The following is a 1,153,433-nucleotide window of genomic DNA, read 5'->3' as shown; positions in this document are numbered from 1 at the left end:
AGGCAATGGCAAACCACCTGTTTATCCTTTGCCATGAAAGTCCCTTGCTCAGTTGTCAAAAATAGGCTGCAACTTGATAGCACTAATGTACATAAAACAGAGTCATGGGTTTCCTCTATTCGGAAAGAATAAAGCCCTGAAGGTTATCAATCTTTCTTTTTTCTAGTAGTGGTCCCATACCATTGATGGCTGGTTGCCTTACAAGCAGAAATTCAATAGGTAAAGTTTTTGTCCTAGCTTGAGAGAGAATGAACCCCTTGAAGTGTTGCTGGTGAGGCAACTGATTAAAGACACAGAACATCTGTCAGAGAAGAACTGGCAATACCAAGCCATTCTGAGAGCAGCCCTTTAACATAACAGCACCGGAGACTTAACACACCTGGATGCTGTAGAACAGGTGAGCTTGCTTTTAAGAAGGGAAGAGGAGGAAAAGAAGGGGAAGTCTGGGTATAAAAGAAGGGGAGGTTCTACTGTAGGGCCTTATAAGGCACAGAAAAGAATTTTAGGGAGGGTGTTTTTGTTTTGATAAGCTCATTTCCAGCAAACTCTAGGTTTCTATTATATATCCCACAGCATTTTGCTGATGAAAACAGGGATTATGTTGTAAAACCCTAATTTATATACTCAGGATTACTGCCCAAAACAACTGCTATCATACATCGCTAAAGGTTCTGTTTATTCCACTGTATTAACTTACTTGGCTCTACTTTTCAACACTGCACTTAAAAATCAAGGTGTTTAGGGAAAGTGTGCTAGAGAAGAAACATAGTATATGATTATCAATAGCTCAAGCTACACTGGATAGCTAAAATGGCAGGCCGTGCGCTGGTTGTCCATGGACAGGTATTTATGTGCATTAAAATTAAAATGCATTCCTTCACTCCTTTGGCATGAATTTCTGGAGCTACTGGGAGAAGCAGCTAAAGAAGGATAGTTAGTAAATTATACTAGCAGTTGTAACAAGGCATCTCCAAAGGAGAGGGGAAGGGGAAACAGTTTGCCAGAGGCAATCTCCAGCCTGGAAAGACTGTCCCTGGCAATTTGGGATAGGTTGAGGCTATAAAGCTATATCCTACAGACTATTGGAACTTATATAGCTTGATCCTATGCAGTACTCTGTGAACATTTGTGAAGAAACTGACACGGAAAACAGCAACCTTTGCAGGTCTGTCCTGCCTACAAGTCTGCACAGGAACAAGTTGAAGAGAGCCTCTTTCTTCCTTGGTAATTCCCCACAGAGCTTTTCCCAGCAGTACAGTCTTTAGTGAGGTTTCCAAACCATGCCATTGGAGGGAAGTGAGAGGAGTTTTGCAAGAGCTGAACTATTAAACCAAGCTAGCGTTTTGGAGGCGAGTGTCCTCTGCAAGGACAAGCCATTTCGATGTGACATGAGTTCAGGAGCAAGGTGATTCAAACAAGAAAAAGAGCTTAGGGATGCCAGAGAAGACAAAATCCAACATTGGCAATGGCTCAGTCAGAATTTGAAGTCCTTTTTCTTGGAGGAGTCCTAAGCTCTACTCATGACCTGAATTCAATCCCCAGCAGAAGCTGGGTTTTCAGGTAGCCAGCTCGAGGTTGACTCAGCCTTCCATCCTTCCGAGGTCAGTAAAATGAGTACCCAGCTTGAATACTCATGAGTAAAATCCAGCACAAAGCTGGTAGGCAGTGGCTCAGCTATGTATGGCTTTGCTCACTGTGCTGGATTCCTCGTCTGATGAAGTATGCTTAAGAGCACATGAAAGCTTACGTTCTAAATAAAAATTGGTTGGTCTTAAAGGTGAAACTTGACTCCTGCTTTGTTCAACTGCTTCAGACCAACATGGCTGCCCGCTTGGATCTATCTGGGAGGAAAGTGTAGATGACTGGGGAAGGCAATGGCAAACCACTCCATAAAAAGTCTGCCGTGAAAATGTTGCGAAAGCAATGCCACCCCAGAGTCGGAAATGACTGGTGCTTGCACAGGGGACCTTTCCTTTCCTTCTTGGAAGAGGGGTCCTATGAGTGTTTCTTTGGATCATCGATTGAGGGATGCCGGTATGAAAATGCCTGCTGCTGATTGGCTGTGATCACATTATGAGAATTAGGGTAAGCATATATAAATGGCAAGAGGATTCCTGTGTCTTTAATAGCAGAGCTAAGAAAATTTGCCTTGTCAAAACTACTAAGGTGTAAGAGCCTTTAGACCAGAGGTCCCCAATGAGATGCCTGTGGGCACCATGGCACATGCTGGTACCTTTTGGGGCACCTGCCAGGTTTTTTTAGGAAGTGGGTGGGCCAGGGAGAGCTTTTGCCCAGGTTCTGATAGACTATTTGACATTTAATTGACTATGTAGATTTTTTTTTTAAATGTTGTTTTGGTAGCAGCTGCCAGCACAGCCCAAGGATCTACCCAGGGGGGTCGAACTCATTTGTTATGAGGGCCAGATCTGATATAAATGAGGCCTGGTTGGGACGGGCCATGTCAGGTCAGGCCATGTGTATACCTATTTAAGATGAGGGAGCAGATATATAAACTTTATAACGGACACAGAAAAACACATTTTTTAAAAAAAAAAAAACTTAAAACATGCTTAAAACATTAGCACTTGTTGGTCTTAAAGGTGCTTTCTTCATATTTCTCCCATGGGATCCAGGGAATTGGGCAAAGGAAGCTCTGGCTCTTTCCTTCCTTCCCCAGGAGGGGCAGAAGCCTCAGTCAATAGAAGGAAGAGACTAGGCTCAGTAGCTCTGCTGTGAGACTGAGCAAACCTTGCAAAGCAAGCTGTTATGAAGAAGGAAGCAAGAGAGAGGGAGAAGGAAGCAGACGACAGCCAAATGTTCGAGGGCGTGATAGGAGCCCTCCAGGGGCCTGATTTGGCCCCCGGGCCGCATGTTTGACACCCCTGATCTACACTGTGGCTACACTGAACAAGTGACTAGATTAGATTTCATTTTGTGGCTTACTCCGCCTCCTGCGGCAGCCATTTTGTGACAGCCATTTTGCTAGTGTGCCCACCGCACTGCATCAGAATTCCAAATGTGCTCACAAGCTCAACAAGTTTGGGGACTCCAGCTGTAGCTTCAAGACAAGTCATTTTTGCATCTCACCAGCTACATGGTTTATTTATCCTTTATATTCTGGCAACAATGTAGGCTTCCCAATCCCCAGGTCCCAGCGGGGGATCCCCCAGTTTTACAGGCTTCCCCCCGCCCCCACAGCCACCATGCAGCTCTAGATCTTGGGCAGGTTTAGAAACCTACAAACACATCCGTTTCAAAATGTGTGTGTGTGCCTTTAAAGCTGAGCAGGAAGTACTTCATGGGAAGGGTCAGCAACACAGTCCCTTGGTTTGTGTTGCTTTCATTTCAGAGCAACTAAGTGTGTGTGTGTGAGAGAGAGACAGAGAGAGCAGCGTAGCCCCTGTTCTTTTCAGAAGTTGTTGTGGAGGAACCAGACACAGTAAGTGTGTGTGTGTGTGTGTTTGTGTGTGTGTGTGAGAGAGAGGGTTGCCAATCCCCAGGTTTGGAGGTCCTCCCCCCCTTTAGGGTCATCAGAAAGTGGCGGGGGGGGGAGGGAAATGTCTTCTGGGCAATTATTCCCTATGGAGAATGATTCCCATAGGGAATAATGGGGAATTGATCCGCTGGTATCAGGGGCTCTGGGGGGGCTGTTTTTTGAGGTAGAGGGACCGAATTTTCAGCATAGCATCTGATGCCTCTCCCCAAAATAGCCCCCAGGTTTCAAAATGATTGGACCACGGGGTCCAATTCTATGAGCCCCAAAAGAAGGTGCCCCTATCCTTCATTATTTCCTAAGGAAGGAATGTATTTTAAAAGGTGTGTGGTCCCTTTAAATGTGATCGCCAGAACTCCTTTGGAGTTCAATTATGCCTGTCACACCCTGGCTTCTGGCTCCACCCCCAATGTCTCCTGGCTCCACTCCCAAAGTCTCCTGGGTCCACCCCCAAAGTCTCCAGATATTTCTTGAATTGGACTTGGCAACCCTACAACAATGGTTCACGTGTAGCGTATGAAAATCTGATTAAGACTAGAGATCTTTTGGCAATAGTGCCTGTTAAGACAACTGAATATTTAATAAAGAATAGCAAGCCAGGAAAAGCACCAGGTATGGGTGGAGTTCTAGTAGACCCACTACAATCAAATCCAAAATTGGTGCCCTGAGATGTTGGCCCCATTATTCTCTATGATAAATGGAAGAAAGCTTTGAAGGTTCTTATTTTTAAGAAGAGAATAGACGGGATCCACAGAATTATCATCCCATTACCCTTCTATCTGTCATTGGAAAATTATACAAAGCCTATTTAAGTTTAAAACTGAAAAAATGGATGGAAGAATTTGAAATCTTGAAGGAGGGACAAGGAGAGTTTGGTCAAGATGCTCTGCAGTTGACTACTGTCTGGTTTTATCTCACTTGATAGATAAATACACTTCTTGTATAGATATGTAGCCTTTATGGACTTGTGCCTGACCTCTGACAGTATTTCTAGAACTAGGCTACGGCAGAAACTGAAGGGAATGATCACAGAATCATAGAGTGGGATCTCCAGGTCATCTAATCTAACCCCCTGCACAATGCAGGAATTTCAGAAATACCTCCTCCCCCTGCAAAAAAAAAAAAAAACCATCCCCAGTGACCCCTGCTCAGAAGATGACAAAAACTCCAGGATCCCTTCCCAACCTGACCTGGAGAAAAATTGCTGACTGACTCCAAAGTGATAATCAGTATTCCCTGGGCATGTAAGAAAGTAACCATGATTAGTAGGTGTTTGTTATGGTTACTGATTACACTATATCAAGGTCCCAAAGATACATAAAACACAAGAGAAGCCATGCTGGATTTGGCCAATGGCTCATCCAGTCCAACACTCTGTCACACTCTGTCACACAGTGGCCAAACCCCAGGCCATCAGGAGGTCCACCAGCAGGGCCAGAACTCCAGAAGCCCTCCACTGTTACCCCCCCCCCCCCCCCAAGCATCAAGAATACAGAGCATCACTGCCCCAGACACAGCGTTCCATCTATACCTTGTGGCTAATAATCACCAATGGACCTCTGCTCCACATGTTTATCCAATCCCTTCTTGAAGCTGTCTATGCTTATAGCTGCCACCACTTCCTGTGAATTCCACAGGCTAATTACACTTTGGGTGAAGAAGTAAAATTAGATGCAGTTTGGAAGGCAAGACCATGGACTTGATTTCCTACCTTTCAAGACAGGGATGCCAGCTGCAAGTTGAAAAATTCGGTGGTGGACACTGGGAAGGCAGAGAGGGAAGGGACTTCAGTGAGGTATAATGCTAGAGTCCACTTTCCAAAGCAGCCATTTTCTCCAGGTGAACTGATTTCTGTCACCTGGAAATCAGTTGTAATCCCAGGAGATCTCCAGACACCACCTGGAGGTTGGCAACACTTTTTCAAGCAAGTATTAAGATTGAACAGGTGATTAGATTTAGACAGGCCTCAGATTCAGTGGGAGCTCACAGGAGCACAGCTCCTGAACCTTTCTGAGAGTTCCACTTCCTCCTCCTGAGAGCTCCACCTCCTGAGAGTTCCAACCTATTTTTCTACAAAACGACCCCTGGATTTAGATATTTAGGACTGCTATTCTCCCTGGATTTTGTCTTGGGAAGACCAATTTCAGTTTATTTCTCAAAGGATATTGCCATATTCAAATACTTTATTGTGTTTTTTCACACAGTAGAAGGAAGCTATTATCTGGCAGCCATCAGGACTTCTTGGGGGGAAATTAACCAAATGATACTTGACAATACTGGAGTTTGGGTAGAAGGTGTTTCATGTGTTTCAGGGGACATCAGATTCCTTCCTGTTAAAATTCTTGAGAAAAATAACTAGGTTGCCTAAGTGTGTACTGAGTGTAGCTATTTGGCAAGAATTTGCAATTCCTTCCTCAGAATCAACAGGTTGGCTAGATGCACTCAGCCTCAGGATCAAGATTCCATTTAATTACAGGTTAATTACAGACTCCTCTATAGACTACAAGGAGACTCCTTTCAGAGCAACTGGAAGAGATCGCCTGAGCAATGATTGCAACACCTAGGCTTTACTTCAGCTTTTTTATTATCAATGGGGAATGATAGACCGTTTTCGCACACAGCTTACCACGGGGTCACATTCCTGTTCTCTCCACGGCGTCCGTCGGATTTCCCATTATCTGCGCCAAAGTTACAGGAAGTGTCACGGCTTTTGCATAGCAAACGTAAACCACTAAAACCCAGTTTACGTTTGCTACGCAAAAGCCGCGGCACTTCCTGTAACTCCGGCGCAGATAATGGGAAATCCAACAGCCGCTGCGGAGAGAACAGGAACGTGAACGCGTGGTAAGCTGTGTGCGAAAACGGTCCTAGAGTAAGCAGCATCTGTTTTAAAGCAGTTATTAGAGTTAGGTTTTAGAAGTACGAATCTGCAAGCAAGAAGGGTGTATTCTCTTTCCTAGAATGAATTAAAAGGGGTGTCGAACTCATTTGTTATGATGGTCAGATATGACATAAATGAGCTATTATCAGGCCGGGCCATGTTAGGCCAGGCCATGTGTGTACCTATTTAAGACTAGATAGCAGAGATATAACTTCATAAGGGACACAGACAAATACAATTGAAGATTTAAAAAAAAAAACTTAAAACATTAGCACTCATTGGTCTTAAAGGTGCTTTCTTTGATTTCTCCCATGGGATCCAGATAACTTTCCTGTCTTCCCCAGGGGATACGGAGGGGGAGGAGCCTCAGCCAATAGAAGGAAGAGAGGCTTGGCTCAGTAGCTCTGCTGTGCAATTGAGAGAGCCTGGCAAAGCAAGCTCTTCCTCCTCCCTTCCTTCCTAAGGGAGGACCCTCAGCCAATGGAGAAAATAGAGGATTTGTTCTGTAACTCCTGTGCAATTGAGCAAGCCTCAGAAAGCAAGCTGTTATGCAGAAGAAAGCAAGAGAGAGGGAGAAGGAAGCAGATGACAGTCAGTTACTCAGGGGCCTGATAGGAGCCCTCCGGGAGCCTGATTCAGCCACCGGGCCAGATGTTTGACACCCCTGAATTAAAATCTTTGGAAATGCTCTCAGTAATATTTCAAATTTCTGACTATGACCAGACACTGCAATGGTTTTTTGGCTGCCAGATTAAATGTCAGATCATCGTCTGAAAAGGCTGATTTGCTGGAGTCCCTTTTTAGAATGTTGGTGCTTTTGTAAATTCAGAGACGGTGCCTTCACTCAGTCCTTGAATGCCCTTTATTTGGTGAAGACAGAGAGAGATGGATAGCCCTGCTGTTAGAGAAGGATGAGTTTATGAGCAGTGGATGTTATCCTTTTCTACTGATGGGTAAGGATCTGAATGGTACTAAATCCTTGGCCTCTAATCTGTTACTAATTCAGCATCAAATAAAAAAAAAACTTTTATCATTAGGGTGGACTTAGAAGGGGGAAAGGAGATTTTAAAAATATATTAGTGCTGTTAAGCTTAAGGCTATGACCAATAAAGTTGTGTCATTGAAGAAAATACTGAAGACAACAGACAGATTCATAATTCCTAATTGTATACTTGTGATTCCAAAAAAAACCCCACCCTGGGAATAATAATTCACAAACACTGCGGTACACAAAAGCTAACAGAACAGCACTCACTGACTTTCAGGGATGCCTGATGAAGAGCCTTGTGTAACTCGAAAAGCTCATACCACCAAATGGAGCCCAATTAAACCCATCACTTCTTTTTCCTTCATTTCTCCATCCTTCTACAGAGATGCTGGGAAAAGGCAGCCAGGGACTTTTGCGCAGCCCTGCACTGCCGACATGTGGCAGAAGAATGAAATACGGGGAGGGGGAAGACTGCAGAGGAATTCGGCCCTACTGGACGCTAACTGGGAATAGGATGCAATAAGGCAGCAATCCTCAGGCTGAACTAAAATGAGAGTGGGAGGTTTGGAAGGACTATCCTACCATTAACCCATTCATGGAAACCTGGCAGCCAGGTAGCACAAGCATGACCTGCAGATAAGTGTCAGGTGATTTTTTTTTTAGTTTCTGAAAGTATCCTGCATATCATACCAAATTCCTGAATATTGTATGAATGTTAACAGTTCAGGGCTGAACCAGGCTTGCTTCTTTGCTGATAGTCAGCAACCCTAGATTTAAGCTCTGTAATTCTATAGCCTAGGGTTGCCAGCTCTGGGTTGGAAAATACCTGCAGATTTTGGGGGTGGAGCCTGGGGAGGGTGGAGTCTGGGGAGGGGAGGGACTTCAGCAGGGTAAAAAAAAAAGTACAAAGTCATCGACATTTCCCTCCCAGCAAGCTAGGTACTCGTTTTACCGACCTCAGAAGGATGGAAGGCTGAGTCAACTTTGAGCCGGCTACTTGAACCCAGCTTCCTCCAGGATCAATCTCAGGTCAAGAGCAGAGCTTAGACTGCAGGACTGCAGTTTTACCACTCTGCGCCATGGGCTACTTCAGCAGAGTATAATGCCATAAAGACTAATTTCCAAAGCAGCCCTTTGTCCAGGGGAACTGATATCTGGAGATCAGTTCTAATTCCAGGAGCTCTCCAGCCACCACCTGGAGGTTGGCAACACTATTTATGTTGGGGGGGGTTTAAACTGACTCCCCACCAAAGTCTCCCATCACAGACTCTTCCTCACCTAGTTCCTTATTTAGATATTTATTCCCCACTGTTCTCTCCAGCAGGGACTCAAAGCGAGTTATTTCATTCTCCTGTCCTCCATTTTCTCCTCACAGCAACAACCCTGTGAGGTAGATTAGGGTGAGACCGTGTGTGCCTGGCCCAAGATCACTTAGTGAACTTTCATGGCAGAATCCCATGAGGGATCCAAACCTTGGTCTCCTAGATCCTAATCTGACCCTTATCCAGTCCCCCATGCCATCTGGTCCAGTTTGGTGCAGTGGTTAAGTGCACAGTCTCTCATCTGGAAAAACCAGGTTTGATTCCCTACTCCTCCACATGCACCTGCTGATGTGACCTTGAGTCAGAGCTGTTCCTCTCAAGAGCAGTTTCTGTTAGAGCTCTCTCAGCTCCACCTACCTCACAGCTGAGTTAGCATGACCTAGCTCACAGTTTTTTCGTCTGTGGCTCACACATCTTTGTCTTAGCTCAGGAAAAACGACCCCAGAGCAAACTAACTTAAGAAGACATTGGATTTATATTCCACCCTCCAGTCTGAGTCTCTGAGTGGCTCACAATCTTCTTTATCTTCCTCTCCCACAACAAACACCCTGTGAGGTAGGTGGGTCTGGGAGAGCACTCCCAGAAGCTGTCCTTTCAAGGATAACCTCTGCCAGAGCTATGGCTAACCCAAGGCCATTCCAGCAGCTGCAAGTGAAGGAGTGGGGAATCAAACCCGGTTCTCCCACACATTTAACCACTATACCAAACTGGCTCTCTATACAGTAGCTCACAACTTTAATGCCAGTAGCTCAGGAAGTAGAATTTTTGCTCACAAGACTCCATAGCTTAGACTTAGGATTGGTCACAGGGTATCTGTTGTGGGGAGGGGAAGGAAAAGGAGATTATAAACTGCTCCGAGACTCCTTTGGGTAGTGAAGGGCAGGGCATAAATCCAATTTCTTCTCCTCCTCCTCATATAAGGTTTCCAGCTGGCTTGGGGAAAATGTTCTGTGTGCGGTTAATAGACGCTTAATTTGTGGAAATGGACCCTTGAAGCTTTTCACGGCATGGAAGTAAATAACATCACCTAATAACTGCTGCAGATCCAGGTGGTTTTAAAGGGACAACTAGAGTGCCAGTTTAAAAGCTGGCAACCTTAGAGAATTCTCAACATTTCACAGAAGAAACATTTAGGAAGGTTGAGAAGCACAACAGTGGGGGAAAGGCACTTTTAACAGCTGACTGAGAATCTGAAGTTAAACAGATAAAGATCCCAGTATAAATATAGGGGACTTCGCTTTTACTCTTCCCATTCAGAACTGACTGTACTACATTAGGTTGCGGGGTGGGGGGAACTCCTTTAACAGATAAGCATCAAACTCCAAATCCCTACAAATTATGCCCTTTGTCTACTTCCAGGTATTTCTGATTTATTTACTGACATCTTTGAAATGTAGTCTGACGTATATAGGCCATTTCCGCCACTTCAAAGCACTACTTTTAAAAGCTGGCAACCTTAGAGAATTCTCAACATTTCACAGTAGAAACATTTAGGATCTTAAAGCTAAGAAAAAGCAAAACATTTAGGATCTTAAAGCTAAGAAAAAGCAAAACTTCTGGTGTGCAGCTGTTAAAGGAACAGGAGCCATGCCAAGAAAGAAGCAAATGGGGCTGAGAAAGCAAATCCCGGGAGAAAGCAAATCACTGGGAGAATCACGGGAACTTGTTCAGATCAGGCCTTGGGTCAAGTCCAGATGATCACCAACACTGACATCCATACTCTATGTGCATGCTCCTAAAAGAGTTTTAACTTAATCACCAAACAATGGAGCCACAATGGGCAACCAGGGCAAAATTGCACTAGAAACAAGCAGGGAACATTGTGTTTGCAAGAGAAGCAGGCTGTGGCGTGAACAGTGCCACCTACAGGCCACGATGCATAACAGCAACAGCGCAAAGAAGTTTGCCTGATTATAAAATCTCTGATGGCCCCTCATTTCATAGGGTTACCAACCTCCAGGTGAGGTCTAGAGTTATCTCACAGTTACAATTCATCACCAGACCACAAATATGAGCTCCCCTGGAGGAAATGGGAGCTTTGCAGGGTAAGTTATATGGCATTACACCCCTGCTGAGCTTTCTCCCCTTTCTAGAAGCAAATGTCTCCAGGCAATGCGCCCCCAAATCTCCAGGAATTTCCCAACCTAGAGTTGGCAACCCTACCAGGGAAAGCCCCACACTTCTGGCCTCTGGCAAACCACACTACTTGTATTGCTTTTGGGGACTTTCTGGTTTGTTTGTTTGTTTTAAAAAGTGCAAATGCTACTTGTACAGCCCAAATTATCCTCTAAATGGTGTTATAGATGGGACGTGGGATTCCCAGAAACTATTTGAGGTGCACTCTGGAGATCAACAGAGAGAGGGGAAGGGAAAACATAAAACAACCCACCCACCCCGTTTTCATTACTGGAAATTTTCCACCGGATTCAACTACTGTTTCTAAACTACAGATTATACTATAACATGGTAGAATTATAAGCAGAGCTGTGTCAGAAGGAGGGAAGAATGCATTTATCTCCTATTGAATCTTAAGAAAACACAGGCCTCAGCTGTTTAATTTTTATATATATCCAAAGAGGATACTATTAAACTGGAAAGTCTATATGTTACATCTCTGTAGTAAACACCTGGGCATTGGAGTTTAAAATCCAGTTTGTAAAATCGCTGTACCTAATTGCCTTAGCACGCTCCCAAAGATTCTCATTCAGAAGTTGGCTGGGCTTCAAAGGAAGGAAGAATACTTCCTAAATAAGCAACCAAATACGGAAAGTGATTACACTGGAAATGTACTGCAAACATGTAGCATCTGTTCTTCCAGCAGGTATGGGTCAAACGTACAAAGCTTACTTGCACTAAGTCAGACCTGTGGCTCATGTAAAACGCCTAGCTGTGTGAACACGCAGACAATGGCATCAAGGTTTCTTTTATGCAGTCTTTTCTCTGGAAACTCACCTCTATTGGTAGCAAAGAAAGTGCACATGAACAAGGAATGGAACACTTGGCAAATGCCATATGTTCCAGTTTCTAGCATTAATTTTAGAAATGCTCCCAGTAAAGCTTGGAGGAGTGGGATTTGGAGCAGAAAAAAAAATCCTCAAACAATAGAGGAACATATAATGGAAAAATTGTGCTAATCCCAGATCTGGAGTCCTAAACAAACGCTGCAGGACAGATTATACCCATGCTTCTTTTTTTTCCTTTTGGCACTGAAATATCTCCAGATTGCACCTTATTTCACAAGAACCTTCTCAGAGTTACTCCCAGACAGCTTGGAGTTGTCAGCCGCTCTCCCATCTCTCAGCCAACGTTAAGTCGGGGCTTTTGCGGAGATGGAGGGAACCATCACTTTTCCCCTCCGCCGGAGCTGATCCGTCTGGAAACTGTCATCAGCCCAGAGGCCCCTTCTAAAATATTTAATTTTGCAGTGATGAATTGACAGATTGTTTGGAAAAGACAACAAGGAAACAAAGGGAAGAGAACCAGCTATTTGCAATCTGCCATATTGCCCCCCCCCCCCCCCCCGTGCCAGGTTTTGAGCATCTTCAGTTAAGAAACGAGGAAAAGATTGTGGACTGCCTCTTCACTCAGCTGGAAATGGGGATTTTTTTTTTTCATAATGGCTGCAAATGCAATGGAACAGCATGGAATTGAAAGGAACAAAAGCCCAGTTTGAAAGTTACAGTGAATATGTGTACAATTCATGTATAATGTACAGTCAAGCCCTGTTATAAGATTCAGTGAACACATGTACAATCCATGTACAGGGTGAATGTATTTATTAGATTTCTATTTGCCCTTTACCAAGGGCTCAGGGTGGATTGCAACAATAAAATAATTGTACATGTAAAAACACATAACATATAAGATAACAAAATCAGATGCTGGCCACTCATAAGTAATCAGTAAAATGCAGAGAAATGAATGGGTAGATGAGCTTCAAGAGGGCCAACAGAACAAGATCAGAAGGAGACCCTCAACAAATAATTTTTCTTAACATGTTGAATAATTTTCATGTTACATTCAATGCATATAGAGCCCAACCCCATATTATCCAGGTACTGGTACCTGGTTTCATTTGTAATGCAACTCCATGTGGGTTCTTTCTTACAAACAAAATCTGCACCTACATGCAGGCTATATTCACCGTCACATTGAAAGCAGCTTTTAAAATGGCATGGAATCAAATAGCACAGGATTTTGTATTATTTTAGGTTCTTAATGGTGGTGGGAATTGCCATTAAGTTGCAGCCGATGGAGAGCCAGTTTTGTGTAGTGGTTAAGAGCAGTGGACTAATCTGGAGAACCAGGTATGATTCCCCACTCCTCCACATGCAGCCAGATGAATGACCTTAGGCCAGTCACAATTATCTCAGAGCTGTTCTCTCAAGAACAGTTCTCTCAGAGCTCTTTCAGACTCACCTGCCTCACAGGGTGTCTGTTGTGGGGAGAGGTAGGGAAGGAGATTTTAAAATTCTCTGAGATGAGTAAAGGGTGGGGTATAAATCCAATCTCCCACTCCTCTTCTTCTTCTTTATGGTGACCCTGTAGGACTTTCAAGGCAAGAGACAGGCAGAGTTGGTTTGCAACCCTAGGCTTCCTTGGTGGTCTCCCATCGAAATACTAACCAGGACCAACCCTTCTTAACTTCCAGGATCTGGCAAAATCCAGTTAGCCTGGGCTGTCCAGGTCAGAAAGTTTTAATTACTGCCTTTAAAGGGGGAAACTCAAATTATTTGGTATTAGGAGCACCATCATTTGTCAAGATTACAGTTTCCATCTGCTTGAAGAAAGCAGGCAATCTCTAACCGCTGGGCTCCAGGATCAGCTGGGCCTTTTTGCTCTAGCGAGAGCAAGCGCTCAGAATGGCACTGCAAGATGATCCATGCCATCATGACAGCATTTCCAATTTGTACCTGGAAATGATGACATGACACTCTAGTAGGGAAACAGAGACGACTCGCAGGGCTTTTTTGGTAGAGATAGCCCAGCAGGAACTCATTTGCATATTAGGCCACATCCCCTGCTGTCACCATTGTTTTGCACAGGGCTTTTTGTGGGGAAAGCCCATCAAGAACTTATTTGCATATTAGGCCACACCCTCTGGCACCAAGCCAGCTGGAACTGCGTTCCTGCTCAAAAAATGCCCTGGAGATGAGTGAATTCCAAGAACAATATGACACCATTTCCAGGTACAAACCAGAAGTGACATCACCCCCTTTCCCACAAAGAGCCAATCCTAGCCAAGGTAGCTAAATGGAAATAATCCTCTAAATACCAGTTATTGGGTGGGGGTAGGCAACAGCAGGATGAGGTCGTACCCTCTGTGCCCCTTTTGTAAGCCTTCCAGGGGCCTCACATCTGGTTGGTCACTCTGAAACAGGAGGCTGGGCTTGGTGAACCAATGGGCTGATCCAGATGGGCTGCTCTGACATTCATGCTGAAGGCCCCACACTCAGTCCATGTAATTGGCTGTCATGCAGAATGGCATAAATGAGGCTGCTGCTTGACACTTCAGGGAGAGGCTGCCATTCACTGTAGACCGTCCTAGACTAGATGGATCAGTGATCTGACTTGACATCCAACATCTGGACACATTCCTAAAGTAATAGCTGGGTTATGTGCTGTTCATTTAGGTTAAATATAACTTTTCTGCAATCCAAGGCGATCTTCAAAATACAGTAAAATTCAATAAGAAGTTAACAAGAACAGAACAGTTCTGCTAGATGGGACCCAAAATCCAGCTGGTCCAGCATTGGATACCCAAATGGGATCTGCCAGATGCGTCAGGAAAAACTTACAAGCAAAGCTGGCCAGGTGTAGTGGTTAAAGTGTTGGACTAGGACCTGGGGTGTCCAGGTTCAAATCACCATTGTAAAATGGGAGCTCACTAGGCAGCATTGGGCTCTGGGCAAACTCTCAGCCTGTCCTCCTGCTACGAATATGGTTGCCCACCTCCATGTGAAGCTGTGAGATCTCCCACTATTACAATGGATCTCTAGGTGTCAGATATCAGTTCCCATGTAGAAAATGGCTGTTTTGGAGGGTGAACTTGATGGCATTATATCCTGGTGAGCTCTCTCCCCTCCCAAAACCCCGCCCTCCCTAGACTCCACCCTCAAAACTTCCAGGAATTTTCCAATCCAGACTTGACATCCCTTGAGCAAGGATAGAGTGAGGAAGGGGAGAGTGATGTGATAAACTCTTTTCTGGTAGGGTTGCCAGCTCCATGTTGGGAAATACCTGGACATTTTGGGGATGGAGGGCCTTGAGGAGCAGAGGGCCTTCAATGTGGTATAATGCCATAAAGTCCATCTTCCAAAGCAGGCATTTTCTTAGGGTTGCCAGGTCAGACTCAAGAAATATCTGGGGACTTTGGGGGTGAAGCCAGGCACAAGGTTGTGTGACAAGAATGACAGAACTCTGAAGGGAGTTCTGGCCATCAAATTTAAAGAGACCACGTGGCTTTTAAATGTCTTCCTTCCTTTGGAAATAATGGATAATAGGGGCACCTTTTTTGAGGCTCGTGGAATTGGACCCCCTGGTCCAAACTTTTTGAAACTTGGGGGAGGGGCAATTGGTCTCAGTATGAACATATGAAGCTGCCTTATACTGAATCAGACCCTTGGTCCATCAAGGTCAGTATTGTCTACTCAAACTGGCAGCAACTCTCCAGGGTCTCAAGCTAAGGTTTTTCATGCCTATTTGTCTGGACCCTTTTTTAGTTGGAGATGCCAGGGATTGAATTGGGGACCTTCTGCTCACCAAGCAGATGCTCTACCACTGAGCCAACATCCCTCCCCAATAGGGAATAATGGACTGCCCAGAAGACATTTCCCCACCCCCGGCTTTCTGATAACCCTGAAGTAGGGGGAGGGTCTCCAAACCAGGTGAACCCCTGCCCAAACTGAGGACTGGCAACCCTACAAAACTGATCTCTGTCCCCTGGAGATCAATTGTAACAGTGGGAGAGCTCCAGCCACTACCTGGAGGTTGGCAGCCCTACCTTCTGTGTCCCCATTAGGTTGCAGATTCAGTTGAACAACCAGTTAGGTAGAGCCCTTTCTTTCGTCAGCCTTGAAAACTACCCCCCTTATGGGGGCAGGGGTCCTCCACTCCAAGGCCCCACCTCTCCACCATTGGTGTGGTGGGGAGCTTACTGCAAACAAAAGGGGTGGAATACCCAATGTTTTAGTGATGTGCCTTAGTGATTTCAATGTGACCCAGAAGCCAGATCTTGGAAGCTAAGAAGAGTTGGCCCAGGACGACACTCTGTTTTTTTTGGGGGGGAATTCTATGGTAGAAGCTAATTCTACCATAGAGTTTTTGCCCCAAAACCAGAGCATTGCCCTGACATGCCTAGGTAACTTCTGGGTCACATTGAAAGTCATGCAGGCATGTCAGTTAAACATTGGTTCAGTCCAGTTCGGCTTTGTTACGGTCAAAGACCAGAACTTAAATACCCATGGATAAAATGCCACATAGGGCAATAAACATATACAAACCATCAGGGTACAATAAAAAAAGATTTTACGTGCATATTAAAGGAACAAAATGTTAAAATTCCACTACTTGAGCTCATAAAGATTTTCTTATCCCTACAGCACGCCACCCAAATCTAGCTACCTGATCAGTAACATCAGGATGCCTGTCTGAAAGAAGTCTTCTCAAAAGGCACAGCCTTTGTCTGCCAGCATGGGGTAATGTTGTGGGCAAGGGAAGGGATTCACAAAGCTTGTTAGAGGCCTTACAGTCAATGAAAACATGCTCTAAAGAGCCTATGCCTTCCCTGCAACATGGGCAAAGCCTTTCCTCATAGGGGATTTTTTTATACCTTCCTTCAAGAACCACTGTGGGAAGTACATCACAGCGCGTTAGCGTGAACATTCTCCTATGTCCTTGGTTAGATAGGAGGGAAGGGTAAGGCATGGGAGTTGCCCTGATGGTGGGTTCTATAAGGATTCCCCTTTTCCCACTTAAGCATTGGATGAAACTCCCTGCTCCCAGTAAGCCCATTCCCCATCCCTCATCGGCTGCCTATTACCCATCTTGAAACCTTAGGCCCAGACACACAAAAAGATGGATGAGGGGTGCGTTCTCTGCATTGGTGGAAAGGAGCTTTACTACGTGGCAAAGTCCCTGCAATTGGCGAAGGCGACAAGAGAATTAACCTGATGAATATTTGATACGATTTGGATCGTAAGAATACATTTTTTGTCCCCTGGCCCACAATTTCCATAGAGGAGCAAAGAGCGAGAGAAAAGCCGAAGAGAAGACTGATGTGCGTGCCCTTCCCCCTTTCTTTTTTGCATGAATTTTAAGGGTTTTTTTCTCCTGTGATGGATCAGTGTTCCTGCGAGTAGTATATTAGCACTGTGGGCAATGGAGCTCTTCTCAAATCTTTTCTGCTTAACCATGCAAGGACATAACGAATTTGAATGAGATGAGACACCCTGACAGACAGAAGCGAGAGAAGGCGGCCCATAGATCAACAGAGCAACTGCTTTGCATGCAGAAGGTCTCTGGTTCAATTCCTGGCATCTCCAGTTAAAAGACTTTGTGTAGCAGGTGCTGGAAAAGACCTTCCTTTGCCTGAGACTCCAGAGAGCCCCCGCCAGTCAGAGTAGACAAAAATGAGACAATCTGACATGGTATAAAGCAATTGCATCTGTTCATAGTACAATTTAAATTATATAAGAGACTAAAAGTTGTAGACTAAATATTGGGGAGGGGCTGCAGCTCAGGGCTACAGGTCTTGCTTTGCACGTTACGCAGAGGGTTCCCGGCCTCCATATGGCAACTGGAGATCTGCCACTATTACAATTGATATATAGCCAAGCAAGATCAATTTTGCCAGAGAAAATGGCTACTTTGGAGGGTGAACTCTATATTATTACATCTTGCTGAGCTCCCTCCCCTCACGAAACCCCACCCTCCCCAGGCCCCACCCCCCAAATCTCCAGGTATTTCCCAACATACAGCTGGCAACCCTAATTACAGGTCATGGGTTCACATGTTGACATTTGTCGTTTCAGGTATCTCAGGTAGCAGGTATGGAGAAAGGTATGGAGGGCCAGTTTGGTGTAGTGGTTAAGTGTACCGGGTTCGTTACAAGGTGCTGGTTATCACCTATAAAGCCCTATATGGCCAAGGACCTGCCTACTTCAGGGACCGCCTCTCTCCATATGTTCCCCAGAGGGCACTGCGTTCCAGTTCACAAAATCTTTTGGAAATCCCTGGGCCTAAGGAGGCCAAACTTAAAACAACTAGGGAGCTGGCCTTCTCCATAAAAACGCCCCAATGGTGGAATCAGCTACCGGAGGAGGTGCGGGCCCTGCGGGACCTCAACCAGTTCGGCGGGGCCTGCAAAACCGTCCTCTTCCAAGAAGCCTTCAAGACGTGACCAGACTGAATATTACGCTGCCTGTATAAATAGAGGCTGTAGCACCACCATATAGTTTTTAGCTTTTTTAACATTAATTTATATTTGTATCTGTATTTGTATTTACATTGTGAATTGATTTTACCTGTATTGTCATATCATGATACTATATCATGACAGATTGTAAGCCGCCCTGAGCCTGCCCTGGCGGGGAGGGCAGGGTATAAATAAAACTTATTATTATTATTATTATTATTATTATTATTATTATTATTATTATTATTATTATTATTATTATTATTATTATGTGCGCGGACTCTTATCTGGGAGAACCGGGTTTGATTCCCCACTCCTCCACTTGCACCTGCTAGCATGGCCTTGGGTCAGCCATAGCTCTGGCAGAGGTTGTCCTTGAAAGGGCAGCTGCTGTGAGTGTCTTCTCAGCCCCACCCACCTCACAGGGTGTCTGTTGTGGGGGAGGAAGGGAAAGGAGATTGTGAGCCGCTCTGAGATTCAGAGTGGAAGGCGGGATATAAATCCAATATCATCTTCTTCTTCTCTGCCTGACTCCTTGGAAGGGCAGCTGCCAATCACATTTGAACACACAGACATGCAAAACTGCTTTATACTGAATCAGATCATTGGTCTGTCAAGGTCAATATTGTCCACTCTGACTAGGGTTGCCAGCCACCAGCAGGGCTGGATTAGCAATTAGGCAAACTAGGCACTTGCCTATGGGCCCCCACGCCTTTAGGGGCCCCAGGCTGGCTTTCCCCCCTAGTTTCCCCCTTGCTTGCAGACCTCCCAGCCTGCACATGCAGCCAGTAACTGAGCTGCTCTTTGCCCCACTTGCCTATTGTGCCTGCTGCTGGCATTGTCACCAAGTTTGCCTCTCTCTACTTCTCCCCCACAGCTTTGTCAAAGGGGCTTTTGAGAAGGTGCCTGCAGGCTGCAGCAGGGGGCCACGGGTGGTGAAGTGGGCACGCCAACTCTGAGATAATTTGCAAGGGCCCCCCCCCAAATTTTTTTGACTGCCTAGGGGCCTCCACAGGGTTTAATCCAGCACTGGCCACCAGGTGGCATCTCAGCATTTCCAGGAATTACAACTTATCTCCAAACTATAGAGATCAGTTCCCCTGGAGCAAAATGGATACTTTGGAGGGTGGACTCTGAGGCATTGTACCCCATTGAGGTTCCTGTCCTCCCCAGACTCCACCCCCAAATCTCCAGAAATTCCCCAACTGGAATAGGCAACCCTAACCCACTTACCCTCCAGTAGCAACCAGGGGGGATCTGGCCACCTTAATTCTGACAGGCAGCAGCTCTCCAGGATTTCAGGCAGAGGTCTTTCATAGGGATGGGCACAAATTGGCTCATGAACTAAAGCTTGTGACAAATTTTGGCTGGTTTGTGGTTCACAAAGTGAAGTTCATCCCAGGTCAACTGGCATAACCTTTCCATGAACTTTCAAGTTGTTTGTAAAGGTTCGCACCAGTTCATGAGTGGATACATTTCCAAACAGACTGATTCTACAGTTGCTGTTGTCCCCCCCCCTCCCAGGCTTCCGCTTTCATCAGATCAAGCAATTGATTTCCCACCAGTTGCTGCATAGCCACATTTTGACCCGTGGCTCCCTCCGATATCCTTTGCATCTACTTGATCTTGTTTTTTAGTAATCAAATAGACGCAATGGACATTGGAGGAATCGATTGCTTGATCTAATGAAAGCAGAAGCCTTGGTGCGGAACAACAACGACTGTAGAATCGATCATTGTCTCCATTCAATCTAAATGTTTACCCAACTTCAAAGCAATGGGGAGGGCAGAACTTGGAGGACATGTAGAACTGTGACAGTTCGTGGTTCTCAAACTGGGTATGCCATGAACCAAACTGAACTGCATTTTGCTGGTTTGTGCCCATCCCTAGTCTTTCACATCAACTACTACCTGATGCTTTTGATCAGGGCTTATTTTGTAGAAAAAGCCCAGCAGGAACTCATTTGCCTATAAGGCCACACCCTCGGCACCAAACCAGTCAGAACTGCATTCCTGTGAGTTCCTGATCAAAAAAGGGCTCACTTTTGATGCTGGGGTATGGACCTGCGTCCTGCATGCAAAACACATAGACACTAAGCCAAGGTCCCTCATCAGTAGTGTTGCCAATTCTGACTAGAATTCAGTAGCCTGGAGATGAACTGCAATTCCAGGAGATCCATCCCAGGTCTTATCTGGAGGCCAGCATTCCTATCCACATAAAGGTAGTCTCCTGAGCAAGCACCAGTAGTTTTCGACTCCGGGGTGACATTGCTTTTACAACGTTTTCACAGCAGACTTTTACGGGGTGGTTTGCCATTGCCTTCCCCAGTCATCTACGCTTTCCCCCCAGCAAGCTGGGTACTCATTTTACCTACCATGGAAGGCTGAGTCAACCTGGAGGCAGCTACCTGAACCAGCTTCTGCTGGGATCGAACTCAGGTTGTGAGCAGAGGGCTCCGGCTGCAGTACTGCAGCTTTACCACTCTGCGCCATAGGGCTCTTATCCACATACCTTTTGAAAAAACCCTGCTTCAGCAAAGCCTTTCTTATGGCCCAAGCATATCCATATGAATGGGGTGTAAGGATAGCATGCTGCTGTGCTTAACAAGAAACTATTTATTTAATGAAGTATTTGGAAAATCCAGACAAGCCATAGATTGGTGCAATTTATAAACCCAAAACTTTTAAAAACCTGATTCCATTTTGGGGCTAACGTCTTCTGTGTCCTTTACGTGTGAAAGCATCAACAAGGCTTCTTTTAAGAGAAACCTATATCTTATAGATCAGTGTTTCCCATTTCCAGGGTCATGACCCGGTACCAGGCCACAAAAGCCTCACTACCGGGTCACAAGAAAAGTCAAAGCTAGCCCCGCCCCCAGCAAAGCATGAGCTCTGCTCTGCTTCCTTCCTTTCCCATCTCTCTGTTGTGCAGAGAAAAGCTAGGCTTGAAGACTGACACAGGCTGCAAAGCCTGGGCTCCATTTTCCTTCCTTCCATCCCCCAGCTTTTCTGTGTTGTGCAGATAGAAGTTAGGGTTGAAGACTGACACAAGCTGCAAAGCCTGAACTCTGTTTTCCTTCCTTCCATCCCCCAACATCTGTGTTGTGCAAATAAAAGTTAGGCTTGAAGACTGTGTTGTGCAGAGAGAGTTCCATTTTCCTTTTTTCCATCCGCCATCTGCTCTGCTTCCTTCCTTTCCCATCTCTCTGTTGTGCAAGTAAAAGCTAGGCTTGAAGACTGACACAGGCTGCAAGCCTGAGCTCCATTTTCCTTCCTTCCCCCAACATCTCTGTGTTGTGCAGAGAAAAGTTAGGCTTGAAGACTGACACAGGCTGCAAAGCCTAAGCCCCAGGCTGCAAAGCCTAAGCCCCAGGCTGCAAAACCTGAGTTCCATTTTCCTTTTTTCCATCCACCAACGTCTCTGTGTTGTGCAGGTAAAAGCTAGGCTTGAAGACTGACACAGGCTGCAAGCCTGAGCTCCATTTTCCTTCCTTCCCCCAACATCTCTGTGTTGTGCAGAGAAAAGCTAGGCTTGAAGACTGACACAGGCTGCAAAGCCTAAGCCCCATTTTCCTTCCTTCCATCCCCCATCTTCTCTGTGTTGTGCAGAGAGGAGTTGGGCTGTTTTTAAAGGCATGGAAAACACAGCCAGTAAAAAGCTGCAAGCCCCTCATAAATATCCTTTTTGGGATAACTGCAGAAAAGCTTGTATGAACTTCATACAACTTGAAATTAATTCATTAATTGCAGTACAATTCTCTGCTACCTTTCACAGCAATTTCCCAGCGTTTCAGCCAAAGAAAAGTATGAAAAATAGCTGTCCAAAGATTTTCTTGAAACCAAGCAAGCTTGGTTGTAGCTTGAGGCAAGGCTCCAGTAGTAGCAGCTGAAGGAAGAGCCTACTAAATGTGTCAGCATATTTTGAGGTAAAGCAGCTGCCAGGGCTCAGTGTGGGTGGTACACAGTGCTGGCATTCCTGATGGCAATGGCAACAGTACTCCCAACTGCATACAGTGGCCAGTGCTGTTGAGGAAGGGGTGTGTAGGTGGTGCAGGCGTCAGAACATGGGCATTAGGAGTGCTTGCAAGCTGGAGAAGAACACACAAACAGATAGGTGCATGCAGGTGTGCGTGTGGAAAGAGCGGACCCTGGAAATATATGAAAAAGTTGTAGACTGCCCACTTTCCACCCCCATTTTGGCTCAGCATGAGTTTCAGAGAGATTTTTCTGAAAATGAAGGTACTTCAGAAAAATAGGCAGGTTTGGGGGAGTGCCCCAGAAGGGACATCAGTTGACCCTTTATCTGAAAGTGATACCACAGAAAATGACATAATTCCTGTCTCCCAGCTCCCCCACCCCCCGCAAAGTCTCCTGGCTCCATCCCCAACTTTTAGTGGGCCATGAAGGAGAAGTGTAAAAATAACCGGGCCATGGGGAAAAAAAGATCTACAGACCTGAAAATGTCCATAAACAGCTTTATTTACAAGACATTTTCTTTAGAAATGGGGGTATAAATTCTATTGTATTGTATTTTTTATTTTTATTTTTTTCATTTTTGGAATTGACAGGTAAGATCTAAATATTTTAATAAATAAAAAGGTAAAGGCAATCCCCTGTGCAAGCATCAGTCATTTCCGATTCTGGGGTGACATTGCTTTCACAATGTTTTCATTGCAAACATTTTACGGTGTGGTTTGCCATTGCCTTCCCCAGTCATTTACACCTTACCCCCAGCAAGCTGGGTACTCATTTTACCAACCTCGGAAGGACGGAAGGCTGAGTCAACCTTGACAGGCTACCTGAACCCAGTTTCGCCAGGATCGAACTTAGGTATTCACCAGAGCTTGGCATGCAGTAATGCAGCTTACCACTCTGCACCATGGGGCTCTATTTTAATAAATACATAACAATAAAACCTACCTGATTCAATAAAGCCCACTGCAAGACTAGAGGTGCCAGAGTCCTGCTTTGGTGGAAGACCACCCACTCAGCAACCCTGGGGTCCCTCAGCTGGTCCATGGAGCTGAAGCACCAAAAGGGGGGGATCAGCCTTGCACCCACTCCACAGCATCACTTCCAGTGTAAATGCACAAGTGACATCACTGTGTCAGGGCCACACTCTAGGACTCACCCAAAACTCTGTGCTAAAACTGCAACGCAGGTTCCATTGCCCACACACTGCCAGTTGGCAGGTGACCCTAAATAAAATTCCAACTAACTGCTGCTCCAGAATCTCCCGATTCTCCCCTCTCTCTCCTTCACCAATGCAAAAAGAAACCTCTCTTTCCTCTCCATCCAGTCTGTCTAATGTAGAAGTGTCAAATTCAAATGGAAGGTCAAAGAATCCTTCCAACAGTAATTCAGGGGCCACAACCATAATTACTCACTCCCTTCTTGTCATATCAATTCCGGCTTCATCTGACACCAAACCATCAATTCTACCTCAATTAGAAACTAAAATTAGAAACCGCGACTACATCTCTGGGAAGCTGTAGCTTCCGCCGGCCCATCAAGCCCCCAGGCGTTGCCTCCTATGACTGGTAACGAGGCTTCGAGGTCTCTCTCAGAGGTGGAAACTTGCCCTGCTGAACTGTGATCTTTTGACTGGAATCTGAATCCATGGCCTCTAAACCTCACATTACTTGAAAAATGAGATCCACGTAGCCCAGTTCTGCCTACCGTGCTATGCAGTGACTCTCTAGAGCAAGGGTCCCCAATCCCCGGGCCATGGACCAGTACAGGTCCATGGCCTGTTAGCAACCGGGCCGTGAGTTGTATAATTATTTCATTATATATTACAATGTAGTAAAAAGAAGAAGACATTGGATTTATATCCTGCCCTCCACTCAGAGTGGCTCACAATCTCTTTTATCTTCCTCCCCCACAACAGACACCCTGTGAGGTGGATGGGGCTGAGAGGGTTCTTCTCACAGCAGTTGCCCTTTCAAGGACAACTCCTGCAATATCTATGGCTGACCCAAGGCCATTCCAGCAGCTGCAAGTGGAGGGGTGGGGAATCAAAACTGGTTTCCCTAGATAAGAGTCCGCACACTTAACCACCGCACCAAAATAAAGTGCACTGTTGTATCATCCCAAAACCATCCCCCCACGGGTCTGTGGAAAAATTGTCTTCCACAAAATCAGTCCCTGGTGTCAAAAAGGTTGGGGACTGCTGCTCTAGAGCAATGATACTCACCCTTCCCCAGCCCTGCTATGTCTAGGAGTGACCGAGTTTTCCCAGAACTACAGATAGAATCGCCAGGTCTCTCTGTTGCTCCAGCAGGGGGGTTGGGGGGCATTCTGGGGGTGGTCGGGGATGTTGTGTGATGTCCCTATGCAATGACATCACCCAGAAGTGACATCATCATGTTGGGGATGTCACATTTGGATGCTCTGGTTTCAGGACAAACACTATGGTAAAATTGGGCTTAAACCATAGAGTTCTGTTTAGGGGCATGGCTTCTCCCATCAACCTGCTGGTCCATGATGGGGAGAAGCCCTCAAAACCAAGGGATCCCCTGTTAGGACCCAGGGGCTGGTAAGTCTCATTACAGCTGATCTCCAGACTACAGAGATCAATCCCCCAGGAGGGAATGGCAGCTTTGGAGGGTGGGCTCCATGGCATCGCATCCCTGCTGAGCTCGTTCCTCTCCCCCAGGCTATCTATCTAACCCTTTAGCTATCATCTATCACATTTTTATCTCACCCTTCCTCCAAGCAATGCAAGGCACATATATTGTTTTCTCTTCCCCGCTGTATATTCACAACATCCCTGCAAGGTAGGTTAGGCTGAGGATATGTGACTTGCCAAGGCTATCCAGGAAGCCTCCATGGCAAAGGGGAGATTTGAACTTTGGCTTTCCAGATTCTAGTTCAACATCCAGACTTCCACACCACGCCAGCTGTCCTTCTCATGGGTGTCAGAATATTAACAGTACTTTATCAGAAGATGCTGTCCTTCAAAATGTACTGAGTTCAGGTTTCTTTTTCATCTCTTCTTGTCCAGTAGTATTCCGGGGGGAGCAGCTGTGTTCTTAACAGCACTCAACCATCAGCTCTGTTTTTAAAGGCAATGATAACGATGGCTTGATATCATGGGGTTGCCAAGCTCCAGGTGAGACCTGGAGATCGGTGTTCTCTCTAAGCTGAGTTAGTGTGAGCGAACTCACAATTTTTTAGCCTCCAGCTCAGGAAAAATGGCACTAGAGCAAATTAATTTATGCAGTAGCTTACAACTTTAATGCCAGTTGCTCACAAAGTAAAATATCTGCTCACAAGACTCCACAGCTTAGAGGGAACATTGCTGGAGATCTCTGAGAGTTACAACTTATCACCAGACTACAGAGATCAATTCACCTGGGGGGAAATGGCTGCTCTGAAAGATGGACGGTATGGCATTATACCCTGCTAAGATCTCTCCCGTCCCCAGGATCCACCCCCTGCCCCAAATCACCAGGAATTTCCCAAACCCAGAGTTGGCAAGGCAACCCTAGATATGTATTATGAAAAACAATATTGAAATCATAACAGATATATTTTAGAAGTATTGTTTTGATTCAGGCTAAGGAACTCTGCTTCCCTCCTCACACACACACCCCTGTCAGGAGATGAGGCGCTGGGGTGGTCAGTCCCACCGAGTGATTGGGGTTAACTTCTCTTTGAGCAGCCATCTTCTGAAGAAGGATGAGTCTAATTTTAAGGGCTGGATTCTAGACAAGGGAGAAAAAGTACCCAGAGCATAGACTGCTGGGAGAAAAAGACAGATTTCGGGAAACAAAGGCCATCCCCCAGCGATGGATTTCTTCAAATCCGCCGCGCCGGAGTCTATTGAAAAAAATCCAATAAAAACCCTCTTGATCTTTTTCTCCACATAGAGTTGTCACCTGATGCCTTAATTAGATATTGTTATTAACAAGAATGTAGCACACAAATTAAACCAACCCTGCACTTAATCTTTTGTGGCCAGAGAGCCAATTTTACCAAAATAAGCTCACAGCGGGGGGGGGGGGTGTGAGAGACAGGTTCTTTTTTAAGTCTCCGTTAACACACACACACACCTCCCTTTTGGAACACAGTCAGCACAAAGAAGTTTTATCTTCTGAGAGCTGCTCTTTGCACTTCAGACTCCGACACCAATCTGTGCTGCCGCTTGCTGAGACAGGGACAGACGATGCAAAAAAAAAAAAACCCACCTATTGTTAGAACACATCCAGCACTACACAAGGGTTGCCAACCTCCAGGTGGGGTCTGGAGGTCTTCCAGAATTCCATCTGATCCTCAGGCTATAGAGACCAGTTCCCCTGGAGAAAATGGCAGCTTCTAGGAGCAATCCCTGCACAGATTCTCCTTTCCACAGGCTCCGCTCTCAAATTTCCAGGAATTTTCCTGGCCAGGCTTTGCAGTCCCCTTAAGAGTGGCAGACTCTAATCTGGAGGACCAGGTCTGATTCCCCCCTCCTCCACATGCAGCAGCTGGGTGACCTTGGGTCAGTCACAGTTCTCGCAGAGCTGTTCTCTCAAGAGCAGTTTCTCCAAAAAGCTCTGTCTGTTGTGAGGAGAGGGTGGGAAGGTGATTGTAAGCCCCCTGAGACTCTGTCAGGTAGTGAAGGGCATGGTATAAAACCTCCTCTTCTTCTTCTTCCTCCCCTCCTCCTCTTCTGCACCCAACTGGCCTGACTGAGTCAGGGAGGTGTCCAGGATGAGTCTTTTAAACAATGGTCAAGTGAAGTATATTTATTTTAAATGCACGCTTATATTCAAACAGTTTGTACCCTGCCTCTTACTGCATTGCTCTCAAGATGACTTCCAGCCCCTGTTAAAACACAACATAAGCCTTGAACACCAAGAACCTGCAATTAAATCACAGTTAACTATGTATAATCATAAACTGACATAACATGTTCAAGGGTTAGAGTTTCGGAGGTATAATCTTCTAAGCCTTTTGACAGCTCTGAAAGGAAGGCCAATTGCTGTGCATCTATGTGAGGTCGACCAAATGTTTTGCCTGCAGCCAGATGGAAGGGGCAATGAGCTACCATTCCATGATCTGGCTACCTCTGTTGTCGTGCCACTGGCGGGACTGAGACCACTGATCCCATTTTGTTATTTCATGATCAATGGTCCTCACAACGAGAACTCTGGATCTCTCCCATTTGAAGCAAGCACCAACTTGCCATGGAACCAGCTCAGTTAGTTTCCTTTCTTGTTGGTGGCTGTGAGACCTCCTACAGTCATGCAATCTGTGGCCAAATTCATATCTAATATAATCAATGTTCCCTCTAAACTGCAGAGTCTTGTGGGCACAAATTTTACTTTGTGAGCTCCTGGCATTAAAGTTGTGAGCTCCTGCATAAATTAGTGTGCTCTGGGGTCAAAGGCAAAAATGTGTGAGCTGAAGGCTAAACATCTGTGAGCTAGATCATGCCAACTCAGCTTAGAGGAAACGCTGATTATATCTTTGAGACCCTCTCCTGCTACATATTAACATGACAATCTTTATTTATTTTATTCAATTTTAGCCCACCCTTCCCGTAGAACAGGCTCAGGGCAGGTTGCATCATAAAAACAATCAACAACAACAAAACAATAAAAGACCAATTTAAAATATATAAAATCTAAAACTACAGAGTGACAATAGAGACTAAAATGGCAGGTTCTGCCTCACAGACATGGCCTATCTTGCAGTGTTATTTTACTAGTAGCAAAATGTTTCCTTTTGTCATTTGCTTTGTAATTGTTCTTGTTATACGAACTGTGATTTTCTTGTAGGGCTCAAAGCTTCCAGTCAAAGGAGCTTATTGTTAATATAGGAAAGGTGAAGTAGGCCAGTGTATATTTCCTACATTTTTTTTTCCCACCCTTTTTCTGAGGAGGCGTACATCGGTCTCTCCTCTGCTATTTTATCTTCACAACAACCCTGTGAGATAGGTTAGGCTGAGAGAATGGGATAGGCCCAGCAAGCTTCATGGCAGGAAAAGGCTTTGAACCTGACAAATCAAGTCAAGTCAAGTCAAATTTATTTTTATATCCCGCCCTCCCCCGCCAAAGGCGGGCTCAGGGCGGCTCACAGACATGACTCTCCCTGATCCTAGCCCAATTCTTTATCCCCGCATGTGAGAGGGGTGCGCTGAGAGAGACCAGCTAGGGAGGGGCTGCGGTATCTCCCTTCAATGCAGAAGGTCCCAGGTTCAATCCCTAGCATCTCCAGTTAAAGGGACCAGGCAGCAAGCCCTCAGCCTGAGACCCGGGAGAGCTGCTGCTAGTCTAAGCGGACAATATTGACCTTGATGGACCAAGGATCTGATTCAGGATAAGGCAGTTTCATTTGAAACCAACTAAAAACAAGTAGCAGAACCTAAAATAGGGCCTTGCGGGACCTCACCCAGACTTGCAAGACAACACTATTCCGGTTAGCCTTCAATTGATTCTGAAGTACCGATATAATAGTAGGGAATGATATCTAACAACTCTAGAACGCCATCGGAAATGAAATGACATCAAATGATATTAGCACCTGATGGTTTTAATGTTTTAATGTTTATCTTAACTATGATGTAATTAAAGAGGCTGAACAGTTTTATTGTGAGTTATTGGTTGTGAGTCGCCCTGAGCCTGTTTCGGCGAGGAGGGCAGGATATAAATTTAATAAACCATAACTCAATATGGAAGGGGGGGGAATCAACAGAAAGCCCGTTAGGGTCACCAACTCCAGCTCAGAAGGCCGACTCCAAGTGAAGCAACATCACGGATCCAGGCTAAACTTTTCTTCAGCTGCAAGGCTGTCTGCCCACATGGCACAATGATATCCCCAACTATTACTAGATAGCAAAAGCAGGACTCGCAGAAAACCAAGTGCAAGATAAGCAAATACAACAGGAAGCGACAGTGATATTGCTGAATTAACGGACACCTCTAAGGGATGAAATATGCAATCTACAAACGGCCACAGTGAGTGAGAAATCCCAGATCCCTCTTAATACGGGGGGGGGGGGCAGGGAGGGCTGGTAAATAATGATGACGCTAACGACCCACAAAAGGTTTATTCTGTAATAAACACTGTAAGTCTTTAAGGTGCCACTGGACTCCTGTTTTCTATTGCTGCTTACCACTGAATTACCACTTTTCTCTGAAGTGGTGAAACAAAGGAGCAACCACACAGAAGGGCTCTCTTTCCTCCAGCTCTCATGGAAATACATCATCCCCTAATTCAGAGCAAGAAAATGCTTTGCCTGCATCAGGGAAGGATACCTGGTATCTCCAGCTTGTGCATTTTGCTTGCAGAAGATTCCAGCTTCAGCTCCTGGTGCCCGTAGCAGAAGAATGTCATGAACAAGCTGGAAGACCCTTTTCTCTGCCTCTTGGAAAGCCACTGCCAGTTGCAGTCAACCAAGGGTCCTTGGCCTTTTTGAGCCTGTAGGCACCTTTGGGATTTTGAGAGGAGATGGTAAAATGGCTGCTGCAGGAGGTGGAGTCAAATCCAAAATGGCCACCACAGGGGGCAGAGCCAAACATAATACCTCCCTCCTTGCTTTGCAAAAGGGGAAGGGAGGGAAACTGAGAAGGGGGAATAAAATGAACACGAGCCTGAAGGTGGAATGGAACCCACACCCTGACTAAGGAAAGCCTGGATCACCAGTCCTCCTAATTCTGCAGTGGCTGCAACTGCTATTGCAGCCACAGAAAACTTTTATTTGAATGAGGACAGATAATAACAAGCCCCACCTTACAACAGCCTGGACCACTTTCTGAAAAGCGAAGTGGGTACTAGGGAAAGCACTGCCATGCACCACATTGGAGAGCTCTGGAGTAGTCCGTACTGAGCTAGATGAACCATCACGCTTGGCCCAAGGTAGTGTCCTAATTGGTAGAGCTGCAACCCAGTAGCAAAGTACATGCTTTGCACACAGAAAAGCTTATATCTGAGATAGAGCACGTGTTTTGTAGATCCAGTGAAGTGCCTGGGTCCTTCTGCCAATGTTCCAGGTTCAGGACCTCTGACACTTTAAAAGGTCAAACACGAGCGGCATCATAAAGGCCTGAGGAGGAACTCAAAATCCAATTGCTTCAGAAGGAACCAAACACAGTTCTCTGCACTTGGTTCTCCGTACAGTTTCTTGTCTGTGACATTACCTGTGTCCTGACAGCAACAAAACAATTTTCTTCATTTGTGCAGAGTGCACAGACTAGATCAGAGCCAATATATACACATACACACACACCCTTCCTGGGGGAGCAGAGCTCTGACAGGTTTCCTCTACGCTCCAGACTGTCAGAATTTACCTCCTGCAGAAAAGGTCAGGACCTTAGCATGACTGGTCCCTGACACCGTGACCTTTTCAAAATGTGGACAGATGGAAAGGCCTCGGCTGAGAAAGGCCAGGTGGTCAAGAGGGCAGCACTTTGTTTTGTTGTGACACCCGAATCAGGGAATAAAATTGACAGAGCTGCAGAATGGAGACAGTGCTACCAGAGCCATTCTTGGCCCATAGAAAACAGGGCTGGCCCTTCCACTAGGCAAATTAGGCAATGGCCTAGAGCACTAGCCTTCTTGGGCCGCATAACTGAGCGCCCCATGTGACTTGGAGATGTTATCAGTGCAGGGGAGTGTGCCAGAAGTTAGCCTTGCCTAGGGTGCTAGACATTCTAGGGCCGGCCCTGATAGAAAATCACTAACTGTCTCCTTGGTCATGATTCTCTTTTTGGCCTTCAGGAGATGGCTGGTGGCAGAAACCAGGGCTTTTTTTGAGCAGGAATGCAGTTCCAGCTGGCTTGGTATCAGGGGATGTGGCCTAATATGCAAATAGGTTCTTGCTGGGCTTTTTCTAGGGAAAAAAAACCCTGTGCAAAACAATTGCGGTGTCAGGGGGTGTGGCCTGATATGCAAATGAGGGGGGAAGAAAGGAAGAGCACAATAAAATTTAGAGGTTCCAGAGCTCTGCTCCTGTGAGCTCCTGCCCAAAATGAGGCCTTGGGAGGAGCCCTGATGGAGACTTTGGTGTACCGTTTCCCAGTAGACAACACTGGACTCAAAGGAGGCTTATAGCAGGGGTGGCCAAACTGCGGCTCGGGGGCCACGTGCAGCTCTTTCAAACATATTGTGGGCTCCCAGAGGTCAAGGAGGAACTTAAGACAGGCTTATTCTCAAGTAAATGTGCTTAGCATTGGGACCTCAGTCAGCCTCTGCGAGTTAACCCATAGGAAGGTGGCTATTTCCACCGTGTGTGAAGTGGGGAAGGAGGGGAAAATAGGCAGGCTTGCAAGCTCTTCGCCTCAACGACAGAGATCACCTGGAGGCCTAGAGCAGGGAAAGAGAGTGCAAGAGCCAAGGGAGCCACTGGAAGGAGGGACAGAACTAAAGAGGACTGCACAGGGCTCCCCTTTTGTTTCATAGCTCTCGTAGGAGCTGGATTTACTAACCTTGACATCAAGGCAAAGAGAGATGCATAATAGTGCAAATGGTGGTCAGTGAGTTACATGTGTGGTTCCTTTTCCAACTGGTGCCAAAAAATAATTCCCTAACCTTTCCCATGCTGGTTTTATGAGGATTGTTATTCCCAGCTTTTGTTTTTTAAAAAAGTCTCCTCCTAGCATGGTTGTGCTGTGAAGTCCATACATATGTATTTTATCTTTCTGTGCAAAGAAAGGATTAAGAGTTTTAATAAAGACATTGCGGCTCTCAAACATCTGGTGTTTATTCTGTGTGGCTCTTAAGTGAAGCAAGTTTGGCCGCCCCCGAGCTACAGAGTGGGGGGCCATAAGCTGGCTGCAACTAGACAGCACTTTCCACTGCCATCAGCTATACTAGAGGTAGTCATTGTTGAGTTTTTATGCCTGTTTTAATATCTTGCATGGGTCTCTAGACAACAGTGGAGCAAACTTATACTGATGTTTATTTTATCAATGCTTATGAACACACGAGTGGCAGCCCGGTCCATGACTGGATGCGTAGTTTGCAAATAGAAGGTTTTCTGTTTGGTTCTTAGCATCACCAGTGAAACAATCTGAGGTCAGTAGGAGAGGGCGGAACCTTGGCAAGCAGCTGCCAACCAGAAGAGGCAATCCTGAGCTAGCTGTACCAATCCAACACAGCCAAAAGCATCTTCCTGTGTTCGCCTCACCTAACAGTGATCACCGCCAGCTGCAGCTATGTTATCCCTCAAACAGCTGGATAACCATCTGAATTTACTTGGGAGTGTTCTATGCACACGTCAGCGCTCGCTGTAAACTTTGGGATGTCACGACTCTTTGATAAACACGCCGCTATTACACTTGCTGCATCCTTTGCTGAGGACGGACCACGAGCTCAGCCTCAGAGCCATTCTCCTGAAACTGGTGGTGACTCATTGCAAAGGGAAGTGATTTGCTGGACATCAGAGGGGGAAGCAAAGAGAGGACCATCATTTAGTACCAGAAACGGAGCTTAGGCAGCTTGCCACCCTGCCCTCCAGACATCATCGGACAAGCACAAGGTCTCTGACCCACTGGAGCGCCTTGATGTTGTGCAGAGCTTGACGCATGAATCTGTGCCTGGAACTGGGAATAAGAGGTTGCTCCGGAGACATTTGTCTCTGCAGACTGCCTCCTCCCTGCCTACAGTTAATGAAATATGGTTACAGAGCATCATATTTCTGAACCTTTGGGGTTTCAGAACGGAAAAGTGAATGGCTTCTAGGGCTGCTTTCTGAGAAATTGTTCAGGAGTCACGCAGGGGCTGCTTAAAATAGGTGGCGACTACCATTCCCCTCGGGAGATGGTCTTTTGTAAGGTGCCTGTAATTAAGCCCATTATTCCTTAACTCAGACATTGCAGACGTCTAACTGCCTTGCACAGACTCCATCTGGAACTAAAACGGTGCAAGAAGAGACCCGAAGGGTTGGACAAGATCCCTCTAGTCCTTCATCCTGTTTTTCACAGTGGCCAGCCAAATGCTTCCGAGATCATGGATATAATAGCTCCTTCGTCCTGTGTGCCACTCAGAAATTGGTATGGCCCTGACTTGGACAGCCCAAGCAAGCCCGATCTCATCAAATCTCAGAAGTTAAGACTCTGGCAAGTACTTGGAATACTGGCAGTTAGGAGGCCGGGGCAGGCTTTATTTAGCCACCTCCAGGCCCCCAGAAGGGGTAGCCATGACTTCCAGCTGCGCTCTCTCTCTCTCTCACACACACACACACACACACACAAAATACAAAAAGAAAAATAAAAAGATACTAGTATGAAATGGTACACTGCTCTTACACATGGGAGTGGCATACTGCTGTAGCCAACCAAACCAACTCCATTGGTTGTCTCCAGCAATCTCATGTTCTGAGGTCTACTGCCTCTGAATCTGGATGTTCCGTTTGGCTCCCATGATCAATAGCCGCGGACCTACCTTAAATGAATTTGTCTGATCTCCTTTCAAAACCACTTAAGCCCACAGTTGACACCACTGAATTCCAGATATGATAATCATGCATGTGAAAAAGTACTTTTCTTTTGTTGGCCTGTCTGAATCTGCTTTCCTAATAGGGTGACTTTTGAGGGGGAGAAGAAATTCTCTCGATTTCCCCCCCTTCTCCAACCCATCCATCATCCAGCAACTTCACAACGGGAATTGTGAATTCCAGCGTTATCAGAGAGGGAGGAAAAGTTCTGTCCCTTTTCTTCACATTGTGCATCATTTTCTAAACCTCTACCATACCTTCCTTTGCTTTGTTTACTAAACTGAGAAGTCCCAAAACAGTTTTGGAAGACAGAAAAGGAAGCAGGGCATAGAGATTTTCTAGAGTTGGACTCACTGAGATTCAGGCTATGTTGTTTCCTGAGTCTGCCCAATGTCAGACCAGAGATATGCTGAACTCTCACGTGTATGAGGACTAGGGTTGCCATCCTCCAGGTAGCACCTGGAGATCACCCACTATTACAATGGATCTCCAGACGACCAAGATCAGTTTCCCTGGAGAAAATGGCTGCTTTAGAGGATGGACTCTATGGCATTACATAAGAACATAAGAGAAGCCATGTTGGATCAGGCCAATGGCCCATCCAGTCAAACACTCTGTGTCACACAGTGGCCAAAAAAAAAAAATTATATATATATATATACACACACACACACACACACAAACACACAAACTGTGGCTAATAGCCACTGATGGACCTCTGCCCCATATTTTTATCTAACCCCCTCTAGAAACTGGCTATGCTTGTAGCTGCTACCACCTCCCGTGGCAGTGAATTACACATGTTAATCACCCTTTGGGTGAAGAAGTACCTCCTTTTATCCGTTCTAACCTGACTGCTCAGCTATTTCATTGAATGCCCACGAGTTCTTGTATTGTGAGAAAGGGAGAAAAGTACTTCTTTCTCTGCCTTCTCCATCCCATGCATAATCTTGTAAACCTCTATCATGTCACCCCGCAGTCGACGTTTCTCCAAGCTAAAGAGCTCCAAGCGTTTTAACCTTTCTTCATAGGGAAAGTGTTCCAAACCTTTAATCATTCTAGTTGCCCTTTTCTGCATTCCACCCTACTGAGGTCCCTCCCCTCCCCAAACCCTGCCCCCTCCAGGTTCCACCCCCAAAATCCCCTGTTATTTCCAAACCCAGAGCTGGTAACCCTATGAGGACTCAATTTAGAAAGGGGCTGTGTGGGGCAGAGTGGTAAAGCAGCAGTACTGCAGTACTGTGGTCTGAACTCTCTGCTCACGACCTGAGTTCGATTCCCGCGGAAGCTGGATTCAGGTAGCCGGCCCAAGGTTGACTCAGCCTTCCATCCTTCCGAGGTCGGTAAAATGAGTACCCAGCTTGCTGGGGGGAAAGCGTAGATGACTGGGGAAGGCAATGGCAAACCACCCTGTAAAAAGTCTGCTGTGAAGACGTTGTGAAAGCAACATCATCCCAGAGTCGGAAACGACTGGTGCTTGCACAGGGGACCTTTCCTTTCCTGTGTGGGGCACACACAAGGAGAGGAGGCCAAAGCATCCACCTGTGCCTTTTTCTCAACTTGAAGTGGACCTCAAGAGCTATTATTTGCCCTGACTGGGGAAACTGGGATGTATTGATGGGCTCCGGGCAAGTTTCCTTCCCCAAGAAACTTAAGACAGCAAAGTTGGAAAGGAAAAGGGAGGGGGCAGCCTGTCTGGCCCTGTTGCTTGGGGAAGCAAGAAGCACTCGACCTCATGATGAGGCACATCCGTCCTGTTTTGTTTTGCGAGCGGCTTTTAAATGTTAAGGCTCATTAGCGGCTGTTGTCAAATTGCCGCTCTCCCAGGGCCCCATCAACACCGAGCACCTTAATGTTAATTGGACACATTGTCTCCGGTTTTGAAAAGAGAGCCTTGATTAGCTTCAACAGCTCTCAACCAGACTGGAGGGAAGCCCCACCCCCCTCCCGCCGCCTCATGCCCCCCTGGGATCGGGAGCAATGTACACTGGAGTTTTCCTGTTGACTTCAGCTCTTCAAATATGGCACGTCCAGGGCCGACTCCGCCACTAGACAAACTAGGTGATTGCCTAGGGCGCTGGCCTTCTGAGGGCGCTAGCCTTCTGGGGTCGCCAGCCTTCTGGGGTCGCCAAGCCGAATTGGGTGCCCCCATGTGGCTCAGTGACGTTATCAGTGTGGGGGGGGGGAGGGAGCACCAGACGTTAGCCTTGCTGAGGGGTGCCGGACAGTCTAGGGCCAGCCCTGGGCATGTTGGGGTGTCCCTTGAGTAGCCCGACCATGAGGCATGAATGCTCCCAGAATGCCTCACAAAGTCAGAACTCCTGTGGTCTCTTATTCAGCGGCTATCGCTGAAATATTCTTTCATTTGTTCAACGTTCACTTTAAAATATCATAACCAAGTTTGAGCCCGGCGGCACTTTTAAGACCAACAAAGTTTTATTCGGGGTACGCACACGAAAGCTTATACCCGGAATAAAACTGGGTTGGTCTCAAAGGTGCCATTGGATTCAAACTTGGCTCTGCTGCGCTAGACGAACCCACCTGCACTTAAAATGCCATGCACATCCCAAGCACTTGGGTTCACTCTCTTTTTAAGATAACCAACGGAACCTCCATGTTCCAGAGCAGCCTACCAAGTTAGGAATACCACGATGGGAAAGGCAAGGACAAAGGGGGGCCTTTGGCCCTCTGTTCTCTGCTTGTCGAACTTCTAAGAGCCTTTAGTAGGCCACCGTGGGAAACAAGATGCTGGAGATGGGTTTTCCTTAATTATTACTATTCTGAGTGTGGATAGATGGGGGCATCATTTGATATTTAACTGGGGGGGGGGGGAGAGAGCTCTAAAAACACACCAAGCAGCCTTATACCAAGGCAGACCTTGGGTCTATTGAGGTCAGCACTGTCTACTAAGACTAGTAGCAGCTCTCAGCAGGCCTTAGATGGAGGCGTTTCACATCACCACTCAAGTAATCCTTTTTAAACTGGAGATGACAGAGACTAGAAGCCAGGACCTTCCGCATGCTGAGCAGATGCTCTAGCATTGAGCCACAGTCCCTCCCCTCCCCCAGTCATACAGTGGGTGCTCCGTGGCACACAGCTGCACCCAGCTCCTCAGTGCTGACAGCTTTGGTTGCCAGCCTCCAGGTAGGGCCTGGAGATTTCACAGAATTACAACTGGTGTTCAGCTGATAGAGATCAGCTCCCCGGGAGAAAAAATGGCTGTTCTGGAGGGTGTCCTCTAAGGCATTAGACCAGGGGTGGCCAAACTGTGGCTCGGGAGCCACATGTAGCCCTTTCACACATTTTGTGTGGCTCTCAAAGCCCCCGCAGCCCCGTTGGCCGGCTTGGGGAAAGCATTTGTCTCTTTAACTCACTTCACCAAGCCAGCCAGCAGCTTGAAGAATGCATTTAAAGTTAAAGTTGCTTTCTTTCCACCTCCCCCATCTATTTCCTTCCTTCCCTCCGGCTCTCAAACATCTGACGTTCACGTCTTGCAGCTCTCAGACATCTGATGTTTATTCAATGTGTCTCTTACCTTAACGCACGTTTGGCCAACCCCTGCATTAGACCCTGTTGGGGTCGCTCCCCTACCGAAACCCCACCCTCCCCAGAGTCGACCCCCAAATCTCTAGAAATTTCTCAACCCAGAGGTGGCAAGCAACCCTCGAAGACATGCCTCCGGTCACAACGTTACTCTGAGTGTCTTAGGGAGAAGTCCTCCCTTTCATTAGATAGAGGCGCTAAGGCACACCTCCTTATCCTGCCGGCAAATCCTTTTCACTGGAGATGCTGGGGATTGAACCTGCAACCGTGTGCCAAGCAGGGGCTCTTCCAATGAGCCACAACCCATCCTCAACATCGATGGGAAACTCTGACTCTTTTAAGACCCCGGTGAGGCCACAACAAACCCTCCGGAGAGAGAGGGCTAAATTGTGATCCATGTTCCCTCTAAGCTGCGGAGTCTTGTGAGCAAAAATTCTACTTTGTGAGTTACTGGCATTAAAGCTGTGAGCGACCGGCATTAGAGTTGTTGAGTTACTGCATCAGTTAGTTTAATCAAGGGCAAGAGTGACCAGACTTGCTTAATGTAAGAGCCACATAGAATAAAAAAAAAAATCAGATGTTTGAGAGCCACAAGACATGAACATCTGATGTTTGAGAGCTCCAAGGCAGGCAGGCAAATAAATGGGGGAGAAGGAGGAGGGAAGAAAGCAACTTTAAATGCCTTTTCCAAGCCACTGGCTGGCTCAGAGAAGTGATTTAGAGAGACGAATACCATTAAGCCAGCCAATGGGCTGGTGGGGGCTTTGAGAGCCACACAAGATGTGTAAAAGAGCCATATGTGGCTCCCGAGCTGCAGTGTGGTCACCCCTGATCTAGGGCCATTTTTCCTGAGCTGAGACAAAAACGTGTGAGCTGGAGGCTAAAAACATGTGAGCTAGCTCACACTCGCTCAGCTTAGCGGGAACACTGGTTGTGATGCACCTTCTCCGAAATCCACCCTTCTCTCCCCCGCGATGCGTTCTTCCCCTCGGAGGACTCCGGTCATTATTCTCTCCACTCCCTCATTACCCGAACGCGCCATTATACTCGCGCTCACTTTAAAATGATCTCTTATTATCTCTCCATGGAAATTGCCCTAGCAACAAGCGCCTTCCTTCAATATCTATCAAGCCGAAGAAAGCCATAAAAGAAATTGCGGCGCGCAGCACGGCCACCCACCCAGCCAGCCTTCCCTCTCCCCACCAGCGCCGTAGGTCGAAACGAGGTGATTTGCAACGCCGCTCCAGCGCCATCTACAGGCCGTCGGCGGAAGGCTCGGCAGGCGCCGGACTCCTCGTTGCCAAAGCGAGACCCGACGTCGCGCGGTGGAGAAGCTACTCCGTCGACGGCGCCACCGCTCCGGCTGCGGCCGCCTCTTCTTCTGCCCTCTTGCCGCGTCACCTTCCATCAGGAGGCTGGCATGGAAGGAGGAGGAGGAGGAGAAGAAATTGGATTTGTACTCTGACTCTCAGAGTGGTTACAATCTCCTTTACCTTCCCCCTCCATACACAACAGACACCCTGTGAGGTAGGTGGGACTGAGAGAGCTCTTACAGCAGCTGCCCTTTCAAGGACAACTCCCAAGAGAACTATGACTCACCCAAGGCCATTCCAGCAGGTGCAAGTGGAGGAGTGGGGAATCAAACCGGGTTCTCCCAGATAAGAGTCCACACACTTAACCACTACACCGGAATGGCTCACTGGAGGGAGAAACGTAGAGCAGGGCTGCATCAAGCCTTCAGGAGCAAGCGGACCTCTCCAGCGTTTAGCATTCATACAGGATTCTGGAAGGAAGTTGAAAGTTACTTTGAGCAGCGGACAAACGTTCCGTCTTTGGTTTCTCTGACGCTGGCCGGAGAGGCATCTGCTGGTGTTCCCAATTAGTTTGCTTCTTTGGGGGACTTATTACGCTATTTGAATGTAACCTGCCATTCTGGGGGTGTGGATATAATGAAAAAAATGCATCATTTATGAGAAGGTACTGGGTTCGACATGGAAGCTTAAAGTCATTAAAGTCAGACATTTCTTGCAGTAGAAGAGATGGAGTGGGAGGAGTCAGGAGAGAGCAAGGGATAAGGAACAGATAGCTAAGCTGCCCCAGTCCAAACCAGTTTAAAGAAAAGTAAATGGAAACAATGACCGTTTTCTCACGCAGCTTACCACACAGTCACGTTCCTGTTCTCTCCGCAGCCTCCGTCGGATTCCCCACTATCTGCGTCGGAGTTACAGGAAATGCCACGGCTTTTGCGTAGCAAACATAAACCGCTAAAACCCAGTTTACATTTGCTGCGCAAAAGCCACGGCACTTCCTGTAACTCCAGCACAGATGGTGGGAAATCTGACGGACACTGCGGAGAGAACAGGAACGTGACTGCGTGGTAAGCTGTGTGCGAAAACGGTAAATCAATACTGTGAAAACAAAGTGAAACAAAAAGTTAATAAATGCTGCACACTTCTTTGCTCTTTGGTGCTAGGTGAATAGGTAAATGTAATTCTATAACATACCCGACTTCTCTGATCCCCATATGGTTGCCAACTCTGGGTTGGGAAATCCCTGGAGTTTGGAGGTTGGGGAGGGCAGAGTTTGGGGTGGGACCTCAGCAGCCATAAAGCCCTCCCTCCAGAGCTTCCATGACTTCCAAAGGGAATGATCTCTGTAACCTGGATATCAGTTGTCATTCCGGGAGATCTCCAGGCCCCACCTTGAGGCTGGCAACCCTTTCCCCCAGGCTCCCTTCCCCAAATTTATCTAAACCTCTGGCCTTGTGCAAGTCCATCCGTGCATCTCCCTTAGCCAAGCCACTGAAATAAAGATCCCTGAGTTGAGAACAAGGTGAAAACCATAAGACTCCAGTGGGGTCACTAACTCGGGGTTGGGGAATTCCCGGAGATTTACAGGTGAAGGCTGGGGAGGGCAGGGCTTGAAAGGGGAGAGACCCAGGGCTATTTTTGGAGGGAAAGCCCAGCAGGAACTCATTTGCATATCAGCCCACACACCCCCAGACATCACCATTGTTTTGTGCAGGTCTTTTTGTGGGAAAAGTCTAACTGGAACTCATTTGCATATTAGGCCACACACCCCTGACATCAACATTGTTTCGCGCAGGGCTTTTTGTGGGTAAAGTCCAGCAGGAACTTGTTTGTATATTAGGCCACACCCCCTGACATCACTGTTGTTTCGCACAAAGCTTTTTGTAGGCAAAGTCCAGAAAGAACTCGTGTGCATATGAAGTCAGCCGGAACTGTGTTCCTGCTCAAAAAAAGCCCTGGAGAGACCTCACCCTCCAAACCTGCCATTTTCTCCAGGGAAAGTGATCTCTGTAATTTTGACGTTCTGGGAGGCTGACAACCCTAGGCTGCCAATGATTATCTCAGAGAGGGGCAGGTGGATATGCAGAATTCACGGGAGGGGGTTCGTGCAAGGCGATTCCCTCCTTCTCCACACTGCTCTGAACGAAGGGGGACCTTTTTCCTTCGATTAATAGCCAGACGAAAGTGAAGGCAAGCTAAAAGCAATGAACTCAGCCTTGTAATTCACTGCCGTGGGAGACGGAGGTGTGATCAACTTCAGCTGGGGTAAGGAAGGTGCTCTATAATTTTTCAGCCATTACGTGCATGTCATTAAGCCTCACGGAGGACTGAGGACCTGTAGTTTCCCATTTCACCGTCCTCAACAGGCCTATTGCTGTAGTGTTGGGGGGGGAGGGTGAAGGCTTGTCCTCCCCCCCCCATTCATCCCGTTTATGGGCTGCTTGGCTGGAGAGTTGCCGCCCCACCCCAAGGTCTGCATATGGGCAAACAGTGGCTCAGAGCGGCAGACGATGCACATTACGAGCCTAATGGGCATAATTGGAAAGGAGATTTGAAAGATGAGATGCTGAGAGAATGCCAGATCAGATCCTCTCCTGGCTTCTGAGTCCATACAGAGGAGGGGATTCAGATGAGCACTGCTCCCGTGCCATTTTCCAACTAAAACTGTCCCCCCACCATTGCTTGCTACAGAAGATACAGCCATTTTTGGCACCACTTCTCTTTGAAAAGAAAAAAAGAGCAGGAAGCCGGAAGAAAAAGAGCCAGAAAGCCCAGTTCAAATCCACACTCGTGCCGTAGATCCAGGTGGGCAGCTGTGTCCGCCTGAAGCAGCAGAACAAAGGTTGAGTCCAGGGGCACCTTAAGACCAACAGTGTCTTATTCTGGACATCAGCTTTTGTGTATCTGAAGAAGTACATGAAAGCTTCTACCTTGAATAAAACATTGTTGGTCTTAAAGGAGGCACTGGACTCAGACCTCTCACTCAATGCTCAGGGCTTCTTTTTTTTTTTGTAGCAGGAGCTCCTTTGCATATTGGGCCACACACCTCTGATGTAGCCGGTCCTCCTGGAGCTTACAGTAGGCCCTGTACAAAGAGCCCTATAGGCCAAGGGTGTCAAACATGCAGCTCAGGGGCCAAATCAGGCCCCTGGAAGGCTCCTATCAGGCCTCCGAGCAACTGGCTCTTGTCTGCTTCCTTCTCCCTCTCTCTTGCTTCCTTCTGCATCTCAGCCTGCTTTACAAAGCTTGCTCAATTGCTCAGGAGCTACAGAGCAAAACCTCAATTTTCTCCATCGGTTGAGGCTCCTCCCCCTCCTGGTCCCCTGGGGAAGGAAGGAAAGAGCCAGAGCTTCCTTTGTCCAGTTCCCTGGATCCTGTGGGAGAAATACAAAGACCAACAAATGCTAATGTTTTAAGTTTTGGGGGTTTTTTAAAAAAATATTTAGTTGTGTTTGTCTGTGTCCTTCTAAATGTTTATCCCTGCTACCTAAACTTAAATAGGGACACCCATGGCCCAGCCCGGCTTGACAAGGTCTTGTTTACGTCAGATCCGGCCCTCGTAACAAATGAGTTTGACACCCCTGCTATAAGCTCTTGAAGGATAGGCTACTTCAGGGGTGTGTGGCCTAATATGCAAAAGAGTTCCTGCTACAAAAAAAACAGCCCTGCTCATGCCCATGAAGGCTTGCTGGGTGACCTACAGTTGGTTACACACTGCAGCCTATCCTGCCTCGCAGGGCTGTTGTGAGGATAAAATGGAAGAGAGAAGAATGACGCCTTGGGTCCCCACTGGGGTGAAAGGCAAGATATAAATAATTTAAAAAAAAATGTGTCCAGTGCAGTTGTATAGCAATTCTAGACCCATTTATCTTTTGCGAGTGGCAGGGTAGCCAGCTTCTAGGTGGGGCCGGGGAGCTCCCAGAATTACAACTGCAGAGCTCAGTCACCCAGCAGAAAACGGTAGCTTTGAAGGATGGGCTTTTGGATATCACGTCCCTGCAGAGTTCCATCCATGCGGTCTACTATCTGTAGGCGCCACCCGACAGTTTGGTGTAAAGGTTAAGTGTGCAGACTCTTATCGGGGAGAACCGGGATTGATTCCCTACTCTTCCACATGCATCTGCTGGAAAGGCCTTGGGTCAGTCACAAGTTCTCTCAAGAACAGTTCGCAAAAGAGCTCTCTCAGCCCCACCTACCTCACAGGGTGTCTGTTGTGGGGAAGGGGAAGGAAATTGTAAGCCACTCTGAGACTCCTTCAGGTAGTGAAGGGTGGGGTATAAATCCAGCTCAGAGATGGCAACCCTGCCAGTGCCAGAGCACTTGTTTTGCATGCAGAAGAGCCCAGTTTCCATCCCTGTGGTGAATACAGAGGGGCAGTTTAAGCCGCCCTGGGGATGGGAGGCAGGCAAACCAAAAAAGTGAGTCCACACAGGCATATCTGCCTCCCATCCCCATCCTAACCGCAGCCCACCACTGGGTTGAAGCCGCTTCAGAAAGACACCACTTACAAAGTGGTGCTTAAATTTTGAGGTGACTTCAAAATTTCTGGCCATCTGGATGGCTAGGAAGTGCCTGGGGAGCAGCTGGGAGGTGTACAAGTGCTCTGAAAGGTCCCTGTTCCAGGGGTGGACTGAGTGCTTTCTGAAGACCTCCAGTCTGTCCCTTTTCCCGCCAGCTCTCTTTGAGGTGGCTTCATGCTGCCCCAAGCCGGCAGTCTGTAATCACCCATGGTGTGATTACACCAGGGGGAATTCATGTCTTTACTAGAGAACTGGGCATTATTGGCAGAATTTTGCTAGATGGGCTGTTGCTGTAAATGTACTTTACTTCATTTATAACTTATTTTCTCCACTCCTTAATGCTAACCAGGGCTTTTTTTTTTTAGAAAAAGCCCAGCAGGGACTCATTTGCATACTAGGCCCCACCCTATGACATCACCATTGTTTTGCACAGGGCTTTTTGTAGTGGCCACATGGCGCAGAGTGGTAAAGCAGCAGTACTGCAGTACTGTGGTCTGAACTCTCTGCTCACGACCTGAGTTCGATTCCAGCGGAAGCTGGATTGAGGTAGCCAGCCCAAGGTTGACTCATCCTTCCAAGGTCGGTAAAATGAATACCCAGCTTGCTGGGGGGGAAGTGTAAAAGACTGGGGAAGGCAATGGCAAACTACCCCGTAAAAAGTCTGCCGTGAAAACGTTGTGAAAGCAACGTCACCCCGGAAACAACTGGTGCTTTTACAGGGGACCTTTCCTTTCCTTTTGTAGAAAAGGTTCAGCAGGAACTCTTCTGCATATTAGGCCACACCTCCTGACACAAAGTCAGCTGGAACTGCATTCTTGCACATTCCTGAGAGGATGTGACTTGTCCAAGGTCACCCAGCAAGTTTCTGTGACAGGGGAGGGACTGGAACCCAAGTTTCCCAGATCCTAATCCAGCTAGATTTGAATACAGGAGCACACTGGAATCCAACAAGATTTTCAGAGTATGCACTTTCAAGAATCAGTGCCCTTTGTCAGGGCTCTTACCTTGATTTTTGTTCACAGTCGAGTCCAACTCTTTGCGACCCCATGGACCAAGTCACGTCAGGCCCTCCTGTCTTCCACCATCCTCTGAAGTCTGCTCAAATTCGTGTTTGTTACATCAGTAGCACTGTCCATCCATCTCATCTTTTGCCATCCCCTTCTTCTTTTGCCTTGTCTTTCCTAGCATCAGGATCTTCTCCAGTGAGTGCTCCCTTCTCATTTGGTGGCCAAAGTATTTGAGCTTCAGCTTCAGCGTCTGACCTTCCAGGGAAGAGTCTGGGTTGATTTCCCTTAGGACTGACTGATTTGATCTTCTTGCAGTCCAAGGGACTCCCAAGATTCTTCTCCAGCACCACAGCTCAAAAACATCTATTCTTCAGCGCTCGGATTTCCTTATGGTCCAGCTCCCACAGCCATGCATTACTATTGGAAATACCATACCTTGATACTGGCTCTCAAAGCAGTTCCCTGTGTTCCTAGATACAAATCTGGGCAAACAAATTAAAACTGAACTCATGTGTTTTAATTTGGGGTTAATCAGGGCTTCCGGATCTGCAAAAATGAGCTTCACAGGGCTAAATCTAGGGCAGAACACAAGTGGACCCACTCTAGGAATGTAATACATTTTCATTCAGATCTGGTAAATGCATTTAAACTCCCCCAGCTCTGCAAAGGATGATTATGCTAGGCCCTACTCCAGAGAAAGCGACACGGTTTTTATCCCTCATCACAACTTTATGAATTTGACATTGCACGAAAAAGGTAACGAGTTTTGCACATAAGAGCACCACTTTGAGAGCATGACGTGAGAAACAAATGAATCTGGGTGCCTCCATTCCTGCTTTGTTCTCCCTCACTCCCCCCCCCACCTCCTTTTCTCGTGTATTCTGGTTTCTCAACACCCTGGGCGAGAAACACCCTGAGAAAACAGCTTCTCGGAGCTGTTTGCTTTGCTGCTGGCACGCTGGATGGCACGACCAGCCTTCTGTCAACAGCTCTCGTGCCCAGCCTTCCAAATGGCCTTCCTCCAGCTTGCCTGATCTGCCACTGCCAAAACGATTGACTGGCAAAGGATGAGGACCCAAGAGCCAGAGGAAAGGAAAACCAACAGCTCCAGCATGTATAATGAATGAGCTTCAGAAGAAGGGGAAAGTCCACACAGGATGTAGCTTGCAACTGATGTCTGTGGATGGGCTCCCTGGGTGTCTATACCTGAACAAGCAGGGGCAGACAGGTTTCCTGAGTGGCAGAAACCACCCCATGTGCCACCCTTTTGCAGCTGGCATTGTGGCAGTCGGAGGTGAGAAGCAACAAAAGTTTTTTTTTTCTTCCTCTTCTCTCCTTGGACGGTCAATACAGCCTGCTTTTCCCTGTCAGGGTTTTTTTAAAGGATAGTCAACTGCCAACACTGGAACAGTGGTTTGTTTGGTTGGTTGGTCCATAAGTTTCTTCAAAGCATCTTGCCTATATGAAAAGCAAAGCATGTGCTAATTGCTAGGACCACACAGAATTTTTGTTACTGAAAACTTCAGAGGGGGGCAAAAAGTTTCACAGAAACTCCCTATCGTTACCAGTTTTGCACACTGCTTACTACCTATTTGTACCTGTCACTTTCCACTGTCAGGTGTTTCAACACCATTTTTAAAACCATGGCATTTTCCTGTATCGTTCCTAGCCAACCAGGGATCCCTCATGCAATCTCATTGCATCATTAACGATGACATCGTTTGGCTATAGAATGTTATCACCTAGTCAAATGAGAGCGTCACTCTCGCTGTGAATCGGTCAAATATCACAAAAATCAGCTTGGAGCGAGAGCAGGCCTTCCTGCTATTACTCCAAATATGTGGCATTCCCTGTCCCCTTAGGCATTTGCAACCCAGTTTTGCTTTAAAAAAAAAGAAGTCAAGGTAGTCCCCTGTGCAAGCATCAGTCATTTCCAACCAGGGCCGGATTAACAATTAGGCCAACTAGGCACTGGCTTATGGGCTCTCACACCTTTAGGGGCCCTGGGCCAGCATCCCCCCCCCCAGTTTCCCCCCTGTCTGCAGCCCTCCCAGCCTGCATGCACTGCCAGCAGTTGAGCCGCTCTTTGCCTGACTGGCCTGGTCCGGCTGCTGCTGGAGTCATTGCCAAGTTTGCCTCTCTCTACCTCTCCCCCACAGTTTTGTCAAAAAGGCTTTTGAGAAGGTGCCTGCAGGTTGCTGGGGGGGGGGGGGCACGGGCAGTGGGGTGGGTGCTCCGACTCAGAGATAATTTGCAAGGGGCTCCCGAAAATTTTGACTGCCTAGGGGCCTCCACAGGGTTTAATCCAGCAGTTTCCAACTCTGGTGTGACATTGCATCACAATGTTTTCACAGCAGACTTTTTACAGGGTGGTTTGCCGTTGCCTTCCCCAGTCATTTACACTTTACCCCCATCAAACTGGGCACTCATTTTACCAACCTCGAGAGGTTGGAAGACTGAGTTCACCTTGAGCCAGCTACCTGAATGCAGCTTCCACCGGGATCGAACTCAGGTCGTGAGCAGAACTTGGACTGCAGTACTGCAGCTTACCACTCTGCTCCAGTTTTGCTAGATCCCCCTTTAAAAAATCCCCAAATCAGGAGGGATGATAATGCGGGTTATGTTTTTCACCTTCTCCATCTCCTCTCTACTCTGCTAATTACTGAAAACAGGCCAAAGTCACCATAAGGGGTTTATCCATCGATCCTTCTGAAGGCTCTGCTGCAAGAAGTATCAATAGCCTTAAATAAATAAATCAGAAAGTTGTGAGGTCATTCAAGATCGTACGCTGCTATGGAGAAGTTTTAAAAATAAACAAGTTCAAGATGTTGTGTTGCACACCTTCCCCCTTTCTCCCATGTAACACAACCTCTTTTGGCACTGGGGAGGGCTAGAAAAGATGAAATGGCTTTCCATATTGTGCAAAGGAAGGGTGCATTTTCTTCACTCTGATTTGACTTTGTGGCATCTTTGTGATATATTTAACCTACCTATCTTTCATCAAATGGCAGACAAGATTTCCTTCTCCCCATTTCTCTCTCAGAGAGAGGAATAGCCAGTCCAAGTGTCAGCTTCTTGTCACTAAGGGGTTTTGAACCCTGCTCTCCACGGTCCAAAAGACTTTCTGCAGTGTGACACACACTAAACTGTGTATCGATTGCACTAGTATGCAGTCATTGGAACCACCACAACACCGACGAAAGCCTGGAACAGGGGTGGCCAAACTGTGGCTCTTTCACATGTGGCTCTTTCACACATAGGTCATTTTCGCACTCACCTTAATCAGTAGCGACAACCCTCTTCACCGCGCAGGATCTGCGCGGATTTCGCACTAATTGCCGCGGAGCACCCAGAAGAGCCGGAAAGTCCCGGTGCTTTTGCGGCGCAAACGGAAACTGGTTTTTGGCGGTTTCCATTTGTGCCGCAAAAGCGCCGGGACTTTCCGGCTCTTCTGGGTGCTCCGCGGCAATTAGTGCGAAATCCGCGCAGATCCTGCGCGGTGAAGAGGGTCGTCGCTGCTGATTAAGGTGAGTGCGAAAACGACCATACTTTCACAGAGCCAGTTAAGTACGCAGACTCTTATCTGGGAGAACCGGGTTTGATTCCCCATTCCTCCACTTGCACCTGCTGGAATGGCCTTGGGTCAGCCATAGTTCTGGCAGAGGTTGTCCTTGAAAGAGCAGCTGCTGCGAGAGCCCTCTCAGCCCCACCCACCTCACAGGGTGTCTGTTGTGAGGGGAGAAGATATAGGGGATTGTAAGCAGCTCTGAGTCTCTGATTCAGAGAGAAGGGCGGGGTATAAATCTGCAATTATTCTTCTTCTTAAATACTGTGTGACTCTTTAAGCCTCCACTACCCCATCAGCCAGCATGGAGAAATGCATTAGTGTCTTTAAATCACTTCTCCAAGCCAAGCCAGTCGGTGGCTTGGAGAATGCACTTAAAGTTAAAGTGGCTTTCTTTCCACCTCTCCCTCCCTCATCTATTTTCCTTCTTCCTGCCTGCCTGCTCTCAAACACCTGATGCTCATGTCTTGTGGCTGTCAAACATCTGACGTTCATGTCTTGTGGCTCTCAAACACCTGATGTTTATTTTATATGACTCTTCGTTAAAGCAAGTTTGGCCACCTCTGGCCTGGAAGATGGCTGCCATTTGGAAAACACCCAAATTGCACTTTTAACCAGCTTTCAATGTATTTTGGCAATTGTTTGCAAGTGATTTTTCCTGTTTCATGCCATAAAACCCAGTTGCATTGAAACTTGAAAGTGAACATAAGAACATAAGAGAAGCCATGTTAGATCAGGCCAATGGCCCATCCAGTCCAACATTCTGTGTCACACAGCGGCCAAATATATATATATATATATATATATATATATATATATATATATATATATACACACACACACACACACACACACACACACACACACACACACTCTGTGGCTAATAGCAACTGATGGACCTCTGCTCCATATTTTTATCTAACCCCTTCTTGAAGGTGGCTATGCTTGTGGACGCCACCACCTCCTGTGGCAGTGAATTCCACATGTTAATCACCCTTTGGGTGAAGAAGTACTTCCTTTTATCCGTTTTAACCTGTCTGCTCAGCAATTTCATCGAATGCCCACGAGTTCTTGTATTGTGAGAAAGGGAGAAAAGTACTTCTTTCTCTACTTTCTCCATCCCATGCATTATCTTGTAAACTTCTATCATGTCACCCCTCAGTCGACGTTTCTCCAAGCTAAAGAGCCCTAAGCGTTTCAACCTTTCTTCATAGGGAAGGTGTTCCAGCCCTTTAATCATTTTAGTTGCCCTTTTCTGAACTTTCTCCAATGCTATAATATCCTTTTTGAGGTGCGGCGACCAGAACTGCACACAGTACTCCAAATGAGACCGCACCATCGATTTATACAGAGGCATTATGATACTGGCTGATTTGTTTTCAATTCCCTTCCTAATAATTCCCAGCATGGCGTTGGCCTTTTTTATTGCAAACGCACACTGTCTTGACATTTTCAGTGAATTATCTACCATGACCCCAAGATCTCTCTCTTGGTCTGTCTCTGCCAGTTCACACCCCATCAACTTGTATTTGTAGCTGGGATTCTTGGCCCCAATGTGCATTACTTTGCACTTGGCCACATTGAACCGCATCTGCCACGTTGACGCCCACTCACCCAGCCTCAACAGATCCCTTTGGAGTTCCTCACAATCCTCTCTGGTTCTCACCACCCTGAACAATTTAGTGTCATCCGCAAATTTGGCCACTTCACTGCTCACTCCCAACTCTAAATCATTTATGAACAAGTTAAAGAGGATGGGACCCAGTACCGAGCCCTGTGGCACCCCACTGCTTACCGTCCTCCACTGCGAAGACTGCCCATTTATACTCACTCTCTGCTTCCTATTACTCAGCCAGTTTTTGATCCACAAGAGGACCTGTCCTTTTACTCCATGACTCTCAAGCTTTCTAAGGAGCCTTTGATGAGGAACTTTATCAAAAGCTTTCTGGAAGTCAAGGTAAACAACATCTATCAGGTCTCCTTTGTCCACATGTTTGTTCACCCCCTCAAAGAAATGTAACAGGTTAGTGAGGCAAGATCTGAAGTGGAGTGCATTTTTCTTCATGCGTGAAAGCGACAGTCTGGCTCTTCAAGGCCCTTCTAGTGGAATTCTCAAGTCTTTCAGTTGTGTGAAGAAATGCAAAGGCTAAATATAGTCCTTGTAGCATTCACACTGCTTTGATCTGGCCAGTGACTGCTCTGACCAAAAGAAAGGTTTCGCCTCTATGCTGGAATGTTCTGAGTGAATAGTATGCCCTGACCCTATGAAGAAAGGTTAAAATGCTTGGGGCTCTTTAGCTTGGAGAAACGTCGACTGCGGGGTGACATGATAGATTATGCATGGGATGGAAAAGTAGAGAAAGAAGTCCTTTTCTCCCTTTCTCACAATACAAGAACTCATGGGCATTCGATGAAATTGCTGAGCAGTCAGGATTGTGAGGCACTCCAAAGGGTTCTGTTGAGGTTGTGTGAGTCAACATGGCAGATGAGGTTCAGTGTGACCAAGTGCAAAGTAATGCACATTGGGGACAAGAATCCCAGCTACAAATACAAGTTGATGGGGTGTGAACTGGCAGAGACTGACCAAGAGAGAGATCTTGGGGTCGTGGTAGAGACGGACCAAGACAGAGATCTTGGGTTCGTGGTGGATAAGTCACTGAAAATGTCAAGACAGTGTGCGATTGCAATAAAAAAGGCCAACGCCATGCTGGGAATTATTAGGAAGGGAATTGAAAACAAATCAGCCAGTATCATAATGCCCCTGTATAAATCAATGGTGCAGTCTCATTTGGAATACTGTGTACAATTCTGGTCACCGCACCTCAAAAGAATATTATAGCATTAGAAAAAGTCCAGAAAAGGGCAACTAGAATGATTAAAGGTTTGGAACACTTTCCCTATGAAGAAAGGTTAAAACACTTGGGGCTCTTTAGCTTGGAGAAATGTCGACTGCGGGGTGACATGAGAGAGGTTTACAAGATTATGCATGGGATGGAGAAAGTAGAGAAAGAAGTCCTTTTCTCCCTTTCTCACAATACAAGAACTCGTGGGCATTCAATGAAATTGCTGAGCAGTCAGGTTAAAACGGAAAAAAGGAAGTACTTCTTCACCCAAAGGGTGATGAACATGTGGAATTCACTACCATAGGAGGTGGTGGTGGCTACAAGCATAGCCAGCTTCAAGAGGGGATTGGATAAAAATATGGAGCAGAGGTCCATCATTGGCTATTAGCCACAGTGTATGTGTGTGTATTTTGGCCACTGTGTGATACAGAGTGTTGGACTGGATGGGCCATTGGCCTGATCCAACATGGCTTCTCTTATGTTCTTGCTTTGTCTTAATTTGGTAAGAAATATATTCCTTTCACCAGACCTCTGAAGCCAATGGAGTGCTGATCTCTGTTGCTTGCGAGCAACGGATAGTGATAGTTTGCTCTGATTCTTTACTGCCATCAAGCTATATAAAGGAAGCAGATCATAAACATGCCTAGTAGGTGTTGCCATCAGTTATTCAGATGGATTAGTGATCGCTTAGTTATCCTGCTTCTGTTGGGTCCATAAGTAATCTTTTTATGTGTGTTAGACTGAGGAAAAAATATGAAAAAATGCTCTTTTTTGTTTGTTTATGGGCAGCAGCAAAAATATGTGTTGCTAAATACTGGAAACAAATACCTTTGCGCACACCCTCAATACATTTCCAGCCTGAGAGCAAATAAGACATTGCTGAAAACTGCAAAGTTGGCACACCTAATCATATTTATGGACAAATTAATAGACAGGAGGAGTATTTCAGTTTTTTTCTGCAATCTTGAATTTTGTTGTTTTGCTTAAATGAGTTGTTCAGTTTTGGGAGGATTATTAATAGGAATAAAACAACCAAGGGGGGCAATTAAAGCTACACAATTATATTCCATCAAAGCCCAATATTTATCTAAGCCCTTTATAAGTCACGTTTCTCTGAACATGTTTGAGGCAGCATAAAGCATAAAACAATAAAAAAAAACCCTAATTAAACAAAACTAAAGCACCAGCAAGTAAACAGCAGGTGAAAGCAGCAGGTAACACTGACCAATTTCTCACTAGACCTTTAATTTTGGTTTAGCCCTGTCCTCAAGCTGACATTCTACAATAAAATCATAAAATCATAGAGTCATAGAGTTGGTTTCTCTGATTCTATTATTCTTCTGCAGAATGTCAGTTTGGGGACAAGGCTAAACCAGGATTAAAAGGTCTAGTGCGAAATTGGTCACAGTTTAAAACTGCAGATAAAAACAGACTAGCTAATAAACACCCACTCTAGCAAAATGCTTGGAATAGATTTTAACCTGGCACCTACACCAACCACTGTGGAGAGGGTATTCCAGCAATGAGGGGCCACCACAGAAAAGCCCTGTCCCTGGTTGTCACCCACCATACGTTGAAAGGTGAGTGGGGCATACAGCAGGGCCTCTGATGCCAATCCTAATTGATGGGCCGGTTGTCATGGAAACAGACACCTTTTCTGTTACCCTGCTTAGTACTTGAAATGGAAGAACCCACTTTCCGAATTTTGCCCAGAAAACCAAGCTGTAACCGATGCAAGCCGCAGCCTGGATGACCTATGCTAGCCTGCTCTCTTCAGATCTCGGAAGCTAAGCAGGGTCAGCCCCTGTTAGTACCCAGAAAGGAGACCACCAAGGAAGTCCAGGGTTGCTATGCAGAGGCAGGCAATAACAAAAACCTCTGTTGGTGGTCTCTTGCCTTGAAAACCCCACCAGGGGCCTCCATAAATCAGCCGTGACTTGACAGCACTTTCCAACAACAACAGCCAACTCAAAAGTTTGTAAAATTGGCAGGTTGTGTTCTGTCTAAAGATGATGCATCAGTCTGCACCAAGTCACCAAGCCGTATTCCCAGGCACTGCAGCACCAGAACACAAGGCTGGTGTTTCCTTTCTACTGCTGGAAACTAATTATGCTAACTAGCTACAATGGAGACTGCCAGGACTTTTTTTGCAGAAAAAGCCCAGCATGAACTCATTTGCATATTAGGCCATACCCCCTGACATCACCATTGTTTTGCACAGGGCTTTTTTTGTAGAAAAAGCCCTTTAGGAACTCATTTGCATATTAGGCCACACCCCTGGTGCCAAGCCAGCCAGAACTGCATTCCTGTGCAATCCTGCTCAAAAAAAAAAAAAAGCCCTGGAGATTGCAAACAGAGGCCTGCCTTGGCCACTGATGGATCAGGCTTCTACTGGTGGAAGCTGTAAGTCAGGGATGGCCAACGGTAGCTGTCCAGATGTTTTTTCCCTACAACTCCCATCAGCCCCAGCCAGCATGGCCATTGGCTGGGGCTGAGGGGAGTTGCAGGCAAAAAACATCTGGAGAGCTACCATTGGCCACCCCTGCTGTATGTCATGTAGTTTTATTCCTTCCCCCCTTTCTTGGGCACCATGAGCTGCTTTCTCGATCAACTTGGCAATCCCAAGAATTCTTTGGTGCTTTGAATGTGACTCATGCAATTTGGGGACATCTGGTTGTGCATAAACCAAGCGCTCCCTGCAGAACATCTGCAGTGGTCTTGCTAAATAAAGTATCTGCCAGTACTTAATTATCAGATTCCTCCCCCCCCCCTCCCCAAACACAACAACGTGCTCAAGGAGTGCAAACAGGAGAGATGGCTCAGTTAGTGCTATGAGATGGATAATCGCAAAGATCTGAAATCTGGAGTGTGAGATTGCTCACAGCATCCACAAAATGAGTGGATGTGAAAGAGATTTGCAATTTGGTTGTCAGCATGTTAACTCAGAAGTAGGTGCAGCTGTATTCACTGGGAGGGGGGGCATGGCTCAGCAGCAGAGGTCTACTCCCTTGCATCACTGTTTCAAAGGATCAGTATCAGTGTTCCCTCTAAGCTGAGTTAGCGTGCGCTAGCTCACAGATTCTCAGCCTCCAGCTCAGACATTTTTGTCTTAGCTCAGGAAGGATGACCCCAGAGCACAATAATTTGTGCAGTAGCTCACAACTTTAAGAAGATGATTTTGGATTTATATCCCGCCCTATACTCTGAATCTCAGAGTCTCAGAACGGTAACAATCTCCTCTACCTTCCCCCCCGCCCCACAACAAACACACTATAAAGTAGGTGGGGCTGAGAGTGCTTTTACAGCAGCTGCCCTTTCAAGGATAGCTTCTATGAAAGCTATGGCTGACCCAAGGCCATCTCAGCAGGTGCAAGTGGAGGAGTGGGGAATCAAACTCGGTTCTCCCAGATAAGAGTCCGCACACTTAACCACTACACCAAACTGGCTCTCTTAATGCCAGTAGCTCACAATATAGAATTTTTGCTCACAAGACTCTGCAGCTTAGAGGGAAACATTGATCAATACAAGGTGATGTGAAAAACATTGACCTGATATCCTGGAGATCTGCTGCCATTCTGAGTAGACAATACTGACCTTGATGGACCAAGGCTCTGATTCAGTATGCAGCAGCTTCAGATGTCACATCACCATGTCTGCACACTAAGTATGATTTGGAGTTGGGAGTAAGCAGTGAAGTGGCCAAGTTTGCAGATGACATTAAATTGTTCAGGGTGGTAAGAACCAGAGAGGATTGTGAGGAACTCCAAAGGGATCTGTTGAGGCTGGGTGAGTGGGCGTCAACATGGCAGATGAGGTTCAATGTGGCCAAGTGCAAAGTAATGCACATTGGGGCCAAGAATCCCAGCTACAAATACAAGTCGATGGGGTGTGAACTGGCAGAGACTGACCAAGAGAGAGATCTTGGGGTCGTGGTAGATAACTCACTGAAAATGTCAAGACAGTGTGCGATTGCAATAAAAAAGGCCAACGCCATGCTGGGTATTATTAGGAAGGGAATTGAAAACAAATCAGCCAGTATCATAATGCCCCTGTATAAATCGATGGTGCAGTCTCATTTGGAATACTGTGTGCAATTCTGGTCACCGCACCTCAAAAGGATATTATAGCATTGGGAAAAGTCCAGAAAATGGCAACTAGAATGATTACAGGCTTGGAACACTTTCCCTATGAAGAAAGGTTAAAACGCTTGGGGCTCTTTAGCTTGGAGAAACGTCGCCTGCGGGGTGACATGATAGAGGTTTACAAGATTATGCATGGGATGGAGAAGGTAGAGAAAGAAGTCCTTTTCTCCCTTTCTCACAATACAAGAACTCGTGGGCATTCAATGAAACTGCAGAGCAGTCGGGTTAGAACGGATAAAAGGAGGTACTTCTTCACCCAAAGGGTGATTAACATGTGGAATTCACTGCCACAGGAGGTGATGGCGGCTACAGGCATAGCCAGCTTCAAGAGGGGGTTAGATAAAAATATGGAGCAGAGGTCCATCAGTGGCTATTAGCCACAGTGTGTGTATATATATATATGTACTTTTTGTTATGGGGTGGTTTGCCATTGCCTTCCCCAGTCATCTACACTTTCCCCTCAGCAAGCTGGGTACTCATTTGACCGACCTCGGAAGGATGGAAGGCTGAGTCAACCTTGAGCTGGCTACCTGAACCCAGCTTCCACCGGGATCGAACTCAGGTCATGGACAGAGAGCTCGGACGGCAGTACTGCAGTTTTACCACTCTGCACCATGGGGCCCCTGCTCGTAGAGGGTAGAAGGGCATAATTCTATGTTGCAGGAAGCTTTGTTGTCCTTTTTCCCCCAAGGCACCAAGACATCAGTGCAGAGGCTATTAGCCATGATGGGTGAATGAAGCCTCCACATTCAGAAGCACTTCTGGATGTACTTCTGGATGCCAGTAGCTGTGGGGCTTCCAAGGCATCTGGTTGACCACTCTGGGAAACAAAATATGGGATAGGGAAACTAGATGGACCTTTGATTCCTCCCTTAGCAAGTAGTCAGCAGCAATGCAACTCTTCTGTTGGAAAACGTGCCCTGAAGACATCAAGCCAGCAAAAATTATCTTTCTCTTGCATCGCTATATGGTATAGTCACAAACAGCACTTTCTGGCCAGCTGCTTGTGTGGTGGTGAATGCTGCCGACTGTGCAAACAGAACTGCGCCTGGAATGCTGCTCATTTCAAATTCTGAGCAAGGCAAACAGTTTGGGAGCAGGAGATGCTTAACTCACAGAAACATGCACGTGGGGTCCATTCAAAATGTTTGAGCATGCTATTCGTGAGGACTGACATCGCTTGCCTGATTGCTGTAGCACTTCATGTGTTGGATTAGGACCCAAGTTCAAATCCCCACTTGCCCATGGGAGATTGCAGAGACCCAGGTTCGAGTCCTTAATTTGCCATGCAACTTGCTGAATGACCTTGGACCAGTGTTGCTTTCTCAGCCTAACTCACTTCACAAGGTTGTTGTCTGGATAAGTGGAAGAGAAGAGACTGACATATGCCACCCTGAGGTCCTTGAATGAAGGGCAGGATAAAAATGCAATAGATAAATAATGAACAATCAGTGTTGTTAGGGCTTTTTTGTAGAAGGAACTCGTTTGCATATTAGGCCACACACCCCTGATGCAGCCAATCCTCCTGGAGCTTACAGGGCCCCTCTTACGAGACCTACTGTAAACTCTTGGAGGATTGGCTACATCAGGGCTGTGTGGCCTAACTGACAATCTCACTGAATTAACATAACTGAAACAAGAAACATCAGAATAACTAGAACATTAACGTGCATCTTGGACTTTTAATGACTATATAATGGAAATGATTTTATTGTGTATTTGTTTTTAATATTTGGTGTTATTTTTATTTGTTGTTAGCCGCCCTGACACCGTCAGGGGAGGGCGGAATATAACCTTGATTAAATAAAATAAATAAATAATATGCAAAGGAGTTCCTGCTCCAAAAAAAGCTTAAGTATTGTTCGCTTCTGTGGTAAAAATGCATGATGCTGCATTCTAGAAGCTGAACCTCAGGTGGGCACAGATGGAGTTGCCAGTCTCCAGGTGGTGGCTGGAGATCTCATGGGATTACAACCAATTTCCAGCCAGGAGGCAGAGATCAGTTCACCTGGAGAAAATGGCCGCTTTGGAAGGTGGACTCTATGGCATTGGTTTGCAGCAGGAACTCCTTTGCATATTAGGCCACGCACCTCTGATGTAGCCAATCCTCCTGGAGCTTACAGTAGGTTCTGTACGAAGAGCCCTGTAAGCTCTTGGAGGATTGGCTACATCAGGGGGGGGGGGGGTGGTCTAATATGCAAAGGAGTTCCTGCTACAAAAAAAGCCCTGATTATACCCCACTGAAGTCTTTCCCCTCCCTGAACCCTGCCATCCTCAGACTCCACCCCCACCCCTTATTTCCAGGTATTTCCCAACCCAGATCTGGCAACCGTAGCACTGGGCGTTTGTGCCCTCCCAATGCAGTGTATACACTCTGGCTCAGCCTCTCTCCCGAATGAGCCTTTTGCTATTAGAAGACCCGCCAAGGGGAAGTCAGTGGTATGAATAGTCCCACAACAACTATTTTACAATATCCTGAGATCGGATAGAGAGACAAAGATGTGTCAGAAATTAGAGAACATCAGGAGCAGGGAGCAAGGGAGACAGAGAGGCAGGCCAGCGGTTTTACTTAAAATTGATGGAACAATCAGTCTGCAGCTCAGGCAATTTTGAGATTAGGGCTCCTTTCGGGTAGGCGGTGATCTTCCTTTGATGAAAAAGCCATCCCTCGCCCATCCTTCTCTGCAATCTCTCCTCCGCCAGTGCGGCTACCCCCGTTCTTCACTCCTGACCCACTTCCTTCATCCGCTCGCCTCCTTTTCTTCAAGCGCAGTTTTAGCTCCAAACCACATAAACACCTTGTTTAAATTGCTTTAATCTCCAAGCGCTCCTTCTATTGATCCCAAACAGTTAAGCTGTCAATCAGACGTTTTCTCTTCATGCTCTGGAGGACGAGGCCAGAAAGATTAAAACAACAAGTGAATGAGATGGGGGGACAGTGGAGGGGGGGGGGGCAAGGAAGAGCTCATAGGAATTTCCAAAGATTGCTGTCTCTTTACAGACATGAGATCAGGATCCCTTAATGCAGATGAAAAGCACAAGTCACTTTGTTAAGCCATTAGAAAAACTGCTGGGCAGGACATGAAAAGAATGCCTTAATGAGAGCCAAACCCAAATGACAAAAGGTGGGTGCAAGCTTTCAGATTCATCAGAACTCTTCTTCGGGGTGGATGCTAACAAACAAAGAAAAAAACCACTGGGTGATGCAGAGTGAAATTGCTGGGAATGATGGGGAGGTGCTGGAGCTCAGTAGTGGAGCATCTGCAGAAGGTCCCAGGTTCAATTCCAGGCATCTCGATTCAAAAGGATCAGGCAGCTGCTGATGTATAGAGGAATGACATTTGAGGCAGTGTGGGTTTGTAATTACATTCTAACAGGGCTTTTTTTTGTAGCAGGAACTCCTTTGCATATTAGACCATACACCCTCGATGTAGCCAATCCTCCAAGAGCTTACAGGAGGCCCTTTAAGAAGAACCCTGTAAGCTCTTGGAGGGTTGGCTATATCAGGGATGCATGGCCTAACATGCAAAGGAGCTCCTGCTACAAAATAAGCCCTGCATTCTAGGGATTTGGCATTAGTGGAAGACGAAACGTGTTGTAAGAAATGGGTAGAATTTAAGTTAGTGCACAGAGTGAGAGCATTATCAGAAAAGATGAAACAAAGTTTGAGTCCAGTGGCACCTTCCAGAGCAACAAGGTTTTATTCAAGGTATAAGCTTTCAAGCGCACGTACACTTCCTCAGATACAGTGAAACAGAATTTGACAGTTACATATAAGGGGTGGGAAGGGGTTGGTTGTCTGGAAGGGCCAATCAGAGTCAAGATGCATAGGAACTGGGTGATTCTAGCTGAGATTGGATTAAGGCAAGATCTGTGAATGACAGTAAATCAGCATACAAATCCAAAAGTTAACAAGCAGATGTGAGAATGAAGTCCAGTGAGACCTTCAAGAATATATGGGCAATACTTGAGAGGCTTCTGCTTGGTATGCAGAAGGTCCCAGGGCTAATCCCCAGCATCTCTGGTTATAGGACCAGGCAGTTGGTGATGTGAAAGACCTCAGGCTGAGACCCTGGAGATCTGATTCAGTATAATGCAGCATCTTGTGTTCATGCGATGGAAGCTCCTGTTTACAGTTTGTAAGACGTGTTTTATAGACCAAGAGTCCTGAACCTGCTTATGTTGAAAAGACCCTCTCCATGGTTAGCGATCCCACATCATTGTGTTGCTGAGCCTGACAGTGAGGGGAGAAGGAGAGGCAGAAGGCATTGATAAACAATCTGTTCTACTTAAAACAGAGAATCCACTCATTGCATTTGAAGAAGTGGGCTCCAGCCCACAAAAGCACCTGTTGGAATAAATGGTGGTGGTCTTTAAGAGGCCACCAGTCTCCTGTTTACTTCTGCTGCTTGCAAAAGGGCAGCCGAGTTAGCCTGTGGTAACACAATTTTTTTTTAAATGTAGTGCTACACTTAAGATACCCAACATTTATTTCCGTGTTCGGTCTAACAAGGCTATCTGTTTGGAGCCGATTATGCTGGAGCTGGGTTCTCCCATAGGATTTTCGAGGCAAGAGACCGACAGAGATGCTTTTCCATTTCTGCCTCTACTTAATAAACTATCCAAAATACTAGGTGAGCAGCTGTGTTGGTCTGAAGCAGTTGAACAAAGCAGGAGTAAATTTTGCACCTTTAAGACCCACCAAGTTTTATTTAGAACGTACGCTTTCGTGTGCTCTCTAAGCACACTTCACCAGACAAGGGGATCAGGTATTGTGGCTGGAATACATGCAGTTTGTTGATTAAGAGGGCAAACTTTTCTGATTTACCTAGACTTGCAGTAACACCATTTGGCAGGAAATTTTATTACCTTTTATGGCTATCCAGACCAAATGGCCAAGCCACACTGTTTTATGTGACCATATGATCAGTTAGTTTGCCCTCTTAATCAACAAACTGCATGTATTCCAGCCACAATACCTGATCCCCTCGTCTGATGAAGTGTGTTTAGAGAGCACCCGAAAGCTTACGTTCTAAATAAAACTTGGTTGGTCTTAAAGGTGTGACCATGTTTTATGTGACCATGTGATCAGTTAGTTTGCCCTCTTAATCAACAAACTGCATGTATTCCAGCCACAATACCTGATCCCCTCGTCTGATGAAGTGTGTTTAGAGAGCACCCGAAAGCTTACGTTCTAAATAAAACTTGGTTGGTCTTAAAGGTGTGACCATGTTTTATGTGACCATGTGATCAGTTAGTTTGCCCTCTTAATCAACAAACTGCATGTATTCCAGCCACAATACCTGATCCCCTCGTCTGATGAAGTGTGTTTAGAGAGCACCCGAAAGCTTACGTTCTAAATAAAACTTGGTTGGTCTTAAAGGTGTGACCATGTTTTATGTGACCATGTGATCAGTTAGTTTGCCCTCTTAATCAACAAACTGCATGTATTCCAGCCACAATACCTGATCCCCTCGTCTGATGAAGTGTGTTTAGAGAGCACCTGAAAGCTTACGTTCTAAATAAAACTTGGTTGGTCTTAAAGGTGCAACTTGACTCCTGCTTTATCCAAATACTAACCAGAGCCAACCCTGCTTAGCAGCTAAGATCTGACAAGATCTGGTTAGTCAGCACTATTTAGATCTGGTCAGGGCATCCATGATTACCTTCCCGTATTTGTACCTTTTCAATTCAATTAGAAATGTTATTGCTTTACGAATCTTCTATGGTTTATGGTTTTGATTGCTCAATGACAGTTATTTATAGCCCTAAGCAGGTGAAGCAAATGGAGGTGGAAGAGAGATCAGAGCAATTACATCCATCCCCAGAATTGTGGCATTGGGCAGCTCTTCTGCACAGAGCATATGAATATAGAAGCTATTTGAGGAGATCTCGTACCTTTCAGTTTTGCAGGGTAAGACTGGATCCTGCCAGGTGAACACACGCATGTAAGACCTACATAGAAGGTTACATGACACCTAGAGGTTAAGAATAGGGCTCCGTCTGTGAAGCACTGGAGAATATGCACAAAGTTCGTCTTACCTCTGAGACACCTCTGTGCATAGTTTGGTGTAGTGAGCCAGTTTGGTGTAGTGGTTAAGTGCATGGACTCTTATCTGGGAGAACCAGGTTTGATTCCCCACTCCTCCACTTGCACCTGCTGGAATGGCCTTGGGTTAGCCATAGCTATCACAGAGGTTGTCCTTGAAAGGGCAGCTGCTGAGAGAGCCCTCTCAGCCCCACCCACCTCGCAGGTTGTGTGTTGTGGGGGGAGAAGATAAAGGAGATTGTAAGCCTCCCTGAATCTCTGATTCAGAGAGAAGGGCGGGGTATAAATCTGCAATTCTTCTTCTTCTAGTGAGGAATTATTCATTTACGAGACCTATCAGGAAGACCTTTGGAAAACTTGAACTCTTGCAATGAAAACAAAAAGATGAGTTTATTTCAGCTTGTTGTTGCATTTTGCTCACTCCTGAGTCCTTGAGATGACTTTATGTCACAAACTACTGCCCCAAAGCTGTGTGCATCTTGCTGATCTGAATGCTGCAAAACTGCTGTAAAGTTGCTCGTAAATAAAGGTGGCCTGATGCAGCCTGACATAAATCACACTGCTGGAAAAAATGCAAGAAGACCACACTTACATCAAGGCCATGACTGGCCTCACTGAATCTGGGCTGCCTCCTGAGGTGCTGCATCTCTTCAGAAAGCTATAGAACTTTCTCTGGGCCAAGTTTTGAGATGCCATCTCATTTTGCAGGCTTTCAAACATTCTCATTTTGATTCTATTCCCCTCTTGGATTAATTGAACCCATGAATCTTTACTTTGGAGACATTTTCTTTTCCATTGCACATTATTTCCTCTTTAAAGTATATGCGACATTCAGGGTGGGGTTTTTATTTATTTATTTATTTTGGTGGATCAAGAAATTGTAGCATATTGTATCAGGGAGGGGCTGTCGTTCTGTAGAGGGCACCTGCTTTCCATGCAGAAGGTTCCAAGTAAGGGCTTTTTTCGTAGAAAAAGTCCAGCAAGCACTCATTTGCATATTAGGCCACACCCCCTGACTAGGGTTGCCAAGTCCAAATCAAGAAATATCTGGGGACTTTGGGGGTGAAGCCAGGAAACTTTGGGGGTGGAGCCAGGAGAACGGTTGTGACAAGCATAAGTGAACTCCAAAGGGAGTTCTGGGCATCACATTTAAAGGGACCGCACATCTTTTAAATGCCTTCCTTGGAAATAATGAAGGATAGGGGCACCTTCTTTGGGGGCTCATAGAATTGGACCCCTCAGTCCAATCTTTTTGAAACTTAGAGAGTCTTTTGAGGAGAGGTGTTGGATGCTATGCTGCAAATTTGGTGCCACTATCTAAAAAAACCAGCCCCCCAGGGCCCCACATACCTGCAGATCAATTCTCCATTGTTCCCTATGGAAATCAGTCTCCATAGGGAATAATGGAGTGCCCAGCAGACATTTCCCTCTCCTCCCCCCTCTTTCTGATGACCCTGAAGCGGGGGGAGGGCCTCCAAACCGGGGGATCCCCTGCCCCCACCTGGCAATTGGAAACCTTACCCCGACATCGCCATTGTTTTGTTTCCACAAAAAAGCCCAACACATAAGGCCACACCCCCAGATGCTAAGCCAGTCAGGACTACACTCCTGTGCATTCCTGCTCAAAAAAAGCCCCGTTCCAAGTACAGTCCCCGGCATCAACGTGCAAAACCCTGGTATTTAATTTAATAATGAAGAAGGAGAAGAAGATATTGGATTTATAGCCCGCCCTCCACTCCAAATTTCAGAATCTCACAGCAGCTCACAATCTCCTTTATCTTCCTCCCTCACAAGAGGCACCCTCTGAGGTGGGTGGGGCTGAGAGGGCTCTCACAGCAACTGCCATTTTAAGGACAGCCTCTGCGATAGCTATGGCTGACCCAAGGCCATTCCAGCAGGTGCAAGTGGAGGAGTGGGGAATCAAACCTGGTTCTCCCAGATAAGAGTCCATGCACTTAACCACTACACCAAACTGGCTCACTACACCAAACTACACACAGAGGTGTCTCAGAGGTAAGACGAACTTTGTGCATATTCTCCAGTGCTTCACAGACGGAGCCCCATCCTTAACCTCTATGTGTCATGTAACCTTCTATGTAGGTTCTCCCAGATAAGAGTCCGCGCACTTAACCACTACACCAAACTGGCTCTATAATGCATACAGAAATGCTAAAATATGATTAAAAGCAACAGTCATGTGGTTCAGCATATAAGTACCTCATCCCAGTAATAAGACAAATCCCAATTTACAAAAATACAGGTTTAAAATCACACATTGTCTACATATGCAAGAACCAGTACCATAAGCATTTGGTAGGAAAAGCCCAGCAGGAACTTATTTGCATATTAGGCCACACACCCTTGGTGTAACCATTGTTTCACACAGGGCTTTTTGTAGAAAAAGCCCAGTAGGAACTTATTTGTATATTAGGCCATACCCCCTAACACCAAGCCAGCTGGAACTGTATTCCGGCTCAAAAAAACCCAAACCCTGATAGTAACCCATCTCCTCCATTTTTCAAAGTGGGGAGGGGGGAATGCAACAGAAATCAGAAATCAGCAACACCTGAGAGAGGAATATTATATCCGCCTGCTTGCAAACACCAACCCTAAACAGCAGCCAGTCAATTTCTTCATTCAAAACCTCTTGGCACTAAAGTATCCAATGTGAGGATCCTGAAGGACTCCCTTTTTTTTTTCAAAAGCCGAAATTGTTGTGAAGAGCACACTTGCAGTTTTTCTGTGACCCAGAACTTAAGATCCTTATCTGTGTGTCCCAAAGTCATGTTGTGCTTCAGAAGCGGAGCTGGCAATTTTTGCTGTCAGTTGCGGCTTCTTTGTTCATATATTCTCACTTTAACCTGCTGCGTTGTCATTCCCACACACAACAAATCACACGGGCACTGTGTACAATAAAAGAAACCTTTCAAGTTACAGTTAACAAAAGATCTAATATAGTAACTTCTGGTCCTTGAAGAATCATGAAGTGCGTTGCTTTTAAGGCCAAGGCAACAAGCAGAACAAGTGCCGCATGGAAAATAGGCTTTTGGACCGTGCCCTGCTTTAAGTGCACTCCTAACCAACATATCTTTAAGTTTTTTAAGCCCTCTTAAAATCTGAGGAATATTAGATAAACAGTACCAGTGTTTTCACCAGTAACGGTGCCATCATAAGTTAACAGGATAATCATTCTCTCGGTGTTGTTATTACTCTTACATGTCAACAAGGATTTCCTGGCTGTATTCTTAGCTTTATAGGAGGCTTGTTTGAGAATGCCGGAAGAATACCCTCTGTCCTTCAATTGTCTAATAAGAATGTTGGCTAACCTATAAAATTCTATATTCTGGGTACAGTTTCTTCTAATTCTCTCCTCTTTTTTTGAGCATGCACGTGTGCACCTGGAAGTCATGGCAACCTCTAGTGACTGACCCCTACTGGAGGCCTGGAGGATATTCAGGAAGGTGGCTGAATAAACCCTGCCTCTGCCTGCTGGCTCTGGTATTCCAAGGAGGTCTCCCATCCAGGTCCTTGCCGGAGTTGGCCCCGCTTAGCTTCCAGCAGCGGAGGATGGGACTTGCAGCCATAGGTTTAAATTAAGGGCAGGAAGGTGCCAGCTGGATATTAGGGGAAACTTTTTTACAGTAAGAGTTGATCAACAGCGGAATCAGCTAACTAGGGAGGTGGTAAGCACCCCTTCACTGGCAATCTTTAAGTTGGACAAAACACTTGCCAGCGATGCTCTAGGCTGATCTTGCATTGAGCAGAGGGTCGGACTAGATGGCCCACATGACCCCTTCCAACTCTGTGATTCTATGATTCTAATAATAGAAGAAAGGTTTTCTGTGATCCTTTTATAGCAATTGGACTGTATGACCCTTCAGATTAGGGCTGAGATGACCAAATGCTCCTCCGTTCCAAAATCAGCCTATCACATTTTGTCCCTGCCCTCAACTTGGTTTGTTGTTAACCTTTTTCGTTTGCCCAGAAATCTAACCTGAGGTTCTACTGCACTGGTTCTGCATTCAGAAAATTAGCATCTTGGAAAGAAGACTAGGCCAGAATTCTTCTCCCTAACTTTATCCCCATGTTCAGAGGCTTTAAAAAAAAAATGTTGGTATATTCAGCTATGGAGACTAACAACCTAAAATTGAAGCCCTGGATATAGTAATCTAGCAAGGTAAGATAGAAAGAAGGGAGCAAAGCCATATCAAACATTCCCAGACCCTCTTATCCAGGAGACTAAATCTCAGGAGCTTCCATTGTCTGGATATATAAAGAGCCATCTGCACAACAGGCAAGAAAGATGAGCCGGCAAGTCATCATTTTATCATTAGCACGGAGGGTAATGACACTGCCAATGTGACACCTTGAATTGGATGTGATCAGTGAAGGGAAAAGGAAGGTGAGGGGTAGAACTCATGCCCCGCAGTTGAAACAGCAGTCATAACAACTTCATTGTGGGAAAAGATCAGAGCTAGTTTATTGCACTGATGCCCCACCTCTCTTCAGTCATGGAATTCAAGGGGGCATGCATGGGGGTCCCATTCAACCATCCCACATGGTGGACCATGCCATGTTTTTGTCTATAAACCATATTCTCTAAATGTACGGGTGATAATTTTACATGGCCCACCTCCCCAAGCCACCCCTAAAGGTAAGCTTTATAGGTAAAACACACATTTAGTACACAGAAGGGCCCACATTAAACCTGTGACGCTCTCTCAGGGTGGATGGAAAGACCATTGAGCTAGAACTTGGAGAACCAGGGTAGGCAACAGAGGGATATATTGCAATGGGTGGAGAATATACTTTGCATATAGAAGGTCTACTGTTCAGTCCCCAACGTTTCGAGCGCAATGATTTCAGATGGCAAGTGTTGGAAAAGACCTTTCGCTACTGAAGAACAGCTACCAGTTGAAGAAAACTGCTTTTTGGGATAAGACTAATGCCCCAAGCCAGTGTTGTGTGCTTGATTACGTATTTCCTGCTATTCTAGGTCATCCTCCTGCCCAAATTTACCTTGTCCCTGAACTGCCCACATTGCAGCCTGTCCTCCGGCAACATTGAAAACTCCAAGTATTAATGGTGCATTCCTAAAACAAATTTCCTTGGTGTGTTAAACCCCAGGTTAACCTAATCTCATCAGATTTCAGAAGCTAAGCAAGGTCAGCCCTGATGAGTTCTTAAATGAGAGACCACTGAGACAGTCCAGCATCGCTGTGCAGAAGCAAGCAACAGCAAACCACCAATGAATGTCTCTTACCTTGAAAATCCCACGGGGTCATCGTTAAGTCAGCTGAGATTTGATGGGCACAAATAAAAGCCCCATTGAATAGAGATTAGTAGAATTCTGAATACGTTTGCTTTGGATTCCTGTCTAAAAATCCTTTTTGTAGAGCAGAGATTTGAAAATATGATCCCCAGAAGTCAAAAGCAAAACATGGTTCCAAAAACAGAAGTGGCTATTCCAGCCTACATTAAGTCCCCTCCTTCCTCGTCTATATGTAGAAACTACAGAGAAAGTAAGATAAATTGACAGGACTGAGATGTCTGTCTTCAGTTGATGATGTTGATGTTGGATTTATATTCCACCCTCCACTCCAAATCTCAGAGTCTCAGAGCACTTCACAATCTCCTTTATCTTCCTCCCCCACAACAGACACCCTGTGAGGTGGGTGGGGCTGGAGAGGGCTCTCACAGCAGCTGCCCTTTCAAGGACAACTTCTTCCAGAGCTATGGCTGACCCAAGGCCATTCCAGCAGCTGCAAGTGGAGGAGTGGGGAATCAAACCTGGTTCTCCTAGATAAGAGTCACACACTTAACCACCACCCCAAACTGGCTCTCAAAATAAGAAGAGGCTTTCCTGCTAGATCAGATTAAATGCCCATGTTGTCCAGCATCCTATTTCCCATAATGGCCAACTTAGATGGTCCTCAGGTCTATCAGCAGGACATGGAGACCAAAGCCTTCTCAAAGTTGTTGGGCAGGGAAAGGTTTACATACCTCCAAAGATGAAAGACATGCTAATAGCTTTTGATCTGAGAATGAAACCTGGATATTATCTTACAATCCCTGCAAGGAGCTCAGATTTGCCATGCAACGTGTTCTGTTCCAAATCTCCCTGCTCGTTTATGTTTTAACTCTGACGGAAGGTGGGGGGAAAAGACATCTTTTTAGCAACAGAATATAGCCAAAAGGTGACATTTAACACATGTTTGATTTGAGAACTGTTTGTAATCCTTGCACATCAAATGGCACAGAGAGAGGGAGAGACAGAATATAGGCTGTTTGCATTGATGTTCAGCGTCACCTAAATCATAGCTCGGCGCTATGAGCCATTGGGAGTGATACAGAGGAGAATGTGCAATTGCCTTTGCAAGAATGCAGCGCAGCAGCTTGTGGGGTTTCATGGCCATCGCAAACTCTGTTGCCTCCCCAAACACCTGGGGTCATTCATTCATTGATTGAAGGGAATTTACAAGCCATTTTTCAACAAGATGCATTCTCAAAGTGAGCTGTAGCCATAATAAAGACAATAGGCTCTAAAACAATAAAATGATTTCAAAGTAATATCAAACCCAAGCAAAATCCACAGGGCTGATTTCCATGTGCTTGAAAAGCACTAAGGTTGCCAACTCCATGCTGGGAAATTCCTGGAGATTTGAGCAGGGAACCTGAGGGGTGACATGATAGAGGTTTACAAGATTATGCATGGGATAGAGAATGTGAGAAAGAAGTACTTTTCTCCCTTTCTCACAATATGAGAACACATGGACATTCAATGAAATTGCTGAGTAGTCGGGTTAGAACTGATAAAAGGAAGTACTTCTTCACCCAAAGGGTGATTAACTCATGGAGGTGGTGGTGGCTACAAGCATAGACAGCTTCAAGAGGAGATTGGAAAAGTATATTGAGCAGAGGTCCATCAGTGGCTCTTAGCCACAGTGTATTGTTGGAACTCTCTGTCTGGGGCAGTGCTGCTCTGTATTCTTGGTGCTTGGGGGAGGGGCACAGTGGGAGGGCTTCTAGTAATCCTGGCCCCACTAATGGACCTCCTGATGGCACTTGGGTTTTTTGGCCACTGTGTGACACAGTGTGTTGGACTGGATGGGCCATTGGCCTGATCCAACATGACTTTTCTTATGTAGGGAGGGTGGGGCATAATGCTAGAGACTCCATCCTCCAAAGCAGCCATTTCTTCCAAGGGAACTGATCTCTATAGTCTGGAAAACAGTTGTAATTCCAGGAGATCTCCAGGTCCCACCTGGAAGTTGGCAATCTTAAATGGCTCCTTCTACAAGGCCAGGCTGATGGGAGCACCAAAAACTGACTTTTCGTTTGAGAGATGATTGCTTCTATTTAAAGAATTTATTCAGAGGATTTTGGCCTTGCTGTTCTGAACTTTAAGGCGTTCAGCATAACATACATTGTACGTGTGCATCCATTTTACACTCACAACAACCCTGGGAGGAAGGCTAGGCTGAAAGGTGTCAAGGCAGAGAAATTAACCCTGGTTTTCCAAGTTTGAGTCTAATGCTCTAAGCACAGCAGACAAAAGTGATCTTTTCAGCTCTGCATGTACCATATTCCTCCATGCAGACAGATTTTTCAAGATCATGATTGCCTATCTCATATTTATATAACTATGAAAAAATCTTGGCCTGTGAGCCTGACAAGGTGTTTTAAACAGTAACTCAAGAAGCCATTGTGCATTTCAAGAATGTGTTTGCCATCAGTCAGTTTGAAAACTAGAGCATTTAAACAAAAGTCTACTCATCTTTGACATGGACATTTCTCAAGCTTCTAATATTCAGCATGAAGGTTCTCGAAGTTGAGTCTCCCTCAAATCACTGCTTAATTCAATCATTTCTTGGAAGCCCTAAAAGGAAACATGGAAGCCCTGCCTAGTGAAACTACATCCATTGGATACCATAAATGCCTACAAAGTCAACAAAAGTTCATTAAAGGCAGGGCTTTTTTTGTAGAAAAAGCCCAGCAGGAGCTCATTTGCATATTAGGCCACACCCCCTGATACTGAGCCAGCCAGAACGGCATTCCTGCTCAAAAAAAAGCCCTGATTAAAGGGCTTTCATGTGCATGCACACTTCTTCAGATACATAGAAATGGAAGCAAAATCTGTTCTACTGCTTCAGACCAACACAGCTGCCCACCTGGATCTGCCTGCAAAGTCAGTTAACTTTACTTAGGGAACCTTAGAAGATCCCTTCCCAGGAAAAAGGAGATATAAGTTCACACCAGAGAATCTTAAGAGACTTGAGTATTTAGCCAGGCATAGAATTTCAACCAATATTTTCTTGCTTCTTCCTTAGATTTCCCAGCCAACAGATTTCCCAGCCAATACATTTCCTATATTCTGTATTATAAGATTGCTTTTATTGGAAGTGTCAAATTCAATAGATATTTTAACAAAAAGATTTATAACAGAGAATATCAAAATGTTGATGATGCAAAGTTTAGAGATAACAATATGTGACAATCCACGTATTTTAAGAAAGTATAGCAGATGTAGACTTGTATTTTTTGAAAGTACTCTCTATGCAGATTAAGACTGATGTGTAATCTTTATTTCTTATCCCTTCTTATCCCCTATTCCTAATTCTTTGAAACTAATAAAAACTTTTAGAACAGAAGATCCCTTCCCAAATCCCACCCTTCCATAAAAACCAACCCCAAATCTCCAGGAATTTCCCAGGACAGTTGGCGAACAGAGAACGTTCAGAGAGCAGCTACTAGGCACCCCCGTGCTATGGCATGAAACATCTTGGAAAGGGTGGGAAATGAGGAATTCCGAAGCTGCAGTACAATCAGGTGCTCCAAGCAGCAGTTTCAAGTGACGGAGGCTGAAATGCATAATGGGAGTCATGAAGACAAGCAGTGGGTCAGAGAGAGATGATCAAGGCAAGATGAAGTGGGGCAGGGATGGGCTCGGGCAAAAGGAAAGTGTGGGTTTGAATCCCTCTTTTTGCCCTGAGTTCTTTGCATAGGTTTTGACAATAGTGTCTTCCCCCTCATTCATATACCAGGGCTGTCACTCAGTTTAAGGAATCTTAGCTGTCTAATTGTAGAAGACTGAATCATCACTGATTGATTGGCAGACATTGGCATGCAATTAAAAACAAAACTTTCTTTGCTTCAGGCACATACGTTACAGCAGGCAGCATTTGAGAAGAGGCCTTCCCTGCCTATGTGTGTGAGTGAGATACCTCTTTTCAGGTGGTATTGGAAGAGGCATTCCCTCTTAGGTGTAAGAAGGGAATACCACTTTTCAGTTGGTATGGGGGGCAGTCCCTCTTTTGCGCATGAGAGATAAGGGAGATACCGTCTTTAAGATGATGTATAAAACATGCTTAAAACTTTAGCAGTCATTGGTCTTAAAAGTGCTTTCTTTGCAACTTTAGCACTCATTGGTCTTAAAGGTGCTTTCTTTGCACTTCTCCCATGGGATCTAGGGAACTGGGCAAAAGAAGCTGTGGCTCTTTCCTTCCTACCCCCAAGGTTGGGGGGGGGCGCTCAGCCAATAGAAGGAAGACAGGCTTGACTCAGTAGCTCTGCAATTGAGAGAGCCTGGAAAAACAAGTTCTGCCTCCCCCCATTCCTCCCCAAGGGAGGAGCCTTAGCCAATGGAGAAAATAGAGGTTTTGCTCTGTAGTTCCTGTTCAGTTGAGCAAGCCTTGCAAAGCAAGCTGTTATGCAGAAGGAAGCAAGATATAGGGAGAAGGAAGCAGATGACAGTTGCTTGGGAGCCTGATGGGAGCCCTCTGGGGGCCTGATTTAGCCCCCAGACTGCATGTTTGACATATCTGCTCTAATGCATATACTATCGATATGCCCCTTTTCTGAGATTCATAGATCGTGTTGCATTACTCCTCTTTTAATTGATTGGCCTGGATTATCTGTGTCTGAAGTAATACACTTTTTATTGAATGATAGGGATACTCAGGTTACAGTGGTAACTGCAAAATTTATTTCAGCCCTTATAGTCCCTTAAAGCAACACATTTAAACAATTCTGCTGTTGCAGCTCGATGTACTAAGGAGCTTCTAAGGAATAAAGGAAAGGACAGATGGTATTGGAAGAGGCATTTCTACTGTATTTGAGAAAGATGCTAAGATCAGTAGAGACCACTCACTTTTTTAAAAAGTTCTTCCATTAAAAATCTGTGATTCTCCTCATCCCCTCCAAAAACTGGTCAAAAAGTTAGTTGATCAAACATTGCTCCCTTATTACAAAGTTAAATGCAAACAGAAGATGTAGAATTTGCTGCCAGAGGATGTGGTGATAGCCCCAGGCATAGACAGCTTTAAAAGGAGATTAAGAACATAAACCATGTTGGATCAGGCCAATTGCCCATCTAGTTCAACACTCTGCGTCACACAGTGGCCAAAAAAAACCTCAAAGTGCCATCAGGAGGTCCATCAGTAGGGCCAGGACACTAGAAGCCCTCCTACTATGCCCCCCACCCCAAGCACCAAGAATACAGAGGTCGTTTTCGCACTCACCTCCAGCCGGCGCGACCCCCCTCTTCACCGCGCAGGATCTGCGCGGATTTCGCACTAAATGCCGTGGAGCAACCTTTTGCGCTGGAAACTCCCATCGCAAAAGCCGCTCAAATGTAAATCGCCAAAAAGCAGTTTGGCGTTTGCGCGGCGTTTGCGACGGGAGTTTCTGGCGCAAAAGGCTGCTCCGCGGTATTTAGTGCGAAATTCGCGCAGATCCTGCGCAGTGAAGAGGGGGGTCGCGCCGGCTGGAGGTGAGTGCGAAAACGACCAGAGCATCACTGCCCCAGACAGAGAGTTCCATCTATACCTTGTGGCTAATAGCCACTGATGGACCTCTGCTCCATATGTTTATCCAATCCCCTCTTGAAGCTGGCTATGCTTGTAGCCACCACCACCTCCTGTGGCAGTGAATTCCATGTGTTAATCACCCTTTGGGTGAAGAAGTACTTCTTTTTATCAGTTTTAACCCAACTGCTCAGCAATTGTCCACAAGGTCTTGCATTGCGAGAAAGGGAGAAAAGTACTTCTTTCTCTACCTTCTCTATCCCATGCATAATCTTGTAAACCTCTGTCATGTCACCCCATAGTCGACGTTTCTCCAAGCTAAGGAACCCCAAATGTTTTAACTTTTTTTCATAGGGAAAATGTTTCAAACCTTTAATCATTCTAGTTGCCCTTTTCTGCACTTTTTCTAATGTTATAATATCCTTTTTGAGGTACGGTAACCAGAATTGTATACAGTATTCCAAATGAGGCCGCACCATCAATTTATACAGGGCATTATGATACTGGCTGATTTGCTTTCAATTCCCTTCCTAATAATTCCCAGCATAGCATTGGCCTTTTTTATTGCAGTCACACACTGTCTTGACATTTTCAGTGAATTATCTACCATAACCCCAAGATCTCTCTCTTGGTCAGTCTCTGCCAGTTCACACCCCATCAACTTGTATTTATAGTTAGGATTTTTGGCCCCAATGTGCATTACTTTGGCCACATTGAACCTCATTGGCCATGCTGACGCCCACTCGCCCAGCCGTGATTAGATAAGAGTCATGGAGGATAGAGTTATCAGTGGCTACTAGCCATGGTGACTGAAGGGAACCTCCTCACTCAGAGGCATTATACATCTGAATCTCTAGAGCCAGGAGGCAACAACATCAAGGGAAGGCCTTGGCTGTCGGCCGTCCAGAGGAACCGGTTGGCCAGTGTGTGAGACAGGATGCTGGACTAGATGATGGGCCACTGGTCTGATGCAGAAGGGCTCTTCTTATGTTCTTGAGAGTAACACTCTGTCTCAGTTGGGATGCACATAGTAACGAAGCGTGGGTACATTATGATGCTATATCAGGAATAATAATCATAGCGTGCTCTAAATGTTGTTAAACTCACTTTGAGCCTTTCTGAGTTTATTTTCACTTCCCACGTTAGCACACCTGGAGCACCAAAAGGTACTTTGGAATCCACCCCCCCCCCCCCCGTCCCTCGCCGCCCATCAGTGAGCACAAAAACTGCAACTTGTTTTAACAGGATGGAAAGCAGACAAAGGAAAGGAAGTGACCGACAGAAAGAAACAGAAAGGTGATTTTCATCCATTCTCTGCTTTATTACCTTTCTCTCTCTCTCTCTCTCTCATATTTATTTCTAACAAATAAAAAAAGGTAAAGTTAGTCCCCTGTGCAAGCAACAGTTGTTTCCGACTCTGGGGTGATGTTGCTGCCACAGCGTTTTCACGGCAGACTTTTTACAGGGTGGTTTGCCATTGCCTTCCCTGGTCATCTACACTTCCCCACCCACAGCAAGCTGGGTACTCATTTTACCGACCTCGGAAGAATGGAAGGCTGAGTCAACCTCGAGCCAGCTACCTGACAAATAACAAATCTAACAAATAAGCTTGTCTTTTTACCAGTAGTCCCCATAGACCAAAATGGTGTTCCCTATGGTACACAAAATGGGTACAGCCAGGGCCCGCCCTAGACTGTCTGATGCCCTAGGCAAGGCTAAATTCTGGCACCCCCACTGCATTGATAACATCACTAAGTCACATGGCGGGGCACCCAAATCAGGCCCCCAGAAGGCCAGCACCCTAGGCAATCACCTAGTTCGCCTAGTGGCAGGGCCGGCCCTGGGTACAGCAGCATGTCAGAAAGAATAAACTGCTATAAAATCTACGTCTTGCTGTTGTGTTCTTTTAATTACCGTTTTGCCTTCCCCACCACCCAGCAGGTTTCCCACGAAGAGCTTCCTCATTCATTCCACACACACACACACACACCCCGCACCCATTTCCTCTCTCCTTCCCCTCCCGATTGTTTTGCTCCATAATTAAATCTGGAGCAGCGGGATCATGAAAGGCGCGACGGCTGAGTTGTGGCGTCTCCCAGCCCTGGAAGGTTAAACATCCCGGCCAACAGCATGAAATACAGAACAGCAAAGAGCAAAGAAATCAATAGTCCCGAGCAGAACTCATTTCCAAATGTGAATGTGGCTGGTGATTAGCAAGGAGCTCCGCACACAAAAAGCCATTCTTTCCGGCCTCTGCCTCTGGGCCTGAAATGTCAACCTGATGCAGCAGATTCCGCAAAACGGCTCCCAACTGGAAGGAACTGGAAGTCGCTCCTGGAAAGGCCTTCCTGACTCAGCAAGGGTGAGAAACCTTCTTCACCTTAGCAGGTGTACTCTGAGGTCGTAGTAAGGGTGCCAGGCTCCAGGTGGGACCCGAGGATCTCCCGGAATTACAACTCAGCTCCAGACTACAGAGAACAGGTCACCTGGAGAAAATGGATGCTTTGGAGGGTGGACTACAGGGGTTGAATTCTAGCAGGAGCTCTTTTGCATATTAGGCCCACTCCCTGATGTAGCCAATCCTCCAAGAGCTTACAAAAAAGCCTTGTAAGCTCTTGTAGGATTGGCTACATCAGAGGTGTGTGGCCTAATATGCAAAGGTCAGCAGGGAAGAACAAGCTGACTATCCCTGGGCCAAAGGAGGCAAAATTACAGAGCACCCGAGCACGGGCCTTCTCTGTTACAGCCCCGTGCCTCTGGAACCAGCTCCCGGCGGAGGTGCGGGCTCTGCGGAATCTGGACCAATTCCGCAGGGCCTGTAAGACCATTCTTTTCAGGCAGGCCTTTGTAGACCGCTGACAAAGATGGCTGTTCAATCCACCAAATGATTCCATCTAGTGATCTCTGCCATTATATAAATGGACAGAATAACATCAGGAACATCACCGCTGCTGTTAAATTATGGAATGGCTTAGACAACCGGAACTGGTTTTAGATATTGTTGTTTTAAATTATTGTATAATTTAAATGCTGTTTTAAACTTATTATATATTGCATAATTTTATCAAACTTGTTGTTAGCCGCCCTGAGCCTGCCTAGGCGGGGAGGGCGGGATATAAATAAAATTTATTATTATTATTATTATTATTATTAAGAAGTTCCTGCTGGAATTCCACCCCTGGCGGGCTCTATGGCATCATACTCCACTGAGGTCCCTCCGCCGGTTCCATCCTCAAATGTCCAAGAGTTTTCCCACCTGGATCTGGCAACCCTAGCCCCCTCCCATTCCTGACGGGTGGCCAGGGGAGACCTGACATCCCTGTCATATAGGATGCATGAGATGGTCTGTCGGAGACTGCAGAGGTTAAAATTGTTTCTCAGCCGTGATGTTTCCTGGGCGCCTTTGGGTCCATCGGGCTGTCTCTCATCTGGACCTACTTCCAAAGGGGATTGTGCAGATTAAAATGAGAAGGGGAGACACCTGCTGGCCTTGGGGATAGAAGAATTAGCAAAGTGTGTCCAACAGCCTTTTGAAATCATTGCTCATATAGTAAAGCTGTGTAGTGTATGTGGACTCTGTGTTTCATGTTTGGAGTTAGTTCCCGCCTGGCTCATTGGAGCCTCTAGGACTGAGCTTGGGGACTTGGAAACAATGGGAAGCAGGATCCAAATCCTTGCTGCCCTGCTCCAATCATGAACTCAGAGGCAGTCCAACTCCCCATGGCGCCCTAGGCAGACTCACTGCCTGGCGCCCCCACAAACGTGCTCCCATGTCCCCCCTTGACTCCGTGCTCCCCCCATGCCTCCCCACCACACCGCCTCCTCCTCCTCCCTCCCGACCCTTCTCCACACCATGTGGATTTCAATGCCGCGTTCCAGCTCTCTAAAGCCCCCCTCCTCCCGCCTGATCACTGGGTCACCGGGCAAAACCGAACCTGGAGCTGGGCCGCGCTCAGTCTGTCATGAGCAGCACTCTGAAATGGCACCTCAGCTGCCGCTGACTCCTTTCCCAGCCAGGAAGTGGGGAGGGGAGGAGTTAGCGGCAGCCGAGGTGCCCTTTCAGGACGCTGCTTATGACAGACTGAGCGCGGTCCAGCCCCGCGGCGCGACCCAGTGATCGGGCAGGAAGAGGGGGGCTTTAGAGAGCTGGAATGTGGCAGTAGAGCTGGTTCCGGCGTTGAAAACCAGGTGGCGTGGGGAAGGGTCAGGAGGGAGGGGGGGAGGCAGAGGGGCACGGAACTGCGGGGGGGAGAAACGGAGGGCCGGGCGGTGGTGGCAGTCTGTGGTAGCAGCCGGCGGGGGAGAAGGCAGGCAAACTAGGTGCTTGCCAGGGGCACTGGGAGGGGGTGGGGAGCCCAATTTGCCGCCCCCACCCTCCTGGCGCCCTAGGCAACCGCCTAGCTTGCCTAGCGGGTGAACCGGCCCTGCACGGACCCCCTGCTGGTTCAAATGACCCAATGGTGTTCTAGCACAGGAACTCTTGAATGTATATAATTGGCCCAGTTAAGCAGTCTTAGTCTAACCGTTACCATGCTGTAACCTGAATAAAGCACTTGACCACTGCAACCCTCGCCTCTTCATGTATTGAGCCCACTTAACAAGCTGCAAACAAAATGGATAACTAATAGCAGAGAATTAGCATATAGACTTACAGATGCTATTCTGATGATTTTTGAAGATTTTATGGTGTTATGATTTGTAAGCAGCCTGGAGCAGGACTCTGGAGAGGCGGCAGAAAAAGTTTCCCCAGAAATGCCAGTGTCCATTTGAAAAACTTCATATTCTGTCACTGGACACATGAAGCTATTTTCTATGGAGTCAGACCATTGTTCTATTCAAGTACATATTGCCTATGCCAGGGTGGCCAAACTGCGGTTCAGGAGCCACAAGTGGCTTTTTCACACACATTGTGTATCTCTTGAAGCCCTCACCACCCTGTTGGCCAGCTTGGATAAGGCAGAGAGCAAGAAGCTTGGCCTCTGTCCAGGAATGGAGCAGGCGACAGCATCTGGCCACTCAGTTCTTCTGCAGACAAGAAGATTGCAGGCATCCTTGTTAATAGTCAGTAAGTCTGGATGGAGACTGTAGCCGGATGGAAGAACCTTCTGCGTCCTCCTATGCAAGCCAAATTGAATAATGTGATGGAAAAGAGGTGGTTTAGAAATAGGGTTGACAGCCTGGAGACCTCCCACTATTACATCTCATCTCCAGACAAAAGAGATCACTTCCCCAGGAGAAAATGGCTGCTTTGGAAGGTGGAGTCTATGGCATTGTACACTCCCGAGGTCCCTCCTCTTCCCAAACTCTGCTTTCCCCAGTCTGCCCACCCAAAATTTCCAGGTATTTCCCAACCCAGAGCTGGCAACCATATCCCCCCCCCCTCCCCACACCAGATTTTAAAGACCAGAGAAGGAGACAAAAGACTGAAAGACTACTCATAGGGAGTAAGTTCTAAACAGGTCTACTCAGAACTTATTTTTTTCCTGGGCTTGTTCCCAGGAAAGTGCCTTTCAGCTTGTAGCCTTGGTGCATTTTAATAAGGCATTTCCAGACAGCGAAGAAATGGGGACAATTGCGTTATGCCCCGCTGAAGTCCCTCCCCTCCCCAAACTCCACCCTCTGCAGACTCCACCCCCAGAGCTGGCAACCCTAAAGACAGTAAATAAACAGCTCCTCTGTTTCTCTTCTGAAACCTACAAACCAGCCATTTCATTAGGCGATTGTGAGTTCTAGTATCATGTGGGACGAGAATAAAATCAAGTCTAACTGCGTTCTCCATCCTATCTTATCAGCTTCTGAAAACGGCTCTCCAGAAGTTGGGGGATATCAAGATTTGCAACATGTTTGACAGGCAGGGGAGAATTCAGAAGGGGGGGAAAAAACCAGGGGTCTAAATGAAACCAGTTGCTATACCAGATGTTATGTGATGCTGTCCTAAGCAGAAATACAACTTTCCAGGGCAACTCTAGTCAATTTGGATCACTTTGCTTTGGATGGGACGGTGAGTCACTCTTTTTGTTAAAATCATTTTAAGCAATCCCATCCTCATTCGGGTAGTCTTATCTGCAGACCCTGGATATTAAACTGAGAGGGATCCTTGTCGCTTCCTTCTCTGTGTGTAGCTCATAGCGTTGTGCACTGCAAACTTGAAACACCTGAGAAGTTGAGATGTAGCGGATGTAGTGTCACACTAGTATCTGTGAGGCCTGGGTTCGAATCCCTACTTCTGCTGTGGAAGTTCACTTAGTGACCTTGGACCGATCACATTCTCTCAGCCAGTGGTGGGGTGCCTGAATCAGTGCCAGACCCCCACACACACCGCTGTCCACCAGAACCAAAGAAGGGTTGGCCCTTGGTTTAAAGTGGATGGGAGCCACTGAAATCCAACTGTTCCAGCCCCAGACAGGACAGATGCAAGTTGGGGCTGGAGCCTGTTTACTTATTTGTGGGGAGGGGCTGTAGGCAGTCAGGGCCCCACCAAGCATGGAACTTATGGCAGCTGCCCCCGTCACCCATTGGCTAAGGCCGCCCCTGCTTTCAGCCTAAGTTGCTCCATCCACACAGGTTCGTTTTCAACGGGTTTTCAAGAAGATGGTTTGCAAAGGCCTGCTGAACTGGAGGTTGGACTAGATGACCCTGGGGATCCCTTCCAACTCTATGATTCTACCTCTCAGGGTTGTCGTGAGAAAATGGAGGAAGCGAGGGCCAAGTTCTAAGTTGTTTTGGATCCCCATTGGGGGAAAGAGTGGGACATCAGTAAATGAATGCAAAACAAATGCAAAAAAGCACACTCGTTCCTCTCGTCACTTCATGCCAGGACAGCCATCAGTTCCAGAAGCATTCAGCTCAAGTGGTAGGCCTTTCTCTCGGCTGTCATGACAACTGGAGAACGCAGAATTAGCTCTGTCTTCAGCGAGGAAGATTTCCCCCCATGGAGCAGCCCGTCCCCTTGAAGTCTTTCCGCTGATTGCTTTCCTTTCTTCTCCAAACCGGCACATTCCTGGGTGCCTCTGAAGCGTCGCTCCGAGCATCCCTGATTGAACGCCCGAGTTCTTGCCAGCGGCGAAGAGAAGAGCTCGCAGGGAGGGCGACGGGCCCACTCTTGTGCCGGGCTTCTCCCCTTCGCTGCATCCAGAGCAATTTTCTAAAACTGGCATCGTGTTGAGAACTGCCTGGAAATGGCAGCTTCTGTCAATACTTAAATGGTCCCAGCAGAGGGAGGATTGGAAGCCGAGGAAGAAAGTAGCTCCAGCTGCACAGGTTTTGTTTTCAAAGGGTTTTTCGAAAAGATGGTTTAGAGAGGCCTGCTGAACTGGGGGGGGGGGGGGGGGTTCGATTCCACAAAGTGAGTCCCAAGGCTGTTACCACCGCGAGAGCAACAGGCTCACCATTCCAAGATGCCTCAGTGGCCACTATGCTTTTTCTTTTCAAGAACCGTGAGGAGGATCTAGGGCAAAACTTCGAACATTGCAATAAAATAGCAAAATGCTTACTTTGTTCCGACCTCTCTGGAGGGCCCAGCTCTTCCTGTTATCATTTGGAGAACAGCAACTACAGCTTCAGTGTGTGTGTATCACCCTGACCTAAATCACCTGGATAGCCCGATTTCAGAAGCTGAGCAGGGTCGAACCTGGCTAGTATTTGGATGGGTGACCTCCAAGGAATACCAGAAGAAGAATTGCAGATTTATACCCCGCCCTTCTCTCTGAATCAGAGACTCAAAGCGGCTTACAATCTCCTATATCTTCTCCCCCCACAACAGACACCCTGTGAGGTGGGTGGGGCTGAGAGGGCTCTCACAGCAGCTGCCCTTTCAAGGACAACTCCTGCGAGAGCTACAGCTAACCCAAGGCCATTCCAGCAGCTGCAAGTGGAGGAGTGGGGAATCAAACCCGGTTCTCCCAGATAAGAGTCCATGAACTTAACCCCTGCACCAAACTGACTCCCAGATAAGAGTCCACGCACCTAACCACTGCACCAGGTTTGATTCCACCCTCCTCCACTTGAAGCCAAGCTGGGTGACCTTGGGACAGTCACAGCTCTTCCAGCCCCCCAAAAATAAGCCTAGCTTGCTGAACAATGCAATAATCCTAGGATCTCCTGGCTATACCACACATGCCATGTGAGAATTTAATTTAATTGAGTACTTGGACGGGAGACCTGCAAGAAAGACTGCAGAGGAAGACAATGACAGACCACTTCTGCTTCTTACTTTCCTTGCTGGGTTGCTGTAACCTGCCTGCGACTTGATGGCACTTTGCACACAGTGGCTGATAGCCCACCCATCAACTCAGCAAAGTTTGAAGCCCTCCTTCAGTCCGAGGGGCCTTCCTCCGATGGGAGTGGCTCTTCCTCTAGGGAAAGGGCCGCTTAAGTTGCAAGACGGCTCCCGAGGCTGGAAGGAAGCTCCCGACTTGCCTGAGCAGAATAGTGGAATGCAAACTAATACATAATGCCCTTTTATTGATGCACGAGTAAAGTTGAAAAATGCGTACATTTTGCAGGAAATATTCAGTGCACTGAGACGGAAAATTATGTGAAAATAAAGACGCACCAGTTTATTTGCACAAGGGAGAAGCAGAATTGAAACCGGGACGGGGGGAGCATGAAACGGCAGAGATGAGAGATGTGGAATTATCCCTAGTAGAACGCCAAAGGGGAACACTTGCTGCCTTCTCTAGGATTGGAACTTCCCATTATGTCCTTCCAAGAAGCAAAGAGAAGAACCTCTGACTAGGTAGATGGGCAGCTTCTCTCTTTGTTAGATGATAATTACCTTGGCAGCAATTATGATTCCGCTGTTCCTATCTGGCTGGCAAAAGATCGACATGTGTCTCCCTCTTCCTCACACCTCTCGTCTCCCTCACCTCTCTAAATGCTGAATTATTTTACAGTTGATCATCCACTGGATTCTCTGACCTTTAGAAGCTGAACACTCCATGCCTGTTGAATTTTAATCAATTTATATCTTTTTTTTCCCCCTCTCAGATGGAAATGTCAGACTTCTGGTATGGAATTACTCGGCGCTGGATGATGTGACAAAGACTCAAAAGTTCAGTGTCTGAAGTCATTGAAGAGCAGGGCGCTGCTTGCCTGAACAGGGGTAATTTGCGGGATGTGAAAATGAGACAGCACACAGGAGGGAAAGCATATATTTTTCATTAGCTTTCGTTTAGAAGGTGCTGAGACCTCATGCTTATTTCATCCAGGGACCTTCGGCCTCATTAAAATCTTGTCCAGGGTTGGTAATGACTGGCAAGAAGGCAATTGTGTGTGGGCCATCAAAGGGCCAGAGGTAACTAAATGTGCTGGAGAAGGAAGGAGTAAATGGCCCTGATATCCTGAGAGCAGAGACTGGCCCATTGATGGGACCACCTTGGAACGAGGTTGAGCTGTGAAGAAAGCATGAAAACCTCCTCTTCTGAGTTCCACCACACACACCCCCATCGATACAACAAAGGGCCTTTGCATTAGTAGGTATAATTACATTTACATTTTAATTCTTCTCTGTGAAGAGCCAGATTGTGCAAGACTCGAAGGAGAACTTGAAAAGACAGAGCCCAGGTGTGTCATCCACCTTTCTGCAGGAAAGAACAAAATGTCACAGCAGCTAGATACATTTTGCTGAGATCCCTGGATTCCGGTGATAGGATTAACCCCGTTCAAAAAGGATCACTGAGTTTGTTCAGAATATGTCACAAACCTTTTGGGACTGGCCAGAACGCTAATGGCATCTCTGTGGAAATCTACAATATATCCACTACCAGCAAGGTGAAAGTTGGGTCCCTCTCCTCCTGGACCAAATATTGTATCAGAAAAACCAAGGGAAAGCCCTGGCCTAGATAACCCAGGCAAGCCCGATCTTGTCAGGTCTTAGAAGCTAAGCAGGGTTGACTCTGACAAGTATTTGAAGTGGAGACCTCCTTGAAATACGAGGAGTTGTGAGGCAGGGGCAGGCTTTATTCAGCCACCTCCCTGAATATCCTTCAGGCCCCTAGTAGATGGTCAATCACCAGAGCTCACCATGGATTCCAGGTGCACACACATACACACACACAGAAAAAGGAAAAGCAAGGAAAAGGAGAAGCAAAGCTGGACTTTTGAAAAAAAACAAAACAATGTTTGGTATCCATTCCTGTCTTTTTCCCAGTGCACATGTTATTTTATTAAGTACATTTGGAGAAATTTATAATTGACACTGGTAGAGGTGGAATTCTAGCAGGAGCTCCTTTGCATATTAGGCCGCGCACCCCTGATATAGCTAATCCTCAAAGAGCTTACAAAAAAGAGCCAATCTTGAAGGATTGGCTACATCAGGGGCGTAATATGGTCTAATATGCAAAGGAGCTTCTGCTAGAATTCCACCCCGGCACACCAGGACACCATGGAAATACAGGGAAACAGTCTGAATGTCGTTTTTAGAATTATGGATGTTGCAATATTTTAGTGGATTTTATTATTTGTAACCAATGCTGTACCCACTCTGAGCCCGCTCGCAGGAAGGGTGAGTTAGACATCAAACCAAACAAATAAATAGATAAATGTTTATGATCTCATCCTTCCTCCAGGGAGCTCAACACCTCTTAGATCAGGGCCCCCCAGCATAGTGCCCACTGACACCTTTCCTGTCACCCACCAAGTGTTTTTAGGAAGTAGGTGGGGCTTATGTCCAGCAATTCTTCTAATTGGCCATTGGAGATTTGATTAGCTGTGCAGATTTTTTAAAAATGCTTTGGCAACAGCTGCTGCTATAGCAGAAGGCTCTTCACTATGTGGCTGAAGATAAACTGCAGCAGCAGTTTTGGGGATGGCTCTCCACCTGTGGCAGCCATTTTGTGGCAGCCATTTTGTGGCTGTGCTTACCTTGCTGTGTCAGAATTCCAAACATGCCCTCAGGCTCAAAAGGGTTGGGAACCCCTGTCCTAGGTATTCTGCAGTGAGCATGAGTTTGGACTTCCAAGTGAAGCTCTACTCTTCTAAGCCTGCTGTGTTCAACCGCAGTATTCAACAGCACTATAAAGAACAAAAATAGGGACACCATTAAGATCATTTCAGCGGGTGGCCATGCTGCTCTGCAATAGAACAGTTACATCCAAGTCCATCAGCACCTTAAAGACCTACAAGAGTTTCAGGGTATGAGCTTTCAGGAATCAAAGCTCCGTTCATCTGACACAAGTAGGAATGGTGGTCTCTGAGTCACTGGTCTAATCCTCAACACCTGCAGTTAAAATATCTCAATAGCAGTCATAGGGAAAGACTTTTCTCTCTCCAGGATCCTGGAGAACCACAGGCAATACTGATGATCCATAGATGATACTGTCATAGACAATACTGATAATCAAATAAGCAGGAAAGCCCCAAACAAAGAAAGTGAAAAACAACTGAGTCTGGAGATATTTGTGCAATAAATTAGAATTTATACTTTGCAGCAGGGCTTTTTTGTAGCAGGAACTCCTTTGCATATTAGGCCACACCCCCTGATGTAGCCAATCCTCCAAGAACCTGGAAGGCTCTTACAGGATGTACTGTTAATAGCCCTGCTCAGATCTTGTAAACTGTGACTTCTTTGATGGAGTCCATCCGTCTTCCTTTTTCTCCTGCTGCCTTCAACTTTTCCTAGCATTGGTGTCTTTTCCAGTAACTCTTGTCTTCTCAGAATGTGACCAAAATACAATAGCCTCAGTTTAGTGATTTTAGCTTCATGAGACAATTCAGGCTTGATTCGATCAGGAACCCACTTATTTGTGTTTTTGGCAGTCCAGGGTATCCCTAAAACTCTCCTCTAACACTACATTTCAGATGAATCAGCTTTCTTCATTGTCGAACCTTCACACGCTTACCTAGTAATGGGGCATAATATGGCATTAATTATTTTGCTCTTGGTTGCCAGTGATACATCCTTACCACTGTTCCCTCTAAGCTGAGTTAGCTTGAGCTAGCTCACAGATTTTTAGCCTCCAGCTCACACATATTAGCTCAGGAAGAATGACCCCAGGGCACAATAATTTATGCAGTAGCTCACAACTTTAATGCCAGTAGCTCACAACTTTAATACTAATAGCTCACAAAGTAGAATATTTGCTCGCAAGACTCTGCAGCTTAGAGGGAACATTGATCCTTACACTTAAGAATCTTTTCCATCTCCTTCATGGCTGCCCTTCCCAGTCTCAGTCTCCTTCTGATTCCGTGGTTGCAGCGTTACCTCTTTGAACTGGCCACAATTCTCTGGAATCGCAACTGGAAGAAGGTCTCTCCCATCATCTGCTGCTCAAGACCCTGTTAAGCGAATATGCGAGGGACTGAACCTGAGGTCTTCTGCCTTCCATATGTTTGCTCTCCCACTGAGTTACAGCCTCTCTGAGATATTTGTATAAACCCCTGGCCAGATTATCATCAAGCTGCCCTGCACTAAGCCAAACAACTGGTTCCATTTGGAAGCAGTGGCTCTCTAGGGTTTTAGATGACAATCTGGCCCATCTGGGACCTTTTATTTGCAAAGCATGGAGCTATGATCCCTCTCGTCCAGTAGTTACTGACCATCTGGCAACACCTCTACAAGCAATGGTTTCTCCCTGGTAGTCTATCACCAAGCTACAAACAGTGTTACTATTACATGCAAGCCTCTTCAAAGCCTTCAGCCCAGAAATCATTGCTTGCTTTGGCAGGAAGCACACTACGTAATTCTTGAATTTCCTATTCCTAGGATGCAAGGGGAGACTGTTGTGTGCAAGCCAGTTTTGAATTGGACGTCAGGAAGGGATTGCAGAAAATAAAGGATTGTAAAGGTGAAAGAGAAAGAGAGCACTTCTCATAGCTCCTCACGAAGCTGGTTTTGGCTGCTACAAGACCGTGCCTGATGTGTTCCATGATTCATTATCTCCTGCAAGTTCAGCATGTCCAGTTCTCTCAGTCACGCTAGAGCAAGCCCATTGACTTCAGTGGAGGAGAGAGCCGCTATGATTGAAGGACACGGCTGGCACTGAACGTTCTTTTTAGAACACCTGCCTCTCTATAGGCCTGCAAAGATTCAAGGAAGAGGCAGCTGTTGGGGAGTGCAAAGGCTATATAACTACTCTCCAACCAATGCAGGAAAGTATCTTCAGGTTCATGGGGCAATAACACCAAGAGATGAATTGACACATGAAGTTTTAAATCAACTTTGGCTGAAATCAGTTTGTCGCCTTGATGCAAAGCTGCCTCCACTGACTACATGAAATACATGAAGTTGTAGTCTATTGAACAAGAACCACTGTCTATCAAGGCCTATATTATCTGTTATGACTGGTAGGGGTATTCCAGAGTCTTTCAGGTCTTTCATACCATCTACTAGTAGATTGTTCAAACTGGAGATGCCAGGGACTGAACTTGGGACTCTCTGCTGTCTTCTCTTTCTCCATAACAACATTTGTGCTTTGACATAAGTGGTTTCAGAGAGACTCAGAAGTGGATTTAGGTCTTAAAGAATAGAGCACTGCTGGATTTGACCGAAGACAAGATTATGCATGGGATAGAGAAGGTAGAGAAAGAAATACTTTTCTCCCTTTCTCACAACACGAGAACTTGTGGACATTCAATGAAATTGCTGAGCCAGTTGGGTTAGAATGGATAAAAGGAAGTACTTCTTCACCCAAAGGGTGATTAACACATGGAATTCACTGCCACAGGAGGTGGTGGCTGCTACAAGCATAGACAAATTCAAGAGGGGATTGGATAAACATATGGAGCAGAGATCCATCAGTGGCTATTAGCCACAATGTATGGTTGGAACTCTCTGCCTGGGGCAGTGATGCTCTATAGGTGCTTGGGAGGGCACAGTGGGAGGGCTTCTAGTGTCCTGGCCCCACTGATGGACCTCCTGATGGCGTCTAGTTTTTGGTTTTTTGGGAGGGCACTATGTGACACAGAGTGTTGGACTAGATGGGCCATTGGCCTGATCCAACATGGCTTCTCTTATGTTCTTATGACCTATCTAATCCTGTGTTTGGTTTCCTGTGGTGGCCAATCAGATGTCTCTGGAGGGCCCACATGGGAAGCATGGAGGCTGGAGTCACTGCTTGCTGTTGCCCCTACTTATGCTTAGGGATGCCCTGCCTCTGTGCATGCAGATTCCATGTACCCATTGTGGTTAATAATCATCCTCACACTGGAATCCATGAGCCTTATCTAAATGTATCTAAAGTCTTACACTGTCAGTTTCTTCACTGAGAAGAGTGAAAATAGGCAATTTTGTCAGGTTTCTGCAGGTAAATGGTGGCTTCTGACAATCAGAGGTGCATTGCCTCTAAACATGAAGGTCTAATTTCTGCCCATCCTGGCTAATAGCCATTGATGGACTTTTCATTCACCACCAGTTAGGCATTTCACAGTACAATCTATGCGGAGTTACATCCTTCTAAGACTCTTCGTGAGTTTGCACTGTTGAATAGCAAACAGTGCTTTAAGATTGGCTGGCGACCCAGAAATTGGAAGCCATAGTTTAAAGTGGGCTTACAAGCCATGATTTATGGTAACTGTAGTTTGGCCTGAAGCTAGAACTGATCAGCTATAGTTACTATACTTCCCCCTCACCACCTCCTCTATTTCTCCATCCTCTCCTGGTTGAGATTCTTTCCATGGATGGAATATGGATTGTATGCCAGTCACTCCAGATATCTTCGCGATGGATGTGTGATGCCATCTAACAGTAGATCAAATTGCTGAATAGTATTATAGTGTAATTGTACTGTATGTATTTTATTATGTATTGATGTATATTTTATGCACTTTATTTGCATTGATTCATAGACACGTTGCATGACAGCCTGAGTTCTCCTTGCAAAAAATGGAGTGGGATAGAAATTAAATAAATACTTCACTTCCAGAATCCTCTGCAGGCAGAGAATCAAGCAGACAAGCAGATTTGAAATGTGGGTTAGATCCTACTAGTTTCTCTGCTTGATCTCGCCAGATTTTTCTCACTACAGCTTTACACACAGACACACCCCATCCCATGTGGCATTTGTTTATATGGGGTCCCATGAATACTGACATAGCAAAGCTGATAGGATCCAACCCTATGTCTGAAAGCTCAAGTCAGGATTCAGTTGCAAATGACAGTTAGCAAAACAAACCATGATGGCTGAACTGAGTCATTGAGTCTCACTGCCTGATAATGAACCCAGACCCTGAGAGAGAAGCTGTATGGAACAGAATGTCTCAGGTTTGAGCTCCAGATAAAGATCTCAGCAGACGTTAGGAAAGAGCTTTCTTGGCCTGAGATCCTCAAGAGCTTCTGACATTCCAAGTAGACAGTACAGAACTAGAAGGACCAATAAACCGACTCAGTATATGCTTCAATATGATTGTAATCAAATGGTAAGAAGCGTGCAAGTATCATCAAAGTGTTCGGCATTTTTCTTTTTTGCCCGCATGTTGCAACTGACTTACAACAACTCATAGCTTTTTCAAGGCAAGAGACATTTAGAGGTGGTTGCCATTACCAGACCTCTGAGTAGCAAACCTGATGTGTAGTACACTTGGTGGTCGCTCATTCAAAAACTGGCCAGGGCTGACCCTGTTTAACTTATGAGATTGGGCTAGCCTGGTCTATCCAGGTCAAGTTTCGGTTGCATACCACCTGCTTTTTCACAAAGGAGGTCCCAGTTCAATCAATGACATCTCCAATTAAAGGATCTCAAGCCACAGCAATGAGAAACACCTATATATGTCTTGAGAACCCTTGCAGTTCATGTACATCTAAGTGGCCTAGTGGTCTGACTCACTTCGGAGGTAACTTCAGCAATTTGTATTCAGATAGAGAGTATCACAGTTTAAAAAAAACATGAATTGTCTCAGCTGTGAAGAGTGAATCTGCATGTTACCCAGGCCCGTAGCTACAATGGGGCCTGGGAGGGGCCAGGCCCATCCTTTCAACTCCCCCTTCCAACTATATGGCCCCTCCATTGGAGGGCCCCCAATCTGTCCCCTTTGCTCGCTGCCATTCTGAACAAGTAGCAGCCTTGCTGCTGGTCTTTTTGCTTTTTCTCTCCCTTTCCCTGACACACCTTGCAGTGCAAAGGGGGAGAGAGAGTCAAGAGGTCTCTGTCTCTCTGAGAGAAGGGCACATAAGAAAGGGGTGGAGGAGTGAAGCTGCTGTGACTGCCCAGGCAAAGGGAGGTTAGCTTGTGGGACTCAAGGCAGCTTACAGTGCTGAGAGCCTTGGGCTGCCAAACTGGGTGCCCCCCAAAACAATAAATCCTGCTGTGGGCCCCACCAAACATACTGAAGTAGTAGCCAGAAAAGAATCTAGCCACTCCACATCAGTGAATTTGAAAAAAGCAAGGCACAATTGAGTGCAGCTATCACCACCAGGGTGTTTCATGTGCGTTCAGGTATCTTTATCTGAGTCCAAGTTGATGTCAGAGAATCCATCCTGAACAAAGCATGCCAACTAGATTGCCAAATCAAACTTTATTCCAACTAGATAGGCATGCGAAAAGGTTATGGAGTGAATGACAAACTGTGCTCAAGATGAGACTTGTGAGCAGCAAAGAGAACAATGAAAATAAAGGATTACAAGCATTCAGCTTCAGTAGCTGCACTATTTTTAGGTCTCGGAAACCTTTTTAACTCTTTTGGCGAGCGCATGGATTTTTGTTTTTAGGGTAACACCAAAGGTTCCTTTCTTTTAGAAGGGCTAAAAGAATTTTTTTTTTCGCTTTTATTTATAGATCATTCCTTAGTCATTTCTCAAAAACAAAAAAAAACCCCTCAACACCTGTTCAAGGTGACCTACAGCAGCTCAGAGCAAATTAACACTATTAAGACAATCCAATTGCAAAATAGAAACAATTGCCAAGAGCATAAACAAATTCAAGATGAAAAATAGCAGATATTGATAAAAGCATACCTAAAACAATGTCAATTAACCACTAAATCTATGCAGAGAGAAGTTAAAACACAGCATAAAATCCAATGAGTGGGGCCACTCTGAGGGGTGTCTCCAGATAAAGTTACAAATAGGGCAGACTGAAAGTAGAATTTTCTGGAATTTTCTGAACAACCCTCCCACTAAGAATGTTCCTCTTTTAATAGGTTTGTTCAGAGTCACTGTTGCCTCCAACCTGGTCTTGCTTTCATGCCATTTCCTCCTCCTCCCCCACCCCCGCCCTTGCACAGAGCTTATTTCTCCTTCACTATAGGATCCCAGGCAATCAGGGATCAAATAGGGAACATCATAGCATCACAGTGCTGCGTAACCAATTAGTTTGGGCTACATGCCAATGTCATTGATGTCATTGGCTGATGTTGATGTGGTTTAAAATGTGTGCCGTGCTTCTGAGACAGCTCACATGGATGTTTTCAGCCAATTAAGAAGGAGAAGGCAAGCAAAACCCAGGCAGTGCTTATGGAACAGGTGAACGTTTTAATTTTTTTAGATTTCTTTCACTGTGATAATCAAAGCAGCTGCTTTCGCTGCTGACAAGTGTAAAAATCACACACACACACACACATTTTGACACTAATTATTTTGGAAGGAATATTTCATTCGTTGGGCACAACTGATTCCTCCCTTCCATGCTGAAGCCAATTACATGTGCTGTAACTGAACCCTAAACTGAATCCACACTCATCTTCTGAGAATCTGTGTGGCTGATGGAAGTCCTGAGGCCCTGTTGACCCTGCACCCTAAAACACAACCGTAGCGTCTAACGTTTTGTGCATGCTTCTTTAACGGCATCTCTTTACAGGTTGAGTGTGCTTAATCCTAAAAGGGAAAGAAGAAGGAAGGGGAGAACAGCAAGGGAGAAGAACAAGATGTTGCCACAAGGCAAACCCAACATCCCCACACTCAGATCAAGGTCATTTCTGTAACTGAGATGTCTGTGTTCTCTTATTGCCTGCTGTTGCTGATTATGATATTGGATTTATATCCCACCCTATTCTCTGAATCTCAGAGTGGTCACAATCTCCTCTATCATCCCCCCCACACACACACACACAACAGACACCCTGTGAGGGGGGTGGGGCTGAGAAAGCTCTCACAGCAGCTGCCCTTTCAAGGACAACCTGTGTGAGAGCTATGGCTGACCCAAGGCCATTCCAGCAGGTGCAAGTGGAGGAGTGAGGAATCAAACCTGGTTCTCCCAGATAAGAGTCCGCACACTTAACCACTACACCAAGCTGCTGCATGAATTCTCATAATAAAAATGGAACTTAATGGGATTTGGCAGATTTCCAGAATTGGAATGCTGCCTTCTTCCTTGGTCATGCTGATGGCAGTTGAAAACACTCCCGCCCAGGTATGTTGTACTTTCAATGGATGGCTCTCCAAGAAGATCAAGGGGATTAAGCAAGGCTGTCTATTGGCACCTTTGCCTTTTAATTTATATTTAAAAGATCTACTGAGTGGTTTCAAGAAACACCAATGCTGTCCTCCCATCTTGGCTAAGCAACTCGTTTTGATTTTGTTATACGCAGATAAACCTCTTTTGCTTTCTAGAACTGGAGTTGGCTTTAGGAACTTAATTAAAATATTATTGCTTTATTGCAATCACCAATCCTTAGAGGTAAATTATTCTAAATCCAAGGTCTTGGTCTTTACGAAGAGTCCATCTAATACCAGCACTCTCTGGATACTAAATAATCATAAAATGGATCAGGTAAAAATCTACAAGTATCTGAGCATTTGGTTCCACTTTAAATTGGGACAGACATATACAAAATGCCCATTTAAAAGTTTTAAGAGTGATAACAGCGGTAATTCATGAATGAATTCTTTAGGCTGTGTTGGAGTGCTTGGTTGATACCGGGCAGTGCAGCAGAGACGGCAAAGCAGCTGATCTCCCCACAGGATCAGCTGGGGTTTTGAGGGGAGGCAGTTTAAACTGCCTCCCCTTGGCTTTCTCAGACATCCTGCAGTCGCTTGGTGCCTGGGGAAGCCAAGTGGGTAGGAACTGTCCCTTAACCTTCTGAACCTCCCATGGAGGTTTGGGAAATTCGGGGACAGTTCACGGGAACCATGGTCACAAACCATTGGTTCATGAACCACAAACCAACCTGATCCATGCATGAATCACAGTTCGTGGTTTGGTTCGTGCCCATCCCTTCCTCAGAGCATCAAGCATTTATGTTAAATATGTTTAAATGCCCTCCCTTCTGTAAGTTTTTATGACAGGTTTTTTTTGTTTCCCTTTTTCAGGTAGATTTTGACATTGTAATTTTGGCACTGCCCATCTCACATATAATAGTGGACTGCTTCATGCTAAAGAGAGAGAGAGAGGTTGTCTGTAGGTGGATTTTTGTACATGATAACATCTCACCATATTCTGTTTCCTGAACCCTACTTTTGGGTGTAAACTATGACTGTACAGCAACTGTTGCAAAGTTTTTGGCAGCAGTTGTTTCTTCTGGGCATAAAGGGTTAAAGTCAAATTTTAAAATTCTTTAGAAATATCATTATTCTGTTGTTTTGGGTTGCTGAAGACCTTGTGTCCATAAACAGGAAGGAAGGAAGGAAGGAAGGAAGGAAGGAAGGAAGGAAGGAAGGAAGGAAGGAAGGAAGGAAGGAAGGAAGGAAGGAAGGAAGGAAGGAAGGAAGGAAGGAAGTTGAGAGACAGGGAATGCTCTGCTGGAGCCAGATCCAGGCATGACAGAAGGATGCCCAGTTGATGTGTTCTTCTTCACTCTTGAGGGAAGTGTTCTGCTGGTGGTAAATCCAGGAATGATGGAAGTATGACTGGCTGCTGCCTTCTTCTTCTGCCTTGCTGATGACAGTTAGAAGGAAGCGAGTGCTTTGTTGGCGCTGCATCCAAGCATGATGGACGGATGCCTGGCTGGTGCAGTATGCATAAATGCATGCATGAAGCTGCCTTATACTGAATCAGACTATCTGTTCATCAAGGTCAGTGGAACCAGCTGTCAGATGCTACATGGGCCCTCTGGGACTCGTCTTGAGTTCCACAGGGCCTGCAACGCAGAACTCTTCTGCTTCGCTTTTCATTAGTCAGGTCTGTTTACGTGAGCTGCCTTTTAGGGGTTTTTTGTATTATGTTTTTAATCGATGTCTGTTAATATTTTAGTTGTTATTAGCCACCTCGAGACACTTGGTGGTGAAAGGCAGCATATAAATGTAGTAGTAGAAGTAGTACTAGTAGTAGTGTCCACTCAGAGTGTCACCAGCTCTCCTTGGTCTCAGTCGGAGGCCTTTCACATCACTTGCTCCCTGGTCCTTTTAATTGGAGATGACAAGGATTGAACCTGGGACCCTCTGTGCACTGAGTCAATGTTCTGCCACTTCACCGTGTGACCCTCTCCACTCTTCTTCTGCCTTGAGGGGTGCTCTGCTGGAGCTGGATAAAAGCCCGACTGGTGTGTTCTTCTCCTGCCTTGAGAGATTTTTAAGGGCAGTGGCTGGCCCAGCTATAGACAATGTAATTTGGAGGCAATTGTTGCTGTGTAAATTTGTAGCATGAAAGTGCAATCTGTTCCACATGAGAGAGAGGAAATCATTCCAGAGAACAGTTAATGCCTTTATATACTCTCCCTAGAACTAATATAGATGAGGGAAGATGAGCTGCTTGCCCAGAACCAGCCTTGGGATCTCCACAGCTTTGTTGTACGCCCTGCTAAGTCTGAACTCTGGTTCTTGAATAAGGCCATGCTCATGGAAGAAGAGCGCATTTACTTCAGAAGATTTATTGCAGCCCAGTCATAGGGACTCCTTATTGTCTTTTAAGAAAGAGCTTCCAGCATATCTGGAAATCATCCACATCAGAAGAGCAGGAGGCAGTGACTTGGGAATATTAACAATCTTCAGGGGTGGAATTCTAGCAGAAGCTCCTTTGCATATTAGGTCACACACCCTGATGTAGCCAGTCCTCCAAGAGCTTACAAAGAAGAGCCTTGTAAGCTCTTGAAGGCCTGGCTACATTAGGGGTGTGTGGCCTAATATGCAAAGGAGTTCCTGCTAGAATTCTACCCCTGACAATCTTTATAAGAAAACTAACTTGCAACAAGAATGCTACTCTGGAAACAGCTCCCGTTTCATCAAAGCATGTAGCATAAGCACAGCCAATGCAGACTCAATGCAAAGGCCCAGCGTGCTATGATGGTCACAATGTTGGACTGGACCTGAAAGACCTGAGTTCAAATCTTTGCTTAGCCATGAAACTTATTGAATGATCTTGGGCCAGTTGCTCTCTTTCCATATAAGCTACCTCACTGAGTCGTCATGAGGACAACATGGCATAAGAGAATCCTGAGTTCCTTGAAAAAAGGCTGGGATGAGAATGTATAGACAGATGTATCTGTACATAGACTAGTACAATTTTACCAAAAATTCTGCATAGAGATGAGTATGTGAGCTCTCCATGATGTGTTTGGTGCCTTAGAGGCCTCAATGTGCATATCTTCAAGAATATAAGAGAAGCCACGTTGGATCAGGCCAATGGTCCACTCTGTGTCACACAGCAGCCAAAAAAAAAAAAAAACCAGGTGCCATCAGGAGGTCCATCAGTGGGGCCAGGACACTAGAAGCCCTCCCACTGTTGCCCCCCCCCCAAGCACCAAGAATACAGAACATCACTGCCCCAGACAGAGAGTTCCATCAGTACACTGTGACTAATAGCCACTGATGGACCTCTGCTGCATATGTTTATCCAATCCCCTCTTGAAGCTGTCTATGCTTGTAGTCGCCACCACCTCCTGTGGCAGTGAATTCCATGTGTTAATCATTCTTTGGGTGATTAAGTACTTCCTTTTATCCATTCTAATCTGACTGCTCAGCAATTTCATTGAAGCACCTAGGTAGTCTTAGTTGCTGCAAACCCATAGTCTTTTAATTGTTGCAAAAAAAAAAACCCAACAACATGCTATTACCCTTCTGACACACGTTCCCACAAAAGCCATGCAGTTGTGCATTGCACCGTGCCACACAGTATCTCTGTTGCTGCCTTCCAGGTGGTTCTTAAAACTCCACAACAGCTTCATCAGCTCAGGAGTGATGCCACCTTTGCCTCTCCTCTTTAATCGTCACCACCAAAGAACAGCCAAAATAGACTGCGTTGATTGTGCAAGAGTGGCTTCTTAGCAGCTTTAATCATCTGATAATCCAATAACCTTCTCTGCTGAAATGTACTCCCATTTCCTGGTTGCTGAGAGAGCATGTACTATTCTTGAAGGTTGCTGATTATCTCCTAAAAGCTTAGAGAGCAGAGCATCTTGGGAAAATATTCCCCACTCTGCTCTCTCCAGTGTGGAATAAGACCTAGCTGCCCCTTTTTACTTAAGACAGTCCTGGTTTTCTGGTAAATCTTTTTCTCTCTTTGGCCCTTCATGGATATCCTATTAAAATATTATGAGTGTGAATAGTTGTCATTCTCTGGGATTCAGCTGCTTCTCACAAATCTCTAGAAGCTACATTTCTGATGGGTGATGGATGCATCTTATCTCTGGGGGAAATGCATATGCATGAATGCTAAGGCATCACACATCTTGCCATTTCACACACTGCAGCTTCTACGGAATACTTTGATAAGCTGATGGCATAGTAGGATAACACATTTTCTTTAAGACAGATTCAGGTGGGTGCCCATGTTGGTCTGAAGCAACAGAACAAAGGTCGAGACCAGTGGCACTTTCAAGACCTACAAAGTTTTATTCAAGGTGTAAGTTTTTGTGTTCACACACACTTCTTCAGATCTAAAGAAGTGTACATGCACACAAAAGGTAATACTTTGAATAAAACTTTGATGATCTTAAAGGTGTCACTCAAACTCAAACTTTGTTCTGCATTTTCTTTAAATATCCAGAACAACACTGGATGCCGAAAAGTGATCAGCCGGGATTCCATTTCTGTTAAAGCAATATAAAATGTACAGGCATTAGGAAGGAAGGAAGGAAGGAAGGAAGGAAGGAAGGAAGGAAGGAAGGAAGGAAGGAAGGAAGGAGTTGTGAACAGACACAAAGTGATTTAGGTTTGAGATACTATATTATAATAATCAGCTGCTCCAGCCATACTTCTCAGCCACTAGATTTCAAATTAGGCCAACATCAGGCTCAGGATTTTGGTGGTCCTCAGCATCCTCAGTAAGTCCCCTTAATCCAGAAGGTCTGAAGGTTCAAACTAAGCATTATCCTATGTTGCCTCTAACTTTCTTGGGTGATCTATGCAAATTGACAATGAAGTCCCCTTGTTTCCCACTGTTGGAGACGCAACCCAGTGCCCAAAGGCATCATCATCACCCACTGGACTTGACCATGGCTGGGGGAGAGATATATGATCTTGCAAAGACTAAACTTTTCTTTGCATGCTTTGAGCAAAGTCTTTGGAAGGAAGAATTCTTGGTTCAGCAAAAGCATGAGACAAATTCAGAACAGAAAGAGAGACATAGGTCCAACCCTGGACTATGGATTCATTCAAGAGCAAGAATCTGTTTACAAATGAGGACCTGCTTAGAAGAAGTAAGAAAGAGGAAGTAAATTGGCACAATTTGGACAGTTTCCTCTAAGAGGCTGAAATATGGAGTGACTAAGGAGGGAGGACATATTTAGCTGCTCTGAGAGTAAGCTTTATACGAACAGAAGCAGAACGAGTGTTAGTCAACTCATTCCTCCTCCTGAAGTTTTGGACAACTAGTTGGGCTCAGCCTGCAGCAACGTCTCATTTGGGTGGTTTCCTCTGTTCTGCTCACCCTTTAATACGGCATTCCAAAGAGGGATCTCTTCACAGCGCAATCCTAAATAGAGTTACATCCTTCTAAAGCCTGTTGACTTCAATGGATTTGGAAGGGTATATAGCCCAGGTGAGTCTTATCTTGACACATCTTGGCTGGTAAGCAAGGTCAGCTCTGGTTAGTACTTGGATGGGAGACCATCAAGCAAGTCCAGGGTTGCTATGTGCAGGAAGGCCATGGTATATCTCTTGCTTGAAAACGATGTAGGGCTGTCATAAGTCAACTGCAACTTGAAGGGAGAAAAAACCCCTCTGCTTAGGGTCACACTGTAAATACCTTATCCCCAGCCTGCCTAATTTGTTATCTATCTATCTATCTATCTATCTATCTATCTATCTATCTATCTATCTATCTATCTATCTATCTATCTATCTATCATCTATCTATCTATCATTTTTGTAGGCTTATATTCTGCCCTTTCCCATAGAAGGGCTCAAGGCGTGCCTATCTTTTCTGCATGCAGCTGATCAGCCATTTCCTGTCTGCTATATCCCTCTCTTTCTGCAGTCCCAGATAATCATCCATGGGTGGCAGTATGCATTCAGTTTGCTGCCTGCATTTACCTTTGATAGCGGGCATTTGATGGTGTCTTACACTGAATCAAACAAGTAATCTTGCTATCTCTGCATTGTTTGCTGAAGCTGGTGGCAGCTCTTCAAGGCAGAGAAAGGTCTTCCTCAACACCTACTGGGCAAGATCTTTTAACTGGAGATGCCTGGAATTGAACCTGGGCCCTTGTGCATCCAAAGCAAGCACTCCTTTCACAAAGCCAAGGGACATTTCTTATTCCTGCCAGCAGTGCCAGAGCTGATAATCCAAGAATCTCATTCGCCATCTTTGTGACTCCCTCACATTGGTTGCTCCAAGCACAATCCTCTTAATTGTGTTTGATTGATTTTCAGCGAGCTGTTTAGAATGCAGAATTTTACAACATGGTAAAGTGAAATGGCAGGCAGAGATGGCTGACCAAATGATTCCTCGCTGAAAATACAGATCTAGAGGGATGCTAATGAAAAACAAAACGAGATGCCAAGCGATTAGATGTTTTTGACCCTGTGGTGAAAGAGGAGACGAAAGAGCTTGTTCTGACTCGGAGAGATATTGTTACGGGAAGAGCTGGAATGCTTGCTGACATGCAATTTTGCAGAATGCAGTAGATAAAAATATGCAGTTTGAGCAAATCGGGGAAACTCTTTTGAGATCAACAGAGCTGTGTCCACAATTGGTACCATTTTCAGAATCAAACATACAAAATGGGAAGAGGCTCCTTGTCTGCCAATAGGAGGCAGATGTTTACGCTGCTTGTAGTCCCCAAACAGTTTGCAAGGTTAAGGAAAGGACTTCTTCAAGGAATGTATAGAGCAGGGGTGTCAAATTCATGTATTATGAAGGCCAGATCTGACATAAATGAGACCTTGTTGGGCTGGGCCGTGTCGGGTTGGGCTGGGCTATGTCAGGCCAGGGCATATGTGTACCTATTTAATATTAGGTAGCAGAGATATAAAAGACACAAACACAATTAAATGTGGGGGGGGGGGTTACTTTAAACATGCTTAAAACGTTAGCACTTGTTGGTCTTAAAGGTGCTTTCTTTGTAGTTTTCCCATGAGACTCAGGGAACTGGACAAAGGAAGCTCTGGATTTTTCCTTCCTTCTCCAGGGAACTGGTGGGGGAGGAGCCTCAGCCAACAAAAAGGAGAGAGGCTTGGCTCAGTAGCTCTGCTGTGTGATTGAGAAAGCCTGGAAAAAACAAGCTCTGTCTTCCTCCCCAAGGGAAGAGCCTCAGCCAATGGAGAAAATAGAGGTTTTGCTCTTTAGCTCCTGTGTGATTGAGCAAGCCTTGCAAAGCAAGATGTGATACAGAAGGAAGCAAGAGATAGGGAGAAGGAAGCAGATGAAAACCAGTTGCTTGGGGGCCTGATAGGAGCCCTTTGGGGGCTTGATTCGGCCCTTGGGTCGCAAGTTTGACACCCCTGATATAGAGCTCCTCTTAATGGTCCCTATGCAGGTTTCCTAGGAGAGCAACAACATGGACAACAATAGACAACCTGAGCAGTAGTTCCCAACTGGGATTTTCTGAAGAGGAACCTCAATATTGGATGCAATTAATTGTTCCACTTTCTTCTCCTATGATGGTGGTAAGATGCCAGGGCTGAGTGAGAGGTTTATCTTTCAATCACTGGCAAATCCAGTTAAAGGATTTCAAACAGCCATACTAGAAAAGATCTCTGTATGAGACCCTGGCAAATCAAGACACTTGGGACAAACAGTAATGAGCCTCATTTGGTGACATGAGAGATGTCAGAGCTCCAACCATCCAGGCAATCAGAGATCATGTTCTCCACCCTTGTTTGTAGAAGAGTACCCTGGTGGCTGGTTGGTCACAATTACACAGTGAGGAGGTAAATGCCTTGATTTTTCTGTGTAGACCCCAGGGTTGAATACCAGCATGCAGGCTCGGAGCTGAGGTCCAGTGAATTCTGGATCAGATAATGCCCCAATGGTAAGAAGTAGTGAACTAGTTGTGTCTGATCCATCCCAGGTGGAGAGAAATGATCTGACAAGAATTACGAGGCCAGGATCTTCTCTTATCATGAAGGCGTCAGTCTTTCTTATTTGGAAGGGAGGGGCTTTCTGGAGAAGCCAGTTCAAAGAATTCTCATGAGCCAGCTTTGTTTACGCTTCTGGCTTTCCCAGCTGGTGTAAAAATTTCACTTGCTGGTACAATTTGCTGGTTGGGTTACCATAGCAATGCTGCTGGCTTGACAGTCACAAAACCAGGGAAGCAAAGTCTTCCTCACCCATGGCCACTCTTCCACTGAAGCATCCTCTCCGAGCAAGGCCGTTCACAGCAAGGGTGAAAACCTAGCTGAGGGCCTCCCTGGCTGCCAGGTAACTAACCATATAGTGGCAGATAACCAATACGAGGTGCTGAAAACCCATTACACTTCACTGCTGGCCCAGCAAAGGGTTTATTCAGAAAGGTTTGCCAACCCCTGCTTTTGAAGTACCTGGAGATTTGGGGATGGAGCCTGGGAATGGTAGGGATTGGGGAGGAAGGGGACCTCGGTGGGGTATAATATTATACAATCCACCTTCCAAAGCAGCCAAAGATGACTCCTCTGTGGGATGATCTGATCCCTTTTTAAAGCCAGTGGACAACACCACGTAGGATTGCCAACCTCCAGGGAAGCCAGCCTATGGAGATGAGTTCCCCGTGGGAAAATGGCTGCTTTGGAGGGTGGAATCAATGCCATTCTACTACACTGAGACCCCTCCCCTTCCCAAACCCTGGCCTCCTTATGCTCTATCTCCAGGTCTCCAGGAATTTTCCTAGCCAGAGTTGACAGCCTTGTAATTATAACATTAAGTTCCACAGGTTAATTATGCATTATGTGAAGAAGCACTCTCTTCCTCTCTCTGCTGTCTCTGTCTCTGTCTCTGTCTCTCTCTCATCAACTTGACTGGATGCTCCCAAGCATTGGCAGAGGCCAGATTCTCTGCTTCCTCCATGGTGCTGAATATTGCAATGAACCAATAACATAATGAAAACAAATTAATCATCAACTCATCACCCCATGCAAATTCCTAACATTTGCAACTGTTAAACTCCTAAACAAAACTTAAGCCTTAAGGTTTTCCATTAAAATTTCAAAATTATCTGAAAGCAGCAACAATAAAAAGAAATTGAAAAGGGACAGGTAAGCTGAAATGTGCCATCGAAGTAGTCTTTTAATGTCAGCCACTTTTAATAACAGGGTAATATTTATGTACAGCAGGAAGAAAAGAATAATACAGTCAGTCAATTAGAGTTAGGTAGAACAGCCTGCAGTCCTCTCAGAAGAACAACTGAGCTCTGGACTATGGAGATGAGTTCCCCTGGAGAGATTTGGAAGGTGTCCTCAATGACTAAGGTTGCCAATCTCCAGGTGGTCAAGTAGGTGATCAACCCCCTGCACAATGCAGGAAACTCGCAAAAATATGTAACTATTATAGATCTATAAGACCTTTCATTCAAAAAAATTTTGAGGTTATATGATTTGTATATGAATTGTGGCTTTAACTCGCATTAGTAATTTTTCACGGATCATTTTCACGGATCATTCTCCCTGATTCTCTCTTCTTCTTGCCAACCTCCAGATGGTGGCTGAAGTTCTCCTGGAATTACAACTGGACTCCATGCCACATACGTCAATTCCCCTGGAGAAAATGGCTGCTTTGGAAGGTGGACTCTATGGCATTCTACTCTGCTGAGCTCCTTCCCCAAACCCCACTCTCCCCAAGCTCTCCCCACAAAATCTCCAGGTATTTCCCAACCCAGAGCTGACCATCATAGATCTTAGGTGAAATCCCTCCCCAAACTCCCTGCATTACAAGCACAACCCTCAGATCTCTGGTCAAATAACAGCCACAGCAGGATGTTCTAGAACAGACCATCAGAGCAAATCAGCCACCAAGAGCAAAAAGAATTTGCCTGTGATTTTAAAAGTGGCACATGGAGGGGAGAGCTTGGATTGTTCAAGGGGACACATCCTTTTGGCTGGTGTCACTGATGTAGTGTCTGAAGCACCAGGATGGAGAGGTTTGGTGTGCATGGAAAATTAGTTTTGTTACAACAAACTGTTACAGTAAAATGATTTTTATTATGTAATGGATGAGATAGGACAAAAAATGAAAATGTATTATGAGAAAATAGTTGGATATTTCATGTAGGTTGTTATCGCGGCTTCCCCAGCTACCACGTCATACATTTTTAAATGCTTTTAAATCAAGGATTGTCCTTAATATCTGCAATAATCGCCCTCTGTATTGTGCTCGAGTCGAACGCGACTGAATGGTAAAACGACGACAACTGTATGCTTATGACTTTATTTTTCTTTCTTTTCCCTTGCCCTCTTCCTTTATTCTGTATTTCTATAAAAAGTTTTAAAATGTTTTTGTTAAAAAGGAAAGGCAATTAGTTCTTAATAAGAAAACAAGACAATTAGTTCTTAATTTCCTGACATAAAATGCTTGGTTTGTTCCACAAAATATCCAATAGTGGACATGACACAACGATATCCAGTGGTCAGCAGGGAGTAGGGTTGCCAAGTCCAATTCAAGAAATATCTGGGGACTCTGGGGGTGGAGCCAGGAGACTTTGGGGGTGGAGCCAAGATCAAGGCTGTGACAAGTATAATTGAACTCCAAAGGGAGTTCTGGCCATCACATTTAAAGGGACAGCACACCTTTTCAATTTCTTCCTTCCATAGGAAATAATGAAGGATAGGGGCACCTTCTTTGGGGGCTCATAGAATTGGACCCCCTGGTCCAATCTTTTTGAAACTTGAGGGGTATTTGGAGGAGAGGCACTAGATGCTATACTGAGAATTTGGTGCATCTACCCCAAAAAACAGCCCATCCAGAGCCCCAGATACCCGCAGATCAATTCTCCATGAATTTCTATGGGAATAAATCTCCATAGGGAATAACAGAGTTCCCAGCAGACATTTCCCTCCCCTCCCCCCGCTTTCTGAGGACCCTGAAGCGGGGGGAAGGTCTCCAAACCGGGGGATCCCCTGACCCCACCTGGGGATTGGCAACCCTAGCAGGGAGGTCAGTTCCTGTTCCATGGTTGGGAATTCTTGTTTGGCCCTGCCCCTCTTTGGAAAGAAGACATGAGACTACGGGGCCAGCTAAATGGCCTTGAGCTGCCCAGCCAATCAACCAGACTACAGAGGTGGGCTATTTAAAGTCTCTGTATTTGGTTTCCTGGTGCCAACCTCTCCACTGTCAGAGTTTCCTGCCCCCACCACCCTTATAGGTAAGCTGGCTGATTGGGTTGTAGAGGGGTCTGACTCAAATTGTGGAGGAGTCTGACTCAAATTGGCTATGAGAAAGTTCTTCTGTTTTCACTTGCTTTGTTCAGTGAGGGAAGAGTGGAGTAGTTCTCAAATAGGCCCAGCCAGAAGGGCCCCTTGGACTTTGGTCAGTCTGCCCAAAGGGGTTGGTTTCGCAACTTCATCTCACTCTCAGTGTGCTTGCCAGTCTAATTCAATTAAATGAATTGACAAATCCTGCTGCCTGTTTAGGGCCTCACCTGTTTACTCCAGGGTTGCCAACTGCAGGTGGGAGAATGCCTGGAGATTTGGGGGAATGGAGGCTGGAAGGATAGAGTTTGGGGAGAGGAAGGGTCTCAGCAATGGAGCGATGCCATCGTCTGCTCACAGAAGCTGCCCTTACCTCCTGAGAAACACGTCTCTGTAGTCTGGCAATCCAGGAGATCTCCAGAACTCAGCTGGGGGGATGGCAAGCCTGTGCTATTTCAGCATGAGAGAATGGCCGGGGGCGGGGGGAGGCAGGAGCCCTTCCTATCCCTGTAGTAGTGTTCTGAGCCCAAACAGGCTCACCTTTTTAAAAAGTCATTCTCCAGGGCTGTGGCATGGCTTTGGGAGACCCACAATGGGTCCAGGACCCAACTCTTTAAAAACCTGCACTTGTCTAACTTGGCCCTGTGTCTAGCACAGTTTAATCTAAAAGGCAGCTGGGCAATTTTTGTGCAGCAGAGGAAAAACTGCAGTAGGATGTAAGTTTGGGTATTTGTTTCTTGAAAAGAAATGGATGAGATGAAAGAAGTTGGTAAGGAAACGAAGCACGAATGAGAGCTTATATCTTTTTATTTCATTTCCCTTCCTTCTTTCTTCCTTTGTGGTTTCCCCCTTCTCTGGTCCTATCCTAAGATTTTTCCTACCTTTGAGACTGTTAGAAAAAAAATCCACTGTTACCTAGAATCATAGAGTTGGACAGAACTTCCAAGGTCATCTAGTCCAACCCCCTACACAATGCAGGAAGCTCACAAATACCTCCCCACACATACCCCCAGTGCGTGCTCCACACCTAGAAGATGGCAAAAAAAAAATACCACCTCCAGGATCCCTGGTCAGACTGGATTCCTGGCCATACTTCTGGGTTTGCAATGGCTGCTTGAGTGGTTTGGGGATAAAATAACCCTGAAGTCCAGCTTCTGCTACTCTCAGAGGGAAGTTATGGTGCCAGGATAGCAGTCCCTCTGGCTCTTCACCCAGCTAGTCCTCTGGGCCTTGTGGCATCTCTCTTTGTTAATAGTTATGAGGCTTCACATATGAGTTCCAAAAGAATGTCTGGTTGCAAGTCATCCATCCTCCCTGAGTTATTATTGCTGAGGCTCTCCTTCGTCACCCTTACTTGACAGGAGTTTCCTTCTGATGTATTACCTGTGGAAATGCGTTCATGTGGGTGGCTCAGTGCATCCTCTGCAACAAATACAATCCCAGACCTTTTGTTTAGTTTTCTTCTGCAGTTGTCCCCCCTTTGTTTATTTCCATTCATTCCGTCTCCATTCCTTGGCCCTCGCCTTCGCAGATTCCCCATGGACAGGCTGGGTCGGCCACTTGTATTATCTCGCACTTATTCACAAACAGAGGCTGACTGCAAATGTCACCTGGTGGCATTTCACTGGTCGCACTCTTGCTGAGGACGCGCTAAGAAAACACAAGAAGAGGCTGGTCAGCCACAGATCTGCAGAGAGAGAAGCTGAGGGCCAGCGTAGCCTAGTAACAACAAGCCAAACTGGACATGAGAGACACGGGAGCCTGACCCAACTCACTGTCACACACAAGGCTTTTTTTAAGGGGGAAAAACCCTAGCAGGAACTCATTTGCATATTAGGTTACACCTCCTGACATCACCATTGTTTCACACAGGGCCTTTTTTGTAGGAAAAAAACAGCAGGAACTCATTTTCATATTAGGCCACACCCCTTGATACCAAGCCAGCTGGAACAGCATTCCTGTGCGTTCCTGCTCAAAAAAAGCCCTGGTCACATATATGAATAGTGAAACTACCTTGAAAGTGCTCTGTCACCCTGTTCAGCTCTGGAGCACTGCAAAGAGGAAAGCAAGGCTTCCAGGTTCCCTAGCATACTGTTTTCAGCAGTGGAAAAAGCCACAGGCCGGAGAAAGGGGGAAACAGGCCCCACTGCAGCCATTTTCAGTGGCAAAAATGGCACAGTAGGGAAGTCGGAAGCAGCTGCGCCCCCTTTGCAGCACTTCAGAGCCGAACACAGTGACATGGGACTTTCAAAGTTAGTCCCCCAGTTCATCCATGTGGTGGCAAGTTGAGTCAGGCACCCCTATTCCAACTTGTGTCACATGCAACATCCGATTTGGCTCTAAGACTGGATTTCTCTCAGTGTAATTAACTTGTGAACATATATGAATATATGAAACTGCCTTATATTGAATCAGACCATCAAAGTCAGTATTGTATAGAATTATAGAATCATAAGAGCTGGAAGGGACCTCTAGGGTCATCTTGTCTACTCAGACTGGCAGCGGCTCTCCAGGGTCTCAAGCTGAGGTTTTTCATGCCTATTTGCCTGGACCCTTTTTAGTTGGATGCCGGGGATTGAACCTGGGACCTTCTGTTTACCGAGAAGATGCTCTACCATGAGCCACCATCCCTCCCCAAATACAAAAATACAAATACACTGAACTTGTGAAACTCACTGCCACAAGGAGTACTAAAGGTCATGAGTTTATCTTTTCTTTTTTTACAAAGGGGATTGGAAGGAAATGACCAGTTAATTATAATAGCTAAACGGAACCTCCAGGTTCTAAGGTAGTGTATCTTCAGACATAAGTTGCTAAAAGGGACAAGAAAGGGGATACTGTGACCTTTGTGACCTGCCTGGGGCTTTCTAAAGGGATTTAGTTAACCACTGTGGAAAACAGGATTCTAAACTATATGGATATTTGATCTGACCCAGCAGGCTCCCCCAAGCATTCACTAGCTGACTGTCAAGAAGTTTTTCTTGCCAGTGGTTTTGTGTAATTTTATAGCAATGGCTTCTCTTATATACTTGCAATATATGATTTGAGTTAACATGGCTTGGCAGAGAGATTATTTAACACAGGCAATGTTAAGACTGAAACAAATGCTGTGCAAGAGAGGACCTGCATCCCTTTATTTGACCTTGAAGGCCAGACAGTTATCAGGACTGCTGGAGAGACCATTCTAACTTTCATTTTCAGGAGAAGGATACCTAGCAGCTGAGGAGGGTGGGGGCGTACGGTTATGGGAATATGCTTAAAATGCTTTTGCTGCTTTTTCTTGCACACCTAGAATTGCTTATGTGTGCTAACGGCTATGCCTAGTGTGTAAGTATCTAACCCTACCTTAGAAGGGCAGTTCTAACAAGGATGTCTTTTACTGTGTATGGGTATCTCTTTCAATAAATACCTTATTTGATAAATATCAGAGGCTGAGTTGATGAGAGCTGCACAGACACTGACCTTGATATTTGGATCTCCCAGCATTTTTATCCTCACTGATTAATTCTAAAACAACTGCCCCTTAATACTTTTATATAGCATTTTCAGTATTCAATGTAAAGCCATATAGATTGTTTTGCTCTAATTCTCTCAATATTCCTGCAAAGTAGCGTTATTATTTCCTTTTGACAGATGTGGGTAGGTAAGGGAGTGTGACTACTCAATTTATGGAAGATGCAAGGTTTGAATGAGGGGCCTTTCAGATCCTGTGCCACCACACTGTGCCGCTTGCCAACTTTTGTTTTTCTGCTCTGTCCTCATTGAATGACAAACTAGATCAGGCATCTTAAAAGCTAATAGATGTTTTGAACAAGATTTCAATTTAATATTTGCCTGAAAGAGATGCTTGATTTAGGAGGACAACAATGGGGTGATCTCATTTTCTTTCAAGTGTAGTCTGCTAAATGGCCTCCTGGGCACGCGTGCACAAAAAAAGGCCTTTGTTGAAAGGCTGGCTAGTGTAGCCAGCGATTGAGGCTTGCCTGTGAAATGTATGCTGGCTATTATGCTTAGATAATGATATATTGAAGTTTGGACTAACGTGGTGGTTCTCAAAAGGTGGGTCACAACCCAAAAGTGAGTCACAGCTCCCCCACAGTTGGGTCATGAGAATCGAACATCCAGGAGTGGCAAAGAGGCTGAGGGTGGGCATCCTCCCTGGGGTGGGAAGAGAAGCAGACTACACCCCAGACTCCTTCCTCCTCTCCTCCTTCAGTCTGCTCCCCCATTAACCCCCAAGAGTTCAGTTCCTTCCTAGCTAATAGTAGTGCAAGAGAGTGCACCCAGCACCCCAATCAGCCTCCCTGATCTGCAAAGCCAGTTGCCTGCAGCCACTGTAGTGGTGAGTCCCAAAAGGTGAAGGAAGATATTGAATTTATACCCCACCCTTCACTCTGAATCTCAGAGCAGCTTACAATCTCCTTGACCTTCCTCCCCCAGAACAGACACCCTGTGAGGTAGGTGGGGCTGAGAGAGCTCTCCCAGAAGCTGCCCTTTCGAGGACCGCTCTGCAAGAGCTATGGCTGACCCAAGGCCATTCTATCAGCTGCAAGTGGAAGAGTGGGGAATCAAACCTAGTTCTCTCAGATAAGAGTTCGCACACTTAACCACTACACCAAACTGGCTCTTAGAAGAAAGACTGTAAATTGTAGGTTTCATAGGTTGTATTCTTGGGTGTTTTCCAGTATTTTCTTGGAGAATGTCATGCACGGGTAAACCGATAGGGAGAAAATGACCCAGGAAAAAATGGCCTGCGTTGCCTCTACCCCTAGGCCTGCAACCCCAAAGTGCACGCCCCACAAGCCCTGCACAGCTTAGAAGGGGCCACACAGCTCTGTCCCTGCCTGGCATGAGATGGGTGCTGCCAGCTTGCAGCAGTGGTGGCTGTAGGGTTGCCAATTCTGAGTTGGGAAATTCCTGAAAGTTCAAGGGCAGAGCTTGGAGAAGATGGGAGGATTGCAGTTTAGAAGTGAGATCCAGATGGGCAGCGATTGTTGGTCTGAAGCAATATGTTGTGTAAGAGCCAGTTTGGTGTAGTGGTGAAGTGTGTGGACTCTTATCTGGGAGAACCGGGTTTGATTCCCCACTCCTCCACTTGCACCTGCTGGAATGGCCTTGGGTCAGCCATAGCTCTAGCAGAGGTTGTCCTTGAAAGGGCAGCTGCTGTGAGAGCCCTCTCCAGCCCCACCCACCTCACAGGGTGTTTGTTGTGGGGGAGGAAGGTAAAGGAGATTGTGAGCCGCTCTGAGACTCTTCGCAGTGGAGGGCGGGATATAAATCCAATATCTCTCAAAAATATCTACACTGACCAATAGTATGTATTAATAGGTTCCTGCCTGGCTCATTGGAGCCTGTAGGACTGAGCTTGGGGACTCAGGAACAATGGGCAGTAGGATCCAAATCCCTGCTGCCCTGCTCCAATCACGGGCCCCCAGCTGGTTTGAATGATCCAATGGCGTCCTTGCGCGGGAACCTTGAAGTGTATATAGCTGACCCCATTGGCCCAGTTCCTCAGTCTTGAGTTCAACTACTGCCATGCTGTACTTAATAAAAGAGCTTTGCTTGGATCACTGCTGCCTCATCTCTTCCATGCGTTGAACCCACTATATTATACAACAGAACAACGTTGGAGTCCAGTAGCACTTTTAGCTTTAGGCTTATTAGGTTTATATCCCGCCCTCCCCGCCGAAGCAGACTCAGGGTGGCTCACAACCCATAAAATCACAATACACATGAATTAACACATAATTACATCATAATTAAAATTACAAGTAAACATTAAAACAGTCAAGTGCTAATATCATTTGATGTTATTTTATTTCCGATGACGTACAGTATTTATTAATCAGCTGAAGGCTATCCGGAAGACCAACAAAGTTTTATTCACGATGTAAGCTTTTGTGCACTATAAGCACACTTCGTCAGACAACAGTATGGAATGGAATTAGCAGTTCTACATATAGAAGAAAAAGAAGAAGATATTGGATTTATATCCCGCCCTCCACTCCAAAGAGTCTCAGAGTGGCTCACAATCTCCTTTACCTCCCTCCCCCACAACAGACACCCTGTGAGGTGGGTGGGGCTGAGAGAGCTCTCCCAGAAGCTGTCCTTCCAAGGACAACCTCTGCCAGAGCTATGGCTGACCCAAGGCCATTCCAGCAGCTGCAAGTGGAGGAGTGGGGAATCTAACCCAGTTCTCCCAGATAAGAGTCCGCACACTTAACCACTACACTATATAGGGAGAGTGGGCAGTGAACTAGTATGCAAAATAGTGGAAATTGTTTTAGCAGATTAAAAAAAAATAGCAAGCTGGAGTCTGGCAATCGTCACCCTGGGTTGACTGGGCAAAAAAAAAAAAACCCAGCAAAGGCAATAAACGTCAGAATTGAAGATTGATGTCCACGTCACCAAGCCTCTTAAGTAGGAAAAGTTCCATTGGTCTCCTCTAAAGCAAGGGTTAAAATAACATTTTTCTGAAGAATGAAGCTGTAGTCTACTTTGCTATCCTCAAATGCTAATACAAGAATGCATTAGAATACAGTGGATATACACCTCTCAAGTGTGGGTTAAACTAACAACATCCTTTTTAAAGAATAGTTCTGTCAGAGAGATTTCTATTGTGTTATATTGTATAATCTTGCAGACATGATTCTGATGCACTATTTTAAAAGAGAAATACATTGGAATACAGTGGATGTATATCTCTATTGGTGAGAATGGGTTTAGCATATCACGTAGGGTTGCCAGGTCCATTTCAAGAAATAACTGGGGACTTTGGGGGTGGAGCCAGGAGCCTTTGGGGTGGAGCCAGGAGCCTTTGGGGGTGGAGCCAGGAGCCTTTGGGGGTGGAGCCAGGAGCAAGGTTGTGACAAGTATAACTGAACTCCAAAGGGAGTTCTGGCCATCACATCTAAAAGGACTGCAAACCTTTTAAATGCCTTCCCTCCACTGGAAATAATGAAGGATAGGAGCACCTTCTTTTGGGACTCATAGAATTGGGGAACCTGGTCCAATTTTTTTGAAACTTGGAGGGTCTTTTGAGGAGAGGCATTGGATGCTATGCTGCAAATTTGGTGTATCTACCTCAAAAAATAGGGGGGGGCAGAGCCCCAGATACCCACAGATCAATTCTCCATTATAACCTATGGAAATTAGTCTCCTTAGGGAATAATGGAGTGCCCAGCAGACATTTCCCTCCCCACCCCCATTCCTCACTGCCGCTTTCTGATGACCTGAAGTGGGGGGAGGGCCTCCAAACCGGGGGATTCCCTGCCCCCACTTGGGGATTGGCAACCCTAAGCATATGTAATGAGATAAGAAGCCAATATCCCTGTTCAGTCCCAGAGAGGTGTTCAGTCCCAAGTTTCATAATAACTGGTAATTCCGCAATTCTCCTTTCCATTCTGTTCTTGAAGTTCCTTTGCAGCTACTTTGAGGTTATCCATTGAATGCCCAGGACAGTCGAAGTGTTCTCCTACCGGTTTCTCAGTTTTGTAATTTATGATGTCAGATTTGTGTCCATTTTTCCTTTGGCACAGGATTTGTCCTGTTTGTCCTATGTAGAGACATACTGATTCCATTCCACACTGTTGTCTGATGAAGCGTGCTTTTAGCACACAAAAGCTTACATTGTGAATAAAACTTTGTTGGTCTTAAAGGTGTTACTGGGCTCCAACTTTGTTCGGTTTAGAAGTGAGCAAGTTTGCAAATTGTGGGTACCATAGGTTGTATTCCAGGGTGTTTCCCAGTCTGTTCTTGGAGAATGTCATGCAGGGGTAAACTGATAAGGGGGAAACGGCCCAGAAAGTTGCAGGCAGGAAGGGCCTCAGCCGTGTATAATGCCATAGAGTCCTCCCTCCAAAGCAGCCATTTTCTCCAGGAGATCTGATCTCTGTATTCTGGAGATCAGTTGTAATTCCAAGAGTTCTCGAGTCGTCACCAAGAAGTTGCTAAGCCTAAGCAGCAGCTGCCTACTCACCTGCCCACCCCATGGGGCCAGGGCTGCCTTTCACATGGGTCATCAATCCAGTTTGGTGTAGTGATTAAGTGCGCAGACTCTTATCAGGGAGAATCGGGTTTGATTCCTCACTCCTCCACTTGCACCTGCTGGAATGGCCTTAGGTCAGCCATAGCTCTTGCAGGAGTTGTCCTTGAAAGGGCAGCTGCTGTGAGAGCCTCTCAGCCCCACCCACCTCACAGGGTGTCTGTTGTGGGGGAGGAAGATAAAGAAGATTGTGAGCCGCTCTAAGAATCGGAGAGGAGAGTGGGATATAAATCCAATATCATCATCATCATCATCAATCCAAGAGGACTTTTCCCAGCAGCCTTTATGCCCAATCAGCCACTGCTGTTTTAGATAAGTTAGAAAGAGAATGCACCAGACCTGTGGAGGCCAGTTGTAGAGAAGACGATGATATTGGATTTATATCCCGTCCTATATTCTGAATCTCAGAGTCTCAAAGCGGTCACAATCTCCTCTACCTTTAACCCCCACACACAACAGACACTCTGTGAGGTAGGTGGGGATGAGCTTTTTACAGCAACTGCCCTTTCAAGGACAACTCCTGTGAAAGCTATGGCTGACCTAAGGCCATTCCAGCAGGTACAAGTGGAGGAGTGGGGAATCAAACCCAGTTCTCCCAGATAAGATTCCGCACACTTAACCACTACACCAAACTGGCTCTCAGAAAGAATGGGTAACTGCATGAGATCAATGGAAACCAACAAGTCGGACACAGGCAGATGATCCGCACAGCCAAGATTAATCCAGTTCCTCTTCCAGATCAGGTCTTTCTTGCTCGTTCTCTCTTGGGCATTGTTCAGTGCCTCCTCCCCTTTGCCATACTTTCTCAGTGGATCCGTGCAATCCACACGCAAGCTAAACGTGGCCTGGCTGTCCCCCCGCCACTCTGCCCCCTCCCCTCTCTGTCATTCCATGACATAATGGAATCAAATTAAACCCCGATTTAGCAGTTTTATGGCCTATTATTTATAATACTTCAGCTCCAAAGTGCTGTTTTATAGAGTGCTTAAGCTGCCATCGTCTGGATAGACTTTGCCATAAACATCTCGGAGTGCGCAGAGCGTAATGTCCCGATGTCGCGAAGCAAAAGGCAAAAGATTACTCTCAATTATTTCATAGAGTCTGTTTTATTGTCTTATTGTAATAAACTGTCATTCCCTTACAACACTTTAAAATCAATAGTTTGCATTAAAAGTAATGAAAAGTAGTTATTAATCCCACTTAGTGCTTCCTCTCGTATGCTCCCTAAGACGGCCTTGGAGGCTAAGAAGGGGGGCAATTATTCATTCCCGATCAATAGGAACTTTTCCAAAATGGTCCTGTGTGTCTCACCATTAGCGCTGCTGCGTGAGTTAATGATGAGAGAGAAATACGTCCTGGAACTTTGGCACAACAGGATGAGTTTCTTTTACTTTTTTCCCCCATGCAAGCACCTCACAGGGTAGCCAGGTTTTTCCTTTGAGCAAAAGCCAATATATATTTTAAAGAAGATTGCAAAAATAATCCGGAAGAATGTTTCCCCAACACCACCACCAAGAGTGCTAAAATGGCCTTGCATTGAGGTTACCAGACCCAGGTTGGGAAATTCCTGAAGATCTGGAGGTGGAGCCTGGGAAGGTTTGAGGAGGGGAGAGACCCTAGCCAGGTAGAGTCCCCTGATGCCATTTGCCAAAGCAGCCGTTTTCTGCAGGGGAACTGATCTCTGTCATCTGGACATCAGTTGTAATCCCAGGAGACCTCCAGTCACCACCTGGAGACTGGCAATCCTACTTTGCGTATTCTTCCATGAAGTTGGGCAATAAGCAGTAAGATGACAGAAGGTCTCCTGTTGTAGCAGAAGCCATGGCATCCCTAAGGAGGAAAGGTAGAAAATCTCCAGATGCTCCAGATGAACAGTTTGTGGTCCACCACGCACAAAGCTTAGTACTTCTTCAGTTCTGTAAGGCCCGGAGGCTGGGAACCCTATGGCGTGCCCTTGATCCGTATTCCACCACCTAGGGTTGCCAATCCCCAGGTGGGAGCAGTGGATCCCCCGGTTTTGAGACCCTCCCCCCACTTCAGGGTCATCAGAAAGCAAGGGGAGGGGAGGGAAATGTCTGCTGGGAACTCTATTATACCCTATGAAAATTTATTCCCATAGAAAATCATGGAGAATTGATCCCCGGGGGGGGCTCTGTTTTTTGGGTATCTGGGGCTCTGGGGGGGCCTGTTTTTTGGGTAGAGGCACCAAGTTTTCAATATTGCATCTAGTGCCTCTCCCCAAAATACCCCCAAGTTTCAAAAATATTGGACGAGGGGGCCCAATTCTATGAGCCCCAAAAGAAGGTGTCCCTATCCTTCATTATTTCCTATGGAAGGAAGGAATTGAAAGGGTGTGCCGTCCCTTTAAATGTGATGGCCAGAACTCCCTTTGGAGTTCCATTATGCTTGTCACAGCCTTGATCTTGGCTCCACCCCTAATGTCTCCTGGCTCCACCCTTAAAGTCCCCAGATATTTCTTGAATTGGACTTGGCAACCCTACCACCACCACAGCCATCACTATTGACTACTTTTTTCAGCCTAATGGCACAGAATTCCAGTAGCCCGTGTTGTTGGGCTCTTCAGGTTTTCTGATTTTAGAGATTCAGCGGGGCTGGGGGGTGGGGCAAAGAAGTGCTCCATTTCCAGGCCTGGCTATCTGTGGCAACCAGATCGCTTGCAAAGCAATGTGGCTTTTCCTTCTCCTTTAAAGTTATTTTAATCAAATTTCAGAAGTTTTATCAGTGCCCAGCTGGTTGGATGGATTTACTCCGCCTTTGATACAATGTCACTGTAATGAAAAAGAACTCGGCAGCACATTAATTCTGAGCCATGATAAACATCAATGAATTTGCGCGCTTGCCGAATAGGCAGAGACGTTGCAACAATACCAGTGGGGGGAGGTAAGGGGTGGGGGCGCCTTGCTGTATACTGGGTTCCACAGGGGGAGTGTAATACAACTTCATAATAACAAGACATGGAGCAAAATAATTGTGTAGGATTACAGATCAAGGGAGGGTTTGTTTTAATAAACTCTGCTGTCGTCTTGTTTGCTGGAAATGTCTAGGGTTAGAAACACGAGGTAGGAGCTGTGATCATGGAAAATGAATGTCATTCTAGTTGTGACGTGGATTCAAAAGTGTGCTTTTAAAAAAAAAAGGCTGTTTCAATATGAAAACTGCTGGAGCATTGTGGCAAAGAGGACTAAGAAGTCCCTGATTTATAGGTCTTCCATTGTTGTAGTCTCAGAGGGTGATAGGTGGGGGCTGGATTTCTCCAAGAATTACAAATTATCTCCCATCTATAGGGATCAGTTTCACCAGGGCTTTTTTTGAAGAAAAAGCTGAGCAGGAACTCATTTGCGTATAAGGCCACATATACCATGGCTTCTGAGCGGTTTCTCCCCGAAAGACACTGAAATAGTAGCCAAGTTCATTTTTCCGGCCACCATGATACACCAAAGGATTTTGTAACCATAGTTTTAATTGGTAGCAATGTTTCTAAATTTTAACTGTATCTTTTGTATTTTATGGGTAATTTTTATTCTGTATAAAGTAATCCTCTTACTTTATATAAATGATTTGCCTTCCTGCTAAAAAAAAAAAAAACTGAGTTCCTCTGTTGAAAATGGCAGCTTTAGATGGTGGACTCTATGGCGTTACATCTCTGTTGAGCTTTAGATGGTGGACTCTATGGCATTACATCTCTGTTGAGCTTTAGATGGTGGACTCTATGGCGTTACATCTCTGTTGAGCTTTAGATGGTGGACTCTATGGCGTTGCATCTCTGTTGAGCTTTAGATGGTGGACTCTATGGCGTTATATCTCTGTTGAGCTTTAGATGGTGGACTCTATGGCGTTACATCTCTGTTGAGCTTTAGATGGTGGACTCTATGGCGTTACATCTCTGTTGAGCTTTAGATGGTGGACTCTATGGCATTACATCTCTGTTGAGCTTTAGATGGTGGACTCTATGGCGTTATATCTCTGTTGAGCTTTAGATGGTGGACTCTATGGCGTTACATCTCTGTTGAGCTTTAGATGGTGGACTCTATGGCATTACATCTCTGTTGAGCTTTAGATGGTGGACTCTATGGCATTACATCTCTGTTGAGCTTTAGATGGTGGACTCTATGGCGTTATATCTCTGTTGAGCTTTAGATGGTGGACTCTATGGCGTTACATCTCTGTTGAGCTCCCCCCCCCTTCCTTTAACTACTCTCCCAGGCTCCTCCCCCCAATCTCCGAAGAATTTCCCAACTTTGAGTTGGCAACTCTGCAGGTGACCTTTGATAAGTCTATCCCTGCTACATGCAATGTTTTCTAGGCAGCTGCCCTTGCAGAGAAGTCAGAAACTTCAGCTCAGATTGCCTTGCCACCACTTAAGGAATTTCACTGTTTATTTTCTGCCTGGTTCTTGCCTTTACAACTATCTGGAAGATTAGTTGCATGCATATGGCCATGCTTGAGTGTGCAATTGGATTCTTGACCCCTGTTCTCAGTGCCCCTGCCTTCAGGGTAGCCATGAAGGACAGGGCCTTTTCTGCTGTGGCATCTCAGTACGAAATGCTCTTCTTATAAGTCTGCCTGCTATCAAACCCATTGACTTACAGACACCAGGTCAAAATATTATTCCTCCAAATATATGTAAACTGCGATTTGTTGAAGGTGTTAGGTCATTTGGGGGGCATTTTGCTGGTGTTCGTTTTAACTTTAGGATGCTTTTGCTTGTGTCTTTCTCTGTTTTCTGTGTTGGTTATGTTTCTATCCTGATGTATTAACATTTTTATCCAACCCATGCTCCAGTGAGATCAGGGTGACGTACATGAGATTGGATCCAACTGTATGCGCAGCAGCCCTTGTAAAAGTGTAAAAATACAAAAAATTACTCTTCGCTGTCAGCTTGCCATACCTTAAAGTGATGATATTCTCACTATCTTTCCATGTGTGCAAGGCACGGCACACGGTATTCCTTCTGATACAATTTCAAAACTAAATTAAATGAAATCATGCAAGCCGGCTGTTGTACATTCCATTGCTCCAGATACAGGTTATTTTGTTTAAAAATACATTAAAGTGCTACATGGCACTGTCGCCATTACACTATTGCTTGCGCAAGTGGAAATGCGCTAAGTACATTTTTCTTTCTGCTCATGCATCGCTGGACCCAACCCATGCTTCTCCTCTACTCCATTTCATCCTCACAACTGCTTCTCCCACTATCATCCAGTTATGAGGCAAGCTTGTCCTGGATGGCAATACTTTGGTTGGAGGCATTTTCTGCTGCAGGTCCATCCATCCACCTGGAATAGCCTGCTGGAGTGAACATGGAGGGTGCCTTCACTTGCTTCCTTACAGAAGGCATGCAGAGGACAACTTGTTTACAGCCATGTCCATCCAAAGGCAGAAGCTCCAAAGCCAAGAATAGGAATGGGCAGGGCTTTTTTGTAGCAGGAACTCCTTTGCACATTAGGCCACACACCCCTGATGTAGCCAATCCTCCAAGAGCTTACAGGGCTCTTAGTGCAGGGCCTACTGTAAGCTCTTGGAGAATTGGCTACATCAGGGGTGTGTGGCCTAATATGCAAAGGAGTTCCTCCTACAAAAAAAGGCCTACGAATGGGCGTGAACCACATTGTTGTGGTTCTATTAGGACCCACCCTGTGTCACATAGCAGTTTGCAGGGTATCTGGTGAAGGGAGTGTCACGACTCAGGGGGGTCTCACCAATTGCTGCTAACACTCTGGGTTAAGGGTTCCCCTTGAGAAGGCCCAGAATACACTCCCAAGCCCTTCAGGCCTCCCTTAGCTAGGCCAAATAATGGGTGTGAGGACCAGGCAGAGGCAACAACAACAAAAAGGTTTATTCCAGTGCAATATAAATTAACAACATGCATTAACCAGTAAAAGGGTGAAGGGGGAAAAAACAAATGCCCTAACACATCTGTCTTACAGTCCCTATTCTTACCAGCACCTACCACCCACCCCCCTTGGGTAAGGGTCTTCCCCTGCTTCATGCTCTTTAGGCACTACCTGCCTACAGCTCAGCCTTCCAGAGAAAGAATACTCACTTCCTGGGCTTGGCCTTTATACTCTTCCCAGGCCCCACTCCTCTCTGGGCCTGTTTCCCTCCAACCCTCGCTACCCAATCAGAGGGACAGAGGGGATCCTGGGAGATGTAGGCTTTTCCCAGTAACTCCTAAGCAGGCCTCCCTGGGGTCTGCAGGCCTCGCTAGGCCCAGGATCATGACACCCCCTGCTAGATCACATCATGGGGTCTGGCAATCTAGAGCCCCATCGATGAGGTCTACCCAAAATGGGGTTGCCTTGGAAAACCAACCATAAAACATTAATACACTCAAATAGCAATAGAAACCAATTATACACAATACAAGCACAGTCTCTATCTCAGGAGCTTAGGGTTGGTGAGTTTGGCTGCTTGTAGCCACCTCCCTCCAGTTTCCAGAACCCATGAACTGGCCTGAACTGCATCCAGGATTTCTTTGCAGTGGCAGTTTATATCGTCTCCTTCCTGTCAAGAAATAACAGCAGGGTACCTTTCGATCTCCTGTCCGCAGCTTCACAGCAGCACCTGTAGAACTTGGAGGCTGTTGCTGGGACAGTTCTTCCTTCACTTCAGACTGCTCCTTGGCCACAGGGTCAGGAGGGAGCTTTGGCCTTTCCTTTGAGTGCCAATCATGACTGGTGCTGGGTCTCCACCCCCCATATGCCTCAGCCATGTGGTCTGCCCAATGTCCAGCTTCTTTGATGGTGGAAGGACTCTTGTCAATCAGCGGGCATCTAATGTGCTCAGAAATGAGAATCAAGAACTGGTCAGTGCACATTAAGGCCTTTACATCATCTAGAGTCTTAGCATCGGCTACTTCAATCCATAGGTCATAGGCCTACCCCAGCCTATACATTAATTGTGGGTAGGACTCCTTGGGTTCAGGTTTCACTTCCTTGAACCTCTTGCGGGCTCCTTCTTTGGAGAACCCCACCCTCTCACCCACTCTCTGTTTAAACAGCTTGTAGTCTGACCTCTCTTCACCTTCTATCTGCCCAGACACTGAAGCCAGAACTCCATTTAGCTGGGGTCTCAACTTCTCCATATACACTTCTGGGGGAAGCTTGTAGTCCATGCAAACTTGCTCAAAGTTCTGCAGGAATGCCTCAGTGACCTCCCCTTCCTTGTATAAAGGGTATATTCATCTATCTCCCTGCATAGCAACATCTGGAGGAAGCAGCCCCCTTTCCATTTTTGCCAGTTCAAGCTCATGAGCTGTGTTATTAGCGAAAACCCAACGGAAAACACATGCAGCTAGCCGCAACTAGGTACGCAGAAACTCCACTCAAAACACATCTCCATCAATAGACAACCCAATAGAAAAACAGGTGCTCAGAACCCTCATTTGCATGGGCTTCATTCAAATGGATATCACCTGATTGGCTGGCACAGCAAGGGCAGCCAATCTGAACGCAGCTGCAAGGAGCCTCTCCAACAAAGAATCTTCATTTGAAGCTCCCAGTTCACTACACTCTTTAAGGGGCTGCTGGGCTTAAATATAGCAGCATGCAAGCTTTGGAGTTCCCCAGAACTCTTTACCAGCCCAGATGTTACAAAATACAAAAGAAAGAAAGATTTTCAGGTCATAATTCGAAGGACTCGTCGTGCCAGTGTATGCTGGACCTTCCAACGAGCAAAGAAGAATCAAACTGTTGCAGACCAGGGTCCTTAAAAGCAAGAGGTCATGCATCGATTACTCTCCATAGCAACAAGTTCATCCCACAGTCCCTAATCCTTCTCTTTATTTATATTTATTTCTATATCTATTTTAGAGGACATTTGCTGTAGGTTAACTGCTGTGACAGATCTGGCTGCCTTTTTAATTGTTGTCTTCCCTATTGTTGTTACCTTTGAATTGTGTGTTGTTTTGAATCTTGTTGTTGGAAACTTTTGTTTGCTTGTTCGTTGTTTGTGACCTTGCAGCTATTTGCCATTTTGTCAGCTGCCATGAGTTGGAAGAGATACAAGTATATAAAAGAATAAGCAACTCTGTCATTATTTTTTCCCGTCACCTTCTGGCAGGAGTGTAAGTGTATCCAAGTCTTGCGAATGGCTGGTGATTACTTCCTCAGAGAAAGCTGACCTGTGGCTGGAACTTTCGGAAACTTGCCAATGTCACACACCAAAAACCATTCCAAAGAGGAGTCTTGCTCCACTTTGTGAATGGTGTCATAGGTTTCACCAGCTTGATGTGTGCTTTCTGTCTCTGTCTGTCTGTCTCTCTCCCCTGAAGCTCTATGCTAGGTCTGCGCCTGAGCCAAGGAACAGAAGTGATCTCTTTCCCAGAGGTGTTCAGCACCCACCGAGCACAACAGAAACCAGGTCACTCTAATTTGGGTGCGTAAATATGGATTTCAGCAGCCTGCCTTTCAGGCAACCCGCTGGTCTGACTTTTTCGGGTAGAGCCAGGAATAGAATGCCGATCAATAGACTTTTGTCTTATTCTCAGGACTCCAGGACCAGGCAGCCGCTAAGTGGGACAGATCAAGCCATCCAAAGAGGGGCGAAACAGGGCGAGACAAAAGAGAAACACTCATCAAGCTGCGCTCTTCACACGCTTTCTGCTGGATGCTTCTCCAACAAACCCAAGCAACACAGAGAGCAGAGAGGGCTGAAAGGACTGGGAACAGCATGAGAGGAAAACAAGGGGCCTGTCTCGTGCACAGACATGCTCAGCAAGCCTCATTTGCACCCAAACACCTGCCTTGGGTCAGGCTCCCAGGCTGGCTTTCATCAGGCAATCAGCATATACCAAGAAGCTGGTAAATCAAAGAGCGGCTCCAACTTTTCCAGACTTCTCTGTGTCCCAACTTTTCCAGCCTGCTCCAACCATACATCTTCAGAGCCCCCTGGTGCTCCCTGGCCCAGAGAAACCCAGGCAGGAACTGCACCTTCTGTGATTATTTTTAAAAGATTATTGGGGGACAGGAGGGTTTTAAACTCCTCTTAATAAGTAAATAAGTAAATTTCAAGAAGGAAAAAAGCAAGGGAAGGGTTAACCTCCCCCTGGCTCTAATTGGTGCCTTGAAACTGTACTCCTGGGGTGCGGTCACACCTCACATTAAAAGCGTGTGTGTAGCGCTCAAATCTGAACAGCTGAATATTGATTCGACGCAGGGCCATTCAGACGAGCATCCAAGAATGCGACTCATTTTGTTGTTGAGCGTTCAGACATCCAATACTATCACGCTCTTTTCTTGGAGCATGCGTGATCAGGTGGTGATTTCTGGGGGGGGGGGGGATCCATTGAACATGCGCCCAACTGTTTGGAGGTGGGAAATCAAACATTACTTCAGAGGGGGGGGGGAGTTTCCAGAAATCCTCCACATTGAAAAAAAGAGACTTTTTCCTGTTCTAAATAGTGGGATAACGTTCCGCCCCCCCTCCGATCCTGTGTTGATTGGAGAAGCAGAAGCGTCACCTCAGATTCCCGGATGATCTGGCAATGCGCATGTCTGCTGGGGCTTTTTTTTAAAAAAAAAAGGTGAGAGGCAGTATCGCGCATGAGCTGTCCAAACAGGAAAAAGCCGATCTTGTGCAGCTTTTTTTCAAAAAGGACCGGACTTTATGTGCTGTCAAATTAATGCGCCATAGATGCGTAGCAAGCCAGGATGACACTGGAATACACTCGATTGCCAGATGTGGATGTCTGAACGAACACATTTAATCCGTTAGCGAGACAGAACTGTATCGCTACTAATGGTACGTCTGGCTACACCCTTGGAGGCTGCAATTGGAAACATCTTTCAGAAGGATCACAGAATGACACATAACGTGCAATTCATCCTCTGAGTTTCTGCTTGCTTTCAGTGTGGGCATCTGGGCCGCAGCCATGCAGAAATGCAAGCTTCTCTCTGGCATTTATCCAAGTCTTGCCTGTAATTTGGGAGGGGGCATGGCTCAGTGGTAGAGCATCTGCCAGGTATGCAGAAAGTCCCAAGATGAATCCCTGGCACCTCTGGGTAAAAGGGTCAGGTAACAGGTGATATGAAAGCCTTAGACCCTGGAAACTTTCTGCCATTTTAAGTAGACAATACTGACCTTGATGGACCCAACAGTCTGATTCATTTTAAGGCAGCTTCATGTGTGTCTGCTCCAAACTCTAAATGGGATCTTCAGCTTGGTGTAGTGGTTAAGTGCAAGGACTCTTTATCTGTGGGAACCAGGTTAGATTCCCTACTCCACATTAGGGTTGCCAATCCCCAGGTGGGGGCAGGGGATCCCCCGGTTTGGAGGCCCTCCCCCCGCTTCAGGGTTGTCAGAAAGCGGGGGGAGGGGAGGGAAATGTCTGCTGGGAACTCTATTATTCCCTGTGGAGATTTATTCCCATAGAAAATTATGGAGAATTGATCTGCAGGTATCTGGGGCTCTGGGGGGGGCTGTTTTGGGGGGTAGAGGCACGAAATTTTCAGTATAGCATCCAGTGCCTTTCCCCAAAATACCCTCCAAGTTTCAAAAAAATTGGACCAGGGGGTCCAATTCTATGAGCCTCAAAATAAGGTGCCCCTATCCTTCATTATTTCCTATGGAAGGAAGGAATTGAAAAGGTGTGCTGTCCCTTTAAATGTGATGGCCAGAACTCCCTTTGGAGTTCAATTATGCTCGTCACAGCTTTGATCTTGGCTCCACCCCTAATGTCTCCTGGCTCCACCCCCAAAGTTTTCTGGCTCCACCCCCAAAGTCCCCAGATATTTCTTGAATTGGACTTGGCAACCCTACTCCACATGCATCTGCTGATATGACCTTAGGTCAGCCACAAGTTCTCGCAGAGCTGTTCTGCTCAAGGGCAGTTCTGGGAGAGCTCTCTCAGCTTCACCTAACCCACAAAGTGTCATTTGTGCAGCTGGGAAGGGAAAGGAGATTGCAAGCCACTCAGAGACTCCTCCAGGTAGTGAAGGGCAGGGTATAAATCCAAGCGCTTGTTGTTGTTTAGAGACACTGTACCCCCGATGAACAGTTGCTGGACAGCAATATCTGTGAAGGCTTTGGCCTCTAGACTCCTGCTTTAGTAGCCATGGCATTCTAACTGGTATAAAATGGACTAGATGGACCTTTGTTCTGATCCAGATTTTTTTTTCTTTTGGATTTTGTGGGTGTGGGTTTGTGCGTGCTCATGCATGCCTCCGGAAGTCATGGCAACCTCTGGTGACTGACCCCTACTGGGGACCTGAAGGATATTCAGACAAGTAGCTCCATAAATGTTTATGTTTATGTTTAATTTGATTTATACCCTGCCCTCCCCGCCAAGGGTGGCTTACATCAGATCATAGAACAAGGATCACAATTATAAAATCAATAAAATCATTAAACAATATAAATTAAAAACAGTATACAGTTGGTGCTAGATTAGATAAAGCCTGCCTTTGCCTCCCAACTATGGTATTTCAAGGACTTCTGCCATCCAAGTACTCACCAGAGTTGACCCTGCTTAGCTTCTGAGATCTGATGAGAATGGGCTTGCCTGGGTTATCCAGGTCAAGGCTTAATCCAGATATTCTGTATCGTTCCTGTATTGTTAGGAGGCTTTGCTAGAGCCAAGGAAAGCTACGATTCCCTCCCCAAAATATGTAAGTAATAAAACAGCAAATCTTTATCTATTTTCATATTTATGCCATTCTTTACTCCCCAGTAGGAACCCCAGTTTGACTTACAACATCGTTCTCCCCTCTGCAGTTTTATTCTTACCACGACAACTCTGTTTAGTAGGTCCAGCCTAGAGAGAGACTGTCCCAAAGTGACACAGCAAACGTCCATGGCAGAGCAGGGATTCAGATTCAGGTCTCCCAGGTCCTTCTCTGACTCTGTAAGCACTACACTAGGGGTGGCCAAACTGCTGATTGGGAGTCACATGTGGCTCTTTCACACATATTGTGTGGCTCTTGAAGCCCCATCAGCCAGCTTGGAAAAGGCATTTCTCTCTTTAAATCACTTTTCCAAGCCAAGCCAACCAGTGGCTTGGAGAATACATTTAAAGTTAAAGTTGCTTTCTTTCCACCTCCTTCCTCTGTCTATTTGCCTTCCTTCCTTCCTTCCTTCCTTCCTTCCTTCCTTCCTTCCTTCCTTCCTTCCTTCCTTCCTGGCTTGTGGCTCTCAAACATCTGCAAGCGTTGAGAGCTTCAAAAGTGGATTAGATAAACCTATGGAGCAGAGGTCCATCAGTGGCTATTAGCCACAGCATATTGTTGGAACTCTCTGTCTGGGACAACGATGCTCTGTATTCTTAGTGCTTGGGGGGGCACAGTGGGAGGGCTTCTAGTGTCTGACTCCTGACCCCACTGATGGACCTTCTGATGGCACCTGGGTTTTTTTGGCCACTGTGTGACACAGAGTGTTGGACTGGATGGGCCACTGACCTGACCCAACATGGCTTCTCTTATGTTATATGTTCTTATTTTTATTCTATGTGGCTCTTACATTAAGCAAGTTTGGCCACTCCTGTACTGCACCCTGCTTGATCTCATTGTAACACCACGGCCACTGCCTTTCCGTATGAAATGCAAAACCACCAACAAGTTGCCAAACATCTAGCATTTATTTACTTCCTTTATACTCTGCCTTCCTACCCAGCCAGGACCCAAAGTGGCTTACAATTACATCACTCTCCTTTCCTCCATTTGATTCTCACAACAACCCCATCAAGTAGATTTATGCTGAGAGATACAGAGAGAAAGTTTGGTCCAAGGTGACCCAGCAGTCTTCCATTGCAGAGGGAGATACAGATCTGGATCTTCTTCCAGACCCTAAACCGACACTCTTAACAATTACATCACTCTGGCTCTGAGTCTGTTAAGTGGCCAGGCTTCCTATATTATTTTCTGAAGTGCATCTTGCTTAAGAAATGGGTCATAGACAAGCTACAAAGACAGCATATGATGCCTTGCTTGCTGCTGGGGATGTCACCATGGTGGATGGACCTCTCCCACTCAGATGAGTCAAAGGGTGCAAGAAAAGGAACAGAGACACCCATTTCCCTGACAGTTCATTGCAACCGCAAGGCAGGGAATGGGTTTTTCTTTGCAGATGATAGCTCTCTAATCGGGCTGCGACATTATCTGAAATTAAAATCAAACCTGACATATGGACAGCGGCAGGAATGAATTATCCCTTGGCTGAGGCTGGAGGATCCCTGGCTAATTTTCTGATTTATTCAGACAAGGAGTGGTTTGAGAAAAGGAGGGAGGGAGGGGATGTTTTCCCAAGACCTCCCCCTGCAGGCAAAACAGCGGCCCTGGGATGAAATGAGAGCTCTGACCCCACTATGCAAAAAGAAAGTGAAGGAAGACAAATAAGTCCCATGACATCATTTGAGCATTCACAGCCTTTCACTTGCACTGCAGATCTTGAAGGTGAGGCCAAAATCACATGTGCATTTAATGATTGCTCAGGAATCTGTCTTTGCTTCAGCTCAATTGCATTGTTGCTTTTCCATGCTTAAATAATGCCCTACCACTTCCAGCCCATGGTGGAGAAGATTTTTTTTTTAACTTCAAGCTGCCACAAGCAAGACTACGAAGAGAAGGCACAGAAATTCTCCTAATTAATCAGTTAATTAGTCAGGGCTTTTTTTTTGTAAGCAAGAACTCCTTTGCATATTAGGCCACAACCTCTGATGTAACCAATCCTCCAAGAGCTTACAGCAGGCCCTGTACAAAGAGCCCTGTAAGCCAGGGGTGGCCAACGATAGCTCTCCAGATGTTTTTTCCCTACAACTCCCATCAGCCCCAGCCATTGGCCATGCTGACTGGGGCTGATGGGAGTCATAGGCAAAAAACATCTGTAGAGCTACCGTTGGCCACCCCTGCTGCAAGCTCTTGGAGGATCGCCTACATCTGCTGTGTGTGGCCTAATACTCAAAGGAGTTCCCTACAAAAAAAGCCCTGTAATTAGTTAAATAGTCATGTGTATCTGCTTGCCCTCATGCAGCCCTGTGAGCAGACTCAGATGTCATCCCTTCAAGACACAGTGGAATCTGAGGGTGTTCTGGGTTTTGCCCCACTGAGATTTCCTTTCCCCCACCATCCTTTTTGGTTTCTGATGAAACTGGTAAGGATGGTAGGCTTCACCCCTCTCCTGTATCTTTCATTGCTGATGAAATTGACAAGATCAGGAAAACAAAACAGGAGTTCAGGGGCACCTAAAGATCAATAGGTTTTATTCCAGTGGAAACTTTAGAGCTGGGGTGTCGAACTCATTTGTTATGAGGGCTGGATCTGACATACTACTGCCATTTCATAGGGCCTGCTGTAAGCTCTTGGAGGATTGGTTACATCAGAGGTTGTTCCGCCAGGCCTATGGTTGAGGCAGCGGGCGTCCTATTATTCCATCATTTTGCCTCCCTTGTGGTGACATCATGCTTTATTACAGTGCTATCTTATTGTTATTGCTGTCGTTTAAGGTGGGCCTACAACTGGTTACTGATATGCTGTGCCCTGTCCACCGGTGGTGCGCTTTATTTATTGTTTTTACTGTTTAATTTTAATATGGTGTTTTTATTGTTGTTTTTATTGTTGTTTTTATTGTTGTTATTATTTGTTGTGATCTGCCTTGAGCTCGTTTACGCAAAAAGGTGGAACATAAGCCTACTAAATAAATAAATAAATATTAAATAAAATAAGTGAGACCTTGTTGGGCTGGGCCATGTTGGGTTGGGCCGGGCCGTGTCGGGCCAGGCTATGTGAGGACCTATTTAAGATTAGGTAGCAGAGATATAAACTTTATAAAGGACATGGACAAACACAATTAAATACTTTTTTAAAAAACTTGAAATATACTTAAAATGTTAGCGCTTGTTGGTCTTAAATGTGCTTTCTTTGTATTTCTCCCATGGGATCCAGGGAACTGGGCAAACAAAGCTATGGCCCCTTCCTTCCACTGGGGACAGGGGAGGGAAGAGCCTCAGCCAATAGGAAGGAGAGAGGCTTGGCTCAGTAGCTCCGCCTGTAAGCCGAAATGCCCTCAAAACGAGGTTGGGGAATTAGTTAGGTGGGCACCTGGCTTATTAGGAATCTTTTTACCAAATGTATACCAGGCTCAACCATCCAGAGAGTAAATGCTCAATAAAGGACTCTAATTTAATAAAACCAATTGTAATTTATTTAGAATAATATAGGTCTCTCACACAAGATAAAAATACAAAACAATCACACATTCACACAGGTCTAAGAAATACAGATAGATTGATAGGGGAACATATAAGGGTAGACAGACAGGGTAATATTTACCTCTCGCAGACTCCAAGGAAGCTCCGATGGCGACAGTTGAGGGAATGGGGGAGGACCCGAAACTGATCAGGGATCGGGGATGGATCTACACAGCGGGAAGTGGGTTGCTGAATAGAAGCACACCTGTGGATAGCTAGTCCACAGGTTATAAAGAGGGGATGGGAGGTGACGGGGAGGAGAGATGGGAGGTTCTGTGATGACCACGAAGGCTGGACATCAGCAGAACCAATGGTGAGTTCTTTGGGGCACCCGATTGGGTGTTTGCTTTGACCAATGAACTTCACCTTCATCCTGGGCATCCTGGAAACTTCCAGGTTGCGACAGGGCCTGAGGCGGCTCCAAAGATATCAGTATGGAAATGGCTGGGTTCTTGGGATGAGATGGGATTATCTGGGAAGGTGACAATAGGGAATCAAATATTGACCTAGGTATCCCCGGTGTGGACAAAAGACTTGGATGTGACAGGAGATGTCCTTCCTCTTCTCTCATCATCTTCTGGGCAAGAGTTATTGTTCAGGGTATTGCTAAGCCATTAGGACTAACAGTTGAGCTGTTAATCCATTCATGGGACGAATGGGTTACTTGTGGGCTAGGAGTGACTCAGGGTGTGTACGTGAGATTTCCACTATGAAGGAATGAAGTTCAACCTGGCGGGAAGATGGCTACGAGTGGTGTTAGTGAAACACAGTGGATTCCATGCTTAGCGCTTCAACACCGGTTGCCTGGACAGCTCCGCGGCGGCGCAGCTTCTTCCCCACCATGGCGGGCCCGCGCAGTGACAGGGAAACGTCCGTGCATGTTGGCAAGCACTCTGTATCTGTTTAGAATGCCTGCACACTTAGGTTGCTTGTACACATGAGTCCCTTTTAGTTCCTGGATGGCTTTACTCGCACTCTCTGGCCAGACGGGTGCAAGCTCACTTCTCCAGGCGCCCTGGCAACCATGCTTGTGACTATAATATTGGGGAAAGAGGGGTCTTTTCCTCACACGCCGTGCAATTGAGAGAGCCTGGAAAAACAAGCTCTGCCTCCCCCCCCCTTCCCCCACAATAGAGGAACCTCAGCCAGTGGAGAAAATAGAGGTTTTGCACTGTAGTTCCTGTGTGATTGAGCAAGCCTGGCAAAGCAAGTTGTGATGCAGAAGTAAGCAAGAGATAGGGAGACAGAAGCAGATGGCTGCCAGTTGCTCAAGGGCCTGATAGGAGCCCTCTGGGGGCCTAATTCAGCCCCCCAGGACACATGTTTAACACCCTTGTTTTAGAGAGTCACAGCTCACTCCATCACCAAAGTTCATAATAATAAACATTGATGGTTTTTAAGGACTTCAGTTTTGTTTTGATGCAATTGACAAATCTTAAGGATCCTTTCCTACATATAAGCCCCACTGGTTAATTCACTTCTGAATAGATCCAGGTGGGTAGTCATGTTGGTCTGAAGCCACAGAACAACGTCGGAGTCCAGTGGCAACTTTAAGACCAACAAAGTTTAATTCTGGACATAAGCTTTCGTGTTCAAGCACACTTCTTCAGATATCTTCAGATGTTTTCCTTCTGAATAGACTTGCTTAAAATGTGTTCCGAAGACTGCTACCCATCTGGGATCCCCAAGACCAGGACAGTCTGGTTGATTTCATTGAACCTTTTGTAAAAAGCATTAATATTATGTACCAATTTTGACAGTCTTGGATGCACTTTTGAAGTTCAGAAGGAGAGGAATCAGGCCAGAATCCTGGACAAGTTTTCCCCTTGCCCTTATCAGTATGCCCAGAGTGGAAGGAACAATGTAGAAGACAGCTGTGCTTCAGATGCCCACAGGGGTCCTGGCTCAATGGCAGAACACCTATTTTTTCAGGCAGAAGGTCCCAGGTTCAGTCCCTGGAACTACCAGCTAAAAGGGCATTGAGGGAAAGACCTTTCTCTGAGATCTTGAAACCATGGTGCTAGTGGGTGGGGGAAAGACCTTACTCTGAGATCTTGAAACCATGGTCCTAGTGGGTGGGGAAAAGACCTTTGTCTGAGATCTTGAAACCATGGTCCTAGTGGATGGGGGAAAGACCTTTCTCTGAGATCTTGAAACTATGGTCCCATTGGCTGGGGGAAAGACTTTTCTCTGAGATCTTGAAACCATGGTCCTAGTGGGTGGGGGAAAGACCTTTCTCTGAGATCTTGAAACCATGGTCCTAGTGGGTGGGGGAAAGACCTTTCTCTGAGATCTTGAAACCATGGTCCTAGTGGGTGGGGGAAAGACTTTTTTCTGAGATCTTAAAACCATGGTCCTAGTGGGTGGGGGAAAGACTTTTCTCTGAGATCTTGAAACCATGGTCCTAGTGGATGGGGGAAAGACCTTTTTCTGAGATCTTGAAACCATGGTCCTAGTGGGTGGGGGAAAGATTTTTCTCTGAGATCTTGAAACCATGGTCCTAGTGGGTGGAGGAAAGACTTTTCTCTGAGATCTTGAAACCATGGTCCTAGTGGGTGGGGGAAAGACTTTTCTCTGAGATCTTGAAACCATGGTCCTAGTGGGTGGGGGAAAGATTTTTCTCTGAGATCTTGAAACCATGGTCCTAGTGGGTGGGGGAAAGACTTTTCTCTGAGATCTTGAAACCATGGTCCTAGTGGGTGGGGGAAAGACTTTTCTCTGAGATCTTGAAACCATGGTCCTAGTGGGTGGGGGAAAGACTTTTCTCTGAGATCTTGAAACCATGGTCCTAGTGGGTGGGGGAAAGACTTTTCTCTGAGATCTTGAAACCATGGTCCTAGTGGGTGGGGAAAAAACTTTTCTCTGAGATCTTGAAACCATGGTCCTAGTGGGTGGAGGAAAGACTTTTCTCTGAGAACTTGAAACCATTGCCCTACTGAGTGATCGTGAGATGTGGCGATGTCCTGACTCAGTGTCAAACAACTTCCTGTGTTTATTTCAGGTGTGTGTGCATAAGTTCAAAGAATAGGAAGAGGAATCTAGCAAGGAAGCTGTTCTTGTTAAGAGACACTTTCTTATAGGGAATAAAAGAGAAGTCTGTAGCAGCTTAAAGACTAACAAAAGGAACTACCAGCTGTTTGTGTTATTTTGCTGCAATGGACCGGCAACACCTGAGGAATTCCTTAGAGGGAGGAAGTAATTGGAAAGAGCCATTTCCAAATGTGTACAACAATGGTGGGATAGGAGACTAAAGGATCAAAAGACAGCTTGGTGTAATGGTTAGAGTGCTGGACTAAGACAAGGGTTTTCAACATGGTGCTCGTGGGCACCATGGCACTTGCCAACATCTTTCTGGGCAACCACCAAGTGTTTCTAGAACACTTCTTGCCCAGCAGGTCTTCTGACTTGCCACTGAAGATCCAATTGGCAGTGCAGATTGAAATAATGTTTTTTTCAGTGGCAGATGTAGGGTTGCCAGGTCTATGTTGGAAAATACCTGAAGACTTTGGGGGCGGAGCCAGGTGAGGGCAGGGTTTGGGGAGGGGAGAGGCATCAGCATGTTACAATGCTATGAAGTCCATCCTTCAAAGAAGCCATTTTCTCCAGGGGAGCTGATCTCTGCCAGCTGGAAATCAGTTGTGAAAGTGGGAGATCTCTGGGCCCCACCTGGAGACTGGCAACCCTAGGCAGCTGCCAATACAGTGTTTGTTTTATTTTCTCTCACTCCACATTCCCAGAGTGTTTTTTAAAACTACACCTTTCTCCCCTGCCCTTGGGCTCACTCCCTGTGTTGGCTTCACCTCCTGGGGCAACCATTTTGTGTCAGAATTCCAAAGATGCCCACAGGCTCAAAAAGGACTGGAGACCCCCTAGATGCGAATGTGGAGCAGCCAGGTTCAAATTGCTGCTTTGCCACGGAAGCTCACTGGGTGATCTTAGGCCAGTCACCCACTCTCAGCTTAACCTCCCTCACAGGCTTGTGGTTGTTGTTAGGGTCAAATGAAGCAGTAAGCTCCATTGTAAGCTCCAGTAAGTTCCAAGGTAAACTTTGGGTCTCCATGAGGGAGAATTGTGGGGGAGACAGCTGGTCAGGGCTAGCTATCGGGCTCATGAGACCCCAATACTACAGTAATTACATTGGCTACCAATCTACTCCTGAGGCCAATTCAAGGTGTTGTTTTTGACCTACACAACTTGGGACCAGAGTATCTGAAGGACCATCTTCTCCTTTTAGTTCCTGCTCTGGAATTAAGACAGGCCCTTCCAATTGTCCCACCAATCAAAGAAGGATGTTTGATGGGTATATGAGAAAGGGCCTTTTCGGTGGCAGCCCCTCAATAATAGAACAATCTTCCCAGGGAGGTGTGGCTGACCCCCCCCCCCCCCCAATTTTGAATCTTTAGGAGGCAGTTGAAGACAGTTTTATTTTGGATCACATTGGATTCATTTACTAGCAGTCCTACGCTACACTTTTACATCTTGTGGGAGGGGTATGGATTTTATGTATTTTGCTATATGTATTTTATCAATATAACAGGCTGCCTTGAGCTCTGATGGAAGAAAGGTGGCTAATAAATCTTTTGAATAAATAAATTAAATGCGCTTTAAATAGAACATACATGAAGCTGCCCTGACACTGAATCAGACTATTGATCCATCAAAGTCAGTAATGTCTATTCAGACTGGCAGCAGCTCTCCAGAGTCTCAGGCAGAGGTCCTTCCTATCACCTCCTGCCAGTTCCTTTAACTGGAGATGCTGAAGGTTGAACCTGGGACCTTCTGCATGCAAAGCAGATGCTCTGCCACTGAGCTACAGCCTAAGTAATTTCCCCCCCTCCAAAAAAAGTCGATGGAGACTAAATCCATCTTCTCTGACTTTTAGGACAAGACAACTGCCTCTCACAGATGCCAACAACCACAAGAGAGAGGCTAAACAATTCTTTAAGCGAGCTGAGGGTGAAGTTCACATCATGTCTGCTCCTAGGCTGCTGCCTTCGTTCAGAGCTTGGTGCCTGCAAAACCTCCTAATTGTTTAATATTTCCCCAGCTGCACAGAAACTTAAAATGCCAGGAGACTGAGGAAGAGACAGAGAAACTCCCTTGTCTCAGCCCGAATCCATTTGCATGGGAACGCTCATCTGCGTGCCTGGATGCTGACAAACGAGAGGAGTGGCAATTAACATTCCACATAGCCTCAACCCATCCCACATCTCATGAAGGAAAGCTAGAATCCTGCCTATGGTCCTAACTTTGCAAACTTAAATCAACCTGATGAATTAGGCGTCTATTGCCAACCCAACGTTATCCTTCATATCTGGGAAGGGACTGTAGACATAGTGATGGAGAGCATACATGCTTTGCATGCAGAAGGAACAAGATTCAGTCTCCTGCACCCTACATTTAGAAGAATCTCAGGTAGCTGAGCTAGGAAAGGCCTTTCTTTGCCCGAGTTGAGACTTTGGAGAGCTGCTGCCGCCAGTCAGAATAGATTGTGTTAGATGGACTGGTGAGCTGAGTCCATCTAAGGTAACTTCCTATGAAAGCCACATCAGGGGAGCAGTTTTAACCTATTACCAACCGCATGTGTCCAATTTGCAATGGCATTTGCAGAAATGTCACTTCCAAGATGGGAAGGGCAGCCATTTCTTTCAGCTAGAAATGCTCCAACCAGAAAGGCATGCTTAATTCTAAAAAGGATACTGGATAGGGCTTGGTACATGCACCTCGTTGCGTAGCGAAATAGGAAGGAACAGCACCACCTTGGAAAATGAGCATGCGAAGCCATCAGTCAAAGTGGCTGAAAAAGCAGGTCTTCACCCCACCCCACTTCTTTGCATAACCATCTTGAGACACAGAACGCCCCCCCCCCCCACCAGTCCTGTCTCCCATCCTCTGCCTCCCTCCACAGAACATTTTTAGTCATCCTGATTCCTGTGGATGGAACTGGGGAGGGAGGAAGGAAGGGGGGGGCCAAAAAATGCAGTTCAGCTCAAACAAAACAGTGACGCCAAGACTGCCTGCAACACAATTCAATTTCAGAGCTGTTCCAGCCAATAATGGAATGACTCTAAACGGAACATAATGAGTAATTCTCATCGTAATGCTATCCTAATTACTGTAGAGAGGGGAGTTGAAATGGGTTTTGGAATGGGTTCCGTTACCGTCTTCTGCACTGCATTTGCTGAGGTCACCAAACCATGGGACATCCGCGTTCAAAAGGAACATAAATCAAATCCTGGCTCTATTCCGTCTCCCCCCGTTGCAAACAGTAAGGAAATTTCCATGAGCCTCCTCAGCTTGGCGATGAACAGCAAATCAATAAAATGCCAGTTGATTGGTTGTATTAATCAATTGATGTGTTACATGTTTTATTTTTATTTATTTTTGTTTACTTCATTTATACCCCTCCTTTCTCCTCAATGGGGACTTCTCCTCTTCTCCATTTTATCTTCCCAACTACAGTCCTCTGGGATAGATGAAGCTGAGTCTGCGTGACTGGCCCAAGGTCATGCAACAAGGTTCCACTGCAGACTGGGGATTCAAACCTGGCTCTTCCAGATCCTAGTTTGACACTCTAACCACTACCCCATACTGGCTCATATATGCATATGAATAAAAGCAGGGCTTTTTAAAAGCAGGAATGCACAGGAACATAGTTCCAGCTGGCTTGGCCAGGGCACCTGCTCAAAAAAGGGTATCCAGCAGAGGGAAGGCACTAGGCAGCCACGTTCTCCCAGACCCTGAACTCCATCCTCTCTGCCACCTCCAGCCTTCAACAGGCTTGCAAAGAGAGTGAGGGATGCAGAGTCACCCACGAGCACCCGCTCCCAGGAGAAGCTGGGCCTGCTGCTGCCCACTCCACTGCATGTGGCTCTCTCTCTCTCTCTTTAGCCATGTTTGGGGGGGGGGAGGCAAAACAAGGTCTCTCATAGGGCTGTGTGAGAACACGCATCCATGAAAGGCAGCTGATGGCACTGTTTGGTGTAGTGGTTAAGTGCATGGACTCCTATCTGGAAGAACCGGGTTTGATTCCCCCAGAGGTCATTTTGTAGAAAAACAGGTGGTGGAGCTCATCCAGGGATTGTTATGCAGCTGCACCTACTATTCAATGGACAAGGAGGTGGAACTCTCAGAAGGAGGAGGTGGAACTCTCCGAAAGGTTCAGGAGCTGTGCTCCTGTGAGCTCCCACTGAATCTGAGGCATGGATTCCCCACTTCTCCACTTGCAGTTGCTGGAATGGCCTTGAGTCAGCCATAGCTCTCACAGAGCTGTCTTTGAAAAGGCAGCTTCTGGGAGAGCTCTCTCAGCCCCACCCACCGCACAGGGTGTTTGTTGGGGTGGAGGAAGATAAAGGAGGTTGTGAGCTGCTGTAAGACTCTGAGATTCAGAGTGGAGGACGGGATATAAATCCAATATCATCTTCACCTTCTTCTTCTGCATTGTTCTGTGTCAATATGCAGAAAGTAACCTACTGAACAGATGGTGTCACTTCCGGTGATGACAGGGGGTGTGGCCTAATATGCAAATGAGTTCCTGCTGAGCTTTTTCTACAAAAAAAGCCCTGAGTAAAGCCACTACTACTGAAGCAAAATTCCTGCATTCTTTTTTGAGATGATTCATATACATATTGTGTCAGAGACCCACAGAAGAGGCCTGCCTTCCTGTATGAGGATGAACGTAATAACTTAAGAAGAGGCTTGCTGGATCAGACCAATGATCCATCTAGTGCAGCATCCTGTCTCACACAGTGTCCCACTAGTTCCACTGGAGAGCCAACAGCAGGGCATAAAGGCCAAGGCTTTCCCCTGATGATGCCTCCTGGCTCTAGAATTCCAAGGTTTAGTGCCTCTGAATGTGGAGATTCCCTTCAGTCACCATGGCTCATGTGTATGCCATAAGGATCTGGAGACTTACTGGTTTTTCATTTCCCCGATAGGTCTCACCTAAATTTGGCTCAGTTCTTCAGACTCCCTTCCTGAAAATAGGGCCTGTGGCAAGGGTACACGCTCCACAATTTCCACAGTGCACGCAGAAGCAAAAAAAGTCATTGAGCTTCTCTGCTATCTACTCATCTTCCTTTAGCAATCCCTTTATTCCTTTGTCATCCAAAAGCCCCAGTGTTTCTCTGGCTAGTTTCCTACTCCAGGTATATTTTTTAAAAGTTTATTGCTTGACTTGGCACTTTTACCAACCTGCTACCCATAATCTTTTATTGCATGCCTAATTATTGGTTGAAATTACTTTTGCCAGATCCTGTGGTCCCTCCCATTCAATTCATTATGGAAGACTTTCCACTCTTTAAAAGAAGCCTCTTTACATTTTATAGCTTCCTTGACTTGTGTTGTTAACCATACAAACCTTCTTTCAGACTTGGCAGTGCCTTTCCTAACTTGTGGAATGCATTCTATTTGGACTTCAATTAGTGTGGCTTTAAATAGCTTTCAAGCATCCTCTAGGGATTTGACTCTCCTGAGTTTCACCTCCAGCTTTCTTTTTATTATCCCCCTCATTTTTGTAAAGTTCCCTCTTTTGAAATCTCATGTTACAGTTTTGGACTTTAGGGGTAGCTTTCTGTTGACCTGAACACTGAATTTAATAGCATTATGGTCACTGCTCCCAGTTAGTTTAACAACCTCTAAATCTCTCGCCAAATCTTAAGACCAAGAACCAAGTCCAAGATTACTATCCCTTTGGTTGGCTCTATGTACAACTGTTCCAGTGCACAGTCATTTATGATGTCTAGGAATCTCATTCATATGGCATGACTCAAGCATATGTTTTTCCAATCAATGTGACGATAGTTGAAGTCTCCCAGCATCAGGGCTTTTTTTTTGAGCAGGAATGCACAGAAACGCAGTTCTGGCTGGCTTGGTGTCAGGGGGTGTGGCCTAAAATGCAAATGAGTTCCTGCTGGGCTTCTTCTAAAAACCCTGTAACGCAGGGGGTGTGGCCTAATATGCAAATGGGTTCCTGCTGGTTTTTTCCCTACCAAAAAAGCCCTGCCTAGCATAATAACACTATCTGCTTTAGTCATTTCCTTATTGTCTTCTCCGTCTCAAGATCAGCTGAAAGGGCTTGATCAAGGGGAACTTTTAAGTAATGACCCAGTATTTCCATGCATATTGCTTCTGATGGAAAGTTAATTCCCCTGATGTTTTCTGTCTTATTTGATTCTATGCTCCCTTTGATGTACAACGCAATACCTCCCCCAACCCATCTTCCTTGTTCTGCCCATATAGCTTATGCCCAGGAATGACTGTTCCCATGGATGTTGCCCATTCCACCATGTTTCTGAGATACCTACCATATCTAGATTGTCGTTGAACACCAAGCACTCCAGCTTCCCCATCTTGGCTTGGAGACTTCTAGCATTGGCATACAGGCACCTGTAATGTGTTTCTCTCTCCAGTAGCCCTCGCCTCCCTCCACCCCATAGTCACTACACATGGACCTCATTCTCCATCCTACCCTCACTCCCAAGTTCTATTACACTCCTGTCAATGTTATCCTGAGTGTTAGGCGCTCATCATTTGAACCGACCTGTCTTGAACTGGAGGCTCCCTGGCTCCTGTTTGCTTCCCCCCCAGGATTAGCCTTGCCACATTTTCAGTATTAATCTCCAGCAGCCTAGTTCCCTTTTGGTTCAGGTGAAGCCCATCTCTTTTGTACAGGTTCGGCTTGTCCCAGGAAGGTCTCCAGTGCCTATCAAATCTAAACCCTTTCTCCTAGCACCACTTTCTCACCACTTTCGCATTGAAACCCCTGACCTGTGCCTAACTGGCCCTGCGCATGGAGCAGCAATGTGTGTTCTAAGTGGTGCTGAAAGTGACATTCACTCCTGCATGTGAGAAAAGGGGGGATGCCTCTTTTCTCTCTCACAGATGGACTGCCTCTTCCACTGCAATGTGAAAAAGAAGCATTCCTGCTTTCCTCATGAAACCAAGGAAAGCCTCTTTTAGAGCTTTGTGAATAATCTTAAAAAGAAAGGTTCTTTGTTTCAGCAAAGTGGCTTTATGCATACTTATCAGATTAATCAATTAACTGTTACTAATCACTTGCACTACCACCTGAGAAGAGGCATTCCCCCCACTCTCTTTCACATAGGAAGGAATGCCTCTTCTAAAGCAGCAGAGAAAGTCATATTATCTCCTTGAAGTCAGAGAAGGAATTGGAAAAGGCATTTCCCGCTGTGTGCAAGAGAAAGGGGACATCTGTTTTAAAATGTTTCTGCATATGCAGCACTTCTACACTGTCTTCCTACTGGAATTTGGCATCTAAGGAATCAACCTTTAATTTTTCCTGTCACTGGTACGGATTGGTAAGCATTGGTTCTTAGAAAAAAATAATTAATTGCAAAGCAATTCCCATTGTTACCCCTTGGAGGGCACCTATTTAATGGATCATGATGAAATTGACAATCTGGCAGTCTAAACATTGAAGCTCTGTTCACTAACGCGGGTACCTTTGGCTATTGAATAGCTTTTAAGAGGCCACTGTGGCAGTTTCCCCAAGCTCCCTGTCAGGAGAACAGCGTCCGAGTTAGGTATGCAAATCATACTGAATTCAGGAAGAAGTCCTATGTGCAGACCTGATTCCAAAAGCAAAAGCCCCAAATCTCTTGAACATATTCAGCATGTAAAGCTCTTAAGACCGTATTGAGTGTCTGAGCTGGGGGCTCATGTGGGCTTTGTCTCTCTCTCAGATCTTAATGTCTCACCTAGTAAAGCAGACTTAGGGGAGCATAAAAGTAAACAGGAATCTTCTGGAACACTTGAGATGAACTAGCGCATGTGCTGCTATGGACTAGAGCCCACTACATCAGATGCATGGGCTGGATCCTTCATTGACAGACCCGTATCTACGAGATGTTGGAGCAACACGTTAGCAGCAGGGTTAAGGGCTGTGAAAGGGTGAGATGCAGTTCTGTAAAATTCAACTGTAGTCAAGAAAAATATGACTATCGACAATCGCAGTAACTGGTCATAACGTGGTTCCTTTATTTTTGCTAAGGTAATCAATAGACCAGGGGGGGCCAACGGTAGCTCTCCAGATGTTTTTTGCCTACAACTCCCATCAGCCCCAGCCATCACCAGTCATAGCCTGAAATGTCTCAGGGTAGTATTTCCTCTCTTTTCCCACACCCCACACATACACACACACCCATCTCATGTGAAGTCAAAAACCGATTCCTCAATAGCAGTTGCTCTGCCCCAGGACTTCTGCTTTCCCAAGTTCAAGCAATCAATTCCCCACCAGTTGCTGCACAGAAACATTTTGACCTGCAGCTCCCTTCAGTTTCCCTCACAGCTTTGGGATCTCCAAAAAACAAGAGCAAGAAACTGCGAGGGAAATTGGAAGGAGCTGTGAATCAAAATGCACCCACACAGCAACTGGTGGGGAATTGATCACATGAGCCGAGAAAAGCAGAAGCTTGGGGGCAGAGCAATTGCTAGCAAGGAACTGGTCAAGACGTACCAAGTCAGATCATTGGTTCATCTAGCTCAATACTGTCTACACTGCTAGCAGCTCTATGGGTTTTGGAGCAGAGAAGGGTATTTCAAACATGTGCTGCCTGAGATCCTTTAAGTGGAGATACCCGAGAATGAACCTGGCATCTTTTCCAATTAAAGCATGTGCTCTACCACTGCACCATAGTGCCTTCTGTGAGGACCATGGCCACCCTGGGAAAGTGCTGGTGCAGCATTACACAGCCAATCTCATGCTCTAAAACTAGATACCAGCATGGAGAAGAACTCAGGTGCCAACATCTGGATTAACAGATAGATACCAAAAGAAGGTAAACCACCCCGTCAAAAAAAGTCTGCCATGAAAATGCTGTGATGCGACATCACTCCAGAGTCAAAAACAACTGGTGCTTGCACAGGCGACCACCTTTATCTTTACCAAAAGATAGCCCAATCTTGTCAGATTTTGGAAGCTAGACAGAGATGGCCCTGGTTCATATTTGGATGTGAGACCACCAAGGAAGTCGAGGGGTTGCTACGCAAAGGTAGGCAATGAATGTCCAGCCACCTCTGAACATCTTTTGTCTTGAAAACCCCATGACAGCTCGCCATAAGTCAGCCACAACTTGGTGGCGCTTTCCACTACCATCACCCAAACATCCATCTCCCCAGAGAAGCAACTCAGGGTGGGGATGACTGATGGCTTCTTTAACCCTCTTATTAATCTGCAGGCAACAACAATGCCTGCCTTCATTGCCCGGCTCTTTCAGCTGTTGGCCCATATGCTACAGTGTCGTGAGCTTACCGGTTAATCTTTGCTTTCCTTTCTAGCCACACAAAACAACATTAACCTTGGGAGACGGATGACCTTGAAAGCCTGCGAATGGATTGCCTGTCCTTCCTTTCCGAGCTGCCACTGGTCCAGAGCTCCTCTGTGCGTTGACTTAGCTAAGTGCAGGCCTTGGGAATTCCACCGAGCAACAACACGGACTCATTATCGGGCACACCGAGGATAGGCACGTTCGGTGGCGAGGCAGAGAATCTCTGCAGCACAACAACTCGAGGAGACCTCCTTTTGGTGGGGGGGGGGGAATCGCTGCATTTCTTGGAGATTTAAAAGGTCGCCGGGAGCTAATGAACCTCAGATAGTGAAGCTGTCTGCTGTTTGTTTGTCATTTTGAGTTTTTCTGCTTGATTAGGATCCAACCTGGCAGCAAGGTATGAAATAACAAGCGCCTGGGAGTAGAGAGGTCACACTCCATTCCCTGGGAAATAAAAATGCTGACTTGACTGGGGAGGGGAATAGCTTGTCCAGAGTTGGGGAGGGGGTTGCTCAGACACAGAAATCCATGTGGCTTCCTGGCCTCCCCTACCCCTCATTCAATAGTTCTCCCCCCCCCTCCCGCCTCAACATTCAGTTTTCCTGCAGGGTTCCGCCTCTCTGTTTTTTCTTCTGACCTTTTGAAACAATAGGCCTCAATTCCTGTGTCACCTGAACAGGGGGGAGAAAGAGTATTGGAAAGTTTGTATTGTGGTATTTCAGCACCATGCCATGCCTGAGAGAGCCGGAGTCTGGTGAAATGTCGAGCACAGAGAGGGGGGGAGCCCAGGTTCTGTTCTAGCAGGTGGCCAATATTATTTCTGGCTGGCCAGGCTGGCCTGAGCAATAGGCAAACCTGAACAATTGGCTGGGGCACCAAATTTTGAGGGGCCAAAAGAGAGACTGCTGAGTTGCAACTAATAATGAAGCTCAATGAGAGCCAGTTTGGTGTAGCGGTTAAGTGTGTGGACTCCTATCTTGGAGAACCGGTTTTGATTCCCCATTCCTCCATTTACAGCTGCTGGAATGGCCTTGGGTTAGCCATAGCTACCGCTGGAGTTGTCCTTGAAAGGGTAGCTGCTGTGAGAGCCCTCTTCGCTCCACCCACCTCGCAGGGTGTCTGTTGTGGGGGGGGGGGCGGGGGAGAAGATATAGGAGACTGTAAACTGCTCTGAATCTCTGATTCAGATAGAAGGGTAGGGTATAAATCTGCTTCTTCTTCTTCTTCAAGGCAATGTATCCGCCTGGACTGAATCGAGACCTAAGTTTCCTGTCTCTCTACCAATGCTTATTTCTCCACACCTACTACCCCTCCGCATAGCACACCTAATCCAAGCACGCCTTCCATTGTCATGTGCCTGCTAATGTCATTTGGCACCTGAGTCACTCCACTTTTCAATATATATGGAGTCCCATTTGAACTGTATCTGAAGAAATGAGCAGTGACTCATGAAAGTTCCTAAATTTTGTTAGTCTTTAAGGTGCTTCTGGACTCTTTTCTACCACAACAGACTCACTAACACAGCTACCCATCAGATAGTTAGAAGCCTTTGTCTCTCCTATCTAATCTGGGGTACTCTTGCAATAAAGAATTTCTATTTCACTTCTAAGAGCAAGTGTATGTGTCAACTTATTCCTCAAGCAGCCAGACTATAGAATTCTGCTGTGCAGAGACTCAGTTTTGCTTTCATCGACTCCATGAAGAAAGCCCCATGAGCCGTGCTCAGAAAAGTAGGACATTGTGTGGAAGCTTCCAAAAAATGCAAGGACATCCATCTTTCTACATGTAAAAATCCTCACATGGCAGCAAACCAGAAGGGAAGGAAGAAAAGAGGAAGGAAGTAAAAAGTGCAGAGAGGGGTGTGTGGTTTAAATCCAGACACTAAGTTTTCCAATAGCAGGGGGTGGAATTCCTGCCTCCCCTCTTTCACTGCAACCCACTAATCTGCAAGGTCTGGCCCAACTGTGGGACACGGGACCCCAAAGAAAATGACACAAGGGAGATCTGCTATAGGAAGGGAACTGGTGGAAACTGCCAATTTAGTCTGGATGTTTTAATTTTCATCGTGTTTTAATTTTCTCTGTATTTCTCTTTCCTATCTCTGTATTTTTGTTCCTTATTAAACCCCACAACCAAATGCCCCAAAAAACTTAGTGCTTGCTGTCCACATTTTTCTTACCACACCAAATGTTTCCAGCCATATGTGAGGATAAACTCTATAAATGAATCCAATTTGACCAGCACAAAGTTTAAGACATATGTCAGAATGTAATAGCAGTCTCTGTTTTACTTACTGGAGAAGAAGCAGCCTTTTTCTCTGTGGCACCCATGGGAAATGGCACAGTATCCCAAGCAATTTATTCCTGCTAAGCAAGAAATAGCATGTTCTCTGTAGGTTCTTGAACAGCCCACTAATTAATGGTGAACTTAATTTCGACTAATGGCCCATTACACCACTATTCCTCTTTAAAAAAAAAAAGTCATGCAAAGCTCCACTCTTGCTAACAGAACAGGAGCTTTTTTAAAAAAAATAACAATTTCTAAAATTTGAGCTTGGGAGAGAAAGAAAAGCTTTTGGCATTTTGGAGCACTTGCCAGATTTGGTGTTGCTGAACAGAGCTGTGCTGGAGAAGACCAAAGGTCCATCTAGTCCAGCATCCCATTTTCCTATCAGATTCCTCTGGGAAACCAGCTTCTAGGACATGAGGGTGACAGTCCGCCCACACTGCTGCCACCCAGACAGCAACTGGTAATGTGAGCACAGAGGTTTCCCTGTGCCATTATAAAGAATCCACAGACCTACTCTCCAAGCATCCCCATTTAAAGCCATTGGAGCTAGATGGCCCAAGCTAACCTGATCTTGTCAGATCTGGGAAACTAAGCAGGGTTTGCCGTATTTAGTATTTGGATGGGAGGCCACCAAGGAAGTCCAGCATTGCAATCCGGAAGCAGGCAATGGCAAACCACCTATGAGCATCTCTTGCCTTGGAAACCCTACAGGGTTGCCATAAGTCAGCTGTGAGTTTTTCTTTTTGGTATTTTTGTATTTGTGTGTGTTGTGTGCGCATGCACATGTGTGAGCGCACCTGGAAGGCAAGGAAACCTCCGGTGAATGACTTCTACTGGGGACATGGAAGATATTCTGGTATTCCAGGAGGTCTCCCACCCAAATACTTGCCAGGATTTTGACCTTGCTTAGCTTCCGAGATCTGACGAGATTGGGCTTGCCTGGACTATCCAGGTCAGAGCTAGTCAGCTGTGACTTGATGACACTTTACACACACACACACACAAGCTGGTGGCCAACACACCCATTAATAAATTTCATGAAGTAATTGTGCATAGAAGCAGTTTGGTCTGTCCTGAATTTACTGCCTACCAACTATACTGGATGACCCATCCTGGAGTGCTAATATTATGGGAGAGGGTCAGGGCTTTTTTTGTAACAGTAGCTCCTTTGCATATTAGGCCACCCACCCCTGATGTAGCCAATCCTCCAAGAGCTTACAGAAGGCCCTGTAAGAAGGGCCCTGTAAGCTCTTGGAGGATTGGCTACATCAGGGGTGTGTAGCCTAATATGCAAAGGAGTTCTTGCTACAAAAAAAAATCCCTGGAGAGGTTTCTCCTACCACTTTCTGCCATGCTTATATAACTGTTCCCATTTTTTTTTTCCATGAGCCCAAGAATTAAAGGATATTGTGGATTTGTTGACGGAAAGCTGGAAAGGGAAAAAAGCACAAAGGAAATGTCTACGGAACCTAGAGGGATGCTGCTAGGATCATCGTACCTATTTGATTTTGCAAATAAAAGAAATATTGTAGTGTTTCACCTGACACTGAAAAAAACCCTGCCCCAACCCTGTCACAAGATTTGGGAGGTATTAATATATCTGTTGTAAAAACCAGACAGCAGCCATTAGCATATGTTTTAATTATGATGTCATATTTCATAATGCAAAATAAATGCAGCCCTCTCTCCCCGCCCCAACGCACACACGTTTTTATTATCTTGTTTGGAGGCTGAAAATCATTATTTGTTAATCCCGATCTCTGCCTTTCCTGCTTACCCAGCTTTTCTGCAAGCTAAGGTCTTGCAAGGGCCGCTCACAAGACCTTCGATCTCACCCCTCTAGCAGCTCAGGTTAGTCAAGAGTTTATTAATTAATGCCAAATGAGGCAAGGTTGTGTGGGTAACTGGACTGTTGCACATTTTAATTACCTTGCCACAGAGCTGCCTTTTCACTTCCTCCAGCGAGCCCAACTTCCTCCAGCAAGAAAAGCTTATCTTAATTCCCAACCAGATGTTTTGTTTGGAAATTATATGCAGCTGAAACTGACCAGAATAAGGCCAGATCTGGAGAACAGTGGGAATGGGGAGACGTCTGGCATGGATACTTCCTTCAAATTAGTCTTTGTTTGTTTCCCTCGACCTTTCCATAGGAAGCAAACCTGCTGGTCTGAGACCTGTTTTTATTGTGGGCTGATGTTAAATGAAATGTTATCGCTCTTTCCCGCTGTCTGTTGTAGTGTCGGTCCACCAAAAACATAAATAATTGGTACCAAAAAACATAAATATTTGGTGACCTAAAGATGAAAGAAGAATTAGAGAAAATTGTTGAAGTTCAGTTAATACGGTAAAATGGCAAAACCCTTAGAAGTGCAGCACCTAAATTTTGGGGCTAGCTCCTGGAGCCGAAGAAAACTTGTCAAGGCCTGTTATCATTTCTTTTAGATTTCAGCTAAAGATCCCACATTAAACGACATCCTAATCTTTACCATTGGGTAACTCTGTCCCTGGGAATGGTAATTTGTGTCAGTCCACAGCCCTGTTCTCGTCGCATTGAATACATGTAAAATCCATGTACAGCATACACTTATGGACTGAGTAATTTTCACGTAACAGTCAGTGCATGTACAGCTGAATGTATGATTTAAACCTCTCCTTTATCCATGTACCAGACCTCAGTTTCATTTGTAAAGTAACTCATAGTGGCTTGTACACAAGTACATGCAAGACATCCATTTATGTATTTATTTATTTAATTTATATCCCACCCTCCCCACCAAAGGCAGGCTCAGGGCAGCTCGCAAGGGTCGACACTAACACATCAGTGTGATCGATACAATAAACAATAAAAACATAGAACATAAAAACAATTTAAAACATTTTCATGTGCTACTATCATAATTTCAGGCAGCAATTTAAATTCTGGTGGTTAGCTATACTCAGAGATCTCAGCATCGCCATAACGTAGTGCAGTAGGTCATTGGTGGTGTTCTTATGGGCCAGTCCCATTGCTGCAGATGTTACCATTAAGTAAATGCCTGGTGGAAGACTGCCGTTTTGCAGGCGGAACTGTAAAAGCTCTTGCAAGGCCCTAACCTCCTCTGGCAATTCGTTCCACCAGCTAGGGGCAGCAACGGAAAAGGCCCTGGCTCTCGTTGTTTTGAGCTTCGCTTCTCTGATACTGGGGACTGTCAACCGGTTTTGAGACCCGGACCGAAGTGCTTGCTGGGATATGTGCAGGGAAAGGCGATCCCTAAGGTATGCAGGACCCTGGCCATATAGGGCTTTAAAGGTAATGACCAGCACCTTGAAGCGAATCCGGTACCCTATCGGTAGCCAGTGCAGCGCTTTCAAGCACAGGCTGGATGTATTTGCTGTAACATGTGAACAGGGCATAGAACTGCAGACTTGGGTTTGAATTCCAGTTCAGCCATTAAACTCATTGAGCCAATCACTCTCTCAGCATAATGTACCTCACAGAGTCACTGTGAGGATAAAATTGGGGTGGGGGGGAGGGGACAACGTGAATGGCTTCTGAATTTCTCACAGGAAGGACAGGGTTTTTAAAAATGTAATGGACAAGAACCTAATTCTTGGATTAGAGTGAGACTCTATCTAGTCAAGCATCCTGTTTCTAACTGTGGTCAGAGCACAATGTGAGGCAATAGCTCTGCCCCACAGTTTGCCTCCAGCAATTGTTCTGGGGTGGAATGTATCCTGCCCCTGAATCTGGAGGTTCCAATTATGCATCATAGCTAAAAGCCCTTGATAAGCCTTCAATGGAATCTTAGGCAGAGATATGTCCATCTAAGCCCACTGATTTCAATAGACTTAGAAGGAGAAAACTGCCTAGGATTGCCCTGTGAATCCCATTTCTTTTTCTTTCTTTCTTTCTTTCTTTCTTTCTTTCTTTCTTTCTTTCTTTCTTTCTTTCTTTCTTTCTTTCTTTCTTTCTTTCTTTCTTTCTGGAATTCATGGCTGACTGGTGACTCCTAGTGGGGCTGGGAGTCAAGGACATTCAGAGAGGTGGCTTGCTGCCGGCTTCTGCATCAGATCCCTTGTATTCCTTAGAGATCTCTCATCCAAGTACTTGCCAGGGTCAGCCCTGCTTAGCTTCTGAGATCTGATGAGATCAGGCTTGCCTGGGCTATCCAGAGCAGGGCATCCTGTGAATCCCATTTCAAAGCCATCTCTGCCAGACAACATCAGTGTACCTTGTGGTAGCAAAGACTATACATTAATTGTGCACTGTGTGAAGAAGATGTATAACCACGTTGCATGTTTGGGATGGAGCTGTGGCTCAGTGGTAGAGCATCTGCTTTTCATGGAGAAGGTCCCAGATTCACTTCTTGGCATCTCCAGGCAGCAGGTAATGCAAACAACCTCAAAACTGAGAGCCACCACCAGTCGTAATAGACAATATTGAGTTTGATAGACTAAAGGTCTCGCTCAGTATCAGGCAGCATCATGCATTTATTTCATGTTCTGGTCCTTCTTCATCCTAGACTAAACCATAAGAAACATTCCCACCTTCAATAAAGGCAAGAGAGTTGGTTGAGTCAGGCAGTTCTACATAGAAGAAAGTAGGTAGCAAACATCTCCCTGTTCCGTAATATTAGGACTGTGGAACTCCCAATTAATTCAGTGGGTGATAGATTAAAAACAAATTACTTTTTCACACAATTTATAGTTACGGACTTCTCTGCAGCAGGACACAGTGAAGACTGTTGGCTTTAAAAGGGATTACAGAAATTTACCCAGGAGCATAAATCCATTTACAGACACTAGCCCTAATGGTTATATGGAGCCTCCATGTGCAAAGGCAGTGCACCTTTGAATATCATTTGCTGGATGGCCCAGGCTAGCCCAGCCTCGTCAGATCTTGGAAGCTTAGCAGGATTGGCCTTGGTCAGTATTTGCTTGGGAGATCATCAAGGAATACCAGGGTCACAATGCAGGAGCAGGCAATGGCAAACCATTTCTGCCTATCTCTTGCCTTGAAAACCCCATCAAGGGCCATCATAAGTCAGCTGTGACTTATATGCCCTCTGTGCCCTCCTTGTAGGCATCTGGTTGGCCACTATGGAACAACAGGATGCTGGACTTGATAGGTCATCCATCTAACCCAGCAGGGCTCGTCTTGTTTTCTTTATGTTCTTCCTTCTCCTTTTGAAAGCTAGTCGCTGCCATTTTCCCACCTGATATTATAACCCACCCTTGGAGCGCTGCCATCCGCAGCAAGAAAAGGCCTGATTTTATAACCGTGTGTTGATTGCATTGCTACCCAACAACAGAGGCCCAGGCTTGATGAAGAATACGGTATTCAACTGTACCCACAAGAGGCGATTTAGGCAGACTGAATGCAATTACCCAAATGACAATTTAGCCAGGGCATAAATCTTCCAGCGGCAACAATAACACTTATCATGGCCATTGCGCTTTTCATGTTCAAAGCAAAAGCAGTAATTCTCTCCTTTTTTAATGCATCGGTGTCTGAAAATTATTAACCATCAAGCGAGTAGCTCATGCTGGGGCCACCTCTAGTTCCAATTGGCAGACATAGTTTGGGAATCTTTTTATTGAGGTTTCCATCTCTGATTGGCCTTCCACAAATATGTCGCTGAGAGAGGACTGTAGGATAGAAAAACAGCTGAACTGAGAATTGCTAACCATCAGGTGCTTTATTCAGGGACAGGGACACCTCGCTAGGGTGATAGTTGAGCTCTGTCTCAATCATCTTTCTTCTGATCTGTGCATGCTAAGAAATATACAGTGCTTGCTGACCTCGTCTCCATCTTGGGACATATGGCTTCCTACAATGCCAGTGAAAGTTCTGCAGCTGTTATCTTTTACTCAAAAAAAAAAAAAAAGAGATGCATGCAAAATGTATATCTTTTTCCGGGCATTTAACCTACTCCTACTGGATCAGCATTTGTGGGTCAGTATGTTTTCTAAATGTATCTGGAAGGTTTTGGTGGTGGGAGAAGACAACGAGAAAATTCTGTCATTCCTTATTTGCATGCATGAACATATGAAGCTGCCTTATACTGAATCAGACCCTTGGTCCATCCAAGTCAGTATTGTCTTCTCAGACTGGCAGCGGCTTTCCAGGGTCTCAAGCTGAGGTTTTTCACACCTATTTGCCTGGACCCTTTTTTGGAGATGCCCGGGATTGAACCTGGGACCTTCTGCTTCCCAAGCAGATGCTCTACCACAGACAGACATTGGTGCAAATCTGCATCCTTGTAATTTGTCAGTGCATTTCTCAATAAACTGTCAACAGCTGAAGACAAGATTAAAGCAGATGATGATGATGATATTGGATTTATATCCCGCCCTCCACTCTGAATCTCAGAGACTCAGAGCGGCTCACAATCTCCTTTATCTTCCTCCCCCACAACAGACACCCCGTGAGGTGGGTGGGGCTAAGAGACCTCTCCCAGAAGCTGTCCTTTCAAGGCCAATTTCTAGAGCTATGGATGACCCAAGGCCATTCCAGCAGGTGCAAGTGGAGGAGTGGGGAATCAAACCTGGTTCTCCCGGATAAGAGTCCGCATACTTAACCACTACGCCAAACTACAGCAACCACTACACCAAATCAACCCCAAGTTGGATATTCATGCACTAGGAAGAAATGCTTATTGTGACAAATACCTTTGGACTTCTGTTATTTACTACTAATTATTATGTCCCCTTAGCCAGCATTTCTTTCACGTACATCATACAGTGCTCTGACATGCACTCAGCATATGTGTATTGTTGGCAGGAGACCATAGGAACATTCTGATTGACAGTTGGCTGTTCCATGTATCTGCAATTTGGGTCGCATCTGTTGGAATGAGAGACATTGGGGAGGCTACATCACTCTAAGTATGTATAGGTGTTATCTCCTTGAACGGGATGCCTCTCTTTGCCTTAACCTGGGAGCTGCCCTCTGACCCTTCCTCTCTTATTTTGTCTTCTCACTCTCTTCACATGGCCTTCCTTGGAGATACAATGCTCTCATAGCCCCACACATATGGTGCAGGACAAGCTGGTCATTTGTGATAGGGAAAGTACTCTTTACATTAGACTTCTTTTGACTGCAACTTGAATGTGAATTTGAATCCATGTAAATTTATCTTTTTTGCAATATACTTCTTTGGAGATTTATTTTCTGCACTCAGTATCATGCTTCTATGACTGGGCAAAACTCTGCTTTATTAACCAACTATCCCGATAGCATCCACCTCCCAAATTGAGTCCAAAAGCAGGTTTGTCTGATTTGTATCTGAAAAACTGCATTCTGGTTTCAGCAAAAGAGTTTGATTTAGGGTGTGTGAAAATATTTCTGATGCATATAGACCTGCACAGATCTCCATCTTTGACCAGCTTTCCATAAATCCAGAAAATCCACCATGAATCGTAGGACAAGAAGACAACTGAGTTGAAGAATTACAGCAATGCTAATTCTCTGAAGTTAAGGCACTCAAAGAGGGTGTAACATAATTGGAGCAGTGAGAGCACTGAGGTACTACATCACCATTTCACTACATTGCCTTCAAGATCTATGAAAACATGAATCATATGTTCTGATGGCCCACTCTCCAGTAGAGTTGTCAGCTGTGCACTGGCAAATGCTGGGACATTTGGTTGTAGCAGGACCTTTTTTAATAGAAAAGGCCCAACAGGAACTCATTTGCATATTAGGCCACACCCCTGACATTGCCATTTGTTTCGCAGAGGGCTTTTTGTAGAAAAAGCCCAGCAGGAACTTATTTGCATATTAGGCCACACACCCCTGATGCCAAGCCGATCAGAACTGCATTCCTGTGTGTTCCTGCTCAAAAAAAGCCTTGAGTTGTGGGAGTATGAGGGAGAGTGGAGTTTTAGGTGAATAGGAGGTCACTTCCAGGTGATGCTGTAGGAATTCTCCCAATCTCTGCCATCTTTAACACAGGAAATTTTGAGAAGGGCACATAAGATGTGATATCACTTTCATGTAGAGGGCTGATGACAAATTTTTTGGATGATACCCTAGGTATCCCCCCTCCATCTCTTTAGTTTTTGCTGTAGAGATTTGGGAGTTCCCAGAGTATCATCATTGATGCCATCTCCCTTCAGTGCATTTCTTTCTTCCAATCCTGAAAAGTTTGAGGGTGGGGCAGGAAACTGAGGCCAGGGGTGGTGGTGAGAGATTGTCTGCTGCTACCAGGCAAAGGATAAGCCTATTCTCCAGTAAGTAGAGAATGAAGTATGTGGAGCCTATACTGATTACCCTTGAGCACCATTCCATGAAGATAGTAGATCCAGGTGGGTAGCCATGTTGGTCTGAAGGAACAGAATAAAGTTAAGAGTCCAGTGGCACCTTAAAGACCAACAAAGGTCTATTCATGGTGTAAGCTTTCATGTGCAAGCACGCTTCTTCAGATAAAATGAGATGGAAGAAAACCATTCAGACTTAGAGACAGGATTGAAAAGCAAATTTAGCATATAACAATGTAGACATTTTGAGACAAAGAAGGGACAACAAGCCAAGTGTACGGGGTCAACCCCTGTATGGCTCCAAGTAAAGGGGACCAATTGTTGAAGCAATAAATATGTCAAAATAGGAGATAATAATATAGAGGCAAGGTGGTAGTGATCATAGCTCTTTATTAGGTACAGCATAGGATAGGGCTGCACTCTAAAACTAAAGAACTGGGCCAACGAGGCCAACTATATACAACTCAGGGTTCCCGCACAAGCACGTTATTGGATCATTCAAACAGGTCAGGGGCTCGTGATTGGATAAGGGCAAAAGGTATTTGTACCCTGCTGTCCATTGTTCCTGTGCCCCCAAGCTCAGTCCTTATGGCTTCAATGAGCCCGGCAGGAACACACACACACACGAGAGTCTTCTTTTAGGTCCGCATACACAACGGCGTGTGAGAGAATCTTTTTTAATTGTGAGAAAGTTCACCGAGATTCCTTTATTACCACCTCATGTACAAAAATGTACAAATAATAGCTGTGTTACCTTCAAGCACATTTCCAAATGCAAAACAGGTGCACTTATTGCTTACTGTCACCACAGCATTTTTTTTTAAAAAAGCATAGATCCCAGTGGGCAGCCGTGTTGGTCTGAAGCAATCGCACAAAGCAGTAGACAAGTTGACCAACTAAGTTTTATTCAGAATGTAAACTTTCGTGTGCTCTTTCGTATGCTTAGTTTTAAAACGCATGTACGACTCATCTGTGTTGCCCGAGAGCACCTTTGCTTCCTTTACCAACTCTAGTTTAGTGTTATGTTGGGGAAACAGAGAGTAATTCACCCAAGATCTCTAGGGCTTCAATAATTTTCCTAGGCACAGTTAAGTGGAACAGGAAGCTCAAATTTACCCTTCAGCAGGATCCCAATGGAGGTGACGCATTCTGAACTTACAACACCTAAGCTTCCTTTAGCTCACTCTTTCTCTCTCTCTCTTTTGCTCCAAGCTAAAAGGAAAAGACTGAATCATTTGGTTAAAAAAAAAAAAAAAAAAGCCCACTGCTATCTGAACTTTAATGGCTTTGTTTCTCGTAGCTGCAGGCGGCAGTTCATATGCATTCCAAACAGCGCTTTGAAAGCAAATGTACCATTTTGGAAGCTATTCCACCTGAAAACAATATCTTTCATCTCCTTTTCCCCTGCATCCTCGCAAGGCCAAGAGGACTCATCAATCCAGAGGCCCACAGATTGCAAGCAAGACAACTGGGTGGCGAGAGCGAAGAAGGCTGATCAATCACAGACTCAACCCTGCATATACCCCACAGCAGGTGTCAGTAGAGAACCCAGAAAGTCAGGGTTGCAAATGGCCGCAGGATAGATAGTGATTCATGAGAATACCGACTGCAAAGTTCTTCTGAGAATTTCTTGGGCCTCCTTTTTCAGACTCTTTACCGTACACCTGTATGTGTCTATGTGTACACTACCAACGTATTATCTGTTTCATCCCAGTTTAATTGCTATGGTTTTCACTGACAAATTTTAAGAACTGCAATTGGGTGACTGGCAAAGGAGTGTGTTATAGCCCCAACTCTTATCCATCTATCCAGCTTTAGTGAGTGATGGGTGGGGGGGGGGGTCCCCAACCCTTTTGAGCCTGTGGGCACCTTTAGAATTCTAACACAGGATGGTGGGGTGGGTGCAACCACAAAATAGCTACCATAGGAGACACGGCTGACCACAAAATGACTGCCAAAGGAGGCAGGAAAGGTCCCCTGTGCAAGCACCAGTCGTTTCCGACTCTGGGGTGACGTTGCTTTCACAACGTTTTCATGGCAGACTTTTTTACGGGGTGGTTTGCCATTGCCTTCCCCAGTCATCTACACTTTCCCCCCAGCAAGCTGGGTATTCATTTGACCAACCTCTGAAGGACGGAACGCTGAGTCAACCTTGAGCCGGCTACCTGAAAACCCAGCTTCTGCCGGGGATCGAACTCAGGTCGTGAGCAGAGCTTAGGACTGCAGTACTGCAGCTTTAACACTCTGTGCCACGGGGATCTTAAAAGGAGGCAGAGCTAACCATAAAATGGAGAATGCTATACCCAGTTTGAAACACATCACTGATACATTGTGAATCAGGAGGCAGATGCAATCCATCGTGAATATATCCCGTAATTACTGGAAACTGACCACTTGAATAGGGATGCCAGGTCCTTTGGAGTTCCCAGTGGGGGACTTTTGAGGGGTGTTCCAGGAGGGGGCGGGGACAGCTCCAATGTGATAACATCATGCAGAAGAGATGTCATGTTGGGGACCAGCGCCTGTGCTCCAAGCCATGAAGTCGCATCTTGGGGTGAAGATGCATGGAGAGGTGTGGGTAGGGACAGTGGCTCAGTGGTAGAGCATCTGCTTGGTAAGCAGGAGGTCCCAGATTCAATCCCCGGCATCTCCAACTAAAAAGGGTCCAGGCAAGTAGGCGTGAAAAACCTTAGCTTGAGACCCTGGAGAGCCGCTGCCAGTCTGAGTAGACAATACTGACTTTGATGGTCTGATTCAATGTAAGGCAGCTTCATATGTTCGTAAGTTCATATGTGTGCCACCCCCACTTCTTCCCCAAAACAAAGGATCCTTTTCAATGCTTTGGGGGAGAAACGGGGGGGGGGGGGGAGGCATACAAGTGTGCACTCCAAGCCACGAATTCGTGGAATGGAATGCATGTGCACACACTCCCAGCTTTTTCTCAAAAGGCTTTAAAGCAGGCCCATAGGTAACCAGGGGCCCACAGGGCCTGGTCCCCTGACAGTTTTGGAGGGCACCTCATCCCCAGACTGCCCCCTCTTTCCTGCACGATTTTAAGCACATGGGAGGGACACACAGGAGCAGCTGCTGCCCCTCCCATGCCATTCGAAGGGTCCACAAATCAGCTGATTGGTGGGGCCCAGATCATGCAGGAGGGGAGGCAGGGACAGTCACCAGCCTCCTGCATGATTGAAAGGGCCACCTCCAGAGAGCCAGTTTGGTGTAGTGGTTAAGTGTGCGGACTCTTATCTGGGAGAACCGGGTTTGATTCCCCACTCCTCCACTTGCAGCTGCTAGCATGGCCTTGGGTCAGCTGTAGCTCTGGCAGAGGTTGTCCTTGAAAGGGTAGCTGCTGTGAGAGCCCTCTCAGCCCCACCCACCTCACAGGGTATCTGTTGTGGGGGGAGAAGATATAGGAGATTGTAAGCTGCTCTGAGTCTCTGATTTATAGAGAAGGGCAGGGTATAAATCTGCAATTCTTATTCTTATTCCCCCCCATGGCCCCCCATGGCTCCCTCCCCCCCCCTTGGCCCCTAGCTATGGGGCTGATTTAAAGGGATCCTTTAAATGCTTTTGAGAATAAGTGGGGGAAATGGCACTCACCCCTCTCCCTCCCTCCTGCAAGTTTTAAAGGGCCCTCCAGTTGACGGGCAGGCCACATGCTCCCCGCTGAGCAGCTGAAGGGCCCTTTAAACCTTTTAGGAGAGGTTTACGGTTTATTGGATTTATATCCCACCCTCCCCACCGAAGCAGGCTCATGGCAGCTCACAACCAGTAAATTCATAACAATTGAACAATTAAATAGTAAAACAATTAAAGCAAATCAAACAGCTAAAAACAGTTTGGAACAATCAAAACAGTCTGGTGCCGATCGTATTTGATGTCTTCTTGCTTCAGATGGCGTTCAGTATATATTAGATGTATATTGGTCATATCGTATCAGTCCTTCCATGTTAATTAAAGGCCTGCCAGAATAGAGTTGTCGGAATAGAGAAGAGGGGGAGGGATGGTCACCAACTGTCTGGCTTGGGGGCAGCTAGCCTTGACCCAGGGGAAGGCAACCCTACACTCGAAGGAAAGGATCATCAGCTCTTGCCAAAGGAGTCTCAAAACAGATGGTATCAAAAATTTCTTGATTTTTTTTATTTTGCTGATGCTTTGGGATTCTGAAGATTATTAGATGTCCTCTTACAGTGAGTTACAAGAGCCCCGTGGCGCAGTACTGCAGTCCTAAACTCTGCTCACGACCTGAGTTTGATCCCTGGCGTAGCTGGGTTTTCAGGTAGCCGGCTCCAGGCTGACTCAGCCTTCCATCCTTCCAAGGTCGGTAAAATGAGTACCCAGCTTGCTGGGGGGAAAGTATAGATGACTGGGGAAGGCAATGGCAAACCACCCTGTAAAAAGTCTGCTGTGAAAACGTTGTGAAAGCAACGTCACCCCAGAGTCGGAAACGACTGATGCTTGCACAGGGGACCTTTCCTTTTTCCTTACAGTGAGTTAATTTCAGGAGGATTCTACACAGACTCTATAACATTGCATTATGTCCTCCTTTGGATAGCCATACAAATCATAGGGGACTTTACAATTAAATTTTTTTGAGATGGATTTATTTCTATGCTGGATTATGTATGTGATGTATTAGAGTGATATTTTTTTTTAATATTGACATTGAAGAATTGGAGATATGGCAATATTTCAGCACTTTCTTACCTACATTTGTAAAATATTTATTTGAATTTGGTTGTCATTTTACACATGATAATTTTTGAAAAAAATTTTTTATCAGGGAGCGAAGTTAGGCATAACTCTAAAAGTGGCTCTTCAACATTTTAGGCAGAAGCTCCTGAGCAAAAGACACTCCTAGGGCCCTCCCATTTCTGGAGAGCCAGTTTGGTGTAGTGGTTAAGTGTGCGGACTCTTATCTGGGAGAACCGGGTTTGATTCCCCACTCCTCCACTTGCACCTGCTAGCATGGCCTTGGGTCGGCCATAGCTCTGGCAGAGGTTGTCCTTGAAAGGGCAGCTGCTGTGAGAGCCCTCTCCAGCCCCACCCACCTCACAGGGTGTCTGTTGTGGGGGAGGAAGGTAAAGGAGATTGTGAGCCGCTCTGAGACTCTTTGGAGTGGAGGGCGGGATATAAATCCAATATCTTCTTCTTCTTCTTAAAACCAGGGCTTTTTTGTAGCAGGAACTCCATTGCATACTAGGCCACCCCCCTGTGATGTAACCAATCCTCCAAGAGCTTACAGGGCTCTTAGTACAGGGCCTGCTGTAAGCTCCAGGAGGATTGGCTACATCAGGGGTGTGTGGCCTAGTATGTAAAGGAGTTCCTGCTACAAAAAAGGAAGGGAAGATCCCCTGTGCAAGCAACAGTCGTTTCCGACACTGGGGTGACGTTGCTTCACAGCGTTTTCATGGCAGATCTTTTGCAGGGTGGTTTGCCATTGCCTTCCCCAGTCATCTATACTTTCCCCTCAGCAAGCTGGGTACTCATTTTACTGACCTCGTAAGGATGGAAGGCTGAGTCAACCTCAAGCCAGCTACCTGAAAACCCAGCTTCCGCCGGGGATCGAACTCAAGTCGTGAGCAGAGCTTAGGACTGCAGTACTGCAGCTTTAATACTCTTCTGCTACAAAAAAAGCCCTGCCTAAAACCAGTTAGTAGGCACTGGAAAAGGTGCTGATGGACACCATGATGCCCATGAGTGCTATGCTGAAGACCCCTAATCTGGGGCTTCACTCAATGGACTGCCTACATCAAAACAGCTGATGTTGTTGTTTTAAATGTTGGTCTCTCATTACCCTGTGACATGAGGGTGGAAAAGGAACATGCAGTTACTGTGAATATATGAAGCTGTCCTATTCCAAGTCAGACCATGGGTGTGTCTTAGTGCAGAGCCTCTTTTCTTTTCTTGAAAACATGGTGGTATGGAGGGATGGCGGTTCACAGGCAGCAAGAATTCTTGCCCTGAAAAAAAAAGGATACAGGTGGAAGTACCTTTGGGGGAGTGCCAGGGGTAAGGCAGTGTAGTGATTATAGTGTCAAGCTAGGATCTACGAGACCCTGCTTTGAATCCCCATTCTGCCAAAGAAACTTGCTGGGTGAGCTTGGGTCAGTCCCGTACTCTCAGACTAACATATCTCATAGAGTTGGTGTGAGCATAACACAGAGGAGAGGTGACCAAAGTAAGCTGTTTTGGATTCCCACTGGGAGTAAGGCAGGGTGAAAATGACACAAATAAAAGTGCATATTAGCAGGATCAGCTCCTATACGGCACGAGTCGGGTTGCCAGGAGCCTGGCATGGTACAGGAAGTGACATCATCATGCCAGTGACTTCCAGGTGACACTCTGGTTTAGAGGCAAAAACTATGGCAAAACCAGCTTCTACCAGAGAGTTCTTGCCCAAATACCAGAGCATTGTTGGGAAGTAGCCAGGATGACGATGCCACTTTCTGACACGGCCTAGGCCGCCTTCTTTCTGCTGGAAAGTCCCCCTACTGGCTAGCTGATCAGCCACTGGGGAACAGGGTCTGAGAGTGGGGGACCCTCACCTCCGCCAGGGAGTCTGATAAACCTACATACAAGCTTCAGTGGGCACCCACAAACACTTGACTTGGCGTCTCCCAAAATTTTGTGATTGACCTAGTGCTCATGTCAAGTATTTTATGATGGTGACTGCTTTCTCAAAATTCCAACTGCACTCACAAGCTGAACAACTGGACACTAGAGTTGCCAGCTCTGGGTTGGGAAATACCTGGAGACATTGGGGGTGAAGCCTGGGGAAGGTGGTGTTTGGGGAAGCCTGGGGAAGGTGGGAGGGACCTTATTGGTATACGACATGGTACTACTATATTAAAAAGATAAAGGTAGTCCCCTGTGCAAGCACCAGGTCTCTACTCTGGGGTGACGTTGCTTTCACAATGGGCATTTTCACACAGAGCTTACCCCGGAGCGACATCCCTCTTCACCGCGCAGCGTCTGCGCGGATTTCGCACCAACTGCTCCGCAGAACCAGGAAGAGCCTTTTGCATCGCAAATGTAAACTGGCTAAAAACCAGTTTACGTTAACGACGCAAAAGCCGCGGCTCTTCGTGGCTCTTCCTGGTTCTGCGGAGCAGTTGGTGTGAAATCTGCGCAGACGCTGCGCGGTGAAGAGGGACGTCGCTCCGGGGTAAGCTTTGTGCGAAAACGCCCAATGTTTTCACGGCAGACTTTTTACGGGGTGGTTTGCCATCGCCTTCCCCAGTCATCTACACTTTCCCCCCAGCAAGCTGGGGACTCATTTTACCAACCTCGGAAGGATGGAAGGCTGAGTCAACCATGAGCCGGCTACCTGAACCAGCTTCTGCTGGGATCGAACTCAGGTCGTGAGCAGAAGGCTCTGACTGCAGTACTGCAGCTTTACGACTCTGTGCCACAGGGTCTACACTACTATATTATGGTACTACTATACTATTACTGTATGGTATACTATACTATTGCAGTATGGTAGTATAGTAGTACCATAAGATAGTAATATTACTACATCTTCCATCAGGCAGTGATACCGCTGTGTTGTTTATGTCAGCCCTTCCAGTATATCCAAGAACACTACAGTAACTTTTGCCCTGTTTTTCCAGGAGTCTCAAGCCCAGCCTTCTGTATACCAAGGCAGCCAAAAGCTTTTCCTTGGAACTTGCACCAGCCTATTCAGTGGGCTTGCCCTGTCTCCAAAAAGAGCTCTAAAGAAATAAATCGGGGGCGGGGAGGGGAGGCTGGGGGAATTAATGCCTTTCCTCCCAGCAGAATTTTCTCCAACCCAATTGCAAAATACACCAGCCCAGGAGTAAGATATTGTCTATGAATCAACTGCTGCTTAAGGGCAAGGCCTTTTCTTCTTCTATGACTTTTAGGAGAGCCGGTTTGGTGTAGTGGTTAAGTGTGCGGACTCTTATCTGGGAGAACCGGGTTTGATTCCCCACTCCTCCACTTGCACCTGCTGGAATGGCCTCGGGTCAGCCAGAGCTCTGGCAGAGGTTGTCCTTGAAAGGGCAGCTGCTGTGAGAGTAGGGTTGCCAAGTCCAATTCAAGAAATATCTGGGGACTTTGGGGGTGGAGCCAGGAGACTTTTGGGGTGGAGCCAGGAGACATTGGGGGCGGAGCCAGGAGCAAGGGTGTGACAAGCATAATTGAACTCCAAGGGAGTTCTGGACATCACATTTAAAGGGACAGCACACCTTTTAGAATGCCTTCCTTCCATAGAAAATAATGAAGGATAGGGGCACCTTCTTTTGGGGCTCATAGAATTGGACCCCCTAGTCCAATCCTTTTGAAACTTGGGAGGTATTTTGGGGAGAGGCACTAGATGCTATACAGAAAATTTGGCACCTCTAACTCAAAAAACAGCCCCTCCAGAGCCCCTGACACCCGCGGATCAATTTCCAATAATTCCCTATGGGAATCGTTCCTGGAGGTGCATAATGGCTGTGGGGGTGGAGCTTTCCCCGCCGGCCAGCTGGCTGGGGGAGGGGGAAAGCCTGTAAAACCAGGGGATCCCCCGCTGGGACCTGGGGATTGGGAAGCCTATGTGAGAGCCCTCTCCAGCCCCCACCCACCTCACAGGGTGCCTGTTGTGGGGGAGGAAGGGAAAGGAGATTGTGAGCCACTCTGAGACTCTTTGGAGTGGAGGGCGGGATATAAATCCAATATCTTCATCTACCTCACAGGGTGCCTGTTGTGGGGGAGGAAGGGAAAGGAGATTGTGAGCCGCTCTGAGACTCTTTGGAGTGAAGGGCGGGATATAAATCCAATATCTTCTTCTTCTTCTTCTACCCCTTATAATTAACACCTTCCTTAAATAAACAAGAACTTCCTTAATTTTTTTTAAAATCTCCTTTAAGTACCTTGCCATGCAAATAAGGGTGTTTACCCTGAGCCAGATGGCCCAGGCCAGCTCAATCTTGACAGATCTCAGAAGCAAAACAAAGTTGGCCTGTTTTTTTTCTTGGATGGGAGGCCACCAACGGTTGCAATGCAGAGTCAGGCAATGGCAAACCACCACTGAACACCTCTTGTCTTGAAAACCCTATGGCATTGCTGTAAGTTGGCTGCTTTCCACCACCAAAGGGAGATTATTTTAGGATGAGGGATATTGGAGAACAACTGAGTAAGTCAGGTGGATGGAGTTTGAACAACTGAGCAAGTCAGGTGGGTGGAGCTTTTTAATTTCCAAAATTATATCCCCTGTGTTTTGCAAATTCATCAGGGCAGTTGCGATGCTGATTACAATGTACCATGAAGCCAACACTGGCACTAAAAATATAGAATCATCACAAAGACTAACTCAGGCCTAACATAAATAATCCAAACTCATCCATCCTCCTGAAAAAAAAACCTTCTGAAACCAAATTATTTTTGCATGCCATAGGTTACCACACCTTGAAGGGTTGGGAAATTCCTAGATATTTGAGAGTGGATCCTGGGGAGAAAAGGGTTTGGGGAGGGAAGGGACATCAACAGAGTATAATGCCACACAGTAGACCCTTCAAAGCAGCCATTTTCTCCAGGGGAACTGATCTCTGTAGTCTGGAGATCAGTTGAGATTCTGGAAACTCTCCTGGAAGTTGGCAACTCTGACAGCTCATCTTGCAGATTGCTCTTTGGGAAGAACCCCTTTCTGTGTCTTTGTTGAAACCACAATTTGTCCCATGTGCTTGTTCTTTAAAAGCAAGTTAATAAGTTCAAAAAATGGCGAGGCAAATCAGTCCGTTGGGTTGGCCGGTTCACCCAAGAGGCAAGTAGCCTCTAAGTACAAGCCCAAAGGTATCACCTGAGCAGCAACAGGAAGTGGGTGTGAGAAAGGGCTGGGCAGTCAAAGATCCTGTCCCTCGAGAGGGTGAATCATCCTTTGCATAAACAGAACGGCTCTGTGGTGTTACCCTGGCAACCAGAGCTTCCAAGAGGATGCAATCAAATTTGGGTAAGAACGTGATGAGAAATGACAGAGAGAACGGGAAGTCGCCGGGCCGCAAAACGGATCCAGGCTGCAAGACATTATTCCGAGCAATTACACTAAACATCATTTTCTATTTGTCAGCTAATTACTGGATATCATTTGGAGACCACTGTCTGTCCGCTCCAGTCAGCCCTCATTCCCTGGGCTTTGTCAAGGCCCCAGGAAAGACACCCTCATTAACCTGGGCTGTGTTTGATCTGTTCCTACCATCTCCACTTGGCACCAGCCCAGCCCAGCCCAGCCTGAGCTGACCTTTTGTCACTCAGCCTCTTCTTGAACTGATCCTCCCGCCAGGCCCGCCCCCTTCCCAGGGTGTCTTTGTACATGGCAAAGTGGCCAGGGCCTTGGCATTCTCAGGAAACCAAACCTTTTGGACTCACAAGTTCTTCCTTTAAAATAAAAGCAGTGTGGGAGCTAGCTACGGTGACCCAATGGTGTGACACTTTGCTAAGAATGCTAGCTTCTAGGTGGGACCTGGAGATAGGGATGCCAGTCTCCAAGTGGGATCTGAGGACCCTCCAAAATTATAGCTCATATCCAGACTACAGAGATCAGTTCTGTTACTTGGACTGCTTTCTTTCAATTACATCCAGCTTGTAAACTGGCAACACTGATCCATGTTACCGTAACCTCCAGATTGTACTACGGTGCATTTCTCTACATAGGACTGCCTTTGAAGATACCTCGGAAGCTCCAGTTGCAGCAGAATGCTGCCACAAGGCCTCTCTTTGGGGTCAGCTCCTTGGAACACTGAACACCAGTTAGGGTTGCCAAGTCCAATTCAAGAAATATCTGGGGACTTTGGGGGTGGAGCCAGGAGACTTTGGGGGTGGACCAGGAGACATTGGGGCGGAGCCAGGAACAAGAGTGTGACAAGCATAACTGAACTCCAAGAGAGTTCTGGCCATCACATTTAAAGGGACAGCACACCTTTTTAAATGTCTTCCTTCCATAGGAAATAATGAAGGATAAGGGCACCTTCTTTTGGGGCTCATAGAATTGGACCCCCTGGTCCAATCGTTTTGAAATTTGGGGGATACTTTGGGGAGAGGCACCACATACTATATTGAAAATTTGGTGCCTCTACCTCAAAAAATAGCTCCCCCAGAGCCCCCGAAACCTCCAGATCAATTCCCCATTATACCCTATGAGAAGACGTTTCCCTCTCCACCCCCTCCCCCCCCCCCCCCCCGTTTCTGGGAAATCTGATGCAGGGGACTCTGTACTCAGGAGTTGCTGCCAGCTTCTCACAGCAACACAGGCACACCAGCTGGGCACTTTATGGCATGGAATAGGAAGCCGGGAGAACTCACTCACCTCCGGAGGTGCAAAGGCACATGGTCCTTTGGGGGCGTGGCTGGGCTCCCCTCCCTTCACCGGCCAGCTGACTGGGGGCGGGAAGCAGCCTGAGAAAACGGAAGAGCTCTGGCTGCCGTTCTCCTCCCTCCCCTCCCCCCGCTTTCCCTTTTATGGCCAGCGGGGGGAGGAGGCTCCAAATCTGGAGTCTCCAGGCCTAGCGGGGGATTTGGGAACCCTAACACCAGTGCTGTGTGAACTGCTTTGGCTACCTATTTGGTTTCAGGCTCAATTCAAAGTACTGGTTATTACCTTTAAAGCCCCTCACAGCCTAGGATGCTCATTCATGTCAAATCACACCATCCACTCTACTCTCCTGGACCATTTACACTCTTCAGACAGACTCCTCCATATTGTGCCCTTCAGTGAGATTTCAGGCCTTCTCTTTGGTGGGCCCAGTCCTTTGGATTTACATTGTCCAACATCCCCCCTGGATGTCCATGGAACAAATGCATTTCCTGACCACCACCCACTCCATGGAGGGTTTTTTTTTTGTAGCAGGAACTCCTTTGCATATTAGGCCACTCACCCCTGATGTAGCCAATCCTATGAGAGATTAAAGGGCTCTTAGTACAGGGCCTACTGTAAGAGAGCCAATTTGGTGTAGTGGTTAAGTGCGCGGACTCTTATCTGAGAGAACCAGGTTTGATTCCCCACTCCTCCACTTGCACCTGCCGGAATGGCCTTGGGTTAGCCACAGCTCTGGCAGAGGTTGTCCTTGAAAGGCCAGCTGCTGTGAGAACCCTCTCAGCCCCACCCACCTCACAGAGTGTCTGTTGTGGGGGGAGAAGATATAGGAGATTGTAAGTCACTCTGAGTCTCTGATTCAGAGAGAAGGGCGGGGTATAAATCTGCAATTCTTCTTCTCTTGGAGGATTGGCGACATCAGGGGGTGTGGCCTAATATGCAAATGAATCCCTGCTACAAAAAGAAGCCCTGGGGGAATCCAACTCCTAAAATTTGAGTAAAGGCTAACAGATCTTTCCAACCTTTTTAATCCTTTTAAGGCAGAAAGACTCTTCCCCAGTGGAGATTTTGGGAACTCACCCCCAAGTGGAAAGGTGAAGGCCAATCTCCCAATTAACCCAGAGTGCACATCCCACGCAAAATACCAAAATCATGTTTTACTACAGCTATCCATCTTGTGCCTCCTGACAATCAGAGAAAATGATTTTCACTGCAGAAATGCATCTCAGCTATCTGACCTCTTGGTGCATTTCTTTAGTCTCTTTCCTGGGGAGATAAGCAACTCTGGAGGTGCCAGGAACTCCCTGGTGCACTTCAAAACACCTTACATCTCCATGGCATGACAGTTATCCCAAATGATAGGGTGGCAGGGCATTTGAGCATTGGGTTCAATACCTTGACTGTGTGTGTGTGTGTTCTCCAGTGGTGGGAAGCACTATCAAGTTGCATCTGACTTTGGTGACCCTATAGGGTTTTCAAGGCAAGAGACTAACAGAAGTGGTTTGCCATTGTGGGCCTATGCATAGCAACCCTGGACTTCTTTGGTCATCTCCCATCCAAATACTAACCAGTGACAATCTGCTCAGATCTGACTAGATTAGATTAGCCGGGGCCTTCCACATCGTGTGTGTGTTTCGCTACAGTAAATTAAACCCTTTTCTTTCTAAAAAAAAATTGATAGCATACTCCAGGTAAGTGACCTTCTCTCACAACAGGCTGCAGTTTAATTCTCCTTTCTTCAAAGCTTTTTTCAAGGTGTGTCTTGCCCCAGCAAGTAAGTTCATGCCCTGAAATGGATGGAAGCCCACAAAGCCAGCCATGAACTTGCTGGTGGGAGAAAAGTATACAGAGGCTTAAAACACAGCGTGAGCTGCTGCAGACGATGTACAGGGAAAACTCTGCTCTGTCTATAAAGATATTTGAGAAGGGGCCATGGTTCAGTGGTAGAGCATATGCCGGTTTCAATCCCTGGTAGTTAAAGGATCATAGGTAGCAGATGCTGGGGAAAACACTCTGGAGAGCTAGAGCTAGGCAGACTAGCAACTGTTGCTGAATGCATTCTTTGCACACAGAATGTCCCAGGTTTACCCTCCAGCTGAAGGATCTCAGGGCTAAAGTGTTATGTCCTTTGTGAGGATGAGCTTGAAGCATGCTTCTGTTCTTTCCTTGGATCCTGATGCCTTCGTGCTGATTGGCTGCTCTGTGGAAAATGGCCAATCAGAATGAAGGGCTCTCTTATTGGCTATGCAAATAAAGGATCCTAGGGGAACCAATGGGTTTGTTTGGCGCCTAAAAAAGGGGGGGTGTTATGGGTTACTGAAGAGTATATATGGAGCAATGGAATGTTAGTTGTTCTTGCGTTCAGTCTGCAATAAAGAGATGTTGGTCATTCAGGCTGTGTGAACTCACTATTCTTCATAAAGAACAACAAATGTCCCTACATCCCCCTGGAAATGTGGTGCTATTTCTTAGCAGTGTGTTCTCAGTGGCCACAAGACACCAATTTTGGTGAGAACCAGGGCACTTTTTTTGGTAGAAAAAGCCCAGCAGGAACTCATTTGCATATTAAGCCACACACCCTTATGCCAAGCCAGCCGGAACTGTGTTCCTGTGCATTCCTGCTTTTTTTAAAAAAAGCTCTGGTCACAACCACCATGACAAAAGTGGATGAAGAGTTCCTGCCTCTCCCTGTGAAATTTTTTGAACCCCAAACAGCCCCCAGGTGTCATTTGGGGCCAGAAAAATAGCATGGAGGGAGGCAGGAGCCTCTCCTTCACCTGTGGTGGTCCCAACCAATGTTCCAGTTTGGTGTAGTAATTAAGTGTGCGGACTCTTATCTGGGAGAACTGGGTTTGATTCCCCACTCCTCTCCTTACAGCTGCTGGAATGGCCTTGGCTATCACAGGAGTTGCCCTTGAAAGGGCAGCTGTTGTGAGAGTCCTCTCAGCCCCACCCACCTCACAGGGTGTCTGTTGTGAGGGGAGAAGACATAGGAGATTGTAAGCTGCTCTGAGTCTCTGATTCAGAGAAGGGCGGGATATAAATCTGCAGTCTTCTTCTTCCTCTTCCCTCCAAACTGCAGAATCTTGTGAGCAAAAAATCTACTTTGTGAGCTACTGATATTAAATTTGTGAGCTACTGGCATTAAAGTTGTGAGCTACTGCACAAATTAGTGTGCTCTGGAGCTATTTTTCATGAGCTAAGACAAAAATGTGTGAGCTGGAGACTAAAAGTCTGTGAGCTAGCTCACGCTAACTCAGCTTAGAGGGAATGCTAGTCCCAACTTGCAGCAGGCCTTTGTGGCACCGTTAAAAGAAGTTCCGTGATGGGAACTCGCTGCTGCAACATGGCGGTGAGTCCCCAGGGCAGTGTTGGGGATATCCTTTCCCTGCTGAGGAATCTGGAGAGCCACTGTGGTTACATCAGGCTCCAGTGATGGTGTCATGAGCCCTGAGGAGGAGGAGCTGGATGGATTAATGGACCTGGAAGAGTTGTCAGCCAGTTCCTCAGCTGAACAAACAGCAGCTGGCCCATCAGTCACTCTCCAGGCACCAGTGTCAGCTGTTGACGATCAAGCTCTCCTCCTCCAAGCTCTCCTCCTCCCATCTCAAGAGTTCGAAGCAGGCTCCGGAAAGTACTTTCAGAGTGAAGACATGAGGCACTCCGATGCTTCAGATCTCTCAGCCCTGACTTCTAGCAGAGTCACAGGGAGCAGGCTGATTGAGACTCCCATATAGCTCCCACCCAGGTCCTGGTAACCTTGTGGAAGCAACAAGTCTATTCTCTGGCTTGCATCCGCACTCCTTCCTGATCCTAACCTGCTTGATTTCCTTGGCACCTTGACCTTGTGGCTTTTGGACATTGACTTCTGATTCTGGTTTGTGATTCTGCATTGGTGACTTGGCTCCTGCTTGACTTCCTGGACTTTGACCTTGGACTGGCTTTGGACTCCTGCCTGCCTGCACCCTGAGAACGTGACAGACACCAGACTGGGCAGCAGCTGAAGACATTTCAGTTGACGCTCCTGATGAGAGGGCACATTGATGCTTCTGCTCCTGGCTTGCAGGAATTGATTCCTCATGTGCATGGGTCAAAGATTAATCAAGTCTCCCATGGCCTTTAGGTATAAATTCACTTCTCTAGCCTTCTTGATAGTTTCTCAGCTAAAGGTGGCGTTCTTGACATCAACTGGTGTCTGTTCCTTCTCTGTAGTGGCTTCTACTCTGTTGAACAGGACTCCTGAGGAACTGCAGGGGTACCACCTCTAGAAAGGGTTGCCAACATGGACTTGAGAAATTCCTGGAGATTTAGAGGCAGAACCTAGAGAGGGAGAACAGTTGAGATGGCTCTGTGGTCTACCATTGAGACCATCCTCAATTCCTTCAATTCCTTCAGGAATCCTCCAGGGGAACTGATCTCCATCATCTAGATACCAGTTGTAACTCTAGGACAGGGGTGGCCAAACTGCAGCAGAGGAGCCACATGTGACTCTCTCACATATATTTTGTGGCTCTCAAAGCCCCCACTGCCGCATTGGTTGGCTTGGAGAAGGCATTTCTCTCTTTAAATCACTTCTCCAAGCTAAGCCACCCAGCAGCTTGGAAAATGCAACATCTGGCATTAATGTCTTCTGGCTCTCAAACATCTTATATTTATTCTGTGTGGCTCTTAAAGTTAAAGTTGTTTTCTTTCCACCACTCCCTCCCTCCCCTCCATCTATTTGTCTCCTTCCTTCCTTCCTTCCTTCCTTCCTTCCTTCCTTCCTTCCTTCCTTCCTTCCTTCCTTCCTTCCTTCCAACATCTGACATTAATGTCTTCTGGCTCTCAAACATCTTATATTTATTCTGTGTGGCTCTTACACTAAGCAAGTTTGGCCACCCCTGCTCTAGGAGGACTCCAGGCCCTCCTGGGAGGTTGGCAGCCCTATCTGTGCAAGTTTCCAGGTGGTGCTCTAGGGCAGTTTTATTTGAGTGCCTTTAATGGGGAGGGGGTTAAGCAGCAGCCATATCCTTGCGGAAGGAGAGTGGCAATGGACCTTGATTGCGTTTTGTATCTTTTTCATCTTGGAATTGTAAGTTGCCTTGAACCACAAGAAAGAGGCCCAGCATAAGGACTGTAATAAAAGAAAGAATTCCTATATTCTTGTAGCATTCTGATTTTTTAAAGTTTAAGCCTTGACAAAAGACAAGCAAGCAGGCTGGCTCTTGGCTGGCTCACTCCCTTGTCAATTACAGGCCAAAGGAACTGTGGGGGCCTTTAACTGCCCCAAACAGATGGCTCAGAATAGGCTTTTAAACTGTAGTGCCGTCTCCGTTACTTTACTGCGACTCTGGTGCTTGCTCCCAGGCCTCTAGCAGTAATTCCATCAACCTACTGCAGTTTCTGTATCATTTTTCATCATGCCAACTTCTCTCAAATACAAATTCCTTCCCTCTTGCTGCTCATTGTAACCCAGAAAGCATAGCAAGCAAACAGACTGGCCCGGAATGGAATTAAACCCCGGCAGGTGTGCAGGAGATCCCTCCCTTCAGGAGCCTTCGGCGCTTGGACTGATACAGAGACCCCGAGGGTGCCAGTAACGGGAAGCAAGACAGAGGAGGTATCTGCGCTTGCCAGCTGGGGCACAGGGAGGTGATCTTAATTTGAATCGCTCACAGGCGTAGCAGCCCGGCAGAAGGAAATCATCGAAAAATCCATCTAATGCAAAAGTAATTCTAGTCATTAGAAAGCAGAATAGACTGCCACCGTCTGCAGCACGGCAGAGCTGGTGGAAGCAGGAAGGTTTGCGAGCAGGTGACATTGCCAAAGGAAAACGTTGCCTGTAATGCACCTCTTGTACTCCTCTTTCTTTCACGTGTGTGTGTGTTTTGCCATTTGTGAAGCTTACAGTTGGGAGAAATTGCCCCGTGTGGAATTCTCCCTTCTGTGTTCTCATTAGGAGCACGGCAGGCCTGCCTTCATATCGGACCTGGCTGCTCTAACAGCCTGTAATGGATTTTGCACCGACTGTGCACTAAGCAATGTCAGGGACTTAGAGGAGCCTGCAAGAAAAGGAGGGAAGGCAGACTCCTCTTCAGTTCAGGGTTGCCAATCCCCAGGTGGGGGCAGGGAATCTCCTGGTTTGGAGGCCTTTCCTCTGCTTCAGGGTCATCAGAAAGCGGGGTAGGGGAGGAGGGAATATCTGCTGGGCACTCCATTATTCCCTATGCAGACCAATTCCCATAGAGTATAATGGAGAATTGATCTGTGGGTATCTGGGGCTCTGGGGGACTTTTTTGAGGTAGAGGCACCCTATTTTCAGCATAGTATCCAGTGCCTCTCCTCAAAACAGCCTCCAAGTTTCAAAAGGATTGGACCAGGATGTCCAATTCTATGAGCCCCCAAAGAAGGTGTCTCTATCCTTCATTATTTCCAATTGGAGGGAAGGCATTTAAAAGGTGTGCGGTTCCTTTAAACATGATGACCTAAACTCCCTTTAGAATTCAATTATGCTTGTCACACCCTTGCTCCTGGCTCCACCCCCAAAGTCCCCAGATATTTCTTGAATTGGACTTGGCAACCTTACTTCAGTTAGCTACACACACCGTGGTATGGTGAACAATTTTCCTCAAAGCAGAGTGTGAATATGAACCAGCTCAAGGTTTTGAGGAGCCTTTATAGGGTTACCATTCACTAGGTGAATCCTGGAGTCAGGGCTGGTCCTGCCACTTGGCAAACTAAGCGATTGCCTTGGGCACCTGCCTTCTGGGGGAGCCGAATTGGGTGCCCCCATGTGACTCGGTGATGTTATCAGTTCAGGGGAGTGCCAGAAGTTAGCCTTGCCAAGGGTGCCAGAAAGTCTAGGGCTGGCCCTGCCTGGAGTTCTTCCAACATGACAACTGACCTCAGATTACCAGTGAGTTCAGTTTCCCTGGAGGAAATGGCAACTTTAGAGCATAGGCTCTATGGCAGGGGTGTCAAACTCATTTGTTATGAGGGCCAGATCTGACATAAATGAGACCTTGTTGAGCCGGACCATGTCAGGTTGGGCCAAGCCGTGTCAGACTGGGCCATGTGTGTACCTATTTAAGGTTCGGTAGCAGAGATATAAATTTTATAAAGAACACAGACAAACACAAATGGTGTTTTTTTTTTTTAACTTAAAACATGCTTAAAACGTTAGCACTCATTGGTCTTAAAGATGCTTTCTTTGTATTTCTCCCATGGGATCCAGGGAAGTGGGCAAAGGAAGCTCTGGCTCTTTCCTTCCTTCCCCAGGGGACTGGGGCGGGGGGGGGGGCAAGGAGCCTCAGCCAATAGAAGGAAGAGAGGCTTTGCTCAGTGGCTCTGCTGTGTGATTGAAGGAGCCTGGCAAAGCAAGCTCTGCCTTCCCCCCCTCTTCCTCCCCAAGGAAGGAGCCTCAGCTAATGGAGAAAACAGAGGTTTTGCTCTGTAGCTCCTGTGCAATTGAGCAAGCTTTGCAAAGCAAGCTGTTATGCAGAAGGAAGCAAGATATAGGGAGAAGGAAGCAGATGACAGACAGTTGCTTGGGGGCCTGATAAGGAGCCCTCCCGGGGCCTGATTTGGCCCCTGAACTGCATGTTTGACATCCCTGCTCTATGGCATCATATCCCTGCTGAGCTCACTTCTCTCTCTGAACTCTGCCTTCTCCAGCATCACCTCCGAACCTCCAGGAATTTCCCAAGCCAGCATGGACAACCTTAGGGACCTGAGCAAAATGTGCTCCATTTAGGGTCACCAAGTCCCCTCACCCATCCAATGGTGGGATTTGGGGGGCATTCCAGGGCTGGGCGGTGACATCATAATGCTGGGACGCTCTGGTATTTGGGCAAACTCTATGGTTTTAAGGGTGAAAAAAGTGTCCAGATGCAACGATGTCATTTCTGGGTGACATCATCACATCAGGAACATCACACAACAATGTCCCTGTTTGGGGGTGGGGCTCCTCCACTGGCCAGCTGGCTGGTAGTGGATCAAAGCCCCAAAAAAGCTGGGGACTGGTAACCCTAATTCCACTGTCCCCCATTAAGTGCACCTCCAGGGTCTATTCTTCTCTGTGAAGAATTCACACATTCCCCTGAAGCAGGGCTTTTTTGAGCAGGAACACACAGGAACCAGTTCCAGCTGACTTGGCATCAGGGGGTGTGGCCTAATATGCAAATGAATTCCTGCAGGGCTTTTGCTACAAAAAAAAGCCCTGTGCAAAATAATGGTGCCATCAGGGGGTGTGGCCTAATATGCAAATGAGTCCCTGCTGGCTTTTTCTACCAAAAAAGCCCTGCCCAGAAGGACATGGTGACAGAGCAGCTGGGAAAAGGTACCCTGAGCCCTGTTTGGTGGGGAAAGGAATGGGGTAAGGTGACAAAATTCTGGGAGCCCAAGCCAAGCTGTGTCATGATTTTGTGGTATGCTTGTATCATGGCTGGTGGAGGCGGGGCTAAGGATACACATGGCGAAACATGGTAAGTCAATGCAATATAATAAAAATTAAATACAAGTCATTGTCTAAAGTGAAGCTGTTTAGTTATTGAAGTGATACATCAAATAGTGATTTGATACAATTTCTAAAAATTGTCAAGTGCCTAGTGGTGCAATCCTACGCAAACTTGCTCCCATCTTAAGCCTAATGATTTCAACAGCCTTAGAATGGAAGAACTCTGCGTAGGATTGCATCATACATGCTTGTTGATCCTTGCAACAGCTCTGCATTTATTGGTCTGAAGTCCGTCTTGCTCAGCAGTTAGGTAGAATATTTCCTGAACATCTTTCTTTATAACCCCGCATGTTAGAGGACTGGAGTCTTGATTTATTTTAAAATGAAAGCTGAAAGTTCCAGGAAGGGGCCTGGAATACCTCATGGGAGTACCTTTTAGCGGCTACAGCTCTGGCACTCATCCCATGATGGCTGCTTGAAAACGCCTTACCTGAGGTTTTCAAATCACTGTAGTTTTGTTTGGATTTTTTTGTGATAATCTACCAACCATCTTGAGCCAGAGCAAAATTTCTTTCCAATCCTAACAATAACCACCAGTGAAACCTTTGGTACGAACAAATATCCTGCATTTTCCAGCCAAGATGTGGCAAAAGGTGGAGAAAGGAACTCACTGTGTTGTTTCTGGTTATTCTTTTCACCAATTTATACCTCGCTATCTATCCAACGTATACTGAAACGTACAAATTGCATGGGGAACCTTCCAGCGCTCATCCTCCAACTTACGTTCAGACATTCAAAGAGGGTGGAATAAATGCACATGGGGCAGGAATGAAATTGTAGCAGCAAGCTCCGCCCCCTTCCGAACCCTAGCAACCATTGTGTTCAATCTGTGTGTGTACATGGGAACACTAATACAGCATTCTCTGCACCTTTGGGAACTTTTGAAAATACACTTGCTCCCACGGGCTGTTTTCAGACATTCAAATAGACGAGCATGGGTCAAGGGTGGAGATGGCAACACTTTATTCTACCGCCTTTGAACATCTGCCAGGAGTTCAGATCCTTGATTCCTTGCTGGCTGTAACTGGCGGCAGCAACTCTCCAGAGTCTCTATTTGAGCAACTTCTTCCAACTCTGCTGCTTTTATCTGGAGAGATCAAAAACTTAAGCAGGGAGGCGGGGTTTTGCCCATTCAGTGCGATGGCCCCTCCCCTAAAATGACAGAGGCTTCTCATCCACTTTCAGAGCTTGTCCGCCATTTGAACCGAGGCCCTGTAGCGCCATGCCTCTGTAGACCAACCCGTCTTAGCAGGAATCAGAGTCAACAGCAATTGTTCAGCCTCTGCCGTCCCACACATCACAATATTCCCAAAGCAGCCTTTTAAAAACAGCCACATCCTTTTGGGTGGCACTTCCACAAAATAAATCAATAACTCCATCCAGACAGAGGCCCCGCGCACCATTTCTTTTAACCCTTCTGTCCACTAATGGGGGGAAAAAGAAGATGGATCCGAGGAGATACTGCTAGGTTTTTAAAAAATCGCCCGGGAATCCCACAATTGCTTTTGCCAATAGCATCTTCCATTCATCATCCCAAGCAGAAAATCCAATGTCTGGACACCATTTTTATTGCTTTCTTGGGATATTTTGTTTTTTTGTTCCAGCTGTCATATTTATTTAAATAATAGATACCATCTTGTTTCCTCCTGTTTCCGTGATGCTTCGAAGGTGCTGGTGGTTCATTTGTGAGGAGTTAGATGTCAGAAGATAAGCAAGGTTGGCCCTGATTAGCATTTGAACTGGAGACCAGGGCCTTTTTTTTTTTTTTAGCAGGAACTCCTTTTTATATTAGGCCACACATCCCTGATGTAGCCAATCCTCCAAGAGCTTACAGAAGGCCCTGTAATAACAGCCCTGTAAGCTCTTGGAGGATTGGCTACAAAAGAGGGGTGTGGCCTAATATTCAGTAGGTGAGCACATGTGTTTTCTGCATCACAGGACCTTCAAGCAATCCAGAGAATGCAAAAAAAGGAAGTACTTCTTCACCCAAAGGGTGATTAACATGTGGAATTCACTGCCACAGGACATGGTGGTGGCTACAACCATAGTCAGCTTCAAGAGGAGTTTAGATAAAAATATGGAGCAGAGGTTCATCAGTGGCTATTAGCCACACAGCATATTATTGGAATTGTCTGGGACAGTGGTGCTCTGTATTTTTGGTGCTTGGGGGAGGCGCAAAATGGAAGGGCTTCTAGCCCCACTTGTGAACCTCCTGATGGCACTTGGGTGTTTTTTGGGGGGCGGGGGGCGGTTTGGCCACTGTGTGACACAGAGTGATGGACTGGATGGGCCATTGGCTTGATCCAACATGGCTTCTCTTATGTTCTTATGTAATGTGGGTCCATCTATCTGACAATATGCTTGCTACAAGTCTGCATGGTAGCCTAGCCAGGCTACAAGGTGTCCTGCCCCACCTAGAACAAAGTAGGAGTCAAGCAAACCATCAGACAAAATCCCTTTCTTGCCTGATGACGTGTGCTTCTAGCACACAAAAGCTTACATTCTGAATAAAACTTCCTTGGGGTGCGGTCAGACGGAACATTAACCGCAACTCACCCACGCCTCCAATGTGGAGTTAAAGCGGACGTTCAGACATTCACATCTGTCAAACGATGTGGAGTCGTTATCATCCCGACTTGCTGCGCATGTATATCGGGTTAATTTGACTGTAGAAAAAGTCCGGTCCTTTTTCAAAACAGCAGCACAGGATCGACTTTTTGTTGTTTGGACAGCTCACGCGCGATACTGCCTCTCACCTCACAGACATGCGCATTGCCAGATCATCCGGGAATCTGAGGTGATGCTTCTGCTTCTCCAATCAACACAGGATCGGAGGGGGGGGGGACGTTATCCCACTATTCAGAACAGGAAAAAATTCTTTTTTTTCAATGTGGTGGATTTCAAGATATCATTGTCACTGCCAATTTCTAGGAAAATAATTCCTGGCAGTTCCGTGGTTTGGATCGGCAACATTAATTCTGGAAACTTTCCCCCTTCCCCCCTGCTGCTGAAGCAAGGTTTGATTTCCCAGCTCCAAACAGTTGGGCGCATGTTCAATGGACCCCACCCTCCCAGAAATCACCATCACCGTGTGATCGATCAACTGCTCTTCACTAACGGGACCAAACCTTTATACCACCGTTCATGTGAACGCCGCCACGTCAGATTTTTCTGCCCCGGTCCAGAAAAAGGCTCTTCCATCTCGCTTTAAGTGGTAGGTCTGGCCGCACCCTTGGTCTTAAAGGTGCAACTTGACTCCTACTTTGTTCTATTGCTTCAGACCAAGCCGGCTGCCCACTTGGCTCTATCCACCTAGAACACTGCAGGGACATCCTAACAAGTCTATTCAGAAAGAAGTCTCATTTTATTTTCTCCCAGGGAAGTGTCCTTGGGATTGCAGTCAGCTTTACCCATCTTAAGCAAATCTCTCCAAAATGCTTTTTTTGAAACTGTCGTTCGCATTGAAAGATTTTTAAATATGAAAAAATAAATAAGCTTAAAGAATTGGCAGCATTAGATGCCTCCTAGAAGCCCTCAAGCTCAGAATCTGAATATTTGTCCACTTAGGTCAGTACCTATCTACAGCTGTCCAAGTTCTCCAGCACATAAAAAAAATTCCCCACCTATGCAGTAGAGCAAAATCTCTTAAGTAGAGATGGCAGGGATGGAATCTCAGAGACTTTCAGCATGGAGCACCAGTATTGTAGCACTGAACCACGACCCCATTTCTGTTCCAGAACTGGAGTTGAGCCCCTCTTGTTTGTTACAGTTTTCCTTCCTCTTTTCCCAGTGCCCTTTCTTACACACAAACACACACACACACACACGTCTTAAAAACACTTTGTAGTTGAATAACCCTCCCTTCCCCTCCCTGGAATGTCTGCGAAGTTCCCACTGGGTTGAAAAGCAATAAAAAGTCAGGAAGAAGTATGGCCTCCCCTCTTCTCTTTGTCATGTGGATGAATAGCGCAGCACACAGCTCTGAATGCTATCGGTTCAAAGGAACTTGCTGCTTTTTGCCAATACGTTTTGCAGGGTTCTGCTGCTTGCAACCTGGTTGAAGAAAGAGGGAGGGGGTCAGGGGCAAAATACCCTGGAGAAAAGGACACTTCAGCAGGTTCAAAGTCCCCCCCCTTTTTGGGGGGCCTGATAGCAACAGTTTGGATATTCCCTTTTCAAGCATTTTGACTTGAGGTGTGTTTGTTTTTTTAAATGTCAGCGATATAAATATCTTGGAAATGGTAACTTGAAACAGGGATATCTGTGGAATATCTCAAAGAAGCTGTCACTAAGGTCTCAGAGAGGAGATCCAGGGTGTAAAAAAGCCCCACCCTCCTTTATCTAGCTTCTTGGGTCTTGCCTGGCTATTTGTCTGCCTCTTTAATCTTCTTTCCTCTCTTGGGTCCTTTGTAGATGGTTCCACCAATCAGGCTGCTTGTCTGTGCTTCAAGGAGGGGGTGGATATCCTGGCATAAACAGATGACAAATCCTTGTGGTAGTCCACCCACCCACCTGAAACATACTCCGGTCCGGAATTCTAATGTCTAATATCGGGGGAAAGTTGCCAGAGAATTTCCTATTAAGATTGGATGATTTCCTGTTGTCAGACAGACCCAAAAGCAAGAGAAAGTTTACATATGGAGTAGTAGAGTCTGGAGGTGGTAGAGAGAACTGTGCAATTTTAGAACACTGGCAAAGAATGACATTTTGATATTATTATTTTTTTAAAAAAAACATCCTCTCTGCAAACAAAAAACTAGCGCAGTAAATAGAGGGCTGGGCCAGAATGCTTATCTCTGATGTGCTTATCTTCTATTGAGAGCCAGTTTGGTTTAGTGGTTAAATGTGCAGACTCTTATCTGGGAGAACCAGGTTTGATTGCCCAATCCGCCACATGCACCTGCTAGAGTGACCGTGGGTCAATCTAACTCTTTCAGGGCTACTCGTCTCAACAGCAGTCTTCTCAGAACTCTCAGCCCCACTGTTGTGTATGTGGACCTTAGGGAAGACTTGTTGGGTGTTCCTGCAAGGCTCATTGGAGCCATACGAACGGAGCTTGGGGACTCGGGAACAATGGGCAGCAGGATCAAATCCCTGCTGGCCTGCTCCAATCACAAGCCCCCACCTGTTTGAATGATCCAATAACATGCTTGTGCAGGAACCCTGAGTTGTACATAGTTGGCCCCTTTGGCTCAGTTTGGCAGTCTTTGAGTGGTGGCAATGTCGGTTGCGCAGCGGCGCTGGAGCTTCGGTGCACTGGACAATGCCGGTTGGTCCTGGGCTTCACTCATCCAGATCCCACCTTTGTTGCCACTGTAACATAGTGGGTTCCACGCAATGAAGAGGCGAAGGGGTAGTGATCCTCAGCTCTTTATTAGGTACAGCAGAGTATAGGCTGCCAAACTGAGCCAACGGGGCCAACTATATACAACTCAGGGTTCCGACACAAGGACATTATTGGATCATTCAAACCAGCAGGGGGCCCGTGATTGGAGCAGGGCAGCAGAGATTTGGATCCTGTTGCCCATTGTTCCCGAGTTCCCAAGCTCAGCCCTTGTGGCTCCAATGAGTCTTGCAGGAACACACAATAAGTCTTCACTAAGGTCCACGTACACAACATCGAGAAAAGAAGAAGATGATATTGGATTTATATCCCGCCATCCACTCCGAAGAGTCTCAGAGCGGCTCACAATCTCCTTTCCCTTCCTCCCCCACAACAGACACCCTGTGAGGTAGATGAAGATATTGGATTTATATCCCGCCCTCCACTCCGAAGAGTCTCAGAGTGGCTCACAATCTCCTTTACCTTCCTCCCCCACAACAGACACCCTGTGAGGTGGGTGGGGCTGGAGAGGGCTCTCACAGCAGCTGCCCTTTCAAGGACAACCTCTGCCAGAGCTATGGCTGACCCAAGGCCATGCCAGCAGGTGCAAGTGGAGGAGTGGGGAATCAAACCCGGTTCTCCCAGATAAGAGTCCACACACTTAACCACAACACCAAACTGGCTCTCCTTTTTTGCGCTGATTTAGCCCTCCTGGTTCCTTTTATGCTCCTGTGTTATTTTCATTTGAGAGCCTCTGATTGCAACAGGGGAGCTTGCTCCTTTCCCACCCCCTATCCCTGTTCTTTCATGTAGCAGTGGGAAAGCACAATGAAATGCCTCCCCTGCCCCAAGAGAGGAACAGATGTAAAGAGGAGAGGCCTGGTCTTCCCTCCCCTCGGTCGCAGTGCCAGGGTTTGGCAGGCATCCGAGGACACAGACAATGGAAGCCTGACTGTCTGCAAGATCCTCCTTTCAGAGTGCCTTGGCTAGCGCAGTCTTCTGCTTCCCGGCTCCTGGAGAAATCTAGCTGGTCTGGGGGTAGGGGGTGAGGAGTGGCGAGGAGGCATCAGTCACTGAAGACCCAGGGGAACAACAGCCTCTGAAACCCACAAGCAGCCTTGCAAAGCACATGTCATTTCCAGCCTCTCCTGTTCCATAGAATTTTGCAGGGCTTCCTTTGTAGAAAAAGCCCAGCAGGAACTCATTTGTATATTAGGACACACCCCCGGACACCATCATTGTTTCGCAAGTGGCTTTTTGTGAGAAAAGCCCAGCAGAAACTCGTTTACATATTAGGCCACACACCCCTGACACCGAGCCAGCCGGAACTGCGTTCCTGTGCATTCCTGCTCAAAAAAAAGTCTTGGAATGTTATCCTCTCTTTTCCCAGAGCAAGGGAGAAGTTTTGAGCAACCTTTATAGGATTGGTTGTCTTTGGAAGCGCATAAGCAAGCACACACACCAGCTGCACCAGATTAGCAGCAATATCAGTCCAGGACCCTGGAACTGCTGCTCCTGTTTCCATCCAGATTAAGGTTGCCAAACTCCTGATGGTGGTAGGAGATCTCCTGGAATTGCAACTGGTCCCCAGACAACAGAGAGCAGTTTCACTGGAGAAATAGGCTGCTTTGGAAGGTGGGTTATAGGACGTTATAGCTTCTGAGGCCCCTCCTATTCCCTAAATCCACCCTCCCAGGCTCCTCCACCGCCACAAATCACCAAGTATTTCCCAGCCCAGAGCTGGCAACACTAGCAACAGAAGGCTGTCCTACAGAGCACTGAGCCACATCAAATCCAAGAGCATGATTCTTGATGATATGGTGTGGTTGGACTAGTATCTGGGAGACCTAGGTTAAAATCCTCAATCTCCCAAGGAAGCTTGCTGGGTGAACTTGGGCCAGTTGCACACTCTCCACTGACTCTAACATGCAAATGGATTCCTGCTGGAGTTGTCCTTGAAAGGGCAGCTTCTAGGAGAGCTCTCTCAGCCCCGCCTACCTCAATGGGTGTTTGTTGTGGGGGAAGAAGATAAATGGAGATTGTAAGCCTCTCTGAGACTCTGATTCAGGGATAAGGGTGGGGTATAAATCTATGATCTTCTTCTTCTAACACCACAGGACAGCATTGAACTATATTTTGCATTTGCGGCTCACAAGCCATTGAGAACCTCCCCCATTGTATTCTATCTTGCCCATTGTACAACACATCCAGAGATAAATTTTTGGCTGGAATTTTATTTACTATAAATGTGTATTCTGAAAATGAGAAGATTGTGTAATTTTTGTCAGATATAGATGAATTTGTATCCTATAGAGTTGCTCTTTTTGCTTTTTCTGCTAAGAAGATCAGAGCCAGGGCAGTCTCATAAGGGTTAACCTGTAGACCAGTTTATCTTATTCCTATTTTATTGTCTAATTTTATCATTTTATTCATGCGATTGCAGTTTTAGCTTTATAGTATTTCTGTTTCATTGACTATGCTAAAGCCTTTAATTGTGTGGATCACAACAAACTGTGGCAAGTCCTTAAAGAGATGGGAGTATCAGATCACCTCACATGTCTCCTGAGAAATCTGTATAAGGGACAAGAAGCAACTGTCAGAATGGGATATGGAACAACTGATTGGTTTAGAATAGGAAAAGGAGTTCAACAAGGATGTATATTGTCACCCTGCTTATTTAATTTATATCCAGAGTACATCATGCGGAACAATGGCCTGGATGAAGCACAAACTGGAATTAAGATTGCCGGGAAGAACATCAACAATCTCAGATATGCAGATGACACTACTCTAATGGCAGAAAGTGAGGAGGACCTAAAGAACCTCTTGTTGAGGGTGAAAGAGGAGAGCACAAAAGTAGTCTTGAAACTCAACATCAAAAAAACTAAGATCATGGCATATGGCCCCATCACACCTTGGCAAATAGAAGGGGAAGACATGGCAGTATTGACAGACTTCACATTTCTGGAATCCAAGATCACTGCAGATGGTGACTGTAGCCATGACATTAAAAGATGCTTGCTCCTTGGGAGGACAGCTATGGTGAATCTGGGCAGTATAATAAAAAGTAGAGACATCACCCTGCCAACAAATGTCTGTATAGTCAAAGCGATGGCATTTCCAGTAGTAATGTATGGCTGTGAGAGCTGGACCATAAGGAATGCCAAGCGCAGAAGAATAGATGCTTTTGAGCTGTGGTGCTGGAGAAGAATCTTGAGAGTCCCTTGGACTGCAAGAAGATCAAATCAGTCAGTCCTAAGGGAAATCAACCCAGACTGTTCCCTGGAAGGTCAGTTGCTGAAGCTGAAGTTCAAATACTTCGGCCACCAAATGAGAAGGGAGCACTCACTGGAGAAGATCCTGATGCTGGGAAAGACAGAAGGCAAAAGAAGGGGATGGCAAAAGATGAGATGGCTGGACAGTGTTACTGATGTAACAAACATGAATTTGAGCAGACTTCAGAGGATGGTGGAAGACAGAAGGGCCTGGCGTGACTTTGTCCATGGGGTCGCAAAGAGTTGGACTCGACTGTGCGACTGAACAACATTTTACTAAAAAAAAATGTTTTGTAGTACTTGAAAGTTTTGCAATCTTGTTATGGCCAATGGCTAATACAATAAAATTTGACTTGACTATATTATTTTAGCCGTTAAGTTGCCAGTCACTTCTGGAGAGCCCTTGGGGTTTTCAAGGCAAGAGACCTTCAGTTTGCCTCTGCATCATGACCCTCGTATTCCTTGGTGGTCTCCCTAGGGTTGCACAGTCCAGTTCAAGAAATATCTGGGGACTTTGAGGGTGGAGCTTAGAGACATTGAGGGTGGAGCCAAGAGACATTGGGGGTGGAACCAAGAGCAAGGTTGTGACAAGCATAATTGAACTCCAAAGGGAGTTCTGGCCATCACATTTGAAGAGACCGCACACCTTTTAAATGCCTTCCCTCCATTTGGAAATAATGGATAGGGGCACCTTCTTTGGGAGCTCATAGAATTGGACCCCCTAGCCCAATCTTTTTGAAACATGGAGGATGTTTTAAGGAGAGACACTGGGTGTTATGCTGCAAATTTGGTGCATCTACCTCAAAAAACAGGGGGGGCCCCCAGAGCCCCAGATACCTGCAGATCAATTCTCCATCATACCCTATGGGAATCGGTCTGCATAGGGAATAATGAAGTGCCCAGCAGACATTTCCTTCCCCCGCCCTGCTTTTGGATGACCCTGAAGCAGGGGGAGGGCCTCCAAGCTGGGGGATCCCCTGCTCCCACCTGGGGATTGTGTAACCAAAAAAGGGAATCACGGCAAAAAGGGGAAAAAAACAAAAGCACCCACTACGGTGAAATCCAGTCTCACAATGTCAATAAATCACAAAATTAAGCAATAATCAAAAAAGTCTTATATATTAAATATCCAAAGAACATGAATTCTTGTGAAGTATAAGGAACGGTTGCACCAGGGTATCAATCCCGTCTTCTTCCATCCATAGAGGTTGTAACTCCTTTGGGAAAGTTCCGGTGAGATTGACAATAGTTCAACACGTTGAATAATTTTACAACTGCGCAGCCTACAATTCATAAGGCTATACAGCCAGCAGTCCAGAACAGGTTTGTATTATTTTCCTGTTTGGCATGTGGCTTCTTCAAGCTGCATAAAATTTGAACAGTAGAAAAGATAAAATCAATACAAAATTGTACAAAATCAACACCATGGATATAATGGCGAGAAGGAACATAACTCTGTACTGAAAATTTTAAGCACTGGGTAAGAATGCCATCAACTTTACTCTAAGAGTGACCATCAAGATAGTAAAAGCCACCCTAACTTCAGCCATTATATACGCAGGTGTGAGCAATTAAGCGTTCCTTAAAGGTACAAAACTAGTAGGTTACAGAAATATCTAATACGTTACCAACCTTTTTACAAAAAATTTTTACAGACATCAAGGACAAACTCAGAGTGTACAGCAATATAACTCATAACAAAACTCCAAATCAAAGAAAGAAAGCCAAATCCCAATCATTATTCAGTCCCCGAGGACTCAAAGTATTTAACCTAAAGATCATGTTAAAGCATTTCCTGTTGTGAGAGCCACCTATGGCAATCTAATCTAGATGGAAATTTTGTCCTGTAATCTAGATGGAAATTTTGAAATAACACAAAATCGCATCGATTCAGGCTGGTGCCCTAGGGCAATAAAGTGTTCAACCAATGGAGCATCAACCACGTTGTTTTTCACCCTAGATTTGTGTTCCAACCTGGGGGTTGGCAACCCTAGGTCTCCCACCCAAATACAGACCAGAGCCAACCCTGCTGAGCTGCCGAGATCTGACATGATCGGCCTAGCCTGGGCTCTCCAGATCAGGTCAACCTAATTCGAAAGAGAGAAAACGAATAGGCTATTGGGAAACTGTATCGCATCCCTCCCAGGAAGAACCTCGCAGCAAGGAGAAGACCCAGGCTAATCCCAGCCGTTGCCTAGCGAATGCACCGATGTGAACAGGTGCCAACAGCAGCCGCTGGCCTCAGCTGCTTAGAGCAAGGAACGCCAGCTTCCCAGGCTGAAAAGCAGCAGATAAGCTTGAAATATATCCCGTTTATAATTGCAAACACAGGAATCATTTGGAGGTAAGGAGGTCGTGACATGTAATGAGCATTACAAGGAGGGGAAATTATGAGCCCATTAGTAGATCATAGGGATCAAATCACGTCAGTCTTGGCTTATCTAAAGTAGCTCTTGATTTGTCTCTGGACACAATCCAAGGTGCCGGGGCTAACCATTACAGCTCTAGACAGCATGGGATCTGCATACACGAAGGACAGCCTACTCCTGTATGAAGCTACGAGATCAATATGGTCATTTTCTAAGGACCTGCATTGGGTGCCCCACCTTCTGAAGCAGGTAGCAACCTGAGGGAGGGCCTTCTCAGTCATGGCACCAAAATTATAGAACTCCCTCCTCAGCAATCTGTCCCCCCTCTATCCCTGCCTTGTGCCAATAGGTGAAACCGTTTTGTTTCACTCCCTGAATGATCCCTCCTTCCTCCCATCTGTTTTAATTGTTCCCTTTTTTTGTATTTTTCATGTGTGTGCATGTGTGTGCGCACCTGGAAGTCATGTCAACCTCTGGTGACTGACCCCAACTGGGTGCTTGGAGGTGGCTGAATAACCTGCCAACGCCTCCCGAATGGGTATTTCAAGGACAGTCTCCCATCCAAGTACTAACCACAAGTCAACCCTGCTTAGCTTCTGAGATCTGATGAGATCAGGCTTGCCTGGGCTCTCCAGGTCAGGGTGGTTCTTTTTGTTTTAACATGTGCATTTTAGTTTTGCTTTTACTTGGTTTTATTACACTGTTTTTAGAATGTTTGGTTCCTTAATTGATAGTCACCTTGGTGGCCCTGGTTGGGCAGAAAAGCAGGATATAAAGTTTGCCGCTAAATAAATAAATAAGTTTCCGTTTTCAGGGCATTGCTAACCAACAGCGGTTTCTGGACTCTCTGCATCTTCAACACACCCACATAAGTAGCATCATGTGAGGGTAGGGCGACCCCTTCATATTATTATCTCACCTCTCAGCACCATTGGCAGCTTTGAAAGATGGGCATAGCTTGAAATTCCTGCACTGGTAGGCAGGGGTCATTTTGTAGAAAAAGAGCTGCCAGAGCTCATTAGCACAACTCATTTGCATATGCCACACACCCCCTGACATCACCTGAAGGTGTACTAAATTATATCAGCTCAGCATCTACCTTAAAATGACAGCCAGTTTGGTGTAGTGGTTAAGTGTGTGGACTCTTATCTGAGAGAACTGGGTTTGATTCTCCACTCCTCTACTTACAGCTGCTGGAATGGCCTTGGGTCAGCCATAACTATCACAGGAGTTGTCCTTGAAAGGGCAGCTGCTGTGAGAGCCCTCTCAGTCCCACCCACCTCACAGGGTGTCTGTTGTGGGGGGAGAAGATATAGGAGATTGTAAGCCGCTTTGAGTCTCTGATTCAAAGAGAAGGGCGGGGTATAAATCTGCAGTCTTCTTCTTGAGTTATAATTGTCGTAATAAAATCTTACTCCCATCATACTTTTTAAATTACTTTCTCCTATGTGGCCACAGTGGCATGATGAAGATTTCCATCCATCTGCTTTATATGTTTGGGTTATTTTCCCCTTTTTTGGGGGCGAGGAGGAGAGGAAATATTAGAACGTTTGTCAAATCTTAGAGTTCAGCAAAATTCTCATGGGGGGGTTAAATAATTTCATTTTCATTTCATTTCATTTTATTCGATTTATATCCCGCCCTCCCCACCGAGGTGGCTCAGGGCGGCTCACAACATAAAATTCTAACAATAAGATTAATTAATATTAAAATACATTAAATAGCGGTTAAAACAAGACAATGATCTATCAATGTGCTATCCTGCAACCTTCCTTTGGGGTTTTTCAGGTACCGGTCAGTTATATGCCAACCGGAAGAGGACTGTCTTACAGGCCCTGCGGAACTTCCCAAGGTCCCGCAGGGCCCTCACCTCTTCCGGTAGCTGGTTCCACCAGGAAGGGGCTGTAATCGAAAAGGCCCTGTCCCTGGTTGACTTCAGATGGGCCTCCTTCGGCCTGGTGATTGTTAGTAGATTTTGAGAACCAGATCTAAGCACTCTCTGAGGAACATGTGGGGAGAGACGGTCCCTAAGGTAGGCCATATAGGGCTTTAAAGGTAATAACCAGCACCTTGTACCGAACTCGGTATATTATTGGCAGCCAGTGCAGTCCCCGGAGTCCCGGCTGAATGTGCTCCCACCTGGAGCCCAGAAGCAAATATTGGGGGGGGGGGGGTGTAAGAAAGAAAGAACACAATAAAATTTAGAGGTTCTGTAGCTCTGCTCCTGTGAGCTCCTGCCCAAAATGAGGCCTGCTGGTAGGTCGTTTCTAGTTTTTAATCCATGCATGCAATACCCAGTTTGCCCCTTTGAAATCTGTCTCCTTTGCTGCTGCCCCTGCCTCAGAAACTTGAGAAATATTTCATCTGGCTGAAGACCAAGCCCAAAGGAGGAGAAGGAAGCGTGCTTTTTGGAAGCACCACAAAATACTAGAGACCTTGAAGAGCTGTATTGTGGCAATACCTGGATCTCGGGGGCAGGGGGGTGGGGTTGCATTGGAAGGAGTTAATTCTAGGGCACTGTGCTTCCCGGACGAGGAGGACAAATCACCTGAAATAACTTTGTGTATACAGGAAGCCCTTTGGGCAAGGACTGCATTGCTTCGGCACTTTTTCTTTTTCCAGCCGTGCCTCACGAACTGTTGACACTCAATAAATGTTAAACAAAGAGAAAAGAAAAGCAGCTGAATGGTTGCTCCAAATCTCCCAGCGGCTGAGTGATGCGGAGTCATCCAGAAATCAAGCACTCCAGACTGCACCTGAGCAGTCTGGAATTAGGGGAGGGGGGGGCAACTGATGCCCACCTCCCCCGCTTCCAGATGGCAGCTGATTGTTTCCCTAACTCAACATATCTCCCCCACTGCTTTGTTTGAGGAGTCGTGACATTCAATACAATGAAATGTTTATGAGTTCAGTGCTTCATCACAACAATTGTCTTAACAAGTCTCTCCATCCCCGTTTCCCTGGAATGGAATACAGGAGCCATTTGAGAGAAGGGCTTGACATTCTCTTTCTGCAGTGATTCAGAGGTACACGAAGAGGGTACACAGAGAGGGGAGTCAGCAGACCAGCTCTTCCAGACCAACCCCCCTCCAATGACACTGAAGTAGGGATCATATCAGCCTCCAGGTGACCTGATTGGGACTGAGTGACCTGGCTGGGACTGGGAGCTCAGTGGAGTACAATGTCCAACCTCCAAAGCTGAACTTCAGGAACTTCTCCAGGGGACTTTCTCCAAGGGAACTGATCTCTGTAGTCTGGAGATGACCTGTAATTCTGGGACATCCCCAGGACCACCTGGATGCTGGCATCCCTAATTGTTGAATTAAATCCTATTTGCATTGTAAATTCTACTTGAGAATGGTTATAAGTGATTGCTTGGAGGGTCTAGGGGTTGTTTCTGATTTGTTTCCTTTTTGCCAAACACACACACATCCATAAGAAGTGAAGAACAGTGGCGTGGAACCTTGGCTTTCTTTCTTTTTCTTCCTTCCTTCCTTCCTTTCTTTCCTTCCTTCTTTCTTTCTTTCTCTCTCTCTCTCTCTCTCCAATAACCAACCCAGAAGGATCCATAATTTCTTCCCTCAACTGGGGTGGGTGGGATTAACTGGGATAACACAACTGAAGCCCAGGAGAACTTCCTTGTATCTCTGTGAGAGAAACCAAGAGCAGAGCAAGAGAAGGAAGTTCAGGAGTAACTGGAACCACCTCTCCACTGGAGCTGAGATTTGGGAAAGGAACAGAGCAGCCTTGGGCTGATTCTAGGATCAGTAGAATGAACAGGCTAGTAAATTTAGGCTCGCTTCAGCAAAAGCAATAAAACAGCTGTGCTTGAAAACCAAGTTATCAAATATATTCTTACCAAAAGGAAATACCTAGAGGCTACTGCAGATCTAAAGCATTTGGCCAATGTATAAAAGCAATCAAAGGGTGCGGTCAGACGTCCAAAAAACCCCGCTACGGGCATGAGTTGAGCCCGCAAGCATGTCGGATTTTACCCGGACGTTCACACGTCCGCATCTGTCAAGCGTGCTTAGCCCGTGCCCGTCCCACGCTGATGCGCCTTGCTCGCGGATTAATTTGCTACTGCTTTTAATCCGGAACAAGACGCTTCCTGAGCGCTTCCTGAGCGCTCTGGAGCATCTGAATGGGCAATCGTTGCTGAGTCGCAACAGCGCTTCCCGCTTCCAGCTTCCCGCCACAAACAAAATGCATATCACTGCGCCATCGAAGGAAGGAACTCGAAAAAATTGCTTATTAGCGTGCGTGGCCGGCCTTTTTTTTTTTTTAATATTTTAGTTTATTGCGTAATAGCGATATATCGAAATTTCGATATGTGAGTATCGAGATTTCCAGTATGTGAGGCGATCTTTTCCGAAAAGTAGTGCAAACGGAGAAACACATCTGCAACACATCTGTGTGAATCGGTACATTTAAAAGCGATACGTGCATCGCGATCCTCAGCAACGAGAGGACGCATGACATGTCAGGTCGCCGGTCGCCATCTCCCTGCCTGGAGGGGTAGCTGAAAAGGGGAAATGTCCGTGTTAGCGAGCAGTCTACCGAGTTAGAATGCCTGCAGACATGTGAGAACGGGGCTGCTTATACAGATAACTGCTTTTCGGTTCCTGGATAGACGTGTGCGAGCTCACTCCTCCACGCGCCCTGTCAACCATGCAACAGAGATGTTATGCGCTCTTGCCCTGCACAGTTTGTGCCCTCTCGACCTGCCTTTTGTTTTGCCGCCTGATTGGATAATTCAAAAGAAGGGTGGGCGCGCACGCTAATGTGACAAGGCCATCAGATTCCATTTCGACACAACGATATATCGATATATCGATAGAGCTGCCGGGGAAACAAAAAAAAAAGGTTTAAACAGCCGGAAACCCCGCTACTGCAAACGCGCATGCGTTCAGCAGAAACACACCCTCTGCAGCACGCAGCAGTGCGCCTGCGCAAACAGGTAAACACACACGCGCATGCGGCCAGAAAGAAACATAGAACGCAGCACCGCACCTGCGCTACTTTGGATTGGCACCATTTTAAATTAGGCCAGCCAGCGCAAACACAACTGCGCCTGCGCTAATGCGGATTGCCGCCATCTGAAAGAAATTCCGGAGGGCGCTGTGTGATCGAGCAGGGGACGGGATCCACACGGCATGCCATCGGAGCAGCATCTGTCTGATCGGGAAACAGGATGCGGCGGATTATCTGACATACGAAATGACAGCGCTTTAAAGATGGGTTGCTGATGGATTTTTTGGACGTCTGACCGCACCCAAAGAGACATCAACAATGGGGGAAAGTAAACCCAATAAAACCCATAACACTGAAATGCTTGGCTAAACTGATCAGATCAGCCTGCATCTAAAAGATGGTAAAGATAATGATTGATAAAAAAGCAATGCCTGGTGAAATCCTCATCAAGCAGTCCATAAACAGGGCGCAACCACAGAAAAGACCCTGTCCTTGGTAGACAGCCTAAGTTTTGAAGGCAGGAATACACCAAGGAAAGTCCCCAACAATTATTTCACAGATGGGCAAGTTAATATGGGAAATGTCTATGACATGGAGTGAAATGGATAAGTTAACGAGAACTTTAAGAGACTATGATTTAGAAGTATTTAAGATGGAGTGGAAAAAGTTCAGAAGATATGTAGAAAAAGAATGGAAAGTAAAAGGACATTGGACAATCTTTGATGATGATTAAGTACAAGTGGGAGAAGGATATGAACTTTGGTTCTTATTAATTAGGGGTAACTTTTATAATGATGTTTTGAATTTAGTACATGGCGGGGGTCAAGTAATGGGGGTAGGGGTAGGTAGAAAGTAATATATGGGGGGGAGTAGTTATTAATGATATAAGAAATTGAATATATTGCCATATATTACTAATAAAAATGTTTGAAACAGAAATATGGGAAATGTCTATTAGCCGTGATGGCTAAATGGAACTTGCATGGGCAATATACCTTTGACAATATATCTTTGAGTTTCAGATGCTGAGGCAACAGTAGTAGAAGAAGACGACTGCAGATTTATACCCCGCCTTTCTCTCTGAATCAAAGACTCAGAGTGGCTTACAATCTTCTATATCTTCTCCCCACACAACAGACACCCTGTGAGGTGTGTGGGGCTGAGAGCGTTCACACGGCAGCTGCCCTTTCAAGGACAACCTCTGCGAGAGCTATGGCTAACCCAAGGCCATTCCAGCAGGTGCAAGTGGAGGAGTAGGGAATCAAACCTGGTTCTCCCAGACAAGAGTCCACACAATTAACCACAACACCAAACTGGCTCTCTGGCACCAAACAGTAGGGAAATGCTTTGGCCTAAGGTTGCCAACAAACCTGGAGGAAAAAATTCTCTGCCCTTTTAATAGAGGCATTATTCACCAGGTGATGTTATACTTATCTCCATTGGCATAAAAACCTTCAACTGCACTCATTCAACCTCTGTTAGATATAGCATTTTTTCCTTTTGTCCTGTTGGGGAAGGACGATGGCTCAGTTGGCGAAGGATGATGGCTCAATGTTAGGGCATCTGCTTGGTGAGCAGAAGGGCCCAGGTTCAACCTGCGGCATCTCCAACTAAAAACGGTCCAGGCAAGTAGGTGTGAAAAACCTCAGCTTGAGACCCTGGAGAGCCGCTGCCAGTCTGAGAAGACAATACTGACTTGGATGGACCAAAGGTCTGATTCAGTATAAGGCAGCTTCATATGTTCATACGATGGTGCCCTGCTCTGGTCACGGAGCCCTTTCTGTGCCATTGTAAGAAACTGGATGCTGGACTAGATGGGTCATTGTTCTGATCCAGCAAGAATCTTATTTTAAGTTCTTGAGATGGTCCTTCAGACAGATTGTTTTCAGATCCGTCACTTTCCGGGTGGTGGTGGAAAGTAGTGTTGTCAAGTTCCAGCCAACTTACAGCAACCCCCATAGGCTTTTTAGGGCAAGAAATCTTCAGAGGTGGTTTGCCATTGCCTGCCTCTGCGTAGCGACCCTAGACTTCCTTGGTGGTCTCCTGTGCCAAATTCTAATCAGGACTGATACTGCAGAAAATCAGCTAGTAAAGCTTTATCCCCACCACAACTCACGGAAGACTCCACCTTTTTACATTTCTACCTGTTGTGTATCATTTAAGAGTATGAGAGCTCTACCCAGGAACAAAGATTCTTTTGAAGCATGTCAGGACCCAGATGGATGAGGTAATAACTGAATACTGTTAGTAATTTGCTAACGGAAAGAGGATGCTTCCATTGGGGGGAAAATAGCAACAGGGTGCTAGCTATGCAGGTTGAACAGTCTGTTTGTTTCAAATGCATTTGGAACAAACTGTAAGGTAGTTAGATCTGCTCACCCCATTCAACAGATGTTGTTCTTCCAGAGGAATCCTAAGCAGAATTCCAGCTTTCTAAAGCCTCAATAGAATTAGGGGGGGGGGGGCAACTTTGCTTAAGATTGCCTATGTCTACAGCCTTTTGGAGCATCTTCTTCCAAGGAGGAGGAGTTGGATTTATACCCCACCCTTCACTCAGAGGTGCTTTCCACACAAGTTGGATAATGCACTTTAGCAATCATTTGCAAATGGATTTTCCTGTTTCACACTGAAACATCCAGCTGCAAACTACTGTTAAGGTGAATTGAAAGTACATTATCCAACATGTGTGAAAGCAGCCAGAGTCTCAGAGCAGTTTACAATCTCCTTTGCTTCCTCTCCCTGCAACAGACACCTTGTGGGGGAGGTGGGGCAGAGAGAGCTCTGAGAGAACTGCTCTTGAGAGAACAGCTCTGAGAGAACTGTGACTGTCCCAGGGTCACCATCTGCTGCATGTGGAGAAGTGGGGAATCAAACCCAGTTCTCCAGATTAGAGACTGCCCCTCTTAACCACTACACCAAACTGGCTCTCAAGCGATTTAATGAACTATTCTTGAGGTAGTATGAGTACCCATGCGACATGTCTATCTGTGCAGACATCATCATCAACTGACGTTTTGAGCACCGCTGCACTTCTGCAGGTTTTGAAGCATCTCGTTTCTCACTTGCGCATTTTGCCTGTGCACGCGGTGTTTTATTCATCAGCAGTAATGTGCACATCTGTCCATGCATGCATCATGACAATTAGTCCCCCAAAGCAGTCACGCTCGGATTGCACAGCAGTGTCATCCCATCATTCTGCAGCCTTCTCTGTGGCTTCCCACCCCATCCTTGACAGACCTGCTGTTTTTGAGAGGCAGCCCTGTAATTTGTATGAAGAGATCCTGCTCTAAACCACACCCACATTCCATAAATGATTGACACCAGGAAAGGGCGGGGGAGCAATCAAATCAATGTCATCTCACAAACAACCTTATCACAAAAAGAGAATGCATGAGCAGCTCCTACAAAATTAACAGCATGTTTACCAGATGGGAATACCTGGATGAAATATATATATATATATATATATACACATCGGTTCATGTGAAATGAATCTTCAAGTAGAAGATGCTTTCTTTCTGCTGAGGGATGAACTCAGCTTCTTCCTTTGCTCTTCTAATGGGAAAAAAAAAGCATACAGCAAATCCGGCATTGTCCTGCCTTTCCCCATCGTTCTGGCACACTGTCCTCTACAGTTCTGTTTTTTTGTATTCATGCACTAAAGCAGTGACATTTTAATTTTAACATCTTCTTGACAACCTTTTAAAACGATTCTGAGAAAAGAGGGAAGTAATTTCATGACTGACTTACGGGTCAGCCAATCCATGTTTTTAAAACTACTCTGAGAAAAAAGAAAGGTAGTTTCATGACTGAATTATGAGCCGGCTAATCCATGCAAGAAGAAGAAGAAGAAAGTTGCAGGACTGACTCGCAGGTCAGATTCTGTGCTAACCAGATTGGGAAAGCCACTTGAAGCCTGACCACCAGAGCTGAGCAAATCCACCTCCTGCAGAAAAACAAAGCAAGCTTCTGCTAAACTGGATGTGGAGGAAAAGATTCATTTATTTCATTTAAAACACTTTTATGCAACCTTTCCACCAAAGAAAGTCCCCAAGGCAGCAAACATTAAAACAACATTCAAAATAATATATAAAATAACCCAGCGCAACATATAAGCACATAAACACACAATACGAAAACCAGGGAGGAGAGTCGATGACATTTATGGGTGTTATGCCAAACCAAACCAAAAAAAGTCTTCATCCACTGGCAAATTAGGTTGCCAGTTCCCACTGGGGAAATGCCTGAAGATTTGGCGATGGACTCTGGAGCAGGTGAGGTTTGGGAAGGGGAAAGACCTCAGCAGGGTGTAATTTCATGAAGCCCACCCTCCAAAGCAGTCATTTTCTTCAGGGGAACTGATCCCTGCCATCTGGAGATCAGCTGGGATTCCAGGAGATCTCCAGCCCCAACCTGTACGGAGGCAACCCTAGGCAGTTGGTAGGTTCCTGTTCCGAAATACGGAGAAATAACAAATACAAATCTCCGCAGCAGACTCACTGCTAAAATTGTGTGCATCTGCACATACCACAAGAAAATTATACTCCACCGGATCAGCAAGCAGATCCAACTATCTTATTTATTTGTAAATCAGTTTCTCTCCCCCCCCCCCCCCCCAAAAAAAACCTAGCGTATGGCAAGCAATGGGAATTTTTAAAAAATGTTTTGGACGATACAGCTGGTGCCACTGCTGGTTTCCCCCCCCCCCCCCCATTTTCCTCACAACTGTTGAATTCCTTTTATAATTTTTTAGTAGGCCCATCATCGTCACACCCCTTTCCAGAGCTGGTGGATGCTCTCTATACAGCTCCCCTTTGCCCAGCAATGGCTGTGGAGAAAGCAGCCCTTCAAAACCAGCCTTTTCTTTTGTGCACAGACAAACATGATTCTCTGATTCTATGAGAGGCGAGAAGCAACACACAGACAAGGATTCCCTTCCCCAGAAGAACAGAGGAGGGCTGGATTTGTTTGTGGAACTGCATCTGACTCAAGCTTGAGACCGTTTTGAGGCAAGACTTTGAAGCACAGCTTTGTCGGGGACAAAAAAGCATGGCGGGGTTCCTTGCGCAGTGCTTGGATGCAACTTTCAGATGGGCTTTTGAAAAAAACAGAGGGAATGAATCCAAAGCCTTACAGTATCCTTAAGGGAGAAGACAACTCAATGTTTTTCCCCCGCCTACTAGATTGTAGATTTGTGTGTGTTTTGGTATGGCCCCTTATGATGCATTTTTAGCTTGGCTTGACTTTATGGCCACCTGCACTTAGAGCATCTAATACTGTCTAAGCAAATGATGGGAGATTTGGAGGATTGGTGCTTGGGGAAAGTGGAGTTTGGGAAGGATGCGATGTCACTTCCAGGTGACATTCTAGGAATTTCCCCTAATCGTTACAGGGGGGATTCCTAGAGCATCACTATGAAATATATTTGTTTATTCGAATATTTATACTCCATCTTTCCTTGTGGTTCAAAGAGGAAGCCATTTTTGTTTCCTCAGTCCTCAACTTCTTTTGACTGGGATATTGTGGGTGGGGAAATCCCTGCAGAACCTGGGCAGTTGGGGAACCTCCCTGCACCCAGTTCGGTCATCTAAGTCAGGCTTAGCGGCTAAATGATGCTGACTTCCTAGAGCAGAGAAGCGCAAAAGTTACAGATCTGATTTCTTTGGAAGCAGGAGCAGGGAATAGTGATGATGTCTTTGTTTTATTTGCAAATATATAAGAAGAGGATAAGTGGAAGCAAATACACTCCTTTGAAGGTGGCACAGCTGCTAATGTATGCCAATGTCAGAAACTGCCTTTAATGCTGATACAGAGTATTGGTCCATCTAGTTCCAGGGGTCTTCAGTCTTCCCAGACCAAGGACCCATCCTCAACCCCTGGACAGCAACATGGAAATCACTAAACAGGAATTGTATTTTATTGGTTTTATACTGTAATTATAGATGTCTGAACTGACTGTTAGCTGCCCTGAGTCTGCTTGCAGAGAGGGCAGGATAGAAATCTAAATAAATAAATATCCCATCCCATACTCTGAATTTCAGAGTCTCAGAGCAGTCACAATAATCTCCTTTACCTCCCCCGCCACAACAGACACCCTGTGAGGTAGATGGGGCTGAGAGAGCTCTCAAAGAAGCTGCCCTTTCAAGGACAACCTTTGTGAGAGCTATGGCTGATCCAGGGCCATTCCACCAGCAGCTGCAAGTGGAGGAGTGGGGAATCAAACCCGGTTCTCCCAGATAAGAGTCCATGCACTTAACCACTACACCAAACTGACTCTCTGAAAAGAACTCTCTGAAAAACTGAAAAGAGGGAGTCAGCCGTTTCGCCAGTTTCAAGGCCAAAACAGGAAGCAGCAGCCCCCCCCTCCAAAAAGTATTTGGAACAAGTCAAGAGCCAGAATCTAGGAGAAACCTTCTTCCCTCCCAAGTGGTCTCAACTTGTTCTTCTGGCATTCCTCTCTACTTGCATGTTAAGAAAGGCAAGAACTATGAATGGGGTCCTTCCAAAAAGCAGCAAAAAATACTGGACTCTGAGACTCATGGGTTGAAGACCACCAGTCTGCTACAGCTGGCAGTGGCGCTCCAAACTATTAAGCAAAGTCATTTCCCAACCTTCCTGAGATCCATCGATTGGAGGCTGTGTGCTCTGCCAACAAGCCGTAGCATCCAATTCCCAGACAGTAACTTTCCAGCTCCCCTCCTCCAGTGTTCCATCTAACCCCATGTAGAACCTTCCTACTTGATTCAAACTGAATTTCTGGTTCCAGTCTGCTCCTGGTTTTAGCCGCATGGTGTCACCTACCTCTTTATTATCTATCTTGCCCTTCTTCACAGGAGCATCTGGCTTCATACAGCAGCTCAAGATTCCTCTGTTTTTATCCACGTAACAATGCTGAGGGAGAGTGACTGGATCATAGGCACAGAGGTAGCTTAATGGATGGATCTCCCCAATCCTAGTTCAATGCTGTATTCAGAGACATATCTAGGAAGCTTAAAGCCCTGGGCAAGGCAGAGTGTGGCCTCCTCCCAGCATCTCCACCTTTTATGTCCATAAAAAATAAATGCATTATTTCAAAAGCATGTCCATAATAAAGTGCTTCCCTTCCCTGCTCTCCTTCCATCCCTCCCTCCTTCCTTCCTCTCTCAGTAGGTTTGCCAGGTCTGTCTTGGAAAATACCTGGAGACATTGGGGATGGAACCAGAAGAAGATGAGGTTTGGGGAAGGGAAGGGCCTCAGCATGATACAATGCCACAGTCCATCCCTTGCAGCTGCTGGAATGGCCTTGGGTTAGCCATAGCTATCACAGAGGTTGTCCTTGAAAGGGCAGCTGCTGTGAGAGCCCTCTCGGCCCCACCCACCTCACAGGGTGTCTGTTGTAGGGGAGAAGATATAGGAGATTGTAAGATGCTCTCTCTGATTCAGAGAGAAGGGCGGGGTATAAATCTGCAATTCTTCTTCTTCAAAGCAGCCATATTCTCCAGGGGAGCTGATCTCTGCCAGCTGGAGATCAGTTGTGAAAGCAGATCTCCAGGCCCCACCTGGAGGCTAGCAATCTAATCTCTCAGGTTCTCATGTTTTCTTTGAATAACACCAGGCAATATGTAAACTATAAAAAAAAAACACCCTGCTAACATCTGGTTATACTAGAGCCTTTGCTACTTGCTTTATTATACCAATGCAACTAAATGCATCCACAGTACATTCCATACTATTAACAAATGGAACAGCAAACGAGTCCTTTTGATGGGCCATTAATTCCCTGATTAATTTTTAGTAGCATGGCCTGGCATTAGGCTCCTGAACGGTGCCACAGGACTGTGTTGCCACAAGTTGGCTGAATCAGCTCACCAGGCCTAGCTGCCACTCTTCTGAGGTTGCTGCAATCAGTGCTGCCTGTCATGGCTCTGAATTTTTTAAAGGTTATCATTGCATGTGCTGTGACATCAGTTCCAGGGTTTACCATAGAAGTCCTGGTGATTCCTAGAGGTACCTGATATCACATCCTGGTTTTCCTGGAAGTGACATCATAGCACAAGCCATGATGTGCCTCCTCCATGTTCTTCCCTATCCTAGGAAGAAGGTTAGGGAAAACATGGTGTAAGTAAAGAAATAAAATTCTTGAGCTTCATTACAGGAATTCCTGAGGCAAAACAGGTCATAACAGCCACATTCACACTAAGCAAAATATCCCAGACCCCAAATAAATTGTTCAGACTGGGGTTTCTAGCACATAGTCGCAAGCTAGGTCTGAGCCTGCAAGCGTTTCTTAGTGTTAGATTATGCCCTTGTGATGCATATCAGTGTGCCACCAACACCCACCCCACTGCCTGTCTGAGCTGGTTCATGAGGATAGTGCAAGAAGCACCACTCAGCTGCTGAAACACCTCCAAAGTCCCATGTCCTCTAATGACAGAGACGCTCACATATGTTGAACTCTTCCTTAGAGATCTGCGGGATTTCAGTGCCTTCCTCTGAGGCTGCATCATGCCCAATGTGTGAAACAAAAGGGCTTAATTAAGAGAACATCTGAGCCAACCCACACATTAAACACAGCCCTTTAGCAGACGGCAGGCAGGACTGGCAACCTGGCCTGAACACAAGATCAAGTCTGAAGCTCTGTCCATAGACCATGGTGATTCCCTGTGTCTGTTTGGGGTTTATCTGTACAAAAAGCTTTCAAAAGCTGGCTGCAGCTCCGAATTCTCTGTTCTAAGCACTCACAACAGGTGCGGCTGCCTGCTTATTACGGGAATGGCAGGCATGCTTTCCCAAATGTCGCCAACAGAGGGAGTTGGCATCAAGCTGAGTTGCTCCTGTGCAAAGAGAATCATGAAAATGTTTGTAATGATACAACCCCCTTTAGATCCAGGTCCTCCCCCGCCCTTTTATCTTTTAACCCTTGCACATCACTTTGAAGTTCATCCTTCGTCCTTCCTCTTCCCCTTCATCTTGCATTTTAGTGGAAATTATATTTCCCAGAGAAAATGCACCCAGGAGGAAGAGAAGAGGCAGCGGGGATGAGGTGCTGCTGAAACCCTTTTTGCCAAGGCAGGCCTTTGATGCATGCTGCCTAGCAGAGACAGCGAGCCAGGCAGCTGGGCTGAAAGCCAAGGACCCATCTCTGATCCATGCTCTTGTCAACAAAAATCAAAAGTGCCGCCAGACTGGACCAGAGCGAAAGAAAAGAGCCGTTTTCAAGAATGCAGGCATGACTCAGATCCTCTGTGGTATTGATAAGTGACTTTTCTTGTCATTTCATCATGTTCCTCTGTCTCTCTGGGTGGCTGTCAGAAAAGGGGAGACACAATAACAAGACATCTAAAGTAAACACATCTCTTGTGTTTGGCTAATGCATCAGAACAGGGGTGGAACAGGTGGTGTCGGTTCCTCTGGCCCAAGCTACTTAAAGCGCTTTTCAGCCTTTTAAGTTTTTAAAGGTTATTTCGAATGCACAGGTAGCCAGTTTCTACATCACCATGGAGGAGGCTCATTTATATTTGTATTCCAACCTCCCTGCTCTTTGCAATACATGTTTGAGTTTTGTCTTTGATGGAAACAAGTTAAGGGCCCACAAAAAATAATGGGAAGGGGGAACCATTTGGAAATGGCTCCTGCTTGGGATGTCAGTCTCCAGGTGGGACCTGGGGAACTCCTGGAATTGCAGCTTATCTCCAGACTAGAGATCAAAATGGATGGTTTGGAGGGTGGACTCTATTGTTTTGTAAACCAATGAGATCCCTCCCCAGACCCCACCCTCAAATCTCCAGGAGTTTTCCAACCTGAAAGTGGCAACCCTAACCCCCCACTGGTGGCCAGAGAAGACCTGACAACCCTACCTATGCCCCCCAGTCTGCACATACAGGATTCCTAGATACATGTGCAGCCCGTTTTCCCAAATTCTTCTGTTTCCCTCTCCCCACCCCACCCCATATGAACACATGAAACGGGGGGGGGGGGTGTTTGAGCAGATACTCACAGGAACGCAGTTGCAGCTGGCTTGGTGTCGGAGATGTGGCCTAATAGGCAAATGAACACATGTTGGGCTTTTCCTACAAAAAAAGCCCTGCATGAAACTGTCTTATACTGAATTACTCCATCCCTTGGTCCATCTAAGTCCTGACCTTCCTGATCCAGTTTGGTGTAGTAGTTAAGTGTGCGGATTCTTATCTGGGAGAACCAGGTTTGCTTCCCCACTCCTCCACTTGTGGCTGCTAGAATGGCCTTGGGTTAGCCATGGCTATCACAGGAGTTGTCCTTGAAAGGGCAGCTGCTATCAGAGCCCTCTCAACCCCACCCACCTCACAGGGTATCTGTTGTGGGGGGAGAAGATATAGGAGATTGTAAGCCACCCTGAGTCTCTGAATCAGAGAGAAGGGCGGGGTATAAATCTGCAGTCTTAGTCGTCTTTTTTTTCTCCTCAGGCAGACTGTTCCACAAGACAAGGCCCACAATGGAGAAGGCCAGTGTACAAGCAGTTGTTGATTTTGCCCATTTGCAGATTGGCAACTGCAGAAGACCCTGCCCCAACAAGGGAAGTTTAGGGTTGTTCTCTTTTCCATTTTATCCTTCCCAAGTAGGTTAGGTTGAGACGAAGACCATTTTCGCACACAGCTTACCTTGCAGTCAGAATCCTGTTCCCTCCGCAGTGTCTGGACGGATTTCCCACCATCTGCGCCGAAGTTACAGGAAGTGCCGCAGCTTTTGCTAGCAAACATAATCCCCAGTCTGCTATGGATGACCTTTACCGTTTTCGCACAGTTTACCTCTCAGTCACAATCCTGTTCCCTCCGCAGTGTCTGGACGGATTTCCCACCATCTGCGCCAAAGTTACAGGAAGTGCCGCAGCTTTTGCGTAGCAAACATAAACCACTAAAACCCAGTTTACATTTGCTACGCAAAAGCCGCGGCACTTCCTGTAACTCCGGCGCAGATGGTGGGAAATCTGACAGATGCTGCGGAGGGAACAGGATTGTGACTGCGAGGTAAGCTGTGTGCGAAAACGGTAAAGGTCATCCATAGCAGACTGGGGATTTGAACTTGAGTCTCCCAGATCACTCTAACCATTAAATGGCATTGACTCTCCCACTCTGTGCTTCACCAGGGGATAAGGGGGTAGAGTGGCAAGATCCAGGTTAGAAAACTCATGGAGACTTGAGGATGGAATCTGGGGAGGACAGAGACCTCAGTGGAGTACAAGGCCATAGAATTTATCCTCCAAAAAATCCATTTTCTCCAGGGGAACTAATTTCTATAGCCTGGAGATGAGCTATAATTCTGGGGATCTCCAAGTTGGCATCTCTACCCAGCCCCTGAGGCACTATATTAGCACATTCTGCTATTGTCTCCGCTGCAGCTGCTTGCCTTGGGGGGCAGGGTGCTATGGGTTTTCCAAAAGAAATTGGAGCCAAACTGCAAAGCCCTAACTTCTTCCAAATTCCAATGCAGCAACTTGCTGTTTCCCCAGTAGATCTTGCCCATGAATATGTAATATCCTCTAAAAGGACGAAAGGAAACCATTTATCAGGGGAGCACATGTGAAATGAAAACAGACTTGAGAGTCTCTCTTGTCATTAAAAAAATTGGATTGTGCCGATCTCTGTCTTCTCACAATTAGCTGCACAAAGGGAGTTTATGGCTCACCAGAGTATAAGACTTGCAGTACTAGTTCAGACAAATGGTCCTTGCACTTCAGTTTGATATGTATGTATTTATTATATTTTTATCCCGCTGTTTAGCCAAATAGTAGCTCCCAAAGTGGTTCAGAAGGTAACACAAAGCAATCAAAATGTTTCTTGGGGAGGAGATTCATTGCCAATTGCTTCCTGCCCTCTGTCTGATGAGATTTAGAAATTAAACAGATGGGGGGCTCTCAGCTGGAGCCGAACCCAGTTGAGATGGAAAGGATCACAGCTAGAATGCAAACTTACATTTCCTTCTATCTTGTGCTATTTACTAGTACATCAGACCTGTAATTTTTTTTTAACCATCATGACATTACAGTGTGGCCTTTTAGCAAGCAGTCCTCTTAGGTTTCATATTTCTCTTGATCATTTGGATCCCAAGCATCTTTGTATACTTCTTCACTTGTGGGTGCAGCATTGCAGCTTTGTAAGCATTTCCCATATGCTCCATCAACATAAATGCATAGGTAATCTGCTCATTAAGCGCAGGGTAGGTGTTACTCAATAGGCCTGTTCTATTTTAGCAACGGAATATGTATTTGGGGCACGCTTTACATGCAGAAGCAGCGTCCTATGGAGGATTCTTCTCAGTGTATTCTTATGCTTCTGAGTGGACTAATATCCTGCATTTGTCTACGATAAGACAGAGGGAAAGAAATGAAGAGCGCTTGCTTCACATCCACTTCCACCATCCACTTCCACTCCCCCATGACCTTTCGAAAAATCCTGTGCTATCATTATCAGTCCAGGAAATGACTGGAAAACTCCCCTTGACTTAGAGTTGACTACTAATTGCAAGCTTTCTCTGTGAGAGTTTGGAATAAAATTCTCCTAGAGTTCTTGCCAAGCTTATAATGGTGTATGTAGGGGTCATTTTGTAGAAAAATAGGTGGTGCTCATCCAGGGATTGTTATGCAGCTGCACCTACTTTTCAATGGACAATGTGGGAAGGAGGAGGTGGAACTCTCAGAAAGGTTCAGGAGCTGTGCTCCTGTGAGCTCCCACTGAATCCAAGGCCTGGGTGTACGCATCTAACAGAGTGGTGGATATGTACATTGGCATCCTACACTGTCATCTGCAAACTGTGGCTCAGTCTGAAAACTCATTTGCCCCTGTATCCCACCCCCAACAAGCATACCTAGGTGGGGCATGGAGATCTGGACCTACAGTTGATCTCCAAGTGACAGGGATCAGTTTCCCTAGATAAAATGGCCGGTTTGGAGGATGGAGTGTATGCATTATCCCCTGCTGATGTCCCTCCCCAAGCCCCACCCACCCCAGGTTTCACCACCAAAATCTCCATGAATTTTCCAACCTGGAGTTGGCATCCCTACCCAGGAACAACATGGGGTTTTCAGTCTAGATGCAAGAGAATAACCACATAAAGCATTTGGAAGAAACAGGAAATATATTCAGTGGACCAAAAGGCTACTTAGGCAGATGGCCTTGCAGTCACACAGTTAATCGCAATCAATGAAAGTTTTGCTGGGATTAAAGGACTTCAGAATTAAATAATTTCTGTGCATGTTCCTGGAAAGCCGCCGGCTTAGAAATTGACATACTTCCTTTATCATTCTTATTCATTCCTGAAGCATTCTGGTAGATCATCTCATGCTGACCTGGATGGTCCAGGCTAGCTGGATGTTGTCAGATGTTGGAAGATAAGCAGCGTCTGTTCAGATCAGTACTTGGGAGTTCAGGGTTACTATGCAGAAGCAGGCCATGGCAAACCCCTCCATAAATCAGCTGTGACTTGAGGGCACTTTACACTCACAGAATGGTCTCTGAAATTTAACCTCACACATTTATAACACACTTGGAAATTCCTCTAGTCATGGTTAAGAGCGTGGGGTGAAAAGCAGTAAACACATGCTATTACCGAGGGCCAGTTCACACGTTACAAAGTGCTCATGACCCCACATGGCTGCCATAGAGGTTCACCAGTGTCCCCAGGTACATGTGGACTCAATTCACATTGGGGCTGTGATGTGTAGGGAGAGGGAGTTTAAAGGCTATGCCATTCCCCTTGCCAGAAATTGCTGCTATTTGGAAAAGTTCATGTACTGATGGCCAGGGATTTTTTTGAGCAGGAACACAGTTCCAGCTGGCTTGGCATCAGGGGGTGTGGCCTAACATGCAAATAAGCTCCTGCTGGGCTTTTTCTACAAAAAAAGTCCTCTGTGGAATAATGATGGTGTTGGGGTGTGGCCTGATATGTAAATGAGTTCCTGCTGGGCTTTTTCTAAAAAAAAACCCCAACTGATGCAAACATTGACATCTTGAGGCTTTCGGATCAAGAAAATGATGGTGAGGAACAGTGTTCCCTCTAAGCTGAGTTAGCATGAGCTAGCTCACAGATTTTTAGCCTCCAGCTCACACATTTTTGTCTTAGCTCAGGAAGGATGACCCCAGAGCACACTAATTTATGCAGTAGCTCACAACTTTAATGCAGTAGCTCACAAAGTAGATTTTTTGCTCACAAGAATCTGCAGCTTAGAGGAAGCTTAAGGTCCTGCTGTCCACATGTCACAGTGCCAATATGAGCTGGGTTCACACACACCTGAGAATTAAGTTCCAGGCATGGTATTTCTGGAATACATCTGTCAACTGGACACGTGGGGGGGCGTGTGAATCCCAAAAAAGGGCTGTTTCTCCTCCCCAAAAGAGGGCTCAAGATGGCTTACAAAGTATAATGGTAGTGTTGATTTAATGATCACTGTACTGTGTATGTATTTAACCTGCCTCTTCTCTGTGTTATCCATTTTAATACTGTCACGACCAATTGGCTGATAAAAATCTGTGTCATTAAGATATGTTGTGCTGCCTGCTTTTATTACAGTTGTTGCTGCTGCCAGATAATGCTGAGTTTTTAACTTGAAAACGCAACATACTTTCCCAGAAGTCTGTTGGTTGTAAATTTCTTTAGAATTTGAGGGAGCATTTTTCTATTACCTTGTTTTCTTGCTAATTTATTTTTCAGCGTTTTGATGTTTTTTTCCAGTGACTTTTTAATGGTATTAGTAACTCAGGTTGAGGTTGGCTCTTTCGTACATTTTTTTCATGTTTGTAAGCCACCATGAAAACAGTAGCTGATTGAGAGTGTGTGTGAGCTGAGCCCATACTTATACATAAGTATGCCGGTTGTTCACGAACACTGGATTTACCTGGGCTGCCTCCAAAAGATGCCCCCTACCAGGGCTTTTTTTTTTTTTTGAGCCAGAGTGCACTGGAGTGTAGCTCTGCCTTGGGTGGCCATGGCTCTTACCCTCCTCCCAAAGCTGTTGGATAGCTTCCTGGAGCTCAGCTCACTGGCCAGGCTCATGGGGCTGAACCATGTGATCAGACAGCTTCCAGGAGCCTAGATTGTCAGCTAGGCTCACAGGGCCAGTATGCGCTGCTTAGTGGCTTGAGCAACCCAATTTCCTCCCTCCTTTATATTTTCCTCCTTCCCTCCCTTCAGAATTCTATGCCTCCTTGAGCATGCTCAGTCCTCATTAGGAATTTTTTTTTTCCTGCACGGGACATCTTTTTCTAACTCACAGAGTAATATTTTTTTTCTGCATAGCCAGAGAGTTCTCGCACATGTGTGGGGACCCTGAGATTATCTGTGAGTGGTCATCACTTGACCATCAAGTTGGCTATTAGATGGAATGAGGTCCCACTCCAACATCGCATGTTCTGACTGGGTTGCTGGCTATGCCAGTCGCAAAGTTCATGAGCTGCTATTCAGCTTTTATTAAGCTTGACCTAGATGTGACTGATTCACCTATTAGCAGAAAATCCTGCCGTTTTAATATTATTTCTCTCCAGTCCTGCCATCCCAAACAAACTTATTAATTTAAAAAAAAAAAAGCCTGTTCCCTACGCCAAGAACGTGTCTGTCAGATATAAGCCTAGAGCAAATTTTTACATCCGTGTTGTAAAAATCCCTCAAATTAGAGATTTATAATTGAGATTCTGACTGGAATGGAGAGAACAGAGATGCTCTAATTAAATTCGGTGTGGTGGATATAATTAACCCATTTATTCATTTATTACCCTCCATATAGATAATGCAGGCAACATTAATATTGCTCATTTATTAAAATCCTGTTGCTGCTGTGTTTGGCAGGGACCGTACATGAAGGGCTGGGTCCCTTGGGTAGCCTTTGGAGGGAAATACAGGATGTTGATACAACAAAGGACTCTTCTCATCATTTTCAAGAAGCTAGTTTATTGCTTGGAAGTTAATAAGGGCAAAAGAGGAGATGGTGACAGAGTTCAGAAACCTCAAAAGCCCATGATTTGTTTCTCTCTTCTGCAAACTTACTGGCAGCCCTAAACAAAGTGGCCCCTCCCCCAGATCGACTACATGTATGGCTGATCTTAATACTGACTTTTGTTCTCGCTTTTTTCCAGGGCTTGTTTTGTAGAAAAAAGCCCAACAGGAACTCATTTGCATATTAGGCCACACCCCTGGCAGCACCATTATTTGGCACAGGGCTTTTTGTCAAAAAAGCACAGCAGGAACTCATTTGAATATTAGGCCACACCCCGACACCAAGCCAGCCGGAACTGCATTCCTGTGTGTTCCTGCTCAAAAAAAGCCCTGCTCTTTGCAGTTTTAACCGCTTTTTCTGATTTGCAAGGGGGGGTTATGTTCTTACCAATAAGAGATTTTCAAAGTTTTTTTTTTAAATATAACAAATGTCTTCCATTTTCAATGCTATAATGCAAGCCACCTTGAGTGCAGTTTTGAACAGGAAGGATATACATCTCCCAATCAATAGATGAATGAATGAACTTTCTAAAATGTGATGATCCTATGCTCTTTTGGTAAGGCAGCATAACAGGGCCATCCTCAGACAGCAAATGAGGGGCCTACATGCTTGGGAGATATTTCTGATATGCAGGGCCCCCCCTTTGTAAATTAAAGAAAAACAATTCTGAAAGTCCTGATGACAGTACATTACTCTGTAGGAGGATAGCAAACCAAAACAGAAGGGGGGAAACCCCAACTTTAAGAAGCAGCAAAGCCTGTATCCAAAGGTTGGGTGAGAGAAAAAAACATATTCTTAATGGAGCACAATAGAACACCATTGCCCACGGCCCACAATACCTTTAATTGACAGAGTTATCTGGAATGCCTTATAATCAACCTGCCTTGACACTATCACATTTGGTCCTGTTTTAATGTGGTTCAAGGTTACAAACTTAGATATAGTGAATTATTGGTTCTGTTTTATTGGATCAAGGTTTTTAATCTAGAAATAATTAAATTTATCAGGTCATATAGATTCAGGGCTTTTTAGTTCACGTATTCACCACTTCAACCCTCATCTACGGCTCTGAATCGTGGGTTTTATACCATCATCACCTGCGACTCCTCGAGCGCTTTCATCAGCGCTGCCTTCGCACCATCCTCAACATCCACTGGAGTGACTTTGTGACCAACACTGAAGTCCTCAAGCGGGCGGAGGTTACCAATATCGAGGCACTGTTGCTGAAGACGCAGCTGCACTGGGCAGGGCATATTTCTAGGGTGGAAAACCACCGCCTTCCCAAGATTGCCCTGTATGGCGAACTCTCCACCGGCCATTGAAATAGAGGGGCACCAAAGAAGAGGTACAAGGACTCCTTGAAGAAATCCCTTGGCACCTGTCACATCAACCATCACCAGTGGTCTGACCTAGCCTCAGATCGCAAAGCATGGAGACACACCATCCACCAGGCTGTCTCTTCCTTTGAGAACGCACGCATAGCTGGTCTTGAGGACAAAAGGAGATTGAGGAAGAATCGCACTGCTACAGAACCGACCCTAAATCAGACTTTTCCCTGCAGCCACTGTGGCCGGACCTGCCTGTCCCGCATTGGTCTTGTCAGCCACCAGCGAGCCTGCAGCAGACGTGGACTATTGCACCCTTCTTAAATCTTCGTTCGCGAAGCCAAGCCGAGAGAGAGAGATTCACCACTTCAGGTGCAGCTTGTGGCAATGCTGGGCGATGGTGTTCTGTTGTGCTCCATGAAGAGCTAAGTTTTCTTTTCTATCCGCTATCTGTTCTTTTAAACTTGCTGGTTTGAATTCTGCTTTTGCTGTTTTGTTTTGCTTCAAGGCAGCTGTTTTGGCAGGCTAAAACTTTTTTACTTTTACCTCCAGGATGTTTTCTCCATGCCCATTGATGGATAAGATTGTGCCAATGTTTTTAAGGTATAGTTTTAGTGCACTTTGTAATAAATGCATATGTTTTGGTTAAATTTATTTCTAAAAAAACCAAATTTCACTCATCCAGTTTTTGGATACCCAACTTTGTGGCTTCTTAAGGTAGTATGCATGTCAAAGGATGCAGGGGGAAGACTCAGTCCTTTCGCAGGGGTCCAATGTCACCAATACCACCCTCTAGAGCAGGGGTGGCCAACGGTAGCTCTCCAGATGTTTTTTGCCTACAACTCCCATCAGCCCCAGCCAGCATGGCCAATGGCTGGGGCTGATGGGAGTTGTAGGCAAAAAACATCTGGAGAGCTACCGTTGGCCACTCCTGCTGTAGAGAAAGGGAAGGGTCTACGGTTACTGTTACTACACCATGGCAGGCTGTTTTAAGGTCCTAAAGCCTCAATGTTGTCCAACATTGCCTTTCTTGCTGGCAAAATGTTTGCATAGTAAACATGGTTGGTTAAAGAGTCTTTAGCTCTTGGTCGTCCAACACAATTTTTCCTTCCTTTCAAGCTTTTTTAAAGCTATCCTCCAGCTGTAAGCCAGCATCAAGTTGCCAGAAATAGTTTTTTTCTTTTATACCCAAAAAAACTTCTGTTCTGTTTCGCAGTCTCAGCCCAGCCCTACCATAAAGCATGAGATATCCCCAATATTCCTTTCCTGTGAAAATTTTTAATTGTGATCCTCCACCCTGTCCTGCCCTCTTGGGGGGTTTTGTGTGATTTGTCCAATGAGCAACAATTGGCTTTCTTGGTGTGATCCAAAAGGATTTGATGCGTGTATGACAAACACACTTTGGCATCTGCCTATCCATCTGCACAGTCTGTCCTGCTTAAAAGATAGAGTGTCTGCAGCCTCACCAGTCATTCCTTCCAGCCATCTATCTTAGCTGCCGAGTGGTATTAATAATAACAATCCCCACCTCTTCCTCCGACTCTCTTTCCCCTACTTTCAGGGCCTGAATATTTAATGCTTCAAAGAAGTTTAAGCTTCTAATGCAAATGTTGATTAATAACAAAGTGATCCAGGACTTATGCATACTGCAAGTTCCTTTTATCTCTGGAAGGAGAGGAGTTTTTGGCAGAAATATGCTCTTATCTCTCCAGCTAAAGGGCTTCGAAGGGCAGACTTTAAGAAACTGGCTAGCTGGATCCTTTTTTGTTGTGGGCAGCAAGGACGGTACAGCATGTTTAATGTGAAGTCAAGCAAATAGTCTAGGGCACAGGAAGCTATTTGTTGTTAAAGCAAAGCAGTTCTTAGCCAGGTCAATAACTGGATGGGTGATTACATGGGAGTCCCACATAGGGTTGCCTGCAGCTGTCATAAGGGAGTTCAATACAGGGGTGAACATATGAACATATGAAGCTGCCTTATACTGAATCAGACCCTCGGTACATCAAAGTCAGTATTGTCTACTCAGACTGGCAGCGTCTCACCAGGGTCTCAAGCTGAGGTTTTTCACACCTACTTGCCTGGACCCTTTTTAGTCGGAGATGCCAGGGGTAGAACCTGGGAGCCAGTTTGGTGTAGTGGTTAAGTGTGCGGACTTTTATCTGGGAGAACCAGGTTTGATTCCCCACTCCTCCACTTACAGCTGCTGGAATGGCCTTGGGTTAGCTATAGCTCTTGCAAGAGTTGTCCTTAAAAGGGCAGCTGCTGTGAGAGCACTCTCAGCCCCACCCACCTCACAGGGTGTCTGTTGTGGGGGGAGAAGTTAAAGGAGATTGTAAGCCGCTTTGAGTCTCTGATTCAGAGAGGAGGGCGGGGTATAAATCTGCAATTCTTCTTCTTCTGCTGCTTACCAAGCAGATGCTCTACCACTGAGCACCATCCACCGTGCTGCATTGCCCAGCCTTGCTCCAGTAAGCAGCATAAGGAGAATGTGTGGTGGTGGTGATTGCTGATGATTTGAGATCACCTCCAGGCAACAACTCAGAAGTGATGTCACTGCCATGCCTCCAGCAATGTTCTTGGAAGATTCCAAATCTTTGCATTGGGCATCACTTCCAGCTTTTTGCCCAGAAAAGAAGTCAAAACATCAACAACATTTCCTCCCCCCCCAAGCCCCAACTCCAAAGAGCTCATGGGGAGTGTTGGTGCAGGTCTGGTATCTTTAGATTCCCATAAAGCCAAGCAGCATGAAGGGAGGGCATAGGGTGGGATACATAATTTGCATGCAGAAGTTCTCAGGTACAGTCCTTGGCTTCTTTATTTCAAAGCTCCCCAGGCAACAGGTGCTAGGAAAGACCCTTGTTTGTTAGAGGCCCTAGAAAGCCGCAGACAGCATGAGCATGACTGAGTTAGAAGGACCAAAGACCTACTTGCTATAAAACACCTTCCAGTGATGTTGGGAAGAACCCATAGATCAGTGGTGCAGCACATGCCATGCATGCAGAAGGACCCAGGTTCAATTCCCAACACCTCCAAAGTAGGCGCTAGGAAAAACCTTGCTCAGTTGTAGAACCTGTAAAGTTACTGTCAGAGTGGGCAGCATTGTAGTTAAAGGGGGCTATGGTCCAACTCAGTTTAAGTCAGCTATGGATGTTCATAGCACCAACCAACCAGTGTTTAAGCCAGAAAAGACCAACTTCTGTATTGTCACAGATCATTCTATTCTCCAGACACCAGCTTGAAATTTCTGCTGGTGACGACAGGGCTCTTGAGTAAGCAGAAATGCAAGAAATAAACCACAGTAGTCGCTTGAGCTAAAACTCATTGTATCCCCACTGGCATTTCTGCTTGTTCAAGATATTTTGCAACCAATTTCTGGGCCTCGTAATAGATAGAGAGGAAAGTGCTAGATGTTGCACAAGATTGTGCTGAGTCTGCTTAGGTGTCCTCTTGTGCAGCACTGGATCCAAGCCATTGGTTCCAAGGCTAAGAGTGGAGATCCACTCCATAATAAAACTGATCTTGCATCAAGAACTTTTCAGTTACAGGCCAAGCTGTGGCATCAGATGCAAGTAGTAGATTTGCACATTACATTATATGTAAATATGTGTATTTACAATTTACGCATAAAATGCAAATGAGAGATGTACTATCAGATGGTAAAATTTATTGCACTTTAGAAATTTTTAGCTGACCATCAGGGGCCAGTTAAAATTATACCGGGGTATTCCCCAGTGGGACATCCTATTAGCTGGTTATTCTCCAACCTTTTCCCCTGGAAAAATAGGAGGAGGCTAAACCACAATGCATGGGCCATATGTGGTTCTTCGGTAAAACGCTGCTCAACAACCAGCCCATCTTGCAATTCCCATGACAGCAAAGTGACTTTTCTCTCCTCGCCCCCCATTGTTTGTCATTTTCCTGTCCTTATGCATTACCTCTTGTAAAACCCTCTCTATTTACTGCTGCTGCTCATAATTACCTGATTATCTTCAGACCCATCTCATGCACCATATTGTGATTTTTATTATCATTGTTGTGAGCTAAAGTAGGAAGATACAAACAGAGAAACCAGATAATGTGTCTTAGTTACTTGCACGCCTAGCCCTTCCCCTTTCGTTCATTCCGCAGAGCCTCCAATTTTGCCCTGAGTAAAAAGCAGTGCAGAGCAGCCTGCTGGTCTGTTTCCTTCTCCCATATGGTCGAGGACTTGCCTGCCTTAGGGACCATCTCTCCCCACATGTTTCTCAGAGAGTACTCAGATCTGGAACACAAAATCTACTATCGATCCCTGAGCCGAGGGAGGCAAGATCAGGGGCGGTGCTAGGCTTTCTGGCACCCTAGGCCAATCACCCACTAGCGCCCCCACCCCATTACTCAAAATATAGGGTAATTGAAGAGCGCCAAACTTGAAACTTTTCACATTTTCAATGTACTGATTTTTAATTTTTTTAAAAAATGTTATGTTATAAAAAAAAATTGTGAGAAGAAGCGCTTGCCGGCCACACCGGGAAGGAGGGTGGCAGGATAGGATGAGGTGGGAGGCCAAGTCACGCAGCGGGCAGAGGGGGGTGACTTGGCTTTGTCGAGGGCAGCTTGGTGATGGGAGAGGACAAGGTGACAGTGGTCAAGAGCCGGAGTCATGCGTCTGGGAGGGGGCACCCAGTGGTGCCCCCTAGGCCAGGTGGCACCCTAGGCAACTGCCTACTTTGCCTACTCCCACGCACCGGTCCTGGGCAAGATTAAAAATCACCAGGGAGACAGCCTTTTCGATCGCTGCCCCCTATTGGTGGAACCAACTACCAGAGGAGGTTAGAGTCTTGCGGGATCTTGCCCAGTTCTGCAGGTCTTGCAAGGCAGTATTATTCCGGCTAGCCTTTGACTGAATTCCTGCCATTGTAATACAAAGGATACCTAAGAGCACTGAAAGCCATCCGAAACTAATAATCTTAGCGCCAAACTGTTTTTAACTGCTATATTATTGAATATCGTATTATTTTAAAATGCTTAATTAATGTTTATTGTGATTTTATTCTTGTGAGCTGCCCTGAGCCTGGTTCGGCGGCAAGGGCGGGATATAAATCTAATAAATCAAATCAAATCAATTTCCATTTGGTTCATGTCCCTGCCAAAATGTGAATAGAAAGGGCACGTGCCTTGTGGCTCTTGAGCTTCTGAAGTTGATTTCATGAGGTCATTCTTGAATTATCACCAAAGGTTAAACTCTCAGCAAGGTACCTACCTTGTTTAGAAATGTGCTTCATCTTCTGTGGTCAATTCTATCATGTATGTCACCGAGATGGCATTTTGTTAATTTGAGAAAGGCTTTGGAAGAAAGGAGTACCGTCTTGTATTGTCAGCTTTGTGTATGCATATTTATTTTCAAAGCTCAATAGTATTTTTAAACTTTAAAAAACGCACGAGACTCAATGGGATTAGTACTTGACTTTGTTGAGTTTTATTTTTATTTTAATGCATTGCGTTAACCGCACATTGGTCAAGCATTTCTAAAACCACTTTTAATTACAGCCGCTTAATGTGTTGGTTTAATTTATTAGAAAAGCAACACAAAGGCTTTCATCTTCCTATGTATTACACACTCACAGTAATTCCAGAAAGAAAGCGAGGGAACGGCTACTGCGAGACGTGAAGTTTCATTCCAAACAAATTGTAATGCATTGTTATGATTCAAGGCAATTTTCAATAGAAGTGTAGATGATGTACAAGCAGTGGAGGAGTTCTTCTCCAGGTCTTTCATCTCTGAATGCCAGGATGAGCCAAACGCAGACAAAATTTGCAAAGCATTACAACAAACAGAAACCAGGCATAGCAAACAGTGGAGGTCAGTTTCTGAACGCAGTGAAACTAATTAGACAGCTGGGCAGTTAGTCTAGCATTTACTTTTGCGTCGGATCAGCCACATACCCTCCTACGTGGTGCTGATGAAAACAGGGATGTGCTGGAAACACCTATATTCTCATACCAAGAATATAGACACCCGGACTGTTGTATTTGTTAAGACACTTACCCTGACTGCTGATTTTGTTAAGTCTCTTGTTACCTGCTCTGCATGTTTCAAAAGCCAAGATTGTGTTTGCTTGTTGGGTTAAAGATGCAGCAGACAGCCCATCATCAATAGTTTCAGAAGGTAGAAATGTCGGTCTGCAGTAGATTCAAGTCCAGTTGCACTGTAGAGACCAAAAAGATTTGAGGCAGGGGGATAAACTTTCAAGAACTTTTGTCAATGAAGGGAGTTTTGACTCGCAAAAGATTATACCCCCAATATCTTGTTAGTCTCTAGAGTGATACTGGACTCGAATCTAACCCATCATCCATAGTTAGCAGTAGTACAGCTCTATTATTGCAACGTGTGAAATGGCATTCTGCGCACTGCATGACATCTGCACAGTCATGCACATGCATTGGCAATGGAATGCATGGGCACTAGAATCGAAATGTATATGTCTCTCCATTCAGGAGACTCTGAAGAAGAGGAGAAATGGCCACCCTAACGATGCATTGCAAAGAATTTTCTCCAAAGAATCTTCCAAAAGGTTAAAAGAAGATAAACATGTCCGGCCGTCAAAATGACTTTATAATGTGCAAACTACCACTTTGTTGCTAAGGCATGCAGAAGGTATATCTATCCAATTTTTTTTCTTTATATATATTTGTGTGCGTGTGTGTGTGTGTGAGAGAGAGAGAGAGAGAACACCTGGAAGTCATGGCAACTTTTGTTGACTGAGCCCTACTAGAGGCCTGGAGAATATTCAGAGAGGTGGCTGAATAAAGCCTGCCCCTGTCCTCCCAGCTGCTGGTATTCCAAGGAGGTCTCCCATCCAAGCACTTGCCAGAGTTGACCCTGCTTAGTTCCAAGTTCTGATGAGATCAGGCTTGCCTCGGCTATCCAGGTCAGCGTGTCTATCTGGTTTTCTCAATTTGCATTCCTTTCAGTTTCAGAGAGAGGATGTGACTCGGTGGTACAAAAACACGCAAAAAGCCCCAGGTTTAACCTTTGACTTCTTGTGGTAAAAGATCTGAGGCTCCAGAGAGCCACTGCCCATTGGAAGAAACCGTACACTGCAATGCAGTTTGATATGAAGTTCTAGAGCTGAAAGGAACCATCTAGTCCAACCCTCACTTCAATGCAGAAAATCCAAAGCTAGAGAATTCCCAACAGATGGCTTTATCTGTGCTTATGATTCTGTACCTTTGTGCTCATGATTATTTTTTGCCTCAGACTTTGCATTGGTTGAATGGTGTTTTGTTAATTTCATTCCAGCTGTGCAAACTATCAAAGCCAATTGGAATTTTCTTTCTGTCTTCTAAGGCATTAACCGTCTCTCTCCCCCTGCCCCGCCCCAGTTTTGTGTCAACGGTTCATATATGAGCCACAGAAGACCGTTAGGCATGCCCAGTTTCAAAATGCTGAATAGTTTTTTTTTGTTTATGATATACTGACTTTTAAACAATGTATTTATACTCTCTCCCTTGGGAACCATCTGTAGCATCCCAGAGCCCCATAAAACCGCATGCTGGCTCAGAGCTTAAACCAGATGAAAGTATCCTGCCTATTGAATCGTAAATGTCACTTCCGGCATTGCTTAAGGAGCCTTTCTCCCCCCCACCCCACACATTTTGAAAGTCTTTTCACTGAATTGCTGACCTAAGCTTATCTTAGCTTTAAAGCCTGTGAAAGCTGACGGCACCACAGGTTGTATTGGTGTAGCTCTAGACCACAGCAGAATAATATATAGGCGTAGCACAGAGTTTAATACACCACAGTTTAAGGGGCAAAATTAATTCTGTGGTATTTTCTTTGGAGTATGAAAACCTCTCTCTGTTCTTCTGTAGCAGAGTTATTGATGCTGGTGTGGATCTTGAAAGGTGAAATATAAGCCTCAGATTACATCACAGCAGAGCAATATGACTCATTTTTTTTTTATATTTTCCTTCCGCAAGCTCGGCCCTGGAATTTGTCAGCTCCATTACAGACGGTATAAATCGTTCCATATATTGCAAATTCGTATATAGTGCATCTTAATGATCAGTGCTGTATATACCTATCGTGGGTAATCGGGCCAATTGAAAACCACTTCAGAAAGCAAATTCCAAGCCGCTATTGATATTTTTGCAATAACTCCCTCATCCTCTGCAACGCCTGATGAAAGATGCATTAGCCAGGGGCTGTCCAAAACCGAAGCTTTACAAGATTGTAAGTCAAGGCAAACGCTCCACCTGCTACCACTTAGACCAAAGTGGCTATTTTCTCCTCCTCCTTTTAAACTTGGAGAGTGTATTGACACTTTAAGTATTTTCCCAGTTAAGATGTCTGCATACAGATGCCTGCAGAGGCAGTAACCCCAGGCAAGCTGCAAATGCAAATAAGGAACGTCTACCGGAGCAGAGCAACTGATGGCATTTGAAACAAACGTCGCTGGACTTTCATTTAACGAACAGCACCGGAAGAAGGAGAAGAGCGATATGCAAAAGGTTCTGAATTTTTCATCATTGCAAGCTTCCCCGTATCAAGAAACAAAAGCTGGGAAAGGTGTAGGAAAGGTCAGGCAAAATGATCAAGAGATTAGAGCACCTTCCAAAGACAAGCTAAATCATGCAAAGCTCTTATTTTAAACCAAGGGGGGAAAGACTTCTATGGGAAGACATGATAGTTGTTTTTAAAATCATGGCTAGTATGGACAAAAAGGACAGAGAGAACTTTGTCTCCCTCTCCCATAGTGCCCAAACCAGGGGCACTAAAATTTGTGGGCAGAAAAGAGACAGGCAATAACCTGCAGAATCCATAGTTCAATCCTAAGTACAGTTATCCCCAAGGCTTTTTTTGAACAGGAACACACAGGAATGCAGTCCCAGCAGGCTTGCTGTCAGGGGTGTGGCCTAATATGCAAATGAGTTCTGGCTGGGCTTTTTCCACAAAAAGGCCCTGCGCAGCACAATGATGATGTCAGGGGGTGTGTCCTAATATGCAAATTAGTTCCTGCTGGGCTTTTTAAATGCTTTTTTATCCCCCTACTCCCATCTAAGTCTAGTGAAGTCAAAGGCACTGCTACTATTATAGGATATTGTGACTGTCACTAGCTTAGATTTAATTTAATTTTAATTTAATTTGTGATTTATACGCCGTCCTATTCTGCAAAGTGGGCTCAGGGCAGCTTACAACATTAAAACATTGCAATAACAATAAACAAAACATATCAATTTAAACAACAAATTTAAGATATTTCATAATCATAATACATTCAGATTAAAATAAGAAGACCATAACTCCAACAATAATACAGCCTGAAGTCATAGTTCAGCAGTTGGTACAACTGACTTTGAAAGAGGATTAGAAAAATTAATGGAAGATAAGTCTACCAAGATTTATTAGCAATGAAGATTCAATGAAACCTTCATGTTCAGAGGCACCAGGCTGCTAGGAAGAGAAGCCTATTGCCTTCATGTCCATTTGGTCATGAACCCACCTGGGATGGGCTCAGGAGCAGATTCCTCAGCAGTGACCAGGAGGAGCCAGAGACCACTCTGAGGAAAGACCGGAGGCTCAGGGAACCTCCAGCACCAGTGGACCCCCTTCAGACCCCAAGCTGCAAACATGACAGAATCCAGAGCAGCCAGTCCCCCATCTTGTAGGGCCAGAGTCTGGACTACCAATCCCTCAAATTCTCCCGCACCCATCCATCAAGGACAATAGGAATGGTGGCTGCAAGAGGAGACAATTCAGTGACAGAGAAGCACCACCGCAGCAGCCCATGTTCAATCTACTGATCCAGATTGCTGCCTAAATCCCTTAGCAGGATTGAGGCTCTATCAGGCCTTGGCCAGATGAAGCCCCAAAACAGGTGGGACCCCTTGCCTTCCAGGATAGTTAAGCTCTGGTCTATGTAGACAACCCTACTGGTTCAACCAGTTTGTATGGTTAGCTTGTTTCCACTCTTCCTGTGATATTGGGCCTAGCTTCTGAATCTGCTTTAAGCCCTTGCTACTGGAATGAGAACACATTTTGGGGCTTCTCAGAACTTCATGCAATGAATTATGAAGTTATGAGACTCACTGCCACAGGCCTTAGTGATAGTTGCTAGCTTACTATACAAAGGCAAGGTTAGGGTAAAGCACTGGCCTCTTTTCCCTCCATTTGGGTCATGCATGGCATTGGATTGGCCATTGTGAGAAACAGGAAGTGAACTAGATGGACCACTGGTCTGATTCAACGGGGCTTTTTTGTGTGTACATGCATCAAAATGATAACTTAGTAGATAACAGCCTGGAAGTAAAACAGATCTGCCCAAAGTATGTCATATGTCACATTTAACTCACATATAAATCCTTGCTCTGTTAGACATTGAATTAGACTTCGTTACAGGTGTCGAATAGAGGAACATTTTTCCCCCTCGGTAATCTTCAATTTTAATTTGCAGTCACTAAAAAAGAGGGGAGGGCCTCCCTCTGGTTCTAGATAGACCAGTAGAAAATAGGTTGAATATGACATGTTTCTGATCCATCGAGATGAGTATAGTCCATCAATAATTTATGACAACCTGAAAGGGAAGCGAAACAGTTATTGGTTTGGCTGCCTGTCTGGACTGGTCCAGAGTTGCACCTAATGGTACAGAGGTAGTGGACATGGGAGCAAGCATATCATGAACTTCAGGGCAAATATGATTGGTAGGCAAAATGATCTTTTTCAAATTCCCTTCATTACCTGCAAGGCCAAGTTCCTCATTAGATTGCCTATATACTCATAAATGTTCATTATGAGCAGCTATATTTGCCAGGCTGTTGCAACTTGCAGTTGCTTTTGCTCAGTCTGCAGACTAAATCATCTCATTTGGAAGATAAGTGGCATGTATCCCCCAGGGTCACAGCTGGGTCATAAAAGTGACTTGTAAAGTGTAGCACTACTTCCTTTCATTCACTCTCTGCCCCTGTGCAATTGAATGCATTCTTCAAGTGAGCAATATTGTCTCTGTTTCATTACCTGCCTTGTCTTATGCAGTCTTATGGATACCAGTCAAGAAGATATTGCACAATCTGATCTGGGTTCATGGTCAGACAGTAAAAGCACACAGAGATGTCCAAGAAGTAAGTCTCAACTAAAAAAAAATCAATTGGGGTAGGAGCCTTGCTATAGTTTATGGATTCAGATTTCACAACAAACCACAATGAGTACAAACCATGCTTAACAAATTAACTACAAGCCCTTATCTAAAATCCTGGTTTAACTTCATCCAGCATACACTAATTGATTGAATCAACTGCATTTGGACATCACGTTTCACAGCAGTTTGATCAAACTCGGTTCATAAACCACAATTTGTTATGAAGCTTGAATGCAGCCAATGTGTTTGTTAAGTACCCCTTGAAGATCCAATCAGGAGAATAAACAATCCAATCAGAGTGAGGGAGGGATACTGCCAGCTGTTGCTGAATTAGCAAAGCAGAATGAATCTGAATAGTGAACCACATGAACCTGTATAGAGCCAACAATCACTTTTTTGCAGCTAGTTCCTATTGGGTTCAAATATGATAATACAAAATCTGCATTTGAATTCCAACTCCATAATCTCTTCCTGAAGTCTCCCTTTGAAACTTTCCTGCTGAAGTACTGCAACTTTTAAGTCTGTAATTTAATTCCAGGGAGGTTGAAATGCCCACTCACTGGATTCTGAGTGCTTCTATTTTTAAAGTCAATTTATTCTCATCCATGGAGCCTGAAACCTGGCCAACGTAAATGGCAGAAGAGCATTGTTAGCCCTGTAGCGTATTGGTTAGCATGCCTGACTAGGATCTGGAAAACCCAGGTCTGAATTCCAACTCTGCTATGGAAGCTTGCTGGGGTGATTGAATCTGTCCCTCTCTCTCTCTTAGCCTAACCTACTTCGCAGGGCTATTGTGGAGATAAAACGGAAGACAAGCAGGACTTTTTTTTGAGCAAGAATGCACAGGAATACAGTTCTGGCTGGCTTGGCCAGGGTTCAAAGGGTGTGATGTTTATCCATGCTAATTGTCACATTGACATTCCTGCTTGGCTTGAGGGTAATGGCATGGCACAGTATCTGTCCCAAAGGGCCATCAAACACTACACTTTGATGATAAAAAAAAATCAGAAGCTTCTCCTGGGGGGGGGAGGGATTTTATAAAAATCCTTGTTTACATGGTTTTTTTAAAAAAGCAGGAACACACAGGAATGCAGTTCCAGCTGGCTTGGCGTGAGGGGTGTGTGTCCTAACATGCAAATGAGTTCCTGCTGGGCTTTTTCTACAAAAAAGGCCCTGAAGATGAGAGAAGGATATTGTAAGCCACTTTGATTCCCCAATGCGGAGAAAGGTTGGGTATAAATAATTAAATAAATACACTACAAAATCCTGCTGCAGGAATTTCCGCATAGAAAACTACTGTGTCAGATGGAAGGCTAGATTGGTCTTTTGCCTGACATGCTAATTTTCAATATGCAGGGAATTTATTTTTGCAAAAGTGCATACAAGCTTGTGATCCTCCGTCTGCAGTCTGATGGAGTATAACCTAGACAGAAGTTTAATGCCTTAAGAGAACAGGGGTTTGGTTTGGAGAATCCCAGCTAGTAGATCCCTGTGACTCTTGAAAACAAGTCCTAAACTGGATTTTGAATTGTTCCACTGAATATCTAGGATTTTTATATCCAAGTGTCTTGTGACGGAACCGGCCCGATTCTGCCTTCAGACCCGGTCCCGTCTGCTCCCTATGGAGTCGCCAACTCCTGGAGGGAGCTATTTCTCCTCCTGCCCCTTGGGCTCGCTGCCACCACCTGCTCAGTCTAGGGGTTCCGATTGAGAGGAACAGGACTCCCAATCCCCCTCTCCAGCTATGAGGCCAGGCCTCAAGGTCCTCTGCCACCCTGTACTTGGGTTTTACGGAGACCTCAGCACTTCTTTGGGGCACCCCTGGAGGATTGGCACCTTATCCAACTGCATGCCTTCCTCCTTCCCCGGGGCCCCCTTCTTAACACAGCGTGGTCTAAAGCGGTCTGGGGATCTATGTGGTACAGAGATTGACTGCCAGCATTTAAACAGTAAAAATATATTTATTTAAAAGAGAAAAAGAGAAGAAAAGAAGAACAAAACAAAAGCAGTTGCATTTAAAAAGTTAGCACAGCACCCGCACAGCACACAGCATAACAAAGAAAAGTTGATTATAAACGCATCCTGCTGGCCCTGATCTAAACATGCCCTGCCCTTTTGGATGACTTACTTTGTCTTACTGCCTGGAGGCCTCATTTTCCTGAGCAGGCCTCCCCCACAGGCAGGAGCCTACAGGCAAGCAACCTCTCTTCCAGTGCGCCAGCTGCAAACTGAGAACTCTTCCTGCTTAACTCACATGCAAAGAACAAAAGCACTTCCTGCCTCTCTAGGAGACTTTCCCCCTAGCGTTGTTGGTTTGGCTCTGGAAGGGAGGGGGGGTTGGAGGGAGGCTACAAAGCCTGCTGAGGGGTTTACTGACCCCTCACAATGAAGCACCAACATTGAATAAAATGGCGTTTCTCCACATGTCTGACAAAAGAAGTATTGATGCTTTATACCCTGAGGACCTTGCTAGTCTCTAAATTTCTACTGGACTCTAATCTAGCTCTTGCCCAAGTAAGCAGATTTAGGATTGTAACCTTATTTTGATAACTTAGCTCCCACTATCCCTTAGGGGCAAGTAACAGCATTTCCTTGTTCACTTTGTCCTCATAAGACCTCTGAGGGGTATGCCACTATAAATCCCATTTTCAGATGGATAGTTTGCTGGGGTGGGTATTGGTTCCGGAAGGTCCAGGTTATTTAGTTAGCAGAGCACATAAAGCTGCTTGCATTGAGTCTCAACGGACCATGTAGTTGCGTGTGATTGCAAAGTTACAAAGTTACACTGACCTACCATTTTTAGTTGAAACTACCCAATAACTACTTTATTATAGAACTGCATGTCTGATAGTGCAGACTGAAAGAAAGAGACAAATCCTGGGCCATGCTCCCTCTAAGCTGTGGAGGCTTGTGAGCAAGAATTCTACTTTGTGAGCTACTAACATTAAAGTTGTGAGCGAGCGATTTGGCCACTGCATAAATTAGTTTGCTCTGGGACCATTCTTCCTGAGCTAAGACAAAAATGTGTGAACTGGCAGCTGAAAAACTGTGAGCCAGCTCACACTCACTCAGCTTAGAGGGAACACTGATCCTGAGCTATCTATCTGTCAGATGAAGACGGATGCAGAGAGGAGCATCCTGATTCCGTCTTGTGTGCATGGAAGCAGGAAGAGAGATAGAGATAGACAGACAGGAAGGAAGTTGCTTTTCCCTCGGAGTGCTCATCTGCCTCTCAAAGGGAAACTGTGACAATAGACAATAAGCAGGAAGGAGCTTAGTGTGTGCCTGCCTGCCCCTGCCTACTTTGTGGTCACTTGCTTCTGGAGGACTGAGGCACAGGGATATCACATCGGGTACTCCCAACATGATTGTCAACCAATGAGGGTCCACGTTCAAAAACCTCTGGAGAGACTTGATCTCAAGATGCAATTCAATGCGTCCATACTTGAGATTTTATTAACAAATTCATTGGGGCTTTCTTCCAGATAGATACAGATAGAACTGGGCTGCGTGTTCTTATTCTGGTGTAGTGGAGAATTATTTGAGACAAATTTCAGTGTTAATCTCCTGCAGCAGCATAATATTTGTAGAACACAAAGTCGTAGCCAAAACCGTGTAGGCTCTGTGTGGATATTGACACCGTTGTGCAAGAAAGATATTTTGCAGTGCCTTTTGATGGATGACCCAGCTCTGCTACCTCATGGCAGTCTGAAATTCACCCTTTGCTTGATACCCTTGATCTCACTTACATCAGTGGGAATATCGTCTGATTTCTCTACACACAACCTTAACATGGTCCTTTGGGGATTAGGAAAAGTTCTTAACATTCTCTCACCCTGCCCCAGGTTCTCTTGGGTTTTCATATTTTCCTTTGGGGAATCACAGACTGCAACAATAGAGACAGAAACTCACTGAAATGTCATGAGCTTTCAAAAGGAGAACAGAAAACAGGCATTTGGAAAGTGTCGACAACCTTTCATTGATTTTGGGAAATGTAGATGCAATTTTGACTTGAATATGTAGAACCCTTGATCAATGTTGTAAAACAATGTTTAGTCTCATTTCATCTTCTGGTTCTCTCTTGTTCCTGCTTGTTTGCATTTGTGTTTAATGATAAACATTAATAAAATAAAAGGTTTATACAAAACGACTAGACACAGGATATGGGGTGGCATGATGTTGTACCCAATTAAGTTTTCTTTCTTATGGGGGGGGGGGTATTCTGTATATTTGTGTGTGTATTTGCACCTGGAAAGCATGTCCACCTCTGATGACTGACCCCTACTTGGGGCCTGGAGGATATTCAGAGAGGGCTGAATAGAGCCTGCCTCTGTCCTCTTGACTGGGAATTTCAAGAAAGTCTCCTACCCAAACGCTAACCACAGTCAGTGCTGCTTAGCTTCTGAGATCTGACAAGATCGGGCTTGCCTGGGCTATCCAGGTCAGGGCTAATTAAGTTTTCTTGAGGTGGTTCAGCGGATGAGATTTGTTCTGGTCTGACTGATTTCTATTGTTTGAACCAAGAGAGTGGACTTAACATAGTCAAAATCATCCTTCTGAATCCATAGTTAAACTATATCGCAAGAAACGACATTCTCCATTTAAGGGGGATGTAATCCTGAGCTCTTTTAAGGAAGGGCTAGAAATGGACTAAATAGATAGTGGAGAGTTTCTGTTTATCACAATTCACCTTCCTTTCTGAAATCATGGTGTCACCAGCAGTGTTCCCTCTAAGCTGAGTTAGCGTGAGCTAGCTCACAGATTTTTAGCCTCCAGCTCATACATTTTTTGTCTTAGCTCAGGAAGGATGACCCCAGAGTGCAGTAATTTATGCAGTAGCTCACAACTTTCATGCCAGTAGCTCACAAAGTAGAATTTTTGGTTGCAAGACTTTGCAGCTTAGAGGGAACGTTGGTCACCAGTATTTCTGTTAATACAGAAGAGAATACATAATTATTAATTTCAGTTCAATTTTTAAATTTTATGTATTTTACTTGGAAATAAAATCAATAAGTAAATGGTGAATTTCAGACTGCCATGAGGTAGCAGAGCTTTGGGAATACATAAGAAAATGAGAGAATACACGCCTATTAATTTCAGTTTATTTTTAAATTTTATTTACTTTATAGTCTTCCTTTGTCACTGCGACTCCAGGCAGATTACAGAGTGTAAATCAATGTGATTAAATAGCATGAGACATCTAATAAGCAATGCAATAGGACTATGAATACAAGAATTAGAGACAATGTCCCCCCCTCCCAAAAGTACTAGATATTATATGTCAAATGAAGCAGAAAATGGAATGACAACAATAGAAAATGATGAACTAACAGAACATAGAGAAGCCATGTTGGATCAGGTCAATGGCCCATCCAGTCTCAACACTCTGTGTCACACAGTGGCCAAAAAAAACCAGGTGCCATCAGGAGGTCCATCAGTGGGGCCAGGACACAAGATGTCCTCCCACTGCCCCCCCCCCCCTTCACCATCACCAAGAATACAGAGCATCACTGCCCCAGAGTTCCATCAATATGCTGTGGATGATAAATACAGGAAACAGATTAATGCATACTATACATGGTGGCATATAGACTACAGTCTTGTACCCTTTATAAAAGTGCCTTCCTGAACCATTCTGTTTTAAATAGCTTTTGAAACAATGGTAGTATGGGAGCTTTCTGACCCTCCTCAGGTGGGCTATTGCATCAGGTGTGTGGGGGGCAAAACAGATAATGTATGCATATGTTCAATTATCGATCTTACCTATTTGCAGGGTGGCGCCTTCAGAAGGCTTTGTTCGTATATGTCTTTCATCTGACTCTCCCAAGACACTTCTCTAGTGTGCTGTGGCCCTCATCACAAGAGCTAATTGAATTACATCTGACAATGTTATGGGGATTTCATTTTTTAAAATGATTTAATTAGTTGGAACTATTTCTAAACTGATAAAAAGAAAACCTGCAGCTTGTAAAAGAGGGACAAATTCTGTTCAAGAGTGTTCTTCTACAAGCAAATTTAGGATTGCTCTAAAAAGAACACTCCTATGAAGCAAAGCCAAGAGAATGTCATCAGCCATATGGTCTTGGAGTACTACTGCCAGATCCTTCAGTAAATATGTAATGCAACGTGAAGACGTCTTGCAAGCCTGACACAGTTAAGCAGACATTACTAAATCACTGACAGTCCAGTTCTTCACATGCTTTCTTAAAAGGGTCCACTAAATGCAACAGAATTTATTCCTTATGTTTAGGATTAGAGTTTAATGGTAGGGAATAAAAAGGGTCAACAGTGGGGAAGTCTGAGGCAGTCCTTTTTGTGCAATAACAGGAGACTATTTAACTTTGGCCCTGACCTTGGATGGCCCAGGCTAGCTCAACCTCATCAGATCTCAGAAGCTAAGCAGGGTCAACCTTGATAAGTATTTGGAGGAGTGCAGGGGTCATTTAGTAGAAAAAGAGGTGCCAGAGCTCATTAGCACAACTCATTAGCATAACTCATTTGCATATGCCACACACCCAACATCACTGCAAGGTGTACTGAATTACATCAGCTCAGCATCTACCTTAAAATGCTTCTTGAATTATAATTGTCATAAGAAAACCTTACTTCCGTCATACTTTTAAAATTACTTTCTCCTATGTGGTCACAGCGGCATGATGAAGAGACTTTAATTAGGGCTGCTTACCATGTTTTGAGGTTGATGATCCTCAGGTAGTCCCCCATCCATGTGCAAATAAATGCTTTTGTATGAACAGCTGGGCTTCTTCTAATACCTATTTTGCCCAAATGACTACTCGAATACTAGAATGACCTAGGAAAAACAGGGTTCCAGCATCTGTTCAGATCTCTCTTATATACTAACTCTGAAGTAAGTCCTACTGAATTCAAGAGGCTTTACTCCCATAAGATTGTGCATTAGATTAAAGCCTTAGTAGTCATGCTGAAAAGGTCATTTTTAGTAGCTTCAGATTTTTCCATCACTCTGCCTGACAAGAGGTCTTTTTCATTAAAGGTACAGGAGTTCTGTTCTCTTTTTTGATTCTCATCATCCTAGTCCCTTTGCAGCTCCCAGTGCTATAAAATGGACTTAAAGTGGCTTGTGGCTGCAATCCAAAACTAATTTACGTAAGAAAAAAAAGGCTGAAATGAAGTCAAAATTTACAGTTGTTAAATCAGTGCAAGTTGCTCAGACATAAATGTATATAAGATGGGTTGGTAGACATGCAGAGGCTTACATAAGTGCATAGCCTCCAACATTAAACAGATGGAAATCAGGATGTGTGTTTATCAGCCATACCCTCAAATGCAGAAATCATTGTAGAAGTCCTTCAGCTAGGCATTTGTATGTGGCATAAGGCTTTACTGTACCTGATGGTTTGATTTTTCCTGTATGAGTTTAAAAACAAAGGTATTATTTGTTCTTTTGATTATATACTTATGTGCCACCAAGTTGCAATCAACTTATGGCAGCTTCAGCAAGGGGTTTTCAGAGCAAATAAGAGTTTGTTTGCCCTCTTCTGCAGAGTCTTCTTCATGGACACCTCTAGTGATTGACCCCTATTGGGGGACTGAAGGCTATTCAGGGAGGTGGCTGAATAAAGTCTGCTTTGCCTCCCAACTTTTTATTTCCCAAGGAGGTCTCCCATGCAAGTACTTACCAGAGTCAACCCTGCTTAGCTTACAAGATCTGATGAGACTGGGCTTGCCCCTGGGCTACCCAGGTCAGGACACCTACTGCCAGATTATTTCACTGGAGATGCCAAGGAGTGAACCTGGGACCCTCTGGAGACCAAGCAAATGCTCTACCACTGAGCCATGGCCCCTCCTGTTGTTTGATTAGAAACCATAACTTCCTACACCACTATCAAAGATTCAGAGTATACCTAGGATGCAATGTGGAGAATGGTTGTGGTACAAGTTGCCTTAGAGCAGGGGTGGCCAAACTTGCTTAACTAAGAGCCACATAGAATAGACGTCAGAGTTTGAGAGCCGCAAAACACGAACATCAGATGTTTGAGAGCCACAAGGGAGGTAGAGAGGAAAAATTGAAAGAAAGGTGGGAAAAAAGCAAATATATGAGGGAAGCAGAAGGGAAGGAGAGGTGAAAAGAAAGGAACTTTAACTTTAAATGCCTTCTCCAAGCCACCAGCTGGCTTGGCTTGGAGAAGTGATTTAAAGAGATAAATGATTTCTCCAAGCCGGCCAATGGGGCAGTGGGGAGCTTCAAGAGCCACAGAATATATGTGAAAGAGCCACATGAGGCTTCCGAGCCACAGTTTGGCCACCCCCGTCTTGAGTAAACATATGTGAATTTGCATATGTGTGCACTCAGAGGCAAGATACATCACCTCCACCGCCCCCCCCCCCGCGCCCGATTCATCTTTAGAGATTTGGAGGAAGTGGCTGAAGAACAAATGGTTCAAATATGGTCCTGAACAGAGTCTGTATCCACGCATCCTAACAATACTAATAACGGTCATATTACCCACTGCCCTCCCTCCAAGCACAGCCTCTCTTGTTTATGTGTGTGCATAACACCTTCCTGCACTGCAGTACAACTCTTTCACACTCTTTTAAGCACTGTTGGCATTAACGAGTTTAAAAAAGAGTGTGAAGGAGACTTGCTATGCTATCTCCAGGCACCACTCCCAGTAAGAAATGAGAGGCCACTGTAGAATTCCCTTGCAGGGGCCTTGTGGGAAAATCTCCCATACCTGGAGGTGGCAGGTAGGCCAGATGGCTCTAGGCTATGGACCTCACTAGATGCCTTATTCTACTGATCTTTGACCTCTGCCCTGAAAGATATCACAAAAAAAAAATAAAGTCTGTTTTATTTTTAATTGCAGTTTGCCAACTCATCCCTATGCTTGTATCCCCCCCCCACTCCGATCTAGGTGCTAAAAGCCCCTCTCCCCGCATTACAAAAAGCGGACAAATGCAAAAAGAGAGGGAAGAGGTGCTAAACTGAGAGTGAGCTGAACCACCATTTGGGCATGTATTGAACAATACCCAGTTGTTTATTTATTTGTTTTATTTTATTTACATTATATTTATATCCCGCCCATTCTGTACAGAATCAAGGCGGCTAACAGCATAAAACAAACAGTAAACAGAAACAATATTAAAACAATAAAACAATCCGATAAACGACGATGGTGCTACTTCAGGCAGATCATGTAATATTGTCTTTCTGACGCGCACAGATCCTAGGCAGTTAGTAATAAAAGCGCTAGGGATCCAGATGTGGTGGCAGCCCTCTCCCATTAGATGTTATATGCCATCCGAAACAGTTCAGTCTTGCAGGCCCTGCGGAACTGCGATAAATCCTGCGGGGCCCTGATGGCTTCTGGAAGGGTGTTCCAAAGTTGCCCATACCGTAGGTTGCTAAATGCCATCCAGGAAAGAATCCATCTCTGCCGTGAACTTTTGGTTTGCTCAGTGAAACAGAAGGAAATGTGCCTTGAACTGGGTGTTGAGGACATCCAGCTGTGATTTTAGCAACTACCAGCATCTCTCACATGTGTTGCTAAACAGACTATCAAGTAGTAACAGCTCTTTAGCTGCTATTGATCTGAGCTGGATTTGAACTCCAAGGTACGAATCCCCAGAGCCGGTCAACCTATCTGACAGCTGATATTTGAAAGGGCAATGAAAGGTTCAGCGAAAAGTTCTCTCCTCTCCACTCCAAAGGCCTTCTGTTGTCTCATGTTCGCCTGAATAAGGCTGTTGAGTGCAAGAGAGCCGGCTGCCTCTGGAAACTGTGCGTGCATCTTGAAGCCATCTACCTATAAAACGGTAATAACCAGCTTTAAAACCTTGCCTAAAGCACATCTGTGTGTTGTTATTAGAGAGTCAATCGTCTAACAGGAATGCATAGCCTATAGGTAAACCTAGCAATGAGCCAGGTAGTGTTTCCGGAGGGAAAGAGAAAGAGAGCAAGCGTGAATAGAAGACAACAAGAGAAATTATGCAAAGGGCAATAGGGACATAGGAAGAATTAATAGCAGGAGAGAAAGAGAGGGCTCAGGAAATAGAATGAAAGAAAGGGAGCAAAAAAAAAAGGCAAGGAGGGAAAGGAGATAGGATGGAAGATTAAATAAGTGAGGCTGAAGACAGAGCTGATGAGAAAGATATTAATGTGTTGGAAGGCAAGGCGTTTGTTAAAGGGGGTATAACAAAAGGACAGACCTGAGTAAGGAAGAGGCAGAGATGGGTTAAGTGACAGAATGATGAAACAAAGAAAAGATAGTAAGAGAAGATTGTGGGGGAAAAGAAGTGCTCTTCACCCAAGATGGCATTGTTCTTAAGATTTATTATTATTATTTTTTTTAAAAAGAGATGTGTATATGAGATTCTGCTAAGGGCCAAGGGGATCACGGGCTTCAAATGAAATTAGCAGAAGCAAAAGACAGTCAGCAGAGGAAAAGAGGAGAGATGAAGCTGTCTCAAACAATCTTTAGGAAGGACTCGGGGTGGGGAAGATTAGCCGAATGTGAGAAAGTATAGGTGAAAGGCTAAATAAGACAGCAAATTGAATAACCACTTTGATTGAGTGGAAGGAAAAAGGAGAGATAGCTTGCAAGTGTGCACAAGGGAGAAGGAGAAGATGGGGGGAGAAGAGTGTTCCCCATGCTACAGCAGCTTCATTTTTGTGATTTCCATCATTGCTAGAGCATCATCCCTCTGGGTCTAGTATAAAGCTGTAATATTTCCTCCCCAACAATGCCATTCCATACTGATAGGATGTAGATTTCGTGAAGCATGAAATATTTTTTTTTTAAATTCACTTTTGAAATAACCTGAAAACCCCACATACACGGCAATGAGACTGCATCATAGGTTCCCTATAGCTGAGGCATGGTGAAATATATGTTTTTACCTTCCAGTGCTTGGACTCTCATCCTTCGGGTGAACTATGGTTTGTTACCTATTGCCAGTACTAGAAGTGGTGAGCTGGTATAGAACAACAAGAGACTGGACTAGGATTTGGGAGGTCCCTGGTTCAAATTCCGCTTCTGCCACAAACTTTCTAGGTGGCTTTTGGTAAGGCACTGTCCCTGCTTCACATCTGTAATATGGTGATAATATAACTGACCTTGCAGGGGTGTTATAAGAATTACAACAAAGTAACATACATGAGTGGTTTGAACCAGGGCTTTTTGGGTAGAAAAAGCCCAGCAGGAATGCATTTGCATATTAGGCCACTCCCCCTGATGTCACCATGGTTTCACATAGGGCTTTTTTGTAGAAAAAGCCCAGCAGGGATTCATTTACATATTAGGCCTCTCTCTCTCTCTCTCGGCTTGGCTTCGCGAACGAAGATTTAAGAAGGGTGCAATAGTCCACGTCTGCTGCAGGCTCGCTGGTGGCTGACAAGACCAATGCGGGACAGGCAGGTCCGGCCACAGTGGCTGCAGGGAAAAGTCTGATTTAGGATTAGGCCACACCCCCTGATAACTTGCCAGTCAGATCTACGTTCCTGCTCAAAAAAAGCCCTGGTTTGAACACTGAAACTACTATATGCATGCTATATAGTGGGCACAGAGGAAAGCTTTTTAAAGGAAAAAATGTGAAAAGAGAACGTTTTGAAATAACCTGAAAAAAAGAAAATTCCAAAGAGACTTGAAAACAGTGTCTGAAAGTACAATTTATACTAGGATAGATGGATTTGAAGGAAATGAGCATGGAGATATAAAAATGTTGCGTTAGGCTCCCTTACTGTTATGGGAAAATGCTAAAGTGTCTTCAGTATCAACACAATACAAAGAAATTTTGTCAGTTTAGATTCTCATATTTCCTGACCTGGATGGCCCAGACTAGTCCACTCTGGTCAGACCTTGGAAACTAAACAGAATTGGCTCTGGTTAGTACTTGGTGCGATACCACCAAGGAAGTCCAGGGTTTCTAAACAGAAGCAGGCAATGACAAACCACCTCTGAATGTCTTTTTTTTTTGCTTTGAAAGTCCATAAGTTGGCTGTGATTTGACGTTTTCCACCACCAAGCTCTCCTATTTATTAGGCACTCTTTTTCTGAGGGCCTTGATAATGATTATTATACTAGCCATTAAATGGAAAGTAAAGAGGACATTTCTCTTTTTCCATGCTAGATGTTTATTAAATTTCTATCCCACCTTTCTTCCTTTGAATGCAAGGAGGGTTCCAAGTTGTCCTCCATCCAGGCATGAAACAGATCCAGATGTGATCAATTTCAGCAAGGTCTCTGCATCATATGCAAGATAGTTCACTGATCTTGCCACGAGGGGTTGTGTAAATTCTGACTGGGAAAGAATTTATTAGTGCAGTGGTACCCTTTTAAGTCCATTGGCTTCAATGGATGTAGAAACGCATATATTATATGTTTGGAAAGAACAGGGATGGTTGACAGTGAGAATGGATGGAGAATTGCAGGTCTGGAAAGGGAAAACTTTAGGAAGAGAATGACATGTTTTTAAAATGTCTGCTTGGTTCTAAGACTGAGGGCTGCTATTTCACTCCATATTTATGTATTTAAAATATTTCCATTTTGTGAGCTCTGTTGTAATATGCTCACGATAACTTACATGTATCCAGATTAACAATCAAATGTAATGTTAAATACATACCAGGGGAACAAAGCTGTATAAAAATGTGCATTATGGCTGCAGCATTTTCTGTGCACAAATTTCCATCCTCCTTGTATATTAACTATATTTATTTATTTTCCTTTACATGGGCCCCACTTCCCCAGAGGATGCTTCCACTGTCTGTGAAAACTTCACACAAATTTCTCAAGAATGTGTCTCTTGGGGTTCTTTGGCTAAACTTTCTCCTCACAAATCTCCTATTCCAAGGGATAGGTGGGTATATATTCTATTCTTAACATTTCACTGTTACAGGGTTGGTGTATTTTTATTTTATCCTCATGGGTAAAATAAAAAATATTTTCCCCTCCACACACACACTCAAATCTGCAGTAAGGCTTTTTAAAGAGTTGTTTTTAAAGATTTTGTCTTGTTTTCCCTTGTAAATTTCTATCCAAGGTGGCATTTTAAAATGTTATTTACATGCATTTCTCTCAGATTTCTCTGATGCAAAAAGGAGACGAGATATTTTTATGTCTTCGTTTCACAGATCTCCTTTCTCCACCCTTCTGGAAATAGTGTCCTGGCTCATCTACCTTTCACAGCAGCCTAGATGGCAGACATTTCATTAAAAGAAGCTTTTTCTTGTTATGGAGGTGAAATGATGGTGGGGGAGGCTTGTTTTTCAACTGGGGAGGGCCTTCTTATCTATGACAGGGCAAACATAGGAAACCTTAAAAGCATGCCTGCGTGAAACCATATTTTGCCTTGAAAACCCCATGAGGAAGGTCACTATAAGTCGTTTGTGATTTAATGGTGTATTATTACTACTACTAGGATTAGTATCAGGAAATGAACCGGGGGGGGGGGGAAGGTGGAAACCCTTAGGAACGTGTGTGAAACTTGTTTCTTAATTATTATTTATGAGAGGAAATAAGCCACTAAATCAAAGTCAGAAACCTTTAAAACTGTGCAGGAAATGTGTGTGCTGTTTGTCAAGTGACACCTTTTTGTATTTGTGGGGGAAAGTGAGTCACTCAAGCTGGAAATTCAAAGTACATGCAATGGCTTACATTACACTGGCCACTGCACACTTGAAAGTACCATATAAATGCTAATTTCTAGTAGAAATAACACTATGTTAATGAGAGGGTAGGCGAGCCAGTATCAATGTTCCCTCTAAGTTGCAGAGTTTTGTGTGCGAAAATTCCACTTTGTGAGCTACTGCATAAATTAGTATGCTCTGGGGTCATCCTTCCTGAGCTAAGACAAAAATGTATGAGCTGGAGGCTAAAAATCTGTGAGCTAGCTCAGCTAACTCAGTTTCGAGGGAACGCTGGTCAGTATCAGTGTTCCCTCTAAGGTGAGTTAGCCTGAGCTAACTCACATTTTTTTTTTGGCTTAGCACAGGGAAAATGAGCGCAGAGCACAATAATTGACGCAGCAGCGCACAACTTGAATGGCACAACTTGAATTTCTGCTCACAAGACTCTGCAGCTTAGAGGGAACATTGCTCAGTATCCCCCCCCCCCCCACGACCACTGACAACTTTTTAAAAAGGCGTGCAGATTCCTTTGGAAGTTCTTTCGCCCCCATCTCCGGGGGGGGGGAGCCGAATTTCGAAAGGGCGCGAGCTTTCCAGGCCTGCGCGTGACCAGCGCGGCGCTTCGAATCCCTCCAAGCGCGCTATAAAGCCTGAGGCGGCCGCGCGACGCCTCATTCCCCGGGCGGGGGTGGGGAAGCCGAGCCGGTCCCTGAACTCAGTGGGGACCCCCCACAAAGTGTCTAAGCCAACGGCCACGGCTCGCAGGAGCCCTTCTTGCTTTGGTGTCTCTTCACTCCTCCCCCCCGCCCCGCATCGCCTCTTGGTTGGAAGGGAGGGGAAAAGAAAGAACAGCAAAATAACAGCCCCGCCTCCCCCCCCCCCCAACCGCCGTAGCCGCCGACACCACGCGGCCCCCAAAAGCGCGCGCATTTCGTGCCTCACGTGGCGTGGATTTCTCTCTCTTTTTTTTGCGCCGCCCGGCCCAGTTTCGCTGAGGGGGATTCGCTCGGCCGGCGTGAGGAAGGAGGGAGGGAGGGAGGGAAGGAGGCGGCGGGAAGGTGGAGCCGAGGCGGGGGCGGAGCCAAGGCGAGGCAAGGCAGAGCGGAGCGGGGTTGGTGCCTGTGTCTGGCAGGCGGCGGAGTCGGCGGCGGGGTCCCGCTCTCCTCTCGCCGCTTTCCTCCCCTCAGCTTCTCTCTGGCGCGCGCCTTCTTCACAGCCCCGGCATGGCAGCGGCCCGTCCTTCGCTCCTCCGCCGCCGCCGCCTCCTTCTCCTCCTGCCGGCCGCTTGCCCGTCCCCTTCGGCCAGCGCCGCTTCTCCGCCGCCGCCGCTCCTGCCGCTGCTGCTCCTGCTGGCCAGCGGGCCCGGCTCCTCGGCGGCGCGGGGAGAGCCGGTGGGCGGCGGAGGAGGCGGCGCAGGGGGCGGCGGTGGCGGCGGCGGCAGCCCGTGCCGGGAGAAGACGGTGACGGTCTCGACCCTGCCGGTGTTGCGGGAGAGCGACATCGCTTGGAGCGGCGGCGGCAGCAGCAGCAGTCCCCCGGGCTCCTCCTCCGCCTCTTCGGCCGCCGCTGCTGCTGCCCCGGGCTGGGTCCCCGGCGACTCCCGCTTGCTGCTCTTCGTGCGGAGCGAGCTGCCCGGGCGGGTGGCCGTGCAGGATGACCTGGACAACACCGAGCTGCCCTTTTTCACGCTGGGTGAGGAGGAGCGGGACCGGGGGGAGGACGGGAATGCGGAGTAGGAAGCCCGGGGGGAAGGCTCCCTCTAAGCCAGGGGTGACTCGGGAGCCACATGGGGCTCTTTCGCACATATCGTGTGGCTCTTGAAGCCCCCACCGCCCCATTGGCTGGCTTGGAGAAGGCATTTCTCTCTTGAAATCGCTTCTCCAAGCCAGTCAGAGGCTTGGGGAATGCATTGAAAGTTAAAGTTGCTTTCTTTCCACCTTTCTCTCGCCATCTATTTTCCTTCCTGTTTTGTGACTCTCAGACATCTGATATTCATGGCGTGTGGCTCTCAAACATCTGGCGTTTATTCTGGGTGGCTCTTAGGTTAAGGAGGTTTGGCCACCCCTGCTCTAAACTGAGTTTAGGGTGAGCTAGCTCACGGGATTTTTTTGTTTTTTTTTAGCTTTGAGCGCACACACCGTTTTGTCTTCGCTCCGGAAAAATGACCCCGGAGCAAGCGGATGGATGCAGTGGCTCGCAACTTTAATGCCAGGAGCTCACAAAGTAGAATTTTTTTTGCCCACAAGATTGCACCGCTTAGAGGGAGTATTGGTAAGGAGCAAAGCCAGCGGATTGGGGAGGGGGTGTATTTGGAGGGGGAGTAGACTGGGCTGCCCCCTTTGTGCCCCTGTGGGGAGGCAAAAAGTAGAAGTGCCCTCCTCACACTCTTGGGCAAAGGTAGTCTGGAGCTCCCTCCCTGGTGGGCATCCCTTGCACTCCTTTCTGTTCTGGGGGGGGCTACAAAAGTACATGCACCTGCTTGCATGTGGGGGCGGGGAGGGAGGGGATGGTGGGGTAACCTGGGGGAGAAAGGTCTTGCTTGGCTGACTGGCTGAGGTTAGAAAGGAATGCTCCCCTTGGATGCATTGAGGGGAAGACACCTTTCTTCTTTTCCTGGGATGATGGGTAGACCCCCTTGTAGCGGGGGAGAAGTTGAAAAATCTTCCTTTCTCTCTGTCCGGGATAGAAAATGAGGAGGCAGTGACAGTGGGGTTCCTTCCGGGAAGTAGAAGAGGATGCCCAGCTTGTGAACAAAGGGGGCAGCTATGGAGGTGCTGCACCTAGTGGGACAGGACTGTTGGCCATGGCATAGGGTGGAATGACAGGCAGATGACGCCCTTTCCTTGTGCCAGGGTAGAAAGAACTATCTGCCTGCGGGCATTGGAGGGTTTCAGAATATATGCCTGTTTTGTTTTTCAGTGGCAAAAGCAGGAGGTCTGTGAAAGTAGATTTGTCTTGTCTTGCAATCGCCTCTGTCCTAAGGCAGTGTGGAAGGCTATACAATGAATGTGACCCCTTTGTCATGAAAGGGGGGAGGTGATGAGTGTGTGTTTGAATATCCTGAGTGTGTGTATTTGAATGTCTTGGAAAGGTAAACTGAAATGGGGTAACAAACACAGTGTGTGATTATACATTTATGTTTAATGTTGTGCTGGGTGTTGTGCAACTTAAAAACAAGCCCCTGCCAATTGCTTACTGTTTAGTGCACCGGGATATAGTTCCTCACTTAATGTGCAGGAGCAGTATAAGATTTGACCCATGGAAATGCAACGGATATTCATTTTTCCCAAGCTGTCAGTGCAATGGATACATAGTCTACCATCTCCCACCCCCCACAAGCGAATGGCTTGGTGATGCAGTGTCGTACAAATAGTGGTGGTGGTTTAGGAACAGTATTAAATGTTTTGTAATGATGGATGACTAGGAATACACAAGGGGAAATAGTATGCCTTTCCGGGTAAGTTTTGGGGAGGATGATTATAACAAGGGGGAAGGCAGTGTCTGACATGACGTACTGCCAATAGAAGCTCTGGTACAAAGCTGGAGGGAAGGCTTTTTTTTCACTGGAAAGATCGAATAGGGGTTGAATGGTGGGGGTCATGAGGAACTCTGTATGTCCCAGAAGTATTGGATATAGAGGATGGGTTGTGAAAAGGTTTTGAAAGAGGACTGACCGTATACTAACGGCATGGCTTGGAGAGATAGATAGACATTTTGTGCGAGGAATAGAAGAAAAGACCTTTGGGGATGTTGAAGGAACAGTTTCATGTGGTCTTAAAAAACAGAGATATCCTTAAATAAAATGAGATATGGTGACAGGAAAAACCTATGGCTTTGGAGGACATGATCCAGTATTTGGTCGGGGTGTGTGTGGCTACTCTTGAAAGAGGCTCTAGTCCGTAGTCCATGGAATAAAATTTTGCTAGTCTTCAAAGTGCCACTAGACTCCTGGGTAGGGATGTGCACTTTGGAGGAATGCACTACAAAATGTAATTTCCAGGAGACTGAGTCAGAGAGAGAATTCTGAAGTGGTGTAGGTGAAAAACCACTTGCTGCTGTCCCTAGGCAAAGTGAGAGATTAACAGGGACAAGTAGGATTTGGGAGCTTGAGTGAATAGCTGGCTGTAGTGATTTCCCTAGTGGGTAAGGAAGAGAGACTTGCTTGGATCCAATACATAATGTACCAGTTAAAAGAGAAAATTCTGGGATACCACAGAAGGATAGCACTGTGTGCAGAAAGGTACCAGTTACAACAATCCTAAATAATAATAGAAAGGGACCAAGAGAGGGGGAATGCAGTTGTTTTGTCTGTGTAAGATGTCAAGCAGGGCACAGAAATAGGCAAGGCACCGTGGCAAGCCAGCCAGCCAGCTTAATGCAGGGCAAACTAGCATCTTGTTGAATGCTGCTGGAGAAAGGAGAGAGAACGTACAGACACAGAGCAGGTGGGGGGGGGGAGGCAAACTGTGCAGAATTAACTGAATGGGAAATGGCAGAGAGGTGAGAAGCACAGTTGGGGGTTGTGGGGAATGGTGGTTAAATGATCTGCCAGGAAAACTTGTGGAAAAGATGCTGCAGCTGTACAAATGTTCTTCTGTGTTTTGGGAAGCCTTACTGGGGGTAATCTAAGGAGTGTAGCTGTTATCTTGTTAGTTTAAGATTATGGGTGATTACTTAGCTGCCATTCCTTGTCTGAGAGAATTTGTCTTCCCCAGTCTTGGTATGTGTGTATGTGGGGCAGAATGATGGGTTTTGATTCTTTTGATTCTACTGTGGACAAAAGGGGAACAGACCAGGTGGTTCAGGATTAAGGGGTGAAGGGTGTGTTGGAATGGAGGATGAAAGTAGTTTTTGGGCTGTGCTTGAGTGGGCCATAGGAGCAGGGAATGGCATGAAGAGGAGAAAGGCAGGCTAAGCTGTGGAGCGCATCAGCATATTGGCAATGAAGTTATGGAGTTGTTGAGTGCCAAATAAGAGAACCCTTAATGAGAAGTGTGATTGTCATTTCCTATTTTAGGTCTGGAAGTGGGGAGGTGAAGTGCTCATTTGACATATAGACATGTCTCGGTGAGTAATAGGAAGAAGGTAACATGGGGCAACTGTGCAAACCTGAAGGACAGTTCGTTCTTCAATCTATTTTTTCCCATGCCCTTTCTCAGTTTCTACTGCTCTCTGGTGCCTAGATACTCAGAAGCCTTTGCTGCTGTTGATTGACACTTCCACTGTTAATGATAGGGTTCATGCCTTATTTCTGTTAATCAGAGACAGTGAGTGTTAGGCAGACACAGTGCTTTTCTGTGTGTGATTTGTGTTGTTGTTCTTGTTTGTTTCCAAGCCCTTGCAATGCACCCATGTAGAGAAGCTAGGCAGTTTTGTTTCCTTACTGTCTCCTTATCTCCTTTTACACTCCATTGCAGGCATGCAATGGACCTACCGGATTATTGTCTCTTCCATCCCTGAAGGATTGGCACCTTTGTGACAAGCTCCCGTCTCTGCAGATGTTTAAATTTAGGCCACATCTTAAAATGGAAAGTGTCCCTTCTCTTCCCCCCTTTCTCCAGCTGCCAAACAGTGGGATTTTTTTTAGACATTCTTTATGCTGATGCAGGAGACTCTTTAGTATGGCTGTCACTTTGCTGTGGGTTGATTTCCTTCTCCTGCAATTGATAGCTTAATTATCTTTTAGCACTTTGTAATGTCTCCCCACCACATATACACTCCTGGAGCTTTTCCTGTTTTTTCTTTTGTTCTGTTCCTTTCCTTATGGGTAACATGGAAGGGATTTAACGGTCTTCAAGTCTTTCCTGGATCTACTTTGGAGCATGCTGTGCTCATCCGAGAGAATGGCAGGTGCCACCCTAAAGAGGTTTGAAGTGCCCTCAGCTCCACTTTTGGATCTGAATGGCAGAATCTTAAGAAATTGCTGTGAGGAAAGGTTTTGTTCTAGTAAGTAAATGTTTTGTCTAGCCCTGTTCTGATTAATCCATGTTTTAGCTGTCAGGGTTTGTTGCTTGAATATCTGCATGTTTGCTCCAAGCTTCTAAGGTTCTCTCTAACGGGAAGAAGAGAGAGGAACAACCATCTGTCACTGTGTGTACCTTGTTGGTCTTTTGCTCTTACATGGGGTGTTCTTGCCATGTCTTGTCAAGGTTGTCGTGTGTATCACAGCTGACTTGTTATCCTTGCAAAAAAGTGAACTGTTTAGAATTCTGCATCCAGAAGCAGGCTCTGTCTGCTCTGGCAAAACAGCAAAGACTGTCTGTTGATGTGCACACAGCTCCTCTTTTATCCAGCAGTGACTTCCCTTCACTGACATCTCGAAACCTTGCTGTAATTTGTGAATCTTCTTGGCTTTGCACTCTTTCTGATTGGGACTGAACTATGGCTGTGATTTTTGTTCTCCCTGCATTATATTGTCTTTGTATGAACTTGTGATGTTTATACCAGCCTATATATTACCAGTAAAAAGGAGAAAACTCAGTCATGATACTAGCTTGTCCTTGAAACACCTGATTTTATTTACAAAGCAACTTCTTTGTCAGGGAATGTATAATATGACTGACAAGAACAGGTTGTATATATACTGTAATCCTCAACACTTTTCAGGTGATATTGACACTATTATAAATGTTTAAAAAAACATGAACCACTAAATAGAACTTTCTGTTTGGTGTATATGCTTTTCTAAGAGCCTAACAGTTTTTTTAGTCCCTGGTTTTCTCCTACTGTTTTGGGTCGCTAGAGATGGCAAACATCTCTGTGTTTATTCAGGCATGCAAAGGTTGGAAACATTTATGACAGTTTGGTTTAGCGCAAGGGGAAAGGATTGTTTTTGGGGTGCTGTTAATATATGAGTTTGATGTATGAATTTGTTGAACTTGTTAGTAGACTTGGGTGCGAGGAAGTGTGACAATTGTCCCTTCTATGGAGTTTTTTGCCCAACAGCATGGAGGCTTGATGAGTGGCAACCCAAGAAAGAGCATTCTCTGTCACAAGGGCACCAAAACGTTGGATCTCCCTTCCTAGGGAGATTTGTCTGTTTTCTTCTGTGGGTGTCTTCTGCCAGCAGGTGAAGACTTGTTTTGTTTGGCATACACCTGATAATGGTTACTGGCCCTCCAGAGCCAGTTTGGTGTAGTGGTTAAGAGTGATGGACTCTAACCTAGAGAACTAAGTTTGATTCCCCACTCTTCCTCCACATGATGCCTTCTGGGTGATCTTGGGTCAGTCACAGTTCTCTCAGAGCTGTTCTCTCAAGGGCAGTTCTCTCAGAGCCCTCTCAGCCCCACCTACCTCACAGGGTATCTGTTGTGGGAAGAAGGGATGGAGATTGTAAGCTGCTCTGAGACTTTGAGTGAAAAGTGGGGTATAAATCCAATCTCCTTTTCTTCCTCCTCCTACTCTTCCTCTTGTTGCTTTTTGTGTGTTTTATTGAACTGTTTTAAAAAATTCAAAATAATTTTAGTTGTTCGGATGTTTTAATTTTTTTTATGTTTACCACCTTGGGGACCCTGATTGGGTGAGATAGGCAGCATAAAAATGCTCTAAATAAATCAATATTGGATAATCAACCCAAACATTCTCCTCCTCCTCCTCCTTCCTCATCTTTAAGGAAGGAGATCCAGTTTGGTGTAGTGGTTAAGTGTGCGGACTCTTATCTGGGAGAACCGGGTTTGATTCCCCACTCCTCCACTTGCACCTGCTAGCATGGCCTTGGGTCAGCCATAGCTCTGGCAGAGGTTGTCCTTGAAAGGGCAGCTGCTGTGAGAGCCCTCTCAGTCCCACCCACCTCACAGGGTGTCTGTTGTGGGGGAAGAAGGTAAAGGAGATTGTGAGCCGCTCTGAGACTCTTTGGAGTGGAGGGCGGGATAAAATTCCAATATCTTCTTCTTCTAAAAAAATATACCCTTGCTTTCAGGAACTATGGGTGAAAATTGAATGTGCATGTGTGCGTGCACCCAGATGTAGATTATGTTGGTGGCTTTCAGTTCCATATACAGATTCACATCCCTATTCTTAATCCCTTGGCTACTTTGCACACAAGTTTCTGCATTCAGCCATTTTGTCCTTGCCCCCACCCCTGGGAAAGTACATTGGTTAGAATTCGTAGGAAAGCAGGTTTGGAATAATTGTCTGCCCCACTGGAACTGCAATATCCACTTCACAATCTAACCTGCTGTTGTGTTGTTCTGGCATCTGTGATGGTGGGTGAAATTCACAGTTTTCTGGGGCAAATCACCACCCACCTACAGTCTTTCATACATTTCTTCTTGCAGCAAGTATACTGAATTTTTATGAAGTGTCCAAATGTATTAGACTGTTCTGAAGTAGCTATCGTGATGTGGAAAGATGCTATAGTTTCTGTTTCCAGGGTAGAAAGAAATCCCAGGTGTCTAAACTGTGTTTAGTCATTCCTTTGCAACTAGCCATTTTAAAACATTGATCTTGGTGCCTAGAAATTGGAAGTGGTGCCCCAGTTTTGGTTTGGCTTCTGCTGTAGCTTAAAGTGGTAATAAGTGAATTTCTTGCCTGTTCTCTGTATTGTACATCCTGTGTGTCTCTGTGTGCCCCACAAGCATGTGCACATACATACATGCATGTTCAGAAGAAATAACACTTTGAGCCCTTTTTCTATACTACTCTGGCAAGTAAGTCTTCTCTCTCCTGACTTGCCTGGGAATGCCATCATTAATTTGAAGGTAGACTTTAAACTCTTTTTCTCTAACTATTTCCACTTGGGCCAGGAAAGGGCTTCTGAGTGCAGTGGTGGTTCTGAGCACCCAGTACATGCTCAGTATTTTGATCAGAAAATGTGGGGAATGTGTGTTGCTTGAAGGATTGTGCTTGATCGTTGATCAGTCATTTGTCTGGTGGCATAGAATTCAGTGACTTGTTAGGAGCATCCCAGAAGCTGCACTGGCGCTCTCCTTCTTTTTGGACATGTACCAAAGTACGTAGTTGCTTTACTCCATTAAGTTCTTAATCCCTGGATAACAAAATAAATGTTGAGGTTGGCTATCTACACCTACCCAGAAGAATGGAAATAGCCCAAGGATTAAGGATGTTTTGCATTTATTGTAGATAACTTTGGATGACATTACTTTTTCTTTGATCACATGTGAAGTCATTTTCAGAGAAATCTTAAAGCAAGATGCACCATTTTGAGCTCATTGACTTCAACTGACTTAGAAAGCTATAAGTCCACTGTTTGTTACTTGACCTTTTGGCAGTTTTGAATGGGTCAGTGGCTAGGAAGTAGTGAAGATGCATTTCCCCCCCTTTGGTTGTGTGAGAGAACTCAAGTGTTCCAGGGCTTGTTTCTCCACAAGGCAATTGAGACCTTCTTTGGATTTTGCATGTCTTGTGAATTTTTCATGTCTTGGGTGTGACCTTCTTGATGTTACAAAAGTTTGCTTTCTTTGCAGCTTATTCAGACAGCAAAGAGAATAATGAGAAGAAAGCCCTGGAGGCTGCCTCACAACTATGGAACACCTTTTCCTTGGGAGTTTGCCAAAAGCCTGAGCTGTTGAGGAAGCGTTACAAAATAATATCTAGTTTGGCTTCTAAGTGGCAGCCAGGGTTGTAATGGTAGTGGTGATGGTGCTTTATAAGGGTGATTTATTCATTTATTGTTCTTGATTAACTTTTTATACATACACACACAAGTAGGAGTCCAGTAGCATCTTTAAGACCAACCAAGTTTTATTCAGAATGCAAGCTTTGTATGCATGCATACTTCATCAGACAATGGAATGGGGTACAGTGAGCAGAGCTACTTACAGCTGGTAGGCAGTGGTTTAGAATGCAAAGTGGTATAAAGTTAGAATCCAATGGCAAAATAGTGAAATTAATAAATTGAAAGAACATTTGGTTTGGATAGCTTTTGTGGGAAACCAATAAAACAGTAACATGTCAGAATGGGAGAATGAGTTAATAAATGTTTGTTAACTACTCTATTGCTAGCAAGTCTGGGTTAAAAAAGCATGTGTGTGTATGCGTGCACACTTATACATGCAGTGCAGAAACAAAGAAAAGCAAGAAAGTGGTCCCTGACTTGTTTCTTGGGTATGGGCAAACCAGAAATTGAGATATTTCTATACCTTTTTTCTCTTCATCCTAAGAAAGTGATGTACAGAAATATATTTCCAAACTTATGGCAGCGACAGGTATGCTATTTTAGGTTGTACTTACAAATAAAAGCACAGAGGCATGGCATCCTATTGTAGAACCAGAAACATACTATTCTTAATGATGTAGCCACTTAGTAATGAATCTTCTTCAGTGTGATATTATATAGTCTGCTGGACATATCAGAGGAAGACAAGGGATGTGTCCTTTATGCAATCTTAGACTCACCTGATTTATATGTGCTGCAGAATGTGGTGATAAAATGCTGAAATGCACTGTTTCTGAATGCAGGGAAGGGGATTATGGAGGACCACATTTTGGCATGTTTTTCTATATTGCAGATAGAAGAACTAGAAGATCAAACAAAAAAGGGTAATAGAGCCATTTTCCCTTTGGAGTAGGGTTGCTGTTCGCATTAAGCTGGGTTTTTTTAATGTGCAGGAAATTCTGGCATTCAAGTCTGGGCCAAATAGTTAGTAGCATTAGGATTGATTCATAAGAACGTTTGTGTAAAATATTTTATGTTGCACTCATTTCTGCTTAGTGACATGAAGTGGTTGTTTTCCCCCGCCATGCTTAAACATGGTGTGTAGATGACAAATGTATCCTGACTCGCCAATATTTATAATTTGCATTGCATATGACATGAGATGAATAAATGTGTTTAATTTCCTCACCCATTATAGGTAGAAGTTGGATGGATGTTAAATGCTTACTTATGCAGTTTGCCCCACAGTCTGAACAAGTAGGAAAATACTTTGGACTTATTGGGCAACTTTGGATGAAGTGGTGAAGCCTGAACATTTTGTTTGATTTTAGTGTCTACTTGAGTACTGATTACAGCATCACTTGCAATGGTGTTGGTATTATATGAGCTCTGGATCTACTTCCAAAGCAGCTTGATCCTAGACTTGTCATGTGTAAGGGTTATAAACAGGTGTGTGTTATTGAAATATCTTGGGATTGCTTTGCCGCCACTCTAAAAGTAATCAGTGCCCTTATTCTGTTGAAGGTAAAACCTTGTCCTCTTCCAAGGTTGCCTCATGAATTGCTTTAGGTGTTTGGTATGGATAATTCAAACTCATTGCAATTTTTTATCACCAGAAGAAAAACGAGGCTTACTGATACATAGAATGTTTTAACTCCTTCCTAGGCAGCCGTGTTTGAGTGTGTGTGTGTGTGCGTACATGTCTGATTTTGTTTAGTGCATGATGCACCAAATCTAAGACTCTGTTCAAATCCTTGCTTAGCTATGAACTTGTTTGACTTATCCATGTGCCAGAGATACAATTGTAAAATTCTGGAAATTTTCAAGTCATGGGGAAAAAATTCTGTTTCCCCTCAATGAAAAAAAGCCCAGACATTTTCAGAAAAACTGAAATATATGCAGTATTGATTTTTCTTTCATACCTTCACTGATTTAACACAAGAAAACATGTAGCATTTCCCAAAATTTCCTTCAGACTTAAAAGTGAAGATAACCTTTCAGTCATTTCAAAGCACAAAATATTTCAGAGGTTTTTTCCCAGTGCTTCTTCAAATTTTGCAGGTTTTTTTTAAATTAAAAAAATTAGAAACTTATCAAACTTTTCATGTTACGCATTTGGAATGAGAGAGAGAGAAAAAATATTTCTTAGGAGTTTTTATGTGTCCTGAATTTTCAAGTTTCCTTTCTCCCCCTTGAGCTCTCACATTTCTAGCCAAATACCCTCAGAAAGCTGAGGGGACTAGGGATGTGCATTCAGCTGTATCCAAGCAAAAAAAAAAAAAAACCACCCTAAAAATATAACAGTATTTTGGGGTATTTTTAAAGCAGAATACAGATCAGAGAATCTGACCGGCTGTCAGTATAGCTGATGCTGAATAAAGCCAATTCTTTAAAAGTATATCCAGCTATACCTAATAGCTGCTGGTGGAGAGATTTAAAGGATGATAAAGTTAACTTTCAGTTCTCCTCTAGGGCTTTTCCCCACTTTTTGCTCTGTTTTCCAGGGCAACTAGAAGGGAGGGGGAAGAGGCATCTCTGCAGCCCAGTGACATAAGCACCTTAGGGGGAGCTGTAGTGCCTTAGAGCCAATCATTGCAGTGTTTTGCCATGACATTGTATTGCAGGTTTGCAACTTGCAAGGTTTAATTTTTCTTTAAATTGCATAAGTATATAGGAAGGGAGTGGGGATGGGAAAAAGAAAAAGGGGGAAGGAAGGATAAGAGCTTATATTGCGTTTCTTTAAACGCAATATAATTGCGTTTAAAGAAACACAATATAATTGTCTTCATTCTCTTTTAACCCAAAAGTAATTGTCTTCATTCTTTTTTAACCCATAAGCAGTAGACTTCGAAATTACATAAAAAACATATTTTAACTTACAATTCAATATTACTTTTTAACTGGTATCAGTGTCGTATCAAAGTTCTAAAAAGTTCCATATTCATCTCTTCTTTATCCATTCATAAAAAGGAGCCCATCTCTCCAACACTTGTTTGGATTTATCCTTTAAAATGTCTGTCAAAATATCCATTACAGCTGTTTCTAATATCTTCTGAACAAGTTCTTCTATAGTTGATATTTCCTGCTTTTTCCAGTGCTTGGCAAAAATTATTCTAGTGCAACTTGCAAACTTGTTGGCTTCACATGTGAAACCCAACATAGTAACTACCTTGCTTTCCCCACCCATTTCCCAGGGAACAGGAGAGAGAAGGGAAGGAGCAGTGGCAATCTGGCAAATAAGATTTCAGGTTAGGGGGAACGCTGCTTGTTAGCCAATCACAGAAGTTTGTTTCTCTTTTTGAAATTAGTAAAATCAAGGGTGTGGCCAAGCTAGCCTCTGTTGCTGAGAGATGTTTGGAGAGTATGCACTGGCTTTGGCTTCTGCTGTTGATTTTGGATTGGATCCTGCCTGCCTGGAGAAGAGTGAAGACAGCGATTGATTTGACTGACAACATTTTAAAAAGAATTTTCTTATTTTAGTGTCAGTTGTTCTTTGATCTTTGTGAGTGGTAGGTTGTATGTGTGTGGGGGGGGTGGAGTGAGGGCAGGGACCTCAGGCCTTTGGTTTTATTCTTAGGTTTTAGTTCCTTCTGGTGGTGTGGTTTGCAGTTTGGAGTTTTTTGTTACTTGTTATTTGGGCTTGGTGGTTGTTTGTGTGGGGTGAGACCAAGGGTCTCAGGCCTTTTTTTGTTTGTTTCCCTTTGGTTTTATTCTTACGTTTTAGTTCCTTCTAGTTTAGTGACTTGCAGGGGGTTTTTTGTGTGTGAAGTTTTATTGTTGTTTGGGCCTTGTGGTTGCTTGTAGGGGTGGGGAGGCCAAGGGTTCCTTTCTTCCTTCTGTTTTGGTTCTTGGCTTTGGTCCTTTGGTTTAAAACTTGGTTAACATTCATTTTTGGTTCTTTTTTAGGGGGGAGGGGGGTTTGTGTGTGTGTGGATTCTGCTTGGTTCCTTGCAGAATCAGATTGTGATTCTGTGCTTGACATCAGTCCTGTTGAGCTGGCATTTGTCACAATATCACTGGATTCTGCTGCTGGGCACGAGTACATTGCACTGGTTCTGCTGTCCTTACAGAAATGCTGTCCCTCAGTTTTTACTACAGAGGTTCTCAGATTTGATCTTAGTCCTGTTGTGATTTGACCCTGGTTTTACACTTATTCTGCTGCTGGCTTTGAAAAAAAAATGCCCCTCCTTCACTTTCTACTGCAGAGATTCTCTGGGACATTCTGCTGGGCTTATATTGTTTTGCAAGTTTCCCCCATTGGAAACAATGGTGGATGGGGCACCTTCTTTGGGTGCCCAAAGAATTGGACTCCCTGGTCCAATCTTTTTGAAACTTGGGGATTCCTTTGAGGAGAAGCTCCAGCAGCTACACTGCAAATTTGGTGCTTCTACCTCAACCCAGACCACTGAATATACTCTGGGATAGATTTGCCAGTGACTTTAATGGTCCCCATAAGGTATAATAGACCCCCCAAAAACTGGGATTCCCAAATATTACTGAATCCTCATACCATACCGGTATTGGGATTCAAAAATATTGGAAAATACCAATTTTTGGGTCCAATTTTTTTTTAATCCAGAAAAAAAACCCTGATTTTTTTCTTGCACACTTTAGGGGGGACCAACAAGAGGCTGGCCTTATGATTTGATTATCAGTATAAATTCCAGACTCTCTAAATGAACTGAGTTTCAAGCTTCATTTCAGAGCCAGCCCTATCCTAGTCTTTTATTTGGGGTGGTAGGTGACTGGGTGGGAAGAGAACAGGAAACACCATCACCATGCTCAGGTGTGCAAAAGCTATGTGATTATGCGGTAGGGAGCTGGGGACCATTGCAGTTGCCTAGCACTTGCAACTGATGGAAAAAATGAGAACACAGTGAGTGTCTTGCGTACTACAGGTTACATACAGTGTACCTGTTGATGCTGTAATGTGTGACTTGGCCTGATTTCACATAAGGTTGTTTGTTTGTTCCCAGGGAGGTTGAAATGGAAGACCAGGGGTGGCAGTCTTGAAACCAAAAGCTCACAAGTGTGTGACATTAAACTAATAAGACTTGAATCTGTAGAGGTAGAGTTGCTTGGAATGATACTAAGCTGATTTCTTGGGATGAACGTTAACATCTCTTGCATCAGCTTCTGCTGCAATGGAAGGAAATTCGTGTGTCAGGATTTACAGTCAGTTTCCTCTAATGCATATGACTTAGTGGGATATAATTGGGCCAGCCTTCCTCACTGGCTTGAAAAACCATCATAATTAAGAGTGTGTTTTCTTTTGCAGCTGCTATTAAATATTTTGGTGCCCTCACTGCACAGTAATCTCTACAAGCTCAGGGGAAAATAGAAAAGGCCAAACCTAGCTATTTTGTTTAGGTGCAGTTCCTTGGGGAGGGAGGGAAGAAAGTAGTAAGGCTGCACTGAGACATTGCAACAAGCTGCAGTTAATTTCCAGCTGTGCATAAGCATAGCATAGCACCCTGTGCTCTTCCCAATCCTATAGAGTTGTGTGCAAATGTCTAAACTAGAGTTAAACCAAAGTACAGAATCTTGGTTTGCACGTAGGGAATAAACTCTGTTTCCTGGAGGTGATGATGAATTGGTAGGAGGAATGAGGGGTTTGAGCAGTCAAAGTAGAAAGCTGTGTTTAAGTACATTCAGAGTTTAATTGCAAATTGATGACTTCAGAATGCAGCCCAAGTCTCAGCAGGGTGTTCCTCCCCAAACACTGTGGCAGTGCTGGCTTCGGGCTTCATTTTAAGTAAGGTTGTACCTTGCTGTTCAGGTACCTCTGTGCCTAGTTGCTGCTACTCTCTTGCTGTTGTGGTCTGAACTGTGAGATGGTTGATGTGGCCCCAGATCAGTGATGTCTTTCAAATGTATCGTAAGTTGAAGGACTGACCTTTGCATTTTGCTCTCATGTAAGATGGCTGTATTGTAAGCCTGGCATATGTCAGACAGGGTAAAGTTGTTACTGTGAAGCAGCAAAATAAAGCAGGAGTCCAGTGGCATTTGTGAGGTGAACACAGTTTACTCTCATTTTCCCCTTGGAATTATTATGAAGTAGGTATTTAGAAGCAAAAAAGTCATTGAAAAAAATCTTGATTTATGTGCACTTTAGACGGGGGTGGACTGGCCAATTTACAGGGCTGCAAGATGCCAGGAGCAAACTGAGCCAAGCCCCAGCAGCTCTTTAGCTCTGTGGGTGCCGCTTAGTCTTGTTTGCTCCTGGGCTATTTTGACTTCTCTGTAGGGTTGCCAGCTCTGGGTTGGGAAATACCTGGAGATTTTGAGGCTGGAGCCTGAGGAAGGGAGGGTTTGGGTAGGGGAGGAACCTCAGCAAGGTACAATACCATAGAATCTAACCTTCAAAGAAGTCATTTTATCCAGGAAAACTCTCTGTAGTCTAGAGTCAGTTGTAATACTGGGAGATCTCCAGGTTCCACCTGGAGGTTTGCAACCCTATTCTGTGCCTGGTTTTAGAAGATGGAAAACAGTGATTAGGGCTTTTTCTTGTGGCAGAAATCTGATTTCTGATTATCCAGTTCATGCTGTAGTATTTGCTCCCAGTATTCCCAATCCTAAGAATTACAAACTTTTCTTTTTAATTAAAGCTGTGATCTTCTCAGAAAGGGTCACAAAAGTGTGTAAATGGGCATAGGACTTGCTTTTGTAGGTGTTTCTGTTGTGTACAGTTAATGTGTGCTGTGAGAAACACCAATGTGTATACTTTCTTAGTGGGAATAGAATGGAAGTGCCCCAGCATAGAAATAATACAAGCTTTCCCCTCTTTTTTTGGAGGTTGGCGGGGGGGGGGGCGGAGTAGAATGTAGTTGACTTCCTTTCTGCTGAGAGGGTAGTTAGGGTTGCCTCCCTTTTGTTGGATGACAGAAGTGGGTTAAAAGTAGATTACGCTTTGTCCCTTCAGTACATGTGATTTTTCTTTTATCTAAACTAAGATTTGTCAGGCACATTTTATAGGTGTGGTGTGTCTTGGTTAGACATAGCTTTGTGCTGATACTTGATGAAGAGTCAGTGTTTGGTGATGTTAAGATGCTCGTGGCAACCAATATTTTCAGTGACTAGGAAATCACCTCTGCCATCCACAATAAAACAGAGCCTTAGAAACAGAATTTTATATATTTGTTGCCGTTTAAAAATAAGAACAGTTTTAGTGATTTGTACTCCTTGCTGCCTAACAATGTGTGTTTCAGATGCACCAGCCACACTATACCTGGCAGGTGTAAATGCTGAAAAGCTGACTTTTTTTTTTTACTCATCATGTCAGAAGAGAATTTTAGCCCACTAGGGGGTGTTGGTGACTGAGTGGTGAGGCATGTGCATGGAGTTCGTAGCGATGGATTTGACTCTATGAGCATATTTTGAAAGTACCTTTTGAGAAAGTGATAAATAGTTCCAACTCCCCTTTCACAGCTCAAAAATGGTTTTGCATTCTTCATTGTATTATTGCTACAAGTTATCCCTGTCAGGAAGCATTGTTCTTGACTTTATTCTCTTGTTCCTGGAAGATGTGTTTGTACAGATGTGCTCCACTTTTTTTCTCATAAGTAGCATCACTAGTTGTCTCTGTTCATAAATAGGTTCTCAGTCATAAGTTATGGTGTATTATGCATTGATGCCAGAGTGTATACTTGTGCTAACACAGAGGCATTTTCCCCCAGATAAATAATCATTGGTATTCTTTGTAGCCTGGGGCACCTCATAATACCTTGTAATATTTTTTCATTCTTCTGTCATTTTAATCACTGTAAAAGACTGCCAGCTTTATTGATTACTAGACCTTTTATATGAGAAGGTCTCTACTCTCTCAAGTATATATCTTAATTTTGTCAGTAGCTATAATCCTTCTCCAGTGTTGTTGTATGTCTGCTGCATGTTCTGCCTCATTTTTTTTGAAATGGCAAAATACTTGGCTAATCCAGCCGAGTAGAATATGAATATATATGTGGTCAGGGTACAAATATGCCTAGTAGTATAGGGTTTTTTTTTAACCTGCTTAAACAAGCATACATACTATATGAACTCTCAACATGATTCTTAATTGTGTTGAGAGTTCATATAGTATGTGTGTGTGTATATATACTCTCAACATGATTCTTAATTGTGTAAAGATCCATAAAATCCCAAGCTCATTTTTTGGTTCATGGATCTGTCCTTGAAATCTGTGTTATATTTTTCGAATGTCTTGTTTTATCTTAGTGTATGCACACACTCAAATTACTTGGCCAGCTTAAGGCAGTGTGATGCATAAATTTTAAGTGGTAGGAAGAGCAGGAGTGAAAGTGTTTTCAGAAAAGCAGAATTAGATAACATTAAAGCTGTGATATTGCTGTATTCAGTGTAACACTAAAACAAAACTAAATGCAAAAGCAGATCTTTGACATGTGCTGTGAAACAAACTTTGACTTTTTGTTGCAAGAATGTGGTGCAGGTATGAAATTTGCATTAAATATTTTTTTCTTTCCTAGTACGTCCATCAGTGGACTCAGACAGTCATCCAAAGAAGCATGAGGAAGTTGACAATTCATAGCCAACTAATGTATGCTCTGCTTGGCATAACATAATTGTTCCTGTGTCCAAAATAGCCTTGTCAGGTGGAGTAGCAAGCTTCCAAAATGAACAGTACTTACCTCCTGCGGAATAGACTGAGGCCTGCTGTTCAGAACCACTGAAGGGAAAATGTGATAGAAATAAGATGTAGCCTGAGAGCTCCCTGTGGTGGGAACAGAGCAGATGTCTCCTGAGTCACAGGATAAGGGGCACTCCTGTTTGAGGTTGCCTGTTTGCAAGAGTGCAGCCGTTCAGCCAGAATGTTTCCTTCTGTTCTCTCCAGGAATACTATAAACAGGAGCACCAAGACTATTTATTCCTTGCACTGTTAGCAAGAATAAATTAACACTGTAACATTCTGAATCTGATGGCTTACTATGGCATGTTGCTATTGTCCCCTATTACTGTATCTAACAATACATTGGCTGGGCCCTGCATGGATAACAAAAAATAAAGATGTGAAGGGCCAGTAATTAAAACAAACAGACCCTGCCCCCCTATTTCTCTAAGACCTCCCTCCCATTTTTCCAATGGAAAAACTGGAAGTTGTGGAGAGTACTGAAATTTGACATTCAAATAAAATTTCCTTGAACAAAAATGCCTTCCCAGATCTTCTTCGTGGTCTCTGTGCAGTCCCACACATGGGTTTTCCTATCAGGACGAACCCTACCTCGGAGATTTTAAATAGCTAGCCTAGGCGTTATTTTTGGCGCGCACTCCCTCCCGCCCTGGGGAGCAGGCATCCACTGCGCATGCCTGTAGCGCGAGGGAGGCGCCCAACCCACTCAGTTTCTTTCCAACCGCCGCCCGGGATAGTCCTACCTCGTTGCGCTCCTCACTTACCTCAGATATCTAGCCTTCGTTTTCCTCAAGTTTCCTCTTCTTTCATCCTTCGCTATTTCTTCATATTCTTATCTTCAAAAAAAAAAAAAAAAAAAAAAGATTTAGATAAATATCTTCCCCGCTTTTTCCTCAGACCTCCCTTCCCCCACCCCCACCCCCCCCCCCGGGCGTATGGAAGGAAGGGACAGTAAAATAACTTTCAAAAGGTGCTCGCGCTGTAGGGCGAAAATCCCTACATCGGACGGGCATTCGCTTTGCTTGTTCTGTTTGGGAGAATCCCATAAAGTGGACGCCTGTGCGCACTGCCTTCAATTTTGCAAACAGGCGCGAAAAAACAGAGCCGCTAGACTCAGAAGCCACTTAATGGAGTCTGTGCTCCAGCCTGATATGTCGCAATCTTCGTCAGCAAGTAAGTCGCCTCCCCTACTGACTCCCCAAGGGGACGGCGCAAGGTCGGCAGCTTCAGTGGCCATTGCTCCCAGCAAGCATAAGTCCGGCGATGCCGCGAAAGCCGGCGACGGCGCGAGAACGTCAGAACAAACGGCCGCGGCGACTAAACCAAAGGGCGGGAAGCACACTAAGAAACATAAGCATTCCGACCCGAAGGGCCAGAAGGATTCGAGAAAACCGTCCGATCCGAAGGCTCCGCGGAAACCGACAGACCCGAAGGACCCGAAGATTCCGAAGGACTCGAGAAAATCCTCCGAACAACAGAATGAGCCTGAGACGCAATGCGAGCCTTCCACTCCCGGATCCGACACCCAGGAAGTGACCACCCCGGCTACGGAGTCGCCGCACCAGCAGACGGAAGAAGTTATTCCCATTCCGTCCCGATCCCCTTCCCCGCATGGATCCATGCTAGACCCTGCGCTGGAGCCGATTCGAGACCCGCAACAGTGGACTCGACACCACATCAATCCTAGATCGTTCCGCGATATGTCGAATCCCATCCAGCACAAACATGATGCTTACAGGTACTTCGATGCGCATCGGTTCCCAGCCAGGTCTCCCAGCATGGAGAGATATAGGTACCATCATGCGCGTTTCCCGGAGAGATCCCCTAGTAGAGGGAGGGACCGCCATCGCTACAACCCGAGATCTCGGTCCCCATCCATGTCCCCGAGGCGACGCCATTATGCTTCAAGGTCTCCTTCCATCGAATCCCATGCATGCTGCGGATACCATCATTCTCGGTACCGAACCGATTATCACATGAACCCATCCAAGGAAGCGACTCCTGTCCAACGGAGCAAGCAACCACCGAGACAGCCGTCTCCGACTCCTTCCACTTCGACTTCTAAACCTAGGGGTGCGATTCCAGTGGAACCCAAAAGCACGACTCCAACCAGACCGGACCTACCTGAACCCGAACCTGACTCTGATGCTGAATCCGAAGCTCAATCATCGGATTCGATACAGTCCATGTCCCCTGGGTCCCCTGCTTCAGATATCGCCAAGCCCGCGGATTTGTCACCTTCCGAAGGGGCAAAGACATACCTGGACTTGATTGCCAATATGGCCTCTGCACTTAACGTAACTCTGACTTCGGATGCACCCAAGGTGACAGACGTGGTACACGACCTGGTGCACTCAGATTTACCTGCTGGTTCCTTTCTGCCGATGCTGCCGGTACACCTAGAAGCCATCAAAGAAGCTTGGGACAACCCAGCCTCCATTCCCCCGACTTCAAAACGAATCGAATCCCTTTATAGGATCCAAGCACCGGATTCGAAATTTTTATTTAGCCATCCAGCACCGAATTCTCTGATAGTGCATTCATCTTCTAAAACCAAACAGACCCGCCACCCGGTACCCCCTGAGAAGGAAGGCAGGAAGTTAGATACTCTTGGAAGGAAAATGTATTCAATCTCGACGGCAACTGCCAAGATCAACAATTACCTAGCATACTTCGCCGCGTATTCCCACAATATCTCCTCCCAACTGAATACGCTAGTCTCTGCCCTGCCTGAGCCCTCCCAGAAACAAGCCTGCAAGCTACTTCAGGAGCTCAACAGGATTTCAAAGCAACAGATAAACACCATCCGTCACTCGGTGGGGTGCACTTCCAAGGCGATGGCCGCCTCCATTGCCCTAAGGCGACATGCTTGGCTTCGATCCTCTTCGTTGCAGCCTGATCTAAAATTCAAGATAGAAGACCTTCCCTTCGATGGCCAAGGTCTCTTTAATGCCACAACGGACGATATACTGTCCACCGTGGATGACAGCCGCAAACGAGCGAAAAGATTGGGGGTAGCCCAACAGCAACAACAACAACAGAGCTATAAGCCCAGATCATGGAAACCAACCCCCTTCAAACGTTCCAGATCCCCTCGACAATCTGAATACTGGAAACGTAAAGCTCCTCCTCCAAAGCAATCCTTTAACCAGAGACAGCAGAGACCACAACCACCTAAAAAGGCTGCATCTTCATCGAAGCAGTCTCTTTGACTTTCTACCTCTACCACTTCAGCACGTCTCCAGGCTTCTTCCATTTCTCGACAATTGGCAACAAATAACCACAGACAAATGGGTTCTGAACATTATTTTGAGGGGCTACTCCATAGAGTTCCAAGCACCACCAAAAAGACATCATTTTGTTTCCACTCCCCCATCACCTTCCCTTCAGGAAGAAATAGACACCTTAACAGCCAAAGCGGCTATAGAGCCTGTCCCAGTCCAGTATCATCGGACAGGTTTTTATTCCAGGTACTTTCTAGTCCCGAAAAGGGATGGGGGACAGCGCCCGATTCTGGATCTAAGAGCCCTAAACAAATTCATCCGCCACAGAAAATTCAGAATGATCACCTTACAATCGATTCTGCCATTAATCCCCAGAAACTCCTGGATGGCACTGGTAGATTTACAGGACGCATACTTCCACCTGACAATACACCAATGCCACAGGAAGTTTCTGCGTTTCGCCGTTGGCAACAACCACTACCAGTTCCGAGCTCTGCCCTTCGGACTTTCCACGGCACCACGGACATTCACAAAATGTATGGCGGTTATTGCAGCGTACCTCAGGCAACGCGGCGTTGCAACCTACCCATACATAGACGATTGGCTCCTTGTGGGAGCTTCAAGGACACAGTTGATGAAGGACATTTCCATCACACTTGCGCTCCTAGCAAACCTGGGCCTCCAGGTCAATCATCAAAAGTCACACCTTACCCCAACTCAAGACATTCAGTTTATTGGGGCTCGTTTGTGCACCACGGACCACAAGGCGTATCTTCCTGTGGACAGGATATCCTCCATTCAGACGCTGGCCACACAAATAATGCAACAACCCAAACAAGCGGCCTTCAACATTCAGCGCATGTTAGGACTTATGGCAGCCACAACGGCAGTTCTGACACACGCAAGACTACGCATGCGAACCCTACAAATCTGGTTCGTCCGCGCGTTTCGACCCCAACACCAATCTCAAGGAACGGTCCTCACTGTTCCGAGCCACATCCTCCCTTCGCTCGAATGGTGGACAGTTCGAGCTCACCTGCTTGCGGGAATGCCCTTTTTACGGCCAAGTCCATCAGCAGTGGTTACAACAGACGCCTCGAGATGGGGCTGGGGAGCTCATCTCGACGTACTCACGGTCCAGGGGCAATGGACACCGTACGAACAGTCGCTCCACATCAATTGCTTAGAGCTTCTAGCTGTTCACAGAGCGTTAAAATCGTTCCTTCCATCTCTTCAAGGCCTACACGTACAGATCGCCTCAGACAATGTGGCGACGGTTTTTTATATAAACAGGCAAGGAGGGACAGCATCCACCCGCCTTTGCAAAAGAGCAATGCACCTGTGGCATTGGAGTATTGCCCATCAGATTCACCTCACTGCGGTACATCTTCCTGGCATACAGAATGTTCAAGCGGACAGACTGAGCAGATATTCCATCAACGACCACGAGTGGTCACTCCACCGGTCATACCTTCTGCCAGTATTCCGGAAATTCGGAACTCCGTCAATAGATGCGTTTGCTGCACCAGACAATGCACAGTGTGCGATCTTTTTTATGAGAGGTCCGCCCTCACAACAGTCTGCAGGGGATGCCTTCATACAGACGTGGACCGGTCCACTACACTTCCTCTTCCCTCCCTTTCCGTTAATAACACGGTGCATACAGAAAATTCAACTGGACAACACAGATTGCATTCTCGTGACGCCATGGTGGCCACGTCAGCCATGGTTCACAACCCTTCTCCTCCTGTCAGAAAGCACTTACCATCACTTCCCTCTGGCACACAACCTCCTGTCCCAACAGAACGGCAGGGTTCTGCACCACGACCCGAACAGACTTCGCCTGACGGCCTGGAGGATATGTTCTCAGACTTTCCTGAAGGAGTAAGACACGTTCTCCTTAATGCAAGGAAACCGTCAACAAGGAAGTCATATTCCATGAAATGGAAAAGGTTTTCCATCTACGCTACCAAGCATAATTTCAGACCCTCCTCGGCTTCCATGCCTCAAATCTTAGCATATACACTGCATTTGTCAGAAAAGGGCCTTACGTACTCCTCTCTGAAGGTGCACCTGGCAGCAATCTCAGCTTTTCACCCGCATGTACAGGGTCGAACTGTCTTCTCACACCCTGCTGCGAAATCCTTCTTAAAGGGAATCTTACATTTGCACCCACCACTACGGCAAATGTATCCTAGCTGGAGTTTGTCACTAGTGCTTAGCCAACTAGTAAAACCACCTTTTGAACCTATGGCTACGATACCACTTCACCTCCTCTCATGGAAAACGGCTCTTTTAGTTGCACTCACCTCTGCTAAAAGAGCAAGTGATCTCTGCGCGTTCAGAGCGGACTCGCCTTACACCATGTTTCACCATGATAAGGTGGTGTTACGGCCAGATCCCGCTTTCTTACCGAAGGTGGTCTCCGCATTCCATCTGCATAGAACCACTACCTTACCTGCCTTTTTCCAACGGCCTACGGATAAGGGCCAAGAAGCTCTACACTGTCTAGACGTGAGAAGAGCACTCGCCTACTATATAGATCGAACTGCATCGTTCCGCACAGACTCCAGACTTTTCGTGGCCTACGGCCGCCGTCATAAGGGAAAAAAGATATCTACGCAGAGACTATCAAAGTGGTTGGTTGCTGCTATAGAGCTGTGCTACAAGCTCGCGAAGCAACCAGTTCCATCTGCCATAAGAGCTCATTCTACAAGAGCTTTGTCAACGTCATCTGCCCTTGCCAGGGGTGTATCCATGGAGGACATTTGCGCTGCTGCCGCTTGGTCTTCCTCCTCGACCTTCGCCACGCACTACGCTTTGGACGTTCGTGCTAGGCGGGATGCATCCTTTGGACAGGCAGTTCTTCGCTCCATCTTTGACTAAGAAGCTGGTCCGGGCTTGGTGAGTAGTTACTTACCTTATAGCCTATAATGTGCTGCCTATGTTGCACTAACCTTTGCACTATTTTTTCCTCCAACTCTAGTGCCAGCACCCACCGCCTTGCAGATCAGCTTATCAGTCACCCATGTGTGGGACTGCACAGAGACCACGAAGAAGATAAACAGGTTACTCACCTGTAATTGATGATCTTCGAGTGGTCATCTGTGCAGTCACACACGCCCGCCCAGCCGTCCCCGCTGCTGGCTACTTGTCTTATATATCCGCGCTCCTATTATGTCAGCGGCGGGGAAAGAAACTGAGTGGGTTGGGCGCCTCCCTCGCGCTACAGGCATGCGCAGTGGATGCCTGCTCCCCAGGGCGGGAGGGAGTGCGCGCCAAAAATAACGCCTAGGCTAGCTATTTAAAATCTCCGAGGTAGGGTTCGTCCTGATAGGAAAACCCATGTGTGTGACTGCACAGATGACCACTCGAAGATCATCAATTACAGGTGAGTAACCTGTTTATTTTACTGGCGCACATAGTGCTTGATTGTTGATTCTTCTGGGGAAATCAAGAATTTGTCTCTTTAGGCAGTGTATCTGTTATTGGGTAAGTGCATCTTTCCAGCACTTACGGTTCAGTATTTTTTTCCTGGGAAGGTGCAGGTTAACCTTCCACAAATACATGTGTTGCCCTTTGTGATTGCTGTATATATAGCATATGACTGTATAAATCTTACAAGTCCGTTTCAAGGCAGTGTTCATGATGCCACTAGTCATGATACAACTGCCTCCCTGCTTAAGACATATGCCTTTTAGTGAGCTTATAAAGGGCTGCCCTCCTCTTCCTCCCACAGCAATTCCTGCTATATTATAAATGATGAATTCATAGTTTTAAAATTAAACTATGCTCTTCATCTCCACCTCTGAACTATTAATCCCCCTCTCTTTTAAAAAGAGTGAACAGAACAAAGCTATTTCACCACATGACGGTTTCCTCTCACCTTTTATGTGGGGACATTGATATGCCAGTGGGGAAAATGCAGGGTTTTTGTGTTGTGAATCCTTTGGAAAGATTGATACTTGGCTTTTGAGAACACCCCTTCAACTCCTGCACTGCCCAGGCTGAACTCTTCCTGATTTGGCTTAGCTACCTGGCTTTCCAGGTGGCTTTTCTGGTTGAATAGTGAACTTGTATATGTTGGAAGTGGATATTTTCCTTGAGGATATTGACTATTGTAGAGATGTTCAAAAAACCCCCACCAACTTCTGTGTGCTGGTTTTTCATTTTATTCTTTAAAAGTTCCTGCTGGTTGAGGGGATTCATACATAAAGGTTAGTGCAAGGTTCGCTGAGCCAAAGGATCTTTGACTTTAATTCTGACTTTGCTGACTTGCGGTGTAATCCTGAGCAAAACGCCTAAGTATTATTATGGACTGGAAAAGTAAGGCACATTGATTGGATGAATTCTACCTATGCCTTGTTTTTCCTGATCATAGATTATGGTGAGTCTTCTGTCACTCTTTGGAAGGTCTTTGGTTGGAATGTGTCCAGGTCTCAGGTTTTTACTCAAGCTTCAGATGGTATGATAGATTTTCCTTTACTGAGTACATGCCTTGCTAGGTATAGAGGATTCAGAGAACTGCAAGGGGATTAAGGATTTGAAACATACGGGAGAAGGTTGAAAGAAATAGGCATGTTCACTTTAGAGAAAAGATTAAGACTGGGTTGGAATGATAGAAAATTACAAATATTGAGGAGAAGGTGCATTTACCAAAGGAAAGATTGCAGTAGGAAAAAAAATGCTGGCCCCTGCCAGTGGATAGGGTTTTAAGGATCAAAGTGCACCCCTGCACTGGAAGAATACCTTAGGAATGGGGTGGGGAACCAAGTAGGGCCTAGCCATTAGAGAATGCATAGTTGTAGGGAGCTCACCCACTGGCCTCAGCCAGAAAGAACAGTGGTCTCTGTCATCAGTCAAGTTATCTACTATATATTATGGGACTGGGACTCATGTGTGCTGGAAAAAAATGCTGAGAGGTGCTGTTTAGTTCTTGCATTGTTCTTAATATATAGTAGATAACTTGATAAGCAGATTCTAAACTTTGATTCTAAACTTTTAAACAGTAAACTTAATTTTGAGCAAAGCAGTTTTAACTTAAAAACAGCCAAACTGTTGTTCCATTGTTTGGAGTATTAGCTTGTGAAGGACAGTATGTACCAATGTACTGAATATTGCTCATAAGTTTTAAGTTCCAGAAGGACAGCTGTGTTTGCCTGTTATTAAGTTGGTACACTACAATGCCAAGAGAAGAAAGAAAAGGCTATGCTTTATCTTATCGTTTCCGGGACCCACGAGGCTGCTGTGATCTGTACCAATCGTTTGGAGACAACGGAAACCTGCTGCTTCTGTGACCTCTTCTGCTATCCCAGCCGACTTTTAAAATGTTTGGAATCACACAGTATATATTGACATTAAGTGATCCTGGAGTCACCCATTGCAGTGTAGAGGAATATACTTTATTTAGGAGATTTTGCTGTGCAGGGGTCTTGTATTTGAAGGCTGAAGTGCTGGTAAGTTGTTGGGGGTGGTCGGTTGAGCTAGGCAGAACCATATAGGTTATTGGTAATCTTTCTCCTTGTCAAGTCTTTTAAGGAACTTGAAATGTACTGCTGCAGGAAGTTACTAGGTGGAAGAATAAACTGTAGTACCTAGCTGCAACCTGATGTGGTCCAAGTATAGTGAAATACGGACTAGGTGCCCCTGTGCGATTGCAGTGTTGCATTCCACAGATCTCCGAGCAAAAGAACCACTTTCCAACCTCTGTTTCTGTATATGACGTTAGGAAGAGAGGATAGGGAAAGGTATTACTTTGTTCTTGCTTCTGGTGAGAATGCTCCTATTTATCAGCTTTGAGGCTGTTAGATGAGCTTTCTGTTCTAGCAGCAGCAAAGACCAAAATCACATGAGCTTTGCAAAGCTAAGAAAAGTCAAAATGCAGTTGTAAATCATCTTTCCTGCATTGCTATCAATTGAATCAGAAACTTGTCATGAACCTGTTAAAAATTGGTTTTTATATGTGCACAGCAGCAATTGGAAGGGAGGAGAGCTGAAAATCATGTGTGTGAATTTAGCAGTTGTGGTTGAAAATGGGTACTGTTAAGCCTGGCAGGTATGATGGCCTTTATATAATCCTGCATTTTTCATCATAAAGTTTATTGAGAAGCTTTGAGAGCTGTCATTGTAGCTTATCTTATGCAATGTGACCAGTATTAGTTAATACCACAAATAATTTAATTTATTTTAAAAATATTTATATCCTGCATTTCCAGTGCTGAAAGTGGTTTACAAACGATAAAAATACACAAATAAAACATGCATATTGACATGCATCAAGTTAAAATTTACAGGGTTGTTTCTGTTTTTTGGAGTTGTCTTTCCCCAGACTTTCTGTACCAATTCCTGTGGCACACTGGCATGTAAATCTCTTGACATCAAATTCAGCTTTTCCATCTTTGTGAGAATGCAGTAAAATATTTCTCCCCATGTAGCTGCAGCACAAGGTGGAATTATTAGTGTTTGTTTTCCCACCATCTCCAAAAGCAGGATTGAGAAATTGAGTAGTAAAGTTTGCAGGCTTGAAAAATTGCTGGTTGGTATAGAGATGGCGGTGATGTCCAGGTAGGATGGCTTCTGCAGAAAGCTGTTTTCAGGTGCAAGGTAGTAAACATCTTGCCAATAGAATTAGTTGCAGAAATCGCTGAGTTTTGAAAGCTCTTTGTTTTTGTTGCCTATCACACTCTGTCCTTGAAGAGAACAGTTGTCAGACAGATGCATGGAGGCAAAGAGAATTTTTTTACTGCACAGTTCACCCAGGATATCTTTCTGTGAGAGTCCTATTGAAATGAATGGGAGCAGGGTAAGATCTCAGAGGTACTCTAGTGCTGCTCTCATCAATCTCATTGGGGCTTATGAAGTCCATGCTATTGGTGGATTGTGTTCTTGGGGCTTTCCTCCACCCCTTTCCATTTCTGGTAGTTTTCTCCATAGAGCTTCCTCATCCACAAACTTGCAGAGGAAGTAAATATCCTTGTCCTCATCTGACAGATTGAAAGCCTGAAACATGGAAGGGACATTATCAGTCTCTGGCTGCTTCTTTAGAGTGCAAACTGCAAAGTCTTGTTTTATTCTTCTGTAACATTTTCCAAGTATTTCTAAAACACAGAAGTAAAACTTAATGCACAGTATAGCTGGGTGGTGGTCTTTTCTTTTTAATGGATGTGAGTATCTTCTTGTTTGCTTAGGATTTTTAAAACACTATAATTCCAACTTTGGGCTGGTTATCTCCCCCCCCCCCCCCATTTCTGTGGAGCTTGTTAAAACTTTGCCATGAAAAAGAAATTGAAAAACTAAATTTCCCCCTTGTCTTTCATTTGCTCTCCATGTCTCAGCTTTTGAATGTGAATAGAAGTACTTTGTATTTCTGAAGCTGTGCCTCATAAAACCTAGAAACTTTAAGGTGGAGATGGGAAAATTATATATGCAGAGAGGCAGCTAATTTTGTATTTACTGTTGGCGCTAAATTCAAGGCATAGCTGGAGCAGTTACTGGAGATGGTAAAAGAGAATTAAGGCAAAACTGCATGTTAAATTTACTTATGAGATTCTTTTCCTCTAGAGGTGCCAACTAAAGCAGCTGTGGGTAGCTTCACATTGAGTAGAGTCTTGGGGGTATGTCCCATCCCCCCTCGGTTTGTCTATTCTCTCTGACCTGGAAAGCCTATGCTAGCCTGATCTGGGAAGCTAAGTAGGGCCAGCCCTGGGTAGTACTTATGTGGGAGACCACCAAGGAAGTCCAGGGTTGCTATGCAGGGGCAGGCCATGGTTAATCCCCTCTGAATGTCTCTTGGCTTGAAAACCCTGTGGCATTGCTATAAATTGGCTGTGACTTGACAGCCAAAACAAATAAATTTCAATCTCTGACCTACCCTAGCTAACTTTTCTGCCCATGAGGTAGAAGATACAGGTCTTTGTATATTTTATTTCCCGGGAAGAAAAGCATCTGGAGGGATTTGGGGCAAACAACTGGAAAGGAAATGATTAAAAGCCTTCCTCCCTTCTCCTGCTTAACCTGAAGTTCCACACAACTACGTCTTTATAAAAGAGAGCTTTGTGGTATGTGTGTGTATTTTTTGGGGGGGGGAGGGGGAGAAGATAATCAAACTACAAAAAAAGATGGTTTCACTCTTTGTTTGCACTGGATAGTTTACTCTGCATTTGAATATTTGACCATTACATCAAGATTGATGTGTTCTGTCTTTTCCTGGAAACAAATAAATGCTTCTGAGTCTGGTTGAATTTTTGCTGAGCTGTGGCATTATTTACTGTAGATACATATAGCTGGGTATGATGTTGAATTACGTTCAGCTTGTTGATGTTCCACTTAATCTCAGCACTAGCTCTCTGTCACTCCTCTCATCATTTTCAAGAATCTAGCCCTCTCTTGTCTTGACTGTACTACCTCCCTCATCTGATTTCCCCATCTTATTCTGTCTGCCAATCATCTACTATGGCCCAGTTTGTTGAATGTTGCTGTCATCTCTGTAGAAGCCATTTTTCTGTACTTTTTGAGACCCACTTTGTCAACAACAATAACAAAAAACTTTCCTGGATCACTTTAATCTGTTGGCTTGTATCTCCATTTTGGCATCATTCTTCTTTCACTTCACTCTTGTCTTGCACTTCCAGTGTAAATGGGCAGGAAACTGAACATGTTTCCTTCCTTTGACTTGGATCAATGCCCAGCACACACCCTGGTGCTTTCAGTGATAAGTAGGCTAAAGATTAGGGCAGTTTCAGAGAGTAGTCTTGTTGGTCTGCACTGCAGTAGGTCAGTTAGATTTAAATCTGGTAGCACCTTGGAGACAATAATATTTTCAGGGTATAACCTATTGAAAATCAAAGCTCCTTTCATCAGATGGGAGTAGGAATGGAGATCTGTGTATCTTTATCCCAGTCAGGGGTAAGTGTTGTAAAGAATGCTTACAGCAGATGCAAAGGTACAGTACATCTTTTACAAGCATTCAGTTATGAGTCAGCCAGGGCTCAGCAATAGTGAGGACTCTGGGAGAAGAGGAGCTTCTTGTAGCCCAACTTGAGTCAACAGAAGCTGACCAGCAGGAAATGGAGCTGCAGGCATTTGAGAATGCACAATGTCAGGATTCACAGCCAACAGCTGGTGCAGAGCCACAGACACCCACCAGCCCCTGGTTCAGCAGGTGAACTTCAGTTGGACATTTCCAACCCAGCAGTATCACCTACACCCAGAGCATCGCAAGCAAAGGCTGAGAACAGAGCTACAGACAAGACTAGGGATGGCATGAACTGGGAAAATGGAGTTGACTCACACCACTGATCATCATGAACCTTCTCATTTACTGAACTGGTTTATAATGTGAGGTTTGTGATGCAGTAAAATGCCCCCCTCCCCTGCAGGCTAAAGATGCCAAACTTGCAGCTAGTCTCCAGTTGCCTTTTCTCTACATGCTCTCCAAGTTTGTTGAGGATTGAATATTGAGAGGCTGAGTTACAGCCCCCCCCCCCCCGAAAGCAGGTGCCCCCAGGAAAAGTGCTCTCTAGGGAAATCACAGCCACAGGTTCGGGAGTGTGTCAAGCTAGATCAGGGGTGACCAAGCTTGCTTAATGTAAGAGCCACATAGAATTAACATCAGATGTTTGAGAGGCACAAGGAAGGAAGGAATGGAAAGAAAGCAACTTTGAATACATTTTCTAAGCTGGCCGATGGGGTGGAGGGAGCTTTGAAAGCCACACGATTTGTGTGAAAGAGCCACATGTGGTTCCCGAACCGACAGTTTGGCCACCCCTGAGCTAGAGACATTAAACTCACAGATGACCTCTCCTGGATACCCCTCTACCTGCACTGTCCACCTCCTCCTCATAGACATTGTTGCTGCAGATGGGCAGTTCTCCTCAGGCTTGGGAGGCATTCACCCACCTGCCTACTCTTGGAAGATCCTAAGGTTCAAAGTGCAGAAGTGGAGGGGGGGGCTCAATGGGAGGTCTGGCACAGGAGGGTGGTGGCAAACCGTAAAACCATGACAAGCGGCAAGCACAGCAAAGGCAGGTGATGATGCTAAATCAAGTGGGGAGTGCCCAGAGGCATGAATGTCAAGGATTTGAGGGCCCAAAGGACAAAAAGGGGGGGAGGGAATCGAAGGTTCAAAAATTGTGTGTGAGTCCTCAGCCAAGGAATTCACTGGCTTGAACCCCTCTGCTCAGCTTGAGCACAAGGACAGGTGCCTCAGAATCCTGAGTAAGCATCAGACATCCCCAACACCACTATTTTCACATTGAGGAATGACTTCCAGTTCCCTTTCCTCTCTGCCTCTAGCTCTTTCTGCCTGCTGCAAAGTAAAAACAGTTACATGTGAGCTTGGAGTATTCTGCTCCCATAGAACCACGAACCAGGCTCACGAACCATGAATGGGGTGATTTTTGGGACAGATTTAGGCTAGTGATGAGATTTGTGCCCAATCCCTGGACAAGACAGCAAAGGGCATCTTGACCAGATGCCAGGTGCTTGCTGATAACAAAGATGAGTAGTTGCAGGATTGCTTCTGAGTAGCTAGCTGCATGCCTGACCCTTAGATGGGTGGCTATAAAACCAGCCAAGAGAGGTAGTTAGATATGGGTGCAACACATATGATAGATGTTAAGCCACTGTCCTTGCCTGAATCTTGGAACCTGACCTTGAACTGAAAAACCCTGCCTTGCTTGACTTCTGGAACCCTGACCATGGACTGAATAACTCTACTCTAGCGGTCTTCTGGACCCCTGACCTTGGACTGAATGACCCTACCTTGCCTGACCCCTGGCACTTGACACTCAGAGCCTGCAACTCAGTACACATTCTTTACATCATCTCTTTCACCTGCTGACTCTGAACTCCAATTTAACTTTATTAGGGCAAGCCATTCTCCATCTTGGTGCTCCTGTGAGAGAGGACTTCCAGAAGGCCCAGTGCTTTCCTCTGGCACAGAACCCCAGTTCCTATTGTGAAATTTCATTTGTACTTCAAGAAAGAAAGACACCCTCTTAAGCTTAAAAGAAATATGTACTTGGTTTATGCTTAGTCCTGAATAATGGGTACCTTTCTTGTAATTTGATGGGGAGAGGAAGGAGAGAGGCTAATATGGATTGTTGCATTGAATGTCGTGTTATAACAGAAATATGGTTTGTGCTACTTGGCAAAAAATAACAAAGGTAAGAATGTTTAGTAAATGTCTCAGAGGGAGACTGCAAGTTAGTGTGGTGGTGTGAAACACCAGGGCTGATTTGGGGGGTTTCAAGGCTGTTGCCATACTGCTTTTTAATATTGGTCTCTCCATCCCCACCCCCTTCAACATATCTAATTTTTGAGTAGTAGTAATTTGTTGCAATAATTTGTTGTTATAGCCTTGGGTAGAATTGAGAATACATAAAATGCAGAGGCTGATAGGAAATGACAATAAAAACAAATCAGATAAAAATTGATTAAGAAAAATGACGATAAAATCTACTAGCCTGAATTCTTGTGTAACAGCATTATTTCATTATGGTCAAAGTTATCAATTCATGGGTACATTTGAACCCTAGATTGGAGATTTTTGCACTTTAAGCCACAGCATCTCTTTGAAAAACTGCAGACCTGCTATGGCCTAAGTAGCTTTCCTGGCTCCTTGCGTTTCTGTGTTCACCTCTTTGAAAAACTGCAGACCTGCTATGGCCTAAGTAGCTTTCCTGGCTCCTTGCATTTCTGTGTCCACCTCCCTGTTGATAGACTTCTGTGCAACAAAGTTCTTCTTTGCTTTCCTGCCATCAGTTCCTGGTTTGCTCCCAATGCCTGCTTCACTCTTTGCATCTGTTTCATCTCTTTGGACTCTCTTTTTCTGCTCTTCTGATTCACCTAAAGCAGGGCTGTCAAACTCATCTGTTATGAGGATTGGATCTGACATAAATGAGACCTTGTTGGGCTGGACCATCTTTGTCATAAAATGTAATGCCAGGTAGCGGAGATATAAACTTTATAAAGGACACAAACACAAAGATTTTTTAAAAGCTTAAAATAAAACATGCTTAAAACATTAGCACTTGGTCCTAAAGGTGCTTTTTTTGCATCTCTCCCATGGGATCCAGGGAACTGGGCAAAGGAAGCTCTAGCTTTTCCCTTCCTTCTCCAGGGAACGAGGAGGAGAAGCCTCAGCCAATCGAAGGAAGAGTGACTTGACTCGGTAGCTCTGCTGTGTGATTGAGAGAGCCTGGCAAAGCAAGCTATTCCTTTCCTCTTCCTCCCTAAGGCCTCAGCCAATGGAGAAAATAGAGGCTTTGCTCTGTAGCTCCTGTGCAATTGAGCAAGCCTGGTAAAACAAGCTGTGATGCAGAAGGAAGCAAGAGAGAGAGAGAAGGAAGCAGATGACAGCCAGTTGCTTGGAGGCCTGATATGAGCCCTCCGGGGGCCTGATTTGGCCCCTGGGCCGCATGTTCAACACCCCTGACCTAAAGTATTTGCCTCACCTGTTAGACATTTGGTCTAGCCCTACCATCTGATTGACTGTTTTTAAAGACCTGAGCTTTTAAAGACCTGAGTTGGGCCTGACTCCACTTGTGTTCCCTGCAGCTACAAAAGGATAGCCTGAATGGAATGGAAATGGCTTTGGGTGGGGGGAAGACAGGATCGATTCCGCCTCCTGTGGTGCCATTCTGAGCTGATTTGGGCGTTTCTTTTTTAAAACAACTGTTCCCTGCAGCTGCAGCATAGCTGCAGGCAAAATTAGTTGGATCCAGGGAACAGTAATGTGAGGTTTGGCCCAAAGTTAAGACATGCCCCAGTAAGGATTCCTTCCTTCCTTTCTCCCATGAGGGATCCTAACCTTGCAGTGGGACTGTGAACCCTTCAGGACATCATCATTAAGATAGAAGAAAGAAGGCTAAGTGCCATTTTATCTGCAAGATTCCACCTTGAGCTTGGTGTGTCTACTGTTCTGACTGATTCTCATTCCAGTTTGTGAGAGCTCCTTGAAACCAGCAGACCTCTTTGCTTAAAGGAGCAGTGTTGCACTTGTGGGACAACTTGATACTGAAAGAGATTCTGTCTCCGCTTTCATTCTGGCCTCCCCCCCCCTCCCGAAGCCATGGGTTGCTTTTGATGTTACTTTGTGTGCTTGCTTGTTGGTGTGTAATACAGTTTATTATAGTCTACTCCTTTAAGAGTTCAGGGTGCGGTGAGGAGCAAAGCTGCCCTGATATTTTTTTAAACACAGTACTCAGCTTTTGAAGTCATTAGGCATCCTGCTTTCTGTGATCCCACTTGGTAGTTTTTATGCCGACAGGAAAGAAATTAGATATGTGAAGCTGCCTTGTGCTGAATCAGACTATTGGCCCATCAAAGTCAGTATTATCTTATCCAGACCGGCTACAGCTCTCCAGGGTCTCAGACAGAGGTCTTTCACATCACCTATTGCCTGGTCCATTTAACTGGAGATGCCAGGGATTGAATCTGGAGTCACCTAATACTTGAAGAATGGTAGTGCTTTAGTCATGAGCTTGGAGGTGAAGACAGCCAATACAGTACATGTGAGTGTAGCTTTAAAAGGACATTTGATAGGGTTGGTTGTGTGTGTTTGGGGTAGACTGTAGTTCAGCTGCTCAAATATGCAAGTTTTGCTGCAGGATTTTGTAGAAAGGCCTTGCAAACAAGAGAATGTTTTTGTAGGACTGTTATTTCTAGCTCTCAGTGTGTGAAGTGGGCCTTCCTAGAAATGCACTGACAATTGCTGGAGAAAATGGACATTTTCCTGTGGTTCTTCCACAAGACTTCATTGGGCTTCAGGGAAAGAATAAAGAATTACCAACCCACTATGTTCAAGTATGATGCCCATGTATGTTGTGTTGATTACTAATGGTTTTTGAAAGTTGAAGGGGTGAGTGGGGCAGCCTTCCTTTTGTTATGTTTTCAAGATCCCATCTATATCTGGAAAGTTTCTTGGGCATTCAGCACCCTGAAACCAGATGAGTCCTGTTCAACCTGTGCTAAACCAGCATGTAGAAACCAGAATCTGACCCCAAACTATCTGACCCCAGACTATTGATCCTAAGTACTGTTTCCACCTTCATATAGGGTAATTACCTTTTGTTGATTAACACATGGAATTATTAACATATGGAATTCACTGTCACAGGGAGTGGTGGCAGCTACAAGCATAGACAGCTTCAAGAGGGAATTGGATAAAAATATGGAGCAGAGGTCCATCAGTGGTTATTAGCCGCAGGGTACTAATGGAACTCTCTGTCTGGGGTAGTGATGCTCTGTATTCTTGGTGCTTGGGGAGCGGGGGAAACAGTGGGAGGGCTTCTAGTGTCCTGGCCCCACTGATGGACCTCCTGATGGCACCTGGTTTTTTTGGCCACTTTGTGACACAGAGTTTTGGGACTGCATGGACCATTGGCCTGATCCAACATGATTTCTCTTATGTTCTTACCTTTTAAACATTTGAATCAGTATACTCCATTCCTCTCCTACTTTTGTTCCCCCCTTTCTTTGTGTTCAACAGAACCACTGATGCCTTACCTTATCTACAGCTGTGGTGACAGACACACTATGATACATAGCCTTAGGGATTTGCTACTCTTCTCCCTCCTTCCCTAATCAGGTGTGCCCTGAGTGAAGGATAAGAAAAAGATTTGACAGGCGGACATGTCATGTATCAGTGTGGTAACAGTCTGGCCATTTTACTTTTGACTTCAGAGTTCACACTGACAAAGTTTTAAGAGCCCGTGTTCTAGAGTCTTGGTAATTCATTGCAGTAGTGATCTTAACACCAACCTTCTGTTTTTCATAACACTGACTGTGCAGTGTGACACATGCTCATGTATTGGCTGGTATCTCAACTGACATGTATTTGTGTTGGAGAGAGAGTGGCCATAGTTCAGCGGTTGAGCACATTCTTTGCAAGTAAGAAGTCTAAAGTGGTAGTGCTTGGCATCTTCTCTAAATATATCTGATTTTAAATGTAGTGTGGTGGTTCATTTCTCCCATCCCACTGGCTTGATAACTGGGCAGTTTGCTGTTTGATAGCCATCGTGTGAAATATCTCACTCTTGGTGCTTATATAAGGTTTGATTGAAGTAAATTATTTTTGACATAGTCTGTGTCTCTCTGTTCCCATCTCCCTTGATCACAGCCTAACAAAATGCTTTGCCCTTTAGGGGCTCCTACTTAGAAGAAAAAGATATTGGATTTATATCCCGCCCTATACTTAGAGTGGCTTACAATCTCCTTTACCTTCCTCCCCCACAGCAGACACCATGTGAAGTAGGTGGGGCTGAGAGAGCTCTCCCAGAAGCTGTCCTTTCAAGGACAACTCCTACAAGAGCTATGACTGACCCAAGGCCATTCTAGCAGTTGCAAGTGGAGGAGTGGAGAATCAACCCCGGTTCTCCCAGATAAGAGTCCGCGCACTTAACCACTACACCAAACTGACTCTCATTAACACAGTTCCATTCAATAATGCCATGTTCTGTGGTTAGACTGCCCTCTGAGGTTTCCGTTATACTTCCAAAGGCCGCAAAGAACTCTTCCAACTTGTTAGACAGGGTATGTGAGTGTCTGACTAGCACCTGCTACTCTGGCAGTTTTCCCTGCTAGCTTTATGGTGTGCAAAGAATCATTCAAAACAAATTTTTAGGATGTCTCGGCCCATAAAGTCTTTCTTCAGCAGGAACGGCTGAAAATTTGTTTTCAAATTACCTGGCACGAGCTTTCTAAATTGTTTTACTCCCTCTTCCCAACCTCCCTTGAGGATGTCTAGGATTGATCGATTGCTCGATGTAGCAAGACCTTGAGTTGGATGGTTGGGATGGGGCACCTCCCAGACCTTTGCTAATTGGGAATGGCTGACAAGAGGAAAGATGCTTGTGCACTGAATGTTGAGTTGTATTAAAGTAAAGAGGGTTATCATTTAATGTGGGGCTGCCTGTTTTTACTGCTTTTATAAAATACATCTAAAGAAGTCTAGAGGGAGATAAAAGAAGGCATGTTTTTACACCATTCTGCTAGCTTCCTTGAGGGAAAAAAAGGAAATTGGATCGATTCAAGAAAGCCTGTTTTCTCCAGGAAGGGAATCCTTGCACTGTCCCAGAGGACATGTGAGAGGCATTTGATAGCAAAAGCTGTCTGTTTTATAGAAAACTCTTTGGGTAGCTTATTCTGGAAGTTGTGACTGAAATAGTGTGACCCCTAATGATTACGTGGTTTTTGAAAAAGGAAAACTGACTTGTTCGTGGGTGAAGAGGTTTTTAAATTTAAGACAACAGGGATATGATGGGACAATGTAATATCTAAGAGGAACAGTGGGTGGGCGTGAGAGAAGGAGAATAGGTGCGCATTTTGCAATATTTTGACTTTAAATCACCCCAAAAGGAGTTCCTTCCTATTCAGAAAGTATACCTGGCTGAATAATTTGATGCAGTTCTCTGCATCAGTCTGGGCAGGTGCTGCTGCTGTAGATGTAAATCACGTCTAGTGCATTGATGAATTTCACTATTACTTGGATAAAACATCCAATCGTTCTTATAGACTTGGCTGAGAGTAACTTCTATTCTGCCACCTATTCAAAAAACCTTGGCTGCAATAGTAATGTGTTGGCTCAGTGCTGACCACTCTGCTTTTTGTAGCAAACGTTTCAGGTGTAGAAACAATACATGTGTGTACTTGCACCTTTAAACACCTTTGTTTGGGTGTCTAGGAAATCTAGTTGAGCTAGATTTCTCTTAGGGAACATGTGCATGGGGTTTTTAAAGATTTGTGTATATGTGCTGCAGAAAATCCTTATGTAACCTTTGCAGTAGTCATAACTTTGAAGTGCTCTCCTAATCATAGATCTGTAAGACCTCCAGTTTGCAGAAATTCATACAACTATACAAAATATTAACTGAAGAAAGGTACTTGAGATGCAAGGACAAAACTCGGAGGAGTCCAAGAGATGGTTAATGACTGATGTAATACCCGGCTAAGCAGATTTCTCTGCAGTGTAGCATTGGGTGGAAACAAGCCTTGAAAAGAGGCATGCACTGTATCTTGTATGAATGTTACATTCTTAACATTTGTTACTGTGTCATCAGTGTGTGCACAGCACACTAATATTTGTCCATATGTGCATACAAGTTGACAAGTCCCTGTCCCAAGGAGCTTACAATCTAAAACCGAAACAAGAGAAATTACAAAGGGGAGTAGGGATAAAATGGGGAAGAACAGGCTTTCATATAATAATTAGACTTTGTTTCAACAGATGATGGGAATTCTTGTTTCACTAGCAGTGTCTTGTGTTTCTTTTTCTTACTTTCCCAGACTGCTGACGTTATGGCTTTCTGTGCTATATTTCAACTGATTTCAAACTCATTTGCTTGTGCTGATGGCTTTGAGTTTTCTTTTCACTTTGCTAGATGCCTAGAGGCCTTTGACTGTGTCGTATAATTAAAAACAAACTATTACTGTGTCTGAAGGGCTGTAGTAATGGTGCTTCGTGTCCAGGGGTGTGCTGCCTTCCACTTTAGTTGCTGCAGAAGAATTGTTAGGCAGCTTTCCCCTCTCTGTGCCTTTCATGTTGCAGAGCCTGTGTAATTTACATATATGACAGTGCTATTCTCTTGGCAGGAAGTGCCCATTGTAATGCAAGTTCCTATTTCTTTTACTAGATACTGGGTCTTGCTATTTCATTTACATTTTTAACACATCTCGTCCTGAGTGTTGGGTGATAATGTTTTGAAGCAACTAATACTTCCACCCCCAGCCTTGGGCTCCGCAAGAAGCCCCACAGCTAGAGTAACCACCAGGAACTCAGCTGCATGCATATTGTTAATAAGGATGCTTTTGTTTCTTTTGTTATGGTGACTCCATAAGGATTTCAAGGGAGAAAAACAATGGAGGTGGTTTGCCATTTCCTGCGTAGCAACCCTGGACTTCCTAGATAGTCTTCCATCCAAGTAGTAATCATGGGCTGACCCTGCTTAGGTTCTGAGGTCTGATGAGACTGGGCTAGCCATTTAGATCAGCCTTTCTGCTTTTCACATGTGCCCACCAACAGAATGGGAAGAAGGCATGAAAAGTACTCGTGGCATGTTTTAATTCAGCCTACAGATGGCAATTCTAGAGTTCTAGAATTTTAAACGCATTAATGGAGTTCCTCTGAAGGAAAAAGGGGCAAGGATTTATCAGACAGATAATGAACTCTGGTACTGTTGTAAGTAAATATGTACTGTTAGAATGTATGCTTTTATCAGGACCAACTAAAACACCAGCTTTTAAGTTCTCCAGAACTTTGTCAATCTGGATGTTCAGTACAGGGGGAAAGTGTGTGCGCGCGGGGGGTTGGGGGGAGAAGTAAAAAGAGGGCTCATGACATAATGAGGGAAAGCCACATATTTGCAGATAAACTGTGTCTTAAAAGGAGAACAGAAGATGTAAACTTAATCGAACAGTTTTGGATGCAAGACAGATTTCAAGTCATATGGGAGGATACAGTGACAGAGAAGCAAAAAAAAAAAAAAGGCCATTTGCTCTTTGAAACTATATAAAAGCCAAAAGTTAATCAAGATTTTTCTCCAGCACTGATCTCTTGTAAAGCAGAAAGCCAAAGTGAAGATATTAGTAGTCCTTATACTAACAAACCTGGAGACTAATTTTAAGCTGATGTACTAGATATACGGTCTGCAGAAGCCAAACTGGGTAGCATTTATTGATGCTTGGAAGGCATCAAACCCATCTACTAAGTTTATTTCTAGCCCACCTTTCTTCCAAAGGACTCACACATTTTAGAAAAATAGTTCCCATAGAAGCCACCAAAACAGCAAATGGGAGCCCCTCTCCACTGCTAGTTAGTTATGTGCTTAGAAATGCAGCATGGTGCATTGGTTACAAGAACTGTCCGTTGTCTATTCTAATTTTGTCTAACGTTGGATGACTCAGTTGATCTTTTATTCCCCCCTCCCCGCCAAGTGGGATAATGTCTAATAATCTTCACAGAAGGTTTTACACTCTAGTCGGAAAGCACTTTGGCTATTTTAATAAAACATGCTTCATAAAAATTCTTACCCCTGGAATGCTGGGGGTGACATCGGGTCTGTTTATTGCACTGAAATAATTAAAAAATGGAGGTCTGGAAGAAGAGCAAGGAGAGCAAGCAGTAACTCTAAACATGAGGCGATATAGTTGTGGGAGAGCTGGCCTTAGGTAAAGGAAGATGTGCTGCTTGCACTGGACAACTAATTTGTGCTTTTATTGGTTGGTATCCCTGTAAAGTTGTCATTATTCCCAAGGAGGAACCTCATTGTTAGATATCAGTATTTTTAAAGGAAGATTTACATTGATTTCTCTTTGTAATCTTTGCCAGAGAGTGACAGCTTCTCTAATTAGGCAAAAGCAAGGTAACCTTAGCAACTCTTTGCAGGCAGCTGGGACTTGTCTTCTGCTGCCCTTCAAGCAGTGTGTCTGGCATGAAGTGGCCTTGTTTGCTCAGGAGGGCTCACATAGACCTTGCTGCTTGCTCTGAGGGCTGTTCTCCATTTCATGGGTGTTAATTCTGCCCGTGGCATCTGCTTGGTTGATGGCAAATACCCTCAGTGACAAGATAGTCATTGCTTTCCTGAGCCTTCGGATGCAAGATTGACAGGTGTTTGCATGACAGAGGAGTGGGGAAGCATCTTATGTCACTAGGAGATGTATAGAAATAGAATTGTGTGTAGGAGGGGAGGCAGGCTGCAACCCCATATTTTGAGAAGATGCATATTTTTGGCTTGAGAGTTCATGATGAACTCTTTCTACAGTGATTTCGCTTCTCTGATTGTCTTTATGTTGGATTCATTGAGACTCACTGAGTGGTTTTGGGCAAATCATTCTCTCCTTGTTTAACCTGTTTCATGAAGTGGGTAGGTTCAAAATGGTTAAGAGCAGAGTTTCCCATTTGCAGGGTCGTGACCTGGTACCGGGCCATGGAAGCCTCACTACTGGGTCACAAGAAAAGCCAAAGCTAGTCCTGCCCCCAGCAAAGCTTGACCTCTGCTCTGCTTCCTTCCTTCCCCCGTCTCTCTGTTGTGCAGAGAAAAGCTAGCCTTGAAGACTGATACAGGCTGTAAAGCCTGAGTTCTGTTTGGCTTCCTTCCTTCCCCTGTCTCTGTGTTGTGCAGACAGGAGCTGGGCTGCCTCTCCTTCCTTCTCCCCCCCCTCCCAGTGTTTAAGAGAAAAGCTGGTGTCCACTGGCACTTTTGGCCCATGAAGTGTTCTTCAAGGTATGAGCTTTTATGTGCCTTGCAGTATGCTCTTTTGGGTAGATTTCCTCGGGAGACCTGGGCGGTAAAGAAGGGTGTGTGTGTTTTTTTCAGCTGGGAGGGGCGGGGAGTGGGCATTCCAGTAGCCCACTCATTACAAAACGATCATCTGATGGTGAGAAAGGCTTTTTTTCCTCTCCCCCCCCTTCTTTCTTTTTTTCTCTGCAAGTGATGCTGTGTCTGTATTCTTGGTGCTGGGAGGGGGGGAAGCAATAGTGGGAGGGCTTCTAGTGCCCTGGCCCCCTGGTGGACATTCTGGTGCTTTGTGGGCATTGTATGAGAGAATTTTGAACCGAGTAGTCCACTGGCCTGATCCAACATAGCTCTTCTTATGTTCTTTCTTTCCATGTCTTCTTTTCCTCTCCTTCCATTTCATTCTTTCCCTTTCTCTTTCTTTCTTTCTTTCTTTCTTTCTTTCTTTCTTTCTTTCTTTCTTTCTTTCTTTCTTTCTTTCTTTCTTTCTTTCTTTCTTTCTTTCTTTCTTTCTTTCTTTCTTTCTTTCTTTCTTTCTTTCTTTCTTTCTTTCCATTTTTACTGGATGGAACTTTTCTGTTCATCATACTGTTGTTGCAGACATAGCTCTGCCAATGAAAAGTTGGCACCCCAGTTGTAGCCAGCTGGCCTTTCTATGAGATTTCTGTGTGAGTGAGTGTGAGAGGTGTGGGGCAGAAAGAGATTATTGGAGATTACTGCAATATATCTCAACAGCACTGGAAGTGATATTTTTATTAAACTCCTCCTGTAGCTATTAAAAAGAATGAAAGAAGTTCACTGGCTAAATATCTGCAAAACAGGTTGCTTTTAAAGGCATGGGAAACACAGCCAGTAAAAAGTCGCAGGCCTTTCATAAATATCCTCTTTGGGATAACTGCAGAAAAGCTTGTATGAACTTCATATAACTGGAAATTAATTAATTGCAGTACAATTCTTTGCTACCTTTCACAGCAATTTCCCAGTGTTTTAGCAAAAGAAAAGTATGAAAAATAGCTGTCGAAAGATTTTCTTGAAACCAAGCAAGCTTGGTTATAGCTTGAGTCAGGGTTCCACTAGTAGCAGCTGAAGGAAGGACCTACTAAATATTTCAGCATATTTTGAGGTAGAGCAGCTGCCAGGGCCCAGTGTGGGTGATACACAGTGCTGTCATTCTTGATGGCAATGGCAATAGCACTCCCAACTGCATACAATGGCCAGTGCTGTTGAGGAAGGGGTGTGTAGGTGGTGCAGACAATTGAACATGTGCTTGCAAGCTGAAGGAGTGCTTGCAAGCTGAAGAAGAACACACAAACAGATAGGTGCATGCAGGTGTGGGAGTGGAAAGAGAGGACCTCCAACTTTCTACCCCCATTTTGGCTCAACATGAGTTTCAGATAGATTTTTCTGAAAATGAAGTTACTTCAGAAGAAGAGGCAGGTTTGGGGGGAGTGCCCTGGAAGTGACATCACAGGAAAAGGTGGAGTTTTGGTTCAGTGTGCCCCGGAAGTGACGTCACTTGACATCACAGGAAATGACATGATTCCTGTCTTCTGGCTCCACCCCCAAAGTCTCTTGGCTCCACCCCCAAATTTTAGTGGGCCACGAAGGAGAAGTGTAAAAATAACTAGGCCACAGGAAAGAAAAGTTTGGGAAATCCTAGTTAAGAGGTTACTGCCACCTTCCCTGTGCCCTTAGGAATAATGTAGTAAGACAAATGATTTATTCTTGCTGCAGCTTTTTGCGTTAGAAATTCAGGAAAAGTTTTACACTTGTGGACCATTTGCAGATCAGCCCAAGCCTCAGTGTTGAACTAATTTGTTATAATTAGTTGGAGGGGTTGGATCTGACATAAATGAGACCTGAGCTGTGCATGTCATAAAATGTAGTGCCAGGTAGTGGAGATATAAACTTTATTAAGAACACAGACAAACACAATGACTTTGTAAAACTTAAAATATGCTTAAAAGATTAGCACTCTTGCAATATTTTATTTAACAGTCCCTGAAAACTGACACCTCTTGCTCTGAATTATTGCATCAAAAATTGGAGGCAGTGTTTTTGCTCTAGCAATCTTGAGTATGTTGTCCAGGTGTTTTATCTGTAAGTTGCAAACCTACTTTTGATTTATTGACATTCATTACCGAAATCTCATTGTCAGTGCTTTGAGCCTAAAACCCAGAGGACAACATGAAATGACTGGGCATTGCTAGCTTTTTGTACATAAATTTCTTCTTGTGCTGGTCAAGAACACCTGAGGGCACCATGACACAGAGTGAGGGCTATGTGTCTGTCTACAAAACTATCGTCTTCCTCATAGAAATAACTACAACTCCTGTGTGGCAGTTCAAGAATAGAACACAGCAGTGTTTAGTGGTCAGTATCAGCCTACGATCTGGGAAGTCTAAGTCCCCAGTCTGCAAAGGAAATGTGCTGGGTGAACTTGGTCTTGACACACACTGCCAGCCTAATCCACCTCAGTGGCTTGTTGTTATTCCTCATTTTTCTCCCTTTCTCACAATACAAGAACTTGTGGGCATTCGATGAAATTGCTGAGCAGACAGGTTAAAACGGATAAAAGGAAGTACTTCTTCACCCAAAGGGTGATTAACATGTGGAATTCACTGCCACAGGAGGTGGTGGCGGCCACAAGTATAGCCACCTTCAAGAAGGGTTTAGATAAAAATATGGAGCACAGGTCCATCAGTGGCTATTAGCCACAGTGTATGTGTGTATATAAAATTTTTTGCCACTGTGTGACACAGAGTGTTGGACTTGATGAGCTGTTGGCCTGATCCAACATGGCTTCTCTTATGTTCTTATGTTCTCATTTAAATAGTTCACATTTGCTTTCCTTCTGAGAAAGACTAGTTCATGAGGGCATGAATACAGTGAAAAAGAGGAGGGGAACCCTGACTTAACAAGCCCAACATAAGACACACATTCTGTCTCTCTCGGGGCAGAAAGCTAATACCTTGAATAAATACCTTGGTCTTAAAGGTGGTTTGTATCTCTTCTGTGTAACTGAGGGCACCATGACACAGAGTTCGTTCTTTCTAACTCTCCCCCTCTCTTTGTCCCCAGGGGATTAGGTTTAGTTTAGTTTATTAAATTTATACCCCACCCTCCCTGCTGAGGCAGGCTCAGGGTGCCCTCCCCGCCGAGACAGGCTTAGGGGATGTAGAAGGGAAGGAGACCTCAGCCAATGTAGGGAAGAGAGGCTTGGCTCAGTTGCTCTGCTGTGTGATTGAGAAAGCCTGGCAAAACAAGCTCTTGCTTTTTTCCCTCCCTCCCCCTTCTCTTCCTTCCCAAGGGAGGAGCCTCAGCCAAACAAAAGCTTTGCTCTGTGGCTGTTGTATGATTAACAGAGCTTGGCAAAGCAAACTTGTGATGCAAAAAGAAGTGACAGAGAGGGAGAAGGAAGCAGACAACAGCCAGTTGCTCATGGGACACCTAATAGCTGGATCAGGCTTGTGCTGCTCATGTTTGACACTTTAGGCCTAAGCTAAATGCAAAAGAATACACTATTGAGAGAATACATGACCCCACAAGATATTTTACATTCATAAACTGATTTTAACTAAGAGCTAATCCAGAACCGATGAGCTTTGTGGTTCTGCAAGGAGTTTAACCTGGTAATGAGTTTGGTGCTGGATTCACAAACTTACTTAGACAATTCTAGGAGAGAAAAAAACTTGTCTTTTTGCAGGCGCCCCCCCACCCCCATGGTGCCTAATGTTTGGTGCATGTTCACGAGGGCCTTATTGTTTTCAATTGCTGTTCAGAGTGTCATGTATTTTCTTTCTAAGTCTTGAACGCTAATCATGGCTTGGGATTGTGGAAAAGCAGCTGAGGATTCCAGAGTGGGCTATTGGTCTTGAGCTCTGGGGCCAGAGTAATCTCTGAGCTTTCTGATCAAGCTTGAGAGGCTCCTCTGTTTGACCGAGTTAAAGCTTGATTCTCTTTATATCAAAGATTTCAGGTTTTCACGGCTGGTAACATCATTAGGGTTTGTAGAATCTTTCGGGCTCAAGTGCCGTGTTCTACTGGAGAAAGTTTTCCTTCCAGACGTTTCGTTCTCAGCTGCGGAGAACATCCTCAGTGGCGTTGCAGCCGGAGCAGGCGCTCTGACCTTCTTGGCTGCTGTGCATTGAGTGCATTTATATCATCTATATAATTGGTCCCCTTAGCTCTAACTATGGTTTAACATCACTGAACATCTGTAAACTTGGCTTCTACCTCAGTGGTCAGTCTGATGTCAGGCTAACTTGCAGGCTTCCTTGTATTCACCCAGTTCAGATATCCCCTTTAGATCTGAAGAAGAGTTGTTTACTTTTTTGGCCGTATGGCTGGGGTTATAAAACCTGGTGGTGTCTGAGGCCTTTTGGAAGAATTCCTGCACAACTGGAGATCTAAAACACTAGTGACACATAGGCACAAAGATGCACCCCTGCCCTCTGGTCAGGCCTTTGGACTAGCTAACTTCTACTGTGAATGATGGTGGGTCTTTAGAGTTTCAGGAAGCAAAGCACCTTTTCAAGTACCTGGTTTCTAACATCCTTTTGACTAGAGATGCCAGGTCTTCTGCATGAAGAGTATACGCAGTCTCAATGAGCTGTGGCCCTCCCCAACTGTTCTTTTGTCCTTATATTCTGGAGGTCTTTTGATTGCAGAACATTAAAAAAAACAAACCTGGATACCACCTGTGTGGGCATTACCAAGGGAGTTATTCCTGTGTAATGTGACTTCTAGCTTCAATATCTGTCTCTCCCCTCCTCTATATTTGTGGTTGCTGATGAGTGTGGGGCTGTGTCACTCCATAAACAGTACTCCCAGACTCTGGTGTTTTTTTAAAAAATAGAAATTGGGAGTGAGCCAGGGTGAAAATGAGTTGAGGCCGCTTGAAGGGAGATAAGCTTAGACGTAAACTGTGATTTTCTGCCCTGTGAGCCCTATGCATGGATTTCATCTTTTAATGGAAGTGCAGTAAATAAAAGCCGTTTTCACAATAAGCTGAGCAACAGGTCATAAGCGCCTGAGCCACCGAAATTGATAGAAGTGAGCTAAGCGTAACAAATCTCCCAAAATTGCACCAGGCTCTACATCTCCAGTGCCTTTCCTGCATCTCGCCAATTATAGCCAGTGACAATTATTTCTGAGCCAGAGCTTTCTCTGGTTAAAACTGCACGTAGCAAGGAGATGCTTTATCTTTACTTCTCTCTCCAAATAGATTTGTACTGCAGGGGGGAAAGCCCAGTAGGTAGAAATCCCATTTGATGGGGCTTTCCTCCTTGCAGCTGAGGAGCAGCAGCTGTTAGTTATAGTGAAGAAGTGTCAGTGGTGTTTTTCAGGCTGTAGCTGCCTTTCGGGTTTTCTTGGGTGTTGTGGCTGTTTTGATGATTGTGCTATCAAGGCAATCAGTCCACACTTGCATGGAGGATTTTAGTTTGTTTTTTGCCTGTCATGGTTCTGTCTGTTCACACTCAAAAGGGATTGATTTTTTGGGGTTTGTTTTGCAAAGGGGGGGGGGGTTGCGCATGTGCTGAACCAATCACACTGCAACTGAGGTGTACATCTCACCCCTTATTGGGTGCCTCTTTTCCAATTTTTAAGGTCTCTCTGATTGGCTCCCCCCAATTTTTTGAATTCCTTTACCTGACTTGCATCAGATGCACAGCTCTAATAACATACCTAGTGTATTTGACACCCAGAGCTCCTCTATGCACCATAATTGTCAAGGTCAGGGCTCAAGTGGGCTTACTCCCAATGAACTCCACTGAGTTTATGATTGAGTAAGCATGTGTGGAGAGAGGTGCTTCCAGAATGAACCTGCCCCGGTCTCCAGCATCTGTCCCCTTTCTTGGGGGAGAGGCTCCATGAAAGCCCCCTTCTTGCTTCACTCTGCAGAACCGCCAACTTCACATGGAGTGGTGGCTGATCTCTCAAGAGAAGCTGTGAATTTATGCACACAAACACCCACCCCTCTGGATGAATCTTTGACCAAACAGTATTTTTCCATACTTTCATGAGGGCTAAGGGCTCCAGGCTTTTGACACAAGATAGTCCCACTGAACATCTTGACATTTGCTTTTGCCATTGCATGCATAAGATAAATCAGGTTGCAGGAAAAATAAATAGGCATTGATTGGCTGCTGGTGTTGGGCCTCCCAGTGGGTCTGACTGTTCATCATCAGCACCCTTCAGCTTTGAAACATTTAAGCTCAGGCTTGCAAATGTATAATCAAAAGTTTGCCTTTTTTGGGTAGGATTTGGGTGGCAATCCACAAGGTGGAAAAAAATGTTCAGATTCCAAGTGACAGGTTATCTAGTGAATTCATTCTGCAATGGAAAAAAAACCAGGTATTGGAAAAACTAGGGAAGAACGGGGGTGGGGGGACAAGGAAAGACCAGGACAGCATGGGGATGTTAACAAAGTTGTCTGGGAGCTGCATAAAAAAGGGGGGGAATGAAAACAGAACAGAGGCAATCTGGAAAACACCATTGTTAGTGCAATGGGAAGACCTTCATTTTATTTAATAGGAGGGCCACCTTTGTCATGCTACCACATCCCATAGAGACAGTGTTAATGTAGGCAGTAGTCTCTCTCTCCTTTAAGATGTGTAGTACACATTGTGTACGCTTTAACTAACAGGGTTCATCAGTGACCTCTGATTTGCTTTGTATGTCTTGTGTTCACCTATCTGCATACATCAGCATTGATAAAAAGCCCTTGTCAAAAATATTTGAACCAATACAAAAGCACTGCTGCCAATACTAAATTGTTTATATTATTTTATGTATGCTAAAAACTCAATTTACACTCTTAGAAACACTACCCAAATTGCATAACATCTCAAAAACAATTAAAACATCCAGTAAACTAGCCAGATCCACTCTTTAATAGGAGCTATCGACACAAAGAATCTTTTAAAATCCTCAATAGAAAATGTCATCCCTGACTGGCTGTCTCTGAAGGTTCTCTATAGAAATTCCGTACACATTTTCACTGGAGGTAATCTACTCTACAACCAACCCTTGTTGGACATGTCTTGTTGAACACGTCAAGGAAGAACAATGCAGCATTGTAGCCAAAATGTTCTAGCAAGATGTTGGACAGCCAAATGGAAGTATTGAATCATGGATCTAGTCTGCAATCGGCATCAGCAGAAAGCATTAGCAGCAATTAGTGTTGGCAACCAAGCCTCTAGATTCAGCTGGTTTTCGAAACTTCCTCTTCAAAGCCAACAGGCCAGTGTATCTGTTGTCATTATGCTGGAATGAACAAAGAACATCACAGTCACATCATATATACATAAAATATAAAGTATGAATAAAAAAAGTTGCAGAAACTCACCCATGCCTTCAATATATTTCCTCACAGTTGCATTCAAAACAGTGGCAGCCTAGGGTTTTTACAGTGTGGGGTGGAAGGGGGGGGGTAAAAGGTCAATCAAGAGTGACTGTTTACTCTCTAAATAATTAAAAATGGTTCTCTGTTCCTTGTCCTGACTTGAATGGCCTAGGCTAGCCTGATATTGTAGGATCTTGGAAGCTAAGCAGGCTTGGCCCTTAATGGTATTGGATGGGAGGCCATCGCAAGTAAGTACACGGTTACAACACAGAAGCAGGGAATGGCAAACCACCTTTGAACATATCTTTTCTTTCATCTCTTTTCAGTATCAGGTAGCCATAAATCAGATGTGACTTGAAGGCAATTTCCACCACTACTTTGTCCCTTCTCCGGTGCTGCTGCAAACACTTTCTTATCCATCCCTTTAAAGATCCTTAACAGTTTTTCTAGTATTTCTCTTTAATGTGAAAGGAGGCACACACATGCATGTATGTACCTTTGCTCTGGGTAGGAAATGGATAGCAGCAGCAACTTTTTTCGTTTTTGTCTTGTCTCCTTGATATGCACAAATATGTTTCCCTTTCTAGTGATGAAAAAGGAGTATGGTATTCATTCTGTCTCCAAGCATTAAAGCTGATATGTGCCTCTTCTGGGGAAAGCATTATGGTAATTCAGTATTTCCCCACTCCTGTAGGGCAGTTTTATAAATTTGGTTAGTGTTGGTGCTGGCTTGCTGGGAAAAACAGCAGAGGAACGATTTCCCCACCCAAGTATTTCAGACCTGCTCTGAATTGCTGTACTTTTTGTACATGCTATTTTGTGACTGGCTGCACCCACTGAGCTAACATTTGGGATTGGTAGCTCTCAAGGCTTTTTGGGGGGAAATGAACTAGCTTCCAGAAAAAAAACCCATGTCTGTCCTGTGCTGCTGTAACAGACTTATGCCTGAATAGTCTGGTGCTTCTAGCCGATTGAAAAAGGAAATGTTCCAGGCATCTCTATCACTTGCTTCTTCCTTCACTGTTTCATTTCCTGTTAATAGCTGAATGGATTTTGAACAGCTCGATTTGATCTACTGAAAGTTTTGACTCCCCCTCCCCTTGCAGCATATGTACTCTGGTCTGCTGCGTCAGTTGGCCATACTGTTTTGAACTGGGGTACAGAATGATTCATATCCCACTATTCCAGTAGCCAGTCTTTCATGCAGAACACTTGGTTAACAGCCATTTCCCCTGTTCATAAGCCTTCAAAGAAACAGACAAACTTTCAGTGAAACATCAACAAAGTCTGTTTAAAAAACTCTCACCTTCGTTATTTTGGTTCAAGTCTCCATGTGGAAATTCAGAATCTATTTTTTGCTTTATACTCATTATATAATCTTAAAGAGATTTAGGTTTAGATTGAAATAGAGCACTGAACAAAATGGTGGACTTGCTTGTGAATATGGTGAAACTTGATTCTGTTGGGCTTGGCAGTAGACAAAGTGAAATGCACAGCAGCCAAGAAGGTCAGAGTGCCTGCTCCGGCTGCAACGCCACTGAGGATGTTCTCTGCAGCTGAGAACGAAACGTCTGGAAGGAAAACTTTCTCCAGTAGAACATGGCACTTGAGCCCGAAAGATTCTACAAACCCTAATGAAATATTGTGAGTGGACATTCTGTTGTCTGGTTTTGGTCAATATTCCTTGTAGCCAAGAATGCACTGTGGAGGTGACAGCTCATATTTTTATTTCATTATCATGCCATTTGTCAGCAACAGCAGAAATGGAAGACCCCAAGCCCCTATCCAGGAGAAGACAGAGCCGCTTAGCTTCTGTTGCCTACCTGTCTTGGGTGTGACATCTCCAACAGGAAGAATGAATCGGCTTTGTTTCTTTAAAAAGTGACCTTTGTTATTAACAAGGCCTGTTACTTTGATTTATTTCTGTGTTAATTTCTTTTCCTAAAAAATGGTAACTGACTGACCCGGGGAATTCAGGGTAAAAACCAATAGAGGAACAGCTGAGTAATTCATCTTTATAGCGACCATACTTAACACCATTAACAGGTTTTTAAAACTATATTTTTATCCCGCCCTTCTTCCAAGAGGCTCAGAGTAACATACATCATTCTCTCCTCCTTTATTTCCTTCTCACAACGACTCTGTGAGGTAGATTAGCTTGACAGAGAAAGAGAGCGACTGCTCCAGGATCACCCCATGCAGTTCATGTTGAGTGTGAATTTGAACTTCCATCTCCTAGTCTTGTGCTGTAACCGCTATGCTATGCTGTAGTTTAATAATTATTAACTTTTTAAAAAAAAAGTAATTTCATGCTTGAGGGAAGGTGGCATGGTACAGTCCAGTCTCGTCGGATCTGAGAAGCTGAGCAGGATCGGTGGGAGACAGCCAGCAAAGACTCTGCAGAGGAAAGCCATGGCAAACTACCTCTCTTCTCACTTGCCTTGAAAGCCCACTGCTGGAGTTGCCTTGATGGCGCTTGTGTACATAATGTTTTCACAATAATAGTCACTTTGTTCAAATATAATTAATGTTTTAGAAATACGTGACCAGTATTTGACCTGCCAAATGACCAACACTGCAATCAGTGCTTTTCTTTGAGGTGGATGGCAGAATTACTATAGGACAATTGCAAGTCCTCTAACTCTTCCCCCCCCCCCATCTTATTTTTTCCCCATAGGGGTTACCTAAAATTAGGAAATAGCTGTATTTTCCACTCTACGTGAAGTATAGACTGTTATGGGAATGTAGGAGCAGCTAATGATGAGTAGCAAATCTATAGCTGCATGAGTAATTTGTCAGCCCTTGAAAAAAATCTTGACTTTGAGATCCTGGGAGGAGAGAAACACTTGGGAGCCTTTTACTTGTCATATCATTCTTGATTTTTTTTATTTTTATCACAATTTTTAAGTTTATGTGGGGTAGAAGTATTTTTGAAAAGCAAACATAAGAGTTATTGTGGGAGCTCAGAAGTATAAAAAGGGTGACATGCTACTTAGATGTTACCCCTCCCTAGCCTAACAGCCACTTCTAATGCTAAATCTACTCAAGATGTTCAAGGACACATTGTTCTTAATTCCTACAAAATCCAAGCTGCAATTCTGCAGCCAGTAAAATCACTTGAGAACTTTGTGCTAAAAACATCCTTATGTAAAGTCAGCTGATCAGAAATTATGCAGATCAAATGCATATGTATGAATGTCCCCTTTTGCATAATATATTTTTAGCAAATATATATATTCCCCTCCACTGCCGCATCCCAGACCCCCAAATTTAGCTATATATATATATAAGTTTGGGAAGTAGCAGTGGAGGAGAATAAGAAAGAAAGGGATAGTAGTTTTAGTTGCAGCATTTTCCTTGCATGAGTGTAGGAATTGACTGCATGAATGGCGCATACTGTGGTTTGCAATGCAAAGTCATTGTGCATCCTTAAGGAATTGCTTTTGCTCCTATGACGAACATGTCTCTTGATCAAAAAGTATATCCCTACTGTCAAAAGTGATATGGGTGGTTATGAAGAGGAAAACATTTCCTGTAGTAGCATCTGTGTTGTAGAACTTCCTTTCTATCCCAAATGTTTGCCTTGCACCTAGCTTGCTAAATTTTATGTGCCCGGTTAATTTTTTTTTTTAATCACTCAGGCTTTTGGTTGATCTGTTTACTTTGTTGTGCATAGGAGTGTGTGTTTGTAATCTGGTTTTGATTTGATTAGTTGTGAGTCTTTCCTTCCTCTCCTGCACCTGAATTAATTTGGTTTTTATTTACTTTAGCGGTCTGTTGTTTGGATGTTTTTAATTGATGTTTTATTGATTACCCCAAACACTGGAATTCTGCTCTGTATTTTCTTAGCGTGGTTAATGAAAAGCACTGAACCAACTTTGCTTAAATTAAATTTGCTTGCATGAGTTGTAAGGGTCAAAAATCTATATATTGCTACAAGTTTGGGTTCTCATTACAGTGGATGAGTCTGTCCTGCAGAAGGCATGGTAATATGTCTTAGCTGTGTTGGATAGCTTCTCAATGAGCCCTTAAGTGTTAGGAAATGACTTTGGCCAAGTGCCCATGTGGGCTTGAAAGAGGTGATCCCCTCTCCTAGCTGAAAAGAAGGAGCAGTGTGTGTGTGTGCGCATTTGACAAGAAAAAACAGCTTAGAGGCTCAAAGAGACCAAGTAAGAAGTACACACAAACTGATGTGAGTTGAGTGAGGCACCTGGAGGTGTGGAATTTCAATCACTCTCAGGGATCTGATATGGGAGTGTGGATCTGCTGCCCCGTAGAAGTGCCTGTTTGCCTTCTGTTTTTTGCTCAACTTGTACAAAAATGCCTTAAGCCTTCAGCTTCCTTTCCTTCAAAGGGAAGCCATCCAGAGAAGCCTTATGTCTGGAACTTCTCTGATTGGGAAAGTGGGATATGTGTAGCAGTACAGAATATTTGTCCAGTCCTTAGGGAACGTGAGAGGAAGACTTATATACCACCTTCAACATCTGACTATCAATATAGTGCTAAATCAGTAATTTGGAGCTGCATAGAAATGAAGAAAGCATTGGATGCTATGTGCATACCTCTTTTAATACTGCGGTTATATGCCTGAGAGCAGAGTGCTACATGAAGCATCTCTGTAAGAGGCACTGATAACAATGGTTATCGAATATATTCACAGAATTGCCATTTTTTCCGTACAAATGATATCACCTGGTGACCATTAGACTCCTGTGCTGGTGTATCCAAGAAAGGTTGTCCAGGTTGCCTCTCAAATTGAGGCTTTCCCACAGGAAAGTCACATCTCCCTCAATTCTGTAGCTCTTACTGAGGCTCTGTTCCTTCAGGAAATTTTAATTTTGTAAAAGAATCAAAACTAAGAGACATAGAAAACTTAAAACCATAGAACATGAAAGAACAGAAAACATGCAAAAAAGAAAGAGAGGGAAAATATAAAAATAAAAAAGGAGTAAAAAAGGAAGGGGAACATAAAAGCCTTCAGTTTTTCTCTGGGAGCCAGTTTAGTGTAGTAGTTAAGTGTGCAGACTGTTATCTGGGAGAACCAGGTTTGATTCCCTACTCCTCCACATGCACCTTATGATGTGACCTTGAGTCAGTCACAAGCTCTCACAGAGCTGTTCATCTCAAGAGCAGTTTCTGTTAGAGCTGTCTCAGCTCCACCTACCCACAGGTTGTCTGTTTTGGGGAAGGTAAGAGAAAGGAGATTGTAAACTGCTTTGAGGCTCCTTTAGGCAGTGAAGGGCGAGGGTGTAAATCCAATCTCTTCTTCTTTATCATCTACAACAAATATAATTTTTATTACATTTTCCTAGTTTTTATGTAAAAACAAGAATTTTCTTTATTTCTTATTTAGAACATTCTCTTTTTCATGCAAAAAGCCAATGAGGGGGGTTTCTAATCTCTATTAAATGAAGTTCTAACTAATACTGTAAATTTAACACTGAGCTCTGGCTGAACCATGACACCTGGTCATGTTTACTTTTGTCTGGGCCAGCCATGCCATGGAGCTGCCATTCAGCTCTTATCCCTACATTGTATTTTTTTTTTAAATTACTCCCAGAATAAAGAGTGTAATAATGAAACAGCTTTATACAAAACAGCTTTAGAAGAAGTATTGCTGTATATGCAACCGCTCTTTCTGTTCACAGTGCATGTGATATGTTTGCAAAAATTATGAACTAATTAGCTGGCAGCGGCAAGAAGCAAAACATTCTTAAAGCCCTTTTGCCATTCCTGAACCTCCCCTATCTATCTAGGAGCCATATATGCAGACAGAACAGTTCCTGCCCATGTATCCAAAGTTGCAAAGAGATGTAATTTCTTCAGCACCATGCAGGAATCAGAACTGCCCATGAGTTATTGCTCAGTAATTAGTGATCACTTGTATTAGCCGTCCAACAGCTGATTGGCATAATTGATGCTTATCTCAGGGGGCTACATGTGCATAGGCTTGGTTCCTGCAAGTATGCATAGCTGGACTGGGATCTTGAACAGAGATCTGCCTTCAGCAGGGTCTTGACATGAGGGAGCCGCTTATGTCCTTTCCCCTCATGTGCTGTGGTCCTATTCCAGATTGGGTTTATGTGTTTCAGGAGTTAAGTTGCAACGTACAGAGCAGTAATCTAAGAGGTATCTAGTTCTAGTTCCATGTTTTTAGAGGGTGACAAGGCAACATCCAGGCATCCTTCTGTTGTCCCTAGATCGAGACCTCATTCAGAACTTTTAAATTATATTTTAACTTGCATTTATATTGGTTTTAATGCCTGCAAGATGCCTTAGGAGCCAGTTTTTGTTTGAAAGGTAAGTTAGCTGAGTAATAACATATAGCTGAGTGCTGCACAATATTTGCAAGCAGATGCTTAAAGCTCTAATGCCTCATCTGTTCTTGTGGAGTTTTGAGGCTGTTGGGAAAACAGTTAGTTTACATGGACATTATAACCCTATGATAATTATCTGGTTGGATGGGAAATAGCTGAACTCTGTAAATAATGTTCTGACACCTAGTTTGTTGTCTTCTCATGTTTGGGAAATACAATGGATGTTTGCTCATTTTGCTTAGGCCACCTTGTTAAAGGATACTACAGTAAAAACTTTGTCATCTGGCACACACGGGCTGTGATCTGATGGGCACTAGTTTGGACTGATGCAGTTGCTTTACCCTAATGGATTAAATGGGTTTGTTCACACACCCACATCTGGCATCTGTTCCCCAGTTGTACTCAACCCATAATATGATGAGTTGGAGCTGGAATAAAAAGACAGCAGATGAATTCTGGTGCTTTTGGATCCCTGCACATTCATCCTGCATTGCCAGATGTCTGAATTTCCCCAGTGTGCACTTACACCAGTTTGGAAGTGAGACTCTTTAGTTTCAGTTTTGCTATTCTGTTTCTTTAAATGGTAGCACATATGCACAAGGAATGTTTTTTTTCCCAACAAAGTCAATTTTTTTTTAAAAAAAAATTAAGAGCAGACTGCATTCTGTGGTTGTGACACACAGCACTAATCTGAATGGTCAACCATGGACGAAGCACATGGTGCAGTTGGATCAGGATGGGAGTCTGAAAATCTCCGTCACAAAATGTGACTAATCGGGGCATGCCCAAATCACGCCAGTCTGACTACGACCATGTAGAATGTGGGTTGCCATTTAATCAAATGTGATGCATATTCATGCTTATTCCTCTGCCCTGCCTCCTACTCAGAGGCATCTGCAGCTGCCGAATCCCAGCCCATCCAAAGCACCGTGATGACAGCCCTCATGCCTGCCAGGACCCCTCTCTTTGAGCTATGGAGCCATCCAGAGCAGCAGACAGACAAGTGGGCCTACTGTCTAGGACTCTCTGGCAGATGTGTCTTCTGACAGCTCAAGGTGGGCTGAGGAGGAAAGAGGCACTCAAGGATGATATCAGCTCACAGTGTTGGCTTTCAGAAGCCCAGTAACAGCCAGATGTAGTAAGCTGACTGACTAGAGAGGGAAGGGTACCTGAAGACACTGCAGTATGGTAGTTGAGGAGGTGGATCTTAGCCTTTAGGTGGTGCTGGTTTAACTAAATGTCCTGGATAATAAAGTGCTAAGTAACAGAGCTTTTACTATGATAAAAAAAAAGCCTGAAGACTTGAAAAAAGGAGCTACATTGCCCTTATCCAGATAGTCCAGCAAGCGCAATTTTGTCAGATCTTGGAAGCGAAGCAGGGTTGACTCTGGTAAGTACTTGAATGGGAGACCTGCTTGGGATACCAGCAGTTGGGAGGACATGGGCAGGCTTTATTCAGCCACCTCCCTGAATATCCTTCAGGACCCTGGAGAATAGGGGTCAGTCATCAGAGGTCACAATAATTCCCAGGGGTAGGTGGGTGCGCACACACACTCACACATGTGTGTACAGACACACATATAAAATACAAAAATACAAAAACAGAAAAAGGACCTACATCAATCAATACCTAATTCTGAAAAGAAGGGGTCTTGTTGATTTCATTTCCCAATGAAACTGTGCACCTTGGGGTAATTGAACAGATTTGTTCTTGAACTACCGGAATAATTGAGAAAGGTCTTGTTATCACTGAAACAGATGTGAAATGTTTAAATTAACAAGCAGAGAACACATTATGTTTATTCAATCTTTGGTCTATTGCCCTGGTTTTGCCACATAAATCCATCTGCATAATATTTCCCAATAGTTATATTACACATTATGAGTTTGGAGTCTTAAAGCATAAGATGTGGTAAAACATCCCCCCACCACTTTGTTGTAAGCTTAGAGTACAAAAACATGCTGAAATTCTCTAGCACATGGTATAGCTAGCTAGAGTGTTAAGAGAGTTGCCTGCTATTTGACAAACTGTGTAGCATTTAGTAGGATGGACTTTTGTGGCAGTCCACTATAGCTTTCTGATTCATGGGCTGTTTCTGCTTTACATCAGGGTGCAAAATTAATAGTGTAGTGCCTTTTAATTCAGTTGCTATTTATTTTTCTTTAATCTTTTAGACAGCATTTTATCATAAGCTGTCTGCAGAATCCACCTGAGTTATAACTAGGTCACCTTTCTTTGCTCCTTTCATTAACTATTTCTTCCAAATAACGAACACATTAGTGGCCAGAATGCTTTTCCCTTACAGAATTTCCTGTTGATTTAACTTAATCAGATTATGTTTATCAAAATTGTTTGCCAGTTTGACCCTTAATCTGAGATTATAGCAGTCTGTAATGACTGGTGTACAGTTCTCATATGTTTTTAAAGGGGTAGAGGATTTCATAGTCTTCATGTCTCTGTGGCTTTGGTAAAGGTGGTTTCTCTTCTGTCCTGACGTCACCATAATTACCCATTTTAGCAAAGGAGTGTGTTAGTTCTCTATGTTGGAAGTATTATCTTAGGTTTTGTGCTTTCCTGAATAGTAGTATGGAGTTTCTGTTCATTCCATGGAGTTGAGTAGTTTCTTTTATCTGTTTAAATAGAAATATTTGCTTGGCTTGACTTTATCCAACATGTTTGTCACACTGCATTGGGGGTATCTGTTTCCAGTCTGAAGAAGAAATGCTAATCTCAAATAACTGGTGCTAATCTCTAATAACTGGTACTGGGAAGAGTTATGGTATATGGATGCAAACAAAGCCAGGTAGTAAAAATTAAAGAAGGATCTATTGTAGATTACTTTGGAAGAGGCACAAATGTTTATATAGAAGGAGGATAATAGGGAAAACTGGACGTAAAATGGGACCCTGCTTTGACCAGTTTTCCATCTAAGGCTGTAAGCACATGTTTGCTATGAAATATTAGTCTAAAACAGGGATGTCAAACATGCAGTCCGGGGGCCGAATCAGGCCCCCGAACAACTGGTTATCGTCTGCTTCCTTCTGCATCACAGCTTGCTTTGCCAGCCTTGCTCAATCGCGCAGGAGCTACAGATCAAAACCTGTTTTCTACATTGGCTAAGGCTCCTCCCTTGGGGAGAAGTGGGGGAAGGAGAGTTTGCTTTGCCAGGCTCTCTCAATCGCAGAGCTACTGAGCCAAGCCTTTCTTTCTTCTATTGGCTGAGGCTCCTCCCCCCTCCAGTCCCCTGGGGAAGGAATGAAAGAGCCAGAGCTTCCTTTGCCCAGTTCCCTGGATCCTATGGGAGAAATACAAAGAAAGCATCTTTAAGACCAATGAGTGCTAACATTTTAAGCATGTTTTAATTTTTTTTTAAATTTTTGTTTGTGTTCTTTATAAAATGTATATCTCTGCTACCTAATCTTAAATAGGTCCACACATGGCCCAGCCTGACATGGCTTGGCCCAACCTGACATGACCTGGCCCAACAAGGTCTCATTTATGTCAGATCTGGCCCTCATAACAAATGAGTTCGACACCCCTGGTCTAAAGTATATTACAATTCTCATAGAGGCTGTAAGGTGCTAACAGATTGCATGGAAAATATCTGTTGCTGACCTCACATTTGCAGGCTGCGGACATTCTTTATTCTTTTATAATATTTGTATACCTGTTTCTCCTCCCAGGCATCCCAGGACTAAAGGTGTGTAATGACAATGTAAAAAAAACAAAAACAAAATATCAAAATAAAGTTTGCTGTATCAAATGAACACATTAAAAGCAAAATGAAAAACAATTTATACCCTAACTAAGAGGGTCTTCCTGCCCAGGTTTGGGGTTCCCCAAAAGCTCTCTGAAACAGTTCTGTTTTGCATACAAGCGGTCCCGTGGCGCAGTGGTAAAGCAGCAGTACTGCAGTACAGTGGTGGTCTGAACTCTGCTCACAACCTGAGTTCGATTCCAGCAGAAGCTGGATTCAGGTAGCTGGCCCAAGGTTGACTCAGCCTTCCATCCTTTCAAGGTCGGTAAAATGAGTACTCAGCTTGCTGGGGGGAAAGTGTAGATGGCTGGGGAAGGCAATGGCAAACCACCCCATAAAAGTCTGCCGTGAAAACGTTGCGAAAGCAACGTCACCTCAGAGTCAGAAACGACTGGTACTTGCACAGGGGACCTTTCCTTTCCTTTTCCAGAAACCCAAGTGGATGGGAACCTGCCTGACCTCTTCCAGAGGGGAGCTTTATAGGCATGGAGTGGCCACTGAAAACTTGAACCTGGATTGTGACAGCGCTGATTGAACCTGAATTGTGACGGCTTCGATAGTGGGAAGAACAGAACTGCTGCACAAGATCTTGTGTGGAGGGGTGATGCTTCAGATGTGTGGGCCCTGGACCATGTAGGGTTTTAAAGGTGAGCACTACCTTTAATCAGACCCAGAAACGAATTAGCTGCTAGTGAAGGGGCCTCTGAATAGAAGTGGTCCCATTGGCTAACCTAGTTGATTATTTTCTGTGCCCGCCAACTGCAAATATCTTGTGGCTACTGCACACATTAGGTTTTTCAGTGTTTTAGTAAGATATTTCATGTGTGCACTGGATATGTAAGTTATACTTGCAATTCACAGGGATACAGTGATCTGTCTAGTGTACATTTAGTGATAAACCCCAGTGTTTTCTTTGTGTAATGAGTTAAAAGAGTAGGAGCTAAGCAGTCCATTGAATACTTTTCAAGATGGGTTGTTTTGTTACAGTGGTAAATATGAATTAATGTGTATTATAGACTTTAATGTGTTATTGCTGGGTTAATATACTTTTAGCTGCCTCAGAAACTTCTGTCTGAAAGGTGTTATTAAAGAAAAGATAATCTCCTGACTTGACTACTGCAACACATTTCATGTGAGGCTGCCTTTGACTTGGAAGATTCAGCTAGTGCAAAATATGGCTGCACGTCTCCTTTTGGATACTGGGAGACGTTAGTGTGTCCATCTTGTGTCAAAATTGTTGCAATGGTTTGCAGTTAAAACTATGGGCCTAAATCAAGGAGGAAGTAGTATCATTTAAAACTGATCCTGGTGTGTGGACATCATGTAACTAGGGTCTTCCTGTCCTTATATCAGCACTCAGACCAGTTTCATTCCTCTAGGTGCTTGGTGGTGCAGTGTTACATAACCTTTTTCAGCAGTTTTCTCAAGGCCGTGGAATGATTTGCTGCCAGAAGTGCAAAAGATGAAGTGCCACAGCGAAGCTTTCAGACTCTAGAGTGTAGTTCTTCTCCTAGTCTTATTGGAAGAGCTGTGCAGTTTATTTCTTTTGCTTTGGTTTCATTGTATGCCTGTCCAGTTCGTTTTTTAAAAAAATGCAGGTAGTTTTCTTAATGTTTATACTGTATTTTATTTTTGAACTATGGTCTTGAACTTTGGGGAACGTAGCATGGGAATGTTTTAAATAGATGATTAATTTGCTTTCTTTCGGGGTTTTTTTTTAACAAAAGGTTTGGACTGTTTTGCTTTGGACAACTGGCTTATGTTTTCAGCCACCTTTTAAGAAGGGTGTGAGATGCTACTTTCAATGTGGTGAAATTAAATGTCAGACGATATCTAAGATATTCAAGATGCACCCTTGTGTTGAATCACTACTGTTGAGTTGCAGCAAGCTTTACACTTCTCAAAGTCTTTGGGCAGGCATTTCTTCCAAAGAGGTTCTTGACCAATTAAAAGGTATCATCCAAATGGCAGAACCATTTTTGATGTTACTACTCATTTTTGATGTTACTGCTAGTCAACTGAATGAACTGTTTGGGGAATAAGCCTGACCAGCTTGGAGAATGCTTTCATGCTTGAGTCTGAAAGTTTCATTGCATCATTTGCACCTTTGTAATATCCGTCCATCCATCCGACTTAGAAAAACCTACAATAGAAATTTAAAACAATACAGTAAAAGACCAAAACGATAGAACAATACAACAAAATAAGGTGCATCACAGGCGGGAAGGGCACATTTCACAAAATACAGCAGTTTTTGGCCCAAAAAGAAGTGATGGTGTTAATAATAAGATTCAGCTCCACAACAAGGCTATAAAGCATGATGTCACAACAAGGGAGGCCAACTGATGGAATAATTACTGGAATAGGACACCCACTGCATTTCTGGGTCTAGAAACATATTCAGGATATCATTCCTACTAAAGTTTTACCGTGATTTTTGAATTGAAGGCCACCATTTTATTTAATTTGTATGCTGCTTTTTCTGTTTTTCTGGAAATGCTCAAGGGGACTAATGTTTGACACACACCTCCCAATAAAATAATGCAACAGGATAGAATAGAGTAAAAGCTAACATAGTCAATACCTGATCCTCTCGTCTGATGAAGTGTGCTTAGAGAGCACACGAAAGCTTACGTTCTGAATAAAACTTTGTTGGTCTTAAAGATGCAACTTGACTCCTGCTTTGTTCAATAGACATACAATAGCAACAAAAACTGCAAACACCCTTGTCATAGAAAACCCTTCCAGAAGTTATAAAATTCAACTATCTGTTATGGAAAATCTGTAAAGGTGGTGCCAGTTGCATCTCTTGGAGGGGAAGGACTCCTGTAATTTATGGATGGCAGTTAGAATGAGGAATAAATAAATGAAGTCCTATTTGGCTGAACACAGGGATATGAAGCATAAGCAAATGGGAGCAGGGGGATATCCATCATAACCGCTGTTTCATTTTGGACTGTACTGACTGTATATCAGTTGGACAATAAAAAACTGAAGTTACTGCCTCTGAGCAGAGCTATAAAACATAACATGGAGCAAATAATCTGAAGCAAGCTCTGCAATTCCAGGGTAAACCTCTGGAGGAAAAGGCAAAATGAAGAGCAGGTTAGAAGACCTCCTGTTATTCCAGTTCTTACCTCATATTGCCATCCTGTTTTCTAATGGTGTGGTGGATGGTGTTACTTTAAAAATATGAATAAAAACCTTGTCTTAAACTCACTATTTTTAAATGAGATACTATTTCATAGGAGGTTTTTTCAGTATTCCACCCTCCCCCCCCCCCCAGTCATTGGGGGGAAAACCCATGTATTTTTCTGAACGTTTCTGTTCCTTTTCCTGGGCCTTCATATCACTAGCTGTTTATCAGCAAAGTTATGTCAAATATTTTGGAATCTCATGAAACACTCAGCTTTGATGGTGTGTAACTACTTGCTTTTACATATGGTCCTTTTTGCTTTGTTTACAAACTACTTCTTTTTCTAGGCGTTTATTTTGGAGATATCGTGTACTACTCCAGACAGTTTATTCTTTGGGAAGGGCTTTGGAGCCCTCACCCTTTTTAAAGCTACCACACAGAACCAGGCCCCACAAATGAGTGCTGCCCCAGCAGAATTTTTTTTAAAGCCATTTTTTTAATGTTTCCAAAATGACTTCCAGCACAATCAAGAACCTTCAGTCTCATTTTTTCTTTCCCAGCCAAAAAATAAATGGTTAATAAAATAAAATAAAATGATAAAATGCAAAAGAGAGAGTTGGAGATTCCCCCCTCCCCACCCAACTCATGTAGACAAGGAGGTCAGTAGAGTAATGAGGGTGAGTGGGAGTGGGGGTAGGATCATTTTAAGTTTTTGCTAGAATAAAAGTACATATGCTTGCAAGTAGTTGGGGATGACAGACCAGATCTTCCCAAGATGCATGGATTATGATGTGCTCTGCCATAGGAAAAGCCTTTCTTTTTACACAGGAAACTTTCAGTACAGGATTTTCTTTAAAGACTCTTGGCTAGTTGCTCCTTTGTACAGGGGTGGAATTCTAGCAGGAGCTCCTTTGCATATTAGGCCACACACCCTGTTTGTAGCAAATCCTCCAAGAGCTTACAAAAAAGAGCCTTGTCAGCTCTTGGAGGATTGGCTACATCAGGAGTGTGTGGCCTAATATGCAAAGGAGCTCCTGCTAGAATGCCACCCCTACCTTTGTGAGATTTAGCTGTTACCATTTATAGGAAAAGAACAAAGTTTGAATCCAGTAGCACCTTTGAGACCAGCAAAGCATGCATGCACACAAAAGCTTATACCCTGGCTATTCACCTGAATTTATAGGAATAGCCAGTGAGCAGTTAATTTTGAACCAGTCCTCCTGGTTACGGGCATTAATTTCTGAATCAACACAAATAAAATGGGAGTCTTGTGACACTTTGAAACCATAACTTAGTTTTATTCCAGAATTTGCAGGCTAGAGCCCACTTCTTCAAATTTATTACATGGTTATTTGATGCATAGGTAAAGACAACAGATGGTAGGGCCAAAACCTGTGGAAATTCAGGATGTTTGATGTGAAATGTAAATATCAAAAATTCCATATGTGGGCTTTGCTCTGGTTCGGCATTCAACCTAGAACAGGATTTTTTTTAGAACATCCATAGGCACTTTCCCCAGGCGGATTAGAAAGTCAAGGTCAGACGGGCACAGCTGCCACCCATTCCGCTCTTGCACTCACCCTGTCCTCCGATGTTTCTGAGACTGATCAAATAACTACCAGTAGGGAAGTGGCAGCGAAATCTTCTGCTGCATTCCTCCCATGCTTCCTGGCGTCTGAGTGTTGGAGTGCACAAACAAGATGGATTGGTGGTGTAAATCCACCAATGCATCCTAGGCATTCATTGGTATTTTTTTTTAAAAAAGAATCACTGCCAAGGAGTGCATGAGCACATGGCTGCTAAAAATGTAAGGGAAAAAAAGAACCCAAACTGCAGTTAAAGGGATGGCACACAACAACCATGTAAATCTGCCAAAACACCTCCCATGTGATATACAGATGCCTTATGTGAGAGTGTGTGAGCAGTATTTGTCCACTCCATTTTGGGGTGGTGTGATTTGAGGTGCCTTCCGTGCGCATGAACGAGCTGCCTGTCTGTACCCAGCCTATACATCGTAATTCCCTAATTATCCTTCAGGTTTTCCTGTGCTTTATTGAGACCTGATTGGATATCTTTGCTCACCATGTAAATAGGACAGTGTACATTTTTTAAAAGTTTCTCCACTGCTACTGTTTTCCATGCCATACTGTTCTCCACTGCTACTGTTTTCCATGATAGCATTGGTTGAGGAAGGGCACATTCAGAGACCCGCCCCCTCTGTGAAGTAATTGTTTTCCTTTTTTTCAAAACTTGCAAAATGCATACTGCATTCAAGTGGAGAAAGCCAACTTCATTACTTAATGATCGACTGAGATGGGTAGCCATGTTAGTCCTTCTGTAGAAGTAGAAAAGGGCAAGAATCCAGTAGCACCTTAAAGACGAATAAAATTTGTGACAGGGGAGGGAGGAGCTTTCGTGAGTCACGAAATGAGCAGTGACTCACAAAAGCTCATACCCTGACACAAATGTTGTTTGTCTTTTAAGCCGCAACTGGATTTTTACCTTTTTCGATTAATCCTTTATGGTAGTGAGTTATTTGAGAAAGCAAACATCTGCTAATCTCTTTTTGTTAACAGCAAAGCAGTGGACATCAACGATATATATTTTTTAATCTTCTGCTTGTCACAGACACAACAGGAAAAGGTCCTGAAAACATCATGTTAGACAGCATGGCAGAAATGTATGGATTTTTGTTGTCTTAATATTTGTGGTTATTTTTATGACAATGGCACCAAAGGAGTGCAAGTTATTGTTTTAGGAAAAACCATCTTCACGCATTCTTTGTACTTTTCTCTGTATATAACTGGAGTCGTGTGTTGGTGGATGCTGCAGACAGTTCTAGCTGGACAAAGGCCAGATACTAATTTTATCAAATAGCACTACAAAGAAAATAAAATCACGGAAGGCATATTTTGTCCTCTCATACAAAATGATAAAAGGTAACCAAGAAAGCACAATGTTGTATGGTTTGACTTCAGCAGAATAACCAAACTGAAATGGACAAGAGAGAGGTTGGGCCCCACTGCTCTAATCAGGACATTACACTGACTCGTAGGTAGTGTGAAATCTCTTAACTGATCCAGAAGCAGGAGGAGGAGATTGGATTTATATTCCACTCTTCACTACCCAAAAGAGTCTCAGAGCAGTTTACAATCTCTCCTTTCCTTTCGCCTCCCCACAACAAACATCCTGTGAGGTAGGTGGAGCTGAGAGATCTCTGGCAGGAACTGCTCTTGAAAGGAACAGCTCTGTGAGAACTTGTGACTGACTCAAGGCCACATCAGCAGGTCCTGATGTGGAGATTGAGGAATCAAATCCAGTTCTCCCAGATAAGAGCCCATACATTTAACCACTACACCAAACTAGAATGAGCAGTGCATGGACAACAGAGGAAAAACAGAGGCAACAGAGGCCAACACTGGTGTAATGGCTGGCCCAGGACCTGGAAGACAAAGGCTAAAATCTCCACTGTTCCATGAAGCTCACTGGGTTGATCTTGAGCAGTTCTCAGCTTAACCTACCAAGCAAGGTTGTTGTAAGGCTAAAATGGAAGGCGAACAACAGATGCAATTTTCTGTATCAACAGAAGTATAGTGTCCAGATCATGTGAAATGATGGTATTGCTTTGCTCTAGTAAGACCTCACCTGGAGTATTGTGTTCAGTTTTAGGCACCACATTTTAAAAAGGATATAGACAAGCTGAAACGGGTCCAGAGGAGGGCGACAAAGATGGTGAGGGGTCTGGAGACCAAGTCCAATGAAGAAAGGTTGAAGGAGCTGGGCATGTTTAGTCTGCAGAGGAGGTGGCTCAATCAATTTTTATTTGTATCCCGCCCTCCCCGCCGAAGCAGGTTCAGGGCGGCTAACAACATAATCAATACATTAGTTTTACAAGGTATTTGAACGTAACTAATTAACACATTAATTAAAATTCTACTAAAACTCTAAAATCAATAAAATCATTAAAATTAATATACTGGTGCTATTGTATAGGTTTCACTAGCAGTTTCCCTTAATCAGTGAAGGCCAATCGGAACAGGGTGGTCTTGCAGGCCCTGCGGAACTGTTCAAATTCCCGCAGGGCCCGCAGATCCTCTGGAAGCTGGTTCCATAGGCATGGATCCATAACAGAGAAAGCCCGATCACAGGTACTCTGAAGCTTTACCTCTCTCGGCCCGGGGATAGTTAGCAAGTTCTTCCCAGCTGACCTCAACGCTCTCTGGGGTTTGTATGGGGAAATACGGTCCCTAAGGTAGGCAGGTCCTCGGCCTTATAGGGCTTTAAAGGTAATAACCAGCACTTTGTAATGAATCCGGTATATAACTGGCAGCCAGTGCAGTTCACGCAGCCCCGGCTGTATGTGCTCCCACTTTGGGAGCCCCAACAGTAGTCTAGCAGCCGCGTTCTGCACCAGCTGCAGCTTCCGGGTTCGGCACAGAGGCAGCCCCATGTAGAGGGCATTACAGTAATCCAGTCTTGAGGTGACCGTTGCATGAATCACTGTTGCCAGATCCTGACGCTCTAGGAAGGGAGCCAACTGCCTTGCCCGCCTCAGATGAAAAAAGGCTGACTTGGCAGTGGCTGCTATCTGGGCCTCCATTGAAAATGAAGGCTCCAGTAAAACTCCCAGGCTCCTGACCCGGCACGCCGCTTTCAGCGGCACCCCGTCGAAGACCGGGAGAGGTATTTCCCCTCCCAGAGCGCCCCGACCCAGGCAAATGACATCTGTCTTCGCTGGATTCAATTTCAGCCCGCTCAGCCTTAACCAGGTTGCCACAGCCTGCAGAGCCAGGTCTAAGTTCTTTGGGACGCAGTCAGGTCGGCCATCCATTAATAGATAGAGCTGGGTGTCATCCGCATACTGGTGACACCCAAGCCCATACCTCCTGGCGATCTGGGCAAGGGGGCGCATATAGATATTAAATAGCATTTGTGAGAGAACTGCTCCCTGGGGCACCCCACAATTTAGTGTGTGCCTCTGGGACAGCTCGCCCCCGATTGCCACCCTTTGTCCCCGATCCTCGAGGAAGGAGGAGAGCCATTGTAGGGCTGACCCTTTAACCCCAACATCGGCGAGGCGGCGGGTCAGTAACCGATGGTTGACCATGTCGAACGCGGCCGACAGGTCTAACAACATCAGCACCGCCACACTGCCCCGATCCAGATGCCGCTGGAGGTCATCTGTCAAGGCGACCACCACTGTCTCCGTTCCATGACCCGGATGAAAGCCAGACTGGCAAGGGTCTAGGACGGAAACGTCATCCAGAAAACCCTGCAACTGCAACGCCACTGCCCTCTCTATAATTTTACCTAAAAACGGTAAATTAGAGACCGGTCGGTAATTTGCCAATTCGGCCAGGTCTGCTGTACTTTTTTTCAGGAGGGGGCGGACCAAAGCCTCTTTTAAGGGCATTGGAAAATGCCCCTCCAAGAGGGATCTATTTATGATGTCCCGTAAAGGACATCTAAACTCCCTCGGGCAGGATTTAATTAGCCAGGAGGGGCATGGGTCCAAATCACAAGTTGTTGGGCGCGCAGAGGAGAGGATTCCATCAACTTCCTCCAGGCTGAGTGGGTCGAAATGATCCAGGACTAAACCAGAAGACAGGCACGGAGCCTCCAGTTCGTATACTGTATCCAATGTAATGGGCAGGTCCTGGTGGAGCGACGTGATTTTGTCTGCAAAGGCTGAGAGGTGATATGATCACCATCTTCAAGTATTTGAAGGGCTGTCATCTAGAGGATGGTGTGGAATTGTTTTCTGTGGCCCCAGAAGGTAGGACCAGAACCAATGGGTTGAAATTAAATCGAAAGAGTTTCCGGCTCAACATTAGGAAGAACTTCCTGATCATTAGAACAGTTCCTCAGTGGAACAGGCTTCCTCGGGAGATGGTGGGCTCTCCTTCCGTGGCGTTTTTTAAACAGGCTAGATGGCCATCTGACAGCCATGAAGATCCTGTGAATTTAGGGGGAAGTGTTTGTGAGTTTCCTGCATTGTGCAGGGGGTTGGACTAGATGACCCTGGAGGTCCCAACTCTATGATTCTATGTAGGCCACCTTGAGCTCCTTGGAGGAAGGATGGGATGAAAACTTAATGAATAAAATACTTCTACAGATATATTTATTAACATAACATTTATCAGCTAGGTAGGGTGTATAGGGAAACATAGTAGACATGAGTCTTCGTTGCTGTGGCCTGAGATGTGCCTCTTCAGCCTGCCGTCAGGTTGCCTTGGGGTCACTGTTGCATTTATAGAAAGCTTGATTATTAAGATATACCCAAAGTGGGATTTCTTCATCACATTGAGGCCCTGAAGCTCCTGGATATTTGTGAAGCAGATGTGGGAGGACTCTTGTTGCCAACAGTCAGAAAAGCACCTGGCATGTCACAACACTTTTCTTTAGTTTTATTTCATTGTGCCTTTCATTGACTGTATACTCCTTTTAGCAGCTTCTTTTCTCCTGAAATAAACACTTTGTTTCAATTTGGCAGTTCAGCTAGCGCGCATGTTGGCAAAGTTGCCCGTGCTCAAACCATACTCCGACTTGGCCTGGTCACACTTCATATGGTGTGCACGCCGCTTGAACAGCTACAATTTATGTAGCTAGGATGACTCCACTTGCAAAGGGTCCAGCCGCTTCAAAAAGAGAGCATTATTCTCTTTCTCCTCTGTGACTGTGTGTCGTGTCCTCTTTGTTGTCTGCTCCATAGTGGAAGATGATGTTATCTCATTAGTTCTTTTGTGTGTGTGGGGGGGGGGGGGAGTATTGGGACAGTGCTTACAGATTTAGAAGTCTACTTTAGAAGAGAAAAGGTAGGTTCAGACAAACTGGGTGCTTTTATGAGAAGGGGTAATGGGATGCACTTGGTTGCAAACCCCTGTTCAGAAAATAACTGATGCCCTTTTCATTCAAGGGCATCTGTTGTCAAGCCTGGCTACAAAATCAGCAGCCTGCGGGGTGCTGGGTTATTTGAGTCCTTGTTGATTTCTGCTGGATTCTCTAAATGAAGCTTTTTTGGAGTAGGGACAGAATTTTCTGCGTGCTTCTGACATCCCCCGTGCTTCTAACTGACTGCACTGATGCCAACTGATGAGGGCAGAGCTGGCCAGCCGCAAGCTCCTGCTGCTGCACTTGGACAAAATCTGTCACTGTTGCAACTGCTATCCATGACTAGAAGCTATTTCAGTTGTTTGTGTCCTACAAGGAGATCCTGCTGACTCTTCTCCGCCCCCCTCCAAAAACAAAATAATTTCCCTTTGCATTAAACAGTGAGCAGTTCTCCCAAACTGAGAGCCATTCTTGCTCTGATACAGATGGTGTTTTATGAGATTGGAGATTTAAACTGAGAATGTGTCATTTTTCTGCTTCTGAGCAGCAGAAATAAAGGACATTCATGCCTAGTACTAGACCAAACTCTGATGGTGCTAAGAGGTTGCAGACCTTGAACTGTTCTTCTTTGTTAACAAAGCAAAGGTTGCCAATGTTATGCTATGCAGAGATCTTTTACTAAGAAAAAATTACTGCTACAGTGGGGCAGCAGCTCAGAAGATCTGGCGTTATTCCAGATCTTTTTGTCTGGGCTTGAACCAAGATACCCCAATGTGCATGGGAGGGGTGTGTGTGTGTGTGTGGCTCATGGAAAAGATATGTTTGGCCACAGAGGGCTAACAACATTGGGTACAAAAAGATGGTTGAAATATCTGTTTTCTGCTCTGGAGGAACCTACTAGGATTCACTGTAGTAAATTGCATTTTAGCTCATTTCAGTAGCAAATAAAGGTAGTTCAGTAGCAAATAAAGGTAGTACAGTGGTACACACTCCGTGGCTCATAGAGAGCCGCATTCATTGTTGCCATCAACCAAAAGAGCCACATTTACTTCCACACTGGCAAGGAGCTTACTCCTTAAAAATTCACAGCTTACTTGTTTCTCTGATTGCAGCTGATTCAAGGTGAGAACCAGCCACATGCTCCACTGGGCAAGGGCCTTGCCCACTTCCCTAAAACATGGGACAGGTGCCACTTCAGAAAATAGTGCTCAGAAGAGGTGGAGGTACTTCCTGAGCCACTAGCGTCACTGTGGTAGAACACGAGAAGAGCCTACTGGATCAGATCAGTGGTCCATCTACTCCAGCAACCTGTTTCACACAATAGGCAAACAGCTACCCCTGTGGGCTGCCAAACAGGCTATAGGGACCAAGGCCTTTGCCTGATAATATGTTGTGGCACTGGTATTCAGTAGTTTGCTGCCTCGGACTATGGAGGTTCCTTTTAGTCACCATAGCTAATAGCCTTGGATGGAATTCTCTTTTGTGAATCATCCTTTGAAACCTGCTTGCACTCTTGGCTGTCACTACGCATCCACTGGCAGTGAATGTTTTCATTTAATTTACTTATGGAGTGAAGTAGTACTTCATTTTGTCGCTCCTAGATATATTGTCATTCCACTATATGAATCCCCCCCCCCCCCCAGTTCTAATACTTTGGAAGAGGGAGAAAATGTTCTCTTTGTTTTGCTACTCTTGCATAATTTTATAAGCCTCTGTTGTGTCCCCCTCAACTGTATTTTTGTAACGAAAAAGGAAAGATGTTCTGACACCTTAATCATCTCGGTTGCCCTTTTTTGTACTTTTTGTAGCTCTTCAGTATTGTTTCTGAGATGTGGCAACCAGAACTGTACACAGTACTCCAAATGAGGCCATACTAGATCTATACAATAGTGATACAGTATTGGCTGCTTTACTTGCAGTTCCTGATAATCTGTTGTGGAATTCCATCAGACGTCCAAGCAGTCTATCACTTGTCCTACTTAATAGCAAAAAATGCTAATATGCATTCAAGAAGTGATACCTTTTAAAAACAGAGCTCTATTTCATAAGTTCACCTGAAGGCAGTGCTGAGAGCATGCCAGAGGAGTGATAAAAACAAACCTTTCCTTTCCACTACATAGTAATTCCAATCACACCAATGCTACAACTATTCAAATCCATAAAAGGCAGCAGAATAAAATCAAAATTAAATATATCCAAGTAGGCAGCCGTGTTGGTCTGAAGTAGTAGAACAAACTAGGAGTCAATTGCACCTTTAAGACCAACTTAGTTTTATTCAGAACGTAAACTTTTGTGTGAATAATTAACAGGCATTCTCACATTCTGACATGTTACTGTTTTATGGCTTCCCACCCTAATGCAACCCAGATTAAAGGTTTTCTGCATTTGTTAATTTTACTACTCTGCTATTGGACTTTAACTTTGTACCACTATTCCAAACCCCACCAGCTATATGTGGCTCTGCTTACTGTACCACATTCCTCATTTGAAGAAGTGTGCATGCACACTAAAGCTTACGTTCTGAATAAAGCTAAGTTGGTCTTAAAGGTGCAATCGACTCCTATCAAAATTAAAGCCACTGATTGGTAGTAAAATTAGGGGGGGGGGGAAGACACTGACAGGGTGTATTGTGGGTTCAGCCTCCACCAAAATCCCTCTGGCAAATTGTTTTCATAGATCTCTGGCAGGTCAGGAATGAGGCAGGCAGGCTTTCCGGGGCAGAACTGTCAGAGCCTGGGGATCACTGCAGAAAGATTCCTTTCCCACATGTTTCCTAATCTCATCTCATTCAACGCAGGCAAATGAAGCAGGGCTGCAACAATTGATCATTAATTGCACATTAATCATGTGCAGAGGCTATTCAGAGTTCTGCAGAATGCACAGTTGTATCCAACTGTGCCAAACAGTTGCACTTAAATGTGCAAATGTAGCTTTCACATTCTGTGCAGATGGGATGCTCTTCACATGAATTCCTGCTTTTCAGTAATATAAACCTTTCTGGGTCTCCCCTCCCCTCCTGCTGGCCAAATTACTGAAAGCATCACTAAGCTTGTCATGTGGCCTCTTTTCCTCACTGATAATACATATTCAGGGGGTCTCCTACCCTAGTTATAAGTACTCTACTTAACAAACAACAGCAATTAATACCATATCATCAAAAGCTGCAATGAATAAAACAGGCTTAAATATAGAGCAAAAGAGTCGAATGCTAACTAGAAAACTAACACTGGAAGGACTAGCACCATGCAAGCACAGGGAAGGATAATGGAGGAGAAAACCCTCCACAGAACCCATGAGAAGACAAATACTTTGTGACATCTAAAACTTAAGAAGTTTGGCACCAGTCCTGTGCGGGAAGAGGAAAAACCCTGTTTTGGTCTCCCTCTCACCTTGCCTCTATGTGTGTATGTGTGTTTGCCCCTTGAATAAGAGCCAAAGTAGTTCTCTCAAATGGCTGGTTGTGTTCTGTCTCTCTTCCATCAGCAGTCATTATTACAGTCCTGAAGTTTCAGAATAGTTTTCAAAGGCAGACCTGTTTGAGCAGATTTCCAACTAAAATCCACAATGTGACTGGAGTGTGGATTTTAGTTGGATTTCATTCTTCAAGGAAAGTCTGTTGCTGGTGTGCCTATCACAATTGATTGAAGGTGTAATATACCATAGATCAGGGGTGTCAAACATGGCCCCCAGAGAGCTCCTGTCAGGCCCCTGAAGCAACTGCTTTCTTCTCCCTCTTCCTTCCTTCTTCATAACAGCTTGCTTTACAAGGTGTGCTCAATGGCACAGGAGCTACAGAGCAAAACCTCTATTTTCTCCATTGGCTGAGGCTCCTTTCTTGAGGCAGGAGGAGAGGCAGAGCTTGCTTTGCCAGGCTCTCTCAATTGCACAGCAGAGCTACAGAGATAAGCCTCTCTTCCTTCTATTGGCTGAGGCTCTTCCCCTCCTGGTCACCTGGGGAAGGAAGGAAAGAGCCAGAGCTTCCTTTGCCCAGTTCCCTGGATCCTATGGGAGAGATACAAAGAAAGCACCTTTGAGATCAATGAATGCTAATGTTTTAAGTTTTTTTTTTAAAAAAATCTTTAATTGTGTTTGTTTCTGTCCTTTATAACGTTTATATCTCTGCTACCTAATCTTAAATAGGTACATACAGGGCCGGCACATGGGAGTAGGCCAAGTTGGTGGCCGCTTAGGGTGCCACCTGGCCTAGGGGTGCCATGAGGTGCCCCCTCTCCTCATGTGCCATGCCCTGAAGTCGCCCTGTTGCCTTCCAGACCTCGCCAAGGTTTCTCGAGGTTTGGGAAGACTGTGAATTCGGGAGGCATGGCACTGAGTGCACTTAGAGTCCTGGTCTGAGCGCGCCTGCTGTCTTCCAGACCTTGGTGAAGTGGGGGGGGGGCATGGCAGTGTGTCCACAGCCCCTCCTCAGCTTCCTTCAATGCTCCCTCCAAAGCCCTGCTCAGCTCCAGCGCGTCCACAACCCCCGCTCAGCTCCCTCCAAAGCAGAAGAGGGTGGCTGGGCAGGGGCCATGTGGGGCATTGTTTCTTCATTCTAAGCAACTGAAGCAAAGGAACAATGTGCCCCCTGCCCGGCTGCCCTCTTCCACTTTGTAGGAAGCTCAGCAGGGGCTGGGGAGGGGTTGTTGTTTCTTTGCTCCGAGCAATTTGACTAACACGTATCCAAGCAAATGCCCCTATACATTGTTCTTATGGTATTCTGAGGCAGAACATAAAAATCAACAACAGCCAGGTTGGAATGGCTACAAGGAATTATTAAAAATCCTTCCATTTTAATATTTTACATCTGCCATCATTTCACTTCACACAGAGATTCCTTTTTGTTACATGAAAGAAGATTAGAATCAGTTTCCTTTTTTGAATCAATTCATTGAATTCAGTACTTGAGTCCATTCTACCTTATATCTACTCTTTGGCCACATATCATTTGATGTTCTGCTACCACAACTTGGTTGCAGTTCTTTTAAGCTCTTTTAGCACAGTTTATCCTTTATCGCGTCAGCTTTCGTATTCCTTCCTGATTGTGGAGACTTGATTTCCCTACTATAGATGATGCCTGGCAAATGAATGCCTTTAGTGCATCTAGCCATTCCCCAAGGCTGATTCCCTTCATCCCCCTGTGTCCAATATGCTCTTTTGATCTTCACCTCGGATGATTGAGAGTGGCAGAAAGGCTTGATTGCAAACAGGCTGTGAAGTTTATGGTGCGGTTGAATCAGTTTCTTTTCAGCACGTTGAATCTGTTCAAAATTGTAATCACAAGGCCATTATTTGCCTCTGGATTGTCTTCCTCAGACAGCTGCAACTATGATGCTCTTTGCTTCCAACTTTGGAGTCTGCAGGATGCCAACTGGCAGGCTGCCCCTCAAGAGCCTGCATTTAATCCTCGGAGCTTGAGTTTTTATCATGGTATTAACAGAATTTGAACAGTTGGCATTAACCTGTGATTATCATCGTGGTTGACACTGTCAGTGTGGTATTCTTTGGGGAAAATAGACATTGAGGGATTGGAACTGTAAGCCCCTAGGCTTTGAACAACTGTAAGTAAAGGCAGGGCCACCAAGATAGGGGGGAAGGCAAGAGTAACCTTCACTTAGTGCTTCTTTTGAATGAAGGAGAAACAGCCACATGAGAATACAAGCAAATACCGTGAGTGAACATTATGTGTTATTTTTATTAGCTGTATGCAGTTTTAATATCTAGTACTTTTATTACCTGTTTTTCTTTTTAGTGCAGTATCATTGAATACTATGATAGGAAAGTGTTTTATGCATTTTAATAATGTTAGTATATTCTCCGTAGATTTTAGGAAAATACAGTACATGTAACTTAGCTTATCTGTATCACTTGCTATTGTAGATCTGGGATTTTTAATACAGGTGCCGGATTTCACCATGATAATATAGTGCTGAGTGCAGTGGAGAATGCACGTCTTAAGCATATGTGTGATATGAAAACACACAATGCCTGCCCTCCACTTGTATGTACTCATGGAGAAAACTGCACAAATATACACAGTCTGCATGTTCACATACACACATGTGAATTTGTTTACTGCATGCTCACATGTACACAAGTGTAAATTTATTTATTTCGCTGATACCTCAGTTTATCTCTAAAGGGGACCCAAAGTGGCTTACAACACTTTCCCCTTCTCCATTTTGTCCTCAAAAGAACCCCATGAAGTAACTTAGGGTGAGAGTGTGGGACTGTCCCAGAGTAGGGATTTGAACCTGGGTCTCCCATATCTTAGTCTATAATGGGGGTGCAGCACCCAATGATAATTTTATATTATGTCATTCAAGGTTTTGAAATTTGAAATTTTGATAACCTTACCTGGTGTTTGCCAAGTGTTTTTAGAGAGTGGGTGGGGTCACTTTGGACTGGCCATTGGAGAGCTAATTGGCTGCACAAATGACAATAATGTTGCTTCAGCAGCTACTGCTACAGCGTTCATTTTATTCTGTCTCATTCCTCTTTCCCAGTTTATTTTTTAAAAATTACCCCTCTTTTTCCCTCTGGTTCTACCTCCTGTGGTAGCCACGTTGTGGTTGTACCTTCCTCCTTGTGTCAAAATTTGAAAGGTACTTTCAGAATGAAAAAGTTGGGGATTCCTGGTCTATACCATATATAGCTTTTTCAAGAAAGAATACATTGGCAACAACTTATAATGCCTGCAGCTTAGTTCCTCTGTCTTTGTCAAGATGCATTTGTTGGAGAATAACATTCTCCAAAACCAAGCATAGCTCTCTGCAAGTATTGTGAAGAGCCTAGCATTGTATTTCCACCTACTACCCTAATGAGTCTATTCCAGAGTTTCAGAGTGGAAGTGGATACACACAACATCTTTTGTTGATATGCAATAAAGCTAATAGCCTTTATTTTCTGCAGGAGTAAATGGAAACAACAGCTCGGGGCATGCTGTGTAGGGAGATATAAACACCTTGCATATTAAAGCTTTTTAAAACAAGATTTTGGTATGAAATCATATGAATTTCTGCTTTTCTACTTTTCTCATAAAAAAAGGATTCTCTCAAAGCAAGTTTTGTGAAAATGAACCTCTTAACTCCTCCCTTTTCACTTAGTCTACTTCCCCTTTTGTATACAGCTTCCAGTATTGACCCTTATGTGAGGAATTCTTAAATATTCATTTATGACTTACAACCAAGGCTTTTTGTTTTTTGAGCCAGAATGCACAGGAACAGAGTTCCAGCTGGCTTGGAGAGAAGACAGGGAAAGACAGAAAGAAAAAGAAGAAGGGAACGGCAAAAGATGAGATGGCTTGACAGCGTTACTAATGTAACAAACACAAATTTGAGCAGACTTCGGAGGATGGTGAAAGATAAGAAGGCCTGGCATGACTTTGTCCATGGGGTCGCAGAGTCGGACTTGACTGTGCGACTGACAAAGAGTAGGCTAGGACCTTTTGTTTCCCTATGCTAGTCTGAAGAACTTGGTTGAAACTTGGTTACAATTCAACAACTCTCTTGAGAAAATTGCCAAAGTGAGACCACAAAAGTGTGTGCTGTGTTTATTTTGTCTGCTCTGTGTGTGTGTCTTAATTCCTTGAGTTATCCTCAGACGTTTCTTATATATTATTTCTTCTTTATGTTATTAGTTAGTATTATTATTGTCTTCCCTCTTCAGAGTTCTTTTCACATACCTTTGTGTCACTTTGCTGTAACTTCCACCTTTGTCACAGTCTTAATATGTTGTAAGCTGCCTTGTGGGACATATGTTGGAAAAATGTGATTCATAAATGTATTTCTGCTATTAAAGCTATATTCCTTGGTGTTGGTTCATACTGATTGACAATGTATTAACAGTAGTTGGAACATTCCTGAGAGAGGCTCATTGTTCAGCTGTAAAGTTCAACTGCTAAACAGGAAATGCTTAATGCTGCATTTATCTCTTATAACTGTTTTACCTCCTTGTAGCATAGGCTGTCTCAGTTTTATTTTGTGTTTTATCTCTAGTATAAAGTTTTTCTGCTGGATATTTTTTGCTTCCATTATGCTATACTACAGTAGTTAGAATGTAGATGATACTCTTAAGCTAAGTGTTGTTTCTGTATGGTTTTGATATTGTTGATCAGGGCTTTTTTGAGCAGGAATGCAGTTACAGCTGGCTTGACATCAGGGTGTATGGCCTGATATGCAAATGAGTTCCTGCTGGGCTTTTTCTACAAACACCACCTCCCCCCCAGTTTACAACTACATCTTTTAATTAATCTACATTGTGACTGTTTGGACAAAGTAATTGAAAGAAAGAAAGAGAGAGAGAGAGAAAGAAAGAAAGAAAGAAAGAAAGAAAGAAAGAAAGAAAGAAAGAAAGAAAGAAAGAAAGAAAGAGAGAAAGAAGCAGCTAAACATGATTTTATCCCACCTTTCCAACTGACTTTTTTTCTTCTCATAACCATATTTTAAAAAAGAAACTAAATTCTGTGCCCCAGATCCTTAGACTTCTAGCCTTATGTTTTTCAAGAAGCTTCACTTTCTTAGCCTCTCTTTCCAATTGCTTTTAGTCTGTAGTTTCACCAGAAACCACCCCCCCACAGCTGTGTTTTGGTTGAGTTTCCAATTGCTTAATAAATTTTGCAGAATAACCCATGAAATGTCTCCTTTTAAACCAGATATCCCGATCTTCCTTGTAGGAGAGTGTAGCTCCAGAGGAATTGCGTTTTACAGATTTTTTTTTTTTAGGAAAGAAGAAAGAAATGCCACCACTTTTCTTGTGCTGCTCTTTGATAAGTTTCAGAAGCTCTCTATCAAAGCTGATGGAAAGCATCTGTGAACTAGAGGCAAAGCTGCCTTGGTAGGTTTGCTTCATTTGGCATTGGGAGAAGCTGGAAGTTCTTACTCAGGGACAATGAAATGACTGACTCTCAAATGTTGCAAATATAACAATAATGGTAACTGACACTAGGCAACAATTAATAAACACTCATTTCCACACAGAAGTTCTGTTAGCCCATGAAGTCCAGACGAAGGAGGAAGTTCTTACTTAGGGGAATGAAATGATTGACTCTCAAATGGTGTAACCAGGCTTCTTTGCAAATATGTTATTTCTTTCTAACAAGGACTCTGGCATTCTGCTTGAGTCCTAAGGATGCCAGTTGCTGTGTTTATATGTGCTGCACATGCATTCCAACCCTTTATCTCCTCCCAGTCCTCTCATATCATAGTCATCTTGATGCTGCTGATATTGTTAGGATTGCTCCATATAGAGAACTTTCATAAGGCATCATAGTTTATAGCTCCAAAGTGTAATGAACTACATTACATTATACTCATTGCACGTAGTCTTGCGGGGTAATCTTATGGGTCAGCAGTAGCAGGCTCCTGTACTTAACTATTAATGGAAAATTCCACAATTTGGAGGGGAAAAATGTCTCCAGCTGTTTCTCTTATGCAGTAGCATAGAGATGCCAAAATATAACCTCATTAAAGACTGCCTCTTCCCAAGTGAGTCCGTATGCCAATTATGATAGTTTCTAGGCCCTGGTGGCTGTGACCTCTGTCCACCAAGTCAGGTGATGCAAAGAGCCTATACCTTCTCAGATGTTTCTGTTCTGTGGAACCAACAGCCAGAGAAGAGACATAAGTAGGGGTTAGGCACAAACCGTGGAGATTGGTTTTCCTTTAAACAACATTTGAAGGTGATGCACATGTTCCTCTCCAGTCATCTGTGCTGCTTGAAACACCGTTTTAAGGGAACATGGTAGTTCGTGCCCATACCTAAACATAAGGCTCTTGGGACTTATTTTGTTGAACTTTATAAATGTTTACTTTTTGATTTTGGCTCCGATCTAGGAACAGGTTCTGTGCTTGCTAGATAAGGTCTGTTGAGGAGTGTGCTGCATACACTGAAATTTATGCTAACGCTTTCATTTGAGCAAGGGCCCATTGAAAACCATTGGCTTTGCACAAATGAAAGTTTTAGTGGAACAAGAAGCATGCTCTGTGGCAGAAACTGTAGCACATGGAGCTATTTAATAGGAACTGAACCTTTTTTTATTTTATGTTCTATTTGAGCTTGTTGAGCTTTTGCTCGTTTGCTGCTTTAAGACTGCTGTTTAAGAGGGCACTTCGTATTTTATTGTATATGATGCTTTTATGTATTATTGTAATTTTGAGGATTGTAAGCCACCTTGGACATTGGAAAAACTGAAATATGGATTTTTAAATAAATGAAGTGTGAAGGGCCAAGTGCCTTTTTAAAATTTGGTGTTACTCCTTTTACAATATACAAAAGTTGGCCTGGATTATCTTCCTTCCTCATCTTCTCAGTACTTAGCCACTTCTGAATAAGATTTGTATCCTCAAATAGAAGTACTTTGTTAGTTTCAGCTTACCTATTAAGTGTGAGAAAGTTTTACTTTGAAGAAACGCAAGGCCAACAATGAAAAATCCCTGAACTACTTTGTTTTTCAAAGTAGTTGCAGCCATTGAGATACACATTTCCCCCCCCTGTGACCAAGATAATATGCTTCAGCAGCTGAATCAGACATCAGTGCAGGATTTAATACAGGATTTAATAATCAAGGTGAGGAGTTGCATGAACTGTACAGCAGTTGAAAGTTTGATGAGTGCAAAGAACGTTTTGTTGTTGGATAATACATGTAATTGCTCTTGCAGCATATTCCCTGTAGAAACTCAGTGACAGTCCTGAAAGCAACACATGTTCTTGCCATATATGTTCAGAGTGCTTTGAAACTCTTTCCAATTGGGTGCGCTCAAGAGCTGCTGTTCAGGAGGCTTCATTGCTGGACAGCTCCAGTTCCTGCCTGCACTTTAAAGTGGGGATACCTTTTTGGTTCATTTTTCTTTTTATCATTGTCTCCTATAGATACTACAGTCTGGTATATATAGGTCAGAAGCTGGTGTTACCCTGCCTTCTTCATTTTTCTCCCCACCTGTGCATGCTTTTCCAGTATTTATGGGTCTTGCACCACGAGATGTTGACTTGCTCTTACTCCAGTATTCTGCTATATGGTATCAGTCACTTCCCAGAGTTTGTTTTGCTGCCCTTCAAGTACCTGATCTCATTATATTTTCCAGGACCTGGAGTGTAGAGATAAAAGATTCCTTTAAGGCTTAGACATGAAATAGAAGGGACTGAAAAGTCAGGCCCTTTACTGAAGATTCCTGAAACATATGCTTGATGTGTGTTTCCCCTGAATGGATGAGTTACTGATCTTTTTGAGATGCAAATGAAAGATTAGGGAATCCATGCTGTGAACTTCCCAGAAACCTCACGTATTTCTGAGCACAGGGCAGTAATGGCCGACCTTCTCTCCACCTTAAAGCCTAGCCAGTAAACAAATGGCCCTCGCTCTGGCTTAAAATGTGTGTCCTCACGTCTTCTTGGGTAGAAAAGCTCATCTATTCTTGTTTCCCTAAATGAAGGATGCACTCAAGCAATTGAAAACAACTTCTGGAACAATCTTGTTCCATTATGTCTAATGGAATTGAGTCTATGTGGTGTGTAGTGTGTGCTGATATCTTAGAGAAACAAAGAGGGATTTCCCCATTATTCAGAGAATGGATGAGACGTGAAATGAACTCCTCAGAGGCGTTTCAGTTTGTCACAGGAGAGCAAAGTGAGTCACGTTCAGGGGGCCAGGAACAAAATGTGTTTCCCCCCTCCCATTCTCTTTCTGTTCATCTGTATTTTCCCTCCTTTTCCTTGCTAATAAATTTGGCAGCAAAAGCCAAAACTGAAGAAGGCTCATGTGTCTTAAAGAGTTGTTACTGCTGTTTGGAATACAAAAAGCCTCATTTGAGCATTGCATTGTCTTTCTACTGATTGCAAGGGATTGTTTGGAGAAGCTGCATTCTTTGGGTAAATGGAATGAAAAGTTGCTGTCTAGAGTCCTTGTGCTTTCTCACACAGAAGTGTTTTGGCAGCTGGTTCATTTGGCTGTGAATAAACTCTCTCCCCATTATGCTTGGGTAGGCTGCTCTGCAGGAGAGAAGTTTCACAGATCTGAGTTTTCTAATCCCTCCTGACTGGCACATTTGAAGATGGAGACATTGCTTCCTTTTGGCTTGCTTTTCTGTCTTAAAATACTTGGATTGGCCCCAAACTGTGCAGTGAATTAGGCTAACTTGCCCTTAGCACTGATGTAATGGATGCTTTGAGTATGCCCAGAGGGAGGTTTCAGCTCCCTCTCTCTTTTTTTTAAATGATTTTTTGCAAGTATAGTGGATATTGGCAACCAAATTATTTGATTTTTGACTGTTGATGCCAGTGTACTGTATTTTAGAAGAGGAAGAAATGATGACTTCTTAAAATTGTATTCAGAAGTATGTTTGAGTTTTGTTGTCCCTTGTGGCTTGTGATTGCCACTCGTATGAGTTATCTGGAATTGTCTGATTTGCAGCAACTTGGTTTATTCCTGAAGCAACTTGGTTTATTCCTCTCTATCTGTAACATGCTTTGATGATCTGTACATACTAAGATGTTATGATTGTATGGCTTCTCTTCAGTAGTCTGAAAGATTGTATGAGTAGGCACAGCCATACATACTGTGGAAGCAAAAAGAAGAGCTCCCATTTTTCCCTGAAGTCATGCAGTTTGGAAAGTGCTTCATGGTTTGGACACTGGTTGGATTACGTATCTAATTATTTTACTGTGGTCAAATTTCCATCAAGTCAAAATGACTTCCATAAAACAGTATGTTTTCATCTGATAACAGTGGCAGAATACATACTGTGGAAGCAAAAAGAAGAGCTCCCATTTTTCCCTGAAGTCATGCAGTTTGGAAAGTGCTTCATGGTTTGGACACTGGTTGGATTACGTATCTAATTATTTTACTGTGGTCAAATTTCCATCAAGTCAAAATGACTTCCATAAAACTGTATGTTTTCATCTGATAACAGTGGCAGAAATGAGGGTCCTTCCTTGCCTTGTGTGAGTTGGGATGAACCACTAGGTTATCATCATTTAGAAAGGATGCAACCTTTCAACTCCTAAATGAGAAGTGTGATAGCACTGCAATGAATCCATCAGAGGAAAGAAAAGAAGCTGCTCACTCACCCTACGGCATGAGCCAAATTACATGTTTCATGAACATTTCCTCCTGTATCCAATCTTTTCCTCATCCCTTTATGAAATGTTATGGAACTATTAGCAAGGGTGAAGATTTTGGGGAGGAGGGAGAGAAGGAGCATGTCCAGGTTGCCAGGGCAACCTGTGAGCTTCTCTCTTCTGATAGTCCTTTACCACAAGCCAGTTGTGACTAGTTGACACATTGCAGCAGAATGCAGATGAGCATTCAAATACAGAAGTTGATACTGGTATGCTGCATTATTTTCATTTGGATGTGACACTTGATGCACATCCTCATTTGCATACTACCACAACTAGCAGTGCATAACTATGTGAACTCAGGGTCACTATTGGCATGGTAAAATCAGAAAGCATTAGACTGTTGCCTTGGAAACAGTGATGCATGTTTTTCCTCCTTCCCCTCCAAGGAGGAAATGTAATGTTAGTGTCTGCCGTGTAGCCAAATCTGGCCATGTGTCACCATGATGTCATTATGCTCCCTGTGTGATTTCTGATTGGCTTTTGATTGCATGGTGAGGCCCTTCCAAATGTTTAAAAGGGGAGCTGACAGACTAGCAGATGGGAAGAATGACAGGTAATGGGCGTGAAAAAAAATACACAGAGGAAGGTAGACAAAAGAATACATGGAGCTAACTTTTCTCAACCCCCAAATGGCATTTTTCCATTGCAAATTGAACACTACAAAATATCTATGGTGGTACTTATGCCCTTTTTTTCACCCAACATTGGCTACCAAACCAGCTCACAGGAATCACAGCCCAATAAAAATGTTCCTTGGGAAGTGATGATGGTTTGGGGATATGGTCAGGCTTGCTGTAGGGAGCTTGGCAACTCCCCTCCTTTTTTCTGATGGATTCATTGGATACTGTTGTGCTTCTCATCTAAGAGTTGAAAGGTCAGATTCTTCCTAAATGATGGGCACAATAGTACTGTGAAACTGGAGGTTGGGAAGCTCCTGTATGAAGATAGATCCAGGCAAAATGGATATACTCCTCATTTAAGAGCTGGCACATCTCTTCAGAAAATATCTTTCTGCTCCTCTCCAAATTAAAATCCCTAGCTTTGCTTCTTTTCATTGGCCATTAGTTATAATCAATCAATCAATCAATCAATTTTTATTTGTATCCCGCCCTCCCCGCCGAAGCAGACTCAGGGCGGCTAACAACATAATCAGTACATTAGTTTTACAAGATATTTGAACATAACTAATTAACACATTAATTAAAATTCTACTAAAACTCTAAAATCAATAAAATCTTTAAAATTAATATACTGGTGCTATTGTATAGGATTCACTAGCATCTCTGAATAAGGGCACAAGGTTGTTGAAGTGTACACACTCATACACACAAGTGATCGTGGCAGTTGCACAGGTCTAGTTTCCATAATTGGAGGAAATGTACCATCTTTGGGATTGTAAATACCAGGGTACTTGTAAATGAAAGCTGGCACAAGCGATAGTGGTCTAGGAAGGAGTCAAGACTATCCCTGAGCCATTACATTTGTTGTGTAGAGGAGTGGCTTCCATATATTCCATGGGCTCTATATGGGGCTCTGCAAATCTTCTAGGAGGGCAGGGTCAGCTCCAGCATTTGGCATGGTCCCAAGGTTGTCAGAGGGTTTACCACTATAACAGTAATGCCAGTCAGATGTGGGAATTCTTTGTATGCACACAAAGCCATTTATAGGTTAAGGGGCACTACAGGGTGCCTTGTTCAGCATCTGGAAAATCCTGTGGTTGATAATGTAGAAGGGCTGGGATGCTTCTAGTAAACTATAGATGTTATAAGTAGCATTTTACTTCTTTATTGTTCTAGTGACAGATGTTTTAAATAGTTGACTGGGATTTGGCTGGCCAGTTCTCAATGTTTATATCAGTCAGTCATTGCCAGCTTTGCCTTGGGTAACTTGTCTGGCTAATTGGAGACTGGTTTCTGGGTGGTTTTTTTTCAGTGCCACTGAAGTTTGTTCTTTATAATCCTGTAGAGTTGCATGTGCCTGTCCCGTATCTTTTGTTTTTGTGAATGTGTGTGTTCTAAACTTTTGTAATCCTGTCTGTTCTGTACATGATACTGAGCCAGTGTGGTGTTAGTGGTTAGAGTGTTTGACTAGGAACTGGGAGACTCAGGTTCATATCTTGGGGGGGTAACCTTGGGTCAGTCCCACACGCTCACTCTGGGTGATCTTGGGCCAGTCCCACATTCTCAGCCTAACCTGCATCACAGAGTTCTCCCAGATGAGATCTGGGCCCCGTGGGACCTGAAACAGTTCCGTAGGACATGCAAAATGGAAATCTAGGAGGGTGCAGAGAGGGCACTTGCCCCGGGCACTGCTGGAGGGGGGCACCAAATTGGGTATGGAATCCATTATGTTCTGTGGACCCATAAGATAGAATGGGCCTGCAAGAGGGCATCATTTTATAATTTTGCCCCCTCCCCTCAAAAACATGTAGATCCGGTCCTGTCTTCCACCACGCTTACGGCAGAGGTCTGTGGAAAATTCCATCTAATTTAGCCCTCCCCTTTTCTCCTCCCCCTTTCTTCTCCCCTCCTCCCTGTGTTTGGTATGGTATGATTTGTAATAATCTAGAGAGGTAAAATGGTCTTGCACCATCAGGTTAGTTTAATGCTGTATTGTTTTAATATTTTAACTGTTCAATCCTAAAATGTTTAATTATCTGATTGTATTATTGATTATAATATGATGTTACCCACTCTGAGCCCCATGTTAGTGGGGGACAGTGGGATATAACCTGAATAAACAAACGGAAGAAACAAATAAATGGAGGAGAAACTGCTTTGTGTTCCCACTGAGGTGAAAATCTGGGTATAAATAAAATATATACTAAGTAAATAAAATAATACTTTTGTTGCATTGATTAGTGCAGTTTTTTCCACATGTGATTTCTTCCCAAGCTAAGGCCAAGGAAAACTTGTTATTCTATGAGGGTTTTTTAAAAAAGTTTGTAGTTCCAAGCTGAGTACTTTTTATCTTTAATTCTCTATGTGATCCCTTTGTCTGATTTAGAAGGTTCTGTTCCCACACCCCCACTAAATCCATGTTCTCTCCAAACTTGTCATAATACCTCAACTATTTCAGCCATTAGGCAACCTTGATAAGAGGGCGGTAATCTTCAATGGCTTATATTAAAGTGGTGCTTACACAGAAAAACTGAAAATAGTCTTATCATGGCAAGAGGGTCTTGAAAGTGCTCTGGAAGAAAGGAACAAAAGGAACAGTAGCAGCACTACAGCTATGGGGGCATTGTTTTATTGCCCAAGTGAAATACTGTAGTTTTATTTCCCATTAAACAGTGCATTCAATTTTCTTCCAATAAAAGAACCTCTGAAAAAATAAATCTATTGTGTGAGTATTAAATTGAGAAACCATGCATGTGTGCATTTAAATTTATTCAATAGCCTTACAAGTCCACCTCTCTTGGTGATCTAGGGCATTATGGTGAAGGGTTAGGACATCCTTTTTTCCAATGCTTTTGCTGTAATGTAGTAAAAAGTTGCGGAGACTTTGTATGTCTCATTGTGGTTTCATTTTCATATGCTTACTATAGCAAAGCTTACTGTAAGCAAAGCTTACAGCGAAGCTACAGTAAGGCTGGGTCCAGACCGGCAGCTTGGGGTGGCAGCCTCCCATCCTGAAGTAATCCAGCAGAGGGGAAAGTGCCCTGGGGGGCGGTCAGACTGTACACAGCCTGCTGCCGGGACAGGGACGGGTTGCACACACTCTGGAGGAGCGGTCAGAAAGCCAGTTTGGTGTAGTGGTTAAGTGCACGGACTCTTATCCGGGAGAAGCAGGTTTGATTCCCCACTCCTCCACTTGCACCTGCTGGAATGGCCTTGGGTCAGCCGTAGCTTTCATAGGAGTTGTCCTTGAAAGGGCAGCTGCTGTAAGAACTCTCTTAGCCCCACTTACCTCACAGGCTGTTTGTTGTGTGTGTGTGGGGGAAGGTAAAGGAAATTGTGACCGCTCTGAGATTCAGAGTATAGGGCGGGATATAAATCCAATATCATCATCTTCTTCTTCTTCAAGTGCTTGAGCGGTGCTTCCCAGATGTTCCCTGGCTGTCCAGACAGCTTGGAAAAGGCATCAGGGAAGCACTGTGGTGATTTGCTATCACTTTGGAAGTGGTAGCTTTTTTCAGTGCCCTAACAGTGCTGGAGGACAAGGTGAGTATGGGAATGGGATGGTCTCCATATGTTCACATCTGGACTTGGTTTTTTAATCCATCTGGGGGCTGTCCCTGTGTCACCTCTAACTGTCAGTCTGGACCCAGCCTAAAAGTAACTTTGTAGTATAGTATTGATTGGAGTGGGTTGTAGGGATCATATCATTCCAATCTCGCTCTGTCTCCTCATCCCATACAAAACTATGGTATGAAGCTTGTTCAGATGCCCTAGACTCAGACTCTACAGGGCAGATGAAGCTGAAGCTGGGGGAAGGGGAGAGGTCTCTTCTCATTTTCAACAGAATTGTGCTGACCGCTGCTTGGCTGGCTCTCATGTCAATCATGAACTCATTGCCCTCTTTCCTTGGGACAGTCTTTCAAGCTTGATGAAAACTGTCAGGCTGATGCAAAGGTCCTGAACACATTTGATAAAACATGAAAGGCTTTTGAGGAAAAAAAACAAAGAAACCCCAAAGAAGGCAGCTTGCCTTCAGCATAGAAGGGGTGGATGATGAGGAAAAGAATGTGAGTCAAACAACATATTCATGTCCATTCAAGGAACAAAGGCGATAAGCAGAGCTTATCCTGCAGCAGAGAAATTCACATTTGTTCCTGTTTGCTAGTAAATCTGTTCAATAGCTTAAGTGCTTCTCTGTGTGTTCCTTTAAAACAAGTTTGAGGGGAAACTCTGTTTTTTCAAGTGGTTCCTGTTTGCCTCCTTGGCAAGAGATGATGAGTCCCTTTGCAGACAACTTGATTTCCTTTTTAAAAAGGCTTGTCTCTCCAGCTTTAATAGGACAGTGTATTAAAAACCATGAAGATTTAATAATATGTTTCCCTTGGAGAGCCTTCAGCAGTTATGCCAGGCCCTTGTATGTGTTTTGTTTTCTTCTACCTCAGAAGTATTTGTTTAATCTTTTTGCTAATGAATTTGATAGTCATGTTGTGTTCATTTTTCTCAGTAGTTGTCAAGTTCCATTAGAAAACTGAAAGACAGCTGATGTTTAGAAAGGATGGGAAGACTATTAATTATGATGCAGGAAGGGTAAAAGCCATGTCTGTCCTGGTCCTCTTCCCTGTACATAGGAACTCATGAAGCTGTCTTATACTGAGTCAGGCCTTTGGCCTATCCAAGTCAGTACTGTCTACTGTCACTGCCAGTGGCTCTCCAGGGTCTTGGGTGGAGGTCTTTTTCGTCACCTAATGGATTATTTTAACTGGAGATGCTGGGGGCTGAGCAGAGCATATGGAACAGATGCTCCAGTACTCAGGTTGCCAAATCTGCCTTAGGAAATTCCTGGTGCCTTGGGATGGTGAAGTTTGGGGACATGGGGGTACTCCATGGGGATGTGATGCTATAGATCAGGGGTGGCCAACGGTAGCTCTCCAGATGTTTTTTGCCTACAACTCCCATCAGCCCCAGTCAGCATGGCCAGTGGCTGGGGCTGATGGGAGTTGTAGGCAAAAAACATCTGGAGAGCTACCGTTGGCCACCCCCGCTATAGATTCTGCCCTTTCAAGCTGACATTTTCCCATCAGCACCAATCCCTGTAGACTGGGAACCAGTTGTGATTCTGCAGGTGTTCTAGGCTCCCACTTTGATGCTGATAACCCAGTCTACCATTGAACCACAGCCCTTCCCCATAGATTGGCCTCGGTAAATTACCAAATGAATGCCTATGTGGCCTGGCTTTCTTGTGGCCTTGTTCTGTTTGCTTTTGGCTATTACATTCTTGTTGTCTTCATTGACATTGTTGTTGTCTTCATTTATAGCCTGACTTTCTCACTGAGACTCATGAAATTGTGAAAAGCAATTCAGTCAGCTAGCAAAAGGACTTCATAAAGAATACAGTAGGACGAGGAACTGGAAAACAATGCAAACAAATTCTCTAAGGCAACAAAAACTGCATGACATACCATGATGAAGGAAAGGGGATACAAAAGTAGAGGAAATGACAGTAAAAAGGGAGAGGTGATACGGGCAGTCATCCTTGAAGTAAACCACAATACTGTTCTTTATAGAGGAAGGAAAGTAGGTTTTTATCCTGCTTTTCTCTACCTTAAGGAGTTTTAGAGTGGGTTACAATCACATTCTCTTCCTGTTGTCACAACTGTCAATTTGTGAGGTAGGGTGGGGCTGAGAGATTTTTGAGAGAACTGTGACTGGTCCAAGGTCAGCCAGCAGGCTTCATGTGGGAGAGTGGGGAATCAAACCCAGTTCTCCAGAGTCTGCTACTCTTTACACCTATGCTATGCTGGTAACCATTGATCTATTAACCTAGTAAGAACCTTCTTTCTGTGCCTTCAAAGTATTAGTGGGTAATCACATATGATGGGGTATTTTCCGTGTGCACCAAGGCTGTGGCATTCTTTCTTCTGGGAAGCATGTCCCAGAAGCATGTCTCCATATTTTAAGAATCAGGGCTTTTTTTTTTGTAGCAGGAATTCCTTTGCATATTAGGCCACACACCCCTGATGTAGCCAAACCTCCAAGAACTTACAGGGCTCTTAGTACAGGGCTCCAGGAGGATTGGCTAATCAGGGGTGTGTGTGTATCCTAAATGGAAAGGAGTTCCTGCTACAAAAAAAAAAAAGCCCTGTTGAGGATGTTAGTTTCATAGTAGGGAAAAATCTTTAGTTTAGTGAACTTTTTTTAAATAAAAAAACTGGGATAGTTGTGGGTGTGGTTGGTTTTATAACTTTCTGGTTCTCGTAAAACTATAGTTACCATTTCCTCAGTTTTTCTCTTTTCTCTTCCCAGTAGCTGCGTGATGGTGATTGATGTTGTTTTACTGATGCCTCTTCTGTATTGTAATAGAAGCTTTTATTATGATGCAAGTAGCCTTGGATGTTCCTATACCAAAACCTGGGACATTAATATTTTAATATGTGAAAATACATTTAAAAATCTGTGTAGTAGGGTAGTGTGAATTTGGATCTCTGTTGCATTTTTGTTGAGAGGATCAGGCAGGTCTCTTTTGCCCATGTCTTTAACTCTGATTCATATTTTGTGTCAAGAAGGGATTTTCCCCCTGGGTTACAAGAATGAGAGACCCTTAAATGGTTTGCCTTTTTCTGCAGAGTGTGGATTCTGTTTACTTAATCATGCACAAGCATTGGGATTTGGTATTATGTCATATTAGTCTTTCCATTCTGAGTCCATGATCCTGTTGAACTTTGAGCTCTCTGAAATACTTTCTGCAGGCACCTGGGGAGCATTATACAGGCCTGTGGGAAAGCTATGCAAATAAGTTGTCAGTTGTGATAACCTCCCAGCCACAACAAAATTTCTTTACACCCTTCCATCCATGCCTCTCTCAGTGGAACTCAAGCAGTTTACATTCTCTGCAATTGATTCCATAAGCAACCATTCTCTTTAATCTGCTTTTACATTCTTTTTTTTCGCTGCATTGTTAGATGTTCGTAATTTACAAAAATTACTGGAATTATTGTAGAAGGCATGTGTGGGTTGTAAGTAAACTTTGCAGTGAAAATAGTAACACTTTTTTGTTTTGTAGGTGCATTTAAAAGGCAACTCTTTTGTGAGTGTAGTTCTACAGTTTAATTCTGTAACCTCACCTTGTCAAAAGAAGTCATTGAACAAACAAGACAATTGGAAACTGTCAGGGATTGTTCTCTATTTGTGAATGCCTGCAACTGGGATCTTAGATAAAATTGCATACAGTCATGTCCTAAAACCGCCAAATCTACGCACTTAATTCTGGCTTCAGAAATTTTTGATCCTGACACCTATGAATTTGAAGCACTTTTGCAGCTCTGGAGATTACATGATTGGCTTTTACAGCTAAGCTATCAAAACTGGGGGCCGGGGAGGGGGCAGGGTTTTGTTTTTTTCCTCTTGATCTGGGATTATTTTAATAACATGCAGAATTTCCAGTCAGGTTCAGGGCTTTTTGTAGAGTGCTGTGCACACTATTGCAAAAAAGAGAGATCCAGAGGGCTTTCATTGCAAATAGAAAATTGTTTTAAATGGTTTAATTTTTTTTATATCTTCATATGTGTTTTAGTTCTGATTTTAAATGTAATAGGTTTTTTTAAAAGCATTTTACTATGATTTTTGCTTTTGGTTTTACTATGCATGTTTTAATTTGTTAGTGACTTTGATGGCCTTTATGAGTTCCCTTATGAGGACATTGTAAAATAAATAAAGCAGCATTGATGAAAAATTAGTAGTTTGTGTTGTACAGCAAGATATCAATGATACTTTCTTCTGTTGCAGTGTCTTTTGTGGAAGTGTGGGGAAGATGGAGTGGAGGGGAGAACCCACTGAAATAAAACAGCATTCACTTCCTTCCTGAAGGAAGAACAGCCATTCTGGATCAGACCAATGATCTATCTAGTGCAGTCCAGCATCCTGTTTTATACAGTGGCCAACTAGACGCTCCTGGAAAGCTTTCAAGCAGAGCATAAAGCCTCTATATATTGCCCCCCCCTCCAGTAGTCACCTGAACAGATGTTAGGCTAAATGGCTTGTAATTTCCTGGATCTCCGTTGGATCAATTTTTTAAAAATGGTATAACATTGGATACCTTCCAGTCATCTGCAAGAAAGGTTGATTTTAGAATCAGTATAAGTTGCGTATTTTTGTTATAAGATCAATATCTGCACATTTGAATTCTTTAAGACGCCTCAGGTATGTACCATCCAGACATGGTGGCTTGGTAGTTTTGCATTTGTCCATCAGCCCTAGAACTTCATCTCTAGTCCCTTTTGCTTGACTCAGTGCTTCCAGTACCCTTCCTCAAAATAGCAGCTGTGTAGTGGGTAATGGACCACATTCTCCAAGAATGGACCACATTCTCTTTCTTTTCAGTCCTTTCAAACCTTGGTCATCCTGACATACTCTTGCTGTAAAACTCATTCCCATGTAGATGACCTGGACCAGTTAACTCAACATCCTCCAGGTTGAGTCATCCTGAACTGGATGCTGTCCTGATCCTATGACTTTTCCTGCAGAAGTTAAATTAATAGCTCCTCTATCATATTGAAATTTAGCACCAGCAGCTTGATTCCATTTTGATCCAAGTGGGTGCCATCCCTTTACTACAGTGTCAGTTTGTTCAAAAAGCTTCCCGGCTTCAAAGAAATCTTAACTCTATTTTTTTGGCACCACTGTCTAATCCGTTTCTAATCTGCTCCGTTTCCCATTGTGTTGCTGGCCCTGCTCATGAAAGTAACACCTGCACCCATTTTTTATTTCCCACACTTGCCGTCATTGATGGTGCCAACGTGCATCAAAACCACAGGCTTCTCCTCCACTCTTCCTACAAACATATCTCGACAACTGAATAATATCAGTGTGGTAGCCGTAGCAGCCTCTTCCAGGAGGGAATTCCGTAACTGTTGAGAAGGCCCTATTTTGTTCCTTTGCTTTACCAAATTTCATGTGGTGGGAACATACAAAGTGAGACCTTGGATGATTCTGTTAGTTTTGCCGAGACACATGGGGGAGAAGGTAGTTCTCAAACTTTTAGCTATGGAGCTTTGTGGAATTTTAGGACTTGCATCCAGTTTCAGTGATCCATAACTTGGCCAAATAAATGGCTATCATTCATTCTGAATTTTCCTATCTTATGGAGAAGAGGTGAGGGGGTGGGGAAGGAACGAATTTCCATGCAATTTATGCTTTCCCAAGACTGAATCCTTGAGTCTCTCAGCCCAAGCCATACATAGTGCAGGAGGTACCCTACTTTGTTGTACTGTAGAATGCACTGGGACCTCCTCTGGATTATAAGGACCATTACCAGTGGGAATGGGCAGGTTATAGCAGAAATATATCTGAAAAAAGATGCATTTGTGTCAGTGATGGGAATGAAACGTTCCCTGAGCTTGTTCTGGGTTTCTTTTGTTGCCTGCAGAATGACTTATCATTTCTTATGCCACACACACTTGGTGTTTGTATTTTTGTGTTTGTTATGAAGATTTCTGGGACTGTTTGCCTGAGTTATGGAAACAGACAGGCCTTGGAACAGCTGTGTTGGTAATAATAATAGGGGTTTGGCTAAGCCGGGAACAGTCTGTTTCTTTCACTAGCTCACTGGGTGGCTGTAATTTCTGCCGTATCTCATTCACTTTATTTTCTCTGTAACATTTCTATGTTTTATTGCCCTGCCTTTCCAGTGCTTCTGTTCACCTTTAGATTCTCCTAGCTTTGTTTTTCCTCTGCACAAATGAGGCTAAGGCTTCTGGAAAATCACAGAATGATCTAGTTCTAAGGGAAATTCTTGCATTGAGTATTCCCTTGATAGGAAACTCTTCAGTGTAGGAGATGTGTGGGGAAGAAAAAAACCCTCAATGCAGTGCTTACAATGTTTTGCCTTTCATTTCCTGGGTTTGTTATTCCACCAGGTTCCCCTAGGATTTGTGCATTTCTTGTTTTCAAGCCATCCTATTGCCTCAAATGACTCCACCATTTCTCCCTTGTTGCTTCTTATGCCTGGGAACTGCCTCCTAGAGCACCTGTGTAATTCTCTTCTTCCTCACTCAAAATACAGCCTTTCCTCTAAAGCAGAGGGTTCCCAACCTTCTGGTATGGTGACTGGCAAGTCAAAAATTATTTTAAAAAAACCAGAACCTACACTAAGCAATAACATTGCAAAAGCTGCTTTCACAGGCTTTGTGACCCACTTTTTGAGTCCAGACCCAGAGGTTAGGAAGTGTATAACCTGGGGTGTCAAACATGCAGCCCATGTGCCAAATCAGGCCCTCAGAGGGCTCCTATTAGGCCTGCGAGCAACTCACTATTATCTGCTTCCTTCTCCCTCTCTTGCTTCCTTCTTCATCACAGCTTGCTTTGCCGGGTTTGCTCAATCAAGCTATGAACAAAAGATGAGTAAGGAACTTATCTACAAAAGCTTGCAGTGCCCATCCATTTCATATTTTCTTCTTGATCTTAGGCTCAAAGCATTGACCATGAGATTTCTGTAATGAATGTCAGTAAATCAAAAGTGGGAGGCACGGTGGCTCAGTGGTAGAGCATCTGCTTGGGAAGCAGAAGGTCCCAGGTTCAATCCCTGGCATCTCCAAAAAAGGGTCCAGGCAAATAGGTGTGAAAAACCTCAGCTTGAGACCCTGGAGAGCCGCTGCCGTCTGAGAAGACAATACTGACTTTGATGGACCAAGTGTCTGATTCAGTATAAGGCAGCTTCATATGTTCACAGGTTTGCAGCTTACAGATACACACCTGAACAACACCTGAACACCATACTCAAAATTGCTATAGCCCAGAAATTGTCTCCAAATTTTGATGCAATAATTCAGAACAAGAGGTATTAGTTATCAGAGACTATTGCAAGAGTGCTAATCTTTTAAGCATATTTTAAGTCTCAAATTGGGCACACTATTATTTCATCCTCCCTCCCCCAACATTTCCCCTGTGTTGACTTTTTGACTGTGAACACCTTTCCCCACTTTGTGATCTCTAAAAGTCCCTAAGATGGCGACATAAGTCTCAACTTTCTTTTGAAGGCCCTCTGCTCCTTCTTTTTGGCAAGCTTAGAACAACCTGCACTATCTCTGAAGGTTCCATTGCTTAAGAGGCAGTGTGTTTGCTTGAAGGATCAGTCAGCAAAGGTTAAGTCTGAGCAATGGCTCTTGAGAGGCTCGAGCAGCTTCATTCACTTAACTCCATGGGACACTTTGCATTCCTTGTTTTTGTCATGTATGCTTACATAAATAGAGTTCATGAATGTAACAAAAGCCTATATGAATATTAGCAGGCCTGGATCAGCCTTAGCATGTGTATGTGCACAGTGGCAAAATGAATTTGTTGCTGTGTAGTGTGTAAGTGACTCCCTAAATAACAGGACAGGAGATGGACTAGTTAATTAGAAAATGGGGAATGAACATACCATTTGCTGAACTCCCATTTTGTGGAAGCCTATGGAGTGGATTGCTGATTACCTCTGTTTTTATTCTGGTGTCTGAAAATGGATCATTTTGTAAAATATGCTCAGAAATTCTGGGTTATGTTTGAAAATGGATCTGAAAAAAAACCGCTTCTGAAAACATTTTTTTTTTTTGTCTCTGATGCAGTGTTCAAACTTTGTCCATGTGGAACTTTATTCTCCCTCAAACCACTATTGTTGCCCTGGCACACTGAAAATTGCATCTCTCTGCAGTGTAATGATTCAGACAGAAGGAAGTGGACCAGGGTAGTGATTTAAAACGTGGATTATAACAGAAACTGTCTTCCACTATTAAAGTTATGGAACAGCTACTGTAGCTCCATAATTACCAAAGTGGATCTTTACAGCACGGATTGATATTAAGGGACTTGCAAAATTGGCTCCACTTGCTTTAGTTGGTATCTATTTGGTCTGAGAGGAAATTGCACGAGTTTAGGAGGATGGAGAGGCATCTTTGCCGTTGTAATTCCTTTTGATTGTTTGTGCTGCTGGAGAGAGACTGGACTGATGCACAAGTTCATTCTGTGTGTGGTCGCTTCTTTTCTAGCCTGGACTGTACCAATGACATGACAAATGGGCAATCTAAACTGTTCATCCCAACCACAAACAGCTGCTTGACATGCTATTGCATTTATTCAGCGTGTGCTGTGATAAAAGCTTGAATTTTTGAATAAACTTAATTAGTCAAGCTCAAAAGCTCCTTTTATTAGGGCCAGCCAAAATAATGCATGCACGTGCACACACACATGCAAAAACCAAAACCTGGCAAGCTTTTGTTTAGTTAAATACTATATTTCTGTGGTAAGAGTTCTGAAATACCATCCTGATTTTTCTTCTCAAAATGTTTCTGCAAAACTTTACCCACAATTGCCAGCCACTAGAACAGACAAAACTTTCTAGACACATCCAATGTCAGTTAAGTGGCCTTTACCCCTCCAGTAACTACCCTTAATTCAACAGAGATTGCTGGTAGCCACATTGGTTTGAAGGGAAATTTAAATCCATGTAATAATTTTGTTTTAAGACCAATGAAAATAACACTGACATGCAAGAGTTCGAGCTCTCCAGAACTCTTTGTGTCAGGCCACATGTTCTTATTACACAAGCTACCTTATTTGCCTGTCTAGCTGAGCTAAGAAACTTGCCTGGAATTAATTAAAAATTTCTACTATCAGACCTTGTTCTCCCTGGTTTTATGTTCTTCTGCTTGAGTTCAGCCATTTTCCCCCTGAGAGGACATCTTGATGAGTGTTTGCCATCCTACTTGGGAGGGACGGTGGCTCAGTGGTAGAGCATCTGCTTGGGAAGCAGAAGGTCCCAGGTTCAATCCCTGGCATCTCCAAAAAAGGGTCCAGGCAAATAGGTGTGAAAAATCTCAGCTTGAGACCCTGGAGAGCCACTGACAGTTTGAGAAGACAATACTGACTTTGATGGACCAAGGATCTGATTCAGTATAAGGCAGCTTCATATGTACTTGTAGGGAGACAGGAACTATACTATTGCATATACAAGCTATAGAACTGGTAACCATCCCTGAAAGGGAACAGGAAGTTTACTCGATATTCTTTACTGTCCCAAGAGAAATGGAAGTTGGAGTGCCATCTAAGACACTTAAACCATTTCATAAAGCTACATCATTTCTGGATGTAGACTTTGCATTCCATAGCAGAAGCTCTTCAGCCAAGAGATTTCCTGACCTCCATCAACCTAACAGAAGCATACCTGCTTGTTCCCAATGCCAGTCTCACTGACAGTTCAGGGCCCTTCCCTGTCATCAAACTACAGGAGCAAGGTATTCATGTCTGTCCCTATTTCAGTTACCTTCTGATTCATTCCAGCTTTGATTCCAAAGCTCAGTCAGACACAAATTCAACCACTTCATGCCTGCAATTGCATGGTGGTGAATACTTAGAAAAGTTGCCTGACTCCATCGCAATCAATAGAGTATCTGGATGTCATTCTGGACACCACAGTCACATGTTTCTCCCAGAACCCAAGGCCTCAAGAATAAAATCTCTATCCCAACAGATCATCAAGGGCAGACAGACTCCTTTGTTGATGCTAGCCACTCTAATGGGTCTCTTAATCTCCTGCATCAACTTTGTGCAATGGACTTGCTTGCATGCAAGGCCACTCCAACAACTCTTGAGACCCTTTCAACTTGAGATCATGAGGAAGGAGGACATGTTGATGAAGGTTATCCTGAAGGTGAAACTCAGTCTTTCTTGGTGGACCAAAACTTTGAACTTTAGATGGGGAAGGCCTTACTACATCACATAATGGATACAGATGGTCACAGACCTCAATCTCCTCGGCTGGGGAGCAGGCTGTCAGAATACATCTATGCAGGGAACATGGTCTGAAGCAGAGAAGAAGCTATCAATAAACTTGTTGGCGCTCAGAGCCATTCACCTAGCCCTTCAGTGCTTCAACTCACAAATATCTGGTCATCATGTCTTGATCAGGACAGACAATATCTTGGTAAAGACCTCCATAAACCAACAGGGTGGCTCCAAGTCCTCGGTGCTACACAAGGAGGCTTACAAAATCCTATGGTGGGGCAGGGAGGAATGTAGCCTCACTCAAAACAGAACGTATAAAAGGCTCCCTCAATGTCCAAGTGGACTGGCTTATCAGAGAGACCTTGCTAAAAGGGTAATGATCTCTGAAGAGAAACCTGTTCAGATTCATCACATTACACTTCAGCATCCTAGCAGTGGACTTATTTGCTTCACCACTCAATCACCAGGTGGAAAGGTTCTTCATTCAATTCCATCATCACAAAACTGAGGCAATAGATGCTCTAGTACAGTGATTCCCAACCAGGGTCCCATGGTACTCTGGGGTACCCTGAACACTTCCTAGTGGATGTAGACGCCATTCAACCCCTCCCCCACCACCTCCCTTCGACCAGGCTGGCCAGGTGCAGGGTGACTCCAAAAAATTCACACACAAACGGCTGGCTGTATGTCCGCGCAAGGAGCTCTGCCTGGCCCCATCTCTTTGGCATCCTCCTTTTTGCACATGTTGTGCTGATCAGCAGGCAGTGTGCAGAGCAGCACATGTCACCTGCTGCCGATGCCGAACACTTCTGCCCCTTTTTTGCCAAGCCACCAGGCAGATCACCCAGCTGCTTTCCTCCTCCTCCATCCCTCGGACTGACGGCTGGATGCCACAGCCAGCCCTAGTATTGAGTTGAAGGCAGACGATGATTTCATCTTCCAGTGTCTCCGGACATGTTAGTGCAAGGACCAATCTGGCAACCCTGATCCAGAATGGCTGCACTTGACTGCCTGGCAGTTGAGTGGGAGAAACTATCCAGGTTAGGCTATTCCAACAGAGTAACAGACACCCTATTGGCATCTAGACGTCCATCTACTAGTAGGATATACAATGTCTTCTGGAAATCTTTTGTCAGATGGAGCTTGAGAAAGAGCCTCAACCCCTTGAAGCCAGCAATCAGGAACATCCTGCCATTTCTTCAGGATGGTCATGACAGTGGACTAAAGGCTACCACTACTGCTAATGGGTTGTTCCAGAACTGAGAGATGGGCATATCCCACAGTGGACTAAAGGCTACCACTGCTGCTTCTGGGTTGCTTCAGAACTGAGAGAGGTGAGCGTATCCCACTGAGAGGATAGGAAGTGAAGAAGTCTAGTTCCTGCCTCCCTAAAAGTAGGTTGGGAAACACCCAACAAAATGTCCTCAGAGGAGAAGGACCCCTAATGGTAAGTACCCAGTGGTCTGTACCCATTCATGAACAATGTGATTGTTCTTGTTCACAAGATTCTGGTGGAAGAACCCTGTAACTCGGGCACAGGCAACAAGCACAAACAATTTCAGTTTCCAGTGAAGTGTGCATTTGTGTGTTTGTGTACACTGCACATATATACCTAAAGGCTGACCCCGCTCGACTCCCCCTCCCCCCAAGTTGACTGGATGAGCAGCACATTCCTGGGACTGGCAAGGTGAATGGTATTTTAAGGCTGTTCCAGAATTTCCCCATGAGAGCCATCCTTCATCAACCAACTGTGACTGCTGTCCCTACAAGTAAGTTTGTGCTCTTATTTTGGTTCACCAGAAGTCCAAACAACTGAATAAGTGCTGCTGGTGTCAGGCTGCCATGGCTGCTGCTTGTTTTGTTTGTAAAATATTCTTCTTAAATTGAAAAATATTATGGCAAGCTGTATGGTCATATTCAGTGATATTAGGAGATACTAAGCCAAGGCTGAGAAACAGCAAGGTCATAGGCTGATGTTTGCCTACAAGGAAAGTCTCCCAGTCATAGCATTCTCTTTCCCCCAGATTACAGCTATTCTCATAACTGTTCTATAGACAATACACAGTGATTATGAACCTTGACCTTGAATATTTGATCTGGCAACCTTAAATAATTTCTTAAAAAAAGAGTTAAGTCTTCCGAAAGCCATAGTGTCAGAGAGCTGCAGATAATCTGATCTGTTCTTAAACTTCACAGCAGGTTTCTGTAGCTATCTTAATGTTTTGTCTTAATGAAAGTTTTCAAACAGAGCCTCATTGCGGTCTCCATCCTTTGTTGCTGATTCTTTGACTTGTGTTGGTCAGAGTCATATCATCACGGGACATGGAAATTACACTTAAGGCTATTATGGTGAGTAGATTCAGACTTCTGCCTTAAGGCTGTGGAAAGCAACCACCAGTCAAGTTTGGTACATATTTTATTTATTTGTTTTATAGCCTGCCTTTTTCACTGAGATACAAAGTAGATTGCATCATATAAAACAATGCAGTCATACTACACATGATCTTAGCCAAAAGTCCAAGAAACAATGCAATGCAGTCAAATAGTATGGTAATGCAAGACATCTAATAAACAGTGCAACAGGACTAGGGTTACAAAAACAAGAAACAGTGCAGAAAGTATCAACTGTGATATGCTGCATGATGAGTCAACCTGTAATCTGGCTTCTTATCCTTAAGGTACTCTGGTAGCTGTATGTTTCAAGGACAGTAAAACATTTCGGATTATCCCTCAACCTGTAGGGACTCTTTGTAGAAGTCTTGCGTTCAAGCCATTAACCTATTATGAGATGTGCCCATTGTAGGCTGCATTTCCTCGCAGGTTGTGAAGCACAGAGCAATGGAACAGGAGGAGGGAACATCCTAGGCTTGCTTGTATTTCAGATACAGTTCAGCAGCCCCTATTGTTTGTTTTGAAAGGCATCTTCTTGGTGAATGGTAGCCCGTGCTGGTTAATTTCATGCCCGCTGTGCGGAGATCAATGGCTCTTTTCTTTCTGAGGCCCAGTTAAATGCTCTTGAATTACTAAAACTAACCACAGTCTACCCAATATATACACACACACACACACACACACACACACACACACCCCTTTCTCTCTCTTTTGGAACTTAAAAAAAAAAAGATGTTGCATTCTGTTTAGCTGTCCTTCTTTTGACCATCTCTTCCCCTGTCCTGGGCTGCATTTCTTGATGTATATTAATGACTTAGTTTGGATTTGTTCTTGGGCATCAGAATGATTGAGACTGCGAAGACTTAAGTGTTTTGAAAATGAGCAGTTATCCATGTCCACCTTTGGCAGAGGCCATAAGAGCTATTAGCCTCTGAAATTTCTTTTTCACCTCCTGTGAATTGAAATCAATTCTCGCGTCAGTAAGCTTCCCATTTTGAAGGGCGGATGGTGCTCATGGCAGCAAGGATAAGGTGGTGGCAAGACATTTCAAAATATTGTTCAGGGAAGTGGGGTGTTTCCCCTTTCCTGTCCTTCAGATCTTTCCTGTCCTTCAGGTTGAAGCCTTCCTTACAGTTCAGTATTGGGACAAAAGTATTTAAATGTCACATATGAAGATGGAATCTTTTCTCCACATCCTGGAACAAAGACAGGTTTGAGGGTGGTAGACAGCTTTCTGAAAATAGCTTAGTGTGCTAAAGCTGTTAAAAAAGTCACATGGGAATTGTTAGGAAATGGTTTGAAAGGTGAATACCTTATTCCCATTTATATAAATCTGTAGTATAGCTAATACCTATTCCTGGTCAGATATCTCTCAAATGTGGTTGCCAGCAGTGAACATTACTCACCATTTCTGGTGACTGCCCCACATAGAGGCCCAACATAAAGATCCCCTTTGCTCCCTTAAGTTCCCTGTGAGCTGAACAAATTGGAGGTTATCTTTCTGTTAGGCACAATGGGCTAGTCCTTCCTCCCTCCTCCCTCATATCCTGTCATGCACAGGAGAAGGTTGATTTTACTTTCACTTTTCACTGGTATTGGCTGTATGCAAAAGCAGCAAGAGAGACTTGTGGAGCTTGAACCTGCTCTGCAATCCAGCACAAAGTCAAGCAAAATAGCTCCTCAGAGGATTCATAAGTCCTGTTCGTTCTCTTTGCATTGTGTCACTTCTTTACATTTCCTAGACCATTTATTTCCATCTCAGCAAAATGAGTATATTATCAGACCATATTTGGCAGAAGCATTCACTTGAAATATTTGTATCCTGCCTCTTCAGACACCTGGCTAGCAATAAATATATATATATGTTGAATAACAGGTAAGATTCCCCTTTCCTTTTCTTATTGTAAAGCCCATGGTCTTCCAATTATACCTGCTCAGGATACACTAGTTTAAACGATATATAATTAACTTGTAGATACTTGTAACCATAAACTGTAATCATGAACATTTGCCTCAAGAACTTTGTTTAGGTAGTAGGACGACGACGACGATGATTTAATTTTTGTCCCATTTCCTGAGATTGGGTTCAGGGCAGTGCACGACATATCTCATTGGTACAGTGTAAAACATACAATAAATATAAGTAAAATAATATGTACATACAACATGTTCAAATTCCAGCATCATTACATGGTGTTGCATATTTCTTGTGCAAGCATCTGGGGTGACTAGTATGGCAGCATATTTTACCATTGGTAAAGTTCTTAGTCAGGAGGTACGGGAATAAAAAGAGGAAAAGAAACTCTGGATGCCACTGATCTTATTTGCCAATGCTGTCCTCAACCATATGCCTGGTGGAATAGCTCAGTCTTACAGGCACTGCAGAATGGAGTCAAGTTCCTCAGGGCTTAGATCTCACTAGGAAAAGGATAAGTAATTAATTGTGGTTGCCCTTTGGAGCTTATGGATAGGATCCTCTGGTGGAGGATGGGATGCAGACCCACACTTTTGCCTCCCCCTTTGTTCTTGAGGGCCCTCTGACCCTCAGTACAACAATTTTGCAGGAGGGCACTGAGGACTGCAGGGGAAAAGGGAAGGTGGATTTCATCTGCTGCAACTCTGCTCTTGCTACAGAAGATTTAGGTCTCCATGATCAGCAGCTGTTTTCCTTTGGGATGCTAGATGCAGCTAAAGACATCAGATTGATGATTGTTGGAGGTGTGGCAAATATGTAATTGTTTGGTAATAAGGGCTGGATTGGTTGAAGGAACATAATAGAAACTAAGGAGTAGCACCATGACTTAGATAGCTCAGGGTAGCCCTCTTTTACCATATCTTGGAAGCTAAGCAGGGTTGGTTCTGGTTGGAACTTGGGGTGGCAGACTTTTGAGGAAGTCTGGGATTGCCATTCATATGCGGTCAATGGCAAACTACCCCTGTTCGTCTTTCTCCTTGAAAACGCTATGGGGCCAGGATTTTAAAAGCCAGGGGGCACCCTTTCCCATCCACTGCAGGGCTTGCCGCTTCTTAGAAGCTTTATGGGGTAGGGGCAAAAGCTGGAGGCTCTGAAAGTGGCTGAGTCAAGGCAGCCAACCCTAAAATTTTGGAGTCAAGAAGGACTGCCCATTGCATGCAAGCAGGGGGGAGAATCTTCCACCTCCTTCTCCCCCACCCTGGCACTTTGCAGCCAGCAATTCCATCTGTCCCTTCCCCATGGCCCATTCCACATGGTTTCCTCCATCTGCCTCATCTCCGCCTGCTGCTTTTGCTGCTGCAGTGCACTGTGCCCTGCTCAGCTCTCCTGGATCTAGCTGCCACTGATGATGCTTCACTGGCTTATCCATGGCAAAAAGAAAAGAAAAAAGCAGTCTGCATCCCAGCAGGACTTCTGGGGGTCAGGGGGCCCTGCCTGGAAATCAGGGGGCAGTTCCCCCACAGGCCCCCCTCTGGCTACAGGCCTTTATGGGTCTGAGGTAAGTCAGGTGTGACTTGACAGCACTGTCCACCATCAAGAAACAGATAGAAAATAAAGGAGGTTTAGATTCCCTGTTGCTGGAACTGCAGATGATCCCTTGTGTGCTGATCAACGAGACAGATGCCATATTTCACAGAATTTATTCTTCCTTCACTGAATTTGCAGCATTCAGCATGCCTTGTGGCAAAATGTTGGGTTTCAGCTGGCAGAGAGCAAGCTTATGTGTCTTTCCTCTGCTCGATCAGTGAAGGCAGCACAGTAAGCAGCTTTTCTGCATTTGATCTTGGGCATTTGCAGGCTGTGCTTGGAACACTAGAGGTCATGATCAAGGAGGGCGAGAGAGTCTTGCAAATTTTGTCCAGGTGTGCAGAAGTGCAGCAGCACCTTTGTCCAGGCAAGCGGTTCCCTCCTAATGTGCTGCTTAGTAAGCGGATTATTTTTCTGTGTAAGTGCTTTCAAGGACTTGATTGCTTGACATTGAGGCAAAACCTTTAGTGTCTGATGGGTCAGGGCAAATTAGGCGTGTGCATGAGAGAAAAAAGTGGCTGCAGTGCACTGATACAAAAGGATTAGGTGCATCAATGACTAATCTAAAATGGAACAATATTATTAGCGCCCAGAAGTAATTATTTATTTGGTTGATTTATATTCTGCCCTTTCCCATACGGGCTCAGGGCGGATCACAGTCATGCTAAAACGGTTAAAATACAACAATAAATTAATAATATATGAATAAAACATAACTCAAAAACTCAGAAATATACACAAGCAGGTAGGCAGGCAGATATTTCAGGTGCAAGCATAATTTTTTGGCTCATTGTAGCTTTTCAGCCCATTGTGGGGGAGGGCAATAGATGGTACAGACAGTAGAATGAGAGGACGTCTGTTTTCCTCAACCAGAGGCCCAGTGAAACAGCTCCGTCTTGCAGGCCCTATGGAATGGAAGCAAATTGGGTAGGGTCCAGATCTCCACAGGGAGCTGATTCCACCAGGCTGGGGCCAGGGTTATAAAAGCCCTGGCCCTGGAAGAGGCAAGCTGGACATCCCTAGGGCCGGGGATGGCCAGAAGGTGCTGATTGGCCTATCACAGCAGTCTTTGGAGCTCGTATGGGGAGAGGCGGTCTCGCAAGTATGTCGGTCCCAAGCCGCGTAAGGCTTTAAATGTCAGTACTAAAACCTTGAAGCGGATTTAGTACTGAATTGGTAACCAGTGCAATTTGCACAGCGTCGGCTGACTGCTTACCTGTAGAGGCAATCCAGTTAACAGCCGTGCTGCTACATTTTGCACCAGTTGGAGTTTCTGAATCAGCCCCAAAGGCAAGCCTGCGTAGAGCGAGTTACAGTAGTCCAACCTGGAAGTGAGCGTTGCAAGGATCACTGTAGCTAAGTCATGGGGGATCAGATAGGGTGCTAGCTGTTTGATCTGCCAAAGATGATGAAATGCAGATCGCACAACTGCTGTGACCTGGGCCTCCATAGAAAGGGAGACATCCAGTGTCATGCCCAGGCTCCTCACCTTCTGGGATGGCACAAGAGGAGCACCATCCAGGGTGGGGAGGCGGATGTCCGATCTTAGCCCCCTTCCACTCAGGTACAGGACCTCAGTCTTAGTTGGATTAAGCTTCAGCCAGCTTAACTGCAACCATCCAGCCACAGCTTCTAGCGCCCTGGTCAGATGGTCCGGGGCGGCGTCTGCATGGCCGTCCATCAATAGATAGAGCTGGGTGTCATCTGCATACTAGTGACAACCCAGCCCAAAACCTCGGGCAATCTGGGCTAGGGGACGCATGTAGATGTTAAACATTGGCTAGAGAATAGCTTCCTGCGGCACATCACATTCAAGTGAGTGTTGCAGGGAGATCTGCTCACCAATCGCCACCCTTTGTCCCTGATCACGAAGAAAGGAGGAGAACCACTGTAAGGCTACCCCCTGGACTCCAATATCGTAATAGAGGGAAGAGTGAAGCTAGAGATCACATTGTTACAGAAACCCAGATGTCTGTGGCAGCTGTGATTGTTATGACTCTTATTTCCTGCATCCAGTGCCTGTAAGACTATCGAAGTAAAATCTCCATATTGTTCCTTCCTCTTTGCTTCCATCACTGAATGGATTTGCAAGAGAGACAGTTGTGTTAGCCTGTTCCAACCCCCCGCCCCCTGCCCAACAACAACAAAAACACAAGTCTTTTAAGCACCTTGAAGAATAATAAATTCAGTGTGGCATGTATGGGGTACAGTCTGTGGGAGCTGATACCACAAGAAATTTGTTATTCTTTAATGTGCCACAAGAGTCATCTTTGTTACTTGAAGTTATTCAGAAAGCTGAACTCAGGGAAGTATGTTAAACCAGTGCATGAAATGGTTGGCATGCTCAGTTTGTGTTTTCATAGTGCAGAATTTGTGGGCTAGATTGATTGTGCTTTGCACATGTAAAGTCAAAGACATGAAGTCAGTCTCATAGAATTGCTTCTTGGGCCATGCGGATTTGTTGTGGTCTGAGAGAGCAGCCCTTGTTGATTTTTTCTTTTTCATCCTAATTACCCCAGTATGAGCAAAATGCCATTTTCTTTTCCCAGCCTGCCTTCATTTCAGTAAGCGGCTGGCAATTGCCAGCCTCCTCAGATTTCCCCCCAAGATGTGAGCTGAGAGGCAGCCAATAAATGACCTTGGAACGACTTTTGTGCACAGCCACAGCCATTTAAAATTAACTGGGCTGATTTGACTGGCCTTGAAGGTAAGATGGGAACAGTCATAAATAAATATAGTTTAAAGTCTGCCAGTTTATTCAAGGAAGTGCTTATCCGTGCAAGCTGGCTGAAAAACTAACGTAATGAGTGCTGGTATATAAATGCTGCAGCCTGGATCGCATGGAATTTTTCATAGTGAAAGGAATAATTGATAGTGTGTTGTTTGTATAGAATATGCATGCACTCTGGATATATTATTAATGCAGCTCTTCTTGACCTGTGATGCACACAGGGGCACGCTCCCACCATCTCTTAGAAACCTAGAGATGTTATGTGTTCAGGCTACCCTGTAGTGAATAGCAATAATTCCAGACCCCAATAAATAAACGTGACATTGCTTGGCCTTTGTTCCCCTTCCCACCATTTAACATCAAAATGAGCAATACAAATAATGACATGATGTGTATGTATGTTTGTGGAGGGTGGGGAATATGACATTTCCATCCCTGCAGCTATCAAGAAAAGTACTTCCTGGATAAAGAACTCAGAAGAGAGGATCTCTATGTGACACTGTGAATCTGTGAGGGAGAGGGAGAATTTGGGAAGAGTGTTTCAATTTAAGAATGTTCGTATTTTCTTTGTGAATATTGTCAATACACTCTGTGAATGCTCAGAGGTTAAGTTTGAACTGCCAGTTTAAGCAGCCCAGTTAAAAACAGAAAGCTGGCTTGCAAGCCAAAGGAGGCCATAAAATCTTCTGCGGGGTGATTAATGGAACTCCAGAAAACAAATAAATGGCGGAACCCTAGTCTGGTTAGCAAAGAATTTTAAGCTCCTCCTTTTTGACCTTGGCATCTTTTTTTCACAAGGATGCTGGTGGGAAGAAGTCCCTTTAAGACGGGGGTGGCCAGCCATCCTTAGAGAGGCCAGTTGGGGGAGATTATTCTTGGAGATGCAGACATTCTAAGAAGCTTTAGTGGAAGACATACATGGGAAGTGACATACCTTGTAGAGAAAAAGATAAATCTGAGATGAACAGAGTCTGACAACAAACACGGAACCAGTAAGAAGTGCCTGCCTATTTCTTTAGCATCACAGAGATTTATTTTGATTTATAGAAAGAGGATTGCATGTTTTCACTTACTTGGTTTTTCTTTGCTCCGATGATATAGTTGCTATTCAGCTGTATTCTTCTACTTTTGTATCTATGGATTGCTTATAGATATTTTTTTTTTCTGAAGTGAGAGGCGTTTGGTCTCTGCAACCATAAAAAAAAGCCTCATGCTTGGCTCATGCTTACCAAATTAAAGTAACCAAAGAATACTGGCTAAGTTGAGAATATGTTAGTGAGAGTTTCAAAATTTTTCCTCCTGCTTCCATGTTGGCTGAATGAGGAGTGGTTTTTCTTTTTGTTGAGCGCTTGATAGGTGGCTGTCAGTAGGGATGGGCATGAACTAGCTCATGAGCCAAAGTCTGTCATGAATTTGGTCCGGTTCAGGGCTCCCGAACTGATGTTCGAGGAAGGCATCTTCCTTTTTTTTTTTTTTTTTAACTTTAAACATTTTATTAAAGCATAAAAGTAGCTTACAATCCATAGCGCAAGAAGTTTACCGTCAAGATTAACAGAAATAACATCGTAAGCTTAATAGACAGAATACAGAGCAAAAATAACCTTTAAAAACAAAATACAAACTGAAGGTAATAGTAATTATAATTATAATAACACAGTATTTGAAAATAAAATAAGATCAGGGAAAGGAAAAAGGAAGATATAATACACTTTAAATAACTTGAAATTAACTTGTTAAGAGAATTTTATAGCAAAAGGAAATCCTTATACATTTTATTTTTAGAATAAGAGTTAGCATAAAATGGATCAGTGTCAAGCTTTTCTAGAATGGGAAGCCAAGTTGCCAGATATTTAGCGTAGGCTTGGTATGGGTCTTTGTGGTCTATGGCCGCCTGAATTTTATCCATTACAATGTGTTCCCAGACTTTAAGTAGCCAGTTGTCAAGTGTCAAATTCAATGAGTTTTTCCAGGATTGCGCGATCGTGGTTTTAGCAGCTGTCAGGAGTTTAACTATCAAGGATTTTTTAGAAGATGAGAGACGGGTATCAGACCAATGATTGAGAAGTATCCTTGTTGGGTCATCTGGAATCAAGACCCCAGTTAGGGAGGAGAGATGGGCACAAATTGAGGTCCAGAATGGTCTGATTTTGGGGCAGTCCCACCAGCAGTGAAAATAAGAGGCTTTGAGCCCACAGTTTCTCCAGCAGTCTGAAGAGCCTAACTGGGTCATATGGGAGAACTGGTTAGGAGTAAGGTACCAACGTGCTATCAATTTAAAGTTTTGTTGAGATATATTTATAATGGTAGATTGTAGGGCATCACTAGCCCATATAGAGTCCCATTGGTCGGGAGAAAGGATGATGCCACAGTCTTTATGCCATTGGGTGGTGTAAGAGGGTAAGGTTGCTTCGAGTTTAGACAATAGGATTCGATACAGCTGTGAAATGAGACTTTTAGGCGTTCTCTCTTTGTGAAAATGAAGAACCAGATGTTCGTAGTCAGATGAAGGGCGAGAAAATGAAGAGATCACTTTAGGGTCCTGAAGAAAGTGCCTGATTTGAAAGTATTCAAACCAAGGTGCTGGCTTAGTCAAAACTTGGTCTAGATCATTTTTAGGTAGAAGTTGTTTAGAAGATGAAGGAAGATTAAAGAAAAAAACTTTTGAGGAGTCTCTCCAGACCTTGAAAGAAAAGGGTAGTTGGGCAGGAAGGAAATATTTTTGTCCTATAAAAGATGAGATAGTAGGGAGTCCTGGAGCCAGAAAATGACGCTCCGAATCCCATACTGACAAGAGTGCCCTGAGGAATGGGTTCATGAATTGCCACGGTGGGCGTTCATTTTTCTTGAGCCATAATAGTTCGTAGTATTTCAGTGGGGTAAAGTGAGCTTCCTCTATGGGCGTCCACGGCGGCGGGGGATGTTGGTACAATATTTTGGTCATCTGGGATAAAATAGTAGCTTTATAATACTTTGCAATGTCGGGAACTGCTAGGCCACCTTTTTGTCTTGATAGACATAAAGTTGAAACTTTGATTCTAGGCTTTTTATATTTCCAGATAAAGGAGGTCAGTATTTGTTGCCAGGATTTTAAAGTAGGCTGAGAGATCTCAATAGGAAGAGCCCGAAAAAGATATAAAAACTTGGGAAAAATAAAGGATTTAATTACATGGATTCTTTCCATCCAGGATAGTTGCAACTTATCCCATTGCTTGAGTGTGGTAGTAATCTCAGAAGCCGTGGCCGTGTAGTTAGTTTTTAATAGGCCAGCTATATTTAAGGGGATTTTCAGCCCCAAATAGGACCAGGAATCAGAGACCCAATGAAAGGGGTAGTTTGCAACTATGTCTTTTTTATTTTTTATTTTTTTTCCTTAGTGTATCAGCTATTTTTGACAATTGATAATTTTATTGCATAATAAAAGAAAAGTACACACAAAAAAGAAGCAATCAACAAACACAACATACTAACAGACTGACAACATATTAACATCATACTAACTCCTCATTCATACGAGGAGTGGTTGAGGTTATCAAATTATAAGTTCTATTATTCCAAACCAACACCTTTTCCTTTAACCCATTGATATACTGGATTCCACGTGTCATTACATCTCTGGATATTCCCCTCTCTTAATCTAGTAGTTAGAATATCCATTTCTGCGGCCTCTAATAGCTTAATAATAAACTCTTCTCTGTTAGGTATTATAGTTGTATTCCAGTATTTGGCATAGAGAATTCTTGCTATAGTTACAATATGTAGTAACAGTTTCATAATGGGTTTAGAGAGATTACTTGTACAAATACTTAACAGATATAGTTCTGGTACGTGGGGTAAGTCAATTTTCAAAAGGGGTAGTTTGCAACTATGTCTTTTTTAGAAGTATCGGAAATTTTAATCGGGTAGAGAATTGATTTCGAGTGGTTAATTGAAAGACCTGAAAGTTTACTATAATCAGACAGAAGAGAGGAAACGGCTTTAATAGACTGTAGTGGATTTGTAATATATAAGACTATATCGTCGGCAAATAAACTTATTTTAAAAGTAGAATTTTAAACTGAGATACCAGAGATCTCTGAAGAAAGCCATATCAAATTTGCAAAGGGCTCTATGACAATGGTGAATAGCAGTGGTGATAGGGGGCACCCTTGACGAGTCCCTCTTTCTAGGATAAGTGAAGGGGACTGTTGACCATTGATTTGTATAAACACGGATGGACAGGAATACAAAGAATCTATAACCGTTCTGAACCTAGGTCCGAAACCCATGTGATGTAAGACTTTTTTAAGGAAGAGAGGTTCTACACTATCGAAGGCCTTCTCTATATCTAAGGCAAGAATGCAGGAGTCGTATGGCTGAAAAGTGCAATATTGAATTAAGCTAATTGTTTGTCTAGTATTGTCCGTGATATCGCGATTCGGAATAAATCCTGATTGGTTGGTGTGAATATAGAGCCCTATGATTGTGTTCAATCTAGCAGTCAAAATGGAAGTAAATATTTTATAATCGTTATTTAGTAAAGAAATGGGGCGGTAAGATTTAACATTTAATGGGTCTTTGTCTTTTTTGGGAATCATAACTATTTTCACCTGGGACCAGGAGGGAGGCATACAGCCGGAGTCCAGAACAAGATTGCAAACAGTGGTAAGGTGAGGTACCAGGGAAAGATTGAATTTTTTATAAAATTCTGAAGGTAGTCCATCTCTACCTGGGGTTTTATTGATTTTGGAGGCCTTAATGGCATCAACGACTTCAAGGGAAGAAATCGGAGAATCTAAAAAGGCTTGGTGTTCGTGGGAGAGTTGGGTAAGGATCTTCTGGTTTTGAAAAAAGTGGTCTATTAGGTGAGAAGGAGGATTGGATGAGGTATATAGCTGTTGGAAAAACTGATGGAAGGTGTCCAAGATTTTTTTATTTGATGAGTGTATTTTGCCAGAGTTGCCTCTAAGACATTTAATCTGTCTCTCACCTAGCTCTTTCTTGAGTTTCCACGAGAGTAGCTTCAACGAACGGGGGTGGTTATACCAGTATTTTTGTTTCACGAATAGTAGATTTTTTCGAATATTAGATGTTTCCAATAAGTCTAGTTTCTGTCTTTCGAGAACAAGTTTTTGGTAAATTTTATTAGAGCAGGTTTGTTTGTGTTTTTGTTCCAAGTGTTTAATATTGTCTAAAATAAGTTGTTTCAGTTCTAATTTTCTTTTTTTGTAGGCCGAATGCAGGGAGATACACTTGCCTCGCAGAACAGCTTTCATTGCGTCCCACACAATTTCTTTGGAAACCCCACAATCCAAATTGTTTTTGAAATAAAGATTAATCTTTTGCTCTAATTGTGTACAAAATTCTTGGTTCAGAAGGAGTGATTTATTTAATGTCCAATTAAATGAAGGCCTGTCCTGAGAACCAACATGCAGTGTGCACTCCAACCAGGCGTGGTCGGAAAGTGTCCTGAGGCCAATATTGGTGTAAGAAACCTGGTTCAATAAGGAGGGAGAAATAAGAAAATAATCAATCCTTGTAAAGGTATTGTGTAATGCCGAGAAGTAGGTGTAGTCCTTAACCCCCGGGTTATGCAGTCTCCAAACATCACATAGGTTAAAATTATGAAGGACAGATTGCGTAGGTGCTGGGGAAGAAGTCGGGGGAGAGTGTCGCTTAAAGGATCTGTCCCACCTGGGGTCTATGATTTGGTTAAAGTCCCCCCCTATAATGACTGCCCCTTCTTGGAAAAGGGCAAGTTTAGAAAGCGTGTCTTTTATAAAGGTAATTTGTGAGGAGTTGGGAGCATATAGAGAAACCAGAGTGAAAGGAGAGTCATTAAGTGTACCTTTTATAAAGATATAACGTCCTTGGGGATCGACTTCTTGAGCCGACAAACAAACCGGGTATTTTTTGAAAGTAGAATGGCGACTCCGCGTGATTTAGAAGAACCGGGAGCTACGTACTGTGTATGGAACCACTTAGATCGAAGTATGGTGGAGCTTGCCGACTTAATGTGGGTTTCTTGTAGGAAAAGAAGATCAGGTTGTAATTTGGTCAAAGCGGAAGAAAGCCGCTTGGCTTTAATAATGTTGTTAAGGCCTCTGCAGTTGAGAGAAATTAACTTTAAGTCAGACATAATTTAGATACATTAAAGTAAAAAAAAACATTGTTAAGATCCATATAACGCCTGTAGAACCCGGACTGGGGCTCTGTATAACAATGATGAGAAGAAGTAGAAAAAACAAGTAGCAGTGACCAGATTTCCCTTGTTCTCACAACACAGAATAAACAAAGAGAGAACATTGGGGTGGGAGTACCAGGATTGGTGACCTGACTGCAAAAATCTAGGTTCCCAACGACAACCATATTTGTCCGAACCAAATTGAACAAACACAAACCACTTTTCAGTATAAATGTAAAAATTTCCAAAAACCCAAACACCGCTAAAGGGATCCACTGAGTTCGTGGGTCATGGCCAGAGTATACCAGAACATACCAGTGCTGGTCAAAAAGCACCGTCTGAAAAGGGCCATAAATAAACACCAGTAAAAGGTACCTTTTCCCCTTAAAAAAACAAATCAACACTATTAACAACATAAATCTTACTAAACTGTTCATTGTTTCCAACCAGGAAACAATGCAACTTTAATTAGTATATAAGAAATATACAATCTAATATGGAGGGAGCAAAAAGAAGGAACATCCCGGCTTTCCCTTAGGAAAGAAAGACCCCGCTCCCTTAAACCAGAACAAGATGGCATGGGTAGTGCAAATACAACTGTTCAGAAGCAGGAGATGGAAGTAGCAGGAGGTGAACTGAACGTCCGTGGAGAAGTCAGTGTCGTCTTCTTGGCTTGAAAGAAAACGGTGGGTTGGTTGAACGAGATGAAGTAGCCCTACTTGAGTCAGGAGATGAAGGAGAGTCAATGTTTAGTTGTTTAAGAAGATCACAGCTGGAGGTGAAATCAGAAGCTGTTAGCCGAAGGCCCTGGTGAACAACCAGTATCTGGATAGGAGAAGCCCAGCGGAAGCGTATTTTGTGTTCAAATAGTGAGTTTAGAATCGGCTTCATTTCTTTTCTATGCTGCAGGGTTTCCGGTGAAAGATCAGCTAGAACCAGGATCTTTTTTCCCTTGTAGAGTAGACCCTCTTCAGATCGGGCTCTCTGTAAAATCAGGGTTCTGGTCCTGGAGTCTGGAACCGTGGCGAGTATGTCTCTTGAAAAGTCTTTTGACTTGGGCTGTAATGCCCCCAGACGGTAGGCAGAATCAATAAGAGGGGCGACTCCATCTTGGAGGTGGAGGGCTGAAGCAAGCCATGAGGCAATGAAGATTTTTACCTCCTGGTTCTCTTCCGCCTGTTCTGGCAGGCCTCTAAATTTCAGGTTAGCAGCCCTTAATCTGTTATCCAGGTAAAGCACCTTCTCATGGAGCCATAGGTCTGAGCTTTGCAGGGCTTGTACAGCCTCGTGGGCCACCGTAGCCATTTCCAGCGCTGAGTGTGCAGTTTGAGTGACTGCTGAAAGCGTTTCATTAATTTTTTTTAGTTCTAATTGTAAGGAGGTAATAGCTTTGCTGATCTTCTCCCCCATTGTGACCCCTATTGAGTCCTCCAAGCGTGAAATCACCGCTTGAAATGTTTGAGTTGTTAATAAAGAGCCCTCTTCCTGAGCAGGGCCGGGGGAAGGGCTGGACTCCATTTCAGAGAGAGGTAAGGGCCCGGGGCTCGTTGGAAGAAAGTTTAGTACCTGCTGCGTCGGTGTGGCTTTCACAGGAGTTTTCTTGGCTGCCTTGGTGTTCCCTGCAGTTCGTTTGCCCATGCCAGGTGAAAGAAATAGTTGGGAATGGGAGCAGGAGAAGCGGGAAGGGACTGTGAGCCGGGAGCTGCCGCTTCAAGCGTCCGCCATCTTCCGCGTCGCCCTCTGCCCCGAAGGCATCTTCCTTGAACATTTACCAAACTTCTTCACAGTTCTGTGTGGCTGTTTGGGCCATTTATACTTAACAGTTGATGTCTGCAAGCCATTTCAATGATCCGTTTCGCTCCTCCCACTTGGAAGCAGGAGGGAGTGAACCAGATCACTGATTAGGCTTTCAGCCATTTAAACCTAACAGTGAGGTTTGTGTTGCTTAACAGCTTGATTTAAGAGTGCCATCACCTCAAACTGAGAGAGGAAATATGTTGAGTTAAGAAGGCTCTAGAGTCAATCCTCAGCATCTCCTCTTTAAAAGGTCTTTGTTTAGCAGAGCCTGGAAATACTAGTTCGGAGAGCTACCACTAATGAATAGTAGAGAGTATCCTTTCTGCCATTTGGCAGGTGACTATACCAATGAGATAAGTGAAATTCCAGCTGATTAGTCATTTTCCTTTGGGCCAGTTTTTGCTGCTCACTATTTGAGCTTACCCTATGGCTCAGTGGTTTACTTTCCTGGATTGATCAAGCTGGTCTCCGCCTTAGTGCTGGAATTCCTCAGACTGTTGGAGGACTTCACCTTCTAGGCCATGATTTTGCTATCAGGGCCCTGCAGGATTTATTTCAATTCCCCTGAGCCTGCAAAATGGAGCTGTTCTGCCAGGCCTTTGGTTGAGACTGCATTGGTCTCCCTGCTCAAGCGACCAGCCATGGCTTTATTTACATCTTGGTTGCCTGGACTGGGTAATCTGTTTATGCAGAATGCATCCCGCCCTCCCTGGCATGAACGCAGCAGATATGAAAGAAGAAATTATTCACTGTGCTGCCGGCAGATACTGAAACTAGTTGACTAAATTTTAATTGTTTGAGTTGATGTTTTAATGAACTGTTTAATTAATGTATGACTTTATTGTTGGATTATATGTTGTATATATGTTGTAAGCCACTCTGAGCCTGCCTGTAGGGCAGGAAAGTCTCAAAAATAATTGATACTGCGTATGACAGATATAGCAAATCATTCCCTGGATTTGGTGTTCTGGACAGTTCAGGATGAAGAAGGAGGAGGAGGATTCTCTGTGACTCCAATACTATGGACAGATCATAATCAGTCTGGGTTTAGGCTTAGGGTACCACAGAGCCCCAGCAGGGGTTGAATAATTCAGAATGATCCTTGCTTAGAGAAAGATGGGACTAGATGGTTTCCTGATAGAAAGATTTTTCATCAGATATGATTGGTTATTGGGTGTGGGGGGGTACATTTGGATACACCCCGGCCAAAAATATACCCGGAAAATACTTTATTAGTGTTTTTGTGTATATTTGAGATATATATCAGGGATTTTTATTTGAAAACCAAAAAATAGTCCTGAGAAAAAATCCCAGAAAAAATTGGGAATTACCAAAAAGATTGGGAGCCAGTATATTCAGAGTCCCAAGGATTGTTTTTGCCCCCCCTTTATTTCTCTGTATTATGGGTTTTCTTCCCTGCCATTTTTGTCAATTTCAAATGAGTCTTGTCAGTTTCAGGTGGTGTGTGTTGGTGTTCGCATTCCATGTTTTTGCACAGAACTTGCAAATCCCCTCTCCTCCTTGTTCTGATTCCATGTTTTGAGGCTTCGTATCACTCCTGTTAAACTTGAACAGCTGTAATGGTTCTAGGTTCTGTTGGGCATTCTGTAAATTGCAACTGGTTGTTCTGGGCTTGCAACCCCCCCCCACTTGTTTGGCACTGGATTCTGCTGGTCATTCTGTACATTGCAACTGGTTGTGCTTGACTTGAAAACATGCCCCGTCCCCTTCATTCTCCACTGCAGAGTTTCTCTGATTTGATTCTGATTCTGTTTTGCTTGGCACATTGGCTTGTGGTTCTGCTCAGATTACTGAGCTCTGCAGTGTTCTGTTGGACTTACTGTTTGTTCTCCATGATTGCTTCTTGCAAAGACAAGTAGCACTTCACCCTGGAAACAGCTTGCAGGCTTGTCCCTCCCATAAGAAATAATGGAGAATGGCTGGGTGCACCCTGTTCAGGGGCCCATAAAATTGGACCCCTCAGTCCAATCAACTTGAAACTTGGGGGGCTATTTAAAGGATAGCTCTGCTGCAATTTTGGTGATTTCTGTACCACTAAAAACAGCTCCCCCAGCCACCTGGAAACATTTTAAAACAACTGTGCCTTTAAAAATAAAAACTCACCCAACCATTCTCCATAGAAAAGAATGGACTCAAAAAATTGGGAAATCTGAAAAGAGAAAAAAAGAAAAAAAACACACACCCAAATCTAAATACTATTACTGGGATTTGAAATTCAGGAATATTGAGAATACTGATTTTTTTTTTTATCCAATATATATGAACATGGGGGAATATGACTTTTTTCACACCCCTCCTGGCTAGCATGCCACAGATCTAGCAGCTGGAAGCATTTGCAAGCAATAGATATGTTTGCTCCTATGCAGACTTTTCCATATACTTGGGATCAACAAGTGCCCTGGTTCTCAGTGGGGCTAAGTGCTATGAAGCCATGATGACTAGAGTGATAACAGAAGCAAATTGAATCTGATGAAAAAGAGGGAAAAGCTCATTTTAGGTTCTGTTCTAGTCAATGATAGTGAAGAAAGCTTTCCTTTCCGCCTCTGATCTTCCTCATGGTCTCTGTGCTTCACACTCATGGGATAGAGTGCCTGCGCCAATCCCCGAATCGGTACCTAAAAAACCCGGCACCAACGGGCATGCGCAGGCGTCCCAGTGCGCATGCTCGCCGGTGCCAGCGCGAGGATCCTGCCAGTTCCTTTCTGACTGCTGCGCTGAGAGGATCTCCTTTCGTGTCCCCGGTCGGTAAAGTAATCTTAGGATTGCCTTTCTTGTTGTATATAGCCCATTTGTTATTTTCTTAGTGTAGTTAGTTGTTAGATAGTGTTGTAAATTTTTTTTTTTTGTTGAACTTGCCTTTTGGGGTCCAGTTTTCCCCTCAGAGACTTTCTTGGGTGGATTTTTTCCTTGGCGTCTATGGAAAGACGTTGGGGTTTTTTTAAGAGGGAAGAAGATTGCCCCCCCCCCCCCCGACGGCCATTCCCTCTGTCTCCTTTGTTTGGGCGAGGGACATCGTGTGGATTCTTGCTCTCACTGCCTGAGTTTTTCCAAATAAACTTGCAAGAATCGAGCGGCGAGACTTTTGGCTGCGTTGGTTGAGTCGGCACTTCATCCTCAAAAGATGGCATCGGGCCCATTGGTACCGATGAGAGAGGCCGCGGCCCCGACGGTCACATCGGCCGATATATCGCTGATCAGGACCGAGATGCCAGTCGAGTGCGGGCGTTCCACAAAGCGACCTTCTGAAGGGTCAGTGGACACCCCAGCTAAGAAGCGTCGGGATGACTCGGAGACCCGATCATCCGCACCGAAGGTGAAATCTGAGAAGTGGAAGAAGAGATCGTCCCGCACGTCTTCCCCTTCACATGACGCTTCGACATCGATGTCGACCCCTCCACTGAGGAAGATCTTGGTGTCTCCTCATCGTAGCTCTTCGGTGTCGAGAGGCAGTGCTTCGCAGCAGTTGCATCTATTGGCATCGGAGCAAGAGATCAACCTCACTCAGCGCTCCCATTCTTCGGGGTTGAGGGGTTGCAGTGAGAGCGACTCTGTCTCGGAGGTGGAGGTGTCAGCACCGATGGAGCCGTTGGCACCACTGAATCAGGCAAGAGGTCGGAGAGAGCTGGAACCGACCACCGTAGCTCGCTGCTTCCCACCGCTTCCACCATGGGAGCAGCACCAGTGGCCTCCCTACGCCTATCCATACCCACCGTACCAGTGGTACCCCCCTTGGGAGTTTGCAGACTGGGACCAGCAATCTGAGGCATCCCATATGTTGAGGCTTTCCCAGCATTCTAGGCGGCGTCCCTCGGCATCGATGTCCGTCCCGCCCAAAAGACGTGGCGTGGTGGTGAAGGAAGTCCAGCCTAGGTCGTCGGTGTCGATCCGGTCACCCGTCAGAGTCAACACCGGTGCTCTCGGAACATTCTTTGAGGAGAGAATCTTCATCGTCGGACTCCGAGGTAGGTACTGACGATCCAGACAGGGCTTTGGAACCTTCGCCAGTGTCTCATACCGCTGAGGATCTTCCCATTTCACCATCGGAGGATCTAAAGTCATATGGGGACCTGGTGAAGAGGATGGCACTCTCCCTCTCTCTCCCGGTGACACAACTGCAACCCGTTGTAGACGACACCGTATTCGACATCATGCAGTGGGATACAGCTACAGCAGTTGCCCTGCCTGTTACGAAGGTCATCTTACAGGCAGTGAAGGAGCCCTGGGCGAAGCCTGTTTCTACACCTGTGTCATCAAGAAGGTTGGACCACATGTACCGCTTCCAAGAGGCTGGTGCTGAATTTCTCTTCACGCATCCAAAGCCCAATTCGGTGGTTATATCCTCCTCGTCAAAGACTCGCAAGACGCACTCCTCTCCACCAGACAAGGAGGGAAAGAAGCTGGACAAAGTTGGGAGGAAGTTTTACTCTGCTGGGGCGCTGGGTGTAAAGGTATCTAACTATGCTGTGTGCATGGCTAGATACCAATACTCAGTGTGGGAACAACTTACCCCTCTCTTGTCTTCCCTGAGTGAGGAGAAGAGGTCTGCTGCAAAGAAGTTGCAGAAGGAAGGCTTTGCTGTAGCCAAACAACAACTGGGTGCAGCAAAGCATATGGTAGACGTCTCAGCAACAACCATCACTTCTGCTGTCTGCCTCCGCCGCCACTCCTGGCTCAGGTCAACGGAACTCCAGCAAGACACCAGGGCCTTCGTTGAAGATCTGCCCTTCGAGGGCGAAGGCCTCGTCAGCTCGACCACCGACAATGCACTCCAGGAGATGGATAAAAGCATAAAAACTTCCAAGAACCTGGGTGTCCCGACGTCTTCCAGAGCTACGAAATCAAAACAGTGGAACAAACCTTGGTCAACGAAGCCATATCAAAAGTTCTCCCCGGAACAGCAGTGGAGACCTCGCTCTGCCCAACCTGAGAATAAGTCCCCATACTGGGGGAACAATAGAAACCACTACGCTTCTGCACAGACCACTGGCAAGTCCAAGGGCGCTCGCCCTCAAAAGCAGAGCCTTTGACTTTCTGGTAGCACACGTCACTGTCCCCACTTCTTCGTCTGTCCGCCTCCACCCATTCCTGTCGGCCTGGGAGTCCATCTCTTCGGACAGGTGGGCGCTTTCCATCGTCGCGGAAGGCTACAAAATAGATTTTGCTCAGATTCTGAACCAATCTGTGGTAATCACCACACCCCCTTCCCCACCTCTGCTGGCGGAGGTGAGCAACCTCCTACAGAAACACGCCATAGAATGGGTCCCGGTGGAGGCCAGGACGGGAGGCTTCTACTCTCGTTACTTCCTGGTTCCCAAGCGGAATGGGGGTTTGAGACCAATCATGGACCTTCGGAATCTGAACAAGTTTATTTTGTACCTGAAGTTCAGAATGTCCACTCTGCAAACAATTCTGCCCCTTATCAACCAAGGGGACTGGATGGCAATGCTGGACCTCAAGGATGCCTACTTCCACGTCAGCATCCATCCTGCGTTCAGATGTTTCCTTCGGTTTGCAGTAGGTTCTCAACACTTCCAGTTCAAGGCCCTTCCGTTTGGCCTGTCCACTGCACCTCGGGTGTTCATGAAGATGATGAGCGTTGTGGCTGCCCACCTCCGGCTTCAAGGGATAGTCGCCTTTCCATACATCGACGATTTGCTCCTTGTGGCGGAGTCGAAGGAAAGTTTGTCAAACCATATTGCCACCACTCTTCGTCTTTTTCACACCTTTGGTCTCCAGGTCAATTTGGAGAAATCACACCTTACTCCATCACGGACAGTTCAGTTCATAGGGGCTTTGCTGGATACAAACCTTCATCGCGCTTTTCTGCCTCAGCAGAGAGCGATGGACATTATCAACCTTGTCGAACTTCTGCAGAGTCGAAAGTGGGACACGGCACAGCAGCTGCAGCGGATGCTGGGGCTGATGACGGCGACTACAAGCGTGCTGATTTTTGTGAAGCTGAGGATGAGAGGCCTACAACTTTGGTTTCTTCATCAGTTTCGACCATTAAGGGACTCACCTCAAAAGAGGTTTGTAATTCCACCTGTGACACTTCAAACACTGCAGTGGTGGAAATCATTTGTCAGGGAGCCTCCCTTCCACCTACCTGTACCAACAGTGACAATCACAACAGATGTGTCTTTATGGGGTTGGGGGGCCCACATGGACGCTCTGTGTGTGGGGGGCCCCTGGCCTTTGAAATTGACTCACTGCCATATAAATTACCTGGAACTGCTGGCAGTTCATTTTGCTCTTCGATCCTTCCGCCACATAGTAGCGGGGAAGGTTGTTGCTCTGCTTACGGACAATACCACTGCCCTGTGTTACATCAACAGACAGGGAGGGACAGTTTCTCGACGGCTCTGTGCGCTGGCACTGGAACTGTGGTCGGAGTGCCTGGACCACGACATCTTTGTGAAGGCTGCACATCTCCCAGGGGTGCTCAACCTGCAAGCAGACTCCCTCAGCAGGGGTGCCGGCTTCCCAGCACGAGTGGGAGATACAGTGGTGCTTCCTTCAACCCGTGTTTCAGCTCTGGGGGTATCCTCAGGTGGACATCTTTGCCACAGCCCAGAACTGGAAGTGTCCTCTGTTCTGCTCCAGAGGGGGCTCGGATCCAGAGTCGTTGGGAGACAGTCTGCTGTTCCTGTGGGAAGGTCGGTTCCTATATCTGTTCCCACCTCTGCCACTATTGACAAGGGTGGTTAACAAGATCGCAAGCGTGAGACCATGCTGCATCCGGGTGACTCCATGGTGGCCTTGGCAGAACTGGTTCCCAATCTTGCTCCAACTGGCGAGGGGGGTCTTCTACCAGTTTCTGGCGGAACTGGATCTTCTGTCAGCTCAGGACGATCATGTATTCCATCACAACGTGCCCCACCTGAAGCTGACAGTGTGGTTCATTGACCCTGTGAGTTCTCCAGCAGAGTCCAACATGTTTTCCTGAATATCAGGAAGCTGTCTACCCGCGCTTCTTATGATAGGAAGTGGTGGACGTTTCTTCAGTTTTTAGTTGATCCTACAGTTTCTCCCCAGAGGGTGGGACTGCCGGTTATTTTTGAGTTTTTGTTATCTCTGGTGGATGCTGGCCTTGTTTTTTCCTCCATTAAAGTTTATCTGACGGCAATATCTGCATTCCATGAACCAGTGGAGGGGCATTCAGTTTTTGCACACCCTCATTCTAAGGGATTTTTGAAGGGTTTGCTTAGGCTTCATCCTCCTTCAAGATCACCCCCACAGTTGTGGGATTTGACTCTAGTGTTGGACAGGTTGACTCGGTGTCCTTTTGAGCTGATGGCCACATGCTCGTTACAGCTCCTATCTTGGAAGACTGCTTTTTTGGTAGCCATCACATCAGCACGCCACGCAGGGGAGCTCATGGCTATGTGTTGTGACTACCCATATTTAGCTTTTCAGGAGTCTGGAGTGTCCTTGGCTCCTGATATTTCCTTTCTCCCCAAGGTGGTTTCTCAGTTCCACCTTAACTTAGAAGTTTGGTTGCCCACGTTTTATCCTACACCTTCTTTGGATGAGGAACGTAGGTTGCATGCTTTAGATGTTAAGCGTGCCTTATTGTTTTATTTGAGTTGCTCCAAGAGTTTTCATAAGGACCAGCATCTTTTTGTTTCTTATGCTGCTCCTAAGTTAGGTTCCAGAATCTTGTCTCAGCGGCTTTCAAAATGGCTCACTGAGACTATTAAACTGTGTTATTTGTTGGCTAAGAAGCCGTTACCTGGGCCTATTTGTGGACACTGTACAAGAGCGATGATGATGTTGGTGGCGTTCCTGAAAGGCGTTTCCCTGACGGACGTTTGCAAGGCTGTCACCTGGTCCTCTCCGCATGCCTTTATGAAGCACTACAGAAGACTCGTCTGGGAGCTGTGGTGCTGCAAACTGTTTCTTCTGGTTGACCGTCTTCCTGCCTCCAGGTATGTCTTGCTTGCTAATCTCCCATGAGTGTGAAGCACAGAGACCACGAAGAAGATAGACAGGTTGCTTACCTGTAACTGTAGATCTTTGAGTGGTCATCTGTGCATTCACACTACCCGCCCTCCTTCCCCACTGCTGAAGGTCTCCCTCCAGTAGAGGCTTCCAGCGGTCAGGAAGGAACTGGCGGGATCCCCGCGTTGGCACCGGTGAGCATGCGTACTGGGACGCCTGTGCATGCCCATTGGCGCCAAGCACGGAAAATTCCCGGGCTTTTTAGGTACCGATTCGGGGATTGGCGCAGGCGCTCTATCCCATGACTATGAATGCACAGATAACCACTCGAAGATCTACAGTTACAGGTAAGCAACCTGTATTTCCATTTTATATGGTGTTGGCCAACAGTGCTATTCTGAATTATGACTTCCTGCATCAGAGTCCCCCGGTAAAAAAAAAATCCGATATTTTGGAAACATCCTGTGAGATCAATTTGGTAAACCATTTGTGGACGAAATTACTGACATCTGATCCGAACTGAGTTCCATATTTGCAATATTATCCAAGGACGTAAATGTTTCTGAGGATTCTTTTCAGTTGATACAACCTGAGGATGTGGACTGAATGCTTGCAGTGTTAAGCCCCTCCCATTTGTGTAATGGACTTCTTTCTCAGATGCTTAGCTACATTTATTAGAGGAGAGCTATCCCTGTGTATAACAAATATAATCAAATGCATCTTTATTGGGAAAAATAAAACCTGGATCAGTCTACTTGAATAACTTTTGGCCAGTAGTAAATTTACCCTTTTTGTACATGGTCAAGGTTTTTGTTGGCTTCTCTATGATTAACTGTTCTGCATGGTTTTTGTGTTGTAAGGCAACGTGAACATTTCTTCCTAAATATTATAGTATTTCTGAATATTCTAATAAATGGATACATAATATGGGGCGTTGAAGCGGTCTTGTTGCTTTGGCTTGGAAATTTGATTCTGACTCAAAATTGAAATGTAGGGGAAATAGGTTTCAAGTCAAACTTTAGAGGAGAAGGTATAGCTCAGTGGTATAGTACAATTTCCCCATCCCCTGCCATCGTCATATAAAGGATCTCAGGTAATGGGAGTTGGGAAAGGCCTTTTTACTGCCTGGCCCTCTGAAGAACTGTTACCAATAAGAATAGAAAATACTCAGCTTGATGATCTGACTCGACATAAGGCAGCTTCATTTGTTCATTATGTATTTTCATTTTGTGTCTTTCTTTTGTCCAGTTGCTAAATTGTTGAGTTCATAAGTTTTGTAGGCTGTCTTGGAGGGCTAGTATGGTGGAAACTTGGGATACAAAGAGAGCCCAGAAATTCCAACTGACATAGAATAGCATTTGATTATTATGAGGTGATTATAATGAGGTGGTGCAGAATAGTAAAGCTGCAGTACTGCAGTCGGAACTCAGAGCTCAGGACCTGAGTTCGATCCCAGCGAAAGCTGGTTCAGGTAGCTGGCTCCAGGTTGACTCAGCCTTCCATCCTTCCGAGTTTGGTAAAATGAGTACCCAGCTTCCTGGGGGGAAAGTGTAGATGACTGGGGAAGGCAATGGCAACCCACCCTGTAAAAAGTCTGCTGTGAAAGCAACGTCACCCCAAAATAAAAAACGACTGGTGGTTGCACCTTTACCTTTTTATAATGAGATGGAAGTATGTGTATTACACTGTGCAGTTGCTCCACTGGTTATTGATTAGTTCCTGGGTTCAAGGTATTGACTATCACCTAGGTAGTCCTTGGTTGCCTAGGATACCCATTTTTAAAGGAGTGCTTCTGCTGATAACTCTCACTGTGACAACTGTGCTCATCTGAGCAAAATCTGCTAAAGGTCCCATACTGCAAATCATCAGCTGCTCATATCTTAGTGATCTCTTTTGTGGCTCCCACTTTGTGAAACAGCTTGCCTGAGGAAGTCAGGAAGGCTCCTACACTTTTATCATTCTACAGAATGTCTTAAAAGGAATTGTTGAGGTGGGCATTTCTACAAAGGGAATAGGACTGTAGTAAAATTGGAATTGTTCAGGAGGGTGGTTTAATAAAAGTATGAGGGCTGTATTATTTATTATATGCATTTCTTATTTTTATTGTATTGATTGCCTTGATTTCTGTAATCCTGTTTTGTTTTGCATTTCTTATGCATTACACTGTTTCTGTTGCATTGTCTTCTGACTTTGTAGTCCAGTCCTTATTACAGTATAGATAATATGCCCTGTACTGGGTTGCTAAATGTTGTAATATGTCTTCAGGCTCACAAAGAAAGATGGGATATCAATAAAGAAAATAAATAATATGCCGTATTCAGTGGACCCCAGTTCCCCCCCACACTTGTGGTACTTGGCTGGCTACTGATCACCTTAGCTACAGGTGTGGGTAAAATCATTTACATTACCCAGGCCAGGGCTTTTTTTGTAACAGGAATGCCTTTGCAAATTAGACCATACACCCCTGATGTAGCCAATCCTCCAAGAGCTTACAGTAGGCCTTGTAATAAGAGCCCTGTAAGCTCTTATGGGCTACATTGGGGGTATGGCCTAATATGCAAAGGAGTTCCTGCTGCAAAAAAAAGCCCTGACCCAGGCAATGGATTGATTCCCCTTCCTTTGTCCCCCACATGCTTTTCTTTGTTCTCTACATAGGCAGTGGATTTATAATATTGTTTTCTACTTCTGCTTTTATCTGTGAGTTCTATTCTACTAGGCTGATCTAATTTACCTGTTCTTCAACCTAAGGATCTCAGGGTTGAGATATAAATCCATAAAATACACACACAAAATGGGGCACAAATTGTTTTAGGGCTCATAGGGTCAGACACTGAAGAACTAGTCAAAGTTGGCACAGTCCAGAGGGGTAGCCCTGTTCAGCTTTGTTGCAGCAAGAACAGCAGCATCTTGGAAGATCTTTAAAAACCAACAGATTTAATGTAGCTCAAGCTTTCATGGACAAGAGACCACTCCATCAGCTGCTTTTGAGATGTGTGCTCAGCTGGCCTTTACCTATACATATTTTTAAAAAAATAATTGTAAACAGGTGATGAAAAGATCACGCAGCCCAAGAGGTCCAACCTGTGACATTTCTTTGTAAAGCTTACTGAATAAGCATGGTGACCATTCACAACATTGCAGATGGAGGAATTCTGACTGTATGGCAATATCGGTCTCTTTTCTCGTCCTTCTTTGCTTATGTTGACAGACCCTGAAGTCAAGGAAGGCACACTAGATTTCCTTGCAGGTGAAGAAAAGGCTACTGAGGCCTGAGAAGAGTTTAATGCCCCACATAATAGGGAGAGATTGTTGTTTTCAGGAAGTAGCCTGTTTTCAGAAAGCTCAGCCAGGGTGGTCTGGATTTGGCATAACAGACAAGCTGAAAAAAATGGGTCTACCCCATGATCCAGAAATCAATTAAGGGCTCAGCAATTGTGCCATGGCAGATGTTTTGCTACTAGCAGCAACCCATGGGAAGTGATTGGTACATGTGTGAACAGTTGTCTTGTGGGGTACATTTGTTTGGGGTCCTGTGCAAGTAACATACGTAGGCTACCAGATGGCTTTCATAAATGGGCTCTGTTTTCTCTCTCCCTGAAATTTGGTGTTTTTGGATGACTTTCTGTATTGCCTGTAGCACCTTTCTGTATTGTGGACTGTAGAATGGACTGCCTGCCAGAGTCTTGAGGTGGCAGGAGGAAGGTGGCGGGTCTAGCTTTCCTGGGAAATTATAGATGTTTGTACACAAATTGTAGAAGTCTTCAAAGTAAAATTAGTGAGTTGGAATGTTTAGTGTTGGGAGAAAACATAGACGTGGGAATTTCAGAAACTTGGTGGAATGAGGAGAATCAGTGGGACACGGTGATTCCTGGATATAAGTTATATCGGAAGGATAGGGAGGGAAGGGTCGGAGGTGGGGTGGCTCTGTATGTCAGAGAGGGCATACCATCCAGTAAGACTGAGGTCAGAGAATTAGATTCCCTTCTGGAAATGCTTTGGGTTGAAATAGAGGGCCCAAAAGGAAATTTAACTATGGGAGTTTGTTATCGCCCACCAAATCAAAAGATAGAGGACAACTATAATATGATGGAAGGCTTAAACATAGTGGCTAGACGTAAAAATTGTGTCATCATAGGTGATTTTAACTACCCGCAGATTGATTGGGTCATATGTGTTCTGGTCAAGAGAAAGAGATTAAGTTTCTAGATGCTCTCACTGACTGTACTGTGGAGCAGATGGTCTTTGAACCTACCAGGGGTGGGGCGATGCTGGATTTGGTAATAAGTAATGCCCAAGACTTGGTGAGTGATGTAAAAGTGATCGCACCGCTTGGGAACAGTGACCATAACGTTATTGATTTCACCATTTGTATAAATAGAGAGTTGCTCCAAAAGACCAGCACAGCCACGTTTAACTTTAAAAGGGGTAAATTCTCTGTGATGAGGCATGTGAACAGGAAACTGAAACCAAAGGTAAATACAGTCAAAACCCTTGGGGAAGCTTGGAAGCTATTTAAAACTACAATCTTAGAAGCTCCGATAAAATATATACCACAAGTTAGGAAAGGTACAAACAGGTATAAGAGAAGGCCTGAATGGTTAACAAACAAAGTAATGGAAGCTGTAAAAGGTAAGAAGGACTCCTTTAAGTGGAGGAAAGCTAGTCCAAGTGAGATTAATAAAGGGGAACACAAGCAGTGGCAAATCAAATGCAGTGGCAAATCAAATGATCAGGTAGGCAAAAAGGGACTATGAGGAGCATATTGCAAAAAACATAAAGACCAACAATAAAAATTTCTTCAAATATATTAGAAGCAGGAAACCAGCCAGGGAGGCAGTGGGGCCCTTGGATGACCAAGGGGTCAAAGGATTACTGAGGGAGGATAGGGCAATGGCTGAGAAGCTGAATGCATTTTTTGCCTCCATCTTCACTGTGGAAGATGAGAAGTGTTTGCCCGCTTCAGAAGGGGTGTTGAAGGACCTGAGTCAAATTGAGGTGACAAGAGAGGAGGTCCTATAACTGACTGACAAATTAAAAACTAATAAGTCACCAGGTCTGGATGGCATACATCCAAGAGTTCTGAAAGAACTCCAAGTTGAAGTTGTGGATCTTCTAACAAAAATCTGTAATCTTTCTTTGAAATCTGCCTCCGTTCCTGAGGACTGGAAGGTAGCAAATGTCACCCCCATCTTTAAAAAGGGTTCCAAAGGAGATCCGGGAAACTATCGGCCAGTCAGTCTGACTTCAATACCAGGAAAGTTGGTAGAAACCATTATCAAGGACAGAATGAGTAGGCACATTGATGAACACGAGTTATTGAGGAAGACTCAGCATGGGTTCTGTAAGGGAAGATCTTGCCTCACTAACCAGTTACATTTCTTTGAGAGGGTGAACAAACATGTGGACAAAGGAGACCCGATAGATATTGTTTACCTTGACTTCCAGAAAGCTTTTGATAAAGTTCCTCATCAAAGGCTCCTTAGTAAGCTCGAGAGTCATGGAGTAAAAGGATGGGTCCTCTTGTGGATCAAAAACTGGCTAATAGGAAGCAGAGAGTGAATATAAATGGGCAGTCTTCACAGTGGAGGACTGTAAGCAGTGGAGTGCTGCAGGGCTCAGTACTGGGTCCCATGCTCTTTAGCTTGTTCATAAATGATTTGGAGTTGAGAGTAAGCAGTGAAGTGGCCAAGTTTGCAGATGACACTAAATTGTTCAGGGTGGTGAGAACCAGAGAGTAAGGCACTCCAAAGGGATCTGCTGAGGCTGGGTGAGTGGGCATCAATGTGGCAGATGAGGTTCAATGTGGCCAAGTGCAAAGTAATGCACTTTGGGGTCAAGAATCCCAGCTACAAATACAAGTTGATGGGGTGTGAACTGGCAGAGACTGACCAAGAGAGAGATCTTGGGGTTGTGGTAGATAACTCACTGAAAATGTCAAGACAGTGTGCAATTGCAAGAAAAAAGGCCAACGCCATGCTGGGAATTATTAGGAAGGGAATTGAAAACAAATCAGCCAGTATCATTATGCCCCTGTATAAATCGATGGTGCGGTCTCATTTGGAATACTGTGTGCAATTCTGGTCACCGCACCTCAAAAAGGATATTATAGCATTGGAAAAGGTGCAAAAAAGGGCAACTAGAATGATTAAAGGTTTGGAACACTTTCCCTATGAAGAAAGGTTAAAATGCTTGGGGCTCTTTAGCTTGGAGAAACATGGACTGCGGGGTGACATGATAGAGGTTTACAAGATTATGCATGGGATGGAGAAGGCAGAGAAAGAAGTACTTTTCTCCCTTTCTCACAATACAAGAACTCGTGGGCATTCAATGAAATTGCTGAGCAGTCAGGTTAGAACAGATAAAAGGAAATACTTCTTCACCCAAAGGGTGATTAACATGTGGAATTCACTGCCACAGGAGGTGGTGGTGGCTACAAGCATAGTCAGCTTCAAGAGGGGATTAGATAAAAATACAGAGCAGAGGTCCATCAGTGGCTATTAGCCACAGTGTGTGTGTGTGTGTGTGTGTATATATATATGTGTGTGTGTGTGTGTGTGTGTGTGTATAATTTTTTTTTTGCCACTGTGTGACACAGAGTGTTGGACTGGATGGGCCTTTGGCCTGATCCAACATGGCTTCTCTTATGTTCTTATTGTCTGTAACATGCTATTCTGTGGAGAAAATGAGATTTTTTTTTACTCTGCTTGGACATTTGGCTTTTTTTTTTTTGATGGGGGGTGGGTGGGGAAACCTTAAGCATAACAGAGAGGAGGGGCTCACACTCCCTGTAATAAATTCCTGATTTTTCTATCTAGCCTGGCTCAAGGATAAAAGAAGGGAAAAAATGTAGTTTTTATTAAAAGCCCCATGGGCTTATTTTAATGAGTCTGGCTTTAAATCTGCAATAACACCTTTTGCAAGAGGTGTGCAGTGAGACTGTTCAAGTATTTTATCTCTGGCTTGCTTGGCTGGGTGGCCTGCTCCACTTAGCGTTCTTGTAAAAATGGGAGTAGAGTTGAGTTCCAGAGCTCCAAGGGGATTGTTTGCACAATTTTGGCAAACATGGGTAATGGCAACAAGACCTAAAGAAGAAACACGCCATGTTTGTTGAGTGTAGGGCATCTGGGCATGATTGTGGTATTCTGTACTCTAGCTAGTATTGCATGGGCAGTAAAACAGAATTAGTAAAACTGAAAATCAGCTAAAAAGGTGGCCCCAAAGAATTTTAAAATCTTGTTAATTATTTTTAACTAGGAGTAAAGCCTGTTGTGAAGAAAAATACAGTGGGCTCTAGATGGAGACTCAGGGCAAGTGCCTGCCAACCTTGCTGTCTTCCCACCCACCCAAGTGAAGGCATTGACTCCCTCCCCCACCTCAAGGAGAACTGATCTCTGCCAGCTAGAGAGCAATTGTAAATCTGAGTGATCTCCAGTGGTTCCCCAGGAGGAAATGGCATTGTACCTGTCTGAGGTTCTATCCCTCCTCAAACCCCACTCTCTCCAGGCCCCACCCCTTAAATCTCCAGGGATTTCCTGGTCTGATGTTGGCAACCCTATCTCCTTCCCTTTATCTGACTTCAGGTTTCCATCGCCTTCCCCCTCCATGCAGCCTCTACATAGGAAAAGGACAGTCTTTCTTCACAGTGTGTGTGTGTGAGGGGGAACGAAGCAGCTGGAGATTGGTAACAATGGTTCCCTGGGAAGAAATGGCTGGTAACATCAAGCGGCTGACAGGCAGACCTGCTCTGCTGGAGGCTGTGAGAGGCAAGGAGCCATTGCAAGCTTTCCTTTCATTCCCTCTGTTTATCTGCTGGTGTTGAAGTGGCCCCTGCCTGCTGTGAATGAACATTCCTTTTTTGTCAGTTGAAGAGATTTAATTGATTAGCTGGCATATTTATACATAGAATATATATATGGCAAAGCAGCAGCAGCGTTGTTTGGGGGGGTGGGTAAGGAAAAGATGGGGAGAAAAATGAGAGAAAGAAAAATGGAAGAGAGGAAGGTGGACAGAATGAAATAAAAAGTCTGAAAGAGATACTGAGAAAGAATGAGAGAAAGAACAGAAGGGGGAAGTAGAAAAAAGAGGGGGAGAAAGGAGATGAGAGAAAGAAAAATGAGAAGAAGGAAGGTGGACAGGGCCCTGAGGAGAGGCATTCGTGATCATTAAACCCCCAGGAGAACCTAAGGCAGCAAAGAACTGTCTCCCTCGGAGGTCAGTGACCGTCTGGTGGTGTTCTTCCTGATAGGGCCAGTGGTGGGTGGGGGAGAGCAGAATCAGCCAATGGCATGGCAGAGATGGATTGCGAGTCAATCCTGCAAGAATGTGGGGAAGGCTGCAGTGGGCAGGTGACAGAGAGGCTACCCAATAGTAGTGGGAAGTGGTGACAGAGTGTCAGCCAATAGTTGGTGCGGTGTAGTCCTAGTGGCTGCAACCAATCAGGACACTGGGATTTCCCACAGTGACTTCAGTTTTATGACTAAAGGATACAAATGCATTGAAAATTACAGAAGGCAAGCTGAGTATTTTGGTTGTTTTAAGGTCTGTTATATCTTTATGGTGTTAATGGAGAGCTGTATGTCACTTAGCGGCTGATAGCTGAGAATTTGGAGTATATATATCTTAAATACAGGGTGACCAAAACTGGGAGTTTTCTTCTTCTAAGATGATACTTGCAGAGATGCATGCACATCCTATGTGAACAACGGCCTTTTTTCCCTATCAATTTTTTCATGCGCAGATTTACTGATTTTTAATCAATTAATATTTATTTATTTATTTGTTTGTTTATTTGTTTGATTTATATCCCGCCCTACCCCACCAAGGCGGGCTCAGGGCGGCTTACAATACAAAATGCTAACAGTAAGTCAGTTTAAAATATATTAATAATTATACAATAAAATACATTAAAATACATAAAAGTATAATAGAGCAATAATAGAGTAATACTCAGGATGATAACCAGCTACAGCTTTTTAAAGTGGGTGATAGCCAAACAGAATTGGTGGCAGTGGTAGAAAAGCCTGACAGAGTATAAAAGTGCACGGAAGGATAAAGTGGTCAGTTTCAACTCTCTCTGTCCCCCCACCCCCAGCAGGGAAGGTTACAGAAGCATGGGTGGGTTAAAGTCCAGAAATCGTTAGGTGCCCCCCCCTTGCACTTTAGAGATGAAGGGTATACTTCTCTGTATTTCATCACAGTCGCGCTTGTTGGTCCTGACTTGCCCTGGTCTCAGAGGTCCTGAGCTGATTGACAGGCAACGGCAGCTAAGCAGCCCTGGGTAACTACCTTGTCTTGTTTCTTCCCACCCTGAATATCCTCTCTGAGGGGGAACTGGTTTGGGAAGGGCATACCAGGTGGTGTTCTGCATACTCAGTGTCTGCCGCTCGGGGATAGTAACCTTCCAAGGTCTGCATTTTGATTCCATCATTCTCTTGCTAAATGAAAGAGACAGTTCCCCATTCAATAATTCATAACACCATGGAACATGAACCATAAAGTAAAAACTGCCGTGTTGGTGGTGGTGGTGGGTTAGCAAGGAGAGTGCTTAGCCTCCCCTCCATCATGCTCTAGTACTATCTTTCCCTTTTCTTTGTCCAAAATAGGCACTCCATATAGATTTAATCTAACCGAAGTTCTATTGTAAAAAAGCAATGTAAACAGTCCTATTCCTAATTAAATCATAAGGGAACACATTTAAAGAACATATTAAGTTTGGTTTTCAAAGCAATTCCTTCCTTGGTATGGCATTCACAGAGTGCAAGGAAGTCTTTCTTATTTGATTCCTCCTTGAAGACTCTGCTGAATTGAGTAGGAGCCGCAGAAGTTGGATGTGTAATGCATTTATTTATTTACTTCATTTATACCTTGCCTTTTGCCCCAATAATGGGGCCCCAAAGCAGTTTTCATCATACTTTTTTCTCCCCCCCCCCCCAACCCTCCAGCGTGGGATGTAGGTTAAGCTGAGAATGTGTGACTGGCTCAAGGTCACCCAGCAAGCTTCTGTGATAGAATGGGGGTTTGAACCTGGGTCTCCCTGATCCTAGTCAGACATTCTAACCACCACACTGGCCCTCAGGATGAATCCTTTTGTCCACATGAATAATTGTTGATGTTTTTCTAAATGGAGTCAAATGCAATTCCCATTCAAGTTCAGGCTCCTTCGCACATGTGGTGGCAGATGCATAACTTACATATGGCAGGGACCTGCAGCCAATTCCAGCTGCCTGGAACATGCACACTTGTGTCAGATCTTCCCCCCCTTCTGTGTAACCATGGGATATGAAACAAATGCCAAGTTGCTCAGGATTTACTTACATTAACTTTTAATTGTGGCTAGCCTCTTTTTCATGGCTTGTATCATGCTTGCATTTATGTAGGCTTATAGTTTCCTGGGTTCAGATTTGTAAAAGACTCTTAAGGCTGCCATTCCTACATCCCAAACAGGCCCCCAAGCCTGAATTCAGACATCCTGACAAACTGTAGCTAGATCTAAGGCTTCCTAAATTAGCAAGTTTTCAATCTTAGCACATAGCATGAGACAAAGATGGGATAAATACTTCAAGTCAATGCTTTCAGGTTGCTTCACATAAATAAAACAAGTTTGTTTGTGGTGCCCAAATATAGCCAAAACAACAACTTGTCCAGATTATGAAGGCCAGATGTCCTGTGCTTAAAAAATACCTGAAAGAAGGCTGCCCCAACCTGTTCTTGAAAGCTACAGAGGAAGAAGATTTGATGACCTTGCTGAACAACTGATGTTTATATTTGGAATCTTCTCAGTAATAATCATGGCCTTTTGTCCCCATGAGTAACTTGTTGATAGTCTTCTAAATGGAAACTGTTTATCTTTTCTCTCCTTCATCTGCAGAGTCTAGTAGTCTTAGACACTCCAGATAACTCTGCTCAAGGAAACGTAAGACGTACATTTTTGTGTGTGTGCGCTTGGCAACAGAATTTGATTAATCCTAGGTACACACAAACATCCTGACAAGAAAAAGCCTGGCTCCCCCTTGAAGGCATGAAGTGCTGATATCTTCAGAAAATACAGTCCACTAATGTAGGTGGGTGCCAGCCTTTCAAAAAACCAAAAAACACACACCTTCATCTGCAACATAAGGAGAATAGCAAACATTTCGCTATGCCCGGAGGCCCTCTTTCAGAATGGTCAGTATTCCAAGTCCATCTCCTTCTCACTCTCTCTCCCCTCCCCTTTTTCTGTTGCTGTCTGGGTCTGAAATTGCATCCCATGCCTTGAAGCAGATTTTGCTGGTGGAAAAGTGCCAGATTGTGGGAGTTAATTGAATAGCGTCTAAAAACATCACAGAGCTGCTGCTCTTGTAGCCACAGCATCTCAGAGCCCCTCTGGAGGTGTGTGTCCAGAGAACACTTTGGATATCAACAGAATAAAAAGAGGTTTCCCCAGTAACGGGAGAAATAAATAGACTGAAATCTTTTTTGGAGCTTGCAGCTTGACTTTTAGTCTCATGATTCTTCTTAGACAGAAGGTTTTTAACTGCCCCAAGATAGCCATATATTCTGGTGTTGCCAAGTAGAAAAATTAGGGAATCTGAAAGCAGGTTATTTACAGTGTAGTTCTATGCAGTTGCTGCTGTCCAAACTCCTTGGTTTCAGTGGTTTTAGATGGAAATGGCTTTGCTTAGGATTGCGCTTTTAATGTAGTTGACCAGGTTTTGATTTTGAGAGGGTGAACCTGCCAGCAACGCATACTGACTCAGCCCTTCCTTGCTTGGTTTTTCATGTATTTTAAACCCAGCATTCAATTCTGAAAAGGTTGTCCAAGCATCTGGTTCTTACCTCTTTACTAAATATATTCATAGTAGCCCAAGTTTGATGTTAAATATCATTTTTCCAACTCTGGAATGCTGGAAAATCAAGTGCAGAGAATTTCCGTTTGTGAATTCGGATCAACTGTATTGATTGACCCTTTGAACTAGATCTGAAATATAGGGCCAGAGTCCACTTTGTAAGATGTATGACGTGGTCACTTAACTGGGCAAGAATTTGTGTGTGTGTATTCCTGTCTACAAAGAAAATAAGTTTCTTTAAATAAGGTGAGGTAAAAGGCAAAGCAATACAAGGGAGAAATCTTTTATACCGCCTTTTGGCCTCACTTCATTACCTACTCCTTTATTCAGGATATATCTGTCTGCCAGCTTTGTACATCTAATGAAGTGGCTGTTGTTCACAAAAGCCATTGCTGCAATGAATTTGTTCTGTCTTAAAGTGCCAACAGCTAGTTCTTTCTATTTCTACAGTCTAAGATAGCTACCCTGTGGAATCGTTCTCTCTTGTGTGTCTCTCCTGTGAAAATGAATAACAGTTCTCATACAATAGCGTTGTCAGTCATTGCTTTTTTTCATTCACAGATAATAGAAAATGACTTACTCATAGGACAGAAAAGCTGAAGAGCAGTGGAGGGGATCCTGTTCACATTCTGCAGACCTTATCTTGTCTGTGCTTCCTATGACACTCCAGTGAGATCTGCCATGCTGCATTGGGGGGGGGGGGGGAGAATGAGACACCTATCTGACTTGCTTGTCTTACAGCAAGTCCTTGGTTGCAGTAGGATTTGTACCTAGCTCAGCATTCAGTTACCAAGCTAGGTTTAGTACAAATGCTTGTGATCCAGTGACTTTTTAATTACTACTGTGAATGTATTTCTTTTTAAAAACAGGTAGTATATCTGTGGTTTCCTCCTTTGGTTTCTGGGCAGGGATACCGTTGAGTTTACATTAGGGCTTCTGTTTGAAATGGTTGCTGATGTTATGATTTTACATTTGCTTGGACTCTGAGGCAATATGCAAAGGCATATTTGCACATTTTCCTAGGAGGCTAGGCTCTAAATCATTGCCTTCCAGCCTGCATGCAGATTTATCTAAGAGAGCCTTAGGTAATCATGAGATAAATTTAGATATCAATTATTATTTGCCAAAATGGTTTTCCTCACTTTCTTTAATGAGGTGGTAGAAAGGATTAATCTTCTTTTCCTTCTCCTTTCCAGGATGCCTGACATATATAATGCAATATCAAGAATATTTAATAAAGAATACTTAACATGTTCCCCTCCGTATGTCCACTCAGCCTTTTTGAGATCAGATCTGAGGTACCAGGATGAGCAGCTGTGGAGAGATGGCTGCCTTTTGTTTAGACTGAGGATTCTTCTCTTTGATGTCAACATTGTGAGGCAAGGAAAGCAGAGGTGTTAAAATGGCATAAATGGAGGGTGTTTAAAAAAAATGCTAATATACAAAGTGCTGCTGGTCTATATCATAGGAAACTGAACTAATTCTTCTGCTAGGAAGATCTCATTTTTCCAGCTGCAGGCAGAAATCATATCAATGCAGCAAGCTGATCTTAGTCTGTGGTCAGATGTTGTGGCACACCTGTGTTTGTGGTATTTGTGTCCTCCCGCCAGCACATGGAGCTTGATCACAGACTTTCTGGTTTGAGAAGTCTTTAGTCAAACTCCAGTTTGCCATGACTTCTGACTACAGGTGCCTGATACACTGGAGTTTGCTTCCTTGTCAACAGCTTGTCATCAGCTAGGGTTTCCCCTGTTTGTGGGGAGGAAACAGCTTTGTTAAGGTTGCCTACACTTCAGCACTTAAAGTAAAGTTAGTCGCCTGGGCAAGCACCAGCCATTTCTGACTCTGGGGTGACCTTGCTTTCACGTTTTCACGGCAGACTTTTTATGGGGTGGTTTGCCATTGCCTTCCCCAGTCATCTACACTCCCCCCCCCAGCAAGCTGGGTACTCATTTTACCAACCTCGGAAGGATGGAAGGTTGAGTCAGCCTTGAGCCAGCTATCTGAACCCAGCTTCTGCCGGGATCGAACTCAGGTCATGAGCAGAGCTTAGGACTGCAGTCCTGCAGCTTTACCACTCTGCACCACGGGGCTCTTACACTTTAGCACTACTGTGCATTTAGGTTTGATTCAAGGCTTCCCAAGCTTTTAAACAGGCTCTGCATGCCAAGAAAGAGGGAAGGGCCACAGAGGTGTGTCTTATGAGCCATGTTCATGCCTGGCCTGGATAAACTCAGTTATGACATCTGAACACTGCTGAATTGTTTATGCTGGATAGAAGGGGTATGAGTGCTCTGAACTTCCTGACTGGCAAAGGCAAGTTGATCCTGAGTACTAGAGAGCACAATGTATAGATTTAAAAAGCAGTAGCTTCCTTCTGCGTAACAGCCAGAGGGTAATTCACTAGCCATGTCCCTCAACATCTATCTTTAATGAGCTGACCCATCCAGAGGAGCAAAAGAGGCTTGGAAAAAGGGCTCAGGTAGAGCTTTCACCTTGTATCTTTTGCCAGCTCGGTCAGATTAGAAACCAGTAGTATGCCACAGTTTCTATTCCGGGATGTTAACATCTCCTTTATGCAAACTTAAGTCATGCTTAGATGATCTAAGAACCTGAGTTTGGTATTCTAGCTGCTATCATATTTTGGGAAGTGTGATGGTTACATCTCTGTTACTCATGGTAGCCAACTTCATGCTTTGTTTAGTCCTGGACTCTTCAGCTTTTTTCAAGTGTGGATGCTTTGAAGACAACCAAAACTGTCCAAAAGCACTGACTTGACAGTGTCACCTTAACCTGAGTCTATGTTCATAAAAGTCAGTGAGCTTAGAAGATTGTAATCGTGTTTGCTTTATGTGGCAGTGTTACTTTAATGCATACAACATTCCACATGTGCAAGTGGCTTTACTTTGTTTAACTTCTCAAAAGCTCTGTGAGATGCAAGTCACTGTTATCATTTTAGGCATAGGGAGCAGGGGAGGTGGGTGTGGCTTGCTCAGTCTATGGTTTGCAGGTGATATGGGCATTAGAATGACAACGTGTGGAGGGCAGGTGGGAGTACTGGCTCTCTCTTGGGAAATTCCCAAAATGACCATTTGATGGGAGTGCACTGAAGGAAAAGAGAGTTATGGAAACACCTCTGAGGCTTGGGTGAGCCAGGAGAGTGATGCGTCACCAGGTGTGAACTCAGAATGGCTTACTGGATGCATGGATGCCTTGGAGGGCTAAATGGAGCCGTGCTTGAGAGTCAGTGGGACCTTCCTGCCGCAATGCTGGTCTGAATTTTTTGTGTTGTTCACATCACTACTCCTCAAAATATGATTACACTGCATACAACTAATACATAATACCAGTAGCAAATGCGCATTTATGCTTTTGGCTCCCCTGTTGGACAGGGGAGGAGGAAGGTCAAAGGAAACCGTTCTTGTTTGGAGCAGGTTTACACAGTGCAAATTGAGCTTCGTGTCATACATGAAAGAGCTCCTTCTGTTCTTGGAGCAGGACTGTGCATAGCACAACTGGTAGGCACTTGGATGAATAACAACTCTCCCCTCCTTCCAGTTATTCAGGTGGGCATAAAGGAAACCAAAAGGTGCTGTGCTAAAGTGAGAGCAGATTATATTCTAACTATCAGAGGGATGCCCCCTCCCCAATAACTCCTGTGAAGCATGGCGGGGGGGGGACATTTTGGATCTTGAAAGTGTACCTATTACAGAAGGATGTGTGAGTTTTTGTGTGAGAGAAGCAGAACTTGCACAACTGCAGAAAACACACCTTCTGTTGGAAGATATGTCTGACATTTTTTTTTTTTAAATTACCTCTCTTCCAAACCAGGTTGTTCAAGACCCATTTGCAAACTGAGTAAAGCAAAAAAGTATATTATAAACTACGCTTACAACAGCAGTATAAAATACATGCATTACATATACATGTGAAAAGACTAGCTTCTGCCAAATTAAAGAAGAAATACTCTCTAGAGACACAACATTTTACTCTGTTCACATTTTGGGCTTGTCTGCAGCAACTCATAACATTTTGCAAACAGAGTCTCTTACTCTTCCCCATTGTGTGCGTGTGCATTTCCCCCTAGCCATCATTGGCTGCCAAGCAGATGTGTTATTTATAAAAGCTCTTGGTGGGAAAGGTTCCCTTGAGTTTTGAACATCTGTGATCATGAAAAGAGCCTGGCTTTAGTTGCCAAAGAGGCTTCTTGCCTGCCAACTTAAATGCTCTGGCATAGAAGAAGTGGCATATGATGCCTGCTTCTTGGTCCCAGCAGACCAGCATCATATAAATTAATAGTTAGAGGGGTAATGGCTTTGCAAGGGTTGGGCGTGGCAGTTTGCCTGTAAGAGGTAAGAAAAGTCTCTGTCAAATAGATGGCTTTTTGAGGTTCACGGTTACTTTTGGATGATGGCTCCACATATTATGATCAGCAGGAACCTTGGCAGTTATCCTCAGACCTGAAGAAAAGGAAGGGGGGGGGCTACTTTTCATGACCACTGCGTAGGTTTCTCAGTTTTGTGATTCTTGATGTCAGATTTGTATCCATTTATCCTTTGGCATAGGGTTTGACTTGTTTGCCCTATGTAGAGAATGGAAGGGCCTTGTTGGTATTTAATGGCATGTACAGTGTTAGAAGATGAGAAAGTGAATAAGCTTGAGACAGTGTCATTAATGTTGTTAGGTCCAGTGATTGTTTTGACTGGGTGTATGTGGCAGCAAAGTTAGCATCTGGGTTTATTGCAAGCTCTGATACCAATGTCCACGTTCAGATTAGATGTTGTATTACTGTGGGTAAGGAAGTGTTTGAGATTGGGGGCTGTCTGTGTGCAAGATAAAGTTTGCCCCCCCCTCAGTACTTATGAAAGAGAACTGTTATTATCCAGTAGAGGTTGCCACTGGACGCACACTCAGTTCTCACATGCATTGGTAACTCTTTTATAGGTTTGTGACTTGGTGTTCTGTTTGATGTTTGATCTCCTCACCTCCATCTTCAAGAGATGAACCATACAAAATCTGCTTGAATGTGTACAGACTAGGTGTGCATACTCTGAACACAGTTTTATAAATGCCTCCTGAGGCAGTCTCAGTAGGCATTTATAAAATTGTGTTCTAAGTATGCAGTGAGGACCACGCTTGACCCTACCATATCAATTTTCAAGAAGCCTGAAGTGTTTCAAATACAACTAGTTAATAGTTTTATTTCCCATGCCAAAATCATGGGATTTTCTCCTCTTCCAAGCTCAGTTTATTCTCCCTGGGCTGCCAGGGATACTCTTATCTAGAGGCAAGATGTTACCGCATACCTGAGCCCTAAAATTCCTTTTGGGATGCCTAATGTTAAGTGTATGAAGTCTGATAGAAATGGGTTAGAAGTGCTATTGGCTTTGGGGTTTTAGCCTTAAGTTTGGCTCATTGGCATGAATCTCTTGGAGCTGTCTGTTTTTCAAATTCAGTTTCTGAGGTGTACTTTCTCTTCTGATTGGGATGTGCTGTGACGGAGGAGTCAGGGTAAGCTGAACTACCTTGGGGATGCTGATGATGATGAGAGCTGATTAATTAAACTTTCTGGTTAATTTCATCCCTGTGAGTCTATAAAAGTTATTTCTCTTCTGTGTGAATGGTGTTTTTAAAATACAATTAAAAATTCATCTTTCAAAATGTGTAATTAACGAAATTGATTTATGGCAGCAAATTAACCATGGTTTTCCTTTTGGGGGGAGGGACGGCCAATTTTGGCTTTATCAGGAACTTTGAGTTTGCAAGGAATTATTTCTCATGGATAGTTTGGCATGCTTAGGCAAGGGCTGAGAGAGCAGAGGTGTGGTGTATGTCAAATGAAAAATGCATTTTCCTGGGGATTGCCTGATACCTACCTCTTTCTTGGAGGAAGGGAAACAGTACACTAGGTAGCATATTAATACTTTGCTCTTTAGCTTTGAACTCTCTTCTAAGCTGTCTGGGACCAGCAAATGTATCAAATCATAGAATTAGAAGACTGGAAGGAACCTGCAGGCCACCTACAAGTGCCTTCCCTATTTTATATGTTGTCATAGTGTGTAGTTATGCTAAGGAGGCTTGCAGTGACTCCTTTTGAAATACTTCTGAGTACTGTGGGAGTGGTTCTCCCTCTTCCAGTGAATGGTTTTTTGAGAGTTGAGCAGGCTGTCTCTCAGGGTATCTATAATGTGATGTCTGTTTGCTAAACTTCCAGAGGATGGATGCCAACAAGCTAAAAAGACTTGCCCCCCTCCCAAAAAAAATGCCCAGAGTGTTTTCCTACACTTGAAGGCTCATCAGCGGTCTAGAAAAGCTGGTTAACACCCCCTCCAGTTAAGAGTCTCAGAGCTCAGGGATATGGCAAGTACTTTGTGAGCAGTTTCCTCATCTGCATTTGTTTGTCTTAGTCTTTCCTTATCAGCCCCTCCTGTAACAGGTTGAGGATTATGTTAATTTCTGCGCTGACTTGCTTGTTACAAGCTGGCAACCCTAGCCTGTAGTATTTAACCCACAAATTCTAAAAACTGATAAATGAAGTAAACTTGCTCAGAGAAAGGGCCATGCATCAGTGGCTGAACACTTGCTTTGCATGTGGAAGATCCAGTGAGAGCCAGTTTGGTGTAGTGGCTAAGTGTGCAGACTCTTATCTGGGAGAACCGGGTTTGATTCCCCACTCTTCCACTTGCACCTGCTAGCATGGCCTTGGGTTAGCCATAGCTCTGGCAGAGGTTGTCCTTGAGAGGGCAGCTGCTGTGAGAGCCCTCTCAGCCCCACTCACCTCACAGGGTGTTTGTTGTGGGGGAGGAAGGTAAAGGAGATTGTGAGCCGCTCTGAGACTCTTAGGAGTGAAGGGCGGGATATAAATCCAATATCATCATCATCTTCTTCATCCCATGATCAGAAAGCAATTGAAGGATCCTTTTCCTCCTCTGGATTTTGGATTTTGCATTTCTGGATGTTGCATTGGGGGGGGGAATCCCTAAGCGGGTGGAGGAGAGGGGTACCAGTCCTTATGCAAAAGCCTGGCAAAACATCTCTGCCTTGCAGCCCCTGTGAAACTGTAAGAAATCTCATAGGGCTCTGGTGTCTTCCGGCAGAGTGTTCCATCAGGTTGGGACCAGGTCTATTTCTAAAAATAGACCTTTCTCTGTCTAAGACCTTAGAATAACTGCAAATCAAAGTAGACTTTACTGAACTTCATACCTCATCACAGATTTTCTTAAAGACAGAAGAAAAATTAAATAGAACTTTGAAGAGGCAGCATAGAAATATTAAATATATGCCTGTGCTCAGTAAACTGTGCTATTATTTATTTGCATGTAGGATTTTTGGCCACCTTTCTGCTGTAAGAAACCCAGACTGGCTTACAAATGATTACATATTTTTTTTAAACAACAAACACTGATTCTGTAATAATACATCCCATTGTAAATATGATAAAATCCCATAACAAACATCTAGAAGACACTGCAAACTGAAAAAAAAAACCCCTCTACAGTACAATTATTTGAGTGTGTGGTGCTTGAACATAACAATTTACAGGTATATTTTTAGAAATAGATAAATATATATGTTTTAAATATATGTTCTCCCAGAACTTCTGACTAGCTTTTAAACCAGCAATATTCTCTATATATATTTTTTTACAAATCCATTGAGCTTAAAGCAAATGATCTTAGAAAAATGCATCTTTTATTATGGCTTCTTTATCCTTGATTGCTTAATTGTTTTTTCTTTGAGGACAGTGTGTGACGAACAGGCTAATTCTATTAGGATCCCTCTTCAATTGCGTCTGCTGTATATCTCCAGGACTGTAATCCCACTTTGTCCTATAATGTAATTTCCCATAGGGGAAGTTACGGCCTGGCAGTGGCCCAGTGGTCCCCACAAGCTTATGATAAGAGCCCTGAGAGTGTGGTGCTAACCTGCTGTGTCCAGATGTGACAGCAATTTTTTAAAAGGGTTGTTTCAATGTTAGACTGTACAGTCTCCCATGCCTTTCTTCTGGGCTGTAGGGTATGCAAGTCCTCGGTCAATGGAAACTTCTGGTGACAAATAAAAATAGGATTGGATGGCATGGAATTGAAAGTCAAAAGGGCCCTGTAAATAATTTTACAGCTCCTGAGGCAACCTGCTTAAACATTGGCATTATAAATAAGGGTAATGTACTAGTGGACTGAATTACAATCAGGGAAGCTATAACCATGTGAAATGTGGACCATGCTTATTTAAAGTATATAGAGTTGGATTATGATCTGTAGGCAGTGCTGTGTGAGAAATCAATAACCACTCACTCAAAGAGGGGCCAAGGAGACTGTGATTATAAAGGAGGCAGGGGACTCGGCATTGTATGCATCCGTTTCTGCAGATGGCAGATGAAGAGGAAGGTGGGGGAAAAGAACAACTCCGTCTGTTGGCCTGCAGGGCAGAATGGTGCTCCATAAAAGTGGACATGTCAGTGAGCATCTTGTCAGGTTCTGCTCATGATCTCCCCCCCTCAAAAAAAAAAAAAGTAGAAAAGGGAAAAGTTTTAGCACTTCTGGATACCAAGTGAAGGTTGACGGTGGAATTATTTTGTGGGTAACTTTGTGCTAGAAGTGCCAACGCCTCTCTCCATGATCTAAAAGTGACCATGTACTGTAGCTCACCTGAGTCAAGAAGTGCTAAAAGACATTAGAACAAAGAAATTCTTCATCTTTGTTTCAGAGAGCTTGCTTTAGGCAAGGAGAAAGGGTAGTTAAGCAGTGGAAGAAACTAAAACACGGTCAAAATGAAAGTGGACAAAAAAAAATCAAGGTAGTTGTGTTGATCCATGTACAGAAAATCAATATGGCAAACAAGGGTGGAATTCTAGCAGGAGCTCCTTTGCATATTAGGCCACACCCCCTGATGTAGCCAGTCCTCCGGGAGCTTACAAAAAGAGCCTTGTAAGCTCTTGGAGGATTGGCTACATCAGGGGTGTGTGGCCTAATATGCAAAGGAGCTCCTGCTTGAATTCCACTCCTGATGGCAGCCATAGTTTAATACCTTTGCTAGGGCCAACTGACAGTAATAAAATAAACGAGCTTGAAACCTGCACTTTGCTATAGTTAACTACTGTAAATCCAGTTATAATACTGATGAAGTGATTGATACGTTTGTTGAAGGAATTTAAGAGGAGTAGTTCGTAGTGTAAGAAATGAAGTGAAAAATATGTACAACCTTTTTTTCTTCTTCTAGAAGGACCTCTTTGTAGGCCACATTGGTGGTTCTGGCATCAGGTGCTATGATCCCCAGGCTGCTATGTTAGCTCACTCCCTAGTGAGAAGCAGTCCTCTGTTAAGTCAATTCCTGCCACCTTCAGGGTCTGCCCTGGGACTTATTGATGGTTATAGCAAAGCAGACTTTGAGGGGGAAGTGCAGATGCCTGAGCTTGAAGGGGTTATCTGATGGTATGAGCGGTATGCATGGTATGAACACCAACTCCCTGAACACTGCCAGTGAGCAATGTGGTCTCAATGACATTCCTGTGGAGGACCTTCACTCATGGTGGCGATATCAGGGTATATCCTGGCTTTTTGGTCTGGTAGGGTCCTCACTACTGGGGCTAGGCCTTCAGGGATGGTCAGCTTTCTGTTGGACTGGGGATACGCTCCATCCCCTATTTTTAGTAGAAGTTGGGATGATTCCCCAACGGTTTTTGACTGTCTGTGGTTTCCTTTAACTTACTTCAGAACACAGCTGACCAGTCAGAGAGAGGTGTATGCAAGCAGGCAGTAGCCTGCCAGGCACACAGCAAAAAGCTTTACCCCTTTGGGAAAACACATTTTACTCCCTTTCACCCCCTTAGGGGTAGAATTTCTACAAATCCCATCTTAATGGGTGCTGAATGCATTCCCCAAATATTATATATATGACAGAGGTAGAGAGGGTTGGGCTTCTGATGGCGGTGGTCACTGCTATGTACTGGTTTATCCTACCTGTGCCTTGTGACTGGGAATAAGTGGAAGGATCAAGACTGTTAGTGCATCTACAAAGTCCCAAAAGACCAAGCATCACTGAAACAAGAGAAAATGCATGGCTCCTCCACTGGTCAGTAAAAATGGAAGGAGAGAGGAAGGGGAAAAGAGGATTACATCCTTCAGATTTACTTGCAGCGCTGAGCCAACAGTTCTACCTTTCTCTAAGCTGTATAGGGTAGCTTAGAGTCACAAAAGCTCATACCCTGCCACAGATGTTGTTAATCTTCAAGGTGCTACTGGACTGTTGCTCCATTCTACCGCTGTTGACAAACGCAGATGCCCATTGTAATGTACCGAGACTGGAGACGATGATAGGGCAACATGCTTTATTGGAGGCACATCACAAGAGAGAGAACACGCGGGCCGGGTCCCGCTTAAATGCATAACCCGGAACAACCTCCCAGGCTGGCCAGCCCAATCCTGGCCAGTCAAACTTCCCGCCACTGATGGTCATAGGCGGAGCCTTTTGCGCGCTGCGCAGAGTCGCCTGGGGACTGTCCCCCAGTCGCCTCCGCTGCATGGCTGCGCGGTGCTTGTATTATGACATGGCGTAATAACGCAATAACGTGATAGTGTACTAACGCAATACACTACACCCATCTTGATGGGTTCATCTGTCTTCATGGGGGAAATAACTATAACACATATAACCCCGATTCCTGTTTCTGTCAGTTTGTTTCTCTCTCACTCTCCTTTTAACCTTCAGTGCCTCCAGTTTCCCCCCTCATCTCCTCCTTAGGGTCTAGTGACTTGCAAAACATGGAATGTGAAACAGCTCTTTTTTGGAAATAAAATTTAGATTGGTTGTGCTCCTAGCATGCATGCTGGTATAGAGTGGTAATTATAGAAGAGTATGAACCTGGAAATCTTTGGTCTGAATCTTGCCTTGGTCGAAAACAGCAACAACAACACACACACACTGGGTGGTCTTAGGAAGTCACTGCTCTCAGCCTTTGTCCAACAATTGTATTTGGGGGAATGTCTCAGTCTTAGTCCACTTTCTACAATACGGGGTTCAGGCTTGCTTGTACTGCAGGCAGATAACTGGAGTAATATTAAGTGTTTTGAATTCCTTCTTTATCAGTGCTGTATATTAAAAGCATGCTGAAGGTCAGAGTGGCACTTTGGCTATTGCAGGATGGAGGGTCAGTGTGCATATTATGTTACATTCACATTACTGTATTTTTGTACAGTGTATTAGCCATGGTGTTATTCCTCTTCTCCCCCATCTCCGTCCTTGAAAAAAAATTAGGAAGTAGATACTGGGATCCAACATGTTGGGAAACAGAAAATATAGGACTCCAGGCAAGTGTGAACTATGAGAACTACAGAGCTCAGTGCAGATGATCTGTTGTGTGTAAGAGAGTTGGACTGTGCCACCTCCTTGAAATAACCTTCACAATGTTATTGAGAATGCAGGAGCATCTAGTCAACAAAGGACCCCAGCTAACAATAGCAGGGCCCTGGGAGGTGGGGGTGGGGAGAGAAAGTTTTCAGGATAGAGATATCCATGTCCATCTGTGTGTGAACTTTATAGGGCAATTGCCCGCTCTAGGCTACTTGCAAAATCAGTTTTTTATTCATGAGCATTATAAAAAATATATGCTCACAAGCTTCATGCACAATTGCTTTCAGAAAGAGGAAAATGATCCATTGTCTAGGTGGGATGTACAGAAAGCTTCTGGGCTTCTGCTGAGAGGTGATGGGTGAGGAGCCAAGAGGCGTATCCAGTCTCCACATTAAGTCTTTGCTCCAGTTCTCCCAAACACTTATAGTTGTTTGGTTTAAATTAATATCCCACAACTGTCTCTCCTCTTCGAAGAAGTTAGCTCTGCTAGACACAATTATAAAAAGAACCCAGGGAACATTTGGGAGAGAGGTGGCTAAGGGGAGGGCTGTTCACGTAGGGAGGTGTTCCTAAGGACATGTGCTGTAAGCAGAATAGCTTATTTTAATAATGACCTTGAAGAATTAACTAAGAATACAATAAGCATGGTAGATTAGAAAGAACAAGCCAATTAAAAATGAAACATGCTTTGTGAAAATTCCATGGCAGATAAAGGTGGCCTGCAACCTCCTCAGTAATAGATGAATGCTAAAACGGATTTGCAAGATCCTCATGCCTCTGTGTTTAAAGCCTTTTGAATATTTGAAGAGTTGCAGCCTATTTTGGCAAAAGGAGAAAGGTGGAAAGGTTATCACTGCCTCTCTTTTATGCTTTCCCTATTACAACTTGGAAAAGGCAAGGGGGGAGGGCTGGGGAGGAGGATAAGAAACTCGCACAGAGTCGGCCGCTGCCGGAAGGCATGGAGCAACATTTCTCTAACTTTAATATCTGCTGTTTCATTTTATATTCATCATGTCAGCATAATCTGCTTTTATGGGAATAGTCTTGGTTCCCGACCAAATGCATTTAAGCCCTTTTGCTTTTAAGTTTGATTGTAATGCGACGTGAAGATTTCAATGAAATGTTTATATTTAAGGATTGTAGAAACGGCAAAGAGAAAATGGAATTACAAAATCAATCAGAAGGCATCTTGGTCTTGTATGCATCTGTCTCTCTCTCTTTTCTGCTTGTCTCTCTGACCTTTTTGGAGAGCAGACAAGTGAATTGCGGGCTGAAACCTTCTCCCTGTTTTAGTCTTCAGGGAAACTCTGGCTCCGTCGGCAGAAGCAAGATTGGCTTCTCCAGCAAATTTTCTAGCATTAAGAAATAAAGCATCTGGAAAGGCGCTGTTGACTTGGAGGGGGGGTAGAGTGGAAAGAGGCATTGATACTAAGTATTATTAGTTACTATGGAGTAAATCCCATTGCACTCAGCCAGATTTATTTCTGAGAAGAAATGCGTAGGATAGCACTGCAAATACATTAATTAATCCGGAACAGCGGAAGCTTCAATCTCTAATCAAGCAAAGACATAGCACAGTATTAGAGATTAATATTGAATATTTGAGACAACCTATTCTGTTTAAATTTATGTTCTACTCTGGCCCAGTGAGGGTTGTATGTTAACAAAACAATGGTTACAAAATTAACAGAATGCAGCATCCCATTAAACACACACACAAAAATCTTTTATTGACTTAACAACCCATGGCTCTTAAATTACAAAAGATCTTTCCCCTAACTGCCTTTGAGGGAAAATGTTTGGATTTAACTAAACTTGAGAGAAGAAAGAGTTATGGGACAGCCTTCAAGAGGATGCTTCTGTCTGTTTGCTGCTTGGAGACAATACATGTATGTTTTGAAGACCGCATGGTGATGGGGTATCTCATAGTTGTCCAGTGACGTCTGGGAGGGGCAAATGTGGGCTACAATTATTGAGTTGGAGTCCCAGATTCAAGTTCTTGCTGAGGCGTACTGTACTGCACTGGGCAAGTTGCATGCATACTTGACTACCTTGCCTTAAACTCTCCACCGGCCATCAAAATAGAGGGGCACCAAAGAAGAGGTATAAGGACTCCTTGAAGAAATCCCTTGGCACCTGTCGCATCAACCATCACCAGTGGTCTGACCTAGCCTCAGATCGCAAAGCATGGAGGCACACCATCCACCAGGCTGTCTCTTCCTTTGAGAACGCACGCATAGCTGGTCTTGAGGACAAAAGAAGATTGAGGAAGAATCGCACTGCTACAGCACCAACCCCGAATCAGACTTTTCCCTGCAGCCACTGTGGCCGGATCTGCCTGTCCCGCATTGGTCTTGTCAGCCACCAGTGAGCCTGCAGCAGACGTGGACTACTGCACCCTTCTTAAATCTTCGTTCGCGAGGTCAAGCCGAGAGAGATTCTTTTCTTTTGTTTCCCTTTCTCCCTTGCTTTCCAGGTGAGACAGTTTGGTATAGTAGATGAGTGTTGGACTCTAATCTGGAGAACTGGGTTTGAATCACCACTCCTACACACACAGCTGCTGAGTGGCCTTGGATCAGTCACAGTTTTCTTAGATCTGTTCTCTCAAGAACAGTTATTGAAAGAGCTCTCTCAGCCCCACCAACAGGATGTGGGGAAGGGAAGGAGATTGTAAGCCGCTCTGAGAGTCCAAGTAAAGGGCAGGGTATAAATCCAATCTCCTCCTCCACTAGTATTCCTTTATTTCTTTTCATTCTCAAATCTCTCCCCTCCAACTTTCATTCATTTATTTTTGTTTTTCAAAGCAAGGAGGGAACTACTGGACTTGGCTCTGCTTCTTGCCTCAACATTCTAAAGGTTCCTGCAGGCTTGAAAAGGTTGGGGACCCCTGCTGTAAATATTAGTTGACTTATTTAATTGTATGGTAATGATAACCACTAGTAAAGGCAAGAGTGGAGGCATATACTCTCTATTCTTACAAAATCTAGCCCAGGGTGGCGGCCTTCAGGGGGCACCTCCATGTGAATGGAGAGCCAGTTTGGTGTAGTGGTTAAGTGCGCAGACTCTTTATCTGGGAGAACCAGCTTTGATTCCCCACTCCTCCACTTGCAGCTGCTGGAATCAAAGTCAGATTAAAAACTTGGCCAAGTAGGCACTGGTTTATAGGCCCCCACACTTTTACGGGCCCTGGACCAGCTTCCCCTCTCCCCAGTTTCCCCCTGCTTGCAGCCCTCCCAGCCTGCACACACAGCCATCAACTGAGCCACTGTTTGCCAACTTGCCTGGTGCGGCTGCTGCTGGAGTCATAGCCAAGTTTGCCTCTCGCTGCCTCTTTCCTACAGCTTTGTCAAAGGGGCTTTTGAGAAGGCGCCTGCAGGCTGTAGCGGGAACTGTGGGTAGCGGGGCAGACACTCCAACTCTGAGATAATTCAGAAAGAGGCCCCCAAGATTTTTCCTGCCTTGGGGCCTCCACAGGGTTTAATCTGGCATTGGGTCAGCCATAGTTCTCGTAGGAGTTGTCCTTGAAAGGGCAGCTGCTGTAAGAGCTCTCTCAGCCCCACCCACCTCATAGAGAACATAAGAACATCAGAGAAGCCATGTTGGATCAGGCCAATGGTCCATCCAGTCCAACACTCTGTGTCGCACAGTGGCCAAAAAAAGGAGGTTCACAAGTGGGGCTAGAAGCCCTTCCACTTTGCCACCCCCAGCACTAAGAATATGGAGTATCACTGCCCCAGACAGTTCCAATAATATGCTGTAGCTAATAGCCACTGATGGACCTCTGCTCTATATTTTTATACAAACCCCTCTTGAACCTGGCTATGCTTGTAGCCGCCACCATGTCCCGTGGCAGTGAATTCCACATGTTAATCACCCTTTGGGTGAAGAAGTATTTCCTTTTATCTGTTCTAACCCTACTGCTCAGCAATTTCATTGAATGCCCACGAGTTCTTTTATTGTGAGAAAGGGAGAAAAGTACTTCTTTCTCTACTTTCTCCATTCCATGCATAATCTTGTAAACCTCTATCATGTCACCCCACAGTCGACGTTTCTCCAAGCTAAAGAGTCCCAAGCGTTTCAACCTTTCTTCATAGGGAAAGTGCTCCAGCCCTTTAATCATTCTAGTTGCCCTTTTCTGGACTTTCTCCAATGCTATAATATCCTTTTTGAGATGCGGTGACCAGAATTGTACACAGTATTAAAAAAATGAGACCGCACCATCGATTTATACAGGGTATTATGATACTGGCTGATTTGTTTTCATTTCCCTTCCTAATAATTCCCAGCATGGCGTTGGCCTTTTTTATTACAATCACACACTGTCTTGTCATTTTCAGTGAGTTATCTACCACGACCGCAAGATCTCTCTCTTGGTCAGTCTTTCCCAGTTCACACCCCATCAACTTGTATTTGTAGCTGGGATTTTTTTGCCCCAATGTGCATTACTTTGCACTTGGCCACATTGAACCTCATCTGCCATGTTGACGCCCACTCACCCAGCCTCAACAGATCCCTTTGGAGTGCCTTACAATCCTCTCTGGTTCTCACCACCCTGAACAATTTAGTGTCATCTGCAAACTTAGCCACTTCACTGCTTACTCTCAACTCCAAATCATTTATGAACAAGTTAAAGAGCATGGGACCCAGTACTGAGCCCTGCGGCAACCCACTGCTTACCGTCTTCTGCTGCGAAGACTGCCCATTTATACTCACTCTCTGTTTCCTATTAATTAGCCAGTTTTTGATCCACAAGAGGACTTGTCCTTTTACTCCATGACTCTCGAGCTTACTAAGGAGCCTTTGATGAAGAACTTTATCAAAAGCTTTCTGGAAGTCAAGGTAAACAACATCTATTGGGTCCCCTTTGTCCACATGTTTGTTCACCCCCTCAAAGAACTCTTAACAGGTTAGTGAGACAAGATCTTCCCTTACAGAACCCATGCTGAGTGTTCCTCAATAACTTGTGTTCATCAATGTGCCTACTCATTCTGTCCTTGATAATGGTTTCTACCAACTTTCCCGATATTGAAGTCAGACTGACTGGCCTGTAATTTCCCGGATCTCTTCTGGAACCCTTTTTAAAGATGGGGGTGACATTTGCTACCTTCCAGTCCTCAGGAAGGCAGATTTCAAAGAAAGATTACATATTTTTGTCAGAAGATCCACAAGTTCACTTTTGAGTTCTTCAGAACTCTTGGATGTATGCCATCCGGACCTGGTGACATTAGTTTTTAATTCATCAATCAGTTGTAGGACCTCCTCTCTTGTCACCTCAATCTGACTCAGGTCTTTCAACACCCCTTCCAAAATTAGTGGTTCTGGAGTGGGCGAACACTTCTCATCTTTCACAGTGAAGACTGAGGCAAAAAATGCATTCAGCTTCTCAGCCATTTCCCTATCCTCCCTCAGTAATCCTATTAACCCTTGGTCATCCAAGGGCCCCACTGCCTCCCTGGCTGGTTTCCTGCTTCTAATATATTTGAAGAAATTTTTATTGTTGGTCTTTGTTTTTTGCAATATGCTCCTCATAGGGAGCTAAGATATCCTATACGGGATATCATAAATAGATCCCTGCTAGAGGGGCATTTTCCATCAGCGCTCAAAGAGGCGGTGGTCCGTCCCCTCTTGAAGAAAACAACGTTAGACCCGGCCGAATTGGCACACTACCGGCCCGTCTCGAATTTGCCCTTCTTGGGCAAACTTATTGAGAGGGCAGTGGCGTTGCAGCTACAGAGTTTCCTGGAGGATGCTTCTATCCTTGACCCTACCAGTCTGGCTTTCGCCTGGGCCACGGGACGGAGACGGTGCTGGTCGCCCTGGTGGATGACCTTCAGCGGCATCTGGATCAAGGTGGCTCGGCGGTGCTGATGCTGTTAGACCAATCGGCAGCGTTCGATACGGTCGTCCATCGGCTTCTGGCGTGCCGCCTTGCCGACGCAGGGATTCAGGGGCTGGCCTTGCAATGGCTTTCCTCTTTCCTTGACGGTCGGGGACAAAGGGTGGCGATTGGGGAGGAACTGTCCCGGAGACACACGCTTGATTGCGGAGTGCCTCAAGGGGCGGTACTTTCCCCGATGTTATTTAACATCTATATGCGCCCCCTTGCCCAGATTGCCCGAAGGTATGGGCTGGGTTGCCATCAATATGCTGACGACACCCAGCTCTATCTGCTTATGGACGGCCGGCCCGCCTGCGCCCCAGATAATCTGGACCGGGCATTACAGGCAGTGGCTAGGTGGCTTAGGCTGAGCGGGCTGAAGCTGAATCCGGCGAAGACAGAGGTCCTTTGCTTGGGTCGCTGCGGCCCGGGAAGGGAAATCCCCCTGCCAGCTTTTGACGGCGCGCCGTTGATAGCGTCGAGCAGGGTCAAGAGCTTGGGGGTACTATTGGAGCCTTCACTGACGATGGAGGCTCAGATAGCAGCCACTGCCAAGTCCGCTTTCTTTCATCTTAGGCGGGCGAGGCAGTTGGCCCCCTTCCTGGAGCGCGACGACCTAGCAACAGTGATTCATGCTACGGTCACCTCGAGGCTGGACTACTGTAATGCCCTCTACATGGGGCTACCCTTGTGCCGGACCCGGAAACTGCAGCTAGTGCAGAACGCCGCTGCCCAGCTGCTATTAGGGCTCCCAAGATGGGAGCACATACAGTCGGGGCTCCGGGACCTGCACTGGCTGCCAGTAACATTCCGAGTCCAGTACAAGGTGTTGGTCATTACCTTTAAAGCCCTATATGGCCTAGGACCTGCCTACCTTAGGGACCGTCTCTCCCCACACGTTCCCCAGAGAGTACTACGGTCGGGTTCACAAAACCTGCTGGTAATCCCCGGGCCAAAGGAGGCCCGTCTAAAATCCACCAGGGAACCGGGCCTTCTCAATAACGGCACCTTACTGGTGGAACCAGCTGCCGGAGGAGGTGCGGGCCCTGCGGGACCTAGGACAGTTCCGCAGGGCCTGTAAGACAGCCCTCTTCCGGCAGGCCTATAACATCTAACTGACAATGAGGATACCTTCTGAATGGAATAAAATGCACATACAGACCGCTGGTTTTATTTTTATTTGTTTTATTAATTATGGTTTAAATTGTATCTGTAAATGCTTTTAAATTGAATCTGTGTAAATTATTATGTTGTAAGGCGCCCTGAGACACTTCGGTGAGAAGGGCGGGATATAAGTCTAAATATAAATAAATAGATAGATAGATAGATAGATAGATAGATAGATAGATAGATAGATAGATAGTCCCTTTTTGCCTGCCTGATCACAGTCTTGCATTTGATTTGCCACAGCCTGTGTTCCCTTTTATTAGACTCACTTGGACTAGCTTTCCACCGCTTAAAGGAATCCTTCTTACCTTTTACAGCTTCCATTACTTTGTTTGTTAACCATGCTGGCCTTTTCTTATACCTGTTTGTGCCTTCCCTAACTTGTGATATATATTTTATCTGAGCTTCTAAGATTGTTGTTTTAAATAGCCTCCAAGCTTCCCCAAGGGTTTTGACTGTATTTACCTTTTCTTTCAGTTTCAGTGTCTGTTGTGTGTGTGTGGGGGGGGGGGGGGCGGAGAGGTGAAGGAGATATCTCTGAAGTTCTAGGATGAAAGCCAAGACCAGTCTCTTGACTACTATTCACATTTATATTTGCATAACATCATTAGCTTTAGTAATTGATCACTGTGGTTTAGAATGTAATCTATGGCTTAACAACTAACTGGGGCTTTTGTATACATACTGGTCTAACCAGTTAATGCCGTAAACACTTGAGCAGCATTTTAGCTGGTTAACAAATCACTTTTTGGGTTTATTTATGGTCAAATGACTGAATGTACAACTCCCAGTTCATAGTTTGCTATATCACAAATCACTACTTGTGTTCCTATTTTTCAGGAACCAATGCACTAGAGACCTTCTTTCTCTTTCTGTCTGTCTAACTTGCTGCTGAAGTTTGTAAGTCCCAGATGCCTTTGTTGCTGTTTCTGAAATAATGTTGCAGTAAAACAGGTCGCTCAGCTTTGTGAATTTTGATTTCAGGTTTGTGTCCATTCATCTTTTGGTATACCCAGGCCACAAGGGCACTGGGTTCAGCTGCCGGGCAGCAGTTGGTAGGGCTATGCCAGTGGGTTGGTCACTATTAGGTTGGCACAGTGCTCTGCTGCTTAGTACAAGTGCATTCAAAGCACTGTTCCTGTGCTGCAGTCCTTGCAGAAAGCACCCCACTAGGCTTGTAATTCAGAGAGGCTCTCAGATCTGAACTAAGGCTCTGTGTGTGGCACTGCCACTGCCACAGTGGCATGTGTTCTGTTGGGCACATAGCACTGCTATACTCCTTGGAAACAAGCATCCACACCATAGTTGACTTTCCCCTGCCGAGATTCTCTAGAAGAATCTGACTGCTGCCAGTGTTTGCAAGTTTTTCCCATCATAGGAAACCAGGAGGAATAGGGGCAACCACTTTGGGGGACCTATAAAATGGGAACTCCTGGTCCAATCCTTTTGGAATTTGGGGGACATCTGGGGGAGAGGCTTCTGCAGCTACACTGAAAATTTGGTGCCTCTCCCTCAAATCCCCTCTTCCTCAATGCCAATTTTCCTATTTCCCCCCACCCTCACCATAGGAAAGCATGGGGAATGGGGAATCCTCTTTGGATGCCCATAGAGTTGGGCCCTCTGGTCCAATCTTTTTTTAAACTTGAGCAGTTCCATGGGGGAGAGACTCCTGTAGATTTGGTGCCTTTCCTTCAAACCCCCTCCCCTATTCCCCATACATTTTACCCTATGTTTTGTCATTGAGTTTAGTGGCCCATAGGATATAATGGAGCCTAATAGCTGCTGAAGAGATTTGGCAGTATTCAGGACTGCTGTATTTGGCAGCTGAATTAAATCAGAGAATCTGATTCATCTGTATATGGTGCAGTATATGAATCTGAATACAGCCAAGATGTTATTCCAGGTTGTATTTGGTTCAGCTGAACCGAAAACAAACCTCTAATTTTTTTGTATTTGTGCATGTGTGCGTGATGCCTGGAAGTCATGTACCTCTGGCAATCCCAACTGGGGGACAGAGAATATTCAGAGAAGTTGCTTGATACAGCCTGCCTCTGCCTCCTGGTCCTGGTATTCCTTGGAGGTCTCCCATCCAAGTACTTGCTGGGGTTGGCCTTTCTTAGCTTCTGAGCTATGATGAGATTGGGTTTGCCTGGGCTATCCAGGTCAGGGTGCTCTTTGGTATTCATTGCCCTGAATGGGTTTTTCTTTGTGCTACATATGGAACTCAAGCTAGCATGGCTATTAATGGAGGAGAGAGAAATAGCAAGTTTTGTCAGGGTACTGTGTATTTGGGCCAGGTTGGAAGTACAGGGTACTGTGGATTTAGGCCAAATTGGAAGATGTGTCCCATTCATACTGGTTGTAACTGTTAAAGCCCAAATGGTCTGGATTCCAGACTGAAATCATAACATTGCATGGGTTGCCTTTTCCTATAGAGGTCTGTCTGGGCATTTTGACTGACATCTGGGGTTCCTTTTCATTCACGCTTATCACTAGTAGAACACTCTTTAGTAGTGTTACAACTACTTAATTCCATTCCAGAGAAAGTTGACCCTGCTCCATCCTTAACGCTGCCACATACTTAACATGGTACTTTTAATGAAAGCTTGGGATGCTTATGTTGCTGTACAGTGGTTGGGCTGTTTTGTTGTACCTTTATCAGTGCTATTTGAATTGATGCTGGGTTTGATAATGTGGCTCAGAAGAGAATAAAGGCCAGTTTTCTGGCTAGAGGGTATTAAAACTGTAATATTATGTAACTTACTTTAAACTGTCCTGAGAGTCCATTTTATTATTAGAAGGATGGGCTACAAAATTCAAAGACTATTTCCAGAGCAAGGGCCAAATCTTCACCTTCATAAGCTCAATGGCTCTTGAGACCCTGCTTGGAACCCTGAAAAGGAGGGGAGGGGGAGGGGCTGTAGTGCTTGTATATGTGTCAGTGCCATCAAGTCGATTCCAATGTATGATGACCCTATGAATTATTGAACTCCAAAATGGCCTATTTTTAGCAGCCTTGCTGAGGTCTTGCAAACTGAGGGCTTTATTGAGTCAATCCATCTCACGGTGAGTCTTTCTCTTTTCCTGCTGTCTTCAACTTTTTCAAGTATAAGTGTGCTTTTTTACAGATAAATGGTGGGCTGGATCCAGTGCGAAATTTCCAGTTGCACTAGAGTTCTTGTGCAAGCAAAAACATAAGTGAAAGACAAAAATAGCCACTTTCACAAAATCAAACTTACTGTGTCCTCACTTGCATTCCTGCTTGTGCAAGATGTGCAACCAATTTTGGGGTGCAGTAGGATATAGGGAGGAAAGATGTTGTACAAGATCTTGCACAAGTGAAATTGCTTATGTTTCGGCTTATGATCTGCTTATGTCTCTGCTTGCACATCATTGAATCCAAACCAGTAGATATGATGCTATAGATAGGATTTGTGAGGTCTTGTTCAAATATGGGGCCATTGCTACTTCACCCTGGGTACACAGTAAAAAAGTCCAAAGTTTAAACCTAGCAGATTTTCTGTTATGTTGATTATTTGTGTAACTTCAACTGTTTTTCAAATGACAGAAAATTGGTTTTTTTAAAAGCTGCAAAGCAGAGATTCTGCAGTTTTTAGTGAAGATACTTCCCCTATTTATAGGCCATATTTGTTGCATTGCAGTTATGCAGCATTCTAGATCACCTTACAGTGCTGCAATTTCTAGTGAGGTTTAGATCAAGAGTCTTAACTATAATTCAAGTGGTATACAAGTGTGCATTGAAAAAGTTTCCATGTGGTGTGCTCTTCTTTTTCTTTCTACTTTTTTCTTCCTCTCACTTAAAAATATAGACATTTGTTACACCACTTCTTATATGGCTCGTAAAAGATTTTTTATTTGCAGTTTATAAGGTCTCTTTAGTGCTTTTTCAATGTTCCACCACAGAAGGTTCTGGGAACTAAAATAAACACCTGTTTTTCAAAAGAGAGATGATGAAAAGCAATGTCATATTGCGTACACAGCTTCCCTGGTGAGCTTGACTCGACCCGTTGTTCATGGCTCTTCTGCTTGCTTCAGTTGTTAAGCTGTGCTCCTGTTTTACAGGGTTGTTTTTACTAGGTTATATAGGGAGACAGGAAACTGCTTTCTCTATAAGGTGCATCATTCCAGGAGAATGTTGTGTCTTCCATCTTAGTCTCTGTGGCTTGTCTGCTTTCTCTGCTGGAAAAGAGAGGTACTCAATAAAGGTACCTTTCCAGCATGAGGTGGGGGGGGAGGGACCCTAGAGTTGCATTGACAGAGAGGCCTGGGCATGTTCTTTGCAAGCAGAACATTCTGTATTTGATTCCTGGGGTCTGCATTTAAAGAGCCTTGGACAACAACATGTTTAAATTGGTGCACAGAAAGAAACAAAACCTTAATAGAGCAATATTATTCATTTCCATGGGTGTGGTCACACATCACATTAAAAGCGGGTGTGTAACGCTCAAATTTGAACTGCTGAATATTGATTTGATGCAGGGTTGTTCAGACGAGCATCCAAGAATGCGACTCATTCTGTTGTTGAGCGATCAGACATCCAATACTATCACGCTCTTTTCTTGGAGCATGCGTGATCAGATGGTGATTTCTGGGAGGGGGGGTCCATTGAACATGCGCCCAACTGTTTGGAGGTGGGAAATCAAATGTTGCTTCAGAGGCAGGAAGGAAGGGGGGAAAGTTTCCGGAATTAATGTTGCCGATTCAAACCAATGAACAGCCAGGAATTACTTTCCTAGAAATTGGCAGTGACAATGATATCTGGAAATCCTCCACATTGAAAAAAAAGATTTTTTTCCTGTTCTGAATAGTGGAATAACGTTTCCCCCCCCTCCGATCCTGTGTTGATTGGAGAAGCAGAAGCGTCACCTCAGATTCCCGGATGATCTGGCAATGCGCATGTCTGCTGGGGCTTTTTTTTTTTTTAAAAAAAGGTGGGAGGGGCGGTAAACATTCCAAGGGGCAGTATCGCAAGTGAGCTGTCCAAACAGAAAAAAGCCGATCTTGTGCTGCTTTTTTGAAAAAGGGCCGGACTTTCTGCGCTGTCAAATTAATGCGGCACTGATCCGCAGCAAGTCAGAATGACCCTGGATGACGCTCGATTGCCAGATGTGGATGTCTGGACGAACATATTTAATCCGTTAGCGAGACAGACCTGTTTCGCCACTAATGGTACGTGTGACCGCACCCCATGTCTTCAGAATGATTCTGCAGTTGACATAGCCCCAAATATTATTGCCATTCTGTTATCATGTATACTGATGGCTTCAAAACTGACAGACTACCCAAGTAAGAGATTTTGGAGTCATAGCAGGTAGCTTGTTGAAAATACAAACTTATTGCATAATGGCAGTGAATGGCGTGATACCAATCAGATGTTTCAACAGAATGAAAGTATACAATAATTTAAAACAAACCGTGTTGGTTTTCAGAACATTTCCCCTGTTTTTGTGGTCAGATGTGCAGCTATGGCCTATTAATTAGTGTGTTAACTTTTCTTGTAGTGGGCTAAAAGGGACATTTCCTGGTAACAGTGTGGAGCTGTTTTTGCCTGAGCTTATCATAGATGATGATGATGATGATGATAATAATAATAATTTTTTATTTATACCCCGCCCTCCCCGCCGAGGCAGGCTCAGGGCGGCTTACAGGACATGGTACATACAATGATACAACAACAATAAAATCAAACAATAACAATATAAAACTGTTCATACATTGGTCAGCTGAACAGATGTAGTTCTGCACATCTTCATTGCCCCGCAAACATTTGATTTTCCCTGATTAAAGGTATGCTGATTTCTGTCCTCTGGACCTGTGGTCATAGGGAGACCTTTTCAATCAGCAAGGCACCAAATAATGGCAGTTTTTCAAAACACGATTTAAGTTTGGAATTCTGAAGCCAAGGGGCATCTATTATTTCAGGCACTGTCATTTAAGCTGTCATTTTACTTTGCTCTAATCCAAGCTGGAATTCTGAGCACCCATTCTGGTTTTAGTTTCTCTTGAGTGGGAATACGAGGAAGGTGTTTCAGCATCTTTTATGCTCTAGCAAACATACTTTTGGTAGCTCTGAATCTTCTAGGTCTTGATCCCTGGTTTCTCCAGTTTGAAGGGTCTTGCATAGCAGGTGTTGCAACAAACCTTTTCCTGCCTAGACTCTGGAGAGCTGTTATCAAAGCAAGTAGGGAAACAATTAACTTGGCCTCAGCAACTGAGGCAACTTGTCCTGCTCATGTCCTATCAGGTGAGGCTGGTGGTCCTCTTGGAAAGATCCAAATGGGTATTTAACTTGTTGAACATATGAACATATGAAGCTGCCTTATACTGAATCAGACCCTTGGTCCATCAAAATCAGTATTGTCTTCTCAGACTGGCAGTGGCTCTCCAGGGTCTCAAGCTGAGGTTTTTCACACCTATTTGCCTGGACCCTTTTTTGGAGATGCCAGGGATTGAACCTGGGAGCTTCTGCTTCCCAAGCAGATGCTCTACCACTGAGCCACTGTCCCTCCAGTGTTTGGAGATTTGACAGTAGCCTCAGCCTCCTCTAGAGCCTATTAACTTTGCTCCATAAAGAACTATGGTGGAATTTTAGTACTGAAGATTCTTCATGTAGGAAAATAATATTTTCACCCTGATTTCTGCCAGATTTTAATGTACCACTCCTTGAGCACTTTGCTTTCCTGTGTGTTCTGCCCGTGTCCTTAAATATCACTTGGGCTTTGCTTGTTGCGAAGATTTTCTATCAAATTTACAGCTACCTGGGATTTTCTCCTATTTTATTTTTAAAATAGTTCCTTTTCACCAAGGTGACCAAAGGCTCTCAGAGGGTGTCTTAGTCCTAATGGAGTGTAAGCTAACAGAGCCATGTCATCAGCATACATTAATAAAGGAATTTGTCTGGCCACTGATGGAGAAAAATAACAAGCACTGGATAGCTCAGAAATGACACTATTAATGTAAAAATTGAAGAGACAGGGAAGATGGTCTTTAGTTCCACAGGCTCATTGCTTCCCATCTCTGCTTTTTGACTGCTTTTGTGTTCCTATCAGCATTTGTGCGTTGGTGAATGCATTTGGCCCAGCTTCCTTCATTTAATAGGTGAACTGCCTGTTTTCTTGTGTGTGCAATTGTATAGTTTTACATAATTGGTCCATAGCGCTAGAATTTGACTTCTACTGCTACTAGTATTAATATTTAATGTTTGTTCCGCATTGTTCATGTCCTAGACACTGTACAGAAAGTAGAAGCAACGTGCTTCTTGCCTGGAGGGTTTATAGTCTGCAGTAACCATACAAAATAGAGAAGGGGTTTGGCGGTTGAGGCTGGGAACTGACTGAAAAGCAGGAATTATATGAAGGAGAGTCAGGCGTGTTAAAGTTGGGAACATAATGCTAATATTGCTAGGAACTGCCTCATAAAAGAAAGATTGGGGGGAGAGTTAGAAGGAATTAAAGAAACAAGCACAGTTTGATACGGGCATCGGTAGTTCTTCTACCCTAGTGTCTGACAGGCTGCTATCAGAAACTAGGAAGAAAAATGGTTCTGTCTGAGGAAAATCCATTCTTCTTAGTAAGGATCCCTTGTGGCTCCTACCCTTTCTTAAGCAGAGTTGGGGGGGGGGCTTTCCCCCTTTGTCTGCCACCAGTTCCTGGTTTTCTCCCCCTTCCTTCTCAGTTTGATGGTAGGAGGACCACCAAGCAGAGCTTTTTGGGTAACATTGACCACAGCCAAGGCACACGGGTAGGAATCAAGTCAGTCTTTTCATGTGTGTGTATGTAAAGTTGAGCTCTGTTGAAAATAGTTTAATTGTTTCTTGTGGTCGTTACTGTCAATTTTTGTGAAAATGGTATTTCTGAATTTAAAAGTAGTTTTGTTAAATAAGTATGGTAACCTATACATATCACAGTTATGGTTTTTTGTTTCTTGTAGTGTATGTAAAGTGTTGTCAAGTCACAGTTGACTTATGCGACTCCATAGCATTTTCAAAGTAAGTGATTAAGCAGAGGTGGTTTGCCATTGCCTTCTTCTGCAAAGTCTTCATTGGTGGTCTCCCATTCAAGTCCCAATCCTGCTTAACTTCCAAGATCTGAGATCAGGCTGTACTACTATACTATTCTGCACCCCCAGACCTTCTATATCTTATCCAAATGTAAGCTTTATTCTATTAACATAATGCTAGAGAATATTCAGACTATAAACAGAAAAAAAAAATTGTGAACCTAACTTGGGATTTGCACTACCTGAACATCTTAACGTCCCTCCTGCTGCAAGATTCAAATAGATGTATGCATAAAGAGGATGTTGCCCTTTGCATGGTGACTCATCCTGCAGTCACTCTCCTCCCCCCAAAAAGAACAACTCTTTTTTCAATTCTCCCTCCCATTTGTGTAAAATGGTCTTAGCCAATCTGGGTCTTGGGTACTGGCAGTCTGGTCCCAGCAGATCTCATTCAGCCAATAGAGAGGGGTGTGTGTGTGTGTGTAAAAAAAGAGATCCCATGTTTTCATTTCTGACTATGAAAACCATGCACATCTGGCAGGAGGGAATTTCCGTTGCTCTCGTGTTGCCACTTCCAGTGATCAGCCTTCGTAATTTTGAGTTCCCTCTGCTCTCATTCATGGTAGGATCTTTTGACTGCACATTTGGCTTGGGTGATACTAGGATGTTTGCTTTGATACTTGACCAGCTCTCTTTGTTGATGCATTGTGTTTGTTTTTATTTGATTACAGTAATAAAAAGCCAAGTTTGTGAATTCCTGTGCCTAAATTTTTAAAAAAGTTTTCTGTAAAGTATACCTAAAGTTACATTCAGATGCTGTGAACAAGCTAGGGTTTATTCGTGTGAAACTGATTTGTAGTGAGGCTCCAGTGTTTTCTCTTCTCGCATGGCATGCCAAGACTGAAAACAGAAATCTTCAACTCAGCTCTGATTTGTTGTAATGTTCATATGCAGATGCCTTAACAAACTGAGGTGAGTTTCTTCTGCAAAAAACCCCCCAGGAACTGTAGCAACTGTTTATTTCTGGTTAAGAATCCTAATTACTGGGAAGAAACAAAGTTATGTTTGTTAAGGTGCTTAACAAACTGGCATTAATTTGAAGTCTTGAGTCTTTGCTCTTGATGTGTGCAGGAAGGAAGGGGCTCTGTGAGCCCAACAGAAAACCAGACATTCTTGTGTCTTTCACAAATTGTTTAATGGGGTGTGGATTGAGCATATTTGTTTCATCTATCGGATCTGGAGGGCAGGTTGAAGTTATGTTGGGCTTCTGTCCTGTGTCAAAGGTTCCAAGAAATCAAGGAAATGTTTTATTCCAACCAGCATAGGCAGGCTGGCTGAGGAGGACGGTGTTTCTGAACGTGTTGCAAATACTCTTGCCACTGCAAGTACTCTGGCCAGCCCTCTCAGCAGGTCTTAAGTGCTTCAGAAAGACCCCAAAATGGATGAGAGTGAGAAGTATGCAGTATTTAAATTACATAAATTAAGACTTTTGGAATGGGTAGTATGGGTTTCAAACTGGACCAAATTCCCAACACATGTCAAACAAAAGTAAAGCATAGTTAACAGAGGATTTATTCCTCTCCCCTCCTGTCGTATTCAGATAGGACTGTTTGGCAGGAACTAGTGTGTGTGTGTCTTGATACTGTGTAGATAATGAGTGCCTTGGGCCACCAACTGTCCTCGTTGGAGATTCGAGTGGCAATGCCTGTGTCTTGGATATGTCGATAGAATCATTAGCAGGATGCTGAGCAAAGGGATTTGGAATAATGGTTTAACCTTGTCAAGGGGGAAACAGCAGCAAGGGATTCAGTCAGCTGTGGAAAAGGGCTTTTGTGAAGGGAGGAGGGGAAACAGATAAGTCTGATGGACAGGTAAGTTAAGCCCTATGCAAAGGGATGCATATTCTAGATAGGGTCTGCTTTGCGTGTCCATATCTGTTCCACCAGCTTAAACTCATGACAGCCAAAGTTGCAAAATCTGTTCTCTAGTGCAAGATGGAAAATCTGGGCCAGGGCAAGAGGGGCTGAACTTTTGTAGATCAGGAACCATCTGCCATTGAGCAGAAAAGAAATGAGAGCTTTTGAGTTTAACAGAGTTTTATACCACTGGGTGTGATTTTTCCAAGAGGTGTTACCATTTCGAAGTCATCAGTAAGAAAACTACCCACATGAGCTTGTGGGGGAGAGAGATGAGAAATACTCCCCACTGACTTCTGCTTCCTCCATTCCCCTTGGCTCTAGCTCTATTTCTTCCCCCTTCCCCGTCTGATGATGGCTGCTGCAGCAGCAAAGTTGGGTGCCATTTTCAGTTGCTATGGTGACCCAAAACATGTAGCTGCCTTATACTGAATCAGACCATTGATCCATCAAGGTCAGTGCTGTCTACTCAGACTGGCAGCAGCTCTCCAGGGTCTCAGGCTGAGATCTTTCACGTCATCTATGACTTGATCCTTGCTGGAGATGGCAAGAATTGAACCTATGACCCTTTTTATGTCAAACAGATGCTCTGCTGCTGAGCCATGGACTCAACCTGATATGCTGCCTGAATGTCTGGTGGGCTTTGGGGGGGGGGGCGGGGGGGTTGAGATGTCTCTCTGTTTGTGATGTCTACAAATATAGACTTCTTTAAAAAAAAAAAAAGAGGAGGAAGGAAGGAAGGAAGGAAGGACAGCCCCAGAGCCTTTAAGACTGCAGAAATCAGGGGATGCTTTGGTAAAGCCCTATTTTTGGATTGTTTTTGCTGTTGCAAGTCTGGTGCAATAGAGACAATAGATAATTTTCTACTGTTTTGGAATCAACCAAGTCTACTGAGAGCTCTAGCCTGTCTTGACCAAATAGCAGCTTTCTGCTGAATCCTGGGCGATCTGTTTTCTGTTGAGTGATACCACTACATTTATAACTCAACCTGTTCCAAATTTTTGGCATTAGGGATTTCTTTAAGGTGCTATCAGGATGGGTTTTAATTTGTTAATGCTTTCTGTGAAGATTTTATATGATTGTAACATTTTGTTTGGTCATGTACTTCATTCTGTTTTATTGTATTGATTTCTTGCGCTTGAGATCTCTGGTCAAAAGAGCTTTTTAATAACAGTAAAAGGAAGAACAGTATACATGTAGGCATCAACGTTCTGGAGTTCTGCATTTTTTAGCAAATCTGAGAACCCTAAATTGTAGCCGTGACTGGACTAATTTTGCAGCTTTAAAAAAATCCACATGGAAGAAAAAGAAGATATTGGATGGGAGGCAACTCTGGACAGTTAGCTACAAGAGTGGTGCAGAAGCAGTTACTGGATCCCTAGTTTGATAATTAAGCAACCTGAAATGGTTTGAAATGTTAGCATTTTAAATCACATGTGCCACAGATGGATTTTCCCCTCCCTTGAATCTCTTTGTTTGAGTATGGCAAAGTGGCCTTTTGGGAACACCTTCCACATTCGACAGGATTCATAACATGTTCTGGACTGAGGAACGGGTTGGCCCACATCTGTTTAATTGCATGCTCACTGTTGGCTGATTCATTCAGGTCACTTACCCTTCTGATGAAATGTCTTTAAGGGTTTGTTTTTTAAACTATGAAGGAGTCCCATGAGGACTTGAACATTGCTGTCTTTTAAACCAAGTCTGGCAACCTTTTTGCCCCAAGTGCTCCCCCCTGAATGTACTCTTTACCTGTGAAGAAGTTGGTATGTTGGTAAAGGTGGGTGGTAGGGGAGAGGCTGAACTCGTATTTGGCTAGAGGCTTTTCATATGAAACATACAGATTGCACAGGCGTAAGGGATTACAGTAGGGCACCTTTTCAAATATCCATAAGAAAATCATTGGTTTGCTTAGGAAACACACCTAGGAATGTGATTGCGGTGGCTAAAAATAAACACCTGTATAATGGCTGGTTGCAAAAGATGCTTTGTGAGCAGCGTTCAACTGGGGCATGAGGGTAACAGTGGGGAAGTATACACTCTGCTTTCACTTTGAATAATTAAACTCCAGAGTCTAATTTTAAACAGTTGCTGATGTTCTACAGAAGATTCCTCAGTACCAAAACCTGGCCCTGGTTCCCTCCCCACCCCCAATTCTGATTCTCACTAGTCTCCCTTTCAGGCATATAACACTTGTGACTTTGCAGACTATGATTTGCACAGCTTCCTTGGGGAAGGTTACTAAGGTTATCTTTTCTCCAACAGTCCAAGCCTTGTAGCCAAAGGCAGCGGTGATGATGGATGGAAAGGGCATGGGGGAAGTGAGGTATGGCAGGAGATCTCTGAGGCTGGATGCCACCACTGCTTGACTCTGCTGACACTCAAGGTGATGTCTGCTGGCTGCAGAGACGGCTCTGCTTGGGGATGAGGGTAGTGGTGGTAGCAGTGGCTTCTGCCCCTTGAAGAGATGGAGTACTTTGCACATGCAGCTGACAACTTCCCATGCCTACCAGAGAACACTAGCAGTGCATAGTGACCTGCACATTGTGGCACTGAGCATCAGGGACATAGCTAGGACTTTTTTTTAAAGGTCAGGGGCCTTTAAAAAAAAAATGAACAGCCTCCTCAGTCTAAAAAGCCAGGGCCAGCAGGCCAGGTCTAAGTGCTTCTTGCAGCCGGTCACTTTCTTTCAGCCTAACCTATCTCATGGTGGGTTGTTGTTTTGAAAATGAAATGGAGGAGGGGGAGAAAAGTTGTGGCTGTGTTACATCTCCTTGCATTGTGTAGAGGCTGTAGCTCAGTGGTAGACATAAATGAAGTGTAAAATAAGTAAATAGAGTGGAGCTGTCACAAGGAGTTAGTGAATCTTGAGTGCAAGATTACAGTGCTGCCAAAATACCAAAACCAAATACTTACTTCTTTTCTTGTAGAGATGTCAGGAACAGTGGCTGACATTTCCTTGGTGCATTGGAAGCAGCAGTGGTTGGAGAATGGCACCCTCTACTTCCACGTTTCCATGAACAGTGCTGAGCAGCTTTCCCGGGCTACGCCGCCCACCTTGCAGGAACCATCAGAGATTGTAGAGGAGCAGTTGCACATCCTTCACATCTCCGTTATGGTGAGTGACATTTCCTTCCTTTCCCAACCAGAAGTGTGCTAAGTGGCTGTTCCTTCTGCATGTCAGCCCAAAGGCAACCCATTCTTTTTCTCTGTTCTTCCCTGTCCCAGTCCATTCAGGCCTTTTGTACAAATCAGCCTCCATTTTGGTGGTATTTAGAAAGTGGGTTGGTCTGCGCAGCTCTTCAAGGTGCATATAGGGAAGGAGTCTGCCCATCTCAGAGTTCAGCATGGCCAAAGTCCCTTTTAATTGTTTGTCAGGAGTGTCCTGAAGGAATCTGGAGTAATGTTGTCTCCAGGGCAAGGGTGATGGCTAGAATAAAGGGGAAACTTTGACATCCCTTTGCTGTTGTTGTCTCTCTTGTCTTCAACTCAGTAGACGGAAGACATCAGTTTTCAGTGCTATCAAAAGAACATTTCTTTCCCCTGCTAAATTCAGTCAGAAAAAGACAAGACAATGGGACTTCTGATGTCTTGATGCTTTTTAAAAGTCTGATACTACCTATCAAGCAGGTGTCAGTTTGTGGAGTGATTTTTTGGGAGTTTACTCGCGGGGGGGGGGGGATCACAAATCTGTTGTTATGATGGAAGCTTTAGCACTTCAAAGCCTTCTGTTATTACATCTATTTTGAGCTCCCTCTTACTGCTGTGGAAACTTTCTGGATTTGAGCAGAGAGGTTTCCAAAGTAGGCTCTGACTGGTGTTCATCAGAGAGAAGGGAAGGGGGAGGAAGCAAATGATGCCTGAATTACAGTCAGGTAATTATAGGAAGATTTGTCTATCTTTTTCAAGCAACAGTAATGTATTCCCACATTAACCACAACAGTAAAGTGCCTTGTACTATTTGTGCAGCCACTTTGGGGTGCGAGTGTGTTAAGTGACTGCTGCTATTATTTTTTCTCTTTCTAGCAGGGAAGGCAAATTGTGGCTGTGTTGCATCTGCTTGCATTGAGCAGAGGCTGTGGGTCAGTGGTAGACATTATGCCTATGTACAGAAGTCCCCACTTCTTTCCTTGAGATTTCTGGTGAAACTATCTTAGATAGCTGCAGTTGAGGAACACCTTTCTCTGCCTGAGATCCTGGAGAGCTGGCAGTCGGAGTAGATAATACTGAGAAAGAAGGATCAGGGATCTGATTTGAATTTGTTTGTGGGTGAGCAGTGTTACTTCCCATGAAGGATATTTTGGCCAGGTATTTCTTCCTAGGAGCTCCTCCGCAATTATCTGCATGGTCCCCTTAAGGTATTCAAGAAAACTGCAATCATATATAGCCCTAGTGTCAGTAGTCACAGGATTATTTGTTTGGTTGGGGGGGGGGGGTGTGCATTCATTATTATCAGGGCATTTCTTAAAGGAAAACAGACTCAAAGTTTTCTGGTTAAAGAATCCTGGGAATTGTGGTTTTATTGGTGCATTGGCTCTCTTATCTATTTGCATTATCTATACCTTTCTCGCCATCCAAAGTGGCTGGCATGGTTCTCTTGTTTCCCATTCTGTCCGCAAAAATCCTGTGCTGAGTTAGGCTAAGTGTATGAGATTAGCTCAGGGTCACGCAGAAGCTTCCATGGCAGAGTAGAGATTTGAACCTAGGTCTCCCAGATCTTAATCTAACCATTACACCACACTGACTCTTTTGATTATAGTTGCCAGTGCTTCTGGGTATAGGGTGGCTCATAAAAATGTTCCCTCTTTATGGCCATCATTTGTTGCATGTTTTTTTGATGTGCAAAAGCAGTATGAGATATGATGCTGCTATCCCACATTTTATGGGCAATGAATGAAATTAAGGAATCAAAATTATGAACTGGCTTTACTGCCTGGGTTTTATATATGAGGAGGAGGAAGAGATTGGATTTATATCCCACGCTTCACTTGGAGTCTCAGAGCGGTTTACAGTCTTCTTTCTTTCTCTTTCCCACAACAGACACCCTGTCTAATAGGTGGAGTTGAGAGAGCTCTTTCCAGAACTGCTCTTGAGAAAGTAGCTTTTTCAAGAACTGTGACTGATCCAAGGTTACTCAGCAAGTGCATGTGAAGGAGTGGGGAATCAAGCCCGGTTCTCCCAAATTAAAGTCCGCACACTTAACCACCTCACCAAACTGGCTCTCCCACTACACCAAACCGACTGTCAACTTTCATTTTTTAAAAAAAGAGCTGCTGTTACCCTCACAGTGAACCAATGCATGAACTTGTGTTCCAAGGCAGCCCAGGCCATAGTGCTATTCAGACACTGCATGGTCTATTTATTTGTTCCAGTGGTTCCATTAAAGGTGCCATTGGATTCTTTGTTCTATCACCTTTGCATTTAGTTTGACTTGTAAACTTCTGCATTTGGACAAAACCTTGTGTCCCTACAGTAGCTCTGCTTACTTTAGGTTAAAGGGGTTGTGGACTACAGTGAGTATCTATAGTTACATTAGAAGCAGAAGTTTTCATTAGGCAATGTAATTCTGTTTAGAATCGGTAATGTTGTTTCATGGTTTTAAGTGATCTCTTGATGACCCTTGGGTCATCTAAAGTTTCTAAACTAATCTGATTAGAAATGATTAGTCATTCATTACAGCCGTTCAGTACCTTGTTCAAAAAGTTCAGGTGGCATACAGTTCCATCCAGCCCCACACCTTTTGTTATGGAGACAGCCATGCAAGGTAGGTTCAGCTGAGATGGATTGCCCCAACATTCCACAGAGAGTTTTTATGATACAGCACAGAAAACTGGTTTCAGGTTTCTGCAAAAAAAGGCCATCTTTCATATCCTGGCACTGAGTCTCAACTACCAGGTGGTAAAAAAGATTTAGAAGCAGTAGGTGGGTTGAGTAAGCTGAGCAATTGTAGTATATCTGGTAAGGATGATGTTTTGGCAGTATGCAAAGTAATGGAACCACTGGAACAACAACAACAAACAACAACAGCAAATAGACTATGCAGTGTCTGAATAGTAGTGTGGCCTGGGCTGCCTTGGAATGCAAGTTCATGTATTGGTCCATTGTGAGGATAACAGCAGCTCTGTTTGAAAATTCACATATAAAGAGCAGATGTTCCTGAGACCCAGCATTTGCTTCTTCATGCTCCTTCCATTCAGGAGCATCTTTTAATAACAAAATTAATACTTGCTTTGTTTCTCCCCAGCAGTGTTTGTTCCCTAATCTCTCCCCAATGAGACGTAACATTAATTACTACATTTAAAGGAAGTTTCTTCTCCGTTACTGTCACCACCCCTTCTCCTCCTGCCTTGAACATCTGAAATTTGTTTTCTCTGCGAGTGTCTGTGTGGGAGTGGGGGAGAATATGCAAATACCAAATTTTATTTATTTTGGGTTTTAAAAGACATGTGCCGTGTCAGGCACAAAAGAATCAATATTTCTGTCATTGCGCCTGCTGTCATCTGTCCCCCCCTGCCCCCCCCCCCAGCACCATAATCTTAGCCGTCATTTGGGTTTTAATTGTGTTGTTCCCTCTTGTGTGTGGAAGTAAATCTTATCTGTTTTGGATTAAAATTCAATGAAGGTCACAGCGGCTTGAAAATTTACCAGGCTGCTGCAATTAATGTTCATTTGGCTTTGATAAATTGGAATGTTTCCCCACAATAGGAGTGGAGTGGATTTCAGAAGCCATAATTCTTCCATTAACTCAATGATTTCCCTTGCATGATGGAGCAACCTGTCACGGCTGTGTTTGTCATCTGTCACTTCAAGGTTCTGGGCATATGCCTGATATGATTTATTATGATTATTTGGGCTGCTTGTGTCAAAACATTTAAAACCACTAATTATTCTTTCCCTGTAAAGTGCTGAATTAAACAAAACATGTGATGTATCCCTCCCTCTGCTTCGCTTATTCCCCTGCTTAATTATCGTTCGCGGTCATTATAAATTCTTGCTAAGGGCTTCTCTTTATTCGTTTAGTTTTTGAGATGTGGCTGGTTGAGAATTTCTTAGAATTTCCTATCCAGCTGGGTGATGATGGGAAAAACCAGTTTGATCTCTGGGTCTGTCTTCCAAGCAGACATCTCTTGGTGTTTTACTCCCCAGTCCGATCTCCTGATGGCTGAAGTATGAAGCTTCCCTTCCCCCAACCCCAGATCTGGAAAATGGGGGGGACTTGAAGATTCTCATGTTTCCCTGACCTGGATAGCCCAGGCATGCCTGATCTCATCAGATCTTGGAAGCTAAACAGGGTCGACACTGACAAGTACTTGGATGGGAGACCTCCTTGAAATACCAGAGATGGGAGGTGGGGGCAGTCTTTATTCAGCCATCTCTCTGAATATCCTCCATGCCCTCAGTAGAAGTCAGCCTACTGGGCAATGGCAAAGCACCTCTATTCATCTCTTGCCCTGAAAAACCTATAGGGGTTGCAATAAGTCTGCATTCTCCGCCACCATCCTAAATAAACTGAAGTCCTGTGCCAGTTAATTGTTTGCTCAGAGCCTGTCTTTCTATTAATGAAATGTGCAACTGTGTGCATTCTGCATTAACTTGCTATGTTTGCATATTTTTGGTTCTTTGATTTTATTACACTGATTGAGAGTTAAGATACACTTTAAATAATTTAGGGCAGTGTTTCTCAAAGTTTTTGAGATAGGAGTGGTGCTGGAAGGGAGGAATGGCAGTTTCAGAGTTCCCTCCACACCTGTCCTCTGTATCCTTCCTAAGCAAGTGAAGAACCTTGCTCATATTTGTGTGCATGCAGCCTACTGTTCCATGTGAGGATATTCAGATTGGAATAACAACCCCAAAATCAGCATAACAAAAGGAATAGAACAGTCTGTATCTCACCCCTTTCTAAAGCTACATGCAGAGAAACATCATAAAAAGCAGCTTCTCTCTTTGATCTCCTTTCTTTCCAGATCACTCCCTCAAATTGATGCATGATCAGTGAGGGTTCTCTGCCTACTGGCAGTCAGTTCCTCTCTGGTCAACCCCAGGGGAGAGAGCGTCACTTTCATGCCCTGCTTGTGGGCTTCCTAGAAGCGTCTGGCTAGTCCCTGCAGGGAAACCAGGCGCGCTTTTGGGCTAAGTACAACTGCTCTTATGCTCATCTTTGCTGGTGGGGATAGAAGGATGTACCCAGTTCAGGATCCTCTCCCTCCTAGCATCTTCCACTATCCAGTTCCTCAGTTGAAGTCTGCTCCACAGAACAACTGCAATGAGTGCATCATGAGAACCACTGTGGTGCAGTAATCAGCATATTGGACTAGAACAGGGTGGCCAAACTGTGGCTCGAGAGCCATATGTGGTTCTTTCACACATATTGGGTGGCTCTTGAAGCCCCCATTGCCCCATTGGCTGACTTGGAAAAGGTATTTCTCTTTTTAAATCACTTCTCCAAACCAAGCCAGCCAACACATTGGAGAATGCATTTAAAACTGAAGTTGCTTTCTTTCTACCCCTCCCACAAATATCTGGTGTTCATGTCTTGCAGCTCTTTAACATCTGACATTTATTCTGTGTGGCTCTTAACTTAAGCAAGTTTGGCCACCCTGTACTAGAATCTGAGAGACCCAAGTTCGAGTTGCCATTCTACCATGAAAAATCTCTGGATGAACTTGGACCAGTCACATACACGCAGCCTAAACTCACAGGGTTATTGCAAAGATCAAATGGAAGAGAGGAGAATGATGTAAGTCACTTTAGGATCTATGATGGGGGAAAAAATGGGGTATAAATGAAGAAAGTACATAAATATCATACCATGCTAGAGATTGCCTCTTTTCTTTTGTCCTGTCTGGCAGTTGACTTGGTACAGTTTTCACCATACTTCTTATGCCCTGCGGTTGATAACAAGAACCTGCAGAAAGGTAATCTTGGTGACTGTCTCATTGTTAAGGATCCTTCCCTGGAGAAATGCAAAGTTCTGAGTTTCTTTCTGAATCCACGCAAAAACTCGTTTGTTTTAGCTCTGTTCCTTTTATCTATCGTATGCAAAAGAGCTTATTAGAAAAGTTCCTTGCGTTATCTCACACTGGCTTCTCCTTGGCTGCCCTTGGTGAGAGCCAGCTAGATGCCAGATAGAGTCATTCCACATTAGCTCTGCTCTCATGAATACCAGTTTCTTATTTACACATTTGAAACATTTATCTCTTCCCTTGCAGTTTTGAAAGCAAACTTGGAGGCTGCTAAAATAAAGCAAAAGATCAAACAAACTTAATAAAATAAGACAGACTGTTCACAATTATAGAGCTGCATAGCAGACTGCAGAGACATTATCCATGAAGGCTTGGGAAAAAAAGAGCTTGAGCCTTGCACTGCAAAAACAGTGAGGATGGCTCCATACAACTGTTCCTTGTACAGGGGATTTTAGCCTTCTTCCATGTAAATCTTCTTGCCTTTTGAGATCTTCAGATGCTACTGTAGAAAAACTGCATCCTTAATCACTATTCACCTCAGAGGAGGAGGCCTCTAAAAATCTCAAAAAAAGAGGAGATCTTTTAAAATTGGGGGGGGGGGACTCTTAATGTTCCCACTAATGATAGGTCAGCATGGCTTTTTAAACCTACTTTTATTTTTTTTTAAAAATGTAAAAATCAATTCTGCTTTTCATTGACTTCAAAGCAGCTAAACAATCAATTAAAATCAATATAAACCAAAAATTCTAATCAACAAGCCACTGCCTCCCAACATAAAAAATGCAAAATAGCCAACTGCATGGGATTTCTGCCGGAAGTTCTCCTTTGGAAATTAACAGTCCCATTGTTTGCTGTTCCAGAGTTTGGGAGCTGTCATTATCAAAGACCTGCTGCCAATATCTTAATTGGTCTCTGGTATATATAGAGAGAGCCTTCTGAATTAGGAATAAGGTATCCTCTTAGATCAGGGGTAGTAGGGAACGAGCCAGCATGGCCAATGGCTGGGGCTGATGGGAGTTGTGGGCAAAAAACATCTGGAGAGCCAATGTTCCCTACCCCTGTCTTAGATATTGTACTGTAATTAAGACCTTTTGCTGCAGAGTGCAGTGTGGAGTTAGTCTGTGTGCAGTGTGCTGTTTGTGTGTGAGATTAACTTTTTTATCTGTTTAATTGCTTTCTTCTTCTTCTTCCTCTTCCTCCCCTTGCTCCTCCTCCTTGTACTCTGGCCACTGCTAGATAGATTGCAGCTGGAAACTGATGACTGCGCAGTTAGACTTCTATATTTCTAAAAAAACAACCTCCATTTCCTTTAGGTGCAAAGTTACTTTTTTCATGCTTTGTGTGAGTGGATGTTAGCCCCCCTCCATCTTCATTCCTGTTCCATTTCCTTCTGGAGTCATCCTCAGATGAACTAGTTTGCTTCTTCATCTGTCTCTTGTACTATAGCATTAAAAAAATCACTCAGAATACAAACATTGTGGGAGAAGGCACAAGACGGCCATTTAAAAGCTTCCTCGTTTCAGCCTCTTTTGTAGAAAATGAGCTGATCTACCTGTCTTGGGAACAGGGATGTTTTCCAAGTGCTTCTATAAGATCTCCAGTACTGTGGCAGTTTAATAGCTTATACTTACTCCCTAGAGACTGTAGAAGACCAAGTTATCTCTGTTTTGGATCCTTTCTATTCTCCATACTGTGTTTTGGTGTTCAGGAGTGGTGAGCTTCATGATGAAATGTTTGTCTCAGGTTATTTATCCCTCGCTCTTCTATTGCATTTAGCACTAAGGTGGTTTAAACATATTTTAAAAACTCTGTTAGATTAAATGAATAATACATTTTGAACAAGGTAAAAGCAACAGCACAGATGCTGCTAAGACAGCAGAAACAACACAAACAATAGAAGAATTTCAACACTGACCCAGTTTCCAGATGTTTCCTGGGTAATGATGATGATTGTGAAAAATCTTAGTAAGGGCAGGAGGCCAGGAAGTTTCTTCAAGTAGAGGATGCTGCTAGGGTAGGTACCAGCAGGTATCATTAAGCTTCATGTTTAACAGAGCCTATGTGCTCAGGCATAGTCTATAACATTCAGCTTTATGCATTAATGTACTACATCAGGTAAAGCGTACCTTCAAGGTACAACCAACTAATGGTAACCCCATGAAGTTCACCTTTCAAGGCAAGAATTGAGCAGAAGTGGCTTCCGTGGCATAACAGCCCCTGTCTTCTGTGGTGGTCTCTCATCCAAGTCCTGACCATAGCCAAACCTGCTTAGCTTGTGAACTCTGATGAGATCAGGCTAGACAGGGCTAATAGGGCTTCTTCATGTGCTACATACTGTATTCAAAGGAATGATGAAACATTCAAACATGGAACTGCCATTTCTTAGAAGGAAAAAAAATCAGGATCACTAGGAACCAGAATTTTTTTGAAGGGACACTACTGGCTCCTATTCACCCAGTTTATTGGCTTGTTCAAACTGACCTGAGAGTCAGTTTGGTGTAGTGGTTAAGTGTGCGGACTCTTATCTGGGAGAACCGGGTTTGATTCCCCACTCCTCCACTTGCATCTGCTGAGATGGCCTTGGGTCAACCATAGCACTGGCAGAGCTGTCCTTGAAAGGGCAGCTGCTGCAAGAGCTCTCTGAGCCCCACCCACCTCACAGGGTGTCTGTTGTGTGTGTGGGTGGGGGGGGGAGATTGTGACCACTCTGAGACTGACGGGACCAGCACAACTCTAGAATTGATATATATATTCCATGCAATTTTCCCTCTAAGCTGCAGAGTCTTGTGAGCACAAATTCTACTTTATGAGCTACTGGCATTAAAGCTGTGAGCTACTGCATAAATTATTGTGCTCTGGGGTCATCCTTCCTGAGGTAAGACAAAAATGTGTGAGCTGGAGGCTAAAAATCTGTGAACTAGCTCACACCAACTCAGCTTAGAGGGAACGCTGGTTCCATGCAGCCTGCCCAAATCATCTAGTCTGGCAGCAGTGTTCTGGACCTATTGTCATTTCTAGGAGCTTCTCAAAGATACTGCAGCCTAGTGCTGGGTTTAGTTGTCCATCCCTGACCTTGATTGGAGTAATGAAGTTTTCTGTGGTCCAAGATGACCACCCTTAACAAATGCTTCCTGAACATGGAAGATCTCTGGCATACGTTGACTATGTTCCCAATAATATTTATACTTAGATAATGGTTCTTCAGCTGAAAATCCCGCCCCCCTCAGAAAAAAAGGCCTGGGTTAAATTAAATAGCTAAACTATAGTTGGGATCCTCTTGTATTTACATACTTGAATTCTTTCCCTGACTTTTGGCATACTGTACCATGGTGTCTTGAATTGTGATCCCAGTTCTGATCTGGAGATTGAAAACATGCTTGGCTTAAAACTAGGAAGTCAGACAAAGAACCTGAATGGCCAATGAAAGGAAGAGGCGTGTAAAGACCTGAGGTAGGACCACGATGGCTGCAGCTGAACTGACCCTGGGAATACCCAATTATTGTTGCTAGGGAAAGGAAGTACTGCAGGCACCATCGCTGCCGGTTTTGTTTACTGATTCTTGGTACTGCCATTACGTAAAATGTAAATCAGCTTTCTAAATGTGCACCTGGGTTTTTTTGGCCATTGTGTGAACAGAGTGTTGGACTGGATGGGCCATTGGCCTGATCCAACATGGCTTCTCTTATGTTCTTATGTTCAGATCTCCTACTTTTGATGTGTTGCTGATTTGTTAAACTTGAATTATATATTCCTTGGAATTTCTTTTCTCATTTCAAAGGGCTGTCTCCTGGTAACACCAGCTTCTTTTATTTATTTTTTAATATTTCTTTTATATTCTTTTATATTTCTTCATTTTATAATGGGTAGACCCATCCTCGTAAGCTGGTTAGGAGATAAGTTAACGGAGTGATATTTCCTCCTCCTTAAGCAGGTTGTCTCCACAGTTCTGTTAAGCCATCCTAGATGATCTTGTTCAGTTTTGGGGCTGGTTTTAACTGTTAAATGTATCAACTTCCAAAATCTAAAGGGGGAAATTCAGGCTTTGCCTTCAAACCCTTCTCCCCACATCTGCTGTTCATCACATAGTGAAAGCAAAGCTATGAATATTTGCATTCATTCAGTCCATAATCCCAATTTATACCAAAAGCAAATACTCTAAACTGCTTCCTAATACCGTACTTTAAGGCTGAGCAGTAGACGTGAATCTTCTGCTTTCAGGTTCTGAGGAAGAAAAGATTGTGTTATTCTTTCTTCTCATTCAGTAGTTCCTAGAATGCGGGTTGAGAATCAGGAATGGGTAGCAGTTCTTTCTTGCAGCTGGGTTGTGAGGCTTGTGGGGAGGAAGAGGAGCAGGAAGAGCCTGGGAAATGGTGCTCTAGAAGGCTTGATGGCAAATTTGGGGTTGCCTCTTCATCTTATGTGAAATGACCATTAAATGCAGCCTGTTGTTCAGTGATGGTAGTGGTGGTAGAAAGCACTGTCTGTCACTGCTGACTTATGAAGACCCCAGGATCTTCAAGGAAGAGGTAAACAGAGAAGAAGAAACGTTGGACTTGTTCCCCATTCTTCACTTGGAGTCTCAGAGTGGCTTACAATCTCCTTCCCTTCCTGTCCCCACAACAGACACCTTGTGAGGTAGATGGGGATGAGAGAGCTCTGACAAAACTGCTCTTGAGAGAAAAGCTGTGAGAGAACTGTGACTGAGCCAAGATCACCCAGCTGGCTGCATGTGGAAGAGTGGAGAACCAAACACGATTCTCTAAATTAGAATCTGCTGCTCTTAACCACTACACCAAACTGCCAATGCCTGCCTTTGTGTAATGACCCTGGATTTCCTGTGTCTATCCAAGGACTAATCATGGCTGGCTAATCATGGCTGATATGACGAGGTCAGGCTATACCATTCTACCTTCCCTGCTGCCAAATAATCTATTGTGCATGAGAGAAGCTCTCGGAAGCAGCCCCTCCCTCACTCTGCTGTTTCAAAGAAAGCATAAAAAAACTAGTGTTAAGTATGACTAAATGTGTGTGTTCTCACATTAAGGGAACTTGGCTTTTTGATTTGCCTTTAAAGTGTCATTTTCCCTGACAAAGACACCTGTTATGCTAATAATTTTCCCCTGGTCTCTCGGTAAGAGATGTCACTGTGTTGTTCCTGTGCATACATTAAACACTTGGGAGCCATCTAGTCTGGCAGGGTGTCTGTTCCCTCTAGAAAGAGATGTTACTGGAGTGCTCAGTCTGAAACTCTTGACAAAAGCAGGTGGGTGCTCTTTTAGCCCTTTCCTTCCTCTTGGGCACCATGGAAACTGAATGACTCATCTGCCTGTCCCTCTGTCTGGGTCCATAAAACTCTCAGAGCAACACAAAAAGCAGTATCTTATGTAAGAGAAGCAAAGAGTTACTCTGGTTTGGTTGCAGGAGAGAGAGAGAGAACAGTGTCTTCAATTTCAGGGGCCTGCAATTTAATTGCAGCGTAAATTGAATTGATTTGAAAAGGGATAGAGGAAATTTCCTCCCAGAGGTCAGCGTGGTGATCTCCTGTCTCTCTGAGCAACACCTTGAGTCTCCTTGGCAATAGCTTGCTTTGCATTTTTGTAAACAGCGACCGTAGATGCACACGTCTGTATTGTCAATATTATTGTCTTGAGATCACACTCTTCTCTCCTGATTGATTGGTGTTGCTTGCTTTAGTTTGGCAACTGGGGGCTGTATAAAACTACTTGCTTCCCCTTTCAGGATGTTCTTCCTGGTGGCTTGAATAACATCCTGGTGAGGCTTCTCATACCACAAGAACTGGACCAAAGGTCCATCTAGACTAACCTTGTTTCCAGCAGTGGTCATCTTTGCAAATATATGAAGGAGCCTTATATCAGGTAAGGCCACTGGTTCATCTAGCCAAGTATTGTTTGCTTTCACTGCAGCGGATCGACATGGTTTTGAGCAGAGAAGGGTGTTCCCCAAACCCTGCTTCCTTGAAACATTCATTGGATTTTTAAAAACATATTTATACCCTGCTTTTCTCCCTGCATAGCAGCTCCGTGGTGCAGAGTGGTAAAGCTGCAATACTGCAGTCTGAGCTCTCTGCTCATGGCCTGAGTTCGATCCCAGCAGAAGCTGAGTTCAGGTAGCCGTCTCAAGGTTGACTCAGCCTTCCATTCTTCCGAGGTCGGTAAACTGAGTACCCAGCTTGCTGGGGGGAAAGTGTAGATGGCTGGGGAAGGCAATGGCAAACCACCCCATAAAAAGTCTGCCGTGAAAATGTTGTGATGCGACGTCACCCCAGAGTTGGAAATGACTGGTGCTTGCTTACCTTTACTTTCCCCCCCTCCCGACACCTAAACTGGCTTACAACATTGTTCTTCCCTCCTCCATTGATTCTCATAACAACCCCGATAAGTAAGTTGGACTGAGAGAAAGTGAGTAGCCCAAAGTCATCCAGCAAACTAACTAGAGATTATTCTGGACTTTCAGTAGGAAAGCAAGTGCTCTGCCGCTGAACCATTGCTCCTCCTCTGATGCTTCTAGGAGGCCCACAAGCAGATTTTGAAGGACAGAACCCCCCCTCCCCCTACTGTTCCCTCCTCCTTTAGCAACAGCAGAGGAAAAGATTGCCTCTGAAGAGCTTTAGGCTCTGAGGCAACTTTCCATGCCAACTTTAATCTTCTCCACTTCCACTGGCATTGCACCCCAAAAGAGACAATATGTGGCTGTGCCAAGGCTTGTCCTACTGTGACTTGACACAAATGGTCAGAGTGTCTTCTCCCTTCAGATAGCTGTGTTTTCAAGAGTCCTCCGTTTGTCTTTGGAAGCTGGCAACCCTCATCAGTACAGATCGGGTGGGGGGGGGTGTTCACAGGACAGTTGCATGTTGCCAGGTAGCATAGAAGGAATCAGGATGTGGGAAGGGCTGGATTTATGAGTAAGTCTGGGAGTGCTAACCCTGTGCATTGCAGGAATCAAGTTTAAATCCATTTGAGCAAAGAACCATTCCGTGTGCATTGTGCATGTGTATGGGGCAGAGCCGTATTAACAATTAGGCCAAGTAGGCCCTGGCCTATGGGCCCCCATGCCTTTAGGGGCCCTAGGCTGGCTTTCCCCCCGGTTTTCCCTTTGCTTACAGCCCTCCCAGCCTACACACGCAGCCAGCAACTGAGCCGCTCTTTGCCCAACTTGCCTGGTGTGGATGCTGCTGGCGTCATCACCAAGTTTGCCTCTCCCAGTTTTGTCAAAGGGACTTTTAGGAAAGTGCCTGAAGGCTGCAGCAGGGGCTGCAGGCGGTGGGGTGGGCACTACGATTCTGAGATAATTTGCGAGCCCCCCTCCACAGGGTTTAATCCAGCACTGGTATGGGGGCTACTTGGGGCAAAGCTGAAAGGGGCAGCCCCCATTGGCTTGGCATAATTCATGAAGCCGCATGCAAAATGCTTTACAGCATTCAACTGAAAAAAGTGCTACTGGATGGGAAAGACTTGGCCTACATTAGTGCCCTAAAGAGACACTCTCTGTATGATTAAGCAGCAGGTTTTGCCTCACCTCTCCTGGAAATCCATCATCATTCATGTCAACAGCGGACCTGTCAGCCTCTCTTCGCCACCAAAATTAATGATTTGAACTCAATGACCCCATTCCCACGACAGGATAAAACTCTGCAAGTCTGCACAAGGCTGTGCAGGAATGACAGAGCCCCTTTGTGACGTCTGGTGGGGCAGGAAGGAGCCCTTGAGCTGGTGCTGGGTAGGAGGGGCTTTAGAATGGGGACTGGGCTGCTACACCCCTGCCTGTAAGCAGTTTGAAGATGGATGGGGTGATGCATGATCATCACTCTCAGATATCAGCCAGGGATCCTTTTCTGTCTTGTCCGCAGCTCAGCTTCCCTGTTTTTTATAGGCTGATGAGAAATTTATCAGAATCCTGATGTTTTCTAGTATACTGGTGAGCTCTGAGAGAAAGCTTTTAATATTGGAAAAGAAAAGGGTAATATTAGCAGGGAAATTGCCTGTTAAAGAATCTCTTGGATGGGTGTGTAGTTTGAACACATGAGGCTGCCTTATACCGAATCAGACCACTGGGCCATCAAGGTCAGCATGGCCTACTCAGACTGGCATCAGCTCTCTAGGGTCTTAGGCATAGATCTGTCACATCACCTACTCCTGATAGTATCCACTGGAGATACTGAAGATTGAATCTGGAACCTTCTGAATCCAAAACAGACACGCTATCACTGAGCCACAGCCCAACATTCACAAGGTCTCCTTCAACCCCTTAGCTGATGATTTACTGCAATTACTGTGTCATTGTGACCCTCCTCCTTGCCTCTCCCCTGGCATCCCGTAGGTCAGGGGTGGTCGAACATGAACAAATATTACACACATGTCTTTATTAAAACTCTTAATACTTTCTTTGCACGGAAAGATAAAGTACATAAGTATGCACTTTACAACATGACCGTGCTAGAAGGAGACTTTAAAAAAAACACAAGCTGGGAATAACAGTCCCCATAAGACCAGTAAAGGGAGAGGTTAGGGAATTGTTTTTTGGCACCACTGGGAGAAGGAAACACACATGTATCATATAAATCAACATTTGCCAGAGATACAGTCTGTAAATGGGCCACAGATATACCCTGTAAAGGTCCTCACACCAGCCAGGTAATGGCTGTTAGCCCTTTAAAGTCAGGCAGTCGCTGTCAGCTGTTCCTTTGAACAGTCAGCTGTTACAAATTACTACCTGGGAGTCAGGAAGTGGAGTGACTCTTGACACCTCTTGAAGGTGGCTATGCTTGTGGCCGCCGCCACAGGAGGTGGTGGCGGCCACAAGTATAGCCACCTTCAAGAGGGGTTTAGATAAAAATATGGAGCAGAGGTCCATCAGTGGCTATTAGCCACAGTGTGTGTGTATAAAATTTTTTTGCCACTGTGTGACACAGAGTGTTGGACTGGATGGGCCATTGGCCTGATCTAACATGGCTTCTCTTATGTTCTTATAGTGACTAGATTTCTTAGAAGGTGCTGTTAGCCATGGGTTACTTGGTAGAAATTGGCCAACGCACATGTCTCAGGTCTGGACTAGGGACTTTAAAGGGCTTTGGGAGAAGGATGCCAAGGAGGACAGAACAGCTCTTGCTCCCTGCTCTTAAAGGAGTAGAGCTAGGGCTCAGGAAGAGAAATAGGTGTTTCTTGCCCATCATTCTCTGTCCAAGGCCAAGGTGAGGCAGTTGAACACAGGGTTTTCTTGGTGCATGAGGACCGTATCCTACATGTATCCTACATACTGTGTGTACCAAATTTAACTGCTGATTTTAACCTAAGAACCTCTACATCTGAAGAATCTCTACGTCCCCCTTGCCCCTGCTGGAGGCTACCTCTCTGGGCAAAGCAAGTAGAATCTGAGAATAGGCTGGTTGTAGTTTAGATTAAAGAGCCCCGTGGCACATAGTGGTAAAGCTGCAGTCAAACTCTCTGCTCACAACCTGAGTTCGAACTCAGGGGAAGTTGGGTTTTCAGGTAGCCGGTTCCAGGTTGACTCAGCCTTCCATCCTTTCAAGGTTGGTCAAATGAGTACCCAGCTTGCTGGGGCGGGGGGGGGGAGTGTAGATGATTGTGGAAGGCAATGGCAAACCACTCCGTAAAAAAGTCTGCTGCAAAAACGTGATGTGACGTCACCCCGGAGTCGGAAATGACTGGTGCTTGCACAGGGGACTACCTTTACCTTTTTAAAATTTAGATTGGAATACTCTTATTTGTTTTAGGTACTTATTCTCCACTTTTTCCCCAGTAAAGACTCAAAGCAGCTTACAATATCTCTCTCCCCTCCACAGTTTTCTCCTCATACCAATCCTCTGAAGTAGAACAAACAGGGAGTATGTGACTGGCCCAAGGTCACCCCAAAAGCTTTCATGCTACTGAATACACTCAGTATTTAGGTTCAGGACAAAGATTTTTCTTTGTTTTATTGGTTGTTTAGCTGACCAGATGGTTTACTCTGGATTGTGCTGTTATTCAGTTCTGCTTCTGTCACAGTCTAGCTCTCTGACTAGATGCGCTTTTAAAAATGTGTTTGGTGTGTTATTCCTTTTTATTGATACATGTGTTTTAATGTTGTTAGTGGTTTTGATCAAACATTCTTATAATTGGAAAAGCGAAGTAAAATGATTTTAATAATAATGTCAGACATGCTTTTGCTGAGTTTGGGTTTCTTGAGAACCTTGGCCTGCTGCTGTCCTAAACAACAAAAAAATCCATATTATTGGACCCAATTGTGTTGGAAATATTTTATTTATCAACCTTTTCATACAGCGTTTCATGAAACCATGCCCCAAAAGCGCTTTATGATAACAATTTTAAAAGACACAAAGGCATGAAACAGACAAAAATACAGCCCTAAGTGGTGTTGTAGAAAACAAGAGAGACATTTTTATTTTTATAAATTTGGTAGGCATTTCAAGACATGGAGGCAGAATGGTTATATGCAGTACGGTAATACATCACTCCTTTTTATTGGCCCCTTTTTCTTAGATACACCTACCTTTCCTTGACCTTCTCATCTTGCTAAATAACCACTGGGAAAAAAAATTCAAATGTTATGAGCATGCAGAGTGCTCATTTTAGGCAAGATATGACATCCTGCATCAACTTTGTTGTGAATTGTTATTTCAGCACAGGGCAGCCTATATTCCTCTCTGCAGGCTCTTCCCTGCCTTCCAGTTTGTTTCCAGGCCCTATTCAAAGTGCTGCTGTTGGTTTTTAAAGCCCTAAATGGCCTGGGGCTTGGATAGCTGAAGGACTGCCTTCTACCCCATGAGCTTGGCTGTCACTTGTGATTATTGTCTGAAGATCTTCTCCAGGTGCTCCTTGCCTTTGGAAGTTAAGCAGATGTCTGTCAGAGAACAGCACAAGCATCTTTTTTTGTGGTTCCACCCCAGCTATGGAACCTGTCCCTGAGGGTTTGCTGTGTGCTATTTTTGCTGGTGTTTAGGTGCTAGGTAAAAATGGCTTTTTATGGCCCCAACTCTTTGATGTTTGAAGAAGAATTGTTGTGTGGCTTTCCTCCTTCCCCACCTCCCAAATTCCTATTGGCTTGGGATTTGCTGTGGTGGCTTTAATACTGCTGCTTTTAGCATAGCTTTGTGCACATTTAATTACAGTCTGACCGTACTCTAAAGCCACTTCATTCTGGCATAATGCTAGCATATGTCTGTGTGTGCTTTTAATATATATATATATATATATATATATATATATATATATATATATATATATATATATATATATATATATATATATATATATATATATATATATATATATATATATATAAATATCCATGTTTATACAGTGTTTTCTCACGCAGCATAATTCATTTATTTGGAAAAGCTGATCACAGCACAGGCGAGGTAAAGTAGCAGAGCGTTTTTAAAAGTGATGATGATGATAATACTAGCAACACATCTCCCAGTAAATGTGCTTTAACCGTTTGTCTTTCTTGTTAGGAGGAGGAGAGCTTCTTAACTCAAACTGTGTCTGTTCCTTTGTGGTTGGAAATCATCATAAGAACAGTGGCAAAATTTGTGTGTGTATATATATATATATATATATATATATATATATATATATATATATACAAATTTTGCCACTGTGTGACGCAGACACACACACACACACACATACACACACACACACACTGTGGCTAATAGCCACTGATGGACCTCTGCTCCATATTTTTATCTAAACCCCTCTTGAAGGTGGCTAAGCTTGTGGCCGCCACCACCTCCTGTGGCAGTGAATTACACATGTTAATCACCCTTTGGGTGGAGAAGTACTTCCTTTTATCCGTTTAACCTGTCTGCTCAGCAATTTCATCGAATGCCCACGAGTTCTTGTATTGAAATCTTGTAAATACGATGCACAGGGCACTTTTTCTCTGCCTGCTTTGTTTTATAGACTAAAATGGCTTTTTAAAGAGTCTGAATTTGGGTTCCAAAGACAGATTACTACTGAATATTTGGTTAATCTTGTTACCTTTCTGTACCATTATGTTCCAGTGATTTTGTTGTTGAGGCTCTTAAAAGTATGAAATGGACTCATCTGTGCAATCCAAGGACACTGGGCAAACTATATTAATGGATTAAACACAACAACCCTGTCTTTACTTAGTAGTTGCCTTACTTGAAATCTTGGCGATGAGGGCTTTTGAGATATGTATATTCAAGTGCAAAATATCCCGTGTGCTATGCTTGATGTGAAGTGCTCACTCTTGTTTTTCAGTTTGTTTATGCATTTGTTTAATTTGTACCCTACCTTTTTCCTCAGTGGGGACCCAAAGTGGCTTACATTGTTCTCTCCTCCATTTTATCTTCACAACATCTCATTGAGGGAGGCTAGGATGAGAGTATTTGGCTGGCCCAGGGACACCCAGGGAGTTTTCTTGGCCGTTGTTCCTTTGAAATGTATGAATGGGGACCTCATCCTTCCCTGATTATCTCTTGGTTTTATTTTAAAGAGTCAAGTGCACAAACAATAGGAAAACACACACACACTTCACCGCAAGCATAATTACTCTGGTCTAATAAGACTTGCAATATATTATCACTTCTGATGATCTATATACAATCTCATGAAAATGGGGGGAAACAATTTTATTTCTGAGATAACATTAAAAAAATTCTTATCGAGGAAATGGAGTTTCATTTTGGTCCAAGTTCATCTAGGCCCCCAGGCTTTGGTGAAGAGCACAAATTATCTCCTCCCCACTCCCCGAAATCCTTGAGCCCTGTGCTTCACATTTTGGCATCCACATGTGTGAAACTTGTGCATATATATGCCTATTTATCTGGAAGCCCTGCAGCTGGAGTCTTGGGATATCCTTCTGCTAAGGGGAATAGTTTGTAGGAAGAAAGGGTCTTCAGTGGTCCCCCATCCTCCCATGTAGAGTGTAAGCAATGTATAATCTAAACATTTGTTGATTCTGAGACGTGATTCACAGCTCTGTGGACTTCTGCTTTGAATTGGAGTGAATTGTGATGACGGAAAGGAAGGGATATGTATTTAGGAATTTCACACATCTCTCTTAAGGGTAACATCTGCATTGGATGGAGCCAAGGTCAAATCTATTCCAGAATCAGGTGCAACCTATAGTCTCCAGCATGGAACAGCTATAGGTTTTTTTTAACGTTTGGGAGAGCAGAGATGAGATGCCCAGTGGAAGAGAGAGCTTGAGAACGGAAGAGTCAAGATCAAGGGGATCTGTGGGGAGGGGTATTGAGAGCGTAGGGATCCAGCAAAGTAAATGGACCAGAAGGAAGGGTTATACTCCTTCCACAGGCCTTTAAGGCCTTAAAAAGGAAAAAAACTCTTGCTCCAGCTCTAAAAGTTATTGCAAGAACCTTGCAAACGCTTTCTGCAGGTGCTGTCCTACCTTGTTTTCCTCTATAGGAGGTTTAACTTTTATCATATTTGTGGCAGTTTACAGTAATCTGGGAATCGACACACTACTGTGCTACTTATGGAGAATTATGTGCAGTTTTTCACATACAGAGAGTCGTGCAAGTATGTTTTCTGCCTTCGTTGTGCATAGATTGGGAGCATGTCTGTCTAGCAAATATGCAGTCCTTGTGCCTGACAACATGAAATAAACACTTGTTATTACTCAGCATAGGAATAAGTATAATACAAAACATCCTTCAGAGGCTAGGAATTGGTGGTGCTCAGATCATACTCCTTCACAGAGAACAAATGTTGCTGCTTGTAACTTACCACTGCAGGGAGGGGAACGAAGATTGAGTCTGAAATCATTTAATTTAGGCATGAGTCTGGATAGGTCAATAATTTTTTGCTTGGAATGATGATATTCTTGGCTCTTTTTATCTCTATTTGGGGGGAAGCAGTAATGAATTTAGGGCAAAGCCGGGTGCTTCCTGCCAGTGTGGACTGAGCTCATCATAGCATTCAGCTCCCATGCTGTGTCCAAGTTAACACTTTGTAGAGAGGGGACTAGCCAGGTCTCCATAGTTTCTGTTCTGTTCCAGTAGGTATGAAAGGCCTGTCATTTTCTGTTGCCCTCTTCCACTCAGTTCTGCTGGCATGCTTCCTAGGGCTGTCGAAGAGCTACGGCAAAGCTATCTGAAATGTCCTCTGGGGATGAGCAGGCATGAAGCTGAGATGCCAGTGGTACCACTGAAAGAAACCAGGATTATGATACAGCTCAGCGTCAATGTCAGCAGTTAGAAGTGAGGGCAGGAGAAGCCAGGAAGAAAGTGCAATGTGAATCATGTGTCTGAAATGTGGTAGGCAAGACTGGGAAGCTGTGGCTCTGTGACATGTCTATGTATCGATAGGCAGGAGTTGATTCTTGCAGCGGTGGTATCTGAGGAAGGTGGTGTTGCAAGAAGATGTGACATCACTTCTGGATAACAGTCTAATGATTTCCCCTAATCTCGGTGATGAAGATGCTAGACACTTGGGAAGAATCCAAGACAGTCACAATCAACACAGTTTTTTTCCTCCTGCTTCTCAAATTATGTTGGGCAGGTGTCAGGGTTGGGCTGAAGGAGTTTTTTATTTATTTTTATTCGTGATTTATATCCCGCCCTTCCCACAAGTGGCTCAGGGCGGCTTCCAGAAATTGGTCAAACATAAAAAATTAAACAATTTTAAATATATAAACAATTAAACATTTTAAAAAGTTAAAACCTTAAAAACCAGTACACATTCCAATTACATATAGAACAGACGTCTGGCCAAGCTACATTGAGTTCTCATCTTAGCTAGGTGTAGGCTAGCCGGAAGAGGGTCGTCTTACAGGCCCTGCGGAACTGAACAAGGTCCCGCAGGGCCCTCACCTCCTCCGGCAGCTGATTCCACCATGTAGGGGCCATAACGGAGAAAGCCCTTTCTCTGGTGGATTTCAAGCGGGCTTCTTTTGGCCCGGGGATAGTGAGGAGATTTTGTGTTCCTGACCTCAGTACTCTCTGGGGAACATGTGGGGAGAGACGGTCCTTCAGGTAGGCAGGGCCCAGGCCATATAGGGCTTTAAAGGTAATAACCAGCACCTTGTATCGGACTCGGTATATCACTGGAAGCCAGTGCAGAGTCAGGAGACCCGGCCGAATGTGTCCTCACTTTGGGAGACCCAATAACAGCCGGGCCGCGGCATTCTGCACTAGCTGCAATTTCCGAGTTCGGGACAGGGGCAGCCCCATGTAGACGGCATTGCAGTAGTCCAACCTCGAGGTGACCGTAGTATGGATCACTGTTGCTAGGTCGTCGCGCTCCAAGAAGGGGGCCAGCTGCCTTGCCCGCCTAAGATGAAAAAATGCGAACTTGGCAGTGGCTGCTATCTGAGCCTCCATCTTTAAGGAAGGCTCCAATAGCACCCCCAAGCTCCTGACCCTGTCCGCCGCCGTCAGCGGCGCACCGTCAAAAACTGGTAGGGGGATTCCCCTTCCCGGGCCACGGCGACCCAAGCAAAGGACCTGTCTTCGTAGGATTTAGCTTCAGCCCACTCAGTCTGAGCCACTCAGCCACAGCCTGTAGTGCCCGATCAAGATTTTCCGGGGCGCAGACTGGCTGGCCGTCCATCAGTAGATAGAGCTGGGTGTCATCAGCGTACTGGTGACACCCTAGCCCGTACCTTCGGACAATCTGGGCAAGAGGCCGCATGTAGATGTTAAATAACATCGGGGAGAGAACTGCCCCTTGGGGCACACCACAATCAAGTGTGCACCTCCGGGATAGCTCCCCCCCAATTGCAACCCTTTGTCCCCGACCTTCCAGGAAAGAGGAAAGCCACTGTAAGGCCAACCCCTGAATCCCCGCGTCGGCGAGGCGGCACGTCAGTAGCCGATGGTCAACCGTGTCGAACACAGCCGACAGGTCTAACAGCATCAGCACCGCCGAGCCACCCTGATCCAGATGCCGTTGAAGGTCATCCACTAGGGCAACCAACAATGTCTCCGTCCCGTGACCCGGGCGAAAGCCGGACTGAAATGGGTCAAGGACGGAAGCGTCCTCCAGGAAAGTCTGTAACTGCATCGCCACTGCTCTCTCAATAAGTTTACCCAAAAAGGGCAAATTTGAAACCGGCCGATAGTGTGCCAATTGGGCCGGATCTAAAGATGGTTTTTTTAGGAGGGGACGGACCACAGCCTCTTTGAGCGGCGTTGGAAAGTGCCCTTCCGTTAGGGATCTATTTATGATACCCCATACAGGGTATCTAAGATCCCTCTGGCAAGATTTAATAAGCCAGGAAGGGCATGGGTCCAATTTACAAGTTGTTGGGCGAGCCGATAAGAGAATCCTGTCAACTTCCTCCAGGCTGAGGGGGCTAAAGCCATCCAGAGTATAGTCCGAAGACAGGCTCGGGGCCTCGGGTTCGCTAACTGTCTCCAAACTGGCAGGGGGGTCGGGGCAGAGTGACGCGATTTTATCCGCAAAAAATTTCGCAAAAGCCTCACAGCCTATTTCCAATTCAATAGAATTTGGCCTGCCTTGCGGCAGCGTTGTAAGTCCTCTAATTATGTTGAACAGTTGTGCCGGGCGCGAAGTTGCGGACGCAATCTTAGCCGCAAAGAATGCTCTCTTTGCGGATTTGATTGCCATCTCATAGGCCTTCAAACTCTCTCTATAAGATGTTCGGGTCACTTCGTCTCGAGTACGCTGCCATTGCCTCTCCAGTCGTCTGAGTCCCCGCTTTTGTTGCCGCAGCTCCCGGTTAAACCAAGGCGACGGTTTCGGGCGGGGGCGCAGAGGGCGCCTGGGTGCAATCTACTCAATGGCCCTGGAGAGCCCATCGTTCCAGGACTCTACCAGATCATTCAGGGAATCGCCAGTGGGCCAGGTGTCCCATAGGGCCGTTAGGAACCGTTCCGGGTCCATCAGGCTCCGCGGGTGAGCTGAAATACGCTCTCCGCCTAAACAGGTTTTGGGTGACACCTCCATACGGGCCTTAAGGGCAAAGTGATCTGACCATGGCACTGCTTCCATTGCAATATCAGTCACTGATATTCCGGCCACAAAGACCAGGTCTAACATGTGTCCCGCCTGATGAGTGGGTGTTGTAACAACCTGGGAGAGTCCTAGTGTCGCCATGGATGACACCAGGTCCATCGCCTGGCTGGAGGCCGCGTCGTCGGCATGGACATTGAAGTCACCCAAGACCAAGAGCCTTGGGTGCTCCAACGCCCAGCCCGCCGCGGCCTCCACCAGGGATGGTAAGGCGCCGGCCGGTGCGTTAGGTGGTCGGTACACCAGCCAGATCGCCAACCCCTCCCCAACATCCCACATCAGGCCAACACATTCAATGCCTGGGATCTCTCAGAGAATGAGGATGCCATGGTGGCTGACCCCACAGAAGTCAAAACCCTCATAGACCCTGCGGTTGCTGGGCCATGTGACTTGCAAGGGACACTCAGTCAGCTGTGGCTGCTGGGTCAGAAGTCCAGGTGGCCCATGAGCAGAAGCCAAGGCCAGAGGCTGAGGCATCCCCTGAAGAGACTTGTCTATTGCCAGAGACCCCGTGTTCATAGCCAGAATCCTAGAAATGGAGAAAGCAGAAAATCCCAGCAGAAGCTCAGCTCAGATATTGGAGTGTACATTTGGCTGCCCAGGGCCTCCCTTCCCTTTTCAGTAGAAGATAAAACTTTTGTAATGAGTCTTTGCAGAATAATGGATAGGGTCCTGCTTTAAAAGCCTGCAGGCTTCAGGCCGCTGCTACTTCTCCCGTAAATAGCCTCATTCAGCTCCAGTTCTTGTTGGATAAACAACTTTGATAGTGCTGGCTATAGCTGATTTCCTTACCTGCCCAACAGTGCTTGTGAGAACTGCCTGCCTGCCTGCCTGCCCCTGAGCTCAAGCAGGACAGCAGGGGGCAGGTACTTACCACTGATTGTGAGCAAATGTCTGACCAGTGATGCATCATGTGCAGAAGATGCCCATGGGCATTCTTCAGGGTCTGTCTGCTAGCAGGACTAGAAGGGGGCTGGAAAACCAAGTCTGAAACTTTAGCAGGAGCTAACTGAACCAACTGCAAAGCTTTGCAAAAAATAAATAAATAATAATAATTCTAATGGGGGTGTTAGATTTTCATGGGCTTGTGCTATTCTACACTGCAGATGCTTCTGCTCCTCCTTATGGAGTCCAGCAGATAAGACATGTTCTCCTTTCATCCATGTTGTATAGACCAAAGATCATGGCAGCCAGCTGACAGTGAAGTGGTTTGTTTATTATTCAAAATGTGGCTTTCTCTGCCTTTTGAATTATGGGCTGGTGAGAAGAGTAGCTATGTGCTTCTGGCGAAGATGAAACTTAGAAAGAGGTGATGCATTTCACTGCTATGTTACTGAAGCTCAGGGGGCAGCCAGACTGCCTACAAGAACCCCTCTAGGCCTTTCATTCATTGTTCCTTCTGTTCTTCTGTAGTGGTAGGAGGGGGGAGAAAACTCACCTGTATGCCAGAGAGAAATCAGTTTCTGAAAGAAAGCCCAAGGCTCTGAATTGCATCTGAAACTGACAAAAATAAAGTAAAAACCAGCTCCTAAAAGCTGCACAGCTTTTCACAGTGTTGTTCCTTTGTTCTCTGGTTAGAATTGATTCCAAATAGCAGAATTTAATTACTGTTGATGGAGAAACACCCCCCCCCCTTCCCCTTTACTGTCCTGTTTACTCTTCATATTTGTATTACTGTATTTACTGAATTGGTTTACTAAATGCAAAGTAAAAATGTCAGCAGAAACACACAGTTTCATTCACTCTCAGGAATTATGAGAATGAAAGCTGAGGAAAGCTGAGTGATCGCTTTTGCATTCTGGCACATTAGTGGAGTATTCATTATCAACTTTTAGCAGGTTTAGGTTTAGAGTGCACCAACATGGGTCTCTACTCCATTTCTCTTAATCATTTTTTTTAAATGCATGCCACAAAGCGCTCTCCTTCTTGCTTCCTTTCCCCCCTTCTGCATCCATAATGTGGGCTGCACCACCACATATCTGTTTCTGCACTCCCATATCTGACCCTACCCATTTTTTCCTTCAGTGTCCTCTTTTGTTCTTTTTCTGTTTCCCAGTGATTCACAGATCTGGGAGTTTCACACATGAATAGGCCATGCAGTGTACTGTTGACTGGAACCGATTGGAAAAGCTGGCACTAACTCTGTGTTTGGCCTTGAGCTTTCCCAAGACAATGAGGCCTCAGCTGCCTGAGCCTGAGCCAGTGGGGCCACAAGTCAGGCCGTCCCGACACACACACTCCCACCGTCCCGACACACCTGGGAAGCCGCTGTTGGGAGAGGGGCTGGTGAAGCTGCAAGCAGGGCTGCTCCGACAGAAACTGCCCTGGCTTAACACCTGCCAGCCACCTCCAGGAAAGTCTCCACCATTGCAGAGAAATGGTGGCCCACCTCCTGGGACCTGTGGAGCCTTCCCTGGCTACCACAAGGGGTACATGACATGACTTCTGAGGCTGTGAAGCAGGAGCCTTCCCACAGCCGGGCTCATGTAAAAGAATGAGGGAAAAGGGAGAGAGGAACAGAGACCAGAGTTAACTTTCCTTTGACAGGATCAGGAATGCTGGGGACAATGGGAGAAGATGCTGAGCACAGCCACACCCATTCACTGCAAGGAACAAGAGAAAAGGGGGAGGAGCTAGAGAAGAGGATTTAAAAGGGGGACTCAGGAAAACCAATGACGAGGAGGAGGAGGAGGAAGATTGGATTTATACCCCACTCTTAACTACCTGAAGGAGTCTCAGAGCGGCTTACAATCTCTTTTCCCCTCCCCTCCCCTCCCCGCGAGGTAGGTGGAGCTGAGAGAGCTCTCCCAGAACTGCCCTTTGAGCAGAACAGCTCTCTGAGAACTTGTGACTGACTCCAGGTCACATCAGCAGGTGCATGTGGAGGAGTGGGGAATCAAACCTGGTTCTCCCAATTAAGAGTCCATGCACTTAACCACTACACCAAACTGGATGTAGGGAGAAGGGGAGACAGACAAGAGAATCTACCACACAAGAGAGAAGGGTAGAGGGGAACACACAAACAGGTGGAGGTGAGGATAAAAAGGAACAAGCAGCTGCTGAGGTTAAGGAGGATTGTTTTCTGTGCTGGGGAGGAGAGTGACAGTGACCAGGAGTAGGCTACTCAGGGGGAAGCAACCCCAAGCCCTCCCAGTTCTGAGGCCTCAGTATCCCTGGGACTATGACAAAGTGGAGTAGTCAGGAGTGAACAGGAGAGAACTCACACTCTGCCATGGTTGACTGAATCCCAAAAGAAGAGTACTACAGCTGTAGTTTTGCAGGCCCTTTCATATCCATAGCTTTGTGGATCGGATTGTTTGAGCCTTAGATATCTCTGCAAAGATGTGAAAAGGGGCTGCACGTTAACCGAGACTGTTTCCCAGCCTTGCTCTCTTGGTAAGTCTTGTTTTGTTTGAGGATAGAGCCGCGTGCCCTGACTAAGAATTTCAGCCATGGCTTTGGCTGCCTCCCTCCTCCTTTTCCCTGGAGAAGATTTGCCAGCCAGGACTCACGCTGCTGGCTCCATCGTACAAGGAGGTGTTAATGACTTTTTAACACTGTGCAAAGGCAGATTGGCGTGCTTGGCTGTGAGCTAATGTTTCTTCTGGCTTTAGAAATCCAATTCTGTATTCTAGCATAGCGAGGTGGCCACCACATTCTTGCTCACTGTCTGTCATATCTGCAACCCACATCTTTCTAGTGTGGAAATGAGTCTCATTGCCCTGGTTTTATTCAGTGATCATCTGCATGTTTTCTGCTTTAAGGGAAACTGGCTGGGTAAACCCAGTGCCGTAGTTGTTATGTGTTGGGCTGTTTAGTGGCTTTTCTTTTCCCAGATAATGACTAGTATTATTTCTACCTAAGCAAGGCACATGAAGTTGCCTTATACCAAGTCAACCAAGCTCACTGTTGTCTGTTCTGATAGGCACTGGCTCTTCTGGTCATTCTTACACCTGAGTTGTTTTCTCTGGAAGTGCCCTGAATCAAGCCTGGGACTGTTTGCATAGAAAATTTCTTTCTTTCTTTTTTTTTTTTAAAATGGTCCTTCCCAGCAAACAATGAAAATCTAGTGTATGCTGACCACAGAGTTCCAGGCAGGAGTCCATTCACCAGCAATCCTGCCACAGCACATTTAAGATTTTTGCACAGCAAGTGATTAAAATGTGGGATTTGCTCCCAGAGGATATAGTGATGGCTACAGATGTAGATAGTTTTAAAAGACAGATCCATGGAGGATAGGTCTGTCAGATGCTGCTAGCCATGCAAAGGGAACCTCAACATAGAGAGGAAGTAAACCTGTGAATATTGGTGCCGGAAGGCAACATTAGAGGAAAGCCTTGACCTCTGTACCCTGTTGTTGGCCATCCACAGTAACTAGTTGGCTACTGTGTGATAGGATGCTGGAGTAGATGGACTACTGGTTTGATCCAGCAGGGCTCTTCTTATGTTCTTAAGTATCTACAGACACTAGGATACAAGGAACCATTTCCCATCCTAGTTATCTCAGATCCTTTACCTGCAGATGTGTCAGCAATTTAATCTGGAGCCATTATGTGTGAAATTCCTGTGCTCTTTGACCTGGCTGTGGTTCTTTGCCTGCTGCTGACTGTTATTCAGACATTCAGCAGCTGTTGCTAAGATGCTTTGTGGTATCAGACCTGGAAGTTACAATGGCTGGGAAGGGATCGGTTAGGATTGTAGGGCATGAGCTGACCACACAGCAGAAATTGAGCTTTGATTCTGTCACAATAGGAGGGAAAGGTAGAATAAAACTGGCTTCTGGGGGAAAAAAATCAGAATGTGTAATGCTGAAAGAATGAAATAAGAATGAGTTTGTTACTGTTGTCTTCAGGATCATTATAATTTCATGTAGGACTGTTTCTTGTTTTTAGCTGTTTATACCAAACCTTTCTCCCCAGTGTGGATCCAAAATAGCTTACATTCTCCCCTCCTTCATTTTATCCTGAGGGGAGGTTAAGGTTAGGTGGAAAGACAGAGACTCGTGCCTCAGCAGCATTCCATGAAAGTGTGGGGATTTGAACTTGCTAGTCTGTTGCACTGATCACTACAGCATGTTGACGATGATCCTGCTACGCTGCATTGGAATTGACTGGCGTGGCTCTGACCTGGATAGCCCAGGCAAGTCTGATCTCATCAGAGCTCGAAAAGTAAGCAAGGCTGACCTTGGGGAGACCTCCAAGGAATACCTGGGCCAGGATGCAGAGACAGGCAATATCAAGTCACCTCTCTGAAACAACCTAGCCCCACTAGGGGTCACTAGAAGTCACCATGACTCCTAGGCATACAAGCACATTTGTGTGCATGCACACACACACACACACACACACAAAATACTAAAACAAACAAACTAGAATTGACTGGTGTGGAACAGTCCTTAATCCCACTAAAAGCATTGTCCTCCTATTGCTCCCCACCTCCGACATTTATTTCCTTCCCACTTTCGACATTTATTTCCTTCAAGTGCTTTTTGCTATAAAGTGTTTCTCTTAGCTGGTGGGGGTGTTGTACATGAACAGATCTTTCTTGTCCATCATTCTTAACAAAGAGCCCTGTGGCTGAAAGTGACTGTAAACACCTGTCATGGAAGTAAAAAAAAACCCCAAAACCCACCTGTCTGTGAGGAATGCAAAACTTTTTTTCCCCCTGTTTGTACCTTCTGGCCCTTAAGGTTGAGACAGTTCACTTCAACATTGGCAGTGCCTGCAGGGTTTTCAGAGAATTGTTGCCCACCAACACACAGGGAAGCAAGCTGCAGACACCTGGGAGCTGTAAGAAAGGCTGCGGGGGTGTGCACAGTAGTGGCAGGGAAGGCGTTTTAATTTTTAAGCGAAGAGATTTAAGCATTTCATTAATTTCCTGCCAAGGTGCCCCCTTGATAAATTGCAGGCCTCTTTTCTCCACCTCCTCCTTTCTCTCCCAATCTCTCATGACTGCCAGTTCCTCCAGGCACCAGACAGAACCAAGAAGATACTGGATAAGTGTTAGGAGGCAGGCTGGAGAGGGATCTTTACCTGCCTTTTCACAGCAGTTTTGTGAAGTTTCCTGCTTTCTTCTGACCTGCGTCTTCAGGGAGGTTTTTGGAAGGAAGGACTCTCCTCTGTTGATACCATGTTTGCTTCCCTTTTAGCTATTCTCCCCCCTCCCCCTCCTCTTTCCAAGAGCTCCTTTTTTCCTTTATGCCAATTTGAGTGACTGAATAAAACACGTACCTGATGTTTGGCATTAAGGGAAAGAAGGCTGCAGTTTGGAGCTCAGATCCAACCCATGCGTGGGAAGTTTTCAAACATTGTTGGTGATGAGCAAAGCATATTGTCGGTTCTAACTGACATCCATTGTGTTTGCTCCTTTTTCACTGCCGAGATGGTTTCTTCTTCGTTTGGGGGCAGTGCTGCTGTGGCAGGCACCTGCAAAGGGGTCTTTGCCTCATTCTTAAATTCTTGAGGAATTGGACAAGGTTAATCCCGCCATGCAGTGTTGTAGTATGATTTAGCCCCCTGAAATATAAGCAAAAACAACCAACTCCTCCCCAACCCTGTCTGAGTTACCTCTTGTGATGTTATTCCTTGTGAACCAGGGTAACCTGGGCCCAAAGGAGAGAGAATTGCAGATCTGTGGTCACATGACATTCTTTAAGCCGCTTGAAAAATAGTGTGTGTGTTTGTGTGTGTGTGTGGGAAAATGTATGATTGCTTGCAGTGGTGGAATTCTAGCAGGAGCTCCTTTGCATATTAGGCCACACACCTCTGATGTAGCCAGTCCTCCAAGAGCTTACAAAATGAGCCTTGTAAGCTCTTGGAGGATTGGCTACATCAGGAGTGTGTGGCCTAATATGCAAAGGAGCTCCCGCTAGAATTCCACCCCTGGCTTGTCACAGAAGTTTCATTTCACCTGAGTTGCAGATTCAGTGGTCCTCCTCCTTGCAAGTTTGTCAGTGGTTCCTACAGAGTTAGATGTGTGCAAAGGGCATCATGCTGCAAAACAATAACAAATCCCTTCCGTTGTCACTTCATATGTTAATTGTTTCCCTGCTCAGTAGTAGTCTTGGAGCTACCTAAGTGCTGTAGTGCATGAATTTCTGAGGGTATGAATGCACACAACTCCGTGATCACCTTTTCACATGGGATTATGACATTTGGCAAATAGTCTGCCCTGCCACCCCCACATGCTGGTGGTAGTAAATCTTTGGAGGCCATTAACTGGGTAACCACCTGGTAGTTACCTAGCACTTGAGAAGGCATGCATCTCCTATCAGTAAAATATTCTTGCTATTGCTTTTTTGAATCACTGTTTAGTTCCATATTAAATGTTCTTTAAGCACTCCATGTCCCTTCATCCTCTCTTGTTAGCATTGCTTTCTTTTTCTAAACAGTTCTCAGTTGACCTCACAGTCCCAGGGGTGTGTGTGCTGTGTGCTTAATTGGCAAGTAAGCAGTTCCGTTGTAGTGATCTCTGTTTGTGTGCATAGCCTTTTGTCCTTTTGCATAGGTACTTTGGGTATAAATGGCCCAAAGAAGGTCTCTTTTCTGTAAAGCCTTTCTTGGGTGATAATTGGATGTGGTTGCTTTCTTGCCACTTCTGCTTTCTAGTCCCCCTTCCCTGTAACTCACTGTTCTCTGTTTGCTTTCTGTTTCTGTCTGCATGCCTTCTCTCCTTCCAGCTCATCACTTACATTCTTAAACCTGGTTTTACTGTCTGTCTTGATAGTCAGCGGTTAACAGATACAATCGGACTTTCTTTACACCAATGTTAATTTGATGTTTAATAAACCCTTCCCTCCCCACTGATGGATAAGTTTTTTTTTTAAATATGGCATAGTTTGACATGTGACATTTCTTTGGCGTATTAACTTCTTCATGAACACAAGAGAAAAATTTAATCAGTGATTTATTTATTTGTATGTTGCATCTGGGGCTTGAATCAGACTATATAGAAATTTTCATATCTGCATGAATTTACATTTCGTTTGTCATGGTTGGAAAAATCTGTTAACCACTCATAGTAACATATTACCATTGGGATAGGTTGGAAGTCTTAAATAGCACATGGAACTGCACTGTGATAATGAATAAATGTTCTCAAAGATTTCAGGTTTTCACGGCTGGTAACATCATTAGGGTTTGTAGAATCTTTCGTGCTCAAGTGCCGTGTTCTACTGGAGAAAGTTTTCCTTCCAGACGTTTCGTTCTCAGCTGCGGAGAACATCCTCAGTGGCGTTGCAGCCGGAGCAGGCGCTCAGACCTTCTTGGCTGCTGTGCATTGAGTGGGGCCAGGGCTGCTGGAGAGCTGCTATTTCTAGGCTGGAGGGGGTGTGGTGAAAGGGCAATTGGTTTGTGGATGTGCCCATTGTTTGGTGGGGCTTCCTGGAAGGGTAGTGATAAGGACATTCAACAGCCAGTTTTCTTATCACTACCCTTCCAGGAAGCCCCACCAAACAATGGGCACATCCACAAACCAATTGCCCTTTCACCACACCCCCTCCAGCCTAGAAATAGCAGCTCTCCAGCAGCCCTGGCCCCACTCAATGCACAGCAGCCAAGAAAGTCAGAGCGCCTGCTCCGGCTGCAACGCCACTGAGGATGTTCTCCGCAGCTGAGAACGAAACGTCTGGAAGGAAAACTTTCTCCAGTAGAACACGGCACTTGAGCACGAAAGATTCTACAAACCCTAATAAATGTCCTATTTGCAAGGTGGGTGAGAGGAAGGAGGGGGCCATTTGTCCTGATTTTTCTAGGGATCACCTGAGGGTCTAGAAGGGCCAAGGTTGAATTACAGAGTAGAATTGGATTACTTTTTCTTTCTGTATAACCTGATGTCTTTGATTTGAAAGCATGGTATGCCTCCCCACTGCATTTACATGTCTCCTTTCTTTTTGATGTGGAGGCCTTGAACAATGAAACATTTCTGATAGCATTTGCTTGTTTACTGTTAGAAAAAGGATTTCCATCAGCTAATAAAATGAGTGTTAAATAACATTTGTTTTTCATCCCTATTCTGTTTTCCCTCTCCCTTTTCTTAAAAAAAAGTTCCTTGCAATTTCAAATTATCTGTAAACATTTTGTGTTAATTTTGTTGAGCTTTTATACAACCAGTTGCCATACAAATCTCCACACACATTTATCCGTTTCATGGACATGAAAGCCAGGGTTTTTTAAAAGCAGGAATGCACAGGAATGCAGTTGCAGCTGGCTTGGTGTCAGGGGGTGTGGCCTAATGTGCAAATGAGTTCCTGCTGGGCTTTTTCTCCAAAAAAGCCCTGATGAAAGCTATGTGCCTGTGGATTCGGTTGTGCGATTGCCATTGTGGCCTTCCTCCAGGCTTACAATTGAGGCATGCTGGAATTTTTGCAAGCCTTACAGAAGAACTCAGCTTGTGCATCAGCACATGTTTGTAAAGGAAAACTGTGGATTGTGTAAGAAGCGGTGAAGAAGGTTCTCACTAGAGACTGGCGCAAGGCTTCAACTTTTCTTCCCCAATGGTAGTAGCTTGTTTGCCTCCAGCACTTGCTTGCTTGCTCCATGTATGTCTCAAGTGCTTCAAAAGCTTGCATATTCTTGTTTGCTATTTACCTTGGCACAAGGCCATGGGTTCTTCTGTCATGTTTGCTCCCCTTAGGCAATGTTCTTTCTCCAGGAGCATCCCAAGGGCTCCTCCAAATTCAACAAATGTTATGTAGACCATGCAACCTGTGCTTGGAAATTCAGCTCCACTACCTTCTGGCTGCTAAGAATGTGTCTCTCCATCTCTTTTTGTCTTATCTTTCCCAAGGCCCCATTATATACCAAGAGCTATGGATGTTGTCTGTGTGGGAAAATTCAGTTACTCTCCTTCCTTTCTTTGCAATGTAAAATTAAAAATTAAGGCAAACAGTCTTTCTGCCATGACCTCTGGCAGGAATTTTTTTGTCTCGGACATCCTTTATCAGAAGGACTTTTCTGTCTTGTGTGTAATGTGCAATTTACGGAGGTCTCATTTGAGTGCATTCTGATTTATCTGACCGTATTCACAAGGGGAAGCCAAGAGGGTGAATTGTTTGCTTTTGGCTTAGTGATGATGTAGCAACTAAACTGATTAGCGGCGCATTGAGATGAGCTGTGCACATTTTATATAACACCATATACTGTGGCGTGACAGCAACACTCCTTACCACTGCATACAAAGCGAAAGGTGCTTTTACTTCATTCTTTCATTCAAGCTGTTGAGGTGGCAAGGTACCTACCTATCTTGTCAGAAAATGAATTAGTGGAGCCATGTTAATTACAAGTCACTCTCTCTTTTTGGGAAAATGGTACAGATGTCTTAATCTGCAGCCTTAAATGTGCCCCATATGCTTTGATCCTTCAAAGACAAATAAGGTAGATAGAATTAAAGCCAAGGAAAGGTTGGGGAATTCGGCTGCCTCTTTGGTAGAAGTGCAGAAATGAGACTAGGTTGTAACCACCGCTGGGTCAGACAAAGGGAATCGGTCGTGTTTATAATCCTCACAGCTTTGGGATTTGAAATTGCATGAAGGCAAAAGTGTGGTTTTAACCTTCTTTGACCTACTTTTATCTGTTTCTTCTTTTTTTTTATTCACCAAGGACATCAGTGTCAAAGACATGGCTAAGCTTCACGGTCTGTACATGAGTAACCATAATTAATCCTGTTTCTGTGGATAGCGGAGGTGAGAATTAGTTGTGATTACTTTTCAAATAGCGTGTTAAGAGGAGTGTACACAGGCTTATAGAATGGCAGTCTTCTGCATCTGAGAGAGATTCATACGTTTTAGTTTGCATTTAACTGTGGGAAGGGCATACTGTTAGTAGGCCATCTATTGCTTTGTGATTCCACTGATTGCTTGTATGTACCTCCTGGCATTGCCCACTTAACAAAATGGCTCCTCTTTCTTTGCTCAGATAGCTCCTGATACATGAAGGAATGGACACCATTGCTAGCTGTGTTACAACTCTTACATATGTGAAGTTGCCTTTTATAGTGTCAGATCATTTGTTGCTTTAATTTAGTATTTCCTAAATATTTTCTATTCCTTGACTCAATTATCAACCAAATGGGAGAGTGCAACCAAGAAATCAGAAGGAGATTGTGACTTGAAAGGGTAGCCAAGAGGAAACCAGAAAAGATCCTTAAGTGTAAGGATGTGTCACTGAAAACCAAGATCAAGGTAATTCATAGTGTGATTTCCTCATTTATTATGTATGAATATGAAAGCAGGATGGTGAAAAAAGCTGACAGGAAGGAAATTGATTTATTTGAAATGTGATACTGGAGTAGAGTTTTGTAGATACCATAGACCAGGGATGGCCAACGGTAGCTCTCCAGATGTTTTTTGTCTACAACTCCCATCAGCCCCAGCCATTGGCCATGCTGGCTGGGGCTGATGGGCGTTGTAGGCAAAAAACATCTGGAGAACTACCATTGGCCACCCCTGCCATAGACTGCCAAAAAGACATATAAGTGGGTTCTAGATCAAATCAAGCTTGAATTATCACTAGAAGATACAATGACTAAACTGAGGCTATCCTACTTTGGTTGAATTAAGAGGACACATGACTCATTGGAAACAACAATAATGCTAGGACAAGTTGAAGACAGCAGGAAAAGAAGAAGATCCAACATGAAATAGATTGACTCAGTAACAGAAACCAAGACCTGAGAAAGGTTGTTAACGATATGGCATTTTGGAGGGTTTTTTGGCCACTGTGTGACACAGTGTTGGACTGAATGGGCCTTCTTCTTATGTTTTTATTAATTCATAGTGTTGCATTAAATCAGAAATGACTTGACGGTACATAACACACACATACATTCTGACTGGCAGCCACTCTCTACGGTTTCAGATAGAAAGAGGATCTTTCCCAACACATGTTACCTGAGCTTCTTTAAATGGAGATGCAGGGCTTTGAACTTGGGACCTACACAGAAAGCCATATTACTCCCAGAAACTGTGGCCTATGACTCATTAGTGAAGCTAAAACTTATTAAAGTATTGAAATTTCTAGGCTTTGGGGCCTATTCTTCTGTCTGAAGAAGATAGTGAAGGTTCCAGAAGTAGAAAGAGAAGGAATAATCCTATTCCAAGGCACTAACAATGATGGAGTCAGGTATTGTAAGGATCTGAGGCCATATTTGAGTATTAACAAAGCCACATAAAACTAAATGGCTAGGATTATTCTCTAGCTTTATTGAGAACATGCTCAATTACTGAGAACCAGCACAAGATGGAGGCCCAATGGCTGCTTCGGGAGATAGCAAATGCCCGGATACAATGCAGTTGTGCTGTTTTTGCAGATTTTGATTTTGGTTGTTATTATTATTGCAATATCTTGATGTTACAGAACTGGTGGACATGTTCTAGCTACCCTTCTGTGGCAGTATAAACGATACTATAAAGCAGCTTGCTAATTACACCCATCCAAGTCATCAGTCATACTGTTGTATTTTAGTCTGTATTAAACTGATAACTGTGTAGGTTCTTAAAAGCTGGAAGGTGTTTCTAGTTGCCTAACATCCCTGGATTTTAGTTCCAGATGATGCTGGTTCATCCGTTTCTGTGCTCATAAGCTGAATGTATTCAGAAGCAAGAAAAGCCCTCTGAAGATGATCGTTTCAGAGGGTAGCCATGTTGTTCTTCAGTAAAACTGCTACATTCAAGTACAGTAGCACCTCAGAAGCCAACAGAGTTTCCGCAGTATGAGCTTTTGAAAGTCAGAGCTCCCTTTGTCAAATACCTGGCGAAATGAACGTTTGACTCTGAAAAGCTCATAGCCTGAGAGTCTTGTTCATCTCTGAGGTACTACTGGACTCAAATCTAGCTGTTCCTTTGAAGATGAACCATTCTGCTGTGTTCTGGCTCTCCACAAATATGACCATTGCACCCTGTTTTAGTACTATCACTGATGCTGGTCTAATGACTTGCATGCAAAGAGGTGGGAAGAGGAATGGCAGGAAACAAAGTGAGGAGAAATCAGAAGTTAGGGGCAGAGAGAGGTGCTGCCATTGCCCCCCAAGGTCTGAATAAAGAGTCAGACACAATGCATTGGAATAAAATTGGGCCACTTTATTAAATATCAAAATAAACGGCAAGGGCACCCAACCAGCGGACTGGCTAGGGCTAAGGGCCATCGCGATCGCTCCCCTGCCATTAGCGGGTGAGAGACCCAGCCCCCCAGCCGGAGCTGAGTGACTCAGCTCCTTCCAGGCAGGCCCAGCAGGGAGGCACGCACCAGAGGGCCCAAACCCAGACGCACATCTCGACGGAAAGGCACCCTCTAGCCGAGCCTCCAGGACGATCTGCATTCTCCAAACCCGGGTCTCCAAACCCCAAGGTTGATCATGCCAGACCCCTAATTCCCCAAAAGGGGGATGCTTCACAGTCCTCTCCATGCCGCATAGAGCCCTAAACCCCAAAAACCTGCCACTACTAAGGCCAAGTCTTTACTTAGGGCTTAGTGCCCACCGGGAGGCCCAAAGCCACCTGCAGCCCTTGCCGCACATCTCTCAGGAAAAGCATATTACCCTTTTCTGAGAGATGCACCCCATCCCCTCTGTAGAGGTCAGGAAATTTCGACGAAATGTCCGGATGGGGCAAATAGTGGCCCAACCCCCCTTCTAACACCTTTTAAATCTCCTTATTAGCCTTATACCGGGCCCTCTCAATAGCTGCAGGGTCCCAAGCACAACGCCAAACCCAGCGGGGCAGCATGGCTGACCACATTATGATGGTCCCAGGCCATCGCTCCCTAATGTACTGAAAATCGTCATGGGCCTGCCAAACTAAGGCCTTGCCCTTTAAAAGCCCCAGATCCTTGTCTCCCAGGTGAACAATTAAAACCTGAGGAGGAGGATCCGCACTATCTTGAAATAACAAAGGCAGCAGGCCCGGCCACTGAAGGCCCCGGCGCCCCCGCCATTCAATACAAACATGTTGGCTGAGTCCCAGCTGAGAGCCGACCAAAGTTCTCAGCGCCTGGTGAGTGGCCCAAAACACGTGGCTATGACCACTGACAAGAACGCAGCTCCTCCGGCCAGGAACAACAGCATCTAAAGAGAAAAAACAGTTAAACAGGTACATAACCAGTAGCAACCAATAAACAAGCTACCTAAGGCCTAAGAAACGGTCGAACATAAGTCTTGTAAGCCGATGAACGCCAACGGTCCAAGCGCTGAATAGAAGAGGAAGGATACCCCATGGCGGCAGCTGTCGAGGCAGCCCCAATCCTAAAGGCGTGGGTACCAAACTGCACTCCCGTCAAACCCAATTCACCTAAAGCCTGTGACATCACTGCCCAAAACTGATGTTTCGTCAATGGGCTACCATCATGATGGCAAAACAAAAACCCATCACCGGGCCCCTGGACTGCCAAATAAGCAGCCAACGCAGTAACTGGACACAGCTCAAGCTCCGAACAACTACCCAATTCAAGTACCACACCTTTCTGCAACTGATCCGTCTTAGAGCGACGGACAGTAACCACTGCCTTACCCTCAGATAGCCTCAGATCCCTCAATAATAGAGCCTTACTAGAAACATCATTTCTGGACTGTGCCACCAGTTCTCTGACTCTCAGGGCCCCAAAAAAACGCCATTAAGGACGCAGCGTGAAACAAACATGCTTCAAAAGAAGAAGAAGAAGATATTGGATTTATATCCCACCCTCCACTCCGAAGAGTCTCAGAGCGGCTCACAATCTCCTTTACCTTCCTCCCCCACAACAGTCACCCTGTGAGGTGGGTGGGGCTGGAGAGGGCTCTCACAGCAGCTGCCCTTTCAAGGACAACCTCTGCCAGAGCTATGGCTGACCCAAGGCCATGCTAGCAGGTGCAAGTGGAGGAGTGGGGAATCAAACCCAGTTCTCCCAGATAAGAGTCTGCACACTTAACCACTACACCAAACCGGCTCAAACCCCTCTTAAACCCCGCAGAATCGACAGAGACATAGGATTCCGCGTGTCCACTCTGGGTCCGGCCTCTCTGGCCCACCCCTCCAGCATCTTTCGAAGCTGAAAGTCAGCTGTCTCCTCCCTATAACCCAGCGCCTTACTGGCAAAAGCCAATGCTGAAAGGTGCCCCCTAATGGATCTCACAGCCAATCCCTTACCTCGAAGCGAAACACAGTAGTGGAGCAACTGCTCCACCGGGAGGGGCCAAACCATGCGATATCCTACCTCAGCCCTAAAGTCTTCAAACTGCCGCACAGCCCGTTCGTAAGACTTCCCGGTGCTGAGCGCAATGGCTAGGCCTATCGCTCTGCAGGCCTTGGCTCTCCAGTCAGCCATAGCTCCTGGGGCATTTGCACTGCCTCTCTGTCAGCATCTGGGGCCAGCTGACGAAACCTCTCCGTCTGTTTACGAGAGAGAGCATCAGCCACCCCGTTACTCACCCCAGGAACATGTTTGGCTAAAAACAAAATATTAAGCCGCAAACAGCGCAGAGTGAAGGCCCTCACCAACCTCATAACCCGCTGGGATTTGGATGAAAGGGAATTAATGACATGGACTACCGCCATATTATCACACAAAAAACGAACAATATGATTGGCCATATCCTTCCCCCACAGCCAAACCGCGACTAAAATAGGAAAGAACTCGAGAAACGTAAGATCTCGGTTCATCCCTACTTTTACCGAGGAGTCAGGCCAACTATCTGCGCACCAATGTCTGCAGAAATAGACTCCAAAACCCAAAGACCTGGCAGCATTAGACATGACTTGAAGCTCAGCTTCGAGTCTCATGTCCTCTCTCCAAAAGGAGACTCCATTGAAGGACTCCAAAAATTCCTTCCAAACCCTCAAATCATCCCTCATGCTACAGGTAACCCAAAAATTCCTTCCAAACCCTCAAATCATCCCTCATGCTACAGGTAACCCGAGTTCTATGCTGAGGCAAGCGTAACCCTGCCATAGCATCACACAGCCTTCTGAGAAAAGCTGTCCCTGCAGCAACCACTTTGCATGCAAAGTTGAGGTGCCCCACCAGCTGTTGCAACTCCAGCAAGATAACCTTCTTTTTAAAAAGAAAGTCAAAAATCCTAGCCCTCAATTCAACTATTTTCTGAAAAGCTACCCTAGACAGCTCTGCAACAGTATCAGTCTCAATCCCCAAAAAGGTCAGTTTTTGGACCGGACCCTCTGTTTTCTCAGGGGCCAAAGGGACCCCAAGCTCCGCCGCCAGCTCAATAAACCCTGACAGGAGCTGCCCACAACGCCCAGTCCCCTTGGGACCCATGAAGAAGAAGAAGAAGATATTGGATTTATATCCCGCCCTCCACTCCGAAGAGTCTCAGAGTGGCTCACAATCTCCTTTACCTTCCTCCCCCACAACAGACACCCTGTGAAGTGGGTGGGGCTGGAGAGGGCTCTCACAGCAGCTGCCCTTTCAAGGACAACCTCTGGCAGAGCTATGGCTGACCCAAGGCCATGCTAGCAGGTGCAAGTGGAGGAGTGGGGAATCAAACCCGGTTCTCCCAGATAAGAGTCCGCACACTTAACCACTAAAATTGGTTATTACCTTTAAAGCCCTATATGGCCTAGGACCTGTCTACCTTAGGGACCGTCTTTCCCCACACGTTCCCCAGAGAGTACTACGCTCGGGTTCACAAAACCTGTTGGTAGTCCCCGGGCCAAAGGAGGCCCGTCTAAAATCCACCAGGGATCGGGCCTTCTCAGTAACGGCACCTTATTGGTGGAACCAGCTGCCGGAGGAGGTGCGGGCCCTGCGGGACCTAGGGCAGTTCCGCAGGGCCTGTAAGACAGCCCTCTTCCGGCAGGCCTATAATACTGACTGACAAGGAAATCTTTTGGATGGAACAAAATGCATCTGTAGACCGCCGGTTTTTATCTATCTTGCTTCTATTAATTTATGGTTTTAATTTTACTTGTAAGTGTTTTAAATTGTAGTATTTGAATTATCATGTTGTAAGCCGCCCTGAGACACTTCGGTGCGAAGGGCGGGGTATAAATCCCAATATAAATAAATAAATAAATAAATAAAAATACACCAAACTGGCGTAGTTTGGTAGTTGTCCAAATAATGAACAACATCCTGTAAACCTACTTTCTCCCTCACAGCCCATTCCAAAAATGTGCTGAAGCACTCGAAAGCAGAACATGATACAGAGCAGCCCATTGACAATGCTCTACCCATGTAAAATTGGCCTTCAAAAGAAAACCCCAAAAGCTCAAAATCATCGGGATGCACTGGTAGAAGACGAGATGCAGATTTAATATCGCATTTTGCCAACTCTGCGCCCACCCTGCAGCGTCTCACCTCGGCTACAGCCTGGTCGAAGCTGTATACCTAACTGAGCATAAATGCTCAGGAATCCCATCATTCACAGACCTTCCTCTGGGAAAGGAGAGATGGTGAATCAAACAAAATTCACCAGGCGCCTTTTTCGGCACCGCACCTAACGGCGAAACCCTAAGAGTACCCACTGGAGGATGTGAAAAAGGCCCCAAGATCCTACCCTCCACCAACTCCTTGGTGATCTTGTCCCTAACAACCTGTTCCAAACCCTTAACTGACTTAAGGTTCCCGGTCATAAAAGGAACCCGAGGCCCCTGAAAAGGGATCCTAAAACCAACTTTAAAACCCTCTAACAAATACAGACTGTCAGCCCTTAGAGGATACCTTGACAACCAACGCTCAAGGGGCCCCACCCTTATCGGGCTGGGCCCTTTTCTTAGCTGGATAGGATCCAACACCCCCACCAGGCTTCTTTGCATTTTTTCTTCCCCTCGCTCTGGGGCAGCTATCAAAGGAGTGTGACCCCCCACACATGGGGCATTCGTGCTTGAACTGGCAAGCCTTCCTGTTACACACTCCCAAAGAGCCATATTCCCAGCAGAGCAAGCGGGGTTGAACCGCCTGCCCCACTGAACCGCGGGGAGAGCTGGATGAAGCTGATGCCGCTGACCTATGTACCAGGTGACCACTATCAGAACGATCACGCAAATTAGGCCTAGCCGGGGACATAACCTGCAGCCACAGCTGCTGATGAATATGGTCCCACGGAAGTGACGGATACAAGGCAGCCCTCATCCGAAACTCCTGATCATATTGCAACCAGGCAGGGCCACTAAATGCCGTGTATCCCTTATAAATTATATCTAAATATTTTAAAAGGGCAGCTGCTCGCCATGGCTGCGCCCGGGCAATAACCCCAGCATAAATACAAAAACCCGGCAACCAATTCGCCCAGGTCCTGTCCACTTTCCATTTTTTCAATTTCTCCTTCTCTTTCTCATCCAGCTCCTCATCTTTTTTCTCAACTCTCGAAAGAGCAGAGAAAAAATGTCCACATACTCCCCTTTCAGGATTTTCTCTCTGGTTGCGGGAAGCAAGTGGTTCCGTAACAGCAAGGCAACATCCCCAAAGGGCAAGGATGTAAAAGGAACCATCCCATAAGGGGAAGGTGCGCCCATAAGGGAACCTGCCAAGCCAGGATGCCCTGCGCCGGGGTAAGCACAGGTATCACCTTGTCCGTTAGGCCAGACCCAATTCGGGATTGAACCAGCTCCCAAAGAAGCCGGCACCCCAACACTTGCAGCAGAAGTACCTTGCCCGACCCCTAAAGCTGGTCCCCAAGGCCCCCATGGCCAAACTCGCCCCGCTCCAGCCTGCCAATTATCACCAGACCTACCTCCAAATTCAGAAGGCACCAATGGCAAACCGCATCCCGATCCACCAGCCGTTGCCACCGTACCCTACTTGGGACCACCAAGACCAGGATCCCTGCCAGGCAGCACTCCACCAGACCTGCCCTCAAGAATAGACAGCCTTGTAAAAATATTAGCCTGCCTACCTTTCCTAGAGGCCCTAACCCCCTCTACTCCACCTGGTGAAGGGATACCCGATGCCTGTTCCAATGCCCGCAACCTACTAATAATACTAGCATCCACCGCTAAATCACCCTCCTCATCAGACAAGGATGACGGGGGTGGTGCCCTCTTAGCAGGCGCCCTGGGTGCCCTAGGTGCTGGCTTCTTACCCTTGGGCTTACCCGACCCTTTACCTCCTGCCATTATAACAGAAGGAGAAGAACTACAAAATGGCCTCCCAAAATGCCACCTAAAATGGCTGCCGCCCCCTGAGCAGGGAAAAGAAACTTAAAATGGCCGCTCTAGTGCTTTTTCACCACCCTCCTTCACAAAGAAGGGCCTTAAAATGGCTGTCCCACCAATGCCCTCTGCAATGGCAGCCCTTTACAATGCAATCACCCCCCCTGCCAGGGGACCTAAAAAGGTAGGCTCCACTCCCTTCTTCTTCTAAGAAGGCCGCCACCAGAAATCCCGTACACCTGGGACTCAAGCCTCCCTCAACCCTCACACAAGAAAGAAAGAAGACCACCTCAGGCTCCCACACTAAAATGGCACCCAATGAGCCCAGGGCCCAACACAGAGAGCCCAGGCCCCAATGCAGACACCCCAAGCCAAGGCAACTCTGCCAAGCAAACTCCCCAGGCATCTGCAAAAAACCCCCCAAGGGCAGCCACCAGCACCACCACACACCTGGGACTCAAACCTCGCTAAAGAACGACCACCCCAGGCTCCCACGCAGAATAGCCCAACGATAGCCCAGGTCCCACACAGACACTCCAGCCCCCAGGCAAACTCAGCCAGGCAGACTCCTCCGACGCTTCAACAATCCCCCACGAAACCGCTGCCACCGCTGAACCCAACGCGACCACCAAAGCGACGCGACCCATGAGCTGCTCCCGATCTTCTCCCTGAGCTTCACAGGACTGCCAGGAGGGAGTGGGAAGCTAGCCGTTAAGACGGCCAGACCCCGCCCCCAACATTGCCTGCCCAAACGGGCGAGCCCTGACTCCTCCCTCCCAGGGAGGCAAACTGGGCTAAAGTAGGCTAGCAGCTACGCTGCAGGCTGCAAGCCCCAGATCCTAGCCACCAAACACAATTCTGTACGAAGTAACAGCCTGTGATGGGAAGCATAACTTACTCTGGGAAAGATGACTCAGATATTGCGGTTATGTTGACAATACTATGTCAAGAATGCACACTGGTGTTGGAACTGGCAGTGTTTATGAGGAGTGGGAAAAGCAGCTGTGGAGGGCAGGGGTGATCTCTAACCTGTGATCTCCTTCCCTGAACATCTGATTGTCTTTTTGCTGGTGAGAACTACTCTGTTCTGTTTGAGGGGATGGACCTCTTGAACTGAAATGACTTTTGCTCATTCCACGTCCCAAAGGGTGGTTAGCATATCTCTCACAGGAAAAAAAATGGCCAGACTAGGCAGAGAACTCATGCCATCAGCTCACAAAAGGACCACCACCATTGGCCTGGGAGAAGCTAGATGAAGTAGGCCACTCTGCCTTCCCAGGGGCTACTAAGAGCCCTGAAGAGAAGTCAAGACCAGGGAGTTCATGGCATCAAATTCTGAAAATGCTCTGAAATGTCAGGTGTTTACTGTTCGGTCTCCTCATATTTTAAGATGTAAGCAGCTTTGAAAGGCTTGTTAGAATGACAATATCAAAATGTATCAAACAGATAAATTCTTCTGCCTTCTGTAATTCAAACTCAATAAAAGTCTTATCCTAAAATATTACTGTTTTTGTCCAGCCTGTTTTAAAGCAAGGTAGCCCAAACAGGGATGAGTGAGTTCATTAAAAATGCAACACAAACACTGAGAAACATTTCCAAAGAACAATCTTTTGAAGGCAAATCGAAAAGGCAGTGTATGCGTGTGGTGACGGCAGTGGTGGCTATTGTTATTCTGAGTCACCTTGTGAAGCAAATGTGAGCAACTCATTAAACTTTTACAAGTTTTTGTTTTGCTTTTGTTTTTTCCCTCAGAACCGTCACTTAGCTAACATTCTGAGGTAGCCCTACCCGAAAGTGGCTCAGAATAGAAGTCATATTTGAGGGAGAGTTCACTGAAAACACACTGATGCACAAAGTCACAGGCATGCACGCACAAAGTCACAGAGACCCAACATAAAAAGAGCATGCAAGTCCTTTGTCTTCCTGTATCCTCTGACAGAATGAAACACCAAAGGTCTCCATACAGCCTAACAAGAAGATTTTCAGCTCTCCTGTGGTCCACAGAATGGCCTGACAGAAGCCCTCTTTCCAAGACAGAAGAGGAATCAAGCCTACTGAAGTGGATTTGCTTCCCTGCAACCATATAGCTGAGAAATGTGAGGACGTGGGTGTTCTCCTCTCCCAGCAAATTGGTATTCTGAAAACTGGATCCAGACTAAGTGTGGAATTTCTGCCTATTTGTTTGTTTGTTTGTTTAAAGATTCGTATGCTGCCTTTTCCCATTGTTCAAAATGGCTTACAATAATAGCTAGTAAAGATGTCATGTTAAGACCAAAGAAAAATAGCAAACTCCATATCTCTCCCCCTTCCCCCTTTAAAGATGCTTGCTATTAAAACCATTCATCCTGCCCCCCCTCCCGTGATGCCTCAGGCTCCTCCTGTTCCTCAGCACCACCATTTTGTGGGCCATTCCACTAACAGAAAATCTGAATTCAGTTCTAAGAAAAGAGCCTGAGAGACTGTCCACACTGTAACTGAAAGTAAGCATTTTGAGAGCTTCTGTTCCAAAATGAAAATGAAACAAAACATGCATTATTTTTTTTAATTTATTTTTGGCAATACGTTTTGTTAGGGAGATGCAAAAGAAATGCTATAAGGTATAATTAATAAGCTGGGGAGACAATTACTTTTAATTGGTTTCATCCACAAAACTGGACCAAATATTTTATCCTGTACTTAAAATGTTAACATGAATGTGAAGTGCCTCTTTCTTAGCACACACATCCAAACAGATAACAAGGAGGAGCACAAAGCATGTAGAGGAGGAATCCTGTCCTTTCTCTCTCTCCCTCCCCCCCGCATTGATGAGCCAGCAAGTCGTGGCCCAACTGCTCATCTTGGACCCTGGCTGCAATGTTTGGGAGCTGCTCTGAGCCCGGAGCAGCTCTTGGTGTCTCTTGCTGTGGCCGGGCCCCAGTTGGCTCCCATTGTCTGCCATGGCATCAAACCTAGAGCAGTTCCCAACGTACGCCATTACTGTGATTGAGCCTCCAGTGGCCCCCAACATGTGTGGTTGTGGCAGTTGGGTTGCAAGCAGCTCCTGACATGCGCCACTGTTTCAAGTGGGCCTGGAGAGTCTCCTGGTGTTCGCTGTTGGGCTCTGCCACAGGTACCTATTGTCATTATAAAAGTAAAGTAAGTGTATTGTTTGCATATGGCCAGACAACACTTTTTAATTTTTTTTTTTTAAATCTGGGGGAAATTTTTTTCCAGCAAACCTGAGTCCCCCAGGTTTGTTGAAAAACCTCCAGGTAGCCCTGATACTTGGATTTAGATATCTGCAGATGGCGGCTGCAAGTAGTCAAAAAGGCAGGATTGGAAAGCCAGAGTGGTATAGTGGTCAGTATGTCACACGAGGACCTGGAAAGACCCATGTTCAAGTCTCCATTAAATGATGAGCTCACTGGATGACGCTGTAACAGTTGTTCTTTATCAGTCTAGCCTACCTCACAGGGTGGCTGTTAGGGAGGACACACTGTTCTGAGCTTCTTGGAGTGTATCTTTGCTGGGAAGCCCAAGTTTGTTTCAGTGTAAATCCTGAGATGAAACAGTCCAAATGTTCTTATTACGAGTTCCTTTTTCCAGCATTTACCTTTAACAGGTTGTGCAAGCTGCTGTTAAGCAACCGGTTATACTTCCCACAGGCAGAGTGACTGCAAAGGCAGTAAGCTCGTGTTTTGATTGAGTGTATTACTTTCTCTAGGTGAGCTCAGACATCATCTTTTGCCCATTCCACCTGGCATGATTTCTGCTCAGCTCCCAAGTGATGCATCCCTCCCTCAGTGTGGCCTCAGTGTCCCTCTGGCAATGGTACACCTGTTGGGAACATCTGCTCTGTTGGAATGTGAGAAATTTAAAAGGCTAGGTGGATATATGAACAGCATGTGTTTGTCACTGTGAAGGCAGCATCCACTCAACCCCATCTTGTATACCCATTGCTAGGAGGTAGTTGTCATAGCTGCCTGATTTACCACCTGAGAAGGGAGGGAGGAAAGGAATAGTGTTCTGATCTAATATTAGCACGGTGTGTGAAGTTTTTCTTCTGAGAAGCAATAAGGATGGGAAGGACAAACTTGGGGAAATGTACTAGGAAGTGGTGAAGGAGGGAAGGAGGAAATACTAAGAGTAATATATCAGCATCGTTTGGTTGTACAGGCCATTCCAAGCACATATGCGTGTGTTTCTCTGAGACAGTGATTATCAGTGTGGTGCTCTTTGGGTTTCTTATGGGTCTCCTGGCACCAAATTGCTTTCCTAGTAGGGTGTGGCCAAACCAAATACAACTGCAAATAACAGCTGATTCGACAGTATTCTGCAGCATATACAGCCAAATTAGATTCTCTGATCTGAACGGGCTGCTGAATCTATTCAGCAGCTATTAGGCTCACGTATACCATGCATACTGTTAAAGTCAATGGCAGAACATAGGGGAAAATGTATGGGGGATGGGGAGGGGATTTGAGGGAGAGGCACCAAATTTGCAGTGTAGCTGCAGAAGTCTCTTTCACAGAGAACCTCCAAATTCCAAAAAGATTGGTCCAGGGGTTCCTGTTCTATGGGACCCCAAATTGGTTGTCCCCATTCCTCATTGTTTCCTGTGTTGGGAAAAAACTTGCCAACACAGACAGCAGTCAGATTCTTCTAGAGAATCTCTGCAGTAGAAAGTCAACTGTCGTGAGGATGCTTGTTTGCAAGGAGCATAACAGTGCTATGTGCCCAGCAGAACACATGCCACTGTGGCAGTGGCAGTGCCACACACAGAGCCTTAGTTCAGATCTGAGAGTCTCTGAATTACAAATCTAGTGGGGTGCTTTCTGCAAGGACTGCAGCACAGAAACAGTGCTTTGAATGCATTGGTGTTAAACAGCAGAGCCTTGTGCCAACCTAATAGTGACCAACCCAGTGGCATAACCCTACGAACTACTGTCTGGCAGCTGAACCCGGTGCCCTTGTGGCCTGGGTATATCAAAAGATAGAAGAAGAAGATATTGGATTTATATCCCGCCCTCCACTCCGAAGAGTCTCAGAGCGGCTCACAATCTCCTTTACCTTCCTCCCCCACAACAGACACCCTGTGAGGTGGGTGGGGCTGGAGAGGGCTCTCACAGCAGCTGCCCTTTCAAGGACAACCTCTGCCAGGGCTATGGCTGACCCAAAGCCATTCCAGCAGGTGCAAGTGGAGGGGTGGGGAATCAAACCCGGTTCTCCCAGATAAGAGTCCGCACACTTAACCGCTACACCAAACTGGCTCTCCAAAAGATGGATGGACACAAATCTAAAATCAAGATTTACAAAGCTGAGCAACCTGTTTTACTGCAACATGAGATTGCTGGAACAATGAGGAATGGTTGCAACCACTTTGGGGTCCCATAGAATGGGAACCCCTGGCACAATCTTTTTGGAATTTGGAGGTTCTCTGTGGGAGGGGCTCCTGCAGCTACACTGCAAATTTGGTGCCTCTCCCTCAAACCCCTTCCCCAGCCCCCATACATTATACTCTATGTATAATACATTATACTCCATACATTATACTCGGCGAGGAGGGTGGGATAGAAATCGAATTAAGCATGTTTTGCCATTGATTTTCATGGCCTATAGGGTATAATTGAGTCATATATTTGGGATAGCCAAATATCTCCCAAATTTGCCCCATGAATACCGTTGTATCCAATTTTTTCTGTGCACACCCCTATTTCCTAGTACCCATTGGCTTTTGCAAATCATTGCTCCCCCCAATCCTGGCTTTTCCCCTGTTACTGGAGCAGGATGCACTAAAGAAGAAGAACCTAAGAGCCATAATCTTTGTGGCTGCCAGGATTACTCATTGCTTGGCTTGCGATTTCCCAACATTTTATTTAGCTGGACCCAGCACTTCACAGTAGTTGTTTTGTGACCGCCCACTCTGACAGCCATTTCATGGTGGTACTTCCTTCCAGTTCTCAAAAATTTAAAACTACCCACAAGCTCAGCAAGATTGAGGATCTCTTATCTTACATATAACCTTCGTTATATAGAAGACTGTATCAGACTGTTGCTGTTCATCAAAGTAATCACCCATGCTTCTGTGACATTTTGCACCTAATGGAAAGAAGAAGAGCTTTGGTGATCTGAAGATAAACCCTATGTGAGCTTAACATATGAGTTGGATAGTTAGTGGTGCCAACAAGATTTATGAAGATCTAACATTTCAGTGGACCACATCATTAAATAATGATCCTTAGCTTTTATATAATGCATTTCAACGGTAAATATTGAATGGCTTGAATGCCCATTGGTTTGGTTCACATTCTGCTTGCCTGTCATTAGCAGGGAGTCTATTTGTAAAGCAGCTACAGCATATTTTGTTGCAATAGTTCAGAGCAGGCTATGGCAGTACTTCTAAAATTTGGATCTTAAGCAATGTTGGTGGTTAACTTATACCTCCCACCTCAACAAAGAAAAGCAAATATGACAATCCTCTGGGCCAATTTGGAACACTATTTGGAAGATCGCATAGTTGACAACTTCATCAGCAAAGTCCTTATAGGTGGTGACTTCAATGCCAGACTGGGCCCTGACGATCACTTCCTTCATGCCAAATTTAAACTGCCAAGAGCCGAAGAGGATGATGAAGAGCTCCACACTCGCTTTCCCCATTCCTTTAAAGATGGCACGGCAAACTATGCTGGCTCCTGCCTTGCCACTATGGGTAAAAGGTTAAATCTTTTCATTCGTAATGGAGCCACTGCTGGGGACCACCCTGGAGAATTTACTTTCATGACCGGAACAAGGTGTAGCACGATTGACTTTATTGAGCTTGGGGGGGGGGCATCTACCCCTTTTGCTCCATATGGTGTTAGTATCTGGATTCAGGCAGCTCGGCTGTATTGATATTGTTGGACCTATCGGCAGCGTTTGATACGGTCGACCATTGGTTGTTGACCTGCCATCTCGCCGACGCAGAAATTCAGGGGTTGGCCTTGCAGTGGCTTTCCTCCTTCCTAGATGGTTGGGGACAAAGGGTGGCGATTGAGGGTGAACTGGAGAGCCAGTTTGGTGTAGTGGTTAAGTGCGCGGACTCTTATCTGGGAGAACCGGGTTTGATTCCCCACTCCTCAACTTGCACCTGCTGGCATGGCCTTGGGTCAGCCATAGCTCTGGCAGAGGTTGTCCTTGAAAGGGCAGCTGCTGGGAGAGCCCTCTCCAGCCCCACCCACCTCACAGGGTGTCTGTTGTGGGGGAGGAAGGTAAAGGAGATTGTGAGCCGCTCTGAGACTCTTTGGAGTGGAGGGCGGGATATAAATCCAATATCTTCTTCTTCATCTTCTTCTGTCCCGGAAGCACGTGCTTGAGTGCAGGGTGCCTCAGGGGGTGGTGCTCTCCTCGATGTTGTTCAACATCTATATGCGCCCCCTTGCCCAGATTGCCCCAGAGGTATGTGTTGGGTTGTCACCAGTATGCTGATGACACCCAGCTCTATCTACTGTTGGACGGCTGACCTGACTGTCCCAGAAAATCTGTCCCAGAAAATCTGGTGCTACAAGCCATGGCCGGATGGCTTAGGCTGAGTAGATTGAAGCTCAATCCAGCGAAGACAGAGGTCCTTTGCCTGAGTCGCAGCAGTCTGGGTAGGGAAATTCCCCTACCAGCATTTGACGGTGTGGCACTGACAATGGCACACAAGGTCAAGAGCTTGGGGGTACTACTGGAGACTGCCTTGACAATGGAGGCCCACATAGCAGCCACTGCTAAGTCCGCTTTTTTCCATCTTAGGCGGGCAAGGTCCCCTTCCTGCGGTGACCTGGCAACAGTGATCCATGCAACAGTCACCTCGAGGCTGGACTACTGTAATGCCCTCTACATGCGGCTGCCCTTGTGCCAAACCCGGAAGCTGCAACTAGTGTAGAACATGGCCACCAGGCTGTTATTGGGGCTCCCCTGGTGGGAGCACATTCAGCCGGGACTGCGGGAACTGCACTGGCTGCCAATAGTATACCGGATTTGTTATAAGGTGCTGGTATCACTTTTAAAGCCCTATATGGCCTAGGACCTGCCTACCTTAGGGACCGTCTCTCCCCACATGTTCCCCAGAGGGTACTCAGATCGGGATCGCAAAATCTACTAGTAATCCCCGGGCTGAAGGAGGCCAAATTAAAAACCACCAGAGACAGGGCCTTCTCGATTGCAGCCCCCCGCTGGTGAAATCAACTGCCAGATGAAGTGAGAGCCTTGCGGAACCTTGCACAGTTCTGCAGGGCCTGCAAGACAGTTCTCTTCCAGCTGGCATGTAACTGACACGATGCCTGTATTTCAGGGAATTGGAAAATATGCCATTGCCATTGAAATAGCACCAAACTTATATTCTGTTCTTAACTGTTTTAACTATTGAATTTTGTTTTATTGGTGAATGTGTAATTTTTAATTCTTATTGATTTTAACTGTAAATTGGGATTTTATGCTGTGAGCTGCCCTGAGCCTGCTTCGTCGAGGAGGGCGGGATATAAATAAAATGAAATAAATAAATAAGTAAAAGTAAATAAATAGTAGGTCATCAGAACCATCTCATGACACAGTCTATGACTCATATTACTCCCTCAAAGAAACTGGGGTGTCGTGTCAAGTGGTCAGACCAACTGGAACAAAGAGCTAAAGCAACTTTAGCAGGAAAAAATGCTACATAGTATCGAGCTGCCATGATGGAATTATTTCCAGGTTATGACCCAATGATCTTTTTTTATAATCTAGTTCAGCTCTCTTTATTGATTAATGAAGCTGGCCACAACCGAACAAATTATGAAGGCATTCAATGAGGTGGTTTGATAAGGACTGTCTGGAGGCAAAAAAGGCTCTTCTCTCAGCATATAAGGCCTTTAAAATTGCCCCTCTAGCTGATACATCAGCACTACACCTATCACTGGTGGATAAAAAGAGAACTTATAAAATGATAGTGGCACAAAAGAAGAAAGCAGCAAAAGACAAAAATTCCTCCATCTTTTGGAAACTGACCTCAAAATTTTCATATAAGGGTTTCTCCTCCATAGATTCCTTAATTACAGCTGACAGTTGGGAGAAATACTTTCAGAAGCTATATAATGAAGGCCCTTGTGAATCTTCTGTACAGTGGCCTGCTAACCTCCCAGAATGTCCCTATTTCTGTGGAGAAAATCAAATACCGTATTTTTCGCACCATAAGGCGCTCTGGAGGATAGGATGCATCTTCCTCCTGGGGGGCGATCCACTGCCTCTGCCTCCGATCCGGAGCTTCCCCCACGCCTGCCTGCCTGGCTCCATCTTCTTCAGGCAAGCGCTGGGATCGCTCCACGTGGCCCCACCGCAAACCCAGCGCTTCGCAAGCGCCGGTTGCGGAGGGGGCAGCGTGCTTCCTCCTTGCCTGTGTGCCTGGCTTCAGCTGTGATGTTTAAAGCAAGCGCTGGGATCGGAGGGGGGAGGGAGCGATCCCAGTGCTTGCTTTAAACATCACAGCTGAAGCCAGGCACACAGGCAAGGAGGAAACACCCGCCCCCTCCGCAAACCCAGCGCTTCGCGAGCGCCGGCTGTGGAGAGGGCAGCTTGCTTCCTCCATGCCTGTGTGCCGGGCTCCAGCTGTGATGTTTAAAGCAAGCGCTGGGATCGGAGGGCAGAGGGAGTGATCCCAGCGCTTGCTTTAAACATCACAGCTGAAGCTAGGCACACAGGCAAGGAGGAAGCAAGCTGCCCCCTCCACAGCCAGTGCTTGCGAAGTGCTGGGTTTGCGGTGGGGCCACGTGGAGTGATCCCAGCGCTTGCCTGAAGAAGATGGAGCCAGGCAGGTAGGCATGGGGGAAGCGCCAGATCGGAGGAAGAGGCAGCAGATCGCCCCCCCAGAAGGTACACACCTTCGGACCATAAGACGCACACACTTTCCCCCCCACTTTTTTTTGGGGGGGGGAAGTGCATCTTATGGTCCGAAAAATACAGTAATTGATCAACAAACTTAAGAGAGGAAAAGCTCCTGGAATTGACAACATCCCACCTGAACTCTTAAAACAATAATATTGAATGGTGGGCCCCTCCTTTGGCCTCACTATTCACATATATTGACTCCGCATGGTGCATCCCAGAGGAATGGAGACAGGTAATAATAGTTCCATTCTTCAAGAAAGGGAGGAGGAATGAACCAGCCAACTACAGACCTATCAGTCTGCTTAGTATAGCAGGAAAACTCTGTGTAAGTCATCTATTAGATGAATTTAAATCTTGGATAGAGCACAACAATTTACTGTCTGATGAGCGGACCGGATTCAGAGAGGGTCAATCTGTTTTGGGGCAAAGTTTGATAATGCAACATCTGATAGATAAATAAACATCTGGCATCTCCAAAAAAGGCATCACCTGGCATCTCCAAAAAGGGGTCCAGGCAAATAGGTGTGAAAAACCTCAGCTTGAGACCCTGGAGAGCCGCTGCCAGTCTGAGAAGACAATACTGACTTTGATGGACCCAGGGTCTGATTGGGCATTCGATGAAATTGCTGAGCAGACAGGTTAAAATGGAGAAAAGGAAGTACTTCTTCACCCAAAGGGTGATTAACATGCCACAGGAGGTGGTGGCGGCCACAAGCATAGCCAGCTTCAAGAGGGGTTTACATAAAAATATGGAGCAGAGGTCCATCAGTGGCTATTAGCCACAGTGTGTGTGTGTGTGTGTATATATATATATATATATATAATTTTTTTGCCACTGTGTGACACAGAGTGTTGGACTGGATGGGCCATTGGCCTGATCTAACATGGCTTCTCTTATGTTCTTATGTACACAGCCAGCTCTACTGTTTCTTTGCACGCTGTGTTCATTGATCTAAAGACAGCCTTTGACTCCATATCTAGGAAAAAAACTTTGGGAGAAGTTAGAAACTACTACTGTCGACCAAAGGCTTCTTCATTTAATGTGAGCATTATATATTAACACATCTATTCGAGTCAGATGCAATAGGAATGGGCACCTTACTAACTCCATTCCAACAGCAAAAGGGGTGAAGCAAGGATGTGTCCTGGCACCTTTATTATTCATCTTTTATATCAATGATATGATTAGTAGCCTAAACAACATTTTCTGTCACCCCCCTACTTTAGGTAATAGAAAGGTCTCTGCACTCTTATATGCCGATGACACAGTACTCCTCTCTGGAACACCTGTGGGGCTCAGAAGAGCACTTCAGGCATTTAGTCTCTTCTGTGATGAGAATCAGCTGGTAATTTATTACCAAAAACAAAAATCATGTCTTTTGAGAAAAGAACTAAAAAGAGGTTTATAAAAAAAGGTTTATCAAGGGGCACAGGATTGAGCAGGTAGAGAGGTTTAAATATCTTGGAGTGGTATTACAATCATCAGGTTCAAGGAATGCCCACCACGAGCATGTGGCTGCAGTTGGCCAAAAATCAGCCCAGGCCATATTAACATTTTTCCAAACTGGAGGAGGGCAATTTGTTCCCGCTGCACTTAAGCTATACCAGGCTAAAACCCTAGCTCAGCTTTTATATGGAACAATATTAGGCCCATCATCCTCTTGCTTTGCTCCCCTGGAATTAGTGTAGTCAAAGTTTATAAGGGCACTTTTACAACTCTCCAGATGTGTTTCCAATGCAAGCTTACGCTTGTTGGAATCTGGCTTGATTAAAATAGAAGCCAGGGCGACCCTAGCCTCTATTAATTTTTGGCTTATGCTAAATTATTGCCCTCAAGGATTGCCATCGTTAGTCCTTCAGGATGGCTTTTGATCTTCTTGGTTAACAGCGGTCTACAATAAATTGATGAGCCTAGGTCTTTCCCCACACTCTCTCCTAAATATAGGCTTAGACCAGGCAAAAGCCATCACCAGACAGAGGGTGCTTGATAACGAATGGCAACGTGATCTCAGTGAAGTGCCAAATTTTTTGGCACCAGATAATTCTAGATACATTGTAGCACCAGCAGCGTATTTCTCATCCCTGGAATCCCCCATTCATCGTAGAGCATTTTCTCCAGTCAGATGGCATGCACTCCCCTCAGCAGTTTTAGAGGGAAGATATAGAAAGATGAATAAGAGGGTCTGTCCTTGTGGAACAGGGGCCATCAAAACTTGAACATGTTCTTCTCTCATGCCAATTGTACCAGGAGATACGGGCAAGGTTAATTAGTCCCTCAGCAAGTAGATTTCAAGGCCATTTCAGTCTTTCTAATATGGAGATCATTAGAACGTTTTTTATGAGAGTGAACCCACAGATTACAGGTCCTTGTGCAAGGTTTTTTGCAATTGCATGTAAAATTCGCAATGCTTCTGAAGCCAAATTTTAATTGCTGTTTTATATACCTTATTTCTTACTGTTCATACGGCAATATTTGAATATTTTGTAAGTATTTTAGCTTTGTTTTTTAGCTTTTGTAAATTCTTTCTGATTTGTGCTGGTCGTTGACCGTATTAAAATCAAACGAACGAACGATGTTAAATGTAGGAAGCAACCACACAAGACACATGTCCTGGGAGAATTGCTCAGCTTGCAAGCCAGCAGTCTTTATTTTTATAGGATTTTGGTCTCAGATTTTGTCATCACAATCACAAGACTCGCACAAGGGACATGCAAAACATTTACCGAAATACCGAAATCTACCATGACAATTATCCGGAAATAACTTGTCTCAAGGTGACAGACGTAAGAACATCTCTGTTCCCTGCTGACCTTTGTCTGGGTAGCTAGACTCGTGATCTTCCCACCCATCTAGTGGTTGCTGGGTCAAAAAGTCATGTAGCTGTTCTCTGTAACTGGGGCAGAGTGTTAAGTCTTTACTGCATGATGGGTAAGTACTATGTGTTACTGATTCAGGGGTCCCTGGTCATGTTTGAATGGTACCACAGTTAAATAAAATATTGCAAGCCTGCTAATGTTTTAAGCATTTTTTAAAAAATTTAAGTATACAAAACTTTAATGGGTTTTGTCTGTGTCCTTTATAAAGCTTATATCTCTGCTACCTGGCATTACGTTTTATGACATATGTAGCCTGACCCTACAAGGTTTCATTTATGTCACTCATAATAAATGTATTCAACACCCCTGCTTTAAGAGAATTCAACTTACTGAATGAGTATAAAAGTAGCCACAAGGGTGGAAGGAAACAAAACTTCCCCACTACCACTACTGTGTAGCCACAAAGCTGTCCAGCAGTTGCTGGAGTAATATGGTGATGTGGGGAGATCCGAAGCTTGGTTCACAAATAATTACATCTATCAAACATGGCACGCTTGCCATGAAGTTTACAACCGTGTGCTACATTGTTAACTTGAATTCTTAAATCATCCTTGTAAAGTTATCTGGTGCTGGAGAAGGTGTGTGTAACACAAGGGGCAGCATTTGAGGGTGGTTTGCCTAAGACCGCTTTGGGCACTTGTGGCTGTGGTGACATTTGAACTGTGGGCTGTGTTATTCTTTTGCTACCACTTTGAGTCAGGAAACGAAACAGCTGCAAAATAGATGCTGTTTTGAAGTCTGTGTAGTATAGGAGAGGACCCACAGCTCAGTGATGGGGCTCATGCTTTTGCACGCAGATCATCTCAGGTTTAAATCATAGCATTTCCATGACTCTGGTAACAAACCTGGGAGAACAGTCTCTGCCAGTTACCTTGGCATCGTTAGACAGAACGTGCTGTGTTAGGCTAGGTGAATCAGTGGTTGAGATCTGTTAAAGTAGCTTCACATGTTCTGCTTATGTAAAGTTGGCTGGAAAATTAGAGTAGGCTTGGAATCATGCTTGATGTTTTCTTGAGTTGGACATTTTCATTTAAAATTCTATTCTGTATAGCTTTAGAATGGGATTTGATACCTTGGCTTTTAAAAGGGTCTTGGGTCTCATTGTTTCCATTTGTGTTTGTTTGCGAGAGAGACTGAACTGTGGCAAACATTTTAATGTGGTAGGAACTTCAGCCGTATCACATCAGACCTGTAGAAACATTGTGTGCGATCACAAGAGCAGTTTGGCTTGACATAGCCACCCCTTCCCCTATGGATCATATGGGCGCAATCAAACACACACATCTGGCTTCTGTGCCCCACTTGTCCCTACCTCATGGTAAAACAACTCCCAGGCAGAATAAATAGCCACCAGGGAATTCTAGTGTGTTTGGCATAGTTTTTGAAGAAGGCTTCTTGGGTATGAATTGCATTACATGATCAGGAAAAAGGCTAAACTTTCAGTCATGTGGGAAAACCTGTGTTTGTACGGACTGTTTGTGTATATAGCCTCTGTCAGAAAGCATACAGAATGTTTACAAGGGGATGGCTAATGGCCTCAGTCTCCTTTTGTATGCATTGACTGTAATATGAAACTCAGAAGTGGACTGTACACTTCTGTGTATGTTTATATCACAACTCTGCTCTGGTCTAGCAAAAATTCAAGACCCTCTGTTAGTCTGTTCTTGATATGTGTCTTTCTAATACCCAGGTGCTTTTCGTGGAAGTAGACATGCTGTTTTGTGGGTACTTTTAGTGAGAAATGTTTTGTCCCATTTTCCTTGTTTTAATTTGAAAAGGAGCCAGAGTTAGTTTGAGTCCTTTTTAGATGTGATATGTGATAACACAGTAACAATGAGAGTGTGAATAGCTTCCATTTGCACCCAGTCACTAGCTGGGATGAATTTTACAACTCATTGGATAAGTGCTATGTAATGCTTTTCAAAAGCTTTTTGCACATACTGAATTGTGTGTGGCTTTCTTCTCTCCCCCCCACCCCCCTTCCTTGCAAACCCAACCTACCGTACTTGTCTGAGATCCTCTTGGTGTTAGCCAGTTTCTCCTAATTATGCCTTCTTGCATCTTGTTGTCACATCTTTGTAAAAACCACCAAGCTTGTATGGTTATAGATATTCACCTCATTCTAAACCTAGATATTATTAGAAGAATGATCTGTGGTGTCCGGCTAAAATGTCTCTTCTGTTTTTCCCCCCTTCATTCAACACCAGCCTATTTGCCAAAATACATTACACGAGAAAGAACTGATTTAATTTTATCACCCATCTCCCCTGGAATACAGTTGCAATCCTTTCCCTTCTTCCCTATACTTTACTGAATCAGAATTGCCCTAGCATGGAACAGAGGATCAAGATCTTCTCCCTCTGCCCTGACCTGGATAGCCCAGGCAAGCCTGATTACGTTAGACCTCAGAAGCTAAGCAAAGTCGACTCTGGTTAGTACTTGGATGGGAGACCTCCTTGAAATACCAAGTTGGGAGGAACAGGGGCAGGCTGTATTCAGTCAGCTCTCCAAATATCCTCCAGGTCCCCAGTAGGCATCAGTCACCAGAGGTCAATATGGCTTCCAGGTGCGCACACACACTCCCACAATACCCCTCCCAAAAGATCTACCTCTTTCTCCATATAGCTGTGTCTCAGTGAAAATAATAAGCTAGGGAGAGCCAGTGATAATTTTTGGGTATAATTTATGGGTTAGCTAAGTCTCTTGTAGCCACTGTAGGAAATACGGAGCCTTATGCCAGAGCATCATGGAATTCCACTCCTCATGGGTCTTCTTCTTTAAGGACAGGTGTTATCTTACTTGCTGTAGTAGTTCTACAGGGAATTTTTAATCCTGAAACATTCATTTATGCATATCATTAGGACAAGTCAAAGTGCAACTGTGAGACTTAATGCAGTTTCTCAGAGCCTGCAAAACACAGCTGTTCTGCCAGGCCAATGGCTGAGGTGGCAGAGAGCTAACAAATATTGGCCTTCCGCAGTATGTTTTCCGTCTTATACTGTTTACTCATCTCTCCCCTGCCCCAATTACTAGTTACCATCTATAGTACACATATGTGGCGCTGACTCAGGAATATTGGTTTTTAAGCAGCACCATAAATGATATTATGATTGACATCAGAATTTAATAACTTTTGGATAAATTTATTGTATTGTTATTGTATTACTATATTTTATCATGTTGTAACTTGCCCTGGGCCTTGCATTGCAAGGTAGGGCGAACTAGAAATTTAATAATATTATATTATAGAATCAAGACATTCCACAGTGCAGGAACATGTTGGCCAAGTGATCTCACCTGATTCCAAAAAGGATCATATAGGAACTTTATTAACCACTTCTATGTGCATGTTTAATATATGACTGGAATTGTAAAATGGTATGAAGGAATGAGTAGTATAGATTTAAAAAGCTATGTCTGTGGGGGCGTGGTGTCGGCGCGGATGGCGGCAGACGCGTGATTGCAGAGCTCCCCTCCGAATTCCCCCCTACTTCAGCTTTTAAGGCTCACACATACAAAATCCTATCCTAAAAGTTATGCGCAAGGTGGACGGATCGTCGCAGAAAACCTCTAGTCCAATTCAGTGCAGAGTAAGCTAGTTCAGCCTAAAGGTCAGCCGTGGCCTTCTGCTGCGGCCAGAGAGCCCAAGATGGCTGCCGGTGCCTCTAACGCGACCTCGGAGGAAGTCCCACTTACAGTGTCGGAGTTCCACAGCACTTCCAATTCTTTTTAAAAAGATATCTTCGATCACATCCAGGAGGTCCTCAGACCACTAGTGGATCAATTAGAGACAATCCAGACTATGCTCAAAGACGTGGCAACCACAGCAAACTTAGCATTTGAGGCAAGTGAGGACAACGCTTCTGAAATTAAAAAACTTAACGCCCATGAACGGTGGGCAAAAGATCACATTCTAATACTGGAAAATAAACAATGGAAACGGAACGTCAAATGCCACGGCTTCAGAGACCATGACGAAGGCTTAGACCCACTCATTCGCTTTCTATCGGTCTGGCTGGCTCCCATGCTGAATATTGAGATACAAAAGGACTCATTCATTTTGAGAGCTTACCGTTCTGGTTTTCGCTCCTCCACGTTCCGTAATGCCACCAGGGATGTCATCGCTGAATTTGCAGATCTTCGCCTGAAAAGGAAAATCATGGACATAGCTAGAGAGAAAGACAGGTTGCCATTTAAGGACAGAACTATTTTAATTTTCCCTGACCTGTCAGTGGAAACATTACCTAATCGCTCACAGTTAAAACCTGTGGCCCATCAACTAGCAGATGCCAATATTAAGTATCACTGGACCTTTACTGACTCGATGATCGTGAAGTAAGAGGGAAAGTCATGGAAGATCAAAAACGTGGACGCAGGTTTTCATTTGCTGCACGTTTTAAACTTGGAAATACTGATGGAGCTGAGCAAGCTGTCCTTGAAGCGGAAGAGGGATCTTTTCTCTCCACACAAGGACACTAAAGCAAGCTGTTCCCATGAGGAAGAAGCTCGTTGAACTCTATAGGTGAATATGAAGATCTTATTCTTTCTCTGGAGAGTTAACATTGCCTCTAGTTGTAGTCTACCATGATATTAAAGTAAGTCCGAGCCTTACTATTTTTAGCCTTTGGTTTATGTTTTGCTTTGACCCTGCTATTTCCTAGTGCCGTAACTGGGGGTAGTAATGGTGGTGGTGGGGGGAGCGGTCAGCTTTCAGGTCCCCAAGAAAGGTGGAGGGCCATATGTTACAGCTAGCTAGCTCTTACCCTGGTGGATTAATATTTATGTTTTGTTGGATGCTCTTTCAATATCAGCGGAAACAGGGTGTCCCTTGAGCCCTAGGGGATGGTTTTTGCTTTTCTCTTTTTCTTTTGTTGTTCTTTACCTAAGTGGGTGGGAGGGAAGAGTGGGGGGCGCGTGGAGAGATTTCTTGGGGTTGCAGCTTTTCTCTTACTGTTTGTCTTTTGTATGTTATTGTTTTAATTGTATTGAAATGGTTCTTCTGCAATATTGGAGGGGGGGAGGGGGGAGGGAAAAGTTGGGTTACGATACTAGATGAGTTTGTCACTAGGGTTTCTTTGCAGTGTTATGTATTTTTATCTTTATTGCCTTGCTGCTGGGTTTGGTGGGAAACGGCGCTATTCGCTGAAAATTATTGCACACAGTGCCTAGGTGCCACCATGTTTTTTATTCCTTCTCATTTTGCTTGGCCCTGGGAAACTGCGTTGATAGTAGCTGCTAGTACAGGGTCTGTACTATGGCTTTTTGAGGGTTATTCCCGTTTTGTTCATCTGGAATTTAATGCTTTACTGGTAGTGTTTAACTTTGTCATGTTAGCATCCTGGTTTCACTTGTACCCTTTTCCAAATATGAGAGGAGGCCTTTATAGTGTTAGGCTTCTACTTAGACCGGATTTCATCGAAAAGCTGATCTTTATTTGGATACAATACCATGGCGGGTCTTAAGGTTTTATCATTCAATTGTAATGGCATAAACAATTCCATCAAAGCTAAGCGAGTAAGCTCCTACTTGAAACAGCAAAAAGCTAACGTTGGCTTCTGCAAGAGACACATCTCAAAAATAGGGGGAATAATATTTTTAAGTCACCCTGGTTCCCTTTAAGTTACGACTCTCCAGGTTCCTCGCATACTCAAGGGGTTGCAGTTTTGCTCTCCAAATCAACACAGTTTGTGCTTCAGGATATAGAAAAGGATAACACAGGTAGATATTTATTTCTAAAGGGAACTCTAAATGGATCAAAAATCACCTTGGCTGTAGCCTATGTACCTAATTTGGGACATTTAACTTATATCAGAGAACTCTTTCAAAACCTACAGGCATTCCAAGAGGGTCCTCTCATACTAGGGGCAGATCTTAATTATTTAGTAGATCTTAACTTTGATAGAAAAAGTCTTAAAATTTCTAGAAGGTCTTGCTCTATCCTTGCCCATAACTATACTGGACTGCAAAAAATACTTCAGGAATTCGATATGACCGATACATGGAGGTCCATACACCTGAACAAAAGAGACTTTACGTTCTTTTCTAATCAATTTCAGTCTTTTCTATTATTATTTCTCAGTGTGTGGCTAATTCTGTAAGGAAAACAGAGATTGAACCTGCACATCTATCAGACCACACAGCAGTTACTTGTCTCTTTTTGCTTAATGACCTCTTTAACAAAAGCTATTAATGGCGGCTAGATAATTTCCTTCTCAAGGACAGAGATGGTGTTTATAAGTTAACCCAACTCACCAATGAGTTTTTTGAGCATAATTTGGGGAAAGAGGTTTCATTGCCTCCTATTGGATTCCTATAAAGCCTTCATGTGGGGGCATATTATTTCTCTCGCCTCAGCTCGCAAAAAAAAAAAAAAAATGAAATACTCTACATAATGAGATTTTGGCCAATATTAAGAACTTAGAGTGTGAACATAAACGATCATGCAGCAAAAAGTTATATAAGAAACTGTTGGCTGAAATAAACAAACTGGAGGCTCTTGAAGTCTCAAAAATTAAGAAAAACTTACTATATCTCAAGCAAGCTTTTTGGTACAGTAGCCCTCACTCCTCTAGACTTCTTGCATGGAAAGTTAACAAGCGACAGTCTAATTTTAATGTCCAATCTATACATGATGCAACAGGCACTTTACTTTCTTCCTCAAAAGACATTGCAAAAGTTTTTCATTCTCTTTACTCAGAGCTCTACAATCAGCTATTCCATCGCTTGATTCTATTAAACAATTTCTTCTACCACCATGAAAACTCTCTCTGGTGCTCGGAGATCCATGCTAAACCAGCCTATTGATGAAAATGAATTAGAAATGGTCATTAAGTTGTCCAAGTGCAATAAAGCTCCGGGCTTTGATGGCTTTACAGCTGAATATTATAAGGCATTGAGCACCTCAATCACAACATTTAATAGATGTTTTTAACCACGCACTACAGTTCGGATCTCTTCCCCCATCTTGATCCCTAGCTAAAATTGTTTTAATTCCCAAATCGGATAGAGACCCAACGGACCCACGGTCATACCGCCCAATATCTCTTATGAATCAGGATTACAAATATTCTCACCCAACATCTTAATAGAGTGATTGGAAGCTACATCTTGATCGAGAAAACAGGGTTTATACTGCAAAGGGACATGATGGATAATGTACAAAAACTTGTAAGCACTTTATTTCATTGTTGGCATTCCAAAACTACTAATGTGTGTATTTTGGCGATAAGAGATAGCAAAAGCATTCGATTCGGTCGAGCCCTTGTATTTTCATTTTCTTTTGGAAACTATGGGTTTGTACAAAATTTAGACACATGATCAATGCTCTTTACACTTCTCTGGCCGTTATACAAGTTAATGGATTGCACTCCCCAGTAATTTCATTGTTAAGAGGCACTCGCCAGGGGTGCCCCTTATTCCCACTTCTGTTTGCGTTGGCTATAGAGCCCCTCGCTTCTATTTTGCGTACAGATCCTCATATTCTTGGTATTCCTGTTGGGGAAAATAATGTTAAGATTAATTTATTTGCGGATGACATGATCATTTTCATTTCAAACCCAATCCATTCTCTCCCACATGTACATTCACACTTTGACACTTTTAGCAGAACAGCTGACTTAAAAACCAAGTCGGATAAGTCTTTACTTTATCCCTTTGAAATCTCCCATGATGTTAAAACTTCTATTAAAAAAGAATTATACATACAGATGGATTTCCTCCAAATGGAAATATTTAGGGGTGCAAATACCGATAAACCTGGACAACCTAATGAAATTTAATCATCTAGAAATCACTAAAATTATTAGGGATTTAACCCTTCACTGGTCTACTAAAACACTTTCACTTATCGAGAGAATTAACTTATTGAAAATGATTTTGCTTCCAAAAATTATATTTTATTTTAGAGCCTTACCAGTTTTTTTTACCAGTTTCTCTTTTTTAACAAATGGCAGAGAACTATTTAACTCTTTCATATGGCAAAGCAAGAAGTCAAGAGTTAGCTTTCCCACATTATGCAGACAAATGGGTGATGGAGGGCTTGCAGCACCAGATATCCAACTGTACCGCACTGGAACTATCTTAACTAACTAAAACTTTATAGGCCCACATATATAGCGGAATGGAAAAAAATAGAGGAAGAGAGTATCCCAGCATATAATTTCAGAGAATCCTTATGAAATAGCTGTTGCAAGAAGTTTAGGTTGCATTTTAATCCTTTTTTACGAGCTGAATACAAGATCTGGAATGCATGGAGCTGCTTCTTAGCTCCTAAGACCTCGCTCCTGACAGAGTTCACAGGCCATCCCGCTTTCCCTCCAGCACTGGCAAAGAATGCTTTTAAGAACTGGAGAAAGGCCTTAGTTACTTGTTTTACTGATATCTTAACAAAGGGCAACTTATATCCTAAATTAGACTTGGAAGGCAAATATGGAATCCAATTACCATGGTACGAATACCTACAAGTTCAGCATTTCCTTTCTATGCACTCATTTTCACCTCCACTCAGGGTTAAAATGTCCTTTTTTGAGAAACTACTTGGCAACAGTGATCCACGCAATGGTCACCTCGAGATTGGATTACTGTAATGCCCTCTACATGGGGCTGCCCTTGTGCTAAACCCGGAAGCTGCAACTGGTGCAGAATGCGGTGGCTAGGCTATTATTAGGGCTCCCGAAGTGGGAGCACATACAGCCGGGGCTCCGCGAGCTGCACTGGCTGCCAGTTGTATACCGGATTTGTTACAAAGTGCTGGTTATTACCTTTAAAGCCCTATATGGCCGAGGACCTGCCTACCTTAGGGACCATCTCTCCCCATATGTGCCCCAGAGAGTACTGAGATCAGGTATACAAAATTGGCTGACAATCCCTGGGCCGAAGGAGGCCAAATTGAAGAGTACACGTGAAAGGGCCTTTTCAATTGCAGCTGCACACTGGTGGAACCAACTACTGGATGAATTGATCAATTCCGCAGGGCCTGCAAGACTAACCTTTTTCAAATGGCCTTCACTTAAATGTGGATTGATCCACTATATTTGGCCATCATAAACTACCGAGGAGAACATCTAGAGTATAGCATTGAAAATGTTAATTCTTATTGTAATTGTATGTCTTTAATATTGTAATTATATGGTTTTAATTAGTAAATTACATATATTGTTTTGGAAAATGTTTTATAATGTAAATTGTAAGTTTTACATGTTGTGAACCACCCTGAGCCTGCTTCAGCGGGGAGTGTGGGATATAAATAAAATATATTATTATTATTATTATTATTATTACACTGATACTACTTCAATTAAAGGTTTGATATCTGTCCTCTACACTTTACTCTGTAAAATTCACTCCCTGGAATTACTTCCATATCAAAAGGCTTGGCATACAGACTTCCAAACAGATCTCTCATCGGACCAATGGAATAATATCTGGAATTCTCCCTCACTAACTTCCAAATCTTTAAATATCTGCATCCAAGAATTCAAGGTACTTTCTTGCTGGTATCTTACTCTGGTACGTATGTCACATGCCTCTTCATCGATGTCCCTCCTGTGCTTCAAGGGCTATGGGGCCCGCGGCACATACCTTCATTGTTGGTGGCTATGTCCCCGAGTCAAACAGTTTTGGCTTACAATTTCTTCTTTAATTGTTAATATTACAGGAATGGGTTTAAAGCTGTCTCCTCATCTTTTCTTATTAATCCTCTGAGACGATGTTCGTATCACCAAATTTCAACACACTTTGATTTCCCTGATATTTATGGCAGCTAAATTGGCTGTAGTGGAAGTGGAAATCTCTGGACTCGCCCTCTTTGCAAATGTGGCGCAATAAACTGTGGGAGTTTTTCATTTTAGAAAAAATCACTGAATCTAAAAAACTATGAAAATCCAGATGGTACATCCTCGTTCTCTCGTATTTGGATGCCATATTTGAGTTGGAAATTTAAACTCACTGTTAATCCCTCCTCCCTCTCAGTACAATAATGTGTATCTTTAATAACGTCTTAAGAATGTCCTCGCACTGGAGGAGTAACTTGCTGCAACATAGCTCATTTTTCCATGTCAGGTTGATTATCTACCAGACCAGCAGTATGTCTAGATAATTTTTCATTATGTTAAAGTAACAGTTATAGTTAGGTTAGCAAGTATGGTACCTAGAATGCCTAGATTGCTGTATAGCGATGTATTGTGATATTTTTGCATTATATGATGCATGTCTCTTTAAGCCACTTGTATGAAGTTGACAAACTCAATAAAAGTTTATTTTTCTTAAAAAAAAGAGAAAAAGCTGTGTTTGGATAGTTCCATTACAGCCATTGGACTCATTGTGTGAGTTTGTGTAAGTCATGTGTTCTCAAACTCTGTTTCCTATCTGTTAAGTGGTAATAAAGAGTATTTGACAGAGTAACCTAGAGCTGCATTTATGCACAAACTATTTAAATTACAGTGTAGGTTGGCTGATAATATTTGACATAATTTGGGGCTTCAGTTTGTATCAACCTGTCTTGATAAGGTTGCCAGCTTTCAGGTGGAGGCTGGAGATCTCCTGGAATTACAGTTGATCTCCAGACTACATCAGTGGCTTATTTAAATATTTATTTGTTTTAAACACTCATTCAACTTCTGGAGAAAATGGCAGCTTTGGAACGTGGACTTCATGACATACCCATCTGAGATACCTCCCCTCTCCTCCATAAATCCCACTGTCTCAAGCTCCACCTTCAAAACCCCAGGTATTTCCGAAGCAGTAGTTGGCAACCCTAGTCATGGATCAGTTCCAGACATGCACACACGCACAAACAGACACACACAGAGACATGGGATAGAGGTAATAAGAAACTTTATTGGGGAAAGAGGCCAAGAGACCCAGTATTCCAAGATATTAGCATATTGCATTACTTTTCAGAGCACAGATGGAAATGTAATCCAACCAAAGAAAAGCAAACAGTCTAATCAGAGTTGGTGTGGGCCACTCCTACCGGTTGATGAATTGACAAAGAGCAATTTGTGTTAAACCCAAATTTGATAATGTCAGATATGCAGATGAATTCCATCTTGGCAATTTCTACTATAAAGATGGTGAAGCATGCTGTAAATTAAAATTTATTGTACAAGTGATAAAGAATAAATAAAACGGTAATAGTGGAATATGAGATCTCTCTCCATTTGCCTGCTGCATCACAGTGTCGCGTTAGGGTAGATATTCTCTCTCAGTCTGTCTGTAATGCTGGCTTTGCTTTCAAGCCCTCTCTTGCTTTCCCTTAGAAAGCTCTAGTATAGTTATAAAATTTGAACCTTGGCATGCACCACTACAGTTGCTTTCTGCATGGAGGCATCTATTACATTGAAATATTTGCACTTTAAAACCGCCTAAACATATTTACACAATGGTCAGGATAGTTCCCAGACCTATTGCCTTTGAAGGTTTATTATACTGAGCCAACGACCACCACCAAAGGACTTTTTTTTGCGGGGGGATTGATTTCCTAATTATGCGTAAAATAGCACCTTCCTTCTTTACTCACTTCTCAACTCCATGCATTGATTTGAATTGTCCATAAATACACTGCATGTTTTTAGCTTGTTTGTGGAGTGCTTCTCTCAAGCTGCCCTCCTCCTTTTCTTAGTATGACTTTCACAGTAGGGGAATGTTGGGCACTCATTAAAAAAAATTACACTGCCTCATAAGAACATAAGAGGAGCCATGTTGGATCAGACCAATGGCCCATCCAGTCCAACACTCTGTGTCACACATTGGCCAAAAAACCCAAATGCCATCAAGAGGTTCACTAATGGGGTTAGAAGCCCTCCCACTGCCCCCCCCCCCCAATCACAAGAATAGAAGAAGATGATGATATTGGATTTATGTCCCGCCCTCCACTCTGAATCTCAGAGTCTCAGAACGGCTCACAATCTCCTTTACCTTCCTCCCTCATAACAGGCACCCTGCGAGGTGGGTGGGGCTGCCCGTTCAAGGACAACCTCTGCCAGAGCTATGGCTGACTCAAGGTCATTCCAGCAGGTGCAAGTGGAGGAGTGGGGAATCAAATCCAGTTCTCCCAGATAAGAGTCCACACACTTAACCACTACACCAAACTGGCTCTCTGCATCACTGCCCCAGACAGAGTTCCAACAATAAGCTGTGGCTAATAGCCACTGATGGACCTCTGCTCCATATGCTTATCCATTCCGCTCTTGAAGCTGTCTATGCTTGTAGCCGCCGCCACCCCCTTTGGAAGTGAATTCCACATGTTAATCACCCTTTGGGTGAAGAAGTACTTCCTTTTATCAATTCTAACCTGACTGCTCAGCAATTTCATTGAATGCCCACGAGTTCTTGTATTGTGAGAAAGGGAGAAAAGTACTTCTTTCTCTGCCTTCTCCATCCCATGCACAATCTTGTAAACCTCTATCATGTCACCCCGCAGTCCATGTTTCTCCAAGCTAAAGAGCCCCAAGCATTTTAACCTTTCTTCATAGGGAAAGTGTTCCAAACCTTTAATCATTCTAGTTGCCCTTTTTTGCACCTTTTCCAATGCTATAATATCCTTTTTGAGGTGCGGTGACCAGAATTGCACACAGTATTCCAAATGAAACCGCACCATCGATTTATACAGGGGCATTATGATACTGGCTGATTTGTTTTCAATTCCCTTCCTAATAATTCCCAGCATGCCGTTGGCCTTTTTTATTGCAATCGCACACTGTCTTGACATTTTCAGTGAATTATCTACCACGACCCCAAGATCTTTCTCATGGTCAGTCTCTGCCAGTTCACACCCCATCAACTTGTATTTGTAGCTGGGATTCTTGGCCCCAGTGTGCATTACTTTGCACTTGGCCACATTGAACCGCATCTGCCACGTTGACGCCCACTCACCCAGCCTCAACAGATCCCTTTGGAGTGCCTCACAATCCTTTCTGGTTTTCACCACCCTGAACAATTTAGTGTCATCTGCAAACTTAGCCACTTCACTGCTTACTCTCAACTCCAAATCATTTATGAACAAGTTAAAGAGCATGGGACCCAGTACTGAGCCCTGCGGCACCTTGCTGCTTACCATCTTCCACTGTGAAAATTGCCTATTATACTCACTCTCTGCTTCCAATTAATTAGCCAGTTTTTGATCCACAAGAGGACTTGTCCTTTTACTCCATGACTCTTAAACTTACTAAGGAGCCTGAGCCTTTGATGAAGATCTTTATCAAAAGCTTTCTGGAAGTCAGGGTAAACAACATCTATTGGGTCCCCTTTGTCTACAAAGAACTCTAATAGGTTAGTGAGACAAGATCTTCCTTTACAGAACCCATGCTGAGTCTTCCTCAATAACTTGTGTTCATCAGTGTGCCTACTCATTCTCTCTTTGATAATGGTTTCTACCAATTTTCCCGGTATAGAAGTCAGACTGGCTGGTCTGTAATTTCCCGGATCTCCTCTGGAACCCTTTTTAAAGATGGGGGTGACATTTGCTACCTTCCAGTCCTCAGGAACAGAAGCAGATTTCAATGAAAGATTACATTTTTTTGTCAGGAGATCCACAAGTTCATATTTGAGTTCTGTCAGAACTCTTGGATATATGCCATCCGGACCTGGTGACTTATTAGTTTTTAATTTGTCTATCAGTTGTAGGACTTTCTCTCTCGTCACCTCAATCTGACTCAGGTCTTTCAACACCTCTTTCAAAATTAGCGGTTCTGGAGTGAGCAAACAGTTCTCATCTTCCACAGTGAAGACAGAGGCAAAAACTGCATTCAGCTTCTCAGCCATTTCCCTATTCTCCAGTAATCCTTTTACCCCTTGGTCATCCAAGGGCCTTACTGCCTCCCTGGCTGGTTTCCTGCTTCTAATGTATTTAAAGAAATTTTTATTGTTGGTCTTTATGTTTTTTTGCAATGTGCTCCTCATAGTCCCTTTTTGCCTGCCTGATCACAGTCTTTCATTTGTTTTGCCACAGCTTGTGTTACCTTTTATTAACCTCACTTAGACTAGATTTCCATCGCTTAAAGGAATCCTTCTTACCTTTTACAGCTTCCATTACTTTGTTAATCATGCAGGCTTTTTCTTATACCTATTTGTGCCTTTCCTAACTTGTGGTATATATTTTATCTGAGCTTCTAGGATTGTAGTTTTAACTAGCCTCCAAGCTTCCCCAAGAGTTTTGACTCAATCTACCTTTCCTTTCAGTTTTCTCTTCACATGCCTCCTCATCTAAGATAATTTACCCCTTTTAAAGTTAAAAGTGATTGTGTTGGTCGTTTGGGGCAACTCCCTATTTATACAAATGGTGAAATCAATAACATTATGGTCACTGCTCCCAAGCAGTGCAATCACTTTTACATCTCTCACCAGGTCTTGGGCATTACTGAGGACCAAATCCAGGATTGCCCCACCCCTGGTAGGTTCTGTGATCATCTGCTCCATAGCACAGTCATTGAGATTGCCTAGAAATTCAATCTCTTTCTCTCGACCAGAACACATATTGACCCAATCAATCTGTGGGTAGTTAAAATCACCTATTATGATACAGTTTTTACGTTTAGCCGCTATCTTTAATTCTTTCATCATATTATAATCATTCTCTATCTTTTGATCCAGTGGGCGATAGCAAACTCCTATAGTTAAATTTCCTTTTGGGCCCGCTATTTCAACCCAAAGCATTTCTAGAAGGGAATCTAATTCTCTGACCTTCTCAATCTTACTGGGCTGTATACCCTCTCTGACATACAGAGCCACCCCACCTCCAACCCTTCGCTTCCTAGCCTTCCAATATAATTTATATCCAGGAATCACCGTGTCCCACTGATTCTCCTCATTCCACCAAGTTTCTTAAGTATCCACAATGTCTATGTTTTCCCCCAACACTTAAGTATTCCAACTCCCTGATTTTACCTTGGATACTTCTTGCATTTGTTCACAAACATCTATAATTTCCTAGCTACTTTTGCACCAGGAAGGCAAGTCACCACACAGTCATTATGCGGTTTTGCCACCCAGCTGTCTACTTGCCTAAGGATCAAATAATCAACTACCAAGACCCCCCCCCCCCTCTCCCTGCCCAGGGATGGTTCCTTGGCACAAAAGGATATCTGCTCACCAACTGAAGAAGAGGTCCCTTCATTTGAAGTAGTGGTTGCCACATTCCAAGGAGGTTGGTCACAAAACTATGCCATGAGAGTCTTGTATTAGATGCAGTAAAGAAGCATTTAAAATAAATGAATCAAGTGAAAAAACTGAAGCAACCAAGGGAGGAAGGTAGTCTTGGGAGGGAAGGCCTAGGTGAATAACTCCATCTTTCCAGATCCTTCTCCAGGAAGCTCAGAGTGGTGTGTATAGGGCTGTATCCCCAATTTGATGTTCATGACAGTAGTTTAGGCTAGGGCTAATTGGATCAAGGAGAGCCAGTTTGGTGTAGTGGTTAAGAGCAGAGGAGTCTAATCTGAAGAACCAGGTTTGATTCTCCACTCCTGCTCTACATGCAGCAAGCTGGGTGATCTTGGGTCAGTCACAGCTCTCTCATAGCAGTTCTCTTAGAGCTGTCTCATCCCCACCTACCTCATGGGCTGTCTGTTGTGGGGAGAGGAAGTGGATTGTAAACTGCTATAAGACTCCATTGAGTAGTGAAAAGCAGGGTATAAAAACCAGTTGCTGCCGCTGCTGCTCCTCCTCCTCCATGAGTAGGAATTTGATGAGTAGAATTTGAAACTGGATCTTCCTGGTTAAGTCAAATATTATCACTATACCAGACTTGATCTTTGAGAGGAATTCCAAGAAAGGCAGTTGCAAACATCCGTTGCTGTCCCATGGTTTAACAACGAACAAGTGAAAATTCTTTTATTGGACAAATAACTGTTTATATTGCAGCTTTGCGTATGATCCTTCAGGTGTTACTATAGTCACTTGGAAAATTTAGTCATTGATTGGGGGTAGGGAGGGCACTACAAAGCAATGCGCCTTTAGAGTTATTAATGAAGTTATTATACAGCATACCTTAGCTGTATACTGTATTATACAGCATACCATAATAGCTTCATTAATAGACAATTTAAGTTCACTGTTGATAAGAAGGTATTGGCTATTTTCAAACTTTGGTCTAAAACACTGTGACTGATTTTGCACTCACCCTTACGCCGCTCTTATGTCCGTCTTCGCAGCACGGTGTTCTCCCATTTTCCCACTATTTGCGCTGGGGCTGCAGCAGACATCTCGGTTTTCGCGCAGCAAACAGAAACTGCTAAAAACCAGTTTCCATTTGCTGCTCAAAACCCACGATGTTTGCTGCAGCCCCAACGCAAATAGTGGGAAATTGGGAGGATGCCATGTGGAGAGGGCGGAGTAAGGTGAGTGCAAAATTGGCCTGTATGTGAAAGCTACCTCCACTGCATAAGGAGGATCTTGTATAGAGCAAAAAATATACAGGCCATTATGAGAAAAAAAATCTTTTTTGCAGCATATATACTTGCATACTAGTGGCAGTAGGGTATAGCTTTCAAACATATTTTTGGACTTGAGATCAAAGTCTTATTTCCCCCCCCCCCCCACTGGAGTTGTAAACTTGTGACATATATCCAAGTCTCCCTCCCACACACATAGAAGAGTAGCATACCAGAGAAAAGAATTCCACCCCAGGAATCAGCAACCTTTTATAATTGAATAACTAAACTAGGTTATAATTCATGGCAAGAGATCAAACAAACAGCCAATATAAGAGAGTCTATTTGCATAATAGAAACTGTACAATTTATTGGCATGTTGATTAATAATCCATAAAGTTTTGGCAGCCCAAAAACTGGTTGTTGAGTCGTTCATTAGAAAGTGGCACACGTGTGGTCTCACAAAAACAAGTAAACATATTTAGGAACACCTCGGCATTAGTGCACTGTCATAAATCTGTGCATGATTTGCCATTGGAATAGGGGCAGCTGTTTGTTTCTGTGTCATTTCCCTTTCTGTGTAAAGCATCTCTAACAGCAAGTCCTTTCGTCCCATGATAATCTTTGCCTGCCATTCCCTTCACATATTGGTTATTCTAATACCCCACCTGCACCTTCAATGCATCTTGACTTGGAGATTTCATCTTCTTTTTTAAAGAGCTGTGTTTGGCTCCATATTGGTTCCTTTTGGTTTCAAACTTTGCTCTAGAGTCATAGGTTGCAGATTTGTAATCTGGTCTCTCTCTCTCTGTTCTGTATGCCAATTCTGTATGCTAAATGGATTTTTGGTTGTTTTTTTTAAAGTTTGTCAAGGAGCATTCAATCACAAGAATTTGCAGTCTAATGTTGGCAGTCCCTGATACAGGTTTACCACCTCAGTAAAATGTGCTTCAGATAGCTTGCAGGGCAAATAAAGGAGTGTCTGATTTAGTTTAGTTTCCTCCTAGACATTTGCTGAGATGCGTGCTACATTTATATAATGCATTTGTTCCTTCATGGAATTTAGGATGATATGTATTGAGTTCCTAAGAGGTCTCTCCCCTCTAGGCATTGACCAGGCTGAGACCTGCTTTGTTCGAATGAGATGGTTCACTGTGTTCCTTCACACCATGCCCTGGGAAATGGGGTGAAGTAAATAAGCAGGAAAGATACTTAATATTGCACTCACCACGTGTGAGAAAGAAAGCACGCTCCAGAGGCATGCTGCAGACTCCATTAGCATTTCCTCATATGGAGACATGTGGTTTTCTTTTTTGTTGTTTTTAAAATTAATTCCTTTTAATATATGCAGAATGTGCAGTGAAGCTGCATTAATTTGCACTAATGATCAAGAGATCCACTGAGATTAACTGCATTTTTGGTAAATTAGCAGGGAAGCAAATAAACACTATGATAATTATCATTGTGGGTTTTTTTATTTCTGAAAAAAGTAAGCGGCAACGGTTTTGCAACACCAATTGTTACTTTTGATCATGGATGTGGGCACACATTTAGTATTAATTATGTATGAAGCTTCACTTGTATGGGTAGTAATTATTCTGGAGCAGATTTTAATCAAACCCTGAAGTGTTAGGAGCAGGAGACCTTTTCTTCCCTAATACCTGGAAGGGGAAAAAATGATCTGTAAGAGACTGGAACCTCATGGACTTAATGTTATCACAATTACAGTTAGCAAGCTGGTTATGTAGTGGTGTACAGAGATCCCAATGGAGAACAGAGGATCCTTGTAGTGTCAGTGTGTCTAAAAGTGTCTCATACTCCCCTTGTGCCTCTAGTTGTACTATGAATTGTACCATTCTGCTCAAAGTTCTGTTTATAACCTTTAAATCCTTTCTGTGGCCTTAGCCCCAAGTACATCTCTTCCAGTAAGTCCCTCTGTGCAGTAGCTCCTGTCCTCAGATTGCTTCCTCTAGTGCTCCCATTTTTAAAGTAGCCCGCCTAACATCAGCCAGATTTTGTATGTTTTCTGTTGTAGCTGCCTGAGAAGGTGAAAGAAGGTTCTGCAGTGCCTTTTATTGGGGTATAGACCACAACATCTTTTAGGTGGGAGTGGAGTTATTTAGGGTATTATTTTATTCTGCGTGTTTTTAGATTGTGTTTTGTAACTCACCTTGAGCCAAGAGGAAAGTTAGGAGAAGGATATTTAGTAAAACATCTTTCTTACTGAATTTAGACTGGCTTCTTGCAGGGGTGGGCTGACGTTGATCACAGTCTGCTAATGCCATCGCCACCACCCTCTTCACAGGCTTTTTTCAGGAGTGGCACAGTTTGAGGAAGGGTAGAGCTCGCAGTGTTAGCATGCGGAAGGTCCCAAGTTTGATCCTTGTTCACGCTAGTTTAGGGAATCCGAGCATGTGTTGGGGGAGATTCTTCTTAGTCTGAGATCCCACAGAGCTAGTCAAACATTAGAGAGCTCTATGGAACCAGTGGTTTGGCTCAGATTGATTTTAATGGGCCCACGGCCCAGTGGTAAAGCACTTTGTTTGCATGCTGAAAGTCGCAGGTTTAACTTTTGACATGTGGGCTTAAATTATGTTATATAATTTGGTGTTGGATAAAGACAGCTCTCCAGCTGAGACCCTGGAGAGCTGCTGTTAGTTAGAGTAGACAGTGCTGAGCAACAAGGACCAAAGAAAGGGCTTGGCTCCTTGGTATGTTCATATACAATGCAGATCTCTGTGGTCTGCCCACCTGTTGCATGACTGAGCTAGTGCTATAAATCCAGAGTGTATGCCAGTCATTTGAAACTGAAGCTGTCTTGGTGTTTGGGTGAGAAGGGCACAGCAGGGGGAATACACTTGATTTGGAAGTGTTCACTCAGACCTCTGAGCCGGCCCTCTCAGAGGTCCATGACACTTCCCACTTTTGAGGCCCTTAGCCATAATAAATAATTAAAAATGGCAACAACTGATGTTCATAAAAGCAAATTGCAAAACTTATAAAATGCCAAAAACGGGCTAAATGTAAGGCTGTCTTTGAACTTGAGGCCCAGGACAGTTGGCATTCTTGTACTGTCCTCTGGTTTGGCCCTGGCTCTGAGATAGGTATGGTCTTCAGTCTGGCTTATTTCTGTGATCATTTAGGATAGGAGTGGTTTCAGCGGTGCCAGTGAAACCTTTTGCAGTTTGCAAGGGGCCTCTCAGAATCCTTTCCAACAGAGGCAAGATAGTTTCTGTGTTCTCTCACAGGTGATATAGAACTATCATAAAGATAGCACTGGGCACCTAGAGATGTAAACTTTCCAGAGATGTTGGCTCCTTTTGAAAAAGCAGAGCTCCCCCCCCCCCATTGAGCGGAACCTGTGATTTTGGAAGAGAAATTGCAATACATGCAATAGTGTTTACTGCTTTAACTATATGAAATGCACAATTTATTATCACATATACAAAGTGGTGTTATTTGTCAGAGTTAGGAAATTAAAAAGTATAAATGCCTTAAACTTATACTGCGAAATTGCAAGGACACCCAGTACTAAAGAAGGAAAGAACTGCAAACTGCTGTAGCCTTTGCTATTTTAGCACATATATCTTCATTTTTGCCTCTGAGAAGCAGGAAAAATGAAAGTTGAAAAGAGAAAACAAACTCATAATTGAATTAGCAGCATATTTGGATAGAGTTGAATTTCATAATATTGAAAACATCAAATTATTTAATAGTTTAAAAGCATATTGTCAGCAAAATTCATTGAGTTAAATATATCCTTGAAAATATGTTGTATAAATATATAGACTACATATAAAATCTTTATACTATACAGTCTGTCAAAAGAAGATACTCAGACTGCTGAAGAGGCCCAGGCACTGTCTAGCTAGGGAGGGAAGGGACTTAGGTGGAGTCGCTCTTTATTTCAAAGAAGGTATATAGTCCAATAAAATTGAGATTCTAAGAGAAATAACTTACAGAAACACTATGGGTGGAAATAGTGTGCCTGAAAGGAAGCTTAACTCTGTGAGTTTGTTACCACCCACAATAAATTGTAGTTTCTATTATGCAAGTAGACTCTCTTATATTGGCTATTTGTTTGAACCTAATTCAGTTCTTCAGTTATAAAAGGTTGCTGATTCCTGGGGTAGTTGTTAAGAACATAAGAGAAGCCATGTTGGATCAAGCCAACGCTTTGTGTCACACAGTGGCCAAAAAACCCAAGTGCCATCAGGAGGTCCACCAGTGGTGCCAGCACACTAGAAGCCCTCCCACTGTGCCCCTCCAAAGCACCCAGAATACAGAGATCTCTGCCCCAGACAGAGTTCCAACAAAACCTGTGGCTAATAGTTCAGGGTGGTGAGAACCAGGGAGGACTGTGAGGTGCTCCAGAGGGATCTATTGAGGCTGGGCAAGTTGGCCCAGCTGTAAATATACACTGATGAAGTCTGAATTGGCAGAAGCTGACCAGGATAGGGATCATGGAGTGATGGCAGATAACTTATTGAAAATGTTGACTCAGTCTGCGACTGCAACAGAAAAGGCTGTCAGGCGATGGAGACTCAAGGCTATATTCATTTGAGACAATGTAATACTTTATTGGAAACTCATAGCTTGAAACAGAAATTGAGACTAATACCTTGGCAGGGGTGTTTCTGGGTCTTATGGAATCTACATCAAAGCAATATCTGAACAAAGATATTATTCTCAAAACAACAGGGAGTGAAGGTGCAAACTTTCACACGAGAGCCTCTGCTTATCTCCTAGCCTCTGGGAAGATGCTGGCCAGCGGCGGTATCTATTAACGGTCACATTCCTTTGCTCTCTTTACAACCTAAACAAAGTTAACACTTCAAACGTCCCCTTTGATATGCTTGGTGACTACAATACCACAAAGGCTAGGGGTTAGTATAGAAAAGTCCATTTGGTTAATATTTTATAATTTCAGTATGATAGAGTTACAGAGCCTGACAAAGGCAAATGCTATGCTGGGTATTATTAAGAAGGGAACTGAAAACAAATCAACTAGAATCAAAATGTTCCTGTATAAATCTGTGGTATGGCCTCATTTGGAATATTGTGCATATCTGTATTGTGTGTATTGGAATATTGTGTATATTTCTGATCATCACACCTCAAAAAGACATAGTAGAAGAAGAAGATGAAGAAGATATTGGATTTCTATCCCGCCCTCCACTCTGAAGAGTCTCAGAGCGGCTCACAATCTCCTTTACCTTCCTCCCCCACAACAGACACCCTGTGAGGTGGGTGGGGCTGGAGAGGGCTCTCCCAGCAGCTGCCCTTTCAAGGACAACCTCTGCCAGAGCTATGGTGGACCCAAGGCCATGCTAGCAGGTGCAAGTGGAGGAGTGGGGAATCAAACCCGGTTCTCCCAGATAAGAGTCAGCACACTTAACCACAACACCAAACTGGTGCAGAAAATGGCAACTAACATGATTAAGGGTGTGGAACACCTTCCCTATGGTTAAAGGGGTTAGGCTCTTTTAGCTTGGAGAAATGGCAGTTGAGGGCTGACATGCTAGAGGTTTACAAAATTATGCATGGGATAGAGAAGAAAGAGAAAGAAGTGCTTTTCTCTCTTATCATACAAGAACTTGTAGGCACTCAATGAAATTAACGAGCAGTAGGCTTTGAACAGATGAATGGAAGTCCTTCACCCAAAGAGTACATGAAATCCACTGCCACAAAAAGTGGTAATGGCTACAAGCACAAATAGCTCCAAGGGGGGATTGGATATACGTATGGAGCAGAGGTCCATAAATGGCAAGGTATAGATGGAATATTCTATCTAGAGCAGTGATGCTCTGTATTCTTGGTACTGGGTGGGGCAACAGTGGGAGGGCTTCTGGAGGTCTGGTTCTGCTGGCAGACCTCCTGATGGCAACTGGGTTTTGGCCACTGTGTGACAGAGTGCTGGACTGGATGGACCGTTGGCATGAGAGACAGTTTGGTGTAGTAGTTAAGTGCATGGACTCTTATCTGGGAGAACCAGGTTTGATTCCCCACTCCTCCATTTGCAGCTGCTGGAATGGCCATAGCTGTTGTAGGAGTTGTCCTTGAAAGGGCAACTTCTGCGAGAGCTCTCTCAGCCCCACCCACCTCACAAGGTGTCTGTTGTGATGGAGGAAGATAAAGGAGATTATGAGCTGCTCTGAGACTCTGAGATTTGGAGTGGAGGGTGGGATATAAATCCAATATCCTCCTCCTTCAGAATGGCTTTTCTTATGTTAAATTTCTGTCCTTGCTTTATAATCCAGCAGAACGGAGGTCAGACCAGTTATGTATGAGAAAATGCCGCCTTGGGAAAAAAATCCCCCTCCCTGCTTTTTCAGCAGTGGGGAAACCTTTTCCTAAATCTGTTCAGTGTAAGAAGTCATTTTCCTCAGCATTCGAAATACTGAGTTTTCAAATCCCTCTCTCCCTCCCTTTTTTTGTAGTGAATATAATGTTATGCTGATATCTGAGTTCATGATGCAGAGAAAGTAGATGGAGATGACTTTTCTTCTGTTCCACATAACATCTGTGTTTTAGTCACCTAATGAAATTGATTGACAGTAGGTTCAGAACAGTCAAAATAAAGGACTTCTTTGTATAGTGCCAAAATAATGTATGGAATCTGCTGTCATAAGACACAATGATGGTAGAGAAAGGGGCACGTGGGCTTCCTGAAAGCCCCTGGCTGGCCACCACTGAAAGTGGGATGGTGGACAAGAAGAACAATGGGTCTAATATGGAGAGCTATTCTTATGTGTTTATTTTCCATCAAGAGAGCTTACCCAAAGAAGCAGTCTGTAGATTTTCTGTGGCTTCCAGGTTTTCTGGTTGCAGGTGAGGAAGTTGCTAAGCAACTGCTCTTTGTGTGTTTTCCAGCTGCCCCTAATTGTCCTCATTCTTTGTGATCTTTAGCCTTAGCCGGCTGTAAGCCAAAGCACATCTACTACGTGGATGTCTGGAGGGGGGAAGCTGGCAGGTAGGACATTGGGAGGGGAGTCAGCTCATGAGGGTGGCAAGTAAGGAAACCTAAAACTTGTGTTGTTTGAGTTTTTGTCAATGACAATGATTTGTGTGTTTTAGACATTGAAGGATATTTATTAGTATGCTCAATGCCTCGACAGCTACATTTCCCAGAATGCCTCACTTATGGATGCCAGTGAGAGAATGCAAAGTAGTGATAAAGCTTTGCATTACATTTCTTCTCTAGCAGTTGAACTTACCTGTTAAGCAGATAACTGTTGTGTTGACAAAATATCTGAAATATATGTGGTGTTCTTTAGGCATTCAAATTATACTGTGAAATTCTTTGTGAGTGCATTCGCATTTATTTAATGTATTTATATCTTGCTGAGGCAGTGGGTTGGATTTTGACTAAATTTTCTACTAACAGAAGACACTTCTATCAGCAGAACAAAGCTTTCCTGCCTTCTCCCTACCTTTATACCCTCTTGATCTCTCCAAAATGTTGCTTCTGAGAACAAGGGGCCATCAGGAACAAAATTCAGACTTTCTGTTCAGACTGTGAGGAGAGAGGGATATTTGGCAACAATCAATGCACTTTCTATTTTTGGAAAATTTAGTTGGCATTCAGGTAAAAAGTCACACTAAAAGTGCATAATAAAAACAACAATAATATAACATAAGGAGACAGCATAAAATATAGCAGTGTTGAAAACTAACCAAATGACATATTTCAGTAAAGACAATAGATCTTAACTCTTCAGGTTGTTAAAAAAAAATAATTAACAAGAGGCCACTCTACCCACCCAAACAATAACAAGTGATCTAAATGTAACCATATGCAAGACGCCCTCTAAGCTGTGGTGTCTTGTGAGCAAAGATTCTGCTTTGTGAGCTACTGGCATAAAAGTCGTGAGCTCCTGCATAAATTAGTTTGCTCAGGGGCCATTTTTCCTTAGCTAAGGCAAAAACGTGTGAGCTGGAGGCTAAAAAACTGTGAGCTAGCTCACACTAACTCAGCTTAGAGGAAACACTGTGTCAAAGCAAGAGCTTTACAGCTGCCTGAGCAAAGGGAAAATAAATGGGTCTGGTGCTGAAGGGTAAAAGATTTTGGCACCCTGTCAATGCGGTGTTTTGGCGGGGGTGGGGGGTGGGATTCCACAAAGGAGAATCTGCAACATATAAGGGACCTGACTCATCTTCTCCTGAGGCAAGGGCACACAGAAAAGAACTTCAACTCTTGGGCAGTCTTGTATGTAAATAGACAGTCGTATGAATACACCAGGTTGCTTTATGCTGAATCAGGTCTTTTGTACATTAAGGTCAGTATTGTCCACTCAGACTGGCAGCAATTCTGTAGGGTTTTAGGTCAAGGTCTTTCACAAAACCTATCACTTCTCCATTTTCAACTGGAGATGCTGGGGACTGAATCTGGGACCTATGGCATGCCAAGCAGGTGCAATGCTCTACCACTGAGCCACAGCTCCTCAGTCTTTTGGATACCTTTGTCTCAGGTCATGTAAGTCTTTAGAGGCAAGAACCATCACTTTGAGCAAAGCCCATAAATATACAGGTAGCTAATGCTGTTGTTTAAACACTGCTAAAATTTATCTTCAGAGGCAGCCCCACAGAAATAATCTGATTGCAAAGTGACAAGAACATGAAGTTTAAGCATCAGTCTTAACATCGGTGCTCTTGGTGCTTGAACTGGTAGACAGGAAAGCAAAATGCATCTGTGATTTGAAGATGGGGAATACATGAAAGGAAGGACTTGCATGGGAAGTAATGCTAGGGAGGTGATGTTAGGAGTGCTGTTGTGGCCCTTATGGGAGACAGGTTAAACAGCATTTATTGCCTCAGCTGACTTTTGCTTCTTCAGGTGCGCTGGTGGCCACGGTGAGAGATTGCATTTGCTGCTCTGTGACCCAGGTTGGTGAGCTTCTTTGCAATCAGGAAAGAACATCTTGGCAGGGAATTCATTGAAGGAATCTCCTGTCCACCTTCATGCATTAAATAGTAAAAGGCAAGGAATTTGTCCCTACCCCCAGTAATAGCTGGGAAATAAACAGGGATCTTCTTACTGCTCGATGGCTAAGTAGGTAGGCTGTGCACCTATATCAGCTTTCTGGAAGAATGTATATTCTCAGTGCAAAGCACTTCCTTTCTCCATCTCTAGAGATGTGAAGGCCTGGACCCCCTCCCTATTTGAAGGTTGTTTTTCTCCCCACCCCCACCCCCGTGTCTGTCGCTGGTGGAAAAATTGGGAAACTTTGGGGAGTGATGAAACCACAATTAGATTCCCCCCCCCCCCAAACAATTGAGTTGAGTGAAATGTGCTAAGATAGTATCAGGTACAGCAGTTTGCCGCTCGCTCTCTTTAGTTGATGGTTAAGTTGCAATTTTGCTTGCAGAAAAGGTTTATACTTTTAAATTTCTTAAATATACCAATTAATGATATACTAAGTAAGTTATCAATGATTCATTTTATGTTGTTCAAGCATCATAACAGGTTTTGGCTTGATAATTAAGTATTGCATGTGTTTAAATTTTCTCTCAAATTTCTCTTTTCGTGAAACACACACACACACAGAGGAAAACGTTGGGTTTAGATTTCCAGAAATTATACTTCGCAGTCATTCTTCCTCCCCAATATGCAGATGTAGTTTGAGACATCCCTGTGCAATCCTGTAAAATCTTTTGCTCTTGTTCATGCTGTTTTTGCTACAACATGAATGGGAACTCAGGTATTTTTCTGAAAGGCTGTTTGTTCCTCAGCAGTACTGAAAAGTCAGAGTCCCTGTGCTCCAGCAGCCTGAGTATAGTAGGTGGATTATTCCTAAAAAAATCTGTCCCATCTTGGATCCAGGACCCATGACCCTTGTGGAAGAATGGCTTCCCTTTGTTATGAAATCATGTCATTAGGGAATGTAGATCAGTCAGAAGCAAACAAGCTATCCTGAAACTGCAGATTAAAGCAGTTATAGGAGAGGAGAATGCATTCCTTCTGTTGCATTACTACATAGAAATTGGGACTGAAGTCTGTTCATTTGCTACATCAAGGGTATGTACACACAACAATAAATAATGTGTTTTGCAAGTAGATTTTTGCTATTCTTACCCAGTAAAAATTCAGTTTCAAAACACATCATTTAGTGTAGGGTGAACGCACCCCAAGTGTCTTTATTCTGGTATCACAATTTAAATCAAGAGACAGTGTGATGTAGCAGTTTAGGATCTGACTGTAGAAAAGTGAGTTAAATTATGCAGGTTAGTAGAAGGATGTGTGTTCCAAATGGTTAACCAGTTGACTGGCTTCTCCATTGTTTGGGGTGGAGGGAACTATTGTGGAAAAGTATCTGCCTCTTCCCAATCACATTATCAGGATATCCGTGGAGTCTGAGAGCTGCTGTAGTTTATTAAATCCCTATGCTAGTTGCCACAAACCTGGTCCTTATTTAAGGGCAAAACCTTTTGGCATGTCTGGAGACCAGACAACATAATTGGTGCCCAGATTTTCACCCTAGAAAGGTGTACACCTCCAGGACTAGAAGCACATTTTGCAGCACTGTGTTTTTCATGGTGTGAGCCTGTCTTCAGACCAGACCTCAAGAGAATTCAAATGAGCACTCCACAGAACATGGCGGTGCATATTTTAGTCAAAGGGAATATCTCCTTGGCAGGTTTGCTGTTCCCGTTTCTCTCCTTCCCTGAAAGATGAAATGAGATTCAGTTTTAAGATAAAACTGTATGGAAATGGAATATTTCTTCACTGTGATTATTTTTATGCACAAGAAGTAGCAGGCTTTAAAGTTCAAGTTCCCACAGCAACTGTAACTCTGCCCTCCTGTGCATATTCTATATCTTTGTAGGGCTTGTACCTGCTATTAAATTTATGTCCTTTGTGTATATGGTTGGTATAGTACCTAATAGAGACATACATAATATACTCTTAACAGAAGAGGTTGACTTCTTAAACACATAGATGAGACTCAGCTCTTGATTACAATATGACGAATCCATTTTCACCTTTAGCTTTTAGAAAGAAGAAGGCTTTTCCTGTCCAGGGCTGTGGGTAATACTGCTCAAACTGAGGGAGAAGGAAATTGCCCCCCACCATCTCCTGTTAAAATTTGTCACGGTTCAGAACATGGGCAGTAAAGAAGATAGAAGATATTGGATTTATATCCCGCCCTCCACGCCGAAGAGTCTCAGAGCGGCTCACAATCTCCTTTCCCTTCCTCCCCCACAACAGACACCCTGTGAGGTGGGTGGGGCTGGAGAGGGCTCTCATAGCAGCTGCCCTTTCAAGGACAACTTCTGCCAGTGCTATGGCTGACCCACGGCCATGCTAGCAGGTGCAAATGGAGGAGTGGGGAATCAAACCCGGTTCTCCCAGATGAGAGTCCGCACACTTAACCACTACACCAAACTGGCTCTCCAGTAGCCAGGCAAAAACCCTGGATGAGTAATGAGGAACTGGGTCAAGGGTGGTTGAAGAGTCAAAAGCCAGAAATTCTGTAGCCAAGACTAGCCATAATATATGAGTTAAGATTGGAGAGTCCAGAGATTAGATGCCAGAAGATGAGATAAGTGTTCTGTAGTGGTTAGTGTCAGGCTAGGAACTAGCAGACCCAGGTTTGAATCCCCACTCTGTCATAGGTGCTTGCTGGGTGGTCCTGGGCCAGTCACACACTCTCAGCCTAACCTGCCTCACAGGATTGGTAGAATAAAATAGAAGAAAGGAGAATGATGTAAGCCACTATGGGAGAAAAGTGGGGTAGAAAGGAAGTAAATCAGTACAACAAATAAGTTGCATTACAACGTATACACCCTTGTCAAAAGCTGGGGAGACTACTGGAGGTGTTTGCTTTTTTCTGAGCATTCATTTTTTTTTCTCCTGATAAAAGGAACATGCATATATAATACTTATAAATAAATCTCCAGGCATTCGGTAGTTCTGTTTTTTATTTTGACAGGTGACAGTGAAGAGGGTTTGCAGAGATGGGCACACCTTAGGCTCACAGACACCTCCGCAGTGGGAGGGATGTGGTGAAGATGATGATGAATGACAGTCCGTGGCGTGGGGAAGGGAAGGTGGCTGAGGGGATTCGGTGCAGATTGGTGCTAGCCGGTGTCCTATTTATCATCATTAATGATCAGTGAGGAGGAGTAAACAACACATTAAATTTCTGCAGGATATTACACGGGGAGGTTCACTCAGCAGAGGAGCATAAGAAAATACAGCAGACATTCCTCACTTGCCGTTGGACAAGGATTTATATCCTTTTGCCAGCAAAAGATTCCAAAGTATTTATCAAAAAGGGTTCCTCACAGGAGGACCAGCTCTGAGTGTGGAGGGGGTGGGGGTTGGTTTTGTTTCGGCGGCAAAGCTCTCTGATTAACGCTTACATTGCAATGAACACACAAAAGCTTCAGTTCAGAGTGAGATGTACACACGACTTTCTGTAACACGGTTGGGTGATTCCCTGTAATGAATGCTGTTCTACTAGGGAGGAGGTACACTTATCTGTTGGAGCAGAAGGAAATGCCTTTTCTAACACATGTGTTGTAGAGCAGTTGTAGTAACTCTAATTGAATGAAAGCCCTATAGCAGGGTATAATTATGATCAGATCGGAACTGTAATTTACATTTCTCAGTTTCACCTCCTGTGATTGTCAGTTGGTAAACCCTTGTTCTGGTGAACAATACACCTTGTCGCCTGGCAGGAATTTGTGCTTGGCTGCATCTCTGGAGATTGGTTGTCGTAGACGTCGTACCTGGAGAGGCTTAGGTAGGTGAAAACTTTATCTCAAACTGAGGGACGGTTGGCCACCAGTTCACCTGTATATGTTTCAACAGCTATAATTCTCAGCCTTTTTTCCGTTGCAGTGCTAGTGAATTAAATTTGTGAGAGACAGCAATCTGCATCCCTGACTTGCTATCTTGAAGTCTCAGTGCTGTCACTGCACTTAAAGGCCACTAATCTCAGATGGCAGAATGTGGTTTGGTATTGCAAATGCGAGCATGGTAGGTTGTTGTGGAGGGAAGGGAGATGGCACGAATTTGGTATGCTGAGTCACGTGAAAGTAAATGGGGATTAAAACTAAATAGAAAACTATCTCAGTATAGTAACAAGGCGACTGTGAAAACACACCTGTGTCTTTTTGTGAAACCTGTACAATTGTCACAGTTAAGTCCAGTCAAGGAATTACAACTTTATGATTGCAGACACTTGTGGTGTCTTCAGCCTTCCTGTTTAAAACCAAATGTAAAGTGGCTTGTTCTTAGGCAGCGGAGAATGACTGGGTTCTTCTGGCAGAGTTCTATGTATTGTTATGGGAGCATTCCTGGTTCTGAATGCTCTGAGAGAAGCATGCATAGAACCTGAACACTTTCAAAGCCTCTTGAATTTGCCTTTCCCCACCAGTTCTCATGTGGCTCGGGGGCACTATGGAGTGTGGGAGAAAAGGCTATTATGGGAGAGAATATGCATGTTCACAGCTCAGAGGATTAAAGGCCCGTGTTCTTATCACTACAGAACAGAGTATTATAAACCCAGTTTTAGAATAGTAAATCCCTCCAGGACGCGGCTATTGTTTGGGAATATCAGAAAGCCCTGAGAGGTGGGGAGGAAGGGAAGTTTCAGAATGACATATTGTCAAATAAAACATTTCTCATATTATCCCCTTTCCTCCCCTTTTTCTATATCCCACTCTTTTCTGTTGCACAATTTAGGCCAGGGGAGGGATGGAGGAGATTAAAATTAGGCCTTCCAGAATGCCACTGAAGGTAACAGTTTAGAAAGCTCTTCTGCATCAGTATGTGCATTTCTGGTTCAGCTATGGAGCTATTGGAGCAAAGGTCACTTCCGAAAGAAATGTGGCTGAATACTGAATCCTTATATAAAAAGGACAGCAGCAGTGCTCCTCTCCCAGGGGCCTGTGGACTGTGGTCATTCACTTTGTGTACTGTGAAACTTGTCACAGTGTACTTACCCAAACCCAAGAACAAAATAAGTGTAGTGGCTTAAATTAGGACTGACCCAATCAGCACAAAATGTTGTGAATGCTTTTGAGCTTGCTATGACTCGTCATCAGTCTGGATCAGGGGTGGCCAAACTGTGGCTCGGGAGCCACATGTGGCTCTTTCACACATATTGTGTGGCTCTCAGAGCCCCTACCACCCTGTTGGCCAGCTTGGAGAAGGCATTTCTCTCTTTAAATTGCTTCTCCAAGCCAAGCCTGCCGTCATTTAAAGTTAAAGTTGCTTTCTTTCCATCTCTGTCCCTCCCCCTCCCCATCTATTTGCCTTCCTTCCTTCCTTCCTTCCTTCCTTCCTTCCTTCCTTCCTTCCTTCCTTCCTTCCTTCCTTCCTTCCTTCCTTCCTTCCTTCCTTCCTTCCTTCCTTCCTTCCTTCCTTCCTTCCTTCCTTCCTTCCTTCCTTCCTGTGGCTCTCAAACATCTGACATTTATTCTGTGTGGCTCTTACGTTAATCAAGTTTTGCCACCCCTAGTCTGGATGTTACAAAATTTGTAAAGACAAAAGGGTATAAAAGCAGATTAAAAAGGTATTGCATGGGTTTCATTCTTGGATTTTTAATGGACCAGTATGGCTATACAGCCTTTTCTGCTACAGTGTACTTCACCTATTTGTTTCTCCTTTCTATCTCTTTTCTGCTATTGCTGCAGCTGGCCAACATAACTAAACTTCTGGTATGTTTTGCATGCTGTGCTGTCTCAAAGAGGAAGTACGAGCAATGTGTGTAGTATTTAAGGGATACAAAAATTCAGTAATGATGTTGAATCATTTGGGAGCAGTGGGTTAGATAGTGGTGGTGGGAAGTGCCATCAATCCACAGCTGACTTATGATGACCTCAGGGTTGCTATGTCTGTGTTGAAAAATACCAGGAGTTTTTGGGAGTGGATCTGGGAGAGGGAGGGGTTTGGGGAGGGGAGGGGCCTCAGCATGGCACAATGCCATAGAGTCCTTCAAAGCAGCAATTTTCTCCAGGGGAGCTGATTTCTGCCAGCTGTAGATCAGTTGCAAAAGCGGGAGCTTGCCAGGCCCCACCTGGAGGCTGGCAACCCTAGATGATCCTGTAGTGCTTTCAAGGTACGAGGTGTTCAAATATGCTTTGCCTTTGCCTGGCTTCACATCATGACCCTGTATTCCTTGGAGGTCTCCCATCCAAATACTAGCCTGGGCCGACCCTGCTTAGCTCCTGAGATCTGATGAGGCTGTGGTTGATCGGTTAGATTGTTGTGGCATCCTTTTTGTCTGTCTTTCATCCATGCACATAAGCGTGTATCTGGCTCCTTTTTGACAGCCCCACAAGCCCTCTGCTGAGTACTCTGGCCTCTCTCATCCTCCTTCCCTTGGCCTCTCTTCCTTGGAATGCACGCTTTAAAAACATCATTTTAATTGAATATTGGCATCAGTGCAGAAAGTTACCATTTGAGAAATTAATCTATCTTCTACCACTCAATGCTACAAAATTAAACTTTACATATAAATGCAATGACAGGAATTTCATGTGTATTTATTTTTCTATTATATAGCAAAATGTTCTGATGAAAAACAACAAATAAGATTTGAACTTTCACGGAGAATTTCTGCGAGAAGCTTCAATAAAATTATTGCTGAAAATACTAGGTGCCACCATGAAATTTCTAGACACCATGGAAACCTGGCTCCTGTAATTTGTTGAGACCTGTTCTAAGGAGCTGGGTGTCTCTGCTCATGATTTACAAATAGTCCTGTTTGGTGTTATTAATAACAACTCCTTGTCTAGATCAGGGATACCTAATGTGATGCCCATGGGCACCATGGTACCCACCCACAACTGGTGCCTGCCAAATGCTTTTAGAAAGTGCATGGGGCTAGGTAGGTTTTTGCCAAGCAGGACTTCTAATTGGCTGTGCAGATTAAAAGGCATTCTGTTAAACAGAACTTCTATTTGGAATGTTGAAGAGGTACTTTTAAAGTTATATATATCCTTGCTCCCTGATGTTTTGTGGTTGGCTCAGCCTTCTGTGGCAGCCTTTTTTTTTATTGTGCCCGCTGCCCTGTGTCAGAATTCCAAAAGGTGCCCACAGGCTCAAAAAACCCTGCTCTCGATGACTAGATATATAAGCCAATGGGATGTGTAAACAAAATTAAAAATCAATGAAAAAGCTTGAGAAGTTTTCAATCTGTAAGAAAATGTTACACACATGCATATGTTTGTTTGTGCATAACCTCTATTTAAAAACTGTGCAAAATTAAAACCTGGCAAGAGGAGTAAATTATGAATAACAACAAAATGTTTCAGACACATTTGCTCAGTTCCTGCCAAAGTGTGTGCTTTCTGCAGATGGCAATCCCTTTCTCCCCTATTTACCCTCAGTACTGTGGCATAATGAAAAGGAGGTTGCTTTTAAATAGAAAGAAGGATTTGCAAAACTGCATAGCATATTGACCTTTGACGCCCATTTAGCTGAACTGGTTTTTTTTTTTAAAAAAATTCTGCTTGCTTTTGATTAAATCTGAAAGGCAAAAGTTCCTCCTGTGTTCTCAAGTCCTCCAACTCTGCATACCCAAATTCCCCCTGTCCTTAATGGCTACGGCTGGTTCACTTGAGATTAGTGGTGGAGTCCTATTTGACCACTGAAGCTTCCCAACTGAAGCTGTTTGCTTGCTTGACTTTCCTAATGTAGCAAAGTCATTCTGCCTCCCTGAGCCCTTTTGGACTATTAGTGTCAATTATGGCACCAAATGAGCAAGCAGATGAGGCTTGAATCTGGTAGGCAGATTCTGATGAAAGCTGCCTTATTTCATTCCACAGAGTCATTTTGTCTGTTGGCTTAATGATCTTGTCCTCTGGGGCAGCATCCTGTATCCCCTTTTCCCTGGTGCTTTGTTCCTTACCCCTCCGCTGCTCAATCTGTCTGTGGATTCTTCTACTTCAGAAGCAGTTTAGGAATGATTCATATGGCATGGCTGGTGCCTAGGCTCTGAACTAGCAAGGTTAGTCTTCCCCCCACCCCTCCTTGAATACTGCCTTCCTCCTTGTCCAGATGGCTTTTGAAGGAGTGTTGTATTTTACCTTGTGTCTATGAGTAATGAAACCATGATGCTAGTTGAGATGCAGGAAAAGGGCAAAGTAGAGAAAGGAATAATTTTATGATCACCTTTGACCATATAAACTCACTTGGATGCTTAAAGGTGTTTTGGGGGGTGCTTCTTTAATCTTTCTGCTATCTGAAGTAGGCTGGATATATATGCTAAACAGAGCCTTGTGTGTGTTGGCACAATACACTTTCTGGCCAGGCTTCCCTTGCTTTCCTGGCAGTTTGATTTTTTTTGGTGTCAGAAGCTTGTAAGGTTTCTTTTTTTTAAAAGACCCTTTGTATATAAATGCTACCATTTAATTTCTATTTAAATCTGTGATGAGTTCTTTTAAATGGTGGATGGTGGTTGACACATGAGTGTTTGTTTTTGTACTTATTTAATATTGTTACTTTAATATTATTAACATTTATTGTGAATCCAGTAGAAGATGCAAAGGTGGAGTAAATATGTATATTACAAATAAAACAATTTGCACTCTGCAAAATGTGCCAAGCTGTAAATTATTGTAACAGCAGAGACCTGAGGAAATGGTCTGTTTCCCTGTAATCAAAACTTTCCTTTATGTGTCCTTTTTGTTTCAGTGGATTTTCTGCAGGAAAAGTTTCTGATAATTGCGTTCTGTGAATGCATGTGGTGCTGGAGGATGTGAAGACGTTGTCAGTTGTGCAGATGTGGAGATGTTATTTTCAAGCTTGCTGCTTATGCTGGAAAGCAGAATTCAGAAATTCAGCTCCCCAACCTTTTTGAGTTTGTGGGCACTTTTTGCATTCTGACACGGGGTGGTGGGCAGAATGGCTGCCGCAGGAGGTGGGGCCAACCACAACATGTCAGGGAATGAAGTTATGCTCTTTGACATTTCAGGCAGAAGCTTTACTTAACACAGTGCCTCTTAAATGTACGGTTTCAAAATATTTTCTTGCATATACCCAGTTTACCTTCGCTGGGATAGTGAAGATCCTTATGCTGTAATGGCAAAGCAATGCATTTTCAACCAGCATAGCCAATCATATCTCCAGTGGCCGGTAAGAAGCCCTGCTGGACAAAAGCCCCACCCAGCCCCTCCCACTTTCTAAAACACACACAGCTGTCACAGGGAAGTATTAGTGGGCACCACATTGGGCACCTCAAGTCCAGCAGTCAACCTTTTCAAGCCTATTTTATTCTCATCCTGTAGCATGGGGCCACTTTAATTCATTATCATTTTTATTCTCCTCTTCTCCTTATGTAAAGGATCTGTATCTGGTAATCCTGTGTCGTTTTTCTCTCCTCCTTACCTTGTTTTAATTTAAAAGAATATTTTAAACAGTGAAGGAAAATGCAAGTGAGCGTTGGCTGTGTCTCACTTTAGGACAAGGCTGCATTCTACAGCAGTGGAAAGTCAGTAACTTAATATGCAACCTCCCCATGTGGATCTGTAAAGCTGACATCATGAATTGGACTACCAGTCCATCTAGTTTGGTAGTTTTGTGGGCAACATTTATCTACTATGTGATTTGTTGTGTATTTTTGTGTGCGTCTCTGCACTTGGAAGTCATGTTGACCTCAGGTGACTGGCCCCTACTGGGAGCCTGCAGGATATTCAGGGAGGTGACTGAATAAGCCTGCCCCTACCTCTCTGTTTCAAGGACAGTCTCCCATCCAGGGCTTTTTCAGAGCAGGAATGCAGTTTCGGCTGGCTTGGTGTCAGGGGATGTGGTATAATGTGCAAATGAATTCTTGCCGGGCTTTTTCTATAAAAAGGCCCTTTGTGGAATAATAGTGACATCAGGGGTGTGTGGCCTAATATACAAATAAGTTCCTGCTGGGCTTTTTCTTCCAAAAAAGCCTTGCTCCCATCCAAGTACTAACCACAGTTGACCTCGCTTAGTTTTTGAGCTCTTATGAGATTGGGATTGCCTGGGCTATCCAGACTAGGGTTTATGTGATATTCTTTATAGGGACATGCTGGGAATTAAGGGGATCTTCTGTGTGCAGAGTGGATGCTGTGTACTGAGCCATGCCTTTTCCCCTTCATTGGTTCTTATATATGCATGCAGTCACATATAAACAATTACATCTGGAAAGTGTTCATAGTGTAGTGGTTAGGGTTTGACTAGGGTGGCTTGAATTCCAATCCTCATTTGGCCATGATGCTCATTGGGTGACTCTGAGTCAGTCTTTCTCACTCAGCTGGAGATGTAAAATTTTCAGATTTCTTTGAAGCTATTTTTTTGGGGGGGGGGATCCAGAATTTTTCTTTTAGGAAGAACTGAACTGTATGCAGTACTTTCCTGATTTACCAGCATTGTCCTTAGTATGTAAAATTGCACACTTTGACATGTTTATAGAATTTGAAAGTATACATATTTTTGTTTTCCGTAAGGAATACTGCAAGCACACCCAATACTTGCGAAGGAGTAGCAAACTGTTGTACCCTTTTCTAGCATGGCTCAATGTATCTTAATTTTATTATTTACACAGTAACACCCTCATACAGTTACAACCACCATATTTAGAATATCAAGTTGAATTTTATAACATTGAAAACACTGAGCTTTTAAAGAATGCATTATTGTTAAATACTCTCTTGCATGTTATTATTGCCCAAATTATTTTCATTTAAACAAGAACATATTATTGAAAATGTATATGCCTACAGAATACACAGGAAGTATCGTTATCTAATGCTGCACATTGTTTTACATAATTTTTTTTAATAATATGCATTATGAATAAAATTCTTTTTAAAAAACCCATTCATTCTAAAGGGGGAGGGAGGGGATATGATAGCAGTTTTTTCAGTGCTCTCCAAATTTCTTGAAGAGCCCCGTGGTGCAGAGAGGTAAAGCTGCACTACTGCAGTTGGAGCCCTCTGCTCACAACCTGAGTTCGATTCCAGCAGAAGCTGGTTCAGGTAGCTGGCTTGAGGTTGACTCAGCCTTCCATCCTTCCGAGGTTGATAAAATGAGTACCCAGCTTGCTGGAGGGGGGGAAGTGTAAATGACTGGGGAAGGCAATGGCAAACCACCCCGTAAAACGGTCTGCTGTGAAAACGTGAAAGCAGCGTCACCCCAGAGTCGAAAACGACTGGTGCTTGCACAGGGGACCTTTCCTTTCCAAATTTCTCAATTTTCCTGCTGAAAACATTAAAAAAGTCCTACATTTTTTCATGCTATACATTTTGAGCAAGAGAAACCTTGTGTTAAGAACCATATCACTCATTCTAAAAGATAAAATATTCTGCAATGCTTCTCAAAATTTCTCTAATGTTTCATTGGAAAGATTAGAAGGGGAAAGTCCTCTTTATTTGGGGGAGGGGGGGAACCAGGTCCAGACCCCTCGTAGCCTCCCCCTCCAGCCTTCATATACTACTCTCAGCCTAATATACCTCACAGGACAGTTGCAAGGATAAGCAGAGAAAGGCAAGAACTGTGTACGCTGCCTTGCATGGACAAAGGATGGGAGAAAATGTAGTAATAACAGACATGCTCTGAATGCTGGTTTATTATTCTAGAGACAAGTCTTGCCACCCTGATGCAGCTGCTGTTGCTGAACCACCAATTTGAATCACTTTGATTGTGTGTACATTCCTTCCCCCCCCCCCCCCCCCTTTTCATGTTAAAGGTGCACTGTTGTCATTTAATACAGAACTGAGGAGCCCTAAGTGCTTAACACAGTGTTTTGATACTCTGCATTTGAAGTAACTCTTTGCCGGTAGAATCACCCTTCCTTCTTCCCCCTCTCAATTATACACCAATTTTGCACAGCTTCTGATTGTTCTCACTACTGCAGTTTTGTATGCTCACCTACTCTTGTACCTTCTGCTCTGATACCAAGTTCCTGCCCTCCCAACTGGCTAAGCAGCTGCAAGGTGTGTCTGTGCTTGCTAAAACAAGATCCACTTGCCACTCTCTGGGATACCTGTGGTGGTTGTTCCCCTTGGGAGGGAAAATACGTCCATGTCCAAGTGATACGCTACGTGTTATGCATGCTGTTTGTTATTTACTTATGATGTTTGTGAATCCCCTCTCTGCTTAAAAAAAAATGTACTTGAGGTGATGTGCAATAAACCTCCTGAGATTTCAAGATGCTGGCTTGAAGTAGCTGCCTTCCATGCTCGTCACTGCCTAATGGATTGTATAAACAGAGCACTTACCTGCTGAACATATTTTGCATGTCACTCTTCAGTTCTAGGGGCTACATACAAATACAAGACAGTTCAGGCCATAGTGGTCTATAAATAGAATAACAACACATTTTGAAACATACAATAGCATTTGTTCATAAGATATGAACAAAGCAAACAGCTCAAAGTGAAGGCCAGCAGAAAAAATAACTTGTTGACCTTTTCTAAAAGGCCAGCGGCTACTTAGGTCAGAACTGCGAGATAGGACATCTGCTGTGATAATGACAACCTGCTTCCCAAAATTCCCACCATTACTGTAAGCAATGCATTTTTAAAAATGGAGGTACAAGTTGGGGGTTAGCAAAATGTTCCTCGTATATGTTCCTTCTTGCTCTTTCTATTCTGCTTTTCTCACTCTCACTGCTTCTTTTAGTAACCTTGTGGTGTTGCTTGAAGAAAAGGAAGGGCTTGTTCCACTGGGAGGTGGATAGTGGGCAGCAATGTTCCCTCTAAGCCGCAGAGTCTTGTGAGCAAAAATCTTACTTTGTGAGCCACTAGCATTAAAGTTGCGAGCTACCGGCATTAGAGATGTGAGCTCCTGCATAAATTATTGTGCTCTGGGATCATCCTTCCTGAGCTAAGACAAAAATTTGTGAGCTGGAGGCTAAAAATCTGTGAGCTAGCTCATGCTAACTCAACTTAGAGGGAACACTGGTGGGCAGCTGTCAGTGGACTGTTTTATCTTCCCTTTATTGCTCTGTACTGTTTGGGCTGCCAGATTGCCTGCTATGGCTGGGATTTTTCTGCCTGACCATCTATGCACCTGTCTCTGGGAAGTGGCGGAACCAAAATGGTGTGCCCAAAAAATTTGGCATCAGTGATGCCATGACATCACTTCCAGTCTTGGAACTGGAAGTGGCAGTGTAGGAATTTGGTTTGGGAAATTCCTAGAATATTGTATGCTGCTGTGACATCACTTCCAGTTCCAAAACCAGAATCAATGTCATGGCATCACCAATACTCATTTTGAAGTCCCTTCCCCTATTTTGCTCCCAGGGATTGCCAGCCAAAGGTTGGCAACACTCTGTGGTAAAGAGTTACAAAAAATGGTATGATTAAGAATGAGTTAATGTTTGGGGGTGAGGCATCTGCTTCCTGGTGGTGTCTGGGAAGAAGCAGCTTTGGGTACAGTTGTTAAGATGGCTGCTGGAATAATTGAAGTTAGAACCTTCAGGCCCAAGTTATATTATGTGTAAATATACCTGCTGAGTACCTGTGCAAGTGGGAAACCTGGAGGATCTTTCTCAGTTCCTGTAATAACACTTTCAAAGCAACATTGCCCTTCTGAATTTGGCTCTCAGCTCCTGATTTGGCATGAACCAATCTGTGCCATTAAAACTGACAAACTGGTTAGCAATTCCTCTGCAAAACCAAGATCGTTTATCAGTTTCGAACTGTAGTTGGGAATCCAGGCTTGGAAGTGCACACTGTCATTTGCTGGTTTGGATGTAAGAGTGAAGCAAAGTACTGTTTATGCCAAAGTAGAAGTCACTGACTACTGACTTTGAGCTTGTAAGGAAAGCACAAGGCACAAGGCGAGGTTCATGGAGCATGGAATAAAGATGTGGCCTTATGTCTCAAAGTGAGCAAGCTGCTGGAGGGACAGGATGTCTTAACAGTCACTCAACATAGTTCCTCTCTTTTCCTTCAGGGTGGTCTGATTGCTCTCCTTTTGCTGCTGCTGGTGTTCACTGTAGCTTTGTATGCCCAGCGTCGTTGGTATAAGCAACGCAGGATCCCACAGAAGAGCGCTAGCACGGAGGCTACCCATGAGATCCATTACATCCCGTCGGTGCTGCTGGGTCCCCAAGGGAGAGAGAGCTTCCGGAACTCACGCTTGCAGGCCCACAACTCTGTCATTGGCATGCCTATACGCGAAACCCCCATCCTGGATGACTACGACTACGAGGAGGAAGAGAACCCATTGCGACCTGAGCATGGTTGCAGGGAAGACGAGTTTGGAGGCTCGGTGACACGGCCACTGGACAGCCTGGGCAGGAACGAGGAGAAGCCTGACTATGAGAAGAAAGGTTTGTTCTGCTTGTTTCCTTTGCTAGAAGCAGACAGCTTTGAAATGTGCTGGAAGGCCATTAAAAAGTGATGAATGAGCAGGGAGGTGGCTTGCCCAAGCCATGCTGGGTATTCAGTCTTCCTTCTCTCCAGGTTGTGTTGTGCAAGCGCTGTGGGCTGCTGCACTTTAAAATGTGCTTTGGGTTCCAAGAGCAGTTTCCTGGCAAGTAGCAACTGAGAATGTTCATGCCCCCCCATAGGGGATGTTGTTGACACTGGTGCTTCAAAGCAGAAAAGAGCCAGTTAGTTCGATTTTTAAAACAAAAATGAGTCATTGTCTTCTATTTGGGTGTTGGTGTACTTGGTACCTCCATAGGGACCCAGCCTCTAGTACAGGGAGTGCCAATGAATCCCTTCTGCTGGTTATGTGGCAGTCATTGCTTCACAGCCCCCAAATCTAGCTAGCAGAATGGAACTTCTTGTGGGAATGGGGGGAATGTGATGAAATATTTCAGGCTACTGTGTTGCCTTTAATCTGCATTTTGGTCATTGAAGTATAGAACTACCATTTTATCATGCAGTTCTAAGGTAAGAGAGGTGGATGCCATATTCTCAATTTCCACGTGGCAGGGTCAGTAGGGAAGTGGATAAAAATCTTTCCCCTCTTAGGTCTTGGCTGTGGACAACCAGAAGGGTTTGGGTGCCATTTCCTCTACCTTTTCTTTAGGAGACAAGGCTACAAAATTCCAAACTAGAGTTCCACTGTACAAAAAGGAAAGCAGTAATTAATCTGAAGGGATCTTCTCTGATCGTTGCTTTGTTCGGGACATATGTGGACTTGGTTCAATTTCATGTTTTGGACACTGCATACCCATGAAAGTTTATACCTAGAATTAAACTTTGTCTTAAAGATGCTACTAAAATCCTACTTTGTTCTACACATGTAATAGACTTCCTTATAGTTTGTCTATGACAAAGTAACAATGCGATTCCACACATCCTCTTATTGACAGTTCTTTTTTCCCAGATGGGCAGTGAGAACTGTTCATATCAACATCCCAGACTAAAAATATTTGCAAGGAGAGAAGTCTGTGGAACCTAAAGATCTGAAAATCTCAGGCATTGTCATAAGGATCCTTTTACTGCCAGTTCAGACCAATCCAGATTCTTTGATTAAACGCACTCAAGTAAGCATTGTTCTTTATATACCAAGATGAAAACCAGTGTAGCACAGTGGATAACTAATGCTCATCCATGTTGTTTAACATTCAGAATAATTGATTAAATTGGTGACTGGTAGTTGAGCAAGAGGAATCAGCTGTGTTGTGAATTTACTTAGTGTCTGAACATGGTTTTAGCAGCAAGCCCAGTGTAGAAGATTGCTTGGCATGTTTTTGGGGCATGCTTTGGGCACACACATAATCTCATTCATGGGTTAAGCCCAGTCAAAATAGTTTCTCCCTCCCTCCGTTTTTTGCCCAAGTACTGATTGGGTGACCCTTGTGTCAGCCACAAAGCCAGCTCCCCTCCAAGTATAAAAATCCTGTGTAATGGGGGGGGGGGAGGAGGAGTGTAATTATTTTTTAAAGTGGCAAATTAAAAAACAAACAGGCCAGATAGCCTTCCTGATGAAGAAGTAATCAGACTTTAATGTGGAGGGTGCAGTTGTGTCCTTCAAGGAACAAAGGCAGAGGGAAGCAGAATACACCCAGTCCTAGCAGATCTCAAGCTTGCCCCTGTTTGTTCCATTGAAGCTATCTGTATGCAGCTTCACAGGAGCCCATAATTGTCAATCCTGTATGTGCCCCATCCATCAAATTTGTGTAATACTGGGATAATAATACTGGTCTCTCTTATAGGGTTATAAAGATTACATAGAGTGTGCGTATTAGGTGCCCTGAGCCTTGGGGAAAGGGCTATATAAACATTGAATGATGGTGTTAGTAATAACACAGCCTTTCTGATTTGCACAGTCTTTATGGTATTTGCCCTGGCTTGAAAATACATTGCTGTTGTTGTCCTTTTGAAGAAAGAGGCTGAGAGAGCTGGATCTGAGAGACCTGGGTTCAAATCCTGTTTCTTGCATGGCCTCTTTATGTGGCTTTGCCCAAGTTGGCTTATCTTTCTTGTCTGTAAAGTAGAATCATTGGTGACTTCTTTTACTTAATTGTTGACAGTCACCTAGACGATTGCCTAGGGTGCTGGCCTTTGGGGGTGTGCCAAATTGGGTGCCCCCCATGTGACTCGGTGATGTTATCAGTGTGGGGGTGAGCCAGAAGTTAGACTTGCCTAGGGTTCCAGACAATCTAGGGCCGGCCCTGTGAGGGTGAATGCACTAATGATTATAATTGGCTTGCAAATTGCACTCATGGTATAAATTGCAAATCCAACTAGTAGCATAATTATTTGAAAACAAAACAAAATGGAAAAGATGGCTTCTTATTATTTTATCTAAAGAATTTCCTCCGAAAATAAGATGATCTTTGAACACCCAGTGAAAATACAGTTCATGGTTCACTTCACTTGCTATGTAGTGGTATTGCAGAAGAATTCTTAGTACTAAAGACTGTTGAGCAGCTCTGTAGAAAGTGCTTTTTCTTTTGTGCTCCCCCCAGGCAACCACCCACACATCCTTAGGGAGGCCAGCCTCAGTCTGAGCACCATGGCAGTAAAACAAATTAAAATCCCCTGCAGATGTGAATTTATTTATTTTTATAGTAGTTAGAGATTCAGTGTTACATTAAAAACCTATGGAGTGAATTAAATTCCTATAGAAGTCTGATCTCTCACTTGGGTCCCTTTGAGTATTATCTTTGCACATCCTCCACTGAAGCTAGAATATACTTGACAACATCGATGGTGGAGAAAACTCTATTTCCTGATTACTTGCCTAGTTACCAGCAGTTTATAAAATAATGTGTGCAGTGTAGAAAGTAGAAAAAGAGAACCTTTTCTCCCTCGAGAAAGGGATTGACAGTAGATATAGGACAGACAGAGCTAAGTACTACTTGGCACAGTGCATAATTAACTTATGGAACACATTGACACATGGCATAGCAATGGCAGGTGGCTTGAAAAGGGAAATAGGCACATTTTAAAAGGTAAGAGAAGAGATTGAAGATATTGGATTTATACCCTACCCTTCACTACCTGAAGGAGTCTCAGAGCGACTTGCAATCTTCTTTCTCTTCCCCTCCCCACAACAGACACCCTGTGAGGTAGGTGGAGCTGAGGGAGTTCTGACAGAAACTGCTCTTGAGAGAACAGCTCTGTGAGAACTTGTGACTCACTCAAGGCCACATCAGCAGGTGCATGTGGAGCAGTGGGGAATAAACCCTGTTCTCCTAGATAAGAATCCACACACTTAACTACTTTGACAATCTGGCTCAATAGTGGTTAGCTGTAAGTAGATGAAACGTGCTCAGAAGTAGTATGACTTTGTATTCCATTTAGTGGGGGGCAACACGGGGTGGGGGGGGGTGCATATACCTGCTTTTTTAAGTCTTCAAAGTAAAGGTATTTTAAAAGAAAATCTTTTTTAGGGCAATCAGAGCCAACGAGGGTGGAGATATGGACAGGTTAGTGTGTGGGGAATTCCCCCCACCCCCCAAAAAAGAGGGAGGCTCTGTCTACGTGCAGAAGTGTGACTGCATCACTGCCCACATATGACTTCTGGGAGGTCGAGGTGATGTTCTGGTGTTTTGGCAAAAACTCTATGGTAATTTTGGGTTCTACCATAGACTTTTTGCCCAAATACCAGAGCATTGCCCCAGAAATGGTGGCATCACTTCCCATTCATGCAGGCAGTGATGTGAGCACACTGCTGCATGTCAGCAGAGCCTCCCTCCTGCTCCTGTAAATACCCCCCATCCCCTGCTGGTGGCTCAGAGGGACTTGGCAAACCCTAGTTAGTGCTCACTGGACCTGATGATGTTTTAGTGGTTTTGACAGTTTTAGATTTTTTTTGGGGGGGGGGGGGGCTGAGAGCAAAGCCTTTGTACTATTAAGAATCTCTTCCATCAAAATGATGGTCCCTCTTGGCTCAGTGAAACGCTGCTGTCATGGCAGCCACAAGTGATGAGTGGTGAGTTGCAGTGGCAAAGAATGGTGAGTTGCAGTGGCAAAGTAGCTCCAGAATCCTGATACATCACTTTGATTTTATTTTATTTTTCCAAATCATTTTGTATGTAGAATTTAGTATGATCAGTATTCCGAGAATGTTGCAGCTTTCTCTTTCTTTCTTTGCTCCTTCTTTTCCTTTTCTGTTCTTCCAGACAACAATGAAAAGAGGCCTTAGTTAGGGGCTTGCCGTACATCTTGGCCTCAATCGATCAAAGAGAACTGTACCTTACACTGCCCCTTCCCTGAGGTCTTAACCTTCAGCAAAATTCATCGCCAGAAAACTTTTATCAGTGTTAACATTTTTTTAGAGCAGAAACCTGGAAACTGGAGCCTGCTTTGACTGGTTTGACCTGTTGCTCCCCTTTCTTCCTCTTTCTCTTTATTTCTGTGTGTACGCACAGATACAAGCACCACACAAGAAGTGAAATGTGTGTGTATTTTTTCTTTCCCTTGCGCTGAGGAAAAAAATGCTCTCCCCAGAGTGTTTTGCCTAATGCACATTTGATTGCTTGCGTTCTTAGTCTGTCTCTTCAAAACAGCAACACCCAGCTCTGCTTATTGAAATGTCATTAGAAAGCGTTTAATATTGTTAACCTTCAGCAAGGCAATAAAAAGCTTCCAAATAAACAGCCCCCCCCCCAAAAAAAAAACACAAGAGTACATTAATTTTTAAGCAGAAACCCAAGTTAAGTGGGTGGAGAGGGAGCCATTTTACACCAAGCTCTCTCTCTGTCTCCCATTGCAGTAGAACTAGGCCTAGGTCAAGATGTTGATTTTAATCCTTAAAAGCCGTATGCGGTCTCTTTCCTGGACATGTGAAGCAGCACTTCCTCTGATACGCTTCCTTTTGTGTCATCAGGCTTTCGGGAGAGGCTGCGTGCCGTAACCAGGCAGAGGATATTGTCTGGTGGCGTCCAGTGTCTGGAACATGGATTGAATGTGTTCATCGGGCTGTGTCCACAACAGCAGCACCAAGCAAAATGTGCCCACCCATCCTTGTTCCTGTGCTGCTCGTTGCCATTGCTCACCCTCCTCCTGCCATTCCCCATCCTGCTCGGTCAAAACTGTAGGCACAATGATAATTTCACTGGGACCAGCCTGGAACCCTTCCCCCTTCCTTTCTCTGCTGAACTCTGCTGTAATACTATAGCATTCTTCTCCAGGAAAAAAGAGAGGGGGAAAAATAGATCTTAAAGGGAAGTGGGGTGGGGGATATGGCACATTGCTGTGCTGCTTGGAAGGTGAAGCTTAGCTCCATCCCTGGCTGTGGGGTAGTGTCCAGATGGCCTCCTTTACTTTGAGGGGGGGGGGAACCCACAAAGTTCATATTTATCTAGAGTAGAGCGGAAAAATGGGAGCTAGATGAGCCATGCACACATTTGACATGATGTCACCTGGCCGTTGAGTCTTACTGTGGGAAATTTGTTCCCTCTGGGGGTTTTTTTTGGAGGGGGGAACATCTGTGGAAGCAAATATTTATAAGTCCCGCTTTTCTCTTGACACAGTCAGGGCTCAAGGTTCATCCCTCTGATGCTTTGAACGTACACAGCAGACCTATACCAAAACCAACCATGGCTTGTGTCAGAGGTCTGCATGGTTGCTCAATCATGGGGCCCAGATCCATTAAAGAGTGATCCACTGTGACTCGTTGCTTCTGTCTTGGCTCTCTTGTGACACTAGGTCCAACCTGCACAGTTTCTGCAGACTGAGTGTTCTAAAGGATTCTGGGCAGTTCATTTATTCCCCTCCCCTCCTTCTTCCACCGGATATAGGAAGAAAACTGAAAAGAACTGTCAGGAAACATCATTTCTCAGAATGAAGTCCTGGTTTTATTAATTTATCAGCCTTCTCTACGAGCAAGACATGGTGTGTGTGTGCACACATATGCACATTGACAATATCAGGTTTATTTTGTATCTTTATTTTGCAGCTTTAGTTTGACAGAGTCATATTGTATAGGGCTGACTCTTTACACAACCAAAATACTAATGCTGCATGCTAATATCCAAAATGCCAGTTTGGGTCATTTGAATAGCTTGCATTAAAGTTGCTCAGATAGATTCTTCAGGCTTAGAAAGAGTGCTGCACGTGCAGTTCACATCTTCCCTGCTCCTGCCCACTTCCCCCCCCCCCCGTTTTCTTTGTATAAATTATTTAGAATTGCGTAAGTCTGCAAAGACAGAAATGACTGAATTTTCGATACAGTTCAGAGCAATAACAGCAAACAAGATTTAGGGCACAATATTACTGTGCTAACATTTCAGGAATTGGTGATAAAACATATTTACACTCTAGCAATTTCTTTCTCTCCACCTAAGAACTTCTAAAAGCCAAGGAATAATCAAACTGAGAGAGGAGGGGTGGTAATGTGCAAATTGTCTTCCCCCTCCTGATCTCCTTGAAATATCAAGAGGGGGAAGGCAGGTGGTTGTTGAAATGTTCAGCATGAAAACACTCTTCAATCACTTAGGGGTACAGTGGGCTGTTGTGTTTTGGAGACAGCTTTCTGCATCCCTAAGCAGGATGGTATGTCATCCCCACTCTCTAGACAGTTGTTTTGGGCCCTTAAGGGAAATATCTCAGTATGGTATCACAATATTGAATCTTCTGGGTTTTGTCACCAAACTACAAACAGCTTCACCAACAGAGCTGTCATTGAAAACTCCTTTAAGATGTCACTCGGTAACATTAATTGACATGGATGGTGAGTCAAACTGATATACACAATCTTCTCTTTCCCCACCTCTCCCCCCACCCCCGAACTTATTCAAACCTGTTTCAGAAAGTATTTATTTGGGAGATGAGGTTGTGGATGGATCCTGAAATGGTGAGATGTTTGGAAAAGCAGAGTGGGGAGGAAGTTATGATCTGGGAGGAATGAGGAGAGGGCAATACAATCTTGAACGTCTGCCTTATCTCCAGAAAGTGGTATCTACTCGTTAACCCATCACTGGCAGCAAGCTCCTCAGATCCATTGACTTTCTTTGTGAAGTGGGCTTTCCTTCCCCATGATATTGGGGTGGTGGGAGTGATAACATCTTCACATTTTAATTCAGACACCAGATTGGCTGTTTCCTGGTTTGTTTGTTTTTTAAACGTAGTTCACAAGCTGCTGGGGTGGCGGGCGGGGGTGGTGGTGGCGGTAAGCTTGAATGAACTGGCCATATTGGTTCAGAAATGTTTGGAGAGGGTCCATGACTCAGTGTCAAAGCATAAGCTTTGTGTGTGCATGGTCCCAGGTTCAGTCCCCAGCAACTCCATTTACAGGAGCAGCTGGTGTTGGGAAGACATTTCTCTGTTTGAATGAAACTTGTGATGGCAGCTGCCAATTAAGTAGAAAATAGTGAGCTTGCTGTGTTCCATGTATGTTGATATGGTAGTTCATCTTGGGTTAATCAGGCAGAACCCCCAGTTTATCCTGTGCTGGAGTTAGTAACCCACACAAAATATGTCCAGACAAATAAATGTTGCATGATGTTACCTAATGATCAGCATGTCACAGCGAGAAAGTTAATGGAGTTTCGGGCTTTGCTCTGATACCTGGCTGTGGAGCAGATAGATAAACAGCAAGGGAAAGAACAAGGGTTTTATTCTTTCAACATCAGTCCTAAGTTGGGATGCATCATGAGGCATTATTATACTGGCAAAGGAAGGGGTGAGCTTGTGGAGGAATGGGCTTGGGGAGAGAGGGCAGATGGGGAACTACGCCTAGGGAAAGTGCTGCTCAGTCAAGGACTAACTGGCTGACTCTGTGTGGAACAGAACAAAATATTCACACCAAGAGGAAATGAAGCATGAGGCAGACTTGAGAGAAACTTCAGAGAAAGGATTAGAAGCAAGAGGGTAAGATTTATTGGGAATAGTGATGCAAGGACCCAGAAACAAAATGAGAGCGGCAATAGAGGGTGGGAAATGAGGTGTGTGTGTTTCTGTGCATAAATTCTAACTTTTTCCACTCTTTCCTGAAGGGCTGGTGAGAAAAAAGGGGTCACATAGGCTGCTTACAGACGGGCGGTTTAAGCCACCCCAGGGATGGCAGAGCATCCCCAAAAATGCATGTACATGCACACATCTGCCTGCCAATCCCATCCCGCCCCTGTGCCCTCCCCAACTTACCTAGAGTTGGCTTTACTTTGAAAGTGGTGCCTTTTCACTGGAGTATCTCCCTGGCTGGCTGGACGGCCAGGAAGCACCCAGAAAGCACCCAGGAAGCTGCAGATGGGGCACATGAGCGTTCTAGATGCTCCCCAGGGTGTCTGCGGCCCATCCCCATTCCATGGGTCATCAGGATGCTCCAGGTGCTCCTTTTCCGGCTGGCTGACTTCTGGGTCGACTTGATGCTGCCCTGAGCCGGCCGTCTGTTAGCAGCCATAGGGAACCAAAACTGTCCCATACAATTCTTCCTCTCCCAGTATAGATCCAAATATGTTACTTTTTGAACTGGTCCTCTGCAGTCACGATACCGTCGCTTCAGGACAATGTTAGGTTGCATCTGTATTAACTGTATTCCTGAGACTAAAGGAAAGAGCCAGATTTGGCACTGATCATATTGTAGGCACTGTTCAAATATGTCATTCTCTTCTCTCCATTCCACATCATTGACTGTTTTAGGTGGACATGATCTCTGAGGGTCACAGGATCCTTTGCATGTGTACTGGGTGGGGTGGGGGATGCATGTGATGTTCATGCTGAAGCCTGGAGTTTGCCAATGTATAAAGATTCCCATGAAATTCAGTATAAGGTTGCTGTGTTCTGCTCATCTATTACATTGTTGCCCCTTTTTAAAATTCTCTCCTCTCTCCCTCAGTTCTGAACAGTTAGGGGAATGTTGCTCTTTGCAAGAAGTATGAAAGGCTCTGTCTTGGAAAGATTCATGTTACGCAGCCATTTCTGCCCAGGAGGATGGCATTAGTTATTACCTACTGCAGAGCAATCCATACTCCTGTTACTGTTGTTTCCCCCTGGGATTCTTTGAAATGACTCTGGGACAGAGCTGAAAAAGAAAACTCCCAGCCCACATCCAGTAATAAATCCTGTGAGTGGATGGGGGGGGGGGAGGGGGGAGACTTGCTGTGTATTTCCAAGGATGGCAAAGAACAGAAATTTCTACTTTTCATGCTGTTTTTAATTCTCTAGTGTAATTGTCTTGGCCCCAGATCTCTGACTTGGCTGTCTAACATGTTTCTCCTGCTCCTCCTTTTCTCTGTTCACCCAACCCTGTAGACGGCCTCCATTCTGTGAGATGAACACAGAGTGATTTCTTATCTCTGCTGAGATGCTTGCATGAAATGCCCTCCCACTGTGATTTAACTCTTGTTTATTGTCCTTCTCGCTCTCTTTTTTACCAATAAAACTCATTAATCCCTAAACATTTGCTTCTTCTCTTTTTCCCAGGGACGTTCCCACTATTGTAATAGTATGTGGTATTAATACACAAAGGAGTAACCTACTGTGGAAAGGGATGAGACAGTGCTTCCTCTGGTATAGGAAACTGCACAAAAGACCTCTGGGAGCCATTCTCTGCCCCATGAAATGTCTTCCAGAACTAAAACACTGACTTTATCAAAAACTTTTAAATAAAGATATTACCCCAATGAAGGATAATTCTATTAGGACCAACAAAAAGCTTCCCAAAATAGTGAGTAAGCTTTAGATTTCACAAGAAATATGTATTTTTAAAGGAGGGGATGCTGGGTGTTATCAAAAGCTCAGGTCTGTGTCTTGTAAGAATCTTAAGGTAGAACAGAGAAGATGCAATGCAGACTTCATTAGGTTATGTGCAAACATATATCCAGCTGTGCCAAAAGCTTACTGGGGCGCAAACATGATATCTTTTCTCTCTTTGAAACCAGAAAACCCAGGAGTGATTTGGATCGGATCTAATGGACCAATGCAACTACCTGAATCAATTATCCTTCCATTGCAGTTTTAGAACTTGCATATACTTGGGCTCAGCTTGTGGTATTAGTTCATAGCACATATGTTTTTCTGAGCTATTTTATGCTGGCCATGTTTTCTGTTTCAGGCGGATATAAAAAAAATGAATTATTTTAGAGCCGAAACTCAATTGATTTGTGGCTCCTAGGTAATCTTGTTTTCCAAATTTCATTTTGAGGGTACAAGTGTGTATCAGAGGACTAAGAGGGAAGGATGAGGTGGGGGAGAGATGAAGGCTGCAGATTTGCTAACCACTAAGAGGTCATATCAGGTTCTTCATTAGACTCTCAGCTCACTCATTTAGTCTCATTTGAGATTGGGGTTTCTCTTGGACATAGAGTTTAGGTCATCCATGTAGAAGCAATGCATAGAAGCGTTTTGGTCAGGAACAGCACATAACTAAGACATCTTAATACTATTCTGTCTGCCTTCCAGACCCTCCCCACCTTTTCCATTATATATTTCTGCGATTCCTGACATGTCTGTGACACCTACAGAATTTGAGATGTGGAAGCGGTAATATTTAGCCTCAAGGCCAACTGCAGTTATGAAATAAAGGTGTCTACTTCGTTATCATTTCCATTCTTAATGAAGGAAATTGTTTCTAATAGAGAGGATGGGATTTTTTATCATGACTTGGTGGTAGAGCACAAGCTTTGCATGCAGAAGGTCCCTGGTTCAAAACTTGAAATATACTTTAAAAGGATCTGAAGTAGGTGGGTGCTGGAAAATACTTTTCTCTAGCTGTGATTCTGGTGATCCTCTGTCATTCTCATAGCCTAAGTTGATGGGCCAACTTCACAGGTGGAAGGGGCCTACTGAATATTAGTGTTGCCATCTCTGGGTTGGAAAAATCCTGGAGAATTGTGTGTGGAGTCTGGGGAGAGACCTCAGCAGGGTGTAATACTGTAGAGGCCATCCTCCAAAGCAACCATTTTCTCCAGGGAAACTGATCTCTGGGAGATCACCAGGCTTCACCTGCAAGTTGGCAATTGTACTCCATTTTATCTTCTTTCTCTTTTTAAAACCAATTTGCTGTGATATATACATCTATATATTTTATGCCAATAAAGGCTAACTTGACTTGACATTGAGTAGTGCATGGTTCACATGCTTAGAAGATCCAGATTAAATCCCTGGCATCAGCAGATGAAGAATCTCAGGTGCTGTGAAAAATATTTCTCTGATTTAGATCATGGAAGATTCTTGATCCGAGTAGAAAGTACTGAGCTAAGAATACACCAGTTGTTTGTCTTGGTATAAGTCAGCTTCATCTGTTCAGGTCCATACTGGTGATTCAGGTGCCTTTTCTTTTCCCTTCCAGGTCCAAAAATGCTTACTAAAATTTCTTATCTTGCAAACAGATCCAAAAGATATTTGCCTTCAGATATGGGACATTAGCAGAGATATACTCTCCTTTCTGTACTGCTTGAGTCCTCCCTCTTTCTGCCACAGGATAGTTTCTGAGTGTAGCTGTATTGGTCTGCAGTAGAAGATCTAGATTCAAGTCTAGTAGCATCTTATACAACAGCAAAAGTTTCAAGGTAATAGACTTTTGATGAAGGCCGATTTGACTCTCAAAACCTTATACCCTGGAAATTATGTTGCCCGAAGGAGTCTCCCATCTGTTTTAAAACAATGGTGGAAATGAATTAATTTAAATTTCCCCCAGTGTTTGCATTGAAATTAGATGGTTCAGTTTTACAGCAGTTCATCATATTTAATATAGAACAGTTAATCATGTGCAGCTTATCTGTTTCCCTGTAAACAAACTAGTCTTAGGGATTTCCCAGAAGACTGTAAGGTTTTTGGGTGGGCAGATCTCCAAGTATTGGCTCCAAGGGAGAATGCCTACATTATTCATTATTGTCACAAATCCTCTGCATTCACATGGAAGGTTTTTTGGGTGGAGGGATTGCAAATTATAACAATATCTTCCAGCCTAAACTTGCAGTCTCCCTCTCATCAGATAACTTGCTCCAAACCTGCCTGTCACAGAGGGTGTAGCAAGGTAGAGAGGAGCTTGTGAAGAGCTAGTTCTAGTTTTCTCAAGGAAGACAACCAAGGTAGTAAGTAAAAATATGTGAGGGAATGGGAGACACCTGATCAGTTTAACCTGTGGAGGTACATTCTTTCCCCATCAGAGAAATGCTGAGTGGTGGAAGCTATATCAGCCTGTTCTGTTGGCTACCCCTTCACATTTAACCTCCTGCTAGAGATGGTCAGTAAAGGTTCAATAACACAGAAAACAAACCCTGAGCTTCTAAGTAGACTAGTATTTCTGAGCCCACAAGGAAGGTAGTGCAATAGAACCATGTTTCCCACGACTTCTCTCCTTCAACACACCCCAGAATTAAAGAGACAACAAAAAAGTAAAAAAGCAAAAGTTGTTTATCTCTGTTTGTGTTCTCATCATTTTAATTCTCACTCTGCGAGTAAACCTATCTTAATTTATTGCTTCTTGCCAGCTCACAGTGGTTATTAATCTCAGAATTAGGTACACCATGGTTTTCTCCCAGTTGTAACTGAAACCTTTCTTTGTTCAAGCTGTTGTTTCTAAGACCTAAACAGAGAAGGGGATGCAAACCTTAATAAAAATAGCTGGCCTATTTTGGGGGATATTTTATTATTGACTCTGTGCACATTTGTTCATTTATTTATTTTACTGCAGTAGTCTTTGGCACATGGGACATGAAACTCAGGTGGATCATTGTAGAGCGACCATCCTATGAGAGGAAGGGCAGAATATGATGTGAGATCAATCAGTCACACACTGTATCTGCCTCACAAGGTTATTGATAGGGTAAAATGGAGGAGAAAGCCAGGGGTGTCAAACATACGGCCTGGGGGCCAAATCAGGCCCCCGGAGGGCTCCTATCAGGCCCCCGAGCAACTGGCTGTCATCTGCTTCCTTCTCCCTTTCTATTGCTTCCTTCTGCATCACAGCTTGCTTTGCAAGGCTTGCTCAATTGCACAGGAGCTACAGAGCAAAGCCTCTATTTTCTCCTTGGTTGAGGCTTCTCTCTTGGGGAAGAAAGAGGGGAAGGCAGAGCTTGTTTTTCCAGGCTGTCTCCATAACACAGTAGAGCTACTGATCCAAGCCTCTCTTACTTCTATTGGCTGAGGCTCCTCGCCCACCAGTCTCCTGGGGAAAGAAGGAAAGAGCCAGAGCTTCCTTTGCCCAGTTCTCTGGATTCCATGGGAGAAATACAAAGAAAGCGCCTTTAAAACTAACATGTTTTAAGCATGTTTTAAGTTTTCTAAAAATATATTGTGTTTGTCTGTGTCCTTTATAAAGTTTTTCTCTGCTATCTAATCTTAAATAGGTACACAGACGGACAGCCATAACCTTTATTGGCATAACAGAAAAGAGAAACGAGATCCAAAGGAACTTCAAAATGGTACATACAAACCACAGTAATTTGCAAGCCCAACCAGCATGGGAATACAAGGTTACATGCAAAACTTAACTAAGAAAAGTGGAGCAAGGCATTCCCCTACCTGACTCCATTGTTAATTTCTTTCTCATTCACTGCTAGGTTCAGAAATTCTGCAACCTGCTCAGTAATTGAGGGACATTTGTCAACCAACAAAAACTCTTTAGGGTTTGTAGAATCTTTCGGGATCAAGTGCCGTGTTCTACTGGAGAAAGTTTTCCTTCCAGACGTTTCGTTCTCAGCTGCGGAGAACGAAACGTCTGGAAGGAAAACTTTCTCCAGTAGAACACGGCACTTGATCCCGAAAGATTCTACAAACCCTAATGATGTTACCAGCTGTGAAAACCTGAAATCTTTGATAACAAAAACTCTATCCTTTTGCTTGTCACCAAGTTGGGGGTTAAGAGGAGAGGTTTGATCAGGCGTCGTCGGTGCTGGGAAAGTAACAGGCAGTCTAATAGAATGTGCTGTATAGAGTCAGGTTCTCTGCCAAATAGGTACACACATAGCCCAGCTCAACATGGCCCACATGTCCTGGCCCAACCCAACATGACCTGGCCCAACAAGGTCTCATTTATGTCAGATCTGACCCTCATAACAAATGAGTTTGACACCCCTGATATAAACTGTTTTGGGTCCCCACTGAGGAGAAAGTCAGGGTATAAATGAAGAAAATAAATAAAATTCCCTTGTACAGGCAATTCCTTCTTCTTCTTCTTTTAAAGCACAGACAAATTCTTTCTCTTCCTCCATTCTCACTAGTCTGCTCTCTGAGGGTGAGTGTGTTTGTGGCATGGGGCCATTTGTGAAGTCATAACTCTTCTTCCTATCACATGACCCTGGTGTCCCTGGACTAATATCGTGTGGAATTATTGTTGAACCAGATGCCACGTGCTTGTCATTCCTGGATGCTATTTGGGGGTTGAATATGAATCCCAGGTCTGGAAAGGTTGAAGACCAGCGGTGTATTGGATTTGTTTTCTGAGTTCTGACCAGTCCTCCTCAAAGCAGCTCACAACATTTGTAAAAAGAAACAGAAAACAACAATAGTCATAGTAAACCCTTTCAATTAATACATTTAAGTATTCAAGTGAATTGACCTGTGGAAAAAAAGGTGTGGGTGGAAACAGAAAGGAAAGTGGATTGAAAAACGACAACAGAGAATTTTAAACTGCTGAACTAGAACAATAACAAAAAGAGAGAAAAATTGAATATAAACAATCCCTCCCACACATGGAAGACATTTAATTCCTCAGGGGAGGTGACAAGTGTATGGAGGAAGTGCAAACTGTTCCAGGAGCAGGTATGTGATGGCCTCTTTGTCAGCCTGCCCTCCTTTCCTGAGACTGAGAGTCTAAGCTTGCATGGTTTTTCATGACTTACCATTGAAATCAGAGCATTAAACACGTGTAGAATCTCTGACCCTGCCCAGGATAAGTCCTTGATATATGTTGTTGTTGAGGGGAGGGAGGAGTTGTCTAAACAAACTGACTGGAAAAAAAAAATCTGGAGGAGGAGAGTGCAAGTAGCTGAGGTGGTCCAAAGCAAAATTCAGAACAGAAGCCATGAAACACATTTTATTAAGAGAAGCCACAATACCGCAGTTGTTTTTTTTTGGGGTGGGGGGTGGGGTGTGGCCATATTGGTCTGCCGTAGAAGAGCTAGATTCACATCCACTGGCACCTTAGAAGCCAACAAGATTTTGGAGGTATAAGCTTTCAAGCATCAGAGCTCCCTTTACCTGACATAAGTCTCTTAAGGTGCTGCTCGTCTTCGAATCTAGCCCCACAGTAACACAAAACAGTATGCAAGCTTTTGATTTCTCCAGAATTCCTCATTAGACTGGATATTAACAACAACAGCAGCCAAACAAACAGATAAAAATGGGTGGTAGGCAAAGGATCTTTAACCCTTTTCTCTGCATTCTTTGTTGAATGGTAAGTAGATCAGACTGGGTAGTGGGTCTGGGTGGAGCTGTTACCAAGTCTGCCTCTTTGAGCCCGCTGGGAAGAAGAGAGCAGCAGTGGCAGCCTCAGTGGTGCATACATGTGTGGGGATACATTTTCATTCTTGGTTAGTTATACATGTCTCCAGCGTAGAGTTACACCATAAAAAGGGAATACAACCACCAATGTAGGATTGCCAGCTCTGGCTTGAGACATTTCTGGAGATTTCGGGACAATGCCTGGGTAGAGTGAAATTCATGGAGGGGAGGGGCCTCAGGAGTAGGTTTGCCAGGTCCTTTCATCTTGCTGGTGATGGAATTGGGGGGTACTCTGGGAGGAGGTGGAGTTGTCCCTGACATACTGGTGTAATCAGGTAGTGATGCCATTCATGTTGGGGGAGACACTCTGATTTTGGGGTAATATCCTCAACAGTGTCACTTCTGTGTGACATCAGGGGGACATCGTGTGACAGGGGAATATTGTGTATGACACTGCTGTTTTGGGGTGGATTTCCCCGCTGGCAAAACTAGTGGTCCCCCCAAAACTAAGGGAACCCCCACCTAGAACTGGGGAATGGTAGCCCTACTCAGGAGGGACATGATGCTATGGAATCTACCCAACAAAGGTGCCGTTTTCTCCAGGGGAAATGATCTTTGTGCTCTGGAGAGTGGTTGTAATTTCAGGAGAACTCCAGGCCCCACTTGGATAATGACGCACCAAATGGAATGGACGTGCCCCTTAAAAGGCTGAGAGCAGAGGAAGATGATGGTCATGATATTAACAAAACTAGAGGTTACTTTTCTATGATACACTAGGTTAAAAGTCAGTGAAAGACAAATTGAGTACTATTTCCCCAGTGGGGAGTAAGAAATCCTCTTCCCATATTATACTCTGGTTGAATAACCCTTCTTCTGGATCTATGCACTGTTTCCAACATAAAAGATGTGTGTGTGTGTGTGTGTGTGTAAATGTTTTTGACTATGATGTTTAGAGCCCTTTGTCAGCATCTTGTGTAGCATGCCTGGTGGAACTGAGTAAACGCTACTGCCTGCTGCATGCCCCGTTGTCGATCTGGCATTGAGTGAAAGATTGCCTATGTGTTTTTGTTGTTGTTGTATAAAATCTGGGCTAATAATACACACATTAACCGCCCTTCTGCCTTTGATGTTTCCTTGGTGCCTTCAATCACTCTGTTCCAAGAAATCAATGGCTTTACTTTGAACTTTGGGCTGGGGCAGGGGGGACAGCTCCTTGACAGCCATGTTGGTGGAGAAGGCAGTCTGTGCTGAGTTCAGTAGACAGGAGATAGGAAGCAGGCAGGGTTTGTCATAAAGGGGAATTTTTTTCCAGTGCTAAAGGGGATATATCCAAATCTGAATATCGATGAGAAATGTATTACAATAGGGAGCGCTTGAGCAGGGCTCTGGTTTGCCTTTTCCTCTTCCATCCAACAACAATCCATCCATCACAGGAGGAGAAGAAAGGGAGCTGAATGAGATGGCAGCATGAACTGTGAAATTGGCATTGTCTTCGATAGCCTGAAGCAGCAGTCGAGCAATGAGTCCCCAGTGTTGTTTCTGTGTGCATGAGGAGGGGAAGTAGCCTGCTGTAGAAAAGCATGCTTCTTGCACTGAGGGAGCCACACAGACTCTCTTCTCAAGTCTCCTTCACTTTGGACCTTGAGATCTTCTTAGGAGCAGCACTCAGGTGGTAATAAACATGTGAGCCTGTCTTATTGAAAAATTGTTAAATGGCTCTCATGATGGGAAGTGGGAAACCAAATTTCTCTGAAGCTTCTGTTCGCTTCCAGCCACTACCTTCCTCCATTCATGTTTTTAGTCCTCTTTCTTAGGTTGGTGTTCAGAATGCATGTGCTAAAATAAATAGGGTTCAAGAGAAATAAGGAGGTTTGCAGAGGCTGGCTGGTCATTCCTTGTTATGTGAATGGTGCAGAATGGCTTGATGTTTCTGTAATGGGTACTGATCTTTTTTTTTTTTTTTTAAAGGAGATGAGCACTAGATGCATTTAAATGCCCATCAAAGCTTGGAGAAGGTCCTTGAACTTAAAGGGGAGGGCAGGTGTGTAATGGAGAGAAGCAGACAAACTTCTGTAAGTTGTCTGAAGCACCTTGGGACGTGCTCTCTCTCTGTCTCTCTCTGTGATGTGTGGTAGCAAACCTGCTGCTTTGGAGACATGCCTTTCTGCAACCAGTTGAGATCTGTTTGTATATTTATAAAAAATATTGTCTACAAAATTACAATTACTGTCTCATTCAAATTAAACCAACTCTGGTAGTGCTACCTCTAGAACTTCATTCTGCTCAGGAAAGTGGGGAGCCGGTAACAGTATCAGTCAAAATGGATGTTTTCTAGCTTTAAGTTTATTTTTCTGAGCTTATAGAATGCTCTTTTGAAAGAGCTGGCAAATTGCTCCTTGCCTTGATGTTGGCGGAACAGCCTTTTTAGAATTAACAGCATTCTAGAACCATTGTGACGCTTTCCAACTCTTTTAGTTTGGCAACTGCCATCTTCATTCAAATGGAAGGGAAATCATGTCAGTTTGATGTGAATTCGCTACTCTTTCTGGTCCATCAGAGCCCTGATTTATTTACTTTTAAGAAATGTTGTAGACTGTTCTTTCTCAGGCTGCTGTAATGAGCAACCTCCTTGCAAATGGCACTAGAAGCCATTCTCTAAATGTGACCAGTGTGTCTAGATGATAGTGAGCACACAAATTACTGGGGTGTAAATGACAAAACCCACATGAGACTCTAAACTACAGAAAACACTTTGCATTTGTGTGGTGCTTTCAAGGGTTCAAAGTGGCTCATATTTTTTATAATCCTTACCACAACCCTACAATGTTGTTGGGGTTTTTTTTGGAGGGGGGAGGGTTTGAGAGAATGGATTGTCTAAGGCTACCCAGTGAGTTCATAGCAGAGACAGGGATTTTGCTTCTGATTTGAAGCTAACAGTGCCATTCTGTGTTGGGATGCTGCAATCTAAAGCCACTGAGTTTTGGTGAGATTAGACACCATTAACTTTGCGTAGGATTGCACTGTCAGTCTCATAGCAGCTCTCAGATAGCTGATAATGGTTTTAAAAAGTTAGCTTCTCTCTGAATAAACATGGACACTGCCTAGCCTTTTTCCAGTTGCCCTTCCCTGTTGATTGTGGGGAAATCCTGCCATTAATTATGAATTGAGCTTATCTTTTGAGTGCTCTCTTTATGTTGTATTTTCCCACGCAAGTGCTTTTTATGCCATAGTTTGTTTGCTTTAAAAAGTGATGAATGGGGGTATATGCATTAGAGAGAGTTCTGCCCAGGCTCCAGACATTGTGGCTTCTGGGAAGCTAATAGTAAAGCATTGTTCATGGTATGTTGGTGTGGATGTGTCTAGGTTAATTATGGTTCAGATGACTACATGTGGCACCAGTGAAGCATGTCGACAGCCTCACCTAGATATCATGAAACATTTGCTTCTCCTATACTTTCCTGCTCTCTTATGTGTGTATGGGTAGATTGTGCTAGGAAGTGGTAAGAAGGAAGAGGCTGGGGAAAGTCAAGTGTTGTGGATGTTACTGTTCTCTCAGTTGGTATTGGGGTGGGGAGGGACAAGAGAGCAAGGTGACTCCCTTATCTTCCCAAGGCCTCTGCCACTGATACTGGTCACTCCCAGACCTCCATGATAATGATAATGATATTGGATTTATATCCCGCCCTCCACTCCGAAGAGTCTCAGAGCGGCTCACAATCTCCTTTACCTTCCTCCCCCACAACAGACACCCTGTGAGGTGGGTGGGGCTGGAGAGGGCTCTCACAGCAGCTGCCCTTTCAAGGACAACCTCTGCCAGAGCTATGGCTGACCCAAGGCCATGCTAGCAGCTGCAAGTGGAGGAGTGGGGAATCAAACCCGGTTCTCCCAGATAAGAGTCCGCACACTTAACCACTACACCAAACTGGCTTCATCTAATATAATGAGCAGATTTATAAAATGACATTTTATAAAACGATCTTTTTATATTTGCCTGCCTGACAGGAAGTGTTTATTTTATGTTACAAGAATTATACTCTGCCTTTCTGCCATTGTAAAGGCTCACCAAGGCAGCTTAACAAATTAAAACATAAATCACATTTTAAAAACAACAACAATAAAAATAGCATCACTAAAACAATTAACACCAGAGCTAAAACACACACAAAAACATTAAACAACAACAAAACATTGGGCAGGAAGCAGGGATCACAGAAGGTATGCCAAATAGAACAAAAAAGTCTTCACCTGCTGGTGGAGATGGCAACAGGAGGTGACAGATGAACTTTCTTTGGTGGAGAGTTCCAGTTTTTTTCGTGTCGCTACTGAGAAAGGGCCTCTCTGCCTAATCTCAGAAGGTGGGGGCACCCAAAGCGGCTCAGGTAGGTTCATTAGGGAGTAAGTAGTCTTCAGGTATGTTGGTCCCCAAACTATGTAGGGCTTTAAAGATCAGAATGTCAACTCACCGAGCGGGGAGGGACAGCGGGTGCAAGTGCATGAGCCCTGCCCTCTGCTATCGTGGAGTCATCTGTCTGGTACAAATGCATGGAGGAAGCACCTGCAGTTACATACTTCTCCCCATGATCAACAACATTCAGAAAGCAGTTCCACTGATCGTGGGCAGGAGGCATATGTGCCAGGATTGCCTCTGCACATTTGCCTTGAGCAGATGACTCATGATGAGGTGGGATGGGGCCAGTGAATTCATGCTTGCTCTCCCTCCCCATAGAATCATAGCGTTGGAAGGGACCTCTAGGGTCATCTAGTCCAACCCCCTGCACAATGCAGGAAACTCACAAACACCTCTCCCTAAATTCACAGGATCTTCATTGCTGTCAGATGGCCATCTATACAGTGAGACAATGCACAGACAGGTTATCTGCTCAGAGCTGTTACTCAAACTTAACTTTAGTGGAACAACTACACTTCACTTCCTCTTGTGTGGGCAATATGATCCAAAGTATCTAGATGTTTGCATAAAAATCTTCAAAGCTCTATCATTCTATAATTGCAATGAAGTATGAAAAGATTTTCGTGCACAAATATGATGGATTGTCCAAACATATGTCAGTGGCATTACATCTGTGTGCTTTTGCTTGGAATAAGGAATACCAAATTGAAGGGCTTTTTTTGAGCAGGAACGCACAGGAACACAGTTCTGGCTGGCTTGGCTAGGGTTCCAGCTGGCTTGGCCAGGGTTCAAAGGGTGTGATGTCTATCCATGCTCGTTGTCACATTTGCATTCTTGCTTGGCTTGAGGACAATGGCATGGCACAGTGTCTGTCCCAAAGGGCCATCGAACACTATGCTTTGATGATAAGAAATCAAACACTTCAACTCAGGGAGGAGGGGAAAATTTTATAAAAATCCTTGTTTCCAGGGCTTTTTCTGAGCAGGAACACACAGGAACGTAGTTGGCTGGCTCGGGGTGAGAGGTGTGTAGCCTAATATGCAAATGAGTTCCTGCTAGGCTTTTTCTACAAAAAAATCCCTGCCAAATTGACAGTGCTTATGAGGTGGGAGTCCAGCTGCTGACTCAGCTATGGAGTCACTGGCATAAAAGTAAGAAACAGACTCCAAGTAATAAGGTGCATAAACATCAGGGGGGAAAATAATAACCCTTTATCTCACGAAGGACATATAGAAGGGTTTAACTGGTGCTAAGTGGCTATTTCCAATTCAATTACATAGAAGAAATTTACTACAATTTGCTAATGTGTCAGTGTCGTTACCAGGAATTTTTATGTTATCAATATCTGTAAATACTTATTTGCAAGGAAACAAACCTTAGAACAACTGTGTCCACACAGACAGTTAATTAGGAAAAAAAATGCTAGGATGATGGTTCTCATGTATTGAGAGCCAGTGATCTGTGTTGTGTGTGTGTGTTTGTGGATCATTCCACCTTTTGGTGACACCATGGGGGAGGGCACTTGAAAGGCTTCAGAATTCATGCAGCTGCTACGTACAGACTTAGCTGTATGCCTTGCATGGAGTCACCTGTTTAGGTTGATGAGAGAGGAGGGCCTATGCACTTTCGAACTGTTCCAGCACAGTCATTTGTCTTGTTGGAGAAGCATGCTGCTTTCTGGTAGAAATGTAAAAAAAACTTTTTTGGGGGGTTTCTCCTTAGTTTTCATTATGATCTTCAGACCTTCTTAAAGGGACACCAGGGGCTACCTGTAGTTCCTGGACCAGAGCTTATAAACAACAAATCTGGAAAAGCCCCTTCCTGATGAATGACTTAAACATTCATTGTTTGTCATTGGGACCACTGGAGGTAGAAAATGCTGTCAAGTCGCAGCTAACTTATGGTGACCCTGTAGTGTTTTCAAGGTAAGAAACAGACAGAGGAGGTTAGCCTTTACTGCCTCAGCATAACAACCCTGGATTTTCTTGGTGGCCTGACTTCCTATCCCCATCCTAACCAGGGCTGACCCTGCTTAGCTTCCAAGAGGAGGGATGGTGGTTCAATGGTAGAGCATCTGCTTGGTAAGCAGAAGGTCCCAGGTTCAATCCCTGGCATCTCCAAAAAAGGGTCCAGGCAAGTAGGCATGAAAATCCTCAGCTTGAGACCCTGGAGAGCCGCTGCCAGTCTGAGAAGACAATACTGACTTTGATGGACCAATGGTCTGATTCAGTATAAGGCAGCTTCATATGTTCATATGTTCAAGATCAGAGGAGGATGGGCTAGCTTGGCCATCTAGGTCAGAGCACCATGGATCTTACTCATGATAAACTTCCTGCTAGTTGTGACTAGGCAACATTTAGCATGAGCAAACACTGTGATGCTGACCTGCAAGCCAGCATTACAAGTTACATTTTCTGGGAATGGTCATAGGGTGTGATCAGACCAGCGGATTGCTGCAGCAGCCTCCTGGCTTTTAAAAAACCTCTTGAGATTGAGACAAGCTGCAGCAATCAGACAGTGGCTGCACAGCTAGCAACACCCCGTGACATTGGCAGAGGGCTGCAACCATTGGCTGAGGCCCTGGAAACATGCAGAATGGAGCAACTCCTGCACTTCCATGGTGTACCTGGACCAATCAGGTGGCCAGAAACCTCCCATGGAAGCCCCTCACCAACTTAGCCACCGGCAAGTTGCCAGTGTCTATTAAATTTCAGAGTTGTCACAACATGAGATAGGGACAAGCAGGCTGCGGGTGCCAGAAATGCAGATGTGATTGTGCCCATTAAATCTGGAGAGGGGGTGGCTGTGGTTGGCCAAAATGCCCATCTGATCACACCCACTACCTGTTTGGTTCTTTGAGATGTGACAAACCAAACCTGCTCTTTTACCCATTCTTCGCAATTCTTTTCTCTCTGTCTAAAAATCTTTTTTTGACTAAGGATTCACTTCAAGGCAATTGACAACGTAGACTCAAACCCATGAAAGCTTATGCTGTGATTTGTTTGCTGGTCTTTAAGGTATCGTGGGACTTTTTATTTTAATTTCGAAGGTGAAGGGAATCTGATCCAGCCCTTCACCTCAAAAGCAAGCAGAGGATGAAGGGAAGGGCTAAAATTAAGTCAAAAGAGTTTCTGACTAAACGTTAGAAAGAACTTCCTGACAGAGTGGTTCCGCAGTGGGACAGGCTTCCTCGGGAGGTGGTGGTGGGCTCTCCTTTGGAGGTTTTTAAACAAAGGCTAGATGGTCATCTGGCAGCAATGTTGATTTTGTGAGCTTAGGAAGATCATGAAAGGGAGAGCAGGAAGGGTGCATCAGTGCTTAGTTCTTGTAGTCCTTTTCTACATGCCAGGGAAATGCTGAGTGCCACTTCAGGGTCAGGCAACAATTTTTCTCCAGGCCAGTTTGGCCAGGGATCCTGGAGGTTTTCTTTTCTTTTCTTGCCATCTTGGCATGGAGCAGGAGTCTCTAGGGGTGAGAAGAAGTATTTGTGAATTTCTTGCATTGTGCAGGGGGTTGGACTAGATGACCCTGGAGGTCCCTTCCAACTGTATGATTCTATGATTCTAATACTTTGAGCTTGAGGACACCATTGTGTGAGCCACTCCCCCCCCAAATATAGCCAGAAATTTGTGTGGAGGGGGTGAACTCTAGAGAATATACCTTAACTGTTGCTCTCCCACTATAGATATACTTGCTTGTCTCCTTCGTTGCTATATTTTCCAGACGCCAGTCTGTCCTGTTCTCCAGAGCTTTTAATAGCAATTAGGACCTATCGGCATTTTGCTTTCTATTTATACAGCCTGTTATGTGTTTGGGATTAGTGCTTGTATTATCCAGTGGTTTGGGGCTAGAAAGGAAGGGTGTATCAATTTTTAAAATTAATTTTTCCTGCTCTTTTCAAAGAGTGGTCTGTTACAGAGGAAAGAAGTGATAGAAAGAGATAAGAAAAGAGTCCTTTTCTCCCCCTTTTCACAAATCCCTTGTGGGTTTTGACCTATAATAGTATAATTCATTCTAGTATTCTGGATATGACCATTAATTTGCATCCAGCTGCATTTGCCATTTTATTTGTCTCCAGCACTGTTGGAAGGAGCTAGGCTGGCTGGTGGAATTGCTGTGGTGATGAATTACCCTGGCATTTTGAACTTCTAATTTATCCAGGTTAAACATCCTAAGCTTGTAAAAAAAAAAAGATGCTGTGAATTTTGGGGTCTCTGAAAAGAGAAGCAGGGTCATTAGGAACTCTTTATTTGTCTAGCTCTTTGGCCCTTGTTGCTCATAGCTTTGTCCATAACTATTAATGTTTAATAAAGCTTTTGCATTATGTAAGGGCTGGCTCCTAGGTAGATCATGGGTTGGTGGGGAACAGAATTAGCCTGGAGGTGTTCCTTGTTTGGCAAAAGAACAGACATTGTTTATTGTTGTTGAAGAATTTAGAAGAAGAAGAAGATATTGGATTTATATCCCGCCCACCACTCCGAAGAGTCTCAGAGCGGCTCACAATCTCCTTTACCTTCCTCCCCCACAACAGACACCCTGTGAGGTGGGTGGGGCTAAGAGAGCTCTTACAGCAGCTGCCCTTTCAAGGACAACCTCTGCCAGGGCTATGGCTAACCCAAGGCCATTCCAGCAGGTGCAAGTGGAGGAGTGGGGAATCAAACCCGGTTCTCCCAGATAAGAGTCCGCACACTTAACCACTACACCAAACTGGCTCCCCACATGCTCCCAATCCCCACATGTTCCCAATTGCTTAACTGGAATTTGGTGTAGTGGTTAAGTGTGCGGACTCTTATCTGGGAGAACCGGGTTTGATTCCCCACTCCTCCACTTGCACCTGCTGGAATGGCCTTGGGTCAGCCATAGCTCTCACAGAGGTTGTCCTTGAAAGGGCAGCTGCTGTGAGAGCCCTCTCAGCCCCACCCACCTCACAGGGTGTCTGTTGTGGGGGGAGAAGATATAGGAGATTGTAAGACGCTCTCTCTGATTCAGAGAGAAGGGCGGGGTATAAATCTGCAGTTGTCTTCTTCTTCTTGCTGTACAGTGATTTCTGTCTTTCTGTGGATCACTTGTAGTTTAACAGCTATGGAGACTTGGAGTAAATGTGTTTCTTTGTGAGACCTGCAGCACTAGTGAGATTAGATAAAGACTGAAGGTGGTTAAAAGTGAGAGTTGCTGACCTCCAGGTGAGGGGCCTGGATATCTCCCAGAATTACAAGTTATTCCCCAGAGATCAGTTCCTTTGGAGAAAATGACTACTTTGGAGGGTGGGCTCCAAGGCATTGTGCCCCACTAATATCCTTCCCTTTCCCAGTCTCCACCTCCAAATATCAAACAGCAAACAGCAAGGCTTTATTGGCATAAAACAGATTTAGCAGTATAATAGCAATATAAATAATATAAAATCCTAGATTATAGAGTACATAGGGAGCTAAAATACATAAAATAAGTAAAATATATATGAGTCGAGTTTAGCCAAATTAAATAATTAAAACAAATAAATTGTGGTCATTCCGGAGCCATTCTCTGTCGTATTTCCATGGCCTGCTGGAGAAATCTAGCCACCATTAAAGTTACCTCAGTGCAAGTGTCATTTAAAAATTTGTGGACCTCCAAATATCTAGGAATTTCCCAATACAGAATGGGCAACTCCACTAAAATCTGTTGTGCTCCCTTCCTCTTTTTCTCTGCTGCATAGATCTCCTCGTCCTTTGTTGGTGTTGATCATGGAGGGGAAATATGTCTGTCATATCTCTCTCTCTCTTATCCTTGGACCTGGAAACGTTGTGATTTTTCCTCTCCTCCATTTCCCAGTTTTTGTTAACATCTGCCTGATGAAGGGTTCTACAGAACTCATTTTTTTTTGTTTGTGTCATTTGATTTGACCTTGACAAAAGTTATCACATGAATTTGTTTCATTCTTATCCTGCCCGTCAGCTAAGGAGCTCAATGTGGCATATATTGTTTGCGCATCCTCTCTTGGCTCCTTACAACAGGCATGTGAAATTAGTCTGAGAGCAACTTGCCCAAAAGGTTACCATTGAACATTGAGGCTGAGTGGGGGTTTGAAGCTTGGTCACTTCATTCCTAGTCCAGCACTTGAACTGCTGCACTGCGCTGCCTCTTCTGAAGTGAAGCCGGGTTAGCTTTTAAGTAGCATTTGAAACCTTGGCTTGTAGCTGCTCTGTGAATCCCAATTAACAGTAACTGTAGTGTGGGTGCAGACATAATGCTGCTCCATGATTATCACTAACTGAGGGAAGGGGTGATTTGGGAGGAGATAGAAGTGAAGGTACATAAAGCCACCCCCACCTGTTTTTAATCTCTTAACCATGGGTACACATCAGCATAGTGCCTGTGTGTTTGGTGTTCCTGGGTTCAAAGGCACCAATACTGTGGGTGGCCTAACATCAAGTGTGTTCTTGGTGCCAAAAGAATAAAAATATCACAGTAAGAATAAAATGATCTCTGTAATTTTGTTTGCAAAGGTTTCAGGAATAGAAGTGGATTAATTTACCCGTTCAATCAGTTCAACATATTTTTTAGTTGTGGGGATGATATACTTCTTATTTTTTTTTTAAAAAAAGCCCCCCCCCTTTTTTTGCTTGGGTGTATTAATGCAACAGGGAATGAAGTGGCAAATATTAAAGCCAGCGTTTTCCCTTAACAAATGGCCGGTAACTTACAATTTAATTAACGAAAGCTATTTTACAACCCCTTTGATATCTTCAAAAAGGCTATATTGAGGTTTTGGTAAGGTGCTCATTTATTTCAGCACCACTGAGGAACCAGAAGCTAGGTGATTAATCAATTTGGAAAAATCTTTAATTGGTGCAGAACCCTAGTAAGTTTGCATAATTGATTCTGTCTCCATTGAAGACTGAACAGAGGAAGAAGGGGAGGGATGTGAATACAGTGAACAGGACCATGAGAGATGGTGCTGTGTTGCTAGTGGCTGATGTACCTACACCAGTGCACCAGCGTGCTAGAGCACAGAAGCACCCCACTCTAGATTCTTAGAAGCCCTACCCAGAGCTTCTGTGTTTGATTTCCATCTTTTCAGAGTCTACAGCTTTAAAAACATCCTCTCACAACAGCAGCAGCAACAAAACTGTGACATTTGCCCACTTGCTAGGTGAGCTTTTAGGGATGGTAGGTCCCTATAGAAGACCCTACAAATCAGGGCTTACGTTGTTTGGACATCCTACAAATCAGGGCTTACGTTGTTTGGACATCCGGTTGGGATTTGTGCAGATCCTTCCTCTAACCGGTCCCACTGCACAGATGAACAGCAGCATTCTAGAAGAATCAGTGAAGCATCTCCCCCTCCCCCGTCTGCTTGATGGGGGGGAAAAGTCATTTGTGCACTGATACCTGATGTCATGCACAGCATGCTCAGGGAGTGCTTGGTCAGTACCCTTATTTATTCTGGAAATGTATATCCCACCATTCCATCATTTAAGTTTATAAGGTGGCTTAGGGCTGAACTAGATAAGATGCTGTCCCTGGGTTCAGTCCAGGGACATATCTCCATTTTGTAGATTCCTTTTAAGCACTCAGGGGGCCCAATTCTGCTTGGAACCTCCATAGTACAGCCTCAAGTATGGGTGGCCAAACTTGCTTAACATAAGAGCCACATAGAATAAACATCAGATGCTTGAGAGCTGCAAGTCATGAATGTCAGATATTTGAGGAGGGAGGGAGGGAAGGAAGGAAGGAAAATAGATGGGGGAGGGAGGGGAAGGTGGAAAGAAAGCTGCTGACTGGCTTGGCTTGGAGAAATGATTGAAAGAGAAAAATGCTTTCTCCAGGCTGGCTGACAGGACAGTGGAGACTTCAAGAGCCACACAATATGTGTGAAAGCCACATGTGGCTCCTGAGCCACAGTTTGACCACCCCCGTTTTTTTCTGACCCAGATGGCATGGGGGGGTGCATTATTTGCTGCTGTTCCACAGGCACAACTTGGGTTTAGAAGAGCAGGGAGGGGGGCAGGCAGGAGCCCACAAACTTTCTCAGCCCTTCCACCTATTTCCCTACCTCTGGTTTGCAAACACTGATGCTCTAATTTGCTGCTGCTGCTCTGGTACTGCTTAAAAGAGTCTAGCCAATCCAAATGACTAGTGAATGTGACATCAGAGTATTGCATGAGCCAATTTGGCTGCATGATGAGATCACTGAGACCCCATGAAACTCTCCAACTGCCACCACTATGAAAGGAAGAAAGGAGAGAGGGAACATGCACCTCTTGCTTTGGCAAGCTCTCTTGCATCACCACACTTGTGATTCTATTGCATTACTCTGTATAGCCCCTCTGATCAGGTCCTAGTTGTGGACGGTTTCTAAATGAAGTAGAAGGTCAGATATATAACCAACTAGGCTATATATCCCCCACCTGCATTCTACCACAGTTAATCAACTATGTATGACCACACTCCCTCTCTTCCTTTATAAGCTGTTAACATCCTTGCACTGAAGGATGCCACAAACCACTAAAACAGAAAGAGCATTTCACTGGGGAATAGGACTGCCAAGTGCCTGGTCTGGGCCGGCGGGGGAAATCTCCCCTACATCTCCAGCACAATGACGTTATTCAGAAGTGACATCATCATGCCGGCAATGTTGTGCAGTGGCCACTCCAGGCATTACGAAAACTCTATGGTTTTCCCAGACGCTCTAGCCATTTGGGAGGGGAAACTGTATAATACAGTAGGAGAATGCAGGGTTCTTGGCAACCCTACTGGGTAAGGCAGGGGTAGAATTCTAGCAGGAGCTAATTTGCATATTAAGCCACACCTCCCTGATGTAGCCAATCCTTCAAGAGCTTAAAAAAAGAGCCTTGTAAGCTCTTGGAGGATTGGCTACATGAGGGGTGTGTGGCCCGATATGCAAAATAGCTGCTAGAATTCTACCACTGGGGGAAGGTAGCAAAAAAGCACGTGACCTCCCGTTGTAGTTCAGCATCTGACATTCAGCACTCACCTCCCCACCTCCAAGAGGAAGGGGCACTAATCAAATAAATAAGGGGAAAAACAGGGGCTGTGTCTCAAAACTGAAAAGGAAAGCAAGGGTTTTTTTAAAAAAAAAAAAGATAATGAACTCAACACCGTCAGCAGAAAGATGGACTCAGAAGCATTAATGATCTGCGCTTACCTTTATCAGACATTAATAAATGTAAGGAGAACTATTAGGATTCAGGAAAGAAGCAGAGGGGAAAGATTCATTCTTTGGGTGATAGGCCAGCTTCCTCAGCAACATGCCAGAGATCTCCACGGATAGCTGCACAGTGCTACGTCCTAGCCTGGATGTGACAAACATGCAATGATAAAGTTCTGTGAAGTCACGTTCTGAATGGGAATCAAGCTATGTTTCTGGTGGGTCCTGACTCTCCTTGGGGATTCAAGTGACATGATGCATGCTGAAGAGCCTAAGATTTAGAACCCCTTTGGCAACTGGAGGTCAGCAAAAGTGCCCCAGCCAATAAAGAAGCTGGACCGAGTGCCCACCTGACAGATTTCATCTGCATTTCAATCTCAGCCCTCTCCTGGATTGGAGCAGAAATTGTGGGGGAGCTTTACCCTTTGGCCCATGGAGACAACTCAAACTCATCACGGTCATCAGTGACAAAAAGAGGCCGTTACATCCAGGCTCCTGTGACAGTTCTATCTGCCATCAAGACAGCAGGCTGTGAAATAATTGCACAGCTGGAATAGCCCCCCTCCCCAACCCAAAGATGTTATTTGCTCTCGTCTCACTAGACTTGAGATGAGGGTGCTTCTGGAAAGGACTTGCTTTTTGCTTTGCTACCACTGAGGAAGTCATAGAAAAAAGAAAAGAAAAGCATCACTCCCTCTAGAGTAGCATGCAGACCCAGGAGGAAGGGAGCTTCTTGGTTCATTAGGTAAAAGTGGAGGCCCACCCTCTATGATATTGAAAATTTTGCTCAAATGTATTTTCTAAGGGCCAAACTAGATGAGACACTCTCTTTGAGTTCACATTTCCAATTTGTAGAGTCCTGGAACACCTTTTAAGAGCCTCATGTGAATTTGATTCTGTTTGTGGGAGGAATGTGGGCTGGATTTATGTGAGTGCTGAGTGCCATCAAGTCACTTCTCACTTACGGCAACCCTATGAATTAATGACCTCCAAAATGTACAGGCATTAACAGCCTTCCTCAGGTCTCGCAATTTGAAGGCCCTGGCTTCCTTGACTGAGTCAATCCACCTTCTGTTGGGTCTTCCTCTTTTCCTGCTGTCTTTAGGTCTCCTTAGCATTATTGCCTTTTCCAGTGACTCTCATCTTTTCGTGTGTGTGTGTGTGTGTATAAAGATGAGAGTCACTGGAAAAGGCAATAATGCTAAGGAGACCTAAAGACAGCAGGAAAAAGGAAGACCCAACAGAAGGTGGATTGACTCAGTCAAGGAAACCAGAAAATATATATATTTTCCTCTTCCATAATGGTTTAAATGTTTGAGGCATTATCTTGCAGAGCATTACAGATGATGGTAGCATGAGGGTATATGTGGATAGACATCTAGTTAAATGTGATATTCTGGATACTGAAAAAAAAAATTAGGAGTAAGTAAAAGGGGGGGGGGAGAGAGGAGAGTGAACCTTCGTCATTGTTGAATAAGTAGAAGTTTGGAAAACAAATGCTGAACCAGAAATGAAGGGCTTTCTGTAGCCAAGGCTTCTGCTGTTTTTCATTTCAGAGTCATAATTACTCCTTGATAAATGGGCATGGCTGCTCAGAAGAAGAAGAAGAAGAAGATATTGGATTTATATCCCGCCCTCCACTCCGAAGAGTCTCAGAGCGGCTCACAATCTCCTTTACCTTCCTCCCCCACAACAGACACCCTGTGAGGTGGGTGGGGCTGGGAGGACTCTCACAGCAGCTGCCCTTTCAAGGACAACCTCTGCCAGAGCTATGGCTGACCCAAGGCCATGCCAGCAGGTGCAAGTGGAGGAGTGGGGAATCAAACCCGGTTCTCCCAGATAAGAGACTGCACACTTAACCACTACACCAAACTGGCTCTCAGCTTCATACATGCTCCATACCACCAGTCCATTTATTTTCTAGAAGCTCCACAATAATAAACTCCCCTCTCCCTGCATAACTGACATTATTTGCATAGATTTCATAGGAGTAGTCATGGGACTTTATCTGAGAAAGTAATACCCTATTGCATATGCCAGGGGTGGCCAACAATAGCTCTCCAGATGTTTTTTGCCTACAACTCCCATCGGCCCCAGCCATTGGCCATGCTGGCTGGGGCTGATGGGAGTTGTAGGCAAAAAACATCTGGAGAGCTACCGTTGGCCACCCCTGGCATGTGCATACACATATATAAAAACTCACACAAACCTGTATACAATTGAATCAAAACACCATGAAATGCAAGTCTTTGGCATTTCTGTGCAAGCTCAAATGTGCATACGAGAAGTACAGTGACAACTCACCAGAGTAGAGACTGGTGATAAGTTTTCAGGTGCTAATTTAACACCAGAAGTAAGGGGCGGGGGGAGAGACCAGCGCCTTGACAGAAGCCTGAACATACAGAATGAAATCTGCTGTTACTTAATAATTTAGTCATTTGTTGTTTGAGTGTCTCACGTTCTTTTGGTTGCCAGTGTTGGTTTTCAGATTACCGGCAGAGTATTCTGATAGAGGAAGATGTTCCTTGGTGGCTAAAAAATTAGAGGCTAGTGGAGTGGAATAGATGTACCCTTTCTTCCAGAGTGGTAAAGCAGCAGTACTGCAGTACTGTGATCTGAACTCTCTGCTCATGACCTGAGTTCGATTCCTGCGGAAGCTGGATTCAGGTAGCTGACCCAAGGTTGACTCAGCCTTCCATTCTTGCGAGGTCGGTAAAATGAGTACCCAGCTTGCTGGGGGGAAAGTGTAAAAAAGACTGGGGAAGGCATTGGCAAACCACCCCGTAAAAAGTCTGCTGTGAAAACGTTGTGAAAGCAACGTCACCCTGGAGTCGGAAACGACTGGTGCTTGCACAGGGGACCTTTCCTTTCCTCCTTGCATTGCTGTTGTTCTGTGAGTATCCTCTTCTCCATGTTCAGCTCCACTTGCTGTCCAGTTTAACGTGGAGAATTCTAAAATGTAATTTCAGATTAGGAGCATGCACACTTTACCACACTGTTCGGTTCATGTTGCCTTTATTGTCCTTATGGATTGCTGATGTACATGAATGCATATGTGCGCTGATTAAAAGATTGCACAGAAGAGGAACCTTGAAGTGATTGCTGTACTAACACATCCTTGCGTTTTCCCCTATTTTTTTTTTAAATAAGAGCAGATGTTAGAGGCTGTGGATTGACAAGAGAAGTGGTGGAGGGGATGCTTCACCCTTGCCCTGCTATGTCTTCTGATAACACCCCCCCCCAAATGCCTCCCCCCAAAGAATCACCCTTCCCAAGTATATTTTTCCTCATGGGCGGGGCAAAGATAGAGTTTCAGGAAGGCAGTTTTAATCGGAAAAGCAACGTATAAGGAAGGGCTTAAGATAACCATTAGCCTGCTTTTCATTTATGAACCTAAGAAGACTCCAGTTAGATCAGGACTAGGACCTATCTAATCCAGCAACCTGCCCCCCCCCTTCCCGTGGCCAATCAGACCCACAAGCAGGGCCATAGAGTCAGCATGGTATAGCGGTCAGAATGTCTTACCATGATCTGGGGAGATTGAGATTCAAATCCTGTCTCTTCCACGGAAGCTTGCTGGATAAACCTTGGCCAGTCACTATCTCTCTCAGCATAACCTCCCTCATAAGGTTGTTTTGAGGATAAAATGGAGGGAGGGGGAAATGACCTTGTAAACTTTGAATCCCCATTGGGCAGAAAAGCAGGGTACAGATATCTAAATAAAGAGAGACCAAAGCCTCAATCCCTGTTGTATCCCAGCTGCTGCCATTAAAATATACTTTAGGTAAGCTAGAAACACCATAGGGAGACTGTTATGTGTACAGTTAACAGCTAGTTACCTGCCATCTTTGTCCGTGAAAGGAATTGTTCAGATGCCCTTCTTATATTTGTGGTTTTACATGGCGGTTTGGAAAGGTGTGCTGTCATTAATTCTTTTGACTTGTTACATTGCTTATTGTTCACATGTGCTTTGGCCTCATTCATTCTTGTCTGACCCCTTGACACTGAGTCCAGGTTTCCTAGTGGAGGGTGGCACCGGAATGAAAGCATGCTTCAGGCTGTATTGCAACAGTGGAATAAGATAAATCAGTTTGCCACATTAAAAGAGCAGGCACTTCCTTAGCGATGCTCAATCCAAGCTGTGTTAGGTTCCACCCTCCCCCCCCCTCCCCGAAGAAGGAAGCATGTTGGCATCAAAGTTTGCAAACAGTGGTTAAGGCTTTGTTACCTCCTGCTGTCAGCTGGTTCTCGGGACAGCTGCTCTGGATGCCAGTGGCAGGCTAGAGAAAAAGAATGGGAGAGAAAGGACTGACCTTGTTTGCAGTTGGTGACGAATGCCGGTCTGGCTGGTGCTAAAGGTAGTGCTTGTTCTCACTAGGGGCTTAAACAAGCAGAGGGATTTTGAGCAGTGGCACATGTAATTTTGGGAAAGGGTTTGTGATCTGAATGTAAAACCTCCCCTTGCCAGGTAGTTCATTTGCATTACAAATGCTTTTCTTCCGTTTGTGCTTTCTCCCTCTCTGTGAACAAGTAACTCTTAGAGGTGTTTTTAAGCCTCATGTGAAGATCCTTTGATGATCCAGTTGGATCTCTCTAGGATGGAAGAATTGCTGGAGCCTTGGACAGGCTGTACACACAGAGAGACTGGTGTCAGGAAGAGTTTTTGCAGTCTGTAGACAGGTGATATTTCTCAGCATGCTCTCCCATCAGGCTTGACAGGGCCTTGGTATGCTTGCCAGTCCGATGCTTTTGTTTTGTTTCTGCTGGAAGGTATCTGAGAAAGCAACCCTTAATTCTCCTGGGTTTATATGCTGATCCTGTTACGTGTGCAATTGTCCTGCATTAGCTTAATTGCCCCAATGAGAAGGAGTGGAGAAGTGTGTGTGTGGGGAGGGGGGGAAGTGTGTGAGTGTGGATAGTGGATGTGGAGTGGCACGATCTTGAAAGTGCTTGAATGAAAAACAACTCTCAGTCACTCACTGGTTGGGTTGGGATTGTGGTCATAATTGCAAATGGTGCTATTAATACTATGCTTATTTCATATCCATTTTTTGTATGTAAAAAAGAAAGCACTTTGCAGTTACCCAGTTCCAAATGAAATTAACATTCTGTGGTACTTTCCATTGAGCGGTTAGTTTGCACACATGAGTGGAGGCAATTAGATGGCAAGTGATTGAGCACCGTGACTGGGAAGAGGATGAGGCCCGGGCTAGCGGCACTGAAGAAAGGGGAGGTGAGTTCGGTTCTTCTCTAAACAGGCAGCGTCTCTCCTTAGGTAGAGATTGATGCATCCAGCAGAGAGGAGGGCGCCTGAACCTCTGGAGGCACTTGCTGATCTCTCCATGGTGCTACATACAGGGTGGATAGCGGTCAAGGAGAGCTCCTAATGGGGGTGGGTGGTAGAGGGGAGAACATGCTCAGAATAAAGTGGAGTTGGGAACCTGACATTGGTAGTTCTGATCACACCCGAGTGCTTTTTGTTCTTAATTTACAAGGCAAGATTAACCAGGAAGTTTAAACACTGATGCCCAGGGCCGGCATCACTCTTCAGGGGATTGTGGGTGTCCATCCAGCAAATGTACAACGGATGCCATGATATCTGAATAGTCAAAATCATTCCTGAATTTGTGGGGAGAGATTTTTTTTGGGGGGGAGGGGGGAGATTCAGTCACCGCTCCTTCTTGTAAATCAATTTAAATGTATTCCAAGTTAAAGCAGACTTTCTGCTAACATAGAAGCTGAGCTGGTTTTTCTGGATTTGTTTTTAAAGCACACACTGGTGCTGTGGTGTGCAAAAATGAAACAAAGGCAGCTTGGTTTGAAAATGGCCTTTTGTCTCAAAACTGCAACCTGTGCAAGACCTTTGCAATCTTGAGTTTCTGTGTTGAATACTATGCTTTCAAGGCTTGCTTGTAAGTCAGATATAAGACTATTTCATATATTGGGTATACGTGTGCAAAATATATGTGCATTCTGTGTGAGTAGGGAACAGGAGAATTGTAAAAAAAATCCAAAAATACTGAAGCCGGTGTGGGGAAGAAGAAATGAGAGAGAGAAAAAGAGAAGAGAAAGGGAAGAAAAGAAAGAATATTGGGGGAAACTGAAATACTTGCAATCATTACTTTCTTATCAAGCCTAAATTTATTTTAATGCTTTTAACAATGTAAAGTGCATGAACATATGAACATATGAAGCTGCCTTATACTGAATCAGACCTTTGGTCCATCAAAGTCAGTATTGTCTTCTCAGACTAGCAGCGGCTCTCCAGGGTCTCGAGTTGAGGTTTTTCACGCCTATTTGCCTGGACCCTTTTTTTTGGAGATGCCAGGGAATGAACCTGGGACCTTCTGCTTCCCAAGCAGATGCTCTACCACTGAGCCACCGTCCCTCCCCTGGTTTTAAAAGTTAGCTATCATATGAAATTGTAAAAATTGCATGGTTGCCAACTCTGGATTGGGAAATTCCTGGAGTTTTGGAGGTGGGACCTAGACCAGGAGAGGTTAGAGGAAGTGGCCTCAACAAAGTCTAATGCCATGGAGCCCACCCTTCAAACCAGCCATTTTCTCTAGGGAAGCTGATCTCTGTAGTCTGAAGAGCAGTAGTAATTCTGGGAGATCTCCAGTCCCTACCTAGAGGCTGATAATCCTAACAATTTAGCATTTTAATGACATTTAAAAAATACAAGTGATTTGATTTTCCAGAAGGAAAATTACAAATAGACCCAGTATTAGAGTTAGCGGTAAACTGTTGCATTCTGTTCTACTGTAGCACATATATTTTAGTTTTAGCCAACTGAGAGGTAGAAAAATAAGAGCTGAAAATAGAAAACAAAGTGTTGAGTCAGAAATAGTCTCATCAGTCACAATAGACAGTATATTTGGATATAGAGTTTTATAACATTGAAATAATCAAACACTTGTATAATATATCTCTCCCCCACCCCAGTTCTCTCCCAAATTTTCATGTTTATGTGTATGTTGGAATAACTGGGGGGGGGGGAGAAATCCCAGAGTGAGATAATGGGGAAAACAAAAACCTACCATTCCTTTTTGGGGTGTTCACATCTCTAGGGAATTATAGTCACCAATGATTGTGGAGGTCATGGAATGATCTTCCCTACCTAAAGGTGGGGCCTGGAGTTCTCTGGGAATTACAACTCACCCCCCAAATAGAGATTAGTTTCCCTGGAAGACTTGGGCATCAAATCCCCATTGTGATATAAAGTATCTGAAAATTTGGAGGCCATGGGGGGAGGGGGGAAGTTGGGAGAGAAGTGTTTCGGTTTAGGGAAAAAATGAAATTTGGGGGGAAATGAAATATATGCCATACTTATTTTCCTATAAAAGTTTATTTGACTGATTTAACCATTTAAAAGGCATAATTTATAACAGCACATAAAATTGCAGTGTTTGACATATTTATGATATTTAAAAGTATAAATGTCTTGGTTTTATATAAGAAAAAAAGTGACTATACCCTTTAGAATTGCAAACTGCTGCACCATATGCTATCTTAGCACATGTCTCTTCATTTTTGCCATCTGAGAAGTAGAGAAAAATAGATATTGGAGGTAGAAAACATATTCTGTAGTAAACAAAAGAAAGTGTAATATTTGGACAGAAACGCTTTTTCATGTAGTCACAGCTTTATAATATTGGAAACACTCAATTATTTAATGATACATCATCATTAAACACATTATGGTATACTAATTATTGCCTGAATGATTATTCTTGGAAAAAAAATAATTGTATGTGTCAATAGCAGACATGGGCATTATTGTCATAAATAATAAAAACCCTGTGTGCTGGCACTTTTTGGCTTTCCATTGGCCCATGAGCATAGCACATCAGCCAATTGGCACGTCAACCACCAGTCAACTGTACTTACCTCCCATTGGTTGAGTCCGCTCCTCTGTCCCACTGGCTGGGCCACTGGAGAAGCTGTTAGGCAGTGGCTTTTGCTAGGCAACCGAGCATGCTTTTGTCAGTAAAAGCCAGGCAAACTTGGTTCTACCAGTAATACGCATGGGCAGGAGATCCTTTCCAGACCTATTTTGGCCTTTGAGGGAGAACTCATTGGGCCCAGACCTGACTACAGTTGCCAGATCCAGGTTGGTGGAAAATTCCTGGAGATTTCATGGTGGAGTCTAAGGAAGCCAGAGTTCAAGGAGGGAAGAGGCCTCAGCTGAATACAATGCAACAGAGTCCACCCTCCAAAGTGGTTATTTTCTCCAGGGTGAGAGAGATCTGTTGTCTGTAATTCAATTGCAATAACAGGAGATCCTCAGACTGTACCTGAAGGTTGGCTACCATAGGCCTGGCTGCATGTTACTGTTTAGCAGCAGCCCCCCTATAACAGCCAATGTGACATACCAGTTAGCACTTCAGAGCAGGGTCTGCCAGACACAGGCTCTTGCTGTGTAAGCTGACTGGGGGATTTCAGACCAATCACAGACTTTCAGCTTAACCTACCTAACAGGGTTGTTGTGCAGATTAGAAGGGGGAGAGGAGAATGATTTAAGCTGCCTTGGTCCCCATGTTGGAGAAGGACTATCCTTTTATTAGGTAGAACCTATAGGGAGTGGGGAGGAGATGGAAAAGTGAACTCAGATAAAGGTGGTTGATAGTCAGCTGGAAAGGAGATAGGGTTGCCAATTCCAGGTTGGGAAATTCCTGGAAATTTGAGGGGTGGAGCCTGGAGAGAGTGGGGATTGAAGAGGGACAGGGCCTCAGACAGATACAATGCCATAGACTCCACCCTCCAAACCATCTGCTTTCTCCTGGGGAACCATTGTTGCCAATCTCCAAGTGAGGGCTGGAGATAACTCAGAATTACAACTGCTCTCCAGATGGCAGAGATCAGCTCCCCCTGAGAAAATGGTACACTCTATGTCATTATACCCCACTGAGGACGTTTCCCTTTTGTTTTGGTCCACACTGCAGAGAAAGATAGTCTTTTTCTTAGGTAGAGGCTGCAGGGAGTTGGGAGAAGAAGATGATATTGGATTTATATCCCGCCCTCCACTCCGAAGAGTCTCAGAGCGGCTCACAATCTCCTTTACCTTCCTCCCCCACAATAGACACCCTGTGAGATGGGTGGGGCTGGAGAGGGCTCTCACAGCAGCTTCCCTTTCAAGGACAACCTCTGCCAGAGCTATGGCTGACCCAAGGCCATGCCAGCAGGTGCAAGTGGAGGAGTGGGGAATCAAACCCGGTTCTCCCAGATTAGAGTCCGCACACTTAACCATTACACCAAACTGGCTCTCCAATTGGAAAGCTGAAGTCAGATCAGTTCCCCTACAGAAAATGACTGCCTTGTGGTGCATATTCATTATAGGGCTTTTAAGATCAAATCCGGTGCCTTGAGTTGTGCCTGGAAACAAACTGGAAGCCAGTGTAGGTAGGCTAAGACTGGAGTGATATGTTCCTACGATCCCTGCCCCTCTTGATGTTCCATTTCTGTTTAGGACTTCAAAATGCATCTTGTTTGCTTCCTTTAGGAGATAATGGAATAAATAATCTAATACTGCCACATTCATTATTTATTTTGATTGTGATCTGACAAGATCGGGGTTGGCTGGGCTGTCCAAGTCAGGGTTGTTCTGCAAGACTCTTGTTTTATTTTTTTTTCTTCATTGGACAGCTGCCTGCCTGGAGTTAAAGAAAATAAAATGGGTTATACGTAAAGGGTTTTTTTTTTAAAAAAAAAGTAGTTTCAGAGGGTAGCCATCTTGGTCTGCCATAGAAGAGCTAGATTCAAGTCTAGTAGCACCTTGGAGAGACCAACAAGATTTTTGAGGAATGAGCTTTTGAAAGTCAAGGCTCCTTTTGTCAGTTTGTGAGTCTGGTGAGTACATATTTGCAGTTTGTGTTTTTTAAGGGTGCACTTAAAGAGCTTGTAAGGTAGCATCCCTTTGTCAAGCAGATATGTGGTGAGGATGTTGCTTTATACTATGGAAAATAAGCCTTCTAATTTACAGCAGAATAGGGAGGCTGAAAGGACATTTCAGGATACATATATAAACAGAGGTGGCCCATTAGGTTGATTTAATTTATTAGATTGCTCAGTTAGACTTTTGATAAATTTGGAAGGAGACCCTGTTTAATTGTCCGATAGATCTCTTTTTTAAACATCAAAACAAGACGGAATCTTTAAGACTACATTTATGGCAATAGAAGCAACCATGCGTAGGGTTGCCAACTCTGAGCTGAGCACTTCCTGGGGTTAAGGGGGTGGTAATGGCTACAGCCTACTTCATTAGATGCACTGTGTCCATCCTTATTTGACATATGTCCCTATCTGCCTATCTCTCACTATAAAGTAGCAGCTGTGACAAAGATGTTTAAACCATCTATATAGTAAAATACTTTAATTTTTGAAGATCACAGTGTTGCTGATGTAGAGATATTTCTAAGAGTGCAACCATCAATTTCAGGAACATCACAAATGACAGAGTTTATACACTTAAAATGCTATCATCACATGGCTATAATTTGGAGGGCAGTGAATAGAAGCCTATGGGGAAATTTCCACACTGCAGCTGTCACTGGGACCCCTGTGGTTCCCAGCCATCCTGCCCCCAACATTGCCCCCAAGACTAGCACAGCTCCCAACATCTGCTGCTGGACCCATCTCAACTTTCCCTCTCCCAATCACTGCAACTGTTGTGGCGTCAAGATGGCTTCCAGCCAGCTCCCACCGTTGCCTCTGCAGTTTCCACCCAACATTGCAGCCATTGCTGGGTCTGTCATGACTTCCTGCCATCTCTACTAGGCCTGGCACACTTCCTGACCTTCACTGCCAGACCCACCAATTTCCTATGCTCTCCCCCTGTCTTCACTGCCCCCAGCACCTGGAGGAAAAGGTATATCCATTGCATGCACATCTACAGACTTCTCGTTTGTTTGTTTGTTTGCTTGTTTTGGAAGGAATTTAATTCCCCCAATGTATTTTTTCAGCATTTTCAGATATTTCTGCAAAACTGAGGAATCCTCCAAATATCTGTTTTCAGTCAGTATAGTCCCAATCCGCAGATTTAGATATCCACATATGGGACAACACTTTGTCTATTAGACATAAGCTAATCTTTCTGTTCCTTCTTTGCTGATGCTACTCTCCTGAGAATATCATCCTTGGTATTTTAAAACTTGTCATCTTGGCTTCCAGGGCGTAACTGAAAACCAACTATTGCTGGTGAAGGTAGAAGCAAAAACATGTCACTAAATACTTTTAAAAGCTCTTAGTGTTGTCAGATCTGCATGTATGTATGTGTATGAGCATATATATTACTTATTATTTATAACGTTTATATTCCACCTTTCTGCTTTTACAAGGGCCATCGAGGTAGCTAACAGTTTAAAACACACAATTTAAAATTACATTCTAAAACCATTAAAATCAACCCCCCCTCCCAAACATACACCATTAAAACAATTTAAAAAGAGTTAAAACAGGTTTAAAATGCATACAAAATATTTTTTAAACAAAATTAGGAGAGGGGTATCATTGGGGGAATGCCAAACTGACAAAGACGGCAACAGAAAGGGACAGTTGTTTCTCCCTGGGAAGAGAGTTCTAGAGCATCAGTGCCACAATTGAGAAGGCCCCAACCCTGGGCTGGTACCTGCCTGAACACAGAAGGTGGAGGCACGCAAAATAAGACTTTTGAAGATAACAGTTGGGCAGGTTTATAATGGATTATGCAGTCCTTCAGGTAGGTTGGCCCCAAACCATATAGGGCTTTAAAGGTCAAGACCAGCACCTTGACTTGTGCCCATAAACAAATGAGAAGCTAATGTAGATAGTCCAAGACTGGAGTGATGTGGTCCTTATGACCTGTTCCAGTCAACATGATGGCTGCACCATTATGTACCAGTTGAAGTTTCTGAACAGTTTTTGGGGGCAGCTGCACATTGACCACACTGCAATATTCTAATCTGGATGTAACCAGAGCATGGAACACAGCGGGCAGATCTTTTCTGCCCAGGAAAAGCTGCAGTTGGCTATCCAGTTAAAGCTAGTAAAAGGTATTCCTGGCCACAGCTGCTATCTCCTTATCCAGCAGTGGACCTGGGTCCACCCCAGACTATGGACCTAATCCTTCAAAGGGACTGCAGCCCATCTAGAATGGGTGACACCTTGAATCCCAGGCTGGGCCTTCTGCCTACCGATGGCATTTCCATCTTGTCAGGATTGTCCTCAGACTGAATAAACCGGAAAGTATCCCAAATAACTGGACAAGGTGGAACCCTATCTCCATCTGTCACTGTCACTACTAACATGGAGTCCAAGTTAGAATGGATGTGAGAGATTTTATCTGCAAAGTGATGAGCAAAAATGGTCACAGTGGGCTACCAAGCAGTCCACCTCCTCCTGCAGGCCAACAGACCTCTGAGCACCCAGAAGAGTTCTGCTGGCTTACACTGTGCAGAAGCAATGATGGTAGAAAAATGTTCTTTCTATGCCACCATCACTGTCATGGAATACACTTTAAAATGAGCTTTTGTGTGTGTCCTGTCTTCCTAGCTCTCTCTCTTGTCTTTTTATTGCTCGCATCCCCTCAATAAATCAAGGGGCTACCTGTGCTCTAACACCTGATACAGAGTTCCTGGGAGTGTTCATGTCAACTGCCTGGATCATTTCATCATTCCAGAAATCAACTAGGGCATTGACAAGAGCACCAACTATATCAGCAGAAGCACCAACATATCAACTCCTAGAACCACCAGAAAGCCATTTGAATCCATCTGTCTCCAGGGGCAGATCATGTCAATAGACCCCCCCCACACACACACACCCTTACAGTCTTGGTATCCTTGTAAGTCTAAACCACAGCAGGTAGTGATCTGTCCATGACAAAGGAACTGTTAACGTTTCTGCCACCCTTAGATCATATTCCTCCTGCCCGGAACAAAATACTAGATCAGGAGTGTGAGCTGCAAAATGTGAATGATCAGTTATTACCTGAGATAGGCCCGTGGTTGTCATGGAGACCTGAGCCACTCCTGACAAGATGGACTCAATGTGAACATTGGAGTCTCCCCATGACAACCAGCATAAGAGTCCTCAACACTACCCCTGAGACCAGCTCTGTCAGCTCGTGTGGGGAGACTATTTGGCAGCAGGGACAGAGGTATGCTAACAGAATCTCAGTTCCATCTCTCAATCCAAACTTCAGGTAAAAGGTAGTCCCCTGTGCAAGCACCAGTCGTTTCCAGCTCTGAGGTGATGTTGCTTTCACAATGTTTTCACGGCAGACTTTTTACAGGGTGGTTTGCCATTGCCTTCCCCAGCCATCTACACTTTCCCCCCAGCAAGCTGGGTACTCATTTTACCAACCTTGGAAGGATGGAAGGCTGAGTCAACCTCGAGCCGGCTACCTGAACCCAGCTTCCGCCGGGATTGAACTCAGCTCATGAGCAGAGGTTAGGGCTGCAGTACTGCAGCTTTATCACTCTGCACCTCGGGGCTCTTTATACTTCAGGTACGCAGCCTCAAAAACTGTAGTGTCCTGGGTGGGGCACCATGCTAGGGGGAATCCTTGTAGGCTACAGCAACACTCATATATTAGGTAAGGAGAAATGTGAACAGTGGAATAGAAAGGTGATCATGAGATGTGCCCTTTGTGTTATTTCCATGCCAAGATCATCTGCATTTTTGTGGGTTTGCTGTCCAACTGCTGTGCATTGTTTAGCCTAAAAAGCCCCAGGGGACACAGTAACAAAATAATATTTATAATCTTTAATGTCTATGGATGTTTCCCCAATAGTGACTGATCATTAGAAGATACTGCCATAATGGCTCTGTTCAATTACCTGTCGAAGATTGGGGAAGGTGACCCTTCCCAGCAGAAGGGAGCCCCAGGTGTCTGCTGTGAGCCAAGAAACAGCAGTTTGCATTTGGAAGGGGGGGGGGGCAGCTGTGAATTGGCTGAAGGTGAATCCCGTGTGGGTGATAGAATGATGGATCTGCTGCCTTTTGTGAGTGTTTCCGTTCTTCCATCTGTGAGGTGCTTGTATATTTGCAAATATAGCAAATATTACAGAGAAGCCATCAATCTCTAGCGTGGTGTCATCCCAAAGGAGCTGATCCAGCTAGCCCTTGGAATTTTTACAGCTTAGGGGAAGTGGGAAGTAGGATACAAGTAAATCAGGTAAGAACTGTGACCATTCACAACAGCAGGGAAATGTGATAGCACATTCTTTTTAAATACGATGAGCAAATTTAACACCTGAAGTTTAATTATTTTAAATGTAAGTAATTACCAATATGTGGGTGGCAGCTGCTGCCCTGAGAGGCTTTCCCCCTTCTCTAGCACGCATGAGGGAACACCTTTTTTAAAAAAGTAGAAAGTTTGATTTTATTAGATGAGTAAAACTAAGAAACACACAAAAGAATTGAAATTATACCCAAACCAAATACCACATGAAGACCAAAACAAAAAAGAACACCTCTTCTGAGTTAGAATCCGGTATGAAATCTTGTGTACATCATTAATAGAGTTTATTCTTCCTTTTAGAGTGTTTGCAAGCATATGCAAACTTAGCCAGTTAAGTAAGATTGTACCACTAGTCAACTTAAATTTATTTAACTGAGTCATAATCCTAAATAAATAATTAAAAAAAAAAGGTCTGGAGGAAGACTTCGTAATGAGGTTCTTCTTGCTTCCTAGCAAGATGCTTCTCTGAAACTTTCACTAGCTTTATCTGCAGGTAAGATGTGAGGAGCAGGCAAGAAACCTTCAACAATTCATACCCTCTTGTCTCTTCTCCATCTTTATCTCTCAGCAGGGAGAGATCACTCTGACCCAGGTTAGCCCAGTCTCATTTATTTATTTATATTTGTATTGGATTTATATCCCGCCCTGCCCACCGCAGCAGGCTCAGGGCGGCTCACAACACATAACTTACAATAAAAAACATTTACATTAAAAGCATTAAGCAGTTGAAAATAATTTGGTGCGAATTTCAATATGAATTTAAGATTGCGTTCACTGATCTTAGCATCCATTGGATCTAATGTCTTGGTGGCCGTCAGCATTTCAAATATTTTAAGATCTTAGAAGCTAGACAGGGTTAGCCTTGGTTAGTACCTAGATGGCAGGCCACCAAGGAATATACAATACTCTCACTGGCTGTGCACTTTTTGTATTTTATATAAATTAGTTTGTTTTGATCTATGCTGGTCATGGGCCGTAACAATAATAAACTGAAACTGAATACCAGGAACATGATATGGCAGCAGTCAATGGCAAACCAACTCAATCCATCTCTTGCTTTGAAAACCCTTCAGGGTTGCCTAAGTCAGCTGCAGTTTGCTGGTGGATGACAAAAGTGTGTGTGTGGTGGTGGTGGTGGGGGGGAGATCATGTGTCTGGGCTGTACCTCCAAGTGAAATTCTTCTGTGTAGTTGTTTAACAAAAGTATGGTGCCCCTTACTTACTTCACTCATATTCCACCTTTCTCCCCAATCCCTACTGAGTTGCTCTTTATATTGTTTGGGGAGGAGCAGACATTGCCCGTCTTCCTTAGTCTGGGCATGCACACGTGGCATCCCAACTCCTCCTATGTTGAAGACAAGTCTCTTGCCAACAGCTCTGTGCCTTGCATTTGCCTCATGAGTTCCAAGCTTATTAAAAGCAAAGGAGACCCCCCCCTTCCCGCTTCCAGTTTGTTAAACTGCTGCAAACTTGTGATGGTATCAGAGTTTTCTCCTGCCTGGTGCCTGATAAGGACAGCACTTGGCACGGTGCCTGGAACAACAAGGATGGTGGGGAGAAGCATTCGGGGAAGGGAGACATCTCATGAATATGTGAAGGAGAAAAAGTACATTTGTTCTTCTTCTTTGTATCATTGTTGAAGAATCGTTCTGCTCTTGCCTCCCCACCCTCCTTGCTCCAATCATGCAATTATGTGTGCATGCATTGAGTGTGTCTCATGTTTAGTGCCGCACATGTTTCTGCCTTGAACATTATAGAAGGTTTGAGAATTAAGCTGATATTGTATCACTGGGTTTGAAAAGAATGAATTTTGGAGTTCTTAATGCAGGTTATGATGTTATTTGTGCAGAGTTTCTCCCCCCCCCACCCCGGCTTCTCTTTTGTGGAAATGGGCTCGTTTTAAATCGAATGCCGGCTCAGCCTGGGAGCTGGTGAAAGAGACGGAAGAGGGTCCCCTGAGTGAACATTATCCTGCCTTGTTTATAATCCAATCCAATTGGCTTATCTAAGAACCGACTGGAGACCAAAATCACTTCCCAAAGCTATCAGTATCTAGCAGGTTGCTACGATACACAATCAAGTTTGGTTATTTTTATTATTGCTTTGCTGCCTTATGTGCATCTTAACAATATTACAGCATGCCTTAGAAATCTACCTGTCCTTTTCTTCAACAAGGGAAGCATAAACGTCTCAGGCATGCTTAAGGGGGAAGATGGCCTCTGATTCTTCAGCACTGCTTACAATTCGCAGCTTTGTACGGTCCTGCCAAAGCAGCCTGGTAGGTATGTTGGCGAGCAAAACACATGTAGAGCAGAACCCTCCATGTACTCTCCATTCAGAAAGATCCAGAATAGGTTGAGGATGGTGGGCTTTCCTGAACAGTTACTGGGATGCTTGCAGAATGTTACATCCTCCAAGGGCAGCTGCTTGTAGATCTGGCACAGGTCCTCAGATATTCAGGTGCCTCTATGCTTCTCAGTAATTTTTCCCTCTAATTTTAAGGATCCTCTGATTAACGTAACCCTAGATATCCAGCCATACACTATCTGAATAGTTTTGGAGTCTGGAGGTGCACTTGCACTTTGTTCTGACAAGCAGATAAGGGCACCTATGAACACACAAGGAGCTGCCTTATACTGAGTTAGTCCATTGGGTCTGTCAAAGCTGATATTCTCAGCTCTGAGTAGCAGTGGCTAAGGTGGAGGAGTTTCACATCACCTACTACCTGAACCCTTTAACTGAAGATTTCCAGGTTTGAACATGGGACCTCTACATGCAAGGCAGATGCTTTGCCATGGGACCATGACCCCTTTCTTGAGTGTCTTCTCTTTGTGGCAAATATCTAAGTATATCTGTTGATCAGTTGTTTTTCTGTCTGTCCATCTTGGAGAAATTAGTTCTGTCTACCCTTACTATGGTGACATCTAGGACTGATCAATGTGCTCTCTTGTTTCAGAAAAGCCCCCCTCCCTTGCTTTTCAAAGATGGAGTTGGGTTTCAGAAGAGTCATCATTATTTTATTCCTATATTTATTTATTTTAATATTTATACCCTGGTTTTCTCCCCCATAGGGAACTAAAGCCGCTTATAGCAATATCTCCCTTCCTTTGTTTTATCCTTACAACCACTACCTGGTTAAACAGGTTGGGCTGAAAGAATGACTGGCCCAAAATCACCTAGCAAGCTTCATGACAGAGTCCTGGGTCTCTTGGACCATTTCCACAGTAATGAAATTCCCTTCATGGACATTTTTAAAGCTGTGCATTATGTGAAATTTTCCACAGTATATTTTTCCTTGCAAGGTGCAAACCTGAAGTTTTCTCCCTTGTTTTCAGACTCCCCAGTTTTAGTGAGTTCTGAAAATGTGGGATAAGAAGGAGAAAACTTGGATTTGCACCTGGTGAGGAAGAATCTACTGCAGAAAATTTCACATAATGCACAGTTTTAAAAACATCAATGTGGGGAATTTCAGTTTCGCAAAAATAGTGTCAGATCTTAGTCCAGCACTCTGACCACCACACCACACTTATTGTTTAACCTCTCCCATCAGTTGATACTATACAAGCATCTGGGTTGAATTGCTAGATCTCAGAGGGCAGGGTTTGCAGAGAACAGAAATGAGTAAGTGGTTGCAATTTGCATAGCTTAAGTCCATTCTCTTTTGGTCAAAGTTGGCGTTTCAGAACTTTGGTGGACTTTTTTTCTTCACTATCCCAGTTGTGCAGTAAGTCCATCTCCCCCCCACTCCGCCCCCGGAAGAATAGATTTATGTGGAAGACTTCTTAAAATGCAAAGCCTGACATGTTTTATGGAAGTGTGTCAGCCAGAAAGGAAGAAAAAATGACTATTGCGCAGCAAGTCTTCCCTGTAGAAACCCACTTGAGGTTTGTATCGTTAGTTATTGCCCACTTCCCTTTTCAACATGCTTAACTCAAAAGTTAGTTCCTTTGACAGATTAACATTAATTCCAAAAGAGATTAAAGTTTTTGTGGGCTTTAAAGTTACAAAGCACATGGATATGTTAAGGAGTTTTCAAGGCATAGCTAGCAAGGTGTTAAGAGAATCATGACATAAAGAGTCCAGTAGCTTTTACTCTTCAGAGCTTATACCCTGGAAATCGCGTTGGTCTTTAAGGTGCTACTGGACTCAAATGCAGCTGTTCTACTGCAGACCGACATGGCTACCCTCTGAAATTCAGCATAAAGGCCACTGGTACTTCTGGCCCAGTATTCAATATGACAGGCAGCATCTCTCTCTTGTCTTGTATAGAGTTTTCCCTACTGCTGAGCTACAGCTTTCCTATCAATCTGTATGATCTTTGCCTTCTGTTTATGAGCTGCGTCTGTGGGGTTAGAAAGTCCCTTGTCAATGAGCATTTCATCCCCACTTTGGGCTAAAACTCCTGGCCCGTAGTAGGCCCTTCCTCTGTGCCTCCTTTGTCAAACTGAGCAGGATTTCATGGGAAATAAAAAAAAAATGTGTAAGAGAGGCGACTGCATGACAATCAGTCTTCCCACTCAGACCCATCAGCTCCTGCCTTCTGCACACCATCTTCCTCCCAGAGCTGAGTCTGCCAGTGCTGATAAGCCTTGGATGAATATTGGTGCTCTTTCAAAACTTCTCTTTGGGAAATTTTAGATGCATTATCTCAGGAGCCAAGAGAACCTTCAAAGGCAAAGCAAATCAGTAGCATGTCCAGTAACCTGATGCTATTAGAGACATCTTATGGCTCCTGCTGCCCATGACCAGAGTGTGAAATTTATATGCCTTGCCCCCTCCAATGCATCAAAGGCCTGTAAAGACAAACCTGTAGAATGAGGGTCTACTCTTTTTCATTCTAATGCTTTCCTCGCAGTGTTTTCTGTTCTCCTCTTCTCAAGACTTTGGGCTGACTTTCCCACCTTTCCTTGCACAGTAAAGATAGTTGTCCTTCCACAATACTGGTGTGTCATGGAAACTACAGTTTGGTGTAGTGGTTAAGTGTGCGGACTCTTTTCTGGGAGAACTGGGTTTGAGTCCCCACTCCTCCACTTGCACCTGCTAGCACGGCCTTGGGTCAGCCATAGCTCTGGCAGAGGTTGTCCTTGAAAGGGCAGCTGCCGTGAGAGCCCTCTCCAGCCCCACCCACCTCACAGGGTGTCTGTTGTGGGGGAGGAAGGTAAAGGAGATTGTGAGCCACTCTGAGACTCTTCGGAGTGGAGGGCGGGATATAAATCCAATATCTTCTTCTTCTTCTTCCTGCCCACCAGCAGAGGGAAAGCAACAACAACAAAGATCAGACCTTGAACAGAGCTCCATCTCTTTCTGTAACAAGGAGTGGTTTCTCCATCGTGGCGTTCCAGCAGGAAGCCTAACTTCAGTTTACACATTTGCCATTCCACGCAGCCACCCCTGTGCTCTCTCTTAAAACCAGACTCTGCTTCATGCTGGTATGAGAATTAAAAACTGCGGGCTGCAGCCTTTCCAGTCACCAAACTCTCCAGGTGTCCAAATATTTCCAAGTGCAATTCATACCTCATGAAGCTGTAGGCCAAGGCAGGCCAACAGGGCTAATGCATTGGGGTTTTTTTTAATCTACCTCAGGTCTATCTTGGCCTCTTAACCAGAGCAATACCTTGAATGCATTTAGCTAATCCACTTCCCTAGGTAACATTTTTCACAATGCAGAATACCAATGTGGACCAATCAGGTATGGCAGATGAAATTCATGTAGGAGATTTTAGGACTAGAAAGCTAGATGTTTCTAAAAACGGACACAGAGGATTGGGGCTTAGCAGCTGTCCATTGTGTATGTTGAGTATTGTACAAAGAGGCATGGGAGGCTGCTGGTTCTTTTGGAGGAATGGTTGTGGTACTGACATAACTTGGGAACCTATTATTTTAGGGATTCTGTAATTCCTAATTACATTCCTGTTTCAGCATTTATACCCATGGGGAAAGTTTAGCTGATGAAAACTTGTTTTTGCCTGTGTGTCATGAGCTGTGACACTGTGGGTCATACACATTTGCTATCATTGCAGATGGGCACAAACTGGCTGACGAACTAAAGTTCGTCACAAATTTTGACCAGTTCGTGAAGGAATGTTCACAGACCGAAGAACCACCATGATCTCTCAGGAATTTTGATGCAGTTTGTTGCAGCTGTTTACGAAAAACAGCTGTTTGAGTTAAATAGCTGGGAACCATTTAAATGACTTACAAACTGATACAAACCAGGTTGGTTTGCGAAGCAGCCTCCCCACTTGTATGGGTTTGTGATTCAGTTCATGGTTCAAACGCAAACCGAACCGCAAAAATGTGGTTTGTGCCCATCCCTAGCTATCATGGAATAAATATAATGTAGGATTTGTAGGTAACAGTGCATAGACCTACTGACATGGGGATTTCACCCAGATAACACAATAGAGAACTTAAGGGTGTACATGTGTGTGAAAATATATCATGGGTCATCAAGTAGTGAATTCCTGGACTTTTGAAGAAAAGACGACCATGGATTGTCGCCCTGAGACCGTTTGGAATGGGCGGGATATAAATCGAAAGTAAATAAATAAATAAAATCAAAAAAAATTGTATGGAGAGCTTTCGTAGAATTTGTATGCTTGTTTGAGTTCTTGGCTTTCTATGAAGTTCAGTACAGTTGTAGAAGCAGCTGGGCACTTTTCTTTTCTGTTTGCATCCCCCACCCACTGCACAAAGAGACACAGCAGGATGACCTATGGTGGTCCAAGTGAGGCAACTCTGCAGTTACTCTGCTCATAGTCTTTAGTGCTGTGCTGCTGCCAGGCTAGGTAACTCAGGGCTATATTCTGGGAAGGGGGTGAGTGCCTTTGATAAAGGATACAGAAAATTCTGTTCCCCTGTGTCCTTCTAACCTTCTGCTCTTCCATTGTCTCTCCTTTATAGCTGCAGAGGTGACTCAAGAAACAGTAGAGTCCTTAATGCAGAAGTTCAAGGAGAGTTTCCGAACCAACACACCTATCGAGATAGGTCAGCTCCAGCCAGCACTACGCAGCTCATCTGTTGGACGACGGAAACGGAGGAACCGACCTCGAGGTAGTTTGTCACTTTGGAATGTGGGCTTTCCCCTCCTCCCTATCCTTCCTCAGGTACTGTAGTGTAGGAGCTGGTAGGGACCATTAATATGATATTTTTTCACCTTAGTTGCTGTAAAAGAACCAATAACAAATACGTAGGATTTGTATAGTGCTTTTTAGTGTTCAAAGTGCTTTACATACATTATTATAGTAGTTTAGTGCTTTACATATATTATTATAGTAGCCTGCTACTTTGAGGTAGCCTAGTTCCTTGTTGATTCCTTTTACCCCATTCTCCTGTTTGACCACTGAGTTAAGGCTCAAGAATGGGCAATGGCAATGCATTTATTATTACCCTGTATTCATGTGGTGTACAATGCCAATATGTGGGCAAACTCACTACTGCATGGGGCTTCCTGCTTTGACTGGCCTGGCTGCTGAATGCTTTCAATATGGTTGGGCTTTTCAAGGCCTACTTCAGCTCCTCTGTTTCAGGAGCCGTCGCTGTCTGGTAGCCAGAATCAGTCAGGAAACTTCCAGGGCACAGTGTTTACAGTAATCATAAGTATTTGTTCTCACAGGTTTTCAAATATGGTTATTTCCATCACAGAAACTGTTTCCTGCACCATCCAGTATGTTGAAAATGAGTTTCTGTGCTATTTTGGCAAATGTAGTTGCACGTTACATCAATGAACATGAGTATCATTTCAGTGACAGAAAAACCTTTTTGCCCCTCCCCTGGATGCATTGCCTGCATAGAGCTCACTACTGCATAGACCTCGCTGTGTTGCACAACAGCCAGTTCCTATGCAATACATGAAAAGGGATCTTCTCTTCCTTTGTAGAAATCCCTGGTTCATCCAAAGACTGTTGCCTGATTTCATTTTGCACCCCTACTAATCAGTGCTGTCATGAACTCAGAAGCTGCCCAGTCAAGCAGATATTCCATGATTTTGCAGCATCTTCCCATCACTTCTCCTGTTAGGTGTTGGGGGGGGGTTTCAGGTGGTAAACAGAAGGCCATCTTATATAGCACTTTCCCACATCCCATTTCTATGTTCCATTTACATTCCTTTCTAAGGATGTTAACTGCACTGTTTGCATGTTAAGAGGTCTTTTGGATGCTCCTAGTAAAATTCTGTTTGTGCATTCTTATATTTTACTAAGGTCCAGGCCTATATACATATCGATGCAGAATGAAATATATATATATATATATATATATATGTATATATTCTGCATTGACATGCTTGCAGCTTACTGAAAGGGCTGGAGGCTATAAAGGAGACAGGTTTACTTTTGGGGGGCAATGAGATAGGAGACGTTCCTGGCCCACTAGTGTTTGTGGAAGGAGTGGGGGCATCTTAAGTGATTTGAGAAGGTGGGGGGATGACAGCAGGTGACAGGACTCCCACTGTCTCCTCCCATAGCTGCTCTCATAGTCGTTTGCTTGCCCACCCAGTTGTGGTCCTGAAGGAGCCTTTGCTCTGAAATATTCCAAGCGTGTGCCGGCTTGAACTTGGTATAGTGTGGCTGGACTTGCATTTTCTATGCTGGTGATTGGAAGCCGGAGGGAAGAGAATCCTCTCAATTCCTTCTCTGTTTACTGTTAGTTTTCATTTTTCATTTATTTATGAGCCTGAAATGTGATCTTTTTTATATATATATATTTTTTTATTCTGTGTACATTTTCCTGTACTACAGGCCTGAAGAACACTTCTTTTATTACTATTATTATTATTATGATAGCTCGGGCTATAAATTATTCACTTAGTGAGGAGAAAATGTTCCTTCTCTTTAACTGCTTTAAATGATTTAGTTCGTTTTGCTGTCTCGGCTTATTCAAGCCAGTGTTTGCAGTGGCAGTGAGATAGGGAAGGGGGAGGGTCAGGAAAAGCTCTGACAGGCCCAGGCATTGTTTTGCCCCAGCTCTCCCCTCCCCGTCTCCTTTCTTCAGGTTTAAGGCCTTTGAAAAGGATGCAGATCTGTGCACCCACATGTGACTGACTGTCACCAGGCTGCATCGCTACTGCTGGTCAGCATCGACTTGTATTTGCACAGAAGGGTGGCTGATGAAGTAAGTGGTTAGCAGTTTTCAGATGTGATGTAAAATGAACCTCGTTGAATCAGACTGCTGCTCCATCTAGTCCAGGCCCTGACAAATTTCCTCTGGATGTAGGAGCCAGGTTTGTTTTGCCTTTGCCACATAATATTGGCAGCCCCTCCCCATCTGACATAGTCATGAGGAACAATATATGTACAGCACTGACTTTCTTTTCTTCCCCATCTTCTCTATTTTGATTTTGGGTTCCTGCACTTTGAAATTCACATTTCCCAGCAGAAACTGGATTTCTTTGCTGTACTTCTTCTCTGCATGGTCTGAGTTTCAAACACCCCAAAATCTGAAATCTGCAATTCATTAGCCGTGTCTTCAGATCACATATGAAACACACAAATGTCAGAAATTGGCAGGATTGAATTCATTTAAGCAATCCCTGGCACAAATATAGACAAGGAGACAAGGCAAAGCCTGGGGCTGGGTCTCACAGTTAAAGCTTCAGCCCAATCCCCCCCCCCCACACACCTCTTCAGATGATAACCTCACTGTCTGGGGAAGGTTAAAGTTTGTTTCAAAGACAGATGCAGGTGCATCATCACATCCCAGAGCCCTCTCTCTCCTGCTGCAAGCTGTTTTAGATGCAAGGGCTAGAGAGGAACCTCTGTGTTCTGCTAAGAACGTCAACTGAGATGGAGGTACATTGAAAATCTCTCGCAGGTGAGCCCCCACACCCAGTATCCCTTGCCATGCACACCCCACCCTCTGCCTCCTACATTCTGAGCACGAACAAAGCTCAGAGTTGGTGCCACCCAACAACAGAAGTGCAAGAAGCACCAGATACCAGCCTCAGGTGACTCCAGACGCCGCAAAAGTCGCATAGTGGCTGATATCCCTCTGAAGAGAGCTGCCCCACATGCACCAACCAGTAGCAGCAGCATTAATGTCTGGCACAGTGTGTCCTTGGATCTAGTTGCCTTGGTTATCCACAGCTGGACCTGTGATCAGCCCTCTCCCCACCGCCCTTTGACTAGCAGTCACCGATTTCTCTTGAGCATTTTGCTTCCCTTGGTACCTTGAGGGAGTGAGCTCTGTCTCATGAGAGTTAGAGCTGGAATAAATGGCTTTAAGGTGCCCCCAGACTGATGTTTTATTTACCTTAAAACATGACTGTGCTACTGCTATGAAACTATTTGAATGAGAATGAGCAGAGGGATGGGAAGAGGAGCAAGTGACTGTTGTTTCGGGATTCTTGTGAAAGGTAGGCACATTAATTTAAAGTTTAAAAACAGCAACAACAACATGTAAAGTGTTTGTATGGTGACCTTTCTTCTCCTGCCTGAAAACAGTCTGTGGTTATTTTTCTGTGGCTCAATTGAAGGCGAGGAGGCATAAGAAGCAGTTTGCAAATCATGCTCATCTGGGCCCTTCACCTGCAGGCTGGAAAACTGATGTGTGAGGAGAACATATCTGAATAGTGATGCAAGCCCATTCAATGAATTTTCATCTCTTGGCCTGTATTAAATATTCATTTATTCATTTTATTGTTTATTTGTTTGTTTATTGTTATTTTATGTCCTCCTTTCATAGAGTAAGCTTATGCAGTCAGTAAGATAAGACATCTAATAAGCAGTGTGCTAGTACCAGGATTACAGAAATTTGAAGCCTGCATAGAATATGATTCAGAATGTAGAAAAAATAGCGTTGCATTGGTAGACAATGGCTCAGTGACGCAGGATAATAAATACAACAAACAGGTAATGTGTCCTATAAACAGTAGTTTAGTTCACAGTCCTTTTCCTTCTGTAACTTTGGAACCAAGTGGTTATAGTATAGCCCTATTACCTTTATAGAAATACCCCCTTACCTTGGGAAACCTGTTTGCCATAGAATATCAGCTTCATTTGGGGCATCAGGGGTCAAGGTGGGCCTTTCAGATCAGTGGTTCTCTCCCCCCCCCCCATCATGTCTGTCCATATATTCTTGACTGCTGCTATATTTGAGCCTTTCTCCTCCATTTGTTCCCAAGCCCCTCTCCCTCTTGGAATGTTCTCTTTTTCACGGCTCATGGTTAATTGCCCCTCTGGCATGATAGCAATTGGAACTCTATTGAACATTAAGGTTAAACGATGATATCACAAGTTAGTATGTTTGCATTTTACATCCAATTGAAAACACAAATCCTTTGGCTCATTAATCCTTCACAATCCAATTTTTTCTCTCTCTTCCTAAATGAAATTGTCCGTTTGGGATGCGTTTATTTCTTCGTAACAGCCGCATGACAGTTATGCTGATGGAGTTTGCATCCAACTTTGTTATTGGGTACTGACAACCTGCCTTTGAAGGATGTGTGCACGCTCATGTAATTATTTTTTTGCAGTTCAACTTAATTAATGCCCAACCTCTCAGAATCTTGCAGTTGGATTGTTCTTCTTGCAGAAATCCATGGGGGACAAGGGGAATCGCTGCCTTTTGTTTAGAGAGAAGCTGTGAAGAGCTCAGAGTAGTTGGATTGCGGAAAGAGCTCCAACGATATTCTACAAATAAACTTCACTATTGTTGTTTGCTACGTTTGATGTTGAATGGTTTCACACAGCTGTGGGAAGTTTATTTTGCCCACTAGAGAAGATCTTTTTTTTTCTTTTATATCAAATCAAAAGACCAGCAAGAACGAAAAAGGGAAATATCTGCTATTTTACAAGCTGCTTGACTTGATTTTGTTGGGTGTTTTTTGGTGCAAGCTCCCAAGCACTTTTACAGAGTATAAAATCTGTAATAAATGTAGGCGAGAGAATGATAAGAGGCACAAGGGTCTGAGAATGCTGCTACTATATGTTTGTGATAGATGCCCACAAATAGCTAAATTGCTGACTGTTGCACTATCTGCGGGGGAGGGGATGCTGGCGCAAAATGACAAGAGTTGTTAAGGAGGGGCTTATACTACTTGGTTTTGTTAGTTTTTTCCATTCTGTGAAACAACCTTGACTCTAGCAGATTCCTTTGCATAGAAAGTCTGCCTGTTATCATTGGTTTTATTCTGTCTGTTTTAAACCTGTAGCTCTAACTAGTTGTCTTGAAGAGGATGAGAATATGTCTTGAATGCCATGGTGGGTGGCTATGCTGTAGCACTCACTGGGAGACCTATAAGGTGGCAGTGACAGCTGCAAAGAAATGCAGCTTTGCTACTACTGTTGAGATGTCCAGTTTACCCCCAACTCAGAAGTTTAAAATAACTCACCAGTTTTCAACACAAAAATCTGAGTCTGTAAACTGTCAGGAACTGATAATTTGCTGTGGTATCTTGGCACTGTTCTTTGCTGAGGAAATCTTTCAAATACACTCTGGCTTAGATACTGACCATAATGCACTTGGGACATTAAGGATGATTGCAGAGCAGCACTTCGGGCCGACTCAGAGACGCCTCTGAAATTGACCCCAAAAAATCCCTCCAGACAGCAACATCTGCTGCCCATCCCTGTCCTGTACTCACTCTGTCCTCCAGGATCTGCAGAGCTGTTCAAAAAGCTACCGCTTTCAGCGGTAGCAAATCTTTGAACCAACCTCCGGTTACCTCCTTGCTGTCTGGAAATGGCAGGGGCCTGGATGCGAGGCAACTTGACTGTGTGAAAGAGCCAAGCCGCCTCAAGCCGCTTCCACCTCCCCCCCCCCCCCTTAAAACCTGTAGGGAGCACTTGAGCACTTAATGTGTTGGGGGAAGAAAGAGTGATCCGGCTTCTGTGGCGCCTCTGTGTCTGGGAGCACCTGGCTGCCTGGCAGATGGGATGCAGGTGCTTCGCTGGGGAACGTGTGGAAGCTTCAGGATGGCTCTTTTTGAGCCGTCCTGATTTGGAACACCTCCCATCTGCCCCAAACTGCCCATCAGTTATCACGCAAAAAGTCCCCCTCCCCCAACATCTGGTCCCTTTATGGATCACTCAAACCAGTTGCTGCAGTGGATGCAGCCAGGATCCTGGGATCTGTGAAGGCCACCGCTTGTGAGTTAGATACTTGCCTATCCTGGATATTTAAAGCCTGTTAAGATCACTATATCAACCACGGACCTGGTAAACCTTTCCTTATGCCCTAAAACTGGGTTTGGGTGGGGGGGGGGGGTCATCCATCCATTACTTTTTAAAAGTTGCTAGAGAAAAATGATATGGTCATTGATTTACCTTTTATTGATAAAATGATCGAAAAGGCCCTGACGAGCTGCTGCCAGTCTGAATGAACTAGGGGTCCCCAAGTTTTTTGAGCCTATGGACACCTTTGAAATGCTGACATCAGGTGGTGGGTGTAACCACAAAATGGCTGCTGTAAGAGATTGAGCCCACCACAAAATGGCTTCTGCAGGAGATGGAGCCAACTGCAAACTGTCAGGGAATGAAGTTATGCATAACTCTAATAGTAACAATTCAGCATTTCAGGCAGAAGTTCCGTTCCACAAGATACCTTTTAAAATGAACATATTGTTTTAAAATGCTTTCTTGCATAAATATAGTTTGTCTTTAGTCATGGTTGCAGCTGCTTTCAAAGCAGCATTAAAAAAAAAATCTGCCATCCAATCAGATCTCTAGTGACCAGTCAGAAGGTCTTCTAGGCAAAAGCCCCATCTCTCCCCACCCACATTCTGAAGAAAATACAGGAAATATGTTAGTGGGTACCATATTTGGGACGCTTGAAGTAGACAATACTAACCTTGAAGGACCACAGGTCTGATTCAGTGTAAACCAGAAAAAAAACAAGCATGATGGTGGAGATAAGCAGCAGCAAAAATAAAAGCACACGGAATGCTGCTGATGGAGTGTAGGGCAGTTGCATGTGATCAGAAAGTGGTTGCAGGGCAACTCCAGGCCTTCTTGAATACATCTTCTGCCCTTGACCACCCTTTGTAAGTCACTCTAATGCTCCAAGTAAAGGGCGGGACATAAATCCAATTTCTTCTCTTCTTCAGTCTGTTTTAAGGCCCAGCTATGGAACAGAGCTGGTGCTGGGGGCCCTATCAGATGACTTATATCCAGGGTGCTTTTTTTTTTTTTTAGCAGGGATACACAGGAACACAGTTCTGGCTGGCTTGGTGTCAGGGGGTGTGACCTAATATGCAAATGAGTTTCTGCTGGGCTTTTTCTACAAAAACCCACGTGTGAAACAACAGTGATATGAGGGGGTGTGGCCTAATGTGCAAATGAGTTCATGTTGAGCTTTTTCTAAAAAAAAAAGCCCTGCTTATATCAAAATGTATAAAAAAGGCTATGCCTTTCTGCGGCATTTACTAGGCTTATTGGCATTCTTTGGCACAGTGGACCATGCCATCCGGTTGAGACTTGTGGAGGTTGAAGTAGGGATGAAACAATGTCCTTTGGATTGGTTTCAGTTGTCCTTAGGGGCAGCACTCAGAAGGCTGATGTAGGTGACAAGTTTTCCACAGTGAGGGACCTGTCTTGGGTAGTTCCACAAGGTTCAGTCTTGTCTCCATTCTAATCAGTCTCTATGTGAAGCCATTAGGAGGAAGTACTGGTTATTTTTTGGTTAAGAGTCTTGGGGTGAGTCTGCATCCAACTTTCTTGTTGCTCTTCCAATTCTGCTTAGCTTGAAAGAGGCCCTTTACTTTGATTGAGCTGGCTGGGAAATATGAATCCATGCTATGGTTTCCTCAAGGCTAGACTATGGTAATGTACATGGGTCTGCTGTTAAAGATAGCCCAGAAACTCCAGCTGATACAGAATGCTGAAATCCAGCTTCTATTGGGCACTAAATGGAATTTGCTAATCACTCACACTTGGTTGACAGTCCATTGCTTACCAATCAGGTACCAGCCTTAATTCAAGGTTCTAACCATCACCTACGAAGTCCTTAATGGCATTGGACTCATGTATCTGCAGGATTGTGTCTCCTGCTATGTTCTGCTAGCACAGATTTGTTCATCAGAGCAAAACTTTCTGAAGGTCCCACCCTGCAAGCAAAGAAAATTGCCAGTTGTGTGTTCACATGCATTCTCTATGGCAGCTCCCACAATATGGAATGGTGTACCTGAGGCTATTTGGAAGGTCCCCACATTTCTGAGAAACAAAATTTGTTCAGGAGGGCATTCTTGTCTAAGGTTAGAGTTGTGAGATGTGATGCAGTGTATCAGCTTGGAAGGTGATCCCTGTTATGATTTTTTTTTACTAGACATCTTCCCCTGTTCTACTAGAAATCTTTGCTGATAGTTTCAAGTGTTATCATATTTTGTACTGCACTTGCTCACTGACTAAACAACTTTGTTCTACTAGGAATCTTTGCTGTTCACTTCAAAAATTGTTATCAATCAAATGTTATATAATTGGCTTATTGATTGACTGAATAGTTCTTTTGTACTTGTGATCTGCCTAGAATCCCAGTGAGAAAAACTGTGTAATGTAAATAAATAAATAAAATTAAATAAAATGCATTCTTGCTTGAAGACAAAACCATAGCTCAGACTATACAAGGATAAAGTCTTTGAAAACCTGAGCTTGCAAGATCCCTCCCCTGGTACATCTCTGACACGTAAGACTTCTTGGTTCACAGGAAAAAAAAACTTGTTATCCCCATCTCTAAACTGTGTATGTATGTGTATATGCATATGTGTATGTTTGCCAGAAGCCAGGTATCCAACAAACTATGGTTTAATCCTGGTTTGCAAGTAAGGAACAAACCATAATTTGTGGTCCAGTACAGCAACAAACTGTGATTAACCAGGAAATCTTCAGTATCAAAGCTGTGGGAGGGAACCCAAAGAACTTCCATAGTTTGTTCTCATAACAAAGAGCCCTGGTAAATTTGAATGCTCTCCTATAGTATTTACTGATTCGAAAGCTTTACTAGCTACTGACAAATTCAAGTTGCAAAACATTGCCAAAGTTTTGGCAACCAGGCTAATTTCCATCTGATTTTTCTCATGATTCAGGCTGTGTTCGTGACTGTTGATCATATAGACTCTTAGGTTTCCTGGCAATTATTCTATGACAGCTTGTTCCTGAGGGATATTTACAATCTGTCCAATAGCCAAGTATGTTCACATTTTCAGTAATTATTGCGATGTATGGCAAAGCGCCTGATAATTTGGTATGCTCTGCTCTTGTTTGTGATGTTTCTGTCTGCTGCTGTGGCAACATCCATATATTGCTTGTGACATCTGGCTTGCTTGCTTGCAAGAAATGATTCTGATAGGTGTGTGTGTGTGTGTCCAATATCTTAATTCAGTATGCTTGGAAGTGCCTGGCATACTGGCATTCCTAGTTCTTTGTAAGTGGTATAAACTTGTGTCTGGTCTCAGATACAACCCTGTGGGTGTATTGTTCCATCAAAGAAAACAAATTCTTTATACACAGGAAACTTTATATAGTCAAGTAGATTAAGGTAGCTTCCTGTGCAAGCACTGAGTCATTACTGACCCATGGGGTGATGTCACATCAAAGTGTTTTCTTGGAAGACTTTTTGTTATGGGGTGGTTTGCCATTGCCTTCCCTAGTCATCTACACTTTACCCCCAGCAACCTGGGTACTCGGATCATGAGCAGAGCTTGGACTGCAGTACTGCAATTTACCAATATGTGCCATGAGGCCCTTGCCTATTGTTTTCTGAAGGTGTGGAACCCAAATACTAAATCAAGCATCTCAAATAAGCTGTGGTCTCAAGGCTGCATGGTATGTGCCTTGTACCTGCTTTCCACAATATCTAGAGTGTCCCCCAGTGTGCCGGAAATGATCACTTTATGGAGGATTATGTTTTTTTCCCTTTGGGGGAGCCATATGCATTTTAATAATCCAGACCATTAGATAGATTGACTGTGAGCTTTTCTTTTAACTCTGGAAGCAGCGGTGGACATACATTCATGAATAGCTGGATTTAAGCTTAGTTGCATGTTTAATTGCATACTTTTGTATTATTGTTGTACATTTATAGGAGCCCTGTGGCACAGAGTGGTAAACTGCTGTACTGCAGTCCAAGCTCTGCTCACAACCTGAGTTCAACCTCTGTGGAAGCTGGGTTAAGGTAGCCGGGTCAGGGTTGACTCAGCCTTCCATCCTTCCGAGGTCGGTAAAATGAGTACCTAGCTTGCTGGGGGGAAAGTGTAGATGACTGGGGAAGGCAATGGCAAACCACCCTGTAAAAAGTCTGCCAAGAAAACATTATAATGTGATGTCACCTCATGGGTCAGTATTGACTCAGTCCTTGCACAGGGGACTACCTTTATCCTTTTATAAATTTATATCCAGAATTAAGCTCTGTTGGCCGTAAAGGTGCTACTGGACTCAAACTTTACCTTTTACATACATTTATATACACACACATATACCGTACATGTCACAAACCAGATGACCATTGTACGAATTTGCTTGTGTGTCTTTAGCATGCGCACATTTAAAATAAACTTGTATACTGTTGAGAACTGGAAACTTATTTTTTTAAAAGCCTTAGGATTCCAGAACTACCGCAGCCCTTGCAGTTGTCTTGTAGGTTCAGGGAATAGTGTTTTATATTCTACCAACAGTGTGCTGAACAACTGAAAAGTATTTATGAAGGAATTGGCTAGGGTGGGGCAGGGTGGGGGGAGAGAATAGCAAAGGGAAATGGCTTACAAGCAGCTGGTGGATTCTAGCCCCAGAAGTATTAAGCTGTTAGGCGGATAAGAGCCAGTGCTGAAATACGGTGTTTATCTTGACTGCCAAAGGTAAATAAAAAGGTTAAATGAGCTCCTTTCCCTTTTAAAATAAATAAGTGATTAATAGATCTTTCTGCCTCAGGGAATAATTTACTGCCGATCGGGGCTGTGCTTAATGCGTTTCTGAGGCCTCTGCTGTGCTGTAATTCAGGGAAAGATCCTACTTTGGAGGCAGGTAGGGGGCAGGGAATAGAGAAGGGAAAAGCAGAGAGGCTGAGGTAGGTCTAGGCAAATGGGTGCCTTTCTTTCATGGTCCTAATGGCTAGCTGGTGACCTTTTGTGTTGTTTTCTGACCTTTCTCATTTTAAAGTTGGAAGTGGGAGGGAGCCTTAATCTTTCTGTCTGTCCCTGTCCCTTTCTGTGCTTCTCAGTTACCTGTTAAAAGCTGCGTTGTGTTGCTGTGCTTAGAAAAGTGACAGCCCTACTGCTTGGTCTTGCATTCCATAGCTTTACACTGCTGCTCTTTGCATTCCCTCCTTTTCTGTATGCATCCACCTGCCTCTCATTTAGTGTAATACTTTTTTGTGTGTTTTGCCAAAATGAGCTCTGGACTACTGGTGATTATGGCCATGATGCATGTAAAGTGAGCACATGAACCTGTCTTAAACTGAGTCAGACTAGTAGCCTGTCTAACCAGCTATCTTGGACTGACTGACTTTCTAGGGTCTCAGCAGACACAAATCTTACCTAGTCCTACTGCCCATAACTGGAGAAGCCAGGGATTGAACTGGGGCCCTTCCACATGCAAGGTCTTTGCTATGCCACTTGAACTGTGCCTCCTCCCCTACAGAAATTCATTATTTTACAGTCATACAAGCAAAGAACTTTTCCTTCTCTAACCTTCTGCAGGGATGCAGGGACATGCCTCCCCACTTTGGATATTTTCCTGGCAAACCTTTTTTGTGTCTTGGGTTTTATTGTTAGTGTTCCAAATTGTTTTATTTCTATTATACTATTTTTATACTTTGTTATTTTAAGGTCATTTACATTCCAGATAACAATGAAAAAGTGTCCATGTTAACATGCAATAAGGGCCAAATGGGCTCTGCTTTATGTGAAAAGATGTGTTCTATTTTAATCCTATTTAGACTGCGCAGAGTGCTCAGGTTTGCTGTTGCCAAGCTGTAGCATTCTCCTGAGGGAGAGAAAGTCTCCTTGATTCAGCTGGGGAATTGGTTTTCGTATTGATGAGGTTTCTTGGTGAACTCTTGGCGCGGGAGGAATCTGGCCTTTTCCCAAGTGAGCTTTTCCAGCTCTGTAAAGTTGACACAGAACACACTGATAAGCCTTATCAGCCTTGCTTGTTTTCAGCTGTCCCTCAGAATTGTATCTCTCCTCCCTCCCCCAGTACTGGACTGTCATCATCCCTGTGCAAAAGCCCACAAAGGTTATACTGCAGTCCTTGAAATACGGTCCCAGATAGCATAGTTCAAAGGAGCTTCTGCTTAAGATGTAATGATCCAGATGTTAAGAACTAGACAAAATCTGTACTTTATCCTGGGTAATTACAAGCATATTTCCTTAAGGTCCCACACATACCTTAATGACTTTGGGCAGGGCCAGATTAACAGGTCAAGTAGGCACTGGCCTATGGGCCCCCATGCCTCGAGGGGCCCTGGGCCAGCTCCATGTCCACCCCCCATTTCCCCCTCTGCTTGCAGCCCTCCCAGCCTGCACGCACAGTCAGCAACTGAGCCGCTCTTTGCCTGACTTGCCTGATGTGGCTACTGCTGACGTTGTCACCAAGTTTGCTTTTCTCTGCCTCTTCCCCACTTATTTATCGCAAAGTGCCAACACAGCAATTTTACGTGAATACTGAGGTTTTAGTTTAGAAAAAAACCCAACTCATATTGAAATTAACAAACTGAAAGAACATTTGGTCTGGATAGCATTTGCTTAGGAAACCAACAAAATAGTAACTTGTCAGAATGGGAGAATGATGGTGAGAGTGTCATAAGGCAATAAATGGAGGCTGTTCATTGCTCTGTTGCTTGCAAGTCTGGGTTAAACTGAGAACATGCCTTTCCCAGAGGTGTTTCTGTCCACCTAATTTACTTTTGAACATGTAACATATATTATAAACATCATTCTAGTTTACCATTAGGGAAAAAGAATACATTAAAATATAGTGTGTTTAGTAGGAGCTGGTGGTTTGTTGTTGTTCAGTCGCACAGTCAAGTCCGACTCTTTGCGACCCCATGGATTAAGTCATGCCAGGCCTTCCTGTCTTCCACCATCCTTGGAAGTCTGCTCAAATTCGTGTTTGTTACATCAGTAACACTGTCCAGCCATCTCATCTTTTGCCATCCCCTTTTTCTTTTGCCTTCTGTCTTTCCTAGCATCAGGATCTTCTCCAGGGAGTGCTCCCTTCTCAAAGTACTTGAGCTTCAGCTTCAGCATCTGACCTTCCAGTGGGTTGATTTCCCTTAGGACTGACTGATTTGATCTTTTTGCAGTCCAAGGGACTCTCAAGATTCTTCTCCAGCACCACATCTCAAAAGCATCAGTTCTTCTGCGCTCAGCCTTCCTTAGTGGTGAACTCTTGGGGCTGGTGGTTAGGGTGTCCAAATCAGATCTGGGTGGTCCTGATTCATATGCCCACTCTGCCCTGGCAGCTTGCTGGGAAACCTTGGACCAGTAATATACTCTGAGTTAACCCGCCTCATAGGTTCCTTGTGAGGATAAAAGAGGAAGGGAGAGTGTGTCAAACCACTTCATTGTCCTTTTGGGGTAGGAAGGCAGGGGATACATGATGTTAGTTAATAAATTAAGTTGATGTAAGGAGTTCACTGATTTATATGGCTAAATCTGCGTCCAGCAGCACCTTAAAGAACAAGATTTTTGAGAGTCAAAGCTCCTTTTATCTAATCGAGGGTGCTCTAATGCTGGAAAGCTTGTGCCCCCTCCCCCAAATCTTGTTGGTCTCTAAGGTGCTCCTGGGCTCCAATCTAGTTGTTCTACTATGGACCAGCACGGTTATCCTTGGAAACTTCAGGGATAGTCTGAATTGTATTAACTAGAAAGTCTGATGTGAGAAAGGAGAGCCAGTTTGGTGTAGAGATTAAGTGTGTGGACTCTTATCTGGGAGAACCGGGTTTGATTTCCCACTCCTCCACTTTCAGCTGCTGGAATAGCCTTGGGTCAGCCATAGCTATCACAGAGCTGTCCTTGAAAGGTCAGCTTCTGGGAGAACTTCTCTCAGCCCCACCTACCTCACAGGATGTCTGTTGTGGGGGAGGAAGATAAAGAAGATTGTGAGCTGCTCTGAGACCCTGAGATTCAGAGTGAAGCGTGGGATATAAATCCAATATCTTTTTCTTTCTTTAAACTAAAACTGCAATCCTGTGCATGTGTAGAGAGTAGGTGCTACAGTGCTCACTGTAGATTACTTCTGAGTAACCATGGAGAGCAAGCCCAATGAGGAAAGGTTAAGGGACTTGGGGATATTCAGTCTGAAGAAGAGGAGGTTGAGAGGGGAGACATGATTGCTCTTTTGAAGTATTAAAAGGGCTGCCACTTAGAGGAGGGCAGGGAGCTGTTTCTGCTGGCAGCAGAGGAGAGGACTGGCATAGGAAAAACTTCTTAATAGTAAGACTTGTTCAACAGTGCGATCGACCCCCTCACTGGCAGTCTTTAAGCAGTGGCTGGACAAACATTTGTCAGGGATGCTCTAGAAAACCAGAACAGCAGTGCAACAGTTCAAAAATAGCTTATCAACAATTTGCCTTATGGTCCCTGTAGCTTGAAAGAACTCTGCTCAGATACTGCTATCGGAAGCATTGCATTTGAAAGCAAGGAAGCCTGCAGTTCCTCCCTTTCCACTCCTAAACCAGAGGCAATCCCAGCTGTTGTTTCTGCCAGATTAGTAGGATCCAACATTTCCTGTAATAAACCCACATCCCTTCAAAAAAAACGTTCTTGATTCAAGGTCCTGATCTCTCCTCCCCCATCCCCACACAACCATGCTCTCTTCTCTTCGGCTTGGACCGTGCCACAACAGTTTTGAAATATGAAACGCAACCAGGTCTTGGCCACATGAAAACATGAAGCTGCCTTATACCCATCTCTCTAGTGCAGGAGTGGCCAAACTGTGACTTGGGAGCCAGATGTGGCTCTTCCACACACATAATGTGGCTCTTGAAGCCCCCATCAGAGAAGGCATTTGTCTTTTTAAACCACTTCTTCAAGCCAAGCCAGCCAGTAGCTTGGAGAATGCATTTAAAATTCAAGTTGCTTTCTTTCCTCCTCTCTCCCTCACCACCTATTTCTTTCTTTCTTTCTTTCTTTCTTTCTTTCTTTCTTTCTTTCTTTCTTTCTTTCTTTCTTTCTTTCTTTCTTTCTTTCTTTCTTTCTTTCTTCCTTCCTTCGACCCCTTCAGAATTATTTAACCCTTAAAACGTCCGATTTTTGGAAACCATTGGATTGCTTCTGTTGTTCAGAGCACAGAGTCCCTCCATCCCCACGGGTGTGGGCTGCCTTTCACTGTAATTATTCCCATTCACTGTCATGATTCCCATAGGACGGTCTTGAGTTTCGGGGGGGGGGGGAGCTGTGTTTTAAACTAATGTAATTTGTGCTCATGCACAGTTGATGTACCAGTTGCACACATAAGAAATGGCTTCCAGCAGCCATTTCTCTGTGTGTGTGTGTGAGAGAGAGAGAGAGGGAGAGGGGGGAGGGGGGGCAGTTTTCCAGTAGATCAGAGCTGAATTTATTTGAGTTCTATTTTCCTGTTGAAATTCACAGATTCACTGATGGAACCCTACTTGCTAAAATCCTAATCAAATTGCACACACACAAACCCTGAGAGCCGGTTTGCTGTAATGGTTAAGAACAGCAGGCTTAAATCTGGAGAACCAGGTTTGAGTTCCCACTCCTCCACATGCAGCTGGTGGTGTGACCTTGGATCAGTCACAGCTCTCTCAGAGCTGTTCTCTCAAGAACAGTTCTCTCAGAGCTCTGTCAGCCCTACCTTCCTCACAGGATGGCTGTTGTGAGGAGAGGAAGGGAAGGAGATTGTAAGCTGTGAGTGAAGGGCGGGATATAAATCCAAGACTTCTTCTTTTTCATCCAAGTCCTGGGGACTTTAGTCATAGCTCAGGAGTGGTGGTGTTTTATTTTATTTTGGGGCATTTCTAAGGAACTGTACATGAGCTAGTCCATAGGGAGGTACTGCAATACCAGGCCAATGCGTGGAGTGGAACCTTGGCAACCTATCTTTCTTGCTTGACTTGCCCTAACCTTTGTTGAGCCTTTCTTGCTTGACTTGCCCTAATCTTTGTTGAGCCTTCATGTTAGCTCGCTGTAATGTCCTTCCTTCTGCTGTGCTGTATGGTAGGTTTAAGAAAATTCCATATTCCAACAAGTTTTGTGGTTATGGTTCAAGGGATATAGAAAGTACTGAACATGTTCTCCTGCATTGTACATTTTACTGTGATATCCGTGCCATTTACTTAGATCCTCTTCTTCAAAATCATGAGGGACAATCTGATGGTGGTAAGACTCTTCCTGTTGTCCTCTCATAACCCTGAGATTTTTGAGACTGTGTCAAAATATCTGTGCCGTGTTTCTAAGAGGAGAGGAATGTTTCAAATGTTGGTGTTATATATCTGTTTTCTCCCTTGCTGATGGTGTACATCTATGCTATTATGCCAATAAAGGTTGCTGTTGTTGTTGTTAGTCCACAGGGCAAAAGTCAGAGATGCTTTTAAACCTTTGTGTACTCCCTGAGCTTGAACTTGTCTGGTGGGGGGAAAAATCCTGGAAGCTCGCTCAACTGAATGGGCTAATGTTTATGTAGAGTTCCAAGGTGTACTCGCTATGTGATTTTAGTTAGGGTTGGCTGTGTAACTACATTTAGTGCTCTCTCAGGATTCTGTGTGAACAGATTCTGTCCTAAATGTCAACTCATTCTGATTAGAGAGTTTTCACATGATAAATGCATAGTTCCACCCCACCTCAGGTTAATGTTGGTAAAACTGTGCAGAAAACAGCTAAACTAACACAGGAACTAAACTAAACCACTTCTTCCTTCCCATAATCCTAACCACAGACCTGGGAGATTCATTAGCCTGGAATTAAAATGATGTCAGATTTGGTCTGTCAGCAGTGATGTCATCAGTGATGTCAAGTGCCTTGCCATTATAGAGTTAATGCTGAAAATAATCCTGATGCTGTGAATGTATTTTCTGTCCTAAGAAATGTATCCTATCTCCCTCTCCTTCCATTTCCCAAGCTCCCGTCCCAAACACACCTGTTGTTATGGCTAATGCCTAGAGCTTAATTTAAACAAACAATATCAAGATCGCTGCCTTGGGAACCCTCCCAAAGAGTCGTGGGAGCTGTGAGAAGAAAGGAGAAAAAGGAGGGGGGGGGGTTGCCTGCGCATAGTTGTTTATGCGAAGATATATTACTGTCTGTATGCTACTGTTACTTCAGTTCTAACTCAGACATAGTCTGAGCAAACTATACCCGCCTGAAGCCTGTGAATAAACTGAACCTTTGAAATAAATGGGCTGTTTATTGAATGAACAAGGGGGATGCCTGGCATATATTAGCTGACCAAATATTAATTATAAAATGTAAGACGATTACTCAATGGGAAACAGGATTAGTTTATTCTTATCGGAGGTCTGGACATATGTATAACAATAGTTAGGATACGGCTGAGTTACATTTTACAAGTAATCAAGGGAAAAGACATAGCATTTCAGAGGCACACTACAATGACTTGGATTCTGCAAGTGAGCCCCTAAACCAATTTAGGATTGATACGCTTCATACCCAGAATGTGCTATGTTCATAGGTTCATTGCAGAATTGTATTTATGTAGCAGTACAGTTATATTCTTATTATAGGTCTCCTCCTGTCTTTGAGGCATTAGGATGTGATCCTTCAGACTGAAGTCTTTATTTACAGCTGTCCTTGTCTGTAAGTGGTCGATGATGTGGGTTTTCCTTCCCCTGCCAGATTCCTTAAACAGTGGAAAGTGAGCTTTCCTAAAATGAATACATCTCATAAAAATACATGTATTGAGTTGCTTTGGTTATTCTAAATGGCACATAATCATGAATTGATGCTGGTTTCCGTATGTCATTGACCTTTTGAAGGTTAAAAATGGTTTGTTCACTTCAACTATGTGTGCATTCTGGAACGCTGGTGCCTCTACTAAGTTGGAAGGGTGGTGGTGATAAGGACCACCCCTCCCCCCCCCCCCAGCTGTCTTCTTTCTTGTCTACAAAATGGAATTGCACCCTCTGGGGCCAGTGGCTCAATTTAGTGCATTGAGTGGATTAACAGGCTTGTAAAACAGCAAATGAGATTAGAGAGGAGATCTCCTTGATTGAGATGCATCTCTAGCAGATGCAATGCGGCTCCGTGGCGCAGAGTGGAAAAGCAGCAGTACTGCAGTACTATGGTCTGAACTCTCTACTCACGACCTGAGTTCAATTCCGGCAGAAGCTGGATTCAAGTAGCCAGCCCAAGGTTGACTCAGCCTTCCATCCTTCCGAGGTCGGTAAAACGAGTACCCAGCTTGCTGGGGGGAAAGTGTAAAAGACTGGGGAAGGCAATGGCAAACCACCCCGTAAAAAGTCTGCCATGAAAACGTTGTGAAAGCAACGTCACCCTAAAGTCGGAAACGACTGGTGCTTGCACAGGGGACCTTTCCTTTTCATTTTCTAAAACAGCAAATAAGATTAGAAAGGAGATCTCCTTGACTGAGATGCATCTCTAGCAGATGCTATCGTGTGCCAGCAGAGAGAGAGCATTCTCCTGTATCTAAAGGAATGGAGAGGGAGCCAGTGTGGCGTATTGGTTAGAACGTTGGACTTAGACCTGGGCTTGAATTCCTGCTTTGGGTCATGAAGGTCTCTGGATGACCTTTGGTCAAATGCTCCCTCTTATCCCAGACTACCTACCTCACAGCTCTACATACCTGCCTGTCTGCCTACCTACCAAACAACCCACCTTAAAGTACATCTGAAAGAATGAACAAGGTTTTCTTCAGAAAGGAGGGAAAAAATCTTGATTTTAATAACAAGATACAAATGAACAGATGCATATGGCGAAATATGAAGATACAACAACAATTGTATTTTCTCACTGGTGCCTTGGCCTTCAAAGGGCCTCCTGGAGAGTCACACATTTAGAGGAAAACAGGCAATCATGAGGCATGTGTTTCCCCAGTAACTAATCTCCAGGGGGCCGTTTGAGGTAAGGAAAACAGTGTAAGGAGGAGTTTGCCCCCCCCCCACTTTTGTGCAACAAATTAACTAACAAAATCCTCTAAAGATCTGGTCTGTCTTCTGGTTTAGTCCTTACTTGGCAAGTACCAAACTTCCACTGAGCCTTGACCTGTCTTCCTGCAAATATCCACATACAGAGTTGTTGTACACAGCCTGTATTTGGGGATAATTTGGTGACCTTGCAAATTATGTAGTTTCCTAAGCCATTGCTAACTCAATTCCCATGTTTAGGGGGCTAGTAAAACGAATCTCCTCAGGAGCCTAAATTCAATTAATATGCTTATGTCAAGCAAGCAAGCAGTGCCCCAAACTTAATTTCCTACACGAGATTAGAAATCTAAGAGGAAGTCTTTGTTAGTGCTTCAAAGAAACAGGTGAGCCATTAAGATAAATGGAGGGTGTTTGTCCATTCTTAGAAGTTCATTTCCATTTGACAAACACCTCTGAGTCACTGAACAAGTGAGTATCCCAGACAAAAAGGAAGGCTAATTAGTTCAAATCCACATTCCCCAAGGCAGGTCAATGAACAAAGCCATGCTTTGCAGTGGCTGCAAATTTTGGCTGGAAGGAAGGAAGGAAGCAAGGCAAATCCTTAATTCCTTCAATTATATTGAAAGTAATCAATCATCTTAATGTGATTGTATCTCTTGTATTGTATGACCTTTTGACCCCACTGTTGATCGTCTCCCCATTAGTGATATATATGTGTGTCTGGGAACACTTCCTATATCTGATTAAGTGGACATAAAAGTGTATGCCGTAATTAATGTTTAAGGTGCCACAGGACTCCCTTTGGTTCATTAATAAACATTGCCTTTTTGCAGTGAGTCAGGACAAGAATTTCCTACCCTGCCTGTGCAAACTCAGTTCCCTGACCCATGTTTTAAAATCCTGTTCAGGTTCTAGGTAATCAGAAAACACAGTATCTCTGTTGCTGACTCTCCAAAGATGTGCAGCCTGTGTAATTCGACCTGTCAGCACCATCCATCATGGAAACACAACCAACGGCCAAATGAAAATGGAGGGGAAAGGAACGGCAAGTAGTGGTGCTGCAGGCTGGACACATCTGAGAAGCATTCTCACTTCCTTCTCTGTTGTGAACATGTGTGTGTGTGAATGTGGTTTGTCAGTCCATTAAATGCTCTCTTGGCCAGTGTGTTGTCTTGCTTGTAACTGCCTACTTAAACTTCTTAAAATATACATTAGCAGATATACAGCATTTTGAGGCTATTGGGTGAAGATTCTTTGTTTCCCTCGGCAAAAATTACAGAGCTAAAGGTTTTATTCTGTGGCAAGGGCATTTTCTAGAAAATAGAGACATACATAAAGTTGTGGGAGAATGGGTGTGTGTGGAGGGGGGAAATTGTGCCTTAGAGATGTGCCTAGTTTATTGAGATATCTAGTTTATTGTGCTTTTCCTAACTAGTTTATTGTTGCAGGAGACTCTAAAAGTCCACTGTACATTTTGTGGAATTGCTGTTTACAGATATCTCTATCTTGCTACATTTCTGGAATGAATTGCAAGGAGGGCTGTGTTATCATAGGGGAGAACTAAAAAAAAAAATCACATAAAAACAAAAAAGACACAGTTTAAAGTGCTGTGGATGCATTAATTATTGATTGTATCTCTTAATGCTTTTATCTCTTATTTATCAATGGGGAAGCATCAAGGACTTGTGACAATGTGGGCATGAACACAGCATACCGGGATTGGAGCATCTTCCTTTCTTATTCTCAAGTATTCTGGTGCAGCCTTCACTTTGTGTTAAACTCTGGATTCTCACAGGGCCAGAGACTTTGCCATTCCCATCCATTCTCTCTCCGAAAATACTAGATCTTGGGGGTACCCAATAAAGTCGATGGGCAGGACAGACAAAAAGTAATATTGCTTTACTTAATGATCCATTAAATTGTAGAATCCGCTGTCAGTGAACATAGTGATGGCTGCAAATGTAGATAGCTTTAAAAGGATGTTACATTCTTGGAGGAGAGGTCCCTCAGTGGCTACTAGCCGTGCTGAGCAAAGGGAACTTCCATATACAGAGGCAGTGAACCTGTGAGTGCCAGTGCTGGGAAGCAGCATCAAGTGAGGGTCTGTTTACTGGTAGGCCATTGTATGAAATAGGATGCTAGTATAGATGGACTACTGGTCTGATAAAACAGGGCTGTTTTTCTGTTCTTTCACTGCTTCATGAAAAGTAGAGTTCTTTCCAGAAAAAAAAATGTACTTACTTCCTGCTTAAGTTCTTTTGGGGTGTCTTCATTATGTGTAACTAATTTTGTATTCAGAATGCAAGAACCTAGGACACCCCCTCACCCCCTGAGTTTGCTGGAGTATGTGAATGTAGTTGGATTAGGGACTGTGAGGACTGAGAGCTAGTGTTGTGTAGGGGTTAAAGTGTCAGACTGGGAGACTTCGGTTCATATCCCCAATCTGCCTTGGTTGGCAACCTTGCTTGGTGACCTTAGGCCAGTCTCACTCCCTCTCAGCCTAACCAAATTCACAGGGTGTTTGGAGTAATGATAAAATGGCAGAGCGAAGAATGATGTAAGTCACTTCGGGGCCCCATTGGACAGATAGGCGGGGTATAACTGACAATAAATAAATAAAATTAATAAATTGAACCAAGGAACTTCACGGTTTGAGTATGATGACCTGGTTTGGTGAATGTGTTGATTCCTCATAGCCCTCTTTGGCAGATGCAGAGAGATGCTATGCTTTGGGACTATATCAGCTTCTTGATTATCTGAGCCTGGTATCTGTACCAAGATCCTGCCATTCTTCTCTTTCCTGTTCAGAAGAATAGTATCTTCTGCCTGACATTCATTAAGCTCTGGCTGACTTCCCCATTTAGTTTTAAGAAGCACCCAGAATCTATTTTGATTATGACCTTTTGACTTTGGCTGTCTTGGGAAAAAGAAAGGGTGGGTGCAGTGTCTATGTATGAAGCGCTCACTTTTGGAAAACTTCCCTGGAAGTAGAAGCATTTCATGAGGATTCTGGTAGGGGCTTCCCTCTACTCTTTGACATCAGACCTGCCTGTGCTACATATATTGCAGGGGACCAGCCACGGGTTGAATATGGACGCAACATAAATACACAGACTCTGCCAAACCCACAGAGCTCAGCCCCTTTTCCAAGTGTTGCGTAGCCTGGCAAAGTGCCAGAGCTGTCCTGAAAAAAAATGAGCAGTGGTGCACCTGAGTCTGTGGCACTTCAAGATCCTGTTTCTTACATGGATGAAATCACATATTTTACCTTGAAATTGTAGGGGTGGAAGAGACTTGCATTTTATTCTGTATATCTACTTGCATTTTATTCTGTAGTTTTGCTGACATGTTCCATTCACTTCAGAGATGTTCCCAAACACAAGAGGCAGGAAAGTAATTGGTCTTCCTCTGGCAGACCAATTGAGGAATGTGGATTGTGGCATAAAGCTTCCAAAGATTTTATGAATGTACTAAAATACTGTCTTTTAGGACTGGGCTGGAAATACTTGAATGACACTAATTAATTATCATTCCTTAATGTCCTAAGTCACATGCTTGGCAGTAAAATTTTAAACAGCAGGTGATGGTCTGAGCAATTGCAGAGAACCTAATTGATCCTCATTCCCTCCCAGTAGACTTAAGGATTTTTTAAAGTCGGTGCTGCCAATGTACTGACAGTGTTTTTGTCCTACTAGAGAGCTGATCAGCAGCATAGATAGCCCAGTTTAACCTGTTATTGTCAGAGTCCGGAAACCAAGGAAGGTTGGCCATAGTTGGTACTTGGATGGGAAGCTGGAGTAGCTACACAGGAGAGGGCAATGTCAAAGCAAATTTGCTTGTCTCTTGCCTTAAAAACCCATGATGAGGTCTCTGTAGGTTGGTTGTGACTTGACAGCTCCCTTTACCTTTGTGATACTCCACAGCTGATAGTTAGCTGGATTGGGTCTTGCAAATCATGAAGGTGACAGCAAGATTCTCAAGTGAACTTCAGAGCAGTGCTGAAAGCCAGATTACCTCCTGTCATTGCAATAACTTCAGTAAACTATCACTTGCAATAGAACAGAGGAAAATGGGCCTGAAGCTACTCAGGTGTGAAATTCATTTTCTGTCTGTTGGTCTCCTATGTGTCCACAATGACAGGCAGAAACTGGCATCTGGTACAGGATCTTGGCTGATAAAAATCCGGGCTTCCCAAGTTTTGAGCACCCAGGCCAATGGAAATATTTTTTGCAGACTGTGTAACTATTGATAAAACTCTCTGAGGAGGAGGAATGTCTGCATCACCCCTGTATATCTGTCTGCACTTTTGTCCTGACTGGAAGTTCTATACTCCTCTGAAGTTATGCATATTTATTTTATTTACTTATAGTCTGCCTTTCTCATGGAGACTCAAGGCAAATTACACAGTGTGCAGCAACATATTTGAGTCTTATGAGACATCTGATAAGCAAACAGTGAAAAAAAAAAAAGACTAGACATGTTCTGTCCAACAGAACAAAATGCGGAATTACAAAAGTAAAGCATAATGTACTAAGCACAGGATAGAACATGCAATAATAGGGCTGCTAGATTCAGGTCGGGAAACTCCTGGAGATTTGAGAATGGGGCCCTGGGAAGACAGGGACCTCTGTGGGATACAATGTAATACCCACCCTCCAACACAGAAGTACTTTTCTCCCTTTCTCACAATACAAGAACTCGTGGGCATTCAATGAAATTGCTGAGCAGCTGGGTTAGAACAGATAAAAGGAGGTACTTCTTCACCCAAAGGGTGATTAACATGTGGAATTCACTGCCACGGGAGGTGGTGGAGGCTACAAGCATAGCCAGCTTCAAGAGGGGGTTAGATAAAAATATGGAGCAGAGGCTTCTCTTATGTTCTTATGTTCTTAACAGCCATTTTCTCCAGGGGAACTGATCTCTGTAGTCTAGAGATGAGCTATAATTCCAGGGGATCCCCAGATCCCACCTGGAGGTTGGCATCTCTATTAACAATAAGCAGATAATATAAACCATAGATAGAAGCACAGACTACAGTCTTGATTACCTTCATAAAAATGACTTTCTGGCTTGTTCTGTTACATGATAGCCTTATTTCTTTTGTAAAAAAAAATGCCCTCTTGAACAATTTGGTTTTACATATTTTGCAGAATGACTGGTCCTTGCTTACCTATGCCTCTCCTGCCATCACACCCTTCCTTGAAATGCAAAGCCATATGGGTGAGGCCTTTGTGGTTCAGTGCTTATGAAGAGCAACACACACTTTACATGCAGAAGGTCCCTGGCTCTGCCCTTGATGTCTCCAATAAGGCTGAGACCCAGGAGAACTGCTGTTAGACTGCAGATGGATCAGCAGTCTGATTCGCTGTAAGGAGTGTCATATGTATTCAGAACCAGAATCCTAGTATGAAGCATGGAGGCAATCATTTTGCAGAAACCGGTTTGAATGCAGAAATGACTAGTGAAGAGGACAATACAGGGCTGCTTTTCACCCTCAGGGGCTGAAACTTGAAATGAGGTAGAAGTAAAGCATCAGACGGCAGGTTAAAACAACAACATTGGTTCTTAAAGCATTAGCTAAAATTAGCTAAAAAGGTCCTAAAACATTAGCATTAGCTAAAATTAGCTAAAAAGGTCCTAAAATTGCATTTTTGTGACAATCTCAGGACAACATTTTAATGCTAATATTTTCCATTCTGCAACCATGCTGATGCAAAAAATTTCTAGACATTTGCTGCCTGCCTATGAATTACTATGAGATGGAGGAATGGCAGCAAATCACAGAACAGGCATTGCTGGGTTTTAGCCAGAAGGCTTAGGTTAACCACCCAGGCAAAGGATTTGTTATTCATTGATTAGAATGCTATAGCGTTTTTCCTTTGTGAACATCTCTCCCCCCCTATTCCCTTCTCTAGAAGCTCTTTTTTTCCAAGGACAGAGAGACTCTGTGGTCAAAGGTTTTAAAATCTATATTCTTTCGGCCATTCTGATGCTCTCTTTTATGTAACAAGCTCAATGTATGGTGCAACGTAAGCCAGAGCATTGGTCTGCATAGCTTGGTGCTAACTACTGTTACGGCTGGCAGTTGCTGTCCAGAATCTCAAGAGAGAGAGAGAGAGGCATTTCCTTCATGTTTGCTTTCTTAGAGCCCTTAACTGGAGGTATCAAGGGCTGTATGCAAAGTCAGTGCTGAACCAATGAGCCACAGTTCCTTGCCACTGTGTTGGAAAGTTTAGGTGTAGCAAAATTTCAAGTTATTTAGCAGTGACGTTTCCACATTGTCTACTATGACTATGTGATTTGATGAACAGTCACTTGCCCCTTTCAAGCCACTTCGAATACAGCAGCCCTGATTAGTGAAGTGTAAAGGCAGAAGACAGAACATTATGGGTAACACAGTTTTTTTGGTGAATGCCACTGATTGAAGATGAACCCAAGATGTTGCGGTGGAAACTTATGAAACATTGTGCGTACCTATTTAGGAGTGACGCTGTCTGAAGACATGAAACTTTCTGATTGTAATGTTTATCGTTGTTTTTACACTTCGTATATATGAAACTTGTATTTTTTTTTTTAAAAAAAATTATAATACATATTAAAATTGCAAGAGGTGGGGTTTGATCTGTGTGGCAGTAGTAATAGTCATCACTTCTGAAATTGTCCCCAGAGTAAGAATAGTGAGAAAGATGAGAAAAACCCTAAGCTATTGAAATCCATATCCCACTCCTTCTGCCAACATAAGTGATACTGATTTATTGTAGACTAGGAGGAAGGCCTGTTGTGACCAAAAATGTTAAAAAGTTGATGGGATCGAGTGCAATGGTGTGATGCTGTGGAGGGAAGGGAAAGATATAGGGCTGTTTTCCACCCCCACCCCCCAAGCCTTGTCATCAGCACACCCACTGTAGCTGTGTCCCCCTCTTCCCAGCCTTGGCTTTTAGTTGTTTCTCTTGTTGTCTCTCCCCCTGCCTCCGTACTGTTGACATTCAACTTGCCCCACCTTGACATGTTCCCACCCATCTGTTGGCATGAATTCCCCCCCTCCAAACTTGACTTTCCTCCCACCCCACCCTCAGCACCTTCCCACTCTCCTCCCAGGCTTGACATTTGTCCCCCCCCCTCCCCACCCTACTGTCTCCCTACCCCCATAAGCCCTGACATTAACTTCCCCAGTGCTTGTTCCCTCCCCAAGCCTTGGCATTCATTCTCCCCTTGCTGTCTTTCTACCCTCTCAATAGTTGGCAGTAATTCCCCCACCCCCTGCAAGGCTTGGCAATCAGACTGCTCCCCCTACCCTTGTCTTTCCACCTCCCTGCCCTTGGCATCCACTCCATTTTGCCATCTTCACATGCATGCCTTGGCATCCATGACCCCACCCCCTGCTGGTTTCCATCTCTCCCTCCCACCCATACCCATCACCTCGCAGTTTCTCTCACTCTGTCAGTTTTGTGCAACCCAGCCCTTCCCACTCCTCTGTAAACACATCATCACCTATTCTGGAGCCACGACGGCTGGGTCCTAGCTGCATCCTGCCTAGGCTTCTGCAAGGGCCTGTTAGCTACTGGTGCAGATGTTATCATTTGGCCTCGTGAGTCCTCCACAGCACCCTTGGCAGGGACAGGAGAACTGCAGGGGTGGTTGTGGCTTCCAAGACCCTGCAGAGGCCTCAGGAGAGTCTGTGAACCTTGGGGAGGCTTCAGGAGGCTATGGGAGATGGTCAGCATTGGCAGTGTTTGCTGGGCTTTTTCTGAGGGCTGGAAAGAGCAGTGGCGGTGGCTCCTGGCCATCTTGGTGGCCTTCAGAGGCCATGGAAGAGCAGCTGCAGCAGCTCCTAGGCCCTTTTGGCAGCCTTGAGAGGGTGTGGGAGAGTGGCAGCAGCTGCAGCCTTTTCGGTGGTAAGGGAAGCCATTGGCTCAGTGCCCTGAGGGTGTGCTAGAGGTTGAGTTAAAGCTGCCAGGCCCTGGCCATCTCACCGCTGTGGAGGAGGCAGATCAGGGCCACAGGAGGTTGGAAACAGGGCCAGCAGCAGCTGGTAGTATGGGAATCAGAACACTGTTGGTGGTGTAGGCCCTAAGGGCATGTTGGAGTTGGCGGCAGAGGGGCAGGGTCCAGCGTGAAGCCTCTGAAGGCCACCTGGGTGGGCTATTTAGGGGCTGGTAGAGGCACTGTGGGTGCAAGATAGTGTGAGCCGTTTATGAGTCATTCTGTGGGAGAGCAGACAGCAATGGGTAGGAGATGTGTGTCTGTCTGTGGTAAGAGTGCCTCTGAGGGTTTTGGTAGTTCTTTCTTAGTGTTCCAGCTGAAGTGGGTAGGGGACAGAGAAGTGAGCCGGTATATGTGCACAGGTGTGGAGTGACAGGTGATGGGCCAATGGTTTTTGGAGCACAGGATCTTCTTCGTGGTCTCTGTGCATCACACCAATGGGAGAGGCGCCGGCGCCGATCACGATCGGTAACTTCAAAGCCGCGGATTTCCGCGCCCCCGTCCCGGTGCGCATGCGCAGGCACCCCCCCCTACTGCGCATGCCCAACGGGACAGGAGCGGACATCCCGCCAGTTCTCTTCTGACCGCCGTTGAGATCAGTCGATCTTTCCTACGGTCGGTGGATTACATACTTCAGCCTTGCTGGTTTTTTTCCAGTGCGGACTTTTCCAGCGTTATCGCCTTCTTCGTTTCGTGAGTGGGGTGGAGTGTGATTTTGTTGTTTTTCCTGACTCTAGTACCCCTTTCCTTCCCTTCCCTTCCCTTCCTCCCCCCCCTCACCCCCACGCTTTCGCGTATGGAAAAGGGTTGGGGCTTCTTCAAGCGGTGCAGATGGTGTGGCAGCAAAATCGCCCCTCCGGACGGCCACACTCTTTGTTTGTTGTGTCTGGGTGAAACACACAAACCGGACTCCTGCACCCATTGTGCGAGATTTTCTCGGCAGACCCGCAAAAACCGAGCGGCTCGTCTTGCTGCGGCCCTGATTGAAAGGGCGCTGTCTCCGAGGAGCATGGCGTCATCGGAAAGCGCGCCAAAATCCTCGATGTCGGTGGCCGATACCGACAAAACCCTACTCGATACCGATCGCCCCCTGAAAAGAGCGGGCTCGGCATCGTTATCGGAGACCTCTACGCCGGCGAAGAGGCCCAAGGAGGATACGGGAGCCTCTGCGGGATCGAAGAAGAAATCTGATAAGCAGAATCATAAGAAGGTCCCTGTGACTCCTTCACCCACGTCACCGCCTGACCTTTCGGCCCCGATCCTGCCACCCTTAAAATTGCTAGCCTCTCCTATCCGCCAGCAACCGAACCTACCACTCGAGTCGATGTCGACGCAGATTGCGATCTCCTCCGACCGAGATCTGGATTCGGCGCAGCGCTTGGTGAGAGACGACAGTCTTTCGGACCTCACCCAGGAAGAGAAGGAAGTCCCTCGGGATCAATCAGAGAGGGCTCGTCGAGAGCGATCCCGCAGCGCACAGAGAGTCTCCCCATTGACACTGAGGCGGGTGCCGCAGCCGGACCAACCCAAGCCCCAAAGGGACCGATCTCGGAGTCCTCGGTACCGACAGGACCGTCGCCCTTCGAAAGAGAGATCCCCGGATGGCCGGTCTCCTCGGGGACACCGAGACACCTCCCCACGACAGAGAACACCACCACGGCTGTCATGGGACCAAAGGCAGTGGCAATACCTCTACGGGTCTTGCCCGATGCCATCTGTCTTCCCTTGGTTTCCCCCTCGGCACTCCGAATGGGATCAGCGCTCGGAATCCTCATACCGATCGAGGACATCGTATCGCCCTCCCAAACGCAAGCCATCGGCGTCGGTATCGAAGCCTCCGGTCGACGAACCAGCCAGAAGGAAGAAGTCTTCCCCCTCTGATGAAGCCGTGACCCCGGTACCGATTCGAGACCGATCCACCCAATCGGACCAGTCGGAGTCCCCGGAATCACCGAGATCCTCGGAGGGTTCGATACAGGAGGAACAGCTGTCCTCAGAGGAGCTTTCCCCCCCCAATAAGGTTGGGGAAGACCAGCCGATCTCCCCTTCGGAAGACTTAAAGTCCTACGGAGACCTTGTAAAGAGGATGGCTCAGTCCATAGCGTTATCAACGGTTCAACCCGCACCTGTCGTTACCGATAGTGTATTCGACATCGTTCAAATGGATACATCTACAGCTGTAGCGCTTCCATTGACCACGGTGATGTTACACACCGCGAAAGCTTCATGGGACAAGCCTGCCTCCACCCCTATTACATCGCGCAGGCTTGATCACATGTACCGCATCCAAGAGTCCTCAGTGGACTTCCTTTTTAACCACCCTAGGCCAAATTCGGTAGTGGTGGCTTCTTCCTCCAAGGCCAGAAAGACCCACGCTACCCCTCCTGACAAGGAAGGCAAGAAACTAGATGGTATGGGGCGAAGATTTTACACCGCAGGAGCACTGGGCCTAAAGGTGGCCAATTACGCCGCCTGCATGGGGCGTTACCAATACGCCCTGTGGGACCGTGTATCCTCTCTGCTTCCCGGGCTTCCGGAACACTCTAGGAATGCCCTAAGAAAGATCCAGAGTGAAGGGATGGCGCTAGCCAAACAGCAGTTGAACTCGGCAAAGCATGTGGGGGACATAGGTGCCAAAACCCTCACGTCGGCGGTGACTCTTCGGAGACACTCGTGGCTGAGATCCACAGCTTTACAGACTGACACCCAGGCGTACGTCGAGGACCTACCCTTCGACGGAAAAGGGCTATTTAGCGCCACCACTGATGCGGTGCTCCAAGACATGGATAAAAGCATCCGTACATCTAGAAATCTAGGGGTTCCGTCATCCTCCAGGCAGCAATCCAAACGTCCATGGTCAAAACCGTGGAGCAAGAAACCCTTCCTGAAACAATCCGGGGATCAACAATGGAGGCCCAAGACCACGGCCCCCTTTACCAAGTCTCAATATGGCGCAAAGGCCAAATATTCCCCTACCTCCTCTCAGTCCTCCAGACAGAAGGGGAATAGACCGCCCAAACAGGGCCTTTGACTGCCCCCCCTCCCCTTGTCGCACCCCCGCCTTTTCTTCAGACCCTACCCGCCTGTGGCCTTTCTTCCGAGCATGGTCTTCCATAACATCAGACCATTGGGTACTATCGATAGTCCGGCTGGGCTACCTAATCGAATTTCAACAGGAACCACAGTTCCCGACATTCGTCTACACTACCCCTTCTTCTACCCTCCAAGAGGAGGTCAGGACTTTGCTCGAGAAAGAGGCCATAGAACCAGTCCCTCTGGACGAGGTTCGGCTGGGGTTCTACTCCCGCTATTTCACTGTCCCCAAGCGGGATGGGGGCTTGCGACCCATAATGGACCTTCGGGGTCTCAACGAATTCATACCGCACCAAAGGTTTCGTATGACGTCCCTGTCCAGCATACTCCCGCTGCTGAACCCGGGGGATTGGATGGCCACGTTAGACCTCCAGGATGCATATTTCCACATAAGCATCCACCCGGCCCACAGAAAATTTCTAAGGTTCGCCATTGGGACTTCACACTTTCAGTACCATGCGCTCCCTTTCGGCTTGTCAACAGCTCCAAGGGTGTTCACAAAGACTATGATAGTGGTGGCAGCCCACCTCAGGTTGCAGGGCATAGCAATATATCCGTACATCGACGACTGGCTGCTGGTGGCGGGCTCCGAAAGCAGCCTTCTACAGCATCTTTCCGCCACCCTCGACCTCCTCCAACAGTTGGGGCTGCGGGTGAATGTAAAGAAGTCCTTCCTTCGTCCATCACAAAGGATCCAATTCATTGGAGCGATTCTGGACACTCAACAGTGCAGGGCATTCCTCCCAGAAAAGAGGGCACAGGACATTGTGAACTTGGTCTGCACCTTCCAGTCCAGCCGGACTGTTACGGCCCTCCAGATTCTGCGTCTCCTAGGACTAATGGCGGCAACGACTGCGGTTCTGACATTTGCCAAACTTCGCATGAGAAACCTCCAGTTGTGGTTCCTGCAGCGCTTCCGCTGCGGGGTGGACTCACCGCGACGCAGGTTCTCCATCCCCCCCGAGGTTCTGGCGTCATTGACGTGGTGGTCTTGCAAGCACAACCTGCTGCAGGGGGCACCGTTCCACAGGCCACAGCCTACTGTGACTCTGACCACAGATGCATCCCTATGGGGGTGGGGTGCGCATGTCAACGGTCTTTGCGTGGGCAACAGATGGCCCAGGGACCACGGGCACTACCACATCAACTTCTTGGAGCTTCTGGCGATTCACCACGCCATCCTTTCCTTCAGGCCTCTGCTGGCGAATCGGACAGTGGCGATTCTCACAGACAACACCACAGCACTAGCCTATGTCAACAGGCAGGGCGGCACGGTGTCTCGCAAGCTGTGTTTCCTGGCGTTGCAGGTGTGGCAGATCTGCATGCAGATGAACACCTACCTCATTGCAGCTCATCTTCCGGGCGAGCAGAATGTGTGCGCAGACTTCCTCAGCAGGGGAGGTGCATCCCTACACGAGTGGGAACTGAACTGGACCTTCCTCCAGCCGGTCTTCCAAGAGTGGGGGACCCCGGAGATAGATGTCTTTGCTACCCGCGACAACAGAAAATGCGAGAACTTTTGCTGCCGGGGTGGGAGAGATCCCTTGTCGTTGGGGGACGGCCTGCTGCTTCGCTGGGACCGTCTTCACCTGTACCTGTTTCCCCCGATTCCGCTCATCACGCGGGTGGTGCAGAAACTATACACGGAGCGCCCGCGGGGAATTCTGATCACCCCCTGGTGGCCCAGACAGCACTGGTTCGCTCCCGTGCTTCAGCTCTCCGAGGGCAGATTCCATCATTTTCCAGGGGTGCCGGATCTACTCTCCTCCCAACAGGGCAGGATAGTTCACCACGACGTCCCGCATCTGAAACTGACGGCGTGGAAGCTCGGATGAGCGAGCTGTCAGATAGGGTACAGCACGTCATTCTTAATTGCAGAAGGGAGTCCACAAGGAGGTCCTATGCCTACAAATGGGCGCAGTTTTCTAAGTTTGCCTCAGAAAGGGGCAGAGACGCGAAGAAGGCGGGCCTTCCTAGCGTCCTTGACTTCCTACTCTCCCTGCTGGACAAGGGTCTTACTGTCTCCTCCGTCAGGGTCTACCTCGCGGCCATCTCAGCCAATCATGAGCAGGTCGAAGGCCGGTCGGTGTTTTCTCACCCCACCACTAAGAGTTTCTTAAAAGGTTTGGTGCGGCTGTACCCTTCCGTTAGGGCTCCTATGCCTCTCTGGGACCTACCGGGGGTTTTGGAGGCTCTTGTGGGAAAGCCCTTCGAGCCTATGGCTACGTGCTCCATGCAGCTGCTTTCTTGGAAAGTGGCATTCCTGGTGGCCATCACGTCAGCGCGCAGGGTTGGAGAATTGACGGCTTTGCGCTGTGACCACCCCTATTTGCAGATCAGTCCAGAGGGGGTACGCTTACGACCAGATGTGACCTTCCTGCCGAAGGTAGTGTCTGCCTTCCATCTGAACAGAGAAATCTATCTTCCAGTCTATTTCCCGAACCCGGCCTCGGATTTGGAAAGACGTCTTCATGCCCTTGATGTGAAACGGGCAATCTCTTTTTATCTGCACAGGGTTAAATCTGTGCGCAAGGACTCTAGACTCTTTGTCTCATATGCCAAGGCCTCTATAGGGAGGAGGATATCCTCACAGAGGCTCTCCAAGTGGTTGACAGAGACAATTAAATTGTGCTACTTGCTAAGGAAGCGACCTCTGCCAGGGCCTATCAGAGCTCACTCCACGAGGGCAATGGCCACCTCAGCTGCGTTTATGAAGGGGGTGCCCTTGCGAGACATTTGCAAAGCAGCTACCTGGTCCTCCCCGCATACGTTCATAAAGCACTATGCGTTGGACCTTCAGCGGAGACAGAGTTCGTCGGTGGGCAGTGCAGTCCTGCAGTCGCTCGCCTGTTGACGGACCATGCAACCCCCCTCCAGGTATGCGATGAGCTTGCTATTCTCCCATTGGTGTGATGCACAGAGACCACGAAGAAGATAAACAGGTTTCCTACCTGTAACTGATGATCTTCGAGTGGTCATCTGTGCAGTCACACTACCCGCCCACCTTCCCCACTGCTGCGGGTCCGTCTCCAGGGCTCCTGCAGCGGTCAGAAGGAACTGGCGGGATGTCCGCTCCTGTCCCGTTGGGCATGCGCAGTAGGGGGGGGGGCGCATGCGCACCGGGACGGGGGCGCGGAAATCCGCGGCTTTGAAGTTACCGATTGTGATCGGCGCCGGCGCCTCTCCCATTGGTGTGACTGCACAGATGACCACTCGAAGATCATCAGTTACAGGTAGGAAACCTGTTTTTTCAAGCAATGCGAGAACTCTGTTTTGCCAATATTGCTACACTTTTATTATAATAAAGGATATTTATACCCCAGTTTTGTCCCCAATGAGGAACCAAAGCAGTTATTCTTTCCAGTTTGGTGTAGTTGTTAAGTGTGTGGACTCTTATCTGGGAGAACCGGGTTTGATTCCCCACTCCTCCACTTGCACCTGCTGGAATGGCCTTGGGTCAGCCATAGCTCTGGCAGAGGTTGTCCTTGAAAGGGCAGCTGCTGTGAGAGTCCTCTCAGCCCCACCCACCTCACAGGGTGTTGTGGGGGAGGAAGGTAAAGGAGATTGTGAGCAGCTGTGAGACTCTGAGATTCAGAGTGGAGGGCGGAATATAAATCCAGTATCCTCCTCCTCCTCCATTTTATCATCATAATGCCAACCTAGGTTGGGCTGACAGACAGTGACTGGCCCACGGTCATCCAACAAGTTTCCATAGTCATCCATTTCTTCATTCGCAGCCTTAAAGTTGTGTAATTTCCCAGTAGTCATTACTTTCTATCTTCTTGATGTTCAGCTGTAATCCTGCTTTGGCACCTTTAGCAGTAGTCATTTTAAGTTTCCACTTCTGGTTCACATTCACTTATACTTAGTTATGCAAATCTGTAATTTCAATCATATTTAGGAATGTTGCTTAGATTCTATTTTAGCACTATGACTGTTCTTCAGCTTTATTCTAATGTTCAATATTAACAATTCATGAACAATCAGCTCTTGGTCTTGTTTTAGCAGAGAGACTAGAGTTTCTCCATCTTCTGCTTCCAATTGGGCAATCTCTTTGAGTTCTATATTGGCTATTTGGTGATGTTCATGTAAACAGTCATCTGCTGGGTTGCCTGAAACACATGTTTGCAATAAACAAATTGTCTTCGCAAAATTTTATGAGTCACTCTCCTGCTTCATTTTGTTTTTGTAGCCCAAATCTCCCTGCAGTATTTGATTCTGCTTTGTTTCCTACTTTTCTGTTCCAGTCACCTATGATTATCAGCACATCTTGTTTAGGTGTGTGATCAGTTTCTCCCTGGACACTTGCAGAAAAGCTTTCAATTTCTTCCTCATCAGCACCTGTAGTTGGGGGGATTGTCTCATCATAGAGTTTTTGAGATAGGAGATGATCAGGAATGGTTTAGCATTGCATTTCCAGAAGCTGTGATGCTGAAGACCCTTGTTGAGAGTCTATTTCTTAAGCCATAACTATACCAGATTCAGCCACCATATTGTGTCTTTGCAGATCCATTAGTTTGGCATGTATTTTCAAAATATCATTAGTGTACTACTTAATCCAAATTTAGTTTTGTCATCGTGACTGATCAGTAAACTCTGAATTTGAACCGATGTACTTGACTTTTCATTAAAACACAATTTCAGTCATACTTCCCCATATATTCTGTGATCTTAAATTGATCTTGTAAGTTTTACTCTTCTTCACACATCCCTCCCTACACTATGCCAGCTTCCCCAGTAGTGAGACTTAATACCTGAAGGGCTGAATGTTTGTTTGTTTTTCAGAGCAAAAATTCCATGAAGGGGCCACTGCTCAACATCATTGAAAACTACTTCAGTGCTTCAACCTGTTGCCAGTTCCATAGTGTTTCAGCTTCTTTGCTTCAAGAGATTGGAGACTCTTATGGGCCATGGGGTGGCCCACGCTCTTATTTGTAGTTCCCTTGCCAAAGCATGGAGACTGTATTTCTGTGCAGCGCAACAAAGGCTTTTTTGACAGCAGTTAAATACTTTAATGGCCACAGTCAGCCCCTGGAGGCCTCTTTCCTTTTAACCTTCCTCACAGATTGAGTTGTGTGCCAGCACTGTTCATAAAGACTTTCATAATTCTGTTTTAACTTACTTTCTACTTTCAGCTTTAAAATCATTGGAAGGGGGAATCTTAGGATGACAGAAGATAGGCAAAACTCATGAAAGTCTGATGTTTCTGGATGACTGCTTTACTAACTAATGTCTGCAATGCAACCGTGGTGCTAATACCCTGTTTGCTTTTCTGTAGGTGGGATTGGATTTGGCCGTGCCAAAGGCAACTCTGGTTCAGAAGCAGATGATGAAACTCAGTTGACCTTCTACACCGATCAGTACAGGAGCCGTCGACGTAGCAAAGGTAAGGATGGGAAATGATTGCATAAGACCTGACTCCACTAACCATGCCATCCTGTGCATAGTTACATCCTTCCAAGCCCATATTAGGATGTCTAGGATGTTCTAAGTCTATGTTTAGGATGACACTGTAAATCACCTTATTCCACTGGGGTTTCTGAGTGCTGGGTCTTACCTGTTTAGCTCATCCTGGATTTCTTTTGTCTCTTTCCTGAATATTATGTACATTGCAGCACAATGGGAGTATGGAGGGACTTCGTAGAAAATTCCTTAAATTGTCAGGTGGAAGAAATGCTTTCAACCATTATGAAGTTTTCCCTGTACTTCTTCCTCCTTTCCCAAGCCCTAACGTGCTAGTGTGTTTGGCTTTAGGAAAGGGCCTTTATGTTTTATTTTGGCTTATGGAGTGTTACTAGGTGATTTTGAAAAGAAAAAGCTGGGGAAAAAAATAACTTCAGAAGCTATTTGACTGTGGGGGAATAAATGCTTTTGTGTGTGTGATGCAGCTTCTTCCTTCTCCTTTCCAGTTTTTGAAGCAGAGAGTTTCCTGAGCCGTCTTGAGAAACTGCAGTGACATTTATTTCAATGATTAGGCATTCATACAAATGCATGGAATATGTTCATTTGGGGCCCAAACTGCGTTTGCACCTAGAATCAGCTCACTGATTATCATTATTTCCATGAAATACATTTCGTGCCTGGATTGTGCAATCGTTCATTTCAAAGAGGAGAAAAGAAAATGGAGTGGAAAAGAAAAATCTCCATTGCATAAATTTTTAATGGGCTAAGGAGAAGCGTTGTTCTCCCTCTGAGTCGGAGGACATCTTGGGTGTTTCCCACCATCATGTCAGGGAGGCAGGACTAGACGTTTTTTCTTCTTCCTCTTCCTGTGACTCGGAACACCCATCTCCTCAGTTCCTTTCCTGCCTCGAGAGGGAGAGCAGCTTTCTGGCTTAGCACCTTAATACTATTTCTCTACTCTTGTTTCTTTTTCCTTGTTATTACCTTCCTCTTCTAATTTTACTCAATATTTTCCTAAACTCTGTCCTTCTCAGCTTGTTTTTTCTGTTATATTCTCCAGCCTTTTACCTTCCCTCCTTTATTTCACGAGCGATGAGAGAACGGCCTATAAAGGCCTTACTGATACAGGCGCATAGGTGCTTAGGCAGAGCGATACAAATGGAGTCCTTCAGGGACGAATTTTTAGAAGGCGCGGGAAACACCGGCTCACTGTTAAGACCTGCTGGGGAGGAATCTGGCGCCAACATGTCCTCTCAGCTTGTCTCGGCTCCAGGCAACGGTTTTAGCTCCAGTGACGCGCAGCAGCGCAGTCAAAAGCACTCACGCTCAGTGCTTGTGGCAGAGAAATCTCCTCACCCCAGCGCCTGGTTAGAAGCGGTGGCCATCTTAGCAGTGTTGTTCTGGCATGAAATGCCCATGATCGGCGTTGTGATCGTGACGCTGCGCAGGTCCCAATCTCCAGTCAGGAGATAGAGGGATAGAGCTACCCCTGTCGGGACAAACTTCTCCTTCTGACCAGTTGCAGGGGCCACGATCCGGTAATGTACCCAATCTCCTGGGGCCCTTTCCCAGAGAGTTTATGCACATGCTCCAGCAAACAATAAGGGTTGAAATTTTTAATGCCTGCCGCATGGGCACCATAGGGGCAAGTTCGATGGGATCCAGGTCTCCCTCCCCAATCTCCCCGCCATCCACATCAGCATCAATTCGGGGGGGGGGGGGGGGGAGCTGGCCAACTAAGGCTGCCAGGAAACAAACCCCAGATTATAGAGATCCAGTGGATGATGTAGAGGATATCCACTCTTATTCTGAGTCCCAAACCAAGGATAGAGAGGACTTCCTTCCTGATGAGGTAGAGGATGTTAGTGTTCCTGAGCAGTCAGTTCGCGTCTTTAAGTCTGAGGACTACCAGTATCTATTGACTAGAGTTATGGCAGCTTTGGCCCTTCAGGATCCCTCTTCAGAGGAAGAGGCTTCCACTTCTGGCACCAACCCCAGGAACAAGACCACAGGGGATAGAGAATTCTTCCCAGGGTCACATGCTTCAGCAAAAATCTTCCCATTTCCCCAGTTTTTGAAAGGCAGCTTAAGGCCGAGTGGGTCCAACTTAATTCCAACCGTCAGTTCCATAGTTTTGTAAAAAAATTATATGACTTACCTGCAAATGAAATGTTACAGGTTCCTGTAGTGGATGCTCCACTAACAGCGATACAATCTTCAGGGCTGGTGTCTGAAGATGGTCATGGTTCTCTCAGAGATAACTGGGACAGAAAATCTGATTTGGCACTCAAGAGGTCGCATGAAGCTGCTGCCATGGTGACCAAAGCCTGTGCAGCTTCCTCCATTGTTTCCAGGGCAGCCATAGTCTGGGCTAGGAGACTGACTCACCTCTTACTAGAGAATGATAAAAAGCTTCTAGATGGCACTACTAGATTACTCAAGGCTGCAGAGTTTTCGGCTGATGCGACATTGGATGCACTTACTTTTTGTGCCAGAGAGATCTCTTCTGGGGCAGTGGCTAAAAGAGGCATTTGGCTTAGGGCCTGGCAAGCAGACAGTGATTCTAAATATATTGTTGTGTCCTATCTCTTCCAAGGAGAGAAACTCTTCGGTGACTCTCTAGAAAAGATCCTAGTCGAGAGAAAGAACAAAAAGAAAGCCATGCCCAAAAGCATTCGTAGCTCTGATAGGAGAAATTTTCCATCGCACTCTTTTCTTTCCTCCCATACTCTGGCCAGATCCAGACAGGACAGCAGGAAGTCTTCCTGGAATCAACCTCGACAGTCTTTCAGGAAGGGCTTCACTGTCTAGATTCTTCAGACAGCGCAATGACCGGTCAGACAAACTGGAACGAGAGTCCAAGCCAAACAAAGCATGACTGGCAAACAATTCTGGTAGGGGGTCGACTATTCCATTTCCAGGATGTGTGCTTGGATTCCAAGGCAGAATCTTGGACATTAGAGATTGTATCGCAAGGTTATGCCATAGAGTTCAAAAAGACCCCACCAGAACGTTTCGTGATTTCTCCTGTTCGGCGGAATACTGCAAAAAGATTGATAATGAACAAAGCAGTAACCCATCTTCTCAACATTCAAGCCATAGAGCCTGTTCTAGCGTCCCAGAGGGATCGGGGAGTATATTCAATATTTTTCACAGTCCCCAAAAAGAACGGAGAACTGGAGAGCGATACTCGACCTCAAGTTTGTGAACAGGTTCATTCAACTTCGTCACTTCCGTATGGAGACTCTCAAGACTATAACAGAAGCACTCCAGCCACGGGAGTTCCTCACGTCTCTGGACCTTACAGAAACATACCTTCATATTCCAATTCTGGCTGCCCATCGACGTTCGCTTCTGTGTAGAACATGACCATTACCAGTTCAGAGCCCTTCCTTTCGGCTTGGCGACAGCCCTGAGAATATTTACGAAGGTGGTGGTGAATCTGGTTGCTCACCTCAGGCAACAGGGAGTTCATGTCCATCCAGGGACCTGCTAATCAGATCTCCATCCAGGGAGAGGTCCCTTTCAGATGTCCAGACAGTGATCCTCTGCCTTCAGAGACATGGCTTCATCAACAATATGGACAAAAGCTCATTGGTTCCGTCTCAGCGCTTGGTACACCTGGGAATGATAATAGATACCAGGAAGAATTCTCTTTTCCTCACCAACGAAAAGATCCAGAAGACAAAGCAACTTGCTGAGATAGTCATGCAAGAGAGAGTCACTCTGTTATTGACACTTGCCAAGTCGATGGGTCTGCTCATTTTGAATATAGATGCAATTCAATGAATCATTTTGAATATAGATGCAATTCAACTCTACACTAGACCTCTCCAGACTTTGCTGCATCCCTACCAAGCAAAGATTGCACTGAAACAGAATCTGTCGATCAAGGTTCCCCTGTCAGTCAAACTAAGTTTGAAATGGTGGACAAAGAAGAGCAATCTCGTCAAAGGGAAGAGCTATTATCTACCAAGGGAAACCCAACTGTTCACAGATGCCAGCCTGTTGGGGTGGGGAGCCTCTCTCAACAATATGCCAACCCAGGGTCGATGGTCCTAGATGGAAGCACAACTTCCAATCAATAGCCTAGAACTCAGAGCCATTCGACTAGCTCTTTGCTATTTCAGAGACCAGGTGAAGAAACAGCACGTTCTCATTTGAACAGACAACATAGCTGCCAAGACCTACCTGAATCATCAAGGGGGCTTGCGTTCCTCCGCTTTATCCAAGGAGGCGAAGATACTGTTCAACTGGGTGGAGCATTACCTGCTATCCTTTCAGGTGGAGTATATCAAGGGTGTGAACAGTGTACAAGCGGACTGGCTCAGCCGGTCGATAATTCGGCCAGGGGAATGGAAACTGAAGATTTCCCTGTTCCAGCAAATAGTCAATCACTTTGGTCAGCCAATTATGGACCTATTCACCTCTCATACCAATTTTCAGCTTCCCAAGTTCTGCACAAGGTTCTTCCATCCGAAAGCCTTAGTGGTGGATGTGTTATCAATCATCTGGCCTCAGGAGCTGCTAATACGCGTTCCCTCCGATCCCGGTCGTATCCAGGATGCACAAATCTTAATGGTAGCTCCTTGGTGGCCGCGTTGTCCATGGTTTTTCACCATTCAGAGTTGAGCAACAGGTACACCTCTTCGTCTGGAGGTGACGCGTGACATGCTGATGCAGGGTCCCATCTGGCATCCTCATCCAGAATGGCTGCAATTGACCGTGTGGAAATAGAACGGTCCACTTTCCTGAATCTTGGCTATTCTGTCAGACGTGACCAACACATTACTGGCATCCTGAAAAAATTCCACAACCAGAATTTACAATGCTACATGGAAGGCGTTCCACAGGTGGTGTCCCAGAAAGTCTAAAGACCTGTTAAAGCCGTCTGTTCAATCCACTCTTGAATTCTTGCAAGACGGGTTGAAGTCAGGTCTGAAGCCTGCAATGCTATGGAGACAGGTAGCGGCGTTATATTCAGTTTTCCACTTTATGGATGGAGCTGATGTGGCCAGTCATCCGTGCATCCACAGATTCCTGGGGGGAACTACACTAAAGAGTCCACCACAGTCCATAGATTTCCCACGTGGAGATTACACACTGTTCTCGTAGCTCTTACTAAACCACCTTTTGAACCAATACAGGACATTTCACTGAAATGGTTAAGGTTGAAAACTGTTTTCTTAATAGCAATTACATCACCAAGATGAGTCTCAGAAATCAATGCTCTTTCAGTTAAAAGGGACTTATGCATTTTTCAAAAAGACAAGGTGATTCTACGCACAGACCCAACCTTACTGCCGAAGGTAACATCTAGATTCCACAAATCACAGGAACTTTTTACCTACCCTCTTTTTGTCCAAATCTGAGACATCCAAGGGAAAAAGACCTGGCATACTTTAGATGTATGATGTTGTCTCAAGGCGCACCTGATTAGAACCCAGTCAATTAGGAAGACCGATGCCATGTTTATAAACATTTCCCCTCCAAGAATAGGGCTGAAGATGTCGGTCAGCTGTCAGCTACGCAATTAGACTGTGTATATCAGAAGCATATTGAGCCATGAAGCTAGACGTGCCGAAAGGTATCACAGCACATTCTGTCAGGGGTGCAGCAGCCAATGCTGCCCTTGACAGACAAACTTCAATAGAAGAAATTTGCAGAGCGGCAACTTGGTCTTCGATTTTGACCTTTGTGCGCCACTACAAACTGGACGCTTATAGTTCAGCAGAAGCAGCATTTGGCAGAAGAGTTCTACAGCACATGTTGACAGAAGAGAGCGATGTCCCACCCAGTCAATGATCTACTGCTCTAGGAATACCCAAGATGTCCTCCGACTCAGAGGGAGAACGACCATTGGTACTTACCGTGAGGGGTCATTCTCCTCTGAGTACAGGAGGACATCTTGCCCACCACTTTCATCACTCTGGCTTGCCTCTGTCTTTCATGTTCTGCCTTTTTTTCTAAGCTGCTCATAGAGTTCTTTCTGTTTATTCTTATCACATTTATTCCTTGTTGGTGTTACTGTTTTGTCTTGTTTTCCTGAGTAAGGTTACTAGTTTTCTACTGCTTCTCGGAGTTACCCGAACTGAGGAGATGGGTGTTCCGGGTCACAGGAAGAGGAAGAAGAAAAAACTTCTAGTCCTGCCTCCCTGACACGATGGTGGGAAACACCCAAGATGTCCTCCTGTACTCAAAGGAGAATGACCCCTCACGGTAAGTACCAGTGGTCGTTCTAGATTGTTGGGAGTGTGAGAAGCAAGTCTGAGGCAGAAGATGGCAGCTTGAATCCTGACAAACGGTTTCAGCTTTTCCTAATTGTATCATAGGATTGTAGAAGCACAGAGTTGGAAGGCATTTCCAGGGTCATCTAGTCCAACCCCCTGCACAATGCAGGAACTTCTCAGATACCTCCCTCACACACATACATCCCCAGTGACTCCTTCTCCATGCACAGATGACAGCAAAAACTTCCAGGATTCTTTGCCAAACTGGCCTGGAAAAAAATTGCTGACCGACTCTAACGTGGCAATCGGTATTTCCCTGGTGTGTAAGGAACAGCCACAAGAACTAAGCATTGATGCAACCCTTCCTGCTTTCCTTCTTATGATCTTCCTAATTCACAGAATCAGTATTGCTGTCCGATAGTTATCTAGCCTCTGTTTAAAAACCTCCAAGGAAGGAGAGCCCACCACTTCCTGAGGAAGCCTGTTCCACTGAGGAATCGCTCTAACGGTCAGGAAGTTCTTCCTAATGTTGAGCCGGAGACTCTTTTGATTTAATTTCAACCCATTGGTTCTGGTCCTACCTTCTGCGGCCACAGAAAACAATTCTGCACCATTCTTTCTATGACAGCCCTTCAAGTACTTGAAGATGGTGATCATATCACCTCTAAGGCAACTCCTCTCCAGGCTAAACATACCCAACTCCTTCAGCCTTTCCTCATAGAACTTGGTTTCCTGACCCTTCACATCTTTATTGTCCTCCTCTGGACATATTCCAGCTTGTCTATATCCTTCTAAAATTGTGGTAACCAGAACTGAGCACAGTACTCTAGGTAAGATAAAACCAGAGCACAATAGTAGGTAGGTAGGTAGGTAATTTTATTTATATCCCGCCCTCCCCGCCGAAGCAGGCTCAGGGCGGCTGACAACATCATTCAATTATACAAAAACAACAAAACAACAAAGTTACATTTAACGTTAAAATTCTAATAAGTTTAAAATTGATTAATTAATTAGTAATAAAAGTGCTAGTGCTGTTTGTTCTTTATATGATGGCGGTAATCCTTAGCAGTCACTTCCTTCATCAGCAATCACTTCCTTCATCAGCGAAAGCCAGTCGAAAGAGGAAAGTTTTGCAGGCCCTGCGGAATTGTTCAAGGTTCCGCAGGGCCCGCATTTCCTCTGGAAGTTGGTTCCATAGGTTCGGGGCTACAGAGGAGAAGGCCCGATTACGGGTGCATTGCAGCTTCACCTCTCTTGGTCCGGGGGTGGTCAGCAAGTTTTTTCCAGCTGACCTCAGTGCTCTCTGGGGTTCGTATGGGGAAAGACGGTCCCTAAGGTAGACAGGTCCTCGACCATATAGGGCTTTAAAGGTGATAACCAGCACTTTGTAACGAACCCGGTATGTAACTGGCAGCCAGTGCAGCTCGCGCAGCCCAGGCTGTATATGCTCCCATTTAGGGAGCCCCAGTAACAGTCTGGCCGCTGCGTTCTGCACCAGCTGCAGCTTCCGGGTTCGGTACAGAGGCAGCCCCATGTAGAGGGCATTACAGTAATCCAGTCTCGAGGTGACCGTTGCGTGAAGTACCGTTGCCAGATCTTGGCGCTCTAGGAAGGGAGCCAACTGCCTTGCCCGCCTCAAGTGGAAAAAGGCTGACTTGGCAGTGGCTACAATCTGGGCCTCCATTGATAATGAAGGCTCCAGTAAGACTCCCAGACTCCTAACCCGGTGCGCCGCTTTCAGCGGCGCCCCGTCGAAGACCGGAAGAGGTATTTCCCCTTCCCGGGCGCCCCGACCCAGACAAAGGACTTCTGTCTTCGCTGGATTCAGTTTCAGCTCACTCTCCCTCAACCATATTGCCATATCCTGCAGGGCCCGGTCTAAATTCTCAGGGACGCAGTCAGGCCGGCCGTCCATCAGCAGATAGAGTTGGGTGTCATCTGCATATTGATGGCACCCAAGTCCATATCTCCTGGCAATCTGGGCAAGAGGGCGCATATAGATATTGAATAACATTGGTGAGAGAACTGCCCCCTGAGGCACTCCACAATCCAGTGTGCGCCTCCGGGACCGCTCACCACCAATTGCCACCCTTTGTCCCCGATCCTCGAGGAAGGAGGAGAGCCATTGTAAGGCAGACCCCCTCACCCCTATATCGGCGAGGCGGCGGGTCAGTAGCCGATGGTCGACCGTGTCGAACGCGGCCGACAGATCTAACAACATCAGCACCGCCACACCGCCCCGATCCAGATGCCGTTGGAGATCATCTACCAGGGCGACCAGTACTGTCTCCGTCCCATAACCCGGGCGAAAGCCGGACTGGCAAGGGTCTAGGATGGAAGCTTCATCCAGAAAGCTCTGCAACTGCGACGCCACTGCCCTCTCTATTATTTTACCTAAAAACGGTAAGTAGTCAAGTTCACCTTTAAGACCAACAAAGTTTTATTCAGAATTCAGTATAATCTGTAAATTCAATAAGCATTCCCTCTGTTCCTTCATCCAAATCATTTATAAAGATGCTGAACCAAACAGGCCCCATGACAGATCCTTGAGGCACTCCACTTGTCACTCCTCTCTAACAGCATGAGGAACCATTCACAAGCACTCTTCAGGTGCATTCTGTCAATCAGTTACAGATCCACCTAACAGGATCCAAACCACATTTTATCAACTTGTCAACAAGAATAGAATGTGGTATCTTATAAAAAGCCTTACTGAAATAAAAACAAACTATGTCTACAGCATTCCCCTGATCCAGTAAGATAGTAACTTTTTTTTAAAAAAAGAGTTGTGTTAGTGTGACATAATTTATTCTTGAGAAACCCATGCTGGCTCTTAGTGATCACAGCTGCCCTTTCTAAATGTTCCAAGACTGACTGATTATTTGTTCTAAAACTTTTCCAGGTATAAATATCAAGCTGATGGATCAGTAGTTACCCAGATCCTCCTTTCTCCCCATCTTGAAGATGGGAACAACATTTGTCCACCTGCAATCTTCCAGTGCCTTATTTGTTCTCCAGGAATGCTCAAAAATAATGCCCAGAGGCTCAGAAATTATGTCCCCAAATTCTTTTAGTACCCTTGGATAGAGTTCATCTGGTCCCAAGGACTTAGTTTCATTTAAAGAAACTAGGTATTGATGTAGTACCCCTGGGCTGATCCTAGGCTGCAACTCCCTTCCCTGCTGTACTCAATTGGGAGGAGTTGAGCAATGCAGACTTCCATTTTGCAAGCATTCTGGATAATAAGTTATGGATCCATTTGCGGCTCAATATTTTGCATTGTCATCATCACAATCATTTAATTCCTGTAGAGCTTTGTATCTTCTGTAATACCTTGCTTGTGGAGGGCTTACCTAGATTCAGAAAGTCTGTGATCAGCATATCTTTCAGGATTTATTTTTTTTTTTGCTTTCAAAGCAGCCAGGTGCTGGGGATTATTAGGAAAGGGACTGAAAAAAAGATATCAATATTGTGTAAAGTCTCTGCTTTGATCTAAAGTGTGCCCTCATTTGGAATACTGCATACGGTTTGGGTCTCAAAAATGGTATTGAGGAGCTGGAAGAGAATTCAGAAGAGGGCAACCAAGATGTCAAAGCACCTTTCCTTTGAGGAAGAGCAATGGGATGTTTTGGAAAAGTTGGGGGAGAGGCATGATACATGTTTATAAAATTATGCACTTTTTATTCCTCTCCCATAAAACTAGAATTTGGGGCCACCCAATGCAGTTGATGGATGGTAGATTCAGAATGGACAAAAGGAAATACTTCTTTACTTCGTGAGTAATTAAATTGTGGCATTCACTGCCAGTAGATGTAGGGATGAGCATAGATTGCTTTGATCAATTCCTGCAGGATGGGTCCATCCATGGCTATTTTAAAGGGGACTTGCATGTTCAGAGACAGTAAATCTCTACTTAATGGTAGGAGGCAATATCAGGGGAAGACCTTTGCCCATATATTCTTTTTCTTAGTCCTTTAGGACAACAGGTTGGTCAGTGTACAAAGCCAGATGCTGAACTAGATGGAGTACTGGCATGATCCAGCAAGGCTCTTCTGTTCTGATTGGATCAGAAAAACAGCAGCAGGGGTGTGTCTTCCTATGTAATTTCCATTATCTAAATTACCCGCATTTCAGGTGGTGATAACTTCACAGGACAGGGGGTAGGGGAGGGAAACAGGACTTAAAACATGGAACCTGATTGGGGCTAATGTGCTTGCCACAATGGAGCTTATAGATTCATGGAGTTGCTTCCAGGTGGGAATGTGTGTGATGGAAAGACCTAGCCTTTCTTCTCCATGCCATGGACCCTATCTAAAGCCAGTTTATTCATGGGGATTGCCGAGCATTTCATGTAATCTGGTTTTTAGTTTGTGCCATAAGGTGGTTACTTATGAGGTTCATGATTGGCCTTTAAGCTCCTTTGAATGGGAGTTGCTTTTGGTTGTTTAATTTTGTGGAGGTTGGTAAAATTGGAAAACATAAGACGTTACTCCCTTTCTAACCCCACCCTTACAGAAACCAAGTGATGCCATGCATTGTTTGCATTGTATAAGCCTTTAAAAGCAGAGCCTTGTGGAGATCTGTGTTGTTTGAACAATTTCATTGCTCTTTTCTAAGTGGAAAATTATTTTGAGGTTAAAACAATTTTATTTGGTAACATATGGTAAATAATTATATTTCTTGCATCATTAATAACTTCTTTTATCTATCCCATATATTACTTTCTACCCACCCCTCCCCCTGTTACTTGACCCCCGCCGGTGTTATTTACTTAAAGTACTAATATTTAAAGGTACCCTTAACTAATAAAAACAAAAATTAATATTCTTCTTTTTTCTAAGACTTAATCATTATCAAAAATTGTCCAATGTCCTTTTATTTTCCACTCTTTTAATACATATTTTCTGAACTTTTTCCACTCCATCTTAAAAACTTCTAAATCATAGTCTCTTAAAATTCTTATTAATTTGTCTATTTCACTCCATGACATAACTTTTACAATCCAATCCCATTTCTCTGGTATTTTTTCTTGCTTCCACAACTGCACATATAATGTTCTAGCAGCTGAAAGCAAGTAACAAATTATAGTTCTATCTTCTTTTGGAAATTTTTCCATTTGTAATCCCAACAGAAAAGTCTCTGCAACTTTCTTAAATTCATATCCCAAGATCCTAGAAATTTCTTGTTGAATCATCTGCCAATACTTTTTTGCTCTTTCACAAGTCCACCACATATGGTAGAAAGAACCTTCATGTTTTTTACATTTCCAACATCTGTCTGGCATCTTATTATTCATCTTTGCCAATTTCTTAGGAGTCATATACCAACTATACATCATTTTAAAACAGCTCTCTTTAATACTATGACACGTCGAAAGCTTCATAGAGTTCTTCCACAAATATTCCCAAGTTTACATCTGTATTTCTTTATTTACATTAATTGCCCACTTAATCATTTAAGATTTCACTACCTCATCTTCCATAGACCATTTTAAAAGTAATTTATATAATTTTGAAATTAATTTTTCGTTGTCTCCAAGCAGAACTTTTTCCATTTCTGTTTGCTCTTTTCTTATTCTTTCAGTTTTAATGTCATTCTCCACCAAGCTCTTTATTTGTTGCATTTGAAACCAATCATATTTATTATTTAGCTCTTCAGCAGTTTTCAATTCTATTTTGCCACTTTGTATTTTTAATAGTTGATTATATGACAACCACTTTTCTTCACCCATCTCAGCTGTTATTTTTATCACTTTGGCTGGCACTATCCATAACGGTTTTCTCTCATCTCCATATTTCTTATATTTCATCCATGTATTTAGCAAGCTGTTTCTTATCTAATGGTGAGAGAAAAAGCCGTCTATCTTTTTCTCCCCAAAATACATATAAGCGTGCCAGCCAAATTTATTTCCATGACCTTCCAATGCTAAGAGTTTTTTGTTTAACAACATTATCCATTCTTTTATCCATACTAAGCAAACTGCTTCATAATATAATTTTAAGTCTGGTAATTGAAATCCGCCTCTCTCTTTTGCATCTGTTAAAATTTTCATTTTAATTCTTGGTTTCTTCCCCGCCCACACAAACGCTGAAATTTTTCTTTGCCATCTATTAAATTGTTTACTGTCTTTCACAATCGGAATAGTTTGAAACAAATACATTATTCTTGGTAGAATATTCATTTTAATTGCCACTATTCTACCCAACAGTGACAAATTAAGTTTATTCCACTTTAACATATCTTCATCCATTTTACGCCATAGCTTCTCATAATTATTTTTGAACAAATCAATATTCTTCATTGTTATCTCCACACCCAAATATTTTACTTTGGAGGTAACTTCACAGCCCGTTAGCCTCTGCAATTCTTGTTGCTTGTTTATTTGCATATTTTTACATAGAAGTTTTGATTTTTCTTTATTAATACAAAGTCCCGCCAACTCCGCATATTCTTGTATTTTGGCTAACAAAGGTGTGACTTTTATGGGGTTTTCATTTATAAACATTATATCATCTGCAAATGCTCTGTGTTTGTAAGTAAATCCTCTTACTTTTAATCCTTCTATTTCTTTATCTTCTTGAATTTGCATCAGTAATATTTCAAGAGTCATTATAAACAACAGTGGGGAAAGTGGACAACCTTGTCTTGTACCTTTACTAATTATCATGTCTTCTGTAAGATCAGCATTTATACATAGCCTTGCACGTTGTTCAGTATATATTGCTTTTATCACTCTTATAAAGCTTTCTGCCAGCTGCATTTTCTCCATTACTGCAAACATAAAATCCCAATTTAAATTGTCAAATGCTTTCTCTGCGTCTACAAAGAATAATGCTACTTCCTTTTCTGGATATCTTTCATAATATTCTACAGTATTTACAACAGTTCTGATATTGTCTCTTATTTGCCTTTTGGGAAGAAACCCCGCTTGATCTTCCTTTATAAAATTTATCAAATATTATTTAAACCATTCTGCCAAGATTCTTGTATATATGTTATAGTCATTATTTAATAATGAAATTGGTCTATAATTTTTTTACGTTTGTAACATCTCTATCTTCCTTTGGAATCAACGAAATAACAGCTTCCTTCCACATATTTGGTATTTTCCCCTTTGTTCTTATCATATTCATCAATTTCTGAAGTTTCGGGATTAACTCCTCTTTGAGGGTTTAAAAAAAAATTATCTGCATATCCATCTGGCCCAGGTGCTTTTCCATTTTCCATTGCATTAATTGCTGCTTCAATTTCTATTTTTTCAATTGGATCGTTCAAAACTTTTCGCATATTTTCTGCTAAGGGTGCTATTTTTATGTTTTGTAAGTACTCATCCATCCTTTCTTTCCTTATTTTAACACCTTTAAATAACTTGGCATAATACTTAAATAATTCTCTTTTTATTCCTTCTTGATCTACCACCTCTCTTCCATCCACCACAATTTTATTAATAATTTTACTTTCTCTCTTTTTCTTCAGTTGCCAGGCCAAATATTTTCCGGGTTTGTTTGCTCCCTCGAAAGATTTCTGCTGCAGTCTTTTCAGATTCCATTCCAGTTCTTTATTTAACACATGTCTCATTTGCGTTTGTAATATTGTAACCTCCCTTATAATTTTCTTTTTCCCTGGCCTTTTTCTCAGTTCCCCTTCTTTTTTCTTTATTTCGTTTTGAATGTCCAACATCTGTTTTTCTTTTGCCCTCTTATCTTTGTTATTCAATGTAATCAATATTCCTCTCATTACTGCTTTATAAGCATCCCAGACTGTCTGAAATTCTATATCCTCTTTATCGTTTATTTGGAAGAAAGCTTTAGTTTCATTTTCTAGAGATGTCACTATTTCTTTATTCTGTAGTAAATCTTCATTCAATCTCCATCTTCTCAACTTCTTAGAGAATTTTGTAATCCACATTATTGGGTTATGGTCAGCCCCAATTTTAGGTAAAATCTCTATTTTCTTTGTTATAAGGCCTAAGTCTTTAGTGCCCCACAACATGTCAATTCTGGAAAAGTTTTATGTCTTGCTGAAAAAAGGTATAGTCCCGCACTTCAGGATTAAATTTCCTCCATATATCCTCCAAATTTTCTTGTTTGACCAATTTAAAAAATACTTTGGCAATTTTCCTTCCTTATTATTTTTTTTACCCCCAGACCTATTCAGTGTGTTTTTAATTGTTCCATTAAAGTCTCCCATTATCAAAACTTGGTCATAAGTTAGTTCATCAAATTGTTGTATAATTTTTTAAAAAGCATCCTTTGCACGATTTGGTGCATACAGTCCCAATAACAATGGGGTTTTTTGCATTTAATATTATTTCTACCGCTACAAATCTTCCATCTTCATCTTTAAACACTAATTTTGGCTCCAATTCTTGTTTAATATAGAAAATCACTCCCCTTTTCTTCTGTTCAGCCAATGAATAAAATTCTAGTCCCAGTTGTTTATTCCATAAAAATTTGTAATCCTTTTGTTTGATATGCACTTCTTGTAAACAAACTATATTACAATTTTGCTTTTTAATCCAATGAAACGTTGCCTTTCTTTTTTGTGGTGAATTTAGTCCATTTACATTCCAAGATAATAGTTTGTAATCCATCATGGTGCAAATTCTTTATGTTCTTCATAAAACCTACGCAGTTCCTATGTGCTTGTAATTGTAATCCTTTTTCATTGCAGCTCAAAGCTCAGACCAGGTATTATCCATCTACACCTCATTTCATTGTTACGTAGTTTTTCTGTCAATTTTTTGTATGCTTTTCTGTCATTTATCACTTGTCTTGGCAATTCTTTCAATTCTTACTCTACTGCCTCCCATTATCAATGTCTTTTCAAAATTTTTATTCAAGATGTTTCCCACCATTTTTTTTTGTCATTTATCTTATAACCACATCTCTTGGTAGATTATTTTTCTTGGCATATAGTGAATTCACTCTATACATATAGTCATACATGCCTCTAGTTCCTTCAGGATCTTCCTCCCAAAATTCTGCAATGATTGTTGTTATATATCCTTTCAAATCAGTCTCTTCATCCTCAGGTACTCCTCTCAGACGTATCTGAATCTCCATCAATTTGCAGTCATGAGTTGCCACCTTTTCTTGCATTTTTAGCAAGGTGGAATAATGTACTTTCACTCTCTCTTCCACCTCTTGCACTTTCTTTGATGTTACCACAATCTCATTTCTTAGATCTTCTATATCTTTCCTTAGCTCTTCTTTTCTAATTTCTTTTTTAGAAGCAGTTATCATGTCTCTAAGTGGAAAATTATTAAGCACCGATTTAAAAGTTTTGTCTGCTGGTTTAAATTTTGATATCCTGTATGGAAAATGAACTTAATAATGTGATGCCTCGTTACAGTGATTTTCTGAGGATTACTTTGATTTTGTTTTATTTATTTATTTAGCAGATTTATATTCCGCCCTCCCCCATGTGGGCTTAGGGCAGATCATAGGCATAATAACAGTTAAAATACAACAATAAAATTAGTATTCTACAATTAAACAACATCACATAACTCAGTAAAAATGTAATACAGATGGGATGGGTACATTTTGCAGATTAAACATAGTTATCGGCTCGAATATAATAGTTCAGATGGTAAGTGATTGCGGAGGAAGGCAGTAGATGGTTTGGGCAATAAGAGAAGAGGACGCCCGCTAGCCTCAATCAAAGGGCTGGCAGAACAGCTCCATCTTACAGGCCCTACAGAATGGTAACAAGTACGGTAGTGCCCAAATCTCCATGGGAAGCTGATTCCACCAGGTCAGGACCAGGGCCAAAAAAGCCCTGTCCCTGGTTGAGGCGAGACAGACGTCCTTTGGGCCAGGGATGGCCAGAAGATGTTGATTGGCAGATCACAACAGGGCTCATACGGGGAGAGGCGGTCCCGCAGGTATGTCAGTCCCAGGCCACATAAGGCTTTAAATGTCAATACGAGAACCTTGAAGCAGATCCGGTACTCAATTGGTAACCAGTGCAATTCGCACAGCATCGGCCAAGTGCTGCCTGTACAGGCTTAACAGCCGTGCTGCCTCATTTCTCACTCCTTTTTCCCAGTGTATTTTTTAAAAAAATATCCCTCTTCTCAGCCATTTTGTGGTTGTGCCTATCCTGTGTCAGAATATCAAAGGTGCCCACAGGCTCAGAAAGGTTGGGGACCCTGAGGCATGCATCATTTTTTTTTTTTAAAGCAGCATTAAAATAGAAGATTACAAATACATTTTTAAAAATAAATTTTCGTTTTAAAAATATTCCATCCCACCTTTTGGGGGAAAGCCAGCTGTCGAAGATCCCCGTGGTGCAGAGTGGTAAAGCTGCAGTACTGCAGTCCTAGTTCTCTGCTCACAACCTGAGTTTGATCCCAGCAGAAGCTGGGGCCAGGTAGCCGGCTCAAGGTTGACTCAACCTTCCATCCTTCTGAGGTCGGTAAAATGAGTACCCAGCTTGCTGGGGGGAAAGTGTAGATGGTTGGGAAAGGCAATGGCAAACCACCCTGTAAAAAGTCTGCCGTGACAACATCGTGATGCGATGTCACTCCAGAGTTGGAAACGACTGGTGCTTGCACACGGGTCTACCATTACCTTTACCAGCTGTCTATGCTGGGAGTCCCCATTGTGGTGCCTGTGGATGCCATGGAGCTTGGCAGCACCTTTCCTGGTGCCAACCAACTGTTTTTAGAAAATAGGTGAGACCAGGTTGGGGCACTTGCTCAGCAGATCTTATGACGTCACTGGAGATCTGAGTGGCTAAGCAGATTACAATGATGTTGTTTCAGTGGCAGCTGCTACAGTGTTTGTTTTATTTTTTCACTCCTCTTTCCCAGTGTATTTTTGTTTTAAATATCCCTCTTCTCAGCCATTTTGTGGTTGCGCCTATCCTGTCAGAATTCCAAAGGTGCCCACAGGCTCAAAAAGGCTGGGGGCATCTGATCCATGCATTAATTTAAGAAAAAAAGTAGCATTAAAACAGAGGATTAAAAATAAATTTTTAAAGCATTGTTTTAATTATGATAAAATACCGACTCTGAGGAACATTAGAATTCCAGTTCTTATTTTGGCACATATTATTCCTCCATCCTCTTCAGATCCAGGAGACCTTTGAGCCAGTTTTTCTGTTTGTCCCATTGATAGTCGTTGTGTAAATCACCATTCCCCCAAAATGGCCCCTTAGTGGAAGGGCCATCAGCTGTTCTCTCTATCTCCTCTGGCTCTCTTTACCTTTCATGACTTTCCAGAAAGAATTTTCTGTTAGGAAGAAGATCAACTTAGAAGTGAAGGTAAAGTTTAAAAATAGTAACTGCAGCTGCGATCCATAATTGGATGGGACTCATGATTCCTGTTATGGAATCACTCAATCCTTGGAGGCAGCTGATTGTTAGCAATGATGATCTTCTGTTAAGAACATAAAAACATAAGAGAAGCCATGTTGGATCAGGCCAGTGGCCCATCCATTCCAACACTCTGTGTCACATAGTGGCCAAAAACCAGGTGCCATCAGGAGGTCCACTAGTGGGGCCAGGACACTAGAAGCCCTCCCACTTCTCCCCCCCCCCCCCAAGCATCAAGAATGCAGAGCATCACTGCCCCAGACAGAGAGTTCCATCAATATGCTGTGGTTAATAGTCACTAATGGACCTCTGCTCCATATTTTTATCCAATCCCCTCTTGAAGCGGTCTATGCTGGCAGCTGTCACCACCTCCTGTGGTGTTGAATTCCATGTGTTAATCACCCTTTGGGTGAAGAAGTACTTCCTTTTATCAGTTCTGTCCTGACTGCTCAGCAATTTCATTGAATGTCCACGAGTTCTCATATTGTGAGAAAGGGAGAAAAGTACTTCTTTCTCTACCTTCTGTATCCCATGCTGTTGATTTTGCAGTGGGCTGCCTGTAGTGGCCGTTTGCAGCAAGATAGCTGTGAGGGACAACAGAACGGAGTCTTTCTTGTGCTCTTTCTCCCATACCAGCTGCAGTAGGACAGAGGACAGTGTCTGAAGATGCGGCAGACAGTGCTGACTGGAGTGGATGCGGTGGCAGGTTTTTAATTATGTGTGGGTTCTTACATGCTGTGTCACCTGACAAAGCAGCTTTTCTGCATTTAAAGCAGAGCCTGTCCAATTTTCTTTCAGTCAGCCTCCCTGGTATGAGTAATAGAAGATCAAGCATGCCCATGTGAACAGACACTATGTGAAACACTGATATCTCATAGAAACCCTCCCCACCCATGCACCACTATTTGTAGATGCTGCCTTTCTATCAATGCATAACTAGGGGTTATATTGATATATAACCTATCAGAAGATAACTAATGTTTAATTTTCATAAATATAGCCAGGTTCCTCTGGAACACAATGCATTTTGGGGCTCCTGCAGCTATTCTAGGAAGGTGCCAGGTGGCACCTACTTTGCAGTAGCATTTCATGATCGGGGTACCATTACAGAGAACGTTGTCTCTGCAGAACATTGTCTGCCTAACTTCAGCAGATGGATAAAAGCCACAGATAATGATCTCATCTGCTGGGCAGATTCATATGGGGGAAATGGAGCTATTCAGAAATGGACATCAGGACCTTTGGTATTTCAGCACCTTTCATCCAGAGTGCGTAGTTCGCCACCATGTGAAACAGGATGCTGTACTTAGTGGACCTATGGTCTGATCCAGCAGAGCTCTTCTTCTGTTTGGTACAGCATCCTGTTTCACATGGTACCTTTCCCCTGATGTTGCCTCCTGGCTCTGGGATTCAGAGGATTAGTGTCTCTGAATGTGGAGGTTTCCTTCAGTCACTATGGCTAAGTAGCCACTGATAGACATCCTCCATTAACCTGTCTAATCCGTTTTGAAAGCTGTTTGTTCCTGTGGCCATCACTACATCCCCTGGCAGCATCCACATTTTAATCACTCTGTGTAAAGTAGATCAAGATGGGTAACTGTGTTAGTCTGTCTGTTGCAGTAGAAAAGAGTAAGAGTCCAGTAGCGCCTTAAAGACTAACAAAATTTGTGGCAAGGTATGAGCTTTCATGAGTCGTTGCTTACTTCTTCAGATATAGCTGGGATGTAGTAAAGTAGTGTTTCCTTTTGTCTGTCTTGAACCTTGTTGTTGTTCAGTTGTGCAGTTGAGTCTGACTCTTTGCGATCCCATGGGCAAAGTCATGCCAGGCCTTCCTGTCTTCCACCATCTTCCGCAGTCTGCTCAAATTCATGTTTGTTACATCAGTAAGGCTGTCCAGCCATCTCATCTTTTGCCGTCGCCTTCTTCTTTTGCCTTCTGTCTTGAACCTACTGCCCATCAGCTTCATTGGTTGTCCTTGAGTTCTAGTATTTTGAGAGAGCGAGGGGGAAAAATAATCTCTTTCTCAACTCTCTCCAACCCATGCACAATTTTTAAGCCTCTATCACATCCCACTTTAGCTGTCTCTTCTAAACTTTTCAAAACTGAAACAGACTCTTCAGCCTTTCCTCATAGGGTAGGTGCTCCAACACGCTAGTCATCTTGGTTGCCCTTCTGTGTACTTGTTCCAGCTCCACACAATGTCCTTTTGGGAATACAGTGACCAGAACTGTACACAGTATTCCAAATATGGCTGCACCACACACCTATACAAGGGCATTACAGTATTGGCTGTCTTATTCTCAATCCCTTTCCTAGTAAATCCTGACATAGAGTTTGCCTTTTTCCACTGCAGCAGCACACTGGGCTGACACTTTCATTGAGCTATGCAGTATGACCCAAAGATCTTTTCCCCTCTTAGTCTCAGCAAGTTCAGACCTCATTAGCCTATTCTTGAGTTGGGATTTTCTCTCTCTCTCTCTCTCACTTAAAACCCGGTGTCTGACTACTTCTATCCACTCTTGGGTGGTGCTTGTAGTTTTTCTTTCCCCCTATTCTGCTGGGCTGTGCAGACTTTTCCTTGCTCTGCTATAATCTGGTAGCTTCCATTGTCAGGATAACACACTGAGGCAAGGCATCGTTGGGTCTCTTGGGAGCTGTATTATTGCCTCATAAACCAGCACCGCCATCCCATTATAGCCTAATTAAGACCATGGGGTCTTAATTACTTGCGGTCGAAAAATGCACCTGCCTCACAAAGTGTGCAAAGACTAAAGCTTGCGTGTTGGAATATCAGAACCATGCTTGACACAGTAGGCAGTGGTCGCCCTGAACGACGCTCTGCTCTAGTTGCCCACGAACTTCTCAGGTTGAATATCGACATAGCAGCTCTCAGTGAGGTCCGCTTCCCTGAGGAAGGTAGTCTTCAAGAACACGGTGCTGGCTATACCCTCTACTGGTCGGGTAAGTCAAAGGCTGAGAGCCGCCTTTCTGGCGTTGGCTTCATGGTCAGGAACTCCATTGCCTCCAAACTCGAAAACCTTCCAACAGGTCACTCAGATCGCATCATGTCCATGCGCCTCCCACTTCAAAACAAGCAGCATGCAACACTCTTCAGTGTGTATGCCCCAACCCTTCAAGCAGATCCTGCAGAAAAGAACAAGTTCTATGCTGATCTACGCAACCTCGTACGGAAGACCCCTACAGAGGACAAGGTGATCATCCTTGGCGACTTCAATGCCAGAGTAGGTAAAGACTCGGAAGCCTGGAAAGGAGTACTTGGCAAACACGGCATTGGCAACTGCAATGACAACGGGCGCCTCCTGCTAGAATTCTGCATGGAGCACCAGCTCACCATCACCAACACTATCTTCCAGCAGAAGAACAGTCTGAAGACAACCTGGATGCACCCACGGTCCAAGCATTGGCACCTTATCGACTACATTCTGGTGCGCCAGAGAGACCTTCGAGATGTCTTACACACCCGAGTAATGCCCAGCGCAGAATGTCATACGGATCATCGTCTTGTACGCTGCAATCTCCGTCTTCACTTTAAACCCACACCCAGGAGAGGAGGTATCCCTCGGAGGAAGTTTCAGGTTGGCAGCCTCCAGTCAGCCGAAGTTAAAGCTGCCTTCCAGGCAAAACTCCAGTCAAGAATTGAGGACCTCAGTTGCCCCACAGACCCTTCTCCAGAAGCACTCTGGGAACACCTAAAAACTACCGTCCTGCAGATCTCTGAAGAAGTCCTCGGGTTCTCCACAAGGAAGAACAAGGACTGGTTTGATGAGAACAATCAAGAGATCCAAGAATTACTGGCAAAAAAGAGATCTGCCTACCAAGCACATCTTGCTCAGCCCTCCTGTCCTGGGAAAAAAGCAACCTTTCGCGCTGCATGTAGCAACCTCCAGCGCAAGCTTCGAGACATTCAGAACGAGTGGTGGACCAAGCTTGCAGAGAGAACCCAGCTGTGTGCAGACACTGGTGATTTAAGAGGGTTCTACGAAGCCCTGAAGGCAGTATATGGTCCATCATATCAGGCTCAGAGTCCCTTGCATAGTGCAGACGGCCAAGTGCTCCTCACAGACAAGGCATCCATACTGAACCGGTGGTCGGAGTATTTTCAGGTTCTCTTCAGTGCCAACCGCGTAGTTCAAGATTCAGCAATCCACCTCACCCCACTTCAACCGGTGAAAACAGAGTTGGATGAGATCCCCACCCTAGAAGAGACTGTTAAAGCCATCAAGCAACTGAAAAGTGGCAAGGTAGCAGGAGTTGATGGAATTCCACCAGAGATCTGGAAGCATGGGGGCACAGTACTACATAGCTCACTTCACAAAGTACTTGTCACCTGCTGGGAACAAGGCAAATTACCACAGGACTTTCGCGATGCAATCATCATCACCCTATACAAGAACAAAGGGGAAAAGTCAGACTGCTCCAACTACCGGGGGATAACCCTGCTCTCCATCGCAGGCAAAATCCTTGCCAGAATACTCCTGAACAGACTGGTGCCCACCATTGCAGAAGAACTCCTCCCAGAGAGCCAGTGCGGCTTCAGAGCTAACAGGAGCACCACCGACATGGTATTTGTTCTCAGGCAGCTCCAAGAGAAATGCAGGGAACAGAACAAGGGTCTGTATGTGACTTTTGTCGACCTTACCAAAGCTTTCGATACCGTTAGCAGGAAAGGCCTGTGGCAAATCTTGGAACGTTTAGGATGTCCCCCAAGGTTCCTCAGCATGATCATCCAGCTACATGAAGACCAGCGAGGCCAAGTCAGACACTGCAACGACCTTTCGGAGCCCTTCCCAATAGGCACAGGTGTAAAGCAAGGCTGCGTTCTCGCGCCAACTCTCTTTACGATCTTCTTTAGCATGATGCTTCAAAGAGCCGCAGTAGATCTAGATGAGGACGATGGTGTCTACATCCGCTATCGCACCGATGGCAGCCTGTTCAACCTGAGGCGACTAAAGGCACACTCCAAGACAATGGAAAAACTCATCCGAGAGCTACTGTTTGCTGATGATGCTGCACTCGTCTCCCACTCGGTATCAGCTCTGCAGCATATGACGTCCTGCTTTGCAGAGGCTGCCAAGCTATTCGGCCTAGAAGTTAGTCTGAAGAAGACAGAAGTTCTCCACCAGCCTGCACCCCAGGAAGATTATCACCCTCCCTGCATCACTGTGGGTGAATCAGTTCTGAAGACAGTCCAGCAGTTCAGCTACCTGGGGTGCATCATCTCCTCAGATGCCAAGATCGACAAGGAGATTGACAACAGGCTGGCAAAGGCAAACCGTGCATTTGGCCGACTGCACAAAAGAGTGTGGAGCAACAAGCATCTGAAAAAAGGCACTAAGATCAATGTTTACAAAGCGGTTGTGATGACAACCCTCATCTATGGCTCCGAATCGTGGGTTTTATACCGTCATCACCTGCGACTCCTTGAGCGCTTTCATCAGCGCTGCCTTCGCACCATCCTCAACATCCACTGGAGTGACTTTGTGACCAACACTGAAGTCCTCAAGCGGGCAGAGGTTACCAGCATCGAGGCACTGCTGTTGAAGACGCAGCTGCGCTGGGCAGGGCATATTTCTAGGATGGAAAACCACCGCCTTCCCAAGATTGCCCTGTATGGCGAACTCTCCACCGGCCATCGAAATAGAGGGGCACCAAAGAAGAGGTACAAGGACTCCTTGAAGAAATCCCTTAGCACCTGTCACATCAACCATCACCAGTGGTCTGACCTAGCCTCAGATCGCAAAGCATGGAGGCACACCATCCACCAGGCTGTCTCTTCCTTTGAGAACACACGCATAGCTGGTCTTGAGGACAAAAGGAGATTGAGGAAGAATCGCACTGCTACAGGACCAACCCTAAATCAGACTTTTCCCTGCAGCCGCTGTGGCCGGACCTGCCTGTCCCACATTGGTCTTGTCAGCCATCAGCGAGCCTGCAGCAAACATGGACTATTGCACCCTTCTTAAATCTTCGTTCGCGAAGCCAAGCCGAGAGAGAAAGACCATGGGGATTTAGGTTCCTCTTGTCCAGTGATAACTTCCACATTCTGCCTTGCTGAGATAAGGAAGTTCCAGTATTGTTCCCCGACTTGCAGCAGATTCCTCCATTGGTATTTCTTCTTTTTTTTAAGGGATGGGAGAAAACAGATGCTTGAGTCTACAGGATGCCCAATTCTTCCCTTGATTTGCAGCAGTTTTTGAAAATGACAAATTAGGGGAGCCCAATTATCTGCCTCAGCTTTGCATCGGCTGCTGTGTCTTGGGTTTTCTCTCACTCTTGCTCTCTCCAGCTCTTAGAGCCTTCTGAGGGCTGTTAAAGGAATGTGAATCTGGGCTTTGATCTGCTTCTGTATTTGGTGTTTAAAACAAGGCCCTTTAGAAGGGAAAATTAGATATTCGGAATCTGTTACACACGCAGGAGCTTTGCTTTGATCCTCTCCTGCCTCCAGAGGCAACAGGCGCTTATGATTTGAGAGGAAAGCAAATGAAATGTGGAATGAGAAATTTTGGGTAACGGTTCTCTCTGTCTCTTTCCCCCTCCCTTTTGGTAGATAGATCCAAGGAGGCAGCCAGGTTGGTCTGAAGTAGTAGAACAAAATAGGAGTCGATTGCACCTTTAAGACCAACTTAGTTTTATTCAGAATGTAAGCTTTCATGTGCACGCACACGAAAGCTTACATTCTGAATAAAACTAAGTTGGTCTTAAAGGTGCAATCGACTCCTATTTTGTTCCCCTACCTTTTGCTTTTCATGAAAATACGCAGAAATGTTAGGACTAAGCAAACAAGGTGCATCGTAGTAAGAGGCGCACCACTGACTGCCGAGGCTTCCTCATAGGCTGAGATCCCAGATTCTCCTCTCTCATCTCCTTTCCATTCTGGCCTGCATTTAGTCTTGCATCCCATTTAGTCCCACCTTTCAATGATTCTTGCTAAGGCTTGACTGAAAATGTGATGCAGGTCTCACAAAAAACAACAACAAAAACTTTTGCTAAAGGACTTTGCACATGCCTAGCTTAAACAGTGCTACTGTCCACACTTACAGCACTCCTTAGTCTTCACATGCAGTTTCTTAGCGACCCAGTATCCATGGAGTCCCACTGGGAAGTTCTTTTCCCCTCCAGTGTAACATCTAAATCAAGACGAAGTTGATAAATCATCACTTTCCATGTTGAAGCACATAAACACGAGCAAGCAGGCATGTTGGCTTTGTTGGTTACACAAGGTGGCTGTTGTATATAAAAATAGGCCTTACTATGCCTTTGTTTTGTTTTGTTTTAATACTGTGCTGAGTGCAGGGGAATCCCTGCTGAGTGCAGTATCAAACTTTGTTTAACTGGATACTCTTTTAATCTGCACTTTTAGTCACTTTTAATCCAGTTAGATCTCCAGTGGTCAATCAGAAGACCCACCCACTTTATTTAAAAAAAAAAATAGTGGGCACCAGGAAAGATGTTGATGGGCGCTATGATACCCATGGGTGGCTTGGTGAGGATCCCTGAGCTCATACATCAAGAAAGGTTTAATCCTAGCTCTTTGCCTCCCGTGCTGGTTTTCTGTGCATAAGGGATTTTTAAGTTCATGGAAACATTTAAAAGCATTTTCCTCCCGTTGAAAGTGGTACACTCCATTCTACCACTTTATTCTGTTTCAAATAAGGATGTTTCAGATAAGGATTTAACTTATAAAAAAGGAGAGCCAGTTCCAAAGCAACCTTATGTCATCTTCAAAAGAATTAAGAATTGGTTTTGGAAAAACAAAGCTGAAAGCCAGTTTGGTGTAGTGGTTAAGTGCACAGACTCTTATCTAGGAGAACTGGGTTTGATTCCCGACTCCTCTACATATACTTGCTGATGTGACCTTGAGTCAGTCACAAATTCCCTCAAGGCTGTTCTGCTTAAGAGTTTTCTCAGCCATGCCTACCTCACAGGTTGTCTGTTGTGGGAAGGAGAAGGGAGAGGAGATTTGTAAGCCGCTCTGAGACTCATTTGGCTAGTGAAGGGTGGGGTATAAATCCAGTTTTTCCCTCCTCCTCCTCCTCCTCCATCATTTAGTTTTCCGTGTTCCCTGTTTGAAATGTAGATTCATAGGTTGCATTTACAATAAATATCAATTTATAAGGCTTGGTTTGATCAAATCCCATTAAGTTGTAATATCTAGATATGGACAGTACAAACTGCAGTTTCAGACTAGGTTTGTAGCTTGTTTGCTTACCACAGTGTGTTCTAGGTTGACATTTGCTGTAGTATTTTAATTAACAGACCTCAGCTGTCGAGTAACACATACCCTTACAGCTTCATGGCCACAGACTGGGCGGAAAAAATAAGGGAAGAAGCAGACAAAGTGTGGATTTGTTATTTACATCTGGTAGAGTTTGTTGCACAAACCACAGTTTCAGCAAGGGTGCTTTCGTTTCAGACAGCATCCTCTACACATTAAGCTCTTTAGGCTTTTAGCTTGCCGCATTCCAAAGCATATACCCATCATATAAGAACAACATGAAACTAAAATATTCTACCCACATACCTCTTTATTTATTGATGTAAAAGAAATCTGGTAACATGTTATAAATCCACATGATAATGGACCAACCAGACACAAAGATAACACACAGGGCAATTAGGTAGATTCTTCCCTAACAGAAGTGGCCAGGAGTTTCATGAGAAGAGAAGGGATTTCCCCTTAATATTTGCATGTTGTTCCCATTTAATATTTTTTTTATCATCCTTTACCCAACAGAAGGTATGTATTTATGTTTGAGTGTGTGAGAAAAAATTCAGTTGTGTTGCCTTTAATTTTGTTTGCAGTCAGATAACAGTGCATACGATGCTGCTAAGTCCAAACACAGCTTGCTGTGCCCCGTCTTCGGACTGATGGAAAATGCTATCGTCAGGATACTACCTGGTTGCTGAGTCAGGACAGTGAGGCCATGTGGCAAGCTACATTGTTGGTAGCTCCAGAAGAGCACCCCCAGCAAATCATGAACTGTGGCAGGACATAGGTGGAGAAGCAGCCTTTCAGATACCGTGTTTTAGGAAGACTTATAGATAGACGTTTTAATACTTTGAGTTCTGTATCTCATTGCCTGCCTGATGCTCCTGGGATGGGACAGATAACAAATTAACTCTTCAGATAAATCTTTATCCTGAGGCAGGATAGGGGTGGTTATGAAGTTATTTGTACAAGTGGTTTGGGTGCTGCACTGATATCTCTGTGTGGGATCCTTGCCTCTGGCTGCGTGAAAGGCAGCCTGGAATTGATAAGTCTCTTCCTGCCTGCTGAATCCTCCCCTTCTTCAGATTACTTGGTGTGATAAAGCATAAATCTGAGTTCATGTGCACACTAATACCTCTGCAAGCCTCCCCTGCTTGCTGTTATAGCGGCAGCTGCATCACTCTGTTGATCATACATGAAGGATAACAGATTAAGCATAGATGGGGGGAACCCTTGCTGGCTGTCAGGGTGAAACAGCAGAGTTTGGTGCCTGACACAGGTGGGGAATGTTCTTTTTAAAAACAGTTTTGCTAAAAGATGAGACAGATCTTTTTCTGGGATCTGCTTTAACAGTAGAGTCTTCTGTCACTGAGCAAGGACTTTGAATAGAACAGCAGCTGTCAGACTTTAGCAAAATGGCGACTGACCCCAGTTTTGATTAAAAAAAAAAAATCACGTTAAAAGCCTTTCCCTTCTCCCTCATCTCTACTCACCATACTCCAGGGAGCCTCTTCTTTTTTACATTCTTTATTTCCACTTGGGGGCTAACTCACTGAACAAGGGTGGAAAAGGTCTGGGAAAACTTCCAGATTTGCTCAGGGGGAAAAAAAAATCACGCTAAACCTGAATGTTCAGTATCCAGCTGAAAACTAGCTTCAGCTACCATTGCCTGCAGAGGCAGTTTGGGATGTCTCTGTCTTTATGATAAAAAATTATCCGTGTTAGAAATTAGAGTGAGGCTCAGATCAGTTTTATACCAGAACTAACTGACAACTCTGTTAGGGCTGTAGAGGCTTGGTGGCACTCTGCCAGTTAGAGTTCCTAAGACTGAACTGAACTATGGGATCCCAGGAACCCATCAGTGTGTTTTCTGGCTAGTGCAGTGAGGTGATCTGGAAGGCAGCAAGATGTGGGTGGTAATGGCCCTCAAAGTTGAAATCTCCTCTCAAGCCCTACTTTCTGTGCCCCCGCCTTCAGAAGTGAGGTGCATGTCAGCTAGAGACAGGGCATTTTCTGTGGTGGCACCTTCCCTTTGGAATGCCCTCCTCCCAAAGTCTTGCCTGGCACCTACTTTACTTTCTTTTAGGTACCATATGTCTTTTTAACCAGGCTTTTAATTAGAGGCTTTTAGATGGCCTGCTTTGTTTTATGGATAGCCTTTGTGCTGCTTATGTCCAATGTCTGGTGTATTTTAGTGTTTTGTACTGTGGTTTTAATTGTAATCTTCCTTCAGTGGGGCTCTGAACAAATGGCATATGGAAATTCTAAATAAATAATAAATGTGTACCTCTTGCTTTGAAAGAAAGCAAAGGTAGATTCTGTCCCCTGAGGAGGAGACTCCCTGCTCCATCCCTAGAAAATGGGAAGGTTTTGTTTGTATGTTATCAAGATGAACATAAAAGGAGCTCTTCCCTACAAAGAACTCACAAACCAGTTTACAAAATTTCAGATGAGATCAATGGAATGCATTGACTTCCAGAAGTGTGAATGTGGATTCCACTAGTAATCTTTGGGGCTCTGCTCCTCCCCCAGTTGTAGGGCTTGAGGGGTTGAATATTTCCATTGCTACATTTATTGCTGATGTTTACAACCAAGCATCTAGAAACAGCACAGGTCACAGTCTTTCTTGAACTGGACTATTGTAGACTGTGATTGAGGCTTCACATGTTGGAATACCTCCTTCTGCCTATAATTCCTCTGAAAAGCTAGTCCTTCTTTTCTGCCTGGCCTTCCCAGTAACCCACTTTCGTACAGGTGAATGACATAACAATAAAGAGGCACATGAATCGGTTCTCGGCACAAAATCCATTACAGGGTTTACAGCATGGAAACTTTAAAAACCTGTGATTGTAATAAAGGACTGTATTTTTCACTAGTTGGAAAAAAAAGTTCCGAGTAGAGCCTGAGGGGACATTTGTGTTTATAGGGTAACCTATTCAGCACTAGCAGCAACATTCTACAGAGAGACCAAGTTCTCCTAAGGTGGTGTGTTCTCAGCCAGTCGCCAGTAGAAACAAAAGAAAAGAAAATAGAAGTTACAGGGCAGGGTAGAGAGGTTTACAGAACAGGTCTGTAAATTGTGTTACTATACCTTTAAGTGTACTTTCTATTTTTGTTATGTTTTGCTTTGACCTGGGATGTTCTTGTTTTAGTGGCTAAAGTGAGCAGTGTGCTCTAGGTTTAGTGGCTGCTTGTAAGCAGTTGTAGTAATCTGACGTCTTAATCTCCATACATGTTGCATGCATGTGTGTAGCCAATATGATAACTGTATACAGTAATGCATACAGTTTCTCAGCATTTGAGTTGCTCTTGTTAGGGTTAAGGATTCACAAGCAGGTGGTTGGCAACTTTGTGGTTAAGCTTTTGAGCCTGGGTTTTACTCAAAGTGAACAGTCAAAATAATTTATAACCCAGCACAAACTAATAGACATGGAACATCTTATGTGGAACCTCCAAATTACACTGGAAAATGTCTCAAAAGGAAGACATAAAACCTTCTCATCAGGCATTTGTGCTGATATTTATTTATTTACTTTAGATTTATATGCCGCCCACTCCACAAGTGGACTCTGGGCAGCTAACAGTCATGATAAAAACAATTCAGATTACAATTTTAAAAAACGACATTATTAGGTGCTAGAACAAGATTTCATAACAAAGGCTGTTTCTCCATATCTCAGTTCTCTGTTCCCTTTATTACTGTGTCAGCGGTCTTTACAGATGATATTGTTCTGCGACATAGCAGTGGCAGCCTCCTCCCACATTAGTTGTTGTAGGCCTGTCCAAAAAATTGGGAGAGGCCCTAAAGGGCTCTTGTGGCCTCTGGGAGAGCATTCCATAACATTGGTGCTGCCACTGAGAAGGCCCTGGCTCATGTAGAGCTTAGTCTGACCTCCCTTGGTCCAGGGATGGATAACAAATATTGCCCTCCTGAATGCAGTGCTCTCTGGGATATATATGGGGAAAGGCGGTCCCTTAGATAGGATAGGAAATTCAGGAGGAAAACTATGCATTTTTGTGTGTGCTTGTTTCTAGTAGGGTTACCATGTCTGGCAACTGCTGGGAGGTTTGAGGGTTGTCATATGGGAGGAGCCCATAGCATTGTGTGCATCATTACATCACTTTTGGTTTTTTTAAAAAATGGATGCAACAGAGGCTGTCTTTAGATTTTGCCAGAAGTGATGTCACAGTGCTGTTTGTTTTTAAACCCTACTACCTTTCCAAGCAGTGGTATGGAATGGGAAAGGACTAGGAGACTGGGAAGCCTAGTTTTAGGTCCAGAAAAGCCATAGATAGGTGGAAAAAATGCAGATGAATCCTCCTTCCTGATCTAAGTTCCCTCTAGATGTTTTACTGTCACAGCTTCCTTGAGCCAGATGATGAAAATTGCCCTTAGCTGAGCCCGCTCCCCTGCCTGCCTTAGCAATTAGAGCCTGTCTTCCTGCAGCAGCCTCTGTTAACTTTCCCCTGGACTGTGATAGAGATAACAGCATTTACATCTGTTCCGGGAGGCCTTACTTTATTTATTTATTTATTTATTTTGGGTTTTTTTGATCGTATCTGATACAGACTTACCCAGTAATTGAGTGTTTGAGAGTGAAAAATTATCTCCCTGGCATGGTCCTTATCTTGACAGTGAAGCAACACTTTTAATTTAATTTTGTTCAGAGCATGCGGGTAACAAATTTTACTAATCGTTCTACTGTCGCCCACTGCATGGTAACAAGCCTCTTGTTTTGCAAGCGGTAAAACACGAATGTGTATGGGGAGGGGGAAGGGAAATGTGTGTTTGGGTTTTTTTTTTTAAATACCAGGCTTAAATATGAAGTTCCTGCTATTTGGCAGCAAATAAGGCTACTGGAGAGCAGTGCAGGGGTGGCCAAACTGGCTTGGGAGCCACATGCAGCTCTTTCATACATATTGTGCGGCTCCTGGAGATTGAAGAGGAACTTAAATGCTGGCTTACTCTCAAGTAAGTGTGCTTACCATTGGGACCTCAGTCAACCTCTGAGTGCTGACCTATAGGTAAGTGACTGTTCCTGCTGTGTGTGAAGTGGGGGAAGGAGGGGGAAATAGGCAGGCTTGCAAGCTCTTCTCCTTCACCACTAAGGTTGCCCAGAGACCTGGAACAGGGAAAGGGAACACCAGTGGGGGCCACTGGAAGGAGGGATGGAATTAAAGAAGGCAGTGCAGGGTTCCCCCTTCGTTTCATAGCTCTTGTAGGAGCTGTGTTTACTAACCTTGGTGTCAAGGTTGGTCAGTGATTTATATGGTAATTGTGTGTTTCCTTCTCCCACTGGTGCAAACAATTTTTTTTCCTTATCCGCTATCACCGCCATTCTGTGCTTGATCGAAGGAGCCTATGCTGGTCTTACGGGGATTGCTATTCCTAGCTTTTTGCTTTTTTTAAAAAACCTCTCCTTCTAGCATGGTCATGTTGTACAGTGCATACATACGTATTTTTATCTTTCCATACAAAGAAAGTACTAAGAGTTTTAATAAGAACGTAAGAGAAGCCATGTTGGATCAGACCAATGGCCCATCCAGTCCAACACTCTGTGTCACACAGTGGCCAAAAAACCCAAGTGCCATCAAGCGGTCCACCAGTGGGGCTGGAAGCCCTTCCACTGTGCCCCCCTCAAGCACAAGAATACAGAGCATCACTGCCTCAGACAGAGAGTTCCAGCAATAAGCTGTGGCTAATAGCCACTGATGGACCTCTTCTCCATATACTTATCCATTCCCCTCTTGAAGCTGTCTATGCTTGTAGCTGCCGCCACCTCCTGTGGCAGTGAATTCCATATGTTAATCACCCTTTGGATGAAGAAGTACTTCCTTTTATCAATTCTAACCCAACTGCTCAGCAATTTCATTGAATGCCCACGAGTTCTTGTATTGTGAGAAAGGGAGAAAAGTACTTCTTTCTCTACCTTCTCTATCCCATGCATAATCTTGTAAACCTCTATAATACCTCTGTAATAAAGACATGTGTTTAATATTTGTGCATGTCTTGTGGCTCTCAAACATCTGTCGTTGATTCTGTGGCCCTTAAGTTAAGCAAGTTTGACCATGCCTAGAGCGGAGCCCTTGGAGGAAATGGAAAGTGTCTGCAAGCTTGGCTGTTACTTTGGTTTGCTGTATATATTTAGTCTGTGTTAGACATGAGAAAGATGAAGCTACCTTGTATGCAGTCATGCTGATAGATCATCAAGTTTTAATAGTGTTTCCATAGACAAGTAGCCACTTCGAAGTGAGCTACCATTTAATTGAAGATGCCTGAGACTGGCTTAGGGCTAGAATGGATGGATCCTTCAGTGAGTGAGCTGTTCTTCAACCTATTTTCTTCTAACGTGTCTACACCTACTTCCAGATAGCTCAGCTTGCTAGTCTACCTCCATCAATGTGATGCACAGAGATCATAAAGATATAACAACAGGTTGCTTATCTGTAACTTTGGTTCTTCAGGAGCTAAGTGGGAAGATGTAATATCTCAGAGCATGTGCAGTCCAAGGCTGTGTCCCCGAGGGGAAGGTTTTCACCCTCAAAAGCTAACACTTGAAATTTCTGAATCATAGTACTCCAAAGACACAAAGCCCATCAGTGCAAATTCCCAGATGATCATTTGAAGAACAGTTATATGTAAGCAAGCTGACTGGAGAGCCAGTTTGGTGTAGTGGTTAAGTATGTGGATTCTTATCTGGGAGAACCAGGTTTGATTCCCCACTCCTCCACTTGCACCTGCTGGAATGGCCTTGGGTCAGCCATAGCTCTGGCAGAGGTTGTCCTTGAAAGGGCAGCTGCTGTGAGAGCCCTCTCAGCCCCACCCACCTCACAGGGTGTCTGTTGTGGGGGAAGAAGATATAGGAGATTGTAAGCTGATCTGAGTCTCTGATTCAGAGAGAAGGGCAGGGTATAAATCTGCAATTCTTCTTCTCTTCTTCTTCTTCTTTCTCTCCACCCAATCTCAAGTTCGTTCTCCTATCAAAGGATAGTGAAAAAATAATACTTCACATATGGAGAGTGAAAAGATGAGTCCCTTTCCTCTGATATGCCTAGCGCAGCTTCCCACTCAGCCTTCCATTGGTGATCAGCTGATCTAAAGAAGATGGAGGGACAGTGTAGCCCCTTCCATTGGTCTACTTTGTTTAAATTAGAGATGTGTTAAAAGGTAAAGGTGTGCAAGCACCAGTCATTTCCGACTCTGGGGTGGCGTTGCATCATGACGTTTTCACGGCAGACTTTTTATGGGGTGGTTTGCCATTGCCTTCCCCAGTCATCTACACTTTCGTCCCAGCAAGCTGGGTACTCATTTTACTAACCTTGGAAGGATGGAAGGCTTAATCAACCTTGAGCCGGTTACCTGAACCCAGCTTCCGCCGGGATCGAACTCAGGTCTTGAGCAGAGAGCTCGGACTGCAGCACTGCAGCTTTACCATTCTGCACCACGGGGGAGATGTGTTAGCTGCCCTGAAAAAAGACTCTTAGGATATAAATATAATAACAAAGTATCTAACTTGGGCCTTGCTCTAGTTTTGTCCATACAAAAAACATGTATAGTGCAGTCTCTCGTGCACAGTTAAAAGGAGAGAAAGCCAAGACTGTCAGAGTTTTCATTAGGTTGGCCAGTACTTTCTACTTCAAGTTGAACACACATGAAGCTGCCTTATACTGAATCAGACCATCGGTCCATCAAGGCCAGTATTGTCTACTAAGAAGGGCAGCAGCTCTCCAGGGTCTCAGGCACATCACATCACCTGCAACCTTGTCCTTTTAACTGGAGATGCTGGGGATTGAACCTGGGACCTTCTGCATAAAATGCAAAGGTTCTTCCACTGAGCCACAGCCCCTCTTTAAACTGGTGGCTGTGTGAAGAGTTTGATGTAGAGAAAGTGGCTATTAACTGTTGTTGTCTGCAGAACAGAGATGATAATTGGCCTGACTCATATAGAATCCATTCGCCCACTCTCACATACACACCATCCCCAAACCAATCTTCTGCTATGAATGATAATTCACAGCAGGGTCAACAGAAGCTGCAAACTCTTTGACTTAAGCGGTGGGACCTGCCAACTCCCACGACTACGCAGTCAGAATGTTCTGTTCTGCCCAGAGATCCTTCGAAGCCTTCACTAATCCATCTCTAATACCCAGAGTCTCAGCAGGTTATAGAGTTTAGGAGTCTTAATGCCTGATGCATTAAAATAAATATGCTTTTCCGTTGAAAGTATAACGTTTCAAATATTGATCTCTCTCTTGTATGTGTGCAGTGCGGTGGTAATCTTGTGTGAAAAGCATTCCCTACTGTTTTAAGAGATTTTTGTACAGAGCCAAAAACAACAAAGAATTCTGTGGTACATTAAAAACTAGGAGATTTATTGTCTCTTGAGCTTCAGAAGGCCAAGAACGTAGTCCACCATATTTGGCAGTTTTGTGTCAGGGTGCAACGGACAGGAGAAGTGGAAATGCAAGGCAAATACGGTGGGAATAAGACCTGCGAGTGGCTGAACACGTTTTTGTATTAGTCTATGGTGAAGCATTAATTGCCATAGTTGATGTCTCTGCATTCAGCTGCCAGTTGGAACATATGGATTCAAGAGATGAACAAAACATTTTAATGGCATTATTTGTTTTTTGCACACTTGGCAGAATTTCCAATGGAAACATAAAAACACAAGGAAACAGACAGGTGTTTTGAAAACAACGAAATATGAAATCCGTATCATCATGTCCCAAAGGAATCTGTAGCCTATGCAAGTTCGAACTTAGATGAAAGGTGAACCTTTACTCCACCTTGGAGCTAGGCCTGATTCTTGGTGTCACGGACCATAGAAATGCTCGTGCCTGGAATGATGCTTTCAGTTCTTTAATGCTTGTTCACCCTGTGCAGTGCATACTAAATGGCTCAGCTCACGCTGCAACTTCCACCTCAGAGGTCCCAACCTCTTGTGGCGTTGCTGGGTCTTCAAGCAGTCTTGGCATCAGTGGGACTGGTACTGGGCCTTACAGGTGGGGAGGGGATCTCTCCCTGGGAGTCCCAACATCCCATCCTTGTCGTTCCTCTGTTCTGCTCTGTTCAGAGCTGGCCCCTGGTTGACACCCCCAGCCACTTAAATAGCCTACCATTACTGTCTTGCTCCACCCCAGCATCCAGCTGCAGCCATTCTTGGGGGATTTACCGCAGGGTATAAGCTTTTGAGAGTCAAAGCTTCATTGAGCAAACTGATAAAGGGAGCTTTGACTCTCAAAATCATATACGCTATAAATCTTAAAGGCCTCTAAGGTGTTTCTGGATTCAAATCTAACCGTTCTCAAATCACCCAGTATCTTAACTCTGGATCTAAGTGACTTCAGCACTTCTGCATAAATAGGTATCATATTTGTCCGCAGAAATACAAAATATTATTAACTCGGTTCAGATTTATGCCTGCTGAAAGAGAGCTGGAGAAGGCTACTTTACTCAGAAATATGGAAAGCCCTGCAGAGGTCTCTCCCCCCCGCCCCCGATGGTGAAACATATCCAGATCTCTCCTGGTCTCCACTCACCAGTGTGGCATTAAAAGCATCTGCTGCGCTAGGGTGGTGGACACTGTCTTTTTGTCCAGAGAAGGGAGAGCCAGCATGGTGTAGTAGAGTGTTGGACTAAAAGAGGTAAAGGTCGTCCCCTGTGCAAGCACTAAATTGTTACCCACCCATACCAGACACTAAGGCTGAAATCCGTACTCTGCCATATAAGTTAGCTGAGTGACATATAGTCATATTTCAGTCATAGATTCTTAGCCTTATGGATAAAATAGAGGAGGGAGGGGATGTTGTAAGCCACTTCAGGTCCCCACCGGGGAGAAAAGTAGAGTATAATGTCCCAGTCCCTCTTTGGCACTAAACACTGATGCAGAAGCAGGCAAATCCCTGGGTTCATCCAAACCCTGAATTTTGTATCCAGCAAGAGAGATCTATTGTGGAAGACGTGCTGTAGCAAAACAAAGCTTCACTTTAGAGGCGCCTTGTCAACCTCATCACATATTCTGAGAACATTTATTTGGATGCACTACTCAAACCACCTTTGGGGTTTAGAGTGGAAAGAATTTTTACAAATCCAATTAGTTATCCTTCCATTTTTGCTGCTCAGGGCTCTCTGCCTCTGTCTCTCTCTGTTTCCATCATGGACAATTAAAATCAATGAAGTCAGCTTTTGCTTTCATCTTCTTGCTCCCAAATCAGATGAGTAGTCATCACATTGGGAAAATTGTTTAGATGCTCGAAGAAAGAGATTTTTGCATTGCAAATATCTTCCAGAAGAAATGCCTCTGTGGTAGAGGGCTGGTTGATTTCTTATTGTTCTTTTGTTTAAACAAGAGTCACATTCTGATTCAGATCTGAGACAACAGCCTCAGTGCAAGAATAGGAAGGAATGGCAGCGATAGCTTCAAAACCACCCATGCAATAAGTTCCGCCCATAGAGACAAAAACATCCTCCTTACATTTCAAGATCAGATACTATGGCTGAAATCACACGTGCTCTTACTTATTCGTAAGTTCCATTGAAGTAGGTGGAGCTTAGTTCTGTGTAAATGTGCTTAAGATTGGATTGTTTTGTAGTTGTTTTAATGTAGTGGTGTGTGGGGAGGGTTTGGGGGTGTGATTTTAATGGTTTTAAAATGTGGTTTTATTGTATACATTTTAAATACGTAGCAGCCTTGGTGGCCCTTATAAGTGCAGAAAGGTGTCATACAAATTTTGTCAATAAATATAGGTTTGCATATGGACCAGGTGAACCCATGTATCACCCACACACTTGAAAGCACAAACATCCGCACAGTGTGCTCTGCAGTGAGTGGGAACACTGATACCAACTATAGTATGGTATCTGGACAGTGTTAGGTGGTTTCTTTAAAAGCAGGCCAGCTAGCCAGAGAAATTACTGTAAACAGAAGTGGAAACATCTAGAAGGCAGTTGTAATAAATAGCTTCCCTTCCCATTTATAGGTATTCTTAACAGCAGGCCAGCTAGCCAAGGATGCTCTGGAGATATCCCAAGGATGTTTGGTCTTTGGCTCTTAGCCTGTGGCTCTGGTAGGCCAGGATGTTGCAAACAACACCAACAGCTGAGAAAACTGAGGCACGCTACAGTCAGCAGAAGCAGTGATTGACATCCAGAAGACTGAGTGCAGCCTTCAGAGGGTCAATGAGCGTATTTTTATCTGATATCTACTGATGTGATCACATGGACAGATTTTATTTCCAGTGGTAGAAGGCGACTGGTGGCGACTCTTGTATTACATGCCTTGGTATATGTATGTCTGGGGGAAAGGGTAGAAGTGCTACTGTTGAGGAACCAGTGGGCAAAGAGAGGTATGGTGGAGGGAGAAGAACTGACAGGGTAAGGGAAAGAAGATATCATCATGCAGTGCCCATTCCTTCTGGTCCATCTCTCAACCCCAAATAGCCTTGCTTGATCACTCGTCAAATCCAGAAATGTAGCTGCTGAATGCCAGGTTGATTTACCAGAAAGGATCCCTTGTCTGCAATCTGAGTAGGCTGATCTAGTACATATCACAGAGACCTGGATAGGTAAAGAGGGAGGGATGGCTGTATCCCAGCTCTTCTGCTCCAGGTTTCCTGGCACAGTATCAGCCTAGGGTTGGTGGACGCAAAGGGAAGATGGCCATGGGAGAGAAAGAAAAGAACCCCTGTGCTTGTGGAACTATCCCTGTTTATAACTAACACAGAATCCCTAAGCTAAAAGGGGGTTCTTAAACTGTGAGGGAGTGAGAATCTTTCTAGAGCAAGGGTCTGTAATAAACAGCTTTTGATCAAATACCTGCAATATGTGGCTAGAGTTCAACATACAGGTTGAGCCTCCAGGTCAGTTTTTCACCAGTGACTTGTGAGTTTTGATATTTCTGCTCTGCATTTTCAGTCCCTGCTCCCCATCAGCAGCAAGCTCTGAGTTCAGATTCCAAAAGCTGATGTTTAGAGGGTTGAACCTTGTGATTCTTCCCAACTCTACAAAGTGGGTTTGTGGTTGATAATGCACATTGTGTTTTAAGTGCAGATTTCCAACATTTTCCATAGCTTGCACAGCCCTTTTTGTGGAATAAAGATGGCTAGTGCTGCTGTTTCCAATGTATATATCCTGGATATTCTGGCTAGCTGGCCAATACTTAAAAGGTATTCCTAGGCTCTGAGAGTCATGTTTCAGGTGATAATCCCACAAATTGAAAATATGGCTAAAGGCAGAGAGAAACCAAGCCTTTTGAATTGCCTACCCTATTACTTTAATTGGTCCCCAGCTTGGCTGGTCCAATTGGCTGGAGATATTCTGAACATCCTTTTGCCAATGAGCCAAGAATCAGAGATTGGTCTTATTTTAAGGTTATATAGAAAGGGGGTTGGGTAGCTGTTATGAACAGTTTTAAAAACCTTTCAGAAGTGACTTTCAGAAGATTTTTTATCCTCCCCCCCCCTTTCATCTTGTTTGTTTGCTTGTTTGATGGTGGAGATTCCCTGTGGGGCACTTTTTTAAGTCTGGGAAAGAAATCTATGAGTTGGAGTTTTATTCACAGGGTGGGGTGAGCAGTATCAAACTACTTTGCTCTTGCTATCAGAAACCATCGAGAATGAGGAGAAGGGGCAACCTAGAATCCTAAGTGCCTCCCAAAGTTCTGAATGTCTCCCAAGATTTGGAGCTTGCTTCCCATTACAGTTGTCTCCATTAAGAACCACTGGTTTAGCTAGTTCTGATAAATGTACTTCCCTACTATTGGTCCTACCCGCCTCCCCCCCCCCCCCCCCAAACCAAGTACATATACACAATAAATAAGGCATTGGATCCGACATACTGGTTTGTATAGTGAGAATTCCAAGCAGGGTCCCTGACAGACAGAACGACAGACAGACATTTAGCTAGCAGAAATTTAGGCTCAAGTAGAAATTAATAAAACTTCATATTACAGAATATTTAATTAGGGTTTGCAGCCTAAAAACCCCAATTAAATATTTTGTATTATGAGATGTTATTGTTTTCTGCTCAAGTCTAAGTTTCTGCCAGCTAAATATCTTTTTTGTTCTGCTTTGTTTTTTTTTTTTTTGCAGTGTGTGCAGCTCTTCTTTTTCAAAAGCAAATTAAGAATGGGCACAAAGGCAGCATTGGTGACTTGGACTTAATTTACTAAATACAGCTTTGTATCAGAGGTAGTTATTATAGCATTGTGATATAGGATGTTTCTTCCAATGGATTATGGTCATTGATTTCATAGCTCTTGAATTCTGAAGAAGAGTTAGCCAGTTTTCTGTAATCAATACCAATTTCTCGATGGCATTGTATATGTATTATATTAATATTTGTATTTCCATATTTATTGATATATTTGTTGTAAATTAACCAACACATTGTGCTTCCATGTTTCTAGTGTTTAGAGAGTTACCCTGTTTTATCAATATATACTTTTAAACACTGGCTTTCTTGTAAGACTGCACTGATTTTGGTTTGAAGGAACTCTGCCTCTTGTTATTGTTATAGTAAATAACTACAAGTGTCGTTCTGTATGTAAGAAACATATTGGTGCCTGAATGCGGAACACAGATTATGGTATAATCACGCTGACCTTTATAGGATACCAACAATGCCACTTTTAGTCTTTTTGTAAAAATAAATTCTTTTTGAGATGTCAGAATGCTTTATGATAAAGTTGGACAGCTATCCTCCCATTTATGGGGGGGCGGAGAAGTACAATTCATTTGTAGCCAGATAATGCTTTAAGGTTGAATATCTATAAATGCTTCTTAAATACTCAGGCACCTGGGAATGGAAGAAGGTTCTAGGGGAAAATATTTAGCTGTAGAATCGTCTTTCCTGGAGGGTTGTTAAAGGAAGGCAAATGAGCATCTGCTGTCTGGTTGAAGTCTGGGGACTGGGTAGAATAAAACATGATTTCTGAGACTGCTCCCAATCTTATGAAAAGTTTGCCCTTGGCATGTGTAGGAGCTTTGTGAGGGGTGCAATTTATATGAATATTTGAAGAAGACAAGCCAGGCATTAGCTTAGCAGGGAAGTGGGCTTTGAAGAAACTGTTTGAGAATTAGCATGTATCAGGGATGCCCTTGGTATGCAGTGTGTGTGGGGGGGGGGGGTGGGGGGGGTTGTTTAAGCATGCTGAAGGTTAAAAGCTGAAGCATTATTTGATCAAATACTGGATGTGTACTACCTGGCCACCCTTCCTAGAGGTTGGGGAGACCATTTGAAAATGCCATGTGTGCTAGTGTTTACTGCTTGGAGAAACATAACATGACATAACATGCTCATTTCACAATATAGCAGGCCCAGTTCTTGCATAATGCTTTTTTGAGTTAATCCTAATCTGTTGGGATACAGAAGATAAATGTGGGTAGCTATGGCACACCCTCATTTACCGCTGACTTCTAAAACTGGATAGCCTGTTTGGGGGTGGATTCTGTGGAATCAGAGAAATAGGACTGAATATAGTAGATGTTCAGTATGTTGACTGAGAACAGGACATACTTCATGGACATTCTTAGAGGAGAGATGAACTGAATGTCTATCACTTAGCTGGCGGGGTGGGCGGTCAGATTCTGGAAAGGCAGTGGAAGCCTTATAGCTGAAAGCTGGGGCTATGCAAACTTATTAAAAACAGTAAAAATCTGGCAGCAGCCCCCTCCCCTCTGTCTGAAAGTTTTAACCTGTAATTGGTTTTTGAATAGCTTTAACATGTTCTCCTTGCTTTAAAAAAAATGCTTGAGATGTAGACTGTACTGGAAATGCAATGTAATATTAACAAGTACCTGCCTGAGCATAAAGAGGAGGAAATTAGCAAGCAGAGGATTGACTTGACAATCACGGTCTTCCTGGTTCTTGGTGGGCACTCTCCTTGCCAATATGATGGGCATCTGCACTTGTGACCTGGCCAGTGCTGCTTGAGCTTTTTTTTTGGGGGGGGGGGTTACTCCATTTTCCTATCCCTACCCACTCCTTGAAGAATGCTGTGATTTTTTCAGATTGTTTTTTGTAAGTGATTTTTCAGGAGTTTTTTGTGAGTGAGTTTCTGTCGCACTAATGAGAATGGTGCAGTCTTTTGTCATGTTCCGCTAAAACAATCTAGAACTCCACTCTGCCTTCCAGCTGATTTCTATATTTGCATATTAATATCTCAGGGTGAAATTTTATCATGAAATCTCAGATGGTTGTAGTGCCTTCTCAAGGTAGGAAAGGGCCTGATTGCGAAGCATTTGAGCACCCACATGTGGCTATATTTAACAGTTGGTGAAATTGGGTAATTTAAATTATTTATGGGTTTTTGGGTATCAGCTGATTTCCCAACCTAGGAACAGTTGACATTGATTTGTTACTCTATTGTTATAGGAAGCTTGATGCTTGATGTTTTAAGGTGGTCATAAATCCATGTGATAGTGATGGTGCATATCACCCTGTAATCTAAGCAATATTTGCAGAGATGAAATAATTCTATTAGTCACTTCTCCATGACAGTAGAGTGAAGAGGGAGCAGTATTTGGAACACAGTGTAGCATTCTGGTCACATCATATATATTATTTATTTATTACTGGGATTTCTATCCCGCCTAGGCAGGCTCAGGGCAGGTTACAAACATAGCTATATAATGCAATACATCATTACAAACAATAAAAAACACTCAATTAAGCATTGCACATTATTAAAAACAACATCATAAAAAAATGGCGGTATCTTCCTAGGTTTGCTCAATAACATTCCAATATTCAGTTTCAGTTCATAGGGGATTTAACTCATATATATCTCAGATATAGTGTGAGTGAGTAATAGGGATGGACATGAAACAAACTATGTACTGCAATTCGTGCATGAATCGATCCAGTTCATTGTTTGTTTCAAACCAGTGTGGAAGAAAGTGCCCTCTTATGAACCTCCCAAACCTCGCTTGGAGGGCCTGCAGATTTGGGAAGGGTTAGTTCCTTCCCTCAAAGCCTTGGCTTCCCCAGGCAACTACCTGGGATTGGCTTCCCTAGGTGTCCCGTGACTGTGGAGTGTTTGGGGAAGCCAAGGAGTGGCAGTTTAAGCTGCCCCCCTCTATAGCTCAGCTTCCCTAGGCATCCCACAACTGCAGGCTGCTTGCAGAAGCTAAAGGGAGGCAGTTTAAACTGCCCTCCTCCAAGTCTTGGCTTCCCCGGATAACTCACAGCTGCCGGACTCCTGGGGAAGTCAAGGGAAGGCAGTTTCAACTGCCTCCCCCCAGCTTCTGCTTCCCCAGGTATCCCACAGATGTGGGGCACTTGGGGAAGTTGATCCTGGGAGGGAGGGCAGTTCAAGCCGCCTTCTCTCAGAGCCCTAGCTGAGCCCATGGGGAGACCTCTCCTCGAAGGATCAGCTGTTTTGCAGGCTCTGCTGGGCTGTCTGGCTTCAACTGTGCAGTCCAGCAGAGCTCTAGCTGAGCTCACAGGTAGACTTTCCTCCAATCTTCCTTCACTTCTCTAGTTGGCCTGCCAGAGATGGCTTGCTGGGGAAAGGAAGAGAGAAAGGGAGAGATCTCTCCATTGTACCCTATGGGACCTGAGTTTCCATGGCCAGGGGAGTGAAACTGACCTGCTCTCGCTCCCCTTTGCTTCCTCCAGCCAACATCTGTGGAGGGCCTGCTGGGGGAAAGGAAGGGAAGGGAGAGCTGGTCAGTAAGGGATGTGAGCTCTGAAGGCATTTAAATACTTTCAGAGCTCACTGGAGACCAGACAAACTGGACAAACCACAAAATGGATTGGGCAATCAAATGAACCACAATGTTATGGGTTCATACTTATACGAGAATGAGATAAAATGGTACGGAAAGAGGAAGTCAAAATTATCAGGGGGCTAGGGTGCTGTCCTGCAAGGAAAATCTGTTTATGGGTTTCACATTTTAGTATGTGGGGCGGGAATACTTGGGAGGGGCATAATAGAGGACATACGCATCATCTGAAGAAAATGGATAGAAAGATCTTTGTTTTCCTGTTCCATAGTACTAGAATGCAGTACAACTGGTAAAATCGATGACCTGTAGGACAAATAAAATAATTTACTTACATGGCACATAATTAACTTAATGGAACTTAGTCTAAGAGTTTGCACTGGTGACTACTTGTTTAGATAACTTTAAAGTGGAATTGGACAAATCCATGGAGAAGGACAGATATATCAGTGATTATTACACATGTTGACTAAATAGAACCTCTCTATTCAGAGGCATTATACCTCAGAGTTCTAGTTGCTGATGGGGGAGGGCAGCTCAGGGATGCTTTGACAAGCCTTTTAGGGGCATTTGCTTGAATCTAGCACTCTGGACTATGGGTTTGATCAAATAGATTCTGGGAAGAATGGGCAATTCTGGGATTCTGGAAGGATGAGCAAATCAGCTAGAAAGAGAGAGTTAAAAGTTCATCTCTGTTCCCCTTTGCTAAACCTTTTCACCTACAAATTCTTGTTTTCCTTCCTTTTGCATAAGATGCAAACACTCTTAGAGCAGTTAGCTCCTTTATATTAGAGCTGTTCTGTTTGCTTTTCAGCAATCTATCTGCACTTCATGAATCCTGAACACATCTAAACTGGTGTGAGTGCAAAATGACTTAGAAGCCTGGTGCGGGCACTGGCCTCTGACCCAAACTATGGCTGCTTGCAGGCCCAGGATTGCCATTCACAAAGAGCAGGTTCTGTTTCTGAAACTGATTTTTCTTCCAGTCTAATTAAGTAGCCTCTAATTGGATTAAGAAGCTCTGATATAATTCCTACCCTAATATGAATGCTTGCTTGTCTGCTCCCCCTCCCACCTCTCTGTATTTCATTTTGTTTTAAAAACAAAGCAAAGTGCACAGGGATTCTTGCTTCAGAGTCTTGCAAAATACGCTGTTAAGATATAAAGCTGGTCCCATTAATTATTTGTGTTGGTCTAGCAACACCTGTCCATTTCTGGTAAGTCCAGGCATGTGAAGAGTGGACATAAGGTAAACAAAAGCCCTGGTTCTCCTCATCTCATCCCATAAACCAATCATGTCATGTGACTTGCCTGCCTCTTTCCAACTTTAAGTTTGTGTTGGAAATCATGAATTAGTAGCAGCTTTCCATTTTTAAAGCAATTTCAGGCTATTTATTTAGTGCTGTATATCCAAAATATCCATTTCCTTGGGTTTTAAAGGCATTCTGTTAAGTCATTTGTCTCCTGGTGTTTGTGCTGTGAATGGTTAGTGATATGCCAAGGAGGTGTTGTGGCTGAAAGTATTAGTGAGGTTGCTTTAAATTGCATGGAGAAGATTGGCTTATCTTAGCTGCGTAGTAGCACCTTGAAACAGGGTAGTAGTTCCGGCAAATAGAACTCAGAAACACCCAGTAAACCTGATGGACAAATATATTTTTGCTTGTAGTTGTTTTTGTTCACACAGCTTAATGGAACATACCATGAGAGTATATACTGATGGCTGCCAGTTCAGATGCCTTTAAAAAGGATGGCGGTAGACAGTATTATGCAGGATATAGGTCCACCAACGACTATTAGTCATGATAGTTAAATGTAGCCTATATATCCAGAGGCAGTGTACCTCTTCCTTGTGTGCCTCTTTTTCTTCAGACATTCCTTGAAACATTTGGTGACAAAGCCAAAATCCTACAAGTAAAAAGGTACCATAAAAGGGTTAACCCCACACCAGGTTGGATGGATTGCAAATATCTACTCCCCAAATCTTTAAAAGGCTTTTTTGACCCTGGCCCCAGCCTGGTGGAACACTCTTTCAGGAGAGATCAGGGTCCTAAGGAATTTAGTGCAATTCTGCAGGGCCTGTAAAATAAGAGTTGTTTTGCAGGGCCTATGGTTGAGGGCAGTATGGGGCCCTAGCTGGTAACAGGTTTGGCCTTGCCCCCTTCTCCCCTCTTGTTGTGTCCTCCCCCTTCCCCTTTGCAGTTATCTGAGTATTGCCCCTCCATATACAGTATGTCACAGAAGCGAGTACATCCCCTCACATTTTGTAAATATTTAAGTATATCTTTTCATGTGACAACACTGAAGAAATGACACTTGGCCATAATGTAAAGTAGTGGGTCTACAGCTTATATAACAGTGTAAATGTGCTGTCCCCTCAACATTACACAACACACAACCATTAATGTCTAAACTGCTGGCAACAAAAGTGAGTACACCCCTAAGTGATAATGTCCAAATGGGGCCCAAAGAGTCAGTATTTTGTGTGGCCACCATTATTTTCCAGCACTGCCTTAACCCTCTTGGGCATAGAGTTCACCAGAACTTCACAGGTTGCCACTGGAGTCCTCTTCCACTCCTCCATGACGACATCATGTAGCTGGTGGATGTTAGAGACCTTGCACACCTCCACCTTCCATTTCAGGATGCCCCACAGATGCTCAATAGGGTTTAGGTCTGGAGACATGCTTGGCCAGTCCATCACCTTTACCCTCAGCTTCTTTAGCAAGGCAGTGGTCATTTTGGAGGTGTGTTTGGGGTTGTTATCATGTTGGAATACTGCCCTGCAGCCCAGTCTCTGAAGGGAGGGGATCATGCTCTGCTTCAGTATGTCACAGTACATGTTGGCATTCATGGTTCCCTCAATGAACTGTAGCTCCCCAGTGCCAGCAGCACTCATGCAGCCCCAGACCATGACATTCCCACCACCATGCTTGACTGTAGGCAAGACACACTTGTCTTTGTACTCCTCACCTGGTTGCCGCCACACACGCTTGACACCATTTGAACCAAATAAGTTTATCTTGGTCTCATCGGACCACAGGACATGATTCCAGAAATCCATGTCCTTACCCTGCTTGTCTGCAGCAAACCGTTTGCGGGCTTTCTTGTGCATCATCTTTAGAAGAGGTTTTCTTCTGGGACAACAGCCTGCAGACCAATTTGGTGCAGCGTATGGTCTGAGCACTGACAGGCTGACCCCCCCAGCCCTTCAACCTCTGTAGCAATGCCGGCAGCACTCATATGTCTATTTCCCAAAGCTAACCTCTGGATATGATGCTGAGCATGGACACTCAACTTCTTTGGTCGACCATGGTGAGGCCTGTTCTGAGTGGAACCTGTCCTGTTAAACTGCTGTATGGTCTTGGCCACCGTGCTGCAGCTCAGTTTCAGGGTCTTGGCAATCTTCTTATAGCCTAGGCCATCTTTATGTAGAGCAATAATTCATTTTTTCAGATCCTCAGAGAGTTCATTGCCATGAGGTGCCATGTGGAACTTCCAGTGACCAGTATGAGGGAGTGAGAGCGATAACCTGCTCCCCCTTCACACCTGATACCTTGTACCACTAAGGAGTCACATGACACCAGGGAGGGAAAACGGCTACTTGGGCCCCATTTGGACATTATCACTTGGTGTACTTACTTTTGTTGCTAGCAGTTTAGACATTAATGGCTGTGTGTTGCGTAATTTTGAGGGAACAGCACATTTACAATTATATAAGATGTAGACTCACTACTTTACATTGTAGCCAAGTGTCATTTCTTCAGTGTTGTCACGTGAAAAGATATACTTACATATTTACAAAATGTGAGGGGGTGTACTCACTTCTGTGACATACTGTATCATCTGGAACATTATAGAATTGTAGTATTTATATTGTATCTTACTGTATTTATTAAAATTGTATGTTGTTTAGAGATTTTTTAAAAATTGTATTTTATGGTTTGCTGTTACCCGATTTTGGGAAGAACAGGCTATAAATTAAATAAAATAAATAATAGTTGAGTTAGTTCAAAATACATGGCTGAGAACCAAGTTTGAAATGGAAACTGAGCACAGTTGACTGATCTCTATCTAGCTGTTAGCATGTCCAAACCAAGTTAGTACGGAAATCCATGACCTGGGCAAAATCAATATCTCTGTGTGTGTGTAGAGTAATGTGGAATTTGGAAGATAAGTTTGAAATTTGGAAAGTCAGCTGTAAAAGGTATGGTAACTGTTCCATATTAAAGGTGAATGACACATCTTGGAGAACAATGGTTTTTTGAGGGAGAGGGTGGAGGGGTTAGCTGGCTGCACGCACATGCTTTTTCTGCACTATGAAAAGAATGTGTTCTATTTAGTCTGCCCTTTCTAGACCGTGGGGAGCTGTCCAGCTTTTCAGCAAACTCTATTCAGTGCTTAAGGTCAGCCGGCTAACTTGATTGTTCCAATTTTGAAATCCTTACTTTCCTGGAACAGTTATCTCTGTGGTTTTGGTGCACATATTTTACCTTCACTTTCAAAACGGTATGACTTGTTCTTTGCTCTGACCCCAACTGTGCTGTAACTATAGAATCGACCCAATTATTTAAGTAAAGGAGGACTTGGTGTTTGCATGGTATTTTTGTTTCCTCATTATTTCCACTTTCTTGTTTTCTTTTACTTTTGCAAAGATAAGACATTGGCATTCTGGATCAGAGCCAAGAGCTCTTCCTTGATTTACTGTATGGACTTTACTTTATGTGGCAGGGGTATGGGATTCTGTTCTGCTTTGCCAGGGTATCGAGTATATCATGAAGCTTCTCCCTCCTACATAAAATTGACTTCATTAAAAGCCTGCTGAAGTTTTGCTTTTGGACCCGGTAGAAGCCCAACTTCAGGATGTTATTCTGTTGGATCTTTGTGCACCTTGGTTTTTGTGTAACCTCAAAGGTGCTGCCACTTCAGAATTATTTCTGAGGTGTCAGAATTTTGGCATGCATGATGTTAGACAGATGGTCCAGAGAGGGAGGTGGGAAGAGCTCCATGTGACCCTCATGCCTCTCTAGTGCTCGGGTTATTCTGGGATCAGGTTTGGCTTCTGCAGAGCCTTTCTTCTGCCTGTCAAAAAAACATTTCATCTCACATATGTGGAGAGTCCTTTTGTGAATTCAGGCCTGAGATATGAAAAGGATTTTCCAACTCTCATGCAAAATTTGGCTTTACACTGTGGCTAATCATGCTGAATTCTGGTTTTCTTGCATCATGCAGTTGTGGTTTATTTTGTTTGGAAATGCACCAGTTTTGGTGAATGCCAGTTGGTTCCTTAGAGATGACTATTTATCTGTTTTAAAATATGCATATCCCGATTCCTGCATCAGATTCATGCAAACTATAAAATCATCAAACATCAATCAAACTAAAGGGATAGAATAAAAATAATAGATCAGGGGTGGCCAACGGTAGCTCTCCATATGATCTTCTTCGTGGTCTCTGTGCATTCACACATATGGGTATTCCGCAGGATTGGCCCCGACCTCGGAGAGTTCAAAGCAATCTTGATCGTAGATCTGGCGCGCCTCCCACTTGTCCTGGGAGGAGGCAGCTACTGCGCATGCCTGGACAAGGGGGAGGTGCTTAGCCACTCAGTTTCTTCCTTACCGCCGACCGGATCGCACCTTCCTCGTTGATCTCCAACTTCTTCATTGCAATCTCCAACAATTACCTTCTCTTCGCTTCAATTCTTCATCTTCTACTTCTCCTGGTATCGTATAAAAAAAAAAAAAAAAAAAAGCCTTCTCTTACTATTCTTTCTGGACTTTCCCCTCCCTCCCCCCCCCCTCCCCGGGCGGATGGAAGGAAGGGACAAGATAATTTTTAAACGCTGTACCAGCTGCTCATCCAAAATCCCCTCGTCCGACGGCCACTCTCTTTGCTTGTTCTGCCTTGGAGAGGCCCACCGTCCAGACTCCTGCGTGCACTGCAGCCAATTTGGCAAACAGGCCCGCAAGAACCGCGCCGCGAGACTCAAGAGCCACCTCATGGAAACCACACTCCGACCGGCCATGCCGCATGGCGGACAACAACAACCCGCGCCATCTTCCCCACACCTCGTGGGAGAGACGCAGTCGGCAGCTTCCGTGGCACAGAGTCCCTGTAAGCCTAAGACCGGCAAGCACTCCAAGAAGTCGGACAACCCCAAAAAGCGCCGCCGTTCCGATTCCGCCCACTCGGACCCGACGGGTAGCGTTAGCTCGAAAAAGCACAAAACCCGCCCTCTCGACTCGGCCTCGAACCCGACCACCAAACCGAAGGCTCCGAACCCGAGCGCCACTGCCTCCGGATCGATGCCGAAGACTCCGACGTCGAAGTCGACGGCAACACCGTCAATCACTCCGTTGGAAATCATCCGCATCTCATCTAAGTCGCCGTCCATTCCGAATTCCCCACCAGACCAGCTGCTGGATACGCACTCTACCGCATCCGTTAGGACCCGGCCTCTCGACCCCACTAGATTCATAGATCTCTCACAGCCAATAGACGCCCACGCGCTCACCAGAGAACCCTCGACCCCGAGAGCTCTCCCGACTAGACCACGATCTCGCAGTCGCAGACGCACCAGGTCCCGCAGTCGCCGACACACCAGGTCCCGCAGTCGCCGCCGCACCAGGTCCCGCAGTCGCCGCCGCACCAGGTCCCGCAGCCGCCGACGCTCCCGCAGCCACCGCAGGGGGAGACACTACTATTACTCTCCATCGAGATCCAGGTCTCCATCCCCACGGAACCGAAGACAGCACCGACGATCACCCTCCTACGATCGCCATTACCACAGCTACCAAGAGTCTCCTCGCTACCGAGATTGCACACACAGACTCCAAACTGCATCGGTCGAACCGCTTCACCACCATGACGACCCTACGAGTCTCGGCGCCGAACCGAAACTCCCATCGCCACTGGGATCCTCACACGCGGCTCCCAAGACAACACCTCAGCCCGACCTGCACCAAGGAACCGACGACGGATCCGAGGAGGAACTCTCCGACTCCGACCATTCTTCGGGTTCGGACCTACAATCCCCAGACTCCGACATAGCCAAGCCAGCAGACCTATCACCGTCTGAGGGCCCGAGATCCTACCTCGACCTTGTAGCAAACATGGCAAGCTCGCTAAATTTGAAACTCAATACGGACGCTCCCAGAGTCTCGGACGTCGTATTTGATCTAGTGCATGCGGATCTTCCATCCAGCTCCTCTCTTCCCATGCTCCCCGTCCTCCTAGAAACACTCAAAGAAGCATGGGACAAACCGGCATCAGTACCGCCAACATCCAAGAGGGTTGAAGCTCTGTACAAGATACACGCACCTGATTCCAAGTTCCTGTTCACCCACCCGGCTCCGAACTCGATCATTGTACATTCGTCTTCGAAGTCGAAGCAGACTAGACACCCGGTACCACCAGAACGGGAGGGCAAAAAACTCGACACGATTGGGAGAAAGATTTACGCCCTCACTACAGCCACAACCAAAATCCTCAACTACATGGCATGCTTTTCCGCATACACCCACAACCTCACCACTTCCCTCGCCGCATTGGTACCATCCCTGCCCGAGGCATCCCAAAAGTCAGCCACCACTACCCTGCAAGAGATGGCCAGAGTGAGCAAACAGCAAATCAACACTGCCCGTCACGCTGCACAGTGTTCCTCCAGAACCTTGGCCTCAGCCATAGCACTCCGCAGACACGCGTGGCTCAGGTCCTCCTCCCTCCAACCAGACATCAAATACAAGGTTGAAGATTTGCCCTTTGATGGCCTTGGCCTGTTTAGCTCATCTACAGATGACATCCTCACATCAGTAGACGATGGCAGGAAGAGGGCGAAACGACTGGGAGTCTCCCAACCTCTGACCCAATCCAATCGGCAAAGGAACTGGAGGTCCAGCCAATACAAAGGGACCAGATCCCCACGGCAACAGGAATCATGGAAGCGCAAACCACAGCAGTCCAAACCTTCCTTTCAAAACAGACGCCAAACAACCAAGAAACCTTCAACCACATCCAAACCGTCTCTCTGACCTCCCTGCCTCGAGCCGTCCAGTCTCCCTCCATCAGCCAAACCCATCAACACGACTACAACCATTCTACACTGCCTGGAGGACCATAACATCGGACGCCTGGGTCCTCGCCATCATTCAAAGAGGCTATCTAATAGAGTTTACGTCCACTCCAAAGCACCACCGATTCCTCACCACACCCCCGTCCGCACCCCTGCAGACAGAAATCGCGTCTCTGCTGGACAAAGGCGCGATAGAACCAGTCCCACCCCAATACCATCGCACCGGCTTCTACTCCCGGTACTTCCTGGTGCCAAAAAAGGACGGAGGACTCCGACCCATTCTCGACCTCCGCAAACTCAACCTACACATAACCTACAAGAAATTCCGTATGGTCACGCTTCAGGCAATCCTCCCGCTCATCCCAGAACGAGCATGGATGGCGTCCATAGACCTCCAGGATGCCTACTTCCACATTACAATCAATCATCATCACAGAAGATTCCTCAGGTTCGCCATAGGGAAGCAGCACTTCCAGTTCTGCTCCCTTCCCTTCGGCCTCTCCACAGCACCAAGGGTCTTCACCAAGTGCATGGCAGTAGTAGCAGCCACATTACGCCAGCAACAGATATCAATCTTCCCTTACATAGACGACTGGCTGATCGTCGCCCATTCCAGGGAGCAACTACAACTGGACGTCTCAACCACTCTCTCCACCCTGGCCACCTTAGGCCTCCTAGTCAACCTCTCAAAATCCAAACTAGTCCCTACCCAGAGGATTCAATTCATAGGAGCAGACATCTCCACGCTCTCGCAAACGGCTTTCCTACCTCAGGACAGGGCACTCGCCATACTGTCACTGGCCAACACTATCATCGCCCAGCGCTCCCAAACAGCGCTCACTTTCCAGAGAATGCTAGGCCTCATGGCAGCAACCACAGCAGTTCTGCGGTTTGCGAAGCTGCACATGCGTCCCCTCCAAATGTGGTTCGTAAGGACTTTTCGCCCTCACACACAACATCAATCCACACTACTCACCCTTCCACTACACATTGTGCCATCCCTCAAATGGTGGACCAAGGAACGTCACCTCTACAAGGGCACGCCATTCAAGCAGACACCGCCCTCGGTGATTGTAACCACAGATGCCTCCAAGTGGGGATGGGGAGCCCACTTGGAAGACCTCACGGTGCAGGGCCAGTGGACAGACTACGAACGCTCTCTCCACATAAATTGCCTGGAGCTCATCGCAGTGCACAAGGCCTTGCGGTCCTTCCTCCCATCGCTAAGGAACCAGCACGTCCAGATCACCTCCGACAACATCGCCACAGTCTTCTACATCAACAGGCAGGGCGGCACCGCCTCCGTCAGACTCTGCAAGAGAGCCCTGGCGCTGTGGCATTGGAGCATAAGCCAGGGCATCTTCCTCACGGCCGTACACCTACCAGGGGTCGAGAACACCCAGGCAGACGCCCTGAGTCGCCACTCCACCAACAACCACGAGTGGTCCATCAACAGCCGATACATCCGACAGATCTTCAGCATCTTCGGACAACCGAAGATAGATGTATTTGCTTCACCGTCAAATGCCCAATGCACCCGCTTCTACATGAGAGGTCCTCCATCCCACCTCTCCAGGGGGGATGCCTTCCTACAAACTTGGAACGGAACACTCCACTACCTCTTCCCCCCCATTCCACTTATCACCAGAGTTCTACAGAAGATTCAGGTAGACCACACAAACTGCATCCTCATAACTCCATGGTGGCCGCGCCAACCCTGGTTTACGACCTTGCTGCTCCTGTCCAACAATACCTTCATCCAACTCCCTCAAACACGGGATCTCCTCTCTCAACAGGACGGCAGGGTCCTTCACCACAACCCGGCATCGCTCAAATTAACAGCCTGGAGAATCAGTTTCTAGACTTCCCCCCGGAGGTCCGTCAGGTCCTAGTGAACTCCAGAAAACCATCTACTAGGAAATCCTATCTACTTAAGTGGAAACGCTTCTCACACTATGCCTCACAGCACAACTTCGACCCCAACTATGCCACTATACCTCAGGTACTAACTTACACCTTAACGCTCTCTAGAGCGGGTCTGTCGTATTCTTCCCTGAAGGTACACCTGGCAGCCATCTCTGCTTTCCACCCCCGCATCGATGGCACAACGGTATTCTCTCACCATGCGACCAGAGCTTTCCTCAAGGGCATCATTCGCCTACACCCACCAATCAAACAAGTTCTACCCACCTGGAGTCTGTCTCTAGTCCTGAGCCAACTCATGAAACCGCCCTTCGAGCCCATGGCTTCCATCCCACTACACCTGCTGTCATGGAAGACGGCATTACTTACGGCCCTCACCACAGGTAAGAGGGCCAGTGACATCTGCGCATTCAGAGCAGACCCACCGTATACGATATTTCATAACAGTACGGTGGTCCTCCGACCTGACCCGACCTTTCTACCCAAGGTCGTCTCTCCTTTTCATCTAGGAAGACAGTCCACTATACCAGCCTTCTTCCAGCACCCCGCGGACGCGGGACAAAGGGCGCTCCACAACTTGGATGCACGGAGAGCCCTAGCCTTCTACATAGACAGAACCCGCCAAATCCGTAAAGACCCTAGACTTTTTGTCACCTACGCTACCCATAATAAGGGCAGCAGAATATCTACTCAGAGACTCTCCAAATGGATTGTTGCTGCCATCGAACTCTGCTACCAGCTGGCAAAACAACCCATCCCTCAACATATACGAGCCCACTCAACCAGAGCCGTGGCTACCTCGTCCGCCTTCATGAAAGGCATCCCTATAGAGGACATCTGCGCCGCAGCCGTCTGGTCCTCCACATCTACCTTCGCCTCGCACTACGCTCTCGACGTTCGTGCCCGGCGAGATGCCTCCTTCGGACAAGCGGTGCTACGGTCGATCTTCGACTAACCACTGTGAGTACCACTATCATTACGTTACGCTCTAACCCTACATATTCTTACAGATCCAGCACCCACCTCCGAAGAAATGGCTCGCTAATCACCCATATGTGTGAATGCACAGAGACCACGAAGAAGATGGACAGGTTTCTTACCTGTAACTGGTGATCTTCGAGTGGTCATCTGTGCAATCACACAGACCCACCCAGCCTTCCCCGCTGCTGGAAGCTAGTTAGCACAGTTATTTCCACCTATCCGGCGGCGGGAAGAAACTGAGTGGCTAAGCACCTCCCCCTTGTCCAGGCATGCGCAGTAGCTGCCTCCTCCCAGGACAAGTGGGAGGCGCGCCAGATCTACGATCAAGATTGCTTTGAACTCTCCGAGGTCGGGGCCAATCCTGCGGAATACCCATATGTGTGATTGCACAGATGACCACTCGAAGATCACCAGTTACAGGTAAGAAACCTGTCCTTTTTTACCTACAACTCCCATCAGTCCCAACCATTGGCCATGCTGGCTGGGGCTGATAGGAGTTGTAGGCAAAAAAACATCTGGAGAGCTACCGTTGGCCACCTCTGTAATAGATGATGGCGGGGTTCAATCCTGGTGGAAGCTAGGTTCAGGTAGTCCGGCTTGATATTGACTCAGCCTTCCATCCTTCCAAGGTTGGTAAAATGAGTACCCAGCTTGCTGGGGGGAAAGTGTAGATGACTGGGGAAGGCAATGGCAAACCACCCTTTAAAAAGTCTGCCATGAAAATGTTGTGAAAGCAACGTCACCCCAGAGTCTGAAGCGACTGATGCTTGCACAGGGGACTACCTTTACCTTTTTTTACATAGCAGCCACAGTCTTCCCTGGTGGTCTCCCATCTAAGCACTGACCTTGCTTGGCTTCCAAACTCCAATGAGCTTAAGCTAGTTTGGGCCATTTGGGCTGATCAGGATTATAGCAGGGATTTATTCATAACAGTGCAATTAACCAAACGTAAATTTCAGGTGGGCTTAGGAGGGAACATGGTGCAAAACTGTATCAACAGGTCTAGGATAGCAAGGCCTGTCTCTGGTATCCATCATTCTTAACCTCTGTAGGTAGGGGAACCAAGATTCAGTAGAGTGGCAAGATGGCAGGATTCAGTGATACATTTAAAAAAAGTTGAGAACAAAAGACTTTGAACGCTGGTCTGCATCCTATGGTACTGGATTCAAACGTGGCTCTTTGAAAAAGAAAATCAAATCTTTAAATTAAAATATTTTGGAGGGGTTATTGAGATGTTAAAATAACTGGTATGTGGAGGCAAATATTTTTATGGGACTTCTTAGAGATGTTTTATAGGAAGGAAAATGACAAGTGGAGTGCTGCTAGTCATCCAGATGCAAACTATGTTATGTCTCTGCACCAAACTCTTAAGAGATTACCATGGAAGACCCTGCAGAGGAAGGCAATGACAAACCACCTGTGATTTTCATTTGCCTTGCAAGCCCAATGGTGGGGTTACCAAATGGGCTGCAACATGGCATTGCTTACATATGTACTGAAACAGACACACTTGATACTTCTGTGCACATTTACCACTTATTCTGAGGACTTTTGTGTGCTGCTTCCTCACAACAGCTGATATTTTGGTATATTAATTATGTGATGCTAGGTTGAAAATTATATTTATGTTAATGGGCTTCCATATATCAGCTCTTTGTTGATCTCTTTCTCTTAATTTTGGCAAACTTTGGCATTTTGATTGTTAAAAATTGCTGACCCATGGCATTGAAACTTAATTTAGCTGTCTTTGAATGGAATGGTTTATATATTTTTGAGTAAAATTAGTTTGAATAAATTAGATCCCTCCCTACACACACAAATGAAGAGATTGGATTTATACTCCACACTTCACTTGGAATCTGAGAGCAGTTTACAATCTCCTTTCCACCACCCCCCTCATAAGAACATAAGAGAAGCCATGTTGGATCAGGCCGATGGCCCATCCAGTCCAACACTCTGTGTCACACAGTGCCCAATATATGTGTGTATGTGTATATATACACACACACACATGTATGCATACATACATATACACACATACACACACACACATATATACTGTGGCTAATAGCCAGTGATGGACTTCTGCTCCATATTTTTATCCAATCCCCTTTTAAAGCTGGCTATACTTATAGCCGCCACCACCTCCTGTAGCAGTGAATCCCACATGTTAATCACCCTTTGGGTGAAGAAGTACTTCCTTTTATCCATTTTAACCTGACTGCTCAGCAATTTCATTGAATGCCCATGAGGTCTTGTGTTGTGAGAAAGGGAGAAAAGTACTTCTTTCTCTACTTTCTCCATCCCATGCATAATCTTTTAAACTCCTATCATGTCACCCCACAGTCGGTGTTTCTCCAAGCTAAAGAGCCCCAAGCATTTTAACCTTTCTTCATAGAGAAAGTGTTCCAAACCTTTAATCATTCTAGTTGTCCTTTTCTGCACTTTTTCCAATGCTATAATATCCTTTTTGAGGTGCGGTGACCAGAATTGTACACAGTATTCCAAATGAGACCGCACCATCGATTTATACAGGGGCATTATGATACTGGCTGATTTGTTTTCAGTTCCTTTCCTAATAATTCCCAGCATGGCATTGGCCTTTTTTATTGCACTCGCACACTGTCTTGACATTTTCAGTGAGTTATCTACCACGACCCCAAGATCTCTCTCTTGGGCAGTCTCTGCCAGTTCACACCCCATCAGCTTGTATTTGTAGCTGGGATTCTTGGCCCCAATGTGCATTACTTTGCACTTGACCACACTGAACCTCATCTGCCACGTTGACGCCCACTCACCCAGCCTCAACAGATCCCTTTGGAATGCCTTACAATCCTCTCTGGTTCTCACCACCCTGAACAATTTAGTGTCATCTGCAAACTTGGCCACTTCACTGTTTACTTCCAACTCCAGATCATTAATGAACAAGTTAAAGAGCATGGGACCCAGTACTGAGCCCTGTGGCACCCCACTGCTTACCATCCTCCACTGTGAATACTGCCCATTTATACTCACTCTCTGTTTCTTACAAAGTAATGGAAGCTGTAAAAGGTAAGAAGGACTCCTTTATGTGGTGGAAAGCTAGTCCAAGTGAGATTAATAAAAGAGAACACAGGCTGTGGCAAATCAAATGCAAGACTGTGATCAGGCAGGCAAAAAGGAACTATGAGGAGCATATTGCAAAAAACATAAAGACCAACAATAAAAATTTCTTCAAATATATTAGAAGCAGGAAACCAGCCAGGGAGGCAATGGGGCCCTTGGATGACCAAGGGGTAAAAAGATTACTGAAGGAGGATAGGGAAATGGCTGAGAAGCTGAATGCATATTTTGCCTCAGTCTTCACTGTGGAAGATGAGAAGTTTTTGCCCGCTCCAGAACCACTAATTTTGAAAGGGGTGTTGAAAGACTTGAGTCAAATTGAGGTGACAAGAGAGGAGGTCCTACAACTGATTGATGAATTAAAAACTTAGTCACCAGGTCCGGATGACATACATCCAAGAGTTCTGAAAGAACTCAAAGTTGAACTTGTGGATCTTCTGACAAAAATATGTAATCTTTCATTGAAATCTGCCTCCGTTTCTGAGGACTGGAGGGTAGCAAATGTCACCCCCATCTTTAAAAAGGGTTCCAGAGGAGATCTGGGAAATTACAGGCCAGTCAGTCTGACTTCAATACCAGGGAAGTTGGTAGAAAGCATTATCAAGGACAGAATGAGTAGGCACATTGATGAACGCAAGTTATTGAGGAACACTCAGAATGGGTTCTGTAAGGGAAGATCTTGCCTCACTAACCTGTTACAGTTTTTTGAGGGGGTGAACAAACTTGTGGACAAAGGGACCCAATAATGTTGTTTACCTTGACTTCCAGAAAGCTTTTGATAAAGTTCCTTATTAAAGGCTCCTTAGTAAGCTCGATAGTCATGGAGTAAAAGGACAGGTTCTCTTGTGGATCAAAAACTGACTAATTAATAGGAAGCAGAGAGTGAATATAAATGGAGCCTTTTCTTATACCTTTTTGTGCCTTTCCTAACTTGTGGTATATATTTTATCTGAGCTTCTAGGATTGTAGTTTTAAATAGCCTTCAAGCTTCCCCAAGGGTTTTGACTGTATTTACCTTTCCTTTCAGTTTCCTCTTCACATGCCTCCTCATCTCAGAGAATTTGCCCCTGGTAGGTTCTGTGACCATCTGCTCCATAGCACAGTCATTGAGAGCATCTAGAAACTCAATCTCTTTCTCTCGACCTGAACATATATTGACCCAATCAGTCTGTGGGTAGTTAAAATCACCTATTACGACACAGTTTTTACATTTAGCCGCTACCTTTAATTCTTCCATCATATTATAATAATCCTCTGTCTTTTGATTGGTGAGCGATAACAAACTCCCATAGTTAAATTTCCTTTTGGGCCCTCTATTTTGACCCAAAGCATTTCTAGAAGGGAATCTAATTCTTTGATCTCAGTCTTACTGGACTGTATACCCTCTCTGACATAGAGAGCCACCCCACCTTCAACCCTTCCCTCCCAATCCTAATTTAACATCTATATGCGCCCCCTTGCCCAGATTGCCCGAAGGTATGCGTTGGGTTGTCATCAGTACGCTGATGACACCTAGCTCTATCTGCTTATGGACGGACGGCCTTCCTGTGCCCCAGAAAGTTTGGACCGGGCGTTATAGGCGGTGGCTAAGTGGCTCAGGCTGAGTGGGCTGAGACTAAACCCGGCGAAGACAGAGGTCCTCTGCTTGGGCCTTCGTTGCCCGGGAGGGGAAATCCCCCTGCCAGTTTTTGACGGTGCGCCACTGACAGCGGCACACAAGGTCAAGAGTTTGGGGGTACTATTGGGGCCTTCCTTAACGATGGAGGCTCAAATAGCAGCCACTGCTAAGTCCGCATTCTTTCATCTTAGGCTGGCGAGGCAGTTGGCTCCTTTCCTGGAACATGACAATCTAGCAATGGTGATTCATGCAACGGTCACCTCGAGGTTGGACTACTGCAATGCTCTCTACATGGGGCTACCCTTGTGCCGAACCCGGAAGCTGCATTTAGTGCAGAATGCCGCTGCCCAGCTGTTATTAGGGCTCCCAAGATGGGAGCACATTCGGCCGGGGCTCTGGAGTCTGCACTGGCTGCCGATAATATACCGAGTCTGATACAAGGTGCTGGTTATTACCTTTAAAGCCCTATATGGCCTAGGACCTGCCTTCCTTAGGGACCGTCTCTCCCCATATGTTCCCCAGAGAGTACTGAGATCGGGCTCTCAAAATCTGCTTGCTATCCCCGGGCCAAAGGAGGCCCGTCTGAAATCCACCAGGGACAGGGCCTTTTCTGTAACGGCTCCTTGCTGGTGGAACCAGCTGCCGGAAGAGGTGAGGGCCTGCGGGACCTTGGCCAGTCCTGCAGGGCCTGTAAGACAGCCCTCTTCCGGCTGGCCTATAACTGGCATTAGAAATTCTATAGAAGGTTCAGTGTAGTATTTTGATAGATCGCTGTTTAAATGTTTTATTATTTTACTGTTTTAACTGTTGTAATTGATGTATTTTAAATTTAAAATTGTATGGTAGATTTTATATGTTGTGAGCCGCCCTGAGCCACTTCGGTGGGAAGGGCGGGATATAAATTGAAATAAACTTAAACTTCTGATATAACTTATATCCAGGCATCACCGTGTCCCACTGATTTGCATTCCAGCAAGTTTCTGAAATTCCCACAATGTCTATGTTTTTCCCCAACACTAAACATTCCAACTCACCAATTTTACTTCAAACATTTCTAGCATTTGTTTACAAACATCTATAATTTTCCAGGCAAGTTAGGCCTGCCACCTTCCTCCTGCTTCCTCGAGACTTTGGCACACACTCCATACTGTGTGTCACCATCTCAGTGGACAACTCTGATCCATTACCCAGTAGAAAAGTAACAGCTAACCCTTCATCTCTTTGAGATGAGTCCTCCTGAACCAGAGACATTTCATCTCCTGTCGGCTTTCCCCCAAGATTTAGTTTAAAAACTGCTCTGCCACCCATAAAAGACACCCTGTGAAGTAGATGGGGCTGAGAAAGCTACCCAATTACTGCTCTTGAGAGAGTTATGACTGACCCAAGGTCACACCAGCAGCTGCATGTGGAGGTGTGGGAAATCCAACCCAGTTCTCCCAGATTAGAGTCTGTATACTTAACCATTACACCAAACTGGGTCTCTGGAAGAGTTGTTACAGGGTACTGTTTGAAGCTTAATTTGTCACAGTTAAGAATTAGATAAATTCTGTGAAACAGAATTAACCTACCCACCCCAGGAGTGGTTAATCGTCCAACTGCTACTTTCTTTGTTTAACGGAACTCTAGACAAAGACTGGTGCCCAGAAGAAGACAGAAGAAGAGGAAGACCATCTTCAGCCAGAGCCAAGAATCCCACTTTTTCACATATTAATCACCCTTCTCATGTAATCTCCGTTGATTGGGTGGTACTTTTTTGCTCTGCTGTGACACAGAGTGTCATTTTCTGCTCTAATGCTGCAGGATTAGGATAACATCTACACACAGAGAGAGACAACATCTACACACAGGTGGTAGCCATGTTGGTCTGAAGCAATAGAAGAAAGTTAGAGTCCAATGACACCTTTAGGCCCAACAAAGTTTTATTCAGAGTGTGAGCTTACGGATTCTAACTTTGGTCTATATATGGAATTTCTGAAAATGTGTTACAGTCAAATGGATAGATGTGACAGCCTCACACTAGCTGGTGGTAAAGTTCTGATAAGAAATTGTTTAAAGGCTCTAGTCTGAAAGTTTTCCTTTTTTTCTGCCCTACAGTTACTGCCTGCTTTTATTCCATATTAATCTAATCCTTCTCTCCCTGGAGTATGGTTGTTCTGAGGTCAATGTCTGTATTCACCTTCTCTCTCTGCTTCCCCTCCTCCTTTGGTCTCTCCAGGTTCCCTCAAGAGTCCCATGAACAAGACAGCACTGACATTAATTGCAGTGAGCTCCTGCATCCTGGCCATGGTGTGTGGCACTCAGTTGTCCTGCCCACTGACGGTCAAGGTGACTCTACACGTTCCTGAACATTTCATTGCAGATGGTAAGGACCTTGGCCTGCGTTGGATAACTGGGGTTCTGCTTGAGTAATGGTTTGCAGAGGGGTTTTGTTTGTTTGTTTTAATATATCAGTTTTCTAAGGGGTGTGTGTGTATGTGTGTGTTTTGCAGGTGCTTATTTTACCCCAGTCCATGTATCTTGTATCCAGTGGTGGCAGCATCAGATTCTACACAGATCATAAAAGCCGCTCTTCTGGATCAAAACAAAGGTCCATCGAGTCTAGCGTTGTGCTGCCACGATAGCCAGCTAGATCATTCCAGGAATCTCCTGTGTGGACCATCAAGGTCCTCCTTCCCTTTGCTGTTAGCTCCCAGCAATTGCTGTTCAGATGCAGGTCAAAGCAACATGGTGTGGTTCTTCCTTCCTCTGTTTCATCTTCCCAGTAAATGCAGTACAGATCAGCAGAGTGTGTGACTCACCCAAGACCATCAAGTAGGCTTTGTACATTTGAAGCCTGGTTGTCCTAATCATGCACTCTAACCACTGGACTACACTGATCTTCATTGTGGTCTCTGTGCTTCACACCCATGGGAGTGGGGCACCTGTGCCGACTTTGATTGGCACGTAGCAAGCCTGGGATTTTCACGTCAAGACCCCAGTGAGCATTCACAGAAGCCCCACGACACATACTCACTAGACTGGTGCAGAAATCCCACCAGTTCTCTTCTAACTGCTGCACGGATTGGTTGATCTTCTTTGGTCTGGTTGGTAAAGTTTTCTCCTCCTTGCCCGAAGTAGCTTCCTTTCTCAACCTCCAGTTTTTCGTCTCCTTTCCATCTCTCTCTCTCTCCCTCTCTCCTCATGTGTGCACTGTGCCCATTTTTTGAAGCACACAAGAAAAAACAGAAAGGCTTGTCTCTCTGCTGCTTTGCTTATCTCGGTGCTCTCTCCAACCTGAGTGGAGTTTACTTCATCAACGCCAGGTGTGGTTTTGACCCAGCCATCACTGGCACCATCAATGTTGACTGCTATCTCAATTGGTGACCTGGGATCACACAGCCAATCCCTGTTTCAATGCCAACCGCCCTCTCAAACCTAGAGGCTTGGCTACCATCTCAGAAGCCTCGATACCTGCCAAGAAAAGCAGGGAGGATAAGGGGTCAAAGGGAGACAAGTCTAAAAGGCACAAGAAGAGAGGCATTGTAAACATGGTCATACTCCATCTCCTTCACTGAAATGACCGGTGCCAGACTCGGCAATCATACCAGTGTTTCCTCTGTTCCAACTCTTGACTTCAATGGCTTGTCACAATAGCCCCTTGGCACTGGGCTCAACTCAGTTGCTGCCCATCCAACTTTCCAGTTCTGAATAGGAGACTGACCTCACTCAGCAGACAGTTTCCTCCTGCTCATGCCCACACTCACACATCACTGGTAACTCAGACCAAGAGGACTCAACACTGTTGAAATCCTCGATGCACCGATCAATCCTCCTCCTTGAGATTGGCTTGTAGACTATCCTGTAGACCGTCATCTATTCCAACCTCCTCCTCTGCCACCATCACCCTGGGATCAACGATACCTTAAATCACCTTACAACACCAAGGCAAAGTTTTCCCATTCAGGCTCTCAAACCTCTAAGGGGCTCTTGTACCCTTAAACAGAGCCTCTGACTATCATCCAGGCCCTTCCACTCTCCCATTCCCCCCTCCTCTGGACCCACTCACCTCCACCCATACTTACTATCATGGAAGCTTATCACCTCAGACAAGTGGGTTCTCTCCACCATCAAGGAGAGATATGCAACAGAATTCATTCAGAACCTCATCATACCATCATGACATCACCATCACCAATCCTGCTTGAAGAGGTGCAACACGTTCTAGACAAACAAGCCTTAGAACCTGTACCAGCAAGATTCAGGGGATGTGGGTTCTACTCCTGCTACTTTGCTGTCTCCAAGAAGGACAGTGTCCTTTGGCCAATCATGGACAAATTCATCGAGTATCAGAAGTTCCTAATGGCAACATTGCAAAACATTCTACCACTAATCAAGCAGGGAGACAGGATGGGCACGCTGGACCTGCAAGATACATACTTCCATATTTCCATTTGTCCCCTTCATTAGAAATATCTCTGTTTTGCAATAGGTCCAAACCACTTCCAGTACAAAAGCCCTCCCATTTGGACTTTCTACAGCCCTGAGGTTCTTTACCAAGACCATGATCATGATAGTTTCTTACTTTTGCCTCTAGGGGGGTGATTCTGTTCTTTTACATAAATGACTGGTTGTTAGTTGTGGGGTCCAAACAGCTTCTGATTTGGAATATAGACACCCTTCTGCAGAATCTGGGCCTGCAGATCAACACAAAGAAGTTGCACTTACCTCCCTCCACCAGGGTACAGTTTAGCAGGGTATTTCTTGACACCCAGCTGCATGCAGCATTCCTTCCGCAGCAGTGAGCACAAGACATCATGGACCTTGTTCACCTACTTAAATCCCAGCAAGAGGTTTGGCGCTTCAAATCCAACATCTCCTAGGACTGATGGCAGCTACCACAAACATGTTGATCTTTGCGAAGTTACACATGCGCACATTACAACTCTGGTTTCTTCACCTCTTCCATCCAGCAACAGACTCACCACTTTTTCACCTCAGCCTCCCCCAGGAGGTCCTCACATTGCTAGATTGGTGGAAGGTGGAACCCAATCTCCTTCAGGGTGCCCTGTTTCATCCACCCAGTCCATCAGTCACCATCACGCTGGATGGCTCCCTTTGGAGTTGTGGTGTGCACATGAATGGACTGTGTGTGTGCGGGGGTGGGGGGGACCATGGCCCATGTGATACACCACATAAACTTCCTAGAGCTTCTAGTGATCCAGTATGCCCTCCAGTCCTTCCAACCTCTCATCCAAGATAATTTCCATTCTCACAGGCAACACTACAGCCCTCAGTTATGTCAATCGGCAGGAGGAACGGTGTCCAGAAATCTGTGTGTATTAGCTCTGGACATTTGAAAGAAGTGCATCGCTCAGCAAATGTTCATAGTGACAACTCATCTCCCAGGCAAAATGAATGTGCAAGCAGATTTGCTGAGTCGTAGAGCAGCATCTCCACACGAGTGGGAGCTAAGTTGGGTTTATCTCTCTCCAGTCTTCTGAAGGTGGGGTCACCCGACAAAGTGTCAGATGTTCTTCTCCAGGAGAGGTGCAGACCCTGTTTCCCTGGGAGATAGCCTATTGTTCCCCTGGTTAGATCACTTCCTCTACTTGTTCTGTCTGCTACAACTCATCACCAGGTCCTTGAGCAAACTACTGAGAGAGCACCCCTGTTGCATCCTGGTGGCAGCATGGTGGCCTCACCAACACTGGTTTCCAGTACTGCTTCAGCTGGCCTGCTGGTCCTTTCACCACTTTCCTCCAAGCCTGGACCTCTTACTTGCTCAGTAAGGTCAGATCCTCCATCACAAATGTGCCTCATCTCAAGTTGACTACCTGGCAGATCATCTTCTGAACTTCTCTACCAGGATTCAACTTGTGATGTTGAATAGTCACAAGCTCTCCACCCACAATTCTTATGCTTACAAATGATCCAAGTTTTCTGCTTACACAGTTCCTCTGTCTGTGCTTCTTCACCAAGCCAGTTTAGAGGTTGTGTTTAATTTCCTACTTTTGTTAGTGGACTCTGGTCTCAACTATTCCTCTGTCAGAGTATATCTGGCTGCCATTTCACCCCATCATGCCCCTATCAATGGCTACTCTGTTTTCGTTCATCTGGACATGAAACATTTCCTCAAGGGTCTGGTGTGTGTACATCCTCCTGGACATCATCCTACATCTCCGTGGGAACTTCCCTTGGTGCTTGATAAGTTAACAGGGTACCCCTTTGAGCCTATGGCCATGTGCCCTCTCTACCACCTAACTTGGAAGATTGCATTTCTCATGGCTATTACCTCTGCCAGGAGGGTAGGTGAATTGACGGCTCTCCGTTGCAACTCACCCTATCTTAACTTCCATGAAGATGGGGTCTCGTTAGCACTGGACATGACCTTTCTTCAAAAGATTGTTTTGGAATTTCACCTGTGTTCTGAGATTGTTCTATATGCTTTCTTTCCATCCCCCAAATCTGATGAGGTGAGATGTCTTCACTCACTGAATATAAAGAGGACCTTCTTTTCTTCCTCATATGGACTAAGTCTTATTGGAAGGAGTCTCACTTATTGGTGTCTTATGCACCCACCTGGGTACTAAGATTTCAGCTCAGAGACTTTTGAAATGGTTTACTGAGACTATTAAACTGTGTTACCTCCCAGCCAAGAAACCTCTACCTGGGTCGTTATGTGGTCATTTACTAGGTCCTTGGCCACCTCAATTCTGTTCCTTAAAGGTGCTTCATTGAATGACATATGCACCGGGCCTCACCTCATACCTTTATGAAGCACTATGCTATGGATGTGCAGTGGCACCAAAAAGCAAGGATGGGACGTCTAGCGCTGCAAGCTGCTACGTCTAGCGCTGCAAGCTGCTACCTCCAACAGCCACCTCCGGGTAGGCCTTGCTTGCTAAACTCCCATGGGTGTGAAGCACAGAGACCATGAGAAGATAAACAGATTGCTTACCTGTAAATTATGATCTTTGAGTGGTCATCTGTGCATTCACACCTCACGCCCTCCTTCCCAATTGCTGTTGGTTCTCTGGGATATCCATGCCAGCCCAGTGAGCAAGTGTGGTGGAAGAAGAAGAAGACTGCAGATTTATACCACATCCTTCTCTCTGAATCAGAGTCTCAGAGTGGCTTACAATCTCTTATATATTCTCCCCCCACAACAGACACCCTGTGAGGTGAGTGGGACTGAGAGGGCTCTCACAGCAGCTGCCCATTCAAGGACAACTCCTGCGATAGCTATGGCTAACCCAAGGATGTTCCAGCAGCTGTGAGTGGAGGAGTGGGGAATCAAACCCAGTTCTCCCAGATAAGACTCCGCACACTTAACCACTACACCAAACTGGCTGTCTGCATGCTTGCTGGGGTCTCACCGTGAAAATCCCAGGCTTGCTACGTACTGATCAGAGTCGGCACAAGTGCTCTACTCCCATGGGTGTGAATGCACAGAATATCACTCAAAGATAATCAGTTACAAGTAAGCAACCTGTTTTTATCAATGAACAGGGCAGTAATAATAGCTGTTGTTCATCCTCAGGTTTTGGTAGGTCATGGAAGCTTTCATGACGAAAAGGCTTTCTTTGCCCATCTTGAGATTTTAGAGGTGCTCCAGTGTTGACATCCATAAATTGTGTAGCATAGAATTGCATACTTTCAAGGGTGAGCTTACCTAAGCCCAGGATCTTGTGTTTAGCTTTATATCCCCTTCAGATCCAAGAGCTTGTGTTGTGCTTCTTTGGCTCTGTTGTGTGCGCTTCCTGCTGAACCCATACCATGGGGAATTGTCATGAACCATTTTAACTGTGCAAACACACACACACACACACACACATTGCAATTCCTACCATTTTAACCCCATGCTGACCTCATGAGGTAGGTTAGGCTGAGAAATAACAACCTGCCAAAGGCTACAGCTTAGGTCTCCTGTGTCCAAACAAATATCAGTATGCAGCGTGCTATGCAGGCCCTGGAATCCTGGCTTCAAGGAAGAAACTTGCTCGGCTGACTCACTCACTTAATTCATCACTCACAGGAATCATCCTGAATTTGGAAAATGTAGTGTGCAAACCAGCCCTAGGGCAGACTGCATTTTTGCTGCTTCTACCTCATCTTATCTGAATTGAGGACTGTTTGCCTCCAAGACTCAGGAAGCCAGTGTCAGCTGAAAGGCATGTTGGAGAGTAACTGGGTTACCATGGCAAGGGATAGGGCCAGCATCAGCGTACCCTCACGAGAGCCAACTGATGGAGCCCAGGGCTTCTGGCAGAGCCCACTGCTTGCAGACTCTCTCCTGTAATGTGCCCTTTCCCTGCCTGCTCACTTGTGAGTGCTCTGTCACCCAAGCTGCCCAGTGTCATCAGGGAAAGAACAGCGGGCAAAGCAAATGGCCGTGAGCATGGATGGGTTGGAGGGTATGAAGGCAGGGCAGGGGAAGAATGCACATGCAGGTTGTCAAAGTCTGAGACTTACTGCAGCCTAAGAAGACGAAGATAAGAAGATATTGGATTTATATCCCGCCCTCCACTCCGAAGAGTCTCAGAGCGGCTCACAATCTCCTTTACCTTCCTCCCCCACAACAGACACCCTGTGAGGTGGGTGGGGCTGGAGAGGGCTCTCACAGCAGCTGCCCTTTCAAGGACAACCTCTGCCAGAGCTATGGCTGACCCAAGGCCATGCTAGCAGGTGCAAGTGGAGGAGTGGGGAATCAAACCCGGTTCTCCCAGATAAGAGTCCGCACACTTAACCACTACACCAAACTGGCTCTCCACACCAAACTGGCTCTGCCTAGAGGGCAGGGAGCAGCCTGCCTAGGAGTAGATACAGGGGCCTACATCTCCCAAGATTTATTCTGTCCCTCTGATTGGGTGACAGAGTTTGGAGGGAAAATTAGCCTAGAGGAGGTGGGACCTGGAAGGAAAGCATACATAGGCTTGACTGGAAAGGAAAGTTGTTCTCTTTGGAAAGGCTGCAGTCTAGAGAGAAGGCTGTAGCTGGAGGAAGAGATCCCTCACCCAAAGGGGGTGGTGGGTTTTTGGTATTAGTAGCAGGGAATGTCTAGTTATACCTGTTGGGGCTTTTGTTTATTTATTTGTACCAACATTTACTGTTTGCTGACCGTTGTACAAATGTTTTACTACCCACTTGTTGTTCTAGAGCACTTACGTTAAACTTCTTGTTAAACTGCCTGCGTCCTCACATCTCTTTGGTCATGGTTAAGGGGTGTTTGCTACTAAGGGAGAGGTTGGGTGGGTGCTCTGGGCCCTCCCAGACAGACCCTTACAAGAGTGGTGGCAGCCAGGAGAAGGCCCTCCCTGGTCCCCTGCTATGTGGCACAGGTAATGGGACAGATGGGGAGCTGGCAGGAAGGGGGGTTCCAGGAACTCTCTGCCCAGGGCTCCCTACATCTTGAACCAGCCCTGGCATGGTATGTGGATGTAGGGGCAGTTCTGAGTGTAGCGTAATTTCAGACTTGGAGTAGGAGGATCTCAGGCTTTGTATTTTTTCTTAGAAGATAACTCTTGCGGACACCCTTTCCCTTGGGCTGCTCCAGTCCTGCTAGCTGGGCAGTGTTTTCATTCCACTGGAAACCTGTGGTAATTCTGGTTTATGACATCTGAGTTCCAATTTCAGGTTTTGGCATACAGCAAAACGGAGAAGGTTGCAGGTATGAGGAGTCTCCCAATCACCCCTTCTATTTTTATTCTTCTGGCCAATTAAAAAAAAATCTGCCAGATGAGTAAACAAACCAACCAACCTCAGACCCTCTGGCTTCTACTACCATCCTGAAGCTACTGATTTCTGATGCCATTCTTGTTCCCTAGGCAGTGAAACTACTGCTTTTTGATGGAAGAGAGAGAAACTGAAACATTCAACAGGAGCTGTTGTCACTTCTTATCGCTTTTGCCAATTTGTGCTTCCAATATTTCTTGAGTTTTGCTGACCTTTTTCTGCATGGCAACGACTTAGATGCGTAAGGGCAAATTTCATCCTCCTCCTACAGATTGGACCCATCATTCAGTCGGTAACAGTTCTTCAGCTCTTTGCACTTGTTTTTTCCATGTGGGCAAATAAACACTGTTACTTCGTCTCTGACTGAAAGCTCAGAACCAAGCATGCTTTGGGTGACTGCTATTGATTCAGAAAACAATTCTTCATTTTTATATATGAGGAAGTCCAGTTTTTTATATGTTGATTTTATTGTGTGTGTCTGATGTGTGCTTTATATATAATAGTTTTTTTAAAAGGATATAACTGAAATCTTGGGAGACAGTATCATGTGATAGAGTAGCAGCTAGGGTCTGTGAGATCCAGGTTCAAATCCTGACTCAACCATGAGACTCATTAGGTGTCTTTTTTAAATTGTGTGTGTGTGTGTTTGTGCATGCATGCCTGGAAGTTATGGCAACTTCTGGAGACCCCTACTGGGGCAGGGATGATATTCAGAGAACTGGCTTGATGCAGCCTGCCTCTGCCTTCTGCTCCTGGTACTCCAAGGCAGTTTTCCATCCAAGTACTTGTTAGGCGGGATGGGGGGGGGGAGACGGAAGGGAAGATAGCATGTGCTGCCTGAGCAATTTGGAGAAAGGGTAAGACACAGGTGCAATGCATAGATCAGTGAGGAGAATTTCAGGTGAGTCACAAGGTGGCCAATCAGTTAATTTGAATATTTATACTACTTGCTCTCTCTCCAAAGCAGCTTACATTGTTTTCCTTTCCTCCATTTTATTCTCACAACAGTCCTGTGAGGTAGTTTAGGCTGAGAGTGTGATGGTCCCAAGGTCACCCAGCAAGCTTCCATGGCAGAATGGGGATCTGAACCTGAGTCTCCCAGATCCTACTCTGAGACCCTAACTACTACTTTCTCCAAGGTGGGCTCAGGTCTGCTTACAGCAAGGAGATTCTGTTCTGTTCATATTTTTGGACAGCAGATGCCCAAAAATTCCATATTATAAATGTCCAAAATATTGCACGGCAGATTTTGAAAGCTGCTCATTCCCAGGAACAATGGATTCCTAGAATGAAGAAAGTCTGAAAAACACTGTCACATACAGTAGTTCCTAGAGCCAGTTGGTGTAGTGGTTAAGCGCACGGACTCTTATCTGGGAGAACCTGGTTTGATTCCCCACTCCTTCACTTGCACCTGCTGGAATGGCCTTGGGTTAGTCTTAGCTCTTGTAGGAGTTGTCCTTGAAAGAGCAACTTCTGGGAGAGTTCTCTCAGCCCCACCCACCTCATAGGGTGTCTGTTGTTGGGGAAGGAGATAAAGGAGATTGTAAGCCACTCTGAGACTCTGATTCAGAGAGAAGGGCGGAGTATAAATCTGCGGCCTTCTGTGGTCTACATGGCAGTAGTATGATATGTCTCAATACATGTAGATTGTTCCTTTCACTGTCTCTTTGGTTTGGCAAAGTTTCTGGAAGGAGATGCCTGGAGCAAGCCACCCTTTCTGTCTTCACCACATGCATGTCATTCTTCTACTGCAGGGATCCTGAACCTTTCTGAGCCTGCTTGTAAAGCACCTTTGGGATTCTAACACAGGGCGCTGGGTGGAATTAAAAATTGACTGCCACAAGAGGTTGAGTCATCCACAAAATGTTGGAGTGAGGTCAAGCATACTTCTAATAGTAACTCTTCAGCATTTCAGGCAGCCTCTTATTTTAAACTTTTCTATTAAACGAGGCAGGCTGCATCTTTTTTTTTGGCCCTGTTCTGGATACCTCCTAGGCTAAGGGTACTAAAGAAGGTCAGAACACTGGTCTTGACCGAAAGCTATTTGAAGTGTGGATGACCAAGAGGCTACAATTCTGCCTGCCTGTGCTCCCATTATACACTGAGGAGTTACCCTGTGATGACACACACCCCATTAGAGACCATTCCAAAGCTTCACAAAGCCAAGGGAACGTGGCTTTGAAGCTTTCCCACTGACCTGTCACACTGCTCCCTGCACATGGCACTAGCAAGCTTTTCTTTCCCCACAAAAATGGAGAAAAATACCCTCCAATTTTCAAGCCAAAATTGTTTTAAGGCTTTAAGGAGCTGAATTAGCGGCTTCCATGCTGGGGAAGAAGCCAAGCTAATAATACTTCTTTGGGTGTCGTTAAAATGTCCAGCTTCAGCTCAGCACTGTAGTATCTCTAAACGGCTTATCCTGTTTTTGCGATCAGCATGATGCTGTGATTTGTTGTCGTATTAAAGGAGTGGCTCCGAAGGTGCCAAGGAAAAGAGCTGGGGGAAGGGGGTGTCTTTTGCACAAACCAGCCAACTTGCACATTAAGGAAACAGCACAGAACTTTTGACATGGCTTCAGTAAGCACTAGGGAGGCATCTGCCTTCTGTCATGCTACCGTCCGGGTCATCTTGAGCTAGGCTGACGATGGCACCTGTGGAAACCACCTTCCTTCTTCCCTGGCAACAAAGGACAACATTTCAAAATAGCAGACAGCTGCTGATACATTTAGCCTCACCTTGGCAGCTACGGATGCAGTTCTCCATTAAACTTTTTTTTTCCCAGTTTAAAACCATGTTTTACAATTTCATTACAGATGTCATTCTTCTGTGAGCCGTTTCACCAACGACACCCCCCCCCCCTCTTTAGAAAAGTCATTAAGCTTGGATTGGCGATCAGCCCATTTCTCCCCTGTTCCAAGGGTATTAATCTGTTTTATTGGTATTTCATTGGCAGCTCTGTGCATACGTTCTGAATACTTGCATAATTTGCTTAGCTGCCTTTTTCCAGGGGGACTGGGAAATAAGTGATTCCATTTTTACTGTAATATTACGAAGACATAGTGGATTTCCTTTCATTTCAGCTTCTTTTTTCAGGGCCAGATGAATTGCATCCAAGGGTTCAAAAAGAGCTTGCGGATGTAATTTCTGAGCCTCTGGCTATTATTTTTGAGAATTCTTGGAGAACAGGGGAGATGTCAGAAGACTGGAGGCGGATGAATGTTGTCCCCATCTTCAAGAAGGGGAAAAAAGACAACCCATCAGCTTGACGTCTATAGCTGGAAAAGTTTTAGAACAAATCATCAAACAGTCAGTCCTGAAACATTTAGAAAGAATGGATGTGATTACTAAGAGCCACCATGGTTTTCTCAAGAACAAGTCATGTCAGACTAACCTGATCTCTTTTTTTTGAGAAAGTGACTACCTTGCTGGATCAGGGGAATGTTCTAGACATTGTTGATCTTGCTTTCAGTAAGGTTTTTGATAAAGTTCCACATACTATCCTTGTTGATAAGTTGGTAAAATGTGGTTTGGATCCTGTTACCGTTAGGTGGATCTGTAACTGGTTGGCAGATGGCACCCAAAGAGTGCTTGTGAATGGTTCCTCATCCTCTTGGAGAGGAGTGACAAGTGGAGTGCCTCAAGGATCTGTCCTGGGACCTGTTTTGCTCAACATCTTTAGCAATGATTTGGATAAAGGAATAGAGGGAATGCTTATTAAATTTGCAGATGATACTAAATTGGGAGAGGTTGCAAACACAGAAGAAGACAGAAACAGGATACAGGATGACCTTGACAGGCTGGAAAACTGGGCTAAAATCAATAAAATGAATTTTAACGGGGATAAATGTAAAGTTCTGCATTTAGGTAGGAAAAATCTAATGCATGGTTATAGAATGGGGGAAACCTGTCTTAGCAAGTAGTATGTGCGAAAAGGATCTAGGGGTCTTAGTGGATCATACGCTGAACATGAGTCAACAGTGTGATGTGGTGGCTAAAAAGGCAAATGCAATTTTGGGCTGTATCAACAGAAGTATAGTGTCTAGATCACGTGATGTGATGGTATCGCTTTACTCTGCTCTGGTAAGACCTTACCTGGAGTATTGTGTTCAGTTTTGGGCATCACATTTTAAGAAGGATATAGACAAGCTGGAAGGAGTCCAGAGGAGGGCGACGAAGATGGTGAGGGGTCTGGAGACCAAGTCCTGTGAGGAAAGGTTGAAGGAGCTGGGGATGTTTAGCCTGGAGAGGAGGCGGCTGAGAGGTGATATGATCACATCTTCAAGTACTTGAAGGGCTGTCATATAGAGGATGGTGTGGAATTGTTTTCTGTGACCCCTGAAGGTAGGACCAGAACCAGTGGGTTGAAATTAAATCAAAAGAGTTTCCGGCTCAACATCAGGAAGAACTTCCTGACGGTTAGAGCGGTTCCTCAGTGGAACAGGCTTCCTCGGGAGGTGGTGGGCTTTCCTTCCTTGGCGGTTTTTAAACAGAAGCTAGATGTCCATCTGACAGCAATGAAGATCCTGTGAATTTAGGGGGAAGTGTTTGTGAGTTTCCTGCATTGTGCAGGGGATTGGACTAGATGACCCTAGAGGTCCCTTCTCACTCTATGACTCTATGATTCTATGATTTTCTCATTCTAAGAGTGGTTAGGAGATGGGGAAGCCTAAGACATAGGGAACAAAAGATTGTAGTACATGATACACATTAGTCTCATCCTACCTTTAATATTTACATGCAGAATAACACAAGAACATTTATTATACCTTGAACTGTCAATCAGTTTTCCGTGGTCTTGAAATATATGTATTGTTAAGTATATCTTCCTGAAATCCAGTTGTGCATTACAATTCCTTTAGCCTATGCCATGTCTCCAAACTTTCATTAGTCAAAATGCATGTTTTGTGATGCTTTTCTGCTCCCACGGTTAGTAAGTAGCAATTTCAAATATACTTTTTTTTTGCGGGGGGGGGGGGGAGGAAGTGGGCGAAAGATTTCCCTTTCTTCGGTCCATTTTCTCCCATTCCAAATCAGCTTACACTATTCTCTACCTCTTTGCCTTCTTGATTGAGCAGCCCTAGTGGTTTTATTTATTTATTTATTTCCTGAAGAACTCTGGCTGTCCCCACCCTTTCTCAGACTGATATTTTATGCCTGGTTCAACCCAGGGTCCTGAGGGAAGGGTTGGGATCGCCCTTTAACTTACACCACTAAAAACGGCACTTGAGACATTTTGAAATTTAAAAATTAACATTAGTATTTTTTCAACATAGTGGGGAAAGGTCAGATGAAATCTGGGGTGGCATTTCTGAAGTAACTCAATGTAGATAACTCTGATGTGAAACCAGTAGATGCACAGACTTTAGATCTTATGTTTAAGGCTAATGAGAATTTCTTAAGGTATTCAGAGTTACTTAAAATCTTTATGTTGAAAGGCTTTTGTTCCAGTGATTTCCAGATACTTCACAGTTTCTTTGTGTATTATCTGACTCTTTTGATTTCCAGAAGGCTGATACATTCCTTCGAGTACTCAAACCTCTTCTCTTGAAACACCAGTAATTGTCTTGAGTAACTGACTCTTAAAAGTCTCCAGAGGCAGTTCCTAACCACACCAGACCAGGGATCTCTGCAACTCTTTAGAGCTATCACACTGTTTAGATTGAGTAGGGAAATTCCTTTCTCTAGAACAGTATTTCCCATTTGCAGGGTCATGACCCGGTACCAAGCCATGGAAGCCTCACTACCGGGTCACAAGAAAAGCCAAAGCTAGCCCCGCCCCCAGCAAAGCTAGCCTCACCCCATCTCTGTGTTGTGCAGAGAGGAGCTAGGCTGCCTCTCCTTCCTTCTCCCCAGCTCCCAGTGTTTGAGAGAAAAGCTAGCATCCACTGGCACTTTAGACTCATGAAGTGTTCTTCAAGGTATGAGCTTTCATGAGCTTTGCAGTATGTTCTTTTGGGGAGATTTCCCTGGGAGGCCTGGGTGGCAAAGAAGGGTGTGTGTGTTTTTTTCAGCAGGGAGGGGCAGGGAGCGGGCATTCTAGTATCTATTTTTTTAACCAAACGACCCCAGGGCAGAATTTTTGCTGGCTGGGGTCATCTGATAGTGAGGAAGGCTTTTCTTTCTTTCTTTCTTTCTTTCTTTCTTTCTTTCTTTCTTTCTTTCTTTCTTTCTTTCTTTCTTTCTTTCTTTCTTTCTTTCTTTCTTTCTTTCTTTCTTTCTTTCTTTCTTTCTTTCTTTCTTTCTTTCTTTCTTTCCCTGCAAGTGATGCTGTACCTGTATTCTTTGTGCTGGGGGGGAAGCAACAGTGGGAGGGCTTCTAGTGCCTTGGCCCCACTGGTGGGCATTCTGGTGCTTTTTGGGCATTGTATGAGGGAATTTTGGACAGGATAGTCCACTGGCCTGTTCCAACATGGCTCCTCTTATGTTTATGTTCTTTCTTTCCATGTCTTTCTTTTCCTTTCCTTCCATTTCATTTTGTCCATTTCTCTTTCTTTCTTTCCTTTCATTTTTACTGGATGAAACTTTTCTGTTCATCATACTATTGTTGCAGACATAGGAGCTCTGCCAATGAAAAGTTGGCACCCCCAGTTGTAGCCAGGTGGCCTTTCTATGAGATTTCTGTGTGAGTGAGTGAGAATAAGAGGTGTGGGGCAGAAAGAGATTACTGGAGATTACTGCAGTATATCTCAACAGCACTGGAAGAGATGGTACTATGAACTTGGTACCATTTTACTGGTCCTGCTTTTAACAGCTGTCTGACACCAAAATTAAATTCCTCCTGTAGATATTAAAAAGGATGAAAGTAGTTCACTGGCTAAGTATCTGCACAACAGGTTGCTTTTAATAACATGGGAAACACAGCCAGTAAAAAGCTGCAAGTCCCTCATAAATATTCTTTTTGGGATAACTACAGAAAAGCTTGTATGAACTTCATATAACTTGAAATTAATTCATTAATTTCAGGACAATTCTCTGCTACCTTTCACAGCAATTTCCCCGTGTTTCAACCAAAGAAAAGTATGAAAAATAGTTGTCAAAAGATTTTCTTGAAACCAAGCAAGCTTGGCTGTAGCTTGAGGCAGGGTTCCAGTAGTAGCAGCTGAAGGAAGGGCCTACTAAATGTGTCAGCATATTTTGAGGTAGAGCAGCTGCCAGGGCCCAGTGTGGGTGGCACACAGTGCTGGCATTCCTGATGGTAATGGCAACAGCACTCCCAAATGCATACACTGGCCGGTGCTATTGAGGAAGGGATGTTTAGGTAGTGCAGGCAATTGTACATGGCATTAGGAGTGCTTGCAAGCTGGAGAAGAATACACAAACAAATAGGTGCATGCAGGTGTGGGGGTGAAAAGAGAGAACCTCCCACTTTCCACCCCCATTTTGGCTCAGCATGAGTTTCGGAGAGATTTTTCTGAAAATGAATTTAATTCCGAAGAAGAGGCAGGTTTAGAGGAGTGCCCTGGAAGTGACATCACAGGAGAAGGTGGAATTTTGGTTCATTGTGCCCCAGAAATGACATCACTTTGTCCTTGACACCACAGGAAATGACATAATTCCTGTCCCCTGGCTCCACCCCCAAAGTCTCCTGGCTCCATCCCCAATTTTTAGTGGGCCATGAAGGAGAATTGTAAAAATAACTGGGCCATGAGAAAGAAAAGTTTGGGAAACCTTGCTCTAGAAGAACTGTTCCCTTTCCTTGGTCCAAATAGGAGTCTCTGTCTAACTACCCACTTATCCTTGACAATTTTCTTCAGTTATCTTGTCTGTGTTCAAGTGCTCTCAGTCAGGTCTGAATTCCAAATGAAATCTCCTCCTCAGCTCTCAGCTGTAAAGTCTCTTTCTGCTCAGCTGATGCTAACTGATCAGATCTCTTGGAACAGCTTGTGCCTCAAGGCTCTCTGGCTTTGTGAAGAATTAACTCTTCTCACAGTCCTTTACCTTTTTTTACAGCACTTTTAAGCTTTTAAAATAGCAGTCTGTCACAGCATGATAGAAAACCCTCTACCTTTAAAGCTAAAAGTTCAATATGTGAGCTATTTTCATATAATTAGTTTGGGTCTAGGTAGTATGGAGGGGCGATCTTTGTTCCAGGGCCCTTGGTGGCTCTTGATGACCCTGACTGTCTCACATTTCAGAGTATAGGTGTGGGAAGTCATTTTTCTGCCCCCCCATGGGGGAAAAAAAAACCTTCCTGCAAAATTGAAACACACACACCAAACAAAGAGCAAATGTGTATGAGAGGTTCTAGAAGAGCACTTTCAATGTTGTGGCATTCTTGCCACTCACATTTTTTTTAATGAATGCAGAGGAAGACTGGAGAATGTAATTCCACATCTGTAGCTTAAAATGCTGAAGTCCATTCTGCCTCCTTGGTGCTTATTGTCATGAACCCTAATGAGGGGGAGCTGGAAGGATTAACAGATCTGGAAGAGTTGCCAGCCAGTTCCTCAGCTGAACAAACAGCAGCTGGCCCATCAGTCACTCTCTAGGCACCAGTGTCCGCTACTGATGATCAGTCTCCTCCAAGCTCTCCTCCTCCCATCTCAAGAGTTCGAAGCAGGCTCCGGAAAGAACTTTCAGAGCGAAGACATGAGGGGCACGCCGATGCTTCAGATTTCTCAGCCCTGAGTTCTAGCAGAGTCACTGCCACTCAGGGAGCAGGCTGATTGAGACTCCCATATAGCTCCCACCCAGGACCTGATAATCTTGTGGAAGCAACAAGTCTATTCTCTGGCTTGCATCCACGCTCCTTCCTGATCCTGACCTGCTTGATTTCCTTGGCACCCTGACCTTTTGGCTTTTGGACATTGACTTCTGATTCCGGTTTGTGATTCTGCATTGGTGACTTGGCTCCTCCTTGACATCTTGGACTTTGACCTTGGACTGGCTTTGGACTTCTGCCTGCACCCTGAGAACATGACACTTATGTCCTCGTTTTCACCTCATTCTGCTGGGAGTGTAGACCAGGCCTTAAGAGAGAGTGATTGGCCAAAGGTCACCTGGTCATGTTCATGTTGAGACAGGTTTGAACCCTGGTCTTTTTGATCCTAGTCCTGCATTCTAGCTACTTGCAAGACCTTAATGTTCAAAACATAACTAATATACATCAGTTTGTACTTTATAAACCTCATTTGTGCCATAAAATGATGGCTAAAGAGAATACATTCATTCATGTCTTTTTTTAAAAAAAAATCAATACACAGTAAAAGAGCTAAATAAATAAAATAAGTAATAAAACCACACATGTAGAAAGAGATCCTGTATATACACACTCTTATTTGAGAAGCGCCTTGCAAGATCAAACCAGCACCCTAGCCTGGCATCTTCCCATGAGCATAGCAATCTACAAGTGCTGGTGTGTTCCATTAGAAGTTAGCCAGCAGGCCATTTACCAATAGACTGTGTTCTGCTATCTGCCTAAGGCAGATTCTTATAAAGTTTCAAGATGTTGATGGGAGCTATGAAAAATGCATTGCATTTCAGGTTTTGAGCTTAACAAAACCCCCACATTTAATTCTAAAAGTTTTTCTCTCTGCTGCCAGAAGGTGAACAAGAAGGGAGAAAGTCAGGTGCTTCCAAACATCATTCAAGTACCAACCATTGAAGCTGTACAAGTACTAATGACCATTCTAGATGGAGACAGTGAAATCGTCATCTCAGCTCACTACATTTGCTGTAATCTCATCTCTAAAAGGGGGCACAGGGACTTGGTGTTGTGAGAGGCTAGATTGTATCTTCCAGAAGATCTGAAGAAAGAATTATTTGACCCTCAAGGGAGTGGGAAAACAGAAAAAAAAAATCCCTTATGGAGGAAGAGGCCCTATTTTGACTGATTCAATCTGTCTGATTCCATTGGACGAAGGAGCTTTCATACTTGAGCTCTGTTTTGATGGCTGTCATTGCCACATGGAATAAACAAGGCAATGGAAAGTGTTTAGAAGACTGCAACTTCTAAGTTAAGAAGTGTACCTTAAAATATGACAATGAAATGTTCAGCTTGCACCTTGGAATCTGATATCTAGAAGGGACACAGAGATGTGTGGTTGCAAGGTGCTAGACTGTATCTTCAAGACAATTTGAGGGAATGATTCTTTGACCCACAAGGGAGTGGGAAAACAGAAGAATTACAGATCCCTTAGCACAGAGGGAAATAGCTGAATTTTCTGTTGTGGCTGATTCCTTTGGAAGAAGGAGCTCTCGTATCTGAGTTCCATCTGGATGGCTGCCATTGTCATACAGAACTGACAGAGGGCTGGCTGCCTAGACAAAGATTCTAAGGTTGTAGGAAGTTTTAGCAAACTGTAACTTCTAAGTTAACAGCCTTAGAATAAGACCAGCTATATAGGGTGAGGAACAGGGGAATTGCACGTTTACACCTTTCTTTAGTATTCCTTGCTCAATCTGTTGCTGTGCTATGAGTATATGTGTGGACTTTTTTACTTTTAATACATCCTTTACTGTTTCTAGTGCTGGTAGTTGTTCTACATACCACACAGATTTCTGCCAATCGGACATGCTATTTAAAACTAGCACCAGGGGAAGGGAGGCAGGTAGTTGCTAAATTGCTAGTTCCTTGGGAGTGCACAAGTTCAGTAAGCTATCTCCATGGTAACTAGTTGCTGGGTGGCAGGAGACGCAGGCTCTAGGTGGGGCCTTAGAATGGCAACCTGGAAAGGGAAGCTGGGAGTACTGGCCCTCTTAGTGAGTAATTAATAAAACAACCAGTTGGTGGCAGTGTACTAAGGAAAGGAAGAAAAAAAATATCCTTTTGAGGGTTGGGCAAGCTGGAAGAGTGCTGTGGCACCGGATAAAGACTTATCACAGTCACTAAGTTCCTTGATGCCTGAAAAGAGTGGTGCAGGCCGATTTTGTGCCACGTGTTTTATTTCACGGGCAAGATTATTCCTCACACTTTATAGTTCTTAAGTCTGCTTCTTATACCAATTTTCTGTACTTGTGTTCTTAAATTGACTCTCAGAGCATCATCTGGTGGCCAGTAGGGGATTAAAGGCTGGTACTCCATTGCTGTGTATAATTTCCAGATGTGTACCGCAGTTTTGGAAGCTGTTCTCATTTATGGTATCTCTCTATTAGGGAATTGCTACTGCGTCACTAATCGTTACAAGATGAATCCTCGGAGCTTTGATCAAAATTAAAAACTCTTAATGAGAGACACATAACTACCTGCTCTGCTCTCCCCCTCCCTCAGCACTGCCACATGCAGAAAATTTCCATGCTTCTGTGAGAGGCAGTTGTATTATTGGAGGCTGCGTCACTCTCCGGCATGTCAGAAACAGCCTTCTGCCTGTAGACATATCATGGGTCTAGCGTGACCTCTGAGAGGTTGTTCAGTACAAGACCATCTCAGTGACTTCTGGTTAACCCAGCAGAAACCAGGCTGTTTAGAATCACTTTAGTTACCCCTTTTTAACTTCGGAGAAGTAGGAAATGGGGAGGGGGATACAGATAGAAACTGGAAAAATGATACTGATGCTTTGCTGACTTTTTAAATGTTTGGACACTGCAAAATTAAGGGCGGGGGGGGGGGGAGGCTGGAGGCTGGAAACTGGGTAGATGAAGGTCTTTCCCTCCGGAAGGTAGAAAGGCTAAAATTCTAATGGGGCATCCTGGGACGTTGGGGCCTGCAGCGATCAACAAATCAACAAACAATTAAATAGACATGAATGCCAACCCCAGAAGCAAAAAGTGGAAGAGACTGTTTGATTAGGGCAGCTGGGATGGATGATTTAACCATCCTGTGCCCCCCCCCCGGGGGGGAGTTCCTTAGATCTGTTAATTTGCTTGCAGGTTGTGTGTGTGTGTGTGTGTTGTGTTTTATTTTCAGCTTCAACCCCTCCACTTGCTGAGCTGCCTCTGGGTTTATACAGCTGCTTGGCCAACATAGCAAAGGGGCAGATGGTCTCCATCGTGCTGTATGGGAAGTGGGGCAAACCAAGGTTTAGTGGAAGAGGCAGCTGTTCCCCTGTTTAATTAGTGACACGGAAAATTGCAATTCCTGTACTGTGGCTGGCACTGGCATGCTGCCCACTGGCATCATGACATTGAACTGGAGACTGGAGTTATTAACACCTCACTTGGATAAAGAGAAGACAGCAACTGCATTAAAAGAAACAGGCCTAATTAAGGATTGTGAAGATCCCAGGGCAAGAAATTGTTCTATTGCACCATAAGCGCAAGGCTGCCATCTCTTCTGCTGGTTCAGATATTGACTGTTTTCGCAGAGCTAACCTCGCAGTTACAATCCTGTTCCCTCCGTAGCGTCTGGTCGGATTTCGCACCATCTGTGCCGGAATTACAGGAAGTGCCGCAGCTTTTGCGTAGAAACATAAACCGCTAAAACCCAGTTTATGTTTGCTACGCCGAAGCTGCGGCACTTCCTGTAACTCTGGCGCAAATGGTGGGAAATCCTACCGGACGCTGCGGAGGGAACAGGATTGTGACTGCGAGGTAAGCTGTGTGCGAAAACGGTAATCATTTCCATTTCCTGAAGCTCAGCCCAGTAATGAGACTATCTTTGCTAACTGCCTAGCAGAATTCCTGGATTTGAACAGGAGAACAGAGGGAAACACATTACTAGGAATGCTTTGTGGGGGTAGAAGAGCATTGGGACCAATAGTGTGGGAACTCTACAAGATTATAGGAAATAACAACCCAGGTACTTTTGAGCTTTCATCTAAACATGATGACTACAGGCTAATTTTCCATGTCTACAAGAAATGTAGCTAGTAATGTTGCTCCATGGGAGCCAGAGGTAATAGGCAAGCACTGCAATAATGTATTACCTTTGTTAGGGTCAGCATATCCCAAAGTAGTTAACAAACTTTTGAGATGTACAGGACTTTTCATCAGCCTGATGAATGTCCAGCCAGCTAAGGGTCTCTTGATATTTTAGTAGGCTAAAGTAAAGGTATTGGAGTCCTGCTACATTTTTAAAAATGCCCTCATTCCAGTGTTGTGAGGGGGAGGTCAAAAATCAAAATAATCAATTCTGATACGCAGCCAGCGCAAAACAGTTAAAAACATGATTATTAACCATTCATTAACTACACAGCCATTGGTAGAAAAGCAATTAAACAGAAGCTTTACATGTAGAAATATTTTGAGGAAAATAAGATCCTTATCTTTCTAAAACTGAAAAGTACAGAGGCTCAGGGGTCATCTATATCACTTCTTTGCAGAGTCTTTACGGATTCTATAAACTGCACCCAAAATTTTGGTGAACGCAATTTTGGTGAACGTTAAATTTGGTCAAATTTAACTTTAGAGTTAGAATTTAGTAGAAGCATATTGCTTAAATCTGAATCTAAAGGCCTGAAAAACTCTCCAATATAGGTTGGATATACTTAACAATGGATTTCTTGATAGTATCCACAACTGAAAAATGTAGGGAGGTCAAATTATATGATACCACTTTAAATTATTGGATCATCAAAGTAAACATAAAAAGAAACATGGATGGTGCTTAATATGTTTCTGCTGCTGTTTTACTCTTCAGGTAGTGAAGTTCTGCCTCTGAATTAATATTGGAGTGAAGCAGGGTTGTTGTTGTTTGTTTGTTTTTAATATGTCAGACAAAGCTGACCTATTTGTGTTGGTGATAGAGGTTAGGCTGAGAGAGAATGACTGGGAAACAGTCACTCAGCTAAGTCTTTTGTCAAGTGCAAATTTGAACTTGGATCTTTGCAGTCCTAGCCGGACACTTTGAACACCACATTGAACAGGCTCTTGGTAAACCAAGATAAAATCATTTCAGTTTGGGGTTGAGCTGAACCAGGAGTAGACTGGGAAGTAAAAATAGCCCTGGAGCAATCCCAACTGAGTGACTCTTACAGTGACATGAGCCAGCACTTCAGGGACCACTGAACTCAGTGGTGCCAATAATGGGCATTGGTTCACACTTTGCCTCCCCCCACAAAACGACAGCAGCGCGATAGGAGAAAATTGATAGTTAACAGCCAGTCTGTCCCTAGGCTGAACATTAGGAAGACCAGGTGAAGGCAAGAGAGAGCCCGAGAAGACCTTTAGAAGGACTTCCACGGGTTGGTTGCTACAGCACTCAGCACAAAATGCCATCTTTCTCAGGGACAAACATCCTCATTCTGGCCTCCCTTCTCTTGAGTGGAGCAAATTCCTGATCTCTTGAGATGACAGAACAGCCTTCGTTGCTCATAAGAAGGTGCTATTAACAGGGTTTTGATTAGCTTTGGCTTTCTGTTTTGACCTTTAATGCAGCTGTTAAGCACAGCATTTCCAAATAAATATGGTCAGGGCCGGGAGTGTCAGAGTAGGTGAACGAAGGGAGGGTTCCTGTTCAGTCCAGCTAATCAAACCCTCCATGAGTTTAATTAGGCACGACTCAGTGAAACATCTCATAAGCTCTTGTGCCCCTGCAGTAAGCAAGAGTCCAAGAAATCATGGCCCGGAGCAAAGGACATCAAGGGGGTGGGCCGGGAGTTTGTCCTTGCAAAGCAGCCGCTTGAAATACGATGCCAATTAAAACAAGGCCAGTGTTTTTACAACCAGCTTGCACATTATATACAGCAGAGAAGTGCCGTTTTATCTGTACTAGTTACTGAAGAAGCCTGGATGGGGGTATTGCTATGAGTTGGGAGGAGGGAGAAGGAGCCACATCAGGTGGCTGCTATGAAATTGGGATTGCCATGAATTTGAAAGATGGCATTGGCAGAAGAATAAATTGTGCGGCATGTCAACTTCCCACAGGCAGTGGCAAGGATGACAGAGGCACCCCGGTGTGTTGTTGGAGCCTCTGTTCTCAGAAAAAAGAGCTCAGGAGATTTTCATATGTAACTTGTGTGTCTGGATCAATGCAGCGAGCTAAACAAGGCTGAGATGGTGATAAATGACAGGGCATGTTCAGGGGATCTGCTGTTTTGTAGCATATGTGGTTGCCATCTCTGTCCCCTGGGGGTATTGGAAAATGGTTGTACATCTGGTAGCTTTTGGAAGGAAACTGTCTGAAAGGTTAGTGGTGTGGTGCCATTGTGCTGAGGCTTTCTGCTCACCAGGATTTTTAGCACACACAAGACACACACAAGCCAGGGTGCAGAGGATAAACAGTGGACACCCAAATTTGCATTCTGTGTACTGTGTCATTGATGAAAGCAGTTTGTCAGAAAATTTAAATGCAGAGATTCACTGCTGAGTTGTGATATAATTCATCTTTTAGTTTATGGAGAAGGAGATGGGAGGGAGGTATATGGCAGCAGGGGGCTTTTTTTTGGAGGGTTTGTGCAAGATGAACCAGGGAAGTTTGTGCCTCTGTGAAAAACCTGACAGATCTGAACCAGAGCGCATCACAGCAGAGAAAGTGGTAGGAAACAAGAGGAGATTGAGGATATCACACATGTGGCATCACTGCACAATGGCTAGAGCTGTGACAAGAAGCTTGGAGACCTAGGTCCAGTCTCCCTCCCACTTGGCCATGATTCTCTCTGGGTAAACTTGGGCCATTCTCTATACCAGGAGTGTCCAACATTAACTCTCCAGATGTTTTTGCCTACAACTCCCATCAGTCCCAGCCATCAGCCATGCTGGCTGGGGCTGATGGGAGTTTGTAGGCGAAAAACATCTGGAGAGCTGTTGGCCACCCCTGCTCTATACCATCCCCCCCCCCTCCAACCTACTTCACATAACTGTTGTGAGGCTATAAAATGGAGGGAGGGAGAAAACCATGTAGGCTGCTGTGAACTTTTAAAAAAGAAGGGTGGAGTGAAAGTGTGGTAAATACAGAAAGAATAGGCCCAAGGCTTTAAAAAAAACAAAAAAAAAAACCAGGAACGCACGGGAACGCAGTTCCGGCTGGCTCGGCATCAGGGGGTGTGGCCTAATATGCAAATGAGATCCTGCTGGGTTTTTTGTACGAAAAAAAAAGCCCCAAATAGGCCTATCAGAAATGGGGGAGGGGGGTCATTTCTTGCTGCATAAAAACCTCAGTTTTAAAGATCGTTGGTGGTTTTTGAAATAGTGACTCTAAATAAGTTTGAGGCAGATGTTGAAAAAACACTGTGCCATTTTAAAGCAACTACGCACCACACACAAGTTATTTCTCCCTTGTGAGAGATTAGAGTTCAGTCTGGCCTGCTCTAATGAGAAGCTGTAATTGCCCGGAGGTTTTATATGCATCATGCGTGACTGCGAAATGCTAAATTAACGATGGAGCAGCATAGAAAGACGTGCCCCGGAACTGCTAGATGATGAGGTGGGAGCCTTTTGCCCTCTGGCAGGTGAGTTGAATTTGCATGGCTCTCTGGCAGCCTGGTGATAGACAAACTCAGTAACTGCTCGGGTTAGTGTTATAAATATCTTGGCTGCTATGAGGGGGGGAAAGCTTGATTGGAACAGGCAAGAAGAGAGTGTGTGGATTAAAACCAACCCTCTTGGTTTTGTACCTTTTTTCCCAGGGTGGCAGAGTGCTAAATAAGCCATAACTTCATTTAGCTTCTGAATGCCACACTGTGATTGGCGTTGCACTGAGCTTTAATTGTTCCATCCAAAGACTGTTTATCTTGTCCCTACGGCTGTCTCCATTGCAATGCTAACAGAATTGAATGTAGCTTGTTAACAGGTCCCCCCCCCTCAATTTCCCTCTTGATCTTTGCAGATAAGTATACAGGCGGTAGAATAGTCTCTCACTTCGGTTTTAATTAACTATATTGCTTGAGACAATTTGCTTTTGAAAAAGTCAAGCTTAAAGGTGACTTGCTATCATCTTGTTTCTGCAAGGGTTCACATGGGTGTGTATAAAGGTGTGTACCCCCTTTTCCCTCCTCCAGTATGCAGTTACTTTTTAAATTTCAGAGCTGAATAAGCTGTGCTGCAGGTCTGTGACTTTTTGAGAAGAGTGTGAATGTCAGAGTACTTCTCTGAAGGTGGAGGATTACTCCCAGGTCAAGTTGTCTGTTCAGCACCCCTCCAGAACTCACTGATTGCAAAGGTGTGTGCTGTTCTTGATGGAAGGTCGCTCACAGTGCCTCTTGTTGTTCTCACTGAAGCTTAGTACTGTTAGGTAGAGTAAGTGAGAACTGAGAACTGTTGTGATATAGTGGTCAACATGTGGAATAAGGAGCAGGTTCAAATCCCTATTTGCTGTGGAACTCAATGGTGATTCTAGGCTAGTCTCTCTCTCCCTCGCCTTCCCTCTCTTTCCCTTGCCTACCTCAAACAGTTGTTATGAGGATTTTAAAAATGGAGGGGGGGGAATCTATGTACGAGAACGCCTTAGAGAAGGGTGGGATAAAAAACGAACAAAATGGATGCATTATTTGTGTTGCCATGCATGGACTTAGGGTGAGCACCCAGTGTGTTGAATAGAGAACAAGCTTCCACCTATAGATAATCTATCCCATTTTTCTTAGCTAGAAAATGGCTCTCAAAGGGAGATCAAAATTTAAGTCCAATGGAAAGTGATCTCTGGAGGTGGGATTCTTGGTTAGTGGGACACAGGCACAGTGGAGCGGTGCTTGACTGCTACCTGCCCTCCCTGGGTGACACATCAGTGGAAGCTGGAAACTATAAAGGGTGGGGAGATTTCAGTTGCAAGTTGGATGCAGGCAGTGATGGAAAGGCACCTGGCTGCTTCTTCCACTTCTTGTGCTATCTAACCAGGGGTGGAATTCTAGCAGGAGCTCTTTTGCATATTAGGCCACATACCCCTGATGTAGCCAATCCTCTAAGAGTTTACAAGGCTCTTTTTTGTAAGCTCTTGGAGGATAGGCTACATCAGGGGTGTGTAGCCTAATATGCAAAGGAGCTCCTGCTAGAATTCCACCCCTGTATCTAACTCTCCCACATCTCCTTGACATGCTGAAGGATAATGCTAAAAGAAGAAAAAAAAGTACATATAGTCCATGAATAATACCGATTCCCAGTATATCCATTGAGGTAATTAAAAACAAACAAAAGCACACACATGACAACGTACACACTTATGAGGAATTTGGCAAACACCATCAAATGAGCTGAATCGTGCAAAAATGAATTAATTACATTTAATTCTGCTTTTTGATTGTATGTTTAAAGGGTAAGGGAGAAAAAGAAACATAGCCAAGTATTTTTGGCTGGCTCTTTGGCTCTTAAGATATTTAATGCGGGGGCGGGGAGGGGGGGCAGATGGGAGAACAAAGTCCAGAGCTGCTTTATCCCTTTTTGTTCTGGGGAATTTTTTTTTTTTTTGGAAATGTCAGATCTTCAAGCCTCTCTTGTTGGAGGCTTAAACAGGCCGGCTGAACTTTGATGGAGACCTCTGGAAAGAGGCATTTGAACTTCTGAAGCTGTTCTACCCAGTTGTGCTTTGATAGGAACGTGAGAGAAGGGAGAACAAGAGGGAGAGGGAAAATAATAAAACAAAACAAAACAATGGCCAGGGGTCTCTGTGGACCATTGTACAACTATGAACCAGTTAGCGCTGGAGGCGATGCAGGATATGTAGCCTTTGAAAAGAAAACCACCTGGAAATCACCCTGTTTCACCCCAGTATTTTTTAGCCTCAGATATCACTTGGTCTGTTAGATTCCTGGGTACCTATTCTCATAATCTTCCCTTTCTGCCAAAATAATGGCATGCAGAAATGTAGTTATCATGGCACAATCCTTATCCTGGGAGATCCCTGTTGAGATTAATGGAACTCACATGTGTTTGATGGAAACTTCAAAAGGGTTGTGGTTACAAGCCTTAATGCCATTTCTCCACAAGCCCACCTTGTTACTGATTAGAAACAGTAAAATAACCAGGTAATCAGAGGCCCCTGAAGTCCACAATGGCACAGAAGTCTGAAGCTTTCTTTGTTTCAACAGACAGTTCTCTCATTGTGCTGAAACGATCCTCTCTATGAAATGGAAGTAGAGGGAGAACCATCTTGATGTAGGTGACATAGAAAACCCATGTTTAATTTAATCGTTCCACCCACAAGACTCCGCTTTCTCATTCAAGGGATAAAATAGTGAGTCCCGTGGCACCTTTAAGACCAACAAAGTTTTATTCTGGGCATAAGCTTTTGAGTGTGCACACTTCAGATGTCTTAAAGTTGCCACTGGATTCAAACTTTGCTCTGCTGCTTTAAAAAAAAACACACACATCTAGCCTTCTGAATCTCTCATTCTAATGATGTCTGAGTTAATAAAGTAATCACCCTGGGATCTGTAACACCCTAGGCTTCTGTAATAAAATATCAAGGTAACTAGAGGTGCGATACCTAGAATTATTGCTACCTTGGTTAAAAAAAAAAAACACCGTAAAAATAAAAGCCACGTTCCAGTGCTTTACTCCAAGAAATCCTTACATAGCTTTTGGTAACTTTGACATCAACTTTGCAAAACACAGTTTAATGGCCACATTTTGTTTTTGTTTTTTAGTTCACCTTTGATCTCTGCAGCAGTATTGCAAAAGCAACCTTATAATCAATGTAATTGAAGATCAGAGTTAATGAGGACCTTGGAGTTTGTAGAATCCCCCAAGTGATGTTGGGCATCAGGCATTAGATAAGGAAATGATTGGGCTCAACTGAAAATCAATTTGCCTAATTAGAAGAGGCATATTCCCAACAGTTCAGGTGGGGTGGGGAGAGTTTGAAATAGGGTTCAGGTAAGTATTTGGCAGAAATTTTCTGCTAAACTATAGATCAAGAGAAAGATAGATGTTTTATGGGAAATAAAACTTGCCTTTGGCTCCTGATCCATCCAAATTCTACCAAGACATAAAAGTGGACTGTTGCATATGGGCTATTTTACCCAGTGATCATTAATTTCTACCTCTATAAAGTCTGTGTGAGGTTTTATCACCCCAGTCACTACATCTTATTGCATGTTCCTATTTTTAACACAAAGGGAAACTTATCTGACTGAGCGCTTCAAGGTGTGTGTCAAGTCCAGAGGCTTTCTTCTTCAGCAAGGGCACACAGGACAGAACTATACAAATATTGACCATTTGGCCTTTTATATATAACATCGTTTTAATTGTAAGTCACCTTCAAGCAGGGCTTTGAAGAGGCAGCATAGAAAGATCCTGAATAAATAAATAAATAATGTAAGGATTTCCAAGTACACGCAAGGACAGCAGGTGGTAATTCTTAGCACACACTGAAATGGTTATTGCTCTAGGTTCTGGGGCAGATATGATGATTTGGAGGCAAGGGTCTAGGTGCAAGTTAGCAAAGTCAAGAGTTCAGTTCGCAAGTCAAGAAGCCAAAGAGTTATTACCAAAGCTTCGCAGAGGAGTAGAGTCAGGAGTTCAGTTCAAAACTCCAAAGCCTGAGGAGCTGTCTGAAATGCCTAGTCAAGAGGTTGAAGGGTCATACTAGACAAGAGTCACACAGAATCAAGATTAGCATAGTCAAGAGGTTGAAAGGTCACACTAGACAAGAGTCACACAGAACCAAGATTAGGAGCCCGGCTGGAAGTCACACAAATAAGGTAGGCTCCAAAATGGTAACCATAGATTGAGTGATAGAATGACTTGCTACTTCAACATCTGAGAGCCCTCCTGGGCTGGTTTTTATAGGTGCGTCTCTAAGAATAAAATTTGCAGCTAGCTGCTCAGGAGTCATTCTGCAACAACTACTCAAGCAGCGGGCATCAGGCCAGGAGGTGAGCACTCTTGTCCTCTCTTGTAGTTCTGCTCCTAGTCTTTGTTTAAGGTGCTCAAAGGGAGAGGGCTGAGAACAATTAATGTTTCACCTGTGGACTCAGGGTTGGAGACTGTGGTGGTTCTGCAGCAGCTGTTCACTGTGAATCCTGACTAGCTTGTAATTGGTCTTCCTGCACACTGGCTTCTGCTGACTCAGAGCTGGCTACGCCTGGCTCTCTTAGGAGAAGGGAGTCCTCACTGAGCCCTGACTGACGCAAAACATGGAAACTATAATCTGGGTGTACTTTAATACCAAATTAATCTGTTCTTTCTGGTTTCTGCAGGAAGCAGTTTTGTTGTGAGTGAGGGAAGCTATTTGGACATCTCAGACTGGCTGAACCCAGCAAAACTCTCTCTTTATTACCAAATCAATGCTACGTCTCCCTGGGTGAGAGATCTCTGTGGACAAAGGACTACAGATGCTTGTGAACAGCTGTGTGATCAGGATACTGGTAAGTAAATTCAGGGTGTCTGTGTGAGTTAGGAGCTGCAAACTTTGGGAGTCTTGTGAAAGCAAAAGGAGTGTGATGTAACTGAGCATCACTGTAGTCTTTTGCTCTCTTGTTCTGGCTGTGATCTGTGGACACTTCCCTGAGTGTTACTTTTGTATTTCTTTGTGCTACAAATAATTGTTTTGAACTTTTTTTTTTTAAGCCTTTAGTTAGTATTGGGTTTGAAAAGCTAAAAAATTCCTCTGGAACAGTGAGCAAAGGTGTGTGTGTGGAGGGGGGTGGGTTCAGACTGAAACATAAATGAGCTTAGAACCTCTTTTTCGATTGGTCTGCCTTCCTGTGATTCTTGCTTTCTTTGCCTGCACAGCTAAGAAAGAAAAATGCAGGGGGGAAAGGGCTCTGGGCTTTCAGTGTCTGCTGCTGGGATTCAGGGAGAGCTGTTGTTTGCTGGATTGTGGTGCTCTTGAGATGGCATAGCAGCAGTGTAGGAATACTTCACTTTGAGTATTTCTCAGTGTACTATTGTAATATCTAATGTTTATTTTTAGGTGGGTCTGATCACAAGTATCCTTACTAGCTGATTAATGCTTCCTGTACTAGTTGGATGATAATAACAACATACTTTGGGGCTGGCCCAAGGATTTGGGGAGCCGTAGACTAGGCTGCCAAGACCCTCAGCACCGTGCACTGTAGGGAGGCGGGGGGAGTGACACTTGCCCTCCTTTACCTTGGCACTTCCTCAGGAAGCCACTATCTCCTTGTCATCCCCCCTCCCACAGTCAAGCAAGGCTCAGAAGAGATAAGGAGGGCCTGCTTCACACTGCCTCCGAATTAGATATGAAAGGAGGGAACAGGGTTCCTCTCTGGAGCCCACTGGGGCACCTCCTAGGGCAGATCCTGACACCTCAGAAGGAGGGCAAGTGACAGAATTGGTCGGCACCCTGAAGCACTGGTGCCCTAGGTTGAATGCCAAGGAGATAGGCTACCCTAGCACAATAAGGTAAGGATCCCCGCAGATGGTATTATCTATATGGATGTGAGGCTTCCCCCTTAATGTATTGGCTCAGCCACCTTCTGTCATCCTGCCTGGTTTGAGCTTGCCCCCCTGCTGGCATCAGAATGCAAAGGAGAGCAGGTTCAGGCACCTTGGCCCTCTACTTCTCCTCCAAGTGACCTCAAACTCTGGCCCTGTGTGCTCCACCCAGTTTTTCCCCCTCTTTGGCTTTGAAGTCTCTCTTATATACCACCTTTGGCTCCACCCCTGTACCTTGGCTCCAGTTTAGGTTCAGCCCCACCTTTTCCTGAAGGTGATAAAAAGATGTTGTCCCTCCTGGTCTTTAAAGGTAGCAGGCCTTGTCTCCCTCTTCTATCTTCTTACCCTGACCCTTCCCATCTGCTGGCCTTCACCCTTACAGGCTGCTGCTGGGCTGTGCAGGTCTCCAGCTTCCTTTATGGCAGCAGAGGAGCCCGCTACCTGTTTAGAGCCTGTCACTGCCTGACCTACCAGGATGACCACTGCTCCTGTGTTGCCTGCTGCCTCCCTCTCTCGATAACAGCCCTCAGGGCCAGGGCTAGCCCTAGGGTGCACCGTGCCCCTGGCAGACTTGCCAGCCACCACCCCCTCCATGGTGCCACCCCCCAGACTTCCCCCTCCCCTCTTGTGTTCCCACCTCTTCCCCCCCGATACAAAAGCTGCACGCCAACCAGGAGCCCTCTCTGCCCTTCCCTGATGATCAGAATCATCAGAGAGGGGCGGGGAGGGCTTCTGTCCAGCACAGAGTCTTTGTATTGCTCCCTGAGCATCCAGGGATGCTCAGGGAGCGATAAAGAGACTGTGCACTGGCCAGACAGCAAAATTCAGGCATTTGCCTATGGCGCCGGGCTGGGAGGACACAATTTGGCACCCTCCCCAGGCTGACGTCATAGGCAAATGCTTAGTTTGCCTAGTGGGAGGGCTGGCCCTGCTCAGGGCACTGGGTAGTTTGTGGGAGTGGGACTAAGTCGGAGACATGAGCCATCCCCAGTCGATGGGGATGGTCCTTTCAGCATGACAGCTACAGTGGGGGATGAACCCACAGAAACACAGCCCTTGCACTGCTTCTAGAACATTTAAAGACTACTTAGGCTGGAGACCAAAGCGATTTTGATGCTAGCACAACTTCTTGTCTAATGAACCCCTGGAAACCTGTTTGGAACTCTTGAAGACGATAACCAGCTAGCCCCTCCAGATCCCTTTTGGACCCATTTTAATAAGAGGATATTTGCTCCTGTTTGTTGGAGCAGCCTGTTATTTTCAAGTTGCAAGCGATCCAGGTTATCTTCAGGCATAGCTATTCAGAGCAAAAGTAGGACATCCAAGCTGAAGGTTGGTTGTTTCATTTCTTTTGAGAATAAAGTTGGTGGTGATAGCCTCTGAGTTGAATTGTGGCTGAATTTCGTGTAGTTACGAAACATTTCTGTGTCTTGTCTTCATTTGCTTTTGGTGGTTTGCTGGTTTGATGTTGCTATTTGAATAGTTGTGAATTGTGATTGTCAAGCAAAATCCAGCATCACAAATATAGAAAATATATATATTTCCTCTGAAAGTGCCCTTTCCCTTCTAAATGCTAACTTTTAGAGTTTTCTCTCTGTGTATATTTTAATGTTTCACTTTTAGTGAGCAGCTAGAGAAGGAAGAGAGGGAGGACAAAAACACCACAATCATTCTTTTAATGCTCTTCAGAAAGCTTTTGATAAAGTTTTTTTTTAAATGAAATTGTGTTGACAGTAACCCTAGAAACCTTTTAATGTTGGAAAACACTTGGAAATTGCAAACAGCTGAGAGCAAGAGGTTTGCAAGGAAACAATTAACCCACCTTAAAGTGAATGTCCATTGCTGGTGCAATTACCCTATAACGTTCCCTGTTGCCTGACTGCTTACCAAAGGAAGGCTTGACACAGCTCTACAGAGCAGATTTCCCTTGAAGCAGGTTGGTTAATGATCTCCCAAGGCTTTTGCTCCTTTCATTCCTTTTCTTTTCTGTGCTTTAATTTTCTTTCAGTTTCCCTTTTGGAAAGTGGGATTTCACCTGGCAGGGGTTGTGGTATGATCTTTCCATGTGCCCCCTTGAAGGCACTGCTAATCATTTCCAAGGCCTTTTAGATTCCATGCTCAGCCCAGGGCAGTCTTGGCATACAGACTGGCAACAGTGCAGGTTTGGCTCTGATAGGCTTTGCTTTAGGTTTGAAATGTGTCACAGCTGTGCTGCAGAAGGTACATTTCCCCCAGTTTAAAACAAACGAAAAAATAAAAAACAACCTCCTGGTATATTTTTTAAAAAAAGAAACTCTCTCTCTTAAAAAAAAACCAAAAACAAATTCAGGTCAACACACACATCAGTCCAGCTTTTAGCATCCATAACCAGATGTCATGGGAGAGTAGATTTTTTTACGTAATGGGAGCTCCTAGGTTCAAATCCAGGTAGTTGATCTTGAATAGCAGATGCTGAGAGAAACCCTTCTCTTCTTCAGACTGTGGTCATGGATACGGTCCGTAATGGAAAGTTTTCTTTTGTCCATCTGCTTAATCTTGAAATAATAATAATAAAAATTTTAAAATAATTTATTATCGTTTATTTATTTATTTAATTCCACTTTTATCCCGCCCTCCCCTCCAAGGCGGTCTCAGGGCGGCTCACACAGACATGCATATGCATGATTCAACGTAATAGTACAGCGTTAAAACCATAAAAAATAGAGTAAAATAGACATGAAATACATAAATATTACAGTGCCATGATCTTACATTTTCCAATTTTATAGTTCTCTGTATAGCAGTTCTTAAGTTCTCCTCTCTGCAGCTGCTATACAGCAGATTGTTGGTGGTGGTTCACATGTTGCTATAAACTGTAGTGGTCAATAGCCTGGTTCACAAATGCCTGGTGGAAGAGTGCCGTCTTACAGGCCCTGCGGAACTGAGCTCTCGCAGGGCCCTGACCTTTTCCGGCAATTCATTCCACCAGCTTGGGGCCACTACAGAGAAGGCTCTGGCTCTAGTTGATATGAGCCTGGCCTCCTTAGGGCTGGGGATCGTAAGTAGATTTTGTGATCCAGACCAAAGTGCTCTCCGGGGAACGGCGGTCCCTCAGGTATGCAGGCCCCTGGCCATACAGGGCTTTAAAGGTAAGAACCAACACCTTAAAATGAACCCGATGTGCAATAGGCAAGCAGTGCAGTGCTTTCAGCACAGGTTGAATGTGTTCCCATATAGGAAGGCCATGATCTTACAATTTCCAGTTTTATAGTTCTCTGTATAGCAGATCTTAAGTCAGCAGTGATACGGTCCACTGTCACTCCTGCTGCAAAGACCAAATCCAGCATGTGCCCAGTCTGGTGCGTGGGAGTTGCTACATATTGAGAGAGTCCCAGTGCTGCCATGAATGACACTAGGTCCGTCGCCTGAGTAGAGCGTGCGTCATCGGCATGGACGTTGAAATCACCCAAGACCAACACTGGACGGTGTGTTGGGTGGTCGGTACACCAACCAGATAGCCAAACTCTCTCCTGCCTCACACACCATGCCAACACATTCAATGCCAGTGATCTGTGGAGACGGGAGCACCCGGAAGGAGTAAGCTTCCCAGATTAATACTGCCACCCCTCCCCCCCCCACCCGCTAGTCTATCATTGGTAGAGGACCGAAAACCCAGGTGGAGCCAGCTGGGAGAGAGTAACCATTTCCCCACCCAGGTTTCGATCACGCAGATCTAACAAAGTCCCGAAGGACCGAGGTCTTGTTATTAATGGAACTGGCATTGCACAGCACCAATGTCAAAGGCGGGTTCTTTAGCTTGACCCCACTGTCTGCAACCGTTGAGATGGGACACAGGCTGCAAGGAGGCCGAGCCTTCTGATATCTCAGGCTCCTTCCCTTAATTCTATGCCTGTTCCCACCACTGTACTTTCCCCTCCCCAGGAGCACCGGAATCCCCAGCTTGCTCATCACCTCCTCCTGATGGTCTTTGCAATCACCTCAGACCAACTGAGGTGTGATGGTATAGCAGTGCAGGAAGGTACAGAGAAACCTTAACTATACCTGAATATGCATCCAATTTGCTAATAACAATACCTTACCAACCAGTTTAGTCTAGCCCAGTATTCCAATTTGTCTTACCTACTAAATTTATAAACCCTTAATTTTATAATTGAGCAGTTTCCAATTAGTACTATCAATTTACTCCCAATTTAATCAGCAACTTCTAACATTTAATTTAGCAGCCAATGTTTCTCTAGGGAGGGGGGAAGGAGGGAGGGGCGAGGGGAGGAGGACTAGGAAGGCAGAAGTGAGGTCTATTAACTATCTACTAAATTAATTAAAAAATTAAGTTCATTAAACAATCACCATTGCTAATTAATTAAAACGTATCAGATCAATAATACTACAGATAAACCTGAATCAAATTCTTACAGTTAAATTTAGCAGCCAGTACAATCTGCTTAGATATTAATTTTGGGTGGACTTAATTTAGTAAACTTCATTATCCTATGCAATTTAATTTAACATTTCATTAGCTTATAAATTTAATTTAATATACTAAAATTAGATTGCAATAACAGTTCATCTGGTTAGCAGCAATTTGTTTAGAAAGGAGGCTGATTTTACAACCCCAGCCTTGTGGCGAATGATCGAATAAAAAGCTGGGTTAAAGCGTCCAGAGTCTTCCAGATGTAAGTTGTAAAGTGCAAGGTGCAGTCGGGGTACAAAATGCAGTTTTTGTGAAGGTTGGAACAGTTTAATAAACCACAGCCCAAATCACCCCATAAGTTTCCATGACAGAGTGGGAATTTGGACCTGGCTCTCACAGATCCCACTTTGACATTTTATCCATTACACCTTGGTGGCTTAGTTTATTTCCAGTCTCCACCCTTCAGCCTAAGACATGAAAAAAATAATCAAACATTGAATGGTTTCTGGTTTACTGCCTCTTGGAGGATTTGACATCAGGAGAAAGAACCTGGGGGTACGGGGGGAGAGGGTGAACCTTGTGCCAGTTATTCTAGAATGGGAAAGAAAGATTTGCAAGGAACGGTGCATGCCTTGGTCTCCCTTCATGTAATTAAAATAGTGGGGAGAGTACTTACTTGTATACAGTGTGCTCTGTCCAGATGGTAGACTGAATGTAGTTAAGTGGGGTGGTATTGATGGATCCTGATCCTTCTTTTACATGGATCGTCTGTACATGATTGTTTCTTATGTTCAGGGTTAACGACACTTCAGCTAACCCCATTTATCCCGATCCAGGCTAGCCCAATCTCAGTTCTTGGATGCAAGACAGGGTCAGCCTTAGTCAGTACTTGAACTGTTTTAAGATGATGTATAGGTGGTATATGACTCCGAAAAAACTGGCGAAGATGAGTAAAAAGATGTCGGATAGGTGTTGGAAATGAGGGTTCTTTTTTTCATATGTGGTGGACTTGTGAAAAAGCAAAAAAGTTTTGGCAGATGATACAACAAGAAATTTCTAAAATTTTGGGATGCGACTTTAAGAAAGTTGCAGAGACTTTCTTCTAGGATTACAAATGGAAAAATTTCCAAAAGAAGATAGGACTTTAATTTGGTATTTGCTCTCAGCTGCTAAGACATTGTATGCGCAGTTGTGGAAGCAAGAAAAAATACCAGAAAAATGGGACTGGATCGTGAAAGTTTTATCGTGGAGTGAGATGGATAAATTAACAAGAACTTTAAGAGACTATGATTTGGACGTGTTTAAAAAGGAGTGGAAGAAATTTAGAGGATATATAGAGCAAGAGTGGAATGTAAAAAGACATTGGACATTTTTTTAATACGAATGTGAGAAAAGAAAGACATTGAACTTTGATTGGTTAAGGGTACCTTTATAATTGAATTTAAGTATATAACCTCGGCGGGAGTCTAGTAACGGAGGGAGGGGGGATTGAAAATGTCATATGGGTTAGTGATAGCAAGAATATAATTAGATACTGTAACCATATGTTATCAATAAATTGTTTAAAACCAGCCTTAGTCAGTACTTGGATGGGAGACCACCAAGCCAGGTGACGGCAAACCACTTCTTAAATGCCTCTTGCCTTGAAATCCCTATGGGCTCACCATAAGTAGGCTGCAACATGACAACACTTTTCACTGATACCACCGAAGTCCGCTTAAGTAGTTGGATTTGATAGCTTTCTATGTGTGGGGGAGGGTTTTTTATTTATTTTTATTTATTCAGCCGAGAGCATGGAAACCGCCAAACCCCATCTACTACTGAAGGTGGGTATCATTCGGGCAGATACTTTTTTTCTTAGCTGAATCTCACATTCCAGACTCTAGGTCCAGAAGAGAAGAAGTAGACTGGATGTAGAGCGGCTTACAATCTCCTGTCTCTTCCCCTCCCCACAACAGGCACCCTGTGAGGTAGGCGGGGCTGAGAAGATTCTTTCAAGAACTGCGACTGACCCAAGGTGCATGTGGAGGAGTGGTGAATCAAACCCTAATCAAACCTAGTGGATGTGGAGGAGTGGTGAATCAAACCCAGTTTTCCCAGTTTAGAGCCTGTGCGCTTAACCACTACACCCAACTGACTCTGTTCCCAGAGCAGGGGCATCCAAACATTTTGGTCTGAGGGCAACATTGAGATAACCATTTGATGGGCTGTGCCAGGGCAGGGAGTGCAGGGTCTTCCCTGCTACTTCAGGCAGACCCATGTTTACTTCTGGGCACACATAGCATTGGAAACATGGAGCTGACCTGAGTATTCAGCAGGTACTGAGTGCTGAACGGAAATGATCCATGTATTGGTGGTGATTTGTAGGGTGTAGATTGAACACGCCTGCTCCAGAATGTTGAACTGAACATGGGTTAGGGAAGGGACGGACGGTGGCTCAGTGGTAGAGCATCTGCTTGGGAAGCAGAAGGTCCCAGGTTCAATCCCCAGCATCTCCAAAAAAGGGGTCTAGGCAAATAGGTGTGAAAAACCTCAGCTTGAGACCCTGGAGAGCCACTGCCAGTCTGAGAAGACAATACCGACTTTGATGGACCGAGGGTCTGATTCAGTATAAGGCAGCTTCGTATGGGTGGGGATAACTGAAATTAATGTGCTCCCAGATCCTCTTGCTTGCAGAGTTACAATACTCAACAGCAGCTAGTTCTGGGGATGCTGAATCCCGCTGATACCTATTAAAGCAAATCAAATCGAACCAAACATGATATGCAAAGTGGGTGTAATTTATTTAATTGTCAAATTGGGTAAAAGGCCCCCTCAGATTAGAGAGGAAGCCATTTGGATCCTTTCCTCCTCCTCATGCTTCACCTGGGCTCTCCTCCACATTCACTTTCCTCCTCCACATTCTACACCTGGGCTCTCAAGAGCTTTCTTGGTGGCTCCAGTCTTTCCCGCTGATCTCCCTTCCTGTCCTCTTACAAAAAGTAGGCAAGAGTCAGGTGTGGTAGCATGAAGCATTGGAAGCCTCATGATCACTCCGGCCAGCTGAGCCCTGTTGAGATCCTCTGCCTAAGCATGATGATTCACGGCACCGTTGTGTGGCCTGGTCTGCCAGTGTGCACTGTGCGTACCAAGAGAAGGGCTGGGCTCATGGGCAGAACACATGCTTTGTATGCAGAAGGTCTGAGGTACAGTCCCTGGTATCTGTATAGCAGGTTTGGGAAACTTGGCCTAGGCCTGCTGCTACAGGGTTAGTTGCATTAATAGTCTGAGTCTGTAAGGCAGCTTTATATGCTCTTCTCGGTCCCCGTGGAAATTACCCCTCTATGCTGCTCTGTGGCCCACCCGTCACCTATGGCAGCCCAGCTGAATAAACCTCTGGTTTTTGCTGCTTACCTCGGATTGTGCAAACAGGCTGAGTTGTCATGGATCTGACAAGCCACAGCGCAGGGCTGACAGGCTGTGTTCAATGTGGCAGTTCACAAGTTGCAAAGCTGCAGTGAGCTAACAACCATTTCACATTTCCAGATTTGAGTATTAACACTTGTTCCTAGATAACCGTCTACAACTGTAATAGTTGAGTAATGATGGTCCAGGAAAACAAGCCAGTGTATAACAGGAAGATAAGAATTTATGTCTGAGGCTGGGGGGAGTAAGTGTGTTTACTGGTATTGCTGTGACAAAACGCGAAATTGAGGCCAACCCTAGGTTCCTTCTGGAATGATTTTTGTTCTTAAAATGAGAATTTCCAGTGGTTGGAATGAGGGTTGTTCGATGCCTCCTGTAACCATGTCTCACAGGGGACATAATGTATTGCCATTGTATGGCCTTACTTAGTGCTGCATTCCTGTGGTCAGATGCGGATCGGTGCAGTGCAGCGGGAGTGGCGCAAGGCACCACACAGCCTTGCCACAGGCACAATGATTTTAAACTATCTTTGGATACTGTATTAATAAATGGTTCCTCTGACATTCAGCCAGCAGCTCTCAGACTCTCCAGAGAGAGTCAATCAATCTTCAGCCATCCTTTGGATGCTTATGGAACTAACTTGCATGGCTTTATTATTTTAGGCAAGCGATATAGCGGATGCAGAGAACAAGTCACGTTTGCTTGTTTACCTCTGCTCCTTTGAGCTTTTGGCCATACTTCTGCCATTTGGGACTACTGGCGGCATTCTGGTTCAGGGGCTGAGGCCATTCTCTGATTGAAATGCTGAATAATAGTGAGGTTTGCGAATGCAGAAGCCAGGAAGAATGCATGCCCGGAAGGATGCATGGAAAGGCATTTGCTTTGGCAAAGAGGGCCAGCTATCCTCATTGCTTTGTGGCCAAATTGCTTTGGGGGTAATTAATATTGTGCAGCTGTCACTGTCTTGGTGGACCATAAGAACTGTTCAAAAAACAGAGGTACTACTTGTGTTCTGAGGGCAGCTGTGTGTTCCTCTGATGAGAATGGACAGTTCTCCAGAAGGAATGGTCTTAAGAGCTGCTGCATGTTCAGAGAAAGGAAAAACTGCAGAAGTGACAGGGAAATCCACCTGATAACTTAGAGTATCCTGGAAGGACAAATTTTAAGAAGTGGGATTGGGTTTCCAAATTGTTTCTAACCTCCCCCCTCCTCCAGTAATTCTTCACAGGTTCCCAGGTTGTATGTAGTGTGTAGTGTGTGTGTGTGTGTGTGTGTGTGTGTGTATATATATATATATATACATATATTGTACCCACACAATTAATAGATGGGTAGTCATATTAATCTGTAGCAGTAGAAAAGTGTAAGAGTCCAGTAGCACCTCAAAGACTAACAAAATTTGTGATAGGGTATAAGCTTTCATGAGTGAGCTTTCATGCTGACTTCTTCAGCTACAACTGGAATTTGTCAGTTTATCCTATATATTGGAAAATGGAATAATTTCAGATGCCAAATTAAGCAGGCAAATGACAATAGGAGGTGTGCTTGGATTAGGTGTGATATGCAGAGAAATAATAGGCATGGAGAAATCACCAAAATGGAACAGGAAACCTAGGTCTCAGTTCAGTCCAGGGGGATGCACTGTCTTGAGCTTTGTTACCAGTTGCAATTCTGCCGTCTCCCTTTCTAATCTCCCTTTGAAATTCCTTTGTAAGATAACTGCTACTTTTAGGTCAGCAACTGAATGGAATGTTCTGAAAGGTTAAACTGTTCCCCGACTGGTTTTTGAATGTTGTGGTTTCTGATGTGTCAAGACTTGTGTCCATTAATTCTCTGTCAAAGGGGCTGTCCTGTTTGTCCAATGTAGAGAGTGTAAGGACATTGCCGACACATGACAACGTAAATCACAGTGGAGGATAAACAGGAGTAGGAACCTGAGAATGGTATGGTTGATGTTGCTGGACCCAGTGATGGTGTTGCTATGATCTTTATGAGAGCAAAGTTGGCATCTTGGTTTGTTGTAGGCCTTGGTACCAGAGTGCATTCAGTTGCTTTAGAGTCCATTTAGCACAACTTCTATTGTCATTTGCCTGCTAATGTCGTTCAGCATCTGAAATCTCTCCACTTTGCAATGTATGGGACAGATGGACTCACATTCAAGCTATATCTGAAGAAGTGGGCAGTGACTCATGAAAGCTTATATCCTATCACAAATTTTGTTTGCCTTTAAGGTACTACTGGACTCTTAAACACAATGTTTTTGTTGTATGGCTCTTCATGCTGCAAATAGCTATCTCATGGTCTTTCTTTCCTTTCTTTCCCGTTCCTTTAAAAAAATGTATTTTATTAACTTTATAAAGTTTACAAATTTGATAGAAAACAAAATCCACGAAACAAACTATGCAAATTTGTGCAGGAGTTGGTTTTAAAAGGTAAGGAAATACAATCCGCTTCATATTTCTGTTTCCGTAGCCTTTTAGTAAATAACTGAATGCTGAAGAGCTGCAGTCGCATAAGGACACTTTAGCCAAATATTCCTGGCCAGCAGCTCAGAAGTCAGCTGCTCTAAATATCAAGACATAGATGCCATTTGAATACCGAGCCCTCTGGAAGATGTGAAAACATTGTTTCAGGCTTTTATTTAATTTCACAGCACACCTTTCTACCAGTATTGGGGCTTTGGCAGTCTTGAATCACTCCCTTTCCTTTTTGCCACATCACTGAAGGGGGGCGAACCCCCCCCCCCCCCCACCCAGCATTCAGGTTATCCTGTGACTATCAAAGATTTTAGGTTTTCGCGGCTGGTAACATCACTGAGGATGTTCTCTGCAGCTGAGAAGGAAATGTCTGGAAGGAAAACTTTCTCCAGTAGAACACGGCACTTGAGCCCGAAAGATTCTACAAACCCTAATATCCTGTGACTGCTGTCTCGTTTGGGATGCAACATGCCTTGTAGATACAGGGAGGATCTCTCCATCCCACATGCCAATTCCTACATTACAGAAAGCAGCATTTCTGCACTGTCACTGAACAGTGTTTGTGGTTAGGAGGAAGAGGAGAAGAGTTGGATTTATGCCTTGCCTTCACTCGGAGTCTCAGAGCAGCTTACAGTCTCCTTCACTTCCTCTCCCCACAATAGACAACCCTGTGAGGTAGGTGGGGCTGAGAGAGCTCTTGAGAGAACAGCTCTGAGAGAACTCTGACTGACCTAAGGTCCCCCTCGGCTGTGGAGGAGTGAGGAATCAAACTTGGTTCTCCAGATTACAGTCGGCCACTCTTAACCACTACACCAAACTGAGGGTTGTACATCAGGAGCTGCTGATCCTGAGCATGATGGCATAGTTTGGTGTTGCCCATCTTGGGAAGCAGCTGTTTTCTTAAGGTGAAGTGTACAGAATTCAAGGTTGATACGGGTGTCACTGAAGTAGTACTGATGGTTGTCAGGTTCAGGGGAAGTCATGCTCTTTTCCCAGAATATTCCAACAGTTTTTTTCAGAGGCAGTCACACAATCACCAGTTTGCCCCACAGAATTGTATAGAATATTGCTGTGCTGTGGTTGTACCTGTAGATATCCAGACTCTGCCTGGACAGTGCATTGTAAGCCATGGCTGGATGGTTGCAACAGAGCAGACTGAAACTGAATCCATTGAAAATGGAGGTCCTGTACCAGGACTGTGGGGGACTGGGTCTGGAAATCAGGCTGCAAGCTTTCAACGGGACACTATTGGAGCCGCTCTCAAGGGTGAAGAGCCTGGAGGTATTCCTGGAAGTCTTGCTGACCATGGAATCCCAGGTCCGCCACTGCTAGCTCTGCCTTTTTCCATCTGAGGCAAATCAGACAGTTGGTTCCATATCTCGTCCCCCGTGACCTAGCTTCAGTGACCCATGCAATGGTCGCTTCCAGGCTGGATTATTGTAACTCTATGTGGGACTACCCTTTACCCTGCTTCAGAAACTGCAGCTAGTGCAGAACGCAGCAGCACAGGTGTTGACTTTGTCATCTGTGCTGACACATGTCCACTTGGTGCTGCCGGAACTGCACTGGCTGCCTGTTGAGTACCAGATCCAGTTCAAGGTGCTGGTAAAGCCCTCTACATCCAGGGGCCAGAATGCCTTCAGGATCACCTCTCCCCATGAGAGCCCCACAGGAACTTATGATCTATCAATCAACATCCTAGTGGTGCCTGGCTTTATGGACATCCAACTTGCCTCAACAAGGGTCAGGGCTTTTTCAGCCCTGGCCCCTACTTGGCGGAACAAACTTCCATTTAAGATCAGGTCCCTGCAGGACCTATTATAGTTCTGCAGGGCCTACAAGATGGTGCTCTCCCGCTAGGCTTTTAGTTGAAGCAGCAGGTGTCCACGTTAATCGGCCTCCGATTAACAATTTTTTTAAAAAAATAAAATCATTTGTACCTTACCTGTCTCCCCAGTGGGGACCAAAGCAGCTCACTGTGTTCTTGTCTGCTCCATTTTGTCCTCACCACAACCCTGTGAGTTAAGTTGGGCTAAGAGAATGTGACTAGCCCATGGTCACCCAGCAAGCTTCCCCATGGCATGAGTGGGAATCGAACTTGGGCCTCCCACAATCTGACACTCATAACCACTACACCATACTGGCTCTCACCACTCAAAGTTGTGACTGCAAGCCCAGATGGAAGGAAAAGGGGTGGGGCAGGGGAAGGCAAATGAAATAATGTCTGCCTTCTTCTGCTGAGACCGTTCTCTCTCCATGTCCTTGAGGCTGACCGCTCAGGCTGCAGAGAGTTTGAAACCCTGACACAATATTAAATCCTGTCTTCAAACTACTGCAGCAGCTCCTTGTTCAGAGTGCCTCGAGAGTCACTAGCAATAAGTGCTAGCACTTGTATCATTTGCAAGATGCCCTCGCCCATTGGCTGGAGCTGTTATTGTTCTGGTATCATCTTAAATCTTGTACACCTCTCCACCTAGCATATGGACCTCTTCCTTTCGAACTGGAGGACAAGGGGAAAAGATTGCAAGGCCAGCAGCTTTTGTCCCCTTCTGTTTGTGGAGTCTTGGGCCGGTGCTGAATGGAGAAGGCTGACTCTCACAAAGAAGAGGGACCTCTGTGCTAGGGAGAGAAGTTCTCTGTTTGTAGCAGGAGGCTCTGGCTAATGTCAGGCCTTTTGTCCTCATAAATGGGGCAATAGATTGCTGTGTGTAATTGCTGCCATCCTCTGCGGCATCTGTACCAGGGAAGCCAGTAATTAATGTGTCCCCCCCCCCCTCCCATTCATTGCTAACACAGAAAGCAGCTGTTACTCTCTATCCAGAATCCTGTCACAGATACACAGCATAGTTTACAGAAGGGGAGGGGGCTTTTTGCCAATGGGGAACTCTCCATGCTGAGCCCTCATACCGCTCAGTGCATGTGGAGGGCGCTGCAATGCCTCATCTGTTCACTGAGCAACTTCAGGTTCCCAGATGCAGTCGGAACTTGGGCATTCAGCCTTTCTGTGCTGCAGGGGCAGGAAGGTGGTGGGGGTGGGGGATAAACTAATAATCAGGGAGCCTTTCTTTTAGAAATTACTGACTTAAGTCTAATATTAAGAAAATACGTCAAGTACAATAAGAGAATACAAAATGTGCATCCGTGCCATAAATACCTCCAGGATGTCACACAGGCATCTCAGTTGTTACCTGTTTTACACAAATCCTTCCCTTCATATAATTTTAAGATTAAATACTCTTATTGCAGACATTACAAATGCTACAAAGACTTTGCACCCTTCGCTTTTAATTTGCACACATTTAATTTATAATTGCATATCAGTCTATAGTAAAGCCTAATGCCTATATCTGTGTGTTTTTCAGTACCTTAATCCTATCCAAATAGTTTATAATGAAGGTTGGTGACATGGTTGGCAGAAATAAAAGGCAATTGTCAATAGAGACCAAGCATAATCTTGTTAAATTAGGACATACTTCACCAGAATTATTTTTAAAAGTGTGTGTGGGGGGGTACCTTTCTGTGGTTTCTTAAATGTTAAGACTGTACAAGCATATGGCAGGAAGTTGCATGGCAGTCACACGACAGAAAGCAAGTTACGAATTCACTGAGGCCCAGACTGTGGGCATCAGACCGAGGCACAGAGAAAGGGAAAGAAAGGGACAGTGGCTCAGTGGTGGAGCATCTGCTTGGTAAGCAGAAGGTCCCAGGTTCAATCCCCGGCATCTCCAACTAAAAAAAAAGAGTCCAGGCAAGTAGGTGTGAAAAACCTCAGCTTGAGACCCTGGAGAGCCGCTGCCAGTCTGAGTAGACAAGGGTCTGATTCAGTATGAGGCAGCTTCATATGTTCAAGCAGAACGTGAGAAATGTGCTGTAGTGAGGGAAAGTTAAGAGACACAGTCCCAGAGACTGAGGCAGGAACTAAGATGAACAGATAGTGCAGCTATGGAGATCCATAACGTTGAGACAAACTCAGACTGGCAGGGTTGGGTGGTAACAGCATCATGCAAAGCTCATGGTAAGAAGGTAGGGTAAAGCAAGGGAGGATGTTAGTAATGAGGGATTTGTGTGTGTCTGAAACCTACCTGTACTGCAAACTATTCTTCTGCATCATTGAGTACCTGCACTATCCTGTGGTTCTCCTTAGTATGCTTTCCACTCACATGCAGTAGCAGCACCTAAAGCAGCCAGAAATATTGTGACTTTGTAGCAGCTTGGGACCCAGTGGATGTGGCGCAATGACCATCTGATGGCCCCATTGCTTGGGTTGAAAATCATGGCACTCAAAATCTATCATCAGATCTTTCTAGTGTGTTTCAGTGGCAACTGCAGTTGGTAGGGATGGAATGGTTCAGGGATGGGGAGAGGGTTTTCAAACTTTCCTCCCATGTAGTTTCACTAATCAAATATGACTCCTTGGATTGTTTAGCTGTGGAAGGAAAGAAAGATCTGCATTCTTATTTGTCTTCCACACTTCCCCAGGACTCCTAACTACCCAAGAGGAGGATGGAATCCATTTTGAATGACAAAGCTGTGTAAACAGAAAGAATTAAAACTCTTTCACTTATTAAAAGGTAAAGGTAGTCCCCTGTGCAAGCACCAGTTGTTTCTGACTCTGGGGTGACATTGCTTTCACAAAGTTTTCATGGCAGACTTTTTATGGGGTGGTTTGCAATTGCCTTCCCCACTCATCTACACTTGCCCCCCAGCAAGCTGGGTACTCATTTTACTAACCTCAGAAGGATGGAAGGCTGAGTCAACCTGAGCCGGCTACCTGAAACCAGCTTCCACTGGGATTGAACTCAGGTCGTGAGCAAAGTTCAGACTGCAGTACTGCAGCTTTACCACTCTGCGCCACGGGGCTCTTTCACTTATTACAACTCTCTAAATTGGGCTCCTTGTTGCTGCCGTTTACCTTGAAAGAAACAGCTGGACAGACTTATTCGTGGATCTCCCATTGTCCCATCTGGTTTGGCTGTAAGAGATCTCAGAGGGGAAGAAAGAACACTTACCTGAAAGACAGTACAAAACTTCAGTCAGTGTATTTTACCACACGCTATTGATAACTGGAGGAAAAAAAAAAAACCTCCCCTGAAAATGAATGATGTGCATACGGAAAAGTTTGCATGAACCAAATCCTCTGCCATTGTGGACTGTACCTGCATTCAAATTGTTTGTAGGCCACCTCCATCAGTAAAACCATACATTCTTTTGATATGATTGGCTTATGGCCCATACGATACTACCCACATTTGTTTCCCCTATGATAAAATGATCATGGGAAGATTGTACCTTGTCAGTTGCATGGGATGAATAATTTTTAAGAATACTCTCTCATATGTTGACAGCTGGTGTTTACCACCTCAAGAGGAAAAGGAGGACAGTTTACAAGCTCCATGACGTGGTAAATACAAGCTGTCACCATGTTTGGGTGCATTTATAAGAAATACTGTGCTAAACTGATGGGATAAAGGCTTCATGTGTTTCGTACTTCATGTACTATGCTCTTCCCAACATAATACATCATGTGGTGCTAAAGTATTTTTCAGGGGTATTGTTTTGCACAGGTACACAATTATCAGTTTTGATGGTTTGTAAGCTGAAAGTATGAGTTTGCCCCCACACTTCTCTTCAGAGGTGGAGGCAGAATGTTTGATTTGGTGGAAAAGCTGTATAAGCATTTCAGCAGCCACTGCTGATTTGTACATTTTTTTAGTTGCATATCATTAACATGAATCACGCAGTTATAATTTCAGAGGATTAGCGGTGTTAGTTGGTTGCATCAAAAATAAACATGAGTCTTGAGGTAGCTTAAAGTCTAGCTTTTTTTTTTTAATTTTAGCATGAACCTTCATGGCACGGAGGCAGTAGGTGCTACAAGATTCCTGTTTATGATTTATACAGTTTTGTTATCTGCAGATGCCACATAACTTTTGGTAGGTGCATTGTACTTGGTGTATAATGCCTTTATTTGGATAGAAGAATCCTGAAGTTTGCAAAGTTCATACCATTTTCCTTTGCTTCCCTCACTTTTGCTTTAAGAGAAGTCAGTGCTGCATCAGTTTCCTTAATTGGTCCAAAAGAAGATATTGTAGCAGCTATATTTCCTTGTGCATTTCCAGGGAATTCTGTTCAATGTGAAAAAAATTGGACTTGCATTTTCCATTTTTACAGCCTCCTGTGACAGTTCTTATCAACACGAGACACTGAGGTTTGTGCAACTGCTTTTTACAGAGCCAGACTGTTGGTCTACGACAGCTCAGTTATTCACTTTAAGTCGCTCTTCCAGGTTTTAGCCAGATAAATGCATTTCTCAGCACCTTCTTCCTGAGATCTTGTGCTCAGAGGATGCCAGAGACTGAGCCTATCATTCCATGCAGTCTAAAGCACAGGCTGTGCTACTAATCAATAGGCTTTCCTGTATGCTTAATTAAACAAGATGTGTGAGATTTGTGATCAGACAGTGCCTGCATGTTCGATGCAAAGCATGCTTTTGTAAGGCAAGCAGAACCAGGAAGTAATCACTTATGGACCACAGTCGCTGGGCTATCAATTCTAACCCAATTCATTCAATTATTCTAGAACTGGTTTTTAATAATACAGCATGTCCATACCAAGAACCTGGTGGAATGGTCTCCCACATCACATTTAGTGTGGCCCACAGTTAAGAAGGAGGCTAAGTAGTCTCTCCTTCTTCTGAGCTGGTTGGAGGTCTCACTATAGATTCCAACACCAAAATGTTGGAAATCGGAAGCAGACCCAAGGATATAGATTCTGTGGAAAGGATAATCTCTCATTGTTGTTGATTTATTAGTGCAGTCTATTTATTCTTAAGCAGAAGAAGAAGGCAAAGAAGAGCAAAACACAGGAGGCCATCAAGAGGGAAGCATCATTCATATTAAATTAATTTTACAAGACCATTAATTTCCTTTAATTAATTGTCATTAATTGAGGAGCCAAAGCAAACTCACATACACACATGCTGTGATTATTCATGAAAGGCAAAATAGCGTGTGATGAAAAAAGAACAATCTTTTCTTCTTTTTATCTTACAGCTTCAAAATGCTTAATAAAGCCTGACCTCCTTTCAGGATTCTTGCATAAACAGCTTGTTCCTTCTTTTAAAAAACAAAACAGAGCAATCACAATAAGTGAAAGTTCCTGTTTTACAGCTGCCTTTTCTTGGAGAAGAACATTAGTTGGTTTTAACAGTTCATGTCAGTTCATAATCAAAAAGAGGAATACCTAGTAAGAGTTGAATAGGATTTACCGTTAGCCCAAATTTCTACCATAATCTATTCTGCAGAGAGTTTAATTTTATCATAAACCTAATTCACATATTCCCTGGTTTATTTTCAGAATCTGAATTCTTAGACTGATCTGAGTGCAGTTTCCAGACTTCGGTCTGTGCCCAGTGAGAATCAGTTTTCTGTTACACCATAAATAATAACATGCTATTCATTTACTTACAGGAAGTTCAGAGACCATAATGCTACCCCTCAAGCTCAGACTTTTAATCCTCCTGTTCCTTTTGCTTGTTTTGTAAGATGCTTATCTGATTTTCACAGCTATCTAATTTGCTAGTAATGTTGTTAATTTCTTCTAAAACATGTGTATCTAAAGATTCTGTTTGATTATCTCTCTGTGCTTCTAATCTTCTAAATCCAGCTTGGAATACTGTATTTTCTTTAAACTGTAAGAGATGTTGAATGTCAGCCATTTACAAAATCATTACAAGCAGTCTCATCATTTTGAAAACTTTGAAGGGGGAATAGGATACTCTGTTTCTTCTGATATCCTCCTTCCCCTGCTCAAGGGGTGGGACAACATTAACAAAACCAATAAATCAACTAATGGAAACCAAAATGGTGTATCTGGAGTAATTCAGTCAAAGTAATTTAATACTGTATTTCAATGAGTTCTATAATGTCCTAAAGCACAATTTCTCAAAGGTGGGGTCCATGAGTCATTTATAAGATGAACCCTTTTTATTTCATTCAGCTATCATGGAAAGGAAGCCCCTCTATTTTCTAGGAATGGATAGCAGGGATTCTCCATCTCAGGGGAATTGGTTGGAATGCCGGGAATTTGTAGAGCTGCCACCACTTTCCACCACCAAGTTTCAAAATCATGTCAGAGCAAAATGTCCTGGTGGATTGTTGGGAACCAGAAGCTTGAACCTTAGGATCTTCATATAGATAGATCCAGGTGAATAAAATTATGTTGGTCTTAAAGGTGCTACCGGACTCCAACTTTGTCCTAAGATCTTCAGTTGGCCAAGTGGCATCAAGAGATACAAGCCGTAATGTAGCCATCATAGTTACAAAATGGAACTGATTTCCCTCTGTTTTCCAGCGTGGAAGATGTTGTAATAATGATGGAGAGACACCATGCATAGACATTAATAGCCAAAGGAAGTTTGCAGTTGAGCTCCAGATGTTCAAGTTCTGTGTAACACTGGTTTTCTTCTGTTAGCAGCTCCAAAAGGTTTTTTTTCCCGCCCCAGGCCCCTTCTGGATGCTGTTCAGCTGACCTCTGGCTAGAATTTAATATACTAACAAGAATATTTTTTTTGCTGTCACTGATGCAGTGTCCCATACAATCAAGGAGTGGGGTTGATAAGAGCTTGGGTCAAGGACCTTTTGACCTATGGTCTGATGGAATCAGCTACCACCGAGGCCTGACCTTGTGGCCCATATATAGAAAATGCAAACATTTTTTACTTAAACTTGATTTAAGTGTAGCTGACATGGCTCTGGTTGAATGGCTCAGAGGACAGGAAAGGGCAGAAGCCTGTCTGCACAGGGCATTTGCAGCTGGCCAGATGCTCTTCCCCCCTTCTTTTTTAAACAGTTTATTGCATTATCTCAAAATAAGCATAACAAAATGAGACAGTGCAATACAGTTCAGAGATCAGGATACACCAGTAATCAATACATTAACCAAAATACATAAAAACTAATCTGAACACATACAATAATCCATAATCGCACCACATTTGCCCTTTTTTTCTTTTTCTCCATTTTAATTTGGGGATAAAAAAGGTACCTAAAGACTTTTCAAAATCATCAAAGACACAGAGTATCAATTACATCAGGAATATCAGCTTGTTTTGACAGGTGTTCCATAATGGGGAACCAAATCACCACAAAATTAGACAAAAGATGTTTAGGAGGTGCGCTTTGGTAAGTTGTCATTGATTTTGGCCATAATGTAAAGGTCCCATAACCTTTTGTGCCAGAGTGATGCCTGGTATTGTTTTATCCTTCCACTGTGAAGCTGTAGCTGATTTTATTATTTATTTATTATTTTAAATATCTGTCCTGCCCTTCCAGTCTTGCAGCAAACAAAATGACTGAGATGGCTTTGAAAGGAGCTGCCCTGCTTGTGGTCTCAGGGAGGGAGAAAGGGTTTGAGGAAGGGGGCGGTCCAGGGCATTTTAAAAAGCAAAATGGAGGTTTTTGCACTGCTAGAGTTTGAGAACCACTGACCTAAATTTTAGGCTTAGAATGATGGAATCATAGTGATACTAGCAAACGGAACAGTGAATCAGAAAGTGTTCAGATCTTGCCATTCACCCTTAGTCTTCCTTACAGGTTCGTTTTAAAGGTTAGGATTATGTTGTTTTAAAGGTTATGATGTAGAGTGCTTAAAAAAACCCTGCCTAAACACTAATGATTATTGTTACTGCTATACAATGAATCAGTCATTGTATAAACTCACAAAGGAATTTCTCAAAAATCTTTCGTACCTCAATCAAACACATTAATTATCAATCAAAGCAATATCTATGATATTCACCCAAAGAATGGAAATCCATATATCCATCGCCAACTAAATCTTAAATCAAACTGGGAGAGGCGTCCTATAGATTTAAAAAACCAAACCGAACTACTGATGACTCATCTTCCCCCCCTTTGGTTGAGACTTATGTCACACAATCCCTCCAGCCCAGGACAGATGCAGATTGGGCCACTATGGAAGCTGTTTTCATGTCCTATCGGTCCATCAGTAGCTGTTGCTAGGCAACCAAAGTATTCCAAGCTTGTAAAAGGCATGGGAGGAGGCCCTTTCCAGGCTTATTTTGACCTTAGAGGGAGAACTCAGTGGGACCAGTCCTGACTAGGATTGTCAGGTCCAGGTTGAGAAATTCCTGGAGATTTTGTTGCAGTCTGCAGAAGCTTGGGGAGGGGAGAGGTCTCAGCTGAATATAATGCCATAGAGTCCACCCTCCAAAGCAGTTATTTTCTCCAGGGGGAGATAAATCTGTTCTCTGCAGTTATGATACCAGGGTGGCTATCCTAGGCCTGGCAGTACCCTCTGAGTAACTTGATGCCACCTGACTGGCATGACTTAACTAGGCCTGGCTGCTTGCTCCTGTTCAGCAGCAGCCCACCCCCACACACTGATGCTAAATGCCACAAGGCTGAATATGACAGGAAAAGACAGTAAGAACACACTGTAGACAAAAGGAATGCTGTGTGATCGTTGTCATGGTATGACGCCACAGCAAATTGACTCTTGAGTACTCTGGGCCAGGTACTCACTCGGAGCCTTTTTCTAGAGCTCATTGTATTTATTTCCACAACAGGCCTTATTCCTAGTCTTGTCATAAGCAGCATATGCTTTTCCTTCCTGGCTCCAACCTGATGGAACTCTGCCTAATACTGTCAGAGCCCTGTGGGACCTCTTGCAATGTTTCATCAGGCTTTTGGTTAAGGGCAGTGATGGGTTTGCAACGTGACTGGCACCCATGTTATCTCTTCTTCAGCTCTGATCTGTGTTCCCTCCTCTTCTTGTCTAGGAAGTGACCGAGTGGTCCAGAATTCAAGATTTTGTAACATCAAAAATGATAGGAACACCATATTGAATCTACTGAATCCATTTTAAATTGGTTTTAACTCTACCAGTTCTTTTTTTGTTTTTTAAAATATGTGGTATCATGGCTTATGCTGCGTTATAAATTGCCCAGAGCCTGGCACAAGTCAGGATGAGGTGATTGATAAGTATAATAATAAGAATCATGATAAGAAGAAACTAAACCACAGTCTCCTTTTAGGGATGGCTTCAGGGCCTCAGCAGAGTGCCCTGTAGTGCAGGCCTCCAGAACACATGTGAAATATGTGGGTGTTGGAAGTTAACAGTTGTAGTTTCATCTTGAATCTTGGCAGGCTGATTCACTTTCTTTCAACTGAAAATCACTGGCAACGCTCAGGTTAGAGGAAAAGCTTAGAATTTTGCAGATACCAGAAATTGAAATCCCATGTAAGTCCAGGAAATTGTCTCAAATGCAAGCCACAAGATATTATTTTTATGACTGCCATGTGGGAGGATAACCCTGTGCAGCGCTAGATATACCTCAAACATGGTATTTATTGAGAGTCAAGCAATTACAATTCTGGGCTGAAGAGACCCAGCTTCAAATCCCTGCCCAGCCATGAAGCTCACTGAATGACCTTGGGCCAGTTAACAGGCACAGTCAGCCTTAACTATCTCACTAGTTTATTGTGAGGATAAAACTGAGGAGGGAATAACCATGTATTTTGCCCTGAGCCGCTGGGAGGATTAAAATGTGATCGACATTGGTGTAACAATTTGAAGCATGAAGATGTTCTACTTTCTGGTTTGAGTTGTAATGATTGTATAAGCACTCCTGACCAGTGGGTGAAACTGTTGCACATCTGAGTGTTTGTCTCAGTTCAGTATTGTTTCTAGTCCCCCCCCCCCCCGGCATACTGTTGCTGGATCCCAGGGTAGAAAAGCATATGGAATACCAATCTTACCAAAACTTAGCAGGTGTGGGTCTCTTCAGTGCCTGAATTTGGGGGAAGTTGGTAACCGGACATGCATGACCTTGAGATCCATGATACAAGATGTAATAAGTGCTGAGAATACACGTGGATGACTTTTGAAAGAAAATGCAAACTTAAGAAGTGTGATCGTTTCTGGGTGCTTGCTAGCCTCTTGATGATTCTGTTACAAAATCTGTTTCCAGTTGCCAATGTGTCAATTTTGTAGAGTCTGGCTTTAAAGAAAGACAATAATGTTCCACCATCAGAAATGCATTAATTTCCAGATGGAAAATTGATAGGGCTTGACATCTTGATGATTTTTTTTTTTTTTTTGCTGAAATCAGCCCTCTCATGAAGCAAAGCCTGAAGCAAAAACTTTACTGGGGGAATTGTAGTCAGTACAGTTTCTGCATTGATGGAGCCTCTGTTTCAGGGGCCAGTTTGGACATGAGCAACAAGTTATGAAAATAATAAAATAGTTGCAGACTATTTGAGTAGCCATTTTTTGTGTTGTATCAACAAAAGGACTGAGATGAATGTTTCTAATACAGAGGACAGGAACTTGGACCCTGCACGGAATGTAAAATGTATCTGAACTGCTCCCAAGGTGAGCTCTGACTCACAGAAGATCATATTGGAATAACTGCAGTTAGTGTTTTCAGTGTAAGGTGCTACTGAACATGTTCTGTTCTGCTCCCAGAGACCTTCTTTTGATCCCAATTTGCTGTTTTGAGTATGATAAAATTACTCATCTCTGAACCTTATGATTTGTCAGTCTGTTTATTGAAAACATTTATATCTATTGTGCTCAATCTGCACTTGTAGTACCAGATCATCCCTACCAGTTGGTTAGACAGGCTGATGGGTAAAACAGTGATCCGCATAGGCTCTGTTCAAAGTGTCTGAAAGCTGGGAAATAATTGGTACCTGGAGAGATACAAGCCAATCATCAGAAGAAATAACCATTCAAAATGTCAGTAGGGAACAGGTGGTACAGCATCCTCAGAAACAAGCATCAACAGAAGTATCATGTCCAGAGCACACTAAGTGATGGTATCACTTTACTCTGTTTTGAAACATTCCTCTCCTCTCAGAAGCGCAGCATAGATATTTAGCCACAGTCTCAATAACCTCAGGGTTATGAGAGGACAATAGGAAGAGAGTCTTACCACCATCAGATTGTCCCTCATGCTTTTGAAGAAGAGGATCTAAGTAAATGGCACAAATATCACAGTAAAATGTACAATGCAGGAGAACATGTTCAGTACTTTCTATATCCCTTGAACCATAACCACAAATGTTGGGGTAATGTATGTTTTCTCCCTTGCTGATTGTGCACATCTATGCTGTTATGCCAATAAAGGTTGTTGTTGTTGTTGTTACTCTGTTTTGGTTAGACCTCACTTGGAGTATTGTGTTTAGTTTTGGGCACTGCAGCATAAGAACGATATCAGTAAGCTGGAACATATCCAGACGAGCACCATACAGAAGATGGTGAGGGGTCTGAAGACCAAATTCTATTAGGAAAGACTGAAGGAACTGAATCTGTTTAGCCTGGGCTGAGGTCAGACACACATAAACTGACGAGATGGGCATGGATGAAAGCCAGATGCATGTCAGATGTTATGCGGTTGTCCAAACATCAGCATCTGGCAATGGTCGTTGGCTCGTTCGTGTCCCGAACTGCCAGGACTGAGATGCGGACTTTTTTGATAGTACATTAAATCCGGAATAAGAATGCTTCCGATGACTCCCGCGCGTACTATCTATGTTTGAACTCTCCATTGTAGCCGACCCATCGCAAGCGCAAATCCGCTTCCCTACGAGAGACCACTTCAAATGATATCATTGCTCCAGCAGTTGTTGACTCAGCCTTCCAACCTTCCGAGGTCAGTAAAATATGTACCCAGCTTGCTGGGGGGGAAAGTGTAATGACCGGGGAAGGCAATGGCAAACCACCCCGTAAAAGGTCTGCCGTGAAAACTTTGTGAAAGCAGCGTCACCCCAGAGTCTAAAACAACTGGTGCTTGCACAGGGGACCTTTCCTAAATGGGGCAGGAGGCAGATCGCCCACCTTTGCTGTCTCCCTGCCAGGGGAGGAAGATGACCCACCTTTGCTGTCTCCCCGCCAGGCGGAGAGACAGCAAAGAGAGCTCCTGGGCTTCCCCTTCCTTTCCGGGTGTTAAAATGGGGGGGGGGGGAGGAAGATCACCCACCTTTGCTGTCTCCCCGCCAGGCGGAGAGACAGCAAAGAGAGCTCCTGGGCTTCCCCTCCCTGGCCGGGTGTTTTAATGGGGGGGGGGCAGATCGCCCACCTTTTCTGGCACCTTTAATAAAAAAAAAGCCAAGCACGATATCCACGGTACTGCGCTTGCGCGAGTGTGGAATGCCATCTCAAAAGAGGTCCGGTTGAGACCTCTGATCAACCAACGACGGGACCAACGCTGCTTAGAACTGAAGGATGGAGGGATGTCTGATCAGGAAATTCGTTGTAAAAAAGCTGTGGGGTATAATAGCGACGAGTTGGGGATGGATTTAATGGTGAGTGTGAATGCAGCCCCGGAGAGGAAATGACTGAGAGGTGATACGATCACCATCTTCAAGTGTTTGAAGGGCTGTCATATAGAGGATGGAGTGGACTTGTTTCTGTTGTCCCAGAAAGGCAAACCAGAACCAATTGATTGAAATGAAATTTTAAAATAACTTCTAGTTAAACACTAGGAAGAACTTCCTTACTGTTAGAGTAGTTCATCGGTGGAACAGGTGGGCTCTCCTTCTTGGAGGTTTTTAAGCAGAGGCTAGATGACCATCTAACAGCAGTACTGATTCTATGAATTTAGGCAGATCATGAGAGGGAGGGCAGGAAGGGAAGAATCAGTGCTTGGCTCTCATGGCCCTTTCTTACATGCCCAGGGTAATGCCAATCACTACTGACTCTGGGGTCACATCACGTCGTTTTCACGGCAGACGCTTTATGGGGTGGTTTGCCATTGCCTTCCCCAGGCATCTACACTTCCCCCCAGCAAGCTGGGTACTCAGTTTACCTTTCCTGGAAGGATGGAAGGCTGAGTCAACCTTGAGCTGGCTACCTGAACCCAGCTTCTGATCGAACTCAGGTCGTGAGCAGAGAGCTCGGACTGCAGTACCGCAGCTTTGCCATTCTGCGCCTTCTGCCTCACAAACCAAATGAACTAAACCAGTTCATAAGGTAGCTAACAAATGTGACGGTTCATGAACAGAGCACATCATGAACCGAATCACATTTTCCCAGTTCATGGCCGTCCCTTCTAGATGACCCTTCTGCTCTGTTTCTAAATCAAGGTCCAATTTAGTGTCAAAATATAAGTGACATTATACTTGTGTTCCACCCAGTATTGCCTGACTGCTCTTTTACATATAGATGTGGCTGTACTGTTCCATAAGTCTGTTCTGTCCACTCAGTCACCTGAAGATCTGACAGCACATCCATGTGTTCAGCTGGTCATGATTCCATTTGCTACTGTTTCTTCAACCACTAGATGGTGCAGCTACAAAACCCGTGGTCAGGGAACATCAGAATGGTAGCACATGCAACTGCAGCTATGAGTACACAGCAGAGAAATGTGAAATCCTAAGCACACAAGCAAACTTGCATTCGGTGTCACTTGTAGTTTGGCTCTGTTCACCTAGTTGCTATACCCATTCTGTTCTTCCTGGTTGAGAGTCCTAATTCTGACAAAATAGTCCTCTTTTCTTGGGAAGCATCCTGGGATGATACGGCTTGAGCTGCTAGGCGCAAAGGTGTGCATGTAGTTTCTATGTGTGATCTGTATTGGATGAGTATCTGTGGATAAGTGTAGGGGTATTAGAGGTAGAGAGATTCAGTCAAGAAGATCCTGGTACTCTGGATGGAGCATTCTCTTTGCTGGTGGACTTGTGGCTTCCTTCAGGGAGTCCTGATGGCCAAATGTTGGTCTCTGCAAGGAGATCATCTTCTTCTGGGGACATGTTAACCTAGTCCAGGGCCCAGTTTTGGTAGCTCCTAACTAAGGATGAGACTTGAATTTCAAAAAAGATTTCTGTTTTGGTTTGAATATATTAATTTAGTTTTGTTTCTCATCATAAATAGGGTTGCCAGACCCCTGCCAGGGGTGGGGGAAACCCCACTTTTTGTGGGGTGTTTCTCCACCTGAGGCCAGCTGGCTGGCAGGGGGAAATCCCACCCCCAACTGGCCCCAAAGGCAATGTGATGATGTTACCTGGAAGTGATGCCATCATGTTGCCATTGTCTCACTGCAACACTTGAGGTTTGGGGCAAAACTCAATGGTAAAATTGGCTACCAACAATAAAGTTTTGTCCCAAAACTAGAGGGTCACCCCCATGTCAAAATGCAATGATGTCACTTCTGGCCGACATCATCACAAAATGTGCAGGGCAGAGGATCCTGGAAAGGACCCAGGATCCCCACCCCCACTGTCTGCATGGTGGGACCTGGCAACCCTTAAGAGAAATTAATTGGAGGGATCCTTATTTGTCATTGGCTGCTTCATTGTATCATTATTTTGCCCTCTTTAACTCATATTTAATTAGTTATGTATCAGTTGCATATAAAGCTCTGTGTGTATAAATGGCATATACATGATCATGGGAAAGAGGCAGACAAATGAACTGAATCCAGAGACAATGTCAGCCTGTGAAAACAAGGCCCATACATCCCACTTTGCTGTCATTTTTTAAAAAACTAGGAAATCATATACACCAAGCGTAAAGACCATATACCAAATGACAGTGAGAACCCACAAAACCCCCCCAAATTAGTTGTAAAATTAACAGTGAAGACTTGTCAACACAAAACTTGAAAAGGGTTATAAAAGAAGGGAAATAATGGGGTGGGAAATGACAAGTTATGATTTCACAGCTCAAAATAGTTCAGCACTTTAGCTTAAGAGAGTAGGATACGGCATTAAAAGAGGGAGAATGAATTATAGGGCTGCCAAGCTGCAAGTGTGGCCTGGAAAATCCTAGAATTACAGCTGATCTCCAGAGCACAGAGATCAGTTCCCCTGGAGAAAATGGCTGTAATGGAGGGTGGATTCTGTTGCATTATACCCTGCTGAGGTCCCTCTCCTCCCCAAATCCCACCCTCCCCAGGCTCCACCCTTAAAATCTGCAGGTATTTTGTAATTTAGAGCTATTAAGCCTAGATAATGAATATAACATTAACTTCTGAGGCTCTATAGAACTTTCCTGTGCTGTGCCTTGGAGGATTTTATTAAATCTGATGACAACACCAAGAAGTTCAAATCTGTTTTAGGATTTTTCCACATTTGTGATGAAATTGCAAACAATTGTTTTCCCTGGCTGTCCTTTCAATAGAAATATTATTATTAAAATAGATACCTTTAAAAATAAAGTGGTTAAGCCAGTTTGGTATAGTGGTTAAGTGTGCGGACTCTTTTCTGAGAGAACCGGGTTTGATTCCCTACTCCTCCACTTGCACCTGCTGGAATGGCATTGGGTCAGCCATAGCTCTGGCAGAACTGTCCTTGAAAGGGCAGCTGCTGTGAGAGTCCTCTCAGCCCCACCCACCTCACAGGATGTCTGTTGTGGGGGAGGAAGATAAAGGAGATTGTGAGCCACTCTGAGATTCGGAGTGGAGGGTGGGATATAAATCCAATATCATCTTCATCATCATAATCTCTGTGGGGGTTGGGGGTGGAAGCAATGTAATTCCCTCCATCCATATGCCAGTGATTCTAGAAATGCCAGAACTGACATGTAACAAAAAAGCACAATTTCAAGATATTTTTTGGGCCACATGTGGGTGCACTGGCCACATTCATGCAAATAAGTTACCTTGTGTTGCAAGCTGGAGGGCTGAAATTTCCATAAGGGGGCGAGTGGATCTTTTCCACTCTCTGCTTTTTCTTTGAAAAGCCACATTTTATAAGTATGAAACCAATATTTTACCATTATATTATGTTATGATAAATGTGTATTTACATACAGTTGATCAATTGATTGCTTTATTCGGCTTATAGAATGTTAGGCTTTTAATGGCTGAGGTTTTTGGAAAATTTGACATAGAAACTGACAGGATAGATGCTGGTAAATATAAATGGTTGTTTGGGGGTTCAGTCTTGCTGCAGGGATGGGGGGAAGTTGGTTTGATTAGTAGTACCACAAATCTTTCCCCACATATGCATGCCTCAGCATTGAGGGCAAAAGCTATGAGATACCTGAACTCTCATCTTGGTGAAAGTACCACAAGTGTAGACAGGGCATCTTCTTCGTGGTCTCTGTGCTTCACACTCATGGGATATAGCGCCTGTGCCGATCCCCCGAATCGGTACCTAAAAAGCCTGGGATTTTTTTGCGCTCGGCACCAGTGGGCATGCGCAGGTGTCCCAGTACGCATGCTTACCAGAGCCAGCGGGAGGATGCCACCAGTTCCTTTTTGACCGCTGCACTGAGAGGATCTCTTTTCAGTTCTCCAGTCGGTACAGTAATCCTTTGGATTTTCTTCTTGTTTATAGCCCGTTTGTTGTTTTCCCATAGTTAATAGTTAGATAGTTTTATATAGATAGTTATTGTTGTAAAAAAAAGAGAGAGACTGTTGTTGTTGGACTTGCCCTTCGGGGCTTTATTTTTCCCTCCATTCCCTCAGAAAGTATTCTGTGTGGGGTTTTTTTGGCGCCTATGGAAAGGCGTTGGGGTTTTTTTAAGATCGCACCTCCTGACGGTCACTCCCTCTGCTTATTGTGCCTGGGTGAGGGACACTGAGTTGATTCGTGCCTGCACTGCTTAGCCTTCTCTAAGCAAACCCGCAAAAACCGTGCGGCGAGGCTATGTGCGGCACTTGTGGAATCGGCTCTTCGTCTGCCGAAAATGGCAACGGGCCCGTCGGTACCAATGGGGGAAGCGGCCCCAGCGGTTACATCGGTCGATCCATCATCTCCAATTCAGACCGATATGCCGACCGAGCGAGGCTGACCCACAAAACGACCCTCTGAAGGGTCAGTGTGACTCCAGCCAAGAAACGTCGGGACGATTCGGGGACCTGATCATCCCTCCCGGAGAAGTTGAAGGAGAAGCAAAAGAACAGGCTCTCCTGCAATGCTTCCCATTCTCGGGATGCTTCAGTGTCGACGCAAGCTGCTCCACCCCGAAAAATCCTGGCGTCTCCACGTCCGAGGAGTCCTTCGGTATTGTGAGGCAGGGATTCACAGCAGCTTCACCTGTCAGGATCGGAGCATGAGATAGACCTGATCCAGCGCACCCACTCATGGAGATCGGGATTGCGCCATTGCAGCGACAGCGGTTCAATTTCGGAGGTCGAGGCTTCAGTACCGAATGAACCCCTGGCACCTACTGCATTGACTACGAGACGGAGAGTGACGCAACCTCACAGTGACGCAACCGCAGCCAGTCGTCGATGACACTGTCTTCAATATTATGCAGCGGGACACATCGACAGCTGTGGCCTTACCTGTAACAAAAGTCATCCTGCAGGTGGTGACGGAACCTTGGGCAAAGCCAGCTTCCACTCCTATTTCTTCCAGGAGATTGGATCATATGTATCGGGTCCAGGAGGCTGGTGCTGAGTTTTTATTTGCTTACCCCAAACCCAACTCGTTGGTAGTCTCCTCATCATCCAAGGCCCGCAAGACCCATTCTTCTCCACCTGACAAGTAGGGCAAGAAATTGGACAATGCAGGAAGGACGTTTTATTCGGCTGGAGCCTTGGGAGTGAAGGTATGTAATTATGCTGCTTGCATGGCTAGATACCAATACTCAATTTTGGAGCAGCTCACACCCCTTTTGTCCTCCCTGAGCGAGGAAAAGAGATCTGCGTTTAGGAAGTTGCAAAAGGAGGGCTTTGCTGTAGCCAAGCAACAACTGACTGCAGCAAAGCACATGGTTGACGTATCAGCCAAAACCATCATGTCTGCTGTCTCCCTACGCCGTCACTCTTGACTGAGGTCTACAGCTCTCCAGCCTGACACCAGGGCCTTCATAGAAGATCTACCCTTTGAGAGTGAAGGTCTGTTCAGCTCAACCACCGACAGTGTCCTTCAGGAGATGGACAAGAGCATAAAGACCTCAAGGAACTTGTGTCCCGGCCTCATCTAAGGCTGCTAGGCCAAAGCAGTGGTACAAATCCTGGCCTAAGCGGCCCTACCAAAAATTCTCCCCTATCAGTAGTGGAGACCTCGATCTTCCCAACCAGAAAGTAGGTCTCCTTACAGGGGAAATAACCGAAACAGGTTTGCTTCAGCACAAACCACTAGCAAATCTAAAGGTGCTCACCCACAAAAACAGGGCCTTTGACTTTCCAGCAGCACGCATTGCCGCCCCTACTTCATCTATCATCCGCCTTTGTCCATACCTTACAGCTTGGGAGTCCATCTCCACAGACAGGTGGGCTCTTTCCATCATAGCAGAAGGGTACAAGATAGACTTTGTTCAGGTTCCAACTCAGTCGGTGATTGTCACCACACCCCCTTCCCCACCTCTGCTGACAGAGGTGAGCAACCTCTTACAGAAATAAGCCATAGAACTGGTCCCAGTAGAGGCCAGAACGGGAGGCTTCTACTCTCGTTATTTCCTGGTTCCCAAACGGGATGGGGGATTGAGGCCAATTATGGACCTTTGGAATCTGAACAAGTTTATCGTGTACCAGAAATTCAGAATGTCCACTCTGCAAACAATCCTTCCCCTCATCAACCAAGGGGACTGATGGCAACGTTGGATCTCAAGGATGCCTACTTCCACGTCAGCGTCCATCCTGTGTACAGGCATTTTCTTCGTTTTGCAGTGGGTTCCAACCACTTCCGGTACAAAGCCCTTCCGTTCGGTCTGTGCACTGCACCTCGGGTGTTCACTAAAATAATGAGTGTTGTGGCCGCACATCTCCGGCTTCGTCTTTCCATACATCGACGATTGGCTTCTTGTGCAGAAGAAATCTGTCCAGCCATATTGCCACCACTCTTCGTCTCCTTCGCACCTTAGGTCTGCAGGTCAACATGGCAAAGTCTCATCTTACTCCATCAAGGACAGTTCAGTTTATAGGGGCTTTGCTGGACTCAAACCTTCACCATGCCTTTCTGCCTCAGCAGAGAGCAACGGACATCATCAATCTTGTCAATCTTTTCCAGAGTCAGAAATGGGTCACAGCACAACAGCTGCAGCAGATGCTGGGGCTGATGGCAGCAACTACAAGAGTGCTGCTGTTTGCAAAATTGAGAATGAGAGGTCTTCAACTGTGGTTTCTCAGACAGTTTGGGTTTTTATGGGACTCACCTCGGAAGAGGTTTACGATTCCACCTTTGACCCTCCAGACCCTGTGATGGTGGAAATCCAGAGACAATATTTGTCAGGGAGCTCCCTTCCACCTACCTGCAACAATGGCGACCATCACAACAGATGCGTCTTTGTGGGGCTGGGGTGCTCACATGGACTCTTTGTTTGTGGGGGGCCCTTGGCCTCCACAATTGACTCATTGCCACATAAACTATCTGGAACTGTTGGCAATTCATTTTGCCCTTCGGTCTTTCTGTCCCATAGTGGCGGGGAAGGCGGTGGCCCTGTTGATGGACAATACTGCAGCCCTGTGTAGGGCGGGGCAGTCTCTCGTCAACTCTGTGCGCTAGCACTAGAGCTGTGGATGGAGTGCCTGGAGCACGACATCTTTGTAAGAGCTGCACACCGTCCAGGCTGCATACCTTCACATCTGCAGGCGGACTCGTTGAGCAGAGGAGCAGCACCCTCGCACGAGTGGGAGATACAGTGGCGCTTCCTTCAACCTGTGTTTCAGCTCTGGGGGTATCCTCAGGTGGATGTGTTTGCCACAGCCAGGAACCGGAAGTGCCCTCTGTTTTGTTCCGGGGGGGCACGGATCCAGAGTTATTTGGAGACGGCCTGATGTTCCCGTGGAACGACTGGTTCCTGTATCTGTTCCCACCTCTGCTGACAAGAGTTGTCAACAAGATTGCAAGAGAGAGGCCATGCTGCATCCTAGTGACACCATGGTAGCCTCGGCAGAACTGGTTCCTGATCTTGCTTCAACTAGCAAGGGGGGTTTTCTATCAGTTCCCGGTGGAACCGGACCTTCTGTCGGCCCAGGACAGACATGTATTCCATCACAACGTGCCTCACCTGAAGCTAACAGTGTGTTTCATCGACCCTGTGAGTTCTCCAGCAGAGTCTAGCACGTCTTCCTAAATAGTAGGAAGTTGTGTACTCGTGCTTCCTATGAGAGGAAGTGGCGGAAGTTTCTTCAGTTCTTAGCTGAGCCTACAGTCCCACCCCAGCAGGTGGTGCTATCGGTGATTTTTGAATTTTTGTTATCTCTGGTGGATGCCAGCCTTGCCTTTTCCTCAGTTAAAGTTTATTTAGCAGCGATATCAGCATTCCATGAGTCAGTTGAGGGGCATTCAGTTTTTACGCACTCTCATTCTAAGAGGTTTCTAAAAGGTCTGCTCAGATTGCATCCTCTGTCCAAGGTCACCCCCACAGCTGTGGGACTTGACTTTAGTTTTGGACAGGTTGATTCTGCGTCCCTTTGAGCCAATGGCCACATGTTCTTTACAGCTTCTGTCCTGGAAGACTGCTTTTTTGGTAGCAATCATCGGCACGCCATGCAGGGGAGCTCCTGGCTATGTGTTGTGACTATCCATATCTCGTTTTTCAGGAATCTGGAGTGTCGTTGGCTCCTGATGTTTCTTTTCTTCCCAAGGTGGTTTCCCAGTTTCACCGTAAGTTAGAAGTTTGGTTACCCATGTTCTATCCTAAGCCTTCCTCGGATTAGGAACGTAGGTGGCATGCTTTGGACGTTAAGCGTGCCTTATTGTTTTATTTGTGTCGTTCTAAGAGTTTTCGCCAGGGCCAGCATCTTTTTGTTTCTTATGCTGCTCCTAAGTTGGGCTCCAGAATCTCATCTCAGCAACTTTCCAAGTGGCTCACTGAGACTATTAAACTGTGCTACTTGTTGGCAAAGAAGCCGTTACCTGGGCCCATTCGTGGACACTCTACTAGAGCGATGGTGACGTTGGTGGCGTTCCTGAAAGGCGTTTCCCTGACGGATGTGTGCAAGGCTGCCACCTGGTCGTCTCCGCATGCTTTCATGAAGCACTACACTCTGGATATGCATGCTCAGCAGAGGACTCGTCTGGAAGCTGCGGTGCTGCAAGCTGTCTCTTATGGTTGACCATCTTCCCGCCTCCAGGTATGTCTTGCATGCTAATCTCCCATGAGTGTGAAGCACAGAGACCACGAAGAAGATAGACAGGTTGCTTACCTGTAACTGTAGATCTTCGAGTGCTCATCTGTGCATTCACACTATCTGCCCTCCTTCCCCACTGCTGACGGTCTCCCTATGTTAGGGGCTTCCAGCAGTCAAGAAGGAACTGGCGGGATCCTCACGCTGGTTCCAGTGAACATGCTTACTGGGATGCTGCGCATGCCCACTGGTGCCGAGCGTGAAAAAATCCCGGGCTTTTTACGTACCGATTCAGGGGATCGGCGCAGGTGCTAAATCCCATGAGTGTGAATGCACAGATGACCACTCGAAGATCTACAGTTACAGGTAAGCAACCTGTCTTTTTTTGTAGAAAAAACTCAGCAGGAACTCATTTGCATATTAGACCCCACCCCCTGACATCATCATTGTTTCACACAGGGCTTTTTTTGCAGAAAAAGGCCAGCAGGATATATTTGCATATTAGGCCACACCTTCTGACCCCAAGCCTGCCAGAACTGCTTTCTTGCTCTGCAAAAGCCCTGAATGTAAGCAGCCCTGCCTGGACTAATTTTTCATGACAAATGTAAAACCTTCCTCTTTAGATTGCCCAATCTCTAACACTGTTTTAAATTTGTGGAGCAATTTTTAGCACCTAAGTGTGGTTTGATGGTTTACTGTTGGTTTTTTTTTTTTACTTCACTGTGTGTGTACTTCTCACACAAACGGCTCTCCCCTCTTCACATTTACACAGTGCTCCAGACAGACTTCTGAATGCTGTGCTCATTTACTTTGTAATGGACCGATTTTATAGGGCAAGGGGAACTTAGTAAAACAACCACAATGGCTTCCTTATAGTAGTCTATTTTTTTATTTTTTTTTACAATATTATTTTCATAGTGTGATTAACAAACCAGCTAGATAGAAAGTGTAGCTTGAGATCTCAGTGCAGTGCCATTTAGCAGACCTCTATCTGCGAGCCATCTGTATTCAGATAACCACAGTTGACTTGGGTTTGACCAAACCAAACTGTTTGAATACTTCCTGGATCACCAAAGAGCTTAGGGTGATGAAGCAACTAGGCAGACATTTGGAGGGAAGGGAAACTCACAGCAAATGTGACTGCAGGTGAGAACACTTTAGCATGCCTACTCTGTGGGAATGATGGCAGCAAAATGAGTTTGCTTCTTTACCACCATTGCCACCATCTGTACAGTAGCATCCAGGGGAGCTTTTCTGGGTTGTGAAGGGACGATTATCTTGGGTTCCTGAACATGTAGACCTGGAAAAAGACCTGCTATGGTGCTTTTGCAGTAGACTTTGCAGATAAAATCCATCATCACTTATATTCCACAGATGACACAGTTCAGTCTCAGGATGTTGTTGGAATGCAGTCTGGTTTAGCTATATTGGATGACCTTCTGTTGGTGAAGCTTTATGAAATGGACAACCTATGTAGAAAAGTGAGCAGAGCACCGCTTCTAGACTCTTTTCTTGTTCTTCATGGCTGCTGGTATCAAGCCTGGATGTGTTGGTCAGTTGGATCCAGAAATAAACAGTGCATTTATTACCTCCTGTGGGAAGAGATGTTGATGTTGTGAGACCTTTACCGAAGAAGACAACTCTGGACCCCGCTGACTTGAACAACAACAACCAGGTGGCCAACATTTTATATTTTTAAAAAAGGTGCTTGAGCAAGTGGTGGCTACACAGCTTCAGGCAGTCTTGGAGGAGTTGCATTGTCTAGATCCGGGGTGCTGAACTCATTTTTTATGCGGGCTGGATCTGACAAAAATGAGACCTTGTGAGGCCAGGCCATGTGTGTCATAAAATGTAATGCCAGGTAGCAGAGAGATAAACTTTATAAAGGACGGAGACAGGCACAGTTTAACCCCCCCCCCCCAAAAAAAAACCTTAAAATAAAACATGCTTGAAAAGATTAGCACTCTTACAATATTTTGTTTAACAGTCTCTGATAACTGACATATCTTGCTTTTAATTATTGCATCAAAAACTGGAGACAACGTCTGTGCTGTAGCAATCTTGAGTATGCTGTTCAGGTGTGTATCTGTAAGTTACAAACTCTTACCTGGGAGAACCGGGTTTGATTCCCCACTCCTCCACTTGCATCTGCTGGAATGGCCTTGGGTTAGCCATAGCTATCACAGGAGTTGTCCTTGAAAGGGCAGCGGCTGTGAGAGCCCTCTCAGCCCCACCATCCTCACAGGATGTCTGTTGTGGGGAGAGAAGATATAGGAGATTGTAAGCCTCTCTGAGTCTCTGATTCAGAGAGAAGGGCGGGGTTTAAATCTGCAGTCTTCTTCTTGAGGACATACATCCCTTTGGGAGAGGGTCAGCCAGATGTTGGCACTGATGCTGAGCTCCTCTCCCTCATGCAGAATGCTGATTGAGATGACATTCTGCACCACTCTCTACCAAACACACAATCATGAGGTAGGTGAAGTTTCAGCAGGAAGGTATGTCCAGGATGAGCCAGTTGTTTCTTGCCTAGCAGATAAGAAGACTTGATGCTGTATGAGAAGCGGGCTGCTAGGAAATGGCAGATCTCCAGCAAAGCTTATACCTCAAAGATATCAGCCTTCCAAATGGCCCTGATAGTGCTCCCCAGACCCAGAGCATCCTTCACCACCAGGGGAAGCATTTGTACCATGCAGATGATGCCCTTGAGGTGTGCCGCCTTCACCACTGCCATCATGTTGGTGCTGGCGTCCATGACCATGTAGCCATGCTGCCCACCCACTCCGCAGGCTACTCTGTATCATGGTAGTGTGGTTTGTGGTCTGCATCTATCCCATGTGCATGGAGCAGAATCACTTTGTAGCCCAGTGGCAGGACTGTCCCCTTCTAGAGTCTGGGCCATGCCCTGACAGTCTGGACAGACAGGTTTTCTGGTTGCCACCAGTGGTGGTGAGGGGAGAGGTAGCCTTGCTACTGGCTGCTCCAGAGGTCTGCTATGAAGCGCAGAGCTTTTCCTTGCATTCTGGAGAGCTCACCCTTGACTGTGGAGTGGTCCATGGTGGCCAAGACTCTTCAGCTTGTCATCCTCTGTGAGGGGACAGAGTACCAGGGAGCCATCCACTTCTTCCTGTTGAGAAGGAGTGGCCTTCTTCCTCCCACTGACTGTCACTCTTTCACCAGGTGGCAACATACTAGGGTGCACCCTTTGCAGGTGCCTGTGGAGAATGGAGGAGGACAAGTATTGGGGGTTGCACCCCTCTGGATGTGGGCATGACACATCTGGCACTCTGCTACTGAGGGGTAACGGGGGAGGGTGCAGAAATGTTTCCAAAGTGTGCACTGGAAACAATGCCCCAGGACTGGAGAGGGTGTGAGGAGGAACAGCTGCTTTCTGGCTCTGGACTAGGAGGGGCCACAGAGGGATGTACTGGTGGAGGCAGAAGCAACAACCAGGGGTCATTTTGTAGAAAAATAGGTGGTGGAGGAAATCCAGGGATTGTTATGCAGCTGCATATACTATTCAATGGACAAGGAGGTGGAACTCTCAGAAGGAGGAGGTGGAACTCTCAGAATGGTTCAGGAGTTGTGCTCCTGTGAGCTCCAACTGAATCTCACACCTGGCAGCAACAGAGATGTATAGAAGGGGAGGATGCACCTCCCCTCTGAATCACTGAGAGAGACTTCTCCAAAGAGTGTTATCAACTTCTGGGCTTTGGACAGTACTAACAACTCTTTGTCTTCTGTGGAGAGCCCCAAAGAACAGAGAAAAGAGTCTCCAAGACCTCTGGTGATGCACTGCTAGGTGTGGACTCCTGTGGGCTGGCAGGATGGGTTTGGCTTTGGTGCCTGGGGAAAGAGGCCCGTAGAATATGTTGACCCATTTTAAGTCTATGTTTTGTGCTATTTCTTGTTCTGCTGTGCTTTAATGGCGAGCTTTAATAACTATTTGTAGTGGGGTTTTTTGTTTTTATTGTTTTAGTTTGTAAGCTCTCTCGGGCGGGTTCCGTGGAAAGGCAGTGTCGACATTTTCCAAATATACAAAGAAATAAATATGAACCGTGGTTTATTGTGATACGTGAATATGTGTTTCGGAGGGTGGTCTGTTAATGAAATATTAAGTAGGGCTATTAAAAAGCTACCAGAAACAGAATTTGGGGCTGTGTTCTGTGAGCCATGCAAATTCTCGAGTAACCTGTGCACCCCTTGCTCCCAAAACACCATGTAAGCAAAATGGCGGGCAGTTTCATGGGAAGAGAGAGAGAGAGAAACTGAGCCAAAGGTTAAACGCTAAAAAGAGGACAGTCTACTACTTCGCTCCATAACCCATTTAGAAAGTTGCTCGATTGCAGAGCACATATTTGTTATGCAATAAGTGTGAGGAATTAATGACCCGGGTAGAAAGAACTTGCATGCTAAGCAGTCGAGGAAGAAAATGGCTTATTAATGGTTCTTTCCATTGATGTGCAAGTTCCTAAAATAAATGAGCATGAAATGTGGGCCGCCCCTTTAAGCCCTCTTTCCACGCCCTGGGAAAAGGGGCAGCTCCTCCTTGCCGACTTATCTCCTCCCAGGGATGGAGCAGCCAGCTCTCACTCATCCGCTTTTCCTTCGGAAAGGTTACGTTTCCCAACCTCGCATCATGAATCACAAAGTTAGCTGCTTCTGGCAGATCATAAATCAGGCCTCCGGGAGTCGCTGGGACAAATCCCAGGACACTCAATCTTTAATATTAGACATGTTTAAGACGGTGAATATTTTATGAAGGTGCTGTTGCAATTTAGCACATCATTAGCTTGTCTTATTCCCCCTCCCCTCCTTTCCAAGCCCCCTTTTTTCAATTAAAAAAAAATCTCTATTAGCTGAACCCCACTTTGCTTTTGTCTCTCAAGAGAGCTGCTCGCCTTTAATGTCCCCAGGAGACGTTTTAAGGTCTCCTTGAGATCTCAGGAACAACATATGTTTGTCCAGCCTGTCTTTGGACTCCAGTTTTCTTAGGAGCCCAGTGAGGGAGCCATTTGTGTGGGCAGGGAAGCAAACTGACTCTCTGCCCACTTCTTCTTCTTATGCCAGCTGTGCTTAACATTTGTCCAGGACTGGTGCTTTGTCAACTGATGACATCAGCTGAAGGGGGGAGAAGAAGGCGGGGGATCAACAAAGACTTTTTAATAGCTCTGGCTCCTGGATGCATAAATCCAATTATCTTTTATTTTTTAACAGGACTTGCTTAGGGATATGTACTTAAGTGAAACAAAGAATCCATCTCAGCCAGGCAGGGAACAGCGTGCTGCAGCTCTCTTTGGTGACATCAAAAGTGGCGGTAGAGAGAGATGACATTTTGACAGCTCATGGGAGCTGGTGTAGTATATAATGGCTAAGAGAGAGAGAGAGAGAGCTGTGATCTAAGAGTTTGCCCATTTTAATCTGATTTTTATCAGAAAACTCAGTAGGCGGCCTGAGGCGTTCCATTCTGTCTCAGACTTGTCTGCAATACAAGGAACGGCAATAGTGGCTTATCTTACAGTGCTCTTGTAAGGATAGGATACATAGGCTAATGCACATGAGTTGTTTTGATCACAAAAAGCACCTACACAAATGCTAAGCAGTACCAAGTGTTTTTTTTGCATTTTAGCAGCATTTAACCAGGGTGGGGTGGGGGTTATTTTCCCCCACATGGCCCCAAAGAGAAAGGGAAGCTTTGTGAGGCTTCATGTGGTTTGCACTTTGAATATTTTATCATATAATGCTAATGAAATATTGTGTATTAGCTGGAATATACTGCTGCATGCATACAAACCCTTCTTTGAATGATGAGCAGTCTCAGTGACAAACTGTCAAAGGTGCTGCTGCAATTTAGCACATCATTAACTTGTCTTATTCCCCTCCCTTCCCTTCCAAGTCCTCTTTTCCCATAAAATTCTACTAGCTTCTGATGTAGGTTTGCCAGGTCCAACTCAGGAAATAACCAGGGACTTGGGGGAGGGGGGGGGGAGTCTGGAGACTTTCCAATTTCCTAAAATAAATAAATAAAAATAACAAAATACAGTAGTGCAGTTCCCCTGAATGCAGTCTTCATTTCCTCATCCTCTTTTTTTTGCTTTCAAAGGGTTCCCCAGCAGCTGCACTTCCACTAAATGAAAGAGAAATTTGTCATACCCCCACAAATCCCTTGTCAGATTTTGGTTACATTTCTAAGCAGGACTTTATTAAGGGACACACATACACACACACACACACACTTTTTGGGGGCAATGGCATATGGGAGCTGCTGAATGTTTCAACCAGCTTCTTCAGACTAACACAGGACAATGAACATAAAGGAATAGTCTAGGGGGTGGAGTTTTTCTCTATCCCATAACCAGGTTCTAGTTAACTTTTTACTATCCATTTTACTATACAAATGACTTCTGAGACAAATGCAAAACAGAGGGACTATGCTATCTTCCTTTCTCACAGGCTTCATATACTCACAGGCAGAGCCACGTTGAGATTTCAAGTTTGCAAGCTTCTAAGCCTGCCAAGATTTAAAGGCACATGGTGGCTGTTGGGCAGGATTCCCCTCTGCCAGCCAGCTGGCTGATGAAACGGAAGAGCTTACAAGACTGGGGGATCTCTTGTCCTGCCCTCAGGCCTGGCAATCCTATTCTGATGAAAGATGCTGGGTCTTATGTATTGCATTTTTTCATTCATGTACTTATATCCTGCTTTTCCTCCCAGTGTGGAGTCAAAGTGGTTTAGAACATCATTTCCCCTATTTTCTTACCACAACAACCCTGTGAAGGTTGGCCAGTCTGAGGGTTTGTGATAGGACCAAGGCTGCCCAAGGAGCTTCCATCATGGCAGAAGTGGGAATTCAAACCTGGGTTCGACACTTTGTCTTGTTCACCATGCCAGCTCTTTATATATTTATTTGCAAACGTGCAAGCAGAATGTGGGTGTGACTGTAGAGAAACATCCCTCTACAACACAGTGGGTCAATCTCCCTGTGTCAGATGCCCAGAGCGTGTGGCAATGTAGCCCATCAGCTAATTCACAACTCTCTCTGTCTGCCCCTTTCTTGTTCACAACTGTTTCTTCACAACATGTCCTCTCCCCTCAGTTTCAGGATCCATCTTCTCCAAGCTCTGATGGGTCTTTAATGGGATTGTCTTCCAGCAGCTGGCTCTCATTGAGGTCACATCTGCAGCCATTAACAAACATGATCATTATTTTGTCAAAGGCTCCCATCAGGTATCACTTTACCTGAACCCATGCACAAGAATCTGACCACAAACATATAGCATCACATTTTAGATATTTTGGTCACTCTTGTTAATAACCACGGGTGGAATTCTAGCAGGAGCTCCTTTGCACATTAGGCCACACACCCCTGATGTAGCCAATCCTCCCTCTCTCTCTCGGCTTGACTTCGCGAACGAAGATTTAAGAAGGGTGCAGTAGTCCACGTCTGCTGCAGGCTCGCTGGTGGCTAACAAGACCAATGCGGGACAGGCAGATCCGGCTGCAGGGAAAAGTCTGATTTGGGGTTGGTGCTGTAGCAGTGCGATTCTTCCTCAATCTCCTTTTGTCCTCAAGACCAGCTATGCGTGCGTTCTCAAAGGAAGAGACAGCCTGGTGGATGGTGTGCCTCCATGCTTTGCGATCTGAGGCTAGGTCAGACCACTGGTGATGATTGATGCGACAGGTGCCAAGGGATTTCTTCAAGGAGCCCTTGTACCTCTTCTTTGGTGCCCCTCTATTTCGATGGCCGGTGGAAAGTTCGCCATACCAATTTTACCATACCAATCCTCCAAGAGCTTACAAAAAAGAGCCTTGTAAGCTCTTGGAGGATTGGCTATGTCAAGGGCTATGGCCTAATATGCAAAGGAGCTCCTGCTAGAATTTCACCCCTGTTAATAACATCCACCCATTTTCCAGTTTGAGGAGGAGGCCATGGCTCCGTGGTAGCGTATCTTGTTGGTACACAGAAGCTCCCAGATCCGATCCCTGGCATCTCCAGTGGAAAGGATCAGGTAGCAGGTGATGTAAAAGACCTCTTCCTGAAACCTTTTTAAAAATGGACTGCTGGTGTGTTATGTCTTGGTTGGATGAATCAAATGCCAATTTGGTAGATTACAAACTTATTTTTTTTAATGTATCATGGAAGCGCGGAACAGTTTGGAAAATGCCTTTCCTATATGTACCTTCCAGGAGGTGAACAGGCTCTCTTTTCCTTTGTCAGACTGTAACATTCTGTGCTTCCTGGAGCATGTAGGAGCCTTGTTCGGTCTCTTGCTCCTCCCCTTTCTTTGAGATAATTTTCAAAATCACTTTTTAACATCCTTAGTGTACTCACCCGCTAAGTAGTTTCCCTTATCCTGTTGATGGTTAGCTTTGTTGTGCTGATTGCATGATCTGAATAGGAACGAACCATTTCATTATCAGAAATAATAATTCTTCTTGCACTTCTGTGGTTTATGGATTGTTGTTTGCCTGGAGCACCTTCTATTTTACTTATTTGTTAGGTTGATATTCTGCTTTTCTTTCCAGCACATTTTAGATGCCCATCAGAATTACCATGGCATACAACTATTACAACTTTTGTAATTTTTGTAAGACATAAGAATAATCTTAAGGAAGAAGATTCTTGGTGGAAGACTTGGCAGAAATGGCTGTGTCACATTTATTTACCACTGCTAATTAAAGGCTTTCCAGTGGTGTTAGAAAACAGAGGTCCCTCTTTCAGCTGAGCCCTGTTGGGTCAGACTAGTGGTCTATCTAGACCAGAATCCTGTCTCACACAGTGGCCAACAAGTTCTGCTAGAGGGCAACAACCCAAGGGCATAGGTGCCAAGACCTTCCCTTGCTGCTGCTGCCTGGCAATGATATTCAGAGGTTTACTGCCTCTGAACATGGAGGTTTTCTTTAGTCACCAGGGCTAGTAGCCACCGATAGACCTCTCATCTGTGAACCTGTCTATTCCTCTTTTAATGCTGTCTATTCCTGTGGACATCACTACATCCTCTGGCAGCAAATTGTTGACAATTAGGCATTTTCTGTAGCAGCAGTAGTGTAAGAATGGGGAGGGGGGAAATCCTCTATCTGTGGCATTTACAGGGAAAAGGGAGGGATGTGCAGAGTGTAAATTATCATAAAAAGGATTCAGGCACTCCTGTTTGTTTCTCCCTTTCTAGGTGAGTGCAGCTGTCACGAAGGCTATGCCCCTGATCCTGTGCATCGACACCTGTGTGTGCGCAACGACTGGGGACACAGTGAAGGGTGAGTGCAAGGGGAAGGAAAGCTGGTGAGTGGGGGTGGGGAAAGGGGTCTTGCCTTCTAGATGAGGCAGAAACGGAATTCAAGGACTGGCCCATTCATCGTTCTGCCTTCCCAAGAATCAGTTCCCTTGTCCATAGGAGATTCAAATGGAGATTCTCAGGGGGCAAAGGTGGAGGTTTCATGTCTCATGAAGCATGTTGACAGCTGTTCCGCACCACCTGTTATTCCTCCTGTCCTCTGTTATGTTGTGCAGTTTAGGCAGCTTATTGGTAGATGGGAAGGGGTGTCCTTGTGGTGTCACTTTGGAACTTAGGCTACTACCTTGCAGCAGCCAATTAGCAAAGGAAGGGCAAGAAGAGCTATATAAAGCACCAAAAGACCAAGGATCCTGATGGCAGTGGAAGCAGTTGTGTGTTTTGAGTGTAGTGAATCTGGGATAAGGTAGCAGCAGCTGTCCCTAGGGACATGAGAAAGCTCAGGACTATAGAAGGAAGGAGTTGGCCAGAATTCCCCCATAGATGTGAAAGGAAGCAGAGATGGCATGGTTGTGAAAGGGAGCAGAGGCGTGAAGCCAGTGGGTAGAGTTGGTATTAATTTCAGGATTTAAAGTGAGCAAGTTGGAAGAGGCATTATTTTATAGTTGTTGGAGGGTTTTTATTACACTGAAATACACATTTGCATCCTTATGTCTTGTGGCAGAGGTTTTGTTGCTTTCAGATCTTCTCTCTGTTTAGAGGGTTTGCAAGTTTCTCTGAGCTGTTCTGTGTCCATCTCCAGCATCTTTGTTGGGATGGCTTGCCCCAGGTTGCTGATTCCTGGTTTCATGTGTGCCTTCCTTCACTGTGTCTCTCAGGCCTTGGCCCTACACAACCCTCGAAAGAGGCTATGACTTAGTTACCGGAGAACAAGCTCCAGAGAAGATACTCAGGTGAGTAATGCATTGTCTCCAGATCTGGTTTCATGGATTTCCCACAGTCTTTTTTTACTGGATTGGCGGGTGGTTCTAGATGCTCAGCCCATCAAGATTAAGAAGTTGCTGATCTTAAGTTGTCTTGGGAAGTCAGCTACATGAAAAGGAATTCCAGGGTGTTACGCCACTTCATTGGCTTCTGTGAATGATCCTGGGTCCCTGTGAAGTATTTTAAATAGCATTTTTTTCTGGTTCAGCAAACTGAATCAGACTTTTAATTTTTCTAAAAACACTGCCATAAAGCCACATACCAGTGTAAAATCAGTTGTTGCCATTTAACAGCTCTGGAATACAACCAGCTACATTTCTGTTTGAGCCTATCATAATTGTGTGTGTGTATATATATATATAAAGAACAAACAACAGATTTAACAAAATTCCTTGGGACAACAGTTTAAGTGCCAGCAAATTTTTGTAGGAAAGAAGTTCCACAAATGATGTGGCACAACCAAAAAAAGGCCTTGTCTCAGTGGCTTTCACTCTCGTTTTTCAGGTGAGGGCTCACAGATCAGGTCCTCAGCAAAAAAAAAAAAGTCTCAGTTGATGAGCAGGAGAAAGAGGATGACATGACGCTGCTGACATTTTCAGAACTGCAGCTCACTTTGTTTATGTTTTACCTCTTGACATGTAAACTAATGAGAGGAAGAACTGGATTCACGGAACAGTTGGTGTTATAAATGGTCCTTCTGCTGTTCCTGTCTAGCATGCCCTTTCCCCATCCCTGAACATTGTTGTCCAGCACTTCTGCCCATCAGAAATGTGTAAATAGCGAACAGGATCAGTGATTCTGTGCTAAAAAGAGTCTCAGGTGTTGGAGCCAGAGAATCCAAAGTGTCCAGTGCCTGGCATCATTTGTGCCTTCTGTTCTTTCTTCTGTCTTTTTTTTAAGGTCCACCTACAGCCTGGGTCAAGGCCTTTGGCTTCCTGTCAGCAAGAGCTTTGTTGTTCCTCCTGTGGAGCTTTCGATAAATCCTCTTGCCAGCTGCAAAACAGATGTCCTGGTGACTGAAGACCCAGCAGATGTTAGGTAAGCAGGCAGTCCTGGACGCTTCTGAAGAGAAGTGGGGTTGGGGTAAGCTGTATCCCTCAAGGGGCTTCTGAACTGAAGAAAGTTGCTGCACTGAAGTCTTGGAACAGCTTCCATCTCTGGCCAAAGCATACATTGAATGTATCCGTCTTTTACATTGCTCAGTGTTAATCCTTGCAGAGCAGGGAATAGATTGAGCTCCTTGCCTCATCCTCTTAGAAAACTCTGTTCATGCTGGAGAACCTAGTCAATCTTTTAGAATCTGAAGTATAAGAATTCTGGATTTGCATATTTTGAAGCATCATGTACATATCAAGATTGCAATGGTCACACAAGTTCAATGGCAGAGAAGGCTGGAGAACATCCATAGATGAGGCTGTCATCCGTAACCATGTTTCCTGACAGAGATGGCGGTGGTGTCCTGCCTCACAAGTTAGGTTGCACACCATCTGCTGAAGCCCCTCTAGTTACAGATGCTGCAGGCATTAAACATGTTCCTGAATTTTCATTTCTCTGCTCAAGCTCACCTGACTGAGCCAGAATGGTAAGATCTACCATGTTGTGTCTTCTCAACAACATTTAACTTCTCTGAATAACCACTTCTTGGTTCTTCTTTCTGACTGCAAAGTTGATAGAGCCAACAGCCCGGGGGTGGGGTGGGGTCGAGAAAGGTCCACATGGAACACTTGCCTCATCAAGAGATGCCACACATCCCGATTTAGATTCCTGGTATTAAGAATTGGAGAGATACCCAGATGCAAAAAAGGAGAGCAGTTAACTGGAGAAGCACCTTTGTGACATGCGTCAGATGCTAAATTATTCAAAATTTAATAAACGCAGTAATAAATAATTGATATTGAATTATGGAAGGCTCCACAAATACACTGGAAACTACAGAGCTATCTATTATATCTGCATTGGAATGTAGACTCTCTTCATATAAGGATCAGCCTATAAAATCTGAGCATCTGGTAACTTCTGACTGATGAGGCTAGGAGAACATGCATTTCTCTTCTGTTTTTACTGGAGAGTTATCTCTGGCACAGTTTATGCTGGAGCTGTTAATGGAGGTATTCCTCAGGAACTCGGAGCCCAGTTTTGTTTTGTTTTTCAATCCCAACTGTCTTCAAACCAAAAGAAGCAACCAAAAGTACTCCCGCAAATCTCTTCAGCCTCTATCACCACCATGTTTTGGATTACTGATACCATGGTAACTGAAGTTGGGCCATGCAGGCTATTTCCACCTGGGTTACCTCCCCCAGATACAGTGCTGCTGGAAATCATTTTCCCCATGCTTCCTATAGGATTGTGATACAGTTGTGCACCTACCAGGTTTCCCCAGCTTTTCATTAGTCTTTTTCAAACTTGCTTTGCTGTGAAGTTTTGGGAAAGTTCACAGTGAAGCCTACATGGCTGGCATGTAGGGAAGAAAGTTTAGATTTTTCTGCCCACATGTCAGTCATTTTCCCTGACATGGTCCCCACAGCAGCAATTTTCTCCCCATGCTTCCAGAGGGCTTTTAGCTGTTTTTTAGTCAGCAGTTGACTATTGTTGTGTTGATACAATACTATAACGATCTTTGCATCAAGTTCCTAAATTCCTAGCTTTTTTTTTTTTAAAGTAAGTCTTTAGCTCCCTCTGTTACAGAGAAAAGAGGAGAGGCATATCTCAGCAATAAAAGGGGCCAGAAATGTACTTTTTTAAAAAAAAAGGAAGCTGGGAATATAGAGGACTTAACGCCTGCTTATTTTATATCAATATAATAATGTTTAATTGAGAGTTTTAAGATATCGATTTAATGATGTTTAATTGACAGTTTGGGCGGCAGGGGCCCTACCAGGAGGATAGGGAAACTGCAGGGAAACCTCTTATGCAGAAGCCTTTTTTGTCATTGTACTGTGTGGCATCTACTATGCCAATAAAGGTCTATCTGTATTGGCATCTGTGCTAGCAACAGGAAAAACACACAAACCTGTCCCCATCTACAAACTGCCACCGTATGAAATTTTCCTGTCTCCTGATATCCAGTTTAAACATTTGAATTGTAGATCAGATTTTTTTTTTTAAGTTTGCATGTTGTCTTTTGATGAATGATCTTTAAGGGGCTTATAAGAGTACAAGAAACTGTTCCAGATGCAATATGACACTCATCTTATCTCCTGTTGGTGGTGTGTCTAAAAGAGAAGGGAAAGCAGGATGTGATGTGACGGCCTCTATTCTGGTGGTGTCTCTGAAAGTAGTGTCCCTTTCTCCCCAGCACCCCCGCCACACACACACTGATTTATACTTAATTCTGGTGGAACTTCTCATCCCATCCAGATGGAACATGGGTCCCTATTTTTTATGAAATCGCCAACATCCACCCAAATGTTGAAGCATCTCTGCGTTCTGTTTCTTGGTGCTTGTTTATTCTGTCGCTTGAGCAGGATGCTGCTACTCAGCCGTGTTGTGACACATCGCATTAGCAGTAATGCCATCTTTGCCCCCTTTGTAATGCCGCTAATAGCCATTTTGTTGCCGGTATTTCATCGGAGCCCTTAGTTGCAAGCACAGTGTTTCCCTTCAGGCCTCTTATTAGCCTGGCACCTTTGCCTGGGGGTCACTGTTCTCTGAGAGTTTAATGGGGGGAAATTGCCAAGCACCTGCTTTGTGAGGAGCCTTATGAAGTTCTTTATAGCTCTTGGGGTGAAGGCCTCAGCATGGCCTTGTATCTTAATGAAGACATCTGAGCACAGCATAAAAGTGCATGGGGGGATGGGGAGAGATGGGAGGTCTGCTTTTTAATGCTACTTCAGACAAGGATGCCGTTTTCTAGAGCTGGAGGCCTTTTCAAGTGATTATTTTTGCATGTTGATGGGCTTTTGGGTTATTGGGGCTATGTTAATAGGACTGGTTAAATAGTGACTGCCTGTTGTGGGAGCATCAGCAGATCATGGTAGGCCAGTGAGAAGATAGTATTTGAAACAGATGTAGTGGGTCTCTCCACTGCTGGAAGATCTGTGGGGACACAATGAAGGTCATTGGAAGCAGTTTTTCTTAACATTCGCAGGACAGAGGGAACATATGGGGATGCTGGAGAAATGAGCCTGAAGGCTTGTAAAAAACTAGAGCACTTGGGCACTGAAATTACTAAGAACTGGGAGTTAGCATAAGGTGAGAGCAGATTTAGGTTACTGTGGAGGAGCCGTGACTCGGTGGTATAGCATATGCTTCGTGTGCACAGGATCCCAAGTTCAAACCCCAGCATCTCCGTTCGGAAAGATCAGATGCAAAAGGGGAAAGCTGCTGTTAACTGTAACAACCTTCTTCGACATGCAAAAGATGCTAAATTATTCAAAAATTTAAATGTGGGTAGTGGGGCTGTGGCTCAGTGGTAGATCATCCATTTTGCATGCAGGTGCTTCCATGTTCAATCCCTAACATCTCCAGGTGAAACAATCTGGCGGCAGGATCTTCAGACATTGGAGAACTTGTGCCAAACTGAATAGACTATAACAGGGGTGGCCAGTGGTAACTCTCCAGATGTGTTTTTGCCTACAACTCCCATCAGCCCCAGCCATTGGCTATGCTGGCTGGGGCTGATGGGAGTTGTAGGCAAAAGCATCTGGAGAGCTACGGTTGGCCACCCCTGGACTATATTATTCTCGATGGAGCATTGTGTTTTGCTTTTGCAAGAGAAAATATGGTTAATGCGGGGAGGGGATTTTGAATAGAAAAACAGCTTGTGAGGAAAGGGTTATCCAATCACTCTAGAAGAGTAAAAAGAGGAAAGTGCCCTCCAACAAAGAGTCAGACCTCAAAAGGTGCTCAATAAAATCTGTTTGTGCTAAAGCACTCAAATTGCTTTGTCCAACACGTCTCAGGCATTCCATAATCATCTGATGCAAGCTTCTTTTGTTTTCATATAGAGACAACATTTAGTCACTTCTCCTCCCAGCGCCACTGCTGCAATCAATTTCACAATCCTACCATTTTGTATTTTACTTAAAGAACAAAAATAAAAAACTAACCAAGTGAGTCAGGAGCTTGCTCGTAGATCTCCCAGGTTGTGTACAGCTTCATCTTAATAGATGTACCTGCCTCTGAGAGAAGCTCTTCTCTGGTAATTTCCTAGTCTCGCTGTCTCCTTAGTTGCCCATTATAAGTTCTGAAGTTAGTTTTTAATGGATTTTTGAGTGAGAATGTGTCTTCTATCAAGTTTGAATCTCTTCAGAGGCTCTTTCTACCCAGTATTGAACGATGGAACCTACACACAACTTTTGAGTCCAGCGGCAACTTTAAGACTCGAACTTTGTTCTACATACAGCTGTTAGGCATGCACATTCTCCTGGTAGTCAGAGAGGGAGGGGCTTCACTAATGGAAACTAGCTCCTCCCCGGAGGCAGCCAGGGTGCTAGCCTTTTTTTGGTGACTCCTGATGGGAAGGGTTTCTTTCTTGACCTCCCAGCTGTGGGCCTCTCTGGCTAGCAGGCAGGTCATCAGCAGCCAAGTTTGTTAAAGATCACTGTGAATCCTTTTCTCTACAGCCTTTTCCTTACTCTTCCCCCTCCTTGTTTTCAGTCAGGTAGAGCGTCAGTGTTCTGCTGCCCAAGATCAGGGTGTGCTCTGTTTTGATGGAGCAGACCCCATTTCCCCTCAACTCAAGCTTTGTCTCCTGGGAGGAGAGGGCTAGGCTGTGAGGACTCCATGCTTAGGCCAGGAGCTCCCCAGTTAATTGTATTCCTGGCAGGGGCAATTAGGAGTGGCAGCAGAAGAAATCCAGTCACCTTTGCCCTGCTCTAGTTGGCAACTGGCAATGAGGCTAGTACCTCTTATTTGTCATGCAAACCAGGTAAATTAGGCCTTGTGTGTGGGCTGGCAGGCAGCTTTTTATCGTCCCCCTGTCAGCCCTCAGCTCTTGGTAGCAGCTGCGACAGAGGAGCATGGCTGCTGCACCACCTGTAAGAATCCTGCCACAAGTCATGCCTCACTCTTGTAGGAGCCGAAAACATGACTGTGCCTGCTTTTTGTGCACCCAGGCCTGGTAAGTCATGTCCTAGGCATGAGTTTGCCCCCTTTTGCAGTGGCAAGACCATCAAGCTTGGGAAACACTGCAGCTTCTACCTTTCCCCGAGGCAGCACACGAGGCTTTGTCTAGTTCAGAAGCACCAACAACCACCGCTGGACCTGTCAATTCTCTCATGTTGGATTCTTTCCCTTTCCCAGGTAGGGAGCTGACCTCAAGCCCAAAGGCAGAGAAGCACTTCCCAGTGCCAGATTTCTCTGGCCACAGCATGCATTCTAATCTGTTGTCCTGAATTAAGGGTGAGGTGCACACGTTGCTGCAAGCTTCCGCCTTTGCAGTCATGGCAAACTTCCAGAGACAAGCCAAACAGTCTGTGCAATCTGAAAACACAGAAAAACATCAATCCAAAAGCAGAAGGCACTCATGTTCCCTAACTTGAGGCCCCACAGGGTTGTAGGGAAGGGAAGGGCTTTTTTGCAGCAGGAATTCCTTTGCATATTAGGCTACATCCCCTGATTTAGCCAATCCTCCAAGAGCTTACAGTAGGCCCTGTACTAAGAGCCCTGTAAATTCTAGGACACTGTTTCCCATTTGCAGGGTCAGGACCCAGTACCGGACTATGGAAGCCTCATTACTGGATCACAAGAAAAGCCAAAGCTAGCCCCGTCCTCAGCAAAGCATGAGCTCTGCTCTGCTTCCTTCCTTCCACTGTCTCTCTGTTATGCAGAGAAAAGCTAGCCTTGAAGACTGATACAGGCTGCAAAGTCTGAGCTTTGTTTGGCTTCCTTCCTTCCCCCATCTCTGTTGTGCAGAGAAAAGCTAGCCTTGACACTGACACAGCTGCAAAGCCTGAGCTCCATTTGGCTTCCTTCCTTCCCCTGTCTCCGTGTTGTGCAGAGAGGAGCTGGGCTGCCTTTCCTTCCTTCTCCCTCTCTCCCAGTGTTTGAGAAAAAAGCTGGCATCCACTGGCACTTTATTTTTTTTTACCTTTTCTGTTTTAAACAATTTTATTGATAACATATGGTAACAATATCCATTTATGCATCCACTGGCACTTTAGATCCATGAAGTGTTCTTCAAGGTATGAGCTTTCATGTGTTTTGCAGTATGTTCTTTTGGGGAGATTTCCCCGGGAGGCCTGGGCGGCAAAGAAGGGGTGTGTGTTTTTTTCATCCGGGAGGGGTGGGGAGTGGGCATTCCAGTTGCTGGTTTTTTTACCAAATGACTCCTGGGCAGAATTGTTGCTGACTGGGGTCGTCTGATGGTGAGTAAGGCTTTTTTCCCCTTTGTCCCCCCTTCTTTTTCCCCCTCTGCAAAGGATGCTCTGTCTGTATTCTTGGTGCTGGGGGTGGGAGAAGCAACAGTGGGAGGGCTTCTAGTGCCCTGGCCCCAGTGGTGGACATTCTGGTGCTTTTTGGGCATTGTATGAGAGAATTTTGGACTGGATGGTCCACTGGCTTGATCCAACATGGCTTCTCTTATGTTCTTCCTTTCCTTTCCTTTCCTTTCCTTTCCTTTCCTTTCCTTTCCTTTCCTTTCCTTTCCTTTCCTTTCCTTTCCTTTCCTTTCCTTTCCTTTCCTTTCCTTTCCTTTCCTTTCCTTTCCTTTCCTTTCCTTTCCTTTCCTTTCCTTTCCTTTCCTTTCCTTTCCTCTGGATGAAACTTTTCTGTTCATCATACTGTTGTTGCAGACATAGGAGCTCTGTCAATGAAAAATTGGCACCCCCAGTTGTAGCCAGCTGACCTTCTATGAGATTTCTGTGAGAGTGAGAGGTGTGGGGCAGAAAGAGATTACTGGAGATTACTGCTGTATATCTCAACAGCACTGGAAGAGATGGTACTATGAACTTGGAACCATTTTACTGGTCCTGCTTTTAACAGCTGTCTGACATCAAAATTAAACTCCTCCTGTAGATATTAAAAAGGATGAAAGAAGTTCACTGTCTAAATATCTGCACAACAGGTTGCTTTTAAAGGCATGGGAAACACAACCAGTAAAAAACTACAAACCCTCATAAATATCCTTTTTGGGATAACTGCAGAAAAGCTTGTATGAACTTCATATAACTGGAAATTAATTAATTAATTGCAGTACAATTCTCTGCTACCTTTCACAGCAGTTTCCCAGTGTTTCTGTCAAGGAAAAGTATAAAAAATAGCTGTCAAAAGATTTTCTTGAAACCAAGCAAGCTTGGTTGTAGCTTGAGGAAGGGTTCCAGTAGTAGCAGCTGAAGGAAGGACCTACTAAATGTGTCAGCATATTTTGAGGTAGAGCAGCTGCCAGAGCCCAGTGTGGGTTGTACACAGTGCTAACATTCCTGATGGCAATGGCAACAGCACTTCCAACTGCATACACTGGCCAGTGCTGTTGAGGAAGGGGTGTGTAGGTGGGTGCAGGCAATTGACCATGGGTGTTGGGAGTGCTTGCAAGCTGGAGAAGAACACACAAACAGATAGATGCATGCAGGTGTGAGGGTGGAAAGAGAGGACCCTGGGAATGTATGAAAAAGTTGCAGACCACCCACTTTCCACTCCCATTTTGGCTCAGCATGAGTTTCAGAGAGATTTTTCTGAAAACGAAGTTACTTCAGAAGAAGAGGCAGGTTTGGGGGCGTGCCCTGGAAGTGACATTACAGAAAAAGGTGGAGTTTTGGTTTTGGTGGTGTTTTGGTTCAGTGTTCCCTGGAAGTGACATCACTTGGCCCTTGACCTGGAAGTGACACCACAGGAAATGGCATAATTCCTGTCTCCTGGCACCACCCCTGAATTTTAGTGGGCCACGAAGGAGAAGTGTAAAAATAACCGGCCCACAGGAAAGAAAAGTTTGGGAAACCCTGCTCTAGGATTGGCTACATCAGAGGGGTGTGGCCTAATATGCAAAGGAGTTCCTGCTACAAAAGAAAGCCCTGGGGTATCCCATGTGTCAGTATACTGGTGTGTCAATATCCCATGACACACACAGCCAAAAAATTTAGGGGACCTAGAACTCCCGTAGGGCTGTGCTTGAGTGGCCTGGTCTACCCACCAGCTTTTGGCTGCACTGGCATAAGTCAAATCTGTACTTTTTAAGCTATGCCTTAGTGAGCTTGATATGGCCCATATTTCTTAGGATTCACACACCAAACTTTGTGTGGCCCAGTGAAAGGGACCTGAAACCCAGGCTGGTGCTGGAAGAGGAGTTTACAGGAACCTGGAGAGATTCGGGGGTGGGGGTGGAGTGTGACATAGTCAAGGTATTTTTCACCACTGGCTGGAACAGCCCTGTGGCTTTGCCGTGTTTCCTGCTTCTAATCTTTATGCCTGCCCTTGTCTGCCAGTTGCTGTTGCTCAGCTGTTTTCACCCCACCAAGAAATGAGGGGGGTTCCTGCTTTGTCACCAGTTCCAATAGAAAAAAAAGTTTATAATTTTATCCTCAGCAGACATAAATCATGGGAGCAGAGCCTCAGCTGCTGCTGACATGACTTATGGCTCTATCGTTATGGTAACCATAGAAAGATATAAAGGCCTTGCATTTGCTTGACAAGCATTTGAGGTGCCCTGATGGAGCGTCAGGCATTCAGCGGAAGAATGCCTTTTCGCTTGAGCTTGCTGTCGATTCATCTTAATTTTACTCCCAAGCAAACTTCCTTCTCACATTTTTTTGTAGCATTCAGATGGCTGTTCCCTTAAACTTGTCTTCTGACTTCTCTTTGTTATCCGTGCAAGACTTTGTGCTTCCTGAAGGCTAGATTTAAGGTTGCTGTGACCCCTCCCATTTCCCCCACTAGATTTGTCTTTACTGATGTGGCCCGATGCACATGGGAAGAACTGGGGAGTTCTTCTCTGCCTTTGGACTTGATGAGAGGCCGGCTCCCTACCTGGGAAAGTCCTCCAGCTTTAATCTGGGAGGACTTGTTGCCACAGAATGTAGAGATGGTCACTAGCTCAGATGACATGAAAAGGAAATTAGACAAATCTATAGAGGATGGGTCTCTTAGGGTCTAAATGGAATATCCATGTTCAGAAGCAGTGGACCTTGGAATACTGGGAGGGGGGAGGTTAAAGGAAGGCTTTGGCTTTTATGCTTAAGAACATAAGAGAAGCCATGTTGGATCAGGCCAATGGCCCATCCAGTCCAACACTCTGTGTCACACAGTGGCCAAAAACAAAACAAAAAACCAAAAACAAGTGCCATCAGAAGGTTCACAAGTGGGGCTAGAAAACCTTCCACTTTGCCCCCCCAGACACCAAGAATACAGAGCATCACTGCCCCAGACAGTTCCAATAAAATGCTGTGGCTAATAGCTGCTGATGGACCTCTGCTCCATATCTTTATCCAATCCCTTCTTGAAGCTGGCTATGCCTGCAGCCGCCATCACCTCCTGTGGCAGCAAATTCCACTTGTTAATCACCCTTTGGGTGAAGAAGTACTTCCTTTTATCCGTTCTAACCTGACTGCTTCATCAATTTCATTGAATGCCCACGAGTTCTTGTATTGTGAGAAAGGGAGAAAAGTACTTCTTCCTCTACTTTCTCCTTCCCATACATACTCTTGTAAACCTCTATCATGTCACCCCCGCAGTCGACGTTTCTCCAAGCTAAAGAGCCCCAAGCGTTTTAACCTGCTCCGGCTGCAACGCCACTGAGGATGTTCTCCACAGCTGAGAACGAAACGTCTGGAAGGAAAACTTTATCCAGTAGAACACGGCACTTGATCCCGAAAGATTCTACAAACCCTAACGATGTTACCAGCCGTGAAAACCTGAAACCCTTGGTTTTAACCTTTCTTCATAGGGAAAGTGTTCCATACCTTTAATCATTCTAGTTGCCCTTTTCTGCACTTTTTCCAGTGCTATAATATCCTTTTTGAGGTGCGGTGACAAGAATTGTACACAGTATTCCAACTGAGACCGCACCGTCGATTTATACAGGGGCATTATGATACTGGTTGATTTGTTTTCAGTTCCCTTCCTAATAATTTCCAGCGTGGTGTTGACCTTTTTTATTGCAATCGCACACTGTCTTGACATTTTCAGTGAGTTATCTACCATGACCCCAAGATCTCTCTCTTGGTCAGTCTCTGCCAGTTCACACCCCATCAGCTTGTATTTGTAGCTGGGATTTTTGGCCCCAATGTGCATTACTTTGCACTTGGCCACATTGAACCTCATCTGCCACGTTCCAAGGTTTCCAACATTTTTGTAGGCCGCTGTAGGAAACAGCACGCTGGACTAGATTGATCCCTGCTGTGCTCCAGCGGGGCTTCTCTTACATTCTTCTGAGTCCTCAATTTAAACCAAGACCGGCCAGGGCCTTGTTTGATTCTTACAGCAAATTGCTGTCTCCCAGCTTCAGTTCCACATCTGCAAAATGGGAATATTCATAATCTTCCTTACTTGATGGCAAAACAAGGTAATGACTGTAACGCCCTTTGGACTTTGAGAGTGTACTATAGAAGATGAGTGGATGGTCAATGATGCGTTAGAGTTTGTAACGGGGCAGAGCAAGTCATCTTTTGCTTTTGGAAGACCTGTCTGCACAAACTGCCTACTGCCGAGAGAGACAATGGCTTAGCACAGAGAGAGAGAGAGAGAGAGAGAGAGAGAGAGAGAGAATGGCTTTGCTCTGAGCAAGTCCTTTATCAGGCCCTTGAATCAATGGCTGCATTGAACCGTAGAGGAGCTCCCTTCAAAGTCTATTGCTCTGTCAATAACAGCATCAACTGCCGCCAATAAAGGCGTCCCTGCACTCTTGACAGCAGGTGCTGGTGATGAATGGTGGGCTTAACGGAATGGAGCAAATTGATCATCGCTTTGCCGGACATGGCGTGTTTATTTCTGCATGTCACCGGGCATTGCTGTCATTGCCAAAGACAAATGTCTCCATGCCAGGGAGAGGAGGGTTCTTTGGGTCTTTAAAGTGAGTCATAGAGATCACCTTCAGACATTGCACAGATCAAAGGAAAAGCTATTGGTGGAACCAGAGAACAGTGTTGGCCCTTGTGTTGTGGCTATTGGAGATACCTTATTGTTTCTAGTGAACGTTTGATGGCATCGGTGCTCAGCACAGCACACACGTGTATTATGGCATGATACCTGTCCAGTCTCATTCCAATCAGAACCAAATGGAGGGAGACAAAAGGAAGAAGGGTTGGACTTCCTACTACTGCATTCCCAAGGGTTGGGAATGCAAGGAGGTTGGCAACTCTAATACAGGCCTCAGTCTCTGGCTGTGCCACTTCAGACTGCAGTTGTCTCATTGCTTGACCTAGGGTAGAACCTTTTGCTTGCTGAACTGCTGGCCCAAGCATCTGACTACAGGGGGCTCTACTCCGGAGAACATACAAATTTTGTATATGGAAACCCTCCTAACGGCCTGACAACTTAAATGAGAACTTATTGCACAAAGCAGAGCTGGAGGCACAAGGAGGATGTGGAAGGGAGGAGATCAAAAAGTTTGTGTGTCACTGATCTGCCCTCATAGCTCTGAGATAAATTACCCAGTTGAGAGCAATGCCAATGAACCAACAAACCTTTGAGGTTAATTGGCCTCTGCTGCTGTTTTTCACACTGATTGGCAACTGGATGGTATTTATATTTACTACTTTATAAGGGTCATTTTTAAATCTGTCACCTGTATCTCACACTTTTTCTTTAATTTAAAGTAGTACAACTCCCCCGTGAGTTTTGTCATATAGGTGAAATCCTCCTTTCAGACCATTAGATTTGCAAAATACTCGACTTAAGGGTTTGACAGAGAACAGGGCACTGAAAATATTCTCTCACTTGTAAGACTTTGGTTCAGTGAGGTGATAATGCAGAAGAGAACTGCAAAGGGTACAGTAAATTAGTTAGAACATAAGAACATAAGAGAAGCCATGTTAGATCAGGCCAATGGCCCATCCAGTCCAACACTCTGTGTCACACAGTGGCAAAAAAATTTATATATATACACACACACACACACACACTGTGGCTAATAGCCACTGATGGACCTCTGCTCCATATTTTTATCTAAACCCCTCTTGAAGGTGGCTATGCTTGTGGCCGCCACCACCTCCTGTGGCAGTGAATTCCACATGTTAATCACCCTTTGGGTGAAGAAGTACTTCCTTTTATCCGTTTTAACCTGTCTGCTCAGCAATTTCATTGAATGCCCACGAGTTCTTGTATTGTGAGAAAGGGAGAAAAGTACTTCTTTCTCTACTTTCTCCATCCCCTGCATAATCTTGTAAACCTCTATCATGTCACCCCGCAGTCGTCATTTCTCCAAGCTAAAGAGTCCCAAGCGTTTCAACCTTTCTTCATAGTACTGGGTCCCATGCTCTTTAACTTGTTCATTAATGATCTGGAGTTGGGAGTAAGCAGTGAAGTGGCCAAGTTTGCGGATGACACTAAATTGTTCAGGGTGGTGAGAACCAGAGAGGATTGTGAGGCACTCCAAAGGGATCGGTTGAGTCTGGGTGAGTGGGCGTCAACGTGGCAGATGAGGTTCAATATGGCCAAGTGCAAAGTAATGCACATTGGGGCCAAGAATCCCAGCTACAAATACAAGTTGATGGGGTGTGAACTGGCAGAGACTGACCAAGAGAGAGATCTTGGGGTCATGGTAGATAACTCACTGAAAATGTCAAGACAGTGTGTGATTGCAATAAAAAAGGCCAACGCCATGCTGGGAATTATTAGGAAGGGAATTGAAAACAAATCAACCAGTATCATAATGCCCCTGTATAAATCGATGGTGCGGTCTCATTTGGAATACTGTGTACAATTCTGGTCACCACACCTCAAAAAGAATATTATAGCACTGGAAAAAGTGCAGAAAAGGGCAACTAGAATGATTAAAGGTATGGAACACTTTCCCTATGAAGAAAGGTTAAAACGCTTGGGGCTCTTTAGCTTGGAGAAACGTCGACTGCGGGGTGACATGATAGAGGTTTACAAGAGTATGCATGGGATGGAGAAAGTAGAGGAAGAAGGTGGTGGCGGCTACAGGCATAGCCAGCTTTAAGAGGGGATTGGATAAAAATATGGAGCAGAGGTCCATCAGTGGCTGTTAACCACAGTGTATATATATATGTGTGTGTGCGCGTGTGTGTGTATATATATATACACATACACACACATACATACACACATACACACATATTGGCCACTGTGTGACACAGAGTGTTGGACTGATCCAACATGGCTTCTCTTATGTTCTTATGACCTAGGCTCTGCTGGTAGACTTCCTGATGGCACCTGTGTGACACAGTGCTGGACTGTATGGGCCATTTACCTGATCCATCATGGCTTCTCTTATGTTTGTATGTTCTTAACAGAAGCTGTTAAAAACAGCCATGGAAAAGAAATACTCAAAATAGCAAATGCTATTGTTTTCAAAATAATTAAGTGTGTGTGTGGGGGGGAGGGGTGATGGCATTACAATCATATTGGCCTCCTGTATTCTTTTTAAAAAAATCATGAAAAAAATCATGAGCATATGAGTTTTTCTATATTATACTGAATCAGACCATTATTCCACCTTATACTGAATCAGACCACTAGTCCATCATGGTCACTCTTGTCTATTCAGAGTGATGGTGGCTCTCTAGGGTCTTGTTAGAGGTCATTCACATCATCTATTACTACAAGACAGTTTGGTGTAGTGGTTAAGTGCAGATTCTTATCTGGGAGAACTGGGTTTGACTCCCCACTCCACATGCACCTGCTGATGTGACCTTGAGTCGGTCACAAGTTCTTGCAGAGCTGTTTGTCTCAAGAGCAGTTTCTGTTGACAGCTCTCTCAGCTCCACCTACCTCACAGGGTGTCTGTTGTGGGCAAGAGAAGGGAAAGGAGCCACTCTGTGACTCCTGGTAGTGAAGAGTGGGATATAAACCCAATCTCCTCCTTCTCCTCCTCCTCCTCCTACTACCACCACCACTACTACTACCATCATCTGATCCTTTCAGCTGGAGATGCTGGAGATTGGACCTGGGATCCTTCTGCATGCTAAGCAGGTGTTCTACCCCTGAGTCATGGCCCCTCAAAACAAAACACTCAGTCACAATAACCAAAATAAATTTAAATAAACTGCTGGTGTAATGCCACACTTAGCAAAGCACCCATTTAAATGCTAAAGACCTCTTTAAGAATAAGGTCTTCAACAGATGACAAACACTAGGAGAGAATGAACAAGGCATGTATAAATACATATTGGGAAAGTTTTCCAGAGTTATATAAATGAATAATAATGCACAAATCCAACACAAGATCTCCATTCAATGATCTCCATATTCCCAGGTTGTCTTATGCCTTGTTTTCAGTAGATGCCGACATTACTACAGGTGCAATGGAAATGAATAAGAGCACACATCCACTTTGCTGAAGCTATGCTGATCTGGGACCGGCTAGTGCCTGGATGGGAGACCTTCTGGGAACTTTATGCTTGTTACCATGGGATCCTTGAAATAAGAAAGGTCATATAAAAATCCATTAAAATAAATAAGCAAGGCCTCAGGTAGTTGGAGGGAAAGTGGTATGTTATAGCCCAGTCTTGTCAGATCTCAGAAGTTAAGGAGGGTGATGGGAAGATTCTGCAGAGGAAGGCAATGACAAACTACCTTTGCTTCTCACTTATCTTAGAAGTCCCTTGCTGGGTCACCATAAGTCATTTGCAGCTTGATGACACTTACATGCTTATAACTAGACTAGGAATAAAGCCCATGGTGAAGAAAAATGCAATGAACTCTAGAAGGAGGCTCTAGGTGAGTACCTGCCACCCTTGTCTTCCCACCCACCCAAGTGAAGGCATTGACCCCCTCCACCTCAAGGGGAGCTGATCTCTGCCATCTAGAGAGCAGTTGTAAATCTGAATGATCTCCAGTGGGTTCCCCAGGAGGAAATGGCATTGCACTTGTCTGAGGTCCTGTCTGTTCTCAAACCCCACCCTCTCCAAGCTCCACTCCTTAAATCTTCAAGAATATATTAACCTGGAGTTGGCAACCTTATCTCTTTCCCATATTTTGCCCTTCTGACTTCAGGTTTCCATTGTTTTCCCCCTCCTTGCAGCCTCTACATAGGACTATAACAGTCTTTCTTCACAGTGTGTGGGGGGGACCAAAGCAACTTATATTCTCCTCTCCCCGCTTTGATCTGAACAACAACTCCATGAGGCAGGTTAGGCTGGAAGTCTGTGACTGGTCCGAAATCACCCAGTGAGCATCCACAGCAAGAACCTGTGTCTGATAGACTCTACTCTGAAGCCCTTACTCATATGCCTTCCTCAAACTCCACCACAGAATCTCCAGGAATTCCCCACCAACCTGGAAATGTACCACTAACAGCCTCAGGGTGAGTGCACCCCAGTCTTGCTGTCTTCCAACCCACCCAAGTGAAGGCACTCACACACCCTCACCTCAAGGGTAGCTGATCTCTGCCATCTGGAGAACAGTTCTAATTCTGAGTGTTCTCCAGCCTTCACCTGGAGATGTGGTTCCCCAGGAGGAAAGGCATCTACCTCAGAGTCCATTCTATCATATAAGTCCACTGTAGCCTTATTTGAATAGAAAGAGTGAGGAGTTGTTGCAGGTGGAAAGGGGGCTTTGTGTAGTTGCTAGTGTCAGTCTGTTTATCTGTTGATGTGGAACTGGCCCCTCCCTGCTGTGAATTAATATTACTTTTGTGTCATTTGAAGATAAGTAACTGTTCCTATTTTGTCTCATTAACATATCTCTCACAGTTTACTGTTTACTTTGCAGCAGCATTGTTTGTGTGTGTTTGGGTGGGGGGGAAAGAGACTGTCCTGGACTTCCTACAATGGGCCTTGAGGAGAGGCAGTAGTGATCAGTAAGCCCCCAGGAGAATCTGTCAGCAGAGAACTGTCTCCCTCAAAGATCAGTGGCCTTCTGGTGGAGTTCTTGCCTGTCAGGGCCGGCGGTGGGCAGGGGAGAGTAGAATCAGCCAATGGCATGCCAGAGACAGAGTGCAAGCCAATCCTGTATAGGCTACATCAAACCAATGAAAATTCTCAGATTTGGGTTGTGGTTGGGCTTTTATTTATTACTGATGATGAATAGGTCGAGGTTATTGCTTTGTCAAGAATTGTGTCAAAGTTGGGAAGACGGGGGGAGTGAAAGTCTTTGTGAAATTGTGAGGAAAGGAGAAATTAATAAAAGCAGTCAGGAAATAAATCCCATCCTGGGAATTGTCTTGATTTTCTTTCTTGATGAACTGCTGAGAAGTAATCAATTCTACTTCAGGCAAATCATCTGGGAATTTGATGTAAAGCATTAGTATTGGCTTAAACTAAAGGCCTTGTACCATAACATATAGCACCAGAGTAAGGGACTCATTGTGGCATAGAATTGCCAAACTTGTGAAATGACGAAATGGCGAACCTCCAATATGCGAAGTGGCCTGTGACCTAACATACAGCTGTAATATCTTCTCAACTGAGACAGAAAACTGGAATTGGAAAGCTGAACATGTTGTGGAACAAAATGCATGTTCAGGATTAATCTGGGCTTTGAATACAGTTTCAGTTGAGATGCCCAACATATGGTTGGTTTGCTATGGAAGGAATACGTGACCAGAAACAGCAGTTGTGCGGTTATGAAAACTTATTCTGCATCCACATTGTGTTGCTTCAGTGGCCTTACCCTTTAGTTGTGTTCCTGAATTGCCACTTATTTATCTGTTTTATTTTAGACATGTATAACCCACCTTTCATCTAGTTCCCTCTGAAGTGGATTGCATTCAACATTAAAAAGAAAGAAAGAAATGTAGACTGAACAGTGGCAAAAGCTTGAGCATTTTTGACAGTTTAAAACACCTTAAAATCCATTGTTTTATAATTGGTGGGTTTTTTTGTCAGAAGAGGTTGGGATGACAAGTCACATAACTTCTGCAGGTTGGAACAAGACCTCACTTGGTTACTTTGATATGCCAGAGGTTCATATGGGAAGAAGTAGCTGATTAATCTGGGTTTCCCAGTCACTTGGTGCTTGTATAGGTATTTAGAATTATACCTGGCAACATACCAGGACTGAATGCCTCTGGGGGACTAAGACCATCATTGTGAGCACTGAACAAGTCAGCTAAGTTTTGGAAAAGGTGCCAGTCCATGCAGCACAACACCTGCTGGGTCAGCTTCTCAGTTTTGCAGATAGCAGGGATCATTGCAATATGGAAGCTGCAACCTGGATGCATGGTACAGACATGTCTGCTTCCTTCAAAATTACCACATATATAAGAGAATCAGGAGAACCCAACAAGAAATACGTTAGCTTTACTGCAACACTTAAGGTGAGCTAACGTGGAAGTCATTTTTAGATATCGACCTTCAAATTACAAAATCAATATTGACACAGTAAAGTTGGAATGTTTGGTGTGAGAAAACAAATTAAATATTTGGGCTGAAATCTTTAACAGCACAAGCTGTAACTAGGTTACCATGTATCCATTTACTAACGTTGGCTAAACCATCATGTTCTTCATGGTACCTTAGCCACATATGGTTTAGCTCAGGAGTTGCTTCTGTAAGGGGTAGTACTAGAGATGGGCACAAACTGGGGAAATGGTGATTTGTGTTGGTTTGTGGTTCATTTGATTGTCCAAACTGGTGGTTCATAGTTCCTTTGATTTCCCAAACCAGTTCATTGTTGTTTGGTTCAGGAGGTGTAGAACAGCCCCATCAGAAGTTAGAGTTGCCAGATTCACCAGGAGTCTTCAGCAGTCTCCTCCACCTGCCCTCCAAGTTTCACAAAGATTAATTTGGAATGACTGAGGTTTAGCCCTCCAAAGCAGTTGCCCCCCGGGAAAACTGAGCTTTAGCTTTCATGACAACTATCTCTCCTCTCTTCATGCTGCAAAGTGAAAGCAGCTGAGTCAGGGTGTCCACTCCCATTGAGCAGAATGGGAGCTCTGTGATTGGCTCTCAGAGCTGCCAATCAAGCTATGGACAACTGCTGTGGGTGTTTCTAGGGTTCTCAGAAGTCCACCCCCAGCATGCCTAGGAATTGATTCCAGGATGACTGGAAAAAGTGAACCAAACAAGCCACCAAGTGTGGTGCAACAAAGTGGACCAATTCAAAGTAAACCTCGAACAGGCCCAGTATGTGCTCAAACCACGTTCTTTTTATGCCCATCCCTAGATGGTACTACAGCATATTACATTTGTTTATTATATTTGTCACCCGCTTTTCACCACAATTAAATGACTTCTGCTTTTGTATCTGGCTTTTGAGGTTGGAATGCCAAACTTTAGACAGTTTTGTTGCCTTAGACTTCTACTCACAGCAACCTAGTAAGTGTTCCTCATATTTATCTGTTTGCAAACATACATCATTTGTGCTTAATGATTTTTAGATAGATTCTTGAAACACCTCAGGTGACCTTGTAGATTTTTAAAAAGTCATATCTGAATTGGTCTGGATCTTGCCAGATTGTTTTGGAATCCTCTTCTCATCATTTTCTTTTCTCTATAATATTGTACAGTCATTCTAAGAGTTTAAAAAAGAAACAGAATCAAGGTGACACAGGATGTTGTCAGTGTTACAGGAGCTTTTGCAGTGAGAAGAGTGGAAGAAATGCTGTTCACTGCAATGAGTTTCCCTTTGCAGTAAAAAAGCCTTCCAATATGCATTGGTCATTGAGCAAAAAAACCCTCTTCCCCCCAAATCCATCTGACACTGATCATAAGCCATCTCTACATTATCTCACTTTAATGGGAAGCTGCCTACGTATGGTTATTTCATATGAAAAGGTTGTTAGCAGGCACTTAATATAGATGTTTTAATAAATGGTCAAGCAATTGTTGACCCACTGGACTGTGTAATCGCTGCTTTTAACCAGCTGTGTGCTCTGTCATTACAGATTATGTATGGCTTGTCTGGAGCCTGACTGGGAGTCTGGAATGCCTGCGAGGTGGGGGTTAGGATCCAAGTGCAATATCGGTGTGCCCCGTTCTCTTTCTGTTCGCTTGAGAGCCTTTGAAGGATATTGTTGTAGCCCGACAGTTTTTCCAGGGAAGGCAGCAATTGATGGGGATAGAAATGAGGTAGTTGAAGCTGAGGGAAGCCTGAGGCAGAAGCCATTAGCAGAGCCCTGGGACTGTGGGTTGACCAGCATCAATTAGAAGGCCTGTTAAACCAACATATTGGCTGAAGTTAAACCCGAATCTGACTTGGAGGCACGTGTCCCAGAAGTGTTAGGGGTGGCTGTGCACACCTTTAGAGGGCTTGTTATGACTTCTCTAGAGTTCTGCTGCACCAGTGACCCTGAGGGCATCCAGCTTCAGAATTGCAATTGATCATTATTGCACTTTTTAGTCCTCTGTCTTCCCACAGGTAGCTGTGCCTTTAAAAGGAACATTCTTTGCAATTCCCAATTTTTTAAAAAAAAATGAGAATTAACATTGCAGGGCAGGAGGGTTCTTAGTTTTGTATTTTGAGCCTCATCAGCCAAAGCTTTGCTGGGATCTAAAGGAGGATGAAAAGATTTACTGCTAAACATCTGTCTCGTTCTTCTCACAGTGGGGCTACACTGAAGAGCTCTGTATATGTGCTTTTTTGAGACATACACACACTCTGCATTGGGAGATCTGAGGCTTACTCGAATCCATAGGTGCAGTTTAGCCATCTGTGTGTTTTCCTTGTAATATACTTCTGTTTCTGAGAGCTTTCGTTCTGTTGATGCTGCCTCCCTTACATATCCTGATACTAACTTTGGGTACAGGCAGGAGCTCTTGTTTAGTATGCAGAAGGTCCCAGGTTCAGTCTTGGTAATCAGAAGACAAATGATCTTTGGTTGGAACTAGGAAGGACCTGGATAATGAAACCTTAGAGAGCTGCTGCTAATTGGAACAGTCAGTAGCTCAGTACTCATGACAGACTCAGACTTGGAAGAAGTGGCTATATGAACACACCCTCCTGTATGTACACACCATCACTTTCTGAATGTCTCTGGTCAGGGCTTTTCTTGTAGCAAGAACTCCTTTGCATATTAGGCGACACCCCCTGATGTAGCCAATCCTCCTGCAGCTTATAGTGGGCCCTGTACTAAGAGCCTTGTAAGCTCAAGGAGGATTGGCTACACCAGGGTTGTGTGACAATATACAAAGCAGTTCCTGCTACAAATAAAGCCTTGTCTGTGGTCAGGAGAAAGGAGAGTTCAGACAGCCAATTCCTCCCTGCTGTCACCCCTACAGATGACCAGGTGATTGCGTGGAGCTGGAGATGGCATTCTTATGTCCATTTCTTCCTCTCTGCACATTCACTGAACATATGGGGATGTCATATGTACTAGACAGAGGTGGTTTCTGCCAAGGTATAAAGGCTGCTTCTTATATTCTGCGGTATGCTTTGGCTGTTGGTAAGCCAAAGTAGCCCTGTGAAGAGCTGCCAGCATGATGAATATGAATAATTCTTTGGCCAGAAAAGTTCCTCCGGCAAGTGCCTTCGGGGATGTAGGCAGCGATTTTATGTTATAAAAAAAAAGTGTTAACAAGATTTTGACAGAGTTTAAAACAGTGAGGCCAACTTTTATATGGTGGCTGTTTTTTAAACTCCAGGTAAGAAAACTCATTTTTTGGAGCAGCTCACGTTGCTGTGGTCTTGGTTGGGATTGTTAGAGAGTCCAGAAGAGACACTTTGCACTCAGTTGACAAAGGGGATTAATGCTTAGCAATTAATGAGGTGAAGTGTACTCTGGTGGTTAAGTGTTAGGGGAAGTCAGCTGTGGATTTTGCAGGGAGTGCGGTTATTGAGAAGGTGGATTGGAGGCTTATGGTAGGGTTATAAACCCTCAGCACTGCTGCCCTTTCTGTGGCAGGCGTAACAAATAGATTTGAATCCGTGCAGATGGTCTCTGAAACCTTGGATTTGCTGACCTTGGGGCCTGTCTAATTACTTTGGGCTTTCTCTGATGAGGAAAGTGGAGAGGCTGCAAATGGATTAAAAGGGATGGTTTATGTTTGGGGGAATTAGGGTGTTTTTAGGGAATGGATGACAGATTTCTTCTCTCCAATATTGATCCTTTTAGTGCACTGTTTGCACAGCTGCATGAGTTTCAAGGAATCTCCCTCTCCAAGTACAATTGTGACCCACTTTTTAACCATCTGTTTAAATGGTAGATTCAGAACTAATTCTGTGTGTTTCCGTTCCTGGTTCTGTATCATCAGGAGACCTATGCTCCTCTTCCCAGCACCCCCATCCCAGGAGAACTTGTGTTGATAGATGCTAATGCTTCCCCGGAGTTTACAGTCCATCCTCCAGGGATGCTGCTGTCCACTTTCCCATCTCATTTTGCCATCATGGATATCTTTTTCATACACTTGATTATGGGACTTTGCTGAACATTTCCAAAATGGATAGAACAACTTAAAGCATCATTTCCTTATAAAGTAAAATTGGAAATTGTGTGTATGCATGCGTATGTATGTTGTTGTTGGGGCGTGTGTGGGTTGTGAGTAGCTGTCTGAGTTGTCTTTTAGTAGTCATCCTTCTACCCCCAAAGGCCCACCCAGGGCTGGACCCCACCCTTTGTCTTCTTCCTTCTTTTCTGTTTGGTCTATGCTGGAACTATTGGAAGCAGAATAAACTAAGCAATGAGGCTTGTGCAAAATTCTAGTACTGGTAATAACATGACAAAGTTCACAGAAGTCTGCCCACATGGCATTGCATTTCTGATTATCTTATATTAGTTTTCACATGTCTGACCAAATGTTACAAGGTTAATAAAGCATTGCTGGAGTTTGATGTGTTGGTAGAAGGAATTATTAGATTTCAATTCAGTAGCACCTAAAAAACCAACAAGATTTTCAGGGTGTAAGCTTTCGAGAGTCAGAGCGCCCTCTGCCAGATACCTGACGGAGGGAGCTTTGACTCTCGAAAGCTTGTACTTTGAAAATCTTGGTCTCTAAGATGCTACTGTACTCAGATCTAGCTGTTCTACTGCAGACCAGCACAGTTAGGGCGTTTTCGCACAGGGCTTACCCCGGAGCGACGTCCCTCTTCACCACGCAGCGTCTGCGCGGATTTCACACCAACTGCTCCGCAGAACCCGGAAGAGCCGCGAAGAGCTGTGGCTTTTGCGTCGCAAATGTAAAGTTGGTTTTTGGCGGTTTACATTTGCGACGCAAAAGCCGCGGCACTACGCGGCTCTTCTGGGTTCTGCAGAGCAGTTGGTGCGAAATCCGCGCAGACGCTGCGCGGTGAAGAGGGACGTCGCTCCGGGGTAAGCCCTGTGCGAAAACGCCCTTACTTTCTGAAACTAGAAGGAATTGGCTTCCCCCTTTTGTTGAGGGCAGGTGAGAAGAGAGTTCACACGCACAAGCACAATGGTTATAGCCACAGTCTAGATTCCATCAGCGTTATTCAAAATTCCATCACTGTTACAGCGCCGGTTAGATTACAAGCTCAGAAGACGCCTGTCGCTCTTCTCAATTCTCCATCAAGCCGCCTTCCCTGTTGTTCTTGCGAACAGATGCTGTGCGAGGCGAGTTGGCCATGGCCCATTCCTCACCCAAGCAACATGTTCCTGGGCGTCTCCCAGCAGCAAAGTCAATATCAGAGAGGGCTCTATTAATATTCTGGGAATTGCAGGGAAGATTGACTGCCTCATTAGCAGGCATCGTGTGGAACTCTGACAATAATTAACAACTCGATGGTCTTATTTGCTGGCCTATCACAGAAGTATTCAATCAAAAATGTAATTTGCTCAACGCTTCCATTTAGCATGGAGAGAATATTCCTTCAAAGTTTTAAATAGACTAATTAAGGGGGAAGAAATACAGGGGGGGGAAATTATTAACAGTATAGTTTTAATGGGAAATTATTGGAGCGTATTAATAATGCAATAACCATTTTTAACAGCTGTCTGTCAGTTTGCGGGCCAGGGGTAATTAAATTAGCCACAAAGGGTTAGTCAAATTAGGTGCTGGGTTTAACGAGGGGACATCAAGCTTCATGGGCTGGGATGTGACGCCATTGGAGCATATCCTACAACCGCTTGATGGGGAACAGCCCCTCCCGCCCATCTGTCTTTTCTGAATATTTTTGGAATTGGCTTTGATTAAAATGTGTAATTTATTTAGTGATCATAATTTAATTGAACCAAGTCATGGTGTGTTCCCAGTTTGACCTAATGCGGCAAAGCGGATAAGGAATGTGAGTTAGATATGGAGATGCGGGTTAGATACGGAGACCCATGAACAAGAAGAGAGAATGAAGAGAGGAAGACATAAACCAGCTTACTGTATAAACAAACTGTTGTGTGAACTGCAGTATAAGCAGTCCTGTTGTGTCCAAAATGGATATTGCAATGAAGGTGATCTGGAAATCATCACCAAAATCATAAGGGCAAACTATAACACTGCAGCCTGCCGATTTAAAAACTTAACTCCTGATAAGGTGCACAGCTGCATTCATACATCACATTCACACATTCAGCTTTTAACCATGGTTGTCCTTGTGAGAATGGAGGGAGGGGAACAAGATGCATTAGCACCTCTACAGGCAAGGTTTGTGCACATTTCTTCTTTAACCATGATCCATTGCCACATCTGAATGCAACTATAATTATGAATAAAAGACACAATACTGGATAGTAAGCGTTACATGTTCTTGGATATGGGACACCCAGGTTCAGAAGCCCACTTAGCCAGAAAATATACAGCACATCAGTGGCCAAACACACAGTTCTAGCCATTTTTAGGACATCTAAGAGGAGATGGCAGTTTCCCCCAATTCCTCCCCAACCAGTTGACTCCCCCCCACCAAAAAAAAAGTTCCTCAAATCATTGAATCCTTAGGAACAGTATAGTGTTTGGAGCATCTGAAATGACAGTGGCAGTTTGTAATTAATAGACTACAGGGTGTCTAACAAAAGTTTGTTGTTGTTGTTGAGGGCCACTCTTTTCTTCAATGGATTGGGATCTACAAAAACAAACAAAAAGAAGAAATTGCACGAAGACATAGGCACTCTCTTGGACTGCAGTGGGAAAAAAAGTGCAGAGAAGTTTAAAGGGGTCCGTTCTGCTTTAATCTCAGGCCCTGAGTTGTCAAGGTCTTGTTTATTCTCTCCCATGGCTGTTGGCATTGTTAGGGGGAAAAAGCAAGCCATTCAACATAAGTTGTAGCAGCAGGCACTAGCAGTAATGACATTCCTGTTGCGCCTGTACTTTAAGTGGAATACGGAGGTGGGTGTGCAGCAGACATCACTTTGAGCTTATTAACCCCTGAATAGAAATGAATGTTTGAGGTGTTTCCAGTGCTGAGTGGAACTTTGACACTATCTGCAGTAGCTGTTTCCAGCTGATGGATGAACTGTTCTCTTTTATTTTCATCTTGAAGATTTTGCTATTGATGGGCATTGAGATCTTCTGAATTTGGAGGCTCAGCTTGATCTAAGCCTAAGAAAGGGTAGGAAGACAGTAGACAAGTTTGCTTTGATTTGGAAAGAATCCACATAGATCTGGTAGGATAATTTCCATTGTTTACCTTTGTAAAGATCGAGAAAGCATCACAGATAGTGTCCTCCACCAATGAACAGTCCAGGCGTATCTGTATCACCCCTATTCTCACATCAAAGGTTGTCTCCCACCCACATCAGTAGGCATTGCTGAATGCTGTACTCTGGTTACTGCTTTCTGTATCTATCTACTCAATGTTAGTTCATCTTCTGTTGAGGTAAACATCAAGAGTGGGGGGGAGTTGTTCTTTGTTCAGTGATATGTTAAGGGGAAAAAATAATATGTGGTCATAGTTCAAAGTATACCTCTATCTGCAGCGTGAAATGTAAGAAATGCACTCAGCATTGTGCTTTGATGTTGTTGCCATGTGTGTTCATATGTATGTGTATTAGCAAAGAGATAAATCCATCTCTCTCCACTGAGAGATTCAACTTTTAGGAAGTCTAGGGGAAGAAGCTTATCTCTGTAAAGTGACATCAGCAGTGATGCTCACTAACAACCTTTTTTACAAGGTGTTCCCCAAAGAATGCCTTATGAGTACAGATGACAAAAAATAGGGACGTTTATAGGAGGTCAGATGTTTTGCCTACCTTAACATTTATGTCAAATCACTTGAAATGGCTCTTTTCCAGTTTCAGAATTGCCTGTCTGTGTGCAGTTACTTTTGAGGCAGTCCCATTGTGCATCTCTGACTTCACATCACATGTAATTTAGACTCTGGCTACTAATTCCCAAAGTTCTACTATGCATTGCATGAGACATAAGAACATAAGAGAAGCCATGTTGAATCAGGCCAATGACACATCCAGTCCAACGCTCTGTGTCACACAGTGGCCAAAAAACCCCCAGGTGCCATCAGGAGGTCCACCAGTGGGGTCAGGACACTAGAAGCCCTCCCACTGTGCCCCTTCCCAAGCACCAAGAATACAGAGCATCACTGCCCCGGACAGAGAGTTCCAACAATAAGCTGTGGCTAATAGCCACTGATGGACCTCCGCTCCATATGCTTATCTAATCCCCTCTTGAAGCTGTCTATGCTTGTAGCTGCAACCACCTCCTGTGGCAGTGAATTCCATGTGTTAATCACCCTTTGGGTGAAGAAGTACTTCCTTTTATCTGTTCTAACCCGACTGCTCAGCAATTTCATTGAATGTCCACGAGTTTTCATATTGTGAGAAAGGGAAAAAAGTACTTCTTTCTCTTCCTTCTCTATCCCATGCATAACCTTGTAAACCTCTGTCATGTCACCCCTCAGTTGACGTTTCTTCAAGCTAAAGAGCCCCCAGCGTTTTAACCTTTCTTCATAGGGAAGTGTTCCAACCCTTGAATCATTCTAGTTTCCCTTTTCTGCACTTTTTCCAATGCTATAATACCTTTTTTGAGGTGCGGTGACCAGAATTGTACACAGTATTCCAAATGAGGCCACACTATTGATTTATACAGGGGCATTATGATTTGTTTTCAATTCCCTTCCTAATAATTCCCAGCATGGTGTTGGCCTTTTTTATTGCAGTCGCACACTATCTCGACATTTTCAGTGGGAAATATTTAATGGGAAAGTAGAGGTTTTATAAATGACCTAGGTGGTTTCAGGGTAAATGGTAAAGGAAGGAGAGCAGTACATTTGCGAAACTGCAATATTAATGCAGTCAGATTTGTTTGCCACTTGTATGGCGTTACAGAAGACAGGAAAACATTTCTTTCTTTTCCGTCTCCTGGGGCTTACAGTTAACAACCTGACACCTGATTCTGCCAGGTACCATGTTACATAAATGCAAAATCTAGCTAAAAATCAGCATTTGTTCAGTTTTCATTTTTTTTTAAAGACCAACAATATTAGGATGTTTGTCTTTTTGTTTGATGTTGTACATACCATGTCTATGTTGGGATGCCAGCTTCTGCAGTCAAGAGAGATACAATCATCTTCCATTGATGGTCTTCCCCACTCCTTTAAAGTTTGCAGGCTATATGTTCATAACATGGCTCAGGAATGAGATGAAAGGCTGCTGATTTAATAGGGAAAGTTGATGTATTTGGATAATACCATAAGACCTTTATAGAGAAAAGCTGAAAGAAAAATTTAAATAAAGCAAAATGCTCTGAAGTGATCAATGTTTATCTCATGCAGATGGTGGGCATAATGCTTTCTATATCTGTACTGGTAACCATGTCCATTAAAGTATAATGTAGGGTAAGTCTAACCAACAAAGAGGCTTGTTAGTCTTGGGAAACATTTGTATTGAAATTAGGACTTTTGATGCTGGGATGTAAGAAGGTATTTATGTTTAAAAAAGAAAAAGAAGTACCTCAGCCACTAAATAAATATGACTTAATTTATAATAAAGTACTGTTTGTAATTCTGCATCTTTATATATTCATAATGGGATACTATGCAGTCCATAAATTCTTCATATCCAGTAAAATCATGTGAACTAATATTGTTTTCAAGAGTGGGGTATCTGCTGAAAATGTCAAAAACAGCATTTTTAGTGGAAAGACTGTAGAATGGTTTGGACAAAATTTATGGTGCCTGCTACTTCAGTGTAGTATCTGTGGTGTATGCTCATAATTTGTTCATGCTTAGTAAAATTAAAACACAGCTTAACCCCAGTTCTCACTAGAGTCGTTAAATTGATATTTTAATTTTAAGAAAACTGTTGGACACATCTTTTGTGTTTTTAAATAAATACTGTGTATGTTATGATAAGTGTTCAGCTTTTAGTGGTGATGACTGGATTGTTTAAAAATGACTAGACAGCTGACCAAAGTTTAAAGTCATGCAGAATTTTAACGCTTAATATGAAACATAAAGTTGTAATGTCTGCTGGAATCCCCCAAAGGATGAAAACCTTTTAATGGATGGAGTTAATTTCTTAGGAAGACATTCATATAAATATTACACTAATTTGTGGTTTTTTTCCTGTGAAGAAATACTATTGATGGATTTGGGAAGCAAACTGTTACCTAGCTTTTTAAAACTGTTCCTAGTCTACTCTTCCAATGTTGCTTGTCCTTGAGTTGTCATACTTGCTTATGATTATGCAATGATGGGAGTCAATAAATAGTATGTAAAAGTAATAGTGAAGTAATTAAGAATATAAAAATGATAGCTTGTTTCAGCAAAAATTCTACATCTGTAATAACATGTTATTAAAGCTTTAACATAAAATTATACATTGATAAAACCTTAATTTATATGTGTCCTATGGCAGGGAGAACAAATTAAACTATTCTTAAAGCATATTGTGAAGCACATAAAATGCTGCTTTAAGGGGAAGTTGACAGAATAGCGGAGTTGTTGATTACTGAAAGAGTGATCAAGGCTTTAGGATTTAAAGGGGACTGTATATTTTTGAAAAAAGCTATCATGAAGCTAGAATGCCAGCAGGGGGGTGGGGGCTTTCCAGTGTTTTGCACTGAGTGCCACATGTATGACTATCTGCCCACAGGACAGAAGTCTTGGGTGTGTGCTCGATGCAAGGAGCTCCTGGTCCTCAGGGAACGAATTCGTACCCTTGAGGCTGAGGTGACTGCCCTGGAGAAGCAGTCAGTTAGGCACTCGGAGAAGACTCTCGGGGACGTGTTAGATGAGCCCTGCTCTGAACGTGGCAGCCCCGTTGCTGCCAGGGAGCATGAGGGTTGAAAGGGAATAGGGCACCGGGCTGAGGATAAGGCGAATGCGCCCTCAGAAGGGACCTCTTCTTCAGTTGGTGAGCGGGAATCCTTTCGCGTCAAGGAACCATCCCTGGGTGGGGAGAGAGGAGGGGTCTTGGTAGTTGGTGATTCGATCCTTAGGCAAGTAGACAGCTGGGTGGCAAAACCGCGTACTGACCGTATGGTGACTTGCCTGCCTGGTGTGGGTAGCGGACATTATGCGTGTAGTAGATAGGCTGATAGACAGTGCTGGGGAGGAGCCAGTGGTCGTGGTGCATGTTGGCACCAACGATGTGGAGAAGTGCAGTCGTGAGGTCCTGGAGGAAAAATTTAGGCTGCTAGGTGGGAGACTTAAGGCTAGGACCTCCAAGGTAGCCTTCTCAGAAGTGCTACCTGTTCCACGTGCAGGGCAGGAGAGACAGGCACAAATTAGAAGTCTCAATGTGTGGATGAGACGATGGTGTAAGGAGGAAGGGTTTAAGTTTGTTAGGCACTGGGATGCTTTCTGGAACAAGCGGGAGCTGTACAAGAGAGACGGTCTCCACTTGTCCCCAGATGGAACCAGGCTGCTGGCGCTTAAAATCAAAAAGGTGGCAGAGCAGTTTTTAAACTAAATCTTGGGGGAAAGCCGACAGGAGATGAAATGTCTCTGGTTCGGGAGGACTCGTCTCAAAGAGATGAAGGGTTAGCTGTTACTTTTCTACCGGGTAATGGATCAGAGTTGTCTACTGAGATGGTGACAAACAATATGGACTGTCTGCCAAAGTCTCAAGGCGGCAGGAGGAAGATGGCGGGCCTATCTTGCCTGGGAAATTATAGATGTTTGTATGCAAATGCAAGAAGTGTTCGAAGTAAAATTGGTGAGTTGGAATGTTTAGTGTTGGGAGAAAACATAGACATTGTGGGAATTTCAGAAACTTGGTGGAATGAGGAGAATCAGTGGGACACAGTGATTCCTGGATATAAGTTATATCGGAAGGATAGGGAGGGAAGCGTTGGAGGTGGGGTGGCTCTGTATGTCAGAGAGGGTATACGGTCCACTAAGACTGAGGTCACAGAATTAGATTCCCTTCTAGAAATGCTTTGGGTTGAAATAGAGGGCCCAGAAGGAAATTTAAATATGGGAGTTTGTTATTGCCCACCAAATCAAAAGATAGAGGACAATTATAATATGATGGAAGGATAGCGGCTAAACGTAAAAACTGTGTCGTAATAGGTGATTTTAACTACCCGCAGATTGATTGGGTCAATATGTGTTCTGGTCGAGAGAAAGAGATTGAGTTTCTTGATGCTCTCAATGACTGTGCTATGGAGCAGATGGTCTCAGAACCTACCAGGGGTGGGGCGATCCTGGATTTGGTCCTAAGTAATGCCCAAGACTTGGTGAGAGATGTAAAAGTGATCGCACCGCTTGGGAGCAGTGACCATAACGTTATTGATTTCACCGTTTGTATAAATAGAGAGTTGCCCCAAAAGTGGGTGAGTGGGCGTCAACGTGGCAGATGTGGTTCAATGTGGCCAAGTGCAAAGTAATGCACATTGGGGTCAAGAATCCCAGCTACAAATACAAGTTGATGGGGTGTGAACTGGCAGAGACTGACCAAGAGAGAGATCTTGGGGTCGTGGTAGATAACTCACTGAAAATGTCAGGACAGTGTGCGTTTGCAATAAAAAAGGCCAACGCCATGCTGGGAATTATTAGGAAGGGAATTGAAAACAAATCAGCCAGTATCATAATGCCCCTATATAAATCGATGGTGCGGTCTCATTTGGAGTACTGTGTGCAGTTCTGGTTGCCGCACCTCAAAAAGGATATTATAGCATTTTAGAAAGTCCAGAAAAGGGCAACTAGAATGATTAAAGGGCTGGAACACTTTCCCTATGAAGAAAGGTTGAAACGCTTGGGGCTCTTTAGCTTGGAGAAACGTTTACTGCAGGGTGACATGATAGAGGTTTACAAGATAATGCATGGGATGGAGAAAGTAGAGAAAGAAGTACTTTTCTCCCTTTCTCACAATACAAGAACTCGTGGGCATTCGATGAAATTGCTGAGCAGACAGGTTAAAACGGATAAAAGGAAGTACTTCTTCACCCAAAGGGTGATTAACATGTGGAATTCACTGCCACAGGAGGTGGTGGTGGCCACAAGCAAAGCCACCTTCAAGAGGGGGTTAGATAAAAATATGGAGCAGAGGTCCATCAGTGGCTATTAGCCACAATGTGTATATGTGTGTGTGTGTGTATATATATACGGTATAATTTTTTTGGGCCACTGTGTGACACAGAGTGTTGGACTGGATGGGCCATTGGCCTGATCTAATATGGCTTCTCTTATGTTCTTATGTTCTTATCTACCACGACCTCAAGATTTCTCTCTTGGTCAGTCTCTGCCAGTTCACAGCCCATCAACTTGTATTTATAGTTAGGATTTTTGGCCCCAATGTGCATTACTTTGCACTTGGCCACATTGACGCATACTCACCCAGCCTCGACAGATCCCTTTGGAATGCCTCACAATCCTCTCTGGTTCTCACCACCATGAACAATTTAGTGTCACTTCACTGCTTACTTAGCCACTTCACTGATTACTCCCAACTTCAAATCATTAATGAACAAGTTAAAAAGAATCGGACCCAGCACTGAGCCCTGTGGTACCCCACTGCTTACCATCCTCCACTGAGAAAACTGCCCATTTATACTCACTCTCTGTTTCCTATTAATTAGCCAGTTTTTGATCCACAGGAGGACTTGTCCTTTTACCCCATGACTCTTGAGCTTACTAAGGAGCCTTTCTGGAAGTCAAGGTAAACAACATCTATTGGGTCCCCTTTGTCCACATGTTTGTTCACCCCTCAAAGAACAGGTTAGTGAGCAAGATCTTCCCTTAACAGAATCCATGCTGAGACTTCCTCGATAACTTTTGTTCATCAGTGTGCCTACTAATCCTCTCTTATAATGGTTTCCACCAACTTTCCCAGTATTGAAGTCAGATTGACTGGCCTGTAATTTCCTGGATCTTCTCTGGAACCCTTTTTAAAGATGGGGTGACATTTGCAACCTTCCAGTCCTGAGGAACAGAGGCAGATTTCAATGAAAGATTACATATTTTTATCAGGAGATCCACAATTTCATCTTTGAGTTTTTTCAGAACTCTTGGATGTATGCCATCCGAGCCTGGTGACTTATCCGTTTTTAATTTGTCTATCAGTTGTAGGACCTTCTCTCTTGTCACCTTGATATGACTCAGGTCTTTCAGTACCCCTCCCAAAATTAGCAGTTCTGGAGTGGGCAAATACTTCTCATCTTGCACAGTGAAGATGGAGGCAAAAAAATGCATTTAGCTTCTCAGCCATTTCCCTATCCTCCTTCAGTAATCCTTTTACCCCTTGTCATCCAAGGGCCCCACTGCCTCCCTGGCTGGTTTCCTGCTTCTAATGTATTTGAAGAAATTTTTATTGTTGGTCTTTTATGTTTTTTTGCAATATGCTCCTCATAGTCCCTTTTTACCTGCCTGATCATAGACTTACATTTGATTTGCCACAGCCTGTGTTCCCTTTTATTAACTTCACTTGGACTAGCTTTCCACCGCCTAAAGGAATCCTTCTTACCTTTTACAGCTTCCATTACTTTGTTTGTTAACCATGCAGGCTTTTTAAAATACCTATTTGTGCCTTTCCTGATTTGTGGTATATATTTTATATGAGCTTCTAGGATTGTAGTTTTAACTAGCCTCCAAGCTTCCCCAGGGGTTTTGACCCTATTTACTTTTCCTTTCAGTTTCCTCTTCACATGCCTCCTCATCTCAGAGAATTTACCTCTTTTAAAGTTAAAAGTGGTTGTGTTGGTCTTTTGGGGCAACTCCCTATTTATACAAATCAACAACGTTATGGTCACTGCTCCCAAGCAGGGCAATCACTTTTACATCTCTCACCAGGTCTTGGGCATTCCTTAGGACCAAATCCAGGATCACCCCACCCCTGGTAGGTTCTGTGACCATCTGCTCCATAGCACAGTCATTGAGAGTGCCTAGAAATTCAATCTCTTTCTCTCGACCAGAACACATATTGATCCAATCAATCTGCGGGTAGACAGTGCTATAATCTCTCCCCCCCACACACACACATTATGTTCTGATGCTTTGAAAAGAAGTAGTCCCATGTTTTAACTTTGTATAACTCCCCCTTGGTGTTTTTGCTGCCCACCACAAGCTCCCTTCCTTTTGTATTTAATTTAATCCTGGTTAATTGGTTGTGTGTGTGTGGTGAGGGGGATTGGATCCTATCCCTGCTGTACAGATAACATATTTGCCCTCTACCCATTAAAATAAGTTATAGTGCTATAAAGCAAAGCCAGCTGTCATGGAAACAATCTACTGAACCAGGAGTGATGGTGAGGAGGGGAGCTAAAGGTTTTGGGTGAAGGGACATGTCCACGTACACAAGCCATGGGGATTATGAGCTGAATGGGAAGTTACCAGAACAGCTGCTTTTGTGCAGAGGAAGGGGGGTGATATAGGTAGGTAATTAGCACAGTGGCAAGGAGCCAGGATGCCTGGTTTCAGAGTCCCCCTCACCTGCTTATATTCTGGATATCTACTTAACTGGGGAAACAATCTGGAAACAGTTTTCAGACTCAGTTTTTTCTTGAGTAGATTGGAGGAGTGACCTCTATAAACTAAAACATTTTTAAAGTGATACTGAGGGGTTCCAGGTAGTATGTTTGTACATAAACCCCATGTAAGTAGGGCAGAGAAGGTGAGATGAGTGGAGCTCCAGGTGTTTCCATGGAGATATGTCTGAAGTCTTGTGAGTTGGGATTATGGGACAAGCCCTAAATACAAGTGTCAGCATTGTTGACTCAATACCTGCATATGGTACCTTTGCAGACTACAGAATCTTTGCCTAATCCACTGCACAACCTTAGTTGTGCAGATAGACAAAATATTGCCCTGTCCAGTACCTACTAGGCTGGATCCAGTATAAAACCCATGCTTTGTACAATGCAAAAAAAAAAAAGACCTCAGTTGTTGCTTGAGCAAAGTAAAACATACTGTATTCTTACTAGCATTTCTGCTTGCATGACTTCTTGTGCAACCAGCTTCTGCACACTATAATAATATATGGAAGAAATCTCTAGGTGTTGCAAAATATCTTGCGCAAGGAGAGCTGCAGCCAGTCTAGGTTTCCACTTGCAAATGGTGGGTCCAGCCAACATATGGAAGTCACTGCCACAAAATGTAGTGATAAATTTAGTTAAGATGACTTGAAAAAGGAATCAGAAATACAAACTACCTCTGAATACTATTTGCTGGTTGCTTGGAAGCTGTTGTCTCTGTGCCCTGCTTGTGGGAGGCATCTGGCCAGCCAGTGTTTAGAGAGCCAGTTTAGTGTAGTGGTTAAGTGTGTGGACTCTTATCTGGGATTCCTCTCTTCTCCACTTACAGCTGCTGGAATGGCCTTGGGTCAGCCATAGCTCTGGCAGAGGTTGTCCTCGAAAGGGCAGCTGCTGTGAGAGCTCTCTGGACCCACCCACCACTCAGCGTGTTTGTTGTGGGGGAGGAAGATAAAGGAGATTGTGAGCCACTTTGAGATTCGGAGTGGAGGGCGGGATATAACTCCAATATCATCATCATCAAAATCAAACAGGATGCTGGACTTGGTGGCCCCTTGTCTCCTCCAGCACAATTACTTTTACATTCTTAAGGATATGGGATAATTAGGTGCTGACTGGTCATGGGTGTCCTCTCCTTGTGCAGGGTGGGCATGCAGAATAGCTGTGAAAGGCAAAACATTATGAACTTCACATGCTTTGATTGGACATTCACAAGAAGATCATAGTATGGAGCAGATGAGCATCTCCCAGTCATTCTGGCATATTTTCACAGGAGAGAGACTCAGAAGTGTGGCATAACTTCAAAGTGTGTGGAAGTGATAAACAACATCTATCCCCACCCCCGCCACAAGAGTCACAACAAACACTACCCCTTCTGCCACGTTGGGGTCTGTGTCGTTGGTGTAGTCAGAGTGGGTGGGTACAGCATGGGGTGGGGGGAGAGCTCCCACGCCTTTTCTCATATAGGAAAATTACGAGCTGTATAGATTATTTTAATGGCAGCATTGCCTCCATCTGCAGCTCTGCCATCTGTTCTTCTCCAATTATGGATGCAAAAACCCAGCATGTTTCTCCATTCCGGTAGTAGAGAATGAAATATAAGTGCTATAAAAGGATGTATATTCTTTGAACAATGCAGTTGGCACCTGGGCACGCATTCTTTGAGCAGTGCATTTAGCACCTGCCCTCTCTTTCTCACACTTGAGGTCCACATCCGTCAGGAATCCCCCTTCTGAGACCAGCATGCTTTTAGCACCTGCCACTTGACATTCTTGTGGTTGGCCTATGCTGCTTTCCTTAAAAAAAAAAGAAAAAAAGGAAGGGGTGTGTGGAAGAAACAACAGCAGCTTGTTCCATAAAGCTGGCATGTTGTGTGAGTTGACTGAATTATTAACACTGAATATGAATCTGCGCTGCAAAAAAAAAAAAAAAAAGACACATTTTATTGCAACAATTTTCAGTCACCATTGCTTTAGATCAAGAATGGCCAATTAGGGAGTCTACGGCCTACATCCAGCTTCAAAGCAATTTTGTCAGTTCTCTAACTTCCATCATGACACGTTTTAAGCAAGATATGGCAAGAGGGACCACACACTTTTTAATTCATACGGAAAGGCAGGTGTGTGTGTGTGTGTGGCTTTTCAAGTTGCAAGAGAAGATAGACCTGACACTTCATATCCCCCCTTCCTGTCGAGTTCTGTGTATAGCATGTGATAGTAACATATTTGTACGTATGCTTGCGTCTGTGAAAATACTTAATATTTATATAGCAATTCTAGCATCAAAGATGTCTCACATAGCCCTGACCTGGATAGCCCAGGCAAGCCTGATCTCATCAGATCTCAGAAGCTAAGCAGGATCAACTCTGGCAAGTACTTGGATGGGAGCCTCCTGGATTACTGTTCTAGATGAGTAGCTTCTAGATGAGTAGCCATGTTGGTACTCAGGAGAAGAGCAAGATTCTAGTGCAGTTGCACTGAGACCAACACGATTTTTGGGGTATAAGCTTTTGAGTCCAAAGTTATGTCTGACGAAAGAAACTTTGACCCTTGGAAGCTTGTTGGTGTTTAAGTAGGTGCTGGACTTGAATCTTGCTCCTGGATCACAGTTCACTCTCTTAGCCATGGTGGTACATTGACTCCCCTGAGCTACATAACTGCCAAGCCCGTATTGCTGACTTTATTATTGAGCCTGATTATTCAGAAGCAGGTCAGCCTGTGCAGCAAATATATATTTCTCACTGGAGATAGATCAAATGTGCTACTGGACTGTTGCTTTTTTTCTATTTCTCCATGTTACTTTCTGGCTTATAGTGTGGCTCCAACAATTCAGGCAAGCTAGTTACCTGGTGGTAACAGGTGGGTGTTCTCTTTGCATATTGTGCAGATTGAAAAGTATACATCCTTGCAAGATGGCACATACAAAATACAGCGATGCAATCTGCGACTATAATGGGGTTTTCTGGGCCATCGTTCGTGTTATCTGTTGGAATGTGTTACACCTTAGTACACTTCTACAGATGCATTTGCATGTTTCATTTATTTTTGCACCTTCTGGGGTAATGCATACTGATTGGATGGCACCGACTGATCTGACCAAGTGGTACTCTGCTTGCTATACGCTGCTACTCTTCCCTTCTCAACTGTTGGGGGGTGGGGAGCCCATGTTTCAGATCCGTGCTTCTATCCAAGACCTAAATATGGCCCTTGTTAATGCAGCATCTACGTTTTTTTTTTCCTCCCAGAGTTCTGTCACTTCTTGTTTAGCATCTCTGATGCTGCTTTTATGGATGTAAAATACTTCATCATAAACAAGATGAAAACAGAGGGGGAATCAGATGCAGGAGAAATGAAGCTACCAAAGTGCAAGCTTTTGGTAATCATATCAGCTCTGCAGTCCATTCTGCTTTCCTGCATGACCCTCTGTATACACCTGGCATCTTGTTTGCTATTCCCCACCAATGCAGTTGTAAAACTTAGGCTGGAGGTTATTAATTATTGAAAAATAGATTAGCTAAAATCCGCATTTGAATTAAACATGACCAACAATGCTTTTTTGGCAGGACAGAGCTCCTGGCAACGTGGCATATTTTGTTCTGGTGGTTAGAAGGGAGTGGGGATGTTGCGGTTCACATAGCACAAAGTCTGGCTGTTGGCTGTATTACACTGGTGACCAGCTGAGATCAGGAATGGCAGTGTCTGTGATGTTTGGATGAATGTGGCAGGAGTCATCCTCTATCTTGGCACACATTCCGGTGACATGTTTTATTTTTGCAGTTAACCCTCTGTGGCTCACTGTGGTGTAATGGGCAGCATATTGGAGAAGGAGAGCATTTTAAATTTCTGTTGAGTCTTTGAATCAATAAGCAGGCCATTCAGTCACAACTGATTTTTAGCAACCAGAATTTCCCCTCCACCCCAGCTGCTACCAGAAGGAACTTTGTTCCAGCTGCCAGTTGCCTGAGGCTTGAGAGGAGATCAGAAAGATGTCACTGACCAGATGAATAAAGGCCATAAAATAGTTCCACAAATTCATCCGTTCAAGAGTTCTAGAGAGGGAAGATCAGCCTGGCCCACTAATATATCTTTCTCTCATTCTGATGGGAGAGGGATTTATCTACAAACTTGGTGGAACCCCCAGTGTACTGGCTGGCAGATTCTGAATGCCTGGTTACTAAACCCTGGTTTGTTTGTCAGAGGAGGTGCAACTAGAGGTCGGTTCTGAAGTTTGGTGTTGTTTAGTCCAGGGCCAAGGCTCCAGAGATCAAGCAGGTGTTATTCAGTCTGAGGGCCAGATATTCAGCAGAGAAAAGTCATCCAGACTGAGGAAGAGTATCAGAGTTTAATCAGGTGAGGTAGTGGCAGGACATCAGTGTATAATATTTGTGTCCATGCCCAAAAGCCTTCCTTGGATGACTTTATAGCCACAGACCCAATTGTCCAGCCAGCTACCCAGGGTTAGTCCTGCAACTCATCTTCGTTATCAGCAAGCAGCTGGTATCGGGCCAGGAGACGTGCACTTTTCTGTCTCACCTGTAGTTCCATCCTCAGCCTCCATCTGCAGGGCTTTAAGGGTGTAGGTGATACTGGAGGTCTAGGAATGGCCAACTGACTTTCAGCTGCAGATCCAGGGCTGGAGGGTGGTGATGTCTCTGCAACAGCTATTGACTCTGAATCCTGACAAGCCTGCAGCTCATTTTTCTGTTGGTCTGCTTCTGTTGACTTAGAAATGGCTTCACAGGGCTCCTTTTCTCCTGAGGAGTTCTTGCTATCACTGAACCTTGGCTGATTCATGACACTCAGGTTTGCAGAAGAAATCCAAAGGGTAATTTAAAAGTTTTGGGGTTTTTTTAAAGCAAAAGTATACATGTTTGTAATTCCAGAACTACTAAAGAGAGGAACCACAAGAAAGAACAACATCAAGAATGCAACTGCTGTGATTAGTCAGCACTAAACAATAATTAACAATATGCAATAAAGGGTTTATACAATAATGTATCTATTTGTATAATAACTTCTAAAATTATAATACTCTATAGCAACTAGCAACACTCTTAACAATAAGTGAAAATCTACATGGACTAACGAGTTTGAGTCCATAGGAAGGAATAAGAGTGGAAGCACCTCACCAAAGAAAGAAAGAAAAGCTTGAGACACTATGGAAGAGTGTTTCTAGTAAAATGGGTAGATTAAAAGAATTTACATCAGTAAAGAGTACACTGAAGAAGAATATCCAAAATGAAGAGCTGAAAATCTGGGGAACCTTCATCTCGAATGCTATTTTGAACTGCACTTTTGAATTTCGTAGTACTTTATGTACTGGTTTAAATGCTACATGGAAGTCTCTTGTTAACCCATGTAGATTTTCACTTATTGTTAGATTGGAAGAGTGTTGCTAATTGCTATAGAGTATTATAATTCTAGAAGTTATATTCGGTATCAGAGCACTGGTGCAATCAAACCATAATCTATAATCAGACCATTGGTGCATCATGGTCGGTATTGGCTACTCAGACTTAGTTTTCTATATGTGAAACGAGAGTCATAAAGATCATAGTCATAGAATCTCCCCTGCAACTTCTTACCTTTGACAAGTGTGTTCCAACTTCTTACCTTGAAGGAGTGTGTTCCATAATGATTGCTGACTAATCTGTGTATGTCATGTGGAACCCTTCAGAGTTCTGTGCTGTCTCCCAGGGCATCACTGCTAGACCTTGAATGCAGCTAAGGGCCACTCCCTTCTAATCTTTCAGACCTGAGACCCATCTTTAGAGAGATCTTTGGAGAGCCAGTTTGGTGTAGTGGTTAAGTGCGCGGACTCTTATCTGGGAGAACCGGGTTTGATTCCCCACTCCTCCACTTGCACCTGCTAGCATGGCCTTGGGTCAGCCATAGCTCTGGCAGAGGTTGTCCTTGAAAGGGCAGCTGCTGTGAGAGCCCTCTCCAGCCCCACCCACCTCACAGGGTGTCTGTTGTGGGAGAGGAAGGTAATGAAGATTGTGAGCCGCTCTGAGACTCTTCGGAGTGGAGGGCGGGATATAAATCCAATATCTTCTTCTTCTTCTTCTTTAGCAGCATCTTGTCACAAGGCACTTGGGTGTTTTTTTTTTAATTTTTTTCTCTCTGTGTGTGTTTCTTTTTCTGTCTCCCTTCCTCTCTGTCCATGTTCTTCCTTCTCTTGAAATAATCCCTTTTTAACAAATGAAAATAACATGGTGCCTCTGTTGTTGCTTGCCTTAGGTTATAATGTAATTGCTTATCCCCCCCCCCCCCCACTTGTATCAGTGTCCCAGAGGATGCCCTTCACTCGTGTAGTTGTACATTTGAAAGGAAGATGATGCATCTTTAGGGGAACCTTGTCTGCCAACCTAGATCTTCCTGCTGAGGAACCATTGATAAGCTACCAAGGAATCCCAGGGCTTACCAGAACATACTTTGAAAAGCTGAACTATTAGTTCTATTTATATTTTGTCTTTCTTCCATTATGGAGCTGAAATCAACAAACACAGGGTTGCCAAGAGATTTGTCATCCAGGTGTTGACCAGATGCACTTAACGGTCAGCAAAGTAGCTGATTCATGCACCTTCCAAACACAACCAACTCTAGATTTAGTTAGGTTTCCTCCATCATCCTCCGTCCTTACGCAGTTTCAGCAGTAGGGGTCAGTGAGCTTACAAGGGTAGAAAAGTCACAGCTAAGGGCTTGCTAGTCCTCTTCTAGAGGACATAGGACAGGTTTCCAGTACCGAATTCAAAGCAAAGTGGAAACATATGTTCCATAGAACAGAAAGATAATCAGTCCCACATAGTCATAAGATGAGTGTAGACTGAGCTGGCTGTTCCTATGTTAAAAGGTGTTATTCCCTAACACAGATGCCCCCATCTAACAACTTCCATATGACTGCCTTCTGTTATCACATACATGACCCAAAGATATCGCTGTGCTAGTGGGGTTTTAAGAAGACAATGGAAAGGGAGTTGTTATGAACAGGAACCTAAAAGAAGAGGTCTATGCAAGGTAGTAATGCATCTTTAAAAGTCCAGCCTTGTATGGCAAAATTGTGTGTGTGTGTGTAAGAGATTCATACAAGGAGCATAAAGGCTGCTTGGCCCTCAGCTTGGGGAATTACAGGAAGTTAATGGAGAAAAGTTATATGATGGTACCATCCATATTTGCCTGCCCTGCTGTCGTGTAAAATCAGAGTGGATAGTCTGATTTTAATGTGAAAAAGAGTGCATGGCAGAGTGGAGATGAAGCCATCTCTGACTTTACTTCCTTGTAGTTGGATACGCAGGCATGTCACCAACTTGACTGAAATGCCAGAAGTAAACAAAGTTGGGAAGAACACCCTCTCCCCCCCGGGCTGGTGGAGCAGAGAAGATTTTGCTCACCAGAATGGCTGTTACTCTCAGTGGTGGAGTCTATGGGTGAGTCACATGAGAGATTTGGCCCGACCTAACCTAATGCCTCTGGATTTAATGTGTGCAGTTGCATGCACACATCTGCCTCCTAAGTCCCACCCGTACTTACCTTATCTTAGGCTGGACTGGGACCACATTAAATAGCTCCCGAGAACTTCCCTGTAGCAAAACTCTAAAACGCATGCAGGGCACATTTCCCAGCTGTGTGAACAGTTGGGGCATGTGATGCACCTGCCTTGCACATGCAGAAGCAGTCTGAATGCTCCTCTTGTGCATGTGCAGCTCATACCTCTCCCAGCAGCAGGGGAAGGGGGGCTGATTGCCGCAGTGTGCATCAAGAAGCCCCAGCTTTTTTCAAATCTGGATACTGCCACACCAAATTCCCAGTTAGATCTGGCATGCAGAAGGTCGTGGGTTTGGCCACTGGCATCTCCAGCTAAAGCCTGTACTAGGAAGGGCCTTCTGTGCTGGCACCTGGAGATCCACTGCTACTCAGAGCAGACACTACTATGCTTGCTGTCTCAGTGGTGTGATTTGATGTAAGGCAGCGTCATTTGCTTCTGTGGGTCTTACACTCACTTCTCTCCTGGTGTTCAAATGAGAGCAACCCACCTGTCCCTTGCTTTGTACTCAAATTGGGCATGTCACTTTTTATCTGACCCCAAAAAGAATTGTTATTGTCTCCTTTACAGGAGGGCCCTTGTGCCATGAATGCTAATTGTTGCTAGTTGTCTGAGGCAGTCCCGCCAAGGAAGGGTGAGAGCAGAAGACCTGAAACCTTTGAGGGAATGGAAAGAAAGACTTTTTGGCATTTTCACTGAGACGCCTTCTGCCCCTGTTCTTTTTACAAGTGCTTTCTCTTGGCTTATAGCTTATCCATGTTTGGAAGAGTGCAGAGGATTTAAAAACCCTTCTCTCCCCGCCCCCTCAAGTGTTTTGTTATTTTGTTCTTGATGTTTCTCAAGTCTCTTGCCTTCTAATCCACAATTGAAAATCCTGTGAATAAGAGTAATAATAAAAGGTGCAAGGAACAATTCAAAACCATCTTCCTCCAAGGCTCTCATAATAGGAACAAGTGGAAGCCTAACTCATAGTAATCATAACGCTGTGGGGCTCTGTTGCCCATTTTATCTCCACATCTTCAAATACTTATCAAGCATTAAAGTGAATAGAGGGCCCCCTGTGACTTAGGAATCTATTGATTAAGCTCTTTAAAAATGAACGTAAACAGGGACTGTGGCAGGTTGTGGCTTGCTTCCATTCTTGTGGTGAACTTGAAGGTTGTGCACACATTATGTGTTAAATTGCAATTAATGCACCATTGGTGGATTGTTGGGGCAGGGACTTGCATCATCACTTTTGGGGTTTTGTAAAGCCTGCAGTATAAATCCATTTGCTTAAAAATATATATATGAAGCAGAAATTACAGCACTAGGTATCTGTTGTGTCAAACTACAGAGAACTTAACAAGTACATACCTGAAGTTGTATGTGGTTATGTGCTGCTAAGATGGGCAGAGCCAGTGCAGAGAGGCAAATTGCAGGGAATGCTTGGCCATGGCTTTGGCATTGCCTGAGCTCTCATTTTGCTTACAAGTATTGTTCTGTCCTCACGGAGCAAACTGCAGTCCCTTTCTTCCCTCCATGTTTAGAAACAAATTCTAGTTTATAAGTACACCCAAAATAGCATGCTCTTGTTTTCTCCTGCCTCCCCTAGCTATAACTGTAAGCCATTGGAAATGTAGCATGTAAGGAGGAGAAGGAGGTCTATGAACCTGCAGCTTAGATCAAACAGTTGGACTGTGTTTTGACTCTCTTGTTTATATTGGGCTGGAAAGCTTGTAAAGAATAGGGATGCCATAATTTTTAATCTTTTGGCAGCCGAACATATCAATTCCAACCCTTATTATATGATTGTGAGCCATACACAGCTATGATCAGCTCAGACTGAACAATGTAAACAGCTGCTGAACAGGATTGTTCGAAGCTGACTCACAGATGATTGAGGAAATCAGCGGGGAGTCAGTTTCCAGTGTCCCTTCTGGGAAAATTGGCTGGGTCCCATCCATGCTGGGAGATAAGCTGGCTCCCATTAATTTCTTGATCAGCTGAGTTGATCCTAGCTCTGGAATCTTCACTCCCTGCTATATTTGCTGGGACACAGCAAAAGGTTTTGTTGAGAAGGGGGGGGGGTGCATAAGAAGCTGACTCACAGCTGATCAGGAGATCAAGCAGTAGTGGGCTCCTGACCCCCCTCTCCCCTGGTTGTTGTTTGGGGGAAGGTTGAGTTCAAGTTAGTTAAGTTAAGTTAGCCTTTATTGGCATAAAATATATAGGTGCATATATCAGAGCAAATTGTTTTTTTAAAAAAAAAAAGATAAAATGGAACGATTGCATACATCTACATCAGGAAAAGCATAAACATAAACTATTTCTATGAGATCCTCTGGCGTGCCTTTAAAACAGAATAAAGAAACTTAGCCACTTTCTCAGTGACACTAGATGAAGTATCGTTCAAAAGACTATAGACTTTAAGCACATCACAACAATCAACCATGCTAACTAAAAGAGGATGTAAATATGTGACGAAGATGTGTATACAAGTTACTATCAAGAAGAATATGAGTAGCTGACTCCACACATTTTTGCTTACAGAGACAGTATCTGACTGAGTAGGCTGTCTTGTTAAATCTGCCATAAAGAATGGCAGAGGGCATGGCGTTGCATATGGCAAGGGAAAAAGCTCTACGCTGCTGTGGCACCTGCATGATGGATAGATATGAGGCCATTTTCCCAGTACTAAGAGAGATCTCAAAACAGGTTGAGTTAACTTTGTTTTTTATCAACCTTTTCCAAATACAGAAGTGAAGGGTAGGGATCAGGTTTGGTGTAGTGGTTAAGTGCGTGGACTCTTATCTGAGAGAACCGGGTGTGATTTCCCACTCCTCCACTTGCAGCTGCTAAAATGGCCTTGGGTCAGACATTGCTCTTGCAGGAGTTGTCCTTGAAAGGGCAGCTGCTCTGAGAGCCCTCTCAGCCCCACCCATCTCACAGTGTGTCTGTTGTGGGGGGAGAAGATATAGGAGATTGTAAGCCGCTCTGAGTCTCTGATTCAGAGAGAAGGGTGGGGCATAAATCTGCAATTCTTCTTCTTCCTCTTCCTTCTCTTGGTTGAGCACAGACTGGCTTTCTGCCCCCCCCCCCCCAAAAAAAAGCACATTATGGTTTCTGGGCAAGGTGAGATAGCAGAAAGATTAGAGATCAGAAAGGCTTCTAATCTCTGACTTTGCTGTATCTCAGCCTTCCCCCAAATTATTATGATTAGGTAAGGCTAAGGCAAAGCAAAGTCGGAGCTAAGAAGCTTCTGATCTGTAACTTGGCTTTGTCACAGCCTTGCCCAGACACAGTCATATGAGGGAGATGGCAGAGTCCTAGTCAACCCTCTTATCAACTGGAAGTCAATGTGTGATCCCCCCCCCCAAAAAATGATTTGCTGGTCCCCACCCATGGGTTGTTAGGCAGGAAGGTTTCTGGGTCAGATCAAAAGCTGTCAGCTGTCCTTGAAATTCTGATTACACCCCCCCTAAACTTTTTTGGGTTGCAGCCCTGCTCCAAAACTTCCCTGAATTGCAGCATCACTGGGCCCCAGTAGGTGAGAAGCTGACTAACAGCCAAGCAGGGATTGCCTGCTGTAATCAGCCTATTGGTGCCAAATGGCACTTATAGGTTTCAAATACCCAAGCAACCTGTTGATTCATCGGCTTCCTGATAGGCAGTTGCAAGCAGGTAATGAGCTGATGCCACCTAAAGAGGAGACTCAGATTGAAATCCCCACTTTGCCATGGGCGTTCATTGGGTAACCTTGGGCCCATCGCTGTCTCTGAGCATACCCGATTTCATAGGATTGTTATTTTGCAAATAAAATGGAGGCAGAAAGACTGATGTTGAAAGATGCTCTGGGTCCCCTTTGGCAAGAAAAGTGTGGTACAAATCCACAAAAGTGTGGTACAAATCAACAAAATAATAATATCAACTTATTTATTTCCTTCATTTAAATGTTATTTTTCCCTGTTAGAGTACTCTCAAATAAACCAAACAAATGTTCAACGGAAAGGTTTTTATTAAAAGGAAAAACAAAGCCAAAATGCATACAACAGACGCACACAAGACACTTACAAGAATTAACTCAGAAAAGCAAGGAGGAAGGGGAAGGCTTTTTCGAGAAGGGCGATAATTACCTATCGTGATGAGGTCTGCAGAAGCAGCATGTTGAAGAGCATTTTGGAAAGCAAGAGAGAAGAGCCCACAGAAAAGTGAGGGAGTGAGGAGGGATCCAAGATGCATACAAACTGCTGGGTAGCAGGGTGCCATAGTTATAGGGCAAAACGTATTCTCATGCTGGGATGACTTGCTTGCCAGAAAACAATGACGATGGATTTATTGGAGGTAGACAAAGGTGTGAGAGGCTTGATGGCTCCACAGGTACTGGATGGGAAGGGCAATCGGGAAGCTGAAAAGAGTTAAGCATTGATTACTTGATGCTTAATCAAGGATAATGGGTGAAGGGAAGTGAGGCTGGGGTGTTGTTGGTGTTATGCTAAGTGAATCAGTATGTCTCGAGCAACTCATTGTTCTAAGGTCATGCATCCTTCTAGGTGAAGGAGGGGGTAGTAGCCAGCCAGCCACCCTGAATCGCTTTTTGAAATTGTTTTCCCAGGCTGATGACTGGCTGGCTCCATCTTGGTCCATGTTGGTCCAAGCAGTGCCTTGCACTAAAATATTGGAGTGATGTATGGAGAGGTGTTTCTGCCTCTATAAGCTATAAATTGTCTCTCAGAGGGAGGAGGGTTCTGACTGCTAACATATATCCCTCCTTTCTCCCCAGTGAGGATCCAAAGCAGTTTACATCATTTTCGTCTGCTCCGTTTTATCCTCACAACAGCCCTGCGAGGTAGGTTAGACTGAGATTGTGTGACTGGCCCAAGGTCACTTCCATGGCAGATTCCAATGTCTGCTGTTATCATTTGGCATCTGAAATCACTCCACTCTGCAAGATATAAGGACCAATCCAAGTGTTCTCTAAGTTCTAATCATGGTCTTTTTGAAAGGATTTAAATTCAGATAGAAACAGATTAAAAACAACAGCCTTTCAGAATAAGCCAAAATGATTTTCTCAATGTACATTGTTCTTGTTAGAAGAATACATCCTTCCACTCACCCTGCCTCCCTCTCTCCCTCCAAAGAAGAAGTGTGCTTGCCCACAAAAGCTTATACTTGGAATAAAACATTATTGGTCTTAAATCTGCCATGGAAGTCCAACATTGCTCTCTCTTTCCTCCCCCTTCATCCCCAAAAGAGGAGAAGCAAGCTGAAGGGGTGTGTGGATGTGGGTGTGTAAGAGAGAGGCAGAGGCAGACTTGTCTTTGTATCTCTCAGCATGAAACAACCATGGAGCTCTCTGTGTGAGAGAGGGAGGGAGGGAGTAAAGAGCCACTGAAGGAGGTGGGAAAAAAGCAAGGTACAATTTGGCTTCAGCAGGAACCATGAAAAAGAGGCAGGAGAAGACGGTTGCTTCGGGGACAGATTTGAGCCCTGTGAGGGCTAAATGCATCCCATGGGCCGCAAGTTTGACACCGCACTCTACCACACTGGCACAGCATATAAACGACTAAACATCGTCAAAATATTGCATGCCAGTGCATGCTCATTGTCAACCATACGTGGCCTACTACTGTCATGTTATCAAAGACAGAGATCCAGTGTCATTGGATGTCAGAATACTTGTAGGAAATATCTGAACATTTAGAGAACATTCAAATATTCGGCAGGTATCTAGTGAACACCTGACACCAACCTGGCAAAGGAGAACTGAGTGGGGGGAATCCAGTTTGGTTCTCATCCCAGATATCCGGAACCCAAATTAGCTGCAGATGCTTTGTCCTTGTTCCAGCTTCAAAACCTTTAGGCGCTCCGATAATGGAACAAAGCTGCTGTAGGAGTAAAATTCACTAGACAGTGGAAGAGCCATCCTTGGGCAGACTGTCACGGCTGGGGCTGGGTCAGGCAAAGTCCAGAGGCAGTCCGAGGTCTGTAGCCAGTAAGCAGGAGGGTCCGAGGCGCCAAATCCGAATCACTGTAGAAGTATCGCAGGTCTGAGGTCCAGAAGCCGAGGTCAGGGAGTCCAGAAGTCCAAAGCCAAAGTCAGGGAGTCAGGAACCAAAGTCAAGCCGGAGTGGATGCTAGAATGTCAGGGAGATGACTAGTTGCTTCCACAAAGCTTCCTCCCAAAGCCCACAGCTATATAGCCCTCTGCTGGCTGTTGCCCGTTTGGGCTAATTGCTGGCTCAGGGAGGCAGCCAGGATCCTGTTACCACTCAAGCATCCTTGCTCTTAGAAGGGCCAGAATCCTCTCAGAACTCAGGGCTCAGGGAGCGTCTTGCTTGTGAGCGTGCCGCCCTCCTCCGATCCCTGAGGTCCTGCCGGAGGCGGTCACGCACACGAGCCACCCGAGAGGGCGAGGCAGGGGGGCTGGGATCTTCTCCAGCAGGAGGCAGGGGCACTGGTGCAGGTGGCAGGGGCACAGTTTCCTCATCAGACTCAACTTCCTCTGAAGGGTCCCCAGCACCCATGACACTATCCCCCCCCCCAGGGCCCCCCTCCGTCGAGGGACCTGGAAGGTCGGGGTGGTCGTTGTGGAACTGGTGCACCAAGTCCGGGGCATGAAGATTGTCCTCGGGCTCCCAAGACCGGTCTTCTGGGCCGTATCCCTCCCAGTCCACCAGGTACTGGAGGCCTCCACGATGGTACCGGGAGTCCAGGATCTGGCGCACCTCATATTCTTCCTCGTCATCCACCAACACTGGTGGTGGCGGCGGTGGGGAAGGAGTCCGAACTGGGTCAGGGGGTGCAGCCGAAACAAGGAGGGAGCGATGAAACACGGGGTGAATGCGGAGGTGGGGTGGCAACTGGAGCCTGAAGGCGACGGGGTTTATTTGTTCAACGACGGGGTAGGGTCCAATGAACCGTGCATCCAGCTTGTGAGACCGACCAGGCCGGCGCAGGTAGCGAGTTGAGAGCCACACCTGATCCCCCGGCTGCACTGGAGGGCCTTCTTGCCTCTTTCGGTCCGCAGCCCGTTTATATGCCTCCTTGGCTTGCTGTAGCTGCTCTCGGAGCAAGTCTTGGCTGGCACGGAGTTCTTGCAGGTAGGCATCGACGGCGGGGACATTCGTGGGTGGTAGGATCGCTGGGAAGAACCGAGGGTGGTACCCGTAGGTTGCAGCAAACGGGGTCATTTGGGTGGATGAATGGACCGCGTTGTTGTATGCAAACTCCGCTAGGGGCAATAGAGTGGTCCAGTCATCCTGCTGGTAACAGGTGTAACAGCGGAGATATTGCTCTAGCGTGGCATTGGTGCGCTCTGTCTGGCCATCTGTCTGTGGGTGGTAGGCCGAGGACAGGTGCACTCGAGTACCCAGGCTGGAATGGAGGGCTTGCCAGAACCGAGAGGAGAACTGAGGGCCCCGATCGGAGATCAGATGGGCTGGGAGTCCATGCAGACGAAAGATGTGTTGCAGGTAAAGCTGGGCCCGTCTCCTGAGCTGTGGGGAGTTTCGGGCACGGAACAAAGTGGGCCATCTTGGTAAATAGGTCGACGACCACCCAGATACAAGTCTGACCCTTGGAGCGTGGAAGTTCCGTGATGAAGTCCCATCGAGATGGTATCCCAGGGTCCTGAAGATGTGGGCAAGGGCTGCAGCAACCCTGAGGGTTTGGCTGGGATGTCTTTGGCCCGTCGGCAGACGTCACAGGAGCTGACATAGCGGGCAACATCAGCGCGAACTCGTGGCCACCAGAATTCCCTTGTCAGCAAGTGGGTGGTCTTATGCTGTCCAAAGTGCCCGGCGGGTAACGAGTCGTGGGTCAGGCGTAGCACTTCTGCCCGCAAGGGCCCGGGCGGCACATAGAGGCGTTCGCGGTGTAGCAAGAGGCCGCCTCGAGTCGTGAACTCCCCTGTTGGGTCATCTTGGAGAGCCTGGAGGTGTTGCTGGACCCAGGGATCATTGGCCTGGCTAGCCCGAATGTCCTCCACGAGTGCTGGTGAAGTGGAGGTGGCTGCAAATACTGAGGGGCGGCAGGATTGGAGCAGCGGGGCGCGGTCTCAGTTGAGGCAGGGGCGTATTCCCGGTTTCCGGGAGAGCGCGTCTGCTTTCCGGTTCTGGGTATGGGGGATGTAGGAGATCCGGAAGTCGAAGCGAGAGAAGAATAGGGACCACGGATCTGGCGCTGGTTGAGACGGGCGGTGGTCTGGAGGTGTTCCAAGTTCCGGTGATCGGTGAGCACTTGAACAGGGTGGCGAGCCCCTTCGAGGTAATGTCGCCAAACCTCAAACGCCGCCTTGATCGCGAGCAACTCCCTCTCCCAGATGGTATAGTTCCTCTCTGCAGCAGTGAGCTGCCGCGAGTAATAGGCGCAGGGCTGTAGTGGCTGGGACGGCTCCTCGCGCTGGGACAGCACTGCTCCCAGGGCCACGTTGGAGGCATCAGCTTCCACCGTAAAGGGAAGCTGGGGGTCGGGGTATCTCAGGAGTGGCCCGGTGGCAAAGCGAGTCTTCAGGGTGGAGAAGGCGTTATCGGCCTCTGGGGACCAGTGGAAGGGTTCTTTGGGGCGGAGTAGTTGAGTCAGGGGTGTGGTCAGGGATGCGTAGGCCGGGATGAATTGCCGATAGTAGTTGGCAAAACCGAGGAACCGCTGCAGGTCTTTGCGATTCTGAGGAGCCTGCCAGGTCAGGACCGCTTCTACTTTTTTCGGGTCCATGAGGATCCCCTGCGGTGACACGATGTGCCCAAGGAACTCGACGGAGCGCAGGTCGAAGTCGCACTTCTCCAGCTTGGCGTAGAGACCATGGGCTCGTAGGCGCTGCAGGACCTGGCGGACGTGCTCGGCGTGCTGGGCAGGATTGCGGGAGTAAATTAGGATGTCATCCAGGTATATGATCGCGAAGCGGTCGAGCAGGTCCCGGAATATGTCATTCATGAACCTCTGGAAGACAGCGGGGGCATTGGTCAGTCCGAAGGGCATTACCAGGTGCTCGTACTGCCCGTATCGGGTCCCAAACGCGGTCTTCCATTCGTCTCCGGGCCGTATGCGCACCAAATTGTACGCTCCACGGAGGTCCAGCTTGGTGTAGATTTGGGCCCCCTTTAGGCGATCCAAGAGTTCAGGGATCAGTGGTAGAGGGTACCGGTCGCGGATGGTGATCTTGTTCAGGGCCCGGTAGTCATTGCACAGCCGGAGCTCCCCACTTTTCTTCTTCACGAAGAGCACTGGAGCAGATAGGGGAGAGGTTGAGGGTCGGATGAATCCGCGTTTCAGGTTCTTGTCCAGGAAGTCTCGCAGAGCTGCCAACTCCGGCTCCGACATTGGGTACAGACGCCCCACCGGGAGTGGTGCCCCAGGTACCAAATCAATGGCACAGTCGTAGGGCCGGTGAGGGGGAAGCTGATCAGCTCCTGTCTCTTCGAAGACATCAGCAAAGTCCACATACTTCTGAGGGAGCTGAGGACCACCACTCGGGATGCCAGCTGCTAGAGTGGTGGGAGGAGTCAGATGGGGGCATGGGTCTCGGAAGCGTAGTTCCTGCTGGGCCCAGTCCACGATGGGGTTGTGCAGCTTCAGCCAGGAAAGGCCTAGAATCAGCGGGAAGCGAGGCATGCGGGCGACATCAAACCGCAGCTGTTCTTGGTGCTGCTGGACGTGGAAGGTGATGGGACAGGTCTCCTGGGTGACGGGGCCAGAACGGAGGAGGCGCCCGTCAATAGCCTCCACCAGCGACGGAATCCCTTTTGTCTGCACAGGGATCTGGTGCTGCTTCACAAAGGCGGCATCTATAAAACAGTGGGCCGCTCCCGAGTCCAGCATGGCATACACGAACAGCCAGCGTTCGTCAGGCAGACGGAGTTTGACTGGTAGCAGGAATGGCCCTGGGGTATCAGCCCGCTGTTCGGAGGACCCAGCTAGTCGCCCCAGGCTGGGGGGTCCACTTACGCCTGGGGCTGCCCTTTTGGCGGCGGTGGCAGCGAAGGTCCAGGTATCCGATGCTTAGCAGGGCAGCCAGAGGCATAGTGGCCTGCCGTGCCGCAGTAGAGGCACAGATTCTGCGTGCGGCGTCTGGTCTTTTCCTCTGGGGTCAGGCGGGGTCGAGCAGCTCCAAGCTGCATAGGCTCATCCTTGGTGCTGGTACTAGCTGGGGACGGGCGAGGAGCCAGGTAGCACGGCGCAGGGAGCTGGCGCCCTCTGGTCTTGGCTTGGCGGCGACTTTCCAGGCGGCCATCGATGCGGAGGCAGAGGGTGATAAGTTCTTGGAGCGTGGGTGGCTGCTCCACCCTGGCCAGTTCATCCAGGACCTCCTCTGCCAACCCCTCAGTAAACTGGTCCATCTGGGCAGCCTCATTCCACGCCAAGTCTTGGGTCAGGAGCTTGAATTCAGTGGCATATTGAGCCACCGAGGAGTTGCCTTGTTTCAGTGCCCTGATCTTCCGGTTGGCTGTGGCTGCTTGGACTGGGTTTGAGAAAACAGCAGACAGGTGGGCCTCAAACCCCTGGTAATCAGTCAGTAGGGGAGAGGACGCGACCAGTAAGGGTGTGGCCCATTTGGCCGCCTGCCCCTTTAACAGACTGATGACGAAACACACCTTGGTTTTGTCATTGAGGAAGTCCCGTGCTCTCAGTTCAAAGTACAGCCGACACTGTGCTAGGAAGGCAGGAAATTCTTCCACGGCACCCCCAAATCTGTCAGGTGGGGGAACTGGGCACTTGGCTGGAGCACTGGCCGCAGGTTGTTGCTGCAAGTGCACTACTGCCTGTGTTAGCTGCTGTACCTGGGCTTGGAGCGCAGCCAGTAGTTCTGTGGTTTCACTTGCTTCAGCATCCATCCTGTGGAGTGGGTGTTTGTCGGTGGAAGCAATCTGTCACGGCTGGGGCTGGGTCAGGCAAAGTCCAGAGGCAGTCCGAGGTCTGTAGCCAGTAAGCAGGAGGGTCCGAGGCGCCAAATCCGAATCACTGTAGAAGTATCGCAGGTCTGAGGTCCAGAAGCCGAGGTCAGGGAGTCCAGAAGTCCAAAGCCAAAGTCAGGGAGTCAGGAACCAAAGTCAAGCCGGAGTGGATGCTAGAATGTCAGGGAGATGACTAGTTGCTTCCACAAAGCTTCCTCCCAAAGCCCACAGCTATATAGCCCTCTGCTGGCTGTTGCCCGTTTGGGCTAATTGCTGGCTCAGGGAGGCAGCCAGGATCCTGTTACCACTCAAGCATCCTTGCTCTTAGAAGGGCCAGAATCCTCTCAGAACTCAGGGCTCAGGGAGCGTCTTGCTTGTGAGCGTGCCGCCCTCCTCCGATCCCTGAGGTCCTGCCGGAGGCGGTCACGCACACGAGCCACCCGAGAGGGCGAGGCAGGGGGGCTGGGATCTTCTCCAGCAGGAGGCAGGGGCACTGGTGCAGGTGGCAGGGGCACAGTTTCCTCATCAGACTCAACTTCCTCTGAAGGGTCCCCAGCACCCATGACACAGACTGCATGTTTTATATAATTAATTTAAAACATTTTTTTATCCCATCCTTCCTCCAAGGAGCCCAGGGACGATTGCGTCATTCTCCCCTCCTCCATTTTATCCTCGCAAGAACCCTATGAGGTTAGATAGGCTGAGTGAGAATGACTGGCCCAGGGTCTCTCTGAGAACTAGATGGCAGAGTGAACATGGGTCTCCCAAATTCTGGACAAATGCTGTTAACACCACCATTATTGGCGAGTTGTATTTTGCCACTATTTTGCTGGTATAGTCCACCCAAGGGGAGAGGAGGCAGCACAGTATAGTCTGATCTCATCAGATATCAGAAGCTAAGCATGGATGGTACTTGGTGGGGAACCCCCCGAGGAAGGCTGTGCAGAGGAAGGCAATGACAAATCACCTCTGCCTCAGACTTGCCTTGAAAGCCCCTTGCTGGAGTTGTGAGTTGACCACACTTCTATATGAAGTCCAGCCATGAGTAAAGGATGTATTGACAGCCGCCCTGAGATCTGCAGATCCAGCAGTGTAAAAATCTAAACAGACAGCAACGTAACAGGCTAGGCCTGTTGTCAGCGCATTATCACACTGCATCAGAGAACCCTCCCCCCCACTTTTTTTTTTGGTCCAAAGTCCTGATGAGTAGCATACTTAGCGTGATTGTTAGTGCTCTTGGGCCGGAGACTCTGTGCATAAGGGGAGAGAGGCAGGTTAAATATTTCTCCCCTGTTGTGCACATCCCACAGAATGTCACGCGACTTGAAGAAAGGCCTGTAAGGAACAAAAGGAACAAAACCAGGCATTTCCTTGTCTACCTAGATTACAGCAACAACCCCATTCAGAAGAAGTTGTATTTTAGGCCGACCACCGCTGGGCCGTGCGGGAGCTGTCCTTCAGCTGGGTCGATGAGCGTTTTTTCTCTGCCTTTGTAACACATGTAGGTTTTCTTCAGAAGTTTCTCTGTATTCACCATGCAACACATTTAGGTCTAATTCCATAGCACCGTTCCGGGCCTCTTTTGTATTCCTCTGTATATCTCTGTAAAACGGGTAAAACTTCTCCCTCCCGTCTTTTTTTGTTTCTCCGAATGCCCTTTTTTGTATCAAGCTGCTTCCTGCTGTTACCTTCTCTGTACTGACAATGGAAATCTGTGTGTATTTCTCACATATCTTTTGAAAGAAGGGTGTTGTATTCCGCAAGGGCTTTTTCAATGTTTTCCCGCTCATTGATGGAAGAGACAAACCAGCCTTGATGTTATTGGACTGCACGTGAATTAGAGAAAGTCTTTAAGGATTGGGGAAGTGTGACAAAGTTAGAGTCCAAATAGTACCTTTAAGATCAACAAAGATTTATTCAGGCTGCTGTTGGACTCTAACTTTGTCACATGGTTTCAGATCGACACAGCTACCCACCAAGATTGGGGAAGGGGTATGGGGAAAAGGCTTGGATATTTTTACTTTATTCCAAGTAATCCAAGAACCTTGGGCAACATAAATCCCACTCAAACTACCCTCCAATTCCATCCTTGTGTTAAGCCATTGCAGCCAAAAATTTTCCCCACAGCCAGCATTACGCCAAAATCAGTATCAGCTAGCCAAAAAAGCTGGGAAGTAGTAGATGATGATATTGGATCTATATCCCGCCCTCCACTCTGAATCTCAGAGCAGCTCACAATCTCCTTTATCATCCTCCCCTACAACAGACACCCTGTGAGGTGGGTGGGGCTGAGAGGACTCTCACAGCAGCTGCCCTTTCAAGGACAACCTCTGCCAGAGCTATGGCTGACCCAAGGCCATCCCACCAGGTGCAAGTGGAGGAGTGGGGAATCAAACCTGCTTCTCCCAGATAAGAATCCGCACACTTAACCGCTACACCAAACTGGCTCTCCAGAATAAAGCACCAGAATAAATCACTGGTTGGATCCAGAAATTTCTCAAAGGTGCCACCAGCATACAAGCAAAGTAAATATCAGCCGACATTTCAGTTGCTCCACATACACAAGGACGCAGTCCATCTGAATAAGTTGTTCCTCAGAATCTACTCAGCGGTACAGTAGAGGGAAAAAATTTAATCTAGCCAAAAGAAAGGCCTCCCAATATTTAGGGATGGTCAACTGATAAAAGATGGAAGCGTAGAAGGGGGCACTATACCAAAAAGTAACACAGAGCACACTCTACAAGCCCTAGCAAGGCTTGGATATCAACAGACAACACTCACACCCCTTTCCCTTCCCTTCATGCAACCAGCTGCCTGTGGCTAACACTCAAGGTAGAGAATTGTCCCGGTTCTGTCTGATCCATTTTGACAGTTCTAATCAGGTTGAGCACAGTGATGCCTCAGTCCCTCTCGCCAGTATCTCCCCTTGTGAATTGCAGGTCAAACTGAATATCCTTCACAATACCTTGTCAGCTTGACACTGTGCCAGTGCCTGAACTAAAGCTGATAAGGAGGAGGAGGAGAAGACAGACATGAGGCTGGATCAGCTATGATGCTAAGCAAGCTTCTGAAGTTACATTTGTACCAGGCTACAGAAATAGGGTGAGAAAGTCGCATGGTAAAGCCTGATCCAATCAGATCTCAGAAGCTAAGCAGAATTGGTACTTGGGTTTTCCAAGCGTACGTATCCTAGGTACGATAACTTGGGTTTTCCAAGCGTACGTGTCCTATGTATTGGGGTTCTTTAGGGTACAGGCTTATAATAATAATAATAATAATAATAATAATAATAATAATAATAATAATAATAATAATAATAATAGATTTTATTTATATCCCGCCCTCCCCGCCTAGGCGGCTCAGGGCGGCTAACAACATTTCACACAATTAACATAAATAGATAAAACTTTAAATTTAACAATTAAAAAGAAATTAAACATAAAAACCAGTTAATTAAGTTAGGATACATAATTCAAATTACATTAAATATATCTGGCACCAATAAAATTGTTTGGCGCTGGTTCTGCCAGTTTAGATAGTTCCGTGATCGTATTATAGATGGCGGTTCTTTATTCTTAGCAACTCAGCAGTCGATATCAGCATAGGCTTGTCTGAAAAGGGCGGTCTTGCAGGCCCTGCGGAACTGGCCAAGGTTCCGCAGGGCCCGCACTTCCTCCGGAAGTTGGTTCCACAGTGCCGGAGCCGCGGCTGAAAAGGCCCGTGTTCTGGTGTTTTGAAGTTTGACCTCTCTCGGCCCAGGGATGGTCACTTTATTTTTACCCATTGACCTCAGTGCCCTCTGGGGTTCATATGGGGAGAGACGGTCCCTTAGGTAGGCTGGTCCTCGGCCATATAGGGCTTTAAAGGTAATAACCAACACTTTGTACTGGACTCGGTAGGTAATTGGCAGCCAGTGCAGTTCGCGCAGCCCCGGCCGTATGTGCTCCCATTTCGAGAGCCCCAATAGTAGCCTGGCCGACGCGTTCTGCACCAGCTGCAACTTCCGGGTCCGGCACAGAGGTAGCCCCAAGTAGAAAGCATTACAGTAGTCCAATCTTGAGGTGACCGTTGCATGGATCACTGTTGCGAGGTCGCGGCGTTCCAGAAAGGGGGCCAACTGCCTCGCCCGCTTCAGGTGGAAGAATGCTGACTTGGCAGTGGCTGCTATCTGGGCCTCCATTGATAATGAAGGCTCCAGTAAAACGCCCAAACTCTTTACCTGGTGCACTGGTTTCAATGGTGGGAGAGCTATTTCGCCTCCTAGAGCGCCGCGACCCACACAAAGGACCTCTGTCTTCGCTGGGTTCAATTTCAGCCCACTCAATCTGAGCCACGTCGCTACAGCCTGCAGAGCCCGATCTAGATTCCCTGGGGCGAAGCCGGGCCGGCCGTCCATTAGCAGATAGAGCTGGGTGTCATCTGCATATTGATGGCAACCCAGCCCAAACCTCCGGACAATCTGGGCAAGGGGACGCATATAGAGGCAAGGGGGCGCATTATAGAGCTTTAATGAGGGTCCGAAAGCTCATTGAATGTGCATTCTGTTCCTGCAGTCCAGCATATAGTGGTGGAATGAACATTGCAATAAACTCCTGTCCAGCTTCATAATTCCTCTGCCTTGGCATAGGGGAAGTTGCGGAATTGGTCCCAACAGTATAATCTGTGCAACTTGCTTTGCACTGTCAGCATGATAGGCCAGAAGCAAAAGATGTTTATTAAAAAAAAAATCAAGCAATAATAAAAAATGGTATTTGCAAGCTGCTGTCCAGCATCAGCTGTAAAAGCTTTCCTCAATCTTCTGATACATGAGAAGCATACGATTTCTATCATTATTGTATTCCCATGGTTGCCCTTGATGCTGATGGCCTTCCTTGCTCTGTGTGGCAGGAGGCTGCAGCCTACCATTATCTGAATGGACTCGGGGCAGATTTGTTTGTTTTGCCCTGGGTAACTCCATCTTTGCTAATTGCCCTGAGTCTCTTGGGAAGAGGACAGCATGAGCTGCTCTCAGGGAAACATTCTCACTCTCATGCTTGTTAGCAAAGCCTTATCTTCAAGACCTGGGTCGTTTCTTCCCCTCATTGGAAGCCAGGCTTAAGATAGCCTGACTCATCCAAGTGTTTGGGATAGCTTGATTAATCATTCTTTGGGCTTTCCGCCAGCATTTAGGGTATCAGATGCCTAGTTCTAAGTATGTTTTTTGTCTTGGTTGGCTAAGCTCTGCTCTGTGTGTGCGTATCTTAAAACCGGCTGACTGAAGCTCAGCCCTGAATCTTCTTTGATAACTCTGATGCATTAAAGTGCTTCTCATAAATAAACCTGGGTCTGTTGTGTTATAATAAGGGGTAAGAATTTGCTGATCATTTTTTAGTGTTCTCTTGGAAGCCTTGTTGGGTCAGGCAACAGGTTTTTTTCTGGTTCCAGGTAGGAACAGCATCATCTCAAACCAGGCAACAAACATGGCTAGTCAGAATCTCCTTTGTCTTGAGAAGGTGGTTAAGGAGACCCAGTCTTATTCTTGCTTTGGGGAGGATGGGCTTTAAACTTACTGTATCATGTTGGGTCTCCCAACTCATCACTGAGAGCAGCCACTAAGGAACCCCCTAACCATCACTGATCTGTTCTTCAGTTATCTTTCACGCTCCACCCTCACTGCTGGCTACAATTGCTTCCTGGCCAATCCATCTTAGTTCTACTCTGACCTCTCCCACACCAAATCTCTATACCTGCTTACCTCTTCCAACTCAGGCCAATGGCTAGAACCCAATCCAGGAAAGCATAGAGTATGGAGCAGGGGTGGCCAACGGTAGCTCTCCAGACGCTTTTCCCTACAACTCCCATCAGCCCCAGCCAGCATGGCCAATGGCTAGGGCTGATGGGAGTTGTAGGCAAAAAACATCTGGAGAGCTACCATTGGCCACCCCTGGTATGGAGTATGGTCCCCACCACAACCTTTTTGAGCCTGTGGACACTTTTGGAATTCTGACATAAGGTGATGGGTGCGTTGACAAAATGACTGTCATGGGAGACGGTGCCAGTCACAAAAGGTCAAGGAGTGAGGTCATGCATAACTCCCATAGTAACTCTTCAGCATTTCAGGAAGAAGCTCTGTTTAACAGAATGCCCGATAAATACATACTGAGTCACTGCTCACAAAAGCTCATACCCTAACGAAATTTTGTTAGTCCTTAAGGTACTACTGGATTCTTACTCTTTTCTACTGATACTGGGCTAGTGTTTGTGTATATCTGTGTGGACAAAAATTATCATCTTAATAACAAAATATCATCCTAGTACACCAGCACAACTCCCCTGATCTGCATCCTCCTAAACTACACCAGTGCCATATTTCTATTCTGCTATATGTGGTGATTTTGGCTAGAATCTCGATAGGTTTGAGACATGCACTCTTCTAAATGTGCGGACTTTTGTAAGGAAAATGTTTTGGAAGTAAATTGCTCTAATAAAGTAATGGCTTTTGGGAAAAGACAAAATAAAAGACACTGGGCCATTAATGGACACCCTATTCAGCAAGTGCATACCTTTAAATACCTAGGTATGGTGATCCAAGCTTCAGGAGCAAGGATTGCCCATAGTAACTATGCAGCAACACAAGGTGAAAGATCAGCAAATGCTGTCCTAAAATTTTTGCACACTAGAGGGGCTCACTTTATACCTGCTGCATTAAAGTTGTTTCAGGCAAAAGTGATTCCCCAGCTGCTCTATGGTACCTTTTTTGGGACCTTCACCCCATTACTTCTGCCCACTGGAACATATTCAGTCAAAATTCCTAAGGGCAGCACTTCAGTTACCAAGATGTGTCTCAAATGCTGAGCTCAGACTGGAGACAGGCCTGATGTCCATTGAAGCCAAGGTAACCTTGTCCTCACTTAACAAATGGCTCAGTGTCAATTCTCAACCTCAAAACCTAACATATTTGCGGCTTTTAGATAAATTTCAATCTAGCTGGTTAAAAATGATTACCAGTAAACTAAATTTACTTGGTTTCTCCCCTCAGTTTATTCTGTTTTACAACAAAGGATAAAGGATGTGGAAAGACATCTTGATCTCTCAAGATGCCCGGATTTTGTTGTGTCTGATTCAGCTAGGTATCATCTCGCTCCCCTCTGTTATCTTACTAACTTAGAGGATCCCAAGATGAGGAAAGCTTTCTCCCTGGCAACATGATCAACCCTTCCTTCTGCTGTTCTTGAAGGGAAGTATAAGAAAATTCCATTTGCTCAGAGACGTTGCAAGAAATAGAAACAATCGAACATGTGTTTCTGAGATGTCCCTGGTATAGTTTAGCCCGTGCTAAATACATTCTCCCTTGGGTTAAGGCTAAGACAGAGCTAACAGAATCTGCTCAGATAATCTGACTCCTCTCAGATGCCAATCAGAATATCACAAAACAGGGAGCTAAGTTTTGCAATGCTTGTCTCTGTATTAGAAAGGTATATATCTCTTGATTTTATTGATACTTTTATTAATTTTGCTATCCTGTTTTAACCACTGATAATTTTGCCATTTGGTGTTTAAATTTGTCTAATTATTAGGCTTTTTGTTGACTTGGTGCCGAATATATATATATATATATATATATATATATATATATATATATATATATATATATATATATATATATATATATAATTGTTATTCTTTATTCTTACCAGTGAAGGTTAGGTATAACAGTAGTGTTGCTGAATTTGCATAATTAGTGGTAGGATTTCCTGGATCCACTAATAGTAAAACATTCCTGTGGTTCAGGAAGCCACCTTCTGATCTCATGGAGGGCTCCTCGTGGGTGCTGGTGGAAAGTGCCACTGTTAGTGGAATGGGTTTGTGGGATCTACCCCCTTCTGTTTACAGATAACCACCTAGCTCCTGAGCAAAGGTGGGAGTGGGATTTGAAAGAGTCAATAACTGGTAGTGAAAACTAGCGTTGATAAGAAAGGGAGGAAGTCAAGCTTAATGGTCTGTTGGCTAAAAACTAGTGGGCTGGAATAAAGTAATGAAGTAAGTGGAGATTAGATGCTCTGGGCTTGAAAGAGACGGCAAGGTGAGCAGCTTAGCAAGTGTAATGGGAATAATAATAAACCAATATTAATAAGCTTGGAGAAATTGCTTAATAATGTTCTAGTTAAAAAACAAAACAAAAACTATGTCTTGTTCTAAATTGCAAATAAATCCACATTGGTTACGTAGATACTTTTCGCTGAGTAAAATGCATTGCTTAGTAAATGAGTTAATTAGTGTTCAATTACTAGAAATTACTATCAATTACTAAATATTGCTGCTACGAATTAGCTGTTCAATGGGGCCCCGTCTTTGAGCCGCTATTTAATAATTTAAATTGTTAATAAATGCATGCATGGAGTGTTGTGCCGGGCAAAAAGGTTCTGCATCTGTGGATGTCCGTGGGTTGCTCAGGGTCAGGCTGCATGGGTACAAAATGTCCGTTCCGAGGGGGATGGTCTTGAAGGCTCACAATGTGGCAGGCAAGTGATGCCGACAGTAAAGAAATCCAGGCCTGGCCAGTGTCCATATGGAAGGCAGCCTGTGAAACCATCTATGATTCCTTGAAGACAGGTGGAAGATGAGCATCACAACAAATATCAGGGCTTGCAATTAGGCATGCTACTTATTTATAAACAAAGAGGTTTGTGGGATGGAGTCTCTTTGGGGCCCTCATTTCCCTAATCTCAAAGACAGAGAAGCTGGATATTTGTTGTGTTTTGTGCAGCCCCGGCGTTAGGGGTTCTGCCGCTTGAGGCAGACTCCACCCCCGCATTCCCTCCCCCCCACCCCCGAGCTTCCTTGGATGGAGTTAGTGTGTGACCCAATGACCCAATGACATCACCAAGAGTGACGTCATCACACAGGCTGGGAGGGCAAGGGAGTGCTGCCATACTGCCACTTTCCCCTCCAGTACACTCTTCGCAGGCTTCCTTGGAAGTCTCTGAAGAGTGCACTATTTTAGCAGTGCCCAGCCGCTTTTGCGTTGCAAGCGGCCAAGTGGCAGCTTCCCATTGCACTGATGGAGTACGATGAGAAGGCGCCCCTCAGTCGCTTTCAACCCAGAAGTGTCCGGGCACTGCTTAAAACAGTGTGCTTACGTACCGCGCTCCTTGCAAGGAGTGCAGTGCACAAGCACTGGTCCCTGCTCTGCTCAGGCTTCTTGCATTGCAGAAAGCCTGATCGGGGTCAGGGAGAGCTCCGCTCAGGGTAGAGAGGGGGCACCCAGCAGTGCCCTCTAGGTGGGTTGGCGCCCGAAGCAACCGCCTACCCCACTTACTCCCATGAACCGGCTCTGATTTTGTGGGGGGGAGGGGGACCAGGGGTCCTTGTTCAAAGGCACCTTCCTTTCTTGTTACTTTCATTCTACCCTGGGATTGAAATATGACCTTTCATTGAGCTCACATTAAGCCTTGCCACCACTGAAGTCACTTTCATCCCTTTACACCACTTAATATGGCATGGCTTTGCTTGATATCTGCATTATTGGAAGAGATGCCTCGTCAATAATCATGAGCAGGATTCTGCCCTCATGTGCACGTTTGTGGCAACCCAGGTTCCTACTGGCCTTCCCAAGCTCTGAGGAGGTGTCATTTATAGGTCATTTCAGAAGATGCCACATCAGAGGCCAGGTCTTGCATGGCCATCCCCTGTGGAGATGAGAATTGGTTGCTGTATTGACTGCTGGTTCCTCCCACTAAACTGAGTGTGGGTGGTGGATGGAATTGAGCTGAGATGGGAGAGCCCCCGCTCCTGCTGCATCCTTCTGTCAGAGTTCCCTGCATTGAAGGGCCGATGGAGTAACTTTTGCATTTGTTTGAATTGCAGTTGTGTCCGTCCATTCCTTTCATTCTTGTTGCATCCTCTTCCTCCCAGGGCTTTTGGTTCCTAGTGCATTTCCTGAACTAAATGGCAGCCGGGGTGGGGGAATAAATTGATGTGGGGGGCTTAGATTGATGTGAGGTGCCATCTTGTGAGCAGGGTTGGTCTTAATGATTATGGGGCTGTAGGTAAAAGTCCCAGATGTGCCCCCAGAAACACTGCCACCCATCCAGGCCCAAACAAAGTGGAATGGTGCTGTGGTGGTTGGGGACTTTGCTAATATGGGGCTCAGTATGCCCAGCATCCTTGAGGAAGGATGCTGCTAGTGGCTGCGGCACTTTCGGCTGCATATACTGACCAGTGCTGTTAAGGAAGGCATGTGCAGGCAGCTGTGCATGGATGGTGAGAGGGTTTGCCAATGGGAAGAAGACTCACAGGAAGGTAGGGGACATGCAAGTGTGGAGGTGGAAAGGAAGGCTTGAGAGAGGCCCTTGTGGGCAGGTGGGAGCCCCCCAAAACCTGGAACTGGCCCTTGGGCCCTGGACAGCCACCCTCCTGCCTATTGGCTAAGCTTGCCTCTCCTTGTGAGGTAATAGCTGCAATTCACATGTTCCTGCTGCTTGTGCTGAATATCAGTAGCTCAGACACAACCGGCTGTAATTCCTTAGAGGCTGCCAGTTGGGTTGGGCCAGCCTGGCTGATGTCTTGAGGTTGTGCAAAAGGCTGTAGTAATTGCAGAGCACCCGAATAACACAAACCTAATGCAGTATCTCAAGTAAATGTACCCAGCAAGTTTCTTATCTCCTGCAAGCATTCAGGGGAAACAATTCGTCTCTTAAGTTAAGTCTGAGCACAAGATACACACATAACACACCGTGTAGCTGAATTGTGTTGGCATGTATTTTAGATGCTTATTTGTTAAAAAGAAAAACAAAAACAAAAGATTTTTCTAGCAGGGATCTGTAAAGATAGCCTCCCCCTCCATATTTTAAATAGATAACCAGCTCTAGTATTACTCTAGTATTCTGTCTGACACATGGGGGTGTACATTTAGTATTTGGATGTTGAAGTGTTTTGTAGCAGCCCGCAGAGATTTTCTGATCTGCACCTTATATGTATTTATATCCCATTTATAGCTGCTCTTAGTTAATGGGTAAATCTTCAAAATCAGTAATATATAAGACAAAAATATTGTTTTAAAAGTGTTTAAAAATGTCTGCATTTGTAGTATATATTTAGAACATTGTCTATATTTGGAGCAAGGCAAGAAACCTGCGTCTGGGCTGTAGCACTTCAGACATCATGCGAGAATTCACACGTATTAATGCTCTTCCATACAAACCGCATAGAAAAGTAGTTTAGTGGGGGGAAAGGCTACGCTAGCATGCTTTTCTATTGTGTTAATTTTCTTTGTGGAGTAGTGTGTAGGTCGGGGAGGGTATTCAGTTTTGTGAAGCCCAGCTTGCAGACCTAAGTGGAACAGCCCAGATACAGGTCCACCTCTCCCCCATGGTAGTAAGAACTGAACTTGTTTCAGAGATAGTAGAAATAGACTGGAGGTAGCAGCCAAGAAGAAGAGACAGTGGGGAGATTCGTTCTGCTTAATACTATTAACTAAAAACCATTTATTAGCTCTTGCTATCCAAAAAAGTCACTCTAGATGTTAGCAAACCCATTCTGTCCCCAGGTGTTGTGAAGGTGTTATAAGGCTAGCCTGATCTCATCAGCTCTGGGAAGCTAGGCAGCGTCAGCCCTGGTTGGTATTTGGATGAGAGGCCACCAGGGAATCCCAGGGCTGTGCAGAAGCAGGTAATAGCAAACCATCTCTGAGCAACTCTTCTCTTGAAACCCCCCTGGTTTGCAGCTCAGTGCTGTCTGCTCCGCTTGAGAAGAGGCTCTCCCAGGATCACCAGAAACGTTCACTGCAAAGCTTTGTCATCTCTCCCCCACCCTCATGGCAAAGTCACTCATTTCCACAAGATCTGATTTGTTGTGACAAAGCAAAAAATATATATATTTGGCTGCCAAATTTTTACTGGTTATTATCAGACATATTGACAATTTCCGAGTATATGAAAACAATTTTTTTTTGCAGTTTTACAAGTGCCTCACCAGCACGTATCTGATTTTACGGCTCCCAGTAGCCTTCAGTTCCAGCAGCTGCATTTCCTTTTAACCTCTGTGACTTCCCCATCTAACCCTTAATCCACCGCCTCGGCTCACAGTGGTTTATTGTCTTTAGCAATCTCGTAAGCAAGAGTTGTGGGTTTTATCACCTCACCACAGGCTTTCGTTGAAAGTGTGATCTTTCTTAAAGGTGTCGCCCACTGCGAAATTGAACACGCTGAATCCGAGAGTAATTGCAGGCCATAAGAACTGCAGGAAACTGGGATGGGAGACATATAATTTACGGAGCTCTTTTTACCGATAGTTTATCATGTATAGCAGAAGTCACGTGCTTTGTCTTAAAACTTCCACAAAATCCACAGTTGTCAAGGAGACCAGCAAGTATCAGCAAATGGATAGAGATTCTTGCTGGCACTTGCCTCGTCCTTGGCTGAAGTGGGAATTGTGGTCCTTGGAACATGAAGGCACAACTTCTTTAATGGGTCTCTCACGACTTGGGCTGCTCATGTCTTACCTGTTGGCTCACACATGGCCCCACTTCCTGTGGCAGTACCTACAAGTGTTGCTTCTCCACATATGTTGTGTTGGGCTTTGAGCACAATATTTAGGGGAGGGACGGTGGCTCAGTGGTAGAGCATCTGCTTGGGAAGCGGAAGGTCCCAGGTTCAATCCTTGGCATCTCCAAAAAAGGGTCCAGGCAAATAGGTGTGAAAAACCTCAGCTTGAGACCCTGGAGAGCTGCTGCCAGTCTGAGTAGACAATACTGACTTTGATTCAGTATAAGGCAGCTTCATATCCTGATTGCATGAAATTGCTCAGAAATTTGTTGAAAAGCTACTTTTAGAAATAGAACAAAGTTGGAGTCTAGTAACACCTTTAAGACCAAGAGTTTTATTCAGAACGTAAGCTTTTGTGTGCATGCACGCTTCATCATTCCGAATAAAGCTTTTTTGGTCTTAAAGGTGCCACTGGTCTCCAACTTTGTTCTGTTGCTTCAGACCAGCAGGGCTCCCACCTGGATCTATCTACTTTGAGAAAGTTACTCTTCCCCCTTTCAACATTCACTTCCATACTGCATCACAAACTAATTCTGAAAATATCCCTTATATCAAATCAACGTGTTGTGTAACAAGGACCATTTCCATACAAGTGCAATCCTCCGCATCAGCATTCTTAAATAACTGAAGTTTGTAAAACGTTCAGCACATCTTTTTGCCTCCCCAGGAGTAGATACAAATTTAATGCCCTATTACCTTGTGTTTTCCTAATCCACTTTCCCCCATAATTTCCCCCCACACACACCTTCAAATCAGAACTCATAGTTGTTCATTCAGGAATTCCTGATTTCAAATTTTGTTTCCTACCACCCTTTCGTGTGGTCAGTGGCATGTGTTCGCCTCCTCTTAGGTTGTCCCCTGAAGAAGATGAAGGAAGAAGAAGATATTGGATTTATATCCCGCCCTCCACTCCGAAGAGTCTCAGAGCGGCTCACCATCTCCTTTACCTTCCTCCCCCACAACAAACACCCTGTGAGGTGGGTGGGGCTGGAGAGGGCTCTCACAGCAGCTGCCCTTTCAAGGACAACCTCTGCCAGAGCTATGGCTGACCCAAGGCCATGCTAGCAGGTGCAAGTGGAGGAGTGGGGAATCAAACCCGGCTCTCCCAGATAAGAGTCCGCACACTTAACCACTACACCAAACTTGCTCTCTCTGAGCAATCTGCTAATCTTTTAAAATGTAATTGTGTTGTGATGCATTTTCCTCCATTGTAATATAGCAACATTACAATGTTGGGGCAACATGGACAGTGAGTTTTCATGTAGTTATTTATTTATTTTATATCCCGCCCTCCCCGCCAAGGCAGGCTCAGGGCGGCTAACAACACGAGGGTCAGCAACAGCATGTCCAACCGTTTAGCGGTAAATGCAAACAACATTAAATATAAAAACGTTAAAACATCTGGTGCTAATGCGATGTATCCAGACAACAAGATATTAGTGGTGGTAATCAGACTGGTCATTTTTTTTAAACCTCTGGAGGTCCCAGACAAGCCACTGGTGGTGTTTCTGGGCCCAATCCATCCCTGTAGATGTCATTAAGAAAAAGTGTGACCGTTTTGCAGGCCCTGTGGAACTGTGTGAGCTCTCGCAGGACCCTCACCTCCTCTGGCAACTCCTTCCACCAGCTGGGGGCAATGATGGAAAAGGCCCTGGCTCTCGTTGACGCAAGCCTAGCTTCTTTGATGCTGGGGACCATCAACCGGTTTTGGGTTCCGGACCGAAGTGCTCGCTGGGGCATATATGGGGAAAGACTGTCCCTAAGGTATGTAGGACCCTGGCCATATAGGGCTTTAAAAGTGATAACCAGCACCTTGAAGCGAATCCGGTACACTCTCGGTAGCCAGTGCAGCGCTTTCAGCACAGGCCGAATGTGCTCCCGTACAGGAACTCCCATTAGCAACCTGGCTGCAACATGTAGTGTTCTCCACACAGTTACCCATTCATGAAGTTCCTTTCTTTTCCTTTTTTTGGGGGGGTGTGGGTGGGTGGGTAGGTTTTGATCCCACATGTCTGTTGTTTCTTCATTCTCCCCTCCCCCTTCTCTTCCCCTATAGCTCCTGGTGTGTCTTCTTTCTTAAACAATGTTGTTAATGATGTTATAACATTCCTGCACGTGCAGAGAAAGGAGGTTCCGTTACTGACAAAGTACATGGAGGCACATTTAGCAAGTTTCATAATCATTGAACAACAGTAATATGAATTGGTATATCCAGTTCAGTGATTGCCAGCCATTTCCCTAGTTGGCAACTAAGGAGGAGCAGAGGACCTTTGAAATGGCGGGAGCCATACTGTTCCCCATGATACATCCAGCCTCCCCCCCCCCCCCCCATATTATGATGTTATGACACTACAGCACATGCAGAGGAAAAAAAGAGGAGGTTGTGCCGCTGATGAAGTACGTGAGGACACATTTAGCGTGCTTTCACAGTGATTGAATAACATTGTTATGGATTAGTTTTATTCGATGACTTTTCAACCACACAACCCCTTTTCAAAAGAAGTGTGGAACACATGGGGAGGGTCAGATTTGAATTCAAGAAAAAAAAAATTCCCTTGAATAAACGCCCTTTTGTGGAAGGGGTGTCACAAAGGCTGATTCCGCACTCTCCTTTCTCTGGGGCAGGCTTCCGTTTCTGGGCAGAGCAAACTGGCGATTTTGCACCAGTTGCTCCACGTCGGCATCTTGGGCGGGGCAAACCCGTGATTTGCCCTGCCGCAGTGTAAACCTGGTTTTTTTTTTCAGATTTACACTGCAGCGGGGCAGATTGTGGGTTTGCCCCGCGCAAGATGCCGGCGCGGAGCAACTGGTGCAAAGTCACCAGTTTGCTCCGCCCAGAAATGGAAGCCTGCCCTGGAGAAAGGTGAGTGCGGAATCAGCCAAAGTCAGAGCATCAACTGGGGATTCAACTTGCCAGGAAACAGTTAGGGATGTGCATTCGGTTCGGCCGAACCGTATATACAGCCGAATCACCACTGATTCGGCTGTATACGGAATCAGCTGTAGCCGATTCCCATTGAGGCCAATTATGCGGCAGCCGAATACGGCTCGCCATATACTGCCGAATAGCTATTCGGAAGTATACGGCTGTCAATGGAAAAGGCGGGAAAGTAGCTTTTGCAGCCTCAGGGGAGCTGCTTGCCTACTTTCCCGCCTTTAGTAGCCTCTTCCCGCCTCTCCCATAGCCTCCCTGGGATCAGGGAGGGGGGGAGGGGGAAGAGGAGCCCCAGCAGCCAATCCAAAGCATGCATTTGCAAAATTCATTGCAAATGCATGCTTTGCAGGGCTGTTGTGTAGCTGATGGCTACTCCCTGGAGTAGAGAAGACAAGGTAAGACAGTTTTGGGGTTCTTGTTTTAGTTTTTGTTGATAAAAGGACTAGAGTCTCTTTACTGGCCCAGATTTGGGTGGGTGAGTACTGGGTGGGTAGCCTATTTGGGGTTGGGGTTAGGTTCTGCTGGGGGTGGGGGCCTGGGGTGGGGGGGTGCTAATTTGCCCATATCTTAATTTAGTGAGAGGACTTTTTAAAGTGCAGTGTCCTTTTACTTCTCCTGATTTGGGTAGCTTGGATTTCTTGGGGTTAGGGTGAATTGTTAAAAGTTGAGTTTTTTTACTGTTTTAAAAGTATTCAGTGTTTGATTTGTTGCTGCTGTGTTGTGCTGCTGCTGTTACTTTTCTCTTCAGGTTATTTGGGGGGGGGGGTGCTGTTTGGCCTAATTTTCATTGTTTAAAAGGCCACTTTTGTCCCCCTATTCCTAGTTCTGGTTTTAGGGGTGGGGGTGTTGTTGTTGACTGATTTGGCCTGAGTTTTCTTATTGGTGAAAGGCCACTTTTTAAACACTTGAGTTGCTTCGCTTTTTTTCCTGTTGTCCCTCTTCCTGGTTTGGGGGTGGGGGACTGGGGATGGGGGTGTTGTTGACTTATTTGGCCTGAGCCTTCTTGTTGGTGAAAAGGCCACTTTTTTAACACTTGGCCTTTTGTGATTCTGCTGGTTTTGTTTTGGTTTTTGTTTTAATTACCTCTGGTTGGTGTGGGGGTTGGTGAGGGGGTGTGTGGGCTGGGTCACTTTCTTGTTTTTATAGAGTAGATTGTGTGTTCTGTGGCAGGGAAGCTGGCACCTGGGTGAGAGACCCAGAACCAGCAGGCTTGTTGTGCTTGGCCAGCTCTCCCCGTGTTGTTTGGGGCAGGGCTGGAGAGCTGGCATCTGTAGATTGTGTGTTCTGTGGCAGGGAAGCTGGCACCTGGGTGAGAGACCCAGAACCAGCAGGCTTGTTGTGGTTGGCCAGCTCTCCCCGTGTTGTTTGGGGCAGGGCTGGAGAGCTGGCATCTGGGTTTGCTGCAGCCAGGTCTGCAGAGCAGACCTTGAGCAGATTGTGTTTTGTGTGGCAGTGACGTTGGCAACTGGGTTTATATTGGTTCCAGGCCTGCAGGGTTCATAGAGTAGATAGAGGGATGTAGTGCATTTGGGTCCTATAGAGATTCTGGTGTGAAGTTAGGTTTGGCTTTGGGTGCTCCAGGAATTGGACCCCCTGGTCCAATTTTTTTTTTGGCCTTGTGGGTTTTGTGTGGTACAGTGCCCTGAAGCTGCATAGCAGTTTGGGGGGCTCTCCTCAAAAACCCCTGCTCCCCAGAGCCACTTTTCCCACAACAATTACAGTGAGGAAGTGGCTAATTGGGCTTTCCCCATCATTGTTGGCAATGGGCCTTTTGGGGAGCCCAAAGACAGGGACCCCCTGGCCCAATCTTTTTGGGACTTGGGGGTTTTGTAGGGGAGAGTCCCCTGCGGGTTCCCTGCAGTTTTTGGGGCTCTCCCTCAAACCCCCTGCCCCCCAGTAGCCTCTAATTATGCCCTATGTTGGCCTTGATGTCAATGGCCCATAGGGTATAATGATGGAATAGGGGAACCCACTTTGGGTGCCCCTGGAATGGGATCCCCTGGCCCAATCTTTTTGGGACTTGGGGGGGTTGGAGGGGAGAGTCCCCTGCAGGTTCCCTGCAAATTTGGGGGCTCTCCCACAAACCCCCTCCCCTCCAGGCGGCTTCAAATGTACCCTATTTGCCATTGATTTCAATGGCCCATAGGGTATAATAGGGCCGTATATTCGGAAATAGCCGTGCATCTACCGTATATGCGGCTATTCCGAATGCGGTATTCAGGAGTATATGGGGATTCCGAATCCCCCCCCCCATATACTTCCGAATCCGTGTAATACCGAATTTTTTTTTTTTTTTTGCACATCCCTAGAAACAGTGGCTGCATTGAGGTGTGAAAAAGGTCTAGCTTTCTGGTTCGAGTCCAGTAGCACATTAAAGACCAACAAGATTCTCAGGGTACAAGCTTCTGAGAGTCAAAACTCCTTGTTGTGTTTTATTGTGCTACTGCACTCGAATCCTGCTCTTCTACATAAAACCAAACATGGCTAGTAACCTGAGGGCTTTCCCCAGCTTCTCTGCTAGAGATTGTTTAGCTGGAAATGGGGTTGAGGTTTTACATGCAAAGCAAGTGTGCTGCCCATTAAACTCAGAGACATCATCGCATAACATTGATTAAGATATTAAGCTACCTTACATTGTCAAATCAGACTATTGATCAGTTTGATCCGTCTAGCTTAATAATTTTTGCTGCACTTCAAGGTCTCGCTCTTTAGCCATGCAGCCGGACAACTGTCTTAAGTGGAGAAGCCATGCAGAGCGTATGGGACTTGCATGCAAAGCACTGAGTTGTAATTCCTTTGCAAGCTCCAGTTAGTTTCAGAAGTGGTGCATGTCATGGTGGTGGCAGTGACAGGACACTGTTCAGGCAACGTGTCCAGAGTCCTTTAAAAGGTAAAGGTAGCAGATATTACTTCATAGTCCCCTGTGCAAGCACTGAGTCGTTACCCACCCATGGGGTGACATCACATCATGATGTTTTCTTGGCAGACTTTTAATGGGGTGGTTTGCCATCACCTTCCCCGGTCATCTACATTTTACCCCCAGCAAGCTGGGTACTCATTTTACCGACCTTGGAAGGATGGAAGGCTGAGTCAACCTTGAGCCGGCTACCTGAACCCAGCTTCTGCTGGGATCGAACTCAGGTCATTAGCAGAGCTTGGACTGAAGTATTGCAGTTTACCACTCTGCGCCTTGGGGCTCCCAGAGTCCTTTAGGCATTTGCATATTCTTTCCCCACCCACAAACTGTTTCCCACTGGCTAATACATTTCACAAGAGCCCCTTGGTGCAGAGTGGTAAAGCTGCAGTACTGCAGTCTGAGGTCTCTGCTCATGACCTGAGTTCAATCCTGGCAGAAGCTGGGTTCAGGTAGCCAGCTCAAGGTTGACTTAGCCTTCCATCCTTCCGAGGTCGGTAAAATGAGTACCCAGCTTGCTGGGGTGGGGGGAAGTGTAGATGACCAGGGAAGGCAATGGCAAACCACCCCGTAAAAAGTTTGCCGTGAAAACATAAAAGCAACGTCACCCCAGAGTCGGAAACGACTGATGCTTGCACAGGGGACTTTACCTTTAATACATTTCACATAAGTTGTGTTGTCTCCTGCAGAATTTGACATTTTGTTGAGTCCCTGTTTAACTGTATGGCTCCTTCCATTTGCTGATATAAGACAATGCTGGTGCAGTTTGGAAGCCTTTTGAATGTTTGCTTTCTTGGTTTTGGTGGAGATACCACACCTGATGTTATGTATATGGGTTTAGTATGTGATTCCTGCCTGGCTCATTGGCGCCATGAGAGCAGAGCTTGCAGACTTGGGAACAATGGACAGTAGGATCCAAATACCTACTGCCCTGCACCAATCACAGGCCCCCTACCTGTTTGAATGACCCAATAACATGCTTGTGTGGGAACCAGTAGTTGTATATAGGTTTGGCCTGTGGGCCCATTCTCCAGTCTTGTTCGGGCAGCCCTATACCATGCTGCCTTTAATAAGGAGCTGTTATCACTGTTGCCTCGTCTTCACGATGCTTTGAGCCCACTATATATTATATACCATGTCTCCTCCCTTCTCATTTCCTGTCCTACTGTTATAGGGCTTTAGAATAAGAGCCTAATCAGAAGATTAATTCTTCCGAGCAGATGAACTTACCTCTTAAGTCCATTAGGGAAAGAACTCTATAAATGTGCAGACTTTTTTGGGTTCCCACTGGCTGGCATCTGTTCTTGAATTAAGCACAATGTTAAAAGACACTGGCGACCTTCTGGGTAGAGCCTCATTTGCGAAGGATAAAGCTCCTTGGCCAGCATTTTGCGAAATCCAGTTTTAAAGACCTCCCTGCAACCAAATATAGCTATGTAGAACACTTGAGGATTTGAAAGTAGATATTTTGCAAGGGGAGAGGGCTTTTTTCCCCCTTTTTTCTTTTCAGTATACAGTCTTGCGATCAAATCTTTCTTTCTATCTCTGACATAAAGATTAAAGTCTCTCCTTTGAGTGAAAGTGACCTTAAAGGGCATGCATTAGCAGCAGAACTTATCAGCATCTGTTCTCCATGTTTATTCTCAGCATAAATCCAAGCAAGTAATGCAGGCTTGACAGGGTAAAATGAGATCAGCTGTAGGGAAGCAGCTGCAACTGCGGTTGTGTTAGCAAAGGGCTGAAATTGTAACAGGCAGGTGTTATCTTTTTCTTTCTTTTTTTGCATTGGCAACAGTGCTAACCAACAGTTGGGACTTTCTTGTAAATGAAGAAATAAGGCTTCACATGTGACTGAGAACTCTAAAAATTATCTACCCGTGACGCTACCTGGATACCGTAAATGTTCTGTATCCAGGTAGAGCCCCGTGGCACAGGGTGGTAAAGCTGCAGTACTGCAGTCTGAGGTCTCTGCTCACGACCTGAGTCAGATCCCAGCGGAAGCTGGTTCAGGTAGCCTTCTCAAGGTTGACTCAGCCTCCCATCTTTCCAAGGTCAGTAAAATGAATACCCAGCTTGCTGAGGGAAAAGTGTAGATGACTGGGGAAGGCAATGGCAAGGAAAGGAAAGGTCCCCTGTGCAAGCACCAGTCGTTTCCGACTCTGGATTGACATTGCTTTCACAACGTTTTCACGGCAGACTTTTTACGGGGTGGTTTGCCATTGCCTTCCCCAGTCATCTACACTTTCCCACCAGCAAGCTGGGTACTCATTTTACCGACCTCGGAAGAATGGAAGGCTGAGTCAACCTCAAGCCGGCTACCTGAGATTGAACTCAGGTCGTGAGCAGAGCTTAGGACTGTAGTACTGCAGCTTTGACACTCTGCACCACGGGGCAATGGCAAACCACCCCATAAAAAGTCTGCCATGAAAACGTTGTGATGCAATGTCACCCCAGAGTCAGAAACGACCGGTGCTTGCACAGGGGACTACCTTTACCTTTTTCTTTATCCAGGTAGCATCATGGGTAGATAATTTTTAGAGTTCTCAGTCACATGTGAAGCCTTATTTCTGGTTTATCACCTTGAAAAGATAAAACAAAGTTGGAGTTCAGTAGCACCTTTAAGACCAACAGAGTCCCCCCCCCCCGAATGTAAGCTTTAATGTGCATGCATACTTCATCAGAAATGCATGCATATGAAAGCTTACATTCTGAATAAAACTTTGCTGGTTTTTAAAGGTGCTTCTGGACTCCAACTTTGTTCTACTGCCTCCGACCAACACAGCTGCCCACCTGGATCTACCTTGAAAAGATGATCCTAGTTGGGATGCAGAGGTTTTAAAAAACACTGGAGCTGAGAGTAAGGGTAGTTTTGTGCAGAGGTTTCCATAGACACATAAGAACTACCACACATGTATTTGGGTTGCAGTAAGCATTTGATGCCCTGATATGGATAGCCCAGGCTAGTCTGATCTCATCAGATCTTGTAAGTGAAACAAGGTGGGGCCTGGTTAGTACTTGGATGGGAGACCATCCAAGAAGCCCAGGAATTATACATGGAGACAGGCAATGGCAGTCTACCTCTGTCTCTTACCTTGAAAGTGCTACAAGGCCGCCATAAGTTGGCTGCAACTTGATCGGAGGAGGCATTTGATTAGCAGTTGCTACATACTGAAGTTTTCATACTTCTTAAGCACGCCATAGGCATTCCTGAAATAATCTTGGGGAGGGGGGGGGGGATCTGGAACATAGTGTGTGCAGGCATTTGGGTTGGATCCAGGCTAAATTGGAAATTTCTGCTGATTCCGCCTTCCTTGTAGACCCTGTCCTAGGCTTGCCAGCTCCAGCTTGGGAATTTTATGGAGATTTTGGAGACAGTACTTGAAAAAGATGGAATTTGGGGAGGGTTGTGATGCCATTAAGTTTCCTCTCCAAAGCAGCCATTTTCTCTAGGCCCTAGTAGAACAGATCTCTACGCTGTAGAGGTTGCATGTAATTCCAGAAGAACCCAGAACACACTTGGAGCTTGGCAATCCTACCCCCGCCCCGTGGTCATTCCTCAGAGTCCCCTATCGCCCAACAGCAGCATTTTGTGGAGATCAGTACATTGCAGTGGGAGAGGAGAGGCAGGACATTTCTGTTGGGGGGGTGGCAAGGGGAGAGTGGATCCAACGTGTTGGTCACAACCACAAGAGGCCAGGCTGGCTGCAATTGAATTGCCAGTAGCAACCAGATTGTTACAATAGTACATGGCTGGGCACAGTCCAGGAGCATGTTGGAAAAGTAGCAGGCAAACAAGGTTCTATCTCACCCCATTATTGTATTGGATACTGAGCAGGGTTCTGAAGAGGCCTGGGGAAACATTCAGAGCTATTCATAGAAGCAGAAAAAAATCAGCATCATCCACAAGCTGAATTTCCAGTATTTGGCTGAAAACAACCACTGTCTACTGTTGCTTACAGACACTGAGTTGCATCTCTCTGTTTCTGTGGCAAAATTCTTAACTTTGGAAGTGAAAATCATGTCAGTTTCGTTCCAGCAGTAATTGTGAGGATTGCATCAGTAACCCTTCAAGCCAGCCAGACGCAGAGGTCCTAGGACTGAGTTGTTGGTTCCCAAATTATCCGTAGGTTTTCTGCCTAATCTTTTGAGATGACCAGCCCGGTAGCTACATTACTGTGGGTGCCAGCTGCTATAAGCTCCTACCCATCCAAAGAGTTGGAAGCTAATTCTGCCCTCTTCCCCTGAAACTCAGAGTCCCTGCTCTCATTCCAAGAGGACTGTAGATGGGCATGAGAATTTATTACTCCATGTGCCTTTCAAGGAGCTTGTTGACCCCCAGAGGCCCACAGTCCCCAGTTTGAGAAAATACTGTCCTGCTTCTTGCCTAGGTTATTTATTTATTTGTTCGATTTATATCCCGCCCTACCCCACCAAGGCGGGCTCAGGGCGGCTTACAATACAAAAAGCTAACAAAGATCAGTTTAAAATACATTAATAATTATACAATAAAATACATAAAAATACATAAAAACTCACATCAATATGCACTATGCTACCTTTTCCTTAAATCAATTCTTCAAGTATTCCAGTGTTCAATATTCTGATGTTCAAAGTTTAAGTATTCAGGCATCCCGATATCAATTAATTGTATGCCAACCTGAAGAGGGCTGTTTTACAGGCCCTGCGGAACTGTTCAAGGCTCCGCAGGGCCCTCACCTCCTCCGGGAGCTGGTTCCACCAACAGGGGGCTGCAATCGAAAAGGCCCTGTCTCTGGTCGCTTTCAGACGGGCCTCCTTTGGCCCAGGGATTATAAGGAGGTTCTGAGACCCCGATCTCAGCACTCTCTGGAGAACATGTGGTGAGAGTCGGTCCCTGAGGTAGGTAGGTCCCAGGCCATAAAGGGCTTTAAAGGTCATAACCAGCACCTTGTACCGAACTCAGTATGTTATCGGCAGCCAATGCAGTCCCCGGAGCCCCGGCTGAATGTGCTCCCGTCTAGGGAGCCCTAACAACAGCCAGGCAGCGGCATTCTGCACTAGCTGCAACTTCCGGGTTCGGCACAGGGGCAGCCCCATGTAGAGGGCATTGCAGTAGTCCAGCCTCGAGGTGACCGTTGCATGGATCACTGTTGCCAGATCGCCGTTCTCCAGGAAAGGGGCCAGCTGCCTTGCCCGCCTAAGATGAAAAAATGTGGACTTGGAAGTGGCTGCTATCTGGGCCTCCATAGTTAGAGTAGGCGCCAATAGCACCCCCAGGCTCCTAACCCTGTGCAATGTAATGCATATTTGAGTAGGGAATTGATTGGGACTTGGAGCCTGACAGTCCTCTCCCATTGATTTGGGCCCCAGTGTGCTATCTGGGACCTCAAGTACCAGTTTGCATGGAATGATAAAGGAACACACACACAAACACACACTGCATTATGTTTGTGATAAAAATGATGTACTAAAAATGTTTGTGCTTAAAAAAATGATGAGCTACAGTTCAGTTGTGAGTTTTTTTGTTTGCTTTCAGGTTTTGTGTGTGATTTTGGCATGAACTGGTATGCTAATGGCGGGAAGTGTGTGAGTGAAGTGACTGAGGAGCGTGCCCGAGGGGATGCAAGTGAAGGTTAGCTAGGTAGATTTCCATCCCTTGAACACAACATGCTCTTCCAGGCATCCTGACGACTAGCTGCTTTCTATATCCATTTTCCTTAGGGATATGTGCTGGCACACAGATTCTGATATTCATACACAAATACGATATGTGTAGGAATCATGGGAAACAAGCAGCTCCATAGAACATCCCTGGGGCAAGGAATGTGCAAACATTCAAAGACATCAATTGAGAAAGGCCCCCGAGTGTCTCTTTTCACACCTTTCTGGTTCCTTGGGGCTCAGTGACTTTGTTTGAAGAACTTGCTCATCTCCTTCTCCAAAAAAAAGGCCTTTGTTCTGAAAGTCCTCCGGGCATGACAGGCAGTCCTCCCTGGTTCACTGTCATCAGCTCTTGACAGGCCCTCATGTTTAAATAATAAAACCTCTAATGTGTCCAAGCTCTCTGTATAAGAAACCTCTTTGTCTTTGGCAGAGGTGTACTGCCAACTTGTTCATCTCTGTTGAACGCCCAGTTAATATTTCATACCTTTAGCGGCTCGTTGATGCTTGCCAATCCTTGTCCTGATGGTGGTAGCACTGATAACTTACAGTTTGCTGGCTTGCATTAGGGAAACTGCCCCTTCCTCTTCTCAGGCTAGTAATGAGGCTCAAAAGAGAGTAGTAGTTAAAGCTTCTGTCCTAAGAGCAGAGTTGCATTCTTTGAGGCTCAATGGCCTGAATGTACTTAGAAGGGGGGTTAGGATGTTCTGGTAACCAACACAGACGCAGTTGCATTACTTCTTGAGTAATGGAGCAGTTTTATAATAGTGATTTACCAAGATTCTTGGTACATCTTTCAGAGGCTTTTTTCCCACTGGTTGGGGGGGGGGGAACCACAGGAAAGTTAGGAGATAAGCAGGAGTGGCACTGGAGTTTTTGCCACCCCACGCCACCCCCATGCCTACGCCCCTCCCCACACATGGGGATCGGAGCGAGGCTGCACCACCTCTTTCATCCACTCAGGTGGCAGGCAGATGAAAGGGACTGCGGGGTTGCTGTGCTCGTTCCGAGGCTGTCTCCCCTTGCAGGTGAAGCAGCCGGGAGCGATGCTATGCCGCCTCCTTTGTCCGCCCTGGTGCCGGGCAGGTGAAAGGGGCTGCAGGGCTGCTGTGCCTCATTCTCGTCTGCCCACTCCCGTCCCGGGAAGATAAAAGAGGCAGCAGGCAGCGCGGCCTCCCTTCTGGCTGCCTCCCCAGAAAGAGGAGGCAACCCCAGAGCGAGGCCACTGTCCTCTGAGTCCAGCTAGGAAGCCAGGCTTGGAAGAGAGCACACATTGGCTTGCAGTCCCATTGCTCTCAGCTTCCCGGGTCTGCAACACAGGAAACTGAGAGTGGCAGAGCAGTGGGAGAGGGCTCCTGAATGTGCCCTGTAGGCAAGGTGGCGCCCAAGGTGGCAGCTACTTACCTCGCCTATTCCCACCCGCTGGCCATGCAGATAAGAAGAATAAATGACATCTTTAAAAATGGCAACCTACCAGCCGAAAATCTTCTCTTCATTAGGAGAAGGGGACACAGTTTTCTAAGCCATTTCTCAGCAACAAATAAAATCATACCAGGAAAGATTCCATAAGCAGTGTTCTAATTTACATTAGTACTGACAGTTATGCTTTGTTAACATGATGTGCATGTTATGAGGAATGGCTCCTCCAACACTATAAAGTCCTTGTTTTTTATTTATTAGATGGGGCCATTTTCTTATGTCCTAAAGCTTTTGGGTGTATTTACACATCACAAATAAGCAGTTTGATCAAGCTGCTATTAGGCTGCATCCATACATAATCAGATATCATGATATAAAGTCCTCTGCAACTGGATTGTCTCAACAGCACAGGAGAATCCAGTTGCAAATTATTACAATAGCAGAAGCATAGCCCAATAGCCAAAGATGTTCAGATGCAGTTTTAGTTCAGATGTCTGAATGCAAGCAGCTCACTAAACCAAGGTCTGTTGGTTGTCATTGAATTTGGATTCTCAACTGTGGGATGTAGCTGGCTTGGAACTACAACTCCCAGTTTATACTATATTTGTGACTTGTTCTGATAGTCGAACCTGTAAGCCACAATTTTAGTAGCACAGCCACAAAGACACTGCTATAAAAGTACTTTTTTTTTTAATTCTGGGAGGTGGAGAGGAAGCCAAAATCAGACAAACCAGGATTTGCTACTTACAACTAATGTTCCCTCTCATCTGCAGAGTTTTATGAGCAAAAACTCAACTTAGAGGGAACACTGCTTACAACTGTTGCACCAACCAAATCTCATTACATATTTAATATAACTTTACAAGATTTTTGATAAAAGTTTACAATATGTTAGTCAGCATATCACAGTGTTTTGTTGTCTGTTATTTTTCTGTTATGAACTGTGATCCCGTATTCTTGGTTTTTTTCTGGGTTTCTCTTTAGGCACAACTTCCGTGCTGTTCCATCTCCTTTGAGAAGAGAATAAAAACTGAATCATATTCAAAAAAATATGGACCCTGTCCTCGATAGCTGGGCCTTGATTCAGTTGTTAGGGCCAAGCTGATGACTGAGTCAGTGTGGTCTAGTGGTTAGAATGTCAAGGCAGTGTGTAGAGAGGCCCAGGATCGAATCCCTGCTCTGCCATGGAACCTTACTTGGTGGCCTTGGGCTGCTTTCACACTCTCAGTCAAACCTACCTTACAAAGTTGTTACGAGAGTAAAATGGAGAAACGATGTAAGCTGCTTTGTGTCCCCACTGAGGAGAAAGGTGGGATATAAATGAAGTAAATAAATCAATGACAGTTGTTTGCAAAACCTACTATCCATTCAAGACTCAGGAAGAGCCTTTTTTTAAGAGGATCTTCTATTCCCAGTTGAGAGTGAGTGATGAGAGAGCTCTTCCTCTGAAATCATAGTCCTCCCACCATTAATACAGTGGCTTGGTTCACATAGAACTGCAAGCCATGGCATGGTTCTTTGAAGACATGCCTTGAAAGAACCTGGAGCTTGTTGTATGATCATTCCTTTCTCGCATACTTACATGCTGCTAATTCATCACTTCTGGGGTTTTGCTCTAGTCCTGGAAACTGGGAATCAGCCATTGTTTGGACCTTTGGTTTGCTAGATCAGTGTGTACCACAGGGTGCCAGTTTGAATGCTCTGGTATTACTCTTGTTTGCCAGAAAAGCTGCAAATAATTGTGTGCTGTGCAAGTGGGGGAGAGGGGCAGAGGGAGGGATTCTATAGACAAATCTGAGGAGGCTTTTTAAAGGCTTTGGGTCACCAGAATACAAATTGGTATGGCAGCTGGACTCTAGTCAGCACCATTTTTTTCACCTGCTTGTCTCCGCAAAGGGCAAGTGAAGCATACCCTCTCTTCATGCACCCTGCAATCAACAGAGCTAAACTGGTTTGCAGTATATCCAGTCCCCGGATCCAAACTCTTTGGAAACACTGATTACACTACCATAAATACAGGACTGCATTTGGGAGAACTGAGCAGTAAGTGCACCTTTAAGACCAACTATGTTTTATTCAGAATGTAAGCTTCCGTATGCTCTTAAGCAGACTTCATCAGACAAAATGGGAATGGCAAACAGCAATGCTTAATATAAGTGGGCAGTGTAGAATCATGGGAATGAACATATGAAGCTGCCTTATACTGAATCAGACCCTTGGTCCATCAAAGTCAGTATTGTCTACTCAGACTGGCAGAGGCTCTCCAGGGTCTCAAGCTGAGGTTTTTCACACCTATTTGCCTGGACCCTTTTTTTGGAGATGCCAGGGATTGAACCTGGGACCTTCTGCTTCCCAAGCAGATGCTCTACCACTGAGCCACCGTCCCCCATAATGTTTTTAGCAGATCGAAAGAATCACAAATAGCGGTCTGTGTTTGTTAGTGTTAGGATTAGTGTTAGTGATTATTTTAATCTGCATACGAAAGCTTACATTCTGAATAAAACTTAGTTGGTCTTAAAGGTGCACTAGTCTGCTGCTTTGTTCTTTTGCTTCAGACCAACACGGCTGCCTACTGGGATCTGATCTCCTGGTGGTTGCTCTTAGACCTGGGCTCAAATACATCCCTGCTCAGCTGTGAACCTGCTGGCTGGCCTGGAGCAAATTTCTTCCACCATCAGTAGAACAAGTGCAACCGTGGTGAATTTAAGACTGCTCCGATAATTAAATAAGCAGGATTGGTGTTTATCTAGCCAATGAACAGTTGCTGTGTGCTACACCTTTCAAGAAGAAAATAAAGACTGTACAGTGCTGTGACGCCATGGCTACTTAAGTGCTCCTCATTCTCTCATAGCTACTGGGCCCCACTCATGGAATGTGCACATGACATACTACCCCCTGTTTGCTTTGCCAAGAAGTGATGTGCATTTTCCTCTCGATAGCTGTGCATCTGAGTCTGAGCAGTGGGGTTGGCAATATTTAATTAGAGGCAAATGAACAACAACAACAAAAGTTAGTGGGTAGCTGCCTGTAGCCTCCCTCTTAGTGATTCAGTCCACTGAAACAACAGCCCACTGGGGTAAAATGCAGCAAATAATACATGTCTCAACTATGGAGTGTTATTTGGCTGGAGGCATTGTGGAAGTTTTTTCTGTGTTCTGGCAATATACAGCCCTGGGTCCTCCCTATGACAAATGTGCTTGTGTTGTACTATTTGAGGGCTCACATGATGGAATGCTATCTACCCCCAAAAGTCCCTGCTCATAGAAGCCCGGGAAGTCAAGGAGACAGCTTGAATTGAATCCCTCTGTCTAACATTGCAAGGTTCCCCCCCTCCATGTACACAAATTAATCATGTGTTCTTTGAAATGAATAGCTTGAATCTCTTTCCCTTGAACCCTGTGTCCACTAGGCTGGTTTTAACAGCATCTTTCTTCTCCAAGGGAAGAAGCAATGCTGTCCACCTACTTTGAGACCATCAATGATCTGCTCTCCTCTTTCGGGCCAGTCCGAGACTGCTCGCGAAACAATGGCGGCTGCACCCGCAACTTCAAATGTGTGTCGGACCGACAAGTGGACTCGACAGGTTGTGTGGTATGTATGTCTTTTGAGATCATGGGATAAAACAGCTTGCTGTGCTAGGCACTAGAAAAAGTTATTGCTTGGGGTTTCTGGGTCCTGATTAGGTTGTGGCACCTTGGATTCCTATTTGCGTAGCGTAGTGGGATGCAACTTGGAGCGTGAAAGTGTTCTGAGAAAAGACAAGTACGTGCATGTCCTTGGTCCAGCAGTTGCTGCATGTATAGGCAGAGGTGATTACTTCAAATGCTAATATTTTAATGGGTATTCTTCCAGAGAGCAGAGTACTGCTTTGGAATTGGCTCACACTTTGCAGATCATTGCTTTTGAGTCCGCGTGCTTAGAGTCATGGTTCTATTTCCTCACAGTCACGCTTCAAGAATTGTGGCCTGTATGCTCATAAAATTCCTTGAAGTATTGCTATGTGTACACTCATGATGTTGCTATTTCCAATCCACCTTGTGATTTAGAAGCTTTAATTCAACCATTCAGGGTTTTCAGTAACACTAAAAGTATGGTGGTTATTCAGGGGACTAATCTAGCAGTCACATTAGGAGAATAGTGGCTATTTGGGGGACTGGTCTAAGTTGTACTAGTAGAATAGTGTCTATTTGGGGGACTGATCTATCGGTTGCACTAGGCGAATAGTGGCTAGTCAGGAGGAATGATTTAGCAGTTGCACTAGATGAATAGTGGCTATTTGGGGGACTGATATAGCAGATGCACTAGGAGAATAGTGGTTGTCAACCTCCAGGTAGAGGTTGGAGATCTAGAATTACAACTGACCTCCAGATGACAGATACCAGTTCATCTGGATAACATGGCTTCTTTGGAGGGTAGATACTACAGCATTATACCTCACTGAACTTAGCCCAACTCCACAATCCCAGGCTCCACCCCCAAATCTCCAGGCATTTCTCAAGCAGCAGTTGGCAACCACGGTGGCTATTTGGGGGACTGATCCAGCAGTAGCGGTCAGTGAATGGCAGCTATTCGTGGAAATGATCTATCAGTTGTATTAAGGGTATAATTTAGTGGTTATTCAGGTGAGTGATCTTGTTTGATGTTGTGGTTAAGTGCACGGACTCTTATCTGGGAGAACCGGGTTTGATTCCCCACTCCTCCACTTGCACCTGCTGGAATGGCCTTGGATCAGCCATAGCTCTCGTAGGAGTTTTCCTTGAAAGGGCAGCTGCTGCAAGAACTCTCTCAACCCCACCCACCTCACAGGGTGTCTGTTGTGGGGGAAGGAGATAAAAGAGATTGTGACCGCTCTGAGACTCTGAGGCCGTTTTCGCACTAGCGTTGGCTCCGGCGTAGCGCCCCATTTACCTCCGGATCTTCTCTTGGATTTTGCACATGTTGCTCCGGCGCTGCGCTTTGCTCCGGCGCTTCAGGGATTTTACGCCGGAGTATGTTTTTCAGCATGTTGCCGGAGTTTCCGAAAACCTCCGGATCCACTCCGGATCCACTCAGCGGAGTTTCCTGTGCGAAATCCATCCACGCCGGATCGACTGCTTTGTGGGCGTCACCCTCTCCCTTTCCGTCCTCCCACCCCATCCACCCGCTTGGCCAATCATCAGCCTTTCGCGGCGCTTCCCCAAAGTGCCGGCACGGCCATTTTTTTTTAAAAAACTTCACAGTTTTGCGTAATAGCGATATTTCGAAATTAATATAATAATAATAATAATAATAATAATAATAATAATAATAATAATAATAATAATAATAATAATAATAATAAATTTTTATTTATAACAAATAGAAAAAAAAACCCCTCCTGGAATAGCCTCAATTGCCACTTCAATTGGTTTCGTTAGAATTTTTTAAATTATTATTGACTTTAGTTGCGTTATTTCGCTGTTGCGTTATCTCGATAATGCGAAAACGACCATTGTTGGGGGGGGGGGGAATCTAGTGCCGGTGCGGGCCAAAGCGTTCATGTGTGTGTGTTTTAAAAAGGGAATGCCTCCCTCAGCTGTGCCACCAGGATTTCTGGACCTGCACAAAATCGCCATGTATAAAATGGGAAGTTGGAGTCCTGCATTCTTCTCCCTGGCTACATTCCGCTCGGTTAGAAAATAGACGCGAGCTCGCTCTTCACACGCACCACAGAAGGGGAAGGAGAGAATGGAGGGGGGGGGGAGCTCTGGCAGCAGGAATCAGTCAGGTCCCCGTTGCAAGCGCCAGCCGGGGAGGGGAAAGAGAGCGGAGGAAATTTGGGGGGGGGGATCTAGTGCTTCAGAATTTGGGGGGGGAATCTAGTGCTAGGATTCTCCACTGTGAATGCTTCCGTTAATACATAAAGGGCTGTGGAGGATTCTACAGCTGCAGCCAATCCATAAGCAGCAGCAGCACACGTGATGCGGTTTGTCCAAGAAAAGAAGGGGAGGGAACAGCTCGATGTTACGTTAGTACGTTAGTACGTCATTACGCAACCAGACTTGCGCTTAAAAAAAAAATGATTGACAGGGCATCGGACTCAAGCCGATGCCAGTGGGAAAACGATTTGAGCCGGGGCTTCAGGGAAGGCGACTCCGCAAAGAGTCACTAGTGGGAAAACGAGAAAAATGATCCGGACATAATTGCGCCGCGGAAAAAGGGGAGCAAACGCTAAGTGCGAAAACGACCTGAGATTCAGAGTATAGGGCAGGATATAAACCCAATATCCAATATATTTTCTAGTTGCATTAAGAGAATAGTGACTATTCAGGAGACAGATTTAGCATTTACACTAGGAGAATAGTTGCAGGGGTGAGGAATTAGTTAAGAGCCAGCTGTGGTGTGGTGGTTAAGAGCAGCAGACTCTAATCTAGAGAACTAGATTTGATTCCCCCACTCCTCCACTTGCAGCCAGCTGGGTGACCTTGGGCCAGTCACTGTTCTCTCAGAGCTCTCTCAGCCCCTCCTACCTCATGAGGTGTCTGCTGTGAGGAGAAGAAGGGAAGGGGATTGTGAACCACTCTGAGACTCCTTTGGGTAGTGAAGGGTGGGGTATGAAACCAACTCTTCTTTTTTTCTTAAATGTTGCATTGGTAGTGATTGCAGAAACCAAAGGGAGTCAGAGTGGATTTCTCTCTGAGTTCAGAAAAAAAAAAATAGAGATAAGCCAAGGTGTTGGAATTGTGAATAAAGCAATTGCATTTGTGAAGGCAGCCTCTTAGAGTTGGCATTACAAGAATTTGAGTTGGCATTGCTGCCATGGCTCAAACCAGCAGCTGCAAAAAATCTTCCGTGTAAAACGGCCTCCTTTTCCAATGAGTGTCTTCTTTGAATTGCAGTTCCACAGCTAGTGAACTACGTGTATGTGTGTTGTTCATTGAAAATATTTCTTCCACCCTATTGGGAGCTTCAAGACAAAGACTATCTGTTTTCTATAGCTTATTAAGGTTATTAGTGTCACCTGTGCAAACAGAAAGGATGGTTCATAAACCACTTTTTAAACCAGGTTCCTTTCCCCCCACCCACCACCTCTGTACTCTGTTCTGGACTTTGTTTGCCCCCTCATCTTGCCAGCTGATGTGCCTCCGAGAGAAGAGCAACAAAAATGGCCTGTCCCGTTTCTGCATGCCCAGAATGAAGGTGAGCTGCACTACAAGCAGAAATAACTGAGAAATAGCAGACCCATTGCTCTGTGTGTCTCTTACTGTCTCCCTGTCTCCCGGCGTTGTATGGAGTGGTTCCAGCGGAAATTGAAATCCATGTCATTCAACAGAACAACAAGGCTTTTCCCTTCCAACACAATGGTGGATTGTGTCTGCATTGTGAAATGGACAAAGCATCTGAGCAGCAAATATTAGTGGTAGTAGGGAGCAGGAGGAAGAGGCAGAGAGCCCTTGTCTCTCCCTCCTTTTCAAGCAGAAGGGCAGAGCAACAGAATCTAAGCTCCACTTCCGCAAGCAAAAGGATTGTTTATTGGGAAAGGTGGGGAGAAATTAAAGACAGTGCCCCCTCCATTTCAGCCAAAGGGTCAGAAGAAAAAATGCTTTGCTTTGTAAATGTGGAGGGGGGGGGGGGACACCCTTCAAAGTGGATTTCTCCCCTCTCCTCCAACTCACCCCTCATCAGTATGAAAGGAAAATAGAGATTGGTAGAATTATATTGGCTTAGAGTCACAGCTTTTGATATCTGCATTTTTTCTTTTCCCTTTTCTTTTTTGGTCCCTTCCAGCAGTGTTTGGGCTTGGCAGGATGGCAGAACTGATGCTGTCAGTCTTTGCAGAAGAGAGTTGCCTGTTTGAGTTCTGTCATGGCAGGGTTTCTGCCACTTGTGTTGCCCACTGAGCCAAAGGGTGCCTTTTTCTGGTCATTCCAGTTTCTTGTATTGTGCTTCCAGGCTTACAGTTCCTCTGAGCACAATCTCTCACGTTTTTTCTCCTCACCTAACATCTCACACCATTTATTTTGTTTTTTTTTGTTTTTGCTGAAACCAATCCACATTGTCTTTCTCGCTGCTATTTCTTCTGGTGGGGGAGGGTGTCTCAGCACCTACATGACGCTGGCTGTGCTTCGGCTGAAGCAGAGAGAAAAACAGCTTGTGTGCACGCACACAGAGACGAAAAAAATCCAAGTGTTTTGGGTTTGCCATCTGGTCACTTTTATACCTACCTCAGTGTTTCGTTTCCTTGCCACCTGGCTGTTTATTTTTAATCTCTGCTTCAGCGCTAGACAGAAGTGATTTCCATAGGCATGCGCAGATGTGTTTCCAGGTGTAACTGCAATGACTGGGTAATGAGTCTCGTTGTTGAATGGAGAGAAAAACTGGAGGATGGGAGAGGAGTGACAAATATGGGTGGATGGAGAACAGAGCTTTTTCCCCCTCCAGGCAGCAGCCCTGAAGGCTGAAGCTTCCAAACACTGGCAAAGGGAATGAGCTGTTTTGATTGATGGTGTTTCCCAAAATTATGTGAGATTCTTTACTTGCATTCACAAGGTAGCTTTGAGTCTCAAAAGTTCATAACCCCAACCCCCCCCCCCCTTTTCTTTTTTTGTATTTGTGTGTGTGTCTGCACCTGGAAGTCATGGTGACCTCTGGTGACTGACCCCTACTGGGGACCTGGAGGATATTCAGGGAGGTGACTGAATAACTCAGCTCTCCTGACTGCTGGTATTCCAAGGAGGTCTCTCATCCAAGTACTTGCCAGAGTCAACCCTACTTAGCTTCTGAAGGTATCGGGCTTGCTTTCGGATATCCAGATTAGGGTCTCTAAGGTGCTACTGAATTTGAATCTAGGCAGATGGACATGGCTGCCCTCCTGAAATTACAAAGACAATTTTGTGTGGTGGTTGAAGTGTGTGAGGACACTTAAGGGAAGTCTGGGTTTAACTCCACAGTTTGTTCAGAGGCTGACTAGCAAGCTTGGGGCACATTCACTGTCAACCTAATGGTGGTGAAGATGCATTAAGGGAGGAGACAACCGCCTTGAGCTTCTTGGAGGAGGGAGAAATGTGTAGCGGTTAGTAAATAATTCAGGTTAAAGAAATTATGTGGCTCATTGCCCAAACGACACCCCTTTATCTTATAGGCATGCATTGTCAAACAGACACCCCCTTGGGTGGTTGCTGGTTATTGTGTGGACCACTCTGTTGAATGGTTGAATACAGCAGTAAAGCATACGGGGAATCTGCAGCTCTCCGTTAATCTTCAGCCTACTTTGGCATGAACCAAAACATTGTGCTTCTAGGGGACCGGTTGCCATAAAACAAGTCAAAGCCAGCTGCGCAGGAACTTTGTCACATTCAATTTTCCCATAAGGAAATAAGCTTGTTAGCCCAGAAGTGTTAGTTACTGCTTCTCGGTCTCTGTGCATCAGTTGGATTGCCATGGGAAGCACAGGGGACAGCAAGATGAAGAAAGTTAGAAAGTAGAAGGAAAAAAAAATAAAGGATAATTCATTATGTTGATTTTTATTTAGTATTTTTGTACTTTTATGCAAGCATGTATGTGTGCATGTATACAACTGTGTGCACCTGGAAGCCATGGGGATCTCTGGTGACTGACCCCTTACTGGGGGCCTGGAGGATATTCAGAGAGGTGGCTGAATAAAGCCTGCCTCTGTCCTCACAACTGCTGGTATTCCAAGATCTCCTTGGGATTGGGCTTGCCCGGATCGTCAGGGTCAGGACCATTTTTGTTTATTGTGAAAGAAAACTAGCTCACAGAGAAGGTGTCTACAGAGATTTGTATTTATTATTTGTTTGTTAAAACATTTATATCCTGCCTTTCCTTGTAGTTCCAGGCAGCTTGAAGTTCAGTGCTGTGACTTCTCTTCTCGGGCATGCATAAGCAGGGCGTGAAGCCCATCTGTATGCATGACTTCAAAAAACAGCAGCTACGGTCAGCAACCTGTTCTGAGACGAACAGGGCAAATCTGTGCCTGGACTCTGCTGGTGGAAGCTCATTATGATTGGAGGCTCCAACACACAGTTCCGTGCAACTACCCTCTCAGGCAGAAGGGCTGTAACCCTTACTTGCTACTTTTCTTTGTGTGCATATGTGTGTGTTTTATAGAGAAACGTTTGTTCTCGTGAGCCCATATTGACAGTCTGAAGTAGCACATACTGTCTAACCACAGGTTTAATGCCCGGGCTGGAGAAAAGCGCATAGTGCCTGGCTGAACATTGTGCTCAGGTGGCAAAGAGAAATTGGTTAGCCTCTGAGACACTTGTGGAAGGATGGTTGTTTGGGAGAAGTGGGGAGGTTGCCAGACTCGATAAATTGAAAGACAGCTACAATACTAAACAAAAGTGCCTTTGACAAAAAGGGAGTGTTTTTTTGGGGGGAAATATATGTCTGTGCAGCACCAGCAGTGTTTAATTATAACATGGGTGGCTCCATTATTTTCTTGCATTTTCAGGGCCATTTGCCAGTCACACATGTTTGCTACCGTAGGGGTGCACTTAGCAAAATGTAGGGTATTGTGACTTGTGCTAAGATGCTCAAGAGACGGATGAATCAGAACATCTGAAAATAAAGATGGATTGTTCTTGTAAATGACAAGACATATTGGCGGGTAGGGGAGGGGAAAAAACAGAGGCTGTTGTTGAGGAAAACATTTGCAGCGACTTGCCGCAGGAAAGGAAAAACAGGGGAGGTATTAAGTTAAAAGCTGCTAATGAGGAGCCAGAGGACGTGATGGTAAAAGTTCTTAAGATGTTTGTACCCCGGGGATCACAAGACAACAATTTCTGCTTAGAGAACGGGAGGACGAAGGGAGGGAGATTTTATGCTGTGTTTGTGGAGGTGGTGCGTCTCTCCTTCACAGGGCTTGGAGGCGGACAGGAGTGATGATGGTTGGGGTGGGGGAGGCTTTTCTCTCTTTCAGTCTTGCACCGGAATCAGGTAGGATTTAGCGTAGAGTGGTAAAGCTGCAGTACTGCAGTCCGAACTCTTTGCTCACGATGTGAGTTCAGTCTCGGTGGAAGCTGGGTTCAGGTAGCCAGCTCAAGGCTGACTCAGCCTTCCATCCTTCTGAGGTCGGTCAAATGAGTCCCCAGCTTGCTGAGGGGGAAAGTGTAGATGACTGGGGAAGGTGATGGCAAACCACCCTGTAAAAAAGTCTGCCATGAAAATGTCGTGATGCGACGTCACTCCAGAGTCAGAAACGACTGGTGCTTGCACAGGGGACTACCTTTACCTTTTTTACTCTGGGTACTTGCACTGTGGTCATTGAAACAAACTGTATAGAGAGATCCCGGTTTGGTGTGGAGAGCTGGTTTGGTGTAGTGGTTAAGTGTGCGGACTCTTATCTGGGTGAACCGGGTTTGATTCCCCACTCCTCCACTTGCACCTGCTAGCATGGCCTTGAGTCAGCCATAGCTCTGGCAGAGGTTGTCCTTGAAAGGGCAGCTGCTGGGAGAGCCCTCTCCAGCCCCACCCACCTCACAGGGTGTCTGTTGTGGGGGAGGAAGGTAAAGGAGATTGTGAGCCGCTCTGAGACTCTTCGGAGTGGAGGGCGGGATATAAATCCAATATCTTCTTCATCCCATGACAAGTCAGACAAAGAAGAATGGATTATAAAGTGTTAGCTTCTCTTTTACAAGAGAAGGCTGTACCATTTAGATGGCTTATGCCAGAGGGGCTGCTATTCACGTATGAGAATACACGATATAAGATTGACTCGGTTTTGCAACTCAAAGACTTCTTAGACAACCAAGCTAAAAGTTGGTTTAAGAAGAAAGACAAAAAGAGCTTCAAAAAAACCTTCGGGAAAGGGAAAGAGAGAGAACGATCTACAAAGTCCAAAAAGATCAACTGACTCAGACCAAGAAGTAGAGTAAGATCAAGATGGGTCTCTCTCTCTCTTTTCTGGCCAACAGTTGGACTTTGGCCTGCTTATGCAGCAGTCCAGTCTCACTCTGGATATCTCTGCCTGCAGTTCTACCTGTTTCTCCATTCTTTCCCCCATATACTTGCTCTGCTGCCCATTTCCTTTTTCCTGCCTTTCTGCTTCCTCATGCCATTGTTCCAAGCCTCCCTTCAGAATCATTTCTTAGTTTAGCCCCCCATTTTCAAGTAGTTGTACATCTGTATTGATGCTCTTGAGCATCTTCTGCAATCTTCCTTTATTTTGATATGTCTTATTTTTTAAGAAATCATTTCTTAAAAAAAAAAAAAAACACCACCAGAAAGAACCTCAAGGTGGCTTACATGATCGTAAAGGCTTTTTTTTTTAAATGTACATAATTAAAAGGCATCGCAGAGTTGGAATATCTGAAAGATTCTCAAAGTCCAGGCAAGCAGCTCCTAGATAGGTTGCTCTTCTGAGATGCTCTTCAAAAATGAATTACCTTGCATGCCATTCAGAAGAAACTTTACACCCATCTCAGGCAGGGATACAGAACTACACTGAGGACACGAAGAAAACACTTGGGTGGAAGGCTGAGCTGAGAGGAAAAAGGATCTTCACTGGTACATGGGGTTCATATTTAGGGATCAGCAGCCCCAGCTTATTCAAGCCGTCAATGATTACAGCTGGCTCCTTGGATTAAGCCAAGAAGCAGATCAGTACATAAGGTCTTGCTGGGAGCCATATTCTGCACTAGTGGAGGTTTCCAGTCTGTCTCCAAAGGCAGCCCCTTGAGTGTGTTACAGTTATCCATCCTTGAAGTCATAGTAGCCTGGAGCAGCATTGGCTGGGTCACTTCAGGAAGTGAATATGGCCTCCATACAAGGTATAATTGATAAAAGGCATTCCAGCAGCCTTCCCAGCCGCCTTGGTGAAAAGCAAGAACGCTCCTAGAGAGCCAGTTTGGTATAGTGGTTAAGTGTGCAGATTCTTATCTGGGAGAACCGGGTTTGATTCCCCACTCCTCCACTTGCACCTGCTGGAATGGCCTTGGGTTAGCCATAGCTCTCGCAGAGGTTGTCCTTGAGAGGGCAGCTGCTGTAAGAACCCTCTCAGCCCCACCTACCTCACAGGGTGTTTGTTTTGAGGGGAGGAAATATAGGAGATTGTAAGCCGCTCTGAGTCTCTGACTCAGAGAGAAGGATGGGTTATAAATCTGCAGTCGTCTTCTTCTTTCTCCTCCTCTCCCTCAGCTCTGATTCTGACCAACCAGACATGGTCTTAGCTCATCCAGGACTGTCAGTCCCTTCAAGAACATCATCTGACCATCTAGCGTAGTGTCCCCTCAGGCTTGTCTAGATTCAGTTTCCACTCAGCTTGACCACAACTCCTGGGCTCTAAATCAGGGAGAGATGACAGCAGCTGAACCACATTCTTCAGCTTCTTCTACACTCAGCTGCCTACAACCTTTCACGAACACACTAGGGATTGTTCGGTAAGGATGCTGGTGAGTCGGTAAGGATGGCATACTCTACGCAGTGAAGCTGATCTGCAGTAACAACAGCTGTTGTTTGACATCAGACACTATTAACAAGGTACTAAATGGGGGAGTTTGCCAGGAACTCAGCAACCCGCAGCTACCTGTATTCTCTGTGTAGTCAGATAAGTAGTGGTGGTGGTGGTTTAATATCATTTAATTGCACATCCCCTCCCATTGTTTCTGGATAAGAGAGGCTGCTACAGCTTCCTTTCCCAGAGGGGCTGCTACAGCTCCCTCCCCCAAGCTGTTTGCTGCTTCCCCTCTTGTTCTCTGCACCAGCTGGTTTTGAAATGCCAGCAGCATCTCTGCCATACCTTTATTAAACGCTACAGACAAAGTGGCTGCTAATATTTAGAGGATGCAATAGAATATTTAAAAAGGCAGCAATTTGCTCTCAGCAGAAACCTCCTATTAAATTCTTTTTCAAGTGTAATAATGAAGAAAGGGAGCTGAGCTTCATAATAAGAAAACACAGCCTCTTAGGCAATTTAGCTCACTTATTTCCTTTCAGCATCAGGAAGTGTCAGTAATGAGGCATTTTAGATGTTCTGAAAAAAAGGGACACTCCCCCTCCCCTCATCTGACCTTGTTGTTAATGAGCTTCATACCTGCTGGAAGAAGGGGAAATAAACAGGCAACGGTCTGCAGGTTCATTTCTTGAGCAAATCCCCCAAGTCAGTGGATTTTACATCATGGTTCCTTTAATCGCACCTTCAGAGTCCCCAGTTTCCCCTGTTCACTTTCAGTTGCATTTGGTAGTCATAAGCTCAATCAATGTGTATTCTTTGCCATCCATCAGAGCACCTGAGGAAAGCCAGTTTGGTATAGTGGTTAAGTGTGCGGACTCTTATCTGGAAGAACCAGGTTTGATTCCCCACTCCTCCACTTACAGGTGCTGGAATGGCTTTTGGTTAGCCATAGCTATTGCAGGAGTTGTCCTTGAAAGGGCAGCTGCTGTGAGAGCCCCACCCACCTCACAGGTGTCTGTTGTGGGGGGAGAAGATATAGGAGATTGTAAGCTGCTCTGAGTCTCTGATTCAGAGAGAAGGGCAGGGTATAAATCTGCAGTCTTCTTCTTTTTCATCATTCTGAGAATGAATGTCTGTGGCATCTCCATGAGTTTCCAGTGACCCAAATGGTGGCCCCTGAAATGCCCTTCAAATGTTCTAGCGACCGTAGAAGTAGCTCATCTATAAGCAGATTCTGTACTGGTGAGAGAATATTTAAATGATTCGGTTATGACTGTGAGGCCCCTCCCATGAGTCTTTCCTATGGAATCTGCATACTGCATTGCTGAATCCCTGGGATAGACCCACACAGTCAGCCCACATAGCTTGGACATTTGAACTTTGGACTTTGATGCAGCTTGGCTTCTTGACTGCATCAGGGTTTCCTCTCCCTTACACACAATATTGTTTGCCAGTCATTGTTCTCCTGCTTGCATGTTTCCCTTTCTGGGTCCCCCCATTTTTCAGATAGTCTGAAAAAAACACAGAAAAAAATGAAGAAAAAACAGGAGAGCAATGATACTGTGTGTAGAGGAGGGGGAACCTCAATGCAGTTGTATAAAGGCAAGCAAAAACCTGCTATGGGAATTCTGTTTCTTTCAAGAATAAGCAAGGGCAGAATGGAAGAAACTTTGCTGCCAGCTGTAAAATTTAAGACAAGTGTTCATTAGCTCTTCATGTCTCCAGGTATAAAATTTGGACATGGTCAGAGGCAAGTGTGGAATTCTAGCAGGAGCTCCTTTGCATATTAGGCCACACCCCCTGATGTACCTAATCCTCCAAGAGTTTACAAGGCTCTTTTTTGTAAGCTCTTGGAGAATTGGCTACATCAGGGGTGTGTGGCCTAATATGCAAAGGAGCTCCTGCTAGAATTCCACCCCTGGTCAGAGGCATAAGACCTTGGGTTCAAGGCAAAGGAATCTTAAACTGTGCTCTTTGGCCTATGATGAGCTGGCCCAATGAAGCAGGATTGGCCCAAAATACAGCTAGTTTGTTGTTTTTTTGCTAATTTCATTTAAATTGATTTTTAAAAAATAAAGTTGATGTAAGCCACTGGATCAGGGATAAAATTGGGGAATATTCTAAGTAAGAAAGAATAACACCCATCAGTTGCATTTGTTTTATGCCTTTCCTTCAAAGGAATCAGTGTGGAGTGCATGAGTCTCATCTCCCTGATGTATCCACACAACGGCCTCATGAAATAACTTAGGTTGCAAGTTAGCAACTGGCTTAAAGTCACACAACAGGTTTCTGTGGGTGGGTATTTGGACCCCTCACTGCTCATGCAGCAGTTGAACTATTCCACACTGGCTCTCAGACATCTGAAAGGCACCAAATTACCCAGAAATTTTGCAGTCACAGGCTGAGAACACTTTACAAGTTGGAGCTTGGGCACAGAATGGCTGTTTATTTTCTGGTAATAATAAAATAATTGCCCTTGCTCTGTTCCACTAAGTTGCCACCTTCAGCGCCGTTTTTGCAGTGTGGCTGGTGAGGATATCTGGTGAAATTCTGGTCAGTCTATTGACAATACTTCTGTGGGCTGTTTTGGAGATAACTATGATGCCGCCAGCTCATGACCATGATGTTGCCAGTGAAACATTTTAATTAATTAATTAACTAACTAGAGGTTTATTTACTTGTGACTTGATGAATATGTCTAATCTTTTCAGTTAACCTCTGGTGGACATTCCAGCATGATGTGGATTGATTTTTCCAAAGTCAGCTATGTTACCATTATGTTTTCCCAAAGAACAAATGTGTTTAGAAGGAACAAACAATTCTGGGGGGCTGGCCTCATTTAACAAACATGGATATTAAAACCTTCTGCATACCCTAGAGGGGAATGAACTTTAGATCAAATAATAATATGACACAGGAGAATCTTCCTCCTCCGTATTTGTGATGGTCAGCCTACCCAAAAAAGTATTTCATGCCGACAGAGTTAATAAGAAGATCTTGCTAAATATAGCTTGTGTGGTCTTAGGAGACTCTGGGATTCTGCCGTTCTGTTCTTTCTCACCATGACCTTCAGGAATGTCCCTTAAAATTGGTTGTTCTGCTCCAAAAAGTAGGCAAGTTAGAAATAGCTCCTTCTTATTCAGCTCATCTAATCTGTGCATGTATGTGTGTTGTGAGTGTGTATATGCACACAAAGTCTGCGGGGACAAGAAGCAAGCAGTCTCCTCTGTTTTTTATCCTTCTGTTTTTCTTCCAATGTCAAGATAGCAGTGAACATGCTTGAGATGCACCCTGCCCTCTGCTCCCGGGACGCAAAAAATATCCAGCTTCTCTAAACGCTAGAGCCACAGTTTGGAGCTTGTATGTAGCACACTCCTGTAGAGGAGGGAGGGGACAGATTCTGAGAGTTTTAGCAGGTCTGCAGGTGACTTAATCATTATATGGGCTCTTGTTAGTCTGATTGAGCTTCTAAGCTTTAATAGTTGATCTTGAGACATTTCTGATCCACACACATGATTTGGGCCTCCATATGGCAAATCATATGCATTTTCTGCCCCTCTCCCTGTCTCCAGCCAGTTAATGTGTAAATACCTTGTGAAAGCGGTACTAGCTAATTGGTTGACATTCCTCATGCTTGCTTGGAGAAAGTCTCTAATTTTCTTTGTCTTCACTGCCTTTCTTGGTGCTTTTTCTCCACTGTCAGAACTTTGCTTCCTCTTGGTGGTCACTGTTTTTGACAGTCTCCTCTCTTCAAGTAATGCTAACCATGGATCACCTTCCACTAGCTCACTCATTCCCCTCCAGTGGACTGCTAATTTGTGTGTGTGTTGTTTAACATTGGCTGGATGTATTATTTTCTCCTCTTAACCCCATGTGTACATCTAGGCACATGCAGCTATCTGTGCATCTGTTCACAGCTCTTTTGAAAGAAATGTAATTTCCTAATCTTAAAACCAGGGCTTTTTTTTCAGCAGGAATGCACAGCCATTCCGGCTGGCTTCGTGTCAGGGGGTGTGGCCTAATATGCAAATGAGTTCCTGCTGGGGCTTTTTCTACCAAAAAAGCCCTGCAAGAGACATAGAACAGTAGGAAACCTTGAGTCCATGCTTGGTGAGTCCACTATTTTTGCCCCGCCCCCATTTCAGACATGAGACCAATGCATTGATTGCTAGGGGAACAGTCTGGAATCATTCTATGCTTGGTGTTTGGTTTCAGATACACGTAGGTTTGCCTTGTCAGCTGTCGGTGCTGTCCCTGAATCCATGTTTCCTCCCCAAACTGCAGTGGAAGGGTAAAGTCATGGATGGGGAGATTGTTGATATGGTGGAAGGGGAAAGTCAGGGACAGAGAGATTATTGATGAGAAGAAAGTAGATCAGAGTGCAGTCAGATAACTGCTTACCTCAAAGTGGATATTGTTAGATGTTGTGTGATATAGCTAACAGCACAGAGAGAGCCCTAGTGTACACAGTAGACCATCCTTCTCAACTGCCTGGGGATCCCAGGGAAGAAGTCATGATGCTCAGCTCATTGCTGCTACCAAATGCTTCTCCTTGTGGTTGGGGTCACCATGTAACAAGCTTTAAAAACATGTACACATAAAAACATACCTTCTGCACCGTGTCAGGTTTTACTTAATGCTGGGTGACTATGAAAGGTGTGTGTAAACAAAGCAAACTTTGCTGAACATACATCTCAGTTGGAGAGGGTCAGCACTCAGGGAGTTTCAGGCTCAATTAAACCCTAATATGATTTGGCCATTTAGGAGCATGCAGTGAACATGTGCCCTCTTTTCATTTTCTCTTCCTTATGCCAATTTCATCCAGTGCTTCCTGATTGGGTAAGCTGTAGTTTCTGCAATGTTTGTTTCCAAAACAGAATTAACAACTACAGTTAAATAAAGTTTGTTTCATAGAACTCTGGCATTTAAAAAAAATATGACAATTATATATCATGAGCAAAATTACTGTTAATATAAAACTTGAAGCAAATATAGTCAGTAACACTAATTTTGAAGCCATATGGTTCCCTATGCTATACATCACAAGAAGAAATTCCAAGTATCATTAACAAATGGTATCTCTACTGAAGACTTTAATATATATGGAAAAGATTGTTGTATACTTTAACTATTGCAGATAGAAAATATTTATTTATTTGTTTGTTTGTTTATTTATTTATTTTATCTCTTTACTCTTTTTGTATTTGTTTTAAACAGTCACATAGATTACAAGATAGCAGGGGTAATTTTTGTTGTATGTATGTATATACTGCAAAATTTAATAAAAATTGTATTTAAAATAATAATAAAGTTGGTTTCTCTCTAAATGGGAAATCACTGAATGTGGGGTTCTGACTCTGGTTTCCAGGCAAACTGGTAACATAGTTTGCCCATTTGGCTTATTACTGCAGAATTTGGCTATTGTGAGGTGGGAAGTGGAGAGAAAATCATGTGGCAAAAGGAATGTACAAACCTAGAGTCAGTTCTTCATAGCTGCCATAGTTTGCCCATGTCATTGGTCCCATACATAATGATCAGACACATTAAATAATGCACTTCCAATCCACTTTTCAACTGGATTTTCCTGTGTGAACTGGCAAAATCCAGTTGGAAAGTGCATTGAAAGTGCATTATTTTGTGTGTGTGATCACAGCCCTTGTTTCATGGTATAGAATGATTCAGTTTGTCTCATGAATATCCAACCATCCACAGGCTTCACGGGATTTTCCCACTTCCCCTTCAACTCATTGAACTCCCCACATTTGTTCCTATCACTCAGCAGACTCTCAGGGAAAACAGAGGGAGGTAACGGGGGGGGGGGGGTTGCAGAGGAATGGGAGGAATTAGCAGGAATCATTGCTCCCTCTTTCACAAATGAAAAATCCATTTTATTGGAAGACCTGCATGGTTGAATATATGCCATTGACTTTTTTTTTCTTGTCTTTTTTAGAGACCGGCAAATGCTTTGTCTTATATTAAGTATTTGTTCAGAGACTTGCCCCCACCACACATACTTTAGCTTCCGGTTACATTTTGAATGAATAATATGCACAAAACTTTCTCCACTATACTGCCTCCCAGCCATCCAGGAGAACGCTGTTGTGGGGGCGTATTGACTAGGGACACATTGCCCACGATTATCTAGAAAGAATTATTGGCCAAGGTGGCTATTGATTTTCTAATAATTTCCAGACTTCCCCCCACCTTGTGTCACCAGAGAGGCAGATCGCAAATTGAACTGCAGCTGAATTGCTGCAGGATTGATTAAAACTCACAGTAATTATTGCTTCTCTGCCGCTCAAGGCAGGCTGATCAATGTTAGCAATAACTGATAGGATTCTGTAGGCACTCTCAGGAAATGGGCATTAGGGCGTTCACTTGGCATACACCCAGCAGATGTGGCAGGCATGCAAAAATGGCCTGTGTTGGCCACGAGACTGGTCTGTCTTGAAGCCCCTACAAGAAAATCTACTACAAAGAAATTGCATAAACAGGCCGATGTTTTAGAAGATAACTGAACTCTACAAGGCTTTTGACTAGCATTTGGCTTTTGGCTTTGCATTTCGAGAAGCTTAGCATTCTCTTTGGGCTTTGGTTAGCATCTGGAGAAGCTCAGTTTACTTGTTTCTTAGTGTGAGGGGGCTTAATACTACAATCTGAAAGACCAGGCAAAGGGGGTCAGTACATATGGAGTAGCAGGCCATGAGGAGTAAATCTAGAATGGCATTAGGGTCAAGACAAGTGGTACAGATCTTAATGGTAGAGCGAAAGAGAGTTCAAGGATCAGTTTCCAGCAGAGCACTAGGGGAAAGTTCATAGTTCAATCTCCAGCTCTTCTAATTAAAAGAATCCCAGTTGAGTTGGAGATTCTTGAGACTTGCTGCCAATCTGAGTAGACAGTACTGAACTAAGGTGGACCAATTAATTATCTGGCTTGGTGTAAGGCAGCGTCATATAGTCAATTGCTGTGTGTGTGTGTGTGTGTGTGTGTGATGGGAGTTGTTGACCAGTCAAGATGCATCTTGCAAGATTCAGAGAGCAGGAAAGCTAGTCACACATGGCAGTTTTCCTAGAATGGTTGTTTTCTCTGCTGGAGGAAGTGATTAAGGGAGTAAATGTATACCGTACACTGAATGCTGAGTTCAAATAATGAAACTCCATGCAAGTGTAGAGCTCATGGCACTCCCCGAGAAGCACTGGGTGTCACACTAGTGTTGGTGTCACACTCTCCATAACACTCCCTCCCTGCCTTTCTCCAGTCGCAGGTGTCTGCTGGCTCCCCGTGCAGTCTGCTTGCAGAGCTCCTGCTGTTTGGCAGAGTCCCTGAAGCTTCTGGCATGCACGCTGCTTGGCGCGGAGATGATGAACTGCTTGCAATTAAAGATCGAGGGCTTGGAAGTGCAAAATAGTTTGCAGATATTAAGTTAATCATGATGATACAGGTTTATTTAAACAATAAACATATTACCATGGGCTCTGAAGAGCTGCCAGAGTCCTCCTGCTATTCCCCCCTCCCCCAACCCATTTTGGTTTGAATTTACTATGCAGGTAAATCAGTTTGTCTCCTTCTCCCTTTTTTTTTTCCTGAGACAGATGTGGAGGTTGAATGAAACATTCAGAGTAAGGGGAACAAAAGAGAGTTGAAATAGTCGGAGTAAATTTATAGTAAAATGGGGAGAGGATGGGACTCAACGGTAGGACGTGTGCTTCGTATACAGAAGATACCGGGTTCAGTTTCCTGTATCTCCAGTTCAAAAAGGATCTTTGTGTGGTAGCTGCCAGTAGGTTATGCTGAGCTTGATGAACCAGCGGTTTGATTTTGCATAGGGCATTTTCATATATTTTGAAGAATGAAGCAGATGAAATGATGTACACAGCAGTTTCCCTACAGTTGTATGATTCAACACAGTGCATTTTATTACCTAGCATATTTTTAGCACTTTTCAATACACATCAATCAATCTCTCATTGATCCTCATAACAAACCTGTGAAGTCAGTTGGGTTGAAGGTCTTGTTATGGGCAAGCAACTTTCCCATAAGGGTCTCCTGTACTTTTGTCTTTATCAAGGCAGGTTACAGTTTTGTTTAAAATACATGCTAAAATAAAACCAAAGGACAAAAAAAGCCACTATTAAAACACACAAATACAAAAACTAATCCAGAACCCGACCAGGAAACAATAGGGATGGCCTAACATCTGCTGATTCACCTCCCTTTCTGGTTGCCAGTGGCAGTCAGGCAGATGATTAGACAGGCTGTTTGAAACTGGAAATACATAGGCAACCAGAGCAGTATTCTTCACAGTGGTGTATTATGAATGGGAGGTAATTGGCCTTAGGAAAATGCACACAGGACTGTGAATCCTACTATACAACTATGCCGATGGCTTTATTTAGGACCAAATTTAGTTAAGTGTACTTTACATTTGGGGGGGGGGGGGGTTAATGTATTTTATTTTACGTGTTTTATCTATGCTGTAAGCCACCTTGATTAGGGATGGACACGAACCAGCTCACAAACCTAAATTCATGCCAAAAATCACCTGGTTCATGGTGTGTGAGCTGAACCTCCCACAACCCTTGTGATTTTCGGAGGTTTTGGTGGTTCATGGTGGTGTGTGTTGGTGGTGTCCACAACAGACGTGCTGGCAAAAATCAAGATTGTCAAAGCAACAGGGGGATGGACTAATGCAGCCCTGGAAACACCAGTAGTTGCGCTCTGAAGCTCGACTGGCAGCACTAGCCACCAATAAGAGAGCTCTCATTCTGCTCTATGGGGTGCATATACAAGGGCATCTTAGGGAAGTCTGTTGCAAGTTTGATGCCTTTGGCTTGTAGGGCTTCTGTTCTATACATTCCTGGAGCTACAGCTGTGATTTCTCCAGAGAGCACTCTCCTGGAGGCACATACTTTGGGTGTCTGCTACTCCATCCTCCCAAAGCCAGTCCTTACTAAACTTGGAGGGCAGGTAGAGGGGCATCCTGGGGAGGACCACTGTGAGTCTGATGCCTCTAGCTTGTGGAGGGGGGAGGGCATTTGACACACTCATGAACATGATTTCTCCAGAGAGCACTTTCCAGGGGCCACCTGTTTTGGTTGGCCATGACTCAGCCCCTCCCTAAGTCCAATCCTCATCAAACTTGGAGGGCAGGTAGAGAAGAGTCAGATGGAGATTTGCTGCAAGTTTGGCATCTCTAACCCTTGCGGGGGGGATTCTACCTCATCACAAACCTCACAAAAGAACTGGTTTGGTAAATGGAAAGGTTCATGAAGCTCGATTTTCCCAGTTCCTGTTCATCCCTAATCTTGAGCTCTGTAAGGAAGAAAGGCTACTAATAAATGTTTTAAATAAATAAATACATAAATGTCTTGAGTTGCATCCAGGAAGGAAATTAGCAAGTACATGGTGACACATGGGAGAAAACCTTGTGTGTGTTTGTGTGTTGGGGGACAAGTGTCACCATTCGACTGAGCTGTCGGGATAGTTAGTTACTATTTCACCCTAGATCCCTAAAGATCATTAGTGCAAGACCTGTTAGATAGTGATGGAATCATTGCTTGAAAGAGGCTTTGCGGGATGTTGGGGATTGGGAGAAGTCCCCGATGGCAGTTTTCCAGAAGCTAGTTCAGTATGGGTGGTGTAGTTGACAGCTTGGTGTCCAGTCCTTAGATGGCAGCAGTGGTGGACTTCCAGAAAAGAACCTGTCTGGGCATCAGGACAGACAGGGGTCTTCTGGGTTCATTAATATGGGCTTGTGCTTGCATAACAAATGTATTTTCAACTTTTCCCTTGCTGAACAGAAGATTTTTGTAAGTTGCCTTCATGCATCTCAGTGCTGGTTATGGCTCATCTCATATTTAGGAATTTCATAACACAGAATTAATTGAGAACTATTCTCAAACTACCTTCACCCCCCCCCCCCCCCATCCAACATGCTCCGGAATGGTCTTTTCTGTACTTGAAAGAAACAATTAAGGGTAAAACTGGAGTACAGTTTAATAAGGGATTAATATTGATTGATAGTGATGAATGCTTTCCTTTATAATCATTTGGGAGATTCTGTGCTTGCAAGGAAGATTAAATTAAAAGAGGAGGATAGAATTGGATCAGAATTCCAGCTGGTAGAAATCGAGTATGTATCACCAGGAGAACAGATTGCCCAATTTAAGAATGTTGAACCTAATGCATTTGGATCCTAGCTCCTCGCTTGTCTTAATCTACATCAGCCCACTGACTTCAGTACAGTTTTCCTAGGGGATGCCACCCAAGTTATAATCAATATATCTGTTTCCAAACCATGCCCTAAAGGATTATAATCGTGTAACCAAACTTTTATTTTGCAATATATTGAAGTACATTCATCTATTCAAATTCAAATATACTTCTCCAATACATTACATATTTTCCTTCCCCCCCCCCCCACACTCTTATTCATGACCTCCGCCGGTACTTAAAACAAATTAAAAGCATATTAAAGGTAAATTCACAGTTATAAAATCTTTAGGGGGGGGAAATATATATATATATATATATATATATATATATATATATATATTAAACACAACGCTCATAATTATTAATTCAGTTCCAGAGTTCCCTCTATCTTAATCTTATCTTAACTCTCATATATATATATTTACCAAGTAGCTATGTTCTACTAATACTTTTATCTCAACAGCACAATACCTCTTTATCATTAAAAGTTCAATTAATGTTGTCATACACTACTAAATATCTTTTCACCATTATAAAATTTTTACACAAAGAGTTATCTTTCCCTAACCCTTTCCCTATAATTCACTTAATGCTTACTAAACACAAAACCCAAAGTTATAAAATCAACTCCGGAATTCCAACTGTCTTAATTTTATCTTAACTCATAAATGCATAATTACCATGTAACTGTATTCTACTAACTCAATAATCACGATTCTTCTTTATCATTTAAAGTTCAGTTAATGTTGTCATAAATCACTAAATGACTCTTCACCCTCCATTGTATTTCCACGTAACTTTGAAATAACTTTGAAATTTACTCCAGTCTTCTTTAAACTTCTCCAAATTGTTGTCTTTTAAGATTCTAGTAAGTTTGTCCATTTCACTCCAGTTAAGAACCTTTAAGACCCAGTCCCATTTTTCAGGTATTCTGTCTTGCTTCCACATTTGCGCATACAATGTTCTCGCGGCTGAAAGCAAATACCACAACAATGTTCTGTCTTGCTTCGGAAAGCTTTCCATTTGTAATCCCACCAGAAAGACATCTGGTGCTCTCTTAATATTATAACCCAAGATTTTCGAGATCTCCTGTTGAATCATTGTCCAAAATTGTTTCACCTTTTCACAAGTCCACCACATGTGGTAAAAAGAACCTTCATGTTTTTTACATTTCCAACACCTATCTGAGGCTTGATTACTCATTTTTGCTAACTTTTTAGGTGTCATGTACCATCTGTACAGCATTTTGAAACAGTTCTCTTTTATGTTATAGCACGTTGATATTTTCATTGAATTCTTCCATAGGTGTTCCCACGTCTCCATCTGTATTTCTTTATTAAAATTAATCGCCCATTTAATCATTTGAGGCTTCACCACCTCTTCTTCTGTAGACCATTTCAATAACAGTTTATACATCCTTGAAATCAATTTTTCATTCTCGCCCAGCAGCATTTTCTCCATTTCTGTTTTCTCTCGTCTTAAGCCTGTACTTTTAATGTCTTTCTCTATCAAGCTTTTAATTTGTAACAGCTGCAATTCTTCAACCGATTTCATTTCAACTTTGCCCCCCTTGAACTTTAGCAGTTGTTTGTATGATGCCCATTTCCCTTCCCTTACACTTTGCGGCATACTTATTACTTCTGTTGGCACAATCCAAAGTGGTTTCCTCTCATCTCCATATTTACTATATTTTTTCCAAGTATTCAGCAAACTCCTCCTTATATAGTGATGTGAAAAAAAACCACCCATCTTCTCTTTCCTGTAGTGCATATACGCATGCCAACCAAATATATTTCCATGTCCTTCTAGCGCCAATAATTTTTTGTTGATCAAACCATGTCCTAAAGGATTATAATCAATAGCACTGCAAAATGGACCTTGGGACAGATGGGTGGGACTTCTCTACAAGCCTGAAGGAAGTTCCAGGTTCCAGAAAAATCTGAAATCTTTATGTAAAAGAAATCAGGGGATTAAAATCCCCCCAAACAGAAACAATACCTTTAACTTTAAGAAAGTAATGACTACGGAACTCTCAGTAGCTCTTGGGGGTTGCTAGACAACCACAGCAACACTGCCAAGCTTTGGTTTCTATAAAGCAAAGCAAAGGATTGGAGCAGGAGTGAATTTGGAGGCTGAAACAACCATAGGGAAAGTCTTGCCCTCACCCATAGTGTCATGTCTCCTCAGGGGCAATTACAAGAAACTTTTTATCCACACAACTTTTCCTGGAGAGAGGGTGTCAGGGGTAGGAAAGGAGGGAAGGCTGAAGACATAGGGGCAGATAAAGGTAGGCTGGGCTATGAATGGGACAAAGAGAAGGAAGGAAGCCCTACTGTGACAGCCAATGGGCTTAGCCCAGCAGCAGCCACTGAATCCAGCCCTGCACTAGAAATGGCCACCACTCCACTGGTACTGGTCCACCACATAACTGTGAGTGACTGAGCATTAGGTGCTACCTTACATCTGGGGCCAGCCCTGTGTTGGTGGACACTGTATAGCTCAGCCAGAGTTTTTCCAGGAATAGGGAAGGAGGGAAAGCTAAAAATAGGGGGGCACAACGGAGGTAGACTGGTGGGCAGGAAGGCGAAAAGGAAGCAAGAATAGGGAAGGGGCTATGGAGGCTGCCAGGGATGGGGAAGAGAAAATAGCGGGGGAAATGATACCATGAGATACCCTCTCCAATTCCTTGCTGCCTCCCCCCTTGTCCCTTTCCATTTGCCTCAAAAATCCCTGGCCCTTTGTAAAAGCAGAGATAACAGAACTAGTGTAGAGTTCCAGCTCTGCATTTCAGGAGGTCTAGCATCTTGGATTTTTTTTTTCTGGAAAGCATGTCATTATATCCTATGCATAACTGAAATGTGAATTACTGTGAAAGGAAAGGTCCCCCGTGTAAGCACCTGTCTTTTCGACTCTGAGGTGATGTTGCTTTCACGTTTTCACAGCAGACTTTTTATGGGGTGGTTTGCCATTGCCATCCCCAGTCAACTACACTTTCCCCCCCAGCAAGCTGGGTAATCATTTTACAGACCTCAGAAGGATGGAAGGCTGAGTCAACCTGGAGCCAGCTACCTGAAAACCCAGCTTCTGCCGGGGATCAAATTCAGGTCGTGAGCAGAGCTTAGGGCTGCAGTACTGCAGCTTTAACACTCTGCGCCACAGGGCTCTTAAATTACTGTGATTCAGTGGCTAAAGTACTGGACTGAGATCTGAGAGACCGGAGTTCAAGTTGGCACTCAGTATAAAGCCAATGGGTGGCCTTGGAACAGTCACATCATCCAACCCAAGTCACCTCATAGGTTTGTGCGGGAACTATGTATGAGGTCCTGATCTCCTTGGAAAGATGGAATGAAAACGTAACATGGGAGAGGAGCTCAAAATCAGGCAGCTCTAGGAATGTGTTGTAGCTGCTCTTTGTGCATGCCTTCTAATGCACAAGTATACATTCACTGCAGTAGTAATTTTAATGCAGGCTATAAACCATAGTTATGAAGACAATATTAATTCAGTTTTATTTACATCGTGCTTTTTGTTTTTGGTCTCCCACCCACACACTGGCTAGACTGAGGCTTGCTGAGTTTCACCGAGGACCCTGCATCAGGTGCCTTCTATCCATGCTCCGGCATTACCCAACTTGCAACTGTTGTTTTGGTCCCTCTAATTTAATTCCCCTCCCCCCAGTAGGCTTCTGAAATGTTTTTTTCCCCCTTCTTCCCATACATTTTGAACAGTGGTAGATGGCAGAGATACAGCACAGTCATACCTTGGTCTGCAGCTAATAACAGAGAAACAGCACAAATCCACGTGACAAGATTTCCCGTATTTGTATATCTCCAATCTCAAGAGGAATCAAGGCTCTGCGCTTGTTCTATGCTTAGCTGACCCTTGATGCTCTGCTGGCTGCCCTTAATTAATTGAGGTTTTATTTTAACACAGCATGGGCATGTGCAGAATTCAGATACCTGGGAAGTGTCCAGCATTTGTTTCTCTACTAGCAGGTCCAATGATTAACAATTCTGTGAAAAGTTTGAAAGCAGAGGCATGGCTGGTTGGAGATGCTTTACCCGCATCGCTGCTTAACTTCAGTTTGTTTGTTGGAGATACAATAAAAAAGGATGAGATGGAGGCAATGACATCTGTTGGGAACTTAATTTCTTGTTCCTTTTCAAGGTGCAACATAACTACTGAAGAACGTTCCTCCCATAATACTCTGTGGATGTTATATCGACAATTGTATTGTTGTTTTTAATTGTTCTTGGATTAGGTGAATTGTGTTGTCACTCTTTTAACTTAATTTGGTCCTTTTAGCCACTTTGTAAGCCTTCACATTGTGTGTAAATAATAACTAGTTATTGGAAGAAAATGGAAAAGATGCCACGAGGAACTTGACTTCATCTCTCCCACCTTCCTCCCTGCAGTGCCCTGAGGAGCTGAGGCCCATGAAGGATGGTACTGGCTGCTATGACTTTTCCAAAGGGATCGATTGTTCCGATGGCTTCAACGGTGGTTGTGAACAGTTGTGTCTCCAGCAGACTCTTCCTCTCCCATCAGACCCTCTGTCCAGCACCATCTACATGTTCTGTGGGTAAGCATCCTAGAACAGGTTTACAAATTGAACTGATGGTGAGCTCTTGTCAACAACGTGTTCTCTTCCGCTGGGTCCTGTCTGCTTAAACCGCCATGATGTCGCAAAGATATAAATGGATCCCTCAGATATGCAAACATACTCTGGCCAGATGTTGGAGGATGGAATGCTCTGAGGAAGGACTGGGAGATGCCTGTAAATAACTCATTCAGGTTTAACCACATTGGTCTGTAGTGGGCGATGTTACCATGCAGTTGCTCATGCTTTATGGGGTAGATTGTTTAATGGGACAGATGGGATAGACCAGGGGTCCCCGATAGGATACCTGCCAAGTGTTTCCAGAAAGTGGGTGGAACCAGATGGGGTTTTTGCCCAGCAGGGTTTCTTATTGGCCATTGGAGATCTGATTGGCTCTGAAGGTAATATTTTAAACAATATTTTCATTTTATAAGGCATACCATTAAACCAAATTGCCTGAGTGGAAGAGTTAAGTTGAAGGATTGTTTTATACAGGCATCCATAATAGAAGTCAGTTAAGACCTGTTGTGTTGGATCTTATCCTTGGATAATTGCAGAGTTTTGGTTATTCTGGCATTAACAGAACAAGGGAGGAAGCATGAGGGAAGTGTGAGCTGGGTGGCGTGGAAGGGTGGTGATTAGGCGGCACCAAGAGCAGAAATCAAAATATGCTGCCATCCTTCCCCAGCCATATAAGCCACTGATTGCTCCTTCTGCTTAGTTGCTGAGTTTTTAAACAACAGAGTAAGAGAGAGAATGGAGGTATGCCTTGTGGAAGCAAAATCAGTACTGTGTGCTGCACTTTGGCCATGTTGATGGTATGGGAAAAAAAGGGCTACAAGTGACTAGTTCACCATCAGCAACACCTACCAAATCTTTGGCATCTTGCAGCCTTGCTCCATCTGGAAGTTACTTCTGCATGTCTTAGTCCCCCATGCTTCATTGCCCGAAGGACTTACTGGCAGATGACGCAGTGACACAGCTGTCAGGATGGCACATGACTACATGTGGCTTGCCTTTGGCTTGCATCTACTGTAAATCCTAGGTTTTGTCCAACGTTTCAGAATCAAAGACTTTCTAGTAGTAGATGCACGTGGCACTCTACATACCGATACAGGAAGGGTATTTTAGAACATCTCTCGACACTGGATCACAACATTTCAGTCCCTGATGGTTTAGTGAGTCAGAGAGGCATTACCTGCACCCCTTCCCAGTATTTTCAAAGCCCCCATCCAATACTGTATGTATATTTGTGTGGTGGCAGCCTCTGCAGTCTCAACGCCACTTTGACCTTCAAAAGAACGTACACTGTAGATTTGTGCAGTGGAGAAGCAAATTTCTAAAAGTAACTCCAAAGAACATCTGTCAATTTCTGACACGTCCAGGTGCTCAGACAGCAGAGATCTTGCTGCGTTCCAGCCCTTCATGGTTCCCTAGGGTTTTGGGTTCATCAACTACCTTTTTTATGGCTCTATTGCTCAGAATAGTGAAGAATAAGTAAAGAGTAAACTAGATTCTACAGGATGAGCAATGAATCCAATAAGGGGAGCTGAAGCATGCAGTCATCAAAGCTCTGCTTTCCAGTCAAACAAGGAAAATTATCTAGGTCGACCTGATGTTGTGTTGATGGACGAGGGGCATAAGAATGGCTGCACAATGAGGCCAGTGGTTTACCTAACAACATTTTTTTTTTCTTGTGATGAACCATCCATCTAAATTCAGAGGCAAAGGACCTGATTTTAGTCCCTGTGACTTGATAATAAGGGAAATACTGTCAGTGGAGCCATGTTGGTGTTTCTCATTTTGTCCCTGTTGTTACTGCTACTGCTACTGCTGCAGCTACTGTTATTGTTATTTTAATATTATCCTGATAGGCAAGGTAGCAGCATCCCCTGGCAACAAGATAAAATGTTTGTTGAGCTGAAACTCTTCCTTTAGTCATAGCCTTGTTAATTTCCATGGAATATATTTAAACAAGAATGTATATGCATTTATGTTATTATTCTGGATCTGGGAGTTCTGGACTAGTTCCTGACCTGGTTTGGGATACTTCAGAGCATTTGTCTACATTGAGTTTCCGTATTTCAGTTCCTGACAGTTTTGTGAATCAGAGAGTAATTGACAAATTTGCTCTTCTCCCCAGTATCCTTACTCAGTTGCACATCTTGAACATACAACGTGGTAAAACCCATCTTTAAAAAGAACTACTTTTTTAAAAATCCTACCCTTCCTCCAAGTTGCTCAGGGCGGAGTACATCCATCTCTGCATTAATTTATGTTCACAACAACCTTGTGAGGTAGGTTAGGCAGAGAAAAACGTCTGGCCCAAGGTTGTCAAGTGGACTTTATGGATGAGTTGGAATTTGGTTGTTCCATGTGTGCTACAATACTTTTAATTCCTACACTGCTCTAACTTTCTTAGTAGTGGGGGTGGGAGGGTTGCAGTGGGAACAGAGCAATAAAAAAGCACAGCTCTTTGAGGGGGAAATGTTTGTAGTTAGAGTTAAATACATTTTCTGTAACATCACTTTGGTGGGCTTTCCTTGATAGGGAATACCATATTATGAAAGAATCATAAGCACATGAGTGACAACTGGAGATTTATTTAGACCATAAGACTCCAGCAAATTTTTGTTTTGTTTTGTCTTTCAAGCTAGATTGTGATCATTGTTACCTCTTGGCATTATTCACAGGCATCCATGATGTTAGTTGCTCTCCATGGTGCTGAATAGAGACATTTTGTGTTTGCTTCAAGAAACAAAGGCCTGGTTCAGATGGTCTAAGAGATCATTGGCCTTCACCTCATTGGTTAAGCCATCAAGTGATTTGCAAAGCCCCTGCCTTCTGGATCATGATCCCCTCTAGAGCTGTCATTTTTGGCTGCCTTTTGGAAGGGTCTGGTGGTGGGGCATATGCTTAGAAAACAAAGTACATAAGTACATAAAAGAAGCCATTTTAGATCAGCCCAATAGCTCATCCGCTCCAACACCCTGTGTCATACAGTGGCCAAACCCCTAGTGCCACCAGGAGGTTCACTAGCAGGGCCAGAACTCTAGAAGCCCTCCCACTTTTGCTTCCCAGAGACCAAGAATTCAGAGGATCACTGCTCCAGACAGTGTTCCATCTATACCTTGGGGCTAAAAGCAACTGATGGACCTCTGCTCCATATATATCACATACAGCTGTGATTTCACATGGCTGTATCTCAGTAGTTCTTTTATTTGAAAAGGCTGAGGACCACTAGCTGGTGGCACCTTTACACAAGTAAGTACAAATGCAAACAGTTTTGTAATTTATTACAAAAGCAACATAATTTTGGATAGGAGTACTCATGGCAGCTTCCTTTGGTTGGGTTTTCTGCATTCTGAGCAGTCACCACACATGGATGCGGCTGCTGAAACCTTCCCCATGTTATCATTCCTGAAGTTTTACCGTTCGTGTGAAGACCTGACAGTTAGTTGCGAGAATAAATTGGCATTGGTTTAGCAGCTCAGTGCTCAGAACCTTGGAAACTCCCCTTATCATGAAATTCTGGGCCTTTCCCAGTGTATTTTTCTCCTAAAAAGGAAAGCTGATTTTCATGGCATATACATACAATGAAAACTAAAATGAGATCTGAAATGCCTCATCATTCTGTATATGGGTATTTTTGTGTGTGTGTGTGTGTGTGTGTGTGCAGGGAGAGGGTGACACCTTTCTTCTGCTGAGCTCTGCCACCTTTTCCACTCCATCACCATGTCCTGGAAACAAGTCAGCAAGGGGATTGTCATGTGCTCTTTGCTTCTCATTTATAAAATGACTGGGGAGTCCAGATTGTTTCAGCCATGCTCATGGTGTCCACAAAGACACTACACAAAAACAAGCAGTCACTGTGATTTATAGCTACTATGTTTTATAGTGAATAAAAATGCATATGGTTCTTACATGTTGCGTAGATGACAGAAAAAAATATCAAGCTAATAATGGAATCCTGTATCACAAATTTAGAAAAAGTCCCATCCTTGTGATATCGTAGAACAGTTTCTGCAATAAGTTGCAGTAAACAATGACCGTCTAGATGTAAACCTGTTTCATTGTTGATCTTCCTCACAAGTTATTTTTAGTTGACCTTCCTCAGAAATTATCTCCCTAGAATTAACCATAATCGTTATAACACAAGGGAAACCATGTAGCTGAATGGAACTTTAGTATTATAAAGAAGCACATATATATATACTAAGTAAAACACAGTAGCAATAAATCACAGTGATTGCTTGTTTCTGGGTTTTTACACTGTAATCTCAGTTTGTTTCTCTGCTCTAATTTAGAGGCTAAACAAATATACTTTTCCACTTTTCCCCCATTCCGTACAACACACATTCTACATTTACCACATCTCATGTGCTTCTTCTGCCGCCTATTTATGGGATATAATATCTTTCCTTAACGTCAGCCTTAACAGTTGGCCTGTTTTAACCTTCTCTGTCTCTTGACTAAATAAAAATAAAGGTTCAACAGAGCTTAACCAGGATTGGCTTTTGTTTGTTGCTCATTGTTCCTTTTGTGTGGGTTCTCTCTCAGCTGTGTTGAGGAATACAAGCTGGCTCCAGATGGCAAATCCTGCCTCATGTTATCAGACATCTGTGAGGGCCCCAAGTGCCTCAAACCGGATACAAAATTCAACGACACTCTCTTTGGGGAAATGCTGCACGGCTACAACAACAGAACCCAGCATGTCAACCAAGGGCAGGTTTTCCAGATGACATTCAGGTATGTGTTGTCATATTTCCTCCTTCCCTTTTCGTAGAGCGAAACAGATCTGCAAATCCAGGGTCTTATGCTTGGAATCATGCATTTGCAACATTATATAGTTCCACATGGGTCTGTGCATCTGCTAGCATTTGGAAGCCATTGTAGCTCTCTAGCCAAAGTACCCAAATTCTGTGTCTAGAAGTATTGACTTGAGTGCTAAAAGAATTGTGCAAGAAATCCAAGGGTTAGGGGTGTAACAAGTGTTGCAGAGTTGTTCTGTTCCCTTTGCCCACAAGAGTGGTCTGGGGAAGGAATGTTAGCACACTTACGGCAGGTGGAATTTTGAACCTGGGGCAAGCCTTGTGGGATCTGTATCATGAGTATGAGTCCCGCTTCTTAACTTCTATCCAGAATGGCTGGGAGGTGTGGCTCAGTGGAAGAGCCTGAGCTTGACGTGCAGAAGATCCCAGGTTTAATGCCTGGCATCTCCAGTTAAAAGCCTCAGGCGATAGTTGATGTGAAAGACCCCACAGCCTGACTTGCTGGAGAGGCACTGCCACCCTGAGTAGACAGTATTGTACTTAGTGGGCTGATGGTCTGGTTCATTATAAGGTCACTTCATGTGCCTGTGTGACTGCAGGTGGGCACATGCACACACCCCTTTGTGTAGATTTTCATGTTTTGCTGCACCAGCAAAGTTACATAGCTGCGAATGATAACGCCCTGCCTACCGTTCACAAGAGTGTGCTCTTATTTGCCTATAACGTCAATTAACCATTTTCAGTCACATAGAATGCCTTATAACTGGTCCGTTCTCATTTATAACTTAAGAAAAAAGGAAAAGGGGGCTCAATTTGAGAGGTGTTTTGCCTTTTTTCCTGAATTGTACATGCAATGCACTCTAAATTTCTGTAATCTCCAGTCTGTTTAGTGAAACCTCTCTTCTTTTTAAGCCTTTATTGAAATATTGCCATAAACTTTCAAGGATTAGAAAATACATTCTGCAGCATGCCATCGTGACCATAGCGATGCATACTGTTCATTTCCAACCTGGAGCAAAGGATATTGTGCCCAAGGAACAGTGTGATGTGGTTCGTTTCTGAAGCTAAGATCTGGGGCTTTACTGAGAAGCCTGCAGGCCTTGAACTCTTTTGAGGAAGAGTGGAATAACTGTAATGCATTTTTAAAAACTTGCTGAATGCAACCTCTGTCTTGCTCCAACAAGCAGTCGAATTGATGAGCCTCAAAGCAGACATGTCTGCACGCCAGCAGACTTGGATATATTATTGCTTCCCTACTTGCTGTAGGGTCAAGTTGGATGCCTGGTTATATGTGTGGATGGGAGGTGCTTCAGAGTCCTTCAGAGAGATTCCTTTGGCAGCAATCTAACCTCTGTACCTTTTCATTGTGTTCCGGATCTGGTGAAGCTCAGTTTATAGCTTGGCCCCAGGGAGGGGCCTGGTCTCCTGGATCTGTGAGGTGATTTTGTGGAGTGATTAAAAACTAGGGGAGCCAAGACTCAGACCCCTAAGGCTATGTAGTAGCCATAAAGGACAGAGGTTTTTATAACTCTTCCCCTTCCTTCCTCCTTTCTTTCTTTATGGTCTGAATTGTTCAGTTCCGTTCTGTTTTACTATCAGGCTGAAGTTGGACACCACAGTAGGCTGCTGCGTCAGTGACAGCTGGACGATTAGAGTCTTGTGAGCCATCTGCTGATTCAGCAGCCCTGTTCTCCACTGCCCTCTTCACTAGATAAAGGTTGATGATGTTGCAAATCTTAAAGGCTCTTCTTGTCACAATAGGCAGCGGTTTGTTCAGGAGAGGCTGCCCTGGGGCGTTCAACAGCTTTCCGAAGGCCTTGGAGAATAATTAGGGAGGAATTCTGGAAGAGCATCTGTGTTCCTCTATATCAGCAAGAAGGCAAATGTAGTTGTGAAATCAGAAAGGGGAGGGGGAGATGGGGCTGTCAAGAGGACAGAGATCTGTGCAAGGAAGAAGTATCTTGCTATCCAGTCAGATGTTTTCTATTCTTTGAACAGGCTCCTTCCTAATTGTTTTGAACATTCCTGTGTATATGATAAAATGCAGTAATGGTCTGACTCAGAAATAGGTTGGGTGTGTTCATCTGTGTTCAAGAAGAGATGCTGGATATAGCTATAAAAAGTGCTTTCCAGAAGAGAGGTGGGCAGGAAACATGAGGACATTCAATGGGCTTGTCCCAGCAGTTTGATTAGTGTAGCTTTTCTGTGTTGTGAGGTATTTGTTGGGATTTTAGGTTGTTTACTATTAATGAATTATATTGATTTTTTTAAACAAAACGTGAAATGCAAGCTAAGGTTCTTGGACATATGAGGATTTGATGTATTTGTTGTTGTTTAACCTTTTAACTACTTTCCTAACTGTAAAGACTTCAGAGTGGTATACATGGTTTCTTTTCCTCCTTTTCTCTCATGTGTCCTCACTAACCACAACCCTGTGAGGTAGGTCAAACTGAGAAATGATTGGTCAGGTGGTACTCTAGTGAGCTTCAAGGCAGAGAGTGGGGATACAAACCCAGCTGCCCTTGGCCTGAGGGCAGTCTATCAGTGCAGTCACTCTGCCACATTGGTTTTTTTACTGCTTGCGCTTCTCTGCCATCCCTCCATGGAACTCAGTGTGGCATTTTAACATCATTGTGAACTCTGCAATGTGGCTGAAATTGAAAGAGAGAGACTTGCTGAAGGCTACCCAGTAAGTTTCATAGCTGAATGAAGTCCTCACATATAACTTAGTATCTTCCCACCACTTTCTGTACCTGAGCACAGGCAGGTAGTTTATTTTATTTATCTGTTGATCCGTTTGCCTGTGCCCAGATCCATTCTGAACCTGCATGAAACATTATTTGGAAGCAATCTATCGTAAGTGGGATTGATGATGGGTACCAGCAACCCCAAAAGAGCCCTCCATGCTCGTCAGGGTCCATAGCAGGATTATTTTGCGCATCTCTCTCCACACCTGTGAGCTGGGAGTGTGTTCCTGCAAAGGGGGGGGCTTTCCCCCCCAAAAAAGGTACTTGGGCAAAGGTACCTGGCATAAGCACTATTGAGAAATGCATGACTCAACTTTGCTGGTTGTGGGTGATGTTGCTTCTGAACTCTGCTGTTCAAGAGCAGGTGTAGACATTGCAGGGTGGTAGCTAATGAGCAGGGGAAAGGGCACCAGTGCCTCTTGCTTCCCATTCCCTGTGCTCATTCATGTTGGAACTATCTCTTTCTCTCTCACACACACACAAAAAGCAAGATGTACAAGTTTCATGTCTCATTCATAGCAAGAACTGTCCAATATCTCTCCAGGATGAGAAGTGTAGAGCAGGACTGGAAAGACCCACCTTCAGATCCCTGCTATGCTGTGATCTGCTGGGGGGGGGGGAGGGGGCAGAACTTGGCTCAGTCACTTTGTTCCTTGGAAGGTGATTTTGGGTATAGAATGGGGAAGAGAGACTCATGAACACTACCACAAAGAAGAAGAAGAAGTGTCATAGATGATAGGGGAAATAAAAGGGGAGAGATGTAATGTACCTTTCCTCCACTCTCCCCCCCCAGTATCCAAAATGTTTCATGTAGATTCAGAATGGATCTGGGTACAGGCAGATGGATCAATCAATCAATAAACAAACTACCTGCCCGCCTTTCTCCATATGTCCTCCAGCGAGCACTGCGTTCAGGGACACAAAACCTACCGTCCATCCCCGGACCAAGGGAGGCCAGACTGTGTTCCACACAGGCTAGGACCTTCTCAGTGGCAGCACCAGAAATGTGGAATGCCCTCCTGGTCCTGCAGGATCTTTCTCAATTCCACAGGGCCTGTAAAATAGAATTATTTCAACAGGCCTTTAATATCTAACCGGGATGGACTGCCGCTTGCGGAGAGGGTGGGATAAAAGTTGAAATAAATAAAGTGAGCTACAAAAGCATGAGAACCACGCACAGGCCCCTCCCACGTGTCCTTTGATGCTTGGAGCTGTTCTTCATTGTGCACATAAACAGAGATTATCAGCATAGGTCAGATATGCCACTGTGCAGTTACCAGTCTCTCTCCTTTCTGTCTTGTAGAACGAAAATAGCAACACCCATAGAAGTGCTGTGAAACTAAATGATACACATATTGTAAAGCACTGTGCATAGCAGTGCACATCTTTTGTGTCTATGTATGTCTTAATGCGGTGTATTTTTCGAACAATTATGTTGTTTGTGCTAATTTTCTGGATTTAAACAGATTTTTTTTTTTAAACTTGCCTGTACATGTCTGTGTACAGTATCTGCATGTGGAGTCATTGTCTAATTGTCGTGCAGGGACAGGTGCTGTGGGGTTGAAACAACATTCCGTCACCCTGTGACAAGAAATGAGAAGGGAAGCTTAATAGGGGAGAAATTATTAACTTAAAAGATGCAATTTGCCTTAATTTTCATTGATTTTCAAGGACCTCTCTAAGCACCAAGGGTACCAGCTGCTCAAGGAGGCCTTAATTTGGTGCATGTGAAACATAGCAGGAAACCATCTAATACAGGGGATTAAAAGCTTGTTTTGGCGAAGCAGGAACGGCGAAGCAGAATCAAGGGGCTGCATCTTTAGAGAGACTAATAGTTCCTTGGATCCCTTTGCTACAAGGATGAGTCAGCCTGCACCCCAGGTCTCTGTAGCTTCCTGAATAAGTAGGATACTCACCATCCAATGCATGTGATGGCCTGGAACGAGAACAGGCGTTGGCTGTTGGGAAATCTTTTTCCTGGGCCTTCATCCAGGTATCTTTCGGCATCACACACATTAAGCCAACATGAGAGCAAGCTAGATGGGAAAGAAGAGGGAGACCAGAGAAGTATGGATGGAGGCAAGAGAGCAAGTGTAGATGGGCCCGGTGTGGATGAAAGGTGATAATGCAATGGATGCACATCCCAGAAGAGTGAAGAATGAGCTTTTGAGAGGCACAAAAAGAACTTCAGCCCCCTCACTTAATAGGGCTTCACTTTTTTTTGCTCCCAATCTCATTCGCAATGCTGACATGTTCCTGTTTCAGTGTGGTTTTAGGGCTTCTTTGTTCTTCTCTATGTGATCCCAATTGGCTGGGATCACATAGAGAAGAAGAAAGAAGCCCTAAAACCAGCCAATTGAGATCACATAGCAAATGTGATTGATGATGATGATGGCGACAACAATGACAACTACGATGATTATATGGCAACCAATCAGAGTTGGATGCCTGATGGAATCACAGGGCTTTACATTGGCCACCATTTTTGGGGGGGGGGGGGATGGGACTCTGTCACTGAAATAAAAGAAGCAACCTGTTGTGCTGTTCAGTTTATTTCATGGCCCCCCAACATTACATGGCAAGGCTTCCCCTATAATCTAGCAGTAGTCATTCATGCATAGTCAGGGGTTATGGTCTCCAGCAGGATTAGGATCCACATCTCTAGCAGCTTTCTGCCTGAACTAGCTAACATAAGATAGGACTGGGGCAAGAGGGGGCTGTGGACTTGTTGCCTAGATAATGGGATCAGTGATTACCTGCTTTGCAGTCTCTTCCATTCCCTTTCAGAAAGGAGGGTGGAAATTATTGAAGAGTTGGGTAATTTTCATGGATGAGGGAAAGGTTTGGAGAAAGTGCACTCACACACACTGTTGTACAATATGCCTCATATTGGCTCAGCACTAATTAAATGTGCAAAAATATGGAGGAAAAAAATGAAACTTGGGAGTTGGGGGAGATGAAAAAAATCAGTTATTGGCAAGCATATTTCATCCCTCCTTGTTGTGGATGCAAAAGCATAAAAGGAAGATTTTTAGATCACTTCCTAGCAATTGGTTTTTCACCCTTTATTGAGACTGCAGCAGGTGATGGCAAATGAATAAACATTATATTTTGCTACCTCCCCATGTTATATTGGTGAACTATTAATAAACATTAGGGGGAATTGCTTGCAGTCACACTGCTTTATTTAGCTAGGGGCTGAGCTCTGGATCCAAGATGTAAAGAGTGATCACAGCTCTACCCCCCTTTTCTCCCCGACAGGGCACATGTTTTGCTTAGCAGTGGGGCAGAGCTCAAGCTTTTTCTAGCTGTTCCCAAAATCTCAGAGGGGATTAGCCTTCAAATGGCTTGTTTGTTTCCTCCTAATCTGTTCTCCCTTCATCCTCTTCCCCTAGGGAATAAAAGGATTTCTTGTTTAAGAACCATTTGCACTTTGTAGTTTTAAGCTGTCTGTAGGTAGAAAACCCTAAATTATCACACAGGGCTTGGAACTTGGTTTGACACATTATAGATATCCAGATAAAATATTTGACTAACAGGTGCCTGGATGTCTCTTTCCCTCTAGCTCATTTCCTCCCTCCTGTAGATTGAGGAGAAGCTGGTTTGATCTTCCTAAACTGGAAGGTCAGACAGAATTGCCAGTCCCCAGCCTTCCCCTGTTCTGTCTGCTTTAGCTGTGGCTGATTGATCTGTAGGCTTCCGCTTAGAAGAAGACGACGACTGCAGATTTATACCCCACCCTTCTCTCTGAATCAAAGACTCAGAGTGGTTTACAATCTCCTATATCTTCCCCCCCACAACAGACACTCTGTGAGGTGGATGGGGCTGAGAGGGCTCTCACAGCAGCTGCTCTTTCAAGAACAACCCCTGCAATAGCTATGGCTAACCCAAGACCATTCCAGCGGCTGTAAGTGGAGGAGTGGGGAATCAAACCCAGTTCTCCCAGATAAGTGTCTGCACACTTTACCACTACACCAAACTGGCTTCACTACATGGAAAGCACCAGGCTGCTGTAGCTGATATGAGGGGTGTGTCCCTAATTCCTGCAGTTATGCATTTAGGATCCCCAGCACTTCATAGTAGGCATGCCAACAGCTAAGTAATAGACAGGATCAAGATCAGTAGGGAATCGAGGAAGCTGAGGTCTTGTGGGATAGCCTGGGACAGTATAGTTGACCAAAATGTAACTTTGAGGTGCCTATCTACTGAGATTACCAATTCCAAAGTGATACCAGTATTACAACTGATTTCCAGGCCATAAAAATCAGTTCTCCTGGAGGAAACAGCACTTTTGAAGGATAACCTTTATAGTATATCATAAAAACTAGGGGACTAGAAGTCCTAGAGTAACATCACATCCCTGCTGAGTTCCCCTTCCCAAACTCTGCCCTCCCCAAACATCACTTCTAACTCTTCAGAAATTTCCTTATCTGTTTATTTACTTCATTGTGATCTCTACCCCAACCTCCACCTGACAGACTGAACTCCAGTGGTTTCTGAAAATAGCAATTCCCAGGTAAGGTTTGAGGTAAATAGCCCCTCCCAACCATTTCAGTTAACTTTCTCGAATGGAATATGGTTGCTCAATAGAGAGGCCTAAAACTGTGTGAAAGTATAACCTACAAAATTTGCTGCGCTCATATAGTGATAAGACCACAACTCTGTAGAAATATTTAGCAGAGGAAGCTGTGGACCCGGCATGTGTGACCGAGACCAGGAGGGTGAAATGGTGGCCCTAAAGCAACTTGCACCTCCAGGTTTCTCGGTCTTTTACCAGTCTTGGACAAAGGGTTGGGGGAGGGGAGTCGTTGCTCATCTGAGGGGCTTACTCCTTCAGGGCACTCCCCATCTGAACACGTTGGTCTCCTCTGGGATACTGTGGAGAGTTTGGCAATCAGTTTAGTGTACTGTTAGCCTAGCACACCAGCAGAGAGCCTGACACATCTGCTGGAGACTGTGCAGCAGGGTGAGCCTTGGAATTCCCAAGACGGATAGTTCTTGGGGACCTTAGCACCTGTGCTGCTGCCCTCTCACAGGTGATGGATCTAGTGATTTCCATGGCAGCACTAGGACTCTCTCAGTGTACACTTTTGTTGTACACCTCTCTGAGCCTGCTTGCTTCGGGTCTCCCAGATTCTAATCCAACACTGTAGCTACTACCTGGCCTACATCACTCTGCTGCTTGCAGTAGAGGTGCAAGTGATGGAGACAGGTGTCAGAGACCTGGTATGCGGGAAGCTGTACATCTCAACAAGAGGAGAAGATATCTGTCCATGTTTTGAAGTAGCGGGGATGTTTTTGGGATCCTAGGTAAGCAGGGGAAATTCCCTTGCATTTGTCCATAATGTCAAGCAGGATATATAAAGATGGGCACCTAGGTTAGGTACTCTGTAGGATAATAGTGAGGGAGTTACCTGCAGGAGAAGGATATTGCAGAAAATTTGGCCAGGGCACCAACATTCCAGAGATGAGTTTGTAGGCTCTGAAGTATCAAACAGACTGTGCGCAGAAACATGCATGCCGTTTAGCTGTTGGTGCAGCAGAATACAGTACATTCAAAAAACAAACCTATTTCCCTTGTTTTTTCCTTTTCCTTTTCTTTCTCTCTCTGCACGTTACTTATTTGTTTGCCTCTACTAGATAACTACCCTGCGCCTGTAAATTCTGTTTGTTTCCCTAAGTACCTTTTAATCTTTCTCCTTCTCAGTGTATAGCATTACCACTCCAAGATTGTGTGTTTTCCAGTTCTGCAGTTGAATTATATTGCATTTTTGGGTGGCCAATAAATAGAAGTGTCGGGGTGGGTAAAGAATTCAGATTCTGTCTTTCCAGAGGAGAAGATGGAAGGTGTAAGCATTTTTTTGTGACTGTATGTGAGTGGAGGGGCAGGAATGTTGTTGAACAGGTATTTCAACCATTACTGTGCTGTTATCTTGCCCCCTCCTAATTGTAGTCACACTTTAAAAGAACATTTAAAAATGATGCCAAGAAAAGAACCCTGTTCCTATCTTTTTGAAGTGCCAAGAACTTGCATCTTCCTTCCTTCCTTCCTTCCTTCCTTCCTTCCTTCCTTCCTTCCTTCCTTCCTTCCTTCCTTCCTTCCTTCCTTCCTTCCTTCCTTCCTTCCTTTTTTTCTTTCTTTCTCTTGCCTGAGGCTGTATGTATACGTGAAAGACTTTGAATATTTATAAAAGAAGCCAGGCAGGGGTGAAAGTGATAAGGAACTATGTATATTCCTTAGAATTTGGCAAAAGCAGTTCTTTTTTAATTTGGTTTGATGTTAATTATTGTTAAAAGGTATTATTCTTCCTTAGTGAACTTTTTATTTTCTCCTTGACTTTTCATTTTCAAAAGCCTCCCAAATCTAGTGTTTGTTGACTCCAGGGAAAAAGCTATCCCTATCCCTGAGCTTGCACACAGTGCCTGTCTTAGGGAAATTGTCAAACTCTGGGACCACTGTGTAGTCCTTGAGCTTGCTTGACCAAGCTCCATGAAGCTCCTCTGCTTCACTGCAGACAAGCTTAGATGATGTCCCTTTAAAAGCTGGCTGTGAGACTTCCCTGCATCCATTCCAGCCATGGTGTGCTGTGTAATCCTTGAGCTTGCCTGACCAAGGTTCATGAAGCTCCTCTGCTGACAAGCTTAGATGATATGCCTTTAAAAGCTGTCTGAGACTTCCCTGCATCCATTCCAGTCATGGTGAGCTTTTGAGGTGGTCTTAGAGAGAGTGTGTAAAGATTATTTACGTGCTGTTTGCTTCATTCTTTAACCAAAAAACTGTTCCTTGTTGAACATTCCGATTTAGACATAAGGGCAAAACTCATGAAAATTCAATTGAAATGATGGGTGTTGTCTCCCTCGCTCCCATCTCCAGAAAGCAGTCTTGGCTTCCAGATCCAAAGTGGCAGGCTTTTTTGTTCCAGCAAAACTTTGTTAATATTGTCAAGCTTCATGTCAGGTCAGCGAACCGACAAGGGAGGAATTGTCATAATATTGATGGCAAGTTTGGGAAGTTAATTTTAAAGCTGTCACTGGGTTTCTCCCTCGCTGCTGCTTCTTAATAAAACTCCATGATGATTATGGGTCATGCCTGACAGCTCGAGAGCAAGCCTTGTAACTGGAGCCTGCATGTGAGGCTGCCTTTATTTCCCCAAGCCAGTACCCTCTTCCCTCTCCCCTCCACCCTCTTGAGCCTAGTTTATCACACATCATTACAGCTGGCCCAAATGGATCTTGCTTTTGTGACTTTGAGAAGTTCTAAATAGAGACCTGCATCTACATTTCCCTGCCCTCATACCTTACCCTTCTCTCTTGGAGACTTCTTTAGCCTCCCTTTCTCAGATCGGTTGGAGATCTTGACCATCGCAGTTGCTGGCAATTGGCATGTTCTGCTTCCTATAAGTGGCATTTGACTCTTTAAATATTTTGTGGGGCTGAGTAGTGCACTTTACAGTCTGAATGAATTCTCCTATATATAGAGAGAGAGAGAGGCCTCTACACTACTGAGGTCTAGAGCTGTCTCAACAACTATAGATAATGTCTGCAAAGAACTTGGCTAGATCTTGAGTTGCAGAATACCATCTACCAGCTGACTGTGATAATTCTTCTTCTTCTTCTTCATCATCATCATCCACGCTTGGTTAATCATATGAGATTTAATCTGTTGATTGATCATTTGGATCTCTGTGTATTTGCATATAAAAAAGCTGTGCTTTGAAAAAAATCCCCATGTTTTGTTTCACAACAACAAGCATGTTATACTTCTGACTCTTGACAGTGCCCCTTTAACACCTGTGCCAGCTGTCAAAAGCCTGGGTGTGCTTCTGGATGCCTCCTTATTGATGAAGGCCCCAAATTGGCTAATTGATTAAGTTAGCCAATTTGACGGGGAGGTTTTTTAAAAATTAATTGACCACTGGTTAAATTGAATGTTTTTTTAGCCGATTAATTGGGTAGGAAATTAAGGTTTAGCATTAATTAACTATTTAGGGAATATTAATTGGCAGGAGGAGAGTAAATTGGATTAGGGAGGGTGGCTTTAGTTGCCAAGGGCGGAGTGGGAAATATATCGAACAACGCACAGTTGCAGCGGGGTATCCTTATATTGGTCTGAGGCTGTCGTGGAGACCAATAGGGGATGACCGGCCTAGGGATCCCAGTCCTCCTGGGGAGGGGAAGGTATGACAGTGGGAGCAGACATAGATATAAGGGAAGGCGGCCGAGACGTGAAGGTGCTCGACCCCCTTCCAGTCTGCATCCTATCCCAACGGTAGCAGGTTGTGGGGTCAGGTCAAATTACTCACCTCCGTCATTGGTGTTATGCAATGCCAGGTCCATTAATAATAAGACTTCAATCCTTCGGGACTTTCTGTGTGAACACCTGGCTTGCGTGACTGAGACCCGGATGAGAGATGGGGAGACAGTAGCTCTCTCCCAGGAGGCTCCCCCAGGATACCCAGTCTTTCACCAATCACGGACTAGCAGGCGGTGGGGAGGAGTGCCCCTATTCATACGGGAGGCTTACACCTTCCGGGCCCTCCCGTCTCCAAAGATTGATGGTATTGAATGTGCCGGTCTGGCGTGGGATGTTGGGGAGGGGTTGGCAGTCTGGCTGGTGTACCGAACGCCTAACACCCCAGCCAGCACCTTACCATCCCTGATGGAGGCCGTAACAGGCTGGGCATTGGAACACCCAAGGCTTTTGGTCCTGGGTGATTTCAATGCCCATGCCGATGACGCGAACTCTAGTCAGGTGACGGACATGGTGTCATCCATGGCAACGCTAGGACTCTCCCAATTTGTTACAGCACCCACGCATCAGGCCGGACACATGCTGGATTTGATCTTTGCAACGGGAGTCTTAGTGGACCGGATCACTGCAGAAGCGGTGCCATGGTTGGACCACTATGCCCTGAAGGCTCATATGGATGTGCCACCCCAAACCTGTTTAGGCGGCAAGCATATTTTAGCTCGCCTGCGGAACCTGATGGACCCAGTGCGGTTCCAGATGGCCCTGCGGGACCCCTGCCCCCCCCCAGTGAATCTCTAGATGACCTGGTTGAGATTTGGCAAGACGGGCTCACCGTAGCCATTGATGAGATCGCTCCATGGCGCCCTCTGCACCCGCATTCTAAACTGGCCCAGAGCTGCGGCTGATGAAATGAAGGCTCAGACAGCTGGAGAGGCAGTGGCGGCATACTCGAGACGAAGCTACTAGAACATCTTATAGAGAGTTTATGAGGTCCTATGAGATGGCAGTCAAAACCATGAAGAAAGTTTACTTCGGGCTAAGATTGCATCTGCAAATTCGCGCCCGGCACAATTATTTAGTATTATTCGGCATCTCACAACTCTGCCACAAGGCAGACCAAACTGTAGGGAATTGGATATTGGCTGTGAGGCTGTTGCGACTTTTTTCGCAGATAAGAGCTTGTCGCTCCGCAATGACCTCCCTGCCACTGTTGAAACAGTATGTGAACCTGAGGCTCCGTATCTCTTTTCTGGATCAGCTTTGGATCATTTTACAACACTCAGCCTGGAGGAAGTCGACAGAATTCTCTCTACTGTGCGCCCAACAACATGTGATCTGGACCCTTGCCCATCCTGGCTGATTAAAGCTTGCCAGTTGGAGCTACGATATCCTGTGTGGGATATCGTAAATAGATCCCTCTCTGAGGGGCGCTTTCCAGGGCCCCTCAAAGAGACAGTGGTCCACTCTCTCCTGAAAAAAACCATCACTAGATCCGGCCAAATTGGCACACTATCGGCCGGTCTCGAATTTGCCCTTTCTGGGCAAAATTATTGAGAGGGCTGTAGCACTACAGTTACAGAGTTTTCTGGAGGACGCTTCCATCCTGTACCCCCATCAGTCTGGCTTTCGCCCAGGTCATGGAGTGGAGACAGTACTGGTCGCCCTGGTGGATGATCTCCAGTGGCATCTGGACTGAGGCGGCTCAGCAATACTGATGTTGTTGGACCTGTTGGCTGCATTCGACACGGTCGACCATCAGTTGCTGATTCACCGCCTTGCCAACGCAGGGATTCAGGGGTTGGCCTTATAATGGCTTTCCTCTTTTCTCCACGGTTGGGGACATAGGGTGGCGATCAGGGGACAGACATCCCAGAGACACCCACTTAACTGTGGTGTGCCCCAAGGGGCGGTGCTCTCCCTGATGCTGTTTAACATCTATATGCGCCCCCTTGCCCAGATTGCCAGGAGGTATGGGTTGGGTTGCCATCAGTACGCTGATGACACTCAGCTCTGTCTACTGATGGATGGCCCGTCTACCTGTACTTCAGATAATCTGGACTTGGTGCTGAAGGCTGGGGCAGGGTGGCTTAAGCTGAGTCGACTGAAGCTGAATCCAACAAAGACAGAGGTCCTTTGCCTGAGCCGCAGCGGCCTGGGAAGGGGAATCCCCCTACCAGCCTTTGATCAGAAGCTTGGGGGTGCTACTGGAACTTTCATTGACAATGGAGGCCCAGATAGCAGCCTCTGCCAAATCCACCTTTTTCCACCTTAGGCGGGCAAGGCAGTTGATCCCTTTCCTTGACCATGGCGACCTGGCAACTGTGATCCATGCTACGGTCACCTTGAGATTGAACTACTATAATGCCCTCTACATGGGGCTGCCCTTGTCTCAAATCCGGAGACTGCAGCTGGTGCAGAATGCAGTGGCTAGGCTGTTATTGGGGCTCCCCATGCGGGAGCACATACAGCCTGGGCTGCGGGAACTGCACTGGCTGCCAATAGTGTACCGGATTTGCTACAAGGTTATTACCTTTAAAGCCCTATATGGCCGAAGACCTGTCTACCTTAAGGACCATCTCTTCCCATATGTTCCCCAGGGACACGGAACCTGTTATCGATCCCTGGGCCGAGGGAGGCAAGATTGAAGATCATTTGGGAGAGAGCCTTCTCTATAGTGGCCCCCTATTGGTGGAACCAACTGTCAGAAGAAACAAGAGCCTTGTGAGACCTTGTTCAGTTCCTCAAGGCTTGCAAGACAGCTTTATTTCAACTTTCTTTTAATGGATAGCCACATATGAGGGTACTCAAGAAGACTGAAATTACTGGAATGTATTATTATTATTATTAGCACCAAACTGTTTTTAATATGTTTTAATTGTTTTATTGTAAGATTTTAATTAGTTAATGTTTAACCTGTAAATGCTTTTACTGTTGTGAGCCGCCCTGAGCCTGCTTCGGAGGGGAAGGTGGGATATAAATCCAATAAAATAAATAAATCACAAATATTACTCCACTGACATTTCTTCAACTGCCAGGTCCAGCAACTGCCCCCCTTCCTGTCTTGCCCTGACCTAGCCACAGTAATCCATGCAATGGTCATCTCCAAACTACTGTAACACTCTACGCAGGGCTACCCTTGAGATGGACCCAGATACTACAAGTGGTCCATAATGAAGCAGCTCAGGTTCTTACTGGAAACCTCATTGACAGCACATATTCAGCTGGTGCTTTGCCAGCGGCACTGGCTCCAGGTTGAATACTGGATCAGATTCAAGGTTCTGGTATTAACCTTCAGGGCCCTAAATGGTCTGGGACCTCCTCTCCTGCTGTACCCCCCAGAAGAGCAATACTCTCTGGAGAGAAGAATCTTTGGCTTGAAAGATATCCAGCTGGCCTCAACCAGGGTCAGGGCCTTCTCAGACCTGGCATGTTCCTGGGGGTACTCTCTGCCAAATGGCATCCATGCCCTGTGCAGTTTCACAGGGCCTGAAAGACAGAGATGTTCCACCAGGCCTATGGTTGAAGATAGCAATGGTTTCTGTCGAGCCTGGCTTCCTCCTCTTTCCTCCTTCCCCACAGAATAAGGACAAAATTGGTCCTACAAGTGCCATCTATATTAGTCGCAGAATTGTTTATTGTTTTTATTCTGATTCTAAATGTTTTTGAGATCATGTTGTTCTTCCCCACCCTGAGCCCTATATGAGGGAGGGTGGTCTATAAATCAAATAAATAAATAAGAGCACTGAGCCTTTTATTGGAATTTCTTCCCTGTGTTACTGCAGAGTAATTCAGGACAGGTTCTAGTCTGCATGTCCTTATCTCATCGTTTTCTATAGAATTATAACTTACTATTTTTGCCTGTTTCTGATATTTTGGTCTTACTTGTCAGCCAAAATTGGCTCCCAGTGCAGCACACATGAACTAAAAATATACAAATCAAAAGTCTGTACAGATGTTTCTAGGATAAATGATTCTGAACTGAATTAGATCCAGGTGTGATGGAAGGGTGCTTAGTTGCTTCTTGTCTTCCCTCCGGAGTCCTTGTCAACAGGAATTCTCTTGACGAGAATGATAATTTTGGTTCTTCCGCACCCAGACTGGACATTCTGATTACTTGGCCACAATGTCTTCCCTTAACACCCATTCAGAAGAGCCTGGGTTGTGGTCATATAACCAGTGTCCTTGTTGCTTTTGGACTCTACTTTTGTAGATGATGTTGTACCTAAAATTGTCTTCTTACAGGACTGATTCAAACTGCAGTTGACATGGCGTATAACCCTCTGTAGCACACCATTTAGAACTGTGTCACTGCTTACCTTGATTTCGGTAGATCGTGACAATATGGAGAAAATTGTCTTTTCCACATTTAGATGGAGGCAGCTGCCATGTTAGAACACCGTGGATATTTAAGGTGCACCAGCCCCCAAAGATGAATTAGAGAAGGGAACAGGAATATGTAGTCTTCTTTGAACTGAACGGTGGATGCTACTGCTGAACTTTGTGCAATGGGGATATTGGTGAAGTTGAGTTGTCTGCATCCTTTAGTCAGTCTGTGTCTGTCTGTCCACTCTAGGCTTCTTCCTCTCAACGAAACAGAGCTTAGGAAAACTATATCTGCATATGGCTTCATGTAATGACATTCTGCTTCTGCTCAAACACCATGGGAAATATACTGCTGTGTGCAAATGCATGTTGGAAATGGTACAGAAGTAAAGTTCACCCTTGGGTATTAACCTGAGAAAGGTGCTAACCGCTGTTTTCCTTTCTTTGTATCAGCACAGCATGGAACCTTTATTTCTATGGCACACTTTTCTCTTTCTGAGACTGCGTATGAAACTCAGTGGGGGGTGGGAAATGACAAAATATTGTATTTAAAATCTTCTAGAAAATCTTCTAAAACCATAAAATCTTCTAGAAAAGCAACAATACCCCTCCTCCAAAAAAATCACTGTTAAAAACAGTAACAGATCACATTAACACACAGTGAAAGCAGTTCAGGGTTGTAATGATTAAAAGCTGGGTGGAAATATTGTTTTAATCTTAGCAAAAGCTGAATACGGATTTTCCAAAGAACTGGGACCATCACCAGCAAAGCCCTAGATCTACCTGCATTAGGTTTCACTTCATGGGTAGGAGATTCCATTGATAATGCCTGTTAGCCAGATCTTAGCTGCATGTGAGTTCCTGCTTTTACTGCATGACATGGAACAAAGGTTTCTTTCTTATACTACGCATGGCTGTGATGTGTTCATCAAACCCTGGGGTTTTGTTATCAGCACATGACCATATAGGAAGGTCTGCTGCATACATTGTCCAACAGAGAGAGTGTGTCAGGGTGGTGTCCATCAGTGGCAGTTAGCAATGGCATATTGTTGTAACGCTCTATCTGGGGTAGTGATGCTCTGTATTCTTGGCACTTTGGGGGGGGGGCAACAGTGGAAGGGTTTCTAGTGTCCTGGCCCCACTGATGGACCTCCTGATGGCATCTGGTTTATTTGGCCACTGTGTGACACAGAGGTCGTTTTCGCACTCACCTTCCACCGGCGCGACCCCCCTCTTCACCGCGCAGGATCTGCGCGGATTTCGCACTAAACGCTGCGGAGCAGCCAGAAAAGCCGGAAGCTCCCGTCGCAAAAGCCGCGCAAACGCCAAACTGCTTTTTGGCGGTTTCAGTTTGAGCGGCTTTTGCGCCGGGAGCTTCCGGCTTTTCTGGCTGCTCTGCAGCGTTTAGTGCGAAATCCGCGCAGATCCTGCGCGGTGAAGAGGGGGGTCGCGCCGGCGGAAGGTGAGTGCGAAAACGACCAGAGTGTTAGACTGGATGGCCCATGATCCAACATGGCTTACAGTGTTAGGCTTCTGCAGCTTTTTGTTTCCTGTCTCTATTATTCTGTGCAATGGCTTGTACCTCCAGGGCATGGGTCAGCCCTTTTCCATGGTGCTCTGTCATCCAAGCCAAGGCCTGGTTCGTAGATGTCTTGAGTACATTTTGAGTAGCCCTCTGGGAATATTAAATGTAAAGCATGTAACAACATTAAATTAATTTCATTGATTTTCAGAAGAGGGGTTCTTTGAAACATCTGAATGCATAAAGAATAATTGGTCTGTTTATTATTCCTGCCCTGGAGAGCGCAGCATTTTCTCGGTGGCTTGAATAGCTTGTTTACCTCTTACCCTTCAGCTTGGCATAATAGATAGATCTGCTTTCCCAGGGCTGGCTTCTATTTCATTCCCTTTTATTATTAGTTTTTGTGCAATTCTATTACCTGTTCTGAGCTCTAAAGCCTCAGACATATTGGTTGGAGGGTAATGATGGTTTTCGAACCCAGCTAATGCCTCAGAAACACACGCCACTCCGATGGATTGGACCGAGCGACGTGCCAAGTGGAGCGAAAAACTGAGCCATTGCCGTTTAAGCGACATTGCGGAGCCCTCATGCGAGTGGGCTGGCCCATCGGCTCCCATTTGCTATGCAGGCTCACGCAGGGAAATTCAAAGCAGCATGCAAAAACAAAAGGCCGCCTGCCATCCGAGAACAGCATTAGTTCCCCACGATCCATTCTGAACGAGCCGGGACTCCGACCAGCACCGATATCTCTTTGAAGCAATTTGGCCTTTGCAATTTTCTCTGCATGCAGATGAGTCCCCCAAGGTCACAGAGCCCTGTCACAATGCAAGTGGGCACATGCCCTACATGAGCCTTCTGCCTTGATTGTGCTTCACTGGCAAGAGAGCCGGAGTGCTCATTAGTTGCTATTTTGGGCAGTTCCTGACTTAATAAAAGGGGGTGAACAACAAGAGGGCGGGGAGTTTATAAACATCATACTTCCCTCTCCCAGTTTTATTGTACAAATTATTGCTAGCTTGCCTGATTTCTGGTTATATGGATATGTTGTTGCTTGTTTCTCTGCAGATGTTGTTAGTTGCATGTTTTGGTTTGAGTTTGCTAGGCAGAAAAGAATGGGCAGAGCAGAAGTCATTAACTATTTTTTTTAAAGAGAGAGAGAGGGAGAGAGAGAGCTAATTCTGAGCAATGAAAAAGATCCTGCTGGAAACAGAACATGGAACCGGAAGAGCACCGGAAATGAAGCTATGATCTAAGCATCACAGAGGGCAGCCCTGTTTAAAAGAGGAAGTAAAAGAGTAAATTAAAAAAAATGTTTATGCAGAAAGAGAGAGAGAGAGAGAGAGAGAAATGACATGAAATGAAATCCTGGAGCATATATTTGTAATAGTCTTTTCTACAACCAGGGTCAAGCTACCATACCATTAGCTGACAAGCAGCTGGGATCAAGCTGCCAGTAGCTCACAAGTACCTGTTGGAGACCCTGGAAGCAGAATAATGGCTTGTGGACACAAACAGACCTGAGATCTATGGAGGAGAAGGGATTTTGTATGGTTCTCACATTGTGATGGTTGGCAAATGAGTTTATGAGACATCAATACAAGCTCATCTCAGATTTTCTGGATTTTTTTTTGTGGGGAGTAATTCTTCAGTGATTTAGGCTTAATCAATTATTTTTTAAAAAGTGCTAAGGATTCCCCAGCACTTAACAAATTCCACATTTTAGGCTGCGTTTGGATGCTAGCGGTGCACTAAGAGCCATGCAGACTCTGAGGTTCCTGATAAGTGGAGCTGATTGTGAACCAAATAGCGATGGTTCATTCACTGGCAGTTTATACCTGTTTGAAGCTCCTACCCCACTTCCCTCCAGCCGTGATTTCTGTTCCAAGCTTGACTAAGCAGCACAAACGTTTGGGAAATGAAATAACGAGAGGCTCCAAAAAAAATCTGGCCCGGGCATAACAAGATCCAGATTGCAGGGGAGAGTCTTGTGGAATCAGCATCAGCGCCAGTTTTCCCTCTAAGCTGAGTTAGTGTGAGCTAGCTCAGAGGGTTTTTTAGCCTCCAGCTCACACATTTTTGTCTTAGATCAGGAAAAATGGCACCAGAGCAAACTAATTTATGCAGTAGTTAATAACTTTCATGCCAATAGCTTACAAAGTAACGGGTTTTTTTTGTGTGTGTGTGTTTTTTTGGGGGGGGGGTGGATTGGGGTTTTTTTGCTCACAAGACTTCACAGCTTAGAGGGAACATTGGTTAGAGCCAGAGCTGAAAATAGAGGGGGATGAGCTTGAGTGAGATGAAGATGCAAGCTGGGGTTACATGCAATATGGAGTCGACAGTAGTTGACTGGCAGGTGCCAGAGCCAGTTCTCAGGCAAAAAACAAGTGAGCCAGTCCTTAAATGGGCTGCTGGTCAGCTGATCAACAGGCAAGGAACCAGCCAGCCACAAATTCGTTCCTCTACATCAGGATCCCAAATAAGACCTTTTTAGAATGGAAAGAAATGCTGATAGGACAGGACGACATTAATCTATGTACTTATATATTACCTCCTAATTTTTTTAGGGTAGTATAGAGGAATATAGCATAGTATGGAGGAATAAAAACAATAGTCAAGTTACAGTCAGGGTTTTTTTTTTTTAAATGAGTGATAAAAACAGTAGCAGTTAATTAAAAAAAAAGCTTTTGTGGCATATAAAACTAGCAAGACATAAATAAGTGTAACATTAATTTAGCAGCAATAAAACTTGAACAACTAAGCAGGGAGACAGAAAGGAAAAATCATATAAAGTAAAAGCCCAAGAGAAAAGTGGTAGGGAGATAAGTAGATTGATAGAGTATAAATAGATTGTTTCCAACCTTGTAGTATGCTCTCGCTTTATACTGGGTGCTCTCCTCTACCCATATTCAAAGTCAAAGCACATGCCCATTCAGATTTCTGCTGCAGGTTCTTCTCCCCTGGATGAACAGAGTGAGGCACGGGAGTATACACCAGTCTGCAAATAGCTTGCAAGATTTTGATGTGCTCCATTCGGTGTGTCAGGTACATTCTTTTTGCCTTATGGTGACACCTTATTCTCAGAAGCCTCTGGGACATGTTGTCACATCATACCACATGCCCTGTGCTCCACATCTTCTTGCTTGTAGCTGCCTTTAGGCCCAGAACAGTTGTTCCAGATGTTCTCTCTCTCTTGCTCTTGGCAGTCTTGTTCAGAGCATTAATATAGAGGGGAAAATCCCTATATGATTATGTCTCCAGGAGGCTGGTAATGCCCTTGACTTGAAATTAATTTTTTTAAGCTGCTCCTTGACCCATCTTTATGGCTGACGGTGACCTCTGATTTCACTGCACATTACTTTAGGTTCTGCATTTCATTATAGCCACAGCTCGTGGCTGCCTAAGCTCATTATGTAGCCATCAAGCAGAAAGAAGAATTTTGGATTCCTCAAGTCTCATTGGAAACTGCACGACAGGAAATGTGCCTTATTTTATAACAGAAGAAGTGGATCAGACCAGTGGTCCATCTAGTGGCCCATCTAGTCCAGCATCCTATCACACAGAGAAGCCAGCATTATTACTTCCTTTGCAGAATGGCTCTTCAGCATTTAGCAAAGCCTTGTGGAATGGCACTCCAAATACAACCAGGCCTCGGCTTCAGTGGGAGCTCACAGGAGCACAGCTCCTGAACCTTTCTGACAGTTCTTCCTCCTCCTCACTTTGTCCATTGGATAGTGGGTGCAGCTGCATAACAATCCCTGGATGAGCTCCAGCACCTTTTTTTTCTACAAAACGACCCCTGAATACAACAGACTTTCCAACTTGGTTTATGTAGAAAATTTCATGTGTTGTCTCTCCAGATAACTCTTTGAAGCATTTCCTGATGTAAAAATCCAGTAAAACTATTTTGAAGCATAAAATTATCAATATAATAGCAATCCATTAAAAACAACATTAAGCAGCTCAAAATGAAATCCATAAAATGGTCTTCAGGCTAGAAGCAGAACGTAAAGCAGTTTAAGTAGATAAAACGCTTCAATAAAAAGTTAGGAAACAAAGAAATGTTTTGGCTTGGCACCTAAAAGTTAACTGCCAGGAAGGTCTTTCAGGAGAGGGTGTTCCAAAGAAGAGGTTTCACCACTTAAATAGCTCCATCTCTGATTGCTACCCACCTCACCTCTGCAGGCAGGGATATAAGGGGGATGGGTCTTGGGAGGAGGATTTTAACCACTGGGCTGAATGGGAGGAGGTGGTCTTTCAAATACCCCAGCTCCAGAGCATTTAAACACCTTAAAGAAGGTAAGAACCAGCACTTTGAATTGTCCCCAGAAACAAAACAGGCAGCCAGTAATGATCCATCAACACAGGACTGATATATTCCCTGTATCTAGTCCCTGAATAAGTGTGCATTTGAACCTGGCTGTTTCCGTCATAAGACACATCACAGTAATCTATCCTGGATGTGATCAGAGCATGGATCACCATGGTCAGATCATGGATTTCAGAGGAATGACCCTTCCTGGTGTTGATAAAAGTGGATAGAAGTACACTGCATGCCATGGAGAAGGCCTGAGCCTCCAACCATGGGCAGGAACACCTCCGAGCTACAGATCTCCAGGTGGGGTTGTCACTCTCAAGGTGGTGGCTGGAGATCTCCTGAGATTACAACTGATCTCCAGGTGACAGAGATCAGTTCACCCAGAGAAGATGGCTGCTTTGAGGGATGGGCTGTATAGCGTTATAACCTGCTGAAGACCTGCCCCTTCCCAAACTCTGCCACCCTCAGGCTCCACCCTCAAAATCTCCAGGTATTTTTCAACCTTGATCTGGTAAGCCTACCTCCAGGACAGGCTGAAAACCCATGCCTTCAGCTTCTTTGTTATTGGCCAACAGTACATCAGTTTTGTTGGGACTAAGGATGCTCACAGACATTCCCAATTCAGCTTCTCCTGCTCGCCAACCTCTATTTGGTACAAGGAGTCATAATTTTCCAGGAAGTATTCCTCCATTTTACTCTGTATTGCTGATTTGATTCTTCCCCCAGTCTTCTCTCATTTCAGAGCTTAAGACTCTGATTTTTAAATACAGGGTTTTGCATTTCTGACAAATTAAACAGTAGTAACAATTATACAATTCTCTAAATGATTTTTGTCTCAAGCCTCCTGTATGCAGAGCTGGTTTAGAGACTTCTGTGACAAGCACGAAGCTTTAGACACAACATTGCTTGGAGGACTTCCTTATCTCCAGGCTGTAGGACCGTTGCATACCTCCTGCCCCCCCCCCCCTCAAAATAATAACCTGTAGAAAGAAGCATCTTCCCCAGTCCTCAGCTCCATCTCAATCCACCTTTGCCTCAACATAGCACACAGTGCATCTTCTCTGCAGATGTTTATAATCTATTCAGTGCGTGAAAATAGTCATTATCTTGTTAGCTTGCTGCAGTGAAGGAAGCTCAGATTTGCATTTCCACAGATAATCACAAAGCGCAAAAAGAGCCTTCTCATCCAGCAATGCTAATTGGCTTGAACACTGATCTGCCGAGAGAGGAAACCCCACTGACTACGCTCAGATCTTCCTCCCTTCATCTTAGTCTGGATATTGGGGGAGCATCCAGAGAGGCATGTAACGGCAAGAACTGATAGTCTGTCTGAGAACAGGTAATAGTATGATAGGGGAAGGCAGAAGAGAAACGGGCAGGCTCCAGGATGGAGGACCACTGTTTCCAGAGATATTAGATAGAAAGGAAACAGAAGCAGGATTTCAGTCCATGTAAAGGAGGAGTTAATATCCCAACAATCGCCTGTCCTTGGGTGTTTTGCATTAGTTGTCCAAAGCAGAACAGAGACTGATTTCGCACTAGGCTTGTTTTGTCCTCAGTGCTTCTCTTGGTTTTCACACAAGCTGCCCCGGAGCTGCAAGTTGGCGCGTCGCTTTTCCGCAGCAAGTGAGATCCTCTTACAAGTGGTTTCTGCTTGCCTTGGAAAAGTGGCGCACCAACTCGCAGCTCCGGGGCAGCTTGCGCAAAACCAAGAGAAGCGCCAGGACAAAAAGACTCTCCACACGGAACAAGCACTAGTGTGAAATCGGACAGAGCGTGAAATGCGTTCTGTGCAAACTGTGCTAGTGTTCTATGGGACATTTAAAAAGTGAGCAGGCCGACTTGGCAGGATAGGTGGGAACACAGGCTAAGAATAGAGTAGAGTTTTACTGAGGACTCAAGGTATTGGTCTAGGATACCTTGGGAGAAAGGCCTAGGATAAATCTGTGGGTATTTTTGGGAGTTTTTTTGGGGGGGGGTAGGGTTGCTAGTTCTGGATATACTTGGATATGTGATGGTAGAGTGTGGGGAGGGTGGGGTCTGGGAAGAGGAGGGAAGTGATCTCTAACCTGGGAATCAGTTGTTATTCTGGGAGATTCCCAGGCCCCACCAGGAGGTTGGCAGCCCTTTGGGGGAGGGGACCTAACAAAGGTATTGGCTTGACACAGAGAAGAGGAGAAGACGCTCCAAGCACTAGAACTCAAAAGTGGCAAAACAAAAGGGAGCATGGAAAAAAGTAAATTTACCAAACTGAGATATTAAAAGGGACTTGGGAGATGGTTTTCCATGATGTTATTTAGTTTCACTGGAGACTGTTATGGTGACCCAGCTTATCTGCATGGCAGATGAGGATGGTCATGGAATGGACAGCACTGCCCATGCAAAGGAGGGAGCAGTTGGCATGTCGACTCAGGATTTGCTTGGCAGCCAATGTGGAGCAAATCTGGCAAGTTCCTGTGTGGTTGTACTCTTAGCTGTGTGGTTGTAACTCCCTCAACTGTGGGAGCACACATAGCTGTTGAGCCACATATTGATTGCTTGAGAAGATTCTAGTAAGGGAAAAGGGTGGGGGGGGAATGGCTGCCTTATTCCACCTACAGACAAGTCCCCTGTCCTAAGACAAATTCCTTTTACCCTACTTCTCCTATAATCTGTCACTCCACCATTCCCCCTGACTGAGACAGGTGCAAAAGTGTGTCTATTTTGGGACTCTTTGGGGTTACATTGTGTGCACGTTTTTCCTTACCTCTCTTTTCATATTGCAGTAAGGAATGATGCATCTTCTGGCTACGGATGGAATGAGCTGACCTCTGGGGTCTTTCCTGTCTCTAATTTTTTATGATTCTAATTTTAACCTAGGATTATTACACAGTTACTCTACATTATTAAGCAATGTGGCAGAAATTGGTTTTACAATTATAATAATAGCTTGGATTTATTAAGCACCTCACCTTTCATCCCCAAGGGGAGCTCAAAGTGCTTTCTTCTTTTTTTTTCCTTCATTTTTTGCCAACACTTGATGCACAGAATTGAGACATTTGTCCTGCTGTCTGTGTAATGCAGCCATAACCAGAGTAAGGGAGTGCCACGTTGGGCCCATTGTCCCAGAGGGGAAAGAGAGAGAGAGAGAGTGCACCAGCATCTTGTACTTTTAAGGGTGGGGTATAAATCTATGTTCTTCTTCTTAAAAGATGACAGGCTAGGGAGTCAGTATGAACATTCTGAAATAGAATTGATGGAAGTGGAGATCCACAACAACGTGTCATATATTGTTTTTTTAGGATTGTTCAAGATCAATTGCTAAAACAGTCCAAATTTTGCAGCCCACCTCAGGCAAGCTAAAAACAACATCTCTCCCCCACTCCTGCCTTTCGAGGCATCCTCAGAATTCTAAGAGTGAGGTCTCTGGGGCAGTCCTAGAAGGCAGGTTCTCACAGCCTAAACAATGGCTGGCAATAGGCGGGGCACCCAACTCTCTGGACACCCTTGGGCCTTTGATAGCATGCCGGTTGGGGCAGTCCTAGCAGGTGAGCTCAGAAAAGTTTGCCCCATCCCTTGCTGGCTATTCTTGGGGCTCTGAGAGAGTGTTTCATGAGCCTATGCAGTAAATGTGCTTTCTGCCTCACTGATGGAGGCAAAAGGGAGGCCGGGGAGGCCTGATGGGGGGAGGGTCAATTGAATTCCTTCCCTGGTTTGTCCTTTCATGTCCTTGGAGCCCCCCTGCTGGGGTCAGCAGCACTTCCAAGGGAAGCACAGGCCCACGCTTGGCAGCACTGCTCACCAGTTCCAGCCGGGGCAGATCAGATCGGTATGGGCAGTGGTTGCAGGGAGTGGGGGATCAGGTATGTTTGGCAAGCTCATGATAAGCTAAGCAGATCAGACTCTTGTGATTCCCTGAGTGGGAGACCTACCTAGTATGTTGCATTAAACTGCATGATGGAGGAAAAGTATGAAATGTAATACATAAAAGGTAATGTGTTTAGTGTTCAGTTTAACTGGTTGTCCTTAGCACCATATTTTTTTCCCGCTCCAAAATCTGGGGAATCAATGTCAATTTTGGATCCCCCCCCCCCCTGTCTTACATATCTATTCAATATACAGCCAACGAACACAACAAAGACAAAGTCTGCACTAAGGGTCTTCTCCAACAAAATGACCCAGTTCAGATGAAGAGAACCAAGTCACATTTGGGCTGTTGATTTCTCTCCGTCCTTTAGTCCCTGCTCTTCCTCCTCTCTCCTTCTTTTGTATCCTCTGGTCTCTCCCTTCCCTGGCCCAGACTTCCTGTTTCAGGTCTTGCTCCTTCAAGTCAGAACCAAAAATCACAGTTGTGTTCAATTTCCCCTCTATGCTGAGTTGGCATGAGCTGGCTCACAGATTTTTAGCCTCCAGCTCACACATTTCATCTTAGCTCAGGAAGGTTGACCCCAGAGCACACAAATTTATGCAGCAGCTCACAACTTTAATGCCGGTAGCTCACAAAGTAAATTTTTTGCTCACAAGACTCCACAGCTTAGAGGGAACATTGGTTGTGTCATGGTTTTCATTTATGTTTCAGACACCTCACAGAGTTTGCCAGTTTGATATGACGAAATATGGTTTGGCATTGCATGTGAACTAAATCATTGGTTCTCCCCATGGGGGGTAATGGGTTTTTTTTTGTTTTTTAGAAACAACAATTATTGTCCTGAAGGGAAAACCCCTTTCTGTCCTGATTTGACATATGTCTTATTTTGTTTTTTTCTACTTGAATAATTCAAAAATCAATATAGTGCTGGAAGGATTGACATTGAAACAATCCTGTGCTGAGTACCATGGAATCTCAGCCTTTGGTGGTAGAAGTCCAGCATACCTGCTTGTGTATGTCCTCTGACCCAGCTTGGTTGACTTCTTGAATCTGATACATGACTATAAGTTTCATGCTTCTCTTTGGAGCTTCTCTTCCTTTTCTGTTGACACTGCGATCTGATTCTGCAGTTTTTACAGGAAATTTGCTTAGGGGTTTCTGCATCACAGGGATACTGTCAGTTAAGCTTTTCAGAGATCTCATATAGACACATTGCCTTTTGTGGTTGAGGTTTAAGAGATAATACATGGGATGCCAGTTAGTTCCATTCACGCTCATTTTTTTCACTTAAGATAGCATCTGTGACTCCTCGTGTTTAGCCAGACACCTTGAATATTCTGCTTTTTAACATTATCTTGGATATGTAACATTTTAGAAGTATATTTACCTACCTAATCCTGAATAGGAGCTCTGTATAACTCAAACATTTATTTAATAATTGAATGTTAGTTGAACCACTGAGTGTATTTCCTCATTTGCTATGTGATCCATTAAGACTCTTGTGCAGAAGATCCCCATTTTAAACTCACAATCTCTTCTTCTAAGAGCTGACATCTGTTCCTTGCTTTAGTCTGTGGGAGAGGCTGTAGCTCAGTGGCAGAGCATTTTCTTAGCATGCAGAAGGTCCCAGGTTCCACCTCCAGCATCTCCACTTAAAAGGATGAGGTAATGGTGATGTGAAAGGCCTGAGTCCCTGGAGAGCTGCTGCCAGTTTGAGTAGAGAGTGGTGGTGTGGATGGCCTGATGGTTTGATTCAGTATGAGGCTTCATGTGTCCTTGAGTATCTGAAGGCAGATATTTATGTTGTTCTTGCTTCCTTCTAGTCCTCCAAATAATACAGAGGGGGTTGGGAGGTATATCACAGTACAATAGTGGTTAATAGGTAGGAGGAACTGCAGAACTGGTGCAGTGTGAGGCAAGAGTGGTATTTTTTGGAACTTTCTTTTGCTGGCATGCCCTTTTCCTCTCCCCTTGCTGTTATTGGGCTTGCAACTGCTGCCAGATGCTTCATTACTGGAGGGCAACAAGCGAACATCTGGAGGGTTAGAAGGCATTGCCACTTGTCATTAAGGAGACTGTGCACCTTCTGTGGTGATGGAAAGGGACACGTCCCTTGTGGACCTTATGCTGATCAAACAGGAACTGTGCACAGAATTATAGCATCTGTAGAGACAGTAGGCCTTTGCATCCTGAAAGTAGATGTTGTTTCCTGAGAAAACTGGCTTGGAGATCTCATTGTGTACATTCGTTATGATCAGGGAAGTGGTGGTTCCGCAGCAGACATGCAGAAATGGTACATCCCGCAGGCCATCCTGCATTCTGTCAAATTAGTCATTTTAGAGCAAGGCTATAAGGCCCATACATGGATAAAGCAGCCATTTCCCAGGCTTCCCAGAGCAGCATTCTGGAAAGCTTGTGGGAACGCTTGCAAGACTGGGCATTTTCACACGTTAAATAATGCAGTTTTAATCCACTTCAGCGACTGTTTTTTAGTGGATTTTGCCATTTCACACAGTAAAATCCAGTTGCAAAGTGCATTGAAAATGGATTGAAAGTGCATTATTTAGTGTGTATGAACATGCCCATTGTGGAGCAGGTGGTTCCCTTTCACCAGCACTTCTACCAATTTGATCTGGTCCTGTTGGGAATTCTCCACTTGCCTTCCTTTCATTTCAGAGAGAGGGAGAGAGAGAGGGAGGGAGGGAGGGAGAGAGATGGAGATGTAAAGCAAAGCAGCAGCTGGTATTCTTCCTAGTTTCTAGCCAGGGAATGTGCCAGTTTCCTGTCGTGTGGCCAATAAGTGCAGAATTACTCAGACAAAGGTGAACACCTGGGGTGTTAAAAGGAAAAACAAACAAACAAAAATTCAGATTTTGGAAAAGTATGGAATGAAATAACTTATTTAGTCCATCCCCAAGCATATACCCAAGTGCTGTGTCCCTGCCTCCCATCCATCCACATGTTAGATTCCAGCCACAATCCTGTAGTAATTCCCCTGCTGTTCCCATTGTCTTCCCCTCTCAGAGAGTATATATGGTCATGAGAGATCTTTGAACAGAGATCCCTTGCTGATTTTATAAAAGTAAGTAGCGGCATTAACCGCCGTATCTGTGCACTCAAACAACAAACAAAAAACAGTGGGGACTCTTTTCTTGTATCTTGTCGAGTTTGGCCCTACAAGACCAAGACAACCTCAGTCCACTTAATTGTTGGAACTGAAGAACTTCTGATGGGCAGATTGCGGCAAGACACAGCTAGATATGCTGCATTTTAAGCCACCGCATACATTCCTGTTGGGGTGATGCTTTGCCATTGTAAATTCTGCATTGTGGTATTTATGAGGAACTAGGGAAAAATCCACTGCCAATGTACTAGTCTGCTTGTCTCATTTAGATGGCACATACAAAATAAGCTGTCTTTTAGTTTCCAATCGAGTTAAGAAGGTGACTTCAGTTTCCAGATCTGCAGTGGTTGCACAATGGTTGAGAAATAACATCTACACAAGCTAATGCAATAAACTGTAAAGATTTGTAGAAACTTAGCATCTCTCCTTCTGTAGCGCTGTACCAACCAATGTCCCTTAGGTCACTGTTTTGACAGTGCATGAGGACCTCTTGATCTGATGTCCCTGTAACTATTTGTACCCTTTATTACAATTGATGGCTGTAAATACAGGGAAAGCATGAGAGAAGTAGGATCTTTTCCTCTATGTAAAATTTGAAAGATTTGTCATTGCCTAGTAAACATAGAAATCTTTGTGCAAAAATCACTCTACACACAAGGCAATGTAAAGGACTCTGTCCTCAGACAATTGGAATGTGGCCTGCTAAAGCCAATCAGAGATTCTCTTGCAAGCTAGAATGAGGACTGGTTCACTGCTTAGAAAATTCCCATAGAGAAGGCAGTTCTTAGGGTTGTCAGATTCCCCCTGTCCACCGGCATGGGATGAGAGGTAGTAGGATTGCCAGGTCCAGGTTAGGAAACTCCTTGAGATTTGGGGATGGAGCACAGAGACCTCATTGGTGTACAATCCATAGAGTCCACCCTCTAAAGTATCCATTTTCTCCAGAGGAACTGTAGTCTGATGAGTTATAATTCTAAGGGATCCCCAGGTCCCACCTGGAGGGTAGTATCCCTAGCAGTTATTCGTAGGATTTTGTAGGAAGCTTGCACATGGCAAGCACCAGTCATTTCCAACTCTGGGTTGACGTCGCATCATGACGTTTTCACAGCAGACTTTTTATGTGGTAGTTTAACATTGCCTTCCTCAGTCATCTACGCTTTCCCCCCAGCAAGCTGGGCACTCATGAGCCGGCATTGTAACAGAGCTTGACAAATCCCAGGCAACAGGTCTCCATGGCACCCAGAAATTTCATTGTGCTGCCTATTATTTTCAGCATTTATTTTATCCAAGTGTCTTGCAGAAATTTGTAGTGAAAGTATAAAGCTTGTGTAAGATGTCACATCAGAATGTTTTGTTATATGACATAAAAAATAACCATCTGTAGTTCTTGTCATGCTTTGTATGTAAGCTAACTTTACACCATTCAGAGGTGATGGATGAATTCATTTCATAACCAGTTGTTTTCTATACTGGCTCCACTATTCAATTAAAATTGACCTTTTCAAAGCAATAAAGAAATGGAGAGGAATGTGGGGAGAAATTAGGCTAGGGTTAGAGGTTGGCTTTTTGTTGTAGTGATGATGACCAGAGTTACACCTACGTACTACAGCACTTTTATGTTGTAACTTCAATAAAATTATGTGAAACTGTAAAGAGGTGAGGATCAGCTTTTTAGGTAGCAGTAATTAGTGGGGGAAATCACCATTAAAATATGAAATCCTGAAGGGGAAAAAAATAATGTATCTCCTAAATTTTGGGACTGGCATCGAGAAGCAAACAGTTTGTCAAGGCCTGTTGTAACACATTTGTAACACATGTTGTAACACATTAAAATGTGTACAAAAGCTGGAATGTGGGCTCTGACTTGCTGTTCCATATCATATGTATATTTTGTGCATGCATGCTAAGTGAAAAGCTGTATGCTTACGATCATTGGCCATGTTGTACGCATACGTTTCCTACCCATTTTTATCCAGAAAGACCTTTTCTACTATGGTTCTGGTAAATGCAGGGCTTTTTTTGTAGAAAAAGCCCAGCAGGAATTCATTTGCATATTAGGCTACACACCCTGATGCCAAGCCAGCCAGAACGGCATTCCTGTGTGTTCCTGCTCAAAAAAAGCCCGGGGTAAATGTATGTATGTGTGGTGGCCCAGAATAGTGTATGTATTACCTATGAATTCTCTGGGTAGACAAGCAGGTGGTTCCCTGCAGAGTTCTATTGGTCACTTGCCAAGTGGGGAAAGCAACAGTGTAGCCTCACAGTGCTGTAGGCAGTCAAGGAAGATTTTAAAGCAGGGGTGTCAAACATGCAGTTTGGGGGGCCGAATCAGGCCCCCGAAGGGCTCCTCTCAGACCCCCGAGCAACTGGCTGTCATCTGCTTCCTTCTCCCTATATCTTGCTTCCTTCTGCATAACAGCTTGCTTAGCAAGGCTTGCTCAACTGCACAGGGGCTACAGAGCAAAACCTCTATTTTCTCCATTGGCTGAGGCTTCTCCCTTGGGGAGGAAGGGGGGAGAAATAGCTTGCTTTGCTACACTCTCTCAGTTGCACAGCAGAGCTACTGAGCCAAGCCTCTCTTCCTTCTATTGGCTGAAGCCCAGTCCCCTGGGGGAGGAAGGAAAGAGCCAGAGCTTCCTTTGCCCAGTTCCCTTGGTTCCCATGGAAGAGATACAAAGAAAGCATCTTTAAGACCAATAAGTGCTAACGTTTCAAGGATGTTTAAAGTTTTATTTATATATATATATATATATATATATATATATATATATATATATAGAGAGAGAGAGAGAGAGAGAGAGAGAGAGAGAGAGAGAGAGAGAGAGAGAGAGAGAGAGAGAGTTGTGTTTGTCTGTGTCTTGATAAAATTTATCTCTCTGCTACCTAATCTTAAAGTGCTGGTTCTTACTTTCCAGCTCTTAGATAACTTGGAGAGATCTACCTCTGTCTACATATGTTTATTAGCCAGCTGTATTTCTTTCATCAATTCTCACTTGTTGTTCTGTTGCCCAAGGAATGTTGGGCAACACACATGGCCCGGCCCAGCCCGACATGGCCCCACCCAACAAGGTCTCATGTCAGATCTGGCCCTCATAACAAATGAGTTTGACACCCCTGCTTTAAAGGATTTTGATTGATTTATTTATGCAACTGTTGTTGTGCAAATAGCCTTTGCTTAGATCCTGCAAACTTCGTTAGAGATGCTGTCAGTATTCCCACTAAACTGAGTTGGTGTGAGCTAGCTCACAGTTTTTTTAGCTCCTCTGGCTCACATATTTTTGTCTTAGCTCAGAAAAAAATGACCCCGGAGCAAACTGATTTAATCAGAAACACACAGCTTTGATGCTAGTAGCTCATGAAGTTGAATTTTTGCTCACAAGATTCTACAGCCTTAGAGGGAGCATATATTTCCCACTTCCTTGAACAATCCCATGGCCTTAAAGCTTAAAGCTAGGAACCTCACAGACAAAATGGCTCATACCATGGGTGGGGTGGGTAGGAGCTACATATACAACTGAATAATCTCATGCTTGAGCTGAAGAGGCTCAAACATTCCTTGGGCAACAGAACAACAAGTGAGAATTGATGAAAGAAATACAGCTGGCTAATAAACATATGTAGACAGAGGTAGATCTCCAAGTTATCTAAGAGCTGGAAAGTAAGAACCAGCACTTTAAAATGTGCCTAGAACTAACAGGTAGCCAAAGACATTGTTTCCAGGCAAAGGTAATATGTTGATATTGGCTTCCTTTCGTCAATAGATGGGCAGCCACATTTTCCATAGTTGATGGTTCCAAATTATCTTTGTAGCGCTGCTCTAGGCTAGGGTTGCCAGCCTCAAGGTGTGGCCTGGAGATCTCCCAGAATCATAATTTGTCTTCAGATGACAGAGATCAGTTCCCCTGGAGAAAGTGGCTGTTTTGGAGGGTGCACTGTATCACATGATACCTCCCTTCACCCACCCACATTAAAAAAAAAATATCTAGGAATTTTCCACCCTGGAGTTAGCAACCCTACTCCAGGCAGAGTATGTCATAACGTAGAGTTCTTTGTGTGATGTCGTGGGCAAATGCATTTTCAATCAGAATGTCAGAGATGGTTTATTACAGACATAGCATTGCTACCTCAAGGTTTGTGGTTAACACTACCCATGTTGCAACCCTGGAATTCCTTGGAAGGCTCCCATCTGAATAGTAACCAGGACTGACCCTGTTAGCCTGGAGAAGAGGTGGAGAGCATTAAGGGGAAGTGAAGCCTTCAGGCTGTTGTATTAAATGTCCTGGAGACTCTGAGGTTTACAACGTTAAAAAAACCCCTCAAAAATGAATCCCACTGAATTCAGCAGGTGTCACGATCAGCAAAGTGTGTGTAGGATGGCATTCTTAAAGGATTCTCCTGGCTGCCATATTTCTCTGACCCAAATGCATCATGAAGCCAGTGAATAGGGCTCTCTCCCATCCCACAGTTATTCATCAAGATTGCCTCACCTTCGATCACATTTGGTGGTCGTGTAAAAAAGCAAAAAGCACTCTGTGGGAAGGGCGGGGTATAAGTTACGGAATGAATGAATGAATGAATAAATAAATAAATAAATAAAATGCATTGGATGAAAGTTCATGAAATGCTTCAAGGTATGTTGAATGTTGTGGTACCTGTTCTTATTAAGTATAATTCAGAAGGATGTGGATAGAAGGAATATTCATTTAGCGATTCACGTAGTAACAGCGGCAAGGATTCTCTATGTGAGCTGTTGGAGACAGGAGAAAATGCCAAATATGGAGGAATGATTAGGGGAAGTTTTAAATGTAGCAGAGTTAGATATTTTCACGGCCTTACTGAATGGGAAGTTGAAGCAATTAGCTGCAGATAACTGGGATAAATTATACAAGTGGTTGCAGGACCATGGAAGCAAGAAATTGCTTTTTAAATGAGAAAAATTCGGATTTAAATCGGAATGTAATAGTGAAGGTGAACGCAGTTATTTGTGAATAGAGAGAGTTAATATTGCAAGTGAATAAGAATGTGGGAATCTACCTTTGATCTCTGTTTTATCTGTATTTGGGTTTTTTTCCAAATATGGTATATGATTTACGTGTATAATGTATTTCAATAAAATAACACCAATAACAACAACAACAATAATAATAATAGATTGCCTCACCTTGGTGCAGCTGGGAAATGTTGACTTATTTGAGCCTCCGTGGCTTGTTTGTCAACCATCTCCCTCCTCCCAGTTAGTTTCTGCTGCTCTTATGGGAGGATTAACTTGGCTGACAAGAGTGAACTTTTAAAAAGCACCTTCTATTTGGATTAGGGGTCAGCAGTGGAAAGGTTTCACAACACTTTGTATATTGATACTGTACTGTATAGCAATACAGTACTGTTCAACAGAAACACACTATTTCCTTCCCCCGTGCCCGAGCCCTGTAACTCAAAATTCATTTTCCTGGTTTTCTTTGAACTTTGCACACAAAATCACTGCAGATCCAAGATGCAGCCGTAAACAGCCGGTGTCTCCAAGGGAGGGATATATCCATTTACCATGTTGCATAAGAGGTTGAAAGAAAGAACTTTACAGTAACGTAATTAAGGCATAAATCTAGAGCTGTATGCCTTAACGTCACATAATACATATGAACAAGGTGTTGCCGTGGGAACCATAAATTTTCTTGAATCTATTTGTGTTCCATGCTGAGTTCTCCTACATTCCCAATAGACACTCCAGGGGAAGCTGGATCCGTTGCTGATCATGAGTTTAAAGCACATGGGTGACAGTTTAGTAGAATAAACAAAGGAGGAGGAGGAGACCAGGAGAGCTGGGAAATCAAATCAACTTTTGACAGGGCAGCCAGGCTTCCTTATCTACTGTTGTCATTCCACTTGGATGGTGCAGGGCTTAGGAGAAAGGGTCATTTTGTAGAAAAATAGGTGGTGGGGCTCATCCAGGGATTGTTATGCAGCTGCACCTACTATTCAATGGACAAGGAGGTGGAACTCAAAGAAGGAGGAGGTGGAACTCTCAGAAAGGTTCAGGAGCTGCTCTCCTGTGAGCTCCCACTGAATCCGAGTCCTGCTTAGGACTTTCCTTGGGACTGCTTGTACTGCGAAGATGCTGGCCTGTATTGCCAACAGTGGAAGCTGTTGGTCTATGTCCAGATTGTAAGTGGAGGTCTATTTAACTTCATTTTTCTCCTTTATTTTCAACATTTCCTAGACCACCTTTCAGAAGTTGCTCCCTACCCATAAGAATTCAAAAAGTAATCACTAAATTTAAAAAAAAAAAATCAGATTAAAAATAGATAAAAGTCAGCAATGAGCAAAGACTACCAGCAACAAGGCTCTCGGGAATCTAGGCTCTCACTTATCAGAGGCCTGGTAGAACAGACAAGATGCTTTCATTCCCCCTTTGGAAATGGTAAGTCCTTCTATTTTTCCCTGATAGTTACCAAAACCACAGGGAATAGAACTGTTCCCAATAAATGACTGCAAATCTTGAATCAACTTTGACCCCACGAAAGTCTCTTTGGAGCTTCTCATCAAGATGTTCCTTTTCCTTTCAATGACATTCAGTTTTCTTTTCTTTTTTTTGGGGGGGGGGAGGGGCAGGCAGGATTGCTGCCCCAAATGCTGCTGTGGTTTCTGGGACGGCGAATGGGAAACAGGAGAGGGTAGAGGTTTTCCTGACAGCCGACACCATAGTTTCCAGATGTCGTTCAAGTCGGCAGCAAAAGTGTTTTGCAGACACTGCATCTGACCAGGCTGCAGGGCCGCATTCTCATGGTGGATGGCTCTTTATTTCCCTGTTCCTGCCTGCGTGTGTGTCATCCCTCTCTGTGCTTCTTGTGCGTGTTCTCAAATCAGATTCTGTTAAAGAAGAAGGGCCCAGGTTACACCTCCTGGAGCTCCCCTCAGCTTGGAAGCAAGCACAGTGTTAGCGCTCATATCTCCACTGTGATTAGTATGCCTCTGCTCGGATGAAAAACTGCCAAGACAGAGCCCGAGGCTTTCTGCCAGAGATGATTGACTGAATCATTTTCAGCACCTCACAGTTACAGACCCGATAGCTTCATATTAGGGCATTGATAGCCCACCTACCCACTGAGTAGTTGATGTGTGTGTGTTTTGGGTTCTTATTTTAAAAATTTAAAGAGGTACCAGATCTTAAATATGCCTGGGGATCAGCATTCTGATCTGGAGACTCTACTGTTTAATGCCAGATGTGTTGAGGTTGGCTGTTGTTGTTCAGTATCAAGGAGAAGCACTCTGCACTTAAATGGACTCTCTTGTTATTTACTTATGGTACATACACACTACACTAAATAATGTGTAATGTTTTACATCTGGATTTTTGCTATTACATAAGAACATAAGAGAAACCATGTTGGATCAGGCCAATGACCCATCCAGTCCAACACCATGTGTCACACAGTGGCCAAAAAACCCAGGTGCTATCAGGAGGTCCATCACTGGGGCCAGGACACTAGAAGCCCTCCCACTGTTGCCCCTCCCAAGCACCAAGAATACAAGAGCATCACTGCCCCAGACAGAGAGTTCCAACAATACACTGTAGCTAATAGCCACTGATGGACCTCTGCTCCATATGTTTATCCAACTCTATTCTTACGCAGTAAAAAATCCAGATGTAAAACATTATTTAATATAGTGTGAACGCTCCGTTAGTATATCCCAGAGATCCACTGATTCATCATAAGTTCTTCTGCGTTGTTCCCCAATAAGCAAGGAAGAAGCAGATGTTTTTGGGAAAGGGACTTTTTTACCTGTGCTAAAATTTACCATGACCATATAGACCTGAGGTGGGGGTGACAGAGAAAGGGAATCGAAATTGATTCCAGCTGAACTGCTTGAGAGCATCATAATTCCATTCATGTATCACAATCCCTTCAGGGGTCTTGATGTGGCACAATCTCTGTTCATTTTAGCCTCTTTTAGCCTGCAGTCTCACCCCCATCCCACCCCTTGGCAGCTAAATAAACACAGCTTATCTGGTTCTGCTGGAACGGCACTCGTAGCGGGGGAGAAAAAGGGCCCAAAGGCTTGGTTCTCCATGAGGGTGGCAGCTTAGTTCACACTCACTGCTAATCTGCCAAGTCCCTTCAAAATCCACCTTTATAGGAAATCTGTGACCAGCATGCTAGCTGTATCCTGCTCAAAGAATCTTCCCTATACAGTTCACATATATTTTCATCAGTACCACAATATTCTTTTCGCACAGCTCCCACAACAGCAGGCATTCTGAAAACGCTCCTTTGATGACTGAGACTGATTTCCCACTAGCCTTACACCGCTCTCACGCTCCTCTTCCATTGGATTTCACACTATCTGCCCCGGGGCTGCAACTAGCTTCACCTTTTTCGCGCAGCAAACAGAAACTGGTTTTTAGAGGATCTTGTTTGCTGCAGGAAAGAGGCGGAGTGAGTTGCAGCCTCGGGGCAGCTTGTTTGAAATCCGACGGAAGCCCCGCTGAGAAGAGGAGAGTGAGAGCGAGGTAAGGCTAGTGGGGAATCGGCCAGAGCGTTACCCCTCATATAGAGGCCTTTGGAAGAGCTATCAGCATATTCTCTGCACAATAACAAGCCCATCCCCCTTGATGGCTGCTTCCTGCACATGTTGGAAAATGCCATCATGCAGAGGACCAGTCTGTGATGGTCTGGATAACAACCAGGGCATCAGACGATGACTGCACAATCACCATGCCCTGAACATGAATGCTTGACTCTGCTCTTTGAACAATCAGGCACTGTTTTATGCACCAGAGTTGGTTGGCTGAATGACAGGCTGTGTGCCACAGGGAGGGGACAAAATTACACTTCAGCTTTGTCAGTGGACTGGGGTGGGAAGGAGCTGAAATGTAAATGAGTTTCACTGCATTTTTGTATCCCAGCCTTCCCCCACCCCACATCCCAGTCTCATTGCAAAGGAACTGAATTGAGTTCAGGACCGGCGACTTTAGAATAAGTGATGTTACTTCTAAGGATGGGCACAAACCAAACTGCAAAGCAAAATTTGTCACAATCAAAGGGATTCCGAGTCTCTTTAAAACCCCTGCTTTCTGTTCCCTACAAAAGCCACAAAAACAGCTGAGCAGCAGGGAGCTCCTCTCCACCGGCAGCTGTTTTTCAGGCTTCTTGTGTACTTTCTTTAGAGGTTAAAGGGACTGCACAAGTCAGCCCAAAACAACTGAGCAGTGGAAGCAGGCTGGTCCCTGCCACTCAGGTGTTTTTTGGGGCTTCCTACAAACCCTGTACAAAGGGACTGCAGTCCCTGTCAGTGGGGTTTACAGAGCCAAGAACTGATTCAGCTCACAAATGAACCTCCTGATTCAGTTCGGTTCACGGTTCGGCTAAGAACGGACATGCACCGCATATTTCCAGTTTGTGCCTGTCCCTAGTTACTTCACAATGTGCATGCCCATCACATATGCTGACATTGTGGGTCTGAGAAGTGAGTAAAAATAGTTAACCCTTTCAGAATCAATAGTAAAATCAGGACTCCGCATTCTGTGCCTCCTGCAATAACCCTCGAGAAAGTGAGCTTGGTTTACAAGCCGAGGGCGTCAATACTGCCGGCTCATTCAGGTGGAGGCAAAATGCAGAGCAAAAATCCTCCAAGCTTGCATTTCATGGCCCGTAAATAAGATTTTCACAGCTCTGTATTCGTTAAACTTTCAAAAGAGGCAAGGGCAAAACTAGCATTTCACTTGTGTGGACATAGAGAGTCAGACACCTATGAACCCCTGAAGATGCCAGTCTGTGTCACAACCATCCTGCAAGGTCAAGGAAACATGATTTGAGCTGAGCCCTATAAACGTCCAGGATCCGGCCTGTTCTCAGTCCAGCACATTCTCCCTGCAGTTTAGTAACTTTTGCCTCAGATTCCCTTTGCTTCTCTAACTTGCTTCCCCATCTTGCTTTCCTCTAGCACCAGTCAGGGCTGCCAACAAGATTCTAACCTGATATGGTATATAGCAGGGGTGGACAAACTGTGGCTCTTTCACACATATTGTGTGGCTCTTGTATCCCCCACTGCCCCATTGGCTGGCTTGGAGAAGGCATTTGTGTCTTTAAATTACTTCTCCGAACCAAGTCAGCCAGCAGCTTGGAGAAGACATTTAAGGTTAAAGTTGCTTTCTTTCCATCTCTCTCTCCCTCTCTATTTTGCTTCCTCCCCCCTCCCTCCCTTCCTTGGGGGTTTTTAAACAAAGGCTAAATGGCCATGTGACAGCAATGCGGATCCTGTGAATTTAGGGGGGGAGGTGTTTGTGAATTTCCTGCATTGTGCAGGGGGTTGGACGAGATGATCCTGGAGGCCCCTTCCAACTCTATGATTCTATGATTCCTTCCCTCCCTCCCTCTTGTGGCTTTCAAACATCTGACATTCATGTCTTGTGACTCTCAAACATCTGGTGTTTATTCTACGTGGCTCTTACGTTAAGCAAATTTGGCCACCTCTGGTATATAGAGACTCTATTTGTACTTCACCATTAGCCCGTATTGTCCATACGTGGTGGTGGGTGGGTATATCTAATCGCTAAAACAGACAGGGCTCCAATTAGTATGACTGTTATTAGCCCTCAAGGGGACAGGGGGTGGACTGTTCCCCTGCTTGATGACAAATTGCCTTTGCCTCAAATGTGCAATGGCTGTAAAATGCATGTATCTTATTTGTTACATGCTAAATGTGAACAGTTTGTTTAGTGTTTAAAGTGATTTTTTTTGTGAAATTCCTTCATTTTGGGGTGGGAGATGGTTTTTTAAAAAATAAAAATAAGTTTAGAAGTAGGTTCCATTTCAGAAAGTAGGAGAACGATTGCATTAAGCATTATGGCTCTCTTTCTTTTTGTAGTTTGAAGTTACCTGTGCTAGAGCAGACCAGACTCTTCCACCTCCCTAAGATGGAATCATCATCATCATCTAATGCAGGGTGATGGGGAATAGTAAATCATTTAAGTATGGAATGTTCTGTTTTCTGTCATGGTGGATAGACAATTCAAGCACATAAATATTTCAAGAGACAAAGGGGTAAATTTGGCCTCCATCCCTCCTTGCTTTGGTTGTGGAAATCATTTTAAATGTTTTCCCCTGTGTAATTTCTTTAGCAAGAAAGAGAGCATGCTGCCTGTATGTCTCTGACCATTTACCTGTATCAACCCACTGAACCAGGGGAGTTGTTTTAAAAATGCTGCAGGCCCCCCCTCCGCCTCGCTGGTTGCTTTTCAGAACAGTAACCTCATTGGACAATGGGCCGGGTGATAATATGATTAACATTTGTAACGGTGCGAACTGGGAGAAAAGTAATTAAATCTCATGCATCGTGGCTTCTGCTAATCTCTGTCATGGGTTGTGATCCTCTCCTTCTCCCTCCCACCCTGGCAGTTAATGCTTTGATAATTTTGCATTCTGGTTTGGGAAAGGATAGGGCCAGCTGCCTGACTTAAGCTGGACAGTAAATGTCCAGTGGGTGACACTGTATAAATCAGGGGTGGCCAACGGTAGCTCTCCAGATTTTTTTTTGCCTACAACTCCCATCAGCCTGAGCCAGCATGGCCAATGGCTGGGACTGATGGGAGTTGTAGGTAAAAACCATCTGGAGAGCTACCGTCGGCCACCCCTGGCATAAGTGACCAGTGTTGGAACGACAAAGCCTCTGTGCTCCCACATGCTCTTCTGTGCAGTCTCCCCTGATGGCAATGGAAAAGTGAAACCACAGTCTCTTTAAAGGCCTTCACTCGCAGTGGCATGGCTTAGGGAGTGGACTAGAGGCATTTAAAGTTTTGTGTCATGATGACACAACTTGGGGAGTGGACTGAAGGCATTTAAAAAGACTGAATAATATCAGCTTTTCTTCAGGTATGTCTGTTTCAGTAGCCAAATCATATTGCCTAATCAGCTGCATTCTAGAAAATTGGAAAGGTTTCGTCCTGACCTGGGGAGCTCCAAGATGATGTGATGGAGACTGCTGAAACATACCTGTACCCCTAAAACCTGTCAGCCTTCAAGAGAATGAATACTAACTTTTTTTCTCAGTCTGACCTTCCTCATTTTATTTATTTCTTTATTTGGCTGAGGATGGGTAAATACGAATTGTGCTGGTAAATAAGAATGATATAAATTAAAAAGTTATTATTATTATTATTAAAGCCTCATGCACACGAAAGAAGTATTAGAGGCACGGGAAGTGAATCAGTGATGGCTAATTAGTTTGTGTTACCAAAGCAATTACGCACACACATTTGTACATGGTAACTCTCACATCTACACAGTCACGCATACAGCCTGTTGCAGATTCAGGAGTCAATCCTCTTGCATGCACATGTGCCCAGGCACACTTCCGTTCTTGTTCCTTTCCTGTAAATTGTGCTTGATTCTATCCACAAGTATTCTACACACACATACACACACAACCCATCAGGATTAACTACTCTTTCACACAAGAAAGCCCAAAGACAAGGGTTTGTTTGGGCTTTCCAAAGAGCATCACACTTTGATGGAAATGCTGCCTCTTTACATCTCCTGGAGCAGAACTGTCACCTTAGTGGACTGTTGTCCTGAACAGTGTGACGTTACAAAGCATGTACAGCCCTCTACTGGCTGGGATTCCCAACTGCACTTCTGGATTCTTTCTGCCACCCTGGAGGTCTGGGTGGTGTGAAAATAGGGTGGGCGTGGCGATGATATACATTGAACAGCCCACTTCACTTTTCAGTCTCCCCCTGTTTGCAGCCCTAACCTCCTGGTTCTGTGAAGGATTAGAGAAAAGCAGTGAGCAGTCTTCCTTTTATTGGATGTGTTAGGGGTGATTGAGAAAGGATTATGTTTTTTCTTTTCATTCCACACTTCCAGTAGGTGTCTCTGTGTGATTTCGAGGATTCTAACCTGTGTGATTTGTGCATATAGAACAAGTAGAGGATTATTAATCAGCAGTAGATAGAATTAAAAAATAAGGTCTTTTGTGTATGTGCTTCAGAAATCATGCTGTTCCCACTTATATTTTGTATATCCCTTTCCCACCCCTATTCTACCTACTTGAACCTTGATATTCACATTCCACTTAATTCTATTTATGAATTATGTGAAATGTTTCAGATTCTGATCCAGAAAGTGAAGTCTATTGGATAAGGTTCCATGCCCTGCTGTTATCCGTATGAACTGAGAAACAGGAAGGAGATAGATCAAGATGGGTAGCTGTGTTTTTCTATTATAATAGAAAAGAGTAAGAGTCCAGTAGCACCTTAAAGTCTAACCAAATTTGTGGCAGGGGAGGGGCTTTCATGAGTCCCTGTGCTCACGTCTTCAGATAGCAGCTTTGTCTTTCCTTCTCCTTTCTGTATCGGGCTGAGTATTTTCTGACAGCTCTGTCTTGGGCCTTGATTGAAGAAAGCTGTCCTTAGCTGGTATCTCCCCACAATGCCGGGCTCTGAACGCACCTGTTTGTCAAAGGTCGTTAGGTGAGCACCCCGTGCATTGTGTAAGGTGGTCAACTTTACAGAAATACTTGCAGGTTTTAGGAGAGTGAGGTTTAGGGAGGGGAGGGACCTTGGTAGGGTATAGTTCCATGCAGCCGTTTTCTCCAAGAGGAATAAATGTTTTGAATGAATGAATGAATGAATGAATGAACGAACGAACGAATATGTGTTTTATTTAGTCTGGAGATCAGTTGTGATTCTAGGAGTTCTCCAGTCCCTACCTGGAGGCTGGCAACCCTACGTTCATAGCCAAACCCTCACCATTTTTGTGTGAGAAACTTAACCCTGTATTGGTCCCTTTCCCAACCCCGTCTGAAAGACATGGCAAATGTAGGAGTAACGCTTTTAAAAAAAAGTATGGGGAACGAACACCCGCCCCCCCAAAAAAAAATGTCTTGCCTACTCAAGTCTGTATTTTGTTCCAATACACCAGACTAAGAGCATGGAGAATCTGCTGTGCTGATTTCCCTTCCGCTTTGGCTGCGGTGCATCTTGTGTATGTGTCCAGCATGTGCTTTGCAATAACGTCCATCAGAGGCATAAATCTCTCTCGTCACAGCTGCTGTTGCTGCACAGTCAGCACTCTGTGGTTATCAGAGCTGCCGCTTTGTACCCCAAGCTATTTGCAATGAGAGGCAGCTACTGTGGGGTACATACAAAGCTGCCTTATGGAGAGCCAGACCGTTGATCCATTCCGCTGTCTACTTTTGGCTGCCCTGGCGCTCCAGAAACTTCCCCAGCCCTTCTACCTGAAATCCTTTGAACTGGAGACACCAGGGATTGGGAACTGTGACCTTCTACGTGCAAAACTGAGACTTTGCCACTGAGCCACATCCCTTCTGTTTACAAGGAGCCAAGCTCTGAGAAATAACTGATCAGCAGGTGGTTCACTTGTGCTGTTAGTTACCTTTCCTGGCGTGAGGAGGATGAGATTTGATAATTTCCTCTGGCTTGGATGTATAAAGAGGGCTGAGTAATATCCTCGTCCCTCCTCTGTGTTATGATACTTCTGCAGTGTGTCTGGTCTGGCTGACTGGGAACAGATCGATATGGACTTTATTTGATACAGCATCTTTCGTATCATTTGTTTCGCTGAACCTATTGAAGCGAGGAATCAGATAGTGAAGCCAGAGGGATGGGAGTGAGGGGAATCACTCTTGCAGTGGGAAAAAGAGGGGGTGGGGGTGGGAATCCGCAGGCCTTGGTCAAAGCTGTTTCCTCCAAGGCAGCCATGGCGACATAGTGGGGATGGGCAAAGGTTGAAGATGAATTTGGGGTTTGTTTCTGCTGTGGCGGCAGCTTAAAGATATGGATAAGATGCTTAGATCAGTGCAGCCTACCATTTGTCCACTCAGCTCTTGACCTCCGTTGGGTAATAACTGCAAGTGACTGACTGAGTCCAGGTGGTGGTCAACAGAGTAGAAGTGGTCCTGGTTGTTTCTCAAGAGGCGGTCAGCAGACTGTTATGGAAATTCTATGTGGGTCTTAACACTTGTTCTAACTATGGGTCCCTAACAAATCTATCCTTCTTGGACATGGTGCTCAATCAGGTGATGGTAGCCCAGCTCCATACCCCTTTGGAAGACATTAATTCCTGGGGCTTAGTTCCATATGGGTTTCAACTCAAGCATAGCACTGAGACAGCCCTTGGCCAGTCTTACCTGTTGGGTGACATAGGTATATTTTTTGTAGTCTAGTTGCAGTCACCTTAGGGCAACCCCATAAGGCAAGAGACATTCAGAGGTAGTTTGCCATTGCCTGCCTCTGAGTAGCAACCCAGGACTTCCTTGGTGGTCTCTCATCCAAGTATGAACCAGGGCTGACCTGTTTTAGCTTCTGCAATGTGAGGAGATCAGGCTAGCCTAGGTTATCCAGGTAAGGTCTAGACAGAGCAAATGAAGTCCTGTAAATTCTCCTGGATCTGTCAAGGGATTTTGATACCATTGACTTTGTGTTAGGTACACCACACTGCAGTGGTTGTGTTCCTCCTTGGAGAGTAGACTCTGAATGTTGGTATTGGAGGGCTGCTGGTCTGCTCCTTGACATTTGTTTTGTGGGCTTTCATGTTGTTTAATATCTGCATAAAAACCCAGGTAGAGATGGTTTGCAAATTTGGGAGTTGAAGTACCGGTGTGACTCCCATCTGTATTTCTCATCTTCTGAGTCAAATAAATGCTAGTGATTCCAGATTCAGATAAATAAATGGAAACTCAGTCCAGATTGGTGGTGTTGTCTAGCTGGTTATTAGACGAGGTGGTACTTACCCCAAGGGACCTGATCTGCATCTTGAGAATATTTCTAGATCTGTCCTTGCCATTGAAAACTTTAGTGTCATCTGTGGCTTGAAGGCCCTTTTGCCAAATCTGGTTTGTGCGCCCGTTACCCGCTTTCTTGAAAAGGAAGAAGCTTACCACAGTTATCCAAGGTTTGGTCACATCTAGGTTACTGCTCTGTGTGCCAGACTGCTTTCAAAAACCTTTTGGAAACTTCAACTAGTGCAGAATGAAAGCTCTACTGATGGGAACAGCACATCATGGACATTTCACAAGATCTACCCTGGCTCCCAGTTCAATGGAAAAGGCTCATTTTGGCCCTTAAAGTCCCGAGCAACCTGGAGCTAGGACATTACCAGAACCACTTGCCCATGTACAAGCCCTACTGTTGTTCCTTTTGACTTTGGAGGTGAGGCTGCAGGAGGCCAGGGAAAGGGCTTTTTGCAGTCATTGTGGCTATTTCATTGGCTATTTCAGCAAGTCCTCTCCAGGAAAGACCACCTGGCTCCTTTGTTTAAAAAGTTGTATGCTACATTTAAGCTATATCTGGTGATGTTGTAGCTTCCCTTTGCAATGCCATTGTTGTAGTGCATAAAAACCCAGGTGTATGTATGTGTGTGTGTGTGTGTGTGTGTGTGTGTGTGTGTGTATATATATATATATATATATATAATTGAGAATGAATTGTTGTGATTGTTTTCTTTTTCTGATTAGATTGTCAGCCGCTTTGGATGAATATTAGTTTAGAAATGCAGGATATAGTTAGCTTTTGTAAAGGATTCTTCTAAATAACAGCATGCTAGTATTATAAGGGATGAATGCTAGTATTATAAGGGATGGTAAGCACCCTTTCTGGGCTGTATAGCACATTGATACAAGGCCTTCACCTTGCAAGCTTATAATTTTGCTTACATGGTAAGACAAAGACAAAACTTAAGCACAGAAGAAGAACCCTGCTGGATCAGACAGATTGGTGCATTTAGTCCGGCATCCTGTTTTACATGGTGGCCAACCACTTACTCCAGATGGCCAACAACAGGACATAAGCCTTTCCCCGATCTTGCTTTCTGGCACTGGGATGTAGAGATTTACTGCTTCTGAATGTGGGGGTTCCGTTAGTCACCATGACTAGTAACCACCGATAGATCTGTCCTCCATAAATGTGCAGAGCAAATTCATGTGTTGTTTGAACATTTCCAATAGTGATAGCAAGCAAGGGACTGCTTTTTTGAATGTGGGCCACTTGACGGGAAAAGGAAGCATTTGAAGATGGGGTAATAGTGGGGAGAAGGGATCAAGGGGCTGCATTTGTTCCCTACAAACGGCACGATCAGGAATAAAGCAAGCTCTGAAAGAGTGGTTTTGTGAATAGCACAGCTCTCAGGAGGGGTATGCTCTTAACAGAAGAGGTTTGCAGGGAGCAGAACTGGGGGGTGGGTGCTTGTGTGTATGTGTTGCTCATCGTATTTGTTCCCAGCCCACAGGCACCCAAAGCGACATCCAGCAATTTAAAAGCCATAACACACTAAATCACAACACAATAAAATCCAATTAAATTTGTTCCTCCTTAGCAACAATAGTAATAAAAGAGCAATAAAACCTAATGGCCCCCCTCTCATATAGTGCAAGGTCCCCACATAGTATCACCCACTCAACCGCCATCTAACATCAAAATGCGCCCCTCCCCGCACCAGCATTACCATCACAATACACTTGGAAGTATATTCAAAAGTGAGATGCTTTCTTTTCATAGACATACTCTGTGTGTGTGTGTGTGTGTGACTATGACAATGAATGCTTTTAATTGCTGTTGAAAAGACTTTGACGTGGGCCAGATGACAACATTCATGTGGCATCCAGTTGAGGCTTTTTGTTTTGGATTGCAGGTCAATTTCAGCCTCACCAAAGACAACCTGTCTCTGGAGCCAGATGCTCACCCGTCTCTTCTCTGAGAGCCAGCTTGGTGTAGTGGTTAAGTGTGTGGACTCTTATCTGAGAGAACCGGGTTTGATTCCCCACTCCTCCACTTGCACCTGCTAGCATGGCCTTGGGTCACCCATAGCTCTAGTAGGAGTTGTCCTTGAAAAGGCAGCTTCTGGGAGAGCTCTCTCGGCCCCACCTACCTCACAGGGTGTCTGTTGTGGGGGAAGAAGGTAAAGGAGATTGTAAGCTGCTCTGAGACTCTGAGATTCAGAGTACAGGGCGGGTTATAAATCCAATATCTTCTCCGTCTTCTTCCCTTGACAGGAGTCCTTTCCTCCTTTCTCCAGAAGCTTGACTCCCAAAAAGCCTTAAGAGAAAAACCATCACAATGCAGAAGTATCCAAGCGAACTAGTTAGTGACTCCTGTTTCTTGGAAGGGGGGGAATCTGAGTTTGAAGTGAAAGGGCCGCTGGCACATCTCAAGAAATGCTGACCTTCTCTGTCAGTCAGTCTTTACTGGAGTCTGTCTTCCAGCCATTCCGGGTTGAACCCACTGGCAGCCATTCCACTGGGCAGCAGCCTTGCTGAATGTACCTCTGTGCATATGGAAGCAGGAACGGGACAGATGGAGCTACTTTGAATAGTCATGGTGCTGGATTTGCTCCCTTGCAACACTCTCTAAGCAAGCTGCAATCCACCTGTTCCCTTCAGCTGAACACAGCATGAGGGTGAAATGTTCCTAAGCCTCAGAGGCAAACAGCTGTGTTCCTTCAAGGGGTAGGGGAGGCAGTTTGAAGGTACTGTTTGAAGACTGCTTCAAAGTTCTGGATATCCAGAGATGGACTGGAGCAAAGCAAGATGCTAAGAGCATTCATGGGTAGCCTTTTTCCGATTTTGGGTTCCAGCAATTTTGTTAAGACGCTTGGCCTAGTTAGGTGGGTTTGCAAGAGCTTCAGTATTAAATATAGGAGGGGAAATACAATTTAAAATGCTGCTGTTGCTTGGACAGAGTGTTGGAGGTTCCCGGGGGTCAACATTTCTCAGAAATCTCCTTGCTTACAAACCAAACAGAAAAGGGTTTTACCGTAAGCATTTTATGAACACAGGGTGTTTGTTGCTGTTAGTACAGATGCCCAGGCTAACCCAGTTTCTTCATCTCTCAGAAGCTAAAGGGGGTCAGCTCTGGTTAGTATTTCGATAGGAGACCACCAAGGCTGTCCAGGGTTGCTACGCAAAGGCAGGCAATCGCAAATCACCTCTGAATGTCTCTTGCTTTGAAAAAACCACTAGGGGCTGCCACAAGTTGTGACTTGGCAGCACTTTGCACCATCTTTTTGTTTTTAAGTTGTACTAGGGAGTTTTTTTCTCCTTGCACAGATGCTCAGACCTCTCATGCTCCTGCACACTTGACCTCTTTCCTTATCCCCCCCAGCACCCCCCCCCCAAGGTTTGGTCTGGTGTAGTCTGCTCAAAGAGCCCCCTCCATTGTGGCTTTGGAATGTTCTGTCTCCTTCTGCAGGGAGAATAATTTCATCAAGGACTTTCCCCAGTTGGCTGATGCGTTGATGGTGATCCCCCTGCCCGTGGAAGAGCAATGCCGCGGTGTGCTCTCTGAGCCTCTGCCAAACCTTCAGCTGCTCACTGGTAAGAGCTTTGGCCTCTCCATTGCCAACATGGACAGTGTGGGGTCGTTTAGAAAATCTGCACATTGTGACCGATTTCGCACTCACCTTACGCCGCTCTCACGTTCGTCTTCTCGGCGCGGCTTTCTTCCGGTTTCCCACTATCTGCCCCGGGGCTGCAGCAAGGATCAGCGTTTTCACGCAGCAAACAGAAGCCGCTAAAAACCAGTTTCTGTTTGCTGCGCGAAAATGCCGATCCTTGCTGCAGTCCCGGGGCAGATAGTGGGAAATTGGAAGAAAGCCGCACTGAGAAGACGAACGTGAGAGCAGCGTGAGGTGAGTGCGAAATCGGTCTGTCTCTCCAGTCCTGCTTGAGATGGCTAACAACTAAAATGATGAAACCAACCAAGACGATAAAACCAAATCAATTAAAAACAAGCCATGCCCATCAAATCAATACAACAAGCCAATGTTGTTGGATTCACCCTTTGAGGTTGAGGGCTCAGCAAAGTCCTGGGCCTCCATTTAGCAGAAAATAGTGGTTGGAAGTCTGCCAGAGTATATACATTTCATGCTAGATGTAACCACCGGGGGGGTGGGGCGGGTCTACATCACCCTCCCCAAACTAGGGTCTGGATCTCTCCCGGCTTTGATGCTGTTGCTCCCAATTTTGTTAACAGCCCAGGTATCTCCCCCATTCCTCCTCCTTAAGATAGAGGAAATTACAAAAGGTGTCTGCCAAGAAGTGAATAGTGTCAGGAGAGCCTCTTCCTCCTTTATTACGTTCGGGGTAACACTTAATTTTCCAACAGGAAGGAAGTGTGCAAAGTAAGCAAAATCTCTCCCGACACTGGGTTATAAATGCAAAGCATGATGTGGGTGCTTATTGTCCAGCTATCCCTTCTCATTAGTAAACAAAAGGGGGTTCCCACCAGCTGGGAAACAGCCTGGGTTTCTTTTAATGATTTTTTAAAAAAACATTTGATCACTATATCGATGCCGTATTATTTTAATTTTAAGCCACCTTGAGCAGGACGCTGATGAGACTGCATAGAAATTTCCTGCATTTTTAAGAACATCCCATCCTAATAATTTGACTCAGAGAAATGGGGTGCTTTGAAGCCCAAATCAGATCCCAGAAGTGACCTCAAGGTGCCCGTCTCTGATCCTTGCAATTGTGCTTTTTTATAGCTAGGGGTTATGGGATTGTTAGCTGAACATACTACCTGCTGGGCTTTTCCCCCATTAGTATGGTTTTGTTTGTTTTTAAATGGGAAAGAACATTTGGAGCTAGAATCCATCCCATACTATCTGAAGTCGTGTTGTCCATTTTACCATCTCAGGTCTCTCCCACTTCACTGCAAACACATGACAAAACTTGTACTAAAAGACTCGGACCTAGATAGCCCAGGCAAGCCTGATCTCATCCGATCTAGGAAGCTAAGCAGAGCTGACCCTGGCAAGTACTTGGATGGGAGCTTTCCTTGGAATACCAAGAGCAGGAGGCAGAGGCAGGCTGTATCAAGCCACTTCTCTGAATGTCCTCCATGCTCCAATAAGGGTTGCAAGAAGTTGCACACACACAAATGCAAAAAAAATACTTTTAAAAAACTAGTACAGAAAGCAGAAGTATAATGAGTGAGCAGTCCCAGCGGGAAGATCATTTTACCCATAGATAACCTGTATTTGGTGGCATCTGTTTTTCTGCCTCAACCTCTGACATTCGGAGTCCTGTGGCTTTCTTGGTGCATCTGAGGCAGTATGCTGTTGCCCATGAAATCCTGCGCTGCAGCAAGCAAATGGTTCAGAGCACTTCCTGCTGCCTTTTTAGACGTGACTCATGTGGTCTCCCTCGTTCCTTGCTTTCAGCTGTAAGATCTACTAATTGGGATATAAGGAAGCCCCCCTATGCTATCAGCGTCACTTGTTGGATGCCGTGCGTTATGTACTGGAAATAATTCGCTCTAGCAGAACTCCCCATTTTTGTGCTGGTTTCAATGAGGCTGCTTTTTGAAAAGCGCTATCAGTCCCGACAGACACAGCTCCATCACTGGCTCGCCCATGGCAGAAACAGCCGCCTCCTCACCGTGGCTGTCAGTATCGCTAAGAACTCCGGCAGCGAGATCATTGGGGGCTGTGATCTTTGTTATCGCGGCATCCGTAGCCCTGGAACATGCGACGAGGAAAGTGATCACAGCAAAACCATCCTTCCCTTCTCGAGCTGCCTCTTTCTCTGCTATGCTGTCTAAATCCCAGCTCTCTCTTGCAGGGGATATCCGGTATGATGAAGCCATGGGCTACCCTATGGTGCAGCACTGGAGAGTCCGGAGCAACCTGTACAAAGTGAAGCTCAGCACGATTGCCCTCTCAGCAGGTGAGAATGACCCTGTCACAGCGATGAGGGATAGGTTTTTATCTAACACGACTGCTGAAGCTTGAAGAAACTGGAAGAGGTATTGCTTTATAATATCTAAACAGCACGGTGTGCGCCTTGCACGTCAGCTGATGGAAACCCATCACTTGCGAGATGTTTGCAGGACATACCTCGCTGATAGGCAGTTGTGGAATCAGTCTGAGAGCCAATTTGGCGTAGTGGCTAAGAGTGCAGACTCTAATCTGGGAGAACCGGGTTTGATTCCCCGCTGCTCCACATGCAGCCAGCTTGGGCCAGTCACAGTTCTCTCAAGAGCCGTTCTTGGAGAGCCCTTTCAGCTCCAGCTGTCATGGGGAGAGGAAGGAAAGGAGATTGTAAGCCGCTGTGAGACTCTGAGTGAAAGGCGGGGTATAAATCCAATCTCTTCAGTTTATTTTTTTTTAATTGAAAACATGTATTAGTTGCCTTTTTCCTTTTTGGAACTGAAGGCAGCTTACAAATATAAACAAAACATAAAAACACAGCAAAGGCCACAGTTTTAAAAACTCTGATTAAAACTGACACTAAATAAAAACTAACTCAGCCAAATGCAGTCCTGAATAAAACTGCCTCCTGAAGATCGACAGTGGGAAGACCGGGCACACCACCCTGGGGAAGTTGTTCCATAATTGTGGAGCTGCCACCAAAAAGGGCCTCTCTTGTGTTCCCACCAGATGAGCTTCTTTGATTGGTGGGAGAGTCAGGAGGGCTTCTCCCTGTAATCTTAATTCCTGGGGAAGAGCATACGGGAGGAGACAGTCCTTCAGATGCCCTGGGCCCAAGCCACATAGGGCATTAAGTTTCAAGGATTCTCATCTTCTGGCCATTTTGGTGATTTCTCTAATATACACCTTATGCTCAACTTAGTCCTTATTTTCTTGGTAGTTGATCCAAAAGCATTGGAATTGGTTTGGGCAGTTCTCCTGCACATCTGCTTTCCCTCTGCATATCACAGCTGTGGAGTCAGTCTGTTTTCTTACACATGCACCTTAAGCAATGAGAATTTTCAAGGGAGGGTGCTGTTGGCATTGGAGGCATCATCAGTAGTGCCACAGCGCGCACACATTTTTTTTTTGTGCGTGCAGGATTATATTGATGTTGGCTGAATTCTAAAAAGTGGGAAAATAACACACACTTAGGGATGAAGAGAATGAGTAGGAGCTCCTACACACAAGGCCGCCGAGGGGGGAGAGGTAGCCTTTCCATGGTGGGGAGCTGCAGCTGGCTGTTGGGGAGGATCAATGCAAGCACACATACCCTCACATCTACCTGGGCAAGGGGAAGCCTGTAATGGCAGCAGTTCCACTAGCCATCTGTTTATGAACTGTATGTAAAATTCTGTGCCCCTTTCAAACCATGCTGCTTTTTTCTGGCATCAGAAGTAGCCCTACTCCCCCAGGGCTTTTGCATAAAAAAACCAAACACACACTGAAATATTGTTATATCAGTATATCATTGTGATGATAGATTGACCAGGTGCTTTGAATTCCCAGGTTTATTTAAAAAAAAAACCCTCTAGCCCTTTCCCTTGTGGAGATATAAGGGAAAAGACATATCTTCACAAGGGAAGGGACTAGAAAATTGCTTTCTTTTAGATGAATGCTGGAAATTCAACAAATCTGCTAATATAGGTCATAATATTGGTAATTTTGCTTTCCATTTTGTTGTTGTTGAGGGAGCTGATTATGGTTCTTCTAGACGTCTGAGCTATGACTTGAACATGAGTTTTCCAAGTTTAGGAACAATACAGTGAAGGTGGCTGATTAGTGAAGGTGGCTTTTATCAAAAAAGTTTTACCTGAAGTTAGTTTAATCCTGATTATTAGATCAGCACCATCTCATACCAGTGGCCCAGTTCCCAAATAGGATACCCATCACTACACTGTTGGACTTAGGGTATACGGAGTGCCATTGATCTTACTGTATTGGTTGTCAAAGTGGATTCAGTGTATGCTGGCATGTTGCAGAAGGGTTCAGGAACACACACACGTGTGTGATTGTGTGTGTAGTCTTGTGCCCAGCAGATGTGGGAGGAATGGTGAGGCCCAAAGAGGACTCACTGATATCGCGCTCTGGTGGTTTTATCTGGGAGTGAAAGCAGCACATATCAGCATGTCAATACCAAAAATGGTTAGCAAGGTCATAGGAGAAGATTGAAGTTGAAGGTGCAGTGGACATGATTTGTTGTGATTCAAAAGCAAACATACTATTCTTATCTGTAATCAGCCTACCTGCCAGAAATGGGGATCTGTTGACTGGGAGGACTGCTGGTGCTAGGTGATGCATGCTCTAAACTTGGCCATGCAAAGACACCGCTGTGCTCCATTGACACTAGGAGTTCATCCTGTATCTGTTTTGCTGATGTTGAGATCAAAATTCAAGAGGAACTGCTAACAGTGGGGACCTCAATTAGTATATGTGAATGCTGCCTAACGCCACATCCCTCTCTCTCTCACACATTCCATCTGATTCATGCTAATCTTGCCCGTGCTTTTCTGTTCCAGGATTTGCCAATGTCCTGAAGATCCTGAACAAGGACAGCAGCCGCGAGGAGTTGCTGTCCTTCATCCAGCAGTATGGCTCCCACTACGTAGCAGAGGCCCTGTACGGCTCTGAATTCAGCTGTGTCATCCACTTCCCTAGCAAGAGGGTTCAGCAGCAGCTCTGGTTTCAGTATCAGAAAGGTAAATGGCTCCGAGAGGAGAGCAGAAAACTTGCACACCTTTTCCCTTACTGACCCCGTATGCCCATGCACATGCAGTTGCTTCATGCTCCTTAGGCAAAGACCTGGGACAATGCCAGTCACAGATTCTGCACCCTTTCTGCTGTCACATGGCTGGGGAGGTGAGCACCTCTCTTTTAGCCATGGGGGGGGAGGGGGCAGCACTGCAGTTTGTCCTGCTTGCCTGTGTCTCTTCCCTCTCACCTGTCCATCTGTGTGCCTCGGGTTTGCCCGGCCCCCCCCCCCCCCCCCGTATGGCTGTGTCGGCTCTGAGCCTGAGGATGCTCTCTGTGTCATCTGTTTGCCAGCCCCTCCTTCAAATCGCCGTGGGTGATTTGGGTTCATTTCTGTCAATGTGACATAATTGAGCTGTCTGGGAATGGTTCCGTTTTATTGCTTGTGACAATGATGGTCTTTAAGGAAGTATATTAATTCAGCAGCAGACTCATTGTGCCGTGCCATAAATAACAAGACACATCATTAAGCAGGGCAATAAACTTTGGAACTTTGAAGTAGTACAATTAGGTTATATTTAGGGGAGGGGGAGAAAAAAAGTTTGGTTATTGCTGTAGCCCATTTACCCACCTCCTGTGTATAAATCTATAGCAGCGGTATCTATACTGCTTGTCCACCCCTTCCCATTTACTCCTCCCTCCCCTGAAAAGGTGCCCAATGTTACACTGTATGCAGTCCTGATTCCTGTCACTTGGTTCATTGTGAGACTGCATCTATTAGAGCAGCAGGAAAAGTCAATCTGATGTCCCATGGGTGCTTGTTGTTGTGGTTAGAGTGCTGGTCTAGATGAGGCAGGGTTCAGGTTCAAATCCTCTCACATCCAGGAAGCTCACAGGGTGACTTTGGACTAGTTGCCTTCCCTTGGAATAACTTTATCTCATGGGGCTGTTAGGGGGATGAAAGGGGTCGAGGAATCATGCTTGTCACCAGGGGTCGTTTTGTAGAAAAATAGGTGGTGGAGCTCATCCAGGGATTGTTATGCAGCCGCACCTACTATTCAATGGACAAGGTGGGAAGGAGAAGGTGGCACTCTCAGAAAGGTTCAGGAGCTGTGCTCCTGTGAGCTCCCACCGAATCCGAGGCCTGCATCCAACACTGAGCTTCGTGGAGGGATTTTAAAAATGTGATTGATTTGATGCTCTAGCAGAAGCCCGATTGAGAGCATAAGAACAATAGACCGTATTCAGTCCACTGGTGGACTCTGTTGGGCTGCCGCCACAATTCTTACGATTCTCTTAACCAGGCAGAGATTTTGCCACACTTTGCATTGACTCCAAATGCTGGACGGGAGTGGTGTCATGACTCAGCCTTCAGAAAATCTGATCACTTGTGAAAAGTCTTAGTTTTTTTTTTTTTAATTGTTTCTTGACCCAGCCTTGCTGCTGGGCTCTGCACCACTTTGAGCTGCAAGGAATCACTCTTACGATGATAATTCCAGTTGTTCACATAAATCCACATGAATTCTACTCTTATGATGATCGTTCCCCACTGCAAGATCCAAGGCAGCAGCAATTTGTTGGATCTTTCTGCAATCCATTGCAGAGCTATTACGGTTCACCTCCTTAGCTGGTTTTAAATTTGGTGATTGGGGCAGGGGGAGGGATGTCATAGCAGCAATGACATATGTTTCAGTAGCCATTGTAGTAGCCATTAACTGAGACAAGATGCAGCCCAAAATATTCCAGAGGAAGTTTCATCAGATTTGGAGCCAGGATGGAAGTCTATGATCTCAAAACACGTGTAACTTAAGATCAAAAAGTGGTGCATGTCTCAAGGGTAGAGGGGACTCAGACAGGAGCTGGGGATTAACTCTCCCCCTATGTCACGTTTCCCAAAGAGAAATGACTTCTCTTTGAGCTGTTAGAGCCAGTTTGGTGTAGTGGCTAAGTGCGTGGACTCTTACCTGGGAGAACCGAGTTTGATTCCCCACAGCTTCTGTAAGAGCTCTCTTAGCCCCACCTACCTCACAGGTGTCTCTTGTGGAGGGGGTGGTAAGATAAAGGAGATTGTGACTGCTCTGAAACTCTGAGATTCAGAGTATAAGGCAGGATATAAATCCAATATCTTCTTATTGTTTGCCCCAATAATCTTGATTCTCCCTCAATAGATCAAATATCAGGTTTCTAAGAGGCTGAGAGAGAGAGAGAGAGAGAGAGAGTGAAAGGCCCACAGACTTGATTCAAATGCACCACACCTGATCCGATACATTTCTTTGTGCTTTAAATATATCTTAAGATCCACAGTGTTTGGCCCTCCACAGGAGTTGTTTTACATAAGTGTGTTGACTGTGTGTAATAGTCTGGAGGAGAGACAACCAGATCCAGGGAACTCTCTGCCTCCCCCTGCCCCCCCCCCCGCACCTCTCTCACTGCACCCCCCCAACTATGCCTTTTCTCCCTTCTGCTTTGAAAAATGTATTCACGACTCACTGTGCCTGTTTGTTTTATTCTTAAACAATGATAAATGGCGGCTTGCTCTTGCAAGTCCTCCTGCAGAGTAGGAAATATTGTGGAGGTGTGTTTATTCACCTTCCAAGCTATTAATCTTGCTCAGTGTGTAATTTCCGGGGAGCTTTAAAAATAATAATAAAATTTTTAAAGAACACACACAGCTAGAAGTGGATGGTATGGAGTGGGGAGTCGGGATGGATTCTGCATGCTGTAGCCAGAATCAGGGCAGAGTTGTAGTCCCATCAAATCAGTTTTGGGAGGCAAAATTTGCAGGGACAGCTCATTTCCAAAAAAAGGTGCACTCACCAGATCATTTCAATATAGCGTTTTGTTCTCTTTTCCCCTCCCAAAAAGGAGAACTTTCACTTGCCTTTACTTATTGTTTTGCTAAGGAATTTAACTATATTTTGATGCCTAATTTCCCTGCTGTTCATCCCTTAGTGGTATGGCTTTGGGAAGGCAGTTCGGTGAAAAGATAAATCTTGCAAATAAGTGTATTTCACTGTTATCTGGAAGGGGTTGCTTCCAAGAATCAATTTATGTGGAGTTTTAATGGAGACTATCTGGATGCTTGCTTGTAATGGCTAGTGCCAGGGAATCATCTCTTGCATGTATATCCCACCATTCTTCTTACCAGTTCCTATGACTGCATGCTGCTCCATTCAAAGCAAAAATCTCCTTGCATATAGAAAACCAGCCAATCTCTGGCATACTAGTTTTCAGCATGCAGTGCATTTAAGAAAAATAAAAAATCATCAAATCATTGGATTCCTCCACCTGTAGTCTGATATGGTAAAGCCCAGATATACATTTGCCTCCGCAGTGAGAACTGCAAAGTATAGTGAATAATATATATATGGAACTGTCTCAAGGAGACCTGACTTAAAATCAGACATGAAGTTGCCAGTTATTATGTCTGAACCTAGCCTACCTCAAAGGGTTGTTGTGTGGGTAAAAGGTTGTGTGACTTAGAACCATGTGTCCCTCACATCTTGGAGAATGCAAGTACCCACTAATATTAAATTACTACAGTATTTCTAAAAATAAAGCCCTATGCTTTCCCCCCCTTCAGTGAAAAGGAAATTAAATGGGTGATTTTGTTTGTTTTGTATTAAAAAACCACAGCATCCTCAGGGCTTAGCAAGTGATTAAAAAGACAACAGAATCAGGGAAGTTCTGAATCTCTATAATAACATTTCAGAGCCTGCCCTCCAGCCTAAATGGCTTCACTGGCATTTCTTTAATTGCAGAAGGCAGAAAGGGTAATATAATTTGTTTAGAGAAATTGCAGCTTTTCACAGGTGAGAGAGCCCTCTCCTCCCCACACTTGATTTCTCCCCAAGGGCTGATGAATAGAACTGGTCCCCCCTATTTTAGCTCAGGAACCTTTACTCCAACCTGTAAACTGATCCCAGACCTATATGTATGCATAGCAACCAATCCACATCAGATTAAGGAAGGCTGCAAAGTTTGTCATCCATGCCAGGCATGCAGGCAAAGGATCCAGAGTTAATGTGGGAATGCAGAGGTGAGGTACAAGCAGCTCAGGTCCTAGCTATAAACACAAACAATTTGACCGCACAAGACTCAGAGAAGCAGGTTAGAAGTGAGGGTCCGGGGTGGGGGGACTGTCAGGAAGGGAAGTTGGGGCCAGTCAGCACTCACTTAGCCACAGCTCATCAATTCTCACATTATAGAATCATAGGGTTGGATCTCCAGGATCATCTAGTCCAACCCCCTGCACAATGCAGGAAACTCACAAATACCTCCCCCTAAATTCACAGGATCTGCATTGCTGTCAGATGGTCACCTAGCCTCTGTTTAAAAACCTCCAGGGAAGGAGAGCCCACCACCTCCTAAGGAAGCCTGTTCCACTGTGGAACCGCTCTGTCAGGAAGTTCTTCCTAATGTTGAGCCAGGAATTCTTTTGATGTAATTTCAACCCATTGGTTCTGGTCCTACCTTCTGGGGCCACAGAAAACAATTCCGCACCATCCTTTATATGACAGCCCTTCAAGTATTTGAAGATGGTGATCATATCACCTCTCAGCTGCCTCTCCAGGCTAAACATGCCCAGTTCCTTCAACATTTCTTCATAGGACTTGGTCTCCAGACCCATTGCCATCTTTGACGCCCTCCTTTGGACCCATTCTAGCTTGTCCATACCCTTCTTAAAATGTGGCGGCCAAAACTGAACACAATACTCCAGATGAGGTCTTACCAGAGCAGACTAAAGCGATACCATCACTTCACGTGATCAGGACACCATACTTGTTGATACAGCCCAAAATTGCATTTGCCTTTTTAGCCACCACATCACACTGTTGACTCATGTTCAGTTTATGGTTCACTAAGACCCCTAGATCCTTCTCACACATTCTACTGCCAAGACAAGTTTCCCCCATCCTATAACCATTGAATTTTTTTTTCCTACCTAAATGCAAAACTTTACATTTATCCCTGTTAAAATTCATTTTATTAGTTACAGCCCAGTTTTCTAGCCTGTCAAGACCATCCTGTATCTTGCTTCTGTCTTCTACTGTATTTGCAACCCCTCCCAATTTAGTATTGTCTGCACATATTATAAGCATTCCCTCTATTCCAGGGGCATCAAACATTTTTTTTATTACGGCCGGATCTAATATAAAGACACCTTGTTGGGCCGGGCCATATGTGTACCTCTTTAAGATTAGGTAGCAGAGATACAAACTTTATAAGGACACAGACAAACACAATTAAAGTTTTTAAAAAAACAAACTTAAAATAAAACATGCTTAAAACATTAGCACTCATTGGTCTTAAAGGTGCTTTCTTTGTAGCTCTCCCATGGAATCCAGGGAACTGGGCAAAGGAAGCTCTGGCTCTTTCCTTCCTTCCCCATGGGGCTAAAAGAAGGATGAGCCTCAGCCAATAGAAGGAAGAGAGGCTTGGCTTAGTAGCTCTGGTGTGCAACTGACAGGGCAAAGCAAGCTCTCCCTTCCTTCCCAAGGGAGGAGCCTCAGCCAATGGAGAAAATAGAGGCTTTGCTCTGTAGCTCCTGTGTGATTGAGCAAGCCTTGCTAAGCAAGCTGTGATGCAGAAGGAAGCAAGAAAGTGGGAGGACAGCCAACTGCCCAGGGGCCTGACAGGAGCCCTATGAGGGCCTTATTTGGCCCTGGGCCACATGTTTGACACCCCTGCTCTATTCCTTCATCCAAATCATTTATGAAGATGTTGAACAAAACAGGCCCCAGGACAGATGCTTGAGGCACTCCACTTGTCCCTTTTTCCCAAGAGGACGAGGAACCATTCACAAGCACTCTTTGGGTGTGATCATTATGGTTGGGTCCAGGATCCCCATCCTATTTAACAGTCAGGTGTGAGTTGTAGGATCCCATTTCCTATGTGGGGAGTGCCTGATTCAGACTAGGACTGCATCATGTATGGAGAAAGGGCTTCAGACTCCTCCCCCCACCCTGCAGCCCTGGCACAATTTACTTGACCTGAAATGGTTCCAGAGGGTGTTGTTGGCCCACTGGGGAATCCCATGTGTTCCTTGGGGGATCTTTAACCCCCAGGCTGTAGCAGGAGGCACACTGAGCTGCAAGCACATGGCATTGCAGTCAAGAAGCATGATTTCAGTCACATGACAAAAAGGAGTCAGAGATACAACATCATCGCCCCGACCTGGACAGCCAAGGCAAGCCCGATATTGTCGGATTGCAGAAGCTAAGCACATCCGACCCTGGCATGTACTTGGAAGGGAGACTTCCAAGGAATACTAGGGATGTGACATGGAGGCAGGCAATAGCAAGCCACCTCTCTAAACGCCCAAGTCCCAGTAGTGGTCACCAGAAGTCCACCATGACTTCCAAGCACACACACACAATACTCACTGGGGAGGGGGGAAATCCAGAACAGAGATACATCATGTATGGGAAAGGCAAGTACCACAGACACACACAGAATATTGGAGGACCAGGGCAGGCCTGGCAGAAAGGAGAGCGACAACAGAAGGGAATTCTCAAAAGCAGCCCCCAAAATGGCAGCTGTCTAGGGATTGCGTTGGGGCCAGAACATTGAAGCAAACTATTCTGACCTATGATTTGAGCCTGCATAAGGCAGTTTCATGTACTCATAAACTTGCTATTAGTGGTCAGCTAAGCAGTACTGCCGTCATTCAGTGCAGTGGATAGAATGCAGTAATACAGAGGAATTGGGATTGCCAGTTTATCAGAGATGCCAGTTGGCATAAGGCAGCAAGAAAGCAGCAGCGTCAAGCAGCTGCTGGCCAGTAGGCCCACGCTGGTGGCAGTGAGAGAACTGTAGTGCCTAGCAGGCGGTGGCAAGAACAGGTGGCAGGTGCTGTGCACGGCAGGTAGTAGCAGAGCAGGCTGCAGTCCCAGGCATGGCTGCTGCCTGCATGATTCTGCTGCCTCTCACCACCACTGACCTGGGCCCACTAGTCAGCAGCCGCAATATCAGACTGCCAATGGGGTGGTGGTAGGGCAGGCTGCAGGCTCTGGACATGCCGGTTAGCCAAGTGCCAGTTAAGGAAAGCTGTTACTGCACATGCTTTGTATTCAGAAGGTCCCAGCACCAATCGCTGGCTTCCAGTTTGGTGTAGTGGTTAAGTGTGCAGGCTCTTATGTGGGAGAACCGGGTTTGATTCCCCACTCCTCTGCTTACAGCTCCTGGAATGGCCTTGGGTTAGCCATAGCTCACAGTTGTCCTTGAAAGAGCAGCTGCTGGGAGAGCCCACTCAGCCCCACCCTCCTCACAGGGTGTCTGTTGTGATAGGAGAAGATAAAGGAGATTGTAAGCCGCTCTTGAGTCTCTGATTCAGAGAGAAGGGCGGGGTATAAATCTGCAATCTTCTCTTCTTCTTCCCCAATGAAGGACTTCAGATAGGCGGCTCTGGGAAATAGGTTCCCCCCCCCTTTCCTGCCCATGACCTTGGAAAGGCACTGTCAGTGAGCAGACAATCCTGAGCTTAGATGAACAGGTGCTCTGATTCTGTATGAGGCAGCTGAGTATGTCCATCACTGCTAGGACCTTGAAGTGAATTCTTCCGGACCCATCGATGTCTGAAGTGCCGATACCTGAGCCCATGCATAACAAAGCCAAGGCAAGCAAAAGGGCCAGGCTTACTTCTAATTTTGACAGCAATTTTGTTTTGCAACCCCCCCCCCCTTTTCAGGAAGGGAGGGGGAACAAACGCTAATAGACATGAAGCAGAAAGTCATGACGTCGCCCTTTGTGTCCATTTGCTGCCATTGCGATTACTGCATCTCTTAATGGCACAGGAGAGAACAAAAGATAATTTCTTTGGAGGCCTCGAAAGCCAACCTGCCGCCAAAAAAAAAGAAGAGGAGATGGAGTGTTTTTAATATAACGGGGACAAGCCTTTTTCCGATGCACTTTTAATTGGATCAATTTTCTCTTATTGAGCAGCCTCCTTAAAAAAAAAAATCAAACACATGCACAAGTCATAATCAAACACCTTCTTTCCGCAGGTGAGAAAAAACACCACCAAACTGTTTAATCGTAGCTTGCTAATGACTCAGTTTTATCTTCTTTGGCCACTGCTTTCAAAAGTAATTACAACCCCCCCTCCCAGAAAGACAGTAGTTTGGAGGGGGGGTGGATTTCGCTAAAAGGCAGTATGATATAGGTAAAGAAAGGCTCTCACAGTGACCTTTGAGTTCTCAGGAGAGGCGCTGGCTTCATCAGGGGTCACAGCTCTTTCCCTATCTGTGCCCAAAATAACCAGCCTGGTAGGACAGACAAATGTGCATGAGTGAAAATCCCCCACCTCACCTAGCCCTCCCGTCTGGCAGAATTTCCCCCCCTAAACTTGTATGAGCCACAAGTGCATCATAAAATAAAAATTTGCTCCCTTCCCTTCTCTATTTGCAATCAGAGCAGGGAACAGATGGTGGAGACTTAGCTTAAACTGTGATGCGGCTGTTTGGCTAAAGCCAGGCAGTCAAGTGCTCCGTCAGCAGAACGGACCGGGCTTTAAGTCCACTTAAATGAATCTATGGCTTTCAGAAACACTCTCTGTAGTGGTATATTTACTACAAAAGAGGCTCTCTGGAACGGCGTGCGAGGCAAGTGCTTATTTATAAAAACACAATATTGTTCTGGCTCGTCAGCCTGGTGGAAGCGGCAGGCAGCAGCCAACTCATAAAAGCCGGCATTTCGAAATGCAAAACTGATAGAAAGCACCATAAACGGAATGTTTTATCAAAGGGCCAGGGGTCGAAAACAGCCCAGCGATTAGACAAGAGTTCCTAGCCCAGGCAATTATCCTAATCTGAATTGTTGATATATACGGGAACTGCCCTTTGCAACTGGAATGGGTGCAAATTCCCAGTGGGAATACCGGCTAAAGCCACCCATGACCAGTGAGGTCATATCAACAACTTTGGAGTATCCACCGCACACGTGGGATTGCAGCGCTCAACCCAGATGAGATGCTGGAAGTTGCATGATCCCAGAGTGTGTTTTGCTTTTCATGCAACAATTGTATTAAAAACAAAGACTGTTTCAGATCAGAAAAACAGCATGGAAGCAGCTATGTTCCCTCTAAGCTGGAGTCTTGTGAGCAAAAATTCTAGAAGAAGATATTGGATTTATATCCCGCCCTCCACTCCGAAGAGTCTCAGAGCGGCTCACAATCTCCTTTACCTTCCTCCCCCACAACAGACACCCTGTGAGGTGGGTGGGGCTGGAGAGGGCTCTCACAGCAGCTGCCCTTTCAAGGACAACCTCTGCCAGGGCTATGGCTGACCCAAGGCCATGCTAGCAGGTGCAAGTGGAGGAGTGGGGAATCAAACCCGGTTCTCCCAGATAAGAGTCCGCACACTTAACCACTACACCAAACTGGCTCTTCTACTTTGTGAGCTACTGGTATTAAAATGTGTGAGCTACTGACATTGTTGTGAGCAACTCCATAAATTATTGTGCTCTGGGGTCATCCTTCCTGAGCTAAGACAAAAATGTATGAGCTGGAGGCTAAAAATCTGTGAGCTAGCTCACGCTAACTCAGCTTAGAGGGAACACTGCATGGAAGGGAAAGCTAAATCCTCCCCTACACGCTTGACTGTTGCTTTTAGAAAACATTGCAAGTTCCCATCACAGAACTCCCAGTCTCTCATTTGATTTGGCCTGCCTTGTATATCTGTGCAAGCACCACAAATGCAAGCTGCCCCTATTGGGAAGCAGTATCCGGCTGGACATTTGAAAATGAGCAGGGCTCTGACTCTGCTGCTGATGGTTTGCTTGAAATCCGCTAGGGAAGCTCTGCCTGCATTAAAGAAAGCAAACCCTTAGAAAACGTGGACATCTCCAGCTTAAGAACAGACAGGCCTGAGGTCCAGTGATGCAGGAGCAGGTGTCTTCACTCGGCAAAGCTGCTTCACCTGGAGTTTCCACGGGGGGGGGGGGGGGGAACAAGCTTATATGGCTTCCTGGATGACGCTGCAGCTGCCAATACAGCACAGCAGCAATGGGGTTTCCACATGGTGGTTTTCCCTGTCTCAGTTGCCCAGCAGTGGCCACCACCCACATTGGGGCATTTTCAGTTTTGTTTTTGATCGATACCATCATAACCCAATAACAATCTGCGTATGGAGTTCTCTGAATCCCCAGCTTTCATTAAAACAGACATTAAGCCTCTGTCCCTCTTTGTTGCAGGGATATGAGGGCTAGAGACTCCCCCCCCCCCTTTTTTTCTTTTCTAATGGACCAGGAAGATCAGAACCTTCCAGGCTTTGCTGTAATCTTTTCCAACATTTCACAGCAAAACAGGTTTGGGAAAGATCTGAGAAAGCTCTGGAGATCCCTGAATGCATGAGCATGGTGGGGGGGAGGGGGCACTTCCCAACAGCATCAACTGATGTGTGTGGAAAAGGCCTTACTGAAATAATCGCAGTTTTTGCATGCATAATTTAATTATGAAAAGCAGAACTCTGCATTCGTAAGAAACGCCCCCCTCCCCTTCCTCTGGTCTTTGCTGGAGGAAGCTGGTAGCAAGGCAAGAGGCACCCGGTTCTCCTAGGGACAAGTCACATTATTTTCTTGGATTCGTTCCAATCTAAGTAATCCTTCCCATACTTGGAGCCCTTGAGCAGAATAACGCTCCAGTTTGCTTGGCATAGTAGAAGCACTCGTATCTGTGTAGCAGCTGGCCTCAGCAGCCCGTGTCAGAAATACAAGGGCCAAGATATTTCTGGGTCCTGGGCGATGGTGGCCTTTGGAAAGCCATCTGAAATTTCACCCTCCAGCAAATGCAACCAACACAGGGAACATGGGATGCAGCGGCTACCACAGAACCCCGCTCTTTAATTATCCCCACTACCCTCTGCATTTGCAAGAACCCCACTGGCAAGAATGCTGTTAAGTCTAACGCTGACATCAGGAGCAACTCAAACATAACAAGCTGGTTTCCCTTTCTCGTAAGCTCTTTCGGCCACACTGGAGGGATGTGTTTTCTCATCCCATATGGGCATGCCTTGGGTGTGCCAATTCACCCAGCTGTAATTTCATGCTTTGTCTGACCCAAACCATATGCCTATCGGCTGATGAGCAAACTCTCTGTTGCCTTAAATAAGCAGCATCGCTAGCAGTGTGGCGTTTTGCTATGAAAGGAACTGAGACGTGAAACCCCTGGTAGAGAGACAGAGAGATATTCTGCCTAATAAAATAAGCAGCCCCTTTCCCCATCTTACAGACAAGTAGCTTTTGCACAAGATGCAGACTAGTGGAAACCTATCAGGAAGTGCAATGATGTGGAATGCAGGATATTGAAGGTGCACAGGTAGACGTATAATTTGTCACATTTCATCTTGTTTACCCCAATTTCTCCCTCCCCTGGAGGCACGTCAACTAGAAACATGACCTTCCGAGACATTTTCCAGACAAGATACAACACGGTTTCAAATAACAAACCACAATCAATTCTACCGTGTGCAACGTCCCCCGTCCCCCCCCCCCCCCCCCAAGCAACCCCTTGATGTCTTTCTCAGGCTGATTGCAACAAATGCCCGGGGTTATCAATGGGGTGGGGGGGAAGGTCTCTGCTGCTACCAGAAAAGCAGTTCTCTGCTTCAAGTCTGTTTTCCTTAACGGCAGCAGGCGTGCTTCACATCGGGTAAAATGGACCGTGTTTGCATGGCAGGACTCGGTCGACACCAGAAAGATAACTAGGTCACTATAGGATGGGGGTAGGGAGTGTTGTATTTGCTTCTATACAGCAGCTCTACCGATGCTCTTGTGACAGGATTGGCTACAACAATATAATTAGAAAATCCAGAGGGGTCGGACTGCAGAACAGTGCCGCCGACGGCTGCGACGAGAAGGCCACGTAACGGAGTCTCGTGTGGAAGGAGCCAGTCCTCGAGAGCTTATTGCAGAATCAACATGCAGTGACTGGAAGGTGGAGGGTCTGGTGGTCCGGGGGTGTCTGCGTGCGTTATGCTCGCCCCCAACTCTCTTCACTTGTCAAGGAGTTGCACTTCATTGCATTTAAGAGGGGGAAACCCACACACACACACATTCTACTTTTTTCTTCTAAACACGCACAAAAGACGACAGCCACGGTGGCAGTCTGTTTGGAAATATGGCACTGGTGTCAGTCAGCCTGCTGAGGGATCCTGTAAGAAGAGGCCCAGCTTCCTCCTACGGAGTGGAATACCTCCTCAGATGGTAACTGTAGACCTTAATGCAGTGATCCCAACAGTCCAGAACTAACAGCTGCCCCTTGGGAGTGATGGCAATGCCGACAGGGCACGTGAGCCCTTCTCGGATTAGGATGTTATAGCCGCCTCCTTTGGGGAAATGCAGGATTTCTTTACGGCTGCTGTCCGCCACAATCAGATCGCCCCGCGCATCCACGCACATCCCAGCAATGCATCTGAAGTCCTCGTTCTCCGAGAAGAAGTGGCTGATCTGCCGTCCCAGCTGCCCGTCTGGGCCAACAGAACCGATGGAAAACCCTCCTTCCAAATGGTGCTCGTGTTGGCGATTTTCAAGGTTCAGGCCCAGTCCTTGAGTGAAGTAAATGGTCCCTTCCGTGTCACAAGTGACAAACTTTGGGCGGACTGCGCTGCACAAGCAGCTGTATTTCACGATCCCGACGCAACGGTCGACGGTAAAACACCAAAGCTTCCCCCCTTCCACATCCGTCACCACAAACTGTCCCGAAGGCAGAGCTGTGATCCCCCACGGCTTGCTAAGCTGACTCCTGTGGCATGCTATGCAGTGTCCCTCCATCGTGTACACCTTGACAGAATTATCATAACTGTCCGTCACACCAATCAACCCGTGGCAGTTCATAGTGACGGACAAGGGAGTTAGGTTGGGCAGGTCAGCCCCAAGGAAGCTAAGCACAAAGCTGTCGATGCCGCTGGGACTTCGCCGGATCTCCTTCAGGAAGCCCTTGCGGGTGAAGACTTGAATTCGGAAGTTGCCGCGGTCTGCCACGAGTACCTCCCCTTGCGGGGTCACGTGCACACTGACGGGGAGATTAAACATCCCCGGGGTGCTCCCTTTGGAGCCCATCTTTTTGAGGAAGTGACACTGCTGTATACTGGCAGCCGCTTCTGTCATCCTTGGCTTGACCGGGGAAGAACAATTTGGCAGTGAGCTGGTTTCTTCTTGAACCACTTCCGGCTCCCTAAAGGACACAGAGACTGACGCAGCTGTCTCCATCAGCGATTCCTCCACATTGATGCTCCGAGGCTTTTTCACCACTTGCCCAATTTGCAGCGGCCCAACGTGGCCCACCTTGAGGAGCTCCACCTCTTGCAGGGTCAGTTCTTTCGGAAGGCTGTTCATCAGCTCGGGCTCCTCCTCATCTCCCTCCTCCTCTAAAAGGGCTATGTCCCCCTGTTTAATTTTAGCAAGGAAGTAGTCGCACCGGGACACTATCTGCACCTCTGCGATGTTCAGCAAGTAAGCCTGCTCCTCCATGATCTGGTTATTCACTTTCTCCACTTCGGAGAGGGAGCTGGTGAAGAACTTGCGAGATCTGGCCAGCTCCTCTTGAATCTTGCGCTCCTCTTTGCTGTAATCCTGCAGGACTCCTTTGTACCTCCCTTGCAAGTCTTTCGAAACCCCCTCCAGACACACCTTCCTTTTCTGAAGGTCTCCCATCAACTCCCGCAGCCGCCCAAGCTTCGCCCCAAACTCCCTCCTCCTTTCGTCAGCTGCCTCTTTGATCGCAACCACCCCGTGCCCCTGTTGCGCATGTTCAGCCTCCTTGCACGGCTCACACAGGACCAGCCCGCAGGTCTTGCAGAAGTGCTTGGGGAGCCGCCGGCCGCACGCTTTGCACATGAGCATACCAACAGTTTCATTGAGCCCCGCAGTGTCGATGATCTTCAGCACGGTTAGGTTGTCCGTCAGTTGAGCCAGGTTCGTGATCCTGGTGATTTTGCTACAGAAGGGGCAGCGTATCCCGTTGATGCTGTTGGCAAGGAGCTTCTCCAGGCACTGCTTGCAGATAGTATGCCCACAGTGCAGCAGCTTAGGCCTCAGGTGCTCCTCAGTAAAGCATTCCATGCAAATGGGGCATTCCAGGACTTCTCGAAGCGCATCCGAGTTGAGGTGAGGGGCAGCGGCCATGGCCTTTGCAGATGAAGCAAGGCTAGTTGCATTTATCGCCAGTCCTTTCCAGTCCTGTTCAAAGAAAGAGAAGGAAAACAAAATAGATTTCCTTATCACCACGGTTAAGTTCTTCTGCATTTTAAACCAGATTGCCTCATTGTGCAGCAGGGGGGTACTACTCTAGTGTATGAGTTTCCTATATCCACTGTATCACCGAAATCTTAGAGACTTTTCCTCTTTTCTTGTTTTTCGTGTGTACTGTGTTGAAGGGGTTACTAAATCTCATGGTGGAGGGGCAAAATGGAGATCCAGGTAATGTTTGCTAAAGGTTCTATGACTAAAGTGTTTTTAAAGAGGGCCAGTAAGACAGACTCTCATATTGCAAACTTCTGAGTCCCTACACCTCATTTTCTGCTGCCATCCAATATGTTGAGAACACGGCACATACTTTTGCTGTCCAAACATGTAGCGCCATCTGTGTGCATGGTGATACTTTGCAGAGTATCAAAAAGACAGGGTCCCTGCCTCAAGGAGTTCACAGTTGGAAAATAATGTCTGACTCAAACAGGATGTTATTTCAGCTGATGAAGAATAGAATCTGTCATAAGGCTAAATTGTTTTATATGATCATACTGAACTCTTCTGTCACTTGTGCGCTGTGCACAGCACATTCTGCTTGCTGTGAGCTTATGGTTTGTGGCTTTCTCCGGATTGGGAGACATCGGTTGCTGACTTACATCAAGCTATGCTGCCCAGCCTCAAGCTGCACTGCTAACCTACATTTTCTCAGTGTGCTAACTAATTTAGGTACAGCCTGTAGTTCTAGAGATAGGAAAGGATTCTGTGATGGCTGTCCTGAATGAAGTCTTTGCCCGTGTTTGGCCTTAATTTCCCCGAGAGCTGAGGCAGGCAGCTTTCCCACTGCTGTTGACTGACCTGGCCAGCTCTAGAGAGAGGGAGGGCAAGGCAGAGGAGACTAGGAAAGAAAGGGTGGGGGGCAAAGAGTACATGGGCCTAGGAAGTGAGAAGCCTGGAGGCTGACAAGGCCAGCTGGCCAAGGAAACATAAGCAGTGTATGAAAAGTCTGCCGTGGAAAGGAAAACTAGGCGAAAGAATGGGGAGAGGAAAGATGCTGCAGAGGTGTGGGGAAGTGTTGGAGAGGCTGGTGATTCCAAATAACGAGCAAGATCTTTTGGCTGCAGGTTTCTGAGTAAATAAAAAAATCTTGACAGTTGGCAGTCAGAAAATCTCACATCTTTGTTTGGGGCAGCTGAACTCTCACATGCAGCACAGCCGTGTCTCCAGCACATGGTGTGGAGGGACCCCGCTTTCTCTGCCCTTACGCCCAGCAGAGCTGCTGCCAACCAGAGCAAAGACTGAGGTCAGCAGCACCAGTGATATATTCAAATCTGTGTACTCTTGTACTATTACTATTGTACTGTTATGAGAAGCAGGGAAATTTAAGAGCCCTCTTACACTGACAGCAGATAATACAAGGCCTTAGGACTTCAAGGCCAACTGCAAAGGCTTGGATTCAAATGGGATGACAGCAAAAGTAAAGCAGACTGTGTGGGCGTAAGTCTACCACCCTGGATATTAGCAAGGTGAGATAATTCTCCAAAGTCACAGACATCATGGGAAAGAACAGAGATCTGTCAGTATCTAGTGCACTTCTGTCCTTTGCTGAGACAAAGCAGCCATGTGCCAACTAGTGCTGGCACAGGAGTTAACCAGTTACATCTTCTTCTTTTTAAAGTTTCCTCGCAAGGAAAAAAAAAATCTCTTGTATTTTCACTTCCTTGTCTTCCTCAGGCTTTGCCTTTTGGTGAAATGCTGGTAGGTAATTTCCCTTTCTAACTCTTATTGAATGGTCTCCTAACAGCTGGCTTTCTTACACGTAACAGGACAATCTAATGAGACCATATTGTTGTCCAGGTCTTTTTTAACCATCCCTCCCCACACCGCCTTTCCCATATTACATTTTTCATCTTTAGGATTCCAGCTGTGCCTTCTTCAAAGCACTCAACCATTGAAAAAGAACACAGACCAAAAAAAAAAAAAGTTGATATCATTAAGCCATTATGTGTTAGAGATGGTCTTTTGTACCTCAGCTGGATTGAAATGCCTGGCCTGTAAAAAGCAAAGGGAAGAAAATGCCGATATGCTGTAACTCTGTCTCTCCCAGTCTGACGACAGGGAAGAACAAGGTGCAATTCAAACGATGATATCGGCATTCTACCCTTCTCCTTCCCTTGCAGGGGAATTCCAAGGAAACCTGAAGGGAAGGAGGATTCCAGATTCTCACTGCATTTAGGAGAAATCTAGTTGCTGCCAATAAACTACTGGTGGTTTTATCACAGCAGATTTATAGTTTGCAGAACTCAGCAGTGTCATCTAATCCCCCCCCCATTTACTGGTGCTAAAATCAGATTGTAAATCTCATGCTTGTCAGGAGGACAGTTCATTCAAGAGTTATAACCAGCTTGGTTTTTACCTTGTTCTGGGTGGATTTTCTGCAGAGGCATCCAACCAAGCCCTGTTGTATTTTGTGTGCAGCAGCAACTCCCAGGGTATGCTGAGGCAAAAAAAGAGAAATGCTGTTAAGGAGCAAATTAAGAGATCCCCGTCCCATTTATTTCCCAAGTAACGGGTGAGGTCAGACGTTCAGAAAACCCCGCTACGGGCATGAGTTGAGTCCGGAAGCATGTCGGATTTTACCTGGACGTTCACACGTCCGCATCTGTGAACCGTGCTTAGCCCGTGCGCGTCCCACGCTGATGCGCCTTGCTCGCGGATTAATTTGCTACCGCTTTAAATGTTTCACACTGCGTGTCATCTCTTTATCAGGGACATTTACGTCCAAATAAAAACCAGTCTCAAACATATCCAAACTCATACTGTTTTCACCGAGCCAGCTGCATTGCTCTGATGCAGTTACCTTGCTGGGCCCCGATTCTGATAAACTCCCACTGGAGTATAACTTCCTCCTCATGTTCTACTCTGCCTCCAACACACAGGCATGATTTATTCTGACTGCAGAAGTCAAAACCAGGAGTACAGCAAAGAACGATGGCTTGATCGGACACATTAGAACTTCTGTACACCTTATTGTCCATAGCGCTGGTTTTCTGAACAATTAAATTGTGTGACATTACAGTTTGGAACCTAAAGAAACATCTGATGGGAGACCTCAATATCATCCGTGCATTTCTGGCAAAGCACTGAAAGGAAGGTACAATTTGTAGAGAAGAGTCTGTGGACAGAGGGTACAGCTTTCCCCAGTGTGTAGTTTCTCCCATGCCCACATTTTCCAGCTCCCCTCAACCCATGTTTGCTGCATTTCTTGGGTGAGCAGGTCACAAAGGAAAAACAGCAGGTGAGAGGATGCGTTAAGTGCCTGCGTGCTCTTCCCTGCCCCCTTGCCCATTTTTAATGGCAACCTGCTAGTCAAGATCCAGGCCAGTCATCAAATGTGTAGTTTTAACTATACTCACAAAACCAGAGCAGCCAGTTATCCTCCCTCACTCTGGAATCTTGGGTGTTAAATCAGTGTTAACACACAGACCAGATGTGAATGTATAGAATTGGGGGTGGGGGGATTGGAGGGGGGGTGTTTTAAGAATTGATGTTAACACACAGTGTACTGGCTGCATGTCAGAGAGAATAAAATGAAGTGTATCTACAATTAGTTGTATTTTTTTGCAACACAGCTTCCATGTGCAAAATAGTCTCCTTAGGACTGCTAGTAGAAGGAGTAGAGGAGAGCACCAACTGCTCAGAGGAAACTGCCTCGAGCAATATTTCTCATCTGGGTCAGCCTGTGAACCGTGGGCGCTGGAAAACTGCTTAGCAAAGTTGTGTCCCCGACACAGCAGGTGACAAAGTGATTAAACACCAAAAGCCCGTGAACACAGAAATAAAACAAATGGCATTAAGGGCTTGATACAATCAGAGCCCTCTGTAAACATGGAAAAGCCATTTGCTAGCAGACTGGTGGAAACCCAGCATAGGCGTCATCTAAGCACCTGTGATTTAGGCAGAGATGCCTGGGAATGAGGAGGAGATGGCTTCAAAGCATGTCCTGGAAGTATAAATCAAGGGCCAGTATGTTTAGGTTCAGAAAGCCCAAACTTAGAACTTCAGGCACTTTCTGTAACCCGCCAGGCCATGCTTTGGAAAACTCTGCATCCCTCTGCCTTGTTCTTTTTTCTGAAATACCGGAAAAGACCTTGTATCCCTGTCTCCAAAAAGCACCTGTGCAACAGCAGAGGTCAACAGCCCAGCTCTGGAGCTGTTTTCGCTGAGTAGGCAGGATAGCTTTGCTTTCCTCGTTCATTTTCGTTTTCAGCTCCAACTGCTGCACTTTCTTATCTCATTGCACTGGAGAACAAGGTGCACAAAGAGTGTCCTTGCCATTTCTAAACCCTTTCAGCAAAGGAAATGGGTCCTCCTCCTCCAGTTCACACTTAAATGTTATGGACTCTAATCAAGGCAACAATTCTCTTTTCATATGACAAGGACAGGAAATGCCACCCCCCACTTCCCCAGCAAACGCTTGGGTTCTTTGGGTTGCTTGCCACATGAAACAAGCAACTTGCTAGTCTTAAACATCCCTAGGGGTTTTGGTTTTTTTTTTTAGCAGCAAGGATTTCCACAATCCTATCCTAGTTTTGACAAGCAGGCTTCTCTCATTCCTAGCTCCTTTATTTTTATGTCCATTTCGCGGTGAAGTTTTTGTGCAGATAGCACAAGTGTAGCATAGCAGCTATACAATGAACAGTTAAGTAGACTTGGAGAGGTGTAAAAAACTTGGGGCTGTGCTGTAAGCTAAAGACCAAAATTTAAGTGGTCCCAAGCAAGGTGGGGATAATTCTGGTGCCTTCCTTTAACAGGCCATTGTGAGGATTACAACAGAAATTACAACACTTTGAATATTCCAAAGCAGAATATTAATATTTATTCTTTACCTGACTCCTGGCTGGATTCCCTAAACCACGTGCAAGTTGTGGTGTCTGTGACTCCAGATCCCACTCTGGTGTGTCTGCTGCTGTCACTACATCCTGCAAAGTGAACAGAAACCTGCTGCCAATGTGGGTGGAACAGAGTGATGATGCCCCTCTCAACAAAAAGAGAAGGTTGGGTTATGCCAAAATGCGGGGTGCAACCACTTCTAATTCTGCCTCTTAGCATGTACTGTTGTTTAAAGCTGACAAGCCTTCCTGAGACATATGGGTTTTTCAGTTGCAGCAGAACAGGGTTTTAGGCTGGGTATCAGGAAATGATTCCTCAGCTGAAGAACTAGAGAGCTTGTGGAATCGCTTCTCAACTCATGCTTCAGCTCATTTCCTGTGAATTAGTTAACATTTAAGATCCGTTAACCATCCTGCCATAATTGCAATCAAGGTGATTAAAGAGTAGAGAAGCGAAGGTTTCTTTCAATTGCTGCACGCTGGTGAGTGAAGTGCTTTTTAAATTATTTATTCTATTTAAGTTCCACTTTCTATTTTATCAGGGAATTCAAGATGCCGGGCATTGATTGAGAAGCTCCCATCCAGGGTCTGATCCCAACCTGTTTAGCTTTCGTTTGGTGTAGTGGTTAAGTGCGCGGACTCTTATCTGGGAGAACCGAGTTTGATTCCCCACTCCTCCACTTGCAGCTGCTGGAATGGCCTTGGGTCAGCCATAGCTCTCGCAGGAGTTGTCCTTGAAAGGGCAGTTGTGGGGGGAGAAGATACAGGAGATTGTAAGGCGCTCTGAGTCTCTGATTCAGAGAGAAGGGTGGGGTATAAATCTGCAGTGGTCTTCTTCTACATTCCCTCTCAGTCAACCATGAGACTCCCCCCCCCCCCCCGAATTTACACAGAATGCTGCAGTATAATCTCGTGGGTGTAATACCACTAAGATTATAGGTGGGGGGAATGCAATGAGAAGTGCTGACAATAATAATAATACTTCTAGGTGTCAGCATTACATTTTTAAGGAGTCCAACAGCCAAAGGAGAACCTGGGAACAGATGCAAGAGTTAGACTAGGAAGCATTCTATTCAGTCCCATGACCCTTTGAGTTTGGAATACTGAACCTTACTTGGCAGGAGAATGGAATGCACAGAATTGGAGAGGGTGATTCTCCCCTGTATATTCCAAGACAACCCCCTGTCATGACTTAAGTAAGCTACTTTCACTCGGAAGAGAGAGCCAGTTTGGTGTAGTGGTTAAATGTGTGGACTCTTATCTGGGATAACCAGGTTTGATTCCCCACTCCTCCACTTGCAGCTGCTGGAATGGCCTTGGGTCAGCCATAGCTCTGGCAGAGGTTGTCCTTGAAAGGGCAGCTGCTGTGAGAGTCCTCTCAGCCCCACCCACCTCACAGGGTGTCTGTTGTGGGGGAGGGAGATAAAAGAGATTGTGAGCCGCTTTGAGACTCTTGAGTGGAGGGCGGAATATAAATCCAATGTCGTCATCTTCTTCTTCTTCATAAACTAAGAGTCTGGGAATCACCTTGGAACTCTTGTCCTCCAGTGCAGTTATCTCCTTCACTGGGCACAGTAGGGAGGTAGCTCCCTTGCTTGGAGTGACCAGACACCCCGATTCAAAAGAAGAGTTTGCAGAGGGCAAATACGGTTATGGCCCACTGTGCAAAACCCAGTTTTCAAGGTAACCTTGACTTTACTAAAATATTAATCCATTCTCCCCCCCCCCACCCCAGTCTTCTGATACAGGAGCTCCAGTTTCCCAGAAAAGAGGGAAGTGTGTTTGGCTGTGCTGAGAGGGGTTACAAACAGTACTCTTTGCAAAGGTGCCGGGGAAGTGGGATTGGGGTGTTGGTGGGGAGGGAGATACTCTGGATGGCTGTGCTTCGAGAGAGAGACAGATCCTATATCTTCTGGGTCTGTAGGTGACCAAGAAAGATTTGGAGCAATTTAACAGAAAACAGAGGGGTGTGTGTGTGTGTGTGTGTGTGTGTGTGTGTGTGCAAGTTTGGAACTTTTGCCTTCTAAACAAACGTTGCCACCCCTCCCGATATATCAGCCAAGGATGTGAAGGAACAAAGTTCTTTTAAAACGTGGGACAGCATCTGTTTTAAAGATGTTTGTCTCTAGAGCTTCCAACAAAATAAACTACCCCCATTGCTAGGAAAAGCATGGGATACTAAATTTCTGCTTATCCAGGCTACTTTGAATGTCACAGGGTCACAGACACGAATAGCAGAGAACCATAGAGATTACAATATTTAGCCCACTGGACTACAGACTTACCCTGAGGGTGTCTGGGTATCTTCTCTGTTAAAGGTATTGAGGTAGGAGTCTCTTTTAGATGGCCCGCTAAAGAGAAGTTTGAGGGCAATCCCAGTCTCTAACCTCATGATGGTAACTGAACAGTGGGGTACAGTGGTTAGATTCTCTCAATAAGATCCCTACTGTGCCAGAAATCTCAGTGAATAGCCTTGGGCCATTCATGTTCTCAGCTTAGCCTTCCTCACTGGGCGCCTGTGAAAATAAAACGCGGATAGGGAGAACCATGCACAATGCCTGAAGCTCCTTGTGGGGAAAGGGGGGTGGGGGGAGATGAAATAGGAGATGGAATGACCTGGCCGGCTGCGCCACTTGAATTGGAAGGGTATTTATGATTCTGGCACAGATGGGGCGGGAATGAGGCCTAACACAGCTGCTGTGGTAAGATTCTGCTGCAAGAAGAAACAGATCTCTAGGCAGACGCAACATTGGGTGGCCTGTGTGTGTGTTTTGAGAGGGCCGGTTATTGGGGGGAGGGGAATGCTACGCAGCTGGAAGGACCAGGAATGTTCCCTGGGGCCGCATCCGAGGTGGCCTGAAAGGGAGATCTAGGATTATCCATGTGCAAGTGGTGAGCTGGGGAGTATTCTGCATAGGATGTGCAGGGATAACCCCATTGCCTGTTCCTTGCAGGCTGCAGCAACGACTGCTTTGGGAATGCAGTATAGGGCGGTATGGGCGTTTGCTGCATCCTAGTGACAGGGATCGTTGTTCCACCACGCTGGGGCGGGGTGTGTGTGTCTCATCTAAGATCGCCCACGGTCTCCCCAGCCCCCACCTCCCCAATGCCCCCAAGCCCAGGCACAGCCCCTCCCTACCTGCCGCTTTTTCCTGCAGCTGCAGTAGCCTTTGTTCCTTTGATGCAAGGCGCCTGCGCGAGTGCGTCGGTGCCTTTTCCCCCCGACTCCTCCCCCGTGCGTTCAAAGAAGGGGGGCCGTTCCCGGGGCATCACGGGAGGTGTAGTTTTTTTGCGAGAGAAAGCTACTTTTTCTGCCCCTACTTACGGAGAGGGTTCCGTGGGCGCGTGGTTCGAGTCTCCAGACAGATGTTCTCTTTTTTTTAGGGGAGGCTTTTGCTATCATTTTAGTGTTGCCTTGGGCGTTTATCCTTTGTTTTCCGCGGATACAAACGACAGGGTTGTGGGTGCTGGAGCGGGTGTGTTATCAAGGGTTTCTGTGGGGTTGCCAAGTCAAATTCAAGCAATATCTGGGGACATTGGGGGCGGAGCCGGGAGAAATTGGGGGTGGAGCCAGGTGCAAGTTTGTGACAAGCAGAACTGAACTCCAAAGGGGAAGGGACCGCACACCTTTTAAATGCCTTCCGTCCATAGGAAATAATGATGGATAGGGGCACCTTCTTTTGGGGCTCATAGAATTGGACCCCCTGGTCCAATTTTTTTGAAACTTGGAGGATATTTTGAAGAGTGGCACCGGATGCTATGCTGAAAATGTTGTGCCTCTACCTCAGAAAATACCCGCCCCCAGAGCCACAGATACCCACAGATCAATTTCCCGTTATACCCTATGGGAATCGGTCTCCATAGGGAATAATGGAATGCCCAGAAGACATTTCCCTCCTTCCCCCCACTCTTTCTGATGACCCCAAAGCAAAGGGAGGGCCTCCAAACCAGGTGATCCCCTGCCCCCACCTGGGGATTGGCAACCCTAGTTACGTTGCAGATAGATTTGAGTGGCTGGCTGGCTGTGTTGGTCACCATCTGAAGCAGCAGAACAAAGTTCACATCCAGTTGCACCTTTAAAACCAACGCAGTTTAATTCTGGGTATAAGCTTCCATGTGCATGCACACTCCTTCACATACTTTGAAATGGAAGTTAGCAGTCTGTACATACAGGATTTTTTAACAACAACAATAGATTTGTGTTATTTGAATAATTGGGGGTGGGCTTCCTATTTATTTATTTATTTTATTTGTGATTTGTATCCCGCCCTTCCCACAAGTGGCTCAGGGTGGCTGGGGTGTCTCCTGGGGTGTCTCAGTTTTCAAATCAGGTTCATTTTAAGGGGAGGGTAGAGTAATCCAAATTCCAGGTGGTGGCTGGAGAGCTCCTGGAATAACAATTGGTCTCCAGAATGGAGAGATTTTTTTGGGGGGGGGGCTGCTGCTTTGGAAGTTGGTCTTCATGGCACTGCACCCTGCTGAGGTCTCTCCCTTCCCCATCCCCACCTTCTCTATGCTCCCCTCCCACCCCGGCATCTCTAGGAAGTCCTCGGAGGAAGGGATGTAAAGTAAATAATGCAGGTGGACAGAGGTTGATTTGCTTCCTCTTCTGCAGTTCTGAATGGTACATCTGTTGTTTTTTGTGTGTGTGTGTTTGGTGTGTGTGGGGGGACAGTTTAGTTTGTGTAGGGATTTTGGTGAAGCTTCCAAATCCCTTATTGTCCCTCTCAGGCTTTCTCTCACATGTCCCTTTTTGTTGCTGACCATTTATGTGGGTGTCGTATTTGGACTCCCTCCCCCCACCAGAAATTTGCTTATGGAATGAGCTTGCGAGTGGGGGGGGGGGGAGACTGTGTGCCTGTAAAAACAAGGGTGTTGTTTTAGAGCCCCCCCCCTCCTTGTTAGTGCTGTGTTTCTTACCCAGGCTGCGTAATGGGTGCCCACTTGCCAGAAGGGATGCTGTTTTCCCCCCCACTCAGTGAGGTCTCAAATCCTCCATCTGCAGCTGTTTAGCACCTACCGTTAGAGGTTTCTCTCTGCACCTTCCAGTTTTGTAACTAATTCACCAGCTTGTTCCTATTTGAATGGAGTGACACCCCTTATTTTTCCTTGAACACCTGCCTTTGATTGAGAACAGGCACCTCCCTCCCATTTAAACTTTTTGTTTTGTTTTCCTGAAGAAAATATAGTAGTCACATTTCTCTCTTTTTTTAAAAAAAAAATCAGAATGGATAAAACAAATATTATTAGAGAGTATGCAAAGTCATTTATATATAGGGGGAAAAGGCACTTGAAAGTTTCTGGACAATTTGTGCTGTGTCCTCCTGTATCTCCTTGTGGAGGTAGAGGGCCTTATGCAGCAGATAATATTTGCTGTTGTCATCATTATATTGTCCTACAGACTTCTTTTTATCCATGTGAATTTGGAAGTCTTCAATCCAGCAGAAAGACTCAGGAGCTGATACTGCTTGAAAGAGGTCAAGTTACAAGTTAACTCTCAGCTCTATCCAGTCTACACTTGCAAATGCAGGGAGAAGATCAGTGGGCCCTTTACAGCCATATTCTCTCCCTCTGATCCCAGTTCAGGGGGTTTACACCTTCCTCTTTTCCTCCATGTCCATCCATGCAGACAGGAGCAGGGAAGTTACTTTCCTCGTTGGCTGCCCTTCTTTTATTGCCTTTTGAAGAAGGACTGGTAATTTATTCAGACCCTGTTGCTTGCCCTGTCATCTTATGGAAAGCTCACAGGAGGTCAGGTTCCAGCTTGCTGCATCCAGGCACCACTGATCAGCTGTGAGGGCAGGGCAGTCTTAGTGGTGGCTGTCTGCACAGTAGGCAACTTCTACCTTGGTCAGTAAGAGCCATGGTTAGTCCCCATCCCCAGACGAAATGTCATCCAGAGGGCAGCTAGCTGATGGCTTCTTCCACCATGTGCTTCTGATCATTCCATATAATGGTGGTGAAATCCATGTCACGTCCTGTCTCTAGTGCCTTCTGTTCATAGTCTCTGTACAGGCACACACGAGGGGCTCTATGCCTGTGTATAGAGCATTCATTGAAACTTGGCACTTTTGCTCTTTCATAGAGCAGGGATGCTGCATGCCCACAGTTCTTTTTCAAATGCTGCAGCAGTATTGAGAGTTTTTTTAAGCCATCCACAAGTTAGCTTGCGTCTTCTACTACTTGTCATTTTCTGCCTTTCCATTTTGCAGTCAGTGTCCTTCAGGACATTTCTTGTGCATTTAAGCAGTCTAAATGTGTTAAATGTTACAAGGCTGTTGTAATTGATTTGGATAGAAGCCTTAGGGCCCAGTGGTAGCAGTGGATTCAGCCATGAATTCAGCAATTCATTCGCATGTCTGTCTTTCCATTCAGATACGAAGTAAGGAGTTTTGATTTTTGAGCATTCTACCCTTTTCTTTCACAGCCTAAAGGCATCTTGCTCTTTCCATCGTATCTGGCCCTGTCTCTACCTTCTCTCCTCTTGTTGCTTATCTTGTTTTTCCTATTTTCCTCCTTACCCTAGTAGAACTTTCTTACATTTGCTCCTTTGCAATAGAGACTCACTTGCTTTACTTTTTGTGCATATTTTTTAGCCAGCGGTTAAAGCCCAAAACGTGATTACTCCACCATCCGCTTCTCTTTCTCTGCCCTCTGTGGTACAGTGTGCAACACCGGAGCTGTGTATGGGTGCATGAATGTACAGAGTCAGCATTATTGGGGTGGGGACAGGGTGAGCCCCAAGTAACGCAGTAGCACGTGCGTGCAGGAAACCCTGCAACAGAAATGAAATGTGACAAGACTGCTGATGTGGGCACCGGTTCGGTGACTTTACCTGATTCCAAAGCGAGAAAGCTTGATATTTCATGCTGTGCTGGAAACTGTCAGCCTGCCCTCAGGCATTTATTTACTAATCACTTACATAGTAAAATACTTTTTTTTCTGTCTAAAGCACTCCAGGATTTATGGCATGGTACAAACACCATGCAAACAGTTTAATTAACGGACACGATGCTGACAGTAAAAATGACAAAAAGAAGTCACCATTTGTGTAAGGGAGGGGGCAGGAGCAACCCAGGCAGCTGTTGATGGTTCAGAAAGATCTCCTGTTAATGAAAGCTGCTGGCAGGGGGGGAAATCTTTAAAAAAAAAAAATGCTCGATAATAGTGCTGGAACTGTGCTGCTTGCTGGAGGGTAGGAGAGGCCTTGAATCCCTAGCAGGATGAAAGAACCAGAAGTGGAGGCATTTGGGTCACCTCGACCCATCTTGCTTTCATGCTCACCAGATGATTCAGGCATGGCTTTGTCAAAAGGTCTTCACAAACCACAGACATCCTATGGAATGTCAGCTGTTTGCTCTTCTGTTGGGAAGGAAATGTTTATGTGATTTTGGAAAGGGGGGGGAGGGGTTGTTGGAATACAACTCAAACGAGAGAAGAAGAAAAAAAACACACACACACACCGAGCTCTGGACAAGCACCGTCTATTAGGCTGCAGACAAGTTTCAAAATCTTGTTTGATTAAGCGAGAGAGGGAGCTGCCCTGTCCAGGTAGACTCTAAGCTGAGCAGGGCTTCAGTCCAGCCCTTAACAAGCCATGTTAGGCTTACTTAACTAGCAAGCAGATGGTAAGGTTAATATGTGCGTCTCGCAAGTCTCCAAAGAGCTAGCGCCTTGTTAAAGTGACCTCACCTTCCTCTTGTATGAAGCTTTATTAGAACAAGTTAAAAGCCTTCTCTGGTCAGGATGTGCCGCTGGGCTCTTGTTATTAATAGAGATGTTTCTTGCTAAATTTAGGAATTTGCGTGTTTGAAATTGACGTCAGCGGAGACCTGGCCTTTCAAGCCTTTGCGCTCAGTCTGCTTTTTTGGGACCCTCCCTCCCTTTTCCACCAGCTCGAAGTCTAGAGTCTGAATTTCCTCACCCTAAATTGGGCAAAGGACACACAAATCTCTCTTCCTAACTTTCTAAGGTGGGGGGGGGGGGGGAGGCAACTTCAGACATAAATATCCATGTAGAATGGCGTGGGGAAGGAGAGCATGGGTAAGATGGGTGCTTTAACCATCCTGATTTGTGCACAAAGTTATATTGAAATGATGGGAGGGGGGCAGGAAGGCTAGTTTCCCTATTTTGGTTTTCTCTGTAGTTGCTCTCGGTAGTGGGCAGCAGTTGGCAGAAAGACTTCAGTTCAGCATTCATGCATTTGGCCTCTCCTGCTTGCCTTTCATCTGCCCTTTGGACTAGCCGTGATCAGGGCAGGGTCTTGCCCAGTTCCTCCGTAACTCACGGGTGTCTGGTTTGCTGAATTAGTTCACCAGACATCAAGTACTCCCTGCGTCTGGAGAGATTCTTGCTCATGGAGGAGTGTGCGTAAACCCATGTGTGTGAATCAAGACTCGCTGCGTTGTGTCTGTCTGTCTGTGTTTTTTTTTTTGTTCTGCCACAGCATGAGATGGACTTTCCCCCCAGCTCTCGCAAACCGTTTGATAGATGTATTGGGCAGCAAACGGAGCATTGATTTGGCAGTCTGTTTCCCCCTGCGCTTGGGATGGGGCGTCTACTTTTTGTTTAATGCACCATCTGTGTGTTTCTGCAATCAAATGTACATTTGCGCCCCCAACACACTTTTAAAAACAAAATCACCTAAATATATATAAAACAGCAGTTTCAGAGAAGAAAGGGGGATGCGGGGTAATGACTGCGAAGACTGAGCCGGTGGACCTATAGACAACCCTTTCTTGTCTCACACGCCCAGCTGCTCTGACCTAGCTAAGGGTCAAGCATATAAAAAAACTAAAACCATTCCGGCACAGCTTTTTATTGTCTTCCCATTGAAAGATCCTCCTTAACGTGGATGGCCCAGGCTAACCAAATCTTTTCAAATCCAAAAGCCAAGCAGGGTCGGCTCTGGTTAGTATTTGGATGGGAGATGGCCAATGAAGTCCAGGGTCACAACACAAGAGGCAGGTAATGGCAAGCCACCTCTGTCGCTTGCCTTGAAAACCCTACTGGAACTTGATGCCACCCCCGCGGAAGGATCCACAGACTTAATATTATCAAAGGGAGTGTGGCAAACCAGCAAAACCTGACTGATGTTGGTTGGCAAGCGGCTATAAAAAGTCCTCTGCAGAGAATTACAGTCAAATCACAACCAGAATTTATAGGCAAAAAAATAACACTTCACAGTTGCATTACCCTTTCAGCATTCGAAGGACCTCACAGCTGTTGTGTTGTTCTCCTTACAGCAAACCTATAAGGTAGTCCAGTGTTAGTTCAGATTGGGAATGAGGTTGAGAGTGATTGCCTACCTCAGTTGAGCTGCGTGCATCCTACACTGACTGATGTCAGGTGTTAAAGCTGCAGTACTGCAGTCCTAAACTCTGCTCACGACCTGAGTTCGATCCCCGGCGGAAGCTGGGTTTTCAGGTAGCTGGCTCGAGGTTGACTCAGCCTTCCATCCTCCCGAGGTCGGTAAAATGAGTACCCAGCTTGCTGGGGGGGGAAGTGTAGATGACTGGGGAAGGCAATGGCAAACCACCCCGTAAAAAGTCTGCCGTGAAATCGTTGTGAAAGCAACGTCACCCCAGAGTCAGAAACGACTGGTGCTTGCACAGGGGACCTTTCCTTTAACATGGTGCTTATGGCATCTTGCCAGTGAGGAAGCCACCAGTGTTCCTTCTAAGCTGCAGACTAAAAATTCTACTTTGTGAGCTACTGATATTAAAATTGTGAGCTATTGACATTAAAGTTGTGAACTACTGCATAAATTATTGTGCTCTGGGGTCATCCTTCCTGAGCTAAGACAAAAATGTGTGAGCTGGAGGCTAAAAATCTGTGAGCAAGCTCATGCTAACTCAGCTTAGAGGGAACACTGGAAGCCACATGCTTCCTCAAGAGCAAGGAATCACAAGAGAAATGGGCGCTCAAGCTCTGACTTTCCTCTGGGAGATAAGGTAACCCACATTTGAAAATCCCAGTTTATCTGGGAGATAAAGTAACCTGCATTTGAAAATCCCAGCTCTGTCTGACCTGGATAGCTCAGGCAAGCCCAATCTCATCAGATCTTGGAAGCTAAGCAGGGTTGGCTGTGGTTAGTACATCCGTCTTTGAAATACCCAGTTGAGTGACAGGGGCAGGCTTTATTCAGCCACCCCCCTGAATATCCTCCAAGCCCCCGGTAGGGGTCAGTCACCAGAAGTCAACATGACTTCTAGGTTCAGAAGGAAACACACACACACAAACATGAAAAATACAAAAAGAAAGAAAAGAAAACCCCAGCTCTTTCCCTTGGGGTAGGCAGGAGGGGGGGGGGATTCTTTGGCCAATAAGAGAGAAGTCTGGCCAGCAGCCAGTTAAATGAGAGAATGAAAACTGGGTGCACACACCTGAGGCAAGTAGGAAGGTAACCTTTGAATAAAGCAACTAAGAACTGTTGAGATGCTAACAGTGAGAAGAGGCATCTTCACAGCCCCCGATGAATCAGTCCAAGCAGGGAGGAAATCGCTTCCCAGCCATAACAGGCAAAAGAGGGAAAGGCGTTTGGATAATCTCTTGTTGGTAGCAACACGATGCCCTGTTTACATACCTGAGCAGAAAGAGGGAAGGACAACATTTTGACTGTAAACTAGAATGGAGCGGGTAATGTTAAAGGTAAAGGTAGTCCCCTGTGCAAGCAGCAGTCGTTTCCGACTCTGGGGTGGCGTTGCTTTCACAGCGTTTTCACGGCAGACTTTTTACGGGGATGTTTGCCATTGCCTTCCCCAGTCATCTACACTTTCCCCCCAGCAAGCTGGGTACTCATTTTATTGACCTCAGGATGGACCTCAAGCCAGCTACCTGAACCCAGCTTCCGTCAGGATCGAACTCAGGTTGTGAGCAGAGCTGAGGACTGCAGTACTGCAGCTTTAACACTCTGCACCACGGGGCACTTTGTGGGTCATGTTAGCCATAATTGTTAAAACAGAAGAAGAAGACAAAGGCCCACAGTTTGGGATGGACACTCTGCATCTGGCAAAGTTTTGCTTCATGGAAACTCAGAATATGTTGTCAATTTGGGACTGTCCTGTGACGAATGGAAGCTGTTTACCATTGCCTGCCTCTGAGTAGCACCTTCCTTGGTTGTCCCCCAGCTTGGTACTAATCAGGGCCAGGCCTGCTTAGCTTCCGGGATCTAAGAAGATCCAGCCAGCCTGGGCCATCTGGGTCAGGGGGAGCCACAAAAGCTTACACACAACAAATTGCATTTGCCTTTAAGGTGCTATTGGACTATCCCAGCAACTCCATGAGTTTCCAGCCAGTCAGTGTTGTGCACAGCTGGTTTCTGTGGTAAAAGGCCGTTTCTCCCTAAGCGATATGCAGTAGGTTGTTTAGCTGTACAGTTATCCGTGACAGTACATGCCCTCAACTGCTTCTGACGCTCCACCTGCCTCACCAGAGGGCATTCCCGTTACCCTGCAATGTGACTTCTCTTACTGCTTTGCCAGGCTCACACCAGAGGCTTCTGTTGTTGTATTCTGGGACCTCATGCAGAGTTTGGTCTTTGTTTGTGCTCTTGCACAGCAGACAGTCTCTGCCTCCCCTCAAGTCCCCCCATCTCTGGGATTTCAAACAGCTGCGTTTCAGAGCTGCAAAGAAAATTATTCCGTTGTTCCCCACCCATCTCACCAGTAGCCATCGCTCCAAAACTCCACTGGAGGGCAGCAGAAACTCACGGAAAGCACCCCTGAAGCCTCACATGCTCCCAGGGAAAGAAACTCAAGATTTAGGTGTGCACACTTTGTGAGCATCTTGTGTTCTTAAGTGCACTGTTTTGTTCTTTGTGCATGCTTGCTCTTTTAGCTTTCTGCTTTCCCTTACAGGCACTTCTAGAAATTAAGAAGAACATTTGTAGATCAGGAGGGTTGATCTAGGCTAGCATCCAAAGCTGGTTTCAGCTGTTTTATTGCTGTTTCCAGGAATGGGTAGCTTCTGGGAAGCTACAGGCAACAGTCTCCCACTGTTGTTTCTCTGCCCATCCTCCCAGCAGTTGCTATTTAGAAGGTATTCTGCCACTGGGTACAGAGGCTCTGTTTAGCCCTTAGTAAGGCAGACAAAATACAAACATTCAGAAAAATAATTTAGATTGTGATACAAGGATTAGACTTGGCAGGCCTTCTCGGTGATAGCCCCTCGCTGGTGGAACGACCTTCCGGAGATGGTGCGAGCCCTGTGGGACTTGAACCAATTCCGCAGGGCTTGCAAAACATGTCTCTTTCAGCTGGCCTTTGAGATGGAACCCGACTAATTTGATGAATGGACAACTAGTCATCTTGTGGATATCACGACTACAGCATTTAGCACCTATTTTATTATATATTTAACTTTTAAATAATTTTTACTGTAACTGATATTTAAAATTGTTTATGTTGTTTTATGATTCATGGGATTCCCATGCCTGTCAGCCGCCCTGAGCCCGCCTCGGCGGGGAGGGCGGGATATAAAAATAAAATATTATTATTATTATTATTATTATTATTATTATATCATTAGGGTATGATTCTTGAACACATTGCGCTAGCCACTTGAAAATCTAAGAGTGTGTATTGTTTCTCATCAACCTGTTTCTAATAAAATATAACTGAAAATTTCAGTTTTCACATCCTGGTAAAGCTTTCTGGTTGCTTCACCAGTTTGCAATTTCAGCCGTCATTATTGCCCCCAAGACAGGGGTGCTGGTGGGAGACTGAGCAGTGGTGGGAGGGGGCAAATGGTGGTCATGGGGCTATATTGAGGAGGATGTTAACTGTAGGGGTGCCAACCTCCAGCTATGGCCTGGAGTTCTCCCAGAATTAAACTTGAAGTGGGAGGGGGCAAATGGTGGTCATGGGGCTATATTGAGGAGGATGTTAACTGTAGGGGTGCCAACCTCCAGCTATGGCCTGGAGTTCTCCCAGAATTAAACTTGACATCAAGTCTACAGAGTTCTGTACCTTTGGAGAAAATGGCAGCTTTGAAGAATTGGAGGGCAAAATCTGTGGCAGGGGTCCCCAATAGGGTTGCCAATCCCCAGGTGGGTAGCAGGAGAGCCCCTAAGGGTTCTGTGATTAAACCAGCCTCCAATATAATCAACAAATTTTCATTGAAATTTATAAAGGAAACATAAACAACCACTTAAAGCAGTGAATTGTACATAAGGTGAAGTCATACAGTATACTCAGTCCTTTATAAGGACAAAATTAGGTGAAGTATTATAATATGCACAGTCTTTCTTGGGACCAATAGGCCTCCAAATGGTTTCAGCCAAGAACTGGCAAAGTAGAGTCTTCTTCACAAGTCAAACTGCTGTAGAAAAAAGCCAACAGTAGCAGACAGTGCCGCCTTCGTAGCTGTCTGCTACTGTTGGCTTTTTTCTTCAGCATTTGGAGGCCTATTGGTCCCAAGAAAGACTGTGCATATTATAATACTTCACCTAATTTTGTCCTTATAAAGGACTGAGCATACTGTATGACTTCACCTTATGTACAATTCACTGCTTTAAGTGGTTGTTTATGTTTCCTGGATCGAGGCAACTGGATCAAGGCGGTGTAGCAGTGCTGATGTTATTAGATCTGTCGGCTGCATTTGATACGGTCGACCATCGGTTACTGATCCACCGCCTCGCCGACATTGGGGTTAAGGGGTCTGCTTTACAATGGCTCTCCTCTTTCCTCATGGGTCGGGGACAAAGGGTGGCGATCGGGGGTGAACGATCCCAGAGGCGCACACTAGATTGTGGGGTGCCTCAGGGAGCAGTTCTCTCCCCGATGTTATTTAACATCTATATGCGCCCCCTTGCCCAGATTGCCAGGAGGTTTGGGCTGGGTTGCCATCAATATGCAGATGACACCCAGCTCTATCTGCTAATGGACGGCCGGCCTGCCTCCCCCCCGGAAGACCTGGATCGGGCGTTACAGGCTATCGCAACGTGGCTTAGACTGAGTGGGCTGAAGCTGAATCCGGCAAAGACAGAGGTTCTCTGTGTGGGTCGCGGCGCTCCAGGGGGGGAAATATCCCTCCCGACCTTCGATGGTGTGCAGCTAAAGGCGGCGCAGCAGGTGAAGAGTCTGGGTGTCTTACTGGAGCCTTCATTATTAATGGAGGCCCAGATAACAGCCACTGCTAAGTCAGCATTCTTCCATCTGAGGCGGGCAAAGCAGCTGGCCCCTTTCCTGGAGTGTCGGGACCTAGCAACGGTGATCCATGCGACGGTCACCTCACGATTGGACTACTGTAACGCCCTCTACATGGGGCTGCCTCTGTGCCGGACCCAGAAGTTACAGCTAGTGCAGAACGCGGCGGCCAGGCTGTTGCTCGGTCTCCCAAGATGGGAACATGTACGGCCGGGGCTACGCGAACTGCACTGGTTACCGATTGTATACCGGGTCCAGTACAAAGTGCTGGTTATCACCTTTAAAGCCCTATATGGCCGAGGACCAGCCTACCTGAAGGACCGTCTCTCCCCGTATGAACCCCAGAGAGCACTGAGGTCAGTAGGAAAGAACAGACTGACTACCCCTGGGCCAAGACAAATTAAACTACAGAATACTCGCTCTCGGGCCTTTTCGGCCGCAGCCCCATATCTCTGGAACCAACTCCCAGAGGAGGTGCGGGCCCTGCGGAACCTTGATCAGTTCCGCAGGGCCTGCAAGACCACCCTTTTTAAATTAGCTTTTATGAATAACTGAATTATACCAACAACGAAGAAAATCCGCCATCAGTACTAACTAGAAGAACGTCAAGGATAGTGTTATAATATGTTTTAGTTAATTGTTTTAACAGGTTTTTAAGGTTAAATAATGTTTAATTTAATGTTTCTAATGTAACCGTTTTATTGTTTGGTGCACCATTGGTCATCGTATTGTTAGCCGCCCTGAGCCTGCTTCGGCAGGGGAGGGCGGGGTACAAATAAAATTTATTATTATTATTATTATTATTATTATTATTATTATTATTATTATTATTATTATTATTATTATCCTTTATAAATTTCAATGAACATTTGTTGATTATATTAGAGGCTGGTTTAATCACAGAACCCTTAGGGGCTCTCCTGCTAGTCATTTATCTGTGATTCTTTATTCATATTGGGTTATTTAATCCCTAGGTGGGGGCAGGGGATCCCCCTGTTTGGAGGCCCTCCCCCCCGCTTCAGGGTCATCAGAAAGCAGGAGGAGGGAGGGAAATGTCTACTGGATGCTCCATTATTCCCTATGGAGGCCAGTTCCCATAGGGGATAGTAAAGAATTGATCCACAGGTGTCTGGGGGGGGGGGGCGGTTGTTTGTTGAGGTAGAAGCACCAAATTTTCAGTGTCGCATCCAATGCCTCTCATCAAAACACCCTCCAAGTTTCAAAAAGATTGGACCAGGGGGTCCAATTCTATGGGCCCAAAAGAAGGTGCCCCTATCCTTCATTATTTCCAAGGAAGGGAAGCATTTAAAAGGTGTGGGGTCCCTTTAAATGTGGTGGCCAGAATGCCCTTTGGAGTTTGTTGTTACGGAGTTCTATTATACTTGTCATAACTTTGCTCCTGCCTCCTCCCCAAAGTCTCCTGACTCCACCCCCAAAGTCCCTATATATATATATATATATATATAAATTGGCACCATAGCACCTATCAATGCCATTTCTGGGGCGCACCAACTGATTTTAGAAAGGTGGTGCTGTTTACCACATAGAGCTTCTGATCGGCTGTGCAGATGGAAATGCATCCTATTAAACAGAGCTTCTGCCTGAAATGCTGAGGAGTTACTATTAAAGTTACATGTAACTTCACTCCCTGACATTTTGCAGTTGGCTGTGCCTTGGATAGCAGCTATTTTGTGGTTGACTCCACCTGCTACAGCAGACATTTTTTTGTTGTGGTTGCACCAGACACCCTTTGTAAGAATTCCAACGGTGCCCACAGTCTCAAAAAGATTGGGGCCCCCTTCTCTGTGACATCAGGTCCCTGCTGAGCTCCCTCCCCTCACCAAACTCCATCCTCCTCTAGCTCCACCCTCAAACCTCTTGGGCACCCTAAGCTTTACTGGCAGCAAGAGTGGATATTGCTGTGCTCCTTCAACCAGTTGCTAAATGCTAGTGGGTGAATAATGTTGGTTAAATGACTCCTTGTGGAATGTCACATGTTACTTATGGAAGATTTGGACTGCTGTTTGGTCAGATGTCATAGAACAGGGGTGGCCAACGGTAGCTCTCCAGATGTTTTTGCCTACAACTCCCATCAACGCCAGCCATTGGCCATGTTGGCTGGGGCTGATGGGAGTTGTAGGCAAAAAACATCTGGAGAGCTACCGTTGGCCACCCCTGTCATAGAATTGTGTTTTTATGGAAAGCTTTCAGATTTTTCTTGGGGAGGGGAGTGTGTGTGGGAGAATAATAGATGTTTCAGGCTATTAATTTAAAAGTCTTTTCTCATCAGCCCAGATGCTCAGTGCAGGGAGTCAGACGTCATGCACCTGCTAGTCACTAGGATTCTTGAAATAATTCTGGACTTGTTGGACCTTGGCCTGATCCAGTATGACACTTGTTAAATGCTTAAGCAAAACTGAAGACCCAGGGTCTCTTAACTTAGATTATTTGTACTGGGACTATTCAATTCTGGAATATCTAACTGAGGAGAGACATCATGTTGATGGGCTGCAGAACATCTTATCTAAACCCCCTTCCTCCAGTCATGAATGACTGAAGTTAGCTGCCACCCCATCTTGGCAGATAAGATTTCCAAAGTGAGTAGCTTTGGTCTTCTTTCTCCTCCTCCTCCTCCTCCTTCTTCTCCTTCATCTCCTCCTTCTCCTTTTTTCTTTTTCTTTTTTCCTTTCCTTTCCTTCTTTTTTTCTTTTCCTTTTCCTTCTTCTTCTTTTGCAAAACAGATGCAGTAGTCTACTTCACATTTTTAAAGATAGTGTTGAGTATCACCTTGTTAGCGCAGACTCTTTTCTTATTTCTTTTTCCTATCTTTTCCTTCTGTCCTCCTCTTCTCCTTTCTCCCTGTGTTGCATGTCTGGTGATTTGGATGGGTGTGAACGTGCAGCTGACTTGACAAACAGTCTCTGACAAGATCTAAAGCAATTAATAGAGAAGAATTTAAAGCAAAAGTTAGCAATCTAAGGACAGTGTTTGAAGGGCCTAAAGAAGAATTGATGGATGAAATGAAGGGTTTAAAAAAAAAAGAAGCTCAAAACCCATATGTGAACATGCCTCAAGCAACTTCTTTATTAATATGTTTAGGTTAAAATCATTTTTAAAATCCTCCTCCTATTAAGATAAGATATTGGATTTATATCCCGCCCTCCACTCCAAAGAGTCTCAAAGCAGCTCACAATCTCCTTTATCTCCCTCCCCCACAGCAGACACCCTGTGAGGTGGGTGGAGCTGAGAGGACTCTCACAGCAGCTGCCCTTTCAAGGACAACTTCTGCCAGGGCTATGGCTGACCCAAGGGCATTTCAGCAGGTGCAAGTGGAGGAGTGGGGAATCAAACCCGGTTCTCCCGGATAAGAGTCCGTGCACTTAACCACTACACCAAACTAGCTCCTAATAGGAGCTATTCAAGCTCCTATTAAAGCTAGGTGTTTTTCTTCCTGTTGTGTGCTGTTCTCAGGGCTGCCTTCTGCATGAAACAACACAGTTCTGTTGCTTTGAGTAACGGGTTCCAAGGGAAGTACCATTTTCCTGTTTTCTTTTCCACAAACCACTATGGGCAAAGCATTCCATAGCTTCAGGCCTTAACAAGTTTCACCCCGACATTGAAGAATTCTTTGCCATGCACACACATCCAAAATCTGAAGCTCTTCCATGCTCCATTTTAAGAGAGTTTGAACCGTTTTGTTTCTTTGGCTTATAAAGTGTTTTGGTTTTGCCAGAGATGCTACGTCTTATATGTTGTGGGATTTTATTGGTAGTTCTATATTTCCCACCACCATCCCCAAGCTGCTTCAGCCATTGGAATCAAATCCATTTAGCCTCGACCTGAGCCTTTTCAGTGCTGGCTCCGGCCTGGTAGAACATGCTTCCCAGTGAGACGAGGGCTGGACTAAATACAATTCCACAGGTCCTGCAAAACGGAGCCACTCCACCAGGACTTTGGTTGAGGCAACAGCTGGTTTTTACCTCACCACCTTGATTAATTAACTAACTTCAAGGTTTTCATTTTGATGTTATGTAGAATGTGTTTTTCCCCCTGTCTTATTGACTATTGACTATTGTAACCTGCCTTGAGACCACTTGCGGTAGACGGTAAATAGAAATATCAATCAGTCAATAAATAATGGCTTCAAAATATTATAAACAGGGGGCAGGAATCCCATCTCCTTCTCTGTTTTCCTTCCCTTTACTTAGCTTGCCTGCCTCCCTGCCTTCTCTGTGCTTTGGTGGCACCTTCTTTCCCTACTCTGGTCTCTAGGGTTGCCAAGCTCCTGCCAGGGCTGGGGTTTCCCCCAGTTTGGAGGTCCCCAACCTACCAGCACGGAGTGGACCGCCAGGGTGATCCCTGCCCCCAAAGAGCTCCATCACTGTGTGACGTGTCCAGTGCGATGTTCACCTGGAAGTAACATCATCACACCGGGCACATCACACGGAGGACGCTCTTGCATTCATTTTTATTCTGAATGCTAGAGCGTCCCCAGTGCGATGATGCCACATCCAGGTGATGTCATGGTGCTGTATATGCTTTGCATGTGACAGATGGATGCCCCTGCCAGAGTCAAGGTAAGACTTGGCAACCCTACTGGTCTCCCACCCTTTAAATCTTTTTTTTCTTCTTCCGCTTGCCTGTTTTCCCATCCACCGATCCAGTCATTCCTTTCCCAACCACTCACTCACCTGCTTCCCTTTCTTGTAGCACCCCCCCCCAAAAAAAAAAACCCGCTTACCTTCTGCTCTTATTGTGTGCCATTTTGTTTAATCGTTGTTTGCGAGCTGCCTTTCTCACTGAGGCTCAAGGCAGATTACAAATTACTGATAAATCAATTCAAACAGTAAAGTTGGGTTAGGGCTGAAGAATCAGAAAACAATGCAAGGGGTGGGGACCTCACTGTCAGGCAACATAACAGTTGCTGGAGGCAAAGAATTCTCTATGGCAAGGAAACTGCCTGAAGTCTGGCCTCCTGTACTGAAGAGAGGGTTACAAAATAGGACACTGAACTGCTGTGGTGGGGGGAGGGTTTGATAAATACAATAAATATTGCAATATACTGGAATACTGTCCCTTAGAGAAACAACCTTAAACTGCGGTTCTGATCTTTTTAGAAGTATACCATCCTGTACAATGCTGGTTTGCTCTTTCTGTCAATCAATATAAACTGCGGGGGGGGGGGGGTCCTGATAGCCTCAGGCAGGCCTTTCCGGGATATGAGAGGAACCACAGAGAAGGTTTTGCTCAGGTGAGCAGAGCTGGCATGATGGAACATTGCAAGAGAGGCTATGCAGGGCTTTTTTTTTTGTAGCGGGAACTCCTTTGCATATTAGGCCACACACTCCTGATGTAGCCAATCCTCCAAGAGCTTACAGGGCCTACTGGAGGACTGGCTACATCAGGGGTGTGTGGCCTAATATGCAAAGGAGTTCCTGCTACCAAAAAAGCCCTGGGCTATAGTGCAGGTACATGGGCCCAATGTCATTCAGGGCTTTATAGGTGGTAGCTAGAACCTTGATTTTGAACCCAGTGACTGGTCAGCAGCAAGAGTGTCTGCACAATGGGAGTCATATGTACATTCTGCTTAGGCCCAAAAGTAGTTGGTCTGTGGCATTCTGTTCCAGCTGGAGTTTCCAAGTTGCCTTTAAAGGCATGCCCATGTAGAGTACATGACAGTAGTCTAGCCTCAAGGTAACCACAGCATGAATCCACGTGGCCAGATCAGCTGAATAAAAAAGAGGCTATATTCTGAGTGAAGTTGATAAAATGTCCTTTTTGTTTTGCAGCTGTATTTGTTTACTTCTCCGGTATCACCACTAGGGTCTCCAGTGAGTCAAAGAGGGTCCAACTTTCTTTATTTCACTCCACGGGATGTCACTCTGCACGTTCACAGATGGCATTGTTACTATTTGTGGTGCTTTTAACTCACTCATCCCCCCCCCCCCCCTATTTTTCAGCAAACCTGGATTTTAGCTTGGTTTTGCAGATCTATATACCTTACCTCTTTGTGGCCTTTCTTGTTTAGATTTCATCCATGGAAATTACCAGTTGGGTAAGAAAGACTCTGCAGTTGACTTCTCCCACCGTCTTAACACAAAGGAAGAGCAAGCCCCTCCTTCTTGTCATTTTAGACTATGCCCATCTCCCAGTAATAAGCCAAAGAAAACAAGCAACCAACCAACCTTTGCAAAAAAGTTTTTTCTTTAGTTCGTCTTATGCTACGCATCTAGGAGTCATCAATTTTTTTCTCCCAGAATGCAGAAATTGTTCCTCAGGACTCAGTTTGTACTACAAAGTCCTGCCCTTTGTGCAGTCACAATATGGAGTGAAGCCTGACCACAGTTCAGTGGGGATATCAGCACATCCATGTTCTTTGTAACCTAAGGGGTTAGGCATCCTTAATTGAAAGTGATGTTTTGTGTGCTCATGGGTAGTGTCTTCTTTGTATGTCTTTATTGAAGCACACTCATGAAGATGCCTTGTACTGAATCAGACCCTTGGTCTATCCCAGTCATTGTTGCCTACTCAGGCTGGCAGCAGCTCTCCAGGGTCTCAGGCTGAGGTCTTTCACATCACCTCCTACCTGGTCCTTTTAACTGGAGATGCTGGGGATTGAACCTGGAACCTTATGCATGCGAAACAGAGGCTCTTCCACTGAGTCATAGCCCTTCTGGATACTAGGTCAATTTTTTCTTCTTTTGGTTTTTAGTCTAGAACTTGTGAGAAAATAAGACTTTGTACCTTTCTTTTAAAACAACAACAAAGTACCAGAACTAAGGGATGTCCTTTTAATCTGTGTAGAAATATTTAGAGCTGGCATTGTGATCTCTTGAGCACTTGTGCGGACTGATAGGGCAGTCTCGTACAAACAAGGCCGTTCAGTTAGCAGTGAGATCTGGAAAGTACTTTATGTGGAAAAGATTATGCTGAGGACAATTGTTTGTTTTCTTATAGATATTTTAAGACAAACAAAATAATGAATCCCATAAGTTGTCATGCTGTGTCTGACCACATCCGCAACGTAGGGATTTCAAGCAGATTCTGCTGCTGTGCCAGCAGCAGGGGGGAACAGGGTATGGAGGAGAGAAGCTGATAAAGAAATCTGTGGTGTTTGGGCTTAATTGGTGGTGTGTGGAGTTTTATCACGTGTGGTGCTACTTTGTAAAGCCTTCAAAGGGTTTAAGCTCTGCAAACCTTAGATTCTGCCCCCTTCTTCCCTGTGTCCAGTGCTTTTCTGAGATATTGCTCCATCTGTGCACCAAGCTGGGTTAGTAAAGGCACACAGAGGCTGTGATCACACACACAAAATAATGCACTTTCAATCCACTTTCAATGCACTTTCCAGCTGGATTTTGCCAGTTTACACAGATCACACTGTACAGACATTACTCTGGGCTGTGGAGCTTCCCTCCTCTCAAGGCTTGTCAAAAGAGGCTGAAAATGTTTCCCTAGCAGCTGCTTTTCTGAGAGAAGCTCCTGTGTGACTCAGGTTAAATTGGTTCATGGGCATACCTGTAAAACAAATATGTGGAAGCCCTTCCTTGTGTTGCCTCCTTTCTTTACTTTAGAGCAGTGGCCCAAGCCCCTTTTTTCTTTCCTGTCTCCAACATGGAAATGAACCAGGAGCAGAGAAAAAGTGCCTGGAGTGACATACAGAGAAAAGGTCAAGTTTGCAGGGGGTGGGCTTCAGTTCCCCACTATTGTATGCTTCTTGTACTATTGTAAGAATTCCTCCCCCCTGCGTTTTTAAAGCAGAGCAGAGAGAAGAGAAGAAATGGATCTGCCAAACCCATCTCCAGCTTTGTCTAATCCTGTATATAGACATGTGGCAACCCCAAGCCATAGGAAAGGAACAGACTAGAGATCTAATCAATAATTAGGCACGTGGTCTCCCATAAGCCTTGAGGGATGTGCCAAAACATCTGTCTCCAGCTGTACATCCAAATGGGTTTTAAACAGCTTCCCAACTGTAGCTCTCATTCCTTCTGCCTTGAACGTTGGTGCCAAATATATCTGGGGATGTCACCCATACGCAGTTCAAGCCCAGGTTCACTTGTGAGACTGACCACTTGCAGTGCCTGCCAACCAGCTCACTGACAAAGGGTTTCAGCGCTACCTGTCCATCACTCAGGATCTAGCTGTCCTTCCCAGCTCCCCTCCTAAGCTCCAACTCCACCCCCGCCCAAGCTGGGTCTTCTGCTTCCCATTGCATCTTGCAGTGTTGTTGTCTGGAATGTAGGGGTCCATTTCAGACATGAGTTGTAAAATGAAATCTAGGCAAAAGCTAAAATGTATTATTTTTTTGTAAAAAAAAAATTAAAGTCACCAGGTGCAGAGAAATATTATGGAAGCATGACAGGGCTGCGAACTCTAGGTTGAGCTATTCCTGGAGCCTGGAGATGGTGAGGTTTGGGGAGGGGAGGGACCTCAGCAGGGTATGAAGCCAGAGAATCCCTCCTCCAGAGCAACCATTTTCTCCTGGGGAACTGGTCTGTAATGTCTGGAGATAAGTTGTAATTGTGGAAGAGTTCTATAATTCTGGAGATTGACAACCCCAGAGGATGGCCAACATTTGTGTTCCCTCCTCTCTGATTTTAGCCACCTTTCAAGAGCATAATCCCTTTGGTAACCCACTCCAATTGTTCATCCCCTTTCTTGGATCTGCATTGGTTGCTTTCTCCGGAGACTCCTTCGATAGGTTTGTTCTGTTTATTTTCTGTAATTAATCTTGCTTTAATCCCAGTGAAAGAAGAAGACTGCAATCTCCTTTATCTTCCTCCCCCACAACAGACACCCTGTGAGGTGGGTGGGGCTGAGATAGCTCTCACAGCAGCTGCCCTTTCAAAGACAATTCCTGCGATAACTATGACTGACCCAAGTCCATTCCAGCAGTTTTAAGTGGAGTGGGGAATCAAACCTGGTTCTCCCAGATAAAAGTCCGCACACTTAATCACTACACCAAACTGGCTCTCAATGTTGGGTCTGTTGGGATTTGTGAGGTTTTTCTGCAGTGCTTTTGATCCAGGTCATGCTGACTTTTACTGATAGCCAGGCAGAGTAGTGAGGTTACAGGAAATGGACTCCCTTGTAGCCTCCAAAGGCTATAGAGATGAATAAATGTTGCATGCATTTTAGCCTAGTTGGCAACTCCCATTGCTGAAGAGCTACAGAGCATGACATGTGAGAGCCTTGGTCAATGTCTTAAACTCCTTCAAGAACTAATTCTGGTGGTAACAGACTTCTGTAGTCAGTTAATGCAGGCATTCTGCAACAAGCTTTTAAGAGCCAGTGTAGTGTAGGGATTAGAGTTTCAGACTAGGTTTAGGAAAGGTCCCCTGTGCAAGCACCAGTCGTTTCCGACTCCGGGGTGACGTTGCTTTCACAACGTTTTCACGGCAGACTTTTTTTACAGGGTGGTTTGCCATTGCAAAGGTTTAGGAAGACCCTGATTCAAATCCTTCCTCTGCCATCAAGGTCACTATGTAACCTTGGGCCAAATATACTCGCTCAGTCTAGCCTCCTTCAGAGGGTTGCTGAGAGGCTGCATTCCAAAGAAGACCAATGCAATCTGTCCTGAGCTCCTTGGAGGAAAACAAGATAAGACAGTAGGTAGATCGTGTGATGGCCTTGGCTTCTTTTTCTGTCAGCATCTCATTTAGAGCCTTTCCATCCTTAAACTATCAAGGGTGTTCCAAGTCGGAGGGAATTCCAAACGGGAGGAGCCACTACTAAGACAACCCTGTCTCTAGTTGGCCACCCACTTCACCTCTGCAGGTGAGGATAGAGCAGGGTTTGGGCAGAGGATCTTAATTAGCAGACTGGACAGTGCAGGATAAACCTTGACCACACAGAAAATCAGAAAGGGAAGCTCTGTGGCAGCATTCAAACCCTGCTCCTTTCTAATGCATATTGCCCTTAGGATAGGCTCTCAAAACTTTGATTTCCCAGCCTAATCGTTTAAAGGGAGGGGACATGATTCATTTAGACATTTAGGGTGTCTTAGAGCTGTAGAAAAGCTGCCTGTTCTTTATTATTATTTTCAACCTTTGTTTGTATCTTGCCTTTCTCTCCAGTGGGGACCTGAAGGGGCTTATATTATTCTCCTCCCCTCCAATTTATCCTCACACCCATGCGGTGGGTTAGGCTGAGAGTGTGTGACCGGCCCAAGGCTGCCCAGCAAGCTTCCATGGCAGAATGGGGATTCAAACCCAGGTCTCTCAGATCCTAGTCCAACACTCTAATTGCTACACCAAGCTGGCTGTCAGAAGCCCTTTGCCCCCCCTGTATATATGCAGAGTGAGCAGTCTGTGGAGCACACGGCACAGAGTGGTAGAGTTCATGTATTAGTTTGGCAGGCAGTCCTTGGAGCCAAAATTTTATCAGTTGCTTTCTTTCTCCTCCCCCCCCCCGGCCCTTCCTTGCTCAAAACCAGAAACAACAGAACTTGGCAACAAGAAGGAGCTGAAGTCCATGCCATTCATCACGTACCTGTCAGGCCTGCTGTCCGCCCAGATGCTGTCGGACGACCAACTGATCACAGGTGTGGAGATCCGCTGCGAAGAAAAAGGGCGCTGCCCCTCCACATGCCACTTGTGCCGGCGCCCAGGCAAAGAGCAGCTCAGTCCGATGCCCGTGCTTCTGGAGATTAATCGCGTGGTCCCCCTGTACACACTGATCCAGGACAATGAAACCAGGGAGGTGAGTTGTGATGCACCATAGAGAGATACTTGAGGGCACGCTCGTAACTTCTTGATGTCATAGCACACTGGGCATTGCTGTGTCCCAGCCCCATCTCTATTTCTCTATTATTATTAATTTTTTTTAAAAAAAAAAATCAAAACAAATGATTAAAATCCAGCGTATCTGCTGGTTGCTTGTGCTGGGGGTGGGGACTGGAAATAACCCATTTCATAAAAGACTGTGGCATTCTTTGAGAAAAGATGTTCGAGTAACTTTGGCCGTGCTGGAGATTTAGAAGCTTAAAAGCAGGATATGGAACCCAGATCCCATTAGCTCTCTGAACCTTGGATTGCTCTCTCACTACAGGCACAAAAGGGAGATCCTTTGGGACTTGCCCCCTGCTGGCCACTGGAGGTCAGTGTTATACTGACAGGTGCAAGCATAGTGTCTCAGTGACCCATCCTGAGGGCTTTGGCTCACTTTTTTCTGCCTCTCTTGCAAAACACTGAAGGAGCTTTAAATGTTAATTCTATGTAGATTTATTTCCTGTCTTCCACCTCTGATCTCCCTCCCAATCCTCAGTCCAAAAATGACAGATCTGTTTAAAGTCACTTCTTAAAACTGCAACCTGCCCTTGATTAAAGGCCTTGGAAGAAGCCAGCGTGTGCAGCAGCTGTGGGTGGGACAGGCTGAGCAAACTGCAGGTCTGGAAAGCATCCCACTGAGTGGAGGTAGGGCCACCCATGCATACTGGACTGAGCTGCTCCCCCCGCCCCGCCCCAGCACCCCCCATCTCATTCCTTATTGTGCCTGTTGATTTTTAACCCCTTCTCTCCAGCAGTCCAGTCAGGTGTGTGGGGGGAGCAACTGATCTCCAAGCAAGCATTCTTTCTCCTCTCAATATTAATCTCCATCTTTCTCCCCTCCTGCTCATGACTCTCATGCATTTTAGTCCATCAGCTCCTCAGGTTTAGGTGTTTCACTTTTGGCTGCTGATCACTTGTATCACCACGTACAACCTTCGGCTTTAGTGGCTGTGCTCCATTCAGCATGCTGTTAGACGAAAGATGGGCGAGTGTCAAAGACAGGGCTGTTTCTATGGTGGCATCTCTTGTCTAGAGTCACCTCCCTACAGAGATTTACCTGATGACAAGCATGTTACACTTTAATGTTCCCTCTTGTGAGCAAAAATTCTACTTTGTGAGTTACTGGCATTAAAGTTGTGAGTGACTGCATACATTAGTGTGCTCTGGGGCCATTCTTCCTGAACAGGCTGAGCTAAGACAAAAATGTGTGAGCCAGAGGCTAAAAACCTGTGAGTCAGCTCACATGAATTCAGCTTAGAGGGAACACAGGCGGGGGGCACTTTATTCCCCCCCCCCCCAGTTTGGTTGGTTGGTTTACTAAATTATTTTGTTCTAAATGCTGATTGCTGCAAGTTTATCTTGCCATTTTTTACTGCCGGTTGATTTTATAGTTTGTACCATTAGTTGTTGTTTTTAATGGCTATCCTTGACAGTCGCTTCAGCAGCAAATACGCTATGAATGCTGCTTGGAAATATCTTTTAAAAAAAGATGGTTGAATAATTGACTCTGCCTTTGAGTGTTTCAGTCTGGCCCCCAGCATTTGGCACCCAGTTAGCCTTCCTGGTCATGCACCCTTCCCTTTTACAAAGCTTAGAAGACGGCCTTCATGTCAGCTTGGTCTCTCTCCCGCCCCAAAGAAACACCATTTCTGTGATCAAAAGCAGTGGTTCTAACAAAGCGTTATGTGCACAAGTCTCTGCGGTTTGTGTCATTTTAGCTGCCAGGTTCCAGGATTTCCAAGAAATTAGGAACTGTGTTATTTTGTTTTACATCAAGGGGTATATCCCACTTTCTAGCCCCAGGAGGCTCTCAGTGGTTTAAAAAAATATATATGTGCAATGAAATCCTATTAAAGATGAGTATCAAAAATGGAAATGCTGTGGTTTCTGTGTGGTGCCCAGGTCTCTCCGGCAACCCTTCCAATGTTTTGCTGTTAGTCTTCGCTAGCTGATAACCCTTTGATGTTGCTCTTTCTTTGGCAAGAGAATGAGTTGGAGGAGCTGGGACTTGCTCAGCCATGGGGGAAGCCTGTCTTGCACAGGCTTCTTGTGAAAGCTGGAACTGATGGAGGGAAGGTGAAGGAGCTGGGACTGGGTGGGCCATTTAGACCCAGAGGACCATTGTGTGAAAGGCTGAACCAGGTGGGTAGCCATGTTGTCCTGAAGCAACAGAACAAAGCGTGAATCCAGTGGCAGCTTTAAGACCAACAAAGTTTAATTCTGGGTGTAGGTTTTTGCACTCAAAAGCTTATACCCAGAATTAACTTTGTTGGTCTTAAAGGGATTTTATTCTAATTTGAGCTGTCCAAATTTATTGTGGACTAAGCTTTATGCAATGTTAAACATGTATACTCTAAAGTAAATCCTGCTGAGTTTGGTAGAACTTATTCCTTTTAAAGTGTACTTAGAATTTTAGCCTTAGTATTTTTAGTCTGTTTAACTGATTGCTGCTTAATGCTTTGGGGACATAATTTCTTCTCTTGAGCTCCTTTGGAGAGGTGGAATGTATGCATATGTGAACAAACCTTCCCTTTCTGGGGAAACTTGTTAAATGTGTAGTGACAGAATAAAGATAAGAATCCAGTGACAGAGCAGTTCCAGAAATACTTGGGTGAGATGTCTGCCTTTGAGCCTTTCAGTCTGGCTTCAGGCCTGGGTTCAGGAGAGAAATGGCTTTAGTGGCACTTGTGGATGATCTCCACCTCCAGATGATCAAGGGGAACTTGTCTGTTGTTAGATCTAGCAGCAGCTTTGGATACAGCAGACCATGGAGATACCACGGTTGGCCAGTGCTGAGATGGTTCCGGTCTTTTCTATCAGACCACCAAAGGAGGTTGCAGTGGGCGATGCTGAATCATCTCCTCAGAAGCTGATATTGGGGGGGGGGGGGGCGCTGTGTTGTTTAATATCTATATAAGGCCTCTTAGGAGCCCCTTGGCGCAGAGTGTTAAAACTGCAGTACTGCAGTCCTAAGCTCTGCTCATGACCTGAGTTCGATCCCAGCAGAAGCTGGTTTCAGGTAGCTGGCTCAAGGTTGACTCAGCCTTCCATCCTTCTGCGGTCGGTCAAATGAGTACCCAGCTTGCTGGGGGGAAAGTGTAGATGATTGGGGAAGGCAATGGCAAACCACCCTGTAAAAAGTCTGCCGTGAAAACATTGTGAAAGCAACGTCACCCCAGAGTCAGAAATGACTGGTGCTTGCACAGGGGACCTTTCCTTTTCCCAAGGCCTCTTAGCAGTTGTTCACAGTTTTGGAGTAGGTTGTCATCTGTTGATGACCCTCCAGCTGTATTTTAATCTAAGTAAGCCACCATCAGCAGCTTTCTATCCTAGCCCAGAATCTTAGTGTGGGTGTCAAATGGCTAAGAAAGAACAAACTGAAGATGAATCTGGATAAGAGAGAGGTGGTGCTGTCTGGAAGGGCTGCTGTTTTAAGTGGGTGACTTTCACAGAAATATTCTAAGAGCCTGAGAGTCTTGCTGGATCTTGTATATTTGGACATAAAAGTGCACATAAGCAAAACAAAATCTTTTTTAGGGACAGCTATTTAGAAGGCTGACTTACTGTTTGCAGATGCTTGACCTGGCCTCATTGATCTGTGCTCCATTAAGGTTAGGATACAGAAGGCAAAAGAAGAAGGGGACAGCAAAAGATGAGATGGTTGGACAGCGTTACTGATGTAACAAACATGAATTTGAGCAGATTTTGGAGGATGGTGGAAGTCTGGAGGGCCTGGCATGACTTTGTCCATGGGGTCGCAAAGAGTCAGACTGGACTGTGCGACTGAACAACAACAACACAGTATCATGCTTTACGTGGAGCTGCCCTTGAAGACTTATCTCAAAACTGCAACTGGCACAAAATGCAGGGATGTTATCAGGGTTGCGTTGTTGGGCTCAGGTAACTCCAGTTCTGAGGTTCCTTCAGGGGCTGCTAATGAATTTCCAGGTTCAATTCAAGGTATTGGTACTCACCTTAAAAGAAAACCTTCATGACCTAGGGCCTTACCTGTTCCCCTTGAGGTCTGTTTTCAATACCCCCTTGTCTAAGACATATTCTCTCATGTCCCAGAGTTTCTAGACATTCAAGATCTTAGAAGAACACCTTGCAAGATCTTGGCTGCCATCTTGCATTGCCAAAGGAACGTCTCACACCGAAAAGCCCTCCGCCTTGAATTTTGGGAGATCAGCTGTAAATTTTGGTGTTCTTTGCCAAGCATCGGATGGCAGATGCTTCACCTGATGCTTGGCAAAGGGTAGTAAAACCTGGAGCGTAAAACCCCCTCCCTGAACACAACATGCAGAGGAAGCCTTGCCTTAGTGAGGAGATGCTTCAGCAACCCAGAATGCTGAGTCTTCAGCAGCTGTGGGGAGGAGATGAAGATGGACATGACTCTGTGTGGGGAGAAATGTTAGGAGTGGAAAAAGAGTTGGCGGGGAAGGCAAGGAGGCGTCTTTGCTTGTTATTCTGTACTAATTGTTTGGGGAAAGGGAAGGGACATGTGTTTTTAGGCTCTTAAGTCACAGAACCGGTGGCTGCAGAAAGCACATTAACCTTGGGATTATTTGGTTCCTCCCCACAGCATCTTGTTGTGTCTGATCTGCTTCTAAAAACTATCCTAGGTTTCCCTAGCCCCTTTCTCTCTCTCTCTCTCTCCCTCCCCACCCTGAATTAATCAGCTGTATTAGCCAGAAAAAGGTATGTGGAGGGTGTCCCTGGCAGCACAGCAAAAAGTGAGCTGTTCTTAGCTTTGTGGCGGAAGCCAGCTCCTAGAATAAACCAACTAGACACTTGACTGATTGGTCCCCGTAGAAGCCTCCGGGCCTCGCCCGCAGTACGCCCCAGCTGCAGGGACTGCCGAAGGCGGGGAGCACAGACTACACATTTTGGCAAAGGAAGACTTGCAGTGGGAGGGAGTGTGAATGGGGCACATTAAACAAACGCAAGGGGGCAAGGTTGATTTTAAGCAGGGGCAAGTGTGCGTTCGCTCTCTCCCATCCTGCCAGGTGAGGGGTGGGCAAGAGGATTCTGAGTGGCATCCTAGGCAGAAGTTGCCTTGTTTGTGGAGGTTGCCAGCAGACAATGGGTAAACATTACGGACAGTGATCGGTGTAGCCGACGGAGGGCCTCTTCTGACATCATGTTTTCCTTCACCAGAACACTTTTGGAACAGTTTCTTGTGGAGAAATGCATGCGGAAAACCTTATGTGGGAATGGAAAATCCCTCATGAATGATTTTTTTTTTGTCATGAAAGATCCATGAGCAGGAAATCGCAGGGCTCTACTTATAGGTCTTACCTGGAAAATCCACTTGAATATTCCATTTCGGCATGTGGTTATCCACATGGAGCTGAGAGTTACTGGAAAAGGGCTTACGTGGAGAAGCTGCTATGTCGAACTTGGCCCCAAAACCCTGCAGTGTGTATGTAGTTCTCTCCCACCAGTGAGTACAGCAGTCTTGTTTGTCTCCCTTAGGTTGTCTGTTCCTCTTACCCAGTCCCTAAGATGGGGGTTATATATCCAAGGTCTGACCACTGCTGCGCTTTTGTAGAGGGTTTGTTATAGAATCATAGAGTTGGAAGGGACCTCTAGGGTCATCTAGTCCAACCCCCTGCACGATGCAGGAAACTCACAAACACCTCCCCCAACATTCACAGGATCTTCATTACTGTCAGATGGACATCTAGCCTCTGTTTAAAAACCTCCAAGGAAGGAGAGCCCACCACCTCCCGAGGAAGCCTGTTCAACTGAGGAATCGCTCTAACGGTCAGGAAGTTCTTCCTGATGTTGAGCTGGAAACTCTTTTGATTTAATTTCAACCCATTGGTTCTGGTCCTACCTTCCGGGGCCACAGAAAACAATTCCACACCATCCTCTTTATGACAGCCCTTCAAGAACTTGAAGATGGTGATCAGATCATCTCTCAGCCGCCTCCTCTCCAGGCTAAACATCCCCAGTTCCTTCAGCCTTTCCTCGTAGGACTTGGTCTTCAGACCCCTCACCATTTTCGTCGCCCTCCTCTGGACCCGTTTCAGCTTGTCTATATCCTTCTTAAAATGTGGTGCCCAAAACTGAACACAATACTCCAGGTGAGGTCCTACCAGATCAGAGTAAAGTGATACCATCACATCACGCGATCTGGACACTATACTTCTGTTGATACAGCCCAAAATTGCATTTGCCTTTTTAGCCACCACATCACACTGTTGACTCATGTTCAGTGTATGATGCACTAAGACCCCTAGATCCTTTTTGCACATACTACTGCTAAGACAAGTCTCCCCCATCCTATAAGCATGCATTGGATTTTTCCTACCTAAATGCATTTATCCCTGTTAAAATTCATTTTATTGATATTAGCCCAGTTTTCCAGCCTGTCAAGGTCATCCTGTATCCTGTTTCTGTCTTCTTCTGTGTTTGCAACCCCTCCCAATTTAGTATCATCTGCAAATTTAACAAGCATTCCCTCTATTCTTTCATCCAAATAATTGATAAAGATGTTGAACAAAATAGCTCCCAGGACAGATTCTTGAGGCACTTCGCTTGTCACTCCTCTCCAAGAGGATGAGGAACCATTCATAAGCACTCCATGGGTGCGATCTGTCAACCAGTTACAGATCCACCTAACGGTAACAGGATCCAAACCACATTTTACCAACTTGTCAACAAGGATAATATGTGAAACCTTATCAAAAGCCTTACTGAAATCAAGATAAACGATGTCTAGAGCATTCCCCTGATCCAGCAAGGTAATCACTTTCTCAAAAAAAGAGATCAGGATAGTCTGACATGACTTGTTCTTGAGAAACGCATGCTGGCTCTTAGTAATGACATCCATTCTTTCTAAATGTTCCAGGGCTGACTGTTTGATTATTTGTTCTAAAACTTTTCCAGGTATAGATGTCAAGCTGACAGGTCGGTAGTTACCCGGATCATCTTTTTTCCCCTTCTTGAAGATGGGGATAACATTCGCCTGCCTCCGATCTTCCAGCACCTCTCCTGTTCTCCAGGAATTCTCAAAAATAATAGCCAGAGGTTCAGAAATTACGTCCACGAGCTCTTTTAGAACCCTTGGATGCAATTCATCTGGCCCTGAGGACTTAGTTTCATTTAAAGAAACTAGGTGTTTATGTACTACCCCTATGCTGATCCTTGGTTGGAACTTCATAGCCTCCTTATATGTTCTGTTTTTGCCATGCTGAGCACCGTTTCCCTCAGAAGAAAAGACTGAGGAAAAGTAGGATTGAGCAGTTCCGCCCTCTCTTCATTACCTGTTACAATTTCACTTTCTTGCCCTCGCAATGGGGCTACCATGTCCTTGCTCTTTTTCTTACTCTGAACATAAGAAAAGAACCCTTTTTTGTTGTTTTTAGCATCTTTGGCCAGCCTAAGCTCATACTGAACTTTCTGACCATAGGATTTTACCCAGCATAGTTCTAAGTTTATCAAAGTTTGCCTTTCTGAAGTCCAACCTATGTCTGACTATGTGTAGCTTTTCCCTTCCCCAAGACTGTAAATTCCAAATAAATAAAGTTATGTCTGGCCTCTGATCTCCATCCCCACCACCTTGCCTGTCATTTAGAGCTTCAATCCCCAAACTTTTCTTTAATGAAAGCTACTTCTAAGTAACCCCCCCCCCAAAAAAAAAAAAAAAGATATTCTGAGTGATTCCCCTCTCTTCCAGCACATTACCAAGTTTTGTTCTGTCCTAGGAAGAGAACATGAACTAGGAACAACACCTGAAATGAAGTTATTGGCTAAGTAGCACAGAGAGGGGAAAGTATTATGAAATAAAAGAAGTAAAAAAAAAGAAAAGACAAGAGCAGATCTCTTTGAAATCTTTTCTTGTGGTTCATCTAGGGGACAGCCAGCAAGTTACTGGTAGCTAATGAGCTACCTGTTGGAAAACCCAGATCTAGAGTGCTTATGTGTGCTGGATGTGGAATGCGTGTGCTTTTGGCATCCATTTATTTCATTTTCAAATGGGGGGGGGGGGGTGTTGTACCGTGTGTAGCTGGAACCCATCCCATAATTACTAAGTTGTGCTGAGGCTATGAATAACAAAAACAGTTTTCCTCTATAGAGACTTTAATGCAGATATCTCCTCCCTGCACCTGCTGGACATGCGCACCGACATATGTGTGCCAAGGTCAGTCTCTTCCCATGTCAAAATAGTTCTTTGTGTGCTCACACCCCTGCTAAGGGGAACAGAGTGTCTTCCTTGCTTTCATCAGCAGCTTTTGTTGCAGACCTGGATCTCTGGTCCCCGATGCATATCCTGATCTTTCACTAAAGTGGAAGATCACACTTTTTTGGCAGAGTTTTGTCTAGCAGCAAAGAAATATTAGAAGCCGTCAACTGGAGATGCTTACATTTTTTGTTTGTTTTGTTCCTATAGCAAAACAAAACTGGGTTACCCATTACCTGATATCTCATATAATATATCCAGACCTCCTTCCCTTCCTCTCCTCCCTTTGTCTATCCTAATGAATGAGTTCAAACATTTAATTTTGCATCCATGGGATGACTTTTGAATTGATTCTCACAAATGTATCACTATGGAAAAGTTGTGTTTGGCATGAGCTATTCATGTGTTCAGGGGTTGCTTTGTAGAAAAATAGATGGTGGAGTCAATCATCCAGGGATTGTTATGCAGCTGCACCTACTATTCAATGGAGAAGGTGGGGAGGAGGAGGGGGAACCCTCAGAAAGGCTCAGGAGCTGTGCTCCTGTGAGCCCCTGCTGAATCCAAGGCCTGCATGTGTTACTAAATGGGTAGGGAAGACATGAACTACATGGTAACCATGTTGAATAGATGAACATAGCATGTTGGACAGTTCTCATCATCTGTGAGCCAAACATCTTATAGATTTGCCTGTTCACCATCTGTCTGGAACAACCATCAAAGAGGTTTGAAGGTCCACATAGCTGTGGCTCTTCATTCCCTTGGGGCTTTGGGATCTACACAGTAGTTAAGACTGTTATATCCAGGGGCATAGACAGTTTTTGTTGTTGAGTCACACAGTCGAGTCCGACTCTTTGTGTCCCCATGGACTAAGTCATGCCAGGCCCTCTTGTCTTCCACTATCCTCTAACATCCACTCAAATTCATGTTAGTTACATCAGTAACGCTGTCCAGCCATCTCATCTTTTGCCGTCCCCTTCTTCTTTTGCCTTCTATCTTTCCCAGCATCAGGATCTTCTCCAGTGAGTGCTCCCTTCTCATTGGGTGGCCAAAGTATTTGAGCTTCGTCTCCAGCACTGTTCCCTCTAAGCTGAGTTAGTGTGAGCTAGCTCACAGCTTTTTAGCCTCCAGCTCACACACTTTTGTCTTAGCTCAGGAAAAATAGCCCCAGATCACAATAATTTATGCAGTAGCTCACAACTTTAACGCCAGTAGTTCACAGCGGTAATACCAGTAGCTCACAAAGTAGAATTTCTGCTCAGAGGACTCTGCAGCTCAGAGGGAACGTTGATCTTCAGCATCTGACTTTCCATAATAGTTTCCATAATAACTGCAAAAATGTGCATGCGTTAAATGACACAAACTTAAACTGTGGTTGGTCACTGTGTAAAGACAGGATGCTGGACTAGATGAACCACTGGTTTGATCCTGCGGGGCTTTTCTTATGTCCTTAAACAGTAAGAGTTTTAAAAAAAAAAATACAGTATGCAGTTTCTAATGGTTGGCTGCCTGATTGATTTGCTCATGACACATTTATACGAATTGCTGCCAAGCAACATGCGGCAATAAGTGGGGCCAGGGAGAACAAAGCAGGACTGCCATAGGCTGTGAGAGAAGGCACACACGTGAAACCCTATGTGGTGGTGTGCTGTTTGCATATGCGAAGGGCAACCTGATGAACAATCTTGAACTGTTTGTGAGAATCTGAATGGATAAACGGAAAACTTCTCCTTGTTTGTGACCAATGAACAGACTGAACCAAACCGGCAGGTATAGCCTTTTTAAATGACAATCCTCTGACATAGATCTGTCCAGCATCCAGCTCACAGAATTGGTCCCCCCCCCCCCCCCCCGCAATTAGTTCATGTCATCAGTAAGGCTGGACACATCTTTCACAGGTGTGCAGCTGGCAGCAATTTTTCTTCAAGCTATCTCATTGGTTGCAGCTTATCTGACGGTGTGGGGCTAGCTTTCTTTCAGGGTTTGTGTGCTTAATCTGTGTGCTTTCTTCACATTATCTCCCCAACCAATGGATTGGCTGCCCTATTTTTTTCCCAGTGCCCAGGAAATCCCAGGGACTTTCCTGAGCAAATGTTTTTGCTTCCATGCAATGAAAACAGCATAAACTTAGACATGGCTGCATGCAGTGTAGCCTAGGTGCCATGACATATAGGTCTGAGGGCCAGTTTGGTGTAGTGGTTAAGTGTGCGGACTCTTATCTGGAAGAACCGGGCTTGATTCCTCACTCCTCCACTTGCACCTGCTGGAATGGCCTTGGTTCAGCCATAGCTCTAGCAGAGGTTGTCCTTGAAAGGGCAGCTGCTGTGAAAGCCCTCTCAGCCCCACCCACTTCACAGGGTGTCTGTTGCAGGGGGAGAAGATATAGGAGATTGTAAGCTGTTCTGAGTCGCTGATTCAGAGAGAAGGGCGGGGTATAAATCTGCAGTCTTCTTCTTAATACTAGTTATTTTTTAGATGGAAAATGTGAGCAGGACTCACTTTAATCTTATTATTATTTTCTTTATTTTTCTGTCTGATATCATGACAATTCAGCTATTTTAAAGAAGCTAAAACCTTGGAGAAGGTTCCCCCCCACCTCCCCCAAAAATCTGATCTATTTTTTCCCTCTTTTCCACAGTTAGTTCTGCTGTTTCTTCCCTCTTTATCTTAAAAAAAGAAAAGAAAATGGCTTTATTTCAGTGTCTTGTGTCTCCCCCCCCCCCATTTCTTTGCTCCTCACATTCTTCCTCTCCAGACTTTTCCTCCAGGATCCCATCCCTTCCCTTCCCTTCCCTTCCCTTCCCTTCCCTTCCCTTCGCTCTCATCTGGCTGAGAGAGATCCCAATGACTTCAGAGTCAATCCAGGGTAATTCATAACAGGCAGCAAGGAGCCCCAGTAGGCGCTCGCAGTCACTACTGTGGAAAAGAAAATGAGTCAGGTCTCCCGAGTACCAGTATGAGGCAAGGATCCAAGCCTTTCCCCTCTTCATGTCTGTTAATAGGAGGGCTGCTGGTGCGCAAGACATGTTTTCTTCTGGGGAGAAACCACAGGATCCAGCACCGCTGAAGGGAGCCAGTTGAGGAGGAGACGAGACGGGATGCCTTTGGCCTCCCAGATGTTGGCTTTGTTTTGCTTTGGCATGATTGTGTAGCAGACTAACCCAGGATTGACTCAGGATGCAGTGGTCAGATCACTGTTAGGGGAGGCGGGGGGGGGGGGCAGGACACTCCTGGTCCTGTCCATCTTATCATGGGCCCGCCTTGGCTGTTCTTGCAGAGGCAGCCAAGATTTGCTCCCTTCCTCTGTTTAAGGGTCCTGTACTCTATCACCCTATAGGAGCCCAGTGGTGCAAAGTGGCCAGCCGCAGTACTGCTGTTCGAACTCTGCTCACGACCTGAGTTCGATACCAGTGGAAGCTGGATTCAGGTAGCCATCTCAAGGTTGACTCAGCCTTCCATCCTTCCGGGGGCGGTCAAATAGGGTTGCCAAGTCCAATTCAAGAAATATCTGGGGACTTTGGGGGTGGAGCCAGGAGACTTTGGGGGTGGAGCCAGGAGACATTAGGTGCGGAGCCAGGAGCAAGGGTGTGACAAGCATAAATGAACTCCAAGGGAGTTCTGGCCATCACATTTAAAGGGACGGCACACCTTTTCAATTCCTTTCTTCCATAGGAAATAATGAAGGATAGGGGCACCTTCTTTTGGGGCTCATAGAATTGGACCCCTGGTCCAATCCTTTTGAAACTTGGGGGGTATTTTGGGGAGAGGTACTAGATGCTATACTGAAAATTTGGTGCCTCTGCCCCAAAAAACAGCCCACCCAGAGCCCCAGATACCCGCAGATCAATTCTCCATGATTTTCTATGGGAATAAATCTCCATAGGGAATAATAGAGTTGCCAGCAGACATTTCCCTCCCCTCCCCCCTCTTTCTGACGACCCTGAAGCGGGGGGAGGGTCTCCAAACCGGGGGATCCCCTGCTCCCACCTGGGGATTGGCAACCCTACGGTCAAATGAGTCCCTAGCTTGCTGAGGGTAAAGTGTAGATGACTGGGGAAGGCAATGGCAAACCACCCCGTAAAAGTCTGCCAAGAAAACGTCGTGATATAACATCACCCCTTGAGTCAGTAAGGACTGAATGCTTTCACGGGAGACAACCTTTTACCTTTTTACTCTACTTCCCAACACCTAGGTCTCTCCAACCCTTCTCTCTGTGGCTGTGTGACTGGCTAAGGAGAACAGCCCAGTCTCTCATTTTGTTTGCTTGTGTTTTTTTTTTTTAATTCTGTCCACTCATTTTATGACCCCAGGGAGGATCTTTCTTTAGCCAGCTGGTGGGCTACCTGTTGCTCTCTCCACATGTGGTCACTTTGGTCTGATACTCCTTCCAGTACATACTTCTTCCTGTCCTTCTTGTCTAATACTCCTTCCTGGCCATACTCCTTCCTGTCCTTCCTGTCTAATGCTCCTTCCTGTTCATACTCCTTCCTGTTAATCGCTTCACCACAAGAGGCCTCTCTCTGTTCCTATGGCATAAACTGGCTGAGGGAACATTCTAGCCATGTAGAAAGTGCCTCTCACCGATTTCCCACTCGCTTTACCCTGCTCCCAAGCTCCTCTTCTCAGCGGGGCTTCTCTCCGATTTCACACTATCTGCCCCAGGGCTGCAGCTAGCGTCGGCTTTTTCTCATGGCAAACAGAAACTGGTTTTTAGAGGTTTCTGTTTGCAGCCCCGGTGAAATCTGAGAGAATCCCCACTGAGAAGAGGCGCTTGAGAGTGGCGTAAGGTGAGTGGAAAATTGGTCTCACTGTTTTAAAACCTCTCGGGGGCTGCATCAGGTCAGTCTCTGTGTCTGTTTGGGCTGAACAAGAAAGGGACAGAACTTTTTTGCCATAAGAAACGAGAGGCCTACCTGGTCTGTTTGCTTTTGCGATGGTGTTGCAAGCCTAGCAACGGCAACCTACAGGTTTCTGGGAATGGGGACATTCAAAAGTACATCACTTCAACATGCAATGTCACTTCTAGTGTAAAGCTAGAAGTGAGATGAATGTGTCAGAGCAATATTCTGGGAGCCCTCCAAAGCTCTTATTTTGTTTGTAAAACATAGAGTTTCGGGGGAACCCTAGAGTGTCACCTGTCATGATGATGTTACTTCTGGCTTCTTGCTGGAAGCGATGTTGTGCTTAGAATGACACCATTTCCCCTACCTACCCCATTTTTTTTTCTCTTCTGCCCTATGAAGCTATGGCATAGCACCAGGGCTGCCATCAACCTGGCGGCCTTATTTTGTGATTATCCAGAAGGGGAGATGGAAAAAAAAATAACAGATCCCAGCAAATTCTCTTCTAGTATTATGAGTGCAAGAGGAGGCCTGATTCCAGGCCAGAAATGAGGCCCCTGGTGATGTTTCGATGCTCTGGGCAGGAGACAGGCTGCTGCGGGCAGTTCACTAGCTATGGGAGTCTGGTGAGTGAACAGAATAGCCCAGTATGCATCTGTGTTGTCTGATGTCGTCCATCCTGTAGACCATTGCAGTTTTTGCCTGGCATTGTTGGTTCTCCCCTCTGGACCTCACTTCTCACAAGCATAGTGAGACCAAAGAGGAAGAGGATTATTACTGCAGACAGCCCTTCCCTATTTTTTGGCATAATTGAATGCATTTCATATTAAGAATTTGTGCAGCACTGCGTAGGGGGAAAATGCTAGGGCGTGTGGCTTATAAAGAGCAGTGAGTGGTACTGAAGCTGAATGGGACCGGGGGGGGAAGTCTTGTCGATTTAATGAAGCCCCCTGCCTTTTCTTCCATAATTTGAGTGCTGTCTCAGATATATGAAATTAAGGCAGAGATGAAGCATGAATGTAAGGCAGAGGCCAAAGCTTGCAGGAAAAGCCAGAGCCTCACAAGAACAGATGACAGGTTTGCGAGGACCAGCTCTTGCCAGAAGCAGGCCTAGTGTCCATCTGGGTGTGCAGAGTGCCAGGAACCAGGGCACTTATAATGAACCTTGAGTTTATAAATGTGCAGCCCAGTCTGGCCCAGTGTGAGCCTCTGTCGGCAAGGTCTGAACTTCCAGTCTTTACTTGTACGTTACTCGTGTATATACATGGCCAAGGAACATGGTGCTTGTCGCTCTTGGTGATGACTCTGAGTGGCAGGAACATCACCGACTCCGTTCTTTCATTTGTTCAGGTTACATCATCCTTTCATCCTGCTCTCGTTTTGTTTTTTAATTCCCTCATCAACATTTAACAGTCCTCCCTTACAACTGGTAGAAAAAACATTGTGATCGCCACCAAATACCTCAGTGACATCCGAAGAAGCACAAGCTGCTCTTTGGGTAAATGTGCGGTTCTTAAGAGGAATTCCTTGTTTCTGAACATCCGGTCTTCCTTGCCTCTGGAAAGCCACTTGGAACACTAAACCTTCTCACCTCTGCGAGCTCCTGGTTTTTCCATAACCTTCTTTCGCACCAGCAGGCTGACAGCTCTTTAAAAGTATCTTATTGTGCCACAAACCAACTTCTTGCATTTTACTAGAAAGCATGAAGTGCCTCATCTTAAGTTATTCTCATTTGGACTGCTCTAGACTGCAGCCTTTTTAAAAGAGTAAAAGTAGCCCTCTGTGCAAGCATAGAGTCATTACCGACCCCTGAGGTGAAGTCACATCACGAAGTTTTCATGGCAAACATTTTACGGGGTGGTTTGCCATTGCCTTCCCCGGTCATCTACACACTGCCCCCAGCAAGCTTGGTACTCATTTTACCAACCTCGGAAGGATGGAAGGCTGAGTCAACCTGGAGTTGGCTATCTGAACCCAGCTTCCACCGAGATCAAACTCAGTTCATGAGCATAGCTCAGACTGCAATACTGCAGTTTACCACTCTGTGCCGCAGGGCTCCTATTTTTAAAGAGTATATCTGGCCTATTCTTCTTCTGTTCCAAAATAGCTCCTAGGATGGCTTGTAAAATTTCTTGAAACATGTAATGTGGATATGCACAAGCAAACCAAAACCTAACAGGAAGCAAATAAAACAAAGCAATTTACTTACATCACTTGCTTCCCAAAAGCCCTTGTGCTCATATGCAGTCATGAAGGATCCTGCTGCCAAAAGAGATCCAATAACTTTGGTGCCAGTATGGCAAAGATCTCTCTTGCACACTTAACAGGAAACAGTACCCCTAAAGAAAGTATTTGATTGTGTGTCCTTCTAGGCATGACCTTTCTTTTTTGGGAGATGCCAGTCTCCTAGCAGGAAGCACCCTTGATAAACCTCATTGTCACCTTGCAGTTCTCAAGCACCCCGAGTAATTCCTCTCAAGGCACAATACTGTCTCCATTTAGGCACACCATTAGGCTTGTTTTTACTCTGTGTGAGTCTGGACCGGGGGGGGCCAAACTGTGGCTCTTTCACACATATTGTGCGGCTCTCAAAGCCCCCACTGCCCCACTGGCTGACTTGGAGAAGGCATTTCTCTCTTTAAATCACTTCTCCAAGCCTAGCCAGCCAGCAGCTTTTTTCCACCTCTCCATCCACTATCTAGTTTGTTTCCTTCCTTCCTTCCTTCCTTCCTTCCTTCCTTCCTTCCTTCCTTCCTTCCTTCCTTCCTTCCTTCCTTCCTTCCTTCCTTCCTTCCTTCCTTCCTTCCTTCCTTCCTCCCTCCCTCCCTCCCTCCCTCCCTCCCTCCCTCCCTTCCTTCCTTCCTTCCTTCCTTCCTTCCTTCCTTCCTTCCTTCCTTCCTTCCTTCCTTCCTCCCTCCCTCCCTCCCTCCCTCCCTCCCTCCCTCCCTCCCTCCCTTCCATCTTGTGGCTCTCAAACATCGATATTCATGTCTTGAAGCTCTCAAACATCTAATGTTTATTCTGTGTGGCTCTTACTTTAAGCAAGTTTGGGCACCCCTGGTCTGGACTTTGCCATTTTAGTCTACAGGTAGATCTAGATATATATCTAGATGATGGATGGATGGATAGACAGAGAGACAGATAGGCAGACAGATAGACAGAAGTTTTCTGTATTCACAGATTACATCTTATCTATGTCAAGGAGAAAGCTAGGCCAGAAACCTTCTACCTTATATATTGTATTTTTCATGTGGAAATTATACATAAACCCTTGAAAAGAATAGATGACCACTTTGTCATAAGGGAAGACCACCTTCTTCCCATATGAACCTGTCCACTGTGGTCATGTTTGAAGGGCCTGATTCAGATTCCACCACCATCTGAAGCTAGTTATATGGATGGTGACCTAGAAAAGGGCTTTCTCAGTTACTGCACCAAAATTTTGGAACTCCCTCCCCAGGAAGATTTATCTGTTTCCCTCTATTGTCTTCCACTAGAGGGTGAAGCCTTTTTTGTTTTGTATGGCATCCCCCACCCCTAAATATTATTGGCCATTCTTCTTGGTTCTATTGTTGTGTGCATTTTGATGTTCTTATTGAACTGTTTAATTATTTTATGTATTAATTAAGTGTCTTCAAGTTGCAACCAACTTATGACAGCCTCTCAAGAGGTTTTCAGAGTGAGAGAGAAGCTAAGTTGGTGTGTCGTTGCCTTCCTTTGTGTAGCAACCTCAGACTTCTTTGGCGGTCTGCCGTCCAAGTACTAACCATGATTGTGCCTATGTAGCTTCCAACCTCTAATGAGATCAGGCTAATGTGAGCTATTAAATGCAGTTCTTACATCTTAAAGATATACCCTACCCTACCCACATCTTAAAGATATACCTCTCCCCATATGTTCTTCCTCTTCCGACTGGCTTTTGCTGACGAAGAAAGAAATTGCTAATGATAACCGCCATCCTAAAAGAACAGTATTAGCACTTTTATTAACTTAATTAATTAATTTTTAAACCTAATCAGAATTTTAATGCTTAAATGTAATTTTGTGTTTTTTGCTTTCTTTGTATAATTGAAATTTGTATGATGTTGTTAGCCGCCCTCAGCCTGCTTCGGCGGGGAGGGCGGGATACAAATAAAATTATCTAATCTAATCATCTAATCAGAGAGTACTGAGATCGGGTTCTCAAAATCTCCTTACAATCCCCGGGCCAAAGGAGGCCCGTCTGAAGTAAACTAAAGACAGGGTTTTTTCGATCACAGCCCCTTGCTGGTGGAACCAGCTGCCGGAAGAGGTGAGGGCCCTGCGGGACCTTGGGCAGTTCCGCAGGGCCTGTAAGACAGTCCTCTTCCGGTTGGCATACAACTGACCGGCATCTGAATATTTTAAGGAAGACTGTGGGATAGCACACTGATGAATTGTGTTTATTTTATTGTGTAAATGATTAATGTATTTTAATTCTTAATTTTATTGTTAGAATTTTTATGTTGTGAGCCGCCCTGAGCCCGCTTCGGTGGGGTAGGGCGGGATATAAATTGAATGAAATAAATAAATAAAATATGTTAATGTAGAACTGCTTTAATGGTTAGATGCTCACCACCTTGGGCCCCTGTTTGGGTAGAAAGGCAGCATTGCAATGTTTTAAGTAAATCAATAATAATTGATAAATATAGGATCCTGCTTGCAGTGATGCAGTTCAGACACAAGTTGCCTAGCTCATCAAGTACTTAGATGGTTTTAAAGCCCACAGAATGACCCACAAATGTGAAGATTCCCATTATTTGGGGCTTGGCCATTTTAGGCCGTTCATCTCCATGGATGAGAAGGGGTTCTGTGCCCTCCTGCCTATATAATGCTTTGTTTTTGAACCTACTCAAAATATAATTGAGAAGTATTGTTGGGAAAGTCTTTGCGCTGTTCCTGTTCAGGGGCAACACCCAAGAAATGGGTCCCCTGTGTTCATTTTCTGTCCTCACTGTCTTATTTGCGTCCCCAAAACTTATGTCCCAGCTGTATCCAAGTAAGCTATTTCTACTGGATGCAATTTGTGGACGATTCTCCTTTAGAAATAAATTGAAGATGTTTGCACAGTTTTGGTGCCATAATGGAGGGACCGTCTCTCCCCACACGTTCCCCAGAGAGTACTTAGATCCGGAACGCAAAACTCACTATCAGTCCCAGGGCCAAGGGAGGCAGCAGTGAAATCAACCAGAGAAAGAGCCTTCTCAATCACTGCCCCCCATTGGTGGAACCAACTGCCTGAGGAGGTTAGAGCCTTATTTATTTATTATTTATTTTATGACTTCTATCCCGCCCTTCCCAACAAGTGGCTCAGGGCGGCTTACAACACAGGAATCTAACATAAATAGGCATTAAACATAGAGCATTAAATTTAAACATTAAACCATTTAAAACATTGAACCATTTAAAACATTTAAAACATTGTGGGCAGCAGACATCCAGTATAACTACGCTCAGTTTCTTGTACCAGCTAGTCATAGGCCAGCCGGAAGAGGGTTGTCTTACAGGCCCTGCGGAACTGGGCGAGGTCCCGCAGGGCCTTCACCTCTTCCGGCAGCTGGTTCCACAAAGCCTATTCTCCATGCCCCTGTTTCTCATTGCTATCCAAGCTCCTGTAGACTTTTCCTGGAACAACATTTGAAGCCTTTATCCATACCAGAGAAGAAGGGATTGGATGAAGGAGGAGAATTTATTTATACCCCACCCTTCATTTGGAGTCTCAGAGCAGCTTGTAATCTCCTTTCCCTTCCCCTCCCTGCAACAGACACCTTGTGAGGTAGGTGGGGCTGAGAAAGCTCTCCAAGAACTGCTCTTGAGCAGAACAGCTTTGAGAGAGTTATGACTGGCCCAAGGCAACTCCAGCAGCTAAAAGTGGAGAAGTGGGGACTCAAACTTGGTTCTCCTAGATAAGAGCCAGTGCACTAAACCATTGCACCAAACTGACTCTTGTCCATTATACCTTACCCTTCACTTGGAGTCTCAGCATGACTTACAATCTCCTTTCTCTTCCCCTCCCCAGACACCCTGTGAGGTAGGTGGGGCTGAGAGTGCTGAATAAACTCTTTTGACTGCCCTTGAAAGAACAACTCTGAGAGAACTGTTTCTGGCCCAAGGTCACCCAGCTGAATGTGGAGGAAATCAAACCTGGTTCTCCCAGATTACAGTCCACAACTACTACACCAGACTGCTCTCTGTCATCTGTGGAAATATTATGAGCCAAATCGCTGATCACAGTGAGAGTAGAATTGTAGAGTTGGAAGGAACCCCCAGGGTCATCTAGTCCAACCCCCTGCACTTCAGGAAACTCACAAATTCCTCCCCCTAAATTCACAAGATTTTCATTGCTGTCAGATGACCATCTAGCCTCTGTTTAAAAACCTTAAAGGAAGGAGAGCCCACCACCTCCCGAGGAAGCCTGTTCCACTGAGGAACTGCTCTAGCAGTCAGGAAGTTCTTCCTAATGCTGAGTTGGAAATTTCAACCCATTGGTTCGGGTCCTACCTTCTGGGGCCACAGAAAACAATTCCATCCCATCCTCTGACAGCCCTTCAAGTTCTTGAAGATGGTGATCATATCACGTCTCAGCTGCCTCCTCTCCAGGCTAAACATTCCCAGCTCCTTCAGTCTTTCTTCATAGGACTTGGTCTCCTCACCCCTCACCATCTTTGTCGCCCTCCTCTGGACCCGTTTCAGCTTGTCTATATCCTTCTTAAAATGTGGTGCCCCAAACTGAACACAATACTCCAGATGAGGTCTTACCAGAGCAGAGTAAAGCGATACGAGCACTTCATGTGATCTGGACACTGTACTTCTGTTGATACAGCCCAAAATTGCATTTGCCTTTTTAGCCACCACATCACACTGTTGACTCATGTTCAGCGTATGATGCACTAAGACCCCTAGATCCTTTTTGCACATACTACTGCTAAGACAAGTCTCCCCCATCCTATAAGCATGCATTGGATTTTTCCTACCTAAATGCAGAACTTTACATTTATCCCTGTTAAAATTCATTTTATTGTTTTTAGCCCATTTTTCCAGTAATTTGGTCATGGCTCCCTACCACCACCCTGCCACCAATACAACCTGTGCAGGGCTCTGCTTTATAGTGGGATTGCTAGGAGGGGTTTTTTTCCACCCCTTCCCTGAGTGTATATTTTTCTGACCTTAAATGGTTTCATGAAGCTGTTATTTACCCTGCTAGGACAAGCATATGAGTATTCTAGATTGGGTCCAGCTAGATTTTCTGCTGGAGGAATATGGAAGGGGGGGGGGGTCCCATTTGACCAACAAAAAATGCTATGTTGGGGATTGTGAGACCTGCATGGACAGAAGTAATGGAGGATGGCGGACTGTGGGAAAGAGGGGATTGGGCAAGGTGAAGTCAAAACACTGGCTGTATCTTAGAAATTTTTCAAGGTATGAGCTCTCAAGGCTTAAAGCTCCATTCCTCAAATACAAGTAGGAGCTTTGACTCTAGAATGCTCATACCTTTAAAATCTTGTTATTTTCTAAGGTGGTACTGGACTCCAGTCTAGCAGTTCCACTACAGACCAGCATGGCTGCACTTGGGAGCCAGTTTGGTGTAGTGGTTAAGTGCGCAGACTCTTATCTGGGAGAACCAGGTTTCATTCCCGCCTCCTCCACTTGCACCTGCTGGAATGGCCTTGGGTCAGCCATAGCTTTCGTAGGAGTTGTCCCTGAAAGGGCAGCTGCTGTAAGAGCTGTTTCAGCCCCACTTAACTCAACTCACAGGGTGTCGGGGGGAGGGAGAAGATAAAGGAGATTGTGGCTGCTTTGAGACTCAGATTCAGAGTATAGGGTGGAATATAAATCCAATTTCTTCTTCTTCTCCTCCTCCTCCTCTTCCTCCTCCTCTGAAACCACTCTCTGTACGTTGCTTTGTCTTGCTCTGGTTATGCAGATAGTTCTACAAGACCATGAAGGGTGAGAAAAAAAGGTAGGGGTTAAATTTCGCTCCCCTGTGCTGTGATTCCAGTCTGAATCAGCACCCACATCATTCTCATTTAGGGGAAAAAATGCATTTAGCAGCTTTGACCATGGAAATGTAGAGTTTCATTTGGCCCTTGCATGCTCCCCCTCCCTGTTAACCCAATCAGCCTTCAGTTGAATAATCATTGCTCTTTTCAGAGGCAGCCAAACAGGCATTTGCGTGTGGAGAGGCCACTTTCTACCTTACACAAATACTTTTCCCCAAACCAGTTAAGAGAGAGACTCTCCCCTCCCCACCCTCCGCTCTGCTGATTCTGAAAGCAGTGAACATAATCTGATGTTCTTGCTTTTTTAACCTGCCATTTCTTGATCCTCAATTCCAGGACTGATCCCAGTTTAACACCTCTTGCTAGGCTACATTTGACTCACACCCACCCAGCTTTAACAAGACAAGAGAACAGGAATTCAACAAAACAAAAAAAAAGTCTCTTCCCTGTAGTGTTATAATAGAAGGCTTTGTGTCGGAGGTGAGAGCATTAAGTGGACTGGCCGGGCAGCAGTGTCAACACCATGCAAACGTTTGCCGAGGTTTTCCACTCCTGTTCCCCTGGCCCCCATCAATAGCAGAGCCCGGCTCAAGCTTGCCCACCTTGGGTTTGTTCCAATACTCTGACCTTTTCTTCAGAAGTGATGAAGTCCCTCCAAGGGATGAACTTCAGGAGATATGGCTCCCCAGGGGCAGGCAGCCGAGGAGCGGAGGGTGTGAGCCGTTAGTAAGATGAGGTCACCTGCCAGCAACAGTAGAGAAACTTCATTCTTGTTTGTGGTGAACCGGGAAACAGGCTTTGCAGATGCAAAACGTCACAATCCTGGAAAGCATCCTCTGGCCCTGGAAGTCATTTTTGTCTTGTTACTTTCCTTCCTCAGGGTTTTGAGTGTTGTGGAGCTTTCAGGGTTTCCCCCCTCCCCTCCACCTAGAGAACGCCTGAGCTTCCATAAAGTTACCAGCAGTTATGCATCTGGAAGTAATTTTCAAATGCCTGACTAGGTACTTGTAGCATTCCTATCTTCACTAAATCAGAGCTGGATCCGCTTTACAGATACGGGTGCACAAAGCTGCCTTACGTGGATCAGACTATTCGACTCCGAATGGACCACTCAGACTCACACTGACTCTCTGATGTCCCAAGGAAGAAAGGTCATCCCCAGTTCTTGCTCCCTGAAATGCTTCAGTTGGCCTAAACTTCAGACTTTGTGCATGCATAGCACATGAGATGCTTTGGAGTGTATTATCCGTATCTCAGACGATCACAGCATACCACCTTGACATCTCCCACCACTACACCAAACTGAGAGCCAGTTTGGTGTAGGGGTTAAGTGTGCGGACTCTTATCTGGGAGAACCAAGTTTGATTCCTCAGTCCTTCAGATACACCTGCTGATGTGATCTTGGGTCAGCCACAAATTCTTTCAAGGCTGTTCTATTCAAGAGCAGTTCTGGGAGAGCCCTCTCGGCCCCACCTACCTCACAGGCAATGTCCCCTCTAAGCTGCAGAGTCTTGTGAGCTAAAATTCTACTTTGTGAGCTACTAGCATTAAAGTTGTGAGCTACTGCATAAATTATTGTGAGCTGGATGTTAAAAAGCTGTGAGCTAGCTCATGCTAACTCAGTTTAGAGGGAACACTGCTCACAGGGTGTCTTTTGTGGGGAAGGGAAAGGAGATTTGTAAGTTGCTCTGAGACTCCTTGGGTAGCGAAGGGTGGGGTATAAATCCAATCTCTTCTCTTCTTCACATATCTCTTAATCCCGCCTGTCACAAAGATGCAGGTTGGCCATAACAGAACATAGCTTCCCATATGGGGAATGCACACAACCAGTTGAAGTGATAGTTACCCCTTGAACCAAACAATTACCTCCTGCCTTGACTCCCTCCGTTAGAGGTGCCTGCAGTATAGAGGGAAAGGAAACAAAATTGCGTAGAGATCAAAGGCTATATGTGATTTATTACATGTAGGAATGATAGTTCTCAAGACAGCCAGTCCTCATCCACAAGATTCCCCATTTCTATGACTGTGTTCGCGTGTAATATCTATTTCCTAAATTGTTATCTTCCCTTATTCTCTGAGGAGCTGAAGACTTAATACACAAATTGTTCTTTCTATCATAGAATAACAGAATTGGAAGGGACCATGCAGGTTATCTAATCCAACCCCCTGCTCAATGCAGGATCAACCTAGCAGGGGTGGGGAACAGTGGCTCTCCAGATGTTTTTGCCTACAACTCCCATCAGCCCCTGGCTGGGGCTGATGGGAGTTGTAGGCAAAAACATCTGGAGAGCCACTGTTCCCCACCCCTGATAGAGCATCCCTGACAAGTGTTTATCCAGCTGCTGCTTAAGGACTGCCAGTGAGGGGGAGCTCACCACCTCCCTAGGTAGCTAATTCCACTGTTGAACAACTCTTCCTGTTAAAAAAGTTTTTCCTACTATCCAGCTGGTACCTTTCTGCCCTTAACTTAAACCCATTATTGTGAGTCCTCTTCTCTGCTGACAACAGGAACAGCTCCCTGCCCTCCTCTAAGTTACAGCCCCTTTGTTTTGTTATAGTAACAATATGCATTATCAACTGGAATAAATCATCTCTTCCCTCCACCACAGACACACATAAAGTTTGCACAGTGTTGGGGATTTTCAGCGATGGGTCAGGACTGCAGTATTACAGCCTGTTACAAAAACTCTGGGGCTTCTTGGAAAACAAACATTGATAAAGCATAACTGAGCTTCCCTTTCTTTCTTGAGCAGAGCGTTCAGTGCTTCCTTTTGCCTGAGACCCAGAGATGACTGTCCCTTCAAGGCAATTTTGTTTACAACAGATGAATTGGAAAAACCATTTGTTTGCTTAATATCTTCTTTTTTATATATAAATATACTGAAAAGGAAGCGGAATGTGGATATATGGTCCCTTTTTGTCTTGCTTGTGTCAAAAGCTAATGAACAGGATATACTGTATGGGGAAAGAGCCCATCAATCCGCCCTGTGGGTGTACATATGAGTGGTGGGGTACTTGGTCATATCATACCTTTAAGAGCAAATTAGATGTTGTTTTGATGATTCATAATACCATATATCTAATGGTATGACTCCTCATCTAGAAAACAGCCATTTCTAGCCAGTTTTGAGTCTTGCAAATCTCCCTTTGGCACTTGAGGTCATAAATTAACCAGAGCAACTGACTCACTGGAGGAAAAGTACATGGATCAGATACACATCTATTAAAAGGAGAAGTTAGGGGAGGCAGAGGGCAGGGAAAATGTGGTCTGCCTGTATCCACAGGATAGATGTGAGTGTGTGTGCGCGCACGCACATCTGCAGCCTATTGAGGGGGGAGGGGGAGTGTTGTGGTGAAATATACTCCAGAAATGTCAAAGAAGAAGACTGCAGATTTATACTCCGTCCTTCTCGCTGAATCAGAGACTCAGAGCGGCTTACAACCTCCTCTGTCTTCTTCCCCCACAACAGACATCCTGTGAGGTGGGTGGGGCTGAGAGAGCTTTCACAGAAGCTGCCATTTGAAGGACAACTCCAACAAAAGCTATGGCTGACCCAAGGCCATTCCAGCAGCTGCAATCAAACCCAGTTCTCACAGATAAGAGTCCACGCACTTAACCACTACACCAAACTGGCTCTCCATGGGGGGGTGGGGTAGCTTTATTGCAGCAAAAGTCTGCATAGAGATTGTGTTGGATGTCACAGAATTCATGCAGGCAGAGGCAGAGATACAAGAGTCTTCAACAGCTGATAAGGCTGTGTGTGCACAAACACTAGGGGTCAACGCATCTTGTTGGAGCCTTGCACATAGAAGGTCCTGACTTCTCAGTTAGGAGGACCTGAGAGCTGCTGCCCATCGGAGAACAGTATGCTGGTCTAGATGGATCAGTGGTCTGATGAAGTATAAGGCAAATGCCCTGTGTCCATATAGCTCCATGTTCTCTCCATGCTCTGTTCATTAAACCATTTGGCATGCCGCTTGTCTCCTGTATGTGTTGAATTCATTCTTGTTGGTCAACATCCTTTCTAAACAATGATGATGATAATAATAATTTTTAATTTATACCCCGCCCTCCCCGCCGAAGCAGGCTCAGGGTGGCTCACATAGCATAAATACGGCATTACAATAGTAAAATAATAAAACAGATAAAATATCCCAATTTACAGTTATTACTCAGTTAAGCATTAAGACATCAATAAAACAAAATTTAAAACCACAGATTAATTGGTGCTACAAATATAACATAGCTTGCATAGTGATGGTATAATTTCCACATTAAAAAGCCAGCTGGAAGAGGATGGTCTTACAGGCCTGGCGGAACTGGTTAAGGTCCTGCAAGGCCCACACCTCTTCTGGTAGCTGGTTCCACCAGCGGGGAGCTGTAGCCGAGAAGGCCCTCTCTCTCGTTGTTTTCAATTTGACCTCTAAAACACAGCCTAGTCCCAGTGAAGCAGTTTGTCTCATGCCTTATCTATCATGGCTGTAATTCCTCCAAGTGTCTGGGAAATAACAGATCAGAGTTTGAACCTTTGGGCTGTACCAACTTGCTTTTGATTCCTGTTCACTCCGAAACGTAACCCAGCCTAGTCCCAGTGAAGCAGTTTGTCTCATGCCTTATCTATCATGGCTGTAATTCCTCCAAGTGTTTGGGAAATAACAGATCAGAGTTTGAACCTTTGGGCTGTACCAACTTGCTTTTGATTCCTGTTCACTCCGAAACGTAGCTCTAGTCTTGCAGCTGTATCCTGGAGGAAGCAGTCACCTTCCCCTTACACTCTTCCTCCACTGGGTAGGGAGTTGAGCAGTGCCCTAAAAGGAACAGCAAAAGAAAGTCCAGTTGGAGGGATTCACAGGGAGTATGGAGTCTTTGACAGTTGTGAGAATATCTTCTCAGAGTAATTGTACCCTGACCAAGACTTAGGGCACTGTTTTGATCTCCTCTGACCTTTGTCTCAATGCTCTTCACCTCTACTCCCCCAGGTTCCAGTCATCTTTGCCTCCCATTTTCCCACATGCTTGCATTTGCTAGAAATTTCTGATGAAAAGTAAACAAATTGTGAACTGTGCCCACCCATCATCCGCTCAGCCGGCACTTTCTTCTCCTGGCTGTGTTTGACGTCAGTCTGTGGCTCCTCCATAAACAAAATGCCAGCAAATTGAATCAAGGTTTCAAGGGGGGTGCCCAGTTGTGACTCAACGTAACCTCCTTAGGGTGTGTAGGTGGACTCATCAAATCGAAGGATGCCTTCCATAGATAACTTTATTTGTTTAAAGGCTGAGAGAAGGCAGAGCGTGCCTGTGAACCTACCAAATCTAATTAAAGCACAGGAACACAACGTCGGAGTTACCGTAAGAAGCAAAGGCAATTACCGCTATTGGATTAGTGTCCGGGGCAGGAACGTGGCCAGTGAGGCTGCTGATGCGGTTCACGTTATTGGGAACTGCATCATCAAACACGCTTTAGAGCGATCTGCCGCAACATGACATCATGTCCAGCGGATATCTGATGCTGTCCACCATTTCATAGTTGAAAACAGAAGCACTTTTGTTCATTTCCAGCATCCGTGTCTCACGTCAAAGATGTGCTGGAGCACTTCCTCCTGCATCATTCTTACAAGTTGCTGAAGGCTCCTCTCTGTCTGCTGTATGTGTTAGCTTGTCCTACAATGACATCTTGAAGCAGGGGTAAATAGATCACAATGGGCTATTTTTTTCTAAATTATTATCATTGGTAGTAGTAGTAGTAGTTGAATCCCATAATGAATTGGTAGTAGTAGTTATAGTACTAGCAGCAGCAGTAGTAGTGGTTGTGGTGGTTTTTGTTGTTGTTCAGTCGCACAGTCGAGTTCAACTCTTTGCGACCCCATGGACAAAGTCACGCCAGGCCCTCCTGTCTTCCACCATCCTCCAAAGTCTGCTCAAATTCGTGTTTGACCATTTTCGCACACAGCTTACCTCGCAGTCGCAATCCTGTCCCCTCCGCAGCATCTTGCCTTGTACCTCCAGGTTTTTGGCCAGAATGATGTAAGGATAATTGTTTTCAAGGCACAGGTGCTAGAAAGTAGGTACCATTCCTGGAGAATAAGGGGGGCCAGTGTGTTTGGAATATTCGTATAGCCAGACCATGCAAACTATGGTGCTTTATCCTGAAAGCTCAAGGCATAATAGAGGTCTGAAACTCAGTTTTATGTGTTACAGGTGCACAATTCTTCAGCAGTCTCTCAAAAGCAGTATCAGTGCCAGCTTTGCTGGGCTTGGCAGAAATGATTCCCATTCAGATTATCTTTCTGTCTGTTACATATTTTACCTTGTCTATTTTATCCTCACGACAATCTTGTGAGGCAGGTCAAGCTGAGAACTGCTAAAACAAGCTTCATGGCAGAGCAAGGGGTTGAACCCAGGTCTCTGGTGTTCAAGGAAGATTTGTTTTCATTCTTGCACTAAACTAATCATTTTGTATGTTGGTGTCTGTTCTAGTTTGTGTTTCTGTATATTATGCAGTTTGGCTCAACAGCTTGAGCCATTTGGAACTAGTTTTTTCCCCCCCTTTCTGATACTTGTTTCTGCCCGGCAGCAGCTATCTGCTTATGGAACCACTCTCCAGGATTTGTGTAGATTGAGAGCCAGGATGCTGCAGTGGCTCTCGGCTTGACTTCGCGAACGAAGATTTAAGAAAGGTGCAGTAGTCCACATCTGCTGCAGGCTTGCTGGTGGCTGACAAGACCAATGCGGGGCAGGCAGGTCCGGCCACAGTGGCTGCAGGGAAAATTCTGATTTGGGGTTGGTGCTGTAGCAGTGCGATTCTTCCTCCATCTCCTTTTGTCCTCAAGAACAGCTATGCGTGCGTTCTCAAAGGAAGAGACAGCCTGGTGGATGGTGTGCCTCCATGCTTTGCGATCTGAGGCTAGGTCAGACCACTGGTGATGGTTAATGCAACAGGTACCAAGGGATTTCTTCAAGGAGTCCTTGTACCTCTTCTTTGGTGCCCCTCTATTTCGATGGCCGGTGGAAAGTTCGCCATACAGGGCAATCTTGGGAAGGCAGTGGTTTTCCATCCTGGAAATATGCCCTGCCCAGCGCAGCTGTGTCTTCAACAGCAGTGCCTTGATGCTTGTAACCTCTGCCCGCTTGAGGACTTCAGTGTTGGTCACAAAGTCACTCCAATGGATGTTGAGGATGGTGCGAAGGCAGCGCTGATGAAAGCGCTCAAGGAGTTGCAGGTGATGACGGTATAAAACCCACGATTCGGAGCTGTAGATGAGGGTTGTCATCACAACCGCTTTATAAACATTGTGGCTAGAAAGATAGGACATATAGATTCAAACCTTTGCCAGCCTTGACATTCAATGGGTCAGTCTGCCTCACAGGGTTGTTGTAAGAATAAATTAAAGAGGAGAACATTATATGTTGGTCTGAGTATTTCAGAATAAAGGGTGGGAATCTAGTAAGTATGTCAATTGGTGCTCTGAGCTGGAAGACCCAGGATTTAGGTTTAGGTTTAATTAGATTTAGCCTCATCGCATTAGATCTTGGAAGCGACCCATGGTTGGCCCCAGTTAGTACTTGGATGGGAGACCATCAAGAAAGTCCAGGTTTGCTATGCAAGGAATGGCAAGGCAAGCTGCCATCTCTTGCCTTGAAAACCATATGAGGCCAACATAAGTTGACTGCAACTTAATGGTGCTTTCTGCTACCATATTAACTGGTGAAAGATGGTCAAGGGTGGATGGCTAAGACTTCGGAGAAGGGATAGATTCAGATGGACCTTTTGGTCATTCCTGACTCTGACATCTCCCTTTCAGTCAAGTTTGTGTTTTCACAGCAACCCTGTCAAGTCAGTTTACAGTGCAGGAAAGGCTTGCATGTCAAAAACATCAGCTGTGTCATGCTGACTCTCAGTTTTGGCCTTTCTCCCTCCCCCAAATTCAACCATAATAGAAGGGCCAGAGTGGACTAATGAATCCAGGTAAGTTCCATCCTATATTTTGCTGGGTCTCCTGCATGCTGCAGAGTGAGCACAGCACCGAGCATGAGGGACTTGCAGGTTTTGCATTAGTGTTAATATGGACCCATAAACACTAGCACAATTCCCAGATTGATTTATGTTGGACCCTTTGCTTCAGGAAGTGTTCTGGGCTTAATTCAGCTCTGAAAAGTTGTTGTTGTTGCTGCTGCTGCTGCAAGGTACACTGTCAGGACAGTTATAACCAGTGTCTGGTGTCAGTGTGGCTGGGCTTCTGCAGAAGGCTAAGTCTTGGTAAGGGTCTGTGTGTCGAAATGGGAACAGGCAGCCATCCTACCAGCAATGGAAGATACCCCAGAGGTCTCTGGGTTGTTGTTTCTGGGACTGCATTGCAGTCTCCTATTTCCTGCTGGATGAAGAACCCAAACTTGGCTTCCACTTGAAAGAACTTCATTCTGCTGCCTCTCACCCAAGTCCAATCTGAATTCAGGTGATGCACAGAACCCAAAGCTTCAGCAATCTGTTGCTGTACAAAGAACCTACCCAAAGTCACCTCCTGAATCAAATTCCTAGTAAGAAGACCAGGGGTCGTTTTGTAGAAAAATAGGTGGTGGAGCTCATTAGCATAACTCAGAAGAAGAAGACTGCTGATTTATATCCCTCCTTCTCTCTGAATCAGAGACATAGAGTGGCTTACAATCTCCTCCCCCCACAATAGTCACCCTGTGAGGTGGGTGGGGCTGAGAGGGCCATCACAGCAGCTGCCCTTCCAAGGACAACTCCTGCGATAGCTATGGCTAACCCAAGGCCATTCCAGCAGCTGTAAGTGGAGGAGTGGGGAATCAAACCCGGTTCTCCCAGATTAGAAGAAGAAGAAGACTGCAGATTTAAGAAGACCAGGGGTCGTTTTGTAGAAAAATAGGTGGTGGAGCTCATTAGCATAACTCAGAAGAAGAAGACTGCTGATTTATATCCCTCCTTCTCCCTGAATCAGAGACTCCGAGCGGCTTACAATCTCCTATATCTTCTCCCCCCACAACAGACACCCTGTGAGGTGAGTGGGGCTGAGATGGCCATCACAGCAGCTGCCCTTTCAACTCCTGCGAGAGCTATGGCTAACCCAAGGCCATTCCAGCAGCTGTGAGTGGAGGAGTGGGGAATCAAACCCGGTTCTCCCAGATAAGAGTCTGCACACTTAACCACTACACCAAACTGGGTCATATGTCCCCCCCCCCATAGCTAAAAGCAACCTGATGCAATAAAGGAGAGCCCCAGGCGAATGAGGCCTGCTTGGGCTGGCTAGAGATCCAGCCAGCCCAAGCAGGCCTCGCTTGCTTGGGGCTCTCCTGGGCTGCCACCCCCCCCCCCCGGTCAAAGTCCAGCAAGCCATCCACCGCCCAAAATCACATAAGAAGTGGAGAAAGGGTGGCATGGACTTCTCCAGGGGTTAATGATGGCTGCTGGGGGTGTTGCAAAGCTCCTGATGGCTGGCTGGCTGGTTGGCTGCCCACTCTCCTAATCCAGGGATTGTTACGCAGCTGCGCCTACTATTCAATAGACAAGGTAGGTGAGGAGGAGGAGGGAGAACCCTCAGAAAGGTTTGGGAACTGTACTCCTGTGAGCTCCTGCTGTGTCTGAGGCCCCCAAATGCCCTGGCTCCTGAGCCCAGAGCAGTTCTGACTTCTCCCCTGCAGGGTTCCTGCTCTTCTCCTGGGCCCAGGAGAATCCTTAGGCCACTCACTGACCTATCTTTGGCCCCCTCTGCAAAGCAAGGCTGCCAACCTTCAAGTGGGGGCAGACAACCTTCTGGATCACACTACAGAGGATGCTGGGAGGAAGGAAATGGCTGCTTTGGAGGGTGGGCTGTATAGCATTTATACCCAGCTGAGGTCCCTCCATCCCTAGACTCCACCTCCAGATCTCCAGGAATTCCCTAAGCTGGAATTGGAAGCCCTACAAAGATCCAGTCCCGCCCTTTCATAACTTGGAAATGTCAGACTTTAATATTGAACTAGATGCAGCAGCTCCATGTTGCGCAGTTCTGTTGCTTTTCTAAGCGTTCTCCGGAAACACCGTGTGTTTTTCTGCCTCCAGGGTCATTGCCTTTTCTCAGTAGGTGGCCGTGGATGCCATTCCCCCCCCCCCCCAAACCCCAAGAAATACCACGAGACGTTTGGAGCAGGTATTTTTTTTTCATCCCCCCCCTCCCTTCCCCCACTGCATTCCCAGAGAATCCTGCAGGCAGTTTCCTGTTTGCACCAGCTGGTCAGGTGTTGTCCCTCGCCACGTTTGCCTGTTCTCCAACACCTCCTGCACATGGCCCCGCTCACACCGTCTCTTTAATTGAGTTTCTCACTTTGGCTGGAGATGTGACAGGGCTCGCTGGCAGGAGAGGCCCTGGGGAGCTGTAAACAGGGGAGTCTGCCAGGCAGGTGGGATGCAGTGGGGGGGGGGGGCATGAATGCCTGTGTCTCTCCGAAGGGGAGGTGGGGGTCCAAAGGCCAGGTATGAACTCACGTTGCCTTTGCTCATTTCTAGCTGGAAAAGTATGGGCTGCCCTGTCCATCAAGGTCTGTTTCTTTCCTTGTCCACAGCATAACATGTTTTCTTGCCCTGTCCTTACAAACGGTTAGCTCTGCATCATGCCAAACTTGTTTGGGGAAATGTGTTTTTGAGTTCTTGGGCAATTTGGGAGGTGGGGGGGGGGAAGAGTCCAAAGGTCAGGTAATACTTTTTTTATTAGCACCAGCCAAAATGTCACAACCCCTCCCCCGCCTAGCGTACGAGCTTTCAAGTTCTCTTCAAGTTTCAAGCTTTCAAGCTGGAAGTTCGATTAAAACAAAAACAAGTAAGGAGTGGGGGAGAAAATTCGTTTTTGCAAGGCTCTAAGTCTGCGGATGGTAGTCTTAAGATGGAGCACAGGAGGTGTTGCAGATGTAATTGGATTATGTGGTACTGGAGGGGAAAAAACAAATTTTCAAGTTAGCCAAAGACCATGGGGACAAAGGAGGGATGTAGGGGGAATGGCATGTTCCCTTTGTGAATATAAAAGGCAGCAGTTAATCAAATGTCTCTCCAGCATTCAGTGAAACATGCAGGTCCCTTGGTAAGGCAGACAGGGAAAAGGAAACCACAGCAGCGGTTCATCTGTTGCCAGTTTTTCACTGAGGTGGCCGGCTTGTATACAGATTGCACCATCTTGTTCTGCAGGTGTGTTTCAATGCATCTATTTCAGCTCTCCATTATAGGAAACAAAAATGCTTTATACCAAAGGCGTGCTTGTCCGAACTGTCTCCCTGATATGCCAGCGTTCTGTATATGTGTTCCATCGCGGCAGTCTCCACTTGCAGTTTAAAGTGGTACTGTCCTACCTCATGTTAACCACCTTAGTAGAAACTGGGCCAAAGAAGTCAGGGGAGATGCCAGCCTCCAGGTGGGACCTGGGGATCCCCCAGAATTACGGCTTATCACCAGACTACAGAGATCAGTTTTCCTGGAGAAAACAGCTACTTTGGAGAGTGGACTCTATGGCCTTGTACCCCACTGAGGCCCTGGTCTTCCCAGGCTCCATCCCCAAATCTCCAGAAGATTTGGCAACTCTACCGCTACCCCATCCCCTGCCAGCAGTCAAGGGAGACCTAGCAACCCTACTTCTGCTCAGGTTTGTTTTTTGTTTTTCCAGGGTGGGGACTTCTTTTTTAAATGGTGCAGCATTCAAACAGCCCAGGCACATTTTGGTGAAAATTAAGTCAGCAGGAGAAAGAGTAGGGGTCTTCCCAATGGTCTTGAATCCAGTACTGGGGGTGACATATCCCTAGCAGGGGCTGTTTTGTAGAAAAATAGGTGGTGGAGCTCATCCAGGGATTGTTATGCAGCTGCACCTACTATTCAATGGACAAGGAGATGGAACTCTCAGAAAGGTTCAGGAGCTGTGCTCCTGTGAGCTCCCACTGAATCCGAGGCCTGATCCCTAGTATTTGCTTTCTTCAGTGGGCTCCCTCCCCACTGTGCAGAAAATTTAAAAGGACATTATATTTGTGCTTCAAGGTAGTTCTAGCTAGGTGCAATGTGGGTGGCTTTATTCCTCGTGTCATTTTGGCAGAACACAATGAGCTCCTGTGGCTTTGCTATGCTCATCCCCCCCACCCCCCACCCCCAGTACCTAACACCTCTGTCGGCTCAAATGTTTTGCCAACCCAGCCCTCCATGGTAACCCAGTCCTTGAGGGATTCCCATCTCTGCAGCCCAGCAAGTAGTTACAACTTGCAGTTATTCAAATATTTTGGATTGTGGCTAGCTCCCCCTCCCCCCATGCTATTATTTTCAACAAGTCCAGGTATAAATCTGTGAGGGTGGAGATAGAGAGAACATTTATTTTAAATGTTTATATTCTATCTCTCAGTATGAATACTTCACTGCTGGCTTCCAATGTAAATACACAAATAAAAGAAGACTGCAGATTTATACCCCGCCTTTCTCTCTGAATCAGAGACTCAGAGCGGCTTACAATCTCCTATATCTTCTCCCCCCACAACAGACACCCTGTGAAGTGAGTGGGGCTGAGAGGGCTCTCACAGCAGCTGCCCTTTCAAGGACAACTCCTGCGAGAGCTATGGCTAACCCAAGGCCATGCCAGCAGGTGCAAGTGGAGGAGTGGGGAATCAAACCCGGTTCTCCCAGATAAGAGTCCGCACACTTAACCACTACACCAAACCGACTCTATAAACGTTAAAAAACCTGGGCGCATAAATGATAACATAAATTATGAAAGCAGCCAACAAAAAATCAAAAGCCCAGCCGTTCCAGGCTCTGCAATAACATTCAGGCAAAGGGGGCAGGGAGGAATATTTAAAAGATGCATGATCATAAAACACTTCTAGGTACCAGTATTTAATGTATCGTCTCTGCACTTCATGCCTCTGGGGAACTGTCTGCCCAGTCAGGCTGCTGGTCTCTCCTGGTCTGATTTGGTCATAAGTCAAGAGGGATTTAAACCCAATTCTCCCCAGGTCTAAATTGAGCACTCTAGACATTACACTAGACTGGCCTGATCCCTATCACGTCAGAGTGTTGCTAAAAATGTGGTTCTTCGGGAACTCCAAAACAGCACGGTTCTGACTTCTCCAGTATCTCTGCTCCCCAAAGGGCTATTAGACAGACAGCTGCAAAAAATAAATAGTAATCGTTATTTATTTATTTTGCCAAAGTACCTATCCCCTGTCTGACCTTTTAGTTATGATCTAAATCTTAACCCAGTGAATTCAGATTCTCTCTATAAAAGGAGCGGAGGAAGAGAAGGCGCCGAAGCTGATCAAATAGGAACATTTCATAAGTTATATGGAAAGCAAGAACAGCAGATGTGGGTGACTCAGGGTGCCCTGCTCAAGGCAGCTGGGTGTTTAGGGAAACTTACACATTCCCATACAATGGGGAGTGCCGCACTGATTCTATTTATACCCTTTCCTTTTGCAGCTCACTTGAAGAAGACATCTTTCGTCCTGGCTGCATTAGATTTCCAGCCCACTTGGGTTTTTCTCTGGATTCTGGTTGTGGTGGTTGTTTTAAGGTGTTGCAGACTAACCCTAAGCAGATATATTTGTCCCATTGAGTTCACAGGAACTTGCTTCCTGATGTGGCTTCCTGGAGACAACCCAGCCATGTAACTCAATTTTCTGAAATTTTCTAAAGCAACAGCTAAGACGCTGAGTACTCTCTAGTTCATAGAAAGCCACATTCACAGTTACCAGCAACCACAAGATCCTCATGACTACTGCAGGGCCTGTGCACAATCATATGATTATTAACAGGGCTTCTTCTTCCTTCCTTCTTCTTTTTTTTTAGCAGGAACGCACAGGAACACAATTCCAGCTGGCTTGGCATCCAGAGGTGTGGCCTAATATGCAAATGAGTCCCCTGCTGAGCTTTTTCTACACCCCCCCCCCCCCTGATTCATATGTATGTGTTAAGTGCCATCAAATTGCTTCTGATTTATGGTGATCCTATGAATTAATGTCCACCAAAACATCATATTGTTAATAGTTCTGCAAACTGATGACTGCGGCTTCCGGTTTGAGAGCCAGTTTGTCGTAGTGGTTAAGCGTGCAGACTCTCACTGGGGAGAACTGGGTTTGGCTCCCCACTCCTCCACATGCAACTGCTAGTGTGACCTTGGATTACAAGTTCTCTCACAACTGTCCTCTCAAGAGCAGTTCTCAAAAGAGCTCTCACCTCTAAAGAGGTGTCTGTTGTGGGGAGGGGAAGAGGAAGGAGATTGTAAGCTTCTCTGAGATGCTGAATGAGGTGTGGGGTATAAATCCAATCACCTCCTCTTCCTCCTCCTCATGATTTTTTTTTTAAATATTTTAATCATAGAATCATAGAGATGTAAGGGGTGATACAGACCAGTCCAACCCCCTGCTCCATGCAGGATCAGCCTAAAGCATCTCCGGCAAATAATCATCCAGCTGCGCTTTGAAGACTGAGGGAGGGATGGTGGGTCAGTGGTAGAGTATCTGCTTGGGAAGCAGAAGGTTCCAAGTTCAATCCCTGGCATCTCCAAAAAAGGGTCCAGGCAATAGATGTGAAAAACCTCAGCTTGAGACCCTGGAGAGCCGCTGCCAGTCTGAGAAGACAATACTGACTTTGATGGACCAAAAGGTCTGATTCAGTATAAGGCAGCTTCATATGTTCATAATGAAGGGGAGCTCACCACCTTCCTAGACAGCTGGTTCCACCTCTGAACTACTCTGGCCATAACATTTTTTTCCTTAGATAAATAATATTTACATATTTATGGTCCACTTTTCTCACATGGACTCAAGGTGGAATACACACAATAGGTCAGTACAATCAACATGATGGGGGTATTCAACCACTAATGTGTTATGATATTAGATGACTGGAACCACCAGAAAGAACAGGAGCAGAGCAGTATTAAGAGGTACAGAAATTATATACTAGGACAGTACTTGCAATATGCTATACATTAAAAAAAAATACAGCAGTAAAAATAACATGTCCCAATCATTTATCCAAGCAAGTCTGTGAAACCATTTTGTACCGTGCAGCCTTATTACTTGTGCAGAACAGCCCTCTTGAATAATTTGGTTTTGCGTACTCTATGGAAGGCTAAGAGAGTGGGAGCTTTCCTTTCCACAAGGTGGAAGCCACAGTGGAGAAAGCATGTGTGTGCAGATTTTGCTCATTTGCAATTGCACCTGCAGGAGCCCGAGATGATATGAGCAGAGATAGGCAGTCTGATAAATAAGAAGGGTCCAAAAAGACCATAAAAGACTTTGTATGTGATACATACCACCTTAGTGAAAAGTAGGAACTGTTTTATTAAAAAATCCCAACCCACCTTTCAAAAAACTATTTTTATCCCAGGGTGGTCTACAGATGAACACAATTAAAACTTACAATCTAGAAACATTGCAAAAATAAGATAAAACCGCTAAAAGAATTTGAGAGGCAAATAGACCCTGAACTGTAGACAGAGGCAACTGCTGTAGCATTGCATTGTGGGAGCAGCTGGCACAACCTGAAACCCCTCTCTGATTAGGATGGTTGAATGTGACCTCCAGCGCTCATCCATGCAAATGCATGCTTATGATTGCTAAGGTACTCCGCACTGCACAGCCTGCCATTTCATGCCCTGCAGCTTCTGCTGTGTATCTTGAATGGCTGATAACTGCCCTGCCATAGGTCGTGTTTTTATAGAACATTTTTGCAAGCAAAGCCTCATCCAGTGAACAGTGATCTGAACCAAGATCTGGACTAAGGCCAACACTTCACCCGCAGCTTCATCAACCATCCCAAAAGAGGCTCTTGTGACTTCCCCTGTGGCATTCTGCAGTCTCCCAAAGGAGCCAGGAGGGGAGGGCATCCCGGATTGTTTACCAGCCAGCCAATCCAGCGATACTGATGGCTGCATTCCGGGTCCCACCTTCCGAAGGAATCAGGGGAATGGGCTGTCCCTGACAGATTCATAGGTAGCAGTTCTTTCAAAGGCAATGCTAACTATTGTTAATTCATTCTTTCAATTTATAGGTCATTTACAGCCCAATCCTAAACAAGGGTTCTGCCTTTTCAAATTTATTGAAGCTGATAGACTTAAAATAACTCTAGGGCTGCACTGTTAGCTGTTCTTCTTGGTGAAATGTGACTAATAAATGGATCTCAGTACTGGGGATCTCAGTTGCTGTTTCTGGCAGAATTGTGTCAGGATCAGCACCTTTGAGCTGGAAAGCACACAGCAAGGGTGGAGCCAGAGGGACACATCTCTCATCAAGGGTTTATGTAAGCATTGCTGTGGTTAGCCAGACTCAGAGCCTGAGAGTCCCAGATGCCACAGAGGGAATGTGAGTGAAAGAAAGACAAAAGACTGGAGATCTCACAGTTCAAGCGAGCAAAGGGAAGTAATTATCCCAGGAAACTGACTTCTGTTTTTCGTATGGAAGGGCTTGTGAGATCTGAGCTGGAAAAGAGAGCTGCACAGTTCTGAGATAATCATGCTATTATTAATACAATTCTTCTACGGGTGCATACACCCAAAGTATTAACAGGTTTTTTTTAAAGGTCCCGAACAAGATGCCTGTAAGCAGGCCTGAAAGATGAAGATATTGGATTTATATCCCATCCTATACTCTGAATCTCAGAGTGGTTACAATCTCCTTTACCTGTGAGATGGGTGGGACTGAGAGAGCTCTTGCAGCAGCAGCCCTTTTAAGGACAACTCCTACAAGAGTTATGGCTGACCAAGGCCATTCCAGCAGGTGCAAGTGGAAGAGTGGGGAATCAAACCTAGTTCTCCCAGATAAGAGTCCGCACACTACACCACCACACCAAACTGGCTCTGTGGCCTATGTTTCCCACAGCAAAGCATGTAGCTGCTTCCAGTTGCCCATTTCAGGTGGCTATTTCAGGCTCACCTCCCTCACTCTCCATGACAACTTTGATCCAGCCCCTCCCCACTGTCTTATCCATTTATCATAAAAAAAATAATGAATGGGAACTGTCATGGATTTTCTAGCATAATGTTTAGATCTTTAGTGAGGAGGTAAGCCTTCATTGGGCTGTAGGTGACTCTTGAATGACTTAGTGCTCCTGCATCAAAGAAATACTCTCCTGGATGTGCTGGTTTTCTGTGTGTGAGAAGTTTGTTTTTCCCTGAGGAAGGAGAGGTTGTATGGAGGACTGTTCAGTCCTGCTGACCCCCTACTTCAGTCTGATGTGGTAATGCAACATGGTAATCAGTGTGTCCCTGGGGCCATTTCTGATCAGGAAAGCAGAACAGAGGGGAGGCTCCCCAAGTGTCTCACTCCCAATCTGAATCAGCCCCCACATGCCTGGGAATCTTTCAGCAGGGGAGTTCCAGCACACATCTGTTTAGCAGCATGAGTTGGACCCCTTAAACAAGAAGGTATGTAGTTGGGAGACTTGAGACTTGAAGTCTTTATTGAGACCTGAGTCTCTCTGGCAAAATTTTAGGATGCCAAGAAGCCAGAATTTCACCAGGGGTGTCAAACTCATTTGTTATGAGGGCTGAAATGAGAACCTTGTTGTGCCAGGCTATGTCAGAGTGATCCGCGTGTACCTATTTAGATTATGTAGCAGAAATATAAATTTTATAAAGGACACAGACAAACACAATTTGGCTCTTTCCCTCCTTCCCCAGGGGATGAGGAGGGGGAGGAGGATCAGCCAATAGAAGGAATATAAATTGAGACCTGAGTCTCTCTGGCAAAATTTTAGGATGCCAAGAAGCCAGAATTTCACCAGGGGTGTCAAACTCATTTGTTATGAGGGCTGAAATGAGAACCTTGTTGTGCCAGGCTATGTCAGAGTGATCCGCGTGTACCTATTTAAGATTATGTAGCAGAAATATAAATTAAGATTTCTTAAAAAAACAAACTTAAGACATGCTTAAAACATTAACATTTGCTGTTCATAAAGGTGCTTCCTTTGTATTTCTCCCATGGGATCCAGGGAACTGAGCAAAAGGAAGCTCTGGCTCTTTCCCTCCTTCCCCAGGGGATGAGGAGGGGGAGGAGGATCAGCCAATAGAAGGAAGAGAGGCTTGACTCAGTAGCTCTGCTGTGCAATTGAGAGAGCTTGGCAAAGCAAGCTATCCCTCCTCCCCTTTCTCCCCAAAGGAGGAGCCTCAGCCAATGGAGAAAATAGAGGTTTTGCTCCGTAGTTCCTGTGCAATTGAGCAAACCTAGCAAAGCAAGCTGTGATGCAAAAGGAAGCAAGAGAGAGGGAGAAAGAAGCAGATGACAGCCAGTTGCTCAGGGGCCTGATTCAGCCCCCAGGCCACATGTTTGACACCCCTGCCTTAAATAGATGCTTTGGAGGTTTTCTTAAATAAAGCATCGCCTTTTTCATTCTTGTTGTCTTTGTTTTGTCCCCTCTTTAAAATCTCAGAGGGAGTCTGTTTAGAATTATAGATTTGGTTCCCTATCACCAACAGCAAATGATATTTTTCAGAAGAGGGGGCTTCTAAAGCCTTTGCCACTTACACTGTGCAGTGTCATTACCCAGATGAGTTTGGGCAAAGTCTGTTTGCAACCACACACCCTCTGCCTCAAGCAGAGTCTGCCTAGTCCAAAAGTCAATTGTAAGTTTGTTATCTCTGTCAGCACACTGAAGCTGGTCCCTGTGCAGATCTTCTTAGAAAGCATAGATTTAAGTTTGCCCCTAGTTTAAAGAATTAAGGCCAGGAAGCCTTGTTTGGGGGGAAAGTGTGAATGCTGTTAGAAAATCATAAGCAGCTGAAAACCAATTCTAAGGTCAGGCTGATGGCATAGTTTGCAGGAGTGTATTCTGTTGGCTTTCTGCTGTATGGATTGAAAGTGTTACTGGGTTCAAGCCTTTTTTTCCCCTCTTGTAAGCAGCTACCTAGGTATGCAAGTGCTGTTAAGTTGCTGCCAACTTTCAGGGCAAGCAAAAAGCAGAGGTGGTTTGCCATTGCCTTCTTCTTCAGAGTTGTCCTTGGTGGTCCCCCATCCAAGTATCAACCCTGCTTAGTTCAAAGATCTGTGAAGATTGGGCTATACTGGGGTGGCCAACAGTAGCTCTCCAGATGTTTTTTGCCTACAACTCCCATCAGCCCCAGCCATTGGCCATGCTGGCTGGGGCTGATGGGAGTTGTAGGCAAAAAAACATCTGGAGAGCTACCGTTGGCCACCCCTGGGCTATACCATGCCACCTTTCCTCCCCTGTAAGCACCTGCCCACACATTAAAGTCTCCCTCAAAGGCCTTGTTCTATGGTCTCATTGTCTGATGCAGGGTGGGCGGCTATGTGGCCTCACCTACTCAAGGGACACCAAACTCAATGGCCTTCCTAGGGAGGTCTGCCTTGTTCCGTCACTGGTGGCTTTTAGTCATTTAGTGATGTTGGTGGTCTTCCAACAAGTTTGTAGCAGTCATTGACCATACAATCTTAAGCAGAGTTACAACCTTGCTTTCAGTTGTTGGTTTTCCTGACTATGTTGGCCCCTGTTTCAACTTTGCTCCAATGACCTTTTTAAATGACTGTATTGTAGTTTTCAGGATTCCTTGGTGCCTCGTCAGTGTATCTGTTGAAGGGTGGGATGCAAATATTGTAATAAGCACAGAAAGAGAAGCATTACTTTAGTTTGGAAGCAGCCTCTGGTGCTTGTTGAGGTTGGTATGTGCAGGCTTGAAAATAAACTACCAGAAAAGTAAAAAGTTGTTGTTTTCTCCAAGAAAAAGGAATCCTCCTGGGTTTAGATGGACTCTGAATGGGGAAGAAATCCAGCAAGTGAAAGAGTATTCATATTATCTAATCTTAAATGGGAGCCACATCAGTCACTGATAAGGAGAAAAAGCAAAAACCTGTGCCAACAGTATATTAAACTTTCCCCCCCAAAAAATGGAGGTGGGAACTATGTTCCAGGTGCTGTTCAAGTCTTTAACCTAAAAGTGATTCATATTATCCTTTACAGAATAGCCATAAGGACATTGACCAACTGAGCCAACTTGCCCTTGGTTACAAGCATATAGACTGTTTGTCAAGTCACACTTGAGCAGCAAGGGCTACCTGGCACTCCTGAAAGAAGACTCTTATAAATAAGTCAGTGTGGTTTAAGACTGTTTTTGAGGAACTGTTGGGTGTCTATGTTGATCTGGACGCTGTCCAGACCCTGAGTTTTCATGCAGCATTTGCTTTGGTGAGAAATCATGCAATATCAATCAATCACCAAAGCTCTCCCTTTAGAGCATGCCATACTTGTCCATCCCAATTTTTTCGGTATTCCACCTCTGAAATCTCTCCTACACCTGCCTGATGTCCAATGCCTGTTAAGGGCATTCAGTGTGGCTCACTGAAGTGCTCACTCCTCAGCAGTTGTGAGGGGCGGGTTCATATGTTTACCTTACTCTGATTGAATCTGTCCCTGCCCGTTAGTTAAGATCAACGTGATGGCACGTATCCTTCTGGAGTGTCCTTTGTATGCTAATCTCAGGAGGCATTACATTTCACTATGTTTGCAAGCTCATTCTGATATATATTCTGATAACCTAGTTACCTTTCTGCTTGCTGACAGGGATCCAAAAAGGAGTCTAGCAGCTGCATTTTTAAAAAAAATTCTTTTGTCTACTGATTGATAAGTGATTGATAACAACTATTCACTGCTCAAGAACAATGTATCATAGGACTTTTATTGGATAAAAGGAAAGGAAAGGTTGGTATGTGCAACATGAACACCAGTAATGGAAACAGTTTTAAACCAGGCATAGCCTGAATGTGTGCAAGAAAGCTAGACTGTAGTACACTGGTCCACTAATTTTGACTAGCTCCTGGGAGCTCCAGGTTTTGGGTTCCCCCATGTCCCTTCCCTCAAGATGGAATCGATGCTGCAGACCAGCCCCATCAAAGAACAGCAGCCTGTTCTTGTTGTTTTTGCCACCTTTACTGTATTCTTCCTTTCTCGCTACTTTTCAGGCTTTCAAGGGGGCTCTCATGAGCTCGTACTGGTGCTCGGGGAAAGGAGATGTGATCGAGGACTGGTGCCGATGCGACTTGAACGCCTTCGATGAGAACGGCCTCCCCAACTGCAGCCCCTTCCACCAGCCTGTGTAAGCCCTCCTTCTCAAACGTCCTCTGTGTGTGCCATCCCAGAGTGGCTAGCGGAGACTCGTCTCCCCTCGCTTCTGCCCAAGGCCCCCTCCCTCTTTTCAACCTCAAGCTGCTGCCCAAAGGTTGGTAAATCAACCTTCCAGGCTCCCCAAAAAGAGCACTCATTGACAAAAACTGTATGGATAGTGTATGCATCCAATGAGGCTGATGTACACTAGATTTAGGACGAACAGTGGGAAATGCTTCTTTACACAACGAATGACTAAAATGTGGAATTCACTGCCGTAGAATGTAGTGACCATCACAAGCACAGACAGGTTTAAAAGGGGACTGGACAGTTTCACGGAGGATAGGTCCATCATCGGCTATTAGCCCCAGTGACTAAGCTCAATGGCCTTCCCAGTGACTAAAAGGAACCTCCACATTCAAAGTCAGTAAACTCTGAATACCAGTGCCGGGAGTCAACATCAAGGGAAGGCCTCGGCCTCTGCGCACTGTTATGAACTCTCCTGTGTAACTGCTTGGCCACTGTGTGATGATGCTAAGCTAGATGGACCAGTGGTCTGATCTACTTGAGCTCATCATATGTCGATGCAAAATGTGGAGGCAAGAAAACTTCTAGCCCAGTTTGTAGAGAAAGGAGCTTCAGAGGTGAACTCTACACAATGCTAGCCCAGAGGCTGGTGCTTTGATCCTGTCTTATGCCATGGCAGGGGGAAGGGGGCTGGATTGTGACCCAGACAGGGGCACGAGGGCCTTTTCTCCATGCACTTTTCACAATGTAAATCCTTTCCCCCCTCCCCAGATGCTGCTTGTGCTAGGGAGGGAGTCTTTGTGCAGCACCACACTTATAATCCAGATGTGCCCCTCCTCAGCTGCCATTTGTTGAAATCAGAGATCTCATCACAGATTCTCCACTGTCTAGTCTATTTTGGCCATGTGCTGAGGTACGCTAGAGATCAGCATTGGCAGCACCTGCATCTATGTGTGCGTGTGTCCTTGCAGGCAGGTCTGTCACCATGGGGATAGGGTTGTACTGTGCATATCAACATATGCTAGTATTTCTGTTTCCAGGCAGCTGTGCAAAGGGATGCAAGCTGGCTTTTCAGGGTTTCTGTCTCTCTCCCCTCCCTCTCTTCTATTTGGCCCAGATTGCGACTGTCCCCAAATGTGGAACCTTCTAGTACGGTCGTCTCTTTGGAGTGGTTGGATGTTCAGCCTGCCATTGGAACCAAAGTCTCAGACTACATCCTCCATCATAAGAAGGTTGATGAGTACACCAACACCGATCTCTACACAGGTTAGTGGGGGGTGGGGGGGAATCGGAGCACTGGGTTTAGTGTGGACAGTAGAGGAATATTGAGATTCTCTGATTCAGTGGTAGAATGGCATATTGTTGCTTGGAAAGACATGCATGGGGTTCCCAGGCAATTTGATGAAGAGAATTTTGACTCTCAAAAGCTTATATCCCAAAATCTTTGGTCTCCAAGGTGCTACTGGACTCAAGTCTAGGTGTTCTTCAGCAGACCAACATGTCTGCCCTCTGGAACAATATTTTTTGCATGCAGAAGATTCAAGGTTCAGTGTCTGGCATTTCTAGTTTGATGGGTCTCAGGTAGTAGATGGTGGGAAAGACCTTTATCTGTCTGAACAGTACTGACCTAAATGGACCAGTGGTCTGATTTTTTGTATGTCAATTTAATGTGGTCATGTGTCTTAACAGCAATCTGGGCACTGCGTGCACACACACGTGTCTGTTTAGGGGATATTTTCATTGGAGAGGAATTACTCCAGTTGGTTATCATTTAGCTCTTCTGGTTTATCTGGCTTTGGGTATCAGATCTCACCCAATATGGCAGTTCTTTCGTTAGTGTGGATGCCTCACTCCATTCCTTTGATATCTCTGGGCTTCCTACAGCTTTCTGCCACTGTGTGCTGCCAGCTGGGGAGATCCAACACTGTATGTGCTGTTAGACCAGTCTCTGTCTTGTCTAAGAGAACAGATCTGACTCCAGGGGGAATTTTGCCAAGGTGCTTGTGGGGCGATTGAGTTCCTCAAGGTGTGCCCAGAAGAATCCTTATTTAGGGGTTAGCAGGTTCCCTCCAAGGCACCTAGAGGGCAGCATTACCCAGCATATTGACTTTTTTCTTAATCTAAAGGAGTTTTGGTTCTGCATTTGTAAGCAACTGAAGCCTTTATTTTCTTATTGCTACTATTTTAAGCGGCTTATTTTTTAATTCTGAACTTTTTAATTCCTTTTAAAAATTTAATTTAATTGCTGTTTTATTCTTCTGAGGTTGTTATGCCATCCTTATTTATGTTGCTCTCTCTCTCGTTCCTAATGCTTCAAACATGTTCTAGAGAGAGCATCGTATAAATACATGAACTAAATCAATTCAAATGTGTTCCTCTTGAGAGCTGTTTGGGGGCCATGTGAATTCTCAGATGTCATGTGACATTCGTTGTGACTCAGTGATAGAGCATCTGCTTCCCAAGCAGCAGGTTCCAGGTTCCATTCCTGAGATCTCCATTGAAGGGTCAGGTTGTGGTGGTGGAAAATTCCGTCAAGTTGCAGCTTGAGACATGGTGACCTCATAGGTTTTTCAAGCAAGAGGTGGCTTGCCATTGCCTGACTCTGTGTTGGACTTCTTTGGTGGTCTCCCATCCAAGTACTCACCAGGGCCAATCTTTCTTAGCTTCCAAGATCTGATGAGACTGGGCTTGCCTGGGCCATCCAGATCAGGCAGTCAAGTAGTAATTGGTGTGGAAGACTTCTTCCCGAGGCCCTAGAGAGTTGCTGTCTGTCACAGAAGGCAACATTGACATTTATATTCCAGTGGTTTAGCCCAGTGTAGGGCCACTTCCTGTAATGTGACAGTACATGTCAAGGAAGCGTCTCCTTCAGTGAGACCTCCTCTCCATGTGGAAGTGAGACGTGGCCCCTTTAGAACATACAATGTGACATAGCAAGAGCTTCCAAAACTCATAGGTAGAAAACCAAACCCCCCCCCCCCAACCTGGATGTATCAAAATACAGAACCAAGTGGAAGACGATGACAAAGGTTTATGATTGATATTTTTCATCTGTATGGAGTCCGACTGAATTCCTGTATCCTAAATGCTGCCTTCGGAATGGCCTTGTGGATGTAACTACTTGGAGGAGGTAATGCACAAGTGTGCAGAACCACTGTTGGTTGGAGTCCCTTCCTAGTGGTGATCACATGAGCAGAGCGAATCCTTAAATGTTTTCAGGTTCTTGCTTACCACCATTTGGAGGATTTTGAGATATATAGACATCAAACTAGCTGAGACAGTGAGAGACTGGGCTAAACTCCCACCACCTGTTGGCTGCCATTAAATCTGTGTGGGAGATTTGTTCAAAGGACTTCCAGTGCCTCATCAGTCGGCTCAAGGTAAATGTGGTTACAAGAATAAATTGGTAGCCCTGGTCTGGATAGCCCAGGCAAGCCCTATCTTGTCAGATCTCAGAAGCTAGGCAGGGTCAACTGTAGTTAGTACTTGGATGGGAGACTGTCCTTGAAATACCCGGGCGGGAGGTGGGGGCAGGCTTATTCAGCCACCTCCCTAAATATCCTCCAGGCCCCCAGTAGGGTTCAGTTACCAGAGGTTGGCATGACTTCTAAATCCACACGCACACACACATATACACACATGAAAAATACAAAACAAACAATCAAGCAAAAAGAATAAACTGATAGATGCTGGATCACAGGTGACAGTCGTTCAGTAGAGAAGATCACATGGCATTCCTGTATGTCTATCTATATGGATTAGGAAAGTTACCAGATTTTGTGACCAATCTGTTTTGAATTGAAAGCTGGAGTTTTGCATCTTGTTTCTTGCTCAGGATGAAATGGTGGTAATCTTTTCTCCACCTAAGATAACACGCGATAGTAATACTGACATTTAAAAAAAAATGCTTTGGGGGATAAATAGTGTCAAAATGGTGCATAAAGTATCAGTTCTGTGACAGTGTCCTACAGATGCTGGGAAAGTGTGAAATACTATATACATGTAGTAAAAGCAGCAAAAGAAATGGTGGGGGAATAGCAAAATATATACACATCCTGAAAATGCTCATGACAAATCTGTAGACAAATTGAAAAAGGAATGAAACTGGTACGTGCTTCCATCCCTAATTTGTGTGTGTACAGGACAAAATGGATGATGATAGGTCTAACCATATAAAACAGCTCCATATGTATTTTATCTCTGTATATCTGTGTTTATGGATGTGGGCCAAGGATTAGAAAAAATGCTTCTAATCTTTAAAATAGTGAAATCCTGGATCTGCTCCCCAAGAGCAGCTGTGGAAGCAGAACCGCTCAATAGTTTGGGGTTGAAACTATATACGTGATCAAAGAAGGGTGACGTGGTATCTTAAAGACTAACATATTTATGGTAGAAGAAAATTTTGGTGGACCTGAGCCGACTTCATCAGATTCGTGAACTGAGGATAAGACCGGCCACAAGAGGCAGAATAACCTTGTCCATCTGACCAAGTGGACTCTAGTCCACAAAAGCTTTTTCCAGAATGAAGCCACTAGTCTTTGTGGTAACATGCAAATTGTTTATTTGTGTGTAGTAGGTGCACCTCTGTGCTAAGTACACTTGTGGTATAGAATAAATGTGGAATGTAATAATAATAGCTGAAGCACTTCTTGTTTTATGCTGCACTTTGCTGGCACCATGCCTTGGCAGAATTCTAGTTTCTTCCTTTGATGCCTCCTGAAGGCAAATACTGTTGATGAGTTTATCCTTGCTGTTAATGGTTTCCTTCTCTTCTCTGTCAGTACTGAAGGTTCAGGATCAAATACGTAATAAATGAAGGCAAAAAAGCAGTAAAATATTACCTCACGCCTCCAAACAGCTCAAGTCTGTTCTCACTTCTGGTTTTCCCCAACAGCATTTAACACTAGTCAGGAATTGCCTACAAAGATACGGTTTGAAATTCTGCAGTTTCGGTTTGTCCAATTCAGGTGTAACAACAACAACAAGGTAGAACAACCATAGCGAGGGGAGAAGGGAACCCACATGGTGAATGCATAGAGCATGGTCTGGATATTGGGCTTGTGACATCTGAACTGAGCCATAGTTCAGTGGAAAGGAGATTATCAGGATAAGGGAGTAAGACTATCCTGGGTATGGCAGGAAGACCACTCTGAGTGTTCCCATAATTCCACTGGAAGAACGTTCTGTGTCCACTGGGCCCTTGGCGCAATGCAAGCAGAGCGAGCATTCCAGTGGCCTTCAGAATGAGTGGCTGTACCTTGGTGCTCACAACAGCACAGCTGCATCTATGACAGAGATCCAAGTCCGGAATAGCAATGCAACGGTGTGCCAGGTGGCTGAGCAGTTCTCCTCACTCACAGTAAGAGTGTCCCTCAGTGTGCGTGAGTGAACTGCATGCAACTGCACTGAACAAGCCAGCGGATTATGTCATAGTAGAAGCAGGCCCTGCGTTTAAAAGAAGGAGCATGTGTATTTTTACAGGGTGAAGTGCATACCGAAGTGGCTTACCAGCATCTGGAACTAATATTAAGCTTGGAAAATGTTTTCTGTCACTCTAGTGCTGCTCTGGTGGAAGGGTGAGAACCTCCAAAGAGGAGGGGTGGAGAACAGCAGTAAGCCCCAGACGGTATTGCACAGGCATGAATGAAACATGGGATGGGATCAATCATGAGTATGTTGGGATAAAATTGCACAACTAAGATGGTGATTCTCATCCTTGTTTGGGGGGGGGGGCACCTGAAGGGGACAGGTATGCATGGCCCCTCTGTTCCCGAGAGAGTGACGGTTCGGCAACACAAGAGAGCCAGGCACGCCTTTCCTCTTGATAGAGGAATATTAGTGCTGCAGTTACTAAAATACTTACGCTGTTCATGGAAGCTGCAGAGAGGCAGAGATTTATGAGAACTGCTCCTTCTCTCCATCCGGCCTCACCTACTTCCTTGGCTGGCTAGTTTTAGGAAGGGGTCTGAGGCATCTCTTCACACATTAGCCTGTGTACTGTGTGACTTGCTGGTTCTTCTTAATTCCAGTGCAGGTGGAGCTTGATTCAGATTGTGACTATGGTGTGCATGGGTGAAGAGGTTTCCCTCCCGCGTGTTTTCCTGACCTGCAGTTGTCCTGGGCACGTGCTATTTGGCCTTTTGGGGAAACCTACATGGATTTTCCCATCCACATAAAGACTGTTCGGGGTTGGGAAAATGGGGAGGGAGGGGCAAAGCTGAATCACTTTCTGTACCACAGTCGTATTCTGAATCAGGCATCACACACAAAGATGAGCTGTGAACCTGCAAGTCATATGTTAATATTACACTGGACACTGGGTGAGGACGCTGAAAAGACCTGTCATTCTCACTAAAGAGTCTACCTGTGTCTGGCCTATACCACTTTGGAGCTAGCAATGAATGTTCCTCCACACAAAGCTAACATCAGAGGAAAGTTCCTCGCCTAGCTTTCCCCTTTCCCCTGCATCAGGAACATCCAGGAACATCCTATACTTGCCAGCTGTCTAATGCAGTCTAGTCCAGATCTAAGTTGGTCACCTCAGAGAGAGTGCTAAGCCTTGGTCCCACCACTGTTTTGAACACCACTGTTGCATCAGTGGCCCAGTCCATGTCTCCTTGTGCATGCAGCAGCAGGCTTCATTTATCCTGCTGTAGACCTTCTACTCACGCTTAGGTCTTCCAAACACCATGTCTTCTTGACAATATGGCTGGCTTTGGTAAGAGACCAAGTACTTTCTGCACCACCCATTTCAAATCCTCACCTCTCTTAGGCCTTCAGGAAAGCCTGTAGACCTGGCTATTCAAAGGGTCTTTTGTTGACTACCCTTGTACAGTGAATAGACACACTGAGACTGATGCCTCACCGGCATTTGCTCCACCCTTGCTCTTCTCCCTGAGCCGACTCAAGCAATGGATTCCCCACTAGTTGCTCCACGGGGGCCTCTTACATCACAGCTTCTTCCTATTACTGTTGCAGCAACAGGTTTTTTGGAGTTCCAGTTGCCCCGACAGGAATGGGAAGTAGCCCCGAAGCAAGAGGCGCTGCAGAGTGACTGGTGGGGGATCAGTGGCTTGTGCTGATGCAAGGAGAAGTGTGGGGGCAGAGCAAATGCCAGCGAGGAATCGGTCTGAGACTTGTTTTTGAGAACTAAAATTTCTAAACTGCTGAGGTTTGTGCATGGGTAATTTTGTTTTTATGTTTTATTGCGGCTGAATATTTGCTGTATTTTTTAATATACTGAAGCATATTTTTTTTCATTTATTTTGTTAGCAGCTACAAGGGTTGGCCATTTTGTTTGTTTTGGAAGAGTGGGATATAAATATTTAAAAAATAACTAATGCAGCTGTGTGTAAAGATTCTGCATTCTCATCTGTCAAAGAAATGGCAGCTGGGGATTAGGGATCTCAGGAAGTATTATGAGAAGGGGGTGATCTCTTTTTTAATTTTGGGGGGGTATTTTTATATTTGTGTGTAGTCATGGCAACCTCTGGTGACTGACACTTGCTGGCAGGGCTGAAGGATGTTCAGGGAGGTGGCTGAATAAAGCCTGCCCCTGCCCTCCTGACTGCTGGTATTCCAAGGAGGTCTCCCATCCAAGTACTTGCCAGAGTCAACCCTGCTTCATTTCTAAGATCTAAAAAAACAACCTGGGATCACAGTTCATATTACAGGAATTACCAAAACAACAACAACTGTGCTATACTAGCTAACGACACTAGTAAAGAGTCTTTTTAAACTTTTTAAAGAGTCTTATAAATCTTCTCTTCACATTATAAAGAAGTACAACTTTACAACATTACAAAGAAAAGTCCATCCAATGAGCAACTGGATGTAGGTTCATTTCGTCAAAAGTCTTACAGTTCAAGGTTAATATTGGGAGCAAACCAGGCCATAACCTCTTCTCTAAACAGATGCAAAAGCCTTCTGAATTTGGCTGGCAAAATGCTCTCTGCAACCTCTTTATCATCTTCAGAATTTCCCATCCTCTCAATAACACTTTATATCCATATTAAGAGCAAGCCAATCCTGAACCTCTTATCTGACCAGATGCCAAAGCCTTCTGAATTTTGCTGGCAAAATGCTCTCTACATTATATTTATATTAGGAGCAAGCTATTCCTGAGCCTCTTCTTTAACCAGATGTAAAAGTCTTCTGAATTTTGATGGCAAAATGCTCTCAATCCATCTATTAATTTCAGAGGAAGCCAGTCCTGAACCTCTTCTCTAACCAGATGCAAATGCCTTCTGAATTTTGATGGCAAAATGCTCTCTACATTATATTTATATTAGGAGCAAGCCAGTCCTGAACCTCTTCTCTAACCAGATGCAAATGCCTTCTGAATTTTGATGGCAAAATGCTCTTTGATATCTGGTTAGAGAAGACTTGATGAAATGAACCATGAACAGCCAACCAAGAGAGCTGGAAAAAATAAGCAAAAGTTGAGCAATGGGTGGTGTACTATAGTGAAGAGCTAATAGGAAATCCTCTCCACTCAGTAGGGAAATGAAAACTCACTAGTCTGCTTTTCTTCTCTGCACATGTACAAAGAGAGGAAGAATGCAGGGTGTCCTTGTTCTCTATGCTGGCATCCATGCTATTAGGAGAGTCTTCCAAAATGCAGCACAAAAAAAGAAAAGAAAAGAATGCTCTATGGGGCTTGCAACATACCTAAAGGACTTGGCCCATGGGGTAAAGCTGAGAGCTATACAGATTTGTATGTTCATTTTTTTTTCTTCAAAAAGCCATAGTTATTGTAAGCCTTTTCCTAGGATACTTCATGATGGTCTGATTTAATGATACATTTGCCAGCTCTGTTGTTGGGAAATACCTGGAGATTTGGGGATGGAGTTGAGGGCAGGGCTTGGGAAGGGGAGGGACCTCTGCGGGGTATGATGACATCACTTCCACCCTCCAGAGCATCCGTTTTCTCCAGGGCAGCTGATCTCTGTTGTCAGTTGTAATTCTGGGAGATCACCCAGCTCCACCTGGAGGTTTTAACGATGATTCTGGCTGAGGCAAAAACACTCTCCCGTGTGATGTAGTACTCACTTGAACTTCTCAGGTAAACCCGCCTGCTACCTGGGCAAAGCAGCTGCACAGCCTTAACAAGTGTGCCAGAGGTCCCTAGTTTAGGTACGTGTGCTACTGGCTTGTTAATGCTGCTGCTTTGCATAAGAACCTTCCCCATTTCAACAAAATGCCAGGCAAGCACAAAGTCTTCTAGGCAACAGCTTTTGGCTTTGGCAGCACAATCAGACTTGAGTTTTAGTGCTGCAGAGAGCTGGGACACACACAGAGTTACAAGGACAAGGTAAAGCCAATGCTTCTAGTGCAGTAAGAAGAATGATTCACAGTATCCTTTCACTATTATAGGGAATTGTTATACTTGAGGGACTTGAGCAAAATTCTCTCTTACACAAATTCACAGGTCATTTCCAGAAGAGACCACACACCAATGACTTGGTGATCCAAGTGAATGGATCAGCCTGCCATAGACTGAAGGAGAGGAGCCACACTATGTTAACTGATGGCTTGGTTTTATGTGAACAAGCTTCAGGCTTATACACTCCTCCTTCCCTTCAAGAGCCTGGAATTTGCTTTCTTACTTCCCAGTTTATGCAACAATACTTTGCCCTATTGAAACACAACATCAAACTCTGGTTAGCGAAAGCGAAGGAAAGAAGCGAGTGGACCTTGTGGGCAAAGGGATGCATGGGAGGAGGGAGTGTGCATCTGAGGCTCATTAACATAGCACCAAATTATATTTTGCCATCATATTTAGACTGAGTCAAAATGCGACATGAGGCTAAGGAGCAGATCGCCCTTTTTGTAACTCCATAATAACTAGTCGTAGAAACTTTGGAATATTTATGGCAGTACTTATTAAATATGATTATTCTCATATGCATCCAATATGGTTGATATATATTTTACAGATGTATGTTCTGCTTTAATGGAGTGTGCGTGCGTGTATACGAACATACCAGCCCCTTTCTTTCTTGTGGGAACAAGCGAACCTTTCTTTTTAGGTTCACAGTATCTTCCTCTTCAGCTTTATTTACATGATGGACTATGTCATTTGTCAGTATGGACGGCAGGAATTGGATTTGATTATATTTTGGTGGCTCACCCATGCTAATTAGCTTGGGATCAAAGAATCATTAATTTGGAAGGGTCCCAGTGAATCACTTGAGTGTAGAGGTGCAGACAGATAAATCAGTTCTTAAGGACTTTTTATGAGACCAGCCACCTGTTTTTTTTTTTTTTAAATTTCCCCCTAACCTTCATCAGATTAAGGCAGACTACCCTGGACTTGGAGAATCTTTGGCAGGAGTTAATCCAAATATATTGAAAGCCTCCTGGTGAGAAGAAGATATTGGACATATCCCGCCCTATACTCTGAATCCCAGAGTCTCAGAGCAGTCACAATCTCCTCTACCTTCCCCCCCCCCCCACACACACACAACAGACACCCTGTGAGGTGGGTGGGGCTGAGAGAACTCTTATAGCAGCTGCCCTTTCAAGGACAACTCCCAAGAGAACCATGACTCACCCAAGGCCATTCCAGCAGGTACAAGTGGAGGAGTGGGGAATCAAACCCGGTTCTCCCAGATAAAAGTCCGCACACTTAACCACTACACCAAACTGATGAGGAGCAGCTTCCTTCCTATGACCAGGCAAAGAGTTGAAGTTTCAAGTAGAAGGTCTTGATGTCTCAGATAACTGTGGCCAGTAGCAAAAGACAGTGGATCAGTGGTCTGGTTTAATGTATGATAGCTTCATCCATTCATTTGCATAGCTGGGGTATAAGCTAGTGTCATGAAAATCCTGACGGGTGCCCCTTTGTTTGTACATACCCCTACATAATAGACACATACTTCCTGACTTTCAGTGAGTGCAGAGAAAGAAAGACTATATGGGCGGGGATAGTGTCATTGTATCTCAGTCACTGAACTGGATTAGGAGAGGATGGTGGATGACGTGTGGGTGAACCACAGAACTCATTGCCTCTCCTTTCCCTAGCATAGGATTCCTGTTCAGAGTGTTTTCAACTCACACAGCCCTAGCTCCTTGCCATTTCCCCTTTCCTCTTTGTTTAAGGAGGTTTTACATCCTTTGAAAACCTTGAAGAACTGCAAAGCCATAAGAATAGATATATGCTGTTTTGCCTAATCAAAATAATCTATTCAGTTTGTGGAAAGTGTGTGTCTCCTTGGTTTAGAAAAAAAAAATGTCCAGTGCAAACTATGTTATAAAGTTCTGGTTCAGTTTTCCTAGACAGCTGGATTGAAGTCCAGTAGTTGTCTCTAAGGTGCTACTTGACTAGATTCTAAGTTGTTCTACTGCAGACCAATGAAGCAACCCTCTGAAACTATTTTGCTAGACAGATTCTCCATCATTTTTCAGGGTGAGGTCCTCATAAAAGTGCCCAGTACTCTGGCCAAGGGCCAGCTTGTTCCTCTTCTGAGTTTTCCTTTCTCTCATCCTGCACATCTGCCATTCTGTGAGCCTCGCAAAGTCATCATTGTGTCTTCGATACACCAACATTGTAAACCTCATGTTCCTTGCAGTTAGGCTGCTAGAGAAAAAAGCCCAATGACATGCTGTGCCCTGACACCATTCTGCATGACATTTTTGCTCCATATCAGTGGCTTTTGCTGGCAAAAATGGAGAAATATGCACTGTTATGTGGGGAGGAGGGGGATTAAGCTTGGTCTATGCATTTGGCAGAATGAAGTGAAAATAGAAGTGTTGAAGTACCGATATGGTAGGATAGCAGGCTGTTGGTGGATGATCAGATTTTCAAATGCTTTCCTCTGTTAGTAAGACTGTGCAAGTAGAAAACAAGCAAGCAAGGAGAGGACTGGGTTGGAACCTTTTTTCTTTGGGCTATATTTCTTCTTGCATGGCATTTTGCTGCATTGGGGGGGGGGGCTTAAAATGTTCCTGACTCCTTGTAAGATGATGTAATATAATCCAGTCTTGATGCCTGATTCTTCTGCATATGTAGCCAGTCTCAGGATGAGCTAGACCAGAGATACTAGTTCAGTGGCTCTAAAGGCACATATGGCTCTTTGTCATGACAACTTGCAGCTCTTTTGTGCACTCTTCCCCTGTGTGGCACCTGCCCCATATTTCAGGAAAGTGCTTGGTGGGGCTTCACAACGAAGACTCCATCTCAACTCTAAACTCCATATTTTGGAGCTATCCCCTGCATTCTTGTTAGCTGTCACACAGGGCTTTTTTGTAGCGGGAACTCCTTTGCATATTAGGCCACACACCCCTGATGTAGCCAATCCTCCTGGAGCTTACAGTAGGCCCTGTACTAAGAGCCCTGTAAGCTCTTGGAGGATTGGCTACATCAGGAAGGTGTAGCCTAATATGCAAAGGATTTCCTGCTACAAAAAAAGCCCTGGCTGTCAGCCCTCGGCCCCAAGGCTATCTCTTGATAGAGCGATGGTGGCCTTAGATTGTCAGTCCTCCCTTGCAAGGGCTCATAGAGTGTGCTTTATATTATTTTTGGTATTTTGATCCTACACATCCTTGATTATTTTTAAAAAAATCAATTGACCACCCCTAAATATTGGAAGGTGTTTCTTTTGCCTAGGTTAGATGCTCTGCTCTCTGCTGTATTACTAGGCGGATTATGAGTAGCTTATATTCAGATAGACTGTGTCCTTGTGGATAAGGGGTGTTTTTAGATTCAGTTTGATCCAGAGTTTTAGAGTCTTCAAATTGCCTGCCACTGTTCCGCTTTAATTATTTCCCTTTTACATTTAAGCGTTTCAATTTGTGTTGGGGGGGGGGGGGTGGTCTCTGATCAGAGGGCAGTCAGAACACCAGTGCTTATTTAAATGCATATGATTGCTTGGAAATCGTGTCAACACTGCAAAAAATACAAATTTAAATCACTAGATGAGGCAAGCAATGATATGTAAAAATTTCAAGTGCTGTCAGTTCTCATGCAAATTACTGCACCTTGTGGTGGCTTTTGGGGGAGTCTTTTAAAACACATGAAAACTTCTACAATACAAGTTTGAAACGCCTGTAGAGAAACGACCAGATCAAAACCAGTGTCGAGAAAAACGTTGCAGAAGCAGCTCCAAAACTCATCTCACCAAAACAAATGTAGATGCTTCGGGTAGCAACGATGCAAAACAGTTGTGAGAACGTTAGGTAATGCAAAAGGTGAGTTTCCAATGCGGTGGTAGAGAACCACAAACTGTCAGTGTAAAAATACCCGTGGTGCAGCTGAAACCCTGGCTGGTATCTTCTTTGCTTGCATGTATGGTGCCTCTTTGAGAGATTTCTGCCAGTGATTGCTTCTGGTGTTTCCTCTGCTTCCCTGCCTCTTTGGCTAGCTGATACTGATTTTGGCATAATGCTGGCTGCCAGGGGGAAACTTGGCTGCAGTGGCATAACACAAGGGTGGAATGAGAGGGCAGTTTTAGTGTGATTTGTGTCGTCCAAGACCATTGGGTCATCAGACTGTTTGAAATAGAGGAGAGGCCTGGTGGAGCTGGCAGCCAGTGCCAGTGGAACAGAAAAGCTGTGAGGCTCCCAGAGGGGCAGCAGCAGGCCTCCTGCCTGGGATGGAAGCGACAGCAGTTCCTTCAGTTGGCGGCAATTGCGACTGCTGCTGTATGTGAACTGCACACTCAGTACCACTGGAGTAGGCACAGCAGGTTGGGAGGAACTTGACACAGAGCTGCCATTTTCAGCATCAAGTGCTTACTCTTTGGAACATTTCATTCTTCATCAAGGGTTCTCCCTAGGAGGCGGAGGACATCTTGGGTGCTTTCCCACCGTCCAATCAGGGAGGCAGGAATCAAAACTTCCTCTTCCTGTGGCTGTGGGGAACCACCCATCTTCAGTTCCTTTCCTGCCTCGATAGGGAGAGCATGTGTTTAGGATAGGATCTATCCCTTTAAGTCCTTTAAGTGCTTTTCTTCAAAAAAAAAAAAAAAAAACCTTCTTCCTCTTTCTCTCTTGCCTTCTTTACCCTAGCTGCTCTCATCCTCACCCCTTTTCAGCCCCCCTGCGGCTTTAACCTCGTTCTCCTTCCGTGGATCCTTGTTTCCTCTTCACCCCCCCCCTTTTTCAAAGAGGAGCGGCGCGCCGGCGGCTCGAGCGGGACTTACAAGCCGCGGCGCGAAGTGCAGCGGGATGGCGCGCAGGGCGAAGGACGCCTGCCCGAACGAAGACTCGGCTGCCTGCGCATCGCGCGGGGCCGAGGGGCCGCTTCCCGGAGCCGGCATGACCACGGGGCTTGCCTCGGCTGCCGGCAACGTGCCCTGTAGGGGCAGATCAACGAAGAGAGCGGGCGAGGAGCGGAGCTCCGAACGGAAGCGGCGCTGGTCATCTTCGGCAGCTGAGGAGGCTTCCTCCTCAGAGCGCCGTCCCGGCCACGGGGGCCATTTTGAAAGGCGCAAACGGGCGCGAAGGGACGGAGACCAGCAACCCAGCAGCCTCCAGGAACGGGGACCCTCGCATGCCAATCTCCAGGCGGGAGACTTCGATTCTTTCGAAGTACAGCCGCAGAAGGAGGCTGCACAGACCCTTCAGCCCCAGACGGGCTTGGGTAACGTACCCATGATGGGACCTTCTTTATTTGTTGAATTCCTAGAGTCAATTAGGCAGACTGTAGGGGCTGCAGTTGAAGCGGCCGCCCTCAAGAGACCAAGGCCATCTAGCCCATCCCCTCCCCCCAGGTCTCCCTCACCCAAAAGGCCTAGGGAGCAAGGCCCATACTCTAGGACCACAAGGGGCTCCCTAGCCAGTGACTTCCTGGAGGGTGAGAGATCCCAGTATGGGGATCGGTCGGAAGAGTCAGAGGAGGGGGAAAGGGAGGAGGGCGAATTCCTCTCTGATGAGGAGATAGAGGGCACGTCCATACCAGAGCCCTCCTCACGCTTCTTCAGGGCAGAAGAGTTCCAATCCCTCTTGCCCAAGGTGCTGGCCGCACTGGACCTCCAAGGGGCTCCCGAGGACCAGGAGGCTTCCAGCCCCCTGACTAACCCCAAGAACAAACCCAAGGGGAACTCAGAGTTCTTCCCTAGACACCGATCCTCTGACAGGGTCTTCCCCTTCCCAGAGTTCTTTGAACGCCAGCTAAGAGCTGAATGGGAAAAACCAAGCACCAGCAGGCAGGTCCCCAACGCTATTAAGAGGCTGTATGAGCTGCCTGCCTTTGCTAATGACATGCTGCAGGTGCCCTTAGTAGATGCACCTGTGGCAGCCCTACAGTCCCATGGTCTGCTAGCAGAAGACGGTCAAGGCTCAATTAGGGACAACTGGGACAGGAAGATTGACCTGGCCCTGAAGAGGAGCCATGAGGCTACGGCTCTGGCCATCAGGGCCGCTGCCGCCAACTCCATAGTCTCTAGGGCGGCGATAGTGTGGATCAGACGCCTATCACAGCTCTTGCCGGATATAGATAGAAGGACCCTGGAGGGCACCAGCAGACTCATGCGGGCGGCTGAGTTCTCAGCAGATGCCTCCTTAGATGCCCTTACCTTCTCTGCCAGGGCGATGGCAGCCAACACGGTAGCTAGAAGGGGTCTTTGGCTTAGAGCCTGGCCAGCTGACAACCATTCCAAGTCGATCGTCTCAGGCTATCCCTTTAAGGGTGAGAAGCTATTCGGTGACACACTGGAAAAGATCCTCGTGGAGACGCGAGATAAGAAGAAGGCCATGCCCAAGTTTCTGAGACGCACCGACAGGAGAGGGTTTGGCACCAATTCCTTTCGGACCTCCTCCAACTTCTCCAGACCAAAGCAGGAGTACAAGAGAGCACCCTGGGGCCAATCCAAGCAGAGTTTCCATAAAAACTCCTCCAACTCCCGATTTCAGAGGAACCAGCCCGATAGATCGGGCAAGTTCCAGAAGGGTCCCAAGCCCAACCAGGCATGACTGGGAGCACATCCCAGTAGGGGGTCGCCTGCTTCACTTTCAGCAAGCCTGGGTGGAATCGCAGGCGGACTCTTGGACTCTAGAGATTGTCTCCCGGGGTTACCCGATAGAGTTCAGGCGTACACCCCCAGATCGTTTCATTACCTCCCCCCTCCGCTCGGACCCAGAGCGGAGGGACATCACCCTCAAGGCAATACACCACCTTCTGGATATAGCGGCAATAGAACAAGTCCCTCCGAAGCAGAAATATCAAGGTGTCTATTCCATCTTCTTCACAGTTCCCAAGAGGAACGGGGACTGGAGGGCAATTTTGGACCTAAAATTCCTGAACAAGAACATCAAACTACGACACTTCAGAATGGAGTCCATCAAGTCTATAACAGAGGCCCTGAACCACAGGGATTACATGTCATCACTGGATCTGACAGAGGCCTACCTGCATATCCCGATTCTACCCTCACACCGCAAGTTCCTGCGTTTCTGCGTAAATGGCTCTCACTACCAGTTCAGAGCTCTACCCTTCGGGCTTGCAACGGCTCCACGGGTGTTCACCAAGGTATTGGCGAACCTGATTGCACACCTCAGACAGAGGGGCATACACGTGCATCCGTACCTCGACGACCTGTTGCTGAGGTCATCGTCAAGGGAGAAAGCAGAACAGGACTTACGGAGCACAGTCAGCTGCCTCCAAAGACACGGCTTCCTGATCAATACAGCCAAGAGTCACCTTCGACCGACTCAGAGACTAGAGCACCTGGGCATGATAGTGGACACAAACCTCAAAGCCATCTTTCTCCCAGAGGACAAGATCTTAAAGACAATGACGTTGGCACAACAGGTGATCCAGGCGTCATCATCATCACTACTGACTCTAGCAAGACTCATGGGCCTCCTCATCTCAAACCTCGAGGCACTACAGTGGGGTCGGCACCACACCAGACAACTCCAGATGTTCCTTCGCCCCCACCAACTACACATCATGGAGAGACGCTCCATATCCCTTTCACTGCCCCCGGCGGTGAAGGAGAGCCTCAGGTGGTGGACCAAGGCCAGCAACTTACGCCAGGGGAGAGTCTTCCTCATAGAAGGGGAGCTGCAACTGTTCTCGGACGCCAGCCTCTCCGGTTGGGGGGCAACCCTCAACGAGATCCCAACACAGGGCCAGTGGTCGACCAGGGAATCGAACCTCCCAATCAACCTACTAGAGCTTCGGGCAGTTCGCCTAGCCCTCCTACACTTCCAGGACCAAGTCTCAGGCCAACACGTCCTAGTGCGAACGGACAACATAGCAGCAAAGGCCTACTTAAACAATCAAGGGGGGTCCAGGTCCAGCTCCCTCTACAGGGAGGCCGGAAAACTGTTCGGCTGGGCAGAACTTCATCTGAAGTCAATAAGAGCAGAACACATCAAGGGGGCGCACAACGTGCAGGCGGACTGGCTCAGTCGAGAGAGCATCCAGGCAGGGGAGTGGTCCCTCAACAGGACTATATTCCTACAGATAGTGGATCACTTCGGCCCGCCAACCCTGGACCTCTTCGCATCTCCACAGAATCACCAGCTGCCCCAGTTCTTCACAAGGTACTTTCACAGTCAGGCGGAGGCCACAGACGCCCTAACATCCCCGTGGCCTCAAGGTCTCCTGTATGCCTTCCCGCCAATCCCGGTCATCCCAAAAGTTCTCAGAAGGATCAGGTCGCTGGGGGCAGAAGTCATCTTAGTTGCGCCCTGGTGGCCTCGGCGTCCCTGGTTCTCTTCAATCCAGCAGATGTCAGCGGAGAAACCCCTCCAACTACCAACCGGGCCGGACATGCTGCTACAGGGACCAGTGTGGCACCCCCGCCCAGAATGGCTGAGATTGACCGCGTGGAGGTTGAGAGGAGATCGCTACTAGACCTAGGGTACACCAGCGAAGTGACGAATACCATCTTAGCATCCAGAAAGGAATCCACGACGCGAATCTACAACATGTCTTGGAAAGCCTTCCACAGGTGGTGCCGGAGAAAGAGTGTGGATCCATTGCACCCTACTGTTCCCAGGGTGCTACAATTCCTTCAGGATGGACTACAGTCCGGCCTGAAGCCAGCCACCCTCAAACGCCAGATCGCGGCACTGTCGTCAGTACTTCAGCAGGTGGATGGTGTATCCCTGTCGTCTCACCCTCACATCCGACGGTTCCTTAGAGGGGCTTCCTTAAGCTCCCCACCGCAGACTCATCGGTTCCCGACCTGGAGGCTGAACCCAGTGCTGACCGCCCTAACAGGTCCACCCTTCGAACCGCTCATGCAAGTGCCCTTAAAGATGCTTCGCATGAAGACGATTTTCCTGGTGGCAATAACATCGGCCAGAAGGGTCTCCGAGTTAGGAGCTCTATCCGCTAGGAAGGAGCTATGCGTGTTCCACAAGGACAAAGTCGTACTCTACCCGGATCCTACCTTCCAACCAAAGGTGTCCTCCAGATTCCACCAAAATCAAGAGATCAACCTACCATCCTTTTGTCCGGATCCCAGACACCCCAAGGAACGAACCTGGCACACCCTGGACGTGCGCAGGGCGATCAAAATCTACCTGAGTAGAACAGAACCACTGCGCAAGGCAGATGCCATGTTCATCAATATTTCTGCACCCAGAATGGGGCAAAAGATGTCTAAGTCGGCCATTAGTTATGCCATCAAGCAGTGCATTGCAGAGGCGTACAAGGCCTTGCACCTCGAGGTACCACCTGGGATCACGGCACACTCGACCAGAAGCGCAGCCGCTAACGCAGCCTTCAGCAAGAACGCCTCAGTCGAGGAAGTGTGCAAGGCAGCTACATGGTCGTCAATCTCCACTTTCGTGCGACACTACAAGCTGAACTCTTACGCGTCGGCGGACGCGGCCTTCGGTAGACGAATCTTACAGCATGTGCTACCCGAGTAGGGCGATCCCTCCCTAAGTAACCTACTGCTCTAGGAGCACCCAAGATGTCCTCCGCCTCCTAGGGAGAACGACCCTTGGCACTTACCGTGAGGGGTCCTTCTCCTAGGAGGAAAGGAGGACATCTTGCCCTCCCATCTATCGCCCTACCTTGGGCAGCTTGTCTCTTCATGGCATCTACCAACACCTCTACCAATATCTGACGGCCTTCGGGCCTGTACTTAGTTTCTTACCTATAAAGTTTAATTTCTCGTCGGTCGTCCAACTCCTTTATGGATACCGACGGACTAATAGTTGTTCCTTTCTTGTTAAAAGTTTTTTGTTTTATAGATATAGTTATTGTTTATACTGCTGCTCGGAGTCACCCGAACTGAAGATGGGTGGTTCCCCACAGCCACAGGAAGAGGAAGTTTTGATTCCTGCCTCCCTGATTGGACGGTGGGAAAGCACCCAAGATGTCCTCCTTTCCTCCTAGGAGAAGGACCCCTCACGGTAAGTGCCAAGGGTCGTTCTCTGCAGCAGTGCATCTAATAGCGCTGTGCATTAGTGAGGGTGGGTTGGGCCAGAATGGGACTCAGGACCAAGATCAGGGCATGTGTCACCCCAGAGTGCAATTTCAGAAGGATCAGAAGCAGAGAACTGCTATCACAACACCACCCCCCAACTCCAGGAATGGTCACCTGCCCCAGAGCCAAGTTGAATTACAGTCGACCTCTGACCTCCAGCCAGTCCCTTGGGACAGATCATCAGGGGGGGGGGTCGCTGCTGCTCTGTGAATCTAAATCTGCTAATTAAAAACCGAGCAGGTTCCATTCAGTAAAGATAAAGTTTGTCCTTGAGCTGAGTAAACATCGCTTCCACCGGAGATGCTCCTGCCGGCTTGTTCTCTCCCTTTCCTCTCTGCTTTGTAAATGAAAGATGATCTCATCTTCCAAAGGTGGGAGGGGAGGCCTTACCAATGCAAAGAACGTCGGTGCCGCAAACAGCAGCAGCTGCCCTGGTGATTTGTAGGCAGAGAGCCAAGATAGATGGCAAGCGGCCCTTTCAGAGGGACACACTGAAGGTACACCTGAAAGCTAAAAGGGAAAGCAGGAGGCTTCTTCAAGAAACACTTTTCCCCAGGTAGAGCATCAAAACCATCAAGTGGTTTGAATGGAAGCAGCATTCAGAGAGCTCCTTTGGATAGCTGCAGCTGTGATCATTAGCCAGAAAACGGGGAAGTCAAGGGCCAGGGACTTTTTAAGTAGTTCATTCAAATATATGTGGTGTGTTGGAATTAGTGCAACGATCAAACCTTGGGAAATCTAACTCCCCAGTCTCTGTCCTACCTACTCAGAGAATATGGGACTGATAGGGTCCATGTGTAATGTATGCTGTGATGTAGCTATAGCCTCATCACACTTCCAGAAGAATTGTCATTCTCTGCTGAAATGGGCTGGGTTGTGAGTTCTGAAAAGCTCCGACACCATCCTGCAGTTACTCAACGCTTTGCCATACCTTGCAGGGACCTTCTCACCGTTCATTCCCCACAGACCCCGTGGTCATTTGACTTAGCATTGATGCAAAAGCTCCGACACCATCCTGCAGTTACTCAACGCTTTGCCATACCTTGCAGGGACCTTCTCACCGTTCATTCCCCACAGACCCCGTGGTCATTTGACTTAGCATTGATGCAAAAGCTCCGACACCATCCTGCAGTTACTCAACGCTTTGCCATACCTTGCAGGGACCTTCTCACCGTTCATTCCCCACAGACCCCGTGGTCATTTGACTTAGCATTGATGCAAAAGCTCCAACACCATCCTGCATTTACTCAACGCTTTGCCATACCTTGCAGGGACCTTCTCACCGTTCATTCCCAACAGACCCCTGTGGTCATTTGACTTAGCATTGATGCAATAAATAATCTAAAAACGAGGTAATCCCTGAACTGGCTGAATGCAAAGGATGGGAATCATTCTTTGATTTGCACTAATTTAATATCATTGTCTAAACGATGCACACGTGCCCTCGACCCGTTTCCCTTTCACTTGTGTGGGAGGGTGTTTCTAGGGCTCGAGACAGTGCTGTCGACCAAGTGTGCTCATAAGCTTGGTAGAAAGACAAATATTGGTATGTAGCCAAAAAAAAAAAGTTCTAAAAATCTCTCACTAAGCTATTTATAGTACTTTTGTTCTTCTCTTGGTATTCGTGTTCATGCTTAACATCACAAATTGGCTGTATGCTGGTTTCCAACCATTTTTGTATATACAATTAAAAAAAAAACACAATAGGGAAGTAATTGTAGCACTAGACATCAACCTGCTCAGGGAACTGCATTGCAAGAAAGTGTTCAGGACATACAGGAGCAACTAAGCGCCTGTGTAAACTGAAGGAAGATGTTGAAGTCACGGTCCCATTGCAGACCCTGGTGTTCTATCTTTAAATGTTGCTTTGCGGTTGTATTGATTTCAAACAGCCTGACTAAAATCCGCTGGGCTTATCTGGGTTTTGCTTAAATGAAGGGTACTGTTGACAGTTTTGTAATTTTTTTTTTAATATGTTTGCTTGCTTTCTGTGGAACCCAAGAGGCACAGTAAGTGGCAATTCTGGCAACAGACCAAGAAGGGGAGACAAATGCAATCCATGTTTCCTTTCATAATTGGTAAATATTCTTCTTCTTTGATGCACTGGAAGTGTAATAATGGAGGGAGCTGGAGCTTTTGCCTCACCTTCATGTGGCCTTGGATCAGGAGGAAAGAGAGTGTATATATATATACGTTATACCTAGCCTTTCTCTCCAGTGGGGATCTAAGGTAGCTAACATCCTTCTCCTCTCTTCCATTTTATCCTCACAACAGCCCTGTTAGGTAGGTAGGTTAGGCTGAGAGAATGTGGCCAGCACACAGTTACCCCGTGAGCTTCTTTGGCACAAGTAGGGATTTGAACCTCGGTCTCCCAGATTCTAGTCTGACGTCAGTGTGGTATCATGGTTAAGAACAGCAGACTCTGATCTGGAGAACCAGGCTTGATTCCCTACTCCATATGAAGCCTGCTTGGTGACCTTGGGCCAGTTACAGTTCTCCCAGTCCCTCCTTCCTCATCAGGTGCCTCTTGTGAGGAAAGGAAGAGAAAGAGATTGTAAACCACTCTTGAGATTCCTTTGGGCAGAGAAAAGCAGAGTATAAAAACCCACTCTTCTTTTAAACCACTGTACCACTCTGGCTTGTGAGCATCCTCTTCCTCCATGCCATTAACCCCAATCTCTGGAGCCAGGTGGCCAAATGCTATCTCCTCAGATTCCCTCAGGTCCTTTGAAAGAAAAGGTATCAAGCCACACATGCCTCTCACATTTTCTAACTTGTCACAAGAGTCCTACCACTCACAATAGGTCAGGAGATGCTCCAGTCTCAAAAGCGGCAACTTCTGGGTTTTGTTCATTCCCCCCACCCCCACCTAATGTTCCCTCTAAGCTGCAGAGTCTTGTGAGCAAAAATTCTACTTTGTGAGCTACTGGCATTAAAGTTGGGAGCTACTGCATAAATTATTGTGCTCTGGGGTCATCCTTCCTGAGCTAAGACAAAAATGTGTGAACTGGAGGCTAAATGTCTGTGAGCTAGCTCATGCTAACTCAGCTTAGAGGGAACACTGCACTGCCACCAGCCTCATTTGGTTGCTGCCAACTGTTGGGACTCTTTGCAAGGCCACATGGCAGACACATCTTCTCTCTCCCCACCCAGTAGGAAAGAGGCTGAGGTCTCGTCCTTGAACAGGAAGCTTCTGCCCTCAAGACATCTCTTCTTGTGATCTGCTCAGGATGCAAGCAGAGATGTGAATTTTGGTCTGATGGTTAATACAAGCTGTGTGTTCCTGCAGCTCTTATTCAGAATGGGGGCCTGTGGGGCTTAAAGGGGATTAATCTTCCAGCCTTATTCAGTTTAGCTCATTTTCAACAACCCCCCCCCCCCATATTATTATCATTTTAAGGAGGAGGGGGGAGTCCATTGAAAATCCTTATTTCCCTCCCCCTTTAATATGTAAATGGCCACTGGGGAGCTGCTTCCACAAAACTGGGCTGGAGAGAAAGGGTTAACCTCCCTACCTCTTCCTAAAGCCCTGGTCCAAAAGAGAGCTGTGCAGACATGCAATTTGTCCTTTACAGATGAATGGAGATCCATGATCTTCTCACCATTAGTTTCCACTCTGCTGAGAAGATGGTCATGGAGGGAGGGGTGTGTGTGAGTGCAGAGTAATACATTTCAAGCTGCTTTATTCCAACCTCTTTATGCCTCCTTAGGAGTGATGGTTCTTTCTTTGGGATAAGGATAGTTGTGTCCGTTTACCCATGCACATACTTGTATTATGGAACGTGAGAAAGAAGGAAGAGATTCTTGGCCAGAGTTGAATTGTGTGCCTAAGCAGTCCATTGAGTCACATTTCCATGGGGCAGTTCCAGTTTTCTTTAGCATTCAGGTCTTTTTTGGGTGCAGCCGCTTCTGGACATTCCTTCCCAGAAGGCTATTATAGGTAGGGACTGCCATCCATGGTTCTGGAAAGTCTGTCCTGTGAGCTCTTTGGAAAGGAGATTGAGAAGAAAGCTGACTAAGTCTACCCATAGAGAATCATTGTTGTGGATATTTTGGAGATGCAATAAGAAAAAGGGGATAATATGGTCAAGTAGTATTGGGGGTGGGCAGGATTGAGGTGCTATACCTGGGGGGTAGAGAGAACTTCAAGGTCTACCAACTGGAACCAGGGGCAAAAAAGGCTCCTCCCAATGGATGGCATTCCCCGCCCTCCACATGCAACTGCCAGAATGACCTTGGGTCAGTCATAACTCTGTGAGAGCTGTTCCGGAAAGAGCAGTTTCTGTCAGAGCTCTCAGCCCCATCTGCCTCACAGGCAGTGTTCCCTCTAATCCGAATTTGTGTGAGCAAGCTCACAATTTTTTAGCCTCTGGCTCACAGCTCAGGAAAAATGGCCCCAGAGCAAACTAATTTATGCAGTAGCTCCCAACTTTAATGCCAGTAGCCCACAAAGTAAAATTTTTGCTTGCATCATCTTAGGCGGGCAAGGCAGCTGGCCCCCTTCCTGGAGCGCGATGACCTAGCAACAGTGATCCATGCTACGGTCACCTCGAGGTTGGACTACTGCAATGCCCTCTACATGGGGCTGCCCCTGTCCCGGACTCGGAAACTGCAGCTGGTGCAGAATGCCGCGGCCTGGCTGTTATTGGGTCTCCCAAAGTGGGGACACATTCGGCCGGGTCTTCGGACTCTGCACTGGCTTCCAGTGATATACCGAGTCCGGTACAAGGTGCTGGTTATTACCTTTAAAGCCCTATATGGCCTGAGACCTGCCTACCTGAAGGACCGTCTCTCCCCACATGTTCCCCATAGAGCACTGAGGTCAGGAACACAAAATCTCCTCACTATCCCCGGGCCAAAAGAAGCCCGTTTGAAATCCACCAGAGAAAGGGCTTTCTCCATTATGGCCCCCACATGGTGGAATCAGCTGCCGGAGGAGGTGAGGGCCCTGCGGGACCTGGTTCAGTTCCGCAGGGCCTGTAAGACGACCCTCTTCCGGCTAGCTTACACCTAGCTAGGATGAAAACTTGATGTAACTTGGCCAGCCATCTGTTTATATGTAATTGAAATGTTATTGGTTTTTAAGGTTTTAATTGTTTAAATATTTAATTGTTTTTATGCTTAAAATTGTTTAATTTTCATGTTTGATCAATTTTGGAAGCCGCCCTGAGCCACTTGTGGGAAGGGCGGGATATAAATCTCGAATAAATAAATAAAAATAAATAAAGATTCCACAGCTTAGAGGGAGTATTGCTCACAGGGTGTCTGTTGTGGGGAGGGGAAGGGAAGGGACATTGTAAACTGCTCTGAGACTACAGGTGAAGAGCAAGGTATAAATCTAATCTGCTGCTGTAATCTATATCTTCTTCTTAGTAATGGCATATCAACTTGAGGGAACTGTATGCGTTCAAATAAAATGACACTGCTTGGAATTCCATTTCATTCCAATCCTGTTTTAGCTTCAATATCTGAATACACATTTTAAAGGAGAAGGGAACACGGACCCACACAAATGGTGTGATCCCACCCCCCCACCCCCCATCTTGTATGTCATCTCTCAATCAAACTACTCCCTGAGTTATTCCAGGGGTCTGGTTGCTGGTTGCCTCAGACCCCAAGACATGGCAGAGACCCCAAAGACAACGTCCTTTGTCCCACTAGTATAGGAAGTGGTTGTACAAATGTCCCCAAACCCTAGTGTGTGGGCAAGCAACTTTTTATATTCAAATGTTGTAAACAATGCAGTGTCTCTACCTGCAAAGATGTCGGTGTGCTGACGAACAAAAGGAGGGGAGAGACACAAGGACACCCAGATGTAGTCAGAGCAAGCTGGCACCTCAGAGATTTGCTTTGGATTCAGCTGATGGCTGTGCACATCTGGAAGGCACTGGTGGGCCTTATCCATGCCTGTTGCCTTCTCCCTCACCTCTCACCCCAGAAGTGCTGCCAGCGGGTTGGTTGCTTGGGAAGAGACTTAGCCCTCACTGGCAAGCAAAACAGTCCGGGGTGCTGCCGTTGGCATATGTGCCAGAGGTTGCCTACCCCTGCCCTAATGGATAGTGCACTGCCCACAGCATTGTTAGTGGCAAACAATATGTCTGTTGACTATAACATTCCTCTGCTGGAGTATTAGGTACTGGAATTGATGCCACCCTTGCAATGAAACGGTGTCAGCGAAATTATCCTTCCCCAATAGCAATGTCCTGCCACTTATGTTGCAGGAAGGGGAGGGACGGTGGCTCAGTGGTAGAGCATCTGCTTGGGAAGCAGAAGGTCCCAGGTTCAATCCCTGGCATCTCCAAAAAAGGGTCCAGGCAAAGAGGTGTGAAAAACCTTAGCTTGAGACCCTGGAGAGCCGCTGCCAGTCTGAGAAGACAATACTGACTTTGATGGACCAAAGGTCTGATTCAGTATAAGGCAGCTTCATATGTTCATATATTTTGTGTTGCTTTTTAACTAGCAATCTGAAGGTGTCACGTCCCCGGTGGTTCAGTTAACAACAACAGACATTACTAGAGAATGGCTTTATTGAAATATTGACTTCCATAGGGCAAGACGGTTCTTGCGAAAACTGATCACAGCGGGCTCATGCCCCACGCTTATACTCTCCCTGTAGTCTGTTACATGTTTGGATGAAATGGCGCCAAGCAAGCCTCCCCTCCTGCCCAAGTTCTGTTCCCATGCCCCTTGACTGCCTCTGAGACTAGGCAGAAGTATGCTTGATTCAGTTACAGCAGGGATAGCAGTGCAGTGCAAGTAAAGGTAATCATAGGTCAAAATAGTAAAATTAAAATAATGGCAAGAGGCAATCTTGACAGAAGCCTGTGTTTTTGCCCTTTCTGGAGCTGTTAAAGTGTTAGGCTAGGATCAGGAAGACCCAGGTTCAGTTCTCCACTATTCTTTCTTGGGTGACCCTGGGCCAGTCACGCACTCTCAGCCTAACCTTCCCCAAAGGTGCCACTGGACTTGAATCTAGCTTTTCTCTTGCAGATAAACCAGGCTGCCCCCTGCAACTGTTCTCCTCAAAGGGTTATTTTGAGGATAAAACTGAGGAAAGGAGAACCAAAGTAAGCTGCTTTGGGTTCCCATTAGGGAAATAACTTGGGTATAAATGAAATAAGCATCACTCTTAGATATGAAATGGAGTTTGGTGCTTCTCCTGGCAACAGTTTGGTGTAGTGGTGAAGTGTGCAGACTCTTTTCTGGGAGAACCGGGCTTGATTCCCCACTCCTCCACTTGCACCTGCTGGAGTGACCTTGGGTCAGCTATAGCTATTGCAGGAGTTGTCCTTGAAAGGGCAGCTGCTGTAAGAGCTCTCTTAGCCCCACCTGCCTCATAGGGTGTCTCTGTTGGGGGAGGGGGAGGGTAAAGGAGATTGTGACGGCTCTGAGAGTCTGAGTATAGGGTGGGATATAAATCCAATATCTTCTTCTTCTTGGCCTTCTGTTATATTGTGGCAGAGTATTGTGCCACTGGAGTCTGGCAGCCAGTCACAGAAATATGAAAGGGAAAAGGAAGTGCAGAAATGATTTCGAACAAGGGTGGCCAATGGTAGCTCTCCAGATGTCTTTTGCCTACAATGTCTTTGGCCAATGGCTGGGGCTGATGGGAGTTGTAGGCAAAAAACATCCGGAGAGCTACCGTTGGCCACCCCTGATTTAGAGTGAATCTTCAAGCATTTAGCAGCTACTGTCTGCAAACCATCAGGGACTGCAAGTCTGTTTCTGTTTGACACAAACTGTTAAGATAGCTGTATTTTATTTACCATCATGAGTATCGTATGTGATAAATTTCCCGTAAAGAAAGTGACATGCCAAAGGCCATTTGTTCCTCACGTTATGCTTCCCGCAAAGAGGTTCAGAGATGCGGCCACAGGTGGGAGTATCCCATGGCTTTCCTTGTTGCTCCTGCATGATAGGGTAAGCTTCACAGAGTGCACCTAAGGTGAGCTTCACAGACCAAATGGGGATTTGAACCCAAGTTGGGAGGCCAACATTATTATGCATCACTGGGCAACCAAGTTGCTTTGCCATTGAGTAGTGGGGTCTCACTAGGAAAAGTCGAAGGAAAGGAGAAGACCAAACGTGAGATGAATTGACTCAATCAAGGTAGTCATGGCTCTCAGTTTGCAAGACCTGAGCAAGGCTGTTAAGGGTAGGATGTTTTAGAGGTCATTAATTTGTAGGGTCACCCTAAATTGGAAGCGACTCAACAGCACTTTGCACAGGCATAAGCAGTGGGGTCTGCCTCTGGGCCAGAGAAGAGTCTCACAGAGTATCCAAACAGTCTCCGGGGCCCTTTCCTAGCCGTTGTGCTCAAGTGTAATTTGCTCTTCCCAGACCCCGACCCCCCCCCCCTGCCCTTTAAGCAGGCAGCAACCTCCCAGGCACGCTTCCCACCCACACTGGTAAGCCAGGCTTCCTGAGCCACGAGAGCTCTCGCTGAACAAGCCCAGACATGCCTCTCTGCTGCTGCCGTTCAGTCGCTGTTGCCAGCTGCATCCAAAATAAGTCTGAGCGGGTTGCGAAAGCCCCGACGCTCCAGTCTGAAAAACAGAATGGGTCCTCCCTCTCGGATGGACGCACAGAATCTCAAGCAGCCCTTCCAACTCATCCCCTTTCTCTCTTTCATCCCTTTGTTATCCTCAGCTTAATTACCGCCTGATCTAATTTTGCTGTGCTATAACCCGTCAATCACTCTGATGCACAAAGTGTGTTCATGTCCCTTAAACAAAAGAAGCAAGAGTCCCCCCCCCCCCGCACCACCACCACCCCTCTGTTCTCTGCTGCCTGTTTTACAGATGACTAATTTGATCAAGGCACTTTTGAAATGGTGACTTCATCAATCGCCCATAATTTACCTTTGCCATTACTTATACATGCATGATCGGAATCCTACATTTATTAGAATTAATTTATTCTGCAGTCGTGTCCCCCACCCCTCCTTTCATGCTGTTAGGACAGCGGCATTGAGTGATGTTTCTGGTTTGGACCCACTGCTCGACACAAGCACAATTTCCTGCTTTCTTTAGAGGCTTTAGGATACTTTTGATTCATGCTGAAACTTCTCCAAAGGAAAATGAATAATGTTACGTCTCGGACAACGGGGCTCTGGAGAAAGCCAGCTTGTCCCAGCCAGAATGCTAATCAGTTTAGCGTTCTTTGCCGCCTTTGCCTTGGTTTTCATTAGCATTCATCATGATGCGAGTGTCCAAATTAGAAGCTGGCAATTGATTATTACCATATTTGTCCCACGGGATGAAAGAGGCAAAGGGTGGAAGCTGCAGACAGCCAAGTCCTTAAATATGCTCTTGGGATCCTTTTGATTTCATTGAGACTTAAGAATGCTCAATCTTTTTTCCTGAATTGTACCCTGGGCCAATTTATTTTGGTGCAAAAGAGGGCAAAGTTTTGAGCTTCACATAAATTATTCTTGAATCAGAATGAGGTAGGTAATGTTAAGGCCAATCTGGATGTGACCAGTTTGTATACAATGTATATATACACACCCACCCCATTCACATTTTTTTTTTTTTAAATTGAGCATTCGGGTAAGGGAAGCTAAACCTTGCCCCTCCACAGGCACATGCCTTAACTTGCTGAGCTCCATCACTTTTGCAAGTTTTTGGTACTAGAATTGAACTCAGCTGGAAGAAAAGTAATGAAAACAATGGAAGAGAAGGAGGAAGGATTTAGTGCTCCACCCATGCATGCTTCATTTAAAACGAAAGAGTCTGGCACTGCTATAACAGGAGACCTCCTGGCAACCTGTTCTTTAGCCCACTGGCAGCTGAATCACAGGAGGGAGGAATGGGAGGGGAATTGGGGTGTTTGCTGACATGTCACCTTTGTGTTGACATCACTTCAAATCAAAGCCGGAAGTGGCACTATGGACACTCTAGAGTTTGCAAAATCTCTTCTCTAGAACATCCCATGGCATCACTTCCTGATTTTACCAGAGGTGATGTCAGCATGCCAGCATGATTCTGGCGCACCAGTACCCACTCCAGTTTCTCCCAGGGGTTGCCACTGGCAGCCCTATAAGAGGCTGACTGCCTCTTTAAGTCTGAAAATAGGAGTCTCCTGATCATGTCTTGCTTGACCCTTAGTTTTTGGTTTGTTTGTTTAGGTTTTTTTAAAAAAAAATTGGAAGATTGCACAGTTTTGTAATTTATTCAACTATCTTCTTCCCCAGCCCAGTAGCCCTTTTTCTGTTTCCACTGATAGTCCTCTGGCCTGCCTCAGCTGGGTCTAGGAGGCGTTTGTACTGGCTTATACAAAGGGTCTTGCCCTTTAAACAGATGCAATTTTTAAAGATTTTTTTTTTTTGCATCATCTCTGCATAATTGACATCTAAAGGTAAAGATAGTCCCCTGTGCAAGCACCAGTCATTTCCAACTCTGGAGTGACGTCGCATCACATTTTCACGGCAGACTTTTTTACGGGGTGGTTTGCCATTGCCTTCCCCAGTCATCTACACTTTACCCCCCAGCGAGCTGGGTACTCATTTTACCGACCTCGGAAGGATGGAAGGCTGAGTCAACCTTGAGCCTTTAAATAAATAACTGGAAAAATAATTGAGAATGGCCGAGAAGAAAAGTTTTACAACATGAAAACTGAAAGAGCTGGGAAAGGGCGTATTTGTACCATCAAGCAAGGCCAAAGACAGGTATGAACTCCCACATGTAAAGTCACATCGTTCCTTGCTGCAGCCCTCACACAGCTGAGCAACATTAACGTTGGGCTGGAACTGTTTGGATTCCCCCCAAAATTACTTCTACTGCTGCCTATAGGGGATTTGGTTACAGTTACATAAAGCCATCTAAAGTTTTCCATTTGCCATCGTCTTCAGTCTGTGGCACAGTCAGAAAACTATGATCTTGCAGTGTCTGGATACCCTGCTGGGGGATCAGGTTCCTTGAAAGCAGGAGATTGACAGCGATTATCTACAGCCTGTAATTTTTTGTGTGTTTGGGATAAATTTATTTATTTATTCGACTTACGTCCCACCCTCCCCGCCGAAGCAGGCTCAGGGTGGCTCACATTGAAAGATCATAAAAACCAGTATTAGTAAGCCGAACCTAAATATATATAATACATCATAGATAAAAACATATTTTAAAATATCATAAAACAATGGTAGGTGCTATTTGATCTAACAGTAAGTTGTATTAGTAATGGCAGGTAACTGCCAATTCAGTCGATGTAAATTCTGTTGTTAGCTGTTACTGCGTATTAAGCAAAAGGTCCCCAGGACACAGTGGAATATTTGAGGTGGGCCAAGTAGTGTCTATTTCTTTTGGGGCCAGATGGTGTAATATCTATTTTTCCTGTTGTCATAGATGTTAATTCAAAAATGCCTGGCGGAAGAGCACCGTTTTGCAGGCCTTGCAGAACTGTGAGAGCTCTCGCAGGGCCCTAACCTCTTTCATATTACTAGGGCAATACTCCTTTTCCTTCTTGATGCAGATGGTGTTTGTGTGGGGTTTTATGTGTACACAAGCGTCCCTCGACCAAATAACCAAGAGCGCTAATGCTGTGCACGCAGCTTCCTTTTAGAAGCCAAAGGTGACAAGACTACCACATGGTGAAGTATGAATTTAGCAAGAAAAGGCTTAAGGAAGACAAGGGTGTTAGGCACGCATCCTAACAACTAATATGCTAACTTCAAATACAGTGCACATGCATGATTATCTAAACAGTTGCTAGCTTGCTGAACATGAATAGAATATTCAGTTGAATGAGAAAGACGGTAACTTGGGTAATTATAAAAAAAACCAACCCGGGGAGGATGAAGCATGAGTTGAGCTGACGTGGTACAAAGTGACAAATTGAACAAGTTCTCTCTTTGGGTGCTCACTGGGTAGTTTGGTGAGAAAACTCTTGGAAGAGTTGACTTGAGAAAGAAATCTGCTCACCATTAGCCTGTTAACAAAGGATTGACCTGCCACCATGGAAGCTTTTGGTCAAACATGGTTGGCTTTTAATAGCAGTAGTCATTGGGAGGATAAATCAGCCACTGTGTCTTGTCCTACATTACATCCCAAACAATGTTACATTAAATGGTTATCGGCATCAGATGGAAATTAAAGTTTTCAGTTAAAAGCTGAGCAAATAGCTTCTTGCTTAAAGAGTTGTATGTGTCAGGATCCAAGTTGGAGTCAAGCTTTTGCATCCTCTACTTCACCATAATCTTTCCTCCCTCCCCTATGAGTTTCCTCTTCAGACATTAATGTTGCTTATTCTGTGCATCGTGAGCTATTTCCCCCCCCCCCCTCCTATGTATTTTTTGTGCATGTCTCACTCGTCCCATCCTTGATGTTCCTGCTAATACCCTAGAAATGAGGTAGCACTGGCAGTCTTGGAAAACAGAACCACAGGCAAGTGGGAAGACTGGTTTACTGGCACAGGCGATGCAGGTGCAATGGGAAGATATGGTCAGCAAGCAACAGGCAGAAGTTCTTGCTACTGGGACCAGAGGCTGATGGAAGAAGCAGGGAGCTTGTAACTGGTAAAAGTGAGGGATAGGCAATCAGGGTCTCATAGCTGAGATCTGAGAGAAAATAGAATGCATCAGGGTCAGGAAGGGATGTTCTCTGAATGGCTCAGGTGAGCAGGCCATATGCATCGCTGGCTACCATCCTTGCAGCACTTGGTTTTTGCAGTTCTGCCATGTGGCAGACAAGACCTGGTTAAAGAAGGAGCTTATATAGTAAGCAAGGCCCAGGTCTGCTCTGCCTCTCAGCCAACAGAGGGGGCTCCTGTACTGTCCAGCGCAAGGACGGAACAGAAAGCGAAATGAAATGGGCGACAAAGGCTGCCAGCTGACCTTTTTCAAACAGTTCATGGGTTTCCAGAGCAGCAGAGGTGTCAGCGGTGTAGAGCACTCGCAGCTTCCCAGTTGCTGCAGAAGGGAGGCAAAGGGGCACATTAAAGGGGAAGCAAACAGCTCAGCCCAGGACGACTAAGAACTTTGCTGTCCATTCTCCATCTCTCAGTAGCTGCAGGGAAGAACTACAGGCTTGGGAGTACATGCTCCTGCTCCCATCTATGGCATTTCTAAATCTTGTTTTCCTTCACCATGGGGGCTTTGGACCCAGGTAGCAGCAGCCACTTCATTGGGCAATCAAAACATTCTTTTGGCAGGCATCTTTGGCCAGGCTAGCCCTTCCTTGCAAAGTTGCCACAATAGAACTTGGAGCACTATGGAAGACTGCCTTCTAGGTTGAGAGCACTGACTTCCACTCCTCCAGTGGGGCACTACACCATCGCTTCAGACACACACACACACACACCCGCACGCTGTTGTTTTTCCAGTGAGCTTATTATGTGTATGTGTTTCTTATGAGCGTGTCTTGTTACTGTTTGCTGAGACTGGATTTCTTTAATCTTTGTGGAATTGCGACCATGTGTTGGTTCTTTTCCGCCTGTGCCACTGAGTGGCGGAGAGGAGTTGCCACTCCAAGGAGTCTACAGTTGCTTCCCTGGTCCCGTTCACAAGCCCCTTGTTAGAGCCACAAGAGGGAGTGTTGGTCAACATGCCTAAAGCTGTGTGGAAAGAGCCAGCCTGTCTGTGTCTGTTGTCAAAGCTGAACCAGGCAAAGGAACTGCCCTGCATGGTATAATGTGCTTTATATGTCTGACCTAGACATGTTTTCAGCGTGAGGGGGCTTTATTGTTTGCTTCCCCAGTACCCAAATACACTTTGATTCTAAAATGTTCATCCCGGTTCCTGATTCCAGTGGAGCGGTCATGGATTCTCTTCCCCTCTGCACCTGAGGGAAAGGTGCCTGCGTACCATACCATGCCTGCATACATTCCATTATCTACCAGAAGGTGGGCCACTTAGGATTTCTGCTGACTTCAGGGTTTCTACCAACCAGTCCCCATGTTTTTTTTTCTTTCAGAATGAATTGGTTTTGAGAGATGGTATCTAACAAACAATTACAGGTGGGTGTAAACGTGGCAAGTTTTGGCATGACATGGAAGATCCATGATCAGGATATCCCTTTGAGCCAGTTTGGTGTAGTGGTTAAGCGTGCAGACTCTTTTCCAGAAGAACCAGATTTGATTTCCCTATTGCTCCACTTGCACCTGCTGGAATGGCCTTGGGTTAGCCATAGCTGTTGCAGATGTTGTCCTTGAAAGGGCAGCTGCTGTGAGAGCCCTCTCAGCCCCACCCACCTCACAGGGTGTCTGTTGTGGGGGGAGAAGATATAGGAGATTGTAAGCCACTCTGAGTCTCTGATTCAGAGAGAAGGGCGGGGTATAAATCTGCAGTCTTCTTTTTAAAAACGTTTTTGAACATCTGGCATGGAGTAAACATGAGGTTGAAGAAGTGATTCTAGGGCAAGGGAAATGACTGCTTTCTACCTGTTCAATTTTCCCATGCACTCCCTTCCTAGTTTCACTTACTGGACCCATTCATACCCCTCCTGAAGCTCTTTTAGTGGTTTAACAAAGCCACAGAAAACAGGTCTTGTGGGCTGTCTGTGTTCCATCTACGTTGATCCTCAGAGCTCCCCCTTGATAGATTTCCCACGAGCCTTATGGAGCTCTTATGCTCCTCTTCTTTGCAGGGGTTCCATTGGATTTCACACTATCTGCCCCAGGGCTGCAACTAGCTTCGCCTTTTTCGTGTGGCAAACAGAAACTGGTTTTTAGAGGATCTTGTTTGCTGCACAAAAAAGGCAGAGCAAGTTGCAGCTCTGGGGCAGATAGTATGAAATCAAATGGAAGAGGAGCGTGAGAGCGGCGTAAGGCTTGAGGGAAATCGGTCAAAATGTATGAACGGTTTGTTTAATCTGGAACTCATAGATACCCCCACTGGTGAGATCAAGGTGTTGCACTTTAGGTACTGCTGTGAATGTGAGGAAGCTGGAAGCCGCCTTCACTTGCACGTGTGACTTTGGGTTCTCTTCTCTGTAAGGACACCATGACAGAACATCTTCTATCCATCTGCAAAGGCTACTAGTGCATGTAAGGGAGGGATGGTGGCTCAATGGTAGAGCATCTGCTTGGTAAGCAGAAGGTCCCAGGTTCAATCCCTGGCATCTCCAACTAAAAAGGGTCCAGGCGAATAGGTGTGAAAAACCTCAACTTGAGACTTTGGAGAGCCACTGCCAGTTTGAGTAGACAATGCTGACTTTGATGGACCAAGGGGTCTGATTCAGTATAAGGCGGTTTCATATGTTCATTCTCCAAAATGTTTCTTAGCTTGCTCGTGACTGTTTTGCTCATTGGTGGTCTAAATGCAAAACCCTTGAACATTTTATTCTTTTTTTTTTCCTCCTGATGTTTCCCTGCCTGGCTGCTTGAAGAAAGTTTTTATTTGCTACAGGTGGCCAGCTGTGCGGATTACAAACATGCCGCAAATGGAATCTGGAAATGCTTCAAGTGGTTCAGACTCACTCCTCTAGCACAATAGCTTGACGAGCAGTGAAGAAGCATCCAGGATCAAGGACTGTCACTGTGACAGTGACATAGAGCTTTAAAAAGGGGGTTGGCGATGGCAGAACCTCACATTCCTACTATATTCATTGCCAGATTTGCATTTGGTTGCGTGTCACTTTGCATCTCCTTGCTTTGGGGGCTTTTCAAAACTTTTTGCAGACCGTAGGAAGGCGTAGGTAAACCACCAGCTGTCTTGAATTCTCTGCCTCTAACATGGTGTCCCGTGAAACAGTTGATTCCATAATTATGTTAAGGTGTGAAATATTACCCAACTTCCACCTCCAAGAATCACCTGTTGCCCACCCCATTCATTCGGCAGAGAGGATCTGTTGTTTAATGGTCCTTCACATGTTTCACATGTCTGGGACCTTGGGAAGACATGGCCCACTTGAGTTAAATTGCACAAGGTGGATCTGGCTTCACACATTCACAAAGCAGGCAAAAGCAGCCTCACTGCAGATTGGTTTCTTGGCGTACACAGTGAAAGAAGGTTTCCACTGCAGTGTGGAACACTTTGCCAAGGCTTCTCTTTTGGCCGCAGTTCACTGTAAGGCTGCGGCAGAAATCCCTGATAGTATCCATTAACATGCCCCATTTGTTATCTCCACCCCGCCCCCCATAGGCTGATTTTAGTTCAGTGGCATTACATACAAGGTGCTGGTTACAATCTTAAATCCAGCTCTTAGGTGGAACTCCAGTAAAGCTCTCCACACCAGAGAGCTGCTTTCAGTTTTCACAACAACAACAAAAATCCCGCAGAGTAGTCCAGAAAGCCCTCAGCTGACATGTGCCAGTCTGTTATGGGATGCGCTTACAGAATTCCTCTTTCCCGGGCTTCTTGGCATCAATGGAGTTATAGGGTTGCCAACCTCCAGGTAGCACCTGAAAATCTTCTGTTATTAAATTTGTTCTCCAGATGACCAAGATGAGTTCCCTCGGAGAAAAATGGCTGCTTTGGAGGGTGGTCTCTATGTCATTATTCCCTGATGAGGTCCCTCAGTAGGTTAATAAAGGTTCCATTCATATTATATGTTGCAGATATTATATGTTTGCTACAGACACAGCAAATGTTTGCCGTATTTGACACATAAATGTAAAGGAAAGACACATGTCTTCAATGTGAAGGAGCATGGAGTTGACAAATTGCTCCAGTTCTGGAGTACCTGCAGCAAACCCTACTGCAGAAGTCAAGTTACTACAATGCCTACCCAAATTACTTAATTTATGAGTCGTAAAAGAAGTCTTAACATTGTGTCAATCTAATCTGCGTTGAGGTACCACAGTAAAGCTATGGCAGGTTTGATTTCCAACTCAGATAGGGTGATTCCTCAATTGTTATGTCTGATTCTATCCAACTTACTTTTCATTGGGATAAAAAAAAATATTGGTGACTGAAAGCACAAGATGAGTGGAGGATGAAAAACAGGCTGCCTGCGGGAGCTCTTCACCAGCCAATGCAGGTGTGGGTGTAAGAATTGCTATGAAATTCCCATCTGGATGTTCATCTGTCCCCACATCCTGCTAAAAGCAGTGGAGTAGAAAGACAGCATCTGCGCTCTTATGTAGATCTGAATGTTCATCCTGTTGAAACCAGGGTAGATGTCATCCTCTTTTGCAAGGACATCCTAATGTGCATCTGATTTGCAGCTGTGATTCCTGAAAACTTGAATGTTTCGAAGACATTGTGAAATTTCTGTGAATATTTGACAAGAATAGGATTCTAACATCTTTGTGTCAGAGTAAAACCACAAGGGTGAGAATTGTGCTTTATACAGGAGTCTCTTCCATTGCTAAGTATTTCTGTTACTTTGTTGTTGTTTTCCAGGATTTGTATGGGCGTTTATGTTCATTAAACATCAAGAGCAGTAATTCCTGATCTCCTTGTCTCCCTTTATCAGGATAAAGCAGCAAGTGAAGACTTTTTGTTGAGACTTTTTGTTGTCTGACATACCCCCAATAAGAGTTTACATAGGCTGTCCTTTTGGTGTTCTTTGTCCGTGTGTTTTTAATTGAATTTTATAATTGTAACTATATTTTTAATGTGACTTGATGTTTGTGTTGATACGGATAGGTGAAAAGGCAGACTAAAAATGTTTTAAATAAATAAACATTTGAGAGAGCAGAGACAAGGGTGAGGGAATTGGAGCTTGTAACACCTACAACAAAGAAACTTTTAGTGAATCAAACAATCATTTATACACACACACACATATACATACAGTTTTCCATTAAAATACATGTAAATAGTAAATACATGTCACTGAATCAACATGGTACCCTGGTAGACTCTGGCAGCTACATGGAATCTGGCAACTTTATCCAGGTTTTCAGATTCAAGCTTTGAAAGGACCTTTCCTGTGAATTTCCCAAGAGTTCTTTGGAAGATGGTTGTAATTAATATATATCTGAGGTCATTAGAGATATACATCCAACCATTTCAGTCCCACCCCCCCAATTGTGCAAAGTCACCAGTGTTCCTGAAGTGGCACGCCTTGATATCTTCCTTCTAATAAAGTAGATGGAAGAACATTAAGACCAGCCAGAGTGAAAGCTATCCTCTGTTTGGTAATCAATAAGTTAGCTAGATAGTATGACAGCACCAATTTCTTGTTCCTGAAGTGATGGTATTTTGCAACACAGCTACTTCCAATTAATTGTGTGAATTGTCCAGAACTGGACAATTATTTGCTGTCATTCCGGTAATTGTGCTCCTCCTGAGCTGTTCCACCTCCATCAGGACTTGCTTTTTGGGACCCACAAGATGCCCCTGCTGCAGTGTGTGTGTTGCAGAAGGCCTGTGTTGTATTTGCCTTGCCAGACAGAAGCAGGTGAGAGCTGCATTGAGGGCTGTTTCCCTGCTAGGACCTTTTGGCCACTGAAAGTCTCGTTTTCCATAATTATATGCAAGCAGAAGCGAAATGGAAGTTCCCTGCTACACTTCTTATAGTGTTATATTCCTGGAAAGGGGGCGGGGTTCTGGCACTTTTATCCCCACATACAAAATCTTGCTTTAATATTCACCTGGAAGTACAGTTCAGTAATGTCATTGCTTCTCCTTACAATTAACCACAATACAATATCTTTATTGCATTAGCAAAATATTGCCATAGCAACCAACCAAATACGACAATAAAATAAAAGGGAACGAAGAGAAAACACAAAGCAACATCCAGTACCTCATTCCATACTACGATAAAAAATCATACAATCCTATAAATATCTAGAATAAAATATCAATAAAATTTTAAAGCCTAAAAATCTATACATTCTAAACTTTTAGAACCTTTGCAATCTAAATTTAAAATTTAAAACATCAACAAAATTTAACCAGGACTACACTAAAAAGGAACTGAGAGTGATAATAGAGAGCGATCAATGAGGCGTAATCTTCATTTTCTTTTCCATAACGACAGCCGCAAACCTTGCAACTTGAAAAGTAGTGTATTTATCTCTATCAGATAGTAAAAAAATGAGTTTCTCCTGATTTGACTTCCCAAAAAGAGACAACAGAATAGGACCCAGAAACCTGTTCCGTTCAGAGTTAAAATCAGGGCAATAAAACATGGCATGAGGAAGGTCCTCAATAGAAGTTTGGTCACAAATACAAACTCTTTTCCGATAAGGAATCTGCCTAAAGCAACCTTCATTGGCCAATAAAGGTAATAAATCAAAGCGAGCCCTCGTAAATGCTTTCCGAAGCTTAGGATTCGCTAAAGTAACAAAATATGAAGAAAATATCAGATACAATAAGTGATTATAAATCACAACTGTTTTCAATTCACCTATAGTTCCCATGTCAGCTTGAATAGATTGATCTAGCAATCTTTGCTTGACCAAGGATTTAGCCGTGTCAAACCCAAGAGAACCCAAAAAATCAACTGAAAACCCAAGCTTGGCCACTATATTCAGAACAAAGCTGCACCAAGGTCTATCCTTCATTTCCCCATATGCCAAGGTTAACAGTTCCGGTGCCATATGAAAAATAATCTTCAACCAAAAGTTGATAGTTATTTTATAAACTAAAGTAGTTATCTGAGGTAGAGATAGCTCCAGTCTAGTCATTGGCGAAGGTGTTGAAGGGGGAACCGCAAGAAGCCTGCGCGTAAATTTATTCTGGGAAACTTCAAGAGGGTGGAGATTACCAGGGGCCCACACTGGCGCTCCATATAGCAGCTGCGGTAATAATTTCCTTTGATATATCTCAACAGTTGGGCGAACCAGGCATCCACCTCTTATTCTATAAAATCTCAGTAGCCCCATCATTGCCTTTTCAATATTATGGTTAGCAGAATCAATATGAGGGGCCAAAGAGCCTGAGTGGTGGAACAGGACACCTAGGTATTTAAAAGAGGGAACCTGTTCAAGTGGTATCCCATCCATCTTCCAATTATAGTATTTAGGTCTTTGAGCAAAGACCATAATCTTGGTTTTATCATAATTTACGTGTAATAGGTTATCCTTGCAATACTGGCTAAAGCGACCCAATAATCTCCTTAGACCAATTTGGGTATGAGAAATTAAGAGGGTGTCATCTGCATATAGCAGAGTAGAAATGAATTTCTCACCAACTTTAACTGGAAAAAAGTGGGGACCTGCCAGGAAATCTACTATATCATTCAAATATAAATTAAAAAGAAGGGGAGCCAAAATACACCCTTGGTGAACACCTTTTGTTGTTTTAACTGGGCTGGACAATTGGCCATATGGGCCAAATCGGATCCTCAGGCTTGTATTGGATACAATTAACCATGTATTATTATATTTATATTTCTTGTGTATAAATGATATTTTATTCCCCTTTTTGTTCCAGAGTCACTTGTGTTTATCTGTACTTAACAGATTACTTCCTTTTCACTCTTGTAGAATTCCTAAATAGTCGTTCCCCTTCCCCCTCCGGTCCTACGGAGGCTATGATTACTGCTTTTCTCCTTTCTGCAAAATTGATTGCTCTTTTTATTTTTATTCTTCATGATCATAATATCAGAGCTGGACAATTATATAAAGAAAAGCAGTAATGTTAAGCTCCAACCGATTTCCTGCTAGCCTTACTGGCTCTCACTCTCCTCTTCTCAGCAGGGCTTCTGTCGGATTTTGGACAAGCTGCCCCAAGGCTGCAACTCGCTCCGCCTCTTTTGCACAGCAAACAAGATCCTCTGAAAACCGGTTTCTGCTTGCTGTGTGAAAAAGTCGAAGCGAGTTGCAGCCCTGGGCCAGATAGTGTGAAATCCGATGGAAGCCCCGTGGAGAAGAGAAGCATGAGAGCGGCATAAGGCTAGTGGGAAATCAGTCTCCCTCTTCCTCAGAATAAGCAATTATGAAAGATCCATTCAGGAATGCTGTGTCACCCACCATAAAGTAGAAGTAATTTGGCTAAGATGCAGGGACTGCTTTAAAACAAAACAGAGAAGTAGAGAAACTTAATAGGAAAATAGCCATTCTCAGTGCCATTCTAAGCAGGACTTCTCAGAATCTGACTTAGGTCTGCCACGAAAGTGTTCTGTTATCTCTGTGTCCACATGTGTGCAACTGACCCCCTCCGTGTAAGTTGTAGAGAGCTTTCAGAATTACAACTGTCTCCAGGCATCGGAGATCAGTTCCATGGGAGGAAATTGCCTGCTATGGAGGGCAGACTCAGGTGGCACGAAGAGAGCCAGTTTGGTGTAGTGGTTAAGTGTGTGGACTCTTTTCTGGGAGAACCTGGTTTGATTCCCCACTTTTCCACTTGCACCTGCTGGAATGGCCTTGGGTTAGCCATAGCTATTGCAGAGGTTGTCCTTGAAAGGGCAGCTGCTGTGAGAGCCCTCTCAGCCCCACCCACCTCACATGGTGTCTGTTGTGGGGGGAAGAAGATATAGGAGATTGTAAGCCGCTCTGAGTCTCTGATTCAGAGAGAAGGGCGGGGTATAAATCTGCACTTCTTCGTTGTCTACATCCTGCTGACATTCGTCCTCTCCACATTTCACCCCCCCCCCCAATCTCCAGGAATTTACAAAACTGGAGCTGGCAACGCTAGACCCTGCAGTTTTGTTTTGAAAAATAAAATGGTGGACAGAAACAGAAAACTGTGGCATGCAACTCATTAGCAATTACATTGTCTAGATTCTCTGTAAATCCTAATCAACAAGTGATATCTCTTCCAGATTAAGTGGTTCATTTGGAAACAACCAAGGAGTGTATAAATTATGAAATTGGGACTGAAGCATTCTTGATTTCCCCCCCCCCCCTCCTCCTCATGCCGCTAAGGGCATCCCAATGCCAAATTGTAGTGCCTGGTTTGTTATAACCGGGATCAATAAATGGTCCATCCAATTTAATAGCAGTTAGTGTTTATGTAGCACTTTTAATCTCCAAAGTACTCAGTAAACATTAAGTGGTTCTCTGGGTACTCATTGGACATAGGTGAATGAGTATTATTAAACTGTGCAAATAACTTTTAGAGATAATTAGAATAAGAATTTTGGATAGTTGAAGAATAAAAGATTACCCGTACTGAGTTATTATTGATGTTCTGATTGTGGAAAATACGCAGGCTCTTTTTTAAATGATTGAATACAAAATGCAATGCAGCCTCAGAGGACAAAAATAGAAATATAGGAGGGGGGAGCATATAACCTAATCAAAAATTATGGGTTAGATCCAGACTCAATTTTTTGCTAATGGAAGGAAAGATGTAATTTACGCCAATTTCCCAATCCACCTGCAGACCCTCAACCACCCTCCTTGCCATTCTTTATAGTCTGCTGACCCCACGAAATAGAATTTTGCAGAGATCAACAGGCTGCAGTGGGAGGGGAGAAATCAAGAAAGTTCTGTTCTGCTTCTTGAAGTGCCTTCTGTCAATGGAAAATGTAGTCTGGATCCAACCTTCTATCTCAGGGGTGTCAAATGCCCGATCTGCCCAGGGCTTTAATCAGGCTCACGAGGCTCTTTTTTCGCCCCTCACCCTTTGAAGCTCGAAGGCTGCCGAAGTTCCCAGCTCCTTCTGCCTTGTCTTTGCTGACTGCAGCAGGAAGCGAAGCTGCAAAGAAAATGCAGACTGGGTTTTCCATTAAGGTTTCTGTGCCCAGAAAGATAGGGCCAGAGACCTTAATGGAAAATCCATTCCATGTTTTCCTTGCAACTTTGTCTGTGCTGCAATGTGTTTCAATGGAGTGGAGATCAGTTTCACTTTTCAGTGTTCCTATAGCCAGCTGAAGCTCAGGCTTACTGGAGTTGTATCCTTGCAAATAAAGGATTGATGCTTTGAGCAGGCTTGTCTCTGCTCAATGGATCTGAGAACCGGCGCCTAGAGAGTACTGTAACCTGGGAACTAGGGTGACCATAATGTCTGAAGGCCAGCCAGGGACACCTGGGGGGGGGGGGAGGTAGGGGCGCGCGCGCGCAAAGCGCGCGCGCCGCCGGAAACTGGAAGTGACGTCACTTCCGGTGACGTCACTTCCGGTGATGTCATGCCACCGCCGGAAGCAGGAAGTGACACCACTTCCTGTGACATCATTTCCCCCGCGTCACCTGCCGGAAACGGGAAGTGACATCACTTCCTCTGACATCACTTCCCCCAAATGACATCATTTCCCCCAAATGCCACTGCCGGAAACAGGAAGTGACTTCACAGCACTTCCTGTGACGTCCCCAAAAATCCCCCAAATATCACCGCCGGAAACAATTTTGTTCTCAAATCCTGTATATACTTCATCAGTATATGGGATAAGGCACTTTCTCAACTGTGCTGCATAATGCAGCCTATTTATTTTGTCCTGTTTGCTCTGTTGGCTCTATCTGCGCCACCTTCATCACTTTCGGGGTGTGGATCCCCCAGTGGGGTGCTCTCCCGACTCCCTCCGCCGGCTGTTTCTGATAGCCCTGCGCCCCCTCTTTCATTTGATATGTGTCCCGTGCGGGTGCCACCCTCCCGCCGGGAGATGCCGCAAAATGAGCCCCCTTGAGGCTTATGGCGGCAGGGCTCGGGGGAAGCGAGCTAGACTGCTGTTCTTTTGAGGGGTTATAGAGTGTTTCGAGCCCATCCCTGTGGCATCGGTCTCATCGTTGTGGGACCCAGGGGGCCGGCGCAGCGGCCCGCCGAAGCAGCCTGTCACTAATAACACAGGTCGAGATGCAGGACAGGAACCCGGAAGTGACCGACAGGCTGCTTCAGCAGGCCGCTGCGCCGGCCCCCTGGGCCCCACAATGATGGGACCGATGCCACAGGGACGGGCTCGAAACACTCTATAACCCCTCAAAAGAACAGCAGTCTAGCTCGCTTCCCCCGAGCCCTGCCGCCATAAGCCTCAAGGGGGCTCATTTTGCGGCATCTCCCGGCGGGAGGGTGGCACCCGCACGGGACACATATCAAATGAAAGAGGGGGCGCAGGGCTATCAGAAACAGCCGGCGGAGGGAGTCGGGAGACCACTCCACTGGGGGATCCACACCCCGAAAGTGATGAAGGTGGCGCAGATAGAGCCAACAGAGCCAACAGGACAAAATAAATAGGCTGCATTATGCAGCACAGTTGAGAAAGTGCCTTATCCCATATACTGATGAAGTAAATACAGGATCTGAGAACAAAATTGCACTAGAAGACACAAACACAAAGCTCCCTTACACTGAATCAGTGCTTGGGTCCACCAAAGTCAGTATTGTCACATAAGAGAAGCCCTGTTGGATCAGGCCAGTGGCCCATCCAGTCCAACACTCTGTGTCACACTTAAGAACATAAGAGAAGCCCTGTTGGATCAGGCCAGTGGCCCATCCAGTCCAACACTCTGCGTCACATAAGAACATAAGAGAAGCCCTGTTGGATCAGGCCAGTGGCCCATCCAGTCCAACACTCTGCATCACATAAGAACATAAGAGAAGCCCTGTTGGATCAGGCCAGTGGCCCATCCAGTCCAACTCTCTGCGTCACATAAGAACATAAGAGAAGCCCTGTTGGATCAGGCCAGTGGCCCATCCAGTCCAACACTCTGTGTCACATAAGAACATAAGAGAAGCCCTGTTGGATGAGGCCAGTGGCCCATCCAGTCCAACACTCTGCGTCACATAAGAACATAAGAGAAGCCCTGTTGGATCAGGCCAGTGGCCCATCCAGTCCAACACTCTGTGTCACACTTAAGAACATAAGAGAAGCCCTGTTGGATCAGGCCAGTGGCCCATCCAGTCCAACACTCTGTGTCACACTTAAGAACATAAGAGAAGCCCTGTTGGATCAGGCCAGTGGCCCATCCAGTCCAACACTCTGCGTCACATAAGAACATAAGAGAAGCCCTGTTGGATCAGGCCAGTGGCCCATCCAGTCCAACACTCTGCGTCACATAAGAACATAAGAGAAGCCCTGTTGGATCAGGCCAGTGGCCCATCCAGTCCAACACTCTGTGTCACATAAGAACATAAGGAAGGAAGGAAGGAAGGAAGGAAGGAAGGAAGGAAGGAAGGAAGGGAGGGAGGGAGAAAGGGAGGAAGGGAGGGAGGGAGGGAGGGAGGGAGAAAGGGAGGGAGGGAAGAAGGGAAGAAAGAAAGGAAGGAGGGAAGGAAGGAAGGAAGGAGGAAGGAAGGAAGGAAGGAGGGAAGGAAGAAAGGAAGGAAGGAAGGAGGGAGGGAAGAAAGGAAGGCAAACCCCCAACCGCCAGCCCCCCCCCCCCCGCTTTCGGCCCCCTTACCTACGGCGGCGGCGAGTCCAGCGGCGGCGGCGGCGGCGGCGAGTCCGGCGGCGGCGGCGGAGAGGCCTTTCCGATGCCCTCCCGGGCCTCCGCCAGCACGGGGGGGGGGGGTGGTAGAGGCCGGGGAAGCGTCGGAAAGGCCCGCGGGGGTCGCTGGAGGGCCTCAAGCGACCCCCGCGGGCCTTTCCGACGCCCTCCCGGGCGGAGGAGGACGGGGGGTGGGGGTTTCGAGCCCCGGGGAAGCGTCGGAAAGGCCCGCGGGGGTCGCTGGAGGCCCTCCAGCGACCCCCGCGGGCCTTTCCGACGCCCTCCCGGGGGAGGAGGACGGGGGGGTGGGGGTTGAGAGCCCCGGGGAAGCGTCGGAAAGGCCCGCGGGGGTCGCTGGAGGGCCTCCAGCGACCCCCGCGGGCCTTTCCGAAGCCCTCCCGGGGGAGGAGGACGGGGGGTGGGGGTTGAGAGCCCCGGGGAAGCGTCGGAAAGGCCCGCGGGGGTCGCTGGAGGCCCTCCAGCGACCCCCGCGGGCCTTTCCGAAGCCCTCCCGGGGGAGGAGGACGGGGGGTGGGGGTTGAGAGCCCCGGGGAAGCGTCGGAAAGGCCCGCGGGGGTCGCTGGAGGCCCTCCAGCGACCCCCGTGGGCCTTTCCGAAGCCCTCCCGGGGGAGGAGGACGGGGGGTGGGGGTTGAGAGCCCCGGGGAAGCGTCGGAAAGGCCCGCGGGGGTCGCTGGAGGGCCTCCAGCGACCCCCGCGGGCCTTTCCGACGCCCTCCCGGGGGAGGAGGACGGGGGGTGGGGGTTGAGAGCCCCGGGGAAGCCTCGGAAAGGCCCGCGGGGGTCGCTGGAGGGCCTCCAGCGACCCCCGCGGGCCTTTCCGAAGCCCTCCCGGGGGAGGAGGACGGGGGGTGGGGGTTGAGAGCCCCGGGGAAGCGTCGGAAAGGCCCGCGGGGGTCGCTGGAGGGCCTCCAGCGACCCCCGCGGGCCTTTCCGAAGCCCTCCCGGGGGAGGAGGACGGGGGGTGGGGGTTGAGAGCCCCGGGGAAGCCTCGGAAAGGCCCGCGGGGGTCGCTGGAGGGCCTCCAGCGACCCCCGCGGGCCTTTCCGAAGCCCTCCCGGGGGAGGAGGACGGGGGGTGGGGGTTGAGAGCCCCGGGGAAGCGTCGGAAAGGCCCGCGGGGGTCGCTGGAGGGCCTCCAGCGACCCCCGCGGGCCTTTCCGAAGCCCTCCCGGGGGTGGAGGACGGGGGGTGGGGGTTGAGAGCCCCGGGGAAGCCTCGGAAAGGCCCGCGGGGGTCGCTGGAGGGCCTCCAGCGACCCCCGCGGGCCTTTCCGACGCCCTCCCGGGCCTCCGCCGCCACCGCCGGGCCCCGTGCGCGGGCGGGAAAGGCGGCGAGTGAGGGAGGGAGCGTCCCTGCGCGTGCGCAGGGCGATCTGCGCACGCGCAGGGTCGCTCCCTCCCTCCCTCGCCGCCTTCCCCGCCCGGGCGCGCGGCCCCCGGCTCTCTGGCTGGCTAAACCGGGACCTCTTAATGGTCCCGGTATACCCAGCCCGGGAGCCGTGAATTGGGGGCCAGAACCGTGAAAGTCCCGGGAGACCGGGACGGTCTGGCCACCCTACTGGGAACCCACAGCTAAACCCAGCTAACCTGCTGGAGAGCCATTGCCAATCTTGAGTAAACCCCCTGTGGAGGAGAGAAGCTTGCAATGCCATTTCATTGTTTTCCCAGACTCAGAGCATTTTATATTTTTAGTTACTGCTGTGATCCTTGTGCTTTTTCTTGATGTTTTATTTTAAAAATTGCATTGCCAAATCCCACTATCCCCCACTTTTCCATTTTAAACAAAATATTGCAAGAGTCTTAAGCATGTGTTTTAAGTTAAAACATATCTTTATTCTTGTGTCCTTTATAAAATTTATACTTTGCTACCTCACATTAAATTTTATGACACACGTGGCCCAGCCCCATAAAGTCCCATTTGTGTCAGATCCTGCTCTCCTAACAAATGAACTCGACACCCCTGCTTTATCTAATACTGTGAACCCTGGTATTTTCTCACTACTTAAAAGATAAACACAGATATTAAAGTGTCCAAAAAAGTTAATTTTATTTTTGCTCATTTAAATTTTATTAACTTATTAGTTCAACGGAGAAAGTATAAAGAATGGTTGAATGCAATCATAGTGCTTCCCTGAAGCATCAAGCAAAATATTAAGTACCAGCTGTGTCCTTCCTGCCTTCCTTTTTCCTTATATTATGTCCCTCCTCTACCACCGTGACGTTTTCCATGCTGCATAGACCTCAGCTTAAGCCCACAGCCAAGGTGAAGGCACACCACAGAGAACATATATTCAGCCTATCTCACACCCACCTGCAGCATGACTTGCTCACACACATTTCAGCCTTGTCTGCTCCTTTTTAGCTCTACCCATGAAGGGACAGAAAAGAGTGTAAAACAGTCATGCTGTGCTCCCTTCTCTAAAGGGTCGAACATGTGCATCCATGCATGCACAAGGAACTGGCATGTGCTTTGGAGAGACAGCTGGAGGGTGACATTTAGAGTCCTTTGATAGGATTACCCAAGTAGTTGGGTAAGAGTGATCCGGTAGACATTACATACTTGAACTTCCAAAAACCTGTTGACGGAGTCCCAAAGACTTCTGAGTAAACTTAGCCGTCAAGGGATAAGAGAACCGATTCTCTTATGGATTTAAAAATCGGTTAAACAATTTGAAGTGCAAATAAATGGACAGTTATTTCAATGGAAGGAAATGAGCACTGGGGTTCCCACAAGAGTCGGTACTGGGACTGGTGCTGTTTTGTTAATAAATGATCAGTAATTCAAAGTGAGCAATCTTGAGAAAGTTTGTAGGGTGGTACCTAATGATTCAAAGGGGACTGTGGAGAAGTCCAAGAGGCCTAGACTTTCAGGAGGACTTCTCCAAATTGGGCATGCAGGCAATATGTCAAATGATGTTCTGTGTAAATAATGCATGGTGGGGTGGGGAGGACTAACATTGGAGCAAAAAAGACCAATTGGTCAGTACTGAAAGTGACAGAGAAGGAAAGCAATCTGTGTTGACTGAGTGTGGGCAGTGGTGAAAAAGCAAACAACCATACCAGGGGTTATTAGGAAAGGGAGGAGGTTTGGGCAATATTGTAGTCCCCTTGTATTGCTGTGTGGTGCAGCCACATTGGAATATTGTATACAATCCTGGTTGTCCTGCCTCAAGAAAGATATTGCCCAGGTGGGGAGGGTGCAGAAGAGGGCAGGCAATAAGATGGTGCAGAAGAGGGCAGGGAGATGCGGTTCAATGTGGCCAAGTGCAAAGTAATGCACATTGGGGCTAAGAATCCCAGCTACAAATACAAGTTGATGGGGTGTGAACTGGCAGAGACTGACCAAGAGAGAGATCTTGGGGTCATGATAGATAACTCACTGAAAGTGTCAAGACAGTGTGCGTTTGCAATAAAAAAGGCCAACGCCATGCTGGGAATTATTAGGAAGGGAATTGAAAACAAATCAGCCAGTATCATAATGCCCCTGTATAAATCGATGGTGCGGTCTCATTTGGAGTACTGTGTGCAGTTCTGGTCGCCGCACCTCAAAAAGGATATTATAGCATTAGAGAAGGTGCAGAGAAGGGCAACTAGAATGATTAAAGGGCTGGAGCACTTTCCCTATGAAGAAAGGTTGAAACGCTTGGGACTCTTTAGCTTGGAGAAACGTCGACTGCGGGGTGACATGATAGAGGTTTACAAGATAATGCATGGAATGGAGAAAGTAGAGAAAGAAGTACTTTTCTCCCTTTCTCACAATACAAGAACTCGTGGGCATTTGATGAAATTGCTGAGCAGACAGGTTAAAACGGATAAAAGGAAGTACTTCTTCACCCAAAGGGTGATTAACATGTGGAATTCACTGCCACAGGAGGTGGTGGCAGCCACAAGTATAGCCACCTTCAAGAGGGGTTTAGATAAAAATATGGAGCACAGGTCCATCAGTGGCTATTAGCCACAGTGTATGTGTGTATATAACATTTTTTGCCACTGTGACACAGAGGGTTGGACTTGATGGGCCGTTGGCCTGATCCAACATGGCTTCTCTTATGTTCTTAAGATGATTAAGGGTTTGGAGCATCTTTTCCATGAGGAAAGTGCAGAAGAGATTAAGGCTTTTGGTTTTAAGAAAAGGCAGCTATGGCGAGGGAGGGGGGAAGATAGAGGTTTATAAATTTATGTGTGGAATGGAGAAAGTCTCTCTCATAATATTAGAATTCAAGGGCCGTGAGTAAAGTTGATGGGGAATTGATTCAGGGTGGACAAAGGGAAGTATTTCCTCTCTCAGAGAGTAACAAAGTTGTGGGATTCACTGCCAGTCAATGTTGCAAGAGCCACTAGCTTAGATGGTTTTACAAGAGGATTACACAGCTTCACGGAAGATTAATTGGTCCATCAGTGACACCAGCTGTGATTCACTAAGGGAAACCTCCACATCAGAAGCAGTGAATGTTTTGAGTACCTGTGCTAGAAAGCAGCATCAGGGAGCAATCTTGGCTTCTGTGCCCTGTTTGTTGGCCCTCCAGGACAGTAGGTTGGCCACTGTGAGACAAGTGGTTGGTAGGCCTTGCTGTGGGTCTCAACAATGTACAGCCAGAACAGCCCCAGGGCTTCAATATTTCTGGTCCTTCCTGTGTCTCTGTAACCACCATAATTATTCCACTCCTTAGTTGCCCTGTACAGGAAAATATATGGTTAAAGCAGAAGTGGAAATAGGGTTGCCAATCCCCAGGTGGGGGCAGGGGATCCCCTGGTTTGGAGACCCCCCCACTTCAGGGTCAACAGAAAGCGGGGGGGGGGATATCTCCTGGGAACTTTATTATTCCCTATGGAGATGTATTCCCATAGGAAATAATGGAGAATGGATCCGCGAGTATCTGGGGCTCTGAGGGGGGGGGGCTGTTTTTTTGTGTTTTAACTATTTATTGATAGCATATGGTTACAAAACTTAATTGTTTCTTAATTATTTCAGTACTAACTCATATGACATTTCAATCCCCCCTCCCTCCAATATTGACTTCCCCGAAGTTATAAATCAAGTTCATTACTAAAGGTACTACTAACTGATCAAAATTCAATATATATATTTTCTTTTTCTCTCTCATTAATACTAAAAGATTGTCCAATGTCTTTTTACATTCCACTCTTTCTCCATGTATCCTTTAAATTTCCTCCACTCCTTTTTAAATATCTCCAAATCATAGTCTCTTAGTGTTCTAGTTAGTTTGTCCATTTCACTCCACGATAAAACTTTCATAGTCCAGTCCCATTTCTCCGGTATTTTTTCTTGCTTCCAAAGCTGCGCATACAATGTCCTAGCAGCTGATAGCAAGTACCAAATTAGAGTCCTGTCTTCCTTTGGAAAATTTTCTAATTGTAATCCAAGCAAAAACATCTCTGCAGTTTTCTTGAAGTCATAACCCAAAATTTTGGAGATTTCTTGTTGTATCATCTTCCAGTACTCTTTCGCTTTTTCACAAGTCCACCACATATGGAAGAAAGAATTTTCATGTTTTTTACATTTCCAACATCTATCTGACATTTTCTTGCTCATCCTAGCCAGTTTTTTCGGAGTCATATACCACCTATACAGCATCTTAAAACAGTTCTCTTTTATACTCTGACAGGTTGATATCTTCATTGAGTTCTTCCAAAGGTGTTCCCATGCATCCATTTGTATTTCTCTATTCACATTGATTGCCCATTTGACCATTTGAGACTTTACTACTTCTTCTTCTGTAGACCATTTCAATAATAACATATATACTTTTGATATCAGTTTTTCATTATCTCCAAGCAGGACCCTTTCCAGTTCTGTTTGTTCTCGTCTAATTCCCTCCGATTTAATATCATTTTCCATCAAGCTTTTAATTTGTTGCATTTGAAACCAATCGTACTTATTATTTAACTCTTCTGAGGATTTTAATTCAATTTTGTCTCCTTGCATTTTGAGCAGTTGGTTATATGACATCTTTCTTTCTTCATCAGATTCAGCTGTTATTTTTATTACTTCTGCTGGCACTATTCATAGCGGTTTTCTCTCGTCCCCATATTTCTTATATTTTATCCAAGTATTTAGTAAAGTATTTCTAATATAATGGTGAGAGAAAAAAAGTCCATTTTATTCTTCCCATAATACATGTACGCGTGCCAGCCGAATTTATTTCCGTGGGCTTCTAACCATAAAGGTTTTTTATCTAACAGCATTATCCAATCTTTGATCCATGTCAAACAAACTGCATCATGATACAATCTTAAATCCGGAAGTTGAAAACCCCCTCTCTCTTTAGCATCCGTTAAAATCTTCATCTTAATCCTTGGTTTCTTTCCGGCCCAAATAAAGTCAGAAATTTTCCTTTGCCATTTGTAAAATTGTTTGGCATCTTTTACAATCGGGATAGTTTGAAACAAATACATTATTCTTGGCAAAATATTCATCTTGATTGCAGCTATCCTGCCCAGTAAGGACAAGTTAAGTCTATTCCATTTCATCAAATCTTTGTCCATCTTACACCAGTTTTTCATAATTATTTTTGAATAAATCAATGTTCTTCATTGTTATCTCTATTCCAAGGTATTTAACTTTGGTAGTGACTTCACAACCCGTCACCTTTTGTAATTATTTTATTTTGGTTGGTTGCATGTTTTTACATAAGAATTTCGATTTCTCTTTGTTTATATATAATCCTGCTAATTCTCCATACTCTTTTATCTTAGCTAGCAACAATGGTGACATTTGGATCGGATTCTCCAATATAAACACTATATCATCTGCAAAAGCTTTGTATTTATAAGAGAATCTTCTAATTTTTAAACCTTCTATTTCTTTATCTTTTTGAATTTGTTGTAACAAAATTTCAAGAGTCATTATAAACAACAATGGTGATAACGGACATCCTTGCCTTGTTCCTTTACTTACTTTCAATTCTTTGGTAAGATCTGCATTTATACACAGTTTTGCTTGCTGATCCATATATATTGCTCTTGTCATTTTTATAAATTGTTCCCCTAAATTGATTTTTTCCATTACCGCAAACATAAAGTCCCAGTTCAAGTTGTCAAAGGCTTTTTCTGCATCGACAAAAAATAAGGCCGCTTCCTTTTCTGGATGCTTCTCATAGTATTCCACAACATTGATAACAGCTCTTACATTGTCTCTTATTTGTCTTTTAGGAAGAAATCCGGCTTGGTCTTTGTTTATAAAGTTGATCAAATATTGCTTCAATCGCTCTGAAAAATTCTTGAATAGATCTTATAGTCATTATTCAACAATGAAATTGGTCTATAATTCATTACATTTGTGATATCTTTATCTTCTTTAGGAATCAAAGAAATTACAGCTTCCCTCCAAGTCTTTGGAATTTTCCCTTCTTCTCTTATCGTATTTAACAATTTCAACAGTTTGGGTGTTATTTCATCCTTAAGAGATTTGTAAAATTTTGATGTAAATCCATCTGGCCCTGGGGCTTTACCTTCTTTCATTGCTTTTATTGCTGCTTCTATTTCAATTTTCTCTATTGGGTCATTTAAGGTCTTTTTCATGTACTCTGTCAAAGGTGCCACCTGGATATTCCGTAGATACTCTTCCACTTTTTCTTTCCTTATGTTCACACCTTTAAATAAATTTGCATAATATTTAAAGAATTCTCTTTTGAGAATTGGGGGGGGCTGTTTTTTGAGGTAGAGGCCCCAAATTTGCAGCGTAGCATCTGGTGCCTCTCCTCAAAATACCCTCCAAGTTTCAAAAAGATTGGACCAGGGGGTCCAATTCTATGTGCCGCAAAAGAAAGTGCCCCTATCCTTCATTATTTCCTATGGAAGGAAGGCATTTAAAAGGTGTTCAGTCCCTTGAAATGTCATGGCCAGAACTCCCTTTGGAGTTCAATTGTGCTTGTCACACCCTTGCTCCTGGCTCTACCCCCAATGTCTCCTGGCTCCACCCCCAAAGTCCCCAGATATTTCTTGAATTGGACTTGGCAACCCTAAGTGGAAAGGAAAAAATGGTTTCCTCTCTCCATGAAGAAAATGGTGCCTTTGGTTGATGCCACTGTGGTACAGTTAGATCCCAACCCTGAAAAGCAATAATCCAGCTCCCATCAGAGGCTCTGTAAATTTTTTAGTCCCACAGAATAAGTAACTGTACAATGGATAGAAATGCTACTGGTAAGCGGAGCTGGTGTCAGCACATCTTGAGGTGGGTTAACTGCCAAGGCCCTAAGCTTCTGGCAGGGCCCTATGCCATGACCCCCCCCCCCCCCACCACCACCAGCAGCAGCAGCAGCCTGCTTGATTGGTGACTGGAAACACTTCCCACTGGCTTGCAAGCCTTCTTCTCCCATCCATTCTCTTGGCCATATGAAGGGGTGGAATTCTAGCAAAAGCTCCTTTGCATATTAGGCCACACCTCTTGATGTAGCCAATCCTCCAAGAGCTTACAAGGCTCTTTTTTGTAAACTCTTGGAGGATTGGCTACATCAGGAATGTGTGGCCTAATAGGCAAAGGAGCTCCTGCTAGAATTCCACCCCTGGCCATATGTTCTGCCCAGCATCATCATGAGAAGAAGTAGGTGGAAGAGAGAAGGAGAACTTAGAAACCAGCAAGTAGAGAAAGGATGCATGGGTGGATGGTGGGGGAGGGGCTGAGAGACAGGAAGGGATTGCGGAGGTAGCAGAGGGGAGAGGGCTCCTGAGCACACCCTGTCCAGGGCCTTCCAAACCTGGGTACTGGCCCTGCCAATAGGAGTCTGGTATTTGTTGACCACATGGCAAGTTTGAGGATTCTCATATTCTTCCAGTAGGTATAAATGGATGTTTTAATTTCTTTATATCAAATGAACAGTTGCCATTCTCTATTTTTCACTGCTGATCTGGTACTCTAGAGCTGATAACAGACTGGCACTTTGGGCCAGCTCAGAGACGTCTCTGAAGTTGACCCAAAAAATCTGTGCAGACGGCAACATCAGCCGCTCATCCTCCTCCCGTCCATACCCTGCCCTCCAGGTGCCTGAGTCGCCACCCCACCATCTGGACGGGGAAGGGCGCAAGCGAGGCGACTTGGGTTGTGGAAGCGCCAAGCCGCCTTGAGCTGTTTTTCCTTGGCAGCCCGGTGGGAGCGCTTGTGCACAGGAGTGCTCTGCCCCTTTAAGAAACACTTCTGAGCCGCCTCCCCGAATGGAGGTGCCTGGCTACTGCACGGACAGGATGGGACCGCCTTCCCAGTACCACATGGAGGCTCCACCTTCCCAGTACCACACGGAGGCTCCAGGATGGCTCTTTTTGAGCCGACCTGCTTTCGGCTGCCTCCCACTCACCTCAGAATACCCGTCTGTTCTCAGCCTAGTTGTATTTTTTAAATATCCAATGTATATATGGGGTGTGTGTGTGATATTTGTATAATACATATGTTGGCTTATTGATGCACCAATAGTATTAGAAGAGGTATGTATTTTTATGGGGATAATAAGAAAGAATTACAAATAAGTCATTGTGGCTTCAGTTTGCACAAGGGAACAGCAAAAAAAGAACAGAGATGTTGAACAGGCATGAGAATATCAACATATTCCCCATCTTCCACAGCTGGGTCAATGCATAGCATTAGAATCATTCTTTGTATGTAGACTTACATTGGTGGTCCAATTCTGCTTTCTGAAAAGAGAGGCTTCATTGGTAGATTGTTGCTTAGAGAGTCCCATTATCTACTCCCATTCCTTTTAATCAAGTTGTGCTTTATCAGTCAGCATATTTGTTTTTCATTCAGGGTCCTTCCAGAGGATCCCTAGTTTGGTCCTTGGCAGTGTTCCCTGTAAGCTGAGTTAGTATGAGCTAGCTCACAGATTTTTAACCTCCAGCTCACACATTTTTAACTTAGCTCAGGACGGATGACCCCAGAGCACACTAATCTATGTAGTAGCTCACAACTTCAATGCCAGTTGCTCACAAAGTTAAAGTTTTGCTCACAAGACTCTGCAGCTTAGAGGGAACATTGGTCTTTGGTAGTAGAAAAGATCAAAATGACCTAAATGAATCAGTGGTCTGATTCTGTATATGTTCAGGCATAAAATATCATCTAAAGGTGAAACAAATGCCACCAGCCATGGCAAAATTTGTATCTATCGCTTCTGGTTCAGAAAGGGAACCATGTTGGTAGAAGACAAAGCCTTCCAGAAACCACAAATACAAATTAAATCCATCTCTCCTTGGCTGAGAATTTGAAGAGGCTCAGTATAGGCTTCCCATCGCTGGGCATTTGCATATGTGTTATTTTTGGTTTCGTTGCATCCAACTGTATCCTGGTTCCAAAGACTTAATGACCTTGCCTGTACCAGCTTCTTATACAGGAGAGAAAAGGGCAGCTTGCTCCAAAAGCAGGTGACTGTGGAAGAGAGTGGAGGACATTTTGGCTTCGTGCCTGCTAGCCAGAAATGGCTATAATACCTATATGGGGCTGAGAATTCACTGGAGGCTGAAAGGAACAGGAAGATGTACTATCTGCCAGAGGCAGAGGACATATCATGACTCATAATGGGAGGGGGAAAGGTTATCTGAGTCAGAGCCTCATTTCTCTTTGTCCATGGCTTTTTGTTAAGGTGTGTAGCTATTAATTTTGCAAAAGAAGCCTGTTGTGTTTCACACTTTGCCCTTTATTGTTCATTTGCTGTCTCCGGGCATTATATCTTCCATTTCATTCTCATCTGTTTTGTTGAGGTTGTGCCTCAAGAAACGTAAATGTGTGGTCTTAACTTGCTTTTATGTGGCAGCACTTACCTGTTATATATTTATCTTGTATGGAATCCATGCTGAAAGTATTGTCCTGGAAATGTGCTTACATACCTGTGTGTGCATACATGCATGCACACATACACACACACACAAACAGAGGCATGCTGGTTTTCACCTTTAGGGAATCAGCATCAGTTCACAAAAAGCAATTAATAGAAAAGGAGTATGTTGATTTACAGTGTAACAATTTCAAGGCTAAAGACTCCTCAAGACAATATTGTGAGTTGTTTCTCCAGTTGGATTCACTGGCCTGTAATGAATTATAATTGGGAGGCTCTCTGTGAGGAGTCAACAGTTCCACCTGAATCTCTTGCAGCTGGCTTTATTTATTACAATACTTTATTAAGAGACTTTTCCCCCTCCTTATCAGCCACTCAGTGTTCTCAAGGTGGCTAACAACAAAAACAAAGTACAATAAAAGCTAATCTTAAAATTTTGATTGCAAAAAAATAATAATAATAAAGCTACCCGGTCAGTTGAAGAACAATAATACGTTCACATCTGCCATAGATTTGATGTATTGCTCCATTTTGCCAAAGCTAAAAGCATACCAGAACAACAACAAAACATCTCAAGTTATCTCCTGAAAACTGACCAGTAAGATGTGGTTGGAGCCTCTTAGAGGAGAACATTCCATAGCCTTGATTCTGCCATTGAAAATAACTTGTCAGTTGTCATCACCTACTGTGCCTCCAACAATGGGGTTGAATGGAGCAAGTCCTTTTTGTATACGCATGACCCAGCTTTAGTGTCTGGTATCTCCTCTTGAAAGGCAGAGACCCTTGCCTGAAACTTGGAGAACAAGTGCCAGTCAATGTGGACAGCCAACTAGCCTAGATGGACTAGTGGTCTTGCCTGACTTCAGCTTCATATGTCTAATAGCCAAGAAAGCTAATACCTGAAAACATAGTAACGTTGATACTTCATTGTTGTTGTTGTGTGCTTGTTTTGTTCTTCATTTTGATACAACAATCTCCATAACTTTTTATTATGGAGGAAATCAGACCAGCACTGTTTCCTCCTTCCCCATGAGCATTAGTATATCTTGTACCAGGTCCAGGGCTTTTTTTGTAGCAGGAACTCCTTTGCATGTTAGGCGACACACCCCTGATGTAGCTAATCCTCTAAGAGCTTACAGTAGGCTCTGTAATAAGAGCCCTGTAAGCTCCTGGAGAATTGATTACAAAAGAGAGGTATGGCCTAATATGGAAAGGAGTTCCTGCTACAAAAAAAACCCCTGGGTACGCTCCAAATTTCCTCTTTGCTTACTCTTACTGTAATCACATCAGCATATGTGTTCACCACAAGGAAGATAATCATTAGGTACCTTCATAAGTCCTTACCCAGATACCCACAGATCTCCATCAGTTGAGTCACTTAATGGTTTTGAGGGAGTGTGGATATGAGAATCCATCCCCTTGTCTTTTATTCTCTGTGCTGATACTGATAAAGTCGAGGATAAGGAGAGTTTTGGGGGGAAATCCCCCTGGAGCATGTATTTGTGAACTTGGTGAACTTTGATGATGGTTACCCTGAACTGATGGATCTTCCTCCCATGCAATGTAGTAGATGTAAGGTGATCCATCTCCAGGCCAAGGCTGGAAGGCTGAAGAGCCTCCGCATCTGGGAGGAAGAGCTCTATCTTGCTTTTGTCACTGTCATGTTTTAGGAAAACCCAAGTGCTCCAGCCCTCCATGATGTCTGTGTTTTAATGGGCTCAGGGTTCATTAGCTGGAGACTGCACAGATGTTTTGACAGTGGGGGAAATGAAAATTTGCATACATTCCCGAGTTAACTAGCGGAACAATCTGGCATCCACATCTCTTTCTCTGCCCCCTGGAAACATCATCCTTGGGAGGCAACACTTTGGATGGGGGAACTCTTGCCAACGTGCATCAAGCCAAGGGCCAGAAGCGGAACGACATTGTGTGCCTAGATGTGGAATATACAGGCAGAAGAATAGAGAGTATTAGAGAACTTGATCTCTGTCTCTCTCTGGCCAAATTTAGAGCATACCAGAATGTGTTCTGTGTTTTGGGGGATTGGGTGGGCCCCACTTCTCTGGAATCCAGACTCTGGATGAACCTGAAACGAAACCCAGAATCCTACCATAACTGCTTTCCAAAATTTAGGCAAAACCAGGATCAGATCTCAATCCAGACCTCCAGTGTTGCAAACTAAACCTAGCTCTATGTTCTTACATAATTCTTTTTTTTTTCTTCCCCCTTCTTGGGGAATTCTGTCATTCAACTGTGAACTACATCTAGCCTTTCATAGAAATAAAACCCTAGCAGAGGGGGTTTTTTTTGGTGGCCAGCATTCCCCCCCCCCTTCCCCAGAGATCCCTGTTCATAAGCCTACAGTTTGGAACTCTTCTTTCTTATGGTATTTCTCTGCCATCCTATATATAGATTGGTACTTGTTGCAGACTAAAAGCAAAGACTTCCTAAGAAGGTCAAGAGAAAATAAATATGCAGGTGCTAAAATGATATCCACTGACTTTGAGATTTCCATCCTTAAGATTCTGGAGGGCTTCACACAATGGTTTTTGTTTGCTTGCTTGTTTGCTTTTGTTCAATACTTCCTCTTTTCTTTAAAATAAGCAAGAACTGTAATCCAAAGGAGGGGTGGCCAAACTGTGACTCGAGAGCTACATGCGGCTCTTTCACACATACTGTGAAGCTTGCAAAGCCTCCACTGCCCCATCAGCCAGCATGGAGAAGGCATTTGTCTCTTTAAATCAGTTCTTCAAGCCAGCTGGCAGCTTGGAGAATGCATTTAAAAGTTAAAGTTGCTTTATTTCCACCTCTCTCTCAAACATCTGACATTTATTCCATTGCTCTTATGTTAAGCAAGTTTGGCCACCCGTGATCCATAGTAATTATAGAATATCCCTTTATACTTATCCAGTAGACACGGCTTTTATAAGACGAAGCAGAATAGTGCCAGTTAGGGATCTCTGTTTAGAATGCAGACAAGCCCAGATGGTATAACCAAAGTATTGAGGAATAGTTGGTCGGCATATTGCTTGAAACTCAGTTTGATGATAACCCAAAATTTCAAAAAGTTTCAGGAAAGAAGAAAAAAGGTGAGAAGGACATCTTCTAGCAATATACAGTTGTAATAGCTTCCTTGCTGGTCACAGAAATGGTCTGTCTTGTTCACTATGCTGTCTTCAACAGGAGACAACCAGACTACAGGGAAATAGCAATGAGCGAATCCCCTGGCTCCCGTCTGTCATCATTTCTCTGATTTTCTGCACGTAGGCATTCCATTCCTCTGGCATTCCACTGCTTTCTTTAGCATTTCTGTTCCTTCTCTCTTTTATTTTTTTTTCTCTGTTTGCTATTTTACCCCAAAACAGTATTTGAACGTGTATTGATTTGAACATGCATTTTGCTTCGCTGTTTAATATATTTCACGTGTGCTTGGCTGAATATGGCAGTAACGTGCTGTTCCCGACAATATGTATTTGAATGCACACATCAGTTAATTGTTCTTTAGGCAGTGAGATGAGGCTGACAAAAAGGCACAGTTGTGTACATTCCAGGGTGTTGTGCCAGTCAAGTGAACAGATCGGCAGTAGGGAATCCTAACAGGGACGTTCTCAAAGCAGGGCACAGTGGAAGCTATAGTTACCAACTCACGATGGGGCTGAAGTTGTTCAAAGTTTACAACTGATGTCTGGACTGCAGAGGTTGATTCTTCTGGAGGAAATAGCAGCTTCAGGAGGCAAACTCTACGGAGTCTAGAAGTCCTAGAGTGACATCACATCCCCACTGAGCTGCCTTCCCTCACAAACTCCACCATTCTCAGGAAGTTCCATCAAATCTTAAAGGGATTTCTCAAGGCAAAGCTGTCAAACCTAGTGAAAACATGAACCCCTTTGGAGTAAACTCTCTGAATGTGGAAGTTTGCTTCTGGCTGCTACAAATATCAACCAGGGGTGTCCGTCATCTGTTTATTTAATCTTTGTTTGTTTTATAAGTTAGTTATGCTATTTACCACAAGGATTAACAATGTCTTCAATTGCCTATGTGTTTACCTTTCTATTAGTTAAATAGTACCAGAGGCTATTTGTGGCATAAAAATTAAGAATGAAAAGTGATACATGCAGTAAAATCCATGGCAAAACTCAAAAGTGATAAACTAACAATCCTAAAGGAAGACCAGACGCACTGTTTTTTTTATAAAGCGATCATTTAAAAAGCTTGCTTGTGATGGCAGTGTTGTGATCCAGGTGACGTAGAGAACTCGCAGAGGTGGGGTGAGGAAGAAGACAGAGGGAGCGCTAAGGTGGGGTTAAGTCAGGGAAAGGAAGGGAAGTACGAAGGCACTCCCAGGAAAAGAAACGTTGGGAGAGCAGACAGGCAGAGCCAGGGACCAGAGGGCAGAAAAGCATTACGTTTAAGCATGATAAGGAAGTATTGCATTTCTTCCGTTTTTCCCACATTTTAATTTCTTCCCCTTGAGTGAATTTTTTCTAGATGTTCTTGCTCTCTGATCTATTTGCTTGGTTACAAATTTTTGCCTCTGCTGATGTCACCTCTCCCCTGTCACCCATTCACCACTTCCTCTGATTTTTTTCAAAGGGCATGTAGTTGTTGTTATTTTTAAGTTTGAGAGGTTTTTTTTGAGTTGAGACGGGGTCTCCGTGTCTTCAGTGTTTGCCCAGAAATCCAACTAATCTTGCAGTTAGTTCTCAGTGGGAAGCAACTAGGGTTGGGGGCAGGGAGGCCCTCCATCCCTGCTTCAGGGTTATCAGAAAGCGGGTGCAGGGGTTGAGTGTCCTTTGGGCACTCCATTATACCCAATGGAGACCTGTCTTCATAGGGTACAGTGGAGAATTGATCTGTGGGTATTTGGGACTCTGGGAGGGCTGGGTTTTTAAAAGATGGAGGCACCAAATTTTCAGCATAGCATCTGGTGTCTCTCCTCAAAGAAACCCCCAAGTTTCAAAAAGAGTGGACCAGAGGGTTCAATTCTAGGAGCCCCAAAAGAAGGTGTCCCCATCCTCCATTATTTCCAATGGAAGATAGGCATTTTAAAGGAGCACGGTCCCTTTAAATGTGATGGCCATAACTCCCTTCTGAGTTCAGTCATGCTTGTCACAACCTTGCTCCTGGCTCCACCCCCAGAGTTCCCAGGTATTTCTTGAGTTGGACCGTGCAACCCTAGAGGCAACTGACCACACAGGTGCAAAGAGCAGACAGTGCAGTCTAGGCATTGCTAGGATACATCTGACTATGCATGTGCAAAGAGGTGATAGCAAACAATTCCAGTTGATCGATTCATTGACTGGAATGACCATAATCCTGGCAGATCCTGCATCCTCTCCACTAAATGAGATTATTTATTTATTTATTTTGAACTGGGCAAAAGCAGACATGAAGTAGCTTGAGACCTTGTTGGGCTGGGCCGTGTGTGTCATAAAATGTAATGTCAGGTAGCGGATACATAAACTTTTATAAAGGACGCAGAAAAACACAAAGATTTTTTTTAAAAAAAAATACTTTAAATAAAACATGCTTAAAAGATTAGCGCTCTTGCAGTATTTTATTTAACAGTCTCTGATAACTGAAGGAAGCAAGAGGGAGGGAGAAGGAAGCAGACTTGTTCACGGGCCTGATAGGAGCCCTCTGGAAGCCTGATTTGGCCCCCAGGCTGCACATTTGACACCCCTGCTGTACAAGGACACAATATAGTCCAGCGACCCCAGTGATGCCACACAAGGTCCAGACACAGAACTGCAGTAGAGCTGCCCCCGCCCACCCAAGGAAAGAAGACCTCCAGCCATTTTGGCTGTACTGAGGACAGCACCAAACCATGCAGACCCCCCCCCCCCCACTGAGACCTCTTTCCACACCAACAACCACCACATCTCCTGAGGATTAGCACAGTAGGCCCTGTGAAAGTGGCCCTTGTAACCCTTCGACAGAAATGTCTCCCATAATGGTTCATTCTACTCATCTAAAATGCGCCCTGTTTTTTCTTGTAAATGGATAGTTGCTGGTTAAAAATTGTGTATGTTCTTCTCATTGTACTATACAGATCTCTTAACCTATACCTTACCATGGTGCTGAGAAGGAAATTGGCCCTTAGCACAGCCGAGCAGTCATTAGGCTGCGATGGATGACCTCTTGAGAGCAAATGTTCTGCAGCTTCTGGGCAGTCTTCAAGGGCAACTCCGTCCAGTGTATATTTCAGTAATCCAGCCACAAAGCTGTTTGTATGATTAACCTCTTTGTTTTCCCAGGCTCTCTTCTTTAAGCGGCTGAAGGCCTATACATATTCTTTTTCGTTTGTTTGTTTCCTCTCCCCTACATAGAAAGGACTTCTGGTTAGAAAACAACTTGCAAGCCATGTGTGATGCATCTCACAATGTGTGTGTGATCCGGGGAAGTGAGGATCGATCATATTTCCTCAGCAAGTTTACACACAGCAGAACACGTGTGTGCCATCAAACCATTTGGTCCTCTGTATGTGGATTGCAAAGCATCTTCTAAATGAATTGCGTTCTCTCTTTAGAGAAACATTATAATCTTCTTTGTGGTCTCTGTGCATCACACCCTTGGGATCCCAGGTGCCAGCGCTGGCTCTGACCAGTACTGAAAAGCTCCATATATGGATTTTTGTGTCCCGACCACTGGGCATGCTCACGGCGTCTACCACGCATGCTCAGTAGGCGTGCCACCAAGATCCCGCCAAGTTTTTTTATGACTGCCACGCTGTTAGGACTTACCTTTGGCTCTCTGGTTGCTGGAAGTTTTTCCAACCCGCGTTTTTCCTAAAACTTCCCTGCTCCAGTTCCTTCCGTGCTCTTCATCGTCGTCATTGCATCTCTCTAAAGACAAGAGAGAGAGAGTGTTATCCTCATGTCTCCATGAGTCCGGGCTTCGCCCCCCCTCCCCCCCCCCCAGCCAGGCTGCTCCTGGCCTCCAGTCAGTGAAACAGACTTCTATATGGGGGTTCTTCAAGAGGTGCCTCAAGTGCGGCAGCAAACTTGCCGCAACCGATGGTTGCTCCCTTTGCCTGCTCTGTTTGGGAGAGGGGCACTGCACTGATTCCTGCGTGCATCGCTTGAAGTTTAGCAAGCAGACAAGGAAAAATTGAGCCGCACGTCTGCAGGTGGCATTGCTCCAGTCGGTGTTAACACCTCAGCCCATGGAGCACAGCTCAGCACTGAGGTCCTTGGACCCATCAGCATTGATGTCCACTGCGACGCCAGCCAAAACACCGCTGTCGCAGAAGAATGATTCGACTCCGACACCAAAGCCCAAGACAGGGCAGGGCTCTAAGTCTTCGACCACAAAGAAACGCAAGCGGGAGAAGGAGCACAAACAATCGAAAAAACACAAGCTGCACACGCCTTGAGGAGACGTGCTCCCCGACCCTGTCCGAGGCTTCAGCTGATGCTGATGGCAACGCTACCCAACTTATCGCCGCCGAGGGGGGCCCCTTCGAGGACTTTGGCTTCTCCCCGTAAGGAGCCTCTTCTCCATGGATCCACTTCCCCATCGGCTCGCATTTCCGATGCTGAGGCAGAACAAATCGATCTGACGCAGCCCTCACCAGGATTGGCACCAGGGAGGCAGGGATGATTCCTCAATCCCGAAAGCCGCGTTCACCTATGCACCAAGACAAGCCTAATCCCTCAGACCACTGGGATTGTCCCCGCTACGAGGAAGACAGATACCAATGGTACCACTGTGCACCACTGCCTTGGGAACGCAGACAAGCCTACCCTTTCGCGCCCTATCCACCTTATCCCTGGCATTACCCCCGGGATTTGCCTGAATGGGATAGGTGCTCAGTCTACTGCGCTCCGGATCGACGCTATGAGGACATCCCTATGTCAAAACTGACGTCGACACTGAAACGTCCCCCAACACCAACTCTGACTCAACCTAACCCAGCTGATTCTGACTCTTCAGACATGGATGAATCTACCAACTCAGTCGCCGCTGGCTCAGAGCGTCACACAACTAAGCCGATGCCATCAGTGCCAGTGACTAAGGATGCCCCAATATCCCCTTCTGAGGATCTCAATCCATATAGAGACCTGATTAAGCGAATGGCTACTTCCCTGGGTCTCTCCATACAACAATCTCAGCCCAAGGTGGATGACCTAGTATTTGACATCGTGCAGCAGGACACCTCAACTGCTGTGGCCTTCCCACTTACCAGTGTGCTCTTGCAAACTGTCAAGGGAAAAACCATCCTCCCTTGCAGCATCCTCTAAACGTTTAGACCACATGTACAAGGCTCAAGAGAAAGGAGCAGAATTTCTATTTAACCACCCTAAACCTAACTCCATGGTGGTTACCTCCTCGTCTAAGGGCAAACACCTCATCCTGATAAGGAGGGAAAGAAAATAGATTCTTTTGGAAGAAAATTCTATGCCACTGCGGCATTAGGAATTAAGACCATCAATTACCTTGCCTATCTGGTCCATTATCAATTTGCTCTTTGGGGCCAGGTTTCTAATCTTTTTCAGCATCTTCCAGAGGAGCATTGCCGCAACCTGCAAAAGATCAAGAAAGAGGGTATGTTAGTAGTGAAGCAGCAGCTCAACTCTTCGAAGCATGCTGCCGACACCTTCGCCAAAACACTGTCTTCAGCTGTTCCTCTTCGTAGGCACTCTTGGCTCAGGTCCACCACCATGACATGAGGTCTGCTATTGAGGACCTCCCATTTGATGGATCTGGCCTCTTCCATTCTTTCACTTATACCATTCTACAGGAGCTAGATAAGAGCATCAAGGCTTCCCACACTTTGAGTTCTTCTTCATCCATGCGCTCTTTCAGACAAAAGCAATACTCTTGCCCATGGTCATGTAAATCTCAAAGCTATTCTTCCCCGGATGAACCCTGGCGAAGCCGTTCACAGTCTCAACAAGGGAAACGATACCTGGCGAAGCAGAAATTTCAGGGACAATTCCGGCAGGCACCTACTAAACAATTTTCCAATCCCAAACAGAGTTTTTGACTCCCCCACTGTCGGCACACCAGATTTGCAATCTCCCACTGCCACCCCTGGAGGTGCTCGACTATCCCCTTTCCTCCATGCCTGGGAGGCTATTACAACAGATTCCTGGGTGCTTACGATCACCGCCCAGGGATACGCGATCGAGTTCCTAGAGTTACCATCCATCCTGCAGGTTGTCATCACAGCTCCCTTGGAGGCCCTGAACAATGAAGTCCAATCTCTCCTGCAGAAGGGAGCCATCGAGCCAGTTCCTCCAAGTCTTCAGGGACATGGGTTCTATACCCGGTATTTCACCGTCCCAAAGAAGGATGGTGGACTTCGCCCTATTATAGACCTCCGGGGCCTGAACGTGTTTATTGTTTACAAGATATTCAGGATGACCACCTTATTCCAAATCCTCCCATTAGTGGAGAAGAACTCCTGGATGGCCACTTTCGATCGCAAGGACGCATATTTCCACCTGTCCACAAGGCAGCATCATCACCAGTATCTCAGATTTGCAGTGCACTACCAGTATGCCGCCCTACCATTTGGACTGTCCACGGCCCCCAGGGTCTTCACAAAACCATGGTGGTAGTGGCTGTGCATCTCCGCCTGTTAGGGGGTCATTGTCTTCCCCTATATAGATGATTGGCTGCTGGTGGCCGACTCCAGTGCCCTGCTAGTGCATCACATCCAATTAACGCTGGGAACGTTAGAGACTCTAGGCCTTTGTGTAAACCTTCCAAAGTCCAACCTGGTGCCCAACCAGAGAAAACCCCGCGTCCCCCCGCGTCACTTCATTGGGGCCCTCATCAACTCCACTGTCTGCAGAGCTTTCCTCCCACTCCCCAGAGCACAGGCGTTATCAACAATGGCTTGTCAGATCAGATCCTTGGGGAGAGCCTCTGCTCATTCCATCCAGAGACTGCTGGGGCTTATGGCAGCCACCACCACAGCAGTCATATCCATGGCAAAACTACGCATGAGACCTCTTCAATTATGGTTCCTGAAGGTATTCAAGCCATTGAGACACCCACCCATGCGCATACTCTAGCTGCTGCCGACAGTTCTGCACTCTTTCCTGTGGTGGGGAGATCTTACCAAACTTCTAGAGGGTGCCCCATTTCTCCCCCCATCTCTAGTAAAGACTCTAACTACAGACGCCTATCTCCTGGGATGGGGTGCCCACATAGGGAACTTAACAGTGGGAGCCAACTGGGACTTACTGCATCAGGCTCGCCACATCAACTATCTCAAATTGATGGCAATTTGGTTTGCTCTTCAGTCTTTTCTTCCTCTGGTGAAAGGGAAGGCCATCTCGATTCTAACGGACAATACAACAGTGATGTCCTACATAAATGGGCAGGGGGGCACAGTGTTGAGAAATCTTTGTCGTCTTGCGATGGACATTTGGCTCTGGTGTCTAGATCAGGTTATCCACCTCTGTGCCACTCATATCCCAGGGATGCTGAATGTCCAGGTGGACTATCTGTGCAGAGGGAGAGCTCAGCTACACAAGTGGGAACTGAACCTAGTCTACCTCAGGCTGATATTCAAGGTCTGGGGTCATCCCGAGATAGACATATTTGCCACATCTTGCAACAGCAAGTTCCACCGTTTTTGTACTCGGGGGGGGGGGGGGCCTGGGCCCCCTCTCCGAGGGGGATGGTCTCCTTCTCGACTGGTCTCAAGGCTTCCTTTATGTGTTTCCTCCCATCCCTCTGTTAACCAGGGTCCTGGCCAAGATACGAAGAGAACATCCCAACTGCATTCTGATAGCGCCATGGTGGCCCAGGCAGTCTTGGTTTCCGCTTCTCCTTCAACTGTCTCGAAGACAATTTCGCTTTCTTCCGCAGAAGCCAGTCCTCCTCCTGACCTACAAGGGCAGGACTTATTATCACGACATTCTTCACTTGAAACTGACAGCTTGGCTCATCGCCTGACGCCTGTCACCAAAAGGATTGACTTTGTTTTGTTGAATAGTAGGAAGCCATCTACCAGGAGGTTGTACAGTTTCAAGTGGAAGCAATTTACTTCCTTTGTGCCTTCCTCTCAGATCCCCGTGGATCAGACTAGCCTTCGCACTGTCTTCACCTTTCTACTGCCCTTATTGGACTCGGGTCTCATATACCCATCCATCAAAGTATACCTTGCAGCTATATCAGCTTCTCACATCCCAGTTGAAGGCCATTCAGTTTTCTCCCATCCCAAGTCTTGGTGTTTCTTAAAGGGTCTTATACGCTTATATCCTCTGACCCGTCAAGTAGTCCCAGCTTGGGACCTTTCCTTGGTCCTTAATGGACTTATGCGTCGTCCCTTTGAACCCATGTCTTCATGTCCCTTACATCTCCTCTCCTGGAGGGTGGTGTTTTTGGTGGCTATCACATCTACTAAAAGAGTCAGCAAGCTTTCGGCACTACGTTCCGATCCCCCGTATTTGCATTTTCATGACCAGGGGGTTGCCATTGTTCTGGACATTTGTTTTCTACCTAAGGTGATGTCGGAGTTCCACCTTCATTCTGAGACTATGTTGCCGTCCTTTTTTCCTTCCCTGCAGGACCCAGATCAAAGGGCCCTCCACACATTGGACATTAAGCGTGTATTATCCTTTTACCTTTACAGGACTAAGGAGTTTCACTTGTCCCCTAGTTTCTGTGCTATTCTGGACCCTCTAAAGGAAAACAAGTCTCCTCTCAGAGATTGTCCAGCTGGATCGTAGAGACTATAAAGTTGACTTATATGCTGGCTAAATGTTCGTTACCAGCTTATCCTAGAGCTCATTCTACGCGTTGTCATGGGTACTGGGGACCCTGCAGAAGAAGCTGAGCCTGCAGAAGAAACTGTGCCCCTGCCACCTGCACCAGTGCCCCTGCCTTTTGCTGGAGAAGATCCAAGCCCCCCTGCCTCGCCCTCTCGGGTGGCTCGTGTGCGTGACCGCCTTCATCAGGACCTCAGGGATTGGAGGAGGGCGGCACGCTCACGAGCAAGACGCTCCCTGAGCCCTGAGTTTTGAAAGGATTCTGGCCCTTCTAGGAGTGAGGATGCTTGAGTCTCAGCAGGATCCTGGCTGCCTCTCTGATCCAGCAATTAGCCCAAATGGGCAACAGACAGCAGAGGGCTATATAGCTGTGGGCTTTGGGAGGAGGCTTTGTGGAAGCAACTAGTCACTTACCTGGCGTTCCAGCAGCCACTTCGGCTTTTGACTTTGGCTTCTGGACCCCCTGACTTTGGCTTTGACTTCTGGATCCCCTGACTTCGGCTTCTGAACCTCTGACCTGCGATACCTGGACTGTGATTTGGTTTTGGTGCCTTGGACCCTCTTTGCTCACCAGCTACAGACCTTGGACTGCCCCTGGACTTTGCCTGACCCGGCCCCAGCCCGTGACACGCTTGCTCTGTCTACGTCCGCAGCTTTTCTGAAAGGGGTGCCCCTCAGAGACATCTACAGAGCAGCCTCCTGGGTGACCCCGAACACCTTTGTGAAGCATTATGCCCTGGATGTGCATGAGAGGGACCGCATGCGTGTCAGATGTGCTGTGTTTCAGACTGCAGTCGTCTAGTGCCAGTTCCTTCCTCCAGGTAAACTTTAACTTGCTATTCTTCCACGGGTGTGATGTACAGAGACCACGAAGAAGATAAGCAGGTTGCTTACCTGTAACTTATGATCTTCAAGTGGTCATCTGTGCATTCACACCACCCACCTTCCTCCCCTCCGCTGGCAGTTTCTTTGGAGTTTCTAGGAATTGCTTTCAGCGGTCAGAAGGAAACTGGTGGGATCTTGGTGCCCCGCCTACTGGGCATGCACGGTAGACGCCGTGAATATGCCCAGTGGTCGGGACACAAAAATCCATATATGGAGCTTTTCAAAGCCAGCGCTGGTGCCTGGGATCCCAAGGGTGTGAATGCATAGATGACCACTTGAAGATCATAAGTTACAGGTAAGCAACCTGTTTACACGAAGAGAAATGCTATACAAAGAAAGGGAGAGTCCTTCTCCCTATTGGGCTGCGTATAAACCAAGACAGGTCCCTGACCTTGGGGATCTTGCAGTCTGAATGTCTGCAGTGTGTCAGTGTCAAGGGAGGGTATATCTAGGCAACAAACAGGTGTTCTGTCTGGGTTAGGTGAAGTACATTCAGGTAAGACGAGCCCAGGGATCTCTGCTCTAGCCACATCTGCAAGCCCTTGGACTTAAGAATGAAAGGCAAACGGGGGCGAGGGAATTCCTGAACGTCACGGTGCATATGTGCAGAGATTGTGAATTAAATCAAAGGTGGCGCGGCTCTTTCTTCTGGCAAGTGCACGTCTTTCTCCCTCTGTGCTGTGGTTTCCCATTGGTTTGGCTCAGCAAGAGGATTTTCCTGTTGCTTCGGCAGCCTCTTGAGGCAAAAGCGCTGGAATCTTGCCTGAGCCAAGGTGTCACTTCTCCTGTTTCATCTTTGCAAAAAAAGAAGAAGGGGGGAGCCATTCTCGCAGACACCTCCATGAGCCTTGGGGGCTCCCCTCCCCACCCCCCAGACCTCCTGCCAGGGGTCGACCCTAGCCCGCTCTGAGGGCCCCATTTGTCTCCGAGCCAGCAAAGACCCTCTTGGCGGCCTGGCCTCCGACTCGGAAACAGCCCCAGTCGGAGCACCTTCCTTAAATCATGTATATTGCACACAGCCTGAACGCTCATTGGAAGGCTGCGGCGATGGCAGGAAAGGATTTACCACATCCAAACTCACTTGACAGAAAAACAAAATTCCAACATAATTTTAACCAGCTGTGGTAGGAAAAGGAGACAGAAAACAGTGTGGGGAGCGAGAGAGGGGTACCAGAGAAGAGAGGAGAGGTCGTCTCGCTGGGAAACGCGCTTGCTGCAGGAGGAGAGAGCCACGGCGCTGCTTGGCAGCTTTTGCCAGGTGAAACTGTGCCTGGGATGCCTTCTGGTTGCTGATGCAGGTGCCTGAGATTATCACCCACACCAGAGGTGGGCACGGTGCTGTGTGTCAAGGTGAAAGGCTGCTTCCAGGAGCCTTTCTCAAGAAAGGGCCAGGAATCAACAGCTTCTGATTCCATTTGTCCATGGCCTTGGGTGGCTCTTAGAAGATGATTAGCATGTTCGGGAAGTCAGTTAATTAGTCCAGAGTGGGGCTGTTTGAAGGGTTCAGCAGGGCGGTCTCCCATATATTAGGGAAGGCAGAACTGGTGCGTGTGAAATCCTGCACAGAGTGGGGGCATGTTTAGCACTAGGAGAAGAGAAATCTTTGTGCTGCTGTTCCTGAGCCCTGAAACCCCCAATACCACCCCAATCTGAGTTGCTGGAGGACAAACGCTTCCATAATGTGTTGTGGCCCCTGGGCTTGTATGATGGGTCCAGATGCAATCTGTGCAAGCGTCCCTTTGCACAAGATGGGCTTCCTGACTTGCAGGTCCTAAGGTAGCAGTTGCAAATTCTTGTGTTGTAGCTTTCTGGTTAAATTTGAACTGGGGTGGGTGGGATTTGACTGTTGTAGCCACTAGTGATAGACAAGTTACTGGAAGAAGTGAAATAGGAATAAAGGGGTTCCAACAAGGTTTTTTTGTTTGTTTGTTTGTTTGTTTTGGGGGGGATCCTTACCTTGTGTTTTCCAGGATTGGGTCCTTAAAAGCATCCCTAACAAGAGAAATCAGCTTTCTGTTCTCCCAGCCAACTTCAATGCCTATGAGAGTGTGTGCAGCTGCCAGGGGGCATGTTTAGCACTAGGAGAAGAGAAATTGGGTACTCAAAGGAAAATGTAAAGTCCTGGAAATATTTGAAGGTATAGGAGGCAGTAGGGGGGGCGTTAATTCATTGTGGATTATGTTGTGTTCGTGTTTTGTTTGTTTTTGGCAAATACATGCAACAGAAGTTAATGGCAGTAACCTTACCCATTTCAGCCTTCCTAGATCCTAGCCCCACCATGTTTCCCCAGAACAAACAAGCAATGATAGCACAGAAAAGAAAAGAAGAAAATTATTTACACATAGACGTGATCACAAACATGCATGTTTGTGTGTGTATCCATATGCAATCATGTATATGCGCACACCATGAGAACATCCTATGAAAGAAAACTAACCAAGAGGCAGCAGCCTATAAAACAGGGGTGACCAAACTTGCTTAACATAAGAGCCGCATAGAATAAACATCAGATGCTTGAATCATAGAATCATAGAGTTGAAAGGGACCTCTAGGGTCTAGTCCAACCCCCGGCACAATGCAGAAAACTCACAAACACTTCCCTCTAAATTCACAGGATCTTCATTGCTGTCAGATGGACATCTAGCCTCTGTTTAAAAACCTCCAAGGAAGGAAAGCCCACCTCCTCCCGAGGAAGCCTGTTCCACTGAGGAATCGCTCTGTCAGGAAGTTCTTCCTAATGTTGAGCCGGAAACTCTTTTGATTTAATTTCAACCCATTGGTTCTGGTCCTTCCTTCCGGGGCCACAGAAAACAGTTCCACACCATCCTCTATATGACAGCCCTTCAAGTACTTGAAGATGGTGATCAGATCACCTCTCAGCCGCCTCCTCTCCAGGCTAAACATGCCCAGCTCCTTCAACCTTTCCTCATAGGACTTGGTCTCCAGACCCCTCACCATCTTTGTCACCTTCCTCTGGACCCGTTCCAGCTTGTCTATATACTTCTTAAAATACGGTGCCCAAAACTGAACACAATACTCCAGGTGAGGTCTTACTAGAGCAGAGTAAAGCGAGACCATCACATCACGTGATCATTGATAAAGATGTTGAACAAAACAGGTCCCAGGACAGATCCTTGAGGCACTCCGCTTGTCACTCCTCTCCAAGAGGATGAGGAACCATTCACAAGCACTCTTTGGGTGCGATCTATCAACCAGTTACAGATCCACCTAATGGTAACAGGATCCAAACCACATTTTACCAACTCGTCAACAAGGATAGTATGTGGAACTTTATCAAAAGTCTTACTGAAATCAAGATAAACAATGTCTACAGCATTCCCCTGATCCAGCAAGGGAGTCACTTTCTCAAAAAAAGAGAACAGGTTAGTCTGACATGACTTGTTCTTGAGAAACGCATTCTGGCTCTTAGTAATGACATCCATTCTTTCTAAATGTTCCAGGGCTGACTGTTTGATTATTTGTTCTAAAACTTTTCCAGGTATAGAGGTCAAGCTGACAGGTCAGTAGTTACCTGGATCATCTTTTTTCCCCTTCTTGAAGATGGGGACAACATTCGCCCGCCTCCAATCTTCCGGCACCTCTCCTGTTCTCCAAGAATTCTCAAAAATAATAGCTAGAGGCTCAGAAATTACATCCGCAAGCTCTTTTAGAACCCTTGGATGCAATTCATCTGGCCCTGATGACTTAGTTTCATTTAAAGAAACTAGGTGTTTATGTACTACCCCTATGCTGATCCTAGGTTGGAACTTCTTACCCTCCTTATATATTCTGTTTTTGCCATGCTAAGCACTGTTTCCATCAGAAGAGAAGACTGAGGAAAAGTAGGATTGAGCAGTTCCGCCCTCTCTTCATTACCTGTTACAATTTCACTTTCTTGCCCTACAATGGGCCTACCATGTCCTTGCTCTTTTTTTTACTCTGAACATAAGAAAAGAACCCTTTTTTGTTGTTTTTAGCATCTTTGGCCAGCCTAAGCTCATACTGAGCTTTAGCTTTCCTAACTTTTTCTCTACAAGCACTGGTGATTTATTTATATTCATCCTTGGTTATTAGGCCCTCCTTCCAATTCCTAAAGGAGTCTTTTTTATTTCTCAAGTCTTTAGAGAGCTGTCCATGGAGTCATTTTGGCTTCTTTAGGCTTTTTCCATTTTTTCTTCTCATAGGAATTGTCTGTGATTGCGCTTTCAGTATTTCACTTTTAAGAAACTCCCACCCCTCCTGAACCCCCTTCCTCCTAAGTATTTCTGACCATGGGATTTTACCCAGCATAGTTCTAAGTTTATCGAAGTTTGCCTTTCTGAAGTCCAACCTATAAGTCTGACTACGTATAGCTTTTCCCTTCTCTAAGACTGTGAATTCCAAAATCACATGGTCACTACTGCCCAGGGTGTCCACTGTTTCCACTTCTTCAGTCAATTCTTCCTTGTTGGTGAGAATCAAATCCAAGATAGCAGATCCCCTTGTTTCCTTCTTCACTTTCTGGAAAAGGAAGTTGTCAGCAAGACAAGTCAGGAATCTATTTGACTTTTCATTTTTAGCAGAGTTGGACTTCCAACAGATGTCCAGGTAATTGAAATCTCTCATGATCTCTCACTGTATCCCTTCTCTTGGAGAACTTTGCAATCTGCTGTAGAAGTATCTTATCCAAGTCTTCTGCCTGACTTGGTGGTCCATAGCAGACACCCACAATAATAACACTGTTATTTCTTTCTTCTTTTATTTTTACCCAGAGACTCTCAACTCAGCTGCCATGGTCAGATTCACGTATTTCCTCACAAGTATAAACTCACATATACTGCTACACCTCCGCCCTTTCTCATTTGCCTGTCCCTTTTAAATAAGTTGTACCCTTGAACCCTAATATTCCAGTTGTGAGTGTCATCCCACCAAGTTTCAATAAGGCCTATTATGTCATAGTCTCCTTCCTTTATTAGGACGTCCAGTTCCTCCTGTTTGTTTCCCATACTCTGTGCATTAGTGTAGAGACATCGCAGGACATGAATGCCAGAGAGTCGCAGGACATGAATGCCAGATGTTTGGGAGCAGGAAGGAAGGAAGGTGAATAGAGGAGATGTGGGAGGAGGGAGGGAGAGGTCGAGAGAAAGCAACGTTAACTTTAAATGCATTCTCCAAGCTACCAGCTGACTTGGTTTGGATAAGTAATTTAAAGAAACAAATCACTTCTCCAAGTCGGCTGATGGAGCAGTGAGGGCTTCGAGAGCCACACAGTATGTGTGAAAGAGCCACATGTGACTCCCGAGCGGCAGTTTGGCTACCCCTGCTATAAAAGAAAACTAACCAAGAAGCGATAAATGGGAAAAGGCTTGGCCTGATGCCTGAAACGTAGACGGTCGGGTGCCAGGTGGGGTGGGCATTCCACAGACAGAAGCCGTCACCTAAAAAGCCTTCTTTCAGAGTTTCCAGCCATTTTACTTCTTATAAAGGGGGCACCCAAAGCAAGGGCTCCATAGATTATCTCAGTGGTATTCATATGGGTGCAGGTGATCCTATAAGCACCCTGACCTAAGCTGACTAGGTCTGTAAAAGTCAAAACTAGCACATCAGGTTGAAGCTTGATAGATCAGTGATGCCCTTTTAATACTGGAGGGGAAAAAATATGATCCCAGTAACTACAGGCAGGCAAAAGAGTTGCTGCTGAATTCCTCTGCATGCTAGGATCACCTATAGATCGAGTAGCAATGGCTAGATCTCACTTCTCAAGCTGGCTCACCAAACTGAGTGGAAGTCCTGTGCGCCTCAGTGGAGTTCCAAGCTTCCATCAGCACTCCTCATTCACTGCCATAGGAGGTGGTGGCAGCTGCAAGCATAGACAGCTTAAGAACATAAAAGAAGCCACATTGGATCAGGCCAATGGCCCATCCAGTCCAACACTGTCACATAGTGGCCAAAAAAACCAAGTGCCATCAGGAGGTCTATCAGTGGGGCCAAGCCCTCCCACTGCCCCCCCCCCCAAAAAAGCACCAAGAATACAGAGCATCACTTGCCCCAGACAGATATGCTGTGGCTAATAGCCACTGATGGATCTCTGCTCCATATGTTTATCCAATCCCCTCTTGAAGCTGTCTATGCTTGTAGCTGCCACCACCTCCTGTGGCAGTGAATTCCACGTGTTAATCACCCTTTGAGTGAAGAAGTACTTCCTTTTACCAAGGAAGCTTCAAGGGGGGATTGGATAAACATATGGAGAAGAGGTCTATCAGTGGTTATTAGCCACAGAATATTGATGGAACTTTCTGTCTCGGGCAGTGATGCTCTGTATTCTTGGTGCTTGGTGGGGCAACAGTGGGAGGGCTTCTAGTGTCCTGGCCCCACTGATGAACCTCCTGATGTCACCTTTTTTTTGGCACCTGTGGGACACAGAGACCAATTTTGCACTAGGGATTGTTCCGGGTGGAGAGCCCTTTTGCCCCTGGAGCTTCTCTCGGTTTTTGCACAAGCTGTCCCGGAGCTGCAAGTTGGCATGCCGGTTTTCCACGGTAAGCAGAAACCACTTGTAAGAGGATCTCGCTAGCAGTGGAAAAGTGGCAGGCCAACTCGCAGCTCCAGGGCAGCTTGTGCGAAAACCGAGAGAAGCGCCAGGAGCAAAAGGGCTCTCCACGTGGAACAAGCCTAGTGCAAAATCGGTCAGAGTGTTGGACTGGATGGGCCATTGCCCTGATACAACATGGCTTCTCTTATGTTCTTACCCTTTCACTGTAATCCTTACAGAAATCTTCTGAAGAAATATGATGTTTTCATTCTCATATTACAGAAGTAGAGAGCATGTGGCTTGCCCAAGCATCACCTAACAAGTTCATGGTCAACCTGGGATTTGAACTGGGTGGGGACTGCCAGATTTGCAGTGAGGGAGCTGAGGCTCAGGGGCAGACCACCTCCTTGTCATGCAGGAGATCCCAGGCTCCGTTCCTGCCACCTCAAGATTAAAGGACGAGGCAGTAGGTGATGTGAAAGACCTCCACCGGAGACCCTGTAGAGGCACTGCCAGTCTGAGTGGACACGACTGCCTGTGATGGACTAATGGCTTGTATAGAATTGGGGGTGAGGAGAGAAAGGGGGGGGGCAAAGGAGGGAAAAAACAACAACAACCTGAGAGTCAAGTCAGGAACCTAGAAGGTTGAATACCTAAAACATAGAGCAAAATGTATTTATTGCAAAGTGCACAGTAACTACAAATTAAAAGCAACAGTGGTGGAATGTAGATAAAAACAGAGGTGGTGGGTGTGACACCAGTCCATTAAGACATTGTATACAGCAACAGATATAAATTACACATAGGGTGAATACAGACGGGAGGCAGGTGGACCAAAAAAGCTCGTCTACACGCACACGTCTGCCTCCCGTCCCCGTCCCGCCCGCAGCCCGCCTGGGGCCCGATCGAAGCTGCCTCGGAAAGCCACCACTTACAAAGTGGTGCCTGAATTACAAGGAAGCTTCAAGGTGCTTCCTGGCAGTCTGGACAGCCAGGAAGCAGCTGGGAGGCACACAAGTGCTCTGGAAGGTGCTCCGGAGCGCACACAGCCCGCCCCTGTTCTGGGGGCGACCACATGCCGTCTGGAGGCTTCTGGTCCACCCCTTTTCCCGCCAGCTCTCTTTGGGGTGGCTTCATGCTGCCCTGAGCCGGCGGTCTGTAGTCACCCATAGAGTAACCACTAGACCAAACACGTTTTGGCCCAGTTGGGCCTTCTTCAGTGGTCTAAATAATTACACCACACACTAAAAGTATAAAATATCTATTCCAGGCAAGGCAGGTAGTATATGAATCAATGGAATGGGGGAGCTACAAATAACAGTTATAAAGTTTTGCTGTCACTCAGGCCTGTATATACTGAGGCACATCGGAGTTGACAGCTTCGTACAACTATTCTGCTCTTGGCTGTTACTCTATTCACAGTGTGCGCCCATGCGTCAACCAGAAGCGTAAGGCAACTTCATGTGTCCATGTGAAGCTTACTCATTGTCACTGTGCTACGCCAGAGTGAAGGAAAGCAACCAAGCAAGGACAAACATGTGCAGAAAGAGGTGGGGGGGGGGGGGAGAGAAGAAAGGGAGAATAGACCAACCCAGCTCCAAACCTCTGTTGAAATTCATCAGCCAGCTTCTGGTAAATAAAAACACAGCAATTGCAGGAGGCTTCAACAGCTTTCTTGGGAGGACAGGGAATAATGAGCTTTGCTATTGGCAAACTCACACAGAAGAAGAAATATCTAGCTGGGATTAGCTAGTGACCTTTTATCCCCTTTTAATGGGATACAGTCAGCCACCAAGGCCGGTTTTTGAGATAGCCTGGTTGAACTTTCTGGAAGGGAGTTACAGATGCTGGGGGGGATACAGATGCCTGAGGGGGGGGGAGGGTATGGATGCCTGTCTGCCCCTGCTGCATAGTCCTTGCAAGATGAATCTTGATCCTGAAAGAGCTCTTATTTGAGACCCAGCATGCTCTCCTGCATTGTGAGATGCTCCAGCCTCACCCAGAAATCCAAGCCCAGCTGCTTCCCTGGCAGAGTTTTCTCCGGAACCTTCTGGCTGATTTTTTTTTTTTTTCTGTGGAAAGGATTGTGCTGCTTCCCTCAGTCTCTGGCCCAGTCCACTGGCATGTCTCTGGACTTCTTGCTCCCCGTCTGCTCCTGTTAGGGGGCGGGAGAAGGCAGAGTGCATTTGGGAGGCCTGAGATGGACAGCTGTTCCATATTTCCAGGTCTCTTTCACCTAGAGCAACATCTGTTTTGCTTAAACACACCCTGCTGCTTTAGTGCAAGGCAGGAGCATGGTGGCAAGGAGCAGGAGGAAATTAAGAGCGCCCCACCAGCTTTTGGATTGCTTGCCAGCCAGTTTTCAGTCAATTTGATTGCACCGAGGGCATGATGGCCGTGTTACCTTTTGGTGGCTGAATGCAGCAGGGTTTTCCAAGGGAAGTGTCTGCACAGACATTAGCAAGGCAGGCTACGTATCCTCGTTTTGCCTGATCTGCAGACGACACCCGCTCTGTTCCGGGACCTGGGAGTTCATTACTATTGCATTTAAATCCACCTTTTCCTTGAACCCAGGGAGGCAGCGCAGGGTGGGGATCCCAAGCGGCCTACTGTCCAAACATTCATCCAGACCTGCATGGGGTGGCTGCATCACATGCCTCAAAGAAGGAGGAGGAGAAGATGATGATGATATTGAATCTCAGAGCGGTCACAATCTCCTTTACCTCCCCCCCTCCCACAACAGACACCTTGTGAGGTAGGTGGGGCTGAGAGAGCTCTTAAAACAGCTGCCCTTTTGAGGACAACTCCTATGATAGCTATGAGAGGCCATTCCAGCAGGTGCAAGTGGGGGATCAAACCCTGTTCTCCCAAGTAAGACTCCACACACTTAACCACGGCACCAAATTGGCTCTCTAAAGAGTTGTGCATTTTCCATCTTCAGCCAGCAAAATCTGTAGGTCACAGTCTAGACTTTGAGTCCTGCTGAACAGGCAGGTCCTCTACTTGCAATGGTGAAAATTCATCTGCTTCCTCCTGTGGAATGTCAGCTCTGCTGGAGAAGAGGTGCATGGCTGGAGACATCCACTGTGTTTCGAAGATTAATTGTTGTGTTTTGGATTCAGTTTTCCAAGCTTCAGCACTTTATGGACCACAGCTGTACTTCCCCCCAAACCCCCCCCGGCAGTGAGAATAAAGTTGTTCTTGGTTCAAGAGTGTAACACAGAAAACTGCTTGTCTAGTTAAAGACACTGCCTGGGGACAAATAGGACTTAAGTCAAGTGTGGAGGCCTAGGGTTGCCAGCCCCCAGGAAACCCCAAACCAGGACATCGCAAGTGACATCCCAATGTGATGATGTCACTTCTGGGTGATGTCATCATGCTGGGGACATTGAGCAACAACACTCTGGTTTTTGAGCAAACTCTGTGGTTTTGAAGGCAAAAAACCATAGAGTTTTGTCCAGAAACCAGAGCATTGTGTGCAACGTCACTAACGTGATGACACTCTGAAACATCCACCAAATACCCCCGGCTGTGATGGCAAGGGGACCTGGCAATCCTATGGAGGATTGCACCACACTACACCACTCTTGCACCACACTACACCAAACTTTCTTTTGGATTCAGTTTTCCAAACTTCAGCACTTTGTTATAATGCCATTTGGTGTGGTTGTTAAGTGCATTGGAGAATCAGGTTTGATCCCCCCCCCCTTCTCCACATGCAACAGCTGGAGTGACCTTGGGTCAGTCATAACTCTCTCAGAGCTGTTCCGCTCAAGAGCAGTTCTCATAGAGCTCTCTGAGCCCCACCTACCTCACAGGGTGTCTGTAGTGGGGCGGGGAAGGGAAAGGAGATTGTAAGACTCCTTCGGGTAATGAAAGATGGGGTATAAATCCAATCCTCCTCCTCCTCCTCTTCTTCTCCTCCTTCTCCTGGCTTGGGTGTCCACTGTTGTGCCTAGGTGAGTTTTGTATAGTAACCAAGGCCCTTATGTGCTTCCAGGCCTAGCATGCTAACTAGCTATCACACCCATGCTAGCATGCTAACTAGCTATCTCTGAGCCCCACCTACCTCACAGGGTGTCTTTAGTGGGGTGGGGAAGGGAAAGGAGATTGTAAGACTACTTCTGGTAGTGAAGGATGGGGTATAAATTCAATCTCCTCCTCTTCCTCCTCCTCCTCTTCTTCTTCTCCTGGCTAGGGTGTCCACTGTTGTGGCTAGGTGAGTTTTGTATAGTAACCAAGGACATTATGTGCTTCCAGACCTAACATGCTAACTAGCTATCACACCCACCTCCTGGTCATCTGGCCATACTGAACCCCAATCTATGCAAAGCATTCTTGGAGGCAACAGGTGAAGGTGGGGCCATCTGTTGATCCTGAACTGTGGCCTTGGCTGACTTACTCCTATTCTCTGTCTGCTCCCTGTCTCAAAATCCTGCTTCTGAATCATCCTCCTGGCCTGCTCAAGTTGTCCTGACACGAACAGTGTCCCAGACTTGGCTGTGTCTGTGTCCATTGTACTTTCCCTCCCCAGTGTGCTGGGATGCGCTGCGGAATTCATACTTTGTCCAAACTTTAAGCTGTGTTTGCTTTTCTAACTGGAATTGGTGCTGCCCCCTTCCTTCTTGGAAGCCAGACTTTGCCATCTTACTATGAAGCACCCAGGTATACCCCTCATTCATATTTGGGTCCAGCTGAGAATTTTTCTCAAATTAGAATTGGGATAAACTCATCCTCAACAATAGCTTCTCACATAGTGTACGTATAATGGTTAGAACCAGGGTTGGGGTTTTGTTTTGAGCAGGAACGCAGTTCCGGCTGGCTTGGCGTCAGGGGGTGTGGCCTAATATGCCTTTCCATGCACGTTCCTGTGTGGCCAGTTCATTCCTCCCAGCCTATTATCACTTTTCTATCTCAGTCTGGGCTGGGGCTTATTCAGAAGCTGCCATGAAGTCTGTAGAAAAGCCTCTTGCAAGAGGTCAAGGGGGCTCCTCCTAACCTCCCGACCTTCTAGCAAGACTGCAAGATAGCTATTCCAGAAGTCTGGACAAAGAGGGAATACTCTTCTGGTCAGGGCATAAGTTGTTGGGATTTTTTTAAAGATAGTTTTTTATTCATTTTTTTTTTTAATGGAGAGCCAGTTTGGTGTTGTGTTTAAGTGTGCGGACTCTTACCTGGGAGAACTAGGTTTGATTCCCCACTCCTCCACTTGCACCTGCTGGCATGGCCTTGGGTCAGCCATAGCTCTGGCAGAGGTTGTCCTTGAAAGGGCAGCTGCTGTGAGAGCCCTCTCCAGCCCCACCCACCTCACAGGGTGTCTGTTGTGGGGGAGGAAGGTAAAGGAGATTGTGAGCCACTCTGAGACTCTTCGGAGTGGAGGGCGGGATATAAATCCAATATCTTCTTCTAAATCTGTTGTTTCAGTGTTTATCGTTTTATCAGTTTGTTTTTATATTGCTATTACCTGTCCTGAGCAGTGTTCCCTCTAAGCTGCAGAACCTTGTGATCAAAAATTCTACTTCCTGAGCTACTGGCATTGAAGTTGTGAGCTACTGCAGAAATTAGTGTGCTCTGGGGTCATCCTTCCTGAGCTAAGACAAAAATGTGTGATCTGGAGGCTAAAATATGTGAGCTAGCTCACGCTAACTCAGCTTAGAGGGAACACTGGTCCTAAGATGCTCGGAAGAAAGATGGCAGATATATTGATACTTTAAAAATATAAATAGGCGTACTCCAAAAGCTTTGGAATAAGGACAGAGATGCTAGAGAGAGGATTGTTTGCACCCCATCCTGCAAAGTAGTAAAGGATGAAGGTCGTCTCAAGGGCCTGGGCAGCTGTAGCAAGTATCGTCTTGTGTTTTCAGACTTTCATGCCAGCTGATGGTTCTGTTCTTCCTGTTATTCCCTACAACATCCTCGAGAAGTTTGGAAACCGTTAAGGTAGCTTTCAAATGTTATTGCATTGGAAGGAAAGCTGTCTGTTTTGGTTTTTTCCCCCTGAGAGTACTACATAACAGCAGGTGCTTTAGGGCACAATTCTGCCAACTCTCTGAGTTCCTCTTCATGCTCATTTGACCATGCTGTTTCGGGATACTCGGCCTCAAGCAAGCAGGATGCCCCCGGGATTTCACAAGATCAACCCTTTTAAAGTGTGACGATGATCTGGGCATACCACAGAAGTTATGCTTCCTTGCATCCATGCTGAAATACCATGGTCATGGCTACCCCGAGAAATTCCTAGACTGATCCCACTGATACGTTGCCTTTGATCTCTCAAATTGTGTCTCCTTCCATCCAGATGAGCTCTGTGTGTGAGAGATACCTGCCACTCCCAAGCGGTAATGACTTCCATCTGGAGCTGCTCTGGGAAGATGGTTTCCTTTAAATGATGGATCCATCACTGCTCCCTCCCCTCCCATCTCCCACAAGAGAGGAGGGGAAGGTGTTGACGGCACATGAAGGAACTCTCCTATTCCACACGGAGGGCTGATTGATTCCATCCTCACCAGCCCTTTTCCAGCCTCCCTTTCTTCATTCTCACCACCGGGGTCAGTTTATATCTGGGCTGTAATGAAGCTTTTTTAGTGCGTGGACTAAAAGGGAGAGTGCGTGGGCCGTCTGGTATTTACTCGCAGATGCCTCCTGGCATCTAAACCAGTCGGCGGTAAAGTTCACTGAGGGACTTTGGGCCGATTTCTCTCTCTCTCAGCCTAACCTCTCAAGAGATTACCATGAGGATAAAATGAAGGAAGGGAGAACAAGTGTACACGCCACCTTAGGGGAAGGACGGGACTGAGAAAGCGATATGGATGAGAGAAAGAAAGCATCGATTGGGCCATCTTCTGCCCCAGGGCTTCGATTGCTACATTTCCTGCTCTTCCTCTGAGTGTTTTCTTAGCACCTCATGTTTCTGCTTGCACTGCTGTGTACAGGCCATAGAAGCGATGCAGTTGTTGTTTAGAGGTCATGAAGGCGGCATTCCATGGATTGATAGGAAGGGTGAGAAAAGTCTGGAACGGCTATGTTGTCAAGGAAATGACCTAGTGAAGAGGGAGAGGGGGCAGTAGAGGTGAGGGCTAGGTGGGGCCAGGGCAGTTGGTGGTTTTCAGAGGTCCCTGTAGGAGAAAATGGGGAAATGGCTTGGCGTGCACGGTTTTCGAACTCCAGGCGGGCGTTCTTTCCATTTTGACTTGCACGCTGAGGAACCTGGCACAGGACCACATAGACATATGAAGCTGCCATATACCAAGTCAGATGGTTGGTCCATCTGGTAGTTTGTTTAATTAATCCATAAGCTAAAGTAAACCTCGCTTAAAGGGGGGGGGGGGGAGAAAAATAGGCTCATGGTGTTGGATCTGACTTTCTGTCTGCTGGCAAAAGAGGGAAGGCACAATTTTTCAACACTGAAAAGATTATGCAATTGATTGTGGGGCTGGACCCATGTAGACAAAAGCTCACATTGGTTTTGGGACTGCAGTAAGGGAATTGGACATCAAATGGAAAAGCTGGTTGGACACTGGGGCTTCTACTGCACCTATATTGTGTGTACGTGTTAAGTGATGTCACGTCACTTCTGACTTATGGTGACCCTCTGAATTAATGTCCTCCAAAACATCCTATCATCAACAGCCTCGCTCAGGTCTTGCCAACTGAGGGCCGTGGCTTTCTTGATTGAGACAATCCATCCCATGTTGGGTCTTCCCAGGGCTTTTTTTTTTTTTGTAGCAGGAACTCCTTTGCATATTAGGCCACACACTCCTGATGTAACCAATCCTCCTGGAGCTTACAGTAGGCTCTGTACTAAGAGGCCTGTAAGCTCTTGGAGGATTGGCTACATCAGGAGTTCCTGCTCCAAAAAAAGCCCTGGGTTTCCCTCCAGCCTTTAATTTCCCCTAGCATTATTGTCTTTTCCGGTGACTCTTATCTTCTCATAATGCAACCAAAGTACTCTGGCCTCAGTTTAGTCACTTCACCTTCGAGGGACAGTTAAGGCTTGATTTGACCTACAACCCCTTGTTCTTGTCTTTTTGGCAGTCTACATTATCCGTAAAACTTTCCTCTGACTCTGAATCAGTTTCTTCATTGTCCAGCTTTCTCACCTGAACATAGTAATGGAGAATTCTATGGCAAGAATTAACTAGATCTTGCTCACCAGTGATACATCCTTAAACTTAAGATTCTTTTCTAGCTCCTTCAGGGCTGCCCTTCTCAGTTCCAATTTCCATCTGATTTCTTGGTTGCAGTCTCCAGTTTAGTTTTATTCATTTGAAATGTATCTTTTGCAGTCCCCCCCCCCCCCAAATTATTTTAATGGTACCTGCTTGTGTTTCTTAGCAGTGCTTTACCATCCTTTCTTCTTGGCCTACTCCAAAATGCAAATGAAAGTGCCTCAAACTAGTTCAGCAGTGGCTACTTTGACTGGCAGCTGCTCTTCAGGGCCTCAGGCTGTGAAAAGCTATGCTCAGTGTTTATGACCAATACTCCCTCTAAGCTGTGAAGTCTTGTGAGCAAAAGTTCTATTTTGTGTGCTACTGGCATTAAAGTTCTGAGCTACTGTATAAATCAGGGTTGTCGAAGTCATCTGTTATGAAAGCTGGATCTGACATAAATGAGACCTTGTTGGGCCAGGCCATGTGTGTTCCTATATAAGATTGGGTAGCAGAGATATAAACTTTATAAAGGACACAGATAAACACAAAAGATTTTTTTTAAAATGAAACATGCTTGAAACATTAGCACTCATTAGCCTTTTAAGGTGCTTTCTTTGTATTTTCCCCAAGTGATCCAGGGAACTGAGCAAAGGAAGCTCTGGCTCTTTCCTTCTTCCCCAGGGGACCAGGAGGAGGAGGAGCTTCAGCCAATAAAAGGAAGAGAGGCTTGGCTCAGTAGCTCTGCTGTGTGATTGAGAGAGTCTGGGAAAGCAAGCTCTCTCTCTCCCCTTTCCTCCCCAAGGGAGGAGCCTCAGTCAATGGAGAAAAAAAAGGTTGTGCTCTGTAGCTCCTTTGTGATTGAGCAAGACTTGCAAAGCAAAGAGAAGGAAGCAAGAAAGAGGGAGAAGGAAGCAGATGACAGCCAGTTGCTCGGGGACCTGATAGGAGTCCTCTAGGGGCCTGATTTTGCCCCCGGGATGCATGTTTGACACCCCAGGTATAAATTATTTTGCTCTGGGGCCATTTTTCCTGAGCTAAGACAAAAATGCATGAGCTGGAGGTTTAAAAACTGTGCGCTAGCTCACACTAACTCAGTTTAGAGGGAACACTGCTTATGACTGGGTATATTTTAATTGGAGATGCCAGAGATCAAACCTGGGCCTTATGTTTGTTCTTAGCCCACAGCCCTCGCATTCTCCTGCACCCAGGCAAGTTTGTGAGGAAGCTGCCTTCTGGGGTCTGTTGTCCACCATTACAGTTCTTCTTATGGAGAAACACCTTGATAAGTTACCAAGAAGCCCCAAGATTTGAAAGCCACTAGTGTCTAACATCTCTCTCTCTCTGCCCTGTGATCTCCGCTAACATATGTCAGCTACAGTTGTCAGCTGCAGGGAAAGCATGCTTGGTTGCAGGCCAAGGGCAGGGGGAGAGCTGATTTGGGGGTGAAATATTTTCCACAGAACCTCTAGAGCTCACGTGCATTTTCTCCTTTTTTGCACCCTCACGTAACATTAATGTGCAATCCTGTCAGCTGACATAAGCTCTCAGGTGCCTACTCCGTCTGAGCCTTGCGTCCACGCACCGCAAATAATTTTCTCTGATCCCACTCACGCTGAGCTCCCGCCGCTCCACCTCTGGTCATGCATTCCATTTTTGTTGTTCAGCGGTGATGCAAAGGCGGGAGGGGAGAGAGAGATGGGGGCATTTTGATTACTCTGGTGGACTTGATTTATTGGAATAATTTTAAATCACAAACCATCTGTGCTCCTCTTCCCAATCCAAAATGTATAAAAGTCCAAGCCATTGATCTGACCCTCCCCCCACCCCATGCATACACACACATACAGCCAGTTTGCCTTTCCCGGTGGATCCTCCACTCTACCTTTCCTTCTCATCAGTGGCTAGCTTGCCAAAGCTGTCTTCTCCCAAGAGACCCTGCTTTGCATTTTCTTTTCTAGTGGAAGCCAGGAAGACGGGGTGGGGGGAGGGAATAGACAGACTTCTGCTGTTTCTTTGCAATATTGTGTGCTATCCTCCTTTCCTGGGACAGTGCCTTAAAAGTCCCTCAGAGAACATGGTGGTGAAAGTCTCCAAATGGCATAAACTCTGAATCGGTCTCTCATTTACCCAGTCTATATGGAAGATATCCTGCGTAACAATGTAGCTGGGTAAGACACCTTTTTCTTCCCCATGGCTTCCATACCCTACAAAGCCAGTGTGGTGGAGCGGTTAAGAAGGTTGGAGCAGAATCTGGGAAACCCAAGTTCAAATCCCCACTCAGCCAAGAAAGCTCGCTAGGGGACTCTGAGTCAGTCACTCTTGGTCAGCCTCATCCACCTCTCAGGGTTGTTGTGCAGGCAAAATGGAGGAGGGGAAAATGATGTCTACTGCTAAGTGCTCCTTGGAGAAGGTATGAGATTTTTTTTTTAATGAGATAAATATTAGAGTATTTACAAAGGATTACATTGTTCGGGTTTGACAAGACTGGTAGTGGCTTTGTCAATAAATCAGTATTTTACCTTTTTTTAAGGTCCATCCAGGCATTAGGAGCACCATTGAGTTACCTCCATCCCAGCTCTCTTTCTGCCCTGTTAGCAAAATATGTGCCGTCTGCTTAGGGTTGCCAAGTCCAATTCAAGAAATATCTGGGGACTTTGGGGGTGGAGTCAGGAGACATTGGGGGCGGAGCCAGGAGCAAGGGTGTGATAAGCAGAATTGAACTCCAAGGGAGTTCTGGCCATCACATTTAAAGGGACAGCACACCTTTTAAAATGCCTTCCTTCCATAGAAAATAATGAAAGATAGGGGCACCTTCTTTTGGGGCTCGTAGAATTGGACCCCCTGGTCCAATCCTTTTGAAACTTGGAGGGTATTTTGGGGAGAGGCACTAGATGCTATACTGAAAATTTGGCACCTCTACCTCAAAAAACAGCCCCCCCAGAGCCCCCGATACCCGCAGATCAATTCCCCATCATTCCCTATGGGAATTGTTCATGGAGGTGCATAATGGCTGTGGCGGAGGGGCTTCCCCCGCCGGCCAGCTGGCTGGGGGAGGGGGGAAGCCTGTAAAACCAGGGGATCCCCCGCTGGGACCTGGGGATTGGGAAGCCTACGTCTGCTTGCTCTGTGCAGGCCACGCACACCCCTTAACTTTGAATCATTTGCAGTCAGCATCAAAGGCAGCCCAATATCCACAGGACCATCACTGCAACACTCAGGGAACTCAGCAAGATATCACAATCTCTCATTGAAGACCTATTATGCTGCAGTAGGCACCTTCAATGGGGCTTGGGTGGCAAGAAGGTGCCGTTCAGCACATGACAGGTCAGGTGATCCACCATAGACAAAGGAACACTGGCATAATGGTCACTTCCACTGAATGCTAGGGGGTGGCTTTATATAGCCAGCTCTGGTCAGAGGTCACATTCTGCATCAACTGTATTTTCTGGGCCATCATCAAGAAAAGCCACGCACACAACACACATGTAGACCTAGTCCTCATTGAGCCAATCAACCTGTGCTTGGGCCCTGTGGCTTCAGAATGCCGGTGAGGATCAGTGGTAAAGCACTTAATATTTTTTGCAGAAAGGTTCTAGGTTCAATCCACAGCATTTCCATTTAGAGGATCTCAGGGGTCATTCTTCTTTCCCTGAGAGTCTGCATCATTAAGAGGAGACAATGCTGGATGGATAGACCAGTGCTCTGATCTGCTATAAGACAACTTCATGGGTTCAGTATATTTCTTTTTCTTTTTGACATGTTTATTTTCTGTGTAAAATAATTTCCTTCTCCCCCCTCTCCTGTTGAGACCCGTGTGAGAGAGATGGAAGGAAGAGAGTAGACCTACAGCTGGGTGTAATAGTCACATTTGAGAGGGAGCGCTGTGATGGAGACATCGATTCTCTGTGCCCAGGAGACTATAAAATCTGCATCTGCTACAAAACCCAGGCCTCCCTTCCCAAAGGAAAAAATTTTTGTGGCATCCTGGTTTGGGATTAACCAGTTGACTTCTAAGCATATATTTCTGGCTCTGCTTCAGAAATCTTGAAGGAGAAAAATAGTTGGAAGAAGTATCAGCGATCTGGAGGATCGAGATTTGTCATCCAAAGAAAATGAGACAACTCATAAAGAAATGATGTAACCAGGGTTAGGAAGGAATTTGCCCGGTGGAAAAAGGCTGAGCAGGCTGCAGTTAAAAAAGAAAACAGACCACGAACCAAGCGGCAAAGATTCTTTGAATACTTCCCACGTACTCTCTGGGATTGGGGGCTGCAAAATGCACTTAGCATGACAATGCTTCTTGAGAGCTCCTCAGGGCCAGAGAATTCAAATTCCTAGACAACATAGAGATTCTGCCTTTGGGGGGGGGGTGTTACTGGTTGTGTTTACGACTGGTGAGAAGGTGCCTTGCAGAAAATGTAGGAAGTCCCACTCCACAATAGCCTCCCAGCCAGAGCCAGATTAACAATTAGGCCAAGTAGGCACAGGCCTATGAGCACCCATGCCTTTAGGGGCCTTGGGCTAGGTCCCCCCCTGGTTTCCCCCCTGCTTGCAGCCCTCCCAGCCTGCACAAGCAGCCAGCAACTGAGCCGCTCTTTGCCCGACTTGCCTGGTGTGGCTGCTGCTGGTGTCGTCGCCAAGTTTGCCTCTCTCTGCCTTTCCCCTGCAGGGGCTTTGAAGAAGGTGCCTGCAGGCTGCAGCGGGGGCCATGGGCAGTGGGGTGGGCACTCCGAATCGGAGATAATTTGCGAGGGGGCCTCCAAGATTTCGACTGCCCAGGGGCCTCCAGAGGGTTTAATCCGGCATTGCTCCCAGCATGCATTCTCTGCAGAGAACCACAGCCACCCGCATGCGGGATGCTGTGCCAGGTGACTTAGTGTTTTTCCAGGGAAAGAGGGGATACAATTTTCTATCAGGTAGGAGCTTGGCCTTCTGCATACCGATTCAATCCGAAAGCAACTCTTTGAGATGCTAATACTTCAAGTCAAATATTGTTCAAGGTTTGGGGGACAGCAAGGCTACAAGTCCTGCTAAAACAGGGCAGGGCTCGAGTTTATTTGTAGACGATGTGTAGATAAAAATACAATATGTTTCTGGCTACTTTGTGGCATCTTAATCCAAACCATCAATGGAAAAGTTCACTGGAACTCAATTTCAACCACAGACATAAGACAATGCTCCCAAAGCAGGTGCTGTGTTTTAACTGGCACACACACGCACGCTTGAGTTTTGAACCTACAAAATCTTCAAAGTCTAGAGGACAGTCAAGTCTCTCTTTTTAAAGATGTTATTCCATCAATTTTTTTTTAAATGATGGTAACGAAGAAAAAAAGGTATAATAGACTTGGAATTTTAATTAATGTACCCTACTATCCCCCACCCCAGTGGAGACCCGGAGTAGCTTATGTTGTGCTCTCTTCCATTTTAACCTCACAACAAACCCATAAGGGAGATTAGGTTGTGTGTTTGTCTGACCCTAAGTTACCCAGCAGGTCTCCATAGCAGAGTGGGGATTCAAACCTTCGTGTCCTTGTCAGGCACTCTAACCACACCACCACACTGGCACTGGCTCTCAGAGTGACAAACCCAAGTAGAGCCTTTGTGTTAGAAGAAGAAGAATGCAGATTTATACCCCGCCCTTCTCTCTGAATCAGACTCAGAGCAGCTTACAATCTCCTATATCTTCTCCCCCCCCCCACAACAGACACCCTGTGAGGTGGGTGGGGCTGAGAGGGCACTCACAGCAGCAGCCCCTTTCAAGGACAACTGCTGCAAAGGCTATGGCTGACCCAAGGCCATTCCAGCAACTGTAAGTGGAGGAGTGGGGAATCAAGCCCGGTTCTCCTAGATAAGACTCCGCACACTTAACAACTACACCAAACTGGCTCACAGGAGACTGGGTTCTGTATGGAGGAGCCACACAGGGTCAGTTGGGGGGAGGGATGGGCCCTTGAGCAAAGAGAATCTGCGGGCCCCTCCAGCATTCTCTCTTCTCCCCCCACCAATTGAAGCCAACATCCTCTTCCCTAAAGTTGTGGATTTATTTTCCCCCCTCTGTTATTGTCACTCTCATAGGATTGCTAGCTCTCGATTGCGAAATACCTGGCGATTTTGAGGTGGGGCCTGCAGATGGTGGGGTTTGGGGAGCAGAAGGACTTCAGTGGAGTATAAATGCCATACAACCCACCTTCTAAAGCTGCCATTTTCTCCAGATGATCTGACCTCTGACACACGGAGATCAGTTGTAATCCTAGATCTCTGGTCAACACCTGGAGGCTGGCTACCCACCTCAATGCACACAACCTCTTTTCTTGCCAATGAGGTCCCAGAGCACCTTCTAGTATAATTCTCCCTGTCTCCGTCTTATCCTCACAGTGACCCCGGGAGCTAGGTTAGGGTAAGAGAGAGTGACTAGGTCCAAGGTCAGCCAGCAGTCTTCTGTGGCAGACTGGGGATTTGAGCCTGGATATCCCAGATTCTAGTCTGATACTCATTGGGAACAGAATGTGACTATCATATTCCTTGTAACGTCATTGGTCCCCAAGGGCTTAAAAGAAGAAGAAAAGCCAATTTTATACCCTACTTTTCTCTACCATAAGGGGTCTCAAGGAGGCATACAATCATCTTCCCTTCCCCTCCCCTCAGAAGGAACCCTGTGAGATAGGTGAGGCTGAGATAGCTCTGAGAGAACTGTGATTAGGCCAAAGTCACCTGGCAGTTGCTTGTGGAGAAGTGGGGAATCAAACTCGGTTCTCCAGATTAGAGTCCACCACTACCCCACCCTAGCCCAGAGTTGCTGAAACATTGCAGGATCTTCTGGGCTGAACATGAAGGCTGCATAGGTGGAAGCAGCAATACCTGATGCTCTTGTGCTATTGCTTCCAATCACCTTTTTTCCCCCACTAGAGGATTAGCTCAGCATCTCCAGGTGGGGATGGGTTGTTTCGCCTGACCGCACAACCATAATGACCCTTGGCATGGAGTTGTGGCTGTGGCTTTGTGGCAGAGCTCCTGTTTTGCATATGGAAGGTCCCAAATTCAATCCCTGGCACCTCCAGTGAAGAATTTAGAAACACTATTGTGGGAGAACCTCTGCCAGTCCAAATAAAGAGTAGTCAACCAAATAGATCTCAGGTTACAAGTGCTGAGAAAGACCTTTGTCTAGATGTCACCCTGAAGAACTGTGACAAATCAGAGTAGAACCAGATGGACCCTCCCACCCCCACCCCAGTCTGACTTAATATGAGATTCTTTCATATGGGGTGGGGAGGACAATAACAAAGTTATGCTAAGAAACGTAGGCAGTTCAACTTTTTTAAAAAAAGAAAAATGGAATAATTATACTAATAGAAGGATTTCCTAAGGGATATTAGTCATTAGAACATCAAATATGATTGAACAGAAGTGGGAGGTAATCTTTCTTCTCCCCTCATGATGTCTTTATAGAGATGCGATGTCATATGCTTTGTTTCAGTAAGTGTCTTTGCTCAGTCAACACTGACAGGGGTAACAATCAGTATGGTCTTCTGTAATAACTACAGTGCTGGATTCTGTCCAGAGAAATTCAGGTTCAAATTCCTGCTTGAACCAAAAGTTCTTGGATCCCTAGCTCTCTACAATAACATGCCTCACAGGATGGTTTTGATAATAAAATTGGGAGTTGGGGGGCACACACCAATTATGCCACCCTGAACTCCTTGGAGCAAGGATGGGATAAAAATGCAATGGAGTCCAATGGCTAAGAAGGCTGGCTTTTTGATTAACATTCCTTTTTTTGTTCTCTTCGTTCTTTCAAAGAATGTGTGGAAGTAAACACAAGTGAAATCTGTTCCACATATGGTGTGTTATCAACATGGATTGTTTCCTTTGGGAGACAGTGCCTTAGCTTCCAGTCAGAATTTCTTGGGCTGTTTCTTATTTACAAGTTGCTTTGGACAATGATAAAGCAGTAATTGGCTTGCATCTCCCCAGTTTGAGTAATTCTTTTTTTTGTTCTTCCTTGCATTGTGAAGAACATGTGTAAAGAGAAACTGAGTTTAATGAAAAAAATACCTTGAGACTCTGATTTTTAAAATCCTTTCCAAAAGAAGATCATGGAACATCTTTGAAGAACTTCACGTATGTATATGAGTTGGCCTCCAGGGGAAAGGCACCAAAATCCACTTTTTATGTTTCCTTCAGAACATGGGTGGAATCATCAACAGGACTTATAGAGCTTAGATTAGTGAAGTCCATAGTTCTGATTGCTCTTCAGACTTGGATGCATGAGTCCACCGGGGACTTTAAAGAACTTTTGCTCAATTGATTTGTATAAAACATGACAATGTTATGAACTCATCAGGGACTTCCAGACATATTTTATGGTATCAATTGCTGACACAGCTAAAGCCCAGTTTCAGAGTGACCACTACTTAGTGGATCTTAGAGGTCTCTGAAGTTCTTGGAGAGAAAGGATGGTATCTCCGTTAGACAAGGGTTAGGATGGATTGCCACAGCCTCCACTGAAGTGGTCCTTTGTACATTTGATACACATGACGTTTTGACATGTATGAGATGGCTGCAGTGAGAAAATCCAGACTATTGGTGAATAGATCCAACCTGGTAGAATGGCCTGTGTAAAGCAGATCTGCTGAATCATAGCATCATAGAGTCGGAATGGACCTCTACGGTCATTTAGTCCAACCCCCTGCACAATGCAGGAAACTCAGAAATACCTCCCCCCAAATTCACATAATCCTCATTGCTGTCATAAGAACATAAGAGAAGCCATGTTGGATCAGGCCAATGGCCCATCCAGTCCAACACTCTGTGTCACGCAGTGGCCAAAAAAATTATACACACACACACACATATACACACTGTGGCTAATGGACCACTGATGGACCTCTGCTCCATATTTTTATCTAACCCCCTCTTGAAGCTGTCTATGCTTGCAGCTGCCACCACCTCCTGTGGCAGTGAATTCCACATGTGAATCACCCTTTGGATGAAGAAGTACTTCCTTTTATCCGTTTTAGCCTGACTGCTCAGCAATTTCAGCGAATGCCCAAGAGTTCTTGTATTGTGAGAAAGGGAGAAAAGTACTTCTTTCTCTACTTCCTCCATCCCATGCATTATCTTGTAAACCTTTATCATGTCTCCCCGTAGTCAACGTTTCTCCAAGCTAAAGAGCCCCAAGTGTTTTAACCTTTCTTCATAGGGAAAGTGTTCCAAACCTTTAATCATTCTAGTTGCCCTTTTCTGAACTTTTTCCAATGCTATAATAACTTTTTTGAGGTGCGGTGACCAGAATTGCACACAGTATTCCAAATGAGACCGCACCATCGATTTATACAGGGGCATTATGATACTGGCTGATTTGTTTTCAATTCCCTTCCTAATAATTCCCAGCATGGCATTGGCCTTTTTTTATTGCAATCGCACACAGTCTTGACATTTTCAGTGAGTTATCTACCATGACCCCAAGATCTCTCTCTCTTGGTCAGTCTCTGCCAGTTCACACCCCATCAACTTGTATTTGTAGCTGGGATTCTTGGCCCCAATGTGCATTACTTTGCACTTGGCCACATTGAACCTCATCTGCCACGTTGACGCCTACTCACCCAGCCTCAACAGATCCCTTTGGAGTGCCTCACGATCCTCTCTGGTTCTCACCACCCTGAACAATTTAGTGTCATCTGCAAATGTGGCCACTTCACTGCTCACTCCCAACTCCAAATCATTTATGAACAAGTTAAAGAGCATGGGACCCAGTACTGAGCCCTGCGGCACACCACTGCTTACCATCCTCCACTGCGAAGACTGCCCATTTATACTCACTCTCTGCTTCCTATTAATTAGCCAGTTTTTGATCCACAAGAGGACCTGTCCTTTTACTCCATGACTCTCAAGCTTTCTAAGGAGCCTTTGATGAGGAACTTTATCAAAAGCTTTCTGGAACTCAAGGTAAACCACATCTATTGGGTCCCCTTTGACCACATGTTTGTTCACCCCCTCAAAGAACTGTAACAGGTTAGTGAGGCAAGATCTTCCCTTACAGAACCCATGCTGAGTATTCCTCAATAACCTCAATAATAATTCCGTGTTCAGCAGTGTCAGATGACCATACAGCCTCTGTTTAAAAACCTCCAAGGAAGGAGAGCCCACCACCTCCTGAGGATGCCTGTTCCACTGAGAAACTGTTCTAACTGTCAGGAAGTTCTTCCTAATGTTGAGCCGGAAACTTTTTTGATTTAATTTCAACCCACTGGTTCTGGTCCTACCTTCTGGGGCCACAGAAAACAATTCCACACCATCCTTTATATGACATCCCTTCAAATTCTTGAAGATGGTGATCATATCATGCTGATCATACTGAAGCACAAATTAATTTCTGTAAGGGAATAGGGAGGCAGTAACATGGAATTGTGAAGGAGTGCTCTTTATACAGGGAATAGGGACCAGGGTCATAATAAAGAAGAAGTGTGAGTGTTCACTGCTTCTGCCTGAATAAGGGTTACCAACCTCCAAGATGCTGCCTGAAGATCTCCTGCTATTACAGCTGTTCTCCAGATGACAGAGATCAGTTCCCATGGATAAAATGGTTGCTTTGGAGAGTGGACTCTGGCATTATATACCAATGAGGTCCACTCCCTCCCCAAAACCTGCCTTCCCCCAAGCTCCACCCCCCAAATCTCCAGGTATTTCCCAACCCACAGTTGGCCACCCTAACCTGCATGGTTTTGTCATTTAAAACCCACACAAGTCCTGCAAAAAGCATTCCCAGGATTGCCATGCCATGTCTGGAAACTAGGGTTGCCATCTCCGGTTGGGAATTTGGGGATGGAGTCTGGAAAGGGCAAAGTTTGGTAAGGGATGGACTTCAGCACTATCTAACCCTCAGGGTCCGTCTGCCAAAACAGCTGTTTTCTCCAGCGAACTTATCTCTGTTGTCTGAAGATCAGCTGTGATTCTGGGAGGTCTCCAGGTATCTCCTGGAGGTCAGCAGCTTTACTGGCAACTGGCAGGAGTTTAGGTGATGGGAACATAGGGAGTGCTGGTGTCATGGCAGCAGGCAACAAGGGGTGCCAGTCGGCGTTCTCCTGCCGCAGTGAGAGGCCAACAACTCTAGGTGTGTAGCTAGCCACAGAATGGAGGAGGGAGGAAAACAGCTATTCCTGCTCTGGCCTGCAGGTCCTATTCCACCCTGCCCTCCAACTCCTGTAAGTTCTTCCCCATTAAACAACTCGTGGTTACAAGAGATCAGGTTATTGAGAGACTGATACAACAGGCTAGACAAGTGTTGCTAAAACTGGCTTTGGCAGGCAAATGCCCCCTTACATATACCTTAAGGATAACCAGGTGGGTTTTTTTGTAGCAGGGACTCCTTTGCATATTAGGCCACACACCCCTGATATAGCAATCCGCCAAGAGATTACAAGGCTCTTAGTACGGGGCCTACTGTCAACTCCAGGAGTATTGGCTACATCAGGAGCGTGTGGCCTAATATGCAAAGGAGTTCCTGCTACAAAAAAAAGCCTTGAGGATAACCATTAGGATATTCAAGCATTAGGTGCCAAAAAGCATTCCCTCCCCCTGAAGTTCTTTTTCAGATGGCCCCTTAGATGCAGGTGCAAGCAAATCTCTGCGAACGAGACTCTCCGACCTTGAAGAGTCCGGCACAGGGCGATAGTGGGTACATGATGGTTACAAGACAGAACGCAACAGATAGCAGGCATAGCATGGAGAAAGAAAGAGGTTGCTACAGGGCAAGATAGCTGTTCAACCAAGTGTAGTTCATATTATAAAGGTTACAGGTTACTGACTAGATCATGGCAAGAGTACTTCTTGACACCAATGTTTTTCCAACACCTGGAGAGGTTTTTCTTTCTCCCTTGGGCAACCACTGCCACCACCTGTCCTTTGTGAGGAATTGCCCACTGGGAGGGTCAGGATTCCCAGCCTCCCTGCCAGGTTGTCTCTCGGAGCCCACCACCTGGTCACTGTGGGCACCGTTCACTGCCTTGTGTGCCTCAGCAGGAATAGCTATTTGTCCACTGCCTGCCTTTCCCCAGGTGCTCCTTTTAAAATAGCAAGTCCAAGATGATGGAGATCTGTGTGGTAGAGAACCACTATGAGCATCAAAAGTTACAAAGTATTTATTAAAGAGAACATATTCACAAGTATATTGAGCACAGCACCAGACTGAACAAGGGATTCAAAAGAAATGGGTTAAAATGCAAATCCTTGTTCCCTCTCTCTATACATGCCCCATCAGATGTTAAAATATAGGACAGGCTCTTTAGTTTAGGATGTTATAGATTTCTACAGAGTCACCATTAACCTCCAGCTCTCCGGGCCGGCACATGGTTAATGGCTGCATCTTACAGATCTCAGTTAAGAGTTCTGTCTGCTCTGATGAACTCAGCACCAAAGAGACTTCCCTCCTTGCTTCCAGGAGTTTTATCTTCTTACTTTTCCCTCCCACTGACCCGGTCAGGCCAAGTCAAGGAGGCTTAGTTTCCTCCGATCTCTGTTCCTTGCTTGTAGAGGAGGGGGGAAAGAGCTGAAGCATCTCATTGTCTTTAGCTGGACCTATTAGCATTTAAAAAGTAGCTGAGGTGAATCTGAAAAGCCGTTGAATGACTTCCTCTTCCCTGCGTGTTCTCTGCCGAGAGAGAGAGAGAGAGAGAGAGAGAGAGAGAGAGAGAGAGAGAGAGAGAATGCATTTCTTCACACTCTCTATGCCATTCCCCCATGCCACCAGGGCCCATGCTAGGGTTTTTGGTGCCCTAGGCGAGCTGCCAGCTAGTTCCCCCCCCCCCCGAAATTTCAAAAACATAATTGTAGGAGCAATGAAGAACCGTGAAACTGCTTACTTTTTAATTTACAGGTTTTTAAATTTATAAAAAAGTATGAGATTAAGCAATAAAAATTGTGAAAATACAACTTGAGCCTTTTAGCTGGCAGTGCCAGGGACAAGACCTTGTGCATGCAAGAAAGGTGCTCTACCCCTGAGCTATGGATCTGTTAAAGTAGAGTAGGAAGGATGAGTGGCAGCATACAACTTCAGCAGGAGCCAATTTTTACAAACTGCAATTGGCTCTTCTTCAGCTTTTACAATTGGCTATTTTTTCCCCTGCCAAGCTCCAAGGAGTGCACTGCACAGGCGCCATCCGCTTTCTCATTTCTCAGGTCTGTAACAGACTCGGAGAATGCTAAACCAGCCATGCAGCGTTTGCACTCCATGGAGCCTTCTTTCCATTGGGGAAGGCGAGCTCCAAGGAGCACACATGCTGCATGTGGGGAGAGGGGATGCCCTAGGCAGCCACCTACTTGGCCTACTCCCATGCCATGGCCACACCTAATGAAAGCCCAAGTTGATCCATTGCAATCGTAGGGAGACTGCTGAGGCCCCTTTGTCCCCGTGCTCCAGCCGTGATCCAAAGTTGAGTCCCATTCAGCTGCTCTTTTGCTTTCCAAAACACTGAGTAACTTCCCTGGTGGCAGTGCCCAGCCCTGAGACATCTGGTTGGAGTCCTTCAGGGGTCTGCTCCTCCCCCAGCTTTTACCATTTACAGTTGACATGCCACATTCAACTAAGCCTGGATGGTCCCACACAAGGAGCCAGACTGTCCACCAGGGACAGCCCACTTCCCCTTCGCTTCTTGCAGTTCGTTAATGAGGCTGGCTAATTGCATATTACAAAGACAACTGCAGGAATCTGGAAGGGAAAATGGTTCCTCAGGCCTGGCTAGATCACACCTCGCCCAAGCTGCCGTGCCCCGCTTTGCTTTAAGCACATGCCGGACCTATCAGAGCTACTGCTACGTGAAGGGAGTCATGGCTTTTTAAATATATATATATATATATATATTTACTATGTAAAGCTATAAACTATATGGGTTAGGTATGAATTAGAACCTTATAAAACGTGTTTACTCATTTCTGTGTAACTCAAAGCAGGGATTAAACAGTAGGAAAAACTGACCCGGAAAAATTTTTTCCAAGCTTGAAAACCCTTTTTACAGCATTTCATTGTGGATTTCGGAGGGTTTTCTTTTCTTTAAATATTTTCCCCTACCCTTAAAAATAATAAAAATAGGGTCCTGTGCAGTTTTAGGGAAAGAGGTTGGAGAGTTTAGGATTTAATAAGTGGAAACAGGCTTGACTAGAAATGAAGGGGAGCACAGTTCCCTTCCACATATAGACCCCTTTTTCCCTCCTACTTCAGGCCCCATTGTGCAGGGCATGAAGAGAGATGTTTCCCTTGACTGTGGCATTCAGGTAGGTATCCCTTGAGCTTACAGCACTGCTAGACCACCCCTGCTCTTCTCCTCTTTTTGAAGGCAACCCTTATGGAGAAAACAGAATCTTTCTCCTTAGAGGCAACAGAAAAAACAGGGTGGATACAGAATAGGGCAAGCCAAGGGAAATGCAGTTATTAGGAGTGGCAGAAAGTAAGCGGCAATAGCATAGGACCCTGGTGCATGAAGGGTTGACAGTCTGCCCCATATTTAGGCAGTGCTGCTGCAGATAGTCACCAGAAGAGGTTAGACATAAATCTTGGAGGGATGGCTCTGTGGACCTGCATATCTACTGCAATCCTCACCAAGTAAACCTCTTCCTCCTCCTACAGGTCTTTGCCCCGTTTTGGTGTTTTTTTTTTAATTATTTCAAATGTTTATTCCCTGTCTTTTGACCTTTGAGGTGGCTTTAAACAAGGACATAAAAGCAGGAACAATTAATAATTGTTTCTTTAAAAATAGAAAATGTGGCAGAAAGTTTTTGCTGACTTTTGTTCCAATTCATCACAAACATTTACCGTTTTCGCACACAGCTTACCTCGCAGCCACAATCCTGTTCCCTCCGCGGCATCTGGTTGGATTTCCCACCATCTGCGCCGAAGTTACAGGAAGTGTCGCGGCTTTTGCGTAGCAAACGTAAGCCGCTAAAACCCAGTTTACGTTTGCTACGCAAAAGCCGCGGCACTTCCTGTAACTCCGGCGCAGATGGTGGGAAATCCGACAGACGCTGCGGAGGGAACAGGATTGTGACCGCGAGGTAAGCTGTGTGCGAAAACAGTAGTGGTGAGCCCTGACTGCTTTTGAAGCCTGCCTTGCTTCTTCTTCCCATGATATCTAAAATGGCTGACTTGCTGCCTCCCTCTATTTTGCATTCTTCATTTGGGACAGGATTATACATTTATATACTGTGCTGCAAAGATTACCCCTCCCAAGGTGGATAACAAATAATATACAACAGGAAGTTCTTTAAAAAGCAGGAAAAGCATAAAAATTGGGAGCAACGCAGCAGCATTTAAAAAAATAAAACCAAAGCTAAAATTAGCATAATTTCTTCTTTGCTATCTGTCTATACGATGTGGGAAGGCAACTGGATTCTTCTCTTGTGAATATATATCTTGTGCCTTTGTCAGCAACCCATTGGGCTCTATCTCAGGTTTACAGAGCCAGCTGTGGTATAGTGGTTAAGAATGGTGGATTCTAATGGTGGGTGAGCTGGGTTTGATTCCCTACTCCACATGCAGCCAGCTGGATGACCTTGGCTCAGTCACAGTTCCGTCAGAGCTCTCTCAGCCCTACCTTCATACCCGGGTGTCTGTTGTGGGGAGAGGAAGGGAAGGTGATTGTAAGCTGCTCCAAGACTCCTTCAGGTAGTGAGCAGGGTATAAAACCACCTCCTCCTCTTATTCCTATTTTTTCCCTCCCCGACAGATTTAATAACTGTTCTTGATCGCATGCTCCTTTACTCACTCAACTTCTGGTTTTCCTGAGACAATTAAATGGATGACCTTGGTGAATTCCCAGGCTTGGTCTTTGCGAAAATAATGAAATCTTAGAACCAAATGAACTGACACAAAACACTTTGCAAGCTTTTGAGCTTATCAAAACTATCAGGCTGGAAGTTACAAATTTTTAAAAAACAGGAGAGTAGTTTTCCCTCCCCCCCCCCCCAGCTATGATGTTAAGGTCTTTGTAAACCAGGTAGGTTTTAGCCTTTCCCGTCTGCCAGACCAGATTATTCTGGAGCTCAGCTTCGTCTGGCTAGCGTGACAATCAAGGCCATAGATGCCCCCTCGTCACCATATCAATGCTGTGATTACACACATAAAATAATGCACTTTCAATCTGGGTTTCGCCAGTTCAGCCAGTTGGAAAGTGCATTGAAAGTGGATTGAAAGTGCATTTTGTGTGTGTGTGTGATCACAGCCCAACTCAAAAATCACTGGTTTCCTCAAGGATTCCAAACGCAAGGCTACCAGAGTCACCTGCCATGGGCAGTGAGGAGCTGAATACTTTTGGGCACACAAATGTCACTGCCTGAGAGGACAAGCTTTTGGGTAGAGGGAAGGTCACCTCCTGAACTGGCCTGCATATGGCACATGGAGTGCCATGGCTCATGGTTTCTGCAGCCTAGGGGAAAACATTGTTTGTTCTGCTATGTTTGCCAGTCAATCTGGGTAGCTTTCTGTGTCATTATCATCTCTTAAAAGAGACAGATTCTAGACATGATACCTTCACGTCATAGAATTTGGAAAAGTTTTGGTTTCTAATCCTTAAGGGCAGAGAAACTAATCTAGAAATGTGTAGGCAGTGGGTGCTTCAGAAAGAAAAAAACAAAGCAGAGCCTTAGGAAATGATTTTCCTTTAACCCACATACCTATTCCCCCATTCCACTCCAGTCCACGGACCTCCCTCTGTTATACATGTTTTATATTCCCATTATATTCATCATTCTTCTCCTGCCGGCTTTCCCAGCTCAAAACTCTCAACGTAATTTGAACAAGAGTTGACAAGGTAAGCTTTGACTCACAAAAGCTTATATCCTTGAAAAAAATAATGATCTGGTGGTCTATAAGATGCCCTGGCATGCTGAATAGCCCAATTTCATCAGATCTTAGAAGCTCAGCAGAGTCAGCTCTCGTTTGGAACTGAAACTACTGAAGAAATCCCAAGATTGCTATGCCGTGGCAGGCAATGGCAAACCATCTCTGAATGTCTCTTGTCTTGAAAACCCTACTGGATCGCCATACGTCAGCTGTGACTTGATGGCAGAAAGAAAGGAGTAAGTTGCTACTGGACTCAAAATTTGTTCTTCTACTGCAAATGAATATAGCTAGCCATCTGAACCTATCTGCAGGGAGCGTGCATTCTCCCTGTGAGAGCATAAGAGTTTCTTCCATAGAAACATCAATTTCCCTGCAACGGAGGACAGAAGAAGAGAATTGTATGATGTAGCCAGAGGTATATTTGCTTATTCTAAAAAGAGTTCCTCTCTTCTTTGACTGGCACTTGGGGTGGAAGCTGACGGGGTGGCAAAGGAACTCCAAGGGGAGAGATGCACAAATTATGTTATGTGATGCTGCAACACCATTTCCATCCAAAAGCGATGCGGTTATGATAAGAACATAAGAGAAGCCATGTTGGATCAGGCAAATGGCCCATCCAGTCCAACACTCTGGGCGTTTTCGCACTCACGTTCAGCCGGCGCGACCCCCCTCTTCACCGTGCAGGATCTGCGCGGATTTCGCACTAAATGCCGTGGAGCAGCCTTTTGCGCCGGAAACTCCCGGCGCAAAAGCCGCTCAAACGTAAACCGCCAAAAAGCAGTTTCCGTTTGCGCGGCTTTTGCGACGGGAGTTTCCGGCTCTTCCGGCTGCTCCGCGGCATTTAGTGCGAAATCCGCGCAGATCCTGCGCGGTGAAGAGGGGGGTCGCGCCGGCTGAACGTGAGTGCGAAAACGCCCTCTGTGTCACACAGTGGCCAAAAAACCCAGGTGCCATCAGGAGATCCATAAGTGGGGCCAGGACACTAGAAGCCCTCCCACTGTGCTCCCCCCAAGCACCAAGAATACAGAGATCTCTGCCCCAGACAGAGTTCCAAAAATATGCTGTGGCTAATAGCCACTGATGGACCTCTGCTCCATATGCTTATCCAATCCCTTCTTGATGTAGCAATCCCACTGATAAATTGTATCCCATTGATACGTGGCAGTCATAGAGTGCCACTGTGATGTGGTGACATCACTTCCAGGTTTTGACCAGAAATGATGTCACAGCATGTGCAGTTCCAGTCTGCCCCCTCCATTTTCTTCCTGCTACCGAATGTAGTGGTGGACAATGGGTTGCAGCAGTGGGTAGGTGGTACCCACATTGATTTATTAATTGGGGGTGTGTATTTTCTATGTGTGAGTGTGTGTGCACCTGGAAGTCATGGCAACCTCTGGTGACTGAGCCCTACTGGAGGACATTCAGAGAGATGGTTGAATAAAGCCTGCCCTCCACCTCCTACGTCTGGTGTACCAAGGAAGTCTCCCATCCAAGTACTTGCCAGAGTTGAGCCTGCTTAGCTTCCAAGATCTGACGAGATCAGGCTTACCTGTGCTCTCCAGGTCAGGTCAGTGGCACCCATATTTATGAAAGATTGGGAAAACACAGCACCCCTTTGCTTTTCATTGGGGAGGTAAGAAACCAGGCCTGCCTGACTTCTCCTTTTCTGAGTCCCTTGAACATTTGTCTATTTGAAAGTTCTGGGGCTATCAGCAGCATTGGGGTGGTGGGGGGAGATAGAGGAAAACAAGGTGCATCTACAAAGACCAGGCGAACAAGAACAGAGTTTGTCTAGCATCTAAAAAGTAATAAAGAAGGCATCGTTTGGTCTATGGCTCGAAGAGATCCCATAGTTAGAGTGCAAATGCAAGAAAGGTCCTCTTCCTATTTGCCAGCCCTCTAATGTCATTATGACCAAACTACAAGGGATGGTAGGCAGGGATCCATCCCATAACCACTGACACGATTTTAAAAGTATTTGTAGGGGTTTTTTAAAATGCTGCAAGGCCCTAATCTGGATCACGTGCTCAGTGGCCCCAGGAGTTCTTGCCCCCCCATGCCTTTTCTGGTATAGAAACAGCCATGGGGACTGACTCCTGTTCAACTTAATTTCAGCAGCACGATTAAAACTTCCTGCTCTTATTGATCTATTCCTTGGTAAGTTATTCTCCCTTTCAACAAAATGCCATCAAGGCAACTTTGTTACCTTTCTTAAAAACACAGGAGTGAAGGGCCAGTCCAAGTGCATGAATTCCAGATTGTTGATGCCACTACCACGAAGGTCCTGAAAGGTAAAGGAACCTGAAGCAAAGACTCTGCTTTGGATCTTAAGTATGCCAGATGGTCCTTGAAGCACCTGTCCTTCAGTCAGTAGGGATTTACAGTTCATGTTCAGCACTGTGAATTGGGACTGGAAACAAATGGGGAACTGATGACATTGAATCAAGGCTGGATTAAATAGATTTATTAAATTTTCAGATAAAATAGGAATGGGGGGGGGGTAGAAGGGATAGAATCAAGGCTGGAGTTACAAGTTTTCATTGTGCATGGGTTTGGGATTTTAGTGATGCTATCTCAGAACTGGTGCAAATTTCCTCTTTTAATCTATTTCAGTGTCTGTTTTTTAAGTTTTATGAGCTTCCTTAGACATAAATTCCATGCCAAGTTGGGACATTTACTTAAAAAAAAAAAAAGATGCGCTGGTTCTATTGTTTGCCTAGGAATTCTGCATTTTCATAATAAATTAGACAGACATATATAAAGTTATTCATGTTCATTGGGTTTGTTTATCTTATTCTACTACCAGGATGTAGAATTTCCCTCTTGCAGATTCCTTTACTTGGTGTGCAGTTTATTTTGTTCATTTGAGAGGGTGCGTGTTATATTTATTCCTGCTCATCATGTCTGACATCACCTAGCAGTCCCTTGGTCTTGGCTGGAGACTCACTTCCCAAAGTTTTTGCCTGGTAAACTTTCTTGCTTCATGCTTGGCTATGAACTAGGGTTGCCAAGTCCAATTCAAGAAATATCTGGGGACTTTGGGGGTGGAGCCAGGAGACTTTGGGGGTGGAGCCAGGAGCAAGGTTGTGACACGCATAACTGAACTCCAAAGGAGTTCTGGCCATCACATTTAAAGGGACCGCACACCTTTTAAATGCCTTCCCTCCATTGGAAATAATGAAGGATAGGGGCACCTTCTTTGGGGGCTCATAAAATTGGACCCCCTGGTCCAATCCTTTTGAAATTTGGAGGGTATTTTGGGGAGAGGCACTGGATGTTGTGCTGCAAATTTGGTGCCTCTACCTCAAAAGACAGCCCCACCCCAGAGCCCCAGATACCCACAGATCAATTTTCCATTATACCCTATGGGAATCGGTCTCCATAGGGAATAATGGAGTGCCCAGCAGACATTTCCCTACACCCCCCCCCCGCACTTGCTGATGTCCCTGAAGCAGGGGGAGGGCCTCCAAACAGGGGATCCCCTGCCTCCACCTGGGGATTGGCAGCCCTAACCTGAACAGATCTGAACAAATCCATCCCTTTGCAGACACAGAAACATCACCCACCCACACAGAGCTCCCCACCCCCCTCCAGTCTTAACACTTTGTGGTGGGAAATGGAAGAAGGAAAGGGTGCAGAGGATAGACTCAATCTGACACAGTTGTGCAGGCCTTTGAGGGCCAGGTGTTTCCTGAACAAAAGACGAAATCAAGCCAGAGACGAGTGGGATGCAAATGATCCCTGATCCCTCCCTCACCTTTTCCCCACCTCCTTCCATTGGCACCTTTCTGGAGGCCACCCCCAGGGGTCTGAACTCCTGACAGCGCCCCGTCTACCCGCTCAAGCTCTGCCCTCTGTGCCCATTCGGGCCTCCGATGATTGGATTCTGTTTTCCTTTCCTTGAAAATGGATAGGGAATTGGGAGCTGCTGAGCAGGAATGTGCCTGTTCCCCATTACAGCTCCGTTGGGGCTGAAACACGATCGTGCCTGCGCCAGACCTACCGATATATTTATTTATCCATACAGACATTTTCTCTTTGTTTTCATTATGTTAGGGGGGTGGGGGCGGGGAGGTTAATCTTTTCTTTTTGCTCTAAGTTCCAAAATGAAGCAAACTTAAAATAAAATAGTCTTTTCTCTTTTTTTGGAGAAGAGGGGAAAATTTTAGTTTCTTCTCTTCTCCCCCATCCTCGGCCTCGTTTGCGAGTCCCAGATTGGGTTGAGATCACAGCAAGAGATGCCCACAACAGCAAATTAAAAACAGGTGGAAAGAAAGAGAGAGGGAGAAAGGGGAAATAATAGTCAGGAGAAAGTAGCGGGTTGGTCGGCCTTGGGCAATACACAGGAGCGGACATGTTTCCCCATCCGTGCTTTCTTTCTAGGAATCCCTTTTGCTTGACTGCTGTTTTCCTCCTTCCCTCTTGACGTATGGGCTTTCTGCTTGGAGAACTCATGGGCCCATTCTCAGTATGGACCTTTGAAGCTGCCTTGTACCAGCTCAGACTGCTGGTCTTTCTAGGTCAGGGCCGTCTATTCTCACCGGCAACAACACACCAAGGTCTTTCTCATCACTTACTAACCAGAGATCCCTTTTACTAGAAAGTGCTGGAGACTTTGCCACTGAATCAGCCCATTGGTTTATGTGGCTAAGGAAGATGTGCTCTGAATGGCACGATCCTCAGGCCAGAGAAGAGTTGTTTCCAGCTCCTGTTACTTCGCAATGGACCTGCCGGGGATGGAACTTGGGACTTTGTGCCTGCAAAGTGTGTGTGTTTCCCCACTGACTCAAATTTCCCTTTGGCGGTTTTGTTAAAATAGCAGTGGTATGACGGCAGAAGCTTTGGGAGGTTTCCATTTGAGGACTCCAGGAGGTATTAAAAATGACTAAATGGGTTCCTTTAAGGAAAGATTTCAAATTTCTGTTTCTCTTTTCAGCCATCGGCAAGAAAAACAAATCATTACTTGCTTGTACTTTTGCAAGAAACTGGCATTTGTGTATGTGCGCGCGTGTGCGGTGCTTCTGCCGCTGCCTCCCAGATAATCAACTCATGGATTTATACGCTGCTGGTGTATCACAGCGGCGGCTTTGGTTTTCACAATTTATGGCCCCTTGAAATGATGCACTCACAGCCTCTAGTTTAGATGTGTGGTAGGAGATACATACCTCTCAGGCATACGTAAGCCTGGTTCTGGTGACAACTGTTGTGCCTGGGGAGAAGTGGCTTCACCTGCCCCCACCCTGTGCCATTTTCTCATGCTGAAATGGCCCCAGGGAGTCATTGTTTACTCTAGTAGGGAAACTTACAGGTAGCCATCACTAAACCGAAGTTTCCCACTGGAGGAAATAGTAGCTCCCCAGAGACATTTGGGGATGCATAATAGCACAGTAAGATTGCCAACTCTGGGTTGGGGAATTCCTGGGGATTTGGGGATGAAGCCTTGGAAGACTGAGGGCTCAGTAGGTTATGATTGCATAAAGCCCACCCACCACAGCAGCCATTTGCTCCAGGGGAACTGATCTCTGTCATCTGGAGATCGGTTGTAATTCCAAGAGACTTTCGGTATCACATGGAGAATGGCAACCCTATGTGACCAGGACAAAGACTGAAGTTGCATCTCCCTGCGTGTCATGGTCACAATTCGGAATCAGGCCTACATGTCTCTGAGAGGCACAGAATGAGGTCTCTGTATAGTGTGAACTAACCCTTCTGCTGGTAGCTCTACATTTCTTCAGGTCTTTGATCAGGCTGAAAGGAAGCCAAGAAAGACACAAGTCAGTCCACTGTTCTGTCTAAGACGCCAACCCCAAATGACTGCAAAAGTTCAGAACTTGGGGTCTTGAGGCTCCTTTTGACTTCAGAATGCCTGGAAGTGCTCTCAGTCAACATGCATGTGTGTGTGTGTGTGTGTGCATGCATGCACACAACTCGCGCACTGCTAACCTGCCCAGCTCTGGAAAAGGCCAACGTTTATATAAAGCCCAAAGGACCCTGGCTGTAATCCAGATGGTCTGCCTGCTTGCATCTAGCAGAGCTATTTTCGAGAGTTTACAAAGCAGTATTGGGGGGAGGGGCTTCCACCTCCATTCCACTTCTAGCAGTTCTTATACAAACATCTCCCCTATGCTGCTTTTTAAACGCTGGGAAGTTGAAATAGTGATGTGGGGGTGGCCTCAAGGGCATGGCTTCCAAGGGCCCTGATGGCTAGGACCTTCCTGAGAGGAGCCAGAGGCAGCCAGGCAGAAATCATTGCTGGACCCCACTGAGATCCCCCCCCCTTCCTTTTGCTTGCAACTGTCCCTGACAGAGCCATCAAAGGGAGGGGGAGGAATCATCCTGGCACCTGTCCATCAAGCCTGGGTCTTACGCCAGCTCCCTCGCCCCCTTCCGGCGTGAGGGGGAAGGTAGGAGGCCGCTGGCCCTCTTTCCACCATCCTCGATTCCAGCTCAGTTCAGAGTTCCCTTCCAAGGGGATGTCGTGTAGTGAACTCTGCTTGTCGTTTGTATTAGAGTTGGAAACCAATACTTGGCTGCAAAGCAGGATAAAAACACAGTGAATGGATTAAAACAGCTTGCATCCCCTACTACTAAATCGCTCCAATTCCCCAGTACCAATTTTGTTGTTAATACAAAAGGCCCCAGAAATAATTTAAATTCTAATTTTAAAAAATAAAAAAAATAAAACGCCAGGTACTACAAATGAAACATGGCTGTGGAACCCTGGCAAATCCTCATGAAGCCCCCTGAGTGATCATTGGCTGGTCTCAGTCCCTTCACCAAATTAGACTCAGAGGGTGGGATGCGAATAAAATGGAATCACTCCCCCCGCCCCCCCCCCCCCAACATAGACCATAGACTTGCCATTTGCCCACTTGCTCTCAGCCCTGATCCCCTGACCTCAAGAAACTGGGGTTAGCCCTGACCTGGATAGCCCAAGGCAGGCCTGATCTCCTCAGATCTCAGAAGCTAAGCAGGGTCCACTCTGGCAAGTACTTGCATGAGAGACCTCCAAGGAATGCCAGAGCCTTAGGCAGGGGCAGATTTTATTCAGCCACTTCTCTGAATATTCTTCATGCCCCCGATAGGGGCTTTGTCACCAGATGTTGCAATGACTTTAAGGTGCACACAGAGAGAGGAAGGAAGGAATTGAGGGGCGGATTAAAAACAGTATGCATAGCAATGTTCTAGGGATTTTCCCATGTCTCTGTGATACTTATGAATTCCTGGAACATCACCCAGATGTGGAGTCACGTTCTCCCCAAACTGTCCTCCCCGGGAACTGCCCTTGAAATCTCCCAGCATTTTCCAGAGCACTGCTAGCACCCCTTGCACACCACTGGGGGGAGGAGGGTGGAGACATGCGCAAAGAGGGTACAAAATACAATCAGCTCACCTTTGCTTCTGTTCTCTGCAGGAGAGTCCTTGAGCTTTGCTGATGATTTGCTGTCTGGCCTTGGAACAGCCTGCGTGGCTGCTGGCAGAAGCCACGGGGATGCCCCTGACACCAGCCTCTACTCCGTCATTTTCAAGTGCCTGGAGCCAGATGGACTCTACAAGTAAGGAAGGAAGTGGGAAGGGGAGATTAGGAAATGGGAAAGACCAGAGGGATGTATGGGGGAGGAAGCTTTTTGGGGCCAGAAGCTACTTGCCTCACACTGAGCAATCAATAAAAAGGCTGTGGCTCAGTACTAAAACACCTGCTTTGCGTACAAGAGGTCCTCGTTCAGCCTGCCACAGCGAGTCAGAGTTGACGGTACTGAGCTAGATGGACCAATGGTCATACTTGGTATTAGGCAGCTTCATGTGTTGACGTTGTTAGACCTGATCATAGGGAAGGGGTGCGGTTTATTAGTCAGGCATGTGCTTTCAGTGTATAGCAGGGGTGTCGAACTCATTTGTCATGAGGGCCAGATCTGATATTAATGAGACCTTGTTGGGCTTGGCCATGTCTGGTCGGGCCAGGTCATGTCAGATCGGGCCGGGTCATGTCAGACCTATTTAAGATTAGGTAGCAGAGATATAAACTTTATAAAGGACACTGACAAACACAATAACATTAAAAAAAACAACCTTAAAACATTAGCAGTTGTTGGTATTAAAGGTGCTTTCTTTGTATCTCCCCCATGGGATCCAGGGGACTGGGCAAAGGAAGCTCTGGCTCTTTCTGTCCTTTCCCAGGAGGCCAGGAGGGGGAGGAGTCTCATCTAATAGAAGGAAGAGAGGCTTGGCTCAGTAACTCTGCTGTGTGATTGATAGAACCTGGAAAAACAAGCTCTGCCTCCCCCCCCCCTTCCTCCCAAGGGAGGAGCCTCAGCCAACTGTGAAAATATAGGTTTCGTTCTGTAGCTCCTGTGCGATTGAGCAAGCCTGGAAAAGCAAGCTGTTAAGCAGAAGGAAGCAAGAGAGAAGGAGAAGGAAGCAGATGACAGCCAGTCACTTGGGGGCCTGGTAGGAGCCCTCCGGAGGCCTAATTCGGCTCCCAGGCCACATGTTTGACACCCATGGGGTAGAGGGTCTCAGATTCAGTCCTTGACATCTTTGGTTATAGATCCTCAGGTAGCAGATTCTGGAGAACCTTCTCTGCTTGAACACCTGGAGAGCCTCTGCCAGTCAAAGCGGGCAGGCCTGTAGCCACAGGGGCCTGTGAGGGCACTGCCCTGTGGGGCCCCCTGACTTCATTTTTTTTTTTTTTTTGCCATGGCTGAGTTGGCAAAGCAGCAGCAGCACTGCAAGAGAGCTGGGAGAGCTGATCAAGGCACAGTGCACTGCAGCAGCAAAAGCAGCAGGTGGACAGGAGGGAGGTGAAGGAGCAGAAGGCAGAGGAAGTCACTTGGTGGGGGCGAGGGAGGTGGAAGGAAACCCCCCTGGTTGGAGGCAAGGTGCAATCCCTTCATGACTCCAAAGTTTTAGGGTTGGCTGCCTCAACTTTGCCGCTTTCAGAGCCTCCAGCTTTTGCCCCTACCCCAGAAAGCTTCTGTGAAGCAGCAAGCCCTGCAGTGGATGGGAAAGGGTGCCCTCACCCACTTTCTTTTAAAACCCCCCAACTTTTTAAATCTCGGCTCCGGCCCTGCCCATGTTAAGATCACCGCCAGTGATCTGACTCAGAATATGGCACTTTCTTCGGCTTTAAGTACGATTTGGTGTGATGTCTGACTTGACAAACTGGTTTGCGATTGGTTGGCAAACCAGAATTTGAAACCATGTTAGAAGTCGGTTTGCAAGCCACGGTTAAGAAAGTGTCGCTGTGGTTTAGCAGGATATCTGCATTGGGAAACTATGCCTTGCAGTGAGCTGGCACAACTGTGGCCTGAAGTGTGCTTGCAAACGATGGTGATCGTTGTAATTTTGTAGTTTGGCTTGATGTCAGAATAGATTAACCATAATCACAGTTGTCATTCCCCCGATGGAGGCTATGGCACCATGGAAACAGGAAACTGAGTGCCGCAAGGATGGAAAATGAGAGCAGATGTCTAACTCCTGAACCGAGGTTTGCCAGTTGATGCTTGGAAACCCAATCCACGGCTTGAGTTCAGAACTGCGGCCTGTGCAACCCATGGTTTGGCACATTGTCAGGTTGAAGTGAAGCTTCAGAACAGAGTGATGTCTGAGAAGCAGAAAAGAAGGCAAGAATCCCTGTGGGGTGAAGGGCCCAGCAGCTGTGATGATAATAAAGACCTATTTTGTAGTGAGTAATATGTTCCACCCCCCCTCCCTGGAACCACAAAGACCATTAAACCTGTAAACTGGCAACTCTGTTGTCAACGAGCACTTTGCAGACTTGATTAATACTTTCCTTTTACCTCTCCAGTTTGTGGCACTCCCCTCACATCACACACCCCCAGTCGCCACCCTGACTCTCCCCTTGCCCATTATGTGTGTCGACAGGATACGGGGGAAATAAGGAAATGGCTTTATTGCACTGTGCTTTATGAGGCATGCAGGGTCTAAAGCATGCTTGCCATTTAATAATTTTTAATGTTTCCTCTTTGGGGTGTTTTTTTTGTTTTTTTGGGGAAAAAACCATTACAGATATTAATATCTCTAGGAATCAGACTCTTCTGAAAAAGTGCCCAGTGTGAATGTGGAAAAGGCAGCCAGGCCGCTAGTCATTTGCTTCTAATAAATTGCTCAGGCTCTATCGGTCACTGGCTCTTTGGTTGCCAACCGAGCCAAAGACGAGGGAATTGTTTCCAGTCTTCTTCCAGAGGTCTCACAAGGAAGCAGCACAATGTAGCGCTGACCTTTAAGCTGCACGGGGTCTGAGAGGTGTTTCCAGCTCATTCCCTCCACTCCCTGGGAAACCCACCAAGTGACTAACCCTTGTCGTTTTCCCTGCCTGTGAAATGGACAAATTGTTTCTACTCCCACCCACCCACCCTTTTTTTTACTCCCAGAGTTACTGTTCATCAGTAATGTGCAAAACCTGCCATTTTATTTCCATGAAAATATTCTCTCTGCATTCTTGGATACCCATGGAGAGCCCATAATGCGTCTCAGATATCCGCTTCTAAACAATGATCATATGACAAGCCTCCTCCACCCGCCATGGGCAAAAACTGTCGCTCATCCTGAATATGGATCACAGTTGGAAGCCGGCACATGCTCGTGGGCATTTTAGAAGTGTGGTTGCAGGCTCCAGATTATTGCTCGCATGAGAATTCTTGCTCCATTGTCCTGCCTTGCTTAAACGTGTCAGCCGGTGTGCAGTTTAGGAAAGGCGGGGAGAGCAAAGTTGGATCTACGAGTGCATGGACACCCAGGAAAGTGTGTCCTGACACTCAGGATCAGTTCCTGATATAGTTTCTTTGTGTGTGTGTGTGCGTATTCCATTGTCTTTTATTTTGTAAAGACATAATGGATGTGTCTAGGGGTTATTTTGTAGAAAAATAGGTGGTGGAGCACATCCAGGGATTGTTGTGCAGCTGCACCTACTATTCAATGGACAAGAAGGTGGAACTCTCAGAAGGAGGAGGAGGAACTCTCAGAAAGGTTCGGGAGCTGTGCTCCCATGAGCTCCCACTGAATTTGAGGCCTGGATGTGTCCATGTTGTTTAGCTTTTATACAAAACAGCGACGAGTGCAGTGCTAACCGGTGTCCACATTCAAATGGACATTTAGCCATTGCTTTTCCCCTTGCATTTGGGCAGAATTTGTATATCCTGCTGTCAATTACTCTGACCACTCCCTAGAAAATAAACCAGATGCAGTCAAGCACAAAGAATATTGGGTAATTGTCTCACACAAGTGGAACCAGTGGTTAGAAATCAAGCCTGGCAAATTATTGTGACATCCTTAGTTATTGTTGGACCCTATGCAACGTATGAAAGTGTTATCTTGGCTTATTTCTGGAAGGCTTTTCTGGAAGGCTTATTTCATCCACCCTCACCTGGATGGGCAGGCTAGCCTGATCTTGGAGGCTAAGCAGGACCGGCTTTTGTTAGCACTTGGATGGGAGACCACTAAGGAAGTCCAGGGTTGCTGTGCAGATACAGGCCATGGCAAACCACCACTGAATATTTCTTTCCTTGAAAACCCTATGGGGTCACCATACATCAGCTGCAGCTTGACAGAACTTTCCACTACCATGGATAATATAACAGTGGGAGAAGATTTGCAAAATGCAGTTGAGTAGAATGTAGTTGGATAATGTCAGAGAAGCAAGCAAAATAAGGCTAATGTGGTTCAGACAACATTTGGCAAATATTGTGGGTTTAAGAAGGCCTTGGAGAAAGCAAGCATGCCCCATTGAATGCATAAACCATAGACTTTAATATCTGTGAATCTGCGCTCCTGTTCTCATCTCTCCAGTTCTGGAGTTAAGCTGCCCAGTGCTTCAAAAAGATGTAAACACATTATGAAATGATTCTGCTGGTTTTGGACTAGTGGCTTCTGGCTTGGGCACATCCCTCTTAGATATTCGGTCAATAAATGAAGTAAGGTATTGGAAAGCAGGCTGCAGAAGTTCGAAGGATGGCTGAGAAGTTGCCTGATGCTCTCAGTATATCACTGTCATATCTGTGAGCATGCCTGAGGAGGTTAAGCTGCGAATATGTAACTACTGTCCAACCTGTACACAAGAAATTTTGCTAAGGAGGATACCCAAAGACTAAATGTCTCTGAAATGAAGCTTTTTTAATGGAATACTCAGTTATCATTGGTAGACTATAATCAAACCATGGCAGAAGAATAATATTTGTTTGGGCAAAATGTTGACCTAATGGGAAAACTTTGATCAGCAGCAACAGGAAAGGAACACCTTTACCCACTCAGGAACAATCTATGATGTGATATTTTAGGACACACACCGCTGTGTGACCTGAAGTTGTTCAGGGCCGGCCAGCCAGCCCATATGTGAACATAAATGGGCTAAGTTATATGTCACCATCAATTTCAGCAGCTACCTGAAGGCCCAGCCCTGAGAAACTAAGATAGATCATGGGAAAGAGAGGGACTGTTGGGTGCAACCAAGGAATGTAGCAATACTAAGGAACCAGGCAAAATTGTGACATTTGTCTGAGTTGATGTGGCTATGGAAAACAAATACAAGCCCAGTAGCAATTGGGAGGAAATGGAACTGGGCTATGCCAGCAGACAGCAGCAGCAGCAGAAGAAACGTGTATGAACAAACTGAGCAATATCATTCCAAGTGGATGCTCATCAGTCATACAATTCTGCTTTTCACCATAATAAGTTATCAATTGATTGATCTGCCATCCAACAGATTTGTAATAGTTCATTGAGGTGTCCTCATGAAGGCTGACCAATGTCCGTAGAGTCTGCATCTCTTTGCTTCATGTAGACTACACGATTCGGCTAGAGAAATGTTATTGGTTCTGGCTAGAGTGCAGACACCCACACAGAAGATCTATTGACTTTCAGAAGGTTTTCACCTGAGTGTCATGAAGACAGTAGTAGCAGTTGTAGTGGTGGTTGTTAATCCTCAAAAAAACTTTGCTTTTGGAAAAGCAATATGGCCTGTTGTACAAACAATATATTTTAGAAAAATGGTGCAAAATGATAGTGTAAACTCTTGAGGTTGTCCTATATGTATAGTTTTCTTCTTAATTGTTCTTAGAGTTACCAAGTCTGGGTTGGGAAATTCCTGGAGATTTGAAGGCGGTGCCAGAGGAGGGTGGAGTTTGGGTGAAGAAGGACCTCAGTAGGGTTATAATGCTAATCAAATCAAATTTCCTCCAAGGGAACTGATCTTGGTAGTCTGGAAATCAACTGTGATCCTGGGAAAAGATCCACCCAGAGATCTTAATTTTTTGTCTAGAAAGTTCAACAAATAAGCATCTTAGCACAGTTACATTTATAAAATGTATAGCATTATGTATGACATGGAGAGAGTTGACAAAGAATTTTTTCTCCCCCTACCAAAATACTAGAATTCAAGGGTATCCAATGAAGCTGATGAGTAATATGAACAGTAGGTCTGGAAAAGTATGAGCAGTAGGTTTAGGATGGGGAAAAAGCAAATTCTGCTATACACAGAGTTATTAAAATGTTGGATTTTCTGCCAGAGGGTGTAGTGATGGCCAAAAGAATAAATGGTTTTAATGGGGGATTAGATAGATGCATGGAGGATAAGTCAATCAGTGGTTTCTGGACATGGTGACTAAGGGGACCTCCTCATTCACAGGCATTAATCCTCTGAACCCTAGAGCCAGGAAGCAACATCAGGGAAAGGTCGCAACCTCTATGCCATGTTGTTGGCCCTCCAGAAGCACAGGTTGGCCACTGTGTGATACAGGATGTTGGAGTAGATGGACCGCTAGTCTAATCCAGCTGTTCTTATACCTCGGGGTCACTAATACACACAGGTTCACAAGTTGAGATGTGAGCAGAAAGAATGTTGAACATCAGACCTATTATGAAAACACTATCTCCAATTTGATCAAATTTAATATGACTGGTTTTTATATAGGAGGACAGGTTTCAGAAGATGTTCATAAGAACACAGCTGTTCCATTTGGAGGAGTCAGAACCAGGTCTGCGTGGACTACCATTCTATCTCCAATAGAAGGAATTCTAATGCCCAGGTGGTTTGGGGGCTCTGGATTTTGGGCAAACTTTATGGTTTTGAAGGCAAAGAAACCACATAGTGTTTTGCCCAAAACCCAGAGCAACATCACCAACATGATGATGTCACTTCCAGATGCTGTCTTCATGTCAGGGACGTGTGTAATGTCCTGCCCACCTCCAGAACACCCCCCAATCCTTCCACTACAACAGCAAGGAGACCTGGCAACCCAACCCCCCACGTGAGTGGTGACAACAAAATCTGTGTTGGGTAGGAGCTTCAAAGTGTTAAGTGTAAAAAAATGGTAAAGGTAGTCCCCTGTGCAAGCACCAGTCGATTAGGACTCTGGGGTGACGTCACAGAAAGCTCATACCCACACATTTTGTTAGTCTTTAAGTGCTACTGGACTCTTGCTCTTTTCTGCAGGCAAACTAACTCTAACTACTCATCTCGATCAGTCATCAGATTGCTTGTTTCAGCATGAGTTTAGTTCCCTGGGACTTTGATTGGTGACAGCCAGCCAATTCATTCTTCCTGTCTGTGTCCCCACCCCTGACACATTCTACCATTATCCTAAATTTGCCTAAAAGCGGGATAGCAGCCAAAAACCCCTTCTGTAGATCTGTTTATCTCTGAGAAATACTGCAAGAACATCCTAGGCCCAAGGAGCCTCGGGAAAGTATGATTTCCAGCCTCTTGTATCTGGAGTAATGCTAGAGCAGCATTTTTCTAGGCACCCCCAAAAAGAGGTCAAGCAGGGGAGGTGTCTGCCACTGGGCCACCACCAGGTAATTGTAGTGGGAAAGAAGGTGGAAGAGTGAAGAAGAAGAAGAAGAAGAAGAAGAAGAAGAAGAAGAAGAAGAAGAAGAAGAAGAAGAAGAAGAAGAAGAAGATGATATTGGATTTATATCCCGCTCTCCACTCCGAAGAGTCTCAGAGCAGCTCACAATCTCCTTTCCCTTCCTCCCCCACAACAGACACCCTGTGAGGTGGGTGGGGCTGGAGAGGGCTCTCACAGCAGCTGCCCTTTCAAGGACAACCTCTGCGAGAGCTATGGCTGACCCAAGGCCATTCCAGCAGGTGCAAGTGGAGGAGTGGGGAATCAAACCCGGTTCTCCCAGATAAGAGTCCACACACTTAACCACTACACCAAACTGGCTCTACAGTGAGAGGACTGTAGAGATGAATATGTGTTGCAGTTGGGTTTTGCAAGCTGCTATGTGACAACTTACAAAAACACATTTTTTTTTTTGTGAGGGCAATGAGTTGAAGACTCCTGAGGAAGGTTTGCAAAGACTGTGCAAAAGTCTGAGTGAGTTGAAAGGGTTTATTCACCATCATTCCTGGAGTTGCCAATCCCCAGTTGGGGGCAGGGGATCCCCTCATTTGGAGACGCTCCCCCTGCTTCAGGGTTATCAGAAACGGGGCGGGGAGAGGTTTGAAGATCTGCTGGGCACTCCATTATACCCCTTTGAGACCAGTCCCCATAGGGTATAACGGAGAATAGATCCATGAGCATCTGGGGCTCCAGGAGAAGCTGTTTCTTGTGGTAGAGGCACCAAATGTTCAGCATAGTATCTGATGCCTCTCCTTAAAAAAAAAAAAAAAGTTTCAACAAGATTGGACTAGAGTGTCCAATTCTACGAGCCCCAAAAGAAGGTGCTCCTATCCTTCATTATTTCCAGTGAAGGGAAGGCGTTTAAAAGGAAGACGGTCCCTTTAAATCTGATGGCCAGAACTCCCTTTGGAGTTCAATCATGCTTGTCACAACCTTGCTCCTGGCTCCACCCCCAATGTCTCCTGGCTCCACCCCCAAAGTCTTAGATATTTCCTGAGTAGGACGCGGCCACCCTAATGGCTGTGCAGGGAGCTGGTGTTCCTTCCTGTCCACTACACAGGCCATAGGAAAAACACACGCGCGCGCGCGCCTCATGCCAGACACACTTAAAAACAAGTCAGAAGAAAACCCCGTAGCTCTCTTGTTTTCCACGGCAACGACAGCCAGGGCTGAGAAACGGAGGCCCAGCGCTGCCTTCCAAGCCTCTGCGGACATCAGGAAAACAGAGACTCGGGAGGTGTGTTATTGCTGCCGGCCTTGCGCTCCCTCCTCTTTCAGTGACTCTCACATTGCTTGCTTGCTTTTTCTTTTGGTTTGTTGTTGTTCTTAAAGAAAAATCTACCTTTCTTGGAAAGCCCTGGGTCAGGAGCAGTTCTAAGCCATGCACAGTCCCTGGGGGAAGCGGTACGATGCGGTGCCGCTCCGATGCCCTTTGCCCCCACCCTGGACTCGGAGAATATGATCTAAAGGCGGGTGGGGGGGGAGGGGGCCTTGGAAGCCTCCCGCCTCTCTCTCTCCATCGATTCCATAAATATGATCTAAGGTCCTCTCCGTTTGCGCCTTCCCCACTTTCCCTACTTCAAGCAATTAGTCCGGGCTATTGAGCGACTCCCGTCCCCAACCCACCCCCCACCCCCCAGCACATTTCCTTCCTCGGATCAAAGCTGGGCTTGAGGTTTCTGAAAACAAACAGAGGCCAATTGATTTCTCTGCTTTTGAGATGTCTGAAATTTGTTTTTAAGGAATAAACAAAAACATCCCCCTCCCCTCCTTGCGCGTGCACCCCTTCTCTCCCTTTCATTTCAGCTTGGCCAAAATAAGCTCTCTTTCATGGCACAGATTTCCTGCCTGTCGGGGGACCACTGGCAAGGATCACAGTTGAGCGCTTGCTTGGTTTTTGTTGAACCTTGTGCGTCACACAGCTAAGGAGTGTGTCTGTGTGTGTCTCTGTGTGCGTTCATGCACGCACACACACTCCAGTGCAGGGCTGCAGACAGGTGCCCACAGTTGGAGATGGTCTCAGGTTCAGTCCCTGGCATCTTCCAGGGCAGCAGCTTCCAGCCAAAGTAGATAAGGTGCAGGGTTAGATAGTTGGGTTGCCAGCCTCCAGGTGGCACCTGGACATTTCCTGAGTTTCCTTGGAGAAAACGGCTGTTTGGAAGAGCAGACTCTATACCTGGCTGAAGTCCCTCCCCAGGTTCCACCCTCAAAATCCCCAGGTATTTCCCAACGCAGAGCTGGCAACCCTATTGGATAGCTCGGCGATGTGACTTGAAATAAGGTAGATTCCTAAGGGAACAACCAGGCCTTGAATGCAGCAGAAACTCACGGAAGCGCAGCTCCTGAACATTTCTGAGGGTTCTCCCTCCTCCTCCTCACCTACCTTGTCCATTGAATAGTAGGTGAAGCTGCATAACAACCCCCGGATTAGGAGAGCAGGCAGCCAGTAAGCCAGCAGGAGCTTTTGCCACGCCCCCCCAGCAGCTCTCATTAACCCCTGGAGTGGTCCATGCCACCCTTTCTCCACTTCTTATGTGATTTGGGGTGGCTGGTGGCTTGCTGGCCTTTTGACTGTGGGGCGGGCAGTGGCCAAGGACAGCCCCAGGCAAGCGAGGCCTGCTTGGGCTGGCTGGATCTCTAACCAGTCCAAGCAGGCCTCACTTGCCCAGGGCTCTTCTTTCTTGCGTCGGGTTGCTTTTGGCTGGTGGGGGGGGTGGTGGCATATGCTAATGAGTTATGCTAATAAACTCCACCATCTGTTTTTCTGCAGAACGACCCCTGGGAACAACAGTAGCATAATGGCAGGATCAGAGTTGCACTGGAAGTGGTTGGTTGGTTTAGTTTAATACAGTCAAAGACCAGTCAATTGAATACAAATAAGTGAAAAATGGCCCTGGGGCCCTGACATGGATAGCCCAGGCAAGCCTGATCTTGTCGGATCTCAGAAGTTAAGCGGGGTTGACTCTGGCAAGTACTTGGATGGGAGACCTGCTTGGAATACAAGGAGGCAGGGGCAGGCTCTCTTCAGCCACCTCCCTGAATATCCTGCAAGCCCCCAGCAGGTGTCAGGTCAGCACAGGTCACCATAACTTCCAGATACACACAAAACCACCACAACAAAAATTACCAAAAAATGGGCATGGGAAATGGTCCAGAGCCCTGGATTGCCCTGGCCCTGCTTCCCCAACGAGGGAGGGTGGGAGGAAGAGGCAGCCAAGGTGCTGTCTTCCTGCAGGCCACAGGGGAGGGGCTCCCTTCTCCTGGGCAGCCCCTGGCCCGGCCTAGCCCGGATGTGGTGGAGAGCCATCAACCCAGCAGGAGGAGTCCTGTGGCCGTAGCGGACAATCTGCTTTTGGGCAAGGCGTGTTTTCTGTGTGCTGAAAGTCTTAGGCTGTTTGGAGAAGGAGAGAAATAAAACACTTAGACATGTAACGGTAGAGAAGAATAATCCATCCCTTGGTCTGAAAAACAGGCGGGATTATTTTGGGCTGCTCCAGTTCCCGTTCGACAGACACAGATCCCAAATACGCAGCCTTTTGTTTTCTGCTTCACTGACTCTTACTCCGTCTACCCGTTTCACCCAGCAGATGTGTTTGACTTAAATATGCAGTTGACACAAATGTTAACATGTGTAAAGCATGAGCAACAGATGGCTTTAAGCACCTGTGTAGGCTGAGGGAGCTGCTGTTTAGTCATTCGATGCACACAAAACCAGCTTGTACTGAATCGGACCCCTGGTTCGTATGACTCTGCATTGTCTAGTCTGACTGGCAGCAGCCGGGGTCTCAAGCAGCAGCCAGTCTTTTCCTGGCACCTGCCCACCCGAGGGTTTTGAAGCCAAGATTATTGTTTGGGACCTCCTGCATACAGAACTGATAAAAGGAAGTACTTCTTCACCCAAACGGTGATTAACGCATGGAATTCACTGCCACAGGAGGTGGTGGCAGCTGCAAGCATAGACAGCTTCAAGAGGGGATTGGATAAGCATATGGAGCAGAGGTCCATCAGTGGCTATTAGCCACAGCGTATTGTTGGAACTCTCTGGGGCAGTGATGCTCTGTATTCTGGGTGCTTGGGCAGCCACAGTGGGAGGGCTTCTGGTGTCCTGGCTCCACTGGTGCACCTCCTGATGGCACCTGGTTTTTTTTGGCCACTGTGTGACACAGAGTGTTGGACTGGATGGGCCATTGGCCTGATCCAACAGGGCTTCTCTTATGCTCTTTTGATTATTTTCTCTACCACTAAACCGTGGCTCCTCCCGTAAAGCCTACGTAAGACTTACCTTATCCTGAGTCCATACAGAGTAGTGTCTGCTCTGACAGGCAGGCAGCAGCTCTCTCGGGTTTTAGGAAGAAAAAGATGAGATCCTTTGATTGGAGATGCCAGGGATTGAAGCTGGACTCTTCTACAGGCATAGCAGGTGCTCTCCCACGTGCATTTGTAAACCAGAGTTTGTAGCAGTCAGACTTTGGATGCTTTAACTCCTGTATTGCTAAGGCTGTATTTCTACCCTGGAAAGTTTGTGTTCTTCAAAAGCTACTATAGAGGCCCATTCTGCACACCATCAGCTGGTAGTCAAAGAACTACTCGTGCCCCAGCATGCTTTATAAAACTTCCAACCACAGAGCCGGGTCTTCAATCTGAGCAAGTGGTCTCACTTGGAATGACCCTCCCCAGCTAAGTTTGGTGTAGTGGTTAAGAGCACGGACTCTAATATGGGAGAAGCAGGTTTGATTCCCCACTCCTTCCCATGCAGCTTCTGGTATGACCTTGGGTTTGTTACAGAGCTATTCTCTCAAGAAAGAGCTTTGCAAGCCCCACCACCTCTCAGGGTGTCTATTGTGGGGAGGGGAAGGGAGAGGAGACTATAAGCCGCTCTGAGACGCCGAGTGAAGGACAAGGTTCAATCTCTCTTCCTCCTCCTCCTCCTCTCTCCCATGATTCTAGCTCTGTAACTGAGCCTTATGCCTGCTGTATAGAAACAGGGGTGTCCAAACTGAGGCTCAGGAGCCACATGTGGCTCTTTCAGACATATTGTGTGGCCCTCGAAGCTCCCACCACCCTATCGGCAGGCTTGGAGAAGGCATTTCTCTCTTTACATCACTTATCCAAACCAAGCCAGCCAGCGGCTCAGAGAATGCATTTAAAGTTAAAGTTGCTTTTTTCACTTCTCCCTTCCTCCTCTCCCCATCTATTTCCTTCCTTCCTTCCTTCCTTCCTTCCTTCCTTCCTTCCTTCCTTCCTTCCTTCCTTCCTTCCTTCCTTCCTTCCTTCCTTCCTTCCTTCCTTCCTTCCTTCCTTCCTTCCTTCCTTCCTGTGGCTCTCAGACATCTGATGTTTATTCTATGTGGCTCTCAGGTTAAGCAACTTTGGCCATCCCTGGACTACACAGTGTTCCTTTGGCCTCTCTGAACATCATTCACTGCTTGAAGGCTGTGATGTCTTGCCCACCTTAGATGTTTACCCCTTCTGGTGCTTTGTCTATGGGGACTACTTGGGACCAGGCTTCCCACCTCCAGCTCCCCAGCGACAGAAACTTGACTCCTGTTAGACCCCGACTGCTGGTTTGCAATTGGGTGTCTTTTGCTCGCAGATCAGGTGCTCTTGCTGTTCATATATTGTGTGTCAGCTGTGGGAAGCACCAGTGTGCCTGTGGTGAAAACAATTGCTTTGTAATGCATGGACTCATTTTGAGAAGCCCTCTCTTCTACCTTGCCACCCTGCTGAGATGCCAAAGAAACTAGGAAGGGTAGCTTTGAACACAAATGTTCAATTTATGCCCCAGGATCTGGGAATCTCCCACTGTTTTCATTGCTAGGCCTCAAGCCATGAAGCTGGGTACTCAGAAGGTAGAGGGGAAATATCTTAAAAATGCACAGCGTGACAATTAACAATTAAAAACAAAGTAGGTATATAAGCAGTTCTAAAATCCAACCTACTGAACTTGCACATAAACAACATGAATCACATAAGTGCCTATCTCATAAAAAGCCAAAAGCCCAGATGTGTTTAGGCTTTGAGTGCCTTCTTCAGTGCCCTGAAACCAAATAGTACACACTTAAAACCAGGGGTGGAATTCTAGCAGGAACTCCTTTGCCTATTAGGCCACATAGTCCTGATGTAGCCAATCCTCCAAGAGCTTACAAGGCTCTTTTTCGTAAGCTCCTGGAGGATTGACTACACCAGGGGGTGTGGCCTAATATGCAAAGGAGCTCATGCTAGAATTCCACCCCTGCGTAAGACCATTTACTTCAAGTCATGAGGCAACAAGGAAGAGCCCATCCCTGAAGATGCTCGGAGTGCCTTCTGTCGCCTTGGTGTTAATGACAGGCATTAACTGGATTGAAGGGAATATTTCCTAGGCATCTTAAGTCAGCACGTCACATTGTAATTAAGCTTTTCAACAGCATGTAAACTCTAGAAGAAATGCAACCACTTGACTAGCAGTAGCTGCTCTTCTGAAGCATGAGAGAGGTGGTTCTGAGCATCACAAATGTGCACCATGCCTTTTCTAGCCAGAATGAAAAGCCTAGTTTCCATACAGGAAAAGGAAAAGGCCCCTGTGCAAGCACCAGTCATTTCCGACTCTGGGGTGACGTTGCTTTCACAGCGTTTTCACGGCAGACTTTTTACAGGGTGGTTTGCCATTGCCTTCCCCAGTCATCTACACTTTCCCCCCAGCAAGCTGGGTACTCATTTTACCGACCTCGGAAGGATGGAAGGCTGAGTCAACCTCGAGCCGGCTACCTGAAAACCCAGCTTCTGCCTGGGATCGAACTCAGGTCGTGAGCAGAGCTTAGGACTGCAGTACTGCAGCTTTAACACTCTGCGCCACGGGGCTCTTATAGTTTCCATATAAGTGGACTAGTAATAGGAAACAAACAGTTACATACAACGTTGAATGTATTATGTGGGATAGGCTCCTCCAGTACATGTGGCTACCAGTAACGTGCCCAACCATTGTATTCAGTGCTCAGGGCCAGTTCATTGCCCATGCTTTTGAGGTGAAACCCAGAGGCACTGGCTCTACCATTAGGGCCAGCGGTATGGGAGAAAGTGATCGGCATGGATTAGGCCCAACATCATCTCCCATGCCCATTCAGCTACCTGGCCAAGTCTGAGGCAAATCTCTGAAGCACAGCAGGCCTGCTAGGACTTTCTCCTAGTGCATCTGGCTAAATGCAACCCGACTCTCCCTCCTTTGTCCTTTAGTATGGCAGCACACCAGCATCTTAGGCCAAAAAAGACTGCTTATTCCTTGTGCATACGGACAAGCAAATACGGATTTTTTGCTGACATATGTGCAGATTTGCCTGCCGTATCCTTGGCTCAGAGGATGCAGGGAAACAGCTTGCCTAGGTTCCTTATCCACAAGGTTGCAGAGGCTCGCAAGAGCACAGTCATCTGCCTTTTGGGGCTTTGTGTCTGACAAAGGTGCTATATACCCTGAGCAGGGGTGGAATTCTAGCAGGAGCTCCTGTGCATATTAGGCTACACACTCCTGATGTAGCCAGTCCTCCAGGAGCTTACAAAAAAAGAGCCTTGTGAGCTCGGAGGATTGGCTACATCAGGGGGCGTGGCCTAATACGCAAAGGAGCTCCTGCTAGAATTCCACCCCTGACCCTGAGTCCATCCAACTTAGCATTCTTTAATCCTAGCTAGCAGGAGCTTTCTGTCCTGAGAAAAGTCTTTCTGACTGACTGCTCCCAGCTGGGAACGTCAGGAGTCAAGGCCTTCTGTGTATGCTCTAGGGTTGCCAAGTCCAATTCAAGAAATATCTGGGGACTTTTGGGGTGGAGCCAGGAGACATTGGGGGTCGGAGCCAGGAACAAGGGTGTGACAAGCGTAATTGAACTCCAAGGGAGTTCTGGCCATCACATTTAAAGGGACAGCACACCTTTTTAAACATCTTCCTTCCATAGGAAATAATGAAGGATAGGGGCACCTTCTTTTGGGGCTCATAGAATTGGGCCCCCTGATCCAATCGTTTTGAAACTTGGGGGGGGGGTACTTTGGGGAAAGGTACTAGATACTATACTGAAAATTTGGTGCCTCTACCTCAAAAACCAGCTCCTCCAGAGCCCCCGAAACCTCCAGATCAATTCCACATTATACCCCATGAGAATCAATCTCCACATAGGGAATAATGAAGTGCTCAGCAGACGTTTCCCTCCCCCCCCCCCCCCGTTTCTGGCGACTCTGAAGTGAGGGATTGGCCTCTCTACTCACGGGTTGCTGCCAACTTCTTCCAAGTAACACAGACACACCATCCCAAGAGGAAGCCTTTCAATCGGAGACTGAAGCCTCCAAAGGCACATGGTCCTCTGGGGGCGGGGTTTCCCCTGCTGGCCCTCTGACTGGGGGTGGGAAGGAGCCTGGGAAAGCGGAAGAACCCCTGCTGGGACCTGGGGATTGGCAAGCCTAGTATGCTCTATGGCTGGGCCACAGCCCTTACCCCAAGCACGGGTGTCTCTTTCCATTCTGTCTCCTTCCCTAACTTCTTCTCTAAACTGTCCAGAAACAAGCATTGTACTTTCCTGGATTGCCAGCCCAGGGAGTTTGTTTCACAGCGCTCAGGGGGAGTGGAGTCATAAATTGGATTTTGCAGGCGAGAATTTAGAAAACGCTGCACTCCCGCCAGCCGTCCTCTCCTCTCGTTGGAGCAATGCAGCGCAAGGCGAAGTATCATTTGCTGTGGCCTCTGTTGAAAGGCTACATTAGCTATAAGATTAGATTAAACCCCAGTGCCTTGCTTTATTTACATTCCTGCACGACCTTACTCGTCTCTGGCGGTCATGGCAAGCCACGGCCCAAACTTTACTGGAAATAATACGGAAGTTAACCGGGGAGAGGGGCGGGGAGGCTTTCCTGGCCTTGGACAAGTTGAGTTCTGACCTCCTGCTGTGCACGATTTCTCTGGGCGCTGCCAGACAGGCTACCTCAGTGTGGAGCTGACCTGCCTGTTGTGCAAGAACGTTAGGGGGGAGGCAGGTCGCTGGGGGAAGGCAGAGATTGCATAGCCATGCATCGTTACCTTCTGGAGACAGGCTCTTGGAAGACTGAGCAGCTCAACTTGTGCTTCTTTAGCTCCCCTTGTCATGAAATTGAGGAAAGAAAGGCTGATGCTTTGGGATGGCAGCAAACAAAGAACACGGGGGGTGGGGAGGGGGGGTGGACAATGAAAAGATCCCAGAATGGAAAATAGCACAGCATTACGGCCCACCATCCCAGTTACATTAGTCACATCAGCTGACAAAGACCTGTTGCCAAACAAGACTTTGTTTTCCAGGGAAGGGCTTGAGAGCTAGTTTGGTGTAGTGGTTAAGAGAGGCAGACTCTAATCTGGGAGAACCAGGTTTGATTCCCCACTTCTCCACATGCAGCTGCAGGTGACCCTGGGTCAGTCGCAGTTCTCAGCACAGCTGTTCTCTCGAGCAGTTCTCTGAGAGCTCTCTCAGCTCTACCTCCATCACAGGGTGTCTGTTGTTGGGAGAGGAAGGGAAGGAATTTGTAAACCACTCTGAGTCTCCGAGTGAAGGGCGGGGTATAAATCCAATCTCCTCCTCCTCCTCCTGCCCTTCGAACCACAATCAGGGTAATCTGTGCATGTGACCAACACACTCATACAAATTATCTTAGGGCCTAGCTATATGTGACACATCAGGTGACACATATATGCGACAGATCAGGTCAGCACACATAAGTCACTCCATCACTCGGTGTGGCTCAGAGCTGCAGTTACCCCTTGAGCAGCGTTCCCTCTAAGCTGAGTTAGCATGAGCTGACTCACAGATTTTTAGCCTCCAGCTCACACATTTTTGCCTTAGTTTAGGAAGGATGACTCCAGAGCACACTAGTTTATGCAGTGGCTCACAACTTTAATGCCAGTAGCTCACAAAATAGAATTTTTGCTCACAAGACACTGCAGCTTAGAGGGAACATCGCTCTTGAGCGTCCACAATGGCAAACCCAAGTTTGTCTCTGCATTAAGGTGTGAAGGGACCTAAGCCTTTATCACCTTACTATATGAGGGTCCTTCTGCTTGCACAACACCTTGCTCTCAGAATATGGGTTCAGCTCAGGAAACCAGCTCCATAAACCTTTTGTACAGGACTCCGGTGGGCTTTGAATGTTGCTGCTCTCCTGATATGAACTAAGATGCCCCTGGAGGCCTAGAACCAGGCACTGAATTCAGCAGGAACTCACAGACGCACAGCTCCTGAACCTTTCTAAATAGATCCCTCCTAGAGGGGCGTTTTCCAACGCCTCTGAAAGAGGCCTTGGTCCGCCCCCTCTTGAAAAAATCAACAGCAGACCCGGCTGAATTGGCGAACTATCGACCGGTGTCTAATTTACCATTTTTAGGTAAAATCATCGAGAGGGCAGTGGCGTTGCAGCTACAGAGATTTCTAGATGACGCTTCTGTCCTAGACCCGTGCCAGTCTGGCTTCCGACCGGGCCACGGGACGGAGACGGTCTTGGTCGCCTTAGCAGATGACCTCCAACGGCAACTGGATCGAGGTGGTGTAGCAGTGCTGATGTTATTAGATCTGTCGGCTGCATTTGATACGGTCGACCATCAGCTACTGATCCACCGCCTCGCCGACATTGGGGTTAAGGGGTCTGCTTTACAATGGCTCTCCTCTTTCCTCACGGGTCGGGGACAAAGGGTGGCGATCGGGGGTGAACGATCCCAGAGGCGCACACTAGATTGTGGGGTGCCTCAGGGAGCAGTCCTCTCCCCGATGTTATTTAACATCTATATGCGCCCCCTTGCCCAGATTGCCAGGAGGTTTGGGCTGGGCTGCCACCAATATGCAGATGACACCCAGCTCTATCTGCTGATGGACAGCCGGCCCGCCTCCCCCCCGGAAGGCCTGGATCGGGCGTTACAGGCTATCGCAACGTGGCTTAGACTGAGTGGGCTGAAGCTGAATCCGGCAAAGACAGAGGCTCTCTGTGTGGGTCGCGGCGCTCCAGGGGGGGAAATATCCCTCCCGACCTTCGATGGTGTGCAGCTAAAGGCGGCGCAGCAGGTGAAGAGTCTGGGTGTTTTACTGGAGCCTTCATTATCAATGGAGGCCCAGATAACAGCCACTGCCAAGTCTGCATTTTTCCATCTGAGGCGGGCAAAGCAGTTGGCCCCTTTCCTGGAGCGTCGGGACCTAGCAACGGTGATCCATGCGACGGTCACCTCACGATTGGACTACTGTAACGCCCTCTACATGGGGCTGCCTCTGTGCCGGACCCGGAAGTTACAGCTAGTGCAGAACGCGGCGGCCAGGCTGTTGCTTGGTCTCCCAAGATGGGAACATGTACGGCCGGGGCTACGCGAACTGCACTGGTTACCGATTGTATACCGGGTCCAGTACAAAGTGCTGGTTATCACCTTTAAAGCCCTATATGGCCGAGGACCAGCCTACCTGAAGGACCGTCTCTCCCCGTATGAACCCCAGAGAGCACTGAGGTCAGTAGGAAAGAACAGACTGACTACCCCTGGGCCAAGACAAATTAAACTACAGAATACTCGCTCTCGGGCCTTTTCGGCCGCAGCCCCATATCTCTGGAACCAACTTCCAGAGGAGGTGCGGGCCCTGCGGAACCTTGATCAGTTCCGCAGGGCCTGCAAGACCACCCTTTTTAAATTAGCTTATGAATAACTGAATTATACTGATAACGAAGAAAATCCGCCATCAGCATCAACTAGAAGAGCGTCAAGGATAGCGTTATAATATGTTTTAGTTAATTGTTTTAATCAGGTTTTTAAGGTTAATTAATGTTTAATGTTTCTAATGTAACTGTTTTATTGTTGGTGCTCCATTGGTCACCGTATTGTTAGCCGCCCTGAGCCTGCTTCGGCAGGGGAGGGCGGGGTATAAATAAAATTTATTATTATTATTATTATTATTATTCCCCCTCCCCGTCCCCACCTACCTACTTTGTCCATTGAATAGTAGGTGCAGCTGCATAACAATCCTCCACCACCCATTTTTCTACAAAAGAACCCCTGCTAGAACTACGTTATCTAGACAACTGAACCATTGCCCTCTGCCACTGCTGGAGCTCTAAGGAATACTTTTAGAACAATCCAAGAATTACTGGCATATGAACCACATGGGCAGCTGGGGACAATGACTGGTTTTAGTCAGCCTTTGCCATTGTAAACCATCAGTAGCCCACTCTGTCGCTTCTTTAGTCTCTCCAAACCATGTTTTAGAGCAGGGGTCCTCAAACTTTTAAAATAGGGGACCAGTTCACTGTCCCTCAGACTGTTGGAGGGCCGGACTGCCGTTACTGTACAAGGCCGCGGGCCGTCAGTTCTCGGTCTTCTGCATCTCTCTCCCTTCTTCACACCACACACCCCGGCCTCGGAACTCACCTCACCTCGGTATCACCTCACACTCTGTCTCCGCCGCCTCAGCCCAGTGCCGGAAGTGTGCGTTGCTAATGCGAGTTTAGGTTGAACGTAACTTCCGGTCTGATTTTGCCATAACCCGGCGGGCCGCATAAACGTCCTCAGCGGGCTGCATCTGGCCCGCGGGCCGTAGGTTGAGGACCCCTGTTCTAGAGAGAGAGAGAAACAAAACTAACCTTTGAAGTTCCGTTCTCTGCCCACCTCCCCCCCCCCCCGCCCACCCCTCCTGTGGTGCACCATCCCCTGAGATATCAGGAGTGAAAGAACGTTCCTTGCATTTTTTGTTATGCAGCTCCCGCCATTTCTGTCCCAGCTCCAAGCCATGTATGTGGTATGCAGGCCTAGGATTCAGTGGGAGCTCACAGTGCTCCTGAACCTTTCTGAGAGTTCCACCACCTCCTTCTGAGAGTTCTAGTCCATTGAATAGTAGGTGCAGCTGCATAACAATCCCTGGATGAGCTCCACCACCTATTTTTCTACAAAATGACTCCTGGCGGTATGTGTATGGGTGTGCGTGTGTATTGTACAGATCCATTTCAAGAAGACAGGAAAGGGGGGGGAGGTGAGTTAAGACAGCAGTTTTGCAGCAGGAGGCAGGGAAGCTGAAGCGGCAAGAGGTATAGAACATACCTTAAACAAGAGAAGCAAACACTACTGGTTCTTTTATTCCCCTTTCCCTCGAAAACAACAGCAGAAAGGGAGATAAAAATAGGCATTATCCGACAGGTCCATTGATACTTTAACAACCCCCTCTTTGCCCATCAGATGTGCGCTAATCCTGTTCATTTTCTCTCCCTTCCATCGATTTCCGTGCCCCTCGGATCTACAGTAAGCTAATATAATTAAAGAAATCTTTCCTAATCTTATCTCCCAGAACGAGAGGAAGAGAGACCTCTGAGCCCCAGAGCTTAAAACAATAAGTACTGCTGCGCGATGGTCTCTTCCTAACCCGCAGGCGTTTGCCGCTGAGCGTATCGAGCTTTTACACTGACGCCTGGCAGCATGCGATGCCCTGCGTGGACTGCTTCAAATGGCAGAATCTGCAACAGAATCCCGACTACTGGAAGCGTTAAACATCTTTGGGTTTTCCATTTCCCAGTTTTCCCAGTGATTTTTTTTTGGGGGGGGGGGGAACCCAGGGATAAGAACCCACTCTTGGTCATTTTGGTCAGAGGGGAAAGAGAGGAGTCCTTCTTTCCCCTCACAGCTGTGGGTAGCAAACCTTCACACAGCAGACCCACGAGGGGGCAGAGTGTCATAGAAGTTGTGAAAACAAAGAGCAGGCCTGAAGACTCCATCTGTACCCCCTCCCACACCTTTTCTTTCTCATCTTATTGGGGAGCTTTTGATCGATGCTGACCTAAGATTCTTTTTTTCCCCTCCTCCTCCACCTGAAAAACATTTAATAATAATAATAATAATAACCAGAACACAAAGCCCAGAAGGGGGATTCCAGCTGTCATTTTGGGGGGGCAGGGGGTTGTGTGCGTATATATTTCAGATGCAGTCTTTTCATAATGGAAAACAAAACGTCAATAAATACAAAGCTGATTCTAGTCCTTAATCAGGTTTTTTTTTTTTAAATGCTTAAATCTAGATTAGCAGATCCATTACCTTGGGCAAGAGAGTCGGGCTTTGAAAACCTACATGAAGGGTCCAACTCAGCTCTCCCAGGGCAAGGTCACACAACAGTTCAGTTGGCACGAGAATCAATAAAACTAATTAAGGGCTCCAAGAATGGACACCTGCAACATATTCTTTTGTGTCCTTTTTTTTTTGCAACAGCTTTAAGTAACACACGCACATGCGCAACCCCCCTAAGCCAGAAGCACACAAAGTCCCTTGTGTGCCTTATCTCCCGAAGGGTGCTGTTCCTGCTTCTCTCCCTCCCTTGCTTTTTTTTTTTTTAAAGACCTATTTTCCCTCTAATCTCTGATTTACGCAAAGCATTACGTCTTCAGGCCACCCCCACCCAGCCTCCCCCCCCCCTTCTGAGCCCAGCTGCTGCCGTTTATCAGACTTTGATAGCAAGCGCGGACCCGTCCCAGCTGTGCAAAGCATTCGTACAGCTCAAGGTTTGAGACAAAATGTTTCCACTTGCGGTTATCTCAGGGGAGGCGCTGTCACACACGAGGGCCTCCACAGGGAACGGAGAAGCAAAAGGGGGTTGCTGAACTCAGGGGCAAGGTAATGAATGATAAGTGCCGTCTGAGACAATTAAAATGTTTCCTTTGCTCTCGTGTGGAATCTTCCGCCTCTTTCTCCTAACCCTTGACAGGGGAATCCAGCTGGGCAACAAAACACGACTACTTCCCCTTCCCAAAGTTGTCCCCGAGGACTGCTTTCCTTTGAATTCAGAGGGCACTGGATAGGAAGGATTATAGCGGAGAACAGTCTGCTTAAGCTTCCTTCTCGAATTAGCAATCATTTCTGTAGGCTCATTTTGGTGATCCTTGCTTTGCTTTCTCTTCTGGACCGCCCTTTGTTGAGTCTTCCAAGACCACCTTAGAGAGTACCACAGCCGAGCAAGGTGATATTAAAGCCAGAGTTTCCGTGTCTCAAACCAGCGCTGTATCAAAGGGATTCCCATTTGAATAGAACACTGTCTAAATCTAGATGTTTAGTCTGTGAGGTTATTATCCCCACACCATGGTATGTTTGGTGTAGTGGTTAAGTGTGGGGCCTCTTATCTGGGAGAACCAGATTTGATTCCCCACTCTTCCACTTACAGCTGCTGGCATGGCCTTGGGTTAGCCATAGCTATCACTGGAGTTGTCCTTGAAAGGGCAGCTGCTGTGAGAGCCCTCTCGGCCCCACCCACCTCACAGGGTGTCTGTTGTGGGGGAGGAGAAGATATAGGAGATTGTAAGCTGCTCTGAGTCTCTGATTCAGAGAGAAGGGCAGGGTATAAATCTGCAGTCTTCTTCTACGTTCTTTGATTGGCAAACCACAGCTATGACATAGGGCAAACATGGCAAGGAAGCACACGGTAAGAGGCATGTTTCCCTTGGCCTGAGCAAAGATGCAGGTCACCACCAAAAATCCCCAGCTAGGACTATGAAAGCCCTTTTTGCAGGGCTGACTTGTAAGTAAAGTGGACATTTTAAATGGCATTTAACAGTTGTGATGGAAGCATTATTATTGTGGAATAATAAATCTGGGGAAATGGCTATTCTCATGATTTTGTTTTGTTTGTGATATGTAGGCATTTTGTCTTCCTTTCTCTCCAGTTTTAACTATTGGGGGGGCTGAGGTCACCATCAGTATTTGAGCCACAGTAGGTCTTGAACTCATGACGTGAAGGTTGCCACATTGGGATTTGGTCCCTCTTCCTCTGGCCAAAGGAGGGGACTGCAGCAGAAACTGTGAGAGCAGCCAAGGAAGTTTATAGGCTGGAGCAGATCAGGTGATACTCCCAGCCCCCTGCAAAACTTTGGCTTGATCCGAGCAATTGCGACCTGGCCTTTGCTGGATGCTGATTGGCTTTGCCTTTATGCTGCACAGTAGAGGCTGATACAGAATTCCTCCTGGCTTTTCTTCGCCTTTCCCTCTGCTGCACAGCACGTGGGTCCAACATCTAAGCTGGCACTGTCCACAGCACCGACATGGCTTGTGAACAAAACTGTTGCACCGTGTTGCAGTGTCACATGTCCACATGGTTCGACTGAACACAGGCAGTTGACATTTAAGGTGCATATTCTTACTCTGAAATCTCTCCGATGCATTAGCATCGTTTTGCACATTTGCCTTATCTTATTGTGAATGTACCGCATGTATCAGTTCATAGCACTCTCTTATACTTACGCTTTTGCACTGTCTTCTGTCCCCTCTGCCCCATAGGTTGTACTGCTGTGTTCTCTCCTCCATTCTTCTCGACCACTCCCTTTCAGCATTTTTCTTCCGTTTCAACCCTTTCCTTCACCCCCCCCCCCCCGTGCTCTTCTTGCTTGCCCTCTCCAATCTGAGGAGATGTTTACCACTGTACTGGTAATAGACAGAGGGAAGCCATCTTCTCCCACATCAACAGCAACCTCAGCAGATAAAATAATACACAACATCAAGCCTTCTTTGCCTTGAGAGAGATGTGTGAATCTGCGGATATTTCAGCTGTAGTTGTTTTATTTTTTTAAAGATCACATACGGGAAAGCATTTGCCCATGCTTACCATGTGAAACTGAACTGATCTGCAGGTTAGGGCGTATGTGTATGTCCGAACGGGGAAACCGAACCAGATCACCAGGAGGAGAGGTGGGTTCCAGGGTTCGAGGGAGTCTTCAGACGGAGTTTGCGGGAGCCTCAGACCGCAGTGAGGAAGGAAGTTGCTCTGATTCCTTCTCTAACTGCTCCAAAGGGTGGTCTTCCATTTTCAGCTTGGCACTGCCCAACTGGAGGGATTGGTTTAGTGTCCAGCCAGAAGCGGTTGCTGGGTTCTCCTCCTGAAGCTGCCAAGTTCTTGCATTCCTTTCTGCATCCAACCATGTCGCTTGTTGTTTGGTTTTGCAATCAGTTAAGCTCTGGCATTTTGTGTTGCTGCCACAAGGGGATGCTTCCTCGGTCAGAGACAGCACGTATTTTTTTTCCCCTTTTTCTTTTCTGGGATCCTTATCCCCCTGTGGGTTTCTCTTTTCTGTCTGTCTGGTTTCTGAGACTGCAAAACAAAAACCGTTTAAACATTTGTGTAAATAGGAAGCCTCCCATGGCGGCATCAGCAGCTGTCAATGTTTTTGTTGTGCAATGTATGGAATCCAAAGACTGCATCAACAGAGGGGTGGGGAGAGGCTTCCTGTTCCACACCCGGTCCTGCTTACATGGCACCTTGGCGCCGGCACAAGTCAACGGGGCGTTTGTGCCAATTCGCAACCAACATCTGTGTCGTGCACCGCCCCGCAATTTGGTTTGTGCTTCCATGGCACAAGATCTGAATTGCAGGCCAGAAAGATTCTTAGTGTAATCCTTTGGAGGCAGGCCAAGCCGTTCTGCTGTCTCACTGCACAGAAGACACCTGTCTTTCTTACAGTAAGGCAGGAATTGCATCAGCAGAAGAAGACTGTAGATTTATACCCCACCCTTCTCTTTGAATCCGAGTTTCAGAGCGGCTTACAGTCTGCTTTATCTTCTTCCCCCACAAAAGACACCCTGTGAGGTGGGTGGGGCTGAGAGACAAGGACAACTCCTGCAATAGGTGTGGCTGACCCAAGGCCATTCCAGCAGCTGCAAGTGGAGGAGTGGAGAATCAAACCCGCTTCTCCCAGATAAGAGTCCGCATGCTTAACCACTGCACCAAAATGGCTGCAAACTTTGTAAAATCCCTCCTCCACTTCCCTCCACACCGGCTCACAGCCAAAGTCTGGATGGGTCCTCCTGGCTGATAGGCTTTGAGGTGCTCCGTTTCTGCACTTGGCCAACAGTCGTTCAGTTGGGTGCGATGTCACGGAAGAGAATGTGGCGGGGTAGTTTTGGGGGGGTTATTTGTCAGTGTGAGAGCAAAGCCAAGAGGATTGGCAGCCGTTGTGTGAACAGCAGAGGAGGGAACAGGCAGGCACACATGCCTTTCGCCTTGTGAATCCTGGAAGCCAGGGCCAGCATCAGCATGCCTTGAGGTGGTCAGCTGCCCAAGGTTTCCAGCAGGTCCCATTGCCATTGACCATGTGCCTCCTTGCTGCCCACCCACTTGCTCACAAGCACTCTGCCGCCCATGCTGCTAGCGGTATGCAGTGCTCAGCATGGTCAGGGAATGGGCACATGGATGGTGCAGGCATAGGGTTGCCAGTCCTCCACCGGGGAGCAGGGGAACCCCGGCTTTCGCGCAGTGCTTCCCTGTCCCCAGCTGGCCCCATAGTGAAGTCGGGAAGTGACATCATCATGTCACCAACATCTTCCTGCATCTTGGGCAAAACTCTACGGTAAGATTGGCTACAGATCAGTTTTGCCCAAAAACTAGACTGTCACCCCTCAGCATTGTTGGCAGGATAACGCCGTTTCTGAGTTCACAGAAGCGTGGATGGCAGAAGATCATGGAGAGGACCAAGGATTTCCCCACACACACACCAGCTGCCAGATAGGACAGATGTGCAGGCATCTGTGAACACAGGTGGTGAGAAGGCTTGTGAGAGTAATGGGAAAAGAGTGCAGAGGCAGGTGGCTTAGCAGGTGGGAAGGGGAGGCATGAGAGAGAGGGGCCCTGGGCTCTGCTCTCTCCTCTTTTCTCCTTCTTCTCTTCTCTCTGCCCAAAATCTGGAACTGACCTTACTGGGAGCAGTGCCCATTCTTCACTGGACCTAGTGACAGCCTGCCCTGTGAGCCTCGATACATTGCTTTCTCTGCATTTGCATCCTAAGAAACCAGCTATGGGGGCTCCCTGCACATGAGTGGGAAGGGAAAATCGAGGTCACAGTTATGCTGGTAGTAATTATATGTTTGCTTCCAGGCAGCAGGTTTGATAAACGTGTTATGGGCAGCAGTGAAACATTGGCTTTATTCACTTATCCCAGCACTGAGTTCTCTCCTTTGGAACTGATCAGTCACACAGGTGAATTCAAAACCAGTGTCTTTGACTCTCCCCCCACCCCCCCCCCCAACCCATCAAAAAGCCATTGTGAAACTGAACATGAGGATCACATTGGATCAGGCCCTGCATCAACACTGGTATGCAGATAAGTCCCCATTGTGGTCAACCAGATGGCCTCGGTCAGGGCAAGAGAGCAAAAACTCACCTCTGTATTTCCCTCCAGGCAACTGGAGTTCAGCCTTGAAACCTGGGGGGGGCTTCTTTTATTCAAGGATTGCCTTCTCCCATGGAGACCTGCCCGTGACCAAAGTCATGATCAGTGCCCTTTTTCCATATGCCACCCCCATCTGGACTATTGTTTATGAATTATTTGTAAAATATAGACGCTGCCTCTCCAGAAGACTGCTTCAGGCAGTCAATACGTTTTTTAAAAAAAAAATCAACAAAATAATAACAATCATAAAAATTATCAAAATTAAAATAGTCTGTAAAAACCTAAGCTCTGAAATGGTCCTCACACAAGAAGCCGATCATAAAAATAGCTTATAAAAATTAATCTCCTTCCATTAAAAGCTTGGACAAAAAAAGAAATTCTGTAGCCTGGTGCCTAAAGTAGATGACCAGTTTCGCACTAGACCTTTAATCCTGGTTTAATTCTGTCTCCAAACTAACATTCTACACTAGAATCGTAGCATCGAAGAGACCAACTCTGTGACTCTGTGACCGATTTTGCACTATGCTTGTTCCAGGTGGGGAGCCCTTTTGCTACCGGGGCTTTTCTCCATTTTCGCACAAATTGTCCGGAGCTGCGAGTTGGTGTGCCACTATTCCACAGCAAGCAAAATCCTCCGACAAGCTGGGAATAGCTGGGAATCCTTCCACTTGCTGCGGAATATGGCTTTGCCATGCCTGTAAGCCGCCCTGAGCCTGCCTTGGCGGGGAGGGCAGGGTATAAATAAAATTTTATTATTATTATTATTATTATTATTAATAGCGGCGTGCCAACTTGCAGCTCCGGGGCAACTTTTGCAAAAACCGATAGAAGCCCTGGTAGCAAAAGGGCTCTCCACCCGGAACAAGTGTAGTGCAAAATCGGTCTATGATTCTGTGATTTTAGTGTAGAATGTCTGCTTGGGGACAGGGCTAAACCCGGATTAAAAGACTAGTGCGAAATTGGTCGATGTTAGGAAAGCCTTGAGGAGGGGAGCATTCCAAAAACAAGGTGCCACCACTGAAAAAGCCCTGTTATGAGCAGTGACTCACGAAAGCTCATACCCTGCCACAAATGTTGTTGGTCTTTAAATAGGGATGCCAATCTCCAGATGGGACCTGGGGATCCCCTGAAATTACCACTCAACTCCAGACTACAGAGATCAGTCCTCCTGGAGAAAGTGGATGCTTTGGAGGGTGGACTTGGAGAAATGTCAACTGCGGGGTGACATGATAGAGGTTTACAAGATTATGCATGGAATAGAGAAGGTACAGAAAGAAGTACCTCTCTCCCTTTCTCACAATACAAGAACTCATGAGTATTCAATTAAATCGCTGAGCAGTCGGGTTAGAACAGATAAAAGGAAGTACTTCTTCAAGCAAAGGGTGATTAACATGTGGAATTCACTGCCACAGGAGGTGGTGGCAGCTGCAAGCATAGACAGCTTCAAGAGGGGATTGGATAAGCATGTGGAGCAGAGATCCATCAGTGGCTATTAGCCATAGCTTATTGTTGGAACTCTCTGTCTGGGGCAGTGATGCTCTGTATTCTGGTGCTTGGGAGGGGCACAGTAGAAGGGCTTCTAGCCCCACTGGTGGACCTCTTGATGGCACTTGGGGGGGTTTTTGGCCGCTGTGTGACACATAGTGTGGTCTGGATGGGCCATTGGCCTGATCCAACATCTCTTATGTTCTTATGATTCTGTGGTGTTGTACCCCAGTGAGGTCCCTGTCCTCCATCTCCAAATCGCCAGGAGTTTAGCAGCCTGCATCTGGCAGCCCTAAAGTTGCTCCTGGACTCTTGCCCTTGTCTGCTGCTGCAGATAGATTAACACAGCCGCCCATCTTGGAAAAGCCATCTCTCTGGTTGCCACCTGTCCTGCCTCTGAAAACAGGGCTTGGGAAGAGGATTTTTAAAGAGTGGGGCGCAATGAGTAGTCATGAGAGAACCCTTCTTGTTAGTGTGAAATGATGGCTGAAGGAGAGAGACAAGCCTACACGGCTCCATCTTTGTTTGCCTTTTTGTCTCCTGCTGAACAGCAGCAGGAGAAACTCAGCATGTAAAATGTTGTAGTTGTTATTGCTTGAGGCACTGCAGACGATGCTATGGCACACTGCTGTTTTGGATCGGTGGTGTGCGGTGTGGCCTGATCATTGTCCCCCCCCTCTTCTGCTACAAGTGGGCTGCTTTTATTGGATTGTAACACTTAATTGTGGGTTGTATTTTTTAAAACATTACTTTAAATGAGTAGTGCCCAGGGCTTTTTTTCTTTTCTTTTTTTTAGCAGGAACGCACAAGAACACAGTTCCAGCTGGCTTGGTGTCAGGGGGTGTGGCCTAATATGCAAATGAGCTCCTGCTGGGCTTTTTCTACAAAAAAAGCCCAGATATTGCCCATCTTGAAGATCCATTCTAGGTGGGAGAATGGGCTATAAATGTTCCTCCCCCCCACCCCCCCACCCCCAAAATTAACTATATAGCTTTGGTGGCTAATAACCACTGATATATCAGTTGTCAATTAATTTCTGAAATCCTCCTTTAACACCCTTTAATCCAGTGGCCATCACCACATCTTATACCAGCATATTTGAATGCATGAATCAGGCATTGTGTGGAGTAGTCCTCTTCTTTTATCTATCCCAAATCTCACTTTGCTCTGCACTGGAAATCTGTGAGGTTATTAAGAGGACAAGGAGACCCAGGAAGGGGGAAGGAATGACGAATTGGCATTATTTTCCACTACTTTCTGTCTTGTTCGTAGGAACCCTACAAAGCCTCATATTCCAGATACTCTCATTTTCACAGTTTCCACTTTGGGCTGTTTCCTCATAAGGATGCGTAAATGTTCTCAGCTGTGGCCATGGCAGGTGACTTGAAAGAGGTTGGGAACAGCATCCACACACCCTATTCCTGTGTCACTTGCAACTGTTGCTGTCCCCTCTTCCCCTTTTCCCTCTGCCACATTAGCTCAGAAGCACCAATGCAACAACCAGTTGTGTGCTGCTCCCCATACCTGTGGTCCCTTCCTGTGAGAGCCAGTCTGGTGTAGTGGTTAAGAGCGTGGACTCTTATCTGGGAGAACCGGGTTTGATTCCCCACTCCTCCACTTGCAGCTGCTGGAATGGCCTTGAGTTAGCCATAGCTATCGGAGGGGTTGTCCTTGAAAGGGCAGCTGCTGTGAGAGCCCTCTCAGCCCCACCCACCTCACAGGGTGTCTGTTGTGGGGGGAGGAAGATATAGGAGATTGTAAGCCACTCTGCTTCAGAGAGAAGGGTGGGGTGTAAATCTGCAGTCTTCTTCTGTACTGCAGCTTAAAAAGCCAGCCCTTTAGCTGGCAATCCACAGGATCATGATATGGGGGAGGAATTTCTTGGAAGTTGCTTCTTGATTCAACACATCATGACTCTCTAGGAATTCCAAAACATTTCCGTGGTAGAACCATAGATTTAAAAAAAAAAAATCCCTAGAGCATTAATAATTTTCCATATGAATCTATCCAACCACTGTGATCATTTCTGGAGGCCCAGCTTCAGGTATTCTGTCTTCTGAATTTAGGAGGGTAGCAACCTCAGAGAGGGCTAATTGTCTGATAACAAAACTCTGGAACTCTCTCACCAGGGAGATTTTTCTGTCCCCTTCTGTTGCCATTTTCTGCCAGCACATGAAGGCTTTTTTTTGTTGTTGTTCTGTGTGGCACTCCTTCCTGTCCAATGTTTTTCAAATGTGTTTTTTTTTTAAATATCTTTGTATCCTTTTACCTCTGGTTTTAATTGCTTTAATGATGTGCTGTTCTCGGGCTGGTTTGAATAGTTTTACAATGTGATTTTATTGTACACGTTGTACTTTGTTACCCGCTTTTATGGCCCTTTCAAGGGCAAGGAAGGCAGCATATAGATTTTGTAAAGTAAATAAACGCAGCATTGTGACTTCATTGCATGATCTGACACGAGAAGTGACGTCCACATGTTGTCCTCCCTCATTTCCATTGAATATCACCGGGAGGGGGTCCCCTGCCATTATCAGGGAATAGCAACTCTTACCTCAGCTCAGCTAGGGGTGCGGGAGAATAAAAATCATTAAAGGACCAAGAGCAGAGAAGAAAATGTGGACCTTCGTTGTACCATTTTGAAGGTGAACCTCTCTGTATACTAGCTGTGGGTGGAGCATCTACATGGCTGCTTTGTGTGCAGTAAGGTTGCCAGCCCCCTCCTCCAGTGGACCAGCTGGCTGTCAGGGGGACTTATCAGGAGCAGGAGGCCCAGGCTATATCGCAACATCGGTTCTGGAATGTACTGGAAGTGATGTCATCACGTTGGTGACACTCTGATATTTGGGCAAAAACTCTATGGTAGAAGCCATATTTTTTTACCATTGAGTTTTTGCCCAAATGCCAGAGTATCACTGTGGCATTGCAATGTGATGTCATTTCCAGTACACTTCAGAAGTGGCATCACCATGTCACTGGCAAAGTAGCCTGGGTCTCCCTCCCACTCGTGGTAGATTCCCACTCCCCCAATCCCCCGTTGGTTGTCAGGAGGGACCTGGCAACAACCACTGTTCAGTTCCTCCTTTGATCTCACTGGAAAGAGAAAACCCCAGGAGACTCACAGGTCTCACTGAGAAGGAATATGACATCTTGTAGAAGCCCCCATTAAATTCTGGAGCGTGCTGCTGTCCATTTGGGTGGGGGAGATTGTGTGGAAACAGCCCTGGATTTATGACTGTGTTTGTAGTTTGCTGCTTAGTGACAGTGTTTCTCTCTGATTTAGCCTCAGCAGGCATCCAGAATTCCAGATTATTCCTTGACAGTCTTCCCCCAGTATGATCTGGGGAAAGGGGGGTGGCTGGCTTCTCTGTGGTGTCATCAGGAGGTCAGGTATCTAAGGAGGAGACCTGAGCTGGAGCATGAACTCCACAAAGTCTTCCTTGTTAAGTAAGCCTGGATTGAAGCACCATGTTAGTAGACAAGGTATGGTAGACACCTCAGAATTAGAGAGAAATTAATGAATGTAAGGTAGAACCTTGGAATCCTCATGTTTGATTTGGGAGATTAAACAAATTGATCCATACGTTGGGATGGGGAGCTTCGTCCCTGTTGATCTCTGTTGTTGACTGCAATGATTTTGAAGAAAAACATGCTTGCTTTCCCCATGGTTCTGGTTGTGCACTAAAGAGCAGTGGTCTGCTATGTTTCCAGATCAGGACTGAGAGGTGACAGCATGGCAACCACTAAGCTGCAGGTACCTCCCAGTTACATGATAGAAAGAGGAGGGCCTAGAATTACAACCCCATGAGCATCAGAGAGGGTAGGAAACACAAGTAGAACACCGGATGGTGGCATCATAGTGAAGGACAAGCTAAGGGTCAGGGCTAGGGATGGAATTCTAGCAGGAGCATATTAGGCCACACACCCCTGATATACACAACACAATATCTTTATTGCATTAGCAAAATATTGCCATAGCAACCAACCAAATACCACAATAAAATAAAAGAGAACAAAGAGAAAACACAAAGCAACATCCAGTACCTCATTCCATACTACGATAAAAAGTCATACAATCCTAAAAGTATCTAGAATAAAATATCAATAAAATTTTAAAGCCTAAAAATCTATACATTCTAAACTTTTAGAACCTTTACAATCTAAATTTAAAATTTTTGCCCAAATGCCAGAGTATCACTGTGGCATCACTGTGGCATCAACAAATTTTAACCAGGACTACACTAGAAAGGAACTGAGAGTGATAATAGAGAGCGATCAATGAGGCGTAATCTTCATTTTCTTTTCCACAACGACAGCCGCAAACCTTGCAACTTGAAAAGTAGTGTATTTATCTCTATCAGATAGTAAAAAAACTAGTTTCTCCTGATTTGACTTCCCAAGAAGAGACAACAGAATAGGACCCAGAAACCTATTCCGTTCAGAGTTAAAATCAGGGCAATAAAACATGGCATGAGGAAGGTCCTCAACAGAAGTTTGGTCACAAATACAAACTCTTTTCCGATAAGGAATCTGCCTAAAGCGACCCTCATTGGCCAATAAAGGTAATAAATCAAAGCGAGCCCTCATAAATGCTTTCCGAAGCTTGGGATTCGCTAAAGTAACAAAATATGAAGAAAATATTGGATACGATAAAGATAAGTGATTATAAATCACAGCTGTTTTCAATTCACCTATAGTTCCCATGTCAACTTGAATAGATTGATCTAACAATCTTTGCTTGACCAAGGATTTAGCTGTGTCAAACCCAAGAGAACCCAAAAAATCAACTGAAAACCCAAGCTTGGCCACTATATTCAGAACAAAGCTGCGCCAAGATCTATCCTTCATTTCCCCATATGCCAAGGTTAACAGTTCCAGAGCCATATGAAAAATAATCTTCAACCAAAAGTTGATAGTTATTTTATAAACTAAAGTAGTTATCTGAGGTAGAGATAGCTCCAGTCTAGTCATTGGCGAAGGTGTTGAAGGGGGAAACGCAAGAAGCCTACGTGTAAATTTATTCTGGGAAACTTCAAGAGGGTGGAGATTACCAGGGGCCCATACTGGCGCTCCATATAGCAGCTGCGGTAATAATTTCCTTTGATATATCTCAACAGTTGGGCGAACCAGGCATCCACCTCTTCTTCTATAAAATCTCAGTAGCCCCATCATCGCCTTTTCAATATTATGGTTAGCAGAATCAATATGAGGGGCCAAAGAGCCTGAGTGATGGAACGGGACACCTAGATATTTAAAAGAGGACACCTTCCTGATATAGATAATCCTCCAAGAGTTTACAAAAAAGAGCCTTGTAAGCTCTTGGAGGATTGGCTACATCAGGGGCGTGTGGCCTAATATGCAAAGGAGCTCCTGCTAGCATTCCATCCCTGGTCAGGGCTATGGAGAAATCTATTCCAACACTATGTGACCAGGCCTCACTGGCCTTCTGTTCCTTCGTCCATGAGCAAAGACAGGCAAGAGATGTGACATTGGTGCTTTCTGCACACACGCCATAGTAGCAGTCCTTACAGAAAGACAGAACCGTTCTGTTAGGCCTTGCTAGTCACCAAATAGAACTCTGCAACCCAGCAAAGGTCCCGAGCCATGGGGTGAAGACCAGTGGTTGCACTGGAAATAGAACATATGCAAAAAAAAAAAAGGCCCCATAAGAGGTGTGCATGGAATGTGCCTCAGCTGCTCTTTTGAAGCCAGTTGCCCCGGTCCAGTGGTTCCAGTACAGACAGGAGACAACCCCATTCTCTTCATGGGAATTAATTGTCCAAGACTAGCAATAAAAGGGGCAGCCTCCAATTATCTTGTCTTCAAGCCCCTTTGGAGAGGGGCAGTTGAATTTCTTCCGGTGAACTCCCAGAACCCGAATTCCATGGAAATCCCAAAGTCTTCCATCCCTTGGCTGTGTGCAATTCTGAATCGTTCGTGGTCTCTGATATAGGATCCCTTCCTCGCCTGACCGCTGGAGTCAAGGTTGTTTATCTGATCATCCAGCAATGTGGTTCGGATTATATGGAGAGTTCTTGCTGGGGTCAGGATGATGACAAGGAAGAGACAGCCTCTTCTCCTCCACATCCACCTCTCCCCTTTGCTTTTTCTTCATTCTTTTAAGGATTGGGGGGGAGGGACAAGTCAAGGAGGGACAACTTGGGAAGGATGATAAATTATGAAACAGTTATGGGTTTTTTTGTTAGAATCAGAGATAATGGCTTGGATCCTTCCACTTAAGGGAAGTCTCCTTAGTCTGGAGCAGGAGTGACCAAACTTGCTTAACATAAGAGTCAGATGTTTGAGAGACCTGATTTGTGATGAACATCAACTAGGGTCTTTCCTGCTCACAGTTATCATAAGAAGAACCCACTTGGACCAGGCCAATAGTCCATCTAATCTAGCATCCTATATCCCTCAGCAGCCAATCAGATACTTCTATAATGTAATGTTTAGAGTGATGGGCTAGAACTGGGGTACCTTAGGCTCAGATCCTCTCAGCATAGAGAGGTATCAATGAATCTGTTGAATCAGTTTCCAAATCTGTCTAAGCTAGCCGCCATCACCGCATCCCGTGGCAGTGAGTTCCACAGCCCAACTATGCATTACATGACAGGTGCCGATGGAGTTTTATCCAAGGCAGAAATTCTATAACGTCATCCCCTGAACATTACCATACTCCATCCTTCTGCCCAGGCAGGATTGAATCTCCCAAATTTCCTAAGGTGGTTTGTGACAGAATGGAAACCAGCGGCTGAGCCTGGCTTGAGGTCGGGGCCCCCAGAAGGCATGATGCGAGCACCCCCTTCTGTAAAGTATCTTGTCCGCTTATCAGTCTTGTGAATATATGGCCCTGTTGGAGGAATGGAATACATCCTTTCCACTTCAAGTGCAGTTTCTAGCTTGCAAGAAGGGTGTGACCACTGCCGAGCCCAACTCAGTTGCATATCTTTATTCCAGATCTCCTCCAGACTTCAGATGCATTCTGACATGCTTGCTGCATTTTTTTTTTTGCCTTTATTTAATTTTGGGGCTTGTTTGTTTGTTTCTCCCTTCCCCCCCCTCCCCCCCTCATCCTTTCATAGCTTGCAGCTTCTATGTGAATTCTTTGGCAAGCAATTAATTGTGCAATTCATTGTTTCTCTCCTCCCCCTTCCCAAATCCAAGATGCTTAGGGGAAGGAAAAAAGAAACGGCTGTAAACTCCTCTTCAGAGGTCCAAGATGACCTCCTCGCCACTGTCAGGGCATTTCTGCAGAACAGCCTTATTCCCAAGCCTCTTGCTGGCTGGCTAACTCTGTACCCTGCTACTCCCCACTATCTCCTGTTTGTTTATTCCACTCCCTGTTTTTCTCTACCCTAAAAACTCAGAGCAGGTCATGACATACTTTGCCGTGTAAACAAGCAAGCGTAAGGCCGAAAGGATTTAATAGGACTGTAAAATCAGGAAGGATGTAACAGTTTCTCCAAGTCACTGTTTTTAGGCTTTGTTCACCTTCAGGGGTACACATTTTACACCGTCTTTTGAGAAAACCCCGCTGACCCTTTAGATCAGGGGTCTCCAACCATGGCACCTGCAACCACCTTTTTCTAGCACCCACCATGTGTTTTTAGAAAGCGGGCAGGGCCAGATGCACGAGGCCTTTGCCCAGCAAGGCTTCCATTTGACCACTGGAGAGTTGATTGACTATGCAGTGTGTGTGTGTGGGGGGGGTGCTGTAAGTTGCTTTAGCAGCAGTTGCCACCGCAGCACAAGGATCTTCACTGTGAGACTGAATAGATCCAGGTGGGCAGCTGTGTTGGTCCGAAGCAGTAGAACAAAGCAAGAGTCAATTTGCACCTTTAAGACCAACAAAGTTTTATTCAGAATGCAAGCTTTCGTGTGCTAGAAGCACACCTCATCATACAAAAGTACCAGACCCCAACTTGTGACTCCTTTAATCTGCTAAAAAAAAAACATTTCCGTGACTCTGCATACTAACTCGCTGCCCACTTTCTCTATATTTAGGACTGCTTGCCATTCCGTACTTTTGTCTGATGAAGTGTGCTTCTAGCACACGAAAGCTTGCATTCTGAATTAAACTTTGATGGTCTCAAAGGTGCTACTTGACTCCTACTTTGTGAGACTGAATGGAAGCTACAGGGGCTGTTTTGTGGCTGGTTTTGCCTTCTGTGGCAGCTATTTTCTGGCAGTCAATTTGTTAGAGTTGCCAGCCCCCCCCCCCCCCAGTCCAGGCAGGGGTTCCCCTGCTTTTGCGGGCTCCTCCCTGCCCACAAATGCCCTGAAACACAGTGTGATGATGTCACCCAGAAAGGATGTTATTGTGCTGCTGCCATTGTGTGGCGATACTCTAGTTTTTGGGCAAAATTCTATGGTGAATTTGGGCTCAAAACCATAGAGTTTTCCCCAAAGACTACAGCATCCCCATACAATGTCAGTGGCGCCATCATTGCACCCTTGACGCTTAACACACATGTCAGAATCTCTCAGGAAGGCCAGAGGACCCCCCCCCCCCAACCAGGAATAAGGTAGGACTGGCAACCCTACAGTTTGTGGCTGTGCCCACCATGCTGTGTGAAAATTCCAAAGGTGCCCCCAGACTCAAAAAAAGGTTGGTAGACGGTAGCCAGAAAATTTTTACACATATCCTGAGATGCAGACTCTAGATTCCCACAATGCGCCTGTTGCCCACTATGAATGAGGGGAAATAAAAGCATTTCTAGACACACTGACTGAGGTACCGTGGAGCTGCTGCCCAGTCGCAGTAGACAATACCAAACTGAATGGACCAAAGGCAGTTTACGCCATGCTGGGAATTATTAGGAAGGGAATTGAAAACAAATCAGCCAGTATCATAATGCCCCTGTATAAATCGATGGTGCGGTCTCATTTGGAGTACTGTGTGCAGTTCTGGTCGCCGCACCTCAAAAAGGATATTATAGCATTGGAGAAAGTCCAGAGAAGGGCAACTAGAATGATTAAAGGGCTGGAGCACTTTCCCTATGAAGAAAGGTTGAAACGCTTGGGACTCTTTAGCTTGGAGAAACGTTGACTGCGGGGTGACATGATAGAGGTTTACAAGATAATGCATGGGATGGAGAAAGTAGAGAAAGAAGTCCTTTTCTCCCTTTCCCACAATACAAGAACTCGTGGGCATTCGATGAAATTGCTGAGCAGAAAGGTTAAAACGGATAAAAGGAAGTACTTCTTCACCCAAAGGGTGATTAACATGTGGAATTCACTGCCACAGGAGGTGGCGGTGGCCACAAGTATAGCCACCTTCAAGAAGGGTTTAGATAAAAATACGGAGCACAGGTCCATCAGTGGCTATTAGCCACAGTGTATGTGTGTATATAAAATTTTTTGCCACTGTGTGACACAGAGTGTTGGACTTGATGGGCCGTTGGCCTGATCCAACATGGCTTCTCTTATGTTCTTATGTTCAGTGGGTGACCATAATGTCTGAAAGCCAGCCAGGGACACCTTGGGGGGGAAGGGGGGAGGCAGGGGTGCGCGCGCGAAGCGCCCGCGTCGCCGGAAACAGGAAGTGACGTCACTTCCGGTGACGTCACTTCCGGTGATGTCATGCCACCGCCGGAAACAGGAAGTGACACCACTTCCTGTGACATCATTTCCCCGCGTCACCTGCCGGAAATAGGAAGTGACATCACTTCCTGTGACATCACTTCCCCCAAATGACATCATTTCCCCCAACTGCCACTGTCGGAAACAGGAAGTGACTTCACAGCACTTCCTGTGACGTCCCCAAAAATCCCCCAAATATCACCGCCGGAAACAATTTTGTTCTCAAATCCTGTATATACTTCATCAGTATATGGGATAAGGCACTTTCTCAACTGTGCTGCATAATGCAGCCTATTTATTTTGTCCTGTTTGCTCTGTTGGCTCTATCTGCGCCACCTTCATCACTTTCAGGGTGTGGATCCCCCAGTGGGGTGGTCTCCCGACTCCCTCCGCCGGCTGTTTCTGATAGCCCTGCGCCCCCTCTTTCATTTGATATGTGTCCCGTGCGGGTGCCACCCTCCCGCCGGGAGATGCCGCAAAATGAGCCCCCTTGAGGCTTATGGCGGCAGGGCTCGGGGGAAGCGAGCTAGACTGCTGTTCTTTTGAGGGGTTATAGAGTGTTTCGAGCCCGTCCCTGTGGCATCGGTCCCATCATTGTGGGACCCAGGGGGCCGGCGCAGCGGCCCTCCGAACCAGCCTGTCACTAATAACACAGGTCAAGATGCAGGACAGGAACCCGGAAGTGACCGACAGGCTGCTTCAGCGGGCCGCTGCGCCGCTGTGCCGGCTGCTCCGCGGCCTCTCCGCGGCCTCCGCTGGTCGCTGGAGGCCCTCCAGAGTCTCTGGAGGGCCTCCAGCGACCAGCGGAGGCCGCGGAGAGGCCTTCGCTGGTGGGCGCTGGTCCCGGAAGGCCCTCCAGAGTCTCTGGAAGGCCTTCCGGGACCAGCGCCGGCTGCTCCGCGGCCTCTCCGCAGCCTCCGCTGGTCGCTGGAGACCCTCCAGAGTCTCTGGAGGGCCTCCAGCGACCAGCGGAGGCCGCGGAGAGGCCTTCGCTGGTGGGCGCTGGTCCCGGAAGGCCCTCCAGAGTCTCTGGAAGGCCTTCCGGGACCAGTGCCGGCTGCTCCGCGGCCTCCGCTGGTCGCTGGAGACCCTCCAGAGTGTCTGGAGGGCCTCCAGCGACCAGCGGAGGCCGCGGAGAGGCCTTCGCTGGTCGGCGCTGGTCCCAGAAGGCCCTCCAGAGTCTCTGGAAGGCCTTCCGGGACCAGCACCGGCTGCTCCGCGGCCTCTCTGCGGCCTCCGCTGGTCGCTGGAGGCCCTCCAGAGTCTCTGGAGGGCTTCCAGCGACCAGCGGAGGCTGCGGAGAGGCCTCCGCCACCGCCGCCGGGCCCCGCGCGCGGGCGTGGAAGGCGGCGAGTGAGGGAGGGAGCGTCCCTGCGCGTGTGCAGGGGCCCTGCGCACGAGCAGGGACGCTCCCTCCCTCACTCGCCGCCTTCCCCGCCGGCGCCCGCGGCCCACCGCCTCCGGGGCTGGCTAAACCGGGACCTCTAAATGGTCCCGGTATAGCCAGCCCGGGAGGCGGGAATAGGGGACCAGAACCGGGACATTCCCAGGCGCCCGGGACTGTCTAGCCACCCTAAGTTTCACACATTCACATGAGTTGACCTCATGTCAAAGTAGGTGAGATTTGTGATAGGGTTCTTCCCAAGGAAGATAACAGCTGCATGAATCCATAATTTGAATGGGAGCCGTGGCGTGCATTAAGGGGGAATTGAAGCTCAGTCCTCTCCCCCAAATGACATCATTTCACATTCTGAAACCATCCCACCATCAGTTATTAGCTCAGAAGGAACAGAACAAAAAGAGCCAGTTTGGTTTAGTGGTTAAGTGTGCAGACTCTTATCTGGGAGAACTGGGTTTGATTCCCCACTCCTCACTTGCACCTGCCGGAAACGCCTTGGGTCAGCCATAGCTCTCGTAGAAGTTGTCCTTGAGAGGGCAGCTGCTGTGAGAGCCCTCTCGGCCCCACCCACCTCACAGGGTGTCTGTTGTGGGGGGAGAAGATATGGGAGATTGTAAACCGCTCTGAGACTCTGATTCAGAGAGAAGGGTGGGGTGTAAATCTGCAATTCTTCTTCTTCAGAGTCCAGCAGCACCTTTAAGACAAACAAAAGTTTTATTCAGAATGTAAGCTTTTGTACGCATGCAGACTTCTTCAGACAAGGAATGAGGTACAGTGATCACTTGGATCAGCTCAGAAGGAAAGAAGGAAGGCTCTCTGCCTGTCCTGTAAGCACTAGCTGCTAAAGTTTGTGCCTGAATCTGGCCCTTTAGCCCCAGATATGTATAGTGCTTAGTTGATGGTTGAGTAGTTTTGCATGGCCCTCCCTGGGCTGCATGGGGAAGAGAATTAGGCAAGTGGGATGCATGCCTCACCACACACATCCCTGGACATATTTTTACCCCCCATCCCAGCATCCGTATGCCGTTAGAGCACGTGCAGACCAGTTTCTCTGTCTTTTGCTTATTTTCCACTCCCACCCACCATCCGTTCAACCCTCGCTCAGCTGCCATCAACATTCTGTGGTTCCTGGAGAAGCAATGAGCTGTGCTTAGAACTAGCCCCCCCCACCCCATCTCTCTCCTCCTTGGGAAATCTCCCAAGTACGTCGCGGCATCTGGCCATCTTCTCCCCGTTGCTCCGTCCTGCTACCCTTTCTGATCAGCACTCCATCATCAACTCTGCTTCAAGAAAGAGCGATAGATAAAGACACAATGGTTTTTGTTCTCTCCGTTAAGAATGTAACAAGTGAGACGTCCGAAGCCTAGTCGATAGGCGAGAGCTCAGCCATCGTCCGAGGGGTGTTGCCTTATCAGGAGAAAGAAAGCCTGTCGGGGAGGCCACAGAGACCCGTTCAATGCGGCACAGCTGCGAAGCCTCTCCAGCCACCTCCTATTCCTGGTTCTTTCAAGAGGGGAGTATTGATTTTCTTCCTCCTTTACTCATTCCAAGCAACCTGCTCTCCTGCTATCACCTCCAGCTGTCAAATTGATGCCTTCCTCTGGGGACCTCACCCCCCCCCCCCCACACTCTCTCTAAAGGGGTCCTGCACTTTTGAACAGCTTTCAGATGTGTCTTCAAGCCCTTCCGGCGCTGGGCTTGCGAAAAGCAGATCGGTTGTAACCTTTTAACTAATGCATTCAGTGTTCGTATTGAATCTTGTGTCAAAGGGGCCTTTGGCCCAAGGGCCGACTGTAGCAGCCTTTGCGGAACAAATGGCGAATGTTTTGACTTGATGCGGGTCCTTCAAGATGGCGCTGCTGTTTATGTTTCAGGAAGCAACCTGGATTATGTAGTCTGCTCACACTGGGGCCATGACTCCTTGCCTGCCGTTATGGTTTTATGCAACAATACCACCCTTGTATTTCCCAGTCTGAGATCTTACCTGTCTTGAAACATCTACTCTTCACCCTATGGAAGATGGCATCACTGCCATTCCACATCCTGGGAGTCTTGCCACATTTCCACCTGCTTGCCTAGATCCACAAGTGCTAGGGTTACATTTGGGGAGGGAAGACAGCACGATGTAGCCTGAACTCATCAAATCTCAGAAGCTAAGCAGGATTGATACCTGGAAGGGGGAACACCAAGGAAGACTCTGCGGAAGACGGAAATGGCAAACCAACTCTGCTTCTCATTCGCCTTGAACCCCATGATGGAGTCACCGTAAGCTGTTTGCAGCTCAATGGCTCGTTACACACAGAGAGGGGCATCTACTGAGCATTCCTGCCACTATGGGATATCCTTTCCGTGTCTGGTTACGTGCAGTGGATCTTGTCTCAAACCTGCTTGGATTATGGTGCTGGAAGCAGCGAGCAATCAGACTGCAATCCCCTAAAATGTATCTGAACCAGTTCTCTTCTTTTTATCTGCACCACATGAGTGCTTTAAGCTCACTTTTCTGTTTTGTCACTTTTGCTGAATCGCAGATGTGCCATCAAAGAGAGCTAATGTATTCTTGCAGCTTCGATGGACTTGCACACATATGTGTATAAAACCACAGCAGATTCTACATAGGTTTTTTTTTCCTCTTTACAGATGAGAAGTTATTCTGGGCCAGACTAAAGGACCATATAATTCAGCATCCTGTTTCTTAAAGTTGACTGACCAGATGCTTCCAGAAAGCCTGCAAAGAGGGCATTGGCCATTCTTGATGTTGTCCGTCAGCAACTGGGACTTAGAAGTGCACTGACCAGACAGCAGCTTTCACTTGGCTACTCTGGCCAACAGCTGCAGAGAAGACTCTTCTCCAAAGGGCTGTGAAGTTTCAGGAATTAAAGATGTGTTTTGTCTTCATTGGCTGTGTCTTGAATCTACTGCTACCCCTGAAATTTATTTATTTATTTATTTATTCCGTAACTTATATCCCGCCCTTCCCACAAGTGGCTCAGGGCGGCTTACAACAAACAATAAAATCGGAACAAATTAATACATTTAAAATCAAGCATTTAAAACCTAAAAACCTTAAAATTTTACATTATACATTAAAACTATACAGTATAATCACAAAAATCTGGAATCTGAAAGCTACATTTGTCCAGTCAAACGTAGGCTAACCGGAAGAGGGTCGTCTTACAGGCCCTGCGGAACTGAGTAAGATCCCGCAGGGCCCTCACCTCTTCCGGTAGCTGGTTCCACCACATAGGGGCCATTGTGGAAAAGGCCTTGTCTCTAGTTCTTTTGAGGCGCACTTCCTTGGGCCCGGGGATGGTGAGAAGATTTTGAGCCCCAGACCTCAGTACTCTCTGGGGAACGTGTGGGGAGAGACGGTCCCTCAGGTAGGCAGGTCCCAGGCCATATACCACAAGCAGGCTTGTTGGTAATTGTCTACTGTCCAGAATGACTGTCCAGGATGCTGAAGTCCCCATATGGTGTTCCTGCTAGCCTTTACAGATATCTTGCACGGTTGATACACGCAAAAGTTCAGTGCACAGGGGGTGGAGTTGATATACATAAAGGAAAACAAAAGTGTGGCCCTGAATTTGGGCTTATGACCTACAACGGATGTGAGGTTTGAAAGAAAAATAGAGCAGCCCATGAGGTCAACAAGTGGAATTCGACAAGGACTGGTGATCCTAGGACAGGGACAAGAAGAGGTTTTTTTATACTCTGATTTTTCTCCACCTGAAGGAGTCTCAGAGTGGCTTGCAAGCACCTTCTCTTCCTCTCCTCACAACAGGCTTTCCGTGAGGCAGGTGGGACTGAGAGAGTTCTGAGAGAACTGTGTCTGGCCCAAGGTCACCCAGCAGGCTTCATGTGGAGAAGGAGTGGGGAATCAAACCCGGTTCTCCAGATTAGAGTCCGTTGCTCTTAACCACTGCACCACACAGGCTCAAGATGTGGGATCAGCTTGTCACACTTAATACACTGGAATCACCTTTGCTGTCATATGACCAGAGCGAAGTGGATCTTTGATTGGGTGGATCACAGTGGATGGACATCTAGGAGGCAACATCAGAAGACCTTGGCCTCTATGCCATGTCTGTTGGCCCTCCAGGGCAACTAGATGGCCACTGTCTGAAACAAGATGCTGGACTACCTGGACCACTGGTCTGATCCAGCAGGGCTCTTCTGATGTTCCTATGGCACACAGCAGAAGTGGGGAGAGGTGTCTTGCTCGCTTGCAGCAGCACCTCAGCCAATGAAGATCCTAGTCTTCATCTCATCAAACCTTCATCCAGTCTTACCCATGTTCCTCTCTGGAATCAAACCACCTCAATTCAATTTTGATACTGTGTTCTGTCTTATTGTGATTTGTTACGTCTCTTTTCCCCTTACCTAAAATTGGACAACAAAGCAATGACATTGAAAATGGCAATGTGAATATAAATTAAAATGTAACCAGAATGCTGCTCCAGGAGGGATTCCCTGTGAGGTTCGGGTCCAGGTCCGATGGGTGGATGCCTAGCCCTGCTTCCCCTCCTTGCGGTGACCTCAGAGGCAGCAGGTGATACAGGAGGGTGGAGCCGAAGCACAGCCGATGCCAGCCAAGATGGAAGAATGTCTCTGTGCTCATTTTGCTGACTGAAAGGTATGAGGCTGACAATGCAAAGACACTGTCATCCCCCCCCCTCCCCCCAAAAAACCCCCAGGCAGCGGGTGCCGCGGAGACAGACGGGAAGGATCTTTCTGAAGTGTGCACAATGGCTTGGCTTTTGTTGTTGTGGTTTCTGAGTCGTGCATCTCACTTTGTTCAGGACACAATAAACTCAGGCACAATCTGATCTGTTCAGACGTGGCATCCTATACAGCACCACTTGCACTGCTGGGAACGCTCTGGTCCTTCTTCCCAGCCCCATCCAGCTGCACAGGCCCCTGCAAAGGGGCAAGATGTCAAGGAAGGGGGGGGGTGACCTCTTCTCCCACCGCAGGCAGCTTTTAAAGGGAGAGCAGGGCTTCGGTTCAGCTTTGTTCCAGATAGAACTGGAGGTGCCAGTGGAGCAGGCAGTTCCCAAAGGGGGGGGGGAGGAGAGAGAGATGGGGTGTGGAGGATCAGATCCTTCCTGCCAAGATTGTCCTCAGCTTTTCAGTCTCTGCAAAGGAATTATTTATGGAAGGAGATACGTGCACACACAGTCACAATCTCTCCCCCTGCCCACAATGTCATCTGCCTACAAACATGCAAGAATAGGATGTGTTAGTTTGGGCATGTTGGGGGCATTCTGCAGCCCTAGAAGAGAATGAAAAAGTAGCAAAGGAGACCAGAATCTATGTGGCGTTGAGAGTGGGGTGGGGAGACAGCTGTCCTTTGGAGCAAAGGCTACCCTTGTGGCTGTTCAACTAGCAGAAGACTAAGGTCTGTTTGGCGTAGTGGTTAAGTGTGTGGACTCTTATCTGGGAGAACCGTGGTTGATTCCCCACTCCTCCACTTGCAGCTGCTGGAATGGCCTTGGGAAAGCCATAGCTCTCTTATCTGGGAGAACCGGGTTTGATTCCCCACTCCTCCACTTGCAGCTGCTGGAATGGCCTTGGGTCAACCATAGCTCTCTTATCTGGGAGAACCGGGTTTGATTCCCCACTCCTCCACTTGCAGCTGCTGGAATGGCCTTGGGTCAGCCATAGCTCTCACAGAGCTGTCCTTGAAAAGGCAGCTTTTGGAAGAGCTCTCTCAGCCCCACCTACCTCAAAGGGCATCTGTTGTGGTGGGGGGGGGAAGGTAGAGAAGATTGTAAGCCACTCTGAGACTCTGAGATTTGGAGTGTGGGGTGGAGTATAAATCCAATATCATCATTATCATCATTATCTTCAACACTTTAGGAAAGAGTTTTCATGACTTATCCAATGACATTTCTTCCCCTCTTTTGCTTTCAAAGTTTCATGCTCAGGTTCTAGTTCCCTTCCATGGCTAGGGTTGCCAGTTCCATGTTGGGAAATTCCTGGAGATTTGGGGGGTAGGGCCTGCAAAAGGCAGGGTTTGGGCAGGGGAAGGACCTCAGTGGGCTGTAATGCCACACAGTTCACCTTCCAAGGCTGCCATGTCCTCCAGGGGGAATTGATTGTCTTGTGGAGAGCAGTTGTAATTCCAGGAGAGCTCCAAACCCCACCTTGAAGATTGGTGACCATGTTCCCAGCATCAGGGTGAAGCAGATAAAATCTAGTCAGCTGGGAGGGGGGAATCACATTGTATGAAGGAAGCCAACACTGTGATTCTCTTGCCATATCTATCCAATTGTTTCTTGAAAGTTAGACATAACTGTACAAAGCTGACTTGGACTGTCTCAGACCATTGATCCATCTAGCACGGTGTTATCTCCTCTGATTAGCTGCAGCTCTCCAGGATTTCAGGCGAAGAAAGTTCTTTCCCCAACACCTGCTACTTAAAATTCTTTAACTGGAGGTAGCAAGATGGGTAGCCATGTTGGTCTGTCTGTAGCAGCAGAAAACAACAAAAGTCTAATAGTACCTTAAAGACTGATCAAATTTGTGGCAGAGGATGAGCTTCCGTGAGTCATTGCTCACTTGTTCAGATGCAGCCCACTTCCCCTCTGCAAATCACACCTACTCCAGTCACACTCGCTATGGTCATTCACCTGCTCTTGTTACCAGGGATTGAACGCAGAACCATCTCCGTTCAAAGCTTGTGCCTTGCCATCCAGACACTATCTTACAGTAACCAAAGCCTGTCTATATCCAGAGCCTTAAACAAAGTCGTAGTTCTGGAAACAGAACCCCAAAATACTTTAAACAAATCCCGTGTTATTCCCACCAATACACCAATGTTATTCAATATCTATATGCGCCCTCTTGCCCAGATTGCCAGGAGATATGGACTTGGGTGCCATCAATATGCAGATGACACCCAACTCTACCTGCTGATGGATGGCCGGCCTGACTGCGTCCCTGAAAATTTAGACCGGGCCTTGCAGGATATGGCAATGTGGTTGAAGGGGAGCGGGCTGAAACTGAATCCAGCGAAGACAGAAGTCCTTTGTCTGGGTTGGGGCGCCCGGGAAGGGGAAATACCTCTCCCGGTCTTCGACGGGGCACCGCTGAAAGCGGCGCACCGGGTTAGGAGTCTGGGAGTTTTACTGGAGCCTTCATTATCAATGGAGGCCCAGATTGCAGCCACTGCCAAGTCAGCCTTTTTCCATCTGAGGCGGGCAAGGCAGTTGGCTCCCTTCCTAGAGCGCCAAGATCTGGCAACGGTACTTCACGCAACGGTCACCTCGAGACTGGATTACTGTAATGCCCTCTACATGGGGCTGCCTCTGTACCGAACCCGGAAGCTGCAGCTGGTGCAGAACGCAGCGGCCAGACTGTTGCTGGGGCTCCCTAAATGGAAGCACACACAGCCTGGACTGCGCGAGCTGCACTGGCTGCCAGTTATATACCGGGTTCGTTACAAAGTGCTGGTCATTACCTTTAAAGCCCTATATGGTCGAGGACCTGCCTACCTTAGGGACCGTCTCTCCCCATATGAACCCCAGAGAGCACTGAGGTCAGCTGGAAAAAACTTGTTGACCACCCCCGGACCAAGAGAGGTGAAGCTGCAATGCACCCGTAATCGGGCCTTCTCCTCTGTAGCCCCGAACCTATGGAACCAACTTCCAGAGGAAATGCGGGCCCTGCGGGACCTTGAACAATTCCGCAGGGCCTGCAAGACCTTCCTCTTCCGACTGGCTTTCGCTGACGTAGAAAAAATTGCTAATGATTACCGCCATCATAAAGAACAAATAGCATTAGCACTTTTATCAATTTAATTAATTAATTTTAAACTTATCAGAATTTTAATGTTAATGTTTAATGTTTAATGTTAAATGTAACTTTGTCTTTTGTATAATGGAAATTTGAATGATGTTGTTAGCCGCCCTGAGCCTGCTCCGGCGGGGAGGGCAGGATATAAATAAAATTATCTATCATCTATCTATCTATCTATCTATCTATCTATCTATCTATCTATCTATCTATCTATCTATCTATCTATCTATCTATCTATCTATCTATCTATCTGTCTGTCTGTCTGTCTGTCTGTCTGTCTGTCTGTCTGTCTGTCTGTCTGTCTGTCTGTCTGTGTTGAAAAAACCCCATACACAAGAAATTGGTGGGGGCCAATCCACCAGCCTCAGATTCCATTCTCCCTCAAAACAGAAGGCAGAACACTTACTCGTAACAACATGCACAACCCCACGTACAAGTAATGATCTAAAAATCTCGGAGGGCAGTATTCGGTGACAAATGGGGGGAACATTTTAAGATTTTAGACGGTTACTTCTTCCCATTTACAGTGGCTTCTGACAGCCAGTCGAGGAGCTACGATCACCTCATCTCAGCAATAAAACCCCAGATCCTAGATTTCTACCCTCATCCCCCAGGGATTTACAAAAGTGGTCCACAGCAGACAGGAATTTAATAGCAATGTCCCCGTTGCATTTGGGAGAAAACGCAACACAAAATGATCCAACTCCATCCATCTTGGCTTCTCCATCTGGCGCTTACTGGGTGCAATGCCTACCTAATCCCCATCCTCCGGATGCTTTCAAAGCAATCTCCCCACATTGCCTGTCTCTGCTTTCTTTGGGGCATACATGACAGATCATGAGATGCCATTAGCCCTTTCCAGAATACAATTCCCTTTTCTCTTCCTCCTGCCCCTGTTTGAACTTACTGCCGTGCACACAGCTCCAAAGAGCATTTCCTTGTATTTCCATCTCTTGTGCACCCTGTTGGAAGATGCGTGCAGACAGTTTAAAAGGTCTGCGGCAGGCTCGATGGCAGCTTCAGCGAGTATTTCTATCAAGCCATCTCTCCCTTGAAATGGGCCTTCAGCTCTCCTTTTATTCAACTGAGGACAGCGCTTAAGAAGTAGTGACTGGCTTCAGCAGAAGATGTTGCCTGTTTGCTTCTGGCCAGCATGAAAAGTCCCCAGTAGGCCACACCCCTGGTAGCTGTGCAAGCCTTGTTGGGGCCACTGTGCTCAGATCTGGCCAGCTGAGTCACTGAAAGGTTTCCAGCCCCATGTCTCCTCCTTCTGCAGCTTAATGGCAGTGTGGGAGGAGGCAGTTCATGAGCCAATGCCCATGATGGGCACCGCCACCCAAATATGAGGCTGCTGAACCTGGTTTGCTTTTGTGTGATTTTAATTTCCCAGTCCACTAGGGTTGCCAGGCAACTCGGCAAGATGGCTGAGGGTGGACAGCATCTTGGGAGAGAAACTAAAAAAAGAATAACAAGGCCTCGACTACTTACAGAAATTCTGACCAAAGCTTTTGGATTTCCTGAAACTCTACGGCAATCTTGCCATAGAGTTCATGGCACTAAGTAGAGCTTCTTTTGGTGCTTCAGGATAGCACTAGGCAAAGCCAGCCTCAGGGCGTCTGGCTTCTGGAAGCGATGGTGGCTGGGCACTTGCCCATTTCCCTTGCCAAGTGGGGAGGAGGACCCAATCCGGCATCCCCCAGGGCCGTGCCCTAAGCAGCTGCCTGGCATGCCTAATGGATGGGCTAACCTTGGCTCTAGGGACGCTTTTTCAGAACTCTATGGTCTGTAGCTGAGGCCTTTTTTTTCTTTTCTTTTTTAAAATTTTTCTCCTGAGGACAATTGCACCCCCCCCCCCTTAGCTGTAGTTTCCACCTGCCAATCAGGTGAAGATTGGTGGACAAGGGCCACAGCTACCTGGAGGTCTCTCACCATAAGCGGGCCAATGAGAAGCCTGCAGGCTACTTTGGCTAGGAGACAAGCCACAACCACAACCAGGTTACTGCTTGGCCCTTTCCAGCTCTAGACAGCATGTTTCTCTCACAGCCAGCAGCTTGGAAAGCTGTACTAGCGCTTACACACCACAGTCGACACTTCCTTTCACCAAAAAGGAGAACCACATAGGCTGCGTGCCTTCCTGCAAGTACGCGGGAGTTTGAAGTTGTGTTTAAAACTTACAACCCAAGGAGGAACACTTGAGGAGGGGAGGTGACGGGGTCTGCTGCTAAGTAACCCTCCAAATCCCACTTAAGCCTCAGCCCCTTTCATTTCCTCTCCTCTTCCAGAGCTCTCCGGGCCTTGTTTAGGCAGTCCTGTCTGCCTTCCATCAGGGGATGCCCTGTCGATGGGCGGCTCAGACCTCCCAAGGCAGCAGTGGAGAGTTCCTGGCAGTCCTTCCTGCACTTTGTCAATGCCAGCCTCAGATCCTTGCTTTGTACAGCCTGGCTCAGAATGGATAAAGGTGGAAAGTGCTTTTTTTGGGGGGGAGCCGGATGAAAGATTAGACTGGGATTTACTGGATCCCCCTGAGCTGATAAAGAGGATCTAGGGCTTTTACCATACCTTTTATCAAGACAGCTTGTAAAGCTGTGGCCTGGTCTCTCCACCATTTTTGGTGCTGTAGAAGTGCCGTTGGGATGACATGCGTGTTGCAAAGGCCTGTATGTGGCACTGCACTCACAGTGTGAATTCAGAAAGCAAGGTAAGAAAACAAAACTTGGCCCTCTGTAGCTGCCGTGCAGCTGCCGGAGCAGAATTTGAGGCAAACAGGCTGAAAGGTGAATAGATTGAAGGTTCAGTTCATAGGTGATCATGACTGTCGATCACAGTATGTTAACCAAACCAACATGTTCATTGCAGAGTTGGTTGCATCTTTGCATACAATGCAGTGGCTTCACTTAGCAAAGTTGTCATGCAATTGTGACCACTAGATACTTAGGGAGCAGGCCTTCTCGATAATGGCACCCCAATGGTGGAACCAGCTGCCAGAGGAGGTGCGGGCCCTTTGGGATCTTAATCAGTTCCGTAGGGCTTGTAAAACCACCTTCTTTCAACTTGCTTTTTAAGGTGGAACCTTGGCGATAATATTAAGCCGTTTATATATACCGAGACTGTAGCATCATTAAATTAGACTGGTTTTTAGATAATTATTTAATTTAAATTAACTTAAATTTATGAATTGTATTTTAATTGTTGTTATTCTGATTTTATTGTTCTATCATGGCATATGTACCATGTCTTGTAAGCCGCCCTGAGCCTGCCTTGGCGGGGAGGGCGGGGTATAAATAAATTTTTATTATTATTATTATTATCTCCCTCTGCACTTTTGGTCTGCACATCACTCTCTGACTGGAAAAGGCATCACCAGTGTGGTGCCCATGGTCACTAAGATACCTGCTGACACATTTCTAGGTTCCCACCAATGTGGGGGACTGGGTGGGGCCAGATGGGGCTCTTTCCCAGCAGGGCTTCAGATTGGCCACTGGAGAACTGATTGATTGGCTGTGCAGATTAAGAAGCGATTTGCCCAGCTCTCCAGTGGTGGGTTTGTTCATTTCCTCCTTTCGCATTTCTGCTTGAATGCCCCCTGCCTGATCTGCTTAGGTCCTTGTGCATGTGCCACCAAAGAAGCGCAGCCAGGTTGTACACTGGCTGTCACCGGCAGAATCCTATTTTATATCCTGTGGCTGAAAAGATTTCCTCAGAGTAAATGATGCTCCATTTATAATATGTCCCAAGAATCACAAGGAGGGCAAATCCATATTCTGAAACAGGAAATTTGGAACTTCAGCAACATCACGTGGTGCAGGAGGAGCAGGTGCCAGCCGGGGCCCACTGCTGCAGGGTAGTGTGCAATGGGGCACTTGTGGCAGGCACAGCGATACAGTTCCTGTCTGCACACACCACTCAGCCGCATTGAGGAAACGACGTGGTCAGTGGGAAGGCTCATAAGCAGGTGGGGGAAGAAAGGATACACAGGGTGGTGGAGATGAGGATAGGCGGGAAGGTCCTTCTGGCGGTCGGAGCAGGGGAGGGTTCCCCTGAACACTGTATGCCCAGCCCCCCCAAAAATCTGGGACTGGCTCTGTTATAGCTACTAGAGGGGAGGGGGTTCTATTCTGGTACCTCAGTTACAGAACGCTTTCCACTCACTTGTTTGCCAGGCCTGTTGAAATTTAGCATTTGTTTTTGTGGTTGGATTGAATCACCTGCCCTCCTCTCAGTTTGTGTATGTGTGTCCGTGCACATCTCTATTTGTTAGCTAGCTATCGTCTATTAACTGCCCTCCGCTAGAATTTATAATTTACTAGGGGCTGGTGAAAACGCTGCTAAATAGCTGCTTTTAATGTCCTTTTAACTGCTGGGGCTTGTTGGTGTTAATGTGGATCTATGTTTTTAGGGATTTTTTTTCCTTTATAATCTATTGCGGTTTTAACCTTTTGTATATGAGTCACCTTCAGTGCATAGGTGATGAGATGGAGTTATAACTATGTTTGATTAATTAGCTAATTGATAACCTTGTGATTGGCGGAGTCTCATCATCACCCTCAGCACTTAATGGGCAGCCTGTATCTCATCCGGCCCTTGCCAGGTGGCCGTTCTACAACATGTATGAAGTGAGAGCTATTGCAGATATTTCTCCAAAGGAGTCCATGTGTCAAAGCGGTTACATTTGAGTGCCTGTTAGCTTTCGCCAATTTGTTCTTTTCTTGGAAATTCTGGCCAAAAAAAAAAGAAAGTTCTATGGTATGCCAGGGAAGGGGAAATAATCTTGTCCCAACAAATAGGGTTGCCAGCCTCTAGGTGGCACCTGGAGATTTTATGATATTACAGCTGATCTTCTGATGGCTAAAATCAGTTCCCCTGGATAAAATGGCTGCTTTGGAGCATGGGTTCTATGTAGGGTTGCCAAATCCGATTCAAGAAATATATGGGGACTTTGGATTGGAGTCAGGAGACTTTGGGGGTGGAGCCAGGAGACATTAAGGTGGAGCCAGGTTGTGACAGGCATAATTGAACTCCAAAGGGAGTTCTGGCCATCCCATTTAAAGGGACCGCACTCCTTTTAAATGCTTTCCCTCCATTGGAAATAATGAAGGAGAGGGGCACCTTCTTTGGGGGCGCATAGAATTGGATCCCCTGGTGTCTGTTGTAGAGAGGGGAAGGGAAAGGAGATTGTAAGCGGCTCTGAGACTCCTTCACGTAGTAAAGGGCAGGGTATAAATCCAATCCCTCCTCCTCCTCTTGTTCTTCTTCTTCTATCTCTCCTCTCACCAAACCTCACCCTTCTCAGGCTCCACCCCCCAAATTTCCTGGTATTTCCCAACCCAGAGCTGGCCACCCTACCGACAAAGGACATACTGATCAGTTTATCTTCTTGGAGTATTCTCTAGATTGAAACAATCTTCTTCTCAATGCTAATCCCTCCCGCTGAGAGGAAGCCTGTGGCCTTTCCAGCTTATGATACCCGAGTTTCCACATTGCACTAAGACGGTTCTTGTCTCTTTCAGATTCACCCTGTATGCCGTGGACACCCGAGGGAGGCACTCTGAGCTGAGCACGGTCACCCTGCGAACAGCATGCCCGTTGGTAGATGACAGCAAGGCAGAGGGTAAAGCAATTGCTCTGTTCTTCTCTTGCTAAAGGTTAAGGTACTCCCCTGCGCAAGCAACGGTCATTTCCGACTCTGGGGTGATGTAGCATCACGATGCTTTCACAGCAGACTTTTCACAGGGTGCTTTGCCATTGCCTTTCCCAGTCATCTACATTTCCCAGCCCCCAGCAAGCTGGGTACTCATTTTACCAACTTCGGAAGGATGGAAGGCTGAGTCAACCATGAGCCGGCTACCTGAGCCCAGCTTCTGCTGGGATCGAACTCAGGTCGTGAGCAGAGTTTGAGCTAAGGTACTGCAGCTTTACCACCCCGTGCCACGGGCACATTCTTCTCTTGCTAGACCACCTGTTTCTCCCCCAAGCATGGTGTGCTTTCAACACACAGTCACACAACCCTGTTAGCCTGCATAAGGCTGGCTACTTTAGGGGGCAGTGCAACCAAACCCAGCCTAGCCATTGTACTCGGCACTACCTACATTTTTTTGGTTCCTCAGCTCATCTTTCTCTTGCTGTTCTTGTGGTGTATAGGGCACCCTGCTTACACTTCCAGGACAGTCCTATTGAAGAAGGCCCTTACTTTAATTCCTGCCCTTCTCCACATAAGAACATAAGAGAAGCGATGTTGGATCAGGCCAGTGGCCCATCCCGTCCAACACTCTGTGTCACACAGTGGCCCAAAAAAACAGACGCCATCAGGAGATCCACCAGTGGGACCAGGACAGTAGAAGCCCTCCCACTGCCCCCCCCCCCAAGCACCAAGAATACAGAGCATCACTGCCCCAGAGACAGCATTCCAAGGATCAGCTGTGGCTAATAGCCACTGATGGACCTCACACACAGCTCCCCTTGCACGCATCCTCTTCATCTCTGCTTGCTTTTCAGAGATAGCCGATAAGATCTACAACTTGTACAATGGCTACACCAGCGGGAAGGAGCAGCAGACCGCCTACAACACGCTAATGGAGGTCTCGACATCGATGCTTTTCCGCGTCCAGCACCACTACAACTCCCACTACGAGAAGTTCGGAGACTTTGTGTGGCGCAGCGAAGATGAGCTTGGCCCCAGGTAGTTTGCTTCTGGCCAGTTTTCGGTTTTGGTCACCTTGCAGTCTGCTGGGTTTTACACGGGTTGCCACCACCGAATTGGGTGAGACTCAACCGGAAGTAAGTTGTGCAATTGCCAAACTGGCTGAGTCAAGGAGGGTCTCTGGGTGGATCTTCAGGCCTTCAGTCCATCCTATTTCTCGTCACTGAAAGCTTCTGTTATTTCAAGCTAAAACTAACATTGCAACTATCTAAATCAGGGGTGTCGAACTCATTTGTTATGAGGGCCAGATCTGACATAAACGAGACCTTGTCGGGCCGGCCATGTGTGTCATAAAATGTAATGCCAGGTAGGGGAGATACAAACTTTATAAAGGACACAGACAAAAACACACACTCAGCCTAATCCACTTTACTGACTTGTTGAGCCTCAGCAAACAGAAGGAGGAGAGACTTGGCTCAGTAGCTCTTCTGTGCAATTGAGAGTGCCTGGCGAAGCTAGCTCTCCTTCCCCCACTTCCTCCCCAAGAGAGGAGCTTTGCTCTGGAGCTCCTGCGCGATTGAGCAACTCCTGCAAAGCAAGTTGTGTGATGCAAAAGGAAGCAAGAGAGGGAGAAGGAAGCAGATGACAGGGAGCAGAGTTGCTCGCGGGCCTGATAGGAGCCCTCTGGCCGCATGTTTGACACCCCTGATAGTGCTTCATAGATCACTTCCTCTCTAGTATTGACGTCCCTAATCAGAAAACCCTTCTCATCCAACATCCATTTCTCACACTGGCCAACCAGGTGCCATCAGCGAAATGCAAAAGCAAGAACCCTCCCCAATAACTGGTAGACCACCTCTGAATATGGTGGTTCCATTTAACTAGCCAGGCTAAATCCACCATGAATTTCTGTAACATCCCTTTAAATGTGTCTAAGACCTCTTTACAATGGGGCATGAAATATTTGGCGCAGGGGTGGCCAAACTCTGGCTCAGGAGCCACATGTGTCTTGTTCACACATATTGTGATGCTCTCAAACCCTCCACGTTGGCCAACTTGGAGAAGGCATTTGTCTCTTTAAATCATTCCTCTAAGCAGAGCCAGCTGGTGGCTTACAGAATGCATTTTAAAGTGAAAGTTATTTTATTTCCACCTCTCCCTCCCCCCTCCCCTCATCTATTTGTCTTCCTTCCTTCTTTCCTTCCTTGCAGCTCTCAAGCATCTGATGTTTATTCTATGTGGCGCTTATGTTAAGCAATTTGGCCACCCCTGATTTAGCGCATTGGTTAGTATGATGGCGAGTGTTTCCTGGGCGAGGAATCTGCAGACCATGTCTTGGCTGACTCCTCCAGTGTCCAGGGCTGATAGCCACAAAGGTAGCCAATGTGGGTGAGTCTTCTTCTGCTCCTGTCACTTAGGGGGAAGATGGTGCAGAATTGAAGGCTGTGCCTCTCAAAGTGGCCATCTGTGCCCTGACCTGGATAGCCCAGGCAAGCCCAATCTCGTCAAATCTTGGAAGCTAAGCAGGGCCGACTCTGGCAAGTACTTGGATGGGAGACCTCCTTGGAATACTAGAGCTGGAGGCAGGGGCAGGCTTTATTCAGCCACCTCCCTGAATATCCTCCAGGCCCCCAGTAGGGGTCAGTCAACAGAGGTCACCATGTAGCTTCCAGGTGCAGACACACACACACAGAAAAAAAAATACCAAGAAAGAAAAGTGGCCATCTGACTTAGGCACGGGAATGGAAAAGAACCCATCTAACAGGACACAGGTGGAGACCACAGATCCAACTGGAGTGTTCTGTGACGTGTGCCACTGGGGTGGGTGGGGGGCCCGGGGGGGCCCATCAACCTGCTTTGCATGCAGAAGGTCTCCAGTTCAGTCTCTGCCACCTCTTGCTGAAATCGTAGGAGGGCTGGGAAAAGCCTTTCTCTGCCCGGACTGGTGTTGCCAGTCTGCATAGACAAGGCTAAGCCATCAACAATTGGACTTGATGTAAAGCAGCTTCCTTGGTTTGACATTCTACCCCAAATTATCATCACCAACTAGTCCTTCCTTCCTTCCTTCCTTCCTTCCTTCCTTCCTTCCTTCCTTCCTTCCTTCCTTCCTTCCTTCCTTCCTTCCTTCCTTCCTTCCTTCCTTCCTTCCTTCCTTCCTTCCTTCCTTCCTTCCTTCCTTCTTTTCTCTTCCTGTCCGGCTTAAACAAGTGAGCCAAGCTGCTGCACCATAAGAGAATGCAAAGGTCATTGGTCCCTGCAAGATGAGGCCTGTGCACCCTTTTCCAAAACAGATGTGGTCAGGCTGCCTGCTGCTCTGGTGCTCCATCCTTTCCTGCTGGCATGCATCTTGATTCCCCCCCCACCCCGACATTTCCTGGAAAAGGTTCCACCTCCTTCTTGTGAGTGAAGTTCCACCTGCCTGCTTCATTCCTCTGACAGCCCTGTCAGCTCCTGAAGCCTAGGAGAAAGAGGAGGAAGCCAGTGGGCCTGTTCTTTTCCAGGCGATGCTTCAAAACCAGAATTTGATTGATGAGCCATTGGCATTCCCAGGAAATGTTTATCAGAGGATCCACCGACCCGCTGTAAACGTTTGCGTTGTAAAACTCTGTGACAAGCGAGAAGGCTGTTGCATCTGTACAATAAATATATCTCGCCAAAGGCCTCCGGAGACCAGTTTGGGGGGAAGTCGCAGGTTGCTGCAAACAGCTGCTTACTAGACGGACGCCAAGCCTGTCAGCTGTCCCAAGCAGAAGGTTCACATTAAGGAGACGGGAACAGGCTGAGCTTCTAGGTGGCTTTGGTTACAACTCTGCCTTCTCCACACCTGCTCCATTGTCATCCCCCCCAAAAAGCCCTTTGGCCGCGAACAAGCAAGCGAGAAAACCCCAGCAAGAGTCTTACCCTTTTATTCATTCCCCCAGTAGCAAAGGAACCAAATCTCCACATTAACCAAAACCGAAGACGGGGCAGGCATGTTCTGCTTTACAACAGGGACTCTCTGGGAAGGATTTGTTCAGGCAATTTCCCTTTGTAGGAAATGATGCTGCTAATTGAACAGCAAGAGATGGTCAGGGACAAAGGGCTAAACCAGGTGTGGGAGACCGAGGCTCGAATCCCCACTCTGCCATGAAAGCTCAATGGATGACTTGGGGCCAGTCACACACTCTCAACCAGGGGTCATTTTGTAGAAAAATAGGTGGTGGAGCTAATTAGCATAACTCATTAGCATACGCTGCCCCGCCCCACCAGCCAACAGCAACCTGACGCAAGAAAGGAAAGCCCTGGGCAAACGAGGCCTACTTAGGCTGGCTAGAGATCCAGCCAGCCCAAGCAGGCCTCACTCACCTGGGGTTCTCCTTGCCCCGCCCCCCACAGTCAAAAGGCCAGCAAACTACCCACCACCCAAAATCACATAAGAAGTGGAGAAAGGGTGGCATGGGCCTCGCCAGGGGTTAATGAGGGCTGCTGGGAGTATGGCAAAGCCCCTGGTCTGGCTGGCTGCCTGGTCTCCTAATCCAGGGATTGTTATGCAGCTGCACCTACTATTCAATGGCCAAAGTAGGTAGGTGGGGAGGAGGAGGGGGAACCCCCAGAAAGGTTCAGGAGCTGCACCCCTGTGAGCTCCTGCTGAATTCAAGGCCTGCTCTCAACTCCTAGCCTACCTCACAAAGTCATTGTGAGGATAAAATGGAGGAAAGGAGAACGATGTAAGCTGCTTTGAGTACCCACTGGGGTGAAAGGCGGGACACAAAGGAATGAAATGCATATATTATAAAAAATGAACACTGACACCATTTTAAATTGAAACACTGTAATTGGCCGGGGAGCTCTTATTACCCCTCACGTACCTTTTCAAGTGCCAAAACTCCAGGGGGAGGGGCATTTCAAAACAAAAGGCGCGGCGGGGGGGATACGAGTGCTTCCTCACAGCCTTTTAAAAATCATTTTTTTTAAAAAAAATGGCGGCGACACCCCTGTGGTGGCCACAGAGACACAGTCCTGTATAGTTTGACCCAAAGCCACTCTCGGACTGAGGAGCCAGCCGTTTACAGAGGGATGTGGACTCCCGCTCACAGAGCAGGCTTGGGACGGTGCCAAATTGTGGCCTAAGCTTGGCATCTCAGGGCTCTTCTGTGGCTCATAACAGCTTCTGTTCACTTCACCTGATACGTCGGCCATGGCCTTTCCTCAGAAGCCTGATCTGGTTGCAGTGATTTTCTACCAGGAAAATGACTGTAATGGGCTTTTATGTAGGGCTACCTTGTAAAAATGTCCGGAAACTGCATTTGGTCCAAAACTGTGGCAGACGGGCTTCTGCCGGGGACTGGATATCAGGATTGGAGCACCCTTGCGTGAAAGACCTGTGGTGGCTGCCCTCCTGCTTCCATGCACAATTCAGAGTGCCGGTTCTTACCTTGAAGGACCACATGCCTTGGGTTTGGGGCACTTGAAAAAAAATGCTCTCTGTTCTTCTGCCTTCATCAGGGAGGTGTGTGGGGCTTTTTCAGTCACCAGCTTTAAATAAAGGTAAGCAAGCCTGAGAGACCTCCTCCCTCCTCCCTGGTTGATGATCAACCAGTGATATGTGGTTATATGATGGACTAACAGAATGAGGATAGATGATGGACTAGTGGAATGAGGTGAGATCACAGACCAGGAATGAAGTTAGATCATGGTCTAGCAGCCCTGAGCCTGCTTCGGCGGGGAGGGCAGGATATAAATAAAAAGTATTATTATTATTATTATTAGTAGTAGTAGTAGTAGTAGTAGAATGTGATTAGGTGATGGGCCAGTGGTTGGAGATTAGATGGACCGGTGGAGTGAGGTTAGATAAACCACTGGTATGAGGTTAAATGGACCAGGGGTGTGGCAAGGCACCTTGCTACTTAGAGGGACCATAGCAGAGAACTTGCCTTGCATGCAGAAGGTCCAGGCACAGACCCCAGCATCTCTAGTTTCTGGAGTTGTGGGTTGCCCAGAAGCTGTGGTGAGTTTCAGGACCTTTTTGCCATTTCATGATGGAGTAAGAACAGGGAATACAGGCTTCTGTTCCTTGCTCGGCCATGGTGCTCATTGGTTGACAGTAGGCCAGTCACATTATGAGTCTAGAGCTCTTTATTTCTCAAATTAAGGTTCTAAAAAAAAAAAAAACCCTATGGAATGGTTACACATGATTATATTAATAATATCCAAATGCCTTGGGATTACTAGATTTTTAAGGAAAGATAATGTGACCCATCTTGAACCCATTTCAGGAAGGGTGGGATAGAAATGTGAAGTAATAAACTCATATAATTGTCATTGGTTGATTGTAGTGCCCTTAAGGCGCAGCTGACTCATAGGCTGATAACAGATGGGCATTTTGGGGCAGTTGGGAGGCACCCCAAATCGGAATGGCTGAAAAAGAGCCATCCTGAAGCCTTCTGGTTCCCCCGCAAGCCGCCCCCATCCCGTCCATGGGGCAACATGGGCATGTTCAGATGACCATTGTGCACCATTCTCATCCCCATACATTTTCAGTACTCACGCGCATGCGCGTGCATAAGTCCATGTGCATATGTGCCCATGCGTGCATGTGCATATGTGCCCATGCATACTGAACTGTTTTAATTTTAAAGACTGGATGCGACTTGGAGTGGCTTGGCGGTTTCACACTGCCAAGGCACCTCACTTGCGCCCTTCCGCTTCCAGACGCCAAGGAGGCGACTGCCATGCAGCTGAAAAATTTGCTACCACTTTGGAAGTGGTAGCTTTTTCAGTCGCACTGTGAAGGCCAGAGGACAAGGACGGGCAGCAGATATTTGTGTGTGGAAGGATTTTTTTGGTTGATTTCAGGGGCGTCTCTGAGTTGGGCAGTCTGTAGTCACCCATGGAGACCCTAAGACCATGGGGTTTTCAAGACAAGAGGTAATTTGCTGTTGCTTCCCTCTGCAGAGCAACCCCAGTCTCCCTTGGTGGTCTCCCACCCAAGTACTAACTGTGGCTGATTCTGCTTAGCTTCCAAAGCTCTCACGAGATGGGAGTCGGCTGGGCTATCAATGTTAGTGCATCAAAAAATAGAAGGAATATGGAAATCCTCTTTTTCTCATCATGATGTCGTTCAGATAAACAGAACACTGCCACCCTTCAGCCTTTTATGGCTTTGCAACATGAAATAGTGGCTAGAGGGCTAGAAGTCTGACCAGGAAAATCCAGCTTCAAATCCACACTTAGGAAGCAAGCTTTCTGGATGACCTCGAGCCAGTTGCTTTTTTAATATCCTATCGTCTGTTTTACAGGCAGGGAGGAAGCTCTTACTAAGCTACTTGGAGTAAGTGTAGAACAAAAATATAATAAAATAATGTACACATCCCCGGGAACACACAGATTAAAGGTGGGGATGTTTGTGTTTATGTAAAAGTGCTGTAAGTCGCAGCCAATGACCAAATGGGCTAGATGGACCAATGGTCTGACTCAGCATATAGAAACTTTATCTCTTTATGCATGTAAAGTTTGATCCCACCCCATTGTGTTTGGGTATCATTGGCTTATTTGAGTTTTGTGGATATTCTGACACATCAAGATTCAGAGTAGCCCTTTTGGTGCAGTTTGGTGTAGTGGTTAAGTGCGCAGACTCTTATCTGGGAGAACCGGGGTTGATTCCCCACTCCTTCACTTGCAGCTGCTGGAATGGCCTTGGGTCAGCCATAGCTCTCACAGAGCTGACCTAGAATGGGCAGCTACTGTGAGAGCTCTCTCACCCCTACCTACCTCACAGGATGTTTGTTGTGGGCGAGGAAGGTAAAGGAGATTGTGACTGCTCTGAAACTCTGAGATTCAGAGTATAGGGCAGGATATAAATCCAATATCATTTCTTTCTTCTGCATGGGCTGAGTTGCATGTCTCCTTGCACATACACTCTGCTATTTTTGCATGGCCACAGAACTGCCAGGGATGCCCTGCCTCCAGAATGCTCCCCAGCGGTCATTACCAAAAGAGCACAGCGCAGTAGCCGCTTTTGCAGGAGAAATGCCTTTTTGCCTCTTTTGAATTGTGTCTTTCTTGAAAGGGGCTGACCCTGCCCTTGAATGACTTCAGAAATTGCCCATCTTTTTTATTGTTTTCCATTTTCTTGGAAACAGGAAAGGGATGGCTGACGGGGTTAGATTTCATCTCCGGGTTTTGAAAAGATGGCCCCTGCAGGTCACAAGGAGTGCTTTGGGACCCTGCCTCTGATTTATGACCTTAAATGGGCCATTCAAACCATCCCCTCGCCATTTATCACTTCGCTGGTTTGCTCTGTGGCCCTCCCACTTCCTCTTTCTCCCCTTCATCTCCTCCTCCTTGAAGGGAAGATGTCAGCCAAAGATGAGTCTAACCTTTAGATGTTACTTCGTTAACCTTTTTCCACACAAGTGAGTCATCCCAGCAGCTTGGCCCAGATCTTCCCAGTAATCCATCTCTGCTTTGTCATACAGGAGCACCCCCCCCCAAAGCCCCTTTTTCCTCCTCCTCTTTTGAAACCCGTCCTCCACTGTGCATTCCCTCTCGCTTGTAGCTGCTTCTTCCAGTGGTCCATTCAGCGGGTGGCTGTTTCCCCATAAGCCACAGCCGTGGACATTCTCAGGGGCCAAAATGTGGCTGGGGAGTCTGACTGGTCCAAAGGGCTGGGCATATCTGTGTGTGTCATAATTCCAGCCTTCACGCGGTCATGCTAAAAACTGCATGGACAACATCGCTTGAAAGGACACTCTTAACACAGGGAGCGGTGTATGGCTCTCAGCTGGAATTCCTCTTCGTCCCAGAAGGAGGGACTAAAATTGCTATGAAGACAGGCAAATAGATTACCATTTGAGGGTTGTATCCTTCTTGTCTAAAGGAAGGCATGGAAAGTGAAGGACACACATCCATTGGTCTTCTGCTTACAGTTTTCTCTACCCCCTTTTTGCCGTCTTTCAGTGATGTGTGTAGCGCTCCTTCGAAACACTACCCACAGGGATTGTTTTGTATGTGCACAACCCCCCTTCATCATATCTAACTTGACAATTCCAGGCTTGGAAACCCCATAAAGCTCCCCTAATCAAATAACACCCCCCTTTTAGAGTCCTGACATGTCATTAAGCTTGAATTTACATTTCTCCTAAGACCTGAGAAAAGCCCCAAGCTCAAAGAAGGGGATTTTCCTGTAACGGGGAATAATCAGTGCAGGGAATAACCGGTGCAGGGAATAATCAGTAGTCTTTGAGCTTTCTTATCGCTGACTATAGCAAACTTCCCTCCCCACTTTTGCTTGATTTAGTATCGTTTTTAAAATTCTTCTCCCTGCCCCCACTTCCAAACTCCCTTGCACCGTGTGTCTGCTTTCACTGCTCTGTCACCATGAAGTCAACACTGACTTGATAGTGACTGTACTTGAGGTTCTGCCGGTTTGCAGAGTGCAAAAATGCCCATCCCAGCTTGCTGCAGGGAAGTCAACACATCAGTCTCAACGACACTCATTTCTCCCGGCACAACCAAAAACTGCAAAGGTGCCCTGAAAGATAAATGGGATGTGCCTACAGTCCTCTGCAGAACTGACAGTCCCAAGTGGTATTGTTGTTGTTATTATTATTATTTTACATTTAACGAATCGCCCTATCCGAGCTAGTGCCAGGCTCAGAGCAATACACAACAGTAAAAAAAAAAAAATACATATATATAAAATCGATTACATCAAAAAATTACAAACCCTGATGGCGTCTTTAAAGTGCTCTTAGTCAGTACATCATGTCAGGGGTGGGGGGATCCCCCCCAAGAGGGGGTGGAGAGGAAAAGGTGCCAGCACGGCAACCGTTGCTGTCCTTGTGCAAAGGCTTGTTGGTGGAACATCTCTGCCTTACAGGCCCTGCGGAACTGTAAAAGGGACGGTGGGGAGGGACAGTGGCTCAGTGGTAGAGCATCTGCTTGGGAAGCAGAAGGTCCAAGGTTCAATCCCTGGCATCTCCAAAAAAGGGTCCAGGCAAATAGGTGTGAAAATCTTCAGCTTGAGACCCTGGAGAGGTGCTGCCAGTCTGAGAAGACAATACTGACTTTGATGGACCAAGGGTCTGATTCAGTATAAGGCAGCTTCATATGTTCATATGTAAAAGATCCCGCAGGGCCCTGATGTCTTCTGGCAGAGCATTCCACCAGGTTGGGGCCAGGACTGAAAAAGCCCTGGCCCTTGTTGAGGACAGCTGGACCTCTTTTGAGCCAGGGATCACCAACAGATTTTGACTACTGGAGCGCAACGCCCTTCCGGGGACATAGGGGAGGAGGCGGTCCCGTAGAAACATTGGTCCCAGACCCTCAAGGTCTTAAAGGTCATAACCAAAACCTTGAATCTAACCTGAGACTCAACCAGCAACCGGTGTAGCTGGCGCAGCACAGGTAGACTATGTGCCATCTGTGGTGTTCTTGTCAGGACTTGTGCTGCCGCATTCTGAACCCCTTGGAGCTTCCGGATCAGACTCAAGATGCAGGCCATAGTGAAGGTATCTCGCCTCTCAATGCACATCTGATCTTCATTCAAATCTTAAGTAGGCAAAGGCCCACTCCTTGCCCAGAAATGGGTGTCATTCTACCATAAGTTGCCAGTCTCTAGATGGGAAACCAAAACAACAAAGCAAAAAACTCACGGCTATAACAAACTTGCAAAATTTTATAGAAATGATGCACACTACATAGTTGCGAAGCGCGAACCAAACCTGAAGCAATAAAAGCTGACTCGAGAAAAAAATACAGCGGTGTTTCGCATCGGCTGCATCCGCTAGTTTTTAAAGAGCCCGAGCTCCAATTCCTCTAGCAGCTGTGTGGGTCAAACTTCTTGGATTGCAAGTCCTAGCGAGTTGTAACATGTCCCAAATTGTAGAAATGAGAAGCGCAATGGTGGACCGGTAATGAAACCGTTTCCCAGATGACTGCTTCTTCAGGCGCTAATCTGTCAGGTGTCTTACAGAGGGGAAAAAAATAAGAATAATATACAATTTTACAACTTCCATACTAGTGAAGCTTAAAAATACAAGCAGTGTGGTAATATTGACACTTTGCAATTTGCAAGCTATAAGAATTAACATCAGTTGTTACATATGAAGAAGTTTACCATTCACAACGATCACAGTTGCTTATCGAGTCAGCAAAAATGCTGGCGCTTACGAAAGCCCAGAAAGAGCTCCCGGGAGCGCTCACAATCTTAAAGGGCTAATGAGCATCACCTGTGCCACACACCAATCACATATATTAAAGTGAGCCACACAGACTGTTACAAATGCAATCTGAGCATCCTCTAGATGGGGCCTGGGGTTCTCCCAGAACTACCATTACAGTTGATCTCCAGACTACAGAGATGTGATTCCCTAGAGCAGGGATGGCCAGACTGTGGCTCAGGAGCCACATGTGGCTCTTTCATACATATTGTGTGGCTCTTGAAGCCCCTACCATCACATCAGCCAGCTTGGAAAACGTATTTTCCTCTTTAAATCACTTCTCCAAGCCAAGCCAGATGGCAGCTTGGAGAAGGCATTTAAAGTTAAAGCTGCTTTCTTTCCACCTCTCCCTCCCTCCTCCTTCCCCCATCCGTCTGCCTTCCTTCCTTGCAGCTCTCAACCATCTGATGTTTGCGTCTTGTGGCTCTCAAGCATCTGACATTTATTCTGTGGGGCTCTTATGCTAAGCACATTTGGCCACCCCTGCCCTAGAGGAAATGGCAGCTTTGGGGCATACATCACATCCTTACTGAACTCTGAAGCTCCAAGCTTTGTAAACATCTCGAGCCTTTACATTATAATTCTCATGGCTATGTGTCCTGTACAAAGTGTTTTTAATTTTTAAATACTTCTATATTCGGACCCATACTGCCCCTATAATATTCACGATACAATGGTTACACCCTTCCACCGAGCTAAGAGCTTTCCGAATAAAGAAGCATTTAAAAATTAAATTGTTTACATGTGCATCTCTTGATAAAGATACTTATCGAAGCGGGAAGTATAACCATCAAAATTCTGTTGAGAACATACCTTTATGCACATTTGGAGAATCCATATTCACGCATTTGGAGTGTTGAACATTGTAAATACTATTTCCTTGGAAGCTTGGATTTGTATTGCTACTTTGGTGGTTTAGTACAGGGGTCCCCAACCCCTGGGCTGTGAACCGGTACCGGTCCATGGCCTGTTATTAACCGGGCCATGGAGTGAGGCAGAGGCACCACACTGCCCTTTTCACTTGCCCAGGTCCCAGGCAGACAAAAGAGGCAGCGCAACGTCACTCCGAAGCACTACCTCTTTCATTCGCCCGGGTCCCAGGTGGGTGGAAGGGGCAGCATGGCGGTGACCTTCGCCTACCCCTCATTTAAAGTCCCCCATGTGAGGGGCAGGGATGGAGTGTGCGCATGGGAGCAGCCTTGGATAGCAAAAACCCCAGCACCCCCACCGGTTTGTGGAAAAACTGTCTTCCACAAAACTGGTCCCTGGTGCCAAAAAGATTTGGGGGCCACTCTTTTAGTATATGGATACCATTTGCATTTATTAGCACTACCGTGTGCATTGTAGAATTCTATTTCTTTGTGATACAGAATTATCATTATATAAGTGTTTCAGTGTATTCATGTGCAAGGGAGATATTTGGTGTTTTCTGGCTGCAGCATGCTTGGCACACAATTACAGTTGTGAAAGGGGAGTGACAAGCCACATTGACAAATTTTGGGGGGTTTTTTTTAAACGGTTGCTGCGGCCGCCCATCTCGTGGCTGTCTCCTGCAAGGTCTCAGCGTGCTCTTTCCCCTTCCAGAAAAGCTCACCTCATCCTACGGAGGCTAGAGAAGGTCAGCAGCCACTGTTCAACCTTGCTACGCAGCGCCTACATCCAGAGCCGCACCGACACCGTGCCCTACTTGTTCTGCCGCAGCGAAGAGGTCCGGCCGCCCGGCATGGTCTGGTACAGCATCCTCAAGGACACCAAAATCACATGCGAGGAGAAGATGGTTTCCATGCTGCGCAACACGTACGGCGAGTCCAAAGGGCGATGAGAGAAGGCGGCCGGCCTAGCGGACATGGAAGATCTGCCAAGAGCATGGACTCTGCGGAGTCGAGAACTTGTTGTAGCATCCTGGGATTTAGGGGAAGGAGACCACACAGGACTTCAAAATGCGAACAGCAGCAAATTGCAAGATCGGCAAGATGTGTTCTCTCTCTTTTTTTGTCAATTCCCTTTTTTAATTATTATTTTTTTCTGAAAAGGAAGTACATAATTTTACTTGGTTTAAAAAAAAGAAAAGAAATGCCTCTCCTTTTAGATCTTTTTTCCCCCCGTTACTAAATCCCTAGTCTGCTTTCGCAGAAGCCGAGAGGCAGAGGCACAGAGGAGATCAGCCAGTGGGAAAGGGGAGGGGACATGATACCGAAGGGAATCCGTAGCTCTAATGATGAGATCAGGGTGGAGCTACCGACCCAGGCAGAGCCCTGGCCCAGGACTGGGTCCCAGATGAGTCGCGTGTGGTGAGTGAGGATCCGGGAGAAACTATGACGTAGAGGAGGCACCATCCAGAAAGTAGAAGTTCTGCCATTTAAGAACCAGGCAGGTGCAAAAAGAAAAAAAAAAGACTTTGCTTGTGAACTTTTAAAAAATAATCATTTAGGAAAAAGTTTTGAAAAATGCTCCAGGTTTACAGAACTGCTGCTAGTGCAGCCATCTTTAGCAGGGTCCTGACAAAGTTGTTCTGTGCATTAAAACATTCATATTACTTCCACCTTCCCCACCTGTTTGGTATTTCTTCAGCCTCCATTTAAACAACAAAAAATGGTATGCCTCCTGTTTTCTGTCTTGGTCGATAAGCACCCCCAGGAAGGGGTCAGTGTCTTTTGGAAGGGGTGAATGGGTTTTTGTTGCTGTTGTTCAGATCATTATAACCTAAATGTTTAAGGGGAAAAGTGGATGGTGTGCACACAAAGACTTAGGGTTGGCAGCTCTTTGTTGGGAAATCCCTGGTGAGGCGGATGGGGTTTGAGGAGACGCGGGATGTTAGTGGGGTATAATGCCAGAGTCCACCCTCCAGAGCCGCCATTTTCTCCAGGGGAACCGATGTCTGTCATCTGGTGCTCAATTGCAATTCCAGGAGATCTCCAGGCCCCACCTGGATGTTGGCAACCCTAACACTTTCCTGTGTCAAAAGCAATGGAATCCAGAGAAACAAAGCAACAAGCAACTCATAATTAAGCAAAGCGGCAAAAAGAAAGTCTAGACTATGTGCCACTGCAGAAAGCACCCTGCCCAATGCTCTCTGAATCAGGATGGTCTTTACCAGTCATCAGAAGGCCTAACCAATCACCTCAGCGACCCTCTTTTCAGTGCCTGGAACAACCATGCCCTCACCTTCAGCAAGCAATTGGAATTCTAGAAGAAATCCAAAATATCTACCATCATAATATTAATTCCTATGGCACTTTCAGTGTTCGAAGCCCTTCTCAAATGTCCGTTGTCATCATTCTTACAACTCTATAAGGTAGGCCAGCCTTATTACTCTTATATTCAGGGGTCGTTTTGTAGGGGGAAAGGTGGTGGAGCTCACCCAGGGATTGTTATGCAGCTGCACCTACCATTCAATGGAGAAGGTGGGAAGGAGGAGGTGGAACTCTCAGAAAGGTTCAGGAGCTGTGCTCCTGTGAGCTCCCACTGAATCTGAGGCCTGCTTATATTTCAGATTGAGAAGGGGGGAGCCAAGGCCGAAAGGGAAAGGCTTGTAAGGCCACCAAGTGAGCTCTTGGCAGAAATGACCCACACTGTGGATAAAAGCTCATTTTTTTGAGCTCAGCTATGGGCTGAACTAGATGTTACAGTGTCATTGTGGCCACCAAGAGGCCTCTGCCATTTTAAAGTCGTTTTAAAATGACATGGGATGGTTCCCCCCCCCCACCTCCCAGTACATTTCCAAGGTCAAAACAGTTCAGCACTTTAAAAGTTGCCAAGGAGAAGGAGGGGAAATAAGAGGGTCTTGCAGCATCCTCATGGCTCCCGTGAGTAGAGTCACCAACCTCCAGTTGAGTCAATGGGAAAAAAAAACACACCATGAGATAGTACAATATGAATTCAGTGTCAGTTTCATTCAACTACAATGCCAATTAACAATATTGAAGTCGTACACACAATTCTTAAGAGCAAGAAAACCTATTATCTCAGTATAGAGCCAACAATTTCTACAGGGGGCAGTGGTATCCCAAATAGGTACAAAAAACCCGACTCTGAGTCCCTTGTAGCAGAGATTCTCTAGGATTCCAAAAGGTCAACACCCTATTCCAGAGTGGTAGCAGTTCAATCTTCACCAGGACTGTGGAATCAACAATGGAACCAAAGCTTTAGACGATCCAGCCTGACAGCACTGAGTTGCTTCTTCTCATGTTCGACTACTGTCTAATTCACTTCAAATCGCTCAATAAGGTTCAAGAACCTTAGACAGGAGTCGAATATGGGAAGAACTGACTCTGTGCCGTCAGGCTGAATTGTCGAAGGCTCTGGTTCCATTGCGTGGGAGTGGGGGGTGGGACTTGAAGCCTTTCCTCCCGTTTCTTTCGGATTGTGGAAAGTGACTCCCACCCTAAGCTGTTTTTAAAAAAAACTTTTGCCCGTGGACAAAACTGCACGTACCAGCACAGTTAAAAGAAAGGCGTGTTCCCCACCTACCCCTAAGGGGCAGGGAAGAAAAGAATTGGAGACTCACTCTCTCTCTCACACACACACACACACATTCTCTTCCTTGGCAAAGCAGTGTTGGCAGTAGCATTTGCAAAAGCCCTGAACTCCTCTTCTGCTCCGTTTCTCCGTCCTCATGCCTCAGTGTTGAGCTTTGCAACTATTCCGGGCACCTTTCGATCACTTTAATTCCCCCCTCCCCCTCCCCCTCCAGCATCCGGTTCCTTTCTTCAAAACAAACCTCCTCCTCTCAGCAGCCTTCACTGCGTCCCATGCTGTGCACCGAGGCAACGAGAGGACAGGTTAAACAAATATTTGCCGATACTGTAAAACAAACAAACAAAAGCGCCGACCTTGAAACACAGGTTAGTCCTTGTTTGGTGCCCTGCGTAGCCCTTTGGCCCTGGCCCGCTGATCTCTTTTTATGTGTTTCCAGGAGAAATCCAAGCCATGGACAGAGGGAGGAAAGGATCTTGGCAGCTGTCAGTCGGTGCTGAGTAAACCGGCCTCTCCCTTCCACCTGCAGTGGCATCCTGTTCGCTGGGGGCCTACAGCACCAGAATAGGTCAGGCCACAGGCCTTGCCTACTGGGTGCCCCCCTTCCGCCTTCTCTCCCCAACAACGAACATCTAAGGAAGGTGAGCTGCATCCAGGGTGCCCATACAGCTAACAGGGAAGATGTTCTCATAGGTTATTGAGAATGGCAAAAAAAAAAAACCACACACACACGGGAAACAGACACCAAAAGAGGGGCTTAGATAAACATCTGGAGCAGAGGTCTATCAGTGGCTGTTAGCCACAAGGTATAGATGGAACCGGGGCTTTTTTTGTAGCAGGGACTCCTTTGCATATTAGGCCACACACCCTTGATGTAGCCAATCCTCCTGTAGTTTACAGTAGGCCCTGTACTAAGGGCCCTGTAAGCTCCAGGAAGATTAGCTACATCAGAGTGTGTGGCCTAATATGCAAAGGAGTTCCTGCTATAAAAAATGCCCTGGATGGAACACTCTGTCTGGGACAGTGATGCTCTGTATTCTTGGTGCCTGGGGGTGGGGGGGCAACAATGGGAGGGCTTCTGGAGTTCTGACCCCACTGATAGACTTTCCTGATGGCTCTTGGGTTTTGGCCACTGTGCAACAGGGAGTGTTGGACTACATGGGCCATTGGCCTGATCCAACGCACTTTCTCTTTATGTTCTTACAAAGCTTTAAAAAAATATAGCTTGGTAAAATACTTGCTTTAATTATTCCTTCCCCTCTTTTCATTATTATTTATGTACAGGCGTCAGCATGCACAGCGCTGTGCCGCGTAACCAAACAGATCGCTGCCCGTGGACTTTACAATCTGAGAACCAAAAAATGCACCCAACCCTGGAGGGCTGTGCTGCAACTCCAAACGTTTAATTCCATCCTGATTTGCTAGGCAGAATGGGCGATCTCCTACAGTTGCCAACTCCAGGCTGAGAAATCCCTGGGGATTTGAGAGCAGACGTCGTGGAGAGCAGGGTTTTCAGGCAGGAGGGACCTCAGCAGGGCACAGAGTCGCCAGCTCCTGCTTGGGAAACACCTGGACTTTGAGGAGGAGGACTTTGGGGAGGAGCCTCAGCAGAGTCTGATGCCATAGAGTCCACCCCCCAAAGCAGCCATTTGCTCCAGTGGAACTGATCTCTATGAGCTGTAATTCAGGGGATTGCCATCTCCCCACCTGGAGGCTGGCAGCCCTAGTCTTATGCCATCAAAATCCACCCTCCAAAGAAAGCAGCCATCTTCTGCAGGAGAACTGATGTCTGCCGTCTGCTGCTCAGTTGTGGTTAGGGTTGCTCAGTTGTGGGATTTCTCTTGCTCAGGGGTGGAATTTTAGCAGGAGCTCCTTTGCATATCAGGCCACACACCCCTGATGTAGCCAAGCCTCCAAGAGCTTACAAAGAAGACCCTTGTAAGCTCTTGGAGGATTGGCTACATCAGGAGGTGTGGCCAACTATGCAAAGGAGCTCCTGCTAGAATTCGACCCTTGCTTCCTGTTGTTACAACTGATTTCCAGGTGACAGAGATAAGTTCCCCTGGAGAAAATGGCCACCTTGGAAGGTGGACTCCAGGGCACTGTGTCTCAAACCCTGCCCCCCTCGGGCTCCTCCCCCCAGAATCTCCAGGTATTTCCCAATCCGGAGCTGTCAACACTAGTTGTAATTCCCAGAGATCTCCACGCTCACTTGGACGTTGGCAACCCCAGCAATTTGGATCAGGCTCATGATGCTGGGGAGGAAAATGTTAACCCCTCCCCCCCCCCCCAAAAAAAGTATGCACCTGTTGGAGATCACACAGAAAGAGCTGCTTAAAGTCTCCACGAGGTGAGAGGCACCAGGCAAGTATCCCTCTGTTTCCCCACTGGGTCTGTCAGCAGCCCAGGCAGAGGCCTCTTCCCCTTGGGAAAACGGCCAGGTTGGGGAGGGGGAAGGGTTAAACAGTTAATCCTTCAGCACCATCATGACTCTGCTCTGTGGCCTATTAGAGCCAAATGATGCATTTGCAGTTCCAGAACTCCATTTGCAGTTTGCTCCCGCAGTCTGAGGTCAGGCAGGGGGGAGGGGCACACGTAGGGTGGCCAGTTCCGGATTGGGAGGGCGGAGCTTGGGCAGGGCCTCAGCAGGGGACAGGGCCATACAGTCCACCCTCCGAAGCAGCCCTTTTTCTCTAGGGGGATCGATTGTGGTCAGCTGGAGATCTCCAGGCAACCCCAGAGGGAGGGGAAGAAGCTGCGAGTGCGAGTCAGTTCCCAAGGCCCTTGGGGAAGAGGAAGAAAGGGACTGGTCTGAGTTGGAGGCGGGGTCTGAAGGCAGAGAGAAAATTCTGTCCAGTTCCTTATGCTTTGGAAAGCTTCCCCCAACTGTATTTCAGAGCAGTATTTTGCATTTGATTAGCCATCTCCCTTGCATGTTTAAAACCCAGCAGTATGTGAACCCAAGGGCGTGAAAGTTTTGCAGGACAGCCCAAGAGGGTAAGGAAGAGGAAGTAGGGTTGCCAATCCCCAGGTGGGGGCAGGGGATCCCCCAGTTTGGAGGCCCTCCCCTCGCTTCAAGGTCATCAGAAAGCAGGGAAGGGGGAGGGAAATGTCTGCTGGGCACTCATTCCCTATGGAGACCGATTCCCATAGGGAATAATGGAGAATTTATCTGCGGGTATCTGGGGCTCTGGGGAGCTGTATTTTGAGGTAGAGGCACCAAATTTTCACCATAGCATCCAATGCCTCTCTTAAAAAGACCCTTCAAGTTTCATAAAGATTGGACTGAGGGGTCCAATTCTGTGAGCCCCCCAAAAAGGTGTCCCATCCTTTATTATTTCCAGTGGAGGGAAGGCATTTAAAAGGTGTGTGTTGCCTTTAAGTGTGATGGCCAGAACTCCCTTTAGAGTTCAATTATGCTTGTCACAACCTTTCTCCTGGCTCCACCCCCAAAGTCCCCAGATATTTCTTGAATTGGACTTGGCAACCCTAAAAAGAAGTTAGAGGATGTGGGAGAGGGAAAATAGGAGCCAGAAGATCCATTTCCTGCCTGCTCAGAAACTCCAGAAGATTACCCTGAAAGCTGATGGAGAGTGCTTAGTGTGTCAGACTAGGACTAGAAAGCCACAAAATTCATTAGATGATCTAAGGCCAGGTACTCTCTCTTTCTCAGCAGAATCGACTGTTTTGCCAGATCCTTGGAGGAAAGGCAGGAGAAAGGATGTGTGAGTACAAAGCAATGTTAGAATTCTTCCTCTTTAAACCCACTCAGGGGCTATGGTTGCCAACTCCAGGTTGGCAAATTTCTGGAGTTTTGATGGTGGAGGTGGAGTTTGGAGATGGGAGGGACTTCAGCAGTATCTACTGCCATAGAATCCACCCTCCACAGCAGCCATTTTCTCTATGGGAACCAATCTCTGAAATCGAGATCAATTGTAACTCTGGCTGACCACCTAGTGCCACCTGGAAGTTGGCAGTCCTCTCAAGACTCCAGTAGGCATTTTATTTATTAACCAACAAGTTAGTCCAAAGCCTTGATGAATTACTTTTATTTATTTTTTTACTAGATACTCACAACTCACTAGGCAAGGCACCTGAATAATGAGTAGAGAGTTTCATGGGTGTGGTGCCATTCCAAGAAAGGCCCTGCATTTGCTAACTTTCTGCCTTGCTTCACGCAGGCGGTCCATGCTTTCCGCCACATAGGTTGTACAAGTACAGGGAGCCATGATTTCCTGTAGTTTCCCTTTACAGTGTGCACTCGGTGGGGAACTCTTTACAGTGTCTGCATTGGCCCTAGTCCAGTTCCTGAGCAGGGGGCTGCTTAGTGCTCTGGGTGGCATCTACCATGTATAAAGGGAAGAGGAGTTGGTGCAACATCAAGAGGTATGGCATTGGGCACGTGAGTGCTGGAAGGTGGCCGGGAGGCCATCAGATCAGAAGTTGGATCCCCTGATGTACCAACCAGCATTGCAATCTGGGCTGGTGCGGGCTCAAAGCTTCATTCAGACATGAAGCTTACTAAGTGACACTAATTAGGATTGCCAACCTCCAGGTGGCACCTGGAGATCTCCTGCTCTTACATTGATCCCCAGATGATCAAGATCTGTTCCCCTGGAGAAAATGGCTCCTCTGGAGGGAGGAATCTATGGTATTATATGCTGCTGAGGTCCCTCCCCCCCTCCCTAGGCTACATCTCCCCCCTCAAATCTCCCAAGTATTTCCCAGCCCAGAGCTGGTAACCTGGTGATACCTGGACCAGCTATTCTTTTTCAGTTTAACCCACCTCACAGGGTTGTTGCGTAGGTTAAAAGAAGGAGGGAGGTCATCGTATATAAACGGGAGAGCCAGTTTGGTGTAGTGGTTAAGTGTGCGGACTCTTATCTGGGAGAACCGGGTTTGATTCCCCACTCCTCCACTTGCACCTGCTGAGATGGCCTTGGGTCAGCCATAGCTCTGGCAGAGGTTGTCCTTGAAAGGGCAGCTGCTGTGAGAGCCCTCTCCAGCCCCACCCACCTCACAGGGTGTCTGTTGTGGGGGAGGAAGGTAAAGGAGATTGTGAGCCGCTCTGAGACTCTTCGGAGTGGAGGGCGGGATAGAAATCCAATATCTTCTTATCTTCTTCTTCTTCTTCTAAATGCTCCGTGACCCCTAGGGGAAGACTCGAGGAAGCATCAGATAAGGCAAAGAGAGGAAACTACCTTCATGGCTAAACTGGAGGACTCAGACGCCAAACCTAGCGTAGAAATAGACCTGCCACAGAGCTGCAAAGTCATCCTGAGCAAGACCTGATGGAGGAAAAGGACATGGACTTGGCCCAGTTCCACACCAGGGATGACAACCTCTAGGGGAATCCTGCAATTCTGGCATTACAGCCGGGGTCGCCAGCCTCTGGAGATCTCCTGCTTTTACAACTGATCTCCAGCTGGCAGAGATCAGCTCCCCGGGGGGAAATGGCTGCCGCGAAGGGTGGGCTCTGTGGCATTGTACCCCTCCCCTCCCCAAACCCCACCCTCTCCCAGATCCACCCCCAAACACAGACCTGGTGGCAACCCTAAACCGGTCTCCAGCTACAAGAATTCAGCTCCCATGGAGAAACTGGCTGCTTCAGCAGGAGAACACTCTGGCATTGCAGCCCACTGAAGTCCCTTCCCTCCTCAAGCCCAGGTTTCCTTAGGCTCCACCCCCAAACCTTCAGGAATTCCCCAGACCAAGTTTGTACCCTGTCCTACACCCCCAGCCTCCACAGCTGACACAGGCTATGGCCGTTGGGGTGGCTTGTGCCCCTTGCCCTGATTGTCAAAGGCTTGGGGTGAGGAGTTGGAAGGAAGGAGGGAGAGAAAGAGAGACCCCGTTCCCCAGAAACTGCCCACATCTCCCTGCCTTGCTCAAGTCCAACCCGATGAGCCTTCCCCTCCTGATCAAAGTTTGCAGACGGTGCTGGAACGATGCGAGCCCTTGATGCTGGGCATCCCAGCCAAACCAAACGCAGGGCCGACTTTAAAAGAGCTGCCGACTGAAAGGAAGGTTCTGTGGTGGCTGTTTGGAAACTTTCGACCAGGTTATGTTCAGCCTTTGATGCCAGCTCCTTGCACTTTCCGGCTCCCCAAGAGTTGGCAGGTCGCTCCAGTGCTCTGTGCTTATATACACAGGTGTCCCTTCCTGGCAAGCTGCCGCCTTCTGTGGATGCTTGGAAGTCCAGCCCCACCTTTCCAGCTTGAGGTAGGGGAAGCCCGTCCTCCCAGCTCCTTCCACCTGCCCTGCTGGGTTCTGTCGCTCTCTGCTTGGCCAAACTCTACCCGGTAGACAGCATGGGGGGGAGCACTCCTTAGGAACAGCAGGAGGATCTCTGAATCCAGGCGGGGAACTAGCCAGAAGCACCCTTGCGAGGACTTAATTCTTGGGCCCTCGCCCTCCAGCAGACTCCTGTCAATCTTATGTATGCGTGGGTCCGGGGGGGGGGGAATTGTTTCAACCCCAAATGTGTAAGAAGAAGACTGCAGATTTATACCCCGCCCCCTTCTCTCTGAATCAGAGACTCAGAGCGGCTTACAGTCTCCTATATCTTCTCCCCCCACAACAGACACCGTGTGAGGTGGGTGGGGCTGAGAGCAGCAGCTGCCCTTTCAAGGACAACCTCTGTGAGAGCTATGGCTGACCCAAGGCCATTCCAGCAGGTGCAAGTGGAGGAGTGGGGAATCAAACCCAGTTCTCCCAGATAAGAGTCCATGCGCTTAACCACTACACCAAACTGGCTCAGATAGAAAGAACGAGCGTATATGAACATATAGGTGTATGTTCTGATCTGTGCTGTTAACTCCTGATGCAGAATCTGAAATATATATATATTTCAAATTCTGCATCAGGATAAAATATATATATTTGCATGAAATCAAAATGCAGGGCACCTGCAGAATCCTTGTCCTTCCCCTTTCTCTGCATTTCAAATCACCTATGAGCATGAACGTAGAGAAAAGCACTGCTGGGTCAGCCCCGTGGCTGATCTAGTCTAGAACCCTGTGTCCCATCGTGCCAAACCAGACAGTTTCAGAAGGTTTACCATAGGGCAGGGGTGGCCAAACTGTTGCTCAGGAGCCACATGTGGCTCTTTCACATGTATTATGTGGCTCTTAAAGCCCCCACCGCCTTGTCGGCTAGCTTGGAGAAAGCATTTCTCTCTTTAAATCACTTCTCCAAGCCAAGCCAGCTGGCATCTTGGAGAATGCATTTAAGTTAAAGTTGCTTTCTTTCGGCCTTTCTCTCCCCCATCTATTTCCTTCCTTCCTTCCTTCCTTCCTTCCTTCCTTCCTTCCTTCCTTCCTTCCTTCCTTCCTTCCTTCCTTCCTTCCTTCCTTCCTTCCTTCCTTCCTTCCTTCCTTCCTTCCTTCCTTCAACATCTAATGTCCATGTCTTGCAGCTCTCAAACATCTGACATTTGCTCTACGTGACTCTTATGTTAGGCAAGTTTGGCCACCCTGCCATAGGGCATGAGGGCCCAAGTCTCTCCCCCCCTCGCCCCCATTGCTGGTCGCCAACAACAGGTATGGAGAGGCATACTTCCATTTCCCCATCATGCGTGGCTGCCAGGCTGTAGGTGGGGCTTGGAGCTCTCCTGAAATTACAGGTGATCTCCAGACTCAAAGGGGTCAGTTCCTGTGGAGGAAATGGCTGCTTGTAGCGATGCACTCTGAGATTGCCTACCCAGGCTTCACCCCCAAAATCTACAGATATTCCTCAACCCAGCGTCGACAGTCCTACCACCAGGGAGAGTCAGTCCGGTATAGTGTGCAGACTCTAATCTGGTAGAACTGGGTTTGATTCCCCACTCTTCCACATGCAGATGGAGGGTGACCGTGGACCAGTCACAGTTCTCTCAGAGTTGTGACTGTGTTTCGGGAGCCACATGCGGCTCTTTCACACATATTGTGTGGCTCTCGAAGCCCCACTGCCTCATCAGCCAGCTTGGAGAAGGCGTTTGTCTCCTTAAATCACTCCTCCAAGCCAACCCAAGAGTTACTCTCTTTCCACCTCCCTCCCCCACCTATCTTTCTTCTCTCTTGCGGGTCTCGAATACCTGATGTTCATGTCTTGTGGCTCTCAAACATCTGAGATTTATTCTATGTGGCTCTTACATTAAGCAAGTTTAGCCACCCCTGGTCTAAGCCCTCACAGAACATAGCTCACGACGTCAGATACAGATACAGCACATCACGAGTTGCTCCATTCAGCTTGTTGCTGGGCCCTTTCGACATCTCTGTCTCCCTGGGACAGAGTCAAGGAAGAGGCGCGAAGAAATCCCTTGGGAGGCAATGCCTGAATTCCCCGGGTGAAGAAGCCAGCAAAGAGAAGGTGGCACTGAGATGTTCCATCATTGCACAGCCAGAACTTCTACTCAGCATCAGTTAGGTGGCCGTCCTGGCCAGAAATACAGTGTGGTTAAGGAGGCAAAGGCAAGGAGCAGTTCGACAGGTGAGTCATTCTTTGGCTGCAATGGGGCTTGAGTACTGATGAGAAAAACAGGTGAGGATCCCGATAGTTCCCTCCTGTGCAAAGAAGCAACTCTCAGGAGGGCTGGAAGTCTTCCGTGGAACCAGCCGCAGCGACGAAGCAAAGTCTGTGACGCTTCAGAGCCCACATTGGCCTGTGTGGATCTGCCTTTCTGTCCTCTCGTGTGGAGCGGTCTGCAGTGATGGTGGGGGGGGGGGGAGGTAGTTGCAGAATTTTTCCTTTTTCCTCTGATGATTCATATCCTGGCTGCAGCTGTGGAGCCCAATTTCCCCCTGCATCCCAGGACCCAGCTTGGATCTCTTCATCTGCATTCTCAGCTGCTCCACTTTGGGAAAGCAAGCAGGATGGCTCTGAACCGTGGGGAAAGCCTGCAGGCTTGGAAGCCAGAAGGGATAATCAGGACATGACGACTAACCAAAGAGAGGGTGACTCTGGGTGATCCTCCACACACACACACCCCTTTGGTGAATTTTTCTTCCAGGTGCCAGTGGATAGAGAAGGCAGTAGCTGCCTTGCCAGTGAGGTAAGAAAGGCTGCTGCCTCCGGAGCAGGTCTTAGAGGTCTTGGAGCCAACCTTGCAGCTGCTTTCCCTACAGCCATTTGATCCACAACAATGGAGAGCCAGCATGGGGGTCCAGGTTCAAATCTCTCATTGCAGCTGGATCTCCTGCTAACTTCCCTCACAAGATTGTTCTCGTGAAGATACAATGAAGGAGGGGCAAAGAACGTTGTAAGCCGCTTGGGGTCCGTATTAGAGAAATGAAGTGGATATAAATTTCTAAAGAAATAACTAGAAATTCTCTGGCAATCTGCTCCAGCATATGAGATGTTTCAGCCACCCATTCCTGCTTATCTTGGCTGTCACAAAAGGCACAGGCACAGTCCTGGTTGGTTGTTTTCCATCCCATTGTCAATCCAGCTATTGGGAAAGACAGATCTTAGTAACTGAGTTAAGAGGCCCCACGTTCCAGCCGACTCACTGAAGCTAAGCAGGACCGAGTTTGGTTTGCATTTGGATGGGAGACCCCTGGGACATCTGTGGGTGTATCCTGAGTTCCACAGGAGAAGAAAAATGCAATAAAGGCATCAGTTCCAGTGGGGTCCAGTGTCCTTGGAAGCTGAGTTGTACATCACATAGAAATGTACAGGAGTGATGCATTTCCCTACCCTTTCTCTTCCCTGAGATCTGTGTGGGAAAAGCACTAAGTGGATCTCAGTCTGTGAACTGGCAATCACATTTTTGACCCTTTAGGTCAGGGGTGGCCAAACTGTGGCTCAGGAGCCACATGTGGCTCTTTCACACATATTGTGTAGTTCTTGAAATCCCCTCTGTCCCATTGTCCAGCTTGGAGAAGACATTTGTCTCTTTAAATCACTTTTTCAAGCCAAGCCAGTTGGCAGCTTAGATAATGCATTTCAAGTTAAAGTTGCTTTCTTTTCACCTCTCCTATTTGCTTTCCCCCCTCCTGTCGTGTGGCTCTCTGACATTTATTCTATGTGGCTTTTACATTAAGCAAGTTTGGCCACCCCTGCTTTAGGTTTTCCATCTCAACTCATGCAATGGCTTGTGTGGGCTCCTGAAAGAAATGTACGCTTGTGCATTATGACTTGAAAGCCACAAAATCACCAAACCCATTTGTTCTAATGTAACACTGGGTATGTTTTATGCCATGGAGGAGGGGCACGGTGGGAACTTTTGTGCAATTGGGCCCATGGGTATAGTTTCAGGAAGGTAGGTAGCCATGTTGGTTTACCATAGAACAGCTGGATTGAGCCCAGTAGCACCTTCGAGGCCAACACGATGTTAAGGGTGTGAGCTTTTGAGAGTCAAAGCTCTGATGACGGACTGCACTTTTTAAGAGGCTTAGGAGCGCTGTACCAACAACTAGAGGGCTGATTCTTCACAGGTGCTGTTGGACTCAAAACTAGATGGGCGCACGGGGTTTAACTAGGACAGAGGCTTTCCTGTAAAAAAAAAAGATTGAGAAATAAAACTTAACTACAATAAGCTCTAGAACAGCATTTGAGTTCAGTGGCACCTTTAAGACGAACAACGTTAATTCCAGGTTTAAGCTTTCATGGGCATGCAGATTATATATATCTGAAGAAGCAGGCGTCCGCATAAAAGCTTGTACTCAGAATGAAACTTTGCTGTTCTTAAAGATGCCGCCGGAGTCAAACTTTGTTCTGTTGCTTCAGACTAACATGGCTACTCCACGCGAAGCTTTCTAAAATATACATTGTCGTTTTTCTTCATTTTGGTCAATTGACCATCCTTGCCATCCCTCCTTCTGATCTTTCTGACATACTTCCATCCTCTCTGCTTATTTTTTTTTCCTGCCTAGAAAACAAGCTTTCTGGTGTTTTTGTTCATGGATTGGTTCCCCCGCCCCCACCAAATCTCCAGGAAGTTTCTGACCCACAGTTAGCAGCAACCCTAATTGGGAAGAGGGAGAGCTACCAGGGCTATTACAGCAGCATTTGGAGGGGGAGTCTTATACTCAGGGGTTGTTTTGTAGAAAATAGGTGGTGGCGCTTATTAGCATAACTCATTAGCTCCCCCCAGCCAAAAACAACCCGATGCAAGAAAGGAGAGTCCTGGGCAAGCAAGGCCTGCGTGGGCTGGCTAGAGATCCAGCCAGCCCAAGCAGGCCTCGCTCGCCTGGGCCACCCCCCTCCCCCAGTCTAAAGGGCAGCAAGCCACCCGCCACCCAAAATCACATAAGTGGAGAAAGGGTGGCATGAACTTCTCCAGGGGTTAACGAGGGCTGCTGGGGGTGTGGCAAAGCCCCTGGTATCTGGCTGGCTGCCCACTCTCCTAATCCAGGGATTGTTATGCAGCTGCACCTACTATTCAATGGACAAGGTAGGTGGGAAGGAGGGGGAACCCTCAGAAAGGTTCAGGAACTGCGCTGCTATGAGCTCCTGCTGAATCTGAGGCCTGCTTATACTAAAGCCTGCATGAGATAAAACCATCAATGGGTCTTCTCTTGGGCAGAAAGTCTAGGCCTAGACGTAGAGAGTTGGCCCATTTCATTTCTCCTCCTGGGTGTTCTTCTAAGCGCCTTGCCCTGAAAGAGACCTTCTTTTGCTAAAGGAATCCAGGGCACTGGGATCATTGTGTCTCCTGCAAACTGTTCCAGGCCCCCCCTTCCCTTCCTTTCGTCCTCTTCTGTTTGACCAATGCCCCTCCCAGGTTGAAAGGTTACAAGAGGAGGGTCGTGAGTAGGTCAGTGTTAGAGGCTGGTGGTTCTTGGCCAAAGGGAAATGTCCCTTATTATGCAAGGGAGGAGGTAGCTCAGGAATCAGTGGTGCTCCTGAGCTTTCAAAGCAAGGCTCTGACCTCAAGATGGTTTAACCCCTCATTATTTTCCAAGGACCTTTGGCCAGCAAAGCTGCCTCGTTTCCTCAGTTCTTTTGATAGCCTTCCTTTGAAGGATGTTGTCGTTTGAAGAAGTTGTCAACGAAGGGGCCTAGCAAGACTTTGATGGGAAAGGCCCCCGTTTTTATTTTTTGTTGTCTTTTGCAGAGCGAAAGCTGGCACCTTTTCTGGGTTTTGAGGTGCACTCACAAATGAGAAGCATTGTAATTGGTTATTTTCCTAAGCAAGTAGGTTGCAGGCTAAACTGCTACTAACCCATTAGTTAGTCTGCAAATACAGAGCCAAAGAAGACCCCCTTGTGCGACCAATTTCCAATACGGTAGCTCTGTTTCGATCTGTGCTCTTTAAATCTCAAAAGATGCGTCTTTAAGAAACCACGTTAATTTCTGTTTGAAAGGTGGTCAGTGTTGAATTTAAACTGTTTAATTCAAACTACATTTTTAGTGTGACTGAGGGTGGAGGGTGGCGATGAGAAGCTAAATTATCACCACAGTGAAACAAACTATTGTTTTATGTCTTCTCCCCTGCAGGGAGGTCTCAACTTGGATGTGTTAGGCTAGGAGCTCCCAAATTTTCAGGTTGGTATTCAAAGGAATTCAGATAAATTTGAGAGCTGTGTCATAATGTCTGTATGCAGAAATTCTCACATTCAGTTCCTGGCATCCTCTAGCTAAAGCATGTTGGGTAAGGCTGCCAACCTCCAGGTGAGGCTTGGAGATCTCCCAGAATTCTAGCTGATCTCCAGACATTAGAAATCAGTTCCCCTGGAGAACATGGTGCTTTTGGCAGGCGGGCTATATGGTAATATACTCTGAGGAGGTCCTTCCCCTCCCCAAACCCTGCCCTTCCCAAACTCCCACCCCACATCTCCAGGAATTTCCCAACTTGGAGCTTGGCAACCCTACATTCAAAAATGCAAATAGTCCAGAAAGCTGAAAGTCCAGAAAGCTGCTACCAGCCAGACTGCACAGTGCCAAGCTTAAAAGAACAGGTATTTTAAGCGGTTTTCTGGCAGGCTCTGGCAATTGCATCCCTTTGACTAACTTTCAATCCTCGCAAATAGGGTTGCCAATCTCCAGGTGATGGCTGGTGATCTCTTGGTATCCAGACAATAGAGATCAGTTTCCAGACAACAGAGATTAGACAATAGAGATCAGAGACCTCTATGACACGGTACTCTACTCTAGTCCCTCCCCTCCCCAGACTCCCATCACCAAAATGTCCAGATTTTCCCCGACCCAGAGATGGTAACCTTGATTAATTAATTGACTTTCTGTAATACATTTTTAAAAGAATCTTTTTTGAAAGGGGTGCCCTCACCCCCTTCGTCAAATTGCTTGGCCTTTTTTTGTGGCTTCCTTTGTGGGTGAGCCTTTATTTCATGCCTTAAGAAGATACCAGGGCTTCATGGCTGGTTCTTCACCTCATCCCCTTCTGCACAAGTGGGCAAGCCTCATTCTAGGGGAGGCAAAGGGAGATGAAAGTTCCTCTCTGGACTTGAAAAGAGAACAAAATGTTAAAAAGGGAAGAGAGGCATGTTCTGGGTTCTCAAGCAGATCGAGGTAGCCAAAATGGGCACTCAGTGGATAGCTAGTTGGTCAGAATTCAGTGTTTCTTAAGCAAAAGCAGTTGGGCCTTTCACTGGCACAGTTCCTATGAAGGATTACCCAATATAATCTGTTTCTGTAACCAAATTCCAACACCCAGAATCATAGAGTTGGAAGGGACTTGCAGGGTCATCCAGTCCAACCCTCCCCCCACACCCGCCCAATGCAGGAAACTCACAAATACCTCCCCCTAAATTCACGGCGGAAGTTGGGTTCAGGTAGCTGGCTCAAGGTTCACTCAGCCTTCCATCCTTCCAAGGTCAGTAAAATGAGTACTCAGCTTGCTGGGGGAAAAGTGTAGATGACTGGGGAAGGCAATGGCAAACCACCCCGAGAAAAAGTCTGCTGTGAAAACGTGATACCACATCACCCCAGAGTCGGAAACAACTGGTGCTTGCACAGGGGACTACCTTTACCTTTTTTAAATTCACAGGATCTTCATTGTTGTCAGAAGGCCATCCAGCCTCTGCTTAAAAACCTCCAAGGAGAGCCCACCACCTCCTGAGGAAGCCTGTTCCACTGAGGAACTGCTCTAACGGTCAGGAAATTCTTACTAATATTGAGCTGGAAACTCTTGATTTAATTTCAACGCATGGGTTCTGGTCCTACCTTCTGGGGCCACAGAACACAATTCCACACCATCTTCTATCCTCTACCTGCCTGTCTCCCTTGCGTGAAAGGCCCCGACTCAGTGCCTGTGCACCTCTTTTAAATGCAGAAGATCCCAGGTGCAGTTCCTGCTGTCATCTGTGCAGAGTGTCACGCTCTCAGGGTGCAGGCAGGCAGGAGTCCAAAGCCAGTCCAAGGTCAAAGTCCAGGAAGTCAAGCAGGAGCCAAGTCACCAATGCAGAATCACAAACCGGAATCAGAAGTCAATGTCCAAAAGCCAAAAGGTCAGGGTGCCAAGGAAATCAAGCAGATCAGAATCAGGAAGGAGCGTGGATGCAAGCCAGAGAATAGACTTCTTGCTTCCACAAGGTTACCAGGTCCTGGGTGGGAGCTATATGGGCATCTCAATCAGCCTGCTCCCTGAGTGGCAGTGACTCTGCTAGAACTCAGGGCTGAGAGATCTGAAGCATCAGCGTGCCTCATGTCTTCACTCTGAAAGTTCTTTCTGGAGCCTGCTTCGAACTCTTGAGATGGGAGGAGGAGAGCTTGGAGGAGACTGATCGTCAACAGCTGACACTGGTGCCTGGAGAGTGATTGATGGGCCAGCTGCTGTTTGTTCAGCTGAGGAACTGGCTGGCAACTCTTCCAGGTCTGTTAACCCTTCCAGCTCCTCCTCATCAGGGCTCATGACACAGAGCTGGCATCACCATTCCCTGGGGCTGGGTCTTTTCATGGGGCCCACTGCCACTGCTTCGCCTCCTGCCCCCCGCCCCACAGTCAGGGAAGGGTGACTGATGCCCTGGGAAGACTGGCAAGTAAATGGGGAAAGGACAAGCGGCTCAGCATTGGGGAAAGAGAACACAGGCAGGTGGTCAGACAGATGGAAGTTGGGGGCCATGATGCTAAGCAGAGGAGGGGCAGGACCCCCAAGGCACTCTCTGCCCAGGGGCCACTGAAACGTTCAACTGACCTTGCATCAGTGAAAGTTTCTCAGGTGTTTGGGAAGGTTTTTGTCTGCTTGAGACCCTGGAGAGGTGTTGCTGGTGAGAGTATATGTTAGGGTTGCCAGATCTATGTTGAAAAATACTTGGAGACTTTGGGGGTGGACCTGGGAGAGGGGGGGGGGGTGGGGTGGGGAGGGGAGGGGCCTCAGCAGAGTACAATGCCATAGAGTCCACCTTTCAAAGCATCCATTTTCTCCAGATGAGATGATCTCTGCCAGCTGGAGATCAGTTGTGAAAGTGGGGGATTTCCAGGCTACACCTGGAGGTTGGCAACCCTGTGCTTAGGTTTTAGATATATATGACTAGCAGAGTTACGTGGAGAGAACCACAAAATAACAGCCAGGCACACGGTTTAGTTTAAGAATAAAAGTAGTTTACTAACGAGGAAAGGGATGACTGGGATTTCTAGAAAACAAAGAGAGGATTCAGTATCCTATCTAGCTTTTAACCTACATCTTGACTCTCTCGAGTCTTAACTTTAACTGCATGGAGATCTAAGAGTTTAAACAAAGGGCGGTAAAACTGAACAAATGCTTTCCAAACATATGGATTAGCCAATTAGGGCTCTCCCTCAATGGTCACTATGCATATTGACACCTTGGCAGGAAGTACGTGCAAACATTCTCATTGGTCTCTACCAACTCACTGGCTGAACATCAGCATGCGTATACAAACACTTAATTAACTCATGACAACAGGAAGTGAAATTGCATCAAAAACTCAACAGTGCTGACTTTGATAGACCAAGGGTCTGACTTGATATATGGCAGCTTCATATGCTCATCTCATGATGGGTGACCACCTCAGAATTCATAGACTCCCTCCAACCCCATGGTTAAAGACAGAGGAACCTTCTATATGTTTCATTCCAAGCTTCTTATGGAGATCAATTGATTTTTAACCACCTGTTGGCCAAGTTTACACTAGGAGTTGTTGCCAACATTCTCTCTTTGTGTATGTGCACCTCAAAACAATACTTTTCATAGGACACAATTCATATATTTGACTTTAAGGGCCACCAGAGAACCTGAGAGCAAGACAGGAGTGGAGCTCAGTACTTGTTCCCACTGACAAACCATTCTGCATGACCCAGATCTGGATTTCTGTTCCCTCTCCCTAGTAAATCACAGGGCCAGATCTACGGGGGAGCAGAGGGGGCACTTGCCCTGGGCGCTGCCGGAAGGGAGGGTGCCAATTGGTATGGAGTCCATTCTATTCTATGGGCCCATAAGATAGAATAGGCCCATAAGGGGGTGTCATTTTTTAATTTTGCCCCCCCCCCTCAAAAAACATGTAGATCCGGTCCTGGTAAATCACTGTCCCTGTGTTTGCCTTTGGGAGGATATCTTGTTGAAAGTAGCATGCATCTTTTAGAAGCATTATTCTTCGGGATTCTTCTTCCTTGAGTTCTTCCAGAAATCAAACATGAAACCAGCTGAATGTCCTCTCTGGCATAGTTGCACATAAACACATGGGCAGGATCATGATGATGCCATGCAGCCTGGTTTTTGTTTTGTTTTTTTTAAATAGAGACATCCATTATTTTTTTTTTAATGGAGCCAGTTTGGTGTAGTGGGTAAGTATGCAGACTCTTATCTGGGAGAAGCGGGTTTGATTCCCCATTCCCCCACTTGTAGCTGCTGGAATGGCCTTGGGTTAGCCGTAGCTGTTGCAAGAGTTGTCCTTGAAAGGGCAGCTGCTGAGAGCCCTCTCAGCCCCACCCACCTCACAGGGTGTCTGTTGTGGGGGGAGAAGATATAGGAGATTGTAAGACACTCTGAGTCTCTGATTCAGAGAGAAGGGCAGGGTATAAATCTGCAGTCGTCTTCTTTGCAGAATCTTCAAGAAAGCAATTAAGCCCCCCTCCCAATATCTTTAACTGGAAGAACAACATAATCTTTGCCTTTATATCAGTGGTGGATGGCAACTTAAACTATAAAACATAGACAGAAACCTTCCATAATGTGTAATGAGTACACCGGAATGGGTACATGGGAAATGTATGATGCTTGAGTTGTTAACAGCAGTGCCCCAATTTTCATTCATGAAATGTTGATGTGTTTGCCATTGTTGTAATTGGGCTGCCTCTGTGAGAATGCAGTAAAGCTGCAGGGCTGCAGTCCAAGTTCTGCTCATGACCTAAATTCAATCCTGGTGGAAGCTGGGCTCAGGTTGCCGGCTCAAGGTTGACTCAGCCTTCCATCCTTCCGAGGTCGGTAAAATGAGTACCCACCTTGCTGGCGGGGCGAGTGTAGATGACTGGGGAAGGCAATGGCAAACCACCCCGTAAAAAAAAGTTAGCCATGAAAACATTGTGAAAGCAATGTCACCCCAGAGTCAGAAATGACTGGTGCTTTCACAGGGGATTACCTTTACCTTCTGAGAGAAAATGTTCAATGAAGATGTATACCCCCACACACACACACCAATGCCCATCCTTGAATAGACCCAGGGAAGTCAAATCTTGCTCCCTCATAGCCCTTTGGAAACAGAAGCCAAAGGGGCTGTCACAAGAGGCCCCCTCCCCATTCTCCCTGCAATTCAAGCATGGTTTACAGTTTACTGGGTGTGTTTTTGTGCTTGTTTTGTTTTAGAAGGATGGTTTGTCTGTGCCAAGGTAGCTGTTTAAGGTTTCTCCTGCCTCATATAAAAAGGTTGTTGTGCATTATTAATGGTGTCATTCCCCCACCCCACCCCTCTTGATGCCTCATACTACATATTTAAAACCTCTACAGAAACACTGGCCTGGCCTAGCCCAGTCTCGTTACATGTTGGAAGCTGCACAGGGTCAGCTCTTCTTCATACTTGGATGGAGGACCGCAAAGGAATAGGAGGGTCCTGATGCAGAGGAGGGCAATGGCAAACCACCTCTGAACATCTCTGGTCTTGCAACCCTACGTGGTTGCCATAAGTTGGCTACAACTGGACACTTCCTACCCCCACAAAAACATCTCCTGACTTTTGCATGTGCCACGTCCAGGTCTTTGACTGGCTCCAGCCTCCCAGATTTAACTGGATTGAATGTGTCATTTTTACCATTGAGTTGCATTCCTTCCCTCATCGCACATACAACATTTCATGAACTAAGAGGTACTTGCTTCCCACTTGGTGCTTGGGAGGGGCAACAGTGTGAGGACTTCTGGTGTCCTGGCCCCACTGATGGGACCTCCTGATGGCGCCTGGTTTTTTGGCCACTGTGTGACACAGAGTGTTGGACTGGATGGGCCACTGGCCTGATCCAACATGGCTTCTCTTATGGTCTTATGCTCAGTACAATGGTGTATTTTCAAGGAGAGAGTGTCTAGTGAGTTAGAAGTCAGTTCCTGCAAAGAAACACATGGGGGGTACCCATCCCCAGCCCATCATCCCTTCATCCTTTCTACCCCCTTCCTGTTATAGTTGATATTTTCCCCCTGTGCCTGACTGCCCTTTTATGTTGCCTTCCTCGGGACTTCTTTTCTCCTCTGTGATCACACCCCAGCTCTAGATAAATCAATTGGTGTTGTGGACAGAATGTTGAACTTTCTCCTCCTTTTAAAGAAATGTATCGGGGGAAAGAAAGAGGTGTTGAATACTTAGGAATGATGTGGCATCTTCTCTAAGAGCTCTGTATGGCCGTAACTACTCATTTGAACACAATACATTCGGCAACAGAGTTCCTGAAAGAGATGTATCTAGGTTTGCCAACTCTGGGTTGGAAATATCTAGAGATTTGGCCATGGAGCCTGAGGAGGGCAGGGTCTGGGAAGGGGGAGGGACTTCCACGAGGTGTAATACCAGGGGTGGAATTCTAGCAGGAGCTCCTTTGCATATTAGGCCACACACCCCTGATGTAGCCAATCCTCCTGGAGCTTACAAAAAAGAGCCTTGGAAGCTCTTAGAGGATTGGCTACATCAGGGGGTGTGGCCTAATATGCAAAGGAGCTCCTGCTAGAATTCCACCCCTGTGTAATACCATCAAGTCCACCTTCCAAAGTAGCCATTTTTTCCCAGGTGAAGTGATCTCTGTAGCCTGGAGATCAGTCATAAGAGCAGGAGCTCCCCCCAGCCACCACCTGGAGGTTAGCATAACTCGCTGCATCCCACTTCCTGTTGCAGGATGGAACTGAAGCACAAAGGTATGTATGAAAAAAACAAAACAAAACACCAGACTCAATTTATGTCATGTCCAACTAACCAGATCTTTAGAAAAGACCTTTCTGAAGCAGACAACCTGCAGAGCCACTACCAGTCAGAGATGACAGTGCTGGACTTGGCGAGCCATGACCTAACTCTGCATAAGGCAGCTTGATAGACTCTGAAGGTTCTATATCTCAGTTTGCAAATGTTGCTGTGTTTCTCCCCCCCCCCTCCAGCCACAGCATGCAACAGGAACCCAGTCAAAGACACAGCAAGTTGGAATAACAAAAAGCCCACATCTAGTTCAGAACTCTTTAATACAAGTGTATACTTTTTTAAAATCTGGTTGTTCTTCTCCCAGGGTTAAGACCATCTATGTGTGAGTGAACCATGTCTATTAAGGTATATACAAAAACAGACTGTTCATATTGGCGCATACAAGGTATTATATATTTATATAATATAGAACTTTAACATATAGGAATCGACAATGGGAAAATAGTTCTGATGTCCTTGACATTATCATTATTTTTTTTTTTAACAAGTGAAATGTGTGACCTGAAAAACAAAACAGGAGACAGAATTCTTTGCAAAGGAAACAAACAACCCAGACCTGTTGAAATGAATCCTGTAAAGTGACTGAACGGGAAAAAAAAAAATATCCAGAATGACTGTAGAGAAAAGAACGGCACTAAAAAAAACAATAATAATAAATTAGATGAACAATTGTGTAAATATAAATTTTTAAAAAAGATGACGATCTTAATAAATAAGCTTTTTTTTACTATTTACATCTTTATATATTGCTTGAAGATTTAAATTAGATTCGTTAAAAACGCAGCAACAAAACAGACCAAAAACAAAAAACCGGGAGCAGCAAAATTACAGTCGTGAGGTACAGAAATGAAGGTTTCCAACTGTGTTTGTTTTGCCTCTTTCGTAATTTTCTTTCTTTTTCTCTCTCTCTCTCTTCCTTTATACAGTAGAACTCTTGTGAAAATAATCCCATAGCACATTTTTGGAGTATTGGTTGGCACAGAATTGAGCAGGTGCCAAAACAGATTCCATAATAAAATTACATTAATAGTAACCATCATAATCATAACAATAACAAGATACAATATGGTATATAAATATGGAAGAGCAGTTGGTAATAGGAATACACTGATTTTTTTCTTTCCGCTAGAAGAAATCACAGTTTTATTTGCAAATATTACATTTAATTTATATATATAATATTATATATGTAATATTACATATATATCTTGGAATACGTTAAGATGCTAATCTTGCTTCCTTTGGAGTCAGCGGCAAAAAATGAGGGGAGGGGGGATGGGGGGCCTACCCCCTCCCCTCCACTCTTTGTTTCAAAGGAAGCAAAAAGCAGCCACATGAACTACAATCTGGAAAAAGTTCCATCCAAGGCTCTAAGCATGGTAAACTCCACCATGTCTTCCGTTCCTCCACCTTTTAATTGCTGGTGAAAAATCATGTCTAATAAAACCTGCAGCCCTAATTCAACAAGGGAGAGTGCTGGGTACATTCCAGCTGGGCATGCAGCTCTGTGTGGGTTAAAAAGGTCACACGTACACATACACAACATACACACACTGAACCAGCACCAGTGGCTGCCCACGCAGTTACGCCTGCTCAGTTTCACCCACAGAGGTGGAATCCCGAGGGGGGGACTTGTGCTGTCCATTCTGAAAATGCTGATTACCTCTTTGGGGTGGAAGGAGACCAAATCTAGCTCCACCCCCCCCCCCATGGTGTTTAGCACTGTTGGCACCAGCCACCTGTCTAGTAAATCCCTCAGCAGAGATTTCCCCACTTGTAGTAAAGATACATGTGAGAATTTGTGGATTGAGGCTCTAGGATGTTACACAGAATTGCATCAATGAAAAAAGGCCTGATACTAAAACAGCACATCCCCAAAGAATGGGAAGGATCAGGGGATGTCTCCGGATCTGTTAGCTCAACCCACAGTATCCATCTTCTCCCCACGTCATTTTCTTCCCCAAGACTGAGTTGTCATTTTAGCCATGAAACATCTGCTTTAAGTTGGAAAAAGGGCTGAAAAAACCTCCCCCATCTTTGTTGGAACCAAGAAACCCTACCTAGACTAAGCTGGCTATGTGGATGGAGCTCTATAGATCCTGCTGCTTTGCTTCTTTGTGGGGGGGACAGCCTGCCCCCCGCCAAAAAAACCCCCATCCTTGAGGGCAAGGATCACTGTGGGCCTCACAGATATCCTGCTCCACATTTGGCTATTTCACACCAGAGTTCTGAAAATCATGTTTTAAGGATGAATAAGCATGGCAAATGCACAAAGGCCGGAAGCATGCTTCAGACAGTCCTGGAACCAAAATCTAGGGCTTTAGTCATACGAAATGTTTAGCCCACTGCCACTCTCCCAACTAGCACTGAAGATGAGGGCAGCCCCACGAAAGTGGTGTAGGCTACTGGTTGGTGCAGACTCTCCTTAGTTTCCTTCTGCCAGCTGATTTCTTAGAGTTCTTAGACAAGTTGGTGCAATTTTAATGGGAGGTAGATGAAGTTCCAAAATAAGGCCTCATCTGTTAATCTAGGGCTTAGAAAAGAAACATGGGGTCCACATCACATTCTGCTAATACATCATTAGTTGCGGATTTACCTAGGGATACAATCCTCTGATTTCCCTTGGAGTACAAGCCTCTGTACCCCAGGAGAGGCATTCCTAGAATGTGGGATTCTTGTTCTTTCCATCCTAATGTTTTATCTTTCTGGAAATCAGATGCAAAGGAAGAGTCATAATCATGTACATTCAGTGTACAGGAAATTGGGGGGGGGGGGCACACTTCTGTAGAGACGATTTTGGACAATCAAGCAAGGGTGCATCTTTTATATATGTACACACAGATCTGAAATGCATGACTGGGAAGAAAATTTGGTTGAAACAGGAAAAAATGGCACAAAAGCAGAGGATCAAATTTAGAAAAGAAATTTTGAGTGGAGCTGAAACATCAGGAATGAAAAAAAAAATGACCTTTTCCCCATCTTCGACAAGCAGCTTCCACTGACATTTCTGCTTTCAGACAACTCTGAAAGATCCAAGAGACCCATTCCTTTGCATTTGCACTCACGCCTGGGAAAGACTCCATATCCTAAGAAATAACTCTGGTGCCGCTGACGAAAGTCAGTCTTGGCTTGGCATGGCTGGGCAGCAAAAGGCATGACAGGGCAGCTGTTTAGTTGCAAAGCGGCTTTCAGATTGTTGACCTGAGCCATTTGGTGATCATTTCCAAGGCTAATGCATGATGCTCAGCTTCAGACAGATCCATTTTGCTTCTAGGCACAGGAATGTGGGCTGGGGTCTGAATGACAGATAGACTACCAGTCGCGCCAGGTCTTGATGCAGGCCAGTGCAGACTGCACCAATGCAACTATCCCAAGAACTGCCTTTGGTTGCTTAAACAGGATCTGAACTCAACAGGACCGCTTAGTGGCTGTGCTTGCCTCCCGTGTGCCAAAGTGCCCATTTCCTGCTAAGCAGCACCTTACGGGCCGCAAACAGTCCTACTCAGGGCTCTGTTTCTGGGGGGATGCAACGGAACGGCAGGCCCAAACCTCTTCATGGAAACAAAATTCTCCAAAAAAAAAAAATGCTTAAAATTTTATGAGGGGCACCTGTGTGTTTCTCCTTCATTTCCCTCTTGAGCTAAGGCTGGGGCAAATGCTACAAAGGGGCCAACTGAAGGAGCCGATGCTATCAAAGCAACACAGATCTGGTTATGCTGTTAATTTACACTCGGGGATTAGGGTATCACATGCCCCTCCATATGGCTCTTTTCTGACTGCAGCTTGGACTCAAATGGATAATATCTGTGGGAACATCCAAGCCTCAATGTCACTGAGAGCAAACACTTTTGGGGCTGCCGCTGATCCAGCTGCTCTGTTGCCCCACCTCTCATGGGCCATCTTTGTTTCAAGACAATGGAAAAGGTTTTGAACATGGAATGAATCTGCTCCCCCTAAACCAAACTCACTTGTCTGGTCATTTTAGCAGTTTAACTCCCACCCCCAAGTTAGCTTTTTTTTTTTTTTTTTTTTGCTCTTAATATTGTGACTTGAGACTGTGCAGTTAGAAGAGCAATGAAATACTGGTAAAAGTCTAACCACAGGGGGAGGGGACCCACTCACACAGACAAAAGACACACTTGCTTTGCTCTTAAAATATCTTTGAGGGGGGGGACTACCCTCTTTCTTCACATGAGCACAAAAAAACGGAACGCCAAGAGGTAAGGCGTGCATCTTGTAAAGCTATCATGAAGCACTAGGGGAAAGAAATTGGACAGTGGACAAGGTCCGCTGGTGACAAATTGGTCTGCCATTGGTAGATCCACCAAGATCCATCAATAAGGTTGGCTGCCTCCTGTATTCCTGGCCTTGGGAAGTGAACAGGAGCAACAGAAGGCATCAATAGGGCTCTTCTCATGCATTTCCCAGGCATTTTAAAAGAGTTTGTACAGGAGAACTTTCGGAGGAGATTCCTGTCCATGACCTCACACTATTTATAAGGAAACCTATGAAGTCTCGCTCTCTCTTCTTGGTGGGCAAAAATGGGTGTTTCATGCTAAAAAATACTCCAAAATAGAACTTGTCCTTCTCACACCACTCCTTCTGCACCACCCTCACCCATTCCCCATTTCTCTTTCTCTCACACACACACGCATGTATATGCAAACACGCACACTACTGTCTGTGCAACAAAACTCATTGGTCTTTCTCATGCTTCTTGAATCAGTTGCAGCAAGAAACGTTTGTTAAGTAATCTTGAGGATTAAAACCCAAACCTTTTTCCTTCTTTTTTAAAAGACAAAAACAAAACACAGGTAAAACCTAGAACAAACCGACAGTTACAACCAAGAGACACCAGAATGGAGGTAGCTGAAGCCTGATTCCAAAGGATCTCCTACGACCAAAACCCTCCTCCTTCTCAGCAGCTTTCAAATGGCCAATGGAAATCCAGGTCACCAACCAAGTTTGCTTAGTAAAAAGGATGGAGAGGGGAGTGGTTAGCCCAGAGCAGCTTGCTGTGGGTGGCAGGAAATGGAGGGATGGGGAAGAAGACTCTCTAATTACTTTGGGCCTCACAGAATATTGTTTTCTCATAGGCTGGGCCATGTGCACCAACCTTTTTTTGGGGGGGGGAGGAGGATGGCAAGAGAACACAACAAAATGTGTCATGGGATGAATTCAACAATGGGAAAGTGGATGATTCCCACCTTGGGCTATATTTTGGCTTTGGATCCTTTCCCCCTGCAGCCCACGTCCATGCAGATTTCACTGACCAGGAAACCGGCAAAACAATGGTTCCCTTAATAGGGTTGTTGGGTTGGTGTTGGAAAATACCTGGAGACTTTGGAGGTGATCCAGGAGTCGGTGCGGTTTGGGGATGGGAAGGGGCCTCAGCATGGTACATCATAGAGTCCAAATCAGCTATTTTTTCCAGGGGAGCTGATCCGCCAGCTGGAGATCAGTTGTAGGAGATCTCCAGGCCCCACCTGGAGGCTGGCAACCCTGGTTCCCTAAGATGAGGAAGAGAACGGGGCATTCATTCAGTTGGAGGCCTCGTGAGCTGTAGTAAAACTGGTATGTGTTGTGGGATTAATTTCCTCCCTTGCCTGAGGGTGATGATAAAAGAGCATTATCCAGCGTCGTTTGCACATAAAGGCCCCCCCTCCCCCCCGCAGCAGATCTCAGGGACTGAAAATGGTTCTTCCCTGCATACAATGGGAGCAGCTCTTAAGGAACAGGAATCTTATTCTAGGATCCGCAATGACAAGGCTTCCTCTGGAGAAGGCCACACATACCACTTTCTGTGAAACCCACCATTCTCTGGAATGCAGAAGACTGAGTTGTTAATCTTGGGGAAATAAGCCAGTGAATCATGTCACCTGTGCAGAGGTGCCTGTTTGTGTCAAAGAAGCATTCAGGAGAAGGAGCATTCTGATGATTAGAGAACAGCTTTGAAAAATAGAAATACAGAACATCCCAATCAAATGTGGAATGCAGTCACAGAATTTGGACTCTTGCTAACCACTGGAGTCTGGGATGTTCAGTTCTGTGGTGGCCCATTTCCCTACATTGTTCTGCTTACTAACTTCAACTGGTGTCCTTTGAAGGTTCTACACAGGCTGAATCAGAAAGAGCTAAGGAAGACACACCTGCAGTGCGAACAGCTAGTGATGTGTATGTTTAATTATTGTGCCTTCCCCTGAAGAACCCTGGGAACTACAGTTTATGCCCACCATGAGCATCAGTTGGCGGCTGCTGTTCATTATTCTGTAAATGTCAATCTTCCTTTTATCTTGGAAAGATCTCCAGTGGCTCTGAACAGTCTTTCAACACCTCCTCTCTTCCCTGGAATTGAAAAGCTGTGGGGAAACTGATTTTTGTTTTTCACCAAAACAGCAAACAGACGTGCCAACGGGGGAAGGGCATTATTACTATTAAATCATAAAGCAAACCTTCCCTGTGTTCATGTCTTTTTATATTTGTTTCTCATTCCACTTTGCTTTGGGCTGTTGGCTTTGTTGATTTGTTTATATTGGGTATGCATGTTGTGCACAGATTTTAGGCAAAGTTTATATACTAGCAATAAGTATGTCTGCCATTTGCAGGTGTGATATATGCATAATGCAAGTTTACTGATTCACAAATGGCAGTGTGTAAGTTTTATGGGAGAAATTTGGTGCAAGGAAACAGAAAATGTTCTGAAAATAAATTGATTTGCTCAAAGTGAAAAAGAAACGGGGACTTGGAGTTCAAAACCACATACTTTTTTGTGTGTTAAGGAACCCACTAACAGCAATATCTCACTGCAGCAGCCATTCCCAAACAAAGCGGCAAGATGCTCTAGTTTTCCAATCCTGGGACATGGCGATTTTTGCACATATTCTGCATTACTGGGAGGTCCCGGGTGGTCTCTGGATGCAAAATGGGGGGGGGGGGGTTCAGAGCAGCGTGAATTGCACCCAATGAGCACCACCAGAAAGCTAAAGCCAGAGAGGACCATGTGGAAGAGGTGAGACAGGCAAAGGCAGTAGCACCAGATGCCCCTTCTCTGGCAAGAAGGAGACCCTGCCCTTCTAATACTGATAGTCAGCCCTGGGCTCTGGGAATCGTCCTCCTGTATCTCCCCCAAGTCCACACTTTTAGCTCAGAAAACAGTTGAGAAGGAGATATCCTGTAAGTATAGTATGGGAAGGAGGGAGGGAAGAGGAGGAGGAGAAAGAAAATGCGCTTTATATTTTAAGGGGGGGGGGGAGCTGTTAAGTCATTTCAGGGGTGGGGCAGGATCTGGTGGCTTGTT

At 45.3% G+C, this 1,153,433-nt stretch overlaps 2 protein-coding genes across 2 annotated transcripts; one reads left to right on the top strand and one right to left on the bottom strand.

Moving 5' to 3' along the window:
- Positions 1 to 225,892: 225,892 nt before the first annotated feature.
- ASTN2 (astrotactin 2) lies at positions 225,893 to 1,124,921 on the top strand. Its single transcript, XM_060250629.1, has 23 exons — positions 225,893 to 226,361; positions 388,887 to 389,074; positions 482,985 to 483,363; positions 533,507 to 533,656; positions 568,968 to 569,075; positions 629,514 to 629,660; positions 657,955 to 658,122; positions 701,606 to 701,690; positions 702,544 to 702,618; positions 703,550 to 703,687; positions 783,675 to 783,825; positions 808,238 to 808,404; positions 812,983 to 813,171; positions 860,522 to 860,646; positions 862,894 to 862,998; positions 865,541 to 865,720; positions 909,368 to 909,633; positions 951,677 to 951,810; positions 952,963 to 953,111; positions 1,058,689 to 1,058,830; positions 1,111,043 to 1,111,143; positions 1,112,028 to 1,112,211; positions 1,123,959 to 1,124,921. The coding sequence occupies exons 1-23, from the start codon at positions 225,893 to 225,895 to the stop codon at positions 1,124,194 to 1,124,196; spliced, it is 4,038 nt and encodes a 1,345-aa protein (XP_060106612.1). The 3' UTR covers positions 1,124,197 to 1,124,921.
- TRIM32 (tripartite motif containing 32) lies at positions 877,016 to 882,387 on the bottom strand. The gene is made up of 2 exons (XM_060251458.1): positions 882,310 to 882,387; positions 877,016 to 879,887 (listed from the first exon to the last, which is right to left on the bottom strand). Exon 2 carries the CDS (start codon positions 879,831 to 879,833, stop codon positions 877,887 to 877,889), a length of 1,947 nt encoding a protein of 648 aa, XP_060107441.1. The 5' UTR covers positions 879,834 to 879,887; positions 882,310 to 882,387; the 3' UTR covers positions 877,016 to 877,886.
- Positions 1,124,922 to 1,153,433: the final 28,512 nt, after the last annotated feature.

Source organism: Heteronotia binoei, chromosome 12 (assembly GCF_032191835.1).
Source record: "Heteronotia binoei isolate CCM8104 ecotype False Entrance Well chromosome 12, APGP_CSIRO_Hbin_v1, whole genome shotgun sequence".
Classification (NCBI taxonomy): Eukaryota; Metazoa; Chordata; class Lepidosauria; order Squamata; family Gekkonidae; genus Heteronotia; species Heteronotia binoei.
The sequence above is the reverse complement of the archived record's forward strand: the minus strand, read 5'-3'. Positions and strand labels throughout refer to the sequence as shown.

Excerpts from the sequence above, each read along its gene's own strand:
- ASTN2 (XM_060250629.1), top strand. The coding sequence starts at position 225,893 with ATGGCAGCGGCCCGTCCTTCGCTCCTCCGCCGCCGCCGCCTCCTTCTC. Across the intron at positions 533,657-568,967 it reads ACGGAGGAACCGACCTCGAG|GTGGGATTGGATTTGGCCGT; the intron begins GTAGTTTGTCAC and ends GCTTTTCTGTAG. Across the intron at positions 813,172-860,521 it reads GTTTTCCAGATGACATTCAG|GGAGAATAATTTCATCAAGG; the intron begins GTATGTGTTGTC and ends CTCCTTCTGCAG.
- TRIM32 (XM_060251458.1), bottom strand. The coding sequence starts at position 879,833 with ATGGCCGCTGCCCCTCACCTCAACTCGGATGCGCTTCGAGAAGTCCTG.